Source organism: Serinus canaria, chromosome 17, assembly GCF_022539315.1.
Source record: "Serinus canaria isolate serCan28SL12 chromosome 17, serCan2020, whole genome shotgun sequence".
In the NCBI taxonomy this organism is placed as follows: domain Eukaryota; kingdom Metazoa; phylum Chordata; class Aves; order Passeriformes; family Fringillidae; genus Serinus; species Serinus canaria.
In genome coordinates, this window is record NC_066330.1 from 7,425,533 (window position 1) to 8,554,893 (window position 1,129,361).

The 1,129,361-nt window shown below is 47.5% G+C and overlaps 6 protein-coding genes and 1 long non-coding RNA gene across 15 annotated transcripts; 5 read left to right on the forward strand and 2 right to left on the reverse strand.

The window, feature by feature from the left end:
• The first annotated feature begins 22,999 nt into the window (after window positions 1-22,999).
• On the forward strand, window positions 23,000-322,848 carry ASTN2 (astrotactin 2). The gene is made up of 23 exons (XM_030231263.2): window positions 23,000-23,089; window positions 48,068-48,255; window positions 74,890-75,274; window positions 90,346-90,495; window positions 99,667-99,774; window positions 113,983-114,129; window positions 127,059-127,226; window positions 136,365-136,449; window positions 136,588-136,662; window positions 137,093-137,230; window positions 167,688-167,838; window positions 180,544-180,710; window positions 183,687-183,875; window positions 202,352-202,476; window positions 202,833-202,937; window positions 204,368-204,547; window positions 228,926-229,191; window positions 240,767-240,900; window positions 241,972-242,120; window positions 292,216-292,357; window positions 314,726-314,826; window positions 316,031-316,214; window positions 321,917-322,848. The coding sequence occupies exons 2-23, from the start codon at window positions 48,070-48,072 to the stop codon at window positions 322,152-322,154; spliced, it is 3,573 nt and encodes a 1,190-aa protein (XP_030087123.1). The 5' UTR covers window positions 23,000-23,089; window positions 48,068-48,069; the 3' UTR covers window positions 322,155-322,848.
• TRIM32 (tripartite motif containing 32) lies at window positions 210,322-217,987 on the reverse strand. 3 transcript variants are annotated; one of them, XM_050981024.1, is made up of 2 exons: window positions 217,939-217,987; window positions 210,322-215,214 (listed from the first exon to the last, which is right to left on the reverse strand). In XM_050981024.1, exon 2 carries the CDS (start codon window positions 215,145-215,147, stop codon window positions 213,204-213,206), a length of 1,944 nt encoding a protein of 647 aa, XP_050836981.1. In that variant the 5' UTR covers window positions 215,148-215,214; window positions 217,939-217,987; the 3' UTR covers window positions 210,322-213,203. The 3 variants fall into 3 exon arrangements, with proteins under 3 accessions (XP_050836981.1, XP_018773351.1, XP_009091753.1); XM_018917806.3 differs by lacking the exon at window positions 217,939-217,987 and adding an exon at window positions 217,241-217,788; XM_009093505.4 differs by lacking the exon at window positions 217,939-217,987 and adding an exon at window positions 216,830-217,207.
• A 7,697-nt stretch (window positions 322,849-330,545) lies between the features above and the next one.
• On the reverse strand, window positions 330,546-510,394 carry PAPPA (pappalysin 1). The gene is made up of 22 exons (XM_009093509.4): window positions 509,498-510,394; window positions 482,706-483,774; window positions 458,304-458,449; window positions 453,526-453,819; window positions 449,102-449,294; window positions 442,954-443,075; window positions 436,938-437,445; window positions 419,692-419,820; window positions 418,018-418,109; window positions 405,684-405,880; window positions 388,408-388,521; window positions 387,870-388,005; window positions 384,105-384,318; window positions 374,731-374,902; window positions 368,104-368,287; window positions 365,220-365,430; window positions 364,455-364,626; window positions 360,917-361,064; window positions 358,209-358,318; window positions 351,577-351,648; window positions 347,283-347,381; window positions 330,546-336,449 (listed from the first exon to the last, which is right to left on the reverse strand). The coding sequence occupies exons 1-22, from the start codon at window positions 509,892-509,894 to the stop codon at window positions 336,342-336,344; spliced, it is 4,887 nt and encodes a 1,628-aa protein (XP_009091757.2). The 5' UTR covers window positions 509,895-510,394; the 3' UTR covers window positions 330,546-336,341.
• A 378,215-nt stretch (window positions 510,395-888,609) lies between these two features.
• Window positions 888,610-964,758, forward strand: TNC (tenascin C). 4 transcript variants are annotated; one of them, XM_050981126.1, is made up of 27 exons: window positions 888,610-888,949; window positions 913,624-914,216; window positions 915,158-916,378; window positions 917,654-917,917; window positions 918,953-919,068; window positions 919,149-919,305; window positions 919,876-920,145; window positions 921,190-921,375; window positions 922,131-922,220; window positions 923,859-924,122; window positions 933,224-933,496; window positions 935,428-935,700; window positions 936,762-937,034; window positions 939,283-939,558; window positions 941,150-941,422; window positions 942,883-943,155; window positions 947,294-947,416; window positions 948,619-948,762; window positions 949,933-950,052; window positions 951,143-951,286; window positions 952,907-953,037; window positions 953,977-954,109; window positions 956,083-956,234; window positions 957,934-958,030; window positions 959,380-959,541; window positions 962,075-962,238; window positions 963,435-964,758. In XM_050981126.1, exons 2-27 carry the CDS (start codon window positions 913,754-913,756, stop codon window positions 963,543-963,545), a joined length of 6,153 nt encoding a protein of 2,050 aa, XP_050837083.1. In that variant the 5' UTR covers window positions 888,610-888,949; window positions 913,624-913,753; the 3' UTR covers window positions 963,546-964,758. The 4 variants fall into 4 exon arrangements, with proteins under 4 accessions (XP_050837083.1, XP_050837084.1, XP_050837085.1 ...); XM_050981127.1 differs by lacking the exons at window positions 936,762-937,034; window positions 939,283-939,558; window positions 941,150-941,422 and having other exon boundaries at window positions 888,615-888,949; XM_050981128.1 differs by lacking the exons at window positions 933,224-933,496; window positions 935,428-935,700; window positions 936,762-937,034; window positions 939,283-939,558; window positions 941,150-941,422 and having other exon boundaries at window positions 888,619-888,949.
• Window positions 964,759-993,922: 29,164 nt separating this feature from the next.
• On the forward strand, window positions 993,923-1,014,115 carry TNFSF8 (TNF superfamily member 8). The gene is made up of 4 exons (XM_009093630.4): window positions 993,923-994,478; window positions 1,000,733-1,000,778; window positions 1,012,363-1,012,440; window positions 1,013,039-1,014,115. Exons 1-4 carry the CDS (start codon window positions 994,284-994,286, stop codon window positions 1,013,434-1,013,436), a joined length of 717 nt encoding a protein of 238 aa, XP_009091878.1. The 5' UTR covers window positions 993,923-994,283; the 3' UTR covers window positions 1,013,437-1,014,115.
• A 39,790-nt stretch (window positions 1,014,116-1,053,905) lies between these two features.
• On the forward strand, window positions 1,053,906-1,070,870 carry TNFSF15 (TNF superfamily member 15). The gene is made up of 5 exons (XM_050981136.1): window positions 1,053,906-1,054,148; window positions 1,054,247-1,054,500; window positions 1,062,661-1,062,712; window positions 1,064,011-1,064,058; window positions 1,070,124-1,070,870. Exons 2-5 carry the CDS (start codon window positions 1,054,312-1,054,314, stop codon window positions 1,070,549-1,070,551), a joined length of 717 nt encoding a protein of 238 aa, XP_050837093.1. The 5' UTR covers window positions 1,053,906-1,054,148; window positions 1,054,247-1,054,311; the 3' UTR covers window positions 1,070,552-1,070,870.
• Window positions 1,070,871-1,096,561: 25,691 nt separating this feature from the next.
• On the forward strand, window positions 1,096,562-1,097,914 carry LOC127060227 (uncharacterized). Of its 4 annotated transcripts, none has more exons than XR_007778994.1 (5): window positions 1,096,562-1,096,585; window positions 1,097,086-1,097,125; window positions 1,097,206-1,097,321; window positions 1,097,642-1,097,721; window positions 1,097,843-1,097,914. It is a non-coding gene; the product is annotated as an uncharacterized LOC127060227 (long non-coding RNA). The 4 variants fall into 4 exon arrangements; XR_007778993.1 differs by lacking the exon at window positions 1,096,562-1,096,585 and adding an exon at window positions 1,096,846-1,097,046; XR_007778995.1 differs by lacking the exons at window positions 1,096,562-1,096,585; window positions 1,097,086-1,097,125 and adding an exon at window positions 1,096,593-1,096,625 and having other exon boundaries at window positions 1,097,282-1,097,321.
• Window positions 1,097,915-1,129,361: the final 31,447 nt, after the last annotated feature.

Consider the following 1,129,361-nt stretch of genomic DNA (forward strand, 5'->3'; position numbering starts at 1 on the left):
GGCTGGTGACTGGGGATCCCCCCTGCTCCCCCTTCCTCCCAGCTGATTTTCCATGATGCCTGCGTGCCAGAGGCTTTTGTTGCTCTTTTCCAGAGAGAAATAATGAGCTTTTATTTGGAATCATGCAGAGAGCTTGCAGTCCTCCCTGGGGAGTGGGGTGGTGACTGACCTCCGAGTGCCACCACGCAGGTGGATGTTACCTCCCAAACTTGCTGCCTGTTCCCTCCTGAGCCCTAAAAGTGAGAATCTCAGCTGTGTGATGGGCTAGCCTTTGTGCTGCCTCGGTGACAGGTGCTGATGTGTGGTGTTGGCTGGCTGTGAAACAGCTGAGCCCTGGGGCTTTCCTGGTGTGGCAGGAGCTTGGGCATGGGACTGGCTGGGACCACGGGAGAACAGATTGATGCCATGTGTAGGAATGATGAGGTGTTGATCTCATGCTTCTTTAACACCTTTGCAGGTGCAGGTGGCTTGAGAAACACCTGCCATCACACCAAAATGCCATGTAGAGTGTGGGGCAGGCTGGGGTTGGAGCTGAAAGAAAAGAAGATGTCTGGGTGGATGCCTTTCATCATCTGAAATATCCACAGTACAGCCCGTGCCCAAGTGTCCTCCTCCTGTAGCAGCCATTTGAAATGGAGGATGATGAACCTTGGCCTGTGCTCCCAGGCTGCCCCCCAGCCCTGCCCCATCACTGCCTGTGGGGTGTGTGATGGCATCGAGCAGAGATGCTTCTTGGGCATAACCAGCTTAAGAATGGGGCCACTTAAAAGAATTGAATGCTTGTGCTGCTGCTCGGGTCTCAGCTAATGCAGTTAAGGTTTCCAGTGTCCAGACAGTATGGAGACACTTAATGGTATTGAAGAAGCAGAATGGCATGCAGAGGGGACGAGCAGGGATCTTGGCTGCCTGCATCTGCACTGGCTGGGAGAGGCTTTCTGGTTGTCTCTTGGGAAGGGGGAAAGTGGAGAAAAACATTGCAGAGTTTTGGCCCATTGTCCCTTTGGGTGTCTTTCCCATTTCCCCTGCAAGAAGCAGTGCTCTTGAGTGCTTCCAGTGTCCTGCTTCAGGTCAGGGGGAAGAAGGGATTCCTTGCAGGGGGAGGCTGCCTGTGGGGAGATGGGGCAGACAAGATTTGGAGCCAGGGCTCTGCCTGTGGGCACAGGGGGCTGGTGGGGAGGGGGCAGAAGCACCAGTTCCCTCTGTTTCACATTCTCCGTCCCCCACCACTCCTGTACTCCTTTCTCTGTGCTTTCACCTCTCCTGTCTTAGTGCAAGACAAAGTCTGTGGGAAACCTCGACTGGCTTTGAAAGCAGCAGCAAAAGGGGAGAAATTTTCCATTAGCAGCATCAGCAGTATAAGAGATTTTTTCCCAGTCACCTGGTAACTGCTGTATTTAGGAAGATTACTGAGCTGATGGTGCTGCTCCCAGGCATATGCAAGGGAGTGATCCTGTTAGAGGGAGGCAAGGGGTGGTCACACACAGGGAGATGGGCTGCTAAGGGTGAGCTGTGCAGGGAGAGGACCCCTGGAGCTGGGCACCTCCTGTGCTCCACCATCTGCTCCTGCAGAGCAGGGCAATGGCACAGAAGGGGCACTGCCAGCTGCACTCAGGGGCTGCAGAGGGGGCAGGGAGGGGGGCACACCAGGGCTGGGCAGGAACATCCTCGTGTGGAGGAGGGAATCAGGCTCCAGCCTGATTTGGGGCCAGGCTGGGAGTGTTGGTGCATGGTGCCTTTCTGTGGGATGGGATGTGCCTGCCCTGCCTCTGCTGTGGAGTCACTGCAGAGGTGATCCCACCCTCCCACAGCTCCAGCTCTGCATCACTGCAGTGCAGGTTCTGGGGACCCCAGCTTTGCTCCCAGCCATCACCAAGAGCTCAGCTGTGCTGGTGCCTTTGAGGCTTTGATTTTTTTTTTTCCTTTTTCCCCTCCCTTTTCTCTCTCCAGGGCAGTGGGGTGGCCTTGCCTGTGGCTGGATGCCTGCCCTGGCTGTGCTGTGTGAGCTGGGCTCCCTGGCCACCCCAGGGCTCCTGGCTGCCCAGGCACTTGACCAATATGAGCTGGCATTTCTGAGTGTGCCTGTGGCTGTCCCAAGGCCATTCCCAGCCTGGATCCTTCCCTCCCTGCTCTCTGTGTTTCTCAGGCAATGTCCTTCCAGGGAGCACAGCACATCCCTAACCTGTGGGATCAAGTGACAGAATATCAGAGCTGGCAACAGCATAGGAATGTTTTTGTTGCCTCAAGCCAAGTGCTCAGTAATATCAGCCTCAGTGCTCCTGTGCTGGGAGCACGGGGTGGTGCTGGGATGGGGAACAGGGGTGTTCTCTGTGTGTGAGCAGGGAAGGGGGGCTGGAGCAGAGCGTGTTCCCTGCAGCCCTGGACCAGGACCTGCTGCTCATCCACCCTGGCCAGAAAAGCCTCTCCCTCAGCTCACTCTTGCCATGGATGTTGCTTTTGATACCAGGGAGCCTGATGAGGTAAAAGTTGGTGCCACTGACCTGGTGAATTCCTGGTGCAGGTGCCCCTAGAGCAAGGTCTGCTCTTCCAGGCAGTTTCCCACTCAGATGGGCTTCCTGGGATGATGGGGCTCCCATGGCAAGTGCTGCCAGTTGTCCCCTCCTCACTCTGTTACTCAGCCCTGCCTTGCCCAGGCTGCTCCATGGGGTGAAGGGTGATGGAAACCCTTTACCGTGGCTTGCTGGGCCTGAGCAGTCACCTGTATGGGGGGTTCAGCTTGGGTGGGTGCCCTGGAGAGCTTTGGGGGCTTATTGGGACATCCTGATATGTCACATTTCTTCCATGTCCTTTCAACCTCCCATCCATTTAAATTAGAGGGGCTTAAACTCTTTTCTCCCTCCTTGCCCAGGGAATTCCTCCCAGCCATCTTGTTGCAATCACACTCCTTGTTCCTCTACCTGTAATATCCTGGGAAATCTGGCCAGAGAGAGGTGCCCAGGCAGAGCAGTGTGTTGGGCAGGTGATCCAAAAGGATCTGTATTCCCCACCCTCCCTTCCATGCCATCCAAACTGGGCAGCCCATGGTCAAGCTGTATCCATAGCAAACTTCTCCCATTATCTTCTGCCTGGAGCAGATTTTCAGGGTGGGCAGCTCGGGGATTCCAGTGCTGGGTGCCACTTAATTAAGGTTGGCTGAGCTGATGGACCTTCCTGGCCCTTCCTGGAGGCTGTGAAGAAGGTCCAGCAGGAAAGGAGGGATTCTGTAGAGGAGCCAATGACAGCAGTGGCATTTTGGGAAGCTGACAGGTATATCTGGGAGTCAGACATGCTGCAGGCTGAAAGCACATCCAGCAGAGGTGACGTTGGCCTTATCTGTGCAGGCAGGTCCTCGCCCGCTGCTGCTGGCAGGGCGGTGGCTGCTCCTGCTGCTGCCTTCCCATCAAGGGCTTTGCCATTTTTCCTCCCCCAGAGAGGGGAGGGAGGGCTGCAGGGGTGCATTTGTCACCTGAAGAGCCCCGGGGCTTGGGCTGAACTTTGTGTTCCAGCAATAAAACCATGCTAGGAAATGTGTGCTGTAACAAAGCCCATGGATATAATACATCCGTATCATAGTGTACCTTTCATCTTGAAGGATTCCCAAGGAGCTTTACAAACTCGGTGTGCTGCAGCCTGCCAGGGTGACTGAATGTTATCAGGAGCAGCGGCAGTCTAATCTCTCTGGTAGTATTTCCCCCCCTTGCAGGGGGAACTTTATGAAGTCTGGTCTCAGAGTAGCGCTGTGATGGTGTTTTCCTCTAAGCCTGAGTTTCTCAGGAGAAACTGGCAAGCCGTGTAGCTGTTTGTTATGCAAAACCACCAAAGAAATATTTTTTCCTGGGGCAGTAGGAGTGGGTGGGAATTATTTTCACACAGCTTCAACAGCTTTGCATTTTGACAGAAGAGGCATTCGCAGGGGAACGTGCCCTCCGTGCAGCCCCAGAGAGGGGATGAGAAAGTTTAAACGCTTGAGGAATTGCTTCTGGGCATTAGCAGGGTGGTAGGGTTCAGCTGGCGGGGCAGTTCTTGGGAGGGAAACTAAATGTCTGCCTGAAATACTTGCTGTGTGAGTCTTTTGTCACCTAATGCTCCCTTCTGCCTCTGCAGTCAATTCCCGGAGCCAGCTGATGGCTCAGGTCCAAATCCTGCAGCCTTTGGTAACATCTGTCTGTGGGGCAGCAGCAGGGAAGGGTGATGCCTCCATCACCCTGCTGGTCTCCACTTCCAGCTGGGGGTATTTTCACTGCTCCTGACTTACCTGGGAGGCATCTGAAGGTGCCAGAGCCTAAAAATCCAAACTGAATGCAGGACCAGGGGCCTGAGCAAAGCTGTTGTCAGAGGCATATGCTCGAAGCACGGCGGGGAGCTGGAATCTATTTTGGTTTGGAGTGGTACATATTTAGCCTGTTTTGTTTAGCAGTTTGTTTATGGGATGTATTTTCCCATTCTGTGTAGCTCCCCAAATGTGTGCTATAAACAAAGTGTAAAATCAAAAGCAGCCTCTATGTGTTCCCATCAAGTGCATCAGAGGGCGTGTGGTGCCTGCCAGCCTCAGGTCCCCTCTTCAGGAGGAGAAAACACACCACTGAGAGAAGTGATTCTGTCAGGTTTGAGTAGGGGAATTGCTGTGGGCACTGCTGGGATGGAGCAGGGGTATCTCAGGAGCTCACCAGCCCTTTTGTCCATTTGCTCTTGCTCCAAACCTTCCCAAGTTCATCCCTGAGGAATGCAGGTGTTGGCTCCTGCTGCTCCTTTAGCTTTGCTTGCATCCCTGAGCCCCACTGAGGTGGTTCCTCAGGCCACAAGGAATGGGATGTGCTGTTGCCAGCATCATTCACAGATGCTGGACGTTAAGAACCTTCAAAATTGATGGAGTTTCAAACAGGCATTAGAGGTTTGTGGCTGTCCTTACTGCAGCCATTGCAGTCACATCCCTTGTACTGGATCAACAGCCGTGTGTTCCTTGCTTTAATTTTCCTGAGCGTGATCAGAAGGGCTGGAAGCACATTTAATCAAACAGGAACAGCCTTGTCTTTGAACACAACTCAAGAAGCCAGAGCTGCTTGAAGACACAAACTCCATTACATTGCTTTGCATCTCCCAGCCCCTGCTGATTCCTCTGCTCGTGTTTGCTGCTCTCCCAGACCAGCGGTGCCGTTGTCCTCTCTGTGTTCCTGGCTGAGGAAATCCATTATCCAGGGGAATGGCAGCTGGGAGGGAGGGAGGGAGGGGACTTTGCCTGTAGGGGCTGCTCGCAGCCAGCCTGGGGTCCTGCCGGAGCAGCAGCGTGCACGGCAGACGCGCTGCTCCTCGTTGTGCTCGATTTTATTCTGCTTTTGTAGCAGCTGCCTTTGCTGCTTGGCTGACAAGCTGTTCCTTAATGTGCTGTGGCCCAGCGGTGTGTGGGGACAGGGACAGGAGCTGGGATTTGGGCAGGATGGAGGCTCTAGGAGCTGGAGGTTGGGGGGATGCTGCTGGCATCAGGGATTCTGCCAAGCTTGGGTTTTGCTCCCCAGGAGTGCTGCCTGAAATCCCATGTGCTGCCCAAAACTGTGTGTGCTGAAGGAAGCATCCTCTGCTGCCTGGGCTTGCTTTTTAAAGACTGTTGTAAAACCTTTTCCTTCCCTGGTGATGAAGGGTTTTACAGTGTGTTGCAATGAGCCACTTAAAAGCAAAACAGGAGGAAAAAATCCTGTTTGCAACACTCCTCCTGCCTGAGTTGCTGTGGTGTGAGATATGGGGTGGTTGTAAGGGATGCTGCAGGAAAGCTGAGCCTTGTGAGAGCCTGTTCTTTCCTAAACAATCCATGGGTGTTTCTCCTGTGGCATCTTTCAGCTGCATTTCCTCCCCAAAATCAAGTTTCTCACTGCTCAAAGGCTTCTCTGGCTTGAGGTGTGCTTTAAGTCATGTAAAGCTGAATTTTACTAGGCTGTGGTCTCCAAAGCTTTTCTCCAGCAGAAATGGTGCAAATTTATCCATGGATACCTTGTCCACAGCTGCAGCAGGTCTGTGGTCACCTCCTGGGAAGGGCATTCCAAACCACCCTTGTCCTGCAGCCTGGATCTCCAGGGCCCTGTTCTAGCTGGGAAGGAAGGTGATTTTTTTTCTGTAGCTCAAAAAGCAAAGGCATTTCAGTGGATTCTGGGCTGTGGGTTTTAATCTGGGCTGCTTGTTTTGATCATCTCTCTACTAAACTGCTCTGGATGTGCCTAAGGGCAAACAAGCAGGTGTTAATGTTGATATTCTGCTCATTTTTTTGCTGTTGTTGGGTGGGGGAAAGAATTTAGATGGTAGGAGAGCTGTTGGTTGGAATGGTGCTTCTCTCAGCCGTGGTACCAGGGAAGGTGAGACCTGGCCAGAGGAGACCAGTGCAGGACCTGGCTGGGAACAGGATGAGCCTTGAACTGGCTGCCAATGGCTCTGCAGCTTCCCCACTCTTCTCCAGGCCCTCCTTCTTCCAGCTCTGCAAATATTTGCAACAGTTAGGGGACTGCCCAGGGATGCTTTTATTCCTGGCATGAACTGAATTAGAGGGAAAGGTTGGGCTGGGAGAGTGGTCTCACACTGGGCAGCATGATCTGCCTTGTCCATCAGTCCCTGCTGTGGTGGCAGAAGGTGAGGAACAGGACACAGGTCTCTGGAGCATCCCTGGAGCTGTTCCTTAACAAGCTGTGGCCCCAAGAGCTGGGACTTGGGAAGGAGGGAAGCTCCAGGAGCTGGAGGTGCTGCCAGCCTCAGGGATGCTGCTGGCTTTGGCTGCTCCTGCTGCAATAATGCCTGTCCTGACTGAGCTGAAAGGGTCCCACAGCAGCTCTGAGGGGCTTCTGCATCCCCCCCTGCATCTCCCTAGCACTGGCCTCTCTGGGAAATCCCTCTGGTCCCTGGGATGCTGCGCTGTGCCCACACACAGGGGATGCAGTGAGGGAAGAGGGAGGTTTTTCTTTGAGGTCTGAGGGATGTGCTGAGTGCTGACCAGGGGCTGGCACAGAGGGAAGGATGCTTCTGTTAATTAGCACGAGATGAAAGGAAAACTTGTCTTTATTCAAAGAGCAGCTTGTTCCAGTTTCATCGCAGTGCCTCAGTTCTCAGCTTTAAAGTTTGGTGAATGTGTGAACAATAAGTTTGGGAAGATGTTTTGAAGCCAGAATGGCAGCATTGTTATGAAAATGCTGAAGGGGAGTTGTGACACTGTTTTGAAGATGAAAGTATTTTTACAATCTTAAACTGACACATTTCTAAAAGAAAAAGAAAAGAAAAAGAAAGTTTTCATGAAAGACAGCTCTCAACAAGACTTTCCCTGGCCACAATCAAATGTGGCTGTCCCTGAAGGCACTTTGAGGTGCTGCTGGTGACCCTGTGTCCAGCATGGTGGGGTGGTTTTTATTGGTGTTCCTGGTGTGTGTTGGGCAGGGTGGGATCTGCACAGCCCTGATGGAGGGAGCAGTGAGTGTGTCCTGCTCTCCAGGCACTGGTGGACCATCAGAGCAGCAGGAGGAGGGCACAAAGATGAGGAGATGTGGATGAAGCATGGACACCTGCCAATCCCATCCTTTCTGCTCCAGCCATGCCCTCACCACTTCTGACCCCACAGCACTCACTGCACTTCCAAGCTGGTCTGTAAAAACAGATTTTCCACATGTTTAGCAAGCATCTGTTAATGGCTTAGCCAAACATCACCCTGTTAGTGCAGAGTGAAGGGGAGGCTGGAGCTGCCCATGCCTGGCAGCAGCTCTGGGCTGCTTCTGCCCTCAGCTGTGCCACAGGACTTGCCAGTTTGTGCTGTTCCAGCTCACCCAGTGGCACTGGAGGAGCGGGGCTGGGGGTGGAGGCTGGCATGGCACACTGCTGGCATGGCAAGGGATGGCTTGGAGTGTCTGGGGACATGCAGCAGCTTGGGCTCCATCCAGTGACTGGCTCCCCATCCCACTGCTGCATCCTGCCAGCTGGAGCTGCAGCCTGACTCAGCCTAACCCAGTCTCCCTCTCACTGCTGCCTGAGCTGAGCCACATCTCGGAATCACAGAATGGCCTGAGTTGGAAGGAACTGAATGATCATCTCTTTCCAATCCCCCTGCCCAAGGTGTCCAGGGTGTGAGGCTGTGCTGAGCCCACCTCCCCTTTGCCAGCTGCCTGCAGTTCCTCTTGTCAGGGTTAGCAAATGGCAGCCTGGGTCACACACTGACCCCTTTTTCCTGGGCTTTTCTCTTCCATGAGCGCCTGAATGCACCAGCTTGTTATGATGGCTCTTTTTTATTCCTGCGAAGCTCTAGTTTCCATTACAGTCCCTTGGACACCTGGGGGCCTCTGAGTGGGTGCTCTGTAATTAAAAGCAATCTATTGCCATGTCTGAGGGGGCTGTGTGAGCTACGGGGCCGTGAGCCGTGGTCTCCTGCAGGAGAGCTGTCAGGCAGTTCCTTCCTTAGAAAAGAGGCACCAAAAATTCCTCTTCCACCCCCAACTTTGTCTTCCTGCCAGCCCTGGATTCCAGGTTTATTTCAGGGTCTTTTCTTTTGGGCTTGGGTAGGTGCAGAGCATGTATTTTTTGCCATGTGAGTCTGACAAGCCCTTGGGGAGGATGAGTGGGTGTCTTGAAGTGTAAGGGAGAAACTTGGCAAGTGTTTCAGCTCCAGGATCTCTTTGCATTTTTGGCTGCATCTCCTTTTAATCCTGCTGCTCTTAAACTTTTCTGAACCAGCAAAGTCAGCCCTGGCAGCACTGCTATCCAGGAATATCTGCTCCCATTCCTGGAAGGTCAGGTCACAGGGACTGCCTGGCTTGGGGCTTCTCCCAGGGCTGCCAGTCCTGGACTTGCCCTGCCCAGCACTCCCAAGTCTGTGGATGAGGATGGCCTGACCTCCTCTACATCATGGAGAGGGGTCCTTTGCTAGTGGATGTGGGCAGGAAGGTGCCTGGAGCTGGCTGCCACTGCCTTGGATGTGTGCTCCATACTTGGTGATTCCCAGAAGATGCTCTCCTGAGCCTCTTGGGGTGATGTATTTCTTGTTGTGGCTTGTTCTGTGCTCCCAGCTTGATTCCTGGCCTTGTCTATGGGATTTGGGATCTGGTTTTCAGGAGGTGAAAGCAATCACTTAACTGTGCTGGAGAGGGGAAAGAGCTTCCTTCCAAGGTCTTTCCTGAGCTGCAGTTAGAGGAAGCATCCAGGGGTGTGCGGGTTCATCTGGGGCAAAATCCAGCACTTTTGGGTCATTCTGGCATTCTCCTCTTGGCTTTGCTATTTCCTCATGAAATGGCTTTGACAGACTGAGCACAGTTCCTGCCCCTCTTTCTTACCCTCAGTTTGCAGGAGCCTGCAGGGGCTCCCCTCAGCATTACCGAGGGGGTGTGAAATTCCCATGTGGAGGTGGGAGGGAGGGACAGACCCTCTTGGCTCCCTTCCTGCCACACTGCCTGCAGGCTGGTGGTGCAGAGAGGGCTGAGGAGAGGAGATCAGGGCAAGTGCAGAGCCAGAAGTGAAAGAAGTGGGTGAGTGGGCTCGACAGACCAGGATCTGCTGCTTCCCTGGGCTGGGGAAGCTTCTTGCTCCATCCAGCAGCTCTTCCCATGCTCAGCAGGCAGCTGGACAGTGGGACAGTGGCATGTGGCTGTCTCTGCCCATGGCTGTGACAACACTGTCCTGTGAGGAGATGGGGGTTTCTCTCTGCTTTAATGAGCTAAAAATGATCTGTGTGGTTGAAAGCTCCCCCACGTGCACCCGCGTCTCCTGATCTCTGTGAGACAGTGACAGCTCCTCTAATTAGGCAGCCAAGGAGGTAACCTTAGCAACTCCACGCTGCTCTGATACCCCTGGAGATGGTGTGTCTGGTGTTCAAATGGCCTCTCACAGGACAGGAGAGCTGGGGATGCCTGCACACTGCCCTCCCTCCCCATGGCTGGTGGACAGCAAGAGCTGGCACAGGTGGAGGCACCAATGTCCCTTCACTGCTTGCTCTGTTCCTGCTGATGGGAATTCTACCTGCCACAGCTCCAGGAGAGGCACTGGTGCAGTACTGGGAGGGAACTGGTGCAGAAGAAGGTGCTGAGCCGACTGCTGCACTGCTGTAACCTGTGCTGCAGGGACTGGGGTCTTGCACTGCATCAGGAGGAGCTCTGGACCTGCAGAGAGCGGGAACCTGCCCTCCAGGAGCAGGGGGAGCCTGTCCTCCAGGAGCAGGGGGAGCCTGCCCTCCAGGAGCAGGGGGAGCCTGTCCTCCAGGAGCAGGGGGAGCCTGCCCTCCAGGAGCAGGGGGAGCCTGTCCTCCAGGAGCAGGGGGAGCCTGTCCTCCAGGAGCAGGGGGAGCCTGTCCTCCAGGAGCAGGGGGAGCCTGTCCTCCAGGAGCAGGAGGAACCTGCCCTCCAGGAGCACAGTGTGGGCCACGCTCTTGGATAGTCCCTCTCCTTACTTTGCAGGTGGAGGGAGCTGATGGCCTGGCATCAGAGCAGTACTGGGTCTTGGAGGGTGGTTGTGTGTGAGCTGAGAGCGTGGCTGTGCCACAGCATGCCTGTCCCTCACCCTCCTCCCCATCCCTCACTCTCCTCCCCATCCCTCACTCTCCTCCCCATCCCTCATCCTCCTCCCCATCCCTCACCCTCCCATTTCACCTGACCTGCAGCTGCAGCACCAAGCCCTCCCTTAAAGCCTGAACACGCCTCTTGCCCCGTTGGCTCTGGAAGGGACCTTGGCTACTCAAAGCAGTGCTGGGAAACACTTTTTTATAGCAGCTGGGAGTGAGCCAGGGCAAAAATGAGCTGAGGCCGCCGAAGGGAGATAAGCTGAGACGTAAACTGTGATTTTCTGCCCTGTGAGCCCTATGCATGGATTTCATCTTTTAATGGAAGTGCAGTAAATAAAAGCCATTTTCACAATAAGCCGAGCAACAGGTCATAAGTGTCTGAGGCACTGAAATTGATAGAAGCGAGCTAAGCGTAACAAATCTCCCAAAATTGCACAGACTCCACTTGTATCTAGTCCCTTCCTGCATCTCACCAATTATAGCAAACGGCAATTATTTCTGAGCCAGAGCTTTCTCTGAATAAAACCTCAGTCCAACTGTAGGTGCTTTATCTTCTTTTCAAATAGATTTGTACCGGAGGAAAAAGCCCCAGTGGGGAGAAATCCCATTTGAAGGGGTTTTCCCTGGCAGTGTTTCCACAGACAGGGCATGGTGGTCATGCATGGAGACATGAATTTGACCGATCCATGCTTTGCTGGCTCTGGCTGAGAGGGGGATTTGGGGACATGTCAGGCATGTTCCCTGTTGATTGTGTCTCTGTTAGGATGAAGTTGGGCTGGGGATGTGCTGCCATCAGGGGCTGACATGCTCACTCTGGGGTGTTCCTGTGGATGGAGGCCCTGTGGAGCAGTGATTTTTCTCCCTCTTCCAGTCAGAGCCAGTGGCTGTCTCTTCCCAGTTTCTGCCCCAGGGCTCTGTGCTGGTGCCACTGATGCCTCTGGGGTGCAAAGCAGAGTCTGAGTCCCCTCTCAGACTAAATGCCAATGCTTTTGTCCCTTATAACCTCTGTGCTTTATTTAGAAGTCTCTCTGCTGCAGAGCATTGGGGATGCACCTGCAGCAAGGAGAGTGCAGGGGGGGAGATTTCCTTGTCACCAGTTTGTCCCACTTGAAGGGGTTACTATTTGCCTTTATTTGAAAGTGCTTGTAAAGAGATTTTATACATAGAGATGTGGCAGTGGCAGCTTTACCTGCTCAGTCTCAGTACACATTTAAAAGCCTGAACTTTTTGGCTCTGGGTGTTTGTGCAGGACATCCCTGGTGCTGTACAAACCATGGGGGCCACCAGGGTGTTGTGGAGGTGGCCCTTGGTGTATATTTGGTCACTCCTTGACCAAATGGCTGTGCTGGGACATCAAACATCTCAGGCCCCATGTTTTCCTGTTGGTAGGATGGAAGTGCCTTGCTTGGGATTTGCTGGAAGTGTGTTCCTGCTGTCAAATGCAGCTGGAGATGCTGATGAAGAAATGTCACAGGGTAGTGGGCGTAGGAAGCTCAACTGGCTTTGTGATTGATGTCATTAGTAGTCCCTGCTGAAAACCCCTCCAAGATGGACATGTTCTGTCTCTGGATTTCTCCACAAGTTGTAGCTGAATAGCTTCTCCATAGGTGAGCAGAGGCTGCTAATGTGGTACCCTCCCAGAAGCCTGGGGAAATGGCAAGCTCTGAAATTGCACAAGGACTGATTTGTGTCTCGTGGTGGTGTCAGTGAAGTGCCTCAGGTATGCTGCAGTGCTTGGGAGCCTGTGGGGTGGGACAGGGAGGTGCATGGCCCTAGAATGGGCAGCGATGAGAATTGCCCAATGGTGCAGCCTCCCTTGTCATGGGGGAGCAGGGATTGATTGATTCATTCTGTGTTAGCTTCTCGTGAGCAAAACTGCTGGTTATTTTTTTATAATTTTTACCTGAGACTTGGGAATTACAGTCCCCATCTCCCTTGGAGGGTTGTTAATGAAAAGCACTGAACCAGCGTGTCTTCAGTTTAATTTGTCCGAGCTGGCAGCCCCCTCCAAAAACCTCCTAAAATGTATCATGGAATCCCAGAATGATTTGGAAGAGACCTTAAAGATCATCTCATTCCACCCCCTGCCATGGCAGGGACACCTCCCACTGTCCCAGGTGCTCCAAGCCCTGTCCAATCTGACCTTGGAAACTTCCAGGGACCCAGGGGCAGCCACAGCTTCTCTGTGCCAACACCTCACATCCCTCACAGGGAAGAATTTCTTCCTAATATCCAATCTAACCCTGCCCTCTGTCAGTTTGAAGCCATTCCCTCTTGTCCAGGGCTCTCGATACATCTCACCACAGGGGTGCAGCCTCATCATCCACCTCCGGAGCCTCCTTTATTGGCAGTAGGGGAGGTAAATCAAATAAAGCACAGGCTCAGCGTGGTTATTCAGTACATCCCCCTTCCCCTGGTGCGTGGTTCTGCAGGCAGAACATGTTCATTTACTCGCCTAAACAAAATTTCATCGTCCACCTCCCGCGGTGTGTAATGGATCCAGCCGGAGACGCTCGGCCCCCGTAGCCACAGCAAACCCAAGCTCCTCAAGATGCTGCACAAACTGTGACTTGCTCTCTGCATCTTGCAGTGTTCCCATAATGCAGCTGTCCCCCACAAACCTCTCAGCAATTTGGGAAGTGCTGTCTTTGTTTCCTTTTGCTTTACCAGCTGTAATCCCTGCCTGCTGCTGCCCCTTCCCTAGTAGCTGTTTATTTTCCTTAATCTTTTATGAAGTACTTTTATCATAAGCTCTTTGAAAATCCGCTGAAATGAGACCCTCCAAATCACCTTCATTTATTTTAAAGGCTTGCTTTTGCTGATAATACTGCCAGGTTGCTTAGCACACCTCTTTTCCACCCTTCCTTAAGGAAGTTCTCTTGACCTTGCTCAGATTCCACTTTGCTGCCTTCTACACTGGCTGACCCCTAATTAGACTCTGAAGCTCTTGGGCTCCTGCAGTTTGGTATTTAGTTCTTTGGTCCTGGAGCCATGGCCTATTGCTTTTTACAAACAAAATAACAGTAATAAAAAAAAAAAAAAAATGCTGCAGCTGTTTCACTATTTACCCAGCTTTTAGGAAAAGCATCCAGAGCTTGGCAGATATTGCAGGAATTGTATTAGAGTTTGATACAACTCTGCACCTGAGCTAAGAAGCATTTTCAGATGTGTAGGAGTGAAATTAGCTTGGCAGCCAGGAAGCACAAGTTTGGCTAAGTACATATAATCCTAGAATGGTTTGAGATGGAAAGGACTTTAAAGCTTACCTCATTTCAACCCTGTGCCATGAACAGTGACACCTTCCACTACCCCAGGGTGCTCCATCCAACCTTGCCTAGAGCTCCCAACACCTCTGGTGTAGCTTTTTTGGTAGTTCATGCCTCATTTGACAAGGAGGGTTTTTTTTTCCAGGAGATGCTGACCCCTGAAGAGAGGCAGAGCTGTGAAAGAGCTGCTTGCCCACAGACAGCAGCCTTGGGTCAGTCCTGTGCACAGGGAGGCTGCAGCATAGCCCAGCACTGCTGCAGGGAATTGTTATTTTCTTCCCTGGGTGGTAAAAAGTTGCCCATTCTCAAAGCACGTGGCTGTGGCCTTTTACCTGCTGTGAAAGCTTGGGGAAAAATCACACTGCTTGAGCAGCTTTCTGTATTGGGGAAAATCAGGCTGCTCACAGCAAAGCCCCCACTTTGCAGGCTTGGGCAGAGCTGTACCCAGCTGCTGGAAGCTGAAATTAGATAAATTCAGGTGGAAAATGAAGCTCCAATCCCCAGATGAAATCTGGAGGCTGCTGTGGGGCAGGAGGTTGTGCTGTGGTTGATCTGTATTTGGGAACAGCTGGATCCTGGAAGTGCTGCTCAGCTGGCAGCTCCCTGCCAGGCTCACAATGCTGGGAGTCCTCAACAGACTGGCATATTGCTCTTTTTTTGTGCTTTCTACAAATTAAACCAGGTTCTTCCTGGGCTCCTCAGGAAGGGTGGGATGTAGGGGGGCTGCCTCTGAATGGAAACATCCATCCTCCCCTGCATCCCTCCTCCTTCTCCCCCGTCCTCTCACTCCTCTCTGCCAGGTTAAATGCCAGCAGAGAAGGAAATTGAGTTTCAGTGTCTGTGCTCCCAAAGGCTGCTCTCAGCTAGAGAAATGCATCATCCCTCGGGGCTCTGCTGTTAATCCCTCCTGGGGATTGCCTGGGAGGCTGTGACACACAACCTGGGGCTTGCAGCTGCAGCTCCTGGTGGCCTCAGGTCAATGGGATACTGGTCCCATTATGCACTTGTAATGGAGAGGATATCTCTAAAAGCAAGGATTTATTCACTGTGTCTGGCCTGGCAGGGGTGATTTGGGATTGCAAGGAATAAGTAATCAGATTTCCATTTTCTGAGGGCAATGCCAAGGAAAAAGGTATGAGTCTATTTCCTTTTTTTATTATTGTTTAGAAATAACAAAACCTTGTGCCCTGCACACTGGGTGGGCTCTACATAAAAAATAGAGGTTAAAGACCTGGAGCAGAGCTACAGAATCCTTGTGAGAAAGAATCCAAGACACTTTGCTTGGGGATCCCAAGGTGGAAGAGCTACTGATCCCAAGGTGGGCTTGCAGAGAAGGGAAAATTGTGTTATCCCACATCCTCCCACCCTTTCCTGTGGGACTCAGGGAATTATTCTGCACTGATCATACAGGTTGCCATCAGCTGATGGGAGAATTTGTCTCCTGCAGCCATTTGGCAGTGTGTGCTGCTTCAAAGAAAAATGCTTCATAGGTCTCAGTTTCAGAAAGAGGAGGGAAATTGAGCCCCTGCTGCCCATCAGTGTGTGTGTATATGTACACATATATATGTGTGTGTATATAAAAAAGCATATTTAAGCATGTTGGCTGATACATTAAAAATAATTTTTATTGGTTCCACAAATTAGCAGCAATATTGCTGTAGCTGCATTACAGCCTCAATTTTCACTTGATTGCCACCACATAATTTTTAAGCAAATAACCAAAGCATTCTAACTTAAATATTGTCACAGTATCCCTTTAATAGGCAAATGAGGTAATTATAATCTCCTTGGATAATAGGACAGCTTCTACCTACCAACATGCATGTAATGCATTCTGCTGATTTTTGGACGATTGGGAGAGCTACATTTTCTTTAGTGGCAGCTCTGCAAAGGTAGGAAAAACCCTTCAGCTGGGTGAACAGGGAGAATCCTAGAATCATATAATACTCTGAGTTCTAGGAGAATCCTAGAATCATATAATATCCTGAGCTGTAGGGGGATGCAGTGTGGGTAAATGAAGGTGGTACAGAAGGCAATCTTATCCCCCAATGAGTTGCAGCTGGACCAATCACTGAAGATTAGAAGGAGGCTTGGTCTTAACAGGCCACACCTGTAGCCAATAAGAACAAGTGGGATAAAAGAGTGGATTGGTGGGATTAGGAGTCAGATGGCTGCTGCAAGGACTGGGACAGTCAGTGCTTAGGGGAACTGCCTGTGAGACAGATCAAGGAGGTATGGAGCTCTGGTGATATGAAATCCTTGCACTATAATTATGTTAGAACTCATGCTATCTAAGACAACACTGAGCTTTAAAAAACCCTTCAGCTGGGTGAATTGGGAGAATCCTAGAATCATACAATATCCTGAGTTGGATGGGATCTACAAGGTTCAGAGAGTTCTGGCCCTGCACAGACACCCCAACAATCCCACTCTGTGCCTGAGATCATTATCCAAACTCTCCTGGAGCTCTGGCAGCCTTGGTGCTGTGCCCATACCCTGGGGAGCCTGGGCAGTGCCCAGCACCCTCTGGGGGAAGAATCTTTTCCTAACATCCAGTCTAAACCCCCTTGATGTAATTCCAGCTGTTCCCTTGGGTCCCCACAGAGCTCAGAGCTGCTGTGACATCTCCTGGCCACTCCCTTTTCAGTGGCCAGTGGAGCTGGACTTGTGTCTGAAGTTGATAGGGGTTGCTTTTCTGTGGCAAGGGTTTGTCCATGGCCAGGGTGTGAGCTCTGAAATAATGTGCACAGTGGTGGCTGGGTCTGGGGTTAGTGGCTGAGTGGAGCTTGTGGCCAAGCAGGAGTTTCTGTCGTGGTGCTGCCTTCTTAAAGGGAGCTCTGATCTCTTGTAGCCCCCAAACCTGAAACATTCTCTGAGTGGCTTCCCAGCTCTGCCTGTTGAATTTTGGGCTTGAGCAGCAGTGTTAAACTTCAGCTGCTGGGGGCTGCAGGGACTGTGGGCACAGGCAGAGGTTGTCATTGTCACTGGCTTTGGTGCCTACTAGCTGGCTGCTCCTGCTTTGTCACCTCCCCCTGGAGTGCTCCCTGGGAATATTCCCTCCCTGCCAAGAGTGGGGCAGGGGCCAGGGGGAGGTTTGTCTCTCCCTTGTCTGTGCAAAAGTTTTATTGGCCTGGTCTGTGGTTTGCGGCAAGGTGTTAGAAATGGTTTTTGGCACTTGTATCTGGAATTGGTGGAGGGACAGCTGGCAGCTCTGAGGCCATTCCTTCTGATTTCCAAGTGAAAGGATTGGTGCTGGGCTTGGAGCTGTTTCCAGTGGGCTGCACAGGGAAGCTGGGCTGGAATTTTGACCATTACCTGCATCCAGGGACAGGAATTGAGATGCAGCTTGTGCCTGTGAGCGGGGTGACTGGCTTCCTTCACTCTGGCAGCCCAGGGGGACGTGGTGCATGCAGAGCTCACAGGAACCAGTGATCACACAAGCTTCACCCCAAATCCATCCCCTGCACCATCCCCTACTCCTCCAATCACGGTTTGGTTGCTCCCTGGCCATCCAGTGTTCACCAGAGCAGCGTTTGATGAGCCAGCCGTGTCCCCACCGTGTCCCCGGTGCTGGTGCCATCGAGTGATGGAAATCACAGCTGCCAGTGGCCCTGGCTGCGGTACCCAAGCCATCATCTAAGCGACACTCTCCTGCTTTCTCCACCCTGCCTCCGGTGATCGTGGCCGGGAGAATGCCTTGATTGCCGACAGCTTCTCAGGAGTTGCGGCACAATTGAATCAGTTCCCTTTCAGTGCATAGAAGCCCTTCAAATTGTAATCACGGGCCATTCTGCATCTCTGCATTGTGTTCAGCAGCCAGCTGCGAGCCAGCCTCTCCTCCTCCTCCTCCCTGAGCCCCCTGGGCTGTGCTGGCAGCGATCCCCTCCCCTTATTCTCACCCCTGTCAGGATGTGGGAATTTGCAGGGTCTCTGTGAATAAGGCAGAGATGGGCTGGGGTGGCATGGAAAAGCCTGTGGGAGCAGGTGAGGGGATTTCTGGGGACAGCCAGTGTGATGGGGGACAGAGGCTGCAGGCTAGGGTTGCTGTGTCTGTGGATTTGCATCCCTCTCTGATGTGGAAGGAGGGAAAAGTCCTGGCTGGAGGCAAAATGAGGATGCTGCCAGGCTCCTGCCCTGCTGTGCCACTCGAGGCAAAGGGTGTAGCACTCAGAGCTGTAATCCTGGCTTTGAGCTGGGCCCTCTCCTAGGAGAAATCCACCTTTTTTGGGGGAGATTCCAGCCATGAGCAAAGGGCAATCACATCCCTCTGTCCAGCCTGTGGGACTGGGTAAAAGCCAGAAGAGAAAGTAAAAACCAGCCTCTGCTGTCTTTGGAGCATCTGTCCCTGCTGCTCTGCTGGGTGTCCCAGGGAAAACGTGACCAGGAGCCATAAAGGGCTGAACTGGTGGCTCCTGGGGACAGGACTGTTCCCCTGAGGGGAGGCTGTGGCAGTGCTGCCAGTGCCTCCCCCCGGTGCCATGCAGCTCTTTTTTATCACCATTTATCAAGCATTGCTATGTCATTGGCTGGATTTCTGCTGCTCTTGCTCTTCTTTCTCTTCCCCTGACCCTTCACTGTCTTTGTGCTGCATCATTTTTTATTTCCTTGCCTTTCCTTTTGTTCCCCATCTCCCCCTCGGTGTCGTTCTGCTCCCTTCAGAGGCTTCCCAGGCATTTCTGTCCCCTGGGCTGTGTCTGTGCTGATGCCAGCAGGACCAGGAGGAGCCTGGCCTGCCCCTCCATTCCCATTCCATGTGGGCAGAGGAGGGAATGCTGCTGCTGCCTGCCCAGAGCAGCAGAGGGTCAATGGAAAATTGAGTGCAGAGAGAATTAGGGCAGCAAGGCAGAATAATAAAACCTATTGCTAGTGAAACTGTGCCAGGAGAAGCTATAAAGGGAAGGCTGGGTGCCAGCTCTAGGGGAAAAGATATGATGCAGTGTGACCCAGAGCTCATCTGTCTGGAAATGAGGATGGGGCTGGGATGAGCTGCTGGGCATGGGGACAGCAGGGAGGTGACACTGGCTGTGGCAGAGCCATGGGAACACCTCCCTTTGAGACCCTCCCTCCTCTCCCCACAGTCCTCAGTGTTCACTGGTGCAGCTTGCTGGTCTGGATTTGGTCTGGCTGCTGTCAGGTGTTGCTCTGTTCCTTCCCTGAAGGGCTGGAGAGGTAAATCTGAAAGGTAAATAAGTATTGAGTGGGAAAGAAGAGCTTGAGGGAAGGGGACAGGTTCTGTCCTTTTGTTTGTTCTCACAGCTGATAGTTTTGGCAAGAGGAAAACCTAAAACTTGTTCAATTAAAAGGTCTGAGTGCAGTGTGGCTGGGGGAATGACTGTCCTGGCCTGTAATGGGGTGAATTTGCTTGTCCCCATTCAGGAGCACAGCCCAGCTTTCAGCACCACCCTTGCTGAAGCTTCAGGTCCATGCTCTGCTGAAACAGATCTGACAGACTCATTTGCTTTGTTTGGATTTTTTTTTCCCCATTTAATTTTTTTTTTCATGTTGGGAAGAGGAACTCTCTCAAGGTGGCAGTCAATTAAAAATAACAAAACTCCAAACCTGGCTCTGTGATCCATCACTCTCCCTTGGTTCCCTCTGAATGCAGAAGAGATGTTTGCAATGTTAACAACATCGTTATCACAGGATGAGTCTTTAAGGCAGCCTGGTTTGTCTCCAAGGCATTCAAACTTTCTTTTGTCCCAAGAAGTCAAAGTAAATTGTAGGCAGCCAGCTAGAACTATCCCTGGGGGATCCTTTCCCTGGCAGATAAGCAGGGGGTTTGTTCCTTATTGAGGTCTGCAGCATTCCTGAGCTCTCTGACTGTGCAGCTGTCACCATGGTGTGCTGCACGATGGGATGTACTGGGAAAGGGCCAGGGAAGCAGAGGCATCCCTGGTGCATCCCACAGCATCCTTCCTGGCATGCCTCAGCACAAAGGCATCTCCAGGCTTCATGGGAGCATCCCTTCGCCCCAGGAGCTCTAGTTTTACCTCCTGCTGGCAGGAGTCTGGCCAAGACGTTGGTTAAGCCTGTCCTGGAGCTGGGGAAATGACCAACCTTCTTATGCCAAAGCTGGGAAACAAGTGGTCCTGGCTCCAGCTTAAAGATTGTGTCCTCACATCAGCTGGGGCCCAGCAGCTCGTACATTCTCATTTCCCTAAATGAAGGATGCACTCAAGCAATTGAAAACAACTTCTGGGACAATCTGGTTCCATTATGTCTAATGGCAGCGGGTGCACGTGGTGCCTGCTGATATCTTGGAGAAACAAAGAGGGATTTTCCCATTATTCAGAGAATGGATGAGACGTGAAATGAACTCCTCAGAGGCGTTTCAGTTTGTCACAATAGAGCAAAGTGAGTCACGTTTGGAGGATTCAGGAACAAAATGTGTGCGGCGTCTTGTGCTCTCCTGTTTGTGTGCTCCCTCCCTCTTCTGTCCCACTCCTCCCTTCTCCTGTTCCATTTCGGCAGCACAAACCCAAACTCAAGGCACACTTGCTGCACTTGTTGAGTCATCAGTGGAAGTGAGATTCCAGCACTCTCTTGGGGCTGCAGGAGTTGATCTTTATCAGCAGATGCTCCTGAAATGGGGTTTCATTTGTCATTTTGTTTGTGAGCCCAGAAGAGGCATCACCTCCTGTCTTAAAAGCTGTGACCATGAGGAGCAGCTAATTAAAGGCAGAGCATCTCAGCCCTTCTGGATGTTGTAGTTGGAGCACTAAAAAATGACCACTAAACATCTTGTGAACTGGAATAATTAATCTCATATTGATAAGTAAGCTAATGGAGTCAATGGGCTGTGGGATGTTGTATTTGCAGCCCTGGGGTTTCTTGATGTTACACAGCCAGAGAGGAGCATCCAAAACTTTTCTCACAGCTTTCCCTTCAGAAAATATAATTTCATTGGGAAAAGGGAGGGAGAATGGGGGAACACTTAATTTGTACCCAGTACTCTAGGCTGAATTAGAAGTAAAACTGCAATTTTACTTTGACATATTGTTTTTCATGGCTGAATTGCAGGAGGTTTAGGATTCTGCTGGGCAGGTGCTCTACTTCCAGCTCTGCTCCATCCTAAAAGAGGGATGGGGAGGCAGTTTGCCATCAGCAGAGGCCCAGGGAAGGGGAGTAGCACCTGTTCAGGGGCAATGCCTGCCTGAACCCCAGTGCTGTTGTGGCACTGAAAGGTTTGCAGAGGACAGTTGTGCCCCCCAGAAGGTCTGTGCCAGCTCAGGCAGGGGTAGGTGCCAGCACCTTGTGCCAGACCCAGCAGTGCTGCTGGGGCAATGAGCTGCCTTATCTAGATCAGCACTTGCAGGACATCCCTGCTTTTGGGTTCTTTCTGCTTTTCAAGTGGAGTTTTCCCCCAAAGGCAGGAGGGAGCTGGTGTGGGCAGCAGCTCTCCTTGGTCAGATCATGCACATTTTGGAAGGACAGCAAATACTGCCATTTGTCTCTCCCAAGCTGCGTGCCATATAATTTTCTCCTGTGGAAATGCTATCCAAAAATAAATCCTTTACAGGTGAAACTCAACTAGAAACATAAATCTCTTTGTGCCCCCCATCCCACCCTGGCCACAGAGACCCCTGACAGCGAGGAGAGGAGAGCTCCTCTTGCCACACTTTCCCCTGGAGTGCTTTCTGCCTCTTGTTGAGCTCCTCTTTGCTGCACCTGGGTTGCTGATTAGAGAATTGCCTTGAAAGGCATCTTGAAACTCTTAAAGAACTGTTTCCCGACTTACCAAATCAATGCATTAAAATCTATAAATATTTAATCACTGTTTGCCCTCCAGTGAGGCTGGCATGGTGCCTCTTCCCCTCCCAGCTCTCCCCTGCTCTGTTAAGACCCTTCCCTGCAATGCCCACATAATCAATTTATTAATGACCACTGCATGACCGTTCCAGTTCTTCTCTGGCAGCACGAGGTCTGTGGAAGGAACAGCCCAAAAGTGCCTGGGAAAACCCTGGCCTGCCCAAGTGTCCACCTCGTCCTTTGCAAGCCATGGTCCTGAATTGCAAAACAAAAACCAATCCCTGAGCAAACTCTGAAATTATTTAGAAAAGAGACACAAAAAATGTGGTTTATGAAAGGGGTTCTTTATCACTCTGAGCATTTTTTAATTTTATCTATCTTTTTTTTTTTCCTCTGCTGCAATTAAATTCAAGGTCTTGTATCATCTGCTGTCATCATTCCCAGGGAAAAAGCTCTGGATGTGACAGCAAGAGTGTGTTGGGAGGAGGGGAGGAGGCTGCACCTTGAGATGGGGGACCAGCCTGTGCTGGGTGCTGTGCCTGGACCCCTCGGAGCTGGGAAGGCTGCAGTGGTGCTTTGGGCTGAGCTGGGCAGTGGTGCCTGAGCTGGGATGCCCACAGGGAGCTGGAAAGTCTGCAGTGGGGGCTCTGGGCTGAACTGGGAGGTGGTGCCCAAGCTGGGAAGGCTGCACTGGTGCTTTGGGCTGAGCTGGGAGGTGGTGCCTGGGCTGGGATGCCCACAGGGAGCAGGGGTGCTGGCACAGTGCTCTGTGGGCACAGCCAGCCCAGTTTCCCAGCAGAGCTGCTGAGGCTGACATTCCCAGTGCCCACACGAGCTGGGGTTTTGCTGCACAGAACTCTTTGTGGGAGGGAGAGCAGGACAAGTTTCACAGGATAAAACAACCCAAAAGCATTCAGGGCAAAGCTGCTGGTGAGTTCTGTAGCAGGGGAGCAGAACCTGCCATCCTGAGCTGCAGCTCTGCCTCTCCAGCTCACCAGCCCCATGGCTTTGTGCTGCTGCTGCCTGCAGCATTTGTGTTTTCCCTGTGACTTGTTTGGAATATTTCTGGGGCTGTTGGCCTCAGGGATGGGAACAGGCAGGCACTGGAGCAGCTCTGTGGGGCTCTTCTTGGGCAATCTCCCTGTTCTCATTAGCCTTTGCCCAGCTCCAGAGGTTTGGCTGTCTTTCTCTCTTCTCCTGAAAATAATTCCTGAAAAATCCTGAAAAAAAAAAAAACAAAAAACTCTCATCTTCTTGAGGATGACCAACTGAAGGCTTAAAAAGAGCAGGAATGGGTAGCTTGGGGCTGGTCCTTCTCCAAGCTCTTCCCTGAAGGTTCTTCCCAGCCTGTGGGTTAGTGCAGGGGTTGGGTGTGGGTGTTGCTGGCTCCCAGCCTGTCTGCTGGGAGTTTGAGAAGTCCCAGAGATGTGGGCTGGCTTTTCTGCATGTTTGGGGAAGGAGTGTGTCCCAAGGTTCAGGGCTGGATGCCTCTGAGTGCTGGGTCCAGCAAGAGGCAGGAGGATGCCTTCCCCTGGAGGAACCTCAGCTGGTTGCCCCTTTGTCCTGAACTGTGAGTGTTTCCATCTGGTATCTTCTTTATTTTTTACTTCTGAAAGTGAAAATGAGAGAGAACCAAGTGTGTGAGGCTGAGTGACTCAGTTTTGGGGGCTTTTGTGCAGGCCTCCAGCCTGCAAGGAGCCTGGGAAAGCTGGAAGCAGCGTCAGGAGCTATCCCATTTTTGGAAACAATGATTTCTCCCTCCTCCCTCCCTTGAAATGAGAAGGAAATTCCAAAAAATCTCATCATGATGACTCTGACAGTTCTGTTTCCATTTGCTCAAAAATTACCTTTCAAATATAGTTCAGTTCTCTCCAGCAGACCTGTCAGAGGAGCTCTTCCAGGACAGCTGAGGAAGAGAGAAAGTACTAAAGCAGCATCCATCCCTGCTATCTCTAAGGGAACTAAATGTGGCACATTTCAGCTCTGGGTGCCTGTGCTGTGCTCTCTCCTGCAGCACCAATCCCAAAGGGAGACAGTGTTCTGAGTATTATAATTTGATGATAATAATTCAGCATTTACAGAATCTTCTATCTCTGAATAACAAAGCATGTCAGGGAAAAATTGTTATCCCTGGTGACAGGTAGGGGGGTGAGAGGTGAAGTTGAGGGAGTTGAGCTGAAGATCTGGAAGGGAAATTTGGGGCTTCTGACTTGTGCCTTGGAGGGTTTTACTTTGCTAATGCTCTCCCTGTACCCCTTGCAGCTGTGTTGCAGGGAATGTCACCAGAGGATGCTGGTGGGGTGTGTGTCTTTGGATGGCTTTGGATGTGGAGGGATTGCTGAGTTTGCAGCCCATCTTCATGGTGGGCTCTTGTGCCATTCACATTCTCTGAACATGCTTTCTTCACCCAGGGTTTTTCTCCTGGGAAGCTGAGAGGTCTCAGAGAAAAGGAAAACAATTCTGATCTCATTTGCTTCTCCTGTGCTGTGCCCATGTGGAATGTGTTTGGAGATTGTTCACCCACAGGGGATTGTTCCATTGCATTCTGCTGGGAGTTGTTTTCACTCTTTGGCCAACCAGGGCCAAGCTGGGTCAGGGCTCTGGAGAGAGTCAGGAGTTTTCATTATTATCTTTTTAGCCTTCTGTGAGTATCCTTTCTGTATTCTTTAGTATAGAATTCTTTAATATAATCTAGTATAATAAAGTAATAAATTAGCCTTCTGAGCACATGGAGTCAGATGCATCATTCTCTCCCCTCGTTGGGGTTGCCTGCATTCACAATAGGCTCTGCTGAAGGTGAAGATGCCAGCTGTGAGAGAAGGGTGTCCCAGGGCTTTGGAATTGATGAGCACATGTTTTTGTTTGAAAAGCAAATGAGTTCAAGCTTCCAGGAAGGATCCCTACCTGTTCCTGACCAGGTAAGGACTGGCAGAGCTTCTGAGGGCGGGTGGCTTTGCAGTGCTGCCCTTGAAGCTGTGTCAGGTATGAGAGCCATGTGGGAATGATCATTATCCCTAATTGCTCCAACTCCTCCTTGGCCGCATGATTTCACTCCTAAAATGACCGAGTGAGAGGGTGGGGAGAGAGGAGGGGGGGGGTGGTCTGCAGCAGTGAGTCAAAACCAGGGATTAGAACAGAAATTGTCTTTAATTAAAGTTCTGGAGCTGCTGCAGTGTAATTGCTGATGGGGATCAGTGAGGTGCAGATGAGGAAATGTGGAGGTGCCTGGCTGTGGTGAGCTGGGAGCAGGGCTGAGCAGGCAGCACAGTGGTGGTTGGGAGCACTGCTAGGGTGGGTTTAGGGGAAAGAAGGGAACAAGGGGGAGATCCTGTGCTGCTGCAGCTCCTGGAGGTGTTTCAGGCTGGAGGAAGGGCAGGGGACACTCTCTGGCCTGATTTGTGTGTACACTCAGGGACACTGGAGCACCTTGCAGTCCCTGCTGCCACATGCATGTGTTTTCCTCCAAGAGCAGCTACTGTGGTGTTTGTGTGGAGGGAACATTTTATTTGGTGTGTGCTGGCCTCTGCTGCTTCATTTCAAGCTCAGTGCTCGGAGATCAAGGGCTGTTCCTTTCCCAGACCTTTATTAACTGCTTCTGCTTGGTTAGCCCAGGGAGGTGTATTTTTCCCAGTCCAATGCTCATGTCTGTTTCCTTGCATTCCTCTGCCCCTTCCAAGCACATGCTGCCCAGTTTTTATTTATTTATATTGGCCAAATATTGTTCTTGTTCTGGGGAAGGTTCTGGCTGGTGACACAATTAAGGCTGCATGTCCACGAGCACTCAGGGATGAGCAGTTATCCCTGTCTGCTCCCAGCAGAGGCCATGGCATTGCTGGCCACCAAAATGAGCTTCAGTGACCCCAGTTTGGCTCTTGTGCTCCAGGGTCAAAAGGAGTTATTTTCATTTCTGCCTCCTGCATAACCCATACCATCCCTTCTCATTTGGATGCTCTTCGTGCTGGTCTTTCTGCCCAGTTCCTGCCTGGAGGCTGGAGTGGAGCTGGATATGGCCCAAATCCAGAGGTACCAAGAGGTTCCTGCCTAGGGCAGGAGTGTGGGATGTGCTGTTCCACAGACAGGCATTCAACTGGTGAGAGCAGTGACTGTTTGTGGTGTTGTATTTCTTAAAGAGAATCACAGAATGGTTTGTCTTGGAAAGGACCTTCAAAATCATCTTGTTACACCCCTGTGCCATGGGCAGGACACCTTCCACTGTCCCAGGTTGCTTCAAGCCCTGTCCAACCTGGCCTTGGGCACTTCCAGGGATGCTGGGCAACCTGTCCTCAGAGAAGGGCCTCACTGTCCTCACAGAGAAGAATTTCTTCCTGGTGTCTCACCTAAACCTACTCTGTCAGTGTGAAGCCATTCACCCTTGTCTCATCACTACATGCCCTTGCAAAAAGCCTCTCCCCACCTTTTTTGTCATCTCCCTTCAGGTGCAGGTGTGTCCCCTGCATGGGATGGGAGTGGAGAGGGTGACTGGGATGGGGGAATGCCAGGCTGCAGGGACTGGTGCTAATGCACATCCCTGCAATATGCAAAATGCTTACAGGAGCAGTGGGAATTTCTGCCTGACCTCAGCTGGTGTGATCAACTGATGCCCTGAAGCATGAAAATAAATAGCTCTGACTCATAAGAACAAGTGGTGCAATTACTTTAGCTAGGATAAAATATTTGTAAGTATCTAATCCTTCTCTGCACCATGTGCAGGAGCGAGTCCTTATCTCCTCATTGCTCCCTGTTCCCTCCAGCAGCACAGATCCCTCTGAACCAGGAGCCTCTCCAGCTCCAGGGGCTGTGGTACAACCAGCTGGGCAGCAGGAGGGATGCACAGCCCCAGGGGCTGCTGTTGGGAGAAGCCACATCTCTTCATTCAGGATTATTTTGTAGTTTTCCCTTAAAAAAACAAGACAGCAGAGAGTGCCTGGGGAGCTGTGAGCAAAAGGGAAGCTCAGAAGGAGCAGGAGCAGTGAGGTGAAGCTGGGGAGGGTTCCCTGCTCTGGGCTGGCTGTGCAGGGTGCTGAAACAGCAGCTTTTTCCTGTGGTCACTGGTGTGTGGAGAAGGGTCCCATTCTGGCTCAGAACAGGGAGTCTGGCCCAGCCAAGGGGCTGGCAGCAGCCCGGTTGAGTTTGGGTTGTGTTGAATTTGGGTTGTGTTGAATTTGGGTTGCTGATCACTGCATCTCAGTGGAGCCCTGTGTCAGCTCACACCTCATCCCCTGACCCACAGGAGCAGAGCTTTGGGCCAGTGTTAAACCCACTCCTTGGATGTGTGAGCTTGGAAAATCCTTACTGGGCAGGGTGCTGTAGCCAAATCTGTGCTGACAAATGGACACAGGAGCTCTGGCAGGGTGGGAGCTGTGCTCTGGAAGGGGCAAGGGCAGGGCCATGCCTTCCACTGGCCAGGCTTGGATGGGTTTCCATCCTTCTTTCCTTGCTGGTGCACAAGGGTCATTCCCACTGGGCTGATCCCACAGTACAGCTGAGATTTTTCTGACTCCAGCATTTCTTTTTTAATAGGTTTGTCCCAACAGTGATTTAATGATATTTTTCTAAAATTTAGGGTGGTTTTGGCTTGATTTCAGACATTCAGTATTTCAGAACTAATTGTCAAATGAAACATTGAGTTCACAGCAAAACATTTGATGTTCTATTATTTTCCTTAGTGCTTTCAACAACCAAAAAAATGACTAAACCTCAAGGCTGTGCACTGTGCCTTTGGTACTGCTGTGGCTGGACAAGTCTACATGGCAATACATTTCTCCTTTATTTTATTTTAACACCGATTTCACAGTCAGCAGGAAAATAGTCCTGACTTCAGCTGTACTCTTACAGCATTAGCATCTTGCAAGGACCTGACCCGAGCAGCTGGAGGTGTCAGGTCACTGCTGCATCTCTGTGCTCCCAGGGCTCCCTGCAAGACCAGGGAAAGGGGCAGCTGTGGGAGGAAAGCTCTGTACCAAGGTGTTTAAACCTCTCCAAGGTGATCTGAGCTTAGCTTGGAGCAGAACTAAACCTGAGCTGGAGCTGCTGGAGAGATCCACAGAGCTGCTCCAAGGGCTGGAGCCCCTCTGCTCTGGAGCCAGGCTCTGGGGAGAGCTCAGAACCCCTTTCTGTACCTAAAGAGGCTCCAGGAGAGGGGAGCAGGACTGGGGACAAGGGATGGAGTGACAGGACCCAGGGAATGGTTCCCACTGCCAGAGGGCAGGGCTGGATGGGACATAGCAGGAAGAAATCCTTTGCTGTGAGGGCACTGAGGGCCTGGCACAGGGTGCCCAGAGAAGCTGTGGCTGCTCCTGGATCCCTGGAAGTGTCCAAGGCCAGGCTGGACAGGGGTTTGAGCAGACCTGGGATAGTGGGAGGTGTCCCTGCCTAGGGCAAGGGGTGGAACAAGATGATCTTTAGGGTCCCTTCCAGCCCAAACCCTTCTGTCATCCTATGAACTGGTGGTCCAGCAATGCCCTCACTGATGTCCCTCAGCCTCCCCTGGGTCCTGGTGCCATTGGGGCTGTGGCTTTGCCCTGTCCCCAATGCCCCCAGGCTATTGTGAGCATGGGGAGGTGCTGCTGGTGCCTCAGACCTGGTGAGTTTTGCCTGGGAAGGGAAACATCATCTCCTGGGACTGGGAGGAGCAGAATTAATCACTCCTCAGTAATAGGATTTGTGGTTTTTTTAAGGAGACTAAAGTAAGCTATTTCTCATTGCTGTTCTTCTCTGGAAGTTGCTTGTTCATGGGAAAAAAAAAACCAAAAACAAAAACAAAACCAACAATGATTTTTGGACAGCAAATGATTAGTGGGACAAAGCCAGTTTTGGGGAACTTGAGGCCAGCATTGCACCAGCTCAGCACCCACCATTAGCTCTAGGTCTCTCTCAAGGGCACTTGCTGCCCCAGAGCTTGGGCATTCCTGCCTGGCTCCCTGAAACCCAAAATGCCTCCCTGCACACAAACTAATTGCCATCCCCAGCCCTCGGAGAGTGCGTGTGAGGAGAGCTGTGAGCCCGCTATCTCCACTGTTCCCTGGGAAAGAGACAAAGCCAGCCTTGTACCCGAGCTCCCCAAGGACTTGGGGAGATGTGTGGCTCAGTCATGATTGCATTTCTCCGTCTGCCAGGCGATATTAAAAACATCTCACAAACCCTTCTGGCGCGCCTGCGCCGCCCAGCTCGGGGAGCCCAGTGCTGAGCATCACTGCTGGAGGTGGTTTGTTTTTCCTTTTGGCTTCAGCATCCTCTGGTCCTGGCCACGAGGCTGGCTGATACTGGGAGTCACCATTTCCCGAGGGAATAATTTCCTGGAGTGTGGGGTGTCACTCACTCGGGGTCACCAACGTGGAATTTGCAGGCAACCCCGACAAGGGAAGAGATGAGAATCTTGACTCTGTGTTTCAGAAGGCTGATTTATTATTTTATGATATATATTATATTAAAAGAAAATTATATACTAGAACTATGCTAAAGAAAGAGAAAGGAGACATCAGAAAGCTAGAAAAGAATGACAATAAAAACCTGTGAGTGACACAGCTGGACTGGGATTGGTCATTAATTAAAAACAATCCACATGAGACCAATCAAAGATGCACGTGTTGGTGAGCAACCTCCAGACCACACTCCAAGCAATCAGATAATTATTGTTTACATTTCATTTCTGAGGCCTCTCAGCTTCTCAGGAGAAATATCCTAGCAAAGGTATTTTTCACAAAATATGTCAGTGACACTGGAGCTCAGTGCTAAAGCTCGTCAGGAGGAGATGGGGCTGTCCCATGGCAAAGCTCCAGGCTTCAGTGCTTCCAAACCCTCGGGATGTGCATGGGTATATTTTGTGTTTTGCTTTCAGAATGGGGCTGTGTTGGTCTGCCTGCATCACAAAGGTTGTGTTCTGCAGTTTACTGGGATTCTTTTTGCTGCTCTCTTTCTGATCAGAAGTGACAAAAGCCTCCCAGTGGCCCACCACAACCTTCCCACACAAATGCAAACACACTGGGAAGGATTTGGCTAGAGCTAAGCATGCCCTTCTGATGGAAACCCATTAGCTGATGCTTTTTCTTTCCTCCCTCCTCTCTTCCTTTGCTAGAATAAAGTGGTTTGCATCATTTTTTCCCTTGTTTCAGCCAACAAACATGTTTGTTTCTCCTTAATTACCTGGGTGTCAATGGGGTGCTTCATCACTGTCTTTCCTCAGCTGGTTCCTTTTTGTTTCAATATGCAGTAGATAACCAGAAGCCTCAATTGCAAATCCTGCAAAACCCTCCAGATCTGAAGCTGTAAAATAACCCATAAATGACCTTGAGATGACTTTCCATGTCCGTGGAAATGAAAATTAACTGGACTCATTTGACTGGCCTGAGGGGAAGAAGGTATTTTAAAAAAATAAATAAATAAACCTGACAAATGAGCCAGGAAAGTTCTGAGTGTCTCAGGTGAACAGGAACATTAGAATATGTATTAGTTATAAATGCTCTAGTGCAGGGTGCCTGAAATTGTTAGAGGAAAATAATCTGTGTGGCTGCATGAGGAATGCATGTGAGATGTGCTGAGGGATGTGACCCTGGGAGCTGGGAGGGAGCAGGAGCTGGGTGGGCTGGGAGCTGCCTGGAGCTGGGGTGAGTTGGCTCCTGCTCAGCTCTGTTGGCTGCATGAAGATTCATTTCAGTGGTGCTGGCAGCTCTGCCCAAGCTCGACCCTCACTTCTGCTGTGCTTTGCACAAACTGAGAGCTGCAGGGTCTGAGCAGAGCACAGGGATGTGTCCTGTGGGTGGCTGTGCTCTGGGGAGCCACAGAATGGCTCATGCCAGGTCCTGTGGGATGGACCTCATGGTGACCATGGAATCAGAGAATGGCTTGGCTTGGAAGGCACCTTCAGGATCGTCTCACTCCAACCCCCTGCCACCCTTCCATGTCCCCTGAGCTGCCACAGCTGTCCCTCACCTGAGAGGCATGTGGACAAGCCAGCTGGTGAACATGGGATGGGAGGTGGCTGGAAGATGTGCACAGGGTTGATCCTTTTGGGATTTCCCCGGCTCTGTGCCTTTTTCCCTGGGTGTCTGTGCTGAGGTCCTTGGAGCTGCCTGTTGGAGGTTTGTCCCAGTCTGAAGCTGCTGGAGAAGAGTCCCCCTTGTGCTGCAGCAGGAAGGGTCTGTGCTCTGTGGGGTCTGGGAAGGTCCAGCCCATTGTTTGGTCTCCACCACTGCTTTGTGTTTGCCAATGGACTCTTTTGTAATCTGTGAGCTTGGGTAGTAGAATTATCTTGACAAGAGAGAGAGAGATTTAGAGCTCTGTAATCCACTCTTGTCCATCCTAATTATTTCCCTTATCAGCCTTCAGGAGAGTAACTTCACAGTGGTAATTAGCCTCTGCAATCCCACCCTATCTTAATAATTAACACAGAGTTAGGATGGGAGGGGAGGATCTGGTTTGGGCTGAAAAGGTCCTTCTGGGGTGAGAGTGGCACAGATTCCTTAAGCAGCCTGGAGACGACAGCAGTGGGGATGGCACCGTGTGCTGAGGACCCATGGGATGGGGACAACAAGTGGCAAGGAATGTGTGCCAGAATTGTGTTTGTACAGTGTGAGTTTGGATGTTTTATTAAAGGAAGGGCTTGGCAGGAGCTGTGGTATCAGAGCAATGAGCATCTGTGGTTTGCCTGGGCTTCACCTGGAGCTGTGAGCATCCAGCCCTGTGGAAAATGAGCCCATTCATCATCTCCAGTGCTTGAGACACAGCACAAAAAGGGCAGTTTGACCTAATACTGCCCTATAGGAGCTGCAATTACTGCAGTATAATTCATTTCAAATAGATCCAGATATTTCCTTCCCTTAATATCCAGGGTGAAAAAAAGAGCGAGCAGGCAGGATTTGTGAGCCAAGCAGGGAGCAGATCGATTGCCATCACAGGCAGGGGATGAGCTGGGGATCTTGTGGAGGTGAAGGGCAGGCTTGGAACAAGCAGAGCTCTGGTGTGCACCTCTGGAGACACAATGCTTTTAATTTCTGGGGTTTAAATGTGGATCTTAGCCCTGAGTGCAGGTAAGCAGTACAGTGTGTGATGTGATGGCCATGGGGGCGAATAGGTGGCCAATGTTGGCCATAGTGGCAAAACTCTTGCAGGAAAAGTTGATCCTCAGCTTTTCCCAAGTAGAGTTCAGGTAATAAAATATCTTTGGGGTAGCATGTTCATTTTGGTTATGGCCTTTTCCAGAAGTGCAGGTGCACACAGTTTGTGGTGTTGGGAGTGGGTCTGGCCCAGCCCCATCCCCAGTTGGCTACAGCTGTGAGAGGCAGGTGAACAGCATGAACAGCAAGGAGCCATGGAGTGCCCAGGTGTGCTGAGCAACCACCAAAGGGAGCAGGGGGCACACAGGTTCAAGGCATGAACCATGAGGGTATTAAATGTTGAAAGGTTGGCCTGAAGGATGAGAAGGGTGGACACTTGTGGCTTTCTGAAGTGTTGGTACTCTGTCTGGGCAGAGAGCTGAAGCCTTCTGATGAGGTAAGGTGTTACTGTGTGTGGGTTGAAGCTTTCTGAGATTGTATGGTGACAGTCTGTGTATTGTGGCCATCTCAACTGTGACATGTGCTGTGGCACAGAAGGAGGCCCACAGAAGAAATTTATAGCAGAGGGTAAAGTATCACCCTGGAAACTCCTCTGTTCTGATCAATTTTGGGATGTGTTTCTGGAGCAGGATGCACAGAAAGTGTGGAGTTTGGACATTCAGTGCTGCCTCAACTGGAAGATCTGTCTGTATTGGATTTGGTGTTTCTTTGAAACTGTTTAAGACTCAGTTCAGTGTTGTTATGCATTTCTTGGAATGCAGCCATTAACCAGCAAGGTGGATTTGGGAGCAGGCTGTGGTTTGCATGCTGCTCCCGTGCTGGGATGAAGGCAGCTGTGGCTCCCCTGCTCTGGTGCTGAAACCCCCCCTCATCTCTGAGGAGCTTGCAAGTAAATGTACACAGAGGGATGGGTGGAACTGACATATTTTTCCAAGCTGTTCCTTTAATTCTCAGCTATATATCTAACCTGGGGAAAATACATCTTGGTTTTTATTGCAAGCCTCAGAGGCCCATGCTAACAGGTTCTTTTAGAGCTGCCAGTAATACGTTCCAGAAAGTGTCTGTGAAATTGTCTGGAGGCTGGATTCTGTCACCACCTTCTCAGGATCTCTGTCCTCACTGACTTTTTCCATCTCTACCCCCAGTCTGGTTCCTTGTGCTGAAACTCCAAGGAAGACCTGATTCTGCCAGCCTAGCCAGTCCAGGTTACCCAGCAGGCATGGCCAGGACAGTCTCAATCCAGGGTTTTCAGCTGGGGTTATGAACAGGGTGTGAGGAGTTTCCCTCCTCCCCCTGTGGAAGGTGTATTTCCCTTGGCTTCCTCCAGGATGAATTTGATCCCCACTGTGCCAGGCAGGTGTCAGTCTCTGATGGATGGGCAGAGACACTGAGTGGCTGGGTAAGGATCCCCTTGGACGTGGCCCTTGGCTCCCTGCCCCGCTCCTGTGCAGGGGACACAGCCCCTCTGCCACCTGCATTTTCCTTCCATCATCATCCTGAGCTGCAGAGACAGCTCCATTCAATAATTCATAACCTCACAGAGTCTTGGTAAGAGTTAAAGGAGGGGGATAAAAACTTCCCTGTGGGTTGTCCTCCTTCCAGGCTGAAGGTGGAGGGGCAGAAGTGGTGGGGGCTGTTGGGTGTTTTTGGGCAGTGCTGTTTGATGGATTCAAACCCTTCCCTGCAGACCTTCAGCATGGTAGGGATGTGGGGCAGGAAAAGCTCTCTGAAGGTGTGAATGTCATGCTGGGTGGGGAAGGCTTTGCAAGAAACATGTGAGAGGGCCAGAGAGAGCTCCAGCTAAGATTTCACTTTTTTGTTTGGTTTTGAGTGTGTCTAAATGATTTTCTTGCTGGCTTTCAAAGGGGATTTGATCATTCAGAACCTATGATCTTTCTGAAAGCCAACAAAACTGGTTCCTAAGGAATTTTGCAATGAGTTTTGAACTGTTTTCTTGCCCTCCATGTAACTCATGAAATGACTGTATGAGTTAATTCTGCTTCCTTTGGCTCTAAGGTGAGGTGTGGGTTTATCTCCTGTCCCTACTCAGGCTTGTTCTCACTCCTGCACAGACTTTTCTGGAATCCAAGTAGAGAATGCTGTGCAGTTTGATTGTTTAGAAGTCACTGGAGTATCTCATGTTCACTATTTTAACAATTGGAGAGAGGCTTTTATTTTCTCCAGAATCATAAACACAATCTTCAGTGTGTTTTTTGGAAACAATAAAGCTAAACTCTAATAACCACACATTTTCCTTGCTTTATGTGCACACATCCTTGGGGAACAGGGCCTCAAGGACTCTGCTTTTAGTGGGGTTTTAACTTGCTCAGGTTGGAAAGTGCTGGAGAGCTAGATTATGAATTTGCTTTGGTGCCTAAAGAAAATTTTTTTGCCTGTAAAAATGCTCAAGGTGAGCAAAAAAAAAAGCCTCTGGAAGAAAAAGCCAGTGAGATAACATGAAGATATTAGCACCACCATCTGAAAATCAGGTTTCATTTAAATGTCACATCTTGCAAACTCCTCTGTACAAGGACTAATTAGCTCTCTTCCATTTCTTCCTCATCCTGTGAATAATATTGTTTTCTTTTAGACGAGATCAGAGGCTCTGGGAGGCAATTTATAAAGGAGGATGCTCTGCTACAGACAGAAAACCACAGCAGGGAGATGAAGGGACACAGTTCCTAAAGTATTTAGCCACCTAATGGCTTTTTATTTTTTGAGCACAGAAGTAGGTTAGGGCCTGAGCTCCATCTGTGGTAGTGATTTTTTGATGGAGAACTCACTTAATAAGGTAGTTTTCATCCAGAAGTGTTGAGGAATCCAAAATGCCATGAGATGCTCCAGTTTTGAAGACTTTTTCAGGGGAGGTAGGGGGAGACAATCACATCTGCTCAGTGTGACAGGGGTGGGCACTGTACAGCATCTCTGGGCTGCACTTATGGAATCACAGAATTATAGAATGCTTTGTTTCAGAAAGGACCTTAAAGCTCATCCCATCCCACCCCTGCCACGGCAGGGACACCTTCAGGCTGCTCCAAGCCCTGTCCAGCCTGGCCTTGGACACTGCCAGGGGTCCAGGGGCAGCCACCGCTGCTCTGGGCACCCTGTGCCAGGGCCTCACACCCTCACAGCAAAGAATTCCTAATATTTAGTCTAAATCCAAACTTATGGCTAAATCCTTGTGAGCCTCAGGTGGCAGGAGCAGGAACCCCAGTGTGTGGGACATCATGGGGGACAATCACATCTGTAGCTCCTGAAGACTCAACACCAAAGGGCTAAATGAGGGGGGACCTGTGCACCCAGGGCACAAATGGCCTTGTGGGGTGGAAAGCTGGCAGGGAGGAAAGAGAAGGGGATGGAAAATGCTGCTGCTGCTGCTTCCAGAGAGAGGACAGCGTGTAAATATGCAGGCAAGTGCCTCCCTTTTTGGGCAGGGAAAGCTCTGATCCAGCAAAGATGGACGGGCTGTGGGCTCTGCTCACTGTCCCAGGCAGCAGGAGTTAATTACCAGGGCTCTGTCACAGCAGGGACATTTGCCACCTCCGTCTTTTCAAGCTAACACGGAGTTTCCACGTCCCAAGCCCTTTGATGCTTGTCTGAGAGCACCAGGGCTCTCTGCTTTCCAAAAGGAGCTCTCCGTGGAAGAGTGATAAATGTGCTTAATTTTTGCAGAGCTTGTAGCCTGGTTTTATCCCAGGATCCGTCTCTGGAGGTTTTATTAGCTGATGGTGTCTGTAGGAAAAAGTCAAAGCGACTAGACAGGAACAGCCGTGGAATTGATGTAGGAAGCAAGAGCGTGTTTTGGAGATAATGTTTCTCATTCTTGCCATGCTACGTGCAGAGTTTGGGCAGTGCATTTCCAGTCCTGCTGGAGTTTTACAGCTGCTGCCTGCCAAAACCTCCCCTGGCTGGCCTCCCACGGGGCAGGGTGTGAGCAGGGCTGGGTGCCCTGCTCTGCAGCAGGGGACTGGTGGCAGGTGACAAACATCCCTGTCCCTGCGTGTGGCTCTGATGAACCTGGCACAAAGAGGGCTCAGCCAGGTGTGCCCAGGCTCCAGGTGTCAGGAGGAGCTCAGGAGGGTGGGTGTAGGGAGATGATCACCTTCCTTTGAGTCTGGCAGAGAGACAATTTGCAAACATGTGTTGATGCGTTCCTGGAGGAAGCCAGGCACTAAATCATCACCTTGCATCCTGCATGCAGATTCGTCCAGGGAACCTATTTAATTAGGGGATAAATTTAGAAATCAATTATTTGCAGAAACAGTTTCTTTCCCTCTAATGAGGCTGCAGGATTCATCCCCCTCTGCCACTTTCCCATGACCTTTGTGTATGCAGATCAAGGGGAAAAGTGCTCTGTGTCTCTTTTGTCTCAGTGTAGGTGTCCCTTTTTGGGCAGCTCCTGTGCAGCTTTCACCGAGGCTCTTGTTAGGACAGCAAATGAGACCATGCTGCTGTTGGATCTAATGGTGGGAGAAGCAGATAATGACATGGATTAGCCTTTCCTGCTGGGGAAGCTGCAGGAAAAAGGCTGGAATGGGGTGGCAGGGTGGTGTCTGTGTGTGGTGTCTGCTTCAGGCTTTGGTCTCGGCCACTTTGTTGCTTCCAGTCTCTGACAAATTGCTCAGCTTCACGTATGCCTTACCCATTTTTAAATGGGGAAAAATTGTTTTGCTCCCAGGCTCTGAGAAGCCTTAATAAATGTGGTTGCTTTTATTATTTTGGATTTTAATGTCTTCTCATCTTATGATGCCACTTTCTGAGCCCTGCAGCGACTTTGCTGTGCTCTTACATCAGCTGCTTTGAGCCCAGTTCCCTGCAGTGGGAGCCAGTCCAGAGAGAGGTGAGAATTTTCACAGCTAATCTCGGTAAACCTTTTTGCTTTTGGCAGCCTGAGGGTTTGCAGCCTGCAAGGGCAGCCCTTGGCTCCAGGGCTGAGGCTGCCCAGGTGATTTGTCCTGCTCAGCAGGGTCTGGCACCCTGGGATGGCATCTTTAGGAGCAGCAGTCTGCTCTCCCTTAGCCCTTGCTGGGCTTCTTTCCTGCAGAGCTCTGCTGGTGCTTGGCTAGTGGGAGGATGTCCCAGTGTCCTGGGCCGGGACAGCCTGGGCCATTGCTGTCCCAGTGTCCTGGGCCGGGACAGCCTGGGCCGTTCCTGTCCCAGTGTCCTGGGCCGGGACACCCTGGGCCGTTCCTGTCCCAGTGTCCTGGGCCGGGACAGCCTGGGCCATTCCTGTCCCAGTGTCCTGGGCTGGGACACCCTGGGCCGTTCTGTCCCAGTGTCCTGGGCCGGCACACCCTGGGCCATTGCTGTCCCAGTGTCCTGGGCCGGCACACCCTGGGCCATTGCTGTCCCAGTGTCCTGGGCTGGCACACTCTGGGCCATTGCTGTCCCAGTGTCCTGGGCCGGGACACCCTGGGCCATTGCTGTCCCAGTGTCCTGGGCCGGCACACTCTGGGCCATTGCTGTCCCAGTGTCCTGGGCCGGGACAGCCTGGGCCATTGCTGTCCCAGTGTCCTGGGCCGGGACAGCCTGGGCCATTCCTGTCCCAGTGTCCTGGGCTGGGACACCCTGGGCCATTGCTGTCCCAGTGTCCTGGGCCGGGACACCCTGGGCCATTGCTGTCCCGGTGTCCTTGCCTGGGACACCCTGGGCCATTGCCTGTCCCAGTGTCCTGGGCTGGGACACCCTGGGCCATTCCTGTCCCAGTGTCCTGGGCCGGGACACCCTGGGCCATTGCTGTCCCAGTGTCCTGGGCCGGGACACCCTGGGCCGTTCCTGTCCCAGTGTCCTGGACTGGGACACCCTGGGCCATTGCTGTCCCAGTGTCCTGGGCTGGGACACTCTGGGCAATTCCTGTCAGAGTGTCGTGGCCTGGGACACTCTGGGTTGGGACACCCTGGGCCATTGCTGTCCCAGTGTCCTGGGTTGGGACACTCTGGGCAATTCCTGTCAGAGTGTCCTGGGCTGGGACACTCTGGGCTGGCACACCCTGGGCTATTCCTGTCCCAGTGTCCTGGGCTGGCACACCCTGGGCCATTCCTGTCCCAGTGTCCTGGGAACCTCACGGGCTGCTGGGGTAGATAACCATGCAAGGGTGCTCCTGGGTTAAGGTGTCATAGTCTTAGAGAGAAACAAATTTTCTGTGAGGTTTCAAGAGCTCATTTCTGGAGGTAAGAGCTGGATTTGGGGTTTGCTGAGCAGCCCAGACAAACCCGGGTACTTGAGTGGTACCTTGGATGGCTGGCAGGCTCTAGGGGCATTTCAGGGAGTGCTCAAAGCCTGTCCTGGAGAAAGGGATAAGATTCTTAATCCTTTAGCATCACTGTGGATGTCTGCCTTGGCAGCAGAGAAGGGACCCTGTGAGTGAAGGAGCCCCTGTCACAATCCAGGTGGAGGGGCAGCAGCAGCTGCTCATTCCTGGTACTGATACCCAGAATTTTCCGGCTGTTTGGCTTTGGATGCACCCACCTGGTGCTCCAGGTGACACAGAGGCAGAAGATCCTAAGTAATGCACTAGCTGGTTTTTTTTTTTCTCTCCTGAAAATCATCCACCAGCTCTTTCTCCTTGGAAAAGGGCATCCATCTCTCAGCAGGTGGAACTGCCTTAGTGTTTGTAGAAGGCAACCAGACCTCCCCTCTCCTGTTTTCTCCTCTTCCTCTGCCTGTTCCACCTCCCCTTTGGGAGAGCAGGTCTGTGGAGGAACCATTGTAGAAAAATGACTTCACAGTCTGAGCAGAGCCCTGAGCTATCAAACTGCCTTATCATTTTAAGAGGTCTGTTTCCCAAAGAGAGGTTTAAAAATGCAGAGGACTTATAAAGCTCTTGGCTGGCTCTAATGGAGCTTGGAGCAGTGCTCACCCCTCGAGGCTGGTGCTTGCTTCTCAGCAGCTGTAAAGCAAATGCACCTCCCTGCTTTGTCCTGGAGCCTGCCTGCCTTTGCCACACTCTTCAAGTCACCTGAATATGTCACGTTGCCCTTCTGCTCCTGTCACAGCTTGCAGGGAAGACAAGCACGTTCCCTCTCTGTCCCTTTGTGACAGTCCTGCTCTGCCCTGATGCCCACCCTGCTGTACTGGGCTGCCCTTGCCCTGCTCCCAGCTCTCAGCTCCTGCAGAAACTCACCAACAAAGGGAAAATTGCTGTTGCTGCTGTTCCCTGCACAAGGAAGAGGCCATAGGGGTGACTTTCCAAACATTTTCCCTTTGCACAAGCCTTGTCTAGTGCCATCCTGACACTGCCCTGCTGCCATGGTGTCTGTGCTTGAGGCTGTCCTGGGAAAAGGCATGCCCACCCCAGTGCCCAGGGAATGGAAGCAGGAGCAATGCAGGCAGGTGGGGCTGGCTGGGCTCCTTCCCTCTCCTCCTTGGGGGTTATGACACCAGCAGGACCCATCTGTTTCCACATGCCAGCATTTGCTCTGTGTGGTGTTTGTGAGGGTCCCCAAGACGAGATGAAGATGAGAATCTGGCTCCATGTTCTCAGAAGGCTGATTTATTATTTCATGCTATTATATTATATTAAAGAATACTATACTAGAACCATACTAAAGAAGGAGAAAGGATACAACAGAAAGCTTAAGAAGAATGATAAAGAAAAGCCTGTGACTCCTCAGAACCTTGACATAGCTGCACCGTGACTGGTCATTAAATTAAAGCAATTCACATGCTGGATAAACAATCTCTAAATCACATTCTAAAGCAGCAAAACAGGGAGAAGCTGAAGCTTCCCAGGAGAAGAAATCCTGGTGAAGGGATTTTTCAGAAAATATCACAGTGACACCTGTGCACCTGGGAACTGTGTGCTGCCATTGCAGGTGATGCACGATCCCTGCCCTGTGGTTCCCTGGCTGCAGTGAAAACTCAAGTTTGTTGTTATCAGAGGCAGCAGCTCTGTCCAGTAGCCCATGGTTGTGTCATTGGACACTTCAGATCCATTCAGGCTCCAAGCAAAGCTCTGGTGTCACCTTAGAGGCACAAATGGCTGAGCTCTGCCAGGGCTTGGGGATTAAACAGGGTTTGTTTTTCTTATCCAAGTGCCTTGTGAAGTCTTTCAAAGGCCATTTCTCTGGATGTGTAGTGGGAATAGACCCTCTAAGGCTTGTAGTGGCCCTGCAGGAGCCAGGCTGGGTTTTCAGACAGGCTGGAGTCCCACACAGGGCTGGGGCAGTGAGGAGAGGTGTCTCATGTGGCACCTGGAGCAGGGCAGGCCAGGTCCATGCAGGGCTCAGGGCAGGGCAGCAGTGCCTGTGCTGATACAGCAGATCTGCTCATTCCCTGCCCATCACTGGGTTTTCTGAGCCAGGAAATCCCCACAGTCTGCATGAAAACCTGTCTCACTCAATCCACCCTGAGCACAGAGCTGGGCCAGTGTTGTGTGCCTGTGAACTTCAGAAAAGCTTCACCATCAAAGACATGGATTTCTTTAACAGAGATTGATAGTTGGACCATCACAAAATGGTGCGTGTGCCTTTTAGGTAGACTTTTTTCTCCCCATTTATCAGGTCTGTCTGTTAGATTTGAGGAGCAGAGGACTGTCCCAGCTCTCCCCAGGCGTTGCCTCAGCTGCAGCTCTCATGGACCAGCAGCTCCTTCTCCTGTGACATGAGGAAAGAGTTGGCTCTGTCTTCTTCCTTGTGCCTTCAGGTGCTGCTTCAAAAGTAAATCCTGCACTTCTCTTGAGTGAGCCAGGAGCCTCCAGGGAAGTGCCAAAGCTTGAGGGTTTTGCTAAAACCCTAAAGAAAACTCCTGTGCCTTAACAGAGGGTGGGCACTGAGGAAGGAGAGTAAAATCCATGCATCAAGGCACCCCCTTCACACCCTTCTCTCTGGCATCTTGGCCTTCACCTCTGCAGAATGCATGAAAGAGGGGCTCTGATGCTTGAAGCCACATTCCTTCACCTGCCTTTTCCTCATGGCAGCATCACAGAATCCTGGGATAAACTAGGCTGGAAAGACCTTTGAGATCATCAAGTCCAACCTTATTGTATTTGTGGGGTGCCCCATGGCAGGAAGGAATGATGAATCTGACTCTGTGTGCTCAGAAGGCTAATTTATTATTTTATTATACTATATTATATTAAAGAAAACTATACTATTCCAAAGAATACAGAAAGGATACTGACAGAATGCTAAAAGATAATAATGAAAACTCCTGACTCTCTCCAGAGCCCTGACCCAGCTTGGCCCTGGTTGGCCAAAGAGTGAAAACAGCTCCCAGCAGAATGCAATGGAACAATCCCCTGTGGGTGAACAATCTCCAAACACATTCCACATGAGCACAGCACAGGAGAAGCAAATGAGATCAGAATTGTTTTCCTTTTCTCTGAGGCCTCTCAGCTTCCCAGGAGAAAAACCCTGGGTGAAGGGATTTTTCAGAGAATGTGAGTGTGACATAGCCTCTGAGCTAACACCTCCTCATCGACTGAACCATGGCACCCAGTGCCACATCCAGGCTTTTTTAAACACATCCAGGGTCGGTGACTCTGCCACCTCCCTGGGCAGATGATCACACCAGAGGGGAACTGTGGCTGAGCACCCCTGGTGCTGCTCTGAGCCTGGGTGTCTCCTCTCTCTGAGACAGCCTCACCCAGGAGGGCTCTCCCCCTTGCTCTGCCAGACCTGGTGCTTCTCATTCCGAGAGATGTCTCACCCATGTGCCAGCAATTCCTGCAGGGTCAGATTCCAGCACTGTCTGCCTTTGGCTCCCACCACTGGCCAGGGGAGCCTGGCTGACAGGTGAAGATGGAATTGAATGGAAGGGAATTGAAAGTCAAAGATCCCTGTAATAATTTCAGAGTGCCTGAGGCACCACACGGAAGCCCTGGCATTATAAATAAGGGTAATGTGCTGGAGCCTGAATTGCAATCAAAGCAGCTGCAGGAGCACACAGTGTGCTGAGCTTCTCTGGGGTTTGTGGAATCAGACTGAGATCTGTGGGCAGCACAGGCAGATCAATATCTGCTCCCTGATGTGTTCAGGGACCCTAAAGCCAGGATTAGAAAGGCCAAGAGGATGTGGCAGAAGGCTCCAGAGCTAAGACCAAGAGAGCTGAGTTGCAGCAGCAAAACCCTCTGGTTGTCTGAAGTGTTTGCAGGGGCTGGGTCTGGAAGGGGCTGACTCTGCCCTCCCTGCTCACCCTGCCTCATCTCCTGGGTGATGGAGACTGCAAGCTCTCCATCTAAACTGAGGAGATTTTCTTGTTTTTGGGGTTCCTGTTGAGCTTGGGATCTGCCCTCACCATCAGTTGCATTGCTTTGGGGGTCATGATCCCTTTGGTGGCAGCTCAGTTCCTCCCACATCTCTGTGGTTTTGAGGTGACTGGTCCCAGGAGCATGTCTGAAGCCAGCTGCTTGTTCTTGTCCTTCCAGCAGAGCCTGAAAACAGCCAAACCCCCTTGACTGCAAATCCCACTTGGCCTAAACAGCCAAACCCCCTTGACTGCAATCCCATCTGGCCTAAACAGCCAAACCCCCTTGACTGCAAATCCCCTTTGGCCTAAACAGCCAAACCCCCTTGACTGCAAATCCCATCTGGCCTAAACAGCCAAACCCCCTTGACTGCAATCCCCTTTGGCCCATCCAAGGCCAGGTGTGTCACGCTTCTGGCAGTGAATGCAGAGTGCTCCAGCCTGCACTTGGTGCCAGCAGGACCCCCTTGGACCAGCCCAAGACCAAGCTGTCTCTAGCCATCCTCCATCCAGCGTCATGCCTTGGATTTGGCACTGCTGGGATCACGACTGGACTCGATGATCTCAGAGAGGTTTTCTAACTCAAACCATTCCCTGATTCTGTGTCCATGCAGACCCACACGGTGCCAGAGCCACCCCTGAAAAATGCCCTGCAGGTGCAGCGCTGGGTTCTCACAGACAGGGGCTTTGAAAGGAGATGATCAGAGTGAGGTTGTCATCCTTTTTTTTTTTTCCCTTTCTTAAATTTCTGAGCTTCTCTATTACTTTTTATGATCTGCAGCTGTGTTTGTGTGCTGCCCCAGGGAGCTCTGTGAGGGGAGAGCAGGGGAGGAGGTGTGTAAGGGAAGGAGCAGGAGTGGAGGGGAAGGGAGGAAAAAAACCTGAGCTAATGATTCGGATAAAAAACCCCACCACGTTGCCACCAAAAGACCCAAACTCTTAGAACTCTTAGGGCCTGTTTGACTGCAGAATAGCCCCCCTGGGAGCATGGGGGAAGCCCCATTTCTAGAGTAATTTTGGAACTAGTCTGCAGTGAGTGTGATAATCTATTCCGCAGGGAGCAATCCTGCGCTGGCAAGGGCACTGGGGAGAGCTCTCTGTTTATGACTTTCTGCATAAATTTGCTTTATTAGCATAAGTGGTAGCTAGCACTGAAGGATCTCTAAACTAACGCTTTATCTGAGGTTGCTGCCTCTGGAGAACGTTAACTCAGGAGAGCCCCTGGAGTAACAGCAGATGGAAAGGGGTGGCTGGCAGGATGAGGGGTGTGGAGGAAGGGGGCACAAGCTGGAGTTGTGCCTCTCTAAAAGGAAATACAATGACTGACCAGATCTCCAGCTTTGCCTCTGCCAGGTTAGGATGCTGAGTTGTGCAGGTGGGGTGAGGAAGCCTGGCTGCAGGGGGCAGCTCCTGCTGGGATGGAGCAGGTGGGGAGGCAGAAGGCCAGAGGAGCCTGGATCTGTGCACTGGAAATTACTCAGTGGCTCCTCACCCATCTCCCCAAGCAGTTGGTGCTGACAGGAAAGGTGCCCAGCAGGTCTGAGGAAGCACCAGGAGGGTTTGGTTATCCGGGGGCGGGGAGCCTTGTGGGGATGAGGTGCTCTAAGCAAAAGGGCTTATTTCAATAATGGCCTTCAAGAGCGAAATAAAAATACAATAATCATGGTAGATTAGCAAGAACAAGCCAATTAAATACAACACAGGCTTTGTAAAACACCATGAACAGATAAGGCAGGGCTGCAAACTCCCCAGAAGTGGGGGATGTTGAGGCATTGCATTAGGGTGGGTGGGGGCTGGGGACGCTGGTGACTGTTTCCAGCCTGCCAGGCTTCCCTGGAGAAGGCAGAGGTGAAAAGGCTGTCCCTGGCTTCAATGAAAGGGGGAGAGCAGGGAGGAGATGGGTAGAGTGGCCTGGAGCCTGAAGGCACAGAGTAACAATCCTGCAACTTTCATATCGGCTGTCTCATTTTGTATTCATCACGTCAGCATAATCTGCTTTTATGGGAATAGTCTTGGTTCCCAACCAAATACATTTAGGCCCCTTTGCTTTTAAGTTTGATTGTAATACAAGCTGAAGATTTCATTGAAATGTTTATATGAAAGGGTTGTAGCAACAGCAAAGGGAAGAAAGCGGATTAGAGAGTTGGTTGGAAGGGATCTGGCCGTGGTCACTGCTGTCCCTGCCTTGTCCTGGATGGGTGACCTGCTGATGGGCACGAGCCCAGGTCAGAGGCTGAGCCCTGGGGAGAGTTTTGTTTGGATTGCTTGTTTGATTTCCAAGGAGAATGATAAAGACTGTAGAAGATGTGTCAGGCACAGAGCTTGAGGAGGAGCAGAAAAGGCAGAGATGCTCTGTGTGCCTTTTTCTGACTTTCAGACCATGCTCAGCTGGTGGGGGCTGCCCATGGGCTCCTCTGGGCTGTGTGGTGGGAGATGATGGCAGTTGTGAGGGTTTGGGGAGGCACCTGGGTGTGGGAATGTGCTCTCTGTTGACAGAGTGACAAAACTATTTTTTGTCTCTTTAAAAGGAAAGAAGCCTAGAAGTTTCTCTCTTCAATTAAGTAAAAAGACAGCTCACAGGACTTGGGGGACTTCACCTCCAACTTAAGGATAGCTAATTGGACAGAAGCCAAAAAAGTCTTGCTTGGGCAATTTAGTAGAAAAAGAAGTGAACAAAGAAACTAAAAGCTTTTGTAAAGTGTTTTACTAGAAGCAAGAAAGTCTGGCATTTGGCTTGGTTTTTTTGTTTGTTATTTTGCCTTTTATTAAACCTTTTTGTTTCCAACACTGCAACAGAAGTCATTTTGCTGATTTTTTACGCCTCCAAGGGTGGCTGAGATATCTTGGGTGTGTTATAGACCTCTGAGAGCTTATGAGACCTGGCTGGAGGAGGTCACTGTAACACCTGGGGGAGGCTGGGAGGGGAGAAGATACCTGCTGGTGTTGGGGAGGAGAGATTCCTCAGGCCCTCTGAGGATGGAGGTGGTGCTGGCCTGGGGTCTTTGAGCAGGGGAAGGGGAGAACTCTGGCTGCCTGCTGAGGGCAAGGAGGATCCTCCTCGTTTCTTCATCGTCTCCTCTCTGCTGAGCACAGTGAGCAGGTAGGAAGGTGGCATGGCAGATGTTTGATGATGTGTTTGGCTGTTTCACTTGGAGTTTTACCCACAAAGGGCTGTTTGAACCCCATTGATAGCTCCCCATCCACTAGATACTGAGATTTTTAACAGCTCTAGACCACAAGTGCTTTTCCATCGCTGCACATTTAAAACCTTAACTGTATCTCATTCAGTTTTGGTGCAGGAATGCCCTTAATTTGTTCCAAAAGCTCTTGAAAGCTCTGATAACAGGCAATCTTGCTGCAGACTATTACATTCTGTCTGATGGATGGGTTTTCACTGCTGTAACCACAGCAGACAGTGGAGTGACAATGTGTGTCCAGTGAAACACAGGCAGAGGAATATTAGTGCAGGTGTGTGAGGCCAAAAAACTTTCTTGTGTTTGGGAATTGAGGGATTCTGCAGCTACAGGGCTTGAAAAGCTTTTTTTTTTGAATTTTTTATTGTGAGGGGTGAATCTGATTGAATTGTGGTGTGCTGGGGTAGTAACCAGGTGCCCTGAAATGAAAGTTGAAGCACACAAGAGTTTAAAAGTGTGGGGGAATGGGTACCCAGGCTTGGCAAGTCTGTGTTTGTCACAAATTTCCTGGCTGCTGGGTTTGCTTAAAATTGCGAAATGAAATGTTAAATTGAAGTTTCTACTTTTGGAAGAGACCTTTTGAAAATGAAACAGGCTTATCTTCAGTCTAGGCTAAAATCCAAAAAATTGCCTATATTTCAGAACTCCTGAGAAATGTTCTCTGTGATCCTTTTAAACATCCCATGCAAAAATGTGTGTGTAAGGGAAAAAACCTGGAGAAAGGTTGACCCTGGAGGATTTTTCCTTGCTTCCCTAATGTGCTGTAGCCTTTGGAAGTGCAGCAGTGGGGTCCTGGTGGCATCCACGTGGCCTGTGCTGTGGGCTGGGGGATATAACCTCCTTGCTGAGCTCTTTAGGAAAGGTCTGCTGCAGGATATGTGTGTGATGAGGGTGGAATGCTGTAAATCATCCCCTCCTGGGGGGGGACTGTCCCTCTGGATAGAATTAAGATTATGGCTTTGCATAACAGAGCTTCCCTGCTCTCCCATGGCCTGCTTGCCTCTGAGGATGATCTTGGATTTCTGCTGCAAAGCTGAGTGAGTGTTTTTGCTCCTGAAAGTAGCATTTGTTTTGATTTTAATTAGACAAGGAGATGCTTTTCAGTACAGACCTTTGAAGTATTGCTGGGAAGATGACTGCAATTAAGCAGCCTTGATATTTCTCTCATTTTATTCTTGTTTTTACTGCTATAAGGAACCTTCTGCTTGTGCCTTGTTTGGAGGGGAGAGACAGGATTCCTTCCATGAGCTTCCCAGGTCTAGAAGGAGCTGCAGGGCTGCTGTGATTTACAGTTTCCAGAGTACAAGCAGCACCCTCTTGGTGCTGATTTGCTGCAGCAAAGAGCATTCTGTGTCAGAGGAGAGAAGGGTCATTAGCAGGATGGCAGGGCAGTGACAGGGATGTGACAGGGAGCTCCTGCCTCCCCTCCCAAGCACCAGTCTGAGCTCTTGGTGGATCCAGGTGTGGTCAGGAGCAGTTTGGTTTTTCTCTGAGTGCTCAGAGGTGCACAGGGGTTGGGGTTAAGGAAGGTGCAGTGCTGGGGGGGAGAGGCAATGAGCAAACCCCTCTGGTGAGACTGAGGTGACACAGTGGTGGCTCGGGAGTGTCACCAGTGAGGTGCTGAGGCAGGGATCTGGCAGTGAGGGGTGACCTTGGCCCTGCCATCAGCCCTGCAGGACCTGAGGTGTGATGGGGTCTCCTCCATGAGAGCTTGCTTGGCTCTCTTTTGATCCAGCTTGGGAAGCCAGGAGCTTGCTCCTGGAAAATATATTGATTTCAGGGGTGAGAAAAGCTGTTCCTGGAGGATTGAGAGGTTTTTTTGTCAGGCTGGGTTTGTGCAAGTGCCTGGTCTTGCAGCCTGAGTGGCTGCTCACAAGCCAAGTGTCTTGTTGAAGCATCGTGTCCTGCAAGGTGTGGGAGGCTCCTCAGGACAGCCTCAGCTGGGCTTGTTCTTCCTTCCTCTCCACTGGGAGCTGGAACTGGATGTGCTTTTGCCCAGCTGGGCTCTGGGTAATGAAATGCAAAATGCCCTCAGCATTTCCTGGCTGCTTTGCCCTCAGGGGAACAAGTGCTGTCCTCTTCACTGACAGCCAAGGAGGAGAACCTTGTCTCTGTTCATGTACCTGAGCTTGTGTTCCTGACTGTTCTGGGGCAGACACACCTGCAGGCAGTGGGTCAGGGGCTCTCAGACCTGGTCTCTCCCCAAAGAGGAGGAAATTGAATTTGGGTCTTCCTCAAAGCTGCTGAAGCTGTGGGCCCAGTGACTATGAAGACCTGTCTCTCTTCCCATTGCTTATGCTGGAAATGGAAAAACAAACACAAAAAAAGATGTGGTGGAAGGAGAAATATTTTGGCTTATTTTGTGCTGGGCAGCTGTGGAGCTGTCAGTGCCCCTGGCCCACTCAGGGCTGCAGCTGAGGCTGGGAGCTGCTGCCTCCCCAGGGACTGCAGGTCTGGGGGTGCCCTTTGGGTTCTCCAAACCCCTCAATTCAGTGCAGTGCCCTAGGTCAGGGAAGGCTGGTGGAGTGTGCTGTAAATCAGGATTGGGTGGGATGTAAAGGCACCAGAAGCTGCAGAAGGTGACTGGCAGGTGCAGCTCCAATGTCCATAGATGTTTGTCAAGCCTGGAGGTTTTCCCTTGTTGCTGGAGCTCACAGTCTGTGCTGAGATACAGCTGTGCTGCTGCCTCACAGCTGGAAGGAGGTTTCCATTGTAAATGCCAGCAAAGTGTGTACTGGTGTCTGCACCCTGCCTTGTCTGGCCCTGAGTGGCTTCCCTGGGCCATGAAACTCCCTTGGGCTTGGCTGTAGCTCCCTGGGAGCTTCTTCCAGCCTGTTTCCTGGGAAAGCCACAGGAGGTTTAGGGCATCCTGTGTGATTTGCTGTTCTTGCCTTCCTGTTCTAGAAATCCCCAGGCACTCTGTAGCCCCTTGATTTTTATCAAGGGAGACAAACATTTCTGTTCATAAATAGGGGAAGGAACAGGTAGAGACTAAAATGAAATACAAGCAGGTCTGGGGGTAAGACTCAAAAGTCCCAATTTCCTTGATAATTTAGAACACCACCTTTGGGCATGGTGGGGAAAGCTGACCCTGAGCTGTGTGTTGTGTCCCTGCAGAGATGTCGGGGACGGTGTCGGACATTTCGCTGGTGCACTGGAAGCAGCAGTGGCTGGAGAATGGCACCCTGTACTTCCACGTGTCCATGAGCAGCGCTGAGCAGCTCTCCAGGGCCACCCCACCCAGCCTCCAGGAGCCCTCAGAGATCGTGGAGGAGCAGATGCACATCCTTCATATCTCAGTCATGGTGAGTCCCAGCTGCTGGTGGCACCCGAGGGATGGAGGGACCCCCTTGGAGGAGGGGGGTGAGGGGCAGGGGGTGAGTCTGGTTTGCTGATGTTTGTGTCCCTTCTTGGTTGGGTCTCCAGACAGGGAGAGATGTGTTTGAATGGGCCAGGAAAAAAAAAAAACAAAACAAACAAAAAACAACACTGTGCTTGATCTTCTGAGCAAATTAACCAAAGCAAAAGAGTGTGGGGAAGAAGCTGCTGGGAGGGTAACAATGATCCTTGTAGCTCCTCCTGTCTGTGCTGGAAAGTGGTGAAGTGCCAGTGGAGTGCTTCTGCTTGGTCTTTGTGTTTGGGCATTGTGCAAAGGCAAGATGTTGGGCTTGGCCATTTCTTTGTGAAGCTGAAGTTTATCTGTGAAGTGAGTAAGGGCTGCAGCATTTCTTGCAAAGGACAACTCTGACCTAAAAGTAAAAAGATGATGCAGTGCTTTGAATGTCTCCATCTGGGGTGTTTGTGACCTTTTAATAGTGCACTGTTTATGTGCTGTGCTGCCTTTTAAAGTTTCAGTTTCATATGAGGTGCTTGCCTACATGCTTGGATCTGGGCCATGGTTCCTCCGTGTTTTAGAGCTCCATCTGTAAGATGGGATTGTCCCTTCAATCCATTGGGATAAGATACAGAAAAACAAGAAGTTAGGTTGGTATATCCAGTGTGTGTGCGTGCCATTCATTTGCCAAAGCAAGTGTTTTAAGGGCCTGAGGATCCCACACAGCAACCCTCTGCAAAAGGTGAAGCTGTTCATCTCTTAGAATCTGGGTCATCTCCACAGCTTCTGTCCTTAGTTTTGGAAGGAGGAACAGAAACAATGGCTAAACAAATACTTTTTTTTTTTTTTTTTTTTTTTTTAATTTGAACAAGCAGCTATTTGGCTTTTACAACTTAAATCTGTTTTTTTGAGTGTCTCGTCAGCAGGGCTTTAGATCTGGCACTGAGTGCATGTGAGAAGGGAGAGAGGCTTTGCATTAAGGCTGTGGGACAAGATAAGGTGCTGGATGACAGAAGGGAAAGGAGTTGGGGGCTGCATCTTACTGAGTTGGATGGGGAATGGTTTTATGTCCTGCTGGATTGTCAGTGGGATGGGATGTTGGAGAGGGGGAAAGGGTTAGAACTATGTACTTGGAAAATGAGACTGAACATACAAGTGAGAGACAGAACAAAGAAAGAAAACTGCACAGCATGTGTGGGTGTGAGAAGCTCCATCCCTGGCAGGAGGTTTGAGTATGGGTTTGTGTGGCTGTTGTGGGCAAACCTGAGCCTTGGAGAATTGTCCTGTGTCTGTGAGGTGACACTTTCTCTGCAGCCTGGTGCTTCCTGCTTGAAATGCAGATTTTCTGTAGTAGGGAGAGATTCAGTCCTGGTCCTCAGCCCTTGCTGAAGATGATCTCTAAAATACAGGAGATAATTGTGAGTGGATGCTTGGGGAGTTCCTTTGAGAAGCTCCTGACCAGAGCCTTCCTTTGCTGCACCTCGGGATGGGTGAGCAGCAGTGCCAGGGGACAGAGCTGACAGCACTGCTGGCCATGTCACAGGAATGGGTCTGGCCTCTAATCCCAGCTTAGCCTGGGAAGATGTGCTTTGCCAGTGGCATGGGAGCACCCATGGCTTTGTTGTGAGAGCTAATTCCTGCCCTGTACCTCTCTTCCCTCCTGCAAAACCAACAGGGGAGAAGGAGTTGTTCCTGCCACACAGAGTCAGCTGTAATTCCACTGTCTCTATAAATCCTGGCATGCCCTGCAGCAGGAGCTGAGGTCCTGGGCATGGATCTGGGCCTGGGATGGGGTCTGGGCTGCACACGTGTCCCTGGGGAGGCAGGAGCCCTGCAGATCCCTTCCCTGGGTCAGGACTGCAGCACAGGCTTGAAACTTTGCCCAGATTTTTCAGAAGGTTCATTAACTTTTTGAGTGAACCCGAGCCAAGTTTTGAGTTACCAGCAAAGATGATTCTGTTTTGTTGGTTTGTTGCCTTTTTTTTTTTTTCTCTTTCCTTCCTTGAGGCCTCATGGAGTTCTGTAGGGGAAATAAAATGGACACAGCTATTTGTTTCTTGGGTGGAATGTTTCACCCAGGTCCCTGGACTGCTTTCCCACTCCTTTATCTCCTTTTCTGACCCCAGCTGGAGCACATCCCACAGGGTCCCCATCACCTGAGCTCTCCTACCCCAGCAGTGGGGCTCCCTGGCTGTGCTGTGCTTGGCACAGGGGGGCCCTGGGTCTCCCTTCCTGTCCCCACACCCTCTATGTCCATATCCCTTTTGCCTGGGGATACAACCTGTGTCCTCCTTCCCAAATACTTTTCCTTCCCCTTCCCACCAGGAAGCCCAGTGTCTCCTGTGTGGGTTTTTATGAACTAAACCCCCATCCCTGCTGTGGCCAGAATTCCAGCCCAGCCCAGTGCTGCCTTGGCACGCAGGCTCTGTGTGCCCTGCCCATCATCAGCCCAGCATCCCACCCCAGGGGACAGGAGGGGACATGGCAAAGTGCTTCCTTCATCTCCCTTTAGTGGCTCTAACACTTGCTTTTACCTCTCTCCTCGTGCTCCAGCTGATTCAGAGGAGCTGGGGAAGGTTTGCCTGGGGGATTTGGTTAATCCCTCTGTTAGAGAGCACTTGGCACAGTGACTGGGCAGTGAGACATCTCCAAGGCAGGGCCTGCTTGGGTTCCTGAAGGTGTTTATGGCCTGGCTGGGAGCTCCTGCTCTGCCTCTAAAGCCAAGACCCCCTCTGTGCTGCATGGGGGCTCCAGGGAGGTGCAAATCCTGGGTTTATTCCTCTTTCCAGTGATTCTGGCTGTCAATCCCTGGCTTTTTGGGGTTGGTTTGCTTCCAGTGCAGCAGGAAAGTGTCCATGGCCCGTGTCCCTGTGGCCACCCCTGCAAAGCACTGACTGTCACCCTCTTCACACCTCCCTTCCCGAGCTCAAGGGCATCTTTGACAACAAGATAATACTTAATTTTTATTTTTTTTTCCTTTCCTAACTGTGTTTTCTTAATCCCTCCCCAATGAGACATAACATTAATTACTGCAGTTAAAGGGAATTCAGTCTCCATTACTCTCTGCCACCCATTTCCTCTTGGCTTGAGCATCTGAAATTTGTCTCCCAAATGAAAAGAAGGGATAAAGGGAAACGAAAAACAAATACGCAAATGCAAGATTTTATTTATTTACCCTTTTTTTTTAAGCACAGTGTCAAGTAGAAAGGAATCAATATTTTTGTCATTATGCCTGTTGTGTTTTTTCACCATAATCTCAGCTGTCATTTGGGTTTAATTGTGTTGTTTCCTGTTGTGTGGAAGTAAATCTTATCTGTTTTGGATTAAAATTCAATGAAGGTCACAGCAGCTCGAAAACTTACCAGGCTGCAGCAATTAATGTTCATTTGGCTTTGATAAATTGGAATGTTCCCCACAATGGGACTAGAGTGGATTTCAGAAGCAATAATTCTTCCATTAACTCAATGATTCCCTGTGTGATGGAGCATCTTGTCGCTGCTCTGTTTGTCATCTGTCACTTCAAGGATCTGGGCATATGCCTGATATGATTTATCATGATTATTGGGGCTGCTTGTGTCAAAACATTTTAAACCACTAATTATTCCAGCCTTGTAAATTGCTGAATTTACCAAAACATAAGAGAGCTTTATTTTTTCTGTTGTTCCCCACCCGCCTGGTGTCCCAGTTTAATTATTGTTTTGTGTGGTGTTAAATCCAGCCCTGGGGCTGTGTCTGGAGGGGTTGTTGGTCAAGCTCTGGGTGGGACAGACAGGTTTTATCTCTGCACTGACCCTTTGCACCCTGTGAGTGTGGGGATGCAGGTTTGGGAAGAGGATGCAAAGCCCCATCCCATCCTGCTGGTGGATTGATGGGATTCCCTCTCCTGTGAGTGATGCCAGTAAAACAAATAAATCTCTCTTACATGGGATACCAGAGCCAGGACCATCCCTGCATGCTGGGAGATTTAGAAATGTGCTCTGTGCTGCCTCTGCTGCAGCTCCAGTAGAAATAAGCTGGATTTTTGGCGAGTGGTCATGAGGAAAAGCCTTGTTGCATCTCATGCCATCACCTTGCAAGGGACCAATAAAGTGTCTGGAGTAAAAGGTGACCAGACCTCATCAGGCCGCTTTTTTAAAATAAAAAAGTTATTATTTTACTATTTTTTATTTTTAATGCCCACTTTCTGCTGGCTGTGCTGGCAGCAGACAAGTTATCTCATGGCTTCTAGGTCTCCCAGAGGAGTTTCTTTAACTCATATTTGTGGAGTTTCCTTTTTTCTTCTTCTTCCCATACATCCTGATGTTTCCCTAATGATCAGCTGCTGGTCCTGTGCTCCATCAGCCCCGGAGCTGGGTGTAAATTGTGCTCCTAACTCTTCCCTCTGCTTTCCCATCCTGCTCTGAGGTGGAGCTGGGAAGGAATCCTGTGCCCCAGTGCACCCTTGGTGTGTCCTGGGCCCTTGGGGCTGCCTCAGGCTGGGGCAGCTCTCCAGTTCCTTAAGGTATCTCCAAGAGCAAGCAGTTCTTTAGGAGCTCTGATCACCTTTAGGAAAAAAATCTTCCCTGGCAGGGTGGGCAGGCCCTGGCACAGGGTGCCCAGAGCAGCTGGGGCTGCCCCTGGATCCCTGGCAGTGCCCAAGGCCAGGCTGGACAGGGCTTGGAGCAACCTGGGATGGTGGAAGGTGTCCCTGGGGTGGCACTGGATGGGCTTTAAGTTCCCTCCCAGCCCAGGCCATTCCATGATTCTGTGATTACTCTCCTTCCCACAGGTGGATATAACATCATCCCAGTGCAACTGGGCTTGTACCAGCTTGGATGGGAGGGGAGAGGAGGCTGAAACCCTTCTCAGAGCTGGGCTGATTCCCACTGTCCCAAACAAACAGCTCTCAGGGGTGACCCCAGATCCTCTGGGCTTTGGGCACATCCCCCTTGGGCTCCTTCAGCCCCAGCATTCCCTCAGGTTGGCCATTCTTTGTGGGGTTTCTCATTTCCCTACCCTGCAGTTTTTTGTCCTCCTTAGTGCAAAACTTCCCAGTGGATCCTGTTCCCTCCCCACCTTGCATGGTGCTGTTCCTTCCCTCCCCATCTTGCATGGGATTGCTGGCAGCACCAGTGGACTTGGCTTCTCCAGAGATGCAAAACCTTGCTCAAGGCTTCCTCTGGCTCCTTGCAGCTTGTCTTGCTGATGGCAGCACTGGAGCTCCTGTCAGCCAGCTCAATGGGAGAAAAAAACCCTGGTGTGACATGAGTAATGAGGTAGTGAAGAAGGCACAACATCTGTGTCATCATTTCTGCACCAGGAGGTCAACCAGATTCATCAAACATGCACTTCCAGCTTGTGATGTGTTTAGAAATTAATTAAGATAGGGAGAGAATTGCTGCTGCAGCAGATTTTCTTATCTGAAAGGTATTAAAAAGCTAAATTGATCTCCAATGAGCTGTTTTTATTTAAAAAAATCCAAAACCTGAAAGAAAAGCTCTAAACCCCCTGGGTTCAGCATGTCCCTGTGTGAGAATCATGTGTGGGGAGAGGAGGAGGAGCTGCCCACCCTGATGTGGAGGTGGACAAGCATCCCCAGATCCCTGGGATGGCGATGGGAGCTGCAGGCTCTGTGCTCAGACCTTCACCAGTCCTTCCCATGCTGCTGAAAGTGGCCCTCAGTTCTTCCCTGAGCTTCCTGAGGGTTCCTGAGGGACTGGTGGGATGGATCTCTGCTGGCTCAGAGGGGCTGAGTGCCTGCAGGCTCAGGGGGCTGGAGCTCAGCCCAGCTGGAAGCTGAAGCCACCAGTCATGCAGGAGCACTGGAACTGGGGCACGGAGGAGTTGTTGCTGGTCCATGCTGGAAGAAAGTCCCACTCCTGTCACCCTGACACTGTGGTGGCATCTGCTCTTTCCCACTCCTGTCACCCTGACACTGTGGTGGCATCTGCTCTTTCCCAGAATTGGACATGCTTTGGCTTTAAGTTCCATTTCCATTTTAATGCTGTCTGGGAGAAGGAGCCTCTTTCACACACCTTGCCCCTCCTCTCCACTCTCCTTTGCAGAGCTGGTATAAAACAGGGAGTAAATGTAGTTAATGATGTGCTCTGATATTTAGGGAATTAATTTTGGGGGATTTGTCTTCAAATTGTCGCTTTTGTGACAATGACACCTGTTATGCTGATAATTTTTCACCAGTCTCTCTCTGTTTTCCACCTTAACTCCAGTGAATACATTAGACCCTCTATGGCTTTCTCTCCATCAGACTTTTTCCACCCCACTGTGTTAAAATATGTAACTGGAGTGTTTGATTTGCATCTCTGATAAAGGAAGGCTGAATAAATACTCTCAATTCATCTGAACTGAGCAACAAACTTAACTTTCTCATCTCATCCCCAGAGCAATTGAAAACTGGAGGGAAAAGCAGCCATGGGAAGCTCTGGGAAGGGGTTTGGGTTTTGCAGATGGCATCGAGGGTGTGGGAGGGATTTGCAGCCTGAGGAGATTTCCCCAACCTCGACGTGCAGAGAATTGAGCACGGAAGGGAAAACCTAAAAACTCCCATTGGAAAAGTGGCCAAGGTTGTCAGGGGTGTGAGAGATGGGAAAGGGATGCTGAAGTCATGAGGAGATGGAGGAAAAAACACCAAAGGGAGGATTTGGGGAGTGGGGTGAGGAGCAGCAGAGCAGTGTGAGCTTGTGGCATGGGGTGGGACACACTCTGTGCCTGCCTTCACCCCTGGCCGGGTCCCTCTGTGCTGCCAGGCACTGCCAGGGTATTTTTATCAGTTTGCTGATCTCAGAGGCTTGTCTTGAACTTGTTCCCTTCCTTCCTCCTCCTCACTTTTTCCCTTCCCACCATCTGTCTGGGAAAAATACTCACATCCACAGCACTGCAGGGTGTAGCTGGTGGCCTGACCTTTTGGTGGTGTTTTTTTCTTTCCCCAGTGTGGGACAAGCAGATGGAAATCTGGGCTTCAGCGGGGTAGCTCTGCCTCAGCTCCTGGTTTCCAACCCTCTCCTCCACAGGTTGCTTCTGACCGAGCTGCTGGGCTCCTGGAGAGAGCAATTCCACGTGGGAGCCCTGTGCTAATCCTGTGTGTAAAGTGCTGGGAGTACTGGATTGGTACCTTTGAAACATTGATGGAAACACAGAAATACTTTGCAGCTCCCAGCCTGGATCTAATTGCTTGAAACTGCCAGGCTCCAAAGTACATATGGCATTAAAATTGTCAGGGAATGTTATTCCAGGAAAACTCCTGTGGATGCTGCCTTCTCCAGCGATGGCTGGGTGTGGGTGTCCCCTGGCTCTGAGGTTGTACCTCACAATGGAGAGTGTTTTCCTGGGAATGCTGGCAGGTTGGAGGGTGTTGTCTCCTCACTGGTGAGGCTGTGCTGTGCTTTAGTCCCAGCTGAAATATTATCATCTCCATCTTTCTGTTGGTACAATATGGGCTCTGACCCAGGGCGAGGAGCCTCACCCAGCTCTCACATCCCTGTGGGCTTGAAAGCTGGGCTGGTCTTCAGACAAGCAGCAAAATGCCTTTTATTTTTTCCTTTCAAACCTTGTGTTATCTGCAGTTCTCGCTCCTCTCAGTTGTTCCTCATGTTTGGATGAGAGGTGGAAATGTTTGCACCCGTTCAAGTGCTGTCATTGTCAGGCTCTGGCTCCTGTGAAGGTGAACTGTGCCCAGCCTCATGCAGAACAGCTTCAAGGTGTTTGTGAAAGATGTTCCCTCACAGCACCACAAAAGGCTGAATTCTCAGCTGATTGGCAAAGCCCGAAGATGGGAGTAAAGTGTTAATGACAGGGTGAAATGCAATATGATGTTTGTCCCCAGAAATATATTTGTTCTCAGTCTGGGCTTTCCTTTTTTTTCCCATTTAAAAATAAATTGGACTTGGTTTCACAAGGCACCGCGGTGCCGTGAAAAGGCAGAGCGCTTTTTGTTCAGGGAAGTGTCAGAATGAAATGTTTCTACTCTTCAACACTTTCTATATCCTCCCCAAAACCACTTACACTTTAGTTTCAGCTGATGTGAAACTGTCTGAGCAGATAAACCCTTCTTGGAAAAAAAACAAAAAAAAAAAACCTTTCCAGGCTCTGTGTGGAGTAGCTGTGCCTGGAGCAGGGGAGATGTGGTGCTGAGGGTCTGATCATCACCCTCTGGGTGCCTGCAGCCCCTGCAGTGCCTGGCCCTGGGGCTGGGATGCTCACACTCCCATCAGCAGGAAACAGAGGGAAGAAGCTCACATATCCATGATTTTCTCTGGCTGCTCCTACAGCAGAGCACTTTCTCTGTGTGTCTGGGTCTTGCTGTTTTGGAACTCGGGCAAAATTCCCACTGGCTTAATTGGGAGCAACATCAGGCCAAGTATGGCTATTTTTACCTGTAGCTGCTCCCCCTCCACCTCCTCCTTCCCTCCTCCATCCCCACGGGTGAGGGGGAACGAGCTCTGTTTCAGCTTTGAAAAGGTCTCTGCCAGCTCCAAGCAGAAGCCTCGTCACGAGGTCTCAGGATGTGCAGCGAAAGAAAAGGGGAGAGAGAAAAAAATGGAGTTGTGCTTATTGTTAAAATCCAATTATACAAAGCTGCAGGAAAATAACTGTTTATGAAGGGAGCTGGTTGATTGGCTCGGCTTTGCCTCAGGTGGGTGCTTCTAGGGCTGGATTTATGGCAGTGCCTGGAGAGAGAGTGAGTGGGAACATCAGCCCCAGACCTGCTGGGCTGCATGTGGATTTCAGGGCTTGGATTTTTTTTTTCATTGTGTTTCCCTTTATCCAACAGGAAAACTGGTGGCTTTCCCTTCTAGCTGCCTCCTTTTTAGCTCCTCAGGGCAGAGGAGACCTCTCCCTTTTTGTTCAGATGGAAGGTGAGGAACCCTGCAGGTGGATGGCAGCAAAACCACTGATGCTTTAGCAGAGTCAGGGGTCTCCATTTCCCCTCCCAGAGCTGGAGCTGGGCAGCAGCTCCTCACCAGCCATTCCTTGGGCCAGTTTGAGCTTTCCTGCTGCCCTGGCTGTGATTTTCCACATTGCAGCAATCTTGGGCTCAGGGTTATAGACAATTGACTTTGCCTTGAGGCATCCTTGGGATTGGTTTAGGGCCACCCTTTCCCAGATCCACCTGGGACACTGGTGGCTTGTGCTGGATGAATGCTGTGATTCTCCTTTTCTTCTCTGTCTACTTGAACTGTCTCTGCCACAGAGCCCAGCTCCTCCTCTGGCTGTCTGGGGACCGAGGGGAGGAGGAGGAGTCCGAAGTGTTCCAGTGGCTGCTGCTGAGCCCTGGGAGCTGGGGAATAGCCTCGTCAAACCAGAGAAGGGAAGTGACCTGGTTCTTCTCTCCCCTCTGCCCTCTGTGCTGGGAAGGGAGGGATGAGCAGGGCTGTTCATGGCTTGTGTTTCTGCTGTCCCCTCCTGACAGGGACAGGGGTTTCACGTGGGCATTCCCTCAGCCTCAGTGTGCTCTGCAGGGAGGCTTTAGTGACACAAAGACAGATCTTTCAACCAAGCTGCTCCTGCCTTAGGATCCTGACTGCTTTGGGTTTGGCTGCCTCTATCCCAGTATCCCCCACCTTGTGCTGGTGGGTGCAGGTGAGCAGGCTGTGCTCCCAGGGCTGCCTGCAGCACTTTCCCAGCTGTTCTGGGACAGCTGAGCCTGCAGAGGAAGCTGGTGCCCAGCTTGCTGATGTGATGCAAAACCAGCAGGTCAATGACAGTCACGTGCTGTGTGCTTCTGCCAAAACAATCACATTTCACCTGACCATGCCTTTGCTGCTCTTTGTGTCTCTGCTGGCATCCAGTCTCCCTCCTTTCCATGCTGGAGTGTTTTCCCATCACCTGTTCTGCTGCAGTGGCTGGTGGGGCTGCACACCCCTCCTCAGGAAGAATCCCCCCTTGCTCAGCTGTCACCCTGACAGGGGGGTCTGTGTGTGAGTGCTGCCATCAGGCTGTTCCTGTGATGGCTGGGGTTGTCCCCATGCTCTTCTGATCAGTCCCTTCCTTCCCTTCTCCTTTGAAAAACATGGTTAATTAAATATTTGGACTCATCCTGTCATTCCCTGAGCTGCTGCCATTCTCCAGCAGCAGGTTTTTCACCCTGGGTGTTTTCTGGGTGTTGGTGAGCTCCTTCCTGAGCATCTTCAGCCACCCCCACGGGGTCTGCACGTGCTGGGGAGGACAGAGGCTTTGCCCACCCTGCCTTTTTGGGCCATGACATTTTGAGGCAGAATCCCTATTTCATCCCATGCACTCAGTCCTGTTGGCACAAGTGTGAACCCAGCAGCATTTATCATTTATCATTTATCTCTGGGGGATTGCTGGGGGTGAGTGCTGCTTTTGGGGGCTCCATACAGCAGTGTGGGGTGCAGGGAGGCTGTGTCCAAGTGCTCCTTCCTGTCTTGCTTTCCCTCTGCTGGCTGGGAGGCTGATGGCTTCATCCTGGCCTCAACAAAGCAATGCCTTCAGGTTCTATCTGCTCACCTCCTGCCATACTCTGGATATAGCAAAAAAAGGAGTGTGGTTTTGATTTGGGATTTTTTTTTAATTTGGTTTTTTTTATTTTAAAACTTTTTTTTCCCCCATGCTCTTCCTCCTTGGCACACAGATCACCAGGGGGAGGGAACCTTCAGCCAAGCTCTCCATCACATGTCCCTTGTTTTTTGTGTGTTATTTTTTCCCCACTGCTGCCCTTGCCAAGGGAAGGACATTGTAGAGCTGCTGAGGCTGGCAGGGGCTGTAACACTGCCTGCCAATAGCCTTGGTGTCTGAAAAGACTTAGGAAATGCAAGCTCTAAATTAGCTCCCAAATCATCTTCTCTCTTTCCCGGGCTGGAGAGCCCCTCAGAGCCAGCCCAGGCTCCCCAGGAGCAGCCAGCTCTGCTGTGGGGCTGGAGAGGCTTGGGCTGGAGAAAGCAGCATGATGCTCCCATGGGATAGCAGGAAGAGCCTCAGCATGGATGGCTCAAGGCAAGCTGGAGCACTCCAGGGACAAATTCCTGCTGTCCCTCCTCCCCACATGTCCACGCTGCCCCCTGCCCAGCTCCCTCCTGCTGTCACCCCTTGGGAAGTGTGTTGGGGTTCCTGGCTCTGCTCTGGAGGGCAGCAGGGGAAGCTCAGGGTTGAGGGACATCTGCTGAGAGCATCCCAGGGGAGGTGGGAGCCCCATCCTGTGCTTGCCCCAAGGGTGCTGCTGAGGGCAGCCAAGGTCATGGCTCTGTTGGCAGCACACACGGCAGGGACATCTGGGGCAGCAGAAGCTGGAGGAGAGGAGGGGGAGGCGTGCTGGCTGTGAGTCTGCTGGGGGTTGGATTGTGCCCTTTTCTGACCTAGAGACAGGGCAATTTCCCCCACTGGGGAGGGGGACAACCTGTGCCCTGGCCAGCTGTTCCCCTTAAACACCTCATTTCTGTCCTTGCCAGGTCGGTGGGTGAAGGCAGAGCTGCTGTGAGGTGGAACAGGAGCAGCTCTGTGCCCCTGTGCTCTGCCTGGGCACAGCACCTGCAGGGCAGAGCTTCTCCCAGGGCCTTTGGAGAGGGCTGGTTGTGGAGCAGCTAAGCCTAGGGAGCAGTTTTGGTATGGCTGTGTCTCAGAACCTTGTCTTTGCTTCTGTTGTCACCTCTCAAGAGAGAAAGGGAAGGGCTCAGCTTTGCTGCATCTCCTGGAAATTCAGGCTTCAGCTCCACAAATGCCCCGAGGTTCTGCATACCCCCTGGCACTGCAGCCTTCACACTGAATGCAAATTGCTCTTTAAATGTCTCTGTAGGTGGATTTTATAGCTCAGGTGCTTCGGGGCAGAGCACAGGCATCACAACTGATCTGCTCTGCTAACCCCAAACCATCCCAGGAGTGGCTCTTGTGCCATGGGGCACTTGGCATCCTGCCTGGATTGGGTGAGGATGAGGATGCTTCCCGAAGGGCTGAGCATCTCCACGATGTGTTGCTGTGCTGCTGTGGCTCAGGGAGGCCAGGCTGCTGCTGCCAGCATCACTCCTTCTCCTCTTTCTCCTCCTTCTCCAGGCCCTTGGAGGCAGCACGTGTGTGGGAGAGGGAGCCCAGAGCTGCCTCGGGGCACTGAAGTCTGTCCCTTCATCCTAACAGCAGGCACCTTGGGAAACAGCAGAGGAAAATTCCACTTCTACAGCAGTGCAACTTGGGTTTTGTATTATTATTATTTTTTTTTAAAGGCTCTGTCAGGCTCCTGCTCTCTCCCCCTCCCCGTGCTGTGCAGCCAGCTCTGAAGCAGAAATGATATTTTCTGCCAATGCAATGATTAGCCTTTCTGCTAATGACCCACGAACAGTGTCCAAAATAAATGAGCCCAACCTGCTCATCTTATTAGCCAAATGATTGCACAGAAAGAGGAAATATCTGCAGAAACAGCTTAGGCAGCTGTAATTTGGAAGCGTGGAGGAGTCACTGCTTGAAGTACGGAGAGGAGCCATATGTCTTCAAAAAGCTGGGAGAGCTCTCGTGTTATTGGGGTGCTTCTGCTCATCCCCTGCTCCCCCTTTTGAGAAATAATTGTGCAGGGCTGGAGCTGTGTCTGTCCTCAAATTCTGTGGGTTCCTGGGCCTGGGAAGGTGGAGACAGGTAGATGTTTCTGATATTTCTCCTTGTCTGGTTTTTGGCTTCCCACATCCTGTAGATGAGAGCCAGCAGCAGTGGGATGTTGGTCAGGAGAGCAGCTGATGCAGTAGCCAGTACCAAGCTGCTCTCCAGGAACTGTTCTTGTGTCCTTCAGGCTCTTCCCAAAGCACTTGGCAATGTTGTGGAACATCCTTGATTGGCATGAACAGGGATGAGGAGCAGAAAAGGGAGAGGGGAAGGCAAGGGGGGTTTCTGCAGAGAAGAGAGGTGAAGGGGGTCTTGTGATTCCCCTCACAGATACTGAAGTGAAGCAGGAGTTTGCTTTGGAAGGGATTTCTGGCTTTGTGTAAATGCAAGAGAGAAATGGGGCTGGGTGCAGGAGAAGAGTAGAGCGTGAGGATGAGAGAACTTGGAGGGCTGAGTGTGAAACCCCTCCTGATTTTGGGAACAGCTTGACCTTCTCTGGGAGATGTCCCAGTTTGAAAGGTGGGTTGTCTTTCCAGTGTGTCCCAGTAGGTCTCATGCTCACAAAAAGACCTGTCCTTGAGAGAGGTGACAGCAGTGTGGCTGACCTGGAGAAGGGCCCTGGAAGGCTGACCCTGTATCACATCAGAGGATGTGCACAAGCTCGTGTCTTGTATAATAGCAGAGAAAAACACACTTGATCCTCTGGTAGCCTGGAGGGAGGGCAGCTGGAGACCTGGCTGATGATTCACCAGCCCTAAAACTGCTGGGGAGGGTGAGGTCATCCTCTCCCAGCACCCTGTGTGCAGCCATGTGCTTCCCTGACCTTCTCTGTGGCACAGCTGATGTGAGTTCCCACATCAGTCCTCTTGTTCAGCATCTCAGCTTTGGGGTCCCCTCAGTCCCCTGGTCCCACCAGGAGCCTTCAGCAGCTGACTGAGACCAGAGCCCTGCTTGATATTCCATGTTCACACATGTGCATGTATATCCATGAAATAGAAACTCCATGTAGCTGCATGTACATTTATTTTTTACCAAGCTGGGATCTGAAGGGTGCCATGCACAGAAATAAGAACCATGACTTTAATTTTCAGTTTAACTACATTCATATGTAGCTACTTCATTGCTGCTTTCTATTTCATGCAGTCAAATTCTGGACTTCTTTCTTCCTTTCCTAATTAATGGGATAATTGCAAATCGTGCATTTTTTTTTTTTTCTCCTAAGAAGTTTTGGGTTTAAACGATTATCTGTGTTTGGAAAACATCCTGACAGTGCAAATATTGAAAACTGGAGCACTGAGTGGATGAGCCAATGACCCTGGCTCTCCTTGCACCTCTCAGTGCCTCTCAGTGCACTCAGGAATGCTGCTCTGGGTCCCTGGGGCTGGGAAGTGGCCGAGTCGGGGGTGTGGCTGTGGATGGAAGGTTCACCTGCATGCCCCAGGCTGCCTTTGATAACTTTTCCTCCTTGTTCTCTTAAACAAGTTTTTCAGGTTAATGCTGCAGTGGTTTGGCTGCAGAAAGTGTGACTGCAGGGTTTTATTTCTTTGGTTTTTGGATTGTTTGGTTTTGGCATGTTTGTTTGTTATAAGTGGGGGAGTTTCTTCTCCAGTGCCCCAACCCTTTGACAGTGCCACCGTGGCAGTGCCCTGTCCTTCTGATGGCACTGCCATCCGTGGGGACACTCTTTTGTTTCTTTGGTTTTTATTCTGCCATTTTTTCATTGTTTGTTTCTTCTCCAGTGCCCCAGCCCTGTCCTGTCGATGGCACTGCCATCCCTGGGGACACTCAAAGGAGCACTTCATTCTCAAGGGTTTCCAGGATGAAGATTTGCTTTTCCATAGGATCTGTGGAGCGGAAGGGATTTGGAGCAGTCACTGAATCCAGCTCAGTGCCCTGGGGCAGGATCAATAGCCCTTTGTCACTGGTGATGGATGTTTCTCTGTCCTGTTCTGCAAGAATTCCCGGCCCCTGTGGGCAACATTGCAGCCTGCCAGGTCTGACAGGATCAGGGTCCAGCAGCCCCACCAGTGCCCGGCCTCCAGCCCAGCTTTGTGACAGCTCAGGATTTCAGATAACTTTTGCACAGATTTAAATGAGCAGGAGCTTTGAAGTGATGGATGGAACCCCTTTTCCTGGAAATGTTTTGCTCTGAGGATTTCGCTGCAGGTCTCTGGCTCCTGGCAGCATGCAGGGATTCAGGCTGGCATCCCCCCAGGGGCAGAGGGTGACAGAGCTGCTGATTTTGAAGAGGAGGGGTCTAAGCACTTCTGTTTTCCTTTCCAAGCTCTGTCTGAACATTGGGTTATGACCCTGCTCTGGGATGCCAGGTCCATTCCTCTCTGTCCAGCAGCTCATCCCTACAGAGACAGGGACATTTGGTGCCTGAGGTAGGAATAGGACATCTGGATTGCTGAGGCTCTGAGTTCTGGGATTTCATTCCCTGGAGCTCCTCCTTGCTCTCTGCAAGACACATTCAGCCTCTGGTTTTAAAACCCACACTCCTGTCCAGCTTGTGTGAGGGCACCTGGTCTAAGATCAGTAGCCGTGCTGCTCTTCTGTGCTTCCCAGCACACTCTACTGCATTTATCCTTGGGTTTATGGATTTATTCTGGTCCCACTGCCATGAAACATGGGTGGGGCTGCTCCCAAGGGCTTATCCAAGGATCACAGCCATAGACCAGAAAGGCTGAACCACCAAGTTTGCAGCACTCTGACTGTAGCACGAAGCAGAGACTTTTTTTTTTTTTTTTTTGGCTTCCTTTGTTCTGTGGGAAATTACTCTTGAGTGATGAAAACCTGAAAGAAGGTCAGATGTTGAGGACAACAGCTGAGTCCCTGGGGAGTAAGAGGCTTTTTGTTTGGAGCAAGGGGAGGGTTTGAAAGGTGGAGGAGCTTGTGCAGGACAGTGCTGCCTCTCAAGGGCGCTTATCTCCCCCCCAGAGCTCCCTCCTCTCCTTGAACCCAGGTGAGCCTCTCTGGGAGCACACAGGGCTGGATCTTCATCTCCCAAGCATTCTTTCCCCTCAGGCCAAGATGTTTCTTTTGCAGGGCTCTTCTGAAGATGGGAGCATTGAATAAACTGGGCTTAATTTAGATTAGATGTGAACTCAGGCCAGCCACGGGATAGGCAGCACATGGAGGAGATGGAGCTGGGTGGAAGTTGTTTTCCTGCCTCCTACAGGAAGGAAAGAGGGATATCTAAAAACAAACTGCTGTGGGATGCCTGTGCATGGTGGGGAGAGTGAGCAAACTAAAGCTCAGTGCTCAACAAACAGGGAGTGGAGAGGAGCTCTGTGAGCCCAGAGGTGTGGGCAGAAGGACTTTATTAACTCCATTTGAAACATTTTGTCTCCATTCCCATTTAGCTGTGGAATCTAACTTCATTTTAGCTTTACATTTAAATTTTCAAAACAGGCCTGTCAAATTAGCAAAAGGAAATTTGATTAGAAAATGGCAGCAGGATTGAGTCTTTGTTTTTCTCAGTTCACAATTTGGCTCAGCGTTTGCTCTTAACCAAAAATACATCGTTGGAAAAGTGGGTTTTAGCTAGTCAACACTTCCCAATTGTGAGGAAAAAACTAGGGAGCAGAGATGGAGAATTCCTGCCACTAGCTCCCCAGTTGTCCCTTGCTGGGACTTGGAGAGTCAGGCTGTGCCACCAGGGCTGAGGTGGCATTAGTGGTGACATTGGGACTGGAGGGAAAGAAGGTCACAGAAGGGTGGGAGGGCTTTGTGCCTTCCCTTGCTCTCTCCTGCTGGCTGCCATCCCCATGGCTGGGTTCAGCTCTTTGAGCTCCCTGAGGCCATCAGGGGCTGAGCCTGGGTCAGTGGAGAATGCTTCAGTGGGGGAGCTGGGCTGGTTTGGGGTGAGGTGCAGAGCAATGCTCACCCATCTCAGCACCTTGCTGTTCCCTGTGTCTGTGCCAGGCTGTGCTGGGTGGGAGAAGGATCAGGAAGGCAGATGGGCAGTGCAGTTAAACACTGGCTGATAACAGCCAGGGGAAGGGATGGGGCTGGAGAGCTGGGAACTGCCGCCCCAGTGCCCAGGAGAGCTTCCGGGGGCATGAGGGAGATTTTGGGGTTGGAGGAGCAGCTTTCCCTGCCCAGAGCCCTGTGGGAAGCCTGGGAGCAGTAATGGGGTCTCAGACTGGCTCTGGGGTGGCCACCCTCACCTGGTCTCTGCCTGCTGCCAGGGACTGAGCTGGGATCTGCTCCACAGTTATTCACAGATGCTGCAATTAGGCTGGAGACACGGTGTCAAAAACCTGTGTCAAAAACCTGACAGTAGCCCCGGTGTGTGCACGGGGAGGGGGCTATTAGCCTGTTATTATCCATTTACCCAGATAGCTCAGCTAATCAGCTTTCAGATGGGGAGAATTAATTGGTTTCGATTGCATGTTTAATTGAAATGAATTCCTTCCCTCTTCCAAACAGGCACTTGCTCAGCTGCTGCTGCCTGGGAAGAGGGGGCTGCAGCCTTTCCACCACCACCCTCATGGTGTGGGGCAGCTGAGCTGGGTGAAGCAGCCATGCCCTGCAATCCTCACTCCATCTGGGAAGGAGCCCTTGTTTCTCTATCCCTGCATCCCACTCCAAACCCTCTGCTCCCAGCTGGGATGGAGAGTGTGAGTCTCTGATTGTCTCAGCCCCTTGTAGCGCACCAGGGAGAGTGGCAGGTCATCTTGGTGGCACACAGGTGGCATCACTGCCATGCTGTCTCCTCTGCTTTCCTCCTGTTGACTTGGATGTTCTGCATCTATATGGGAAAAAAAAAAAAAAAAAAAAAAAAAAAAAAAAAAAAGAAAAAAAACCTTGAATTTCAGGAGTTTGGGGAGGGGGACTGTCCCCAGGATGTGCAGAGCTCTTCAGGTCTGGCGGTTCAAAGGGTCCTTTGGGAGGTGCAAATCCAGCTTTTCCCTTCCCAGCCCAGTGGCAGGCTGCCCTGCCACCCCTTCTCAGAGTTTGCTGCTCTCACACCCTTCAAATAACAAAAAAACCCAAATCTGGTGCATTCCCATACTTCTATATTCCCAATTGATACAGCAAAAGGCTGGGTGAGAAAGGAGCAGTTTCATCAAGATGTGCTGCAGAACAAAAAGGTTTTTGAGGACTCATGTGAGCAGTGAGTGTGAGAGCTGTAGAGAAGGAAATCCCATCCCCATGGGATTGTTTTTCCACTGTGCTGAGCCCCGAGGTGGTTTGGAGGCATCACATGGAGAGCTGGATGAGGGAACTCTCAGTTCTTGTCAGGGAGATGAAAAAGCCCTGAAAGAGGGATAAATTTTATGTGTGTGCAAGGTTCCAGTGAAGTTAATGGGAGTTAAGTGTGTGGTTAAGTGCTGTGTTTAACTGGGCTTTTAAGAGCCTGCTGGGAATAGCTGTGCTGTTTTGGGAGAGGAGGCTTGTAGGGTTCCTGAGGTCTTGGATCTTCTCTTTAAATCAGTCTTGGATCTCCCTGCTCTGTTCTACATGGAGAGGCAGCACAGTTTTCAAATTTCTTATCAAATCATAAATGAAGATTGATAAAAATTAAGGTTTGGTTTGTTTTTTCCCTTTGCCCAGGTATCAGTGGAGGCTTTGTGGGGCTGTGGTGTGTGACTCCTGTAGTGTGACTTATGATGCCAGAATTCCAAGGTACCTTCAGATGCCAAATGCCACGTGGGCACGTGCACGGAGGCTTTTTCCCTGATCATGTGTTTTATACCCTCCCTCTCCTTCTGGAAAGCTGTGGTTTGTGTTCATTCAGCTGTGGATGTTCATTATGCTGAAATGTTTGCACTTTAAATATGGTAAGGCAGGGTTTGTTTTTTGTGGGTTGTTATTTCTGTGGTGGTGTTATTTTTTTTTTTTTCCACTACAGGCTGGATTGTTCAAAAAAAAAAAAAACAACCAGAAAACAACCCCACAGCCAACAAAACAAACTCTTTTCCTTCATGTCTGTATGTACCATAGCACCTTCTCATCATCTCCAGAAATTGTTTGAGAAGTCCATAAATAAATGCTAAACCCCTTTTCCACTCTCTCTCATCCTCACCATGGGTAGAGCTGCAGCACAACCAATGCAGAGGAGACCTGGTCCATCAATAAGGTTTGGCTCTCTAAGAAGTCCCTGCACTTGTGGTGAATTTCTGCACCTCTGCCACGATTTCTGGACACGTGGCCAAGGCCTGGCAGCCCCAGAGGTGGCTGGTTAATTGAGCAGAGTGGGTGCTGTACCCTGTCCCTCTCAGGGGCTCGGAGCTGCAGGCACGACATGAATCGTGTTCGTGTTCCCTCTACCGGAGATGTGCATCTCTTATTAGATTAATCTTTCTTCTAATATATGCAGAATATACAGTGGGAACAGCATTAATTCGCACTAATGGTTGTGAGATCCACTGAGAATTAACTGCATTTTTTTGCAAATTAGTGAGGAAGCGGATAAACACAGTTATTAAAAAAAAAACAAGCAAAGGTACTTTTGCAACAGCAGTACGTGTTTGTCGTTTATCTGACAAGTGTTCTTTACTTTTAATTATATTTCATTACTTGCCAGCAAACGCTGTGCTGGCGGATATTGTAATAATCCTCCTAATTTGAAACCTTTCTTTTAGCATTTGCTAAACCTTTGTTTGGAAAGGGCTGGGGAGGTCAGGGATCCTGCAGTAGCTGTGACTTTGGGCGGTCCCATGGCAAGTGCTTTCCATCCCTGGAGGTGTTACTGGTGGATTCAGTAAAACCAGGCTTAAACTAAACCTTGGAGGGCTTCAATGCTTTTCACTCTCAGCTGGGAAGGTATTAGGGCCACACAGAGTCAGTTTGGGTGGGTTCCCACTCGCCCTTTCCCTGGCAGGAGTTGCCTTTGCTGGGCTGTGCCTGTGGCACGGGGATGCTCCTCACCTGAGCTGGGTTCCTGGGGACAATCAGGGTTTAGGCTCTGTGCTGAGGATGGTGCAGGGAGGGACACTGTGTCAGGGGTGGCCCTGAGGGACTTTTCTTCAGCCCTGTGTTTCACTGGGAAGTGCTTTTTGTGTGGCCACAGCCCTGGACACTCTCAGCCTGCAGCATGTTGTCCTGGTCAGTAAAAACTCACCTGCACTGGGAGATACTTGCTGTGGATGAGGTGGCCTCTTTTATGGAAAATCCAGGTCGTTTTCCCTTAATTCAAGTGAATTTCCCCTCCTCTTTGGAACAGGGATGACACACAGCTCAGCCCGGGGTGGAAATGAGCTGAGTGGGATGAACACGTGCAGGGGTCTCTTGTTGGCTCAGCGTGGAGCAGGACTGGGGCTCTGTAACTCAAACTCCTCGGGGGGAAGGAAAAGCTTTTGTTTTTGTCTCAGCTTTGCGCTCCCAGGCTGCCCACATTAGGAAAACGTGAGCACAAGCACAGGAGACCTTATGAATTTTAAAATCTTCCCTCTCTGAGGGCAGGCTCTGGGTTAGCAGGTCAGCCCATTTCGGTGAACCGTTTAGCGCGCATTAAAATCACAATTTATGCAATCTGCGCCCCGGCTTTAAAAAGAGCCAGCAATCAGGTACTTAATAAAATCACCTCCAGCCCTCCTCTTTCAGCTGGCTGCAAATAAATGCCTTTTTTTTACATAATAAAAATGGATTAGGAGTCATTTTGAATTGTTATCCTAGCGAGATGTGCGGTTCGGGACACGCAGGCACGTTGGCTGTGATTGAAGGTTGTGTGTTTTGGTGCTTGCACACAGCCAGTGCCTGGGAGACCTTTCAAATAAACATTTACTGGAACATCACATTGCATGTCTGAGCAGCACAGAAAGCCTGATTGGCAGGTTCACTCCTTCCTTTGTTTCCCTTCTTGGATGAAACAGCAAAACAAAACTGAGCGTGGCTTAAAAAAAAAAAAAAAAGTATGAAAATGTGACTTGTCTGAATTGTGCTTTTTTACTTTATCATGGAAGAGTCAGAGATCTTAAAGTTATGGTTCCCACAGCAACTGTAACTCTCATTGCTTGTGTGTGTGCGTTGTGCTTTACAGGACTGTATATACTATGAAATTTATGCCCTGTGTGTGGATGTAAAGCATGGTAGGAGGACCTGCAGGGTCTGGATGGAGCCATCCTATTGGAACCCATCCTCTTAAACCCCTGGGCCACATCCTGTGCTCCTTGCACCCATTCAGAGAGCGTGGTTCAGGGGTGCTGTCACCTCTGGGCAGGCTCAGGTGACACAGCTGTGATAACAACACTCCCAGAAGGCAGTGCCCCAAGCACATCTGTAGCTCAGTGAGGTGGTGAGCAGTGGAAAGAAGGGAAAAAAGAGATGTAATTCAGTTCTCCTTGGGCTGCAATTCAAGGAGCTGTCCCTGCTCAGCAAAGCGCTGAGGCATGTGCTCTAGGCTCATGGACTGTAATGGGAATTAAACACATTTTTAAAGTTGAGTGTGTGGTTAGGCACCTTGCTGAAGCTGTGCTTCAATGGGGATTTGAAATGCACAGGGAGAAAATGTTGGATTTTAGGAGATTTGCCCTGGGTATCATCTTTGTCTCTTAGAGAGGGAGGTGGGGTTGACTGGCCTGGAGTCAGGACTGGATCCAGATCTCTTTGGAGTACATATATGTATATATTTAAACCCTGGTGTTTGTCTCTTCCTCTCTAGCCTTTGTGCTGGCTTACTGTCTGTCCTTGGTCCCACCCCCACACCCTGCCTCAGTTTCCCTGCCTGATGCTCACTCATCACTGCAGCATGTGGGGTTTGGGCTGGAGGAGTGGCTGTGATTTGTGGATGGGGGTGGGCTCTGCCTGACCTCTCTTTGCATCCAGAGTCTGGTGGTGCTTTGTGTGTCTGGGTTCCCTGGGAGGGGATGCAGTACCCCCAGATGAGAGATAAGATGCTGTGGAGCTGAATTATGGGAAAGCCAAAATTGGGGTGAGGGGAATTCAAGAAAGCACCATGGGATCATCTGCTGTTCCCTCAGAGCTGCACAGGGTGCAAGAATGCCCTGAAGCCTCTATTTCTCATTTGAAATAAAGTATGACTTTTCAAAAAGCATCCAGGCTTGATTTAAAAAAAAAATTAAAATTGACAGTGATGGATAATCCACTACACCCCTTGGTAAATTGTGCTGGTGTTTAATTACCTTTACAGCCAGAAAGGAAAGAAAGGAAAAGTACACAGTGTGAAGAGCCCTGAGGGTTGTGTGGTTATTGCTGGTACCTGACTGCTCACCTTAATCCAGCTGCTGGGATGATGCAGGGGATGAGATGCTCCAGCACTGGGGGCTCGTTCAGCCCATGGGGCATCCTTGAGCTGTCCTGGGGACTGTGCTTGGAGCCATGTCTGGGGCTGTGGGAGCCCTGCCTCATCCACCAGCAGCTCAGCAGCCGTGGGGCTGGTTGCCAGTGAATGTTTACAACAAATGGCTTCAAGTTAGGAAATAAAGAGGAATATACTTGCCTGAGGACAAAAACTTGTGTTGGTGTTGGGAGGAAGGAGCCCAGGTCAGCACAGACTTTAGTGCTGTGCTGTTTAGCACTGGGTTTGCTTTGACCTACACAAGGGATGCTGTGGTATAAGAGGTCTGCCCTGCCCAAACTATCCCCTCCAGCCTGGGATTTTCTTCTGTGACTTCAGCCCTTTTGGTGTGGCAGCTGGAACACTGTCAAGGCTTGATTTCTGAACAGCTGGGCTGTCACTGTGTGACTGCAAGGGATCACACCACATCCCACCACTGTGGGACAGAGGCTGCTGCAAAGAAGTTTGTCTGGACTCCAGAGCAGCAGTGGGACTCCCTTGTCTTTCCCTGGCTTGGTAGGGCAGGCTGGGGGTTGTGTTCAAAGCAGCAGTGTGTCCTCTTGCTGCCCAGAAATTGTTCAGCATCTCAGAGACTCCTGCAGAGTGATGGCCCTCCAATCCAACAGCTTGGCAGCCTTCATAATTTATGTGAGGCTCCGATCTCTTGGGCCTCAGGGTGGCCTCTCCCATTGATTTTCTTCTAAGCTTCAAATAACTCCCAGCCTTGCTGCTCTTCAGCTTCAGCTGAGCTTCACTCTGGTGCCGCAAGCCCTGCAGTTCTTTCCCCACGTGGGTTGTTCCCACCATCCCTCTACTCCCCCATCTTCCTTCTCCCTTCTGTGGACTGTAATAACTCTTTTTGCCACTCTAAGTCAACATTTGCACCTTCACCATTTTTTCCTTCTCCTCTCCTGTGGGTCTTGGCAATGCTCTGGTGCTGGTGGCCCCTGCTCGGCCGGCCAGGGCAGCAGGAGCATGGCAGGAAGGACATTACGTGGGAGAATATGCATGTTCACAGCTCAGAGGATTAAAGGCCCGTGTTCTTATCACTGCAGAACAGAGTATTATAAATCCAGCCTTAGAATACCAAATCCCCACGCGGCTCGGCCATTGTTTGGGAATATTAAAAAGCTCGGAGACAGAAATAATCAGTTTCCCAATGACACGTTGTCAAATAAAACATTTCTCATATTATCCCTTCTTTCCCCTTTCTCTCTCCTGCTCCCTCAGTTGGATAATTTAACACGAAAAACAGATTAAAATGAGGCTGGCTAGAACGCCTCCTAAGTTTGACTCTTTTTTTTTTTCCCCCCCTTTTTCCCAGGAAGCTCTCCAGGTGTGTGTGGTGTTGTTAAACAAGCAGCTGCCAGGAAGGGGTCAGGGACTAAAGGAGTACTTTGGAATTGAGCTGCCTGTGATGAGCCCTTGGTGCTCACCCAGGGGGCTGGCACAGGCACCCCTAGCCTTCCCAGGCAGAGAGGGGCTGTTGTCCCAGTGACTGGCAGAGCAGAGATCTCTGGCTCATCCCCAAAGGATGTGGGAATTGTAGCTGGGCTGGGAGCCCTTGACTTCCTTGAGCCAGCCCTGTCATTCCTGAGTCAGAGGGGGAATGGCACACCAGGAACCTCTGTGCCTTTACATCTTCTTGTAGGTCTTCCCAAGCAGAGAGATCTTTATTTAATATGCCAACAGGTTTATTTTTTCCAGGACATTTCCCAGGGGCAGATATAAGGTGAGCCCAGCCAGGAAGATTCCCAGCCCCAGGCCTGCCATGGGTGCCTGAAGCCCTTCCTTGGCTCCACCTGGCACAGCTGCTCTTCCTGTAAGATTTCTGTCACTCTGACCTTTTCTGAGCATCTGGCATGTCTCTGACTTTGCTTTTCCATGGAGGGTGAGTGTCTGTGTGCCCATGGGTGCAGAGTGCTCTGCCCTGCAGCCCTTCCCAGTGGCAGAGTGCACAAAGGAGTGAGCGATACCCAGCTGGGCAGCTCAGGGAATTGGGGATGAAGGCCTTGGAGAAGATTTTTCCCAGCAGTCACATCCAGGAGTGTTGTTCTGAAGCCCTTCTGCACCAGAAGAACCCTCTCTTTGCTGTAGACATGCTGGCACAGGAGCCAGACCTGGTTTTGCAGTGGGGTTTATTGTGTTGCCCTGCTGTGTCCTTGTCACCTGGCCTGGCCTCCCTTCTGGTGTGCCATGGTCCCTCTCCTGCAAACTGGGTTTCTGAGGAGATGCCAGGGGTGTGGGTGGCTCAGGCCAGGGAGCTGCTGTGATCCTCTGAGGTCTCCATGCATCAGGCACTGTACAAATCCAAGGAAACCCATGTCTGCTCTCCCAGGCTGAGGTGTCCATGCTGGTTCTTGTTTCTGGGCATGGAAGGCCATGGTGGGTCTCCACCCATCTGGCCTTGAACTGCCCTGGTACTGCAGGGCATAAACCTGGGCAGCTCATCAAGCCCTGCCCCTCTGCCAGGCAGGGATCCCTGAGCATCTGCTGGGCAGCAAAACACCTTTCCTGATGGAAATTGGGGAACTCAAGCTGAGCAGTGTCCTGAACCCCCGAGTCCTGCATCTCTAAGGAAAATTTGGAGGGGAGGAGGGGGATCCTGATGTGGGGTGTGCTGGGCTGGGCCCCTCCTTTGACAGGTTGTGGTGCAGGGAAACATCTCCTGAGGCAGCTCATCCTGTCAAACTGCACTTTGCACTGCCACCTCTGTCACCCTGGTTTTTTAAGTTCTTCTGAGCCTTCTGATGTTTACATTCTTGTAATGAACTTTCTCACGCACTTTCTGTAAATACTTACTGGTTTGCATTCTTTTATGGAGGAGGAGGAATTTGATGGGCTGTTGGTTTGTCCAGTGTCATTGGAGAGGTGGCACTGTCACCCTCCAATCCACTGTCACTTTTGAAAATCTATAAATGTCAGAGTCAGAAATTAAACTTCCCTCTTTTTACCTTGGAGATTCCAGTGTCTGTGTCGTTTTATTTGGTGTCCTAGAGCGACTCACCTCCTTACAGCTGCTCCTGTTTAGGAGTCAGAGCCGTGCTCAGGTGCAGCCTGGTGCTTTGTATGGAATGCAGAGGGAGCATTTCCCCGCCTCTGCTCTGCTGTAGAGCTCGGTGCAGCTCTGGGCCAGGGCATCCCAGGTGCCCAAGGAATGCCTGCCCTGCCCTGGCTGTTCCTGTCATGCTGCAAAGCCCTGGTCGCTCGTGCTGCTCCTGATTTACATGCCCTGCCTTGCTTGTCTGCCACGGGATAAAATTGCTCTGATGCTGCAGAGATTAAGAGGCTGGGAGCTGGCACAGTCACAGCTCTTGTGTGTGTGGGGATGAATTTAACTTCCAGAGCAGCCAGAGGCAGGGCTGGCTCCCTGTGGTACTCCCTAGCCAGGCTGCCTCGATGTGGCACTTCCATGGATGAAGAGGATGTGCCACTTCCATGTACATACAGATATTTAGAACTGTTTTTTTTGTTTGTTTGTTTGTTTTTTGTTTTGTTTGGTTTTTTTTTTTTTTTGTTAAAGATTTTTATTTTTAATATTAATGTTGTTGAGAGCTGTATTGAATAAAATTTGGAGGAGAAGAAAGACAAGAGCTTTGTAGAGAATGTCTGGGTCTGGAATATGTTGTGCTGTGCCCCAGCTCTGCAGCTGATCTTGAAACCACAGGGAAATCAGACCAGAAATGTTGGAGCTGGGCTTACCATGCCTGGGAGTATCACCTGTGAGGGGCCATTTCTTGTACCTTCATTTCTGGGAAATGTGTGTCTCTGCTAAGGCTTTATTGCTCCTGGGTGATGGTTGGGTTGTTTTAATGAGTTTTTTTCTCCTAAGTGGTGGACTGTGATCATCCCCATTCCCCTTCTCCCTGTGCAGGGGTCCTTGGGGTCCCAAGGAGTGAGGTGGAAAGAACAAAGTCCCTGGGAAAATGGTCAGAGTTGAGCTGGGGGTGTCACTGTGCTATTTCCAGCTGAAAAACATCCCTGGTATCCTCATCCACCTGCCCATGACCTCACACCCGGGAGGTGGCTGCTCCAGGAATCCACCTGTGTGTGGTTAGGGGGTGTGGAGGGAAGAGTGCTCTGGGGGTTTACTCAGAGCATGCTGAAGCACTGGAACAGATTGTTCAGGGAAGTTGTGGGTGCACCATCCCTGGAAGTGCTCGAGTTTGGATAGGGTGTGAAAAAACCTTGCCCTAGTGGAAGGTGTCCAGTCCTGGCCCCTTAGTTTGGGAAGGACATTGAGATTCTTGAGTGCTAACAGAGGAAACAGCGAGGCTGGAGAGGGGCTGGGAACACAAACCCTGAGAGGAACCCCTGAGGGAGCTGGGGGTGCTCAGCCTGGAGAAAAGGAGACTCAGGGGTGCCCCCATCACTCTCACAGCTCCTGAAAGGTGCCTGTGCTCAGCTGGGCTGGGCTCTGTCTCCAGCAGCACTGACAGAACCAGAGCAAACAGTCTCAGGCTGCACCAAGGGAAATTCAGGTTGGATAGCAAGAAAAGTTTTTCACAGAAAGAGTGATAAAGTTCTGGAATGGCAGCCCAGGGAGGTGTGGAGTCCCCATCCCTGGGTGTGTTTAACAAAGCCTGGATGTGGCACTGGGTGCCAGGGTTGAGTTGGGATATTGGGGCTGGGTTGGACTTGATGATCTTGAAGGTCTCTTCCAACCTGTTCATTCTGTGAATTCTGTGTCCCTGCCCATGGCAGGGGGTGGAATGATGGGCTTTAGGATCTCATCCACCCATCATTCTGTGATTCTATGGCCCTGCAGCACCCCCTCACCCCTCCCTGCCCCCCTGACAGCGCGCTGTGCTCTCTCTGCAGGGTGGGCTGATCGCGCTGCTGCTGCTGCTGCTGGTGTTCATGGTGGCCCTGTACGCCCAGCGGCGCTGGCACAAGCGCCGCCGCATCCCGCAGAAGAGCGCCAGCACCGAGGCCACCCACGAGATCCACTACATCCCCTCGGTGCTGCTGGGGCCCCAGGCCAGGGAGAGCTTCCGCAACTCGCGCCTGCAGGCCCACAACTCCGTCATCGGCGTGCCCATCCGCGAGACCCCCATCCTGGACGACTACGAGGACGAGGAGGAGGAGGAGACGCCGCGGCGGGCAGAGCCCAGCACCAGGGAGGATGAGTTTGGCAGCCAGGTGACAAGGACACTGGAGAGCCTGGGCAGAGGCGGGGAGGAGAAGCCTGACTACGAGAAGAAAGGTTTGTGGCTTTTCTCTCTCTGCTCTGCTGGGGAGCGGCGCGTTCCCCGGGGGATTTCGGCTGAGGCGTACTTGATTGCTTGCATTTCTAAAATCTGTCTGTCAGGAGTTGCTACACCCACCTCTGCTTATTGAAATGTTATTATGAGCCATTTAATATTGTTCACCTGCAATGCACAGTAAAATGCATTTGAATAAACAAAAGCAAAGCATATTAGTGCTGTGAGTGACTCCAGCAGGAGCGAGGAAGGGGTGTGCTGGCTTGCTCTGTGCAGGGAAAGGATCTCGGGGTGGTGCTGAACCATCCTTCCTTTCTTGTGCAGGCTTTTCAGACAGACCTAGCAGCCACAGTGGCAGGGATGGGGACAGGGACTCTTTTTGGCTCCATGGAGGAGCCAGGGATAGCCTAGGTGATGCAGTGTGTCTGGAAAGCAGCTCCCTGCCCTTGTGATGGTCATAAATGGTAGGTGAGGTTGACAATCTTCCACCCTTAAAATGCTCTTTACTCTTTCGCCTTTTAAAGAAGGCTGTGCTGATTGTGATGGGTATTGTTGCTCAAACAGATTTGGAGGTGCTGCCATCCTCAAGTGCTGCTCTGAGCATCCCTGTTGGCATCTCTTGGTGTGTGTCTGGCTGTTACCAGCCCATGGGGTTAAGAGATGTTTCCTCAACCCTGTGCTCAGTGAGAATGAACAAATGAAAGCCTTCATATCTCATAACCGAGCTACCTTCTTTCTTCTTACATATTCTCTCCTTTGTTTTGCTTTTCTATAAATTATTTAGAGTTGTGTGAGTGGGGAAGACAGCAGTAACTGCATTTCAGTGCTCTTCAAAACAAAACAGCAAACAAAATCTGGAGCAGAATATTAAACTCTCCAAGGGCTTCAGGGACTGGCAATAATGAACTTATACAGACTGAACCCCCTGCCCCCAGCTGGAAGCTGCCTGTGGGATACTTCAACTGGGAGAGATGTTCCCAAATGCTCCCAGCAGCTCTGCTTGTGATGCTGTGAGGCTTTGTGCCTTGGATGGAGGCAGGTTTGTGCCTTGCCTAGTCTGATCCTTCCAGACTGTGCCAATTCACTGTATGCTTCCTCCCAGATGGGCACTCTTCCCTCTTGGATGAGGCTCTGCTCAAGGAGCCAAGCTGTGGTGTGTGCTGCTTACTCCTCCCTGCTGAAGCTGCTTAGAGCCTGGGTTGCCCAGGATGAGGTGGCTGAGGCTCAGATCTGGGGTTTCTAGACTGCAGACATAAATAGGTGTGCTGTGGGTTTCCACTCTGACCTGGTGGCACACACAGGGGAAATGTGGTGACTCAGACATGCTGCTCCCAGGTGCTTTGGCCTGCACATGAGCAGCAGTCACAGCTGCATTCCTGTGGGGATGGGGATTGTGGAGTGGAGAAGCTGCAGCTGGTGTGAGCAGACAGCAGGTACCTGGAGATCCCCAGGGACTGGAAGCCAGTTCAGCTTGGGCATGGCTTTGCAGCTGGATTGAAGGTGTTAAGGAGGCATTAAGGGACACCCAGCTGGAGTGTGGCTGCAGTGCCACAATGAGATCAGCCTTTCCCTGGTGCCCAGCTGGCACTGCCAGGTTTCATTGTGGTCACTGGGGATGGCTGTGGAGCTGTGCCTGCATCCCAGGGAATATCTCAGAAGGGCACAGGGCACTGCGACCCCAAGATGGTGAAAAGTCTCTGTCGTGGCCCACCCGTTCAAAGGATGGATCGAAGCTCTTCAGTTCTCAGTCTCAGAATTGTTTATTGTATCTTATCTATAAAATTTTTCTCCTGCCCTGCTGAGGTCTGTCCAGCAGGACAGTTCCAGGCACTCTACCTGCCCCAAGGGTGGTGTTATCTCTTTATTCTAAAAGCTAACTATAACATGTTTACAATTACTTTCTAATACCTATCACCCATGTTAGACAGTGAGCTTCTACTCTAAACCAATCTAAACGTGCCAACATCACAGCAGAAGGTGGAGGTAGAGAAGAAGAAGAAGAAAGGCTAGACACGCCCAAGTCCTTCCATCTTGTCCCCAAAACCCCCATTCGTAAAATCCCAAAATCTACTCTTTCATCCAATGATAATTTTTATATAATAATGTAATAATATTATTATTACATTATTATATAAAATATGTAATAATAATTAATATGTAATAATTTTATTATTACACTACTTAAACTGCTGTGGCTTTCAGGTCTTCATACAAAGCTGGTAATTTGCTCCATGGGCCATACTCGAACAAACAGGTGTTCTGGACCCTGTGTGCCAGGGTCTCTGAGCCCCCTGGCAGGGGTCCCAGCAACTCTGGACTCCCAGAGGGATGTCCTGAGTCCCGACAGGAACCCACCAGCTCCCATGGGAAAAGCTCTCCTCTCTCTCTGCTCTTGCTGAGCTGCCTTGTGATAAGGCATCAGCTGGGACTTGTCAGCAGGCTCCAAACGCTGTCGTTGCAGGGGCTGTCAGCAGAGGCTCTTTCAAGTGTCACTTCCCAGCATTAATTACCAGGGATGGCAAATCCAATGGAGATGGAGCAGTTCTGCTCCATCCCAGCTGCCTGTGCTGCAGCTTCCCCCCTGTGCTGGGCACTGACTGATGGCAGGTGCTCTCCCCAGCACTGGGGATTTGCACACCCCTCTCTTGGTGTCTGTTGGGTCAGTTTTTCTTTCCGTGAGGGAGACTGTTGGGGTTTTTCTTTGTTTTGTTTTGTTTGTTTTTAGTTTTTTAATTCACCACTTCTGGATGTATCTAGTCAGGGAATCAGGCAGGGATTTGCTCTGGATGGCTCTGCTCTGTGCAGTCTCTGCCCAAGAGGCCTGAGCAGCACAAATGTTTTGCAGATCACAGCTCAGCAAGCCAAACTTTCCTCCCCAGCTCAGGCAGTGATGTGGATGGGAGGGATGCTCCCGTGTGGTGGCAGAGCATCTGAAGTGAATCCCAGCACAAACAAAACACAGGAGTGATGTGCTGAATAATGACATCTAGCAACAAGCGTGTCTGAGTGATAAAGTTAATGAAATTACAGGTTCTGACCTGATACCAGGCTCTGCTGTGGGGAGATAAACAGCAGGGCAAAGATGAGATGTTTATTTCTCCCTAGCTGCAGTTGTAATCTGGATGCACTGTGCAGGGCCATTAACGTTATTACTGTTATGCAAAATCATTTTTGACTTGGGGGGAAAAAAAAGAAAAAGAGCAAAGAAAGAAAAATCTCCCAACTGCCTAGAAAATGTAAAGCTGACAAAATTAGAATTGCAGCAGGAGCACAAGCTGACCTGGTGACATTGTACAGAGCCCAGATGAATTTAGACAGAAGAAAAATCCAAGGCAGTTTAGGAAGAAAAGTAGAAAAGTAGTCTTTTTTTTTTTTTTTAATAATAAAATGAAATGGAGCGAGGCAGGAAGCAACAGCCAGGCTGTCCTAATTATCCAGAATGATCCCTTGAGCTGGGATAGAGCAGGGACTACTCTGTCTCCTCATGGGTTTGGGTACTCTCTGGCAATTGAAAGGTCTCTAGGGTTTTGTGCTCAGTGGGTGTGCATGGTGCCAAGAGGGGTCTGCTGGTGTGGGGTGCAGCTTCTGGGGTCTTGGTCTTTGCTGGGGGGACCCTCCCTCTCTGAACTTAGCCCCAGTAGGTACATGGGGTTCAGTGATGATGGGAATTTGGGGAGATTTGTGCAGGTGGTGTCACCTCCTCACTGCCTCTGTCCTCACTTTCCTGGGGAGTTTCCAGTCCATGCTCCTCATGAGTTCTGCTCTCCTGCTCTTCCCAAGCAGATGGCCTCAAGCTCCATCCCTCTGGGAATTCCTCACGTGCTTTTCTCCTTTAATATACACAGCTCTCATCCTCACAGACACAGCTTCATCCCACAGCAGCAGGAGCCCTTTGCTTTTGTCCATCAAGTCCTGTTGGAGGGACTTTGGGCCCCAGTCCATTGCAGGTGGCACTGCTCCATCCCTGTCTGGGATGCACTGGATGCACAGTGATGGAGTTGGCAAACAAAGGTAATGTCCAGCAACCTCAGGATGGGATTACCCACAAGTTCCTCATGGAAGATTTTGCCAAATCAAATCTCCTAAGGATCAGCAAGAAATAGAACTTCTGCCTGGTGAAAACTGAGGAGAAATCAGACTTGAAAATCGACTGTCTGCAATTCCACTCCTGCAACAAAGGACCCATCTTTATTTCTCAGTTTCTTTCATGTTCGAAAAAAGAACATTTCAAGCAGGCTTTTGTGCTGGCTTCACAGGCTCTGCAGTCTGGGTATGGCCTCCAAGTCTAGACAGGAGACAGGACTTATTACTGATGGTTCCAATGATTAATACCATGGGCATATCAAAGGTGTGGTTGGGCACTCATCTTGAATTCCTCTCCTGGACTTACTTCTCCCCTGCTGTGTTGGCTCAGGTAAACCTCTGAAGTTTCTCTTACTTAATCCATGGATGCTTTTCTCAGTAGTGGTAGTGAGATGCTTTTGAGCATTCCTGAAAGATGGTCTGGCTCTTAGAGTGCACCTGGAGATGTGGATCCAGCTCCACTCTGCCACGGGCTGCTCTGATCACCCTGAACATGTCATTTAATGGTCCAGTCCTCACCTGGGGGTTGGAGAGGGAGCCAAGCCAGGCAGCAGGCAGGGCAGCATAAGGAAATACTGAGAGCTGCTGATGTCAGGGCTTGTGTTCCCCACAGCCTCCCAGCCAAGCTGCGGGGTGGTGCAGCCCAGGAGAACTGTGGGAGAAAGGATTTAGGAAGGGAAGACAAATGGCTGTGAGGTAACAGCAAAAAGCAGGGGAGGGATCCTGATGATGGCAAGAGAGAGCTTCCTATGGCCCCCACCAGCACTGGAGTAGCTGTTCTGGTGGCTGCATTTCAGAATTGTTTTTTCTTCCAGTGGAGACTCCTCTGGGGAGAGGTAAGGCAGGGCTGTGGCTGGAGGGAAGGATGTTGGGGCTGTGGAAAGGGACATTTTGGGGGCTGAGCTGTGCAAGAGGAGGGCAGGTAGTCAAGCTGGTCCCTAGAGTTGCATTTATTGCAAATACCTGAGCTCTGCAGTGTGTTGGAGAGGAGATTCAGAGTATGAGTGTGAGTTGGGGGTGATGCCCTCACAATGGACAGGTGATGGGGCTGCTCTCTGTGCTGGAGAAGGGAGAGCACTCAGGCAACAGGAACTGGCCTGGTAATGATGTCCTTGAGGTGACAGCCTGGTGTCCCTGAGGGGACACTGGTGCCTGCCTGGGCTCATGGCTGTGCCAAGGTGTGCCACCCCTGGTGCCCACACTGGGGCTGGGAGCCACTGTCTGCTGCTGCTGTTGGCTCGAGGAGTCAGCTGCAGTTCCACCCTGATTCCCAGCATTAACCAGAGGCTTTCTGAGCCTTTAATAAATAAAGTGATGGCTTAACGTTTGCTGGGGCTGAAGGCTAAAATGGGACACTGCATCAGGCCAGCATCTGATGTGTCTTGGGGCTGTTCTCTCCACTGACCTGATGGGATCGTGACCCTCTTTGTACGTGATCAGCTTTTCCCAGCTCTAATCCCAGCCAACTCCTTCTGTAATTTATAGGGACCTTTGAAAATGTATATTCTCATAGCTTGCCAGAGAAAAGTGGTTTTTTGCAGTCCTCTAGTCCTGTCTGAAAAAAACAGCTGCAACTTTCAGCTTTAAAGAAATGAAAAAAAAAAAAAAAAAAAAAAAAAGGTGGGGGCTTGACAGGGCAGGAATTGGCTCCTAATTCAGGGAAGCACTTCCAGACATGCTTAGGTAGTGTCTCTAGTTAATAAAGATGTTTAAGCTGTTTTCAAGCCCAGCATGTTCAATTGTAACTGAATGGAATGTATTGAGGAAGGGAATGAGGGCCCCAGTTAGAGAGGTTACACCAGCCATGCCATTGGTCTTTGGTTTGTGGTGATGCCACCTCAGACTTCAGTGTGGGTTAGAAAATGTCCTGACCTGCCAGGGAAAAGCTGTGCTTTGCAGAGATAAACACTGTCCTAATTAAAATATTAATGTATTAACTGTCTTTGGAGGTCTCAATGGAGAGATGCCAGGCTGGAATTTTAGGTTTGTTTTGTTCATCCCATTGAAATGGTTACCTCCACCCCAAATCTGGGTTGTCCTCCCCAGTGTGGGGGGAGGGAATGGTGGGCTCCAGGACAGGGACCCTGTCCCTTAGATCCCCAAGGAAGTGGATCAAAGCAGCATCACGGATGTGCGGGAGCACACTCAGGACACCTCTCCCACAAGAGCCATATCCAACATAGTCCTGCCTCTAGGAATGGCACAGAAGGGACAGGGAACCTCCTGGGGTTTGGGGCTTTCCTCTGGTTCTTCAGCCCCTGGCTCATGGGTTTTGTGGCCCATGCTTAATGACCAATTAAGGTTTAAACACCCAGGGTCAGCCAGGGCTCTTCCTGGCTCATGGCAACTCCGCTGTGGAGAAGAGGATGGTGGGGCTGGCTCCTGCTAAGTTTTAATGTTTTTTCTCCCCTCTCTTTGCTGCAACCTGTTCATTAATTTGATGAGACAGAGGAGGGAAGAAGCAGCTGGAAAAGTGGCTTTGAATGGTGCCATAGGGACTGGAGCAGAAGCAGGGTGGTTTATTATGCCAGCATTTTGCTGAGCATCCTGAAGAGATGCTGGATTTGTGAAGTCCTCCTGTTTTGCAAGGCTTGGACTGGTCTCACCCTGATATTCCACAACATCCCAAGCTGAAGAAATACCCTTGGTTGCCCCCTCTTCCAGCCACAGCTGGGTGACTTCTGGCTCCTCAAGTCAGCAGCAGCTCCTGAATGAGGAATTTTGTGGAGTTTTGTGGGGCTGCAGATGCCCAGTGGGGATGTCATGGCAGTTTCATGTGCAGTAGTCCTGATTCCCCAGGTGTCCAAAGTGTTTTCCATCCAGGCAAAATCACAAGCTCATGGAAGATAAGCTGTGAAGTGCTGGCTGTCCAAGGAAAATAAGCCATCAGGAACTATATTTATATAAATGCCAGGCACACATTGTTCATCACTTTGTGCATCACTATGAATGTTTGATAAAGCACTACATTATTTAAAAGTGTAGCTGGGCTGTGGGACAGTTGTTGACCAAGATTAGCTTCAAGATGACTCTTTTTTTTTTCTCAGTTTTTTTTTTCCTTCCTCTGATGGAAAATCTAAAAAAATAATATGATGGTTGTTTACTTGCCTTGGGGGATCTCAGGTGTCCTTGTCTCTCCTGAGTTTCTCAGCTGGGTTGCATCTTGTGTGCAATACAGAGGACCTGGGAAGACCTTCAGCTCTGACTGGGGCTGTCACAGAATCCTGGAAGGGTTTGGGCTGAAAGGAACCTGAAAGACCATCTGGTTCCAACCACCTGCCATGGGCAGGGACATCTTCCACTAGACCACATTGCTCCAAGCTCCATCCAACCTGGCCTTGGACACTTTCAGGGATGGTGCTTCCATGGAATCAGCACAGAGTGAAAACCTGCCGCTGGTTTCTGAAGTCAGACCGATCAGAAGAGGATGTGGGATGAAGCAGAACAATCCCACAATGTTCCCCCCATTTCTACTGGAAGTACACAGATGCTGGTTAGGACTCAGCCCTTGGGATGTGGGGCTCAGAGCTGAGGCTGCTCTGGATCCTGTCACTTGAGTGAGTGATGGGCTTGTCTTAAACCAGAGAACTCAGCCCTTTTTCTCCTTGGCTTTTAGTGGCATTGTGGCTCCACCAGTTGGCATGTGGAGATTTTTCCCCATCATTCCATCCCAGACTTGTGGGTTTTATGGGGAAGGGAGCAGGGAGGGCAGCTGCAGCACCACCTCTTCACTCTGTTTGCGTGTCCTCTTCCCATCGGTTGTGTTTTACCTGGCTATGGCACCGAGACGGTTTTGTCAGCTGGCTCCTAAGGAAGATGGATTGAGGCTGGGCACCTGTGCTGATACTGGGTCTGCAGGCACCTTCCAGCCCTATTTATCATTAGGCACTGACCTCCCTGAAGGACCAGTGGGAGAGGAAACTTATTAACAAGGTGCTTCAAATCAATCCTTTCTGACGGCCCTGCTGAGTTACGGCATTTGCTGCGACTCTCCCACTGGGTCCTGTGAGTGTGGCAGTGCTCAGCCTCACTTCTTTACCTGTGTGGCTTGGATTGGGTTTCATTTTGATATCCTGGGCTTTCTGGGTGTTCCCAGGTCTTCTCCTGAGCCAACAAACCAGCTCTCAGCTCATTCTCTGCTGCCTCCACCCTGCCCAGTGCGGGAGGTTGTTGGACCTTTTGGTGCCGCTTTTGGAGCTGAAGCTCCTGGCCACATTGAGAGATTTTGGTAGTTTGTCCTTCTCCTGTGTGTTGGCATCACTCCCTCAATCATCCTGGCATGTGGTACAGCATTGTCAGTACTGTGAAAAATGTCACCGTGTCCGCTGGGCAGAGGAAATGTATTTGCTAACTAAAAAGTTAATTCTGCACCATGCTGCTGAGCACAGAGTTGGGAGTGGTGGAGACTGGCCAGGGACCACTGTGCCACATTTCCCACCAGTACTGGCCAGCTGTGGCTGTTCCTGGAGCCCTGTCCTGCCCACATCCATCCTTTGGGGTGCTGACACTTGCTCACACTCACTTGACAAAGTGCTGCTGCCTCCAGGTTTGTCCCCCAGCAGTGGCTCCTCAGACAGATGGGGATGGGACTTTTCCTGCCCTCAGCGAGTCCCTGCCCCAGCTGGCTCCACGGGCAGTGTCTCCTCTGGCTCTGCAGAGCTGCAGGAGCTGTGTGGTGGAGGGAGGGAGCTGGAGGTCAGTGCTGTGCTCTTGAGCCAGTGTCTCTCCTCCATGCAGCCTTAGCCCCGACTGCTCCATGTGCCCATTAGCACCAAATCGGGAAGCTTCCTCCAGAGGGTTATTTAACTTTTCAATTATTTGATAACTTGAGGAGCATCAGCTGATACTGAGGGTCTGCCCATCTTCCCTCATCCTCTCTGCTCACTGCCTAAGCAAAAAAGTTATGATGTCTCATAAAAAACCCCAAGTTAAGGGTTTTATTAGGGCTGAAAAAAATGGGAAATGGAGTCTCTGTTGGACTGGACCTCCTCAGTGCTGGGCTGGGGGGAGATGGGGCAGCACCCCACACCAAGGTTTTTCCTTGCAGGACAAATGGGATATAGAAATAAATCCCTGTACATGTTAGGGAAGGGGTGTGCTGGAAAGTCTTTACCCCATTGAAGAGCTGAGGGTTTCTTGGCCAGAAACAGCTCCTGGGAAGGAGCAGCTGGAGCAGCCCCAGGAGGGCAGGGACCCATCAGTTTTCGGGAGGTGCTCTCCAGGCAGAGGTGTGAGCAGAGGCGGGACTGTCAGACCACAGCTCTTCAGTGTTTGATCTTTCCTAATATGTTTATAATTACATTGCATTATCTTAATTACCAACAGGAGAAGTGCGGGGAGCGGGGGAGGAGGGAAGGGAGGGAGCTGGAGAGGCAGGGAAGGTGCAGGGTGATGAGTAACTCACAGCCTCCATCCACAGGGCCACGGCTGCGGTTGGAGTTGGAAATGATGCTATTAATACAATGCTTATTCATTTCCCATCATAAAAACATGGAAGCGCATTCCGAATGAAATTAACATTCCGTGACATTTCCCGGTAAACGGCGAGTTTGCACACATGAGTGGAGGCAATTAGCTGGGAAGTGACTGAGCACTGTGACTGCAGAGAGGGTGAAGAAGGGTCAGGGCAGCTGGTGCCGGGTGGGTGCCGTCGTGAGCTCCAGCTCTGCCCATCCCTTCCCAGTGGGATGGGGGTCCTGCCAGCTCCTGCCCACCCAGCTGCAGTGAGCATGGGAGCTGCAGGTGTTCTCTCCTGCTCTCTTCAGATGGGGGAAATGGCAAAGCTTGGCAATAAAGATGAAAGGCAAAGAGTGGGTGCATGTCCAGAAGGGTTTTGGGGTGCCCTGGGGTCCCTGCCCCACTGCAGGATGCTGTTCTCCATCCCACTGCACACCAGCCTTTCCTGGCATCCCCTTTCCTGTCACGCTCCAAAAGCTTTATTAGAACCCAATGGAGACTTTTCCCCAGATTTGTTAAACTACTGAAAACTTCTGATCCTATCAGGACTTTTTTTTTCCCTGCCTCGTACCAGATAAGGGCTGTGCTGGCTCTGAGCCCGGAGCTGAGGGTGGTGGAGAACAGGGTAGGGAAGCAGTCATCTCATGAATATATGAAGGAGGAAAGTACATTTGTTCAGTTTCCTTCAAAGGAGACATCTTGAATAAAAACTTTATCTCTACTTCTGCTTCCCTCCCCCTCCAATTTGCAATTGAAATCAGACTTTTGCGTATAAAGATCTATTTTTATAGCGACAGATTTATTAATGTATATAATAAACTATTAATATATTAATAGCTGTGTATTAATAGCTATGTATTAATAGCTGTGCTAAAAAAGATGTACACAGCCTCTACTTTAAAACTCAACAAAAAGGGCCAGGAGAGAGAAGAAAGAAAAAGTCAACATGGAATACAAGGCTGTTTTCAAAATGCTTCTGGGTTCCTCTCTCCTTCTGTTGCTGTGTGTGAGCCCCACTTCATAAAAGAGCTATTTGGAGATCCTCCTTCATCCTTGCTTTTGATAGTTTTTGTATATCCACATACATAGAGAGATATATACATTTAAATAAAAGTATATATATGGAGATGTATTTATATATATCTGTATTTAAATAAAACAGATATACATGTCCTGAGTTGGCTGTGGAATGCAACCAGCAGCTTCCCTGTGTTTCTTGGACACAGTGGCTGCATGTGGCACTTGACATGGGCTGCTGGAGATCAGGGGACCAAAGGGGACAGGTTCTCCTGCTCGAGAGAGGTTTGGTGGCTGGGGAAACACATGGAGAGCTGAAGTTCCCTGTGCTCCTCCTGCCTTTGCCATATTCCCGTGCTCTGTGGCAGGATGTGGCTCCCCAAATGTGTTTTCCTCGGAGTACGTGCGAAGCTGTTGTACAAATCTCTCCCACTGTCATCACATCAGCATCAGTGTAATTACCTAATTTTATGCTACTAAAGCTCTGTGCTTTGTGGAGCTCAGTACCTTCAGGGTGGCACTGTTGAAAATCAGTCCACATCCCAGTCTCAGAACAAACACCGTTAGTTATTTCATGCTTCGGAAAGCAACAAACACCCATTATTTAGAGCTGGTGAGAAATCAGGGTTTCCACCATGTGGAAAACTTCCAGTATTGTGAAATTTATGCTTGTTCCAAAATAGGATCAGAAAGTCAATTTCTTGAAATACTTTGTGGAACAGAAATTTCTAAAATATTGATTGAGAAACATCAAAATGAGCTTGCTGAATATCAGGGAGTTGATTTGGAGGAAACAATTATAACGTTATTAAACTGGCATTTCCTGGTGTTCCCATGGTGTGTTAGGGACGTGATGATGTATTAGACCTTTAGAGCCCATGTCGGTGGTTCCCAGGAGAATCCCCTGCCCTGTGCCTAGAAAAAGCAGATTATTTGATAAATACTGGAAGTGGTCAGTGAAAGGACAGGAGAGTCTTTGAGAAGAGCCAGTGTCTGAGGTAAGGGGGCTGCATCCTCCACATTACCATGCAGGGCAGGAGGTAGAAACCCCACTGACCTTGGCTTCTAATTGTGCCCCAACTTTTTCCATTTAATCCTTGATTGAGTTTGTCTTGTTGCACAATGCTCAGTCAGGCAGCTCTTGAGATGCTCTGGAGTTATTCCTCTCCCTGAAACTCTGGGAACGTTGTGGCCACTGTTAATATTGAGGGATCAATAACTTGCCTTCTGACAGCCAGAAATCAAAGCGAGAAATGGGAAAACCAGATGCTTAAAACCCTGTATTTTATAGAAATGTGTTTTAGCCCATACCAAGTGTGGGAAGCTCTGGTAGAAGCTGCTGTGGGCATGCAGGTGTTGTCCGAGGAGAGCATGGACGGTTGTGGCTCCAGGAAAAGAACCTTTAAGCCAGACACCAAAGACTTTGAGGCTCAGGGAAGCTGTCACCTTTGCAGACCATAAACCTCACTGTTCTGTTTTAATCAGATGCAAAACCCAAGCTGTGGGACCGTCCAGCTCTCCACCACCCAATGGCACAACAAGAGTTTGAGCCTGGTTTGGGGAGAAGGTGCTCCACTGAGGTCCTCAAGGCGTGAAGACTAAACATCTGAAGACTAAAACACCTCAGCAAATCTGAGAGCTTTTTTCTGAGATCTAAGGGGCATTTCCATCACTGCCTGGCTCTGCTGGCTGGGAACATAGAGAGGTTTTGTAGTGCCCTGAGAATGTCTTGGAATAGTGGAGACAACACCCAAAAGCAGCTGGTGGAGACTCACAAATAGTTCATCTCTCAAATAGAGGTGTGGGTGGTTGTACTGATCCAGGCCTGGGACTCTGAGATGTGGAATCCATCCTGGGATGGTGAGATCCTGCTTGTGCCATGTCCCCAGAAAAGCCCCCCATACCCACCCAGTGTGTCTGGGAGGGTGCAGCTCTCCTGGCTGTGCTGGAATGAATGCTGCTGCTTCCCATCTCCATTGCAACGTATTTTTTACCCAAACATTGCTCATATTGTTCAGCTGATGACTACTTTTTTTGTTGTTGTTGTCATTGTAATTTTTAAGCCAAACAACATATTTTCCCACTGCAATTTGTGCCAGCAGAAAGGAAGGAGCAGAGAATGGCTCTGGGTAGGAATTGTTTTGTGGGAGACGTGCAAACGAATAGGGGAGCCATAAGGAGAGCAAATCTCCTTTCAAATAGAATATGGGGGTGGACAGGAGGGAGTTGTTTGTCAGGAATGTGTGCTGTGCTTTGCAAAGGTAGGGTGACCTTCAGCTGTGTCCTTAAAGTGCTGCCAGAGAGGGTAGCTGATTTTGTGGGGGCTGGAGAGCCTCGTGATTCCCCTGCTCCTGGGGGGAGATAGAGATCACAGCCTCGTGCCAAACCTCGGGGTGGATCCCACCACCTCTGCCCAGCTGGGTGGAGAATCTCAGCACAGTGACGGAGATGTGAGCTCAGCAGCCCGGGTGGATTTATCCTGGAAGCTGGGGAGGGGAGAGAAGGCGTTTGGCAAGCTGTGCTGGAGGGGAGGACAGTCCTGTCTCCTGTGAAATGTGTCGTGTTCGGCCAGTGCTGGGAGGAGCTGGTGCCTGGGCACTGCTGACGTGGCTGTGTCGTGCTGGGGAGCAGCATGTGGGAGCTGTGGAGGTGCCAGGAGCTGCTGGCTGAGCCTGTGTTTGGTACAGGCAGTGCAGGGTTGTGTAGAATAGAGCAGTTCAGTTGGAAGTGATCCACAAGGATCAGCTAATCCAACTGCCTGACCAATTCAGGGTTGGCCTGTAGTTAAAGTAAATTATTAAGGCCACTGTCTACCCCACAGTAGTGCTTCTTCCCATCCTTTTTTGACTAGCTGGAACCTCCAAGGGCTGCTGTGGGGAGGCCCAGAGGGCAGTTTGGTTTGCAGTCTCTCTCATGGATGTGCTGAACAGCCCCAGCAAATGCTGTCTTATTCCATTATGGTGCAGTGGTCTCTTCTTTCTCCCTTTTGGCACTGTTGGCAGTGCATGAAGGGCTCTCCCTTCATCCTTCAACCCTCATGCTCACACGGTTGAAGCTCTGTTGTCTTTCATTTGTCACTGAGGGTTTTTTCTATGCTGCCCACCCATGCCAAACTTTTCTTGCTGATATCATGTCAACAAGGTTCTTTTCTAATTTCTCACTTTTCCTTTTTTTTTTTTTTTTCCTTTTCTTTCCCTGCTTTACTTTTCCCTCCTCCCTCCTGCTTCCCTTACCCATTTCCTTTCTCCAAACCCCTTAGCTCGGGGGCTCAGAGAAGCCAACGATGTGCTGGCACACCTGTGCAGAGCAGTGAGCTGCACCAGCCCTTTCCTCCCAATTCCTGCAGTATTTGTAGCATCATCCCAAACAGCCACTGGCTGAAGGAACCCCCTCCTTCCCTCCTGGTGTTTGCTCCACTGACAGGTGTGGGAGCAGCTGCCCCAGGATGGCTGTGCCAGCACGGTGGCCAGATAGGCACAGTCACCACGGTCCCAGCAGGGACCCTGAGACTGCTGTGACCTCGTTGAAGGCATGGTCTCCTCCTGCTCCTCCCTCCTCCTCCTCCTGGCCTCCTTTTGGTAAATAAGCCTCAGCTGTGCAAGCCACTCCAGAGCTCCCTGCTACACCTCCACAAGTCCTGTATCACACAGCCCCAAGGTCTGGCTAACTCTCCATCTGTTCAGGGCCCTGCCACACATTCTGCTGGCCAAGGGAGCTGCAGGGTCAGGCTTCCCCCTGTGAACACAGCAGCAGGAGGCTGAACCACCCCAGTGCTGCCCCAGCATCCTTCCCTGGCACCTCAGGGGGGGATGAGTGCTGTAGGGATGAGAGTGGATGCTCTTTGGAGAACCTTTCCCTGCTCAGGATATGTTTTTTCCTCACGTGATCTGCCACTGCAGGATTCAGCTGTGCCTGCTGTAAACGTTGGGGGCTTTGGGGAACTCTGTCTTTGATCTGTGGTTCCTGGGGGAGCCTGGTACTGGAAAATTCAAAGACATTACACAGCTGGTCCCTTAGCTCCCTCTCTTTCTGGAGCTTTCCTGAAATGGTTCCCACTGCTGGAACTTAACTCAGGCAGGGAGTTTGATCCTTGTTTCTCTGTATAGCTGGGTGGATGCTCTCCCTCTGTCTCCCAGCATGGCAGCACTGGACATTGTTTACTAACTGGTCATTGTTTTATTAGTTTCATGGGAATTGTTTTGACTTAATGACCAATCACAGTCCAGCTGTGTTGGGACTCCAGAAGGAGTCACAAGTTTTTTATTATTATCTTTTTAGCCTTCTGTCTGTATCCTTTTTCTATTCTTTAGTATAATTTAGTATAGCATTATATAATATAATAATAAATTAGCCTTCTAAGAACATGGAGTCAGATTCATCATTTCCTTCCTGCCATGGGGGACCCCGAAAACACCACAGGACTCAGCTCCAGCTTACACAAGGAAAGGTTTCGTGGGCAGTGGGGACACGGTGGCCCAGCTGTTTTGTAACCACAGCCCCTTTGCTGGTGTTGCAGCTCCCGAGGTGACGCAGGAGACGGTGGAGTCGCTGATGCAGAAGTTCAAGGAGAGCTTCCGCACCAACACGCCCATCGAGATCGGGCAGCTGCAGCCCGCGCTGCGCAGCACCTCCGTGGGCAGACGGAAACGCCGCAGCCGGCCCCGAGGTACGTGGCCACGGTGCCCCAGACTTCTACATTTTACAAATCGTGCTGTGTTGTGGTGTGAAGTTAAATCCTGTCCCTCAGCTGTGACTACTTCCTCCTTCCTTTCCCCCTGCCCTCTTCCTAATTGCTGTCTGTCAGGTTCCACATTCCAGCAAGGCAATCGTGTGATTGGCAGAATGTCAAAAGATGCTTTTCAGACCTGGGGTCATTGGCCTGTGCAGGTGTCATTGTCCCCTGAGACCCTCCCCCTCCCACCTGGTTGGTGGCTCACCTATCCTCTCCCTCCCACCTCCCTGTGAGTTTAAAAGGTGTTGAAACCATGCGGTCGTGGTCTGTTGGAGCTGTTACCGAGGTTCAGGGCTCTGTCACCCTGGAATAAACTCTGGATTTAACCCTCGGGCAGAACCAGATCTCTTTCTCTTCACCATCACCTGAACCTTTTCCCACTAGAGGTAAACTGAGTTTCTACTTTGCATGGGTTCATTCTGAGTGCCCAACTGCCTGCGAGCCAAAGGTGTCTCTGAGGAGAAACATCCCCAGCAGTCACCTCTAGCTCAGTACAATCTAGCATTAGTGTGTAACTCTATAAACTCCACCGGGGGAGACCCCCAGTGTAAGACCAGGCTGTTTGGGTCCACTCTGGCTAGCTACAGACCCCAGCCCACACGGCCTTACATAGATGAAAGCAAACGATGGAGAAGCGCTCTTTTCCACGTGGGGATGGGCGTGCTCTGTTTATTGACTTGCTTGGGGACACTCAGACTCTGGTCACTTCCCAGGTGGAAAAGAGGGCACGGTCTGATGGCGGGAGACTTTTATGCCCAGGGGAAATGAGGGGTGGAGGAGGACCAATGGGATACCAGTAGGGAGCGGAGAGTGGAGGGACTGACCAGGGAACAGACCACCAGGGGGGTATTGGGGACAGGGGTGGGTGAGGGAGAAACCATGTGATATAACACACAAATCACATCAACAGTGCAAATTACCAAAACACCCAGTGCAAACAACTAAATAACTATTCAGTGCAATACAACACCCCAGGCAGGTACTGTCGGGGTGCCTGCCTTCTTGAGAGCCTCTCTGCTCTGGGATGTGTGAACAGGTCCTTCAGCCCACCAGACACCCCAGCCCAGGTATTGTATTCAGTGCCTCACCAGTGAGCTGAGAGGACTCTTTGTATGGAAAATCCAACAGGGTTTATTTAGGGATGAAATGAGGGTCCAGGACAGGGCAGGAGGACAACCACAGTTGAAGGGATGCAGGGATGAAGAGCCAAGAACGTGGAAGGGTCCAGGGTATATAACTGGGGAAGGGTAGGCGTGGTCAGGACACGAACACACCAATGGGGATGGAGACGGGAGGAGGGGTCAGAGTGAGGTGATAGAGTTTTGGCCAATGAGGGAGCAGGGAGGGTGTGGTGTTCTGGAGAAGACCAACGGGAATCCAGGAATATAGAACATTCTGGAACGGGGGAGTGAACTTTAAATGACAACCAGAACTTCATTTACATTGAGGGGCAGGGACCCCTGGGAGAAAGCTCCAACTTCTCACTGTAACCTCAACTGGGGAGTTCTCCCAAGGCATCCCAGCCCCACCACTACTGACACCATCTCCCACACTCCACATGAATTGTTGGCAGCTGTCTCCATGTTTTGGTCAGACTGAGCAATCCTTTTAAGCTTGAGAACCAAGGACACCCTACAGCTCAGGCCCCAAAAAGTACAAACAGAAGTGAACTGGGGGTATGTTGGGGGTAAATTACTTTATTACCTGAAGCTATGATTGGAAGATTAACCACTTATATGCAAATAGGCTAAACTTATATCTATCAGAGAAACTTGTGACCATCATCCAGCTTGGGTGCAGCCTCTGGGCGGCTTTGACTGCCCAAGGTGTGCTGTTGAAGGCATTTAATAAATACCTATCACTGAAGGGGTATTGGGGACAGCCAAAGGTGATACAGAGACTCCATCAGCAGAAGGCATGAAAAGACACTTTATTGTTAGAAATCTAGTTTTTATAGACACACTGGTGGACCTAAGACCTGATTGGCCTTTAGGAATCTTCTCTCACACTCTTGGTGAACTATGAATAACACACTCTGGAGAATCATATCTATAAACAGTGGTTACAGAAAGAGAGATAATAATTGTTTGAATTCTTCTAAGTCTCCCACAGCTTCTAAAATCCTGGGAGAACTATGTCTCTCTCTGTTCAGAGGATATGCAATTACTACAAATATCTACTTTTATTGTCTTAATCTTGTTCTAGGTAGCCACTCCAAGGCATCAGCCATGGCCAGAGGAGCTTGGCTGGGAGGAAGATGGGAGCCTCCTCACCCTCACTGCTGAGTGTGGGGACACCAGAGCTCCTCTGTGGTGGGAGGAGAGAGGGACAAAGCCCACACAGCATCCTCTGGGTGGGTTGGTGGAGGTCCCTGTGAGTTGTGTCACATCTTCTCCCCTCCAAGGGATCCTGCTGCAAGCCCAAAGTCCCTATCAGCTGCCCCAGCTGAAACACAGTTTCTTGTCAGGTTTTAGTTTCATGAAGAGGTGAAATTCATTTTGGCTGTCACTCACATTATTGGGATATCTCTTCTTTCTGCTTTCCCAGAGCTTGAGGGCTTTAGGAGCTACACAGAGAGTGGGAGCACAGCATTCCTGCATCTGAAGGCTGTACCACAAAAAAGGCTGTGCCAAGGGTGTGGGTCCAGGTCTCCATCTCTGCAGGGGGAGGAGATATCAGATCCCTTCAGGGGTAATGGGGATGAAGGTCCCTTGGCCATGATCTGCCCAGTGCACTGAGGGTCTTTGTGTCAGCCCTGGGAGCTGGGAAGGAAATTATTTTCTTTTTGTTTACTCTTGGTTTTGTTTTTCATTTATTTATGAGTCTGAAATGTGATCTTTTATTCCTGATATGTTTTCCTGCGATACAGGCCTGGAGAGGGCTTTTTTTTTATTATAGCTCTGCCCATAAATAATTTACTTAGTGTGAAGAAAATGTTCTGACTCTTTAACTGGTTTAAATTATTTGATTTGTTTTCTAGTAGCTATTCAAATACAGGTCTCTGGATTTTAGTGTGGGTGCTCTGGGGTTCATGGGGACAGTCAGGGAAAATTTCCCTGATTCCCTGCTCCAGCCTTTTTTTTTCTTTTGTGTGTTTTTATTTCATTTTTGAACTGTTGGTAAGAGGCTTTTTGGTCACTAATGGAACAAGTCAGTTAATCCTTGCAACTGAGCTTAGGAGGAGGCACAGTGCCCTGCTGCAGGCAGAGCCTCTGGCTGAGTGGGAGCAGAGTGTGGCCCTGAGCCAGCCTGGCTTGTCCCCAGTCTCTGGAGACACCCCCCACCCCATTTCCTACCTCCCCAGGGTTCCTCTGCCTGTTAGTGACCATGGGAAAGTCAGTGGTTATCCGGACAAGAGAGCCTTGGTCTCTCTCCATCTCTCCCTGCTGGTTTCCTCAGTATGAGAAAATGAGATTGATTTGTACCCAGAGTCTGTGAGGGATGAGGAGCCTGAGGCAGAAGGTGTCCCACAGGCTTCAGGAGGGCACTCTGACTCCCAGTGCCCCCAATCACAAGGATCCCTCGCCAGCACATCCTAAAAAAGAGATTTTAAGCTCTCAGTCCTCAGGAATCCCCAAAAAGCCAGGTACTCCCAATGTCTCCAGTGAGATCTCGCTCTGCACAGCCCCATTCCATCCATCCTTTTTTTGTCTTAATTTAAGTATCATTTTGCTTGTAGAGCTGGTGGCTGGGTGCTGTTGCTGAGCTGATCCATGCCTTCCCCTGCCCATTCCCTGGCTTCTTCTGTGCTGGAGGTTTTGTTTTTACAGCCTGTGGTTACCTGTGCCCATGGCAGGCAAGTGGCCGGAGTGCAAACAACCCCTCAGGGTAAAGGATGATACCACAACTCGGGATGTTTACATTTTCCATCCAGTTGCAAGCATAAACCCTTTGCCTCATTAATCCATTGCAATCCATGAGAGTTGTTTTTTCCTCCCCCTAAATGAAATTGTCCATTTGGGATCCATTCATTTCCCCCTAACGGCCTCGTGACAGTTCCACTGATGGAGTTTGCATCCAACTTTGTTTCTGAGTAGTGACAAGTCAGCCTGATGGATGCATGTGGGTAATTATTTTCTTGTGGTTTGATTTAATTAATGTTTAACCTCATCAAAGCCCTACAGCTGGAGCACTCTCCCTGCAGGAACAGAACAGCAGAAGGATTTCCTCTTCTATGGAAAGGCTCTGAAAGGGTTTCCAAGTGCTGTTCCTTCAGAAGGATGGGATAAACCATCCAAACCTGATCCCCAGCCCAAGGGAAACAAATCTGGGATAAACTTTGCCTTGCTTTACTTCCCTGCTCCGAGTGTGCTTAAGCTGCTGCCCATTGCTCCTCATTAAATCTGATTTAACCCTGAGTGTTTCCAGCAGCTCTGGGAAAGGTTTTGTTTTCCCAAATAGATTGATTTAAAAAAAAAAACAAAAAAACAAAAACAAAACACCAAACCACACCACCCTCTCTATTTACAGCGCCATATAACTTTATTTTGTCTAATGACTCTTTCATACAACCTTTCTCCCTAAACACTTCTACGGAGTGAAGCACATTCAGAGCTTATAAATAATGGAGGGAGAGCGAGGACGGAGAGAGCCGAGGGTGGGAGGGGAGGGCTGGAAGGAAGAGGTCTCTGCTGGGGGCTGGCAGACCTGGAGGGAGGGATGCTGCATTCCAGAGCATTTATTGATCCTGAAGTGCAGCCCCGGAGCATCCCAGCCTGGCTGCCCCAGAGCCGGGGAGCGCTGCCCTGGGGAGAGGCAGCAGGGCAGGGGCAGGGGCTGTGGGTTTGGCTGATGGACCGTGCTGTGTGCCCAGCCCCGGGCCCGGGAGGTGCCCTTGGGGTGGCTGCTGTGCTCAGAGAGGGGGTCTGGTGCCCTCTCCTGGGGCAGGGCTTTAAAAACACTCTGGATTTGGGAAGAAATAACCCATAATGGTCCTTCTCCTGAGACACCAGGTGCTGTTCATAAGGATGTGCTGCCTACTGGGGATGCAGTTCTTGTGCTGTGGAGGTCCTTGCTGTGCCCTGAGTTAGCCAAAGCTCCCTGAGAGAGGAGAGCTGAGGCTCAGCTGGGCTCATCCGTGGTCTCTGCTTTTGTCAGAGCACCTCTGCTTTCACCTTGCCCTGTCTGAGTGCCCTGTGGTGCCTGTGGAGTGTCACATTTTGCTGGTGAGGCTTTTCTGGAGTTCACCTGGGAGCTTTCACGTCACCTGAGTCATAATATCGTGTCCAGCTCTTTGAGTTGGTCCTTGCTGAAAATAGAACCCTTCAGGCTGTGCAAGGGCTGCTGTCTGGGATCAGCATGATCCCAGATTTTCACAGTGGAAGCCCATGGCTCTGTCACCTGGCAGTCAGTCACCTGGCTGCTGCACCTCCTGCACTGCTGGGGTGTTTTGTGTGGAGACAGAAGGAAGAGGGAAGATTGCTGAGGTGGAAGTATTCCTCAGCTGTATGTGAAGCCAATCACAGGGTGCTTTGTTTTAAAGGGCTTTTTTTCTTTATACTTTCATGGTTTTGGGGTTGACTGGATAAGTTTAAAAAAAAAATGTTTGTGTATTTATTTTTTTTTCCTCCTTAAATCTGCATTTAATTTACCTTTCTCTGACCACATTTGGGTGTTTTGTATTTTTTTTTTTTTTTTTTTTGGTTTGGTTTTTTTGGTTTTTTTTTTTCCTTTCCATTTTTCTGGTGCTCTTTTCAGGGTTAAATTAATTGAACTGAAAATTTCCACTTAGCTAATTGCATTGCCCTGCCAGCTCTTAGTGCTCTGCTGGGGAGGCCATTCCTCACCCAGTTTTTCCTGGGAAGCCTGGGAACAGAGAGCCTTGTTGGACCCCCAGAAGGCAACATTGCATGGGGTGAGTGAGCATGGAATGGGGTGAACCCACTGTGGTCAAGGAGGGAAGTTGTGGGTCTTGAATTCTGTGGTAGGGACAGGGATTTGCCCTTTTTCTGGAGGAAAAGGAAGCAGAGAATCCTTTTTCCATAGATAGTGGCTGCAGGGCAGAGGGATCACAAAGACGTCACCTAAGGTGGCACTGCTGGGGACAAAACAAAGCTTCCACTTCTATTATAACATCCACCTTTGGAGGATTAAGTGGCTGAGGTCAGCTTGGCCTCAGATAGGAGTTATCCAAACAGCTACTGTTACTTATTTCTTTATTTTAACTCAGTTTTGATTCCTTTTACATCTATAACTCTTTCCCTGAGATGTTCTACGACCTCCTGGCTTCAGGGAAAGGATTAAAAATGTCATGTTTGTTCTTTATTTCCTCTTTAGAGACAAAAATCTCACTTTTAAAAATATACACGTGGCTTCAGCTAACAAAAAGTCGTTGGGGATGATTCTGGTTCCTGAATTTTATTTCCTTATCCCCACTCTGCATTAACGGGACCGTCTTTAATTACAGCATAACGAGGTGTTTGCCTTGGCACCCCGCCCTGCTCCCCACTAAATTAATGCTGGGCTCAGAACAAGCGCCCTGCCCTGGCTCCTGCCTGAGCTGAGATCTATTTGAAGGGATTAACGAGTTTGTAAATCTGCAAACAGGATTAGAAACAAGAGCATCTTCCTTGAGCTCCCCTGCCCTGCCTGTCTCCTGCCCCGCTGCTGGCTGAACGAGCTGGGCAGGGCTGGGCAGGAAGGGGAGCTTTGTTTTTTCTCCAGTCTCAAAAGCAGGAGTAAACTGGGTGTAAAGAGGTTGTATCTCCCTGTGAGAGCTGCTGGAGAGAGTTGCCAGTGCATTACTGATACCCAGCCCTTCAAAACTGCCATTTTCCTGTTCTCTGTCTTTAAAGCATCTTATTCCAGTTTGTAACTGATTACGGTGATTAGGATCTTTTAGTTGTCTGATACTGGGTGTTTTTCTCCCTGTTTTTGAAGGAAAGGGAATGCTGACCAGGCAGGACTCCTTGACTTTGCCTCAGTTCTGTCCTTTTTCATCATTAATTGCTCATGGGTGCTCTCTGCCATGAGCATCCTTGGCCCCATCATGATTATTCTCAGCACCGTGCCCTGGTGAGCAGGCTGTAACCAAGGCTGGTAATGGACCTGGAAAAGGAGGCAGTGTGCCAGTTGTAAATGTCTCACTGGGATAATTTGGTCAGATTTTGGGGCCACTTAAACATGAAATCAGGTTCATGGCAGGATTACTTGAGGATTAGTGTCCTCCAGATAGCTTCAGCTGGGTTCTGAGATCCTCAAAACCACCACTAAGATGTGGTCCCGCATCCTTGATGGCACAAAGGTGTAAAAGCTCATCCCTGGCAGCCGTGTGTGCCCCAGGCTGGCGTTGCCAGGCTGACCTCTGGCACTGCATGTTGGGTCAGAGGAGACATTTCCTCTGCGGGCTGGGGACCCGCGCCGGGTCTCACAACTGCTGTATTTATACATCCTGCTCAGTGCTGGGTAATCAGAAAATGCAATATCGCTGTCACCAGCTCTCTGAAGACATCCAGCCTGAGTAATTTAACATGTCAGCTCCATCCATCACGGAGACGCAGCCGGCACACAAACGCACAGTGGCCGGAGGGGGCTGGGCCGGTGGCTGCCAGAGCAGCTGCCACGTGTGCCAGCTGCCTGGGCACCTCACAGGGGTGTGACAGCACACAGAGCACCACGTGGCTCCCTCTGTCCACCCCAGCCATCTGCCTGTGCAAAAGGGGCCAGCTCTGGTGCATGGCCAGGTGACAGAGGGGTGTGCCATGTCCTACCTGCACAGGCAGTGTCCAGGTCCCTCTCCCAGGCAGGGGCAAGGGCTGTGCTGAGCTCTCAGCAGTGGGGGACTCTCCCATAGCTGCTGTCTGTCACTACAGCAGCCCCTGCTCAGTGAGAGGCGGATTTGCAGCAGGGCTGCAGCCCTGGCTGGTTGCCCAAGGGCCTTCGTTAGAAGCCCGGGTTAATTAAGATTTTCCTCACTCATGCAAATAAGCCTTATTGGTCTTACCACTCTGCTGTGTCTCTCAAACCCCTTGGTGTGTGTGTATCACGACACTGGAAGTTTTCTGTGGTGTTTGTGGCTGAAGAGGGGTTGATGATGGGTCATAGTTTGGGATCTTTACACCCCCCAGCCCCCTGCCCAAGCACTAAATCTGCTGCATGCAAGCATTGACCCTCCCTGCTGCATCCAGGAGAAAGGAGCCAGCAGAGTCCCTTCCTGCCCTGCTGCTGAGACTGCCCTGGAGGGCACTGCTCAGCCAGGGCAGGGCAGGGCACGGCCAGGGCAGGAGCCACGTGCCGAGCTCCTGGCGTCCCTCTGGCTCCTGCCAGCCACCTCTCATCGCCGTGATTGAGGATTTCAGAGGGCAGAAGGCACCGCTCATTTTCTGTTCTCCTGCCAAGAAATGGGGAAATTGTGCTGCTGCCTAGAATAAAAGATTTTTTAAAAACACTAAAATATTTTAATGGCAGTTTAAAGGGCCACTGTCAACCCCCAGAGGCCTCTTTGCTTTAAGCTCTGCAAAGATTGAAGGACTTCTGCCAATTAGAGTCTGTGGTGCTTTTTAAGTATCCATTGCTTCTTGGTGGGTCTGGGGATGGAGCCAGCTGGGCTCCTGCTGCATCCCACACCAGATCTGGAGAGGAGGAGGCCGGGTGAACCTTGGGCCAGCCCTGCTCCTGTCTGTTCTGACTGCTGCTGTCACAGCAAGTGGGGGAGCAGATGGGCCAGATTGGGTACTGAGGAGAAGGAAAAACCCTCAAGGGGTTCCTGGGTGCTCCCCAAGGGCTGTATTCCCCCTGTACCATTTGTCCTTGCTGGGTTTGCTAAATTTCACTGCATTTCACCGTGCAGGTGTCCTTGGGGAGAGCAGCTGTCACACTCAGGGGTTTTCTTTGTAAGTCCCTTGAAGTATATTTGTGTTTTTATTTCTGAGGGTAGAATGTGTCTTCTGACATTCACATCACTATATGCACTGTGGAGTCTTGATTTTTGATGAAATAATGAATGGTAAAAGTTTCTGATTTCTACTGGTGACCCCAAGCAAAGAACCTTAGCAAGGAGAGGGGGTTGTTGGCCAAATCCTCAGCTCTGCTGAGGAGCTCCTGGCTCCACCTGCTCCTGAGCATCCCAGCTGCCAGGGCTGATTTTTTCCTCTCTATTGCCTGCAGGTGGGATCGGGTTTGGACGTGCCAAAGGCAACTCTGGCTCAGAGGCAGACGATGAAACCCAGCTCACCTTCTACACGGAGCAGTATCGTAGCCGGAGGCGAAGCAAAGGTACAGAAGTCACAGTCACACCTCTGACTGCTCTCTGCTGTCAGGGGAAAAGAGATGCTTGAGCACCTTGGCTGTCCCATGGGTGCTGGTGTCTGACACTGCCCAAGTCTGAAGGACAGCCACAGCAGTCTGTGGTGGTAAGGACACCCCCAGATGTGCTGGTTGTGTGGTGCAGCACCGTGCAGAAGCCATAAATCCCATTTCCCCGTGATGTTGCTGAGGTTCTGGGTTTCTTTGATGGTTTCTAATATCAGTTACCTTCCACATGCCCTGGCACTTCCCCAAAGCTGCACCAGGGGGGAGTGGTTGTGTCTGTCCCCATCCTGGCACCCGTGCAGCTGTCAGGGATGGTTACCCTGGCAATTCCTTGCTCCAAACTCCTGTTTTCTGCCCTTTATTTCCCATGCAAAGCATTCATTGGATGAAAATTGCCCAGCCTTCCACTTGGCACAAAGGCAATTAAAAAGAACAAATTCAAAACGAGGGTTGGGGCAGGGATTTGTAGACCCAAGTCCCTTTAGGCTCTTTTGTGAGTTAGAGAAGCCAAGAAACTGAAATATCATCTGGAGTTTGAAATTAGTGTCCACATTTCCTCTCATCACATCACGCCGGATCGGTTTTTTTGTCATTTTTTTCGGGATGCTCAGCCCGAGCCGTTTGGTGGAGGAGAGGACGAGTTCTGCTGCTGCTGCTGCTGCTGCTACTGGGTTTGAAAAATCACTGTCGGGAAATAACTCCGTTGGGAAGCAATTTAAAAATTGCACAGTGGGTCTGCTCCCTCCATTTGTTTTGTGCAGGGAGCCGGGCCTCGGCAGAGCGCGGCAGCCAGACGGATGCCGGTGCCCACCGCAGCAGCACGCGGCCCCATTTGTTTCTATGATGAGCCATTCCCATAAATGCTTCCCGTGTGTTTATTTGAATGTGAAATTGCCTCAACACCTCTGATCAGCTCGATGGTTGCACACAGGAATAAGCTCACGCATGAAGAGGGGTGTGCTGCAGTTGTTGGGCCTTCAATTTTATATGATTGGTCTTTTTTTTATTTTCTTTTTTTTTTGTCTTTTTTTTTTTTTTTTTTGGTCCTTTTCCATGTGTTTTAGAACCAAGAGAAATCATCACCATGTTTAAAATGAGCTTTTGATGAAAAGGATGAGAGAATTTGTGAGTTCCTTGCCTGTTGCAGTACAAACACAGCTACATTCAGGGGAAAATGATAAAATCAGAATCCCGGAATGGTTAGGGTTGGAAGGGACCTTAAAATCACTTTGTTCCACCCCCTACCATGGTCGAGGATACCTGCCACTATCCCAGGTTGCTCCAAGCCCTGTCCAACCTGACCTTGGATGCTTCCAGGGATCCAGGGACAGCCACAGATTCTCTGGGCAACTTGTGCCAGGGCATCGCCACGCTCATAGTCAAGAATTTTTTTTTTCCCAATAAGCTTAAACTTCCTTCTAACCCTCTGTCAGTTTGAAGCCATTTCCCCTTGTCCTGTCATTCCATGTCCTTCTCCATCTCCCTTCAGGTACTGGAAGTCTGCAGTTATTCACCCCTGAGCCTTCTCCACACTGAACAATCCCAACTCTCTCAGCTTTTCCTCATGGGAAAGGTTCCATCCCTTTGATCATCTTCCTGCCTGTGTTACAGGAGGAAGGAATTGGTTATGTTGCAAACAGGGACAAAAGAAGCTGTCCCAAAACACTGCTGGTACAGGGATCAAATTTCCCAGGTGCTGGAGTAGCTTTTTCAGTGACTTATTCAGGAATACTGGGCAGGCTGTAACAGCCCTTGGGTACTTTGGAAAAGTCACTGAAGTTTGTGGTTTTTTCAGCTTCCACTAAGGAAAGGGGTGATAGGGCACAGGGAAGGTATGGAAAACTGTGTTTTAATGAGAGGCAGATAAATCTTTGCAAGGCTGCCTTAATGCCATTCCCCTTGAGGTCAGCTGCTCTGTAAGTCTCTCAAAAACAGCTCGCACTGGATGTCAGGTACAAAGATATTTTTATTGACGTCTGTGTTGGTTTTCAGTTGTTGGTTTTAGCTTCCTTGTAGGGCAAATATAAAGGAACAGATGAATGGGAAGAATTCCTTTCTTTCCCTGTGAATAAGCTGTTGTTCACCTGGGCAGCTTTGATGGCTGGGTTTGAAGGGAATTCAGGAGGCAGAGCTGCCTCGCGCCGTCGCGCAGGGCTGGCTGTTAGATCTGCCTTAGTGTTTGAGCAATGCTGTGAGAACCTGGTGTGTTCATGTTCACTGGGGGCTAACTGAGGGAATTGTCTTGCATGAAGTCCCCATTGTACTTCCCCTCCTGTCTAGATAAATTTGGCCATCGCTGCATCCTTGAAAGGAATTTTCCATTATCCTTTCATTGACTGTCCTCTCCCTCGTGGAAGCAGAGCAATAGCGTAGTGGGAAGTCGTAGCATGGAACTCATAATTGCAAGTTCAGCCAAGATCCATAATTGGATGGGATTGTAACTCTAATAGAGAAGGATGCATCGTCAGATACAGTTAATTCTTACAATGATGTTCCCCCATTGATTTCGCCAGGCTGGCGTGTCGTTGCAGGTGCCTTTGGGTAGTTATCAGGTCCAAGGAGAGGGATTCCTTGGGGTTTCTCTCCTCGGATAAGATTTTGTAGGATTGAGCCTAATTACTTGCACTGTCAAGGCATTGATCCCAGATGATGTGATGGGAAGTTTCCACTTAGGAGGTGTGCAGGTTTGCTTTTATTTGAGCTTGGTTAAGTGGCCTCCTGTGTCTCCTGGAGAAGGAGGACAGCAGGTCCTCTAGTGCTTTGGCAAGGCAGATTAGAGAGAGTGTCCCACAGGACAATATTCAGCAAGGGAGAATTTGTTCTGGTAGCTCAGCAGCAGCAGAGCCACTGGTACCTGGTTTTCAGTGCAGGAATACACAGAGAAGTAAGAGGCAGGGTTACAGCATGCTGCACCACTCACCTTCCCAGCCTCTAGGGCTGTGGGAAGCCCTTACACTGGTGTTGCCATGTCTTTGGAAGGTCTCCAGAGAAATTATAGGGGAGCAGAGTGTAAGAGTGTAATAAAGCAGGGGAGATCTTCCCCTGGAGGCTTGGTCTTTGCTGTTGGGCTCAGCCCTATCTCTGAGATTTGAGCTGGGAGAGGCATTGCTGGCTTATGCCAAGAAGTGCTCTGTTCACACCCAGACCTTCAGTGAGACACCCTTCCTCTTCACCACAGTCCCTGCCTGTGCCCACACCAGCTCCTCACTCTCTCCACTTTGACAGATCAGGGTGAGCTCTGCTCTGTGGTGTGCAGTCTCAAGGGAGCTGCAATTCAGATTGCTTTTCCAAGTGAAACAAGTCCTGAGAGAAGCTGTCAGGCTGTGCACAGCTCTGTGCTCAGAGGCTGAAGTGACCCTCAGCTGGGGCCAGGGATGGCTGGTTTGCTCCTTCCTGCTGACTCCTCGAGGATTTCCAGAAATCCGATTTTCTTGCAACCTATTTACAACAGGTTTGTGCACTGCAAGGCTCTGCTTGCTGTGTGTGCTGCTGGCTCCCCTTTCCCATTCCCCTGGGAATCCCAGGAGCTGTGGGAACCTCTTTGCATTCTGGCTCTTGTTTTCAGGGCCATGGGTCATTGCACCTTCCACCAGTGCCGAAGTCTCTGTGAGAGAGAACCTGACAGTGTTGGAAGGATGTGAATCCACATCCCCCGCTGGCCAGCAGAGCAATATCAAAGCTTTGATGCTTCAGGGTGGCATGTGTTCAGTCAGGTTCCACTCTGAGTTTGAGAGGAAAATATTATAGCAAAAAATCCCCCTAAAGCAAGGAGGCAGAGCCCTGTGCACAAACTCCACTCCTGCTCCATCCCTCTCATTCTGGGGTGGGGTTTGCCCTGTGCCCAGCAAAATATATTCAGCTCCAGGTTTGACTGTGCAGCCCCAAGTTCTCCTGGTCACAGGCAGCACCTTCCTGGTGGTGAAACCAAATAGTGAAAGGTGTGGGGGTAGCAGCAGTACTGTAACTCCGAGGCTGTATCAGCTCCCTGCCCATCTCATTGAGGATTCCCTGAGTATAATGAGCCCTCCTTGCTGGAGTGGAGGCACAGGCAAGGTTCCTGCACCTCCCTCTGCTTTCTCAGGCCACAGATCAGCTGCTCTGTAACACAGAAATGTGGAACAGATGCTGTTCAGCTTCCTGGGTTGGGGGAAACTGAGGCAGGGAAAGTGATGATGCTGTTTGGAGACCCTGTGAGGGGCTGAGCCATCCCAAGCCCATTTGTCTTGGAGATCCACAGACTGTCTGCCCTCCCTTGCACTCTTGTTTGAGCCTCTGGGACCTGCTGGGAGCCCCTGGGATCTGCCAGGAGGTTCCCATAAGTGCTGCCAAACTCCTGAGTCTGGGGCTGATGTCACTCCCCATCCAGCAGGGATCAGGTACAGAATTGCTGGAAAGCCAGACACAAAGGATGGAGTGCAAAGACAAAAGGATGCTTTTGTTCCTGTGATGGCTGAGGCATGCTGGAGGGCACCCACCCACCCTGGGGTGTCTCAAGGAGTGTCCTCAGCTGGCTGCTGCTCCTCAAGCTGTCTCTGGAATCTGCTTGGGCTTGAGCTGCACCACCCTGAGCCTGCTCCCCACACTTGGGTCTGGGATTGCTTCACCCCTCCTGGCATCGCCTGCTAAAAGAGGAAGAGGGGAAAACATCCCACTCTGTTTTCCTGCACAGCTCCCCAGCACCCCAGGGAAGGGAGGGCATGGCTTTGGGATGCTCCTCAGCTGAGGTCTCTGTGAACAAGGCACCTGGCTGCTTCCATAGTACGCAGTGATGGTTTTGACAAATTAGCAGAGTTCAATTATGTACCTTGGATTGGTGTCAGCCCTGTGTGTGCATGTGCTGGGCTGGCTGGCGGAGCCTTCTGAGGGCTGTTAGAGAAATGAGAAGCTGAGCTTTGATCTGCCTTTGTATTTGGTGGTTAAAACAAGGCCTTTTATAAGGGAATATTAGGTATTCGGAGTCTACTACATATGAGGAAGCTTGGCTTTGATCCTCTCCCATCTCCAGAGGCAGCAGGCAGTTATTATTTCATGGGGAACTAAACGAGGTGCAGAATGAAACTTGGGTACTGCTCTCTTTGCTGCTGCCTCTGGCCTCGCTGGAGCTGAGTGAATGCTGCAGGCAGGACATCACCTCACTCTTCCATACTCCTCAGGGAATTGCCTCCCTGCTCTGCCTTAGGCTTGACTCACCTTCAAACTGGGAGAGATGCTGCTGGCAATCAAGGGGGAGACAAAAGGTGATAAAGCAAACATGTCAATTTGGGCTGCTTCCAGGGGCATGAAGGAAAAATGGGTCTGCCTGTGTCTGGTGCTGTCTGTCTGTCCTTGGGGATGCTTCTCCCTTCCTGGCAGCCCTGTGTCCATCCCCTCCTTGTGTGGTCAGCCCATGGCACAGACAGGTTAAGATTCCCCAGGAAGGGACACAGAGTCCTTAGGATTCCCCAGGAAGGGACACAGAGCCCTTAGGATTCCCCAGGAAGGGACACTGAGCCCTTAGGATTCCCCAGGAAGGGACACAGAGCCCTTAGGATTCCCCAGGAAGGGACACAGAGCCCTTAGGATTCCTCAGGAAGGGACACAGAGCCCTTAGGATTCCCCAGGAAGGGACACAGAGCCCTTAGGATTCCCCAGGAAGGGACACAGAGTCCTTAGGATTCCCCAGGAAGGGACACAGAGTCCTTAGGATTCCTCAGGAAGGGACACAGAGCCCTTAGGATTCCTCAGGAAGGGACACAGAGCATTTAGGATTCCTCAGGAAGGGACACCCAGCATTTAGGATTCTTTAGGAAGAGACACAGAGTCCTTAGGATTCCCCAGGAAGGGACACAGAGCCCTTAGGATTCCTCAGGAAGGGACACAGAGTCCTTAGGATTCCCCAGGAAGGGACACCCAGCTGCTCCCTGCAGGGACAGACGGACAGGTCAGCCTGGGTGGAGCACACCCAGCTGGTTCATGGCGCATGGAGCTGTGCTGCTCTCTGTGAGGCCAGGAAAGAGCAGCCCAGAGGAGACACCACAGCTCCTACGGGACCTGCAGATCCCCAGATGTCAGGAATGAGTTGCCTTAATGATACAAATCTTGTCTTTATGCCCCAGAACACCAGGATCCCTCCCTCCCAGCAGGCTGAGCCCCAGCACCACAGCATGCTCACACCGTGATATCCAGGGCAGTGTGGCAGTGGGGGATGCTCCTTATTCCCAACCATTCTCTGCTCTCTGTCATGGATGCTGCTTTTCCAGCGAGTGAACAAATGTGGTGCTTTTTCATGATGGCTTATTTTGCCTGCAGAGCAATGAGGCACTGCCACAGCCCATAAAACCCACTCTGAGTCCCTCTCCATTCCTGCTGGACTCTGGCTATGCAGGAAAGCTGGGCTGGGGTTGCTCCAGCCTCCTTTTTGCTCCTTTAATCACTGGTGGCCGTAAGTGTGGGGGTTCACTCATGCTCCTGCCCATGCCAGGGATGCTGAGCTGCTGGGAGAGGGGCTGCTGCTGGAACCTGGAGCTGGGCAGCACCAGGAGCTGCAGGTAAATGCTGGTGGAGCTGCAGGCACTTTAACTTCCCTGGACTGCGCTGGAGATAAAGGCTTTTACATCTGTTCCTGGAGGCAGCTCGGGTCTTCCCATTTATTTATTTATTTTCCGATTGTATCTGATACAGCCTCAGCGAGTAATTGAGTGTTTGAGAGTGAAAAATTATCTCTCCGGCTTGGCCCTTATCTTGACAGCAAAGCAGCACTTTTAATTTAATTTTGTTCAGAGCATGTGGGTAACAAATTTCACTAATCGCTCTGCTGTCGCCCTCCGCATGGTAACGAGCCTCTTGTTTCCCAGGAAGCTGAACATAAACACGGAGCTGGATGCAGGCAGGAGGAGGGAGAGGGCTGGAGCTGCTTGGAAAATGAAGATGCTTTTGGTTGTGGATTCCTGTGGCACCATGGATTTGTCTCCTGGCTGCAGCAGGAAAGGGAGCAGAGGGTGGTGGATGTTGCATTTGTTCCTGCGTGATGTTTGGCTGGAGGGGGAAACTGAGGCACAGAGGGGTGTGCCCCAAGCCTGGGGAGCTGTTGCAGAGCAGAGATTCGTATTCTCATCCTGTTCTGTCAGTTTGCATCTATTCCAAAAATAATGGATGGAGGCAAAAGATGGTTTGGGGCTTTTTTTTTTTTTTTTTTGAGGCTGCAGCCCACTTCCCCAATCCCAGCTCTGCCTGCAGGGTGACAGTGGGACAGCAGGGAGTGTGGGGAAGGTCCAGCCAGGATGAACAACATGAGTCCTTGGACTTCTCTTGCCACCAGCCCCTGGGACATCTCCTGCCAAGTCTTGAGCCCTCCCTGCCACCCTGGCCTCTATCACTGCTCTCCTCCTGGTTTCTAAAATCAATTTATCTGTCTGACCAGCCCTCCACTAGCTGAGCACAATCCTCCCTGGGCTGTGACTCAACACAAACTATTTCATAGATAATGATTACTTTTTTTTCCCCTTTTTCCTGTAGGAATAATGTTTTTGCTACACTGTATTGAAAATTGCTTTTCCTTCTCCTTAAAATGAAACCTTCCACTCAGATTTGCCTTTGTGCTTGTACATTGTAAAATTGGGACTCATTTGGAGTGTAAAACAAAAAAAGATCGGGCCTTAATTCCAGGAGAAGTGCTTTCATTGATTTTCATGAAAGAAAATTCCAGTGCAGGCAATATTTACCTTTAAATATGTAGCTGTTTCTTTAATGTGATTTTATCTCAACCAATTCAGCACTGGGAACATGAAAGCAAAACTGACTTCATTGATTTTAATTGTCCCTGCCCAGAGAAATGCAAAAAAAATACAGCAGTGCCAGGAGAGCAAATTGAGTTTGCACAAATTCTTCCCCCCACTGCTGTGCCAGAAGGTTTAAGATGTGTGGGCAGGAGAATCTGCCCGTGGTGACCCTGGTGCTGGTGGGGCTGGTGGATCAGCATGTCAGCCTGGGCCACTTGGGTCATCTGTATTCCCCCCTCTCCTCAGCTGCTCATTCCTTGCCCAGCCTTCAAGGCTTTGCCTTTGCCCCCTTCCTCCTCCTGGTTGGAATTTGCTGCTGAGGTCTCCCTGCCAGCTGCAGCACAATGCCTTAGAGCAAAGGGGGAGCACCACCAACAGCTGTATAATTAGGAAGCAAATACATTTATTCAGTACATAAGGCTGTATAACTCCAGGAGCACCTGAAGAGCCGAGGCTCAGGCTGCTGGGGGAGCACAAGGCTCACTGGGAGTTCAGTCAATGAGCCCCTGACCTTGCTCTGGGGTCCAGCAGCCCAACCCCAGCCTCCCCACAGTGCCCAAGCCATCCCTTGGCACCCTCCTCCCCCTGACCCACAGCCCAGGGCTGCCTTTTCTGCAGCTCCCTGTGCCGTGCTGGAGGACGTCTCAGCTAATTGCTAGAGGATAATTCATAAATGTTAATAGTATTAATCTGATTCAGCATGTGCTCAGCAAGATCTAATCCTCTATAAATCCAGAAGCGACTGATCTCACCCTTCAGCTGCACAACGTGGCTGCCTTTCCTCCTCCTTTCCCCCATCCCTTCCTCTGTGCACCCTCTGTGTCCTTGGAGGGTCTCCTCAGGGTTCTCCCAACACAGGGGAAGCAAAGCTACCACTTCAGGGCTGATCCACATCCTGCTGACTCTGGGGTGAGGCTGGAGACTGCCCAGTGCCCAGGCTCTGACCCAGATCTGGGCTGGAGCTGTGAGCACCTTCACTGGGATTTGTCCAGGACTACAGTGGAGAAGATGCCTCAGGAAGAGGCTGGGACCAGGTGTGGTGTAGATGGTATGTGATGAAACACCTGCCTGTGCTCTCAGCCCCTGCATGGGGGGCTCATTGCATCCACATCCCTCCCCTTTAGGAGGAAGGGGCTCTGGGGCTGGGTAGTGCATGAAGGATGGTGGGGTCATGGTGCAGCAGAGCTGTGTCTGACTGGAAGGAGGATCTGCCATCCCCATCCCATCCCAGTTTCCCATCCCAATTTCCCATCCCATTTCCCATCCCATCCCATTTCCCATCCCATCCCATTTCCCATCCTGTCCCAATATCCCATCCCAATTGCCCATCCCAAATGCCAATCCCATCCCCCAGAGGGACCATCCTGCTGAGGAAGAGGAGGCTGCAGGGCAGGAGGGAAGACAGGCAGCGCTGCTCCCTCCCCGTGCAGGGCTGCTCCATGTCCAGAACCTCCTGCCAACATCCACTGCTCATCTTAATTGGCGTTTGACTTGATTGGACACGATCTGCCCCTCGCAGGACACCTCGGGACGTGTCTGTGTGTGAGGCTGTCCTGGAAACGCTGCTCTGTCCTGTTAATGAGCCTCTGCCTGAACAGAACGATGGATCATTAGGAGCCCGATTCCTCCGGCACGGCAGCGAGGAGCCCTCCTCCGGCGGGCTCCGGGAGCATCCCGGGTGCCAGATGGGCTGGGCTGGGCTGGGCTGGGCTGGGCTGGGCCGGGCTGAGCCGGGCTGGGCGGGGCTGGGCTGGCTGTCCCCAAGGGATGCTGCTGTCCCCAGAGGTGCTGCTGTCCCCAGGGGATGCTGCTGTCCCCAGAGGTGCTGCTGTCCCCAGAGGTGCTGCTGTCCCCGAGCTGGGCTGGGCTGGCTGTCCCCAGGGGATGCTGCTGTCCCCAGAGGTGTTGCTGTCCCCAGGGGCTGCTGCTGTCCCCAGGGGATGCTGCTGTCCCCAGAGGTGCTGCTGTCCCCAGGGGATGCTGCTGTCCCCAGGGGATGCTGCTGTTCCCAGAGGTGCTGCTGTCCCCAGGAGATGCTGCTGTCCCCCAGGGATGCTGCTGTTCCCCCAGGGATGCTGCTGTCCCCAGGAGATGCTGCTGTCCCCCAGGGATGCTGCTGTTCCCAGAGGTGCTGCTGTCCCCAGGAGATGCTGCTGTCCCCCAGGGATGCTGCTGTCCCCAGGGATGCTGCTGTCCCCCAGGGATGCTGCTGTCCCCAGAGGTGCTGCTGTCCCCTAGGAGATGCTGCTGTCCCCAGAGGTGCTGCTGTCCCCCAGGGATGCTGCTGTCCCCTAGAGGTGCTGGTGTCCCCCAGAGGTGCTGCTGTCCCCAGGGGATGCTGTGCTAGGATGCTGCTGTCCCCAGAGGTGCTGCTGTCCCCTAGGAGATGCTGCTGTCCCCAGAGGTGCTGCTGTCCCCCAGGGATGCTGCTGTCCCCAGGGGATGCTGCTGTCCCCGAGCTGGGTGCCCTGCCTGCAGCACAGCTCAGCGGGGGTTGCTAAGCACCCCCAGCACTCTCTGTTCTCCCCAGCCCCGTTTTCCTGGGAGCTGGGAATACATTTCCATATCCGAGTGGCCATGGAGTGTTCCCTGTGATGCTGTGATGCTATTGTCTCCCGGGGGTGGGGAAGATTGCAAAGCACTTGGCGTTTAACACCCACATATGGTTAACACCACGGGCTCTGTGCTGATAAAGAGGGGGTAATTAAAGTTTATTTTTTTTTATAGACTAATCTCCCAAGCATGTATTTATGAGCCTGATTTAGAAACAGCATATTACTGAGAACACGGGATATTTTTGTTGCTCATAAATCTATACATGTTCTGAGCACACCTTTTCTCTTTTTTTTTCCTTTTTTTTTCTTTCCCCCCCCTAAATTTAGGCAGTACTGCCAATATTAAGAAGAATTGAGCCCAGAGTTTGGTTGGGCTTTTTCCCCCCCTCCTTTATTTTGGGCAGGCAAAGGAAAGTGTACAAAGCAGTGAGTAATTAAATGCACGAGGAAATGATATTTCAAAGGAGACACAGTGCGTTTGGAGGGGCTGTTTGCTGAGTGTTTACACCAGTGGATTTGAATTTATCTTCATCTTGCAGCAGGTGCAGAATCTTCAGGAGAATGTGGTGCTTTGCAAGCGGTTTCTGAGCAGGGGCTCACATCCTCAGTAGGATAATTTGCACTGGGGTTTGAGGGGAGACAAAAGAATCCTGGGTGGGGAAGGTGGTGGTGGCCAGAGTCCTTCTGACCACAGTGCTGGACACTCCTCTTGTTTTCCAGTCTAATTAAGCCACCCTTGGTTCACCAACAGGGAGCATGGCAGGTATGATTCTGCCCTGACATGGAGCATTTGGAGCAATGGAGCATTGCTTTTGCTTTCTGCTTCTCTCTCCTTGGATTTTGTGGGCTGTGGGGAGAAGTTACTTCTCTCTGGATGGAAGTAATTTATTCCTGTTTTTCATCGTGGTGGTGTGCCCTGCTCACTGCTTGGGTGCAGACTCCCTGGGAATCCTTATGGTCCATGTTTTTCCCTTCAAAACTGCCTGGGTGAGCACTTGGAAATCCACTCACTTCCTTGCAACCTCTCAGAACACTACAGAAACATCTTGGATTAAGGATATAGAGAGATCATCTTAATGTAAGAAACATTTATTAGGGGAGAGAGATCTGGGGAGTGAGTTTGGTCTCAGCCATACCTGGTTACCATCTTCCTCTTGGGCTTTTTGAAGCCCAGAAGACCCAAACCAGGACTTCTGTTGGAGTGCTGGAGCTCTCAACCATCCATAAAGGTCTTGTATTCCCCACCCAGCTTCCTCCTCTTGGGAAGGGACATTGATACAGCTGGTTTGGTGCACCTGGAGTTTCAAATCTGGTCTTTACACACTTCCCTGAAGGCCTGGAGATGACAAGGAGAGGAGGGAAAGCCCAGGCTTAGCTAGGTCAACCTCTCATTTGTGGCATTGGGTTTATTTGGGGCTGCCCGAGCTACTGAGCTGGGCTTGGATCCCCTCCCTGGGCTGAAGAAGGAAGGGCTCAGTTTGTCTCACCTCTAGACCAGGGTGAAGCCCTGGAGAACCTGCTGAGGTGGGTTTGGTTAGCAGGGCCTTGCTGAAAATACATTTGCTTGTGGTTTTAAAGGCTTGGAATGAAGCTGATTTTCTCCAGATAGGTGTTTAAATGCAGCACAGCAGTGCTGGAGCATCAGTGGTCTGCAGAGCAGGGAAAGAGATGGAAAACAAAAGCCCAGTCCCTCTCCTTAAGTGCTTTTCCAGCAGTCTCCCTTGAAACCTGGCAGCTAACTGGTTGTGAACAATAAAGAGCTGAGCTGGAAGCCCAATTTCAGCTCGAGCAGAAGCCCCCTTGTTTTGGTTCAGTTGGTCAAAACCAAACATCAGGCACTTCTAGAGGTCAGTGATTAGCAGTGATGGGAATGAGAGAGTGCAGGAGGGAAGGGAGTTACAGGAGACTTGGAGCAATTCTCCCTTTCCTTGAGCAGCCAAGCTCAAACTCCTGGAACTGTAAAGGGATTTTTACTGTTTCAAGCCCCCGTGCTGCTCTCCTCTGAGTCATGGGGAGAGAAGAAGCCACATGGACCACTGGGGATGTGAAATCCTAATTCCTACAGCTCCACTCTGGCTGCAGTTGGGTGAAAGCTGCCATCATACCTGGGATTTGGGCTCTTTGTGAAAAGGGGATAATACTTGTCTCACTCATAAGGGATTTATGATTTAATGTTTGCAAAGCACTTTAAGACCCTGGATTGAAAGGTGATTTATAAGGGTGAAATCCAGCGTTGTCTGGTCCATTGTATATTTGATTTCGTCCACTTATCCTCATGGGGGCTTTTTTCCCTTGCCTTTTTTTTTCCTTTTCCCCTCCCTCTTTTTTACTTTTTTGCATTTGTGTCATAGCTTCAAGCCAAGCAGGGGTTGTGGCAGGCACAGTATGCCCAGCAAGAGGAGGATTTTGCCTCCCATGGAAGTGCTAACTTATGTTGATGATATGAATAAAGATTGGAAAAGAAAAAAAAGAGGATTGCAAGGTGAGGGGCACAGGGGATTGGCAGTAAAGCTGTGAAATAGGAGTGGGATGGCTGTTTAGATGATCCATGCATAAGGAAAGATGCTTCATAAATAATCAATTTACTTGCTCCTGTTGGTCTCAGTGATGGGGGTATTTTCCAGCAGATCAGGCACTTCTCCTGTCCCACAAACCCAGGTTGGAGCATCCCCTGTGCAGGCTCCAACCTGGGGATGCAGTGGTGGGGCTCAGTGCCCTTCCTGGGAAACAGAGGTTGTGCTGAGCCTGAGGTCCCTGGCCTGGCCCCAGCACCTCCAGCAGCAGCTTTAGGCAAATCACAGAGTGTGCAAGTCCTGACTTGGATCCATTTCCAATTCAGTTTTCAAACAGATGCTTTTTAAATCTAACTTTGCTGATGAGGCGACAAGGGCTGGGGCGCAAGTGGGGAGAGGCTGCTTCCAAAAATCAAGAGGTGTCCTCACCTGAATCCTGAGCAGGGCTGTGCTCAGCTCTGCCAGCAGCTGGGTCATCTCACCTTGCACCAGAGTGGGCTCTGCAGCCTCTGGGCTCATTGCTGGGCTGTGCCCTCTCCTTGCCATGGACACACTCTCCAAGTGGTACATCCCAAGCCCTGGAGAAGGAACCTTGTGAGGTGTCTGTTGTTATCTTGGAGCAGAGCGGGGTGCTGGCACAAGGCCCTGGATGAGGGGGCCGTGGGAGATGCAGTGCAGTCAGAGCAGCAGTGGGACACCCCCCAGGTCCAGGGGGATCAGAGATGCCTCAAGGATGAAGGCTCCAAGCACACCTTGCTTGGGCAGTGGAGACCTGTTTGTGGTCTGGGACAGTTCTTGGTCATCTCCATCAGTAGAGAGGGTCTCATTTGGACACCTGACATTCCCAGTCTGCATCCAATAAGAGCAGCTGAATCTTCTGGGCCAGCCAGGTCTCTCTGTGTTGCACAGCTTCTCCACATTCCCTATGAATCTTGGGGATTCTGTCCCACCCAGCCGCTGCTGATGGTGATTCAGCCATCCTAACCCTGTCCTGCCCCACGAGGGTTTCACAGTGGGTTGCCAAGCCAGCCAGTGTTGACAAGAATTGATGGTGGTTTCAGCAGAGGAGCACAGCAGGTGTGATGAGATATTCCAGGGAGGAGAAGTTCCCAGGGAGAGAGTCTGTTCATGGCTTTGAGCAGCTTTTCTCCCTCGTCTAACCAAATGAAGCCGTGTGCCAAACAAGGTGTGATGGGAACCCTGGGGTGTGCAGACTCCTGCTGAGCTCCCATCCTTGTTTTCCATGCCCGCCTTCCCTTGTGCTGGTTCTCCCCTGCCTCTGCTGACAAAGCCCTGGCAACGGCTTTCCCTTCTGGCTGCCCACCCACCGCTGTGTGTGCCTTGCAGGTTCCATGAAGAGCCCTGTGAACAAGACGGCGCTGACGCTGATCGCGGTCAGCTCCTGCGTGCTGGCCGTGGTGTGCGGCTCGCAGCTCTCCTGCCCGCTGACCGTCAAGGTGACGCTCCACGTCCCCGAGCACTTCATTGCTGATGGTAAGACCTGTTGCTTCATTTTCTGGGGTTCCAGGATGAGGGAAGTAACGAGAAAGTTGACTCCATGTATCAGAAGGCTTGATTTATTATAATATGATATATAAGATATAAAAACTATACTAAAAGAATAAAGAGAAAGATTTCACTACGAAGGCTAAGCTAAGAATAGCATAGGAATGTAATCTCAGGCCGAGACCAGCCGGACAGGTGATCTGTGATAGGCTCTTAATTGCAAACAGTTTGACGGGGCCAGTCACAGACATCCCCCCGTGGCATTCCACAGCAGCAGATAAGAATTGTTTACAGTTCTTTCCCGAGGCCTGTCAGCTCTCAGGAGATGAAAAACTCCTAAGTAAAGGATTTTTCATAAACCATGTCGGTGACAAAGACCCTCCTGTCGTGGCATGGCATCCCTGTTGTGGTCATAATTAGCACTGACTCCATGATTCCAGAAGGCTGATCCATCACTTTATTATACTATACTTATTAAGAAACTCATCACTGTGGCATTCACATCCTCTGAAAAATCCCTTCACCCAGGATTTTTCTCCTGGGAAGCTGAGAAGCCTCAGAGAAAAGGAAAACAATTCTGATCTCATTTGCTTCTCCTGTGCTGTGCTGATGTGGAATGTGTTTGGAGATTGTTCACCCACAGGGGATTGTTCCATTGCATTCTGTGTGAGTTGTTTTTACTCTTTGGCCAATCAGGGCCAAGCTGGGTCAGGGCTCTGGAAAGAGTCAGGAGTTTTCATTATTATATTTTTAGCATTCTGTCAGTATCATTTCTGTATTCTTTAGTATAGTTTAATATAGTATTCTTTAATATAATATAGTATCATAAAGTAATAAATGAGCCTCCTGAGAACATGGAGTCAGGTTCATCATTCCTTCCTTCATTAGGGCAATGAAGGAAGGAATGATGAATTCCTTCATTGGAATTAGGGCACCCTAATTCCAATGAATTAGGGTGCCCTAATTCCAATGAAGGAATTTCATTGGAAATTCCATTAGGAATTTCCTAATGGAAATTAGGGCACCCTGCAAATACAATACATTGCCTTTACAGACAGTTTGATACAGTCAGACCATATTGGTCAATCCATCCAAACACTATCACCATTGGTTAATTAAGAAACCACCCCTTGGTAAACAAAACTCCATAACACACTCCACATGTTCACAATGACAGGTGCAGCAAATGAAGATAAGAATTGTTTATCATTCTTCTCTCTGATCTTCTCACAGCCTTCCCCAGCTCAATGCCTGGGAAAGTTGTGCCTGTTGCTCTCTGTGACCAGAGAGCTGCTGCCACACCCTCCTGCTGCCCCTCTGGGTGTGGGAATCCCATGTTTGGGACATGGAGATTCCTCTCTTTAGGAATGCCCCAGCTGTGTTTGACTGCAGGGATCTCCCTTTCCACAAGTACATCTGCAAGCCTGAGGCCAAAATCTCAATCATGTCAATTAATATTATCGTTGTTATCATTGGTGCTAATTGTGTCTGATGGATATTTCTGTTCTCCTCCAAACTTGTTGAGGAGCCCTGGGAGCTGCACAGACAGGCAGCAGCAGAGCTGTTTTGTCCTGCAGCAGCAGAGCTGCTCATCCCAGCCCTTGCAGCAGCATGGAGGGAAATTTCTGGGGTTTGAGCAAAGGCACAGATGCTTTGATAAATTAGACAAGTGCTGCTGTCACTATTTATTGCTTTCTCCAACTGGGCTCCTTGCATTTGTTGTGTTTCACTGACCTTTTCTTTATAATGTGCAGTGAGCGTCGAGTGCAAGTTTTCAGTAACATGAGGGCAAATTTCATTTTCTTCCAGCAGACAGGACCCATTATTCAGTCGGTTCCAATTCCTCAGCTCCTGCACTCGTCTCACTGCTTGGGGCAGAGGGGGCACTTTCTCTCTGCCAGAAACATGCTGCATGCAGCCAGTGCATCACCAGCTGCTGGGGTGTCCTGGTGCAGCCAGCTCTGGGACAGCCCCCTGCTTTGGGGCTTTGGAGTGGAGGGCAGCACAGGGGGATTGTTATTGTAGGGAGGGGGAGATGGTTAAAGACACACAGTGGCATGAGAGCTGCAGGGACCAGTGGAGAGGGGTTGAACTCATGACTCCATGGCAGAACAGGAGTCACCAGTGTGTTTGAAGTGGGACTAGCCCTGGGAAGAGTGGTCTCTGGGTAGCTGGGATAGCCCAGGGGTCACAGCTTGGCCCTTGTAGGGAAGAGGAGGAGAGCATCATGTGGATGCCACGTCCCTGGAAGTGTTCAAGGCCAGTTTGGATGGAGCTCTGAGCAACCTGGTCTGGTGGAAGGTGTTCCTGCCCATGACAGGGGCTTGGAACAAGAGGATGTTTAAAGTCCCTTCCAAGCTAAACCATTCTGTGATTTAAGGATTTGAAGCAAGGGACTTGTCTACACCTTGGTTTTATTGATTGTCCAAGCCACAGATGAATTTTTGAAATCTTCACAGATGGTTCCAAGTAGCTGGAGAGCAGAAACTCCTGCATTTGGGGCATGAGGTTGCTCCAGTGCTAACTTGTGTCCCTTTGGGATGGGCACTGGCCAGTTCAGCACTGGGACTGGGAGCTCACACTGATTCTGGTGCTTGCTGACTGTCAGCCAGGAAGGCAGGGGTGGAGACAGGACCTCATCATCCTGCTTCCAGCTTGTGGTTCTGGCCCAGGGAAGACAGTGAAAAAGAAAATAAACAAAATGCAAAGAGACTCTGTAGAATGAAAGTGGAAAGCTGAACCTGTGCTTGTCACCAGGAAAGGGGTGGCAATGCAAATTATGCAAATGCAGGGAACACTCGAATGGAAATGACAATGAAATACCAATAAAGCAGATTAATATCCTTGAAACTGGGGGAAATGGGATGATCTCCAGTCCCGACTTAATGACTTTTCTGAAGAGAAAGTGGCAAGAGGACTGGTAACAACGGTTTGGAGAAGAATTAAAATGAGCTTTGTAATGAAACTGTAAAATATAATTACAAACTGCAAAAACTTTTTAAATATTTTTTATGAGAAACAGTCAAATTCTTCACATAGAAGCAGCCAAGACATTTTGCAGTGGCTATCACTTTCCCTGAAATCTCAGCATTTTATGCAATGACAGTCTCTTGCTTGGGAAGAGAAAAAGCTCTTAAAGTTGTCCCTTCTTTTTGAATAACAAGAAATCCCAAGGCGCCACCCAACTGGCAGCAAAATATTACAAAGCATTTAAAGACATCACAGAGCTGAGCTGGGTTGGGAAATTTCAATGATACCCAGGAAAAGTGTGGGGATGTGTTTGCCAAGGCTCAGCACCTGCAGTTTGATGCTGATTGAGAAGAGGGGACCTGCTCCTCCCTGGAGATCTCCCGTGGGGGATTAAATCTGCTTTTTACAGGGTGCTGAAGGGGGTTGGCATCAGCATCCCTGTGGCATCGAGGTGACAACAGAGCTGACGTGTTTGGCCTGGCAGAGTCTGGGAGCTTTGATCAGTCTTGAAGCAGATTCTGGTGTGGCACCCGACAGTGGAACCGCGTCTAGCGGGTGTCGCCGCGCGCTGAAATCATCTGGTTCCCGAAGCTGTTCCCTTTGGTGCTGCACAGGATGATAAGGCAGGCTCTGAGAGAAGGCAGCCATGGTGCATTCATAGGAGATGTTCCCATTCGAGGGAGCGGTGCCCTCTCATTCCCTTTTGAAATGTGGAATTTCAATAGGCACCAGGAGCCAAGGAAAATCTGAAAGCGGAGCTGCTACCGGCACCTCTGCAGGAGAAGCCAAACAAAGGCACAGGCTGAAAGAAATCACTCTCCTAGACGATGAGAACTCGGCTTTGAAGGAAACTTTAAATAGATGCCAGCCAGTTCTGGCGTGCCAGCAGCCAGAGCCAAGAAAAGAAAGAGGGGGGAAGCCTCCCCAAATGTCTCCAGCTTTGGAGAAGAACAGCTTTTCCTGCTGCAGCAAGAATGGCGTTAGAAAAGCAGCTCCAGAGCCTGCTGGAGTGGCAGGGTGGGAAAGGGGAGGGGAAGGACTGGGACCAGAAGCCAACTGGCAGCCAAGCTGGGAGGACATATTCCAAGCAGCAGTTCTATAATAACCAGCCTGTCTCTATTGCCCTTATTTCTCCCTCGGTTTGTTTTCTTCCTTTTGTTCATTTGATGGGGTGCCCCTGCCTCGCTCCCCGCTGAGCAGTTATTGCCTGGTTTGCACAGCTGCTGTGCCTTCACTTCATGGAGCAGCTGGATCAAGGAGAGCCTGGCAGGAGCTGGCATGGTTGGTGGGGAGGGCTGGGACCTCCTGCTTCCCAAAAACGAGTTGGTGCCTTTAAATCCTCTCTCTTCGAACACAGAGCTTGGAGCATCCTCTCCTCCCTTCTGCTGCTCCAGGGTTTGTGTTTCGAGGCAGCCTCTGCCCGTGCTGAGAAGGAGGAATTGTTCTGATTTCAGAGGTGGCTCAGATTTATGGAAAGAACCGTAGTGGCTTTTATGAGGATATGGAAATGCAAGGCATTATTTAGAGGACCCTTTAGCTATGTCAAAGGGGGGAAGAAAGGAAAGAGAGTCCCTCCATCTGAGTCATAAAACCTCTTATGAATATGGGAGCCACTCAGCTCTACATTCAATAGTTGTTTTTTTGGTTTTGTTTTTTTCTTGTAAGTAATAATTCAAAAAAGTAGAGCTGGAGCAATGGGAATGGCTTGCAGGGAAGGCAGGGTGGAGAAAGATACTCTGGAGGGCTCAGCCTGGAGTACGTCCTTGCTGCACAACAGTATGAAATATAGTATCAATTAAAGCTTCCCATTTTTACAGCCTGTGAGAGGTTATATACGGTGTGGGTGGATGTTTGTACTTTAGTGGGAGAGGTGGGTGAGATCCTCCAGTGGTGCAGAGGGAAGCAAGAGCTGTGTTTAGTGAGGGGCTTGTAGGGCTTTGTTTTATAAGGGGAAATAAAGCAAAGGGCATAAAGCAGGTTTTTGTCAAAGACATTTCAGGGCATTCACAGCCTTCTTCCCTCCTCTTCTGAGATGTGTGCCACGGAAGTTTTGGTGATCCCTCTGTACCTCATTGGCCTGTGGGATGGGTGTAGAGGGGAGCACAGAGCTCAGTGTGGGCAGGCAGGGATCCTCTGTGGGATCAGAGCTCAGTGTGGGCAGGCAGGGATCCTCTGTGGGATCAGAGCTCAGTGTGGGCAGTGTCCCCACCCTGACGAGCTGCCCATACGTTGGCTCTGTCCCTCCTGCAAGTGTGGATTCCTCTCCCAGCTGAACGCTGTCCTGAGAGCAAACCCAGGTCCCCCCTTGCAGAGCCAAGAGGCCAGCTGAAGTGGAATTTCTACTCAAGACCGTGTTTTGGGTTGGAGCATCTGACAAGATGGCAGAGGTGGAGGGAGCTTCTTTTTGTTTATTCTTTTAATCTCCGTGCATCTGCGTCTGCCTGCCTGAAGGATGCCGTGCTGTCCTTGCCACGCAGCTGATCAGTAATTGTTTCATCTGCAGATTATTTCCTACCTTCCCCCACCACTGTTTCCTCCAAGATGCTGGTGAATTGGATGCTGCTATTAGCAGCCTGTGTTCATTTTCCCTGAAGACTGCTCTGCAGACTGCAATTGTTGGGACTCACAACAACTTCTCATTTAGGTTTTAATTAAATGTGTTGGTTTAAACTGTTTGTTTTTGACATTTCCTGCTCAGTCTTCTGCAGCTCTTGGAGGTGACCAAGCATTGCCTCGTGCCCTTAGGGCACTCAGGATGTGCTGCACATGTGGTCACACAGAGATGAGCCACAGGAGGTGGGGGACTGGCTGTGTCCCCATCCCCTTTGGCAGGAAGGAGACACTCTGATTTTCAGGTGAAGCTCCCCAGGTTTGTACCAGGATGGAGAAAGAGATCTGGTCTGAAAGCTATCTCAGGTCAGAAGGGGTGGAGCTCTGAGCAATCTGGTCCAGTGGAGGTTGTCCCTGCCTGTGGGAAAGGGGTGGAACAAGATGCTCTGTAAGGTCCCTTCCAACCCAAAGCATTCTGTGATGCTGTGGTCTTTTCAGGCTTTCAGAAAGATTCTGAATTTGGGGTCTCCCATGTTTACCAGCTGTTCCCAGACCCATAAGTCCCCTCTGAAATCAGTAGAAGGAATTGGTTTCAAATAATTTTTTTTCTTGTGCTGTTTTCTCCTCCCAGGGTTTTTGCTCTCTAGAGACCTGGGTCAGGACTCTGAGAGAAGCAACACTTTCTTGCAGACTCAGTGTCACGTCTGGCTGCTCCAGGCCCTGTGTATTTCTTGTAAGGTGGCTGTGTTTGGGGGCAGCTTTACAAATTGCATTTTATTTCAGCAGCTCATAATCACCAGGGTCACCTCCGTGCCTGTGTTACAGCTCACTCCCGCTCCCGTGTCTGCTTGCCTGGCAAGAAAATGTGAGCAAATGGCTGCAGTGTTACCAGACATGAACTCTAAATATTAACATCAATTTATGAACTGTATCAGTGTGGATCAAAGGGATTCCAAGACGGTTTTACAGCATGAACGCTCTTTGCATGAAGAACTAATAAGGTTCTGGAGGCTGAAGTACATCATGTTTTTATCGTGGCTTTGACAGGCTTGTGAACCTGCTCAGCTGCTGCCCAGCTCCCCAGCCCTGTGCCTGCCAGAGGCATTCCCAGCTCCTGGGGCAGCTCCATTTGCAAGGGAAGCCAAATGTTTTTCCTTCTCCTCTGCAGGATTGGCATTGGATTGGCATTGGATTGGCATTGGATTGGCATTGGCATTTGGATGGTGCCAGCAGGAGCTGTTTCAGAGCTGGGACGTGATGCATCCTGAGAGATGCCCCCTCCCCACAGGGTGGGCACCTCCTGGCACCTGCTGAGCTTTACCAACACCATTTACCCTCTGGTTTTGGAGGGATGGCACATCTTTGACCAGCTAACCTGCTCTCCCTGCCATAGCTGGAGATGCAAGCATTGAATTCTGCATTCATACAACAAGCTTATCACTGCTCCTCTGTGCTTTGTGATGTGATTAGATTTAGGCTGGATTTCCCTGAACCCTTTTCTGATATCTGGAGAGCATCACTGTTAGAGAGCCCCGGGCTGCAGCGTGGGAGCTGGGAGATGCAGAGCATTAAGGAGAAGGTTTTTTTTTCCAGGAGTCTCATTTCTGACTCAGCCACTGCTGGCCTGGATGGCTTCTGAGGACAGAGATGTGCTCTACCAACACCTCCACAATTACTTTGTCTAAAGCTGCCATGGGAGGTCTCATGGCAGCACAAGCTTGACCACAAGGCAGGGTGGGCAGATTCCTTCTTGCTTAAGTTTAGTAGAAGTTGGCTGAGCCATCACCTGCCTTATAAATACATTTGTTGTTTGTCAGGAGCTCAGCCCTGGAGAAATCAAGAGTGACTGACACGAAAACCCAAAGAAAGAGTCTGTCAGAACGATCAAGGAAGTGCAATTTAACACTTAAATTGTAACCCTGCTCCTCCCACAGGAAAGGTGGTGCCACTTTGAGCTGTAATTGCACACAGACATGTACTGCTAATTGACTGCTGCTTTGCCAGGGTGGAAAAGCTCTGGCAGGATTAATGGTGTTTCAAGAGGATGGAGGTCTCCAGGTCTGATCATCATTGGGCTGGGCAGGTGAGAGCCCATGGGTGCAGTTCATGTGCTGAAAATACACCCTGGAGTCAAGCACTGTGAGATATAAATTGTGAATGCTTCAGTTGAGGGAGGACTGAATTAAAGATGTGTCTATAGGCTTGTGCTGTTTTCTAATCTTTCTGTTGTAACTTTCTGTTTAAGAACTTCCCCTTGTTCCAAGAGAGAAATAGTTAAAAAAAAAAAAAAAAGTAAAGAGAGTTGTCTTGGATTTTAACCTGGTGTAATGCTGTCCCTGGATTCTAACTAGACTACAGAACTTAGAGTTTGACTTAAAACTATTTAAATTATTCCCAAATCACCTGGTTTTGTGCTGGGCTGGAGAGGGCTGGTGAAGCTGAGCACCGTGTTTGTCTCTGGCTGCTGTCCTGCCCCAAGACACATTTCCTTGCTTAAGTCAGTCCATGTGTGTCCTGGGCATCCAAAGTCTGTCTGGTTCTTTGGCATTTTCTGGGAGAAATTTAAGAAGCAGAAGTTTTGATGGCCTGGGCCCAGGACAGGAGAGGGAGAACTGATCAAGGGGAAGAGCTGATAGGGGAGGAGTTGTCTCTTTGGGCAATGTTCTTTCAAGTTTAACAAGGGGAAAAAAGAGGTCTCTGAAGAAATCACACAGGGTTATTCTTTGTACCTACAGAATGAAGCCAGAGGGATCATCTTTCCTCTAGTGTTTATAAAAACTATCTGTAACAGGATTAGAACTGTATGATAGCATAGGGCTGGATACATTAATAGCAACCTATAGTATGACCTCCCATTGCTTCCCAACACAAAATACTAATTTTAGATGAAAAAGAGTTTTGTTGGCCAAGAAACAGTGAATGGACCAAAGATGACAAAAAAGAGCAGAGGGAGGAATAAATAGATATTCTTCAAAAAAAATTATATTTTGATCTTTTGCCTTGAAAAGAAAGAAAAAGGAAAAGCCAAACCCTTTCAGCTGCCTTTTGGGTGCTTTGTTCTTTTCCCTTGTTAGATATCTCTTCTGAGCTGTTTTATCCTGTTGTGTTCTTGAAAATGATTTTTGAAATGTCAAAACTTCAAGCCTCTTTTGTCAGGGCTTAAGCAATTCCACTGAACTTTGAAGGAGACCCCAGCATGAGAGACATGAACTTCTGACACTGCCTTAACTCACCCAGCTTTGATCAGAGCTGGGGAGGCAATGGGGGGAGTGGAAAACACACACACACAAACCCAAACAACTCGATTTCCTGCGGGGCTGCTGGACCTTGTGGAGCTGGGAGGGGGTTGGAGCTGTGTCCTGGTGTTCTCCACACTGCTCCAGGGCATTGGCTGGCTCATAATTCCAGCAGCATTTGAGGGACATGTCCTGGTATGGGGTATTGTATTTGCTGCCCCAACGAAGGCAGGAATGATGGATCTGACTCCATGAATGCTATAATAAACTATACTAAAGAATACAGAAAGGATACTGACAGAATGCTAAAAGATAATAATGAAAACTCCTGACTCTCTCCAGAGCCCTGACCCAGCCTGGCCCTGGTTGGCCAAAGAGTGCAAACAACTCCCAGCAGAATGCAATGGAACAATCCCCTGTGGGTGAACAATCTCCAAACACATTCCACATGAGCACAGCACAGGAGAAGCAAATGAGATCAGAATTGTTTTCTTTTTCTCTGAGGCTTCTCAGCTTCCCAGGAGAAAAACCCTGGGCAAAGGGATTTTTCCAGAGAATGTGAATGCCACAGGTCTGGGGTTCCTGGGAGGAGGTGGTGGGTGCAGAGTTGTCATTCTGTTTCTGTCTTCACTTGGTTGGTTGATGGCTGCTTTACCCTGAGACCTAAACATCTCCATTCGAGGAAGATTTCAGCAAGACTTTGAGTGGGAAGCTTGAAATTTGTGTCAAGGAGGACACCTGGGAGGTTGGCAGTGAGGACAGCACCCCCCCCAGGTGTCATCAGAGTGTCTGTGCTGGGACCTGCTCTGGGGACTGCAGCTGAAGGGCTGCTTCAGACTGGGTGTGGGGGTGATTTAGTAGGGTCTGAGGTCCTCGTGGAAGGTTTTAGGAGGCTGGTTTGTAGTGGGTTCTACCCCACTCAAGTTCCCCATCACTCCCCTTCCCTCCATCCAGAGACTGCAGTTATGGAAAACAAATCCAGCTGATGTTCCCAGCAAGCTGAAGGTGTTTGAAACAGTTCTTGCCTGGAAAAAATGTTTGTTCTTGGTAGTTTCTGAAAGGATTTGTTCCTCAACCTGCCCTTTCTGAGCTTTTCAAGGTGGTTTTGATATGTACATGATGGTGACTTTTGAAAAACTGTTTTCTATGTGTGGATTCTTTGAAAGTAAAAGAAAAATTTTGTGAAAAGGCTTTGAAATCATCAGAATTTTGGCTTTCAAAATATTTGTAGAGTGCCTTTTCCTGTTATTTATTTCACAGGCAAGCTATAAAGGGATCAAGGTTGGGGTGTTTGTTTGTTTGTGTTTTCAGTGGGAGCGAAGGTGATGAGGGTGTCTGTGAATGTCTCTCAAAATCTTGCCACACACTCAGCTTCAGAGATGTGAGAAGTTCCCTTGCTAGAAGTTGTTCCCTCCCTCCCCTAAGGAAGAAAAGGGAGGAAAGAGGGAAAGGAGGAAGGAAACTAAAACCTTTAATTTCCCTGGGTTTCATTTTTTTCCCAGACTGAGGTAGAAAAACTTCCATTTTACACTGAGCCTGAATCAGGAAGTTTGGATTGAAATGTTTTCACTGCAACTTTTCAAACAAACAAACAAACAAACAAACCCCCATAAAAACCTGATAATGAGGATGATTTCTCAATCAGACTTACTAAAATCAAAATAAGTAATTAATCTTCAAAATACCTGGAGTCAGGGAAGGGGCTGGATCACAAGTCTGATGAGGAGCAGCCGAGGGAGCAGGAGAAAAGGAGGCTTGGGGGGAATCTTCTCACTCTCTACAATTCCCTGTCAGGATGGTAGAACCAGGCAGGGTTTGGCCTCTTCTCCCAGGGAATATTTATGTTGGATATAAAGAAAAATTTCTTCAGAGTAAAGGGTTGTCCAGCCCTGGCAGAGCTGCCCAGGGCAGTGATGGAGTCCCCGTTCCTGAGGGATTTAAAAGGTGTGTGGATGTGGTTGCCTTGGCAGGGGAACAGTGGGATTTGGTGATCTGAGAGGTCTTTTCCACCTGAATGATTGCATGTTGGGGAGCTCCAGAGGTCACCCCTCCACCACCCACCTGCCCATGGTGCAGCAGGTCCTGGGCCAGGATCCTCTGCCAGCTCCAGCCACTTCATCCCTCGGAGTACAAGTGATGTGCCTGGTTTGTGTTGGGTTTACTTCTGTGACTTCCAAGCTGTATTGTCACCAGGAGTGGGGTTCATTAAGTAGGGATTTAATCAAGAGCTGCTGGTTTTGCTCTTCAGTCCTTGGGTGCAGAGGGAGTTGTCTGTAGCTGAGTCTCAAAAGAACCATACGTGCTTCCCAAGCCTAGCTCTTTATTAGGGAGCTGCAGAAATCAGGAGGAAAACAAAACTGACAGGTTACTACTTAGACACCTACATGTAAATAGTAAACACTCCCAAAGGGTGCATGATGCATTTCTGTTTGGGAAAAAAAACCCAGCAATTGTTGCTATTGGTATGTAAGGCTATCTTTAAAAATTCATTGAAAAGAATAATTAGAGATAAAACCACGTGCCTCTAAAAAAATTTGTTTGTGCTCAGTGTTTCTCTGCTTGGCAGTGGTGCTGAGGGGTTTACCCAGTGATTTACTGCTGCCTTGTGTCTGATTGAGATGTATCCTGCAGCACTGGTGGGGCAGCTCCTGCCTTGCTGTGTCTCCAGAGCTGCTGGGTTCTGATGTCTAATTCTCATTTGCTTGAGCAGTCAGTAGCTTGGCAGCCTGCATTGGCTTTGAGTGTAGACATGTGTCTGTGAATATGTTTATGGTATATAAACACCCTGAGTGTCAAAGACCTAAGTTTATGGGAAATTAGGGCTTGGATTTGGATGGTGCTGAGATCTTGGGATGCCTGGAAATGAGGTCACTCACTGGGATGCTTGACTCGAGGCTCTGCTTGTTTTATCCTTTGCATGGCTAATGTGGTGCAGGATGAGGATGAGGAGGGCTCCCTCTTGCTAAGCATCAGGGATCCTCTTCAAAAGGAGATCCAGAGTTTGTGTTCGAGCAGGTTCACGTGGGGTGGCTGCTGCTGCAGGCTTATTGTCCTGCTTTTTGAATCTTTTGGCTTTCATCAAAGTCAGTTGGTGCTTCAAAGAATGGTGTCCTAGTCCTTTACTAAGAGCCATAAGCCTTACAGTTTCATGACAATGGGCCCTGGATCTGTAGACTTGCTGTCCCTGGGTAATCTCTGAGAAGAATTTCAGTCTTCAAATAGTGGTTGCAAATTTTGCCCACGTTGCAAGTCCTCAGACTTAGCAGAAAGGTGGCTGTGGGCTCCTGCACTACCTGGCAGCTCCCTTTGCCCACTCCTCCTTGCAGGTTTCTTCTCCCCTCATTTTAGAGGCTTTTACCATGGTAAGTTTTGCAAAACACCACTTAATGGCAGAGGTTTTTTGGCTCCTCTCTGATCTGTGCAGCACTGTTATGGAGGCAGTCTTATAATCAATGTAATTGAAGATCAGAGTTAATGAGGACCTCTGTGCCTGCAAAATCCCCCAAGCGATGCTGGGCCTCAGATGTTAGATAAGGAAATGATTGGGCTGAACTGAAAATCTATTTGGCTAATTAGATGATGCATATTCCCAGATGCCAGTGGGGAAAAATACATTTCGCAAAATAAAGAAGCATAAGATTTTGTAAGAAAATATTTTTGGCAGGAATTCACTTCTAACTCAGAGGAGGGAGAGGGTGGGGAGAGTCTGGTATAACTCACACAAGAAGTTGTGTGTTGGGCCAATCCACTCTTCAACAAAAGGTGAACAGGCCCTGCTGCTGCTGCCCTGAGCTCCAGGTGCCTCCAGGACAGCTCCTCCCTGAGCTGGGCAGTGGTGCTCTGATTACAGATCAGAATAATTACACTGGTCCTCATTTCTGCAGAGACCTGGGAATCAAATCCCAGTAGTGCAAGGGTAGGGAAGTGTCTGAGCAGAGAAGCTGATGGTCCATTTGCTGGAGCACATTGCTCTGGAGAGGAATGGTCAAATGAAGTTCTTTGGGACCAGCTGTCAGTGAACTCATTATTATTTTACAGATCTTGTCATCACAGCAGCTCCTGAAGAGTGCAGTGCTCTGATGTTGGGCCCAAATGCAATTTGGGGTTTTTCTTTCAGATTTCCACACTTGCCTAACACACTTTTCCCCCCATTTCCCACAGGCAGCAGCTTCGTTGTGAGTGAGGGGAGCTACTTGGACATCTCTGACTGGCTTAACCCAGCCAAGCTGTCCCTGTACTACCAGATCAATGCCACGTCCCCCTGGGTGAGAGACCTGTGTGGACAGAGGACTACTGATGCCTGTGAGCAGCTGTGTGACCAAGACACAGGTAAGGGAAGCTGGGGGAGAGTGAAGACCTTGGAAAGCTCAGAGATGTGAGGGAGAAGGTCTGTCACGGGGTGTTTTGATGGCTCACCTCTGCTCTAGCCTGGTGGTAGGCATGGGGAGCTGAGAGGTGCTAGCAGGGTCACAAAGTGGTGACCCCGATCAGCAAAATGTGAAGAAGATGGGCACAAGATGGGGATTTGAAATGGTGGATCTACCAGTTCTCTGGTGTGACAGCTGCAGGCACGTGGAGTTTATCTGCTTCTAAGCTGGGTTGTTCGTCTGTCCAGTCTGGAAAACCTACTCATGGATTTACCCCATCTCCATCCCTTTTCTTCTCTGGCCATTTTCACTGCAGAGCACCACAATTCCCATTAGTGCCTGCTCCTGCCTGGTGGTTTCCTATGTTGGATCTGTCCTCCAGCCCTTCCTGGTGGAGTTGTGAACTCTGCCACCCTTCCTCACCTCTAGGTGAGAGTTCTGCTGGTGTGCAGAGCCTGCCTGTGGAGCAGCAGCCAGCCCTGCTGGGACCCAGGTGTGGGGCTGGGCAAAGGACAAGTGCCACCTTCCCCTCTGTCTTTAGTGGATGTCACATGGGAGTGCTGCAGCCTGCAGTGAGAACACAGCAAACCACACAGGGGGACAGGACCTTGCATGAGAGGGTGGCCCAGGGACTGTGCTGGGTTTTTGTGCTGTGACTCACCAGTGGCTCATCAGCCTCGGGCTGGATGCCTTCTTGGCAGCGTGGAGACAAGTGTCCCTGGTGGTCCTGGCTTGCTGAGTGATGAAGAGCACCCAAACCCCATCTCCTTGGATAGGGGTGTCATCCCAGCTTAGTCCCAGCTCTCCTTGTGAGCTGCTTCCCCCTCAGCCATGAGCTTCTTCACCTCATGTATGAGATTCATGCCTCCAGGTAAGTATGTTGGTGTCTGGTTCTGCCAGAGGGTTTAAAGGATGGCTCATGTGGAGAAAGCTTTTCCTCAGCCTCCCAAAGCCCCTGACTGTCATTAATACATGGATTAGAACAAGAAATCCTTCTGAGTTATGAACACCTCATGGGATGCTGGGGGTGACCCTGTTCTCATCCCTCCCTGCTCAGTTGAGATACAAATACTGAACCTGGTCTTGCAAACTAATTTTCCTGGTCAAGACAATCTTCTCTTTGTAGTATTCCTGTTCCTCAAGGCTTGTCTGCATGGAGGCACTGGCAGGGCAGGCATGGCTGCAGCAGGAGGGTGATGCTGCGTGAATTCCCTGTGTAGACAGCCCTGGGCACCACCTAAAGCCCCAAGGAGGGCTGGGAGGTGCCAACAGCCACGCTGACAGATGGAGGTGGTGCAGGAGGAGGCTCTTCTCATCCAGATGTCACAGAGCAAAAGGATTTTTGTTTCAGGCATTGGCAAAACGCAGCCACCTCAGGGGGAGAGGGGAGATGCATTCAGCTGTCCCCTGGTTCAGAGGAGGAGAGAAACAACTCTGCCTCCAGCAGAAACCACGGGGAGACCGTGTGGAGCCAGACCACAACTGCCCTGTTGGAAGAGCCCTGTGCCTCCCCTGGCCAGCCCCATCCTTGGCAGTGAGCAGGGCTGGCTGATCCTGCTGTGGCCACGGTTGTGAGGAGCTGCTGCTCTGCCATGCCAGCCAGCTGCTGCTCCTGCTGTGACCCCGGCTCCAGAGCAGCTTGTCACTCCTGCTGGATGCCCCACGCTTGAGCAGGATGTGTCAGATCTAGTTTGCAGGGAAGGAAGAGATGCTCATTATCCCGGGAGTTGTGCTGGAGCTGAACCTGGGCAGCTGCTCTGCATTCCCAGCCCTGGTGCCCATGGTCCCTGCCTGCCCATGGTGAGGACAGAGCAGCCTGCATCTCAGCCTTCAGATCCCTCTCCCGAAATCTGTCCATGGGCTTCTTCCCCCTCTCTCCAATCTGGTAGTGTGCACTTGAATAAACCAGAACTTTTCTCCTGTTTCTGCCAGCTGGATCCTCATGGATCGAGCAGGACTGGCTGATGGGGCTGCTGACCTTCATAGCCTAAATCTAAGACTCTTTTAAGAGGCCCAAACTTCACAAGAACTGAAATTAGGCCTTTGAAAGTACCTGCTTGACCCTGTACCCCAGGACATAACCCTGTGCACCATGTCTGTTCCTCACCATTGACCAGCCTTTAACTGGGGAGAAGTTTCCCCACCAGGCTGAGGCAGACTGTAACCCCATGGTACACTGCATGTGCTTTCAGATTTATTTTTATTAATGTCGTTCTATTTTTAAGGGTGATTTATTTTTATCACCATGAGAGAGGGAGGCCTGTGGTTTTATAGCAGCACATAAATCCTGTCTGGATTTCAACCTTTTCAGGTCAGGGATTTTATCCTCTCTGTGAGCATCCCAAGCGATGGGTGCCAGGGATTCCCCTGTCCTCTGCCTTCTCAGGCTGGACAGAGCATCCATGAGAATGATGGACTGAAGTTTGTCCTCTCTGGAGGCTGAAAGCCTTCAAAGTTGCCCCTGTGAAGAGTAGAGCCAGCATTGAAGTCCTCCAGCACATTTATGGCTAATCTGCCTTCAGCCATACCCATGGCAGTGTGGATCCAGCCTTGTCCCAAGCTCCCTTGGCTGTGGACAGACCTCTGTGGGCAGGACCTATCCTTGGTGGCAGTGCCATGGGCTCCTCAAACACCTTTGGACAGATAATCCCAGGTCACACGTGCTCTCTCTGGTGATGACCCCTCTTACCTCTCCCAGCACACTCTTTGGGTTGGAGTTTGGGGTGGGATTTGTCTGCACAATGTATTGACTTGTGACCCTGGACACTCAGTACTCCTTCAGTGTGGAGAATAATTCCCAGTGAAAACAGAGGCTCTGAAGCACTGGAAATGCCAAAATCCACTTTGTTGCCTGACCTTAATTTGCCTTCCCTTGCGTCTCTGTCATGTGACTCACTCTGTAATTAAATGATTGCTGCCCCCCTGACAAATTTGAAACCTGTGTTGTGAAGCCCCAGCTCATCAGAGCACTTCAGAGGGAGCAGTGACATCTGCACATGAGCAAAATGTCACCTCCCTCATCCCTCCTGCCTCGGAAACAGCCAAGCTGGTTGGTCTGGCTGCAGATGCAGAGACAAATGGATGCTGCTGAGATGTGACATGGGGACCATGTCCAGCTGCCACATCAGATGGGACAGGGACGTCTCTGGGGCAGGATGTGCTCCTTGGCTGGAGATGTTCAGCCAAAATCCCCCATCCTCCTGGCAGGTGCTGCCTGAGCTGTTTGAGACCAGAACAGGGCAGGTTTGTTGTCTTGTGGGACTGGCTGTCAGCTCTCCTCACTCTCCATATTTTGAAGAGATGTGGGAGCACTGCTGGTGCTGCTGCTCGTGCCACGCTCTGGGATACCCCTGGGTAAAATCCAGGAGTGCTTGCTGCCTCGCTGGCCTCCCTCACCAGCCTCCATGAGAGCATCCCTTTCCAGCAGCATATGCAAATCCTGATTTGTGAGCACAATTACCTGCTTTGTATGCACAAAACCAATTCACTTGCACATTCTGTGGGCATTGCTGAAGAGACCTGCTGGAGAATCAGTCCCTCAGGGCCAAATGCTGGAAGAAACAGCCTCTGATTTTGTGCTGTCAGACTTGCTGGAGCAGTGGCATAAATGAGATGGATAGCTACCTTGATTAGCAGGTGCAAATGTGTAGAATTTTTTTTTCTTTTCCCCATCTATAAATCAGGCTTTTCTTCATCAAAATTCTCTCATTGCATCCACAATTGGTAGCCCCCCTCCCCAAAGCACGAGCTTGAAAGAACCAGATGAAATGTAGTAGCAAAGGTTCTTTTCTGGAAATTGGCAGGAGGAGATAAAAAAAAAAAAAGGTTTCCATCATCACCCAAATAGGCCAGTTTGTCACCAGAGCCACAGATGGTACTGCTGTCTGGGTAGGACAGGGGTGTGTTGTGGCAGGAGGCAGATGAAAGTCATTTTACACAGAGCTATTTTTTTAAGGGCAACCTGTTAAGGGGATTTGGAGGTTGCAGAGCTGAGCATGTAAATCAGGAGATGACCAACCTTGGTGAGGGTGTGTTTGTGTTTATGGAAACAGCCACCCCTTCCTGTAGTTCAGTTTAATACCATGCAGGTTCTGTGCACATCAAGTAATGTTTGTTTGCTCTCGTGCTCCTCTGCTATTTTCGCTGCTGGAGGATCCCGGTGCTTTTATTGACTCAGACTTTTATAGGACGAGGTTCTGTCTCTCTAAGGTTTGGAGTTTATTAACTTGGGCAAAACCCATGCAATATCCCATTCCTTTTCCTGTGGTGACACAGCTTGCCTTGTGCACCAAGCAGGGCAGGAGGCAGTTAACTCCCCAGCTAATTTAGCTCCAGGCTGAAGTGTTATACATAAACAGCAATCAGAACTCGTGCCTGCCAGGGGCCGAGTTAAGGTTATCTCTGCTGTCTTTGCACTCTCATTTTCTGCCATTAGAGTGTTTAATCCTGCAGCTGCTAATATTCTTGTAATGGCATTTCTGTGCTTGTCTAAAGAGCACAGGGAGGAGGGAAGAGGGATGGGGTTTGCTGTACGGTGCTGCTCCTGAACCCATCCCCCTGACTGGGCCATCCAACCAGTGCTGCAGGGGCTTCTCACCCTCCCATGGCTAGCTCTGGGGCAGTGTCCAGCCCAGAAGGTGACAGCTGTGGCACACAGGCCACCCTCAGGACCTTTCTGCTTCCTGGCATCTGCTCATGTGTTCCTTGGAGGTCTGGTGTAAGAGCTGAGCAGATGATAATGAGAATTAAATCTGTGCAGAGCTTAAACTCAGGCACGATCCCTGGAGGTTAAGCTTGCACTTAGGTGCTGTGATGGATGAGGGTGAGGAGGGCGACTTGCAGCTAGAGGAGGGATAACTGTCAAATTCACTCCAGGTTTTCCCTCCACGCTTTGTGCCAGGCCAGCAGGGCAGAAGCCACTCTTTGTCTTGTTCCTAGAGTTCTAAACTGCTTCTGGAAAAGTTTCATTTCTCATCAGGATGAAGCAGAGGCTCATTTCTCTGGGAAGTGCCATCCCTGATGAGCAGGAACAGCAGGTGCCAGGGGTAGAAGAGGAGCTTTTCAGAGAGCTTCACTGGAAAACTGGGAACATGGTGCTGCAGCTCTGAGGCTCATTGTCACTGAGGATGCTCTGCTGGGGGTGTGTGTGTCCAGAGAGTAGTGGACACAAAAGCTGTGGCTGAGCTCTGTATCCCTTTGGGTGGGAGAGGCAGCCCTGAAACAGGTGTGAGTTTTTTTTGTGCAATGCCCACACAGCTGGGAAGGTGTGTGTTTGTAGCCCCAGAGCCTTTGGGATCAGGCTGCCACCCCAGCTGGGGTCTGGACTTGTCCCCAGCACGTACCTGTGCAGCTGGGGCTCAGCCCTGGCACAGCAGGGCATTCCTGCAGGACAAAGGTGAGTTCCAGCACTGGAGGTGCTGCCAGGAGGGAATCATGGACACCAGCAGTGCCAAGAGAAGGCTGACAAGCAGCAGCTTCACTCTGCCACTGCCAGAGCTCCTCCAGCTCCTTAAATGAAAGTGCCAGTGACAGCACAGAGCAGCTTCCCTGGGAGCACAGGGACTCTGAGAGCCTCCATTCCCACTGTGCACTGGGGGGTGGATTAGGGGGATTCCTGCAGCATTATCACCATGGATCACTCTCTCCATAATGAGGCTAACAGGCTTACCCTGGCTGGCTGATGGTTCATCTCACAGCCCTGCTCTGCTGCTCCCAGGCCCTGTGGGGATGGGCAGGGAGGGTGTGGGTGCAGTGTGAGACCCCATTCCCCATTCCAGAAGAAGCAGCAGCACAGCATGGAGAGTGTAGTGAAGGAATAGTTCAGCAACTTCCAGCTTTTCTATAAAAAAAGAGAGCTAAAGCCTCCACCTGTTTAATAACACACTGGAAATACAAATTTGGACCTCCAGAGCTGGGCACTGGGACCTGCCCTCGTTTCTGCTGAGCGAGCAGTGATCCTTCCTTTGGCTGGAACAGCTGAACAATTGCCATGGATTATCCAGTCTGGGTTGTGGCTTCTGAATCCAAAGGCAGAGGGAGGACGATGCATGCCAGGGGCATGCATGCAGGGTGGTGGCAGTGGGAGCAGGATTCTTGTCCTGGGGGTTGGTAGATCCTTATTCATGTGTGCTCCTGCAGCAGCTGAATGCTGCACAGAGGCGTGTGCAGGACCTGTGGAAATTGCATCCAGCTCCAGGTGCAGTTACTTGTCAAACTTGGTTACTTTGGTTGACTTTGGCTTCAAGCTCAGCTTGAATCCCAACTCAGCTGCAGCAGGGCTGAGTGGATAACTGTGTCCATCTCAGATGCAGTTGCTTTGAACAAAGACTCTTTAGTTTGGCCTTTTGGTGGTTTGATTTATTTTAACAGCACGTTGAAAAACATACACTAAAGAGGGCTTAGAGGTATGGAGCTCGTTCCCCCCACTCCAGGCACTTTATCAGGTGTTTCTCATTCCATGGGGAATCAGCATCCTCCCTGGCTCAGCATTGTCTCTGGGAAGGATGGGGACAGACTGAAAATAACAGAGTAGTTTGGGGGGCCAGAGATTGAAGGTGGATGCTGTTGGGGAGAGGTTCAAAAGCTCCTGAGGACCTGTAAGAGCACAGCAGGTTTTGATAAAATCTTTTGAAAGCCACACTTATTGTTGGTTCGTGGTTCTTGATAGAGAAATAGATCCTAAAACATCTGACCTGAGGTGATGGAGTCCTCTGTATTGCAGCAGACTGCAGCACTCAGCTGATCCCGTGCTGGGAGCTGTCCTATCCAATTTCCAAAACTCTGCCAGTGGGGTGTAGATCACACTGGGAGACCTGTGGAAAGCTGATCCCCACTCTCTCCTGCCCTGGATCTCCTCCCCAGCTGGTGGCACCACTTGCCCTCTCACTTACTGAAATAAACCTCCCAATAAACCTCCCAATAAAGTCTTGAGCACCGGCTGTAGCTGCTGAACCTCCAGGATTGGAGTCGATAAAATCAATATTTCCCCTGGTTGATAGAGTTCCTCCTTCTGATGCCAAACTGATGGAGCAGTAAACAAGCCAGCAGGCAAAATAAACCCTCCTGCACCATGGCAAGGGGGTCCCCCCCCAGCACCCCCAGCCACAGGTATGGGGGAAGGGTTTGGGCCATGATGCTGACCTCTGTGGGTGTTTTTTCTTTACTTGCTCTAATTTCTGTGGCAGGAGCTGAGAGTGAGCCAGTGCCCCAAGACTCCCAGCTCTGCTTCGCAAGCACTTTGAGATGTCTCTCATTTGCAGAGCACATATTTGTTATGTAATAAGCGCCAGGAATTAATGATCCACAGCACGGCTGGGGAAACTTGCGTACTAAGCACCCAAGGAAAAAATAACTTTTCTTTTTTTAAAATCACTGATGGAGCCATTAGGACCTGTGTTTTCCTGCACTGAGACCGCCCCAGCCCCCAGGCAGGGCAGAGCTGAGCAGGGCCAAGCACTGCCATCTCTCTCCCAACTCTTTCCCTTTGGAGCAGCAATGTTCCTGCCGCTCCTGTTATGAATCATGAGGTTAGCAGCTTTTGACAGATCATAAATCAGTGCTTCCAAGTCGCTAGGACAAATCCCAGGACATTTAATCTTTAATATTAGACGCGTTTGAAGCAGTGAATATTTCATGAAGGTGCTGTTGCATTTTAGCACATCATTAGCCGTCTCTTCTTTCCCCCCACTCTTTCCTTTTTTTGCTGCTTCTCCCTTCCCAGGCGTCTCTTCCTCAAAAATCTCACTGGTTGAACCCCCATCTCGCTCCCTCCTGACAATAAAGCTCTTTACTGTAATCCTTGTGAGGCATTTGAAGAACTTGCTTAAGGAAGAGCATGCAGGTAGCTGCCACTCTGCCTTGCCACTGTGAGGGGGGTCCCCACCTCCCCAGCATCCTCCCCATGTCCCCACCTCAGCAGTGTTTACAGCTCAGCTTTGCTGCACTGTCAGGCACGATGGGGAGAGGAGGGGAGGGTGGGGGGGAACACTGGCAGCAGCTTGTAGCAGAAACTCCACGTGCAAATCCAATTAATCTTTTGATTTTGCTGTTTCTTGCTCTGGGTTATGTATTTCTACCAAACACTGAATCAATTTGGGCCAAGTGCAGTCAGGTTTCTGGTGTGGGAAATGTCCTCTCCTGCTGTCAGAGAGCAGAGGGGAGCAGGGCTGAAAGCCTCTGCACTGGGATGGGGACACAGCATGGAAACTGTCTGGGGAGGGTGGAATTTGGGGCTTCTGCACCTTTCAGTGGGAGTTTGGGCTGCGGGAGACTCTGCTCTCTTGTCCTGGTGCCAGATGGCAGAGCAGAGTTGGGAAGGGGATGTGGGATGGGTTTGTGGTGCCCACCTTGGGCATTGCACAGGGTGGACACTGAAAGGTCAAGATCCCTGCTGAGGAGTGAACCCCTGGCTGCAGGACTGCACAGGAACACTGGCTAAGGACAGACCTTGTGCATCATGAACCCCCATCCCCAGCTACTGTGGCTGCTGCAGCATGAAATAGAATAACTACTACAGTGGATATTTTTGCCCCCAACGAGGGGAGAGAATGAGGCATCTGACTCCATCTTATCAGAGGCTAATTAATTACTTTATTAGACTGTATTATTCTATACTATATTACACTATATCATATTACATCTAAGCTGAATCTGCCAAGCACTCAACCCTGCACACACTGCACTGAATGTCCTGACTGTCACTGACAGTCCCAACACACACACACACACACCTGGCCCTGACAGGCCAAGGAAACAAACCACCATCACTGGGTAAACAATCTCCAGGTTGCATTCTACTTTTGCACAAACACAGGCACAGCAAATGAGATAAGAATTGTTTTTCCTTTCTCTGAGGTTCAGAGAATGTGAAACCCAGAAATATTCTTGGGAAGAATCGTGCCTTGCTTTTCTCTGTGAGAAGAAATGGGGTGACAAACTGCAGGTTTCTTACAGCTTTCCATATCTCCTTCTCCACACCTCCTGGGGGCTTCTGGAGTCCAGAGCGCTCCAGAGGAGGGCAGCAGGGGAGGAGGGCCTGACTCTGCAGTCACTGCCATGCCTCTGGGCCAGAGCCATCTCATCCTTGCCTGCTCTGTCCTAGGAGAGTGCAGCTGCCACGAAGGGTACGCGCCGGACCCCGTCCATCGGCACCTGTGTGTGCGCAGCGACTGGGGACACAGCGAGGGGTGAGTGGGGACACCAGGCTGGGGGGGTCTGCCCCAGCTCACGTGGGGTGAGGAGCCCAGTTCTCCTCCCCTGGGTGATCGCTGTGCCATTGCCCTCCCAGTGATGTGCTCAGCTGCTTTTGCCCTCTCTCCTGCCAGGCCCTGGCCCTACACAACGCTGGAGCGGGGATATGACTTGGTCACAGGAGAGCAGGCACCAGAGAAGATACTCAGGTGAGTCAGAGGAGGGTTCAGCTGGGACATTTGGGAAGGGAGAGCCATGAGGACATCCCAGTGAGTGCAACCTTTTGGTCAATCCCAGCTCACTCTTGTGCTGGTGACGGGACAAGTGTCATTTGTCTGTAGACAGACCTGAAAGATTTGTCCATATTTGGCAGGCAAAGAAGGATTTCCCCTTTCTCCCTTCAGCAAATATGAGGACAGCATGTACAGAAACTCCTCCTGAAATAAAAAAAATTTTCCCATCCCCATGTTCTCCAGTCACATCTCAAGTCATTTCTCTCCCTTGTGGTTTTCAGGACAAGACCCAATCACTGACTTGTCTCAGGGTGCCACCACTGCTCTGCCTTCCGAGCAGGTAGTGGAGGGCCACCATTCCCTGTGGACACTCTGCTCCTGTGTGACATGTTTGTCCTTTCTCCAGGTCCACCTACAGTTTGGGTCAAGGGCTGTGGCTGCCAGTCAGTAAGAGCTTCGTGGTGCCCCCTGTGGAGCTTTCCATCAATCCCCTTGCCAGCTGCAAGACAGATGTTCTGGTGACTGAAGATCCAGCAGATGTCAGGTAGGAAGCAGATCTCTCGTTTTCTTCATGCTTGAGTGGCTACACTGCTCTTTAAATTGTTATTGAGGATGCAGTAATTTCTGTGATGATAGGTTTGATTAATTTCCTTCCAATAAGAAATCCGGTGCGATTGCTCTCCAAGCTCTTTGGGCTGATGGGTCTAGGCCAGGCCTGAGTGTGTAACTCTGAAATCTGCCCTTACAGGCAGGGGAATTGGTAGGAACCTGTGGCAAGGCAATTTGAGAGTGACTTAAATGTAATGTTAGATTGCAGTGCTTAAATGGATGCACTTACTGGGATGGAGGGGCTGTCATCTTTCTGAAACTCATACCTATATCACATCCACCTGCCACTGCTATCTCCTGGGATGCTCATGAAGGCTGAAAGGCCATGTTGCTCATCCAATAATTACACAATTAGAGGGGTTGTTTTTTCCTTTTTGGAGTTCAGCGAATGCCTAGACATTTTGCTGATCACCTTGGTGGTGGTTATCCTCTTTGGTCAGGTTTACAAGGGTTTAACTGTAAAATATAAGGGTTTAAATCTGAAGGTATTTAGTGTGTATTCCCCTCTCTCCCAGTAAATTAAGATTGAGCATGTGACTGCTGGGTGCCAGGGAGTTCCCTCCCTCCCTCCCTCCCTCCCTCCCTCCCTCCCTCCCTCCCTCCCTCCCTCCCTCCCTCCCTCCCTCCCTCCCTCCCTCCCTCCCTCCTTGCTGCTTTCTCCTGTTGACTCCAGACACAATTTCCTGACTTGAAAATCCTTGCTTGTATTATGAATCATCTCCCTAGGCATCAGCAGGATCCTTGTGTCCCCCAGCCCCTTGTGTCTTGTCTTTCCCCAAAGTGATGAATGGATTGGAATGGATTTCCATTCTTCTGTCCCACCACCTCAGCAGGGCTGTAGTTGAAGTAAGTGCCTACAAAAGCTATGGCAGAGCCAGGACTGGCATCCAGGATGTCCTCACTTCCAAGTGTGTGTGTTTTGGGTGCTAATTAGTGCTTGCTCCCTTTCCTGTGAAAAGAGACAGTGGTACATATCCATCACAGTTTGGCTCTTGTGGGGCTTTTCTTGTCTGCAACAACTGCAGCAACTTCTGCTTTTCATTTGAGAAAGGAAGGGGTTTATGCTAACATTTTCAAGCCAAAGTGCCAAGAGAACATTATTTATTTCTTTCCTGCTCACATCTTCATTAAAAGTGCCTCAGTGAAGGTAGAGGCTCAGAAGCTTGTTTTCTGCTCCAGTGCAGTAATTGTCTCTGGGCACTGTTCCTTGTGGAAAAGTCTCTGTTGGGATGGATGAATGCCAGGCAGGAGGAGGGGAGCTTTTGGCACAAGGCTGTTGCCTGCTCCCCTCATAAATGGAACCTGAACTGAGAATTCCAGGTATAAATATTGGAGTGGCTCAGGTAGAATATGGGAGGTGTGAGTTCATGGCACTTGTAACTTACACACAGGAGTTGCTGAATTATTAAAACTTTAATAAACGCAATAATAAATATTTGATGTTGAATTATGGAAGGTTTCACAGATACAGTGAGAAGTGAAAAGCAATCTATTATTTCTACATTAGAACTTAAACACTTCTCAAACGAGCAGCTGCAAGCTTGGGATCCTTAGCACCCCAGGGTGGGTGGAACCCTCTTCTGAGGTTCTTGGGTGCTTTCATTCAATGAAAAGATACTTTCAGAGCTGCTTATCTTGCTGCCTCTTTGCTTTATCTCTGACTCAAGGAGCTTCTCAGGGAAGAAGTTTTGGTGGTTCAGATGTTCAGGTGGTGATCCAGCACGTCAGGTGATCCAAGGTGTAAGGTGTTCAAGCACAGCCATCCTTCCCTCTGCCTGGAGGGATTTCCTGGCTTTGGGACTGTGGCAGCACTGCTGTCCCTCGGTGCTGGGAGCTCCTGCAGGTGAATCACAGAATCATTTGGGTTGGAAAAGACCTCACGGATTGAATCCAGCCTGTGACCAATGCCCATCCTGTCACCCAGACCAGCGCTCTGAGGGCCAAGCTCAGTCACTTTTTGAATATTTCCAGGGATGGAAATCCCACCACCTCCCTGGGCAGCCCCTTCCAATGCTTGACAACCCTTTTCCAATGAAGAAACTCTTCCTGAACCTGCAGTTCTTGGGCTTTAGTACAGCCCCATCTCCATGCCCTGGGGCAGACGCTGGGCTGTGTTCCACCAGCCACAGCACAGCTGTGCCTCAGCACGTTTGCTGTCCTGTGTCACTGTGATGGTGGCTCAGTGCTGTGTTCCCTCTGTAATAACGAGCGTGCTGCATTCCTGCAGACCTTTCATTAGTCTGACACCTTTGACTCTGGGGTCACTTGTCTTGAAGAGTTTAATGGAGGGAAATGGCAGAAAGCCTGCTTTGGAGAAAACAAGTGATGAAGTCTTTACAACTCAGCGGGTTAAGGGTTCAAATGTGGTCTTGTGTTTTTATGAAGATGCTTGAGATGCAGAGGGACAGGTGGGGCTTGGCCTTTCAGCAGCTCTCTGGGGAAATGCTGACTCCAATGCTGTTCTCTGTGTGTTTCACTGCTGGGCAGTGCAACAAGCTGTACTTTGGTGGGAATGAAGGGCCCAAACCTTCCCCTGCTGCAGCCAAGTCTTTAGAGAAACTTCCAGCAAATAGGAGCCAACAGGCTTTGTGCAGACATCCCCCTCAGGATGCTCCTGGGGCTTCAGGGGACAGGACACAGCAGTGTGCAACACTTGGTGCTGGAGGTTTTAGGGCTGTGTGTCATAAAATAGGAATGAGAGTGCTTAGAGCTAATGAAACTCGCATATATAATTTATCAGTGACCATATTGAGCATCCCTTCCTCGACCCCAGAGTCTGATCCTCTGCACAAGGATGGCATCAGTCACAGCCTGGGACTGTGACAGCCATGCTCATGGTGACGTCTTTGTTCAGATGAGCTCGGCCAGCAGTGCTGCAGGGCTATCCCCACAGCCTGGGCTCCCAGGCTGGGCTGTCCTGGCAGCACATCCCCTGCCAGGACAAGAAATACATCCCACCTTGTCTTGCTTGTTTTCAAGACCCCTCTTTGTTTCCCTTCCCATTTCTTTCTCTTACCTGCATTTCTCCCATAAGCTGGTGTTAAACACAGCAGTCTATAAAATTTTGTTAAACAAATTACTGTTAGGTGTTCAATCCTTCTGCTGGCCTTCCTTGGACAGCTTGCCATTTCTGCTTGAGCCTTTGGAAGGTGCAGCTCGTCCTGTGGGTCAGGAATTGCTGTAATTGTGGCTGTGTATGGGAAGGACCCACAGCTACAGCCTCCAGGTCCTGCTGCCCCAGCACCGAGCATCCCTGCAGAGATAATGAAAGCATTCCTGCAAGGGATGATAAAAGTATCCCTGTAGGGGATAATAAAAACATCTCTGCAGGGGATAATAAAAGCATCCCTTGGGGCACTCAGAGCTGTGGGGGACCAAGAGGAGAGCCAGCCCTGGGGGCAGAGCAGGGCACTGGCAGACACCCAGTGGTCACGGCTCACTGTGCCACCCGCTCTGCAGAAAAGTTGACAATTTCTGTTGAGCAGCTATAAATCAGAGGCACGAGCCTCAGCTGCTGCCTGACATGACATACAGCTCTATCGTTATGGCAACCACAGAAACAAATAAAAGCCTTGCCTTCGCTTGACAAGCCTTTGAGATGTCCTGATGGAGAGACAAGTGTTCAGCAGCAGAATGAATTCTCTTGAACTCGCTGTCGATTTATCTTCGTTTTGCTCCCAAGCGTGCCCCTTTGCTCTCTGAATTCTTTGCCAAAGTACAATCAACTGGATTTTTTATTTCTACTTTTTCCTTATTTGTTTGTTATTTTTATTTTCGATTCTCACAGAGGCAGAACACTCTGCTCCCCGTCTCTGTGCCCTCAGAGTCCTGTCTTCTGTCAAGGATGGGAATAAGCTTTTTCTCCCATGCCCATGGCATTCACCAGCTCAGCCATGCTGTGCTCTTGCAGCCTCACTGCTGCCCCACCCTTACAGGCATTTTGACTGATATTTTGAAGGGGTTTTGCAGTGATTTGGGCACTTGTGGTTTTGCAAGTCAGTGGTGATCACTGTGGTGTGAGGCTCCCTGGGAGTGGAGGAGGCTGAAAAATGAAGTGGATGAGAAAGGCACAGGGTATCTGCAGAGTGTGGAAACAGCTTTGCTGTCCCTGCTGTTTGCAGCAGCAAAACTCATCTGTCTGTGCCTTAACCTCCTTGCTGGTCTGCAGGAGCACAGATGAATGGGTGCAGCTGCAGGTGAGCATCCCTCAAGGTCAGGAGGTCCCTGTGGGATGGGATATGGGACACAGGCAGAGGGCACCCTGCCAGCTCTTCTTGCCATTTGTGCAGGGGATAACATGGGAACTTGATAGTTTTTTCCCTTCTTTTCTTTCTGCTGTCCCCCTGGAGCAGAGCAGACACTGATTTCGGGGTGCTCTGTGCCATGGGGACCCTAGCGTGATTTCAGGAGTGCTCTGTGCCATGGGGACCCTAGCCCAGGAGGCTGGGGAAGAGGAGAAGCCCCTTTTCCAGGCTGTTCAGGGGTCCGTGGCTCTCCTGCAGAGCCTCCTGCTCCCCTGGGGCCAATAAAAAGGTGAGAGTGGCTGCAGTCAGTGGCCACCATGAACGGACAGCTTTCCATGATAGAGCAAATGAATCAGTGCATCAGCAGGCACAACTTACTCATTTCTGCAGAGAGGGCAATTCATTACTGTGCACATGGCAGAGACACCCTCATCCCCACAGGTAACATCCCTGGGCTCTGGCCTGCACTTCCTACCACCCCAAGAAACTGTTGTCCCTCAGAAAGTGGTGGAGAAGCATCTTTTGGTGCTTAACACCAGCACAGAGGCACCCTTTGGCCTCATCCTCTGGAGAGCAGGGACAGAAGCTTTACAGAGAGGCAGCCATCAGCCCCTGCCCTGCAGCTGTCAGCTGAGCTTTGTCCTGGCTGCTTACCAGGATTTTTCCTCCTCCCTGCCTCCTGCTGTGATTTATGAGAGCAGGTTAGAAGAGTCAGGTACGTCTCACTTGGCCACGGGGTGACTAAATGGAGATGTAATGTTGCAGCAGCCACTGAGGGGTGTGAGCAGCAGAATAAGAGGACTATGGGAGGGGTGTGATGGGGATAGAGGGGAACCTCCCACCCCCAAAAATGGAGCTGAAATCACCCAGGAAGGATCTCTGGTAGATCAGAATTGAAATGTGGATCAACCCAGCATCTCTGGGACAGTGAAGGAATTTTACTGCCCTCAAGCTGTCTCTTCCTGGTCCATCAGCCCTTGGCATCCTTCATGCCCAGAATCCAGGGAACATTTCAGCCTTCCCTCAGACCAGGCTTTTAGTAACTCCTGCTGCAATAAAGCTGAGCTTCACTCTCTGTGCTCTGATGTGTGAACTCACTGCGTTTTTGAGGTCTTAATGCTGCGCCGTAAAACTGCACAGAAAATGATCAAACCTCTTAGGGCCAGGGGATGTAAATTTGAGCCTGGCTCGTGGGCAAATCCTTCACAGGGAGCACCAGCTACAAGTTTGGCAGCTGAGTGATTGCAGTTCCTCTCGTCCATGGTGCTGCAGAGCCCAGGAAGGAAAAAAACCCCAGCGAGTGAACAGATTTTGTTTATATGTTTATTGAGACAATTAAAAATACCCCACACTTGCCAAATCTGCAAACGCTGTCTCACACCCAGAATGGTTCCCTTTGATGTCTCTGGGATCTCCTGCCACAGAGCAGGGTTTGGCACTGGGCTCTGTAGCTTCTCCACATTCTCCATATGGATCTGCTGTTGTAGCTGTGTGTCCATCCACCTGTCCATGTGGGATTTGTGTGGAGCAGGATCCTGCCAGGGCTGAGACAAGCCCTGCTACTGAGGGTCTGGAGGGGGAGGCTGGGCTCTAACACACTGTGAATGCTTAGCAAAAAGGGTGATGCAAGGTAGCAAAATCAGACCTTGGGTTCCTGTGTTGAAAGGTGTTTTTCCCTCCCTGTTTGATGTTGTTATTTGTTTTTATGTCGCTGCCTTTGCTTTCTGTTAACCAGCGGCTGGAGTGTGCTTTGTAGCTGCCTGTTCAAAGCACAGCCCCTTGGCCTCTCTCTTTATACAGCCTCTCTGTACTGTTTTTTTCTGAATTACAATTTTTTACCCCTATTTGAGTTTTATTACCTTTGCTTTTGTTTGCATTTCCTGCCTGAGAAAGAGAGTAGAAGGTTTGCAGGAGGAAGGACCAGGCAGCTCCTACCCTGGCCCAGACAGGATGCTGGGATGATGCCTGGGTGGGGCAGTGACACTGGGAAATGCCTTTTCTTCAGTTATTTCTTAACACAACTCAGGGGAAAGAACTGACACTATCCAAAAAACAGTTCTGATGAGATTTCAGTTGCCTAAAACCTGCCTGATGTGGACGGCATCTACTCTTCCTTTCCTGTTTTTATTTCCTGTAACGATTGCTGGATCGCTTCAGCCAAAGGACAAAATGAATAAAATTCAGTGGAGCCAAAATGTTCCTGGGAGTGTGCCAGGAACCTGTGACAGGCTCCATAGCCAGGGAGGAAAAACCACCTCTGTGGAGACGACAGGAGTGGAGATGGACACAAGCAGGGCAGCTTTGTCCTTCTTTTAGGGCACTGCAAGAAGATATTGTCCCTGGCAGGCTTGGAAAGGGCTCTTGGAAAGGGCTGGGGGCTCAGGGAGAGTCCCAGACTCCCTTTTTCCTGGTAAAGCCAGGATATGCTGCACCATGGAAGAGAGACCTCCAGGTTGAATTTTATGGGGATTTATTAATTGCTAAAGCAAGAAGGGGATGCAGGTGCTGCTGCAGAGGAACACGGTCTCACTGTGGAGGGATGAGGGACGGCAGCTCAGGCCAAGGGGCAAAGCTCCTGTTTGATTTTCACCCCAGGGCAGCCAAGGCTGGGCACAGCCAGTGACCCAGCACGGCTCTGCTCCATGAAGACAAGTGAAGTTAATTAGTTTCAGCTCCTGCTCCTCAGCAGCAGAGCCAGGGTCATGTTTCCACTCCTCAGTGCAGCGCCCTGCTGCTCTGGCTGCTGCCCTCCAGGGATTTTCTCCACTCCAGGATGTCACCCTGGCTCTTGGGGTGATTTATTGGGAAAAAAATGCCCTTTGTGCCTTTAGTGCATCACTTTCCAGGCAGCTCAGAGGAACTTTGCTCATGCAGTGCTGCATGTACTCCTTCTCATTCCCCATTTTCCAGATGCAGGAGAGAGGCTCTGCAAACCCTCCCTGGCCCTCTCACTTCCAGGCAAAGGAGCAAAATCAGCTCAAAATGAGTTTAGAAGCAACAAGAAGTTCAATTCATGGCTTACAGGCAATTCCAGTGTTGCACAGGGCAGGAAAGGTATGTCCTGTGTGGCCTTGCCCACAGGCTCACAAAACCTTTCCATGCTTTGTCAAGGCTGGATCAGACTGAAAATCCACTGCCCTTTGCCTCCACTCTGCACAGGTTTTGTATCATTCCCCTTTTGGTCTCTGCATTTGGTCTCCTTTTCTGATTTAGATGTTTTGAGTTCTTGTCAGGGCTTTTTCTACTCTCCCCAAAGTGGGTTGCTGTCTGCAGAGCCAAAAGCAAAATCTTCCTTGACTTTTTCCTGCTGCACGTTTCAGTCCCAGCAATCTGGGGGGTGGTGATGTTTTCCCGGGCACTTTGCTGGGAAACTTAACTGTGTTAAGCAAAATATTGTTTTCAGGGACTAAATCAAAGAGCAGTGCAAAGCTGGAGAGGTTTGGAAGGAGGGCTGGGGAGTGAGCGGGGGGAAAAATAACATCAAGAAAATTAGGTGAAGCCTTGCAAAAAAATAATCCCATCTTGGGAATTGCCCTGCTTTCACTGCCTGAAGAATTACTGTGCCATAATCAATTCAGCTCTTGATGTTTCCTGCGGTGTTTTTGATATTACGAGATGCTATTGACTGCAACCAAGTGCCTTTTATCAAAAGTTAGATGGGTGCAGTTGGGGACCCACAGGCTGTGCCACGCTCAGGGCTGGACTCCAGCAGTGGTGATGTGAGGGCAGGCTGGGCTGGCAGTGCTGGGAAGGAAGGATGGGGATGGAGCACAGTCTGTGTGAAACCTATCCAGTGCCTGTTTCACCTCCAGCACAGGGAACAGAAGGGGCTCATATGGAGCAGCCTGCAGGAGAGGCCTGCAGTGGATGAAGAGCCCCCAGTTGCACTGGGACACCGTGGGATTTTTGGGGTTCCCCAGATGGAGGAGGAATGAAGGAATCTGACTCCATGTTCTTAGAAAGCTAATTTATTATTTTTATTATACTATATTATATTAAAGAATACTATACTAAAGAATAGAGAATGGATACAGACAGAAGGCTGAAAGATAATAATGAAAACTCGTGACTCCTTCCACAGTCCAGACACAGCTTGGCCCTGAGTGGTCATTAATTCAAAACAATTCACATGAAACCAATGAAACAACGACCAGTTGGTAAACCATCTCCAAACCACATTCCAAAAAACACAGGAGAAGCAATCAGATAATTATTGTTTTCATTTTTCTCTGAGGCTTCTCAGCTCCCCAGGAGAAGAAATGCTGGCAAAGTGATTTTTCAGAAAATGTGACAGTGGCAGGACATGTTCAGGGATGTTGGCTCAGCAGCTGGATGAGTTTTGGGGGAGAACCTACCCCTGGCTCCTGCAAACAGGAGGTCTGGGCAGTGCATAGCAGAGTTCATCCCAGGTGCCACAGGGCTGGGTAGCCAAATGCAAACTGATGTTTCACCTTATGGGTAAGGCAGAGCTGTCCTCTGTCTGTACCAGGCTGGGGAGTGTCCCCTGCTGCTGCTCTTCCTCCTGTCCCCCTGTCACTGCCTCCCACATCCATCCCAGCTGCCACAGGGCTCTCTCCCAGCAGCAGCTCGTGGGGAGCTGTGCAGAACCCAGCAGCACACAATTAAACCCCAGCTAATACTCCCCTGCTTCTGCCCAGGGCTTAGAGTGACACAAATGAAGCAGCTGAGCATTAAGGCAGGATGCTGTGTAAATATGCACTGAGCTTTTGCAGGAGAAGTTTCTTCATTCTCTTCAGTCCCTATTTCCTTTTTTTTTTAAATTTTTTTTTTTAAATCAATGTGTATCAAACACAGACTGGAGGTGTTAGTTGTGAGTGTGGATGCTCTGGGTTCGGACTGTGGGTTCTCTGGGGCCATAGCTGAGGAGTTTTAAAAGAGTTATGATAAAGTTGTGATTGAATAGACAAATGGCTCATCAGCTGATGGAATCATAGAAGCACAGAATGGTTTGGGCTGGAAGGAGCCTCCAGGATCATCTTGTCCAACCCCCCTGCTCACGGTGGCTCACACACCCCATTCCTGCATGTCCCTGAGGAAAGGGAGAGCTCTGGGAGCAGGGATGGCCCTCTGCTTACCTGAGCCCAGGACTCAGCACTGGGTGTGGTGGGAGACCTGGCTGCTTCTCTTCCCTACAGGAACTTCTCAAGGACTTCAGGCAGGAGCAGATCATCCCTACCTGGTGTGACCGTGGGCAAATCCAAGCCAACCCCTCCCACTCTCCTGCCTGAGTGCTGGGAGCTGGGTCCAAGGAGAAGGAGCACTCCTGGGTTTGTGTTCATTTCCCTCAGTACCAGATCAGGGAGCTAAAATGATTTTTTTGAGGGTAAAAGCCTAATTTTTGCCTGAACACAGTTGAGAAGTGATACTGATAGAGGAATAGCATTGGCAATGTTATTGACCTGAAGGGTTTTTCATGGCATCTCACTGGGAGCTCAGGGAGGGTTACAGGATCCCTTCTTCCTGGTAAAATTGGGATATGCATCACAGGCAATTCATTATAAATGGAAACCTCCTCTTTTTACAGAATCATAAAATACCAGGTTGGAAATGGACCCCAAGGAATTATTGAAGCTTGCTTTATATAAAAGGAAAAGAAAAGGAGCTTTTAGTATGGAAAACTTCACCGCAGTAAAAATAGCACCTGGCTTGCTTAAAAAAGCACAAGTGGGCAGCAGATGGACTTGGAAGCAGCAGGGATGGCTGGGTGGGGGGACACCACCTGTAACTGGGGAGCAGCAATGGAAATCTGCTGCTTTCCAGGGTGGAAAACAAACCAGAGAACGTCCTGCCTCCAAATGGGAGGGATGGGAGGCTGCTCCTGTGGAGGCTGGACATTGTCCTCCATCTGTCCCTGTCTCTTGGCGTCATTCCAGCTGTGCAGCTGTGGGTGACAGGGCACGCAGAGAGTTGGGAGCCTTCCCACAGATACTCCAACCACCTCTCCTACACACACACATCTTTAAAGCCCTGAATCACCAGGTCAGGCAGAACATTCCCAGAATAGCCCAAACAATCTCATTTTTGGGGAGGGGTGGGTTTGGCTGTGCAAAGCCCATCTGGAGTAGCTGCAGTGATGTCCATGAGCTCTGGCCTCTGGCAGCAGCTGTGACAGTATGACCTGTGTCAGCAGGTCACCTGCAAAAATGGACTTTTGAGTTTTGCAAGGTTCATCCAGTCTGTCCTGGCTTTCCCAGAAGGAGCAGGGCTGGGAAGGCTGGAGCAGCTCAGAAGGAGCTGAGCTGGTTTGCAGGGCCAGCAGTGTCTGCATTCAGCATCACTCTTGTAGGTCTCTGGTCAAGCACTCAGACAGGCACTGCCTCTGAGCAAAGCCACTGAAATAAAACCCAACAGCAAGGGCTGGGTGACCTATTTAGGAAATCCAGGGCTCTGCTTGGACTTGGTGCTGCACAGTCCTGGCATGTCAGCCCCACAGTTCTCAGGTAGATGAGCTTGGGGTGATGGGGCCACACCTGTGGGTGGGCTCTGCCACAGGGACAGGCTCCCCAGCCCAAGGGGAACAGGGTCTGTGCTGCCCATCCTTGCTTTGGATGCAGGAGCAGGACACCTGTGGTATCTTTAATGGCACATATGTGCCCAGGAACTCAGGGAATTGTGGATCCCTGCCCACCCAGGGGGATGGAATTAATGGGACAGCCAGAACATTGGTCACAGACACACATAGATCTGGGGTGGGTGGCCTCTGTCTCAGTTATCCTGTGACAAAATCTGTTTTGGTGGGATTCCCTCTGGCTTGGCCAAGATGCTGTTAGCAGGGAGATGGCCTTGGCACTGGGGATGGCACTGGGCACTGCCCTACCCTGCTCTTGCTCTCTGAGCTGGGCACTGGGAGGCTCGTGGGGACAATAATCCCTCTGACTTCAGCATGGACAGACTTTGCTGCTAAACTCCTCTGTTTTCAAGTGAGATCATTAGTGTGAAAATCAAACAGCACCAGGGCCCAAAGGGCTTGAGAAATGGTACAAAAAGCTCCCTGTCACACCTCCCAGCACAACTCAGGGGCTGCTTTTGTGTAGTCTCTGGGCCACCTCATGTTTCATGTCAGTCCTTATCCACATTGCTTTATTCATAACTTCCATGCACAGCTCCACCAAGTTCTCTGCTGAAGTCCAGACAGATCAGGTACTTCCCTTTCCTTAAAAAAAAGGGGAAAAAATTAAATGTCTTATAACAGAAAGATAAGGGGTGAATCTGATATTCTTCAAAATCAAGAGGTAGACACGGAAAGAGGGGACAGGGACCAAGTGTCACCCTTCTGTCACTTGTCCTGCCTGGGTCTGCCTGTGGATGGGATTGATGCCTGTGGGATTGTGCCAACCCCCCCACTGGGGCCATGAGCTGCTCAAGCTGCCACTGGCACATCCAAAAGCTTCCAGAGCTCCCACCAGCTTCAAGCCCTCCTGCCTGACCCCATCCCAAGTTCTCTGGTCCTCTCAGTGTCCCCTCCCAGGGCAGATATCCCCCAAGCAGGAGGAGTTCCTACCTTTCCTGGTGACAAAATCAATACCAGTAGCTTCCATTAATATTCTGGGAATGGCAGAGAAGATTGACTGCCTCATTAGCAGGCATCGTGTGAAACTCTGACAATAATTAACAACTCAACAGTCTTATTTGCTGGCCTATCACAGAAGTATTCAATCAAAAATGTAATTTGCTCGACGCTCCCATTTACCATAAAAAGAATATTCCTTCAAAGTTTTAAATAGACTAATTAAGAGGGAAGAAATACAGGGGAAAAAATTATTAACAGTATAGTTTTAATGGGAAATTACTGGAGCGTATTAATAATGCAATAACCATTTTTAACAGCTGTCTGTCAGTTTGTGGGCCGGGGTAATTAAATTAGTCACTAAAGGGTCATTCAAATGAGGTGCCAGGGAGCTGCACCAGGGCTAACAAAGGCACACCAGGAGAAATGCTCTGGCACAAGGGGAAGGGGAGATGCTGATGTTGGAGTCAGAGATCCCTGAGGCCCCTGCAGAGGTGAGAATCCCTGGTCACAGAGGCAGCAGCACCTGCTTGGTTCAGGTGTGCCAGGAGAGGGGAGGAGCAGGGCAGAGCTTTGTACTGGCAAAGGCTGGGAAATAATAATGAGGAGGAGTCTTCTGTGAGCATGAGCATGGCCTGGGGTGGCCTCTGTGACGTCTGCTTCAGCCTGATGCTGCTCAGGTTTTTAATCTCTTTCCCAGAGCCAGAAGGCAGCGATGCAGGGGATTTTTGGCAATTTCTTTCAAGGCTTTTATATTCTGCGGGTTTCGGGCTTGTGTTCCCCCTTCCTCCACCCCTTCTCCCCTTCTGAAATGAATTGCAGTTAATTTTGGATGTTGTTGAGCCTGGAAACACATCTTTCTTGCCGCCAGCCCATTAAAAAAATATATTTACAGTTCCATAAAGCAAAGCCAGCTGCCAAGGTAACGTCCTGCTGGCTCCCTCGTGTTCCGGGCGCAGAGTAAGGATTTGGAGAGGTTGGATTTGGATTTGCTTCTGTGAATACAAGGAAGATTTTTAAGCCCAACAGAGAAGTTTTGACCTGTGAAAATCATACTGTCCTGCCTGGGGAGGTCTTGTAGGGAAGCAGGGTGCCCAAGGGACTTGGGGTGCTTGGGTTCAGGGCCAGGGGATGCTGCTGCCATTCCCCTTCCTTCTCCCCTCCATCAATCAGGATGTGGATGCCTCTGGGTCTGAGCAGGAGGGGATTACACCTTCCAGTGTGATTTTTTTTAAGATTTCACCCATTTTCTCAATTTTGTATTGAAGTAGGACCTTTTCCATAGTATGACTGTGTGGAAAAACAATTGGCCACAAAGCAGTAATCAAACCCTCGAGGAAAACCTTAATCCATCAAAGGTACCAAGCCAAGTGGTGGTTGGGGTGTTTGGAGGGCATAGAGGTCTCTGAAACCATGACCCACATCAAGCAGGACAAAGACATAAATTTTCATATGTTTGCTGTACATTTGGGCTTTTTTTGCTTTTTTTGGGCAACTTTCCTGCTCTTATTTTACATTTTCTCACTCTCAGGAACTGCAGGTGACAGAGGGGATGGCAAAGCCTGTGTGTTCCCCCAAGAGGTTTTGATTTTCATGAAACAACAGAAGGGTTTTTCCATAATTCTTTCTCACATCATCTCCATTTGAAATTTAACTGTGGAGATGCCCTGATCTCTCTGAAGTGCTTGGGGCTTTCTCCTGCTCTTTTTCTACCATTAAGACATGTATAAAGCTAGAAGTTGCTTTAAGTGAGTGATATGGGCAGGAAATGGCACATGGGAGTTAATTACAACCCAGTGGAAGCAGCTCTTGTTCAGATCACTTCAAGAGGAGCATCCCAGGTGAAGGGAAATAGTAAAACCCACCAAAACCCACCAAAACATCCCAACAACAGAAAGAAGCCCAAACCTGTGCCCACCCTTCCTGCAGCCTGGGTGGGCACTGGGGCAGAGGCAGGCCCTCCTCTGTCTGCACATGAGGGGGAATTACAAGCTGTATAGATTATTTTAATGGCCGTATTACTTCCAACTGTGCCTCCACCATCTGTTCTTCCCCAATTACAGATGCAGAAACCCAGCATGTTTCCCCATTCGGGCTGTAGAGGATGAAATACAAGCCTTGTCAAAGGGTGTATATTCTCCCAACAATGCAGTTGGCACCTGTGAAGTTTTCCTGGTGCTTCTGCCAGGTCGGGATGCTCAGCCTGGTCCCTCTGCTCTGCATCCCGGCCCATTTCCCTGTCCATGGTGGCAGAGGGAGCTGTTAATAAAAGGAAGAGGCTGTTTTGCTACAAGATTTGTCTCAGCTGTGTGGGGCAGCTGAATTATTAACGCTGACCAAGCATCTCAAGTGCTACAAAACTCGACAAGAACCTCTTACCTCCGGCACAGTGATAAACAGGATTGAGGCACGGTGGGAGGGAGGGAATTAAGATAGGACATCAAAGACTGGATTCCATCAAGTAAATCATGCCATTGCTCCAGTAAAAGAGCCCCTAAATGTTTTATTAGGGATTTTCAACAACTACCAAAATTAAGATGGAAGGGATGAATTATTAAAACATAGATTAACTAAAGCAGGTGCTGAATTAAACATGAAAGGTGCGTGTCGGGAGGAGCACAGCCACTGGGTGCTGCAGGCACCTCAGTCCTTCAGCCAGGTGTGCTGGAAGGGTCTGGAGAGGGTGAGTGGCAGTGCTGGGGGCATGGAGAGCCACAAGCTGCTCTGCCAGGTCAGGACTGCAGTGCCAGGGCATGGGGAGACTGGCTGCAGGGTCAGCAAAGCAGAATGCCAGGTGCTGCAGAGGCAGCAAAGGAGGGGGTTCTACCTTGGGGGGATGCAGGTTTAAAGTGTGCAAGGGGCAGCCAAGGATATAATGCTGGGAACTTGGGTGGAAAAAGGACATTTGCATGAAGTACTTGAACCAGGATCTGAACTTCCTTTTCCTGTGTGTAAATCTGGTTTTACCAGCCCAAAACCACCTGTGGCTAGGCAGGGACTGAGAAAATGGGACTGTGACAGGGACTGGGGATTGGTTCAGGGGTTGTGATGGGCACTGGGCAGCTGCTCCTCCAGGTTGGATATTATGGCATTGGATGGGGGTAAACAAGGGTTTGTAGGGGCCAGAGAGACCCAGAGTGAGCGGATGAGTGAGGAGGGCTCCTGTGCTCTCAGTGCCCCTGGGACAGGACATGAGTTGGTGGTGCCAACATCTGGGAACAGCTGGAACAAGGGGGCTGTCCATGCCCCTGCATAATTAGGCCACATTGTCTCTGGTTTGCTTCTTGTTCTACACCTCTCCCACCTGTTAAAAACAGAGGCAGTCTCTCAGACTCTTCCTAAAGCAGTGTGATCCCAGTTTGGTGTTTCTGTGCCCTCGCAGTACAACCTGTTCTGACATTGCCTGTGCCAGGATATGGCAGCCTGTGCAGGTGAAGCAGGGAGAGAACAGGAGGTGAGTGAAGAGATGCTGCTGTCTGTGGTTTGTTTTCTTCCAGCCCCCAGGAGGGTGGGAGCATTATGGGAGCATCATCTCCAAGTGTGAAGCACAAAATGTGGTGGGAATTTCTGTCTGTTCCCTCTCTCTTTCTTCTTCCCCAAGATGTTCAAAGCTCTTACTTGGAAGTCTACAGTCCAACCTCGGAATGCCAGCAGTAGTGGAGCTGCTGGGAGCAGTTCAGTGTCTGCAGCAGCACTGCTTTAAGGGGCACTGATGGAACAAGTGGAGGCTTCATTCATAATAATAACAAACCGCTATTTTGTGGTTTTATGCCGCTTTTAATCTTCACAACTCAAAGGAACATTAATTAACTGTGTGGCACAGTGGGAGGCAGGTAGCTGCTGTTGTCCCTGTTTTACAGATGAGGAGGCTGGATCACTGGCACATCCTGCAGCCTGCCCACAGTCAGACAGTGTTTCACCCTCTGGGTCTGCAGATGATCCCAAAATGCCAGCTCCTGCTCGGAGCCTTATTCTTGGGAATGCTCTCCTGTGGCAGGGCAGGCCCTCAGGAGCTCTGATGTCATTGGCATTTCTTCACACCCACTTTGGTTTTGGATAGATGGAGGTGAATATTGCTGAAGTCAAATGAGAATCTTCTAATGTGAATTAGTCCAAATGCCAAAAGCAAGTTCCTTGCCCTCAGGCCAGAGGCCAGGCAGTGTTCCAGCTCTGCAGTGCTCCTTCCATCAGGAGAAAAACTTGGAGAAACATGTAAAGCTCAGTCTTTGCTGTGATCCCCACTTTTCACTAATATGTCTGGAGAAGTTTGTTTGGATGAAATGGCAAAAATAGAACCCCTGACTGTTTTCCTGCTCAGAAATCCCCAGGTTTGCCTCTCCAGTGAGCTCTCCCTCCAAAACCTCCAGCTTGACTTTTTTTCCAAGAGTCACATTTGCAGAGGTTTGCTTCTGCTGCTGCTTATTGGCTGAAAAATCAATGTTTTGGCCCTTGTGTGTGTAGTCAAAGGGGAGTCTTGGCTTGTGTTTTGGTGAGGCTCTGGGTGATGCTCAGCTCTCCTCACAGGCACTGGGCTGGCATCACTCTCTCCCTGCTGCGGTGTGAGGTGAGTCAGGCTGAGGGATGAGCAGTGGGGCTCATCCTGCCATGGACACTGGGGAGGGGACCAGCCTCCCTTGCTCCCTGCCCACTCTGAGAACCCTCCTGATGCTCACACTCCCCTCTCTACCTGCAGGCTGCCCTGGACTCTGAGGGATGCTCCTGGCATCCATCCTCTTCATCCATGGCTCTCTGGTGGTTTGCAGGGTTGGGGTGGGATCATGGAAGGCCATGTGTCTGTGTGGCTGTTTTAATTCTTCTAAAGGGAGCAAATTGCATTTCGGGCATCCTCCTCAACCCCTCGAGGCAGACCTTGAATTAGCATGGAGGCTTTTCCATTTAGTCTTCTTAATTATGACAGACACTGAAATAAAGGTGGTGAGGGAAGTCTGTGAGTGCAGGAGGAGGGTGGTTATGTGCAAACATGCTCTTGTCTTTCTTTTTTACCCTTTTTTTTAATCTCCTGTCATCAATCCCTTGTTGCTAAACGTGCAGCTGGAGAGAGGGTTCCTAGGCAAAGTTCCTGCTGATGGATTCTGACAGATCTGATCAGGCAGGGATGGTGACAACCACGTCCTGCACCGCTGTGAATTGTGGTTCAAACCTAATATCCTTCACCATGACACACTGTGGCAACTGAGAGGAACCTGATGGCTGAGATCTGGTTGGCCTGAGGGGAGGAATGTTCCCATCACATGCACACCTGCCTGTAGTTTTCATCACTGCCTGTGGGACTGGCTCCCTGATGCATTCCTTGCAACCTCTGCCATGGTGCAGCTCTACTGCAGGCCTTTAGTGTCTCTCCCAAGTGCTGTTCTACCTGTCTGATGCTGTGGGTGATCTCAAGGCCTTACTCCTCCATCTCCCTATTTGATGGTGCTCAGGAGCAGCCTAGAGCACCTCTAGGTCTGTATCTGAGCTAATCCCCAAGGCTGCCTTCTCTAACCATTGGAGATCTGCTCTGTGGGGCTCAGGGCATGGATCAGCTCTTTTTCACTGCCTTAGGGCAGGGGGATCACCCACAAATGAGCCAGTTTCTCCCTGTGAGTTTGGAGGAGCCCAAAGCAGCCAGTCCTGTGTGTGGAAGAGCTGAATCCCATGCTTGGCCTCTCAGGTCTGGGGCAGGGTTGGTTTGGCTGCTCCAGGACCAGCAGCAGTCAGGTCTCAGCCCTGCACAGGCTGTGCACACATTCTGGACAAAGCCCCTGGCACCAGCAGATGCTCAGCTGCAGGAATGCAATCCCCTGGCATCTCATCTCAGGATTTGGGGCTGGGGTCCTCTGTTTTAAACACATCAGACCCAGTCCCATGGCAGAGCTCCAAGCCTTGGCAGAGCCAGCACAATTCCTGGCTGCCAGTGCTGAGCTCCCAGGTGAAACACCCTCCCGTGGGATACAACCATGCCCTGCTCCAGCCTCTCTGCCTTTAACCCTCTCTCCTCCTCAGGCAAATGATGATGTTCCCTGTTCCACGTCCAACTCCCCACTCAATTTATCTTGTTTATTGACCCAAGCAGAAAGTCAATGTTTTCTTCATCTGCCATTTGCTTCAATGGCAGCCAATTTGGTTCATCCAAAAGAAAAACTGGATGCAACTGAGTTTAGCATCAGATTTTACTCTTCCCCACCCCACCCTCCCTGCCTTTTTTTTTTTAGATGCTGATTATTCTTTTTTCCTGAACACACCTGGCCCTGGACAAAGCTTGGCAGCCTTTGCTGTATGATATGGCTGCAGGCAAGGCTAAAAATGTGCAGCAATTAGCCCAGGAGCTGCAGAGCCAGGAGGGAGCCTGTGGGTCAGCTCATTACAGGCAGGGGATGCTGCAGCCAGGGCTGCCCGTGCCCTCCTGTGGGAGCTGTTTGCTTGGGAAACCTTGGCCTCTGGGGCTTTCATGTGCATTTGGAGCTCTGTCTCTTCCTCAGAAGTCCAAAGGTGGTGCTTTGCAGCCATAGCCTGGATCAGAGCTGCCCAGGCTGTGGGCTCCTGTTTGTGCTGGAGGTGGGATGTGGGATGTGATTCATGGCACTGCAGATCAGGGAAGGCTCGCTGAAGAGGATTGACTCAGGATTCTCAAGGGGAGAAAATTGGTTCTGGGGAGAGGTCTCAGGTCATCTGGGGAGGCTGGGAAGAGAAATTTTGTGGGAAAACCTTGAGGTCATTTTTAATGGCTGGAAGGAACTTTTTTGGGGGTAAAATCTAAGGTAACATGCAAGGGACTGAAGGAATATTTTAGAAAGAAAATTGAGGTAATCTGTAAGGAGCACAATGAACACTGAGGGGGAGGTGTCTCCCCAGGTGATGCTGTGGGGATGTGAGTGTTGCTGAGGGAATGAGTGTCTCTGAGAGGACATTTGTCCCTGGGCTAGTGGCAGGTGTCCCATGTGTCACTGAGGGAATTACAGGTCACTGAAGGAATGGCCAATTCCCCAAGAATTGAAGCCCTTCTAGTGCTTTTAAAGGAAGCAAATTACATTTTGGGCATCCTCCTCAGCCCCTTGATGCAGACCATGGATTAGCATGGAGGCTTTTCCATTTAGTCTTCTTTATTAAGACAGAGACTGAAATAAAGGTGGTGAGTGCAGTATGATGTGCAGGAGAAGGAGGGTGGTCCTGCAGTGAGTGCAGGGCTAAGCACAGCCTCTGCCCCAAGGTTGATCAGTGTGTGGCTGCTTTGAGCTCTGCCCAGGCAGTGCCCACAGCCAGAGTGGCACAGCTTTGCAGGGCAGGGAGAAGAGGAACCCTCCTGGCAGTGTGGGTGCAGTTTTAGGTAATAACCACAGGGATTTTACGACATGTGCCCACTGCACGGGGTGGTCCAGCCCTTCCCCAGCCACCAATGCCCATCAGTGGTGTCTCTGATCCTGGGCTGAGCTTGCTCAGGGATCCAAACCAGCACAAACCCCTGCTTTTCTCCAGGGTAGGAAGTTCTTTGCTCTGAGGTGCCAACATCTCCAGGGAGGGGTGGGATGAGTGCCTACCAAAGGCAGCAGCAGATCATGCTGCTCCTCACCTCTGGAGACCAAACCCATGGATGTGGTGTCCTCAGAAGGGCTCAATGACCAGTGGCTTCCAGAACAGAATGCTGCCCTTGTGCCAAACCCATGGAGCTGCTCCTGGGTGCTGGGCACCTTGGGAAACACAGTCTGCTTCAGGTGCCTAGATAAGAGCCAAGCCCTTCTGAAAAACCTGCCCAGACAGATGGAAAACCCAATGCAAATCTCTCCCCAGGTATAAAATTAATTGGATTCTAACTTCAAAGAGTACTTCTGGAAATGAGCTGTAAATAATCTGGTTGTGCCTCAGTTCCTCTGTCTGTGGACATTCATCTGGCTTTTTTTGAGCCAGTGAGTGTTGCTGATGGAAGGTGCTATATATAGCAGCAAAGCTATGCATATATGGATGCATATGCATAAATGTATCCCTAGTAACTGACCCAGGTGTGTGATGTTTTCTATAATACAGCTGACAGGTTTGTTTCCCAAAAAAAGCTTCATTTTTGCTTCCTGTGGGCTCTCACCCCTCTCATTTTGCAGCTGTGCGAAGTTTTCTGACGTGGGCTGCTTGCTCACCCTCTGCCATGGCTGGAAGCTACAAAAGTTGGCATCTGGTGACCCCTGGGATGCAGAGGGGTTGGTGAAGGTCACCCAGGGGTGAGGGTCTCAGCAGGGTTCAGCTGGATGGAGCTTTATGGCAGAGCTTGGGGCTGCTCCTGCTGAGCTGTGGTGCTCAGAGCTGGCTCCTGCAGGGCTGTCCTGCCTGCAGCCAGCATTCCAGAGGGATCTGCATGCCCAGCAGCCATTCCTGCCTGGCTGCTCCCTGGCACCCAGCTCCTGAGGAGCTCGGTGCTGTTTGTTCCCAGCGGATCGATAGGAACATCTGTGAAAAATCAGGACGGGGATATCTGATCCAGCAGCTCTGGCTGTTTGCTATTTATCCAGCCTCATTCCATCAGCATTTCTGAAGTGCTTATCAGCACCACATCTTGACACTTTATCTGTGTATTGGAACCCCCCCCCCTCCAGTGGCTGGGCAATGAGAGGGGCTGGGGCTGAGCTGTGGCCTCTCCCTTTCCCAGTTTCCCTGCAAAATCCAACTTTTCCTCATGACCCTCATGAATTACTCTGGAATCAGATCCACAAAAGCCCACTAGGACAAAAAACTTGTCCGAAATACCCTAGAAAGGTGTCAAAGGGAAGGAGAACCCCTGAGCAGAGGCAGAAGTCTGAGTTCCAAGCTTTTCCATCTTGCCATTGCAAAATACTTGGGATGACTAAAGCCCCAGACTGGATCTGTCCCATGGGGCAGTGTGGGACATCTCTGCTTCTGTGGGGTGGCCATGGGGCCCAGGAACAGGGGATGGATGCTGTACCTGGGCTGAGGTCCTTCCACCTCCTCTCTTGTCTTTCTGGCCCCACCAGCAAGCAAATTCCCAACTTCTCAGCCAGGGAAGCAGGGTGGAGAGATGGAAACTGGCACAGCCAAGTTCCTGTTTGGCTAGAATCTATAGCTGGCTTAAAGGGGAAAATCCTTTAGCTCTTGCCTTGGGAATGCTGAACGAGCTGGGACCTGAAATCTTGGTTTGCTGATGGCTTGGAAGGGGCAAAGACAGAGGGAGGGTGGCTGGGTGCTCCTGTTCTCTCCAGCATGTGACCTCCCACATTGGGAGTGGATACAGGTGAGGTGGTGAGGAGATGTCCAGAGCTCCTCACAGCACTGAGTATAATGGCACTTTTGCAATTAATGACATTTTTTTTGCCATGTCACGTGGATTCCATGTGAATCTGTGCTGTATTTGAACCTGCCTAGTCAGGGCTGCAATCACTGCCAGGTACTGGAGTGGCCTGACCCATCTCATGATGTTTTCAGTCTGTAATAATTTAGGGGGAGAAATCTCAGGCCTTCTGTCTCCCTTTTGCTTGATTGCTTGTTTTTTCTAAGATTTCTGTTTCTACCCCCCAGGCAACACTGTTGCAGAGGATTGAGGCAGGCATTTTGTGGAAGGTCTTTCTTTTAGAGGCAAAGAATTGCCTTAATTTGTCCAGCTCAGAAGTGCTTTTTGAAAAACTTGCTTTTTGAATTGCTGCCCCCAGCGTGAAGCCTTGTTTGGCTTTAGCCATGAAAGCCAGCAGCAATTGTCCATCCCCGAGCACAGAGCAGCTGGCCAAAACCACCCAGTCTGGGGCTGCTGGGGGAGCTGGGAGAGTGGGGGAGAGCAATGTGACATACTGGACAAGCAGAGGGAGGGCAGGGAGCCCTCAGGGAGGAGCCTGCCCAGGTGATTTTGCCCCAGGGAGAGCCCTGCCCACCACAGGTGGAGTGATGCTGTGTCCTGCAGCTGCTGCTGGAAAATAGCCTCTTTTTCCAGGATGAACACCTTCCTCCCTGCCCAGAATAAAACCCCCAACAGCTCCTCTTTAGCAAATGTTATCAAGTTTGTGGAACCCCAGAGCTGGAAGGGCCAGGGTTGGTTTGCTGTGCAGCCCCTCTGTGCATATGCATTATGGAATCATCTTTAATGGCATGATCATATCCTAGTTTTTCACCTTTGCCTCGTTCAGCACAGCTGATGAACCTGCTCTGGGAATGATCTGCATTAATGTGAAGCTGTAAAAACTTCAGCTGAAGTCAATGAGAGCTGTACTTTGAGCAGGGAAAGTGTCATTTAATGCTAAGCACTCTGAAAAAATCACATCTAAATGTCTCAGATTTGGTGCACGTAACGGAGTGGATGTTTTTTACATCACTGTGCCTGTGCCTTGGCTCCCTGTCTGTAAAATGAGAATGATAGCAGGGAGATTGGGAACTTAATCACTTTATTTGTTGTGAAATACTGCTGCTTCTTGGTGTTGAGTAAAGCATAAGCAAGCCACGAGGAGCTAAGTAATTGTGCATGCAGAACAGTGCCTGGATAGAGTACAATAAAGTAGGAGCTATGTGTCCTCCAAGGAAGAGAAAACAAGATACTGAGAAGCTGAAGAGGAAGTCATTTGCAGGGGGCTGAGAAGCTGTGGGTGTTTGGAGGTAGCCAGGGGTGGGTTTTAGGATGTCTAAACAGCTCTGGACTGTTTCAGGCTTCCTGGGGCTCCTGGCTGCAGCCTGGCACCATCACCCTTGGCATTTGGGGAGAGATAGGTCCTTAGGATACCCCTCCTGGATGTGGTCTTGGAGTCAACACCCTCATCAAAGGCAAAACTGCTGGAGACTGCATTAAGGTTGTCCTGGCAATAATTTCATGCATTGCACCTTTTCTGTGTGCCCAGGCCAGAGTGATGGCTCTGTTCCTGGCATGCCTGATCGACCTTGGTGTCTCCCTGGCAGTGCCCATCATATCTGCTGGGATAATCATGGGGACACAATGCTTGGCACTGCTGGGTTTCCTCCTGGCTGGTGTCCCCAGGTGCTTGCTGTGGGATTTCTGTCCCACTGAGAACACCTGCAGTGCTCTGAGCTCCCATCCCATCCCATCCCATCCCATCCCATCCCATCCCATCCCATCCCATCCCATCCCATCCCATCCCATCCCATCCCATCCCATCCCATCCCATCCCATCCCATCCCATCCCATCCCATCCCATCCCATCCCATCCCATCCCATCCCATCCCATCCCATCCCATCCCATCCCATCCCATCCCATCCCATCCCATCCCACATTTTGCTGCTGAGGTTTCTGGCACACAGGAGCACCCAGCACACTGGGAATGCATCCTGCTGCATTTGGGCTGGATTACAGACTGCAGCAGGTACCAGCACATCTAATTCCCAGCACAGTTCCTGACCGTGCTTTGCCATCCCTCTTAAGGCTCATGTGCCTTTCCTTAACCCTCCCAGCACTAACGTTGCCTGGGAGACTGAGCCAGCACCTCCTGCATTTCCTTTGGCTCGTGCAGGGTTGAAACTGCAGCCACAACCTTCCCTGAAGCAAGAAAAATACTCAGAATTAAAACTATCTAGTTTAATTCATCTGTGATACCCTGGTCCTTCACATTGCAGAGCTGTGCTGGCTCCGAGGGGTCTGCAGTGAGGTGCAGGGTCCTCGTGAACCCCAGCATCCCTGGGATGTGCTTTCCCAGCTCACTTTTGTCCCAGTGTGTTTGTTTTTGCTTTGCTTTGCTGGAATTTAATTACAGGCCCTTTGCTTGCAGAAGTGAGCTTCAAAATGCTCCGGCAGAGGGGTGGTTTTATTGAATCTCCAGCAAATCATTGATGCTTGGTGGGGAATTTTTCACACTTTCAACCTCAAGGTTTTTGGGAGAGCGTTTTTGCAAGTGTTTATTATAGTATTGCCACTAGAAGCGAGACTACCCAGAAAATTTATAGCAAGCAGCTCATCAGCTGTGGAATGTCAGCACAGCATCGTTGAAATGCCTTCTCCAGTGTCACTCAAGTGAGGATGATTTCTCCCAGCTGAGGACCTGGATAGTAGTTTTGCTCCAAAACTTCCAGCACTATTACAGTGGCTGAAAAGTGGTTGTCGGTGTACTGGGCAGAAAATCACTTTTTTCCTACATGAAATAATAAATCTGATGCAGGCACAGTGCTGGGACACCTGGTTGAAGACAGGAGCTGCATCATGCCAAAGTTTCAGGCTGTGAAGCCTTCAGGTGAGAAGCTGCCACCACCTCAGGAGCTCCTTGGCTGCTGGGGATGGGCATTAACTTTTCCAGAGCATTTCAGCTTGGTCAGTGTGGGAATGGACTAGCTTGGCTCATGGCTCAGTGCTGTAGGAGATGGGTGCTGCATTCCCCACAGATATGGATGTCAGGAAGAAATCCTACCCTGGGAGGGTGGGCAGGCCCTGGCACAGGGTGTCCAGAGCAGCTGGGGCTCTCCCTGGATCCCACACAGTGCCCAAGGCCAGGCTGGACAGGGCTGGGAGCAGCCTGGGACAGTGGGAGGTGTCCCTGCCATGGCAGAGGTGGAATGAGGTGATTTTTAAGGTCCCTTCTAATCCAAACCCTTCTGTGATCCATGATTAAATGTAGGGATGCAGGAAAGGGCTGTAGAGAGAATGGTCTCTTGCTGCAGGCAGAATGAAAATTGAAAGGGTGGAAATCCCAGAAAAAAACATAATCTGTTGCATTTAAATTGGAGCCCACTTTTCTCAGGTGATCATTTATTACATTTTCATCATAATTTGGGTGTTTAACTGCATGACTCTCAGTACAGAACAGCTGAGCCTGTAGTGCAGCAGGCCCAGCTGGAATTGTAGTCTGAGTGTGGGAAGTGCTAAAAGTACTAAAAATAACTTGGAAAGCATCTTCAGTTGGCCATCCAGCAACAGTGAGCACTTTCCATCCTCTTCTCTTGTTGCCTTGGCTGCCTGTCTAAAATGTGAAGAAAATCATCACCCCCAGTGTCCAGAAGCTGGAAGCAAAAATGAATGTTTGTGACACACAGGGGGTCCTGGGAGGGGACTCCCCTGGGGAAGGGGTGGCTCTGCCTTTGCTGAGGGCAGGAGTGCCACGTGCTGAGTGTGGTGCTGGGGCTGCAGGTGATGGCACCAAAGGGTCCTGAAGGTTCCACTTGCAGCCAAGGTCCCAGTCCCATGTGCTGATCAATTCTTTGCTTCTGAGTCTAGCTTTGCAGCTGCAGCTTGGGGTTTTATTGGTTATATATAATTTAAAAAAAAAAAGTGATTATGAGTTTTGCAGTACACCCTCAGCTGGGATCCATGTGTTGCTCACCCTTTGTGCCCATTTCTGTGATGAATTTTCCAGGGTATCGTGGGCAAGTTGCTTAGAATTGCTCAGGCAAGCAGCAGCTGGTCTGAAAAATGCAGAATCTGGGTAAAAATTGCTCTGTCCTGGTTTGCAGGTGCAGCAGCTCTGGAGTTCCCTGCTCAACAGAAGCAGGGAACAGCACAAGGTGCTGGGCATGAGCCCTCCTGGCTGGGCTGTGCTGGGCAGTTCTGGCTGAAGCTGCAGGTGACACAGCATCACACCCTGTGCTGCCAGTGGGTCCTGTCTCTAGAAACTCCTGAACCTCGAGTTCCCCCCCTGATCCCTCTCCAAACCCAGCTCAGGGAGCAGATGGCACTGGCTTACTTTCCAGCTCACATTCTTCTCTTTATTTTTCTCATCGATGGTGAACTTTGTAAGGCACTGAAGTCTTTAACCATTAGCAGGCAATAAAAAGGGGCAGCAGAGCTGGATAACACCCACTAATCCCCTTCAGGATGAGCTGGAGAGAAGAGCCACTGCAAAGCTCTGGAGCTTATTCTGGGATGAGTGCTTTGGAGGCTTTGAGAATAGCTTGGTGTTGGTATTTCATAAATAAATAACCCCCAGCGGTATTTGTCAGTGAATCTGCTTCATTAAGGAGACCTGAACAAAGGGAGAGAGTGGAAAAAAAGGGTTTTTGAGGGAATCCAGGCGAGTGCAGGTGGTGGGAGGTGGAATGGGGCTGTGTGAGGATGGGTGCCATGGTCAGGAGGGGAGCCCTGCTGTGCTGCACCACGCTGGACATTTGTGCCACAAGATGTTGATAAAAAAATTGGGCTTTACTGTTGCTGGGTGTGTGTGGTCTGGCAGAGGGTTCACTGGCAGGAAGGGGAGAGCTGGAGAGTTAAAGAAGTGTGTGTGTGTGTGTGTGTGTGTGTGTATGTTCACAGATGTTCATGGGCTTGTGCAGGGGATCTGGCAGCAGAAATTAGGTCACTCTCTCCAAAATGCCCTTTTGGTCAAGACCTGGCTTTGGGTCACTGATGGATTTCCCCATCCTCCCAGTGCCCCAGGTGCTGAGCCCTGCCTGCTCCCTGGGGCTTTGGCACCTGGGTCCAGCCAGGCCCACCAGCAGCTTCCCTGGCTCTTCAATGTACTGGGGGCACAGAGCCTGTCCTTCTCCATCCTGCCCTGTCACAACAGATCCAAGGCTCACTCACTGAAATCCAGCAGGAAGAGATGGAGAACCAGGGCTGTTCTTTTGCAGGCAGCTTGTTACTGCAGGGCAAGTGATTCATCCATCAGGGCTGGTCTCATCTGGCACCCAGGCAGTGGTGGGGCTGGCTGTCCCCTGTGGGCTCCCTGCAGTGGTGGCCAGATGCTGCCATCACTCCCCAAGTGTCCCTTGCTTTGTTGGCACTGCTTTCTCTCCAGGGCTGGCTCTGCCACGTGAGAGCAGAAGCCCCATGCAGTGGGCAGGGAAGGACAGGCAGGGGTCCCTGGCAGAGCTGTGTGGGTGGAAAGGGATCTGATCCATGCCACGTGTGGCTGCAGAAGGCAGGTAATTAATGACTGCTCTTCACTGCCACAATTAAAAGGAGCTGCTGAGGCTGGCAGTGCCAGGGGCTAGGCAGCACCTGCCTGCACTGAGCCAGGCTCCTCCAGCCCCTCCAGAGGCAGATGAAAGTGAAGTTTGCTCCCAGCCTGCTCTGAGCATCACATCAGGCTCTCATGAGCGGCCATCCCTGTCAGGGCTCTGTGCTGAAGTGAAGCTCTCTAATGGAACCATGGCCACGCAGAGCTGATCCTGCAGAGCTCTGCCCTCACCCTGCTCCTCTCACAGGTGACACCTCAACACTTCCCAGCGAGGTTAATATTTTAATGTGCTTAATGGCTCGTTCCAGCCCTTCCTGGGCTTTGGCAGGGGTCATCCATTATGCCAGGCTTTGGAGAGCAAGTTTCCCATTCCCATCCTCAGCCCTCCCGAGGGCAGGAGGTTGCTTTGTGCTTCCAAGTTTTAATTAAAGCATGACAAGCTGCCCTTGCCAGCCCCAGCCTGCTGCCATGTGGGATGAGCCAATGTCCCCTGACATAATTCTGTCTCTCTGGAGCAATTCTGTGCAAGGACCCAGCCCCACCTTGAAGGTGAATCTCCTTTCCACCACCCAAAGCAGCTGTAGCTCCTCACCTTCTCCTTCCAGGCATGTGGGTTGTTTGGTGGCTCAGTGGAAAAGCCAGGAGGGAGGATGGGAGCATGGTTCTCCTTGCTGTCCACCCACGATGAGAAACCCCCTGGGAGGACCAGATGGGGCTGAGCTTTTGGGGTGGGTGGTGGAGGAGCTGTCACGGTTTGTTGGTTTTGGCTTTTCTAAAATAATTCTCCCTACATTAATAAACAGTGGGTTTAGTTAGTAAATACTATCCCCTTCCTCCACCCTCATCTCTCCAGCAGAAATATGTGCCCTGATCTAATATATCCTTCCTTTCTCATTCCCTCATTTCAGAGGAGCTGCAGATCCTGGAGGGAACAGAGTGCTAATAGAAAACGGCCTCTAAAGATATTTGAAACATGACCAAGAAAGGACAGAGGGAGATTCGTCTCCAAATATGCTGGAAAATCTAGGAGGTGGGCCAAGAAAGGGAGAATATCAGGAGCTTGATTGCTACAAGTGAAAAGTTAATTGGGAATTATTAATTGGGGTGAGAGCTGGCAGCACAGACATGAATTTGCTGTTTGGGACACCACAGTGAACACAGAGCTGCCCCAGTGCTGAGATAACTCATCCACCCCAGCCCATGGGGATGTGCCAATTTACTATTTCTCACTGCTTTTAATGGTGTTTTCCTTATTGACAGTCCCAACTTTGGGAATCCTGTGATTGCCTTGAAATCCTCAATCTAAAAAAATCATGATGTCAGTACTGCATAAGGCTTTATTTGGGTTTGGTCTCTGAGGAGTTTCTAGCCCTTGAGTTTTGCAGGGAAAAGCTTGGTTATACCCTAAAGCAAATTTAGGGGAGAAAAATATTAAAAAAAAAAAACCAAAACACCCAGAACAGCTCAGCAATTGATTTATTTTTAAAATCTCATCATTTTGGTGCCAGTTGCATTATATTCTTTTTTAATGCCTGACTCATGATTTCTTGAGCACTTGGTGTTGGCAGGTCTGTGTGCGTGAGTGTGACAGCGTGTGAGCTCAGGGGCCCTCTGCTGATAGAGAATGCAGGGCTGCCTCCAGGCAGCCCCACTGTGGCCCTCCAGGGCTGGTAAATATTCCTCTACTGCTGTTCCATTGCCAAGCAGATTTTTTTCACATTAAACCCCCCAAAAAAGGGACAGCAGAGATGGGCATTGGGTCATCGTGCTGATGGCCGAGCAGGAGAGAGGCTCAAGGAGAATAAACCATGCTGGGACTCCCAGCATTGCCTCAGGGGTGTTGAGGTCAGAGGGGTCAGGGTTAATTTGAGCCTTCTGTGGGTAAAGATCTAATAAACAGCCTGTGGAGGTCAAGTCTGTCACTATCAGTGACTTGTTCAGTGACCTCCCTCTCTCTCTGATCACTTTGTCTCTCTCCTGCCAGGTGATGGGTTCTGTTGCCCAGGATGCACTGTGGGTATTGGTTAACATATTAACTGTGCTTTGAGGATGAAAAAATATCTTGGAGATGCTTAAAGCTCTTGACAAGCATGTGTGTTCCTTGTGCAGGAATCCAGCAGAAGGCAGAGTGCCTGAGTGCTTTGTCACAGGCAAAATCTGCTGCGTGTGCAGCTCCGAGAGACAGGGCTGGGAGCTTCCCAAGGCTTCACGTGGCCTTGGAATTATTCCTGGGTGCTCATGCTTCTTGCTTGAGGGGTGTGACAGCACAGCAGTGCCTGGGGCTTTGCCCATCCATCCTGTGCTGGAGCAGAGCAGCAGAGCTGTGCCTGCACCCATCCCTGCGTTACCTGCTCCACATGCACATCCCAGCAAGCACAAAGCCAGGTTCCATGTGTCTGTCCAGCTCTGGCAGTGTGGCAGCAGCACTCTGGCTACGGAGAGCAACAGACAGCTTTCTCAGGCCTTTCTGGGAAAGGCTGTGAGAATGATCAGAGAAAGAATGAGAAACAATTCTTCTCTTAACCTGCTGCCCCTGTTGTTGTGAACATGAAGAATATCTTATGGAGATTTGTTTACCCGGGGTGGTTTCTTAATTAGGCACTGGTGATGGTGTTTGGATTGGAGGACCAATTGGGTCCAGGTGTATTGTACCTGTCTAAAAAAGCAATGGGTTTCTTAATAATGATATATTTATAATAAATAGATTGATCAGCCTTCTGTGAATCATGGAGTCAATGCTAATTATTACGTGGCTGGGGGCCTGTGACAGCATGGCAGTGTTCCTGGGGTGGATGTAGGTGATGGTGATGGACAGGTGTGGATGTTCAGGGAGGCTTCGTCCACATTCAGGAAGAGTTTTATGGCTCTGGATTCCCTCTTGTCTAGTGTAGGGTAAGATTCACACCCAGCTCCAGACTACTAATAAAGCATCTCCCAGTTGCTAGTTTGCATAAAACTGGTGGATATTATCTTTGAAACCCCATGACTGGTTGATTCAGTGAAGGATGCCAGAGTTATGCAGAAAGTTTATTGTACGCATAATCACAAACCCCTAATTTCCTTGGGAAGTGTGAAAAACGCCAGTCATTTGTTTTTAAAATTTTAAAAGTTTAATAGTAGTAAAATGGTTATAAAAATAGTAATGTAATTAGAGTAATAAAAATTTGGACAGTTAGGATTTAGGACAATAGGAGACAATAAAAGCAAAGAGTTATGGGCAGTCTGGGCATAACTCTCTCTTTCTTGGCAAAATAAGCCCGAAAAAGGCCCCACGTTAACAGAGGATTAACCCTTAAAAGCAACAGCCTGTTGCATATTCATACACCTCATACATGATGCATCAATTCCATTCCAACACAGGATTCTGTCTGGGCAGTGTCAGCTTCTGCCTCTGAATCCTGAGAGTGTCTTCAGGGCTGAGAGGCAGGAAGAAGTTCATTTCTTCTGATAAGAGAGCAATAAATTCTTTTTCTCTGAAAGATTTAGGTGTCCTGTGGCTGCCATCTCTCTGTGAATCCTTTCTTTAAAAAGTATCTTCCATAGCATAGTTTCTATTTTAACATTGTTATAACCTAAAACTGTATTTAACACACTACTTAAGAAAATTAGTACAGCATAACTTTCTAACATAACGCATACAACATTCATTTTAATATTTGCTAAAATACACACTTTTCACAGGACGTTTCCTTTGGCTCGGTGTCTCTAATCAGGGATTTTGCCAGAGCAGCTCTGTGTGGACTGCCCTGTCCTGCCCATGCCCTGCCAGCTCCCTGCCAGCCCTAACGGTGCCTTTTCTCTCCAAGGGAAGAAGCGATGCTGTCCACCTACTTCGAGACCATCAATGACTTGCTCTCCTCCTTCGGGCCCGTCCGCGACTGCTCCCGCAACAACGGCGGCTGCACCCGCAACTTCAAGTGTGTGTCCGACCGCAGGGTGGATTCCACAGGCTGTGTGGTGAGTGCTGGGGCTGTGGGGGAGTGCTGGGGCTCTGGGGTACGTGCTGGGGCTGTGGGGTACGTGCTGGGGCTGTGGGGTACGTGTGGGCTGGGGGCTGTGGGGGTACATGCTGGGGCTGCTGGGGTGGGGTACAGTGGGCTGGGCATGCTGGGTGGGGGTGAGCGGGAGTGCTGGGGCTGGGGCTGTGGGGTACATGCTGGGGCTCTGGGGGGTACACTGCTGGGGCTCTGGGGTAGTGCTGGGGCTCTGGGGTAGTGCTGGGGCTGTGGGGTAGTGCTGGGGCTCTGGGGTGAGTGCTGGGGCTGTGGGGTAGTGCTGGGGCTCTGGGGTAGTGCTGGGGCTGTGGGGTATGTGCTGTTGTTCTGGGGTACATACTTGGGCTGTGGGGTGGATACTGGGATTGTGGGATGGGTGCTGGGGCTCTGGTGTAGGTAGTGGGGCAGTGGGGTACGTGCTGGGGCTGTGGGGAGATACTGGGGCTGTGGGATAGGTGCTGGGGCTATGTGGTGGGTGCTGGAGCTGTGGGGTGAGTGCTGGGGCTATGTGGTAGGTGCTGGAGCTGTGGGGTAGTTGCTGGGGCTGTCAGGTGAGTACTGAGACTGTAGGTTGGTGTTGGGGCTCTATGTAAGTACTGGAGCTTTGAGGTACATACTGGGGCTGTTGGGTAGGTGCTGGAGCTGTGGGGTACATACTGGGGCTGTGGGGTTGGTACTGGGGCTGTGGGGTCCTCAGAGCTGTCCTCTGCTTTGGGGACAAGCCAGAAGGAGATGTGACCTGCTCCTGCTTCCTGTGGCTGAGGGGATATGTGTGCTGCAGGTGGACTTTCCCCAGTCCTGGGCCTTCATGGCAAAGCACAAATGCCATAAGGACTCCAGGGAAGCAGCCCAGGTGTCCAGATGAGCAAAAGAAAAAAAAAAATTGCTTGAGGCTGGTGGTCACTTTTCTGCTTGTCAAGGAGCAGGGGTGGAAAGCTGCCTTGATTTTTCTCCTGCTTTGTGCTTCCTAGTGCAGAAGAAAGGTGAACCACCCCCAGAGCATAACCACCTCTGGGCATCTCTGACACCCTCAGAGTCTTGATTTGTTTCTGAACATGCTGATGTCTTACCAAACCATCCACTGAGTCCCAGGTTTTGCAAAGTCCAGAAGATCTCCTAGACCCCAGACCATTAGTTTTGGGCAGAAGGCTCTGAGTCATAGAATTCTAGAAGGGTTTGAGTTGGAGAGGACCTTCAAGGTCACCTTGTGCTAACCCCCTGCCATGGGCAGGGACACCTTCCACTGGAGCAGGCTACCCAGGGCCTGGCTGTGAACAGTTCCAGGGAGGTGTTCCCAGGCACTGATGCCCAGAGGGGTTTTGCTGTGCTTCCAGCTGGGAGCAGCAGAGCTCAGCACCTCGCCCAGACATCAAAGTCATCCCTTCTGTGCCTGAGGAGCCTGTGTGAATCCAGGATGACGTGCAGAGACACAGGACAGAGCCTTGGGAAGTGGGGCAAACCTGGAGCATCCCTTTGTGCCTGTTGTCGAAGGCCCTGCCTGCCAGGACACCATGGTGACACCTGAAGGGGTCCAGAGCTGTCACCCCCTCCACCCGCCCCTCCACCACACCTTCACTGCTCCTAAACCCCTGGAACCCCTCACCTCACCGCAGGCAGGGCCCCCTCAGCACATCCCTCTTGTCTCAGCAGAGACAGGAGGTAAGTGTCTCTTTATTTATTGAAGATGTTTGTACACGGCAGCTGGGAAAGGTCAGGCTGGAGCCGTGCTGTCCCGGGGGGAGGTGTTTTCATTATCCCCTTCTCAGGTTGCTTGTTAAGGCCATTTAGCATGACAGTCTGATGTGTCACCAGCAACCTGGTGCCATCTCCCCCTTGCTGCTCCTCTCCCCTTCCTCCTTTCTTCTCCCATTGCTGTTTTTTTTCTTTGTCCCCTTTTCCAAGGAACAACTGCCTTTCTAGTCTTTTTGGGGTGTTCCCCCCGTTTTTGGGGTGTTATTTTGCTCTGAATGCCAACGTCCTTGCCCGCTGTCAGAAGGAGTCAGGGCTCTGATCACCTCACGCCTGTGGGAAGTGGTGCCTCTTTTTAAAATCAGGACATATTAAGATAGAAGTTGTCAATAAATTACAGCCCTAGTGCTGGCATGTGGAGAGGCACAAAAGGAAAACTGTGTCACTTGGGGAAAACAGACCCCAGCTTCTGTAATGCCTGACTGAGGCTGTGTGTAAAGAGAATGGAGCAGTGAGGGGACAAGGGAGGAGCAGCAGGAGCATTCTCCTGGAGGGCACCCCCTCCCCGAGAGCTGTGGGTGACCAGTGACACTTGGGGACCACAGGAACCCCCATGCTGTCATCACAGCAGGCTCCTGGGGCCATGCATCCCATGGGGACAGGAGACAGTCTCTCCCCACTGGGCTCTTCACCCCTTTTTCTCCCCACTGCAGGAGCATGAGGCTGCTCTGTCCCTCTCCAGTCTTGGGGTGAAGCTCCCCAGTGACAGCCTGGGGACAGCAGAGCTGAGCTGCCCAGGGGGGTGTGGGGACAGCCACTGCATCCCACCCCAGCCCTTGTCTCCCTGCTTCCCTTTGGACTCCCCCAGCCCATGCTGCTTCCCAGCTCTCCCAACCCTGTGCAATGTTTTATTCTCATCTCCTGTTGGTCCCTGGCAAAAGAGGGGTTGAGGAGAGGTGTGGATGGAGCTGTCCCCATGTTTCTGACCATGCTCCATGGCCACTGACCAGGGAAAAGCCTAATGGGGGGCTGGCAGCACTGCCCCTAGCCCTGGGTGGTGCTCGTGGTGCTGAGTGGGATCAGAGGGGCTGGGAGTGGAGCCTCAGAGCTCACACAGGCTCAGTTTGAGACATTCTGGTACTTTCTCTGCCCATTCCTGTGCTGCCTCTCCTCACCCCTGCTCCTGGAGCCTGCTGGGTGTGAGCTAGGCTTGCAATGCAAGAAGGGATGGGGTCATGTGCTGCAAGTTTTCAGGGATGTCAGTTAGTTTTGAAGCTGAACTGCTGTGAACTCAATTTGCCAATTTGGTAAGTGCTATGGGCAATATCGGGATGTAATTTAATTAAGCTATCCCCTTTTTATAGAGTTCAGGGAGCATTTGCCTACTAATTTTAGCACTAGGTTTGCTCCAGCTTTACTCTGGACACAGATTCACAAATCATGACATGTTGTTAATCTCTACCAGTCAACAGTTTATTAATTTGCTGAGGACCACAGAAGTATATAATCAGTGGTTCATCAATCAAGGCTAAATCCAACAAATGTTCCAGGCAGGTAGTGAGCATAAAATATACATGCAGCCTTGTAAGCAATTAATGCACCACAGAGCTGGAGCTGAGTGGCTCAACCAGGGAGCAGCACAAATCTCAAAGATTTCTTATTCCTTTTATGTATAATCATCATCTGTTACCAGTTCCTTCATGCCCTTAATATGGCTTCCAGTAATTCTGCAAGGACTGGGATGCATTTATCTCTGGGTTTTTAGTGGTGTGGGCTCTGCCATCACATAATTGTTTGGCCTTAAAAGGTCTCAGTTAAAAAGTCAAGGGTGGATTGCTCACAGCTCGTGCTGGAGCCTGGCTGAGTCTCCTTGGGCTGATGGTGGGGAGGAATGAGTGGGTCACTTTGCTCAGTTAAAATCCTCCTTTTTAGGCATCACCTGAAGACCCTAAAGCCTCTCCAGCAGGGTTCCCACCCACAGGGGAGGCAGCTCCCCACCTGCCCACCCCAATGGGATCCCTTTTTCCCCCCATCTCGTGGTTTTCTGTTGGTTTTGTGTGTACCCAGTAGATGGCATGAGTGCATAAAGGGTTTCTGCACTTCTTTTCTTATCGGAGGCCTTTTTTTATCCAGGTAATTTTAAGAATTACCAGCTGCAACCTTGCCAAGACCTTGGCATGGCTAACTGGAACCTTGTGTTTGAGCCCTAACATAACCAAACAGCCCCCAAGCTCTAGAAAATCTGCTTCCATGCTGCTTTTTCTTGCTGCACTCTTGAACTGCTGATGGATCTGGTCAGGCTGTAGGAATTTCCCAAGAAAACAAAATCCCAGTGAATTTCTCTTAATCCAGTGCCTCTGCACTTTGAGTCCTGTGTGTGTTTTGCACCATGTTGCAGGGATCACATCAAGCCAGGAGAAAGTGTGCTAGAGGAATTATTCAGGCTATATCCTAGAAAGGAAATTTTACTGAACTTTTCTGCTGGCACTCTGGTAGCTGCACAGCCTGGAGGGGGGATGCTGAAGGAGGGAAAATGCTTAACCCTCATGTGTTGGTGATTTATAATTTGAGATGAAAACCTGTGAATTTGCCCTGAGAGACTGAAGGAAACACCTGCATCATGGCTTAAATTCAGGTTTCCCCAGCTGTCTCTCAGATTCGCTCTCTGGTGCTAGTCCTCTCACCCACCTGAGGAGAAGGAGGGGGGCTTCCATGTATTGTCCCATGACCAAGTGCATTTTTGAGCCTAGAAAGGCAGGATTGCAGCCTTATTGAAAATAAGAGTGGTGAGTTTTTGGTCTTAGCACACGAGCTAGGCAGGAGGTGCTCTGTTCTCTCCCAGTGCATTTTGGCATCCTCAGCATCACTGCATGAGGACGGCAGCAGCAGGTCCAGGTGTCTGAGCCCCATGGTGCCTCCAGGATGGGGTCTCCTCACTGTGAGGACCACCTGGAGAAGCAGAATGGTGTGAGCTGTCTCACTGGGGGTGAGGAGGCAGCTCGAGGTCCTGAATCACCAGAATTAGTCCCTTGTTTGATTAAGGTGGAGAGCCTGACTGCAGTAGGGGGGGCAGCTGGTGTGGGCTGATGGTTCTGTGGCATCTCTGTGCCTGCAGGGATTGGTGAGTTAGTTCCTTAAGTCACCTCAGAGTGCTCCTGGAGCCCAGGATGTTGCAGGTGGATGTGGAAGGGCTAAAGCAGGGCTGTGCTCCAGGAGCCATCCCACCTTGGGAGAGGTGTTGGCAAGAGCTGGCAGAGCCTCGCCCAGCTCGGGCACTGGGTGCTGCTGTTCTGCACAGACACGAAACCCTGCTCATCCTCACAGGCTCGGGTGCCTCTGGCAGAGATTTATTTCTAGTCTGAGCAAGAAAACAGTGCTGTTAGCCTACAAGAATGACCTGAGCTGTCCCTCCCTGTGATGGTTGGGTCAGCCCATCACAAAGGAGGGAATTTGGCTCAGCAGGATGCAGGAGGAAGAACATCTACCAGAGAGTGACTTAATGCACTTGTGGCTTGCAGTGACACTGGTGTGGTGTTGGTCCCAGCCTCTTTAGACACAGAAGGAGGAGGAATTTGGCATGGTCCACACAGGCATATAAGCCTTAGCACAGCTTGTTTGGGGCTAATCCTTGCCTTGCTCTCTCCCACCTCAGAATGATGGGCTGTTCCTTCCTCACTGCTGCATTGTGGCAGAGAAATGGCTTAATTTAGGAGTGTAACCGTTTTGGGGAGAAATGGGATTAGAAATGAAGGAGCAGAGCAGGGCTACTGCTTTCTACTCCTCCTTCCAGCACGAGTGCCATGGTTTTACATGGGAGACATTTAGGGAAACCAGAGGTGGCTTAGGGACCACGGAGAGATGCTTTGAAATTATGATGAGAGATGCTTTGAAATGTGGGTGATGCTGAGACCTTTTTGTTTCCTGGGAGGAAATGGGGTGATTGGGAGTTTCAGCAAAACCAAATTGCTGTGCAGAAATGCCTTACATACGTGAAAATTCCAAAATACTTTGGTTCAAAACATTTCCTTTCTATAAAGGAGAAGGAAGTGTTTAATTCCACCGTTATCATCTGGAGCTTTGTTTTATATTGCCTTATCCTAGTGTACAGCCCGAAATAAAAACAAAATTAGGTGATGGAAACCAAAACATTTCAACCTTGTCAAAATTAAATGCTCTCCTAATTTCCCAATGAGTTTTGAGATGTAATTGATGGGATCCCACAAAGCACTTAAGCTTCATCAAATCTGCATTTTTCTGACAGACAATTGTTCATTGAAAAATAAAAACTTACCCGTCCCTGCCTTGAGAGGAACCTAGCTAATTATGGGAGAGATGCACACACCAGGGGGGGAGATGAGGAAACCAGTCTCTCCTAATCCCTTTAAAGTCTCACTGGCTCCCAGGGGCAGGAGCTGACTCCTTTCTCACATAGTGGTTGGAAGCAGAAGCCCCCTGAGCTCAACAGCAAGTCCCCCTCCAAGGAACCTGTGCTTTTGGATTTTATCTCATTAATCCAGGTAAATACCTGTGCTGAAAATGGGATTTGAGGAGGAAAGAGGGAAGAGGCTGTTGGGGTCAGGGCTGGTGGTGGGTGGGAGCAAACCACCCACCTGCTTTTGCTTTACACCTCGTGGGCAAGGGGTGGCTGGTTTGAAGCAAGGGGAATAGCTCAGGAAGCACCAAGGTGAGCTGGAGGTCTCTGCCTGCTCAGGGAAGGAGTGGTTTGGATGATAAAAGTTCTGTTTTCTCCAGTAATGGCTTTTTTCAGCAGTTTTCCTTGAGGGCTTGGCCAGTGCCCCTCTGCTCCTTCACCAGACTGGGATCACAGCTGGCCTGGGGCTGTGGGATTGGTTTGGGATGTAGGATTGGGTCTGTAGTGTTGTGGCTGGGCTGCACCCTGATGGGTGAGTCATGTGGGGCAGGGCTTGAATTTCTGTTTTCCTGAAGGCTTTTGGAGGTGCCAGCTTCTGCTGTGACTGAAAATGCCCTGACAGGCAGGAGATAGCAGCACACCCCAAAATGGGCTGTTGGTGACTTCTGGAAGGGAAGCAGATTTCCTTGCTCCAGGAACACTTCTTCCTGTGTGCAAGGCATCCCACCAGCTGCTTGAAACAAATCCCTCCCTCTTGGGACTGAGGTGCACACAGACACACACACACACACAGTGACTTGCCTGGGAGGGTTCACTGCAGGGTGGGCAGAGGTGAGGAGGTGCTGCCTCATCTCCCCCATGGATCCCCCGTCCCACTTTCACACAGGCTGACAAACACAAGCAGCATGTTCTCAGGAGCCTGCAAGACAGATGGGTTTGATTTTCTGAGGCTAAAATAATGATTGATGATCTTTAAAGGGAAAAGGAAGCAGGGGAAAAGGAGGGAGGGGGAGAAAGAGTGGGAAGATAATGACTGTTATTTCAGAAAATGGTTGTAATGTTCCCCTCTGGGAAGGATGTTCCCCCCTCTGTGGGGTGTCAGGAAGGGCTCTGCCACAGCTGGGGTTGGTGGGGACATCCCTGCCCTGCGGAGGCTCTGGAGAGCCCTTTAGCAACCAGCATTTTGGCTCTGTTTTATCAAAATATTGGTAGAGAAGGGATAAATCTCACAGGCAGAGAGCTGAGCAGCATACAGCCAGGCTCTGTCCTGCTGCTGCTGAGGAGCTTTGCTCACCAGGGGCCTTCTGGGTCAAGAAAACAAGGCAAAATAAGCTAGAATTGTCCATATATATATATATATATATATATGGACACAGAGGGGTTTACTGCATTTGTATCATTTCTGAGCTCCAGCAAGACAATAAACACATGCCAGTGCATAGACAGGAGCTCATTAAAATGCTGGCACTTGCTTGTACCTTAGCAGTGTCTGGGATTTAAGTTTTTGTCTCATGCTGAGGAGGTTCCTCGGCACAAAGGGGGGTCATTAGGGCTTTTAGAAATGGTCCTCGATGAGGACTCGGCACAAAGGGGGGTCATTAGGGCCTTTGGAAATGCCCCTAGGTGCTCTGTGACACTGAGCCACCAGCTGATTGTGCTGCCTCGGGCCAGCAGTGCTAGGGATGCAGCCTGGGGTCCTGGGTCTCACTTCTGGAGCATCCAGGCATGAGAATGGTGCCTGGAGCAGCACTGGGAGTGGGGTTTGGTGGCAGCTTCCCTCTGTGGTTTTAACAGACTCATCTGTACCCAGAGCATCACCTGCAGCACCTGAGACAGAAGGCTCTGACTAGAAGGCTGCTGTTGTTGAGAAAACAGAGTGGAATAACAAAAAGGGCAGTTTAGTCTCTACAGAAACACTTAATAAAGTATTCTGGTTTTTTAAACTTAATAATGGAGGAGAGGAGCTGAGCTGAGCAGCTCTGGCAGGCAGCTCAGATGGAGGAGAGTGGATGTGCTCCCACCTGGGGGCTCAGTGTCAGTAATGATTTGCCTTCCAGTGACCCCTCACCCATCTTGCTGCTAACGAGCTTTGCAAACGAGAGAGCGAGCAAAGGCTCCTTTTTTACTTTACATGAGCAGGGACTTGTCCAGGGATTTATTTTCCTAAGGCACAGTCTGACACAGGTTCTGCTGTGTGCTTGTGTTCTTTCCCCCAGAGGTGATCCTCCTCCTGCTGGGGTTGCCCTGGCTGTGCTGGGGGTGCTGCTGGTGCTGATGGCAGAGGGGCTGTGCCCAATCCTGGTGGCAGGAGGGCACACGGTGCCACACGCTGTGCTGGGGTGACAGCAGTGGGCACAGTGGGCACAGGCACGTCCCATTCTGCTCCAAACCATGGCCCCTGTGTATGGGTGAGGCTGGATCTGGTTATTCCCAGGGGTGGCTGTGGGCATGTGGCAGCAGGCCCTGCCAAATCTGCCACTCCGTGTCACCTTGGAGATGTCATTTAAAAGCGAAAAAAGCCTGTTTTGCAAAACAACAGATAAAAATAGCACTTCCTATTCAGCACATCCATTCCCTGGGAGTACTCAAAATTCATTTGCTGACTGCAATCACAGGAATAAGGACCTGTGTGCTCTGGGATGGGAGGGGATGGGCTGGTGTCCAACTGTGCCATCAGCCAAACCATGTGGAGCTGCTGGTGGCTCCTTCTCCTCAGACCCCTTGGCAGCAGCAGGGTCAGAGCATTGGAGCTGAGGGTCATGTTTAGCCTTCAGGACCTGTGTTATCAGTGCTAACACACAACAAGAAAAGAAAGTTTTCTTTTCCAATGCCAAGAGCAATTTTTCAGGGTGGTCTGTCAGCACAGAGAAATCAGTTCACTTCTGCATAGATGGAGTGGATTTGCAAGACTGTGGAATTATATTTGTATGGTAACAGCTTCTCTCTCCTTGAATTCTGAGCAGACCATGAGCTGGAGTTTCCCCCTAGATCTCCTTTTCCTTTCCATAGCATGGATTAAGCACCAGACCCTTTTCCCAAGCTGTATTTCCTGGTCAGCTCCATGGATAAAGGACGGGCTGGGAATTGGAAGTGAACACTTGCAATAAGAGTCTAACGTGGTAAACCATAAACTGCTTTTTCTTTTCAGTCTCTGGGTAACAGTGTGTGGGATCCCTTTGCTTCTGTTGCTCAATAAATCCATGTGTGGATCAGGGGTGTGCAGAGGTGTTTGCCCAGGACCTGCTGGGGCACCAGCTTTCCTCCCACCAGGGTGGGACGTGCCACCCCTGCTCACCCAGACAGAATTATTGACCCAGTTGCTTATTGATTTTGTAATCATTTTCCAACAGAGCCCCCCGTCCTGTGTCACTGCCAAGGCAGATTGCAAATTGAACTGCACCTAAATTGATGGGGCATTGATTAAAACTCACCGTAATTATTGGTTCTCTGCTGCCCAAGCCAGGCGAATCAATGTCAGCAAGAACAGATCTGCTCCTTTGTAAAAGCACAGTGCACACACTGTGGGTGAGTGCTGGCTTTCCAAGCCCATCCAGAAGCCCAAGCTGATCCATCAGGGAGTCAGGATTAGCACAAACTGCCTTTTTCCATGGGCATTTCTGATTCCTGTGGGCAGGAACATAGCTGCACTCCAAAGGACTTCAGTTTTCCCCCACTCTGATCGATTGGTGGGGCATCCCGATGGGAAATCCTCTGCTCCAGGGGCAGGGAGGTGTGTTACAAAGATTTATAAGCCTAGAAAAGCTGTGGCTGCCCCAGGAAGTATCCAAGGCCAGGCTGGAGAGGGCTTGGAGCAGCCTGCCCATGGCAGGGGAGTTGAGCTGATTTTTAAGGTCCCCGCCCACCCAAACCATTCTGTGATTTATTGTGCTCAGTAATTGCTTCACCACCTATTCATCCCTGCCAAACCCTCCATGGAGAGGCTGGTGTTGCCTGGCCAGTACTAATTGCCAAGTTTGCTGTTTCCCCTGGCTCTCCTGAGCAGGGATACATCCCAAGTTGGCTCCCAAAGCTTTCTGTCCCTGGAGTGCTCCGTGCTGCAGCACAGCAGCTAACAGGAGAGCCAGCTCTGCTCTGAGCAGGGATGGATGTGGAGAGACAGGAGGGCTTTCGCAAATGCTGTGCTGAGCTATTTGCCTGCTGTAATTAATGACTATTAGGATGCATAATTATGAACTGAAAGGAAACACGTTTTGTGGTGGTTAAGAGCCAAAACTGGAGGAATATCCCAAGGGTGGCCTCAAGCAGAGTAGGACAAAGGGAGGGAGGGCTTTGCTGACCCACTAACCCAGTCACAGGGAAAGAACCATCTTCTTCCTCTGTGGGCTGGAGAAGGTGCTGAGCTCAGCCCATGGATCTGTGCCAAGGCAAGAATTCCAAGTGCCATGGCTGATCCTCTGGCTGTGGTCCTGCAGCTCCTGCTGCCTTACAGTCCCATCCAACTGCCTTCAGCACCCTGGAATATTCCTCAGGATCTCCAGAGGGAACTCAGGCAGAGCCCTGGCCCCCCCATCCCTGTGGATGTGGGGAGAGCAGCAGAGGGGAGGATGCAGTGCCATGAAGCAGAGATGCTGTTTGCAGCCAGAGCTCCCTGTGCCCTCCAGGGAGATCCTCTCTGCCAATTTGCACAGCTCTGCTCTTACAGCAGACAAGGAGGAGAGCACGGGAGATAAGAGCTGTATCTGCAGATTCACAAACACTCTCATCCTGGTGCTGTTTCCCAGGCAGCTCTGGGGTGGTGGAAAGCACAGATTGTTCTCAGTGTCCTCTCCTGTTCTGTGTATGCATCTGGAAAGGCTCCTGCTCCCCAGTCTTCTGCTGCTTCCTGCTGCTAATTTCAGAGCTGTGTCTTTGGGACCCTGCCTGCTCTGCAAGGATGGACAGCATCCCATTCCAGAGCCCTTTGCTGCCAAAATCCTTTAGATGGAAAAGCCTTGTGCCTTCCCTTCTTGCCTTACCTGGTGTCCCCAAGGATGCTGCTGAGGTTTGCAAACTTCAGAGCTGAGGGCAGTGAGGGATCTGAGGGACAGCTGGCACAGAGGTCAACACATCCCTGTGTTGCTGCAGGTGGGGCAGAAGCAGTTTTGATGCTGCTGCTGTAGGGAAGTGGCACAGGGTTTCTAGGGGGTGGAGAGAAAGATGGGGATGAACTTTACAGCAGGGCAGGACAGGTGTGATGGTTTTAAACTGAAGGAAGGGAGGTTTAGATTAGATGTTAGGAGGGAATTCTTCCCTGTGAGGGTGGTGAGACCCTGGCACAGGCTGCCCAGAGAAGCTGTGGCTGTCCCTAAGGATCCCTGGAAGTGTCCAAGGCCAGGTTGGAGCAACCTGGGATAGTGGAAGGAGCCCTGCCCATGGCAGTAGGGTTGGAACTGGATGGTCTTGAGAAGTCTCTTCCAACCCAAACATTCTAGGATTCTGCGATGGCTCAGAGTGGGCCAGGAGTCCCTAAAGCCTCTTTCTGCTGTCCCTGTTTCCTTCTTAAGTAGCCAAGAGTGAGTGAGGCTCAGGAGCCCATCTCCCATCAGGACCCTGCTGGTGTCAGTGAACACAAGGTCCAGGGTCTCCTGAGCTTTTATTAATATGTACAGCATTTTGCTCACATAGAAAACTGATTTACTTTTTTAAGCACGAAGTATAGCAGTTTTATAACCTTTCTTCTGCTTGACAGAGGCCATTTATAAGCTGCCTTCATCACTACCTGTGCTATCTCTAGTCTAACTCATCTTCAAGAAATTCCATAATGCATTTTTAATTGTGAGCTGCTCCCAGACAAGATTTATTTATTTTTTCAAGGACTGGCCTTTGTGTTTGTGTGCATGTCTGTTTGGTGGAAAGAGATAAATAACAAGAATGGAAGTGTGCTTTAATCTGGGTGACAATTTATCGATGGCATTTGCCATCTGCTGGCTTTTATCTTTTGGGGCAAGGAAAACAATCTAGGGAACTGGAATTAGAAATTAGAGCCATGGTTTCCTCAGCTGTGGAAAACTGATGAGCCTGTGCTGCCATCCTGGCTGCCCTAAGTCCTGCTTCTGCCATGGGCTGGTCCTGCCCAGCGGGCATCAAGATCCTTTTGGGCACAATGCCAGGGCCATGCTTGCTGACCTGCCTGGCATGGGTTGAGATGGATTTCTAGGTCATTCCTAAGCACTGAGATGGTTCTCTGGGTTGGTTCCAGGTGTTGAAGTGTTTCTTTCTGGGCTGCACTGGATTTTCCAGCATTCTGGAGAACAGGGAGCAAACACAGAAGGTTGTGAACTTTTGCCTCACACTGGCTTGAGGCTTTATTGCCACGTGGTTTTGCTGCCCCGAGGATTTCACCCTCTTCCAGAGGGAGGATGAGGGGGAAGGCATTTGCAGCAGACCAAATCCTTGCTCCTTTCCCAAGGACTGGGTGAGATGATGTGAGATGACCACGTGAGATGATGCTACCCCATCCATCTCTCAGGACAAACCCTTCTCCTTCAGCTGGAAAAGGAGTTGAGCAGCACTGGCTTTGGGATGGGCTGTGCCCTGAGAGGCACAGGGACTCCAGGCTGGGGGAGGATGCCCAGGTGACCTTTCCTGTGTCCTGTCTCACTGCAGTGCCCCGAGGACCTGCGGCCCATGAAGGATGGCACCGGGTGCTACGACTACTCCAAAGGGATCGACTGCTCCGATGGCTTCAACGGCGGCTGCGAGCAGCTCTGCCTGCAGCAGACCCTGCCCCTGCCCCACGACCCCTCCTCCAGCACCATCTTCATGTTCTGTGGGTGAGTCTCCTCTAGTCAGTTGTTACAGTTGAGATGGTCACAATACAAAGCAGCACTTCAAACTGTTTTTATCCTGGCCTGCATGCCTTTTATACATTCTCACAAAAGCCATCAGTTTACACTTTACTCACTGGTCAGGAAAGACAAAGTGCCCATTGGAACAGGCAGTTGCAGGTTTCTCTTATTTATCCTTCCTTCTTTCTTGGTTTCTGTGTCAACAACCTTGTAGAAAATTCTTTCAGGTGTGAACGTGGATCCTCTTGCCGATCTTCTCTCTGGCTCACAGAAGTCCCTGTAAAACCTTTTCCACAGTCAGTCCCCTCCAGGGCTCCTCAACAAGCAATCCCTTCCTATAATTATTGTTTTGTTACTATACATCAAGCTGCAGCTCATCTGTGGTTGATCACAGCCAATGTCTTTTATCCAAAAAACAGCAGTGTCCATATCTGCTCGTTCAAACACCACTTGCTGCTCTTGTATTGGCATGACTTTCTCTGTTGTGTGTGCTGCTAAAGCAATAGCCTTGGCCATGGGAGTATTCTTGGCAATTACCAATGATGGGCTCAAAGCCTGAGCTAAAACAGTTAATTGTTTATTACAATTTGCTAAAACAAGGCATGGATAAATGATGAGCCCCAAATTACTGCTTCTGTCTTTGCCTATAATCAAAAATTCTTGTCTTTTCCATGAGTTCCAGTAGTTCCTGTGGGAATTACTGCATGACTTTCATTCATCTCATCTCAAGCTGCACCAAGGGAAATTTAGGTCAGAGTTCAGGAAAAAGTTTTTCACAGAAAGGGTGATAAAGTTCTGGCATGGCTGCCCAGGGAGGTGTGGAGTCCCCATCCCTGGGTGTGTTTAACAAAGCCTGGATGTGGCACTGGGTGCCAGGGGTGAGCTGAGCTGTTGGGGCTGGGTTGGACTGGATGATCTTGAAGGTCTCTTCCAACCCAGGGATTCTGTTCGTTCTGTGAATCTCCATCCCTGCCACCTCCTGTGCCACCCATCCCAGCCCAGCCTGGAGCTGAGGGTCCAAGAAAAAGGCTGTTGATGGAGCTGAATTCCAGCACGGAATAGAGGCACCTGGTTTTCCTGAGGGAAGTGTGAGGAGCAGTGTGAGCAGATGCACCTTCCTTCTCTCCCCCACTGTGTGACAGTACAGTGTGAGCTGTGACTCACTGTGAAGGGACCCAAAAATTGTACATTGTGTGTTGGAGGGGAAGGTGTAGGATTTGTTTAAAAAATACTACTTTTAAAAATTACTTTTTTTTTTCCTCCCCTGTACCTCTCTTAAAAATAGAGTCTCATCCCTGATTTTGGCCAGGATCTTATAATCCTACACAATTTAGCATTTTCTCTCAGGAAAATCTCCCTGGCTGCAGTGTGCTCTAAAAGGAGCTCAGTGATTATCTGGCTTTATGCTGCACAGCTGCAGCCATCCATCGCCTGCCCCAGCCCCACGGCTGGCTCACACTCTCAGGCACACTCAGGAACTTACTCCATGTCCCGGTGTGACAGATTAGGATGAAGAAAGGGGAAAAAAAAAAAAAAAGCCCTTTTGGAAAGAAAATGCCCACAAGCAAGAAGGGGAGTGAGTTGCTAGCAGTAACTTCGAGGAGCATCCATCAAGTCCCAATGCCTGCAGGTGCAGCAAAGACCTCACACAGCTCTGACTGCTGGGAAGAGCAGCCCAGGGAGCTCTGCCTGTGCCAGTTTCTCCTTTATTTATCCCATTTTTGCTGCTTTGTTGTTTTTGGGTTTTTTTCCCCACTACCTTTTTTATTATTGTTTAGCAGTGCAGAGTGACTGAGTCACCAAAACAGAGCCCATTTTCTGCTCCATGCCTGCAGAAAGGGTTAGAAATTCATGTGGGCACCAGCACCCTTTGTGGGGAGGGTCTAGAAAAATCTTGGGGCATTCCATGGTCTCCACCCACACAAATCTTCATTTCAGCCTTGCATCCTCAAGGACAGAGACTCTTTCCCTGTTCTGTTTTTGGGGTTTTTTTGGTTGTTTTTTGTTTGTTTGTTTGTTTGTTTTTTTCCCTTCTTTTTTCATAATCCCTTTCCAAGGCTGAGCTGTGCTTTGGGAGCAGGCAAGGAAAAGTGTGACAGACGGGTGGGAGTTCTGCTTGCAGTAAAATGCAGTAGAGGAGGGGGAGAGGGAAGCAAGCCTGGGTAGAGGTGGGGAGGTGAGGTTGTTGTTACAACTCTGGGGCTGTGGGGAGGAAGGAGCAGGGAGGGAACAGAGGTTTCCCAATGTGGTGAGAACTGACAAAAAGGCTAGTGGAAGAAGAGGAGAGGCAGGATGGCACATTTACAAAAGATTCCACCAAGGTCTCCAGTGTCTGCAGTTAAATCACATCCCTGCTGCCTGCCTCAGTTTCCCCTCCTGCCAGTTGAAGATGAACATGTGAATCTTACCCAGAATAGGCTTGAAAGTGGGATCAAAGAGCAGAGGAGCAGCCAGGCTGGAGCTGCTTCCTTGCAGAAGGGTATTTCTAGGTGGGAGAAGAGGCAGGAGCTTGATTTTGCTTTTCTGTGGTGTGGGGAATGTTTCTACCCAAGCAGCAGACACACAGTGGGCTCAGCTCTGCTTTCCAGCTCGGGGGGGAGCTCCAGGCAGGACAGCATGGAATCATGGAATGGTTTAGGTTGGAAGGGACCTGAAAGCTCCTCTTATTCCACCTCCCTGCCACGGACAGGGACACCTTCCCTCAGACCAGGGTGCTCCAAGCCCCCCCCCCACCTCACTGCAGGCAGATGGGCCACAGTGCTACAGCAGGGAGGGGAGTTGGGAGCCAAGCCCCCATTCACTGGTCACCCAACCCAGCCAGGGCAGAGGATCTGGGCTCTGTGACCCTTCAGTGTCCAGACAAGTGCCTCAGGTGTTGGTGGTGCTGGGCTGGGCTGGCAGAAGCTCGTGGGGTGGGTTCTCCATGCCTGGCTCATCTCACATATCTGTGGTGCCCCACAGGTGTGTGGAGGAGTACAAGCTGGCCCCGGATGGGAAGTCCTGCCTGATGCTGTCTGACATCTGCGAGGGCCCCAAGTGCCTGAAGGCAGATGCCAAGTTCAATGACACCCTTTTTGGGGAGATGCTGCACGGCTACAACAACAGGAGCCAGCACGTCAACCAAGGCCAGGTGTTCCAGATGACCTTCAGGTATGTCCTGGCTCTGCTCCTAGTCTTGGGAATGTCAGGGTGGGGAGATGGGACAGAGGTCCAGTGGGACAGAGCCAGCATCTCTGATTTGCTCATGAGGGGAAGAGAGCAAGAGGACAAGGAGCATCCATGGCTTTCCTGCCTGCTCATCCTTCCCTCTCCAGGACCCTCCTGGGCTGGTCTGTGTCTTGTCAGCATGAGACAAATCCAGCTGGGCTCTGTGGGCCTTTCTCAGGAGTGTTGCCTCATCTCTTTCTGAGCACTGGTATCTTCCATCTCCATGATATCCTGCAATGACGAGCTGTTTGGGTGTGTGTGGTGTGAAAGAGCATTTCCTTTGCTGTGTTTGCAGCCAGTGCCAGCTGGTTTTATTCAGTGCCCCCATCCCAGCACTGGGAGGAGCTGTGGATATAGCATGATAAATAATGCAAATGAGCTGAAGGTGAATGCCTTCACCTTGCAGGGCTCACAGAGGAGAGCTTGCTGAATTCAGGGCTGGCAAGTGTCTTATTTAGTTATTTATTTTCAGGTCTTCTGTGTTTTGATCAGGTGTAAGCCAGGGTGGTTCTGTGAGTTTTGAAGCAGCAGCAGCAGCACTAATCACAGTCAGGAGAGGCTCCAGCCCACACCCCACCAGACACAGCTCTCCCTGCCCAGCACCAGGGGAAATAAACTCTCCCAGTTTATTTCCTGTTCAGGCACCAACACCTCCTTGCTCTGGTTTCAGCTGGAGCTGTGGGTCCTCACCCCTGATGCCCACAGAGTTTTTCCAGGTGTTTCTGCCCAGCTGACCAGAACTTCCCTGGCTGTGGATTCGAGCTGAGCTCTGGCCTTCTGCTCTCTTGATGACAGAGGCATTTCAAGCTGCATCAGCAAAAGCTTTTACTGGCAGTGAGAACTGACAGGACACAAAGGCAATTTTCCCAGCAGACTCCTCTTTGCTTTCTCTCTCTCCTGTTAGAATTGTCAGTGGAATCATCAGAGCAGAGCCAGGGCTGCAGAGATGAAGTTTTTAGATGATGAGCTGGTCTAAGGGATGCTTTGTTCCTTCCAGGTGGCAAATGTATCTGGAAAGCACTCAAGGGTTGTCTGTGGGGCTGGTTTATCCTGGGGCACGTGGCTTCTTCAAATCTTCCCCTCTGAGGGTATCCTGAGGATGGCAGCTTTGGGCAGACCTGAGCTGGACCAGGAGCAGCTCCTGCTGGGGCTGCCCTTGGAATAAAACACCTGAGGTGTTGGGATGGCACTTCCAAGGGCCAGAAGGCACTCCCTGGGGCTCTGCCTGATGGGTTTTCTGGTTCAAAAATGAGTTTTAGCCCTCCTTCCCAGGGCTGGCACCACTCCTGCCAGGGTGTGCAGTGGGGAGAAGATTTTCCCAGTGAGGAGCTGTGCAGTGACAGCCAAGTTCTTTGTACAACCTGCTGGGTTTCACTCTCTTTAGTCTCAGAATTAGAATTATTTTAAAAATTAGAGGGTTTTTTTGTGAATGATGAACACTGGAGAATTCTACGGATTCTTGGTTTTCTTAATGTAGCTTTTTTGTAATTGCTTTTTACTTATTTTTTGAGAGTACTTAGTTGAGAGTTTTTTTAGGGGTTACTGGTTTATTTATATTAGGTTGTTTGTTTTTTAGGTTAATTTTAGGGTAGTGAGTGCTTTTGTGTCTTTAATAAAAAATGTACTTTTATTTTTGTTCTTTATTGAGACAAGATTTTTTTTCTTTACATTGTGATGGGCTTTGTATGATGAAGGGATGAATAGTTGTAGTTTTGTTTTCTGGTTTTGTAATGAGAATTATATGTTTACTTTGTAAATATAAGGTAGTTCTTTTAATCTTTGTGAGGGAGCTTAAAGGTGTTATTAATTTTTATTTTTCAGGCTAAAATACATAATAAGTAACAGTTATGTTTGTGTTTGTGTCTAACATGTTTATAATTGTAATTGTTTGGTTATGATATGTTGAGTTAGCAGCAGTGAGGGGCAGGAGGAAGCAGGTCTGGAACAGGAGCACCCTGCCAAGCTGTGCTGTGCCATGAAGTGGCTCTGCAGAGCACATCGTGCTCCAGAAATGCTTCCAGCAGCCTGGAAGGTCAGCACAGCTGCCCTTTTCCCATCTGAGTGAGGCTCCAAAAGCAGCAGGCAGTGATGAGAAGGGCTCAGCTCCCTGCCTGCAGTGTCCTCCCCCAGGGCCAGGCTGCCAGGGGTGCTGGCAGGTCACGGTGTAGAAGCACCATTACATCATCCCTTAACAAGGGGAGAGAAGGAGGTTAATGGAGAAGAAATTATTAACTAAAAGATGTAATTTGCCTCTGATTTTCATAGATATTCAAGAACCTCTCTGAGCATTAAGACACCAGCTGTTAGAGAAGCCCTTAATTTGGTGCATTTGAAACATAGCAGGAAGCTGCCTAATACTAGGGATTAAAAGCCTGTTTCTGCGAAGTAGGAGCAAGAACCTGCTATCAGAACAAGGGGCTGAGTATTTTAGAGGGATTTATGACTGCTGGGATCCTTTAGCTATGCAGATGTGACAATCTTTTGAATGGTGTCTGCTTCCCATGTCGCCACATCTTCAGTGTCTTTAATAAATAGGATATTCTCAATCTGCCAGGCATGTCAGCATGGGGTTGGGAGGGAGCCTTTGTGCTGGGAAAAGCTGCCTTGCACACCCTGGCCCGGGCAACACTTATCAGTTACTGCAGAATTTCCATCCCCTGGGGGTCAGAGAGGTCTCTTTGCCACCTAAGGGGCTGCAGCACTGATTGATTGGAGTCTCTGCCCTTCTGGTGGCTGCAGAATGGGCCAGGTTCCATGGAAGGAACCGCTCTGGGTTATCTGGTACAACTGGTGCACAGGGCACAGGGTTGCATCCAAGCAGTTCTTGAATAATCCAGTGAGGGAGCCTCCACACCCTCTCTGGCAATCTGTCCCAGTGCTTGGTCACTGGGCTGTGAAGTTCTTTCTCATGTTCAGATGGAACTTCCCAGGCAGCAGTTTCTGCCCATCACCTCTTGCTGCTCCCACTGCTGGGCATCGCTGAGCAGAGCCTGGTCCATCCTCTGGTCCCTCCTGGCCATGCTCAGCACACCAGTGGGGTGGGTCAGGTGTAGCACTGGTGGCTCTTTGGTATCTGACCAGCTGGAAAGGCTGGGGATGTGCACTGGGCACCTTCAGGATGCAGAGCATGAGGGAGGTGAAGATACAGCGCAGCTTGGGAGGTCTCAGACCAACGTGTGGTTGCAGTCAGTGCTGCTTCAGATTTTGTGTTTGCCCTTTATTAGATGTCATTTTATGCTAGGGGCTCAGGCATTTATCCAAAGACTTCAGCTGTGTGGCTGAGGAGATGGCAACACCCTCCTCACCCTCCTCATGGGGATGGGTGGAGGAAGCAGATTCTGGCTGCTGAGGCCAGCGTGCCCCAGCAGGGCTGGGCAGCAGCCAGCCTGGTTCCTGCTGGGTGCTCCACACGTGCTCCACATGCACCCAGCACTGAAGGAACGCCTCCTTGTGCTGCCTAGAGCCTGGCCCTGCTCACGTGGCCCTTTGTGCTGGTGCCAAGGACCCTTTTCCCCATCCATCAGTGACAATGCAGCCACAGCCCAGCAGGATGTGAGCTCCACAGCATCCCTGCAGCTCTGCTCCAGCCATCAGCAATTAGGAGCTCTGGGGGCAGCTTCTCTTGGACTGAGGTGGTTTAATAACCATTGATGGCTTGTGTGGAGCTTGGGGTGCTCAGCTGCTCTGTTGGACACGCCAGCATCAAGGTTCCTGCTGGGGGGAGTGCACCATCACTGCTGCTGCTGCCTTATTGCAAGGATTTAAATCAAAGCACTCCTCTAGTGATACTGCTGTGTGCAGTCCCTCGTGGGCTCTTTGGGAGGGGACTAGAGAGGGATCTTCCATCACTCACCAGAAGCCTCCCTTGGTTGAGCTAAAAGCACATTCAGACCCATCTTCTTCTGGGCACCCCTCTCCTCTCGTTAAAAAAGGTTAGTCAGGTTGGCAGAGTGCTCTGTGAGGTTAATGAGTAGATGGGATGGGAGCTGATCGATTCCAGTCACACCTCCTGGTCTGGCTGGCAGGCTCAGCCATGGATGCAGCTCACTAAAGACTGGATTAGAGAGATTTTCCCCCCGTTGCCTCACGGTGGGGCAGAGCCTGAGCCCTGTGCCGTTCCCAAATCACTGAGGAATTATTTTCCAAATGGGTTGTTTGCTCATTCTTTATCTGTTTTTGTGTTGTCTCTTTGCCATGAGGGAATAGATATTTTTGTTTAAAAGCTGTTTGCAGTTTCAGACTGTTGCCTTTATGCCATTAATATGGAGAAATCCCAAAATACAGCCTGTGGAGCCAGCTTTATTTGCTGGATTATTGCTGCATGGCAAATGGGATGTCAGAGCAATGCATGGCAGCTGGGAGCAGCTGTCTCCCCTTACCAGAGTCCCTTCCCATCCCTGCCTCTGCCTCTCATCCTGGCTGTTGCTCCAGCCTGGCAAAGCCCCAGGAGGACACAGGAACGCCCACACAGCCCCTGCTGGACTCCCCCCAGCAGAGATGCAGTGAGTCCAGGGAGTTTTGAGGTGTTGAGTGCAGGTAAGGAGCCAGAAAGGTTTGGTGGCAGGAGGCAGGGAGACCAGTCATGTTGGTACTCCCTCCCTGCTGAGCACCAAGTGGTTTCCCTCCTCCATATCCAGGGAGGATGGCTGTGGAGAACCCCGTGGTGCCGTGCTGTGCCATGCCAAGCACCTTCCTTCAAACTGGAATCACCCTTCCCTCTGCAACTCAGGCCCTGGAGGATGCTGTTCCCCCATTGCCATTTATAAAACAGGGCTGTTGGTCTTTGCAGCCTTGGGGAAGGGAAGGGAGCAGGCTGGAGGTGGTGCTGAGGTGCCAGGGGTACTGCAGGGAGGGTTGGGCACTGCCCCAGCTGCTTCCAGTAGGCTCTGCCTCCACACAGTTCTGTTGGTGCTGTCAGGTCACTGAGATGATGTGGGCAATTCTCATAAAATGGATGGGCAGTTTGGCCAGTTCATGTTAAATCTGTCCCTTCTTCCCCTCATGCTTCTCAATAAACCAGCACAGTGGTGGCAGGGTGAGCTGGCAGCTCAGTGCCCTCCCTGCCAGGGCTGCTTGGGAAACATCTCCAGCCATGCCCTGCTCACCTGGTGCCCTCCCACCCGTGGGTGCTGCCAGGCACTGAGATGGGGGCTCAGCATCACACCTGGATGTGAGAGGCTGGAGGGGCTTTTCTGGCTTGGGCCAGCCCTGGCAGGGACATCAGCAACATGAATGTCATGTCTGTAAGTGATTACATTAACACCCTTCCTGCCCCCCCATTTTCCTCCCTGTTTTTGAAACCTCCAAGCACAGGAGTTATAATTGTGCTGTTTATTATTCCTGAGCCCAGCACCAGCCCGTGCACCAGTGCTTTGTTTACCTATTACCCTTCAGGCCAGGATAATGGATGGATCTCTTTTCCAGTGGCTGCCTTCCATTTCATTCATCTTTTTATTGTTTGTTGCTGCAGTTCTATTACCTGTTCACAACTCTGAAGCCTCAGACACGCTAGTTGGAAGCAATGATGTCTTTCCAAGCCAGGCTAACACCTCATGCTGTGGTCCTGAGTAGCAGCTAAGGCATTATGAGGTGTTCAGAGTTCTGTGAAGGTGGGATCTGGTGTGTGGGATGTTTCAGAGCCCACAGACACACACTGCATTTTGAGCACATCCTCACTGGCCAGGCTCAGCAGTGAGGTTTTTCCCAATCCAGTGTATAAATGACTAATGCAATTAGCACAGCATTCCATCAGTTAGGTCACTGTTGCATTCCTTTCCATTTCACAGTTCTCATGCCACCAAAAAGCATGGCAGATTGTGTGGCTTTGAGCTGATGTTGCCCAGTTTGCAGCCACATGCTTCTGCAGCAGGCTGGGAGCATTTTTAATTCTACAAAAACAAAAGCAGGTGTGGTGTCAGAAAATGCAGGGGTCCAGAGTGGAAGAGATGCTTCGTGACAGAGGCTGTTCAAATACTGGAGTTCTCAGCTGGTTCTGCACCAGCTGCAGGTAGGATTTGGGAAATGGGCCATCACATCCTTGGTGAACATGGACATGGCCATTGCAGCCACCTCCTGCTGCCCCATCCCAGCTCTGGATGCACCTCTGAGCTGCTCCATTTCATTCCTGTCCATGCAGGTATCAGGATAACCTCACAGAGAGTCAGCCTGTGCTGTTTGGTCATTGCCTGTGAGAGGACCATTGCTCCCAGCATGTGCCTCAGCCCAGGGAGAGGGAGGAGGAGGAAGAGGGATGGCCACGGTGGAAACTGCCTTGCAGCCAGAGCCGAAAACCAATTGTACATCCATGATTGTGAGAATTAGGTGGGGAAGAAATTACTCAGTCAGAGGGTGGGCAGGCCCTGGCACAGGGTGCCCAGAGCAGCTGGGGCTGTCCCTGGATCCCTGGCAGTGCCCAAGGCCAGGCTGGACAGGGCTGGGAGCAGCCTGGGACACTGGGAGGTGTCCCTGCCATGCCATGGCAGGGGTGGAAGGCTCTTACAGACAGCAGCACAGTCCAGAGCCAAGGCACTGCTGTCAGTGCCAGTGCCAGCACCCACTGGATCTGAGGGAATGTCATCCATGGGCTTCTCCTGGCCCAGGGACCAGAACTTTCCTTTCCCTGGCAGTGGAGCTGCTGCCCCTGCCGTGAGGGATGCCAGGGAGCTGTTCCTCCCCCCCAGCCCTGCTCCCCACTCCCCCAGCCTGCACAGATGTTTGTATTCTCCACAGCTGATGAAAATATTCATTATCCTGTTAGCGCTGCTGCGGCGGGGGAAGCGCAGATTTGCATTCCCACAGCTGATCCCACAGCACACACCACGGAGCTGCCACACAGCAGCAGCAGGGCTGTGCCAGGCAGGGCTGTGTCACAGAGTCACAGAATCACAGAGTAATGAGGCTGGAAGAGACCTCTAAGATCATCCCTGTGCCCTAACACCTCAACCAGACCATAGCACCAGGTACCATGTCCAGTCTTTTTTTAAACACATCCAGAGATGGTGATTCTGCCACCTCCCTGGGAAGAGTGTTCCAGTGCTTTATTGTTCTTTTGGTGAAAAACTTTTTCCTAATATCCAAGCTGTCCCTTCCCTGCCATAGCTGGAGACTGTGTCCTCTGGTTCTGTCAGTGCTGCCCAGGGGAAGAGACCAACCCCACCTGTCTGCAGCCTCCCTTCAGGGAGCTGTAGAGAGCAATAAGGGCACGTCTGAGCCTCCTCTTCTCCAGGCTAAACAGCCCCAGCCCCTTCAAACGATCCTCACAGCGCTTGTGTTCCCAGCCCCTCACCTGCCCTGCCTGCTGCCATGCTGCCAGGGCCATGCACGGGCAGCACAAGGGGCAGGAGGAAGATGGGAGAGGGATGTGGAGGAAGGGAGAGTGCCCTGGGGCTTGGTCTGTGGGTTGGGAGGCAGTGAGGAGCAGTGCTGGTCCCTGGGCAGGGGGATCTGAGTCTGGGAATGCTGCTGAGCTGTGTGTGTAGGGCAGAGTTGTGTCTCCTGGCTGTGGAAGCTCCTTGTGGGATGGGAGGTGCAGGGCCTGGGGGAATGCTCATCCCTTGGGACGTGGGCTCTTCCTGCAAAGAGCCTGCCCTGCCATGGTCAGTCCACACTCATGTCCCCTGAGTCATGTCCCCACACAGCTGTCAGGGGGTTCCCTGAGGTCTGCTGAGTCCACCTGGTGAAAAGTTGATGGTGTCACCCATAAGGATTTGGGAGAGGGGCCAGCAGTGTCCCCAGGTGACCCAGAAGACCAGTGGCACCTTGGCTTGTACCAGCAATAGTGTGGTCAGAGGGACCAGGGCAGTGATTGTCCTGTGTACAGGTGAAGGGCTCCTCAGATGCTGGGCTCAGTTCTGGGCTCCTCACAAAAAGAAGGACATTGAGGTGCTCAAGTGTGTCCAGAGAAGGGAACAGAACTGGGGAGGGTTCTGGAGCACAAGTCATGAGGGAGCTGGGGGTGTTTAGCCTGGGGAAAAGGAGGTTCAAGGGGAGACACTGAGAGGTTGGTCTCTTCTCCTGGCTGACAAGCAACAGGACAAGATGAAACAGCCTCAGGTTGCCCCAGGTGATGTTTATACTGGATATTTGAAAACTTTCTTCACCAAAAAGTGCTGTCAAGCTCTGGCACAGACTGCTCAGGTCAGCAGTGAAGTTGCACCATCCTTGGAGGGATTCAAAAGGCATGTGGATGTCACAGCTGGGGACATGGTTTAGTGGTGGCCTTAGCAGTGCGGTGTTAATGGTTTGACTCAGTCATCTCCAACCTAAATAATTCCCTGATTGTATGGACAGGAGGGGAGGGATGAGAGGTTGGCACTGGGTACTTGCTGGGCCAAGAGCTGGGCTCTGCTCCCCTCCTGGCTTTGGCAGAGATGTGATGATCCATGTGCCCCCCCCTCCTTGTCACTGCTCCCTTCATGGTGCCCAGCACTGCCAAGCCTGCCTTCACTGACCCAGGCTCTGGTGGCACCCAGGAGTTTCCCCCTTTCCCTCTCCTGTGGGGAGCAGTCCATGGGATGGCCTCACTGGCCTTTCCCATCTCTGACTTTTATGATATTAATTATAGTGGTGGTACTGCACAGTTAATCTGCATTATTAAGAGATGTGGTGGAGATTGGTTTTATAATAACAGCTCGGATTTATGGAGTACCTTTCATCCCAGGGGGTCCTTATGGGCTTTATAGCCTTGCAGAGAGGAATTGCTGCTTCTTCCTTCCTCATCTCACAAGAGCTGCAGCTGCTCCTGGGCCATGGCAGCTCTCTGCCCACTCAGGACACATGAAAATACAGCTTATGTTCAGCTGAAAAGCAAGAGGAGAGTGAGACAGGAGGGTTTGAGGCAGTAAATTGTGACTTTAGGATGTGGTAGCAGCATTTTTCCATCGTTGTATGGGCACTGTGCTGGTCCCCATTAGCTGGGCTGTGGGTTTGTGCTGCTCACACCATGGGGCCCCTCAGTGTCACCTCTGGGGACAAGGCTGACATTCAGCAGCCCGTCACTGCTCTTCCTTGCTAGCACAAGCACTGCTTGATGGAGATTCCCCATCCAAGGACTAAATCAGCTTGACATTGACTTAGCAATGTGAATCCTTGCTCCAGGCAATGCAGTCAGGAACAGTCACCAGCGTGGGGACATCTGAGCACTCCACAGCTATGCCAGCTGTCAAGCCATACCTGCTTCTGAGGCAGCAGCAGGGCTTGGATGCAGTCCTCAGTGCAGCAGAAAATCTTGTCTTCCTCTTCCCCATCCCAAGTGTCCTCTCCAGAGGTGGAGGATTTGCTGCTCTGCCTGTTGCAGTGTAGCTCATGACTGAGTAAACCTGAAAGCCAGTGCTGAGTTTGTGCTTGGGCCCCATCAGTTGTACCTAGTGTCCCAAAAGTGGTGGACAAGCTCTGCTGGGAGCCCTGTGGCACAATCCAGACCCCCTAAATCTTCCTCTGCACCTGGTTCCTGGGCAGTGTGACCTGGTTTGGATGCTGGTGTCTCTGTGCAGAGGAAAGCTGGAGCAGGTGGTGGGTACAGGCCCAGCATCCCTCACCCTCCTCCCTGCGCCCCAAAAATGCTCTTTGCTGCCGTGGTGCCCTGCCTGGGCTGCAGGAGGAGTGTCCCATGGGCTGCTGCCTTCAATAGCACCTCCCTGGAGATGAAAGCTTGAGGGGTTTGTGCCAGTTCATTTCGCCCCAGCATGGGCTGGAGGAGCCCAGCACAGGCAGAGCAGCCTGCGTGCCTGGCTCCAGCCCTGCAGGGAATGCTGCCCCTCGCTGTCTGTGCCCCTGGGCAGCAGGCAAACATCTGCAGGGTGTGCCAGCACTGCCACTTGCCATCTGTGCCCCTGGGCAGCAGGCAAACATCTGCAGGGTGTGCCAGCACTGCCACTTGCCATCTGTGCCCCTGGGCAGCAGGCAAACATCTGCAGGGTGTGCCAGCACTGCCACTTGTCCTCAGGTACCTGTGGGCAGCAGGCAAACATCTGCAGGGTGTGCCAGCACTGCCACTTGCCATCTGTGCCCCTGGGCAGCAAGCAAACATCTGCAGGGTGTGCCAGCACTGCCACTTGCCATCTGTGCCCTTGGGCAGCAGGCAAACATCTGCAGGGTGTGCCAGCACTGCCATTTGGCATCTGTGCCCCTGGGCAGCAGGCAAACATCTGCAGGGTGTGCCAGCACTGCCATTTGGCATCTGTGCCCCTGGGCAGCAGGCAAACATCTGCAGGGTGTGCCAGCACTGCCATTTGGCATCTGTGCCCCTGGGCAGCAGGCAAACATCTGCAGGGTGTGCCAGCACTGCCACTTGCCATCTGTGCCCCTGGGCAGCAGGCAAACATCTGCAGGGTGTGCCAGCACTGCCACTTGTCCTCAGGTACCTGTGGGCAGCAGGCAAACATCTGCAGGGTGTGCCAGCACTGCCACTTGCCATCAGGCACCCGGGGCACGATGGCCACAGAGCTGGGAGGAGGGAAGGGATGTGGGAAGTGCTCCAGGCACCTTGCTGAGCCCAGGATTGGGGCTCAGCTCCTGGCACCACAGTTTCCTGGGAGGGTGGCAGAGGTGAGGTCACTGCAGGTGCTGTCACCTCGCCCTGTCCATAGTTTTGTGGTTCTGTAATTAGGTTCACACAGAGCAATGCAGCCTGCAGCTGCAGCCACAAATCCCAGCTAATTCTCCATGTGTTCTGGCTGCTTGTGGAAGTGTCCCCTGCCTGGGCACTGCCTGTCCCTGTCCCTTGGGGACACCAGGCTGGTGATGGTCTGTGCTGGCAGAGCCATGGGCTGGCCAAACACCCTGCATGGGCACCCTGGGCAGGCACTGGGGTCACCCTGGGCTCGGGATGGTGGCACAGGCATGCTGGCACAGCTGGAGCCCACACTGGTGTACGGGAGGTCTGGTGTGGAGGGGAAGTGGGAGCAATAACTGTGCTGAAATGACATTGTCAGAGTGCCAGTTTATGAAATGTGTGGTGGTATTGCAGCCCCACCATTGCCTGTGGCTGTTTTTCTTCTGCTTCTAATGACTAACAGAGAGAAGACAAAACAATTTCTATTAGTTTCTCCCACGCCGCAGTGGGTTTCTTATTTTCCAAACCTCATTAGAGTTTGTAATACCATGGTGGTAGTCAAGAGCAGTCCGAGTCACCCTGGGGGGAGAGAAGAACTGAAGAGATATGATGTGCAGCCCAGTATTAACACTGCTCCTGGCTCATTTCCAAGGTCCCTCCTGATTCCTTTCCAAACCTTTATGCATTATCTTCATCTTAAAGGTTAACAATGAAGCTTAGGAGAGGGGGAAAAAAAAGAAATGTTTAAGATCTCAAATTGTTTAAGAGAATGGATGTGTGTGCTGAGTGGAGAGCTGGGTCTGAATTTACATTGGAAAGGCAAATATTAATATTAAAAGGCTGTGCTTGTGCTTCCCAGGGCACCACAGCTGGGGTGTGAGTTTCCCTGGAAAACTGGAGCTGCTGGTGCACAGGGCTGCAGGATGCTGTGCAAATCCCAGAGGAACTGGATCAAGTCAGGCACAGAATCCTTGGGAAGCCCCAGCGGGTAGTCCTGGCTCCTCTGGAGTCAGTGGGAGTTTTGCATTTGTTGTCTCCTTACAAACAATGCCAAGGAAAGAGCCAGGAGGAGCAGCACTTGGGGTAGGATTGCAAACAGCACCCAAACAACCTGTGGGAGAGGATCCACAGCCATGGCTCAGCTCAGCACTGCAGTCTGCACCCACAGGACCTGTCCAGCCTGGCTCCAGCCCTCTCAGCTTGGACAAATGGTTCCCATAGGGAAGCTGTGCCAAGGTCACCTCACAGTGGCCACAGCCTGGTGGGCAGGAGCTCCATGAGCTGCTCCAGAAGGTCTGGCTGTGTCTCCATCGAGTCCTAAAGGGCTGGAAGTTGCTGAATTTATGGAAGCTGATAAGGTCAGGGCCTTTGGCTGTCAGTGGTGACAAAGCTAATGCAGAGAGACACCGTGAAGAGCAGATCCATGGAACAAGACATGGATCCTCCTGGCAGACTCTGAGCAGCTCCAGCCCCTTGCAGATGGGCAAATTTCTCTCCATCCACAGGTGTTGGGTATTCCCCAGCCCTTCCACTCAAGGAGGAATGGCACACAGGCCAGATATGTCATGGTGCTCCTGCTACCAGATTCTAGGCTCAGGACAAGGCTGCTGATCCACTGTGAAGGTGGTGAGGCCGTGGCACAGGGTGCCCAGAGAAGCTGTGGCTGCCTAAGGATCTCTGGAAGTGTCCAAGGCCAGGTTGGACAGGGCTTGGAGTAACCTGGGATAGTGGAAGGGGTCCCTGCCATGGAATGAGATGAGTTTTAAAGTCCATTCCAACCCTGCTGAAATCACAAATCTGTGAGCCTGTGATTCTTTTACTTTTCTCCAGCCACAGTTGTTTCTGATTGTTGCTCACAGCTTCTCCATCTCTTCTCTCAGAGCAAATTCCTTTGTGTTTCCTTTAGAAATGGCTTCAGGAGAGGATGCACATTTTATCCATGGTGGTGATTGATGAAGCTCAGGTTCAGTCTCAGTGCCACAGTGGTGGGCACCACTGGCTGAGCTCCCTTCAGGGCTCAGTGGCATTGCTGAGCCTGTGTGGCCCTGAGGAGGGCTGTGGTATCTGGGGGATGTTGGGAGATGCTCTGTGGGAAGATCAGGTTGTGCTGGCAGAGCACAATGCTGATGGGAGCACAGCCCCGTGGAGGATTTTGGGGCTCAGCCTGGGGGTGTGTGGAGGGAATGGTGCTGAGCAGCAGCCTGCAGACACCTCACACCAGCCCAGGAGCACCAGGGATGGCTGGTTTGATTTACCTCCTGAAACACCTCAATTTAAATGCTAATTCTCCCTGAGCCAGGGGGTAAGGCAGCTGTTGGATACTGTCAGGCTGGTTATTGCTGGCACTGAAGGGGGACACAGGGACAGGTCGGTGATAGATGAGCAATATGATGATTAACTCTCACCATTAACAGACAAATATCATGTGTACAGGTTAAGAAAAGTTGTATAGATTTATAGTTATGCTGTACCCTCTCATGTGGTTATCAAGGGACAGCTGGGGTTGGGACATCTGGCAGGGCTGGCTGTCACTGTGGAACATCTGAGCTCCAGTCAGGATCTGAGGAAGAGATCTCCACCCCTTGACGGTGAAGAAGGGCTGGATGGACAGAACTTTGGGAGGGGTTAAAGGGTTAAAAAGGGAAAACCTCCATTGTGGGGGGGCTGAGCACATGGCAGGGAAAATCTTTTGTTCCCAGCACTGTAACCTTTTTTCTCTATTCAGTCTTCTGTTGTATTTTTGATAAGGTTTAATAAACCTTCCTAAACTATAGAAAGTGAGTAGCTTTATTTCTCACAGGTCCTATGCACAGCATCAGGGGCTGCTGGGGGGATGATATTGGTGCTCTCCTTTTTCCCTGCAGCCTGGTCCCACCACACTTCATTGCAAGCAGTGGTTAAGGCTGAGAGGTGGGGAACTGAAGGGGCTCCTGACCCTGGCAAAATCCAACTGGTCTCTCCTCTTTTATCCTGCCTTGTTCTACAGGAATGGGGCCTCGCTGAAATTAATGCTCAGTAAATTTGGAGTAAGTAACTGCTGCTTCACAGGGTTTGCATTAAACCTTTATAATTCACCAGTGCCTGAGGTCATGGAGACATGCTGGGGCAGATTTACAGTGTGCTTACCTTCTCCTAAGTGGTTGTGGCAACAGGACACCCTCTTTTCTGTTTCCCAGTGACTCCAGATCAATTTTTTTTTTGGTGATGACAAGCTAAAAGGAAGCTATTTCTCAATGTCCCCGTGTCAGGCTGGGCTCTGCTGATCTAGCAGCCACCCCAGCAGGCAGCTTCTCCAAAGGAAATTTGGGTGAAAAGCTGGCACTAAATAACCTCAAATCCATCGTGTTCTCCCTGAGCCATTGTGGGACAGAAAGAAGTAAGATTAATAACTAATTCTTTGCCAGAGCAGGTGTCCTCTCAGGCTTGCATAGCAGAAAGGAGTAGTCACTTTGCTGAACATAAGCTTGCTGGATGATAATGTGATTAACATTTGTAGCTGTGCTGGCTCAGATAAGGGTAATTAAATCTCACGCTTCAGGGCATCAGCTAATCACTTGTGGGGTCACTTTATATATAACATTTATATATTTACCCCTTCATGTGGGTGCACGTGTGGGTACACCACCAGGTGCTGTGGTGCAGGGTGTGCATCCTCTGTCAGTGTTGGGTGGAGGCAGGAAGCCCCAGGTCAGCTGATGCTTGGAATGTGCAGTGGGAGTTCTAGAGCTCCAAGGAAGGGTTGGTTTGCAGAGTGCATCCTCAAGGCCATGTCCTGTGGGAGCAGAGTGCCAAGGGAGGAAGCCACAGCTGACTGAGCTAAAGAGGAGAAGCTGCTCCTTCACCCAGCGGTGTTGCTAACGGGAAATTAAATGCATGTCAGCCACCAGCTGATCTTTCCCTGCTGCAGGCCAAAATCCCACTGCCAGCTGGGCTCTGGCTTTGAGCATCTCAGCAAGGAGACATGGTGCCCCAGGGTCAGCAGAGCCATGCCCTGGAGCAGAATCCAGCAGCCATGCCTCAGTCCTGGAAGACCACAGAACTCCAGCTCCTCCCCAGGGCCTGCACTGAGCTCTCCTGCTCCCCCCAAACCCCATTTTGCCTTTTCTGGTCCTTTCTGGAAGCTTCCCACGGGCTGTGTGAGCTGCTGCCAGCCCTGCGGAGCGCAGCGATGCAGCCCAGCACTGCACCACGGCTGTGCTGCATGACCTTGGCTGTGCTATTAAAGGTCACAGTCCCCAAAAACACAGCTGGTTTGTGCATCTGGTTTCAGGAGGACAGGAGAACAGTGCCACAGCAGGCTCTTCCTGCCTGAGCCCCGCTCCTGGTACCTGAGCAGTCGCTAATTGCTGTCACCCCAGCAGCACCCCGAGATGTGGGAGCTGCTCTCAGCTGTCTGTGTCACCCAGGCAATGGGTGCATTGTAGGACTCAGCTGAGGATACACCGAGTGTCCATCAAAGCCAGGATTTTATCTCAGTTTAATCCAGGCAGCTGCCTTCCTCCTCAGCCCACCCTGCCAGTATCCGAGCTCACTAAAGCCTTTGGCCATTTGACCTTTCCCAGCATCAGGCTCATTTATATGGACTCCCTTCCCTCCAAGGCAGGCACGTGCTCTGGGTCAGATGCTGTTGGGAGAAACTGCATTTCCTCGTGTAATGACTCAGTATCTGCAAAATGCCTTGGGAGATGCTCAGATGCCCAGCAGGAGAGTGCTGGGGTGTAGATTCCATGTGCATCACGCTGGAGAGAGCTGCCTGCTCTCTGCTCCAGTGAGTCCTGGGCAGCTGTTCCACTGGGGAGATGCCAGGGGCAGAACGAGAGACACAGGAGGATGTTGTGGGGCTGGCAGGTTTGTCTGCATCCTGCCTGATCCCACTGTGAGCCCCACACCTGGCCCTGCACCCTAGTTGGAGGCACGTGTCACACCATGGGCACAGGGCTGCTGTCACATCCCTCCCCTCACCCGTGTCCCTGCCCCTTGCACAGAGCCCTCTGGTTTGATCACAGCTTCCAGAGAGCAATAAAAGTCTGGCAGGAACTCTTTTGTGCCTCCCCAGTGAGCAACGTGCAAGCCACAGGGTTATTTAGAAGGCCCTGTAGAAGAGGAGCTGCAGCCCTCTGCCAGCTGCCAGTCCGTGGAATGCTGTGCCCTGGGCACACTCCAGCAGCCCTGTGCCCTGCCTGGAGTGTCCCCATCACCACCCTGCCCCTGCAGGCAGTGAGGACTCTGCAGAGGGACAGTGTCCAGACCCTCTGCCCAGCAGGTGCTCCCCCTCCATGGCTCATCCCTGCCTTGGAATGGCAGGGAGCAGGGCCTGGAGGTGGGGAGGGCTGGAAGAGATGCATGAAGGGTTGGTAGCAAGAATCCATCATGGAAGTGCTCCTGAAGTCCTGCCTTGCACTGCTGCTCCCTCCCGTGATGGAAGCACACTGTGGGCACGTGCCCACTCCTTGGCTCCCTCTTGGCCCTGTTTTTTTCCTTGGCCTTTTGAGTGTGGAACAGTTGAACAAAAGGATAACAAGAGTGGTCCTGCAGAACGTGGCTGTTCCATAAATGCTTTCTCACAGAGACAGCAGCTCTGAGCAGCAGCTGCTGTCTGTGGGTCCCCTCATGCCTCAGCTTCTCCCTCCTGAGCTGCCCAGGCATGGGCCACCAGCCCCAGGGCTGTCCTGCCTCATGGAGGAGCTGGGACATGCCCAGGGCAGCTGTTCTGCAGGCTCATGGCATGGGTGGGTGCTGCTGAGATGGCTCAGGTGGGGCAGGAGGAGATGCTGCCCCTTTGTGTCTCCTTTGCCTGTGTCAGGGTGCAGGGTGCTGGATGAACACGAGCTTCTGGCACCTGCCATGCCATCTCTTAGTGTCCCTTGGGGCATACCAGGTCCATCCCCTCCTGTGGGACAGAACTTGGAAGGTTCACCAGCCTCCTCTTGGGAATCCTGGTCTTCTCAGAGGTGGGATATGGGGCTGGGCAGGCATGACCCTCCTGGCCCCTGTGCTCATCCTGGTGCAGGATGGGGAGCTGACCTGTCAGGACAGGGACAGTCCCACATCCAGGATGGCAGGCAGGCTCGGTGCAGCTCCATCCTGCTTTTCCATCACGCTTCTCCATGGCTTTGGGATTTGGCAGTGCTGATGTTTTCCCTTTTCTGCTGAGGCAGAGCAGCAGAGACACCAACATGCTTCTCCCCTTGTTCCATACCAACTTGCTTTATTTTGCAGCCCAGTTTCCCACCACCCACACAGCTCCCAGCTCCGGCAGTAATTGCAGCTCCCCATTTGGAATTGCTGTGACAGCAAAGGGCTCAGAGCAGCAGAACATTCCACCATGGGGATCCTGTGCCCCACGGGATCAATTGAAGATTTGTGAGCACGCTGGGAGTGAGAGGCTTTTCCCCTCAGAAAAATAAAGCACTTTTTTTCTTTTTTTGGCATGGAGGCAGTACAGAAAGTGAGGCTCCTGAGATGCAGTCAGCTGCTGCTGGCTCTGAAATGGGGGTGTAACATGAGGCAGGCTGTCTGTACAGCCAGGGAATCATGGAATGGTTTGGGTTGGAAGGGACCTTAAAGATCATCTTGTTTCAGCCTTCCTGCCATGGGCAGGGGCACCTTACACTAGAGCACAGTGCTTAAAGACCCATCCAGTCTGGTCTTGAACACTTCCTGTGCCCCTACCTCCAAATGCTCCTGTCCTGCCTTGGGGCTGGGAACATCCCCAGCCTGGTTGCACAGGGCTGTGGCTTCCTGCTCAATCTCTGGTGCAGATTGCAGCGGCCACATTTTGCCCCCAGAGCAATGGGAGGATCCCAGGGAAGTGCTCCCTGAAATCAGCATCTCGCTGTGCTGGGACCCATGGAGGTGGCCAGGGTGTCCCCAGTTGTGAGATGACCACAGGATGATGGATCATCCCTCCAGGCACAGGCTACAGGGGGTAAAACCAGGGAAGGTGAGTGAAATCAGCAGCTGTTTAAAGGAAAATATATTACAAAAAAATGCAGCTGGGGCAGGCTGTGCCAGTCTGAACCTCCCCCAGGCTCCTGGGGCTGACCTGATTTTGCAGGAACCTCCCTTTCTTCTGCTCTGCTGCCCTTTTGTCTCCACACATGGAGGATGCAAAGCCTCCTGGCCTATATTTTGGCTCTAAGATCAATATTTAAAATCCCCCCTCCTGTTTTCTCAGCGCAGGCGCGAGGCATTTCGTTTACCAGGGGAGGCTGGTCTCCCAGAGACCTGTCTGTTCACCATTTCAAATCATTTCCCTGCTACCCTTGTTCTAGAAACAATTCATTAGGGGCCTATTATACAATGTTTTACCTGCCAAGGTTAGAAAAGATCCTGCATGTGTGGTAAAATTGTACTGTGAGCTGTACACCAGAGTGGGTTTTTTGTGTCTGTCTGTAAAATAGACTTTTTCTGCCTTTTGGAGAGCGAGTCACTTTGGGGGTGAAAAATGTAGAGGGTGATGCTGCTGCCTGGGGAGGCCCAGCAGAGTTTGGTCATTGTCCACATGAAGATGCTGCAGGTGTGGAAAGGGGCAGTTTTGGGGTATAGCAGCCATTCCTCTTTCCTTGCCCCCTCTCCAATCTGGGCCAAACCCAGTGGCTGGGTCCCCAGGCTGAGAGCAGATCCGTATTTCTGGAGCACTAATGGAGCTGCAGTCCCTGGGGAGCTCATTAAGCATCATCTCAGAGGGCTGCACAGCCAGGCTGGCTGGTGGGGAGGCTGCAAACCCCATCCCCTGGCAGGGCTCCTGCTCGAGGTGTTCCCCACCCTCCTGAGCCTCCTGTCCCGGTGCCACCAGGGCTGCTCAGCTCCACTGCCCGGCCGTGCCCTGCATCGTTGCTTTGCAGTTGTCTTTTTCTCTCTGCAGGGAGAATAACTTCATCAAGGACTTCCCCCAGCTGGCTGATGGCCTCCTGGTGATCCCTCTGCCCGTGGAGGAGCAGTGCCGTGGTGTCCTCTCGGAACCCCTCCCTGATCTGCAGCTCCTCACAGGTACGAGCTGGCCCTGGGGTCAGTGACCCAGGGGAGAGCACAGGAGGAACCATCCCTTAGCCCAGCCTGGACCCCAGTGTGGCTCCTGAGGGGCATCATCACCCCCGTTGTGCCAGGGGCAGAAATAATCTGGGGGATGTATGAGTCCATCCCAGCAGCATCTCCATCCCAGCGAGCTCCCAGCAGCCACAGCCATCCCAGTGCTGGTCCAGGTACCCCAGGGCATCACCAGTGAGGTCTCCAGCCCTTCCACCAGTCCATTTCTTACCCCTGCAGCACACAGCAAGGTGGGAGGGAGCATTAAGCACTCCCCAGAGCATGCTCAGCAGTGTCACCTGCCTGCTTTGCCTTTGCAGGGGACATCAAGTACGACGAGGCCATGGGGTACCCCATGGTGCAGCACTGGCGGGTCAGGAGCAACCTCTACAGGGTGAAGCTGAGCTCCATCACACTCTCTGCAGGTGAGGGATTCCAGGGGCAGGGAGATGTGTGTCTCCATGGGGGGGTGGTGGTTTTCTGCCCCAACCATGCTACTGACATTTCCCACCTCCATGCTCTGTTCCCAGCACTCCTGCAGAAGCAGGCAGGGAGATTCACCTCCTTTGCACAGTGGGGAAACTGAGGCAGGGAGTTTGTGCAGCAAGAGGTGAGGTCAAAGCCAGGAGGAAGCCAGTAAGAAACGAGCAGGATTTGTTTTGGGGTGGCTGTGTATATACAAAAAACAGAGAGTCCCTTTAAAAAGGTGGTTTCAAAAGGAACTGCAGCACTTGGAAAAGCAGGTCATATAAAGCAGGGAGTCACAGATGAAGAAGGGGTGGGTGGGAGGATCCTGCAAATGTCAAAACATTTCACTGCCACGTTTTTACAGCTACACATTTTGTTTCAGAAATGCTGAAACATTTTGTTGCGACCTGAAATGTTTTGCCTTTTCGTTTCAAAATAGCATTTTTTATTTAAAAATCAACGAGTTTTTAAATGGTGAGAGAAAGAAAAAAAAGATTTAGTGCTAACAGGCTGCACAGCCCCAAAATGAAATAACCTGCTCGGAGCTGAAAAAAATATGTGGGTTCAGCTCAAAATGAATTCTTCTGGCTTTTTTATTAGAACAACCTTCTCTTTCAATAAACCAACCAACCAACCAGCCAGATAATCTCATTTTGGTGACAGCTATGACGTATTTTCTTGCAGTATGTTTTCCATTCCAGCACTGAACCAAAATGGTGCTTTCAGCCTGCTCTAAGTGATGCTGTGAAGTCACCAGTGTCTCCAGGATATTTCACCTCTACAGAGCAGCAAGGGTCCATCATGTCCTTGTCCCATGCCAGAGGTCCCTGCTGTCCCTATGGATGTTGCTCGAGTGATGCCTTGACCTTTGCACATCCATGGAGCTGCCACCAGCCCAGCCCTGCATGTCCCTCTGGGCTGTCTCCAGCTTTCCTAAAAATAGTTTCCAGTTGTGCTGGGTGTTTGCACTAGGGATGGAACATCCCTGGTTGTGGATACAGCCAAGCAAAGGCCAAGCACATCCTCTGGGGAGAGTGTTGATGATGTGCCAGCAGGCTGAAGAGCAGACGAGCTGGCAAGGATGGAGGTTTTGTGTGTGTGTGTGTGTGTGTGTGTGCACATGTATTCATATGCACATCCCTGTAAAATTATCTGAGAAATCTCTTAGGGAGAGGAATCATAGAAGGAATTCAGAGCCCAGAGCCACAGCCTGGGGTAATAACAGCCTGTGGATTCCAAAGGATCAGGTGGAGGCAAAAGAGCAGGAACTGCACCCATGTGGGGCCTTGTATGACCTGAGCAGGGAACCTCTGGGGCTCCTTTCCCCTGGGTTGTGGCTGCCAGCCCTGCCTGGCTGACCTGCCTACCCCCTGCCTCCCTCCCACAGGCTTTGCAAACATCCTGAAGATCCTGAACAAGGACAGCAGCCGGGAGGAGCTGCTCTCCTTCATCCAGCAGTTTGGCTCCCACTACATCGCCGAGGCGCTGTACGGCTCCGAGTTCAGCTGCACCATCCACTTCCCCAGCAAGAAGGTCCAGCAGCAGCTCTGGCTCCAGTACCAGAAAGGTGAGGAGGGTGATGGGAATGGGCAGGGGCACAAACATCAGGTGTCATGTGCTGGTTTCCACTCATCACCCCCTTTCCCATGCACACACCATCACCTTGCTGCTTGGCAGGCTCAGACAGGAGGCTTGTCCCAAACTGAGTGCCCAGTGTCAGCTGGCACATGTCATTGTCAGCATTCCTGAGCCACCCTGCCTGTTCCTGCCCTTCTGCTTCCACCCTCTGGCTCCATCCTTGCCCAAGGTGACCCCCTTCCCCACGGTGGCTCTCCCATGCCCGGGGTCAGCTGATGGAGATGTGACATAAATGAGCTGTCTCAGAATGGCTTTGTTTTATTGCTTGTGACAATGACAGTCTTTAAGGAAGTGCATTAAATCAATAGCAGACTCATTGTGCTACACCATAAATAACGAGACACATCATTAAACAGGGCAATAAACTTCAGGACTTTGAAGTAATACAATTAGGTTATGTTTATAAAAACTCCCTTATCGCTGTAGCCTTCCATTTGCCAATTCATCTCTCTCCTCCAGGGAGTTGGGATATGCCCTGGATCTGATATTTTTCTATTCAAAACATATCTGTGGTGTTTCACAGAGCCCACATTAGGGCTGATGGTGACAGAGGTCATCAGGGCACTTGCCTCTTGCTCTGTGGCACTGCCAGGAGCAGCCTCACTCCCTGGAACCCAGCAGAGAGAGGTGTTCTCCCACACACCACCTCCCTTGCTCTTGGCTCATTTTCTTCTGTTTCCCCAGTGTAGCTGGTCTTGTAAGCATATTTATAACAGCCTGTGCTCGTTTGTTTGGGTTTTAAATAGTGATAAATGAAGTTTGCCATAGCAATGCCCCTGTTTAGCAGGAGAAGGCACGTGGAGGTGGGTTGTTTATGTACTCATGGTGTTATTAATCCTTTGGAAGCACTCCCTGCAATCCAGGGGCAAATGTATTGGTGGGGTGCAGACCCCATGGTCCTAGTGCCATCACCTGGGACCAAACCAAACCCAGACAAGGGTTTCTCAGGAGAATGAGAGGTGGGAATGGGAGACAGCTGTGGCAGTCCAGGCCTGGCACAAGCACTGCTACTGCTCCACAATGCTGGGGCCAGAGGGGACATGAACAGTGCTTGATCTGGTGGTGAAATATCTCCCATTCCTTCTGTCCCACCTCCCTCCATGTCACGGGCAGCAGTGGCTCAGGGCTTAGCCACAAAGCCCTGGGGTGGCTCAGGGCCCCAGTGACAGAATAATGTCCTTTTTAGTCCATGGTATGCAGCTGGCTGAGGTGGATCCCAGTGGGTCCTACCCCCACTCCTGAAGCTCTGCCTGGCTGCCCTGGCATTTGTGGGGCATCCAGAGCATCCTTTCCCAGTGCCTGTGAAGCACCAAAGCACTCATGGTGCTCCAGGGATCCCCTGAGGGGCTGCATGTAATGCCTGGACATAAACCTGTCACTCCTGATTGGGCAGCATTTGGGCACCAGGTGCTGGCCCTGACCTTGTGTTTTGTGCATGGCTCCATCAGTGGCTTTGGCAGCTGGTGCGGTCAGTGAGGTTGGACTTTGGGGCTGTGGGCAATGCAGAGGTGACCAGTGTTGTATTCAGCTCTTTGATGTCCAGAAAATGCTCTTGGAAGGACATTAAGGATGTTCAGGACTCTTGGAGAGATCAGCTTGTGGACAGAGAAAGTGTCATGGGAAACCCAGGGCTCTGTCCCAGGGAAATCCAGTTAGCCAAGAGAAAGAGCTTGCTGTTCATGGTAGATGGATTTTATTCCCAACTTCTCTACTGATTTACCCTCATTTTGCCAGCGACATAAGGCAGATAGGAATAAATAGCTCCAGCTAGACAGTTCTGGATGCCTTCTCCACTCAGAACAGCTCTGGCCTGCCGGGCTCCCCGCTGCTCACCAGCCCGTTCTGAACTGCTCAGTGAGCACACATATGCATCAGCTCTAATAAATATAAAAGTAGGGCCAGAATAACTGTAATTTGTTAGTGGACAAAACAGGCCACAAGAGGAGGGAGAGTGGAGAGTCTCAAGCTAATTGGAACGGCAACAACTCAGAGAAAAATGCACATTACAGGGTGTTTGCAGCACTGCACAGAATTATTTTAATATTTTAATCAAGTCCATAAATCAATCACCAGGCCTCAGGAGGAGGCCTCCAACAATGAAGTCACAATCTGCGGCCGAGCCCTAATTGAAACCATGGTTTTGAAGAGAAGCTCACGCTGCTGGTGCCAGGGCAGGCACTGGCTGTGAGCTGGCCTGCAGCTGCCCCAGAGCCTGTGACGTGGGTCAGCATCTGCAGAGCTGTCCCTCCTGCCACAGGGATCCACCTCTGGCCAGGGACAGCACAGAGTGGGCAGCCTGCTCTGCTGGAGCAGTGACAAGTGCTCCCTTCCTCCTGCAGGTGGATGTGGGGGAAATGAGGTGACAGAGCAGCCTGCCCCTGTTGCTAAGGGTTTGCAGGAGTGAATCCTGCAATGGAGAGCCAGACAGGCATGGTGGCACCACTGTGGCACACCCAGCACTGCACTCAGGGCAGGCGTGGGAGCACCCCCCAGGCTCCCTCCCAGGAACAGCCTCAGTCCGTGAGCACACCAAAGCAAACTCCAATTTTACTTCATGCAGAGTGATTAAAAGGCCATTTTTTGGGCTGCTTGATCTGGCCCTGTGCAGCCAAGCAATGCTTTAACACATTGAGTGGCCTCCAAGCAGGGACCTTGAGATCGACCCAGCCATTGATCTGTGCCATGGGAGCCTGCATCGCTTTTCTTCCCCAGTGGAGCCAGCATTTAACACTGATGGTGCCTCATTAAGTTGGTAGCAGTTGTGTGAGGACCTTCATTTGGCAGCTGGGACAAACATGATGTCCCCAGCCAGCTCCAGCTGTGTGTAAGAATGTGCTGGGCCTGGTGAGATGGAGGGAACCAGCTTTGTCACAGTGGTGCTGTGGATTTCTGGAGAAACCAGTGTGAAGTGCTGGCTGCTGCTGAGCAGTGCCTCCATGGCATGCACACTTCTTTTTCTCTGTTCTGTCCCCACAGTCACTGGGTTGGGGTGGATGAGGTGTTGGGAAGTGACACAGCCAGGACAGCTGACTCAAACTGGGTCATTCCTCACCACACAATGCCATAATAATGAACATGGAGGTGGAGGCTGGGAGTCACTCAGATATTGTACATCAGGGAAGAGAGTGATCCCTCCATCCAGCAAATCCCCCTGCTGGGAACCACTTCATTCACTGATAGAAGTTCATCAGAGAGCTGGTTGGTTCCTCATTCTAGCTGGTGAGGAGAAGAGCTTGCTTAGGGAAGGGGAAGAGCTGCTCTGAGAGCAAAATCTGAGAGCCCTGGTGAGATTTCTGCAAGAGCTGTTCAGCTTTGCTTATTCCCACTGGAGAAGCCCAGCTGGGAAGCAGGAAGGGATGCTGATGGGCTCAGGATGTGTGTGCCTGGGTGGGGAGATCCAGAGGGTTTCACTGCCCAGCTGGGAGGTTACTTTAGGTCTGCAGTGAGGGAATTGAATTTCCTATGATCTCTAGATAGAGTTTCCTTGGCTGAGGTTCCCTGGCCACGTTGAGTGCTCAGCAAGCTCAGCCAGTGGCTGGTGCAGATGGGAGAGATGTTCATGTTCCCTCTCAGTAACTGATCATTCATGGGAATAGTCCCTGGAGGGGCTCTGTTCTGGCAGGTCCTGTCACATTCCCTAAGACTCTGCTCCCTGCCCTCCCCCAGTACTTGCTTCTCTTCTCTTGGACAATACTCCATGAACTGCATTTACCTGTAAGAGATGACAGCTTTCATGCTTTCTTGTGAACTCAGCAGTTTTGACAGGAGATCTTCACAAATATCCTTTACAAAATTACGGATAGAGCCTGGAGCTCTGCTAAAACAGCAGTCCACATTCCTCTGAGTGAGGCCTGTGGCTCCCTCCTCTCTTTTCAAGGCTCCATTTGTCTCCCTTCAGGTCTGATACTGCCATTAACACAATTAAGATTGAACTAGTCTGCCGGAACCTTTAGTTTTCCTTTCCTAGATGCAATCAGATGCATTAAGAAAGCTCTAAAGCTACTTTTTTAGCTGTTAAAGGACATAATGGGTTTCCCTTATATGTGCTTGGTCAGAAGTAGAACACACAGAATTTCCCTGGTTTTGAGATCTGTCCTTATGTACAACCACTCTATTACCTTTTTAACACTCTTAATTGCTTGGTTTATGTCATTATTTCAAACCCTCAGATTTCAACATTTTGTTTGGAGGAGGTAAAAACAATCTAGCTGGTTGTCAGGAAATTTAGTTTAGACTAAAACATGTGCTGTGAGTAAGTCTGCTAAATGACCTTATGCACTTCTCATTGTAATCCAGAATTGCCAGGCAAGTTGAGTAATTAGTTGTGCAAAATGAAATAACTTTAAATCCTCACATTGAGTAATGACCCAGAAAAATCACTTAAGCTATACAATAGGAACAACTCAAAGCATCTGTCTTTATTTTCACTTTTGTAGCTCTACCCCCTTTGATGAGGAACAGACTCTCCTTCTCATCCCTTCATTCCCTGGCTCCTGGTTTTGCCCAGAACAATGTCCATGGCACAGCTCTTCTGCCCTAAGAAATCAAAAGTTGTGATAAAGCTACAGGGTAGGTCTAACAGCACCACACAAGGGTTGAATAATGTCTGATAAACCAGAAGTTCATACCTGTTTAAAGAGCTGAGATGAGCACAAGGGATGAAATCCTTCACCCAGATCAGCCAGGTGGCTGCAGAGGGAGGGAAGGGGAGAACCTCCATGTGCTGTGGATGTACCTGCTGAGGAAATGTCCCTGCTGGCCATCCAGGGGCCCCTCTGGCACCACCCGAGGCACCTTCACAGCTACACCCCCCACACCCCATCACAGCAGGTTTCCTCACCAGCTCAGCTCCCATGGCAGAGTTTTGATCTAAAAATGATTTAGTCATGGTGCAACATCAGAAGAACAGCCAAGGGGGACTACAGAGGACACCCAGGTGTTTTATACCCTCACAGTGTAAAGTCTGAGGTTTTCTAGGTGAGCCCATGGCTCCTGATGTGTCCAGTCACCTGGCTGCTCCACAGGTCCCCATTGTCAGACCATGGATGAGCCAGGGACACAGGTAGCAGATTACTCACAGCATATCTTTTAGTCTAAACTAAATTTCTTGACAACCAGCTAGATTGTTTTTACCTCCTCCAAACAAAATGCTGAAATCTGAGGGTTTGAAATAATGACATAAACCAAGCAATTAGGAGTGTTAAAGAGGTAATAGAGTGGTTGTACATAAGGACAGATCTCAAAACCAGGGAAATTCTGTGTGTTCTACTTCTGACCAAGCACATATAAGGGAAACCCATTATGTCCTTTAACAGCTAAAAAAGTAGCTTTAGAGCTTTCTTAATGCACCTGATTGCATCTAGGAAAGAAAAACTAAAGGCTCCTACAGACCAGGCTTCCAAATACAATTGAGCTCCCAGAGCTGGTGAACTCAAACCAGACTTCTGAAACATCAGGTGACAAGGGAGATATTGCCCTTGAGGCAGTGTGAGTTAAGGTACAAAACCACAGCATTTGTTTATAAAGGTGGGTAGGGAAGTGTCAGGAAAAGTTCCTTGAGCCTGCCAGGATCAGATTTCTCCTTGGCAACCTGACACATAAAAGGGTCTCGTAGCCACTGTGCTCCCAATCTAATCCCTGCTGGCTGTAAAATCCAATCTGCTACCGAGGGGAGAAGATGAAGTGTTTTAATAAGAAAATGAGCCGTTTGCAATGCACTTTTAATTGGATCAATTTTTCCTTTATTACACAATCTTTAAAAACCAAACACATATGTATGACCAGACAAGCTCTTCCTCCAGATACAGAGCAGGAGCCAAACTATTTCAACATAATCCTTAATTACTCCATTTCACCTCGTTTGGCAGATGATCATGACACTGTGTGGGAGCACCACAGCAAGCAGAGCTCTGTTAAATCATCTCAGTCGAGTTTTGTGAGGGGATGTACAGACCCTGGGCGAGGGACAGCAGGGTTTTTTTTCCCTTTTTCTTCCTGAAATCTCAGACTGGAAGAGCTGCAGGCAAGACAGAGCCCCAGGCGCTGACTGCAGTGTCCTGGCCCACCAGTGCCTCACAGGGTAGTGCTCTTTTTCTTAATCCTCTGAGTGAGAAACAGATGACAGACACTTTGTTTGAACTCTGTAACCGGGAATAGGCTGGAGTAACCAACTGCTCAGTTTACTGCACCAGCTTTTAATTTTTTACTTTAAATTTTTTTTCAAGCACTCCAGGAAATGTTATTGCTAGTAGTTGTACTGTTCATTGCAAAAAAAAAAAAAAAAATCCACGGGAACAGAAAATTACAGAGATACATATTATCATAGATAATATTGCTTTAATTATTCAGGTCCACAGTAGCCTCCTGTGTGGAGCAGTTCTTGGAAGCAGGAGAAATGTTTAAAAGAAACCAGAAGGAGATGAACTGCCATTGCCATAAAATTGGAAAAATGCTTTCAGTTAAAATGTCATGAACTGCAGCACAGCCCAGTAATCATTATCACTTCCCCAAAACACATATTCAAGATGAGAAAGGCTCCTCAAATTGCTGTCACATGCCTTGGGTAACTGCCCCTTCCCTTTCCTTTTCACCAAAAAAAAGAAGCAGAGAATGTGAATAGCAATGTAAAAGTTGGTAGCCTTGGCAAGGACACAGAGCAGCTCGGGAGGGAAGGGGAGCTGGGTCCCCTGGGCTGCCTCAGCACCATCAACCACCTCGTGTCTTAGCTCCCTTCTCCACAGGCTTTTTCCGGTACATTATAGCAGGAGAAATTGGAAGTTGCCCTGAAGGAAACTCCACCACACAGCTGTGTTTGTGTGCTCCCTCCTTCAGCACTGGCTGAGCACAACAAAGAGAGGGGAAAAAAAACCCCAAATCCCACCAAAATCTGCTTCCAGCATTTTTTCTGCAATCCCTTTAACTGCCAAACATCCAGCTAGCACAGCAGCAGCTCACCAACCTGTTTTCCTCTGCTGTTTCAGCAAGGAAAAGTATATGGGCTTACAAAAAAAAAAAAAAAAAAATCACCTGTTGCAAACATGTACGACAAGTAGGAAACAATTTGCTGGAGCATGGCAGCCACTATAAAATCAGCTTTTATATTGTCTGTCGTGGCCCCAAATTTGCAACTACACTGTTGATGGCAACAAATAAATGCACTGCAGTGTAACTATTATCTGTGGCAGATTAACATGCTACCACTGTGCCCTATTTAAATGCATCTTTCCTTCAATAAACTATTCTGGGCGAGCAGCACCACACTGAGGTACACATTTATCAGCCAGGAGAGCAGCTCTGTGGGGGCCTTGGTTCACACAGCTGCAGTTTTGTGCTTCATTTGGCCCAAAGCCTTGATGAGCAAAAACGCTGGTGCCTGCTGGTGTTGTGGAAAAAAAAAAGAATTACAAAAAAGAAAAAAAAAAATCTGAGGAATGTAGTGTTTTGCAGTTCAAGGAAAAAAAAGACAGTGCACCAATGGATGTGCTTCCAAACCTTAAAAAAACAGAAGTGAAATAGTCCCCCCTGCCCATCCTTATCTCAGAAGTGAGTAACTTGCACAGAGGAGGTGCAGATGAGTGGAAACCTATTGCTAAATGCAGTGGTCCAAAATGCAGAGTAGTGAAGTACAGGTGAACATACAATACATTGCATTTAATCTCATTTCCTACAATTTCCCATTCTGATTCCCCCAGCTCTTCCCCCCTTCCCCAGGGAGTTTTAGATACCAGATAGACCTTCCAAAGAGAGTTTCCAGGACACATTTAATAATAAAACAACAGTAAATAGCAACCCTAAATTTCCCTTATTTTTTTCTCCACCCCCCTCCCTTTTTACCCCCTTCTATCTAGCAGAACTCTGATTAGTAATAAAACCCCTTTCTTCTTACAACTCAGGAATAAAGAGGGCAATTTTCTGGCTCAGCTCGGTCTCCCACGATTGCACAGTACTCACTTCACACAGAACAGACACAATTCACAAATGGCACGACAGGGCAATCTCCTGAACACCAGAAAAATGGGAGAGACAACCCTGCCTCGTCAGGGTGGAAGCAAAGCTTCATCTCCGTGCAGCTGAAGTGGCCATTTCGTTTTATGCAGTGCTGCAAGCACAAATTGCTCTCTCTAGGAGTTGCCCAGACAACTGCTACCCAGTTCCTTGCAAGTGCCACAGGATTGCCTCTGCTAGTTCTCTAAGGGAAGGTGATTTAGAGCAGTCAGTCAGTGTTTATGGCACAAAGAAAGACACAATGGTTGAAGCTGGAAGTGTAGGAGATGTGTGGCATAAGGAGGTGAAGAGGTTTATGGAGTGACTAGTCACAAGAACCAAGACTGCAAAGGACGGATCCTTTCCATCACACTTGTTCTTATTTGTAGGGATTTTATATAAAAAAGAAGAAGAAAAAGCAGACCACCACCACCACCACAAAAGCTATTTTGTTTCTAAACACAGAACATGATGACCTCTATGCCAAATCCCCTTCAGCTATGGCACAATCTTCCTGAAGGCTTGACACTGGTTACCATCAGATTGCAAGGAGGCTGTAAGAATCTCCACTGCCAAGACAGGCTGTGCTTGCAACCAAGCCTTTAAGGGGTGGAGTATCTTCTCAGGTGGTAACTGTAGATCTTAATGCAATGATCCCAACAGTCCAGCACCAGCAGCTGCCCTTTGGGAGTAACAGCAATACCCACCGGGCAGGTGAGTCCCTCCCGGATCAGGATGTTGTAGCCGCCTCCTTTAGGAAAATGCAGGATTTCCTTACGACTGCTGTCAGCAACGATCAGGTCTCCCCTGGAATCAACACACATCCCAGCAATGCACCTGAAATCCTCATTCTCAGAGAAGAAATGGCTAATCTGGCGTCCCAGCTGCCCATCTGGGCCGACAGAGCCGATGGAGAAGCCTCCTTCCAAGTGGTGCTCGTACTGCCGGTTCTCCAGGTTGAGCCCCAGCCCCTGAGTGAAGTAAATGGTCCCTTCAGCGTCGCAGGTGACAAACTTGGGGCGCACGGCGCTGCACAGGCAGCTGTACTTCACTACCCCCACGCCACGGTCCACGGTGAAGCACCAGAGCTTGCCCCCTTCCACGTCGGTGACGACGAACTGGCCCGAGGGCAGCGCGGCGATGCCCCAGGGCTTGCTCAGCTGGCTGCGGTGACACGCCACGCAGTGGCCATCCATGGTGTACACCTTGACAGAGTTGTCGTAGCTGTCTGTCACACCGATCAGCCCGTGGCAGTTCATGGTGACAGAAAGGGGGGTCAAGTTGGGCAAGTCTGCTCCAAGGAAACTCAGCACAAAGCTGTCGATGCCACTGGGGCTCCGGCGGATCTCCTTCAGGAAGCCCTTGCGGGTGAAAACCTGGATTCGGAAATTGCCCCGGTCTGCCACGAGCACCTCCCCTTGGCTGGTGACGTGCAGGCTCACAGGGAGGTTGAACATCCCTGGCAGGCTGCCCTTGGAGCCCATCTTCTTGATGAAGGAACACTGCTGGATGCTGGTGGCTGCTTCAGGCATCCTTGGCTTGGCTGGTGAGGAATGCGGGGTGCAGCTGGGCTCCTCCTGCACCAGGTCAGGCTCCCTAAACGGTACAAAGGAGGATGCTGCATTTTCCATGAGAGATTCCTCCACGTTAACGGTGCGGGGTTTCTTTACCACCTGCCCAATCTGCAGTGGTCCCACGTGGCTCACCTTAAGGAGTTCCACCTCTTGGAGAGTCAGCTCCCTTGGGAGACTGTTTGTCAGTTCTGGTTCTTCATCGTCTGCTGTCTCCTCCAGGAGAGCTATATCCCCCTGCTTTATTTTGGCAAGGAAATAGTCACAGCGAGACATTATCTGCACTTCTGCTAAGTTCAGCAGGTAAGCCTGCTCTTCCATCACCTGGTTATTTATCTTCTCCACTTCAGTCAAAGAGGTGGTGAAGAACTTGCGTGACCTGGCCAGTTCTTCCTGGATCTTGCGCTCCTCTTTGCTGTACTCCTGCAGAACCGCTTTGTATCTGGATTGCAGATCTCTTGAAACATCCTCCAGAGCAGCTTTCCTTTTCTGAAGATCACCCATGAGCTCCCGAAGCCTGGCAAGCCTCGTCCCAAATTCCCTCCTACGCTCCTCAGCAGCCTCTTTGATAGCCATGACTCTGTGTCCCGGGGGCATGTGCGAAGCCTCCTTGCAGGGCTCGCACAAAACCAAGCCACAGCTCTTGCAAAAGTGTCTTGGCAGCCTCCTCCCGCAGACCTTGCACATGAGGAGTCCCACCACTTCCCCCAGGCCGGCCGTGTCGATGATCTTCAGCACAGTGAGGTTGTCAGTGAGCTGAGCCAAGCTGGTGATCCGCGTGATCTTGCTGCAGAAGGGGCACCGGATCCCGTTGATGCTGTTTGCCAGGAGCTTCTCCAGGCACTGCTTGCAGATGGTGTGCCCACAGTGCAGCAGTTTGGGCCTCAGGTGCTCCTCGGTGAAGGACTCCATGCAGATGGGGCACTCCAGGACCTCTCGCAGCGCGTCCGAGTTGAGAAAAGGGGCGGCAGCCATGGTGCTCCGAGGCAGCTTTATCCAGCACAGTGCCTTGTGTTCACATCTATTCCAAGGTGCTCTGATTCTGTCCAGGAAGAAAAAAGGGAAATGTGATTTATGTCACCACCAGCAGTTATGTATAAATGCAATTTATTTCTGACTTATCGCCTAACCCTGCAGAAAAAGAAACCCAGTTAGCTTTTGCATGTTGGGAAGGATGGATTAGTCATAGCTAATCTCAGGGTGGGCAAATTTCAAAACTAACTTGCAGCTCCCAGTGCGATGAATTATTCACTTGCAAGATTTGTAAAGTAGCACTGAAAGAAGTGTAATGGCACCAATATGGAAGCCCAGTAGATATTGATGACTGAATCATCTCCTCATGGCACCCATCTCCTGCTGCCAAGTCTCTGAGTTTACATAATTTACTGAAACCCAGGGAGATTAAACCAGGCATTCAAAATGTTGCACATCAAAGAAGGAACCAGATGGTGCGATGCTTTAGGACATTAATAGATCACCTCTGGAGACCTGCATTCAGATGTGACATCAGATACCAACAAAATAAATGCGCCTGGTTCACTCTGCTTTGCTAGAGCCAAAACACATTTTCAAGGTTTCATACATTTGCTTTCATAGAGGAAGTGAAAGTAGCAGGAATGCTCTGTCAGCTTCTACTCGTTCTGGGGGTGACTGTGCACGCTGAAAACACAGAGAAGGTTTGATGCCAGTGCATCTCAGTAACCTCTGCCATGCTGCACCATGCTTCATGCCAATTAAACACAGCTCAGGCAGGTATTAGCAATAATGAAGCTAACCGACAACTCCAAACATCTGAACTCCAAACACAGTCCCAGTGTTCGCTATTAGCTCCTGAACTCAGCTTAACTCCATTTAATTTCTCCTCGTTTCACAATCTCACAACGTTGACCTCGTTCTTGTCCCCTGGTTCAGTTTTACACCACTCTGGTTGCTGTTCAGCTTCAATCCAGGTTTCTCCACCCTCACATCCCTCCCAGCAGGGAGCAGATCCCAGCAGCTCTCCTGCCAAAGCAGCCATCCATTCAAAAGGAACAGAACAGGGCTCACATCATTAAGTTATTATTCACTAGACTGGGTTTCAAATCCTTTGTTATTGTACTGCTTAGCCACTAAAAAATAGGGAAGAAAAGCTTTCTTCTGGGGAAGAGGAGGAGGAGAAGGAAGTAGTTAAGTCTTTGAAATGAAGAGATAGTGGCAGAGGGATGTGAACACACAGCTCTCTCTGAGAAATGGCTGCATGCATACAGCATTCTCACTTCCCTGCTGGGTCTGTCTGCTGCCTTTCTCTTTGGGAAGGATTCTGTGTATTTCAGTTTGCTGTGTGCTCCTGTGCAGAAAAACAGCTGCAAGGAAGAAAAGTTCTTTATGCTCATGCAGAAAAGAAAAAAAGCCCCCTAATTTTAATTTGTCAGCTGCAGTTCAGAATCATTAAAGCTTGTATTTCAGGAAGAGATTCAGTGGCATGGCAGAATCTCCAGGCACCATGCTGGGATCAGCTCAAAAGTGGCAGGTTGAGTAGCATGGCCCTGGCTTTGGGGAAGCAAAAACCTGGGCTCTGCCATGGAGTACAGAAACCTTCCTCTGAAGGAGGAAAAAAATCTATGATTTAAAATGGTTTTAAAAAATGAAACACAGGATACCAGGTTCATTATTCTTACCTTCCTTGGAAACACGTCAAAAGACTCGCTTAGGGAAGAATGAGGGAGCAGCACAGGCACCGAATACTGAGAGTTACATTAAAAGCTACCTTTAAAACAAGTATTTTCATTAAAGAAACAACGGTAGATGGGATTTTAAGTCAGGCTGGGCTTTTAGAGAGCTGATTTGTATGACATTCTTTTCATATATAACCCCCTTTATCGGAATGTCAGCATGCCCTCAGTAATGGGACATTATTTTTTCCTTTTATCTCCCTCTCACACTCGGCTGTGCCTCCATGGAAGTTTCCTTAACAGCGAGTTGTTGTAGCATGTCGGTCCCTCCCGGGGCAGTTCCTCTGACGCAGAGCAGGGTATTACAGAGAGGATCAAGCCATAAAACCGTGAATTATGCGAGTTTGGTTTTCTTACATTCGGAAGAAATTTCCTGCCGTGGTTTCTCTTGTCACCCGGTAGTTTTTAGTGAGCGCTTGCGGTGAGAACACCGGCTTCACTTGTAATTCAGAGCTCGTGTCATTAACGAGGGAAAATAATGGGGTAACGCTGCAAAATAAGCGCCGCCGACAGGAGTTATCACAACAACAAAACCAGCAGGACAACCCCTGGGTTTGGAGGGAGGGTTTCACTGAAAAATCCAAGGGTTTGGCTTAGAAGGACCTTAACCTTGGCCTGATCGCACCCCTGCCATGGGCTGGGGGATGGCGTTCCACCAGCCCGCCCAGCCCGGCCCTGGGCACTGCAGGGATGGAGCGGCCGTGCAGCGACCCGTGTTGCTGTCTGACCACCGTGCCCGCACTAAGCACACGCCCAGGCTCAGTCTGCCCGCGGCCGGCCTGGGCTCAATGGCAGCCGGGCGGGCGATGCCCGGTACGGGCCCCCTCTGCCTCGGCCGCCGCGCTGGTGCCGGGGGGACAGAGCGAGGCGGCCCCCTCGCTCCTACGGCTCAGCGCGGCGGGGCGCGGCCCGGTGGCCCCCTTCCATCCCCTCTATTCCATCCCCTCCATCCCGTCCCGCCCGTCCCCTCACGCCGCCCGCCCGGGGGTCCCGCCGTGCCCGCCCCGCCCTGCAGGGGGCGCCGCCGCCGCCGCGGCCCCGCGCGCGCTCCTCACCTGCCGCCGCTCCGGGCCGCGCCGCTCCCGGCGTGCGCCGCGCGCCGCGCGTCACGTGAGCGCGCCCGCGGGGCCTGCCGGGAGATGTAGTCCGGACGCGCCGCGGCTGGCCGTGGGATGAGGAGACACCGGAGGAACGACGGCTTTTCATATTTGTTTTTTTTTTTTTTTTTTTTTGGTTGTTTGGGCTTTTGGGTTTTTGTTGTTTGGTTTTTTGTTTAATTTCGGCACGCACGAGCTATTCACTGCCCTTTCTCTGATCAGGCAGCGCTGCTGCGGGATCAGCCCCCTCCGCTTCTCTTTCACCTTCACCTTCCCCTTTCCTTTCTCTTCCCCTTTTCCTTTCCCCTTTCCCCTTCCCCTTTCCCTTCCCCTTTCCCTTCCCTTCTCCTTGTTCTACTACTTTCCCTTCCTATTGCATTTCCCTTGCCTTGCTTGCCTTGCATTCCCTTCCCTTTTCCTCTCCCATTCCTTTCCCCTTCCCCCTCCCTTTTTCCCTTTTTCTCTCCCCATCCCTTTCCCCAGCAGATTCCTGCATGTTTGATGGCTTTTACATCACCTGCTGCAAACCTGTGTTTCCTGCTCCACACCGTGCCTTGGAGCAGCCTGTGGGCTCCAGGACAAAAAGGACAATTTTTGGGTAGAGCTGCAGCTGTGAGCAGTTGCTGCAGGCTGGCAGTGGTAGCCAGAGCCAGGGATGTGGCCACTGGCCTAGGGCTGGGCTGTGCCCTGTGTATCCTGAAGCCAGTGTCACCATCAGGAGTACCGGCCCCATTCCAGCCCCATTTTTGCTTGGATGTCATGAACTTGCTTCAGGGATGGCAGAGAGACCCTGGGGGGCTGCAGAGCACACTGAGGAGTGTCAGGGTTAGGGGCTTCCTCTGGGATCAGGGGAAGCCACAGGAACCGTGTCCTTTCCACCCTCTGTGCCACAGGAACCGTGTCCTTCACACCCCCTGTGCCACAGGAACCGTGTCCTTCACACCCCCTGTGCCACAGGAACCGTGTCATTCACACCCCCTGTGCCACAGGAACCGTGTCCTTCACCCTCTGTGCCACAGGAACCGTGTCCTTCACACCCCCTGTGCCACAGGAACCGTGTCCTTCACACCCTCTGTGCCACAGGAACCGTGTCCTTCCCACCCCCTGTGCCACAGGAACCGTGTCCTTCACACCCCCTGTGCCACAGGAACCGTGTCCTTCACACCTCCTGTGCCACAGGAACCGTGTCCTTCACACCCCCTGTGCCACAGGAACCGTGTCCTTTCCACCCTCTGTGCCACAGGAACCGTGTCCTTCCCCCCCTGTGCCACAGGAACCGTGTCCTTCACACCCCCTGTGCCACAGGAACCGTGTCCTTCACACCTCCTGTGCCACAGGAACCGTGTCCTTCCCCCCCTGTGCCACAGGAACCGTGTCCTTCACACCCCCTGTGCCACAGGAACCGTGTCCTTCACCCCCTGTGCCACAGGAACCGTGTCCTTTCCACCCCTCTGTGCCACAGGAACCGTGTCCTTCACACCCCCTGTGCCACAGGAACCGTGTCCTTCACCCCCTGTGCCACAGGAACCGTGTCCTTCACACCCTCTGTGCCACAGGAACCGTGTCCTTCCACCCCCTGTGCCACAGGAACCGTGTCCTTCACACCCCCTGTGCCACAGGAACCGTGTCCTTCACACCCCCTGTGCCACAGGAACCGTGTCCTTCACACCCCCTGTGCCACAGGAACTGTGTCCTTCACCCTCTGTGCCACAGGAACCGTGTCCTTCCCACCCTGTGCCACAGGAACCGTGTCCTTCACACCCTCTGTGCCACAGGAACCGTGTCCTTCCCCCCTCTGTGCCACAGGAACCGTGTCCTTCACACCCCTGTGCCACAGGAACCGTGTCCTTCCACCCCCTGTGCCACAGGAACCGTGTCCTTCACCCCCTGTGCCACAGGAACCGTGTCCTTCACACCCCTGTGCCACAGGAACCGTGTCCTTCACACCCCCTGTGCCACAGGAACCGTGTCCTTCCCACCCTGTGCCACAGGAACCGTGTCCTTCCCCCCCTGTGCCACAGGAACCGTGTCCTTCCCCCCCTGTGCCACAGGAACCGTGTCCTTCCCACCCTGTGCCACAGGAACCGTGTCCTTCCCCCCCTGTGCCACAGGAACCGTGTCCTTCACACCCCCTGTGCCACAGGAACCGTGTCCTTCACACCCTCTGTGCCACAGGAACCGTGTCCTTCACACCCTCTGTGCCACAGGAACCGTGTCCTTCACACCCCTGTGCCACAGGAACCGTGTCCTTCACCCCCTGTGCCACAGGAACCGTGTCCTTCACACCCCTGTGCCACAGGAACCGTGTCCTTCCACCCCCTGTGCCACAGGAACCGTGTCCTTCACACCCCTGTGCCACAGGAACCGTGTCCTTCACACCCCTGTGCCACAGGAACCGTGTCCTTCACACCCCTGTGCCACAGGAACCGTGTCCTTCACCCCCTGTGCCACAGGAACCGTGTCCTTCACACCCCCTGTGCCACAGGAACCGTGTCCTTCACCCCCTGTGCCACAGGAACCGTGTCATTCACACCCCCTGTGCCACAGGAACCGTGTCCTTCCCACCCTCTGTGCCACAGGAACCGTGTCCTTCCCCTCCTGTGCCACAGGAACCGTGTCCTTCCCCCCCTGTGCCACAGGAACCGTGTCCTTCCCCCCCCTGTGCCACAGGAACCGTGTCCTTCACACCCCCTGTGCCACAGGAACCGTGTCCTTCACACCCTGTGCCACAGGAACCGTGTCCTTCCCACCCTCTGTGCCACAGGAACCGTGTCCTTCACACCCCTGTGCCACAGGAACCGTGTCCTTCCCCCCCTGTGCCACAGGAACCGTGTCCTTCACACCCCCTGTGCCACAGGAACCGTGTCCTTCACCACCCCCTGTGCCACAGGAACCGTGTCCTTCACACCCCCTGTGCCACAGGAACCGTGTCCTTCACACCCCCTGTGCCACAGGAACCGTGTCCTTCCCTCCCTGTGCCACAGGAACCGTGTCCTTCACACCCTGTGCCACAGGCAGCACCTCATGGTCAGCCCAGGGCTGAGGTGCAGCGTGAGCTCTGGAGGCTGAGGCTGGCAGGAATTCAGTGCCTGGGCAAGAGGCAAGCCCTCAGTTTAACCATTTCCCAAATCCCTCCATGTGGCCTCTCTGCCTGCAGCACTTTTCCACTGCTCACCTGCTCCAGCCGCCCCGACCTGCACCGAAGGAAACACCTGCATTATGCAGCAAGGCTGGCCACCTTCTGCTCTTGCTGGTTTTTTCCACTTTGTTTAGAAAATAACAGTTCCTTTGGAAGGGATCTACGTCCCTGGAGCTGCAGGGATCAGCAGTGTGGGCAGAGGGTGCACTCAGAGGCTGCAGGAGCAGATGCAAAGCCTGGCCAGGGCTGCAGAAGAAAATGAGTGAGATTTCTTTTTTTTTTTTGGAATGAGTCCCCTGTTTCAAGCCCCAGTGGCTCCTTGGGTGTGTTGCTGTGCCCAGGGAGAGGACACAGGGTTCACTCCCAGTTCCTGGCCTCACCAGGGAAATGCTGTTTCAGTCCCTGATATATGGGGAAGAAAAATGGATGTAAACATTGAAACCAGGGTGGTCTGGCAGATCTTGTGAGGCCACCCACACCTGAAAATGAACAGGGTGAGGAAAAAACAATGGTAGAAATAGGAAATAATCTTTCAATGCATCCTGGGGAGAAAACAAAGGACTCTCTGGATTTAATTAGAGGTGACAATGACCAGATGATGATGTTATCCATCATGTGTGAGTGTGGGGACCCTACATGGCAAGGAAGGATGGGAAGGTTGTCCAGCCCAGGACCCCAGTCACCCTGCCAAAGCTCCTTTGCCAAAGCTGTGTTACAGGGGATACTTTTGAAATCCCCTTTTACAGAGGGTTATCAGAGGTCTCTTTTTTTCTTTTTACCTCAGGCTTGCAAGTGTGTAAATATCTCATCTGAAGCTGAAGTGAAATCCTGCCTGTCCAGCCTGCAGGCAGCAGAGATGATCTGCCCCCAGATTCTCTTTGCTGGTGATGCCTCAGGTTTTAGCTTTTATATTTTTCACATTCTGTGCCACTTTAGTGTGTACTTCTGAGCTTCACATGAGGGGATGGTGAACTCTGTGCACAGAGCAGGGAGACAAAACAATTCCTGCTCCAGCTGGGCGCCAAGGACAAATGATCCAAATCTCAGCCCAGGAGCACAAACCCCGTGGGCTGGAGAGAGAAAAACAAGCAGGGTGGGAGTGCCTGGGCTAAAGCTGGGATGGGACAATGAACTGCAAGGTGGGAATGGAGCAGAGCTGATCCCAGGGAGAGACCCCATGCCCGGCCGTGCATTTTGGGGCCATTTTGGGTCATCTTGGGTGCAGCCCTGGCTGGGCTCTGGTGCTGCCCAAGGTGGATCCATGGAGGCCTTTAATAAATCCCTGCTTTATTCTTTAGCTCTGTCCAGCCTCTGTTTTGGGTCAGCCTTCCCAAGGGGATGCCTTTGGGATCATCCCCAGGGCAGTGAGGCTGTGGCAGGCCAGGTGTCACACATGCCACCAGTCACAAGCACAGTGGTGCAGTTCACACCTTGGTGTTGGACCTCAGGATCACGTTTAATTGAGTTTGGTTAATCAGCTGGGAGCACAGCATCACCAGGGAGAGGGGATGTGAAGAGGGGCAGAGGCAGTGTGGATATAAAGGTACTCTTCCCCAGGAGCTATGGTGACAGGACAAGGAGTTATGAGTACGAATTGAAACAGGGAAGTTTAGATTAGATATTGAGAAGAAGTTTATTACTGTGAGGGTGGTGAGGCACAGGTTCCCCGTGAGGTTGTGGCTGCTCCATTCCTGGACATGCTCAAAGCAAGGTTGGGTGGGGTTTGGAGCAACCTGGTCTAGTGGGAGACATCCCATCCTATGGCACGAGGTTGGAGTGGGATGATCTTTCAGGTCTCCACTCCAGCCCTTCACATTCTATAAGCAGGAGATTAAAAGAGGTCATGGAGCCTGACGCTGGGGAGTTTATCAAGCACTGACACCCAGGGGATGTGACACATTCTGTGTGCTGCACTGCCCTTCCCGGGGCTGGGCTGAGGACGGAAGGATGAGAGCCCACGGGTGGCATGGAGCGAGGGCAGCGAGGTGGGGGGATGGTGTGAATGCTGGGATGGTGTGCCCAAAGCCAGGGTGGTGTGCTGCATGCCAGGATGGTGTGCCTGTGCCAGGATGGTTTCCTAAAGCTGGCATGGTGTGCCCAAAGCCGGGGTAGTGTGCCCAAAGCCGGGATGGTGTGCCCATGCCAGGATGGTGTTCCCAAAGCTGGGATGGTGTGCCCAAAGCCGGGATGAGGTGCTGCATGTTGGGATGGTGTTCCCAAAGCCAGGACAGTGTGCCTGCTGGGATGGTGTGCCGCATCCTGGGATAGTGTTTCGCACACTGGGATGTGTGTTCCCAAAGCCGGGATGGTGTTCCCAAAGCTGGGATGATGTGCTGCACACTGGGATGGTGTTCCCAAAGCCACGATGGTGTTCCCAAAGCTGGGATGGTGTTCCCAAAGCTGGGATGCTGTGCTGCACACTGGGATGGTGTTCCCAAAGCCAGGATGCTGTGCTGCACACCGGGATGGTGTTCCCAAAGCCACGATGGTGTTCCCAAAGCTGGGATGCTGTGCTGTACACCAGGATGGTGTTCCCAAAGCTGGGATGCTGTGCTGTACACCAGGATGGTGTTCCCAAAGCTGGGATGCTTTGCTGCATGCTGGGATGGTGTTCCCAAAGCCAGGATGGTGTGCCCGTGCCAGGATGGTGTTCCCAAAGCTGGGATGCTGTGCTGCATGCTGGGATGGTGTTCCCAAAGCCAGGATGGTGTGCCCGTGCCAGGATGGTGTTCCCAAAGCTGGGATGTTGTGCCGCACGCCGGGATGGCGTGCCGCATCCTGGGATGATGTGTCCCATCCTGGCATAGTGTGCCCACGCCGGGAGGGTGTTCCCAAAGCCAGGATGGTGTGCTTGCTGGGATGGTGTGCCACATCCTGGGATGGTGTTTCACACACTGGGATGGTGTTCCCAAAGCCGGGATGCTGTGCTGCATGCTGGGATGGTGTTCCCAAAGCCAGGATGCTGTGCTGCATGCTGGGATGGTGTTCCCACAGCCAGGATGGTGTGCCCGTTCCAGGATGGTGTTCCCAAAGCGGGGATGCTGTGCCGCACGCCGGGATGGCGTGCCGCATCCTGGGATGATGTGCCCCATCCTGGCATAGCGTGCCCACGCCGGGAGGGTGTTGCCAAAGCCGGGAGGGTGTTCCGCACGCCGGGATCCCAGCGCCGTCCCGCCGCGGTGCCACGAGAGGGCAGCAGGGCCCCACGGACCGGCACGGCCGCGGCCGCCCCGCCGGGCCGGGACCCCGCCGTGGGGAGGGTCCGGGCAGCCCCCGCAGTGCCCATCCCGAGCTCCGCGCCCGCATCCCGCAACCCCCCGGCCGCGCTGAGCGCATGGGAATGGCATTCCCACCTGGGATTCGTGCCGCGAGGCCCAAAAGTCGCCCAGCGGCTCCTCGGGAGTAATTCCCCTGCCCAACCCACGCTGAGCTCCGGGACTGGGGTGTTGGTGGTTGTTTGGTGGTTTGGCTGGGGCGGTGTTTCCCCCTTATCCTAAAAGGGTTTGGGTTGGAAGGGACATTAAAGCATCCTATTCCACCTCCTGCCATGGCAGGGACACCTTCCAGTGTCCCAGGCTGCTCCAAGCCCTGTCCAGCCTGGCCTGGGACACTGCCAGGGATCCAGGGGCAGCCACAGCTGCCAGGGTCTCTCCTCCCTCATTGGAAAGAATTTCTTCCTGATATCCCATCTAACCCTGATCTCTGCCAGCCATTCCCCCTTGTCCTGTCCCATCCTTCCTGCACACATGGATGGATGTACCAGACTGACTCCCCTGGACACTGTGCCCATGCCTTCCTCACAGCCCCAGCAGTGTCTGCCATCACTAACAGTGGGCAACATTAAATCTGTCCAAGCTCTTCATAGACCTGGTGGCCACTGCACTGACAACATCTCAGGGCAGGAGAAATTCTCAGGCAAACACATCTATTGATTTCCTTTCTAACTCCCTTTGGATGGATTTACCAGCAAAAAGGGAATTATTCCACCAGGTGATAGCCAGGCAGCCTGTGTCAGTGGATGTGTCCTGGCCACAAGTCCCCACTGTCCCACCTGTGGTGGCACTAGGTCTGTCCTGTGAAGGGTGCTTTATGGGGAAGGTGGACTAGAATTCCCTCTTCCTTGCATAAAATGCAAATCCCAGGTCCTAAACCAAGCCCAGCTGAGCAGCCTGTTGGTATTGGTGGGGTTAACCTACTGAGCCTGTAGGAATCCCTACCTGGGTCTGTTCCCACTGTTCCCTCTACAACTCCAGCTGGAGAACCTTCTCCTGTCCTTGTTCCAAGCATTTCTGCTCTTCAGGAGATATCACATCCTACCCTTGATATAGCTGCATTCTTGTGGCAAGTGGAATGGTTCCCAGTTTTGGGATGACTTGGGGATCTTTTGGAAGAGGTGTTGTATGAAATGCTGAGCCACTAGGAAACCCATCTTCTCCTGGGAGCTCTAAAGACAGGACAGCACTCCAGTACAAATTAGGCATTGAGCTGTTGTTTTTGTTGTAGTGGAGGTGTTACCCTGCTCCCTCATGTCCAGGCACCAGGAGGTGCTGCTGGTAATGCTGGAAGCATTTTCCCACATCAGCAACTGCTGCATCCTGAGCAGGGACCCCTTTGTGCAGGCACACACCTCGTGCTGTGGAATTGTAAAACCCTGGTGGAGCCCAGAAACGGGGCCAGGCACCCCAGCAAGCAAACAGTACCTCTGCACACCCTGTTCTGCTCATTCTCCCTTTCCTACACAAGGCCTGATGCCTGGCACGAGACTGTTATTTTATTTGTTTGGTGGTGGTGGTAGTTTTTTTTTTTTGGTTGGTTGGTTGTTTTTTGCGGTTTTGGTGTGGTTTTGGTTGTTTTTAAAATCCATATTTCAGACAAACAAACTAAAACTCCCACAAGTTGTCGTGGTGTGTCCAATTGCATCCAAGGCTCTCTGTTCCCAAACAGATGGTGCCAGGGCTCAGCTGAGTTCCCAGCAGTGTTCCTGACAGCATGCTCAGGTCCAGGGGCTGATAAGGGATCCCTGTATCCTTGCTGCTGCAGCTGAGTCTCCTCCTCTTCCCAGAAAGGACCTTGGGAGTGTCCCGGCAGAGGTCACCTGCAAAGCCCTTCCCCAGGAGTGAAGTAGAGGCTTTGCAGGAGTGTCCTGGGAGGTTATCCTGTTCTATGTAGGTAATAAAAGCCAGGCTGAGCCTACAAGAACTTGTGGGGCTTCTCCAATTCACTGCTGAGCCCTCTCCGTGCATGCAGGGAGCTGAAGAGAGAACCAAAACTCATGTCAGATGCAGGGCAGGGGGAAATTGTGGGACCCCAATCCCATCTTCCCAGGCTATAGTTGCAATGGCAGGTGCAGATGTAGGTTTTGGAGGGAAAACACCGCTCAGATCTAAAAACCTCCTCTGTGAGATGCCCTGAGTGGTGAGTGGGGGATGTGGGTGGGATGAGAAGGAAGTTCTGTGTCCAGCAAGGAAACCTCCAGCTTTCTAGGGCTGAGGCACCTGAGCAAACAGATGAGGAGCATCTCCTCCTCAGTGCCTGCTTCTGGCTCTGGAGGAGCTGGCTCACAAGCAGGGTGTGCTGCTGGTGCTCCCAGATAGGTCCCACTAGCAGAAACGGGGGGATTCTTTTGTTAGTTTTGTTTGGACTGTACGTAAGCACCCCAAACACATCCCACAAAAGCTACCAGGAGCTGCCACCCAGTGCTGATGCCATCTAAGTGTTTGTCTGGATGAGAGCTGGAAATTTGACGATGCAGCCAGTTTCCCTCTGCCAACCCACATCCTATTTCATTTTCCTCCCTCGGAGTTGTACCCAGAGCCCTCGTCCAAGGGAACACCATGGATCTTTGTCAGGAAAAGGAATCCTTTTCCCCAGTGCAGCTGGGATATGTTCTAAAGAGGATTAACTGCAGACAGCCAATTCCACCTCAGCCATGAAGCCTGCTCTGCTCACAGGTCTGCCATGAATCACCCAGCTTCGTGGTTAATCTGTCACTGGGGAAGGGCAGCTGCTCTGCTCACAGTTTTCTACCTTACCTCATTTTCAGAACTCTGGGCCTTCCCCTGTGCAGCTCCACCTGAGCACTGCTGCTCCTGAAATAGCTTTGTTCCCACTGGTTGGATTATAGTGATCTAGAATTCTTAGCTATAAGGTAAATAAGTCAGAAGGAAGGTTTGGTATCCCGTTGCCAGTCATGAGATAACTGATTCCACTGTCTTTTCAGCCCTGTGTTCATGTCCTCCCTTAAAGCATGGCTCCAAAACTTCCTTCTCCATGAAGGGTCTCTAAAGCTGCTTCAGCTCTGGTGAAAAAGCTTTGCAGCCCAGAAGTGTAATTATCTCCTTTCTCTTCTACACATACTTCAATAGTTATGTTAGAAAATGCTACTCTTATTGACAAAAGAGAAGAGGCTCATGATATTCTCATATAAGTTCCTTCTTTCTCTGCCACCCTGTTTTTCAAGGTTTCATGGCTTTCCCTTATGAGACTTGAAGTTGCCTGGAGCTGATCTTCTAGAAAACAATCTCTCCAAGAAGCAGCTCCAACTCCTGTTTCCCATGTCTTTGTACACCAGTGTCTCCCTAGATGCTGAAATATCTCCCTACAACCTTCTTTTAATTTATCTTAGCAACTGCTCCCCTTCTATTCCACTAAAACATGGGTTGGTTGGAATTTGCTCGTTCTCCCCATGACAGCTTTGTTCCTGTGCACAGAAGTGTTCCCTGACAGCCAGGCAGCAGGGAAGGGCTGTCCCTACCCTGAGGGCCCTGGGAGTCATGAATGAATAGTGTTTACTTGTATTTCCAAATGGATTGTGCCTTGCCAGATCAGCTGCATGTCACTGCAAGCCGAGTGTGCTGAGACAACCCTTGCTCCTCTTCCACTCCTCTCAGCACTGGGAATTTGTTGCTAGAGGCAAGAGCCATAAGATGAAGAAAGCCTTTTCTTCTGTAGATCTGTCACCAGGTTGTAAAAGTTGAGCCATCTTGGGTCAACCCAGCTATAGACAAAGAATTTAAATGGAAGTGTAGAGGGCAGACATTGGAGTCGTGTCTCCTTTGCTCAAGTGTGATACTTCCCTTGGCCTTAACAAGTGTTTGGAGGAACACAGAACAAAGTAAAGGTTTTCTACGTTTATTGCCTTGTGCTTAAGACCACCAGGAGGTTTCCCAGTGGGTTTCAAAGGCCTGAATGTTTCCTGAAAGCAGTGTTGACAGTTTGGTTTTGGTAGTGCCTCCGTCTATTCTCCAGGCAGTGAGTTTGTTCTCATACCTGCTTTTCCCCCACTGCCAAGGGGCTCCATCTCTCCATGCAGTCGTTCTGCAGCCTCTTTGGATCCATTTCACTGCCCTGGATAATGTGTCACCCACAAGAGTGACCTGAGGACCACAAGGACTAGAGGGGGCTGGTGTTAGGGTGGGATAAAGGCCATTCAGCTCCTTGGCCTGGTCCCTTTGGCGATGTTTCTCTTTGACAGGGAAAACACATTGAGGTGATTTTGTCTCATTTTGGAGCACAGAAAGTGGATATGCAAGTTAGAAAAAAGAAGAACATGAGTCAGAAAAGAGAAGACCAATCAGTTCTGTCAGTTTTGATGTGCTTGTCTGGAAAAGCTCACACTTCCAAGGAGTGACCTGCAAGCCCTGTTTTTCTCCTTCTCTCCTTGACCTTTCTTTTTTTCCTGCTCCCACCTGGCCTACACCTTCAGCAGCTGCATTTATCCTGGCTGCAGCACAGCTTGGCTTTGGGAAGAGTCCTGTGCTGAGCTTTGTTTAATTCTGTTTGGTTTCTTCCCTCTCCCTAACCCAGAAACAACTGAGCTTGGGAACAAGAAGGAGCTGAAATCCATGCCCTTCATCACATACCTGTCAGGCCTGCTGACAGCCCAGATGTTGTCAGATGACCACCTGATCTCAGGTGTGGAGATCCACTGCGAGGAGAAAGGGCGCTGCCCCTCCACCTGCCACCTGTGCCGGCGGCCCGGCAAGGAGCAGCTCAGCCCCACCCCGGTTCTGCTGGAGATCAACAGGGTGGTGCCTCTGTACGCTCTGATCCAGGACAACGACACCAGGGAGGTGAGTGACGGGCCAGCCCCAGCGCTGTGACCTCACCCAGTCCCCTCTCAGGTCCCCTCCTGCAGGTGCCCTGGAGCTGGCGGGTGTTTTCATGTGTGGGATGGTGTCGGGGATGGAGCTGGCGGGTCCTGCTGCCCACAGCCCTCTCAGACCTGCATCTCCCTGCCTTCAGTGGGTTCAAGGCCATGCCAAGGCCACAGTCATTCCCAGTGTCCATGCTGGTGTGCAGGATGTGTCCTGTGGAGAGGTCTCAGGAGCCAAGCACCAGCTCAGTCCCTCACTCCTGGCTCCAAGGTCTAGGACATACCTGTTTGAGGGGTGGCCAAAGGCCTCCAGGGCTCCAGTGTGGCTTTGCAAAGGTGCAGAGGGAGGGAAGAACCATCTCCTTGGGACAGTCCCACAGCCACAGGAGGTCCCTGCTACTCCAAGAGAGACCAGCCAGGCTGGAGGTCACCAGTCCCTGGGGCTGGGCTCCTGCAAGCGCTTCAGTGGTAATCCTGTGGAGATTGGGTTCCCACTTTCTCTGTTCACTGCCACTCCCACCCCCCTCCACAGCCCTCTGACCCCAATCTCAAGTCCACAAATGACAGACCTGCTTAAAGTCACCTGTTGGCACTGAGCCTGTACTTGATTAGGATGTCTCAAGTGAGCCAGCATGCAGCAGCTGTGGGTGGGCTGCAGGTCAGGAAACAATCCTGGCACATGAAGGTGTGAGCACCAGGAATGATGTTTCATCCCCTTCCCACATCCATGGGGAGAAGACTCTTTGTTCTTCTCCTGGTACCCAAGTTTCTGGGTGCTGTCTCTGGGGAGTCACTCCTTGCCTACCTCTTGATCTGGTTCCTGCTTTCCCATCTATCAGCCCTCTTGGTCCTTGCATGAAGCCATGCCTGACTTCCACACCTCAGTTAACCTCTCTTTCTGGGTGTTTTCCTCAAGCTCCCTTTCCCCCACTGTTTCCTTCCTGCATTCTTTCCCCCTGTGCCTGCTCTTCCCACTGGGCAGTTCTTGTCTAGAGGTTGGCCTGCCCTGTCAGCATGTCCAGGGCAGTGCTGGGATGAGGCACTACAGGTCCAGGGAGAGCAGTGGGACAGCTGCTTTCCTTCAGGCAACAGAGATGTGCTTCCCAGCAGAATCTGCCAGAAGACATTCTTTTAGGGATTCAAGAGGTAGTTAGCCAGCAAGGAGGGGATAACAATGAAGAGCCCAGCAGGATCTGAAGGATTTCCATGGACCCTGCTCACCACCCCCCTGCATCACCCTGTGCCCAGGTGACAATGCCACCCTGCCTCTCTGTGCCTGGCTGCAAACTCCCCCTTTCTCCATCAGATTCTCCTCACTGTCCCAACCCCACCCCAAGTCCTGCAACAACACTGTGGGCCACTTGGTGCCTCCTTTCACTGAGGGGCTGCAGTCTGTGTCGAAGAAGATGTGCAGCTGTTGCCAAAAAGCAAGAAGAAATGAACAGGAACGGAAAGAAGGAATGATCAGTGGAAACGGAACAGGAGGAAACCAGGGGCAGGAAGGGAAAGGGCACAGGAAGGAAGGAAAGAAAGAGGGGAAAGACCGGAAAGGACAGGAACGCCAGGACCGTCACGAAAGTCACATGCCCGGACAGTAGGACAGGAAGGAAACCTGCAACGGCCTTCACATGAATTTTCCCGGTCACCATTACCCCTGACCTTCCCTTCCGTCCATAATTCCGCCCTTCCCTTCCCCCTTCCCTCCCTCCCTGCTCCCCAGCCCACTCAGTTGCAGCTGGAGCCCAGCCCGCATTGTGCTTTCTGCTGAGAAAAGCAGCAAACAAACAAAGCCCCAACCACAGCACACACACCCCAGCAATATTCCTTGGGGTTGTGCTCCCTGCATCTCTCCTCCTCCTCCACCTGCTTGCCCAGGGGTGGAGGGGCATGCCCTGTGAGGGTGCTGTGTGTGAGGCTCCCCTCGCCCCAGGGAGCTGTGCAGGGGCAGAGTTGGGATAAGAGGGGACAGGGTGGGGGCTCTGGGCAGCTGCAGGGTGGAGGGGATGCTGCCAGAGCAGGCACTAAGGGAGCTGGCAGTGAGCAGCACATGCCAGGACAGGTCACTTTGTGCCATCTCAGTGCAAGGTGCTGGGGTGGGCAGCAGGTGGGATCATACTGTCTTGTCTTACCACCCCCTCCTTAGCTGGGTCTGTTGTTTCAGCTGTAGGCTTCTCTTGACAGCAGGTCCTCTCATTCCTTCCTCCCTACAACCATCCCAGACCATCCCCATCCTTGCTCCGGCAGGACACGAGGGAGTGTTGTCTGCATTCCCTGCCTCTATTTCTCTTTCCTAGTCATTCCCATTCTCTTTGTATGAATCCCTCATGTTGCATCAGCTCCATCACTTTCCCCTCCTTGCTCACTTCTGATGGGCTGTCCTGCTCCCTCCATCCCTTCACCCCAGCTTGTTTCTCCCCCTTCTCTCCACCAGCCTCTCTCCTGCAGGATTTTTATTCTCTCCCTCTCCTTCTCTTGCTGTCTTTGGCACCACCACTGGAGGTTTTTCCAGGCAGCCTGGGCTGGGCAGAGCTGTAGCTTTCCTCTCTGGAGGAAGTGGAGCTCATGGGGGCCATGTCCCTCTCCTGGAGAGGATGGTTGGGTGTGGGGTTAGTGCTGCCTCTGTGGAGAGGTGTCCCCATCCTCTTGGGGCACCATGAGCTTGAGCACGATGGATGCCTGTGGAAGTCAGGGACATCGTCTCTCCCTCACCTTCCCCTGTGAGCAGGGAGGGTTACCATGAAAGAGAAAGGGATTTAGGGGTGGGAAGGAGCTGCCACCACCACGGGGACATCAGCCTATCAACCAAGACCCAGCAGAGAGCCAGAACACCACCGAGTTTAAACTGTGACTGTGCTCTGTGCACTGAGAGGCTCCCACAGGGTGTGTCCCACCAGGAGCATCTCATGGATCATCTGGATGATGAAATACCCATTTTCAGCACCAAACAGAGAGCAGGGGGGTCCCAGGCACTGCAGAGTGGTGTCATAAATAGGATTTTCACTTGCCTGGGCTGAACCAAGTCCAGCATCTCCAATCCTGAGTGCTCCATTGCCTGCTTTTCCCCCTTCATGTAGATGATTCTCAATCAATACAGTGAGGGCTGACCTTCGAGGAACTGCAGGCACATCCCAACTCCTGTAGTGTTAAAAAAAAAGAAATTGTAAACACTCTTTACATATGTATCCACAAAGACAATGCTGTACAGACAGACAGATAGCGAGGTCATTAACAAGGTGGATATTGACTTCTATAAACTTGGCTGAAAGTTTTCCTGTATAAGCTGAGGAGCAAAGATGAAGCAAAACACAGGTAAAGACATTTTGCCCTCTTCAGCATGTGTATTTTTTTAATAGGTTTGTCTTTACATCTGCCTTAGTGCAGTGAGTTATGAACTTTTTAAAATTTACAGCTCCAGCCCTGTCCAAGGCTGTGTTCTCGGTTGCTGATGACCTTGCCAGACTCTTAAATGCTGGGGATTCAGTTTCCATGCTGGGTGTCTGCTGTGGACTGATTTGTGATATTTCTTTCTGTGCATGTTTGATTTCAGCTAAAACTGACCATTTCCAAGCCGGAGATGAGGTGAAAATATATCACTTTGTCCACGTGAAATGAGTTAAAAAACTATTTCCATGTCAGTGTCAATTGCTGTTTTCTTCTTGCTTTGAAGCAAGGGCCTGAAATGTAAAGGGCTCCAGGAGTTTTGCCTTTTTGCTGTCCAGGGAGAATTTGTCCAGAGGAAATGTCCTCAAGGTAACTCTCAGCTCTGTGTGATCTGTCCTCCCAGCCCAGCTCCAGCACGACTCCTGCTCCCAACAGTGGGGAGAAGCAATCTCAGTATGAGGAAAAGCATCAGACCTCCTTTTCCTCCTTGTATGCAGTGAGAACTATGGACTGAGATCCTGCTAGGGGTTTCTTTGTTTCCCCCTGTGGTTTAATAGTGTTGGTCAAAGAATTTGGACCATCACTGGTCACTGCAGCCTGGCTGGGGGCTGTGGAAGTGCTGGAGCTTGCCAGGGTGAAGGAGATGTTTTTGGAGGTTCAAGCAGCTCTTGAAGGGCTTTGTTGAATGTCTTTCCTGTAGCTGTCACACTGCTGTGGCTGAGGGTGGCAGGTTTGACAGGAAGGACTCTTGCTGGAGCAGAGGCAGTGCTGGAGTCCCCCCTGCACCAGTCCCAGTCCCCTGGTGAGATCCAGCTTATCCAGGTACTCTACAGGACCATTGCTGTCCCAGCTCCAGTGCTCTCAGTCTGAGTGCTCACACTGGGACTTCCAAAGATGTAAAGAGACAGAGAAGCTGTGACCTTGGCTGTCATCTCCCAGGGACTTCTCTGGAGCTCTGTGGATCCTGAATCAGTTTTGATCAATGCCAACATCTCTCTTGTGCTCCCTTTGTGCTCTGCAGCAGTCAGACACCACAGTGGTCCCTCCACATGAAGCTGGAGAAGATTCTCCACTGCAGGGCTGCGAGGAAACCTCCACCAGTGTCAGTGGCTGGCCATGCCCAGCAGCAAAGAGCTTCTCTCTGTGGTGGGGCTGTCTGCTGGCAAAATGCTCTCAACACCTCAGGGGCTGGATGCTGCTGAGTGCACGTGGTGGGAGAGAGGAGAGAGGTGGTGAGCCCAGGTGCTTTCCCTTTGGGGAACATCCTCAAGTCAAAGAGAAGAGCTGCTCCTCACCCCAGTTGTAGTCCCCTCAGGTTATGGTGACTTTCCTCCTCCGCCCTAATTCTGCCAGCCATAGGGTGGGCACCATCTTTCTTACTGCCCAGCAGAGCCCTGGAGTGCACCCAGAGGCACAGGCTGAGTGACAGCACAGGTGTGCATGATCTGCAAACATCCTTGTCCCTCACAGGCAGGCAGGGAATACCCTGCTTCCCCCATCCCCTCCCAGGAGCATCCTTGACTGGGATGCACATGTGCATGTCCAGAGCCACAGGACAGCCGTGGCCAGTGGAGGGGAGAAAAGGCAAGGTATGTTGGGCAGTGTGACCCCTCCTGTTCATGGTCTGTTCATTTTTCCCCATAAAAACCCTGAAACAAGCTTCTGTGGAGCAGCTCAGCCAGCTGCAGAAATGCTTAGAGGGTGGTGTGGTGAGGGGGGTGTGGAGAAGGGAGGCAGGAGAGATCAATCTCCCTCCTACTGGGAAATGGACTCAAACTCCTGCTGTGTGTATTTAAGGAGACAAATGGATGTAGAGCCTGGATTTTTAGGAGACCCCCAGGACCTTGCTTTAATTCGAAAATTGAGTAATCTCAGCATTTGCTGTAGCCATGGCCTCCTCACAGCACACATGGCCCAACCCATGGTGTGGGGGCTTGCTGGGGGGCATATCCCTGTGCTGCTGGTCCCACTGGCCCCAGCAGGAGCCCAGAGCATGCCTGGGACCCTGGCAGGGCTCTTGGAGACAGCTTCTTCACGTGCTGGGGCTCACCAGCTCAGATGATGAGTGAGGCTGGAGCAAAATTCCCCATTTTTTCTCCCACTCCTTGCCCAGGAGCATCTCCTGCAGAGCAGAGCAGGGCCACCACTGTCCCCGCTGTCCCACCAGTGTCCCCAGGCTGGCAGGGTGTTTTTAGCCAGGGTGAAAGGTGTCCCCGAGGCCATGGGCTCAGTTTGACCCCAATCCAGCACCATGGCAGAGCTGCTGGAGGACACACAGCTTCCCCAAAGCAGCCCCTGAAGGCTTGGGGACACAGAGCCAGGGATTTCTTCTTCCACTGCCAAAGCAGTCAGGGAGCCTGGGCCGAAGGGGGGACAGTGTTCTTGTGGTTGAGATGAATTCTTGGTTTGGTCTGGGGTGTGTTTCTTTTTATTTGCTGTTGCATTGTTTGAATACCTGCTAATTAGCCCTTGTCCTCCTCCTCTGGCCCTGGAGCATCCTGCTGCAGCTCCAGCCTGCATCCAGCTCGCCTTTCCAGGGGAAGAATGGCAGCATTGTCGTGCCTGCCTGGGGCTATAATGGGAACTTTGTGCCAAGGTGTGAGAGCAGAGCTGGCTCCCCAGGAGGGCTCGCTGCAGCGCTCAGGGCTTTGATTTCCCCTCTGATTTCCCCTCTAATTTCCCAGGTTTCACGGTGTCCTCTGCCTCTCCCTGGGATCCTGTAATTCTGTAAATAACAGAAACCAGGATGCTGCCCACGCTGGGTCCCTCCCAACACCCTGACCTTTCCAGCAGACCACTGATGTCCCTTTCTAGGATGAAGTGCTGGGGATGCTGCTCCCGGGGGAGAGGCAGCCAGAGGCAGGGAGGGTGTGAGCAACACAGGATGGGATCACCTGCCAAAAGCAAAACTCCATCCTCCTTTGCTGTCAACCTGGAGCATCAAAACTCCATCCTCCTTTGCTGTGAACCAGGAGCCCCAAAACTCCATCCTCCTTTGCTGTGAACCAGGAGCCCCAAAACTCCATCCTCCTTTGCTGTGAACCTGGCCTTTCATGAACTGCATGATGCTGGGAAGAGTCTCTGGCCTGGAAAATCCTTAGCTTTCCTCACCCTTTTTTTTCTTTTTTTTTTTTTTTTCTTTTTTTTTTTTCTTTTTTTTTTTGTTTTGTTTTTCTGCCCCATTTCCAGCGATGTCTAGACTAAGGAGTGGCATTTACCTCCTGTGAACAGCACTGAGCATTGCTGGAAGGGCATGGAAGGCTTTTCCTCCAGCCACCCTGCCATCGTGGTAGCATCCTGTTCAGTCTGTGAAAGCTCTTCTGGAGCCTTCATCCTCCTCCAGTGGCCCCTGCCTGTGTCTGAAGGAAGGTGGTGGTGGCATGCAGGCCCCATCTCCATCCTGCCAACAGGACAGGACAGGATGGATCCATTTGCTGCAGTGTCCCTGGACATGGGATGGAGCCTGTCTGCTGGCATGGCTCAGCCTGCTTCCACACTTCCTTTTCTTCTGCACTGAGAAGAACAAAAAAGCAAACGGAGATTGGGAAATCAGTGCAAAATCAAAAAGGAACCTAAGTTCCAGCTTCCAGATCATCTCCTTTTATCTGCAGCCCATCTCTGTCCAGCCTACATGTTCACCTGGAGTTGTTTTGTTTTTTTTTTCTTTTTTTTTTTATCTCCTGTATTTCCTTTTTAGTTTTTCCAGAAACAGAGATGTGCATCCTGGACTCAGTGAGCCAGATTTTCATGTCACTGTCAGCCATGGAGAAGACCAGATATTGACAGACAAGCACCCAACACGTGCTCTTTGCAGTATCCCATCTGCAAACACCAGCCCTGTGGTGTGTGCTCAGTCCTGCAAATGCTGATCTGAAAGGTTCCTTCATGTCCTATCACTTTCCCCTCCTGGGATGTCAACAGACAGCCCACAATTAGAAATAACTTAATGCTTCTCCCTCCATCAGCCAGGTCTAACAGAGGACAAAGGAAGTGTTCTTCTCCATTCTGTTACAGAGTGTCTCAGCTATAAAATGGGGCCAAATGGCCTCCCCCTGAGCACAAATAACAACAGGAGAAAGATCCATATGCAATCGAGTGTAGGATAAATGTGCTTAGCTGATCATTTGTTTCTCTAATATTTTTTTTATGAATAGGCTTAGCTTATGGTAAGATGGGACTTTATGGTCCTCTAAGTCTTGCTTGTGTCAAAACAAATGAACTAGTTCCATCCTAGCCATCCTAGGGGGGAACTATCAATCCAATATATGTGTGTGCATGGGTGTGGGAAATCAGACCTATTATACCTTTAAGAGCAAATTAGATGCTGTTCCTATGATTCATAAAGCTATATATCTAATGGCATGACTCGTCATCTAGAAAATAAACGTTTCGAGCCAGTTTCTCATCTCATAAATTTCCCCTCTGGCACCGAAGGACATAAACTAAATGGGCTGACTCACAGGGAAACAATACAATTTGGATACTTTTAAATGAGAGATAAAATTGCCTTAGGGCACAGAGGGGTGTTGGGGTCCCGGGGAGTGGCTGGCAAGCACGGGACAGTGCACTGGGGGCCACTGCCATTCCCAGTGGATCAATCACTCCTGGGAAGCCCTTCATGATTTCAGACCCTCTTGGGCCTCTGAAGACTTGACCACCATGATGAAGCATCCAAAATGGAAGTGGTCATGCTTGAGACGGACTTGTGTAGGTGCTGTCTCCTGGCAGGGAGGAGAGCACTCGCTGCACGCTCTGAGCATGGCAGGGAAGGACAGAAGATGTGGAAAGCCCAGCCCATGGCAGCAGGGGAAGGTGTTTCTCAGCCACCAGAGATCAGGAAGGTCCCTGTGCATTCATTCCCTCCTCCCAAAGGCTGCAGCTTCCCATGGGATGGATCTCAGCACCTTCAATGCATCCCTGTCCATCACTCTTGGTCCTCCTGTGCCGCTGGGCTCCTTGTTTGGGTGGCAGCTGCCATTCCCTTCTTCTGTGTAACCTCACCCATTTCTGCTCCCCATCAATTTGCTCTTGATGCTTCCCCACCCATCAACACACTCACCAGTGGGAAAACCCCAGTAGCCACTGTCTCAAAATTCCACTGGAAAGCAAGTAAAGCCATAGAATCCCAGAATCACTGAGGTTGCAAAAGACCTCCAATACTGAATCCAGCTTTTAACCAATCACCCCCTTGTCACACCACAGCACTAGCGCCTCATTCAGCTGTTTCTTGAATACCTCCAGGGATGGGGACTCCACCACCTACCTGAGCAGCCCCTCTCAATGCCTGACCACCCTTACAATGAAGAAATTCCTGCTGATGTCCAACCCAAACCTCCCCTGGCTCAGCCTGAGCTGCTCCCTCTCCTCCTGTCCTTGTTCCCTGGGAGCACAGCCCGACCCCCAGGCTGTCCCCTCCTGTCAGGAGCTGTGCAGAGCCCCAGGGTCCCCCCCGAGCCTCTTTTTCTCCAGGCTGGGCCCCTTTCCAGCTCCCTCAGCCTCTCCTGGGGCTCTGTTCCCTTCCCTGGACACACTCCAGCCCTTCAAGGTCTTTCTTGTCATGAGTGGCCCAGAACTGGGCTCAGCCCCCAAGGTGTAGCCTCACCAATGCCTAGCACAGAGGGACAAGGCAGGGACAAGCCCTGGCTGCCTGGCTCCTGCCTAGCACAGAGGACAAGGCAAGGACAAGCCCTGGCTGCCTGGCTCTTGCCTAGCACAGAGGGACAAGGCAGGGACAAGCCCTGGCTGCCTGGCTCTTGCCTAGCACAGAGGACAAGGCAGGGACAAGCCCTGGCTGCCTGGCTCTTGCCTAGCACAGAGGACAAGGCAGGGACAAGCCCTGGCTGCCTGGCTCTTGCTGAGCATGAAGGGACAAGGCAGGGACAAGCCCTGGCTGCCTGGCTCTTGCCTAGCACAGAGGGACAAGGCAGGGACAAGCCCTGGCTGCCTGGCTCTTGCTGAGCATGAAGGGACAAGGCAGGGACAAGCCCTGGCTGCCTGGCTCTCTCAGCCTGGCCCTGACATGAGTCAGGACAGAGGCAGGAGCAGGCAGGGGCAGCCGTGCTCCCAGTAACCTGGTTAGGGGGTGGAAGTGTTCTCCCGTAATGAGTGCAGCATCCATCCCCTAACCTTGTTTGTGTGAAGGGTGACACAAGGCAGATGACAGCTGGGCACCTGAAGGATCTAATTAAAACCTATTCGAGCCTGGGCAGGCAGAGCAAGGGGGATTGCTCATCCAGCTAGTGCTTAACAGCAGGAAAAAAGAAAAACAAGGAGTTGGCTACTGTATTTACTAAAGGGCATGGATGGGGTGGGTGGGGTTTCTTCCCTAAGTGGGGGATGTGCAGGGAGGAGCTGGGTTAGGGGACAGGGAGGGGGTGTGCAGAGTGACAGGGTTGGGCTGGGGGACAGTGGAGCAGTGGCAGCAGTGTGACAGTGCAGCTCTTCCCAGGATCACCAACATCTGTCTGCCTGCAGTGCCTGTCTGTGCACACAGGTACCTCAGCACAGGGTGTTTATCTTGCTTCCTAGGGAGAGCACATGCTTCCCCATCCATCTGCACACATCCTTTGCTGTTCCTTCCCTGCATGGACCCTCTGCTCTCTCTCTCGTGTGTCTGCATCCATTTATCTGGGTGTCAGATAAACTCCTCTCTTCATCCCTCTCTCCAATTACTTTGGATGCCCTTTCCAGCCTAGCACTTCAATTACTTTCTAAAGAACAGAGTAAAATAATGTCACATTTTCTTTCTTTCACCTGTTCGTTCCTTCCTTGTTTGTTTTTTCTTTTTTTCCCAGTTTTTTCCATCTGGAGCAGTCCCATTTTGTAAATGCCTGGAAGCAGAGAATTTTGGAGATGCAAGAGCCTCGAGGCACCTCGTTAAAGGTGCTGGAGGTGTTTAGGGAGAGCAACAAAACCCTGGACAATGCCAGCCCTGATGTCAGGCTCTATTTATACCTCCTCCTTTCAGAAAACTCCCTGGGATGGAGCTTTTCCTAGAGTTTTCTGCTCAGTGCTGCTGCCTGAGCTGTCCCTGTGCTCCTCAAAGGGCACAGATTTATTTCTAGGCAGACCCTTGCAGCACAGGCCATATCACCAGGGCCAGGCTTCCACAGGCAGCTTCTCATGGGAAGAGCAGTGTTGCCACAAGTGAGGCTGCTCCATGTGGATGAAGACCTGTGGAGGTATTTCAGCTCCCAAATGTGCCTCTTGAAAGGTCAAAAGCATTACAGAGCTTTGTTCTAGTGGCTGGTGTTTTGGGGTTCTGATTATTCCAGATGGGTGTTGTGGCTTTGCAGGGTTGGGTTGGATGTTGGCTTTGTTTGTGTGAAGGAGAGATGTTTTTGAAACTAGAAGTTTAATTCCAGATGAAAGGCAGTAGGAGAAACCACCATCAATCCATGTGGTCCAAACTAGAGCAGGGTATGGAGCGAGGGATGCCCCATCCTGTGGTGAGGGGACTGACACCAAGCACCCTGAGCTGTGGGATGAGCACAGCAGGGACACTGAGGGGTGAGACCTGGAGGGCTTTGCCAATTCTGACCACAGTTATCATTCCAGGGATTTATTGGTGTTACTAGGAGAAGTCAGGGTGGCTCCTGAGGACATCCTGCAAGTATTTTCCAGGTTTTATTTTTTCCTTGCAGATACTGCCGTTTTGCTTGCCAGTGTTCCTTAGACAAGTGAATAAAGCAGCAGTTTGCTTGCAGGAGGGCTCTTTGTGTAAATAACAAACCTGTGAGAAGGATGGAAGGGGTGTTGTTGGGAATTTGGGCATTACTTTATTCTCAGAGGGACAGAAGGGCATGGGGAGGAGTGGAGGAGTTTCATTGTACCCAGCAGCAGTGTGCAGGCACTGTGTGTATTCTGTCCACTGTCACAGAGGGACTTATGCTTGCTTCTTCAGGCAGCTCAGTCCTCCCCCAGAAGAGATCCCCACTCCAAAAGCATTCAGGGATGAACCAGCACCACTCAACACATTGGAGTTAAACCCAGGGAGGTGGAGGGCCATGCAGAGAGGCCATGGCAAAGCTGGGAGGATACACTCCCCCAGCCCATCCTGTGTTTCCCGATCCCGAGGCTCTGCACACTCCCCCGGATGCTCAGCCCCAAATCCTGGCCAGAATTCACTGAGTCTTTAGCACACATGTTCACGCTTTTTGTTCTCACATCAGGCCTTCAAGGGAGCCCTGATGAGCTCATACTGGTGCTCTGGGAAAGGTGATGTTATCGAAGACTGGTGCAGGTGTGACCTCAACGCCTTCGATGAGAACGGACTCCCGAACTGCAGCCCTCTCCCTCCGCCTGTGTACGTATCCTGTGAGCCCTCCAGGGATCACCAGCCCCTTTCCCGTGGCTCACAGCCCCCAGAAGCACCCCTTTTCCCAGGGGCTTAGCTCATGGGCACCTCCTCCTGCACCCTTGGGGCTGGGGGCTGCAGTCCAGCCCTCCTCACTGTGTGACTGATGTCTTTAGGATATCCTGGCTCTGGCTGTGGCCCTGGAAGGTTTCCTTATAGATTTTCATCACCTGATTAGCAAGGCTTGTAGAATGGGATTTCAAATGCTGAAAGAAATGGAATTACAGTGCAATTCATTGTGGCTTGTCAGAGCAAGAGCAAATCAGGAGCAAACTGATGGGGAATTAGCTGAGAAAGCAGGAAGACTGGCTCCAGCGAGCCACAAGGAGCAGAACACCTTCTTAGTGAGCCAATATCCTCAGAAGGCATTCATTTCCCATCTCGAGTCCAGCAAACATGCTGTGTGTTTGGAGCCAGACTCTCCATAGCCCTGTACTTGGTGTTGTCATCTACCCTGGAGCAGAGGGAGTGGACGCCTCTGCATTAGCACAGCCAGGAGCACAGAGCTCCTCTGCCTTCATCCCAGCCCACGTTGTTCCTGCTCTGGGCAAGAGCTCCTGCACAGCTGCCCTGCTCTGGCTCTCACCCAAGCCCCTCAGAGGTTTGTAGCTGGGTGAATTCACTCTGCTTCTCCTCCTCTCTCCCTCCCTCACCTTGGCCATGCAGACCTGACCCTTCCCTCCTGTGGACTCAGCCCTGCTGGGTTTCAAGAACCTGGATCTTCTCCTGTTTTGCTCCTGAGGTGTTGGTCCTTGCTCACCTTGCTGAAGTTCAGCAGCTCTCCCAGGCAATGAAGGCCCCTTTGAATGAGATATTTGGGGTTGCATGAGCTTGCCTTCTCCAGGAGCAGGGGCAGGCTCCCAAGGACACCCAACAGGCTGGACTCAGCTGAGCTTCAGCTTTTTGATGCTCAGGAGCCCCTGTGTGAATGCAGGCCTTTCTAGGGGTGTGCTGCTTAGAGATGTGGATTCCTCCCCAGAAAGGAGCTCATGTCTTGTTTTCTCACTGTCTGCCCCCCAGCCTGCGGCTCTCCCCCAACGTGGAGCCCTCCAGCACCGTGGTGTCCCTGGAGTGGCTGGATGTGCAGCCTGCCATCGGGACCAAGGTGTCAGACTACGTCCTGCAGCACAAGAAGGTGGATGAGTACACGGACACAGACCTTTACACAGGTGAGTGTGAGAGAGGGCAACCTCCTCGTGGTACAGAGGGCTCCTGGCCATGCTTCCTGTGCCCTGCCTGGCTGGGAGCAGCTGCTTTGGTGGAGAATAGAGCCAAGGTTTTACAGGAGGTATCACCCACTCCATTTAGGAGAGGTTTCTGGAATCTTCTGTGGACATAGGGATTTGAGGGAAAGGGGAATTACAAAAACACAGTGAGGCAGAAGGAAATTATTTGCTCTTTTTTTGGGGCAGGAGAGCTGTGAGTTGGAGTTTCTGAAGTGGGTGTTGATCTGATCAGTCTGAAATGCCATGGGGTGGTGGTTGTAGGGAGAAGGTCGTCCCTCAACAGCTCAAGGGCTTTGCTGGTCTGTTCCAGTGACCAACCTTTAAAAGGACATTTTCAGTTGGCTTGCACACCTATCAGAGGAACTCAAAACCTACAATATTTGGGGAGATCAGTTAAAGAGAACAAAATTTCTCCAGGAGAACCTGAAACTTCCCTGGGTTGGAGTTTAGTTCTGAGGCTTGTAGTGAGTGCTCTACACCATAAGAAGGCTTTGTCAGCAGCTCAGTCGATGCTCCAGGGGCTGCTGGACAAGGCAGAGGGCTGTGAAGGATGGGACTTGATTTGGGTGAGTCAATGATGGATTTCTGAAAATAGGACTTGAGACCCTGAGTGATAGCAGTGCTGCAAGGAAAGCCAGGCAGAACCTACTGCTTTTTGCTTGAGGATTTTGGATGTAGTTTTTTAAAGAAGCTCACAAAAGGTGTCAGGGGCAGCTGGGCAGTTGATGAAAGCAGAAATCTACCTGGGACAGGGCTGGTGTTGGAGTGCAGAGCCTCAGAGAACACATGCAGACTTGCATGGGCTCCCAGGACACCCTGGAAGGATGTTTAGCTGTGTTTCCCTGTTGGGAAGACAGGCTCAGGAAGATCATTTAGACCTCACATCCACAGGGAAGTTTCCCCTCTCTCTGTTCACCCCAAGCCCGTCTATTCTGCTTCTGCAGCATAGAGGCCACCATATCCAAAAATCATGTGCTGCAAGAGCTGGCCTGTGTCTGCTGGGAGAGCCACATCCCTACCTCCTGGGGGAGGTTCAGCTGTTTGTGGAGACCTCTGAAAGAAGGAGCAGGGGTCTCCACAAGCAGGAGACCTGCAGGAGGTCCCTGGCTCATACACCAGTCCCATCCCTCAGGCCCTTTCTCCTGCATCTTGCCAGCATCCCCTCCCAAAGCTGCCCAGTGTGGCCGTGGACTCTGGGTTATGTCTCTGGTTTCATGGCATGGAAGAAGGTTTGTTCTGTGTCTTGGAGGGGCACCTTGCAGGAATGGGGAAAGAAAACAAGCCACCAAAGGAGGGGCTTTGTTTTGGATGGGGATTCCAGATTGCTCACACATCAGTCAGGTGAGGCCAGACCAGGGAAACATGGGGTTTCTCCTTTGAAGTGGCTGGATCTTTGCCCGGCAGCCAGAGTAGGAAATACAGAATATTATTATTATTTTCCTTTTATGACTGCCATGTGTTTGACAGGCAATTGAATTCATTGTGGGGAGCTTCCCTCCCCTCTGCCTGCTCTTGGGACAGAATGACCCTATTAACAATTAAAGAGAAAATCCAATCCTAAATCTCTCCCTTTTTTTTTTTTATTCTGTGTTGTTTATAACCAAACAACATTCCTGCCTTCATTCCTTTCTTACCCTTCAGGCCTCCAATGCCAGATGACTTGATTCCTTTAAATACCTTGTGTAGCTTTGCAGAGGTGCTGACTGCTACAGCTCTCTACAGCCAAAAATCCTGTCCTGAATATCCCCTGACCACCACCACCCACCCATCCTGCTGCACCACAGCTTCTCCCCTCTGAGCAGCATCCACAAAAACCAATAACTCAGCCTCAGAGGGGGAATCTTTGGGAGGGGAGTGTGGGAAATGAAATTTGGATGGCTTCTAATGCATATGGGCAGATCTTCCTTCCCCATCAGTCTCCCAGCTGCTGGCAGGGAGGAGCAGGTTGTTCCCATTGCTGGGAGGCACATCACAGGTATTTTGCAGAGGGGGCCAACTCTGGGCTGGGAGGATCTGGCAAGGTTGTAGGCCTCTTGAGGATGCTGCCACTCATCCCTTGGAAATCTTGAGTTTAAATGAGTGGGTTATTTGTACTTGGATAGTGGTTTTGTTTGCTTTATTGCAGTTGTAGATATTTCTTATTGTGATTCCTGGTACTGACAGGGGCTAGAGCTCTGCCAACCTGTTCTTCATTCCCGTGGCAAAGTAGGTGGTACCTGGTCCCAGCCTCACCTGCCTTCTGCCTTCCTCCTGCCCCTCAAAAGCCTCCAGTCTCTCACCCTTGCAAAACTCCTTGGCCTCCGCCTTGTTCTGCAACTGGAAGATGTAACCATTCCCTTGAGCCAGAAAACATTTGTTCCTCTTCCTCTTGGAGCAGAGTCAGGAGGGAGTTTTGAGACTGGTCTGATGTGGGTCCCCTCTGCTCCCTGCTGGGCTCCACACGAGGCAGGGATGCTGCAGGACAGGGCCAAGGCAGCCAGGAGCCTGCGTGGCTCGGTTGCCCTCAGCTGTATGAGGTTTTTTAAGAGGCTTGTTACTGGTGCTTAGAAAAACACAGCCCTTGGCCCATCTGAGGCAGAGAGGAGGTGAACTTGTGTGTGAAACAAACCACGCTTTCAACACCAGCGCGTGGGGAGCGAGCGGCTCCGCGCTCGGGAGCCAGCCGGGAAGGCGGAGAGCAATTACATCCCAAACTGTTTATTAAAACTTGTGGAAATTACTCATAACTCCATGTGTGCGATGGCTTTGTAGTTGAGTGATGCTCTTTGTTTGAACGTGGGGCTCTTGCAGAGGGTGTGAGGCACACATGTGTGTGTGTGTGTGTGTGTGTGTGTGTGTGTGTGCAGCCAGCCTGCCAGCGCATTATGTCATGGACCAAGCAGGCGCTGCACTTGAGAGAGGGAGAGGGAGAAATGTGTTTTACAGGGTGAGGTACAAACTGAAATGGCTGTGAACATCTGGAACTGATATTAGGCTTGGAAAATGTTTTCTGTCACTCCAACACTCCTCTGGAGGAAGGTTTCTGAAGTTAAGAAGCTCCAAAGGGGATGAGGGGGAGGGATGAGGGGATAACATGGCTGTGATGCAAAGTGCTTTTCATGTCTCCATTCTCTATGCTGAGCCGTGTCCCTGCATGTGCCAGACTTGGCACCCAGGCTGTCACCACTTCTCGTGGTTGTGGCCCTGGCTTAGGAAGTCCCCTGGACCAGCTGAGCCCCCCTTACCTGAGCATGGGGAGTGCAGCATCTTCCAGCCTGTGCTGGAAGACAGAAGGATCCTTGCCCTGGTTTTAGGGTTGGGAGCTGGGGAGCTAAGCTGGGAGGCCTTGTCTGAAAGCTGATGGGTGAAATCCTCAGGAGGGAACAGGCAGACCTATGCCTGGTTTAACACCACCTGGACCTTCTCTGGTGCCCACCTGGGAGGTCAGACCCACCTGCATCTGATGAGGCTGCTGTGAGTTTGTGTAATGCAAGGTTTAGAAGTAAAAAAGTGCTTTGAATGTGTTTTTAGAACATTTTGGGGGATGGTTGGGGGAGGAGGAAGGGCTGGGCTTGGCTGTGTGATGGATTGGGGTTTGTGGATTGGGCTGTGTTGCTCCTGGGGTGGTGGCTATGTTGCTGCTGGGATGTTCTCAGTCCCTTTCTCAAAGTTCTCTCCCTGGTTCAGTTTTCTTCCCCTTGTGCCCACATCTCTGATGCTGCTGGGTCTCTGAACACCCATCTCTGGGGGCTTAGGGGGGCTGCCATGTGCCTGCTCAGGGCACAGTGAGGAGTCTGGGGAGGGGGTGGTTTGAGGGTATCTCAAAGAACTTTGCTGGTGATAAGTCAGACCTTGCACAGTCTGACAAAGGAATGGACTCTCCCTTAATCTGCAAATGGAGGGCACAAAACAAGACAAAGAGATAAAATTCCTTCCCTGAGGTCACAAGAGCTGTGAATTAATCTCAGCATGGGGCAGTGCTCACCTGTGAGGGCAGAGACAGGTGCAGGTCCTGGATCCCCCAGCTTTGTGCCCTGTCCTGTGGTCACTCCTCCATGGACTCTCAGGCCCTGAGCCAATCTGCATGTCCCAGTCTTTCACCACCACTGGAGTGAGCAGCCCTGGACATGTGCACAGCACAGGCAGGAGCTGTGTCCTTGAGCATGAATTCCTGCCTGTGCTTCAGTATCAAAGTGGGTTCAGCTGGGGAGATGCAGAGAAACAAACATCACTTGCTGTCCCCGTGGTTGAGGGTGACAGCGAGTGTGAATGAGGTGTTGTCCCAATGCACTGCTGGCTCTGTGCTGCTGGTGGCAAATCACAGAAGGAATAGGAGGCTCTGCTCCTCTCCCAGCCCTTTGTCTTCTGTCCTGCTCTTTGCTGGCTCCCACACTGTGGTTTTGCCCCTTTTCTGTGGTACTTCACAGCTCGGTGTGTGCTGACAGCTGAATCGGGGTAGCTGGGGACATTGTGGGGTTTGGCTGAGCAAAGTAGACAACAAACAGGTAAACAGCTCACCTGCCTCTGGTTTGGGATGCCATGTCCAAGGAGGACAGGTGAGATCTCAGCAGAGACTCCCAGGCTTTAACTCAGAGGATGTCAAGGGATCCTGGCTGCTCTGGAGTCTTTTTGCCAGGGCAGTGACCACGTTCATAAGAAGAAGCCCTCATCCAGAACAGCTTGTAATCCTCAAAGAAAGAAGAACAGGAGCACAGCCTGCTGAGTGTGAGCTTGTTGGAGAGCTCAGAGCAGGAGAATGCAGAGTCTGGCAGCTGGCTCAGAGCCTTCTGTTGCTCTGGGGCCCTCGAGACACAGGACTGTGGTGTGGAGCAGAACCAGCAGGTAACCTGGGAAGGTGTCTGGACACCAGACAGGGCAGGAAGATGTGCAGGAGCGGAGAGAATGGTTCTATAAAACCCGTGCACATCACCATGCTGGCATTCCAGACTGCTCTGGAGCAGAGCTGCTCTGCAGAGGAGCCTGTGCTCAGCATCATGTCTATAAAAGAAAGAGGTCAGCTCAGAAGGCTGAGTGCTTTGTACACTTGCAAGTTGTGCTCTGAATTGAGGCTCAGGAGTGTCTTATTTATAAATAACTTCACAGTTGTGACATGTCTGGATGGCTGGGGATGTATGGATATAGCTATGGCAACCAGCTCTTCCAGACACCCTCTTGTGTGCGAGCTGTACTGCTACTGCTCTGTGAAAGCCTGGGCTAGGCTGGGAGGAGAGGAGGAAAGGCTGTCTGGCCAGAGCAAATCCTGTTCCTGTCAGAAAGGAGTCAGTGAAATCTCCATGCAACCACGTTGCACTCCCATTATAAGCCTTACAGTCATCTTCAAGAGTGCTGACTGACAAACTGGCCAGCACAAAGAGCAGCAGGAGGAGTTGACACTGCCCTTAGGAAGCTGTAGGAGCCTGAGGTCCAGCCAGGAGCTGGATAAATGCATGAACATTGCCCCTGCCTTTTCTGCAGCTAACACATGGGTAAGGTTGTTTTCAACACCCAGAGTGCCCTTCTGGAGTGCTGAATCCACTTCACTTGTTAGCAGAAGGAAAGATGATTCAAAAAGAAGCCTTTGAAGTGAAGGTCAGGTTTTTGGAAGCTGCTTCCTGGGATGTGTTGTGTAATAGAAACAAGCAAGTGCTTAATTTTGGCCATTGCCCTCGCTGTGAAGCTCAGATTTCTCTCTCCCTGGGACAGCTATAGTTATTTCCACCTACCAGTGTCATTTTTGTATCCTGGAAAGCAGAAGGGAGGTGGAGGGTTCTCAACTCTCTATTAGGGTTGAGTCAGTTGCTGAAAAATTTCATTAATTCACATTTCCATATGGTTGTTCCAGGGTTTTTTATTTTTATCTGCCCAGACACCTTTTGGCCAGAACTGGGCATTATCTTTGCTTTCTCCCAAATCACTTTATAGGTGGAGACCTGGGACCGTCTGCCCTTTTCCTGCTGTCTGCAGAGGATGGAGCAGCCTGGCTGGTGCCACGAGTGTGTCATGCACTTCAGGAGCAAACTTGTGTTTGCCAAGGGCTTTGTGCTGTCTGCTCAGAGCTGCCTCTCCCTCAAGCACAGCTGTAGATGCTGCCTTCTAGCTAAGAAGCCTCTGAACTTCTTACATGGCAGTTAATGAGGCCAGTCATGGAGTTTTTTTACTAGTCTGTAATTTTATCCACTAGGATTAAGTTTCTCCTGATCTGGAAAAGTCAAGGCCACAAATCCATCTTGTCAGAAAGCATCAAAAGCCAAGGCTGCTAACACAGCCAGACGGATAACAGCATGTGAGTGCAGAGCAGTGGAACTTTTTCATAGGAGCCTTTATTGACTAGACAGGCTTTTTTAATCAATAAACTGTGGCTGGAATTTGGAGGGAAGCTCAGTCTGTGTTTGCAAAGCCGGTGCTTGGCAATGCAGCCCTGAGCTATGTGGAAAATACAGGCTCTGGGGCATCTGTGGATGCAACACAAGCTTCTCTGGGAGGAAACTTGGGCATTCTCAGTGAGCAAAGAATCTGGGTCTTCCCTTTGGATGGGCTCTCTATGACGCCCTGACTGAGATCCTCTGTCAGGGTAGGATCTTCCTGGAGATTTTGCACATTGCTCTCGTTCTAGCCAGAGCCTGGGGTGATATCCTGAATGGATGGGGAATCTGCTTTCCAGTCCTCTGGCTGCAGTTGAGGTTTCCCATGCATTCAGTGTTGTCAGGTGGCTGAAACACAATCCAAAAAGTCAGGCAGGGTCCCCCCACGCTTCTCTGGAAGGAAATAAGGATAGAAAAGGGATCCAAAGAGGCACAAAGAGTGCCTTGGGACAGCCTGTTCTGTTTGAAACCTCTCAGCCCCAGCGCAGGAGGTGCTTTGGGGATGTTGCAGTTGTCCTGTGCTGTGATCATGTCTGGTGCCTGCTCTGTCCTGCCAGCATCAGCTCTGCCCTAACCTTCACCATTCCTCAGGCACATCCCTGCTCAATGGCACATGGTGGCACCAGCCCTTCCCCTCTGCCTCTGCCAGGCTGGGCTGGGCACACTGTGTGTCCTGAGAACCATCATCCTCTGCTCCCTAAAATGATGGGGCCTCCTCTTGTTGGGCAGTGGCACAAGGTGGGGTCTGTCATCTATTCCCCTTGTTGTTCCAGTGTGAGGGAAGTTCAATAAAAATGAAGAGGGATTAAACCTGAGTCAGGGGATTTACCAATTAAAATATCTGCTCCTCCTGCAGGTTTCATGTGATACAAAAGAGACCCTCCCCATCTCCCCTGTGACCCCTTCCCAGTTTGTTCAGCTTGCCAGGGATTGAGATCTGGCTCTTAGAAGTAGGGGGGCAGCTGGGTCTAGGTTACATTTTGTGCTGTTTAGATAGGATAAACCTTTCCTCCCTGTAATTGGGTGATTGGGCTTGTGAGGTTTCCCAGATATTAATCTGGAGACCCTAGAGGGGGTCAGATTAGGTTATGGAGACATAATAGGAAATACTGCTCTGGCTAGTTTGGGTTATGGGGGATAGGGTGGATTCTCTGCAGCATTCCCCTGTTGGGTTCCCTCTAATGGGGCCTGCATGGTGGGGTCAAGGAACAGTCTTATCTCAGCATCAGGTTGACTTGGGCTTTGCTGGGAGCCACTCTCTGTGAACTCTTCCCACCCCTGTAATCCTGCTCTTCCAGAGGACAGGACCATGACCCCTCCTTTGGAGAAGGGAGGGGTGGGTGGTGCTGACCTGCTGCTGCTGGGGCTCGTTGGCAGGGGAGAGGGAGTCTTTTTTCAAACAGGTTTTGTGTCCCCAGGATTCTTGGGATAGAAGAACCTTTGTGCCCTGAAGTGCCATTGTTTGGACCAAGTAAAGATGTTCCTCTTTGCTCCCCCATGTAGTGCCAGTAGTGGGGAAGGGGTTGATGCAGCCCAGAGGGGATAATTTAATGAGCATTTAAGTGCTTGTGTCCCTCTGTCCCACGTGAGAGATGTATTTGAGGAAGGGTGTCATGTTGATCTAGTCAGAGCCAGTGAGATGAGCTTGTCCCTGTGGCTAAATAAGTGTTTTGGAGCTGTACTGGTGGGAAACCCTGCACTGAAGCAGCATCCTGAAGTGTCCTGGAGAAGGGAGACCCACCACATTTGTGCTGTGTTGGTTATGTGGGTTAAAACCCCCTCCCATTACTGCTGTGTTCTCCTCCTGTGTATGGGAGCAGGACACAAGTTCTGCAGAGACAAGGCTGACTCCAGGCACCAGTCTGCAACACTCCTTCCAGCCCTCATTTCTTTTTATTAACAGTGAGATGACAGATAGGGGATGGTCATTAATTTAATAAAGGATGTTTCTGATCATGACTGCAGAAGCAAGATCCTGAGGTTTTCCATGGTGGTCTGATGACTCACCCTGATGAAATAGGGTGAGGCTGGGATAGGAAATACCTCACTGGAGCTTGGAGAATGGCAATGGCTCTTCCCACAGAGCATCCAGGCTTCTACAGTCATTCTGCCATCCTTGGCTGGGCTGTCCTAGCACCTTCCCAGCATGATGATTATCCCCACTGGGAAGAGCTGGATTTCAGCTCCAGAGATACCCAGTGCAGCTGGGTGAGGCTCACTTCCAGTTTCCCTGCTGCCTGCCCTGAACACCTGCCTGGGGTGATGGTGGAGTCAGGGAATGTTGAGGTGTGGCTGGGGGACCCCATTCCCCACCAGCCCCTTCATGGCACACTCAGGAGGGCAGTGCAGGCTGGGCTGTGAGAGCAGAGCTTGTACAGTAAAACAGATAATACCTGGCTTTCCTTTATCCTGTTCTGTCATCTCTGGAAGTCAATAAATCTCACCAACTCCATTGTTCAGATTAGGGAATTGGAGCCAAAAAGCATGTGTGGACTCTAAATCCAGAAGAGCCAGTTAAGAGCAAGGGCTCACAATTCATGTACAATTAACAGTTACTGTGCTGGCTGCCCTCAAGCCCCAGAAGTTCAACTCTTTGGCTGCAGGTTTTTTCAGATCTCAGTTCCTGTAGAAAGCTTTGGAGTTGTTCTGGTAGATGGAGAGTGTCAAACCCAGGTGGATATGTCCATCCTGCTGGGACACAGAGAGCAGGAGGGATAGCTGCCCCCAGCACCAAGGAAACCACCCTGTCTGCCCCACCCTGATGCTGAGCCTTTATGAGCAGGACGTGGCCACCCCATCTGCCTGCCCTGGGGTGTGCCAAACCCTCTGGGGACAATGTGTAGTGGCTGCAGGGACTGCTCCTCCTCAGCATCCTGACTTGATTGTGGGTCTTCCCACAGCCTTGTAGCTGTTGGATACCCCCAGGAGGGTGGGATGGTGTCTGTAAGCACAACCCCATCTCAGCATCCTCCCCTCTGGGGATAAAGGCATGAGCCCATTGTCCCCTTTTTGAAATTAAGGGACTTTCTTTGATATCTCCCAGACCTTTTACAGTCCTCACAGAGGAGCTCAGAGGAGCTGCAGTAGGTGCTTAAAATTGGGTGCTGCAGCCCTCAGACCTCAGGAGTGGCTGTCATTCCCTTCCCAGGGAAGCTGGGAGGATTTTTAATGCTGGCTCTGCCTGGCTCCAGCTCCCAGCCTCCCTGCTCCCTCCTGTCCCCAGAGCAGGCAAGGCACGTCAGGGCTTCATGGGAACTGGAGAGAGGAGTGCACGAGCCAGAGAGATGTCCTGTGACAGGGGAGGGGACACTGGAAAGCCACCAGTTTGCTGGGATAATGCCAGGGGTGGGTGGCTGGACAGGCACTGCAGCTGTGTGAGTGTCGGCTGCTCGGCATCTGCTGCGTCCTCCAGCTGCAAACAGCTGGAGTGTCCATGCACTGCACTGGGACCAGCCCCACTCTGGGTCAGCCAGCTCCCCTTGACTCTCAGCCCTGGGCTCCTAGTGTGTGCTCTGCCCACAGAACTGAGATCTGAAAATAAACTGCAGCCAAAGTGTGAACTTCTGGGGCTTGAGAGCAGCCAGCACAGAAACTGTTTGCAGTGCACAAATGTAGAGTGCTGGCTCTTTACTGGCTCTTCTGGATTTAGAGTCCACACATGATTTTTGGCCATTACTGCTGAGTGCCTCAGTTTCCCCGTCTGAACAGTGGAGCTGGTGAGATTTATCAGTTTTCCTTCTCTGAATGGTCAGTGGAGGGCACACAGTGCTGTGGGTGCAAAAGCTGGGCTGCAGGGTCGGGATGGGAAATGCCTTCTTCCCTACCCCTGTGCTCATCCTCAAGCACATTCCTTTTATCTGCTAATAAATATCAGTCATAAAACAATCCAGATCTATCCATAATCCTGTTAGAGCCTTTGACTCTTGCTCCTGTGACTTCCAGCAGCTCTAATTATGGATACTCACGCCAGTGATTAATGACTTGGTTCATCCTCAGTGGCACCAATTTTACATGTGCAGCCTGATTCCCCCCCCCCCCCACAATGATTTGTGCAAGAGGAAAATAATCCCTGTTAAAAATCAGCAGCACAGAAATGTGGTGTTGGCATTGTGCCTCCATCTGGCCCTTCTGCATCCTGTCCATCTCTTCACTCATCTCCCCCCCTCTTTTATCTCCAAGAGAACAACCCTAATTGCCTCACACTCTAATTTTGCTGCACTGTACCCCATAAATCACTTGGGCACGTGGAGCATTTTCCTGCTCCTTAACAAAAGGAGTGGGATTTTCTCCTCTGCTCTATGTCTTACAGGTGACTAATTGCATCAAGGCACCTTTGAAGCAATGACTTCATCAATTGCTCATCCTGCAGACACATTGCTGGGTTTGTATGCCTGATCAGAATCCTGCATTTATTAGGATTAATTTATTCTCCAATCATTTTTCATCCACCACAAGGACAGGAAAGTTGAGTGATGTTACTTGCTCAGCTACGTAAGCACGATTTCTTGCCTCATTACTGAGCCTGAGATATTTTTGCTGCACACTGAAACTTCTCCAAATGAAAATGAGAAATGTTACGTCTCGGAGAGAAGTGCTCCCAGAACACTAGAGAAATCAAGTTATTTCAGGTGCCTACAACTTGGCTATTGGTCTTCATCATCTTTTCTAATTTTGCCCCCCACATTTGTAATGGGGCATGTCTGTGTGAGCAGTAGCACTTCTTGGGCTTCAGACAGAGAGAACCAGGGGGGGGCAAGAGGATGCTTCTCCCAACTTGAGACCATCCAAAATGAGGGGTTCTTGCTGTCCTGGGGAAACAGAGAGCTGAGGTTGTTCAGCCTGGAGAGGAGAAAGTTCCAGGGCCCTTCCTGTACCTAAAGGGGCTCCAAGAGAGCTGGAGAGGGACTTTGGACATGGGCTGGGAATAACTGGACAAAGGGGAATGGCTTCAAACTGACAGAGGTCAGGGTTAGAAGGAATATTGGGAAGAAATTCTTGACTATGTGGGTGGGCAGGCCCTGGCACAGGGTGCCCAGAGAAGCTGTGGCTGCCCCTGGATCCCTGGAAGTGCCCAAGGCCAGGCTGGACAGTGCTTGGAGCAGCCTGGGATAATGGAAATTGTCCCTGCTCGTGGCAGGGGATTGGAACAAGGTGGCTTTTAATGTCCTTTCCAACAGAAACCATTCCATGATTCTATAATTCTGTAGGTTAGCAGATCCTTCTGAGGCTGCAGGAAACACTCTGGATGTCGGGCTGAGTGTAGGGTGTGGCAGGGCTGGCAGTATGGAGAGGGATGCAGCAGACACAGGCTGAGCATCTCCAGGGAGGAGGATCTGTAACTGCTGGGGACAAACAACAGTAAACACGTGCAAATTCACACTTTTCTTAAAGGCTGTGGTCAAGCTTTTGTGGGAGTGGTGGCTGATAATGACTGCCAGAAGACCTTGACTCAGCAGCTAACCTCCCACCCCCACAAAGGCTCCTCTTTTGGAAAGAAATGAGCTTGTTTACATCCAGGCAGGAATTTTGCCTCTGCTACTTCCAGCCTGGTGTTCATGAGTTCTGAGGGGTGCATTTTACACCATAGGTTATGGACCAAACGGGGTTGTTTTGAAGCAAAACTGGGTTTAGAACTGTTTTGGAGCAGATGTGGCAATGCTGGGGAGCCTCACCGGGATGACATGCAGAGCCAGGATGAGGAGGTGCAGGAGAGAGAAGCTCTAGGAGCAGATGAGTTTCTTCTGTTGTACTGGGAGAAGTGCACCATGGCACCAGGGGCTGGGAAAGGGCTTGTGCAGTTCTCGGGAGTTGGATTTGACAAGAGACCAGGGAAAAACAGGTGATGGCTTTGGAGAGCCTGGAGAGGGGACCTGGGAAACACACCAAAGCCTGGCACTCTACTGGGCCATGCTTATTTTATTTTGCCACAGCAAGCTGGTGAGGTATCAGCTCTTCTGATGGCATATCTGCTCTCCTGTGGGATGTCCAGCCTCAGTCCACATCACGTGTAATGGGACTGGCTGTAGAGCCCTGGTCCCCAGCTGGCACCAAGCTCTACAACCCCACTCTCCCTCTGGCCCCCTGGTGGGGCTTGGAATGGGGGGGATTAAGAGGGGTCGGGGTGGACAAAGAGGGGGAGAAGAAACGTCTCAAGGAGCAGGATCAGCTGGTAACTGTGGGTGTTTGCCTACAGAGGGGGCTCCTGCACTGCCCAAGGCCATCCGGGCTGGGAAGGCAGCAGAAGGGATGCAGCGGCTGCCAGCTGACCTTTCTCAAACAGTTCATGGGTTTCCAGAGCAGCCGAGGTGTCAGGGGTGTAGAGCAGTCACAGCTTCCCAGTCGCTGGAGGAGGAAGGCAGGGGGCACTCGAAAGGGGAGGAAAAGGCTCCGTCCTGGAAGGGTGGAAACCTCCCAAGCCATTAACTGTTTCTCCACAGAGAGCTGTGCAAAGCAAACGAGGGGCTGCTTTCCTCCTGCACCAGCTCACCCACTCCCATCCTTTCTGGCCTCCTCTCTTTGGCCCCTGCCTCACTTTCCCTTCCTTTACAAAAGGGAAGGGCCTGGGATAGTGAGGATTTGGGTGTAGAATCAGCTCAAGCCCAGCAGCCCTGCCCAGAGCAGCATGCTGGGGAGCAAATTCTGCAGAGCCCCAGCCTTGTGTCTGTGTGCAGAACCCTCTGCTTTGACCAACTCTCTGCAATCACACTTAATTAGCAGGCAGGGACCCACAGAAAAACCTCTCCCAGCCCTTTGCGGGGTGCTCTGTGCTGTCAGATCTGCCTGAAAGCACATTTGTCTCAGGCCAGGGAAGGAGCCGTGGCAGCCTAAAACTGAGACACTTCCCCTCACAGATGACAAAGCTCAGGAGTAAATTAGCAGGCAGAGGCTGTGAAAGGAAATGTTTCCTTAAACGTTTCCATAAAAGCTAATTGGCCTGTAAGAGCAGCATACCTGTGGGCCGCTGCCTCCCGGGGTTCAGGGCTTGGGGAATCTATTCCTGGCTTGACTAATAATTTTCAGTGTGACTTTGAGCAGGTCATTTCAGTTCTTTGTGCCTTGGTTTCCCTCTCTCTGAAATGAGGAGAATACTCCCTTCCAGAGCACTGATAAGGTTTAAGTACTAAAATTTTATTGCTCTGTTGAAGATCCTTGGCAAAGGGATATTACGCAGATAGAAGGTTAATGATGATGATAGGGAGAGAATAAAAGAAGAAATTGCTGTTTTATTTTTATTTTGTTCTTTAAATGATGTTTAATAGCCAGTTTTCGATTGAGGAATAAAACCCAGTCCCCTGTGACCACCAAATTATCTTGCAAATGCTGGTTTTTGCATGTTCTTAAAGCTTGCAGAGAGAATGAGGAGCCATACCCCTTCTCTCTGCTTGTAGGAGCAATCAGCAAGAGATTGCCTTTTCACAATTAGGGAGCTTGTCTGGATTCCTGGATAATTGAGGGAGCTTCCCAAGAGTCCTCCATGGTGTCATGGGTCTGATAGGGGTTGGTGGTCCCATTGGGGCAGCTCCTTCCCCATGGCCTGAGTGGTGGAGGTGCCTGCCTGAGGTTATTGAGTAGGTCAGGGAAGCCAGGCTCGCAGGACTTTACCTCTGCCAGAGGGAATTAAAGGCTGAACCAATCCATTACCCCCACAAATTCACCCCACAGCTTTCCAGAATAATTTCTGGGTGAGCACATCCCACCACTGTGATGAGCCAAAGAGCCAAGGCACCCACTGCTCTGTGAGTGTTTGCAGTGATGCTGAGGGCTGGCAGGGATCCCTGCAGGGTGGGTGCCCACCAGTCCTCCACTGACCCCACAGCCCTGCCCTCAGTGGCCTGCCTGGCAGCTCCACTAGCCACCCCAGTTTGTCATCCTCAGCACAGCCACCGTAGGCTGGAAATGTCAACCACAGCGGAACCGGCGCAGTCTGCGGCCGGGACGCTGCTTATTTATTCCTTTTTTCATTTGTTTCTTTCACAAACATCAGCTATGTCAAGAATGGCATGTTTGGCACCCCAGACTGTTACAAAACTCAAGGTCAAATTCATGGTATGATTGTGGCTGGGGAAAAGGACAATATAGATGTGCTGGTCCCTGGTGGGTGAAGTGTGGGGGCTGGAGGGTGCTGCCTCCTCTTTTTCCACTGGTTTTGTGCATGAGGATTTCCTGTCCTGTCCAGACATGGGGTGGAAGCTGCATCTGTGAAGATGCACTCATGGTGCCTGTGCTGACTTTTTCCTGCTGAGTTCCACTCTGGAGGAATGCTCAGTGAGATGGGGTTTGTTAGGGAAGGTTATAGCTGTTGTTTGGCCAACTGTTCTACCTGGAGAAGAAAATGGGGAAAAAAGGACCAGGTTTTAGACACATGGTCCTCTGTTAGTCAGAAGCTAATTCCAAACACCATTCCCCCACCCTCCTGGTGCTCCACTGGCTCATTTGGGAGGTGTGAGAGCTCTGCCCACTTTGCCTATCTCCTCACACATGATCCTCTGGCTGCTGCTGTCGCCCCACTGTCTGCTCACCATCTGCCCATGCCCGGAGCTGGGGAATTGAGGACAGGAGAGCTTGGGGGTGTTCACTGGGGGAAGAATCCCACCCCAGAGCCTGTATTAGGACCATGGAATAGTTTGAGTTGTAGGGGACCTTCACAGACCATGTAGCCCAATTCCCCTGAAGTGAGCAGGGACATCTTCAGCTCAACTAGGCTGATCAGAGCTATTGACCTCTTTAATATCTGAGTTTTTTCTCAACCAAGCAATCACCCCCACAACAGGCTTCTCAACAAGGATCCTCTCACCGTCCCCGTCTCCTCATCATGTTCTCTCAAAGCTTTCTCCTAAACCTTCCATGTGTACACAGAGCTATTTTTCTCTTCATCCTTGTGCCCTTCTCCCTCATTCCTCCACCTCTCTCTGAATTCTCCAGGCTATGACTGGGAGAGGTTCAGCTCAAGGTGCAGAGTCTGTGCTGGGGAAAAAAGGCCATGTTCCCCTTAACCCTCCCACCTCAATAAATACCATTGTGGTAAATTTGTTGAAGACATGGGTTGATTTGGGCTTGGGGTTTTTCTTTGCCATCTGTGTCTGAGCTGTGATGGTGACAGAATTTCACAGAATATTTCAGGTTGGAAGGGACCCATAAGGATCACTGAGTCCAGCTCTCTGAGGCAGGAGTTGTCTGCTCATATGTATGCACATAAAAGCTCTCCCAACAAGACCCCAATCTCTCTTGGGACCTGCAGGATGAAACAGTCGATACCACTGCCCAGGAAAAGGTCACATTGCATCAGTAAAACTCCTCTTTGTAAAGAACAGGAGCTCACTCTGTCTCTCTCTTTAAGAGCCAGGCTGCAGGTTGTTGCCAGAGGAGCTGTTTGGGTGCTTGGTTTGTGTGATGGCTGGGGAAAAGCTGGAGAGAAGGTCCCACAAGGTTTGGGTTCACCTTCTGCCCCCCTGCAGCCTCCCTGCCCTGCTCTGGATCCTGGTGCTTATTCATAAACCCAGCCCTTTTTTGACCTTAAGTGATGTTTTAGGATTTCTTTTATTTGTGGACCTTGCCTTGGCCTTCTGTTACTATTTGTCTCTCCAAAAAAAGGATTCTGCTCTTTCAATTTCTGTGTCCAATTTGGAGGGGGAGATATTACCAATGGGGGTCAGTAAATAGCTCATCTCACTTCATAATACTTAGCATTTAGATAGTGCTTTCCACTGCCAGAGCCCTCTGCAAACTCCCAGTAATCCTCTCTGCACCCCTCCAGTTAGGTAAGTATAACTAATCCCAAACAAATAGCTTCAGTGTGGAACTAATGTAGAGAATGCATGAGAGTAATTTAAGGTTTAAAAGAAAACTAGTGGGTAATCTCACAACAAAATTAGGAAAAAAGGGCAGAGAGAAAGGGGAAAAAAAGCCAAAAACCTGAGTTATTCAATGTGAAAGTTAAATCAGGCTGGAATATGTTGTTAATTTGCATTTCAAGTAGCCATGAGAGGCTGTAGATATTACAACTACTTAGTGTAGGCTGTTTGGAAGTATGACACACATCAAAGCTTCAGTAATATGTAAAATAATAAAATGTAAAATGCCCTCAGGTTTAGTCTTTTTGTGCCTGTTGGATCTTATCAGGTTTTTCATATATATACATATATATGTATATATATATGGTTTTTTTAGTCCTGCAAGCATTTCTAAATTCCATATTTTTGATGTGTTTTTATGCAATAAACTGTACACCCCAGATTCCAGGAAGTGCTCAGGACCAGTCTGGATGGGACTCTGAGCAACCTGGCCTGGTGGAAGGTGTCCCTGCCCATGGCAGGGGTTTGAACAAGATGTTCTCTAAGGTCTCTTCCATTTCTTGATTCTATTTACTTACTAGAATCCAAATTTTCTCCTCTTCCTGCCTCCCATCTCCGATGACTGGGAACTCCAGAAGCTTGCACACCCTCATTAGTAATTTCATCAGAGTCTTGGCCTTTGAACCCTTACTTCACATTTTCCCAGGTTCAGTTGAACATTTGGCACCAATGGAACTGATCAATCCATGTTCCATTTGGGATAAGCTCCTGAAAAGGTTCAAAATCAGACTTCCTTTGGAAACTGTGTACCTGGTCTTGGCTCTCCACAAGGACCTGCCTTTTTGTGCTACCTGCAGAAAATCACACCTGAAGGGCTTGTGAGGAACCACAGAACCATGGAATGGTTTGGGCTGGAAGAGACCTTAGAGATCACATTTTCCAAGCCCCAGCCATGGGCAGGGACACCTTCCACTAGACCAGGTTGCTCAGAGTCCCAGCTGCAATTGGAGTCTGAGACTTCCAGGCTGATGGCTCAACAGGCCACTTCCATCTGCTTTCCAGTGTCAGCCCTGGTGCTGGAGCAGGCCCAGGGCTCCAGACCAAATCTCCTGTGAAATTTGTATTTGCTTGTACAGTTATCTGCCCACCAGAAAATCTCCTGGCAGACTCAGGGATGTGGAGCCAGCAGTTTCCATGTGTGTATTTTCTGAATGGGTCTTGTATGGACTGTAAACAATCATCTTTATGTAAAGGCACCTTTTTGGATTTCTTGTACCCAGACCCTGTGCTGTGTCAGATGTCACACAATCCATCAGGGTTTTGCAGAGCCATTTAGCTGCAGATGCTGTTGCAGGTGCTAAAAACATCTGCTAGTGCAGACGCTAACCCAAGGAGACCTCCAGGAGATCCAGAAGATCATAAGGACTTTATGCCACATGTTTTTGCTCCCAAGCATTGCCCTTATCCAGGTCCCTGCTGCTCACAGCACTGGTGTGCCAAAGCCACAAGTGTCCTCACTGAAGGGGGGAGGTTAGGTTAGATCTTTGGAAAAATTCTTCCCTTTGAGGGTGGTGAGGCCCTGGCACAGGGTGCCCAGAGAAGCTGTGGCTGCCCCATCCCTGCAAGTGTTCAAGGACAGGTTGGATGGGGCTTGGAGCAACCTGGGATAGTGGAAGGTATCCCAAGAAGGGGGTGGGAAAAAGTGGAGCTTTAAGGTCCTTTCCAACCCCAACCATTCTATGATTCTCTGATAAGATGCTGATCTGGGACCCTGGATAAATGCTGATGAGGTCCTGCAGGGCAGGGCCAAGGTATGCTGGGGGAGTCCTGGCACAGAAGATGGCACCAGGAGGGTGTGCTGGGGCTGGGAGTCCCAGTTGGGCATCTCTGAAGTGGAGACTAAGGGTGAGGCAAGCTGTGGTCCACGCCAGGCTAAGCTATGATAGCAGAACTGCAGTGAGTGCTTTTCATGGGCTTTTGTCTCTTATTCTCACCTAAATCAAAGATCCACTGCCTCCTGCCCCGGGTATTTCCAAGCAATTACATATTTACTCCAGACTTCTCTTCCCCTTCATACCCAGCCACTTGTTTTGAAAGGAGAGTATGAACCATGCCTGAAGAGGACCAAGCATGACCATTTCTTGCAGAGATCAGGTTCAGGAGAGGCAGAAGAGAGCCCACCCTTCCCTCATGCCCCCCAACCTCCCCTCTGCCCACTGTACCCCTCTGCTGTGAACTTCTCAAGAAGAAAGAAAAATAAAGGTTTGGCAGGTCTATTCACACAGTGTAAAATTGAATTAGTAGAGGTATGTGAGGAACATGGCTCAATTTCCATGGGGATGAGGAGATTTTTATCACCACCCCCCAGGATTATCCTGTACAACACAAAGCTCCTTTTGGGGCTGGCAGGTGGGCATCCCCCCCATGAGCCTCCCTGGGGTAAAATCAAGGTGATGTCTGAGTCAGGCTGGCCTTGCTGGGCTGGGGGCTTAGCCAGGATGGGGAACTGAAAGGGGAGAATGGAGCTCAGGGGAAGCTGGAATGAATGTCTGCAAAGGTGAAGGCTTGAGACCAGGTGAGCAAAAGCAGCTGGGAATCTCCAGTGGTTTTCTGCCCCCTCTCCTTTGACAAGGTTCAGCATCTTTTGATGCTCTGTGGGGTTTGAGAAAGTCCTGAGCCATGGCCAGGGCAGGAGGGACTGTGCCAGAGGCAGGCAATTGAGGAGATTGTGTCCTAATCCCAAAAATAACAGGACTGCTTTCCCTAGCCACTGCTGATGAGCTCCACCCCCTCGTGTGTTCAGTGTCTGCTGAGAAAATGTCCTGGACCCAACCTGAAGAAGTTCCAGCCCTGTTACACAGGGTTTATCACCTGTCTGTCCCAGAAAGGTCCCTGCAACCCATCCTGGGCTCGTCCAGCCCAGCACATGCCCATCAAACCTCGGGGAAGGGCTGAGGCTTCTACCTGAGCGTGTGTGGCAGTGCCACGGGACAGACGTGACCGTGTGAATGACAGGGGAGGGGTAGGAGAGCAATGCCAGCTTTCTGAGCTGATGGGCTCCATGTTCACTGCCCTGGACAGTGAAGTGCAAAATGGAAAGGAAAAGGGAGAGGGAAGAGCCCTGTGTGCACACCCGCCCCAGCGCAGGCAAGCCAAGCCTGGGGCCAGCCAGCCGGAGCGAGCGGCCTCTGTGCTTCCTCCCTCCCCACCCTGCAGGGACGTGGCTGGGTGGAGATCTGGCCAAAGCTCCTGTCCTCTCTCTCGCCAGCAGAGCTGAACTGGGGCAACTGGTATCCAGCCCTGGCGTGGTTCCATCACTGGCAGCAGGGAGAAGGGCTGTGCATCCCTACAGTGCAGTGGGGACCAAGGAAAACTCCTTGAGCGGGATGGGAGAGGTGTGGGATGGGGTGCTGTGGCTTTAGGGTGTGCAGGGTTTAAAGCAGAGTCCCACTGTGCCAGGTGGGGAATTGTCTCCTCAGTCCATGGAGAGCGTGGGAGAAGGTGCAAGGCCAAGGGAAGGGGCTGCTCAGGGCACAAGGGCACCCAGAAAAGGAGAGGGAAATCATGCAGAAACTGCCAGAAGACCCAACCCATAGAAGGGATGGGGAGCAGGGAGGTCTAGCATGGCTCCAGAGGGAAGGGGAAGGCTAGAGAAGCTGCCCAGCCCTTTGGTCCTCCCCCTCCCTCAGCTGGATCTGCCACTCACAGGGTCTTTTTCCCATCTCAAGGGGATTTTTTCCTCCACTTCCTGAAGAGGGGCAGCAGCCCAGTTCTCACGAGGAGCCCTGTTAGGTCTGCTCATCAGTATCCGCCCACCCCATACTGGGAAAATCAGGCCCAAAATGACATGGGATGAGCAAATATTCCCTCTGGGCTGCTGCCCACCCTGGGTGTCCCAGGCTCTATCAGCACAGTCCCATGTACTGCACACCAACAAGCCTCATATTTATAATTTGGAAAAGGCTGTTTCATTTAGGTATGACCCTTCACCATCTCTAAACTCAAATATCTTCTTTTCCAGAGACTTGGGCACAATCTCTATGTCTGGGACAGTTTCTGACTCAGCATGGTCCCTTAGGGCCTCATTCACACCTCTATCCTCCCCCAAAATGGAAACCAAGGACTCTGAACACTGATGCTTTATTTTTCCAGTGAGGAGCTGCTGATAACCCTACATTTCTCCTGTACAGAACCTGTGTGCAAGGATTATACAAACCCTGACATCCAAGCATTCTCCAGAATGGGTGGAAAGTCTGCAAGGGGCATTTGGGGAGCTGCTGCAGGACTTCACCCATGGAGTCACTTCAGCAGGATGGGGTTACAGTAATTCACTTTGTCCCCACACACTGGGGCAAGGCAGAGCAGCTTTTCACCCTGCTCACTGGTTTCTGTCACTGTGGCTGTGTCAGCAGCAGGCTCAGGAACAAAAGCCATCCCTGCCTTTGGGTGCACTGGCTGTTCTCTCTCCCCATCCAAGGCAACTGTCCCTGTATCCCACAGCCTCACAGGACCCCTTTTTCATGCCAGCACACTGGCTTAGGTGATGAAATTTTGAGTTCCCAGACTAGCAGAGGGTTAAAAGCAGCCCTGTTTGTGGGCACAGTGCTGCTGCCCAGGGGCCCCTGGGTGCTGGGCCAGCCAGGATGGGCAGCACAGGCTGCCCAGCTGCAGTGCCAGCTCAAGCCCTTGGCATTTGCCACCACACGCCTTCCCTTGTCCCCAGGCAGCAAAGCACACGACCCTTTTGCTTGTTTGGTTTCGTCCTGTAACCACTCTGTTTATTGTTCTGAAAAGGTTAAATTGGTCAGGGAAAAAAAAAAAAAAAGGATAGACTTTTTTTTTTCTTCCCCTTTCTAATGAGAGTCTGGGGACCTTTTCCCTGCTGACGTCAGAGTCATATCCAATAGCCTTTGCAGTGAGGCCTGATTTGCAAAGGACACCCTGGGGAAAAGCAAAAATCTTGGTGAAACCTTTAAAAAGAAAAAGCACCCTTTGAGACAATTTTCTGCTTCTTTTATGTCCTGATTTCACCTTCTAATTACTAATTCCTTACTCCTTTTTTTTTCCCCTCTAAGCTGAGGGAATGTTGGAGGGGAGGGTGTTTGCAGCCCCCTGTGCACGCACACGTTCCCTGTCTCTTCCTGAGCTTGGCTCTCCCCCCCAGCTGCCATGCAAGGGGAAGCCAAGCCTGAGCAGCTGGGCTGCTCCGTCCTGCCTTGGCTGGGAAGCCGAGGGGGCCCCGTCTGGGTCGCTCTGCTCTCAGGCAGCCCCAGCCCTGCCATTCCCTGTGCGCTCCTTGCCTTGCCTTGCCTTGCCTTCCCCTGTCCTGCTTTGCCTTTCCCTGCCTTCCCTTGCCTTCCCCTGCCTTGCCTTGCCTTTCCCTGCCCTGCCTTGCCTTTCCCTGCCCTGCCTTGCCTTTCTCTGCCCTGCCTTGCCTTTCTCTGCCCTGCCTTGCCTTCCCCTGTCCTGCTTTGCCTTCCCCTGTCCTGCTTTGCCTTTCCCTGCCTTCCATTGCCTTTCCCTGCCTTCCCTTGCCTTTCCCTGCCTTCCCTTGCCTTTCCCTGCCCTGCCTTGCCTTTACCTGCTCTGCCTTGCCTTTCCCTGCCCTGCCCTGCCTTTCCCTGCCCTACCTTGCCTTTCCTTGTCCTGCTTTGCCTTTCCCTGCCCTGCCTTGCCTTCCCCTGCCCTGCCTTGCCTTTCCCTGTCCTGGCATCCCAAGGGACATGTGGCACCATCCCTCCCTCCCTCCCTTGGCAGGTAGGCAGGAGCAGGCATGGCCAAGGTGCAGTTGCAGCTCTGCCTCTGTTGTTGCCCATCCAGGAAGGGTTCCCAAGCAAGACTGGTACTTCTGGCATGGTGTCCAGGCTGTGCAGACCCCACCTCCCCATGGCTCTGCCCTGTCCCTGAAGCAGGACCAGGGAGTATGTCAGTGGTGGGGACATCATTTTAACTCACTGAGTGTCTCTCTGGGGAAAGATGCCTGAACATCCCAGCTGGAGACTGATGTCCTGCGTGTGCAGTGAGGCTGTGGGAGATGCCCACACTGATTGGGGGGGTCAGGAGGAGCTCCTGGCCAGAGGTGGCATTTCTGAGGTGCTGCTGTGGTCACTATGGCTCCCTCATAGCCACAGCCCACTGGCTGTTGTTGTGGTCAGGAATTTGACTCAATGCTCTTAATTGCACCCAGCACAAATAGTGATTTGTGATTTGTGGTCCCAAGTGCCCAGGATCCCCAGGGGTGAGTGCCTCCTTTGCACAGCTGAGTCATTCAATACCCTTTGGGAAGAGGTTCTACTTTTATATTGAAATGTTTTACATTTGCCATTTACAGCTGCCTCTTCCCCCTGCCTGTGCTGCTCAGGGGTAGAGGATCCCTGCTGTTGAGAGATGGCTTTGGAGTGCTCCTCTCCCCTCTTGCCTGACTGCAGCAACCTGGGATGTGCAGGCACACCCTGGCCTCCCAAATGCTCTTCCTTGGTGGTTTTCTGGGTAACCTGCTCGCTGGTTTTGAGGATGTTCAGGGGAAGATGTGTCTCATCCTCGTTTTATCTGACCTTAGTGAGGTTTGATGGGCTCAGAGGGTCCTTGTTCACAGAACACAATGTGATGCTGGCCACAGGGTGGGGGCATCTGGTTACTCCCCCATGTCCTGAGCATGAAGTGTGTTGGAGTGGTTGCAATTTGGGAGGGCTGCAGTGTGAGTATGGAGGTCCCTGCCATCAGCAATGGATGCTTCCTCATAGGATGGGTGAAAACAGAAACCCAGCAGTACAAACTCAGTAGGAGCTTAGTTTTGGGTCCAAACTTCATGGCCATTCTCTTCCTAAGGAGCTGAATCTTTTCCCAATTGAATACATCCAAACTTTGAGTGAGCTCAGCTCCTGGTCTGGCTCTTAAGCCAAGCTTTGCAGATTCAATCTCTCCCTTTTCCTGCTTTGCTCTGGACATATTTCAACACTAAGCAGGAGATCTGGGTCCAATATCTATGCTGTCCTCATCCTTTCCAAAGTTTTTCCTGTCTGGCAGCAGTGGAACCACTTGGGTTTTTGTGCTGAGCCTGGTACAAGTACTTTACAGAATCACAGAGTGGGTCCCGTTGGAAGAGACCGCATTGGATCATCTGGTCCCACCTCCCTGCTCACACATGGCCTTCCCAGATCACATGGCACAGGATTGTGTCCAAATGGTTCTGGAATATCTCCAGTGAGGGAGACTCCACAGCCTCAACCTTTGCTCTACTCTGGTGTGCAGGGTCTGGGCACAGCAGGGGGAGTGGACAAGTGTCTGTGTGTCCTTGCAGGACAGCGTATGGGACACTTGCACTTCATGATGCAATTAGCGGGACTTGCTATGAACCTCCCTAATTAACATCTTACTGCTGCAAACATCCTTGGTTGGACAGACCTGCTTGTTCCTCTGCTGAGTGCCCCTGGTGAGGAATCCTGCTGGCAAAAGGGGTCTCCTGGAAAGACAAGTCTCTCTGTGCCCTGCTACCAGGACTGTCTGTATATGGGGGCTCTGAATGCGGTGCTCTGGTGATATGCAGGACTCTTTGTACTGCAGATGTGCTGCAATAAAGCAGGTCCCCATAGGGGGTGGCAAGAAGATTCACAAGAACAGAGGACAGGGCTTTAGTATGATGGAAAAAAGTTCAGCATCTCATGTGTCTATTTTAGGTCAAGATTTACATCATCGTGTTAGTGTCAGAACATCACTCTTTGGGGTAAATGAAACAAGTGGGAAGCAGCATCTGCCTCCAAGAAAAGCACCTTGGCTGCTGTGGTCAAGCAAGAGCCTGGAGGGGGTGAATGTGGTGGTGTGATACGGGTGGTGAGGAGCTCCTGGTGACAGCTCATCCAACCCCACTGTCCTCTCACTGCGCTTGCTCCTTGCTGCAAAGCCACTGCCCAGCCAAGTTTGTCTTGAACAGCCACAATACACTGGGAAGGTTGGGAGCACCCTCTGTCTGCCCCTCCCTCTTGTTTTCCTTCGTGTCTCCTGTCTCCTTCCTCCCCCGCTGGCCCACCATCCCTTTCTGCCACTGCTCCTCACTTTGTTATCTTCAGCAAACCCCGCTGTGTCCTGCCCGAGCCAGCACAAAAGCAGCTCCAGCCCTGTGGCCAAGAGCAGGCTTAGAGGCAGAGCACAGACACAGCTCCATTAAGCCAGGCTGAGCCTTACGGGAATCGTTCCTGGCCAGGGCTTGAAAAACAAATATAGCACGTTGGTTTGCTTTGGCTGCACCAGGAGGGTCACGCAGGGACGCAGGTTTTCTGTTCGGATGGGAGGCAAGGTCCAGAGAGCAGCGTAAGAGGCTGGAGAGCCGTGGAAATGGTATGTCATTATTTACATGTCAGGGACGGAGCCAGCAGCAGAGGAGGAGGATGTGCTCACAGGGACGGCCCACGTTCGCGCTCGTGCTCGTCACGTGCGGGGAGTCGTGGAGGCTGGAGGGGTCTCAGCCACGTGTTCAGCCAGAGGAGATCCTGTAGGGCAGGGGTGGGTGACAGCCAGACCCATCCTGGGAAGGAAAGGCACTGTCCCATCCATTGGCACCTACTCTACGCCTCTACACCCGCCTGGGCGTCCCAAAGCGCGACAGCTCCGCTTCAAGGCAAAGCACCCAAAGATTTCCTGGGTTTCAGCCTAGGTTTGTCCCCCTTGAACATGTCTCAGGTGCTTCTCCTGCCTTGATTCCAGCAAGGGCAGATGGGAAAGTGCTGGCAGAGATGGTTCAGTCCTGGAGGCTTGCTTTGAGCACAGGATTTACTCTGCCCCTGGCCACACAACCTGGGCAATGCGACTTTTCTCCCAGTTTCGCTACATCTAAACTGTTTAAATTGCCAGTTCTTTGGAATAGGAATTATTCATCCATAAAGCATCCAGCATGTGTTGGTTATTATTTGGATATGTTATTATGAGTCAAATAGGCAGCAATAATTTATGCTGGAGCTGGAGCTGACCTTTGTACACCAGGGAAACCAACCTGAAGAGGGAAAACAGTGACGACATCCACTGTGTTTACTGACATTTTGGCTTTTTACTGGCATGTTTTCAAGCACCAAAGAGAGTCAGTAAATGAATTCACTATAAGTACACTTAGAAGTAGTGTATAAACATGATGTATAAGCATGGGGTTTGGTTCTATATCTTTTTTGTGTGTGTGAATACATATTTATATATACATAAAAATGCAGGCGTCAGGTTTGCAATATTAATATCTAAATGATTTTCTGTTTGCATGTTTTCTATTTATGACCAAAACATGACTTCTTTTTCTTTCATAACCCTGCATTTAACTGAAAAAAAAAAAGCCATAAATCTAGATTATATATAAAACATTCTCATATCATCTTAGAGAAGACCAAGAGGAAAAAAAATACCTTAAAGTTAATTTACCATTTTTATTGCCATGTTTGGGGTGACGGCAGGAGGAATATGGACTAGACCAAGTCCAGCCTTTGATTTTCATTCTTTTCTTTACACCTCCTCTGGGTGATTTCAGAGGTGGCTGCTGGAGGTGGGCATGGACGTGCCTGTGGTCACGCACACACGCACAGCCCATCTCTCTCCTCTCTTCCATGCTCACATCCAGCCCAGCCCATTTCAGCTGGTCAGTCATCACCTTATAAATAGCTTTTCCTCCACGCACTGGGCCAAGTGCATAATGCACTGAGTGATACCCAGAGCTCCTTGGATTCTGCTTGCAGGTTTGCTGCTGAGCCTTTTGAGGGGGTTGAAGCTGTTGCTTTGCCCTTAGATCCTAATTCATCTTTTGGTTTGTTCTTTTGGGATCAGGAACTGTCCAGGACAGGGATCGTGTCTACATGCCCAGCACAACCAGGCATTAATTAAACCTGGGGAGGGCCTGGATGTTGAGTCTGGAAAGAGGTGTTTATGGATATATACATGTGTATATATGCACAACATGAATGTATTTAATTATGACCAAAAGGAACAGTTCCCTTTCTTGCCTTCTAAAACAACTAAAAATATTCCATTAAATAAAATCTGCCCTTTACTGCCCCTACCTCCCATCCTTGCCCACTCATAAAACCCACTTAGGGCTAATTTAGAGGTTTTGTTGGGCAAAAGCAAAAAGTTTTTTCTCTTCCTGACCTATTAAAAACTTAGTATTTTTAACCATTGGTGATTGTCTTTAAAAAAAGTAATTTTGAAAGATCAAGTAGTATTGTTCCATTCCAGAAATGTCATCATTGGGCAGTTTCAATGCTACCAGAGGGATTGCCTCACTTTGTTTCCCCCAAACCAAGGTTTCTTTGACTTGTATGTCTATTTCTAAACCTATTACTTTTAGCAGAAAGACTTTCTTGCTGTGCAGCTGGTTTTGACCTCAAATTCCCAACTAATCCTTCTCACAACTGCTGCCCGGTCTCTTGGGAGATCCCGGAGTTCCTTGGGGATGATGCTGGAGGTGGGACACCAGTGTTGGGATTATTTGAGTTCCCACCAAAGCTGCAGAGCAGGGGAGGCTTCTCAGGCTTGGACAGGGCCAAATCCCTGCCAGATCCCCCCACCCACCAGCCCAGCTACTCAGAGCTGAGCTGTGCTGAGCTGTGCCAGCCCAAGGCAGAGGGGACTCAAACACCACTGAGAACTGGTGGCCCCTCAGGTGTAAACTGGGAGCCCCCACATTGTGCCAGGCAGGAGCACTGGTGAGCAGGTACATGCCTGGAGCCTTGGTTTATTCTCATGTGTTGCAGCCACCTCCCCAGGTTAGCCAAGGTCAAGTCCTTCTCCTGCTGTGCCACAGCTCCCTGTTGGTTTCCCTCACATGAGGGTTTTCTTTGCTCCTGTGATCTCTCCAGACAAAAGGGCTGGGGTTTCTCCAAGCCTGAGATATTTTTGTGTTTTGCTGTAATTTATTTTTTTGTTTTGCATCATCTTTGCAAGGTGAGCTGATCCAGCTGACAGGCCTTCAGCCTTCTCCTCCTTCTCCTGCCCATTCCTGATGTGGGTCCCCTGACATCCCTCCCTGGGTGTCTGCGAGCCCCAGGAGCCCCTCCTGGCTGCCCCCAGCCCCATGTTTTGAACGTGCCTGGAAATAGCTCCAGCAGCACCTTTCTTAAATCATGTGCATTACATCCAGCCTGGATGTTCACTGGGAGGCCACTGGAATGGCTGGGAGGGATTTACCAGGTCCAAATTCACTTGACAGAAAAACAAAATTCCAGAGTAATTTTAACCAGCTGTGGTGGGAGAGTGAAAGAGAGAGAGAGGGAAGGGGAAGGAGAGCTGGGAGTGGGGGGAGAGCGGGAAGGGAGGTGGGAGCAGGGTGGTTGGTGCTCTGGAGAAGCCCTGGTGTGGGCTGGTGACAGTGGGGACTCCGTGTCTGCCTTCCCCATGGTGGCTGTGGCCTCTTTGCTGTCACAGGGGGTGGCTTAGTGCAGCTGAGCCACCACAGCCATTCTCCTGGAAGGGTGGTGGGCTTCCCCCTCTGGACAGAGCAAATCCACACCATGCTCATGTCATCTTCAGTGCCACAGTGGAGAGTGTGCATATGGTGTTAAAAAGATTGTCTAAAAATCCAGCTGATGTTTTAAAAGAGAAAAAAAAAAAGAAAAAAAAAAAAGCTAAAAGAGAAAAGAGAGCGCCATGAGTTCAATATTTACCTTTATTTTTATATTCTATGTTAGTTCAGGAGGAGGATAGCATGTCCCCTAAATACATATAGCAAAAAAAGTTGTATTTAGTTTCAGTATGATTTTAATTTAAAATTTATTTTAAATTACATAAAAGTATATTTTACAGTGAAATAATGTATTTTATACATGTAAATGTCATATGTATTTTTTAAGTGTAATTGGAACAATGCAAATTTAAATTGAATATGAGCTACTTCTCAGTCTAGCTTTGTGAGAATACATGTTCATGATTTCAAAAGTTCGGGAACTTGCAAAGAGAGATTCTTTTCAATAACCCAAAATGTTTATAGACATTTTTATTACATTTTATTATGTTTCCCATCCCGTTTCCATTTTAGACTGCATGTACCAAGCAAGTCAAACATCTGATGGATCTGGGGACTCCTGCTTGAACCCTATTGCTATGTAATAATTTTTCCAGATCCATAAAACATAAGCACAGCCTCAGCCTCTTCAGCAAGCTGCTGCTGAAAAGCTCATTGGAACTAGGAAGATCTCAGGCATACACAAAGCTGTGCCCATGTTGAGAATTTGCAGGATGAGGGCAATGTGTTATGATGCATTAATGTTGGTAAAAATGAGGTCTTGTAGGACATAAATTAAGGAGAATGTTCTCACCATTTACAAGGGAAAGCTGCACTGTTCATGCTGGTAAAAGTATCCAACTGAATGCTGTCCTGTGGGGAGCAACATCCTGCTCAATTGAGGTGAAATTCATTGGAGATAAATGAGCTGAGCATCCTGAGATTCCTGCTGATAATTTCCATGGAAGTAGAACAAGCATTCTTGTTTTATTTTGTTTTACTTTTTAAAGAGGAGCAGCACAGCATTGTGTCACCACGTTTGGCTTGGTGAGGGCTCCTGTGGGCAGCAAATTTGATGGAGGCAAGAAATGGGGTGTGGTGGGCTTGGGCTGGAGCAGGAGGGCAGAAGGTTGGTGAAATCTGCTTAATCTGTGCTGCACAAGAGGCTGTTGCTGGGGCAGCTGTCTGGGATGTCCTGCAGCACATCAAGGTGGCTGAGAGTCCTTGCTCCTCCTGTCTCGCCAGAGATGTGTTCTCCTGCTTCCCAGCTGCTGCTGGGGAGGTTGGTTTGAGACAGGTCCATGTACCTGTCTCTAAGTGTGGCAGTTGAGTCTGGAACCTTCTGAAAACCCCAGCAGATGCTGTTTGTCCCACATACTGTGTGCCCTGGACTGTGTGCCTGCCCTTCTGTTTCTCCTTCCTGTACATCACGTGGTTCCTGACAGACAAATGGCCCAAGCAGGCTTCATACAAGCATTTTTACCCCAATATACATGACTGGCTTTGTTTCTGTTTGCTCCTTCATGGCTGTGGAAGCCATGAGAGGACTTGGGGAGGTCAGCTCTGTTGTGCACAGGACTGTTTTACCTACAGCAACATCTGTTCAACTCAGTCCTGCTCAACACCCATCAGGTCAGGATCAGGGAAATGAGCAGGATCAACAAATGAGTTGAGATGCAAATTTTCCATGGATTTCTGAGGTGCCCCTTTCCTCCAGCTGTCCTGGGGATGTTGACATCACCACTTCTGGAGATGCTGCTGTCTTAAATATGATTTAATGGGAAAAAACTGAGCTTAGATGTAATGTGTCTAAAAGGATCAGCCTTCCCCTGGGAGCACGGAGGTGTTGACTCTCTCTGATCACTCAGTCCTGGGCTCTCACCCATGGGTAATTACGTTCTTCCATGCATGATGCAGAAGGCCAAGTTCTGCTGGAGCAGGAGGACGTGCAGGTGGGCAGTGGTCAGCTCTTCACCTCGTGCTTTGTACAGCTGCTGCTGCAGCCACTCTGGTTTTCTGTCTAGGGAGGGTCAGAGAAGGGAAAAGAAAACCTTGATGTAACTGTCCCTCTTTTCCCTGTCCAGTAGCAGCAGTGAAATTCACCATCCATTCCTGTTGGCGCCGAGCTATCCTTGATGGCTTCTCACAGGAGCACTCAGGGCTTTGGCTCAGCCCAAGGGGTGACACAAAGCAAAACACTTTGTACCTCAGCCCACAGTGATCCCTGGATTTGGAGCCAGGCTGCTGTGGTGACCACCTCCCTCGAGATGCTTAAATCAGTTAGGCAAGGACACATCATCTCTGGTCTCTCAACTTTTTCCCAGTTGCCCTCCCCCATCCCATCTCGCTGCATGTTCTGTGCGGATACCTACCACTCCCAGCCAGTAATGACTTCCACATGGGGCTGGACCTTGTGGACAAATCCCCTGTAACAATAGGAAATGTTCCTTGGTCTCTCATTGTGTCTGTCTTTGGGAAGGAGGAGAAGGCGTTGACGACAAGCTGAAGAGCTCTAATATTCCTCCCGGACAGCTGATTAATTCCATCCTCTGCATCCGCTCTGGACCATCCCGCCCCACCCCGCGCCTTCTGCTTTTTATTGTTCTCTCCACCTGGTTCCCTCTGGCAAGGAAGCCGATGGGAGTTTGTGCCACGTGGAGCTCCAAATGGAAAACCCAAACTGCAGGAGCCTCCGCTCCCCCCGCGGCCCAGGCCCAGTGGCTCCTGCTGGAGGAGGAGAGGCTGCACCTTCCTCACAGCCAAGTCGGAGCACTGAACGGAGACACAGCATTCCTCCCCAGCACGTCTGCTCCTGCCTGGGAGAGACCAGACCCTGCCTTTTCCCACTCCTTCCCCCACCATCAGGGCAGCTCCTCTGTTTGCTACAGACACACTCTCACACTCCGACCTTCTTCCTACATGTATGGGCACATTCCTCCTTAGAAATGTCCAGGATCATGCCCACCCTTGCTGGCTGAAGAGCCCCCTGTGTTCATTCCTTCTCCTGCTCGTGTCATTTGTTCACCCAGAGGTGACATGGCCAGTGCTGCGGTGGCTCACACACGCACAGGGGTTTGCACACTCCCTCTCCACAGCTGAGCTTCACTTCCAGTCCTTGCCATTCCCTCCCACCAGACTCCTGCTCCAGCCTCACCGCTCAGCTGTGATCCATGGGAGAGGAGGGAAAAAAGAGAGACAAGGGCATTTTGATTATGGAGTTGATTTATTAGAATCATTTTAAAACACAAAGCCATCTGTGTGCCTCTTCCCCATCCAAGATTTATAAAAGACGAAACCATCCATCTGACCCCCAGCTCTCCCTCCCTTCCTCTTCCCCCGCCTCATCCTCGCCTTCCATTCTCCTTTGTGGCTCTCTTGCCAAAACACTTGCCCATACTTAATTCTCCTCCCAGAGAGACAATGCTTTGCATTCTTGCTTTGGAAGCCAAAAAAAAAAAAAAAAAAAGACAATTCTATTCTGTCTCTGCTCTGCTGAGTTACTTTCCCAAGAGTCTGTGTTTAAAAAAAAAAAAAAAGAAGATAAAGGAAAAGACAAGTTGGTGCTGAGAGGTGCTGGAACATCATTGTGTGGGGGTAACTTTTCCATTCACTCCACATATCAAACAGCCACTGGCAGGCAGTCCCAGGCGGGGCATGTGGGACTGCAGCCTCTTCCAAAGGGCTCACCTTTAGGGCGGAAAGACACTTTTGGACTCTGTCTCCCATCCTTCCTTTTGCTCCCCTTTGACGGCCTTGGCTCAAGCCCCAGTTTTCAGGGGTTGAGGTGTGCTGACAGATTCTCCAAGTCAGAGGAGCCAGTGGCTGAAGTCCAGAGCAGGAGGAGAGATGAGGTCCGAGTTTCCTGGACTCGCCTTGTGACAAGCAGGAAGAGTCTCAGCCCTCCTCTTCCTCACTGCTCTGCTTGATGTCAGTCCAGCATCCCTGGGGCACTGATGTCAGAGGAGCTCTGTTGAGACCCCTCTTGTCCAGGCCCCACCATGACCAAGTCTTTTCACCTCTCTGTGCCTCCGTGTGTTCCAGATCTCCAATGCTTTAGGCATTTCTGTGGTCACCAGAAAAAACTGAGGACTTTTATGTCAGCCTTCTCAAGGTTGGAAGGTTGGAAGCAGATCTAGAGCTCTGGAGCTCCTGGAGCTAAAGGGAGTATTAGCATGCAGTTAAAGGAAGTTTGAAATTACCTAACGCATGTTCAGCCTTTTCTTATTTACACATCAGGGAAGCATTTTCCTCAGTTTCAGCAAATTAACTTGTAGCCTATGTCCAGCATTCAAAGTCACAGTGATGGTGGGAAAAAGCCATGGGTGATGGTGATCTCAAATCTGAACAGCACTGTTTTGACTTTGATTTTATTTGTGTGTGCTTGGGTACAAACAAAACCTTTCTGGGGTTTCTAACTATTCTTTTGAACTTCATTTTTCCATATAAATCTCATTTTTATGTTTTTAGTGATTCCCATATGAGATCTGACATTTGTTATTTGATACTGGCAGAGGAGAATGAAACCTATTAGCGGAGGCTCATGGGTTCAACAGGATCCCAGGGAATAAGAGCAGGCCTTGTGAAAAGGCCTGAGGATTTAGTGTCACTGTCATCTGCTCGAGCTTTTGAATCTCTTTCCTGACCCCCTTCTATCCACAGAATTGTCTGTCTTCAGTTTTCCTGGTTCCAGGTGTATATTAATTGAAGCTGATGACTTACCCACTTTGCTGGACACTAAATCACCCAAGTGCTGAGTGTCCTCCAGGACCTCTTCACTATTCCCTTATGCCTTAGAAAAAATAGGCATAACCTCATGTATTTCCTTTAGAAAGAGGCAAAAAAGGAGTTTTACTAAGAGCACAAAACTGCCATGGTTTGTGTGGCACCTCTTTGCACTAAGGTTCCTCTCAGTCCTCTTCAGGAAAGATATCTTGTAGAGGAAAGGCATTACTCATCTGGCCTACAATCTATCAGGAATGCTAGGAAAGAGCTGGAAGTCATGGTCTTCCAGGCCTGGAGCCAAATAACCCTTCTTAGACCAGCCATGACAGAGGTCCAACCAGCAGCTTTCCCACATCTACATTGAAATGCCTGGACATGAGGAGGCCTTACATGTGATTCCCCCATTTATAGATCCCAAAAAGAGTGAGGTCATGAATCTTATAGTAGGATCAGAGTGCAGAGATCCCTGCTTGCTCCTTGAATGCAGATGGAAGAAAGGGAATTTCCAGGCTGTATTCCTGACTGTCTCAACTTGTCCCCTTTGATATCTCCTGAGCGCGCCATTCATCTGCGCATCCGGCCAGCGCTGCTGCTGTCTCGTGGTTAAACAGCTGCCACGTCCCACCCTCGAGGCAGCTGTGCCTTGGGGCTGCCTCAGGAGCACAGGGCTCTGTGCCCTGGTGCTGGTCCCACTGTTCCAGCAGGATGCTGCCCTGCCACGGGCACAGGTTTAGCTGGAGGGATGGGGCAGGACGGTGCCAGGCCATCCCCTGGTCGCCCTTCACACTTTGCAGTCTGGTACAGAGATGCCTTTTCTCCTCTTTTTTTTTTTCCTTTCCTTTTTTTTTTTTTCTTTATTTTTCTCTCTTTTTTTTTTTTCCTTTTTTTTTTTTTCCCTTTCCATTGGTTGTTTGGATTAAGGGGCCTTAAAGGGGCCAGACATTTTTTGTGTTCTCTCATACCCTATAAATAACCGGCACCTCTCCAGTGCTCCAACTCCACCCTTCAGTTGCAGATTCCACTGTCTAGCTGCCACTGCTCCGCATGGCCTTTCACACTCTTCCTTTTTATTTAATATGGAAATATTAGTAAAAAAAACCCAAAACCTTGCTGTCACCAATCCTCCAAGACGAGGAGGGGGGAAAGGGAGAGAGAGGTGGGAGCTGGGAGGAAAGGACACAACCAGCCAAAAAGAGTATCCGAAGGAATGTTCTTCTCCCTCCCAGGTTTACAGCAATGCCTTTCCATCCAGAGTCATCTGTTTTGTTTTCCTTCTCCCTCAGCCTGAGAGTGCTGCTGAATTATCATGTAATGTTGCTTAATGGGACGAAGGCTTCAAGTCGCCTCACGGACCGCAAGCATAGCCCAAATTCCAGGCCAGCAATGTCTTGATGCCTGCGGTGTCTCATGAAAGCAGAAGACTTGCAGCCCTCTGTCTGCCCCATGAATGGTCGGTTGGGGTTTTGTTTTTTCCTTTTTTTCCTTTTCTTCTTTTTTTTTTTCTCCCCAAGGGCATGCCGCCACCCTATCCGGGCAGGGATTTTGTAACCGCCGGCATATCTGGGAGGTATGCATGGAATCTTCCAAGTGCTTGGTCAGTCCTCTGTGGTTTCCTTTGAGCAACTGCCCACCCTGCCAGCTCCCACCACCCCTTCCCAAGCCCCCTGACATGCAACTGGTTGCGCCACTCGTGCCAGAGTTTCACATGACAGTTGTCTCCTCTGGGTTTCTCTCTGTTCCTTCCTCCTGGCACGTTTCCTGGTGCTGGTGAAGGAGCAGAGGGTAGGAGCCCTGAAGACTGAAGCTGTCTTGAAGACCACAGAGCAAACACAAGTAAAGAACAAGCTTACACCTCACTCCCTAAATTGGGACTAAAAATGTCCTAATTTAGGGAGTGAGGTGTAAGCCCCACTCGGTTCTAGGTGGCGCCAAGAATTTGAGTGAAGGAAGTGGGGTACTCCAGGAGATGAATTTCTGACTTCTTACTCTGAGGAGTTATTCCATCAGTCTTTAGTCTCTCATGATTTTTTATTTTTCTGAGCACCCATCCCTGGGACAGGGAACTCTTGTAATTCCCATTTAGGGAAGGCAGAGTTGAAGAATACAGCCCAGGAGAGTTGGATTGAGCCTTGCTCTTTGCCTGGGCTTTCCAGCCCAGCTGGTGCCAGGGTGGTGAGATCTGACCTTGTGGGTGCCAGCTCTTATGGGGCAATGTCTGCGTGGCTCTGCAGATGTGCTGCTGGGTTTTGCTGCCTGTGATTTTGCCTCTCAGAGGGTGGCACGTGGGCCTGTGGGATGGCATCTGATGGTCCTCCACCCCTCTGCCACAGGCAAGGACTCTTTCCACTGTCCCAGATTGCTCCCAGCCCCATCCAACCTGACCTTGGACACTTCCAGAAATGGGGTAGCCACACTTCTCTAAGCAACCTGTGCCAGGGCCTCACCACCCTCACAATGAAGAGTTTCTTCCCAATATCCCATCTAACCCTGCCCTCTGACAGTTTGAAGTCATTCCCCTTGTCCTGTCACTTCAGGCCCTTGTCACAAGTCCCTCTCCAGCTTTCTTGGAGAAAGAACACCTGCCTCAAAACACCCAGGCCTAAGCAGTGTTCAGCTTTTCTCTTCCCTGCCCTTTTCTCTTCCCTGCCCACCACATCCTCGTGCAGATGCACACTGTCCCCATCACCTCTCTGGGAGCCACCAGCTGTCCTGTCACCCATCCCTGCAAGCTGCACAGGATGATGTGTTACCAGCAGATGACTTGAGTGATGACTTTTGTCGGTTTATCTGGCTTTCCTCCCCTCCTTCTCTCCTATATCCATCCCCAAAGCACGGCAGAAAGCACAACTTGCTGTCAGGTGGTTTCCATAGGCAGGGTAACATCAGCTCCTTTTCTTTGGGATAGTGCTTTACAGCCATGCTTTTAGGGCCTGTTTTCATTAGCAGTAGCTTTTGAAAATGGTTAAGTAATAATTTGCTAAATCGGGCTCTGAGGTGCTCAGTTTAACAAATTCTTATTTATTTTTTACAAGGAATACATGCAAAGGGAATGGAAAATGGCCAGGTTGGAGCAGGCTGGATGTTAATTCCAGTTCAGTGTCACCACCATCTTTGTGGTCATGGTTTAGTCATGTCCTCCTTTGCATATTAATTAAAGTGATGGGTCAGTAAGTGTTACAAGTACAGACTTGGACACTCGTTGGTTTTTTTTGCTTCTGCAGTGTTGCTTTTGCAACATTTGTTTAGTTTTCATCCAATGCATAAAATATGGAGGGAACAGAAAGCTCATGCACATTGTATCGCGCAATTAGACGAGTACCCAGATGTTAATTAATATATGAACATCGTTTTTATTTCCAATCGTCTGGCTGTGGTTTGAGCAAACCTATGTCCCCCAGCTGTTGCTACATGAGACACAGCCAGAGCAAAAACAGAGCTCGAGTTCAGCTGCTGTGTTCCCAGAGCACAAACAATTACCCCGGCTGAAAGAGGAGATGCTTCGGGGATGTGCTGTCCCCAGGCATGACACAGCAGTGTGACATTCTCCTGCTATCCAGTGGAGGGCAACAGGGGACGTGCTCCCAGCTCCCTCCTCCAGCCAGTTTGGGAACCCAGAGCTGCCCTGGACTTTCCTCTTGGACACCACAGCCCAGTGGGATTTCAGCTCCTGAAGAGTTCTTCAGTCTCTGCTGTTTTTGTCTTCTATAAGTAATACAAAAGAATAGTGATTGCTATTAATATCAAACTGTTCTAAAGCTTCTGCTCTGTTTCCTTGATATGTAAATGTTTAAAAAATGTTATCAACTTCTTCAAGCACTTACTGCTGATATATTGATTTATGGTGGTTTTAAACCTATTGGTGGTTTAAACACCAGCTATGTGCTCATGGATGAGTCCCTGGAGCTTTCCAAAATTCAGCCCCAAGCAGCCATGCCCATCTCCACATTTGGTCCTACTGTGAAAAGGCTGGACTGGAGACTCTGATTTTCTGTCAAGGCAGAAATTCTGTAGTGGATTGCCACATTCAGCCTTTTGCTGTCAAATGGTTTGATTCTTCCTAATTTCACCTGGAAGATCCTTGTAAAGAGATCCAAGAATTTCCTTTCCTTTCCTCCAGTTCCCATGTGGTTTTTCTGAGACCAGCCAGTGCATCCAGGTATTCCTCCTTCTCCTCCTTTGTTTCTGTCTGGAAAAGTTCCTGCTAACAAAAGAACTATTTTATGACCATCTTTAACCCAATTTGTATTTTTTAAATATTAAAATTAACTCAATTCCATTGCTACAGCCCTCAAGTTATTTTAATTTCTTTTGACTGATCCCCTGCTGCCTTAATAATGCACCTTTTCATCGGTGCTAAAACTATTGCTGTATTTCCAGTGAGAAATAAGATTGATTACAAGGCTGATCATTGAAGAGCTCTGGTAGTGATAACTCAGTTCCCATCACTCTCTTCTCAGCATTGCCCATTTGCATCTGTCCATACTCAGTCCCTTACCTGCTGTATAATTCTGCTAATTCCCATCTTTTCAAGCATACCTAATAATTACCTGTGTCACATCACGGTGCCTCTGGATACCCAGATAAATGAGATTGTACCTCAGCTCTCCTGTCTAGGGAATGAACTGTCTCACTGAAGAAATGCATCAGGCTCATCTTACACGGTTTACTAAACCTGGGGTTGGGGTTTATTCTCCTTGTCTTCATCTCATTAAATGAAGGGGAAAAAAAAAAGAAAAAAAGAAAAAAGAAGACTCTGTAATGACATAAATTTCTCTCTCAAAGCTACACCTGTGCCTTGAATATCAGCAAGGAAGGCTGGGCTATCCAGCCTCTTTGCCCATCATGTGTCCATGAAAGTCCATTGACTTTCTCCAGGCATCTCATCTCTTGCTAAGCCAAGATGAAAGCCCGTGACTCTCTCAAAATTGCCTGCAAACTCCCTGACACTCTTTCACTTTTCTGCTTTTCCTTCCCTCCCTCCCTCCCTCCCTCCCTCCCAGTAGCTGGCACAAGGAGAATAACAGTGGAATCACCCACATTTCTGTGGTTTGTGCAGGTTTGTCTCATATTATGTCTAAATAGATATTAATAAAAAAAAATGGAATAAGATGTCATTGACAAACTTGGCAATTATTAGCCTCCCCTTTCCAGCCACCTGGCTCCTGCAGGAAAATTCTGCCCTCAGACCAGCACATTCAGGAAATAAACACTTGGTTTATTTTCCTGGGGAGGTGGGGGAAGGATGAGAATGAAAATAGCATTAAGGGGCCTGAAGTCCACCCCTCACATTTTGGGTGGCTAGAGACAACTGCCACCTTGAGCCATGGCTTTTGTCTGTGCCTTCCAGTCATAAGGTATCACAGAAGTGGCCAGGATGGCTTTGAATGGTGCCCCTGAGCCCTTCTTGATGACCTGGAGTGCTTTTCCAGGTCTGTGAAGGAGCTGTGTATCTAAAAGGCTCCCAGAATTAAAAGAGTGAGCCTTCAAGCTGATCACTGCACTTGAAAAATTGAAACAGCAGCAATGGGCTGAAGGAATGAAGAGAAGGAAAACCTAGGATGTAACAGTGCCTGCTCAGTGGCACTCAGTTCTCTGGCCCAGTTGATAAGGTGGGGATTGGTCATAGCTTGGATTCAATGATCTTGGAAGTCTTTTCCAATCCCAATGATTTCATGATTCTATGATGCTTGCCTGACACCTGGCCAAGGCCACATGGCACCCCAGCTCCCTGCAGCTCCTCCAGCCCAGCCTTGGCTGCTCCCTGCCATGGCTTCCACTCCAGGTGCTTCCTGGGCAGAGAGTGGGCAGAAATTGCTCCTGGGATACCTTGTGGTGGCATTCTTCAGTCCTCCAAGGATGGAGCAGTGCATCCCACTGTTCTCTTAACAGCACTGACTAATCATTTATTGCAAAGGAGGTTGCAGGAGTCTAGGGTGGAAACTCCCCAGGCCACCTAACTCACACCCCAGCAGCTCAGGCTGTTCTCAAGGCACAGCACATTGCTGGAGAGATCAGACCTGCTGCTGGCAGGCTCCAGGAGTGGGACCAAGGCTGGTTTATCCATGTGTGGCTGTGGTTCTGTGTGTATATATATATGTATGTGTATAAAAAGTGCATGTGTGTCTGTGTGTGTGTGTGTATTTTACTATGTTAAGCCATAAACTGTATGGGTTAGGTATGAATTAGAACCTTATAAAATGTGTTTACTCATTCTGTGTAACTCAAAGCAGGGATTAAACAGTAGGAAAAACTGACTGGGAGAATTTTCCAAGCAGAAAAAGTTTTACAGCTCTCATTGTGAAGTGCAGAGGGACGACTTTTTAAAATTTTTTTTTGTTCCCTTTTTTTTTTTTTTTTGTGTTTAGTTTTTTTGTTGTTTTTTTTTTTTTTTTCCATGGCAAGTATTGTCTGTTTGAATTTTTATGCTTATTAGATAAAAGAAGGGTGAGGAGGGCAGCTGAAGAGGAAGGAGGAATGGAGGAATAGCAGGAGAGCATTCTGGCAGGCAGAAATCACCCCAGGTACCTGAGCTTCATATTTTCCTCTCCATCTCTTGTGACAATGTACTTTCTATGCCAGTGGCACCCAGGAGGGCCTCCCCATGGCATGCTGTGCTTCTAAATAGGCCCTGCTTTTCTCATCTGCTTGAAGGCATCTTTTATAGGGAAAACAGAATCACATAATGCTGCTGAATTTAAAGGGAATGGGTGTGGGAAAGAAGCAGTGGAAGTAGAAGCAACAGGCAACAGGGAGATGGGGCTGTCAGTGAGTGAGCATCTCAGGAAGGGGGAGAAAAGAGAGGAGCAGGAAATGGGTAAGGATTGAAGTCTTACAGACTGTTGGCTCTCCTTCCCATAAGGAAAGTCTGGACAAAGCACCCAGTGAAAAACCTCACCATTATCAAGTGAGTCATCCCAGGTCAGCTGAGTGATGTTTGATAAAGAGCAAGGTGCCTTGCAACACTGAACCATTTAATTTATTATTTCCTTCTCTTCTTTGATACAACTTTGTTTCTGCATCCTCTGCTTGGTCTCTTCTACCTTGTAGTTCTTGCTGCCTTGGTGAATCATCCCTGTCTGCAGGACCAGTGATCCTTGTGCAGTTAACAGAGCCTGACTCATTCTCCTCTACATGTTATTTCCACAGAAGGCTGGGTTTGGGTTGTTGGGGTTTGGGTTAGGTTTTTTTTTATTTCCTTCTTTTTTTTTTTTTCCCCACTTCACTTTATGAGCATTTTCCAGGGGACTGGGGAAAGGGAAGGGAGAAGAGAGACCTGAGAGGGTTCATTGTTTGGGCAATTTTCCCTACTGCTAAATGTCAACATCCTATGCTTGATGCTTCGGATGCAGAGTAGCAGGACTTCTATTTCAGGCTTTGCAAGGGATGGGAGAGACTCATCTTATCTCTCTAACATGGCCCAAGTGATGTTTGGGTTCTATTTAGGGATTTGAAGAAAAAAGGGAAGTGATAACCTCACTGCATGAGCTCTGGGTTGGGTACCTGGCCCTGGCTTCCCTCGTCAGCACAGATCCTGGAACAGCCCTGGAATCCATCTACCACTTGGCTTAATCCTGCTCTGCTCATTCTGGAAATCTGTCTTTTGTCATCTGAGTGGTCAGATGTTGCACAGTTGCTGGCGATGACACGTCTCCAAAGAACCATCCTGGAGGGATCAGTGGTCCTGGGGGTGGGGAATGTGCCCAGATACCTCACTTTGCCAAGGACATTTAGGACTCACAAGGCTGTTCCCACCACAGAGTGCCTTTGGTGAGATGGGCTCCCAGGGCCCATCACCCATCAGATCTGACCACTAACATCTCCCCTTCCCTGTGGAGGACAGAATTGATTTGCTGTGGTTTCCAGGATGATTTAAAATTGGGGGCAGAAGGCATTGCCACGCCAACATCCTGCTGTGTGCCACTGGCAGGTGTCCTCACTGCCTGGAGGTTGCACACTTGTAAGAAAGCATTAATAGTCCTTTAGGGATGAAAATCAGCTATTAGTGGTGAGAGAGCTGGATTGGGCCTCTGGTTATAGCCTCAGATTTCCCTGCTATATTGGAAAAGTAATTTCTCTGCATCTCTGCACCATTGGCTGTGGTCTGTCCTGACACTGCAGCCACTGTGACACAGGTGTGGCACAACTCAAGTCTTGGCTGAGGGGTGTCAGTGATGTTGTCAGAGGTATTAATGGCCTACATGGAGTCTCCACATGTCAGACACCTCATTGGCACTAGTTTGGTCCTTGAGATCACCTCAGTTTAAGACATAAAGGATTATATTCTGTTCTTGTGAGTCTGTGCAGGGGGACAGGAGATCCTGTCTTGCCTTGCAGTCTTAGTGAAAAAGATGGAGGGATTGCTGAGGTGATGATGGGTGCTGAGGTAGACTCCTCACAAACAAGAGAGTCACAGCTCTTTCCTCATTTTTGAGCCTTCTAATGGATGAAAACTGCAAAGTGTTAACTCCATTATTGGAAAATCAGTAAGTGAATGATTAATGAGCTGTGGTAAGAAAGCTGCTGTGCAGGTACTCCAATAATTTAGGTAATTCTTTGTTCAAGAACTGATGTCAACTCTTGCATATTTTTAGTTCTGACCACGTGGGTCTTTTCTAGCTTCTGAGCTGGGTCAGATAATGGCTTATTTTTCCAGTTTTATCTTGGTATTGCCTTTGGCCTCTCTTGTGATGCCTGCTTGGATAGAAGGAGAGTTATGGGAAGAGGCACAGCCAAATGAGAGGCTTTCTCCTCTGAGTCTGAGGTAACAACGTATCCACAAAAATATTTAGAAGTCGCTGTGTTTGCACAAGTTTTAACCTCGGTTCTGCAAGCATGTACATTAGTTTATCTGGCACACGAGTGTAATGGAACAACTCACATGAGTAAAGCTAAACATGTGTAAATGTTTGCAAGATACGGGTCAATAATTCTTTGGAAATCATAGCAAACCAACCCTCTATTTTCTTACACTGTGCTGTTCTCTAGTCTGCCTCAGACAAGTGATTGAGAATATCTGTAATAATCATTACGGTGTCCTTGTTCCAAAGAGCTCACAGCCAGGATGCAGAAACTCAACAAGTGTAAATTGTTATTGTTCCATTGACTTCAAGGGAGCTACAGGAGATTTTATGAGCTGAGGACCTTCCCCCATTCTCAAATGCTCAAAACTGCAGAGGAGGGCCAAATAAGAGGTCTGCTTCCATGCAGGTTCCTCCATAAGGACCAATTTTTTAAGTCTTGGTTGGATAGCAGCCTGCAGGTTTGGCTGCAGTTAGGTTGGCTGAGTGCTTCGGAATGTGCAGGTCCAAAGTCTTATCACTAATTCATCGTCATCTCTGCACATGACATCTATTCAGAATAAGTGGGGCCAAAAATATTTAAATATTTCAAGTATTTAAAGAAGACTTTCATTGAATTTGTTGCCATTACAGGTAGTAGTTTGGTCCACTTTCCACGACCAGGCTGTGAAGTGTAAGAAGGGATTGGGAATAGAGTCAGGCAACAGTAGCAATATAAAAGCCCAAAAATTCCATTTTCCCAGTAAGTGCAAGGAGATATGAAGCACAGACCAGTTGATTACTTTTCACCATAGGTTTCCATGAATTTGATTTGACAAATTACCCAACATAATTATGGTTTTAGCAATTAATTGCACACATTGCACACATTGAATTTAATTCTAGGATTTGTTCCTTTCTTTTCCTGCTGGTCTGGTATTTCAATATTTGTGGCCTTTCTTTAGGAAGCTTCCCAGGATTTGTCCTCAGACATAGCTCATGGTGAAAGCTGCTTCACTTCAAATTTAGCCATCTGAATCCCAGCAGAAGATGAAACCTCCCAGCCCTTTGGACTGGTGAAGTTCAGGTACTTGGTGCAGTGTTTCCACCCAAAATTTGGTAGTAATTTTCAGGTAGTAGCTCATACCCCCCAGGAACTACAAAAGTGTCCTGGTGCATTTGAGGAGAGTGAGATTATTATTCAGGTTTTGTTGCCATCTCTGCAGTGTCACTGCACTGTCAGCTTGTGCTGGAGAAATTGTCTCTGGGGCTGGTGGGATTCCTGGTGATCGTAAGGCTCCATGCAGCCCTTGGATCTGCCACAGGCTGCCAGCTATGGGCCTTGGGGACCACAAGCTCTCCACCATTGGTGCATTGTTAGAAAGCTCTGATTTAAAAGAAGCTAAACATGAAAAGAAAGCAAGAATGAGGGTGGGAATGAGATCTGTGGTGATGAGAGTGAGAACTCTCTCTGTGATGGACACAATCTTCTGCCAGACAAGAAGGATCTGAGGACAGAGCTTTGCTTCGTGCCTGCACAACTCCCAGTACAAATGGGCTCCCACTTTGCCTTGAAATCAAGTAACTATTTTAACATGCTGCAGAGCCCGAGACAAACTCCAGGGAATAGAGACATTCACTTGGACTCTCCACCGTGCTAATGTGAATACGTGGCTTTGAGATGGGAACTGGCTCATGCCTGGATGTCTCTGAGCGTAGCAGAGTCAGCTCGTGTCTGGCTGGGGATGACCCTTAGCAACCTAGTGAACCTTGAGAAATCCTGGAGGGCTCACAGCACAGAATGAAATGCTTTAATTCCCCCTCTCCTCCAGCAGCACACTGCCTTGGGGATGCGTTTTTACATCAGTAAAAGCATTTTTTCTGAGGTCTTAGATATTGACTGTGAAAGACCAGTGATAAGCAGTCTGTGAAGAGCTCAGATGAAGGAGCAGGGAGTCCTGTTGATGACCCTGAGAGAAGAATACACTCGTGATTAACCTTATGCATCATAGAACATTGCAGCTCATGCAAATTAAGATCATTTCCCTGTTTTTGACTGGCTCTCTTGACAAGAACAGCTCATCTTTCAGTTCCTCTTGGTGACTCCATGCAAGTTCCAGCCCTGAAGAGCACCAGTGAATGCATTTAAGTGGCTTCTGTGACCTTGGAATGCAACTTTTGCTCTTAGCTCAACTAAAACCTTGCTCCTTAAATTTAGCCATCTACAAGTGCTGTCTCCCATCATCAGAGGAGCTGGTGATGGAAACCTAGAATGGAGGCCCAGAGAGATGGAAGCCCGGAGGAAAGCTGTTCATCTTTATTAACAGGTCTGGTAGCATGCACACATAGGAAGCAAATTCCCCCAAAATTCACAATTTCAAAAAGGTGAAGCTGTTCAGAGAACTGCAATCTGCACCTTTGTACAAGTTGGGAAGGGAAGCACAAGCTGTGCCCAAAGTTGCACCATAATCACTGGCTTTTCTGCCTCAGCCTAGACAACCTATGCCCAGCCAGAGAGATTCCTGATGGATGTGTCTTTGAGAAAAGCCATGACAAAGATATTATTTCTGAGGCTACAAGGTTGTGGGGTGTGGAATTTAGGCTCCCATCTAACATGAGAGGCTGGTATGCATGGATGCTCCCAGAATGTGGGCAGAAAATTTTTAGTAATAACTGGGCCCTTTTTATGTCTTTTATAATCTGGCAAGCCATGCAGGGAAGGAGGTTTTGACATCATTCCACCAGGATCAGTAGGGATGGTTTGCTTTTAATGATCTAGGCAGCGAGACAGACCATCTGCTGATGTAAATCTGAACAGCTCCGTCGCCTGAAGTTGTGTTACACTAATTTAAATCAGCCCATCATTTCCAAGGTAAACCAACCACCTATCACTGCTTTCCCCCACTGAGTGCCAGATCCAAAGCACATTAAACCCAGGTACAACCTCATGGTGGAGGATCCACCCTGAAAACCTGGGCTGCACATCCACTCATCCAAAAACCTGGTCCAAGCCTTCTGCTCACAGCCCTCCTCTGGTCCTCCCCTCCTTCGAGGGAAAGCCCCAGGAGAAGAGGAGGGTGAGGCAAGGACCCCCAAAAGGTGACAGACTTGGAGAGCCGAGCCTGCCATTTGTTTCCTCATTTCAGGAACCAAAACCTGGCAAGGGGAAGTGGAGTAAGGTCTCTTTATCCATCTGCTGCTCTGGCATTGCTCTGGAGGTCACTGCTGGGGACGGAGGTCCTCGCTGGGCCCCATCTGCCTTCTCTTGGCTCCCTCATTTATGCCCACTTGGGCCTCTGACATTCTACTCTGTTTTTCTTTCCTTGAAAATGGATCGGGAATTGGGAGCCGCTGCGCAGGAACGCGCCTGTTCCCCATTACAGCTCCACCGGGGCTGTAACACGATCGTGCCTGCTCCATACCCACACAGATATTTATTTATCCATACAGCCTTTCTCCTTGTTTTCATTAAGTTAGGCAGAAAAGGTTAATCTTTCTTCTGCTAAAGCTTCAAAACCAACCAAACTAAATAAAATATGATTTCTTTCATTTCTTTTTTAAAGGACACTCTCTCTCTCTTTTTTTTCTTTTTCTTTTTTCCCCTTAAGTACCAGAATGAGGTCACAGTCAGAGATGCCACAAGAGTAAATTGAAAACAGGTTGAAAAAAAGCAAAGGGGAGAAAGACAGGGAGAGAAAACCACAATCAGGGGAAAGTGCCTGGTAACGTTGCAGGGTTGGTTTCATCCAACCCAGTAAAGAAGCTGTCAAGACAGAGACATTGGTGCCTTCCTAGTTTCCCCTTTGTGCTCTTTCTAGGAATCTTGAAGGTGAGTGGCAGCAGGGAGGTCTCCTCTCGTCTTAATTTCCACTTTGCTTTGCAGCGCCTGGGTTTTCTCCATGCTGCTCTTGGCACAGGCACATGGGCTGAAGGTGTGGGAACGCCTGTGAGGGTCCCAGAGCTTCCTTTTGCTCCTTGAGCCTCCTGGAGGCTGCTGGCCTGGCTCTCTTGTTTAGTCTGGTGGAACTCAGCGCCGTAGCTCGCCCTGTCCTCGGTGGGATGGTTGGTAGGTGATTCATCCAGCCTGCTGTCCGCAACGGCAGGGCGCTGGCACGGCCGCAGTGGAAGGACTGAGGCAGGCTGAGGCTGTTGGATGCTGTGTGCCAGTGCTCTGAGCCTGCTCCCAGCCATTCCCATTCCTCAGCCCCTGTTCCTGCCCGTCTGAACCTCCTGCCATGAGAAATGTGCTCTCTGGAGAGCACACTGCCAGCTCACCCTTGCAGACAGGCAGCTGAGCTGGGGATGTCCTCCTCCTCTTCCTCCTCCTCCTCCCCCTCCTCCTCTTCCTCCTCCTCTTCCTCCTCCTCCTCCTCCTCTTCCTCCAGAGATGGAGTTGAGTTCCTGGGTGGTTATCCCAGAGTGCCACCAGTGGGATGACCCTTTGCCATGCCTGCTGTGGCCAGGAGAAGTCTGCAAAGCTTCCCAGAATGGGAACCCCTCTGCAAGCTCCAAGTTTGCTGTTATTTTCCTCTGTTTTAAGGGCAGCCACACCACTGGAGTCAGTGTAAAAGATGCTTAGAAAAACCAAAAAGAGGAGATTTGCCAAACTCCACAGCCATGCCTGTGGATGAGGATGAGGAAGTAGCAAGGACAGAGAAGGGAAATGCCACCTGGAGGGATCTACATCTTCCTGACAGTTATTAGTAGAGCAGAGATGGATTTTCAAAAGCTGCCTGGGAAGTGGATGGTTCAGGGTAGATCAGCCCTGGAAATGAGAGAGAAGAAAGTTTTGCAAGGATATTAACTCCTTGAACTTAGGACTGTCAGTATCCCATTGCTGAGCACAACTGTTCCATAATTTGCAGTCAGTGGGCAGCAAGTGACATTTTTTGCTCTGTGCACAGCATTTTCCATAGTGATATTGAGATCTGTTCTGGGTTTTTTACTATTGAGAAGTGAGCACAGGTGAGGCATCCTCATAGGAGCCAGTTATTTCTCCTTGGTATCTGTAACAGCTTATTGCTTTATTTAGTGTGACATCAATTATTTATTACTATTAATGAAGGACACAGATGTCTGTCTGGTCAATAAAATAACTCCTACTCCACAGAGATGATCTACTTAGCTATCATTTACTCTGCAGAGAACCTTTGGATTCTTTCTGAAATTTAATAACACAAGCAAAGATACTCAGGCAATCTAGAAGGTTTGTGCTTCAGGGCTGCTTTGGGAGGCTGAAATCCTTCTTTATATTTGCTGGCAGGATGTGTAAGAATACAAGTCCAGATGGGAAAAAGAAGCCCCTTTGCTTTCCATCACAAGCTACTTATCCATGTAATCCCTTTTATAAAGTGATCAAACTCCTTCCTAAAAGATAGTTGGGTTATTTGCCCTTTGCAGGAGTAGACCAACCATTTATCCATGTTCAATTTACATCCTCTTGCCATTACTGCCCATTAACCTAACTATTGGTTTTCCATCTGAGTGCCTACCCTGTGATGTGTTCACAGTCATGTGGCTCTGTTTGGCCTTTCCCCCCCACCCTGTTTTTATTAGGGAATTTGGGCTTTTTATTCTTTCCCAGTGAAATCTTCTCTCCTTCTTTTCTGTGCCTTGGTCTTGAGCACAGTTGAGGAATGCTGTGCACTTAGTCCTCACGTGGCCTCATGCAGCTAGGTCAGTGTTCTCCTGCTGCTTCATGACCCCAGGATCATTTTTTCTTGGTAGGGCAACATTACTGGTCAGTCAAGTGGCCCAAGTGTTCAAAGCCACGTTGGAGAGGGCTTGGAGAAACCTGGCCTAGTGGAAGGTCCCTGCCTGTGGTTGGGGTGAGGTGAAAGGGGATGATTTTTCTTGTCCCTTCCTATCCAAACCATTCTCTGATTTATGACAATTCTCTCACCATTCCACCAAAAGCTGCTGTTGCTTTAGCTCTGTTCCACTGACACAGTCCCAGTCTAAATCTCGGGAATAACGTTTTTTCTGCTCCTAAAGAAGGCTTAGGAAATTTCACTCCAGCTGCTCTCAGAGCACTGAGGACTGAAGGGTCTCTGCCTTCTCTTTTCTGAGATGAGCAAATGCAGTCTCTGTGTGCTCTGCTTTGCCCAGGGAAGAGCAGGGAACAGCAGCTCCCTGCACTGGCTGCAGACTGGCAGCTCTGGGTACTTGCCTTGTCCCCAGGGTGTCCCTTCCCTGTCTTTGCTCCATGGTCTGTGCAGTCCGGCACCACCAGTGATCTCACTGCTGCTTGTACAGGTACAGAAAAACTCCCAGCCTTGGGGCTGAGGTTCCAGCACCTTTGTTAGCATCTATTGTGCTGTTTTCATAATAACCTCTTTGCTTTGCAGAGCCAGCAAGAGGGGAGAGTTCCCAGAGGTTCAGGATTGAGCAAAAAGTACCCTCTTGCTTTGTGGATTTTATTGCAAGGGTTTTGGCTCAATCCAAGTGGAGACACTGTTGGCAGACCCTGCAATCTTCATCTCCTCCTGTGCAGGGGGACAGAAATGCACTCCACTCCCTGAGCAGGTCTCATCCATGGCAAACCAGACCACTGCGGGAAGCAGCTGCTGCTGTGTGTCAGGGCAGTGCTCCCTGCCAGCCTGTTCCCTCAAAACTACCCAGAAAGACCATGGAAGAGGAGCTTTCAGATGGTAGTGCATGTCCTAGAGAAAGTTAGCTGTGCGATTTTAATCATAGAACGGTCTGTGTTGGAGAGGACCTGAAATATCATCTCATTCCAACCACCCTGCCTCGGGTCACTCCTGCCCTTCCACCAGACCACGTTACTCCAAGCCCTGTCCAACCTGGCCTTAACACATTCATTGATTCAGTGGTTGCACATGACATCTCCTTTCCAGTCTCCTGCAAGTCTGGTTCCACCCTCTCCCAGTCTCAGCCCATCCCATCTCATGTGCTCCCTGGCACAGATATCCTGGCTGATCCTCCTACCTGGGGTCTGCCCAGTCCAGATCTCGGACTCCAAGTCCCCTTGGCCTTGCCCAGCTCTCACTGCAATTTCTGCCCAGCTATTTTCTTTCCTAGCCCTCATCAGCTGCTTAGAGGAAGGTGTGAGATCCCACAGCATTCATCCATGGGATGATCTGTCCCCTCATGAAGCTTCTTCTTGGTCAGAAGGGAAGTTGCTTGAGGCTGGAAGAGCCTTAAAACCCTTTGCTCTACTTCAACAACCCATTCTGGTCCTGCTTCTTTGTTGGTGATTCATCAGGTTTGTAAGTCATGGCAGAGTCTGTTCTCAATGACTCCTGGTGACAGGGAGTTCCCCAATCCAGCCCAGTGTTGTAGGAAAAGGGATGGAAATGAAAATTGGAAATGAGTAATAGGGGTTTGTTTGTTTGCTTAAACCATAAACCCAGAGCTGAGGGACTTGTTGAAGGCTGGGCAGCACTCATGACTTCCAGGCAGGGATTTTCCTGCTGCCAACCCAACCTGCCTGTTGAGCTGTCTTGGGATTTGGGACAGACCTGCATCCAGGAGCTGGACTGAGCTACAGTGGCTGGTGACAGAGCTGCCTGAAAAAGTTTGGAAAGAACAAGTCGTGCTGGGAGCATTAAAATGAATAATTAAGGCTTGGATTCCTTCAGGGAGGAAAAGAATTTATTGCTGCTCTTTTCTCTAGCCAAGGGGGATATTTGTTACTGAGTTGTGTGTTTTCAGACAAGACGCAAATGCGGTTTAGGGGGCTGGGGATGAGGGGATTTTTTCTTCTACCTGGATAATTCAGCTTCACAGTGGGATGTTCTGGGCTGGTTACAACACTGGCTTGTTCCTTAGGGTCTGTACCAAGAGCTGGTGCTTCGTTTTAGTACTCCTCAGTCACTTTTGCCTTTAGAAAAACAAAAGTGCTGAGAAGGGAATTCTCCCCCTCCCTCTGCTGCAATGTCTTGACATTTCCACATGCACAAGGTACCCAGCACAGCAACCTGGGCCCAGCTTGGCTTACACCAGCACAGCTATCACCTACAGCAGCCTTGTTCCAATTCCCACCACTGGGAACAGGGCACAGCCTGGGCAGATGCTCTGTCTTATTTTCCTCCTTGGTACCTCAGGCTTTCAGTTACACCAGTGTGAAATGGGAATTAAATGCAATGAGCTCTAACCAATAGACAGGCTGCCCACTGCGAGGAGACAGGTTGCACAGCAGTGGACAGTCATGCCCAAAAACCTTAATAAATGGAGCATTTTCAGTTTCAGCTGGGTCATGATCTAAGAGTTTAATAGCTTTATAAACCAGAAGATTAAAAAGAAAGGTTTTTCAGTATTTTTAATTAGTGGGTTTTTTTTCTTTGAGTGCTTATAAAAAAGCAAGTGTTCTTCAACATGACTGAAGGAGATCCAGTCAGAGCTCCAGGAGCTGGCAGAGTGCAGATGAAAGGGAATGCAAAGTTATCATTAAGTTAAATTTAAAAATAAAAATAAAACCATCAGATTTACAGCAATTCCACCCAAGCACTAAAAATGTATTTTTTGCTGTTAACAATATAGCAGAAACACCTCTTGTTGTGGCAGGCAATGTCTGGAAAAGGCCATGCTTTGTTTAAGAGCTGGACATGCAGCAAGGGCAAGAGATCCCTGTTTAGCCAGGCTTCCAAATCTTCTGTAGCCCAGCTCTGGGTGGTGGTTCTGCAGTGCCTGCAGTGAGGCCACACATCCCCTGTGTGCTGTGATTGCAGCTGGCCACACAGTGACTTAGCCCTGGCCCCCATCCCCGCACAGCTGGTGGCCCAGGTGTGTTTCCTCCTTGCTTTGTCCACAGGTGACATTCTCCACACAGACTTGGGACATTCCACAGCCACAGCAGCTGGAGTTTGCTGACTGTGTGTCCTGTGTAGAGATGTTCCTACAGTGATTTTAAAGCGGTGAGCAGTAATTCTGTACCTGTGCTGATGTTCTGGTCTCGCTCCTCTCTTTGCTCTGCAGGAGAATCCTTGAGCTTTGCAGATGATTTGCTCTCTGGCCTGGCAACCTCCTGTGTGGCAGCGGGTCGGAGCCACGGAGATGTCCCTGAAACCAGCCTCTACTCAGTCATTTTCAAGTGCCTGGAACCAGATGGTCTCTACAAGTAAGGAGAGACACGTGGGGAGCTGCTGGGGGCAAGGAGGGGTCTCCAGTGCTGTTATTGAGTTGTTATTGACCTTTTTGGTCATCACTGTGTTACACCAGACACAGGGCAAATGGTCAGACTCTTCCTGATGCTTTGGGTGTTACACACAGCTGGTGAAATGGAAAAGCAGTGTCTGCCAGTGCAGTGCTGGAGGCACTGGGAGTCTGTGGGACACTCCAGGATAACACCTACTTTCACCATTCTGGGTTTCCAGGTCCATGCCTGGTGGACAGGGTTGTCTCTGATGGATGAACTAAGCTGTTGTGATCAGAATGGAGCAAGTTGCCAAGTGTGTGGTGGGATAAAATAGATGTCAAAAGTGTGACAGGGGTTTATTAGTTGCTGTTTCTCTTAGTAGGACATACTTCAGAGAGACACCAAATCCTTCTGCCCACTGCCCACATATTGTGGACATTTACTCTTCTGAGATATTTTCTGGGGGTTAAATTTTCTGTTGGAATCTTGTGGATTCATGAGTTTCCAGAGCAAAGGGATAATTTTGAGAACTGAATTTTAACTTCTCCTTTAGAAACATTTGGACAGGGTCTGGGCTTTCCAATCTGGCTCCTTAGCCAGGGCATCCTCTGTCTTGGGAGGGATATCAGGAGTCAGATCAGTAAGAGAGGAAAAATAGAGCAAAGAGGCAAGGAGACAGAGGAGAGACAGAGTGAGCAAGAGAGAAACACCCAGGGCTTAATGTCAGAGTGACTGCAATAATTAAAACACATTTTGTAGTGAGTAATGAAACTTTTTATGGGACCACAAAAGCATTTAAAGTGAGAGCTGGCAAATAGTCTGTCAGCGAGAACTTTTTAAGACCTTGATTAATACTTTCCCTCCACCACCCCCCAGTTAAGTATGCTGACAGCCTCCAAAGCCTTTATTGCACATCCCTGGAGCAGGGCTGTCTCCAGGAGTGGGCTCCAAGTGATACCTCTTGCCATTTAATAATATCAGACATTTTCTTCTTGAATATCTATAATGCATAAATATAATTATTTATATCTCTGGGAACTGGACTGCTCTGAAGAGGTGCCAGGGAGAGGCTGGAGCAACCACAGAGCTTGCTAGTAACCCAATGCCCATAAAACTGGCCTGTTGTGAGCTCTCAGCTCCCAGCTGCCAGGGGCACTGGGAGAGGGAAAAGCCACTGGTTTTGATGGAGGCTGCTGCCGTGGTGAGCACACAGAGCTGGGAGCCAGCAGGTCTGGCTCTTGGGCAGCCTGGGCTGCCAAGTCATCTTCCCCATCAGCCAGGCAGGGGTAATTGCACTCACCCGCCACTTCAGGGGCTCTGTGATCTAATTCCTGGTGTCTGCAAAGGGCTGGGAGAGCCTTGGGTGGGTGGAAGGCAGAGGGCTTTGTCCAGGGTTTTGTCATCCTGTGGTCAAAGCCAGTCTTCTGCTTCCCAGCCCCAAGGCACATTGCCACGGAGGTGGTCAGCAGAGCCCTGCCCTGGGCGTGGCTCCTGCTCTGTGCGTGCCCCTGGGCAAGAAACAGCAGCTTTTGTGGGGAGCCAGGGCTGCAGGCAGCCAGCAGGCAGCTGTCCCCTGGCACCAGGGAGCTCTGGAGCTTGTCCTGTGTGGGGACAGGCCCCAGGGTGATGCACAGCCCTGGCTCTGTCCCATGGCTAATGCTCAGCAGGGCTTGGCTCTCTGCTCCCAGGGCGGTGCATGCAGTGCACATGGATGGGCACGTTGGGGCACAGACCCCTGTTCCTGGGCATCCAAAAACATTGCAAGTGGGCACACCACAGCACCCCCTCCTCGCTGGCTGCTGCTTCCTGCCCCAGCACGTGGCGTGGGCTGACAAACCCCTGCTCCACTGCTGTGGGTCCTGCCTGCCCAACACACACCCTCCTGCTCCAACCTGGGCCCTGCCCAGCGTGTTTACTGAGCATTCTCAGATACACAGGCAACCCCATTAAATATTCCTCTGCTCAGATGTCCCCATGGTTGCAACACAGCCTGAAGAAAGCCAGAGCAGTGAAATGTGAGGCTAACGCTGCTCTGCGCCCGCACAGACAGAACAACAACACAAACACGGGCACGGGGTCATTTCTTAAATTGAATTTCTTCTGCTTGTTTCATTCGTTTCTGTGGAAAAATAGCTATCTATAATAGCTCTGGGCTGGGTATAATCCTGATTATAGCCACTCGCAGGGCTCTGTGCTGTTCTCTAGGCTGGGAGGTAAGCACACAGTCTGCAGCATCGGAGCTCTTCAAAAACAAATTATTTGCTTCTGCAGTAGTCTGGGGGTATCACATAACCCTAGCAAGGGGACTGGGAGGTCATGGAAGTCTCCTCTGCCCTGTAAATGTGTCGAACAGCCTGTCCTTTTCTTCTGTAGTACCTACACCAATTACACTCTGCTGTGGACCATTCATTTGGAGTACTACCAGCCTGAGATCAAAGCTGGGCTGGAGTATGAAAACAAACCCAAAAAATGTTCTACAAGCAAACAAATAAACAAAGTCTGATTGATTCCTTTGCTTTTAAGACTTCTGTAATTCCAAAACATAAATGAACAAAAGGAGAACTAATTTCTTTGTCCTTTGCAGTTTCAGTCTGAGGAAAATATGTTGCCTGTCAGCCCTTTTCTTCCCCCTGCTTTTAACACATTGGGGCTAAGATGCCAGTCCCTGCATGGAGGGTTTTCCAGGGCAAGCAGATCATGTCAACAAAGACACATGCTCCAAAGGCTCCAAAGGTGCACACGTGTGGGCACTCCTGCCAGTGTGCCACACACAGGTGCCCATCCATGGAGATCCATGCTGCATTCATGGGAATGTACTCCCAGGGACCCATGCATGGGTACCAAGGATGGTCCTTGAAGGCTGTTGAGTTTTGTTACAGTTCTTAAAAAGCAGAAATCTTATATTCTTGTGAAATGGAGAAGGTATTGCTCTCCCTTGACGCCAGCTGGACCAGAGCTGTCTGTCAAGCTCCCCCCCAGGTGGATCTGGAAGAGGATGAGGTGAGGAGGGCAGAGGGAGAGATGTTGATGTGTCTGTGAAGTGCTCACCTTGCATGGACCAGCCAGCCGGGACAGCAGCCAGTGCCATTCAGATGGATGGTTTGGGAGCCTTGGGACCATCAGACTTTGACAGGCAGCTTGTGATGAACCAAAAACAAAACAGCAGTGAGGAGGAAGGGCTCTGGCTTGTCTCAGAGATCAAACTCAGCTTGGAGGACTGAGCACCCCACAAACCCATCCAATTTCTTCACTGTGGAGGCAGGAGCTACCCCTGTGCACCCCACAGCCTCCCTGAGCCTTCAGCCCAGCTCATCCATCCCAGCTCTCACCCCATTGCTCGGGGAGGGCCTGGGGATGCCTCATGGCTGAGCTGTACCTGCTTGGCTACCAGAAGGAAGCTTTGCCAGCCCTGCACGTTTGCTTCAGATACTTGGGGAGACACCAAGTATCCCTCAGCCAAAAAGGAAATTTTGGAAAGGGAAATGAAAACCCCCTCCAGCTCCTCATTGGAGTTGCAGTGCAAACACACCAACCTCTTCCCTGTGCCACAGATACTATAATTATAGATTAGATTAAATCCCAATGTTTCACTTTATTTACATTCCTGACCTAGCCTATTCATTTCCAGTGTTTGTGCCAAGAATCAGCACAAAATTTACTGGAAATAATATGGAAGTCATCAGGATTCCTTCCAGAGCCTTTCCTTGGAGTGTGTTCATATGCTGTGAAGGAGCCTTGTCTTTACATTCCCTTTGCTGGCTCGGCTGGGGTTTCCCCAGGGTGATCATGAACCAGCCCAAAGGCTCTGGGAGAGCACGTTTCAGGGGTGTTGGAAAGGTGGAAACCTCTTCCTAGGGGCTGAAGATTGAGGACTGCTGTTGGAACACAAGGCTCCCATCTGCAGCCAGGACCCACCAAGTCCTGCCCAGGCAGTGTCACCCTCTGCAGGGTCTGCAGGCCATCGACAGCATGGCCAGGCTCAGTTTGGGATAACATGGAATATCCCTTTTTGGTGAACTTAAGGAAAAAGGCAGAGGTGTGGAGCAGGGAGAGCCCATCGGAGTGTGGAGAGGCAGGGGCTGCAATCCACAGGCTGAATGTGCTGAAGGAGCTGGCCCAGAGCAAGGCTGATTAATGCAGAGTGACCTCTGCCGTGTGCATGGCTGGGATAAAAGTGGAACAGAAAACCCTTGGTGCTCAAGAGTGTGTTCATGCTGGCAGCAGTTCCCTGCTCCTTATATGATGCTAATTGTTGTTGTTGGTCTTTCGTCAGGAAGACACGTGAGTGAGCACTGGAGCAATCAGAGACAGATCCCAAATAGCTCCATGGCATGGGTTAAAACACATCTGTTACAGCCCTTGGCCAGGTCCCCTGTGTGCACAGGAGCTGTGCTGCTTCACTGAATCCACTTCTCCCCTTCCCCATGCTCTCCTGCTTCCCAAAGCTGACTGGTGCAGGGCTGTAGTTTCTCCTCAGGCATTCCTGGCTTGCAGAAGCTCAAACAAGGCAAGTCAGGAGCTGATTTTGCTAAATCCTAAGCCTGTACTCCCAAGTGCAGGCTCATTTTTTCTCTGCACTTTGGGGTTGTGGCAGGGCCAGGCTGCCCAAGTGCTGGCTCAGGTGTGTGGTTGTTTTTGCTGCAGTGAGTCCAGCACAGACCCCTCTGGGCTCACCTGGGCTCTGTGTGGATCACTGGCTTGCAGGGGAATTGGCCCCATGAAAGATGGGCTCTACAGGGAGGTTAGGGGCTCAGCAGAAGGGTGTAATCTCTGCACTCATTTCCATGAAGTCTCATTTATGGAGGTGGGTTGTGCTCCTGCTGAGGCTCCAGCATCAGGAGGATACACATCTAAAAACCACAGAGAAGACATTCATGTTTTTTTCATGGCCAGTCGAACCTGGGGGCTCTTCCCAATTTCACCATTTCCTCTGCTGAGTGTTTTAATGAGATCATTTAATCTCTCTTCCATCATTGCCTGTTTAGCTGTCCCCTTTAAAACCCCAGGGTTTAATCTCTCTCGTGCTGTCCTTGTGTCCTGGGTGGCTCAGATCAAGGCCTCCAGGTGCTGCTGCAGTGTTGCTATGCTATTTGCCATCACCCTTCTAAAAGTTGTGTTTGTACCTGAATTTTCCTTCTGATCTGTCTCTGCCACCTGTACTCAACCACCTGGGACAGATGTGGAGTCAGGAGAAGCCTTTCTCTGACCTCAGGAGAATCTTCTTTAGTATCTGCCAGGTGTATGGGTATCTCACACCTTTTTTGCTGAAAGACTGGGTTTTCCCTCCCAAATTCTCTGCTTCTGCTCATACCTCATGCCACAGAGAGCAACAGAACAGCTTTGCTGCCTCCCATGGCCATCTCCTCTCTGCCCCTTCCTCAGGACAATAAAACTGAAACAACATTTTTGGTTTTGTCTCTAAAAGCTGCCAGCATCTAAATCCCAGATCTGTGCCAGGCCCACAGACATTGTCCCTCTGGAGGGGGCTGGAGGAAGGCTGGCAGTGATAGAGTGAGGAAAAGGAAGGAGGAGGAGGAGGAGGAGGAGGAGGAGGAGGAGGAGGAGGAGGAGGAGGAGGAGGCATGTAGGCGTTATTTTGTAGGGTATTGCTGCTGGGGATGTGTGCCAATATAGGATTCTTCCTGGGAATGGCAATGGGGTGGAGAGGAAGATTTTGTCCTCTTTGCCTGTTGGTAGACAAATGCATCTTTACAATTCCACCTTTTTCCCATCAGCAATCCCATATCACCAACCCCTTTTAGTCACAGAACTTGGAGAATATTCCTTTTCCTGACTGTGTAGAAACTTAATGCTGCTCCACATCCAAGTCTTATCTCATGGACTAATGGGAGAGGGAGTACAAGGGCTGTGATATAAATATCAACACGGGCGTTGCTGGCTTTGATTTGCTCTAAGCCAGCCAAACTTGCATCGTGCTACTGCCTTGGAGCCATTTGTTTTGTTCATCAGGTCTCCAGGGTGCAGAGCACCCTCATCCTGAAGGCTGGAAAGCTGAGGGCCACGTTGGTTTGATTCTTCCAGCACAGTGTGAACACACTCCAGTTCCAGGACACAAGGAACACAGGACACATCCTGCTTTTTTTATCTTGTAGAGAAGGGAGTGAGGAGAAGGGAAAACGTCCTTGTTGGCCGTGTCCTAGCAAGGGAAACTGGAAGAGAGAGGTGTGACATGCCTGGAGCTCCAGAGCTGAGCAGAGGTGAGGGCTGGCCATGCTCACATTTCACAGAAGCCCCACTTCAGGAGAACACTTAGGAGAATTGCTTTTTTGGTCAGGTGATTAAGAGATGCTCCCTGCAAAGAATTGTATTCCCTTCCTGATTTTCTTGTGCAGTCTGGGACTCAGGTATCTGAGAGTGGAAAGTTTGACAGCTTCCCTGTGCCCATAGCAGCTCAATCTGATATTTCCAAGATTTGGGCTTATTCAAGCTTTAAGGAATGACCAAAAGCAGCACAATTCTGTCCCCAAACATGCCCGAGGAAGGAGGTGACCAGCTCCTGTGCTGCCCAGGTGTTCAGTCACTACTGAGCCCACGGGTCTTATCTGAACCAAGACCATCCCCACAGCCCAGGGGTCAGTCAGCTCAGACAGACTCTGGGTGGGACCCAGATCCCCAAAGGTGGAGATATTTGACAGTGATACTTCTCTGAATAAAAGGATAAGTCACAGGCTAATCCTACCTGCCCATCCTTTTGCCCACTCTCAAAAGCAAAGTTTGGATGCCATGAGCTACAAGTTCTGTCCCAGCTCAGCCCAGCAATGTGCATTTCTCTCACATATGGCTCCAAGTCCATAAAACTAGTCAAACTGGGTGTTTTTTGTTTCATTTTTCAAAAGGACACCTGCAGCACATCCCAGCCCATCCTTTTCTTGTAACAACAACAGCACAGAGAGTCCTTCACCAGCCTTGCCTCCCGGAGAACACTTTGTTATTTTCATTTTCCTTTTGTTTGTGTGTTATTTATTTTAAAAAATAAATCTCTTTTAATCTCTGACTTGTGCAGAACATTATATCAGTAAGCACCCACCTCCTGATCATGCCAAAGTGAACTTTATCAGCACAAAGTGACCTCTCCAGCCCTGCCACCCCTTCTCCCCCTCAGGGCCATGGCTCTTTCCAAGAGAAACAGGGAGTTTCTGCAGGGAGTTTGTCACAGGGGGACTGCAGGCAATGGAGCCCCTGCCCAGATCTCAAATAGCCTTTAATTTATTCCTTGGGGTTTGGGTTGTTTCCCCCCTGCCTGTGTTTGCAAAAGGAGCCAATAAATTGTGACATCTCCATTTTGGGAGCATCATGTTCAAGGCTTGACCATCAGAGCCACGGCTCCTGTTGGCTTCAGCTGAATCTGTGACATAGTAAAACAGACATCAAAAAAGTTACCTCAAAGTAGCTGCTTCTTCCTGAGTTTTCCCACCTGTAAAACATGTATTAAACTGAGCCACACACTTTGCTGGGCTTCCTATTCAGGGAGGAGATCGAAAGTAAAGTGGGAGAAAAAGCTGAGGAGCATCTCTGCTGGGCTGCAGAGATGGCAACCACGTGGGGAGGTGGGGCTTGCTGTGGGTGATGCTCTGTGCTGAGCTGTGGCCCATTGGTCTCTGCTTGGTCACCCCCATCTGCTGCCACTCCCAAGGATATTTCCTTGGAGTACCTTCAGAGCAATTGCTCCCACCACATGTGCCCTGATTGCTCCTGGTCACCTCACACACACACACTTGCTTCCCTCATCAGGAACGAGATAAATTTGATTATACAGCAATATGGTTTCTGTTATGAGAAAGGGAAAAAAATACCCTGGCTCTCACTAAAAACCCTTGGAGCCAAAGCTTATGTCATGATGTAAAAGTTTCTTTAAAAAAAGGAGTAGAAAAGTAGGGTCTGTGGGGTGCTGGTTGTTCGAGCATCCCACAGACCTGGATCCCAGATGCTGGATGGAGGGGTCAGTAGGGTCCTGTTTGCACTGGATGGAGTTGGGTGTAGAGACACTGCCCTGGCAGGATGGGTGTGATGGGAGCTCAAAGCTGGGTCACAGGGACATGCTTGTCCAAACACCTGGGCAGTGAGCTGGGCTTGGACACATCTTGCCACATCTCTGGGCGGTCATACCCCAGGGTCTGTTCCTTGTCTTCCATCTTTTCTCCTCTTGATTTTTGCCAGGGAAGCCATAGGGCAGCCCATGGCAGCAGCAACCTGAGCTAGGTCTGGAGCATGGCACTTTTCTCCTTCCTTCTGAGCATCCCCCACTGCCCTGCAGCTACAGGAGTGGCCTCCCCTCCTAATCTCATTGCTCAACCCCAACCAGAAGGGCTGGGATACTTCCATGTTTTCCTTCCCTCTGGTTTGCATCATTGCAACATCCCAGTCTTCCAGCCTTTCTGGGCAGGGCCTGTGGGGATGTGTCCTGCACATCCCAGTTTCTCACATGGGGCAGGGGATAATGGGGAGGGCTGGTTGGTCTCCAGGACACCCACCCCAGGCTGCTGGGGAAACCTCTCAGACAAAGCAACTGAAACCAAAATATTTCTTCAGTGTTTGGACACGTCACTGCTGATGCAAGGGGAAGGATTTCAAACCATTTCAGCTGCCACAAGCTGTACTCTTGGCCCTCCATTGCAGGGTGGTCTTAGCCCCTTGTGCCCCTCCCCTCTGGGTCTGAGGGCTTTGTTAGGTTGGTGGATGTTTTGTGGTGTTGCATCCCCATGGGTGCTGCCCTCCTGAGGGTATGGAGGTGGATGGATGAGAGTCCCTGCCCAGATCTCAAATGGCCTTTAATTTATTCCTTGGGGTGCAAGCAGGGGGCATTTCTGTCGATGATCTTTATAGCCTTGGATCTGGAACTGGGACATCTCACTTTGCTGAGGGTCTGTCCTGTCCCACAGCAGGTACCTTAGTGCTACCCAATAGCCCCATAAACACACCACTCATCCCATAACCCTACTCCATAGCCCACAGGCAAAATCATGGCCAGATCCCAGTGTAAGCAGCCTCTGGGTGTGCAGATGAATTTAGAGGTGGAGCAGTGTGGGATCGTGTGGCTGCTTAGACCCACACTGGCAGGTGAAGCAAACTGATGAACTCTGGGTTTTCCACATTGTTGCAACTGAGAGCACAGAGGATGTCCCAAACACTGCTGAAGCCCAGCAAAGTGCTGCACCTGGAGTCTCCCTCGGCAGCTCCCCTTGTACCTCCCTTGCAGGGCAGCAGCTTGCAGTGACCCCTGTTGCTTTTCCATTACCTATCCAAACCCTCCTGATCCCTGCTCCAGCAGAGCCACCCCAGTGAAGAAGAGCTCCAGAAGAACCACCCCACCCCACAGCATGAAGCCCACCCCATAGAATGAAGCCCATGGGATGAAGCCCACCCCACAGCATGAAGCCCACCTGCATCACCCCACACACAGCTCCTGAGCTCTCCCAGGCCACCTCCAGCTCTGGGCTCCGTCCCTCCCTCGTACCTGCTGCCCTGCCACAAGCTGAATTGTTTTCCAAGTGGAAACATGAGTTGAAGGATTAACTCCGCAAGGGCCTTTCCCTGCAATGCACCGGGATTAAATATTTATGTTGGCAAAAAGCATGTAATGGGCAGCTCCAGATCAGAGATAATGAAATTGAGGTGTGTGGAGAAAGCAGGGGGAGGCAGGGGCTTGCAGGAGCAGACGGGAGAGGGACCCAAGTGGGTTGTAGTATGTGTGCCTGGGCGATTACTTTTGGTTTTATTAATACCCCACCTGTTTGTGGGGGAGCCCCAGGACCATTGCTGGGAGCTCTGCAGAGCACAAGAGAGCACAGAAAGCAGCCATTCCCATTCCTTGTGTGCACACCAGCACCAGGCAGGAGGAATTGTCACCCAGGTGGCTTTCACCTGGAGCCACCTGAAGTGAGGGGAGGCAGGCACTGTCCTGGAGGAGGTGGCTGGGTGGGGGGAGTAGGGATGAGACCCTCTCTGTGTCATGTGCAAATGATGCACAATCCTAAATCATTAATAGCAGTGATATAGGATCCCTGGCTCTTCCAGACCGCTGCAGTCAAGGTTATTTACTGGTGGCTGTATCGGATCAGGCAGCAATGTGGTTTGGATTAGAGGGAGGTTCCTGATCAGGTCAGGAGAAGGCTCATGGCAGCAACCACAGCATGAGCAGGAAGGTCTGTGAGAGAATCCGTGGTGGTGGTTAGGGAAGAGCCCTGCCAGGATGGGCAGCAGGGGAGCACAAGGAACGTGGCAAAGGAGAGATGGTGCAGGAGGGAAGACCTTCCTCTGCTGCAGGAGGAAACAAGCAGTGCATGCAATGGCAAAAGCTGCTGCTCTTTCTCAACTCATCATTTTTATGAGACGGCAACATCTCCCTCTTTCCACCCAACAACAAATATCACAGGAGGCAGCACAGGGGCGGTGGGAGTCCGTGGGACCCCGGCCAGTCTCCAGTCTCCAGGGAGGTTTGAAACGAGGCATGAATGGAGAGAATGGAAATCCACTGGCTCCCAGGCCGGCTCTGCTGCGGGGGGTCCCTTGCTCACGATGACAGCGCTGCCTCTCATAAACACGCATTTCCTCATCCCCATTTGTTCCTCTCTCTTGTGCAATCTCTTGTACCAGACGGGGATGGGAGTGAGTCCCACTGGTACGTGAATGTGTTACAAAAAACCTTCCCACCCTGCCACCAACGAAGTACTGAGAAAGAACAACAGGGTTTAAAAGGAAAAAAAAAATAGAGAAAGAAAAAGAAAGATGGGGCAGCTGGATGGATTTGCTACTGGCCACGACTTATTGTTCTGAGTGTAAACTCAAGGGCATGGCTGTGCTGGTAGGTTGCAGCACTCAACCAGCACTCAGAAGCCCCACTTCCCTTGGTGCTCTGCATCCCTCTGGGAAATGGATGCTCCTTCCCCAAATAATTTTCCTGGGTGGAAAACTTGTGACAAAGTAACTTGACTGAAATCACATAGTGCTGAAATTAACAGATATCCCAGCTCCAACCTGCCCAACACCATTCCTTGTGTTTGGTTGTTTCACTTGGGGTGTGTGAGCAGCACTGCTGATGCCAGTCCCTGGGCATGGACCAGGCTGCCCTTCCCAATCCACAGTGCTGGGACAGAGCACAACTGGGGTGAGCTGTGGCACTGAGGTGTGGGAACAAAGGCAAGTCCCGCCATCAAACACATCTCCTGGACTGGTGGTGGAGGTTAGAAGGTGTCCCAAACCTGGGCTGCTGGAGCAGAGATAGAGCATCAGCTAAAGCTTCAGGGAGTTACAATCCTTCCCTGCAGAATGAAAAACAAGGGAAGAAACCTGCAGGGAGCTATGCCTCTGGAGCAGCACTTGCAGGAGAGCAGGGCTGGCTCCACACCTCTGGAAACTCCCAACTACAGTCACTGACAAGGGGCTCTCCCATGGCACAGGACAGGTCTCCAGTCCTGGCTTCTGGGGTAGCAGGACTCTGGCTCTGTGATGGTTGGCTGTATAGCCATCATTTCAATGAAGAAATGATTAAAAGAGGGTGGGGAACGGGGGAAAGAAAAACCCCAAAACATCTGTTTTACTTCAAATCAGGGAAGATTCCTTTGCTTGCAAGGAATGTGTAAATCACGCCGGGCAGGGAGATGTGCATAACCCTGCCTGAAAGCTCCTCTGCACTTCAAACGAATTCTAACATGCTTACTGGGATTTTGTTTTTATTATTTGTTTTGGGCCCCCCTCCCCCCCCGCCATCCTGCCCTCCACCCTCCCTGTCTGCCTGCTGGACCTGTGAGAAAATCCTGCTCACTGCCAGTCCTTGTCCTGTGCCCCTGGATTTGGGGGCCTTGGGGCACAGGGACGGTGGGCACTGCAGATCTGGCTGGCATCCTTCTGGCTGGCACACAGCATCCCTGCCTGCCACCATCTCCGTGCCAACACTGAGGCCATTGCAGGGCCCTGTTGGCTGCCCTTGAGCTCCCAGAGCCCAGCTGGAGTTTGTCTCATTGGGATCCTGCCTGGGGAGCTCAGGGGGTGCCCCTCTCCCATGTGTGTTATTGCTGGGCTTTGTTTGGTACTGCTGCCTGTGGAAGGTGAAGCCAGGGCTGGCCAGCGGTGCTGGGGACAAACCCAGTGGAGACAGAGCAAGAGCTCTGTCCTCAGGGGTGCACAGCCACCTCCCTGTGCCAGCTCACTAAGGTGACTGTCCCTCAGGCCCAGGACCAGCTCTGCTCCCTGCAGTCAGTGCAGCCATTGCCTTTCTTCTGTAGCAGGGGGCCCTACTGTGGTGCCTTTTATAAGAACAGTCAGCCATCAACTTGCTTGCCGTGGACCACCCACTGCTCCTCAGATGACACTGCCTTTTGAAGTCACTACCAGCCCAGGCTGGATTTCAACCAGCAGTCCAGATGGAAGCCAAGCCCCCAGGAGAATGAGAACAAGCCCTACCAAGGGGATCTCCAGGGGTAGCACGCTGTGGAGTGTCTGGTTCTTGTTTAGAGGGACTATGAGGCTGGGAGGAGCAAAGATTTCCCAATTTGCCAGGGGTCACAACCTTCCTCTCGCCCATGTCCCCAGGGCCGGTGATGGCCAAGCTCTGCAGAGTGTTGGTAGGCTAAGCAGCAGGGATGGTTAGCTGTGAACATTCCCATTGTGGAGTTCCCTGCAGGGGTCCAGGGCTTTGCTTGTCTCTCCTTTCTCCTTGGCACATCTGGAGGAAGAGTATTCATTCTCTCTCTCCTTCTGAATATTTATTCCCTCTCTCCTGCTCATCCCCTGCAGCCACAGCCACCCCGAGCACTGCTGTCTCTTCACAGAGGGGGATGGCAGCCATCCCATAAGTGGCCCAAGGAAGGAACTAAAGGGATGTGTCACTCTTGGGATAACCCACAGAGGACCAATGCTGTGAGATGAGGCTGAAATCCACCCACCCACAGATCACTGCAAAGACAAGCAAAACCTCCCCTAAAAGCAAAACTTACCCTCCAAGTCCCAAGCCCAGCAGAGCTGGCCTGGGGGCTGTGGGGTGTCTGTGGCTGAGGGAACAGGGCTGGGTGTCCCAAACTGTTGGGGACAGCAGCAGGTGCTGCACAGGAGGAAGAGAGGATACAGGTGCTGCCAGGGAACACCCTGCCCTGAGGAGCTGGGGCCATTGGTGGCCATTGCAGTGCCCTTGCAAAGGCTGTGGCAGGGCCTCAGGGACATGGGGGATGCAGAGCCTGAGGAAAGCCCTCCTTTGCTGCACCAAGGACAGCTCGATCCATCACCAGCTCTCACTGGTGCTCTGTAGCCCGAGTGGGACCAGCCCCTCACTGGCATCTTTGGGCACCAGCCCAAGCTGTGGCACAGTAGAAATTGTTCCAGCAGAACAGGGAGTCAGAGGCAACTCATCTGACCTCTGTCCAAGGGCTTTGTTGGGGCATTCCAGCAGAACAGGGACTCTGGCACTTCACAGACTCTAATGAGCTGCTGTTGCTTCACTGGAGACAAAAGCACCAGCCTGCAGTGCCTTATTATCACCTCCTTCTGGTTCTTCACTCCACCAAAAGATGTTACAATTCACATTCTGGCTAACATGGGACCTTCTGTGGCCTTTCCAGGCAGTGGGGGGAGCACCTTGCCTCAAGCCCTGAGACAGACAGGGAAGATTGGGAATAGCTGGGCCAGTTCTTACTGCATTGCCTTTAGAAGCACATCTGCAAATCTTCATCCTCACAGCCAGCAGGACGAAAGCAAGGGCATGATGACTGCCAAGAAACACGGACCTCAAACATCCTCTATCCATCCTCTCCAAAGCTGGTAATTCCATGATGGTCCAGCTTCTTCTGCCATGGTTCTGCCTTCACAGCTGGGAGCCATCGCTATGGGACACCTAGAACTCTGCTGGGGCATCTCCAAGCTAATTAAATCCTCCTTGCTCCTTGTGCCTAGGAGCTAAAGCCCCAGTGTTGCAACATCAGCTGTGTTAAAGTTATCTCGTGTCAGGGTGGCTGTTTTGGGTGTGTTGTCCTGCTGCCATGCCAAGGAGCTGCTCTCTCATCCACATCCCATCTCCATCAGGAGCTCCAGGCTTCTCTTCAGAGAAGATTGCTCTGCTCTTCCTTCTTCAGTGGGGTAAAGCTGCTCCTGGAAGGATGTTCTCAGAGAGGGAGGGAAGGGGGAGTCATTATCTGCTTCTTGCAACAGCTGGCAAGGATCAATGGGGACAAAGGAAGAGATCATAAGGCAGAGGAAAGGGCAAGGAGGGGCAGTGGCTCTGTGGGAGCTCTCAGCCCTGGGGTGGTGAGGAAGACACCATGGGGATGCAGCAGCCAGGAGGGTGGCAGTGACCTTCCTGCACCTTCTGGATGAAGCCATGGCCTGTCTGGCATTTTCCCCTCATTTCCAGTGAAACACGTTTTCACCTAAGGCAGTCTTGGCACTGCTGCTCGCAAGGTGTCCGGCTGGCAGAGGGGCTCCCGTGGAATCTTGGCTGTCCAACACAGGCATCATTCAGGAGCAGGGTTCTTGGGAACAGAAGGTGGCCTGTGTATCAAGGCCTTCTTTCACAGCCATGGCAGTAATGGGAATCACTACTCTGATGGGTTATTGACAGGGTTTTGAGGGAAATCTTGGGAAATTGAGATGCCACGGTTGAGGCTGGGAAGGTGAATGCCCTGCTGGCATTTCTTTGTCAGGGAGACAATAGATCCAGGCAGTAGCAAGGAGTGGTCAGGATTTTTAATTAATTTCTTTCTTTCTTTCCCCTTCACCCTTTGTTTGGATCCTGTTTAACAAGGATCTGAAACAAAAGGAGGTTGATTAAGTGCTCAAAGGAGGGAGAGCTGAGCAAATCTAGATCACAGCTTGGCTCAGGTGCAGGGCAGATGCTGCCCAGGGGTTGTGGGGGCCAGCACCCAAACCTGCCTACTCCAGCTTTTGACTCTCTGTGTCCTCCCAGCTCAGAGGGCAAGCCCAGGAGACCTGGGGCAGCCCTCTGGGGATAGTGTGGGATACTGTGACACCAAAGTGACACTGTCCCACACTGCAGCCCTGTAATTCATCAGCCATCACTGGCCCTGCCCTCCCCCTGTGAGAAATACTCTGCTCTCCAGTCACTATTTTTGAGTATGGCCATGACATCTGCTGCAATTCAGGCAACCTTGCAGCATGGATAACCCTGGGTGACTTTCCCAGGGTTGACACAAAGCAAAGATGGACCCCAGGCTGTGCAAGCCTGTCCCCAGCCCCACAGCAGCTCCACCTGCCCTCACTGTCTCAGAAATCATCTCCTCTGCCCTTTTCCCAAGGTCTCCCTGATCAAACAGCTTCTTGCTGTGCAGAGCCTGTGCCTTCCTCCTGCCTCCTTCCTCCAGGATTTGATGGGCACTGTTTTATCCACTTCCAAAGGCATCGGACACCTGAGGCATGTCCTGGCAGGTACATCTGACAACTGGGGTCTGGTTTTGTTGGGAGGCATCTGTTGAAGGATAACGATTAGTCTCGCAACATTTGCTGTCCTGGGAAGAAAAGAAGTGTGAATTGTGAGAACAGCTCACTGACAGCCCCATGTATTGGTGTAATGGCAAGGTTTTGGTACTCCAGGGTGGCACCAGTTGCTGCTAACCTGTTCCTCCATCACGCTGATTGGAGCAGGTCAGCTGTCACAGATGGTTAAAAGCAGCTCAGTTATAAAAGGTGGTTTTATTGGTTGGTAGAACAGTGAGGAGAGCTTTCTAAAAGATGGGATTTTTTTTAGGATTCCACTGTTTCCTTACCATGGAAAATCAGAGCTGGAACCAAAGACAAGGAACAGCAGAAGACACTTGTGGCAGTGCCAGCCCCAGGGAGATGGCACAAGAGTGACCACTGCCCTGTAAAGCTTTGCCCAAATCCCAGGCCTCCAGCAGGGCCTTTGGCAGGGTTGCAGTGTGGTCAGTCCCCTGCCAGGACACCAGCCCTCCCCTGGCATCATGGGCATGTGCATGGCATGAGTTAGCCCAAAGCCTGGGCCCAACAAATAGACCAAGAAATCCTCTCCTTCCCAAAACCACCCCCTGCTAATGGTCTGCTCACCATTTACTGCAGAGGCTGGGGGGCTGCTCTCATTTACCTCTCTTAATTTTCTCAAATCACAGAGTTGTCAATAAGCTCAGCTGCATTCCTGTGGCTTGTGTGGACCGGCTGCTTTTTATTTGATTTGATTTCTTTTTAAATTCTAATGGTTTCTGAATTGGGAATGCTTGCACTAAACACACACACCCCTTTCCATGCCTGCCCAGGCAGCTGCTGGCAGGGAAGCCCCACTCCTTCTCCATGTTCCTCAATGGAAGTGGCAGGGAGGCTCTGCAGGGGATGTACACACCCACGGTGGGGAGGCTGGAGTGGGTGGGTGGCTCCTGGACCACTCACAGCCCATGGCATGTGGCTGGGGGTGGAACACCCAAAGCTCTGCTCTGCCCCACAGCACCCCTGGGCTCCCACACTGCTCAAGAAGAGTCTTTTAGGGAAACTGTGTGGGTAATTTATGGAGCTTTTAGCTCCAGGAAATGCTGGGATGAAGGTCTAATGCTGCTCACCTGTGGGTATCAGGAAGAAACACACTCCCCACTCAAGCCTCCTGGGAGCCTCTCACCTTGGTGTCTAGGAGCTGAGGACACTGCCAGACTACAGGAATGGGAGAGAGCAGTTTGTTTGGGTCCCATGAGCACAGTGCAGGGTCTGGTGGGTCTGTTCCCACCCATGTGTGTTTGGGAGCACCATTCTGGCAGCTCCATTCTGCACGTCCTGGCACAGCCCGAGCCCGGCCCCCATCCCTCGTGCCCAGTCTCCATGCTGAGATCACTGGGCAGCAGGGAAGCATGGAATGCCAAGAGCTGCTCCACTGAGGGCTTTTAAAGGGAGGCCTCAGCATTGTTTTTCAGCTGGAACAGGAAGCGAGAAGGGCTGGCAAGGCAGGGTGTGATGTGTGTGTGTCAGCACGCTGGAGCTGGGTGCGTGCGAGCCCCGCGAGCCTGGGCTGTGCAGGAGGCACGGACAGGCTGTGACCAGCCAGGGAGTGATGGCAGGACGTGCATCTAACACCTCAGCCAAGGCAGGATTTGTGTTTTCAGGCTCGGCATGACGGGTGGTGGTAGCCACGCTGCCAGGGGAGGGAGAATCCATCACGCTGTGTGTGGGACGCCAGCCAGGGTTGCCCTCGCCGAGCTGCTGGAGTTGACAGCAAGAGTCTCGTGGCTGCAGGAACACGGCACCAAGCCCAGGCAGATCAGCCAAGCTCAAGCCAAGCCCCACTGGCAGGAGCATCTTGTGGTTGCACCACTTTGGAAAGCTTGAGGCCGTGTTTTTGTGTGACGCTGGGCTATGGAGCAGCCCCTCTGCCCTGTCCTTCATTCACATGGGCTCCTTATTGCTCTCTACAACTCCCTGAAGGGAGGTTGCAGACAGGTGGGGTTGGTCTCTTCCCCTGGGCAGCACTGACAGAACCAGAGGACACAGTCTCCAGCTACGTCAGGGAAGGTACAGGTTGAATATTAGGAAGAAATTTTTCACCAAAAGGATAATAAAATACTGGAATGCTCTTCCCATGGAGGTGGTAGAATCACCATCTCTGGATGTGTTTAAAAAAAGACTGGACATGGCACTTGGTGCTATGCTCTGGTTGAGGTGTTAGGGCATAGGTTGGACTGGATGATCTTAGAGGTCTCTTCCAACCTCATTATTCTGTGACTCTCTCAGAGCTCTGGGTTGGCCACACAGCCATTGCTGCTGGGTGCAGCCAGCTCACAGTAGACACATGCTTAATTAGTGTGGGGGCTTGGCATCTGTGGGAGTGCTAATTGAGCTCCTTATCAGAGCCTTCCTCTGCAGCCCAGGCAGCCCATGTGGCACAGCATCTCACGGAGCAGCTGCACCAGCCCAAAGGCCTCAGGAAGAGCAGACAAGGCAGACCAGAAATGCCTGTGGTATCTCTGTAGGATATAAAAACTCGGCAGCCCAGCTAAGGAAGGTCAGACTCAGAAGTCCTTATCTCACTTCCCACAAATAAGGATCATGAGTAAAGCACTCAAACATCATGAGAGGGAGTTAAGAAAACATGCTGTCTATAAATAAGTAACATGTTTTGAGCTTTCATTCTTAGTCTTAAGAGTTTTGTGCCTGTAAAAATTTGTATTTTGGGTTTCTCAATTTGCATTGAGAAAAGATAGAAGCATTCTTTTCTGGTTTTTAAATCTCTTAAAATGTAATGGACAATCTCAACAGCCATTGGATTCCAGGAACCGAAGTATTAACATCCCCCTCTTGCTTTCTCTTCCTCCCCCAAGAAGCATCTTGAGCCTGGTGATAAAACCCAGCCTTCAGCCAACACTGGGTGAGGAATCTACAAGGAAGGTATTGACATTTCCTGAAGCAAATGTTGATTCGTTTCTATCTCTCCCCGAAAGTTCCTTCAGGTCCCAATAGATTTGAATTTAGAAGTAAATATTTAACCAGCATTACTTTATAGGACTTTGTATGCTGTGATTTGCTGCATTTCCAGGCATGGAGGGCTGGTCCCTGCCAAGACCATATGTGTTTGGACTTCTTTGAAACCTCTTCAGGTAAAATACATTCTAGTATTTCTAGAAATACAAGGTTTCATGTAGGATCTTACTGAAGGCACAGGTGAAGAAGAGAATCAGCTGTGAGACAGTAGCAGGGAGCCTGGAGCTCCTTTGGAAAGCACAGGGAGAAGATGAGGAAATGTGGTGAGGAAAGTTTATCACTAAACAAAACATCTCCAGGGTATAAAGGAGCTTCTGCCAGATCATAGGTACCATATGGCAGTCCAGGTTGTCTGGCATGGTTTTGTGCAATGACTGTAGGTCTGAGACCTTTTAGTTTCTGGCTTTGCCTTCACCCCAGAGGTCTCTGCCTTGGGCAAAGCACTCAGAACTGCTCTTTGGCCTCATTATTTAGAAATTACCAGGGTTGGCATATTCAAGTGCAGCTCTGTCCTCATCAGTGGGGACAATGTCTGGCTTGGTCCTTGGGCCACACCTCTGTAATAGATTTAAGTGGGGCAGGAGGATCTCCATGGAGTAAAATCCCACCTTGCCCTTGGCTTGGCTCCCTCCCACAGGGTGATCACTTTGATTTTCCCCTGGTTTGCCATGTAGGTGCAGAAAGGTTTGGGTATCATGGAAAGCTTTGGGTTAGAAGGTACCTTGAAGCTCATCTCATTCCTACCCTCCACCATGGGCAGGGACACCTTCCACTCTCCCAGGTTGCTCCAAGCCTTTCCCAACCTGGTCTTGAACACCTCCAGGCATGTGGAGTCCACACCTGCTTTAACCTCACCACCCTCACTACATAAATTTCTTCCTAATACCTTATCCAAACCTACCTTCCTTTAGCTTAAAGCCCTCCCATGCACTGGTGGTCTCTCTGCCACTGGCCACCCCACTGATGTCCCATGGGTCTTAGGCTGCTCCTTGCCTGCATCTGCTGAAGATTTCCAGCAAGATGTGAATGCTGGGTTTGCACAGAGACACAGAGACACAGGTCTTTGCACTCCCTTCTCTTAAATTGTCCATTTCCGGGAATAAAAGAACAAAACTAAACCCCAGCCCTCTGCACAGTGCCATTAACTGGCCATAAAAGTGTTTTGCTGCAGAGGCTGGGTGGTCAAGTGGTTTGAGAACAAGATTGGAAACCATCATCTCCTAAGTTTTCAAACTGTTCATGTCACTGAGCCTCTCCGGGGCACGATGCTTCACCCCATATGTCTCTGTTTACTGTCGATAAAACAGAGCTATTAATACTGCTGTGCTTCAGGGTGATCTTTTGGACTGTAATTAATGTTAAAACCTTCTGAGGTCACTGGCTGGAAGGAGCTGGAGAGGTGCAGAGGCTGTGTGCTGCTGGGCTGCCAGCCTCCACCCCAACTGGGGTGATTGGTGCTGAGTCCAAAACATGTCATTCACAAGGAATGGAGATGAAAGAGTTCCCTCTAAGGTTCTTGAAAGAGAACTGCCTCCAGGTGAGGTAAAGCAATTGGGTTTGTTCTCAAAAAGAGAATTTTTGACAAGATCAAAATCACTTTGATTCTGATGTTTTTCCATTTACATTGGTTTTTTTTTTTCCCTTACATCATCAAAAAAAAAAAAATTAAATGAGGGCTTGTTTTTTGACATCTGTTTTTTAACCCAGGCCTGACCAGGAGAGATGCTCTTGGCAGCTGAGTGACTTTGCTCCTGTGTGAGCTGGGCAGAGGGGAGAAGTGCAGTCAAAAGGCTCACACAGGTCTTCAGCATCACCCAAAGGGGTGGATGTGCTTCAACACCCAACCCCAATCCTCCTGACCCCACTGGCGATGGAATAGGTGAAATGGGCACTGATTGCTGAATATTATAATTATGTTTTGATGAAAGTCTTCTGTTTTCCAAGGAAAGTGCTCTGGCACTGATTGCCTCAGAGCTAATGGAGCCAGCCTGAGCTGGTGCAGGCAGAGCAGAGGTTACACATTAGCTCTGCTCACCCTTTTCCCAAAGCAAACACAGCAGCACAGCCACTGTGGCTCGGCAGAGGCCCCAGGATGGAGATGGGGAGATTAACTGGGATTAGCTCCCAGGATGGAGATGGGGAGATGGGATTGGCTCCCTGATGATGAGCCCTCTTCCTGCTTGTTGTGCTGCTGCTGATGAGCAAGAAGAGCCCTGCAGTAGGTGGGCAGCTGGGGGTCCCTGCCCTGTTCTCCAGCTGCTCATCTCCTGGGGCTGGAGTCCCCCTACCCAGCACTGGGTGCCCTTGTTGGTGTTGCTGAGATATAAACCTTCCCTCCTCCCAGCAGGAGACTCCTCACTCCCCTTGAAGGGAGGGATAGGGCCCGGTGGCACCTTCAGGATGGGATGCAAAGCCCTGCAGTCAGACTCCTGGAACGGAATTCTGTGCTGCCCCATTGCTCTGTGTGTCCCTCAGTGAGAGCAGCCCTCAGTGTGTGGCACTGGTGAAGTGGCACAGTGTGGATGTCCTTCTTGAGATACTCCAGCTCCAAGCAATGCTCCTGGTAAATTAAGGAAAAAGATGTCATGCCAAAAGGATTAAACGGCACCTCCTTGGGTGAGCTGAGCGTGTGTATCCCCTGTGTGCCCCAGCTTTGTGAGAATGGGAGTTGTCCCTGCACACAAGTGAGTTCCTTGGCAGTCTGCTGGCATCCTTTCAGACAGCAGGAATTGTCAGGGAGCTAATGCTAATTGCTTGGAGGGAATATGTCCTGTGCTGGGAATTGCTACCGTGCAGATGTCAGTTCTTATCAGCCACATGTGGGATGTGCAGGGCCTGCAGGGAGGAGAGAGGGGGCTGGCAGTGCTCATGTGTGGGGAGAGAAAGAGGGAGGCATTGCTTCTGTCACCCCCAAGGATGCTCAGGACTTAGGACCATTTCTTAAATAAACAGACGTCAGGGTCTCAATCCCATTTAAGCTTCAGCTGCTTTTATAATACTCCTTACACTCACTTGCAAGAGCTGGTCAGTTTTACCTTAGGCTAAGGAGGGGTGGCATGTTATTTCTCAGGCTGGGAACCCCACCACCAGACATCTCAGACCTCTGAGGGGTTCAAACCAGCCCCTGCACTTTGTCAAAGCCAGCTTGAGTTGCCATGCCCAGCTCAGAGTGAATAAACATGAACTGATGCCCTTTGGGAGAGTGGACAGAAGATTGTCACCCTGCTGCGAAGAAGCATTCTCGTCTTGGAGCTTTGCTGCTCTGAGCAGGACTCTGAGCTCAGCATCCCAGGACGTTCCATGCAGCCACAGCCTGTTTATTCAATGCTCCATCAGGCACAAAAGCCATATTTTACTGTCAGATGCTCTCCATTAGCTTCAAGTGTGAAATTATCATTCCCACCCTTTTGCCAGCCCCACCCTTGTGAGGAAATGAGGGAGCAAACAACTCAAGGGCCGTTCACAGGATGAGTACGAGCTGTCACTTGTCAGCACAGAGCCCACTTACAGCAAGAATTACTGCCCTGCTCCCAGAGGGGCCAGAGAGGAGCCCGGCTCACAAACACCACCGTGTTGTAATGTTCACATCAGGGCATGGCAGAGCAACCCTGAGGTGTTTGCATCCCTCTGCAGTCAGGAGGGCTCAGAGTGAAGCCCCACAGAGGTCTCTGGGATGAGGGGAGAGGAAATGGAGCCCCACAGATTCCAGAAAGGGATGAAGTGGCCTGTCCCCTCAGCCCTGGGTTCTCCTCTGTTCCAAGAGATCATCTCACATCTCCTTGAGATGCCAAAACTGACTGATAGTGCCTGGACCACAATTTTCCTTTCTCTCCTGAAGGCTGGTTCCCTTAACAAACTGGTGGCGTGGGACTGAGGGATCAAGACATTGTTTTCCTTTTGCTTCCTGCCTTCCAGATTTACCCTGTATGCTGTGGATACACGAGGGAGACACTCAGAGCTGAGCACAGTCACCCTGAGGACAGCCTGCCCACTGGTAGATGACAGCAAGGCTGAAGGTCAGTGTTCAGGTGCCTTGTGTTCCATGCCAGGAGACATTTCATGCTGATTTTGATTTTTCTCTCTTCACTGTGCCCCCACAAACCTGCCCAGGCCCTTCTCTCCCAGTGGGAAGGCTCCTTTAAATTCAGCCATGGGCACAGGGACATTTATCTGGGGATGGGTGACAAATTGCAGGAGTATCCAGAGACAAAGTCTCCTTGGCTGGGCAGCTGATGACTCTGTGATGCCACACAGGCATCCTTCCCATGCATGGCTGTGGGAGCTGGTGCTGTGTGTCTGACACAGGCCCTGGAAGAAGAGCAATCCCTTCTCACAAACCTGAGAGAAGCAGGCTGGGCCATGCAGATGTTTGAAGGGATGCTGGGGGCAGCTGCATCAGTTTGGAAACAGAAATGTTGATAAATGCCTAGCTACTTTTGCACATTCACATTGTTCACTTTTGAAACTGATCCCACTTGTTCTTACACCCAAACCAGAGCACCTGGCTGCTTTCAGATTTAAAAGGATTCCTCTATGTGACCATTATGTTACCTGTTCTTGCTTGCTTTCTGTTGGCAATATCACACAGAAAAAAATTGGTTTATGCTGAATTCCATGTTCAATAAGAAAAGCATTCTCATGGAAAAACAGCAAGCAGGAGACTAAGGAGAAAGAAGGAGATGCAGTTTGTCCATTTCTCATCACCAAAAAGAGGTTTTTTTTTTTTTCTACAGCAGATAGTTAATGCTCTAATTTAACACATCTGAGCTGCTCCAGCCAATGCCCACAATGATGAGGGGCTGCATTTCTGCCTGAAGGGCCTTCCTGGGATCAAATGTTGATCTCTTCCTACCCTTTAGCACCATAGCTGCCAAGGGCTTTTGGTTTGGTGGATCTGGGAAGAGCTTGCCTGCCCTTCCTGGGAGGATAAGGCTGTCTGCCTGTCCTGGCAGCTTTTTGCCTCTCCTCCTCCTGCTCCTCCATGGAGTGTTGCTGGAGTCCTTGTGACAGCTTTGATCCTGCAGGGCACCACTGCAGGATCAGCCTGAGGAATTGCTGAATGCTCTGCAGTCACTGACCCCCACTGCAGGCAGTCCCAAGGGACTGGTGGCCACCCCAGCTGCCAGCCCCTGCTGCCAGCCCGGCCAAGGGCTCTGCTCCTCCTCTTCCCATGTTAGCACCTTCAGCTGGTCATTAATCCCATGCCCTGATCCTTTCCAGAGATAGCTGACAAAATCTACAACCTCTACAATGGCTACACGAGCGGGAAGGAGCAGCAGACAGCCTACAACACCCTGATGGAGGTCTCTGCTTCCATGCTCTTCCGAGTCCAGCACCACTACAACTCCCACTACGAGAAGTTTGGAGATTTCGTCTGGCGCAGTGAGGATGAGCTGGGGCCCAGGTACCTGTCCCTTCCCCGTGTCCTGCCCTGCCCCATGCCCAGAGCACCCCTCTGCTTGGCCACTGGGGCTGTGACCTCCTTGTAGCTGAAAGAACTCCCCTTTTGGTGTTCACCAAGCTGTCCTGCATCCCCTTGGAGCACCAGGTCCTGCTCAGTCCCTGGATGAATGCTGGGGGGACACCTGGCAGCTGGGTGGTCTTTGCATGAATGTTTGTATCACCCAGCCTGATCTGGGTGAGCTGGGGGCTTGGAAACACTGAGGAGTGGGGGGCAAAGGGTGTGATATAGACCTGGAAACGTTTTTCCTTTTCCCTCTGTTTCCTATCTGCTTGTTGGATGTGGCTGAGGATCTCTCCATAGCACCAGGATGGCACCTCACAACCTTACACCTCTTCTGGACATAGATCCAAGTTGGCCTGGGGCTTGTCCTCCTCCAGAGATGACCTTGGCCATAGTTTCTTTGGCAGTTCAGTGGCCTCTGGCACATAGCCACTCTTATCTTCCCCCTGCCTTCCCTCTGATGACACTGCAGGGTTGTTTGTCCTTTGCAATTGTTCCTTTTTTCCTGAATCCCTGGGAGCCATCAGCTTCTTCTTTCACGTCTTCATTTCCCCTGTTACTTGAGATCCAACCCACTGAAGGATGCTGCCTAACCTGATACCTGCCTCAAGCTGTGGGACAGGAGGGTGACATTTAAACTGCCAGTTCCAGGACCCAGCTACATCTGGAGCCCATGGTCAATTTGGCTGCTGTCTGTTGTCCTCACTGAGCCGGGGGAGTTCCTCCCAGCACTCCTCTGCCCTAAGAAATATGTGATTTGCAGCCAAGGGGATGAATCTATAAACCCAAGGCAGCCAGTGCCAGGCTTGTGACAAGAGAGAAGCTCTGCCATCCAGCCTGGCTTCTCAGGGAGCTTGGACAGAAGCACAGCCACTGACACAGCAGGAGGCAATAAGGAATTTTTTTTATTTTAATTTTTTTTTTATTTTGCCAAGGGAGGCCATCTCATAACAGGGTTTTAATTGACAGGCTGTTCTCCTTTTTGCATTTTTGTACCTTGAAATGTTTATCAGATGAGCCTGGGCTTCACAGTGAACGCTCGCTCATAAAGCAGAGTGACAAGAGGGGAGTGGGCTGCCTCTGTGTAATAAATACATCACACTGAGGTCCTCGTGAGCCCAGTTTCCATGAAAGCCACAGGTTACTGCAAACAGCTGCTGGCAAGAAGACACACTGACAGCCAGATGTCCCAACCAGACCGTTTACATTAAGGAGACATTAAAAACTTAGCTCATAGGTGGCCCTAAACCAGGATTTTCCGTGGTCAGCAGCATCTCAACACCTGGCTTGCCTCATCCTGCTCATCTCCTCTAGCAACAGCAGCCCCTTTCCTGCTCCCCCCATTCCTCTCACAGACACTGAGTGAATCTCACACAATTAATTTGTTCCAACAAGACAGAAGAATCTGTCAAAATCAGTGAACTTTAATGCTACTGTGCATCTAGACCTCTGGATCCCTGCAGCCAGCCTGCTTCCTAACACAGCCACAGGGGGACTTCACTATTATTTTCTCTTACTGTGTTTTCAGGATGATTCTTATGACCACTGCAAGCAGGGTATGGCTTTTAAGAGGAGGCAGAACAAATAACTAATTAAAATCTCCTTTCCATTTGTGGCTACCAGCAACAGTGGGGTCAGTACGTGGCATCAGCCCAGGGCTCACAACCTGTCCCCTGCTCCACCAGTCACCCAGGCAGGCAGCTGGGCTGGCCAAGGGACATGAAATGCATCTCCAGAGCAGCTGCCTTCTGGTACAAGGGGGAATGCAATGTTCTGATGGGAGGCTGTGATAAGAAGAGGCCATCAAGTCCTGGACTCACTGTCCTCACACATGAGGGTCTGAAAGACCCAGGTCAGTTCTCTAGAGTGGAAAATCTGAATTTATGACAAAACCACCTCATACAGGAACACAGCAGCCAGGCAGCCACCCCTCCCTGCAGTCTCAGGAATCTCATTCTTCCTTCCAGCTCAGGTATCATTCTTTAATGGCTCCTTCATGCTGCTTCACCCTCTTTTAGTACCTCCCTCCAAGGTGAGGCAGGACAGGGTTTGGCTGGCTCTGGATATGTTTTCATCCCATATCAGCCCTCAAGGTGAGTGTTGGCTGTCCCCTGTGCAGCTGGAGGGGACAAACATCCCAGCAGGAGCACCCCTGGCACTGGGCAGAACAGGAAGCTCCTTCTCTCTGGCAAATCCCTGCAGAGCTGGGGCTGGCAGCAGGGACCTCAGGGCCTTGTCTCCTGTTCATGCAGGAGCCCTTGGGAAGTGCCCTGGCAGCAGACACCCATCCCCTCCCATTTCCTCTCCCCCTCCATGCCACGAGGCACCACAGAGGGAAGTGCCTGCTTAGAGCTGTCACTGTTTTTAAATCCCCCTCTTCATCATTTGTGACTGTGCTGTGACCTCCTAAGTGCAGTCCAGAATCAGTCCCTGGTTCCTGTGGTGGGAGAGAGGGCACAGCTGGCTCACACCAACACAGGGGCATCCCCATCTGGGCTGTGGGGTGAGGGGCAAGGGCGTCACTTCATCCCTTGGGGTCCAGCCACAGGCAGCCAGGAGAGTGACCCCTCTCTCGCTCCCCTGGTGTCCCCTCCCAATTCCTGCCCTTTAATAAGGTAATAAATTGCAATTTCTGGCAGAGATGAGGTTGGTCAGCATTTAGGAAGATTTCATTTCCAGTATTTGAAAAGGTGGTCGCTCTGACCCGACGGCCCTCCGTAGGGAGCACTTGGGTAATACCCAGGGCTTGATTTATGGTGTTAAATTGGCAGCCCAAGAACTGCTCCTGTAATTTATTACCCCGTCTTCACCAGAAAGCCTCTCTCTCTTTCTCACCCCTCCCCTCACCCGCTCTGTCTCTCTTCCTCCTTATTTTTTTAAGAGGCAACAGCTGACAGCCGAAAGCTAAATCTAACATTTACACATGACTTCATTACCCTGCTAAAATAAATGACTCAAAGCAGTGAAACCCATCAAAACTGGAGCTTTGGCACTGGACATCAAAAGTGAGGGGCCTGATTCCCTCTGCCCCATCACCCTGTCTCCTCTGTGACCACAGTTCAGTGTGTTTTCAGGGCCAGCCCATCATGTGCCACATCCCATCCTTAAACACAGTTTTTTCCTGGGATTGACTGCACAGAGTGAGCTGTGGATGCAGCAGGTGTGTGGAGACAGCTCCAGGAGAATCACAGCCTCTGGCACAGCAGGCACCAGCAGGTTGGGGTGGTCTGACCCCTGAATTTCTTGCCATCCTTGAAGTGCTTCTCACATGTAGGAATATTTGCCTGGATAAGAGGCCTGAGTATATATCAGGAAGCAAGGACAACATGGTGAGTTCCAGCAATATCCAGGAGATCAGTAAAGTGTAGTGGAGCAATTAATGAAAGAGGAGGCCAAGAGAAATGGAGGCAAAGGCAGGTTGTGTGGGAGAAAAGTGAGAGATGGGTGAGGAAAGCTGTGGAGGGTAGGATAGGGGAAGTGGTGAGAAGGGAACAGAGGAAGGGAAGAGTAGAATAGAGGTAGGGCTAGCAGAGAGCCACTGGCCATCTGAGATATCCACTCCTTGTGTTGTTGGTTACCAACCATGAGGGTTTCCCTCGAGGGCTGGTCTTGGCCACTCCTCATTGCTCCCCTCTGGCTGTGCCTGGAAGGGGCCTTGTGGTGAGCTGGATAGTAACCAGTTTGGGGGGAAAACCCAATAATTGCTTGTTTGACCTTTGAATAAACAACCTCCCCGTGTAGGCACAGCATTCAGGTCCATGGACACCAGCACAAGAATGAGTAAAGGGCTGGGGAAGGGCCAGCACCCCATTTTGGTAGTAGAGCTGCTTTGTGATAAATCAGGGTGATCGTGGAGTTGTGGCCGTAGAGAGATGAGATTTCTTCTCTGTGAGGGTGTTCTGGCTGAGTGATCTCCTCCTGACTTTTATGTCAGCATGGCCAGCTGACATCAAAGTCCATCCCATGAGGTGATATGGGTCCTGTGCTTGTTCAGCCTTCCCTGAAAGGGAGAACCGGTGCAGATGCTAAGAAAATTTCCCAGCATGAGGATGGGGAGCACTGGAATGATCACCAACTCCTGACTCTAGGAACAGATCAGAAGAAATTAATCCAGGCAGGTTGATCCCAGCAGGAAGTGGCACAGGTGGTGGCTTTTGGTCCCTTCCAGCTGCAGTGACTGATTTGCTGAAGTTTGGCAGCTGTAGTGACAATCACTACAGAGTTCGGTTTGCTGCTGAGCTGGGCTTGAATCAATCAGTCTTCACCAAAAGCACCTAATGCCATCATGGAATTTGTGGCAGCAGCACAGGACCTGTTCCTGGCAGAGTGTCAGGTCTTGGTGGGTGGTGGGAGCACCAGGTGCTGTAGGTCAGGTGGCTGCTATGGAGAGCAACATGAGCACAGGTGTGTGTCAGAGCTCAGCCCATGACATCATTTTTATAGATGTGTGTGTAGCTAACGAGGCTCAAATTGCCCTCAAATTTTTATTATTATAAAATTCTTATTCTCTGCCTTGTGTCTTTGTGGATAAAATCCATAAATGGATACCATGCAGAGTTGTCCAGGAAGGGCCAGCTTCCTTTGTTCTTCCTTTGCCCTCAAAGCTGACCCAGAGCACACCACCCTGGGGAGGAGTGGGACAGTTTTCCATGTGCAGCCCTGGAGGAGCAGTGGTTTCCTACAGCCTTTCATCCAGTGTTCCCACTCTGGAGGGAGAGGTCTGAGCTGGCTGGGGGTGCCAGGATGCCCTCTCACCTCCTGCCTCCATCTCTGCCCTCTGCTCTGGGGTTAGGTGACCCTGACCAGCCCTTCCCTGGAGTCCCATCCCTGGACATCAGGCTCCCTCTGTTCCCCCTGGGCTGAGAGCTCACAGCCCGAGCTGCAACACCACTCAGCTTTCATAATCAAATAATCCCCATGTTTATGCCTTGCTGACTGACAGTGCTGCCCCTGACATATCATTATCAGGAATTTACATTCCTGCAAGAACTGTGAAATCCCCAGCTCCTGAATCCAGAGCTTTCCTGTGGCACCAGAGAGAGAGGAAATAATCTGTGATCTTGAAACTTTCAGACCACTGAAGTAAACCCTCTTCCCTCCCTTTGTTTGATTTAGCACTTTGCAGACTCCCACAAGGGGATTCTTGGTTTCTTATGGGTTTATTTTGTTTTGTCTTAATGTGTTGTGCTTTTTTTCCTCACTCTTCTAGTGTCAATCCTTTTGAGCTGTTTACCTCCTGTAGTCTTGGGAAATCAGGAAAGGGAGGGCTGTGCTGATCAGTCAGGGGCAGGAAGGTGCTGAGGGTCTCCCCAGGGTGCCTGGTGGGGCCAGCACATGTGCTGGAGCTGGCCAGGATCATATGGTGGTGGTGACAATCTAGCTGGGCAGACTGTCCCCAGGGCACACAGGCTGCTCCAGTGGGTCAGACCTGAGGTCTTGGTGCTGTGAAATGGTAGATATACCCAGAACTTTGGGAAAAACAGAGCATCTCTCCACTTGGAACAGGAAAGACAATGTCTTAGGCAATGGGTCTCGTCCATTCTTGCCACAAGGCAGAGCTGGTGGCAGAATGCAGAAGTCCTGACTCCTGTTGTCCCCTGTGCCTTGCCTGCCCTGCTCTGTTCCCATCTCTGCCCCTCCAGGAAGGCTCACCTGATCCTGAGGAGGCTGGAGAAGGTCAGCAGCCACTGCTCGACGCTGCTGCGCAGCGCCTACATCCAGAGCCGCACCGAGACCATGCCCTACCTGTTCTGCCGCAGCGAGGAGGTCCGGCCGCCCGGCATGGTCTGGTACAGCATCCTGAAGGACACCAAAGTCACCTGCGAGGAGAAGATGGTCTCCATGCTGCGCAACACCTACGGGGAGTCCAAGGGGCGGTGAGGGAAGGAGCGGGCCTGGAGCTGTGGGAGGCAAAGGGACTCCGAGGAGTCGTGGACTTGTGATGTGCTGAGTGGCTGGTGGGGTTTGGGGTCGGGTGATGTTCAGAGGGGGTGGAAGGGGACAGCGAGGCCAAACAGGACTTTCTCACACAGACAGCAGAGAAACAAGAAATGAGCAAGTTGGACTTTAATTTTTTTTCCTTTTTTTTTTTTTTTTAATTTTTCAAGAGTGAGAAAACAAAAAAAAAAGAAAAAAAGAAATCACCTAATTTGACTCAGCATAAAAGCCTCTCCTTTTTAATCTTTTCTTACTGAATTTCCTGGACTACACGCTCCAAAACCCTGGGAGGAGGAGATACCCACTCGAAGCCAGGGCCAGGCAGAGGGGAGCTGATGGGTGCAGGGTGATCCCCTCCCTGCCTGCCCTGCCTGCCCTGCCTGCCCTGCCACCGGGCAGCAGCCGCGGGGCGAGGGGCCCCGGTGCCGTGGTGGCCGAGGACGCCAGGAGGAGGTGGCGCGGGTGGCCGGTGACACCAGCGAGGGTCCCGGGGCAGGGAGCCAGGCGGTGCCCGGGACGCTGCAGGCAAGCTGGGCTTTTGTAGCACTCCGAGTGGACGGGGTGGCTCCGTGTGCAGCCTTCGTTGGAAAGGCTCCCGGCAGCTTGTTCTGTGCATTAAAGATTCATATCGAGTCCATCTTCGCTGCCTCCCTGGTGGTTCTTCCTGACTTGGTTTCGCCTCTGCTTGGGCGTCCGTGGGGTTCCAGTTCTGGTGTGGCACTCCTGGGATGTGGCTGAGATGAGGGAGCTCAAGATGGATGCACAAAAAGGAGGGAAACGTGCAGCCTTCTGCACAGGGTCCTCCCCTCCTCAACACCCAGCGTAGCCACTGGTCCCAGTGGGAGCTGGAAGCGTGTGGGAAAGCCCAAGAAGAAAGCCAGGGGCTAAAAAGACATGGAGAATCTGGTTTGTTTTACTGTCAGATGTGGGTTAGGCTGGCCTGGGCTCCCTGTGGGTAATGGATTTCTCAGCCTGGTAGCCAAACCAAAAAGTGAGGGAGAGAGGGGAAAAAAATACAAAAAATCAGATCAGCTCAAAGCTATTGCTCTTTCCTTTTTAAAGCAGAACAACGAACCTGGAGAGGGAAGAGAGAAGAGTGTGGGTTGAATTAATCAGTTTAGTCAACCCAAAGTAAATAGTTTTGTTTAGTTTTTCAGGTTAGTTAACCCTTTTACATCAAATAAACAAACAGGAGGTGAGTTTCAAAGCAAAAATGTTTTCAAACCAAACAGCGATGCAGAATTTGATGTGGAGAAGGTTCAGACAGAGTCCTTTTTCTTCTTGAGCTAAACCTGTTTGCCTGATTTGCACCCACTCAAATAATTCTGATTGTTCCTTCTGAACTTCTCTTTTTTTTCCTCTCTTTGGTAATGTCTTTTCATTTGAGCCACATTCATGTGCTTTGGGAAGGACTCCAACACCTGGTCAAAATCCTGCTGAAGTTCACAAAAAACTTTCTGTGACATTGCAGCCTGCAAGACAAGCTCCAAAGCTGGTTGCAAGTTGCCTGAGGTCTTTATTTTTAAGCTAAATTCCTTTTTCTGATGGAGAGAGGGAGGAGAATGACACTGAGGGTTCTGGGCTATGGCCTGTGTGTCACTGAGGGTAGTACCACACTGAAAGACCAAGGGGGGCCCATGACACCACCATGTGTTAAAATCTGAGTTCCCAGCCCTGTTGCTGCCTCTTCACCATCCCCTTGCCCTTTGGGGGTGAGTGGTGGCCTTGGAGTTTGGTTGTGAGGGTGAAGGAGATGATGGTGATTTGTTGAAGTCAGATGAAGACTTTGGTTTTCCTGCTTGAAGCTGCAACAACACACAGTAAAAGCTTTGAACTGCCACTGTGGGTGTGCCTGGCCAGTGCTCAGAGTGGTGTCAGACTGAGCTGCCCACTCCAGGTGCTGCCAGGACACAGGGTGTGCACTTTGGGTGAAAAACCCCCAAATCTCCATTTGGAGGCACAGATGCAGAGTGACTGGGACTGATGTGCAGTTTTGAGTGCCACAGTATAAGAAAAATCTAAAGCCATTGGAGAATGTCCAAAGCAGGGGTACAAAGATGGTGAGGAAGGGTGGAAGCCATACAAGGAGAGGCTGAGGTCACTTTGTTTGTTCAGCCTAGAGAAGAGGAGACTGAGGGGAAATGATCTCACATTTTGCAGCTTCCTCACCAAGGCCAATGGAGGGGCAAGAACTGATCTCTCCTCTCTGGTGACCAGGGACATTCCTGAGGGGATGGCATGAATATATGTCAGGGGATGGGCAGGCTGGAGCTCAGGGCAAGGCTCTTCCCCCAGAGGGTGCTGGCACTGCCCAGGCTCCCCAGGGAATGGGCACGGCCCCGAGGCTGCCAGAGCTCCAGGAGCCTTTGGACAGCGCTGCCAGGGATGCCAGGGTGGGGTTGGTGGGGTCTGGGCAGGGACAGGGGCTGTGCTCTGGTCCTTTGGGTTCCCTTCCCACTTGGGATATTCCATGAGACTCTGTGATCATCCCCTCCTGGCATCTGCAGAGCAGGCAGTGCCTCTGCTCTCTGTAGGACAGGTCCCCTGGACACTTGGCAGGATACAGCTCAGCCAAGGCTGCCAGGGCCGGCAGCAGCCGCAGGGAGCTTGGCTGGTCCATCCTGTCCCTGCTGCTCACCGGGTGCAGCTCCAGGTGCTTTGAAGCTGTCCTGTTTTCTCAAGGCTCTGGCCCACAGCTGTGCCGTTCCTTGTACTTTATAAACACAGGGGTTTATTTTGTTTTTGTTTGCTTGGCTCGGGGATGATTCATTTCTCTTGGAAGCCCCGTGCAGCACACGGTGATGGGGAGCAGCTCTGTGGTCTCGCTGCAGGCAGTGTTGACCAACCTGAGGGACAAATTGCCTGTGTTTTCTGTGAGTGACTGGGCTGGAGGTGTGACAGGGATAATGCTGCCCCTGGGATCCCTCTCCATTGTGAGCGTGGTGCTAAGTGTTAGGAACAGGAGATGCCAGCCAAAATACAAGGCAGCTGGCTGGCTGGCTGCCTCTCAGCATGTTTTTCTCCTCTCTGACACTGCAAGCTCCCCCACAGAGGTTTTTTTTGCACCTGGGATGTGCATCTCTCACAGAGCTCTGGGGAAAGGACAGAGCTGCAGCACAGGGATTTGTTGCAGATAGTGATGGAAAGGAGACCTTCAGCTCTGGTAGTCCTGACTGGGAATATAGCAGGAGCACAGGGCTGGTTGTCCCCTGGATCCACAGTGCAGCTGTGTCCATTGCAGAGGCTTAGTTTGCTTGTTTTGGAAGGCTGCTGAGGAGCTTTGCTTTGCATCCATGGTGAGACTGGCTGCTCCTACGGGTACATGTACAGAGCGAGTTGTGTGTGTACAGAGCAGGTGGAAGAGTCTAGACTCTGGGCTGCAGAGTTTGATGGCCATTAACCCATCGTGAAGCACACCTAGCTCCCAGATCAAAGCCAGGAGAGCCTCTGGCCAGTGATGCTACCTGGCACAGTGCACCCAAGCCAAACAAAACAGAGGAATTCATCGAGGTTACACATCCTCCAGCACACAGCTGAAAGGAAGGGTCTGTAATTTCTCCCTGGAAACTTTGGAGAATGTAACCCTCTGGCTTTCAAGATAAACATTTGTAGTCATAGCCCAGCAATGCTGACAGATGGACCTGTGCTTTAGAGTGTACACACAAACACACAGACCCCTGCCACTCCTCTGACTCCCTCAAGGAAAAGGGACCCCAGCTCCAAAGCAAATTGCTGCTGCCCCAAGAGCTGGTTGTTTTTTGCCAGCCAATACCCTGACTTTGCTGTGCCTGGGCTTTGGCAGACCAGGGCTGATGCTGTCCTGTGTGGGAGAGCACCAAGGGGTGGATGAAACATGAAAAGCAAATGGGGAGAGAGGCAAAACGATGCCATTGTCTATCTTTAGTAGATAAACTACCCATATCCATTTGAAAAGCCTAAATTATTTCCCTAATGGTATTGCTGGGAAGGGTCACTTGGCTTCAATGGCTCCTGGATGGAGTGATCAGCTTTAGGATGAGTTAAGAGGAGAAAGCTTCTCCTTGTGTCTTTGCAGTGAGTGTATGTGCATGTAACAGCATTGATAGAGCAGCCATGGGTGCATCCTGCACAGCCTGGCCCCATCCATGCACCCCTAGCACCACCAGCTCAGCACGGGGAGAGGGTTTCCCTGCAGAGAAACCTTTAACAAGCTTTCACTGCCACTTCCAGTATCCTGTGAGAGTCCCACCAGGCACACGCCCTTCTTGAGGGCACCCCAAATCCGCCACTTGTCTGGCAGCTCAGAGCTGGTGACAGCTGCAGGTCCCCTCCCAGGGCTGCAAGGGGCTGTTCCCTCGGGAGGAGCCTGAACAATCCCCATTGTCCCCAGGGCCATTGTTCCCCGCCCTGGTCCCAGCCGGGCTGCAGCTGGCACGGCACACAGAGGGGCTGATTGTTTGGGTTTCTGTGCTGCTGATGACACACTGCTTTGGGACAGCTTCTTCCCACGGCAGAGGCCTCTGGAGTCAAGTGCTGCATTTGCTCCTTTATTTATTTGTTTGGTTTATGCTTTTCCTCTTTTCTTTCTTTAAAAAAAAAAAAAAAAAAATCTTTTCCTTGGTTGGGTGGGACTCTGCTGAGGCTGGGAAGGGAGCCAAGGGAGTGCCAGTGGCTGTGCAGTGTGGGCAGCTCAGGTTCTCATCATCCCAAGGGGTTCCTGGGGGACAAAGCCTTGCAGTGGCACTAATACTCAGCCATGGCAGTGCCCTGTGGTGCCACAGATGACTCAGTAGCCTGCAAACTCACGCCTTGTTGCCCTAGGAGGATGTAAACCACACGCTGTACCTGCTGGGCCAGGGGCAGGATTAGCTGTCCAGAAGCTGAGCGTCATGGCATGAGTTGATGTGTGCACTGTGAGACACAAAGGAAAAGGTTTCTGGTTTATTTTCCCAAGCACACATGGCCTGCCTGCCTCCCTGAGTGTTGGTGGTCATGATGTTAAACCAGGTCCACGGTTCGCAGTGCCACCGTGGTGGGTGACATGCCCTGGGCAGCTCTGGCATTGTCAGTGCCCCTCACAGCACTTGGCTGGGGCTGGGGGGCACAAAAATCTGCCAACAGACTCCGGGTCCTGGGTACCAGGAGCTGCCAGGGCTTCAAGGATTGGTTTGAAGGACATGATGTGCTTCAGCTCGGACAGTTCCTGTTGTGCTGCGATGGTTGGGGGGCTTTAAGTGCTTGGGTGTAAAGTTTGAGCATTGCTGTAGTAATAAAGTATAACAAAGTGTACGAGAAAAAGAATTCCCATTCCCTTCCCTGCACCTGCCCACGCTCCCATCTCTCCAAGCCTGTTTAGCAGACACTGTGGAAACACAGCAGCACCAGGGCTTGGGAAAACCCATATTATTAGTGTGGTGTGTGGAAAAGAATAGGTCTGTGTTATGAGGTGAGTGCCCAAAGACACAGGTGGGTTTTGGCATTCAGCCAAAAACATCTCCATATCTCAATTCTTTCATCAAAAATGCCAATGGACTTGAAGCATAAGTTGGTTCATCCCGTGGGCTGGATGAGGATAAAGGAGAGCAGCAGTGACCTTGGGTATGGGGCTCTTAGGCTTCCTAAAAAAACATATAACTGGGGAGGTGATTTATAAATTAAAAAAACCTGGCAGATAACATCTTAAAAGCAGGACAAGGAGGGTGGCTATAAGGGATGATGTTACTCTTTGGATTAGTTCTTCATTCATCATAAGCAAAATGATCAAAAAAGTTTAATAACCTTTTATCTGAAAAAAAAAAAAACATGGAAGTTGTTTTTAACCACTAACAATCCTCCCCAGGCCCAAGAGAAGTCAGCCAAAAGATTGTCAAGACCTTTAAAACTATTTTGACACAGTATTGCCTCACTTGTACTTAAAAAAAATGAAGACCCTGGCCCTTTGGCTGCATTCTATCAGAGAACTTAGTCCAGTTGTTGACTTGAATGTTGTAGGCAGCTGTTACTCCAATTCAGGGCAGAGGCAAAAATCTGGGGCCATCACAGTGTTGTGGCAGCTAATGAGCAGCAAAAAGCAGAATTCCCTCCTCAGATCCACTCACTTTTCTTCACCTTCCAGATGTGTGTGCCTTAGAAACTGAAAAAATAAGGAGGTGGAATGAACAAGTCCAGAAAAAGGTAGTGCTTGACCAGAAAGGGTTTGCTGGGTTTGTGCATCTACATGTGTGCAAGCAAGTGAACCCACACAATAATGTTCAGGCTGGCACAAACCTGCCAGCCTAAACATTAATTTGATTTTCAGATGTCCTTGTTTACATGGAAAGGAGTTTTTTTCATACATGTGAGCATTTTTCTTTATATTCTAGTCCTCCTACAGAAGTTTTTTAAGCCTCTGTGTCTTTTTGCCATGAAATTTTTCTGCTGCTAACAGCTTCCATTTCCCATTACAGAATGATCTTTAAGGTCCCTTCCAACCCAAGCCATTCTGTAATTCTGTGATTGCCACAGTCACCGCTGCCATGCCTGTCTGAGAAGCTGTGACTTTGAGCTGGGAGAGGATTTTGACACATGAATTCAGAGCATTTTCCTCAGCTTTCCTTAGTGATTGATCTCCAGATAAGACACATAACCTGGAAACAGAAACTGTTGTTCTGACTGTGCATTCCAATTGATCCTGGGGTGATTTTGCACGTGCAGGAGGAGTGGAGCTGAGCAGAGCCCAGCAGGAGTGAGCTGCCTGCTGTTCCCTGCCTTCATGGCTGCTCCCACCTTCAGGTCTTTATTAATCCCTAATAGATAGCTCAACACACAGCCAATTGATTTGTGCATTGCTATAGACACAGCCCCTTTAATCCTTCATTCCTGGGCCTTTTTATCTTCAGCATGTGCTATTGATAGTGCCGTGTGTGACGCACTTATACTCCATTAATAATGCATTGACCAAAGACAAGGATGGTATAGAAAACACAATGCATTCTTGCTCATCAGATTTCTCTCTCTCCCTGCTCAATATATTGCAGTGTCTTTTCACAGGTAAAATGCAAAACATTTTTTTTACTGACTTATTTATGCCAGAGTAAAAAAAAAAAAAAAAAAAAATTGTTTATTCTCATCCCTCAGTATATTGTCCAATTTATGAACAAATTGGTGCACACCTCACAAGGCCTTGGTCTGGTTGGGAGACTGTAACCCGGCTCTCTCTAGACCACTGCAGACTGATTTATCTTTATTTGTCTGGTTTTTTCATGTGTCCAAAGGCTCTGTGCATCAGGATGTTCAGCTCTCTGGTTGCACGTAGCTTGCTTTCAGCCTTTCTTCCCTTCTAGGTAATACCCCTGAGCCAAGGCAGGCTCCCACTGGGAGTGGTTTTTCAATGAACATATTCTGCATTTGATGAAGAAGCTAAGAGGAATACGGACAAATTCGATTTTCAGGCTCTCTCACACCAAAACTTCCACCAGCCTGCCTGGAGAGAATGGGACCTGAACCCCCTTGGCAGAGCCAAACCCACTGGAGGTGAAATGGCCTCACAGGGCCCTGGCCAGCACTGCCTCCCTCCGCCCTCTGCAGCCCTCCAACAAAACACGGCGGTTTTCATCCCCCTGCCCCAAAAGCCAAGAGCTGGAGCAGGATGCTGAGCAGCTGTGCAGCCAGATGTGGGACCCCACAGCCACTCACTGCCCAGGCTGGGTACCCCCATGGGCATTGCTGGGGACTGGCTCGACCGAAAGCAAAGGAGACGTGGCAAGAGCGAGGGGTCCAGTTCAGAACTCTTTAATACAAGCTTATATTGTTTGTGTTTCTGATTCTCTGTTCTCCCAACATCTGGGGACATTAACCCTCATATGTGTGTGAGCATGTGTATGAAGATATATACAAAATCACACAGTTAAATATTTAAGCATACAAGGTATTATATATTTATATAATATAGAACTTTAGGGTATAGGAATCAACAATGGCAAAATATTTCTGATGAATCTGACATAACTTTTTTTTTTTTTTTTGGAGTGAAACATGATCTGTTTTTGAAAGACCAGAGGAAGTTGTTGCTTATTCAAAGAAAGAGAAAAAAGCTGTATAAAGAAATTCTATGAAAATGATTTAAAAAACATCATGAACCAAAAAAGGACAACTGTTAAAAACTGTATTGAAAAAAAAATAAATTAGATGAACAATTGTGTAAATATAAATTAAAAAAGATGACAATCTTAATAAATAAGCTTTACTATTTACATCTTTATATATTGCTTGGAGACTTAAATTAGATCCGTTAAAAACAAACGAACGCAAAATAAAACCCAAAATTGGAGCAGCAAACGTACAGGCGTGAGGTACAGAATTAAGGGTTGAACTGTATTTTGCTTGTTTCTTTTTTTTTTTTTTTCCTTTTCTCTTTTATACAGTAGACCAGTAGAATTCTTGTGAAAATAGATCCTCAGCACTTCATTGGAGTATTGGTTGACGTGGCTTCCAAAAGGTGCCAAGAAAGATTCCATAATAATAATAACAATAATAATAATAACAATAATAATAACCATAATAATCATAATAATTATAATAAAAAGATACAATATGATACATAAATATGGAAGAGCAGTTGGTAATATGAATACATTTTTCTCTAGACGAGATCACAGTTTTATTTGTAAATATTACACTGATATATATATAATATTACACATATAATATTATATATATATCACATATATATTTATATATAAATTTATATATATAGTACGGCTCAATCCTGCTCCCAGTGAAGTCAACAACAACAAAAACCTGTGTTGACTCGATGGGAGCAAAATTCAGCCTCTCATCTGCAGACAGGTACGTAATTACAGAGGCCGTACAATGCAAACTCCACAATGGTTCCAATTCCCTCTTGAATTGCTGGTGAAATGTTCTGTTAAAGCCCTGGTTCTTTGCACTCAGAAGATGGAAACTTGGTGGTTGAATGTGGCCTCACCAAAAGAAGGAAAAAACAAAAGACTAAAAACTAAGCCAGAATGGGAACCAAAGACAACTTGGACTGGTTAGCTCCACATCTTGAACCCAACAGGACTAAAACTACCAACAAGTAGCACCAAGACTCCTCACTGAACACCTGGACCCAACCCAAGCTCTTGAGTGTGGCCTCAGAGGAAGAGATTCTCATTCTCAATGAATCTTGGATGTGTAGATCTGGTGAAAAGGGGAAAACTCAGTTTGACAAACGAAGACAGAAACAAAACATTAAGCCTCACCTTGCTCCTGCTAAAAGGAACAGGGGGGTTTGAACCCCCCCAGCTGGCAGGAACAGCCCAACACCAAATCCCTACTGCCCAAATTGACCATAGCTCCAAGGAAATACATCTTGGGCCACCTGGACCTGCTCCTGTTGATGTTCTGCTCATGCTCCCACTGAACTCAGTGGTCAAGGTCCTCCAGGGAAACGGGGCTGTTCTCGGGGCTTCAGTTCACCCATCATATAAGGTCACCCAGAGGCAGGAGTGCTGCTGCACCCTCAACAGGGAGATGGCCCTCCCCAGAGGATGGGGTAACATGGAAAAAATCTAGAACAGATCAGCTCAGCTGCACCACTGAGACCAAAATGGGGCCCACAACCATAAAGATATCTAGAGATACCTAGAGCATATCTCTGCAAGGCAATGTGGTCCTCTCCCAGTGATATGAACATGCCCATCAACTCTCACTGGGTCCTCCAGGGATTGGGCAGGGGAGGGCAAGATGCTGCTGAAAGGCTGGGAATTTCCACGGCATCCAAAAATAGTTCAAAGGCCAGACTTACAACTCTGAAACCCCTCTGGGCATCCCAGCCTTGGCTGACTTACCCATCCCTTCCTGCCTTTTAGCTCGGCCTTGAACGGGCACAACGGGCTGGAGTGTGGGAAGGGGGGTGTCAGCACCCCACTTCCCCAAAATGGGAGTCACCTGTCTGCTCAGGTAGCAGCTTTCTCCTTCCCCCTTCACTCCCAGTCTCTCAGCTCTCCGGGGTTCAGACTGTGCAGTGCTTCTGAGTGCAGTAATTAGAGCACAGTGAAATACTGATTAAATGTGTATGTACAGTTGGATAAAGTAAAAATAAGCACAAATACACACTTAAAAAAATAATCTGGAAAAAAAAAATAACAAACTCCACCCCCTCCCTCCCCCCACAAACAACAATATACCAGGGGATAACCCCTTAGCCTTAGTTCCTGGACTTATCACAACACACGAGGAAAACAAAACCAGAAAATGTTATAAAACCTCACGGTACTTCTAGGGAAATCTACACTTCATATCTAGCTCTCTACTTAGCTGGCAGAATCGGTGTTTTCCTTTCAAACACACAAAAATAGGCTTTGCTCTTCTTAGATTTGGATTGTGTGGGTTTTCTTTTTTTTTCTCCTTTTTTTCTCAGTTTTGTTGTTTTCTTTTTTTCTCTCCTATTCCTTTCTGTAAAGCCTCAGAATTTATTTTTTTTCCCCACTTGAATCACTTGCAGCAAAAATCTTTTGTTGGCTATGGGGCTTTGGGGCTTTCTTTTTTTTTCTCTTTTTTTTCCCTTTTTTTTTTTTTTTTTTTTTTTTTTTTTTCCTCTTAGACACAGGTAAAACCTAAAACAAACCGACAGTTACAACCAAGTGAAACTGAAACTAGAAGGGAGGTAGCTGGAACCCGATTCCAAGAATCCTCTGGTGCCATCCTCCTTTCTCAGCCTGGGGGTGACAGCGGAAAATGCAAGAAAAGCAGGAGGACACCAGCTCAGCCTGTCTGCAAGGTGGTGGGGAGGGAGAGGGGTAGCAGCTGATTGGAGTTTCCCACCCCACCGTGCACCATTCACCGCTTTCTGCTCCAGCTTTCCCTCCTGATGGCCATGGACATCCCCCACAGCCTGGCAGCCCCACATGAGGTGCAGCCCTGGCTCACTGTCTATGACAGAGAAGATCTTGGCACTAATGTGAACTGGACTTTATGAGCAGCTAAATTTCACCAGCATCAGCACCCTCTTCTCTTCCCCAAACTTCTGGTTTGGTGCTGTCCTATGCTGCTGGCTCAGTGGGTGGAGGTGGGGGTTGGTGTCCCTCTCACCTTCCACCCACTGGCCACCACAGTCAGGGAGGGTCTTTCCTAGGACTCCACTGGGCATTTGAGGCCCATAGAGTGGTAGGTGATGTGAGGATCCAGCTGGCCCTGCCCAAGACTGGACACATGCTCAGGTCAGGGGACAAGACCTGAGCATGTGTCCATTCCCCACAGCTCCCCTCTTGGCATCTCTCTGGGTGCTTGGTACAGCACCTGAAAATGCAGAGGGGATTTGCTCCAATGGAAAAAAAAAAAAATCAACAAACCATTGGATTTAACATGACTCAGAGCAGAACTTTTTTCCACTCCTGATCCCATCAGCCCTACTAGAGGAGACAGACAGTGCCAACATAATAGTTAAAAAAATAATAAAATCAAATAGCAGCATGGAAAGCCTGCCGGTGGGAAAGGGAGTTGGGGCACACCAGGACTGCAGGAGGGAAGCTGGGGAGTGAGGCTGTGCTGGTGAGAAGCCTAGCCTCTCTCCCTTGAGCTGAGGTCTCCAGCTCAGCAAGCAGGGGCTGGCCCTGGCTGCCTAGAGGGGCTCAGCTGGCCTTGAGCTCCTGTGAGCCCACAGCAGAAGTGACAATAATGTCTGTACAGACCTGTCTCTCCTGGGCACTGTCCAAGTGGGAAAAGCAGATGGGAAATCTCCTCCGTGCTGAGCTCTGCACTGGAAAGGGCATTTTCAGCATGCACTCAGGAGCTGAACTGAGGCTCCCTGCTGGGATGAAACCCAGGTGGGATGGAGAGGAGAAATCATGCCAAGATGCCTCAGGCATTGAGGATATGAAGTGTTGTCAGTCTGGAAGGCTTTTGAGGTTGTGAGCTCTACTGGTAGGCTGGGTGGCACACAAACAAACCTCCAACAAAACAGGGAAGGGCAAAGGGACCAGAAGGAAGCAGCAACCTTTGCACAGTTATTTACTTCCCATATGAGTTAGAAGGCAAAGGGCAAAAGTGGAAGGTGCAGGAGCAGTGCCATTGCTCTCTAAGCTGGGGGATGTTCAGTCTAACTCCATGGCAGGAACCCTGATCCCACTGCACCTCCCTTTCCAGGACACTCCAGCACAGAGGGGGCAGAGCCATCCACACAGCACCCATGGCCAGGCCTTCTCTAGGGATAGCTGGAGCTTCACAAGAGACAGCTCCTCACCTTCTTAATGGCAATCCCCTCTCCAGGCCTGTACTTCAGTTCTTGAGGTTCTTCTCTGGTTCATTCCAATAGAAACAACCCCACAGTGGGTAACAAGAACCTGGTCCCCTGCACCTATTAATCTATAATTTTTCCATTTCTAGTTCTCCAAATCATGTTTACATCTATCTCCATGAGCTAAATGACCCCTGCCCTCACCCTTCTGCCTCGCTCTAGTGCCTAAAGCAGGAGTTAGAAAAAATCCTTTTCTCTTTACCCAGTAGATTGTGCAAGTCACAACAGTTCCAGGGAACAAACAAGCTTAACATTGGGAGGGATGCTCTTTTGGATGTGTGTTCTTCTTAGCAGGAGCTTGGAGCACATGCCCAAGCCACTCTGGAAAGATCTCTGGGATTTCCCTGGGATGGGCTGCAGCAGCAGCAGCAGCAGCAGCACTGGATGCCCTGGGTATCTCAGTGACTCGATGTAATGAACCCTGTAAGGAAGGGAATCACTGAGAGTCTGTCACATGTTGCCCTTGGGGCTGAAGCAGGAGGATGACAGGGAAGTGTGAGGTCTGCTGCAGCTAATGCCCTTCTCCCTGGAAGATTGCAAACAGCTAGGCTCCTGGTCTGTCCCAAATGTCCGACCCACTGGCCTGGCAGCTTAATACTGACAAATATGGCCAAAATTCTAATACTGTCTCCTAAGGGCCTTTCCTCATGGCAGGTGTCTCTTCCTCCTCTTCCCCTCTCCCAAAAAAACAGGAGCATGAAGCAGTTGTCAGAATCAGATCACCCTAAGAGTGGGGTGGAGGAGGCTGGAGAGCCACTTGGCAGGGTGGAGACCAGAAAGCAGATTCCTTTGGCTGGCTGGTGTCCTGTTTTCTTGCCCCAGTGCTGAGGAAGAGACCAGAGGGTTTGAAAGGCAGGTTGTAGGTAAGCTTTAAGGCAGACTGTTTGGTTGCATGGGGTTGTTTTTCACCCTGTCCTGACACAGTAAGGAAACTATTTGTATGGGACATAGCAGCAGGAGTAGCAGCAGCAGACATGCTCAAATGACAAGTGCGGGTGCGAGTTCCCCTCTCTGTGCTCCTCAGAAGCAATCATCCATGTTCCTCAATGCCAGTCCTTAGACTCCCCACTCCCTCTTTCCACCACGGGACCACCTGCCCAGCTCCACACAGAAACACCCCAGAAGCCCTGCAGGCTACAAGGGGGCTTTTTGTTGGCTCTTTGAGGGCAGAGGGAGAAGGAGGAGCTGTACAGAAAGGCCACTGCAGTCTGCTGAGCTGCCTGGCTGGAAGTAGCGTTCCTGTGAGGAGCAGATGCATCCCACATCTCGAGCTGGCTGGGTGCCTGGCAAGTCACTTGCCAAGAGGCCCAGCCCTGTGGAGATCCCACCCCAACCACAGTGCCCCGAGCATGCGATACCTTGGCATTCAGCATCAGAAAAGGCTCAGCTTGGAGTCCTCCAAGAGCTCAGCCTCTTCCACCAACGGTCTGAGTTGTGAGTGCTGGGGAGGGGAAAGTGTTTTTGCGTTGATCATAATCTCTCGCTCTTTCTCTCTCTCTTTCTCTACTTATTTCTATAAATATGTGTACATAAATAGTTTGTTTCTTGCCTTGAATCTAGATATGAACTGTTCAAATTAGGTGGGCATAACATGCTGTTTTGATACATGAAAGTCATCTTGACTTGATTCTTGGTTGTTGTTTTTTTTTTTTTTTTCTCATGATCACTATTGAAGATATAATTAATACATAAACCCCTACTTTGAGCTCTCCTTGGACAAAAATTAAAGGCAGACTGGTTGAATTCTAAGGGTCCCTGGTGCAGAAATGCCATCCAGTTGAGCAGCTAAATGTTAAAAACGATACCAAAAGGGATGTGGTGTCTCTCCTAGCCTGCCTTGAGCAGTGTGGTCCTCCTTTCCACGTCACTTGGCTTTACCCAAGACTGAAGCCACGGAGGTCTTTCTGGGTGTGCTCTTGGGCATTGGGGTCCCGGCAAGCACACTCTCCTTGTAGGTCACAGGACATGGGAAACGGTGTCACCTGGGAAAGAAGCCAAAAACACAAAGGCATGAAGGAAGGAGCACATCTACAGCAGCCTGGAGAACAAAAAAATGATCTCTGGGGTGAAATCTTCAGAGATCAGCTGCAATCTTTGCTATGTTATTTTTTACAGTGATTTATGTTAGTGCCAAGCTGGTGCTGCAAGGAGGTAAGAGCCTATGGATTGGGTGCTGCTGCTTTATTTAAGTCCATTTGTGCACTTAACTATGAATGTTCTTGGGTTCAGTTCCTCAGGAGCAGAACCAAGCACTGTCTCACAGATCAGTGCAGCTGGAGTCCAGCAGAGACTTCTCGGAACACTTCATGTGTTTGAGGTCAGGAGATGCAGCTAACAGGCACTGAGGCACAGCAGAGGAATGCAGTGGGAGACTGCTGCATTCACCATCTGTCATCTCTCTGTGACCCCTCTGGAGAAGCATGGGAAGGAGCTGAAATAATAGCCTGTGATGCTTGCCCACTGAAAGCTGATTTGGGCCTCTTGCATCACAGTATTTACCTGCAGAAAAGGCAGTGGGACAAGTGTCTCACTTGCCCTGAAGTGAATTCCCAAGAATTTCTCCCATCTGCATAGTCTGAACAAATGACCTCATTCCCCTCCTTTACACTCCTTCCAAGGCAGTGCCACAACCTGTTCCAATGTTCCCAGCAAGAGCTGCACATGCTCTGTCTGCTCCCCCTGGCTCTGCTGCCACACGTTCACTCTCCCTTTCTCAAACACTTTTCTCCAGGCTACAATGCCTGAGTCTGCCTGTTCCCTATGCATCACCCACAGCCCATCTAGGAATGTGGACCCAGCATTGTGCTGTCATCTCCAGCTAGACCTTCCACACGAGTCCCTGCCTGTCCCTCTGCAGGATGCCTTTCTCCTGACGCACACAGTTTGGGAAGGAGGGGTGTGGAGCTTTATTTCACAACTGGGTAGCCTAAGGCAGGGACATGCTGACAGAGACACTAAATAGCCAACGTTCATCACCAAATCAGGGCTTAGAGAGCCTCCTCCCCTTGCTTTTGATTCCATTCACAGAAGACCTGACCCTCCAGGTGGAATAGGGTGACGACTCTTCATCAAGCCACGGCCTTGGTGACTTATGCACTAAATAATCTGAATTTATAATTGCACAAATATGGAGATTGCAAAGAGAACAAAAAGTCCAAAAAGTTAGAAGCCAATGAATCCAAGTAACTGGCAACTGAATAGGTTTATAAAATGCAGAAAACAATAGGAGCTTAAGGGTCACTTGATCCAACAGAAGCCAGCCCGAGCAGGACTGTCTCATATCACAGTGTTATGAATATTCTTAGATAGGAAAACAGAGAAGTCTGTAAACAATGGGGTTTGGGGAGGAGGCTGAGGAGGGATTGTTTTATGACTGAGTTAAAATACTGGAAAGGAAAAAGAAAAGATACATGCAAAATAAAAATTGAGTTTTTTCTGTTCAGTGTAGAAGGAAACATTTTGGTTTAGATTATCTGCTACATTTCAGGTTTGACCTTTCCCTTCAAGACAAACAAATAAAAAAGACTATTTCACAGCAAAAGTTATGTCTTGAAACAAAAACTTGTTTCACTTAGAAAATGCTCAAACAAAACATTTAAGTACGCCTGGAGTTTTCCGCTATTTTCATTTTTTTTTATCCTGAATCACTCAGTTCAATCTGGATTTGGCAATGATTTTGACTTAAAAAATCCTCCCTGATGTACAATGAAGCTACTGGTTGGAGGAGAGACCTGGGAACCTGATTCTTTCATTTGTCTTGATCAAGCTTTTTCCTCTCCCCGGCCTGGATTCCCTGTGTTTGCCTGTAACAACCTGACAAAGGAGATTAAGAAGCTCCTTCATTCAGAAGAGAGACAGGGAAGATGGATCCACACTTTGCATTGAACACAGGTCAGCCACGCACCCAATTCAGGCATTCCAGTAAAGTGTCTGAAATTAGTGGTGACAGCCTACTGCACTTTGTCTCTGCTGCTGTCCAGGCTTAAGCAGGATGTGCTGCAGGCACAGAGATCCCAAACATGCTCCCATTTCACCTGCAGGAACATCAGAGCCAGGAGAGAAAGCCCTGCATGGCTCTGTCTCCAAACCACCAGCTCACATTCCCCTCACCTACTTTCTGCTGAAACAGCAGCCTTAGACACCCAAACTGTCATGAATTTGATGTTGCCTGAATTACTCTACCCCCTTCATTCTCTCTCCTCCCATGTCTCCTCGTGAATCCCTTGTTTTCCTCTTTGCTTTCTCACAGGATGTGCTCAGCCCTGGAGCGACCTGAAAAGGTGCACGTACGAGAGTGGATTGCTGCTGCATTACAGCCAGCTCCTGGGGAGATGGAGCAACCAGAGAAGAAATGTCTGGCTGTTTATTGTCTCCCAATAGTGGTCATGGATAGAAGAGCAGAAGCTTTTTCTGAGGCAGAGATGTGGCCCCCAGAGCAGACAGCTTTGTGGCTCAGCAGCAGTTCCCAGCAGTGGGTAGCCTGATGGAGAAGGGTTTCTTCCTGATCAGATCAGTCTTATTCACTTTATGTCCCTTATGGAGGCTTTTTATGCAATTTGATTTTTACAGTGCTATTGTCCAGATAGATGAATTGTTTTGTCCTATGGCAGTGAGCTCCAGAGATCGGTTTTCTATTATGTGAAAAGGCAGAGATTTCTATGGGTAATAAGCACACTCACAGTCACATTAGACATGACAAAATTCTCCAAAAGCTTAGCAGTAATACAGGGTTTTCCACTTTAAACAACATTTACAACAAATACACATTTGAGTTCCTCAAGGACCTGATTTCCATAGGTATTTAGGGAATTTAACCCACACACAGCATCTGCTGGGACTGTCAGAAGTACCCAGCTCAGGAAAACTGTGAAAGCCCTTAGAAGAAGAACTGTCTGTTGCCTTGGGCTCACACAGTGACAGCCTCTGGAGCATACAGCCATGAAATAGAGCTGCTGGATGTGCTAAAAATAATAAATGCTGATCCTTTCACTGAATGATAGCCCATTTAGGTCTGGAGCCCAGATATACATACTCCAAGATTAACTACCTGTTTTCTTTTTAAATAGGTCTGTGAAAGCCCAACTCATTACCAGAATACACAATTTGCATTGAAATTTCCAGCTGGACCCCTTGTAGAGCCAGGAGTAAGGAGTCAGCTCCTCTACCTTCAAAACACCAAGCCCTGCACTTCACCTATGTCCATCTCCCCATGTAGAAAACCCAGAAAATGTCTAGGAGGGTGAGAAGAAAAAGCTAAAAATTAAGCTTAGAGCTATCTTGGACGTTTGATAAAGTAATGCAAGACACTGTATCCTTAGACCAGCTAAAGCAGATTGAAAAAGACATAAGTGAAGAACACAGCTCCACACACCTACACACACACAGCTCTTGGAGATGATCCAGAACAGTCATGGCACTGGATCAACAACGCTCAGGGGAATGTGAGTCACACCACAACCACACTGGACCACAGACTATCCATCATCCAGAGAAAAGAGACACAAACTCCCTCATTCCTGTCACCTGGAGTGTGCAGTACATGACACATCCTGCTCTGAACCTAGAGGAGCAAGGGCAGCAGGTGTGAGCTCACAGGCTGGGCAAGAGGCTGGCACAGACACCCAGGTGTAACTCATGGGTGATCCAAAATACCTCAACCAACTCACCACCATTGCTGCACAGTGCATGACCTCAGACTTCCTTCTCCACCAAGACATGGGAGCCCTGAGCATCCTCTCCCACCCTTAGTGATGAGACTTTGGATAAACTCAAGCTGCCTCTTAGAAACAGGGCTAGATTTGTGCTGGATGCTGTGATCCCAACTGTGGGAACAAAGGTAAAAATGCGACAGAGCAATGCAGAACTGGGATGCAGGTCATGGAATGAGTGAGAGGTCTTAACTCCTTGCTACATGCACCTATCTGAAGAGGCTAGTGACATCCCAAGGCTGATCCCTGCTGAGAAAGGCCAGTCTGTAGGGAACTGGTGGGAATGTTGACAGGAGAAATCCCAGACAGGTAGAGGGAGGGATGGAAAACAGCTCTGCAAAGGCTGCAAGCTTGTCCTTCACAGAGTCTGGTATCAGGCTGACCTGGCTGTGCCTTCTGCCCGTGCCTGGGGTTGGCTCACAGCAGCACCAGGGCAGGCAGGATTGGGCCCAGGGAGGGGGAAGCAGGGGAGGAGGGCTGCAAAGTGTTGGGAAACAGGCTGTTGTTAGATTTCAGCCCTGAAGTGTTTGCGAAATCTCCCAGACAGGCTCACTGGGGCTGCGGAGGCCCTGCTGCAGGCACAGCCTCAGCGGCCAGTGTGGCCTGGGAGATAAGTGTGGCAGCCTGTGCTGAGTGTCACAGCCCTGTGCCTCCCCAGAGCCTCCTAGCTCAAACACCAGGGACTATTCTGTTCCCTGACAAGGCCCTTGTGGGATAAAAAAGCATCTTGGAAGGGTCTTCCCAGTGTTTTTCAGCACTAAGGTCACCAGTTTGAGATAACGGAGCAAGAGCGAGCCCCCTTTTAGCTCTGAGGACTGGTGTGTGGGTTCACACCTAGGGCACTGCTCCAGAGGGCCTGGGAAGACAAAGCTGGCAGGAAACCTCCTCTCCATGCAGCACATGCACTTCTAAAAGCCTGAATTTTTGTTAACTACCCCACCATAAACTGAACTTTCCCCCAGTGAAACCAGCAACTGTGGTGCATCGAGTCGTAGCTTAGCTGAACCCAGCAGATGCTCTGCTCTCTCACTCGTGTGCAAATTGGGAGCTGCCTCACCAGAACCAGTGGGAGCAGGATGGCCCAAAGCCAGCAGGGATTCCCGGGAAAGCCCAGCCCGCATGGATCCCGCATCCCCGCCTGCCCGCGCAGCAGAGCGAGGGAGCCCGCTTGCCAAACCACACGGAGCTCAGTTGCTCAGCAATCAGCTGTGCTTCCTACTCTCGTGCTACTGATTGTGCAAACATGAATGTAATTAGTCTAAATAATCACCAAAGATTTAATAGGAGCCAGACCACCCAGAGGCCAAATAGCTGGCAGTGGAGCAGGGAAGGTTTGTTCGCTGTTTTTTGTAACACTTGCTAATGAAGTGAGGTCGGATAGCAAAGCAAACACCCTCCACCAGCACATCCCCTGGGAACGCCGTATGTTGTGGGAAGTCCCATGTCCCTTGAAGCCAAGAACAGTTCTCTCAGGATAGGCAACATGTGCTGCTACCATCACTGCTTTTAATTTATTGACGCCTGGAAAGCCTCCCTGAAGGATTATGAAACCAAGCTCTGAGCCCCAAAATAAGCTCCCATCCTAACCAACCCTGACTGGAAACGCTCCTCTCACATGGCAAACAGCTACAGCCACTGAGCCTGTGACCGAGGGCTGGTGGAGAAGTGAGTTCACCCACACTTTGGGGAGAACCTGCGTGCTTGGAGCGCTCAGCCGCTTCCAGAGGCATGAAGCAACACTCAGCATTGTATCCTGCCTTCCTCCCTGCTCACCCACCATTCATTCTATCTCCCTGGCTAATTATAGAGCTGACAAACACACCCAGCTGGGGACAGGCCAGTAGTTAGGAGCAGCATCGTGGCAGGAGCATCAGTTCTTCTGGATAAACAGGATTTCCTCAGCTGGGGTGGTCACTTAAGCTTCTAATGGCACCAAACTGCCTCAGAAACATGTTGTGGTAATGGAGAAAGATCTGAGATTGCCTAAGACAGGTCTGTGTTGCAGTCAGAGAGCTGGGAGAAGGTGCTTATTTCTCCAAAATACCAAGAAGTGGTTTTTTCTATTGGCTTAGGGGTAGGAGTGCAGACTCATTCCCTTCCCTTCCCATGGAGACAGGGACAGCCTTTGGAAATCCCTGCTGGAGCCAGAAGCAGCCCCTCAGTTCAAAGCTCCTTTCTTTAGGCCTTGAATTCTCGGCCATAAAGTCTCTGAAGAGGTTTTGATAACTGGCCTATCTTTTAGATAAGCAAAGCTTTGGATGAATCCCACACAGCCCTCTATCTACCACAAGTCCTCATTAGTTTTCTGCCAAGGCACTTGCTGGTTTTCCTCTCCAAGGTGTTGGACAGAAATGTCAAGAGGCTGAAGGGACAGGACAATTTTTCTCTTTTTTTACCAAGTGCTATGGGGCAAAGCAGCTGAGGGAAAACCTCAGTGATAATTGAGTGAGGCAGGTTTTTCTCATGGGAGCTGTAGGTTTATCCCTAATGCGACAAAAAGGAAAGGCAGAGAGGAAAGACAGATTAAAGTTCACCCTAACAAATGGTTGAAGTTGAGGGAATTTTAAAAGCACAAATTCATTGTATTTAAATCTACAGGGATCAGACTGCAGGACCTTCAACCAGGCAAATCTGCGATCCCAGTCTGGAACAAAGTACGCAAGCAGAGCCTGAAGAAAGAATTTCTGATTTCTGTGAGGCCTTTCTAGACAGTCTTGTCTAGGGAAAACTTATAAAAGGGAAGGGGAAGAAAAGAAGTGGAGGAGACAGTTACTGGAGAGAAGATTTCCTGAAATGAATCAGAGGAGACAGCCAGAGCCTCTCCCAGCAATGCTGCACACCTCACAAGCTCCTCGCCGGCGGCCAAGAGCCCAGAGACAGCCAGTTATGCCCAGGTTATTTATTTCCCTCACTCTGGCAGTGTCACGTAGGTAATGTTTTAGAGAATAGTGTCTTCTTTTATCTGCTGCAGGATACAAAGCAAGGAGCAGCTTCCTAGAGCAGCCAGGCAGAAGGGAGCTGGCAACCTGTGCTGGGTCAGGAGGGGAGGAAGATTAAAAGGAGATGGGATTTTGCTTTGTCCTTCACGGAAGACTTTACCCCCTCCAGATACACAACAGAAGCTTTCTCTCCCTTGGAGGTCGGCTGGCAATGGCCTTCCTGTCTCTCAAAGCTGCTCCTGGGTCACAAACAGGGCAAGCTGTGAGCCCCAGCAACAGATCTGCCATCAGCCCCCTGCTCCCCACACTGCCTGCCCGTGTCCCTGCTTCCTTGGGTGGCACTCATCTCTGTGCCAGCCCTGGCTTCTCGCCCACTGCAGGGCGACGCTCATCAATTAGCACACAACAAATAATTAAGCTGATGAATGTCTCTTTTTTTCCTGCTTTCTGACTGCACTTGCCTCGAATTTATGCCCAGATTATGACTGAATTTATTCGCTGCCACTTGCAGCATTCAAAAGAGGCCGTTAATGATTTCTTTTAAGCTCTCCAGCCTGATTGTGAACAGTGCAGGGCAAATACTCATTATTTCCTATCTAAGCAGCAGTGCTGATTAGTTGGTGCTTGGTCAGATAAGTCACACTGCTCCATTCCCCACTCGCTGACGCTGACGGAATCCACAAGGTCATTCCCTGCTAATGCTCAAATGCAAAGGGAAAACATGGGATAAGCATGGAAGTCCCTTGTGCATTTTCAAGGCAACAAAACAGGAGCATGCAAAGTCTCACATTAAGTAAGAGGGCTTGGATTTAAAGTGAACTTGGCTTGAAGTATTTTGTTTTCAGGCAGCCTGTTCACAGCACTGTGTGCAGCCCAAAGTGTGTCTGGGAGGGTAGTGGGACTGCAGTGAAACTTAAGTCTTGACAGTTTGCGGACATTAAAGATCTGAAGCCAGCTCTTACTCGACTGTTAACTCCTGAATCTTCACATGGTGCAATGTTAATCTTCAGCCCTTTCCCAAAATAATGTGTGGAGTTGCTATGTTCTCTTAAATGTGAACCATGTGTCACCTCAGCAATGGCTGCTGCGGGGAAAAGATGATAAATCTAAAGCTTTTAAAATGTCCTCTGACATTTTGGGAGAAAAACAGGTGTTGCATAAATGTTGGACATTTATGGGCAAACTTGCAGGGGCTTTAAAAGACTGACACATCTGCCACATAGTATGTAACCCTGAAAGAAAAGGAGCAAAGCAGTCTCTTTCATGTGTCTCACTCTCTCTACAAGTGTATGAAAATACATCCTCATCTGGTATTGGAATTAACAGAGCTGGACTCGCCCCTCCCTATGTCTCCTCCAGGTTTTTGGCTTTTACACCCAATGTGTATTTTAAAACTGTGCCTTTTTAAGTAGGTGGCAAACTGTGCTGGAAGGATTTGGTATGCGGAGTATTTTTATTCAGCTCCTTTTTCTCTCACCTTTCATTGTTTTTCCCTTTGGAATATCTCCTGTAATGCTCCACTCATAAACCTCTTCAAAGGGAGGGCTGTATTTGAACAGCCTGGCCTGAAATCTGGTCTCAGTCAAAGGCCTCAGATGGGAAAATAACTGGGAGAGCCAAGCCCCACGGCCCCACGGCTGCTGCCGCAGGTGTCGGCAGCCGCTTTGCAGGAGCAAGGTTCTCCTGCTGCCTCCTTGACTCTAACCCCCCTGGCTGGGTTACTATTCCCCCTTTTACCCTATAAATGTAATAAACTGGGACTTAGCATCTCACTTTTAGTGTGGAAGATCCAAGGAGAAGGTGGTTTTCCTCACTTTTCCCATGCGTCTCATTCAGCTCCTGGGATGTTGTTGGTGTTCTGGGAGAGAGGAGACTTTGGAAGCTGGATGCATGCCAGGCTTGTGATGGGCTCCATGGCCCAGCCCTCCACCTGTGTGATCTCGAGGATGGAGGATTCTAAACTGCCAGCTAGGGCAAGTCTAATTCCCCAGTCACAATGATCCAGCTCCCAGGGAAGTCTGTGAAAGCAGACTTATCTCCAAAAAGCTACAAAACCTCCCCCTCCATGGAGAAAATCTAGGAGACGTGTGACCAGCTGCCCGTCTCTGACCATTTGCCCTTTGCATTAAGCAGTTTTAGCACAGAAAACAGCAACCCACTGGGCTACAAAGTGCTTCCCCTCCTTGGGAGGTCACTTGGTTTCTGGGTGGCAGGGAAGCAGCAGATATTTTGAGCCTGAGTCGCCTGGCTGGTAAGTGTTCACAACTCTGTGCAGATCCCACTTGGTCTCAACTCCCTGCCCAGCAATAAATTCTGCTCCCAAACCTTAATCCAGTCCCTCCCCACCCCCCTTCATCTCAGCTCTCACATCCCCCTTGTTTCAGTTGTGCCCTCAGCTCCTGTCTTGATGAGGCTGGTTTGGGTCGGTCCCCTCCCAGGCACCTCGCTGTCGTTCTTCTGACACTGTTTGGGATTTTTCATCGCCTGCTCTCCAGCCTGCAGGCAGTGAGATAAAGTTTCCCAGGCAGGCTGTTTTGGGAGGAGAAGACCTACACCATGCTGAGCTACCGGGCACTTCCAGCTCTGCCCTCCCGGCTGGTGGGAGGTCAGCGAGCAAGCTGTGCTGCTCTTGGGCTGCTCCTCCCAAGGAGGTGGAAAATCAGCCAGAGATAGGAATCTCTTCCTGGAGACAACTGATGAGCCACTGTCTGTCATCCTGTTCATGTCTTCAGAGGTTGTTTCACCAGGGAGCCCCTTTTGGGGTCTCCATGCCCTACTCTACCCATGGGGAACAGAGGAGCTGCCCTGCCTAGGAATGCTTCAGGAATATTCAGGCTTCCCTGCGTGCTGCTCCCAAGAATTTTTTCAAAAGGAACACCACAATAGAGGGGAATGTTTGTCCAAAATGAGCACAGCTAGGGAAACAACCTCTTTCCCTGCATTTTCCCCAGAGGAGAAATTAACTCCTTCCACTTGCCAGGCATGCCCATTTCCCTTCCCAGATGTTCCCAGATGGACCAGAGACAGCCCACAAGGAAAAGAAGCCTCCAGGCAAAGCTGGAGAGAAGACCTCCTTCCTCAGCTGGGTAACATGGATGGTGTCATATGTTGAGCCCAAGCTCCCTCATGTTTTGTTATTTATTAATATGTATCAAACACTTAAGGCAGCTGGATTTTTCATTCTGTTCTATTCACAAATCTGGAATATAAGGTAAAATATTCACCTGGCAGAGGCTAAAATTTGCTTTATTTTTTTGGGAGGAACTTAGTTCCAATCCCTGCTTGTTAGAAACCTATAAAATGTTGTACTGCTCCACAAGCTCTATCACTCCAGTCTTTGTCTCTAACAGTGCTCAGAAATTTGTGTTAAAGAAGCAGAAAAAGGGGGGATGTGTGTGGAGGGACTCTTCCACAGGCTCAAACAGCCAAGGGTTCAAAATATTCCTCAGCCAGAAGCTGCATCCAGATCACAGTGTCTAATAACCACTGAAGGAGCAAAGCTCCACAAATAGGCCTGTTCTTTTTTTGACTTCAAATATATTTTTGTTCTTAATAATGCTCTGTGGCAACTCATCCCATTACTCAAACACACGCTGTGCCAATAAGGATGTTCTTTCGTCTGCTTGGATCCTGCCTCAAGGAAATTACCACTTCACCCCCTCATTGCTGAGTGATAAAAACCAGTGGATTTTACTTTCCTAAGCATCATCCCTACCTTAAGTAATGATTTTATAGAGCTGTGTCACTGGCTTGTCTCTTTTTGCAAGGCTCTGGTCTAAGTGGTCTCTGTACAAAAAATATTTGACATCTCCACCCAGCCCTGCTGCCCTGCTCCACATTCTTCTCTGTCTCACTCTGGGATGGGACAGTCAGCAGCAAGCCAGGCACATGTGGGTACACATGGATCAAAGAACAGATCCACAATGATGCTTTCCTTTTACCCTCTTCTATTTTCCTAATGACTTCTAACCTTTAGTTTCCCTTTGGAGCCTTGAGGATGGATGATAAATGAACCAGCAACAACTCAGTGCCTATGGTGAGCTGATGCCTGGGCTGAAGATCCTTCTGAGACCTTGGACCTTCTTTTTTTGACCAAAATATAATTTTTCCAGGCACAAAGCAGCACTCATCAAGGAATTCCCATGCGAAGAGGAAGGGGCATCCCTACCTTTTTGGTCTTGACTGTTGAGGCACAGCAGTCCCCACCATCATAGTTGCAGAAGGCTCTGTTGTTGATGGAGTCACAATAGTTGTCCCCCATGAAAGGCTGAAAAAGGAAAAAGCAGGAAAAGGCTGAGTGTGGACATGGATAAAATGAGCCCCTTCCTTATGGAGACAGGGTGAGAAAGTCGTGGCTGGAGAAGAGAAGGTTGTGTGGAGGCCTCACAGCACCTTCCAGTGTCTGCAGGGGCTACAGGGGGACTGTTCATCAGGAACTGTGGGGACAGGACAAGGGGAAATGGCTTTACATTGAAAGAATAGAAATTTAGGTTAGATGTCCAGAAGAAATCCTTCCCTGTGCAGGCACTGAGACCCTGGCACAGAGAAGCTGTGGCTGCCCCTGGATCCCTGGCAGTGTCCAAGGCCAGGCTGGACATGGCTTGGAGCAGCCTGGGACAATGGAAGGTGTCCCCCATGGCAGGACTTTGGAAGTGGATGACCTTAAGGCCCCTTCCAACCCAAACCATTCTATAAATCTATAGTCCTGAAACCTGTAACAATATTTCAGAAGAAAACCACAAAAATTTGAAGGAGCCATATAGTTCATAACATACCAGCTGCCCTGAAAAGCAAGAGATAATTATTCCCCTTTCCCTTCAAAACAGACAGAAAAAAAAAGGACAGTAGATGGAAGGGAAATGAGCCCTTGTTGCCTCTTCACATCCCACATAAGAGGATGCTTCAGGAATATTAATTTGACAAGGCCCACAGACAGCAACCAGGCATCTAAAATTGTGGCACCTTTGATAATTTTAAGCTAACCTTCCTAAACTGTGTGGGATAGGAAGAAGGTTATGTATTGCAGCAAAATGGGCTTGCTTTTAATAGCTGAGCTTTTTACCAGAGTTCTCCTGACTCTGCAACACGTGTCAGCGACGAGGGCACAAAACAAATCACCAGAACGAATGGAAGAGGTCTGAGCTCAGCACCATGAGCTCAGGGACCATGTTCTGCTGTTCTCTGAACAGCAGTGACTGTGTGGGACCTTGGCCATGGCACATGATCTTCCTCCACTCCACAGCTCAGAGCCGGGGTAATGGCAATTATTCAGAGGGACATTGTGGAGAGCCGTTAAGTGAAATTCATAAATCATCTTGAAAAAGAAAATGTGCTCATTAGGCTGGGCTAGTCCATGTGCTGCACAGGGCCTGAAAAATAACCATGATTCTGAAGAAAAGGCCTGAATTCTTTCATTGAAGATTGGAACCCTTTTGGTCTGAAAGTACAGAAGCCTTCCTTGGAAGTCTAAGCTGTACCTAACAGTAAAAAAGGTCCATACCAGGTGTTAGAATCCCAGACAGAAGTGAAAGCTCAGAAAAATGGATGATCAGCAGAGAGCAGAGTCATATCTCTGTAACTCTCCACACATAGGCTCATGAAGCCATTCCCATTTTATCTGCTCATTGAAAAATTCACTTATTTTACACTGAGAACAACACACCAGGGACTCTCCTGCAAGAAGACATCATTGCAGAGCAGGTAGGATGTCTTGGGGAGGTTTCCTGGGAGGATTTTGTATCAATTGCAGACCCAGAGTGTCCCAGATGATGGATACCTGAAGAAGCAGCCATGAGAGCTCACCGTGCTCTCCCCAGAGCTCACCATGGCCACACTCATCAGAATTGAAATGAACTCAATGGAGTGGGGCAAATGCACACTTTTACTGCTGATGTGCTGCAAATTTAAATATTTCTATCAGGTAGAGGAAACCCAGGCAATGATGGCAATATCAGACCACAGCAGGACTACCAGGAGGGGACAAACTCCCTTAGTGTAACTTGTTTAATTACGTGCAGATACTGCAAATGTTGACAAGGAAATCAGAGTTGTGAGGCTCCTGACCCTCTAAACTGTCTTAACTCCACTGATTTCCACAGATATTGATTTATTTATACAGGCAAAGGCTTTGACTTGAAAGCCCCCTTCCAATTTAATTAATATTCCAAGAGTTAAAAGGGAATGATTTATAAATACATGAAGAGATATTTTGAGGCCAAGCTGGTCATATTTAAAACTGTGAACTTTGCTCAACCTCACAGGAAATTCTGCAGGCCTCTCCATGTTTCTCTTGTGTTGCCTGGCTGTGCCTGCTTGATGGGAAATCTTGACTTTAAATTTCCATCCCTATGCCTGTACCCTACACCTATGAATGCTGGAAAATCCATAAAGAAACTCATGGAAGAATTTGCTCTGGCACAGAGCAGACAAGCCAGTCCTTTGGAGGAGAAGAAGAATGGGACAAGAAGCATCTATTCTGATTTGGGACCAAAATCCTTGCTTGGGAGACCCTGGAGGGTGAGGTCTCATTTTCTCTTCATGAACATCTTGGTGCTCTGATATTTTTGGAGGACGGTACATGAAGTCCAGAGGGACTCGTTTGCTACTGAAACACCCAAGAATAGGTGCAGACAAGTCCGAGGCTGACACATAAACCTCTGTTCCTGCCACTAGGGAGCGACAAAAAATCACATTGCAGCAGCTGCAGGGGTTCCCATGCGATCACCAAGAGCCAAATAATGCCCCACTTACAGCCTCCTGTTTGGGGAAGCCTCCCTAATGCTAAGGATGTTCATACTTTAGGGGTTGTATCAGCTTAATGGCCCAGCGTTATTGACCTACTGGCTTATCAGTCTCTGTTTTCATAGTCATGGGGTAAAAAAAAAAAAAAAGGCTTGGTGAAGATGGCATTTCTTCTGAAATCTTAATGCCAAGCTCTGGTCCATCTGTGGATCCTGCTCTGAAAATGATGCTAGAAACCATTATCAATTGTCTGGGCAAAGCCTTCCCAGATGATGGATTAGGATGCAGTGACACTGCTGAATGAATGTTGAAAAGAAGAAAGTTCCTGTTGATGCAGAGCGCTCTGGCAATTAGCAGTGATGGAAAGGAAGAAAATGCTGAGAAGAAGCATGTCAGTAATAATGGCTTCTGGTAAATTATTACATCATTGCAAAGTTTGTCTCAGTAACAACTATCCTTAAACAGCAGGAGGATGGACACCCAGTGGTGCATCAGCACCTGAATGGTGCTGATTTTTTATTTTTTTTATTTTTTAATGGTGGCTGGATGTTATTTCAGCTCTCTTTGGAGAATGGGGGCACCCAGCCAGCCTGCATGAATGCGATGCGTGAGACAGCTTATGACATTCAGAGCACTGACAGCAGAATGCTTTTCATTTAGGGAACAGCTAGACAGAAACTATTACATTGTTGGAGAGTTATTACCCTCTTGGGCCCAACATTTGTATGCGAAGGAAACCTGTCTTTCACTTCAAGACAAATCACATCCCACAGCAGTGTGGTCTGGAGCTTTGTGTCATAGTCAGGAATTCAGTCCTATGTTCTGACACTTTGGGCAAATAACTTCAGAGTGCTTGGGTCACTGGGTGCTGAGAGCCTGGTCAGTGTGGCAGAAAGTGGAGGGAAGACACAGCTCTGCCACTGCCCGTGAGCCAGCTCATTTCCAAAATGGGCAGGAGCTTCCAGAGGTGCCACAAGGATTGACTTCTTGCTGTGGGTGAGATACTCAGGGGCTGGCATGATGGAAACCACATGAGTGCCATGTCACAGACTGAGGTGCTCCAGCCCTGTTTAACTACCAGAAGCATCGTCAGTCTTCTCAGACATTTCAAAAATTGCTGCTGGCAGAAACAACATCCTTCAAAATAATTACTTTTTTCTCAAGTAACTTGCAAGACTCTAAAAGTCTATCACAGCTGAAATGTAACTGCATGTTTCTGATTATTCTTTCCTGGTTTAGACAGAGGTGGCCAGTGGAGGGAGGTGTGATTTGCTCCATGTCCAGCTGTGCTGTCCACCCAGTGGTATCATCTCTGGCTTTCCTAAACTTTCTCTGCCCACACCAATGCCCAAAGCTTAGCTGGCCTTGGAAAGAATTGTCCCTCAAATAAGTCAAGATCAAGGAAAAACCAGAGAAGGCTTTTGCAACTTCCCAGAAACTCTCAGATTCTGGGAAATTCTTTTGGTCAACCAATGTTTTTGAGCTGTTTGATCATTTAACTCCTGTGAGAGTCACCAGCCATCATCTCTGGGAAAACCACCAATTTCCCTACTGAGTGTCAGAACCAATGCAGGCAATCAGTCTGTGTGATAGGGTGGTCAGGGCAAAATCCTGCTTGCCCCACTTGAAAACCAGAATTTACAGCCCACGTGCCTGCAGTGATTGTTTCTGTGAGGTTTAGGAGAGTCACCATGGACCACCTGAGCTAAAGCCAAACTCACCTCGCAGCCTTTAACACAATGAATCAGGGAAGGGTGAGGGTACCACTTGAGTCCTGCCGTGCAGACAACACTCTGGAGGGAAGAAATAAAAAAAAAAGCCACAGGTTAAGACAAAGAAATCAGTGTACAGAAAGTCAGTATGCTGGCTCCTATGGCTCTCCAGTACTTAACCAATGAAGTTCAGTTCCTAACACCTCTTGTGTTCTCAGGACCTGGCTGTCCTCCAGGTATTTACAAGAAGTGTTGGACTTGACACTTGCAATAACAGAGCATTTGAGATTAAAATAATATTTGAGGTTCTCCTAAAATGTCATGCCCAGTATTTCACTCATGGTGGGGGAACGTGGCAAGGAAAGGCAAAGGCACAGGTCCACTTTTGCTCTTGGGTAGGGGGAGACATTCTAGGAATTAATTTAGGGATTTCTTTGGTGCCAAAAATTGCTTTCTTTCACTGCCCATCATACCTTTGATTCTTGAAGATGGAAGCAGCTAAAGGTGGATTTTCAGACACATTTTAGCACCATCTTAAAGAAAAGCACCTCCCACCACACACCTTCAGAATGACCCCCAGACTGGACAGCATCCTTGGCTACATTTTATGAGCTGTATAATAATTTCTCTTCCAACTTTGTCTCTAGAGAAAAAGTTGCAGACTCAGTTTTGGGCAAAAATGATGACCAGCCTCCTAGACAATGACACAGACAGGGACACCTATATTTAAAGAATGGGGGAAAACTTTGGCTGGTCAGTGGAGATGGTGATTCCACACCACGGGCGTCCTGGAGATAGGGCTCCCAGCAGGAGTCCATCCAGCAGGACATCAGGCACAATGTTCCTTTGGGGTTGTTGCCCATGGATGAAGCGCTACAGTGTCCAGTTGAGCAAGATGAACACACAGGGACTCACCTAAAGTGTGAGGTTGGGGTTGGATGGAGGCCTGGGGAAGGAAGGGATTAACATTTGGGAAGACCCAATGCACAAGCCATCCCTTCCTGTTCATCTGAGGGCTAATTTATTCCATCTGCAGGGGAACCTCAGCTTGTTTTTACAGTTTCTGTCATTTGAGGCTTACCTGGCGTGTGCTAGAAAAAAGGACTTTTATACTATCTGACTCGGGCTGTTTATCTTTCCGATGCTCTTGGATTTTCCACTATTAGTCAAGCCCAGCTTGCCCCACCTGCCTCGCAACAGGGCCTGTCTGTGAGAGCAGAGAAGTGGCTGGGGAGGGGAGGATGTTGTTTATCCCCTGGGAGGGAAGGGAGGGAGGGAAGGAGGCTGCAAGGTGCGGGGGCCCTGCAGTGTCACACGTTCCCCCCGGCGCGCTCTTGACAGACAGCTGGAGATTTCCAGGCTGCTGCCTGCCACAAATGGTGAGGGCTTTTCTCTCCACCCACCCCCTTCTGTTTATTGCACTTCAGAGGGGAAAGAAAGGAAACTTTTCTAGGTTTGAAAATAAACAAGGCCAATCAACAGAGAGGGAGCAGGGAGAGTAAAGGAAGCAGTTCAAGAGCATTTGAACCCAAGAATTAGAACAAAGTGGAAAAACTCAGGGGTCTGTCTCCTGTATCCAAGGCCAGCAGACAATAAGTGGAAGAAGTGCATTTCCAAAGAGCACCTCACATTCCCCTGGTAAGAAGCATCAATATTTACAAAAGCTCACAGCCTGTGAGTATGTGAGCATGCAGAATGAACAAAAGAAACCAAATAGCCCTGAACCAGGCTCTTCAGAAAGGAGCTTTCCACATGAGAGCAATCCCTTGCAGAGGATGCACGGACTGTTTTCCTCACCCTTCAAGTACTAAAACACCAGCATCTCCCTTGAAGGAATGGATGGGAGGTGAAGTTTCTGAGACAGTTCTCTCTGAGTGCTCACTCAAGGTCTTCTTCAATCCCAAACACAGCCTTGGGCTGAGCATCCTCCAGGGGATGGGAATGAGCCATGTTCTCCACAGCACAGGAAAGCCAGAAGCCAGGTGAATCACTTGGACATTCCCATTCCTCTGGAGAGGGACCTGCCAACAGCTTCATACCAGTTACTTTGTCATCTCCTTGGATTATCCTTTGCCAGCAGACACCACTAGAGCTGAATTCAATCCTGCTAACATTCCTGGAGCTGGAAGCAGAGGGAAGGACCCTAGGCCATAGTCCTGTCTCCTTTTTCTGGTTTTCCAAGCCCTCAGTTCCTACCACCCAGCCTGTCTGTACCCTCAGGCTGCTGCTGTGCTGTGTGCAGTGCACTGGGAGAGAGGATGTGAGTAGAGGGAGAGACTGGGCTATAAAACCAAAAAACTGGGAATTATTTGGCTTGCTGGGCATTGTTTCTGCCTCCTGCAATTCAACCAGGCCTACACGTGTCACAGGGTGCTGCATGGGGCACCTGAAATGAACAAATGTATGGAAAGCAAGCAAGGATGGGTGAAGGTGGTAGATGAGTATGATCTGATGGAGTTGGTGTGCACAGACAGGTAGACTCAGAATGCCAACAAAGGATGGTATGGAGCATGGAAGCACCACATCCATCACACACCAGGTGGTGCCTGGGGAATAAAACCCATCTGGCCAGTGTCCCTGGGAGCCCTGTCCCTTCCCCGTGCTGCCCTGTGCTCCAGACCCCCATGGTGACATCTGCTGCCCCCATGGTGACACAGGCTCCCCTGGTGCCCCAGCTCCTGCAGCACAGCTGTGCAGCCAGGTGGGGTGACTCGGTCCTGTCCCCAGCCCAGGAACGCCACCCTGCCACATCCAAGTGAGTGGCTGGGACTCCATCTGCTGTGAAGGGAGAGGGAGTCGGGCTGTGCTCCCACAGGAGCTGACAAAGAGCCAAGGAAGCAAATCAAGCTGTCATTTTCTCCTTGTGAAGGAAGACCCAGTGCCTCCGGTGCCGGCTTCCCTCCCGTGGTGGGACAAACACAATGATGTCAACCCTTTGTGGGCTGCAGAGGGGATCAGGTTTCCCCTGGAGAGGCTGGTGGAGAGCTTTCCTCCATCTTTGATGGGTCAAGTGTCCCCCCAGGCTGGAGCCCAGGGACTGGCATCTCCTGCTCTCAGCTAACTTGCTCCTCAGGCACTAAAGGAGCAGGATAATTACCCGTGGGCTTTATGAGTGAGGGGATCAGCCACTGCTGCCAGGAAAGGGGACTTCTCCTGTAGCTACAGATGGAATGGGATCTCCTGCCTTCCCAGGAGTGGAGCTGCTGCACAACAGTAACTCACATCACTGTCCTGTGACTCAGTTTCCCTGCTGCAAAATGAGCTTCAAATTCTCCAAAACCAAAAAACCAAAAAAAAACCCCAAAAAACCAACAAGCAAACAAACAAGCAAAAACCTACCAACCAACAAAACGAAAAACCCCCAAAAAAAACAAACCCAAAAAGCCCCACAAACAAACAAACAAACAAAACCAAACAAAAAATACTGAGAGGGGAAGGAGGCAGGAAAAGTGCAAAGCTTTAGTGATTGTGGGAGTAGTTAAAAAGCATTCCCACTAATGAGTTCTGGACATTTTTAATCCCAGAGCTTGCAGTCTGCATGGGAAGAGGGGCCATGGTCACGCTCAGCCCAGCAGAGCTGGGACATGCAGACCCTTTGAAGGCTCTCCCAGGCATGCACATGCCTGCACACTATTTAGCCTGTCCCTACTCAGCACTAAGGCAAGAACCCAAGTTCAGACAACCTAAGAAATGAGGTGTCTGCTCTGTTTCTCTGCAGTCAATGGGAAAGAGCTGTCAAGCTGTCTCTTGGAGATATTTCCCTTTTTTCTCCCCACTGCCTGCATAGTCAGTCTTGGCAGCTCTATCTGGTGTCTTCAGCAGCTCCGTGTGCCACACACAGTAAAGGGAAAATTGTGGGGACAGCACTGGCTGCTCTGAACACATCCCACAGCAGAACAGAGGCACAGAACATTTCAGGTGATTTTTTATTTTTTTTCTTGCTGAAAATACTGATTTGGAAGACACTGCCAGCTTATACTGATTTCAGCAAAATGTTTCAGACCCAATCAAGCAACTCAACCTAAATGAATTCTGAAAAATACAAAAATATTTAGACATTTTGTGAAATGAAATATCTGTTGTTGTTTATTGTTTGAGAGGACATTTAATTTCTAAGTCTTTTCTGTGTTTTTGTTTTTTTTCTTTCGTTTTCTCTAAACAAAAAGTTTACAAAATCTCCTTGGAAATGAAAGGCTACGTTATGTTCAAACCAACATGTTTTTTCTTCCAATTTTTTGGTTCACCAAAAATCACAATAACAAAAGGGTCCTTTTGATTAGGGATTTTTTTTTTTCTTTCAATTCAGGAGAACTTTGAGTGAACCGAAAAATCAAGTGATTTGCACAGCTCTGTTCTAAACAACCCTCAGAGAAGGGATAGTTCCTTCTTTCCATTTTGCTTCCATAACAGATGTTGCTTGAGCTGCTACAGACAAATTATTTATTTTTCCTTGTCAGCTCTCCCTGTGTTTTCTCTGTCCCCATCCCCTCAAAGGTAAGCACCACAGATCAGTCCTGCCTTTATCTTCTTCCCATCCTGCCCTCATTTGTACTTTACTTGTGCCTGAAATTAAAGCAACAAAAAGTGTTTCCTTTGCGTCATTCAAGCGCTCTGAGGTGCACAAAGACTCGCCGTGTAAATGCAGCCAGCTGCTCCCTGTGCTCATATGGCACAACAGCAAAGCTGTCACTGGCCATAAACAGAGACACGGCTTATTAATGATATATAACACATTGCCATGGGGACCTTCCCCCGAGGCATCCCAGTCCCATCTCTCCAGGATGTCCCCACTCCCACCAGAGGCAGCGTTTCTCCTGGTGGTGACCCAAGAGGCACTTCTCCCATGGGTGACATCCCATTATCTGCAGAGTTGGATAAGATGGAAGTTTCACAGCTACCAATTTTTTAATTAAGTATTTTTTTAATCCCTTCCAGCGTGTCTTCCCTCCCAACATGAGTTCTCCAGCCCAAATCTCACCCTCTAGTCACAAAGCATTTGTGGAACTTGTATCTGCTCAGGATCTAAAACTCTTGCAAGATCTTCACCATCAGGGGTGAAAAAAAGGGCTTATTTACTGCTGTGCTCTTGGAAACCATGATTTCTCCTCCATCCCTCACTCCCCTTGTCTCCCCCTTTACTACTCTACGTTTTCCCTGCTGCCTAATGAGCCCTCCAGAGACCTGCAGGTATAAAACTCGTTACAGCTCCCTCCACGTACCCGCATCAATAAGTGAAGGAGTGCAGAGAGAACAGGAGGGAAGCTGTCACTTTATTTCCCCATGAATTACAAACCACTTTAAAGTCTGGCACTCAGGAAAGGGCCAGTGAGAAATTGCCCCTCATACAGAGATAGGGGTTTTCTTTATGTTTCATGCCAGAAACTTGGCAAAGCCTTGGTTAAAGGCAGTCGCAGAACCTCAGCGTCTGGAGCGAATGGGAGGCTGGGAAGGGCATTATGAGCTTGTCATACTCTCTGGACTTAGGTTTCCCACTCCTTTCCCAGATTTATTCTCTTGCTCTGCATGAAACAGTGAGGTCCAAAGTGATGGAGAGTTCTGGAGCCACTTTCTACCCACAGCCAAGGCCAGATTTCAAAAATCCCAAACCCTAAGCGTAGGTTTAGGCATGTAGAGAAGCAAATAGACTGTCAAAGCTGCTCAAGACATGCTGGGGCTGTGCTGGCTGCTTGTTCTCCTTCTTAATGGAGTTCAGGTGTGTAAAACAGACTCCTGCAAAGCCAGGACCAAGTATGTAAAAGCCAGAGGTGTTTGCTCAAGCACCATCAGTAACTTGCACCCTGGTGACATCTGATGTGCCACCGTCTTCCACCACATGCTCGAGCATGTCCAGTTAGACTTCCACACCTGCAGAAATGCCATAAAGCCACAAACACCTGATTTGTTTGTAGGAACATGAGGGTTTCCAGGAAGAGTTAGGTGAGTGTGCCTCTCACTGACACCCAAGTGTGGGCATGACACCCAGCAGCTGTTTGCTGCCAGCAGGGCTGAGTGTGTGTGTGCAGGGCACTGCACGTGGTGTGCACGTCCCCTTCAGGGCACGCTGCCACTGGTGTGTGCTGGAGGACGCTCAGGATGGGGAGCTGTGAGCAGCTAATGCTGGCTCTGCATTTGCAGCAGGCAGGAGGGAGAAGTGGTGACCTCTGGAAGGGGCTGTGCTGAGCAGGCAGCTCTCGCATGCGGGCGGAGGGGCGGGGGGAGCACTCAGCCAGCTCCGCGGGGTCGGGAAATGAAAAACCCTCCATATCAGCTTCTTTTGTCATCCAGAAGCGGCACAGAAAAATCCAGCCCTGCCACCCAAAGAATGCAAAGTACGGAACAGGAGGAAGAAAATAAAGCCTGGCCAGTGCCCTTTCTCTGGCTGTCCATCACATCTTCCTGTTGGATTTCCAGATCCAACCCCACCAATGTGAAGCTTCTACCTTGAACTGACTTTCACTTGGTAAACACAGAGAGAAAGCCACTTGGAGAGAAAGCCACTATGTTACTGGAACAGACACAAGAAAAATCAGGAATCCTTTCCTAAAGGTCCAAATTCCCAATTTTCCACAGGTAACACTGATCACTCACTGCTCATAAACATGCAACAAAGGACGTGGTTCGTGCAGTCGCCAGGCACTGACCTTCACTCTCTGAGGGTTCATCCAGTGCTGGATGTCTTGCACGGTCTCGTTCACGCGCAGGAGGATGGGCTCGTGACTGTGATCCAGACAGGACGTGGTACACTCCGTGCCTGCTCAAAACAAAAAGGGGATAAAGCTAAAGGATAAAGCAGGCAGCTTCTGACCCTTCCATCATCCTTCCAGCTGAAGGACAGGATTACAGCTCGTTTTTCCTAAATTGCAATTAGCAGTCAACCATAACTATCACGTATCTCCTAGCCACACGTGAAGTGCTGAGTACAGCCCTGTACTGGGCAGGAGAGCGTGGGGGTGGCAGGTTTTCCAGGGCCTTTTTGAACAAGCTGCAAATCTAAGTGTTTCTCTGGCTATTAACGCCAAGAAGGGGGTCAGGTTTTGCACTTTCAGATCACCAAGACAATGTGAAGGTTTTTCCATTTCAACTGCTCTTTCGAGCAGTGGGGCCGATCAGGGAGAGGCTGTCGCACTCATCTCACCTGTGACATGGCAGAAACCTATTGTTTGATGGGTCAGATTTACAAACACCCAATAATAATCTTCCAAAGGGTGACCAAACCTAATGATATTGGAGACCAGCTATCACTCAAGTCCCACAGTCAATAAGAAGTACGCAGAAAGGTAATGATGGCTTTGTTCACACATAAACCTGCTTTTTCTCTGATTAACTGTCATGCCCAGTGGGTATCCTGTCCTTTCTTTATTAAAACATGCTGTGATACTCTGCAGCAATATCCCAGAGCCCTGTGGTGACACAACCATAAGCCCTTGTGTGTTGGACCATTACCATTTCCCCCCTGGAAAATCACTCTTGAATGGCACAGCTGCTGCAAACATGTCATTAGGATTTCTGCACTCCAATCAGCGCTGGGGGAGGAATTAATCTCTGCACTGGTTTGGAGAGCTGAACCTTTGGCTCAACACACGCCTCAGCCTGGAAGGGCAGATTAGGTGTCTGAGGAATTACTGAAGGTGTGTGGGATTCATAGTGACCACGACTGGTTGCTATTATTTTTCCCACCTGCTTCTGCCTTCTCACATTCTCCACTTGGAGGAGTCAGTGGGAGCAGCCAGACCTAGGCTGGAAATATGGGGAGTGCTTGAGGTTTATTTTGCTTTCCCAGGACACCTGGAAGTGGCTCCAAAGACCTACTGGATGAGGCCTATTGACAGCACTTCCAGAGTGAATGACTGGCTCCTCTCCATGAGCTTGGTGAACGCTTTTTCAAAAGGACACTGGTCAGGCTTTCAAAAATGCAAAGGAGAGAGGAAATCCCCAACATCTGATCCCAAAAGTTGGTGCTGGGTGAGCCTACGAAGTGTGTGGTATGTCTCCATCTGCTGAGAATGAGAGCCAGCGGCCACTGTGCCCTCTCTGAGCTCTAAATCCCTCTCCAGAGAGAGCCACACTCTTGTGGGGGGTCTTCCCCATGAATCCCTCACCTCCATGATGCTGTGTGGTCCCAACCTGGGGTCAGACCCACCAGTCCCTGGGATTGGCACCTGCTGACAGTCACTGTGACAGGAGCCAGAGCTGGCAGGCACCCAGCACTGAGACGCTGCCCTCCAAACCAGGAACTGGGGTTTCTCTCTTTGCAAAAACCTGTCTGGCCCTGGAGGTAACCTCATCTCAAGGGTAAAACGCCTCTCCACATTAAGAGTCGCCGCAGCCTCCTCGCCGTTCTCTCTCCCGTGCTCCACCACGCTCGTGGAGAGGAGCGGGTCGGAATTGTTTTGATATATGATCTGTAATTGGCATCATTACAGAGCGGTGATCTCATCCAGGTCGTGTTCTCCTCCCCGGGGAGGGAACACAAGGAGGCTCCTAGTCCTGCGCATGGCTGCGATATAATGAGGGAGCTGCGCAAGGAGGAAATTTCTCCAAGTTCAAAGGGACAGGCGGAGGCAGGAGGGGGATGGCAGGGGCTGGGGGGGGGGCTGCAGGAAGGGGCCTCGCAAACCTGTGTGGGCTGCAGGCAGTGCAGCTCCTGTTGCAGCCCTTACAGCAGGGAGACCCCCAAAATGGGGGCTGAAAGTACAATATAGTGTGTACAGCTCAGACTGTCTGTCCCTCCCTGTGCCTGGGTGACACAAAGCCAAGCTGAGCACAAGGGTCATCACCCCTTGCACAGGGAACAGGTACTGCAGAAAGAAGGAGGAAAACAGACACTTTAAAACAGCTCCTAAACAACTGCCATACCAAAGGGGATGCTCAGCTGGTCTCATACTGTTTCTGGGGAGACCTGAATTATCCTAGAGCTGCATTCTCCTGTCAGCTTCCTGCCTTTCAGCTTCTGGAGTGTGGGTTTGTGCATGTGGCTGAAGGAGTGGGCAATATGAAAGCGTAAGAGCAAAATCAGGTACAATCCCCCACCCTGTATTTTGCAGACTGGATGTGTCTCTGGCACAGCCTGGCATGCTGCTGCCCCTGAAAACCAGCTGGCCAAGAAGGGACACCATGAAATTGGAAGCCCTGCAAGGAGCCTTCAGTCAGAGCATGTTATGATGCCTGGCCTCTCAGAGCTTGACGTTTCCTAAAAGCATTTCCCTGAAAAGCCTCCCGTAGCAGGCTCTCACTTGGGCAAACAGGTTACTTGAAGAACTCCTTCCTTCCTCCCTCCCTGCTATTCCCATCCTGTTCCTGGTCTCCTGCTGCCTGCTCCCATCTGGGGGCAGGTGTGGGTGTCACCCACCTATGCCGTAGCCGCCAGCGCACTGCAGCTTCAGGTGGCTGTTGAGCTGGGTGGGCAGAGCACACTGTCCCTGCATCTCCCTGCACAGGTGGAAGGACCCGCTCCAGGTGCCATCCTTCCGGCAGTGGATCACGTTGCTCCCACGGCCCTGGGAATGAGGGAAGGAGATAATGAGGATTGACACAAAAATAGCAAGGAGTGGCGGAGAGGTGAGAAGTGAGCAGAGCTGTGGTGTTGGAGCAAAGTTCTGTTGGAGCTGGAAGAGCCCCTGGTTGGGGCTGCCAGTCCTAGGAGGGGCAAAGAGTTTTCTTCCAAAGAATAAAGAAAAGGAAACCTACAGTGGTGCCATACACACACACACAGAAACACACACACAGAAACACACACATCTCTTCTCTTCTGTGCAATTCCAAGTCTTTACAAGTCCCTTGCAAGGTTTACACCTTAGAACAGCCCCACTCCTGTTGCAATAAAGATGCTTTCACCCCATTTGCCTTTCTTCTTGTTACAGAGAGCTTGGTGTCGAATGCAGTCTTTTTCCTCTTCACATTTTCAAACCAGTTACATCATCTCTCTTGAAAAAGAAAGAATCCCCAATGGCCATCTGAAGGAGGAAGGGAGAGTGGGACATGAGTTTAGCAGGGCAGAACGTGCTCTTTAGAGCTTGGCTGCCTTGAGTGACAGCAGGCGAAGGGGCTGAGACAGACATGCACAGAGGCAGGTGGGAAGGACGAAAAAATCCTCTGGTGTGGGAATGGGCAAGGAATAGAATATGACATTTCTCTTATAGAAGAGATTCTTCATATGATACTGAAGAATGAATACCAAAGTCTGAGGGGAAATATCATGCCCTTTAAAAACAACAAAGGAGTGCACAAGCAATCTTTGTCAGATCTATCCACACGGCGTTGGGAATTTCTGTGCAAACAAGCTGTTCTGTGGGATCTGCAAGCCCAACTGCCATGGGGCAATGTGGGACATTCAACAGGAGGATGTCTGGTGTGGTTGGGCTCCAAAACTCCTGTGGGGGCCTTACTGGGTGGGAGAATCATGCAGGATCTCTGCTTCTCCTCACCCAATTTTTGTGCCAGACGCTTTGCCTGCAATCTATCCACCCTGCTCTTGGACACTGTGCTGGATACGTTTGGGGATTCTTTAATGTCCTGTCCATGCTGGGGTCCCTGCAGGACTGCTGAACTTTTTGGAGGAGCTCTGCCCCACAACTCACACTCATTGTTCACAGCGGCCTGCACAAGCCCCTGGTACCAGCATTGAAGAGAGCTCAGCCTTCAATGGTAGTCTCGTCCTTAATATCCTAATGCTTCCCATTTTTTGCTCAGCTTTGTTAATGAACACAGTGTTTAGTGAGATGCAAAGTGGTATTAGCAGCAGACTACGGTGTGGGACCTGCTTCCCCTTCTCTAGACATCTGGCCATTGCCAGAAGTAATAAGGAAATCATATGAAAGGAATAATGGAGCAGATGGACTCAGGGTGAGATCCTGCTTGGTGATTCTCACCTCAGGGCCAGTTTGGCAGAGATTGATTAATTTAGATCTGACTGCTGATATGATTTGTGTACAATATGCAGAAATGGAAGACCCTTGCTCTGGTGCCAGAGGAGGTACCTGCTTAAATGACCATTACATTCCTGGTGATTAAGAGATGCTGTACGTGCAGCCAAGTAATGGTCTTCCAGCATGGTAACAAAGTCAGGAATAAATTGCTAAATTATAATTGAGCACAATTTGCTGTTTTAGCAAGTGTGGTGCACTTCCCTTGCAATTTCCATGCCAGGGTTCAAATGTGATTTTCAAGGATGAGCCATGAAACCTGATTTATGTTCCTGGAGCTGGCTGTGCTTGAGGGTACTCTTGTATAGTTTCAGCAACATACTCAGAGATCCCAGGATATCCATTGCTATAGTAACATACTGTCCATCATTCCCTGACCTGCAAAATCTCTTGTGAAAACCCCTGCTGGGTTTCTTGCTCAGATGCAACGTGTATTATCACCTTATATAGCTGAGAGAGACTTAGTGGGGTTTAATCCTTAAATAATTAACACCTCTCAAGTGGTTCTGGCTTCTGCCAGGAGCCCTTGCTCTTCTTCTGTAGCCTATTTTCTAGGATATCTGAAAATACTTTTCACTATAAATACCGTTCTCAAGATTTTATCTGCTCCTTTGCCCAAGGTGCTTTCGCAGAGGAGCAGTCACTCCTCTCCCTCCCAGTGAACAGAGTTGTATCTCTCCCTTCCCAGAGCTTACTGTGTTACTGCTGTAACCCTGACCCCACTGCTTGCTCCTCTTCATGTTCACCTCTTTTAAAAGTAAGCACAAGCCCATTCCATCAGCTGTCATTGCCCTGCATGTCCCAGTTTCCCCACACTGGCAGTGCTGGAACACAGCACAGGCCACGCTGCCCCTCTGAGCAAGTGGTGGGTGCACAAAGCCACAGCTGCTGTGTCCCAGAGCTCCCACCCCCTCTGCACCCATGGCTGCAACTTCTTATTTCACACTACTCAAAACCTCACTCCAAGTCTCAAACAAGGAAAACTTTCCCAGGTGCCCTGATGTGAAAGGCTGGGGCTCTGTCTGTTGTCACTGTGCAGAAGGCAGGCCAGAGGACAGGGAACAGGAGCTTTTAACATGTGGAGCAGGTATCAGAGGTGTCTTTCACATACCAACCCTAGAGCAGGGTTGGTACCTTTTTAAAGGTTCTCAGATTCTGATCTGATGATCTGATGATCTGAATTCTGATGATATGAAACAGCCCTTGTCATAGCACACCCTGCTCCAAGCAGTGCCTGCACTTGCTGCAGCTTCCACATCCCCACTTTCTCTTCCCAAGCAGAGGGAGCAGCAGCAGCACTTCTGGGAGAAGTTACTTATCTCACAAACTATAATTACCTCTGGTGAGGAAAACTAGGCATTTCAAATAAGATAGTAGAGGCCAGACCTTCTCATATCAGTGAACACAGCTCCCAGGAAGCCAAAGGCAACACACTGATTTGTGCCAGATGGGGATCTGACCTCTGATGCCAAATGACACTTTCACAGCCAGAAAAACATAGAAGTTTAGAGAGAATTCACCTGAATAGTTGTAATCCCTATAGTGCTAAATTATCACACGACACACAGACATGAAATGGTAAGAACTGGAGAGAAAAGTGAGGTAAAACAGAATTAATAAATGGGATAAGTGCAGATAACTCACATTCTACTTACTTTGATTTGTTGCTCCTGATTTTCTAGCCAGATCATAAAGCCACACAGATTTTTCTGACACTTACTGTCCAAAAACAGTAAGTCAGTCACTTCTAATCCTCTACAGGTAATAGTTAATACTGTTACTACTGTCACAAAAATAATATTTCCAGGCTCTCCCTCAACTTTAAATATGTTTTTCCCTTCTGCATTTCCCTGTTTTTTGGAAGAGCTCAATGTCCCTCGACCTCTCCAAGATCAGTGTCCTTAGGAAAGATATGAAAAAGCCAGACTTGTGTGGGCTGAGGTGGTTTGGGTAAGGGAGACTCACCGACTGGCTGTCATCATCCTCGCACTTGATTCGGCACTCGCTGTTGAACTGGAAGCCGTTGGAGCACTGGTAGAGCCCGTGGAACTTGGAAGGTGGAGGGTCACAGGTGACAGGCACGCAGGCGCCTGGCAGCCACGTGCCATCTTGTGTGCACTGGATCTTAAAGGCTCTCCTTTTTGTGCAGAAAAAAGCAACATTTAGTGAGTGGCTGAGTCAGCTGGGAGCCTCTAAAGCCTCCGAGCTCTGCTAGCAGGTTGCAGGAGATGGGTGTGCTCGAGCTCTTAACACTTGGGGAACAAGTTGTGAATCTGCGTCATGAGGTCTCTGAGCAAAAATAACAATTATTTGAAAAACCAACACTGAGCTGCCCAGCCTAAACTCCTCTTTTGGCCTTGGACACATCTCCCAAGAACTCAGCTTCCCAGGCTTGTGGGCTGTGGTTGGTTTGAAGTGGGTTTGTGCAGAGTCAGAAGTATATGACAGCACTAACCCTTTTCTGCAGGGTTTCAAAGGGGACTCCCCAGGCTGCATATCAAAGGGGTATTTCTAAGGTAAAGTCTGTTTTTTGAGCACTGGTCAGGATTTTTAAAGAAGCCTAAGTGAGCTGGGTGCCTAAACTGACACTGCACAGCTATCTGCGTGAAGGAATTGCTCCATGCTATTGCCTATGGCACACAGTCTGTGACAAACAACCCCTTCCCAAAATCATTGTAACTCATGGCTTTCTGAACAAGGCTGATGGCATAGCTTTAGTCTTTCACGTACTTTCTTGATTTTCTGGAGGATCCAGGGACGTGGTAACCTGGTTTGCATTTGTACTTGCAGAACGAGCCCACTTTGTGCTTGTCTTCCCGGCAGCGTGAGGTCTGCAGATCCGCGTTGGGGACGACGGAGGGTGCTCGACACATCAGCTCACACAGGGCCTCAGGAAAGGACCACAGCCCATCCTCCATGCAGGTCAAGTTGCTGTTGTTTCCTGGGAAGAACAGTGAGCAAAGTTAATGACGTTCAGCAGGACTATTTTCTTTTGAAATGCTGTTACGCCCATAAGATATCAAAAGCCCCCTCAGCCACTTTGACAAATTCAGCTGCATTGAACATTCATATGTCCCGAGTGTTCTCTCCCGAGTGCTCTAGATGATGTCATTAAATCATTTAGGACTCTGCTTTCAGGTGACAGGCAGGCAGTGCTTATTTCAGGAAATGCTATAGCATAGGGGAAGCCACACGGGCTTTGTCATCTTTTGTATTTCTCTTCCTTATTTTGTTCCTCTCTGAAAGGAAGCTTGCTTCATACACCAACCCCCTCCTCTCCAAAGCCATGGCTTTAACAGAGGGTTTGGTGCCATCACATTCTTCATTCTGCTTCTGTGTTATATCTTTTCCCTGAATCTGTCCCTTTTATTTCAATTTGGAACCTTTTGGAGCAGCATCTGTTAGTATTAGAGTCACTACTCCAACACAATGAGGAGCCATTCTCAGCTGGGGACTCTCAGTCCTTGGGGACTACTGTGATAAATATGATTCATAATACTCATTAGAGACTCATTTTCCTCAGGAAGCTTTCTTGGCCAACACCTCAAAGGTAAAAGGTACAATAGATCTATTTGCCTCTGCTATGACCTACTTGACTTCAGAAGGTTAAGCTAAAAGTAGCCCAGTCTCAGTGTATTTTACATTCTTTGTTATTTTATACCATATGTTGAAAAGGAATAAGCTTTTCCTAAGAAACAAAGCACAGCTATGAGCCACTAACCCTTCAAAAATCCCTAATATTCCATTGAAATCCCTGAGCATTGCTGCAGGAACTCTTCTCAACCCACAAGGCATATTTTCAACAGTGAGCCAACTTTGGAGTTATCTGAAATAATACTGACAAACTGCTAACCCCGGAGCAATGCCATCTCTCTGCGAGGGGAGGAAGAGAGCAGGGGCATGAGGCTGGAATTGAAAGAAGAAGAAAACAAAAGGCTCTGGAGGGCTCAGGAAGGTATGTGGAGGAGCCCTCCTGCCCTGGCCTCAAAGATAAGAGAAGCCACATTAAATCAGCCCCGGATTTCTCTCTCCCCTCCCCAACTGCAGATGATTGCAGAGGTATTTTGTGCAGAAGGGAGCTCTTTTCTGGAGCACCAGCGTGTTCCTCTGCTCTGACTCATGCAGCAGCTCCCAGCCCAGCCGTGGTGATATCATACTTGCCACTGCAAAGCGATAAGCTGTGACATTACCAACAGTGGCTGTCATGACGTCAGTGATTGAATTAGGCATGAGTCATTCCAACGCTGTTCTCCAGAAGCTTAGTGGCAACATTTATTAGTCATCAGTGATGGCTCTACACCAAACGGAGCCTTTACCTCACAGCTCAGTGTTTCTGGACAAAAGTGAAGTGATGCTACACACCAGAGCTGCAGCCCCTGATCTGGGCTTGGTTGTCATCCCTCCAGCTACCCTTGCCTGAGTCATCAGCTCTTGTTGGTCATGATGACTATAACTATTTTCACCGCCCGCTCAAAAATATTTAAAGCACTTAAAATGAAATAACATCTTTTGTTGAAGATAGCCCTGTGAGTGTATAAACAGAAAAAGGGAGGTTTTTGCTAAAAAGTAGTCCTAATTTTCCTTAGCCATTCTTTGAGTAGTCATAAGTTTGACTGTGAATTTTCTCTTAACTATCCTTTAAGTAGTCATAACTTTGATTGTGTGTTGGCTGTTTTTGGTCATCTCCCATCAGGATTAAAAAGAATTAAGCAATTTGCTTATATATTAAGAAATCAATATAGCTTTTCCCTGAAATGAAGAATGCTTCCCATGCCTTCCTTTTGGGGGTTTGCAATGAATCCCAATAGAGAAGGTGATACCATGGGTACAATAAAAGTTTATACAGTGTTTGTACCTGAGTTGACAACAGCAGTTAAGTTTATTTACAAGATGGACAGTTCCTTCAAATTAACAATTTTTTTGTTTCCTGAGGACCAGATCAAAAAGGGAAATGTGCCAGTGAGCAGAAGAGTTGATGCTGATGAGAAGAGGATGGGGATGTCAGCAGAAAAGTAGCAGGGAAGAAAATAGAGGAGGAAAGGACAGAGGGTGGCAAGCTGTGTAATTTCTATGGGAAAAAATAAAAGATAAAAGGAAAACGTAATGAGTGCCAAACAAGAAGAGGACAGGAAGATCAGAGTAGAGCAAAATGAGTGTGGAAAAGAAGAAGAATGATGTTGCATTAGAAAAAACAGTGATGGGGGTCTGTGATATTGGGACATGGGGCTTTTCAGTCTTCTCTTGGCTTTCCAAATACATGGAGGAGGCATAGAAGGGAAACAGACAGTGGAAATAGACAAAGCATGGGAAAGAAGACCAGAGAGTTCAATCTGATTTATCCCCATGATTTTCCCATGTTTTGGTTGTATGGAAGCAATATTCCCTGTCATTACTGGCTGGCCAGCCACGATCAAGGAAAGGTCAAAGCAAGGTAATAGAGAGATGCAAAGGAACTTAACTTCTTATATAAATAAACCTTCCACTGAGTCCCATAATTCTTCCTACTTAAAATATCATGAATAACTCTAAACCAACAGCAAGAGTTACATGTATCCCTGGGAGCAGTCTGTGTTAGCTGTTCCTCTCAGGTCACTGCACAGACACCCCCCAATACCTTTCAGAAGAGCAGGAGGTCTGCAAGTGAAGGAGCATTTCTTGCCAAAGGTGGTCCCCTCACTGCAGTTGAAGGTGGCTGGGTAGACATGGTACTGGTCTGGGACACCACAGTCCACGGGCTCACACGTCACCTGCTTGTTCCACTTCCCATCCATGCAAGTCATGGTGACGCTGGACTCCTTCTGGAAAAAAACACACAACTACAGCCACTACAGCCAGAAACGGAGAGATCAAAACCTCTTCAAGCCCAATAGTCGTAATTTTGGCTCACAAGTTAAGCACAGCCACATCTGGTCCCTTCCATCATCATTTGGACAGCAGCTACCAAACCCACCAAGGCTCATAAGGAAGGAAAAAGGATTTTCTGCCACCTCTGGGGCAAGACACCAAAGCGGTTCCATAGAAAGAGTGCAGCTCTACAAATAATCCAAACTCTTGTCTGGCCTCCTGAGACAAGGAAGGAACCTGCTGCTCTGCCCTGCCATCAGAAAGGAGCACCAGCCTGAGCTGTTTGGAGCTGACAGCTGTCCCCCATCCCTGTCACCTTTGCAGTGACAAAGCCACTCCAAAGGGATCCCCCTGTGCTTCCAAGTAATCAAACTTGTTTTTGGGTTTGAAGTAAAAGCCAAGCTGACATGAAGCCATTTGGGACTCTCACCCGAGGCTCTCCCGAGAGGTGTCAGTCACCCTTGGATGGGGATCTCAGGGGAAGTGCCTCGGGCCACATCAACACTGTGTGCAGATACTGACAGCTGCTGCTGTGGCTTCTCTGGCAGAGTGCCCCAAGGCTCCACTCAGAACCAGGGCCCCGCTGTCCTGACACCACGGACATGAATGCCTGAGGGACAGACCTCTTCCAGGAGGAATTTCCCATGGGCAGACCCAAGAGCGTCCTGCCCATAACTGGCACCTGGAACTTGAGAGCTTGCACACAGAGTCAGAGCCTGTGCTCTGACTTCCCCAAAGTCACTCTAGCATCACAGCTACACAGAAACAAAACTTCTGTGGATCTGAGGAATAATCCAAACTGCACAGCACACTGGAATCCTGGAGTGCTAGGGGCAAAGAAGAAAAATGGGGGGAAGTAAAGAAGCCACCCATCTAAAGCTAAGAAGAATTTACTGAGTGACTGAAGGACAAACAGATGTTGGCAAAGAGAACTGAGTAAACAACATATCCACTTTCTAATTAAAATGGAAAATTATTAAAAGCTAGAAGTGAAGAATCTAACTCTTCCCTTCACACCAGAATAAAAAGAGGGACAGAGGTTAAGAAATTTGAGAAACCCAAACATGAGAAGGGGAAGATGCTGGCGAGGAATCTGACCAAGCCATACAGCAGCACTCCTCTGCCTCCAGGGAATATTTTATTCAGGGCTGGTATGCTCACAGGAGATTTTCACCGCCGGCCATTGATCTGGGTTTATAAAAGGAAAGGGAATTTTTCTAGCACACATCAAAGGGACCTGGATTCCCTTTTTGCAAAAACACCCTAATGGTTTCAACAGAAGTTCAGACCTGTCTCCCTTTGATATATGGTTGCATTCAGAATGGAAAAAGCAGTCCCTGATCTGGGAAACTGGACACTTCCCAAGTGGGCACAAAACCCCTTTTCTAGACCGTGGAGTTTATTTAAACAGGGAGCACTGCTGATGGAAAAAAATGTCTTTTCTACAAACTCAGAGTAGCACATTCTGGGATACTCAGAGCCATCAGGTGATACTGTGTGTTCACATTTCCAATAATTTCACTCCCCAGTGGCTGTTAATTCTGCCTTTGTTGTTTATCAGAATATCTGTACCATCAAAAAGTGTACATAAACTGTAGGCAGTTGATGTCCTGAAGATTCCAGGGTGTTGCAGTGTGATGGCCACAGGAGAAGGGGTAATACTGAATATTCCCATGTCTTGCAAACCATCAGCATTCCAGGATGAGCTGTTCCAGCATCCAGCAAAGCCATTCACCCATTTCCCTTTAACAGATGCTGTTATCAAATAACACAGCAGCAACGTGGGTGCTGGAACTTAAAACATAAACCCAAGTTATTGATGTCAATAAACTCAAGCTAATGATGTCAGGGGCTATCCAAATGTTATGGAAAAGACATAGGTCTTGCATAGTTTCATGTTGGATACATGATGAGCAGAGGGAAGCTGTATCAATAAGAGATCCAGCTCCAGGAATTAAGTTACTGGTGTTGCTGTGATCTAGTTTAGGAATAAATGAGTGTTCCTTCCTGCTAAAACACAGCGTGGTGCACAAGGAGGTTTCCCTAATGACAGGGTGGCACATCAGATGTACCTCTGCAGAGCACCAAATAAACAGAAACCAGAATATATCACAAAAATTTAAATAGAAGCAATACCTGTGCATGACAGCCACACCTTACAAAAGGATTGTTTTGCCCAAGCTACCACCTGTGAGACTATTTCAGCTGCAGCTTGTGGCCTTTGTTAGCAGAAAGCAGCAGGACACCAGAGCCTGCTGGAATTGCTACAGGCCTGGGATCCCCTCTCTTTGGGAGGTATCCCCCTCCACAGCCCACTGTCCTTTGTCTGTGCCCCTGTTCTAGACCTTGATATCAAAATGTAAATAATTAGTGTCTCCATGCTTTCATCTCTGGGTTTTTGCCCATGGTACTTTCCCCCCAAAGCCCCTAACCTAATCTGTAAGAGTCCCCTCAGACCCCCATGGATTTTCCACTTCCTGGCACACTGGGAAGGCCATTCCCCAGCAGAGAAGCTGTGCCCTTGGAGGTAAGACACCGGCTACTCAGCTTTTCCCAGTGATTTGTTCCATGTTTGGTATGATGGAAGCTGAGGTTTTCAAGGTCAGACATAATAATGGCACATTTTAGAGCATGTTGATCATGTCATCACTTGAAGCACATGTAATTCTGTAGCAGGACACAGCAGAGAGCATTCCCTGCAATGGAGACAAACACCAGTGGCTCTGATTGGAAGCACAGAGGACCAATCTGCCACAGAAGTTGTTGCTGATGGCACCCACCAGCTTTTGACTTTCTCCTCTTTCTGCATCCCACCTGAGGGTGGGATCACTGCAGTGCCCAGGGACAGCACCCCTGGCTGCTGAGCAGGATCCTGTCCCTTCCCAGCTCCATGCCACACCCTGGAGGTGTTTCTGATAGACTCAGCCCTTGGATCTGGTGCTGGGTCTTAGTGGCAGCATCTGCCTCTGCCTTTGCAGCTCTCCCAGCCGGAGCTGAGCAGGCACGTGCCTGTTTCGCCTGTCTGATCTGACAAGGTCACCCAGCTCACAGCAGCCCACACGAAGCACTTGGCTTTCTCATCTGGTTTATTAGCTGTCATTTTGGGCACTTTGTGCTGCTTTGACTGGCATCACAGCAACTGCTTCCCTTCATGTCCTGCCTTCCAAAAGAGGCTTAAGCAAGGAGGGAGGGTGGGCAAGGAGGAAAGAGGGGGGAGAGAAAAGGGGCCTCCAAAGATACAGTGAAGAGGATGCAAACTTAAACAAATCTGGTGCCAGAAAGATTTGTTTCTCGGGACTTTTAACAGCCTGGGAGAATTCATGTCTCCTTCCTGCTGCCCAAGATCCCAGCCAGCCCCTTCTTCAAGCGATGCTTCACGTGTGAAGTTTCCTCTCCTTAAAAATGAACAGCTGTGCCCTCCCCTCTAAGTATTCTTCCACTTCTGCCCACTACTGTGCCTCTAATTGAACCCACATGAGCCGTGCTTTCTTTTCCTGGCATGATTGATGATGCCTTTGCACAACATTAGGGAGCTGCTGGGTTTTAAATAACACCTCTTGACCAGAGCAGCAGTGGTGGTAGCTTCAAGGAGAGATGACAACAAGTCACTGAATGAGCAGGGCTTTCAGTGAAGGACAAGGGGGAGGAAAGTAGTGAAAGACAAAAGGGGGAAAGAGGAAGAAGACAAGAAAGAGCGATGGAGTTGTCAAGAGGGGGGTGGGAAGAAATCAGGGAGGGAGAATGAAAACATCCCCGAGATCTTCTTTGTGAGAAAGATACATGAAGGATTTTGCTCCATCACTATGCAAACCCCTTTGTTGTTGTTGTTGAAGTCCCTAAATGAGGATGAGAGAGAGCCCAAGAATCTGTAAGCAGCTCAGCTTTCTTTTTCTTTTCAAGCAGCAGAGTTTCTGCTGCATAGAGTGCTGACGAGTTTTAGGGTTTGGTGATTTTACAGGGTTTTAACAGAATTTGGGAATGGGAGTTTCTCTGAGAGAGAGTGAATGAATGTTTTGCCCTAAAACTGATTAAAATGGTGGCTTCAGAAGACACAGAGTCTAGAAAGTGCAGAAACTGTTAACAAGATTTTTCAAAGACCCTTTAGATGTAAAAGAGTGATTTGAAATGTGACTTGTGCCCCTACATCACCGAGGTGCTTTTGAAAATGTCACTTTTTGTTGCTCTCTTTGCCCTTTTTTTCTGTCTTTCAATGAAATCAGGAAGACAAATGTGGTTCATATGCCAAACCAAGGTGTTTCCACTGGTCTGTGGATCACCTTCACTAGCATGCAGTGGTCATGGGCCACTGATGGTCAGTCTGCTCTTTGAGACATCACACCTCAGCCCAGCCTCCTTCCTATCCAGGAATGTGAAACATCAACATGTGCAAGCTGCTTCCTTCCTCCTCTTCCTCAGGCAGCCCCACACACTGACAGTTAAATGAGAAAAAAATGTATCTCTATGCCTTCCAATTAGTCAAACAAGTGAAATAACCAATTAAGTGACAAAAATGAAACAAGGAACACCTTCATGCAAGCCATGACAGAAAGTCCCTCTGGCCACATACAACAACTCACATGCCCTTTCTCACCCCCAAATGCTTGTGACTGGAAGAGGAACTGAAGCTGGGAAGCAAATAAGGAAGAAGCACAATGCCTTTTGATATGAGAAATCCAGACCATAGATTCTGGACTTTTTCAGATAATTCATTTCTTGTCTATATGCTCTACAAGTTCTAGTTTGAAGCACCTGACACAAAGAAATAAAACAAGATGATAGTGAAAGAAACTATCTGTTCCTTTCCAGCGGATCTCTGGAGCACACTAACAAAACTTTAAAGCACGTGTTTAATGTGCTTAGCTGGTCATGGGTATCTTTAAGATGCTCCACTCCTTCCCTGATTTGAGCAGTGAATGCACAGCACTGAGCAAAACAAAGCCACTGGCCTCAGGGGGTTTTATTGGTGGAAAAGACAACGAAGCAATAGCAGAGCAGGGTGAGAGGAAGCGTGTTGTAATAGGCAGTGAATCACATTAGTGAGGGGTGCTAAAATCCTCTGCTCCTGTCATATGAGTCTGATCAAGGCTCTGAAACCAAACTTCTCCCAGCAAAACCATGCCCAGCTGGCTGAGCCTCCCCAAAAGGTAATGCTTGCATTTAAATGACATAGGGCTGGTGAAGCATGCTCAGGCTGTTTTATTTGCTTTGTGATCCCTGTGTGCTTCATGTACCCCATGTACAGATCCCTTCCAACAATTTCCTGGTTCAGCCACTCAGGCTCGTTTTGAGAACTGGTTTTCTGTTCTGTAAAAATGCTCAGCTGGAGCTGGGGTTCTGGTGCTGATGCCAATTAGAATGGAAGAGGCCCCAGCTCGCGGGGTCCTGTATTTGTTTTGTAATTGAGTTGAAAGGGTTGACTCATTCCCCTCCACTCTGTCTCCCCCCTCTGTGAACTTATGAAGAACACAGTATTTCACAAGTACAGACAGGCTGCTGAGTGTGGCTGCCCCAGCCCCCAGCCCAGATGTGAGTGCTGCCCCAGATGTGAGTGCTGCCCCCACAACCAGGGAGAGAAGGTGCTGATGGGGGAAACCCCCCCATGTCTCACTCAGAGGATGTGGCAGTGGTAGAGATAGGGCACAAAGTGGGGTGTCAGCCCTGCATCCCCCTGTCCCCAGCATCCTTCTCCCAGGGCCATGCTGCACATGCACCTCATCCACCTCCCCAAGCACAAAGCACTTATTTTTGATTAAACAAATTGCTAGTTTTCCTCAATACCCCCCTCACTGCATGAAGATGTGCTGCTTTTGTAGGACTGGATTATTAATTCACAAATTAGAGAGGATGGGGAGCATTTCTTGCCCTGCTGGGGGAGTTTTTTGGTGATTTGTCTGGAAGCAAAAAAGTTTGGGTGCTTCTTCTGTTCCCTCCATGCTGTACATGTCAGGGTTGGGAGCAGATGGACTGAAATGCTGCAAAGGAGTTAATATGTTGTTAGCCTCAATCTGAGGACTCACAATTAGGTATTTTACCCAGATTTTGGTTGTGCAAAGCACAAGCATCCTACTCTCAAAACACCAACCCCTCTAACTCCCTCTACTCAACCAAAACAAACAGTTTGGCTGAGTAGAGCCAGTGAGATCAAACAAGAACTGGAAACAAACATTTTGGTTTGAAAATTTCTAAATTTGGGGAACATCTGAGCTTTGCTCATTGCCAGAAACTCTTCTACAGAGTCAAAGGGCTCCTGTTCTGATGACAAGCATTTGGACAAGACCTTGTCCCAAGGCTGGGCTCAGATTTTAGCGTCTACCCTGAGTTATTTCTCAATTTCCCCACAGCCGTTTGCTTGTCCTGGTCTTGTGCATCATAAAGTAAATGCCCTGGCAGGACAAACCTGGCTCTTGACGAGATCATCATCCCTGTGGATGTGCAGGATGTAGCCAGCCCTGCAGCTGACGTTGCACTGGGCGCCGCTGTCCCAGCCGCTGCCGCCGGTGCAGTTCAGCAGCGCGTTCTCGATCTCCAGCCTCTGGCAGTCGGTGGCTTCACAGGAGTAGTGGACACAGCTGGGAGGGAGACAAGGAGGGGTGGTGTTGGTATTTGGTTATTTCAATCCATTCCACAAGAGCAGTAACTGACTGACACTCAGGTCAGAGAGTTCTGAGCCCAGCTCAGGAAAGGGCTCCACAGCCTCTTGGTGCGTGTCCTGAAGGACAGAGGCAGTGGGCACAGTGGTGACAATGACAGCACATCACATCTTTTGTAGCAAAAGGGAAAAGCCTGCCAATTCTGCTGAAGTATCTTCTGTTCTGCAATATTCAACTGCACTATGACCTCCCTACTCCTGTATAATGTCCATTTCTCCATCCATCCCTCATCCATCCATCCATCCATCCATCCATCCATCCATCCATCCATCCATCCATCCATCCATCCATCCATCCATCCATCCAGTGAAAACACTCCCTCCAAGAGCAGTCCTCATGCCCCATCCAATTTTAAATCTGCTCAATCCAGGAGTGCTGATATTGGCAGTGATAAGTGGGCTCATGGGAGGGGGGGTTTCCGTGATAGACACTCTTATCTTTGAGAAGCTCGATTGAAATCATCACATTCATTTTATTCCACTTCACGAGGAACACCAAACATCAACTGTGTAGCTGTGTTGATAAGCTCTTATCAAGCTCAGCAGCATGCTGTCATTTCAGATCTCTCCAGTTGCTCTCCTGCCATCCATAAAATCTTTCCCCCATGGAAACTGTTTGTTCTCTTTCTGGAAAATTATTGTAACATTTAGCAAAGCTTGCAAAAAGAGATTTTTGATTATTTTTTATATACAAAGAGATGTGTGATTGACAAAAAATCTTTTCCTATCTCTGACAGACCTGAGTCAAACATTATAGCACATCTTCAAATGTAAGTATGGGGTAGTCCCTCAACAAAACAGCAAAGGAAATGTTGAGGGCTTTAAAGCATGAGGGGAGATTTAGCCTAGAGAGAGGGAAGAAATAATTTTACAATAAGGCTGGTAAAACACTGACACAGGTTGCCCAGAGATGCTCCATCCCTGGAAAAATTCATGGCCAGGTTGGACAGGGCTCTGAGCAATCAGATCTAAAGATGTCTCTGTTTACTGCAGCTGACATTTAAAGCTCCCTTCAACACAAACCATTCCATGATTCTATGTGCAAAGTGTTTCTGGAATAGAGACAAAATTTTGGGATAAGGAACGCTACAGGGTGATATTTCTCTGATGAAATTAAAAATTAATTTTAATACAGTTAAATTAGTTCTGGGGAGGGAAAATGTTAACTTATTTCACCGTCTGCTGGTTTAGGGAAGAACCTGAAAGAGAAAATTATAGAAAGAAGGGAAAGCAATGTATCAACATACATATTTTGAAACAGATTACAAGCAGTTATTCCTGTTCACTAGAAAAAAGGGTTAACAGCCACTATAACCCCGTTCAGCTTGGTAAGCCCTGACTTAGCATGTACGTGGTGTTTTGCTGTGTTTAAAGCACTGTGCAGACATTATCTAATTAATTTTTGTGACACCCCTGTGAGACACCTGGGCTGGTATTGTTATCCCTATGTTACTGATAGAGAAGCACATCTGCACATGTCTCCACTGAGCTCTAGATCAGATTAAAGGACAGTATTTATGTACCTGCACAACTCATTTCTCTGTCCCCGACCAGTGCTATATGGGAAGTGCCCACTGCTTGTAATTTAAGGTTGCTTGTTCAGTGTTGGCCCTTCCCTGGAGTGTGATGAGCCATAAACAACTGCTACATTCTGAAATATTTTGTTTCCTCGTGGTGCACAAAGCATCACTGCTGACAGAGCTGAGGAAGGAGAATTCCACCTCTGTGCTGGCCAACTCTGTACCCTTGTATTCAACAAATCCCTGGCTATCAGCACAGCTGTGATTCTCATCACTTCTGCAGGATGGATGATCCTCTGCCAGAGCTGGCCCATCCAGGGTGATCCTGCTTTCAGAAGGATTCCCACCCACTAACCAAGGACTTCACACGTTTTCCAGTCACTGCATCTCACAGCCTGGGATACAGATTTAAACTGCCATGGATTTCACTCTGAAAGGATCTACAGAGCTGTGGATGGAGCAGCAGCAGAACAAGTGAGCAGCACACCCTTGTGCTCAGGTGGCCACCACCTGAGAAACAAGGTGAGGAGAACAGCCAGGTGCTATTGCCTTATGAATGCCCAACAGGAATCACCCAGAGGGGTGAACCACAGGCTTTACACACTCCTTACACACCATCAGCCTCACACCCTGCAGGCCCTCAAGCAGAGCATGACCTTACCAGCCTCTTCCTAACCCTACCAACCTCATGGTCCGGCTGTTTGAGTAAGTCCTCAGCTGACATCAGTGATAATATCTGATGCTGGACGTTGAGTGAGAGTAAAAATGATGGAATGATGCTTTGTGGAACCCTCCCTGTTACACATCCCAGTTAGACTGGTCCATGAGAGCCAACTCTCACTTTGCTCCCCTCCATTTCTCAGAGGGTGAGGCAGCAGCACGAGTGTCTCCTGTGCCAGGGCTGCAGTGCTGAGGAAGTTGACTCACTGGGGGAAAAAAAGAGCAGTATTGCCAAGCCACTCTCAGAAGCACATACTGCAAACCTCGACTGCCTGTTGCAAAACTGCTTCAGAATCTGAAAGCCTTCTTCAAAGTTGGAAAAATAAAAAAAAAAAAAGGCAGACTTATTTAGTCTAATACTTATGTGAATTAGTGGAGCACTGAATTCAGACTTGAATGGCTTCGGAGGGAAGGATGAGCCCAAGAAAACCCTTGTAATTTGCACAGAGGGAAATCTGAAGCAACGTCACTGCAGCCAGTGGCATCACTTTTCATTTCCATCAATGTAAAGGAGAAAAATAATCTGGTTTCTGGAGTTCAGATCAGGACACCAGATGAGCAAGCCTGGGCTTAGAAGTCCAACAGAACTGAAACACCACAGACAAAGGCATTAAGAAACACTTATTGTGATGTTCTTCTTTCTGTTTACAAGTCCCCTTGTGGTCTTCTGAAATGGCCAGGGAACATTTTTAGCCACCCCCTCCAGGCTCCAGATTATGCCTTGGTTAGCAGATCATCTGGGCAGCTCTCTCTGTCTGTAACTCTATATGAATGACTTCAGTGACAAACAATACAACCATTCACTTTTTGTAAAAAAACAACCACTGCCACCAAATGTTTCTAATTTAAATATTTCTGGTTCTCTAGCTACTGGTTCCAATTTGGTATCAGCTACTGTCAGCCATAAATCCCAATGAATTTTGAAGTCATGATCCTGAATTGAGCTCTGCAAAGGCAGAATTAGGAAGGAGAAATTAATATCTCCAAGTAGGAAGTTTAGACAAAGAACCCATCACATCCATTTGTGGATTACAGAAGCTCTTGCATGGGTACTGCCATTTAGCAGTGGTCAATCATCACATGTTCCAGAAAATGTGCATTCCTCAGGAAAGAAACAATATAATGGCATCTGAGAATGAGATTGCTTCAGCTTTAATTCATGTTGACTCCTGGTATAGGACAGTTTATCCCATTTTCTTGCAGTCAAAATCACGTGACTTTGTCAAAACTGCCAATTTCCAATCATCCCCGGTCTATCATAACTCCCCAAAATCCTTACCAACGTACAAAGTAGTCTGGAGCAAAGCTACACAAAGGAGCCAAGGACCACTCTGAGGATTTACTTGAAGAAGTGTTGGTGCCTGGGACATTCCCTGACAACTGTTTATTTTACTAGGTCCCCTTCAGGATTCACTTGCTCCTCTTCTTGCCCTGGCAGTGTACAATTTCTTAAAACAACATCTTCACGCTGAGGTGAGTGCAAGGAACAGTGGATTTCTTGCACACATTCCATTGCATGTTCAAAACAGATCAAGGAAGGCTGTTCCAATGATGTAAAAAGCCCTGGACTGAGTTAGCTTCCACATGTAGGCTGAAGTTCTGAGCCAGTTCTTACTTGATTCAAATCCATTCTGCCCATCCCAAATCTAAATGAGCTCAGTCATTAGGCTCTAAATCTGTATTTCTCTGTGCCAATGTTGGCCCCAATTCAGCAAGGCACTTAAATATGTGCTTAACTTCAAAAGCACAGTTAAGTCCCACTGATAGATTTGACTACAGGGGGATGTAAGCAAATAGCTCAGGGCTTTGCTAAATTGGAGGTTTAGTGACACAATCCTAGAAACATTTGTATTTTAACATGTTTATAGAAAATTATAACAATTAAGTGGAGCTCTTCCTTCCTCACATAAAAACAGTCCAGGACTTCCTCTTTCGAAAAGCTTACAGCAGCCAAACTTTCTTTTCCTAACCCCAAGGTCAAACACTTTTCCAAGAACTCATCTTAACATGGTGCCTTAATTATTTGTTTCCTTTGTGATGGTTCTGACACATATCTTAGCTCAGGTGAGCCTTAAAGTTCCTGGTGGGCACTTTTTAGGAGAAGGGCTACAACATTATCTCTTGGACAGAGCAAATAACTCCTTTTTCCCCAGCCTGGACCAGCCTGGGCTGCAGATCTGAAGTGCAATTTGGATTTGTCCTATGCCACCATCTAAACAAATCACATACCTGTAGCCTTCTGAGGGTTTTTCTAACATATTTATCCTTACAATGGGTTCGTGTTCTCCTCTCTAAGGGTTATTCTAAAGGCAAGAGCAGGTTCTTTCTCTCTACATATATGCAGAGGCTGCTAGCCATATTTCTTGTGTAGAAATAAAAAAAAAAAAAAGAACTGAAAAGGTGACAATGTCTTCTTCAGTCTTGTATTAACACAAAATATTGAAAATCTGCCCAAATCCATGGGACTGGATGGGGACTGGTGAACCTGTGCTGACTGGAAGAAAGATCAAGCCCTTTCTTAAAAAGCTGCTTGCCTTCAAACCTGATCCATGAGAGCAACAACAGGAGTGGTGTCACCTATGGTCCCTTCAGCGATGTCTCCTTGGTACTGCTGGGTTTGAGTCTGACAGCAATCCCAGCAAACCCCTGTTTCAAACTGAAAGGGTCAAAATGAAGCTAAACACAGAGGTTTACAGAAAACCCTTGCTCCAGCCCAAGGTAAGTGCCAGGGAAAGGAGAGGCACGAGCCAGCTCGTCCCCCTCACTGTCCCCATCACTGGCAGGGCAAGTTCTCCTTGGGGACGGGCTCTGCCTCCAGCCTGCCTGCACCCCGTGGTGTGAGCTGCTCCTGCCAGGGGGGTCCATATTGAACTGATAAAGCTCTCAAAGCCCCATCACCCTGCCAGCTTGGAAGTGGGATGGTGTCCCTGGGCGTCAGCAGCCCCACAGGTCTCCCTGCCAGAGTCTGTCCAGGCAAACAAAGAAAATGCATTGCCTTCCACTTTAATAAAAGCCAAATGATGCCGTTTGCCAATTACCAAAACGGGGTGAAGGTTAAAAACCCATTGAATTATAACACATGTCACGGACCAAAGCTTCTATGATTAACAGTTCTGTGAGAAATTCATTAATTTCACCCGAAGCAAGCTGACAGAGATTGTGCTTAATGACAGAATGCAGGGCAGGGGAAAGACGGCCGAACCGGGAAAGAGAAAGCTGCATTAATTCCCAACAAAAAGAGACGAGGAAACCCTTTTTTTCCCCATTCTGAAAAGGAGAAAAAAAAAAAATAATAACCAGAGTTGTAAAGAGTGGTTGCATTTGTTCTGCTGCTGAAGATTTATCTTCATCATTTCTTGTTGGGGAGGCTGACAGCGGGTGAGAACAAGACAAAGAGAAGAGCTGGAGTGGGCTACGGCTCCCTGGGGCTTGTTTGGGGCAGCAAAGGTGCAGCTCCAAGGGAACCTCTCCACAGAGGCCAGAGCAGGTGATGTTGTGGTGGTCAGGGGTGGGTCTTGGTTCACAGTGTCAAACACCCAGATATGCACACTCACAGAGGGAGGAAAACCCAAAATCTCCCCTGCAGATTTTGAAGCCATAGCAGTGAGGCTGTGCCAATGTTTTAACCAGAGAAAGAAGAGGAAAATGTTTTTGCTGCACTCATTAGAAAGCATGAGGCGGTGACAGTGTGAGGTGAGAAGATTGGAGAGCTGTGGGCAGCTGGGGGGGACCTGTCTTCAGTATGAACACAGAGGTAATGGTGGATTAGAAAGATGGAAACTCCTGACATGCACAGCTCTGACAGCTGCATTGGGTGAATTGGGCTTTCCTGCCTGCAGTTTGCAGGAGGGGTGGTGGAAGTGACAAGTCTGGTGACCATGGCAGGGAAGTGCCACCAAGGAAAAGCAGCACTTCCCACAAACTGCTTTGCCAGGAATGGGTGACTCACAGCTGATGTTTCCTACCCAGTGAAAAAGACAAAAGCCTGACTTTTGAGGAACCACTGCCAAAGGCAGCCACAGCACATCAGGCCTTCTTGCTGCTCAAGTGACTGCAGGGTGGGAAATTACACCTCTGCTTCTGCACACTCAATTTCACCGTCCACTGCATGAGGCTACACAGGAAATAGTAAAAGTATAATAATTCCAGCTATAAAGCACAAGAGAAGAACTAACCAGGCCATTATATCTGCTCTAAGGATGCAATGTGGAAATAAAGAGTGTCATTTTTACAGCACATCTCCAGCAGTGAGGTAAACTTCTGCTGAAAACAAAAAACAAAAAAAAAAAAAAAAAGAGTCTGTAGTCACTGGCAGCAGAATAAAAACAACAACTGGAAGAAAAAAACTGGAAAGGACAGAGTAGGAATTTTCAAACTATAAATGTCTTCAGGAGGATGGAATAAATTTTCAGAACAACTAATGATGACTGAGGACAACTACCTATAAGGTTCACTTGGACTTTTAGATTTAAGCCCATTTTTCTCTAAAATATTAACTATAATACATATTTTAAGAAAAAAGACTAAGTGCATGTTTTACTTTCAGTCATTAAGTTGTTGCTAACCCATGGGAGGGATCTATTCACCCTCAAAATAAAAACTGTGTTAACTTTTAAGAGACAATATATTTCTTTTCCCTCACAAATTTAAAATCTGCACCTTTGCCTAGAAATATCTGTATCTGGCTATAAATTCCCTCCAAGCAAAATAATTCTTCTTCAAAGAGAGAAATAATACCTCTTATAGAGAGAAGCCAAAAAGCAGGCAAAAATATCTATGTTGACCTAAGGAAAGTGAAAGGGGGAAAATGGATGATCACACAAAGAAAGGCAAATTCCTTTAAAAAAATCAATAAATACCTTGAAAATCATATTAGGCAAATGCTACCAGTGGGGAAAGGGAGAAGGGAAAGATAGGCATTGTGGAACTGGCACCTCCAAGGGAATCTGATGGGCAGACTGCAAGCAGGGGAGGCAGAAAACCCACCTCCAGCCTCTGAGCTGGTTAAGAAATAATTTTTAAAATCTATCTATCTTTCTCTGTTCTTCCTAGATTGGGTAAAAAAAAACAAGGAAAAAGACAGCAGGTGACAGCAAAGGTGTCATCTATTTCCTGGCTGCACAGCTTAATGCACAGCTTTTTCCACATCTTGGGTACCTGACCTGCTTGGAGCTTTTTGTACAGACGAAAACAGATCTGGCCACCCCAAATGATCCCAGCACAAGGCAAACTTGGGACTGACTCTCCACTGAAATAATTCCACTGATTTCAATTGCCTTTGGCCCAGGGCTTTACTTTGGGGAGTTTCTAGTTCCCTGTCAGACATGGGAAACTTTATGATCAATCCAGTGCTGGAACCTGCAAGACCAAAAACATCACTTTGAAAGTGAGGCTCATATGGGGGTTTGAGAGAGCAGGGGGCTGAGAGGGTTCAGTGCATCCCCAAAACAAAATGATGCCAAAAAAATCAAGAAGAAGTGAAAGAGGCAAAAGGCAGGGGATTCCTCCTCAAGGGATTTCTAAAGGCTGGGCTGCAGAGGCTCACTGAAGCTTTGCCTAAGGGGGATGCATTTTTTATTAAGGAAATAACTTTCTAAACAGAGAGCACTTCTAGTTCAATCAGTGAACAAATGGTTCAATTCCTACTGAAAACTTGAGAGGGCAGTGGAATGTGGCCCTGTGTCTCAGTCCCCCTGAGCTCCCTGTTGCTTTTCACCATCTCCTTCCAGTGGGGCTTTCTTGCCCTTTTTCTGTCCTGCTTCTGCGCTGGGATTTGGCCACACTTCCACCACCAGACTTCTCATCTGAAACTTGATCCTGCTGTCTTTGGGCCTCTGAATTTATACAACCTATTGCATACAATGATCAGACGCTTTGAATCTAGGTCAGAACACACTGACTGGATTGATTTAGCTATAGATATACTCCTTTTTTTTTTAATTTTATTTTCCCTTCCCTCACCCCCTTCTCACTCTCCCGCCTTTCCTGGAATAAAAGCAGGTCCTAAAAACAAGCCAGAACATTATCAAAAAACCTGACAGCTTGCTTAGGAGGCCGAGCAGAGGTTTGCTGGGATATGCAACTTGTTTTACTATTGCTGCCTCTATGGTATGACAACTGCTCACAACTTTGAATTCACAAAGGAAGAAAAAAAAAATATTCTTTCAGGGGTTTTGCTAAATTCTCTCCTTTTCTTTTCAGTGCCTCGCTGAAAGGATCCATGAAGCTGCTGCACCAGAGGCCATGAAAGGTCACAATCTCTGTGGGATGCTGTAAAGCAGAGACTGAGAGGGGTTGGTGGTGATCTATTGATGTGTCTGTAATAACAACAAGAATAAAACGGTAGCCATAAACCTTTCATCCTGGGGGGTCCCACTGAGCTTTTCAGAATGGGGGCCAGATCCAGAGAGGTGCTGAGGGCCTCACCCAGCCATGAAAGCAAAGCAGATGCTGATGGCCAGGGCTGAGCACCTGGCAGGATCTGGCCCCTCCAGGGCACAGGCGTCTCTCTGTGTCCAGGCAGTCCCTTCCCTGGGAGGTCCCATGGCACTCTGGCAGCACAACAGGGCTCAGACTGAACTGCTCTGTGAGTGGCCAACAGGACACCAGGCTGGGGAATGTGTGCAGAGTGAACTGGCCCCAATTCCAGGCTTGGCATAAAGGAGGGAGGAGAAAGGAAGAGGAAATAATTCACTAACAGCATCCCATGCGGGTTAAATGTCCCATCCATCCTGATCAATGAGAACACTGCCGGTTTTTTACCCGTGACACAAAGGGGTCAGCAGGGTTCAGCTGCTGTGCCCCTCCTGCCTCCTCCCTAGCCCTGGCCCACGCTGGGGGTGGTGGGTGTGAGGCAGAGGGAAGCAGGGCTGACACGCTCACCTCTGCTCCGCAGGGCTGTAGGTCTGTCCTTGCTGGCAGCTGCTGATGGTGATGGGGTCGAAGTTGTGGAAGGAACGCAGGGCCACCCCGGAGATGGCCACAAACTGGGAGCTGAAGCTAATGAGGACAGCCTGGGTGTGATAAAAAGGGTGACTGAGGTCATGGATGACGGGGATAATCAGGGGATTGTTCCTGCAGCTCAGGACGTGGACACCTGCCAGAGGAGAGACAAGATCAGAGGAAGGGTCAGGCTTAACACAATTGCTTCCCGAAGCCTTGGGCACTTCAGAGGCATTTCACCCAGAGGAATGGCCCTATAGAGCTGAAAAGTTATGGTAAGCTGCCTGGAGGGGCTTCCCAAATGGCTGCAGAGAGCTTTGCAGAGAAGCAGATCCCTCCAGACAGCTGAAGAAAGGCTGCCATTCTCTCTGCGAGCGCGGCAGGCCCTCGGAGTCGCTCCTTTAGACCACAGCTACGTTCCTATTGTGCTCTGGTAAATCAGGAGCAACCAGCACGGGGGAAGCAGAGTCACACCATTGTAAAACGGGTCCTGGAGGACACTTGGAGCCTTTATATGCAGGATCAAATGGTGCCGGCAGGCTGGGGGGCTTTGTGCACCAGGGCTGGGGCAGCAGCAGCTTGTTTGGAGCTGTGCATGTCATTAGCACTCAGGGTAAAACTTTCTTTTTTTTTTTTTTTTTTTTGGGAGATTTCCACTAAATTTGCCCAGATTTGATTTTTTTTCTTCAATAGTTTTGAGCTTTAGGGTATTTTGTTCTTTGCAAGAAAAGGCAGATTTGGTCCTGGAGATAGAAATGAGGGTGATGGAGCCACTGAGGATTTTACAGGTAATGTCACTCAAGGAGAAAAGAATTGTGTTATGAGAAAATAAAAGCATCTCAAGGTTGTGGTGCACAGAAACACCAGAGAGGTGGCAAGGAGGCTCCTGAGTCCCTTTTGTCCAGTGGACAAGGCACTCAGTGACAGCTGGGAAGAAATTCCCACCTTCAGGTAGAAGCAACCTGAATTCAAATGGGCCAAACCCATCTCAGGGGGAAGGCAGAGGACAGACAGCTGTCGGCTGCCCTCAAAATTCATTAATTGAGATTCATGGCCTGCTGGCTGCCTGCAAGGCTCTGCCTCCACTGCTCCATGGCATCACTCCGAGGATCAGCTTGGCTCCAGATCCATTTGCTTCACTGGAGCTCCCCCAGCAATGGCTTTGGCCCAGGCCCCTTGGCTACGCTGATACACTTAGAAATTTGAAAATAAAATAAATTCTATTTGCATGTTTAACTGGCTCAGGGATTTCTGTTATTATTTTTTTTCCCCCAGTTCGGATTTCTTGACTCAAAAGGGAAGGAATAAAAAGGCTTTCATTTTTCTCCTTAGAAAGTGATTTCCTGTGAATTAAGACATACTTTTTAAACATCTATCTCCCACCCTCTACTTAAAAAAAATCTTCCCGTAATAAAAAAAATAATATAAAAAAGCAAACCTCTTTTTGTTTTGGTCTTCACCTGACCCTGAAATAACCTCCCTGTCTACTTGCCTCCCAGAAGTCTTTTGATATCAGCTCCTTGTGGAACGGTGCACGTTTCTCACTTACAAACAGGTGCAGTTAATACTCAAAATCCTGGGTTCCCAAATTCCTTGGAAGTTTCTGCCTTCTCTGATGGAAAGCCAAGACCTTATGGTATGAGGCTGTTTATTCAATTCTATTTCATTCTTTGCACTCAGGTGGTGTCCACAACAGAGCAGACCCTCAGAGTTGTGCTGCACTGCTGGTTATTCCTGACCCTGACCAGGAAAACGGTGGCTGGACAGGTGAAGGTTTCCTAATTCCCCTGAAATACCCACAGAGATGGTACAGGTGCCCATGGGGGCAGTCAGAGCTGTCTCATGATCCCCCCTTTTTCTTTGGCTCTGCACCCATCTGTTCTGAACCCTGGTGTCTCTGATGGCTCTGAACCAACAGTGCTGAGCTGTTTGGCATCCCAACCTCCCCATCTCCTACCAGCACTTAGAAGAAGCTTCACATTATTTTCTGGGAGTCCACTTGCTCTGATCAAGGCAGGAAACTGCATGTCTGGATAGGCTATTCTTTGCTCATGGCAGTGTCTTCAGCACACTGGGGACTGATTGAGATTTAAATTATTGCTACTTCCTTTTGGATGTACTTTCAGTTTGCCATGAACTTCTGCTTAAGGCTCATTGAGTGTCTCAGTCAGTCCTGCCCCCAGTGCATGCCAACATTTGCATCTCAGCTGCAGTTTCCAGCTTGCCATGGTGATAATTCAAACACATGAAACACGATATCCAAATATCCAGGAAAAGGACTTCATGTCCTTGTCAGAAGTCAGACAGAATGGCAATGGGGAGCTCTGCCTGAGTGAGAGCTGCTGAGTAGCCCACCTACACCTCTCCTCTGCTCCAGGCAGCCTCTTCTGAAAGGTCAAAGGGGCTTTTCCATGATGAAAGCAGCATTTCAGCTGGGAGGACATCCAGACATCAGGCTGAGCCATGCCAAACTCATGTTGCAACTTCATTGAAGATTTCAAAACCTAACCCTCAGTTTCCTCTTTGCTCCTCTTTCTCTCCCAGCCTGCCTGTCTGTCCCTATAAAATGTCACATTAAGTACTGCTGGCATGCTCGTGTCTCCATCATTTATTTCTCAGAGGGATAGAGCTATGTGCCACTGTTTTGCAAAAGGAGGGTAAGACTAATCCAAGGGCTCTGGCAAACTGAGAGCCATCCTGACTCAACCTGTACAACTTGCTGCAAATTTCAGTTTGTTCTTGGACAACAGACACCTCACGTATTTCCTTTGTTCTCCTCCACACCCCACCAAATTCTGTGTTATCCTGGAAGCTCATCCTACACCTGTCACTCTCTGTCCCTTCTCATCACTAGTGGGAAGCTCATTTGAGTTCCAGTTTGTTAAAACTGAAAAGCTATGGCAAAACAGAAAGCTGGGGGATGGGAGCTTTGTTTCCTTAAAAATTGCTCTCAAGGTGACCTGGCCAGCTTTCTCTTCAGTGAGAAAAAAAAAGGCAGAGAACATCTGGAAAGGGATTATGCAAGTCCTACTCTGCCATAGAGTTGGGAGCTAGGGAGAGCTTCTGGGTTCTGGAACTTAAATGCAGCCTGGATCAATTCACCAGGCCCAACTCCCCGAGTTTAGGGCCCTGTGCCAAGGGCAGAGACAAAACCTGTCTATGGCAGCACTTGAGAGCTGCCAGGTCCTGCCTCTGTCAGGCACATCCGCTTGAGGCCACGCCAGGAGCCTGGCAGGGCCCTGGGGCTGGACCTTCACCACCTGAAATACTTCACCTGGGGATTGTTGACCATTAAATGGCTCTGGAGACCTCCCTGCAAGCAGGACTGGAGATCACCCAGCTCTCCTTGTGAAACAGAAGCCTTTGTGCAGCAGCTGGTACAGGTCCCTCACTCCCTGGTCCCAGGGGTTCACCTGCAGCACCATCAGTGTCTCTCAGGGCAGTGCTGGGTGTGAAGCATTGAGACAGTGCTGATCATAGAGACTGAAGAGGAGCTAATCACTTCTGAATAGACAGTGAACAGCTATGGAGTAATGTCTGTGTAAAATAACTCATCATTTTCAACAAACTCTAGGGCTTGGAGCATTGAGCAATTAGCGTTTTTTGTCTAATTCAGAAAAGAAACTGAGCAGGAGCACTGGTGAACGGGGGCATTAGCAGATTAAGCAAGCAGTAAGGAGGGAGTTTAATACAACAGAGTCTTACCAAGGTCGTGGCTTTGCTCCTTGGTGTCAAACAGCTGCACACCAATGGTCTCCTGCTTCTGGTCCAGGTAGTAGGTCCCATCTGTGACCAAGTGAACAAGGACTGCTGCAGCCACCATAGGCTGGGAAAAATAAGCCTGGGAAAACACAAACCCCACAAAACCTGAGGTGAAGAACTGTGGTGGGCTTTTAAAAATCCCCAGGAGACAGTCCAGGACTTTTAAAAGACGAATTCCCATCCCAGGTCACACAGAAATCTTCTCTTCCAATCTCTCCTACACAAACTGGATAAACTCAAGTCAAACAGCCCTGAAGCTGAACCCTCTCAGAAATTCAATAGCCTTGTCATACACGAGGGGACTTCTCTACTGACTCTCTAGGCAGTGCTCAAAAACATTGTTTTGCTCTTTTGCTCTAAACATACTTCAGAAAGGAGCAGCTTGGCCCTGGGAAGGCTGGCCCATGATATTTTGCCTGCTGGAGAATTTTTGCAGAGGCAGTCAAAGAGGAAATTTCTGACCGATGTGTACACTTCCTACCTTCAGCCAGAAAATAGTCTGTGTCATGTGGGAGTACTGGAAGTTGGCTGTGCAGGGATACCAGGCATACTGGGACACACCATCGTTCAAGTCGATCACCTTGGTACGACACATCTGCAGCAGGAAAAACAGAAACACCAAAATTGACCTAGAGGACAGCAAGGAAGGGAAGCACTTCACTGCTTGAAGTGGGGCAACAAAGCCCAGGTACACTTCAAGGATGAAGCAATGCACAATAACTGTGATTCTAAATACCATGAGATCATTCAAAAAAAGTTTCCAGGTCTTCCAACCCAGTAAGAAAAACTGAAACACGAACAGGAGCCAAAGACTCCCAGCAGCAGGATGGCAGCCAACAATCTCCTCTGAATTTGGTACCAGGTATTTGACAGCACTTAGAACAACTTTGCTCCCACCCAAATGGACCAGGACTCTTCCCAGTGGAGCCCAGGTGAGGATCAACTTCTGAACACCCCAGCTCCCAGCACAGGCAGTGTGGAGGTGGCTCCAGGTGCTCCAGCACTGCTCTACTTAAACCTGATATTACTGTAACTCCAGAGGAGCCACACAGCCCTGTAAACTTGGAACCAGATGTAGCCAGGAAAGTCCTGCCTCTAGAACCCAATTAAGGCAAATTGATTTCCACTTTCCCCAACCAGTTCTACAAGTGGAATCACCTTTCTCCTACACCTGCAGACTTTCCATGGCAGGCAGTAGTGAGATGGGAGGCAAACTGCTCTTTTCCATGAAGTACATGATTCTAAAGTCCTGTTATGGATGAAAAGATTAAAAAAAAAAAAAAAAAAAAAGCCAGAATCTAAACACCAGAGAGCCTTGCAGTGCCACCAATGTCAGATGTGAAAATGAAGCTGCAAGAAATGGTCAGAATTACCCTGAAAACACACTGCTCAGTGAAGCTGCTTCAAAAATGAAACATGAACGACCACAGCCTTCACCTCCACAGCAAACAGAAAAAAGGGAATGTCCACCACGGAAAAGTTTACTGCTGCAGTAGAAGGATACTTATAGCTGAGGCTCCTGGAGCATCTGAAAGGTACCTGTTGGATTCACAGCCCTTTGGTGAACTCACTGGCTGTTCTTACCATAGGGCTACATGGAATTCCTTGTGCTGATGTGCTGTCAGTAAAACTGTTCCCATCAGCAATTTAATTGTTAAATCACAAAGAAAACCCTGAAGTGAAACATGAGATATAGCAGCCATCCAAAATCCTATGCCCACCCGATAATTCTGCATAGAAATGCCCTCTTGGTCTTGGCAGGCAGAGTCTGGGCACTGCAAAGAGGGCCTGGGATGCCTGGGAATGAGAAACCAGATTGGCTAAAAGTGAGGTAATCCCCTTTAAAATCTGAGTCCCTCAAGATCCAGCACAGAGGAATCTTACAGGCAAAACATAAATCAGCTTTAATGGGCTGGAAGAAGATTTTTAGTTTATTTATTTTTTGAAACAACTGGGACCAAGCTTCATTGAGGCTAGCCAGTGGATAGTGTTACATTTTACAGCAGAGCAAGGCTTTACATAAACTATCTTTGGCATTTGAAATCCAGGCCAGCAATTCGACATGTACCATTTCGCAACTCTCCCTTCTTGTGTTTTCAGCAGCCTGTCTCTTCTTGGGAGCATGGTTTTTATTTTAATACCTCTCCAGCCAGGGAATTTATCTTGCCCACATCTGCAATATATATGGTCAGAGAGCTCTTTGACATGAACAAAGGTCTCATTACTTTTATATGATTTTGTTCTTATTCTTACTTCTCCTCCTGCTCTGTTGGTCCAAAAAGGTGGCTGAAAGAAACACAGCACTGACTTTTGGTGCTTTTTAAGTGCCACTTAATGGATGAGTGAAAACTTGTTTTTAGAAATCACCCAGACCTTCACCAAAAGTTTGATTCTAACCCAAAATAAATCCCTGCTGAGGTGGTCTGGAAATCTCTGATAACTTTTAAATGCCTTGTTTGATTTGTGTGCGTGTGTGAACCCTAGCACTTTCTGCTTCTGCTGGAGAATATTAGCAAAAATCTGAGCATTGCATAAAAAGCCTGTGTTCAGGCCACGTGGGCTGTCAGACTGGCCTGGTTTGAGCAGGTTAGATAAGCTTCCCCCTGCTGAGGCTGATCCATCTCTACCCAGACAAGTGTTTCAATTGGTCCTGGAGTAAAAGGCTCCTTTAGAACAGTCTAACTGAGAAGTGTGGGAAAAGTCTGAGAGAGATGAATGGCTAGAAGAGCCTTTTCTCCACTCACTGCTGGCCAGTAAATTTAGCTAATGGCAAAAAAAAAGTTCTTTCAGTTTTTCTGGAAACAATTGGGTTGGATAAACACTCCTGTCACCTACAGGAGTGTTCATCCACCATCTCACCAGGCTCCAGCACATGTGGTAAATCCATCCCAGTTTTCAATTCTGCACAGGCACTGAATGTCACATCACACCTGCCAAGCCTGAGAATCATCTGCTGGAAGAGTCTTTCACACCTCTGCTTTTAAGGCATCCCTAGACTGTGGCAGCAGCCAGAAGGCCCCAATTAATTAATTAGGTTAATGGTTGGACTCAATGATCTTAGAGATCTTTTCTAAGCTAAATGATTATGTAATTACTGCAGTACCAACACTTCTAGAACTACAAGTTCCAATGGCCTGGAAGACAGAACATCATCTCTCATCATTGCTATTCACAGGAATTCACACTTATGAGAAACAGGCTATATCCTAACATACTCCAGCTTGCTACAGTGATTCAAAGCAGCAGCTAAAGCACCTGACAGCTGCAGAGGGAAGAACACATCGATAGCCTTCTCATTTCAGGGTGTTACCAAACACTGAAGTATTTGCTTTGAAGAATGACAGCATCACACAGTGCTCCAAACTTCCCTCACTGGGACTTATCCAGATTCTCAGCCCCACACAGCAAGTGGGATATCCACAGGAGCTCAGTATGTGCTCCAAAGTATGCAGTGACTATTTGTGTCTAGTTACTGGAAGCCCATGTCATCCCCCTCCTGAGGAAGCTGCTTTCAATTAGAAGAGCTGATGTCTGTTCCTCTCAGAGGTTCAGATCCAGCTCGTCTCCCACCCACACATTCTGTACACAAACATCGGCAGACAGAACGATCAAGGCCAGGGAGCACTGTGGGATCTTCCCACAAGAGGGAATGCCTGGAGGATTCCCTTTGACTGATTTATACAACCTCTTGTCAATCAAAGGCACAACATGTTCTTCAAACCGCCTCTCCTGTTTTCCTTCCCTTACTCAGGGGGACCGAGGAATGTGTCAGCAGAAAGGGAAAAGTGATATATTGGGAGCACTTAGCTTTTTGCCACATCAAAAACACATTTACTATCGCAATCAACTCCATTTCCTTTAAAGTAATATGGGAAAATTTGCTGAAGAGCAAATTTTGGAAGGCGCCCTTGTGAATGATTCCCAGCCATCCCGTGACTGCAGGCAACGTGAATTTGCGTTGATGGGTTCCTGTTGCAGCTGAACTACATGTTAAGGATCACAAATCCCCTGGACTGGGCACTGGACTAGATCCCATCCCAACTGTGGCAGTGCACACCCCCAGTACAACCTTCTGGGCAGCACTTGGCTTCTCCAGGCCTGGGCTCCCTATCTAGGAGATGAGGATGATGCTCCCCCATACCACACAGGTGTGCTGAGGATGAAGGCTATGAGCCACAAAAGGATGCTCAGATGTCACTGAGAGCACACACAGGTGTGAGGATACAGCTCCCCACAGGAGTGAGCTAAGCACAGATCCCATCCCACTCTGACCTTCCCACCGAGCAAGCACAGTCAGACACCACAGGCTTTGCACACACTGCTGGTTCTCAGCGCTGTAACATCAAAATAATTCTAAATGCAGACAGAAAAGCTGCTATTTAAGCTCAGATGCTGCCCTACTCAGCCCTGGCACCGTGGTTGGAGCGGACGTGCCTGTCTGCATGCCCAGGGGCGGCTGGAAACAGAGCAAACCTCCAGTGCACAGATCTGTCTGCTCCCAAAATCCCATCTGGTGAGCCATGGCAGGGCCTCCTCCAGACCGTGTCCTCGAGCTCTGTCTGGCTGTGAGGGGCATCGTGGGCACTTGGTCAGGCCGTGCCAAGCATCCTCCTTCTGGAGAGGAGGGTGGGAGTGGAGACTGGGCTCCAAGAGCTTCCTCTCCCCACTCCTTTCTACAGGGAACTGTGTGGCTGACACTTCTGCACCCAGACAGACAACTCAGACTGTTTCTGGGATGAAATGGGCTGTGCTCCGTCCTGTTAGCAAAACTGCAACCATGGAGCAGGCAGGAACAAGATCTCCTATTAAAACCCACAGTATTATTTATTGAGCACAAAACTTCCTCAGTAGGAGGAAGTTTTTCTGAGGCTGCAGAAGTGCACAGAAAAACTCACAGACTGATACACAACCCATGGAGGCACAAACAGGAAATATTCTCATATGAAGGTCCAGCTAAAGAACAGATTTCAGCCATAATACTGAGATCTGCAGTATTCTACAGTAATCTACAGTATTTATGTTTGCTTTGCAGAATGTTATTTGTATTTAACTCAACACATGCCAGAGGATCCCAACGATGACATGAGCAGCATTTTAATACATCCCTTACAGTTGAAACTTTCTCTCCCCCTTGCCAGACCAGGGTGCTGGCAGTCACCCAGCCCTTTTATTCTTAAAATTGTTCTTGCTGACCTAAGGTTAATCTTACCCAAGGATGAGAAACTATGGTGCAGTTGCTAAATATCAGAAAGGTTCCTGCTTGTTTATTGCCCAATATTGTAAGGCAGCTTGACTGCCACATGGACACCACCCAGTGTGCCGACTGCAGCAAAGACCTCCAATCTGTTCTCAAAGCTGTTGCACTGCTTTTCTCATTTAGGCTGGGAATTGGGTTGGAATTAGGGAAAAATGAAGTTGCCCACAAGTGAGCATCGAACCATTAAAAGGCCTCCAAAAAACACCTCAAACCTCAGCCAATTTCTCTGACCATTACAAACCTCAGGAGCCCACAGAGCTCAAATGGAAATTGTACACACAGCAGCACAAGGAATTTTGCCCTGGGTTCTTTTCTAGATTCTGGTCAGACGTGCTTTCGGATAAGTGTTGTTATCAGATGTCTTTGTCAGTGGACTTATCCCACCAGAAATATGAGTCCAGAGTTGCCTGCCCAGCTATGAATGTCAGCCTTGGGTCGTTCTTGGTTGGCCTCTTAAACTTAAGGAAAACCTTCAAACCTACTTTTCCCAAACTGCTACATATATTTAATTTTATGTGCACTACCAATGGGTTTCTCTTGCAGAAAATAAAATAAAAAACTAAAACCAAATCTTAGATTCAGCAGCAGAGAGTCTAAACATAAAACAAGGGAAGAAACCTGAGTCTCCTTCTTTCAACAGTCACCTTACCTTACAGTCTATTGCTACTTTCACAGTAGCAAATTCCCCTCATCTCTGATGCTCATCAACTGCATCTTCTCCCCCCAAACTCTCCTTATCCTCTGTGTCAGATAACACAATTTTTCTGTTTCATATTCTTTGTCTACTTTTACTAGTTTTCATTGGGATCCCTAAAGATCTGACGGCAAGAGATGAAAAACTGCAGGGTGTCCTGCTCCAGGACAAAGGCCTGTGGGCAGGTGATCCACAGAAAAGCTTTATCAACTGGAAGCTGATGAAACTCCCGGGGTAACACACTGATGCTATATTACTCCCAGATTCAGCTGGCTCAGAAGTCAGAGGAAATCTCATCTGTCAATTTTCCCTGTGTAATGAAGAACAGGATTTGGATTGGGAAGCAGCTTACATCTCCTGCAGGATGAAATAAAGCCCTGCTGCCTGTCCCTGTGTCCAGTCTCAGCATGGCCATGTCCACTTTGAACCTGGAGCAGCTGATGTGTCTGGACCTTGCAGAACCAGTATCCCATTAGCATGATATTACAGCTTCCTCAGCACAGAGCCACGATTTTCAGCTAAAGATTTGGCTGGATTTTTGAGTAACTGGAAAGTGACCTTTCTGTGAAACACCACGGACAGGGCACCAATAGTTTGCCTGCAATGTGACATAATGATAAATTCCTCTACTTCACAACAATAGTGTTCATCTCCAAAGGGAAATTTCCTCAGATGTAACACAGGGCTGGGATTCAGAAATGAGTGGGAGATGCAAGGTCTATTTAATTTTGTCATATAAGTTGGTTTAGTTCGAGGCAAGCGAAAAGGAGCTACAGGGATTTCCATTAGATGATGGCCCAGATTGCATGTGTATTCAAGGTGTGTTATTAACTTTAGCTTTCTCAAAAATGCAGTTATTTCACTTCCAAAGAGCTGGTATGAACAATATATTTCCATTTTTAAATCATGCAGACCTGCATTCTTTGAGCTTCCCTTTGAATTTCTGTTATCTCCAGATTCAAAGCAAACTTCATTTAAAACCAGTGAGTTCAAATCAAAATCACATCAAACCATAAACTTCACATGGCATACCTGAAAAAACTGTAAATCACTTCTGACTGGCCCTATCCCAAACTCACATGGGCTTTGACAGCCAGCCAGGTGTAATCAAATATCTAGGATGCTTGCTGGACTCGTGGAAAAAAACAAAATGGAGTTTTGATTTTCCAACAAAACCCTAACCAGATGATTTTTGCACGGTTCAAAGGATCACCACGAGGATGTTGGTTAAGCCAAGGCCAGAAACTACAGAAAAATAGATCAAGAAAAAGGAGAAATAATTGCACTAATAGGATTTAAAAATCAGCTCATGTTTTACAGCAGCTCACAAGCAAACCTCAGCATCTGGAGCTGCTGGGTGCAATCTGCACATGCCCCTGCTTCTCTTGCATTCAGAGATGCAAACTGAAGGGATGCAGAATCAAGAGATAGTTCTGAGTGCACAACACAGTCTCCTGTGCAGCACATGAAAGTGCAATCCAGCAATCTGACATGTGCTCCTGTTTATTCCTGTCAGGTTTCTGCTATTTCTTCAGCTTGGCAGTAGGACATAAAGATGATGCTCTCAAAAACCAGCATCTTCCACGCCAGCACTGCCAGGATCCCACCTCAGGATCAAGCAGCAGCACCCAGACAAGAACTTATGCCTTCAGTTCTGCAAGTATCAGCCTCATTAAAACTAAAAGACATTTTCAAGCTGCAGCACAAGCTCCCGTCTACAACTTCCACATTACTGCTCATAGAAGTGTGAAGGCATTATAGACTGATAAGTGCTTTAGCAGACTGTATATCCATCCACTGGAGAGCAAGGTTAAACAAATACAGGAGCCAGAACATTATTGTTGGCTGAGCGCTCGGGTTCCCGAGCTGCCCGTCTCTGACTCCAGCGGGCCAAGTCCACTGCAGCACAGATCCGTGGAGCTGCAGGCCAAGGCTGGCTGTGGGGTGCTGCAGCAAAGCAAAACAATCCCATCCCATCAGCTTTCATCACCAAGGAGCAGAGCAAAAGCGAATTTTTGGTTGGTTTTTTTTTTTTTTCCCTTCGACTGGAGTGTTTCATTCAGGAGCAGCTGGCACCAGAAAATCAAACTGTCAAAGGCAGAATGTGTGCCACACTTTAGGAGGATCTTAAATATATTTTTGTTATTATACTCATAGTTCTGGCTCACAGGATTCATTGCATTTTTGCAGCTCCTGTAAGGCAAAGAGGGTACAATCCACTTGGTAACATCCCCTCTTTCCTTCCCAGAGCTGGTGGCATACATTTGTTTGGATGAAGAAAACACAGAGCTAGGTGGAGAAAACACAAAAGCAGCAACAAGTCCCTTAAGAGCTTGAGCTCTCCATCAGATAACACACTGGCTGAGATGAACAGAGATGCTCAGAAGCACATGCACAATGACACTAATAAAAAGAGAGATACATAAGAAAGAAATTAAGCCACAAATTTTTCAGCTCTCGGGCAGGAAAAAAACCCCACTGCTTTTGTTTCCAGTATAGTAGGAGACAGCCCTAAATAATGCCATACCTCACCCCAACCCACTACACCACCCTGAATGTTCAGGGGGCACAGGAGCCACTTCCCAGAGATGTGAGCCAAGGCAGGTGCCACCCTGAGCCCTGCAGACCCTTCCCTAAGCTTCGCCTGTGCCTGAGGCAAGCAGCCCTGCAGTGGTTAATGTCAGCCCCGACCACATGATCACACTCAGAAAAGGTCAAAAGAGTGATTTTTCATTTAAAAACATCTGTGTGTTTAAAGAACAAAACTTTCTCATGTGCAGAAGACCAGGGGTTTCCAGTACTTTTATTTCCAGAGTTAAAGCCGTGCTTTTCAGCTTTGTTTAGGGTTATGGCCCATGTAAACACGCTGTGTAAACCACACACTACGCTCAGCACACAGCACTTCCACTGGCAGGGGTAACTGGGGGTGCAAACCTCCCTCCCCCTGGCTCCTTTTCCCTCTCCAGGCTGCTCAGCTTTCTCCACTGTGCTCCCAGGGAGCAGCCAGACACCCTGTTGTTGTCCTTCCCTATATGAAGACGTACACATGCCTCTAATCCTAAGGGTGTAAGTCTGCTCTGGGCTGTCAACAGGCCTTAATTGGATACATCCAGGGAGATGATCCATTGGGAAGAGGCCCTGAATTTAATAGGAAAAGGGAAGCTGCAGAGAGGCACCAGGGGAATGTGGAGGGGGGATTGGAGGAGCTGCCCCGTGCTCCAGGGAGCAGTCACACCTCAGCTGGCAAAACCTTTCAGTTCCCATCCACCTATCAGCCCTATATCAATGGGTTTTAATCGAGATTTAAACCCTCTGGCTTGTTTTTCAATACCTAAAGACATGGCTTGCAGTATGCAAATCAAAAGGTTCCCCCTTGCTTCACCGGGCTTTTCCCACTGAAACTGCAGAGTAATGAAACCACCATGCTGCAAACAAATTCCTCTGAATGAGCTGGACCATCCAGGCAGATCCACAGAGCAGCTGCTGCCTGAAATCCATGCACATCTCCACCCAAAAAAAGCTTGTCTGGGGGAGCCTGTCACTCCCCTCTCACCTTGGAGCAACCTGGTTGCTCTGATAAACCCCAAACAAATTCAGCCAAAATATTTGGAGCGTTTAGTCCTTGATGTCCCAGGTTTGTAGGGGGGTTCAGAGGAACTCCCAGCTGCTCCCAGGAGAAGTTACTGGAGGAATTAAAGTGTTGTGTGAAAGAGGAACTCAGCTTCTTCAGCCTCGCTGCCTTCTAGGAGCAGGCTCTGAGAAGATGGACTGGCAGCAGAGGGGGTGGAGGAACACCTAGCTGCCAAGCCTCAGCCTTTCTCACCAGGAACCACCTCTGGGAAACAGGTAAATTTCCACAGAGTGAGGCTTTCCCTCTCCAGCTGGTCCAGATCACTGTGCATGCACAGTGACAGAGCAGCTCTGCTGGAAGGCCAAATGTTTCAAAGGGATTTGGATGGAGAAAGGTGTGAGGAAGGTCATCTCTACCCTGTGCTTCACCTTCCCCTCTCTGAAGAGTGACTTGTCTCCTCTGAGCATGATGATGCAAGGGTTAATTACCAAAAAAATGGAGAAATTACATTCACTGCCAGCAGTGTATTGGATTTTGGCCCAGTTACCAAAATGGCTGAGCAGAACTTGATGTTCTCCTGAGCTGAGGGCTTCTTGCAGAGAGGAGGTACATGTGGGGACAGATAATAGCACTGATCCTGCAAATAACCATTTCCTGGCACATGTGAGAGCTTGGAGCCAGACCCTGAGACGACAGTGGAAACCCAGTCCCCAGGAGACTCCTGCTGATAGCACGGGGGAGCTGGGCCACTTACCAGATGTGAATTTGAATTACCAGGGTGAATCATGTCTTCTTATCAGATTCCCCACTGAAATGACCTCAGAGGAAAGAGCAGTCCTCCAGCTTTGCAGGCAGCACTTCCAAAAGTAAGCACAGATGTGGGGTTCCTCCAAAGTTACAGCTCCAACTAAGGACGCACAGCTCAGGAGAGAATTGAAGCAGCTCAACAGGGTATGCAAATGGTCCCCATTTTGTAGTTTGTTTGGATTTTTTCCTCATATGTTGTTTTTTAATTATTATTATTTTTATTATTAAAGCTGATTCTCATTTTCAGGTGGTGACAGAGCGATTGACTCAAGACACTTTCAGGACAGTACTGGGTAAACACCATCCTCCAAAACCATGCCTTTTAGAGACATCTTAAGATGAACACCCTGAAATTCATTGGCATTCAAAATACGAGGTGTCTTATGACAATGTGGGCTAAAATGCCCACGGTACTCCAAACAAGTGGTGCAGACAATCCTTCATTTACAAGAAAAAAAGGAATTCTTTGCTCCTGGCATGAGAAAGTTTACTTTCAGCTTAAAGAAATGACCATGTGGTTTTGGGGATGGCATTCCGTTCTGCTGGAGAGCAGCACCCTGCCTGCCTGTACCTCCGTGGTTTTGTAGCTACATTACAACCCTGGAGAGCTCTGTTTACATATTTGACATGTTTCCTTGTGCAGAACATGAAACCAAATTACAGTGTAAAAGCCATTATGGCTTTGCTCTTGCACCCTTTTCCATCCCCTTCTCCCACTGCTTGGTTTAGATCTATCTGGGCATTTTTAACTGTGCTGGGTCTCCTGGCACTGCTTCAGGCAGGTTTATTTGCTGTTGCACAGGGAAATCAAGGAAAAGCTGGTGAAGCCACATGCCAGGGAGCAGGGAGAAGATGGGGGTGGGATGAGAAATGCCGAGACCCCTTCATGCATGAACAAAGCAGACGTGTCGATGCATTTATGCAAAATCATTCTGCTCTGAATGGAGAGGGACCCAAGACAAACAACCCGGATGGGATGCAGGGGAGCTATCCCACGCTCACGGCTGGACATGCTCTGCATCCCAAGGCTTGTGAGCAGCAGCAGCAGACGGGGAGAGTGGCAGGTTGAGGGGCAAGGGCCGAGGAAGGGGGGTCTCTTTTCAGAGGAGTGCATGTTAATGAGCAGTGCCTCTGTCGGGGGGTCCGGCTGCCCGGCTTGCCGATGCCAGGGGGGTCCAAGCTGTTCTCTATTGATGCCTCTAATCTGGGTGGGTGGCTGGGTGTACAGCAGATATGATCATAAAATGGTAATTTACTTCCTAAAGAAGCACATAATCCCTATTGCTGCTCAGGACAATATTCCTTTCTTGCCTTTCTTCTTGTTTCTAGAAACAACAAATGGCATGGAATTCTGCTCTCGTTTCATTAGTGGTAAATCTCTCTTGGTTCTAGGAAGATGGGACCAATTTCCGGCACCTGAGGATTTTTGGTTTGACCTTCATCTCTGAAAAAGTCGGATTGAACCTCTCTGAGAGTACGGTTGGCTGTTTTGCTCTCTGCATCATTCTTTGTTTCTTTTATCTATTTTCTCTACAGTACACAAAGGGAACACAGTGTACCAGCCCCTGGTACTCACTGTTCTGTTTCCCTTAGATGACTTGCATATGTGCTCTTGAAAAATTATTCTAAAAACCAAGGGGGGGAAGGGAGTGGAAAGAAAAAAAAAATATATCCCTTGAGTGTTTGTCAAAATTGCTTGGAATCTCCTCTGACATCTCATTGTGTTCTCTCCATCCTCCCTTTACACAAATCAGCCAGAGGCTACAACATCAGCCATGGGGTCTGAGCTTTACTCCAGCCAGGAGCAGAGGAGCATTGGAAGCCATGGGGGTGGAGGGGATCCCTGTCTGTCCTGGCTGGGAGCAGGCAGCCAGGTGAGGGGCAGCATCCTCCAGCCAGATCTGAACTGACTTTCAGGGTAACACTCTTCCTCAGCCAGCTCTCTGCAAATGTGCCTTTTCCAAGCCAGCCTACCTAGAAATCCCATTTCTCATTTCATTTAGCTCCCCAGAATGCTGAGATCATTCCTGAGTCAAGGCACTGATGGCATATGACACATCCTTGTAGCATCCCTCACCTCGGACCCTTGGCATGGACCACCTCCTCCAGTGAGGCAGAGCAGCAAAGCAAACATGCAAATAAGGAGCAGTGGAGTTCCTTTGGCAGAAAGGTTGCAGAATCCAGATTTCCCAGCAAGTTTCCAGCCATTAAAGCAAGGAGATGGTGGGACAGTTTTCCAGTCCTTTTGTACTGGGAATGAACAGCCAAACTGTGCTAGGATCAAGACAGATTAATTCCCAAACAGGATGATGTGAGGGGGCTGACAGAGCTAAAATGCAGATTTAATGACCTCAAACCCCTCCAGGGCTCTGCTCCCAGGCAGTAACTCTCAGCAAGCCCTGAACAGTTTTCTTTTTATCCAAGATAGGAACATTTCCCTTTCAAGACATCCTGAACTTCCTAGTCCTTGGGAGGTTTAGGCTCAGTAATGCCCAGTGCCTGCAATGTCTCTAAAGGACTTTGAGATCTAATCCTCAAACAGTAGCTTTACCTTTCTGTGCTCCCATTCCCACCTCTATTAAACAGAACAGAAACCAAGCAATGTGGCTGTGATAAGGCTTAATTAATCACTGCTCATTGAAAAAAAAAAAAAGAAAAGTATCTTCACTTCATCCAAGGAAGGAGCATTCCAGCCTGACTATGCCTGACAGTCAGGGCCAGGCTCATGACGCAGCTCTCCAGCCTCAGGCAAAAGACCAAATTGGCTGGTCTGTAGTTTCCAGGGGAAATGAAGACAAAATTTTGGACCCCTGGAACTGACTTTAGACTGGGAGACTGTGTAACCTAAGCTGAAGCCCTTTAGTGGATCAGCCAGTACTGGAAATGAGCTCACTCATGCACAGCAAACCTACATTCCTCCTGTGACAGCCTGTGCACAGTGTCCAGTTCAGCTTTTTCCAGGACTGGTCTCTGATCACTCATGGTTCCTCCATTAATGGTTTTGCTTAGTGGGATTCTGCCCTCATCCTCCAGAGCTTAGTGGTTCAAAGTCTGGCTCGGCTATAAATAACAAAGACATTTGCAAAGCAAATCATCTTATTAAAAATGGGGATTTTTTATCCCTCCAACCACAACAAAACTCTTACCGTTGAAGAGCAACAGGACTTGGCTGTGAACTGGGAAGTTCAAAAAGGGCCACTTGCAGAGCCGACAGACAGACACCCTCCCTCTTCTCAGCAAGATCACCCCAAAGGAAAGGAATGGCTTCTCCATTAAAAGTTGCAGGTTTCCTCTCTTTCCACTCCTGTTCAAGATTACTCTATTTGTTGGCTCTGCTGGATCTTTGGGGAATTATCTTCAGCATTATATTTATTAGACAGAATAAAACTGCATGGCAGAGAACTTCATCATATTTCTCTTTAATTTTCTTATGGTATTTTCTTACCACTCTTGGAGCCCTTGCTCTACCATGTTATTTCTTTTAGTAGTCAGGTTATTTTTGTGCTCCTGTCTTCTCCTTTTGTGGGCTATTCCAGACATAGTGCAATTCTAGACATCTTTGCTGCTGGTGGAAGGTTTTCTGCAGCAAGTCTGGAGGAGAGCAATTGTGGGAATGGTAATGGGGCAGGAGGGGGCCTCTGTTTGTGGGAAAGATGTAATAAGAATCCTCTTCCACAACTTCTTACTCCATAGAAGCCCCTGTGGGGTACCCAGAGGAGAACAGGGTGTGTTCTTTAGTCCGGGAATGAAAACGAATCCCAGGATCTGTCTGTGCCCAGCAGCCTTGGGAAAGAGTCCCCGTTCTGTTAACTGTGCCTGAGCTGTGTGGCTTTTTCCATACACTGGAAAACCAAGCTCAAACAATAGCATAGGGCAAAAAATAGTTGTGTGTATATATATATGGATACACGTATGGATATATGGATACTTGGTCTAAACAACTTCTACACAGCTGGGAGGAAATGCAACAAAAGGCAGTTCCTGAGGGACTGTCCCTCTAAATCACCAACCCACACCAAGAGCCAAGTCTTGAGCACACATGACTGTGACAGGAGTAACAGGGTCAGGAATCAGCCACCTAAATACCCATTAGTCCCTTCCTATAATTCTCTCTTGAAAAGGTCCAAAGGGAAGATGCAGATGATTCAGTTCTCCAAAAGCAGGAGTGCCACCAGCAAGGGGAAAGGAGAAATCGCATCTCCAGTGTCCTGTGATCAGCCTGCACTCATCTACCTGTGCTCTGCTCACCCCAGCTGGAGCATCCCTCCTGGAATAGGCCTGTCAGAGACTTCCTCCTGAGGCCTTAGCAAAATATCCAAATCCCCCCTGCTTGGTACAACTGACTCCAGCAAGAGAGACTAACAGGAGCTAATGCACTCACCCAGCATAAACTGTGGCAAAAAAACTGATGTGCAAGGAGAGGCTCTTTGCATACTCACAGCAGAAGCAGGAGGGGAAAAAAGCCAGCTCAAGAGTGAGGAAAGCCATTACTGCTGAATTCCTGCAGCTGACAACAGGCACTGAGCAGCATTTGCTTCCAGGTTTGTGGAAGATACAAGATTAGAAATCAAAGTGCAAAACTACCCTGCACTGGTGTTTGCATTTCTGTGCTGGTGCAATGTTGCTGACTGGCCCTCTTTGGCTCTGAATATGATGCTGTCAGTACTGAGAATATTTCTTAATCAGCACTGAAGGGTGGCTGCCAGGAAAGTAGAAGTGGCTGTCTCTCAGTCTTGCTTCTGCAGAAAGGGCGATTGTTTAAAGGGGGGGGGCTGTTTGACCTTTTCATTTTTCAAATCTGTATCTCTTCGCCAAGACTGTGTCATTCTTTTTAAGCGTTTTATTGTTCAAAACAAATCTTATACTGAGAACTTTCCTTTTTATCTCCCTTACTATGTTGCCAGTCGGCAGCCTCTCACTAACAAGTGATGTAAGAGCCATCTCAAACTAATAACTAAGTATCTAAGGAAAAGCCAGCTGCGATCACGGGCAATGTCTGCAGTGAACTGAGCAAAGGGGTCACAGAAACAGCCCTACAATAACTAGAAAGTGCTCTCCAGCTTGTGCTTATCAGCAATCCCCCAGCAGGTAAACAAGGCACATGGGCAGATATTGCTGAGATACCACCACAACCAACCAACTTGGGATGCAAACTCCTCAGAAAAAGCCTTGACAGAACTATGACAGTCATGCAGAGAACCTGGCATTGAGATAGCTAAGGATGAGAAACATTTTAAGTCAGGACATGCTTAAAACATTTTAAAGCGCCTTGAGAGCGTTGGGGCAGAGATGAGAGGTGGGGATGGCTGACAGACAGGCAGCTTATGTATTCTGTACATTGCTGGGCACTGCACTCAAACATACCTTTCATGGCATTCCTGATGGGAAGCCAACACAAATACCACTCTGATTAATCAGGAAGCTACCCAGCAACAACACGAAAAGTTTGCACAAGACCAACGAGCACATAACCTACTCTGAAAGGTATCTGGGTGAGGAAAGGTGCTCTTTCCATCAATACAGGAAACCCCTAAGGCTCAGGGCTTGTGCAGATAATGAAGCCAAACATGTTTACACACCAGTGATCATTACATGCAGCGATTAGAGGAGATCTTAGGTTAATTTTCATCTCCACAAGCTAACAGACTGATGACCTGCTGCCCCACCTAACCTCTCTAGAGTGACAAGTCAGGTGCTTTCCCAAGACAACTGTCTTGTTCCTGGGGGAAACAAAAACTTTCCCATCATCTGTATGATTAAAAAGGTCAATGAACCCCATGCACTCAAACTGGTGCAATAGGACCAGCTGAGCTAAAGCAAAAATTCTTGTTGCTGGTAGTAAATAGCACAGTGTTATCACCCCAGGGGCCAGGCAATAACAGGAGGCATGTTCCCATTCGCTCTGCCAGTGTGTGATATGCCACTGCTCTGCCTATAAATACAACAGCTTTTTTTGCCTTTTTTTTTTTTTTTTTTTAACAAGGCTGTGACAACTTCATCTCATCTGGGTACAACAAACATGCCTGAGTTGTGGCTACACAGATGTTGTGTTGTGTGTGTGTGTGGTGGTGGTTTTTCTACCACAGGACCATATGTTACCTACTGTGTGGTGTGGCTGAACTCCTACCAGTGCTTCAGAGAAAGCCAGGGCAGCTCTGGAGCAGCTGGGGGGACAGAATGCCTGGGTACACACCCAAAAATCAGCACCTGAGCTGGAGCCACTTGCCTTTGGTCTGCACAGAGCTTGAATGAGGAAGAAGTTTTGAAGGCACAAGCAAGGGTCCACAGGAAAGTTCCTTTTACAGTGTGAAATAATAAATGAGACAATGACAAAAAGTCAATACTGGGCTCAGGATTCTGTCTTGATTCTCTGCCAGCTAACCACGCTTTGTGCATTTAGAACTGACCTGGTCATTAATTTGTTACAGACTTGTGCAATGTGAGCAAGGCCAAGTCTCTTGCATAAAGATGTTTTCTCTTGCAAGCCAACTGGAAATGCTTAACATTTACTATGCACAGAGAGATCTGCTTGTCATATCTGTGACACGGCACTCCTCTCTGCACTGCCCACTCAAGACACCTCTTGAATAATTAGATTCTTAGAAAAACTTTTCTGCATCCAACCAGAAGTCAGCCAAAGTTGATTAGTGTGATAAGTTCTCTGTCTGTAGTAAGGGATAACAGTGGGGGCTGAAGGAGGAATATACAAAGCAGCTCTAACATATGAAGATCCTTTACTTCTAAAAATCATCAACAAGCAATGTGGGCTTTCCCAAATCAGGCTGCATCTGAACTGCTGCATCTGCATCATGTACAGCTCTGTTTTCCAGACATCTATCTAATGTTTTTTTGAACTCATTTGGATCTAATTCTCTCAAAGAGACAAAAGGTAAAGTTATGGTAACTGGAGCTATTTATGTTACAAAGGAGACATAGGAGAAGGGGGTTAAAGCTAATGAATGGCTTTGGGAATGGACAGGACCTTTCTCAGAATAGAACAATAGGGTGCTTTTATGGAACTGGGAGGCAGAAAACACAAAACTATTAAAAAAGAAAGAACACTCTTTTGTATTATTTGGCATTAGCCTTCAGAACTCATTGCCACAAGCTCGTTCCCTGTGCTTGCTGTGAAGAGCTGTCTATCTCTGAGGTGATGATGGTTGGGAGAGGTGACTCCTGCACAGCTCATTGAATCAACCCAGCCACAACTTCAGCCAGTTCCAGTTGGGTGACTGGCACTGAATTTCAACTCATCACTACTGATCAGGCTCAGGAAGAGAGAAGCTGCTGCCAGGAGCCATCCTTGGTGAAGCAGCAAGTGAACAGGCAGGGGTTACAGCACCCCTGAACTCTGAGCACCGAGCTCCACCTGGGAGCATTGCTCCTTGCTGGACTTCCAGGAGAGGAAGAGGAACATGCTGTCCTTACCTGGGTTGCTGCTGGCTGGCCAATGACCACCCACCCTGGGCACTGCTGGTCACTGTGGTGTGAGACAGAGACGTTGGAAGCCCACTGATCCAGGAAGCCTTTGGGAGTGTAAACGCCACAGTCTTTGATGCTGGTCATTTGCTCAAATTCCTCACAGACTCCATCGCCGTCATGGAAATAGCACCTGCTGGGTTCATCTGCCAGGGGAAACAGAGAAAACAAACTACACGTGTCTGCAGGGTGGTTCCTAGGACCTGATACTATCAGTGGTCGTGTATCTGCTGTGTCAGGTCACCTTGAGTGGAAGCATTGGTCACTTCTAGGTCATACCGAGGTGATTTAAATAAAGCCAAGCAACAATAGCCAACTTTCGTATTGGGCAATTCCCCGAAGATATTTCCTAATGTTAGGGGGCTTCTGCTTATTTTCATCTATCTCCTTTTAAAAGAGATAGAAGAAAGCAGAGACAGAAAATACATAGAGAGGCAAATGTGGGTGTTGGCATAATTCCACCAGCTGGGATGGAAAAATGCCAGCGAGGGTATGGTCTAAAATGTTTCCCTTTTTGTTTTTAAAAGATATCTGCAAATCAACAACAACAACAGCAACTGTGGCTGTAGAGATGGTGAAAACTGCCAAGTTCACAGTTGTAGTGACCAAAGGGCCAAACAGATCTGTTTATCCAAGGCAGATACAGTACACACAGTGTGAGGGTGAGTTTGCCACATAAACACACAGCTTCAACCAACATGACTCAGATTTGACCTGAAAGGATCAAAAGCAGCAGGAGACTTTATTATCCTTGCCCATTTATTCTGTGGCTTCTCTAATGAGACTGCCAACAAAGATGCCAAATTTTTGAGGTTGTTTCTGTAACACTGGCCCATTAAAAACTGAACTGAGATCCATCTACTCTTTCAAACAGACTGCATAGCAATAATGACTTTCAGTCATTAGAGTACTCTGTGAAATGGAAACCTTTGACCTGTTGGTATCCTATTTTGTATTGTATTATCATTGCCAGTCCCCAGAGGTATCCAGTTCTGACAGCCTGTTGTATTTTTGTCTGGCAAATAAGCCTGTTGAAAAAAACGATAGGAAATTAGCCAGAGCTCTAGCTGGACTGATGGAAAGGATCCCTAAGGAGAATCCTGTTGGTAGCATTGGACTATCATGAGCTAGGTGTCAGAAAATCCAAGGGCTGCTCAACTTTGAGCTACTTCCAATCTACTAAATCCCCTGTTTATTTTTTCTCCTGGTTTACACAGTGAAATACCATCATGAGCCAGAAAACATCAGTTTATTGCTATTCAATTATTTAATGACTTTCACTCCTTTTCCTCCTGTGCAAGATTCCAGGTCTTTAAGAGAGGGTAGCTTTGGAAGAATAGAGAAGTCTATCAGGGCAAAATGTCATTATGGTTTGATTTCATCACAGCCTCTGTGGACAACTTGTGTACATGGATAAATGTAGGGAACTGTGTATTTGACAGGCCAGAGCTCTGAGCTGGTGAAAAGGAGCACAAGTCTGGAAGTGTTTCAGCTGTGTGAGTGAATGAATATTCCCAGGGTGGCCAAATTTCTTGCCCTTACATGTCACATCTTAACATCTTCATTTGTCTGGGAGCCACCAAACATATATCCCACCCCTCAAAGAGCTCAGAAGAGGGCTTGGGGGAGTTTTCCCAGACAAGAGATGACAATGGCTCCTGGGGAGTCTGGGTGGATGTGCTGATGGGCCCTAAGGCAACCCAGCAGTGCTACCCCCATGGGGCTCATTCATCCCTGGGAGAGCCATGCCCTGTGTCTGGCCAGCTCAAGGAATGGGTGGAATGAGAATGTCACTGTGATGGCCACGGAGACAAAACTCTTTGTTCCATCACCTTATCCTTCTGCATCTCCTGTTCTGCTCCTCTCCCATATTAAGGCATAAGTCAGGTGTCAGGACAGTAGGATACAATTAATTGGCTTACCCACTGTGTCCCAGTTAGGGTCAGAGGCCCAACAGAAATCTCTGAGAAATGTTCAGCCCTAAAAAGACTGAGATCAGCAATCAAAAATCCTCAAAACCAAATGCCAAACAGATGCAAATATGTATTTTTGGAAAAAAGCATTTCTTTGTCATTTTATGAAAGAGGCTTATTTCTGAAAAAAGCAGTGGGGGGATGAAAGGAAAATACCTACCCTGTTAAACAGACCTGACCTTCAGCCTATAAACATATGCACAGTCAGATATGCACACGTACAGTGAAACATCACCAGCCTGCTGCACACCCACGCTGACAGAAACACTGACACACAAACGCACGGGCGCTCCCTTTGCACATCCCCGACTCAGCCACCCCCCATGCAAACACCCACAAACTCACAGCCTAATTTTAGGCACATGCATTTAGACAGTGTTTCCCGGCCTTCCCAAAGCACTGACTTCTTTTCACGACAGGCACTGAAGTAAGCACAGCATTTATAGAGCAACAAACTCCTGCACTGGCTCCAAATGCCCCCTCCTAATGTGATGATAAACGTAATGGGCTTCTGATAAGATCATGTGTTTGGGATAAAAGAATACTCAAGCCTACTTCAGCCCAATGACTTAATTCATACTCCCATGGAGGGGAAAGCAGCCTTTGAATAGCTGTGATCCAGGACAGTGTGTGATCCTAACAGAGGCTAATTTGTTCCTGATTATGCCTAAGACCCCAATAAATCTGTCTGCTCAGAGTCTGCAAAACCCGAGGGAGGAACCAAACAGAGAGCCTGAGATGTCTGAATTAAATGGGGGCTGCCTAAATGATTAACCAAGTCCTGCTGAACTGCACTGTCACAAGCTCTGGAGCTGTGCTGGCCCCAGAGAGCCACCACATCCATGGGACAACTGTGCACAGAAGCTGAGAGATGAGGCACCCACTTGCTTTTGTATGCTCTGAAAAATGATGAGGGAAACTGGCTTTATAACCCTGGTTACTTGTAAGGAAGATCTGTTGGTCTCACAATTGACTCAATATGCAGTGTTCTGCATTGAGGGGAGTGCTGGTGAGAGGAGGGGAAGACCTTTCCTGCCAGTGGGTTTCCCAGTTCTGAGTGATGGCATACAGGGGATTGTCATTTGATCCTTCCCAGACACGAGGGCACCAACCTTCAACAGCCAAATGTGGTGCATCACTGTGTGGGCTGCCAAAAACTAGCACCAGCTCTAACTCTGGATTCTGCTGGTGGTCTTGGATGACTGGCAGGTTACATGTTGAGCTTTACATTTTCATAAGCAAAGCAAAGAACAACCAGATTGTTTCTTCCTACATCTGCCCTCAAAAAATAAAAACTAAGAGGCTTTTTCCCTTTTTTCAGTGGTGGGAACAGAGCTCAGTTACATTCATAGAGTCCTACAGGCTCAGAGCCAGAGAGGACAGTGTCAGGAGTGGTGTATTTCTAGGAATGAGTAGCTAATGGCTTTATTCCTATAATGATGCAAAAGGCTTTTTATGTTCTCTTCCTAACTACTGTGGCACTAAATGCATCTGTGGCCTTGGCAACATGAGCTAATTTTTGTGTCCACAGAGGTCCAGAGGCTCCTAAGATCTGGTGATGGTCAAGGATTGGTCATGCATGACCTGCACCATGGACTGTGTTCATCAACACCGTGGACTTTGCTCTCCAAGCAAAGATGGAGCTGATTTGAAGGAGATATGGAAGAAAGGAACATAAAGGATATCTGATTGGTCCTCAAGGAAGAAATGAGTTCAAAAAATTAAAAAGCAGTTGCCTGGAAATCCAGCTGAAATCTAGAACAGTAAAATGTCTGCATAGCACCTAGCAGCAGGAGGGAGCATCTCTGGGGGATTAACAACAGATGCTGGAGGATGCTGAGCTGAACTTGGGGAACATATTTTCATTCAGGCAGCCCAAGCTCCTTTTCCCTTAGAAAGTTCTTACTGAAGGCAGAAGAACATTAGGGCCAAACAAAGTTCCTGTCTTGTTCTGGGAAAAGACAGTCTTCAGTTCAGCAAAGATTTTTGTGACATCTGAGAAACCTTGAAGGAGGCTCTGTGGCAGCATCAACCTGGAGAAGTGTGACTTGAGGAAACAAATTGACAAGACCTGTTTTGCTAACTCCTGAAGTCAGGCTTAAGATCCAAAATGGTCTTGGGGCTCTTGTGTGTTGCACCAGAAAATTATGCAAACTACATCTCTCCTTCCTTCCTAAGCTGCCTGAGCACAGTGCAAGAGGCAGCTTTTTGTGCTGAAATACAGATCCCTCCTCTGGGGCTCAGAAATGAAAGGATGCCTGAGATAACACAGATGGTTTAGTGAGCACAGGGAAGCACCTACAAGAGTAGGTCTGGATAAGCAGGTAGCTCCCCATCTCCTTTACCAATCTGAGGAGAAGGTGGAAAATCATCAGCAAAATGAGTGAAGCCTTATAGAGACCAGCAGACATGCAGGATATACGCTTGTCTGTGATAGGCAGCCTTCCAGCTCATGAAATAAAGAAACAAGAGAGGTAAAGAGATCCAATTCATAGCACAGGGCACATCCTCAAACAAGGCTTTGAATGTCCGAGCAGGGTTGTCAGAGTTCTGGGGACAGACACTGGGGGCAGTTTCCTGTTTTCAGCCAGGATGCAGTGATTGGCATCGGTATAGTCTTCTTTTTGTGCAGTAACTACCATTTTTTTAAAAGGCCAGACAAAAAAAAAAAAAGGAGTATTTTTAAGCTCAGCTGTTTACTTAGGGATGTTTCCAACCATAACTAGCCTTATGCCACATAAGTATTTGTCCAGAAAAAAAAAAAAAGAACCAGGAAAAAAAAAGGGGGGGGACAAAAATGCAGAAGCATTGTCTCAGAGTAACAAATTCTTGGAACAGAACAAGATTTGCATTTTAACCCCTAAAAGGCTGTCCTGAGGTGTGCAGGCTTTCAGACACAGCAAAGGCCAAACCCCAGGCTCACCAAAGTCAGCAGCTTCTGCAGAAGTAGGGTTTTACCACCACGTCATTTAATCGGCATCTCCAGCACTGGTGTTTATGTTCACACAGAGGAGGAGAAATGTATCCAGAGGTTTCTATCACAAAAAGGGAAATAATTCCACTGCAGATCACATGAACTCGGCGGCTGAGTGACCGCAGAACCTGCTCCATTTATTTCTATGGGAGTTTCACCTTTGGCCTCAGTGGGAAGAGAGTGAATAGTATGGCCTGCTTCCAGGATATCTGCTAATCTCTTCTTTAATATTGAAGAAGGCAGAGACAGAGATATTTCCTGCTCCAGTAAAATATTCAAGAGTTACTTTCCTTCCTGGATGTTCTGATTGAAAGGAGGAAAACCATTACATGGAGCTTGGGCAGACCTTTCAGAATAAAGTCGCATATCAATAAATGGTGACGTCTTCCTCCAATGAAATAAAACAGACACCTTGGAAATGAAGGCAGCGTGGGTGTCGCAATCTACTGCGGAACATCCAGGGGCCTCACAGGAGGCTTTCTTTCCGTGGAATATGACAATCATGTCTGAGCATCTCCTGAGCAGAGCAGGCAGGGATAATGCCTTTGCAGAGTGAGGCTCCCTGGTAATTCAGCTGCTTGTGGAAATGCATTCCTGGGCGTGACTGGCTTTCTTTGTGTGGTGGGACTCGGCTCCTCGCAATGATATAGCAGTCGCAGCACCAGAATTATGCAATTGATCTGCCTGCTGCAGACAGATACAATTACAATTCCCTCGAAGAGCCCAGCACTGAAATTTGATATTTCACCTCCAAGAACATGAGTCTTTGTCACTTAAAAGAATATTTAACGTGGCTGGCAGTGGTAGCAAGACCTTGTCTGAGCTGTCACTGCCAAAGTGGCCATCCACAATCCCTGGCAACCAGGAATGGCCAACTGGACCCAGAACAGCCATCCCCAACCCCTGGCAACCAGGTATTGTTGTAAGAGCACTAACACATATGTTCTCTTCCTACCTCACCTTGTTTCCCTCCCTGGATGGTTGGATAAAACAGTGCCAAGATTTTGATATTACACAGATTTATCAGCTTAACTTGGAAACTGCTCAACTGAAAGTCTTGAGGTTTCTGCCACGCAAGGGAATAACCATTATGACCATGAGAAAGGTGACCAGCATGGCCCTCTGAGACACCTTACACACGTGTTTGTGAGGAGGAACACAAGAGTAAAAACCCAGAGGTGCCATTCCCCAGGGAAAACAAAGTGCATGTTTACATGTGGTTGGATGTTACTGCAAAGGAAGGTCTTGTGCTCACCCTCATCCTCTGAGCACAGTTGTTGAGTCACAAAGGATGCTCTCAGGACTGGAGCATGACCAGCTGTGGAAACCTCTCAGATCCACGGACAGTAATGTGTGAGGGATGCAACAAGCAGAGGAGTTGTTCCCCTGCTGGACTCTCATTTTAGCTGTGTCCTAAAAACTAAAGCTGGATTGAGCTGGGTTGTAGTCACTGGCCTAGGGAAAAATGCAGGCAAATACCACTCCAGCCCACATTCTCCCCCACAAAAAAGCATCTGTCCTTTGTATTTTTCTGCCTGAGATGTCTGCTCTCTCTGCTCTGTGGCTCAGCTAGCCTTCCTAGGATTGCACTATTAATGATGACAGTCTGAAAATCACTTTAAGAGACTTTACGAGGATGCTGTGATTACTAACTTGCCAAGTGAGTGCTTAGACATTTCAGAACATGCAGCCACACTTCTGCAAGCTGCAGGAAACAGTCAGCTTCAAAGTATTTGCCTTAAGCTGAAGGAGTCACACAAATATCATCTGAATAACCCCAGCCAGTAAATTCATGACTATTTGCCATGAAATTCTGTTATAGAACCTCAGCTGCTTTAACAACAACACTCTTTCCCAAGCTCCTTGGTCAATGCTTTCACCTTATTGATGCCCTGGGAGATGCTGAGTTTCTCTTGCAAGGTGGCTCTGTTTCTCCCATGCTGTTGTTCTGCTGAAAGCCCTCGGCAGGGTCAGCCAAGGCCTATTTAATGCTGGTGAAAGAAGGCAAAATCACCATTAGCTGCTGCATGGGGCCATGGTTTGGGCAGCCAAAGCTGTGTTCCTGTGCAGTAGTATAGGGAAGGGAGGGGGAGAGGATGGGAGAGCTCTCAAAGCATGCCCACAATGAATATGGATGGTCATCCATCAATTTATTTTAAGCACATTACTTCTCTGTCAGAAAGGGAAAAAAGGAAAAAGAAAGAAAGGAAAGAAAAGACATATAAAATTAGGTTTGTGTCACTCATTTAACACTGCAATTTCCCCAGAGGATTATGCACCAAACAGAGATAGCAAGCTCATGAATATTAATCATTTCCCTGAATGCAATGCAGCCCGCCAAACAATAAGATTAGGGGAAAGTGCTATGCTTAATTTATGGATAATGGGAGAGGTAAAGGATAGAGCTCCCACAAAGGTAAGGCTCACAGCTGGAGGGAGAGGCCTCTGAGGAGGAGGAAGACAGATCCAGATTTGTAAGGTAGCAGAAAAAACATTTGGGGCCAAGCAGGAGCAAAAGAAAAGGTGTTTAAAGATCATTGTCAAATTAAAATCATACTTCTCCCTGAACAACCACTGGTGACTAATGTTTCAAGCATGCCAGAAATTGGTGGTAAATTCAAGAGCTAGATATATTTATTTTCTCTTTGCCTCTGCTCTGTGTCTTTTCTTTGTATTTTATATCCCCGAGGCCCTGATCCCACACACCACTGAGATGTGTGTCTAACCTGAAACATTCCCATTCTTCAGGGTGACCACTCCCATCTGGAAGTCAGTGGAAGCTCTGCCGTGTTTTGCTGTAAAAAGGCTTTAGCCAAGAGTCCCTTATAAGCAAAGGAGATAAACTATAGCAATAATAGCACCAATAAGATGTGACTGAAACCCCTATAAATAACCTGGCTAACTTAAGGGGAGATAGAAGTTCTGGAGCTACTTCCCAGCTGTGTTTCAATGTGTCTATCAGTCTTTACTCATCTCTTTTCATATTACTTTCTCTCCCCCTCCCTCCTTTTTTATTGATCTCTGCATCTTTTTTATTATATCCTTCTCTTTCTTCAGCACTGGTGAGCTAAATCAATGCATAATGCACATCCCACTCCACAAAAGGAATGCAAATGAAAGCCGGGCTCTTTTTCAATGTCCCACATCTATCTGGGTGTGCAGCGCTGGTGTGTGGGAGAGTGCACGCCAAGGACAAGGTGCTCAGCTGTGCCTCAGACACCCATTTCTCAGCACTCCTCTGGGAATGGATCAAGTGCTAAGCCCCAGGTTCCCACCACTGTGAATCATAACTCTCACAAATGGGGTCTGTTTTACACAGGACACGTTGGGTTGAACTTGGCTGAGATCCGCGGTAACCGCAAAAATCTGTTATCCCTGGAGTGATCAGGGCAAGGTGAAAGGAAAGCAGCCCAGAGGTAGGAGAGGGGTGCATCAGTCACACAGACATGGCTTGGAATCACCTGTCTCTTACTAATCAAAAGGCAAAGTGAAACTTTCCCCGTGGGACCAAATTCTGCGTGGAAAAGATAAAAATATGCAAAATCCGCTACAGGAAGTGGCTGTGGGTGGGGGGAGAAAAGGTAGAGATGATAAATTTCACAATGGGGAAGGGCGAGAGTGCTGCAGAACTTAAAAAATGGAGCACTGCCAGATGCTTCCATTAATTAATTAATTAATCTCACTGTCGCTTTTCAGCATGTTGCAGGAAGAAAATGCTATTAATCTTTTCTGTTTTCTGTTGCTCGGCTTTGTGCTTGGAGAAGGCCAGGACAGCCTGACAGTGAGACCACACAGTTTTCTTCCCTGCCTCCCTCCCTCCCTCCTTCCCCCGTGCCCCTCCTCCCTGGCAGAGCAGATTGATCCACTGTTATCTGATTAGAGAGGAAAGAAGGAGGAAAAACAAAAGCAAGACAAAAAATAAAAAGAAGTGTAATTTTATTACAGGCACTAGTGCGAAGTGTCTTGAGAGCCTTGTGCCATTTAGTCAAAGGAAAGTTGGACCAATTAAAAAAGCCCATAAACCCCATGATCCTAAAAGGCAAAGGGAATGAGAGAGGCAAAGGGACACCTGCAAACAGGCTGCCTCCATCCCTGGAAATATCCAGAACTCAGCTGAACATGACCCTGAGCAACATGCTCCAACTTTGAAGCTGGCTCTAACTTTGAAGTTGGCCCTCCTTGGACCAGAGACCTCCAGAGACTCCTCTGAACCTAAATTATTCTGTGATTCATGGCTCTGAATCTAAAGCCTGGTGGTGCTTGCGGGCTCTGTTGTATTTTTCTCCTACCAAGTGAGGTGACTTGCGTGGTCTCTGCTTTAGGAGGCAGGAGCCCACTTGGGCTTTGCTATCAAACCTCCTCCTCTGGAACCCGCCCACGACGCCCCTTCAGCCTCGTCTTTAGCAAACAAAATGTTTAGCAGTTCTTTCCAGCCACGTGGGACCCAATCCTGCAGACAATTTGTGACAAGCATTGCATTCACTGTTGTGGTTAGATTTGCTGAAGTCTAAAGAATGCCTTGTGGTAGTTCAGAAACATGCCTGGAAGAAAGCATTTGCAAGATCAAACCCTGAGGCCCCCGATTCAACAAAGCCTCTGAACATGTGTTTGAGGCTCGCTGAATTCTTTGGTGAAGGGGAGTGATTCCCGGGGCTCTGAAGAGCTACATAATACAACAAGAACATCACTGAAAAAATAACACTCTCTGAAATAACTGCTTGTTGTTCTACAGAATTATAACATGTGTTAGCCTTGTAAACATGGAAATAAATTACACTTATTTTTCTGTGCTCCTGAAACGGGCACCCAAGAATTCTGTATTTTCCAGGAAAACACCCCACCAGTATCAAAGAAGACTTTTGTTCAGCTTAAGGCAGAGGATTAGGCGTGATATTGTTAGATTGTGGAGAATGCTGAATTTCTGCTCTTTTTTACTATTATTTATTGTGTAATATGCACAGACACTCACTTCCCCAACATCTTTATATTTTCTGGTGAGATTTTAATGCTTGATATACCAAGCAGAATATAAATCAACAGTGTTCATTTGTCTGAAAGACAAACTGGCAGTGTCTCCTTAGCTCTTGGGGTTATAATTCATGGTGGTCCAGCTACCACAAGAGCCAACAGGATGTGTTTCACAGGTATTAGTTCCTCTGAACCTGTCCTAGAGACCTGAAGGCTGTGTTTGCCTGAAAACAGCAGTGGGGCTGCTCTCACAGACCGTGCACAAACACTGAGCCCATCACCACCACAGCAGTCACCCCAGCACAACTGTAAAGTCACACAAACAAACATTTTTAAGGTCTCTGTTCCTGCACCTTCCCTTTGATTCAGCTAATTTGATTCATCTGAGTCCCTATATTCAATATTTCACAAGGAATTTGATATCATTTGTTTTGTAACCCAGGATCTGTGCAAACCACAACCTTCCAAAGCCCGTGACAAACAAACAACTTTTTTGCCCCTGGAATTCCCCTCTCCTTTCCAACACAAGCAAATCTGAAAACCCACTTCCTCTGTCATGGAGTAGAAAAATCTGTATGTTTTAGTTGCTTTGTTTTCTAGTCAGACAGCTTTGTCCCACACTTTCAGGAAGCTCTGTTGCTGCTCCTGGAGTTGGAAGGGGGATGAATGGTTGGATGATGTTGGGTGGACGATACGACTGGACTCCATGATCTTAAAGGTTTTCCCAACATAACCAATCCCATGATTTTATATAAAAAGGCATAAAGCAGAGTAGCAGAGTGTTGCATACCCCTAGGACACCACTGTGTGGTCCAAAGCTTGGGATACCCCACTCTTACTCCTGTCCATGGACTAATTTGGAGCATTTGCAGCTCCCACCCAGCCCACATCACCCGGTTTCCTGGAAAACTGATGGGCACAGGGGAGAACCTGGGTCATGTCCTAATGAAACGCTGGGATGTGTTCAAAGCACAGACCTGGACCAAGGAATTCAGCCCTGCTGTGGAGCAGGGTGATAGAGACACAACCATCCAGCACCAGCCCAAACCCTTGCTGGAACCGGCCTCACACCACGCCTGATGTCTGGGGAACCCAAAACATTTGCGTAAGTGTTTATCCCACTTTCAAAATATTATGACTAAAATCTTGCAGTGCTTGAGGCTCTAAGGCAGCAAGTTACTTGAAACACAAATGTAACTTCAAGACCACCAATTGTCACAATTAGTCTCGACCATAAATATCCCTGATTTCAATAGAACTATTTACATATGTAAATAAGTACATCATCAAATCAGGCCTCAAGTCTCACTCACAGTGTGGGAAGCTGAAGTTAAAATGTAGCTGTTGTGATGAGCCAAGCAGTCCCCAGTTTACCACCCAAGGGAAACATGGTGCCTGTGAGGTCCATTCTACGCTGCTCCAGGCACAAGAGATAATGGTCAAATTGCCAAAAAGAGCAAATTTCAGACTTGCAAATGTTACAGTATCTGCTGAGGACTGATGCCCTGAGCTGAAGGCATGGGATCACTACCTGGGGCAGGGTGTTTGCTTGGGCAGTGCAGATAAGGAATCTCATAAAATGTCTTGAGAAAAAGCCCACCCTTTATAAACATTAACTTTGGTTCCTGAAGCTCTGCATGTTTTATTCTTTCGCAGACCTCACGGACCCCTGGGTAGAAAAAGCAACCCCACAACGTGGGGCTACTCCCCAGAAGGTGCAGTGTAAATTGGTCTCCATTTCCCTACTCTGTCCCCAGCATTCCTAGAGAGTTTAATAAATATGTAAAGCTCGAAACCGCAGCCCCGATAACTCGAGCATCTTCCGGCCATTGTGCTTACAGGTTTTGCTAATCAGAGCAAACCAGGCTTGCAAATGAAATCTGATTAAGTAGTTTTCACCTCTGAAAAAGGGGATTAGCCAGACCTTTGATCCTCAGATATTGATTTGCAACTCAAAGGAGGTGTGACCTCAGCTGGACTTGCTTCTGGTTTCAGTCCCTTCCCCTTTCACTCCTCCTCCTGTTTACCAGAAAAAATCAGTTCATGTCTTCTCACGTAGTCAGATCTAAAGCCTATTGAAGCCAGTAGAAAACCACCCACTGACTTCAATGGGCTTTGGATCAGTCCCACAATGGCTGACTTAGCCCTAAGTCCTGGGCTGTTTCAAAGCCAGCAGAACCAATTTCCCATCAAAATGACCAGAAGCTGGGAAGATATGTTCACCTTTCAAACCTACAAATTCCACCTTTTTTCTCTCTCCCATGACAACTCTTCAGCTGGAAATGCTGAGAGTACTGCTGGTTTTTCCCCTGCACTCTGCACTGAGTCGTTGCCCACCGTGGGTCTGAGGGCTCTGAGCCAGACTTACCGATGCAATTAAAGGACAGCTCCTGCAGGCAGAACAGGGAACAGCCATCGCCGTTTATCTTGTTCATGTCATCACATTCTTCCCCCAGTTCTCTGCAGGCAAAAAGCAGTCAGCTGGCAAAGTAGCATCAACCTGATGGTCTGTACAACCCCTCTGAAGAACCCCAAAGCCCTCATATCTGTTACAGCAGCTTTGTGTGCACACCCCCAAAATACCTCTCCCTTCCTCCTTAAGGGAGCCTCCTGGCTTCCTCCTTTTCATCATTCCTGGTTCACAGGCTCGCCAGGCCAGTTCCCTCCAGCACATGTGGATACCACTTGCTGTCCTCTGATGAGGATATGAGCAACTTCCTTCATAGCTCGTGTGGCTGTAGCTCAGCAGGTGGGGAAAAAGAGAACAGGAATCTCTGAAACTCTTTGTATTAAATCTGGAAGGGCCAGACTGTGACCCCAGCATGGGAATAACAAGGCATAAAGCCTGGAGTGTGGCTATTCCAGGTGGCAGCACTTGGAGGAGAGCAGTCAACAGGGAGCAAAGGGTGTTAGGGACAGAGCCCTGCCTCGTGCCAACCCACATGGCTGCAGCAGCGTGTGGGGAGAAGAGTGGGAACCAGATGAGAAAGGGGCTGCCACAGCTGCAAGTGGGGCCACAACCAACCAAGCTGTGACACAGTCTGGTTCCTGCTTGCTCCTGAGGCAGCTCAGCTATTGTTTGACACTTGCTGCAAAGCCACAAGTGATGTTTGAGGAATGTGCAAACATAACAGTAGCAGAAAAGTTATGTAAAGCAAAATTAATCTGTCTTTCTCCACCTCTCTTTCCAGGATTGCCCTGGATTCATATGTTGTTTGATTGTTTTCTTTGCTTTCCTTGCCTGTTGGGCCTCTTCCTGCAAATATTTGATGCCAGGTATATCATCTGACAGAGTTGTGCTGTGTGATTGCTGATCAGCATTATTTCAAGCAAATAATACTGGCTGGATTAAGCACTTGCTTGTTGTTACTTCCATAGTTTAAATAATTAAATTACCTAATGCCAGGAAGCTTTGAAGCAGCAGCCTTAAGGGCCAACATAGTAAAGGAATAAACTCTAACATAGTTGAGAAGGATTGTTTTACATTTTCAGTGGCCTGGGGACTGGTGAGAGAGGGGAGCTGATTGAGAACATGCAATTCCCAGCACTCTCCCTCCGAGGCCAAATCTATCACTTCCAAATGCATCCCAGCTCTGGTGGTCAGTCAAACAAGGGCTTGCACCAGGACCTTGGCCCCAGCACATGGCAGGGTTTTACCCAGCTGCCACACACATGGGACAGCATCGAAGGCTGTGTGAATTTTTCCAGCTCCAGGTCTGTGCAGGAAATGTCACATCCATGTATAAAGATGCAGATACATGGGCAAACAGCACAAACAGCACAGAGCGTCCTTGCCTATTGATCCTGCTGTCTGGACTCCATTATCTGTATCTCTGTCTGTATCTCCTGGTGCCAGAGGAGAAGGGCCCACGGTACAATTAAATGTCATCATCCCGGTAATCATCAAGCACGTGAGTCATTATCTACAGATGAGAGCCAGCCTAACCTAAGGAGACATCAGAGGTCATCAATTCCTTCCTAGCCTCAGATTCTGGCTGAGGAGATGTGCCCAGATTTATCTGTTTGCTTGCTCCAGACTTACATTTGGATAATCCCATCTCCACAGTATCCACTCCCAGAGATATAAACGAGGGCAGGGGACGGCTCGCTCTCCTCCATCCCGGACACAACCACCACCTGGTATCTGTACGTGCTCCTGTCGCTCAGCTCCCTGCCAGACAAAAGGAAAGGCAGTCATTCATACAACAAAGGCAGCAGCAGCAGCAGCGGGCAGAGAAAGAGGGACTGGAGCAGGGTTTGGCTGCCAAAAAAAGCAAGGTATGGTTCAATCAGCTCCTCCCAGCGTTCCTACCTTGTTTTGATGGGATTAATTTTGGGTTGGGTGTCCGTTTGTGAGCACAATCAGCACTACCTTTGTCCATGCTTGATTTATGCACGACTCTGAAATAGGTGCAGTTCTTGACCACCTGACAGCTAAACCATTTCTTGATGAAAACCATGCATTTTGGTGAGTTGCTGCTTACACCTCCACCCACTACAGAGGCAGCAATGCAGTGCCAACCCTCACCATGAACAGTGGCAAACACTGAGAGCATCCCCAACAGTCAACAGTACTTCCACACCTGAGGAACCAACCCTGTGCCTCACTGCGTTCAGCCTTGGACACTTCTGTTCCACATCAAGGATAGCACTACCAGCAAGTCTGTTCATTTAAGGAATTAAAAATACCCTGTTAATCATTATTATTATAAATACTCATTATTTCCTGAGCAGCCCTGAGCTCAATCCAACTGCACCTGGAGCCTGGATTAGTGTAAGCTGAGGATGTTTCAGTGATGGACAAATATGTTATCCACATCACATATGGGCATTAAAACAGAAGAGTTAAAAAGTTGGTTTCTTCCAGAGCAAAAAATAGGATCCACACCACAGCACAGGATCAGGGTATTAGCACTGAAATATTCACAGAAAGAATTAGCAAACTGTTACATATTTATGCAAAGCCATAATTACCTAAAACCTGTGCATCTTTAAATGAGGAATAATATTTTTCAAGTATAATATGGGAATAATGTAATCCTAATAAAAATGTTTAGCTCTTTCACAATGTCTTTTGCACTATCAAGACTCAAAACCTTCCTCAAAGAATCTCATTTGCTGTCCTCTTTGTGCCAATTTGTAAAGCCATGGAGTGGCCAAGGCAAAATGATTTGCTCAAAGTCATCAATCAGGTTAATTGCAGAGCAGGAAAGGCAACCCAGCTCTTCCCCAAGCCTGCCAGTCCTCTGCTCACTGTGCTCACATTGCCCCAATTACTGACAGCAATACACATGGCTTTTTGTCACAGGAACTTGGTCAAAAAGCAACTACTAATGAAGTGTGTACTATGAGGAGATAAATCTACTACTCAGAGCAGCACAGCCATTGAAGTGGATATCAATGAGTTACTGAAATCTTCAGGTTCATGAAATAAGTATCTCCTTACAACATTCATTAAATTAACAAGCATGACTTAAACTCCAATATCCCACATTATATTTTAAAACAAAGCTGTTTCTCATGGGTACTGTGCCTGCAAAAAAAACTGGCATTGAGTGAACTGCACGCCAAGAGCACTGGGATCTGACTCTGTTACTGCACATGGCAATGGAATGGGAGTGCAACTCAGTGGAAGGAAAACAGAACTGGCTTTCCCATTCCTTCTGCACCTGATTCCTGTCAGCAACAGTCCGTGGCTCCTACTAGCTAAATTTGAGAGTTCATGTAGCACAAACAGTATTTTAATTCACCTACAGGCTAGGGAGATGTCTACCCAGATATTGGTAAGACTGTTTATTTCATCAAAGTGAAAAGTTTCAAACTTCTGCCCCTTCTGCTTGTTTAAAGCAACTGTTTTTCTGGGGGAAAAAAAAATATAGGAAGTAACTAAAGTGGCCAAACACACACTGTAGTAAAACAATGAGGGTTTTCCTCTAGATTTCACTCCCAGATAAATCCACTTACTAAGATAGGAGGCTTTCATATATACTGATGAAATCAAAGCAGAGCCAAGCTTTGATTATTAAAGAGCAGTTATTTCTCAAGTTCTGTCTCAAAAACATCTCAAAACCATTTGTAAAATATTTAAGATTAACAAGGACACTTGCAGAAATGTGGATTTTGTCACTGGGGATCTGCTAACCACAAAAAAAAAAAAATTCAATTTTTGAAAATGGTAACTAATGAACAGTTGGGGCAGCTGCAAAATAAATAAGGCCATGCTGCTTTCTGATGCACTGAGATTGTGGTCCTGAGTGCAAAATAGGAGTTTGCAGATTCTGATTTTTGGTGTGATTTCCACCAGTACCTCCAGGTGATGAGGGAGGCTAAGAGCAGTGAGTGTGCCTTGCACACGGGTTTTACTGGAGGGAAGTATTTGTGTGCACATGTAAGCAAAGGGACAACAGGAAAAGCACACACTTGTTTGGAAGTTTGCAGAATATAGAGGAGGAAAACTGGGAATCAAATCAAGCACAAGAGAGAATGTGGTGGTTATGAACTATGAGGTGGCTGGAGATGAATGTGTACATGGGTGAATAAGACAGAAAATTGGAAATTAAAGTTATTAGGTGGGGAGAACTCTGACCTATTTAATTGTATGGATTAACCATGGAAAACTTTGGATGGAGTACATTGGCTGCTGGCTTTGTGGCACTGGGCTGTGCTCTAACCCTGTCACCTGCTGCACATCAAGGAGGGGAGATATCCAACTGCAACCTGCTCAAAGATGGAAAGCTCTTGGAACTTTGGGCTGTGACAGGCAAATGGCCCTTCAAATTTAGTGACACAAAAAAAAAAAATCCTAACCAAACTTAACCCATTTATTCTCCAAAAACAAGGTGAACAAAATCTCTGCCTCCTTATATATTATTTGCACAGTCTGGTTCCCCTTGCTGCTCTGCAGTTTGGGTATAAAATAAGAGCTATTAAGTTATTTATGCTCATGATACCCCAATATCCTTGTCTTAGGTTAAAATACAGAGAAAGGGAAGACTAATGCCTGGAGACATGTGGTCCCTGGCAGGTCTCCAGAGGGGCCAATCCTCCCCATCCACATCCCAAATCCACTTCTGAGCAACCTGAAGCTTCACAGTCTTCCCTGCCCTGGGGAACAGCAAGGGAGCCCCAGGGTGTGACATCCAGGGCAGCACCAACAAAGCAGCTGTGCCCAGAGGAGCTCAGAAATGGGATATCTGCTCCAGAGGGGCTCTTCAGCACCACAGAGCTAGAGGATATGGCTGTTCTGGAACATCAAAAAACCACCACAGAAACTCAAAACTGAAGCCATCGTGCTTTCAACTAACCCTGGCCTGACACAAGGTGTGACAAAAAGCTGACTGAGGTGCATGTGGCATTTCACGATTCAACAACTGGAACGTGAGATACTTATATCCTCCTGAACTGCTAAATGTGTCATATTGGCAGCAACTGGGAGTTTCAGCATTCCCTCACAGTGCCCACATTTTGGAGAAACATAGCTGCTAAAAGATGATATGTGCAATACCTCAGACAGTAATCCAGTCCCATAGTGAGGGAGGGAGGAATGCAAGAACAGAGGGGGGAAGGGTTCATTCCCTCTCTATAGCTATAGGACACCAAGGTTGATAGTTCAGACTGTATCTGGAGATGTCAGCAAGAAAAGCTGCGCTCCAAGTGGTGATAAAAGTGTGATTTTTGACCATTTATTTCCTCTGCCACCTTCCCTGGGAACTGGTGGCACAGTGACAGCAACAGGGGCACTTTCCACTCCACTGCCGGGCAGGACCCGGCACACGGTGGCTCTGTGAGATGCAACTTAAGGAAGTGAGAGAGAAGAAAACATCTTTAACATCAAGGATGTGAACAAACACTCTTCAAATGTATATCTATGGTCTTTTAATGACCTCCTCTAGAAGTGAGTAAGCCACATTGATCGCTGCAGCTTCCGCCTGTGGGGAGGCAGCCTTATTAAAAAGCAATGACTCCAGCCCTCTGCTTAGAGGGGGAATTAGGACATGCCGTGTGAAATACCACCAGGGCAACTTTCCTGTCTGCTGTGGCAAGTGATCCAGGGTCAGGAATATAGAACCCTCTAATTCTTTTCCTGTTTTTACTGGGAAGGCTGGGCAGTGGAGTTAATCTTGCTCTCTCTCTCCCCACCCAGGCGAGGGACCTCTGCTCTCAGTTTGGATGTTCCTGGAAAATTTAACTGGAAAAGTTATACCTGTTGGAAGTTGTTTTTTACTCAGACCAAGGTGGGTTTAAAGGATCATTGAATTTATGGAAGAAACACTCATGCCCTTGAGTTCCAGAAGACCTGCAAGGGCTGACACTGCCCCAACCACATCTGCTCTGTGCATGCTGTAGGGTCTCAGCATCTGAGGACACACCTGAGATGCAGTGAAAGCATTGAGGGAAAGCAAACATCCTATGCCTCTTTTCCTACTACCATAGCATATATGTTTTTCCTACTACGAATAACAGCAGGAGGCTTTCTTATACAGCAAAGACTTGTTTCCAACAGAATTGAAAATATCCTCCAGGCTGGGCCCAGCTTCTGCCCTATGAAAAGACAAATGGTCAGACAGCAACGAAAGCAGACAGTGTTCCTCTTATTTAAGGACAAGATGACACAGGCTTAAGCATCCCCAATTAAATTACAGCTGTCACAGCCAGTGTTCTGTGAAACAGGCAAATTCTACACCTAAAGTGTCCTCATGAAGGACCCATCTGTCTTTGACCTTAAACAGCCACTAAACACTTGAGACAAAAGATGACATTTCCTTGCCATCTCTCTGCAGCCCAGGATGATCCCTGGTCTGTTGGTGACTGCCATTTCACTCTAACACTGTCACCTTTGCTCTTCTTCTCTAGCAAGGAAGCCTTGCCGAGCAAAACAGGAAATCTGCTGGCAGCAAACAGCATCAACCCCACATCTTCCCTCGTTGCAATGCTTTAGATCAGCTGCCAGGGTGGACTGGATTAAAAGCACAAACAGAAAAGCTGAAGGTCTACACCATCCCTTGCCCTGTCAGACACAGCCTGGAGCTGTCCAGTCTGTCCCCACATGCTGCTCACAGCCTCTGAAAGTGCCTGTCCCAGAGGTCCAGAATTACACCAAATATCCACTAACACCATGGTGTTCACAGGTTTCACTATCCTCAGGTGCTCCAAAAGCAGCTGATCAAGAGTAAGCCAAGGGGAGGAGGTCACTTTAGGACAACTCAAACAGATCTGCTCCCCAGCTTCCCTTCTTTTCCCCTCATTGCCACTGACTGCACAAATACAACTGTTTTCTTCTTTTTCTCTCCCCTCACACATGCTCCCCCTTGCTCTGCCTTTTTTTAATAAAAATGGCATGAGAAGCACGGCAGAAGATAATGAAGAGAATTCCTGCCTGGCTCTGCAGTTGGAGAGAGGAGGGGTGGGATGCTGTAAACACCAAAAGGACGTCAAAAATCCCGAGCTCCTGCGCTGGGCTGTTATTTCAGCTGTGGTCCAAGCTCTCCCTGTTTGGATAAGCCCAGCAACATGGCAGGTGCAAAGGCCTCAAAACAACTCTCTTGCCTCTCTCTTAGATACTGAGCTGACTCGAAGACACAAATGCCAAGGAAACAGCCTTGGAGAGGCTTTCCTCTCTCTCCATGAGGAGAACGGTGCCAGCTGGGGCCACCAGCTTTTTTATGATTTGTTTACAAGCACAGGATTTTTTTTTTCGCTCTGTGCCCTCCAGCTTTTTTATGATTTGTTTACAAGCACAGGATTTGTTTACAAAACAAGGTAGTTGGAGTACTAAAGGAACACTCAGGGGCTGGATGGAGACTGGGGACTGCGTGTTGGATTTCTGCTCCCAAACTCAAACCTGAACTGGGTGTTTTCAAGGAAGGACCATGGAGCAGCCAACAGCCTGAACAGATAATCTCAGCTGGACACTTGGTGGGTACATTCTGTACCAACAGGACTCCGTGCTTTCTGAAGCCCAGACTCAACTTTTGCTTCTGGCTGTGTCAGAAAGTTTAACTAACACCTAAACCAGCCACCTTACCCAATTATGCAATAACCCATGGGTTTGGGACTGAAGTCAGAGGTTAAAGGATCCAATGTATTAGAAAAGGAAAATATCCTTTGATCCTTGGAATATTTCTAGGAACCAGAGCCACTGCCAACTCTCATAATCACCAGAAATCCAAACCAGGCAATAAGTCTGCAGCTCTGCTCTCATTTCCATTGGTGTAAATCTCAAGTAACTCAGCAAAACACTGCAGGTTTAAACCACTGCAATTCAGCTGCTCATCTGTCCCTCTGAGGTGCTTGTCCTGCTCAGAGCAGCTCCATGCCTGCACAAGATGCCTGGGGCAGGATGACATGTCTGCCTGTAGCACCTCTGGTCTGAAACCCAGGTCCTGTTTAGGACCTTACACACACTTGATTTTGAATTTTTTTTTTTTTTTTTTTTTTACACATGCTGCTCTCCTCTTTCTTTCATGCAAGGACTGTTAAGTTTTGTAAGTAGCAAACCTGTAGATATGAATGTAGCTGATTAACTCCTGCAGACTTTGATATAATCCTCCAAGCATTTGCCCTGCTATCAGTTTAAAACACAGTAGCATATTTAGTAAAAAAACAAAGTTTGCAGCCAAGGCCTTAAAGATAGTTCTTAAAAAAAATCAAAAACAAAAGAAACAATGTCAAGAGACGGTTTCTCCTCTCATGTTTAACAACAACAAAAATATGAATTTTTAAGGTGGCTGATATAAATGGACAATCTCACTGAGATTAGGTTACAAATCCTGGGATAAAGTAAATCCTCGAGGCCCTGGGCCTCACATGGGTGTTTGCACCAGACAGGCAATTTCACAGCAGCACACAGGTTAAGTGTCAGAGCACCTGGTTGCTATTAGAAGCAGGGAATGAAGGAAGGAAAAAAAAAATCTGTTGTGTTTTCTTCTTCACTGCTGCACTCAGACCCTGAGCAAAATGGGAGCACTTCTCAGTGTGAGGCTCACAGGAGGGGAAGCTTGTGTGGGTAAGCTGAGGAAGGAAAGACTGGGGATATGAAATGCAGAAAACCCTATTTCCAGGCAGAAGCCTGGACATTAAATGCAGAAAACCCTATTTCCAGGCAGAAGCCAGCAGCTCTCCATTGATTTTGAGGGATTGATGCCTGTATCCTCCACCTGAGGACACTGCTCTGGTGTCCCGGTGCAGCAGAGAGAAAACAGAAACACAGCCAGCAGGCAGGCTGGGGTGGGATAACTGCTGTCAAGGCCATCAGTGTCCCTGATGAAGCTCTGCCAGTTGATCATGCCTCTCTGTGAGCACTGGCACCCTTACCCACGTCCTGGTTGTGGCGCGGTGTCTCTGTGACAGCGCCAGCCTGCTCGTACACAGGGCAGGAGAAGTGCCTGATGCACACCCCGCCCACCACGCCCTGGGAGCCAACTTTTGGATCATCCCTCAACTTTTGGACCACCACTGGGACTGGGAGCACTTTGGCTGCTGCCCTCAGGCCTGTGCCAGCCCACTGAGTTTGGGCAGAAATCTCTTCCCAGTTTAGAGTGGTCAGCTTGGCAGAATAATCTTCACTTTCTCTGAACCAGACCTGACTTCTTGGATTTATTTACAACAGGCCTGAACCAAGACCTGATTTTCAGAACTCAATACCCTCCTGTTTCCCTGTAATCCCACCAAAATGGTGAACAGAGCCATGGGAGCAAACACTCAGTGTCTGATCCAAAGGCTCCTGGAGCCAGTGGAAGTTATTTCGTGCATTTTCAGTAGAGCTTAGATTGGGCCTCAAGTGAACACAGATGTTTGCAGCGTTCTCTGGTTTCACATCCACCATCCCACCTCAGCAAGACCTATTTTGGGGGTTCCAGGCAGGAGGGCTGCGGAGGAGGGAGGGGTAACAGACAGGGGTGTGCTTTCACACCAAGAGTAGAACAGAGCACAGACATGGGTGAGGAGATGAGGCAACTCTTCCAGAGGAACATTTTGTCATTTCTCTCCTCAGGGGTTCTGTGTTTTGCCGTAAGCCACTGCAGATTATGAGAAATCCTACTGGCTGGTCTCCAGTGGGATCTCTAATGGTTTAATAACTGAACATTACTGAACATACTTCCACTAGCCTCTTCCTAAAATCCCATCACGAGCTAATTTCCTCTATTGTCATTACATCTGCAACTGGTCTTACAGTTTAAAAAAATGCTGTGGCACTGTGAATAAATGATCTGGCTTACTGCACTGGGCTTTCAGGGACTGATAATTTGGGGTATCAAATTTCAGGCACCATCTCTGAGGTACAATTTGAAAAGAAGGAGATTTCTTTCTACCTTGCTCTTCCAATCACAAAAGCACCAGGAAAACGCTGGAATTGGGATGTCAGCACAGAGATGTCCAATGCCACCATTCATTTCAGGAGATCCTGACCAAAAAGACTGAGAGAAGTTTGGGTAAAACAATCACAAGATGGGTGCCTTGGGCCTGCAGCAGGATCAGCAGGTTGTACATCACGCAGTGGCAGATCTAAAATCATGGAATTCCAGAATGGTTTGGGTTGGAAGGGACCTTAAAACTCATCTGATTTCAACCCTTCCACTAGACCAGATTTCCCAGGGTTCTGTCCAACACAGCCTGGAGACTCTTTTGTCTTGTGTTCCACCAAGTTCCACAAGATATAAAGGACAGCACAGGTATTTCAGTCTGACTGCAGCATTCTTTTCAAACCCTTGCCTGCTTGAGTGTAGATTCAAATTTAACAGAGACTTGGAATGCCTTTCCTAGGAAAATATATTAAAATAAAATGCCCAGGAAATGATCAGGCCAATAGTTCAGCAAAAGTAGCTGAGAAAAGCTATATTGGCTGACTGATAAAAAGGTAGGTAACACATTTCTGCTACTTCTGCGGTATTTGAGGCTCACTCCAAGTTTTACAAGAGAGTTATTTTTAAATTGTTGCATAACACATGTCTGTCCAATATTTATTTCCTCAATCAAGCAAAGAAAATGCATTTGTTATTCCTGGGAGATTTCTGGTGCTTCTTATCTTATTTAGAGCCCAAAATAAAGATGCACACAAGAAGCCAAACATCAGAGAGAAGTTATTATCCATGAGATAATGCACAGACTAATTTACCACATATCTGAGACTGTTTCACCTGCAATAAATTATTTTACCCAGCAGGAAAAGTCCTGTTTGACCTTCTATTTTTTTTTTTCCTGCAGCTGAAAACTCTGCTACTACTTCTAGGTCATGAGTTCAAATTCCACCCTGCCTGGGAGTGATTAAATATATCAATTTCTAATAGTATCTATTTGGATAATAACAGGACAGCTGTTAATGTTCACTTTTTTAGGGACACTTGCACATGGCTAAGTTGTAGTCCACAGGTTGATCTCCCTACAGCATCTGTGTATTGCCCAAGAAGCACTTTGGAGATTTGGAATTCAGTGCAGCAGCAGTCCTTGGGGAGTCCCTGGCTGGAGCAGAGCTGATCCCAAAGCCAAGTGTCGCTCCCCAGGTGGGGCAGTCCCTCTTTCCTGAAATAATTTATTTAGGAGTGGCAGCTGTGGGGCATTTAGAGCAATCCCATCCTTCAAAAATAGACCCAGCCTGAAAAATTCCTCTGGGGTGCCTTGTCTTGGGATCACAAAACCATAAAGATATCAACCTGCCCTTACTACCTTTATTCTTGCATCATGTGCAGCCGAGCCAGAACAGGAGCTACGGATTCTGTCAAGTGCCAGCTTTAGTTACAGAGTTACATAAGAAACCGCAACAGCGAGGAACCACAAATCTATCACTACAGCTGGCACCAAACGGCCTCTCTGCACAGGCTCAGCGGAAAAGCTGCCTCCTGAATGGGCAAAGAGTGTCAAATTGTTCTTTCTCCTCTCCAGGGCAGGGTTAAGGCAATTTGGCAGAGGGTGGTAAGGGAAAAAATTGCTCTATCTGCTCTGTGTGTGAGGTCAGGAAGCAGGTTTTCTTCTGTTGCAAAGATAACCTGGCACCTTTCATGAAGAAAGCAGGGAAGAAGGAAAGCCATCAGAATGTGGCTTCCAGCTGTCAAATCACATCAGCCAAGTGGAGATGCATCACTCCTGAGAGCAGCAGCACCACTGGCCCCCAGCACTTCATTGGGAGCTCTTTGGATGGAGGCACCCTGTGTATTTCCTCTGTGAAACACCCAGCACACCACTGGCAGCTATAAATAATAACATCCACTATCTCAGGATTTAACAGCACGGCACGTGAAGGAGAGAGGCAGGAACAGGAGATGGAATAGAAGCAGTTTTCATCTTTTTCCTCTTCCTGGCTCACTGAGCCCTCAGTGCAGAGCAGGGCTGTGTGTGCTCCTGCCTGGCACAGGGAGCAGCATCACTCACCCCTGCGCCTCCCTGTCCAGACCCGTGCAAGCCACAGGGGAGGCTCCACTGCTGGGAAAGGAAAGAATTTCCCCAAGGGGTGTTGGCAGTGCAGTTGTTACTGCGTGGAGGACTCTCCTTCCCACAGCACATCACTTCTGTTAGGGGCAGGTGAACCTATGAGCAGTTTCCTGATGCTGGGAGGGAAGGTGTGGGACAGGCAATTGTCCCATATTGTTCTGTTCTTGCATCATGGGGGATTTTCAGGTTCATTAAGCAGGAGCAGCAATCTCTACTGGCTGCATGAGGAAGGAGCTGATGACACAGCCAAGGCCAGGCATGGCCTCAGAGCAGCACAGGGACAATGCCAGCCCCTTGCTGAGCACCAGGACTGCTACACTGTCCTGCACCAGCTGCACATCAAACATCACAACTTTGCCAAAACTGACCACAGGCAGCTCAAACACACTCAAAACTCTTCACTGGCAAGGCTTTTGTCCAGTGACAGCACAGTACCAATTCATGGTGGGAAAGCAGGATCTGCAAGGGAAAAATGAAACATTTACTCCTTAACAAAAAGACTCTGGATGAAGAACTAGGCAAGTTCTTGAACCTGAAACTGGAAATTACAGGGGTAAGAGAAACCTGGTGGGACAGAAAGGTGTTTGCTTCTTGGCAAAGCTCAAAATAGCTTTGTCCATGGAAAGCTAGTGTGGAAATCTAATGAAAGGGAAGCGCTTAGAAATGAGCAAGAAAGTGTGAATAAGAGTAATCTGTTCCTGCTGAAGCTTGGTAAAAGTGTTTCTACTGGAGAGGAGCTGTAAAATGTCATATGAATATAGCCACGGATCTCTAACCTATTACTAAAGAAAAAATAATATGGAGAATTGTGCAATTATGGGAAAGAAACCTCCTCATTGGAGACTAGTGAAAAATACTTTCAATACCAGCATTTCCCTGGTAGTTAGTGTGTGATGTGAGAGTGGGCATTAAATACTCAGTGACTCAACAACAGACACAGTGCTTTGCATTTACATCTAGTAGCAGCAATAGGTTGGATAGAAAGATAAATTTGAATTAAAATGGAACTTTTTTTCATTCAGTTATAACTTTGAGGCTGACTAACAAACATTTCCTGAAAAAAAAAAATCAGAAACCCAAAAGTTCAACTATCCATAGACATACAGAATTGGTAAATAGGCTCAGTTAATGCAGAGAAAGATGGAGTTATAATGCAGAAATGAATAATTTACAGGTTTGGATGTCTTGAAATGGTCCATATGTTGGTATAAGATAATACACACGTTAAGACCAGGAAAGTCAGAATAAACTGGAAATTCTTTATCGCAAGTGAGAGATGAAGAGAGCAGTTAATTGGAAAGCCAGGCTGGATGGAGCTCTGAGCAACCTGGTCTACTGAAAGGTGTCTCTGCCCAAGCCAGGGGTTGGAACGAGATGATTTTCAAGGTCCATTTCAATACAAACCATTCCATGATTCTATGATTTATTCAACTGCAAGGCAACTATGAAGCATCAGGGGGATGAAGAAGCATAGGAGGTCCTTGCACTCGTCAAGGCAAGGCCTTTCCAGGGTGGCTGGGTAAGTGTTCCTGCTCAAGGACAGCTGGAATGCCATCTACAGTCCTAAAGCCAGCTGAGAATCCCACACCAGGATCACATGGACAAATGGACAACCTTGCAGATAAATCTGGGCATACAAAGAGTTTTCTTAATATTCCAGTCCCATCTTAGATACTCCCCAGTATTTCCTGGCATATCAAGAGAGGTTTGGCATAGTAACAGTGGAGGAGGGATGAGCAGAAGATGTGTGATAATATGGGCTTCAGCTTTTGGTGTTGGGAGAAAAAGCACCCAGTGATCTGTATCTTGTTTGGGTGGAAATATGGTGATAATTATCTTCATGACAGATAGATTTGGAAATTCATTTTAGCTGCTTTAGATCATACATTCCTCTGGCTGGTAGACCTTCAGAAAAAAAAGAGAAATAGATCTTTGAGGTGAAGGAAGGAATGCCATAATAAGGACAGATGTCGCTGTGAAGTTTTAGTGTTGCATTCTGCAGGGACTTGGGTTTAGATATCATCAGTGTGATATTCATAATTTCCCAGTCCCATTCAGCTGGGCCAGGGTCAGGTAAATGCACTCTTCTTCTTGAGTTCAGGGGCTAAAAGGCACACCATTGTGTGGCTGGAAGGAAATTACAGGGGTAAGAGAAACCTGGTGGGACAGAAAGGTGTTTGCTTCTTAGGAAAGCTCAGAACAGCTTTGTCCATGGCAAAAGAAAATCCTTTGTCTCATTTTGAAGAGCTATTGCTGATTCTCCAGCCTCTCTGCTTGTTCATATTTGTAGGAGCCTTCAGACTAAAAAATCACTTTCCATTTGTCTCAATTTTTCCTCATCTGGGATTTCTGACGAGTCACTGGCCATATGCCCCTTCCAAGTGAGGACCAGTAACAAATGGTATATGCATTATTAAGGCAAATTTGGAAACAAATTATTGTGTTGGATGAAGTAGAGGGCTAAAGCACGTGAACTGCTGAGGATCCATGAGCAATGGAACACCAAGGACCCACAAAGAGTGCCACAGGAGCCCTCCAGCCACCTGCCATCCTGAGGGTGGCAATTTCTCTGTCATTCTGCAAACACTCCAGGAAGCCAGAGTGAGATCTTAGTCCACCACCCTGAGGTGTCAAAACAGAGTTAAAACCAAAGAAATGACATGGATTTTACAAGTTCAGCACTGAATGGAAGTCCTGATTCTAACAACATATTTTAAAATATTGTACTTGAACAAAAACTGCTGTTTACACAGATGATGATCAGTCCCCTCCAACTATTATCAAGCAACAGAAAAGGTTTAGCCATAGAATGTCAGTGCAAAATAGCCAAAATTGAGAAGAAAAACCTATTCCCTGTACAAGAAAATGCAAGCTTCTCTCTCAGTGTTTCTTTTTTGAAGTCTGAATGCAGGATCTCTATGTGTCAGCTCAGTACCAAAGCTCTGGAAGGAATGGCTCAGAATAACATATCACAGGACTGCAAACTTGCCTCTCAGAGAAGCTCAATTCTGCAAACCCAAACCTTGTACCAGGGCTTCGTGCTGAGATTCTTTCTCAGATTATTTCAGTCAATGTCTTTGTCTTGAAAAAACCCTACTGGTTAACACCACAAAGACAACCTGATCCAGTGCTGTCCACCACACTTTGAGGCTTCTTACAAAGTTTGTGGAAGAAAACTTGGGAAAATTCCCAACTCTTTGAAAGTTTTTCAGTTAATCTGACAACTTTCCAGAACCAACCTCAGTGTGTCTTGGCTTGGTCTGCCAGAGGAGAGCACATATGTCTTGTAAGAGCACTCAGCTCCTCCCTGCTCACAAACTGGGGTACTGGGAGTGCCATGGGGAACAAGGGCTGCTCACCCCAGACTGCCCTGGTGGGACTGACACCATCCAGAGAGCTCTGGGCACTGCCTGCTCACTGAGCTCTTAAAAAAATTAGAAATCAAAAAAGCTCAAAAAAAAGAAAAAAATCACTGAGCTCTTAAAAAACTCTCCAACACAACAATGTGAGCGTAAAAAACCTCCAGCAACGAGGAAAAGCCACCACCTCAATTGCCATTGTGACCATGTCACTCAGTATTTCCAGAGAACAGCCTCTGAGCATGTGCACAACCCACACCTTGGATTAAATTGTGAGCTGAGACTTTGAGACTTGCAGATGAGGCTCCTTCCTTATCAGTTGCTGTGGTGTGAAGACTCAGCACTTCTCTGCTGCACCTGGCCTGACCTCTTTTTTCCCCCCACTGATTTATTTAGGTTTCTTCTCTTCTCCTAGGCTCTGAGTCTCATTTTGTACCCCAGATACCAGCAATTCTGGCTGATCACACACAGTGGAATTGAGTGTATCTTGCCTGGCTTCTGTAAGGTCCAAGGATAAGGTCCTGGATAAGGTCCTGTCCCTCAGAAATTAATGTTTAAGTCTCAACTTGAGCCAAGAGTTGAGATTAAAATTCTACTTGAGAACAGAAGGTCTGGCATTATTTTGCATTTCTTAATGAAATGTTTCCACTGTTGTAGTTATTTACTCTCCTCTGTGGAGCACCCACTGCTGACTAGGCAAGGGCTATCCATTAAAAGCTGTCTCTCCTCTCAGCTTAAAAGGAAGTTTCCTCTCTTTGACAGGAAGAAGGTAGAAGAAATTAATTTTTCTTTCAGCATCGCCACACCTGGGGAAAGGATCTTGCTTACAGATAACAGTGCAAGCAAATATTTTCTTTGGGAGAAAAAGAGAAAGTAAAGATTAAGGTCAGAGGAGGCAAGAGCAAAGATATGTGACTGCCTTCAAAATAGCCTTCCACAGAACATGTGGGGGTGTTGTTTTATTTAATATGGAAAACATGCAAGGGCATCAAGGAGGGGCAACTGGCTTGGGGCTCACAGGGAGATAAAGGGGCTGCAAAGTCTGGCTGCACAAATATGCTGAATTCCAGTGGCAAAGAATGAGGTAAACAGGCAGATGTGAACAGGGGAGAGAGACAGCATTTACCTCTGCACATATTCATATGTAGGAGCATGGCCCAGTGCCTCTGTCTCTGAATTCCCTTGTTCTTTCCTTCCTGCTTAGGAAGTGCAGAAACTCTGGCTAATCTTTGCACAGGGTTCCAATGGGAAATTCATTTTGCTTTTGTCTCTACCAGAAAACCACAACCCCATGCAGAGTTTCAAGGAAATTTTTGTGTCTCAAGGTATGGTCCAGCAGCAGCCTCTGGATCTCCCCATCACCAATGGATACAGATCAGTGCTGGGCCAGATGATATGATAAAAAATTCATCTCACTTCTCAAAAGTTCAAACACATGCTAAAGGCTTGAATCACACAATCACAGAATGGTTTAGAGACCATCTTGCCCCAAACCCTCTGCCATGGGCAGGAACACCTTCCACTGTCCCAGGCTTCTCCAAGCCCCATCCAGCCTGGCCTTGGACATTTCCAGGGATCCAGGGGCAGCCACAGCTGCTCTGGGCACCCTGTGTCCTTTGCCTCACCACCCTCATTCAGCCAAAACTGTCTCAAAGCCATCTATGAGTGCTTAAGAATCTGCATATCTCCTCACCCGTGACTAAAACTTCACTTCCCAAGTGTCCTGCCAGAGCTCACTGGCAGGGTTTTCCCTCTGGTCCCCAGTAAGACACAGAGGAAGTGAGCCCAGCTAGCCTGGAGGGTTTGGAGGAGATTTGGTTCTGAGGTTGGCTGTGCCAGCTTCCAGGAGCATCCATTTCTGTCCACTGATCACAGGTGGAGCCCAGAAAGACTAAATTAGATGTTGTGTCTGATTTTTAGCTGGCTGTGTCACTACCTGAGACAGACAGACAGGGACAGTGCTGTTACCCAATGTGATTTAATCAACGGCCCTCAGGAAAACTGTCATGAATTCCTGGCTACTGATTCAATTCTTAGAGCACTCATCCACTTGAGCTAGCTGTAAGCTAGAATGACCCACAAAATCATAATAAAAGATGAAGAAACAGAATTCAGAATGCAAGTTATGTTTTGGGTTTCTCTTTTTTTCTTTTACATTGTGTTATGAAGTCAAAACTGGACCTGTTTCTGTGGGAACTTGTGCTAAGGTATGCAAATATTTCAAACCAAACCAGTCCCATTTTCCAATGAGAGTGGGCTAGGTTTCAGGCAAAGATGCTTTCACAGCAAAATCTTGGGAAAATTCACCACTTTCCACATTTCCAATATGCCAATATCCATCTCATGCTAAGTGCCAGCAATTGTTTGAACAAGGCTACAACCCAAGAAAGCACTTAAGCACATGCTTGACTTTCAGCACATGAGTAATCTTAGTAATGTCCTGGGTTTTGTTTTTAGATTCACTATTGTTAGTTACCTTAAATTTTTAAATCTGTAGGGACAATTTGCATCTTCTGAAATGCATAATTGGGCTATGAAAAGGGATGGTAGCTTGTGATTACTGAATTGTTAATTAATCATTTTTATTCTATTTAAATATGCTTTAGAAGACCATAATGATGTATGCTTCCTTCATATTAGCTGTACTAATTAGATCATCTTTTCTAAATTACAGTGCAGTTTTCTTAGCAGGTTTCCTTTTATCTGGTGTTCATTTTTCAAAAGAGCTTCATGTTGCCCCCACAGATGAGTGAATCATTTCCAGAGAATCATGTTATGCAAAAGATGTTTTTCTTCCTGGCAAATGCTTATGGGTAGATCACGGATCTCCTTGAAATTAGTAAATATTTTGAACTTTCCTCAACAGCATCCTTTTACTAGATGACTGTAACAGTATCTGGGATGACTCTCAGTTTCTACAACAAACTGGTGCATTGCCATGTTTCCCATTTCAGAACAATCTCACACCAACACAGCTTGGTTTAGTGACCCATGAAAGCAGAAAATGGAAGTGGGTGAAACACATTAATGCACATGAACATGCATGTGTATTTTTTTGCACACTTTCTTGAGCAGTTAATTGGTGTTCAAGCACTGAAAGCCCTGCTCTCTCCTTCTCCACCAAAACATTACTTTCAAAGGATTGCCAAGGAAATGATGACCATGTTATTCCAGAGGTCCTCATTCAGGTTAGCTTAAACATTTAATTTGTCATCTTAGGCAGATTGCATTATCCTTTCTAGTTAAAGAAAGCCTGAATGACACATCCCTGAACAGCTATCCCAGAAATTTCTCAGAAACTCTCCATGAAATCTCAGGCTATCTCATTTGGGTTTAATGCTCCTGGTTTCAGAGACAAACTATGAGTACATCCTACCCTGGTAACTCTTGGCATGTCTGTTTAGTTCAACACCTTAACAACCACTCGTAGTGCTGGACATTAAAAGGATGAGAAGAATAGGACATTGCTTTGATCTATCCAGCTCTCTGGAAAGCAGCTACTTACGTGTCAACAAATCTCCTGCTGAGGTTTGAGATGACCACTGGAGATCCAGACTGGAAAGGGGGGTCCCGGACAACTTTGTACTGGATGGGTTTGCAGCCTGAGCACAGGGTGCTGTGGGGGACAGAGCTCAGCATGGCAGCGTCGATTTCCAAGTGCTCATCCAAGGTGTAGATCTGGATCCCATACACCTCCTCTCCCATTTGTCCCACATCCAGCTTTATGGTCAGTGGGATGTCACAGAAGACGTTCTGTGGCCCGAGCGAAATGTTCTTCCCGCTGACGGTGAGCAGCTTGATGTCATTCACTGCTCCACTGGAGTCCCAGTCTGGGGAAACGAAGGTCACCCAGACTGTGAGGGACTCTGGAGTCAGGGGGTAGCGAAATTCCAGCTGCAGGTAGCAGCCCTGGGGCTCGGGGCAGGCTGGGGGCACCGTGTGTTGGTTGACAGCTGAATTGGGACTCCACGTCCTGACACTGGATTTACAGGGCTGCTCAACGTCAGGGTGCCCTGGAAAGGAAGAAGGAAGCAAAGAGAGGACACAGAAGAAGTAGAAGTTAGAGAACACGAGTTTTCATTGGCATCAGTTTAAAGGCACACTGGTGGCAGGAGAACATATCTGTCCAGGAAACCAATTATTTACTTCATCAGAACAGGCAGGGCCAACACGGGGAGGAGGAACAGAACACCAGTGTCTCCTGGCCAGGTGGGAGACACAAACCCAGTTTAACTGCCCAGCTGGACTGGACACCACACAACACACTCTGTGCCAGTGCAGCTGGGCCTGCATTTCTTATTTCTAGTGTTTTTCCCTGTGCCAAACAATGGTATTTTTTACCTCTTCCACTTGGTAATTTACCTGATAAACAGAGTCACTTTGCCTCCAGTTCACCTCCTACTTATTCCCTTGCCTCTCATTCGAAAATACAATCTTTTTCCCTTTAACAAAGACAAGAAAAGAGCCTTTGTTTGTTCCAAGAAGCAGTTGTGCTGTTCAGAGGCAACTCCTGTGGCATTTACAGGTTGATCTAGCATGTTGTGCAAGGCCCCTTTTTTGGAGGCACATGGAGCACAGGTCTGAGCTGTCCCTTTGCTCTCATTGTGATGGAACAACAGGCACTTGTGCTTTTACTCTTCTCACCATTGGCTGTGTTCAACTACATGGGAGGTAGTATTAAAAAATAATGAAAGCCACAATGCTTGCTGGGTTCCCAAATACTATGGTAACATTACAACTTGGCGTGGAGTCATGGACTGCAAGATCCAGAGGGGTCAGACGGGTGGAACAGTTGGTAACAGAATCCAGTGAGAGCTATAAATTCCCTTTTTCCTTCCCAAATAATCACACAAAAAGGGAGGCAAGCATGACAGGGAGAAGGCAAAGTACAGAAAAGAAGATAAAGAAAGGTAATGAGAGGAGAGAAATGCAGAAGGCAGAGGGGAAAAAAAGGACAGCACAGTTGTTTGCAGCTGAGGAAAAAGCAAGATAAACTACTGGGCATACATGGACAAACAGGACATCACTACTAATTTAAAGAGAAAAGGGCAACGTTTGAAGGTTGTTCTGATTGTCTGTGATTCAATGAAGTGTTAGAAATGTGTCTCTTTTGTCAAGGATAAACAACTCAGGGAATTCTCCTGTTCATACCAAATGAACCCAGATGCAGGATAGATTTCCTGGCAGCCTTCCTGTGATACAATGTTATTGTCCTGCAGATGCCCAACTTTTCATGCTTCCCCCTCACCTCTCATATCCCAGAGCCCCTCTCTCCTCCTCACATGGCACAGAGCAGCAGGAATGCCACTCAGACCAGCATCTGGAGAGAGCACAGCAGTGATCCATTTTGAAGAGAGCCAGAGGTCCATTTAACACCCTTGAGTTTCTCCCACTGGCAAGTGGGCGAGCCCTGTGGATAATCACTGTGAGCAGCAATACCCCGTTCAGCTCGCGTTATCTCACCCTCACTGCCAGCTGGGTGTGCTTGGCTGAGCCCCCTGATGACTTTCCCAGACCCACAGCAAACTCCTGACTGCAGCCCTAAGGTCTTTTTTAAGTCCAGTATCTCAGAGGGCTTTGGAAAGATGTGTGAATTTTATCACTGCCCTCTTGCAGGAAAGAAAATGGAGCTAATGGCTCACAGCCCAGTATGTCCCCACCTGGGATCCTGCAAATTCACCTCTGTCAGTTCAAGACTCAGTAAGACTTAAATTCCAAAAAAACCTGCACATTTTGATAAGATCAGTGTGTGATCCCTGGAGATGCATGAATTAGACGCAGCCTCCAGGGAGCTTAGCACACAGAGCATTACCCCAAAGCAGGTGGCAGATTGTAGTCATTCATAAAAACCTCAATGAAGTTGAGATAAAGAGACTCTATCCTAAATATTATCCAACACCTAGACCTGGGTAAGAAAGATTCATTTAATTATGGAAGAGGACAAAAACTTTATTTCATATAACTGGACTTCTAGAGATGGGTAAATACTCTGAAAATTACAAATATTTCTATGCATAAAGAAAGGGATTTAAATGGGTTTTAACTTTTTCCATGAGTGTCATCTCAGATTTTAAAACAATTCCCTCTGCACTCAGATTTTGAAAATCCTTTGCCTTATAAGACAGATCAGACACAGAACAGCACCTCATGCAGCATCACATCTTGCCTAACACAAAAGAGGAATGTGAGGTTTGTGAAGAACAGCCAAAGCCCAAGTCCTGGTTGGAGAGCAGGGATGGCAGGTTAGGAGAGTGCCTTTCCCTAAAATGCTGTCCTACAGCCTGGTGTGTCAATCCTTCATTGTGCAGTTAAGTGCAGTCCCTGGGATGAATCCCCAGCACAAGGACAGAGCCTCAGAGGCCATCTGGCCTCAGGAGTCTCTCAGGATATCACCCCTGCTACCATGCAACTCACCTGCCACATTTCTTGAGTGGTCAAGATACAGGAACCACCCAATGGGATTACAGTGTCCAGCTGGGACAATTCAGATATAGAAGGAGTTGCTCTCGAGGGAAATATTAGACCCAGGAAAAGGCTGAGCTCTAGAGCAGCACAAGGCAGCAACATTTTTATAATAATCTCACACTTCTCTCAGTCAGCAGTGAGCTAGGCAGGAGGAACTGACTGATGTATGCATATATTGCACAGCAAGCAAAGGTACCCACTGGGCTTGAGCCAAAATCACCTTTCTTACATAAAACCCCCCTTTGACAGAGTTATGGAGGTGCTGTAAGGTTTGTTGACCTAGCTGGTGCTGCTGGTGAGAGTCCAGGTAGGTTACAGCCTTCTGGCTCTGTGGTGAAGGTAAAGAGTAAATCAGAGCTGTCTGATCTCACGAGCCTTCCAACAACCCCTGTGCAGCCCCTCGTGCTGGGGCCACAACTGGCTGAGAAAGAACCACAAGATGCCCCAGCCTTGGTGCTGGATCCCACCATCCTTAGGAATGAGCAGGGAATTAGGAAGGACCCTGCCCACAGCAGGGTTTTGCAACGGGCACAGCTCCCACATAGCCCAGACCACTGCTGGTGCAGCTGCCTGGGTAGGACATCTCAGGAAAATGAGATCCCAGCTGCTCCAGAGACACGTGGGGAGTGTGGTTTTCTGCTCAGAAGCTGGATGAGTCCTACAGAACATTTTCCATGAGTGTCATCTCAGATTTTAAAACAAGTTCATTTTGGCCATGTTTGTGCCTCCTTTGTCTTTGTTTTCCATGGACATTCAAGCAGTGGAGATTTACACCCAAGAACCCCTGCAGAAAGTGAATTTAAAGCTTGATGGCTTGAGTACTCACAAATAGACAATTAAAGAAGCCAGGCAATGATCTAATTGCTATTTGTAACTCAGCCCAAGTGCAAATGGGCAGAGGGCCTGAATGTCAGGGAGTGTGGTAGTGGAGACAGAAAATCATGGAGCAACAAACTCCATACACTGGGTATGTTTTCTACCCTAAAGTGGCAACAACTCATTAATCCTGAGGACATGATTACCAAACTTTTGTTCCATAGAAGTGGCACAGGAGCAACTAAATGAGACAGATAAGGATCAGACTGAACTCTTCATAGTTAAGAACATGCAGGCACACACAGCAAGAAGAGGAAATTAAATGCAAAATGCTGCTGAGTAATAAATCTTAGAGTAGCTGAGTTTCTCTAGGAATGATGCCTCTGGCAAGATGTGTGAGATCTAGAAGTTTTCAAATCAAAGCTCGGTGGAGAAATTTTGATGGAACTGCATATTTCAATGGAATACACAGTCCTTTCAAAATAAAAACACTTTGCAAAATTGGGATTTTTGGCCAATATTTAATCCTGGAAGAGAAAATGGCAAGAAATTTTAACACTATGGGAACACGGTGTTTTGACATTTTTGTGAGAAACTTTTTCACTTTTGCACCTTGAAACACTTTCCATTTTGATATTCAAAGTTGCTTTTGCCCTAGTTTCTATACTAAAAGTGTATATTTTTAAATGTCATAATTTAACCAAAGTTCATATGAGCTAAACAAAACATTTTGGCCGGCCTCAAACACTTTTTGTTTTTAATTTTCCTTCATGGAGAATTTCAAAAGTTTCAAGTTTTGTTGCAAATGAAAACAGGTTTCAAAGTCTTGTAATCCTTGGCTAAGTGGAAATTCCGCCTTCTACCCTGAACTACTACTGCAAGTGATCCAAACTTTGCTAATGCTGTTTACTGGGTGATCCAATCACCCTCATACCCAGAGTGCTGCTTCCCAGGATGGAGCTTCCACCAGGCCAGGTGTGCTCTGAGCTGTGCCCAGAAGCCTTGGATGTCCTAAAATCATGGAACGGTTTGCGTTTGGAAGGGACCCTAAAGCTCCACCCCTGCCATGGGCAGGGACACCTTCCACTATCCCAGGTTGCTCCAAGCCCTGTCCAGCCTGGCCTTGGATACTTTCAGGAGTGGGGAGCCACAGCTGCTCTGGGCAACCTGTTCTAAATTTAGGGGGTGAGTTGGAGTGAAACACAACCTCTGCTGGGCCTCCAACCTGGGACACAGGTGAGTGGGGCAGAGGACATTGACCACTGTCCCATCAAGCAGCAGGGGCACAGCTCGTTGCATGTGCTGACCTTAGGACAAGGGAGAGCTCCTGGGTGCCAGCCCAAATAATATTCCTTGCAGAATAACTCCCATGTGCTTTAGTTGCAGGACAAACAAACCCTTAACATAAGGAGTTATTTGTATAATGAGTTTGCAAAATCCAGGATTGTCCTTGGGGCTCAATGAGCTCACCTGTGTGCTCACGGTGAAGTGTGGCTGCTCCGGAAGGAAAAGCTGCTGAGGGACAGACTGAAATAATACTCTGCTCTTTCCAAACTGTGATTTGGGATGACTGACCTTTGCCTGGTACAATCTTAAATATGCTCCACCACACACACCCTGGGACACAGCGGAAGGGCCGTGTGGAGGAGTTAATGATGGAGATCTAATGGCACTGCACAACCAGCCCTGCAGACCATTCTCCTTCCAACAGGCTCCAAGAGAATGACTTGCAAAACACCCTGAACAAGAGGGCATGATGTGGTCACCTGCATTCTTGCTGCAGGGCACTTGCCTAAAGGGCAACCTCCTTCCATCCTGGCTGCTGCTGCAGCCCACTGCTATTCACCACAAGTGAAGGCAGCACAAATCAGGCCCAAATAAATAACTACTCCTCACTTTTGGAGTTGGAGTCAAGGGAGAAAACAGCTCCCCTGAGGAATTAGTCTGGCAGATGTGCATGGTCAGCATTTCTTGGCACTCTGCTGCTTTGTGAAATTCATGTTCAGCTCCTGGAATTCACTCAATTCATGGGCAGGGCCAGGACTCAGGGGACAAAACGCAGGTATTTGAGCCAGTGGCATTCCTTCAGGGCACAGTGCTCCTCTGCCCCTTAGCTCTGTCCAGGTTACAGGCAGGTATAACCAATCACTCCCAGATTTCCCCATTGCCTTTGTGGCTCCCCCTTTGCTCTGTCCCACCTTCTGTCCCACCACATGTTTGTCCCCATCCCTGTGACTCACCTTCTGCCTCCCGTGGGCTCCAGTGCCCCGAGGGATCGCAGGGCATGGGAGAAGAGGCGCTGAAGGCGTATTGCACCAGGACTCTTCCCTCTGCACACAGATCACATGCTGATCCCACTTCTCTAGGAGGCCAGGAAAACAGGAAAACACACCAACTTAGTAACAGCTGAATGAGCTGCTTATTCAACTATATTTAAAGCAATAAGACTTAGAATTCAGGTCCACTTAACCCCCTTTCTCAAGGCACTGACAAAAGTGTTTTCTGATGCTGACCTTCTGTAGATTTAAGTCAAGGGCCTGTGTAGAAAGCGTTTTTGAGCCCTCTATCCAACACAAAGTGACAGCAACCTGGGAAATCACATTCACCTATATTTCCCCCCACCCCTGCACTGGACCAAACCATGACAAAAGAAAACACGTGTTGCTTAGGGGTTAGAGCATAGAAAATTGCCTCAGGAGTTTTCAGATCTATTTCTGCTCTCACCATGGATTTATTTATTGCTTGAACTTCTGGTACCTTTAGGATTGTCCTACCAGCAAGATTGGCTGAGCAGGGATATCCAGTTAAACACTCATTCACAAATCACAAACTTGTTTGGGTTGGAAAGGACTTAAAGCTCATCTCATTCCACCCCTGCCATGGCAGGAACACCTCCCACTGTCCCAGGCTGCTCCAAGCCCTGTCCAGCCTGACCTTGGACACTTCCAGGGATCCAGGGGCAGCCACAGCTGCTCTGGGCACCCTGTGCCAGGGTTTCACCACTCCCACAGGGAGTAATTTCTTCCTAACATCTAATCCCAAACTACCTTCAGTCAGTTTAAATTGTTTTGCTAATACATTCACAAGATCAGGGTTTAAGCTGATGTAGACTGGAGTAACACTAATATCCTCCATAAGGTTAAGGTGATTTATATCAGCTGAGGATGCAATTCACACAGGTCAGCCCTATGTTCCTTGGGGTCACAAATCTGGAACTCTGTATGACCCAAAGTACATGGTTATTTACCCCAGTCAGCTGCTTACTATTCAGAATTAATTGTTCTGCTTTAAGAACACTTTCTGCTGAAATGGAAAGTTAAAAATTAATTATCTTAATGATCAAATGCACCGGAAAGGACAGAAGTTTTAGGCAAACAATTTGTGTGTAACACAGTGTACTCTGTATGCTACTCTAGTAAGAACAGCTTGAGTCAATTATTAAATAATTTATATCAACTATTATAATCAGCTATGCAAATTTTAACCATCATAACCACCACTGCATGATTTATTTCAGCACTGCTTTGAAGAGAGGACTGTGGTCCTCAGCAGAGGTTAGCTGGGATACTCAGTGGCTGAGCCACCCTGAGAGAGACAGTAAGTGGCTGAATTGTGCAGTTCAGGAAGGGATGCACCTGCTGAAAACACCTGAAAAGTACAACGTGGCAATGGAGCAGAAGAAGAGGGAGACAAAGGTGGCCCTCTCTTCCTTTCATGGTCTGTAACACTGGCAATGAAAAAATGTGGGCATGTTGTGAGTAACTTCTCTTCGTGTCTCACTTCACCCACCTGCACCACTGGCATGATGCTGCCTCCCTATTTCATTTCTCGGCTGTCTATTTAGCAGAGGTTTAGGTGTCTGACTCAGCTTGCCTGAATATTACTTGCAAAACCAAAAGTTTAAAAAAAATCAAGAAACCTGAATAAATGGTCCTGAGAAATCAAAATGTAGAATTATTGTTGTGCAGTTGTCCTTCAGACACTTCCACGACCAGTCAGGATAGAAATCCCTGCAATAATAATCCTTCAGTTTCTCTACAAAGAGACTCCTGCATTAGCACTTGGTCCTGGATGAGGAGAGGGCTCTGGAAGCCAAGTTTCCACAATTAGGACTGCTTTTTACTCAAATTAGCAGCTATACAATTTCATCACAGGCTGCCATGGTGGAAAAAAACTGTAGGCTTATGGACAAACATTTCCTTTTACCAGTGAGGACTTGGAGGTAAGAGAGAAATCACAAGGAGCATCATGTGGGAAAGGCTATGAGCAAACTTTCTCTTTTTACTTTTCCAGTTTGGGAGCCAAACTCAACCCTGATGTAACTCCACTGGCTTACTCAGGGGATGACTCCTGGGTTAAAGATTTTGGTCTGCAGACTCTTGCACACAAATCCTATAAAGAGCCATGAATGTCAAACCTAATTATGGAACTGCCTTTACAGGCTTATGAAAACCTAAGCCAGGTCCTTATACCTTATGAAGCCATAGAAAACAAGAAAAAAAAGAGCATAAATTGGTTCCAAAACCACTATTAATTAGGAATGATGGCCATATCTGCCACCTTATACACGGTGGCACATGACTGCCCAAAGTGCAGGCTAATGGAAAATCTAGACTTCACTGTTTTCTAATAAGCCAAGTACTGGGGAAATTCCAGCTTATGAAGTTCAGAGCACAGGAGGAATTCATTCCTACAGCATGATATTTTAGTGAAGTGGGTTCAAAATCTAAAGATTACTAGTGAAAAACAGACCATTTCCTTCAGGGACAGCACCAGTTCAGTAGGCAACCCAAAACCACTAAAAATCTGTAATTCCTTTGGGTAAAGAGTGCCTGTTTACAGATTAAATTTGAGCTGCTGTACTTGAAATTCAGGATTGGTCCTCTGCCCTCTAAGGCACTGAAACTTTCCAACAAGGTTTAACAGAGTGATTATCAAGCCCAGCCATCTCTGGGACACCACAGCGACCAAAATATTTGCTTGCTAAGAATGAGATAGAATCAGATTCATGGAAATTAATGCTGTCACCCCAATGAAAACTTGGAGAAAGATGCAATCAAAGATTTCTGCCCAAATTTGCTGCAGAGCCCCATGACAATAACTGCTCACATCTGCCCACACATCTCAGACAGGAGGTGCATGAATGGATGTTCAGAGACAGCAGATGAGCACATCCAATGGATGCAGTCAGGAAATGAAAGGACTTCTCTTTTTCTGCCTTGTTTTCACTTGTTTCGTTTACTTTATTGTTATTTTATTATTACATGTTATTGTGTGTGCATTTTTTCATGCTTTTTTTAAAGGGAAGATGGAGAATGGGATCGATTCCAATCCTGTGCACAGGAGCTACAAGAAGAAATGCTGGTTTTTGATATATTTGATTATTAGGGATGTCTGGGAGCCCAACCAGCTGCTGGAGCTTGGGGTCAAAGCATCTCTTGACAAATTTACATGTAGGTAAGTGGCTCTCTAGAGTAAGAGAGCAAATATCAATTGAAACACTCTAAAGAGGCCAGGAGGGTCCATCAGGAAGATTTTACTGCTGTGCAGTAAAATCTTGTGTCTACTTTTGCTAAATTGTGAGAACACAGGAGAGCCACCCCCAAATTTACAGGAACTAAGAGTTAACATTGCTCTCTGCCCCTAAATCCGTGTCAGCAATCAGGTAATTTGAAGACCCTATGGGTAAAGCATCTAATTTACCTATGGCAGACTTGCATCTAAGCAGGGAACAGACACACACTCTTTACTTCCATGCCCCATCTCCCTTCAACCTGTTAGGACCTCCCACAGATACAGCCAGCACAGTGCTACGTTTTTAAACAGAAGGCTAAATTTTCCCTCCCTGACTTTCATTAAGCAGAGGTCACTGCCTGTGCACAGCTCTGGAGAATAAAAGAGACATAAAAGGAACTTGAGTTACGCCGAGCACGCCCACAGCAGCATTGTAATTGGGATCAGGAGTGAGCTCTGGGAGTGAAATTCCTCCTGTTCCCTGCTTCCAGCACTCGGAACAGTCCTGGAGCAGGGCAGCTGGACCCAGCTTTTTCTCACCCAGAATGGAGGTGTGCTGCAGGACCACACCTGATGTGCCCCTGTGGGAGCACTGTGAGCCCCCTGACGTCAGGTCTTCCTTAACAACTGTTTTGCACTGGAGATCTCCTTCTATTGGGCCACAACACTGGCTAATGTAGCCAGAGCCATTCATCCTTTCAAGGCCCTTTTACACTGTCGAAACAGCAAGGAAGGGGCCTCTGTACATTAGAAACCAGGCCCAAGGCACTCAGCAGCTGAGTATCAGTCTTCTGTTTTTTACATGAATAGTCCCATTGAAGTGAATGAGTTTATTCATTCAAGTGAGGCAAGTAAAATTTGGGCCAATGGTGTGCACTTTGTGTAAAAATATCTGCAAAGATTTACAGTATTCCCACACACAGATAAGATTATACTTGGCCAATTTTACCTCCTACTTGTCTTGCACAGTGACCCAATTTCACAAATTGATACAGGCATGAGTCTCTGACCGAGCAGTGCTGGACGCGGCGGTTCTGGAAGTTCAGCACGTGGGCTTTTCCAGGATTAGTCACTAGAATAACACTATCATCCTTGTTTTGATTAGCAGATCAAAAATTTGGGCATGTTTTAGACAGGATCATTTATATGTTTCAGTGACATTTTTAAATGGTCACGGCAACATTGCTGAATCTGTTAGCAGTGGGAATCTCATTTTAACAGGGAATTGGACTCAAAGTATTTGAGGCTGTCTCTTTAAATCTCTTCAGTAATACTGAGCACACAGATTTGAAAACCCAAAGGACTTTTTTTTCCTGGAAAATCACTCTTTATTTAACATATGATAACTCTGTTATGAAATTTTAGATTTAACAGGCTATCCACTGTGTGTTATTTAAGAAGCAAGTAACTAGAGGTTATTAAGAACATATTGATTGAGTTATAAGAAATATGTAATAAAGTCATATTTGCTTACATAACAATTAACTCTGCATCAATGTGTTTTTTAGAGGCAGATGGCATTTATTTAACACACAATAACATCTTCTGAAATCTAAATTAAATTGGAGAAACTTAATTTACCTAAAAATGATTATGGGTGGAAAAATTCTGAATTAATTTTCAGAACTATATGAGTCTTTTTTGCAGGTAGGGAATAAAAGGATTTAGTTACAAAACCATAATTCAAGCAAACACTGTTCAGAGCACAAGACCTCTCTTTATCAATTCCTAACAGGATTTGATTTCCCTCCCCATATTAATCTGCAATAAGGGTGGAAAATCTCATCTGAGCAGAAAATAACAGCTCTCTGCCTAGTGGGATAAAGCACAAGCTGGCCACTGAAATGGCCACGGTGTCCTAGCAGTGCTGGAAGGAGTTTCATCCCTGATGGAGGCAGTGGTTTCAAGGTGCTCTCCCAGCACAAAGCAGCAGTGCTGAGGCAGCTTTTTGGGTGCTAATACGCTTGTAAATCTGGCCTCCTGTGCTCTGAACTGCTGCGGTCCTGAAGGACACTCCAAGTTTGCTCTCTATAAAACAACAATGCAAGAGGTGGAGAAGCAGCGCAAACGGGGATGTGAGTTAACGGTAATGCGAGAAGGTCACTGATTTGGGAAGTTCTCTGCCAGGACTCCCATAGCTCCTGCAGCTCATCCAAGAGCTGCATAAGAGCTTTTAGATGAACAACCCAGTTACTCAGGTCATACTGGGGCGGAATTGCTCTGAATGTGGGCTGCAGTGAGGTGTAACTCCTGCCCAGAGCCCTCCATTTTCCATTATTGATATCAGAGAGCTGCATGCCTTCCAGACAGGAATACACACCCCTACACTGACCTACAGGACAACATTCACATCATATCCAGGGGCCTGGGACTTTGACTCTGCCTTGCTCAGTTCCCATCTCACATCTATAGCTCAGGGGAGGGAGGCAGCATTTGTCCCTGTCCCCATTCCAGCCACCTCCGTGCCCATGAGCCCTGTGCTGTAAAAACAAGATCCACTTTGTCCTTGCAAAGGGAACGGATAAGGGGAGGAGGGGGGAGCGTGTAGGCACGGCTGAAGCCCACAGGTATTCGTGAGCAGCAACAACAGCAGGAACCACAGGGCTGGAATCTTTGATTGAAAATTCCTCCCATAACATATGGAGAAAGATTTGCCCTTTACATGGCAAATCAATGGCCTTCAACTGAGTGCTACAGGCTGAGAAAGGAAGAGCAGACAACAGATCAATAACCTCCTCAGTATGAACCAATTTAGGAAAGAGCCTTAAGCCAGGCTGAGCGCAGCACATGACCAAGCTGCACTCCAGGAGTGGGACCTCCAGTTCTCCCCTTCCCATTTTTCCAGCATGAAAGTACAGAGCAGAGCATGATCACCTTTCAAAGAAGTGGCCATCGATGGGTGGAAACCACTCGAGGGTGACAGAGGTGGAGGTGCGAGCCACAATCTGCGGGGCAATTGCCACGGGAGCCGGTTTCTTGGTGGGCTGCCAGCTCTGGTAGACGAGGTCCAGGTAGCAGTGCATCCTGGCCACCTGGTTGGGCGTGAAGGAGTCGGTGCAGTCATCGTCTGGAATTCAAACAGAAGCCTCGTCAGCCACGTGGGACAGGAGGTGGGAGCAAGGGGAAGAATTACGACCTGGTGAATGGCAGCTCCTTGGAAGGGCCGGGCTGGGATCCCACAGCACTCCAGAGTTAATGGTCTGTGAAGGAATTAGCGCAGCCATCACTTGTGGAGGCAGGTGAAAGGAAACAATGGTTAAAAAGGAAGGAAATAAATCAATAAACGTTCCCTCCCCCTGACCTGGGATACACCTGAAGCACCCAGAGATCATCTCTAAATGAGGCAGAGACACAGAGGGGAAGAAACAGAAAGCTTCAGTGCAACATCTTCTGGGCAGGATTTGGGCCACTGGTGGAGCCCCGGGTTTAAAAGAATTTCACATTTAAAATAATATTTTTGGGAAAAGATGGAAGGGTAAAGGATGATAGTGTAAGGAAAAAGCACTGACTGGGAGTCACTGAAACTATGGGCAACAGACTGTCAGATCTCTTAGATTAAAATACAACAGAATTTAAAAAATACCCAACTTTTAAAGTTCTTAAATTTTCTAATAAGCAAATAAAAATGTTCTGAAAGATCAATTTTCCATATCATTTCAAACACTGATAAAAACGTTTTTGGTGCAAAAAATAACTTCAGTTCTATAAAATTCTCCCCCATTACCACTATGATTCTAACCCCTTTCTGAACTTTTCACAAACATTTCTTGATAGTCCTTATTTCTTTTTCATTCAAAATGGAGGAATAATTATGTTGGATGACTTCCCATAAATACCCATTTCTCATTTCATCTTGTTTTCCTCAAACATGATTTGGCAACAAGAACACATCCAGTGCCCTCTGAACACCATACAGCTTTACAACTACAATGCCCCAGAGAAGCAGAAAATTGCTGTTTCTCTATTGTGCAGATCCCAGAGGGAATAAATATGTTGTGCAAAGTCACCCAGCAAAGCCATGCTGAGGAACTCGACGCTAAGCACTTCAACCATTTTTCTGGTGTTCTTCCCATCAGATGAAAAGCTCTTGAAAACACAGAGTGTTTCTTCACATGTGCCTGCAGAGTTCCCAGCTCAGCAGAGCTCAGTCCCAGCTGGGATCCAAACAACAATGACAGTTCTGCACAGGTCAAGTGCTGCACTTCTCTGGGAAGATGCAGGTCACCGCAGGCTGCTCGTGTAAGTTCAATATTGTGACAGCGTTAGGAGGTGCCCTGATGTCTGCAAGTCCGTGCCCTGTGGTACTCCAGAGGAACAAGAAAATATGAATTTCTTCTAAAGAAAAATGAGTATTTGCTGGCTAATTTAAAACCTGGCCACATCTTCCCAGAGATGCAGGCAAATGGAGATGGATCCAGTCAGGATCCTGCTCAGACTCCAGCCCTCCCACAGGAGGGACACACCAGCTCACGTGTTTTCCTGTGTCTCTCCCAATTCCACTGAGCAGTGACACTCCTCTGATCAAACATGCACAGCAGATAGACACACACCACCCGCTTGATAATATCTACAAATCCCTGTGGGTATGCAAAAAGCTGCTTTAATGTGACATCTCTGGATTTCCTCAATAATTATCGATGGTCTACCCCTGAGCATGCTGTAAAAGCCATAAATATTCTTCACGGAAGCACAGAAGGAGACAAAGGCCCTTAATAGCCATCATAAAAGAACAATAAAATATATATAGGACAAAGCAGTGGGACAATGGCACAGGAGAAAGATGACCTGCATTCTCAATCTGTTTACACACCAGCACAGCCTGTGTCCAGGGGGAGGGGAAGGGAGGAGAGGTGAGGTAGAAAGGTGTTCCACTTAATATCAAGAAAGGTTCAAGCTCCCCAGATAAGTCAACAATTAGAGAAATTCTATACTTTGCTGGGATGATTACTCCAACAGAATTCAGAGGAAGAATTTGTAATGATTTCATGAAAAGTCATCTAAAAGACTAACTTAACTTTTATTTGGGAACATTTCAGCTATTTGGACTTGTAAAAATAATTTACAAGTCCTATTTCTCACACTACTTAATATTTTGGCCATTGTAACTTTTTATTCCAGGAAAAATAAAAATTATCAGTCAAAGTCTGTGCTTTGCTCAGGGCTGGGGATAGCTGGACAGATGGATGGGACAGGAACAGACAGACAAATACAATAGGATCAAGCTGTATACGAGCAGCAAAACAGAAATGAAAGAAAGGCAATTCCTAGAACTGCATGACCTCAGCCTACATGTTTCAAAGGTATTTTGACAGCAATTTGATATCCTGATATATTTTACTCCATTGGCAACAACAGAAATGCAAACAGATTCATGCTTGAGCTCTAGAGATATCTATCATGTCGCTTCACTTAATTTTCAAGGAAAAAGAAGAGGTTTCAGCTCAGAACACCAGCACACATGTAGCTCCCAGGAGCAGATGGGTATCTCTGTGGTCTGCCTCTGCCTCAGTCCCGAGTCAGCTGGCAAGGCAAGTTCTCTTTGGAAGATAAGAGCTCAGAGTTTTGAAACAGGCACGTTCCACCCCTCACCACATCCACATGAACAAATTTGGTGGGAGGATTTTGTCATATGGAGTGGCCCTGTTTTATCTGAAGGATGTTACCATGGGGCTGGACTTGGTGCTCGGGCTGACCACAGGCACCACAGCACCGAGGAGCTGACTTGGTGTATTTGTCCCTGAAAGTACCCTCTAAACAAATAGAAAAATAGAGAGAAAACTCAGCATTGCTTTTAGCTAGTGCCACAAAGGGCATAAAAGCATTTTGGTTATAAATCATTGCAATCCATGCCCCATATGACATTAAACACTTTGCTTCTCTACAGTTTTATTACAGAATAAGCACTCCTGTGACCTTTTGAATGGGAAATCTGTGTTTTTGCCTGGAGAATAAAGGTGCCCTTCAGTGTCTGTTAGTATATTGGTTGCCTTTAAAATGCTGTTGATTCTGTCAGCTCACTGTCATAGATTGCCACCACAGAGAGACCCTGTGGCCCAAAATAAGGGAAAATATGAGTCGAGGTACCCCCTGTTCCTTCTGAGAAATAACAGAGGGGCTTTTAGCTCCCCTTGAGCTTCCAGAGGTGCATCAAGGACCCCACTTCAGCCTCATCCAATGGGACAGGGTCTGGAGCAAATGCCCTCTTTGGGATATGCTCTGTTAGGAGAATGCACATCTGGGCAGCAGAGCTGTGCCTGCAGGGTTGTAACCACATCAGCTTTTGCTTTGAGGGCTGGTTTTACCACGCTGATATGGTTCTGTTGTTGCACTCCCAGTACAAACCAGAACAGCACACTGGTAGTCCTTGACCAGGCAGAATCCCACTATTCACATTCTAAAGATGGAGCTGGGGTGTGATTCCAAATAAAACCTAAACATGGCATTTCAACAGACACCTGGAGGCATGGGCAGTGCTTCATTAGTTGTACACTTGTCACAGGGTTATCTGACAGCCTTGGTGGTATCAATATTCATATGACATTCTATATCTCCTTGGGAGAGTATAAACAATCTCTGGATTTGAGGTTTTCAAAGACCTCATAGATCAGGCATCCAGATCTCAGAGAAATAGGGTGTCAGGTTTGCTGTAGAGCCTTTAGAAGCTGTTTTCTTAATGCTTATCTCATTTTTCCATCCCCCAAACCTTCTGCCTGGTCTTCGCATGAAACCCTGTGAATTTGGGGAAAACTGGGATAAAAGAAAAGGGATTTCTGATCTATCAGGTCTGATCCTTCATCAAGCCCGGATCTAGACCTCTATCAACATAAAGAAATGACTGAGAAATCAGGGGTTTTGGCATTCACATTCTCTGAACAGAGAGAGACATAATTCTCTCTCCCAGGATTTTTCCTGGGAAGGCAGTGAGAAAACAATTCTTACCTCTGTTTGCTGCTCCTGTTGTTTGGCACATGTGGAATGTGTTATGGAGATTGTTTACCAAAGGTGATGGTTGTTTACCAAAGGTGATTGATTGGCCTATTAGGTCAAAGCTGTGTCCTGACTGCCTTGAGACAGTCACAGAGTTTTCTTGAGTATCTCTTTAGTATAGTTGTAGTCTAGTATTAGTGTAATACAGAATAGCTTAATAAAGCAGTTGTTCAGCCTTCAGAATCATGCAGTCAGAGCACATTATTCCCTGGCTGGGGGATCATCTGTCTCTATGATAAGGGGTAATACCACAATTCTTTGTTCCTGCTCAGCCACAGACCCCCTCCAGCAGCCCGAGCAAATCCCAGTACCTGCATAGCTCATGAAGTTACTGAAGGGCGTGTTCAGGAAACTGTGGAAACCACAGGTGTCATTGCCAGGCCCGGGGTCCCCACACAGCTTGTGCTTAGGAGCAGGGTTGGTGTCACTGCAGAGGTCCCCAGTCTCGAAGGAGGGCTCTGTTTCCATGCACGGGTCGCTGCAGGACAGGATCTCAGAGATGCCCCTGAAGACGTGGTAGAGCCCCAGGCTGTGCCCAATTTCGTGGATCATGGTGTGTGTGTGGCCAGGGATTCCGTAGAAGGAGGGATTCAGCACAATGCCACCTGCAAGGGCAAAGAGAACAGCTTCTAGGTTTGCCTTGTGTTCCTCAGGACAGCAGGAGAAAGGGGAAAGAACACCTTGCTAAGGGTAGCTCCTCTGGCAGTTCGCTGGATCCTCTGTAGCACAGACAGTTTTTCCAGAACCACACACATTTCCTGCCCAGCAAAGTTTCATCTCATCCTTAATCTGGGGTTCTAAGGAGAAGGAACTGTGGGACACAGCTCAACATCCCAAACCAAAAACACTGCAGCAGTCCTTCTTTCAACTGAATAAACTCAGTGTAGGATTTTTGTTAATTTAGAGGAAAATCCTGCATGAAATTGCTTCTTACTATACTATTTTAGATAATTTCATGTGTTAAAAGAGTGTGACTCTGCCCAGAAAGGTGTAAGCAACATATTTGACACCAAGAGTCAAACAAAACATACCTGGAACACTCTGTGTATAATATTCCCCAGGGTAAGGATGTGAGAAAAGCCTATTAACTTCTGAAACACCCTGAGAATTGCAGAAGACTCCACCAATACTTGCAAATTAAGAGCTGGGCAAAGCAAAGTGTGCACACCCAGGGCTGGAGCAGTTTTTTCAGGGTGTCATGAAGGCAGATTTGAAGTAACTGTCAGAAACACACTGTTCATGTACTCAGACAAGCCTGGCTTGATCTGAACTGCACAGTCCACTAATGAATATGCATTACGTCTAAAGTGTCAAAAGATATGAAATCCTGGAAAGTGATAACCCTGAAAGAACTATGTGTTTATTAAATGTTTTTGCAAAGAAAACTAATGGTGTTTCCTGTTGGATGAATTAAGGGATGTGCAAATAAGCAAATGGCAAATTAGTGAGGATTTGCAGTACATTGAATTAATCATATGAACTATATTTTCATCTCGGTTAGATGTACCTTTGTATTTAAAATATTCTTGAAATTTTCATTATTTAGTTGGTTGATCTCAACTTTTCCAAGCCCTTTATTTAAAACCCTTTTTGTGTCCTGCCTATCATGAGAAGAGGAGACTGCTTTGTAAAAGTTATAGTGGGAATATAAATCTTGGACATAGTACTCTAATAATTTAGTGACAATGAGGAGAGAAAAGGTTTTGGCAGCAGGACCTTTATCAATGGCTGTAGCACAGGGAAGATGAGATCACTGGGTTCTGATGCACCATAGACCCTTCATCCTCATCTGCTTTGAGACATGGTTGTAAAAACCATGAAATTAGAGGAAAATGAGACCATGAAGTTCTTAAGAAGTCCTCTAAATTCCACTCTCAAAGCAATTAGGTCTATACCATCCCTCACACACTCTGGCCTGTTGCCTCTTCACAACCCCTGACGACATGACTGCCCCAGCAATCAATGTCAGCACTCAGCATCCCTACAGCTGCAAGGATTTAACTCACATCTAATCTGAATTGATTTTTTGGCAATTTAAGTACATGACTTCAAGTCCTTCCTCACACAGATATGAAGAACAGAAGATTCTCCTCCCCTTTCATCAGCTTTTATGAGATTGTCATCATCCCCACTTCAGGCTCTTTCCCTTCAGCCTGAATCACTGTAATCCCTTCAGCCTTTCCTTGGAGTTCAACCCTTTTCCTAGACCTCCCTGACTGTGGTTCTGCTTTGATTTTTCCCCATTACCTCAGGTTTTCCTCTAAGAACAATGTCCAAAACACAACATGCAGCACTTCAGTTGAAGCTGTGCCAGTCAGTGCTGAAGGAGCTCTTTGGATGTCCTGAAGGGACACATGCACAAAATATCAGGAGAAAAAAGATCTTCCCTCTGAGCAGGGGCACATGTGAAAATGTGCACAGGGTGGAGAGGAGTCCCATGGGCAGGTAAAAATACAGAAATATTGTTTAAAAAAAGAGAATAGAAAATTTAAATTTGTACACAAAGGAGTGAATAAAATCTGGCACACTGCACCATCTTCTCTCCTATGCCACACATAGCATCTGCACCTCCTTTTCACAGCACTGAACTGTTCCTCACACCAGTTCTCCACATTCCCAATTAATTATATACAGACCTACCAGCATGCAGCTCAGCAGTAAACCCATGATTCCTCTCTCTCCTCTATATAATACAAGCTCTGATTCCTCTGGTGCTTGGTCTCTACCCAGGTGGAGCCATTTATACACAGAGTGTACCCTGACATATTTTTTGGGGTTCTCTATCCCAAAAAGAATTCCAGATTTATTTTTTTTTTCCCAGTGGCAGGAGTATTGGTGAAATTCCTCAGCAGGATGTGCCTGCAGTAAAGGCTGGTTAAATTGTTCTGGCATTGGAGAACCCTGAGGCAGCTGGAGAGGGAGATTTTATTTTTGCCTTTGTTGAAAATTTATATTTTTTTATAGCTGTCAAGAATCTAAATCAATTGCAGTTTTACAGAAAAGATAAACTCCCTCACCCAGACAATCTCTATCCCAGCCTTTAGATCTGCACCACAGGACATATTTCATATTTTTTATTAAGTACATATTGGATTTATAGAAGAGAGTAAAAAAGATTAAAGATGAATTCTTACAAACCAAGCACAGGTCTGGGAGGGCTATTATGACAGGAAATTATGAGCATTATTTATTTATTTTTTACTCTATTTTTTTTCCCCTAGCAAGTCAAATTTAATCTGTTGTCCAATGTCTATTTTTTTCTTGTGAGATCTTTTTTTGGTCAATGAACTCTGTCAATGCTCTGTAGGAGCTGAATTTAAATTGTTTTGCTCAGGCATGATGCTGACAATTAGCTTAACGAAGTGACAGAAGAACTCATCAGGGCTTTGGGCGAGCCCCAGCCCTCTTGCAGAAGGTTCTTCTTGGCACTCTGGAGCTCTCCCCTTGTTCTCTGCTCCCTCCCATGGCAACACCAAGGGAAGCTGTGAAAATCCTCATTTAGGGAAGGAGCAGCTCTATTGCAGTCATACCCCACTTGTGCAGTGACTGGGACTAATGTTTCACAGAATCTCTGAGCTTTCTGGGCTGGGAAGGGACACACAAGAATCATCAAGTCCAACTCTTCAGGAAATGGCCCACACAGGGATCAAACCCACCACCATCAATCCACATGGTTGTCATCCCAAAGTGATGGAAATCCTATCACTGTGGGTGCTGGTCAAGGCTGGGGTTAAGATCTGTCTTTGTTTTGGCCAGATGCTGTCTTGGGGAATGGTCACTGGTGGGCATTTACAGAACCTTCTGGTTTGGGCACTCCCAGTAGGAGCCGGCAGAGATGAGGCTGCAGGCAAGAGTGGAAGTGGTTTCAGTTCCAGCTGGGCTCAGCAGGAGTGTCAGTGTGTAAGTGCTGCTCCTTGGGAAGGGAAGTTTGCTCACACTCCTTCCAGAGCAGCTGCAGAGCTGGATGTTGTAATAAAACATCTAATAAACTGAAGGAGGGCAGCCAGTGCCAACTGCTTGGTCTGACCACGGAGCCTCTCTCTGCTGCAGAGACAGGTGACCATAAAGACATGGTAACATCTCATCTTTGGGGTATTTTTGACCTTGGAAAAGCCCCCCTGACTGATGGCTATTCCATACAGCTCAACTCCCATTGTATGTTTTAGGGTAATAAACTCTGCTTGTTCTCCTCCTGTAGGTTTATAGTCACCATATCTTTTATATTTAGCTCAACATGGAGTTGGGTAATATAAAAACTGGCTGAAACAGTCTGTCATAAAGATTTAACTTGGCTGAAACTGGACTTCACTTCCAGCCTGGGAAAGTCTGGATGAGCTCACCTACATGACCTCCTGCTCAGAGGAGATGACCAGACCAGGCTGCAGCTTGAGGGAGGTTTGTGAAGTTAGGAGAAGCTCATACTGACTCAGTCAGTGCCTTCTGAACCTTTTGAGGCTCCTCTGACGTTTTTCAGGGAGCACAGGTCCAGTGGCACTGCAGGTGGCAGTGAGTCATTTGGGAGCTGCAGAGCTTTGTCTGGATCCCCAGCTTCCAGCAGCAACCAGGTTATGAAACACACCAGGCAATCTGCAGGGTAGTGAACTCCTTCCAGTTCCACTCAAGTGAAAATTAGAAATACAATCCCTCAGCTCTTTTGCACATTGGTAGAGAAAAATAGCAGCAGATTTTAGCTACAGTCTGTGAGCTAATTGAATACTTGCTAATGAACTAAGGATCAGACTGTAACAGGCTAAGGTTAAAGATTCACCTCTGTCTCATCCCCACACCTATCCCCCAATCTTCTGCAAACTGCTCCCATGGAGTGAATGCCCTGTAAAGTAGCTTCACTGAAAAGGTGAAATACTTTCAGCTTGACATCATCTACAAATACCATAATATGCTTTGGGTTTATAACCTAATATTTTCCTGGTTGTGAGCCAGTATCTGGGAATCGTGAAATACTTTTTTTCCCCTGACTATATATTAGAGGAATGATAAGAAATCAGAACAGAGCTTAACGCATATTTGTCTTTCCTTCTTAGTGCCTCAAAAGAATGCTTTGCAAAGAAGAAACATCTTTATCACTCACCTAGATGCATCAAGGCTTCTTTGTCCCAGGGCCAAGTTGCCACTCCAGCCAGCTCTTCCTCAGAGGAATTGGCAAAAAAGATGTTGAGGTGTGTGGATCCATCCAGTTTGAGTATGTTCTTCAGTTCATTGACATCCAAGTATGCCCTGTAGAAAAAGAAAAGCATTTTTTCCCTAAAGGTGACATGAAAGCAGCAGAACACTGAAGAAGTGCTGCAATCCAGGCAAAGGTCTTATAATACCCTGCATATCAATCACCTGAAATGTTTTAATAACCCACTCCCAAACTTTGATTACTTCGCATTCATGTAGTGAATCTCATCTAAAACTTCAGACCATTGATTAACTAAGGCCACAAAATCCAAGGTAAATACATAAAGCTGTCCACATTCTCAAGATAAGTATAGGAATCTATTTATTATGAATGTAATTAACCAAGTATTATGGTCAGTAAATCTTTTTACACCAGCAGTTAGCTTGCACATTTCCTCTAAGCTGTTTGTTGTTGTTACCTCTAATTTTCCTTCACAATAACAAGTTTCACATCCTCAGGCTGGCACCACAACTAACACCAGCTCCCAGAGCCACTCCTTTAGCACCAGTGGCAGTCACTGGTGCTGAAACCCATGAGGCCTAACCCTGACATCCCAGAGCGGGTTGGGAATTGCTGTTCCCAACAGGCAAAGCTCTACCAAGAGATTTCCTTGCATGAGCTCTCCCCAGGGGTGGTACCATACCATGACATAAATTCCTAAGGCTCCTTAGGTCCTCCCAGGGTGAGCAGCATTTCTCCTTAGCTTTTGGGATGCCTGGAAATCACAGAGCAATCTGTTTGCAGGCAAGCTAAGCCAATCCCTTAAGCTTGACGGCTGTTGGAGATACTTTTTGCTCCTTTAAAGGAGTAGATTTTCTAATGCTGGAATACAGGAGATACTTGCCAGGGCACAGACCATGGTGCCACACTGCTTGCACTACTCCAACTCACAGTAAAGCTGGAGAAAACAAAATGTAAGATTAAACCTATTTGTTCTCTGTTTCCAGCTCACACTGGCTTTTGATATGAAGTGTTGTGATAAGAGAAAAGCTAGAAGGGGATCATGTCGTAGTATCTTTCGACAGGTGGAGACCCTAGAGAGAGGGATCACACTGAGCCAAGCATGGTTCAAAGGCTGTAAGGAACAAACACCCCCATGGTCATGAGCAGGCTGATTCCTGGAGTCCCCCTTTGTGAGTGTGCATGGATGTGTGTAAGGCTCACACAGCTCTCCCAAACCACACACACCCACAAGCTCTGAGAAGGGTTCCCTGCATACTTTGCAAGGCTTTTGCTCCCAGAAGGGTGAAGAAAAAATGGGGGAGCTGGCTCAACACCAAGATCTTTTTGTCCTTCCCCGGAGGACTCCCAAATGGAAAACACATTCATATTTCCACAATAGTTTCCCCTGCCACTTGCTGAAGTCATTGCCTCCAAAATAGATCATGGCTGGGTGTCCCCAGGCCCTGGCTGACTCATGGAGGAAGATGTGCTCTTTGGGGACACCAGTGGAAGGGGATGTTTCCGTTCCATACAGTGTTTATCTTCCAATCAAATGGGGATGGCGTCCTGAAGGACAGGTCAGCACTGTGACCCTTTACACATTTCTCATCTCTCCAGCGTTCTCAGCACATCCATGGAAAATACACAGGCCTTCCCCTCAGCTCCTCAAGCTTGTCCTGCCTGGATCTGCACAGTACTCTGAGGATCTGCTCAATCTACTCCCAGGATCTTCTTTGTGCCTTAGAAAACATCTTTTCCAAGCATGGGCTCCTACACAGACATATCCATGAGCAATAGCTTGAACTTGTATGTGAGAACTGATGTGCACTTCCAAATATTCTCATTGTGAGAGCACTGGGGGAATGTGTGACAGGGGGTGTCACCACGGGGAGAGGACAGTGTGTGCCTGCACCCATGGCAGCATCACTGACAGTAAGCAAAAGTGTAAGAGACAATGTGGGAGTGATGCTTCATGCAATAAGAGGGGCAAAACCAGAAGCCCCTAGCCTGATTAGAACAATGTTTATGTGTTTGTATCCTAGTGGGAAGGAAGGTCCTGCTGCCTGGACTGACAGTGCTGTCGGCTCTGGATGCAGATGCTTTATGCACATGCAAATCCCTGTAGGAGTAACCATAATCCAACTCCCCTCCTGAGATTACCATTTTTATCCTTCTTCTTCCCTCATGGTTTCAAATAATCTAAACTAATATTTCTTTATTCTCAGCTGTCTCTTTGCTTATCGTTTACACAATCCAATCCCCATTTATCTCCTCAGTGCACGGCCACAGTGGCTCTTTCTCTTCCCCATGTGCTCCAACATCCAGGGCTACATGGATTATTACTGCAAAAAACATCCAGAGCAGACAGCATTTAACTAATTGTCCAGTGATGGCAATGCTTCACTGAAACTGGACTCATGCCTTATGTAAATCCACCCTACTAAGTCCTTTGGACTTGTGTTTCTGATATTTCTCTGACCACTTTTCTCTGCTGGCCAGGGGAAGGCTGTGAGTAAGCAGAATGCATTCAGTGGTGGAAGAACAGAATGCCAAGAGGATTTTTAGCAAAGGATCTGCTCGAGTGTAGGTATAAGTAGATCATGCTTGGAAGGCAATAAATGCAAACTCCTTCATGGAAGCAGCCAGCAACCCCCAGCACGTAAACATGCCCGAGCCCTGAGCTCAGGCAGAGCCCTGGAAGTGAGTGTGTGCCTGTGTGAGCGTGGCAGTGAGGGCTTGGACACTGCACACACGCGAGGCAGACAGGAGAATGTGAGGAACCAGTGTGTGCGTGTGTAAGAGATAAAAACACGAGCTGGAATTCCTTCCTCTCCTTCCTCCCCATGTTTCTAATAACCTCCCATCCCTATCCATCATCGCCACATTCCTACACTCAAGGAGGCATAAATTAACTACTTCTGCAGTTCATGTCCAACTCCGTAGCCGCAGGCAGCAGACCCAACAGTTACCAGGTCAAAACAGCTTTCAGTTATTGCTTTGGACTAGGCTGACTCCCCCCTGCTTCCTTATCAGCCCAGACTATCTGACCCAGTGCAATCTGTGAGCACTGCTTACACTTCTCAAGGTTATGTGGGTCCCCTGACAGAGGACATTATGTCTGTCACATGGGCTCGTGCCAGAGAGAGCCAAAGAGCCCAGCCTTTCCAGCACTGCCAAACTCACATTTCAAAGACATGAGTGCAGTGTTGGAAAGGGATCAAAGCCTTTCCAACTGTCATTAGAATATTTCCTTTATGCATCTCTCTGTGAGTGCCAGCAACATATTTAATAAAATTCATTGGCTCGAGATGGTACCTCCAATATAAACCTGAATGGGGGAACTGTCAGGGCAAGTCTATGTGGAAAACAAAACAAAACCCAAAGCACAACAAAACACGTGTAATTCCTGTAATGGAAAAAACATATGATGCTGTGAGCATGCCTTGCTGGAGAAAGCCTAATGAGCCTATTAGTGCATCATAAAAGGTCTCCTTTGCTGGAATCTGTTTTAGACATAGAAATTCTATGGGCTGTTTAAGGCCATTTGGGACACCAAATCATATCAGGCAATGCTCACATTCCCACCCAGATATTTTCATCGCCTTATTTGTTCAATGCACAGTTTTTGTATTCTTTTTCCCTCTGCTGCAGTGCAAAGAGCCCTCTGTAACTGCTCTGTGCAGTAGCTCACTGTCATCCAGGGAGCCCCAGCCCTCACTCAGGGATATGGATCCCTTGCAGTACTCCAGTTTCAGTCTAATGGAGTTTTTAGCTCACCCAGCAGTGTCTCTCAGTGGCCCTACCCATCACCCAGCCCACCCCATCAGTCACCCAGCCATTATCCCCGTGCCTGTCCCATCTGTCAAACCCATTTCCTGTCCATTTGGGCTGGGACTCATCCCCAGGCAATGAGGTGAAGCCCTTGGCCACCAGCCCTACCTGCCTGTGGGAGCCACTGTGAGGAGCTCCCTTGGCTGGACCTGAGCTCCACATCCAAACCCAGCCACAAACCCCTGTGCTGAGCCACAAACACATTTGGCAATGGCTCTTAAACTCAGCTGATATCAGATTTAATAATATTAAACCTGGTTTTGATGACTGGAGTTGATCAGTTTTGTTGGGGGTTGGCAACTCTTCCTCCTTTTCTTCCTCTAGGTCAGAGAGTGGCTTCCCCAAGTTTCCCTGATGTGGCTGGGCTGCAGCTTCTTGCCCTCCTAGTTGTTTTTGCAAGGAACACAGAGTCTTTCAGACTTATTGTTAGGAAATTTCCTACTGTTTGCTCCCAGTTATTCTCTATTTGCCTTGGTTTTGTTTTGTTTTTTTTCCTTCAAAGACACGTGTCACTTTACAGCAAGAAAACAAACAGGATACTTAAGAGATTATTTGTAAGATCCCATCCAAACACGGAGTAGGAACTTTGCTATCTGCTCACTATGGAGTATAGTTTGCAACTGCCTGGTGAGTTTGTTAGGAACAGAAGGCACTACATTTCATCCTTAAAAAACCCCAACTAACAACAGCCAAAAACCAACTGTACCTCCTGAATTGGGAAGTCAGCCTCAAAATATCTCAATTTTCAATATTGACACACAGTGTCCTATCCTTTACCTACTGAGTTCAGCACTCAGCAGGACAGGGTAAATCTGCTGGAATCACAGGGCCCCAGGCAATCTCTTTTCTTCCCAAGACTCCTCAGAAGTGTCAGCTCAGCCCAAACCACGGTGCATGGTTTAGACAAAGAGGAAACTTTATTTTGGACAGCCCTGGAACCCTCTCCATTAGCCTGTGACAGATCCTGGTGTGATTCCCAACATGGTGTGCCTGACAGGTCTCGGTGGTGCTCCCTGTGTCCCTCCAGGTCTGATCCCATCCCCAGGATTCAGTGGAGCAGCAGTGACCACAGCAGTCAGTGTGCATGGATGCCATGGGACAGGGAGAGAGAAAGGGCAAGCGCTTCTCACAGCAGCTTTCTCTCACAGTGAGAAATTTTAGGGAGCTGGAAAGATGTGATAACTTGTTGACTATAAACAATTTGCAGGTGCTGTTTTTCTACTTTATTTTTCTGTTCTTCTCAAGGACAGTGTGTGAGGAATATGTTTCTGTTAGTTAGCCAATAGAATAGAATCTGTTGTACCACTCTATAAAAACCACGTGGTTCTTTTGAATAAAGCCTTCTTCACTTTTGCTACAATCCTGCCTCTCACCTGTTCCTGCCCTGACCCCGGCACACAAGTGACAAGTGTGTGCACAGGCACCCAGCACATGTCTGTCCCGGCTGTCCCACCCACACAGAGTGCCCAAGGTTTCAGGGTGCAGTGTACACCTAGAGATCCTCAGTATCTGCAGTGAAGAGCAAGAACAGTTTTGAGATAAAGGATATTCTTCCTGAAGATAGTGGCAAGAGCCACGACTGCAACAGCACTGAAAGCTGACCTTGAAATGGGGCCATTTGGCAGATGTGCACAGCTGTAATTTATCTTTTCCTCTTGTGATTTCTCAGTCCTGGGTGGTTAGACAGCTAACTGCCCTTTTGGAGAGGCAGTGTTGATGCCAGTGTGAGAGCTGCCTTTTGCCCTCTGTTGTAGGGTCACAGACAAGTGAGTCTGGAAAGGATGTCCAGAGACTACAGCTGCCAGCCCTTCACCCCTAAGCTAAGGCATTCTACTGTGTCACCAAGCAAATTTTTATTTAGCTCACTTAAAACCACACATGACAGGGACTATGTCACTGTGCCAGTAACCTGCAGCCCTTGTTTCAATTTCTTTATGGTCAGAAAGTTGGTGTTTTTTCTAAAGGTCAGCCTAAATATTTTTTGCTCTATTAGAGGAGTATTTGTGCCATTCAACCACTGACAGGGAGGTTGGATTCCCTTCTGCCTTAACAAACCCATTACTTATTTGAAAGCCTATATCTCCTGTACAGCATTTCATTTTTAGGCTAAAACCATCTTATTTCTTCAGCCTTTCTCTGTGCTTTTAAGACCTCTGCTTGTTTCTGATGCTCTTATCTGCACTCTCCACATCTTTCCCAAAGGCAGATCATCAAAAGGGGACACAGCCCTCAAGCTGAGAGTTTATCAGTGCCATGTAACTGCTACGTTTGTCCTGTCTGTCACCTCCAACCTGACACAAAGACACAGGAGAGATTTCAGACCTCCAAATATTTCTAACTTCTTTTTTCTTTTTTTTTAAACCTGAAGCATTACAGGTCTATAAAAAACCTGTATAAAAAAAGACAATCTACAAACTCTCTTTAGCAGTGGGCGTGCAATAAAATTTGTGTCTGACCTGATGTTAAAGATTTGCCTTTGCTGGCAAATTCAATTTTGCTCCTCATTTCAGATGGATTGCCATAAATCATGTGCAGCAGGAAGCGTGCCTCATCTACACTGAGTTTAGTGTTAATTTAAGACACTGGTGTAAGTGTAGTAAAAGTCAGGATAATTTATTGATAAAGGTATAAATCTTTCAGTGATTGGGACAGAGCCTGAAAGAGAGCAGAACCAGAATACTACAAGTGAGAGGCTTCAGGTCCCGGTTTAGATCCAGATCACTGCCTGTGCTCACACTGTGATCCAAGTGTGCAACTGTAATTCCAGCCACATCCAACCCAGGCAGTTGCTAGGTCATGTCCACAAACATAAATTGCAAAGCACTGTCAGCACATGCAGGCTTGGCAGCTCTGAAAGAATTTCGGTTTATCTGCTGTAGCAAAATGTCCTCTGCAAGCCCCAGACCTGATCTTCCGTTACAAGAGAGGAGAAATGTTTTGGCAAAAAAATATAATAACGATAAGGATCCAAGAAAAGCCACTTAGGATAATTGTTCAAATGTAAATCCAGCTCCTTGGGTAGGTTTGTAGCCCCTGCTGAGCTCTATGACACTCTGTGACACTGTTCCTGCATTCAGGTGAACCTGCTAAAACTGGACCAGGGGTTTTTACATCCCTGGCAGGTTTTACAGTTAAGACCGACCCCTAAGCAAAAAATAATGCAAAATAAAAGCCAAAGTGGCTATAAAACTCTGGGTGTTCATTGATCCCAGGTTTCCCTTTTCCAAACTGAATTAATTCTACCACTAGGATAGTGACTCAGGCTTTACTCACCTAATTAAACAAATATGTAAAAAAAATTATAGGAGGAAAATAAGAACTTTACTGTACAAAATATGGGAATCCTTTGGGTATGTTTTTTCTTTATCTTGCAACAGAGTCTAAGAGCACCTCCTTGCTTGAAAGTAGAGAATTTTTACAACTGTAAGGTTATCAATTTCATTCCATTTGCTTTGAAACCCAGGCTTTCCAGCAGGACGGTCCTAGAAATACACAAATTTCCACTGTAACAATAAATCCATAGGACTGAGAGGAAAAAAACCCACCCAGTATATAAAGGAAATTATTTTCTGTTATGTTCTAAAATCAGGACTATCATCTTAGAACACCAAGGGTGCATCCCTGCCCAGCCCTCTCTGACCTCAGCAAAGACTTTCAATAAATGGTACAGCTTTATTTCATGCAATCACTTAACTCCTGGAGATTGTTAATGCAGGATCTACTTAACAGGCTGAACCACAGCAACAGGCTGGAATAAATTTGGTGCCTGGACTACTCCAGATTTTGTGCTGGGTCTTCTCTTGGTTTGTTCATGTGAGCCTGCACTCTGAGCCAGCCTCTGCTCTCACTGGGCTGCACACAAATATCAGCACTGACTGTGATGTATTTGCTCCAGTGTAAATCTAGAGTTAGAGCAAAATTTGATTCTCAAAGTGCAGCTTCAGGTTCAAATCCAAAATCTCAAAGGAAACATCAGTTGAAACAACCAATTCTTGCCCAATTTCTGGCCAAGGCAACTTGCTTTTTAAAGGAGGGAGGCGGGTTTCCTTAGATCTCCACACAGATTCTCTCAAAGGTTTGTAAATCCTTGCCAAATCCTTCACAAACCTGGGCTCAGATTCAGAAATACAGTGAAAACAGATTTTTTTTCTTTCTTCACCCCCCCCCCCCCCCCCGGCACTTCTGCTGCTGGTTCTGGCCAGGATAAGAAAGAGCAGAGGCTCAGGGAAAAAAATGATGCAAAATTTTCAAATTTCTAACATGCATTGTCTGAGCTCTGGGCAAAAACTTGGGATGGCTCTTCATGTATATAACATTATATGTTCCTTCTCTCTCTTCATCCTTCATCCTTCCAGGCTTTCCTGACCAGCTCTTACACCTTTAGATAATCTTTATATAGGTTTAGAGTTAGTGCTACAGACCATATCTGATCACCGAGCCTTCAGCTTTTGCAGGGTCTACATCCAAGAGTGGAGCAACTTTTGAGTTCCCTCAAGCAGCAAGAACTGAAAAGCCCCATTTCCTTGCATGACCAGAACAAATTATTAAGCTACACAGAACTCCATAATATAGTACAGAAAATAATCAACTGCACAGAACTAGGAAAAGATTCTCTGGCTGGCCAACTTGCAGGGAGAAAAAAAAAAACAGAAAACAAAGGAAAAGCCTTGGCAGAGAGAATCGTGATCTTACTGTACAATTAACTTCTGAGACAGTGAGTAGGATTAAAGGATGGAACATTTCATTTAAAACAGCAGAGCATTATGAAGCATATATGCACATTTCACAGGCCTTTGAAATCAGCAACACTGGCAGGTTTATTTGTTTTGATTGTCTCTTTTTCTTTCTTTTACAACTTTAGGATTTTTTTTTTCCTCTTCTTTTCAAGACTAGAGCCAAATGACCCATGAGAAATGTACTGTAATTTGCCTCTTATCTATCCCTCATCTCCATCTGATATTCCCTCTGCCCTGGTTACCCTGATGTTTTTCCAGACTCTCCAGCCTGAACCATTGTTACAAGGAGAAAAGTCAAACCATAAAGAGAGAAGTAGCATAAGGATATTTTCAGGAACCTGTTCTGTTAAAACAGATTTCCTTTGCCACTTCATGAAAGCCTCTTTCGGCTGCAGCCAACCTCATTCACGTACACAGGAGAATTTAAACCCATGGAGGAAGGTGTATAAATTTCAGGCTAGTTTAACTCTCAGTTATGCTGCTTGGCACTTGCACACTGCTTCCCCTCTGGGCCTCAGAAAGCTTCCTAAACATGAAGAGAGAAATTCCATTCTGGTCAAAGCCCTGACACCAGCCCTGCACTGCTCCAAACCCATCCACCCGCTGAAGTGATGCTGAAGCAGGACAAAACCCCTTCTGCTGGGCCTCCCCCCAAGAAATTTTACCACAAGTGAAGAAGTCATGAAAATAGGCAAACAGAATATTTTTCCTTGTCTTCTGAATAGGAAAACTGACAGCAAGGATTAGCTCCTCTATCCCTTGAGCCTGCATTCTCTGATAATATGGATCATCTTTCTTTTAAATAAGTGGTGTCCTGTGTTGCAGATACTTGAAGTTTTCTGCTGGTGGCCACTAATCATACTTTACAAGCCTTCACTCATATTTTACAATCTTTGGCTTGTATTTTACAATCTCCAAAAAAGTCCTGAAGGTCTGGTGCTCCACAGATGGAACATCAGTGCTCCCTACAATGAGCTGGTCCTTCCCAAATCCCTCAGTTTCACCATTTCTGAAGCTAAAGGCAGCATAATAACTTCATAAACTGATTCTTGTGGAACCAGGCTCTGCTTTCAATGAGGGAGCAGCCACTGTTCTAATATATGGAATCTACCAACTCTCAACCCAAAGCTTTCCAAAGGACATCCAACAGATATGGGCAGAACAACACTGCAAAACAGCTCAAGCAGGGACATTTTGGTTTGAATCAACCTGATTTTTTTATTAAAACACCAGAAATCAGGAATGCAGCCTGTCATAACTCCACTGAACTGGGGCAAGAGTTAGGTAGAACCTCTGTAAATTGGAGACCTAGAGGAAACTTGTGACTTTAAGACAGCATTTTCTTTCACAATGAGGCTAACTCAGAGCAACTTCTATGTTAGCATTTTCTTAAAATTTATAATACTAACACTCAACTCCAGCCTGTCTTCCTCATCTCCATCCTGGATCAGGTTTAAGTTCACATTTGCAGCCTGCCCAAACACCTGCCTTGCTGGTGGGACCTGTGGGAGCCACAGTTGGAGTGACTATGGTTTGGCACTTCTGGAACACTGGGAAATGCTTTGTGTCCTCTCTGTAGAGTGCAGAAAAGCATGGAATTACCCCACAGACACAGCCCTATCCTGGGCTCCCTGTGCCCTCTGATCTTGCAGTAGCAACCTTTTGTGGGTGGGATGGGACAGGACCCTGGGTCAACTCTGTGGGTGACATATGTAGGAATATTTGGGATTTTTAGGATTTTTTCCACATATTTGAATATTTGGGATTTTTTGAAAGTTGCACACGGGTCTGGGTTGGAAGCACTGTGTCCATGGGGAGCTCACAGTGCAATCACTCCTCCTGAAGAAGGGGACATGTGGCACTGTCCCTGCCACTGCTGCTGGCACTTTAAGGGGCTGCTCCTTCAGCATCTTCCCTAATTACCACACAGCAAAAAATGCAGGGTGAAAAATGAACAAGATCAAATTCTTCACTCCTTTCATACCAGTTTTTGACACTAATCCTCCCTGCACATAAACCCCGTGCCACCAAGGGAGATATACATTGAGATTGGAATGAAGAGCAACTTGGAATCAGGCCGACATCAACATAAAAAAATAAAATAAAATCACATAAAATCACAAAGGACCTAGCATGTTTATTGCAGATCCTTCTGGAGTTGATGGGCCAAAATAACCACTCCAAATATGCAGCTTGCAAAACATTCCTTTTGCTTTGGAGATGCCGCTTCTTTTCTGTTTTCATTTTTACAACTCATGGACTTCCAAGTCTCTTTTCTTAACCTCCTGGCAGGACTGTGCATGAAGCGGGTCCTGCTGCAGTGGGAAGACCATCAATGGTTAAGATCATTCCAATCTTCCTCTTTCGTGAGAACAAAATGAAAATCTGATTCAAATGAGGCTGGCTGAAATTTCCTCTTATTTCATCTTATGCAGAAAAGTGTAGGAGACACCCAAGTGAGATCACAAAGTATATGGTCTGGTGATGGAGACTTCAGTTCAAGGAAACCAAGTGTCCTGCAAGAGAAGCCTCACATTTTCAAGGTTCAGGAGATTTTTTATCTCTGTCACAACAAAGGAATTATATTTCTCTCTATTTGGTTTCTAGGGAGTTTTTTTCAGGGGATATTGATGGATCATAACAATAAATCTTTATCTTCAGCTGTGAAGCCTTGAACACACTTTTTAAGGAAAAGAAAAAATTGAATAGTCAGATGCAAAGGACTACTAAACATTATGAGATTTAAAAAAGCTGGTTACTCTTGTTCTTTCCCAGCCATGACAAGATTACAAGGAAATAGAAAATGTCAGTCGCTGAAACAGAAATTTTACATGAGAATATTTAGCTTTGAAGTTCCCAGAATCCACAGTCAATTGCCAGGTGATCTGGCAGAAACAACAACACACCTGCAGTGAAAATAGTTCAGAGTTGCAAAAAAGAAAATATTGCAGACAGTGTACTTCCTAAAGCCAACTTTTTTTTTTTTTAATTTCTACTCTTACTCTCTAGGAAAGCAGAAAGAAATGAATAAAAGAGTAGGAGAGAGATGTAATAGATCATACCTTTGTCAAGGAGACTGCTGGGAAGCAAAACATGCCAACAGCGTCTGTAACAGACACCACAAACATAATGAACTCCTTGACATTGAATTCTCTCAGCTGAGCAGGAGGAAAGATGCAAATGAGCATTTTCCAAACACTCAAGAACTTTCAGAATTTCTCATTTTTAAACCTGTGCAGGACCCAGAGCTCCTGCACAGATCCCTGGTGTGTGTTTGTGCTTCCCAGAGTGGACAGTTCCTGAACTGGAGGAAGTGAAAATCAGCAGTGGGCAGCAGCCTGAGCCAGTGCTCAGGTCAGGAGTTGGATGGAAGGACGTTTGGATTTCCTCACATATGGATCTGCTAACGTGTGTACCAGAAAACAGGCACTATCAGCCCAAAACACAAGGCTGATTGTAAGCATTCCCTGGGGGACACATTTCCCCAGACCCTGCTAAATTGGACTGGCAGCTTATGAAACACACAGCTCTGATCCAGCATGTAACTGTAAACTATAGGAAATCATACCCATATATTTGGCCTTCAGACACGAGTGCAGAAATTGCCTGTTTTGGCACCACAAGCCTTGGATCCACGTGAATCAAACCCAGACGTATTGCAGAGGGCTGTGAGAATGCAGAGATCTGTTCTCCACTGTCAAATGATAGCACAAGAGGGGGAAAATTCTAATTTTCCTTTATGGTAAATTTCTTGAGAAACTTTTGTCCTGATCCTGACTGCCATGGACAGGCCATGCAGTCTAATTTCCCCACAAATTTTCACTGTATTTGCTCATTCAGCCACACATCAGCTTTTGCTCTGGTTTGCTCCTGTCATTTTTTGGTGATGTGTCACTAACCACTTCTACAGCACTTAAGATCTTGATGGCTACAAAACCAACTCTGCAGAGAAAAACTCTGCAGCAAAAACTGCAGATTGTCATTTTTGTCCCTGCACATGGACCCCGAATTACACAAACCCATACTTACAAAGCCTTTGTTAGCATGAGATGTCTTGCACCTCCCTGTCATAGGCAGAGGGGACTGTTATGAATTCCCTCACTCCCACAGCTCTGTGCCAGCCCAAGCACTTTGCAAAACCTGACATCCTGCCTTGTTCAGTTGTGGGGGAAGAGAAGGCATCCTGCAAGCACTACTGGACTATCTCCTCATGATGGTTTTATAAATCAAAAACTAGAAATTCTTCAGGTATTGTTCCAAGCAGGATATAAAAAGAACTTTGTGTCTGATCAAGATGAGAATAGTTGAAGGTTTGAGCCTGAATTAAGACATAATCACAGAGTCAATTAAGTTGAAAAAGACCTCTGAGGTCTTTAAGTCCAGCCTTAAACACCACCTTGTCAACAACGCCATGGCCCTAAATTCCACCTCCAGTCTTTCCTTAAACACCTCCAGGCACAGTGACTCCACCACCTCCCTGGGCAGCCCATTCCAGTGTCTAATCACCCTTTATAAATAGGACATTTTATAGCACAAATGCAAGAAGAAATCTATCCCCAAAAGTAAATCTGTCAGAAGAACTCTGAGTGTATGAGGAGGGAGCCAGGAACTTGCAACTCTTTTCTGAATCAAATTGGATGCAGGGAGGGAAATCAAACAGCACAGATTTCTCCAGGCAAACTGGGAGAAACACTCTGATGTGTCTGAAGGAAGTATTTTACTCTGTGTTTGGAAGTTTATCATGACCGATCAATTCTGGAGGAATTAGTGAGTGTGTTCTGGGTTTTGGCACTGACACAGTCGTGGTAAAAATGCTGGAGGCAAAAGGGAAGTGATTTTTATAATGCTGTGAACTGTTGCCATCAATCCTTACCCAGAAATTTCTCCTGCTTACTCCAGTGCAGTTCTGTTGTACAGGAGCTTTGCTCTGAGCAATCACCCTTTGTCTCAGGGAGGCTCCCAGCCTCTCATGTTCTCTGGATGGGGAGATCGAAGCCAAAGACCAAGGTCTTTGGGAGTTCAATCTTTCTGTGGACTTCAAAGAGCTTGGGATATGCAGCTTAGTCCAGGCAGAAAGCAGAACATCCATTTGGAACAACATTACGTACTTAAAAATAGGAAATGTAGAATGGTTGTTAAGGAGCACAGCATGATGGGGGAGCCTGATGTGAACTGTGAATGAATTTATTTTCCTGTTTTCGGGCTCTAAACTTGGTGCTCTAAATCCTAGTGGAAGGATCTACCTTTTCCCAGCAATTATAAAGACTTTTAAGATTTAATTCTCTCCATCATGTCTATACCTGCAGTGAACAGATGGCAGGAACAGTTCCCTAAGGAACTGAGAAACAACTACAAATAGCCAGTGCTCATCCTCAGCTCTCAGTGCAGTAAGAGTGACACCTCACAATTTGGGAGGAATCAGCATGAAGGCAAAATAAAACCCCTTCACCAGAAATGCCAAGCCCAAACTTATTCAGGTGTTTTGAATAATATAAGTTTATGCAATTATGACTATTCCTCAGGCATGCCCGTGTTTGCCTCCAGATCCATTTTCAGGGATTGAGGACAGGAATAGAGCATCATCAAGCTCATGGGAAACAGAAGATCACAGAAAAATGTTGTTTTGTAATTGTTCTCAGCCAGTTGTGCAAACCTAAGCAGTTCAGATAATTTGGAAATATTTCTTTCCATTCTTTCTCAGACTCACGTGAATCAAACTAAGCTCTGGCATTTCTGGTGTCTACCCACATTCCCTAAATGAGAGTAGCACTCTTTATTTACTTGAAATTTGTCACCAGTTAATCTCTCCCTGTCTCTTTTTCAATTTAAAAAATCAAATTAAGTAATTAAGGGAACACAAAGCAATTTAAAGCAAAACTTTTCAAAGTGTAAAGGGGATTTTGATACCCACACTCTCCCAATAGTCAGTGGATCTTTTCTTGGCCTGGGATGTAACTCTCCGTTGTGTCTTTGGAAGGTGCACAAAAAATGTGTAGATGATTACAGTGATGGGTATATTAATTGATATCACCTGGATTTTATGATATTTAATCAATGTCTGAGTTCTGACTACAAATGCAGCTTTAATTGTCTCACTCCTCTCTGCTCCATGCTCCCAAACCTGCCGACTTCAATATGCAAAAATAATTTCTGAGTCTGACAGGGCCACCAGTCTCATAACATTGTATCACGGAAATTAGAAATGAATCAATAAACAGAGAGGCAAAGTCCTGATCAACTCTCTCCATCCACACATGTGGAATTCTTCACATTTCACCCCTAATCCCATGTCTGATCAAAATGAAATGTCTCCAGGGTCAGGAATGCCTCCGCTTCCTTTTGGTATTTAATCACATCTCAAAAAAGCTGATATTTCATGTCTATGTGTCTTATCTTCATCCTCAGTACACTTTGTGCTGTTTAATGCTGAAGAAATAATTCAGCAACATGTTTCATGTGATGGGGCAGATCCTTAATGGGGGAGAAATGCTGGCATGGCCCAAAGTTACAGATTAAATCCCCTTCTTGGCATAGTCATTTTTACTGTGACTTCCAGCATAACTTCAACATGGAATTTTCCTGACATAAATCCCACAGGTTTCCCTCTTCCCCTCCACACCACACTGCGTAGCTCTGTGTTTTGGTAAATCTCATCTATTAATAGTTGCCCTGTGTGGCTATAAAAAAATACCTCAGTAGTCAAAAGGCAGCCCTTGGTAGGGAGCAGCTGTGGATGCCTGAACACACACAGGACCCAGCATCACACAGCAAAGCCCTTTCTTGGCTCCGTGTCAGAGCAAACCCATTAAATATGGCCATGGAAAGCTAATGGAAAAGGAGCTCCTTCCCTGCAAGAGGGAGAGAGAGACTGGCTCCAGCAGTAGGCTGGAGAGCATCAGGGTATTTCCATTTTCTCACTGACATTTTCTTTTTCCTTTTTTAACTCAGCAAACCCCCTCCCGCGTCTTCCTCACTTCGCCCTTCTGCCAAGTCCCAATAAAATCCTGCACTTAAAGAAATAGGACAAAGACGTCATCGCAGCGAGTAGCAAAGGTTGCAGGGTAAATTTTAAGGTCTACTCTACCTTTTTTTTTTTTTTTTGCTTGATTGATTTAACTGCTTAAAGCATTTCTGCTCTTCCTGTGCTTTCAGCAGCATCCTGGGTAACTCAGGGAAAATTCAAACCAACCAGCTGTGATCTGTATTACAAAGTCGAGGCTGGAAATACAACACAAGGATGTTGACGGGGCCATACTGGAGAGGGTAAAAGGAGAGTAATATCATCTCCTGCTGAGGTGACAAAGTGCTTTTATGTGTTGGAATGAGAAATACTCAGCTTAGCAAAAGATACAGGGAATTGCTCCTCCACTCAGGTGCTGCAGGGTACCAGTCCCAGCATGGAGCTGCTGGTGGGTGACAAAGGAGCCCGTGGCAGGACTTGTCCCCAGATTTCAACTTGAATTTTCATTTGCATAAACAAAAATTGTTGAAAATCCTCAAGAACTTCTGAATTTTAGTGTTATCCATGCAAAATGTACAGTACCACAGCGATGAAGGGAAGAGAAGCCAGGCTGAGGCTCTCCACACTCCCAGCACACCTGGCCTGAGGCTGAAGGAACTCACAAGCCCAATCCCACATAAATTCAGTATTTTGCCAATTTCCCTGTAGACATCTTGCTAAGATAAATTCTCCTTGCAAAGCTGATGGGAGTGATTTAAAAAACCAAAAAAATCTCGAGCTGGGAAAGTTGACTGCCACAGCTTCTCAGTGAAGCCCACAATTTATTGACACAACAAGGTTATAGAATGAGAAGCAAATTTATTCTGTATTATCTACTGGCAATGTAGCTACAAAGATGCATTTTGAGGCAGCAGAAAGAATTTTATTCTCCAAAGCCTTGTAACTCAAGCCTGCTGAAGCTGCCCTCACACAAATCAGCGATGACACATCTTTTCAACATCTAGGGCCAAAATTATTTTTAAAAGCATTGCAGGTAATTGCCACTGCTCTCATTCCAAACCACTGCTGTTTCCACTCTTTTACCATCCCTGATGTAACCAACAAGTGTCAACAGCAAACATGGCCTGCTTCTGCAATGACTGAATTAATGGAAATAGTGCATTTCACAACAAGCAGCTCACCCCTGTCAACAGCCATGGCCAGATCTTTAACTGCAATTTACAGGAGATGTTCTATATTTCCAAGATTTCTTATATACTACTCAAACATCTGGGTACCTTCTAAAATAATTGGTCTGCAAGGTGTGGATTTTATTGATCTTTCTCACTGGGGTAGATTGGCCACAAAAGTCTTTAAACAATGGTAGGGGAAAAAATGCTGAAGCTGGTTCTCCTGAAAAATTTCAGAAAGATCAAAACAGACCAAACCCTCTAATTTGGGTTTCAGTGGGGACTCTTTTTAGTAGGGGTCCTTTTAGCAGGGTCCCTCCTTTAAAAGAGAAAGGAAATTAAAAATGAAAAACAGCACTGGGGAGAAGTTAAGCATGTACTTCAAACTCACACATGCCAGGAAATTTAGAGTTAAAGGTGAAACTCCACCCTAAAGAGTTCCATATTGGAGATATTTCATTGAATAAACGTAACATGTTCTGAAATACAAAGACCCAGTAGGGTGCACTAGGTATGGAGTTTCAGCCTTCACTCCAAATTTCCTGGCTTTTTGGAGGTTTATTAGAGTTTCATACCCCAAGCATTTAAGTACTCCAAGAAGTTTCCTGCAGCTCTCCCTGATTCTTTTGGAAGCTGAGTGCAAGCACTCTGGTGGTGTAGTCACCCATCCATTATTAATGAACCCAAAAACAACTTCTTGCAAATTTATGGTAATTTGGAGATCTGAAATTACATGCAAACTAGGTAGTCTCAATTGAGTTACCCTGAGAAACTTCAAAATTGCAAATCTACTCCGAACCAAACAGAAGGACAAGATTTCACTGACCCCAGCAGAGCACATGCTCCTAATCTTCCTCCACAGTATGTGTGTACTGGAGCCCTGCTCCAGCTGCAATGGAGCAATCTCACAATTGCTTCTGACAGCAGTGGTTTGCATTCCTGGTCTAAACACTCTGCTCTGTTAGGAGGTAGGGTTGTGTTCATCCTGCTTTCCAATGAATCTGCCTCTCAGACAGCAAACATGACAGTGGCTATCAGCATCACACTACTTACAGCACAGCTTTCACCAACACCTTGCAAATATTGAAGGGGTTCCTGCCTATCTCTGTAGCCAGGACAGGTCTGTTTGAGGCTCTGTGTCACTGCATCCCCTCAGAGCTCTATGGAAATGATGAGCTGCATCTCTCTGAAGCCCCTCCACCCTTCTTAAATCACACATAAACAAAGTTTTAGGAGTATGTGATGATAGCAGTGGATGTCTTGACCTACATCTAATGGAGAATACATCACATATAGTATGAAATTTGCCCCACCAGTCACTCTGCACTGTTGTCGTAGATAGCATGAGTTCTAACGTCATTATAGTGCAAGGATTTCATATCACCAGAGCTCCATACCTCCTTGATCTTTCTCACAGGCAGTTCCCCTAAGCACTGACTGTCCCAGCCCTTGCAGCAGCCATCTGACTCCTGATCCCACCAATCCACTCTTTTATCCCACTTGTTCTTATTGGCTACAGGTGTGGCCTGTTAAAACTAAGCCTGCTTCTAATCTTCAGTGATTGGTCCAGCTGTAACTCATTGGGGGATAAGATTGCCTTCTGTACCACCTTCATTTACCCACACTGCATCCCCCTACACTGCACAAATGTGTCTTTGTGGTGGGCAGATACAAAAGTGATGGGACAGCTCCACAATGTCCTGATCCTGGGATGTTTGAAGGACAATTAATTCACTTCAGTTAAGAGAAGATAAACCAAGACATCCACTCAGTTTCCTCTGCCTCTGAAAAAAAAAAAAGCCCAACTGAAATACTCTTTGCCCAGGTCTAGCAATCCATGAGAGGCAAAGTCAAATGCACCCTGTTTTTGGGTGCTGTAAATGGAGCACAGCGGAGGTGGCTGCTCTGCATTTCACCAAGGGACAGCTATTGCTTGCAAGAATTGGGCTTAAATCCCTGTCAGAAAAGAAGTCTGAGGGACAGAATGGGAATTACAAATGTAAGAATTGTGCCTGGTTAAGCTTGCCACAGAACTATACTTTGCATCTTTTTCAGTGAGAAAGGTGTATCCTCCTGAATTTATACAGGAGGTCCAGCTGATGTCAATTAAAAACACAAAGGTCACCCCACAACCAGAGCTGAAGAGAGCTTGTACACGAAGTGCTATGGGAGAAAACCAGGAGGATTTAACACAAGGCCCCACAGCATTGAAAGAGGACTGCCGGACACGATCAAACTGTTGGTCTGTGTGAGAGATGCTACAATTTGAATTGATCAGCAAAGAGAATAAACCAGCTCATACCCATGACCACATTGCAGATTGTGGGAAGGGATGAGCTCCACCTCATTTGCTTAACCAGAGGCTGGTAAGGTGTTGCTGGAAAGCATCCATGGGGCAGCTGATCCTAGAGGATGTGGTGTTGTCCAGCAGCAAGGGGCAAATTCAATCCCTGTCCAATTTGCAGACTCTGCACTTGCAAATCTTCCACGTGATGTTTCAGAGACAAACAGGTCTGCATCAGCACTGGGGCAATAATAATACTTGAATCTGCTGTCTCCCACAAAGATTCTTAATGATCTCTGGTAGTTTACTCCATAGATTTTATAGGCCCCCTTCATCCCAAGCATCCTGCAGTTTGACCAGACAGTGATCTTTTTTCCTTAATGGATAACATCCATGAAAGAAACCATGAGTTCTATGAGTCTTGGCGAAAAAATGTTTCTTGAAAAAAGCTGTTGGAAAAGTTGACTGTGGGTCAAGCTAAATTGAGCAAACTCCTACTGTTTCTAGGGTGTGGAATCATACAGAAATAGTTGCTTTAGCACTGCAGTCCTGTCTGTATCAGAATTCAATACTAGACTTATAAATGTCAGTTGCTAGCATGGGAACAGATGCAACTCCTCCCAGCTGATTAACATCCCTGACATCTGGAGCAGAGGACAGAATAAACAGAGAGAACAGAGGATTTCCTGTTGGGACTTGGCTTTTGGGTGACAACTACCAAGATACAGCAGCTCCGTCCTTGACAGCATTACTCTTTGCCTCCTAAACAGCCCTGGAACTGCTAATTAAAGAACTGGACATTTAACACTGAATCCCTAGACAAAAACTCAGGTATTTGCTATATGTCTGTCTGATACCTATGTGAATGCAGGCATCCTTGATGTCAAGAGCTGCACAATGGTCTCTTCGAGGCAGGGGATTAAGTTCTCAAGCTCCCGGAACTGAAGAGCTTTGAAGAATTTCTTCTGTTCTTTTTAGTGTTTAGGATTAAGTGGAAATTAGTGCTTTATTGGGAATCAAGGAGTGTTTCTTACAACTTCAGCTCCTGGAAAAGGGCATTCAGTGTGCCTCCCTCCTCCAGAGTAAGCTGACCATATTTTTCAAGTACATCTCATGAAGGGATTTCCAGCAGAAGAGAAGGAAAAGAGGTTGAGCAGGCACTCCATGGAAGAGCCCTGAAGTGCAGCTCAGTCACCTGCCTGAGGCTGCCCTGGGCTATGGATTAGCCACCATCTCCTCCTCCTCCTGATGCTACTGCTTTGGCCCACATGCCCTAGCCCAGTGTGCCCACACACAGCTCTGTCACACCCACTGCTGCTCAAAACCACTGTGGAAATTCCTACAAATGGGTCAGGCATGTATTTTAAATCTAATTTATGTATGCCTGGGATGTGGTGTGACACGATATGAACAGAGCTGAACTGTCCAATACAAGTGCTAGAAAAGGACGCAGAGGCTCCAGCTCTCAGGGAGGGCTGGAACTGGATGATCTTAAAGGTTCCTTCCAACCCAAATCATTCTGTGGTTCTGATTCCTTGGTTTGGTGCCAACCTGAGTTTGCTGCAAATGGACCAGAGCTTGTACAGCTCATCCTGCCCCTCTTTCAGGCAGAAATTAAGGGCTGTGAGCCTTTGGGGCACACATGTAGATGTTGAGAAAGTCTGTCCCCAGGGCAGCTGTTCTGGGGTGATTTCCAGCAAGTATTTGGTAGACCATATGGATCGAGGGAGCTTGAAGAGACTCCAGTACTTTTACTGCTTCGGGAATTTCATCAACGTTTTCCTAAGAAGTCACCAGGGGAATGCTTCCTTATCTGTCCCTGGAATCCTGTGGTGAAGCCTGATGTGCAAGCCCAATATTACATAAAAGGAACGTCTCAGTTAACCATAGGATGGTGCAAGAACTCACCACATCAAATGGCATTTACCGAGCATGGTTTCCTATGATCCCTTGCAGCTTCTTTCAAGTTCTTTGAAAAGCAGCCATGGTAGGTGTCATGAGCTCAAAGTCTTCCCTGTTTTGTAACCAGCAATATACCAAATAACACAAAGAATGAGTCTTTCTGGCAAGGGTGTTTATTCTTGCTCCTTCCCTTTTGTATAGGGCCAAACTGTATGATCTTAGCATGTTCTAATTTCCCGGAATTGCAGAAAAGCAGAACAATATTTGTAAACCTTCTGCTGGGACAAAATACATTTTGTACCACTCTCATGAAATTAATGAAAAGAAGTGAGGCAGATATTCTTGGATAAAGCCTGCTGTGTGGCTAATGATAACCAGTCCTTTGTTTTTTCCCTGCAGGCTATTAAAAAAGAGGAGAGATGATCTAGTTGGTACCACAATGTTTACAGCTTTTCTGCTGAGCAGCTCTGAGAGCAGAATTCCCATTCTTACTGCTGTCCCTCTGACAAACTTAAATCTCTGCCACCTCACTATGGCATGGAGCATCAGCTTTTTGGAGTTAAATATTTTTGGAGAGGTGCCACAAAGACAGGCAGGAAACAGAAAAGAAACCAACCAGCTGTGCTGCTGGGATCAGCTCTGAAGTCACCACAGTTTTACTGCCACAGTGACTGAATGACACCATCAAAGTACCTGAGCCCTTTGTCCCAGGTGCCCAAAAGGATCACAAGAAAATTGTAACACAGATCAGAGGTGTCTTGGAATTGTTCCAGTGGTGTCACTTAGTCACAAAGCACCCACAGTGGCTTTTGTATCAAGGCTCAGAGCAACTCTGTCCCAGGATGGAGCTTCATGGACTGGGACTCATAATCAAAGAAGGAAAGTGGCTGGGAACACATAAATCATCTTTCAGGGATAAAGATGCACTGAGGAGGGCTCCTGTTTATTACAGCATAAACCAAGCATTAGCACTTTTTGGTTGGTTCCAGAGGACAGAATTATTTAATGAATAAGCTTTGTTTGGTGAACAGCTGGCTGCAACTGCTGACACTGAGGGTGTGAAGGAACAAAGCCCAGTACCAAGGAAGACTCTAAAAAGTATTTATAAATAAAGTTCAGGAAAAATTTTATTGGTGCCATTTCATCTTTTTTTGCTCTCTTTCCTCACCAGACTGAAGGATCTTTCTTCTGCTATTGTTGGACTGAACTTTGGTGGAGGAAATACCTGAAATGAGATGTGAGTTCTCCATGGCTGCAGCACCTTCACTGCTGTGGTGCAAGGTCTTTACCAGAGGGGACTGAGGACTCTTGGCCAATGAAAGGATGACAAGAGGGGCTGGGGATGCAAAATGGGCCCAGATGGTGCCAATCAAATTTTTACTTTGTCACTAATTGACATGGAAATCTCTCTCTCAGGGGATGAGGCTGACAGCAATACCAAACACAGGGTTTGAATCTTCACCCTTGTAGTCAGTAAAGGCTTTGCTGCCAAAATCACTGCCCTAAACCTGTATTTGTTAACCTAAATTCCCAAAGCAGCGTGAGTCAGGCTTACAAACTTCAGTGACAAATCCACAGGCCTAACTGCTCTATTTTGTCTTAGTGAGTTCAAACACTCATCACAGCAGTGAGTTTGGGCTCAGCCAAAGCACATCAGCCACCAAATAAAGGCTCCAGAGTCATGGAATTTCTCCTACTGCCCTTTGTGGTTTCATTGCCAATGATCAATGCTGCAATACAATGTCTGTGCAAAGACAGATAAATTAAATCTGTCTGTTACTCAAAAAAAAAAAAAAATCTTTGGAGCATCTTTGGATTTTCTGAGGCTTTAGGCTGTGGAAAAGGATCTTCAGGCCTCTCCTACTCTTTCAGGTCAAGAGGAGGTTTTCTTAAGTCAAAATGAACCTATAGAAGACCTGTGAGATCAAGACCATGAGATCTAAGTCCTCCAGAGAAGCTCAGCCAGGTGGTTATCTCCAAATTGTATTATGCTGGTCACAGAACAAGAGATAAAAGGGTACTACCAGATTAAAAATAATGTATTTTTTTTTCCTAAAAATTGTATTAGTTGCTACAGCTAACACCTTGAATTCTCAGAACTACAGTGTTAAAGCAATCCAATTTGCATTATGCCTTTAATGATATTTGCTTAGTTGAGTTCCTCTCCATTTGAACAGTATTAAAAATTGGTATTTTTCCTTTCAATGTTTTCAAGCATTAATATTTAAAGAATTTCCTCATTTGAGCTTTGTTCCCTGTAAGCGACTGAAGTCAAACTGAGCTAGAAGGATTTTTTAAGCAATAATCTTGCTGGAGTAAAAAAAAAAAAAAAAAAAAAAAGGCTTTCCTTTCCAACTTAATTATGTGTATTTAAAGCTCCAGTAGAGCTGATAATGTTGTTTAAAACTTTCTCTCTATTAAGGAAACTATAAATATAGCCTGAATTGTTGCAATGGAAGGGACTCCTGAAGAGCTCGTACTTTCCTTCTTTACTGAACTTTAGTGTTGGGTGTTTTGACCATTTAGAAGTTTACCCTCCATGCTCCATGAATTGTCCTAAAAAAAGCTGTAACATGGAATGCAGACAACAGAATTTCAGCTTTATTCTTCATCTTTTCTGCGCTTATACTTCCAACTCATTCACAAGAAACACCTTATTACTTAAACATACTAACGTGTCTGAATTTGGAGTGATTGTAGGTACATGGTACCCAGCTGATGCAAGTTATTTGACCATGCCACTCCTCAAACTGGAGCCCAAGGAAGCCTGAGCTGAGGAGCTGAGGATTTTATGAGCTCACATCCACCCACAGAAAGCTGCCCTGCAATGAAGTGGTATTACCCCTGTTCTCATTTATATGTAGAAAGGGACACAGAAGAGTTCCAGTATCCACCCAGAGTGTGCAACAGGAACCTGGTACCCACCTCCCTCCTCACAGCCACTAGACTCAGCTGCCCCTCCACAGTAGTGCCCACAGAGAGCTGTACACAGCAGTGAGAGTATGGAGTTACCTACCTACCTACCTCCCTCCAAAGAAGTGCTCCAGAATTAAAGTCTACCTAAGAGTATTCATGTTCTGTTTCATGCCTGAGGGCCTTTTCTCTCTCCAAATACACATGAGCTTTCTGTGACATCTAATCCCCACTCCTCAGAGTCTGGAGTTAAAATAAACTGTGCACTGTTACAATGTGCTGCTCATAGCCAGCAACTAATGGGTCTCTCAAAATTGGCTGCTTCAGTCTTCAGCACAGATCTTCCTTAGCCTGGCTGGAGAATACCAATTCAGGGGTAAGACACTTCTGAGACCATTACTGAGACTGCAATTGGAGAACTGCAATGTGAGCCAAATACTGAGAAAAAAAAATTAAATTCATTAAACTCCAAAAACCATAATAGCAACAATGAAAAGCTTCATAAGCCAGCAGGATGATCGATACCTAGACAAATATTCATCAATATGATCATAAAATGAAATCGCTTACCTGTAGGGAGAATATGGGTCAAAGCAGGTCTTGGTGACTTCTGTTATCTCTGGGTTGCAGCACTCCCCCCCATCGAAGTTGTACCTCTCGTAATTACAATCCATGTCACACACCCCATTCTGCTTCTTCTTGTTGAAGAGCGTGTGGCGGACGTGCCGACAGTCGCCGCCGTCGTAACCCGTCAGGGTGTGGTTGCACTCGGGGTCACAGTTCTCATCCCCAATCTTGCTGATGTCGCAGTTGGCCAGGATGAGCCGATGGCGAAGGGAAGAATTCTTCACCTCCAGCACCTCCAGCTCCCAGGTGATGTTGTAGCGGCTGAAAGCCTCGTTCAGGTGCTGGTGCTGGAACTCGATCTGCTGCTGGCTGACGGTGGGGTTCTGGTGTTTGTCGTCGTACAGATTCACCACGCGGTAGCGCACGGTTTTGTTGCGGCGGAACCTGGGCAGTTTGTTGTAGCTGGCGATGACGTCCATGTTGTCACACACTGTCTGCCCGCAGAGAGGAGGCTCCAGGCTGGTGTCCAGCAAATAGCCGTGGTGGTAGCTGAACTTCGTCTGAGGGCTGCTGCCATCCTTCATGGGAGACCAGGTGCTTTTCACATTCAGTAAACTGTCTTGAAGAACGAGCTGAGGTAGGGGCGTGTCTTGCCTGTGAATCGCCTGCTCCATGTCCAACAAGATCTCCTTTTGAGACCGGGCTGTCCTCCAGAGGCTGAAGTGCTCCACGTAACCCCGATAGTTCTGGTTCAGGGCGTTTCCTCCCAGCATGAGCACCTTGCACTTCAAGGTCAGCAGACTGAAGATGCTGCCCACTTGCTCTCCGCTTGTGGCCACCTGGGCGCCGTTGACGTAGAGTCTCATCAGGCGCCCGTCGTAGGTGGCAGCCAGGTGCACCCACTGGTTGGGGAGGTAGCTGCGGTGTGCTGCAATGGTGGTGACTTTGCGAGCACGGTCGGTCTTCAGCGAGAAGAAATAGCGGGGGTCTCTGTTCCCCTGGTCACTGACGGTGTTAATCCCCAGGACCCAGCCTCGGTCACGGGAGGTGTAAGAACATTTGTCATACAGTCCTATGTGCCCCCAAAAGAGAAATATGAATAAATAAGGATGACAGAATGAAGGCGTTAGTCTTTAAATTGTGTAAATATATCTCTCTAAATGTATATACACACACTCACCTACATCTGTTAGATAGTTAGTGCACAAGGAAGACTTTAAATAAGACTTTAAATCATCTAGTGCACCATTGTGGGAGGTCATGTCAAGACTTCCTATTAAAGGTAAAGATTTGCCAGTGGCGTGTACAAATGGGATTCCTTTTTCCTGACCAAAGTCCCAAATTTTTCTACAAATTCCTATCAGCAAAACACTGGACTGTTCATTTGGTTCTTCCCTTCCCTCAAGCCATTCATCAGTAGCTGAAAACAAAAACAGTCTTGAGAACCAATCCCTGCTGATGTCACTCATCCCTCATACCCCTGAACCGTGTGTCTAATAAGGTCCAGAAGGGAAATAAATACAAAATCTAAGTTCTGCACACTTTGAGAAACACTGAGCAGCTGCAGTCACCTTGTTGAGTTCAAGCATGCAAATCCTACAGAGAGCGAATGGGATGTGTTCAGGCTGCCTTCAAAGTCATATCCAACAAAAGCCAGTGGGCACATGGCATACACTGGTATACACCTCACTGGGGAAAGGCAAGAAATACACACAGATGGACATCTCCAGAAAGATGGACATTCAGAAAGGTTCCTGCCCCCTCAAAGGCACACCTCCTAACACCTCAATGCACCATGGAAACATTTCTCTCCCAAAGGGTAGATCCATACTTAGAGTTCTCTCACCCAGCCCTCAGAAAACTCCAAGCAGTGGACAGAGCCCACTCCTCCCCAGTATGGCACACAAGGCTCAGTGAGTTAAAGACAGACATTTCCATCCTTCAGTCCTCAAAGGCCAAGGGCTGCAGGGACACCCCTCACCAAAAACAAAATCATTGGAGCTTTCAGCACCAAATGGCTATCAGCACATAGAAAACAATCCTTCCCCAGAGCCTCCACTTCCAAAAGCCTAAAGGAAAATCATAAATCTCTGACAGTTCAGTCCTCGTGAAAAGACTAAATATCCCCTTACCTCACCCCTGCACCCTCACCCTCCCCTCACTACAACCAAATAACATCTTCTACTTCTGACTAAGTTGCTCAAGAGCCATCTGTTAACAATCACTCATTAACAGTGCAGTCTTGTCTAGTATCAACAGAGCAAAGGTTACAGGAGCATTCACTGTATTTTTCCTCCCCTCTCCCAGCACCCACCTTCCCCCCTTCTCCTCACACCCTGCCCCTCTCCACCTCCTCCCCCTGTAAAAAAAACTCTTCTGATGGGAAAGTTAAAAACATTTAAACGGGCCTTTTTTCTACACGCTGGTATTTTGCTAGGGATTCTGAGCTCCCCCTTTTCCTGTTTCCTTTGGAAGAGAGATCCCAGAGTTCGGAAGGTAATGTGTTTATTCATCTGTAGGGTGCACTCAGTTCAAAACCTTTTCAAGACAAGCTTCTGGTTTATACTGCTACTTCTGATCATGAGAAAGGAGAGGAGGAGAACCAGGCTAGGAAAAAACAAATGTGCTAAAAAAAATGAAATTTGCTGGGATGGGTAGTTACCCAGGGAACTTGTGATACAAGAGCCAAAGCTACCAATAACTTTTGGAATTTGTTTTTGAAGCATTTTTAAGTTTTTCTTTAGGAAATAAATGCTTCTACATAGCATTCATTTTCAGATGGATGAGAGCCCATAAAAGTCTGTATTTTTATGCATGTCAAATGAAGGTATTGTCCAGTGATAGTGGGTGGATAATACTGTAATGAATAAGAAGACAGCTGGCAAGACAAGTCCCTCTCCCAAATAAGTCATAAAAATCTCAGCTTATTGTAATAAAACCATTAGAGCTGATCAGGCATTTTGTAAAAGAGTTTTTGCCTGCCAGGAAATGCCAGCATGGTGAGAGAAGAAAAAGTGATGCAGAAATGGGCTTGTCCCAACAAATCCCTCTGAGAATCTGCATGTCTTCAACATGGCCAGGGGAACCCCAGGGACTCCCTGGGCTGTTCTGACTGAGGCACAGAAGGACAACTCATCCCTGCCACAATCCCCACCATCTCCAACTCCAGCCCTCAGACCAAGTTCAGCATTTGCCATCTCCAGTGACCAAATCCTCCAGGTCTGTGGATCACAAAGCAGCTGCACACACATCAGCTGCTCCACCTGTTTCTTCAGGCATCCAAAATCCCCACGGTTGGATGGTCAGCTGGAAGTCCTGGGACAGGTCTCCAGTTCCAGGAAAGTCCACCATACAGTTTTTAAGGGTCAAGAGTTTTTGTTCTTTACACTGACCGGAGATAGAAATATTCCCCCCAAAGAACTGAAATTATTGTGGGATGGAAATCCAGTTTCCCAGGCAGCATTTAAAGAATATCTTCCACTCTCTGAAGTGCTGCCTGATGCTGGTGATTGACCTCAGCTGAGCATGAGGAGCTGCTGCAGGAATACTACAGAATAGTAGCAATCCTCCCTTGCCTTTGAGCCTTTAAATCCTGATATGATGCAACGTGTCTTGAGTTGGGCTCAAACAGCTGCCATCAATTCAAGATTTACAGGGAGCCAAAGAAGGACAGGAAAAGAAAAAATCCAGTGACAATAGGGACACCACTGAAAACACCAGTATGAAAGCTGATGAACTAAAACACTCTACTGTTCCAGTTCCTTGCATTTTCTAGTTTAGGGCAAAGGTCATAACTGAATCCTTATGCCACGTATAGTATTATTTTCTCAAACTTTTGCTGTTGCAGACATCCAACTTCTGATGAAAAGATGGATTGAGCACAAGCCTTTCAGCAGCAAGAGTTTTTTTTATTCTTAAGAGAAATGAAAAAATGTAAAAAAAAGGGACAAGAAACCCACACTCCCTTGAGCTGGGATAAGAAACCCAACTCCCTTGCAAGTTGTACCAGTTCCTTATGACCCTCTTTTGCTTGAGTGCTTCACCTATTTCCCCAATCCTTCCCTTTACTTTTGGCTTTGGACTGAGGATCCTCCGGCTAAGGGAGTGTCACTTTTCCGTTTTGTCCCCAGCACAATGAAACTAATTTCAGCTGGGACACTGGATGTCATAATAAAAGAATTTATTACTTCTTCTATGACAACTAATAAGGGCAAAGCCATTGGAAGAGGGACATGTGAAATAATTGCCAGAACTTCTGAAAACTGAATAATTTGATGTTTTCACAATTTATTTCAATTTAGTAAAAGGTTCCATAGCCGTGAGTTATTTCTCAGACATAATTAAGAACATTTTAAACAAGAAGAGGCCTCTTTTACCCCAAACAAGGCTGGTTTTGAGCAAAATCACCCCACATGATGGTTGACACTCCAAATTTCAAGTCAGCCGTGACCACAACCAACATTTACATGAAAAATGTACAGAGTTTAAATTCTCATTTACACTGAGAATTCTTTACAATAATGCAGTAAAGGACATTTTTAGCTACTTAATATCTCTTTACCAACCAAAGAGGCCTCATGGTAAATGAGACACAGCCAGTGACTGAAAAACCACAATTTGGCGAATGTGCCTGAAGTTTCTGAGCCAAGAAATGGTGTGAAATAAAACTGATGTTTGTTTTCCCCACAGAAATTAGATTAAAAAAATATGTACAAGTTTCATACAGCAGCAAACAGTTTTCTTCACTTCTGCATGCCCTGAGTTGCTAGAAAGGGATGGAGCTCCAGCTGAGGAGAACACTGACAGCCCTTCTTACTCCTTAGTCTGAATGATTTTTTTCCTTCTAAAGCTCTTGTTCCTGAAGCCCAAGGGATTGAAATGGAATTTTGCATTTAATTAGAAAGAAAAAAAAAGAAGAGGTGCTAGTTCAGCTTTCCAGCAAGAGGCTCTGGAAGCCTCCCTTCCCCACAAAGGAGTGAGTCACTTCTTGGAGGACTTTGGAGAAGTGCACAAACAGAGGAAGATGCCACATTCCTTTATGCTTGGCCAGAGACAGACTTCAATGGCCCACAAGGCTTCTTCCAGTCCTGTGATTTTGTCCCTTATAGGAAAAGTAAATTCCTAGCCATCAAAAGAGTGGGGAAAGCTGGATAATTCAACTCCAGCAGCTCAAAGCCAAAAGCCAAACATGGAAAATGAGAAAGACAGTCTCCTTCTTTCCTTTTACAAGCAAAGTCTCAGTTCTTTGGCTACTGACCCACAATAGCTCCACCATCACTGTCCATCTGACCTCTTCCAGCACCCCCTAACCAACACCAGCATTTATGACCCAGTTTGTTTTCAGGACTTTTCTGGGGATTTAAATAAAGCACATCTTTATGTGGGCTCTCTGCACTGGGCAGGGTTTTGCAATGAGCACAGCACGGAACATCAGCTGCTGAACTTGTGGGAGACAGCCCTGGCTGAGGACAGGAGGCATTGCTGAAACTGGGATGGGAGCAGAGGAACAGGAACTCACAGCTGGAGGCTGCTGGAGCCAGAAGCAGCCCTCTGTGGGCAGAGTTTGACAGAAGAGAGGCTGGAGTAGCCCATACAAGCTGCTGTAACCCACTGTAATGCTATAAATAACATCCTCCAGGGCCTCCTTCTCTCACTTCAGTGCCATTTCTTATGTCTTGATAACAGCAATCTTTGCAGCAACCAACCCAGCAACAAACCCTTCCATGAACGAAGAATTTCATTCTTCATGCAGGAAAAGTTTCCTCTCTTTGCTGAGCAATGGGAAGTGAGGGGAGAGAGAGAGAAGGGGAAAGGCAAAAGTAAAAGTATAAAAAAAACCCAAAAACTTGTTATGGTTTCATTTCCAGGAGGGCCAGGTGGGGGAAGGGGAAGAGGGAGCTCAGCTTGACTTTGAACACATCAAGTGCTGCGGAGCCGTCAGAGCCACGCAAGGCAGAACAGAAAACAGTGCCCTGCACTTCTGAAAGTTGGCCGTGCCTGTTTTGCTGGGAGACTCCAACCAGAGGTGACAGGACTCAGTTATGAAAGGGGAATTTAGGTCAACAATCAAAGCTGCAGTCAGGGGGCCCAAGAACAGGGAGCTAAAGGTTGGGGCTGTTTTTTTCTTTAGCATGCTTTAATCGTTCAGTATCAAAGCGCAGAAGAACGCTTGAAAGAGCAAATATTCTACAGGAACCTATAGAAAGCTTTTATCTGTCCAGAGGAAAATAATTAAAACCGACAGATTTGGGTTAAGTATCCCCATGTTCCATGCAATTGGATAAGTCAGTGAAGATCCACTGGAGCAGTTCTTGAGTTCTGCACTGGATATTTCACGGTGTGACGTTGAACCCAATATAGTTTTACAAAGGGGAGAAATAATCTCTCCTTTCCTTTGCTGAGCTTCCCCCAGTCCCACTTCCTTCCACAACAGTTAAATAATTCAAAGTCCAGAGTGCTTAAGGCAACATCTCTGTCGATACCATTTCCAACACAGCTAAGAGGCCTCCTGAGGTCACCCCCTGAGACAAGGAGTGGTTCAAGAAAACCACCTAAGGCTTGCTCAGGTGGCAACATACTACTTAAAGAGCAAAAAGGGGATGTTTGCTGCTGCTATCTGTCTAGCTGAATTCACACCAGGCTTTATCCTTTACAAGCCATGTCAGAGAATTCAGACCTGAGAGAGAAAGACTGAGTTCTTTTTGTTTTGCTGTGAAAGACAAGAACTTCATCATGTAGAAATACAGAGTCTAATACAGCCATGCCTAATTAACATTGAGAATTTAGCCCCAGGCTCTTTAAAATCAAAATCTTTATATCAGTGTAATTTAGCATCAAATTAAGCATACATTGTGTACTGTTTCTCAAATTCCCAGTCACTCATTTGCTCAATGAGATACCTTGAAGTCTGAAAACAGGGAGGTGAGAACAACTACAGCAGCAAGACATGAATTTATAGTGGCTGGTTAGTTATGAACATTACATAAATCCTTCCCTGTTGATAACAAAATCATGTGGGCTGCAAGAGAGCAGCCACTGGCATGGACAATCATATTAGTGACACTCCAGTGAGCCTATTGTGGGAATACACTTGCTAACAGTATAGAAGAGCTTACTGCAAATACATCTGGTAGGCTGGGCTTGGTGAGAAATTACAGATTGTGAGGGTTTTGAGGTGTAAGTGAACACACAGCACAGGGCAGAGAAGGAGCTGAGTCCTTGCAGTGTTATAACAAGGCCAGCCCAGGGCTGGGAATGGCTTTTCCAAGGGCTCCTTCATCTACAGCCTCAGTGTAAACAAAGGTGAGTGGGAAGGTTTGCTCCTCATCTAGACCTCCTTAAGCATTTCACAACAAAGCTGCAGGATCAGTGGAGATTGGTGCTTGGTGAATAAACTGTTTATGATCTAATAACCAGCTTTAGGCAGCCTTTTAGATGGACAGAAAAATGCACATCCTTCACAAGGGTCAAACCTCAGTCCCCACTAGGAAGTCTGGGATCACGGGAACGTTCCAAACAAAGGTAAGGATATTGTAATACCTGCAAAACTATTTGTTTCTCCTGCCTTGTTCTAAGAAACAACTGGACATTTTTGGATGAAGCTTGGAAAACCAGTATGTGTCCATGCTATTAGAAATTATTTTAACACACACAGGCATAAGGACAGTGAAGATAGTAGAGACAGGCTTCTCTTGGATCCTGCTTAAAGTCAAACTCTGATGTTCCATCAGGGAATCACTGCTGTGTGTCACAAATATGGGAGGCTTTGCATCCAGCTTGATTCAGACAAAAATTCAGGTTTTTGGCTGCCAATTTAGATACTCTAGTGTTGCCTTATTAAAAAGTTGAGTTTAGTGTTTATGAAAACCCAGATAACCTTCAAGCATCAGAATGGAAAGCACTCAATTGGTTTGTTGGTTTGGCTGAAAGGGATCATCACACACCTCTGAACTCCCAAGCTTATCTCTGCTCACTGACCAGCAGAACCAGATTACAAATTAACCCTCCCATTGTACCTGAGGCAGCTGATTCACCTCCAGAGAAATCCTGCATTAGCACCATTCCCACTTGAAAAGCAGGTGTTGCAAAACACATGGATACACATCAGGAGGAATGCATGGAAACCATTCATCTTTCACAGACACATGCATAGCACACACAAACCTGAGAAAAAGGACACGAAGATAAAGGCACAGCAGCAGAAGGGTCATTGGATTTACACAGATTAAGGTACCCAGGAATGTTTGGTGGAACACAAGTCACCACTGCTTCCACATCTTCTCTTCCTCCCGTGCTGTTTGCCAAACAGTGATTAGCTATCAAAACTCTACAGCCAAATTTACTCGTGCTCACACTGAGTGGCTTTCCTCCCTTTTGTAAGAGTTAATGCTTGAGAGCAACCACAGAGTATCTTCTGTGGAAAGAACAGACACGTAATACCATAACTTCCAGGCAATCTAAAAGATAAAGAGATATTTCTGGGCTCCTTTTAGAAAACAGCAGAGAGAATTGATCATAAACTGGGTCAAGATAGGTCAGCATACCTCAGAGCAGATCAGATGGCCAGAGCATCCCAGGAGGAAATATCCTCCTGGAAGGATTATTAGGGGCACATCTGTGCCATCAGATGACTGTGCACAATACCCATCAGCTCACGGGGAGTTCAATATGGCATTTCCTTTCAAAATGTGCTTTGTGTCTGACAAGCAGTGCAAGGCAATCAGCTGTGGCAGCGCCCGAGCCCAGAGCGGGGCTGGAAACGCGCCCGACACTCTGCCCTGGACGGCCGCAAGCGCAGGGCTGGGAGAAAGGGAGCCCTGCACACGAGGTGGCTTGTGGTGCTGATCAAAACACACAGCCAGGATTAAAGGGGGGACAACAACATGGCTTGTTTTGCCTTTTATAATTCCCTTGTCTCTGACCTTTACGGCAGCTTTAGGGCAGTGCTGGAACCAGCTGAGCAGTTACTACTCCCAGCTGCAGTCAGGAGAGCTTTTACACCATTGCACAATGCATGTGTGTTTGCAGGGGGGAGGTTAGGGCTGGAGAACAAAGGAGGAAATCTAGTGGCACCTAAATCAAACATTATGATCAATGAGGGAGTGGGAAGAGAACCTGGGGAGCAGGGACAACCTTACAACCTTTCCAGGATCAGACAGATGGCCAACATCCACATTATTACAGAAACAAAACAAAAACAAAAAATTCCATGAATGCAAACTAGGGCACCCTGCGAGGAGACTGTAAAAATCACATCATGATAGCTTAGACTTGTCTTTGTAATTGAGGGGCATTTCCACATGAAACAGTTCTAGTTATTTAATTGGATTTTGAGAACATTCTTGGGCAGACACTTTGTGAGTGCAAAACTGAGTAGTTCCAGTGCATTCATGCTGATTTATACCCTGCAAGGACTTTGCCTTGTGAAAATTAAATATCTTATTGTAAAAATATCTTAGATCTTATCCAGACTCAAATATCTTATTGCATCTGGCTTTCCCATATGACTGCATCTCTCCTGTACTAATAGAAACAACTGAGGCATTTATCAACCTTCAAAGAACTGACTCCAAAACAATCCACAGAGGAGGAGGCTGCAATAGCAGTGGGGAGAAGGGAGCTGGTCCTGCCTGTTTTCTGCTGTCGCTTATGAAAGGGATCTGGGCTTTCACTAATCATGACTATTTCATGCCTCAAATTCCCTGCTCCATACTTGCACACAAGTTCCAAACCCATACACAAACCACAGAGATATTTCTGCTTTCTAGGAAACGTCCTACTGAAAAAAAGCCTGCCTCTCTAACATGATATAACTATTATAGTATGCATTCCAGATAGGCTGGAGTCACCACATACTAACCTAAGTATAGAATTTTAGAGCTTTATTATTCTGCTCGGTTTGAATCCAATTCCATTTGTTTGGGTATGATTTTCCTCCTGGAAATACCTGAGCCTGTATTTCTGCTCTACAAATACCAGTGATCACTTGATCTGTGAGCACAAATAAATAGACATCTAAAAGCAAATTCTCACACAGATACTCATGATGTCTTAGAAGTGCACAGAAACAAATTCACACCTATTAAACCGAAGACTGTAGCTGTGAAAATTCAGCCTTTAGTTCTTAAAGGACAAGATGGGACAGCGATGGGCAAACCTCCAAAAGGTCACAATTCTGCTTCGCTTTCCATAAGTGTTGCCAAAGCTAAATCCTTCTCGAAAGTAATTGACCTTCTCAAGTCTGCAGAACTGGGAGAAAAATGTAAAAGAAACAAGCTACCTTGGAAGATTTTTGGCAATTCTTGTATTTAGCTGAGCAGCAGGAAATATCATATGTCCAACCTTTCTTATATTATTTCAGCTCTTCTACTTCTGGTTAAATTTGGAAGCAGAGCAATGAAGACTAACAAAATACCATGTACAGGCACGATTTTCTCTGTGCAGGGGCCTCTATATACATGTGCACATGGCTTGGAGGGAGCAGACTGGGCATCTGGAGCACTTGGCTTAAATTTGAGTTTTGAGGAACAGTCTCCAGCTGGAGATGGCTCACACGAAATGAAATCCCATCTCAGAGCACTAATTACCTTCAACAGGGTTTTGGTCAATGTTAGCAACTCAGCTAAAGTCACAGGAATTGGTCATTCCAGTATCCTGCATGCCCTGGACTGGTGTTCTGCCCTGAGAGTGAGGCAGACCACCCAGTAGGGGATGACAAGTTAAAGTCATCCCCAACTGATTCTCTGCTTTCTCATCCACTTTGTTTTTAAGGGTCTGCTGTGTTGGCTTCACATTCCTGGCATTGTCAACAGTCCTGCTTGCAGAGGGAAACCTTAACTTTTGCTCTCCCAAGTCTGTTCTGGAGGTGAACTCTCAGCATCATAGAGGTCAACAATAAAGCTCTTACAACCTTCAATAAGAAAAGATTTCAGTCTTGTTTTTCAGGTGGTTTTCAGACAGTGCACTGGATTATTTCAAAGGGGAGAAGTCAAGTCATTGCTCAGCACATCATTCTGGAAAAAGGTGACAATATCTAAACAGGATTTAAAATACCATACGGAACAGAGCCTTACAATTCAACTGCAGTGATGGTGAGGAAACACTACAATCAGCTGGAATTATTGTGGTGATTAGAAATATCCTACCAGTGTCAAGGAGAGCCCATAGAAATTAAAAAAAGAGAAATTAAAAGATTTTAAATTAGTATCTGAGTGCTGCTTAGTGCTGCTTTACTGTTGGCTTCAACCATTTTTCCAGTAATAGTAAAAAAACCTCAGAATACTCTGCCATTAGAAGTTCTTAGACACAATATGGGTGATCACTGAATTAATTTGTCTTTGAAGACCTTGCAGTTTGGAAAAACAATTAGTTCTATATTGAAAGCTATGGTGACAGATATTCCACCACTCTGCTCAGAAAGGTTTTTCAATTACTGACTGCTCTCAAGGCTGAAACACTGCTAAAATAATGTGTTCTAAAGTTGCTTAGTCTCCACTGGATCCATTGGATTTACTTATGTCCTCTAGTATTAATTTCCAACCCACAATTATCAGTTTAATATTCCCAAAACACTCATTTAAAGATCATGGTGATCAAGTCACCTCCTAATCGTCTTGAGTCCAACACTTCAAGACTTGTTACAAATCATATAATTATTGTCACCACTGATTGTTTTCTCTCTAAATCCTCTTCCACACATCTTTCTTAAACTTTAGACACCAGAATGGGACAAAGGGCTTTGGCAACAGCCACTCCAGTGTCATTACAGGGGTAACACAACCTCCCCAGTACTGTTCAATATCTCCTTGTTTACCCAGCCAACAATGACTCCAAACCTTTGGCCACAGCCCCACATTGGCAGCTCACATTTACATGCTTTATCTATTCCAAAAGGCAGTTGCTGCTCCACATTCAGCTTCCAGGTGAAAGATCCTTTTTTCCCATCCACACTTTGTGTGTGACCTGCTGCCCCTCTCTCTATATGAATGACTTCACATTTGGCTTTACTCTAATGCATAGTTTTCATGTTCTCAGCTTTTGAAAACACCCAACTGAGAGTCCTGTTTTGGTCATTGTTTACCACTCCCTGCACTCTGCAACATCTGCAAATTTTATCAGCACTGATTTTGTTTCCTTGCAGGTTGTTGACAGAAAATATTAACTAGTAAAGAGCCAAGATTGCATTGTGCTGAATAGGAGGGAATGTGGCCAGAGTCACACTGTTCAGGCAATGGCTCTGTTTTTCAGCAGGGGAAAATAAATACCTGTGATACTCATGAATACGAGCTTACACAAGTCAAGAGAAAAAAGATGGGACAAATAGATAAGTAGGAGATTGGCAAGATGTGCCCCCTGTCTTTCTGTCTCTTTGGCATTCCACAACCTCAGTCTTCCCTCTACAGCAGCACAGGAACCCGGCACGACCCTGGCTAACAGGGCTCCTTGGCTGAGCATTCCAACCTGTTGGTGCAAAGCAGTGGCATTTGTCATTCACTGCTGCATTCATGAAGCATTGCACTAATGACATTTCCTCTTCCTTACAAGAGCATCTCTTTGCAGGCTGCTGAGAGCCATATCCCACAGGACAGAGCTGAAGGCCCCTTGCAGCAATTGCAGAGCAGCAACTAAAACCCCAAAGCAACTCCTGTCACTTCCACTCTGCCACAGAACCAGCAGCTGGAATTAGCAGGAGAGGGAGTCTGCTTCTCTCACACAGGAGTTGCATCACTGCTGAAACAAACACCCTTTCTTTCTCCCCAAGCATCTAATTTATCGCTGAAGGAAATCTCTGTTCTCTTTCCGAAAGCACCAGCCAAGAAGGAACCTCTACCCTTTGCAACAGCCTGTTTTCTCCTCTGCCAACTGGTCTCTCTCCCTCCTTCCTTTATAGAACATCTTGCTGTAATGCTCTGCTAGAATAATGTTCACATAAACCCGTCTGCCTGTTCCAGCTTGTCCTGTCACCAGTGTGTGACAAGTGTCAGAGAAACCCATAAAAGCCAGGCTGTTGGCTCGACAGGGCAAAGGACACCATGTGTTGAACACAGTGACAGCTCTCAATAAATAACAGCCCTGCTGAACAGCTGGTTGGGTTGCTGGGGTTTGGAAGAATGTTGGCCACATTGCCTACTTGCGTGCATCCTCCTCGGTGAGGCACTGAAAATCCTGCGTGTGGGGAGAGGAAATACATCACTCCCAGAATATACCAAAGAGGAATAAAAAAAGAAAGTATCTGAACACAAGTTAAAATCTCAGCACAAGTTTTGTGATCAATTTTGGACATATAGAAGTGCGATATATTGTTGGTTTGTTGATATAGGTGCAAAAGATGTCCCTCCTGAGGGAATGGAGAGTTGGGTGGTGGTAGGAAGAACTGTCCTAATCTCATTTCCTTCTTCCCTCTCTCATGGAATACATAACTCCCATTTCATTCAGGCTGAGCACTCTCAAGACTGAGAGCACAGAAACTGTTCACAGAACAGTTTGGCCTTCACAGCGCGAGGCAAAACACAAGGTTTTGGCAAAAAGAATTTTGCTTCTCTGCCTCTACCATCAGTCTTTGAGGCTCAGAGAAGAGTTTGGACCAACATTCAGCCTCCTCCTGCTGCAAGGTCTCTTCCTCCAGGAGTGCAAATGCTCCCAGCCCACCTTTGCTGCCAAATCCCAGCCCTGCAGAAACCTCTGGAGAAGAAACACGGCCCCCTTGCTGCCTCATTTTGCCTCTGTGAGACGCAGCTGCTGTTGCTTCCCTCTCTGGCCCGTTCCATGGAGCCTGCAGGTGTTTGCAGATGGCCATTTCCCAGTAAAATTGGTGGTATGCCGATGTTTAAAACAAAATAAAATAAACCCCCCATGCTACAGCACCCAGTTGAAGACCACTGCTGTTTGAGCATTGCCTCTGCTGAGACACAGAATATAAACATTCTGTTTGATTAACCATCCCTAGCAAAAGGACTGCGGGGAATTCCAGCCTTTCCCAGCAGAAGATCTTCTGCTCTTCAATAATTCAGAACTCCTCCAAGGGTAAGAATGAATTGCTCAACCTGTGAGGAGAAACTGTTGATTGTTATGCTGGAATTCTTGGAGGAAGCTCACCAGTATAAACCAGGTCCGTTTCCACCACTGCTCCACCCTGCTCCTTTATTTAACCTGCTCACAGGCAAAGGGATTGTGCAACAGTTGATAAACTCTGACCATGCTGCAATGCAAAATGCTCCCTTCTGATTATCTTTCCCCCAATAGGAGGTGGAGACACCACACAAGGGTAGCCTTACAGATAAGACTTGACAGAAAATATTTGTACTATTTTAAATGATCCCATATTAAGGTTTGGAGATTCTGCCAGCACTGGACACCTTTTGTAGTACACTTCTAAATCTTTGAGGCTCTCAGAACTAAAAGTGAGACCACAACTTCCACATTGATAATATCTGTAAAAGCTCCCTGTAAAAGCCCCAAATTCCAAGCACACTCCTTATGGAAGAGAGGGAGCCTGGAACAGTGGCATGAGCCCTGCATTGATACCCTACCTGTGCTCAAGTGAAGAACCATGGCCTTGACCAGGCTACCTCCCTTACTGCCAGAGCTTTCCTATATAGGATGATCTTCCTATGCATTTTGAGTGGTCAGAAAGATTTATTAGAGGATCCAATTATCTCCTGGAAGGAAAATACTCCTAATCCACTCACCTTGTACCTGAGACCAAGGTGCAGTGCTAAAGACACAAACCAGGAGCAGCCACAAGAAAATGGACTATTTTTTCAGTTGCCCCTGTGCTGTCAGAGATTTGTGGGACCTCTGGAATGAGTCAAAAATCATCCTGTGTTTTCCAGCTGCTGGCACCATTAGCATGCTTTGCTCATGCCCAGGACGACCACAGTCCCGTGTTACCCACTCCCCTGGGTCCTGCCCACTCCTGCTTCCTGAAGGGGTGGTTCTGTGAGAATGGTGTGCAACACCAGATGGACCATCAGCCCTGTGCTCAGACTATAGTGGACAATTATCCTTTGGGCTATTTTAGTCCTTTTACAGCCTTTGCGCAACTCAAGAGCAACAGTTTTGCCAGGAGCCAGAATCTAGATTTTGATGTTAAAACAACAACAACAACAACAAAACAGACAGAATCAGTGGATTTACCAAGAAGAAAATCTACAGGGTTACTGAAGTCAACCTTCGTGCTCTGGGTTCCCAAATGCTCTCCATGCTGATTTCAAAGCAAATTTAGACCACAATTTTCCCCCACTTCTTTTATATTTTCCACAACGATGGGAAAAAATGAGGAAGACACAGAGCTAGACAGGCAACCATCTCATCAAAGAAACTCCTACCAAGCAGATGAAGGGTAGGAAACATCCAGCAACCCTGCTGGCTCCAACCCACAGCCTGGGCCTGGGTGCGTGGTTGATTTTCACTAACTAACTTTTCTTCCCGTGAACTTCCTCTGAGGGTGTTTGTTTATAAACAGAGGAGGGAATATTATTGCTGGAGATGGGACAGTACGGGCGGGGGTGAAGGAGTTGCGGCCACAAGCCTGGAGAGCAGAGTTCAGGAGTGTTTGTTGCCGGAAACACAAAGGGCTCACTGTAACACTGGTACATGGCCCAGTTCCACAGCCTGGAGGGATTACGATATAGGTATATGCAGAAAATACTTCAAAAAGCAAAAACAACCCCACGTTGTGCAAATGTTTCCCACTGCATCACCATAACCATTACACACCCAAATGAAACCACCGACAGCCGTGACGGTGGTTGGAGGTTGTTCTCCACAACATTTACCTCTCAGCTGGGTCAGTTTCCCCATTGCATGCCCTCTGTCTGTGCCCCAAATTCTACACTTTCACAGGTCTGGAGCAGCCCCCCTCCCTGATTTCCTCTCCAAAGGAGTTACTCTAGGTTTACATTGGTGTGTTCAACAGCAGAATCTGTCTTGTATTGCTCGCCCTTCCCTCTGCCAAGTATGTTTCAAAACTGTGTGTGTAATCCATTTAGTTAACATTTGCTTTTTCTCCAAATACTCCTTTTCTCCCTGAACATCTCCATTCACGAGCTACAGCACAGGAGGCTTCCAGTTCTTGTCTAGTTTACGCTGAAAATAATTCTCATTAAATTATCACTGGTGAAAGGTGCTGTTTTGACCTCCGAGAGGCCGCTCTGTTTATCCACAAGACAGATGACATGTAAGACAGTAGTAATGCAAGCTCCAGATTTCAACTTTAGCACCTCAGACTTTACAAGCACAGATGCTGCTGCATTCAGAACAAACTCCCATGGACTGGATGAACAGCCTCCCTGGTGATGCTCCTGGCAGAAACACTGGTTGTTCAGCCACGAGGGTGTGCACTGGGTGGGGATCCCTCCCCAAAAATCCCTTGGGGCCCTTTCTGCAGCCTCTCACCTGGTCTGGATTTAACTATGGGGTACGCTTTATGGAGTTGCTTTTGTCCTTAATTTATTAACTTGAGATATACAGAGGCAGATTTTTAGCATTTCCTAAGAAGATAAGCAGTTACAACTTCAATGTTTTACAAGCCATTTCAGCAAGTCAATACAATAATCAATGTGCAGACAGATAAAAAATATCAAAGTATTCCAATTTAAATTGGAGTACTCTGAACCAAGGGGCTTTGCTGATATTTGTTTTTCTCTCCCATTGGGGGCTGCACACACTGTTCCATCTGAGAAATACAATAATTTGTGTGGATTCAACCATCACCAGTGTGTCTGGCTCAGAGATGTGAATTCCAGACCATCTGATTTTCTGCCATTTCCAAAGAGCTCATGTCACAAATTCCAAGTGCCTTCTTCCCCCAGCCTCTGTGTTGTCACCAGCAGGATGTCACCTGGCAGGTGACAGACTCCATCACCACCACTGGCTCAGCACTGCCATCATCCACTGAAGAACCATCAACAGCTACAAGGAAACATCCTACAGGAATTAGGGCATGTGACTCCACATGGAGAATAATCTCAGCTGAGGAATAACCATCATCATCCCTAAAAACCAATAATGAAAAGGAACAAAAGGGCTGCGGGTGGGTTTGATTGCTGAATTTGTCACCAGCACACTGCCACATCCAGGACAAATCAAAGCATCCCTCCTTTCCTCAATTTCCCTGATTTTAAGGGATGTGTTCTCTTACACCTGAGATTTATCATCATCAGCATCAGAAAGTTTTGTGGCAAGTTCAACACTATAAAACCATAACCTTGCTGAAAAGATAAATACCAGCACTAGGACTCATTAGTACAGGAGAAAAAAACTCCATTCAAAACTAAGTCACACTGGTAACAGCAAAGGCCTTTCCTCTCCATTTCATTCCCTGTCTTAAATAAAACAAACAAAATAATGGTGATAAAATCTGTTTCCTCAATCCAGTGGATGATCTTTGTGAATATGTTTCCAACACTAACAGCAGAGAAGAGACAAGGAAGAGAATGAAGGGGGAAAGGAGCCTGCAGCTGATGCTCGGTGTCAGGAACAGAGCTGCTCTTCTCCCAATTCCATGACGACAGAAGACTCCTGGGAATCAGATGAGGGAGGGGAAGATGGGTCAGAAGAGAGAAATCCATATGGGAAAGTGATTTAAAGCAAACAGAGAGACAATAAATTAGATAATGAAAAGGAGGAAAAACACGACAGAGGGGAGGAAGGAGATAAAAAAGCCTTAAATAACACCCAAAAGGAAGACTCGAGAGTCCACCAGGCCCCAGGAGGTGCCCAGCACAGAACAGAGTGGTTTGTTTCTCTAAAACAGCAATTCTTTTACTTTCATGGGCTGGTATCATATCTCTCAGCTGCTGCTTCACCAGGCCAACTCCAGATGCTTCTCAGTTTCACTTCCCCCTCACTCCCTCTCTGTGCGAGCGAGCGAGCGCTCGCTCCTTGTTTGTGCACGGCGAGGATGGATATTAAACAGAACAATATCAATAATTCCCAGAAAATAGGCGAGCCCGTGAGCCTGGCTGAGCACTCAAGCACACTGCCTGCTTACCCTGTGTTCCCACAGCGCTTCCAACAGCAGCTGGCCAAAGCCACCAACCTGTGGCCACCCTCGGAGGGGACACCAGGACACCACCCTCCCGCGGCACAGGTGACGGGAGAGGAGCAGGAAAGCAGTGACAGTGCAGAGAGGGAAGGAGGGAAAGCAGGGGAATCAAGGACACCAGATAGAAGGGGAAAAACTGAGGCTTGGATGGTGATAAGAGAGGGTGGAGGGATTGGACGGGGAAGTCACACAATTACATCACCCTGCAGAATAGAAAATGGGAGAGTGGGTTTGGAATAGGGGAGATTTTAACGTTAAAAAAATAAAAAGGAAGAAAGAGAGGGGAAGAAAAAGAGGAAAGGTTGAAAGAGAGGCCAGTTTGAGATTTGGAGTATAGCAAAACCAAATAAACATGTCTCCTTCCTCTGATGTTAGGGCTTCACAGTTTTTCTTCTCTCATGTCTAAATAAAAGATACTGAAGCAAGGACCACAGACAGGTCCAGGCTGTAGAGAAGGGCTGTGGAAAACTCTCAAATCACAGCCTTTGCCAGATTCAGCCAAGCTCAATGGTATTTTTCATGATCTTGACCAGGTCTAGGATCAAGTCCTTGCTTCCTGTGTAATCCAGCCCCATTCTGCCAAGGGATAATTGACCTGTTTTCGTATTTGTTCACTTTTAACTGTGATACACAATGTACCCTCACTTGGTGCTGCCAAACTTATGGATGCTCAACAGCCCTCCAAGTGTTCTGAGCACTGTCAACGAGGATAGCAGAAAGAAAAATTTCTGTGGTAAGACATTTCACTCCTGTCCTCTTTTTACCTTGCCTTTTTGAGTTCTGCTCTGCTCCTGCTCAGAGTAAGAGTACTTTAACTTCATGGATGGCTTTGGGGAGAGTAAACTTTATAATAGGCACTAACATCAAATCAAAGCAGTTTACAAGATGTGCCACTTGTGTCAGGATATGTGGGGAAATAAACAAGCTGCTCCTCCTTGATCATTGGAGTTTAAATGCTCTATTGATCTGGGAAGAAAATCAAAGGGGCTTTGGAAATGGTGTGTGTGTGTGCATGCATGCTCACAGCAGAGAAAATGAAGAGAAATGTGGAGAGACAGAGAAAATAGCACAACAATCAAGTATTCCTTCTCCACAGAAAGGTGAAACAAAATCAAGAATCATATCCAGATGTCAGCAACCCCCAGGTGGGAGATGGGCACAGAGCAATTGAAGGGTGAGGTCAGGGAAAAGGTACATCTTCATTTTCAGAAACCTCTTTTTTGGGAAAACAAAGAAACAAAATGCACAGCAACTGTGCCCAGAACAATGCATGAAGCAAATGCCCAGAACCCAGGCAATAGAAGAGTCCAATAGATTTTGCATTTATGAAATAGGAAGATTAATCTATACTGCCCACGTAAACAGTACTAGATGGAAAAATTGGTAGCACTGAGAGAGGAGGGTAAATGAAGAAAAAGATTATATTAGACTTGCTGATGCACTTGAGACAAAAAAATATAGAGGATTTTGATCAAACAAGTACTTTCTGATGCATTTTCTCAATCACCTGGAATATAAGATGTGAAGAAGTAAAAACACAATCAAGCACTTATTCTTACTACAACTGCAGGGATGTTGGAACTGCCACACAGGCTAAGACCAGAGGAGGGTGGGAAATGTTTGATAAAATATTTTTCTCAGGAAAAGGGGAAATTAATCAAAACAGACTATCTGTGGGAAAGGATCAGTTTTGGCAAATATTCCAACTTAAAATTTCAATAGAAGTTTCATAACTGTCAAAACACCTGATTCATTTTAACTCTCTGAAAATAACAAAGCTGATACCTTTTACCAGCCAATGTTTTTCTTTCTCATACTCAACAGTTTTCTCAACCAATGTTTTGGATTTTAGGTACTTAAGATGTTGTCGATCTGTCCTTCTCCTTTCCTGTCTTACATTAAAATGGTGACTCCCAGTCTTAGCTAAAGAGCTTTGGTTTATAGTAGAGCACTGGGAAATCTTCTGTGGCCTGTGCTATATCAGAACCTACAAAGTGGATTTTCTGTGAATGTTTGGACTAATTATCTGCTGTTATATCCCTGACACTGCAGGGGACTGAATTTGGCAACCCAGGTGGTCCCTCCTCTGCTTCTGCTTCTGTAATTTCTACTGGGGAAAAGAAAAGAAGAGGAAAAAGCAACAGATAAAATTAGAAGCAAAACTATTATATGGGAGCATTTCAGTTGACCCCAGTCACGGAAGGGTTTATTTTTGTTTTTTCAATATGTCTTTTTGAAAAAAGAAACTATACTTTAGCTCTTTTTTTTTTTTTTTTTTTTTTTTTGGTCCTGGCTCAGGACAACATGAAAACCCAATGTGAAAGCACTTGGTTAATCCTGTGGCCTTGAGAGCACCTAAACCCTCTTGGTTCTGCAATATTTTTTCATTAAATGTTTTGGGTTGCAAAGAACCTTTAAAACTCATCTCATTGCACCCCCTGCCATGGCAGGGATACCTTCCAGTATCTCAGGGTGCTCCCAGCCCTGTCCAGCCTGGCCTTGGGCACTGCCAGGGATCCAGGGGCAGCCCCAGCTGCTCTGGGCACCCTGTGCCAGAGCCTGCCCACCCTCCCAGGGAAGATTTCTTCCCAAGATCTGATCCAAACCTGTTGTCTTTCAGTGTGAAGCCATTCCCTTTTGTCCTGGCACCCCAAGCCATTGTCAGAAGTCCCTGTCCAGCTCTCTTGTGCCTCTCCAGGCACTGAAAAGCCACACTGAGGTCGCCCCAAAGCTTCTCCTCTCCAGGTGAACAATCCCAGCTGTGCCAGCCTCTCCTCCCAGCAGAGCTGCTCCATCCCTCTGATCCCCCTGGTGCCTCCTCTGGATCTCTGCAGCAGCTCCAGCTCCTCCCTGGGCTGGGCCAGGCCTGGGGCAGCTCTGCAGGTGGGCTCTCACCTGGGCACAGGGGCACAATCCCCCCTGCCCTGCTGCTCAGAGTCCTCCTGACACACCCCAGGACAAAATTGCCTTCCTGGGCTGCCAGGGCACAAAACACTTTTGAGTTAAAGGTGCTCCTGGATGCATTGTGGCTTCACCTCTCTTGTGACAGACCCCTGTCCTGGCAGAGCCAGACCCAGGCTTCAAGGAAGGCATTTCTGCACCAAAACTCCCTGCTTCCTTCAGGTGGCTGCCCATGAGCTGAGTCAGGCCCCAGTGACCAGCGAGGTGCCCACTGGCATTTGGATCCTTGCTGGTCAAAGTGCTCAGCCAAGGGTTTCTCCCACCCTTGGCAAAGGTGAGTGGACTCAAAGACCACGGAGCTGCCTCAGCAAACACCTGGGTCAGCTGTGCAAGCAGAGACATGTTTGGCACTGGAAAGTGTCTCCTACCTGTGTGGAGGGTCTGGGTTAGGGTTCCCAGGGAGCCAGCATCAGTGAGCCCCTCTGGGATTTGGGATTTCAGCTCATCCCTCCCCATGCCACGTGCGGCTGGGGCTGACAGGAGCCGCCTGTGCTCAGTGCACCCCTTGGCCACCTACAACCCCCTCCTGGCATCGTGGGGTGGGAGAGGGGGCCTGGAGAGCAGCTCCAGCCTGATTCCCAGGGTGCTCCAACCCCGCCCAGGGCTGGCTGTGGCCATGGCTTCGCGTGCGAAGGCTCTCCAAGGGCTTCCCCTCGCCCTCAGCAGCGAGCCCGCCCTGCACAGCTCTGCTCTGTGCTCCTCCAGACAGCCCCAGCAGTCCCTGAGGACAGCCCTGCTCCTGCTCTGTCTCTCTCCAAACACCATCCTCTCCTCTTGCTTTCTGCCTCACGTGAGTTTTTCTAACTGAAACAGCCTGGCTTGGAATAAATCAGGCTGAAATGAAGCTTGGAGAGGCAAACTCAGTCTGGAACACAACCCTGTGCCTACAGGACACAGCCATACACCATTTAGGAATCTGAATTTGCCACCCTTCACACACAGAGTCAAATTGCCCTCACTGTTTTATTACCATTTAATTAATTAGAGCAGCCTACCTGTAAGTGCTTTAAGGGGAAAAAAACCCCAGCTTTCTTCTAACTGTGCTGTTCTGACTCTAGAGTGTAGCTGGTCAAAAGAATGAGACCAGATTAAATTGGAAATGCTATAGAAAGAAAACCCAATTTCTGATTTTTGTCCCAGCTTCCACAGGCTGAAGGAAATATGCTGTTCAAATGCAAATATTTAGTAAATGACAAGCTGTGAGGGTATTTTGTTCAGTGACCTATGAGTCAAGCCATGTCCAGATCCATAGTCAGGAAGTGGATAATCATTTGAACCCATCCACAGGGAAGCCAAACCTACATAGCTTCCCCCACCCTTCAGGATGGTGATTTAGAGATTTGTCACCTTGCAGGAACATCTGTGCAGGTGTTCCTGTCACTCCACTCTGCCCACCATGCCCAGCACCCTGGGACCTTGCACATGCCAGCACTAATTAAACAACAGAACTACACGTTTTATATTTGACTTCTCCTTCATTGTAGTTCATTACAGAACACAACTAGAAAGTTCATACAATTGAAAGACAATATGCCACATGATCTACCTGCCTATTGTTTTAAAGCTAATGAAACTCTGAGTAAACTCTCTATTGAAAACATCCTCAAGTTCCCAGCACACCCAGCACTAGGATCAGCTCAGGAGATAGGACCCAGCTCACTGATTCTACCTGAAGTGTATTAAACAAATATCAGAGTCCAAAACCTCAGAAGGAAACAACTCCCCAAAGCAAACATGTATTCTTTAACTCTGCAGAGGGACTAGACCTATGCAGTGTCAATTACACATCATTTTAATTGCCTAATTATTGGACCCTGACACGGATGTTTCTCAGTCCTTTACATGCAAAAGCTGCGGCTTTTAGTGAGCTCCACCATGCTGATTTTGGCTTTTCTTTCCCTTTGGATTTCTGCTGCAGTTTTATGTTCATCAAGGACTGAAGTTGGGAAAACATAGGCACTCCCTTACATATGAAGCCTTATTAAGTTGGGATCATGCTCCCTGTTGGCAGGCTGAGTAATAGAGAGACGGAGGGGAATGAAACCAAGAAGTGGGGCAAAAAAAACAACAAACCAAAACAAAACAAAAAACTTTCACTCTTCAGAGCAGGCACGCCTTCTTACTCCGGCTCCCGCTGCCGATCATTCATCCCGCTCCTCTCAGCTCCCAGCCAGTAAAGAGTCAACATCTCTCTCCCGTGAAAACATGAGCCACCCCAGAGCCCAGAAAACCCCCGAACAGGGACTCGGGAGCATCCCGTTTCTTAGGATGGGCTTGAGTTTTCACAGCGGAACAGAAACACCTTTGATTACAGCAGCAGCAGGGTCAGCAGCGCTTTGAAGCCCCTCATTTCGCATGGTGTGTCCGCATTACCTAACCCAGCACAGCCCCTCCTTAACCCTTTCCTGCCCCAGCATCCACAGGCGGCGCGGGGAAGGTGCCCGAAGCCGCTGAGTGGCTCCATGCGCACATGTGCGTGTTTACAAGAGGGATGTGCTGAGCTGCGGGCTGGGTGCGCACAGCCCAGCAGGGTTTGTCCGAGAACTCTGCGGCCCGGGAGGGAGGGAGGGCAGGATGGAGGGAGGGAGGGAGGGAGGGTGAGTGCGCAGGAGCCGGGAGCTGCTCCGGGAGCCGCACCGCAGGAGCCGCTCCGAGGAGCGCAGCCCGGCCCCGACAGGGCTCCTGAGCTTTTGCGTAACGCAGATCAATGGGTCAGACTTCCAGTTTCCCAACAGCTTTCCCTCTGACAAATGCCAGAGCAGATAGCAGTGGAGTCAAACAGGGCGGCAATAACATCGCTGCCAAGCAGCGTGAAAATTGGCAGAGCCTGGCACCAGGACTGCCTCTCATCAGACACAGGGCACGGCCCGGCACAATGACGAACCCACTTAACAGCGCTGTAAAATTAGCCATTTATGAAAACAAATTGAATACTGCAGCAGAGGGTGACGTAAGGAGAGTTGGCTCCAGACAGAAACTCCTGTAGCCTGGATTAGCAGAAGAACTCCGTTATGCCAGGGCTCAGGCACAGGAGCTGATAACAATTTGGGTCCTACATGAGATTTTTAACAGACCCAACAGGTTTCCCCTATAGGCACACAGGGGGCTGGTCCTGTACCACTTGCAGTTATTTCTTACATGCCAGCAGAGAGTGGTGCAAGGGGAGCAGCTGTCATGGGCAGAAAATGAGGGGCAGAAAGTAGGGGAAGACACAAGAGCAACTCTGAAAAAGAGGTGTATTCCAGTCAATCCCACCCCTTCCCCCAGATCTGTACAGCCACACAGCTTCCCAGTTTGCAACTGGGACGAAAGTTAGGGAGAAATTCACTTCTGGTATTGCCAGCAAAACTGCCCCAGTCCCTTCCCCTCCAAACACCCAGATGGGCTCTTGATTTCAGTGGGGTCCTACAGATGCAAATACAACAGCAGAGCTGAGCTCCTCGGTCTGTCACATCCCAAAACAGTGAGAATGTGAAAGCCAAGAGTTTTGGCAGCCAGAACCCTTGATTTCCTCATTGAGGGAAGCGTAATCTCTCCCTAAGCTTGCTGCAGGTCTGGGAGGCTGTGGTGTGCAGAGGATACTCCAAGTGAGTTCCTCTTGGACCTCTTCCAGGTGTTTACACACAGAGCCAAACCTGGCTCCTCTTCAAGAGTGCGTGCGAGGGGGGCAGGGGGAGCTTAAAAATAAAATAAAAATCACAAAGTCCTCCCAAGCTGAGCTGAAGCTCTACGGTGCAAAACTGGGGCATTTCTCTTCATTTTTCACAGTGGAATGTTATTTCCATGCATAAAATGGGTCAAGTGTTTTATACAGGCAACAACCTAACCTCCCCCATCCAATTAAAGTATTTTACTACAAATGATCTTTGTGTGTGTTTGTCCAGGTTCCCTGTCGTGAGAATTAGAGATACTTGCACCAAATACAGACATAGGGTCCTAGGTGTTGGATTAAACACATTAAAAAAATACCCTGACCCTGTTTTGGTACCGATGAGATCTGTGTAAACCCCAATTCTGCCTTTCCCAACTTGAAAGGGAAGCACTTGGAGCCCTGGGGTTTAAGTTAGGGTTGGGAACCAGAAGAGCAGAATGTGAGAAAGCCAGGGGGAATAAATCACGGAATAACGTGGTTCACCTATGAAATCACTGTTCTGAAGGCACACGGGACCAGCCCATGCCCGGCACCTCCTGCCCACCCCGGCAGCCCTGCACAGACGGCGTCTCCCTCCTCCCAAGTGAGCGGAGCCGCTGCGATTAGGGAAAGTTAAGGAAAAGCACGGCTGAGTTCATCTCAGTTTCTTTGGGGTTTTTTTTTTTTTTTTGTTGTTGTTGTTGTTGTTTTCTTTAGGACAAAGCAACTTCCCTGCGAGACAGCAGCCTCGGCGGTCGGGGATGGGGCAGCGGAGCCGGGGATGTGGCAGCAGGGAGGGTGGCAGGGGACAGCGGGGACAGCGAGCTGGGCTGGCGGGGCAGCGGCGCCGCCGGCACAGGCAGCTCTGCCTCCTGCGAGGAAGTGACTCCACTTAAAGGGAAAGGGGAAATCCTCCCTGTCTCTTTAAGGCATCCTAGGACATGGAAACCTTGTACTTTCAGGGAATCTCCTTGCCAAAAGAACTGTAAAACATGTCTTCCCCCGCCCCCCAATACCCGTTTCTCTTTCTGACTTGTTTCCTTTTTTTTTTTTTTTTTTTTTTTTTTTTTAAGGGCATTTCCATTTTCTATGACTTCCTTCAGAGCAAAGATGGATGTGGCAACATTTATAAGGGTTTGTAACCCTCCGAAAAGTATCCGATTTCACGACAACTTCGCTGCACTTTATCACTAAAGCGAGGAAAGGGCGGGAGGTAGAGGGAGGGAGGGGGAGAGGGAGCGAACGCGGGGAGAGGGACCCAAATTCAGGATGGGCTCATAAAATTTAAATAAGAAAAGTGCAATACTCCTTGTTATTGTCCAGCTCAGACAGCTTAGACTGGTAGCTGCTTTGAGTACTAAATGATTTTATAGGGCTGTTTGACCTTAGAATCATTGATGTTACACTTGCCATTTCTAAGGGGAGACAAAAATACTCCACACATCCTCTAGCTGCAGTGCGAGTCCCAGCCGTAGCTGAGTGTCGAGGGGTTGGGAACTTTATAAACTCATTTGATTCATTTGAGGTTACACAATAGCCAAAAAAGTTCCTTTATAGCTTTTTGGAAACCACACGCTAACACTGCATCTAAAGAGCGAACAGTGGAGTACACTAAAAAGCCAATAAAACCAAGGAAATCGTAGGGGGACCTTAGATATGCGTTTCTTTGCAGCCACACACCACTCGCACACATTTCTTTCCATACATACAAACAAGCCACTTTCAAATGCTCTACTTACAGTTTTCCAACCTGAAAATCAGACAAAACCCCACCGTAAGAGCTGCCTCTTCTACCTGCGCCTCAACCCGCGCACCCAGCGAGACCGAAACCACCCCAGGGCACTGCCATTTCCCCTATGCAAAAGTTTACATAACTTTTCCTGCGAGCCTATACTTCCAGCCGGTCCGCAGAGCTCCGGGATCTCCCGGAATATCTGGCGGGGCGAAGGCGAACCCGGCGTGCTGGCAGAGGCGCTGCCATGCATCCATCTATCCATGCATCCATCCATCCATCCATCCATCCATCCATCCCCCGTGTGCCGCGGGGCACTCCCGCGGGGCTGGGTGTGCACAGCCCGCTCCCGGACACACGCACGCCTCCAGCCGGCTCCCGGCACGGAGCGGGGATGCTGCAGCCACAGGCACAGCCAGACCTACCTGCAATGACAGCCGGAGATCTCTGTCCGCCTTCGGCTTTCAGCCACACTTGCAAAGTGAAGGCATCTCGGGGCAGCTCAACGTCTGCCTTCAGCCGCAGCTGATCACCTTGGCCACTGAAATAGAGCGCCCTGCTCGGGGTAAGGGACTCCTCTTCGTCCTTTACCTCCCGCTGTTGCCTCCTGCGGGGGACATGCCCAGGCTCCAGCCCAGCAGTGGAGCGCCTTCCTCGGGCTAACCTGGTGGCACAGGTGCCCGGGGCAGTGTGGAGGAGCTGGCGGCTGTGCCTGGTGTCCCTTCGTGCCCTGCGGGAGCGCTCGTCCATCCCACATTCGGGTCCACTGGCTAGGGCTGTACAGAGAAGCGCAAGAGGCAGCAGCAAACTCCAGAGCTGCATTTCCAATCTTCCCCCCCCTTCTCCCCTGCAAATCCTCCCGATCTGCCAGCTTTGGGCTCCTCCTTGCCTTGACTTTCTTCTCTTGTTCACCCTTCTTGGTATTTGCTCTTTTTATAACCCTTCTCAGTTGCTTTTTCTTTTCTTTTTTTCTTTTTCTTTCTTTCTTTTTCCTGCTTATAGATTTTTTTTCTCCTTAAAACAAATAAAAATCAAATAAATCAAAACTACTTCTTGGTTGAAATGTATTTCTCTGTTCTTCCTTCTCTATCTGTCTTCTTCTCCTCTATTCCTCCACAGCTGGAACTCCTCTCTCTCTTCTTTTTTCTGCTGAATTTTCTTCCCTTTATTTTTTTTTCTTCTTAAAAAAAACACACACACACACTCACACACACTCAAAACAAAACAAAAAACCAAAACAACCCCCCAGCTTTCTCCAAGACTCAGACCCACTGATTTCCCTCCCCCCAAAAGATGCTCTAATCTATTTATTTTTTTGGCCTCCTTTATAACATAAGCCACAACCCCCTCCTTTCCCCCAACCTCCCCCCCTCCCTTCTTCTCCACAAAATGAAAGAAAAGAGAAAAAGCCCCTCAGAAGATGAGTAAACAAGAATATGCTAATCTACTCTAGGGTGCTCCACCTTCCCAATTGAATGATTCCCATTAAAACTGCAGGGATCATGACTAATCAATCAGCTTGAAGGAACAGATAGCTCCAGAGGTTCAAACACTTTTGCTGTTTTGCTTTTTAGCCCCTTCTTTTCTTCTCTTCCTCTCTTTCCCCCTATCACTTCCCCCCCCTTATTTAGTTTTTAAAGAAGACAATCAAGATGAATGGATCAATGTGACAAAAATCCTGCACCCCCCTTTTTGCAATCTCCCCAGCTTTCTTTCTCAGTCCAGTCCAAAACACACATTCCTATTTTTTTTTCTTGGCAAAAGAGAAAGCTATTTCTCCTCTCAGACTCCCCGTTGCACTTTGCTGGTAAACCTTATGCTCCTCTGCAGCACATAAAGAGTCTTGAAACTTGAGTCCCAGATATTTTTTTTTTTAATTGCTTTCTTTCTTTCTCTCTTTTCCACTCTCTCTCTCTCTCTCTCTCTCTCTCTTTTTCTAATTCCTTCTTTTCCTCTTATTATTTTCTCAAAGTTATGCAATAAGCCAGGCTCCCCCTTTTGTGGTCCCCCTCAGTGCAGTTGTGTGCAGCTAATCCAAATGTTGCATCAAAGGTCCCCATCGAATCATCAGGAGCTAAAAGGAGAGAAGCTTTTTGAAGAGCATTTGCCTTCCAGAAGCTGTAGCAACAGAGTAGGACTTGGCTTTTGAGTGCTCCAAAGACTCCTGGGTTATTTTTTGGAAATAATAATTTTTAAAAAAAATCAATTATTCATTTTATTGGTGGATTGAATCAAAAAATCCTCTCTCAATATTGCTATTTTTCAGCCTAAGGAATTCAGCTCCCCTGGTTTCCTTGGCTTGGTTGTAGCCACAGGTAAGCTCCTGGCTGCTTGCTGGTTTGTAGATCTCTGTTTCTGAGCTGGGACGTTTCTTTTTTTTCCTCTTTTTTTTTTTTTTTTAATATTTTTTTTTTCACTCTTGAAAGATCTCAAAAGCTCCCCCTGATGGCAACAAAAAGGATTTTTTTAAGTCCTTAATCAGTGAAAATGACTTGGCAGTGGCGCTCAAAGAGTGTCCGGGCCACTGCTCTCCTCTGAAGAAATTCAGTAAAACCAAGTTAAATCACACCAAACCCAGTCACAAACCACTCACATCATCCTCTTCCTCCCTCTCTAAATTGATGATTGTCACATCTTACTTTCCTATATATTTTCAACAGAAATCATGCACCAGAGTTTTCCTGGGACTGGAATCTCTCTGCTTCTGCAGGCACCCCTGTTAGCACTGCTTAGTTCTGACAGCTTCCACTTAAAATATACATTATAGCAGTGGTGAAAATCAATTTTTCCAATGAGAAAGGGCTGTTTCATGCTCACAAGTCTTCAAAAAAATGTTCTTTTCAAGTTTCTTGCTAATTTGTGCACTCCATTATACACGACTGGCATTTTCAGTGGTGCTGGGTTTATCCACAAAGTCCCACCAGAAGTCAACCAGAAGCACAGTCTTAGAGACCCTCTCTATTCTCCAGCCCATCCCTCCACCACAGCTCTTCCTACAAAAAAGACAAAATACTGGGAGCATCTACAAATTTTATTACAAAAAAGACAAAATACTGGGAGCATCTACAAATTTTATAATACAAGACCTCCAAGCCATTAAGCCTCTCAACAGCTGAGAGGAAATGTTTAACTGGGAAATAAACGGTACAAACTCCTATAAATGTCCTCAAGAACTCTCAGGGATATGAAAAAGACACTTCTCTCTCTGTGCCTGTTTGGCAGAAACAATTTAAGATCCGAGCTAAGTGCTGCACTGCACTGCTCTAACTTAGCTCATACAGGACACTGCAAATCAACCAAAAAATTCAAAAGTTTACAGTGAACCTGTTCAACTTCAGCAAGAGCTAAACCAGGAGGAATCCTGCTGCCAGGACACTGCTTCCTCCACATGACAACTCCTCTGAGGGCCCTGGGAACTCTGCAAATGTTGAGGCTGGGAGATCAGGCTCTTAAAATAATGCTGGTTCCACTTTTTCTAGGAGAAAAAGCTAATTCTGTAAAATCGTGGTGTTTCTTAGGGACATCACGATTTGGCTGAAATCATCAAGGAAAATTACTGAAACACTTCAACTTGACAGCACTGCATCATTTAATTTTGGACATACTTGACCTTCTATCTCTTACAAAAGGGTTTCACTGTGACCAAATCACACTTCAATGCATCAGCCTGCAGCCCCAGTGACAAATTCTGGGATTTTCTTGCTGCAGAGGAAAAGCCCAGAGCTCTGCTTCCTGTACTTATGGAAGACAGAAAAAAAGTATGGAAAGATGGGATTTACCTCTAGCCCACAAATTACATCTTCAATCAGTTTTATTCCAAAGACATAGTGAAAGCATAGAGAAAATGTAATATATAAACTCTAGATGTGATAGAAAATGAAGAGGAAGAGATTTGATTTTAGGAATAGCCAGTAAATCTTGGATTCCTTAAGTCTGTGGGTCAGATCTAACTTCCCTGACCAGATTAAATTCTCCCCTGCACAGATGGACATTTATTCTCTGCTTAAGCCAGCACTTAAATGATGTACAGACCTGGCAGAGAGGTTCCTGCCCAAGGAGAATAATCCTACTGCTGCAATATTCTCCTCAGGAAAGGGAGAGGGAGATTGTCTTGCATCTAGAGGTATTTCCATGAGAAAAAGGCAAAAAAAGAAAAGCATCTAACCCTAGTTACACACTTAGAGAGAAGTATTAGAATAGATATTTATGACACCATGCCAAAAAATAGCATTGAGCTAAATGCTGTATGCAGTCATTATAAGGAGAAATACTCAGCAGGAATCTTAGCTGAAGCTGCCAATAACTCCCAGGTTCAAGACTGGAGCTGAGTGAATAAATCATAACAAATAATGGTTTTGTCAAATTTTGACTTTTTTCCCTCCTATTTGCAAGTAGACTGCGAAACCTCTCAAATATGTTTGAAATTACATGTCCATTTCTTCCTTGTCGTTAGTATTTCTCCAAGGCCAATTAGCACACAATTTGCTGTAATGTACACATTTTCACATTTGTTCTGTGTTAATTGGGCAAGGAAGTCACACAGCATTATTTCTGGCTCCCTGGGGGGTCAGGTTTAATCACTCATGATACAGTAAAATTACTAATTTTACATAGGATGGGAGTTTCCATGCTTGAAACTCTCCTTGCGAAAAGCGGCGCTGGCTCTTCAAATTACTCACACGAAGGTCAATTAAAAACAATATTTCTTGAAAGTTGAGCTGAAAAGTCTGCCAGATACAACTGAATTGAGGCCCTACTATTCTGGGTAAGTATTTGTGCATATTTGTCCTCTCCATGCACAACTCCATCAATCACAGCAGAGGTTTCACAGTCTTTACCCCTCACCGATATCCCAATCAAGTCTCTCCCAACTTGGCTTGGCTTAAGGATGGCTGGAACACAATCCAACAGCTACTCTGCTCAGAATCAGACAGGGCCCAGACACCAGATTTTAACACAACGTGTTGGATTCAGGGCATATTTTATGCAATCAGCAATGGTATGATCGGAATCACGCTGCCTCCACAGAACAGCACGGAATGAAACCCAAAGAGCTGAGAACAGCTTCAAAGAAAAGGGGATTTGGGCACCCTGGCTTGTGAATCTCATGAAGTCCAGCACCTTTTAGGAGAAATAGAGTCACTTGCTTGGTGACACGGTGGTGGTGCAGGGGTTGCATTGGGTGGAGTGTGGCCATAACTCCTCGTGAGCCTGAGGAAACACTAATGAATGAAATGCTAATAACTGAAAAAAAAACCAACAGTGAAAACATGAGAAGCATGTTCTGTCTTGGAAAAGACTTAACAGAAGACCTAATATGGACTCAGTGCAAATCCACCAGATTTTTCATTGTTTTCTCTATCTGTCATTCCTCCCCTTATTTTAAACAGAGTGATTAAAAGTCTGTGTTCTGCCTCCACTGTCGCACTCCGTACTGATAACAATCCTGATTTCAAGGATTTATAACTATTGCCTGCACACTCATCATTCCACACAATTCCACGCACTTGAAATCACAACACCAGCTCTGTGTTGCCTTTATTAGTGGATAAGAGACTCTTCTGCTGCTGGTCCCTCAGCTGCCCCTTATGTAAAATACTCTGTTAATTTACATCAATAAAACAGCCCCATGTCAATTTGAAACGCACTCTTTCATCCAGAAAAGTTTACTGAACAATTAAGAAGTGCAATAAATGACAATCAAGACTAAAAGCATAATTGATGACTTTATGAAGTTTTCAGTAATTTTATAAGGTAATTTGCAGTCAGTGGCTATAAATTCCTATTTAAACCTGGCATCCCACTCTTTTTTGCCCTGCAGAGAGCTGTATTTCCTAACAATAATGATGCCTGTTTGCCTGGAATTCAGTTACTTTATCCTTCAAATTTCCCTCATGAAATATTGTATTTCCAGAAAAAGTTACATACTCTTTGTATTTTTTTCACCACATTCTTGAGATACATTCTAGGGGGTGGGGCAAAAATGTCTGCTCTACACTGTGGTGAGAGTTATGAGCCATGGTAGATGATGTAAACAAAGGGGCACAATCTTCAATTAAACCATGTAAATACTGATTAAATTAGTGGACCCATTTTGATTTGGACTGAGTATTCTAATTCTGGGTGCTCAGGATGGGCTGTCCAGGTGAAATCCTGGCACTGAAATCATGCCCTGACTGAAGTCCTTGCTCAGGCATGTAGAGAGAACAACTGTGACCTCATCTGCATGGTGTCACTCCAAAGCCATATCCCTGTGACCCAAAACATGCTCATGGGGATGCTCCAGGTTTATGGGATCAGCCCCAGTGAGTCCCACAGGGTGAGTTTTGGACCAGAGCCTTCACATCCCACTTCTCCAGAGCCACATCTGGATGTGGGAGAGCACCAGGCAGGTTCAAAACCAGCTGACTGTTGGGGGCAGCAAAATCACAGCCTAAAGCAAAAGGTGCTGAGAGGAGGAAGGACCTCGTGGGTCTCAGCAAGTGCCCACAGCACCCTGCCCAGGCAGCCCCATATCCCCCAGCCCAGGGCATCCCTGTGTGCCCTTGGCAGGGACCACCTCTCAGCACCCTCCCCAGGCCTTCCTGGCATTGCCCCTCCATCTAAAGCACTGCTTGGAGCCACCTGCCTCTCACACACAAGTTTAAAATCCCAACAAGAACACAAAACCTTTTTGCTCTCCCCTCTCAGTTAAGAAACCTAAAATAACACCTCTTTTAAAAGTCTGCTCACCCAGAGATTTAAGTTTTCCAGATGAAATCATGATGGTGAGAGCCAGAAGTGCAGAATGCTGTGTTTATTATCTCTTCTGCACTGTTTGCCCCATGAGGAATTCTGGAGATGCCATGAAAACACAGGGAAAACCCTCTGGAGTGCATGAGGAGATCCCCTGGTTTTCCATCATGCAAGATGTGCTATGTGGTTCCCAAACCATCTCATCTAAAAGCCACACATCCTCCAGTGTTTCTGGGCTTGGATCAAAAGCTGGAAGAGAGTAAGACCTGGTTGGGATGTAATAGGGAACATGACAAACTGTCAACTGCCCAGGAAGAAAACAAATCACTCCTGGTGATTTGCTGGTAGCTGGTTCATGGAGAGGGACAGAGCCATTTATGAGCACTGTCACTGTGTTTGGGCTCCTTTGAGAGTGCTGTGTCCATGACAGGACCCACAAGCCCACCCTGACATCTGCTGGGGCCACCTCAAATCCACTTCTGGAATGCACAGGAGTAGCCAGGCTCCCACAGCAGCCAAGACCAAATGGTGAGGATTGGTCAGAGTAAGGCTGTTTCACTGAACCAAAGATGTATCTGACAGCACCAGACAGCCAAGTAACTCTGCAACTGAAAAAAACATGGTTTTGCTTTTTGCCCAGGGGTGCCCTGGCTCTGTAAGCACGGAGTGCATCAGCAGATGTTCCACCCCTGCATCCACACACAACCCACACCACTGCAGTCACTGGGCATTAGTCACCTCCCCATAGCAAGCCCCTGCCCAGAGGTCAAGGACTGGCTGGGCTCTGGAGCCTAAACTCTTCTCCTAGACCTGCTAATGTCTTCCCCACAAGATAAACAGCTTGCAGGGGTGCAGAGAGAGGAGGGGGCTGCCTTGGGAAGGCACAGGGGGCCTCTGCTGTCTGGGTACCTGTGCAGAAGATACATGGGAGGTCATCACTCTTCCAGGGCTCTGCTCTCATATCTTCCTCGAGCCATACATCATTTTAACAACGTTAATGAGAGCGAGGTCAGCAGCAGCTCTCCTGGAGGAGGAACCCAGGAGAAGCAATGGGGTGGCTCTCCAGCCCCCCACACAGGGTGGGCTCCCTCGGGCAGATTGGCATCACTGGGGGAGAGCTGGGTCCAGGAGATGGGGATGGAGAAGTGGGTTCTGCTTGTGCTGTTCTCTCAGAAGAGCCACACAAGCTGCTCTGAAAGCCAGAAGGGAGGTTTGGTGCTGGCATGTGTGTGCACACAGGGAGAGATGAGGAGCAGGACCCAAACAGATGGAAATGCAAGGCTCAGGAATAATCTAGACAATTTAAATATATCAGGCCATGCATGATTTGGTATTCACAGGCAACATCTTCAAGAAAGTGTAACATACCCAAATGTTTTTCCTAAACCAGATTTCTGCTTCAAAGCCAGTACTAACAGGATTAACAAAAGGGACCTGCCATGTCTTGCTATTGGAGATGATAATCAAGCAAACGATAAACAAATTGATCAAGAGAAAGACACCATGTGTCAGTCTGCAGCAAGGAAGCCAAGAGACAGAATTCAGAGGAAAAGCTGCTCGGCATTTGAGAGCTATTCCCAGTGAAATGGGATTTCCCCTCTCTGCTTTCATTTGAATGGCATTTGAAAAACACAGCTGCAGAGTCCCATGCACACCAGGGATGGAGCCAAGAGGGGAACCCTCCCAGCCCTCAGCAGCAGATCTGAAGGGAGCAGTTTGTCCTGAATTCACAGCACCCAGAGCACAAGTCAAGCCCTTCCCTCAAACCTTCCCAGACCTTCACAGGCACCTGATCCCCAGCAACACCTGGCACCCTGAGATCCCCCATAAACCATCAAAGGGCAGCTTCTGCCCCAAGCTGGCACAGAAGGTTCCCTCAGACCAAACAGCTCTCCTGGCATGAGAACCAACCTCTGCCAGCTGTGGATCATCCCTCAGGCCTGGAGCTCAGAGCAAGGCAGCACCTGGCACTGCAGAGAGAGAGGTGGTTGCCTGCCTGCCTGGAAGGTATAGCCAGTCTCTGCAGTCATGTGCTTAGCTCCAGAATTTGAAAAATCTCATAACTTTCTGTGTCATCCCCTTGCACCTGAAGCAGCCCCTCCCCAGTCCTCCCTTCCTGATCCCAGCCAAGCTCCCCCAGCCTCATACCAGCCTCATACCAGCCCTGCATCCCAGCTGCTTCATCTTCCTGCACCCCAGAGCCCACAGATATTAATTGATTTGTCAAAAGAGAGTTCAGGCAAGGATGTATTAAATCTGAGCATTCCACTCATACCTCCCGGGCTTCCCAGTGCAACTGAGATTCCTCAAACATGGTAAAAAAACAAAACAAGACAAAACAAAACGGAGGAGGGAAAAACAGAAAGAGTGGAAATAGAAACCAGACAGATGAAAAGCAGAAGGGAAAAGAAAACCAACAAGAAGACGCAAATAAACTGGAGGACAGCCCTCACTAAAAGCTGCAGGTTGGGGTTTTTTTTGGCTAAAAGTTTGGCATCTGTGGCCTCCTGTGATATGTCAGGGGATGACATAAATACAATATAGCAAGCTTTATAGGAAACAATTGCCATATGTGAGGGTGGTGGCAGCCTGTGCTTTCCCCGCCACCCCCTATTGCTTTCGTCTGCACTAAAGCTGAGTTTAAACAAGTGAAGTCCACGTCTATCAGCCTAAACGTATAAATACATTCTCAGCCAAGACCCACCACTGGCTGCAGTTGTATGGCAACTCTCAGCTGAGATGTTTAAGAAGGGTTTTGACTTTATCCCCAGCTCATTGTTAATGCATTTAACAGCAGTTTCAGAAATTCCCTTTGCTCTCGGAGGTGACACGCGGGTCTCCAGCGAGATCCCTCTGATCAGCACAGCTCACCAGTGGGTGCCAGCCCCTGTTTGCCCACGAGCATAGAAAACCAGAAAGCATCACATGGACAGCTATAAAAGCTGCAGAGAACTGGATCTGAGAGAGCTACAACCTTGTTTGTGTTGGAGGAGATCTCCTGTATCCTTCCTTTAAAGCTGATGGTTATTGCTCAAGCACATCTGTGTGCAGAATTGGACACGCTGCACGGGCTGTGCTGCTGAAAAGGCAGCTCAGCTCTGCTGCTCAGGTAATTAAACCCATCAGTGAGTGAATGACCTGGTTAAGAATCTCAAGAAAATAGAAAATTCCTCAGGAGGCAAAAACTGGAATTGAAATATCAAAATTTATCCTGGAGCAAAAAATAGCCTCTTTTCATTCTTTTGCCACCAATGCTTTAAAAAAGGATGAGGAAAATGAAAAGTGCACCAAATAATACATGAAAACATTCTCCCCAACTAAATAGACATAGAGGCACAAAGCCCTGTATATATTCAGTACTATTTTTAGAAACATTTAAACCTACAGACTTCAAAATTAATTCTCCAAAGTACATTTCTATAGTGCAATACAAATCTCATTAAATTCCATAGTTCATAATATTTATACAAGAAGGTACCCTTTGTTATTAAATGCTATAGGACCTGCCCAGAAAGGTTAGAAACTCTTTCTAGGATACCAAAACCTTTTCAGATCAGTTCATCTCTAAAAAAAGCTGGGGCTGATTTTAATTTGATCAGCCTTGAGTTGTTGTCAGAATAGTTTACTGAGCAGCTGCTATGAAAAACAGTGAGGCTTTTTATTGACAAATGAAATCAATTTTGTTAGGAGTATTCACAATATTTCAGCCCTTAAAATGTCATGTGCTCCAATTCAGCACAAGCTTTGTGGCAAGGAGTGCACTGCCAGCTTTTAATAGGAAAAGCTGCCTGTGGGATTTACAGCAATGACTTCATGGGGAACGTGGGGAACTTTCTCTCTAAAGGTGAGTGGGGTGATGAGCCCTGCTGCACAGGTTGGGACAAATCAACCAAAGTCAAGGTATGCTGGTGCCTACTTTTCCAGTTATGCCAGTGGAAGTGAAGAATTTAAATGGGAGGTGACATTTACATAGTCTGTATAATTTTCCACCAGGTCGCAGTGAGAGCTGGTCTTTGCTAACCATGGCTGTGCTTGACAAGGGGATGGAGCTGATTTGATCCTTTTAGATTGCCTTGTGTGACCCCATTTGTTGGAAAACATCAAGGGCCTTCCCTCCTCCAAACACCACCTAGAGTCCACCTGAACATGGGAAGGAGCTGGAGCTGCTGCAGAGATCCAGAGGAGGCACCAGGGGGATCAGAGGGATGGAGCTGGGATTGTTCACCTGGAGAGGAGAAGCTTTGGGGGGACAAAACTGTGGCTTCCTAGTGCCAAAAAGGGACTGAGAGAGACTTTTGGCATTGGCTTGGAATGACAGAACAAGGGGGAATGGCTTCACACTGACAGAGAATATGGTTAGACCAGATATTAGGAAGAAATTATTTATTTAGAGAGTAATGATGCCCTGGCAAAGGGTGCCCAGAGCAGCTGTGGCTGCCCCTGGATCCCTGGCAGTGCCCAAGGCCAGGCTGGACAGGGTTTGGAGCATTTTGGGGTAGTGAAATGTGTCCCTGCCATGGCAGTAGGGCTGGAAGTGGACAGTCTTTAAGGTCTCTCCCAACCCAAACCATTCTGCCATTCAGAGGGACCAGGGCAGAGATGCAGCAGACAAAAACCTGTGCTGACATTCATGACACAATTTCAATCCTCCATCCCATGTCTAGCATCTTCTGCCAACACAAAATTCACCACGGCTGCCATCAGAGGAATGCAATTGAAAACTGAGCAAAATTAGCAGGCCCAAGAACCATTTCTTTAAACTGCATCCTATATTGGGGTTTTGTGTCCTCATTCCACCAGCTTACTTCTACCAAGGCTGATTGTAACAACAGCATGAAATTAAGAGAGGGAGAAGGGAAAAAAGGGGGGGGGTAAAGGAAGAAAAACACTCTGTCTGTTTAGATTGGGTCACATTTTGAATTTAGGTTTCATTTTTCTCTTAATTTTTTGCAAAGATTGGCCTTAAGAAGAAACACATTTCTGGAATTGGGAACCTACAGCATGGTACAGCTTTCAAGACACCATGCCAAAGTGTCTCTTTAATTATTTTTTAGATGAATTTTCCTTGTTCTGAGCTAATGAGTAACAGACCATGTCATAAAAATATTCCATATCCCTATTTATTCAGCAGAGGAGAGCTTTTTCTAAGAGTTTTCAAGGGGTCTAAAATATATAGGCAGAGACTCCTTGGAACAATTGCCTACAGGCTGTAGGCACCTACTTCAGGTTCACTGGAGCCCCAATTAGCCCAGGACTTCTCATTTCAGCTGCAATTTAAGATTAAACTCAGGATGCTCATGAGGCAACAGACCTGTTTGTGTTCATGTTCCCAGAGTTCAACCCTAAGAGAGCTCCCAGAAACTACAGGAACAGCTCCATCAGCCCTTTAAAATGCATAAAATAAACCTGCTCGAGCCATTAAGATGTTTTTGATGTTGAAGATCCCTGAGAACATGAAAGTTAACAGATAGCCCTGAGCTGTCTTCAGCCAGAAAAGCCATAAGAAACTGTGGAGCAAGGCATTTTTGGCTTTAAGAGGTGCCAAGGTCCATGGCAGGAGGGACTGTGAGGAGCTGGCTGAGAAAACTGGCACTGGGAAGCTCTCATCTCTTCCAGGATCAGCCCTAACCTTCAGGAAGCACTGTCAGAGCACCGTGTTGGTTTGGGGCACCCCAGACAAGAGGGATGCCCCAAACTGGTGTGGGATGCTGGTGCTGGAAAGAGGGAGGGGCAAAGCCCAAGCCAGCCCCGCTCTGAGGGACAGGGTGGGATCCTCTTTCCACAGGAAATACAACTTTTCTCTAACAGAAGCCCTTCCCAAAAGAGTTGCAGAAGCCAGGCTGCTTTTTGTTCTCAGTAATCACTTTACCAATATTTCAAAGGCATTATGTAACTGAAACAGTGTAAAGTTATTGCTACCGACATTGTCAATAAATCATTAACATTTCTTAACAGGAACAGCACGACTGTTCATGTCATGGCTGTCTCATTCACTTTCAAATCAAAGCTTTCAAATTAAATATTCATTTAATATTAAAATATTAATGCAGACCCACTGTTTCTGTAATATTAATTTCTTATGGCATTTCCAGGCAAATGCATATATTATAAACTTCATCTCCCACAGGAGGTCCCTCAGCCTTCCCTTTCCTTCTTTCAGCATTATCCTGATCCTGGGCCAGGAAGGGACTTGGAGAGAAGGAGGGGCTGCCTGATGAAGGGGAAGCAAGGTGGATAATTTAACTTCAAGTATCCCATTCCTCCCCTCCCACACAAGCTCCCCACCCTTAGATCAGGATATCGAAGGCTGCCATTATATCTCCCGCCTCCAGAATGAGTCACTCATCCATTCAGCAATTCCTGTTGGAAAAACAGTGAATGCCTCTGTCACCAGAGCCCATTAAAGAAATTAAACTTTGCAAATCATCAGGAGGGGCAAGATTTGAGGCATTTCAAGGCACACTCCTGGTCTCCCCAGGCTCGGTAGGAGCAGAATTGATTTGACAATAAGCTTTAACAGCCCTAGTGCCTATGGTAGCAGGAGGCACACACCTGGCTGGGAAGCAGGTCAGAGGAATACAGTGCTGCCCTCCTGGATAGTTTCTTCCCCATTTTTTGGTGTTGTTTTTGGTTTTGTTTCTGTTTTTTGGGTTTTTTTTTGGGGGGTTGTTTTTTATTTTATTTTGGGTGGTTTTTTTGTTGTTGTTATTTTGTTTGGTTTTGTGGGTTTTTGTTTGTTGTTTTGGTTTTGGTTTGTTTTTTTTTTTTTGGTGGTGTTGTTGTTGGTTGGTCGGTTTTTGTTTTGGTTTGTTTTTTTCCTTTAATTTTCTTTCCCAGTGGTTCATCTCAGGCAAAATGACATGGAATGGAAATCCAGAGAGGCTCTTCCATGGCTGTACCACGGCTCACCCCTCGTCCATCTGGCCCCTGCTGGGTGTCCCTGCATGAGGCTCCCCAGAGGCACCGAGCTGGAGGACACCTGTGGCAGCCCAAGGAAAGCCTGGGGCTGTCAAAGGTTTCACCCTGTAGGAAATAATTCTGCTTGGGAGGAACCAAAGGAAAAGTTAAGAACATTCACCAACAATTTGTCAAAACAAAACCCCTCTCTGAACTGCTGATTTTCTGCCCAGTTGTGCTGATTTGGGCTGGGGGACGAGTTAATTTTCCTCATAGTAGCTGGTGTGGGGCTGTGTTTTGGATTTGTGCTGGAAACAGTGTCAATAACTCAGGGAAAACTTTTTTATTTGGTATGGCTGAGCAGCAATTACCCAGCAAGGCCTTTTTACACTTTTACTCTTTTCCACAGAGGCCTTTTCTGCCTTTCACCCCACCAGTGGAAAGGCTGGGGGTGCCCAGGGAATTGGGGGCACATCCCCCAGCACAGGGCATCGTGCTCAGCACAAAAAGCTGGGGCAGAAAGAGGAAGAGGGGAGCACTCAGAGGGATGGAGCTTTTCTTCACCTCTTACACACTGGGGAATGCCTGAACCCCTGCTGGGATGGGAATGAGCACCTCAGTTTGCTTTGCTTGTCTGCCTGGCTTTTGCTCTACCTATTAATTGTATGTATCTCAACCCATGAGTTCCTCTCCAGGCCTGGCAATCAAGGACACCTCACTGCCTCAGGCCCTGAGAAATGTAAACAAAAGTGAGTTTGGGGGGGGAGCAAACTTGGGGTGAATGACCTCATTACCTCACCTTGTAATTGGCAAATTAACCCCCAATACGCAAATGGACCAAACTTATAAAGTGTGAAAACCTGTAATCTATTTTTGGGTGTAGCCCCTGGGGGGCTTAATCTGCCTGAAATGTACCTGAAGATCCTTCAACAAATATACCTTTTTTATTCTCTTAAATTTTGTGTGGCCTCTGTTTTTAGGTAGCCTGAAAAAGGCATTGCTCTCACTCTTCCCCTTCCCATTCCCCCCCTCATCCCCACATGGGGCTGGCAGGGAGTGCCTGTGTGGGGCCGAGTTGCTGGCTGGGGTTAAACCACAACAGTTTACTATAATTACTTCTGCTGCCTGAAACTTCCTTATCCCTCCTCTTGAGACCATTAAACCAATGCTGCTCTTCTTCAGAGCAAGGAAGAAAAGCTCTTCAGCCTTCAATCTCCTTGGTATTTTCTCTTGCTCTTTCCTTCCCCACTCATGAGACATCCTGGGGTTTGTTTGGGGATTTGGGTTGGTTGGTTGGTTGAGGGGGTTGTGTTGCTCTTTTAAACTGTGTATATAAAATTTGCATAAAATTAATTCACTTGCATTCTTCAGGGGAAGGGAAATTATTTCCTGTCTCAATTGGCCAATGGCTCCAGACCTTCCTATCTCTATCATTTCAAGGCCTGGGGGGTCTTCAAGACAGGGCCAGCATTATCAACACCAGCTTCCAACAGGGGTCGACACAGGTTGCAACTGAAATACTCCAGAGCTGGATTTCAGATTAGTTGTTGATTGCTGACTTTAAAATTATGGGAGATTCACAGAATTCTAAAAGGGTTTGGGTTGGAAGGGACCTTAAAGAACATCTAATTCCAACCCCTGTGCCATGGGCAGGGACAACTTCCACTGTCCCAGGCTGCTCCAAGCCCTGTCTAGCCTGGCCTTGGACACTGTCAGGGATCCAGGGGCAGCCACAGCTGCTCTGGGCACCCCCACCCAGGGCCTCCCCACCTCCAAAGGGAAGAAAAAAATTCTTATCCAATAAAAAGAGCAGGAGATGCCAAGATGGAGATACCACATCTCTGTGTCCTTCTAATCCTGCTACATGCCAAGATTTTGTGTCTGGATATTCCTGGCCGAGTGCTCATTGGGATTACAAGAGCCACTTTCTTATTTATTCTGGATACAAGAAAATTTGTTTGATCAAAAGCATTCTTGCCTTTCTTTGAGATTTGTCATCACAAAGAACATTGCAGAAGTTGTTTCATCACTTAGTCTTAAACCCACAAAGGACTATCTTTGAGAGTGCTAACTTCTGGTAATCTTATCTCTGAGAGAAGAGTCTGGAAGCTTGGTCTGCCTGAGGGTTCTTCTGCTTATCATTCTTTCTTTCCATATAAACCTCATATAGAGATCAACTTTGGAAAATGCATTCCTGGTACAGAAACCAGTGGTGTCACCACGAAACATAATATTGGAATTGTGTATTCCTAAATTCCCATGAATCACATACCAGGGTACAGCCATCACCTCAGAAGAAGCAGAGAAACCCAGCAGTTTTGTCAGCAAAACCCCTCTCCCAGCCACCCTCCCTTCTCTCACAGCCCTGCCCCTTTTCCTCCCCTCTCAGCAGCCACCTCCCACTCCCTCATCCTTCTCCACTCCTGCCAAAAACTGTTCTTCCACATCCAGCCCCAAATCTAACATTCACTTCTCCTCTTTTTGCCCGTTCTCTAATTGCATCCTTCAAGTCTTGTCTTGTCCAACTCCTCTACTTTCATCTTCCTCTTTCCATTACTCTCACTGTCCATTCTACCCCCCTCATCCTTCCCAGTGATATCTTCTTTAGATACCACTTTGCCCTTTCTCCTTTCAAATCACCATCCAGACCCTGGAAACATTCCTTGCCTATTTTACCTTCTCCCTCTAAAATTTTTCCTAACTTTACTCCCTTTTTAGTTTTTTTGGGGTTTTTTTTTGTGGGTTTTTTTTTTTTTGATGCTCCATAAAAATAAACTATCTTCTTTTTTGAAAGTCCCTGTGACCATTAAACCACCACACTCAGCAGTGAGTTTTTACAGCTCCTCATAAAGCCTCCTGCAGTCCCATTATAGTTGACTGAGGGAATAAAACATGGTTCAAAAATAATCCCAACTCTCTCCCATTACTGATTTTCTCCTGTGCCTCTTAACTGGTTAAAAAAAAAAACAACATATAAGAAGCACTCTGTCCCCAAATTTCAGAGCAGTATCCAAAGGGAGAAGAGATCCTCCAAGACAACTCCTGAATCCATCCTGATGCTTCCCAGTCCTGGCACAACACAGGGAGCAGATAAAACTGTCCCAACCTCTCCCCTGTCCTGCACCACAGAGGTGTCCAGACAAACCTCTGCCTCCCAACAGGGCGCCTTGGAGTGGCACCCATCCAGATTTTTGGCCAGAGATCATGGAGGGGAAGGGACTCAAGAAAGTGAGAAAGAAAGCACAGGGGAAAGCCCAGGAGCAGCTTCAGGCACAGAGGACAATGCTGGCAGAGGCCCCAGGCTTGCCTTCAGCAGCAGGTGGCCAAAGGCACCATTCCATGGATGTGTTTTGGGATGGGGGAGCAGGAGGAAGTGACACAAACACCAAGGGTGAGTCAGAGCCACACCTCACAAGGGGCTGCCCCCAACCTCTCTGACTGCTGTGCTCAAGGCTCTGGCCTTAGCAGGAGTTTTCTGGGTAGTGGCCAGGGAAGGGATTGCTGAGAAGGGTATTAGGTGTAACAGGATGTTTTCCCAGAAAGGGCTAAGGCAGAATTTATGTCATTGCTTTGACTTCCTTTCTTCCACACCTCCACCAGGGATGAAAATGGATCCCAACGTGGGAAAAAACTTTGAACATGCAGTCAGCAACTGACTCTCCCTCTTCTGAATGAGTTATTTAGAAGTACTAATAATTGCATTAGGGATGAGCACATTTTCTGGCTGTCTGTCTCTCTCTCCTTCCCTCATGCTGACGCTCCAAACAGACTGTTAGACAGTTATACCATTACTAGATTAAAAGGATGTCACAGGCAGCTTTGATGATAAATTCAAGTGATCGTATTAACTGGAAAAAACCTCTTTAAAATAATGATGTTGGCTCTATAACATTATTCTCTGCAATTGAGGAAGAGAGCAGGAGGGTGATAAACCATATCAGAAGATGGGTAACGTCAGCCCAAAGTTTCTCTTAGAATCACAGAATCATTAAAGTTGGAGAAGATCTCCAAGATCAAGTCAAACCTTTGATCAACCTCTCCTTTGCCCACTAAACCATAACCCAAAGTGCCACATCCACTCATTTTTTGAACACTTCCAATGCTGGTGACTCCACCACCTCCCTGGGCAGCCTTTTCCAATGTTTAACCATTCTTTCAATGAAGAAAATTTTCCTAATAACCAACCTGAACCTCCCTGGTGCAACTTGATACCCCTGTCCTGTTACTAGCTGCCTGAGAGAAGATTGATTAATGGTAAGGAAAAGTATAATCTTTAATTAATTTGTCATTTCTAAGCAGTTACTCTGCAAAGGTAAAACGTAATGTTTATTTTAATGATAGTTATGACATGCAGAAGTCATTTGGGGCAGGAACATTTCTTCCCAAAACTTGGGAGGGAGGGGTTGCTCCCCACATTTGTTCTCTAGTTTTCTCTAGTTTGCTTGTCCTTATATGAGAATAAGGACATTTTCCTTAGATCATTTGCAATCCCCAGAAGTTCAGAATTTTGTTTGAAGGACCCTCCCCAAAATTCAGATGTTTTGCTGCCTCTGCTATAGGCTCTTCACACTTCTTCAAAATTCAAAGGAGGGCAAGAAACTTTTCCTAGGATTCATGCATTGCCCCTGGTTAACTCTGACATCATCCAAAACCCCCTGATGTTTTGATATTCCTGGTGCTGAGAAGCCAGGAATTGCACTGGTTTATGGAAACTGAAGTTTTCTGCAAAGGTAACATGAATCTCCTCTAAAACACAAAGTCAATGAAAACAAAGATTTGGGGGAAAAGATAAATTTCCTTTCTCCAAACTTGCACCAGCTATCCTTAGCTGGCAGCCTGCAAGAAAGACAAGTTTAGACCTTCCTCCTGTGCTCTGCATCAGCTCAGTGTAGGTTAAGGATGATGATGATCCACACGATCTGCCATGGAAGAGCTGCAAGAGTTATTGCAGCAATGAGTGGCCACTACCTAAGAGAAACTATTGAACTCTGAGCTGTCTACAATATCAGCAGAGATTTTTACAGTAGTGATTAAGAGGATTTCATCTTACAGCCAGGTAATGCCAAATGTATGTTTACACCAGGGCCTGACACTTCCCACAGTGCATGACGTTACAGTCCCCAAGACTCTCCATTTCTTCCTCTTTCAGTTTTTTTGCCTCATCATGGTTTAAAAGCCCAGCCATCTGTTGCAAATACAGCACTGAATTACACCACCACAGATGGGAGAAAATTCATAAGGCTGCAGAGTCAAGATTTCAGTGATTGGGAAATCTCTGAATTATGCTCAAGCAGAATTTGTTCCCCACGCTACGGCGACATCACCAACGCTACAACCACGTGCTCTGATACCACATCAGCCTCAGGGCTGCCCCCCTCCCTGCACACACCCCTGATCCAGGAGTGCACTGCAGAGCAAATGAAGCTGCTTTTGGTACATGAACATGGACAGGAGGCTCTTCCTCTGCCGGGCACTGATAATTCAGGAGCAGGGGCTCCAAAACCAGGCAACAATGCACAGTTGGAGGATTAGCTGCAGATACAGGATGAGAGAAATGCACGTCACAAGAGTGAGGCCCCCACAACCTATTAACAAATGTCAGGTATTTTTGTGTGGATGTTTGAAGATTCACATTCAAACAGCTGTGAGCTTGTTTGGGCTTTTTTTTTTTAATGGGTAATACAAAATAATTTCCTCCCAATTTTTTCCTGGAAAGAGAAGATGAGTTTGGCTCAAATGTTTTAAGAGATGAACCAGAAGGAAAAATTTCAGCCTGCATGAGTAACTGAAAAAAAGTCATAGATTTATATTGACAGCACTAGAAAAATCATAACCTTGGCCATTGTCCTGCACCTGGCCCATGCTCAGAAGCAGCTACACCTGAAGGCATTTGTTTTAATGTAGGTTTGGGGTTTTGCTTTGGTTTTGTTGGGAGTTTTAAGCTGCGATTGGAATTCTGTATCATTCACAATTCCTCTTGAAGCTATATAACATTAAACTAATAGTTCTGGCCAAAAGAGATGAAAATAAAGAGAAAACAAAAGCTTTTGAAAGAGTCCATATATTTCAGTTCCAACTTTTCACAGTGATGGGAATCGGTTTTTTACTCCATATGAAGTTTGGAGACCAAATTTACCTCCATTTATGTTTATAGCACTGAACAGTCAATGCTTTATTTGGAGCTACACAAAAAATTGTTTTCAAACCAGATGCCCTCCATATCTTGAGGGAGAGGCACTTCACAAGGTGGCAAAGACAAGAGGCCATTGCATCAAATATCAGCAGAACTCTTCTGCAGGCTGAAATCTTTTCAAGATCTGCAGGAGCCTCTTTCCAGGACTTTTTGCATACATCTTAGGGAGAGAGAAATATTTCCAAGACTCTGGTTATCTGAGGCTCTGCTTTCCCTCTTTGGGTGTGGTTTGGAAGATGCTTTCCAGAGGCATCCTCCCCAATCCTGCAGGCACTGCTGTCTGCATTAACACCTCCATATTTGGCTGAATTGCTGGTCCAAGGTACTTTCTGGAAGTTAGTTTTCCACTCCTGACTTGCACAGTAGAAGGTGTCTCTGCCCATGGCAGGGGCTGGAATGAGAGGATCTTTAGGGTCCCTTCCAACCCAAACCATTCCATGACTTGCAGCACTGACTGTTCTCTGCAAGAGCATTTTGGTTCATCTCTGGGAAGCTTCCAGGAGACTGGGGAATAGATATTCATTAAAAACATGTCAGTGTGGTGTTTGGCCTGTCCTTGGAACAGCCCAGAAATCTCTTCTTTCAGGGGTAGCCTCTTGTCTTCCAAAAGCTACATCAGAAGTTATTTTATTTTTTTCTCTCTGGGAGGGGAGAAATTTCCCAAATTCATTGAATCATCCTGATTCTAATTTGAGCTATTTATTAACAAAGGCATCTGTCACCTTGCAGGAGAGAGCTCAGCTCCAGACTGAGGAAGGATGCTTCTTCCCTTTGTCATGCAGGAAGCACTGGCCAGATTATACTCCACTATCAATGCACTCAGTCTCTTTTTCAGGACAAACTATACATTTTTCCAGCAAGTGTAATTATTATAAGTTTGTTTGCCAAGTGGAGTGGTGCTGCCTCCCTCCTTGATTACAGTGATAGAAAAGTGGTTTTGTTTCAAATGAAAACAAATGGAATAGATTCCCTGGCCTTCTAACCCTCATGGGCACCTTTGATAGGAGGTTCATCACTCAGCAAGGGTGAGGGGGAGGAAATAACTTTTTTGGATGTCCCTTGTTATGCTGTGGACAGCTGATCATTCTACAAGGTAATCCACAATGAATTACTTCTGACAATGTTTTACAAAAGTGACACAATGGTATGCAAGTCAGAAAAGAGCTCTAGGCCAAATCCCTAGAAAACATAAATTGATTTATACTGAAGAAAATGCCCCTTTTTCTGTAGCTCACAGAGTTATTCATGCCAAATCAGTTTATGGATAAGTTTGGGCTTTTTTTTCACATTGCTGGATAAGCTACTTTGGGATAGTTTTGCTGGTTCCTGCATAAGAGGAACCTCATGTTCAGAGCCAGTCTCCACCCCATATCCAGCTCTGCCCAGCACAAGGACCAGAAGGTTCATCCACATGACAGAACAACAGGTGAGACCAAAGGTAAAACAAAGCCCTCTGCTTTTTATCCCAAAGGAAAAATGAGCCAAGTACCTGCAACACACTGTGGCTTTTGGGGTGGCAGCACCCAAGGACTGGATTCCATGTTTCCCCCCCAACTTTCCTTCAGCAGTCACACATCCATTCCTACCTGTCACCTTCTGCTAGATCCATGCCCAAAAAGTCTGTGTGTGCGCCCATGGAATGCCACAGGCCCTCACTTCTGGGAGCTTAGATGGAGCAACCATATTTCACTGGCAGAGTTAAACGAAAGCATTACCTACTCCTTTCATCTGAGATTGCAAGGAACATTCAGAGAGGGATTTCTTATCTCCCAAACATTCCGAGGCCTGGCCTGAAGGACATGGGCTCCGTCTCCTTGAAATAGCACACAGCGTATTACATCAGGCTCGTGCCTGTCCCAGGCTGAACTACAGAGTAACTGGAGAATGGAAAAATGCTGCCAGCGCCCAAGTTGCCTGTTGCCACCTCCCACTGTAAGCTCCTTATCTGGGAAAATGCCTCGTGAATCGCGTGGCAGATTTTCAACTGACGAGCCACTGCCCCTTCTCGTGCCCATCCTGCCCAAAACTGCCCTTCATGGCACCAGAGCTGACCCCAGGCAGGACAGTCCTGACCCCACAGCCCCACAGGAGGAGGGTTATGGTGAAGGGACAGCTCTGTGGAGGAGGACTGCCCTTTCTGGGCTTTCGTAGCTTTACGTGTGGCGCACCAGGATTCTGATAAGGAGGGAGGGGGAATGGCTGTTTTGCCATCAGCTGGAATAAAATTAGCTTAGGTGAGTAAGGGTGTCTGGCTGGCAGGCAGCCTATTTCAAATACAGCCCAGTGAGCTCAGCTCCACGGCCAAGAAAACAGTGGGATTTGTATTTTAAAGTGCTTTGCTAGATCGAGTGCTCGTAGCCAAAGCCAAGAGAAGTCGGAGGGGGAGGAATGGGGTGGTGGCAGCTGGGAGTCTGGCAGCTGTGTGATCTCTGGGGGCTACAAATGAACATGTAAATTTCTATATTAAGCAGCAAAAGCATCTATTAGAGTAAAATTGCTCCAGCTTAATTGTTAGATAGGCATGTTTGTTAAAATACAATTTAGGCAAGATCGTATCATTCTTCCTCACTCAGGAGCGTATTCTCGATAACGTCGTTTGTCAGCAACTGCCTATTATGTTAAATAGCTGAGGAATTGCTGGATAACTTTCTGCTTAGATAATAACATTAAAGTTTCTTGAAGCATTTTAGAAGTCTGACTAATCTCGCTGTCTCTCTATTTTATTTTTCTAAAGTGAATTTAGTGCTGGTGAAAGGTTCCAGATTGACAGCCCTGGAGACAGGAGCTGATTGCTTATCCACATAATAGATATGGTCCAGACAGCTGCAGTGCATGCATGGCTTCCTCCCAGCCACAGGCTCTGGCTCCTGCACCTTGCAGAGTCATCTTGAACACTAAAGAGTGGCTTCAAGGCACAGCTGGATGGGTGATGGTGAAAGGTGCTCACACAGGGCATCCATCGTTTTGTCAGGTTAATCTTCTTGGGTTTCCTTTACAAGCAGTTATTTATATTTGTATGTATATTTGTATATATGTATACATTTATATAATGATTCACCCTCCAGCAAAGCCAGCAGGAGCCTACCTTAGTCTTCTCCATCTCCTTTGGACCACTGAGGGAGCCTTGGGGCTTCAGGCTCACAAAGCTGAAGCCATCTACGTGGCTCACTCAGACTTACAGGGAGTCTCTGTGGCTCACTGACCATCTGGGGACTGACAGCTTTTGTGCCTTTCACCACTTGCTAGCAAACAGCCACGACCTCAACCTAGTCTTGAAGGCCAGGCCTTGAGAAACACCTGCAGCTGAGAATGGACAAAGTCATGGAAAACAGTCTTTGGTCAAAACTGCCTAAAAGTTGGAAAAGAGTCTTTGGTTAAAGCTGCCTAAAAGTGCAACAACCACAGCCAGACAAATGACAGGGGATTTGTTTGCTTCTGACACATCCAGAGCTGAAACCACCTGGGTGCCTGGACAATCATCTGCTGGCAACATCGTTCAGACAGAAACAACCCAAGATGCCTTTGAATGACAAACTGGTTACAGGAAACCTAATGGCATGTGCTGCTAAAGCTGTCCAAGTCCCTGACTCACAACCTCACTCCCCATTCAGCTCTCTTTCCTGGGCATTCCCACATACTGAAAGATGGATGCATTCATGAGAACAATATCACCCTGCAGGAGACACGACAGCTCGGGAGAAAGCACTTGGTTAAAGGTGAAAGGTGGAAAAGGCATTTCTGGAAAATGCATTGAGCTAGAAAAGTCCTCTTTACAAATTGCACCGACACATTTTCTCCTGCTGGCAGCACTGGAAGGTCTGCTTTGGCAAATCCTACTTCAAAATGCAAACAGTTAGGTTGAATCCATACAGAGCATCCAGCAAACGGGCTAAGAAAGCAGCACATCTAAGCAAATTGGGGAGATCTGAATGATATTCCAACTAAATGAAGGGGATTTTTCATTTTGCATCATTCCTGCTCTCATTTGAAGAAATGTTTACTCTCTTTGCATACTGACATGACAAGCAAAGAGTTGATGAACTGAACCAGGCTATGGCTTCTTCACAGAGGAGAAGGCCTTTCCTCTCACCAGCCAGCTGCCTCCAAACATCCACATCCAGTGCTAGCAAGTCATTCCTGTAATGAATTAGGGCAGTTTCTGGCATCAAATCCTTGTGACAGCCAGGGTGAAAAGCAATCCTAGGGAAAGCCATGCTAGATAAATGACCTTTACTCAACAATTCTTAGGTTGCTCTTGAGAAACTGTAATTGTGGGAGGAGGGAGGAGGAAAAACCACAAGTCTCAACAAGGAGAAAGGGTTTATGCAATAGTTACTTGTTTTCCAACATTCCCCCAAACAAACATTGCAGTGGCAAAATCTATACTTTCATTTCATACTCTTTTGGCTCTCAGAGGGGGAATATCTACATCCCCAGTCTTGCAAAGGTGTGTGTACATTCTTAATGTGTACCTTATGATGGCTGCTTCTTGCAGCTACTCCCAGGGTGCAGAGCTTTGTTTACACACAAAAGCCTTTCTAGAATTGGGGGTTTGTGTTCTTCTGTGCTTATTCAAATGCAATCAGACATTATCAGTTTCATTTCCTACCACTGGAGCATTACAATTGCAAATAATTTCTCTTTCATCACAAATATTGACTATTTCAAGCCACAGAGTGAAATTGCAAACATTGGAGTTATAACTCTAAAGAACACACACAGCATAAGAGCTGAGCTCAATCCAATCCCAAAATTGATTTGGCCTCCACACTTTTGCAAATTAAGTTACGTATTTCCATGCTCAAGTGAAAAAACCAACATGTAACTTTAATGCTTAATATTTAAACAAAGTGCTCAATGTTTACACACTAAGTTCTTTTTTTTTTTTCTAAATTTAAGCATTTGCCTAAGTTAGACAGAAAATAGTAAGAGGTGAACCTCAAACCATTGGAAGGTTGGGTCCAATTCAGAAGCTTATCCAAACACCTTCTGTGTTTGAAAAACATTGGCTTGAAAACTTGCAAGAACATGAGTCATCTGGATGTCACTCTGACTTATTATAGGCCATCAAACTTTGAGAGATGGTCCTCAAGTTCTTTCTGATCACCTGTTTGGCCATTGCTTTCAAGTTTAATGATGCTGAGTCACACCAATGATAAAATCTTCTAGAAAACCACTTTTGTCTGTCGGCAGAGCCACAGCCAAATGAGGTCTGTCTGAGCCATGCCCTGGTTTGCTCCCATCTCAGCCTATTCCAGTCCACCCTGGAACATTCCCCAAGGCTGTGGCTGATGCAGAGGTGATACAAAATTAATAGATCTGCACTGGACTCCCCAGTCCTGCTGTCACCAGGGGTATTTCAGAAAGGCCCTAAGATTTCACCTGCAGCACCTCTCTGTCAGTTCAGTTTATGTTAAGAGCCACAGAAAAAAATATCAAATCAAACCTTGTGGCTGATGCAAGATGTAGATGCAAGAGAGTTATATAAAGTGATGAACAATGACATTCACCCCAACTACACCCCAGGGCTGGGCAGTGCACCATGAGAAGAACAGTTTTTCTCCAAACTAAATGTGTATCCACTCTGAGGAGAAACCTTCATGGTCTTATCTCTAGAGACTGTCCAAAAACATCACGTGGATCTCTTGTTCTGTTAAAACTTACCAGTAACCCACCACGTTGGGGCTCCATCTCTCTTTATCTGTTTATTGTACAATGATGTGATCCACCATGAAAATCACAGCAGCCCTCAAAGACCAATAAACAATTGAAATATTCTTAGCTCAACAGCCCAGGAATAATAACCATTCTTATCACTGAGAGATAAAGGGAGACAAGAAAAGATAATAAGAGGATAACCAGGGTTGCTGGAACCTAAGCAAAGCTTGATACTACTCAGAGTTTCAGCTAAGTAATGTTTTTTCTACTTTAGTCTAAGAGAAAATAAACCTGAGTGCCACTTAGTTAATAAAAACCAAAATCACTGCAGCAGAGGATGTCTTGCAGAGGACAGTAAAGCCTGATTCTTAAAGGAAAAACAACCAAAACAAAACACAACAAAACAAAAAAAAAATCCTGTTTATGCTGCTTGAAGACTACATTCAAGTCTATCAATTTTAACAGAACCTTCACTGACTTTATCATCCTTTCCTTAAAAATTGCTTTTCCTTCATGGAATTACCTAATTGGCACCCAGGCCAGCCTCACCTCCTGCTGTTGTTCAATGTTAGGACAGAAGATTCTTTCCACTGGCAGACCATTGGGTTGCTTTGACTTGGGGAATAAGCTCGGGATGAAGACCACCAGGTGGGTGGGAATTTGCCCTTAGGTATTTCTGCTTGCAGCTATATCATTCCAAACAGAGACAGAAAAGACCAACAGAGAGAGCCAGAATGTCAAATAATAAATAAATAAGAACCTTTAAGTAATGGCAGTAACTTAAACCAAAATTATCCACCATCTGTGATGCTCCTCCAGGAATTTCTGGACTCATTCCTCTAACAACTTCAGAGAAGAAACCCAGTCTATGAAAGGACCAAAGCTGTGTCCTCTGATGGCGACATCACAGAGATCAAATCCAATTAAGGAAACCCCAAAAAAACCCTATTTTTATTCCTGCAACCTCTGGTAAATTTTATTTCTGTGTCTTGAGGTGATTATTTTTCCCTTTTGATACCATTTTCAGTGCATGCCCTTCATCTCCCCTGCGGAGCCAGCCCAAATGTCACTGAGACTATTAATGGTGTGTACTTAACACACATACTTACAGTATGTTCATTCTCTGGGAGACTAAACATTATTGAAAGGTTACAGCATTTATTTTGATGTGTGTCTGTTTAACCAATTCTAGCAAATGTTACACAAACACAAAATGGGCTTTCCTTCTCTGTTACTCACAAGCCACCCTGTACCAGAGGTTTTCAAACAGAAATCCTCCCTCAAATCAATGAGGAATGAGAAAAACCCTGATGCTGTGCTATGGCACATGGAGATATTTTGAATATATAGCAAAGAGATATGTAAAGGAGAAAGAAACATTTCATCCTTGCTCTGTGGAGCCCTACTAAAGTCCCTTTTCAGCTTCAAGTCCACCAGTTTCTATCAACTTTTGGCTGATTTCAGGGACCACCTCTCCAGCAGCCATGTGATATTAGGAAGAATCAGTAGGTTTGTTCCCCACTATCTTGATTCTCATTTAATTGAGATTTGGATGGATTTCTTGTGATTCCTCAATATTTTCTCTTTCCATTGGGACTGGATACAGCAGTTGGTAAGTACAGCCCTTTGTGTGGCCAAGTCCTAGGAAGGAACAAAACCACGGAGAAGGCACCAAAACTGCTGCAAACCACTGGTGAGAATTTAAATTTTTTATTATCCCAGCTACAGTTTAGAGAGGATTCAGCCATGCACCTATTCTTAACAGTTGCCACTGCTCTACAAAAGTGGGATTAATAATCCCCATTACAGCTACTAACAGCTCTATTGACTCTTACATGTTATTTCAAGAAAGACCTTTAAAAAAAAACAAAAACCACAAAGAAACCCAACCAAGCAGTTTCCCCCTTCTTACCTCAAACTCTGCATAAGGACACAAAGATTTAGTGCAAGGGAAACCCCACCTCACACCTCATCTGACTGCACAGAGAGGCAAGGGCATGTGAGGCCAGAGCAGAGTCAGGTGGTTGTGTTTATCATGTGCTTGTTCCACCTTGTTTCACTGCACCTCAGGGGCTGCTCCTGGGGAATACATCCAGTGCCATCAAAGCAGAGAGCTCACATAAACACTGCTCACACGAAACCAGAATCAGAGAGCAGAAGCAGCAGCTAATAGGTAGAATATTAGGAGAGCTAATGAATAGGTTCCCTCTGTGTACAACTCCAGCCCAAAAATGCGACTTTCCACTGCCAGTCATCAATTAAATTCAGCTTCCTTTCTTTATTCTGGAATGAATTGGACTGACTGGATTCCTTAACCAAAAGGTCAAATGTGAAAATAAACTAAGGAAAACCAGGCTGTCTCAAGCATCCCAGTCCTCTGACACCTTCTTCTTGGACTCTAAACTGCTCTTTTTCTAAGCTACTCTTCTCCCAGCAATCCTCTGCTCATCCCCAGGTTCTTACCTTCCTTCCAGCTGCCAGCCAGCCTAGACAGCTGCCCAGGCACTCTCAGACGTGGAGAAGCTGGAGCTGCAAGGAGATTTGCTGCTGCAGGCAACTGGGAAGGGTGTCAGAGACCTCAGGGCTGCCTCTAATTGCTCCCAGAGAGCCCTGTAATCCTTCCTGTGCCTTCTCCAAGGGGATCTTAGCTGTGTCCTGAGTGATGATATGGGGTAAAGGAGGAGCTTGGAGTAGAAGTAGTAGGAAAGAGCAGCTGGTTCTCCACCTCAGCCACTCTTCCAGCTCCTCAAAGTGTCCTTGAGTTCACATCCGTCATGGCCCAGCCCTACCAGTAAGCCAAACCAGGAAGCTCTCAGTGCACTGCCTCCAGCCAAGCAGCCTTGGAGGAGGAAAGAGAAGAGACTGTCCTCCTTTGAAGGATTCCTTCTGAGGAATCCTTGGTCCTCAGAAGATGGCCTTGATAGAAATGCTCTTCCCAGGGCAGACAGCCTAGAGATGCTCTGGAAGGGAGCTCAGCAGCTCCTGCACAAACAGACACTGGCATTTTTTTATCACCAGGGCTGCAGGCTGACAAATAAGTAAATAAAATAGAAACGTGAGACTGGCCATATCTCCATTCCTTGGCTGGCCCTCAGAGTAACAGGGAAGGTTCCACACTGTAGAAGGGGGTCGATGGGGCAGCAGTTTCCAGATGTTTTACCATTGGCTTCACTTCCACCTGGAAGCATAATTTCATGGGAACTTGTCCCAGATTTATGATCACCCATTGTGCCAGATATGCTGAGAATACACCAACCTCCCCCAGGACCAGTGCGCAGGGAGTTCACAGTGACCCTTTCTCATTATGGCATCCCATTCCCCACTCACAAAGGACATAGGGGGCTGGACTTCTGGGGACACCCCCAGCATAAAGATATGCCCTTCTCTCACCTCGAAAGAGGAATGAACCAGAAAAGTACAAAAACTTCAGCCCAGCTGGGGTAAACCAGGAACTATTCCCAAACACGACACTGAAGCTCCCACTGAAAGTTTAAAAGCAAATATTTTCAGAATTCATTTTTCAATTTCATGCCACCTCTCCACTAATTGCTTGTGGCCAGGATCCTGCCTGCCAAGACCTTACAAAACTCTACCAACCGATGCTAGCAGAGAAATCTTCGGGGGGAATTCTCACACAACAGCCCCATAGCCACAAGGAACAATGAACACAGACACACTTGGAAGGAGCCACCCACTCCTTGGACACCTCTCCAAAGCAGGTCCCCAGCCCCTGGAGTGCCCTCCCTCTCCTGTGCCCCCATTTGCAGTGGGATGGGCCCTGCAGAGGCTGCGTTGCACGGTCTTTAGGGCCCTTGGGGTGTCAGAGCTGCTCAGGCAGAGCAATCAAACAGCTGCAGAGTTTCTGACCATCTCAGCATAACAACCTCAAGTCAATGCGCGGGGAGGAATGCGGAGACCTCGACGGTGCCTCTCGACACCCATCTGTTTTTTAGAGTCAACTGGCCTGAACTCCTCTGCAAGCTATTAGCTCTGAATGTCCAGTCGAGGGCTGTGTTCTCTGGGTGTGCTTTAATTCCAAAGTAAACTCTTTTGCCTCGAGAAACATGCAACACAATAAACTAATTTGAGTTGAGCTTAGTGTAATCTTTCTGGGCTTTTTGTTGTTTTGATCTGATCCCAGAAGTGGAAGTCTGGTTTAGGTATTGTGTTTTTGTTTTGTTTTGGGGTTGAGGGGTTTGGGTTTTTTTCACTCTTTCTGGGATCTGCTCTCCAAAAGCCAGATTCCTGGATTTGACAAGTTCTGTTTTATTCTACTCACACTGCCACCTGCACAGCAGAGAGATTTAAAAGGCTGATTTCTCTGTTGGTAAAAGCAACAACAAGCAAACACAGAGCTGTGTTCAGGACAGGCTGAAAGGAATTCCAGCTTCCTTTCTTCATATTAATTTACAGGGTGTCCTTCCCTATTTTCCTATGCCCTATCTTGTACCTGGCCAATGCTTTTCCTCCATAGGGTGCACTTAAGTTGTTCTCCTAACACATGAGATTTGTTTAATAATAGTTTTTTCTGCACTTTGTAATTTTCCCACTGCCTGCAGACGACATGACAAGAAGCACACAGGTACACAGGCTGCCTCAGGGATACTGCTGTGCTGAGCAGTGTCACCTCCATGTCCTCTCACCAGGCCAGCAAGACCCAGAGACTGCAGCAATCCCATCAAGAGCCTGGTGATGTCATCTGGTGTAATTTGCCCGACATTCAGACAAAATGAGGCCAAACTGCTGATGGTGAAGTGACTCATGTTGTACAGAGAGTCCTGCACAGGGTCAAAGGGAGGTCCAGGAGCCCTGATTCAAGATCTCCTGTGTGGCTGACCAGACCACAGCTCAAACAGGAAGGGTGGGGAGCAGAAAAGAAGGAGTTTCACTGCAGCCCAGACCCAGCAGCACCAGTCTGGGTTTTTAGGCGATAAGCTCAAGGTACACACTTCTGCTGCAAACTTTAATTTTGGAAACCCAAAGGTCAAGGGATTGGAAGTTTTGCTCGGCTCCTGCTGAGGTCTGCCAAGCACTGCTGTAACAACGCTGCTTTCTGAGGATGTTGCAGGCACGGTAACGCAAAAGGGAGACCAAGATTAATAAAACAGAAACAAGGAATCCCTTCATATAAAAATAACAGCAAATAATGCCCTGTAGAAACTATTGGGTGAGGTGAGATCTGATGTTATAACTCAGTGGGATCCTCCAGCCCAGTGCAGAGCTTACAAAGTTTCTAAGGAAAAACAGGGTTTTTCTGGACTTTTCATCAATTCACAATCATATCACTATTTAAAATAAGTCCATGAAGTAAGAATCTAAAAAAAGTCAAGTCCAACTGTTTCTAAACATAAGCAGGTCTTTCCCTTCAATCTGTGTACCCTTCCCACTCCCTCCAGGTTCCCTCCCTTCCCTTTATTCAGATAAACCAAAGGGAATAAGCACACCAGGATGCAAGAGCAGAACAAAATGACTAAGACTCTGATGTGTAATAATACGTCTGTACTGTAACTAGACATAAACCTTTTAAAAATTCAAAATAGGTGACTCAAAGCTATGGAGAATTTTCCAAACACCAGATGGAACAAAGAACCTCACATTAAGATATTTTCAGTTAAGGCAATTACACTTAAATAAAGCTGCTTATTATTGTAATTGCAGAAAAGCTCTACAGTGCAGCTTGGCTTTGATGAAGAGGCTCTGCCTGAGAAGCATTCAGGGCGCACTGCCATGATTTGACATCTGTCTTGCTCCCAGTCACTCATCTTCACTCACTGGAGAAGAGAGTCATAAAATAGTTTGGGTTGGAAAAGACCTTAAAGATCATCCAGTGCCACCCCTGCCATGGCAGGGACACCTCCCACTGTCCCAGGCTGTTCCAAGCCCCATCCAGCCCGGCCTTGGGCACTGCCAGGGATCCAGGGGCAGCCACAGCTGCTCTGGGCAACCAGGGCCAGGGCTTCCCCACCCTCCCAGGGAACAATTCCTTCCCAATACCTACCATCAATTTCCCCTCTTCCAGTTTGAGCCCATTACTCCTTGTCCTGCCACTGCAATTCCTGATGCAGAATCCCTCTCCAGTTTCCCTGTTGCCCCTTCACAATAAGAACAAGACTGCTATTTCAAGCCACTGCAAATTAGGTGCTGTTGCAAGAGAGCTTTGATTTTGGACAAAAATCACACCTCCTTGAGAATATTATAGTGCCCTTTGGTCTGCAGAGAGGGAGTCAGTGCCAACAGGTAGGAGGGGATAAGGACACTGTTGTGTTGCAGATACTGGGTAAACCAGGGACTAAAAGCTTGACTTATTAGTCTGAGCTCAGTGCAGGACTGAGACTCAGAACTTAGGTGCCAGACATGAGCAGAATGCTGCACAGCTTGTAGTATATACACACCAAATCCCTCAGTCCCTTAGCAAGGCAGCTTCACAAACCAAATTCTACAATTATCAGCTTTCAGCTAGAGAACTCATAGGATGACCCAAATCCACAAAAAGCAGAGCAGAGAATAACTGTATTCAGTATCAGTTGATCAGATAGGCCCTAAAATACCTTTTAAAAAAAGGAGTAGTGTAATTGAATATTCAATCTACAGTTCACAAAAGATAACTCCACATCAAGGTACTTCTGAAACACAAGAATGCCAAATATTCTGCTCCAGGCCTAATCCTGATTAGGTGCCTTGGGCTAAAAGGAAATACTTTTTATTTCTGTTACAAAACATGTATAAACAGAAGGCCTGGGTAATGCAATGTGAAAACCCCTGAGCAGGGATTCCAAGATTTACCCCATTAATCATAAATTACTAAGAAAAACAAAATATAGAATAGCTCGCTTTGTTTCCTTTGCTTTCTGAAAGAAGCAGCAGCCACAAACACGTAGGTAGGGATGATAAACCTGCAGTGACGGTGTAGAAATCACATCCAGTATGTGCAGGGCTGATTGTTCATGAGGGTGGCTCACTTCCGAAGGGGAGGGCCGGGTTGTGCAATGATTCCTTATCCAGGGAAGAATTCCCAGCACAGCCGTGTCCCCTCGGCAGGGCTGGGGAACCCGCCAGGAGCGTGGGGAGCTCTGGGTCTGCCCCAGCTCCGGCAGTGAGTGGGGCCTCAGCTCCCTTCCTGGAGCTGGACAAGCATCCAGCTCTCTTCCCTGCCAGCACAGGTTTGTCTTTAAGGACGTTTTCTAGGATTTTGTCCAGCTGCTCTAAAGAAGTCCCAAACAATGGGATTCCACCAGCCTGCTGCAGTGACAGCTTCATAGCCCAGAACCCTTCCCTTGCAAACATTTCCCAATAACCAAAATTTGGTTTCTCCCCTATTTTGCTCCTTTTTTGACTTTCCTTTCTGGCAAGGGCATGGCACAGAATGAAAATCCTTCAGGAGTCAGTTGGTTGGGATGGCAGTGTTTTACCCCGCAGCAAGACAAAGTTTCTCTTTTAAGGAAATATGTACAGGATTTTGCTCCAGAAAAGCAGATATCCCCTGAACCTTTATGATCTTAGGAGAGCTTGGTCATCAGCTCAACAGGTCTGGAAAAGGTTGCTGCAATTGCTTTTTTCAGTCCTATTAAACACTTTGCCCCCTTGATCAGGATGGTCAGGAGCTTTTCCCTCTCTTCCCTATATATCCATATCCCACAGGGACATTACTCTCTCACCTTGGATTTCTTGGTGTCTTTACTTTACAAAGCCTCCTTTGGGCATGTAATTCCCAAAATATTCTTTATTATTATTATTATTATTATTACTTTGCTCTAGATTTTGAGTTCACACCCAAAAGGCCAGTGCACACAGTGCAGCTTCCTTGGGCACTTTATCAAACAGTTCTCACCACAAGGCTGTATGAATCCTCAAACTCTGACTGATAAATAATGCATTCCAGCAAAATATAAATCCATTTCCTCCTATTAGCTACAATTACAGCCTAAAATAGTAATGGAGGGATCGGGTTACTAAAGCAGCCACGCTTTCATTAAGAGCATTCACCATTCACGTCGCACTTGGAGCCCAAATAGGATAATTTCACATTCACCTTTCCTTTGGTCATCGTCTCCCTCCACTTATTGGCACTGAGAGGTTTTGTCCCAGTTTTCTCCTGCACTGCTTCCAGATCCTTGTGGGGGCTAATGACTGAATCAAGCCTTCCTTTGCCTGGGTTATTTAATCCCACCTGGGCATAATAAATGGGAAATCCCCAGCTCTCTTTACAATATTTGTAGCACTGGGACGCTTTTACGACATTATTACAACTGGAGCATTGTTGTACCTTGAGATTTTTTTAGAGAGGTCTCACTACAAGGAATTTTCTCTTGATATTTGGCCTGAGTTTCACTTATTTTCCTTCCGCTGCCTACAGATTTGCTTCTGTTGGCTCAAATGAGACATTTCTGTTTCTCTCTAGTATTTATGTGTTTGAAGATAGTTATCATATACCTACTTAGTCATTTTAAACCAAATTTAACAATATTTAACTCTTTTTAATCTCCTACTCATAAATCATCCCTCCCTGGTCTCCTTTACCAATGTCAGGAATGTTTTCCTACAGTTTCAGGAGAGAAATATGCCCCTGTTACAAAACAGCTTATATCTGATTGCAGCAAGAAGAAAAAATCAATTCAGAAATTACAAGAAAAGGAAAGCCGAATATCCTCTGGCAGGTAAAATTCCCAGGAGCCCAGAGCCTCATGCCTTATGTTCCCAGCTTCAAAATCCTTAAAGAACCTCAGAACTAAGCACCGGCATCTCAAAATACCCAATAAGGCACCTAATCATTCATGTCACTTCTGACCCTTGCCACTTGAGATCAGGGCACTTCCTTCCTTGCACTTTGTTAAATGTGTTTTTAATCTGCTTAAATTGCATGAAAACATGGCACAGTGTGAATGGGCGCCTGGCCCAGGGGATTTTTTAAAGGCCTTATTACAAAGGTGGTTCTTTCCCTCTGGGTCAGTGAGATGGATTGGGCCACATCTTGCCTCAGTCTTGTTTAGGGTCTGACTGAGGGAAGGAAAGTAAAGTCCCCAGATCCTTTGTTCACGTTGCTGACCATGTGCTGCCTCCACCTACCCTGGGATTTGCTGCAGGATCTGGCTCTGTCCTGCCCCTGGAGCAAGGCCAGTGCTGCCCCAGGACTCTGTCCCTTCCAGCAGTGTCCGCAACATATCTGGAAGGCAGAAATGCTTCTGTATTGCTCTGCCTGATTCCAGACCCAGGGATCCAGACACCCCCACACCACACACTGATCCCACTGCTGCTTGGGTCCTTTCCCACCTTTCATCCTCACTTCTCTCCTGGGATGGCAGGTAGGGAGCTGAGTTCCCAAGGTAATTATTCAGTAAAACGAACCATCTATGCTTCCTTTTCCCCCCACCTCCTCCCTTTTTAAAGAGTTAATTCACTGGATTTCCATCTGCCGTCAGCCAAACATTGCAGTACAACTCCAAAGACAAAACAAGGGGTTTTTTTTCCTTAATACATTTCTCCCACTGTTCACTTGTTTATAGGATTCAGTCATTCTCATCGAGCCAAACCTGGCACGACTAACTCTGATCCCACGTTCAACAAAATCTCTGCTGTGTTTATATATCCAGGGGGACTTTTCAGAGGGGGAGCAAAGCACCTCTAGTATGTTAATTCCCAAGGACTCGACGATTAATGAACTAATCTTATTACACGTGCCGGGGGCAGAATCCTGATAGATGAAACCTGAGCTAATGAATTAAAGCCCAAAAACTCCTTTGGCTGCATAAAACGTGCTTTTAATTTCAGCTAACCTTTCAATAATAATCCTTCAAGATTTTTTTTCCATGATGCTTATACTTTCTGAAGATATGTGACTCCTCTTGGATACAAGCTCCTTTGTTATTTTATTTCTTGGAAATATTTAGCAACGTCCCAATAACTTTCTTGTTAAAAGTGTATTTGCCTTTCCTGTCCTGAAGGTTGTAGTTGAGTTTTCCTCTCTCTATGGAAGGCCCTTGGCTTTTTAATGATTTTTTACTGCTGGGAGTAAACACAGAATAGGAGAAATGTTTGCCATATGTTGATATAATGGTCACATTGTGGGAGGGGAGCAGAGAGGAAGGCTGGGCCCCTGACATCATGGTAGAAGTGCCCTTTTTTCACAGTTAAAGGTAGGTAAATAAATTATGGTAAATAAAAACCAACCTGAACTTTCACTGAGAACTTCAAAGGAAACGTAAATATCGTGTGATTACAGAGGTTGAAAAAAGCTCAGTTAACATTCCACAAGTTTAGAGAACTTGGTCAGAAAGACATTCACATTTGGAGCAACTTATGTTCATACAAGGACACCTAAAAAAAAGTCACTTTTTCCTGTGAATACCTTAGATGCCATATTGGACAGCAGCAGAGGAAACACAGAGGGAGAGATCTTCAAATATCATTCCCATCTCTCTATTTCTGTTCATTTTATATCCTTAGCAATCTCCTTTGATTCATTGCCTGGTTGCTGTCCCTCAGAAAGCACACAGTACTCTCTTAATCCTTCTGCATATTCCCATCATAAATCATGACTGATCTAAGAACCTGTACCAGAACATAATGATTAACCTGCTGCCTTGGTCTCTATTTGAAACAGTTTGAAAGTTTGCTCTGGGAGTATCGAAGAAATTTTATTTTCTTACTACGCAATACAGGAGGTCAGTGAATAATAAACATGAACAAACCTCTTCCTCAACTTCATCCATCAAACAGATTGCCAAAGGCTTGGTAATTTTACCTTGATTTTACCTTCCTTTCCTATTTTACACCAAGACATCAGTTCCCATTGATGTGCCAGAAGCCAAAGCTCTGCTGCCTGTCTCGGGTAGGGCAGTGGTGGGGAGGTTCTGCATCCCTGAACACAGCAAACCCCACACAGAGCAGCGCAGCCACTCCAGGCCCAGCAGCTCCAGCATCACTGAGGAAATCCCCTTGCTAGGCATTCTGTGCCCTGCCACACACACATATTTCTTTTCCCAGGCACACCACTACAAAACATCACTTCAAACAATATTCCTCTGCTACAGAAGGTTACAAATCATTCTTTCAGATGGGACAGAGGCCACCCCAAGCCCTTCTCACAGGCACTGCATGGGCAAACAGTGTTTTTCGTTGGCAGCCCCGAGGTCTGAGCCCCTCGTGGTGGGAGGAGGATGGAGGGAGAAGTCAAAAGCCAGCGCAGGCTTTGGCAGGCTCGTGGCAGCTGACCTTCCTCATGAGACCTACACACACATGGGTTTATTCCACATGCTACCATTGGCTATTTTAGCTATTTTTTTCCCCTAGACTCCCCCTCTGTCACCTCCATAAAGCAATACATGAGTATGCGATACCTCAGAAATTGGACGGGGAGATTGCAAGGCAGAAAAAACCCTCTATTTTAAATTCTGTGGAAAAACAGGTTAGAGATTCTGTGTTTAAATAAAGGTTAGAACAATAAAACGGCCGGGTTTTTCCACAGTAACTCTCACCTCAGACAGCAAATGCTGAGTAACTGCTCAGCCCTCCTCGCCTGCTCCCTCCCGCGCCCCGGCCGCGGGGCTCTGACTTCCCTCCTGTTTACTGAACGTCTGCAGCGATGGCGGGGCAAAGCCACAAGGCCACTCTCTCTTGGAGCCCGTTCCACCTTGTCACCACCTTAGAAAAAACACAAAAAAGGGGAGGGAGGCAGGAGCAGCCAGCCAGAGCCCAGCCCTTCCACACGCCTCCAGCCACGATGGGGCACGGCGGCACTGCCAGCCAGGAGCACGGCAAAGGATCCCTGTGGACACAAGAGGGGCACTGCCTATTTTTAGGCAGCTGGAGTTTCCACGAGGATTCCTAAATCTCTAGTTTCATTAGGCTGTGTGGGGCTTTTTTAAGAACAGGTCGTTTAAAGTTGTGGTTGCGCCATTCTACTTCTTTCCCTTACTCGGCGCAAGGCTCGGAATAGAAATAACAAACTGATGAAATCAATGTGTGAGCCCAGCATGGAGCAGGGATAAGGCCTGGCCTAAAGACAAAACCAGGGTGAAGAACGAGAGTGACAGTGGGGAATGGCCTGGCACAGGGGCAGGGTGGCAGTGGCTGGTGATGAGTAGTATGTGCTACTCCATCACCAGCCACATCTAGTCCCTGGCCATGGCCAGTTGGTTTAGTGATGGACCTTTCCCCGCTCTGGCCTGTTTTTTCCAGGCCACAACAAAGTCAGATTTACCCACTCAAGCCACTCATGGTCCAAACCTGACTGTTTCCCATATGCACACGATTTCTGTACACTTTGAAATAAACAATGTACATTAGGCCCACGCTCTCACGCCAAGAACTGCAACATTCTCACTGGGATCTCCCGGTTTTAAGGCACACACAGCACTTACAACTGTGCAGTGATTTGGCTTGTCAGCTCACTGGCATAGCCCCTTGTGCACATTACCCTCCCAACCCCAAAATAACAATTCCCCCCCTTTTATTTTTCATTCCCCCCTTCCTTGATGAGGCCAAACTGTCTACTTACCGTTCCCCACACAGCAGCAGCAGCTGGGAGCATCTGGCATGGGACATATGGAATTTAATTTCCCGATATTTACATAGATTGAAACAATTCCGACTCCAGACTTCAGAAGGCCCATTGCAGCAGACCTCAAGGCAAAAGCTTTCAGTTCATTTCATTTTCCTCTTCTTCTTTTGGCAAATGAGCTGGGAATACCAGTTTAAAGTCTGCACGGGCCTTAGGATGTTGAAAGATACTCAAGTCCTTGATCTATAAGGCTTACAGGGTAAATGCTGCTTTTTTGCTTCTGGGGAATCCAAAAGGACTTTTAAGAGCCCTAGCCACTTTAAAAATATCTTTTTTCAGTGACCTTGAGTAGATTTGAAACAGTCCATTTCAGAGTTTTGCACATGTGGCTACAGATAAAAGTTTCTTTGGGAAAAATAAAATAACTGAAGGCAAGTATTCGGTCATACAAAGGAGAATGAAAAGGGACACATCTAGTGCTGAGTGCAGGGCCAGCGCTGCTGCTATGCTGCTGTTGAGCAGAGAGTTAAACGAGGACTTGCTCCTGAGCAAGACAGATGCTGTATGAAAATGGCAAAGGAAAAATGTGGTTGAAGCACCACACTCCTCCAAAACAGTTGGTTGTCTTTACTTTGCCTGTCAGTTGTCATCCATGACATTTCCAATAATTGCAGAAACAGAGACTTTAGTGGTGGCGGAGTCCATTATCAACAAAGAATTGCCAGGGATGGCAGCACACCAGTCCAGCTTTGCAAAATCCCTCTAAAATCCCTCTTGTAACAACATTTGAAGAGAATGGTTTAAAACTCCCACCTTATTTTAAGGACATCCACAACAGATTCAACAGCTAAAAAAAGCTGAGAAGATGGCTCGTCTTCTTTATGGCTATAAGCAACCAAATTCCTCAGATGGCAGTGGTACAAATAGCAGCAGTATCAGTCGTGGAGCTCCTCCAAAGTGCAGCATCTGAGGACCTCACACGTTGAGTCACAATTTGCCAGTAAAATCCCAGTGGCTGAGCTAGGAAGATACTATGGTTTCCTGGGAGAGTTCATCCAACAGAAAATATGTCTTGCTCTATATGCATTTTTTAAGACCATGGCAATTTTTTTCAGTGTGTCAGGATGAGGCCAAAATAGGACTTGGATCTTCAGATTTAGACTCTGAACTTGGATCCCCATGCACAGAACATTTCTGCCAGCTCTAAGGGCACCTTACTCAGTTCCTTTGAACTCCCCAAGTTCCTCTTGGTTTTGCTTCTTTACTTGCTCAGCTGTGCCATGGGAAATACTTTAACAGCCTTGGAGTTACACCTTGGAGTTACAGCTGGAACTCAGGTCTCCTGTCATTGGCAAAGACACTTTTACAAGATGTCAGGTTTTGTTTTTTTCCCCTTCTCCTTATCCAATGACTCCTACATTCTGATTCAGGGACCAGTAAAACCCACTGCCATACTGGAAAACTTACCCAGTTCAGAGGAAATAGCTCTCTGAACTATTCTGGTCAAAGATCTTTCTAGAATGGAGATTTAAGTCTGAATTCTCCCAGGCAGAAGAGAAAGCTGAATGGGGGTCTCCAGCATCCTGGGTAAGTTCTCAGACACAAGGGTGGTATGAAAGGGTCACTTTGGGGAATCTGACACACCATGAGAATCAGGTCTTCTCTTTTTTTGTGAAAATACCAATCTCTGGTAACTGTTCAGGCACAGCCATCAACAGTGAGAGTTTGCAAAACACAAGGCAGATTTCCACTTGTGCTGAATTAGAGCAACTGAGACTGGAAAGGAGTTTTAAAATCCCCACTCCTAATTGCTTATTTAACTTGCTTGTTAAATTTGATTTTGTACTTGTGTGCCAAAGGATCTCCTTGTTATGGACTTCTGAAAAAAATCTAATAATATATAGGGTTTTAATACTGTGTTTGTTCAACTTTTGTTGCTCTATTTAGAAGACCTTATTATACTTTTATTACCATTAAAGAACTGTATACTCCTTATGATTATTTTACAGGGCTCAAGACAGTTGATCTGGATGCTGTCTTATTAACTGTACCAGGTGGTAGAAATACCAGTTAATCCTCTTTAATATCAGTAATTCAGACTACATGGCAAGACTGACCTCAGTATTTCTCATACCCCTGGAGGAACTATATTATATCACTGCATAAGGGGTCAGAGATGAGAGTGCTTTTGGCAAGGGACTTTCACTTTGTAGATGAAACATCCTGATTAAAAATGATGCTTCCTGCATAACACTGCTGTTCTCAGCTCACAGTTTCCAAACCCACAAAAGCTGCTTTCTAAAGATGGGTAAAATGATCCCTCTATGGTTTATGTAATATATTTGCTGTGTAGTTTTAGGGTTTTCAGGATGAAAGTTACTGGAGTACACTCAGCCTTTTTGGACAGGTCGTTTAGCACCCAAAAGTAGTTGGCACTGAGGAGGAATAAAAAGCTGGAGATACCCCATGGCTGCTCTAAAGTGGATGCATGGGATTTACACTCTCTATTAGCTTAGTTCCAAAACACCATTTATAGCACTCATGCATTTGCCCTCACAAATCCATTGGAGGCAAGAATTTTAGAAGGCCAACAAACACCCCAAGAAGTCAGAACAAACCAACTGAGAAGTGACTGAGAAATGCCCTTGTGCCTTCGCTCCCCCCAACACATTTGAGAGATACATCTAAGAGCAGAGGCAGGCCTCAAAGACAGGTCCTTGCAGAGCATCTTACTTTTAGGACTCAAAAGCTGCATCTCTTCCTTTTGACCCTCAAAACATCCCTTGAGCAGCCTGAGACTCCCAGCCAAAGATCCTAAAAGCAGAGCAGGGAAGGAAATGCCCATCTCCCGTATTGGAGGCCCCTCACCACTTCCTCCCACAGCATCCCACAGGATGCCACACCAGCCCCACCACTCGCCCTGGATGGCGTCACACCGGTGGAAACCCCACAACCAACAGGCAGAACCAACCCTGAGGTATCCCCAAACATTCCTGTTTGTCCAAGAACAAGAAATTTGAGGCCAGTGTTCTGCAAACCTCGAGCCCCAGAGTAGATGTGAAATGTAGACTCTATTTTCACAAGTGTTCAGCACGCAATCTGTGGAGCTCTTCTGAAAATCTGGACTTTATTTAGACGAGTAAATGAGAGCCAAGCTCTTTTTAAAAAAGAGGGTTTAATAGAAATGTCTGCCGCCTCCTATTCTTAGGCCCCTAAGTAAGTGGTGCTGGCTGTGGTGGGAGCTGCTGGTGCATGACTGGTGACTGGCTTTGTCATCCCAGGAGCTCTCCTGGGTTGCTGAAACGTTCATGAAAAAAACCCAACAAAAATGTGCATGGAAGGAGCAGACGGGGGGAAAAAATCAGCTTCACGCTACAGCAAATGCTCAGTGAAAATGTTTGCACAGGTCTAATGAGAACTGGTTAAAAGTCCAACCCAAGTACTGCTCTCCTGGCAGCTGAGCATGGATTACAAAATCCCATTGCCTCAGTTCACTTCAGAATTGTCTCAGCTACTCATTCCTGTATCAGTGGGAAATTTGGAAGTGACTTTGGATTTGCAGTTTCCTTTTGATAAATGTATTAAAAATACCAATATAACAGCTTTTTATATCATAATAAAAATACATGGAGTATTAAATCCTGCCTAACTCTTGCTGACTTGGAAGCAAGTTTGCATGCTTTCCTCACATCCAGATTCGATTACACTAACTCTTAATGCACAGCTTTGCCAGAAATGTTTTTATTAGAAGAAATTGCACTTGGTCCAGAATGTGGCAGCAGGAATGATCTCTGGCATGCATGGTAACAGGCTTTTTTCACCAATCTGAGATCTCTACATGGGTTTCTAATTTCACTCAGAATTGAGTTGAAAAATTGACTTTTGGATCAGCAAGAGATTGGACACGATCGTAGGTAATGCTGGACTTTGGAAGTCTTGGACAAAAAACTTTTGGCCAATAGGCTTTTTGCATTATATTCCTCAGCTCTCTGCCAGAGTGTACTCACATTCACTCTGGACTTGCCTCGTCTAGTTACTAGTGTGTATTTTATTCCTCAAAACATCTTTTTTAAACCCTTTCTTTCCCAAAATAATTTAGTTGCATCTGGAATTGTGCTATCTATCCCTAACAGCTCTTAGAAATATTGATAACTTGGTGAAGAGCTTTGAAGTAGCAGCTGTTAAAGATATTGCAGAGATGAAAAGAGATTGTATGATTGACTGTCTGGCCTTTTTTTTTTTTAATTGGCCCACTTTGTACTTAATTTAGTCAATCAACCAGACATCTTTCCATAGGGCTTTTTGTCCAAACACCTTTGGCATCATCCACAGATGATATAAAGTGACCCAATGATGAGTTTGAAGAGTGAATGATGATGATTGCATTCATCTTTCCATCATATGAATAATTTGAAATAAAAAAGTACTAGAATCCTTCCCATTGCCTTGCTGGAAGTGAGTGAAAGCCAAGGGAATGTATCTCCCTGCATTTGGCACAGTGAGTCTTCAAATCTCCCTTGGACAGTAGTCTACTACCACGAAAATGAGGCGGTTGCAAGACTGGAATTAACACACAGCAGACTGAGCTCCATCTAAATGTGACTAAATTCTGCGTGGTTGTAGACTCTGAGGAGGCTGCAAGACCTGCAAGCAACTGCAAGAATCATGTTGGGAGTTAAGATTAAAATGAAGGACAGATTGAGGTTTCTGTAACCAGACAAGGAAGCCTGGGTCTCAGTCTTGCTGGATTCCTGAGGTGGGCAGAAGACACTTTAATTACATGATCAATACAGTTTCTAAGTAAGCACAGAAGCCACAATGACTCTGAGGGCACAAACATTATTTGAAGGGTAAAGTGAAATCCCGTTGAAGGAAAATGAGAGACCTCTGCCTCACAGAAACCAATCAATGCCTTCTCAGTCTCCTATGTGTTAAGTTTAGAAACGTCTGAAGACATCTGAAATGGAAGTGCAAAGACAATTCTGCCAAAGCTCAGCAATTTCCCAGATCCCTGAGAGACTGTGCAGTGGAACAGTCGATCAACAGCAGCGAATTCATCTTCCTGAGGAAAAGCAGGTGCCTGAAACATGGCTTTGCTTGTTGAAAAATCATGGGACTCCTCTCATGCAGAACAAGGCTTGAGAGTGGTTTGTCCACTTCTGCACAGCCTGTTGCTTCCTTGGACAAATTAATGAAGATTTCCTTTTTCACTGAGAAAACTCTGGAGCCAATATCCCAAGAGAGAAATTAGACTGAGATGCTGCAGCAGTGAATTCATAACCTATCCTGTCTCTATCAATTAAGCTGATATTCCATAATTACATCTACAGCAGAGAAGATAAAGGAAGAATATCAATGATTCCTGTTGACATTTATTTGTTTTTTAGAGAAAATCTTGATTTCTTGAAACAAATACTTCAGTGATAAGTTTCAGCTGCACTATTGTTTTAAAAGAAGATCAAGATGGAATTCATAAATCTATTCCAGAATGCCCTCTAATGTGATTAAGGTACCCACCTAGATTTGACTCAAGGCCCAGATAAAGAAAAGGAAGACTCTGACTTTGAGTCATCTCAGTCCAAGCCACTGGACAGTGATGGTTTTGGATGGATGTAATTGGATCCTTCCATCTCCCCCAACCTGAAAAATGTTGAAAGATTTAAATTTGAGAAAAAATGAAAACAAACATTAGAAAGTCAAAAAATGTTTTCTGTTTAACTGAGTTCTCATTTTCAGGCCAACTGTAACAAAAACATTGTAGAAGTACATGAACAAAGCCCAGGCTTTTCAGGATGGAAGACAGCACTGGTCCATCAAATCCAGGCCATCAGAGTCAGTCTCTCCTGCAACACCTGCATCATGTACTCACCTGCAGAAATCTATCCTTCTCCAAACAACAGCCACTGTGATTGTCAGCAGCTGAGTGATGCCATCACAGTGAAATGCAGAGCAGAGGCGTCAGAAGGATCGACTGCAAAGCTCAAGGATTAGGGAAATTTAGTTGATAAGGTTAAAAAAAAAAAAGGGCAAGCTGGTAAAGAAGAGCTTTTTCCAATATGCAAAACCCTCTGAAATTACATTCCCTCTTCCAATCTTCTTTGGGTTCTGCCTACTTGAAAAATAAGGTCTGTGGCTGGGGTATCAGACCATACATCTGGAGCAAACAGCTCCATCCAACTCAACGCTCCAAGTCTGTCCCAAGAAGCCTTTATATGCCCAAAAAACATACACACATCCTTTTTCATGCCCCATGAGGTTTTGCAGAGGCTTTGAACAGAGACGGTGGAACTTCCTCTAAAATTCAATAGGATACAGGTCCCAACTCTTTTAGGCTCCTCAAAATGCCCCCTCTAAGTATAAAAAAGTCAATGTACTTTTTCCTTCACAGTTAATTTCTCTTATCCAAAACAAGTCCAGAGTTAAATTTTATGGACTACAGATTTAAGGGCAAACACATCAACAGAATGATAAAACATGTCCCTCCCAAGGTGTCCCTAATTCCCTGCGATTACAGAATGAGGACACTGCAGGTTTTTATTGCTGATGCACTCCAAGAGCAAGAAATTTTCACTGTACTTATTGAGAATGATAAAGATGCAGGAGTGATTATTAACGTGCATCTCATGCATTTACAATTATGCAAATACGCATGCAAATGAATCACAACCTTTGGGCTCCTGTCATTTTGCCAATGCTTCCCTCTGTGGCACAAATTTTGGATACACTCCTTGCTTTAATATCAGGAATTACACACAGGGCTCAGATGCCACAGCATCCTGAGCATCTGCAAGCCAGCCCTTAATGGCATGGGGCACCCTGTGACTTCACCAGGTGCTCAAGGCTCTTTATACCGTCCCCAAGCCTCAAAACTTCTCTTGGGCAGGTTAGGAGAACACAGAACTCCCCACTCACAGGGAGATCTGTGAGGCAAATCGCTGCTGTGTGAAGAGAGGCAGAGAGCAGTGGCCCAGTTTGCTGACTCTGACATCATTCAGATTAGTTAATGCTGTGGTTCCCAGTGAAGCTGGAGCATATGCCCACCTTTCTGTTTAATTAAGGCACAAAATGTAATTGGTAATTTATTTGGGGGTTCTCCTGGGATGCTGAAGAGCAGAGCTGCTATGGAAGCCAAGGCTTTGCAGCTCTGAGGTGAAGCTCATCAGAATGCACCTCACAGAGAGCTGCCCCAGGTGTGCAGGAATAGCGCTCCTGCTTTCCCCAGCCCAGGAACTGCTGAGGCAAGAGTAACCCACATCCTTAAGGAATAGATGTGTTGGATTTATCCCTCTTCAGCCAAGCAGACACAGGAACTCTTGATAAATGAACATGTTGTTGTAAACTTCCTGCAAGAACTGCTGCCTGTACATCAAAGTTACCGGGCTTCCATCACCCCAGGGTGGGGGAGCCACTGCTGGGACAGACCACAATCCTCTACATCCAAAAGCCAGGAGGGGCTGGAACCATGTCCCAGGCAGGTTTCTCTGAGGGTGAGGGGCTGATTAGGTGACTTGGGCTGAGCCTGAAGTGGCACAATGTCCTCTCTTCCATTCTTCAGGGGAAAGCACAGGTGGGCTCAACACACAAATCTCAAGCTACAGTTTATTCCAAAAGTTATGCAAAGCACAAGAAAGCCGAAGCAAAAGATGTATTGTAACAACAAAGCAAGAACTTCTCTGACTTTTAATCACTGCTCTGGTTCAGTGATGTTACTCCTGAACAGGAGCAGAGTCCTTTGACTCAAGGAACAGTGAAAACAAAGTGAGGTACAAGCATTGAGTAGGCACATGACATGCCGGGACTTTTCCCTGCAATGCAGTCAGTGCTGTGCCTTCCTTCTCTTCAAGAGGTGTTGAAATCCAACCCGATTTGATTCCCATCAAGAAGTGCTAAATAGAACTCCCAGATCACAAATGTGCACAGAGAAAAGCACTGCCTGTGAGTACTTGCAAGGTGACAACTGCTAAGGCAGTCTCTGTACAAGTCTCCCACATATCCAGTGCCTAAGGATCATCCCCCAGAAGGGAAATTTTCTTAAGAGACAAAGCAAATCAATAATCAAAACAGGGGTTAAATACCAAAAGGCCTAAAGAAATTAACTGAGAAAACATTTGGCAGAATATTTTAAAACTTTCTTTGGTGACTCTGGGACTGCAAGTGTGGGTGGAGGTGGAGAATGAGCCCTAAAGAAATCCTTCCCCAGCCAGTTATCTGAGAGGCAATGTCAGTGCACAAAGTTTTCTACTGTGCTCAGGACAGCAAGGGACTTCAAGTCCTAAGCCAGGGCCAGGAAGGATTGTGCAAGAGTCCTCTGGACTGTGCTTGCTTTGTCCCTCTCATCACAGCCCTGGTGGACCAGCCCCTTATTTCTCTGGGGTCAGAAATATGCTAAAAGTTCCTTTTTAAAGAGACCTGGATCTGGGAAGAGCTCTGCTCTCATAATATCCCCCACAATTATGCCTGGTTCCTAATTCCTGCATATCTGGAAATCTTCCCTTGCTTCTTTAAAGCCTTTAATGCCATTGCTTTTCCTCACAGTGCTGGGGTGACTAAGAAGGCTTCCAAACTCCCCCATCCCATCAGCTTAGGTGAAAACAGATCAATAAAATCAGTGTCAAACTGAAGAAAGTAATCCACATCCTTTCCATAACTTTCCCAACCATTCACCTTTTTAATGCTATTAACAGGGAGGGCTGTTGAACCACAACTCCTTTCTCTTGCTTTCCCCTTGGACTGCCACAGTGCTTCTTGCTCCTCCAAGAGTGTCACCACCAGTGACTGCCCCATCATTCATCAGCAATGCACAAACACATGGGGGGAAGGAGGGAAAAAATGCAGAAAAATAAGCCAGGAGCCAAGAAATCCTTCTCACACAAAGAGCAGACACGCTGCTGCCAACTGCACTTAGCCAGGATGGTGTCTTCCTCAGCTATGCAAAGCAGCTGAAAGGAGAACACCAAGCACCGGCCAAAATTCTTCATGTAACGGGATGTCATCAGTAAGGCCAGAGACATCAGAAATGTGCCAGATGACACCAGGATTTGACCTCTGAAGCACTGGCAGGCACCCGTCAAGACAGTCCCTTGGATCAACGTGGCTCAGTGTGTGCTGAGAAAGTTGTCATAGGTTGAAATTCAGAAGAAACTGGCTCTATCTGTTGATATCCTTTATTGAGTCTACACTTCACCAAATATGCAGTGGCACCATTCAAAGCACAAGCAGAATAATCCATCATTAGCATATGCTCGAGTAAAGGAGATGATTTTGCCCCTCAAACCCAGGTGCAGCAGTGGCACATGCTTGCCTAAAACTGTCAGAACTGTACTGTCAGCTATAAATCAGGGCTTGAAATTCTAGATAGGAAAATATCCCACTCTTACACAGAGCATCTAAGAACCTCTCTCTATTATAAATCCTGTTTTGCCTCTGTCCCTTAAAAAAATACCAAGATCAGAAGAGAAAAATAGGGCACGAACCAAGATTTTCAAAGCTCTTCCAGGTCTAATTTCAAGAAGTTACAACTCATTGTTTGTTTTTTCCGAAAGATCTTGGAAACAACCAGACATCTTTGTTTTTGGTCCCATGCAACCAACTCCATTAGTCAACCATTTTTCTTGTCCCAGCAAACGGTGTAGAGTGCTGAAACCATGAAAACACACAGATGTTTTCAGAAGATAGGGCTGGGAAATGCCAAACTTATTTTCATCAAAGCAGTGAACTTTTATAATTTTCCACTTTAAAAAAAAAGAAATAATCAGAATTTAAATTGAAGCCCCCCATCTTCCTTCCCTTTCAGAAGTGTTTGATCCGGTCCAAATCGGCCGGCTCAGCTCCTACCACCTCCTGTTGAGACACGACCTCACGTTCACAAAGAGCCTCAAACATGCAATGCCACACGGACTTTGTTGGGAAATAAAAAATAAAACTTCAGGAACCAGAACAATGCCAACTTCAGCCTTGCAGCCCTTTCACGTTCACTTTCAAAAAGGAAAAGTAACAAGCCTGGGAAGCTGCATTACCGCAGGCACAGGTCCCTCAATATGCATGTGAACTCAAGTAACCTCCTATTCATCCAGGCCCTAAAATAGGAAGGCACAGTTCTGGACAAGCATATTGATCTGGATTCCTGTAACTATCCCTTTGAAACACAAATAAACTATTGTTAAAAAACCCCAACAGATCTCAGTGTGTGCTCTGGTTCCTTTGCAATGTGTACTATCTGACTACAATCCATCTTGGCAGTGGAGCAGCTACGCAGACGTTCTTCTGAGCCAGCTCTAATGTAAAGGGATGCCAAGTATGTCTTCCTTTTGTATTTACAGTAATAGTCTCAGTTTTCCCCACCACTGGGAGTGCTGTTGGGGATCAGTTGGCAAAAGTACACTGATCTAAAAGGACCACTGTAATTCCACTTGAAGCTGAGCTGTTTTGCAGGGGTTGTCGGCAAAGACCTTCTCCCACATTAATCTACAACAAGTAACGTCGTGGTGCTGTCACTGGCATGGAGCTGACAGCAAATCCTGTTCCTGCCTCCTCCCTGCCAAGCTGGACTATCTGTTGACAGACCCCTGGCCTCAGTCTGGCTCTCTTACACTGGTCTATATTTGGAGTGAGGCTCTCTGGCATGTCTGAACTGTGCTGTCTGCTCTGGAAATGGAAAAACAAGGGTGATCTATCACAGAAACGGGTGCTTCAGAGGGGCAGGTACACAAAAGCTGGAATCAAAGAGTGCTAGAAAGCAGCTGGGGTATTCCAGCCTCCAGGAACCATCAAGGAGCGGGGAGGGATGCATGATGTACACCCCATCACTGAGAAACCTGCAAATAGGGCTGGTTTGTGGTAGGAAAATTCACCAGCTTTAGGGCTGCTTCACTCTGCAAAGCCTCGAGCAGGCCTCCAGCTGCCCTGACAACACAGCTGGCAGGTCACCTTGAAGCAGCCAGTGCCGCCAGGGACAGCAGCACTGACAGACAGACAGGCCACTGATTCATAAAAGGACCTAGAATATCTGGGAATGGGAGAAAGGTTTGCTGCTGATCCCAGAATCCCAGGATGGGCCAGTCTGGAAGGGACCCTAATGGGTCATCTGGCCCAACCTCCCCACTCAGGCAGGGTCACCCCAGAGCACAGGGCACAGGGTTGAGTCCAGATGGTTCTGGAATATCTCCAGTGAGGGAGACTCCACACCCTGTCTGGGCAGCCTGTCCAGGGCTCAGGCACTGCACAGGAAGAAGTTCTGCCTCTTGTTCAGGTGGAACTTGCTGGGTATAATTTCCTGCTGGCTCCTCTTGTCCTACTGCTGGCCCCACAGAGCACACCCTGGTCCCTGCTCTGAGCCCTCCCTGCAGACACTGACAGACATTGATGAGGTCCCCTCTCAGTCATCTCTTCTTGATCATCTCCTTTAAGACCTTAACTACACTAAAAACAACAGCTGGAGACCAGTTTTCCTTGAACTATGGATGGGCCCATGGTGTCAGCACTGCCCCAAGCAAAGCACCTGACAGACTCTGGGTCTGCCTGCAGGAGAATGAGCTGCTGGTGGGGGCTCAGATTTGGCAGATTGTGGAACAGGAATAGGATTATCATTTTTCACACAACATAAATGAGCAAATCTGCTCTAGATCTTTGGGAACTTGCTGCAGCTCTCTTGCATATCTCTGTCACATCTGCTCAGCTGAGCATTGCACTCTCTCTTAATAAAACAGAAGGAAGATTACTCTGCATAGGATCATGAAGGAGGGAGAATTTATTTTATGTTTCCAGCATATATTCCTGTTTGCCAAAGCTCTGCCCAAGGCTGTTGAAGACAAAGCAATCACTCAAGTCTGTGGAAAAGAATTTCAAGGAGTGATTTCCCACTGCTAACAGCAAACTCAGCTTAGAGAAGTTTGGAGTACAGGAAGTCTGAAATCATCATGGAATCACAGAATGGTTAGTGTTGGAAGGAACCTTAGAGGTCATCTCATTCCAACCCCCTGCCATGGGCAGGGACACCTTCCACTGTCCCAGGTGCTCCAAGGCCTGTCCAGCCTGGCCTTGGGCACTTCCAGGGATCCAGGGATAGCCACAACTTCTCTGGGCAACCAGGGCCAGGGCTTCCCCACCCTCACAGGGAAGGATTTCTTTCTGATATCCAATCTAAACCTGCCCTCTTTCAATTTGAAGCCATTCCTCCTTGTCCCATCACTCCATGTGCTTGTTAAACACCTCTTTCAGGGTCTCCAGTTTCCCTTTTAAGTACTGAGAAGTGCTCCAAGCTATAAGAAACCAGCCCATAACTTCTTCCTTAAAACAGGGCACAACCTCTTTAAGACCTTCTCAATACTGTAGAATAATGAACAGGTTTTGCCACAAAGCTAAAACTCCCACCAGGATTTCAGAAGGACTTTGTTTGGTTTTTTTTAACGTGATAATTCATGTAAATAAACCACCCCTCATGACCATTTAACATTTAACTTATTATACCATTATCCTAATTTATATTTTGTTAAGCCTTAGGGGATTTAGCTGAGAGCACAGATCCATTGCAGCAAGTGCTATAAAGACACAGTAGAAAGCAGTCCTTGCTTCAATGAATTTACAGTCTGAATAGACAAAAGGCAGGAGAAAAGCAAAATTATTCTCCAGGCCCCACCAAAACAGCCAATAAACTTACCCTCACTTCCTGCTGACTTCTGCTCCAGAACGTCAGCTCTCATTAAAAAAAGCAACAACAACAAAAGCCATTTCTGGCTCCCGTGGTTGTAAAAAGACTCATGAAGACACATTAAATCAGTGCAATCTCATTCACCCAACTATGCAAATGACTTCAGAGAGAGACACAGCCATTCATCTCTGACAGGGAGCAAATATTTACACATTTCTGCAGCCCCAGAATTCTCCACTGCAAACCAGAAACTTTTAGTCTGTATCTCCTTGTCTTACTTCATCCAACCTGAAGTGGTGACTTCTCCTCCAGTTTCCCCACCCCCAGTCCACAGGAATATGCATATTTTCATCACCATTGCATGCAGTCAAAGACTCAAAGTTCTGTCTGTCACAGCTGGTGTCCTTCTTACCTTCTGTAGTGGAAGCAGAGCACAGTTGGAAGAGGAGTAGGAAATGAACTGGAACCAAGGCCCAGTGGGAATGTGCAGAGAGAGGGAAAAACCCAAGGAAAGCCTCCACCTTCCACAGCTTCTCTCTCCTGAGAGCATGAAGCTTCCAGTCTTGGGGACAAAAGGATTATATGGAAAGGAAACAAAGCATTACTACGTTCATGGAATCACAGAATGGTTTGGGTTGGAAGGAACTTTAAAGGTCATCTGGTTCCAACCCCTGCCATGGGCAGGGACACCTTCCACCAGACCAGGTTGCTCTGGCCAACCTCTGCCAGGGCCTCACCACTCCTATTTCTTCCTAATATCCCCTCTAACCCTGCCCTCCATCAGCTGGAGGCCATTCCCCCTTGTCCTCTCACTCCATGTCCTTCTGTATCCTTGTCCACTGTTCAGGTTTGTGCCACACAACAAGGAAAGCACCTTTGAGCATCCCCACGTGCAAACAGAGATTTTGTGACTTCAGAGTCAGCTCTGGTGCCAAAACTTGATCTTCCTGAGTGAAACCAATGGTGTCCTGCTACCTCATCCTCTTTCCCAGTAGCACGTGTTGTGCATTAACAAATTCCCATGTAAGTCCTGAGAGCACAGACAGGTCTTCAAACAGAACCAAACCCCAGCCCTGTCTTCTCATCTGGAAAGGACATGGCCAGTCAAGGTGGTGTTGGGAACACTGGAGGTTTGGGAGCAGACTGGTGCTTCCCCCACCTGCTGGCATGCTCCAGGCAGATCCAGCTCCGAGAACTTCACCTCCTCTGCCAGCAGGAAATAAATCTTGTGGTTTTAGAGTTGGAGAGTGAATCCATATTCAGTTAGGAATTTATGGTGACTTTATGGATCCCACAAATGCTTCACTACCACCATTTTCTGGAAACTGTACAATTCCTGCAGTTCATTCACTGTGTTCAATTGCCTTTTTTTTAGGGGAAGCACTTCTAATTGCTTTTTTACAGATATGGGTTTCTGTAATGAACAGAACATGCTCATAGTGAATAAAATGTTACCATTGCATTTTCAACTATATATAGCTTTAATAGCCAGTTTTAATTTGCCCAGAGCATTCATCGCAAAGGGTCAAATCTGTTCCTCCTGTAACTCAAGGGATGAGCACCAAAGTGTATTTGACGCAATAATCATGTTGCTACAATTCAAACAAAACTTTTCCATACAATTCCTACCATCCCACAAGGGTCCTTTCCTCTCAGCTGCAGTGAAATGTAGCACTAAGCACAAATACCTGTGCAGTCTGCTCTGATTTACAGCCCTGCAAAGAACTGTTACCAGCCCCTGCCTCCCCATGGCTGTTTGTTTGTTGTTGGGTGGGTATTTTTTGGCTTTAATATTGCATCAGATTGTTTCACTCTTTCCCTGGGAAGCATTTGTACACGTTTCTGCACCACAAACACTGCAAAGCCAGTATCAATTTTCTTCCCCTCTATTAGCCCCTCTGGTACCTTTACATTAACCCAGAATGAATCACTGGCCTCCCAGTCATTTCTTGCTCTATCCAGCATTTGAGAAATGGTGTAACTCACCTTTTGGAGCAGGCCTAGCTCCTGCAGAAGAGTGTGATGGCTCACACTTCCTCTGAGGACTCAGCCCCTCCACACAACCCCTGGCAGCTCCTTCCATTTTTTTCTCCCAGCTCTGCATCCAATGTGCTGCCAAAAAATCTCCACTGCAGCCAGTGCCATGCACACAAGCAATGGTGAGGTGACTCCAGTCCTCCCAGCAGCATTCTTTGTTTCCACCAAACAGGGGCAGCTTGGAGAGTCAGCTTTCAGGGCCAGCTTGGTGTCCTTTTTCTATCCAAATTGCTCATCTTTATCATCAGCCCCTGTCACCCTGTACAGAGGGAGACACGTGTATCCTGTGATGGGGACAAAACCAAACAAAAGGCTCAGCACACACAAGCTGAGCCAAAGATTAACAAGCTGTCCATCCATGGCAGGCTCTGGGCAAGCTAATAACAAAAAATGAGCCTTTAAATACCTGTATTGGAGCAGTAAAAAATGAGTTTTGTTTAGATTGCAGCTCACTCAATGCCTGTTTCCCAGTGGTGGAAGGAATGTGGGAATACACAGGATGTACCAGTGACCTGAGGATTCAGATTCTGCTTGATCCTGTCCTGCCTGACCAGCAGAAAACAAAAACCCAGCAGTTTCTGCTCTTCTCACCAGGGGCCCAGAGCAGAAAAAAACCTTGACAGCAAGGACTGAATATTTGTTGTCTTCCTCTGCATCATCACCAGGTAACTGCAGAAAGACCCGTGTCATACCTGTTCAGTTCAGCATCTCCTCTTGGCCCCAGAAATGTCACCCTCAACCCCCAACAAACACTGTCTCAGGTGACTTTTTCCCTCACTATGGGAACAGCAGCATCAACACAGAGAGCCACCAAACAACCCACAAAGCTGGAGGTTGTCTGCTAGGTGTGTGCCCTTGCATACCAGGACACAACTGAAAGGAAATTCAGTCACTATTTCAGGAGCAATGAAAACAGCAAAAAGGAACAAATTCATTTAAACAAAATAACAGGGCCTAGGAGAGAAAATACAATTTTTTCCATCTTCCTGGGCAGAAATCTCCTTATTTCATCGGCCTTACTCACTCCACTCTCAGAAATGTTGTTATCCCCATTTAACTCACGAGAAACTGGGGCGTAATAGAAGTAAGTTGTTTTTGAAAGGCCATGCAAGGTTTGTATGGCAGAGCAAGAATAAAATATTTATGGTGTCAAACGCCCAGGCCTTTTTTCCTTCAGGCACTGGCGTGCTGAGGTATTGACTTCCACAGCAAATCAGCCCTGACAACTCCAGTAAATCTGTCTCATGACAAGGGTATTAGGATCAGCCCACTACAAAACATGGCATAAATCTGTCCTTTACAGTCTGAGGAGAAGGTGTGGATTTGGGTATTAAAACCATTGAAATCTCCCATTAGAGACCCCCAAGCCTCATGAAACCCATCTGTTCCTCTCAGGGCCTGCCTTTCAGATCACTGAGGTCCACACAAAACTTAATTTGAGTTTATACATTTGGAAAATACAAGACTGAGATTCAAGAAATGCAGCTTTGGTCCACAGTTTTGGCATGAATCTTGTGTTGCTTTTGGCCAAGTGAGCCCCCTCTCCTGCCAGGTTGGAATAGCTGCTGTCTTGTCTCCTTAGCTCCTAAGTTCTTCATGGAAAGGTTCATCCCTACAGGAATACGCAGGCACCAGAGCTCAAGCCCTGGACGGGAGGATCTGGGAGTCAGGTCACTTAAAATACAGCTTCAAATGACCTCAGACACATTCTGATATCCCACAGAATTCCAGTGTTAGCTAAGGTTTGGATCAGGGTGGTTTTTTGGTGAAAATGCTGGCTGGAGTCTCACGGAAAATGCCTGAGGGCTCCCCACGATGAGGAGTCAGTGAGAAGTGAAAAAACATCATCCCTGAGCCCACACTGGTGCCTCAGCCCCTCCAAAGCCACCGTGCTGGTGCCTCCCTGAGCCCTCTCACCTGCACTGCACGCCCAGAGCCACGGGCAGCACCTTCCCAGGGGTGTCCAAGGAAAAAACCCAGCACATTTCAGGTGAACGTGTTGCTAGGAATGCAAACTGCATTAAAGAGCCTGTGTGAGCACTCCACTGGTCACACTCTGCTCACGTTTGTCAACCCAACACAAATCCACTCCAGTGGAATTCTTGTGGCCTTTTATTTAGGAGGGGAAAGTCTCCCCCATTCTCAGGGCTGATGAGAGCCTCTGCTTTCCCTTCTAATCTCGACTGCCTATTATTAGCAGCCCCATTTATAGAATACTCCTTTGCCTTATATATCCCAAGTACCCCAGTTTTCCATGGGCACATGGCAGGGGAAGACACAGAGCACTCAATTAGTGGCATTTCAATGTGCCTTTTGCAGCACACTCCTACACTTGGGATAATCTAATTACACAGGGCAGAAACCTCACACAACCATATATTTTCCTTAGACCCTGTTGCCACCAGCTACTTTTACTCCTCATTGAAACAGAGTCCCCCTCTTTTTTTTTTTTTTTTTATTTCTTCCTCCTTTTATTTTTTTTTTCCACATCGTTAAAAATTTATTATTTAGACTGATGATGACATCATCTGGAAAGGGACCCAGGCTGTGGTCATCAGGGCCTTTTTCTGCATTACAGAGAAGCAGTTTCTCCTCTCTCCCTTGCAGATCATTAATTTTTAAAATAGGGCTTTGCTTTAAATATATACAGCTCATTTTGCTTTCAGCTGATGAGTCAGAGGAGCTGTCTTTCAACCAGGTCAGGTGCCCCCTGTGCCATGCTTCGTGCCCAAACCAGCACACACAGACCCCAGTGAAGCTCTGCCTTCAGGGCCCTGCATGGAACAGGAGGGAGTTTCTGTGTAAATAAACAAATAATTGTATTTACAGGCTGCCTAGCTTTGCTCTGCCTCTCATCCCAAAGTGGTTTGGAGAGCACAAGCCTGGCTCTGCAGGTGCTCCTCAGGGATGGGATCTCATCATCTTTGCCTGCAGTATTTTGTTTAAGAGAAGGCTCTGAAATACAGCTCTTCCACAAGGAATGGGAGCAGGTTTCAGCCCAGTCTGGGTGTATTTCACCACAGCACACTGAGTTTTCCTGGGGACTCTCCCATGAATCCTGACACTGCTCTTTTCAGCAATGTGGTTTCCTTTCCCCTTTTCCCCTGCAGGCACCAAGTGAGGTCTCTGCATTATCTGGAGGATTACACCAAGGGCTGACAAAGCAGATGTTAATTGTGGGATGAGCTGCTGGCATGCTAAACCACATCCTTTCCAACCAGACGGAGCAGGCAGACAGGCACAGGAGCACCTCTGCTCTGCAGGTGGCCTGGGAGCAGCAGCAGCCCCTGGGGCAGCACACAGAGCCCTCCAGGAGATGATGGCATAATCTGACATGGGCACCTCACAGTGGGACCAAGGATGGAGCAGGTGGAGCCTGGAAATGGAGAAGCTGCAGAGAGAGGTGGGACTTGATGATGAACATTTTTTTCAATCTAAATGATTCTGTGATTCTGTGAGCTGTATGTCTGTAGTGCCCTTGTTTGCAGGGAAACACCTCTGTCCCTGCAGAGCCCATCGTCCAGATCTTGGCTGGATGGAAGCAGGAGCTCTGGGCAGCACAACTGCATTCATCCACCTAAACTTTAATTCAGCCCTAAATCTACAGCTGCTGGTTGTTCCTTGTATTTCCTGGGGGAAATCCACAATTTTTCTCAACTGCAGCTATTTCTTAACTTCTTATAGACACAAATCCCTACAAGCATTTCTCCATTTAAGGCACTATTTTACTGCTCCTTCAAATAAAACAGATTTTATCACCCCCATGCACATCCAGGTATTCACAGAAGCACATGGAATCAGGATGGATGTGCAGCCACCTTGGAAACACTCTAACAAGGCCCAGCAATTGAGGAGGAAGGGACAAGATGTATCTTATCTGAATGAGGATGCAGGACACAATTAGAGACCTGGGTGTAAACACCACTTACATTTAGACACCTACCATAGCCTCCATTGTGAGACTCTTGTACACTTAGTGATCAGAAAAAACAAAACAAAACAAAACAAAACAAAACAACAACTTCCAGGAGGGAAGTAAGAAAAGAAGCTTAATTTAGATGTACTCTCCCTTCATAGACTCAATGGAGAAAGAAAGTGATGGAGAGAGAGCCTCCTAAATAAGGTGTTATAAATAGCTGCCATCAACACATAGGAGAGACTCACTTGAATATGTGACTGACCAGGGCAAAGTTTGCTCATCCAGCACAGTGAAAGCAGCCACAAGTTCTTTAATGAGTGCAAGTGGCTTCAGCTTTGGTTTTAGGTTTACTCCAAGCACAACAGCAGCCCTCAAACGGTGCTGGTGCACGGGTTCAGGACAGGTCCGTGAAGAACAGTGCTCCCCATTCAATCGTGTCCAGCTAGTACCTTCTTTAACGCCTTGTTTTTCACTGAATTTTCCACATCTTAGAACAGGCCCATCCCTTAACTCATGAGCACTCAGAAGCTTTGAAACCCTAGCATGGAATGCATGGGTTTTGGTTTAAGGAAAAGGATTTGATAGTCCTTTATTACGTTATTGTATTATTTTCCATAACTCTCCAGTAGACAAGGAAGGCTGTCAGAGCACGTACATAGAAACCAGTGTCACACTCCTCTTCTGAGAAGCAAATGAAAAGGTCAGAAGCATGAACTGGCTGTTACACTGACATGTGTTGTAATATTTTCTTGGCCTCAGTGATCCAGTAACACAGTTCAACAAACTCTGTCAGAACAATCCACAATGCGTTGCTCGCTCTCCAAATCCTGCTTTCCCCTTCAGCGTCTCCACCTGACTGCTTGCAGGTCCTCAGCTCCCTCCCCACCCTCTGAGCTTCCCAGGGATGAGCTACAGAGCATGCAATAACCCTTCCTTTTGGGCTGAAACAAAGCGAAATGGATGGGAGATGGAGATGAAACAAAGAACAAAAGGAGACAGGGCAGTCAAATGTGTTTCACTGCACTTAAAAACTACAAGAAGTATTCTCCAAACACAATTTCCCCAGGGAATAGGAAGAGCAGTGAAGGGAGAATAAAATGCCATATTGAAAGGAGCAGCCTCTATCAGGGAGCAGGTAGGCTCTATACTATGGCATTTAAAGGAAAAGAAAATAAAATCTCTAATTCAAATGATAGCAGCACACCCCTTTCAAAACCCAGCATTTTATCTTTACCTCCTGGCTCTGATTCTCCTATTGACTCCTCTCTTTCCTAGATGTCCTGCTACCTTCCACAGAGGACCTCTGCCACCTCTACCATCATGCCTCTGCCCTTGCCCAAGGCCTGCTGTTCAAACCCTCTCAGCCCCACTGCACAGGAACCCTCCCATTATCTGTCATGAGCCTGTGAATCGGGTCCTAATTGTGCTGCTGGATGAGAGGGGAAGGTTTTATATGCAGCAGAAAGAAGTTAAAATGAATTAGATTATGGTCATATTAATTCAGGGCACCCACCCAATCCTTTCATTAGCTTGATTCTTCTGCTGCTGTAGCAATCTATAAATGTTACAAGCTTTAAATGCTCTATGTACTTTAAGCTTTACAGGAGACTACTACTATTAACAGTTCCACAAGTTGGGAGGAAAGGGAGATGCTATTCAGGGTTATATAGGAGCCTGTCAAGGCCATGAATGTACAGTCTTATGCTAAACATTCCCAGAACTTGGGATGAGGCTTCCAGATACTTCATCTCAAACAGCTCTCAAGGTGACATCTAAGGCAACATTTCCAAGAGTAGTCATGTCCCACCAGCAGTGTGTGTCACTTTCCACCTTTTTGGCATTGCTTGCCTGGAATGAAGACATCACACGAGTGTGACCACGTCCCAAGCACCGAGCGATTCAGCCGAGCTCTTCCGCCTGCAGCCCAGACAACCACAAGTGTGTGGTTTTCAGGAGAGCTCCTTGAACTTCTGAACTCTACTTTTTTTCCTCTTAGGGGGGGAATTAAGTGGACTTAGTCACACAGAGCTTCAGTCAGGGGTCTTTGAAGAGAGGAGCTGGCAGTGATAACACTCTGTGTGGATGTGTGGGGAGGCATTTTTTCCTCTTAGTCCTTAATGCCATGTTCAGCTTCTCAATGAGAAATAAAACAGGGATGAGGGCAGCAGCCTTCCCATGGAGATGAAATCACTTCTTCCTAATCACCGTAGGAGCCTCAGCAGCAGGAGACCATCAGGTCACAACCTAATACCTTTTCCAGTCATAAATTTCTAGATATGTCTAATAATGGGATATCTCAGTTTACTAGAGCTGAGCTTTTGTCTGTTAGTTTTTTTCAGAACAGTCTCATGGAAAAACAACTTCTTCACAGGCCACACCAAGAATTTAGGGGAGCTCTATCTCAGCCACTGACCAACCATAAATTCCATATTTGCACCTATATCCAGATGGGTAAACAAGTAAGTGCAGCCTTTTGAAAAGTCAAATCTCCATTAAGTTTTCTGTAACTGAGGATGAGATGGAAGTACATCAGCATCAAGTCTCAGCACGCTTTCCAGGAACTGGAAACTGTGCTGATTTTTGTTACCTTCCATAAAGAAACCAGGACAAAGATTAATCAGCAATAGTTTCTCTCCCATTTTATAAATGAAGAGCATTTCTCCAAGCCAATGCTTTCTGTATTACCAGGGGCTGCATTATAATCAGATGCCCACTCTCAGCCTTCCACCTCAACACGAGAAAGTCTCAAAACACCCATTTCAGGGTAGGGTAGGTTTCGTAACCAAAACACACAACTGCAATAGGGGAAAAAAACCAGAAGCACTTGCTCACAGTAATAACTATTTTCCTTTCCTCTTAAAGCAACACAATGAAGCAATTACTGTACTCTGGGCTTCCAAGGGCTTCTGCAGCCAAAGCAATTGGCTGGGAGGCTTGGAGGGGGCTGGAGCTGTGGCACAAGGAAAAGAAACAACTCCTACCAGATATGATTCACTGACAACAAAAACATCCCCATGGTACCTCTTGCTTTTCATGGGATGAGGGCAGGTTTTCCACCAGCGGGGTTTTTCAGATTAGAGGAATTTTTCTGTAATGGGAGTGATGACATAGGTGTTGGTTTGAAAATAGGAAGGACCTCAAAAGTTACTGCTAAGCTGGGAGTCTCCTTGTACCTGAACCATCACGAACCCTCAGAAAACTCCTTGTGGTCCCAGGAGGACACCCTGCATGGGAAACCCTTTAATTTACTTGGGAAAGGAGAATACAGTCATGGGTAATTATCTCTCTGGAATTACGGAGAACGTAACGGAGAATATATGAATAAACATAGACTGGTCCTTGTTAGGAGTCTATTGCTGGACACTCGGCACAGGGAACCAACCCATTAGACCAAGGAACATCATATAAATTAGAAATAGATTAAAGAACATCGTGTAAATGTATTCTGTCTCCAGGCAACAAATTATGTGACTCATCAGACCCACTTTATATGTATATATTCTAAAACATGTCTTCAGTTCCGATGGCCTTTGGCACACAGCTTTGCTGTGAGTGTGCCTCTAAATCTGTATTTGTTTTAAAAGTATTAAAAAGGCAGAATTGGCAGCAACTTCTCCATTTAGCTTGCTTGGCACTTTCTTTTAGAAAAGGTTCATTAAGTCTTTTTTTTTGGAAACTTCAAAAAATTATGAGACAACTGCTATAAAATTAAATTGAAGGACAGGCAGGTGGGAGAGAAATACTATTACCATTTTTCTCCATGTCAGCAGGCACTAATAGTTCAGTGTTTTATATTATAACACATGAGCTTTCGTAATTGTCTCCCAGAGATGAAAGTCTGATGAGACAGAGCCGAGGCTGGGGGTGTTTGAGGTTTCTGCCTGTCATCCTGTGGAAGTTTTCTTAATATCAAGGTTGTTGTATCTCAGTGGGGAGTCTGATTCCGCAACACTGGATCCAGTTAAAGGTTGTGTTGGTCTGACAAATTATTCAATTATTGTATAATACATTTGAAGCAGGATTTCAACATGAGGTTATGTGTTTTTGTGACTTTGACTCACACATGGTGCTCCCAGCTCACGATGAGTTCAACCAGAGATGTGAGTGCTTGGTGTGTCTTGGAGCCAGGCTTTTTTAAACCATCACTCAGTGGGTGCTATTCTTATGAACAACAGCAGATCATTTCTTTTACCCCCCCAGTCATGCCAACACAATAAATGGAATGGTCATTTTATACCCAAAATGTGCTTTGGAGGAGTAAACAAAGAGGAGCATGAAACTAAGATACAAGATGTTAATATTGCCTGACTTTTTTTTTTTTTTTTTACCAGACAACAGAACAATGTCAAAAAGCAAAAACACTAATTTAACTGTCATTTCAAATTAATGAATTAATCAAAAATTGTAGGTTTAGATTAGGTAATAGGAAAAGAATATTCCCTGTGAGGGTGGGCAGGTCTTGGCACAGGGTGCCCAAAGCAGCTCTGGTGTCCAGAGCAGCCCCTGGATCCCTGGCAATGCCCAAGGCCAGGCTGGACAGGGCTAGGAGCAGCCTGGGAGAGTGGAAGTTGTCCCTGCCGTGGCAGAGAGGGGGTTGAGACAAGCTTTAATGTCCCTTCCAACCCAAACCACTCTAGGATTTTAGGTTTCTATGAATTTGCCATGGAAAAAAGGCCTATTAGCCCCAAATTTCTAGTACTGGATAAAATCAGACCTAGACAGAACAATTAATTAGAGAGGAACCCATGACATTGGCAGGAATAATACAGGCTGCTGGAAAAGGGCAGGAAAATGCATAAGAGCTATGTTATCCAGCAGTTTTAAAGACTGTTATCTTATAAAAATACGAGGAAATAAAAGAAATTACAACAGCATACAAAAGTTAATTCCATTGCGTGCCAACATTTTCTATCCCATCTGACACTGCTTACAAATTTTTTGTTCACTGAGGAGTAGGAAAGCAGAGAAAATGGGAAAATATTTTCTTACTTTTTTCTATTCTCTAGATCTCATCATTTTGATGGTATTTAGAAGAATGAGAAATTTCTATCACCTCAGCTCATCAGCTAAACAACAGTCAATGTAGCCTAAACTAGACATTTTTCATCTGTGAATGTTCCCTCCTCCTAAAACAGATGTGAAGGACCTAAAAGATTCTCATGTAAATGGCTATGCCTTTCTTTCATACACTTAATTTTGAAAATGGTACCTTAACTGAGCATCAAGAATCCCACCTGTCTGTCACCAAAACATCACCTGCTAATGCCAGATTGAAGTGGAGCAATACACAGCACTGTCTTAAAGATTTTCTGATTCATTAATGCTTATGCTTTCCCTTCAATAGCAAATGTCTCCTTTTGTCTCAAATAAACACATGGAAATAAAGCCACCCTTAATGTCAATAAATTACATTTTGTGTACTTCATTCTCATGCCGATGGGAAAGATGTTGTGAGAAGAGTAGTTTGAGAATGGTCAAAGAGAATTGCAATTAATCTGCCAGAAAGAGTTATGGTAAATATTATTATTATGGTTATTAATGAGTTGTAAAGCACTGTAAATCTCCATGACAGTAATTATGATGTTTTGTATATATAAATTTGGCATTCTGCATATACAAGCACTTGGGCTTGAACTCTTCCTAGATCATTAGGAAATTAGAGGTCATATCATCGGTCACTTGAAAAGTAATTTCCTGCAGATTTTCAGGCCATTCTCAGATTTATCCTCGCTGTAAAAAGGTATCAATGATTTCTCCCCAGGCAAAGGAGCTCCCACTGAGGCTGTAGTTAACAGCCTTTGCAGTGCAGCCCCCCAGCCCTGCACAGGACACTGGGCTCTGGATCCCCTCTGGGCCAGCCATGAGGAAAAACAGGGTGGGTGCAGCCTGCCAGGGATGAGGAGGTGGCAGGCTGAGGGGCCATGCTCATCTTGGTAGAGTTTCCCAAAGCAAACGGAATCTGTGGAAAGCATTAATTTCCAGGGGCCCGCTCTAGGCTGTGCGTCACTGGGTGCATTGAGAGGAGCAGATTGCTGTGATCTGCTGATCTCCTGCCTATCCTCCACGTGAGAAAACTCTCCATAAAAGGGTTCTGCTGCTTCCCAGCTCCATTTCTCAAGGTTCAGACAGAGATCTCTGGAAATCTGTGATTCCAGGTCAGGGATTCCCACAAAGAATGACTTGCTGTTCAAAGGGGTTGGCACCTGGATCCCTGGAAGTGTCCAAGGCCAGGTTGGACAGGGCTTGGAGCAGCCTGGGAGAGTGGAACTGTCCCTGCCATGATGTTCCTTCCACCCAGCGAGTGGGATGAGATGAACTTTAAGATCCCATCCAACCCAAACCACTCTGTGATTCTATGAAAGCAGATTCCTCTCTGCTCCTGCAGGGAATAAATAACCTTTCTGCTGGCAGTGGTTCAGCTCAGTTTGGTGCTCTTCCCTCTTTTTCAGTAGATTCCTCCTCTGGTGATAAGTAAAAAGGACATTACAAGTCAATTCCATTGCAGATTAAACCCAATCACCCTCAGCTCAGCTAAATCAGCAGTTTCTTCAGTCTAAATGCCAGCCAGAAATAATTCCCCTATTCCATCTCTTCCACTAGAACACCCTACCTTTCATCCCAGCCAGAAGTGCTGCTCCCTGCACTCCTGGGAGCAGCCATGGGCTGTGCAGGGGGATTTAGAGTTTGCAAACACTCAACAAAATACAGCTTCTATCAAGGAATGCTCACTCAGAGGTCCAAGCCCTGGCAGCAACTTAGAAACCAAGCAATAATTCTGATGTTGTATCTCACTGTACAGTGACAGGGAATGCCCGAGCAAGCTGGGATCTGACATAACATTATATTGTCTATCGAAAAATAAAAATATAATAAAATCAAAACCACTGGGAGCACTTTACCCACTCTATTATGACCGAGTTCAATAGCTCTGTGATTCCAGGCTCTGGAGTGATGGCTTTATGAGGACATCAAAAGCAGTGAGCCTGACCAAGCCTCCTGGATACACGCAGGCTTCTCCTACAAGGAGCCACGGGCGGCTGCAGGCAGTGTCCACTGGGAGCTTCCCAAAAGAGAACCCTTCCTGAATTATGAGGGCCCACACACACACACACACACACACACACACACACACTCAACTTCACAGCCCATTGCTTTCCCAGGAGCGGAGTCTGTGCTGTCTGCACCAAGGCAATATATCTCTTTATGGCCTGCCAGTGACTTTACAGAGAGATAAACAAAGCTTTTAAATCAAAAGGAGACGGAGCAGAAGAAAAAGTTTGGCACCCCAGGACATAATGCCGCTGTTTGTGCTTTAACCCTTCATGAAAAACAGGGGAGCAGGGAGTTTCTCATGCAGGATCTGCCAAGGGAATGACCACAGGAGAAATGGGAAACCATAGGGTAGAAATTCAAGGAATCTTCCTAAATGTTAACAATTACTGTGTTAATATCTGTGCTCAGAACGGAAAGACCTGGACTCATTTAAAATACTCTGAGAAATGGATATGGCACCAAGCTGAGCTGTAGGATGTGGCCATGGTTTGAGCTGTAGGATAGAGCAGAACAGCTGGAATTTTCTATTAACCAAGGACATGTAATAAATTTGCCTTACCTGTATTGACTGTAAGTTTGTGGAGCAGAGAGGAACATCAGCTTCGTGCGCACAGCATCAAGAATGAGACTGCCACCAAGGTAAAGTCTGTGGGGGTTCTGTGAAGTAAAAACCAGCAAAATAATACTAAATCACCACATACTGTACTGTTCCTGCTTTCCAGCTGTGGAACCTTTTGGATGGGCAATGTCACATAGATCCTCCAGTAGCTCCATCAGTGTTTAATCATTTCAGAATTGAATAGAAAGCTGAAATTTTTAAAGGACTAGAAATCCAGAGCTACTCCAAGGAAAGAATCAGAAGGACCCAAAGTATTCTAGCGGCTCATTTCTTTAAAACTTTCATCATTTCCATGGCACATAACCTGTTTCATGGATCTGGGCCATAATTTGTACATTTGGTGCTTGAAGAAGGTTTAAATCCATTAAAAAACACCTCTCCCTCTTCACCCATAGTATCTGAAAATCTCTTCCCAATCTCACTGAAAGTCAATGTGCTTGAGGTTTCCTTTCATTCCCACCTAGAAAATGTCTGCCTGAAAAGACAAAAAATTCTCCTTTTGTATCCCAAGAGAAACTAGACCAAATATTGCTCAGCAGCTTCTGCTGTACAGAAGTGCAAAAAAAGTTTGTGTGGACAGATTTCACAGGACCAGCTCACTCAACTTCAGGAAAAACCAAGAAAAGAGGGTGAGAGTTTGTCACTCATATAATCCAGGGTCTGCTTTTTTCTACCAACTAGATCATACCAGATGCTTTGAGAGGTGTGCAAAAAGTGCTTGAAAAGCCACAAACTTGTACATGAAAAATGTTATTTATGCTGGTATTCCTTCACCTTCAGCCCCTGTTAGCAGGGAAAAAAACCTTCCATTCACAAGAGAATATTTTCTAAGAAGGCAGGGGCTTTCATAAAATTCTAATCCATATGAACTGGTCTTATATCCACCTTCCTAAATCCCAGCCTAGGCCATGCTGCTGCATTAAAAATCTTGTTTCAGACCAGGTTCCTGGTTAAGATGATTTGCAAAATTCAGAGCTAGAATGGGAATTAAGCTGCAAATCCTTCCCCACCTGCTGGGATGCTCAGAGCGTTCCCTCACTCCAACTGCACAGCAGCTGAACCCCACCAGCTTCAGTGGGGACAGATCCTGATTCTACCCAGGTGAAAGTCCAAGAGCAGAAGCCTAAACTCAGACCAAAGTCAAACAGACTTTCCCTTCTGGCTCTGACCACAAATCTCTCCAGAGCAATCCCATCACCTCAGCACAAAAAGCTGCCTTTCAGTATTTCTACCTGTTTTCACAAGTCTTTTCATCCCAAACTTGAAATGCATAAAAGCAATTCCATATTCTTTTGTATTTTCTTGCTTTTTGAATTATTATTTGTAGAATTTTGGGGTGGTTTCTTTCTCTGTGATCGCAGCTGAACTTCCTACTGGCCCAGGGGGACTAGAGAGCAATAACTTTAAATGGCCTCATAGATGCAGCCATGGCCTCAAGCCAGCTCTAATTTCCAATCTTGTTATGCTGAAGAAAGAGGGTGAAGGGGAAAAAAAAAAGGAAAGAGTAAGAATGCAAACCAGAAAAACCAGAAATATCCCATAATGTTAGTGAGAATTGGAAAGTCCTGTTGGTGGTTTCAGTGACAGGTTTAAGTTTCTACCAAAAAAAAAAAAAAAAAAAAAAAAAAAAAAAAAAAAAAAAAAGCAGAGGAATTTGGAGTGTTTAAAATGAAAGTGAATATTTTTCCTCAGACACAGAACATCCTTGTGACATTCAGGTCTTTGCGTACTGCAGGCAGGATGGAATTTTACTGACCAAATACAGCATCGTCACTACATGAGTACAACAAACATTTGTGAAAACATATTAAACATGTCATAAATTAACTGAATTTGGGAGCTGTAAACACTCACTTGAACTTACAGCTCTTTGATTTCACCAGCATAGCCAGATACGTGGCTACCCAAATTCACCCCTTAACTTGGAAAAGGAGTGGCTTTTGAACTCCTTTTGCATTTTCTAAACTCCACTGGGCCCAGTTAGACTGCTCCCCAGCCCCTTCCCTGACAATGGATGAAAATTAAACATTTTGGGAATAGAGAAATATTCTGCAACACTTTCCCCAAAACCTCCCACTTTCCAAACTCAGGCTTTTAAAACGGTGAAGAAAAAAAATGGATTTTCAGCAAGTGCTATTTAAGACTAACTAAAACTTTATATCACATGAGGAGCAGACACAAATCAAAACAAAACTCCAAGAGGAATTTAGCAAGGAAGTATGGAGTTACCCACATGTATATTTGGCCAAGAAAATGGAGATACTCTTGTAATAAAGAGCAGTGTGACTGCAGTGCTGGGCTGGCAGCACCGTGGGCTCTGCTCTTCTCCTGCCAAAGGAGATGGGGCTCAAGGCTTATGGTGCTCAAGGAGGAGCCACATTTCCTGCCCAACAGGTCTCTACCACAGTGGGAGGATGGCTGGACTGCTCACAGCACAGGACTAGAAGATGCTGGCACCTTCCCATTTGTTTTTCCCCACTGTGCTGCCTCCCCTCCACCTGCAGGGCACATCCAGCTCTCCCATCCAGCACCACGGCCCAGGAGGAGCCAGCACTGCTCACCCATGGGCTGGGCTCCTGTGCATGGGGGAGTCATGGAACCCCAGACTCACTGAGGTTGAAAGAGACCTCCCAAACCATCAAATCCAACCTGTGACTGATCCCCACCCTGTCACCAGGCCAGACCTCTGAGTGCCACATCCAGACCTTCCTGGGTTACCTCCAGGGATGGGGACTCCAAACCTCCTTGGGCAGACTGTCTCAATGCTTAACAGTGAAAAAATAGGCAGGGCTGAAGCAAAACAAAAGGTAAGAGTTCAGCTTAATGCTACAAACACAACACAGAGTTAAATCTAAGCTGAGGAGGCCTGGCAGGTAGTTCAGATTTGGTCCAAGGGGAGCTACACAAAGCAGCGTAATATGCCCAAAGGTGTGAGGAAATACAGAGTATAAAAATTAACAACTCTTTCTATAGTATCAAATAAGGGGCAAGGAAAAGAGATCCCCAGTTCTTGCACTTTGCTCTCTTTCTGTCCTGCCTTCAAGCTTTCCAAATTCACTAGAGAGAGACTCTGACAATAAATGATGTTTTGGTTTGAGGTTGCATGGCTTGTATCCCCTGGAAAAGGCAGCAAGCCACATTGTCTCCTTTTAATCTCAACAATTAGTCTTCCAAGCCTTTTATTGCCTTAGGTGACTCAAAGCTGAGTCCAGATTCCTAAATCAGCGCCATCAGATCCAAAGTTTAACTGCAGATGAAACAACCCATGTTAGATCCCCCAAAGGCTGCCACTAAAGTAAAGGAAATTACTGCTACTGCTTTTAGTTCAAAGTTCTTCCTGTCTGCCTTGGACAACCCTTGTCAGGACTAGAAAGAGACCCAGAACAGCAAAGCAGTAAAATGTGGTTGGAAATAACCATACCAGGAGCTCCCTGGAACAGGGCTGTAGGGCTGATGGAACAATTAATGCTGAGTGACAAAGTGCTTCTGCATTGTCAATGGCACACCAGCCACTTCAAGCCCTCAGCAGGAGAGCAATTTCCAGGCATCTCACCCCTATTGATTTCTCACTGATCTGAACTGGAATCAGAGCCCAGGGAGCAGTCCAAGAGTCCCTTCAGCTTCAAGTGCATAATGAACGTTTCAAACCTGGGGACAGGAAAATCTCAGGTGCCCAGTTCCCTGCCCAAACTGCATTTTGTTTGCCTGCCTTCTTTCTTCTTGACTTATTTGACAGAGAATAACAACTAAAATCTGGGTCAGGGTACCTAAACCTCCCCAGACACCCCTGTTTGTCCACAGAGACCCAACCCCACACACAGGAGGACAGTGCAGAGGCAGCATTTCTCTTCTGTGGCTGGAACATGTGGCCCTAGGACCAGATGTTGCCTCCTAATGTGCACATGCATCTTTTCCCTCCAAATGCCGATTGCTCCTGTTGGTCTGATGCCAAAACCCCCCTCAGGAAACACACACACCCTCCCTCCCCTGCTTTTCACCTCCTTGCACTGGGGTAAGCTGGGAGTAATTTTTGAAACATCATAATTGCCTGGGTACAACTGCGAGTAAATCCAGCTTGGTATGCCAAAATGAACTGCAGGTTTAGGAAAATATATAAATAAAAAAAAATCACAACACCCAAACAACAAAAATAGTCATAATTTCTCAGCATTTTATATCAGCTGTGGGCCCATGCAGCAACTAAGGCAATTTGGTCAAAAAAACAGATGTTAACTGAGGAGAAGCATCCTGCACTGCAGGTCCTTGGCAGTAATGAACAAGCTGTGCTAAGAGTCTTGTGCATCTAAATTGCCTTTAGAGGAAAATTATCCCTGAGAGTGAAGACTGGAAGATATTTGGGGCAGGAACTGACTCAATTGCTCTTTGTATAAGGATGCTGATGTCCAGGCATTAATTCCTAATTGCAAACAAACAAATAAACAAATTGGTATCAGGAAAAAATCCCATTGTGAGACATTCTGTGAAGGAGGGTTGGGGGTTTTGGAGGTGCCATTCCCAGTCCTGCCAGGAACCCTTTAAAAATCATGTGAACACTCTGAACAGGATGTTTTTTGCAGTCTCATCAGATGGCCTCACTTCACTGGAAATCTTGGGAGATTTTTCCTCCCAGTATGTTTTGAGATCCCCAAATAAAGATGCTCAGAGTGCACAAACAAACAAGAGGGTAAATTACTGCTCATCAGCTTTAACTTTCTGCTTGTAAACCAGCCCTTAGGAGCACAGGAGAAGCTGCCATGTGAGAGAGAAGGAAGGAGCAGAGGCACATCCACCACAAAGCCCTGTCCAACCAGGAGCTCCCCTGAGAGCAGTGATGTTGCTGGGGGAGACACCTCCACCTCTCTGGTGTTTTGGAAAGTGCCTTCCCAGGTCCTTACTTAGCCAGGCTGATCTGAGGGCAGTGAGAAACATGGTAATTGTTCCTTTTATTTTTCATCTCTTCCATACATCTCCTCCCTAACAACCTTGGCTGCAGCCACATTCTATTTTTTCCCCCTTGCAATTGTTTCAATAGATTCTTTATGGTTTATGGGTTGGTTTTTGGTGTTGCTCCCCCCCCCCCCTTTAAACTGAAGCCTGAAATATGCTCTGAATTAAGAAAAAGCTCCATGTCACTGGGGATTGGACTGCTGCTGAACTGTTCCGTGTGTGAGTGTGTGTGTGCACACAACCTCCCGGCCAAAAATGCCTCAGGGGCTCTCCCTAACTGTTGGGGTCCTAAAAAGGGTCCATTTCTCCCTGGCCACCCCCTGAACCGGCTGGGAGGGGGGCAGAGCTCTCTCCACCCCCACCAGCACCACTCTCCCCCTCCAGCACATCTGTCCAAGCTTGCTCACTGCTGGCCCTTCCCTTCCCCATATGCTATAGGCGTTTTTGGCCTGGCTGAATCCTCAGTGCATTAAGCAGGAGGCCCCTGGTTCAAGAAATCTCCCCCACTTACAACGTGAAGTGCAGCAGAAGTGATGTGTGCAGCAGCGGGGTGAGAAGGAGGGATCAGCAGGGAGGAATGAAAAATAAAAACTAAAATAAAAAGGTGTATGTGGGGAGGGGGAATATCTCACCTGTTATCTTTATCTGAAAAGCAGTAAATCATCACAGGGAAGTAACACAGCTTTGGCTTTTAACCTCTTGTGCTCCCCAGGCAAAGTATGAAGGTGGGATTATTTTAGAGAGCTTTGCAGCTTGGGAGCACCAATGCAGGGATCCAGAGATCTCCTCTGTCCACAGTCCCTCTCTAGTGAGGGTAGTTTGTTTTGGGATGATGCAGCTGTGCAGCAAAACACCCATGAACACTCAGTGCTACCCCCTCCAAACTAGGAGCCTGCTGGATATTGCTGGTGCCAGGTTTAAAGCTGGAATTTGGGAATGGGTCAGCACAGCTGGAAAAGGCCCTGCCTGGACTCTGCTGGTCCAGCCCTAGTGAGGGTCGTGCTGGGGCAGCCAGAAATGCTGCACCACCTCCCTCCAAGCCACCATCAGGCTACCTAAGGCTGCATCCCAGGCCCAAAACCAGCAATCCTAAGGCTAAACACACACATCAGGGCTGAGCACTCAGCTCTTGCTCCTCAGGCAAATGCTTCCTGCTGCTCAGACACACAAATAACACCACCGAGGGGAGACAGGGTGCTGTGGAAGCAGAGAAGCTGCAAACTTCTGCTGCTTGTCCCAGATTGTCAAAAAAAAAAAATTAACTCCAGCCTCCAGTATCCAGCACCCTCCCAGGGCTGTGCCAGGCATTTCATGGGGATGGAAGCCTTGCTGTGCCTCAGTTTCCCATAACTGCACAGGTTCTGCTTCACAGAGCCATGAGATCCCTGGGGAAAGGCAGTTTGGAGGGGGATAACAGTGCCAGCCTGCCAGCCCTGCTCAGCTCCACCTCACCCAGAGATCTCCCCAGCACAGCAGCACAGGCCTGAGGAAACACCACACAAACATGTCATGTTGAAAGGTCACAACTGCGTTTTCTTGTTTGTTTTCTCAACAGCATCGTGGAATTTCAAGTGCTGATGGTTTTAGGTATCTGACCTTTCTAGAGGCTGCTCCTGTGGTTTGACTCAAAACCATGTGCAACAACTGCCCACGTCTCCTTTGTGCCCGTTTTAGACTTTGGGGAATGAACAACAAATCCCATCCCATAACATATATATTCTAGTCACAGTTCTAAAACACAGCTACATCCTAAATTATCCTCCTTTCAGCAGTGAGTTGTTCCTCCATCTCAGGAAGTTGTAGCTCTCTGTTTATGTATCACTGCACCCCTTCCACTCTCCATGGTTATCTCACAGTCAACTGTAAATAACAAATTAAGCTATTTAAAAACATAACCATGTTAATTGCAATCACAGCAACAAGAAGAAGTAAAACAAAGGTAGAGAAGCATATGGAAACTACAACTGCCAAGGAAGACTATGAACATAGTGAACAACTATCCCAAATGATCTGCTGTCCAAATAACCAGAGATAAAGAGCAGAGCTCTTCTTGCAGACCTGAGGATATGTAGATCAAAAGGCACGTGGCTGGCTTACACAAACCAGTGAGATGATATAATACACATTAACCTTGATGAAACCACTTACTCTGCCTTGTTCCTCACCCGCTGTGAGAAGTGTAGAATTCCCCTTGCACAGCTGCTGGTTGAATAAAATGTTTCATGATTGTATGAACTCAGCTGCAACTACAGCATCATGTCCCTGGAAAGCAGAGTGGCCAAACAATCAACCCTCCAGCTACCTGTCAGTTACTAATATTACATTCAGCCTGAGCTTTAAATGCATTTACAAACTAAGACACACGAGCCAGCAGATAGCCAAAGCTGCAGCCTGTTCCCTCATACAGAGGGCAACACCAAATACTCCCAGGCCATCCCTGACAGATGAGTAACTTGTTTTTAAAGACCTACAAGGAAGCAGCTCCAGTAACCTTCTCACACAGCTTTTTTTAATGCTGAAATGGCCTTGAAGCTGGGAAGCTTTGTCTAATATCTGAACTAAATCCTTTCTGCTGAAAATTATGTGAATTCTCTCCCCACTGCTGCTCTGAAGACACAATTCATCACCATTCTCTTTCTAGCAATGTTTTACATATTGGAGGAATGTTCTCACATCCTGTCAGTCTTCCCTTCTCTAGACTAAACAAATCCAATTCCTTCAATCTTTCCTCATAGGTTGCGTTTTCCAAACCTCTTATCATTCCTATGGCTCTCCTTTAGTCCCTCTCCAATTTGTCAAGATTTTCTTGAACTGCACAACCAAAGGAGAGCATAGCCAAGGCTGTATGAAGGTTGCCTGAAAAGTAAAATTTACCTCTTTTCTTTAACCCACAAGCCCCACTCAGACTCTCTGTTGCATTAATTGTAATTTCTGAAGCAGTTTTATGATGTAATATTCAGTTCAGCATTTTCCATCACTCTGCATTCTCTTCATTGTTAAACACTGCTTCTCTTGCAAAGTATTTTCTGGTTTGCATTCTATTCTGCACTTGCATTTATTTCACTAGTTTGGTTTAATCCCATTTCAGGTTGCAAATCTGATATAATCAGGTATAAAAATTATTCACAGCTCTGCTTCTCTTTTCCAAAATGCTAAAATGCCACCCAGCATGACCTCAGGTAGTTTTATTAATGTGCACTTTGTAATGCCACACAAGACAGCCACTAAAATCCTGAGCTCTTCCCAGCCCAGGGCAGACCCCTGAGGGACCCCCTTTGCTATGCCCTCCCACCTTGACAGGAAACAATCTACAGCTACTTTTGGAGCCCTAATTTACACCTGGCTGTGCTCTCAGCTTGAAACAGAGAAAATACCTCTAGTTAGACTATGAGGATGCCATGAATTCAAACTCTTACTAAAATACCAACAAACATCATATGCACCTCTTGGCTTTTATTTACCAGTTCACATCCCCTGCACAGAAATTGTACTGGTTTGACGTGATTTGCTCTTGACAAATCTGTATTTGCTGTTTCTTATTAACTTCTAATTCTCTGAGTGCTTGTAACAGCTAATTCTAGAAACTTTTTGGGTATTGAAGTCAGTTTTACTGTTCCATAATCCCCCTGGTTCTCATTTTCCCCCTAGTTAAAAATAGACCTTGTGATTACCCTTCTCTGGGCCTCTGGCTCTACCTTGGTCATCTTGAACTCTGAAAGATAATCTCTAATCACTCTGGGATTGCTGCAGCTAGAGCCTGGAGTACCCCAGGGTCGATTTCATCAGGTCCTGCTGAATTGCAGAACATCTAAATTACCCAAATTTTAGCCAGCATAGTCTTTAGTTATTTCAGATGACCCCCTTGTTAAAACGTAATGCATTAGTACACAGCCACAATCAACCTTTTTTTTTTTTTATTTCTGGGAGAAGCAACCAAAAATGGCATTGAATACTTCATTCTCTGCATTTGTTATTTCCTCTCCTTCCTTTTTAAGTCACGGGCTAACTTTCTTAACTCTCATTGTTTTTATATTTGCATGTATGTTTTTAAGGGGTTTTGACTCAGAGACAGATTTATGGGGGGCAATGTAATGTGAGAGCAGGATGTGTATTATCTTGAAACTCAGATACTGTGAGCAGATGAGTTTATGCTCGATTTTTGGCTTCAAAATTAACTCAGAGCCATTTAAATAAAAAAAAAAGGACAGCATTTCTTTAGAAATTACCAGAAGTTTAAACAATATAAATACAAAAGCAAAAGTTTTTGCTGTTCTTTAAGAAAGTTTATCGTGCTGCTTTAACCAGTGTACACAAGCCCATGTGTGTGTTTGCATCTCTGTATGAGCTGATGACCCAAAGCATTTGGAAACCCAAATTTACACGCTAATGTACTCAATATATAATTTCTCATCTAACTGACCAAATCATCTCCAAACACATTTTGTCCACAGATGTCACAGAAAGTAAAGGAAGATGAGGAAAAAAGTACACAGTGCACTTGGAAAGCAAAATAACTTAAAGTACTTTTCTTTTCTTCCAAGCGTGGCCATTAGCAAGAGATCCTTGGAAACCTTGAGGGTTTTATGAGGTTTGATGAGCTCTTAATTAGAAATGGCTGAAATTTGAACTGAGGACTTCTGAACACTGTGTCTGGCTGGAAACAGAAGGTTTGTTTCTGCCTGATTTCCTACTTTAAACAGGCTTGTGTGCAAATTTGAATAAACCTGGCTAAGAATGATGATGGTGAAGTGGTCTGGTAGCACAGGGCCACGTGTTTCTGATACAGACTGACTAAAAATAATTTCTTCCCAAACTCAGACTGAAATATTCTTTGATCAGAAAAACAGGTAAATGGTTCAAGAAGCAGGTTAGAGGCACCAAGAAAGGAAAGAAGGATGAGGCTGGGTCAGAGGAGGCCAGGGGGGAAAACGTGGAATTTGAGAAATGGAAAAGAGTCAGGCAATCACAAAAGCTCTGAAAAACATCTGGGAAAAAATCCCAGATTCTCAAAACAAGTGAGGTGCCTCACTTTGGAGGTCTTCAGGCTGAACTCCTCCAAAGTGGTGCCGACGAATGTTGCTGGAAGGGAGGCAAGAGAGACCCTGCTGCTTTCCAAGGCAGCCCTGCTAATTCCTCCAGACAGCTTCTATCCTAGGCACGGGGGAAATCTGGCAACTGAATTTTGCTGGCCTGCAGCAGGGTGATGGAACATCTTCTATCTCCTCTTTGTTAACTGACAGACCCCAGATGCAGGAACCAAGCTGAGGAGCCCCTGAAATAGCTGCAGCTCTCGCAGGAGTCACTGGATGTGCTACAGCAGCTCTGAGAAAATTCCCTCATGGATCTGATGGGGTTTTTATTCCCTGTTTCCAAGCTGTAACTGAAATCAATACATTTATCTCCTGCATCAACATCTTAACTGTTCTCCTCTCTGAATTTCAGGTTGTACTTGATTAGCTCTGTAAAATATTTTGGGATGTAGTGTGTCTGGAAAAACACACACAGAATAGATGATGATTATGCAGGGTGAACTGAACATAGGCCAGATTAGCAGCTACACCAGACAGCCAATCTATTTAAGTCTTCTGCATTTCATTGTGATTTAATTTAATTAAAATATGGTGGGATTTTTCCAGACTATTAACTAAAAATAGGATTTCTTATTTGTCTGGAAGATTTGCCTTATTAAAGGGTCCTGAACGAAAGCACTTAATATTTTTGGTTAAAATTCTACATTTTCAAGTAATTTAATCTTCTAAAAATTACACCTCGGAGGAGGAGGATTCTTGTTCTCCCTCCTAAGCTGAAACACAAAAGAACCTTAGATATTCAGGGTTAAAGTGATAGTTAGTGAACAATATCTTAAAAAAATTACAGGCCTAGAAAGGAGATGTTATCTCTAGTAGAAATATTAATGAAAACTACTTGCTAATTTCACACAGCCCTTTGGTGCTGCAGAGCTGCACTTGATCGTTTTCAGGGCCATCTGTGTCTTACAAACTTCTCCATTGCTCTCTCATTCTTCAGGGAACCTTAGGGGAAAGAATCCCATATTGGTATTTCAATGACAAAGTTCCCAGATCTCCTAAGGACAGAATTGTCCTGCTTGCACACAGATGGCCTTTCCAAACACCTTTTTTTTCCCTCTTCAGGGCACTTTATCCCATTGCAAGCTGCTGGAGGTGTTTTGGGGAGACCCACTGTGGAGCGAGCTGGGGGATTGCACAACCAGCAGAAGCGCCCTCCTGTATTTCTGGATTTCAACCTTTTACTTCAGAAAACTGAAGATAAGCACCAGCAGCTGGGCCCTGAGTAAATCCCAGCCACGGAGCCTGTGTAAATACTGAGGTTTCTGGAGGGTGAGCTCATGCCAAGGAGTTTTGTGCCGGGAAGGGGGGCAGGAAAAATCCGTGTTGGGAGAGAAACTCCCTCTTCTCGAATGGTCAGCGGACATGTCCGGACAGGCCCCAGCTCGCCGGGCCCGAAGCCAAACAAATCTCTGCCCTTTCAGCGTGGCCCCTGTGCTTAAACGGGAGTGGTGAGATCAGAGGGAGCCAGGGCTCGGGATGGGGAGAAGGAGGGAGCTGCAGTGCAGCACTCAGCAGCTCTCACACACCAAATGCCTTGGCTTTCACTCCAGCACAGGCTGGCAAGAAAGCCAGCGTTCAAACCATGGCCGGAACAGAAGAGTGATTTGATTAATGAGCAAAGACACCGATGTGGGGGGAAGGAAGATGAGAAAGTGTGCTCTGGAGGCTCGGGATTAATTAAGGACTGCTCTCCAAAGAAATACCCACCTCCAGAACCGTGTGCTGACTGCAAGGCCTCCTGTAACCATTTCGGCCTCTCCTGCCTCTGCTGCTGCAGTTCTGCACACAAAGGCAGCCAAAGCTCCCTCCAGCACCTCTGTCCTGGGCCCTGGGGTCACACAGTCCTCAAGTGCAGCTCTGTAGCACCAAAGGGCTGTGTGAAATTAGCAAATAGTTTTCATTACTATTTCTACTAGAAATAACAGTATTTCCTTTCTAGGCCTGCATTTTTTAAAGAAGTTGTTCACAAACTATCACTTTAAGTTTGAATATCTAAGGTTCTTTTGTGTTTCAGCTTAGGAGGGAGAACAAGAATCCTCCTCATCAGAGGTACAATTTTTAGAAGATTAAATTACTTGAAAATGTAGAGTTTTAGCAGGGAAGAGGACAGTCCACAAGGGACTTTAGGGAAGAGGGGTAGTTACAGTCACTGGAAACCAAGGGCCAACAATCAAAGGCAAATGGGAGTCAGGCTCCCAGTAAATATCAAGAACTGTGGCCTGGGCTTTGTTGTCCTTAAATGCTCCCTCTACAGCACAAGGACTGACCTATAGAAGGCTTGTCCACTACAAGGTAAACCCAGTTATACGAACTACAGGTTGATTAGTTTTTTCTTCACTCTGGTAGATCTTTAAGCCTCCCTGTAACTTGGTATATTTGGGTACACACCTGCACCTGGCTGGAAGTCCTCTCTGAAATCCAGAGGAATCTGTATGAGAACAGGGTCTCCCAAACGGATCCTGTTTCAGGTCTTCCTTGGCCTAATGTCAAAAAAGATTATTCAGTTGTTGGAATTTCATAAAATTGAATTTTACTAGAGTTTCCAGCAACCCCTATGATCATGGTAGGATCAAGCTTTACTTGGCTTGTAACATTTGCTCTGCTATTTTGCAAATGCTCTCCTTTTTTCTACTTTTTTAAAAATTATTTTTTGTTTCTTATATAGAGACAACAGACAAAATCTGCTTTAAAGGGCTGCAAGACAAGTCCTACCCTTTCATGTAGAATACAGTCCCTGAGAAAGTTGCTCTGGCCCAAAAAGGTCATTTTTTTGTGTAACATTATTCTAACTCAAGTGCTTTATCCTAATTGTTTTGATCAGCAATAACTTCTTCCGCATTGCCATTTTATGGATATTATGTAAAATAAAAGGACAATGAAGTAAAATGGATTTTGTCAAAGCCACCAAACCATTACAAAAGATTCATTGCATAATAGATGCCCTTTTCCCCATAAGGAAAGAAAAATACCCTGGCTTCAACTTAATTTTTTTGTTTTGTCTGTTTGATATCTGATGCCTACCAGAAGGATTTGTAAAGAAACCTAAGGCATTTAGCCTCCAATTTAATGGGATTTAAGCACTTACTTCTGCTGGAAATGTTTGAAAACAATATGCTAAGGACCAAATGAACTATTGAGTTTTAATCACCTTCAAACTCTGATAGCTTCAACAATAACACACTGAAAAGAGTAGAAAATTATGGGGCTGGAGGTAGCAGAATGCAGCTCGTGCCCTGACTTTCTAAAACATTTCAGGCTATTTAGTCTCAATAATTTCAACTGGGGCTTCAATTACTAAAGACTTCTGAAAGTCAGCTGTCAGTTTTTAAAGTGTTTTGTGGTGTTTTATCCCCAGTAACAGCAGATGGTTTTGAGACATAGTGGCTTTAAATGCTCACTTGAGGGGAACCTGAAAATTCCAGGAGTAGGAGATTTTTTTAAAGCTGACAGTCAATTGATAAGATTTGAGACTATTGTGTGAAGCTGAGAAAAGGCAAAAAGATCAGGAGGAGACAGTGAAAGAGAAAATATGGACAGGCTCTCTCAAAATAACCAGATCTCTGTGGCAGTAACAGGAGAATAACAAAACCTGCTCGGTGCCTGACTCGGCTCCTTCTGCCCTCAGTCTTGTTGAGTAGTAGCATTAGTTTCACTGAAATCAATCAGGCTGCCCCTGGAGCTGGCTGTTATTTAATTTCACCGAAGAGAAAAGGGCAGAATCAAGCCAATAAATACTATCACGTTTATAGATATGTTTTGTTATGTTACATGAGAAATAGTGGCGTGGGACTGCTGGGAGTTTTCAGCCTGATAAAGCTGTTATCGGATTTCCATTTTTCACTGGGGAGCTGAAGCACCAAGAGATCAAGGTCACGTTTAATAGAAGGAGCTTAACGGGTATTTTACATATGAAGAACTTTAAGCGTTTGGTTAAGTGTTTGTCTGAACCAGTCTCTGCAAAGGGCCTCAGACAACTGAGACCAGGCAAAGTCCACAGCACAGAGCCCTAAGTAACTGTTCAGGGCTGTAATTGCAAACCCATGAACTCTTAAGCAATCCCATAACTCTTACACAAACCCATAAACTCTATTAATGTCACCATCTTCTTGCCCCTAAAGAACATTTCTGCCCCTCATAGGCCACTTCTCCAAGGAAAATAAGGAGACACCAGCTCCCAGTTGCTCTCCATTTCTTATCTATATGCAGCCTCTTAGTTCACCAAGAGCATCACACTGTCCTAAGGCTCTCATTTAACAAGACATGAGTTTTACCTGGAGTGCTTCAGCGACTCTCTTAGACAAGTCTGAAGCTCTTGAGACTAGTATTAAATGCACTAGGTGTTTCTTGTGCATTACTCAGATCCTTCAAGGAGTCAGAGGGAGAAATGAATATGTATTCTATATGTCAGCTGGTTATATCACAGCCTATCTGTGCCTAATTATGGAAAACAATCTGCCTATGGGAAGTTAACAGGGAAAGCTCTAAACAGATGTTGATTAAAGAGTGCCTCTGTAGAGTACTTTTTGAGAGGTCATTTTGCTGAGTTTAGATTGAGATGGATGAAGGTGAGGCATTTGGCAGGGAATTGCATCTTTGAAGTGAGTGACGAGATCAGGTTTGGGGGTGGCAGCACAGAGGTTGCAGTGACATTCAAGTGGAATATTATGGGAATGAGCAAACTAATTCAGGTGAGTGAAAAACCTCTCTGCAGTTAGTTGTTGCTGTTCCTTTAAAGCTACATATGGATAAAAAGGTCAGTCCGAGTTCTGGGAGAGAAATTTAAGGAACTTTTTGCTGGATATTCAGTTCCTCATGAAAGTCTCTTAAAGAGAGTGCCTTTAATTCAGGATTAATTCTTCCTTACCTTGTCCAACATGAGGGGGAATACATTCCATTAACACTTCTACACAGCCCTGAAGGTACTCCCAAAGGCCAATCAGCTTACCCAACAAAAAGTGTGATATTTTAGTACCCTAAACCACTGAAAATAAAGCACAGTATCACCCTAAACACTTTGCAGAGGAAGGACCCAGCCCTTTGGTGCTGGAAAATGGTAAATCTGCTGGGAAGAGGATTTGGTCTGTGTATTCAAGCCTTTGTGAAGATGATGCCCGAGATGGAACAAAAGAAATGCCCACAAGTTCCTCTCTCTCAAGTGATGCTGGCACTCCTTGTGACTATCCCAGCAAATTTATTACTTCTCTGAAAACATACTCCTGTGCTTTATTCCTCCTTGTGGAATTGCCACCATTTACTGGTAGCCAGAAGCCATTAGGTGGAGATGCTCCTTTCTCCTTCCCTTTGGTTTCCACAAACAGAAATCCAATGTACAACAAAGAGCCGTGGATAGGAACTCCACTGAATGTTTGACTGTAAATGAAACCCTCAGTAGCTCATTGCTTGGAAGTAAGAGCAGAGGTTGAAAAGTAAATGCACTTTGTTCAGGGCAGAGCATTGCTAAAATAATTTTTGACAGCCTGTGCCAAAGAACTGAAGTCAACAGACTTGGCTAATCCACCCTGATAAATGCAACAGTTACAAAAATAAATGTCTTCAAAAAGCAGCTGGGAGCTGGCCAACATGAACAATCAGACAGCCATACTCGACACCCCCAAACCCTGAAATGGGAGCCAGGGAAAATCACCTTTGCAGTGACATTCTTGTCAGGCATGGACAGACCCTGCTTACCACCAGCCATGGACGCCTCACTTGTGACTCTCCTATTTCTGTTCCACAGCACTTTCTGTGGGTACCAGCTGTACAGTCAGGGTTTATTTCCATGAGTTCTTACATCCAAACAATCAGCAGCTCTAAAATAGACCCAGTATTTCAACTGCTCCACAGGACCTCCTGCCTGCTTTGCTGCTTCTTTGGTGTTATTATCACCTCCTAACTTACAGAGATGGGCAAAACAATTTGAGGTGATTTTTGAAGCCACTGCAACAACACTGGAAATAACATGATGCTCATATTTACTTAATTCTGCTGTATTATTTCACACAGAATGGAGAATAAAAATATAACAACTATTTTCTGGCAGTTAATCCTACTTTTTTGGCAATCCAACTTACTTCAAAGCATATTTGACTAAGTATAGTTGCCATGGGGAGAAGTGTATAAAGAAGAAGAGTGAAAGAGATAATGCATTTAAGAACTATCTTTCCCTTTGGCCTACTTCCCGTGGAGTCTCTCCACCTAATTTATGTGGCACTGTGGATCTCCAAAAAGTCAATGGACCTCTTTGCAACTTCCAGAAGAAGCCAGGAAATAGAGATGCAAGTACTTGTAAGGAAATCCTTGAATTTCCAATAGCTTTCTATGTAGTGGCTTAATGTCTAGACTTTCTTGGAATGAAGGCTGTGGATAATTTTCCTTTTTCTCTCCTCAAGTACTGCCCTGCATGATGACACAGCCTCTCTCAAACTGTACTCAGTGCTTTCAGTAAACTTCTGTCTCACTTTCCAACTTTATGAAGTGGGGTTCTATAACAAAAAGAGATATGGAAATCCAGAAGGATATTTTAATCACCACAGATTTTAGACTTCTGACTAATTCTATGTTAAACAAACTTTGAGAATATCAACCCTCTCACAAATTGGCCTTTGTTTCATGAAGGGTTTTGTACCTTTTCATATAGGATTAAGATGTAACTCTCCACACGGTGCTGCTAATCTCAAATTCATTGTTTTAGAGCTTGCCTGTGACAACCACTTCAGTTGAAGTGGTTGGTGTTGGTGTCAGTCTCCCTGAGTCCTGCTGACACAAAACTTTGGATCTGCTCCTGCACTGGTTTTGCAGCTCCACCTCTACACCTAAGAAAGGATGAGAGTACACCACAATTTTGCTCAGACGTCACTTTTTTCATCAAGTGCTAACAATGCCTGCTTTGATACTTAGAGACAAGCACCAAACCCACTCCAGCTCAGGTTAGTCTTGGACAAAGTGCACTGTGGTTGTCACAAACAGTTATCTGACCACCATCAGTATCCACTCTGACCCTGAACTCCTGCATCCAAGTATGAAACCAGAATATATGGACATGGTAGTAGGACACACAATTTGTTATTTCTCAATAACATTCATTTGTAGCAAAAGCTAAAAAACTCATACGCAAACTCCCATCTCCAAAACCTCAGCAATGCTACCCCAACAAATGCCTGCTGCACTCACAGAACTGGGTCTCACCAGAATAACTGAGCCCTGTAAAGCAGTTTAATAGACATTGGCAGTCGTGGTGTCACTGTGAGTCCCCAGTAGGAGCTTGCGATGATTTAACAACCAGACGTTCCAAACTATTATTTATTTTTCACGGTTTTCAAATCTGAAGTGTAGAACAAAGTCATGGTGGCAGTGGGAGAACATGATTTGTCAGGCAGCCCTAAAGCTGGGATGCATTAATGGTGGTTGGAGACAGACTATTTATGAATTCATACTGGAAGTTCACAGAGTTGTTGTCTGCTAATCTGTCAATTCAGGGAGATGCTGCTCTGAACTTGAAGGAGTGTGGGATCATCTGGAGAGTGATTCCTTTGACTAAGGCAGTGATGAAAATGAGAGGCCTAAATCTAGACAAAACCTGTGTCAGCTGTGCTGGAGGTGCCCATACTTTGGCAGTCCTGCTTTATTCTCTCTTTATGACACCAGCAGCAAAACTTTGCAGAGGTTTCTCAGCCATCGCCTCCCTTTAGTCACAGATCCTTATCTGGGGTATTAAACCTGAAACAGGACAATCAAGTTATGAAAGGCCAAATCCAGATTATCTCCTGCCCATAATGCACTCCTTGGGATGAGCCAGAGTGCCAGGAGAGAGCCCTGGAACACATCAGGCATTATGGATCATTTCTTTCCTCTCAGGCACTGCATTTCTGACATCACTCCTTCGAAGGAAGCATGAGGGATGCACTAATATATGCATGTCTTAGCACAGTGTGTAATGCAGTGAAGGCCTGACCTTGTTCAAAGTTACTAAGTGCTATTAATATATATAATGGAAATAAATATTAGCCTTGCTTTGCAGAGGGAACAACCCGAGACACAAGGCCCCCGAGTGGTTTGTCAGGACAGACAGAAGAGCCAGCTATCCTGACAATTCCTTTCACTCTGAGCACCTGACAAAGTTCATTCCCATCCATCCCAGGGCTCCTGCAGAGGGGGAAAAAATCACCTCTAAAAATGTTCCTGCTTTATCAGCAAAACGAGGGTGATAACAAAAACAGCTCAGGCCAGACAAAAGCTAATTGAAGCACACGGGCTCGTGCAGATACATTGAAGCCTGGCCTTAAAATAGCCCAGCCAGCCTGGGATGAATCTTCCTCGAGCTCTGACAAGGAAGCAGCAGTCAGCAGTAAGGCTGGAAATGAACCACAAGAAAGCATATAGGCAGGTCAGGCACCTGCTTCTGACTTGGGGAAAGGAAAACAGGGCCCAGGGCTCTGCAAGGAGCAGTGACAATGGGCAAGGGATGTCCTCAGGGCAGCCCACACCTCCCTTGAAGGCACAGCAGGAACTGCTGATCCCCCCTCTGGGAGCCAGCAAGAGGACATGAGAAAAGGGAGGGGAGCTGCATCTGGGGAAGTTCAGAGCAGACATTAGGGATAGAGTGCTTGATCCCTGGAACAGGCTTCCCACAGCACTACCCCAGTCCAAGGGTCAAGGAGCATTTTGGATGATGCTCTTATCTATGGAGGCCAACAAGAAAGATGGAGAAAGACTATTGATGAGAGCATGTAGTGACAGGACAAGGGGAATGGCTTCAAAACTGACAGATGGCAGGGTTAGATTAGAGATTAGGAAGAAGTTTTTTCCTGTGAGGGTAGGGAGGCCATGGCACAGGTTGCCCAGAGAAGCTGTGGCTGCCCCATAGCCAGACATGTCCAAGGCCAGGTTGGACAGGCTTGGAGCAGCCTGAGATACTGGAAGGTGTTCCTGACCATGGCAGAGGCTGGAACTAGGCGGTCTTTGAGGGTCCTTCCAACCCAAACCATTCTATGATTCCCCTAGGTAGCCCCTGGAGGAGCAGGAAGTTGGACTGAATGATCCTTACGGGTCCTTCCAACTCCACATGCTCTATGACTCCTCCATGAAACAGCTGCCTAAACTTTCTGCTGGATAGTCTGAGTCCTATTGCGCTCCTGCCTTAGAGCCAGCCTCAAACCTATGTCTGAGATCACAGGTATGGAGGTGCTACTGGTGCTCCACTGGAGTGACCTTCCCTAGAACCTTGACTATAAATGTAAAACACCAGAGGTGACCAGAGAAAAATCTGTCACATTGCCTGGAGAGAGAACAGACTGTTTCAGTGCTTGGAGCAGGAATGCTGCATGGCAGTAAGCAATAGGCAGCATCCATTAAGCAGGATCTCTTCGGACACAGATCTGGGGGATAAGTTTTCAGTGTGACATTGAATTCTTCAGACACTGTAGTAGGCTTAGCTTCTTTAAAGGAAATTTGCTCAGTGGAATATAAGCCATTTCCTAGCATGAACAGAGTACATTAAAGCACTGACTCAGGCTTTGATTCAGAAAAGCACTTAAGCACCCTTCTTGTAAAGGGATACTGTTTGGTGCTCGGACCTTGGAAAGGAAGGTGGATTGTGGTCTCTTTGGCTCAGCGCCACATTTCAAGCATAAAATAAACCTCAAACTAATGCAATTAAGGAAGAATCTTTCACAGTGGACATATTTAATCCATTACTGCCCACTGCAGCAGTTCTTGCACCTAGAAGTGGTCATGGCCAGGAGCACACGCTGATTAGACAGAAGAATGACCCATTTTGATAAAAGCATTGTCTGAAATATTTAAGAAAAAAACCCACCCTATTGCTCTGCAGTGTGAATTTGAAAGGAATGGCTTGGCTCCTCAGCTGTGAGAGTTTTGCATAACACAAATAGTTTTTTATGATGTGACACACAAAAAAATGGAGCTTCCGTGGACAAAGGAGTTTGTGCCAAGGGAATTGATGGGTAACAGAGTCACAGGGGTCTGTAGAATTTTGTCCATGAGAGGTGGGCTGTGGGAGAAAGGAGCAGAGGTAGAAAAAGATTGACTTCATTAAAATATGTTAGGTCTAGAAGAGGGGGAAATAGGCAAAACGGGATGAAAAAGCACAAAATCACTCTTATTTCATAGCTAGCTGAACTTTTGGGAAAAGGATTAATAAGAATCTCACCAAAACTTTCTAAAAATTGTGCCAAAACTCCCAAAGTAGAAGGAAAATCTGACTACTGCAGTCCTTTTTAGTATGAAAGCATCAGTGCTGTTGATGTCAAAGCTTCTAAATCACAGACTCATTCATCTTAAGAGCAAAATTCATTTGTAATTCCCCAGCATTTTATTTTGTGATGCACTCGTAAGTGTTCAATAGTGCATTTTGCAATAATAATACACTAAAAGCAACATGAGATGTGTGCTCTAGCTTGGCTGTTAAATCTTTCCTTGAAAGTGCTATGAGCTTGCCAGAATACTCAGTAAGAGATGTCAGGGTTGCAAATTCACACAAAGAATGGACCAGGTTCTACTGTTCACTACAGATTTTCTTTTAGATATTTCTGTTGTGATTGATCTCCCAAACCCTTGTAGGTGTTTCTTATTACAAACATCACTATTGACATTACTGTTCTTAGTGCAAGACACTTCTAGTTTTAGCACAAATCCCAGCTGGAATGTGATCCTCACAAGTGGTGCCATAGACACGGCTTCCTTACAGCTCTGTCCCTTCAAAATATAATTGACACAGCAACATTATGCAATAAAGTAAAATGAGTAAGGTAGGAAGAAAATTCCTTTTAGATGAGAAAACTGATCTTCAGCATCATAACCAGGGTTACATGAAGAGTTAAGAGCAGAATTAGTTATTCCTGTTCCAGTGGCTTAATGATGCAATCATCCTTCCCTGGCAGTTTAGCTCTCCTCGTAATTACCGTGTGCAGTGACGCATGTTCTGAGAGGACAGACAAGCACTGAGCTAAGATCAGGGTAAGTGGGCTCTCAAGGAACTGCATCAGCTCTCTGCAAGTCTGTGCAGCCAGGGAAGCTCTCAGAAGAGTGTGACCAGGGCAGCTGTGGATGAAGTCAAAGTTTTCACAGCCTAGTTCAGCTCCTTGCCGTAGTTCCCAAGGAAACAGAGAGGGTTGTCTCCAAAGTGTGAGGAGGGCAGTGCAGGGCTTCCCCTTAGAGCACTGGTGCAAAGTCAACTGATGCTTATCCACGGAAAAGAACTCAGATTTAGCCGTGTCCTGGGAAGTGTACGGACTGAGCTCACCCATCTGTCACCCGGCACTCATCCCTCTCCAGCTTCTTTCACATTTCTACTTTTGGCCCTGGCTGCTGTACAAGAAGGGCAGTTTGGCTTTGAATTCCTGAGAATCCGTCCCCTATTTTTAAGTTTACATGAGAAGACAGAGCAGCGCAGCTGAAGGTAATGTCCTGTTCCACGAGCAGGAGGATCCTCTTTCACCAGCAAACACTCCTGGGCACAACCTACCTGCTGGTGAGAAGTGCCAGCTTAACACTTCCTCTAAAGTCATGAACCCAGATGAACCTTCCTGCCTGCACTGACTTCCAGCCTCTTGAAATACTGTGCAAAATTATTAGCATTTCTCTTTTAGATGCTGCTTTAGAGCAAGGCTTGGCTGGACAAGCCAATATCTTGGACAGTATCTTCCCTTTCATGACAGCCTGCCAGGACCATGGGCTGCAGGTAAAGCACCAGCTCTCACCCTCACTGGCCTTGGTGATGCCTCCTTCAGCATCTGCACACAGACCTCCTTGCAATTTAAATTTGCAGGCTTCCTGCCCTGTTCATCTTATCCAAAGATAATATGTTTTTTCTTGCACGTACAAGCCTTTTATGCATTTGAAGGCTTGTCATATTCTTTCTTCCTCTTTTTTCCCTTAGATAAAACAAACCTAATTTTTCAGGATTTCCTCAGAAATCAACGTTCTGTCTGACCACCCTGCTGACTAAACCAGATTAACTGGGGAAATGGGATAGGAAACCATTCACATCTTTGCCATGTTATTAAGGATTTCTAATGTCTTTGCTGCCACTCAGGCTCTTGCTAAAGGTCTCAGCAGAACAGTTTCTTTCTAATTGAACTTTTAATAAACTCTTCATGCTTCTGACTTGGTCCCCTGATCATTAATGGCCATTTGTCTACTTCTGTAAGCCCAATGAACAAACATTAATAGAAACTACTTGATCTGCACAAAATGAGATTTTACTGCTATAATAAATGGATACCATAATAAAGGCTGAACCAAGTTATATTAAGTGCTGTCAAAATACATGGAAAGGAGAGCTCCTTCTAAAAGATTTAAACTAAGTCAGAAAACACAGGAGATTTAAATATCATCAGCACTCCAATTTAGCAGGTGAAGAATAATGGAACATTTAAAAGGCTTGTAGGTAGTCAGGATAACAGGTAATTTCCTAATTGGACCCTAGCCTTAACAAGTTGCTTTGGTGATCTACTCAGTCTCAGATCAACACTTCAGCTACACGTTATCCAATCCTCTGCAGTTTCAAGGGAAAAGGTTTGTTTGATTCTTCATGAAAACAGCTCCATTTTCAAAGCCCAAAGAGGCTGTGAAGGCCATAAACTCTGTGAAGACCACACTGAGGAAAGGAACACTCTGCTGAAGCAATGAAAGGTATGAAGATCATCTTGTGAAAGGCTGAACTAAGATCATGCCCCATATGTCAAAGAAAACTCTCTCAATTTATCTGTCAATTTTTATATCCCATTTCTTCGGGCTTTCCGAAGCTCTGCAAACCAAGTCCAGAGTTTCATTATTTATTTGGGATGCTGTGTGTCACAGTGACACATTGAGAAACTGGCATCTGCAATTTTCACATGTCAGAAAGACTGTAACTTGAACTGACAAAATAAATTGCTGTTCACACACTCCCACTGACTTTGTTATGTCCCTGAAGCCCCAGGCCTATTTTTTCAATTAAGATCCCCCCTTCTTTCATCCCCCCTCTTCCTACTGCAAAAGCACAATGAGTGGCTGGCAGGAGGGAACGTGCCTTCCACAGCTGGCAGTAGTTGACTGGGAAAGGCAATGGCATGGCTGATAGAAAGAGCAAATAATTATCCTTAGCTTTTCAGGAAAAGGCACACATCCTTCCATCAGTTAATGCCACCAAACCCCTCCGAGAAGACAACAGAGCTGGGTCAGGTTTGCTGGAGGTTTTTTGGCTCACAAAATAAGTGGAGCAGTTCTACCAGGACAGAGCAATTCCCAATTAAAACCAGTGGAAGATTTCCTCATCAGATTAAATTGATTTCTAGATCACAGGAATGTCAGAGATGTGAGTTCAGTGAGAAACCACGCATCTCCCTGGGAGAGGTAGAAATAAAACCTCCCATATGGGGACATCTCATTGATTGGATGGTCCAGCAAGAGAAAATAATCCTAAATATGTTAAATACCCCTAAGCCTGGCTTAGTGATGGCTCAATGTGAACATGAATTCTCTGCCTGATTTCCCTTTAGTGAGCCCGAGCCATGACCTCACTTCCAACTCCTACCTTCATGCCTCCTTGTCCTGTCACAGCAGGCAGGAAAACATTCCCTTCTCTGCAGCAGCACAGGCCAAAGAAAGCTAGGAGAAACTAATTTCAAGCACCAGAACTAGCAAGGCTCACGAAGGCTTACTTAGGCCTGTGTAGGTTAAACCTCACCTGAGTCCCTGACTTAGACTCCACACTGGCTTCTCCCTTTGGCAAATGCACCACACACTCCTGGATGCTACTGAAGGAAAACATATTTTGTTTAACACTCCAGGTTGACCCAAGTTGTTCCCTCATTTTGTAATCCTTTCCATTTATTTGAGCTGAATTTGGAGCAGCAAAACCACATGTGGCTGGCGTGACATTTAATTGCAAGTACTTCACACACTCCTAAATTCCTTCCTTTTGTGTGCAAGCACTACATATTTAGTCAAGGACACATTGGGGAAGGTCAGTGGGAGGGGAGAGAGAGGAGAGGAGATCTTCTGATGCACTGGCCATTCCAAAAAGAGCCTTGCTCACCACAAGAGCAGTCACCCATATGAACAATCCCATATTCCTACAGGCAGACCCATGAGGGTGAACTCAGTTATCCAACAGCAGCCACTGGCTGGGCAGTCATCAGCTCAGGGATGTATCTGGGTGTCTTGTGGCCTGGGAAGTTCTGAGAACATCCCTGGATTACAAATGGGGTCACTCAGAGGCCTCAAGGTTTGCGGTCATGACTAGCTCCCAAAAAATCCTCCTCTGGGGCTCTGACTACAAACAACAACACGGTTCTGCCTGTCCCAGATGAGCCATGAGCACTGGAAAGAGCAAGGGAAGCAAAGAGGGAGAGAGCCCAAAGTCTCCACTCCAAAGTTGTGGAGTATCAAACACAGCAGAAATGGGTGATATTGAACTAATGGCAATTATTCAGTGAAGTGTGCAAGAACAGTTATTGTGTTTCCTAATTGTAATTGTAAAATTATAAGGGCAAAACCAAGGGAAAAATCAAAGAAAAGATTTCATGCTCCTGCACAGCCAAGCCCATGCCTCAGCTCAGATTTCTAAGCTCAGGAGTAAATGATTTAGTCTCTGGTTCAGCTATCACCCCACAATTTTCATGCTGTCAGCTCCTGCTTAGCTTCTTAAGGACCAGCCAGGAGCTTTCCAGCTTGTTTCCATTTCACTCCAATATTTAAACACATGGGGAGGAGGAAGTAAAACAGGAGCAATTGTCTTCCATGAAAAATTTCAAATTTCTAGAGTTTTGGTCCAAAGTAGATGCAGGTTTTTCCTTCCCTCAAGGCTTTCCTACTTAAGAATTATTAACCTCAGAGTAACTCTTGTCCATCTGAGATTTCTGAGCTGAAACTGCCACTACCCAAAGAGTGCTGCTTCCCCATGCTCCTCCCATTCCAGTCCCAGGTGTTGTCCCAGCCAGCTGGGTGTGCTCAGACAGATCTCCTCTGGCCTGGTTCTGCCCTGATTTCCACCAGTACAAGAGGGAATAAATAATAAGCTTCAACTGAAGCTTGCACAGGAAGGAGGGGAGATGAGTTATGAACAATGTGTTCTGTTCACAGGAGCTCAGTAACAGCAGCTGAACAGGTACCTGAGAGAGAGAGGAGAGTTCATGGGCAGAGACATCTCAAATGCCAACAGGAGCTTCATTTCACACCATGGGAATGAAACTTTCTTCTCAAGAGGGCATCAGCAGGGCCTTGGAGACTTCTGGTTTCTTGCTAAGGAAGCAAAGTTTTCTCTGCCTGCAAACTTGAATTGAATCTACCAAGACCAGAAATTGCCAGTTTAAGAGTGGATGAGAGTCTATTCCTCTGCACCTACACAGCAGGCAGGACAAAACCAGCAATAGTGTAAAGCTCTAACCATCAACTCTCCTCTCCTCATCACTCACCTTCAAAATACCTGTGGGTTTTTACTGTACAGGGAAGGCTTGTCTGTGTTCCCAAACCCCCACAGGGATGGTGGATCAGAGGGACCTGCACACAGGAGAACCAGAGGAACAAGCACAGAGTGCAGCAAGCCCACAAAACCCCCTCCTGCAGGCAGGCCAAGGCTCTAGAAAATTCCCTGAGAGCTTCTGAGGTCAATGTGTCACTGTTCCCTTACTCACCCCTCTCTGATGCACATGAAAAAATTGTTCCCATATGAAAGCATGAACAGCAGATGCACAATAGAAACTTAAACAAAATTCCTCTGCAGGAGGACTGCCCAAGGAAGAATGGTCTGATTCATGCAACTTAATGATGACTAAAGCCACTGTTTGTGCTTTGAAAATGTGCTGAGGTATTGGCAGCCATCTCAGGCCTTTGTAGTGTGTCAGCAGGTTATGGATTTGAAGACCAACATAAATCTTTCAAACTTCCATTCCAGAGGAAGGCCTTAACATTTGACCTCTGCAACATTCACTAGAAATATTTGAAAGAAAATACCAATTTGTCAAAACCAAAGCTATTTTCCTGAGGTTCTGCAGAAGCAGAGAGATGTTCCTTCCTGCCCCTGCATTCACATTAAGCAACAGTAGCTGAGCAATTACAATACTCAAATTTGGGCAGGTTGAAGATCTGTCAGGTTTGCAGAAAACACCTGAATTCAAGTGTTCACCATGATATGTCAATGTCCTGACAGCCACCACAGAGCCTTTTGGGCTGGGGAGTGGGGAAAAAGAGCAAAGATCCTCTTTGGAAATAAAAGGACGGAAAAGAAAAAAGAAATCTGGTTTGAGATCTCATTCTGCAGCAGAACACGTCTGAACCTCTGTGACACCCAGCAAGACCATGTGTTGTTCAACAGTCCCCTGGAGCAGAGGCACAACTTTCCCATTAAGAGGGCAGTCTCTGGGAATTCAGCAAGGCTGAGACTGCCCCGAGGTGCTCCCAGGCACACAAGAGATCCCAGCATTACTGGACAACTTCTACCAAACACATTCACATAATTTTCTCCAGGATGCAGCAAATTTTGTTTTCCTATTGCGATGTAAGTTACACACAGATGGTAGCTTAAACAGCATCTCTTCTCCACAGAAAACACTCATCCTGTCCCAGATTTTCCATGACCACCTCCTCTGGAATACAAACACTGTAATAAAGGTCTCTGTTCCAGGAGAGCTGGGCTTGCATCTGCTCATCTCCAGAGATCCTGCTAAATCTTATTACTGCTTCCCCCTCTCCTTCCAGAGCAGAGCTGATTGAAGAACAAAAGAGAACTTCAAGGTGAATAAAAGCCCTGTGTTAAGCATGAGGTTATACACAGGGGTTGCAGTATCACAGCAGCCTTGGAAATGTCCATGAATCCCCAAAGCTTTGATTTCAGCATTAAGTAATGCTGGCCTGAACATTCATCCGGAAATGTGCACTGCACAGAATTTTTTATGCATAAACTTTTCTTTTTCAAAAGGTTCACTTCTCCCTTCAGGTCGGGAGAGTTAAAAAAAAGCCAAGAACATCGGATTCACTATTGGGGTCAGTCCAGCAATACATCTCCTTCGGCTCCCTGCCTGACAGATGAGGTGAGCCAGCACCAGCTGCTCCAGTGGTAAATGTGAAACTCTGCAGTAGGCAGTTATGAAATAACCTTGGTGAGAGGAGCTTTCTTGCTAGCCTCATCCTAACCCCTATCATTTAGGAGTTGGCTTCCACCCAGAAGTCCTCAGCATCCAGAAGGAGCATATACACCTTTTGAAATTATCCTAAAAGAATTGGATGTTCTCTCATTAGGCTTACGCATTTCTACCGTGGTCAATCGTGCTAGAAATCAAAATGCCAACTACTTATTTACATTTTGGGGCAGAATATTCACAATATTTAATAAACACCAAGTGTTTATATTCCATCAGGGCTCCCAGTCCAAGTCTGGCCATGCTCTCCACAGAGTGGGAGACAGTGTCTGCTCAGGCAGGAATAAACTGTCCTGCCTGAACAGCCGAGCAGCATCACCCCTGTTGAGAACAGAGGCACAGGAACATTCTGGGCAGGATTTGCTGTTCACACAGCAAGAAACTGGTCAAGAAGAGCATTTCCCACGCCATCTAAACCAACAACATTTTTGCACACTTTTTGTGGCCACCTCACCACAGTCTCTGGGAGCAGTTTCCCAGCCTGGGGACAGCTGGAGTGTGCAAGAGCCTTCCCACCCTCTGCAGTAACCTCGAGGCAGACAGGCATGGAAAACTGGGATGAAATTATGGACAATTTGGCAAAGCAAACAAGGTTTAAGACACCAGGAATATTTTTCAGAAAGGGTTCTGAAAAAAGCTGGTCACAAATGGAATCAGACTTGTCAAATATATCCAGACACTCCTATGCACACACGTGTGTGCATGTGTATATCTGAATCTATATGTATTTATGTGCCCTGGCTTTCTCAACCAGGTGAAAACTGTCCAAGCAAAACTTCATGGTGTTTTTCTCTGCTGTCATGTGCATGTTAATGTTGATGAAAAATTTTTGCTGCTTTTCTCCTTCTTAGAAAAAGCTTAGAACTGGGTATTTCTCTTGCCTTGACAGTTAAACACTGTCAATTACCCTCCATTTGTCTGCAAAATTCCTAACAAACACTTCTAGTGGGTTTAGAGCAAGCTTTTTATATTTCCTCTGCCTTTTGCTCCTTCTCCAAAGCAGAGGTAAAAATAAAATTATTTTCACTATCTTTCCAAAACAGGTAAGATTTTCCTTTGCTGGCTGGGTTCTCCCCCACTCCATTTAGCATTTTTTTCCACTGCTGGGAAGATCCATCTTCCAGCAGAGCTACTTTTCCTGGTTTACATGGAAAGTATATACAGACAAAGGCAACAAGCACTGATAAGAAGAGTTGGGATGAGGAAGAATCTATCAAAAATTCAGCATTTACATTACAGCAACATAGAGGGGATGGAAGAAAAACCAGAAAATTCCTGAGACAGGAATTTGTAATAAAAAGAGACAGGGAAATAAAACAGTGAAGCCCATTCTCATTGTAAGAAGTATTTCCAGAGTGAGAAAATTGGTATGGTTTTTTGGGGGGGGCAGAACAGGCTTCCTAAGGATTCACTCAGATCTCCTAAATACCTTATCATTTCATCCTGACTCAGAGGAGCAAAAATCTTTGAATATCCTGCTCCGAGTCTTCTTGCCCTGAACATAAAAGGCTGAGCCCTGGATCACAGAAAAACCTGGAAAGTACAGAGAAGGTCCAGCTACAGCCAGCTCAGTTCACCTTCCTCTCTGTAAGAAAACAAATAAACAGCCCTTAAAGCCTTGCTGAGATCCAAACCTTTGTTAGAGGGTTTAAGTTCACTCTCTAGAGAGGGTCAGTCCTTCCAGAGAAGCCCCGTTTTAGCCAGAATTGTGCATGCATGGAAACCAAGGGAAATGTGACTGGAGGAGGGAGAGCAGGAAGATGGGGAAGAAAGAAATAAGTTTTCTTCTGGATTTAAGCACACAAACTGAAACAAAAGAGGCTGCGAGGTGCCACCATCACCCTTGTCACAGCTCTGAAGCTGCGTCAGCTCCCAAGGCAGGGGAGGAACAGCTCTGAACAGCTCCGAGGTCTTTGCAGATGCAGAATCAGCTGAAACACCTCATGACCATAACACAGCAAACATCCCACTCGCTGCCATCGAAACTGCAGGCCTGGGAGTTGAGAGCAGACCTATTCCTTGCCTCTCTCCAAGACCTGGAAGGAATTTCAACCTGGCTGTATGATTGGGCGCCCCCCCCCCCCCCACCAAAGTCTCCCACCTCCCTCCTGCCTCCCTGAACAGGAGCTGTTTTCCCTTTAATCTGCAATGCCACCTTGTGGCTACAAACAACGAGAACACGGGGAAGACACCAACGCTAAAACAAAATTCTAGGTCACTCTGACCACAGATTCCAGCATCACATCTGCAAAGAGAAACCCCTGATGGAGGGGGACTTCAGTCACCTCAGAATGGCCCTGTCCTACCGAAGCTGGTGTTTCTGGGTTTCAGTGACCCAAATTCACAGCAGAACGTGGAAGAGCAGCTGCTAACAGAAATCCAGGGATTGCTGATTGCATTGTATGGAATCACAGGGTCCCAGAGTGGACTGGATTGGAAGGGACCTTAAAGGTCACCTATTTCCAACCCCAATGCCAAGGGCAGGGACACCTTCCATTATCCCAGGCTGCTCCCAGCCCTGTCCAGCCTGGCCTTGGGCACTGCCAGGGATCCAGGGGCAGTCCCAGATGCTCTGGGCACTCTGTGCCAGGGCCTGCCCACCCTCACAGGGAACAATTCCTTCCCAATATCCCATCTAACCCCTGGAAGTGGGAGCCATTCCCCTTGTCCTGGCACCCCAGGCCCTTGTCAATTGTCTCTCTCCATATTTCCTACAGCTCCTTCAGCCACTGTCAAGGGCACAGAGGAGACCTCTGGTCTCCTCTCCAGGTGAACAATCCCAGCTGTGCCAGCCTCTCCTCCCAGCAGAGCTGCTCCATCCCTCTGATCCCCCTGGTGCCTCCTCTGGATCTCTGCAGCAGCTCCAGCTCCTCCCTGGGCTGGGCCAGGCCTGGGGCAGCTCTGCAGGTGGGCTCTCACCTGGGCACAGGGGCACAATTCCCCCTGCCCTGCTGCCCAAGGATGTTCCACCTGTAAAAGCAACAATGACAGACACAGCTTTTAGCTGTGTGCTACAGAAAGTTCCAGCTCCAGTCCTCTCCCCCCATCGTGGGTGCAGGCTGTACCGTCAGCCAGGCTGGACCTTTCCTTCCTCCATCCTCTCTGAAAACATCTCTCTCTTTCCATCCTCTCTGAAAACAGCCTAATTTTTAAAGAGTTTGTGACTTCATTAATGGTTCCTTCAATGCCAGACTGAGTGAAACACCCCCAATCCTTGCTCTGCTCTGCTGGGAGAGGCCCTGGGTCCCTCTGGACTGAAAGGCCTGGCCAAATCCCAACTGGACACTGCTAACCTGTTTCAGGGTCCAGTATCTAAAAATCCGAGTACAATTCAGCACTTTTCTTTTGAAGGCCTCAGAGGCATATTTTGAAATAATTCAGCATGTCTCTGAGTTGCCTCTTGAGCAGACAAGTATTCTTCCCCTCTCACGGCTGGCAGGCCAAGGCACACAAATACTAAACCCTTCTGGGTAGGGAGTAGCTGCCCTGCTATGCACAAAAATTATTGTATTTTTAAGCTTTAAAATATGATTCTCTCAGGAAAATTAGGAGCAGCTGTCCCTCCCTGGGACAAGCTGGCTTCTCACAAATATTTGGCATTTGGAATACTCTTGTCCTTTGACCACTGGGTCTGGTTTTCAATTAGGCCTGGTTTTAAGACTGAATAACCAAGCTATTGCTCAGGGTTGCTGGGGCACAAGAGGCAGCACAAGGCTAAATTCAGCAAGAGTGCAAATCAGGGCATTGATACACATTGGAGCTCACACCTCGATGTCACTCCAGATCCCTAATCCAACAGTGCCTTCATTCCCTACTCCTGGCACCCTGAGGAGCAGCTGGTAGAGATTATTTCCATTCACACTTCAGTATCTACTCAAGCAAGGTGCCTTCACCTCCCTGGCAGCAGGGCAAGAACAGAACGCCCACAGAGGGGGCTCCTCTCTCCTGGGGAGCATCCAGCACACTCTATACAGGATAGAGCATGAGGAAATCTCCACTCATGGTTCTGCTGGGAGCTCCTTTCAAGTGACAGCACTAAATACTGGCCTAGATTTATCCCTTTTTACTTTATACACTTCCTGAAGCCTTTAAGTGGAAGGTCCATGAGGCAAAGCCTGGGGTAAGCCTCCTAGATCCCCACTCTAATCAATAAAGAGACAATAGCCCTCCTGAAAGTAATTAAGATCTTAGGCAGACTAAGACAATGTTTCTGTAACTTATGATGTCACTGAGAGGCTGCCAAAGCCCTCACTGAAATCTCAATACACAAATCTGCTGCTGCTCCTCCATCCACAGAACTGAGTGCTGCCCTGCACAAGGAACTTGGATGGCTTTGATGAGATTTTTGGCATTTTAAACAGGTTGCTGGAGTACTTGTTCATGCACTTTTTCAGAAACTGATGTTAAGTTGGTGGCTTTCTAGCTCCCCAACTCCTCCTCTTTCTTCTTTTTTAGGAACAGTCACTGTGCTGGTCTTTTCACAGGCTTCTGATTCTCTCCTTTGCAAGTTAACCCCACTTGCAGGACTGAAATATCTTTTCTTCTTTCTTTTTTTTTTTTTTTTTTTTTTAAGTATTCTAAAATTAAATTCACAATTCCAACCCATCTGAAAACACCTAAATCGTGCAGGTTGGCCCTAACCCATTTTCCCACACCTAGGTTGGGACCTTACTGCTTTATAACTAGTCCTAATTACAGAAATCATCTAATTAGTGTTGAACCTCGAACGAAGAGAAGACATTAAACAATTATATGCAGTGCTGATGTGTTGATATCTCCTTTTCCTGACTGTAGAGCAGAACAGCCTCCTGTAACAGTGATACAGGGCTGGATCTCCTTATTGCCAATGGCTCTTGAATGCTGTATCTTTATTTAGTTCTTTGGCCTTTCTGCTTCTGTCTGTGCCCCTGCTCCACTTCTGTTCTCATTCTGGGAGCCTGGCCTAGTTTCTCCTTATTGCATAGTTCTTTCTTTCAGTTGAGGTCAGCGATGAGCTCATGATTAAACCTCTCTGGTCACCTGCAATAGCTTCTGAATGGGATACCTTGAACTTGGGGCCTTCAGGCTCCCTAAGGCTCTGCCAGTTTTCCTTGTCTAACTTTTCCCTTAGCTCACCCTCTCAGGAGATATTTTTTTCCCAATTTTTACAGTCTGTTCCAGTTACTCTTTGCTGCTGAAAGCTATTTTAAGTTTTGCTGTGACTTTTCACCATATAATTACACCTGTTTTGCTTTTTACTGTCCCTGTAAATGGCATGCAATCAATAAACCTTTATTGACATGTAATATATGCTTAACAAGGAGGAGTGAAAGAACAGTGGTAAGGAGCAGTAAGAGGTGATACTGTGAACACCTGAGCACTTCAACTCACCAATAAATGACATTGTAAAAGTGCAGTGTTTGCCAGAGCCATTTGTTAGGCACACACAGGGAACAGCTTCAAACTGGCAGCTTGCAGTGCTCTGGCCAGAGGAGAAACCTCCCCAGAGAAGGAATCAGTCATACCCCTAAGGCAGGCAGTGGCATTCTGAACTGATATTGGAAGCAAACTGTGCAAGAGCAGAGGGGGGGAAATCCCCCTGAAGTAATTGATGTAATTAATCAATTTACTAATGTTATTCTTGCTGAGCATCTGAACAACTGGAGGTGAAGTGAATTATAACAATGCACACAGTGGATATTTAAATCACAGAATGGTTTGGGTTGGAATGGACCTTAAAGCTCCACTCATTCCACCCCCTGCCATGGGCAGGGACACCTTCCACCATCCCAGGCTGCTCCCAGCCTGGTCTTGGACACTTCCAGGGATCCAGGGGCAGCCACAGTTTCTCTGGGCACCCTGTGCCAGGGCCTGCCCACCCCCACAGAGAAGGATTTTATCCCAATATCCAACCTCAATTTCCCCTCTTTCAGTTTGAATCCATCATGCCTTGTCCTGTTACTGCAGTTCCTGATGTGGAGCCACTCTTTGGTTTCCCTGTAACCACTTTCAGATACTGAAAGGAAATTTGCCCACGTTTAGGGTACACTGGATACACAGATCCACAGAAAAGGAAAAGGCCAAGAGCAGGAATGAAAGGAATCTGAATTAAAAAGAGCACATGGTCTTTGTCAAACTATTCTGCATCAATTCAGAACCAAAACATGAGGAGTCACACTACTCTTTGAAGGCTTATTCCACTTGCCCTCCTCAGATGCAAATAATCTCACTGGCTGTAGTGGAACCAGCAATCTCCTGTGTCACCTGGAACTGCCACAAGGCTGTCAAGAAGGAAAAGGAAAGCTGGGCAAATTCCAGCTCCTTCTAACAAGACTGCTGTGGTCCCAAGGTGGCCCCTCTGCCCCACTGATTTTCTTTGCAGCCACCCCTGCATTCACCTGACTGGTGCTGCAGTAATTTTCCTCTCCAAGAGAGCAACATCTCATCTCTAATTAAAAATCAGTAAGGTATTCAGTTCAGCTCACCTATTTATTGTGATTTTATGCCCTAGACATGAGTAAAGCTCCTGCTTTTCAGGTCTCTGACTGAGATGGCCTCAGCCCTTTCCTCCTCCACCACCTACTCCTCACTCTGACCCTTATGGCTTTAACAACAAGGTTGATTGCCATGTAATTTAAACTTCACAAATGAAAAACCACCTTTAGCTGCTGTTTTCAATGTTTCCCTGATTTCTAAAAGAGCACCCTCACACTTTATTCCTTATCTTCACCTCCTGCCAGGCTGCTCAAGCCCTTTTTTTCCTCAGGGACAGGGGTAGCCAGTGCTCAGCCCCAGGTTTGGTGGAACCCTGAATGAGATCCAGCTTCCCATTTCAGGTGACATGCACACCACCAAACTGAAAGATTTACCAGCTTCCTACAGCCTCCTTCAATAGCTTCATCTTTCAGAGGGATCACAGAAGCAGCAAGAGCAACTGCTTTTTCTCACTTATTCTGTGATTAGGCATAGATGCCAAATCCTAGACAAACATATGAGTTATTTGGATAAAGAAAAATCGAGAGCCACTCAAACTGGCTCAATTACAGCTGTTGTCAATGAAGCATCGAAAAAGTGCATCTGGGGCTATGCACAAAAGTCTCTGCACTTTACAGTCACTGAACGTCCTTTAGCCTCCCCAAAGAGGTCAAGATGAGATCGACAAATAAACGCCAGTCCAGCAAATGAGCCTATTTACTTCTTCCCAATGTGGTTTTTTTTAAGTGCTGGATCAGCCTTGTAAACTCTCTCATGCCGAGTGCACTTATTTATGCAAAGTTTGATTGGTCTCAGCCTCCCAGAGACACCTGAAGGGGATGCTGAGATAAGCCAGCCCTGGCCTTCTGCTGCATCCCTTATAGCAAACACGGAGCAAAATGAAGCATTAATTCTGAAACCTTCAGGAGAATGAAGCAGGCTAGATTCACTTGTCAGTAATGTCCATACTGATTAATATAAATGCACATGGCAGCCAATATCAGAGTGTGCTATGTGGATTTATTTACATAATTATTTGAGAATTCACCCTCCCCTCCTTGACTTTGATGCTTGGTACATATTTATTTACACAACACTGCACTGCCAAACAAGCCAAATGTTTCCCAGAAAGACATCAGAAGAATTGCAATTGTTTGAGCAGTGGTTATTTCAGGATGATAAAAAACAAACTCAACTCAAATCCATTTAGCAACTGAAGTGCTTTCCCCAGATGACAAACAATGCTGCTGCTGTCCTTGCATGGTCACTGACCTTGAGTGGCTCTGAAGGCACCAAGGCAGCTGAGGAAGGAGCTGTTGTAGGTGCAGCTCAGGCAGAAAACAATTGGGGTGTTCAGCAAGGTGGGGACAAAGCCCAGAGGTGGTTGGACAAGGAAGGAATTTTGAGATGTTCCATCATATTGCAGGAAATAGAGAGATGAGAGTTGAGCAGTTTGTATGAACCCGTGTCTTTACCACAGGGGATCTGCAGATCTCCTGGACCCTGCCAGGTGATTTAGAGACTAATTTGCATCAGTTTCCAGACTGACAGTGGCAGAAATAGAGACAGACAGAGATAATACCTCACCAGCTACCAGTGGGTGCCATTACTCCAGCACAGTTCCCTGCTTATCTCTGGTTCTTGACACCTTATCAAATCAGACCCTGCTGATAAGGGGACATGCTGTCTAGTGCCCTTCTGCACCCTCATCACTGACAGGGGGGCAGAAACCCACTCTGATGGGCACAGCCCCACTTTCACAGCACACATCAAGCCTAAAGCCACCTTTGCCCAACAAAAACCCAACTGGTGCAGCTCGCAGGGCTTAGTCCTGAGCAGTGTGAACACAACCCTGGTGCATTCCTGCCATGACACTGAGAGGGGCACCCAGTCAACACTCACTTGATATTCCATTATTTTTTATAATATGTCTCATTCATTTATTGAAATTAGGAAAAAAAACCCAAAAAACAACAAAACAAAACAAAAATAAAACCAACATTAAATCTCAGAAGTCAAATCAACATAAGGAAAAAAGTTAAGTAATCTTTACAGAACTTCCCAAGGTATCACTTGGGGTTTTTGGCTGGGAGACTCTGTTTTACATTCATCTGGACACAATATGTTTTTTTCCCAGATCCTAACAGATCACTAGAGTTACTCAGCACACAAACAATGCCTGTTGTTTTGGAGCTGATTTCTCAACCTATTATGTGTATTCCTGTTTACAAACAGTGGCTGAAGCATGCAGAAAATCTGCAGGCAACTTCACTGCACCCACTTAACTCTTCTGCCTGAATGTGGGCAAGCCTCAAGTAATTTTCCATGGTCACACTGAGCAGCAGAATCCCAGGATGGGCCAGTCTGGAAGGGACCCTAATGGGTCATCTGGTCCAACCTCCCCACTCAGGCAGGGTCACCCCAGAGCACAGGGCACAGGGTTGAGTCCAGATGGTTCTGGAATATCTCCAGTGAGGGAGACTCCACACCCTGTCTGGGCAGCCTGTCCAGGGCTCAGGCACTGCACAGGAAGAAGTTCTGCCTCTTGTTCAGGTGGAACTTGCTGGGCACCAGTTCTTGCCCATTCCTTTTGTCCTACTGAGCAGAGCCTGGTCCAGCCTGTGACACACTCAAAGAACCAAACGCTGGGCCCACAAACCTCAAATGGTGGAAGGAGCTATGAGGAGTAGAGGAAGTAATATTGCCAAGCTTTTAATAATTATAACTATTGTCATTATTACATGAGATGGTGGTGTATGCTTTAAACATGTCTGACAATTTATACTGTGGAGCACATGTGGTCTCCTGGGGGGAAAAGGCAACCAAGACTTCAAGACCTCCAACCTACATCTGGAGACATCAGGAAACAGGGAACAAAGCTGTATCCATTTGCTGGAAGTTTTGGGTTGTTCAGCATTGCAGGCCCAGAGTTTCATCCTTGGCTCAAATGAGAACAGAAGTGCTCAAAAACCGAGTGTGAAAAATCAGCCAGAATCATGAAGTTTTGCCTGGCTCAGGAGAGGGATCAGATTCATGTAAAATTAGAGTTCAAATTGGTTTCCACCCAACATCATAAATCCACCTAGGTTTGCCAATAGGATTCTGACTGTCAGCAAATCCTCTCTTTTGGCAATGCTGGATAATTTCAAGAGCTTCAGAGGAAAACTCTGAGGGTTTGCCTGAGCCATTGGTCTTTGGGGGAGAAAAGAGGGGAGGACCAGGGACACCCCTGAGGACAAACACCCCAATAGGCTCCCCACACTGGGACATGGTCTCTGGGGCATCTTTGCTCCTGGGCATCTGCCAGACAGGACCTCTGGGGACCAAAGCCCTCTGACATTTATCCTGAGCTTCTTCTATCTCTGCTTCACCACTGGCATCTCCCCTTATGAGGCTGTACAGGTGAATCAACACCTGACTCCCAGGGGAATTAGAAAGCCTCATGTTTAATCTCTCTGAAGTCCTGTGGGTATAAATGATGGGATTATTTAGGTTGGAAAAGACCTCTAAGATCATCAGGTCCAATGGTGAACATGGTACTGTTGTAATCATCACTAAATTGTGTCTCCAGGGGCCACATCCTCACAGCTTTTGGACCCTTCTGAGCAGCCTGTTCCAGTGCCATTCAGGGAAGTGGTGGAGTAAAATCCCATCTCTTAAATCCCACCAAGAGACTTTCATCCTCAGAAAAATACATCCAGTGCAATCATTCCAACACAGAGCTGATGCATTTGGCCGGTGACATAGGCCAGCCCTCAGCAAGGGAAATACTGATTGGGCCAGTGGGGAGAAACTGGGGTTTTGAAATGAAGGGATGATTAAACAAGATAAAAAAATCACTTCTCAGAGCTACAGGGATTTACTATTTTGCCTGTAGCTTTGGAGGCTCGGGGAAGAAGCATTCACAGTAGTATTCTCTCCTGATAAGTGCAAAGGGCCCTCTCATATTTCTCCTTCTTTCTGCAGTTGAATACACGGGGGCTGAGGCTGTGACCATGACCTCAGCTGTCTTACAATGCTCCCCCTCCCTGGGGAAGCCCCACACTTATCCTTTAACCAAGAATTAAGTCTGCATGCAGCTCTGTGCACTGAGGAAAATCCCAGCACACATTTCTCCTCTTCCACCCAATGCAAAACGAGGATTGATTTTGCTCCAAGCAAGGAGGAGCATTTGGAATATAATGAAGCTGGAAAGGGTGGAGTGGGAGTACAAAGAGATGAGTCCAAGCTCAGCATGACAAATGGTACACAGGACCACTTGGTTTTATTATACACTATCAAATATCCCTAATTTAAACAGCAGAGCTAATAAGCATGCCAATGTATATATTTACATTGCCTGAAAAGTGCACAACCCTGTACAAAAATTAGAGTGCAACTGTTATGATCAAGTCATTAGAGAAAACAAAATCAATCCAAAGCATAGACCAGCCTTGCTAACGAGCTCCCAGCTTTGCTGCCTCCCCTTTCCTCAGAAACTTTGCAGCAGAGTGAAGATTTTCTGACCTCAGGATGAAGGAACTTGCACAGGAAAGCTGAAGAACTAATTGTAATGCTACTTCACCAAGCTAAAATGCAAATAAAACTGCAGTGCTGGAAATGCAGTCCATGAACAGCCATCAGGGGCAAGAGGGAAGTTAATTCTCTTTGCCATTCTGTAGACAAGACTTTGTGGGGTGTTTTGGGCAGTGGACACGTCCTATCTGTCTCCTCTCTGTAAGTCAAAGGGATTTCTCTCTTGCTCTTAGCTCTGGACAGAAAAGGGTTTCAGCATTTTGAAGATTCCCCCATCCCCATGCCCAAAAAAGTTGAGATTGCAGAAAGTTTCTATGAAAAAAAAGCTGATGAGGAAAGGGAGAAAATGCAGTTTGGCTAAAGTAGAATGCTCTCCTTTTAAAGTTTAAAGATATCCTGTTTTGCTTTAGATCACTTTTACTTCATGTCTCTTTCTCTATATTTAGCTTAATTTCAGCTATTATATAATTTAGAATTCTTTGTTGTTGGATAAAAGAATATCTATAAAAAAACCAGAGCCCTTCTCATGAGAAATTTGGAAAAATCCAGATTATTCTTGCCCATGAAGATATTAATATTTTTACTGAAAATTTTCCAAACCAGCCCTGCCTCTCTAGGCAGAGGGAGAGCTCTTCATAAGCTCAGTTTTGCAAGCCCACATGGCCTTCCAGTTCTTCAGGCTTTTATTTGCAGTAAGTTATTTAAACAGTGCAAACCTGTCAATAAAACCCTCTCCAAAGGGGCTGAGGAGCCTGAATGTTGTGCAGGTTCACCTGCAGCTCTGGAGAACTTGGGGAACTCCAGGCAACCAGGACTTCCCTGGATAATGCTCTGGAGAGGGAATCATGAGAGGAGGGGCTGAGGGAGCTGGGAAGGGGCTCAGCCTGGAGAAAAGGAGGCTCAGGGGGCTCTTGTGGCTCTGCACAGCTCCTGACAGGAGGGGACAGCCGGGGGGGTCGGGCTGTGCTCCAGGGAACAGGGACAGGAGGAGAGGGAATAGCTCAGGGTGGGCCAGGGGAGGTTTGGGTTGGACATCAGCAGGAATTTCCCCTTGGAAAGGGTGCTCAGGGATTGGAAGGGGCTGGATTCCCCATCCTGGGAGGTGTCCAAGGAACAACTGGCTATGGCACAGAGTGCCATCACAGAATATCTGGAAGGGACCCAGAAGCATCATCAAAGCCCAGCTCCTGGCCCTACAGGGCACCCCCAGCAATCCCACCCTGAGCCTGAGCGCATTGTGCAAACACTTCTTGAGCTCTGCCAGGCTGGTGCTGTGGTCCCATGGTGTGGTTGCAAAGGTGGGGATTTGCCAAAGGCTGGACTCGATCTTGGAGGTCTTTTCCAACCTGGATGAGTCTGGGATTCTGATTTCTCCTGTTGCTGCCATGGGAGGCTGACAGCCAGCCTTGCTCTAGGATATTGCCAGGCTGTCTCCTGACACGAGGATGTTGCAGCCTCCACACAACAGAGTCCACTCTGTGCCTGCCCCAACAGCCCAGGGGACAGCAGCACCACACAAGGGGCACGTGGAGAACAATGAGCAATTTAAAGGCAACTGTCTCTTAGGCCAGCCAAGAAAACCTCCTCTGGACTCAGAAGATAGTTCAAATGAAGGAGCAAGCGCTTGACAAGGAAGCTGGAGACAGGTCCCTGCCTGTTTACATCTTGAGCACTACCACTGAAGAGATCCTGGAGGGACTCCTGGCAGATAGATGAGCGTTCACTCATTTCCATCTCCTGAGGATCCACTTCCCTGCTATTGTGTCAGCTGGGATATATAGAAATCTAATATCAAGAATACATTTCCATGGTATTTTTATTTGCAAGGACCCCCATATTTAGCATTTTTTCCATCAAAACATAGTTGCCACAAAGGCCAAGTGCAGCAGCTTCTCAGGTACAACACAATGGGTCAAGTCCATCATCTCCACTGGAAACTATAGCAAGGAAACATAACAAAAACATAGTTTGTACCTTCTGGAACTCTGCAGGTACCCTGGGACTAAATCCTTGACACTTGGAAAGACCTCTCTGCAACCTAGAGGTCAAATTCTGATTTTACGGATTTCCAAGGTAACTCCTACCACCAGATCTATTGATGGAGCATCCAACCATGAAGGAAAATAGTTTTGCTGCTCAGTAACTCGTGCTCCCCTCATCCCATCCATAGCTCATGCTGCAAACATCTCCTGTCCCAGTCCTGCACTGGCCGTGGTTCAGGCTCATGTGCAAGCTAGGCAAAACAAAACACATTTTCTCCTGGCTCCAGCCATATGCCAGCAGATGTTTGAGCTGAGATTTTCAAGATGCATACGGACTTTTGGGTACGTAATCCCTCATGTTCCAAATCCCTTGCTTCCTAAAGCAGGCCTTTGAGCCCTGGAATCACAGAATGTCCAGAAAGAAGCATCCAATGCATTTTAAGGACAAGGTGTTTTTATCTGAAGCACTAAATCATCTTTTCACAGCAGTAAATTACTGACACTGCTATTGAGCAGTTCCTGAAATGAAACAGAGTTCTGACCTCTACAACGTCTCCAGCAAATGTGAATTCAGGCCAACGAGGTCGACCAAGAATCACTTGCACCCTTTGCATTCTCCCAGCTCATCAGGAAACACTGCTACAAGAACCCTACAGCAGGCTAGTAACTGATGGAGGAATTCAGGGGGAAAGAGAATGTCAGGTAATTTCTTCTGACTGTTATCCTCAATGAGTGCAACTCCCAGAACAGGCCCTTGGCTCTGAATTCAGAGGTGCAGTGAGAAGGGCTGCAGGGCTCCCAGAGCCCTCAGAAACATTTTCCATCAGTCACTTCAAAAAAGCTTCCACTGGTTACTTTTCTTTAACTTCCTGGGTAATTTCCATCTATTATCCAAATTGATCTAACTTGCTATCATCCCTGGTTTTGATATATCAACAAAATAGATCAATTTGATCTATTCTGTGACAGAATCACAGAATAGTGAGGTTGGAAGAGACCTCTAAGATCACTGAGTCCAACCTGTGCCCTAACACCTCAACCAGCCCATAGCACCAAGTGCCATGTCCAGTCTGTTTTTAAACACGTCCAGAGATGGTGATTCCACCACCTCCCTGGGAAGAGCATTCCAGTACTTTATTATCCTTTTGGTGAAAATTTCATAACATCAAAATCAAGCAAAAGTGTTTGCTGTAACAATGAACAGCAGAAATTAAAAAAGATGGTGATCTATACTTGACTGAAAGTTTTCCTATAGAAGAGTTTAAGGCCTATGTTTCTACAATTTGAAAATCATTCACTGCCTGCAAAGCCAGCTGGAATTCTGTTTTCAGGAGATTCATAAACCTAAACAACACTGGGCAATGTTTGACTCACATTTTTTGGCATTTCATTTGGGTTTTTCATGGCATTAAAGGTGAGAAGTAAATTAGCCATTAAACCATCCATTCTGAGCAGATGTCATTTATCTCTTCCACCAGATCTTGGCCACAAAGAATTTCTTGAGAGCTGGGTTAAGGCAGACAGAAAATGTCCTGATATAACCTTAGTGCAGAAATAATTTAGATAACTGCTGCAGGAGTAGCTTGAAAATTCAATTTTTTCACAAATATCTGAAAGTCTGGCATTGCAAGGACCTTCCTGCAAGATACAGGGTTGAGATATTTCAAATATGATTTCCTAAATGATATTTTCACACCAATCTGAGTTCTGGTGATACATCTAACTCAAAAGAAGTAGCACTAATAGCCCATACTTTGATCCAGCTTCACCCTTATTATGGCTTTTTATCTATAAAATATTTATAGAGTTAAGTTCTAATAAATGTTTAATTACTGCTTAAAATTAAGCTAAACCAGCTATTTAACAGCTCTCAGCTGCTATTAATATTCATACCAGAGCTCTGTGATTAATGCATACAGGGTTTTTATGACCTTTAATTCAAATTCTGAATCACTGTTTGATTTGGCCATTGTTAACATACTTTTTGTTGGCTACTCACAGCTTGTTTTACAGTTCTGAAAGCATTTGAGAAACACTGTTTCTCTCTGCAGAACAACTCAATTTAATTAGCCCTCCTTTAAGAATGTAGTCTGCTTAAAATTTGAAGTGTCTGAAAGGCAGCAAGGGACAATGATTGTTGTTGCACAACATTTCTTTCACCCCAGTCCTAGAAATCAATCTGATCAGGATTTTCACGATGCTAAGAGCTGTATAAATACATTTTAAATGGAATCCCACCTTGCAAAGAACACATCTTCTGGAAAGAGCACAAATACAGAATGTCTGCTGAGACAGCTCTGCCTTGGGCTGGGCTTGGCAGAGGCAAAGGACTGGTATTAAATGAGACTCCAAACAGAAATGGTGTCTTAGAACACACACTGGCTTATAAATATGCTAATGCCTTAAATTGTGCTGCTATCAGAGCAGGGACTTGATGGTTTACAGAGAATAAATGGAACAAACTGCCTTTTCTTATGAAAGAAGAATGGCTGGGCCATCAGAGCCCAACCCCTGATTGCATTTAGGAGTGAGGAGTAACAGCAAAGAATACATTGGGCTAAGCCAGCACAGTATCTGCAGGGTCAGTATATTGAGTGCTGCATATTTCACATATAAATATACATATAAATCTTTAATTGTGCATAAATGCTGGTTTCTTAGAGGTGCCTCTTTGGCCACAAGGGCTCTAAGGCCCCTCTTCAAATATCCACCCATTTGTCAATCAGAACAGGATTCCTGCTGCCCCAGGGTCTGTTCCTGAGGAGAAAGGATCCCAGTCTGTGCTGTGGGACACCCACGGGATTGGCTTCACAATAAGCACTCTTGGAAAAAGCAGCCTGGAAAAAAGGTGGGCTTGGGGTCACCTAACTATCCATCCAGAATGTGGAGGGAGCCTAAGACAAATGGAGATGGGCTGTTTAAAAGGGCCTGGAGTGACAGGACAAAGAATGGCTTTACAGAGAGCAGGGATGGATGGGGTACTGGGAAGGAATTGTTCCTTGGCAGGGTGGGCAGGCCCTGGCACAGGGTGCCCAGAGCAGCTGTGGCTGCCCCTGGAGCAGCCTGGGATGGAGGATGTTCCCTGCCCATGGCAGGGGGTTGGAATGAGATGAGCTTTAAGGTCCCTTCTCACCCAAACCATCCTGTGAGAGTCTGTGACTTTGGAGGTTTGATTCTTGCCTCTCTACACCACATTACAACCTGCAAGTTATGTAAGGAAATAAGTAAGCAATCCTTTCCAGAGATTTTTTTTTTTTCCAAGAGAGAATGCAGATGTCAATATCTATACAAAAAATAAGTTACTGAAACACAAAGCAGTGCACTTGTAGGAACAGCGTAGGAGGAACAGTGAGAAACTATGTCACCACATTGCTCTCTGGTTTTGGGCAGTTCCAAGTTCCCCTCCCAATTTTTGTTTCAATTCTAAGCATTTTAAGACTCTCAACATTAGATGAAAACAATACTCAGCATGCCAAAGGCCAGATTCCCATCTGGGACTCAATGATATTGTAATAATCATCTCAATACTGAGCGATATTATAACACAGAAACCCAGCACGATGGATCTTTTCCCATCCCTGGAGGTGCCCAGGCTTACAGATAGGAGAAACGTGGGAATTCAACTCTTCAAACTTCATGTGTCTCATTAAAGAAGTAATTTATAGTCTCTCATTAGAGAAAGTGATTTTGTTTTAAATTGTTGTGCATGAGAAAAAGCCAACAATGAGCAAGGGAATTATTGAAGGTTATGCTTGCTCCTTTATCCACCAACTCCAAGTGGGATTAAATTGCCTTGATACAGATTCAAATTTAATTTCAGAAGAATGCAGCATATTTCTCTGTGCAATACCAATCTGAAAAAAAATAAATTATAATAATCAAAAAGGATATAAAAATATGATATCAGATATGACTTGTCTCCACTTCAGCTGAATGACTTTATTGGTCAAAAAAAGAAGTTGAGTTATTTCTCTGTCCACTGAACTTCTGACTCTGATACATTTCAAACTCTGATGCAAAGGGATGGATCTCTGGCTGAGTCCATCTGCCTCCCTTCCTGGAAAATGTTGAGGTTTTGATGAGGACTATAATGACAGCAAGTTTGCTGGTGCTATTTATTCAATCATCAAGTCAAATTTTCCCTCCATAGCCATAAATCTGAGCAGATTCTGTGAAAAGACTTGACTAGTTTAGCAAGTGATTGGCACTTTTCACCACCACAAGAAGTGATTTAAGGAAAAAAAATGTATTGCCACAGTAATTGTACTATTTGTGTGCTACTATTGGAGTGAATAATAATGCTTCTTCATGTTTAGAAATATTCATATTATTCCTTCCCAGCATTTGTTCAAACTTTGATTTAATTCATGATACAGTTCAACAGCCTCAAAGAACATCAACTAAAACAATTTACATTTGGAATTGCCATGTTTGAAGTATCTCCAGTGTGTCCTTGGTCCTGCTTTCTCAAGTTAAAGATGACACTGGAGATTTAGTGCTTTTTAGTTCACTTAAGGACAGGATTTATTTGTGAATCCTTACTATTCCTACCTCAAACACCTTTGCTCCAGGAGGTACCTGAGTGAAACTTGCCTGTCCCACAGAAAATGAAATTCCATTCCTTTTCCCTGCTAAAGTGTATTAGTTTAAGCCAAGTAATTCATGGTTTTAGTTTCTCCTTCACAGTTATGGCCTCAAGCTTTTGGACAGAGTTTCAATTTCTACTCACAGCTCAAATTGTATCCATCACAAGTGTGGCTGTTGCAGAAAGAGAACTGCTGTGGAATTCAGTAAATTAGGATTAATTTATTTTGCCTAAGAGAAGCAATAATTCCAGTGTCTGTAAAATATTTTCTCCAACCCCCACAAACCATGTGCCATAGAAAATCTCAGTCAGTCCTAACAGCTAAAGTCACCTCCTAAATCAGGATGCAAAGACACAAATTTTGATCCCAAATCCCACTATTCACAAGCAACATTTGCACATCACCAGTGGCTTTTCCATTTGATTCTCACATCACCAGTGGTTTTGTTCATACAGGATAAACAGCAAGGCTCTAAACAGATAAAAACTAACACTACACCAATGTTTCAGGATTCAAACCACTCCCTGCTCCAGGGTTGTACAAAGATTCTGTCCTGGTTGTCTGCACTCTGTAATTAATTGCTGTTTCTTTTTAAAAAAACATGCAGTAGTCTCAGAGAAGAGATAGCAGGAATTTTTAGTTTCCAATAAACTCAGTGTCTTAGGTTGCAGATGTGGCTGGGGGTGTTTATTTTATCAGAATCTGTCAGAGCTGGGGCAGTTCTCTCTGTTCTTTGGGCAGTTTTCTTTATCTCTCCCACAGCCAACCCTCCCTCCAGGAGATCTCTGCTGTCCATGGCCAGGGAGTGTCCCTGCAGGGCTGATCAAATTCCACCATCCCTTGGGGAGATGCTCCGCCCAGGGGAGGAGCCAAGCATTCCTACCTGGATCCAATCTGAGGTGCTGGGAACAGCCCAGCAGCCTTTGCCCCCTGCATTCCCAGAGGAGCAGCTTTCTGCTGCCCTGCATTCCCAGAGGGAGAGCAGGCCCATCTCCAGCAGCCCTGGAGCTGTAGAGGAAAACTCCCCCCTTGTGCAGGACCCCTGCTCCAGCAGAACCACAGCTGGCACTGCAGGAGGGATGAGCCCCCCTGGGATGGGACTGTGCCACCACCCTGAGCCCCCCTGGGATGGGACTGTGCCACCACCCTGAGCCCCCCTGGGATGGGACTGTGCCACCACCCTGAGCCCCCCTGGGATGGGACTGTGCCCCCACCCTGAGCCCCCCTGGGATGGGACTGTGCCACCACCTGACACACAGAGGGTCAGCTCCTCTTCTGACTCTGGCATTGTTGTTTTGTACCATTACAATTGTATTTTTCCCTAGTACAGAACTGTTATTCCTATTCCCACATCTTTGCCTGAGAGACCCTTAATTTCAAAATTATAATAATTTTGGAGGGAGGGGGTTTGCATTTTCCATTTCAGGGGAGGCTCCTCCTTCCTTAGTAGGCACCTGGCTTTTCAAACCAAGACACTCAGGTTATTGCAGGGTGAGGTTTGTATCATACCAGAGATGGCTGAAATGATTTCTCAGATTAAACACTTTTCTTATGGCTGGTGGTGCTGGGTTGGACTTGATGATCCTCAATATATTTTCCAAGCCTAATGATTCTGTGATTCTAAATGCTTTTCCAAACATAAATGCTTTATATTGTGCAAAATTGTTAACACTGTTAAATGTTTTCATTGGGAAGAAGAATTGCAGCTTCAACTCCTTGAAATCAAAGTGCAAAGGTCTGTAAAGGTTTTACTCTGCTCATTTTGGATTGTTTTGTTTTTAACTGCTTGGACTCCTCCTTGGGTTTTGTGGCAAGTGTGATGAAAGATCCACGCCCAAGCTGTGACCACTACTGGGAGATGCTGAACTATCTGCAGAAGTGAGAAGAACTAACCTCTAAGAAGAGGTGTGAATATGCACATATGTGTAGAAAAAGCTCTGTATCCAGCTTTCACCTACCTCTGGTGGGTCCAGACACTGAAAGTTGTGGCTTTACATGAGACAGAACCATAGAATGTCCTGGGCTGGAAGGGTCCTTAAAGATCAACCAGTCCCAACCTCACCTCCCACTGTCCCAGGCTGCTCCAAGCCTCATCCAGCCTGGTTTTGGACACTTTCAGGGATCCAGGGGCAGTACAGCTTCTTTGGGCACCCTGTGCCAGGGCCTGCCCACCTCACAGGGAAGGATTCCTTCCCAATATCCAATCTAAAGACCCCCTCTGGCACCATGAAGCCATTCCTCCTTGTCCTGTCACTTCCTTACATACAGTTTTTTCTCTCTGCCTTTCCTGCAGACTCCCATCAGGCACAATTAGATCACTCCAAAGCCCTCTCTTCTCCAAGCTGAACAATCCCAATTCTCCCAGCCTGTCCTCATAGCACAGGGTGCTCCATCCCTCTGATCACGCTGGTGTCCCCCTCTGGAGTCACTGGGTGGTGGGCAGGAGCTCTGTAGATGACCAAAGCATACATTAGAAAGTAAAAATGTTCCAGGCTCTCTGGCAGAATGGGCAGGAGCCTCAGAGTAAGACCCCCAGAAAAGAGTTTGAGATCACAACGAACTGTGCAGTTCTCAGCACACAGCTCAGCACTAGAAATTTAAGTTTTGGTGCATTTTACTAAAGCATGTGAAGAAAAAGCTGCTGTCAGAGGTGCTGCTCGGGTCACAAGGCCCCCAGGGCACAGGAGGAGCAGGGTGGCAGGAGCCAAGAGCTCTTGCACATCTCTGGATATCCAGCATGCCCAGCCTCACAGCTCCCAGCCCTTCCACAGGGCAATTGCTGGGGAAATCAGGGCACAGCTCATGAGGGAAACAGGAATATTTTCATTGACAACACCCAGCACTGCTGTGAAATCAGCCTGGATTTAACCAGCTTGGGCAAGGCTGCCTGGCCATCACTGCCCTGACCCTGGGGACACTTCAGTCCCTGGGCTACGACTGGCCTGTGAGCAAGATGCAGTTCAGGCACCAGAGAGTGAAAAACCCCAAGGAGCAAAGGGAAACAGCCTGACAGGATACAGAAAGTCTGTCTGGCTCTTTCCAACAAAGCAGGAAACTGCCCCCCAAAGCTTTGCCTCAAGCACAGACTCTCAGAAAATGCAGGGACTGGGATTAGTAGCCCCCAGAAAGTGGCTGGCAGTTCACAGGCAGGGCTGCAACTTCCCTCAGCTCCGCACTCTCTGGCTCAGGGAGAATTCTTTGTGCACAGAACATCCAAAAGGAATAAACCCTCCTGGTGCTCAGAACAGGACTTCTCCCCCTCTTGCTGCTTTGTGCTCTCTTCCTCCCTTTCATACTTTCAGAAAAAGAGAATATGTATTTTTAATAATACAGATTTCTAAAGAACTGAGTATGCAACATTTCCTTTTCCCCCAGGAACGCAGCAACCCCTGCACTAACACCGACACGGAGGAGAACGCGTTGGAAATCCATCTGCCAGAAGAGGCAAATCAGAATTACATTGACCATAAACGCTGCAATTATGCCTTGGGGCTGAGCATTAGTGCTCACCTGAACAGTCTGTGCACGGCAGGGATGGCGTGACTGCAGAAAATCCTCCAGCTCTGCAGCGAGCTGGGCCACAGAGCCATGAATGTTTCATCTCCCTGGAGAGGAGGAACCACGGGAGCTGCGGGCTGGAACCGCGTGGAGCAGCTGTTAATGAGCATCGCCTTCAAACCCTTCTGCTGCTCCAAAGGGGCCTGCAGGGAACCAGAGAGAGCCCCAAAACAGGGGGGAGATGTGCTGGGCCTGAGCCCCTAAGCTTAGGAGATGGCTGCACGCTGTGGAGAGCGATGCCAAAGAATTAAGCTTTGTCTTACAAGGCTAAGGCTTGACCTGAAGCATATTAAGGTCAGTGGAAAACCTTCCACTGATGTCTCTGAGTTTTGGTCCAGGTACACAATGTGCTAAATCTCAACTACCATCACTATAATTTATTTTTGCCATTGCAATTTCATGCATTTAATTCAAGTTGTAGTTGTTGGGTTCTCGTGACCTCCCTAACCTAAAATCCCAAGTTGTTTAGGTAGAAAAAAACGGCTTCCAGATTTTCAAAGGCATTCTGGTTGTAAGGAAAGCAAAGAGCTGAAACTTTTACCCAGGATAAAAACACTAAAACTAAGGGGAAAAATAGACATTGATCCTAAAAATCTCCCTTCTGTGACAAAGAAAACAGAGAAAAAAAAACCCAAACCAACAAACCCAAAGAAAATAAACCAATTCTTTTCTCTGGTATTTGGCTAAGGAATTGGTTTCAAAGGTTCTCCTAAAGTATTTTTGTGCTTTTACACTTCATACTATAGATAGTATTGGCTCAGTGCTTCCATACCAGAAAAATAGACTAAAACACCTTTTAGCACATCATCAATCCTGATCAGAAAAGGACAAAGTAGACAAGTTGCTGGGGAAGACTCCAGTAAACAAACTGGAAAACTTCACTTAGCTGAGATTTCAACCCAGCCACCTGGGTACCAATGCAGAACACACAGCACTTGCGTGGCTTGAAAATAAATGCATCTTTTTTCTTTGGGAAAGAAAAATCAGACAAATAGATACAGTCTGTGCAAAATTAAACCCTAAATTTAAAAAGACAGGAAGAGGGAAATGGGTGGGAAGAGACAGATAATTCTATACAAACACAAATATATGTCAAGTAGCCAGAAAAAAGTTCTGAGCTCAGAGAAGAGCATGGGACCAGATCCTTAGCAGAGATAAATCAGCTCAGTTCCATCAAAATCAAGGCAGACACAGCTCATTGCACCAGCTGCCAATCTCATCCACCAACCAGACTCTCCACCAACTTGCATTTTGGGTCCTGCAAAAAAATTTCCTCTTGGAGTATAAAGCCTGCATTTATCCACTGGCCTTAGAAAGTATGCACAGCTGTGACATAAGTAACCCCTGCTCTGTTTTTAAATGTATGCAAACATAAAACGAAGAAGAAAAACGACATTAAAATAATGTTAAGGATTTGGCTGGGGGCCATCAAAGCTAGGACATTCCAAGTTAAAGCTGAAACGACATCCTTAACCTTAAGTCACCCCATTGTGCCTGGGTATTGCAGCTGCTGAAAGGGGAAAATCAGAGCGGTTACGGTCTGGCGTGTGAATGAGAGCTGAGGGACTCTTAAATCCAGGATTATTTGGCTGCCGCACACCATGCACTGCAGCCACGTGCTAGCAATCCTTATGCAATCTTCTCTGGGAGAGGGGGAAAATGAAATATCCCTCAGGCTGCGTGTGCACACTGAGGGGACTTTGGAGAAAGCAGAAAGGGCAGGTTTTTAATTAAGGAAAAAGCTGTAACTGGGTTTGGGGAGGGTGTGAGGAGCAGCAAGGACCTGAACCACCCACTCAGTTACCTGAGACTGACAGAATCACTCCTGCACCCAGTGATTCTGGGGAAGCAGCAGGTGAATCCCTCACCATCCAGGAACTTTTCAGAAGAGGATCTTTCTGACCAAAAAAAAAAAATGTTCCACTTCCCAGAATTTTATTTTTTTATTCATGGTTTCAACACACCAACGCCAAATTTCCTGAAAATCAGAACTGCTTTTTGTGTCCAAAAGGAACACATTGAGACATAGGACACCCTGAGGAATTGGTTGAATTGGATTTTTTGCTTCTAGGCATTTACTAGTTTGGGCATAGATTCCTTCTCTTTTCTCCCATTTTCTTTTTATACCAATGTATCTCTTCCTTCTTTCTCCACCCCTAAAATGGCAGAAATAAAGACAGGGAACATAAAAAGCAAAACTAGAAGAAACCATCAAGGAAATCCTTCCAGTCCAAACTTGGTCAGTGTCTCAAGAGTGCTGGAAGCTGTAGGTAAAACCAATTGTAAAAACCACTTGTACACGCACATGTCATCTGCACGCAAATAAAGAGCAATACATAAATATTTGTAGTTTAGACTAATATTTGCTTGACTTGAGCAATAAACAACTGGAGCAAAGCTGGTTAATATAGACTTTATATTTTCTTGAAGTAGTCCAGATAGTCCTCGAGTTAAAATAGAGGGTGAACTGTCAAGCTCAAAGGCTCCCAGAGCCATCTCTAGCCCTGTTTTCCTGCAGTTCTCTGGCCCATGGGTTTAGCACATACAAAAGCACTCAGGTTATTGAGGACAGTCATTAAGAGCTGTGGCTGAAGTGCAAACTAATGTGACAGTCTCCAGGAACTTGTTTCTACATCCAGTTTGCTTGTGTTTCAAGCAGCTGCCAGCACCCACCAAGGGCAGGATCCTTGGCCCTGAACTCTTTTTGGTTTTGCCTTGAGATTTAAGGGAGATGCTTCCCAACAACTGAGTTTTCCAACTCAGTGTTTCATCTTGCAGGAGAAAGCACAATAAAAGGTAAAAATGTTGTTTTTATAGAACATGTTACTATGTCTGAGCCCTTCTGCTCCAAAGAGATAGGAAAAAAAACAAATGGGTACAATAAACTCTCTCTATATTCCTCTGCTTGCACAGTACCATGTAAACTCAGCCCTGATTTCAGGAGGGACAAGAGACAAGGAGGAATGGAAAGACCTGAGGGTTCTGATATTTTGTTTTGCCACAGCCTCCAGCAGGATTGTTCCCCTTTGAATGCTTTGGAATTGGGATTGTTCCACCTGGAGAAGAGCAGGTTTTGGGGTGACCTGATCGTAGCCTTCCAGAGCTTGAAGAGAGCTGACAAGAAAGATGGAATGAGACTATTTACAAGGACCAGGGGGAATGGCTTCCCACTGACAGAGAGGAGAGTGAGATGGAATATTTGAAGAAATTTCCCCTGGTGAGGCCCTGGCTCAGGGTGTCCAGAGCAGCTGTGGCTGCCCCTGTATCCCTGGAAGTGCCCAAGGCCAGGGTTGGAGCCACATGGGATAGTGGAAGGTGTCCCTGCCCATGGCAGGGGGTGGAACAAGATGATCTTTAAGATCTCTGCCAACCCAAATGATTCTGGAATTCTGTGAAATTAGAGTCACCTCCATGACACCTGCACCCTGTTGGGTGACACATTTACCAAGCGCTGGTTAATTCATTTGAAAGATTTTTGCAGACTCTCCACCATCTCCTCACTATTCTCCCTCCCCAGTCTCTGCTGCTGCTGAGAACACTTCATCTCAATGTGAAGGTAGAGAAATGGCACAAGGATGGATTGCAGTAATAATTCAATCATGAAAAATAAGCTCCACTGGAAAATACTGATGAGTGGTCATATTTAAAAGTCTGGCGATTATGTTTGATTAAAGTAGAGTGCAAAAATATTAATTAATTGGGCTAGTTACATATGTCCTGCAGCAATTCACATAATAACAAATTGATTTTTAGCTAAGCAAGCTGAAGGAAAGGGGGAAATGAAAACAGTGCCTGAATGCATTAAAGTAGCCTGAGTGTGAAGTTATAATGTATGTGTGGCATAAAAGGCTGGGGAGAAACACAGAGAACAGTTCCTTCAGTGAGGGAATGAAAGTTAATTAATTTAGTGCCCTTTGCCTGTTTAAATTCCTCCATTTCACATTCATGTCATTTTACTCTTGCTAATGTTCCATACTGGGCAGACTGTGATATTAAAAATCCCAAAATAAATTTGTAATATAGTGACAAGTTAAAGAAGTTTTCTATGGAAATGCCTCCAGCTGGAGTAAGGGACAGCTGAATTTCAGCTCTGCACAACCCAAGTCACTTCCAAAAATAACAGCACCTTCCACCACTCTTGACAAGCAGAGCCAGAAATAAAGGTTATATAGATAGAAATTTGGTCCAGGTCCCTAAATCGAGTTTAATGGGTTTGTACCATGATGTCAGTGGGATCCTGAGTGAGTCCCATGGTGGGGCTGCAGTGCAGAGACCCCAGAAGAGGCTGATGCCTGCACACAGGAATCCCATGCCAGGTTATCCCATGGATAGCTGAAGCTGGGGCAGCAGAGCACACCCACAGATCTGGATTTTGCTGCATTGATGCCCTGATCCAAGTCCCTGATCTGTTCTTGAGCTTGGTTTCAGCCTCTGTCCTCCAACCCCTGAGAGCACCTGAGGTAAAACCCCACTGTCATCCAGAAGGTGGGAGATGGATGGGGAACAGTGAGAAAAGCTGCAGGGTTCTGCAGCACTGCTATTACAGGGAGAAGGAAGATGAGAACAGATAAGCATGGCCAGGGCAGAAGGCAGCTGCCTGCTGCCTCACTGATACATTCCTCCAGCCCTGCCTCTGCTTTCTACCAGGATATAGGACTTTTTTTTCTTTGTTTGTTTGGTTTTTCTTTGGTTTTTTTTTTTTTTTTTTTTTTTTTTTTTTTTTTGTTGGTTTTTTTTTTGAGGGAAAACAAAGAGCACTGAGAGGCCAAAGAGAAAAGTGAGGGGTTTCAGAAGAAAGAGAGTACTCATGTGAAAAGTGTCACAGCTACTTAGGAAATTGAAAATATTTTCCATCCTTGCCTGAATGATCATTTCCAGATTTTAATTATTTCCCAATTGTCTCCAAGAAGGAGACATGGCCACTGACCTCATTTGGGCCTGAGGAAATAAGACTGTCAACATTTGAGGAGAGATCTGATCAGATTAAGAGATATTTCGGATATTGAACGTAAGAATTTGACAAGCAAGCTAGAACAGTGGATGTGTTTGGATATGTGAAAAACCCCAGAGTATTTCTGCAAGCTCATGCCTACTTCCCTGGGCTGCTTGCACTGAGTTATGAGAACAAACAGTTTGAGCATATTTTCCTCTATATTTGATTCTTTTCTCTGTTTCCACTCCCAGCAACAGCCAGTTTCAAACAATCTGAGCAGAGCTGAGCATTAGCAAAATGAAAGGACAAGAGAAAGCCTTAATTTATACTCAGCTAGAAACGGGTCTCAGGCATAGCCATGGAAAAAGAGGGAAAAGCAAGGTCAGTAAATAGAGGCTGAGCTCAGAGGACAGGTTCTAGGATGGTAACAGAGAGGAGAGTTAGATGGGATATTAGAAGAAATTTGCCCCTGCTGAGGCCCTGGCACAGGGTGCTCAGAGAAGCTGTGGCTGCTCCTGGATCCCTGGAAGTGCCCAAGGCCAGGCTGGATGGGGCTTGGAGCAGCCTGGGATAATGGAAGGTGTCCCTGCCATGGCAGGGGGTGGAACAAGATGATCTTTAAGATTTCTGCCAGCCCAAATAATTCTGGAATTCTGTGAAATTAGAGTCACCTCCATGACAAGAAGTACAAAGAGCAGTGGATTTGCCTTGTTGGAGCTAAAGGCACATCTTTTCAATCTGCAAGCACTAAACAGGGGGGAAATGATGAGAAACTGAGTGAAACTCTTCCTAGAGATGCACCAAGAGCAAGAGGAAGCACACAGGTTGCAGCAAGAGAAAGTTCAGCTGGAAAAGGGGGGGAAACAGCTCTAAGAGCAAGCACTGGAACAAATCTGCCCAGAGAGACTGCAACCTTTGTCCCTAAAGATAACCCAGCCCCAGCTGCACAAAGCCCTGAGCGAGCCCACAGAGCCTCAAGGGGTCCTGCTGGGAGCAGGAGGGCTGGGCCAGAAACACCAAACTCCCCCCTCACACCCAACCTAGTTACACTCTATTTCATCTTCTGTTGAGACAGTACTTTTCCTAAAAGAAGAGGGAGTCAGTCTTTCAGGAACAGAAATGAATTCTGAAAATGCCTTGACTGGAATGCAACACAATTGAGTCCAGCCCCCCCGAGCCCTCTGATGTTGCTCAGTGAACAGCAGTGCCCCTGACTGTGAGTACACTGAACAGAGCCTCCTGTGAAATCAGGGTTCTCTTTCTAGTGCAATTGGATGCCTTTGGTTTGGTGATACAGACAGGGCGAACAAAAGCAATTTGAGGAGAGATTGGCAGAGCAGCTCAGCTCTCACATGTGCCTCACAATGGCTCAGTGGTTAGTTCAGATCCTCTCTGAACAGCGAGAGCACAAAGTCCAAAACTGCCTGGGCAGGCTCTGGCTCCACTTCAACAGCAGCCAGCACAAAGGGAGGACATTTAGGGAGTAAATGAACATTTCTGGGGGCTCAGCATCTGATGAGTTTGATCACAAAGCAAACGGTAAAGTTTCCATCCTCAAGGCTGGCCCACAGCAAGCCTTCCCAGAGAGCTCTGATGTTATATATAAGTCCTGTGCAGGGAGGAGTGTGGTGCTGGGGGTGCATTGCACAACCCCTGCTCCCTGCACCCTCCTTCTCACACAAGCCCTTCATTCCCCAGAGGAATTTTCCAGTCTAAGGAGCAAAACAAGCCAAGAATGTGTTAAAACAGGTGTTCCAATCAGCTCTGGGTGCAATCTTAGCACAACTGAGGTTAAAAATATTTGGGAATGATGTCATATAAAGATAAGCAGTAGTTACTGTATATTCCCCTCCACCCACCTCGCAGGAAGGTCTGTGTGAGGTTGTGAGTTGTCTCTCCTTACCCAAAGCCTGAGCTCAGGTTCAAGGGCCAGCACCAGCTCTGAATTTTGCCATATTAGGCCAGACCAGCCAAAAGCTGGTGAGGAACCAGCAATAGCAAGCCCAGACTTGGAAGGAAGGAAGGAAGGAGGAACTCTGTGACAGCCCAGCACTGTCTGGGTGCCTTCCTGTGCTGGCTGTTCACACCAGGAACAGCAAGAATAACCAAGTAAGCCTTTGGAGCTGGGAAGCTGCTTCATCAGCAAGGAATAAGGAGACACCCAAACACACCATGCCATGAATTCCAGCCCCTGTGTGCTTCAGTTTCACCAGCCAGCCATGCCTCTTGGAGAAAACGTGATGCTCCTGCTCCAGTCCCACTTGTTATGCTGCAGGAGAGAGGTGCTGCTGACTGGCCTGGTTAACATGCAAGTGTGCTGCTGCTCACATCAGTGTGGCTGCTGCAGAAACCCTGGCAGTGCCTCAGGGATGATCTCTGTGCATGCAACTCAGGCAGAATAACAGCTCTTCATATTCCCCCCCTCTCTGTCACAGGATCTGAAATCTTTGTGGGCTTGCAGTCACTTTTCCTTGGGTAGGAAATTTGCAAGTCACAGTGTCCCCCTAAACCAGTGCTGAGGGGCTGTGTGCATAATTACTGCTCCATTTGTTGCCCCCATAGCTGAGCCATTGTGTGTTTTGTCGTGGCAAAGTGCTTAGGGAGACTCTCAGCACAAAAGGCACAATAGCAGGGCCAGTTCCAGCTGAAATGAAGGCTGCTAATAGACAGATCATTTCCACCCTGTATCCTGATTTCATGAAAGATCAGGCTGCTTCACTTGGAAAATATCACATCACTTTACATTTCACTCTCCCCAGCTATAAATCATTGGTTAAGACCTACCTGATTTAAATTTGGAAAGCATCCATCTGTCAAGCTCCACATCGCCAGCACCTTTCGTGCCAAACACCCCCAGGTGCTCTTATCAAATACTCACATTAACAGCTCAATTAATTATGAGTTAGCCAGATCAAACAGGCCAGTCTCAGGCTTGACAGGCATCTGATGTTCAGATATCCTACCTATGCAAACTTCACAAAGTCAAGCAAATTCAAATTCCACAGGGCTCAGATCAATACCACATTAAGATGCTGAGCTTATCTCCTCGCTTGAAAAACTCGTGAGAGAGTGTGGAGAATCTGTTTTTCAATTCATCTGTGGAATTAAAATGGAAAAACAATCCACTAGATCTTAACAGTTTGATGTGGTAGTAAAGGACACAAACCAGGAGGCAGATAAGTACAAAACTCCATGAAGCCAACAGAAAGCAGCAAGTGGTGCCTGCAGAATGAGCACAGGGATGGAAGTTGTTCTCAGAGATATGGAGCAGCTGGACAGGCACAGGATCTGCAATGAAGTCTGCCCACCCAGCTCTGCTCCTCTCTCCAAATCTCAGCCTAGAGAGAGGGAAAAGCTCCATAGAAAAGTTTTTTTCTGAGCACCTTCATCTTCTTTCCCCACCTAAGAAACCCACCTGGGGGCATTTCTCTCCCTGCTCACCAAAGCTTCATGAATCAAATAAAATCATCTCCTTCCGAGCCCATCCCCTTCCCCTTCCAGGCTGGTGATGCTGGGAAGGGGCTCAACACAACACTGCTCCAAATTTAACCTCTGGACATGGAACAAAAACATACAGGCTCCTTCAGATATTTATTGCTTATGGCTCTGGGGTCCTTGGAAACCCTCAGTGCTCACAGAGTTTGGGATATCCCTTTGTTTGGATAAGAGACCAGACAAAAACCAAACTATTGATCCTGGCTGCAGAGAAATGGTAGGAAAAACATACACTGAGATAGCTCAGAGTCCTCAGCACTGCAGAGCTCCAGGTCTCAGACCTATGCAGAAATTTGAGGATCCTTTTCCAGCTCATGCTTTTAATTACTTAAGCTTTGTCAATTCAAATTTGTCAGCTACAGATCCGTAGCTGAGTAAGCCTTTATGCATTTATTTTGTTGTTGTTAATGACATGGGCTTTTATTTATTTAAAACTAAGGAACTGAGTCACAGATGCCACAGTAAGAGCTGTACTTGGCATTTATGGCAAATAACGTTTCCCAGTTTCCCAGAATTTTACAGGCAAAGAACTGATCAATCTTCCCAGCATACATATGAGATAAGGAAGTATTATCCTGGTAATGTATTATTGGTCAGATCTCACACACTTAAGGGTACTGAGCAATGTTCCTTCATTTCAGTCACTCTATCCAACTGCACTGAGGAAAACCTCAGGGGAAATCACAAGTGTTTATACATTTCCATAACCTGTTACACTGTTTGTGTTCTGCCTCACAGCTGGCACAAACTAAAGGTAGGACTTTAGCAGGAACTTAAGAAGGGGAGAAAGACCTGATGGCTCAGGTTTGGCTTTTTTATTTTTCACATTCTATGCTGCTTTAGTCTGTGGGTCTGGGTTCCCATCAGGGGATGCTGAGCTCTGTGCACAGAGCAGGGAGACAAAACAATTCCTGCTCCAGCTGGGCACCAAGGACAAATGATCCAAATCTCAGCCCAGGAGCACAAACCCCGTGGGCTGGAGAGAGAAAAACAAGCAGGGTGGGAGTGCCTGGGCTAAAGCTGGGCTGGGACAATGAACTGCAAGGTGGGAATGGAGCAGAGCTGATCCCAGGGAGAGACCCCGTGCCCGGCCGTGCATTTTGGGGCCATTTTGGGTCATCTTGGGTGCAGCCCTGGCTGGGCTCTGGTGCTACCCAAGGTGGATCCATAGAGGAGATCCTTGGAATAAATCCCTGCTTTATTCTTTAGCTCTGTCCAGCCTCTGCTCTAGGGCAGCCTGCACAAGGCATCAGGCCCCCCTGTGGCTGTGGTTGGTGGGCAGACAGAGCAGCAGAGGGGCTGAACCCTGTGGGCACTGTGATTCCCTCATCAGCCCTCAGCAGGTGGCTGGATCCAGCCCAGCCTGCTCCAGTGCTTCCCAAAGAGAGCACACCTGGCTTGACCTCAGGTGAGATCTCTACCTGCAGCTCATCCTGCCACACCCCTGTGCTCCTGGGGAGGGAGTTCCAGCTGCACAGCTCCAGCTTCCTCTGTCTGCCTGGATTTCATGGCAGAGACCACCCTCTAATCTGTTCAGAAAACTGAAGGGGTTGAGGAAGCACAGAATGTTTTGGGTTGATAGGACCTTAAAGAAAATCTGTTTCTACCTCCTGCCATGGCAGGGACACCTCCCACTGTCCCAGGCTGATCCCAGCCCTGTCCAGCCTGGCCTTGGGCACTGCCAGGGATCCAGGGACAGCCACAGCTGCTCTGGGCACCCTGTGCCAAGGCCTCTCCAGCTTCACAGAGAACAATTCCTTCCCAATATCCCATCCATCCCTGCCCTCTGGCAGTGGGAAGCCATTCCCTCTTGTTCTGGCACTCCAGGCCCTTGTCAATTGTCTCTCTCCATCTTTCCTGTCAGCCCCTTCAGGCCCTGCAAGGCCTCAGTAGATCACCCCTGGTCTCTCCCCCAGGCTCAACAATCCCAGCCTCTCCTCCCAGCAGAGCTGCTCCCTCCCTCTGATCCCCCTGGTGCCTCCTCTGGATCTCTGCAGCAGCTCCAGCTCCTCCCTGGGCTGGGCCAGGCCTGGGGCAGCTCTGCAGGTGGGCTCTCACCTGGGCACAGGGGCACAATCCCCCCTGCCCTGCTGCCCACGCTGGGCTCAGCCCAGGGCAGGGGAGGTCTGGGTGGCAGCAGACTCTCCAAAATCTGTGGGCTTTATTGCAGTTACAAACATCTAAATTAAAATAGCTCACTCAAAACTTGGGTTTGAATCCCTCACAAACAAAGATACAGAGAAAGCAATGATCAACAGCTGAGCACAGCAAGGCTGGGACTTCTGCAGGGTCACCCAGGGATTCTGTGGCAGACCCTCCATCCATTCCAAGGCACTTCTGTCCATTGCTTTGAACAACATCACCCCTTCTCCTAATTCCTAGGATTTGATGCCACTGCTTTTCACTATTTAAATGCAATCAAATGCCAGAGCACTTTGCTGGATCTGGGTCTCCTGACTGACCCTTGCCATTGGCAGCAGCGTGCTGAGATAACAGAGAAAGAAACACACAAAAGCTGGAAACATCAAATGGGGCTAAGGTATTTTTATGGCCAATTTTTGCCAAAAAAATGTGGAATCCCCACTGGGCCTCTTGAAAATTTCAGCTCAAAGATTGCACAGCAGGGCACAACAGAGGCATCAAACTGGCCTGGACCAGAGAAAGCTTCTGCCTTACAGTCAATAGAGAAAGAGAAAAGATTGTCCACGGGGTGATTCAGAGCTCTGGTGGGCCCTTAAATCTCTTTTAAAAAGTACATTTACGACAGCAAAAGATAGTCACAACCATGCTAATTCCACCAGAGACATCAATTTCGACTGCCACGGGAAAGTAAGTCAAGTGAAATGAAAATAAAAGGAAATAATTTTCTGTTAAGTTTAGCTTTTCCTTATTCTTGGTTGTTTGTTTTATGATGCATTGTCTGTTATGATCTTCCACTAAGAACTCGACTTCATCCACCAGGGCTTTCCTGGAGGCTGAGAGCACCATGGTAATTGTTTTCCTCTTCCATTATCATTTATCTTTTATAAAGAGGTGTTAACTATGACACTTGCCTGTGAAGGGCAGTTTTTCTTGCTGAAAGCCGAGCTTCAGAATAATGGGAAAGATTAGCATACCTTTAAGTTGTCTCATTTTTTCACAAAGCCATGACAGATAAATGATACTTCACAGAGCCGATTCCCTCATTTTAAGTACTGCATTTAATTAAATGAAGGAGCACAACTGTATTTCTAAAAGGAAGCTTTTGAGTTTCCCAACTACAGGTTACTCTCAAGAGTCTCCATCTTCAGTTTGCTGGTCTCTGAGACACAGTTTGGGAAGAGAGAGCTTTTTTACAAAAGTCAGGAGTAAAAAAAGAAATTATCTATGCTTCTGTGAAAAATACAAAAGGCCAGAAACCTTTTTGAAATGGAACAAGTAGAATATCTGTTTCTTCCCTACAGAAGATTGTGATGACCGGACCTGAGTCGTTCAACACACACTCCTTTAGGGCTGTCTTTTAATCAAAACCATCTAAGATGAAATCTTCCCCAAATTACCTTTTTTCTTTTCCATTTGGGGTTGTTTGTTTCTGTCTCAGGAGGGGAAAATTGAGGTTGTACCACTTGAGGAGCAGCAGCTTAGTGAAAACTGTAACTAGATACATCAGACTTGCAGGAAATAAAGAGATGGGAATGTGACTTACCCATGTACCTTCTCCAAGGCAACTAAGCAGGACATTTCCTTTAGCAAATTTGAAATCCTCATGTCTACTCAACCCAAAAAACCATGCAGAACTATTTGTCACAACAATTCCTAAACATATAGAAAATAATGATAACAAGGAAAAAAGCAATAAATTAGAAGTTGTGATTTGTTATGGAAACACAAAGAATCAGATTTGAGACACTCAAGAGAAGCAGGGGTCACAGTTTACACAACATCAGGCTAGAAAAGATGCATCAGGAATTGAAGCTCAGTGCTAAGAAATTTCTTTGATGGACATCACCAGGGTGGGAAGCCAAGAGCTCGGATATAAAACTGATTCCAGAGACAGAACAGGAGCAAACTAAAAAGGCAAAGCCCCTTTTCCCTCCAAAGCCTAACCCATGGCAGCACCTCTGAAGATCACTTGTGTAACATTTGCAGACCAAAGTGCTTCTGACAGATGTGTGATTTCCAAGTGGGCTCTCAGTGCATCTTTGTCTCTGTCCATGAACATTGTGTTACAGTTCTAAGGCACGAGGCATTGTGACTTTTAACAATGGGATGAAAAATCACTGGGATCGTAAAAACTCTGGAGCAGGGGGCATCTCTTTGGCATTTGTGCCAAGTACAATGTGGGGGTCTTGTCCTTGGCCAAAGTCCCTCAGAGTGACAGCACAAATGGAAGTTAAAGTCCCAGAAAAATCCAGGTTTCAGCAACGTCAAGCACCTGCAGCTTCAATTAGCAGGATGGGGCAGTGTGGTACTAATTACTGTCATGCTTGGAATGCTTTGGTTGCCCAATGGGGGAGCAAAAGAGATTCCACAGTCAGTCAGTGAGGGGAATAGGAAACACATTGGGGCCCCGAGCAGAAATGGGACCCCTCGGAGCTGCCTCCAGCAACTGCACAACAAATGCTCTGCAAGCAAAGCAGCCCTGATTTGCAACCTCTTAACGACAAGAAAAGTTGTTAATCCTCGTTGTAATGAGGGGTTTGGCCCATTCTGGGCTTGAGCATTCAGGGCTCTTGCAAACAGCTCCATGATCCCTGCCAAGCTGCAGCTCTGCTAATTTCTTCCTTACATCCCTACCTCCCAATTCCATTATTTGTAGTAAGTCAAATGCTGAGCTGGAATAAGCCAGACCAGATCCATTCGTTTATGGAAATACACTAATTTTTACCAGCTGAAGTCTCAGCTCTCTGTGATAAATGGTAACTACATGAAAAATGACTTAAATTAAGAGAACCAGTGCTGGCTTTTTTAAAACGTAAAATATTCATCACTTCTTCTATTCTGCACTTCCAGAAAATCTGAAGCATTTTCACTGAGCTAAAGCTTACGTCCCACTTCTTTCTTTCTTTTTTTTTTTTTTTTCCCCTGGATATCCTTATTCACAGCCCAGTGGAGCTGGCACATGTGCTGAGCTCACCACAGAGGTGACTTGGAACCACGGAGGCTGAAAGAAACTCGCTGTGTGATGGAGCTCTCACTTCTACACGGGGTATCAGTTTTCATCCTGCTTCAGCTAAAGCCTGGAAAACAGCAAACCCCAGAGTTTCTCTGGCTCTGAGTTGTTAGGCAAGCCACAGGGCCAGGTAAATAATGCCATTAAAAGGAATTAGAAAGAGCAGGCAAGAATGAAATGAATAGGAAGAAAGGCCTGGATGGGCAGGAGGGGAAGTGGGAATCATATATTCGACTGCAGAGGTTTCATGGTAATTCTTCATTGATTTTTTTTTTTCCTTTTGTTAAGAACTCAAAAATATCTATTTCAGTATGGGGCTCTTTTGGCAAGCTTCTTTGTTTTACATCTTTCTGGAAATTTCCTTACAATCTCTGTACAACATAGAATTAGTAAAAAAAGTTAGAATGTAGAATTAGTAAAAGAAATATTTTTTGAGCACTGCTAAGATGCTTCTCATAGCAGAGAGATGCATACCAGGATAGGAGGCACCCTTTATGGCTTTCAGTTTTATGTTATTCCAGAGCTTTATGTGTCTAAATTTCAGTGTAGAGAGGGGCTCAACATCCACCCAAAACTAGTAACATCACATATTAAACACAGCTAAGGGAAAGGGAAAAACGTTCCAGAGCTCTGATTATGCAACTGAACACCAAAGAATCAGGAATTTTCTGGTAGGGCTGAGACCTAGGGAGAAATTCACCTTTTCTCCTGGCAGAAACAGTCCCCAGGAGCAGCACAGGTCGGGCTGCTCTGCCCAGGGCTGCCTGGAGCTGCTCTAACACACAGTGAGTGACTCCAGCATCTGCTCCGTCACCGAGTGCTGCTGGCCAAGCACTGCTGCCTCTTCAGCTCCAGCTGGAGCTCATGTGAAGGAATGAAGGTGAGTGTGAGGATTCTGCTCAGCTATGAATAATAGGAGCTGTCTAAAGGCCTCCTGGCACATTCCAGACCAAGTTAAAGCAGCAATAAATAAGAAAAGTGCAGCCAAAGCTATAAGGTACAGACAGTAATACAAAAACAAACAATCCCACACTACTGCTGTCTCTACCACACTCAGTGTATGCCCTGCTTTGAAGACACCATCTCCACAACCCAAGTTACCTTTTTTTACTATTATTATGAATACCATTATTGTTTTAGAGCACCAAAGCATTTCAGGGAACAAATAAAGCCTTTGCTAAGGTGGATGGATCCATGATCACTAATCATCAGGCTCTCAGAATTAGAACACTTGAATATTCACCCCCTTATGTCATCCCTGTCTGCCAACTTGGTCGGCAAAGATTTTGACAAAGAACCTTTAAAAGCTGCCTTTTAGTGCCTGTCTCCCATTCCCAAAGAACTGAAAAGCTACAGAGAAAAGTAAAACAGAGAAATAATGAACATCAAACAGTCCAAACAGAAAGAGAGGAAGTGATCCCCATTCTGGAACAGCCCAACTCTGTATTTCTTACATCCATGATGATTCTTTCTAAAAGTCTATCAGATTCTGGGAGCCCCTGACATGGCAAAGGAGAGGAAGGTGCCCAGCAGAGTCTAACCTCTGAATGAGGAAACAGGAAAATCCCTCAGCTCCAGAGGAAAAATGTGAACCCTCACCCATGAAGAGGAGTTCCCTGTAATGTACAGTCTGTAGGGAGAGTCCCCCACACGTTTCTGGATCCTGGAAGGGGCTGAGGGTCATGTTCTTGCCCTGCCATGGCCTTTGCATGGCCAACGTGGGAAATGAGTAATGGAAACCATTTCTGGCTTCTCTCAAAACCAGCTAAAAATAACAAATAGCTTTATCAACTGGCTAGAAGGAGAACCCCCGTCCCAGAGGATATGAAAACATGAAAACTATGGGGACAAATCAAGTGGATTCCCCCAATGACATCCCTGCTCCTCCCTGGAAACTCTTCCATTTTCAGAAACAAGAGTCACAGGGTAAACACGACACTTGCTACAGTGGCACCTCTCCTCATTGAAAACTGACATTCCTGGGAGTCCCTGAAGGAAATGGGGGAAAAAAGAAACACATGTGAGACGTCAGCACTCGGGGGTAAAGGCAACATAACCAGAATGGGATATTTATAAAGAAAAATATATAGGGAAAAGGACTTTCCCTGTGACCTGAGCATCCCATCGAGAGAGATGCCTGGAAACGCTCCCCAGTCTTCCTATAATGGAGTTACAAATATAAAGCACAAATAAAATAAGAGGGTTTAGAAAAAAATCCCTGGGAAAAGATGCTAAAATAACCCCAAGGTGCCTGGAGGAAGCTCCAGGTTTTGAGCCATTCTCTGCAGAGGGGTGCACAACTCAGTATATACAGAAAACTCATTTCATCATTGCATCCAGCTGCCATCCTGGTGATGATGCTCAGATCCTGAAGGCTTGAAAGAGCTGCTCCAAACCACATCCATACCTGTGGGCAAGGAGGAGGAAAGAACTCATCTCTGCCCTCCCAAACCAGGGAGAACCTCACACAACACAGCTTCAAGGCCAAGCATAATTTCATTGCTTGAGCAGCAACCCCTCAGGCCAGCCATGTGTAATCTAAATTTCCCTACTCCAGTTTGCTCTGCTGCTAGAATTACTGCTCTGCACCAGTGTGAGACCAGATCAAGGATGCAAAGCTGCAGTGCCCACGCTGCACCATCACCTCTTGTGGTGCAGCTGGTGGTTACTCACACTTTGCACACAGCAACACAGATCTCAGCAATGCTTTGCTTGTGGCAGCCTTGGTACAATTCCTCTGGAGTCTTAAAAAGCTCATTCTGGGAAGGACAGAACACCCAGGGGTGTCACACAGCGAGAGTGGCTCCTGCTACCCAGCACCACACCACTCCTCCCTCTGCCATCTGTCTGGGTTTGAACAGACAGCTGTCTGCTAAGGAAGGCAGGAGCCTCCCCTGAAATGGAAAATGTAAAACTTTCCCTCCCAATTATTATAATTTTGAAATTAAGGGGGTTTTCAGGCAAAGATATAGGAGTAGGAATAACAGTTCTTTACTAGAAAAATAAAAATAATAAAAAAAAAAGGAAGTAATATAAAATCCACTGCCAGGGTCAGAGCATGCCCTGCCCCCCTGTGTGTCTGGGTGGTGGCACAGTCCCATCCCAGGGGGGCTCAGGGTGGTGGCACAGTCCCATCCCAGGGGGGCTCAGCCCTCCTGCAGTGCCAGCTGTGGTTCTGCTGGAGCAGGGATCCTGCACAAGGGCAGAGTTTTCCTCTGCAGCTCCAGGGCTGCTGGAGATGGGCCTGCTCTCCCTCTGGGAATGCAGGGCAGCAGAAAGCTGCTCCTCTGGGAATGCAGGGGGCAAAGGCTGCTGGGCTGTTCCAGGGCAGATTGGATCCAGGTAGGAATGCTTGGCTCCTCCCCTGGGCGGAGCATCTCCCCATGGGATGGTGGAATTTGATCAGCCCTGCAGGGACACTCCCTGGCCATGGACAGCAGAGATCTCCTGGAGGGAGGATTGGCTGTGGGAGAGATAAAGAAAACTGCCCAAAGAACAGAGAGAACTGCCCCAGCTCTGACAGAGGGCAATAGAATACACAGCCCCATTTCCAACCTGAGACAGCCAGGAATGTTGAATTGCACCATGCCTTGTGCTTCAGTGCTGCTGCTCCTGGCCCCATGGGCTAAGGGTCAGTGCCTTGTGTAACGTCTGAGGCTGCAGGCAAGGCTTGCACAGAGGCTGTGCATAAACTCCTCTGGTTAGTGTATTATTTTATTTATTTTGTTCATTATCTGACTGTATTCTGCTTTATTTCTACCTTTCTCACAGGTAATATGAGCCATATTTTGCTGTTTTTCTAGGGAATACACTAACGTGCAGCAGAGGTGTGAAAAATGTAGGAATGGCCATAACAAAGTTTCTCCCAAAACAGTAGAGTCTGCATAGACCAGCAAAAAGTTCACCTTTTTGCTAAGCACATGAAGCTGCTAAATGTGCAAAGGCTCTGCGCTTAAGCATTCCCTCAAGAGCAAAAAGCCCTTCATGGGGAGGTTAAAATAATGATACATACAGGCTTATTCAGAGTTTAAATTTCACCTCCATCTCTCTGCCTAAGCTCTATCAAAATCCAGGCACTACTGAAATCCTCAGGAGACCCAAAGGAAGATCTGAAGACCTGAATTTGAAGCCAGCCAAGAGGCAAAGGGACTCGGGAGAAATCTCAGCAGCCTGAATGTGCTCTTTAGTGCCTATTCACCTCTCATGTGTTCCTCAGCCAGAACTCACATCCAAGAGTGTAATATCCTCCTCCACGCTTCCCCCTCTCTCTGTCCAGTCCTGCAGCCCTTATGTGAACTTTAAGTAATTCCCATCAAAGTCAGCTGAGTGAACTTCAAACCTCCTTTGGCTCTGGGTTTGCAGGTTTGAAGTCCTGGTAATAAAAAGAGGTTGGGGAATCTGCAGATAATTAACAAACCACAGGCCAACTCCATATCCTTCTCCTTGCCTCATCAGCCCTTTTCTGAAGGAAAGGTAACTCTGTCCAGTCTTCCCAAGTCCAGCAGAGACCTCAAAACCTGCAACCTTTCAGCTAAAGATCTGCCTGGAGATCCCCTTCCTTACAGCCTGAGAATAAATTGTATTGTTCCTGTCCTAGCAGGGCAGTTGGTGAGATGTTCTGAAGATTGACAGCCTCTGACAGCCCTCATTGCCTCCCCTTGATGCTCTCCTGACAATAGTTTCCAAGGCAGTAAATTAGGACTGGACATTAAGCCTTCAGTGAGAGATGAAGGCTCTATTTTCTGCTTACCAACTCTAAATGCAGAAAGAGGCAGATTTAAGCATTACACTTATCAGGCTTAGCTTGAGCAATGATTCAGCCTTCCAAGAAAGATACTGCTTAAGTGGTTTTATTGCTCTAAATGGGACTAAAATTCACTTTTTATCAGAGAAGTGACGTCTCTAAGCATCCTCAACATATACCTCATCAAGAATATTATCCTGTAGCCCAAGCTGTTCTATTCCTAACTTCAGACCAGAGTTTAAGCGAGGCTGGTGTGTGCTAAACCCAGAGGGCAAAAGCCTTGAAAACACAGGAGCTGTAGTGTTTTCCTGGGTCCAGAGCTGTCCCTGTGCTTTCTCTCCCTGGAATGCTTGTGGGGTTTGCAGGTACTGAATTTGTAGTGGTCTGACAATGTGTGCTAATGGGGGATTCATCAGAGATGAACTCAAGAGGAGGTGAGAAAGCCCCTCTTCCAAAAATGCCAGCCAGCTTTGGAGCAAATCACTGAATTTGAGGCCTCCTTCACTGATGTGCCTGAACTGCATCACTTCTCCTGCCCAGCCTCCAGCTCAGGGGATTGATGGCAATCTGAATCCTTGTCTGGATCCAATATCTGGGGTTTAAGATCAGCTCACATAAATACAGGCATTGCTGAGAGATGTCTTACCAGGGGATGAGCACAGGAAGTGCCAGCTCTAATGCAGCTTTCTCTCCTCCCTACTAATTGTTTTAGATAATGAGGGAGAGGAAGCACAAATGATGTTTGAGCCTAGAGGGTTGAATCCCTGCAGAGTTGACTCAGCTACTCATTTTTTGTAAAGCAGATAGGCTTGGTCCTCTATGTACTAGGAAATTTACAAAAAAGAAAAAAAAAAAAAGCTTTCTGTGGTGGAAAAAGCCTGAATTTGAACAATAAATATAAGAATATCCCTCCCCCAACAGAATAAAGAGAAAATCATTGTGAGAAATGATTGCATGTATTTTACTTGGACTCTTCTAATGGTTTTGACCAAGCTGAAAAGAATTAAAATAGTCCCAAGGCAGGAGAACCCCCAGCACGAGGAGGGGAAGCTTCACTGCAGGGTGAGTGATGCTCTGTGGCACTGCTGTTGGCTCAGGCACAGCTCCCACTCCAGCATTTTAATTTGCTACACTGGAGCTGCTGCAGGGGATTATTTTGCATCTTTCATGCATGCTCCCTTTATTTACTTTGCTGAAACACTCATCTGCACTTGGCAGGCTCCTGTTTGCTGAGCCCTGATCAGTGTCCTTGTGGTGATGCCTGCAGAGCCCCTGGTGTGATGCGTCTCAGGTTGCAAGGTGTGCCTGGAGGTGCGAATTCCATCCCCATCTGTCCGAGGTGGAGTAGTTATCCTTGTTCTTTGGGCAGTTTTCTTTATCTCTCCCACAGCCAACCCTCCCTCCAGGAGATCTCTGCTGTCCATGGCCAGGGAGTGTCCCTGCAGGGCTGATCAAATTCCACCATCCCATGGGGAGATGCTCCGCCCAGGGGAGGAGCCAAGCATTCCTACCTGGATCCAATCTGCCCTGGGAACAGCCCAGCAGCCTTTGCCCCCTGCATTCCCAGAGGAGCAGCTTTCTGCTGCCCTGCATTCCCAGAGGGAGAGCAGGCCCATCTCCAGCAGCCCTGGAGCTGCAGAGGAAAACTCCCCCCTTGTGCAGGATCCCTGCTCCAGCAGAACCACAGCTGGCACTGCAGGAGGGCTGAGCCCCCCTGGGATGGGACTGTGCCACCACCCTGAGCCACCCTGGGATGGGACTGTGCCACCACCCTGAGCCCCCCTGGGATGGGACTGTGCCACCAGCCTGAGCCCCCCTGGGATGGGACTGTGCCACCACCCTGAGCCCCCCTGGGATGGGACTGTGCCACCACCCTGAGCCCCCCTGGGATGGGACTGTGCCACCACCCTGAGCCCCCCTGGGATGGGACTGTGCCACCACCCTGAGCCCCCCTGGGATGGGACTGTGCCACCCCCCTGACACACAGGGGTCAGGGCCTGCTCTGGCTCTGGCAGTGGGTTGTTTTCTTTATTTGTACTGTTGCATTTGTATTTTGCCTAATAAAGCACTGTTATTCCTACTCCCATATCTTTGCCTGAGAGCCCCTGAATTTCAAAATTACAATAATTCAGAAGAAGAGGGTTGACATTTTCCATTTCAGGGGAGGTTCCTGCCTTCCTCAGCATACACCTGTCTGTTCCAACCAAGACACTGGCCAGCCCCAGCACTCCCAGGGCTTTGCAGGGAACAGGAGGTTTGAGAGCCAGGAGGTCAGACCCACTGTGCTGGAATTTAGGAAGAAATTCTGAGTTAGGAAGCTTTATGTGGCCTGGTTTTGATTCCCATCCTGAGTAGGAAGCACTGAAAGAGGAGCAGTCTCACCCAGGTGGGCTTTATCTCTGCCTGTGCACACTTGCATCCATGATTTGCCAGATGTTTTCCAGGAATTCAAGGAGATTAAACCCAGCTCTAAGAAATTCACAGTTGAACAACATGAAGGGATATGTCAGACACAAGAGAAAGAAAAGAGAAAAGGTGGCAGTATTTGCTTCACAGTAATCACCACTGTAAGTCTGCATGAAAGTGTATCTGTTACAAGGAGGGGGAAGGTGTTGGAGCAGAGATACACACGGTGTCCTTAATCTGGTTTGCTGGAATACTGGGAGCAGCCAAGCAGGAGCTGCCAAAATTAATCCTGCACATGCACAAAGCCTCTCAGATTCACTCTGTGCACCTGGCACTGAAGCCTGGACCACTAAGGCACGGATTTATCAGCCCTTGAGCTGCCTGGACTAAAGACACTCTGTGTGTTTGATTCCAGAGCTGAGTCCCTTTCACCACAGGTGGAAAAGAGGACTTGCAGTAACTGTGCTGAATAGATTTTGCAAACTCAGTTCAGCTAACCTTCCATTCACTTATTTTTATGTCTATATTTCTCTATTCCAAACTCAGACTGCTTTTTACTAACCATCCTAACACAGAGGGAGCCTCCAACTGCAAATACCTGCCCAGCAGCTGGCTTGGACCCCTGAAAGAGAAAGGAAGGGTTTTCCCTTAGGTGCTGGATGTGATTGAGGCCTCTGCCCAATGGCAGGTGCAGAAGCAGCTCTCCTTGGACCCTGAATTTATCCTTGTCCCAGAGGAGGAGAGCTGCTGAGAGGAGCTGTGCTGGCCCTTGCTGTCACTTGATGCCACAGTGAAACTTTTGGCCTGGCTCCTGGGGAAAGCTCTGCACTGCATGCAGGTACCATGGAATTCTTTAGGTGTTCATGCTCTTTGGATCCTTCCTGGCATCTTTTATGGGGGCTCTACAGACAGGCACACATCTTCCCCAGAGACTTAAAACAGTGCCATCACTAATATTATTCCTCCAACCTCTTACACAGCAGAGAGCTTTAAGGGAGCCACGTGTGATGCAAGTGACCCTCTGCAGACATCCTCTCCTGTGTTGCTGACTCTTCTCAATCAGTTCCAACTTCTCTGGATCTCCAGTGTGGACTCTGTCACCTTTCCCAGTGGGAGAGCATTCACTGCTGTGTCTTTATTCAGGCAAATCAGGAGGAACAGCCCCAGAACCAGGTTACAGAGCTGTACATGCTGTTCATGTTTGTTTTACTGCAGAGAGCAGTTTCCTGATTACCCTTCTGCCTCACAAAACCTTTTCCTGTGCCCTGGGTTGGCTCAGAAAAGCTGCTCTGCAATGTCCATGCGTTCCATGCAGGTGTGTGCAATGGGAGGTACCTCTGTCACTCATAAAAGGAATCACTGCTGTGCCAGGTCATGCCAGGCAGGTGAAGGGGTTAAACACACCCTGCTCACCCCATCCCCACACAGCTCCCTCAAGCATAGACAGAAAAGGAGTAAATTTTCCTCACTGAATTTTTCAGTCCTTCCTGTCCTGAGGAAGAGGAAGGCACAATCCTGACTTTTTTTTTTTTTTTTTCCCTCCAAACATCCAAATCATTACCACCCTCTCTAGGAGACAGAACATTTCCCTGCAAGAACAGCTGACAAATCTACAGCCTTGATAACCCCACAGATGCCATCAGGACAGGAGCTGAGCACCCTTGAGCAAAGGAAGGGCAGAGGGAAGGGACAGGCCACCGCCAGGGTCTCCAAGAATTCAATCTGTGCCACAGCTTGGTAGAACCAGATATGAAAGACTTTATAACCTGGTGCAAATTTAGGGAAAATCTGAGCAAGGAGCTGACTAAAATTTTGGTCCAAACAAGTTTTGATGCCTTAGTTTTAGAAGAAGGGATCTTTGCAATCTGCTTATGGATTTTATAAGTCAAGCTGGGGCATGAATCATTTCAACTGAGTTTTGTAATGCAGTAATACTTAAAGCTGAAAGGAAGAGTCTGCATTTCAAAAACTGCACTTCAATGAAAACCCCCCATATTTTCTCTTTTAAGTCTTCTTACTTTCCATTTCCAAAATCCAATAAATGAATAGACACTAAATGGGGCTGATAGTGGGGAGCTATTGATTCTAAACAAGATCTGCCTGTGAAAGAGAGCTAAAATGGGCTAGAAAAGAAGAGAAAATTGATGTCTGAGGCTTCAGACAGGCATATTTCCAGAGAAATGTAAGCCAGGCAGGTAATGCTGGGCCAGCAAGAGAGGAACATGAGTATTTTTCTGTCTACCTGACTTCCCTTAACACAAGGTGAACAACATTTAGCTCTGCCTCACTCCAGCTGCAGGGTCAGCTTTTTCAGCCCAGCTTTTCTCACATCAATCCCAGCCCTGCTCACATGTGCAGGGACCAGCAGGATGAATCCATGGGATAATCACAGTCAGGGCTCTGACAATGCCAGGCTTTCACTCTGAGCCAGCCTGTCAGGGGGTGGAAATTAGCGGAGCTTCCCCAAAATTTGGGCTGGGATTTTATCCCAGCAGCAGTTTGAGCCCTTTGGTCCAACACAGGTAGCAGAACCCATTCTGGCCACAGGGCTTGGTTTAGCTCCCACTGGCTCATAGTGAGGCAGAACTCCTTCAAAACTCACTGCACAAATTTCCAGCTCATATTCAAAAGCCACCTCCCTTTAAGTACACGAGCTGTGCCCAGGGAGCAGCACAAGCATGTCAAGACAAGCATTTGAGTTCCTGCCTCAAAAAAAAGTCAGTGTATCCCTCTGTCATTGTGTTTGTGGGTTTGAAGGCTGGGGAAGAACATCTGCACTGCCTCAATGCCTACTCTTCAAAAACTTCCTAACAAAACCATCAGGTAGCCAAGAAAACTTTCAAGCTCCCTAAATTGCTTTCAGCCCTGGGTTTGATACTTGTTGTTACAGAGGTCTCAGCTCAGAGAGCTGTTCCCACTTTGTTTCTCAGCGCACAGAGCTGTTCCAGTTGTTTTTAATCAAACTGCTTAATTACAAAACACTGGGGAACTCACTGCTTGCTTTTCAAGTTTGCTCATTAATCTGTGTTAGATTCTACCCAAATGACTGTGGCACCAAGCCAGCCTCTGCCTCACAAACCCAACATTTAAGGAAGTAAATAACCCAAAATGGCTAAAAGGCATAATTATTTTTGTAATGCAACATCTAATTAATCCGTGAAGCTCACTGAAACAAGTGCTAATTGACGAGAATACCTTAACAAGCTTTTCAAAAAGAATGATTAGGCATGGTTAGGCGAAGCAGAAATCAAGCTGCAAAGTCACTTTCCCATTTCTATATTTAAGCTGAGTGCAGGCAGGGCTGGGGAAGGCTCCTGTCTCCTTGCATGAGCAGCCTGATGCAGCACTTGGCTCTTTGCATCCGTCTGAGGCAATGGTGACACGTTCCCCATTATCAGAGACAAGGTCCATCTCATCTGCCATCATTCATCTGCCCCTGCTCGTGGCAGCTCCAATATTGCTGTGTAACATCCCAGGAATGTGATAATGAAGAACTGACTCATGATGAAGCCATCATCTCCCAAAGCCTCCTATGCAGCTAAATGAATCAGGGCTTGCTCTGAGCAGTATCTTGATGTGACTAAGCTCCCACAATAACTCAGCCATTCAGCCATTAGGAAGCAAAGTGGAACAGCCCAGAATGAGATTTCTGGCAGAGCACCCTTCAAGGCAATTTCCCCATGGCAGGCGTGACAAGCATGCCCTCAAGAGATGTGATCCTGTAGGAGAAACATCACAGAGAGGACAGCAGTTACTGAAAACACAGCTGAAATGCCTGATCTGCCAAAGCCCCAGGAGCTCTGCCCTTTCACAGGGATCCTAAAACCCTGTCCCCTGCTCTGCAGCTTGGGAAGATCCAGGAGAGGCTTTTAGGAAGTTTATGTGCAGGAAAAGATCACCTCAAGCACGAGCACCAAGTTTGGACAGGGTTTCTTTGTCCTGTGCTGGGGATCTGCCCTCTCAGGGTGTCAGAGCTCTGAGTGCCACTGCAGGGACAGGGATGTCACCAGGCTGTGCCCACCTGCTGCTCCCATCACTCCACAAAACCAGGGCCAGCTCACACTTTCCTGGGAGAAGAGAAATCTTTGAAAAACCCTGATCATTTAAAAGCAAGAAAACTGCTACCACCTGCAAGTATTCAAGTATTCCTTTATAATCTTTTCCTCAGGAGATTTTCCTCTTATCTTCTAATTCAACCAGTCTTTTTCTTTTTTTTTTTCTTTTCTTTTTTTGTAGTAACAACTGACGTACAAGATCAAACCAGCCTCTGGTACATGGTTCTGATTTCAGCCACAACCCACTGATTACTCCACTTTGCTGCTACAAGCCAACTATTATGACACAGGAAAAAATATTGAAGTGAGTTCAAAAAAAATCTTAGAATACACACCCAAAGTATTAGCTGTTTTCCAAATGAGTAAACATAATAAACCAAATTTTGTTTATACAGTGCTGGAACCCATAAGGAGCCCATGGAATCTATGCTTAATTGTCTCAAAGTGAAGAAAAGCTGTGACAGATCCACTGGTGTTTGACATGCACACAAATGGATGGGTATCACTTGAGATGCTGCAGAATTGTTGGGGTTTTTTTTAAGAAGCCTGAAGTACAATACAGCATCTGAATGTCTGATTGCTTTATTGGATTTTTAAGGTGTTCTTTTGTCCACATTTCTAAGGAATGCTTTCCTCAGGATTGCCCTCCCTCAACTGATTCTGTCCGATGGCGAGGATTAAAATAAATGTTTTTTGCAGATAGAGCTGCTCCCTTTCAGTCTCTCTTATCACAGAATTATTGGCCATGAGGGCTCTCTCCCTGTCCTGCTCAGCGTGGGCCCGTGGCCAAGGCTGGCTCAGGTTTAGCCAAGGCTCCACATCCTCCAAGGATGGCGCTTCCACAGCCTGTCTAGACAGCCCATCCCAGGCCTGGCCTTCCTTTCTAGGGAAAATTCTCTTCCTGATATTCCTCTCTGAGTTTCCAAGCAGCTCTTTTACAGCCCCTGCACTCTTGTTTTACTGTCTGGCACTGCAGCATCTCCCCCAGCTGGCTAACACCCCTCCAAGGAGCTCTGGGTGCTTGTAGGGATCTGCTCCATCCCCTCCCTGCCCACCCTGATGCCTTAGGATTTAGCTTTTATATTTTGCACATCCTGTACTGCTTTAGTGTATAACTCTAGAACTCCATAGCCTGTCAGCTATTGTTCTCCTGCTTTATTCACACAAAACAATTTCTCTCTAGCCCTGAAACTCAAGGATACCTCAAGGGTTCAGGACCTGAAAATGTAAACAGTGAATTGGGGGGGATAACTTGGAGTAAATTACTTCAATATCTGAAGCTGTAACTGGAGGATTAACTCCCAAAATGTAAATGGACCAAATTTATAATTGTGTGAAAAACTCATGACCATTGTCCAGCTTAGGTGCAGCCTCTGGGAGCCTTTGACTGCCCAAGGTGTATCTATTGAAGGCCTTTAATAAAAACCTGCTTTTATTGTCTTAATCTTGTCAAGCCTCTGTTCTAGGCAGCCATCCTAAGGCATCAAGCCTTTTGTCTCTGATGACCTCAGTGGCTTTGTCCTGGATCCTCTCCCTTACACCTGCAGCTCCCTGTTTTCAAGGGCAGGAAAAACTTGAAGAGGAAGGAAACAGCACTTTCACTTCCACAGCCCTCCTCCCTCCCTGAAACTGGGTCTCACTAACAAATTTCCCACTTTTTAATTTGGGCATAGGCAGGATGCCAGCAGCCAGTCCTCCAGCTGGCTGTACCTGACAGTTTGCTAATTGTGCATTATCATTTTACAATTGGAATTATGTTGCCATTGGATCACCATGTACCCAGTCCATTCAGGAATAAAACAATGCAATAGAGCTGAAGTGGAATAAATGAGTCTTTATCCCAGTTTGCTCATATGGGTCTTTTACAGCTGTTACAGTAACATCCATCTGTCTGTTGTATTTCTGATGCCATTCTCTGCTGTGATTTTTGCAGCCACAGTCTCCTTTCATCCCAATGAAGGATTTGTGTGGGAACAGCTGGACTGCTGCTCACAGCTCCCCGTCCATCACTCCCTTATTACTGTGGAGCAAGGAGAAGGGAGCACAACTTTGTGTGCTGCTTCACAGGACTTCAAAGAGAAACCCGGCCTTCCTCCAAAACCAGTTTATGGTGGTTTTACCAAACCAAAAAGCTTAAAACCCCTCACAAATAAAGCCAGCCCCAAACCATGGGATTGATTTATTTTGATGCTTCATTCAGCAGCTTTAAAATAGGAAAAAGATGCTGGAATTTTTCAAGGATCTGGATGCAAATACCTCACAAATGATACTGAAATCAGTCTCAGCCAGTATTTAGGGATGTTTTCTTAGTCTCACTTCATGGATTAAGGGTTGAGTGAGAAATGTCAACAAGGTCTGACAACGCTGGCGAAGCCAAACCTTTGCTGCCCTCGATCTCTGTGCATCAGTTCAGATCCACACTTGCCATGTGACCCTTCCTCCTCACTCCATCAGCTGGAGCTCTGTGCCAGGAGACACTCCAGGGGCACCAAACAGCAGGAGAAATGCCTGGGCTCCAAACACCTTTGTGTTCTCAGAGGTGATGTCATTTGAGGAGGACGCTGGGCACAAAAGCTGGAGAGGCACTCCCCTTGACCACCTACACCAACCACCCCAGAGCTCCACTGGTTCTGTCCCACAAAGAGTCTCTGTCCAAAATAATGGCATAATCCCACTAAATTTGTGTGCCACTGTCTGATTCAGCAGGGTGACCTCAGGTAGAACTCCCCTTGGGATTCCTTGCCATCCTCCTCACCCTGCTATAAACCCAAAACCTACAGCAAGCCCAGCTAAAGAACAATTGTTTTCTCTTGAATAGTTATTTTAATGTACATTATATATATATATATATTCTTGTAGACTAACTTTTATGGAATATTGTTAAAGAACGAGAATAGGTATAGCTCAGCTTCAGGCTGAGGGGAAACCATTAAAGACCAGTTTAGCACTGGTTTGAGTGGTCCCACACACAGCAACTAATGCTGCTTTCACCAGTCAACTCACAGGATGTTTCCCTGGAAAGTTCTCAGCATTTAAAAATTGGCTTGCAGTTATCAGCTCAGCCTTGTGGCCCAAGGAGGGAGCAGAGAGGAATCAAGCATTTTCTATTATTATTTTAAAAGGAATCCTCAATTTTGGGGCCGTCTCCAACACTTCCCTTGAGTTCCTTATTTCCCTTTGAGTGGAGCTAAAATTATGTACTGCTCTTGGACCAGCATTCGTGAGATGTTAGGGAAACAAATTCCTGCACAAAGCCAGGCCAGAGGTCTGATATGGGATCCTGAAAGACTGAGGAAGTCAGCAACCATTCCAAGAAAAAAAAAAACCCAAGGTGTCCAAGGTTTTACCCACAAAAAGAGCTGGCAGTGGGGAGCCAAGTGTTATTTACCTTTACCTCCTACTTGCACAATTTATAGTCCAGTCCAAGGCCCACCTCTGCCCCTTGCAGCCCCAGCAGAGCCCACAGCAGCAGGAGCAGTGCTAACACACAGCTTTTCCAAGAGCACAACTAATGCCGCATTAATTACTGTGGGAGAGCCCTCGTTAAATCAATAAAGATTAGAGCACAAATCTGAAAACTGCAGTAACCAAAAACCTGCTCAATGTGCACTAAGTGATGCATTTACCCAGCGTGGCTCAGTCTCTCTTACCCTCCCCTGACCTCTCCTACACTCTCTCCATACATATCGTTCTGTAAAACACAAATTAAAATTCAGTTAACATTCCTGGAGACTTCAATCACAGGGCTCCAAACCCCTACATCTCTCAGCAAATGCACTCATCTCCCAGTTCTGAGATGAGCACAATTTTTATTTTTATTATTTTAAATGTTCTTGCCAGTTTCCATTGCAAATCGTGCAGTGTCTGGTGAGCAAAATGAAAGGGTAGAATGTTCTCATGCTTTAGGGAGGATATTCAGTGTGGGAGAAAAAGTTCCTTAGAAGAAGTTGAACTCTTTTTAAAAAGAAAAATACAGTACATGCTTGGAATGCAATGAATAGAACAGAAAAGATGACATTAAGACAGGGGTGCAGGGAATATTTTGATGGTGGCCATAAGAGCTGAAGATGTTTCTGTGTTACACTGGTAACTCAGAAACATCTGGATGGGGAAGGAATCAGAGAAAGGAGCCTTTATTACAAACCCTGGCATGAAATGAGAGTGTTTACTTGCTGAAGAGAATACAGCAAGTTTTTATGCCCTGTTCATACAGAAAATCATGATTGCCACCCTCACATTATGGCTGCCCCAGGCAGATACACTCCGGCTCCAAACTAAACTGAGCTGACAGAAATAAATTTCACTTTTCATGTGTGGCTCTGCACAGGGCTTCAGCTGTTGCCTCAGCACTTTGTGCTTCAGGATCTGGGACCAGCAGCAGCTGGCACTGGGCAGCAGGAGGGATGGGGAGGCCAGGGGTTAAAAAACCTCCTGTTTTCATAGGATTATAGAATGGTTTGGATGAGAAGGACCTTAAAGCTCGTCCCATCCCACCCCTGCCATGGCAGGAACACCTCCCACTGTCCCAGGCTGCTCCCAGCCCTGTCCAGCCTGGCCTTGGGCACTGCCAGGGATCCAGGGGCAGCCCCAGCTGCTCTGGGCACCCTGTGCCAGGGCCTGCCCACCCTGCCAGGGAACAATTCCTCATTCCCAATATCCCATCTAAATGTCCCCTCTGGCAGTTTGAAGCCATTCTCCCTTGTGCCAGCACTCCAGGCCATTGCAAATTTTCTCTCTCCATCTTGTAGCTCCCTCCAGGCTCTGCAAGGCCACACTGAGGTCCCCCCAAAGCTTCTCCTCTGCAGGTGAGCAATCCCAACCTCCCAGCAGAGCTGCTCCATCCCTCTGACCACTTAGTGCACATAGCCTAAATCAGGCACCATTGCTGGATTTCACCAAGGGGCATTTACCCCTTTGCTTGATAGTCCCTGACTCTGCTGAGTCTGGAGTGTTGGAGTTTGTGTCAGGATCTGCTCTGTGGGGCTGATTCTCCCTAATGTTTACAGGCAGTGGAAGTGACACATCTTCACCCTGGGAGCTGCAGCACAGTCATTTACATTAAAGTGAGTTTAATTATCCACAGTCAAATTTAGAAACACTTCTGCTTTGATGGATGCAACTACTACATGCAGTGCAGCAGGAATTCATGGCTAGAGCATGGTTAGGCATTCAGAGAACACAACAGCAGGGTCCAGGTTTAATGATAACTCTACAGTCATCTCTAGAACTTTCTTTGCAACCCTCCTTATTTATACCCAATGTATATAACCTATACCATGAGCAATAGCCTCAAAACTATTTAGAAGTAGAATATTTGGGCTCTGTAGAAGGTTCAGAATGGCATCTCCCAGCAGAAAGAGAGTGAATGAAATAAGTCATGGTTTAGAGCAGAAGCAGGGATTAGGGATGTGGGGTTTTTCCTATTCAAAGCACTGTGATCAACTTTGGGAGCTAAGCACAGGCTTAGAGCAATTTCACATAAATACAGGAAGAACTGATGACAACACTTGGGAATAATCACAATGAGTCAAATCTGCAGAAGTCTTCCCAATGCTGCAGGATCACTTGGAAAAACAATCTCTCATTTTCCAAGGACAGTAAGTGATGATAAATGAGGACTCATTTATTAAGAGGGAACTTTGCATCCAATTTTCTTCTCTGAAATCACAGCAGAGGATGGGGCTCTCTGGATGCTGAGCACCTTTCCTAATGAAATAATCCAAACTTGTTCATGGAACCAAGATGAGAGTAAATCTAACTGATAGCTTTGTTTAGCACCTTGAAGGGCTCTGCAGCTCCAGAAAAGACAGCAAGAAGAAGGATATTTATTTTGAGCACAACTCATCTTCTCATTTGACCTCACTTTCCTGAGGTTCAAACAGAAGAATAAGCACATCTCTAGGGAAACCCTTAAACTCAAAAAATGTGTAATTAAAACTGGAACATATGTGAGTGCTGAAGGCTGTCCATTGCCTCTGCCAGGATGGCCATGAGCTTTAGTCAATCAAAGGATTGATTTTTCCCCCTACAATGCAGTTCAAGTACAAACCAACCCAAAATCAAGTAGGCAGCTGAGAAGACATCTCCCTCCTGCCATGGGCTGCCACCAAATTCATGCACAGCCTTCATCTCTCTCTCCCTCCTATTTTTCCTCACTTACAGGACATAATCACACTCTGTTCCCCACACAGGACTGGTGTGAATTGAAATTCCTTCAGGCTGGTGCAGAGATGATGGGGAATGCAAAGCATCCCCAGCCCTGTGCACGGGAGGAGAATTACAGTCGGGTGGTGGCACAGGGGAAATTATGAAAGCAATTCAGAAGCATTGTAATAAAGTACAATGCACTGTAGTGCTGCTCAAATTCAAACCAGGAATGAATTCTTTCATATGTTAAGTGCTCCCTGAAGTACAGCTCTGCCTGAAGCACGAGGCCCTGGCTGGGGGCACAGTGGTACACGCTGAAGCTGGGGCTGGGTGCCTGACACTGGGCTGCAGCTCAAATTCAAACTGACATGCCCACAGCTCCTTAGCTGTCTGAGCCACAAAAGCCAAATTAAACATTGCTTCAGCTGCAACTTACCCTTTGTACCTTGCAAGGCATTATATTAAAGAGCAGTGTCATTTATGAGCTGGCCGTGGGGAAGGGCAGGTGTCTAACACAGAAATCATTGTAGCTAGGGGTGATAAATCCACTCTATAAACTGCAACAACAGAAATGAGCTCCACATTCCATCCCACCCCTTCCCTTTCTTTTTGCCTTTGCTGGGATAGATGCTGAGCCCCAAACCTGAGCAGCCTTCTTTGGTGGCAGTGGCACAGCTGTAAACTGAGGTCACACCAGCATGATCCTGGCAGCTGGCTCCAATACCTGCTGAATTCAATGGAAACCTTTCAATGGGCTTCAGCAAGCTTTGGTTTACTCCCTAGGTGACACTGCATGTCTTTTTTTCCCCTTCCTTTTAAGCTTCACAGTATCAGGCAGTTAAAAGTGTTATTTAATCTCTAGCCAGCTTGAGTTGTCTTCTCAGCAGGAAGCTCCATCTCACCAACAGACCTTGGAGCCTTCCCCTGTGAAGCAGCAGAGAGGAACATGTGTCACTTGGGGCTGCTTTAGTCATCCCTTCCTTGGGGGTGCTCCAAATAGATCCTGATCTCCAAACAACACAAGTCCAGCAGGGCACAGGAGGCATCTCCTCACCTCCCAGCTCAGCCCCACGGAGAAAGGGGATCATTAAACACTCCTGGCTGTTGTCTCAGCACTGGGGCTTGTCCACACTCCTCCCTGGGCATTTAGGGGGTGGGAGACACCACAGAGCCTCTGAGCACTTTAACTTCACAAAATACAGCAGTGATAACAACAACAAAACCAACAGTAGGTGCCCTCAGCCCCTCGAGCAGCTCAGCCAGTCAAGGTGTTCTGCTCACATCCATCCTCAAGCATCCCCAGATTAAGCTTTGCTTCCAAAGGCCTGGCAGCCACGTGTGTTCCTCATGAATATCCAAGTGCACTTCTGCTGCAGGAAGGTTATGAACATGCAGAGCTTGCAGAAGCAGAATACAAATTCTCTTTGCTAAGAACCTAAAAATTACATGGCTACTGGGGTGAAGAAGCAAACCTAACCAATGTCTGGGGTTTTTTTTCCCTCTATCTAGCAAGCCAGAGGAGTGATCTACTTCCAAAGCTGGAAGCAGGTCAGCAGCAATGCCAGCCATGCTTCAGAGGAGTGATTTTCAGACCCTTTCCTGAGGGGACACCTCCCCAGCAGCTTGGTGTTCCTCTTTCCTTGGTGCTAAACTGGGGGAGATGAACTTGGCTGCCTGTATCACCCTGAATGCCCCTGTGTGCCACCTGCAGCAGCCTGTGACACTGCTGTCCCAGCTCCTGCTCAGCCCCTGAACACCCCCCAGCACTGCTTCTGAACACAGGGCAGGGCTCCATTACTCACACATTTCTTGGGCCTTCTTCCCCAGGGAGGGAACTCTCCTCTGGAGTGATCAGTATGGAAAAAAGCTATCCAGGTTACTCATAGTAAATTACATTTACATCTAGAAACAGATCAAGATTTGCCTGCTGCTCCAAGGATGTTCAGCTTGGTGTTGGTCACTCAGATCTTCCCAGGATCATGAAGCCAAGAGAACCACAAAAGTGGGAGTGGATTTATTTGGTGCTTGCCCCTGGCACTGTTATTTGTGGTGCCACCTCTCAGGATGTCACAAGCCAAGTGCAGAATCCTCTCCATCCGCGTCTCACCCCCCCTTCATGACAGCTCTTTCTCAGAAAGGTGTTTGGGCTCAGATTAAAATATGCTTTGTTGTGCACAGCCTTCCTGCAGAGGGCTTGCACAACAGTCACACTGCCTGAACATGGTCTGTAAAACACAGACTGTGTGTCAAACCAACACTTACAGGGGACTGCTGCCCACTGCTTTGAGTCTCAGGCTGTGTAATTACTGAGCAGCATTTTTAGGTGTCACACCAGGCATACATTATGCCCATCTGCATGAGTGGTCTCATTTCCTTACATTTACAACCTGCAAAAACCATGAATAAACTTAGACTTTATGATTATTCTTTTTTTAATTTTTTTTTTTTTTTTTTTTTTTTTGCTTTCCAGTAAATTTCAGGTTTGTAACTTGGCAGAGGGAGCCATTGTATTTAACCACCTGTGCAGACATTAACTAAACACTTGAGTTTACGACCAAGAAAACACAAAGTGCTAACACTGCTCACTGAGATGTTTGGGCACCTTCCAGCTCCTAGCAGGACAAGGTTGGGAATGTGCAGCACCTCTGTGCAGCCCCTGATCTCCCTCTCTGTGCAGAGGGTGGGAGTGCTGCCTCATGCAGGAGATTTATGGAGTTAGAGCCATTCCCAGGCAAAATCTGTTGCAAGGAAAGGTGCAGGCAGGGCTTTGGGGAGGTCACAGCCTCTCTGTGTGCAGTGCTGGGCTTGACAAAGGCTGCTCGTGAGCTGGAAGCCATGGAGGCTTCCCAGCTCCCTCCAGAAGGAGTTTCCACTTGTGTTATTGGTAAGATTTCATTGAAAAGCATCCCCAGGCCTGGACAAAGCAACAGCCTGGTTCTGTGAGGGGCTTCAAATGCATCAGGTGGTGAGTGGCTCCATCCCTGAGCTGACAGCAGGCAAAGCAAAGCTCACTGACCACATTTCCTAGGGGGAAAGCTGAAAGCCCCAGGGAATAAATGAGTTTACTGATGGCAGCCCAGGTCACAGGCAGCACCAGGCTGTGAATCATTGTACACCAATTCCAAGAGTCACTCCTTTGCTCCAGCACTCTCCTGAGCTACTCCTGGAGCAACAAAGGCCACAAGAGCTGGTGCAGAAGAACACTCACATTCCTCCAAGCTAGAGACACAACACAGAGGGAAGATGGTACAGATTTGCACTCAGAACTGCAGCAAAGGCAAATCTATTCCATGGCCTGGCCCTTCCTGTTGAATACCCCAGGGATTTTGATTTCAGAGCTGTCAGGTTTCAGTTAATTCTCTGTATTTTGCTGGGCTCTGGTCTGCCCCATTTCTGCTGCAGAGCCCAGGGCAGGGTGTGCTGTGCCCACCTCTGGAGGGCACAGGAGCAGCACAACCTTTCCACCCAAGCTCATTTCACAGGCACAGCCTTTGGGCTTCAACCAGAGCCCTCTCCCTGGGCTGAGGCTGGACCTCCCCAGCCCAGAGTCCTGGGCCTGTTCTCCATAAAATCTGTGTCCTTCCAAGGCTCTTCCCTCGCACAGCAGAGCCCAGAAGCCCCTGGCCCCTGTGAAATGGTCAGTTCAGAGTCAGTACAAATAAACTGACATTGCTCCAAAGTGAGATCATTGGCAATTTATTCCTGCCCGAGCCCTACCAGAAAGAAAACAGTGTTTCATGTTGGGGCTTTTTTCCTCCTCTTTGCCTCTCTCATTTCTCATCTCTCTGCTATTTCCATGTGCTTCCCACCACACTGTGATTAATCTTTTCTAAGGCCTAAGGGACTGGAGGAAAGAGGTAAGTCAGACTCTATCAAAGACCCTACACAGAGGCAGCCAGGATCTACCCCAGCCTTTGTGGGGCTTGCAGCATTCCAAGAAACATTTTCCACCCTCAGAAATTATAAAGAGTCAGAACTTTTACAGCTCATTAGTAAATCATTAATGAGATATTCCCTTTACCTCTCAACAAGCTCCTTGCTGCTCTCCCCCAAACCAATCCCAAAAATCCTCCTGTGAAAAGGAGCATTTTGTTTTCAAGGCCCTGTAAATGCCCAGCTCCTCCTTTTCTTCCACTCCCCAGCACAACATTTTCCAAGAGCAGAATTCAAACCCACCAAAGCTCCTCCAGGGAGGTGCAGAGCTGGAGCCAACCTGCCTGGCACAAGCAAGGGATTGCCACACATGAACCTACCATGCCCAAATTCTGGCTTTCTAGGGAAAAAAAAAAAACAAACCAAAACCAAACACCAAATAATTAGAGCTAGGACCATGGTTGAAGTCTGGGAAAAGCCTGACTCCAGCACAAATCCTAAATCCACACAGGGAATTTGCCAGCCTGGCCATCAGTGAGGAACGGGAGCAGCTTTTGTGGTGTTTGTCAGTGAAAGCTCCTCCAAGGCAGCCCTAGAAAAGCACATTTCTCAGCACTCCTCATACACTGGTGCTTATCAAGTACCATCAGCCAAAGCAGTTTCTGTCAGTATAAACTCTGCCTATTCCACGAGGATTGTGGAAGCACAGGTGTTTTAGAGAACAGGTGTAAAACAGGTCTGGAGCTCCTGCACTGAGAAGTAATTCCAGCATTTGCAAAAGGGTTCTGTACAGCACAAGTGCTGCTGCAGGAGAGGGAGACTTGGCTGAAATGCTCAAAAATAAATGGGTTTCCAACAGAAACTCAGCCCCAAGAAATTCACCCACCCTATCTACAAAGATTTGGGGTCTCTATTAGATCCAAACCTCACAATATTACACTTGGCTTTTAGAAAAAAAAAAAAAAAGTTTAGAGAAATAACTTGTCTTCTTGTCTTGTGGCTTCTAGTTTTCTTTACTTTTTATTAAATAAAAGCATCTCCCATATGTACCTCATGGCATGTTAAGACTTATTCCTGTGCTTGCCATGGAGTATCTGCAAACATTTACAGTGTTTTGCTGTGGTCATTCTTGCAAAATTATCAATAATCTCACACTACTTGACTGCATCCCTGAAGTCTGAGCTGCTGACACCTTCTGATTGAAACCAGAATTCCCTGATAAAGAAAAAAGGCTGTCCCTGGTTTGAGAGAGGGAAGTCAGAAAGTATTAGGTTGCTGAAAGATTAGAAGGAAAAGCAAAGAACTCCAAGTATGTTCTATATTTCAATATCACAGGGAATATGGTACTTGGCTGTAAAGTTTTAACATATCACTGATAATAACGGGACACGTAAGAGCTGAGCCCAAGTCAGAAAGCATCAGGGCCTAGAAGATGATTATAAATTCAGAGTTCAACTCAGTTTTGTGTTTTAAATGTAAATCCAAACCAACTCTATTCCACACAGATTTGCCTGAACAATTCTAACAGAGACATTGTCAACACCAGAATGTTTCACTCAGGACAGGGTCTCCCATGCCATGACCCCCTCCAGCTCTTCCAGAGCTTCCCCTGTGCCTGTGAGCTGTGGAAAACGAGCTCAGATCTCACCCAGGACAGAGTTAACTTTTGTGTAGGGCAGGGAACACAGCTTTGGGGGTTCAGGGAACACAGACCAACGTTGTCACAGTGGTGCAGTGACCAAAGACCACACAAACACTCATCAAATCCCTTTTTACATCTGAGGGAGGAAAGAAGCCACTGTGAAGCTGAAATGCTGCCCTACAGCATCCCAGCAAGGAGGGTCTGGTGCTGAACTGGGACCACAGCTCAGTGCCATCACACCACCATTCTCCAGCTGCTCCTTCTGCAGTCCAGCCCAGGCCCCAGGGCAGGAATTTTGCCCTTTTCTCTACCATCAGGTAATCATCTTTACAGGAACTAAGAGCTGGAGTCCATCCCCAGCAAGGCAAGGTCTTGTGCATCCTGGTAAAGTGTCCAGCACCCATTCTCCTCAACCTTTAATAAGAGACTAAATCCTACAGAGTCCCACCTTAATAAATGAACACAGCAGCTGCAAAGCAGCAGAAGCAGAAAAAAAGGTTTGAGATGCTTCACTTTGAGGACATTAAGACAGCAGCTGGCAGCCTGTTCTTTTTAAGATACAACTGAGATGCCCCAGTTATTCAATGGAAAATCCACAGAAAAGCAAAATATTTCTTTACTTGCCAAAGTGCAAAGAGGGAAAGCAGACGAGATTGAAGTCAGCAATTTTACCCTGACAGTGTTATCAAATCTTTCCTAATGGAGCCACATGCAAGATAAAAGTGATCTATTGTCAGGACAAGTGTTCTGGTAGATTTCAAATCAAGCTCATTCCAAAACCACAGCACAACTGATGGAGCTCTTGTTTACGTGTGGCAAGAATTAAATCCAGAACCTCTCTGTTGGAACCTTGATACTTACTCTTGCCATCGAGGCTTTTTGGGGCTTTCCTTGCTTTCATGTGCTGGGTTTTCATAGGACTGGGTTCTCTGGTGAAGGTGGACCTAAACACTGCTGTGCCAGCAGAGCTAACAAGAGGGTGGATCAGCCCCCACAGTCCTGGTGGAGAGCAAAGTGAGCATTTTTGGGGGGTAAATTGCAAGGTCCAAGCCCATCATCCCTGGTCATGGTGCCCAAGGAGCCAGCACACAGCCTCACTGCCTGGTCCCTTTCCCCCATCCCCTGTGTCCCTCCACCATCCTTTGGGGCACAGGGGTGTCACCTCACCCATTCTCTGTGTCCCTTGTCCTTTCAGGGACAGCATCTCCATGAAGGGACATGGTTTGATGGTGGACTGGCAGTGTCAGTTTGGGTTGGACTGATGATCTTGGAGGCCTTTTCCGACCTAAATCACTCTGTGACAGAGAGGAGGGGACAGCAAGGGGGACAAGCTGCAGGGAGGATGGAGCTCTGAGCATCCTGGTCCATGGAAAATGTCCCTGTCCATGGGAGGGGAGCTGGAATGAGAAGGTTTTTAAGGCCTCTTCCAACCCATCCAGTGATAGCAGAAACAAAGAGGTACATGAGGAATAAATAGTTTTGAATTAGGCCATGTTTATGCAAACCAAATGAAGCAAGAACAGCTACAACTATTTAACAGCCAAGCAAAACCTGTCCATTAAGAGATATTTGCATTTTAAAAGGGCCCAAAGGGACCTATTTTTCTATTTTATTTCTTCAAACATCTTTTTTGAGGGAGAGGGTAATTTAGCTCAAATTTTCCTTAGGTTTTTCTTTACTGAACACAGTCTGGTTTTTATTGGGAAGAGAATCATCTTTTCAGGAAAGTTATTAAAAAAAGCAAGCCATATATGCTCTATTAAAATTTTAAATAATATATGAATTCATTTGCAAAATGTGAAGCACCAATAACCTCAGCATATTTTAGCCAGATGCACTTTGAGAACAATTCTTTTTCTCCACAAAAAGCATTTTCTATGAACAACTTAAATCAGCTCTATTAGCAGTTTAAGAAACAGGAATGTGGCTAGGAGGACAATTCCAGGCAGAAAAGAGCAGACATTTGTTGGGGAAAATTAAGGGAATGTAAATCATTTTCCAATAAATATTCCATACAGAATATTCTGTTCTGTGATATACAATACTGTCTTTTTCCAGAGATATTGCATTCCCTCCCTGTGGATGCTGAAAGGGATTGCAGTATTAAGTTTCAATTGATTGTTAACAAAACCCCAAGCCTGTTCCTACTTTTGATTCAATCCACTTAGAATGGCAGGCTGAGCTCTCCTAATCTTATTTTAATTTTCCATGGGGGACTAAGTGTCCAAAATCCTTGTGAGGGGGTTGGAAATTTCAGCTGTAGGATGCAACAACCTGATTCAAAGTCAACTGAGAAAGGCACTCGTTTGGATTAGGTCCCTGGTGGCCTTGGAAAGTGCCCTGAATTACCATTTTCTCCTAAAGCAGGATATCATTCTGCCCATGTCAGGCCTCCAAATACAGTTAATGCTCAGCCTTTGGAAGGAAAAGGCTGTCAATGGAACAGCCCCACTTCCAGTTCTCTGCACTGATTCTCCTCAGTTTGCCATTCCTGATGCCAGTTTGGATTGCCCAGTGCCACATCACCTTTCCAGACTTTGAATATCTAATAAGAACCTAAGCTCTACCCCATGCTTCCTCTGCATGCAAGGACTGCAGGGAAAACACAACAATCATTCCCCAAAATTTTATTCTTCGCCTGCCCTGCTCTACCTGTATCATATCATCCTTCTATAGCTGTATCATCCCATTCTTATCTCCTGCCCACCCCATAACCTGGCAAGGATACAGGGAGTTTCCTGTCTGGGCAGATTCTCTCTCCTTTCATTGGATTTCACCTTCAGCAAGAACAAACAAAACAAAAACAGCCACAAAAGCAAAGCAAATGAGAAAACAAGTCAGCCCGAGCACTTTGGCTGCCCAAGTCCCTCCACTCACCCTGTGAAGCTCATCCTGGCTATTTCACACAATCTCTCTGGTCTCACAAGTGCCAGGCTGGTGTTGAAGGAGGGGCAGGCATTTGGGGACAGCCTCAAAAGCCTTGTTTCAATAGCCCACAGCCATGATTAAATATCAAGCCCTTACTCTGCCATTTCACTGTCCTGCTCTGCCTCCTCTCCCTCCCTCCCTGCCCCCCATTCCCTTCATTTTCAACATTGGTGCCATAAATCCAGGAAATTCCTGCTTGTGTTCAGATGAAGAGGTTTCACAGTAACGGTTCAGACCATCATACCAAACTAAGGATAAATATATTTCACAGGTCAGTGCTTAACCTTGTACCCAACAAGACACAACAACCCCAGAAGTCAGCCAACCACTGCAGAACCAATGCCAGAAACCCAGTCCCCAAAGCCACACCCAAACCCTGCTCAGTCCCTCTCCTCAGCAGCTTTATTCTTCAGACTTAATGAGACAGATGCAAACAGCAGGCACTTATTGTCTAATTAACCAATTTGGCTGCCACTTTATGAGCATTAACCCGATGTTGCTGGGTCAAGATTGCACACAAAGTATTCCTCCTTCTCTCCCTTTCATTCCTCATCTGTGCCAGGCTTGGAAATCAGCCTCTTCCCTCCATTCCCCAAGCTGAGTACAAACCATCTTTGCTCACTCACTGCAGCACCTTACAAGATGCATTCCTGAGATCTAAAAATAAGCTTGTTAGATTATTTGACAGTCAAAAATTAAATAAAATTGGAAGTAGTAATTATTTTCTTGATTATTTAATGTGGGCCAGACTTTTATCAAAATATTTTGACATGAGAAGATTTGTGAAAATAAATAGGCAATCAGCAAGTCATTGCTAACGGAAAAGACTTTTTTTTTTTCCCAGGGAAAGAAGTATATATTACCTGTCAGAGCCATGGGAGACTCTCATGCTTTAAAAGATGATGTGTTAACAGCACTTTATCTAGAAGACAGCCTAACAGACAGCTCAGCATCACCAGGTGACAGATTCATGCAGTGCCACACTGAACATGGCAGAAGCACTGCCCTGCTCAAATATCAGTGAATTGTAAGTGCTTAAGAGCTCCTGGGGGGCAGAGGCTGGAATATGGGTCTGAGCTCAGACTGGTGAGAGCCCAAATCATCAGTGTAAGAACACTGGGGAAAAAATAAAAACTAAATCACCATCATCCATCCTTCCTCCATTCTCATCCTAAAAACTCTCCACAGAAGTGTTTGTGTCAGATGTGATGGAGGGAGCTTTGCCAGCCTTGTGCCACCCACCAGGTCAGTCCTTTGCCTAAACTTTTGGAGCTCCAGCTCCTGGCCCTCTCCAAGATGGGACATCTCCTGCTCAAGCCAGATCTCTGTGCTTTTTGGTTTGCTCATCTCTGCTTGCCATTTGCACTCCTGGTGAGTGAGTGCCAGTGTTAGTGGAGCATTCCTTGTTTCCTCTCCAGGCAAACCTGACTGTGGAGACAATCTTCTGGAGAGTCCTGGGATCTGCAGCAGCTCTGCTGTTCAGTCTTGACCAGGAATAAACAGCGCCAGGTTTTTATAGCACAAACAGCTGCTAGAATTATCCACTTCTCCTTTCTTAAAAAGAAGAGTAATAACATATGAAATGGATTTTATCTGCTTTAGGAGTAGAATTAATATCATTTTCCTACGCTTGTCTCTTTTTTGGAACTGCTTTACATAACATTTCCTAGAAACACTCTCCATATGCACACCCAGCTCTCCACACCAGCAAGACATTTCAGCTGGGCTGACTGGGATGCAGGGGGAGGGGGAACCATCCCCACACGTTTGTTAGCACCAGCCCACACCAGGATGGGCTGTGGCTGGGCCAGGGGAATCCCTCCAAAGCAGCAGGACAGCTCCCATCAGGCTTCCTTGCAGAGAGCAGGTCTGCAGAGATCACCTTCAGCACACAAAACACACACACCTCCGTTTGGAAAGGCCTCATTTAGCATCTGGTGTGGTGTGTCAGATTCCATTTGAGATACTGGGCTCCAGAGAGCAGTGGGAGAAAACAACACACTCCAGAGTCCGTGTGTAACATGAGGAGTTAATCCCACACAGGCATTCATCTTTTCAAAGCGCATATTCCTGACAGCTTTGGAAAGCACGCTTACAATCTCCATAATGTTTGAAAACACACAGACACTTTCTCTCAGTGTCACAACGTCTTGAACTTCTGAGACCCTTTTCGTGACACCATAAACTTCTCCTTGGAAGCACAGTATGATGTCAGAGGATGTAACAGTACAAGAGGTGAAGAGGAAAGCTGTGGGAGCATTCAAATAACTTTTTCTGGCCTAAAAAAGAAATAAAATAAAAACTGGAGTTTGATCCAAGAACATTTTGTTCATTTGCTATACAGGGGTGCCTTTTGTATGAGCACAGACTGTTTTGTGGTCTCTGGTCCTCTGTAGTCACCATGAAACAGAAAATATACAATGAAGCCAGTGATGTGTTATCATCTGAGATTTCTATGAATGCTATTTCTGTCTTATGTTCACAGAGAACTGCTGGTCAAATGTTCATCCACTACAACTTGATAAAAACAGGGGTTTAAAGAATTATCACAGATATTTATAGCTTATTTTCTTTTCTCTCTTTTATCTCATCTGCACTGTTGGCACAATAACGCTCATTAGTGTTCAGGTTTAAGTGAATCATCCCAAATAGCTTTTATTTATTTTTTTTTAAAGCTGCTTGTTTCTCACACATTCATCAGGGTTAAAAATATCCATATTTTTAATAAATACATACCCTTTGATATCACCCAGGTGAGCCAAACAAGTTTTACACAAGCACAGCTGAGCTGCTGTATCTGTCACCTTCAGGTTTGACTTGTGCCATGGTTCCAACAGAGATTTAATGAACAAGTCAAATTTGATGCAAACTTTCAGAAGTTTCACAGCTCTAATCAGCAAAATAGAAGTGTGCTAGATAATTACTGGAGTGTTAATGCTGAGATTTCTCTCTGTAATCCCCCAGATGAAAGAACCAGATTTCGCAAGAACAGTCTTTATTTTTAATACCACATGCAAAAATAGACATTATAGCTACTGATGTTAATGAACACTGGACTGCTCACACCTCCAGCCCTGCTCACCTGTGAAATGCTCCTCTCACATGACCACAGTGGCTGTCACCAGGATCAGGCTCAGGGCTAACAATATTCACATCTTCCTCTGCCCTCCTTCAGATCTCCACCTTCCCCCTTCCATTTATCTATTCCACACCCATCAGCCTCCATCCTCTGTTTCATCCCAGGAAATCATCAGTTTAGAGAGTGGTAGCTGACAAATTGCACCTTCCTGCCCCTCAGAAAAGGCCTGCCACCCGCTGAGAGAGGGCACAGAGAGAAAATCATGCCCATGGCTGGCAGTAGCCTCCATTAAATTAAATTGGAAGAAGAAATTGTGTAGGGCTGGGATTGGCTTCAGACGTGCTCTGGTGAGGCTGAAGCTGTGAATGTTTGTACATCTGCAGGATGGAGCCTGTCAGCATCTGTCAGGGCCTTCTACTTCTTTCAATTACTGCAGCCCCCAAAGTTACAAATATAATTTTGAATTAGGGGCAAAACCACTTCTCTCTGTCTGTGTGACAAATAGAAGAGCTGCCTCAAGATTGCTGAAAAACATCCTCCAAATGACTGCCACTTCAGTATATTTATCGGCCTCCAGACACAAGGTACCACTGGTAACAGTATTGAACAACCTTAAAAAGAGCTGATGTTATTTTTTTATCCAGTTTAACCTTGAAGTTTTTCACAGACTCACCAAAAACAAAGCCCCAGAGGCAGTGAAAACATTTTGGACACTTTAGCATGAGGTCTTCAAAAAAGACTGAGCACATCAGCTCCAGCAGCCACCTTCCATTGTATCACCACATTGATATTCACACCTACACAACCACACAAACACTGCTGATTAAAAAATTAAATATAACTGCAACAAAAACAAACATCTCAGGGGGAATGTGTGGACTTCAGCATTAAAGAAAAAAAAAATGCCTCCATATGCCCAAGGAAGAAAAGGAGAGAACAGATGGCTTTCTTGCTTTGTCTTCATGCTGCTTTCATACTTCCACAACTTCATGCTTTGGGTTAATATTTTAATCCAAACTCAGTGATTAACAATGGGGACAGACGGGGGATTGTGTTTCACTCCATAATTAGGCAGACACAATGAGGTGACTTCTCAGCAAGGTACAGAGGGATATAAAGTGCCTGGAGCTCCATTAGTGATATTCCCAATGCACAAGGGAATAACTTTTATTCCACTACAGGCAACAGAGATGAGATTTTAAAAACCCTCAGACAGACAGAACCCAGGGTTTGCAGTGTTATTAGTGAAACAAAATACACAAGGCCTCCTTTCTAGGCAAGGCTTAACTCTTCCCTAACTTCCAGCAGGAGCTGGGCCTGTGGAACAGAGCATGTCAGGAGATCCAGTGACTGACTCCTAGGGAATCCCACATGGAAAACCAGTGAAACAGCTCAGGGAAGGGCACAAGGATCTGCAGACAGGGCACACCCCAGGGGCTGACCTGCTGAGATTCCTGGGCTGTGCACAGCTCATCTGGCCACCAGCACCATGAGAACATTTTGCTTCCATGGGTTTGCTCATGACTGAGGTGCTAACACATGAGTGGGTCAAGAAAGAACAATTTGTGGCAAAACACTTGAGACTAATTACATAAACAGGAGGGGAAAAAAAAAAAACAAACAACCTTTGGCACAGTAATGAAGCTATTTGTGGTTTCAGACCTGAAGGTAAAGCCCACACACTTGTATGACCTGGTTCAAGAGACTTGGAACACTCAAAGGCTGCACAAGAGTGACCACCCTGGTCACCTGAACTCAGTTTAAACACTGAGGTGTTACCAGGACATAGGAAAACCAGCTGTGAAAGGGTCTACAAGACTCTGGTCCCATCAGAGTGCCCACAGCGATGCTGGGGCAGTGTCTTGGGAAGGCAGGCATGCGTCTCATCTGCTTCCCATGACAGCTCTGCTCTTTGACAGCTCATGTTTATGAATGACAGGAAAATGATGGGGAGTTTATTATTGCTAAGACAAAAAAAAAAAAAAGCCACAAAGGAGGTGCCAAAAATAACATGAGATGTGTTGTGTGCAATGGAAGTAGCAGAAGCCACAGCCTGGACAGCCTGGCCAGGGTGGATTCGAGGAGCAGGACCAGATCTGATGATTCAACTCTACCAAAAAAACTCTCTCTGCTCTATTTACAGCAGAACCATGGCAGCAGGACAGAGACCTCTCACATGCTGTCCTCTCCCCCCTGGAAGCCCAGGGATTGCCACAGTGGCTGACTGGTGGCCAGCACGTTCAATGACCTGCTGTCAGCAGGAGCTGCTGCTCAGGGAGGCCAAGCACAGCAGCTCCATGCAGGGGAAAGGCTCCCCCATGCCCCCTCCTGCCTTCTGGGATTGGTTTGTGGCTCCAGGAGCAGCAGGTTTGGAGCCTGCCCAAGGAAGGGTTTGAAGGCAAACACAGCATTGAACATGGGCTTCATGGGCACATGCTCACATCTGAGAGACTGCAGGGAACAGAGCATTCCCCTGAACCTCAGCTCTGGGCTCAGGGCACGAGGGCTGGGTCTTTCCCTGCCAGAAACAGAACTCCTGAGTGAGGAACACCCGTTCCTGGCCCATACTGACAGCACAGAGGCAAAGGCAGCTCTCGGTCTGCCCCAGACACCCAGATCTGCAGAGATCCACAGACTGCCTGCGAGCTGCCCAGTGCAGGAGCTGGACATCCCTGCACACACACTCCTTGCAGGAGGAGCCAACCCACAAAAAGATTTCATCTGGAGTAGTCTGGGGGTTGAATTTTAGGTGGTTATCACTGGCCTTAGCCAGATTTCAAGGCTCAGTCTGTGCCCTCAGCTGAGGCACGTTTTCCATAGGCTTCAATTCACCAGAAATCTGATCTGGAAACCTGGAATTGTGTGTCCACACCAGCACCAAAGTGACAAACAGCACTGGCCCAGGCAGACACAAGAGGCACCCAGCTCTTACAAAACTACTCTGGACCAAGGCTCCTTTTCCAGTGGTGATGGAGAGCTCTAAGTCAAATAAAGCAGCATATGGAAAACCCCCAGCACTACATGTTCTCATAATTTTTGGAACACTGTAAATATTTGAGTCAGTAGATCTTAATCCATAAACACAGCTGGACTCAAGAAACAATGATGGTAACTTATTATAATTTAAACAATTGTGTAACAAAACAAACCAATGATAATCACTTTGGTTTCCTAAGGACAATAGGCACAACCTTTGCACAAAGTTAACATGATGGTACATGTAATTACATAAAAAATAAACTTACATATGCTAAGATAAATTATTCTCAGCTTTTAAAGAGCACTGTAGAAGGACAGCAGTGGAAGAGCAAAGCCAGCAGTTCATGTAACGTACAGAGCTGGGATGGTAACTGCCAAAGGACATCCCCCTTCCCTTCTGTCCTCTTCCAGGCCACATTAGTTTAATTGCTTTATGACCAGGAACATCATTCCCCCAAGTTCACCCTCAATGTGAGCCCTGGTGCACAAAGTTTACACACAAAGCACCAGTGGCTGATCTCTGCTGTGATTAAGGAGAGGAACGTTTGTCCTGACTGCATCAGAACAGACCTGGACACTCATCTCACGTTTTCTATAAGTTAAATGGGGCTTAAGCTCTTTCCTGAAAGTTCAAATAAGTTCACTTCCTTCTTATTTCTGCTTTGCATTTTCACAAGTGTTTGCATTCAGCAATAAAACCTAGAGACAGAAGTAAACACAATATGGTTCAAATCCATTTCAGAATTGTTCTAGGCAGGGTGCTGTTCTCAAGTTTTTACTAGACATGTAAAGTGGATTTGTCTACCACCAAAACACGTAGTCAAGACAAAAAGTACTCAGAAACAAAATAGGATTTAAAAGCACACACGTTTTATAAGGAAGACCATGATTATGGCCATAAATTCTTTATGACTTGGCTACATCAACACATGTGCTAAAAAAAAAAAAAAAAATCCAGTTTTCATATTTTACACCCAATAATCAAGAGATAAGATTCCTGCCCGAACCTTTAAAATCCAGAGTTCAAGTGAAAGCTTCAAGTAAGGCTGAAGTTCTTTAGTCAAGCATAATAAAAAATTCATATTCTATAACAGCAGCAGCCACACCAGAATTTGGCCCCATCAGAAAATAGCTAAGCCTCTACACCAGCAATATAGAAATACTCTGAGCCACAGCTTCCAGCTCCTGAAGTCACCAGTGCCATGTAAAACGAGAAAGATGACATCTGAATTAATTCCTTATACCAGGAAAATCCCTACTTCTAAAATTGCCAGTTCACAAACGACCACATGAGCAGCACAGGGTATTTTCCAGCTCCCTCCCTTGCAAGGAGACAGATGAGCCATATTAACTACAGCTTACCAGAAAAAAAAGAATCAAGCATGGAAAACGTCAGCTCCTCAGAACAAGTCTGGCAAAGTTATAATCAACTAAAATCAGGTTCTTGTAATAGGAACTGACAGGGAAATTCTAGCTACTTGTGCTGCTTAGAAAGCTTCACATTGTCTGGCAAAGGGATGGAGCTGTAAAGCTGAGATCAAGTTCTGGGCTAGAACATCCCCAGCTTTTCAGAGAATTTTGATAAAGGATGTCAGCTTGGTCAGGGTGAAAGTGTACATAAACCTCAGCAAAATAAATCAAGAAATTAAATATCTACAGCTAGAAATACTGCCTGTGCTCAACCTGATTATAGAAGAGCATTCCTTTAAAAAGGGGAACAGCAAATCTAGAACAATGACCACATGGGTCCAGAGCCTGTTTGGCAGCAGGGGTTGCCAAACAGCCCTAGCAGGCATTTGTGCAAATTCCTAAATGGAAAACCATTCATTAATGATGCCACCCTTCAAATGATGGGACATTTTCTGCTTTTTGTGGCTTTGCCATCCTATTTCCTCAGGGGTGCCAGGCAGGTAAACAGAATTCCACTTCAACTGCCTGCAGCTTAAAAAGTTAACCAAAAATAACCTAAAGCCTGTGCATTGAGGCCAGAGATTTAGAGATGAGTGTTCAACATTAGCCACCAAAATCCCAATTTAGAAGCTGCAATATGGAACCTGGCTTTTAAAAGTCTTTCAGTAAGTATTTTGTGCTCCACAATGTTCTTCAGTATGGCACTCAAGGGAGGGCAGAGGAAGGGGACAAGGGGCTGTGGACATTTATGGTCCCCCAGGATTCAGCCACCCGCATGGCAGCAGGACTGGCCAGAGAACAGCATTTCTGCTCCCCTAAATCCTCCAAGATTTTGAAATTTATCTTCACATCACTGGTGCAGGAGCAGGGGAACCGTTCTGCAGGATTTAGGGACAGGCAAGGGTGATTGCAATGGCTGAGAACAGAGATTCCAGCCTGCTTTAATCAGACAAGGAATTGCCTCTTGCCCACCTTCCCAGGCCAACAACTGCCACAGAGCTGCCCCAAACCTGACAAACCCCTCCTGGTGAGGATTTCAGAAAAACTTACTACTCCAACTGGCTGAATGCTTTCCAAACCCAGGAGACTTCAAGCAGTAAATGAAGTTTTAATTAAAGCATTCCTGGCCATCTCTGTTTAAGGGACACGAGCAGATTTCCCAGTTAGGAAGCTCACAGATGCAAGGTAGGACCTGTCAGGAAGCCAGCACATCTCCAGCACTGCCACCACCACCAAGAACTTGGATGCAGCAACATTTTCTCATCATTTTCTTCACAGCAGAGCTGTGGTGAGGGCTCCAGGGAAAAGAAAGGAAGTTGCTGGAATGTTGAGAGTGGGAATGTCAGAAGCACTCACCCTACACCCACTGGGGTCAGAGGCAGGAGAGTGGGCCAAGACTTGCAAAAATGTTTTGCCTTATTTGAATCAATTTCTGCAGTCAGGAGGCTGGGGAGTGATCAAAGGATGTCTCCTCAGCAGGCAAGCGTGGCTCTGGTGGAAATCCCATCCCTGGGAAATCCCATCCTGGGCAGGGATGGATCCAGACCACCCTGGCACAGGTCTGCGTTCCAGACCCCCCCCTTACACCCTTCTCTGGTCAATGCAGGGGCAAAACCTCTTCCCAAAGGACCTTCCCAAGGTCAGGAGGTGCACACCCACCCCGTGCCTCTTACCTCTCCCAGGAGCCCAACACTACCAGCACCCAGCAGCAATGAAATGCCAAAAACTAAATGAATGCAGATATGGAATTAATTCCTCCTTCTGCCATACACAAAATTAGCACTTTTATCAATCTGTACCATCAGCACTGACCCAGCTTTAAGTGCCCAGGCATAAAACAATGGGGATGGGGCTACTGTCTTCAGTAGATCAGATTTAGGCCAAGACTAGAATTCAAACAAGAGTTAATTGGGCTACATTAGGCCCAAAGTACCCTCAAGTTGGGTCTTCATCACTTTGTGGTTTAAATGTTTAGTTGCCTAAACCCAGAGACACTGCAAATTACAAACACTTCCAGCTGACCCTGACTTTTGGCTTCTTCCTTTTCATGCCTTGTGCTTCTCCTTATTTAGTCTTCCCTCATTATTATTTCTGTAAATTATTCACATCAGGAGTAGCGAGCCACAAAAGAAGTACTTAAAGAGCTGCTTGTGTTACAGGCCAGCATCCCTCAGAACTTTCAAATCTGGTAAATGACTGATTGCTGGGTCTCTTATTTGTTATTTCCAGAGTGCACTCCCACAGCAGCCCAGGCAAACCAAGCTTGGGAAGTGGGAGGGCATTGGTTTTTTACTGAAAATAATCCAAAGCAAAACCTAGCAAAAAAGAAACATTGCAGCTTGAAAATGTGTAACTGTGCATTGTCTCAAGTCAGTCAGATAATCAGATGCAATTAAGAAATAAAGTGAGAAGGAAACAAGGCAGGAAAATCTGAAAGTCCCAGGCTGGGTGGCTGAGAAGAAGCACATTTCCAACTCACACTCAGCATTGTGCGTGCAACAGTTTCTCCATATTTCTGTGTTGAAATAGATCAGTAAAACAGAGTGAGGAGTGTGGTGATCTACAGCTTTGAAACCCCCAAATCCTGCTTTGGGATTTCACCTCTGCTTAGCTGAGCTTTGATCTCACATGAAGCTTTTGTTTGCAGCAAGTCTTGACTAGACTGAGGCTAACCATGGATGTAGGAATTAATTTCATTTGTATTTTATACTCTGAATTCCTACAGGTGCTTTGACCCTGATTTAGGGCAGAATTGGGAAGGCTGCTGTTCCCAACAGGATGGTCCAACACAAGAAGGGTCCAGCTGGGATCCCAAATGGGAATTTCATCTCCTGCTTCTCTGGAGGTCACATGGACCTGACAAATGTCAGTCAGTCGGGCCCCTCGAAGGCTGGAGTGGCATCAGCTGCCAGGATGTGGCCACCCCAGCAGGCACACATCCTCCCCATTCAGTTCTGAGGGGAATTCATTGGCTAGGACAGCTGGGCTAAAATCAAAGGGATGCCCAGTCCCCCAGAGGCAATGATGGGATGGGATGGGATAACAGTGCAGTGGAAGCTCCAATACCCAGCAGGATTGTGCTCTGACTTTGAAGGGCTCCCTCCCCTTCATGTTTATTCCAAAATGATTTGCAGATTTTTATGGAAGTGCATTGGAGAGGAAAAATTAAGCATTACCAAAGGAGGGGGGGAAAAAAGTAGTGAAAATACGTTTTCAGTTAAATTTTGAAAAGTCAATGAGACAACAAAATATGGGAAAGTTGTTCCAGATGGCAAGAACATACTTGAGGAATTTCATTTAATCACATTCGTGCAAGATGTTTTGATTTGGATGACATATATCAATTGCATACTTAAATTAACAGCCCTTCCTACTGCAGCAAATGGAACGCTCCCAGGAGCAGGAAGGGGTCTCAGTGCTTTCAGGTCAAGTGCAAGCACGGCCTGGATGAGGCTGAGAGACTTTTTGTTGTTTTCTTAAGGAAAAAAATCAATGGTTCCTCTTGACACAGCAAGGAAGTGTCCACTCAGAGCAGCCTTGGGCCACCTGGGTCTGCAGTTCGTGGTCCTCTGAGGTGTCCCAGAACAATTCCCATGCACCAGAGGGGTGGGATGGCCAGGTCCCAATGCCTTGGAAAGAATTTGGTGGGCTGAGAGCAAGAGGGAATTCTAGACAAGTATGGAAATTTCACCTCCTGTAATCTGATTCACCTTGAACAAGCCCTCAGTGCTCCATCCCAAAGGAATTCCCCAGAGGTGGCACCAGGCAGCCCAAGGCACCAGCTCTCTCTCCCCAGACAGACAGGGAGGGTGCACAGGGCCCCTCCAGACCTCTTGGGAAGCTCAAACAAAACACTGAGGTTCCACTTGGAAGGGAAAGTTCATTCTTCACACAAGTTTTCCTCATCCTGCTGTTATTTAACCCATTTTTCAGGAAAAAAAACTGCTGGTCCCAAGAGCCCATTTCAATACACACACATATATTAGTAGATATAGGTACAGATCTAGATGATATATATACACACACACTGGTGAAGCTTCAAAGGTCCTACCTGCCTTAATAATTAATATAAGGTAAGGAAGGAACACAGGTAAGACAACCCAACATAGGAACAGAATCAAAATTCTAGCACAGGTTTTCTACAGTCATTAAAAAATGAAATTAAAAAAAAAAAAAAAAGCTATCTTTGAGGCTATAGCACCCCTCACACAGAGCATTAAACACAGATTAATTATTTACCAGGGATTTTTCATCAGGAGTTGAAATTCAGTTTACACCTAAAGCGCACATCAAAGTTTTTTGGGATGTGGAGAATTTCAGTCCCATCCCAAGCACTGCAGATACAAAACTGTCTTTTGTTTTTTTCCCTTTTTTTTTTTTTTTTTTTTTTTTTCACAGCTCCTTCCTGCAGCTGTGCTCTGGAGGGAGCCATACATACACATACAGGTATGTATATTAGTTATTGCTAAAATAACTGCACTAAGGCCCTTTGTTTGGCGACTGTCTGCTTCTGAGGAGTGAAACATGAGGAGCTGCAGCTTGCCAGCTGCACATTTCACTTTCTCATCTCCCCAAACAGAGATTGAAAATAGCCTGTTGATCAGATGTGTATCTAGCTCCTATTCCACCGTGGGGTCTAAAAGGAATTTCCAGCCTTACAAATGTGCCCCTGCTGGGGTGTTACCGTCTGCTCTGATCACTGCAAAGGGTCCCTCTCCCTCTCCAATCCCAAACCCACTGAGGCAGCTCTTTAAGGACTATAAAACCAAAGGCAAGAGGCTTTCTTGACTTAATTTATACACAAAATTTATACACAATTCGTTAGCAATTAAAAGGTAACTGTGAAAAATAAAGCTGACAATTGAGAGCCTTCTGCAACCTGAACTGCAGCATTGCTACCATGACATTACAATAATTAGTTAATCTACCCCCTAATTTGTCTCAATTTGCATTGGCAGGCTGGAAGCTGCTGTCTATATGATTTCTCATTGAAAACTGTGGTAGAAAAGAAAAGAAGGGGGAGTTCCTTCTCACAACCCACCCACTCTGTGCATAATCTTTTCCCTCTTCAGCACCACTGTAAATCTGGAATCCATCTCCATTAAGACAAGTGGAATTATACTCCACATCCACTAGGAGAAGAGAATTTGGCTTAATACCCCCTGAAATACACCAAATTCATGCATTGAAAAATGCTTTTTATTGCCCCAGCCTGCTGCCCATGGTCCTGTTGCACTGCCAGGTCTGGCACAGGGAATTTGCAGGAAACTCCTTCACTTCCACATTCCCATCCCTGCTTGCAGGGGGTTTGATCAGTCTGTAAATTCCCTGGTTTTTCCTCTTGCCACTCAAAGCAGCAGGGGCAGATCCCCATTTCTCCTCATCTTGGAACATCTGTGCATCCCAAACACAGGGGGTGAAGGGGAGCTCAGGGCAGGACTCCACATTTGGGAACACCCTCCTCTGCCTTCCCTGTACATCTCCTTCCTCCAGGAGTCAGCTGCTCTGCCCCCACACCTGTCCAGTCAGATGCTGGACAGCAGCAATTCAAGCCATTAGAAAGACATTTTTAAAGTCTGTTTGTTTCAAAATAAGGCAGGAAGACAAAAATTGGTAAAAATAATCCTTTCCAACTAGCTCAAGACTTTGACAAAATACATCTTGCCTTTCCAGGAATTATATTTACTTATCTGCACAAGACTTGCAATACCCCCTATTTTTCAAATCAAGCTCCATTTTGCTCCCTTCCACAAGCTGAAACCCACCATTATCTAAAAAAACAAGGACAAATTGTACAACTCACAGCAAGCTTTTGCCAAAATGTTAGCCCTCAGCATTTCTTTTTAGACAAACATGAGGAAATAAGATGACCTTTAAATCGCTTCTTGACATGTACTAAATCTACAGAAATTAGGAGGATTCTCTGGAAAGAGCTGTATAATTTTAGTACTCAGTGTATTTTTAGCTAGGAATATTTTGTATACAAAAGAATGCTGCGTGCAGTAACACTTGAGGGATTTTAGAGAGCTTTGAAAGGCTGGAGTTTAGGTTAAAGGGCAGTAGAAGTGGTAGGTGGATGGCCTGAAGAAAGCAGAAAACACCCACCATGAGCTGATCAAAACTTGCATCACCTGGTCAATACATTTTTATCGTCCCCATCTTCTCATCCTGTAAGAGCAGAGCTTGGGGATTGGATTAATCAATAAATTCCTTTTTCACCCATCCCCTTCTGCTGCTGAGACACAGAACATGCAGGGCAGGTGAGCAGAGGCTGAGCTGCACAGGTGGATTGGAGAGGGCAGCTGGATCAGAGCCCCAAACTGGGATGAGCTCAGTCACCCTTTTTCCAGTGAGATAAATAAAAACCAAAGGGGAGGTGAGAGGCAGGAGAACAAGTGTCTCAGGAGCTGGGGATGCTGAAAGGAAGGAAAATAGGCAGTGGATCTGCTGCCTGGTGAGGTATTTGAGAGACCTGTGGCAGGGACAGGTGAGGTAGCCCCACATGCAGCAGAGACCTTTGCAGTTTGTCTCAGATTTATTTCATTGGGAAGGGAAGGATTGCAGCTCAGTCTGAGCCCTTGGAGCACTCGTTTTTTCTGTATCCCTGGTGGGTCACAGCACCTCTGAGCTGTTTGAGAAGGGTGTGCAGGGGCATCTTGTACCAGAACCCAGCACACAATGGTGTAAAAACCTCCTGGAATTCCCCACAAAAGACAGATAAGACCCAGATCCAGCACATTCTTGCAGCCACCCACATCCAGCCAGCTCAGACTGAACCTGACAGGCTTAAGAGCCCCCCTAAATCAGAGCCACAGCACTGCAAGCCTGAAGGAAGACAGGCAAGGACAAAGTAGAACACAAGGAGAATTTGAAAGTGGCCACATCTCCCTGACCATGACAACAATTCTGGAGAACTAAGGGGCACAACCAGAAACTTTCCAGCTCATATCACTCAAGCCCAGCACTGCAAAGACCAAGGCAGATACAGAAAAAGTGTTAGACACCAGTCATTGAAGATATAATTCCTAATGGTGAGGAATTAAGAGCTGCCAATACTTTTCTCCTATTTCTCCCTCACCCATGCATGCATTCCCTCAAAACTCCCTCAAAAAACTCTGAGTTTGGAGAGACAGGCTGGGCTGGCATTTGCTCTTTACTAACACCAGGAATTGCTCTGCTCAGTCTTCCCAGAGCAGAAGTGCTGACACACAGGTTTAGTGATGGCCAGCTCAGCCAGTGGCAGCTACAAGCTCAGTGTCTGTTTTCCTCCCTCTCCTCAGTGCAGCCCCTGTTAACAAACAGCAGCAGCTCCCAGCTACTCCCTGCACTGGCTTCTGTGGAGCCTCCCCTGGAATTCCTCTCCCCTGTACACAGCACTCAGGAATTCATAGGAGATGCTCGAGTAGGTTACTGCAGTGGGCAAACTGTACAGGAAAAACATCAGGAAAAAATAAACAGGGAAGCAAGAACTTCAATACAGCTGATCTGATCTCCCAGGCTGTCGCAGCATACATCACAGCTAAGGTGTCCAGGACACACAAAGTGCCACCAAACAATAACAGAAGGCTTCAAGCATCTGCCCATACAGAGAAATATCACTTCAGAAGGCTGCAAGCATCTGCCCTTCTTGTTCTTTAGCCCAGCCTTTTATACCCTCATGTTGATGCCTTGAACCTGTGTGCCCCCTGCTCCCTTTGGTGGTTGCTCAGCACACCTGGGCACTCCATGGCTCCTTGCTGTTCATGCTGCTCACCTGCCTCTCACAGCTGTAGCCAACTGGGGATGGGGCTGGGCCAGCCCCACTCCCATCACCACAAACTGTGTGCCTACACCAGGCCTGCAGAGTGCAAAGTTTCATTGAAATGAACACTTCAGGCACAATGACAGTGTCACATCTCTGGTTTTGCCCTGCAGGGTGACAAAAGCCATCCCATGGACTCCCATTTCAGAACAGAGCCAGCTCTCTGGGCAAGCAGTGCCTTTCCAAGAGACATCAGTGATGAACACAGGGTGAATTAAGGCAGGGAATGTTCTGCTTGTTGGTTCAGGATGCTCTGAGAGCCCTGTGGTGCCCCAGCTGGTCATTGCTGATCCTGTTTGTCCAAGCAGCAGAACATGCCCAGCTCCAGTGGTTATGAGTAAGTGAGGACAGAGCACTGCTGGTGACAGCAGCTTCCCAGAAACGATCCTCAGTACACACAAGTTCTTTGGAGCTTCCCAAATATGTATACACATCTATAAACCTCAATTGAGGCTTTCATCTGAAATGAGATTTGTTTTCCTGATCCTTTTGATAGCCTCCTGTAGACAGGAGATGTACAGAGGCTGCTGCTGAACACAAGGTGTGCTTAGTGCACGTATTTCAGGGTTGCAAATAAGTGTTCCTTAGCCAAATATTTCCACCCATGAGGTGATGTGTTTACACACCCTGTGGTTCAGGACCAGCAGATGCTTGGGATAGACTGTGCCTCTCATGTTTGGAGCCTCACAAGCCACATGCTGGGAATCAGGTAGCCTCAAACTGTTTGACTTCACTCACAAACACAGCTCCAGATGTGGAACAGCATCATCCTCCCTTTTTAGAGGAGACTTCCCCCATGATTCCCCTTCTGCCCTGCCTGGAAATCCAAAAACTCAAGTTAGCAGAGGAACATTCAGGAAATAGAAGAAATTATATACCTTGCACAGTATGGAATACATTCGAATGAATCAGGAAAAAAAGCTACCAAAATACCTACACAACTTTCAGTTCTCTGGGAAAAAAAAGGGTTTTATTTTTCAGCACATGGGGGTGAACCACCACATTCCTATGCACAGGGATGCCCAGAGAAGGAGGTGTATAAATTTAAATTGATTTTGCCATCTCAGTCCCTCTATTTCAATGCCTTTGGTGAGGCAGAGCAAGAGGCATTCAGCTGGTGCATATTATGGTACATTCAGAAGGAATTTTGGGGAGAATTCTCTTGTGCTAAGGAGTCACTTGTTCCCACAGCAAGGTGCTCTTCCCTTCCATCCTCTGCACCAAAGTGCTTCCTCAGGGAAGGCTGGATGCAGGAGACTGCAGATACTCAGATCCTGGGTAGAGCACTCACCCAGAGTATTTAACCACACCTCAGTTCCAAGACAGAACTGACACTGGTCCCAGATGAGTTGTCTGACCCTCCAGAGTTCATCTCCCTCATGCTTCCCCCATCCTCTTTTCCTGCCTGAGCACACTTCTGGGCAGGCCACAGCTCTGCCTGCCAGCCATGCTGGTGAGTGAACATCAGTGCTAAGGAAATTCCCTCTCCAGCCATCCAGGAGCTGCTCAGTCTTTTAAAGTCAGCCAGACACCTGCCAGCTTCTGAAACCCCAGATTTCAACCACCAGCAGGTTCTTATCACCTCACCCAAATGCCCAAAAAACCCCAACATTTCTGACTCTATTTTCTGACTCTATTCCATACAGATCTTGGCTCCCAGTGCTTCTTAAATAATGCTGCTTCAGAGACTTGCAGAAATATCCAATGGTTTAAAAATCAGTGGAGTGTGGTGTCCATCACACACCTCAATTGCTTGGAAAGGCAGGTGTTACCAACAAAAAAAACTGGTAATAGGCACAAGAAGGGATGCTAAGGAATTGATTCAGGGAAGGCAGGAGCTTGGAGCACACCCTGGAATTGTGGCTGAACACTGAGGCTCCTTCAGAGCAGGCTCAGTCCCTGTGGTGTTTAAGGATGCCCAGCTCTACACCAGGAGCCCCTGAGTGTGGAGTTTGCTGAGGTCACCAAGCAGGACCAGGTGAGAGATGAAACTCTGACTCCATGTTCTCAGAAGGCTGATTTATTATTTCCTGTACTTATATTATAATAAAGAATGCTATACTAAACTATACTAAAGAATAGAGAAAGGATACAGACAGAAGGCTTGACAAGAATGAATAATAAAAACTCATGGCTGACTCCTCAGAGTCTGACACAGCTGATGGTGATTGGTGATTAAGTAAAAACAATCCACATGAAATCAATCAAACATGCACCTGTTGGTCAGCGACCTCCAGCACATTGCAAAGCAGCAAACACAGGGAGAAGGAAATAATTTTTCTCTGAGGCTTCTCATCTTCCCAGGAAAAGAAATCCTGGCGAAGGGATTTTTCAGAAAATATGACAGTGACACCTGAGTGGCAGAACAGACCAAGCCCAGCTCCTGAACTCCTGCAGCAAACACAGAGCATTCCAGGAGGAGCTGCTGGCAAGCCCAGAAATGTGGGAAGCAGCTTGTGAGCCCATCTGCAGGCATCCCAGCACAGAGAGGGGCACATCCCAGGTAATGCATGGCAGCCCAGCTGCCCCAGATGAGGGAGTTTCCCTGGTGCACCAGTCCCTGAGTTCATGCAGCAGCATCTGGCAGTGATGCTCTTGTTAAGGCTGCTATTTATAAAGCCTGATTGTTCCTTCAGGGACAGCTCTTGGCACAGGAGGCCTCAGGAGAGCTGCAGTGATCTGGTTAACAAAACATCCAGCAAGCTGGGAAATCAAGTCTGCTTTTGATTTATAACCCAGCAAACTAAAATTATGATTTGCCAGGCTCATTTTGGCACTCTCATAATTCAACTATAGTTCTGATTATTTTTAAAAAATAATAATTAAAAACCCACGGAGTTTAATTACCGTAATTATGGGAATACTCAGAGTGAATAGGACATGAAAATAATGAGGCAAACGTGTACAGCTCCAACTCCACCAATTAACAGGATGTTAAGTTTGTGAGACAAGTCTTAGCAGGGAAGAAACTTCTCCACTGGCACGGTGGCAGCAGAAGGGACAAACCCACCTCGTGTCTAGGTTCTATCACAAACCTATTGCACCCTCTTGTGCCATAGCATCAGAATTACTTTGGCTTGGCTGGAAATGAATTGCTCTGCAGCACTTGACCTTCAGATCCACTCTCCTGCAGCAGAACTTGGGGAATACGTGCAGAGGTGCAGCAGCCACACGCTCCAGGCTGTTAGTGGTGAGCTGGTTTTCTGTGCAAGAGAGAATCTCACTGACTTCCAGGCTTTTGGGGATTCCCTGCATGTCTGCTTTGCATGTGTCACCTCAGGACTTGGTTGGACAATGGCAAATTGGATCTGAGTCAGCAGTGCCCTGGAGCCAGGAGGGACATCCCTGTCCTGGGGACATCAGGGACAGCATCACTGCTCAGGCCAGGGATTGTCCTGCTCTGGGCTGGGACAGCCTCAAGTGCTGGGGGAGTTTTGGGCACTGCAATAAAGATCTAAAGGTGTGAGAGAGTGTCCAAAGGAGGGACACAGGGATGGGGAAGGGTCTGGAGGGGCTGTGAGGAGCAGCTGAGGGCTCTGGGATTGTTCAGCTGGAGCAGAGTGAGGGCAGAGCTCCCCGGGGCTGCAGCTCCTCCCGAGGGGCAGCTCCCATCTCTGCTCTGGGACAGGGACAGGAGCCAGGGCTCGGCTGGGGCTGGGCCAGGGCAGCTCAGGCTGGAGCTCAGGGCAAGGTTCTTCCCCCAGAGGGTGCTGGCACTGCCCAGGCTCCCCAGGGAATGGGCACGGCCCCGAGGCTGCCAGAGCTCCAGGAGCCTTTGGACAGCGCTGCCAGGGATGCCAGGGTGGGGTTGGTGGGGGGCTGGGTAGGGACAGGGGCTGGGTTGGGGGATCCTGGTGGGTCCCTCCAGCTCAGGGTGTTCAATGACGTCAGAAACTTTGCAGAATCCCTTGGTGGATCCAGCATCCCACAGATCTGCCTGGCCAGACCTTACCTGGCCCTTTCCTGAGTTCTCTAGGAGTGGAAAGAGCTAAAAACCTGCAAAAAGGATCCCTATAAAAACCTACAAAAAAGGATCCCTATAAAACATGAATATCTCATCCCCTGCTCAGGGAGGCCAAGGCAGAGGAATATATTTTTTCCTCAGGTGCTATGTTCAGTGTCTGTGCTGCATTTTAAGCAAAGCAAGGAACAGGAGCAAGTTTGAATGAGAATAAGATGTATAGAAAACACAGAGAGAGTCAAGGCAGAGCCATCAGGGACTGTCCTGCCTAGGAAAGATCAACGAGTTCCCCCCAGCCCTCAACAAGGCAAGAGGGAACAAAACCCATTTTTTCACTCTGGTCCTGGTTGATAGGACAAGGAATAACAAGGCTAATCTGATCCATGGGAGATTAAGGTGAAATATTAGGATGACAAAAGAAATCTCCTCAATCAGTCTCTTCAGGTAGTCCCTCACTGCAAATTAAAAGCAGCTTAAGCAGGTATGTCAGGGATAGAACCCATCCTGCAAGCAGCAGAGTGAATTACACGACTTCTCAAGGTCCTTTCCAGGCTCAGAATTGTTCCTCTCTGATTAACACCGAGGTTTGTTTCTCAGGGGTTCAGGCAGGAGCTCGTCCAACAGCTAAATAACAAAGTGCTTCTCTGGCAATCACGTCCCCAGTCCCAGCACTGCCTCTCTCCTGCTGGGAGCACTGGGCTAACGCTGATCTGCACCTCCTGATCTCTGTGAAAACACAACATTTCTAAACATTTCACTGCCTCAACTGCAAATTTTAGCCTGAGCTAAAGCTGCTTCTGCTACAGCTCGGAAAAAAATATTTCAGGTACAGGGAAGTATCTAAATCCATAGATTAAATAGCAAGCAGGATCCTCAGCTGCTGCTGTCAGCACAGTGCCAGAGCTTCCCTCAAAGCAGCTTTGGCCCCTTCCTTGCTGAGGATGAAATCTAAAGAAAATATACTAAATAACAAAGCTCAAAAAAAAAAAAAAAAAAGGAAAATAGGAATACAGAATCACCACAATGCCTTGGTTTAACAGGGATAACATTCCCCATATCTTTTCCTCATGAAGGCACGTGGCTGCAGCAGGAGTGGGGGATCTGCTTGGATTTGCCAAGTGCTGATAAGGAAGTTCCCAAAGCCTGGCTCAGGGGCTGTAGGACAGGCCTGGAACAATTGGAGCTAAATTACACTGTGATCCATGAATCCAAGTGCTGGCAATTACCATTTCAAGGCAGGTGAAACAATAACAAATAATGAACAAAGAGATGCTTCAAGCCCTTGCTGATGCACTCCCTGTGCTTGCTGCTCACTGGACACATTTTACCCAGAGCCAAGGTGAGCCTGTGATAGCCCCAGTTAATCACAGCTGAGGAAATGAGGGTGTAATCTCCTGGACTGGAAAGCAGCATTTCAAACCTCCTCCAGCGTGCACCCAATAAGGCTTTTATAGCCTCTGCTCAGATTTCAAATGGGAGAACAGAAAACAGGTATAAATTGGGCCAAATTGCACCTTGGCTGAGAGGCAGCACAGCCTCTGAAACCCCTTGGCAGGGGTTAAAAACACTCCTAGGCAGCAGCAAACTTTACACATCTCATTTTATGTGGGTTTTAGTGCACAAGACGAAGCTCTCTGCATTGCAGACATGACATTTTTGACAAGATTTATATAAAAATTCATATTACAGACTTAAATTACGGAATTATAGGTTTTTTTTTGTATTATTATTGTTATTATTCCTGTTCCTCAAGCACAGGTTTTTCACCCACAAAGCAGATCTCTGCATGCTGGTGAGAGGCTCCTCTAAACATCTCTCAGCAACTCCCCAGAAGTGGCCACAAACCACAGGTTGAAAACCAGAGGTTTCAGTTATTTCCCAGCCTGTTTTCCTTTGTCTCTCAATCCATCCAACCTCAGGCCACAGAACATCTCCCACAAATCAGCCACCTTTAACACTCCAGCTTGCTCTTAGCAGCTCCAAGGAGCCACAGTTTGGAGGACAAAGAATCCTGCTTGGGTCAGCTTCTGGGGTTTGGTTCCTCCTGGTCTTGCAGCTGCTTGGGGTTGTTTTGTGTATATTTTAACCCTTTGTTGATCAGTGAGCTGCACACTGTTCTCTCCTGCTGATCATCCATGGGGTGGGTGAGTCCTTGCTGTGATTGCTCTAAATTCCTCAGTATTTTTCTTGATATGCAATGGGATTTTTTGGGTTAGAACCACACACTTGGCCAGAACTAAGGAAAACTGAAGTCAGAACGAGTTAAACAATAATGTGATCAAAACTTGGCTGAAATTACAGGACAAACACCAGGTAGCTGTGTCATGGTTGCTGTCTGAGCACCACACAGATGTTTGCCTGTTTCTTTTGCTGCTGAGCTCCTGCCTTGTGCTTGTGAGAGTGAGGTGACAGCATCCTAACCCTTCCCTCCAGGCAGCACCGTGGCATCCTGTGGCATTCACATTCTCTGGAAAAATCCCTTCACCCAGGGTTTTTCTCCTGGGAAGCTGAGAAGCCTCAGAGAAAAGGAAAACAATTCTGATCTCATTTGCTTCTCCTGTGCTGTGCTCATGTGGAATGTGTTTGGAGATTGTTCACCCACAGGGGATTGTTCCATTGCATTCTGCTGGGAGTTGTTTGCACTCTTTGGCCAACCAGGGCCAAGCTGGGTCAGACTCTGGAGAGAGCCAGGAGTTTCCATTATTATCTTTTTAGCATTCACTAAGTGTCTTTTCTGTACTCTTTAGTATAGTATAGTATTCTCTAATATAAGATAATAAAATAATAAATTAGCCTACTGAGCACATGGAGTCAGATTCCCCATTCCTGCCTTCGTTGGGGCATTCCCTGCAAACACAATAGCATCCTGGAGTCATTAAGGCTGGAAAAAACCTCCCAGATCAGAGTCCAACCCTTGCCCAGAAACCCCCATGCTCACAAACCATATCCCAGAGTGCCACATCCACTCATCCCTTGAACATTTCCAGGGCTGGTGACTCCTCCACTTCCCTGGGCAGCACCCTCCAAAGTTTAACCACTCTTCCAATGGGTATTTTCCTAATAAGCAACCCAAACCTCCCTGGCATAACCTGAGGCCATTTCCCCTCATCCTGTCACTGGTCCCCTGGGAAAAGGAGCCTTTCAGCATTAGCCAAGCTTCAAACTGGGATCTAAATTCAACAGCAAAATGACAGAGCGGTGCCCAGCTCCCTGGCAGATGGCATTTCTACCCTCAGACACAGAAAGGAACTGGAACACAGAAGGATGGAGGAAAAAATGAGCCTTGCACCAAACTGGGAAGAAGGTTCCAGGATGTGAGTGGAGCTATTGAGGGCTTCCAGCTGCCAAAATTTGTCCCTGTTTTTACCTCCAGGTGCACTGCAAGGGTGGCTGCTTGCACCTCTGAGATACTGATGCTGCCTGACCCCACACAGCCACTCCTGTCAAGCAGTTCGGGGTCTTTGGCAAGGATGGAAATTCATCCAAACTCAGTTTTTGTTGTTGGGCTGGATAGAAACAGCCCCAGGAGTGGGCTTTGGCAGGGCCAAAGGTACAGACACCCCCGGAGTGTCACCCAGCTCAGCCTGCTGTTAGCTCCTGCTAAATCCCATCAACAGCTCTGGAAGCCAAGCAGGTAAACTGGAAACAAAGCTGGGAACCATGCAGAGGAGCTGAAGGAATAGGAGTGCCTGCAGGAGAAGGGGAGGGGGAACCAGCCAAGCCTCAGACTCCAGGGAACCCATGGCTGGATCATTTCTGGGCACCCACCGTGCTCTTATTCTCCTGGACCATTAAATTCACAGCCATGGAGAGCTCAGGCTGCTCTGGAGTGGAGGGAGTGACAGTGACCCCCCTGTGGCAGGCAGGGAGTGGGGGCTCAGGACCCAGAGCTGTCCCTCTGAGCCCTCACCCAGCTCTTGCCCTTTGCTGCAGGCAGCAGCTGAGCTCAGCAAGGTGCATTTCCAGCACCACTGCAGCCCCATTCTGCACTGGCAACGAGACTCCTGCTCCAAATGCCACTTTCTCCTCCATTCCCTGAGCCCAGGGAGAGGAAAATGGGGGGAAAGGAGGAGCAGAGAGAAAGGGAGGCTGATTCTCACCACAGCTGCAAGCTCCAGCTCCAAACTGCTAACCCCTGTGCTCCTTGGAAAGCTGACTTCCAAATCCCTAGGTGTTTCATTATCTCTTCCACTCTCCCTCCCAGAGTTTCTCTCAGGTAATTGTTCCCATCATAGCATCTGCTTCAATTTGAGCCTGTTTCCTCCCTCACTCCAAGGTTTTTCAGCACGAGTGAGGTGATGGCTTTGCCTCAGCTCCCTCATTCCCTGCCTAAGCAGTAAAAGGTCTGAGAGGCAAATAAACGAGTTTGTGCAGGGACAAATCTCCTGCCCAGGTAAGAGAGGGGATCACCACCCCTGAGGAAGCAATAACAGGTAACAGGCTAAGCACAGAATCAGAAATTACCTTGTACCAGCCTGACAGCCTGAGCAGACACTCATGGACTTGGCCTTTAGACCCATCCTGCTCTCACACAGAGATTCCTCCAGCTCCAGGAGGAACAAAGGAATTGCCATTCCCACATCACTGCTGAGAAAGTGCTGGTCTGCAGACAAGGCACCATTCCTGCTCTGAGCAGCAGTCAAAAGATGCTGCAAAAACTCGCACCTTCAGTGCTGGTTAGGTCATCATTACCCTCACAAGAGAAGTGAGGAATCATGAGCTCATCCTTTGGCAGGAAGGGATTGCCTGTAGTTTGCAATATTCAGAGTAATTTGTGTAATTTAATGCAGAGGATGAGGTTCTCAGCCAGGGTAAATCAGAGCAATGTCAATTTTACACTATTGAAGCAGCTGGGTCAGCCTTCTAACAAAAAACTTCGCTCTTTATAAAACAATTTCTTCTGTCCACCTTGAAGAAGCTTTCTTTAAAGCTTTATACTGTTTTTAGGTTGCAGCAACTGTAAGTTAATTGCTACCTGGTCAGTGCTGTAACAGCCACAGTGTTTCCATCACAGCTTTGATTGAACCTGTGCAGATGGAAAAAAGAAGAGAAAGCCCAGTGCAAAGGTATTTCAATCAATTAGGAGGTATGTGGATAATCATGACTCCCATCAGGTAACTAATTACAGAGCTGACTCAATAACTGGCTTTTTAAAGTGTAACAAAGTTCATTGGGACAAATTCAATACTGCTGCAGGTTCCTAAGTGGCAGAGCAGAGATGGTCTGCCATCTCCAGCTTTGCCACACATAGAGATTTAAGAGCAGGCAGGAATAACTTATCCTTGGTTTGTGTGTTAAGCAAGAACTATTGCTGGAGAGCAGGGCCATGGAGAGCCCAGAACAGAGCAGGGCACTGACACTGCATTCAGAGCCCAGAACAGAGCAGGGTACTGACACTGAGAGCCCAGAACAGAGCAGGGCACTGACACTGCTTTGAGAGACCAGAACAGAGCAGGGTACTGACACTGAGAGCCCAGAACAGAGCAGGGCACTGACACTGAGAGCCCAGAACAGAGCAGGGTACTGACACTGAGAGCCCAGAACAGAGCAGGGCACTGACACTGAGAGCCCAGAACAGAGCAGGTACTGACACTGAGAGCCCAGAACAGAGCAGGGACTGACACTGAGAGCCCAGAACAGAGCAGGTACTGACACTGAGAGCCCAGAACAGAGCAGGGTACTGACACTGCATTCAGAGCCCAGAACAGAGCAGGGTACTGACACTGAGAGCCCAGAACAGAGCAGGGCACTGACACTGAGAGCCCAGAACAGAGCAGGGTACTAACACTGCATTCAGAACCTGCTCTTTGGGCTGGGACACAGCTGGTTCTTCTCACAGCAGATGGCACAGGGCTGTGCCTGGATTTGTGCTGGGAGCAGTGTTGGTACCTCAGGGATGTTTTGTTTTGCTCAGAAGTGCTCACACAGAGTCCAGGACTTTTCTGGCCCTCACCAGAGGAAGGGCAGAGGCTGGAGAACGAGGAGCTGGAGGACACAGCTGATCCAAGGGATATCCCACGGCACAGGGCTTTGTACACATGTATAAAGCCAGGGAAGGAGGAAGAGGAGGATGTGCAGAGTGATGGGATTTTTCTTCCCAAGCCACCACTGCTCATGATGGAGCCTGACTGCCCTGGGATGGCTGAGCTCCTGCCCCTGGGGAGCCAGGAAAGAATTCCTTGGTTTGCTTTGTTTGCCTGAATGGCTTTCACTTTGCCCATCAGTCTCCAGCTCAGCCCACGAGTTCTCCTAACCACTGCTGTGATGCTCTCCCTGTCCCACTGAGGGAGGCTGAGCTGCCAGCTGGGGTTCAGCCATGGCAGAGCCTGAGCAGTGCAGCATGTGCTGGGCCATGAACAACTCCTCCCTTCTGGCCATGCAGGCAGCATTTCTCCTGCCACAAGGCAACAAATCAGGCTCTGCTCGTGGGTGTGTACGAGTCCATGATGTTCCCCGAGTCTGGGAGCACATCACTGACTTTGGACTTGGGTCCCAATTGTTTCCTTCCCCACCCCCCTGCTCAGACAGGCTCCTGTGGAAGCCAGGAGCGTTGTTTCCTGACATGCAGACATGAGGAAAGCTCTGTTTCCTCCTGGACTGGCTTATGGGAAGACCATACTCTGGGCCAGCTCTCTTGGAGCAGCTTTAGGATCACCTCCCAGTGACACGATTCCTCCCACCCCTGCCATCAATCCAACACCAGCAGCACTCCAACCATGGCAAAACCACCTCCATTCCTACAAAAAGGGCTCAGCTCCAAAGGTTTCATACCAAGCCCAGGCCCTACAGCCACAACCTACAGCCACCACCGTGCCTGGGAGCAATTTGCTTTGGTAGAAGCAGGATCTGCTTTTAAACCCAAGTCCAGCAGCCAAGTAGGTGGTCACTTAATATCTCTGGGCACTTTCAGGGAAGATTAGGTGAAAGTCCAAATCCAGGTTGACATTCCCTCTCTCAGAGAAACAGGCCTGCAATAAATAAGGCTGCGTGCAAGTTGTTGTTCCTGCTAAACTGCTCCACTCAGCCACTTAGAGCCAATGTGTTCCTCATTAGCACTCGGGGAAGCTGTGAGTGCACAGGGCTCTCTGTGCAGCCCTGATCCCATTCTCCTCCCAAACACATGGAAACACTTTAAAAGTAAGAGCCCTGGGACCTGTGCAAGGGTGACAAGTGACGAGATGAGGAGAGGAGACCAGAGCCAGCCCCTGACAAATTTGAACCATCCAGGCTTTAATCCACAACAACCCCCCCCCCCAAAAAAAAATTGATGCTAAACAAGCCTTGCCTTTTCCAGAGAGGAGATTACATATGTAATGGAAAAATTATGGGTATGGGGAATCTGGCCTACAAAAATTGGGTAATATTAAGAGCCTTCAGTTTTGCTTTCCATGATTAATGGAACTTCCCCTACATGTAACTCAGTCAACATTTCCATCCCCCTCAGAGCCTATTGAGAGCCCCCTATTTTTTTAATTTAAGGAAAATGGAATTTTAAGGCTTTGTAGCATTTCCATAACTCGCTGGGAGCAGGTGATTGGCCATTTCCCCTTTCAAACACCATCCCCCTCTCAAGGCAGAGCAGGGCAACAGAGGGGAACTGCCTTCATATCTCCTCCCTGGGACAGCACTTGGGGCTTCTCAACCTGAAAGATTCCATCATTTCCCTCCTTGTAGTGAGGGCAGGAAGAAGCCCCAAAGCCAAGCAGAGCTGAACTGGCTCTCAGGGTCCATCCCAGTGCTGCTGCATCTGATGGGTCACGGGGATGCCCAGCTCTTCTCCAGAAGTGAGGAGACATCACACAAATGTCTAATGCAACAGCTGAGCCCCAGCACTAGACAAAGCAGAAACAGGCCAATAATGCCAAACCCACAGGACTTTAAAAGTTAAAGCTGTTGGAAGAAATGTTTGTGCCTGTTGCTTTCATGCCAGTGGAAACATAAGAAAAAGCTGAAACTCTCTGCACTGGCATAGCAGGTTCAGCTTTGATCTCTCAGGAGGTTCATTTCCTTCATTAGGCTTTTCTTAAATCCACTTTTATGAACCCTTTTAATTTCCCCCCTGCATCTCACCCCCATAAAAGCCTTTTTGGATTCATTTGACAAAAGGGCAGCGTGGGGGAGGAGAATCTCTTTTAATTGCCACTAAACATTACCTGAAGATGCTGGTTCTGTATGGGGATGCTGGAACTGTTCATGGTGAGAGACACAGGCACTGAAGGAGGGGAAAAACCCACTAAGGCCATAATAAATCATTAAAAGGATCACAGGGAGCAGAGAGAGGAGCACATCCTCAAAGCACCAACACAAGGAAAGGTACAGGGCAGAGAACAGCAGGGCAATGCCCAGCAGAATGTGGCTTGTCACTGCTGAAAAACATCCCCCACAGTCCCTGCTTGACCTCTGGATCCCTGGGCAAACCAGGACCTGACCACAGTTGTGGTGTCCACTCTGCAGATACAGCCCAGTGGCACAGCCCCTTCCTCACAGTGGGGCTGCAAGGCTTAAAAATTCCAGATTAAAGGAGTTTCAAGGGGGTTCAGCGTCCTACTGCTCAAATTGCAGCACCAGGCTGCTCCCAGCATTTGAGCAGATGGTTTAGGTGGGCTGTTCCTATAAGGAGAAGTGTTGGATCAGAGGAGCACCCTTTGAAATACCTACAGTGGGGAGAATTTGAACTCTGCATTTATTTCTGATGGAATCTTTGAAAAAAAAAAAAGTAAAAAAGTGTACAAATCATTTCATCCACCCTATATGCCAGCCACAGGTAAACAGTGTTGAATTCACTCCCCCAAAGGAAAATCTGGGTCCTTCTCAACATCAGGTCACCTTACACCCCAAAATCCTTCAGCAGCAAGGGCTGCTCAGGTGCTGCCTGGTTGCTGAATGCAGTCCCCACTTGTGCACTGGACTGGGCTGTGTCATCCTGTCCATGAGGAGCAGCTTCATGTTAACAGCAGTTTGTGGGTTTTGCCCCACTATTCCTGTTAAGGGTTAACTCACAAGTAGCCCCTTCCATGGAGTAAATTAAACCATGAAACAACCAGAGCAAGCTGTAACCAGCTCATCTGTGTAGGTGAACATGCTCAAGTCCTCAGAAGCAGGACTCCTCTTAATGAGAAAACTGTGTCCAGATCCTGCTCAGGCTGCTCTGGACCATCAGGGGCTGTGTCCTCTGACAGGAGAGAACAGTCCCCACTTTGCACTCCCAGCCTGCTCCTGCCAGAGAAAGTTGTCATTTCCAGACAATTTCCAAGGGACAGATTCTGACCTCACATAAAACATGAATCCACGCAAGGAAGGCTGCTCAGTTATTCTGATTTTAAGCCTGGCATGGCACAGAAGAGGTTCTGCCCTGCCTTCTCCTTTCTGATGTTCACTTAATTCACTGTAACATGAACACAACTGGATTTAGCAGGACTCAACAACTGCAATAGCTCACACTATTCCTTAGTCCTGGAAGCACAGGCCACTGCTTTTGTGCTACATCAACCCCAGGCCTCCCCCAGCCCAAACTCAATTTCAATTACATTTAACAAAGCTAGGTGGATGGACAGCATAAAGTCAGATCAAGTTCAGTGCAGACAAATGCCAGGTAATGCACTTAGGAAAGGATAATTTGAACTATACAGGGGAAAAAAAATAACAGAATGCTTTTGCAAGAGAATCATCTGCTGTGCACAGAGAGGCAGGGAACTGAAAAGACTTTAATGGGAAGGGATGGCAAGTCCTTCCTTGGGAAGCTGCTCGTCCCAGATCGCAGCAATCTGAGCTCAAGCCCAACTCCTGCAGCACTGCAGCAGCAGCAAAGCTCTGAGAGATCACAGAGACTCTTCCACAGGTAAAGCTGGAGTGGAGTTGGAGTGCAGGAAAGGATCCATGAACTCTTTGTGCACCTCTGAGTCAGAGTGTGCAGAGCTTCAGGGGACCCAGCTGCAAACAACAGGGCACAGAAACTTCTCCCCAAAACCCCCTCGAGCTTCAGTCCAGGCATGCTGAAGCTCTGCACAGACACCAGGAGCCATAAAGTGCCACAGCCCTTTCACAGGGTGAGAGCCTGTGCCAAGCAGATTCCCCAGTGAGACCCTCTGCACCTGCCCTGCCTCTGCACACCATCCCCATGGAATCCCAGACTGGTCTGGGTGGGAAGGAACCTCAAGGCTCATCTCATTCCACCCCCTTCCATGGGCAGGGACACCTCCCACCACACCAGGCTGCTCCAAGCCCCATCCAGCCTGGCCTAGAACTTCCAGGGATGGGGCAGCCACAGTCCTCACCCTGTTCCCCCCTTACACAGGAGCTCAGCTCTGAGACTCAAACCTCTGTGTGCTGGGGAGCCCAGGGCACCCAAAACAGGGCACACCTGGAGAGCTGTGCCCAGCTCTGGCCCCTCAGGTTGGGAAGGACATTGAGGACCTGGAGAGCATCCAGAGGGGACAGCGAGGCTGGAGAGGGGCTGGGAGCACAAACCCTGAGAGGAACCCCTGAGGGAGCTGGGGGTGCTCAGCCTGGAGAAAAGGAGACTCAGGGCTGTCCCCATCACTCTCACAGCTCCTGAAAGGTGCCTGTGCTCAGCTGGGCTGGGCTCTGTCTCCAGCAGCACTGACACAACCAGAGCTCACAGCCTCCAGCTGTGCCAAGGGAAATGCAGGTTGGATATCAGGAAAAAGTTTTTTACAGAAAGAGTGATAAAGTTGTGGAATGGCTGCCCAGGGAGGTGTGGAGTCCCCATCCCTGGGTGTGTTTAACAAAGCCTGGATGTGGCACTGGGTGCCAGGGTTGAGTTGAGCTGTTGGGGCTGGGTTGGGTTCGATGCCCTTGAAGGTCTCTTTCAGCCCAGGGATTCTGTGAATTCTGTGAACAACAACTCCAGCCTGCACCCTGCAAAACAAAACCCAACCTCAATCTCAAGCTCTGTAATCCCCATATAGGATCTAGATTTTCTGGAGAGAAGCAGCCACAGGTGCAGCCTCTCCCAGTGAGCTCTGCTGCTTCCCCCTGCTCCCTGCCCATGTCCCTGCTCCAGGGGAGAGCCCCCATCACTGGCTCCCAGCTCTGCAGCAGGGAAAAGGTGGCTGGCACTGGAGGGGCTGGCAAAAGAGGGTGCTGGCACCCTCCCAGGCTCCCCAGGGAATGGGCACGGCCCCGAGGCTGCCAGAGCTCCAGGAGCCTTTGGACAGCGCTGCCAGGGATGCCCAGGGTGGGGTTGGTGGGGGTCTGGGCAGGGACAGGGGCTGGGCTGGGGGATCCTGGTGGGTCCCTCCAGCTCAGGATATTCTGATTCTGTGAAGGAGAACAAGCCCAGCTTCTCACTCCCCCCACATCTGGTGCCTTAAACACCAAGACCTTCCCTTCCACACACCCTGGGAGGACAAAACCCTCCGGCACAGATCTGGGAGATGCAGCACTCCCTGCTCCGGGCTCTGCCAGCCTTTCCCGAGGGTCTCCAGGCTGCCAGAGCTCCTCGGAGGGATCGCAGACCCCACGGAGCCGCTGGCAGGCTGGAGCCGGGGCCGGGAGCCCATTCCATGAAGTGTGGGGCCATCTGATGGCAGGAGCAGGAGCGCCAGGCTCAGCATCCCCACCCCGGGGGCTGCTCCGCTCTGCTCCATTCATCTCCAGTAATTGAATGCGTGCCCTGGGGGGGAGCGCCGCGCAGGGCGAGAGCCAGGGGGGGAACAGTATTTATATTTGTCTTCCCAGATTTAGTTTGTCTTTATCTCGAGCTATTTTGAATGTCATGGGGAGTTAATGAAGACATGTTGTACATCTGCAACGCATGGAGCAACTTCTCTCCTGTCTCAGCATATTAAATTCTTCCTTACTTACATTAGGAATTACAGGGAAAGACAGACATGAACAAAAAGGGAGGGAAGATAAAAGGAAAGTAGAAAGAGATAAGAGTGGAAGAAAGGAAAAGGAAGGGCTTTTTGTTGTTTTTTTGTTGGGTTTTGTTTTGTTTTTATTTAGCTCTCAAAGTTGCATCACAAGACATTTTCCCAGCCCCTTCACCATGTCTGTCCTGATCAGAGATGCCAGCCCTGGAAGAAATGTCCTGGCCCATTTGGGATGACACAGGAACAGCCTCCTAAACATCCCCTTCAATATCACTCTGCCCCACAGTGCCCATGGCAAATACAAGGTGAGGGGACACAGCAGAGATGTCCATTCTAAGCTGGAGCATTGTCCCCAGGGGCAAGTGGCAGGTCCCCAAGCCTTGCTGTCACCTACCTGCAGCCACCAGATCCCCTTCCAGCACCCAGGAAGGGCACCCCACACAGCAGGACCTCAGGCACGGGTCCTGCTCTGCTGCTGGGTATTTTTAGTCGCTTTCCCTTCACTACAGACAGGAAACTGAGGCAGACAGAAAATACAGGCTCAGATCTACAAAGGCTTTTGGCCTTCAACCTGTTTTTAGACAATCCCTGGCTTAGATCTCACCAGTCCTTTCCAAGAGAAGAGACAAGGCAGTGACAGAAAAAGCCCTTTCCCCAGGATATCCCTTGCTCAGCTCTCCTCTCTCCCTTCTGGGAGAGGCAAGAATACAAAATTGCCTCAGTCATGGGGTTGGTCTTTTAGAAATTAAGATCTTTCCTTTCCTGGCACTTCCCATCCTCTCTCTTTCCCTGAGGCAAGATCTGGCACACCTTAGACATTCTGGTTTGGCGCAGAGTTTTATTTAGACTGTTCCTTGCTTAGGGGATTCTCTGTTTATATCATTGGAGGGTGTTAATAAGGGCAGAATGGTTTCCAGACCCACACCAGCTGACTGGATTTCCTGAACCCACGCCATCTGTAAAAACAGAAATGTTCCCTTCTCCTTGTACACACAGATAAATGCATTAATGCTAAACCTCCTGGGGCAGGAGTGCAGGAGAGCTTGGGATTCCTGGCCAGCTGAAATCCCAGCAAGTTCTGGGATGAGGCACAGAACCACCATTTTTATTACGGGGGCTCAGCTGAAGACATAAAGATCTCCTCACCCTGTGCACCAGACAGAAGAGCTTGACATTTTAAAAGAGCACACTGAGGAGCTTCTGGCACCTCTCTCAGACACATCTGGCATTGGCCACCTTCAGAGACACCAGAATGTGCAAACTGAGGCCTGGCTGGCAGTACAGCACTTGCATGTGCCTACCAGTCAGCTCTTCCACCCCATCTTCCATCTCAGTGCTCACAGAGCTCTGCTCCAGACCCTTCCTGACACAGAGAGGTGCTTGGAGGATGGGACACTTGGAGACCAGTGCCTGGGGTCTGTCACTCAAAAGAGTTTGTGCCTTGTGAGCCTGACACCAGCTTGATAACAAATTCCCAGTTTGAACTGAGCTGGAAATTCCATGTGTCCAAGAGAGCCAAGCCCCTCTCCCCAGGGTCACACAGGTACCTGAGCCCTGTGTGCAGAGCTGAGCTCAGAGCTGACCCAGCCTCACGTCCCCACTCTCTGCCCTCCCCACCCAGCACAGCCAAGGAAATGCTGCACTCTTCAGAAAGAAGTGGCAGCTGCCAGTAGAGCCAAAATAATTCATCATTCTACAGCACAAAAAATCATTCCCACAGGGAAACAGGCTCAGGCACCCAAGGGCTGGTCTGGCTGAAGCAGCAGCAGCAAGTGGCTGTGAAATACCCACCAAGGGAAAAACCAGGGGGTCAAGGAAGGAAATTCCTTATCCAGGGACATCCAGAATCAGTGCCTATACCAAGAGGGATAATTTGGTTTGCTCAACAAACAAAAAAACCCAAAAGGTTAAAATTCCCGTCCCAAAGCACCTGATGAGCTTTCAAGGAAGGGGAAGAGTTTAAAACCAGGAACAAGAACAGAGCTACTCAGCTGCTCTCTGCCTGCAGCACTGTGTCCTTCAGGCCCAGCCACTGCATGTGCCTTCTGCCTTCACCCCAAGTTCCTCCTGGGATAAAACTCTCCCTGTATTGTATTTGCTGGGAATGCCCCATTGAAGGCAGGAATGAAGAATTTGACCCCATGTTCTCAGAAAGCTAATTTATTACTTTATAATACTAGATTATATATTATTAATTAGATTATAATCTAATTATATTAGATTATCTAGTAGATTATAATATAATCTACTAGATTAGATTATACTAAAGAACACAGAAAGGACACTCACAGAATGCTAAAAAGATAATAATGAAAACTCCTGGCTCTCTCCAGAGCCCTGACCCAGCTTGGCCCTGGTTGGCCAAAGAGTGCAAACAACTCCCAGCAGAATGCAATGGAACAATCCCCTGTGGGTGAACAATCTCCAAACACATTCCACATGAGCACAGCACAGGAGAAGCAAATGAGATCAGAATTGTTTTCCTTTTCTCTGAGTCCTCTCAGCTTCCCAGGAGAAGAATCCTGGGCCAAGGGATTTTTTCAGAGAACGTGAATGCCACAGGTCTGTCTCAAGAAATGATGAAGATCCAACAGCTAAGCTGGAATAGGAGTGAGCAGCCAAGGGACCTTGGGAATGCTCCAGGCCATGGGCACTCCTGGCTGGCAGGAGCACAGATCCACCCCCTCTGCACCTGCCCACAGGAGGAGCAGGACACTTCTGTTTGCTCTCCCTGAGCCGTGCTCATGTCTGAAATGTGCTTTGGGGCTGGGAGTGGCCTTCATGCCCAGTTCAGAGTCACCTCTCAGCTCAGGAAGCACGGCTCACCTGGCAGGGCTCGTTTCATCCCCTGGTGCTGTCTGCTCCATGAAATAGCAGGAGCCCTGACCACACCCCATCTGCCCAAACCTTTGAGCTCCCTGACAGGTCTGACAGCTCAGACCATTTAAAGTCAAGCCTCTTATTTAATCACAGTGGAAATGAGGCTGTTCCCCTTTGGAAGCTTCCTCCCTGCCCCAGCCCACTGGAATCAAACACCTGGTTATTGTTTTCTCTCCTGTGACTAAAAATGCTACCTACAACATCCATCTCACACAGCTACAAGACTGCAAAGGGCACAAGGCATTAAGAGCCCAATTCACTCCACTTTTCACTGTTTCAACGTTGAACTCATGGCATGAGAGCTGGCTCTTGGCTTGGCTTCCAAGTGACATGAATCTGTGTGTTTTCACAGCAAACCCAGTCACCAACGTAGTGCTTCTGAGCAATTCTGCTTTGTGCTATCAGAAATGCTGCAATACTGAAGTTTTCCGAGGTTTTTAATCCTTGATACGTTCAGAACTGAAATTTGGGGCCAAAAATAGAACAATACAGCTCACATTATGCCAAAATGACAACTATTTACCTCAATTAAAAAGAGCAATTTTCTACACATTCTTATTAGAGTCACCAAGCTCTGGGAGAGCAGCCCTGCAAATACTGGCCAGAATCCAAAAGCACTCTGCTATAAACATTCTTATAACAGACCTACACTAATGCATATACATGAGGATTCAAAACATAAATCCATATTCTTTTGCCTCCATCCCATCAAATTAGGCAGAGTTGACAAATGTAATTATTTCAGATTGCAGTGCAATGAAGGATCCTCATTATAACTGTGTGCTTTACCTTCAGTAACAGAACCCCTGACCTCCCAGTTTGATCTCAAGAACTCTGAGATTCAGGACATTGCAGAAGCCATTCATTTTTTGATAACTCAGTTGGCTGCTCTCCATTGTGTGTTCGTCATAAAGGGCCTTGGAAGATTGTACTTATCAAAGTGCATTCAATAGTAATGGACCATCTAATCCTAAAAATCCTCTTTCCAACAAAAGCCAAGAACAAGCATTCCCATTTTCAACTTCTCTATACTTCAGTCAGCCTCCCAAAAGTCACTTTATATGGTTCACGGTTTAATAGGAGTTTAAGCAGCATTCCCTTCTGGGGGTTTTGTTTAAAAAATTACCAAGTTTATTGCCTGTGTCAGGAGCTTCCTTACCCTGTTTTTATTGTCTACAGCAGTGCTCTGATTTAATCTCTGCCTCAGTTTCCCTGCTGCAGGAAGCACCCAGGTGATCTCTCAGTAATTGCTGTGGTGGCAGATCCATTCTGGCCATTAAAGCACCTCATTGTTTCACACCTCGGGTTTGTTCTCCGGTGTAATTAAGAGCATGAAAGACAGGAACGAGCCTCATTAGCTCCCACAAGCACGGGCATCCTCCAGCTCCTCCATAAACCTTTCCAAGGTGCAGCAGCTCTCCCTGGGTACCCAGGGGCGTGTCGGGCTGAGCAGGGAATGCAGCTTGCAGCTTTCCTCCAGCTCTCTGATGATGATTTACCCGTAACACCGAGCACAACAGCCCTGACCGCCGAGCTCAGCTCACCCGATGCCATCCCAAGAAAACCCCCGTGTTCCAGCCTGCACAGATGGGAAGGACTGGGAGGGAAATGCAGTGAGAGCTGCACGGAGCCATCAGCTCCAGCTTCTCTCCCTTCCCCTAAAGCCCACTGACAGTCTCTCAGAACAAAGCACACCGTTCCCTGGATCTCCCTTATCTTATTGTACATCAATTTGCTGAAACATTCATGGGATCACTGCTCATTTCATTTACCCTTAAGGCCAGCCCCTCTGCTTATTAAATTAAGAAGATGAATGAGAGATTTTCTCTCTTGCTAGCAGCCCAGGGGATTCATTAGTCAAGTAAATGATTGCACTTGCCTCAAGTTATGCTACTGCAATGTTTGTAATGTGTCTTCTGATCTCGGCTCCCCATGCAGGATTTGGAAACAAGGTTGGCTTTCAGACAGGTCACATTTAATTCCAGTCATCTGGCTTCAGCAAATGGAATAAAAAAGGCCTCAAATTCACTATCCTGCAATTCCCTCCCTTCACTCAGCCCTCCAAACGTTTCACAGAGCAGACACACGAGGGGAATCAGGAGCTCCATGCAAGGCACCAATATTTGTCCCATTTATGTCGGTATCAGGCACAGTCACTGCTCTAACACTGGCAGAAAGCACAGATTTGGGGACAGTGACAGAGCTGCTCTGGGCAGGAGGGAGCAGTTCCCCCACCACGTTGGATCATTAATTAAGCACAAAGGTAGCTGTTAACAAGCTCCCTTCTGCCTTCCAGAAAGGAGCTGGCTCTGTAACTGCTGCCAGAGGACAGCAGCATTTCTGAGTGCCATAGCAGGAAAGCAGGAAGGAAATGGCATTTCAGAAAAAGGTTAAAGTCCACATCCCAATTAAACTGCACCACGGCATGGATGGAAAGGAGGCTGAGCACAAATGAACTCTGGGCAATAGCTGTCCCCAATTCCACAGGGCTGCTTCAGGAAAAGCAGAACCTGGATGAACAAGCCCCAGGGTGAGCACTTCAGAAGTGGGATGAGCAGCACAGAAGAGATTCCCTCTGGTGAGCAGCAGATTGCACACCTTAGAAGTGACTTCCAAGTTGTGTTGTCACATCTGTGGACTCAGTAGGACACGATCTGCCACCTTTAACACCAGAAAAACATCACAACAAAAGCAGTTTCCATGTAATGGAGCTGTAAGGAAGCACATTCACTCCTCTAGGAATGGCAGCAGCAAGAGCCATGGTTCCTGTCACCCACTACAACTCCCAGACATGCCCAGGGGATTTCACACTCTGCCACAAAGCTACACAGATGAGACTGAAACACCAGGCACGAGCAATCTGCCCAGCTCCTGAAGGTTTCCCAGCAAGCCTGGAGCCAATGAGAAATGAAGGATGCTGCTCCCTTCCCAGCACTGCACCTGAGCAGAGCAGCACAGCAGGCAGGCACTCAGAACTGCTCCCTCCCCTGAAATGCAGCACAGCTGCAGCAGCAGATGAAAACACCTGAGCACCGAACCAGCCTGCAGAAGGAAGAGCCAACTCCAACAGCAACAGCTGTGGGAAGGGAATTGAGATGTCTGAGCCAACACAGCTGTCCTCCCTCTCCTTGCCCACGAACCAAGGGCTGATTTTCTTCCCAGCTTTGCCACAACTTCCTCACCTGACCTTCATGGAGTCATTTCTACCCTGTCTATAAATAGCAGAACGTGACAATTCTGCTGCCTCTGTGGAGGGGAGGGCTCAGCCAGCCCTGATTTCACACAGTGAGCATGGCCAGGCTTCACACGACTCCAGGCAGGCAGAGCTGCTCTGCCCTGGAGCACTGCAGGACACTTTCCACCACAAGGAGCCACTCCAGGGAAGGGCAGGAGGCAAGGCTGACCAATTTGCATGGAGAAGTGCTCCCATTTACCAGGCAGCCTAATTAGCACAAAGTTGACCTTGGAGTAGCCTGCAGAGGACTTTAAGGTGGCCACAGATGGCTGCAAAACTCCCTCACTTACTGCTGGATGCTTGCTTCAAGAGAACTCATGAACTGCAGAATGTTTGGGTTGGAAGGAACCTTAAATCTCATCCAGTGTCACCCCTGCCATGGCAGGGACACCTCCCACTGTCCCAGGCTGCTCCAAACCCTGTCCAGCCTGGCCTTGGGCACTGCCAGGGATCCAGGGACAGCCACAGTTGCTCTGCCAGGGCCTGCCCTCCCTCCCAGGGCAGAATTTCCTTCTAATATCCAACCTAACCCTACCTTCTATCAGTGTGCAGCCGTTCCCCCTTGTCCCATCATCCCATGCCCTTGTCAAAAACCCCTCTCCATCTCTCTTGAACCTCCTTTCAGTATTGAAAGCCTGTGCCCTTAATTTTCTTGGTCAAATTGGCAGCTAATAGCCCCAGGAAAGGATTCTTAATCCTAAATGGAAAATCTGCCTGACAGAAGTTGAGGGACAGGAACCACCCAACCTGTGTAGGTTTGGGATGGAACAACATTCCTTTCCTTGAACTGGTGGGATTTATTTACACTGCCACAAATCTGGAATTAGCCCTCAAATCTACCTCCCACCTGGGCTGCAGCTACCTCTGGTAACCCAGAGATTAATCCTGGCCACAGCAGAAATCACAGAGCAGCTCCTGGGGCTGCTGGAACATTCTGGCTTCGAGCTGAGAACCCAGGGCTGCTCCAGCCCCGCAGACCCTTGCCCTTCCCGGCTGGAAACCACACACACACAATATTTATTCACCTTTTTGATCATTTTTCAAGGGCTTTAAGTGCAACTCCTGCACAGCAGCACCTCGGGGAGCTCACACAGCCCAGATCCCCCAGTAAAGCCCAGTCTGGAGGAGTGGGGAGGGTTCAGAGCACTCAGAGGTAGCACTTATCTGAGAAATTACAAATTCCAGATCACGAAAGGAACTGATTTTAACTGCGGGGACACCCCGGGCAGGAGCTGCCCAGGATGCAGGAAGCCACGGGAGCTCCATCCTTTGCTTTTTCCATGCCAAACACACAAATTTAAGGAGCTGCCGCCATCTAGTGGGTCTGATAGACCCTCTGCTAGATGAGCCATGCGATAGTTGACTCTCATAATTAAAAGGAAAATATCATGTATATATGTTAGGAGAAGCTTTATAGATTTATAGTTATGTTTTATAGATGTATAATTATGTTTTATGGCAATTAAAAAGCAAATATCATGTATATATGTTAAGAGAAGTTTTATAGATTTATAATTATTGTTTTATAGATTTATAGTTATTTTTTATCACAATTAACAGGAAAATATCCTGTATATATGTTAAGAGAAGTTTTATAGATTTATAGTTGTTTTATAGATTTATAACCACGTTTTATCACAATTAAAAGGCAAATATCATGTATATATGTTAAGAGAACTTTTATAGATTTATATTTATTGTTTTATAGATTTATAGTTATGTTTTATAGATTTATAACCACGTTTTATCACAATTAACAGGCAAATATCCTGTATATATGTTAAGAGAAGTTTTATAGATTTATAGTTATGTTTTACCCCCCTTGTGTTGCTGTCAGGGGTTGCCTGGGTTTGGGACATTTGGGAGGGTTGGCTCGTTACAATGGCAACAGCTGACCTCCAAAAAAGATGTCAGGCAGTGACCTGCAACACTGGACAGGGAGGAGGAGTTGATGGACAGAACTTTGGGGGGCTAAAGGGTTAAAAGGTGAGACCTCCATTGTGTGGGTGAGCACATGGTGGGAAAAATCCTCTGCTCCTGGCACCATAATATTGTCTCTATTTTATTTTCTGCTGTGTTTTTGGATAGGGTTTTGATAAACCTTTTGTATTTTTGGAGTGTGAGTCTCATTTCTCCCAACCCCCCTGGCTCTAAGCCCACTGCAGGTCCTGGCACTGCTCCCCTCATCCCAAAACCATGGGGATTTCCCCTGCTGGGTTTGTCACTGCTCCAGCCCCACAGGTGTGACCTGTCACAGCCACCAATAGACCTGAATGGGCTCGGCTGGGCATCTCCCACACCTGCTCCTTAAAGGAGCAATGGCCCTGAGTCCCGTGGAAGGTGTGGGGTTCAGGATTTGATGGTGGTAGGGAATGTGGAAGGTGTGGGGTTCAGGATTTGATGGTGGTAGGGAATGTGGAAGGTGTGGGGTTCAGGATTTGATGGCAATGGTGAGAAAATGATGGAGAAGGCATTTGCTGTCATGCCCACGGAGGATGGTGGGTGCTCCTTTTCTTTCTTTCAGGTTAAATCCTAGTTGGAATCCCAGGCTGATGGCCTGAGGAGAAGACACAAGAGGAAAAGCTGCATCTTAAAAAAAAAAAAAAAGGCCATGGGAGGTAATTGTGTTGCTTCTAAAATGTGGGATAATATAGGATCCCTTCTGAGGGACCAACAGGAGGGATGGAGAGGGGCTGTTCACAATGGCCTGGAGGGACAGGACACAGGGAATGGCTCCCACTGCCAGAGGGCAGGGCTGGATGGGATATTGGGAATTAGGAATTGTTCCCTGGCAGGGTGGGCAGGCCCTGGCACAGGGTGCCCAGAGCAGCTGGGGCTGCCCCTGGATCCCTGGCAGTGGCCAAGGCCAGGCTGGACAGGGCTGGGAGCAGCCTGGGACAGTGGGACGGGTCCCTGCCATGGCAGGGGTGGCACTGGCTGGGCTTTGAGGTTCCTTCCAACCCAAACATCTTTGGTCCCCAAAACTGACTGGTGTCACCAGAGGAACCCAAACTCCAGGGCTCTGTGGTTGAGTCCAGGTAAGTGTCTGGTTTTCCTGGCTAAGCTAGACAGTGTAAAATTCTGTGGAATTTTAAAAGAAAGGCAGATGCCACGAGAAAAATGGATGTAATTAAGAGACTGCTTGGTGGTAGGATTTTAGAGAGAGCTGTATGGAGAGGCTGTCAAAGATAAAAGATAAAAGAGCAAGAATTATACAGCGTAAATATGTTGTTTCTGCTGCAAAAGCAGGTTTTATTTCAGGCAACAACCTGGCTCTGCAGTTTTGTACCAAGTACATCTGCAAGGGCTCTGCTGTGAGCCTGAACCCTGCACAGCACAGGCTCATTCCCAGGCTTTGGAGATTACTTTGTTATCCTGGGAACAAGGAAGAGATTCAGTACAGGTGAGGAGCTTTAGCTGCAAGTCACAAAATTCAGGAGCTGGTATTGGTGGGACAGAGAATTCTAACAGGGTTACTGTTGGTAATTTTAGGGTGTCTTCTGAAGAGAGACATAAAAGGAACTCCAAGGATTCAAACTAAAGTCTCCTCTGCAGCAAATGGAAAATTCCAACATTTCTTCAGTTGTGTTGGGTTCAGTGAAAGCCTGGAACAGGCTGGACACCACCTGGGCCAGAGGGACCAGCCAGACCCTCCCAGCTCTGCTGGGACACAGGTGCTGCCATTCAGGCAATTAACTAATTAGGGGACACCTGCAGAGGGTGAGGTTGCTGTGCCATGGTCTGGTGTGCCTTGCCAGGGCTCTCCTGGCGTTTTGCTGCAGACATCAGTGCAGTAGTGCAGGGCAAGGTGGCTCTTTAGCTCTGGGGTCAGCTGTGTGATGGAGCTCAGCAGCAGTGCCAGCAGGTTTAGAGTGGCCCTGGTTCTGAGAGGTGTGAAGTTGGTCTCAGGTTCGTGTTGTGGTGGCCTGACAAGCCAAAGGGACACCTTGGTGCCACTGCAGGCACTGAAAATATGAGTCAAAGGTCTGATGCTGCTCCAGGTGGTTACAGCTGCCTTTGCATGGGTTGTATCCTGAGATTGAAGCTGATTTAATGGGAGAAAACCCAAAAGTTGCCAGTCTTTTGGCTAGAATTGATTGCATCTTGCTAAAAGGTAAGTGATAATAGGAACTGCCTGTGCTGACAGCAGACAGCAATTTGGTGATCACTGAGAACAGCACTGGGAGACAGATATTCAATTCCTGCTTACTTCAGAAGGGACAAACAGCCTGGACCTGCTGTAACAGTGTCCAGTGGCAGCAGCTGCCTTCTTCTCCCTGAGCAGGGTGCCTGTGAGCCTCTGCTGGGTCATAACCAGCTCACACAAACCTTTGCTCCAGCTGCTCTCAGAGCTGTGCAGGGTGGAAAGGACCCCAGAGATCCCAGTTCCAGTCCCTGTGCTGTGGGCAGGGCTGGTGCTGGGGGGATAATGGGAATCCCCAGCCAGGAGGGGATGCTCAAATCACCACCTGGCCTGGGCACTCAGTTTTTGGGGTTACCTTCCACATTCACAGTGCCCTTGGGGTTCCCTGCCCTGCAGCTCTCTGGGCTCTGCCCCATGTGCCCTCAAGCTTTCTGTGCCTTTGGAAGGCAAAGAGGTTGATGGCACCACTGTAATTAGGGTGATGCCAGCCCAAATTAAATGACTTCCCTCACCACCTTGCCATCAAAAGCTGATGGAGAAGCTGTGATTCTGCTGGGCTGTGCTGGGAGGGAGGGAAGTGCTGGACCCTGCTCTAGCACAGGTGCCTGTGATGCCTCAGGTGCCCTTGTTGAAGCCCCATAGTTATAGCATTTTATTATTTTTTATCACCATGGGATTTTGGTTTCCCGTTCCTATTTATTAAAAATCTATGCATAAAAATGTATTAAAAACCTATAACAAAACCTAAAAATTCATAACACCCTCAGCCTGGCATCACCTGGGCAGGTGCATTTTCCCCCAGGTGTGGAATCTATTGCTGGGAATTGTGCAGGGAGGGGACAGGGTATCAGCACATGTGGGTGGGGTTGGGAGGATGGATGGATGGATATGTGGCATTCACATGCTCTGAAAAAATCCCTTCACCCAGGGTTTTTCTCCTGGGAAGCTGAGAAGCCTCAGAGAAAAGGAAAACAATTCTGATCTCATTTGCTTCTCCTGTGCTGTGCTGATGTGGAATGTGTTTGGAGATTGTTCACCCACAGGGGATTGTTCCATTGCATTCTGCTGGGAGTTGTTTTCACTCTTTGGCCAACCAGGGCCAGGCTGGGTCAGGGCTCTGGAGAGAGTCAGGAGTTTTCATTATTATCTTTTTAGCATTCTGTCAGTATCCTTTCTGTTTTCTTTAGGATAGTATAGTATTCTTTAATATAATATAGTGTCATAAAGTAATCAATTAGCCTGCTGAGCGCATGGAGTCAGAGTCATCATTGCTGCCTTTGTCTGAGGGGAATGCGATGGATGGATGGATGGATGGATGGATGGATACTGGCATTATTGGCCTGTGCTGTACCCCAATTTTCACAAGCTCAGCACCACTCACAAACATAAAGGGATAAATGGAGCAGCCCGGGCTCGGTGAGATCAGGTCAGAGTGCTGCACTCTGCAATCACATCCCACCCCCATTTTCCTTTTACATCCCTAAGTTCGTACCGGGGCACTTCCACGCCCGCTGGGTTTCTCTTTCCCAGCGGCAGGCGCGGCACTCGCAGTGGCCAGGAGGTGGCAAGCTTTTGATTCGCATCGCTCTCTGCTCCCGCTCCGCTCCCAAAGCCAGGGATCCGCGGCAAGCAAAGGGCTCCTGAGCCCTGCTTGTTCCTGGGGTGGAATCCTGTGCCCCAGCGTGTGAGTGAGACAGGGGCACAATCCCCCCTGCCCTGCTGCCCACGCTGGGCTCAGCCCAGGGCAGGGGCTCAGGGCTGGGGCAGCTCCAGCTCTCACCCCCAGCACCCCCAGGTCCCTCTCCAGGGCAGCTCCAGCTGCTCATCCCAGCCTGGATCGATCCCAGGGCTTGCCCCAACCCAGGTGCAGCACCTTGAGCTTGGTCTTGTTAAACCTCAAGAGGCTGACAAGGCACTCATGGAGTGTGGCTCAGGTTGCCTCAAACCCACATTCAACAAAAATACCATGCCAAAAATCACATTTACACACTCCTGCTCTCTGCATCATCCAAAATGAGGAGGAAAAATACCATTTCCCTTCTTTTCCTGCCTCTAACCCACTGCAAGCTGCTGGTCACATCACTGCACACAGGAGTGCAACTGGAGACACCTGAAAATATTAGTACAGCCTTTGTGTGCACTCAGGGGTCCATAATTGCATTTATTGCATGGTCAGTAAAGCCTACAGCCCAGGCTGCTCTTCTTCCCTTCCTCCAGCCACAGAATTTATTTTCCTTCGATCTTCATCCTTTCCCTCACTCTGTGAAATCTCTCCCAGGTGGAAGATGTATTTAAATACACAATTCAAAGAAGTAAACAGGGCAGACCAAAGGAAATATCTGCTAACAGGCAGGGAATCACTCTTTGGACTGAAAAGCAACCAGTGTGGGGCAACTTCCACCTTCCAACAATCCCAGCCTGAGAGCTGGGATTATTCATGGCAGCAAGACACGGGTTGTTAATTGTATGAGACACTGGGGAGCAGCCCTGGCAGCCCTCCAGCAGCTCTCACATTCCCTCCTGTGCCTGGAGGGCTCCCTGCTGCCTCTCTTACCACACACAGCAGCGTGTGAGCCAGAGGAAACAGCATCACCCAGGGGCTCTGGGTGCCACAGGCACTCCTCTGCCCCAGGATACCCAGAGCAGAAAGGGGGAAGCAAAACCTCATCCCCTGAGCAGACCCTCACTGAGCTGTTCCCCACTTTTCCATCTGGATTACCCACAGAAGGAGTCAGCCCAAAACTCCAGAGATGAAGCCCAAGTCCTGCAGAAAGCAGTGGATGGGCCTGAAAGAGCTGTGAGGCGAACCCTGCTGAGGTGACTCGGACAGGAGTGAGAGCAGGGACACAAAGTCAGGCTCCTCACAGCTCTGCTCACATTCACTCACCCCTGAGGGGCTGGAAAAAAGAAGAGAAGCAGCCATGGCTCCAGCTGTGCCACTGCTCCTGCCATCTGCATTTGCTAGGCTGCAAGTTTCAAGTTCTAGCTACAAAGGGAGTAAAGATTTTCAAAAAGATTATTTGTCATTTTGGCCCACAGTAGTTTCAAACTCCGATTTCAGATGAATTCAAATGCTGCCCATGAAATGTTACAGATGGAGCTGCTGGGGAGTGCCTGCCTGGCCTAGGCTTGAACCTCTGTTAAAAATCTGCTCTTCCATGTTATTCAGCAGAGAATTAAACACATCAGCTGTCCTTTCCCATCTGCATTCCAAGGTAAACTCAGCAGCAGGCTGGAGTTCATCTGACAGCTGGCACAGAGGCAGGGTGCTGAATGTGCCTTTTCCCTGCAAATGCCTGAATTTGGGGTGGATCTGAGGGGGTGGGGCAGGTGGGACTCTGCCCTGGCATCCCCTGAGAGTGTCTGCACTTCTGTCTGTCCTTAGGTCTGGCTCTGTGCCTGGGGGAGATGAACTGAGAGCTTTTTCCTGACAGACATGGAACAGATCCAGGTACCAGCATCAGCTACTGACAGACTCATCAGGATATCAGTAAATGATTGCCCCAGAATTAATTGTCCTCAGTGAGAAGCCAGTCCAGCCAGACTGTCCACAGGAAGCCAGTGCTGCCTATTTATAAGTGAAAAATTTGGGCAGACCCAGAGGAGGAACTTTGAATGTGTGGGTTAAAGGCAGCAGCTGAGATGTTACCCTGGCTCTGGGGAAGCCCAACACAAACCCATCCTCTGCCTCAGCATCTGCCCAGGCACAGGGGCCCTGGCTGGCTCCAGGCTTTCTCCAGAACTCTCAGCTCAGGCAGGGCAGGCTGAGATGAGCCTGGGAGTACCTGGAAATCCTGGAGAAAGGCCCCTGGAGCCCCCAGATGAGCCCTGGTGTTTGTGCCAGGGGAGATCCCTGCCCCTGCTCACTGTGCTCAGGCCAGTCTGCCTGGAGATCCCAGCTGGGATTATTTGGTGTCCTCACTGCCTCATCCCTTTGGCAGGGATCTCCAGGGCACAGCCTCTGCTCCCCACCCCTCAGCCAAGGACAGCTGGGAACTTCCTGTCACTTGTGCACCAGGGTCAGGGCAGGAACAGGTGAGAGGCAGGATTGTAGCAAAAGTGAAGAAGGCTTTAGTCAAAAGAACCACGTGGTTTTTATAGAGTGGTACAACAGAGTCTATTTTATTGGCTAACTAACAGAAACATCTTCCTCACACACTGTCCTTGAGAGGAACAGAAAAATAAAGTAGAAAAACAGCACCTGCAAATTGTTTATAGTCAACAATTTATCACATCTTTCCAGCTCCCTAAAATTTCTCACAAGCTGCTGTGAGAAGCGCTTGCCCTTTCTCTCTCCCTGTCCTGTGGCATCCACAACTTCTCTCTGCAGTGAACAAGAGGATTTAGTTAAAATGCCCAGGACACCTTTCCACAGGCAGGGATTGCTGTCAGCATCTCCCTGCACTTTGTTGGGCCCAGAGCCACAGGGATACAGGGAATGAGGAGCCAAATCCCAACATCTGGCACTGCCTGCAGTGAAAGACACCCCAAACCTCTGGAGGGGAATTCTGACAGCTGTGACACAAAACCATGGAGCTCTCTTCAAAGTGGGACCAGATCACTCCTATTTGCCAGTCTAAAAGTGGTGTCCAGGAGCTGAAACCAGCTCCTGAAGTGCTCTGAATTTTATAGACTAAACCCAATGACTTCATGGTAAAGCAGCATTTGATTCTGGCATGAAATATTGCAGGATGCCATTTTGGTAATTTCCTCCTTGCTTGATTGTGATAGCACAGTCCCTGAGGCTCTGGGGAGGCAGAGAAAGAGTGCCAGGTGGGGGAGATGGAAATGGGAGAGTTGCCAGTAAAACAAAACATCATTAAGGAAAGAGTTTGGGAGAGATTGTTGTGTGATAGGGAAGGGTTTGTCTTCTTCTCCATCCATCACTTGGAGTGGGAAGTGATAACATTTTTTTTAAAGCTTGGAAGCAGTTTTGGGGTCTGCTTTGAACCAGCATCTAAGCTCACCCTGGAAACCCCTTCCCCTCTAAAGTTCTAAACGAAACAACAACAATGGTAAATATATTTTACTATAGAGACTGTTGCTGTTGGGTTGGACATGACACACACATGATCAGGGTTTAAGAAGAGAAAGTTTTTATTCTGTGTGTTCTCCAGCTTATATATTCTTAACAAAGAGTCGTCTTAAGTCATCAACTACATCACAATAACTTATTCTATTCATTGGTGCAAAGCAATCAGCCTCAATATAATTGGCAAAAGTTTTACAGAAATTTAACAAGGCATGTATACACATCTGCTGATGCATGTAGTTCAGTTTGCAGAAACTTTCATGCATCTTGTCCAATCTGTTTCCATGACAGCCTTGTCTTCTTCCTTGCCATGGATACACTCAAGCATCATCAATTGTAATTTCTGCTATTGACTCAGCTTTGCTGGCAGGCCAGCTGTCAGGCCCCTCCACAGAGACCTTCCCCCATCCTTGGCCATGCACAATCCACTAAGAACAGGAAGCACAAAGAATGCCCCTGTGGTTTAGATATTGCTCTGCCAACAGTGAGGCACAGGAAGGGCTCCTGCCCTCTCCTCTGCCCTGGCCTGCTCCAGGACTGGCTGGTGTGCTCCTCTGCAATGAGTGCAGGCACTGCAGGGCTTGACTCCAGCTGCTTGCAGTGAGAATGGGCTCTGCTGCTGGAATCTGACAGGCAGGGAATTCTCAGAACTTGGGCCTGGAGGCCAAAGCTTAGAATTCAACACAGGATTTGATCTGAGACCTCAGAAAAGGCTTCCAAACTTAAATGCTAGGTGTGAGAATGTGGATTCGTAGTTTAAAGCAGAGACATGTTAAGAAGAGGAAAGTTTAGAATTTTAGAGTTTAAGATATAAAAACAAAAGAAGTTACGAAGGTAAAAAAGGAGTTTATAAATCAGTACTGTGGGTTTGTGTGTCAAAGAAAGCTTGGCTTTCTTAAGGATTCTTTCTTTAAGGATTGGGTCAAAACCAGAAATATCCTTGTTGCCAGTGTTTTATTGGTCAATGAAACCTTAAAGGGCCTTGTAACTAGGGGTCTTGTGACCTTCTGAACTATGGGGTAAAGATGTGAGCCAAGCTCACCCTTCCTGCCTGTGCAGAAGATAAGAAAAATAAATCACGTCATCTAAAAACTCAGAGGTCTCATTTTGAACTCATTTAAATCTCCTTCAAACATCCCCACACTCTGCTAGTTACAGGTGAGTAAGAAGATGCAAACTTCCTGTCCATGAGGAAGTTTATGCACAGTGTAACCCCTTTCCCAGAAGGGAAGAGCAGGGATGCCTGGAGCACACATTTAATGCACCACTGCAAACTGCAAACACACCTGGGGCTGCTGCAGGGCTGGGTCTGCAGAGCCATTGTAGCAACCAGGGCAGGAGCTGGGAGAGCTGAGACCTGCTGGCATTTCCTGGGGCTGGGAAACAGCCTGGGGTTGTGGAAGGTGGGAAGTGGAAGGTGTGAAGAAGGAAGTGGAATTCTGGCCCTGGAAGGGTGCTTGGAACAGGATCTTCCCTAAGGTCTCTCTTCCCTAAGGTCTCTCCCAGGCCATTCTGTGATTCCACAATCTCAGAAAATCTCCAGGTGACCCTGAGATGCATCCAAACCCCAATCTGAGAAAAAAAAAATACCCTTCCAAGTGCAAGTTAAGTTTGATCCACAATGCCCAGCCCCAGTTTGTCCCAGTCTGAGAGAAGTCAGTGATCCTGTGGAGTGCACTCTCCATAGGGAAAGCACAGAGGGTGCTCGCCTGCTTTTTGCTGCAGATTCCCAGGTGCCCAAAGGCTGGGTTTGAGAGGAGCTAAAGCATGGAGCAGCTCCAGCTTGATCCTCAGGAAAGCTCCAAGGTTTATCCCCAGTGCTGGCAAACGCTGTGTGAGGGTTTAGGAGCAGTGCCAGAGTCAGTTTGTGTGCTTTGCATTTCCCTCCCCTCAGGCTGGTGCATTTCTCTGCATTATTTCCCACTCTGGGAGCAGACAAGAACCTCTGTGAAATGTCACATGTTGGAGCTGGCCTGGCTGAATGGCTGGTGTGAAAAACCTGCCAGGGATGAGCACGTAGCCAAGGGTCAGCCTATTCTGAAATCATTAATAAATGCTTTCCAGTTAATGTCTCTTTGCACATGCAGTGATCCAGGCCTGGCTGAGACCCTGGGGAGCTCAGAGGGTGAATCACAAGATTGTGCCTTATTTTCTGTAGTGCTGCTCTTCCAGGGAGGCCTCCTGAGCAGGTGGCAGCCCTTTTTCATCCCTGACAGGGCTCATGCCTGCTCCTGTGGATGGCAGAGGAGTTTTACCCAGGCAGGAAAACCTAATTATATGTGTTTTCAAATATTCCTTCAGCTCTGGGACATTATCACCTCTGGTGGGCTCAGAGAGGGCTCTGGGCTGGACACCAAGCTTGTATCAAGTGAAGAAGCCATGACTGTCTGAGCCAGGCCTTGGTTCTTCCTCTGCCTTGGTGATAATCCCTGGGAATGCCAAGAATTGCCTGTGGCCTGCCAGAACCTGCAGCAGCTGCCCTGAGCAGCTCAGAGGCAGGCAGCAGCTGTGGCAGCAGGAGATGTTGTGTTCTACAGCCAGGGGAAGCCAAGGCTGATCCAGACACACAGAAAGTGCCTCCTGTGTGGGGAAAGCATCAACTTCCAGCCTTTGGCAAATACACTGAACAACAGAAGTGTTTTCATAGAATTATGGACTGGTTGGGGTTGGAAGGACCCTGAGATTCACCTCATCCCACCCCTGCCATGGCAGGGACACCTCCCACTGTCCCAGGCTGCTCCCAGCCCTGTCCAGCCTGGCCTTGGGCACTGCCAGGGATCCAGGGACAGCCCCAGCTGCTCTGGGCACCCTGTGCCAGGGCCTGCCCACCCTGCCAGGGAACAATTCCTAATTCCCAATCTCCCATCCAGCCCTGCCCTCTGGCAGTGGGAGCCATTCCCTGGGTCCTGTCCCTCCAGACCCTACAAACAGCCTCTCTCCATGGCTCAGCCCCTTCAGGTGCAATGCAGGTGGGGTCTCACCTGGTCAGGTCATCATATTAGATACCTAAAGAAACAAAATGTTTAACAATCCCATCCTTTTCCTGGTTTAAATGCCTGATAAACTGAAAAAGGAGGAAGGTAAGGAAGAGCTTCACTGTTACTGTAAGACACAAAACAGCACAATGTGAACTCACTGCTGTTCTCAAGGCAAAAAGGGAAGTTTAATTTCTGACTCCAACATTTATAGTTTTCCAAAAGTGCCAGTGGATTGGAGGGTGACAGTGCCACCTCTCCAGTGACATTGGACAAACCAACAACCCATCAAATTTCTCCTTCTCCATAAAAGAATATAAAACAATCAGTTATTTACAGAGAGTGTGTGAGAAAGTTTGTTACACGAATGTAAACATCAGAAGGCTCAGAAAATCTTAAAGAATCAGGGAGACACTTCACATCCAACAGGAGCTCAGGGATGACACGGGGCAGAGAACAGAGAGCTTCAGCCTCCTCCTTGCCTGGCTCATCCCCATCCTTTGGGGTGTTATTCAAGAAGGGATTTATGGTGAGCTTTAGTGAAGCATGTTAGAAATCTGGCATTGCCTCTTGGGGCTCTGGCTGCTCCAACTTTGCTCCTAATGCAGCAATTTTTATAGGAAATCAGGAACTCGTTTAGCAGCTTTAGGTGGGTGTTTCAGAAAGAGAAGTGGAAGTGCTGGGCTAAGCTGCAGGAGTTATGGGATCTGGGATACTGGTGCTGAGGGACCTGAGCAGGGGGGTTTATAGGGACCCCGTGCAAACTTTTCAGGAAGGGCCTGGCTGGGGAGCTGGGCTGGAGGAGGGCAATGCCTGCAGCACAGCTTCCCACAGTAACCCAGCACTGACTTGGAGGGGGTCCATGAGAAAGCAAAACCTGCTGAGATCACAGCCCCAGCTGAGCTGATAGGGAAGAGGGAATCCTTCCCCAGCTGGAGGCTGATCTATACATGTAAATATGTGAAGTCACAGCTTCCATTAAAGTCTGTCCATCTTGGCATGGGAGAGCTGTTCTCAGCCCCAGTGACTCACAGGACTGACCCTGATTTCAGCAGCCAGGGAGAATTTTCAGGATCTTACCTCGGCAAATGGCAGCACCCAGAGCTCGGCAGAGGGATGGAAATTATGGACCAACAGACAGAAATGTGGGGGAGGATGTGTGCAAAAAACAGCCTGGGAGTTTAGGAAAATATCCAGCCTCCCACCAAGTTGCTATGGGATAATTAATGAAGGCCTCATTCTCTCCATTTTTGCTTCCAATCTTCTCCTCCCCAGGGCCATGAGCTATCACCAAAGAACGTCTGGGTCTGGCATGGTGGGTTAGCAGTGATGGATGGCTGCAAAGGAGCTTTGGAACCCACCTCACCTCCCCCTGTAGGAAATGAGTCACAGCACAGGTGGCCAAAATGCAGGGACAGAGGGACCCGAGGCTCCCTGGGGCTGTTGGTGTCACCTGGCCCACGAGGGCAGGGCACAGGGACAGCCACAGTGGGACTGGAGAGATGCCATGCAGGCATCAGCCCCTGTTTGGTACCTCCTGGCTGTTTTGTGGGAGCTGATGGATCACCTGCCAGGCTGCTCACACCACTCCAGCTGGCAGAACTCCTCAGCTGGAAGCACCACACATCAAAAGAGACAGGAGAATCAGCTGGAACAGCTCCAAAGCAAAGAGAAAGGAGTGATCTGAGCTCTGGAGAATGTGACCTCTGATGAAAGATGGAAGAGACTCGGTCCATTTAAGCCTGGAGAAGGCAAAGGGGAAGATGTGATAACAGTGCTCAACTATGTGGAAGGGAATTGCAAAAAGAGAGGAATAAAGCGTTTCCTGAATAATTTAGGGAAGCTGTGGATTTGCCAAGGTTGCAGTTTCCGAGCAGGCTGGGCTGGTATTAGAGAACAGTCTGGATACAGCAAATTCAGCCCTGAGCATGGGGCTGAATTCCTTGAGGTACTTTTCAGATTTTTCTATGATCTGTAATTTAAAAAATATTTTTTTCTGTTGATCCAAGTGAAGAACACAGAAGAAACAAACCCAGCAACAACAGTTAACATGGGCAAAAAAACCAGATACTCAGAGCTGAAGGACAGCAATACCCAAAATATCATCATAAAATCATAATTTTTTTATGGAACCTGCAACTTAACCATGAGATCAAAACATATAAAGGGTTATTTGTGGGGTGACTTGAGGCTGGGGCTAAGGGGAAATTAATGTTCCACTCATTCATTTTAGAAATATCTTCATTAGTAATTGCCCCATTTATAGTCAAAAGAAAATAGTGCACTCAAATTCCTGGCAGCAAAACACTTCCCTCGCTCTAGATAAATATTGATATTGGCCCTAAGTCAGTTTACAAAAAGAAATGGAAAGAAAACAACAGCTCTGGTGATGCCTGTCAGGATTTGAAGCATCTTTTGAGAAACTGTTTGGTGAATATTTTTGTGCACGACAAACTCAAATCTATTCCCTATTAATAGCCTGGTGTGAGGAATTCAGGAGAAGGACCCTGCAGAGCTGGATGTGCCTCAGCCCCTGGCCCAGCAAAACTCCCACAAAAAGCTCAATCTTCAACCCACTTCAGCAGGGCTCTGTGAGTGCTTTCCATTTCCAAAATTGAAGCCTGGCCTTTGTTTGGGAAGTTGTGGAGATTGAGAGGGGAAATGTGGGGCAAAAGTAGAGGGTTCTTCCCTGTGAGGTGGGCAGGCCCTGGCACAGGGTGCCCAGAGCAGCTGGGGCTGCCCCTGGATCCCTGGCAGTGCCCAAGATCAGTTTGGATGGATCCTGGAGCAGCCTGGGACAGTGGGAGATGTCCCTGCCATGGCAGGGGTGGAATAAGATGAGGCTGAAGATCCCTTCCAAGCTAAACCATCCCATAATTGCACTACACAATTCTATGGGCTGTGACTTCACAGACACTGGTCCTTTGGAAAGCTGAAATGCATAAAAATCAAAGCAACTTCAATTAACTTTAAAACAAGAGAAAGAAGGTGCCTTTCTTCCAAACAGAAAAGAAGGATGAATGCTGAGGTGATTATTTGCCACATATTATTTGGCACTGGCACTTCATTTGTCAGGCATGTCTGGCAGCTTTCACTTGTGAGATATGGGAAATAGCTGCAAAGAAAATAGAAATTGCTAAAGTCCTCCACAAACTCACTGCAAACTAATCCCAGGTCCTCAATCATGGTGGCTTGTAAAAGTCTGACTCTTCTGTTCTCAGCTCTACTCCTTGTACAGAATGAACTAATCACAGAATGAACTGGGTTGGAGTAGAGTTTTGAGACCAACAAGTCCCACCTTTGTGCTGAGGAAGTGCCAGATTTCCTGTCAGGATCAGGAGTGAGGAGATCTCACAGAAAGGTCCACGTGAAGGAAGGTGCTGGGTGCAGATCTGGGGAGGACCTGCTCTGACAGCTCAGAGAGGTCAAACATCGCCCTGTGCCTCAGTTTCCCCACTGGCTGTGTGCCAGTAAAGACTCACAGGTGCTGTGTGCAGCACCTGCTGCTCTGACACATTTTCTGTCACAACCAGGAGCAGCCCAAGCTCTGTGAGGGTCACTGGGGGCTGCCAGGGCTGCAGACCTGCAGGAACCCCAGCTGACCTTCCAGCCACCATCACATGATGTTACCATCAGCCCAATATTCAGGATTTTCCACTTGTTGTAAGGACAGAATGGCAGCCCCATGGCTCAGAAAATCATCAGGTGAGCAGGATCTACCTCAGCCCTTCTGGTTGATCCTGATGCTTTGTGAAGGCTGACCCAGAACAGAGGCTGGACAGAGCTAAAGAATAAAGCAGGGATTTATTAAAGGCCTCCATGGATCCACCTTGGGCAGCACCAGAGCCCAGCCAGGGCTGCACCCAAGATGAACCAAAATGGCCCCAAAATGCACGGCCGGGCACGGGGTCTCTCCCTGGGATCAGCTCTGCTCCATTCCCACCTTGCAGTTCATTGTCCCAGCCCAGCTTTAGCCCAGGCACTCCCACCCTGCTTGTTTTTCTCTCTCCAGCCCACGGGGTTTGTGCTCCTGGGCTGAGATTGGGCTCATTTGTCCTTGGTGCCCAGCTGGAGCAGGAATTGTTTTGTCTCCCTGCTCTGTGCACAGAGCTCAGCATCCCCTGATGGGAACCCAGACCCACAGACTAAAGCAGCATAGAATGTGAAACATAGAAAAGTCAAAACCTGAGCCATCAATCCCCATCACTGCCTCTCCTTTTTCAGCGTCCCAGCAGGATGTGTACAGGAGGAGATGCAGTTTGGAAGCCAGGGGAGTCAGGCAGGGGGAGACAGAGGTTTGGGGCTCCTCCTGCACTGTGTGACCTCAGACACGTCACTCAGCCTCTGTCCCCACTCCCCCTCTCTGTGCTGTGGGCAGCCACAAAGCCCTGGTGACCAGGGGGATCCCTGGATCACCAACTCCCACCCTTCACAGGGGCCAGGCACTACATTTCACCTCATTATTCCCAATAAAACAATTTGTGCTTGCCTAAAAGGTCCCTTCCAGAAAGGCTTTGCATATAAACTAATCCAGCAGCACAGAATTTATCACACAAGTTAAGTCAGCTTCAGATCTATCTGCTCTTTCCTGCTTTGCTGAATAACTGAGGAGCTCCACGTAGCCCAGTATTTTTCCCCCCCCAGTAATATACTTACATGTTTACTTTACCTCTCAATATTTTCTTTTACAAGTTAAATATATTTAAACAATATATATTCTTGTTCTGAAGCATTTTCTCAGCCCTCATGCAACTTCTGTACCTTCCTTCCCAAGTTTTTGCATTTCCTGCAGAGCCAGACTGAGGTCACAGTAGCAGAGCTTTGGGGATGTGACAAGACATCAAAGAGGCAGATTTGCTGGGGAGGAATCATGTGATTAACTAGATCAACTGGAGTCAGAAGGGAAAAGTTTCACAAACATGATTATTTTAGGTTTTCAAGTTCCCTGTGCTGCTGTACAGAGGAACTGAATCATCCTGCTGTGGCTGCAGTTGAGCACAAGCAGCAGGATGAAGTCTGTCCCTCTGGAGACACTGACAGATGCTCTGCTGCCTTATCTGCCCTGCCTGTCACCGTGGGTACAAGCAAAGCCAAGGGCACAGTGCCCTGGGTGACGTGGGAATCAATCACAGTAACTGAATGATGGGAGAAAGACTCCTGCAAAACTCCCTCTGCTTTTCAAAGGGAGAAAGTTTGTCTTGGCAGAAAAGTGAGATCTGTGTGGAAGATTTTAAAGTGTATGCTGAAGAGTTTTGACAGCTTCTTTTTTGCCAGAAAGGTTATTTGAAATTCTGCTATCCAGAGCTGTCATGTCTTCTGTGCTTCTTAAACTCTTGTGGAGCTCCCTCTGATCTCTGGCATGTCCAGCATTCCCTGAGTTACTCTCTGAGCATTGCTTTTCTCCTTCTGATTCAGCTCTTGGACTCCTCTTCCAGCTGAGGCTAAGAATTGTTGTACAATGGATGAGCTGCTGTGCAGGCTGAGCAAGCCCCGAGGGCTGGGCTGGAATGTCCAAACAAACAGAGGAACAAACTGGCTCTGGGAGCACACACAGGAGCAGAGAGGGTAGCTGCATCTCTCTTCACAGAGAAGAGCAAGGCACACCTTCCCCAGAATATTCCTGTGATTCACATTCTCTGAAGCTCAGAGAAAGGAAAAATAATTCTTATCTCATTTACTGCTCCTGTATTTTGGAACAAGTAGAATGCATTGAGGAAGATTGATTACCTGAAGGGAATTGGTGATTGGATTCTGTGTGAGTGTTTTGATTCCCTGACCAGTTTAATCCTGGTGTGTGTGTGTCAGGACTGTCAGCTGACAGTCACCAGATGTTGGGCAGTTGAGTTGGGTGCTTAGCAGGTTCAGTTTAGATATAATGTAATATGGTCTAGAATAATATAGAATAATAAAGTAATTAATTAGCCTTGTGATATCTGTTGAGAAGGATGAAAGTTTGACAAGAAAGTCTCACAGATATGTGTGCTTAGCAGAAAGGTTTTTGAATGTAGACTCTGAAGAAGGAATAGAGATGGAAGCAAGTTTTGATATAGAAGAAAAGAATTGCTGAGCCAGTCTGACTGGATAACCAAGCAGGCAAAGGTGTGTGAGTTAGAAGGGGTTTTTATGACTTAGAGCAAAGGATAAACCCTCCCCAAACAAGAAGATGTTTTTACCAAGCAGGAAGATTCCACAGGCAAACAAGGCAGCAAATGTGGCAAGCAGAAAAAAGCTCTCAGAATTTTCCACTGCAAGAAACTGAAAAACAACTTCTAGCTTAAACTGTAATGTACTGACTGTGAGTGACTGGAGAATAGTACCATGAATATGTTAATTATAGTAGTTATGACAGGCTATAGGTAAAAGTTAAGGCATAGACTAGTTCTACTATATGAAGATGCTCAGCAAAGAAAAGTAAATAATGCATTGTAACCAAAACTAAGGGTGTCCAGGCCTGCCTGCAGCTGATCTCAATGGAGTTCTCCTTGTCATTCCTCCTGGACATGGGGCAAAAATATCACCGAGAGAGAGAGCAGCACCAGCCCTGCCCAGAGCCCTCTGTGCCCGTCTCCATGGCCTTGTGCTGCAGGACAGACACTTCACAGAAACTTGGAATCGTTTGGGTTGGAGGGACCTGAGGGATCACCTCGTTCCACCCCCTGCCAGGAGCAGGGACACCTTCCACTCCCTCACAGGGGATTTGTTTAAGAAGAGGTTCCCCAGTTAGGAACCACAGAATGAAGTGAATTGTGGCACTGGGTGCCAGGGTTTAGTTGAGGTGTTAGGGCATGAGTTGGACTTGATGATCCTGAAGGTCTTTTCCAACCCAGTGATTCTGTGAATTCTCCACTTTCTTAACATTTTGTATGCCTTTATTTCTTTGGGTTTTTTTTCAAATTTATCCAGGAGTGAATGCATTCCCATTCTGTCAGGAGTGGGTATAAACTGTTATCATAGGGGATGAGATGTTACTAAAGTGGCTACAACTGTTATAAAACTGAGATAAACTGATATACCAGTGTCATTGAGGTGTGGATGGGCAGTGACACCTCAGGTTTAGCTTTTCTATGTTTCACACTCTGTGCTGCTTTACTCTCTGGGTCTGGGCTCACATCAGGGGATGGTGAGCTCTGTGCACAGAGCAGGGAGACAAAACAATTCCTGCTCCAGCTGGGCACCAAGGACAAATGAGCCAAATCTCAGCCCAGGAGCACAAACCCCGTGGGCTGGAGAGAGAAAAACAAGCAGGGTGGGAGTGCCTGGGCTAAAGCTGGGCTGGGACAATGAACTGCAAGGTGGGAATGGAGCAGAGCTGATCCCAGGGAGAGACCCCGTGCCCGGCCGGGCATTTTGGGGCCATTTTGGGTCATCTTGGGTGCAGCCCTGGCTGGGCTCTGGTGCTGCCCAAGGTGGATCCATGGAGGCCTTTAATAAATCCCTGCTTTATTCTTTAGCTCTGTCCAGCCTCTGCTCCAGGGCAGCCTGCACAGGGCATCAGGATCAGCACAGCATCATGTTCAAGCTATCAAACTGACCCAAAAACCTGTGAGCCCTAAGGAGGCTCAGAGAAATTATTGGCAGCTGATAAACCACAGAATCTCCAAAAGATCCTCCCAGAGGAATCCATCCCTTTGGCAATATCTGATTATATAGGGGCTGGAAATGTGTTTTTGTTTTTTTTTTTTTTATTTACAGAGACTGTCAATAGCTGTGGGGACAGAAAAAAGTGAGTTGGGGATTTTGTCAGTTTTGTTCTGTTGTGCTCTCAGTCTGAGGGTAATCTTTTGTCCTGTCTGTCTAAACTGATTTATTCCTAATCTAAAGATGAAATAAAATATGTTCTCTCTCTCCTAGACTTGGTCTGGCACTTGCCATGCCCTGTGCCACATCAACACACGCCTGCAAATCCAACTACTCCAAACTTTCTCCCAAGGGCTGGAAAACTACTGCAGGCTCAGAAAGTGCGGCTTAATAGGATCCATCTGCTCTGGAGACATCCTTAATTCCCGTGATTTACTGGTTAATTTTCTCTGTCTAATTGCACGGCAGCGCGGGGCAGTGGCAGAGGGGAGGAGGAGGGAGGGGAGGATGCAGCTGCGAGGGAGGGAGTGCATTTCATGCAGCAGGCACTAGCCGGCGTGGTCCCCACAGCCATCACAGCTCGTCCTGGTCCCCAGCTCTGCCTCAGGGACACGAGAGAAACGAGCAGGGTTTTTCAAGGGGAATAACAAAAGGGAGTCCTTTTGGCTGGGGGAGTTTCGTCCTGATGGTTGGGGGAATTGTGTGCGAGGAGAAGCCCCAGAGGTGCTGTCAGAGGGTGGATGGGCTGTGATGAAAAGGCTCTGAATTGTCACAGAATGGTTTGTGTTGGAAGGGACCTCAAAGATCCTCTAGTTCCACTCCTGCCCTGGCAGGGACACCTCCCACTGTCCCAGGCTGCTCCCAGCCCTGTCCAGCCTGGCCTTGGGCACTGCCAGGGATCCAGGGGCAGCTCCTGGCTGCCTCTGGCACAGTTACAAGACAATTACTCTGACAATTACAAGACTTTAGGACAATTTCTTCAGAATTCAGCAAAGCAGGGCTTGTTCAGACAGATTCGAGCCCTGCCTGTGATGCAAGGAGGACACAAACTGTCTCTAAATCTGAAATTATCTATTTCCCACCTGATCTACCACTGTGCCTCTGTCCTGCAGCATCTCACTTTTGCCTACTACACCTGAGGCACCTCTGTGCTGCCCCAAAAATGACAGGCAAACCTCCCCCATGGCCTGCTTCACCCCACACTCCCTTTCTGCCCCTCTGAGCTCTGCATTTTGTTACTCCTTGGATTCACCTTCCCTGGCTGCACCAGTGAGGAACCCCCAGCTCCTCCTAAAGGTGTGGGGTCCCCCACAGCTGCTGCTTCCCCACAGGGCTATTGGAAAGCAGGAATTTGGGAAAAGCTGGACTACCCAAAGCTGAGCCTTTCCAGGAGCTGTGGCTGATTGCTGAGGGCATCACTCACTTTTCTAAACCTTGCAGTGCCACACAGAACAAGGTGTAAGAGGGAAACAGCAAACATAAATCACTTGTCTTCTCATCCTCTAAGGGAATTATTCATCTGTCTTCAAAAGGTGCTGGGCAGATCTGATAATTTTTAGAAAATTACTAATTATGAACAAGGGAAGCTTTTCTCTCCACGTGGGCCCACCTTTTAGCACCAAGACACACAAGATAAATCACACACACAACCCCCTTGGTGTGGCATCACTGGCACTGCTTCTATACCCCTCTGTTTCCTTAATGTAGGTCAGACTTATCAACTTCATCTTAATTCTGAGGAAACAATAGGAAATCTTCATTTTGCCAGTATGAAACAGAGAAATAGGCAATCCAAGGGCTCAGACACATGAGGAAATTGCTGTTGGCTGATCTGTGGCCCTCAGTGGAAGGTGACCCACAAAGGTTTCCTCAGCCACTCTCCTGTTACAGCACATGAGGCCAGGCATCCTCCTGCCATTTGCCCCCTTGCAAGGAATTTAAGCACCTCATTCCCATGGAAATCCACCTCAGCCCAGCACTGAAATACTGAGCATTACTGAAATCACCCAAACCTCCAGTGAAATCTAGAATTGAACAGGCTCTTTCCAAGCACCACCAGTGAAACAGCCCCTTCACCTGCCAGCTCTAGGAAGGAAAGGAAAGAAGCCAAGGGTGTTTGTGGGATTTTAGGTTACTGATCAAAATACCTGATAAATTAAGTGGAGATCACGAGCCACAGTGTTTATGTGAGACAGCCATTAAAAGAGATTACTAAAAAGAGGGAAATACAAATTTCTATGTTAAACTTTTTTTTTTTCCCCTGGGCTTGTTTTGTTTACCTTTAAAATATTGGGGTGGTTTTATTCAGTATTTCACTGGAATTATAAAAATCCCATCAGCACAAAAACCAGGTAGGACCACACAGAGTTCACCTCTGCAAACTTCATCCAAACTGCCCTGCAACCCAAAAACCTGAGGAATCCCTCTAACATCACTCCACTGGATTTTAACTCCCTCACCATGACTCAGGTGTGAATTCAGAAGGTGTTTTATGCAACAAACAGGTTTATGGGGCCGGGGTTATTAATCCAGAATCCAGGAATGCTCCTGGCTCTGAGTGTGAGCACTGGCAAAGCTCCCACTCAGGGAGGAACCCAGCCTGACCCTGCTCAGCCCTTCCAGCTCCAGTTCCCATGTGGAGAAACCCAAGGCCAGGCTGGGAATGCTCTGGGCTGTGCATGGCAGGCCCCTGAGGGGCACAAGAAATGCAGTTTATGGCTGGGCACCAAGCAGATGCAGTGACATCATGGGGGTGTGAGTGACATTAACACCATTTCCCCGGGGCTGCCTTTCAACACTTCCTCTTCCATCTGGAGCTGGGAACAAAGGCAGGGGGGTCAGCCAGGGAAATCTGGGGGAGAGGAGGGAGGGCAGGATGTCTAGACACACTTTAGCACACGCTCAAGGCTGCTCAGGGGCAGGGAACTGCCTGTTCATTCCTACACCAGCAGAATTCGGGTCCAAGGCAGGATGCTGATCCCACCCGTGGGATTTCTCACCCAAACCATCCAGGATCTCTGCAGGCCCTGCTTTGGTGCACAGCAATGTGAGCTCTGGGGGCATTGGTGGCTCCCCACAGATGCCAGCAGGGAGTTCTTGCCTGGTACCTCCACCTGCAGAGCTCTCTGATTGCTGGGTGGGCAAAAGCCAAACCTTCCCCTTGCACAGAAATCTCTTGCCTGGGGGCTCCTACATTTTCTGTAATAGGTACTGAAAACATTTTGGCTCTCTCTCCTTGAGCAGCCAATGTGTTTTCAATGCCCCATGAGAGGGAAGGGATTTAGTTCTGACAAGTCTTGTTCATAATGGGTCATCCTTGGCACAGACAATCTCCTGGAACCTATAGGGGTTTTCCACCCCATTCTTCTTCCCATGTGGCTCTCTAGAGGCCCTGCCATGGTTACCTATGTCTTCTGGACCATTTGGTGGATAACCATTTAAATCAATAACCATGGTTATTTTTGTCTTTCTTCCCCATCTCTCTCCCATCACAGCCTGGTTTGCCATGGGACCATCTCCAGGCAGGAAACAAAACACTCCAAAGAGAAGACACCATGGTGTTGTTCCTCCTCCTGTAGGAGCTCCCAGGTAGACTCTGAATTCTGCACAAGGCCCAGAGCATTAGGAAAATAAAAACCCCACGGATTTCACATCTACCCCATCAGTGTGACTTGCTTTTCAGGGTCACATTTTCTCCTCATATTTCGATCCTCCTGTTTGTGCCTGGAGAATTTGGCCTCAGAAGGGGATCTGGAACTCGTGTCACCTGTAGCTGATGCAGGACATTCAGCAGTTCCTGGCCTCTGTGCACATCCAAACCCCTCATCCCATGGCCAGGCACAGAACGTGCTCACAGGCAGCATTCCCTGCACAGACACCACTGCCCTGACAGCTGAGGTGAAGGTGATCCCTTAGGATTTTAGCTTTTATATTTTCCATACATTTGTAACCCTGCAGTTCTTTAGTGGATAACTGTAAACTCCATATTCAGTGTGAGCTGCTGCTCTCCCATTTTGGGCAGACACAACAATTCCCCTCCAGGCCTGGCACTCAAGGACACCTCACTGCCTCAGGGCCCAGAGATGGAAACAAAAGTGAGTTTGGGGGGAGCAAACTTGGGGTCAATGACTTCATTACCTGGAGCTGGAATTGGCAGATGAACCCCCAATAATGGCCCAAACTTATAAAAGTGTGAAACCTGTGACCCATCATCCATTCTGGGTGTAGCCCCTGGGGGGCTTTGTCTGCCCTAAATGCACCTGAAGGGCCTTCAGTAAATATTCCTGCTTTTTATTGCCTTAATTCTGTCTGGCCTCTGGTTTTAGGTAGCCCCCAAAAGGCATCAAAAGGAGAATAATCATCATCCCAGTCCATGCACTCCTCAGGCCTTAAGGTGTCAACACAAAGTGTGTGTCAGACATTCTTGGTGGGTACAGTGCCTGAAACAACAGAATTGCAGCTCCTGAGGGGATTTTTAGGTGTTACCACACAATAAATAATAAATAGCAACAACAGAGACATTTAGAGAAATACATAACCATACCTCAGTTCCTCTTATATTATTTATTCATTATCATCGGGCAGTGAACTCAGCAATGAAAAACACAATTACACACGCCCTGTACTTTGCCAAAAGTACCAAAGTGCAATGAATTTCTTTGTGTATTTCACTGCTGTTCCTACTGAATTAAATTACTCAACTGATATGTTTTCATCATGTCTTACAGGCAAGGCAAGTGCTCTCAGTCTCTGAGTAGCACTTGGATTTTAAGAGCTGGAAGACTCAAATCATGTTTCTGTCATTAGCTATTAACTGTCCATCTGTGGCTGGGAGCCTGTGAGTTGAAGGAACAGAATTCCTTCTGGTTTTGAGAGAAATATCTGTGACTGCCACAGTCTGAGTGATCTCAGAAAGTTTTATTTTCTACAGAAGAGAGAGAATAACTGCATACCCACACCTGCCACAGGTAACACAGCACTGAAGGACAATCAACACTCAAACAGCACACACAGCTTTTCCTGCCTTTTTTTTTTTGCATTATGTGACAGGATGAATGTGGTCCCTGTTAAAATGAGAGAGAATTATATTCCACTCCCAGTCAGGAAGAGGCAGAATGGCAGGTTCTCCCCTGCTGGAAGTGTGCAGTGAAAACAAGCTCAAGTCAATGAGTCAGTTGCTTGAACTTCTTTGTTCAACCATTCATGGAGATGCCCCTGTGCAGCTGCTTCTCCTCTCACAGTTTCCCTGTTAAAAATGCAGGACTTGCCTCCCACAGTGGTGATGGTGTGAAACACAGGAGGGTTTGGGTTGGAAGGATCCATAAAGATGATCCCCTTCCAACCCCAGCTGGGGGCAGGGAGGCCACTCACCAGATCAGGCTGCTCAGGGCCCCATCCAGCCTGGCCTTGGACAATTTTGGGGCTGGGGCATCCATAGCCTGTCTGGGCAAGATGAAGATGAGATAATTCTGGATTTCACAGTGTCCTCCAACAGCAGGACACGTGGTATTCACATGCCCTCTGAACAGAGAGAAGCTGTGAGGGGAGCAGAGCAAAGAATGATCAAAACAATTCTTATCTCACTTGCTGCTCCTGTCTTTGTGCACATGTGGAATGTGTTCTGGAGATTGTTTACCTGAGGTGATTGCTTGTTGGATTCTGGTGATGGTGTTTTGATTCACTGACCAATTGGATCCACGTGTGTGTGTCAGGACTCTTGGGCAGAGAGTCACGGGTTTTTCCAGTTAGTTAGTTAGTGATGGTTCTTGTTAGTGTAATGTTCTGTTATATAGTTATTGTGTAATAAAGTAATAGTATAATATATATCTATAAATATAAAATATAATATTACAATATAATATATAGATTATATAGCAATATATATCATATATATAATTCATATCATATCATATAATCATATATCATATTTATGTGTATAGTAAAATAAATAATTAATTATCCTTTTGATATCATGGAGTTCTGCACATCATTCTTCCCAGACATCTTAGCACTGATAAGGGCACACCCTGCAGCATCTGCTGGCTCTCATGCTTTGGAGCCCTGAGACATGAGGATATTAGTGCTGTACATCCCCATTTTGGAGGTGAGATTCTTTTTAAACCTTGGTAATAATCCTCCAGGAGAGGATGCAGAGCCTGTCCTGTGGCTGTTTATGCTCCAACTCCTCCTTGGCTGCTTTGCTGATGTCTTTTGGAGGTCCTGGAGGTTGGGAGGTGCTGAGAGCTCCCTGCCTGAACTGAGTGCTGGTGGTGCCATGCAGCCATCACCAGTAGGGAAGTGGTGACATGAGGGATGCAGGATCTGCAGGGCTCCCAGGCTCTGCCTCTGCTCAGCCCATCCATCACCACTGCCTCCCTCACACAGCTCTGGGAGGAAATCCTCCTAATTATTGTATTAACGAGAAAGCAAGTACCAGCTTAGAGATGGAGGTGCTAATTGTGGCCCATCAGCAGCCAGAAGAAACAATTCCTGCAGGATCACACCCGTTAATCTCCCGTGGCTGCCCTTCAGAGGGAGAGGCATTCCCTTGGTGGTGCTGACAGCTGCTCATAAGACAGAAAACACTGCAAGCCTGACCCTTAATGCTGCCAGCTGAGGAGCTGGGCATTCACATCCCTGGCACAGCTGGGTCTGGGACATTTGTTTGCTGGAGAAGCAGGAGGGGAGACACTGGAGTGCCTTGCAGGCAGCAAAGGGGATAAAATGAGTCTCCCTGCCTGGTGAGAGGAAGGCTTGGAGGAGCAGCACAGCTCTGAGAGGGACATTTCTAGCCCAGAGCTACCGGAGGTTCATGGACAGTGCTGCTGAAGATCAAAGATAAAGAGCAGCCATCACTGGTGTTATGATGAGGTGGTTGGAGCAGGGATACCCCTGCTGGGTACCTCAGTGCTGAGACTCACTTTTCACAGAAGGAGCTCTGCCTCCTGGTGCTGGCACCCTGGCCTGGCCAGCTGACACTGACCATCACAGGAGGGGCAGCTGGAAAGGATTTGTGAAGGTTCCTGATCCAAGCTCCCATTCAGCTGTTGACTTATTGCCAGAACTAGATCAGGGCAGCCAAGGCTGAGCCCTGGGGACAGCAGTGGCACAATCTCTGACCTGCTCCATGCTGCAGCATCTTCTCAAGGAGGATTTTCCCCCATGCACAGCACAAACACCCACACCAACTCACACAGAAAGAACCAAAGAAATCAGATTTGGTCCCCTGACTGTGCCCATTTATGTGAACTTAAGACCTCAGACCCAGTTCTGGGTACTCCTCCCTGCAGCTCTGGTGCTTCCCCACAGCAGGAGAGAAGGGAATTGGGGACTTAACCCTGCACAGTGCCAGAAGTATGTGCCCTGCACAACAGCTGCTTCCAATCCCATCCCAATGTCATGAACCTTTCTAGGGACAAACACCTCCTCCCCTCCACAGCCCCGGGCCTGTTATTGTTCCTCAAACTCCTGACAATGTCTGGGGCTGTGTCAGTGCTTTTCCAAGCTTTACCAGCAAACCCAAAAACCGTGGCTAATCTCCTCCTTTGCAACACTTCCACTGGGGGATGTTCTGTCACAAGGAGCTGGTATGAAGTGAGGAAAAAGGCCAGACTGCTGTGTCAGGTGCTGGGGCACATTGTGGATGCACAGAGCACTCAAACAGAGCTCCATGTCTGGCTGGAATCAGAACACATTCCTGCCCTGAGCTAGCAGCTCCCCTCTGTCTCCTCCTGCAAGACCCTGACTGACCCCAACCCCAACCCATCTCCCTCCTTGGCTTTCTCCAGCTAGTATTTTGAGACACAAATAAGCTGTCTTGTGAGCTGGAGGTTCCAAAAAGAAGAGAGAAACTTGCTGCATCAGTCAAATTCCTGCACTCCTCTTTCTCTAAGTCGTAGCTGGGCAAGCATCCATAGAGTCCAGGAGCAAGGCAGCAAAAAGGAGCAGGGAAGCAGGGAAGGAAGGGGCCAGGGGAGGACACAAAAAGCTATGAACTAAAATTATGAAATGGAGAGGAAAGGGTGAAGTCTGGTGAAGGAGGAAAGGGAATAGGAAGACAAGGAGAAACTCTAAGAAAAGTGGCACATGGTGTCTGCCTGGAGAGTCAGCACAGATTTAGATTTCACTGTTAGAGGAGGGAATCAATGGCTGGCCCCACGCCTCATGCTGGCAGCCTCTGCTGTTCTGATCTCAGGACCAGCATCTGTCAGCAATTTTCAAGAGGAACCATTAGAAATCACAATGTTTAACAGTTTGTCTTGGCCCCTTGGAATTTTACCACCCCCATCAGCTACTGAAAAAAAAAAAAAAAAAAAGGCAGGGGGTTGGAAGGAGGAGAGGGGAGGAGGGTGGAAGAGAAGGAGGAAGGGAAAACAAAATGGTACTTGTGAGATTTAATGTGTGCCTCCCCCTTTTTCCCCCTGCTTGTTTTCCACATCCGCAGAGGTGATCTATGGATGGAGGGGCTGGCCTCATTCCTGGCTGCTCCAACGGGTGCTGGATGGGAGGAGAGCTGGCTGGAGACTCCCTGTGAGTAGAACCCAGGCCTCTCTGCTGGGGAGCCCTGCAGGAAGCACAGCAGACCCCCAGATTTACAGCAATTTGAGGGCAGACTGCTCCTGAGAGCAGAGTGACTCCTGGGCACCGCGCACACAAACCCGGCCCGAGAGACGCCGCCTTTCCCAGAAGAGGCTCAGCCACTTGACTACCAGCAGATGATTTATTCCATCTGTTCCTCCCTGCACATCTCTAAACAGGGAGCCACAAAAGGCACTGTGGGGACTGAGGGAAGGGAAGAGCAGTTTCTCAGAGGGTTTTGGCAGGGCTGGCCCTGTGTGATGCTCCGTGGGCAGCTCTGGAGGGGACACCCGACGCTCACAATCCAAAGGTTTTCAAAGGAAGTCTTCAAAGGGCTGGTCCTGCTTGGCACTGATGAAACTGGTGAAAACAAGACTGAATGAAGGAGAACAAATCACTGTGGTGAGGTTTGAATGTGTTTTCTGCAGTGCCAGTGGGGTGAATGGAAGCCACTGTGCTGAAGGAGAGCCTGAGGTGGCAGCTGAAGGCTGGGCTGTCACAGCACTGGGGGACTCTGTGCCCAGAGTCTCACAGGGACCACAGTCAGGCAACTGGGCCATTTTCCTGCCTAAATCCAGCCCCAGAGCACCTGGTGCTGCAGGGATTCCAAACTACATCAAAGGCTGGGTGGGATTGCACATCCAGACCTGAATTTTGATGCTGCCTCAACCTCTGCATGAGCTCAGTTGTATAATTCCAGGGAGGTGAGATCTGTTTGTGACCAGCTGGATTGTACAGGATGAACCTCACATTTGGGTTCTTCCACAGACATAACTATGGGCTGGTTATGACTATTGGTCTTTAAGTATGTGATTTATATGGTTCTGGGAGATAATTTGTGGTTTATAGACTTAAAGACTCCAGTTTATACAGGCTCCATCAGGCCTTGCCAGGAGAGAAGAGAATTTGTAGAGTTCACATGAGCCTCACCAGCTGGACATGTTGATTTTAGAGGTCCTTTCCAACCTAAATGATTCTGTGATCCAACATTACCTGTGAACAGAGGAGGAGAACCTGGATTTTATCTCACCCTCCTCAGAGAGGAGGAAACTGTACCTTGAGCTCCTGTTCCACAACACCAAAAGGAATTTCCTCACAGAACCACCGACTTTCCAGTGATAATTTGCTAGAAAAAATCTCAGGTTAAATACAGACATTTGGGAAGTTACTCCTGGGCAGAAGGCCGCATAATCAGTGTAATTTGATTTATTTTTTAGAGCACTTGGAGCCTCTCTACAGGTCTCAGAGCAACCCCAGGACCCCTGTCCAGCACCTCTGTCCAGCTCAGAGGTGAACCCAGGTGGGCAGGCTGAGCAAGGAGTGACAGAGACACCTGGGCCAGGGATGTCCCTCAGCCTCTGCTGAGTTCACAGTGACTTAAAACCCTTCCAAACACAAAAGCCAAAGGAGTTCTGAGACCTTCCAGGCAGAAGAGAGCAAAATGAGTTTTTCAGATCCCCTGGACACTCAAAGGAAGTGCAAACACAATGTGACTTTCAGCATTTTAAAGCCTGAATTCCAGCAGCACCATAACAAAATGCAGGTTATTTAATGTCACTCACACCAGGCACAGGGTGACAGACATGGGCAGAGAGGTTTAATCAGACTAAAACTAAGCAGCTGGCATTGTCTTGGCTGTCAGATCTTGATCTGCCTGCACATGGCATTTGCAGTCTAGCCAAGTTTTAGAAAATACCTATAATGAGCTAAACCAAGCTTGGCTACCTTTGACATTGCACTGGATTAACAGAGAGAAGCTCTGGGGTTCAGATTACTGAAAAGATAAGTGCCAATTTGATATATTTGGTTCATATTTGACAGATTGCACCAAGTTTTATTACTCGGTTCTATCCCTATTTTCACAGTCAATCAACTAAATAAGTTGTCTTTATTTTTTTCCCCCTTTCCTTTGAAAGAAAAAAAAATATTTCCTGGTTAAAATGACATGATTCAGGATTTTAGAAAGGAGCAGAGCAATCTTAGCATCTGTTTTCACGTTGCCTTGACAGGGACAGGACTCAATTAAGGATCTTATTAAAAGTGTCTCCTCCTGCAGTATATCAAATCCTGGTGCTTCTGCTGAAAGTTGAAAATGTGCACACATGGCAACCACAGATCCGGAGTCCAAAGGTGATGGAGCTGTCAGGAAAGCAAGGAATACATTCTGGATTAGCTGCAGAGGAGATGGATCATGGAAACTAAAAGAGACTGTGGCAGCTTGGCCAGTGCCTAGGAACACTTTGGGTCCAAGTCTATTGGAGTGTTTACTGGGGAAGTACAAAATATTCTCCAAATCCCAGCCAGCGACTTTTGAATTAATCTGTTGCCTTTTCCATGTTTAATTTGCTTTAACTGCCTTGCTTGCCTGAGCATGGTTATTTTAGTTCACTTTGTGTATTTCTGACATTCCAGGTGCTTCCCACTGCTGCAGTTGGAAGAGTTTAGGGTACCTCAGAGAATCAGTCAGCTTATTTGGGCACATGAAAAATCCAAGAATTAAAAAAGTAAATAATATTTTTTTTTAAATAAAGTTTGGGTTTCCCAGCTTTGTTTCTGTCACCTCAAAAAGGTGTGAAAACATTCCCAGGAGATTTGTATGAATAGAGATCTGGATTATCTATCCCAGATCCCTGGACCTGGTCTGTTCACCCCTTGAACCCTGAGCCATCAGGGAGGAATTCCAGCACAACCACCCTGCTTTACTCCAGGCAAAACCTTGGCCCATCAGGTTTTTCCTGCCCAAACTCCTTGTTTAAATCATTAATCCCCCATAAACACCTGCCCTGGTTTCAGGGCTGTGCAGTGCCTGCAGTGTTTGCAGCTCTCACCCCGCACAAACCTCTCTGTCCCTCTGGAGCTGTAAATGTTTGATTCCTCCCAGCAGCTCATCCCTGGGACCAGCTCAGAGGACATTTCTGGCTGATGCTGTCATCTTTCCTGAAGCAAAACAAGTCATTGAGAGCAGAGGATGAATTCATTCTCCTTGGAAGTTTTATGTAAGCCTTGGTTTGGAGGCAGCAGCGCTCAGCAGGGTGAGCCCAGGGATGCACCCAGCATTCCCTGCTGGGAAGAACCAAACCATTTCTTTGGGATTTCCTCAACTTCCCCTCCTCAGAACCACTTACTGAACGTTTTGTTCTGAAGCAGGTCTTTCTCTGGTGCTGTGAGATTGAGAGAGAGGTCTGAAAGAGCTGAAACAAACCTGCAACAGAAGGAAGATGAATTTTCCCATCTGTACCAAGGCCCTGGGAGGAGTCCAGGAAAAGCAGGTGTATCTCATTTCAGGAGCATTCAAGTAAATAACAACCCCACTCTGGAACAAAAAGAAGGCTCCACAGAGCTGCAGCTGATGCCTGCAGAGTGTCAGGAGCTGATTTTTTGACCTTCCTGGATCACTAAGACCAAATATTTATTTGAGTGTACAGGAATTAAGTCCCAGAATATCACTGGAAATCAGGGATGCTGGTTAAGTTTTCTATCATTTTGAAATTTCTATGAATTCCTGGCTGTACTGGATAATTTGTTTGGTCATTGCTTCAATCTATGTGTACTTCTAAAGGTTTCAAGCCGGACATTCCACCTTCCACCACAGGGAGAAGTGACTTGCAGTGGGAAAATCCTGCTTTTTCACATCTCAGGCTGAGGATGACGAAAACAGCAGGACAAAGAAGAGCACCAAATGACCTCCAAGTATATTCCAGAATGATTTTTTCGAATCAAACAAAACTGCAATATTTTCAGTATTCTCACAATATTTTCATCTATACAGACACATCCTCATTATGTGGTTCATGAAGGTGAGCAGCACAGAGGGTAATTAAGCTTTGGTAAAAAGAATCACCCTGACAAGCAGCCTGTGCATTCCCATGGGTGCATTTCTGGGATAACTGGAGCCATTTGCTGGAGGTCTCCACCCCACAGCCTGTGGGTCCTGCCATGTAGATAAAACCAAATGCCACAGCTGGTTACAGGATGTGGCTGGGCTGTGTATTCCATCCTCCTCTGTCAGAGCTGGGGCAGTTCTCTCTGTTCTTTGGGCAGTTTTCTTTATCTCTCCCACAGCCAACCCTCCCTCCAGGAGATCTCTGCTGTCCATGGCCAGGGAGTGTCCCTGCAGGGCTGATCAAATTCCACCATCCCTTGGGGAGATGCTCCGCCCAGGGGAGGAGCCAAGCATTCCTACCTGGATCCAATCTGCCCTGGGAACAGCCCAGCAGCCTTTGCCCCCTGCATTCCCAGAGGAGCAGCTTTCTGCTGCCCTGCATTCCCAGAGGGAGAGCAGGCCCATCTCCAGCAGCCCTGGAGCTGCAGAGGAAAACTCCCCCCTTGGGCAGGATCCCTGCTCCAGCAGAACCACAGCTGGCACTGCAGGAGGGCTGAGCCCCCCTGGGATGGGACTGTGCCACCACCCTGAGCCCCCCTGGGATGGGACTGTGCCACCACCCTGAGCCCCCCTGGGATGGGACTGTGCCACCACCCTGAGCCCCCCTGGGATGGGACTGTGCCACCACCCTGAGCCCCCCTGGGATGGGACTGTGCCACCACCCTGAGGCCCCCTGGGATGGGACTGTGCCACCACCCTGAGCCCCCCTGGGATGGGACTGTGCCACCACCCTGACACACAGGGGGCAGGGCATGATCTGACTCTGGCAGTGTTGTTTTGTACTATTGCATTTGTATTTTTAATTTTCCTAGTAAAGAACTGTTATTTCTACTCCCATATCTTTGCCTGAGAGCCCCTTAATTTCAAAATTATAATAATTTTGGAGGAACGGGATTGCATTTTCCACTTCTGGGGAGGCTCCTCCTTCCTTTGCAGGCACCTGGCTTTTCAAACCAAGACACACAGCCTCATCTCACCAAGCAACAGCCAATCACTGGATTAGAGTAGGAAAAAATTCTTCACCAAAAGGAGTGTCCAGCTCTGGAAGAGGCTGCCCAGGGCAGTGCTTGAGTCACCATCCCTGGAGCCATGGAGATGAAAGCCATGGAGATGTTGCTGCTGGGGACATGGATTAGTGGTGGACTTGGCAGTGCTGGGGGAAGGTTGGATTTGATGATCTCAAAGGTCTTTTCCAACCTAAACAATTCTATGGCTCCACGACATTTGAGAAATATGTCTTTGAGATCACAAGGCTTTGCCATGCCCCACTCTCACTTCTCTTTTATGGATTAAACTGTGAGTGTGTTGAATCACCAAGACATCCTAAAACTATTTTATAACGTGCTCAGAACATTCAGGGAAAGGAAAGAAAGCATCATGGCAGTGTGAACCACAGTTTAAGTTATTCCTTTTCCCTGGAAATTACGGGTCAGGTTGTGTCTCCCAGACAGAAGTTGTGCTGCTGCTGTCCTGCTCTTCCCAAAACCACAGCGTGGTCCCCATACAGAGGAGACTTGGATGGGTATGAGAGCAGGAGGCAGAAGGAGCCTGGAAAAAAAGAACATCAGTTCTGAGGGTAAACTGCACTGATTACTGACTCACAAACCATCATCAAAAATTAACAAATCTCTCCTTATACTGGGAGAATAAGAAAAAAAAATGGCTGGACAGGATGTGCTGAACTCCTCTTTGGATGTGAATTTTGTACCCTCCAATTCCCCACAATCCCTCCCTGCCCCCCATCCACACAAACCTTTGCTGCATTGTGGTGTCTAAAAATATGGACATAAATTGTCAGATTCTTATTATTTTAGTGGAGATCACGATTTCCTTGTTGTGGTCACAACTATAAGCATCTCTAAGAAAACATTTAAAGCTCTGGCTGAGGTTTGGGTCTGAAATGAAGGAACTGGAAGTGAAGAGAGGTCCTGGCCAAAGTCAACCAAGACAAGAGGGAGTGAAGGAATGTAAAAGAGTCTGGAAAAGTTGAGCTGCATGGAGCTTAGAGTCCAGCAAGTGCTGGGGATGCAGACTGGGATTCTTTACACATCAGACAGTTGAGTGATGCTTCAGTTGTATCCTTTAAACCCTTTTTGCCCATTTCATGATGAACATCAGCACTAGAGAAGTCTAAACGAATTTTAGAGCTGCCCAAAGGAACGTGACCCCCACCAGTGCCCAGACTTGGGGCAGTTTGATTTCTGAGAACTGCCCACCATAATTTGGGCCACAGTGGCATAGAGGAAGGAGAGACACTGCCTTGTCAGCCCTGAGACATTGCCAGCCCTTGCACACAGCATTTCTTGGAAGGGCAAAACACCACAGCACAACCACGTGTAACCAAAATGGTCATTAAAGAAATCCACCCTGCTTGGCAACCAAGAACACAAACCCAAAATCACAGGCTTGACTTTGAGTCAGGGTGTTTTGATAAAACATGAAAACCAACTGATTTCTGCAGAGGGGGGAAGCTAAAGATAGATCTGAGCAAATTGACAACATCAGCAGCACTCAGGGCTGGACAGCCTGGCTGGAAACCTCTTTCCAAAGAAAGACAGGGGTGTGCAGGAGCTCAGTTCCTTCAGAATTACCTCTCCCACAGGCCCCACCTTCCAAATACCTCTAAGAAAAGCTGTCTGTGAAATGCTTTGCACTTTGGTGCTGAAGGATCTCACAGCCCCAGAGCTCCCAGACAGGCTGGCTTCAGAGAGTCCCTCTGAAAAGGACTTCCAGCAGCAAATCCTTCCCAGGGAAGACGTGGAGGAGGGCAGTGGAAAAAGTTGCCTATAGAAGGAGCAAAATTAGACTGCCACAGTAACAGTCTTACTGTAAAAGAGAATGGAAAGGAAAATCTGCAAGTCAATGAGAGAATTCACAGGGATAAATAGAAAAAGGCAGATGTCAATGAGTCACTGCTCACTCAGAGAAATCAGCCTTTTGCCTTTTCTTTGGGTCGCTGGCATGTCCTGCAGCAGCAGCAGAGGCAGCAGTGACCTCTTGACATGAACCATTTTTAACAATTCATTACTCATATGGCCCTCCAGCCCTTTAAAAGCTCTGGGAAGGATTGAAGCACACATCATCCCTCACCCATGCTATTCCCCCCTGGAACACTGCCTGGGGGGCAGCCTTGGGGGTGAGGGAGCCAGTCAGAGGGCAGCCTTGGGGATCACAAGGATTCCCATACCTGCAGTCCTTGGTAGGTGCTTTGGGACTGACCCTGAAACATTCAGGAATCACCAGCAAAACAAAAAAAAGCCCCAAAAAACTGGCTGGGCTAAAAACACCTGCAAAAAATGTGTGTAGTTCTTGTCAGCTCCACCATAAAACACCAACCCCTCACTTTCAGTCCACTGCAGGAGTTCTTAATAAAGCTGTAAAAAATGTGTTCCTCACAGAGACACAAACAGGCATCCAGAGGTGCTCTGGGGTCCAGATGTGAAGCTATAGGGTCACAGCAAGGGGAGAGAAAAGCACACAACATGAGACATCACAAACTGCTTCCCAGTTTCCAGGCAAGGTGGTCTGGCCCAGCAGCCTGGTGCTAAGCCCTTAATCTACAGACTGCAGTTTTACATCTGTCAGTGTTTTTTGGGGGCTCATTTTTCCTTGCAGGATGGTTTCAGGCTGCAGGATCAGTTATGTATAGCATGAGGAGCTGTGTTTGCAGCACAGAATCAAGAAGCATGTAAAGAATGCAGCCAGGAGAAGGAACTTATTGGAATCACATGGGGTTTTTAGATTGCATGTTTCCAGGCCAGCTTCCATCAGCCCCCCTCCCTTATTTCTCAGTCTGGTTATCACAAACCAACTCAAGGTTCCTCTGTCTGCCAGATCTGTGCGTGACTCTTCCCCTCCACATCTTGCTACAAGGGACAGTCAGTCCCAGGGCATCTTTGGACTACAAATGGATTTAACCTCAAACCAATGTAATTTCTTCTTTTTCAGGGCTTTTTCTTACCCTGCAATCATGCTTAGCTTCTTTCCCAGGACCATGACATAGTGATGTCAGAGCAAGGAGCAATTTCTGATTCACCAGGGCAGGCAGTGGTACCCACCAGCTCTCACACTGCCCTCACTCCAGACTGCAGGAAAGAGGCACAAAAAATGAAGTCAGGATGAAATCCTGAATGCAGATCTTCAATTTAGAACTGTTTCCATTCCAGAAGTCACTCCAAAGCTTGTGAGAAATGAGAAGAGGGTGTCATAGGGAATTAGGATAGGAGAAGATAGTTCTGATATTGATTTTATATTGATTTCAAGAATGAAGAGCCATAAGAGAGAAACAAAAGACATTTTGCTGCTCATACATGAGCTGGACCTGTGTTTTGCAAAGGAGAGGGCTTCAGTCTCCAGGCTTGCTGAAATGAGGCATTTTTGGCATGAATTTATCAGTGTTGCTTTGGGGAGTGGAGCAGTAACAGCTCCTTCCTCTTACAGAGCAAGCTCTGCTTATGGAGGAGAAATATCGTCACAGAGAAAAGGTGCTTTGAAAAAGTGGCATGGGAAGGTCAATAGAAAAAAAGTTAAGAATTTTTTGTACACTCTCAACCTGTCAAACCATCCATATCCAGCCATGGCTGTCAAACACATCACCCAAATGACTTCTGAAATGAAGGGGTGATAGCAAACTCCTTTGAAACCCAGTTCTAAACTCAGGAATGCTGCTGTGTGCTGGTGAGGGGGTCATTTGTGAGACATCCTGGGCAAAGACATTTATTTGGACGTTTCTCAGAGAAGGCAGTGTTATGGTTGCTATTTCAGAAAAGGGCGTATCTAAGGTTTGGTAAAAATATTCAGGGGACAGCTGAATCTTTTGAAAGACTCTGGGAGAAGAAAACATGAGGCAGAAGTTGGGCAAAAGAGATTCTTTCCACCTCAGAACTGCACCCAAACTCCTTCTGGTGCTCACACTGGGTGAGTGATTTCACCCAGAGAAAAGGATCGGCTCCCAACTGAGCCCTCCAGGCAGAGCAAGGGAATTGTTGTTAGGGTTAGCACTTAGTTACTCCCTCCTACAAACTGACAAACATCAGCCCAGACTTGTAATTGCTTTCAAACTTCAGCCAGCTGCCATGGGGAAGAGGTTGAAAGACCATAAATATTGGCTGACAAAACACTGGAACGGGTCCAAGCTCCCACGCAGAGGAACATGTTGGGTAAGAGCTCCCTGGGACTTGGTTCTGACTAGAAATGAGTTTTATCCTGATTTTTCAAGCTCTTCACAGCCTTGGGTGCAGGAGAAAACAGAATGGGTTGGAAATCTTGCAAATAGTCAAGCATGTCCCAAGGTTCCTGGGGAATCAGCCACATTTGCCCACTTTGCTCAGGATTTATGGACCCAGCAGCTGAATGGGCAGGAGTTTTAGTCAGGTCTTCACACTAAGTCTCCATTCTCAAGGAGTACAACTTTGCATGGAAAGATGGAAATGAAACTAAAACAAAGCCTTGTCTAAGTCATGGATATTATCAGCCTCACTGGGCTGAAAGCAGAAATTATTCCAGCACACCACACCACACATCTACTCTGGATCAGCACCTAGAGGGTGAAACCTTCCCCACTTGTGAAGATGGATATTTTGAAGATCAAAATACAAACATAAGCAAACTAGGAAGGTTTTGCATTCAAGTGTGGTTGGAATACCTGGTTGGAAAAGCAGCTGTGCAAACAGCGTGGCTGTGATTCAGAAATCAGTCTGTGCTCGTCAAAGCACTCTCTGGAGACAAGGATCCCCATGGCAGGATTGTCCCCAACAAATCCACATTGTTTGTGGAAGGAATGGACTGCAGGAGGGACAGGTAGTAAGACACAGCTTCCACTTCTAAGTAACTGCATTGACTGTGCATTGGAAAATAATTGATTTGCTGAACAATGAGCCAAAGCTCTCCTCACGCTGTTTTGGGGGAAAATGCTCACATCAGCTCAAAGGCCTCAGTCACAGCCTCAGAATATATTTTGTTAATCAAAGCAGAGGTTACCTCCAGGCCAGCATGGAAGGAGCCTCTTGGGGTGAGCAGTATTTTATTACCACCCAGTGATTTACCCCTCTGCAAACAGGCAGAGCTTTGGGTCTCCAGGACCAGCCCAACATCTTTGATCTTACCTGAGTGCAAAGCCAACAAAAACCCTTCCTGGATTTGGAGTTGTTGCCTTTGAACAAGGGAGTGTCTGAGGCTACTAAATACTGAACTGCAGCTGAAAGCACTCGTCCGCTCTCATCTGCCCACAATTTAATTGCTATTTCAGTTAAAGCTGATTAGTAGCAAACTCGAGTTTAATTTAAGGTTACCAGGGAAAGAATCAAGCGCAATCAGTGGTAATTTATGAAACAGATTAATTGCTTCATTGCTAGAGCACTGCACTACATATTCAATCCAGTCTTGCCTCATCGTGGCTCCTATTTATCAGTAGTTTTTAACCAAACAAAACACAGGTTTTCTGAAGAGCTCTTCAGGCTCTGCACTCCCACCTTTCCACTGTTTTCATTTCACGCTGTTTCCATGGCCACCATTATCTCTTAAAATCATTTTGACTCATCAATTCTTCCCCACACAGGAGTCCAAACTCCAGGAGACAAACAGGTGAGTCAGTCATGGGCTTAAAGGCTTAGGAATTAAAGACCCAAAGAGCAGGCAGCAAGGTGTTATCACAGAGGGGAGCAGTGGGACTGGCATTGGGGTATGGAACCAGACAGTGCAAGGCACAGAACCACAGGCAGGATTTTTACCTTTCTGCCCTATTTGTTTTGTTTTGATGTCCAGACTGATGCCTTGTGCAGGCTGCCCTAGAGCAGAGGCTGGACAGAGCTAAAGAATAAAGCAGGGATTTATTAAAGGCCTCCATGGACCCACCTTGGGCAGCACCAGAGCCCAGCCAGGGCTGCACCCAAGATGACCCAAAATGGCCCCAAAATGCCCGGCCGGGCACGGGGTCTCTCCCTGGGATCAGCTCTGCTCCATTCCCACCTTGCAGTTCATTGTCCCAGCCCAGCTTTAGCCCAGGCACTCCCACCCTGCTTGTTTTTCTCTCTCCAGCCCACGGGGTTTGTGCTCCTGGGCTGAGATTTGGCTCATTTGTCCTTGGTGCCCAGCTGGAGCAGGAATTGTTTTGTCTCCCTGCTCTGTGCACAGAGCTCACCATCCCCTGATGGGAACCCAGACCCACACACTAAAGCAGCATAGAATGTGAAACACAGAAAAGCCAAACCTGAGGCATCAGGATGACTCACAGTGCCCCTTGCTGGTTAAAAAAAGGACAGAAAACTCAAAGCTGTTAATTCGTGTGCCACATGAAAGCAGACACTTTACGAGTGTTCATTCAAACTTCTGAGAGTATTCTTGAAGTGAGTGACCAACACAACCCCTTCAGTACCTGCAGTCCTTCCTCAGGAAGCACCAGACTCACCTTGTTCTGCTGACATCTTTGCAGAAGAAGGAATATTTGGGGTACTTTAGTAATACCTGGAAAAAACCTGCAGAGCTGATTCCTTACAATAGTTCTAACTGATCCTGGTGATTAGGAGGAGACTTTTTAAACCATCTTAAAAAAAGGAGCCTTCTCAGCTCATCTCCACATCATTGCCATATCCTACTTTTAATTGAAAAGATTAAACCGTGAGAAAACAGACTCAGAGAAGGCAGGGAGGAGAAATTTTACAAGAACTTTTCTTATCCACAATTCTTTACCTAGAAAGGGAGTTGCCTCTTCTCCTTGTCACCTTCTGGCTCTCTGTCCACATATCTGTCCATCCTTTTTAGAGAAAAACCTTTTTAAAATCACTACAGTGGCAATGAGCAAAATAGCTGCTCTATTTCTTTCTGGACTTAAACAACTGGGAGTCACTGTGAATTTTCTGAGTCACTGGAAGTATCACTGTCCTCAGTGGAACATTTCCATGTTCTTCATATCAGCATTTGGTGGTGGGAACTCAGAGAAATAAGGAAAATAAGGAATTGCAGGAGCTGGTGTGTGCTGGCCTTAGCTTTTCTCTGTCTGAGAAGATGATTATGGTCCTAGGGAGTGTTCCAGAACCCTCCATCTCTGAGCACTGATGAACCTTCCCCTCCCAAAAAAAAAAACCCCAGGAAGAAAAATAGATCAGGAAAAGGAAGATATTTCTAACAAAGACTTGATAGAAAAAATCAACATTAACATGGCAGAAGAGATCAGATAGAGAAGAGCAGGATCGAGTGTAAGGAAACCACAAGAGATGAGTGAGTGGTAATCAAGAAGGAAGGGAAGGAAGGAAGGAAGGAAGGACGGAAGGAAGGAAGGACGGAAGGGGAGGGAAGAAGGAAGGAAGAAGGAAGAGAAGGAAGGCAGGACAGGAGGAAGGCCGAAGGGACAAGGAAGGGAGGAATGGAGAGGAATGGTGAAGGAAGGGGAGGGAAGGCAAGGCAGGAAGGAGGACGGAAGGGGAGGGAAGGCAGGAAGGACGGAAAGGAAGACGGAGGAAGGAAGTGAAGCGAACGAGGAATGAGGAAGGAAGGAAGGACGGAAGCCGGAACGTGGGACAGAAAGGAAGGAAGGGAATGCCGAAGGCAGCAGGCAGGAAGGAAGGAAAGGGAAGAGGACAGGAAGGGAGGAAGGAAGGAGGAGGCAAGGAAGGAAGGCAGACAGGAAGGCAGGACGGAAGGAAGGAAGGAAGGAAGGAAGGAAGGAGAAGGAAGGAAGGAAGGAAGGAAGGAATGGAAGGGAAGGAATGAGGAAGGAAGGAAGGGAAGGAAGGAAGGAAGGAAGGAAGGAAGGCCGGAAGGCAAGGAATGAAGGAAGGACAGGAGGAAGGAAGGAAGAAGGAAGAAGGAAGGAAGGAAGAAGGAAGGGAAGGAGGGAAGGACGGAAGGGAAGGAAGGAAGTAAGGAGGACGGAAGGAATGGAGGACAGGACAGGAAGGACGGCAGGCAGTCGTACTTAAATGCAAGCATTCAGTCTCATTCCTTGCCGGCCTTCACTTAAGGCCTTACTAGTCCGTCCTTCCTCCGTCATTCCCTTCCGTCCTTCCTTCCTCTTCCTTCCTTCCTTCCTTCCTTCCTCTCTCTTAGCAATTCCTACCAGAAAGACACATCAATCCAGTTCCTGTCCTTCACCAAGTTTCTTCCAAGCTGCTGAGTTCCCTCTCACTCTGCCATGACCACACCCCCCTCCCTCCCTATTCCAAAATATTTCATTTGGTTTAAAATCCCCCAGACATGCCCTGCACTGAATTAGTACTGCACAACAATAGGGACTTTTAGCCTCCTTCTTCATTTCTAGGAAGACCCACGTGCTGCACGAGGAAGGATTTCCTGGAAAAGAAGAGATGAGCTCATGGCTCAGCCAATTGGATGCAGACTTAGGCTGGAATCAGCCTCTGCCACCACCAAGCTGAGCTCAGTTATTTCAGCCAGGTGCCACTTTTTGTGTGCTCCTGGTGTGTCCCAGCTGAGCTCAGTGGGAGCTGGGAATCAATAAATGCTCCAGACTGCTGGGAGAAAACAGCCCATGGGGATCTCCCCATAAGCAGCCAAAAGTTAGAGGTTATTCCATCCTGTGTTCCTGTTTCCCCACCCAACTCATGGTATCAAACAATAGGGAAAGGAATATAAGAGGGGTTTGTGTTTGCTAAAATGTGTGATGGGTAGAGTAGGGAAACAACAAACAGAAAAACTCAGAATGGATTTGATTGTTATAAGCAATGTACCTGACTTATCTAAGGTGTAAAGAAAAATAAAATATAAGAAAGGTAAAAAGATGAAATTCAGATTACTTAGGAACTAATTCCCACTTCTGCAAACTTCTGAAAGATTGGCCTTGCAACTTTTAATGCACTTGCATAAAAATAGCTCAAAAAATACATGTGCTGGCAGAGTATTTTGATGGGAAGAGTAACTGTAGTGTAGCTAAATCTCTTAGATAAATCCTAAATCTTCAGGTTTAACACTTTAGGAAAACAAGGAAAGGTATCTCAACTCTCTTTTGTAGGTTTTACAATAAAGATTTTCTTCAAAAAATATTTTCTCAGGCACAGTGGACAGAAGAGGAAGATGCTGACTGGGGAGTGGGGGCAGTTAACTGCATTTTAGGCCAGGAGAGAGGTTTGATTCACTGCTCCATCACAGATCTCACATGCAGCACTCTGACAGCCAGAGCACCAAAGGCATGAAGGGGATTCTAATGAAGAGCTTGGGGTGCAGAGCTCTGTGAGCCCAGCAGCCTCCTGCTCTCCCTCTGCACAGCTCAGGCCGTGCACAGTGCTGTCACCAGCTCCTCTCCTGAGGTGCTGCCGTTGGGAATCCATCCCCTCCCAGGACAATCCAAGGCAGGGAGCCCTGTCAGGGATGTTTCTGAAGCACAGAGTGTGGGATAGTCCCTGTCAGGGCTGCAGGCTGTCAAAGAGCTCAGTGCTGTGCCTGGAGAGTGTTGAGCCCCCCTTTCCCCTGCTCTGCACAGCCTCAGGGCACAGAGGAGCTCAATAAACATTCCCATTGAAAAAGATTTTCTTTCTCTCCTCCCTCTCTGGAAGCAACACCTTGCCACAGTCTAAAAAGACCTGAATCAAATTTGAGGAGCTTCAAAGCTTCTCAGTGTCTGAAATATGAATCTGTAGCAAAACTGAGAACCAGTCCAATCCCCACACCCACACAGTGCTTGTGCTCCTGGCCTGCCTTCATAACACATTTATAAACCATTTTCTGTTTAGTAAACTCTGCTTGACAAATCACTTGACTTAAATTCCAGCATCTGAAATAACCAGCAGTAAGAGATAAGGTAATGGCCTGCAGACAAGGATATTAATCTAATTATTTCTGATAGCACCCTCCTTTGAAATAGATGTTAATACTTAGCCAGTTGTGGTTAGTTTCCCAAAAACAGAATTTCAAAACACTTCCTTACCCAAATCAGCCCCTCTGACCTCAGATCTCTGCATCCCCAGACAACTTCCAGGATGTCAGTCCAAGCAAGTCTTCCTAAGTGCACCTCAGGGAGTGATCCCTGGATTGGTACTTTCCATTGGAAGTGCTCTGGGCTCTCTCTAAGGATCTTGGGGAAACACGGCTGTGCTTTCCCTCTCTGAGTTAGGAAAGCTCATTAAAACATTCAATGAAACCCAAGAAGCCTGTTGGTTGCATTACTTGCCAGTTTGTTAGGGGGGGTTATTTGTTTTTTTTTAAATTATTTTTAATTTGTTGCTTTGTGTGCAGCAATCTAACAAAGTTTAAAACCCCAAGTGCAAACATTTTCTATGCTGGCAGAACTGTTTTCTCATGCTTGTGACAGCTGAGTGACCTACTTTTGTTTGCTGGTGTGGCAGCCTCTGTGGTAGGAGGCCCAACTGGGATGTGTGCAGTGTTTAGAGAGGGGTTGGGCTGAGTGACTAAACCTGGGTCACCTGTGACCAGCTGGAGTTTAGAAGCCAACAGTCCAAGGTAAGTGACAGGTGACAGTGCAGAGCCTGGGCTCAGATCTGGGAAGGCAAGGATGACACTTGGACCAGGTGTGGATTGTCTTCCTTGATTGTCTGTGATGGTTAATTAAAAAACTCACCTTAAAGAAGAGCTGCAGATTCACCACAGCAGGAACCAGACTTTCCCAGGTTGCCAGTGCAGTCTTCTACTCAAGCTAGAGAGAGTGGAGAACAAAGCTTTCAGCCACAGGCTGTGGTATTTTCTGAGACCCCTGACGAGGGCAGGAATGATGAATCTGACTCCATGTTCTCAGAAGGCAAATTTATTATTTTATGATCCTATATTATATAAAAGAATACCATACCAAACTATACAAAAGAATAGAGAAAGGATACAGACAGAAGGCTACAAAGATAATAATGAAAACTTGTGACTCTTTCCAGAGTCCCGACACAGCTTGGCCCTGATTGGCCAAAGAGTGAAAACAACTCACATGAAACCAATGGAACAATCTCCAACCACATTCCAAAGCAGCAAAACACAGGAGAGGCAAATCAGATAATTATTGTTTTCAGTTTTCTCTGAGGCTTCTCAGCTTCCCAGGAGAAGAATCCTGGGCAAAGGGATTTTTCAGAAAATATGACAGTGACAACAGCCAACACTGCTCTGGAAGCACCTTAAGAAAGTCCAGCTTGGCCTCCACATTTCTCCCCTCCCACAATCCTGCAGGCCTTGTGCATGCCTTAAATTACCCCAAATCCTGAACTTTGAATAGAACACTTTGAAGAACTGCCACATCTCTGAGAAAACCATCTTTCCATCTTTCAGAGAAATATATTGCCCAACATAAATATTAACTAAGAAGGAGCCAATGAAAATACAGAAGGACAACAGGAATAATAACATGGTAGAAAGTGCTAACAAAGAAACAGGGAGTAAAAAACTGAGCAAACCTGCCCAGTGGACTCTCTCCATAGTGGTCACTTCCTGATCTCTCTCCTACTTGCAGGCAATTTTCTCTCAGTAATTAACAAATGGTGATCATCATTTTCTTTGTTGACAACACAATTTCATTGAAATCCATGGATTTATGAAGGGATGACTTGGGACCACTCTGTGGCAAACACACTGCTTCCTCTGGGTAAATATTATTAGAATGGTTGGGGGGAAGGAATGCCCTCTGAAAGGAAATGTGCTGCATGCAGGAAGAGGATTTTAAACTTGGCAGAATAAGCTGAAGCTGTTACTTGTGCCAGACTTTATGCTATTGATTCAGTAAGCCAAACAAACCTTAGCTGGGTTTGTTTCCTCACATCCTGAGTCTCAGCTCAGCGAGACCAGGATGTCCAACAAGAAAGTGCAACAAGCTATGCCCCACTTGCCTTGTTCTGGGAAAAATTCCAGGGCTAAGAAATGTTCAGAGGCCAAAGCTGAAGGTTCCTCTAGAAAGGAGACTCTCTCCATCCCCATTACTGTCACTGAGAATGCTGCTGCCAGCAGAGATCTGTATTTGTCTCCTGGTGATAACTGCCAATCCCTCAGCCTTTACTGCAGGCTGGGCTATCCCTGGTTTGTGCCAATTATCCAGACCAGAAAACATCATCCTGACAAGGCTGGAATCAAGAGGTGCACTGGTCAGGACCCATGATACAGTGAAATATCTCCAAAAGAGTCCTTTGTAATCCTGTTTTCTGCCATTCTTCAAAGTATTCTTCCCCACGTGTGCCTCTCCTCTGGTGTGTGTGAATTTGTAATGGCTCTGGGAATGAACAGCTCAGCTTCAGCTGGGCCCTAAGGGTGACATCAAAGCCCTTCCCCATATCAGCCACCAGGTAAATAACCTGCAAAACCACCAAGATCCAAGGTTCTCTGAGTCCTCTTGAAGTAAATCATCAAACCACTACACTTGGTAGTAGCTCTTCACAGCTCGTGGAGTTTGAGTTCCCAGCTCTGTGGCACCACACCTTCCCCAAAGCATTCAATGAACAAAGAACCTTAAAGACCCCTTGGCACAGCCTGTGGGAGCTAAACCCCCCAAGGGGAGCAGCACAAAGGTTCCTCCAGTCCCTGCAGTGCCCATGAGATACTGAGGGAGGGGGACAGACCCTTGGCTTGCTCAGCCACTGCAATTGCTGCCTGGAAAACACGGCAGGCTCGGATTTCCAGATCACCAAACCTGCCCTGATATCACTTCAGTGACCTCCATCGCCCCAAAGGCAGAGACACAGCAGCTTGTTCAGTATTTTAGTCTCTGATAAAGAGCAGGCACAGCTCAGATAGGAGTCCTGAAGCTCTGGAATCCTTTTAGACGTATTTTGGGATAAGAGGTGAAAGCTGCAGCCATTCAGGTGAAGAATGAATTGGCTGCCAAAATTTATCTTGTAACATAACCCACTCCTGAACAAAGAGGAGATGTTTTTCTTCATATCTCTATATCCTTTCCCCATTTTTCTTGAGACCAGGGAATTCTGCAGGAGCAAGTCTTTAAAGAGAAACTTTAATCTCCTTCAGAAAATTTCAATTATCATGTCTTAACATACTGAAAAGCCTTTTTATTAAGTTTTTATCGTTTGCCCTGGTTATTCCTGTGATGAAGCACTTTAAGATTCTCCCCACTTCACCCTCCAGGAAATCAGCACAGCATTACAGAGCTCTTTAGGGAATTAGATAGGGCCACACATCTGCACTGAGGAGCCAACAGTTAAATTAGATGTTTTTCTTTGATCACTCAGTAAGTTTTACCTTCTGCTTGATGAGTTTCTGTTCCTGGTGCAGTGAAAAAATTCCACTTCACTGTGCAGGGTGGTTTTCAATTGTTCAGCAGAGAAATAAGATAATTTAAAAAATAATTTCATCTGCTTTCATCTTGAGGAGTATTCATTTCAAAATGAGACCTAATAAGAATTTCTGGCTAAATATATGAATATTTTGGCAGGTTGCAGCTAAAAAACCCCTTTTTAGATTGCAGATTCATGGAATTGTTTGGGATGGAAGGGACCTGAAAGCTCATCCCATCCCACCCCTGCCATGGCAGGGACACCTCCCACTGTCCCAGGCTGCTCCCAGCCCTGTCCAGCCTGGCCTTGGGCACTGCCAGGGATCCAGGGGCAGCCACAGCTGCTCTGGGCACCCTGTGCCAGGGCCTGCCCACCTCACAGGGAAGAATTTCATCCCATTATCCCATCCATCCCTGCCCTCTGGCAGCTCAAAGCCATTCCCCATTGTCCTGGCACTCCAGGCCCTTGGAAATTATCTCTCTCCATATTTCCTGTGGCTCCTTCAGGCACTGCAAGGCCACAGTTCAGTCAGCCTGGATCTTCTCCTCTCCAGGTGAGCAATCCCAGCTGTGCCAGCCTCTCCTCCCAGCAGAGCTGCTCCATCCCTCTGATCCCCCTGCTGCCTCCTCTGGATCTCTGCAGCACGTGGACATTTCCATCCCTTGCTGATGTGTCTTCCTCAAAGGAAAACTTTTCCTCTCAAAGAGTCAGTTTTACCTGAAAATCCATCCCCTTTCCTGCTCTTTTCTTGGGCCTCATCCCTCCTTACAAAGGAAGACTTTGATAAAACCATGGCTTTGTTACATTGCTTAGAAATGCTGGAGTCTCATCCTCTCCCATGGGAGTGGCTTTCCCTGCTGGCTCTTGGCAGGAAATGTCCCTCAGCTGCCCCACACACCAGCCTGGACTTCACCAGCACTGACCCTTTCAGTTGTGTCCTATTCCTCCCTGTCCCAGGGTGATGTTATGATGCCTGTATCCCCATTCCTGTGTTCTGTTCATGCTGGATATTGTGTTCTGTGCTGTCAAGACTGGCTCTGAAGAGTGAAAGTTTTGTTTTGTTATCAGCTGTTCCCCCACGGCTGGTGGGACACAGACATGGGGCAGTACCTAGTGCAGCTCTGGCTTTTCCCTTTGCTCTGTTCTTGCTCCTGCTTTACTCCTGCTTTGCTCTTGCTTTTTGCTTCTGCTCATTAGTTAGTTTAGCTGAGCAGTCCGAATTTTTCCCTGGACTGTTTTTCCTTTCCCTTTTTTGGACCCACTCGAGCCTGATCCAGACTGGGACCTGGGAACACCCAGAGTTTGCACCTTGTGGCTGCAGCAGCTGCCCCAGTGCTGGAGGGACTGATAACAGAGTGACCACCCCAGGAGAGACTTTCTGAATTTGTCATCCTTTTCAGAGCAGTGACAGAGTGCTGTCACCTGGTATTGTTCATTTTGTGTGCTGGAGGTGCTGTGCCTGTTAAATAAACCGGTTCTTTCCACTTTTCTCCCAGTAATTCTTCCTGAACCAGTTGGGGGCAGGGGCCATGTGGGTTTGCTTTCTGGAGGGGCCCCTTTGGAGGTTTTCTCCCAAATTTGCCCAAAACCAGGACACTCCAACACAACTTTCCCCCTTCCCCATTTTTTTTTTCCATTTTGTAACCCAGCTCTGACAAGGACATCCTTGTTTGCAGGAAAACCACCGGCCGCTGAACCGCCTTCAGGCAAAGCAATTCCTCGTGCTGTAAACTCATTTCCTCGTGCTTTATTAATTTTTCCATCTCATGATAATGATTTGCTGACCTGAGTGACAAAGGGGCCTCTCTTGTGCACAAACAGACACTCCCAGGCTCCTCCAGCCCAGAGTTCCCAGGGGAAGAGCCCTGTTTACCCACGTGGGCTGACTTTATTTCTCTTCTGTCTGGAGTCAAGCGAGGCACGTTCCAGTTGAAGTCAAAATAATCCCAAGAAAATCCCTGAAACTTTAGACTTTCTGGAAGAGTTTTGGAACACCCCCAAAGGCAAATGGAGGGATTTTATGAAGCATTCCAATACTCATATGAAAATGATTGTGGGGAAATACACACAATGCAGATCACTCTGGGGATTAGGAGTCTTCCAGCAAGGAATTCCTTCGGCTTTGCATTTCTTGGATAAGAGTATTTAAAAAACCAGCAGAGCATTATAATCTCATTTTCGGGTGATTTGTTCTGACTGATGGGAGGTTTGGTGCAGTGGCAGGTGAGGTGGCTGTGCTGAGGTCTGATCACAAGTATTTCAGGGAGTATTGGCTCTCTAAGCCTATTTTCCTGCTTTTTTCTCCTCCTTCACACATCTCAGCTTAACCAAACATCACCCATCCCAATTCTTCCCTCAGAAAGAGCAGGATAAGTCAGGAATAATCCTTGTGAAATGACTAACTTAAGTCAGCCTAAGTAGAGAATCAGGTCTCAAAACCCAGCAGAGAGTTGTGAACCTGCCTTTTCTGTCACAAGTACAAAGGGCAAGTGAGACACTCCTGGGTCAGAGGGAAAGTTTCTTTTCATTATAAGTGATTAACAAGCAGTAAAAACAGACCTCGACTTTTTCACTGGAAAAAAAAGAGAAATATCTCAATTTGGCCTTTTTGCCCAACTACTGAGCTCTGTAAACACATTAAAGGAGAAGAATTAACAAAATTAGGCACGTTCTCAGTGAATTTATTACAGGCAAACAACACATGAACACTGAAACGAGCCAACAGTGCTTTGGTGGCCTATTTGAACTGCTGGTTTTGCTCTATTTTCTCAGCAGATAAAATGTGCACATTAATTATGTGCAAAATACTCACACAGAAATGGGTGTAGGCCTGTAATTGAAGGGTTTTTCTTTTTATTTTGGTCATCATTCTGAAGCCCAGTCCAGTTTGGCAAAAACAATCCATTCTGTATAAAAAACCTGCTTAGCAGAAGTGGATTTCTTGTGCAGCAAATCCTGTGACTCTCCCAGAGGCCAGCAGTGTGTCACTAAGTGACCTTCAGCACTGGCCTTTATTCCTCATTTACCAGGAGGTTCATATTTTAAAATAGTATTTGGGAGATAACAGGGGCTAAATAATGACGTGCTTCATAGATTAGGTCATGCATGGCCTTTCTGCCAAGCACCTTATCTAAATAATTATTCTTTTTGGGGGAAGACACCACTGTGTTTTTTCATTTCTAATCTTCTGTTTGTCTCCTTCCTTCCTGCACACTAAATAATGAAGATTTGAGGTATTCTGTAGTGAAAGGAGAAAACTTAATGACTTGAATTGATTACTTTATTCCCAAATTTCATTGATCTTTATTTTTCATTTCACCTGAGCAGTCTGAACACCAGAGCTGTCTCTCCTTAGGGCAGTGCCTGAGACTCGAGGCTGCTCCACAGTGGAGAGGGAAGAAATTTTCACTTTCCTTCTGCTTGAAGGTGTTTCCACTTTGCAAATGGCATTTCCAGTGCTTTGATCACCCAAACGAGGGGGTGAGGCTGAGCTGTTGCCTTGTGGCTGGAGAGGGAAATCAAATCTCTATTGCAATGTCCAATCTGAGGACACTTTCAAAGGAAATAATTAAAAAAAAAATAAAATAAAAAGGAATAACAGCTCATTTTCCCTGGAAAAGACCTTCTTTCAAGATTTTGAAGGGACTGAGATGTGAAGCACAGCCTGTCCCCAGTGTTTCCTGCCTTGCTGGAGGGGATAACTCCCTGCTCAGAGCTTTTCCCCCCTTTCTCAGTTGTGAAGTGTGGTGTTCACATGCCCTCTGAACAGAGAGAAGCTGTGAGAGAAGCAGAGCAAAGAATGATCAAAACAATTCTTATCTCACTTGCTGCTACTGTCTTTGTGCACATGTGGAATGTGTTGGGAAGGTTGCTCACCTGAAGGAATTTGGTGATTGGATTCTGGTGGAATTGTTTATGTGAATTGGCCTCTCAGGTCCAAGCTGTGTCCTGACTGTCAGGAGACAGTCCCGAGGTTTTTTTAGCATTTTTCAGTAGTTAGAAGTATGATATAGTACAGGATAATGTAATATAATATAGCTTTAATAAAGTGAGTGTTCAGCATTCCAAAGCCTTGGAGTCAGATGTCAGTCATTCCCAGAGCTGGGGTCACCTGCATTTACTACAGTGAAGCATCAAAGCCTTTCCCTGCTGTGAAATACAGAGCACAGCCCTTAATTCTGCATTCCCAGTCCCTGCTGGAACTTGGAGCACAGCACTACAGACAGAAATGGCTTTGGAGGACAGAGCTGGCAGCAACAAGGAGCAGGAAGCAGAGGTGAGCTGCCTGCAAGTGAAATTTGAGTTGTTGTGATGTCACTAAGTCTGCTCTGGCTCCCAAAAGCCATGAAACACTTCATCCCCCTGGTGCTGAGACATGACACACCTTATCCAAAGCCTTCTTTAATCAGCTTAGCAACCTGAATAAGGCTAACAGCAAAACCAGCTCCTGCCAATCCCCTCTCCAGAGTTTTTGCTTTCTAAGCAAGCCAGAGTTATTCCCAAAAATCCCATAATCTCACCAGGAAGAATTTATCAAACACACACTTTTAAAGGGGTACTTCTCAATATAGCCAGTGCCCTCATTTCTCTGGGCATTTCTTTAGACTGTTCCAGGTAATTCAGAATTTGCCTTCAGTACATCTGGGTGTGCCTTTTACCAGCATTCAGCCAGGAAGGATCAAGGCTGGTTCCCTGCTACTGCAAGCAAACTTTTCCACGTGTCCACAAGGTGATGGCCCCCCTGGCTCTGGTACCCAGTGTTCTGTAGCCCTCTCTGGAGTGTCAGCTGCTCCCAAAGGGGTGGGCAGCAGGAGGGATCCTGAGGCTGGAACAGCAGGAACGCCCCCATCCCTGAGCAAGGGGAGCAGGACAGGCCAGGGGTGGTGACCAGGTCCTACCAGGAGTCCCCAGCACCACAAATCCCTCGTGGTGCATCAGGTTTGAGGCCATGGCAGGAGCAGGTCCCAACCAGCAGGGCAGCATCGGGGTCAGTGGTGGGGACAGGGTCACCCCCAGCCCATGGTGACAACGCAGGTGTCTTCAATGACTTCCCAGGGTAAGCAAAACGAAGATGCCACCATCAAAGTCCCTGTGTTGTGACACGTTTCTGAGAAACCACTTGCTCAGAGTTGCATAAGGATGAGAAGTTTCCAGTGTTGTCAGACAAAGTGGGGTTTTTCTGGATAATTTAGGAAGGTCTTGTGTTCACCCAGCCTGCTCCCTGCTGCTGTCTCCATCCCACTCCCATCCCCATTTGTGTGCCTGTGCAATGCCTTCTGAAACCACACTGATCTGGCCAAAAGCTGAAATTTATTTTAAAACTATTTTTAGGCAAGATGACTTCAGCATTCTCCTTCAAAACCCTGTGCACACTTTTCTCAGCATTACCCAAAGCAGGCAAAGTGCACTGTGAGTTTGAATTCCTCTCAATGAGCTTTGCTGTTGGACAAGACCTGTCTGATTATTCTTCCCTTTCCAGAAATGAATGGGAAATTGGGTCTTTCTCCCCTGATCTCTCCTTGCTGCTCATTCAAAACATTAAAGGAATTTCATGTTCTTCCTATTGAAAATTAGAAAGAAAAGCACAAATCCTAATTAAATTTTGGAACTTGTAGTCTGAAAAGCCCCACTGAGTTAGGTCAATCAGATTTGTTCAGATGTCTGGCGTTGTGCTGGATTTATTTAATGTGTTTCAAAACCAAGAAAAGAGGATTATAAAACCTATAGGGAAGTACTTAAACTTTTAAAATTTGGGGGAAGGGTGTTTTTTTTGCATTTTCAAATCTGACTTTTGCTTTCCACAAACTCCACCAAAATTTATTCTGCAGTACCTGATAACACACAATAGTTTGTAAGCAGTTCCACCATAGATCAGTTGTGTTATTACAACTCAAGTCCCAGCCAGACTTCAAGTGCCTTCAAAAGAAAATTAAATTTACCCAGTTAACCCTATTTTGGGGGGACATGAAGGCACATTCAGCACTTTGGCTCTGTGTTAATTTGACCTTGTGCACACAAAGACTCCACATCAGAGAACTGAAGCTCTACAGGCCTGGTCCAACCTCCTGCATCACTCACAGCCCATTATTTCTGAAGTGCTGTTAGCAAGGAAACCCAAACAATTCTTTTCCCAGGCTGTCCTTTTACCCATGGCCTTGGCAAGCTCTGAGAGCAGAGCAATCCCAAAGCCTCTCCAGCTGAAGTGACAAGTTCCAAATGGATATCCAATTGTTTGTCAGGGTGATGATTCCCTTCTCTTGGATCTTATTTGGATCTCCTGGTAGAATTTGTGAAACCCAGCTGGTTTCTGCATTGAAAGGCACTTTCTGCCCCTGCTCTGTCTGCTTTTATTTCTCCCCTCCTTTTTAACTCGTGTGGGACTGTGATGGTGCAGGTGAGAGCACAGAGGAGATGGCATCTCCTGGATGGAAGGAGCTGGAGCTGAGGTACCCAGTCTGCTCCTCCTGAGACTGCTCCATGCAGCCAGACACCACGAGGGTGCCAGCAGTGAAGTCAGCAGTTGTGCAGATGCCTTGGCTTTGAGGCCATGCTCAAGACATCAACTCCAACAGGAGGTTTTTGGAAGGTTCCTCAGGAGAGGGACTGGATGGTCCTTGCAGTGCTGTCTACAGGCAAACACTGCTCTGGCTCATTGGCCAGACTGGCACAGTGCCAGTCACTTCAGGGACTGCTGCCATTGTCACAGCAAAATTGATCCTTTCCACAATGAACATCCCTGCTTTTTGTGGCTATCATGAATGAATAATCATTATTTTATCTCAGAGTTACAGGAGCAAAAGAAGGCCCACCTACCCCTAAACTACCACATTTCTCTTCTCAAAGAACTTGTTGAAGACAGTTCCAGAACTACAGACTTTCCTGAGCTGGAAGGGACTGAAGGGATCCCCCAGCCCAGCCCCTGTCCCTGCCCAGACCCCACCAACCCCACCCTGGGCATCCCTGGCAGCGCTGTCCAAAGGCTCCTGGAGCTCTGGCAGCCTCGGGGCCGTGCCCATTCCCTGGGGAGCCTGGGCAGTGCCAGCACCCTCTGGGGGAAGAACCTTGCCCTGAGCTCCAGCCTGAGCTGCCCTGGCCCAGCCCCAGCCGTGCCCTGGCTCCTGTCCCTGTCCCAGAGCAGAGATGGGAGCTGTCCCTCGGGAGGAGCTGCAGCCCCGGGGAGCTCTGCCCTCACTCTGCTCTTCTCCAGGCTGAACAAATTAATAATAATAATAATAATAATAATAATAATAATAATAATAATAATAATAATAATAATAATAATAATAATAATAATAATAATAATAATAATAACAACAATAATAATAATAATAATAATAATAATAGTCAGAAAGGCTATTTGTGGTGAGAAGCTGCTCAGCCAGGCTTGCACAAGTCACTGTCTGAACCATGAATCCAGCTGTGCTCCTGGGTGGCAGTGCAGCTCCCATCCACTTCAGCTGTTCCTTGTTCTGATGACATGGACTATTTCCTAGGAATTTCTAAGAAGTTCAGTCTTAGGGATTAAAAGAAATAGAGTTTGACCTTTTCATTATCCCCACCAAGGCAGCTTTACTGACCACTGGAACTTGTGAGAGCTGTACTGGCAACGTTGCTTTTTCTAATGATGTGAAGCAAACTGGTCAGAAGGATGAGGCCTCCTTAGCTGCACAAGATCAAGGGATGTTTTTGAAGGCAGGACTATTTGCAGCCCCACCCTGAGGAAAAACAATCAGGAGCAGACACCTTGCAGTTTGGATTTAGAGAATCAGCTCACATAGGAAGAAATCTGCCTCTTCCAGCTTCTTTTTCTGAAGGGTTAAATTCGATTGAGGGTCATGGGAACCAGTCCTTCACAAGCTGGATTTTAAAGGAAACTTTGATACTTACAGATCAGAGTTCCAGTTCAGTTCAGTTCCCATTACATCAGTAGATCTCCACTTTGTTACCATATAAGAAAGACTCTCTTCCCAAACACTTATTTGGCACTTTCACTGTAACAGCCACTGTTTTTTTACAGAGCTGCTCCTTTCCCTAATGCTGACACAAGCTAAAATGGGAGAAGCAAGTCACATGGTTTTGCTAATTGAAGGCCTGATTTACTTCCATGATTTTCACTGAGACAGGGAATTGCACCTTAACCTTTCAGGCTGCTGCTGCTTCCCTGTAGGAGCCTGGGAGGGGCTGTGACCTGGGCCTGCCCCTGACATCTCACACAGCTTTGGTTCCTTCTGCTAAAAACCAGGGGTGCTCCATTCCTGGCTGCTTCCATCTGGTCAGAGCAGAGCACTTGTCAAGTTTGTATCACATCTTTACTATTTGTTCTACAAGATAATCTCTTTAAAGATTATCTTTACTATTTGCTCTAATTTATCAGCTGTAGTCTCAATTTATCTAATTTATCAGCTGTAGTCTCAATTTATCTAATTTATCAGCTGTAGTCTCAATCCTCTGGCCAGGATTGTCAGGGTTAGGACTGGAACAGGATTTGCTATGAAGGTACAAACCTGGAATGTCCTGTCAGAGGATAATAAACCACTGAGAACATTCTTCCATTTCTCTGGCCAATTCAATTGGAATCATTAAATGTTATTGGCAAACACAAAGAGACAGTCAAGGTAAATAACATCGTTTATATGAGGGTTAATTAACTGCCTGAAGTACCACCCATGGAGCAGATAAATCAGCCTATTCTTCTGAGCCCCGACTCCAAGGAGGTTAAAGGAATTATTTCACCATTACCATAATCTAATATGTGACCAAATGTACAGATGCTCATTCAAGGGAGCAGAAACAGAATAACTGCTCTGCTGTGGGGAGGCTGGCTGGATAAATGCCAGCATGTTCACTGCCCTGAAAGCAGAAGACAAGAAAATACACATATCAAGTTAAACTAATGATTTATGTGTCCCAAAGGCCAGCACCAGGAGAATGAACCCCTAGAAGGCACAAATAATGAACACACTGCCTGTGAGAGAAGTGTTTATTTCTCCTTCTAGTAGGAGGCTCTCTCCTAAGAGAGAACATGAGGATTTGATATTGAGAGGATCACTGATGCTCCCCTGGGGACTGTCTGTCTGTCTGTCTGTCTGTCTGTCTGCAAGGAAGCTGCTCAGAGGGCAGCAGGTACTCCCAGGGGCAGCTTCATTTGTCAGTGGGTGGGCTGGGAGCAGAGATCAGGGCTGGCAAACTCCAGGAGATGGTGCCTGGGAGCATGGGCTGGAAAGCAGAACAGTGAGGGAAAAACAGGGCTGGAGAGAGATGGGAATGGGGAGAGAAGGTGACTCAGTGGAGAGAGGTCACAGCAAAGCACACAGGAGGAGTTTTCAGAAACAGAGAAAGAATTCAGGAGAGCCCTGAGCAGGGAGTGTTGTTTTACTGTACAAGACAAAGTGTCTCTGCTAAGGAAAACATGGGAAGGGAAAAGGGGAAAAAAGGGAAGGGAAGGGAAGGGAAGGGAAGGGAAGGGAAGGGAAGGGAAGGGAAGGGAAGGGAAGGAAGGAAGGGAAGGGAAGGAAGGGAAGGGAAGGGAAGGGAAGGGAAGGGAAGGGAAGGGAAGGAAGGGAAGGGAAGGGAAGGGAAGGGAGGGAAGGAAGGGAAGGGAAGGGAAGGGAAGGGAGGGAAGGGAAGGGAGGGAAGGGAGGAGGGAAGGGAAGGAAGGAAGGGAGGAGGGAAGGGAAGGGAAGGGAAGGGAGGAGGGAAGGGAAGGGAAGGGAAGGGAAGGGAAGGGAAGGGAAGGGAAGGGAAGGGAAGGGAAGGGAAGGGAAGGGAAGGGAAGGGAAGGGAAGGGAAGGGAAGGGAAGGGAAGGGAAGGGAAGGGAAGGGAAGGGAAGATGATGACTTAGCTTGCCAAGCTCCTCCTGAGCTCAGGGCAAGGTCTCTGCAGTGCCATTGCCCTGTGCCATCAGCCAGGGTCTGTCTTTAGCTCACAAACCTGGTGTGCACCCCAAAGCACAGGGTAACTCCAGCCTCAGGAAATGCCCCCCTAGGACCACAGAGTCATCAAGGTTGGAGAAGACCTCCCAGATCATCACATCCAACCTGGAGCCAAAATCCAGGAGCTTGCTGTATCCTGAATCCAAACCCTGGAAGGTCAGCAAGGTTTTCAGGACCTCAGACTCATAGGCAGGATTCTGTCCAGGTGTCTGCTACCTGTGTCACAATCCCATGGTCCTTCCTAGATGAGCTGGTTCTAATACTGTTCTAATTCTGGAAAAAAAATAGAGCCTCAGGCAATTTTCAGCTGGGATTGTGTGAGTTCAAAGACAGCAGGGTCACGGATTATTCTCACTCCATCCCTAATTTCTTCCTCCATTCAAACAGGTGCTCAGAAGGAAAATCCCTGCCCACCAGCAAGTTCCCTGCCTGGAATGATTGTGGAAGAAATGGTTTCTGATAGCTCTGGGTCACACCAGCTTGGAATCCAGCCTTACCTTTGCCTGCTGGATGTGTTCATGCCTAAAGCTGCACTCAGGAAATCCAGCAGCCTACAGCTGTCAGCAGAGCTCTTAACAGAGCCACAGGACAGCCCTGAGCAGGCACATCCCAGCCCCATGGGATGGCCCTGAAATCCCATCAGGAGCAGCTCCATGTGCTGACATAACCACAGGGAAAGGAATGTCCTTTCCACGTGTAAGAGATCCCAGGGACCAGCATGGATGTGGGATGAAAGGAGAGGGGAATAAAAGAGCTCTTGGAATGGACATAAACCTACTATTTATAGTAGAATGAGCTCACAGGAAAGGATACTTATGATATCAGAAACCACCAGGACATCTGTTTATTTTAGTAGTAAAGAAGATTTCCCTAGGGGACATCTGAGTGTGCTTCAAGGACTCCCAGGCCAGCAGGAGCCAGGAAGGCAGGAGGCAGCAGGAGCCCACTGCTCCCTCCCACACTGCCTGCAGACAGTGAATCAGATCCTGCAGGGTCCCCCTCAGCAGCCCATGGATGTCACCCACTCTCAAGCCCTGTAGGTGGGAAACCCTCGGGGTCCCCAGACCAGGCTGGGAGCCAGGCACATGAATCAACACCAGAATCTGTCTGGTGTGTCTTTAATGAGGGCAAGAGGATGGTAATTGTGAGCTGTTCTGCTGCAGGCTGGTCTGGGGGGGTGAATTGTTACTGGTGCCCACACAGATCTTTGCTGCCTGGAGTACTGGGGGACATTTAGGGTGACCAGAGGGGTGTAAAGTCCCACATGACATCAACATCCACATTTATACAGCAAAAGTCAAAACCAGGACAGCTTATTCCTTTACCTTAACAACCCATGGACTTCAGGAAAGAAAATTCTAATTTCCAGGATGGCAGAAACTCATCCCAGAAGTGCAAAGAAGAAATCCCACTCACCTCCAAAAAACAGCCCCAGTGGGACATGTTTTACTTTAAATTGGGAGACTTAAGGCAGAATTGAAAGAACTCAGCACAGGGCTGAGAGTGTTCAGTGTGATTTTCTCTCATGAAAGATGCAGTAACATATTTGTTTTTTGAAGTAAGCTGGGAGATCAGTGAATCCACAGATCTATGATGGATGAGCTGCCAGGACAGAGCTGAACTGTCTGATACTGAAAGACTCACAAACAGCACATCATTAAAATTCAGAGGGAGCAGTGCTGGACTGTATCAATCCATAGAATAACAACATCCTGAGAAGGAGCTGCTTGTAGTTTTAGAATCCAGAATCACCTGGAACAAAGGTAGGTGTTCCAAAAAGCAGTCAGACATTGAATTGTGCCCCAGAACACTTTTGAAGCCCCATCAATATGTTGATGTTTTCATTGTCCTTGTCTCCATTGACTAAAAATGTCAAGTGTTTTATGAAGGCTAAAAAGCCTCGAGCTGCAAGGCCAAAAGTCATGGTAACTGGAAGGAGGGCTTGGGAATGAAGGCTGCTTTGAACTTACTGGGAAAAGAGTCAAGAGAGAAAAATAGTCAATAAAGTGTTGGATAAGAAATGCCATGAGAAGGAGGCAGCTGAGGGGGAAAAACCTGTAAGGAAATATCTCACATCAGCTTTATAGAGGGTTTTAACCAGCAGAGAATGTGACTTGGGTGCTCTCAAGCTTAAATGAGATCAGCTCCTCCAACTTCAGGGAGCTCCTGACATACTACCTGTGTTTAAAAAGTTAAAATGGGGTGAAAATGCTTGAAATCCTTGCTCCACAAATGCCAACAGAATATTCAATTGCCTTTTCCTTGGAAATTCACTTGCAAGGTAAATATGTTTGCAATCAGCAAGAGAAAGGTGAAGCTGGCAGCAGAAAGAATGATGTGTTCTGTAGCCTGATACAAATCATCCACCTCCTTTCCAGCTGGGACAGACAAGTGTATTCCCTTGGAGAGAACATGTCAGAGCAGAGTTAAATTAATGAGGACAAGACTTTGGTCGTTGTTTAGGAAGATAACAAATCCTTTGGGACTTGAAGGTGTTGCCACCTAGAGCACAATGAACACCACCTTCAGAGGCTGCTCAAGGTGCTGCTCTGAAGAAAAGAACAGGTTATCCCAGGCAGTGTGTCTACAGTGTGAGAAGAGCTCAAACTGGAAATAAAACTCCCAGTGAAAAAGATTTCAGTTCTGAAAATACACCTGGGGCTGCAGATAGGAAGTTGTGGCTGTTGCTGTCACAGAATCATAGAATCATAAAATAGTTTGGGTTGGAAGGGACTTTGAAGTTTATCAGGATCCACCCCTGCCATGGTAGGGACACCTCCCACAGTCCCAGGGTGCTCCAAGCCCTGTCCAGCCTGGCCTTGGGCACTGCCAGGGATCCAGGGGCAGCCTCAGCTGCTCTGGGCACCCTGTGCCAGGGCCTGCCCACCCTCACAGGGAAGGATTTCATCCCAATATCCCATCCATCCCTGCCCTCTGGCAGCTTAAAGCCATTCCCCATTGTCCTCCTTATAAATTGTCTCTCTCCATCTTTCCTGTCAGCCCCTCCAGGCCCTGCAAGGCCACACTGAGGTCCCCCCAAAGCTTCTCCTCTCCAGGTGAGCAATCCCAGCTGTGCCAGCCTCTCCTCCCAGCAGAGCTGCTCCATCCCTCTGATCCCCCTGGAGCCTCCTCTGGATCTCTGCAGCAGCTCCAGCTCCTCCCTGGGCTGGGCCAGGCCTGGGGCAGCTCTGCAGGTGGGCTCTCACCTGGGCACAGGGGCACAATCCCCCCTGCCCTGCTGCCCACTCTGCTTTGGATGCAGATTTCTCTTTCCACTGCAAATGGGTTTGTTACAACAGGAACTGACAGAGGAAAAGAGCTGGACAGGAGGAGGGAAGTGAGCAGGAGCACACAGAGCTTTGCCACAGCAATCTGAACAGCCCAGAGTGGGCACCGAGCTGAGCTGCCCCCAGGGCTCTGGAACACACAGCTTCAGGAGCACAAAGAGCAGAACATCAGGGTGATTTCCTACAAACACTGCCTTTCATGTGGCTGCCAGCTTGAGTAACTTCCCAGAGCTCCTCTTTGCTAGCCTGGCTTGGTCAAATGTTTCCCAGCATAAACCAGTGCCTCTCTAGACAGATGGATCATCCAAGACCTTGTGCACAAAATGAGGATAATATCTCCCAGGGCTACCACAAGACCAAAATCATTAATGCGTGTTTGTAATACTAAAGGGAAAGGGAATGAAAGGAAAAGATCCACGGGCAGCTCTCCTGGTTTCCAGTCCTGGGGAGTTTTCTGACATGCACCCTGTGTCTCAGTCACCTCAGAGGGCTTTGCTCTCAGGTTCTTACCAAAAACATCCCTGCAGAGGCTGCTCAGGATGCTGCCCCAGACAGCAGAGCAGCTGCCTCTGGATGTTGGATCCTGCCTGGCTCAGCACTAGATCAGATTTAATTAAAAACTCCAGGCCAGCACACAAAGCAGGGATGTGGAGTGCTCCCAACCAAGCTCTGCAAGTCAAGCTTTGTTAGCAAACCTTTTCATCTCTCCAGCCTGGTAAACAGCTTCATTTCCAACCTGCTTCAGGAATCACTGCAAAGATTCAAAGGAGGGTAATGGGGAGATGGGGTAAGAAAAGAGGGTGACAAGAAGCTTTCTGTTAAATTAGAGTGTGTTTTGAATTGGGATCTTTGGTGCCAAAACAAATGGCCTTCAGATGTGGCTTTACAAATTACAGTATCAGTAGGGGGAAAAAAGTCTCTTAAATGTTAAGTTTTCCCTCAAGATTGAAGTGAGTATTCATGCTGGCTTCATTCCTTCCCCTAACTTCCAAGCTGAAATGTCAGCTCAAACTCTATTTACAGCCCCTACTTTAGACTTTCCTATGGCACTGTCAAAGTAACATTTGAATTTCCATTTCATCAACTGAAAGAAAAACAACCCCAAACTTTGGATGGAGTGGATGCAGGGATTAGAGCTGTGTACTGCTTACATGTCTCCTGTTGTTTTGTCTAAACCAAGGGGTTTGTGCAGGATTCTGACATGTGTGCAATATCTGAGCCATGAACTCATGCTAATGGGGCTGGGGCATGCTGAGAAGTTAATTAAGGGTGTTTTTCTGTAGGATATTTAGCTGAAATCATGGCCTTACATGCTCCACTCCTTTCTAATCATGGTGTATATCATATTAAGGCTAAAGCACCAAGGGAAACATTTTGTACCTTCTTGGCAGATGTGTTCAAGGTCGTGTGGTCTCAAAAGCAAATAAATGAAATTATCTGGGTTTAAGAGCATTTTAGTAGCTTTTATTTAGAAATCACTTCCCTGATCCACTCCAGAGAGCTTCTCCCACATCTGAGAGGTGGCAAACTTTGAACTTGTTTTTTGTTCATTCATCCCTGTGTGTCTGAGATTGTTACAAAAACAAGCACAGAGGCTCCTGAGTAACTCTGTTTTCTTCAGAGAGAAAATCACTACCAATTACTCCCAAATCACTCTTGGGATGCCTCTGTTTGGATGCAGAGCCGCCCAACTCTATCCCCTATTCCAGAGGCTCTGTTTTCCTGCTGGATAGGGAGCACCAGGAAACACCAGCCAGCTCCAAAATCAGATTTTCTCCCTGCCCTGTGCCCACCCTGTCGACAGCCAGGCCTTTGTAGGGCAGACTTAGAGCTTGATGAACTGCTCCAAAAGAGATTCAACAAGGAGTTCTTGCTTGCTTGGCCTCCTCCTTTCCTGCACCTCCTTTAACTGAGCTGTAGATTTGCACCAACAGAGCATTCTGTGCCCTGAGACCTCTCCAGAGCAAGAGGGGTCACTGCTCTCCTCTTACACAACAGCTCTGCTGGAAGGCTTTACTGGGATTGATTTGACTGAGATCATGTCAAATCACATCTCCAGCACCAACCCTCTCAGCCTCTGCCTTGTTAACTGCTGAGTCTAAAACCTGTTCTCTGCAAGTATTTCAGACTGGGGAAAATCAAGTATTATTTGCAAAATCATCTGGATTTAAAGTTGTTTCCTTTTTTCTTTCCCTGCTGAGATCAGACTCATTTTGCAGCCTTTGCCTCCCTCACAGAGTGAGTGATCAGACCTTGTAGCTGTTTTTTCCTCTATTTAACTGTCCTTTTTTTGAAGGGAAGGTGGAGAGAAAGGAAATAGGGGAAACTTGAAGGAAGATTTCCTTATGTCACTTGCTTCTCTCCATCCCTTATCTCTATTAGAACAAGGCTAATTCTCCCCAGGGAAGAGCTGGGACCTGGAGTCCCTCTGGGGATGTGTGAGGAGCTCTGCAGAGTGGGGAGAAGGTGCCAGACTGTGTCAGAGCTGGAAAAACCTTCAGCAGAGGAAGCTGCTGCTGTTGTACCTGGCCTGTCAGTGTGCCTGCTGGATTTTCCTCTGCTCTGTCAGGCTACAGAACTCCAGACCCTGTGGGAGTCAGGACAAACCCCTCAATGCTATTTCAGGTCAGCTCAAGCAGCCATCAAAGAACAGCTTCCTGTTGCAGACAGGACTGGTGCTTGATGGAAAAAAAAAAAAAATGTTTTTTCCACCCCCCTGCTGTTTCTTTTCTCTATCTTGGCATCCGTGGCCTTATCTGGCACGTGCACTGGCACCATGCTGGGATAAAATGTTAATAAAATAAGAAACTGGCAAACACTCCTCCCTGGCAACTTCTACCAGTGAGTCACTCCTGCTATAGGAGCCATTTCCTTTAAAGTGGAAAAAAAGAGAATATAACACAGAAATAAGGAACCAGTCAGTGAATTTTCCACAAATAATGTTTCCTCCTCGTGTTCTTTCACCAATTGACTTCATTTTTGCTCTTTCCTTTTGCTGCCCCAGTTCCCAGCTCCTGGTTCTGGTAATTTGTCAATGAACTGCAGAAGGGGCAGAGTGATTCATACCAAACCCAGACAACCAGCAGCCTATGGGGAACCTTCCCCCACTCCAGAGGGGAAGATTTGATTCCCTGCCTTTAAAAAACTCCACGCAATTAGAAGGGAAAAGGGGAAAAAAGCTGTTCCAAGCATGATGTCACTGTTTCCACTGCTTCACAAGGAAAGCATGTCCCCTTCTTATTTTAAAGATGACATATTAGTGCTTATTTTCCTGTCAGTCCTCTGTGTGTGAGGAAGGGGAGGCAAAAGAAATAAGGATTTTCTGGCTTCTTTTACTTAACTCTGAAATTATCAAGAGCCTGCATCAGCTAAGAAGTGGGAAGCAGCTGAATTATATCTGGGGAGAAGAGAGCAGCCAAGCAAGCTCCATGATGGGAAGCTCCCTGCTCTGAGGAAATCCTGAGCTGGATTGAACTCCACAGTTCTCAGGGAGCCCTTCAAAATGCCCAGAGTGGGACAAGAACTGGGGCTGTGTTCAGAGGTTAGTCAAGGGTTAGGTGAAAATTGGATAGGTGTGGAATAACTATCACTACAGACCATTCCACATCCAAATTATGGCTCTTTTCCCTGCCCCTGAGCCTGGTAAAAATTGCTGCCAAGGGTAGCAACTTTTAAACCTGCACCAGCCCAATCTGAACATCCTGTTTGTTACAATTTAAGGTGCAATAGAAAATAGAGTCCTCTCACATTTGCTCTCAGTACAGGTGTATGATAAAATGGAATATTTGGCACAAATCTGTTCATGAAGGTGCATGACAATGCTGCCATACACCAAAAGTTGTACAGCAGGGTGCTGGTAAATAACCCAGTCCCAGGTACCCAAACCACTGCAGCATCTTCAGTCCCCCCTGGCTGGTAACACTGGGGGACTCCAGAACTCAAGGCTGATGGAAAAGAGAATCCATCAGGTCCACAAACATTCAAAAAACAAATTTTTGCCTTCTCCTGAGTGTGAGGCTGTGGATTATTTACCCTTTTATTCTTTTATTCCTATTATTCTTATTATGCTCTGTCTGTTAAGAGCAACTGGTTGGACAAATATGAAGTGATTTCTGAGTTCCAGCTTTGAAACTGATCAAATCACAGAATCATGGAATGATTTTGTGGGATGGGACTTTAGATCATCCCATCCCACCCCTGCCAGGGCAGGGACAGCTCCCACTATCCCAGGTTGCTCCAAGCCCTGTCCCACCTGGCCTTGGGCACTGCCAGGGATCCAGGGGCAGCCACAGCTGCTGTGGGCAGCAAACACCTCTCCTGTCACCTCTGCCTTCAGCCACAGGCTGCTCTTCCCAGCCTGGCTCCCACCCTGTGCCTCCAGAGCATCTGGCTGTGCCCAAGGGGAAGCAGATCCACAGATAATCCCCTCTGTGGTGCTTCAGACCAAGTGCAGAAATGCCAATACCCATCAGTTCCAGAGCCCAGGCAGAGACAGAAGTGCCTGCAAGCAGCATCACCTTTGTCAACATTTTCCTGTCCTTTTTCTCTACAAGCAGTACAATGCTGAAATTCCCATCCCCACCTCCTCCCTCTCTTCGTGCAGAGTTCAGCATGAAATGTGGTTTTGTTTATAGATGTAAGGAATTAAATCCATGTCTTGGCTTGACCCTGTCTGCCCCATTCCATTAAAAACCATTCCTCAGACTTTAGAGACAAGGAACAAGAGGATAAAGCCTCTCTCAAGCACATACACCAAATGGCAATTTGTGTTTAGAGGTTTTTGCACTCATAGATTGCTCTTGTCATTTTGATAGTGCCTCTTCTTCTTTCCACATAAACAATGCTTAGTAATCCTCTGGGTTATTTTAATTTGAATATCCTCTGGGGTTTTTTCCAAATGGTTTTTAAAGTCAGAGGTGCTGGGCTGTCGTGCCCACCTCAAGGAGTGACTGTAACATGATTTCCACTTCATTATACTACAAGTGATGAAGTCATGGAAGACTCAGAGAATGAGGCACGTGTCCTGGTGATGGAATCCTGCCCCCACAGCCATCCCCATGGACTCTGCTACAGGAAAAGGCTTGGGAAGAGGGGGAAATGCCTTTCCCACCAGCAGCTGGGTTCAGACACTACCTGTGGCTCAATCCACAGCTGACTCAGCTTTCTCTTGTGGTTACAGTGAGGTAACCCTGGCTAAGATAGTGCACAGGGGACATTCAGACTTTAGCTCAGAAAATTTAATCAGGCACAATACGGCCCATTGTTCTCTGCTTGCTTTGTGTTAAGGAAAATCCAAACCAGCTTACAGCAGAGGTTAAAGAATAGATCTGGCATTCACATTTTCTGGAAAAATCCCTTTGCCCAGGATGTTCCTCCTGGGAAGCTGAGAGGCCTCTGAGAAAAAGGAAAACAAATCTTATCTCATTTGCTTCTCCTGAGTTTTGCTCCTTTGGGATGTGTTTGGAGATTGTTCACCCACAGGGGATTGTTCCATTGCATTCTGCTGGGAGTTGTTTTCACTCTTTGACCAACCAGGGCCAAGCTGTGTCAGGACTCTGGAGAGAATCAGGAGTTTTCATTATTATCTTTTAGCATTCTGTCAGTGTCCTTTCTGTATTCTTTAGTATAGTATAGTTTAGTATCCTTTAATATAATATAGTATCATGAAATAATAAATTAGCTTTCTGAGAACATGGAGTCAGATTCATCATTCCTCCCCTCATTGGGGCACCCTGCAAGTACAATAAATAGACATTTTTGCTCATTCACACAGATATAACCATCACACAACAAAATGAAACAGCCACGTGGAGAATGCCACAGAAACTTTGGAAATGTTTGCAGTTTTAATCTTTTAGTGAAGGGAAGGATGAGCTTGTGGGAGTTGGCACTTCCACCCTCCTGAGATGTCACAGCCTCTTTAGGGACAGAGCCAAGCTCAGCAATTTCCAGCTCTTCAAAGAGGGATTCACAGCTTCCAGGAGACAAAGACTGTGCTGGGAGATCACCTCCACTCTCATTCTCTACCAGCAGATATCCCAGGGAAGCCCCTGCAGTGCCCCACCCAGGCTAGGACAGTTTTCCATACATATTTAGCTCTCCATATAGACATATTTCCATTTCCATACGTATTTAGCTCTTCTCATAGAGTTCTGAAGAGAAAACCAATCTGAAATATGTTCTAACAGAGGTCAGCCAGAAAGGGCACAGAAGCACAAGACTGAGCAGAAAAACCCAAGTGGAGTTTCTGGAATTTGAGTTGGGGTGTAGGCAAGGGAGCTGTCAGGCCATGGGAAATGCAGTGGGAGAAATAAAAAAAAAAGAATGATGAAGAAACAATAAAGAAAGAAGAGACTCTTAGAGCCAAGAGAAAAAGAAAAACGAGGCACAGGGTAGATAATGGAAATAGTTATGAATTCCAAACACTGAAACCCCTCATGCTTTCCCTGCTCCAAGAAGTGAGCCAGAAATCATGTATTTCATTAACCTTTTTGTGTTTACTGCCACTCTCAATTTGTCTCCCAAACAATGGTTTTTACTACAGCTACAGAGAGTCATCAGATGGAACATTGCAGGAAATAAACCAATCCTTATCCAGGACAAATTAGATGTTCTTCTCCTGTTCTTTTATTTCCAGGAGCTGCAGTTTGGAAGAACAGCTTGTAGGAACTAGCATGGCACAAAACATGGGCATTAAATGCTGCAGGGTTTGAATGCTTAACCATGCCCTCAGTTAAAATCCTTTTTTGCTGGTGTGGAGCGAGCTGTTGAATTCCCAGTCCCTCAGGAACATCATCCAGATTTGTTTTCTCCAGGAAATCCATTTTGCCATGCACACATACCTGTGTTTGCTTGTGAATGCTGCCTCTGATCATCCATCCTTCCATCCTCTGAGCTGCATGCAGGTTGCTCCTGAGAGCTCTCCAGGGCCCTGGGGTGATGAGGTCTCTGGTGTTGAGATGACCCCGAGGTGTTAGAAAGTCTCTTTTTCCCAGCCCTGAGACCGAGGAAGAAGACAAGAAGAAGACAAGATTCCTTGGCTCTTGTTCTCAAGGTTATTTTCTCTCATCTAATACATTGTCTTTCTGACCCAATGAGGTCTGTCCAGCAGGTTGGGTTGTGGCACAGTCCCTGCCCTTGGGGTGGTGTTATCTTGTTATACTAAAAACTACCTGTGCTTTATTTACAATAATTTCCCAATAACTATCACTTCTGTTAGACAGTCTGTCTCTAATCTAAACCAATCCAAAAGTGCCACCATCCCAGCAGAAGATGGAGGACAAGAAGGAGAAGGAGAAAGACAGAACACACCCAGACCCCTCCCTCTTGCCTCTTGAACCCCTATTCTAAAAACCTCAAAATTCTACTTTTCCACCCTGTGATAAATTCACTTTGTGGCTTGTAACTCCTCACACAAAGTTGGTAATTATTTCCATGGGCTAAAATCAAAGGCACAGGTGTTTTTGACTCCGTGCCAAGGTCTCTGAGCCCCCTGCCAGGGTCTCATGTCATCCAGGGCAGCCAGAGGAATGTCCTGGGTTCCAACACTGGGGTTCCTTAGGAGCTGGACTCTGCAAACTGATCTGTGGGAAGCTGTCCATGCACGAGGGCAAACAGCTCCCTGTGTGATAGATGAGTCATTCCATGATTGACTCTCACCATGAAAAGACAAAAACCACGTGTATAGTTCAAGAAAAGTTGTATAGATTTATAGTTATGCTGTACCCTCTCATGTGGTTATCAAGGGACAGCTGGGGTTGGGACATCTGGCAGGGCTGGCTGTCACTGTGGAACATCTGAGCTCCAGTCAGGATCTGAGGAAGAGATCTCCACCCCTGGACAGTGAAGAAGGGCTGGATGGACAGAACTTTGGGAGGGGTTAAAGGGTTAAAAAGGGAAAACCTCCATTGTGGGGGGGGCTGAGCACATGGCAGGGAAAATCTTTTGCTCCCAGCACTGTAACCTTTTTTCTCTATTCAGTCTTCTGTTGTATTTTTGATAAGGTTTAATAAACCTTCCTAAACTATGGAAAGTGAGTAGCTATTTCTCACACCTGCAAAAACTCCTGCTGACCCATCCACACAGAGCAGCCCCATGCAGAAGTGTGTAATTAATCCAGAGAACTCATCCTGGAAGCTCTTTTCCCAGCAGGCTGGGAGGTTTGGGAAGACATAACAAAGTTGTAAAGCATGAAAAAGCCCAAGATGAAATGCTGCTTTAAATTATCCAACTCCCTCTCCTGGAGGGTGCAGACAAGAGTGGCAACCCAGCAAGAAACCAGGAGCAGCTGAGCAGAAACCAGCCCCAAACCATGTGACTTTTCATCTCACACTGGTGATTACACAACTGCTGGGCTCTTATATAAGTAGGAAGATGAGGTTGCCTGCAAATAATCAAGTTAAAATTGTGAAGGTCCAGAACTATAAACATCCTCCCCACTGGGAGCTGGGAGCCCAAGGAGCCTTTTGTAAGAAGCATGGATCTCATTATACTAAAAATATCCAAAGTGATTAGATTTTGTCGTGGGCAACTTCTTTGCTGAATCTCCTCTATAAACCTTATTTAGCTTCTAATGATAAACAAAATCCCCAAAATTCCAGTCTGGTACATATATTTCTTTCAGGAACGTGGGCACTATGGTGAAAGTCTTTTTTTTCCTGAGTTAGGACAATTTAATTTGCTGTTTAAAATTGCTGGAGACTTTAAGTTATTTTATCTTTTTTCCCTACAAAATGAACAAAACCTCCTGTCCAGCTTCATCTGAATCTTGTAAAAGCAGCATGAAAGAAAGCAGATAGAGTTCAGTAGTGATAAGAAAATAGCATTTTCCTCTCCTTTGTTGCAGCCCAGAAAGTTGCCCTGAGAACCAAACGCTGCTGATCTCTGCCTTGAGCAGGTAAATGCAGCCTTTCCATAGAGTGACCTCGGTGCATTCACATTCAAATGAACCTGGAGAGAGCTCAGAAGCAAAACAAAAAAACCCTCGACAGACATCAAAAGAAGCAGTATTTTGATTTCCTAGATGAAACATCAGGATTGTGTGTATCACTGATATTCAAATAAAATTAAAAATCTCCCTTGCAACAGCTGGTCTTAATTCAGCTGTTTTTTTCTTGAGAACAGTCTAAAAATCCTGAAATGATCCTACTGATAAAGAAGCACATCACAGTCTTTCCCACCCCTCTGGTAGGACCCACCATCCCAGTGGGAGCTGAACTGAAGCTGAGAGGTGAGAAATCCTTAGGGCTGGAATTCCCTCAGCCAAATTCCTACACCTCATCCCACCTCAGAGCCTTCCTGAGCACCTGGAATTTGGTCTCTGTACAATGCAGCACCTCTGCAGGATGATCCCAGCCACACAATAATGGAATTGTTATCCTGGCATCATCACTGACATCAGCTCAGGAAGCACAGAGCACCATCCCCAGATTTTCCTTACCTCTGATTAAAATCAACAGCCACTGGATACCCAAAGAGCCTGTGGAAGTTACAGGACAGCTGGAAATCAAACACAGCAAGGGATCTTTACAGAGCATTCCCATTCCTCAAAATTCCCTCTTCCCTAAACTGAGGAAAGTCAAAATTAAAATCCAGCCTGGGCCATCTTTCCACAGATCTGTGTGCAGGGTTTGTCAGGCTCTCCCTGACCTGCTCAGTGACCCCAGGTGTGCTGCTGGAGCTGGACTCCAGGGTTTTGAGATTCTGGCTGTTCCATTTGCAGTTCCCCTCAATGTACCCATAAACAGCTTTCCAAAAGCTGTACTAGAGGGGTAAAGCTCAGGCTGACATAAATCTCAGCAAATGTGTCTGGTTCAGATGAGCCTGGACTTGAACACTGAGCCAAAACTGTTTAATCTGGAAGTGATGCTGGAAATCTCATAAAGTCAGGCTTTCTTGAAAGATTTGTAGTGCTTCCTTATTTTCATGTGGTCAGAAGTTACTATAAGAAAAAAATGTCTTTTCATGCTATTTCAGCTTTATGTTTGGGCCAAAATCAAAGCTGCTTTAATTTCATTTTCAGTAAGCTCTAAACAGTCTATAAAAAGAGGGCTGAAATTAGATTTAGGATGATGTCAAGATTTGTTCTACATTCCTGAATACAGTATTGATATGCTTTTTTGAATTTTTTTTCTTATTAATCAAACAATCTTTCTATTTTACCAGCAAGGTTTTTTTACTGGTATGGCCAAGGGAGCCCTCTTTTGTCAGGATAAAATCCACATCCAAATTTTAGTGTCCCAAATTATCAAGGGACTCTTCCCACCTGTCCTTTAGACATCTCTGAGGAGCCACCCTGGGACTGTCTCAATCCCACAAAGGGAGCTTCATTCAGCAGCATGAGTGCCTTGTGTTTTTAAAGGAAATCATTCCAAATGCAGCTCTCTGGTGCCCATGGACCCCCTTCCATCTGCCCCAAAGGAGAAGAGGTTTCTGCCAAGTCCAAAACTCGAGTGGCTCTTGCCAATTCCGGATCTAACTCGAGGAAAGCTGCACTTTCCAACCCCACCAGAAGAAATTCTTGTCACATTATTCACACCAGTGGTGTCTCACCCTGTGAGGAGCCAGGCTGGGCCAGGGAAAAGCCAAGGTTAATATTTGCACAAGCCAAGGCAGGCCAGAGCCAGGACAAGGGGGACAGTGTGTCCTTGGATCTCAGAGCACAGGCTGAGCAAGGGGAGATCACCTGGCAGTGCAGGGGCTGCCCAGCACCACAGCTGGTGGGAATCCATGGATATTTTGAACCCCAAATCCTGGTAGCCTGGCCCACAGGCTGTTTGCCTTTTGGCACAGGGGTTTGCTGGGATGCAGGCAGGATCCACACCAGGATGGAGCCAGGCTGGATGCCACATCCAACAATTGGATGTCAGGAATCCTCCAGCACCATAAATACCTCTGGAATGCCACCACCATGTCCTGCTGTCCCTCTGAGCCTGATCCTGGTGGATATTCCCTCTGTGCCATGGCACTGGGGTGAGGGGAAGGGGGAGACTGCTCTCCCACATTTCCTTCCCCAAGGAGCTCTGTAGCTTCACGAGGAGGTGGCAGATGTGAGATGGAGAAGCTTCTCCTGCAATGTGGTGCAATGAAATGGAGCAGGGCTCCCAGCTCCATCTGCCATTCCATCAGGACAAGCTGCATTTGGGTTCTTCCTCTGAAAATACAAAGTGCAGGCAAGAATCCAAAGGGATCTTCTGCTGTAGAGAAGTGTTCTGGTGTAATTGTAATTTCTCCTTGTTAATGAGAAATCTTTGGGAATAAAGGCTCACACAGAAACACATTGCCCACCTTAATACAAATTATCAAATATTGGAGGGAATTCATCAGAGAAAAACTGAAAAAGTGCATAAAAACCACATTTAAAAAAATAATAAAATGAACAAAATTAAACACTTTATCCAGAGAAGCTACAGGATATCCCCAGGATATTCTGGGAATAACAAATAAGATTTGAAACGCTGGCCTAAAGGAAGGTAAACTACTCCAGCTTGACTTAACAGTGGCAAAGAACTCTAGAAGTAAATCCATGAGACTGAAAAACCCAGAATTTCCCAAGATGCTGGCAGCAAACATCACAAAATCCTACCTTTAGTGCCAAAGGAATATTCCAGTTAATGAAACACACAGCTTGGAAGGATCTGCTAGAATCTGTAAAAGATGCCTTGAAGAAATTCATCCCTTCTAGCAAAATTTCCAATTAAAAAAAAAAGATTACTGAGCAGGAGTTCATTTTACATTGGAAAGGAGTTTCTCCATCCCAGAGGACTCCTGGAGATGAGCTGAGGAAAGGGGGCAAACAAGTGACTCAGAACCAGGGGGAGTTGGGTCTGGCAAAGCCAGAGCTGGAGGAATGTGATAGGGATGCTTCATAGCCCAGGAAGGATGGCCTGCAACAAACCACAAACAGATGAGGAAAACATGGATAGAATAAATGAGGAAAAGGAAAAAAAGAAATTTTTTGAGAGAGTTAAAAAGCTGTTTTTGATGGGAAGGTAGAGGGAAGAGGATTGTTGTGCTATTAATCCAGCTCTCTGGCACAGAATGTCATTTGGCAATTGAAACTTGGTGGCAGTAATATTTGGAGTGGCATTTATGAGTATAAGTGTCAGAAAGGGAGAGAGCCAGGTAAAAAATAAAGGCTGTTGGCACAATAACTTAATATTGATTAAATGAAGTTTGGGAGCCTTGCTCAAAGCCTTCATTAATACATGGCCACAAGCTGGGCAACACCAATAAATTGGAGATATAGGAGAGTTTTAACCATTACAGATAAGATTTTAAAGTAACAATCTCACAGCAGCAGTGGCCCTCAGCCTGGATTTGAAAATCTTGATGTATTTATGGATGCCATTATGATATGGATGCCTGACAGAGACAGGACATGACCTTGAGAGATCTTTTCCCTCGTTCCTCCAGCAGCATCCCATCAGTCACTGTCTGTGTTCACCCCAGCACTGTGCTCTTCCCAGCTCCCCACACTGAAGCTATTCCATGTGATGCCTTAGGGTTTTAGCTTTTATATTTTCCTTATATTTGTAACCCTGCAGTTCTTTAGTGGATAACTCCAAACCCCACACCCAGGGTGAGCTGCTGCTTCCCCATTTTGGGCAGACACAACAATTCCTCTCCAGGCCTGGCAATCAAGGACACCTCACTGCCTCAGGGCCCAGAGATGGAAACAAAAGTGAGTTTGGGGGGAGCAAACTTGGGGTCAATGACTTCATTAGCTGGAGCTGGAATTGGCAGATGAACCCCCAATAATGGCCCAAACTTATAAAAGTGTGAAACCTGTGACCCATCATCCATTCTGGGTCTATCCCCTGGGGGGCTTTGTCTGCCCTAAATGCACCTGAAGGGCCTTCAGTAAATATTCCTGCTTTTTATTGCCTTAATTCTGTCTGGCCTCTGGTTTTAGGTAGCCCCCAAAGGGCATCACATGTCCACCAGCTGAATAAAAAGCAAAATCCTCTTTACAGGAAATGCACCAGCCCTTCTTTCATGTTTGGATGCAAGACCCAAAGGCCTCTCATCCAGCAGCCAGGGTGGCTTTGCTTGAAATCTTCCCTAAACCAAACTTTAGCAATGCTTTGGAAAGGTTTCCCCACCAGGAAGGGCCGAGTTTCAGATGTCACACTCTTTCCACAGCTTCATTTCAATTTCTCTTTCAGCAAAGGTCACAACTGTTTGGTTTCATAGCCTTGCTGCTGCCCATCCCAAGAGGAGGATGATTTGTAAAATTTGGATTTTGCAGCCCTGTGGGCAGCAGCATTCTCCAGAAGGACTGCAGTGAAAGTGCCTCATCAAACCATGCACAAACAAACAAACCTTGATGCTCTGGACTGTCCTTACCACAATCAGGCAGAGAATTCTACTGTTCCTTGGCTAAATTCAAGATATAGTTGATTTTTTAAATTTGATTTTATTTCAAGATATATTTTTACCTCTGCTAAAACATCAAAGAGTTAATGAAGAGCACCAGATTTCAGCTCTGTGCAGGGCTTTGCAGTTTATCCTTCAGGCCATAAACACTGGTCAGACATATAGCATTTACATTGGGGCTGAGTCAGGAGCCAGACTTCCTGACACAGTGGCAAAATAAAAAAGAAAAGAAAAGAAAAAATATAAAATAAAATAAAATAAAATAAAATAAAATAAAATAAAATAAAATAAAATAAAATAAAATAAAATAAAATAATAATAAAATAATAATAAAATAATAATAAAATAAAATATAAAATGCATCCTGGCTTTTACAGACCTATGGGAGCAGACAGGAGCTATCACAGATTCTGCCAACTGCTCACCAGCCTTATCCTTGATGGAAGAAAATTCCTTCTTTGCTGAGCTGTTGCCCAGAGCAAGTACAAACAACACACCAATCCCAAAACCAAAACTGGGGTTGGGGGTGTACCCAAAACTGGCCTAAAGACAAGGATTCAGCAACAGCACCTTCATCAGAGGGAGCATTAAACACTGAGGGAAGATGGAGCTTTGGTCTGGAGGGTTTGGCCAATAACCAGTAATGTTTGGAGGAAAAGAAAAATAGGGCTTTTTTTCCATTTCTCTTGGTCCTTGACAGCTTCAGATCATCTCTTGCCAAGGGATATTTGGTGGAACTGTGTCAGTAGCTCATCCTGCAAGATCAAGACCTCGACTTTTGGAGCAGCATCCATAACCCAAGTCCCCTTAGCCAAGGCTGGGTTTGCTGTGTGAAGATGACCAGCACATCAGAAAAAGCTCTGTATTGTGCTGCTTCAGTCAAACACTGATTTTTATGCACCAGCACCAAAGAACACACAGGACTTTTTGAGATTCCAGTGCTGTTCTTAGCATGAAGAGAGCTGGAAAGAAAGTACTCGTGTGCTTCCCATTGGGAAATAAACCCAACATCTATTTCAGGGAGAAAAGGAAAAAAGACATTATTCAATTGTCACCACAAGCTGAAGAACACACAAAACACCATCTTTGCGAAGCTTAGGATAATATATGACAATATTTTAAAGGGCTTTTTGCCAGTCAAATATTTTTATTATAGTAAATTCTTCTGCTTATCATGGGGAGACTGAAAAGGGAAACCACATGAGGATGTTCCTCACAATATCCCACTGATTTGAAAGGGTCAGATTTTCTCCCCTCGAGATTTGGTACTGGAGTTAATTAACCTCCTTTCCAAAGAGTGTTGGAGTTTTCTGTTCTTCAAAGTGTGCAGTGACAGCAATGCCACCCACCCCATGGCAATTCAGCTCCTCAGTCTCCTCAGAACATTCTGTAACAACATTTCCTTTGCTGTGATTTAAAACTTTCACTACTGTTCTTATTTACGCTGCACATGGGGAACATTTTCACATTTTGCCTCTAACTTTTAAGTATTTTAAGAACATCATGTGTCTCTCATTGCTCCTCTCCACATTTCATAAACCCCATTCATACACCAAAGGTCACGGTTGTTTTTAAACCTTTGATCCTTCTTGTTTTCCTCTTCCAAGGTGCCTCCAGTGCTCTTCATCTTCTCTCAAGTGCATCCCTGAAGTCCTGCCCAGCAGGAAGGAAGGAGCCCAGGAGATGGGAGATCTGAAGACAGGGGAGCAGTGGGACAAATAAAAGCTCAGAACCAAACGATGCCATCAGGAGGATGTTTGCTCACAGCACTTCTCCTTCTGGTACAACACTCAGGACTACCAAGGAAAAGCTCAGGGTTCTTATCTTATCTGAATGTTTGCACATTTTTAGCAGTGACTCAAACCTTCTTTAACTAGAGTCCAGCTCTGTAAGTTTAAATTCGTTAAAGTCAGGAGTAGATAGGTCTGGCTAAGTCAGCGTTTTCCTTTTGGAACAAAATCTGTCCCATTATTGCTTCCCTTCCTCTCCCCTTTTTCTGCTTTAAATATGTAATCCATCTTTCCTGAGTTCTCTTTCCTTAAGAAAGTAGAACAGAAGACCAGGTTTCACTGGTTTTCTTTGCTGTAATGGGTGTGGAGAGGCAAAAAACAAACCATAAAGTAGCATCAGGATTTATAAACAAGGTGGATGAAGGAATAACAAAGACATGAGATGCAAATAGAAATAAATAAACATAGAACAAGCATAATGCAAGCGAGGTGATCATCTGTTTTTTATTCATTTTTATGAGATTTAAGAAGTGTAGAAAACCTGCAAGGTCCAACCCTACTATCTACACATAAAGCAAATATCAGCAGATTTCAGAGAAGGAGAAAAATGTGGAGGCCACTGACCACAGAATGAGTTTCTCCTCACGATTTTCTATTTGTTCCTCTTCTGAAAATAAAACATTCTTCCTCTAAGGAGACAAAGATGAGGCAATGGAAAAGAAAACCTTGTTTAGGGTTAAGGAAATCGTGGGCACCATTTCCCAGCAGAGATGTATCCATTTACATGAGAGAAATTGCTCAGATTGGGTGAGCTGACCCCGTGGATCTCCTGCTCCACAGACACAGATTGGAGAGCAAGCCCTGGAACATTTAACATCAAACCAGTCACACTGAGCTTGCACCAGGAAAGAGAAGGAAGAGGGGCGGAAAACCACACTTTTTACATCAAATTCAGCTTTTCTTCTGCTAAAGATATTCACAGAGGCATCACAGCTTTAAGCCACTTTTGTGTGGGTTTTTCACAGAACAATTTTTAGCATGACTGTGCTGGTTCAGTGGAGTTCTGTGTCCATCCACACTCCTGTATTGTAAATGCACTGTGAGCCCCATGGCAGGGAAGAACCATGCATCTGACTCCATGCTCTCAGCAGGCTAATTTATTACTTTATGATACTATATTATATGAAAGCATACTATACTATACTAAAGAAAACAGAAAGGATCCTTACAGAATGCTAAAAGATAACAATGAAAACTCCTGACTCTCTCCAGAGCCCTGACCCAGCTTGGCCCTGGTTGGCCAAAGAGTGCAAACAACTCCCAGCAGAATGCAATGGAACAATCCCCTGTGGGTGAACAATCTCCAAACACATTCCACATCAGCACAGCACAGGAGAAGCAAATGAGATCAGAATTGTTTTCCTTTTCTCTGAGGCCTCTCAGCTTCCCAGGAGAAAAACCCAGGGTGAAGGAATCATGTTCAGGGAATGTGAATGCCACACTCCTGCAGGAAAGTTTCCTGAAGGGAGAACTTCTGCAAACACTTGTGCAGGCTCTGGTGGTGCAGCCATTCACCTTAACTCACCAGGCAGCCTCAACACCCCCCTCCCCACCAGCCTGAGTGCTCTGAGCTCCCTCTGCACCACTCCTCATTCCCAAGTTTCCACTGGCTGTTCCCAAAACATTGATATATTGACTAAACTCAACAACTGTGCTTAGTTCTTTTTCTGAGCCAAAAGAGCAAAGCTTGCCTTCAAACTGACTCATTGAGTCACTTTTTTTTTTTCCCTTCCCTGTGCCTTCACCCTGACCACTGCAGTCCTGTCCAAGATTTTCTCCTACACATCTCTCTGCCAGTTCTCCTGAGCTCCTGTTCCCAACCTTCAGCCAGGGCAAGGTCACTCACAGGGCTTTGCTTCTTCTCCCTGGGCCTCTGTTTGCCTAAGCTGCTGAAAAAGGCCAGCTTAGTTTAGTACCAGGCTTGGGGGTTTTTATCCCTCCAGCTCCTCAAAGTGAGATGTTGCATTTCAGGTTTTTCTGACCCATATATGAGGGATTTATATTTTATAGTCATGGAATGGTTTGGATTTAGTGGAGATTTAAAGCTCATCTTGTTCCACCCCCTGCCAAGGGCAGGGACTCCTTCCACTGTCCCAGGCTGCTCCAAGCCCCATCCAGCCTGGCCTTGGACACTTCCAGGGATCCAGGGACAGCCACAGCTGCTCTGGGCACCCTGTTAAAGACGGTGAACATACAATTTTATTATGCAAGGAGCAATTAGATCCATTTGCATTTTGGCTCTCAGATTAGATCTTAGACACTCACACAGTGGTGTGGTAAAGTCTCAGATGCATTTGCACTTTCTGTTGCACAGGAAAAAGTAAATGGCACCAGGCAGCAGAAAATGAAGCCACTTCTGTGTTATTTCTATGCATATTTGTAGCAAATACATTAGAAATATTTAATTGTCTTTGATGGGATGCTGAGCAATCACAGTAATAAAGAGATCTTTTCTAACCTTGATGATTCTGTGATTTTATGATTTTCTGTGAGTGCTCAGGTAGAAGCTCTAAGGACAGCAAGCCTTGTGAAGACACCCTGCTGTACTTTCTCCCACTCTACTCCTGGTTTTTGCCTTTCAACTTCCACAATACAACAGTCTGAGGACTCTGTTTCCATCTTACAGGCAAGAAATGCACCTCCAGTAATCACAGACTTCATCATATTTTACATTTCCTTAGGGAACTCTGAAGTATTTGGTTCTGGGCCTTTTGTGCAGCCAGCAAGACCTGGAATGAGTTTTGATTGCTCAGAGGTCTCAGTTATTGCTCAGATTTTGTTTTCCTCACTCTGCCCTGCCTGGTGGATGCTCCTTCTCTACAAACTCCAGCTCCCTTGAAAACATCCTACATTAGAAGAACTCTCAGTTTTAAAAATAGCTTTGCTTATGATTTACACAGAATGTAATTAAATGAAAGTGGGACCCTTCAGAGAAATTCGAGCCAAAAAGCTGTTGCTGTGAACATGCTGTGGGATTTCTGCCTGCAAGTCTGAAGCCAAGCTGCTTTATTTGCACTCTAGGATTCTTAAACCCAGATGTACCCTTAAAATGCACATCCAACAACAGGGTGGACTCTGGTCCCTGCGGGATCAAAGTGATCCTTGAAGAGGGGTTTATATTTATCTGGACATCTGGAAATTAAACCACTGTGACACTACTTCTTAGTGCTGGGTAATCAGGAGTAGAAAACTGCTTTTTATTCACTCCTATTTAATGTAGAAGTGTGAGTTCAGTGTAGTTTTCATACTTTTAATGGACTTGTTTCTTCACGGGCAGGAACACAAACCAGACAAGCCACTTGAGCTCAATACCTGACTTCTAGACAACAAACTGAGGTTAATCCCATCTTGTGCCCCAAAAATCTGCAGCTCAGGGCTCCAGCATGTCTGGAGAATCTATTTTGGGCTGAGGGAGGATGCACAGCTTGTGCAAGTGTAAACCAAATGAACATGCAAAGGCACAAATGAGCAAAGCTAGAAAAAATTCCAAAGATATCTCTGAATTTTGCAAAAATATCCATGAGCATATCTTGAAGAACTAAAATATTGTGGAGATGAAACAATTTTTTAATTATCAGAGTGAGTGATTATCTTGGTTTGTCTTTGTGTATGGGGAAGGATTGAGCTAAAACCTTGTTCTGGCCTGGAAGGGAGCAAACAGAGGCATTTGGACCATGGAAATCCATTGGGACAATCCATTTTACAGCCTCTCCTCCTGATCTTCCCCAGAGAACCAAGACACTGTTGTAGGCTGCTGGGATTTAAGGACAGGGACAGATGAGGTGGAACTGATGCCCTGTGCAGGCTGCCCTAGAGCAGAGGCTGGACAGAGCTAAAGAATAAAGCAGGGATTTATTAAAGGCCTCCATGGATCCACCTTGGGCAGCACCAGAGCCCAGCCAGGGCTGCACCCAAGATGACCCAAAATGGCCCCAAAATGCACGGCCGGGCACGGGGTCTCTCCCTGGGATCAGCTCTGCTCCATTCCCACCTTGCAGTTCATTGTCCCAGCCCAGCTTTAGCCCAGGCACTCCCACCCTGCTTGTTTTTCTCTCTCCAGCCCACGGGGTTTGTGCTCCTGGGCTGAGATTGGGCTCATTTGTCCTTGGTGCCCAGCTGGAGCAGGAATTGTTTTGTCTCCCTGCTCTGTGCACAGAGCTCACCATCCCCTGATGGGAACCCAGACCCACAGACTAAAGCAGCACAGAGTGTGAAACATAGAAAAGTCAAAACCTGAAGCATCTGAATCAGAAGAGACAGGAACCATTTTAGGCTTCATCTTTTACAGATCAATCACTGCTGTTTTACCCTTGGTCTTGGCATTGAAAATTCTGCCAAATGTTACCAGTCCACGATGCCAGAGCAGCGAATTTCACACTGAGGCAGCTTGGTGATGAAAACCTGACACCCCCTATTTCCACAGGCTACCCCAGAATACCCCAGGGAGCTCCAGCCACAGCTGAAGGCGCAGAAAGATTCCTCTTACAAACTTTAGTTTTGTTGTGAATTATTCTTGATGTTTTTTCTGCCCACAGTTGGTTTCGCTCACTTATTTTGGGGAAATTGTAGGAAAATCCTTTCACCCATTTTTCAATTAGAAGCAACGCAAAATTATTGCCACATCCTTCCCCCACACAAATACCTCGTAAACAGCTGGAACTTTTAAGCACAAATCTTGGCCAGGCTTTTCAGGGGTGTTTGGGGATATTTGACATGGCTACAGTGAGTCAGTGTTGCTTTGCCCAAGCATTAAAACAACTTAATCACAAGCCTGCTTTGATCACACAGTTGTTGTTTTTTCTCTTTTAGCTTCTGAAATTTTAGGATTCCCATGTTCAAGACTTCTCCCAACAGCTTTAATGCCTAAAATCAGGAGAGAAATGTTCAAGCACTCCAGCAGCTGGGGCTGGAAGGCAAAATTCAAACAGGCAATGTGGGATAGATTATGGGAGCTGGGAACTTAGATAAATTCAGGAAAAACAACCTAAATTCTGAACTTTAGAATCCAGAAGTTTGCCTGCTTATGGAGTGGTTTAGTAATAACCTGTCACACCCATTCTGCCACACAGCCAATCCTTCAAACCTGTGAAGGACGGGGGGAAGAGTTACAGGAAATCCTTCTGCAAGGAAAACAGCTCAGGGTTTATGTCTGGCTGGGACAAGGACACTTGGCAACACATTCAAGGGTCCCCCAACCAAGGGAAAAATGCTGTAATAATTCTGTTGACCCAGCTTCAGCATGGAGAGGCTTCCAGTACAAATGACATTTTCATCATCTCGCCGATAAACACTTTTGCAGATAACAAGAAAACTTTTTATGTGATGCCTTTTGCTGGTCATAAATTCAGTAGTTTTTTGTTTTTCTCTGTCTTTCCTTCTAATCAGTGATTTAGGAGGAAAAGGCTTTGAGAGGGTTGAAAATTTCCATTTGCAGTGGTTGAGCTGGAATAAAGATCTGCCTTTGACACTGCTTAAGTGAGGGGTCCAGTATTAAAGAAGAAAAAGATTTTCAGGGGATGCTGAAGATCTTTGCCCATGTACTTTGAATTTTGCAGGTAGTTTGAGCCAGGAAAAACCTTAGAAAAAGATTAAAATGCTGTCAAGTCATGTGTTAACCCTGATTTGCTTTCCTTTGTTTTCTAAACAGCATTTTCTGTATTTTCTGCTTTGAAAATAAAGATGTACTGACTCAACAGAAATCCTTTAAGTCACTGTTAGGCTTTGGGGTTTTTTTTGCATTCAAAAGAGGAAATAACTAAAAGAAACAGATTCAAGTCTGAGAAAAGTGGTGTAGATTGATGCAAAGTGAATTTTCTTGAGTTGGTTGGAAAACACAAAAGACATTTTTTAATCTTTCTCACCTTTTCCCCTGTCAGTTTTTCTGACAGTTGGCCACCTCCTGGCAGAGGCCTTATCTGTGTGTCCATGGTTTATCTTCTCTCCTGGCTTTGGCTCCAGGCTCTGGAAGCCCTTAGTGCCTGTGCTGAATCCTCATTTCCAGACCCATCTCTGCCCCTCTTCCCTTTGCTCCTGGCTGTGCTGTGTGGGATGAGTGACCCTGGCTGCTCCCTGACACACAGAGGGAAATGTTGGCTTTGGAGGGGGATCCAGGGCCTCTCTTAGGGTGACATTTTGAAGATTTAAAGTGTCCATCAGGGTGATGTGATGCTGCATTTAGCATGGCTGCTGCTCATGCAAAACAACTCTTGAGGCATTTCATTTTTCCTCTCTGGGGACTCCAGGGAGCTGTTTTTATGTGCTGCTCCTTTCTGCCTGGATTCTTTTTCATTCCTTCCACATTACATGAGACAGTAGGTGGGAATGTGCAGCCAGATAATGGTAATTTATTACTGATCTGTCAGAGTTGTTCAAAAGTCTTTCCAGCTAGGACTATAAATTTAGAATTTCTGTCCTTGCCTTGCCTTTAGTGATCTGAGAAGCCTTTTGGGGAAAGGCAATGCCACGTCTAAATTTCTTGCAAATATTTAAGCAGCATATACTGGGAGATGGCATATGGAGAACTTATGTTTTTCTCTCATAAGGTTGGATGAATTAGCTCTGCTCAGGTGTTAATTATTGGTGTAAGTTTCTGCATTGTGCCTTCCCCAAAGCAGGTTTCTTCTCTCCTTTATGTCAGGATTCCTTGTGATCCTTCCTTCTCCTACTTTGGGAACATACAGTAGAAATTCTTATTATTTCTGCCTGCTGCTTCCTCTGTTTGTCTTGAATAAAATGAGTTGTGAGCATTAATTAGGTGTTAAACCTCCTAGAATTGTAATTCTGAGAAATTCTCATTCTGGTACTTTCCCAGGTGTATCAGGATATTATTTACACCAAGCTGGGATGACAGCTATTCTGCTTATTCTTAATTACTTTTGCCAGAAGTGGTTGTGCTAAATCATATTTCCTTGGGTCTGTGGTTCAGGTTCTGTTCTTGGTGTGTGTAAAATTATGTATAATAATGCACTAGTGCATCTTAGGGATGTGTCTCAGGGATGAGTACCTTATCCAAAGCCATGGCACTGATATGAATAAATAAAACAAGAAACTATCAGGGAGCTTTTTCTTTCCTCGTTTGACTCTTTCTGCTGACATGAAACACCAAGGATGTATCCTGCAGGCAAAGTGACCATGAATTTGCAGCTGGTTTCAGAGTAATTCATTAGCTTTCAGCTGCAGCCCTTTGGGAGACTGAGAACTCCCTTGGGGTGGTGTCTAAGCTCTGTTTCAAAGGATTTGATTACATTTCACCTTTTGGAGCACTCTCAGGGGGTGGCAGAAGGCACAGCAGACTGTCAGCTTTCCCTGGGTAGTCTATCATCCAATATGTTCAGGTTGTGCTTGTTCTCAGGAATTATCACCTAAGGTCACCTCTTCAATCAGGACTTTCCAAGAAATCACTGTGCTGCTGGAAACATTCCCAGCTTTGAATTCCATATTTCTACAGTTCCCTGTTGGATTGAATTCATTCTGCATCTGACATCACTTAAAGATATAAACACATTAAGCAAGGTACAATGCTCATTTTCATGGAGTTTAACTGGATTTGAGGCATCCCAACACCAGAACCACTTGCAGAAGTCACTCTGCTGCATTTAGAGCTTTCATTTTCATCAGATATCAGTAAGATAAACCCTTAAGTGTTGCAGGAAAACTCTTCAATATTCCACAGAGCATCGAGCATCTGTGAGCCACGTGTTCCCTCCCACCCCTGCCTGGTGCTGTTTTACCAGGCAGCTCCATGTGAAGCAGCTTTGTGTTTTGTTCTCAAAATCTGTGTCCTCAGCCCCACTCTGAGTGAGTCCAGTGGTGATTTATTCTCACAATGTGGAGCCAGCCTTGAATTCAGACAGGAACAGAGGAGCTGTGTGCTGCCTGCCTGCCCGGGCTCATTTTTCTCCTCTGTTTATCTGGCAGGACCACGGGGGTTTGTCTGCTCTGCTCCAGCCTCAGTGGGGCACAGCCTGAGGATGTGCTTCTCCCCAAAGCATAAACATCTTCTTCCTGGAGTTTTTATTAGACTTAAACCTTCAGAGCCCCAGCAGGTGCCAATCAGTCTTTCACATTCATGTGGTGATGACTCTTTAACTCTGAATGATGTTTGTTTTCAGTTCAGAGAGTGATGCTTGCTGCTGTGAGCATTGTTCAGCTCTGAAAATTGTAGTGTGAGGTATTTTTGGGGTCCCCCATCGTTGGGAGGAAATGCTGAATCTGAATCCATGTTCTTAGAGGCTAATTTATTATTTTATTAGATTAGATTAGATTAGAATATGCTATACTAAAACTATACGAAAGAATAGAGGAAGGATACTTACAGAAGGCTACAGAGAATGATAATGAAAACTCCTGACTCCTTCCAGAGTCCTGACACAGCTTGACACTGATTGGTCATTAGGTGAAAACAATTCACATGTTGGATAAACAATCTCCAACCACATTCCAAAGCAGCAAAACACAGGAGAAGCAAATGAGATAATATTGTTTTCCTTTTTCTCTGAGGCTTCTCAGCTTCCCAGGAGAAGATCCTGGGTAAAGAGATTTTTCAGCAAATATGATGGTGACAGTAATGGGAGTGTTTCAGGGGAGAGCAGGATCCTCATCAACTTTATAGCACTATAAAGAAAGGATAAAGTAGGTGCAAAATGTTCTGCCTGTTAGCTTTGGTGTGAGAGTTGAATGACAGCAGGATTGAAGGTGCCAGACTGCAGCATCTGTGCTGGGAATGCACCAGGTTCTGTGCTCTCCTGCATTATTACAGTTACTCTGATCACAACAAGTGTCATTAATATTCCTGGCTGAGCACAGTTCTGGAAATAGACTTGCCCAAAAAAGCAAATTGTCCCATCAGCCTGGACATTGAACAGGGATAGAGCCCAGACAATGGCCAATCTGTCTTCAAAAGAGAGCTCTGGCTTTGCACGTTCCTTTCAGCTCCTGCTGGGCCTTGTACCAAGCAAGAGCCATGAAAACTGAGAATAAGGAAAGAAAAAATACTAGAAAAAAACAAACAAAAAACCCCCAAAACAGAACAACAACAAACCAAACAAACAAAAAACCAAACAAAAAACCCAACAAAAACCCCTAAAAAAACCCCACAAAAACAAAATTAAAAAAAAAAAAACCCACAAAAAAAAAAGACCCACTCTAGATTATTGAAAGAATATGGAATAATATTGAACATATTGAAAGTAAAGGAAAAGAGAGAAAAATACTAGAGTATTGAAAGAAAAAAATACAAACAATCAACAAAAAAATCCCTGAAAAAGAGAAGAAATTGATGTTAAAGCAAGAGCAATGAAAACAAGAGTATTGAAAAGAAAAAATACAAGCAAACAACAAAAAATCCACGAAAAAGAAAGGAAATTGATGTTAGTGATCTGATTTGTTTAGGGCAGGACAAATCAGAGAATACATCTTCTAGAACCCCCTGGTTGTGGCCTCTGTGTGTGACCTGAGCAGCAGAGAATGAGTTTCAGACTTACACCCTCAGTTCTTGCTGGATGTTGCATTTCTAAAGCTCTGATAGCACTTGCTGCACTAAATTAAATGAGGCTGAGACAACCAGCTGCATATAAGAAGGCCTTACTTATATTTCCTTACTTACCTTATTTCTATCTAGCTTCTCATAAACTTGAACATATCTAATTATCTAATTATCTCTGACGTGTGTTATTTTAAAATCTCTTTTTCTATTTTCCAACTGCTGATGTATCTTAAAACTTAAAATGTCTCAGAATGTCTTAAAAGGTCTTAAAATGTCTCTGGTTTTGTTTCTATTTCTGGAAATCAGTGTCTTCCTTCTAAAACTTCAGGGAACACCTGCCTGTCTACCTTATTATCATGAGGCTGCTTCTCTGTTGTCACAAAATGGCATTAACTGAGACAAGCCCAGTCTCTGTTTGGTTGTCTGGGCTTTTTTTGTGTGTGTTTGTTTGGTTTGGTTTGTTTTTAAAGCAGCTCTGGATGATCTTCAGTTGCCTTGTCAGAGGTGAGAGGAGATAACCCCAATGTTTGTGAAGCTCTCTTCACTCATGACTCTACCAAGCAGTGCCTGATTCCCACAAATCAGGGGGAAACTCCTGAATTCTGGCATTTCTTACCTCTATGTCACTGTCATATTTTCTGAAAAATCCCTTCACCAGGATTTCTTCTCTGGAGAGGCCTCAGAGAAAAAGAATAAGAATATTATCTCATTTTGCTTCTCCTGTATTTTACCACTTTAGAATGTAGTTTAAAAATTGTTTCTCCAACAGGCAGTTGTTTAATTAGTTCCCTGTGAGTTGTTTTAACTTAATGACCAATCCCCATCCAGCTGTGTTGGGACTCTAGAAGCAGTCACGAGTTTTTCAGTAGTATCTTGAAAAGCTCTCTGTATCTTTTCTCTAGTACAATTTTAGTAGAACATTCTTAAATATGACATAATATCATAAAATAATAAATTAGCCTTCTAAGAACATAGTATCAGATTCATCAATTCCTCCTTCGTCCTGAAAATGCCAAAAATACCACACCTCTACACTTCCTGACTGTGTAGTTTCTACTACTGTGGTATTTCTACAATGCCCAATATGTAAAAATCTTTTTTTTTTTCAGTATCATTGCACTTCAGATTACTTTGTTTAAATTGGATAGTTCAAGGCTGGCTTTGTGTGCCTGCTTTTGCTTATTTTGATAGATAGATTTGAATTATCAGAGCTGAGAAACCTGCTGGAGATACTCTTTATTTTGTTGTAGGTTTCCTTGCTCTGTTGTGTGATGGGAGAGTCACAGCAAGAGCAAAGGTGGCAGAAACCCCAACTTGGATATATTCAATTAAAATTACCTTATCAAGCAGAATATGGTATAGACTAGAACCACAGATGTGATAAGAAGCTGGACTGGCTGTAGGACCTTACATAAAATATTGAGCAGAGTTCACTTGTGTGCCTTGGAAACTCCTGATTTGTATTTCAAGAGGTGCATGTGTGGTATTTTCTAACTTTCCAGGAGGAGCACAGAGTGTTCTTTTGGGACCTGCATGTGTTGGAGGCTCCTTAGTTTTAATGATATTTACTTGGTTTCTTTCACTGTGTTGGTGGCAGTTTTGGCAAAACAAAATCCACACGCAGCTGATTTTGTTTTCTAATATGTCCATCTATATAAACACAAGAAGGTGGGAATGATTGCTTTTCAGGTTGTGGTTTCTCAGGCTCATCCAAGGACAGTGTTTGCCCTTGGAAAAACACTCTGGGAAGCTCAGTGCTGCTGGCTGCAATGCAGGAGGGGTCAGCCACATGTGAAAAATGCTGGGGGTGGGTTTGCTACCTCCTCTCCCTTCTGAGAGGTTCCTGCTGCTGCAGAATTGGGGATTTGTGATGGCACCAACATTCCAAACAAGGGGGTTTGCACATGCACACCAGACAAGGAAAAGCATCCACTGCTCCTGCAGGTGAAGATCTGGTTTGAGGCTTTTAAAATTCATTTATTTCTATTTATTTATATTTTATATATTATTTATTTATATCTTTATATATATTAGTTATACATTTTTTTTAAATTTAAAAATCAACTGAAAAACTGGTGCTGACAGCAAATCCACTCAGCTCTTTCTGGCCAAACTCACAACAAGCTGCTTCCACCAAAACTAAAAGCCAGACTTCCAGGAGGCAGCAGGGTGATGCTCAGTCACTGGACTTAGAAGAAATCCTGCAAATGTGCTTGTTCATGTGAGAGGAACTTTCATCAGCTGCTTGCCCAGAGGAGCTGCAGAAACTTCTCAGGTTCAGAGAGTCTTTTAAGGCTTATTCCAGAAAAAAATCAAAATACTCTCTATTTACTGGGTCCCAGCTCACCTGATACCTTTAATGTTTTTCCTCCTCCTCTTTTCTCCTCTCCCCACGGCACATCCAGATCCTCCCAGGGGCACAAGTGCCTGTGAGCTGTGAGCTTCCCTTCTGCCTGGGACTCACTCAGGAGGAGCTCCTGGGCTGAGGGGGGATTTGCCAGCTCTGTCAGGAACTCTCCCTCTTCTCTGCAAGAGCTCACCCAGGCTGACCTGGTGCAGATATGAAGGATAACTGCAGTACCTTAGACAATTATTTGCAGGTTATTTATGACTCCCAGTGTATTATTTGTGAGGGGATTGTGGAGGATTGTGCCATGGTAAAGTTAAGGAGATTTTTCAAATGCTGTTGGCCCAGAATAAATACATTCCCCTTACTTGATTACACAATTGTTTTATTACTAATTGCTTTTCAGGTAGTTCAGACCCACATCTTTTATATAAATAACTGAGAATGTGCACTGAAAATGCCTTGATCTCAATAGCTTATCATTTGCAGGCAGAAAGATAATTATGTTTAAACAGTTCTGTCATCAGGTCTCAATAAATTCCATTTTTTCATCCAGAAGCTCTGATGCAACTGAATGGTCACATTTTCCAAAGATCTGTGCTTGGGAGCTTTGTGCTGATGTTCTTTGGGTTGGTTTTTTTTAGGGTTTTTTTTTTGGGGTGGGGGTGCTGTGGGGGGGAGAACAGGGATGGTTTGTTGGGTTTCTTTGTTTGTTTTCTGGGGTTTGCTATGTTTAGTTTGGATGGGGTTATTCTCTGCCATTGCTGCAGTCAGTAAGTTCCATGTACTTACAAGTTAACTATCAAAGTGCTTTCCTTTCCATCCTTCATGTGGTCTGGGAGGATTCCTGTGTCACTGTGTCCCTTTTGAGTACTAATGGAGATCTTGCTTTTGAAATTAGGTCTGGCCTACAAGGCCCTGCTCTAGACTGCAAACCCTAAACCCTGCCTCAAGATGTTGAATTTCTGTTTGTTTCCAGGCTACAATTATTTATAGTACAGAAAGCAATAAGATCTTATGTGAATACTTAGAAAGCTCAAGTGTTTTGCTCTCAGGTGAGGTTAAAGCTCTCTAAGTGACCTCAGTGGCCTCACAGGGATTTTTCCTGAAGTGAAGCTCACGTTTTGTCTCCTGCAGAGGTTCCCCCAGCACAAGGTCAGCTCCTGACAGAGCCTTCAGCAAGGAAAGGTTGCCTGGATTCCAGGGGAAGCTGGATATCTGGATATCCAGATCTGGAGACCTGGTGAGGTTGTGCAGAGGGGAAATGTGGCCTGAGAAGAAGGAGTGGGAGGAAAAGCCCATGGCCTGTGCAGAGGGAAGGCTGCTCTCCCCCTTGCCAGGTGCTCTTGGCCAGCACAGGACTGAGGATGTGAACTCACATTTCCCTGTGGAAAGGTTGGTGCTGTTCTCTTTGGTAAGTTTGGGTTTTTGGAGTAAAAAGTCATTTTAGTTTGGGATTCACACAGCTTTTTACTTCCCAGCTGGGGTGCAGCCCTACAGCCCCTGGGATGTCACAGGCACCTGGGGCTCCCCTTGACTCAGTTTAAGCCCACAAAACTCATGAGTGCTCTCCTTGTTAATGTTCAGGAACACATAATCACAAAATGGTTACATGCAGGTGCTTTTATTGAAGAGCTCTGGGAGTCAGGGGTACAGACCCAAATCTGACTCCCACATGGGTTCAGGATGGACATGTTTTTATACCCTTATCATTATATAACTACATATTAATTATTAAATTTGTATTATTCTATTGTATATATTGATCTCATACAAACATGGATTTTGTAATTTCCATCAAATCCCCCACACATTGTTGCTCATGATTCTTGTTGCAATTAAACAATAATTATATCCAATTACCAAACAATCATGATATTTAACAATCACATGATTTATCATAGCATTAAATGATTACACAGGTGCAGTTTTGCATGATCCAGTAAAGCCTAACATTCTCCCAGGGCCTACCAGGCCCAGCCTTCTCCAACCCCCCTGAATATCCCATGATTTTAGAAACATTTTATCCCTATACCACCATCCTTGCTTTTCCAGAAGGAGATCCTAGTGCAGCAATAAAACACCCAGTGCTGAAGCAGGTCCAGTGTTCAGTGTTCCCCTTTTTCCCTGGCCTGGAGGAGGTGATTCCACCTGGTTTGATATTTGCTGAGCCCACAGCTGCTGCTCCCACAGCTCCAGGTTCAGCCACGGCAGCGATGGAAGGGCTCGCTGGGATCCACCATGGCAAGGAATCAGAGGTGGTTAGTGGAAAAAAAAGAGAAGGTTTGAGCTATAAACTCTGGGTTAGAGAGTGTTGAAAGAGTTGTTTTTCCCATGTATCTAAGCTGGCAGGGTTTGCACATGGAGAGTAGTCACAAGACATGAGAGCTCCTGGATGTGGCAAGGCAGGTCACACTTTAGAAAGGCTGGATCTCTGTTTTCTCTGTCAGATGATGCTTTTTTCCCTCCTTGAGATGGAGAAGCTCCTTCAGTGAAGGTTGTGGCTGCCCTTGTGACCATCTAGGCCACTGTGACCTTCTAGGATCATAAGGGAGCTATAAAAAGGAGGGAGAGGGACTTTTTTATATGGACAGAGGGTGACAGGACAAGGGAAATTGTCACTGTAGGAGATGAAAGAACACAAGTGCACACACTGCTGCTCTCAAGGTGAAGAAAAGGGAAGTTTATGTTTTGACTCCAACATTTATAGTTTTCCAAAAGTGACAGTGGATTGGAGGGGGACAGTGCCACCTCTCCAATGACACTGAACAAACCAACAGTTCATCACATTTCTCCTCCTCCATAAAAGAGTGCAAAACAATGAGTTATGTACAGAAAGTGTGTGAGAAAGTTCATTACAAGAATGTAAACATCAGAAGGCTCAGAAAATCTTAAAAAATCAGGGCAACAGGGAATGGTTTTAAACTGAAAGAGGGCAGGGTTAGATGGGATATTGGGATAAAATAACTTATTCAGAGGGAGGGCAGGACATGGCACAGGGTGCCCAGAGAAGCTGTGGCTGCCCCTGGATCCCTGGAAGGGTCCAAGGCCAGGCTGGACAGGGCTCTGAGCAAACCTGGGATAGTGAGTGGCAGGGAATCAGTGACTCAGAGCTTCTTGGAATCACCACAGAGGTTTGAAAAGCTCCTTGTTGGGCTTCTGCTGTGGGCAGCAGTTCTTAGTTCAGCTGTAGTGTTTCAATCAAGTGGTAAAGAAGACTGAGGAGGAAGGGGAAACTCAGTTTGTCCTTGAGGATTTAAAGTCAAAATCTGAAGCAACACATTTTAAATGAAAAGCTGTGACCTTGAGAACACCTGGGAATTTAGAGTCTGGGTTCAAGTTTTCATGGTTGGTATATCCATGTTGAGAACTTGAATTCTGCTGGAAGTGCAACTTCTTGAAACTTGAGGTTCTTGAGGTCTCCTTTAATGGAAAAATCTTTAAAAAAACTACAATAAATTGGCCTCTGTGTGTGTAATGCAGGCCAGCTACTGGAGCAGGCTGTGCCAGCAGGGGCTTCTTGCTGCATTCAGGAGCTTTTTCATTTGTTTTAATTCTTTTGCATACTTAAATACAAAGCTATAAAAGTAGGACTGGAAACCTTTTGGATCAGAGATTTGTTGTGAGGAATAGAATGGCAGGTTTCTTCAGGCAGCCTGGTTTTCCATTCCGATGCATCAGCTGTGGTTCAGGTGAGCTCCACAGAGAAAATGGCTTTGGTGTTTCCTGGAATAGGTGGAGGGAATGCAGCAGGAGAACTGCCTGGATGTTTTCAGGTGAAGACTCACATTGATGCCTCAGGTTTTAGCTTTTCTATGTTTCACATTCTGTGCTGCTTTAGTCTGTGGGTCTGGGTTCCCATCAGGGGATGGTGAGCTCTGTGCACAGAGCAGGGAGACAAAACAATTCCTGCTCCAACTGGGCACCAAGGACAAATGATCCAAATCTCAGGCCAGGAGCACAAACTCCGTGGGCTGGAGAGAGAAAAACAAGCAGGGTGGGAGTGCCTGGGCTAAAGCTGGGCTGGGACAATGAACTGCAAGGTGGGAATGGAGCAGAGCTGATCCCAGGGAGAGACCCCGTGCCCGGCCGGGCATTTTGGGGCCATTTTGGGTCATCTTGGGTGCAGCCCTGGCTGGGCTCTGGTGCTGCCCAAGGTGGATCCATGGAGGCCTTTAATAAATCCCTGCTTTATTCTTTAGCTCTGTCCAGCCTCTGCTCCAGGGCAGCCTGCACAAGGCACCAACATCGGGTATTCATACAAATCAGTGTATGTAGCCATAATAACAAAAAGTTTCTCCTCCAGTGGAATAATGCTCAAAGCATTATTTTATAGATATTATTCCAGGCCAGGGGAAGGCCTAACTCTGCTGGAGACACCAAACTCTGTTATTGGTTTTTCTCACATATGTTTCCTTAGGAAGTAATGAAAACACAACATGATCAATGCCTAATTTATTGCCTCAGCAGTAGCACTGGAGATCTGGCACCGAATCAGAAGTGAGGGAAGGGACAGTGGTTTAAGCTGAACACAAGTGAAATTATACTTGCAATATATGTCTGAAACAAGAGGGAGTGGAAGGCTGGAGTTTCCATCAGCCAGCCTGATGATATTTTCAAGAATCTGGCAGATCCATTAGCTGCTGTTAGAGCTTTCAGGAACTCTTAGGAGGACTGCTGAAACATCCCAGAGCTCTGACCCCAGAGCACACAGCGTCAGGAATTGGAGTTCCTTTGCTGGAGAGAACAATTCACCCCCATCCCCTTGCTGAGGGCAAGGTGGGAATAGCTCTAACAGCATGAAAGGATGTCTGGAGCTCTGTGTTTCTCTCCCTGCAGGGTATTTTGTAGATGGGATTGGCTGGGAACTGGTCACATCCTCAGCACTTGTCCAAATTTCAGTTTCCAAGGACACAGCCACTGGTGACTCAGACAAATGGGAGTAGGACTCCTGTAATTATATTATAATAGCTAACAAGCTGATTAAAGTGTTTCTATGTGCCTCAAGCTTCTGGAAAATCATCCCTGGATTCTTCACAGCTGATTCCTTTTTTTTAGGAGTGAAACCATCTGTCAGCACAGAAATACTTCAGCAGCAGCATCTGAGGACAGCTGGCATAGCTCAGGTGGGCACTGGCGGAACCAGAGAAGAGGTTTGCCTCCCTCTTGTTCCCATCTGCAGGCACACATTAGGAGGTGTTGCAATGCAATTTGGGTCTCAAGCCAATAAATCAGTTTGGGATGTGGCCCTGGGATACTCCAAGAGAGCATGGAATATATCTCCATGGAAGGTGATTTTAGGAAAACTTAAAGTCATGTAAACTACTGCACTAAACACCAGGTGTGGGTCCAGAGCCAGGCTGTAAATTTGGATTGTTTGGCAGTTCTAAGCATTGAAGAGCTCGATTCTGATATAAGCTGTACATGTTCAGCCTCTCTGCCTCCCACCTGCATCAAGATTCACTCATTACTTCATGGTTATGAAATACTTTATAGAGAAACCTCAACATAACCAGTTTTTACCCAATAAGTGAAGAATTAAGGGCTTGATTTGTTGGAATCTTCTATGGATGGTAGGAACACATCAGGCTTGAAGTGGGAATTGAAGATGCAAACAGGGAAAAGGAAAAATTGTTTCAAGCTGAAGCTGAAAAGATACTTGATAGTTTTGAGCCTCTGATTTGAAAACTGGGGAGTTCTAGAACAATTTGTCTTTGAAGTCTGTAACATAAATAAGAAAATAACATTTACTGGATGACTTCAAGGCCAAGGAAAACAATGATCACTTCTCCCAAACTGGAGATGAGCATATGGGGTAAGTGGCTGCTGTCTGAAGAGGCAGAATTGGTGCTTCAGAACTATTTTATCATTTATTGGCCAGACCACATCACTGCTGCCGTGAGCCAAATGCCCCAGGCTTGTTCACACCTTCTAGATGAATCCTTAATAAAAATTCAGCCTCTGTGTGTGTGGGTTTGGGCAAAAATGAACTTGGTCATAAAATGTCTGGTTAAAATTACCAGCTGAAGCTCCAAGGTCTCAGCTATCAGAGTCCCAGAGTAAATGACATGGCTGTGGCAGGGAGGAGATAGCTGAAGTTATTTCCAACAGACCTGAGTAAAACTTGGCTGCCTTTGCCCCCCATCAGTAGCACAGGATGAAGCAGAAGAGATGCATGAAAATGAGCAAGGCTTCTTTTAAGTCTTCAGAATATTTTCGTGGTAGTAAATCAATTTTGAGAGAGGAAAGAGTTTAATTTATTTCTCCTCATGGCATTTGCACTGGCTATGAGAAGAGTACTAGTTCTTAGGGGTGGGGTTTTTTTTTTTTTTTTTGAATAGTGGGGGCTGTGCAAAGAATTGCTACATTATCCTGTGGGTTTCCTTACTTCCCTTAAATCTTGTGCCAGTTATTAACTTTCATCTTACTCACATATTTCATTAAATCTGGTTTATTTGGCATAGGGGAGAGTAATTTATCCCTGTAGTGAAGTCATTCAGAAAGCTGATCCTTAGAACTCAAAGAAGCTGGCATGTCTCAGTGTGGGTACACCTAAAAATTGCATTTCTGTGCCTGCTAACTGGGGTTGGTGATGCCTGGGCAGGGAAGGAACAGGGAACCATCCCCTGAGCAAGTTGAACATTTCTAGCTCTGAAGAACCACATTTCTTGCTCCCAGTGAAGGCTGTGGAAAGCACTGACAGCTGCCTCTTATCTCACAGTCAAACATTTTGAAGCCCTGGAGGCGAAATATTTATGCTACTGGACACTTTGTTTATTCAGTGGGCCTTTTTTTGATTTCTCTTTTTTTACCAGAGAACTGCAAATGAGTGACGTGTGTGTGCCTCAGTGTAAGTAAGAGACTCGTGACTCCTCAGGGCAGAATTAGTAATTCTTCATCAGACTGAAGGAAATACTGATGTGTGTGAACCAACAGAAAGTAAACATCAATTAGAGGGAGAAACAAGCTACTTAATCTCCAGTTTTACATAGAAAACTTCAAGGGAGAAAGAGTCTAAAGTGTTCAACTTCTGGGAATAACCTCCAAGGAGGGGTAGGCCAGCATGCAAACACACATCAGTGGATTCTGAGGAGCTGCAGAGTGAGAAGGAAAACAGATCTGTGGAAATCAAAAGGTTTACAAATATCATCCCCTTGTAAACTGTCTGTGTACAGAGCAGAAAGCACAATAACTCAGCAGCAGGGTGAGGCAGCTCAGGGAAGTTTGGGGGACAGAAAGCAGCCTGTGCAGGTGGCTCATGAAACAGCAAACAGCACCAAACTGGGGAATTGCTGAGGGGAAATTTGGATAATATTGGGGAGAAATGCTGTAAGGGCTTGCCTTTTCCTTAAGTGCCTGTGGTGTCACTTGTGAGCATGGTGATGTTTTTATCTCACCTCTCAATTTCACTTGTCAGGGCTCCCTTCTGTGGGACCCTTCTGCTTCTTTACCTGCCTTAGACAATATTTCATCAGCCCCAGCAGTACCTCATCACTCATGTCTGGCAAACTCCCTCTTCTTGAAAAATGCTTCTCTTCTGAGCACAGCCAGGTGTTAAATTCAAGAAGCACTCACCAAATCCAATATTTTTGAGTATTGAAATCCAGTGGCTGACTCATCACTTTGCACAAAGATGTTGCTTCCAGTTACTTTGTTTGGGCTGACTGCAGGTTTTTCAAACAAAGCAAGTCATTTCTGGAAAACCCTGTAAAACTTGGTGCCAGAACAGCAGAGAAGTTATCCAAAAGGCCAACACCCAGGTTAGTCTGAGAGACTGAACTACTGGAAAGCCCTGGAGTTTTTATTTTGCTGGTATGTCTTGTGTCAGTCATTTTGGGCCTTGGGGCATTCTGGAAGTGCTGGATTGATCCCAACCAGCTCCTGGGCACCTCTGACCTTCCTGCTCTGCTTGTACCTGGCTTGGAGTGTATTATTACTTGATTGGTTTTTTCTTCTCCTGCCCAGCCCCTTCAATGAATTTCCTCTTTAAGTTTGGAATCTTCAGATGGGATCCTGGCAAAAGAATCCCTGAATGCCTTCAGAGGATGCTGCATTGCAGGGAAGAGCTTCCAGGGAGGTTTTGTTTTCCCTCTGCCTGGATGAGCCTCTCTTCTGAAGCAGTGTGAAAGGTTTTGTGGGTTTTGAAGAGCAAGGAATGAGCAGTGTGAAGGTCAGACTTTTACCTTCTGTAGAGTTATCTTGGAACAAATTACATGCTCCAGTAGTTGTTCCCAGTATTTTTGGGCAGCACTGGCTTGTAAAACTCAGATGTCAGGAATCCCAAAGGTGGGGGCTTGTGTTGGGCAGCTGCTGCTGTGACAACTGTGCAAGAGGATTGATGCCTGGGAGGAAGGAAATCGAGATGAAATGGTAAATGAAGGTCTGTCCTGTCAGCAAATCCTGTTCTCCTTGGGATCAGGGATCAGAAGGTGGCGTTGCAGGCAGGTTTGTGAGCAGAGTGTGCTCAGGAGGGGCAGCAGTGCTCCAGGGCTGGACACACAGATTTGCAGTGGCACAGCTGAGCAGATATCAGATCTCTCACCGTTTATAAACTTCCCTTTATTTGTGCTCTGCCTGTTGAGCTGGAACAGAGCCCATTGCTTCAAAGGGGTGTTGCGTGCAGGAGGGGATGCCTGACTTAATTTCTGATCTGATAGAGTGTTGGAGGGACCATTGTTTCACTTCAGAAATGCCCCAAAGCTCTGGCTGAGTTCTCCATGTTGAAATCAGGCATCTGGCTCCTTTTCCTGTTACTAAAACCAAAAAATATTAATACCATCTTTATAAGCTTTTCTTAAAAAAAAATCTTCCTTGTTAAAAGCCTTTTTAGAGTGGCTGAAACTTTGCTTCAGGTCCTAAATTTAATTCAGTTGGTGCATTTAGGTTGCTTCTATGCTGTAAAATGAAAGTGATCAGTGAAGAGAGAGCAGTGAGATAAAAACCTAGGAATGTCTGTGTTTCATTAAATGGCCAGTCCCTAATGCTTTCAGAAAAAACAGGAGTATTTAACATTCATCACTTTGGGATGAGTGTTGGTAACTCCTCTGCAGGGCCTGGGCAGTTCAATCACTGCTGTCATCTCTTGCCACTGTAGGGGTGAGCTGTTGCTGATGGTTTGAGGTTTGGGGTTCCCAGCTCAGTAACTTGTCCAGGGATGGCCCTGCCCAGCCCCCCACCAACCCCACCCTGGGCATCCCTGGCAGCGCTGTCCAAAGGCTCCTGGAGCTCTGGCAGCCTCGGGGCTGTGCCCATTCCCTGGGGAGCCTGGGCAGTGCCAGCACCCTCTGGGGGAAGAACCTTGCCCTGAGCTCCAGCCTGAGCTGCCCTGGCCCAGCCCCAGCCGTGCCCTGAGGTGAGATCTTTTTCCCTCACACACCCAGTTCTCTGCCTTAGATTTTGCCTTAGATTTTTAGTCTCTTCTAAGATTGGTTGAGAGCTTTTATCATCTTTAGAGATTCTACTTGATTGGTCACCAGTGTGAGTGCCAAGAGTTGTTGCCCAGAAAAGCTGCCCCTGGATCCCTGGCAGTATCCAAGGCCAGGCTGGACAGGGCTTGGAGCAACCTGGGATAGTGGAAGGTGCCCCTGCCCATGGCAAGGAGTTGAAACTGGTTGGTCTTTAAGGCTTCTTCCAACTCAATCCATTTCATGATTCCTTGATTCCAATGTTCTTTCTCCCCCTTCACCTTTCAATGCTGCCATTCTTTCACATCCAACATTTACATCAGACCTTGCAAGCAGTGCAAGCCTTCTCCTGTGCTTTACCACACTGATATAGTCTAGAAGAGAAATTAAGCTCAGAACAAGGTGTTCCCAGTTCCTTTTCAAGGACATTTTTTCACTAATCTTGGGTCATAATGTGAATTTAAACCTTTTTGTAAAAGATGAGAGCTAAGCTTTGGGGGGTAAAGAGCATCCAACATGTAGCACTCACCTCCTCATTCTCCTGGAGGTGAGTTTTGCTTACCTCTTCCAAGTGCTTTAGACTTTCACACCACCTCTCTTCTGTGCTCTCAGGGACATGTGTGCCCCTCAGGGACATGTGCTTGCTCTTGCAGAAATAGGCAGAGTTTTATGAATAAAAGGAAGGGTTTGACAACACTAAAGGAAACAAAGCAAAGAGAAACTCTTGATCAAAGAGGGCTTGCACAGTTTCAAGGGCAAATACAAAGACGAATGCTGGTTTCTTTCCAAAAGAAAAGAAAAATCCCCCAGCTTTACAGGAAGAGCTCTGTTCATTTCCCCACCTTGCCAAGTAGTTTTTGAGTGCTGAAGACACCAAACACTTTCTTTTTCCATCAAGATCCCGGGAGCTTTCCCTGACCACACTGCCCCTGCTTCTGAATGGTTTGTCTTTCTCTCCCTCTACTTGCAGAGCATCTTTAAAACAACTCTGCCTTGTTCAGAATGTTGAGGTTGGCTGTCTAAACTGCAGCTAAATCAAAAACATAGCTGATGATTTGGACAGATACAGGCTGGGTGGGATTCCTGCCAACGTTATATTTGCTTTTGTCTTCGTAAAGAGCAGCCCTGGGAGATGTGCACTGCAACCAGGAAGAGTCTGACAAAGGCATGTGCCTTTAGAAAGGGCTTTTTTAGAAACTCTATCTTTGAGTCAGCCAGCTTTGTGAGCTATTTCAGGCCATGGTGTGTTGATCAGATGCAGAGTGAAATAATGTCTTGAAAGTCAATGCCTTGTTTCTGCCCCCTGCAGATATTTTGTACGTGGGTGCCAGGGTTAAAAGTGTGCAGTGCCCACCCTGGGGAGCCCTGTCTGCCAGGGATGTGCTGGATGTGACCCCACACTGGGAGCAGCCTGTGGATTGCTCCTGATCCTGCTCTGAGATCCTTTGCAGCAGGAAAAGTTTGTATTGACAGAGTTTGTACATTTTTCACTGCTGTTTTCATTAAAAGTGTGAAATATTTTGGGGTGTCTCTTACCACCAACTTTGAGCACGTGGCTGATTTTAGGCCCCTGAGCAGCCTGAAAGGATTCCATATCTGTGAGCTTGGAGAAAGTGTAGTTGTTGCATGGAATTTAAATGCCTTCAAATCATTATTTTGTGTGTATTTTCAGTGGGATTGAGGGTTTCCACCTTATTCTCCAGCTTATTCTCTGTGTCTTGAATTTAATTTAAGAATAAATTAAATTCATTCTTAATATTTTTTTAAGAAAAAACAATTCTTATTTTCTGCTGGTGAAATTGGTATGAGCATTCAATAGTTGCAACACATCCAATACTGTGGTTGGCAAGGCCTGCATTAATAGGGATGGTGTAAAAAATGAACAGAAATTAAATTGGGGATAATCCCTGTAGTTTGGGGCCAAATTTGGTTCAAGTTTAGTAGTAAGAAAGTGAAGCTGATATGGGAGATGCAATTTGCTGAGGCAGAGCAATGGTGGACTGTTAATGACCTTGCAGAGAGATCACTGAACATTTTGTGGACACAACTGCAGTTTTGGGGGCTCTCACATGAAAAGGAAGGCAAATTAGGAAATTTAATGAAGTTTTTCTTTAAAACAATGCAAGGATAAAGCATGAGGTAAATAGGAAAGAAAAAGAGGTGCATTCACCAGCAGCCCATCTTAGCATGGCCCTGGAGAGGAGTAGGTAGTGAAGTTCCTTCCATACATGGGTAGAATTTGGGGTTTTTTTGTTTCCTGACTGTAAAACCAGCCTCACCAGCAGCTCTCTCCTCACTACCTTGTTAGCCCTGCTGTGCCTGGACTGCCCATATAGAAAATTCATAACCTCCTAAGTGCAATTAATCTGTTGCATTTAACAGCTGTTTTCTCCTGCTTGCCTTTACCTTACAAGGCAAACATTCCTTAGCAGCATTGGGAAGAAACATTTTTATGGACAGATGGGCTCTAAACCTGCCATCCCCTGAGGGCCAGCTCCAACATCCCAGAAGAGTGATGTTAAAATTTCATACTCAGTAAGACTTAGGAGTTGTTTGACAATGTCTGCTGGTATTTAATCCTTCACTCTGCCTGCACTACTCTTGCTGTTCCCAGGATTTTAGCTTTACTTTCATCACCTCCATGAGGTTTCTGGCCTGTTCTGCCTGCCTGGTACCTCAGCCTGGAGCAAAGGAGGCTCAGGGGGTACCTTGTGGCTCTGCACAGCTCCTGACAGGAGGGAGCATCCAGGGGGGATTGGGCTGTGCTCCAGGGAACAGGGACAGGAGGAGAGGGAATGGCTCAGGCTGGGCCAGGGAGGCTCAGGGTGGACAGCAGCAGGAATTTCCTCATGGAAAGACTGGTCAGGTATTGGAAGGGGCTGTCCAGGGAGGTGGTGGAGTTCCCATCCCTGGAGGTCTTTAAGGACACTCAGTGCTCTGGGCTGGTGACAAGGTGAGCATCAGGGATTCAATTATAATGGAGGTCCAAGGTGTTGGACTCAATTAAAATGGAGGTCTTTCCCAACCTCAGTGATTCTGTGATTCTAAGACAAGAATTTGCCTTTATGTCATAAATCAGGCAGTGGCAGAGTAGGCAGAGATGAGACCTTGGTTCTCCTTAGTATTTCTACTTTTTCCTCATCAGTGCTAAACTGGTGTTGATCCTGCTGGTCTGTCCTTGGCAGAAACCAGGCTGGGAGCCCCAGCCAAGGACCCCGCTCAGCTGTGCTGCCTTGGGCTCTTCTCTGACATCACCTGCAGAGGTGTCTTCCCTTCAGTCAGGGATCAAAAGGCCCAGGGGAGGCATTTCCTCAGCTGTGACATTTTTTGTCTTAAACCCTTTTAAACCCTACTCATGTTTTTGACAGCTCCAATCTGCCTGCAGTGCTGCAATATTGCACTTCTGGTGAAACTGCAACGAGGTTTTACAGCAGTCCTGCATTATTTCCCCAGCTGCTGCACTGTCCCAGCCACCAGATCAAGTGTAAGTCTGGTGCCAGTGCTCCTGGCTATGATTTACCCTACTGCAACCTCCTCCCTCCTTCACTTCCTCCTTTTTTTTTTAAGACCAGCAATATTTGGATGGTAATTGTAGCCCCAAGGCTTGTATAAATTCATTAAAGGCCCTGCCTTTTGAAGTGGAATTAGTACTTTGTTGAAGCTGTTTGTGTTCTGGGTCATGAACCATCTGATGGGAAGCCTGGGTCCATCTGGGCTGTGCTAATTAGAGCTGCCTGCCCTGGGGCTGAGGCTGCAGCTCAGAGCAGGGAGCAGCTCAAGGATCTCAGCTGCAGAACCACCTCTGGCTTTCATGCTGGAAGCTGATTTTCCCTGGACAACCCTCCAGAGTGGGAGCTTGTGTCTGCTTGTGCAGTAATTTCCTATACCCCACATCCTCACTAGGAAACCTCTGGAGACTTTTACCTCAATGCTTTTTTCCTCCTTAGAGGTAAATTCCTTGCCAGAAACTGGTTATAATAAACCCCCTCTAGAGATGGAATTTCAGCATCTTCCAGTCCTGTAGATCTTTACTAGGTCCTTCCAATGCTCTGTCCCTGGCTCCTGACTGCCTCCAGGGGGCATGGCATGGGATATTGTAGGGGATAGCTTAGGATTTTGGCTTCTTAAGCACATGCTTCTGCTGTCCAGCCTTAACTTTCTTATTAATAAAAAATACAGCTCAAATTGAAATTGTTGGTCTAGAACTGTGGTTCAGGGTTTTTCTGCTGAGCCATGATCAGAAGTGAAGTAGTAACAATACAACTGGAAATCCTAGAGTGGCTAAAGGTGCATCAGTTTGTGGTTTCCAACGGTGACATTTGCTCTCAAGCTCTTTGAAATCTTCTAAAGAGCTTCAGTGTTAAGTTGGACCCTAAAGTGGCTTGGGACCTTAGCTAGGTGTGTATGGACCACTCTGGTGTGCAGACAGAACATATCTCAATTATTAGGTAACAATTTTTGTTTGCTGCCAGCTCACAATTTGCTGACTTTGGATAAAACTGTTTATATTGCAGCACAATAAATAGGGAATAGCAACACCTCTGCTTAGATCACACTTCAGTCACTTAGCTATCCGAGCTAACCAGATATTTCCAAAGAAAATTTATTTGAATTCTTAAATCTGGATATTGCAAAAATATAATTGTAGTACTTTAGGGCAAGGTCTTCTCAGATGAGCTGGATCTGAGTATTGCAATCAAAGCAACCCCCAAGTCAGGGAGAAATGATGCATCTGACTCCATCTTCTCAGAAGGCTAATTAATTACTTTATTTTACTATATTATTCAAGACTATATCACACTATATTTCATTACATCTAAACTGAATCTGCACAAACACCCAACTGCACTGAACTGAACAAAATCTGGTGACTGTCAGCTGACAGTCCCAACACACACACCTGGATTCAATTGGTCAGTGAATCAAAACACTCACACAGAATCCAATCACCAATTCCCTTCAGGTAAACAATCTTCCTCAATGCATTCCACTCATTCCACAGTAAATGAGATAAGAATTGTTTTTCCATTCTCTGAGGTTCAAAGAATGTGAATCCCAGGAATATTCTTGGGAAGTTGTGCCTAGCTTTTCTCTGTGAAGAGAAATGTGGCCACATCTGAGATGCTCCTGGGCTGTGGCAGTGACTCCCAGCTCTGCACTGGGCTTTTCTGTAGGAAAAGTATTTGGCATTTTGGCACTGTCCATATATCCCCTGGAAACAGCCTGATTAATCCATTCTTTTAGGCAAAGGGAATTTATAAATCACTCTTGTGGTGGCTGAACTTACGCAAGGCAGCAGATGTCTCAGTCCCCAAAGGCCAAGACAAGTCCCTGTGAGCTCTGTACAGCACAGTTGTTCACATCTCATCAACAGCTGAACTTTCAGCTCTTGGAGGTTCAAAAGAGCCTGACTTTGGTGAGAAATGGAGAAATTCTGGAGAGAACAGAGGCTGCTCAAGGAACATGATGTCTTTCAGGGGTGTTGCTCAGATGTGCAAGAGGGGAAGGAGCTGTGCTTGGCAATCTGCTTCCCTGGCTCTTGATGCTTTGGTGAAGTATTTGAGTTGTACAAATCACTTAATTCCTTCATGGCTTATTTCTCAACTGAAATGAAAATCCTTTGGGATCAAACTGTTCTTGATAAACATCTCAGGCTTTTAAGAACTGCTGCTGGGTTTATTGCCCTTTAAATTTCAGGCACCCTGACATTAGTGTGCTGTCTTGTTTGGCTTCAGCTTTCAAACCAGAGAACAGATTGACATTCTGAATTAAAAATAGAATTGTCCACAGCTACTCCCACAGCTTGGCATTTATCTGGTTCTGGTTGGCCTTGGGCTCCTTTTCTTTTTGCATGGAAAAAAAAAAAACCAATCCAGGTCTGGTTATCAACAGCAAAGTCCACTGTTCAACACACAGAGGCATCTGAAGCCTCATGGTGTGAGGCTTGGCAGAAGCTGACTTTGGTTAAATACAAATTAAGCAGGAAGTGTTTTTTTCCCCTTTCTCAGCATCTCTTTTGGCAGAGCCTCCATCTGTGGTTGGGTTGGAGAGCCCAGCTGCTGTTCCAGGCTGAACAGAGTGCCCACAGTGGGATATGGTGAATAGCTCTATTCATAAGTCATCCTGCTCTCCCTCTTTCTCCTTCCAGCTTGAAGCCTCCAGGACACTTGTGCAACCTTGGCCTTGCCATCCTGAGTGGGGAAAGGTGGGAAGAGCCCATCCTCAGGGTGGGAGCAGCACGTGGAGCCCGCTCATGAGGAGCATCAGAACAGGAGCTCAGACCCCTCCTGCCTTTCCCTCCTGAGCACAGCCCTGCCAGTTGCCTTCTCCAAGGGCTGATTCTTCCCCCTGGAGCAGCCTGGCTCAGTTTGCTGCCCTGCCAGGCTGCTGGATGTGTAAGGAAAAGCCTCATCCCCCTCTGGAGCTGATGGTAGGGGAAGCTGAAGGAACTGCCTGCTGTGTGCCTCTTGTTACCTTGCTTGGCACAATAATGCCTGCTGATCCCAGGCCTGGAAAGCTTCTCCAAGGATTTTTAGGTTCAAAAAGATTCTCTTTCTTTTTGGACTGCCATAGAACTTGAGTGTTGGAAAGCTTGACAAAGTCACAAGCTGCTCTGTCTTTTCTTGTTTATTTTATTAGCAGAGGAGAAAATACGAGACTTATGAGGGAAAACAAACCAAAGGTGGGAGGGGAGAGGATGTACAGGAGTAGAAACAAATTTGAAGAGGTAAAATGGAGACTTCCTGAAAAGAGCTTTCATAGAATTATGTAAATAAATATCTACTCTGAAAACAATTACTTCCATAGCTTGGCCAGAAAGTGAAACTTTTTTTCACTGGTGGAACAGCATTGTTTGACCATGATGGAGACCTTGTCTGGTCAGCTTTGTCTCTCCATCCAAAGTGTTCTCCTACTTCTTGTCCTGATTTACCAAACCAAAAGGCTTCTCTAGATAATTATCCACAGCTGATGACCAGCTGGGTAAGTGATGGAACCTTTCAATGAGTTTATTGAGTCAAGCCTCCCAAAGTGGGATATATTTTGCTGTGTGACCACTGCATGCATTTGCAGGGAATATTTTCATTTAGGTAGTAACCTGATTTATCTACACCTAAGTTCTCTCTCCAGGTGAAATGTCTGGATTGCACCAGCAAACAGCAGAGCCCAACAATAGTAGGTGCAGACACAAGGATCTATTTCTCAATTTTGGGGAGAGCTGCAGGCTGTTCTTAGTCAGCTCAGCTGCTCTGAATTCTTCACTTGCAGCTCACGGTTTATTTGTGTGTTTTTCTGGGCACACAAACCCCTGTCACAATATTATTAGAAGACTTAAGTGGTACTTAAGCGGAAGTGGCAGGCTTCTGTGCTGCACAAGTTGTGTTTTAACAGAAAATTGATCCAGACAAGTCCCCAGATAGAAGTAGTAATTTACTACTAATGCTGCTTCTTTCTAGGACAATGGAATTAGTGGCTAAAGTAAAGTTAGATTAGTTTTGTTTTCTAAAAGCAGCCCTGGGAAAGCTCATAGAGAACACCAGTAACACGTTCTCAGAGAGCAAAGCACAGAGCTCCTGTTGTTAACAGAAATGCTGTTTTTTACTGATATATTAAGTAGAATCTAAATGGGAAGAAACCCTTTGATATTTGGTCATGCATATAAGTTCTAGAGACATAATCCACTGAGTGATATTGGCCCTCAGAGAATAGCAGTAGGCTTTTAGATTGTACCTTCTAGTTTAAATCTGAATTTCATAGTTTAAAATTGTTTCATTGCTTAAATCCATTGCTAATTATGTGATTATTACAAACCTAGAGTTATTCTTCTCCCTTTTATCCTCAACTACAAGAGGAGCTGGAAGTGCTGACCATCTCTGAAAGCCCAGTCTTGTGATGCAGACCACAGCCCAGAGGGTGCTGGGCACTGCCAGGGATGCCCAGGGTGGGGTTGTTGGGGGATCTGGGCAGGGACAGGAGTGAGCTGGGTGATCTTTGTGAGTCCCTCTCAGCTCAGGACTTTTTGGGATTCTAAGAGACCATGCCTGTGTTTTTTTGCTGATTAAGGGGTTCGCTGGCCAGTAGACAGCTAGACATGAAACACAGAAATCCTGAAATAAGAGCAAAACCTGGGACTTGAGTAACATTAAAGCTGGAAAAAAACAAAAGCAGACATGAGGAAATCAGTGTGGACCAGAGAGGCTGGGCAGTGGGTGAGCTGTGAGGCAAGGCTGGTGGCCAGAGCTGGTGGAAGTAGCTGGGTACTGTTGAAAGAAACCTTGTTTTGTTGTGGGAGCTTCATAAGTTGGAAGTCACTAAGGAAATAGGAAACCTTGGCTCCTTCCCACTGGGGAAGGCAGTTTGTGAGGGTGCCTTTGTTCAGGGCCAGTTTGTTTTCACTTGAGTTAATGCTGCGTTAGTGCTGTCCTCGAGACCTTGGCTGTTATCCAAGGGGGAGAAAAGCTCGAAGAGATGGGGGAAGAGAGCCCCTCCAAAAAGCTTTGAAATAAAGCTGTTGGGTAGTTTAATGTTATCACAGAGGCAACAGGTTAGAATAAGCAACTTCAAGTGTCTGAGCTGTTGCATGTTTGGGCCTCCTTTGTGTGGATTTCTGAGCTTGCTGTGGGCAGTCTCAGATGCTGAGTGCACTGTGTGATCCTCCTGGGCTGCATTAGGAGTGGAATGGTTCTAAGGGTATTTATGGCCACTTATAAATCCTAAGGGTTTTTGCTCCTCCTGGAGCTCTGGAGAGACTATAGAGATAAATGACTGCCCTTCCACAAAAGATCTCTGTGGAAGTTCTTGCTGGCTGCCCAGTTACCCTCTCATTTTGGAAAATTATTTATCTGCATTGCAGGAGCTTTCCAAATATAGAACTGCTCTTCAGCCCTGCTCTTTTACAATCTATTCAATTGAGCTTAATACATGTGGGAGATAAAAATTTGCTCCTGAAAAGAGAGAAAGGTTTTAAAGATGGGGGTCAGGATCTTCTCCCAGGCCACCAGCACTAGGACAGAAGGAAATGGCCTCAAGCTGTCCCAGGGGACATGTTGAATTCATGTTAAATTTCCTCATGGAATCAAGGAATCAGCAGGAATTTCCTCATGGAAAGGGTGCTCAGGCCTTGGAAGGGGCTGCCCAGGGAAGTTTGGAGTCTCCATTCCTGGAGGTGTCCACAGAAGGCCAAGGGGGCACTCAGTGTTCTGGGCTGGGGACAAGGTGAGAGTTGGGCACAGGTTGGATTTGGTGGTCCTGGAGGCCTTTCCAACCTCAAGCATTCTGGGATTCTGCAAGTGTAGGTTTAGGCCACTTGGCTATCCAGGTTAGGGCCCAATCCAATGTAAACTGGGTAAGAAAGTCACACTTCAATTTATTTTAACTGGAGTTGAATCACTACTCTGTTGCTTAGAGACATTTTTTCTAAGTAGGTCTTGAAAAGAACAGGCTCTGTAGGAGCTTCAGATGAGAGCTGAAATTTGTATTTCCTTTTGTGATTTGGCTTCTCAAGCAGCTGCATTTGTGCTGAACAGGGGAAATATTCAAATCCATCTTAATCTTCAGGTGGTTGATCATCCTTTTCCTGAATTGGAGTCAGTTACTGTTTCCATCCTGCCTCCAGGTTTGTGGTCTGAAGGTGAAGCTCCATCTCCCTGAGGGGTGAGTCAGCTCCAGTTGGTTTCACTGGCAGCAGGACCTGAGGTTCAGTCAATCATACCTGAAACCCCTGCCCAAAATTTCTGTTAAACTCTGGCAGTATTTGTTCTTGAAATCACCACTTCTGTGCTACAGTTGCCTACCTGCTGTGCTCTGGGTCTAAAATGCTTCCCTACAATTCTTGAGCAAAAAATCTCTCTTGTCAAATGCAGTACCAAAAAAAAAAAAAAAAAAAAAAGGTTTGTTCTCAAAATCTACCCCTCTACCCCCCAATCTAAGATTTCTTTCATGTGTCAGCAGGACTAATCCTGTCAGAGCTCAATGCTCTTGCTGGTATGGTGAGGAGCAGTAATTTGGACAGGGATCTTTATGGGTCTTTTCCAGCTTTAAATACCCTGTGATTCTATTCTATGACAGCAGCTCCCATGGGATGGGACTGTGCCACCACCCTGAGCCACCCTGGGATGGGACTGTGCCACCACCCTGAGCCCCCCTGGGATGGGACTGTGCCACCACCCTGAGCCACCCTGGGATGGGACTGTGCCACCACCCTGACACACAAGGGGTCAGGCATGCTCTGACTCTGGCAATAGTTTGGGGGTTTTTTACTATTAAATTTGTATTTTTAATTTCCCTAGTACAGAACTGTTATTCCTACTCCCATATCTTTGCCTGAGGACCCCTTAATTTCAAAATTATAAAAATTCAGAGGGAGGAGGTTTACATTTTCCATTTCAGGGGAGGATCCTGCCTTCCTTAGCAGACACCTGTCTGTTCAAACCATGACAGTTATGTTTAGGCAGCCATATCTGTACAGCTTCTTAGTTTAGCTCAAGAAAATTTTCCTTTTTTCTTTTTCATTATGAGTTTTTAGGAGGCCAGACCAAAGAACTCTGCAGAAATGAACAAACTGTGCTATTGCAATTCAACTTCACTGCTGCTCTCCAGCTTGGAAGCTGAGGTGAAGAGCTTTCCTGCCCTCCTGGTTTCCCTGGGAATGTGCTTTCCAGCTGTGGGCATGGTGGAAACGTGTGGGCACAGAGCTCTGAGCCCAGCTGACGTGCAGGATGTGCACAGGACTGGCCAGCTGGCAGCCTGGCCAGCAGGGCAGACTCAGGAATTGCTGATGGGGCTGAAATGGAAATGCCAGCAAGAAGGTTGTCATTTACTTATGGCTGGCAGGGGACATGGCACCAGACAACTGGGCGGCTTTGGGAACTGCCCATGGACAGGACAGGGATGATTAAGAAGCATAATTTGGCTGGCAAAGCCTGAGGAGGTGGACTTGTATAGTGTGGCCTTCCAAAGCTGACCAAATCCTCAGGAAAACCATAATTGCAGCTGCAAACCAGGGACTAGTCCTTGGTTTGGCCAGACTCATGTTTGTTCAGTTCATGACTCTACACCCTTCTTGTCCAGGCTTTTCTTTCCAGAGGCAAATGCCTGAGCTGGGAGGGAAGTCAGCAGAAAGAAGGAAGACAGCAGGAAGGCTTCAGCTCCAGGGAGCTGCTGCAGGAGATCAGAGATGGTGCATGTTGCAGGCTGGGCATGTCCCCGTTCCTCCTGTTTGGAATCTTCCCACCTCTTTTCCTAAAGCACTTTTTTCTGAAGGCGTTTCATCTCTAAAATTTTTGGATGCCCCATCCCTGGAAGCATTCAAGGGGTGGAACTTGTTGCAAACTGCTCTAGTGGAAGGTGTCCCTGCCCATGGTGGGGGTTGGAATGAGGTGATCTTTAAGGTCCCTTCCAACCTTAACCATTTTGGGATTCTTTTTTAAGGGAGAGATGCTGACCCCACCCCTGGAGCACAGAGGCAGTAATCCTGCCACTTGCTTGGATGTGGTGCTCTGAAATGCATCCACCACCTCTGCTAAGAAATCGTGCTGTCTTTTATTAAACATTCTTTTTTTCCTGCCTTAATATTGAACTCTCAGTTCTTGTAGCAGATTAAAGCCATTTAACACCTGGCAGCTTTTGCATTAAGGTAGTGGAATTCACTCAGGAATTAGAAGGACCCTGGTGCAGAGTCAATGCTTTGGAGGTTTATTCCAGAGGGAGGATCTGAGGAAGAATCCAGCTGGATTCAATTCACAGGTTTGAATTTGGAGCATGCCCAGGCTCGGGAGGGACAGGGGATGACAAGAAGGTATCTGTGCTGAATTTCTGTGCAAAACTGAGTGGAATAGGTGAAGAATTTGTTCCGAGGAGACTGGATATTTCCTGCTTCTCTGGATTGTTGTGGAAAAATACCTTGGGCTGCTAAACAGCTGCTGCCCTGACAACAGGGAGCAGAGAGCTTGGGCTGTGTTCAAGCTGTATCACGTAGTGGCTTCAAGGGACGTGGCTCAGTGCTTGTCCTGATGTACCCCTGCTACTTTCCACTTGTTACTGCTTTTACATAACAGCTTATTGTTGCTTTGGCTCTTTTTTTCCACGTGTTTTACTGTCATAACTCTGTTTTAGCAATAGTACTTGAAATTGTGAACGTTTTATGGAAGCATTATGGCAGGATTTGCCTTTCAGTGCTGTATTTTGCTTCCCAGTTGGGAGTGCACAAAGCAGAGGTGCCTTGGCCTCGGTGGTTTTGCTGAGGAGGTAAATATTCCAGTTATTCCAATTAAGCAATGTGCTTGCCCCAGGAAAACACTGTTCTCCAAAGACAATTGCTGTTTATTACTCCCAGTGCATGCTGCTAAAGCTGAAGGGAGGGCTAGCTGGTAAAAATATTGTGAGAAAGTGCTGAAACAGCACTGCAAAGGCACAGGAGAGGCTAGGTGGCCTGGTGGATTTGACCCAATTTGCACTTTTCTTGCCTCAGGCTGCTCAGTGCCTCACACAACCCTAACAAGCCATCTAGGTAGGTCTTTGTGCTTTTTTTACTGAGCTCCTAAAAGCTGTCATAATCACTGGGCCATTCTCCTGCTGCTATCAGCTGATCACACTTGCAATAATTAATTTGCATTATTTTGTAACACATTGCTTGATTTTTAGGCAATTTTTCTTCCCAGATAGGGCTGTAAAGCATTGGCCAAGGTCATCCAGGGAAGTGGTGGAGCCACCATCCCTGGAAGCATTGAGAAAACATGGATGTGGCACTTGGGGACACAGTTTAGTGGTGAACATGGTGGTTGGACTTGATGATCTTTCAGGTCTTTTCAGTCTCAGTGACTCTTGGATTCTTGCTCTCCATCCCTCTCGCTTTCTTTTCTTGCTGCAATTCTATTTTTAGATGAGGCTCTCTGGGCCCTGAACTGCATGGGAGGTGACATGGACTCAAGTTAGGTCTGCTACAGGAAATATTTCCAAATTTAATGAATCTAGGAAATAAAAGGCTGGATTTTATCTGCATGTATAGAATTGATGGAGCCAAATTTGCCTCAAAGCAGTTTCAATACCTCAGGTTACAATTGTGGATGAGAGAATGGGGAATAGCACAAAACTGGCTTTGCTGTTATCTATTGGAAATTCTTGTGTGGGTCAATTCCAGAAATTTTCCACCACCATATCCCTCCTGTAATTTGCTCTGACTCAGCTGGCATTAAAGGAACAGCACTGAGATCCCTTTTTGCTGCTTTGCCATCCTTTAGCCCAGACACTTTGTTCTAAGAGAGCTCTGGGAGACAGAGCTTCCCTTCCACCTGGCTGGAACAAGCCAATATTTGGCATCAGCTCCCAGTAAAGGAATTTTCAAGAGCCAGAACTCTTGAAGAAGAGTAAGAAACTTCTCTTTGGGAATTCCCCCTCTCTGAATTCCATGTCTGTGTTACACACTGATGAAGATCCAAACTGTCCCTGCCCATCAATGAGCTCCCAGTGGAACAAGAACCAACATTGTGGTAATTCCCCAGCACCCTCATGTGCTCACAGCCAGTTATCTGCTCAGTTATCTGCAGATCCTGGACCCCAGCCTGCCTTCAATTTGGTCCATATTTTCCTTTTGGGATGAGAAATGAAGAAGAGGGATCTTGTTTGGGGACAGCATGTTCTCTAAAGCAAGTCCAGCAGCTTCTTTTTGGTGCACTTTCACTCCTGCAGTGTTGAAGCAGTGTCATTGCATTACATGACAAATGACTCTGGGGTGGTTTGCTCTTTCATCCTCTCCCCAGTGGCAGCACTCTGTACACACTGGAGTGTGGATTTTGGGAGGTTTCCTGCTCTGTTTGCATTATTTAGATACAAATAAGGTTCTTCAAAGAGAAGGCTACACAGAAAGGTTTTTTCTGGTTTTCTAAGGGTGTACCAAAGGCTCAGGCTGGTCCTGGGGCTGCAGTGTTGACTGTACGAGGTAATTTTACTTTTTTTTAACTAAAACTTCAGGTTAAACTTTTGTTATGTGCACTCACTTCATAACAGCAGCCCTATTATTCCATGTAAAACTTTCCCTTTTTGTTCTTTCCTCACTCTCTCTTGACCCACACTGGCTGTAAATTAAAAACTTCAGAAGTCAGTGGAGTGATGCCACAGCCCTCCAGTTTTCTTTGCTCTTCCTACAAAAGGACATAAAATTGGGATTTGCTTTGTAAAATCCTGAGTATTCACTCTTCCCAAGCAGGTTTGCTCTGGTCATTACTTGTGTGAAAAATCTGGCATCATTCTGTCACTGCATCCTAATTTATGTCTAAAAGCCAAAGATTTGAAGCAGAAACACAGAATCCATCAGGTTGGAAGAGACCTTTGAGATTGTGTTCAGCCTTCTGTGGACATGTGCAGCTCCTCCTGAGCCCTGGCCATTTCCACATGGAGATATCTGTGACTGGGATGTCTCAGAGCTATTCTGAGTGCAAGTGTCCCCTAACTGGGGCTGGTGCAGGGATATTTATGGGTTGGAGTTCAGGAATTGCTGCATAAAAGCCCCAAATGGGTAAAAACAATCACCTTTTTCCAGTGACCCTTTTACACTGTAAAATCCTCATACTTTGGAGGGAAAATGAGGTTTCCTTGTCTTATTTTTTTTTCCTTTAGGCAAACAGGGTCTGATCTCAAACATCTCATCAAAGGACAACACCTGCAAATGGCAGTGCCACCGGGGCAGGAGGCAGAATGAGGGGAAGCAGTGTTCAAACAATGTTAACTTCATCTCACAGAAGGAAACAACCCATGGAACATGCAAAAGCAATGAGCTTTAATAGCTCTTAATATGTTTTTAAACATTTCCATCACCCCTCTACGTTTTCAGACACAGCTTGGCGATAAATCAAAGTAAAAGCAAACACTCATCTGAGCTGGTCATTAGGGTGAAACAGGAATTAAACACTGAAGGAGGGGAAAAATAGAGAGTTTACATCAGTGAGGTTAAGGAGCAGACAGACAAAACACTTGAGAGCAGCCCGGGGATGCATCCTGCTTTCATTTGGGCCTGAGCAGAAGCCAGGATGAGATCTGGGAATGTGCTGGCTCTGGGAGGCTGCTGCAGGCACAGGAGCTGCAGGGCTTGGCTGGTTTGCTCCATGGTGGGAGATCTGTGGGGCAGGTGGTGGGGCTTAGGCTCAGTTTTTGAAGTCAGGCCTCTCAAAGCTCCTGCTGAAGCCTTTTGCTGCCTGAGATTTGCTTTCAGCCCTGTTGGAAGGAGCAGGGTTCAGGGCAGCTCTTCCTTGCTCTTCCTGCATTTGCTCTGCTGGCCCTCCTGCTGCTACTCAGACCTCAGTGCCTGCAGGGCTATTGTCTCTCTTGCTCTGCTTCAGAGGAGGTTTTTAGGTCTGTACATGTCCTCTGTTCTAGTTCAGTGTAGAAAATCAGTTCTGTGTGACCCTTTAGATTTAGCAAGATGGAGAAACCATGAAAATTTAAGTTACAGTGCATTTTCAGAAGGCTGAAGTGTCACTCACCATTAACTTTCTGGGCACTGTCCTTGCTCTGAGATCCTAATTTTTCTTTGACAGCCCATCCTTATGATTTCATTTAACAGCTTCTGTGTCTTCAGTAGCCTAATGGTCCTTTCTGTTCCTCAGCAGCTCTTCCCCAGCACAGACCTATGAGTCAGCTGGATGCATTTACAAAAGTTGATAAAAGGTGGTGAAGAGGAGCAGCCCAATCATTTACACTTCTTATTTTTCTTGTTAACAACCCCGGGTGATAATCTCCACCTTAGGAAGGATTTTTGAGAATGTGGAATGGGAGAGTCATGGTAAAAATTTGTTCAGGGCCCAGACAGGATGAGCAGAATGTACCTCACACTTGAGTCTTACTAAAGGCAGCCCAGGAGATTTAAACTGGGCTAAGCCAAGTCAGCAGAGCTCCTGCTCATTATAATTCTCAAGAATAAATGCTTTTAATTAGTCTGCCTTTATATGTTCTTGCAGCACTGGCAGGCTGGGCTCTGGTGGGTTCACCAATGTTATTTTGCTCATCCTTTGTCAGTGCAATCCCTTATCCAAGGATGTGTCTTCCCTTCCAAGGGCAGTGGTTGGGATGTCTCTGCTGTCACAGTGGAGCAGCATCTTCATGTCACACTGTGCTCACCTGATGCCTCAGGTTTAGCTTTTCTATGTTTCACACTCTGTGCTGCTTTAGTCTGTGGGTCTGGGTTCCCATCAGGGGATGGTGAGCTCTGTGCACAGAGCAGGGAGACAAAACAATTCCTGCTCCAGCTGGGCACCAAGGACAAATGAGCCCAATCTCAGCCCAGGAGCACAAACCCCGTGGGCTGGAGAGAGAAAAACAAGCAGGGTGGGAGTGCCTGGGCTAAAGCTGGGCTGGGACAATGAACTGCAAGGTGGGAATGGAGCAGAGCTGATCCCAGGGAGAGACCCCGTGCCCGGCCGTGCATTTTGGGGCCATTTTGGGTCATCTTGGGTGCAGCCCTGGCTGGGCTCTGGTGCTGCCCAAGGTGGATCCATGGAGGCCTTTAATAAATCCCTGCTTTATTCTTTAGCTCTGTCCAGCCTCTGCTCTAGGGCAGCCTGCACAGGGCATCACAGCAGGCTCAGGAACTCTCCAGGTTCCCTCCAGAGCTGTGCATCTCCCAAGGTTCCACCCAGAGGTGCCTGTGCTGACTCTTCCCTGCTCAGCAGCACCTGGCCATTGTGGGAATGTCAAGTGAAAGGCACTCCCTGCTTTTATGGAGCTGCATTTCAGACTGATGAAAGCTTTGTTTCCCAGATTGGAAAATATAAAACCCCTGGGGTTTCCAGCCACAGCCGGTGCTATATTTAGAAAGTCTTAAATCACTGCAAGCTCTAGGTTAGAAGGAGCTGTTATAGAGTGTGTGTGTATTTATATATGTGTGTGTTTGGGTTTCATTGTGGAAGATCAGTCAACAGGGATTTTGTGGGTATGCTTGGCAATGATGGAGTAATTAAAATGCATTTTGAGGAATGGTGGGGGGAAAAACTGCTGAGAGCCAAGAGGAGAAGAAATGGAGGAGGTTAGGGAGTTACTGAGAATAGCTTTAGTAATCCCTCTTGCCTTGCTGCTCCTGCAGACCTCAGTCCTTACCTCACAAAGGTGGAAAGCTGCCAAGGGAAAGAATCTCATTAAGAATACCCCAAGACCTCCAGTCTTTGCTGGAATAGATTAAAAGCCAGAAGAGCACCCAGACCGCCCTGGAAGGTTCTGAGCAGTGCCTGCAGTGACTCATCCAGGAAGATTCTCCCATTGTCCCATATTTTCCAGCCTGCCAGACAAGTGAGGGCTCTGCAGGATCCAAGTGTGTGTACCTACACATGTGTGTGCCCTAGCAACAGGATCCATCCTGTTTCAGGGTTTCCATGTCAGCCAGCTCCAGTCAGTGACAAGAAATACCAGAGATACTCCCAGCACTGCCAGCTGAAATCCTCACTTAAAAGTCCCCTGATTTTGGAAAGTTGTCTTCCTTCTCTGAAGTTTTGAATCTGGCTTCCTATAATTAGGTGAGATGGTGAGAATCTATTTTTCTTTCCATGTTTATGATTTTTCAGCCAGGTTCACTCCTTTGGGCCGGGAGCTTCCCGAAGTGACTTCCCCTTCTGCTGAGCACAGATACATGAGAGTGTACAATCCCACATTAGCATATGCTTGTATTTATGGGTGTATTTAGTCTGCCTGGCCATGTCCCCTGGAGGCAAACACAGAACTCCCACACAACTGCAGCAGTGTCCCTTGCAGGCCCTGCCAAGGGTGCAGTGGAACATCAGGACACTCAGGAGGAACATGTGGAAATCTGCAGTTACTGGACATGCTGGAACAGCACGTAGGTGTGGGGGGAAATAGAGTTTTCCAGCAGTAGGGAGGCTTGTGGGAAAAAGAGCGGAGTTCAAACTTCAGTTTGGATCTGACTCTGCTGGGATGTGATTCATTTACTACAAAGTCACTGCTGGAGGTAGAGAGAACGATTGAATTCTGTGCCAAGCTGTTCCATTTTCATTTCCATCAGGGAACTGGTTTGATTTTCAGGTTCATCTCTCTGCTTTCAGATACCATTTCAGGAGAGCCAGGTTTGGAGATCACTTGTCAGTAGAATCTGAGCAATGAGGATCCTGCAGGTGCTGCTGAGGCTACAGAAGCTCTGAAGAGAATTTGCAGAGTCCTCCCTGCACAGCTCCAGCTGTGAGCACACTGTAGGGAACATCACAAATCATGGGCTGGAAAGGACTTTGAAGCCCATCTCATTGCCACAGCCAGGGACATCTTCCATTATCCCAGGCTGCTCCAACCCCCATCCAGCCTGGCCTTGGGCACTGCCAGGGATCCAGGGGCAGCCCCAGCTGCTCTGGGCACCCTGTGCCAGGGCCTGCCCTCACTCACAGGGAAGGATTTCATCCTAATATCCCATCCATCCCTGCCCTCTGGCAGCCTAAAGCCATTCCCCTTTGTCCTCCTTATAAATTGTCTCTCTCCATCTTTCCTGCCAGCCCCTCCAGGCCCTGCAAGGCCACACTGAGGTCCCCCCAAAGCTTCTCCTCTCCAGGTGAGCAATCCCAGCTGTGCCAGCCTCTCCTCCCAGCAGAGCTGCTCCATCCCTCTGATCCCCCTGGTGCCTCCTCTGGATCTCTGCAGCAGCTCCAGCTCCTCCCTGGGCTGGGCCAGGCCTGGGGCAGCTCTGCAGGTGGGCTCTCACCTGGGCACAGGGCACAGGGGCACAATCCCCCCTGCCCTGCTGCCCACGCTGGGCTCAGCCCAGGGCAGGGGCTCAGGGCTGGGGCAGCTCCAGCTCTCACCCCCAGCACCCCCAGGTCCCTCTCCAGGGCTGCTCCAGCTGCTCATCCCAGCCTGGGTTGGTCCTGGGGGTTCTCCTGACCCAGGGGCAGCTCCAGCACTGCTGGAACCTCCTGAGGTTCCTGTGGGTCACTGCTTGAGCTTGTCCAGCTCCCTCTGGAAACTATGACTGATGAGAAGAACAAACACCCAATTGGTAGAAAGCTCTTCTGATGTTTGGTCGGCGAGTTCTGTGTCCAAATATTTCTTTCAGGTTTGGAATTTTTGTGTCCTTGCCCGCGAGTTTCGCTGCAATATCCCGAATATTTCGTATGTGTTACCCTGAGCTTGGCTCCTGGCATGGGAAACTGTGACAAGCTCTTGCCTCAGCCACACATAGTCAGACAATTAGCAGGAAGGGAGAGGGAGGGGAAGGAATAGGTGTGCTGAGCCCTGGAGCTTTCTGTGCTGTGTTCTGTGCTGTGTCCTTCCCTTAGCAACGAGGAATTTACACACAGACACCCCCTGTGTTTGTTAAGGTATCACCTCTAGCAAAGGCTTTCCCCTAAATGAACAATTTGCTGCTTTTTTTATTTATTTTGTGCATGCCAGGGGCGTGAGTCAGGGCTGGGCAGTCAGGTCCCCTCGGCTGGGGCTGATTAGAGCCTGAGTGAGGGAGCAGAGCCTGGAGTGGCTCCAACTGGATTCCACCACGTCTGGACTTCAATGCAGTTAAAAATCCCAGACCCACTGCTTTGGTTTATTGCAGTGGACTCTCACCTTGGCTTTGGAGCTTCTATATCTCCCTAGCTGGGATGAAAATTGAGGCCAGATTTCCCTGTGCCTTTGCTAATACATCCTTAAAGTTAAATTAATTACTGTGATTCATTTCAGAGTTAACTGCATTATATATCATCTTATATCCATTATATATATAATATTATATATTACTAGTTGCAGTAATACCACAGACTGCTTCTACACAGAAAATCATGATTTGTAAGAGTTCATTAATGCACACTGTCTACCCTTAAGATTAAAATCCCTCTAAAAAACTGGACTCACATCAGATATTCCCAGTGTCAGACATATCAGATGTTACTACAGTAAAATTATGTGAGACACTGAGTAGATATTGAAGAAACTCATTCCACCTATTTCCTCTCCTAAAATTTTGACTCTGCTTTTTATGCAGCTCATCAACTGACTCACTGTGGCTGCAGATACAAGTTTTCAAAACACCAAAACCAGCAAAAAAAAAATACCAGTCCTCCTTGTTTGTTCTACCTAGAAATTTATAACCCAAATTTGTATGTTTGAAATACCTTTAGGAGCCTCTTAGATGCTGAAAAAGCCTTTTAGCAAGCACACAGTTCATTTGAATAAAGAAACTCTTAAGACTCAGATAGAATTGATGTTTTAGGAGTTTAAAACTATTTCACTCTTAGACATAAATCAGAAGCTACATTTAAAAACAGAATATTCCAAAGCAGATCATGACAAACTGAGATCAAAAACCAAGCTGAGATCAAAACCAATACTACTTTTAGTTACATATTTTGGTTTTGCTAGGCCAGTGCTGGTCTTGTATTGCTTTGGATGAGCCCAAGAGTTCTCTCTTTCAGGAGAGAACCTGCCTGGCTTGGTTGTCATTCCCTCCTCTTACTGTTCTTGATGCAAAAATGACAAGGTCACTGGGAGTCTGTTTGGTTGGAGGCTGTTCCTGACACATAAAACTCTTCAGCCAGTTCAGTGCTCCCAGTTCCATCTAAAACACTTCAGAGTATTCCCTTCTGAGCACCCTGAAAACCTGATACCCAGGGGTTGATGTCTGCTGTCTCTGGGTTTAAAAGTTTTAAAAGCTTGTGGTGAGAACTTTTAAACATTTTATACCATCATGAATGCAGGAGTAAAGGATATTCACTTTGTAAATCCTGCTAATGCTCCAAGGGCTTCTCTCCTCTGCAGAGAGGATGACATTGAATCATGTGGAATTGCTAGAAAGAAATCTTTCTCATATCTATAAGGTGTGGAGATTAAAAGGAGAAAATTCCATTGAACTCTAGTCAGAATGTTTTGTTTGTGACTTTGGGCTAGAATTTCACCTTGCAAACAGACAAATTTCTTCAATTCCTGTGTACTTTGTCTTCAGAGTCAGTGTTAAATTTTAATGGGGCAACTGATGGCCCAGTTTGTTATCATACAGTGAGACACCAGAAATACATTACCCAGGCACTCTGAGGATTTTAGGTATTTAGAACTCCAGTGTATATTTTCCTTCCTGCTTTATAGAAGCAGTGTAGAGATGGTTTTTCCTTAGGAATTGTGTGCAAAGCAGAGACTCTCCTGTGGAAAAGGAAGTACAGCTCTGAACTCTTCTGTCTCAGGAGCTCACAGTGGTGTGGAATGCAGAGGTAACAAATTCAGCAATTTGAACCCAAACTGGGGGAGATCAGCAGTGCTCCAGTCCACAGCCCTGCAAGGTCAGGATTTCTGAGCTCTCTATTCCATTTGTCAGAGTCAACTGGTGCAAAACAACATAGAACTTCTTTTACAGCTGGCAAAATAAATTTCCTTTAGTAACTAATAACTCAAAGTAGCAGGAATTTAAAGGCATTTTTATAATTCCAAAACCTGTTGATTTTGATTTGTTTATTTTTTTAGGAAAAAGACAGTTTTCCTTAGATTTGAATGCAATTATTATATCTGAGATGAAGCTTTTTGCTATTTAGGGCCATGAAAATATGCCCAGAGCCATTCCACTGGAGCAAAAGGAGAGGGAGCAATCAGGGTCACTCAGCTGTTGTGGATTGAAAAAGAAGCAGCTCAAGAATGACCTCCACAGAGCTCCCATTCTCAAGGTAAAGGAAATGCTGGAAACTCTGAAAGACAGGAGAAGTTTGGAGGCAGAAATTCGAAATAACTTCAGTGAAGTAGATGAATTTTTCAGGATCTTTGGTCTCTGTAAATGTGGGCAGTTCTAAGGATGTCCCTGAGTCTGTCACTGCCTCCCACCTGCACTGATGTCTGATCACAGCAATGCCACCAAGTACTTTCAAAATTTGACACCTGTAACCTCAGCCTGTGTGGTTTTACTGCCTGACAAACTGGAAAATGTGTTCTCCAGCCCCTCAGAGCATTGTCACAGTGACCAATGGCTAAATATTTTGTAACACTTCAATATTTGTCTCAGGCAGCAAAGATTTGGTTATTGGATTGTTTGGTTATTTTGTTTGGTTATTTTGGTGTTGCTCTAGTGGGAAATTTTTCCTTTTGTAGGTTAAATCAAGAATTATTCCTTTTTTTTAAATCAGGATAAAATGCCATGGTGCCAAATGACAAGTTTTCTTATTCCACAGAGTTTACAGAGTGGCTGAAAGCTCTGCATGAAAATTTCTAGGAATTACTTACACCCATGACTGTTTGCATTTCCTTTTCCCTCCTGTCTAACTTAGTGGCTCAAGTGAACATATTAAGGGCATCAAGCTTGGTCACCATAATGGATCTTTAATTACTGTTCTAAAAAGCTGGGATCCAAGTCATCATTAACTGGCTTTTGGGAGCTGGGGGCCTTCAGAAAATCCTGGAATCATTAAGGTTGGAAGAGATCTCCAAGATGATGGAATTCAACCTTGCCTGGTTTTGATGCAGATGCTGGACTTAGCAGAAAAATCCAATTTTTAGACATACAGAACAGTCTTAGTGCAGCTGGAGGCAGCTTTTATCTCAGAAGTAAAAGTTTGGGAGGGAGAGATGAGGTGGGGAGAAGAGCTCATAAAAAGCCATTTATTTTTCTTTTTTTAGAGGGGGCAGGGATCAGCTATTTTGAGTCCTGCATAGTTTGGTCAGAAGCTGTTGTATAATAAATATAAATGTGCAGTTTCTGAGGGCAATCTTCACTGGAAGTTCTTAAGCTGGAGTTTGATGCTGTGGGGTTTTGCCCTGGATGCCACAGAATTTCTTATTTAGGGAAAACAACAACAAAAAAAGCAAACACTCCCCCACCCCCCCTAAAACAAATAAGGCAAAATTAAAAAAGCCCCACAGGAATAACTATTTATAGGGGTTTTTTTTCTACCACAAAGTTATTTATGCCACTTCTGGAGATGTTCTCAAGCTCTGAAGGCCCATAAAGAGCAATAAAAGTTGATCCTTGTTTTTGACACTGCTGTTTGGCCATTTTTAGGCCCTTTTGGCAAATGCAGCTTTGCTGCCTTGGAAGCACAAACAGTGCCAAAGCAGGAGGAAACTTAAAAACACCAAAATGTGTGAGGTCCTGGAGATTGTGTGATTCTAACCACAAATGTTATCTTGGAAGTGCTCATTTTCCCAGTCAGAACTAATTTGGGATGAAGTAAATGCAGTGATTTCAGTGGTGTAGATAAAGTCCCATAAAAGTCCTCACTTCTGGGTGAGAAGCTGCTGTTTATCAGAAAATAACTGGCTTGGCTTCCAGTTGATCTCTTGCCTGTGGAAAAACAATTATTGTTGTTGGCTTCCCAGCTCTTCTCTTGCTGTGGGGCAGCACACCCAGGAGAGACTCTGGGATTTGTCTGCCAGATTATCTGGTGAGTAATTATTGTGGCAAAGGAACCAACAGGAGGAGGAAGGGGCTGATTAGAGAAATTAAACAGGATCTGTGTTTAGGGACACAGCTGAGAGGTGTTGAAAACCAACCAGTGGAAGAGGGTTTGGAAAATATTTAGGTGGTGTAGAGAGAGGGATCTACTGTGACTGTGAGGAAGGAAGGTAAAGATACAAAGGACAAAAAAAATCTGAAAATATAGAATTTCAGTGGGGCTTTGTTTCTTCACAGCACCCACAGTTCTGACCTTCAAACCTGGATAGAAATTCTTGTCTAACACTCTATAACTCCTTTCCTTTTACTGTAAGAATTCTCAACCATTCCAAGTGTGTGGGACTGTCTAGGGTATAGAGATCTTAAGAATTTATAATCAAACTCTTTTCCTAATCTCTGGGACTCTGAGTCTCATAGTAAAGTTCAAGTAAAAGAATCAAAGAGCTCTACAGATTTACAGATGTACCACAGATTTATGTACAGATTTATAAATGTACAGATTTACAAATGTACCACAGATTTATGTATAGATTTATAAATGTACAGATTTACAAATGTACCACATCTGGGACATGTCAAACATGTGACATAATCAATCCATTCCTTCCTGATCTGCATATATGTGTATATACATGACTAAAAAGAGTTTTACACCTGAGAAATCTCTGTTTTTCCAAAAGGTGTATTCTTGGAGAGGGAGAAGAATCAGTTTCAATGGCATTTCATACATAATTTTTGTTTCCTTGAAACCCTCCTGGCAATATCTGTATGATGCTGGGATATTTTGCTATTGCCTTTTATTTTCCACGGCATTTCAAGGTTTATTTCTGCAGAGACAGATGTTCAGGTGTGCAGTGATGAGAGGGTAAAATGGCTGGAGAAAGAGAACATAATGAAATTAGGTGCAAATGTAACCTGTCAGATAACAGATGTCTTCATCCCAGCCCTTAGCATGTGGTTACCACAGCAGGAGCCCTGTTTTCTTTGGTGAAAAAAACTCATTAGAATCCCTATTTCATTCCTTCAGAGATTCTAATTCAGTGGCTCAAGTCTCTGGAGGAGTTTCTGTCTTTCCAGATCTACTTCTTGTGTTTAAAGCCCCTTTAAGTGGTGCCAAGGAACATCGAGGAACAGGAGAAAGACAAGGGGATCCTGTTCTGTGCAGTCTGGAGCTGTGTGATGATGTTGTGGTTAAAGCCCAAAAGCAAGAGAAACCCCTCAGCAGTGTGTGGAGCCTGTGGATCCACTCAGCTGTTAATTTAAATCACATTGAGAACAGCCTCTCAGCAGTTGTGATATAAGAATATATAAAATCCAGCTTAAAGGCAGAGTTCAGAGAAATTATTTGAACTACAGAGGGTTTGGCTGGCAAACAGGGAAAGAATTAGGAACAAGCTGTTTCTTGCCTTTCTATTTTTATCACTGTGAGCAGATGTGAATTTTCCGTGAATGGTTTTACTGAATCTTTTGCTCCAGCCACAGTTGCTGCAGTGTCAAAGTGTTTGTGCTTGGTCAGGCTCCCAGTGCTTTCACTGGAGTGAACAGAAGTACATTTTACTTACATTTACTGTCTTGTGTAATTGCTTGAGCTGATTTTCCATCCTGCATTTTTGTGTTTTGCTCATCTTTAGTACAACAGATGCTTCAGCTATAGAGCAAAACTTTAAATAAAATTTATCACAATGTGGAATGAAAGCAATTTAGGTTTTTAAGCCAATTAATAAAATTCCTTGTTTTCAGTTAAATCTTGATGCTTGTGATAGATTCATTAAGACCTTTGGTAAATTTGGATTGTTTCCATAACTGCTTCTACTGTTACAGTGTGAACAGTAGTTGAAAAGCTGGACTGGTTTTAGTTTCTGCTTTCCTCATGTTGAAGATGCATCAGACAATTTCATTTGTTACTGATGCTCTTATGGCCCTTGAGGCATCATCTCAAGTAAACATTAAAGCTGACACAGGTAAATTCCACACTGAAAGAAAATTCTGATGTTGTGATTCCCTGCTCTCAAAACCTCTGCAGCCCTGGGGGGAAATGGGAGTTTTAGGTGCACTAGGTCATTCGGGGGTATGGATGAAGCTCCAAGGTTCGGTTTTACTTTTGGTGATGAGTCCCAGGATCCCTTTCTAGATAAGACAGGGGGAAAGATGGATTTTGTCTCATCTCAGCAGTTTCTTTGCGGGCAAATGTTGGTATACAGCTCTCTTAAAACTGGAGTGGATTGGACACACGACTCTGGGTCACGGTGGTTGAAGGTGAAAGTTCATTAGTGAAGATTAATGAAGACTGATGAGGATTGATGGAAGCACTGCTCCTGGGTGTGCAGTCGGTGCGGGGCCCCGGTGGCGGCCGCGCTCGGTGTTTCAGCACCGCGGACAGCGCCCATGGCCCCGAGCGCCGCCGGAGCGCGCGGGTGTCGGACAGGGCCCTTTGCTGACCCCGATTGTGCCCTTTGCTGACCCCGATTGTGCCCTTTGCTGACCCAGAGATGGGGTAACTGAGAGGTGTTTTAAAAGCTTTTATTCCATTTTCAGTCTCATGTGAAGGGTGAGACAATACAGATGTTATAATTCACACCATCACAATCAGAAGCCAACTATTTCCTAATTACAATTCTCTATAAGTGTCTCTTGGCCTATCAGCTTTAGCCACTCCATGCTGTAAATGCCTTAAAGCAAATATTCTAAAATTACCCCTCATGGCTCCCACTGCAATGCATCTTTCACAGTTCTAGCTCTCCAAAGTATCCAGTCTTATTTGCAAGGCCATCCTTTGGAACTTGTTTCTAGTGCCATTTCTCTCTCAACAATATCTGTCCTATTCCATGGCATTCCTAAATCAGCATTTCTTATCTCAAGGCTGGCACACAGGTGCACACAGTGTGGGCCTTCTGTCAGGCCCTGAGAATTCCCTACAAATCCATTTCCCATACAAGGGGACATTGCCATCTCTGCCTGTCACCTCCAGAGCTTCTGCTCGGCCCTCCCCACAGAACAGGCTCTGTTTTCTACTCTCTTGAAGAGATTTAAGGATTATTTACCTTGTCTGGTGAACCCAAGGTGTCATTTTTTTCTCCCACCCCTGGCAGCAATTTTATGCTGAACGTAGGAGCTGTGGGTTGATAATTCCCTTCAGAGTGAAGCTGGAAGGTGCAGTGAGGTTGGTGTCAAGTCTTCTCCTGGGTCAAGTGACAGGATGAGGGGCAATGGCCTCAAGTTGACAGAACCAGAGACTCAGTCTCAAGCTGTGCCAAGGGAAATATAGTTTGGATATTAGGAAAGGTTTTTTACAGAAAGGTGATAAAGTTCTGGAATGGCTGCCCAGGGAGGTGTGGAGTCTCCATCCCTGGGGGTGTTTAACAAAGCCTGGATGTGGCACTGGGTGCCAGGGTTGAGTTGAGGTGTTGGGGCTGGGTTGGACTCGATGATCTTGAAGGTCTCTTCCAGCCCAGTGATTCTGTGAATTCTGTGGAGTTGCAGAAGGAGAGGTTGAGATTGGATATAAGGAAAAACTTCTTCACTGAAGGAGTGGTGAGATATTGTAACTGGCGGTCCAGGGATGTGGTGGAATCATCACACCTGGAAATGTTAAGAAAACCACTTGGATGTGGCACTTGGACCACTTGTGGCTTAATGGTGAATGTGGCAGTGCTGGGTAAACAGCTGAACTCCATTTCAGATGACTTTTCCAACCTAAAGGATTCTGTGATTTAGGGGAGAGGGATATAGGTAGAAGAAGGGATATTCCTCAGGGTGTAAAATCTTATTTGGAAAGAGCTCGCCTGCAGGGGTAGTTCATGAAGTAAAAAGGTTCAAGTGCAGATGGAGGACTGACCTGCAGAGCTTTCCTTCTATCTAATTAACCTCATCTCCATTTAGCTGTGTGCTGACAGCTGTGGGGTAATTCGGGGTTAATCATGACTGGTTTCTGAATTGACCCATGAGAAATTTAAACTCCTTGTTTAAAAATTACTGGCCCTATGGCAAAGCTCCTCATTACAGTTCTGAATATTCTCTTGATATTATACATCAATCCAGTCCTTTGTTTGAAGCTCTTCCTCTGAATGGGAAAAATTAAGGACTTATCTATGGAAAAAATGACTGGGATATGTAAAATGTTTTGGTTGGGAGTGGAAGGACTTCAGCTTGGTCTGAAGATAAATCCTTGCAGTATTTAGTGGTAAAATCCTACTGCTCAGTGGCTTTGGGTAAATTGTGACCACCTGGCCTGAACTGCAGCCTGAGGACCCAGTCAGGGCCTCCCATTAAACAAGGAGTGTCCTGATAGTCAGAGTTTGTCACAATTCTGTTGTTCAACATGCTACTTCTGCATTCATGTGCTTCCCAATCTATCAGTGGCCTGGTACTGCACAGAAGTCCATATATTACCATATTTTGGGGTTCACCAGGCCCAGCTTCAGAGTATTTTTGTCTCAGTAAAAAGTTCCAGCCCTTCTTCATGCCTCACTCTCCCAATGCATCCATTTCCTTCAGCACTGCAGTCCCAGCTTTTGTGTGGCTGCTTCATGTGTGGCCTCCTTTGGAAAACAACCCAGCCAAAAGGTTCTAATTCACTTTCAGGTATCATCCATGTCCCTGTTTTGTGCTGAAGTTGTGGGCTTTGGCTTATTTTTCATTAACTCTCCTATTTTCTCTTTGTCTCTTTTGGCAGCAAATGGGAAATACTTGCTGTGAAAATGAATCTTGATTTTTAGGTCCAAATTTCCTCTTGTGTTCCAGGACACGATGTTCCAAAATTATGAGGTTTGGGTTCTCTTTCATTCATTTTAATCCCCAACACATGTCACTTTTTCCATAAAATTCTGCTAAAAAATTGTAATGGACTTGTTTTGCCATTTGGTGGCAAAATAAATGAAATGTGGCTGTTGGATGCAGCTGACAACCAGCTCAAGAGGGAGGCTCTATTTCCGTCAGCTCTTCCCTGTTATTAGAGCTTCTTCAAACCTCTTCCAGAACCATCTGGACACAATGCCATGCCAAGTGCTCTGCTGGAGCAGGACTGTGGGACCAAATGCCCTTCTGTGGTCCCTTCCAGCCTGACCCATCCCAGGATTCTGTGGCTCTGTCATGCAGAACTGGGATCTCATTCACACACAGCCAGGGCACAGGCAGGGAACAGATCCACAACGAGGCTGGGGTGTTCTGGCCCAGCCCAGGGGTGCAGAAAAGCTAAAGCCCATGGTGAATTCTGAAGAGGTAAACTGAGGCACTTATGGAGGATTTCAACAACAGCCAATGGTGGACATTCAATCCTACCATTTTTACAAAGAAAATGACACTTTTAGTATGATTTTGTGGCTTAGAATCCCTGTGTGACTTTCGTTCCTTGAACTGAATGCTGACTTCTGGATTCCTGTTCCTTCCTGCGCTCCTGGTGATCCTGCACATGGACAAGGGAAGATGCAGCCCAACCTCTGTGTGTCTGCTTTGATCCCAGCCTCAGCAGCAGCCATCCTGCTCACCCTGTCCAGCCTGACACATTCCTGGATTCCAGGAATCCCCAGCTCTTTGCTCTCCAGGTGCCATGCAAGCCAAAGAACGGCTCCAGGGCAAACCCAATTGTAGAAGGGAAACTTTAATTTAAAAGCCTGAAGCAAAAAATCCTTCACTCCTACAGGCTGGAAAGTGGGAAGGGAAATGAGATTTAGCTCGAGTTCCTTGTGGTTTCTAGTTTTTCATGTAGGGAGATGCACTCAGGGTGCTGAGCTGGCACTGGGGTTTGCTGCCAGGTAAGAAGCCCTGGGTCTGGCCAGGTGCCATGGGAGCTGGCTGTGTTGTATTTGGCCACAGCAGCAGAAAATAGTGTGTTCCAGGCAGAAAAAAAAGCTGACCAAACATCTTCTGGTGTGAGGTGATTGAAATCACTGGTATTAGGTACAGGATGAACTTGAAGCAAATTTAGAATATGTGAATTATTTGAGCTGGAAGTTTGTGAATGCTGAGCAAATGTTAATTTGTCAGCCCAAATCCCTCCTAAGGTAGGCAAGTATTACTTGCTGTCTTCATTTCACTGACTGGAAAATTGAAATTTCAAGGGCTTCAACTTCCCTAATCTTGATATAAACTGGAACTAATTCTGTTTTTGTGGTGTTGCTCCTTATTGGTGCTGATGTAGGTGAAATTTGAAAGCAGCTTTCCCTTTCCTGCCAGGGAGAACTGGGACAGCTTACACAAGCAGATGAATCTCCAGGAAACAATGGTGTGGTACCTGTTGATATTGGCAAAAGTGCTCAAGTCTCATTCAAAATACAGGATTTTATTCACTGCTGCTTATTCTGCCCGTGCAGCCTCTGCCTGGGTGATTACTCTCTGCCACCTTCAGAACTTAGCAGGTCTGTGAAAGCATCTGTCAGCAAATAAAAAACCAGGCTCCAAGGAAAGTGTTTTAAAAGTGCATCTGAAGCCTGCTGGAATCAGCCTGCTGGAATTTGCATTAGATTCTTTTTTAGTTGCATCAGTTGGGAATATATTGTGACTGCCTGACACTTCCCATTTACTGAAGCTGAATGGAATCCTGATGGAGAGGGGTTTTAATAGAGATGTCACTTTTTCAAAGGACAGCATTTGACAAATGCTGTCAAGCATTTTTACCACAATTATTTTGTACCAAGCTTTTTATGCAGACAAATCCAAAGGTGCTTCACATTAATCTTTTTTGGGGGGAGGGGAAGGAGGAAGAATTGGGATTTGTTCCTGCCTTTAATCATTTGAAACCCTTTGACATTCTGTCTCATGATAAAAGGCTTTCTTTGAGGTGTGCCAAGAGGAGGAAAAGCTCATATTGTGTGTGGGGTGTTGAGGAGCAATCATTTACTCCATAATGCAGCCAGGTATATTCTCTTGGGTTCTTTTGTCTCTGTGCTTGATTAATAAATTATATTTGTGCTTAGAATGAACAGTGGATGGGGATATGTCACTTTCTTCCAGAAGATGAAGTTATACATACATTTACATTCATAAATTTTACTATACATTGTATCCTGCTTAAACACATCAAACACTAAAATCACTTTAAAAAACAACTCAGTGGAAATGGCTATAAAATAGAGCTGAAAACAAAGCAGCAGCATCCACCACCCCCTGAAATTCAAATGTCACATCTAATGAGGAACACACTTAGAGCCTGTGAGATCACAATGCTCAAGATGAATAAATGACCAAGTTTTTCTACCCAGAGCTGTGTCTTGACCTATAAAAACTCACAGGCAAGAGTGGTCTCAGCTGAATAAGGTGCTCTGGGCACGTCTCTGAACACCAGCCCAGGGCCCTGGAGATATTTAGGGGCTGAATTTGTTGCTTTGACTGTTTAGAAGGTGATTAGGAACTGTTTCAGCTCAGGTTGTTGCTTTGGGAGAAATTTTAGTGCTGCTGAGGAACTCAGTGGAGAAAGCAAGAAGGGATCAGTTGTGATCAGTGAGGAGAATCACTCCAGCAGGTTTTACCTTCCTACTGGAATCCATTCAGTGCTTCTTGCAAACATTTGATGCCTTTTTTGCCATATAAAACATAACTCTATCAAAGGAGGACTTGAGTAGCAGTAGATTCCTAATTCCTGCAGAGACAATCAGAGAAAAGTTAAAATGACTTTGTGAAATGACTTTTTATGAAGAAATTTGAATTATGATGATGTTTTCTTGGTATCAGCAGGGAGCTGAGAGTTTCTATGCCTCTCCCATGGGGAAGGAAAGGGTTCATGCACTGGTACACAAGGGGTTGTGTCACCTTAACTGTGTCATGGAGGCAAAGCTTCATTTTCCAAGGGGCTGTTTATCACCATGCCTTGAGACATCAAACCCTCCCAGTTCATGGGACATAATCACCTTAAACAGCAACAACTCCCCTCTGGGGTGAGCTCCTTTCCCTGGAGAATAATCCCAGGTTTTCCCAGCCCAGAAGAATTGCTGGCTCAACATCTGCTGTGCCTTGCCCATTGAATATGTGTCATATTGCAGTCTAAATTTTAGGATAAGATTGTGTTTTCCTCAGAGGGACTGAGGAATTGGCCCCATCCCTGGGAGTGTCCCAGGCCAGGCTGGATGAGTGGAGCACCCTGGGACAGTGGGAGTTGTCCCTATCCATGGCAGGGAGTGGCACTGGATGGCATTTAAGGTCCCTTCCAGCCCAAACCATTCCATGATTCTATGAAGGTCTGCTCCTAAAACTTCACTTTGTCTTTAAATGAACATTGAAATGCTTGACAGCTAAAGGATTTATTTAGTAGTTCACTTACCAACAGCAACCTTGAGCTCCCATTTGAGTTTTAGCAATGGAAGGTTGTTCAGATTTGTGTTAAATCAGTGTAAAATCAGCTTAAGAGTCAGGAAGCTCCAAGATTAGCTGAGATGAGAGTTTGATGTCAGGGAGAACGAGACCCAAAGGAGCAGTTGGAGCTGATACAATGAGCTATTTGAAAGCTGTTGATTCATTGATGTATTTCATTGTAAAACCCCTCATCCAGTTCTGGATTGAACCCACACTGAGGGTGTGGACAAAGCCCCTGCCATGACCTGATGGAGCTGGGCCTGCTGACCTCCACTGAAGGCAAAAAGGAGAAATCCCTGATCACTGCCTCCTGAAAGGAAGCACAATTAAAATACTGGGAGAGACATTCTGGAACTGTGTCATTTTTTGTCAAGGAAAGAAGGGTGAATAAATCTTCTGTCATTAGCATTTGATCCTATAAATATTTAAATGTCAGCCCTCCTGGGAGGAGAGCAGTGCTGCTTTCTGAAATGGGGTTATGCTAGAAAGATGATATTTAAATTTTTGCTAATGCTGTACTCTAATTTGATCTTTTTCTGCCTGGCTGATTAAATTGACTTTCTGTAAGAAAAATAGAAATTCAGCCCACATCTCCCAAAGGCTTTTCTAACAGCATTTTAAGATAATACAAAAATAATCCAAACTAAATACCAGCAATTGAAGGCTGTGGAGTTTTTCAGTGGTGTCACACTGTTTTTCAACTACAGATTTTTCCTTGAGTGTGTGGAAAATGTAGGTTTTTTATAATCTCAACTCTTCATTCTGATGTTGAGTGGTTTTAATGAGCACAGAACCTTTCCCTGATTATCTGTTCAGATGGGGAGAACCAACACTGTTGGGGGAATGTCTGCTTTTGAAAGGAGTGCATTTCCAAACAATGCTTTAAGACTTCATTTTGTAATAGAGGTTCCAATAAAAAGCCACACATTTTGAAAGAAAAATCTTATGAGGTGCTGATAAAACCAAGTCTTTGAGGTTAAATGAATTATTGTAGTTAAATATATTCTGTACTTTTGGACCACTGGACTCAAAAGTCCAGAATGTGTTAATTGAAGACTTTTTTCTACTTTTTCTTGTTCTAAAAGTTCAGAGGATCAAATAAAAAGTTTACTGAAATCCATTTCTGGGAATGTGGATCAGTATTTTGTTTGTTTAACTTCAGTTCTTTAGCAATTATTTGGCTTTTCAACTTTTTTTTCCCCTCTAGAAATGCTGGGGCTAGAGTTGTGCTGAAATAGCATCACAATGAAATAAAAGTTGCCTTTGACAACTCTCTCTTCACATGGTCCAAAGGCCTTTTCCTCCTTTCCTTTTGACCATATTTGTCCAGGAAGAACACAATCCCTTTTTGTTTTGCTGACTTAGGGGTTTTCTTGGATGTCGTGTCTGACCTTGTTTACTCAGAGAGAGGAAGAAATCCTCAGTAATTCTCTTTAATTCATCTCTGATGGACAATGACTCCTGTGTGTCAGGAATTCCAGCTGAGGAGGACTGGCTGCATTTCTGACCTTCATACCCTGCTGTAATTTTGTGAATTGCTGCCTTTACAGTGCTGGGGCAACAGGGCTTTCCTTATTCCATTGTTTGAAAAGGGGAATGGAGGACTTAAAGGTTTTTATGCCTTCTGCAGAAAAGTTTCTGAGCAATTCCATTTTCTGAGGCACTTGGGATATAATACAAGAAGCTAAAGTGAGTCTGAACTGGTTTTAAAAGAAGAAATAGATATTTGAAGGGAAGTGGGGAATGAACTTGTCATTGTGGAGGTCAGACTTGAGTATGGGAGAGGACAGGAATTTATTCACAGTCAATGTTAAAGATATCAGGACTGTGTATCATTAAAAAAAAACCAAAAAGCCAACCAACCAAAAAAAAAAAAAAAAAAGGAGATAAAGGGATTAATGGAACTGGTAAAATAAAGAATTCAGATTCAGAGTGGTAGTGATTGAGCCACCTTCAATGGCAGAACCCAAGAGCTGGAGAAAAGCTACTGCAGGCACTGAGAAGTAAAAGAAAAAGTATAAAAAGTAAAAGGAAAAGTGTAAAAAGTAAAAGGAAATATGTAAAAAGTAAAGATTGAACCAAGCTTGAAAAGATGGAGGACAAAAACCCCAAAACATGAGAACAGGAAATCTGATAATGTCACAATGAAGACTAAAAATGTGACTTTCTGGTGTGAACTTAATTACTTGACTTGAAGAATTCGACCCAAATTCTTGCTACCATAGGTACCATGAATATTTAGTACTAAGGAGGCCATCCCAAGTGTTTTGGAGTGTAGAGGAAGTGTTCCAAAGACCATCAAGAAAACACTTTTTGGAAATGTTCATTCCCATTCAAACTGGGGAAACATTAGTTCTGATTTGTGACGTGCTGACAGCTGCTGATCTGCAAGGGCTCTGATATTGGAGCTTTAAATATCTGAATTCCAAGGCACCATCCCACTGCTGCTTCTGCCATCAGCTGTCCTCCCTCTCATGGAGCTGGTGGTTTCCATGTCTTAATTTATGGGTTGGGTGAAGCTTTTACAAATATTTGCTGATTTTTCCATGTCTCGAGTTTCGATTCTTATTTCAAGGTGAGTTTTCCATTTTGTTTTTTTCTCCTGTGAATGCTGAGCCAAGAAAAGAGCCTGGAATGACTTCAGGCAGCAGGAGCTGAAGGGCTCCACTCAGACCTCCCACTTGCTTTGCCCCACTCCTGAGGGGCTCCATGGTGCTTTTATACCCTTAAAATTAAAATGCTCCTCAAGCTTTCAATGATCCTCAAGAAACCCTGATCTGTCTCCAGCACTGCCCTCCCTGGGGGCTCTGTCATATTTAGCAAAGAGTCTAATGTTTATTTCTGATGGGATTCAGCTCCTTTCACTCCTTCACTTGTTTTCTTGACTGCTTTTCAAGCACTCCACTTAATTAGAAGGATTAATACTTCTCAGTGACAGAGCCTTCCTTCCCTGTGAATGGAGTGCAATTAAAAATACCCTGTCAGGAGAAAGGGTGGTCTTTATTGCTCAGCCTGTGACATGAGGTGTTTCAAACACGAGGTATTGTGTGACAAGTAACTTAGTCCCTTTGTTCCCCATCAGGAATTCTGGATAATTATTCCCCTTTCCACCCCTTCCTTTGTGTGCCTTGTCTGCTCAGACTTTGAGTTGCTGGGAATGGAGTCACTTCCAAAGTGTTTCAAAGTTCTTGAGAGGGATCTGTCACTTCAGCTTGCTGCTGCTTCTGCAGGAAACATTGAAAGCCACTCTAGCTCCATGTTTTCTGTCCTTTTTTTTCCCTTTTCTTCCTCTTCCCTTCTCCTTCACATTTAACACATTGTTCTTCCCACACACACCTGTCCTGCCTGGCAGATATCAAACACTTTCAGTGTTCCACTTCTTCCTTAGCTTTCCTTCACTCATCAATTCTGTCACCTCTGCTTTTTTTAAAGTGTTTTCATCCCAGGACAACTGCCTTTCCCACCATGATTGATATCCTCCCATTTCAGGACAACTCTTCCCTTTATGATACTTTTTGCAGACTTTAATCACAGCAGGGATTTTTGAATTGAAAGCAGATTTTGTCTTTTTTGACTTTTTATTTTTAACTTAAATTTGCAACTTTATTTGGATGTTTATTCCAAAATATCCAATCTGGGATGCTAAAACAGCTTTATTTATTTGGGTTGGGGATTGGTTGTGTCAGTACCTTTACCAAAATACTTAAGATCAGATTTATGGAATATTTAATTCCATATCACAAGAGCAGTCAGGTCTTCTTAATGTTTTACACTACAAGCTTTACCTGAGTCTTACACTCCAAGTCTGACCAAGTTTGCTTTTGTGGCAAAAGACATTAAATTAAGATGGACTTGAAATACCAAAAACTCTGTGGAGCCATTGTTCAGTAAAAGTTCTCCAGCGCTGCAGTTATTTCACACAATGTTCACACCCGGGGATTACACTGGAATTCCATGTGGTTAAAGCAAAGGGAATCTCCAGCAGGATGAGAAATTTTGTGGAAAAGCTGTGGAGGTCCTTTTTCCACTACACCGACGTGAGGGGAATGGATTATCCAGGGCCTCTAATTACCTTTCCTTCAGCTTCAGAAAGACCTGTAACACTGCCCTGTGGCAAAAAGCTTTCTCCCTTCCCTCCTCAATGGGTCATTGTGCTGTTCCCCTCCAGCTGCTTGTCATTCCAGGGAAGTGCTGCCAGAAGGTTCCATTTGACAAGTGACACTCATTGTCAGTGCTCTCTGCCTTGGGAAAGGTGATGTTTGGGAGAAAACACGGGCCAGGCTCTGTCTGTCACTGCAAGATGAGCTAATCTCTGCCTGTGACACCGTGTGCCTGTGCCACAACAGCCCTGCTCCCCCCAAACGCAGGGAACAAGAGCTCAGGGATTGCTGTGGCAGCTGTCCTCCCCTCATCTAGGCTGATTTGCTCTGGTTCTTACAGCACCCTGGTGTGGCATTCACATTCTCTGGAAAATCCCTTCACCCAGGGCTTCTCTCCTGGGAAGCTGAGAAGCCTCAAAAAAAAAAAAGGAAAACAATTCTGATCTCATTTGCTTCTCCTGTGCTGTGCTCATGTGGAATGTGTTTGGAGATTGTTCACCCACAGGGGATTGTTCCATTGCATTCTGCTGGGAGTTGTTTGCACTCTTTGGCCAACCAGGGCCAAGCTGGGTCAGGGCTCTGGAGAGACTCAGGAGTTTTCATTATTATCTTTTTAACCTTCAGTAAGTATCCTTTCTGTATTCTTTAGTATAGTATAGTATTCTTTAATATAATCTAGTATCATAAAGTAATAAATTAGCCTGTTGAGAACACGGAGTCAGATTCCTTCCTTCCTTTCTGGAGTCTGTCCTTCCTTCCTTGGGACTCCCCACAAATCCAATACCCTGGGCCATTTGTAAACCCAACCCTGTCACTCTCTGTGCTCCCACAAGCGAATGAGATTCAGCCCCAGGACAAGTTGGGCCAAGGGAATATTCCTTGTTTAGCTCTCAGCTGCTGGGAGGGAGCTGAAATCAGAGCCTCTCTTCCTGTCCTCCTGCTCTGCTTTCCAGAGATCTGAAGCAATAGCTGTGTGGACATTTTTAAAATCAAAACAGGCTCCCAAACTTGACTTGTCCTGGGTGATTATTTGTGGGTTTTTCCCATTTCTTTGGAGCAAAGTTCCTGCCTTCTGATTTCAAACCTGTTGCTCAGCCAGTGCTGTAGGGTGTATATTCATTTATTGTGATACAGGAAAACAGGCTGGGGTGTTCCCAGCTTTATTTTACTTGACTTCACATGAAATTGAGTAAAGAATAAATGGTGCAGTCAAAATCAAGCCCTGTCTTCTGTCCACAATGAAGTGGCTGGGAGAACTTCCCTTGATTCCTTATGATATTTTTTTTTCCTTTTGAATTAGGAAATTAAAAAATAAACTGATATTTCAATGTTCACCCCTAACAAATTTATTCTTGGAATAGGGTGGGTGGTCAACAAGGAGCAGCTGTTCATAAAACTTCCTAATAAAGGCAAAAAGGGGCCCAGAGAGATCTCTTCCCTCAGCACAAGTGCTGCTGTGAGGTTTATTATCCATCAAAACACTGGGGTTGTTAACTTTCTGTGGTTCTGAGGGGTTTTGAGGGGGTATTGTGTTTGTTTGGTTTTTTTTTTTTCCTGCATCCAGTGCTGCTGCACCTCTCAGAGTGGCTTCTTCCCTAAGCAGGAACAAGCCCATGGTTCAAGGTGCTGTGGATGGCAGGTGGGGCATGTTTCTAAGGACAGATTGTGACATTACTGCACTGCTCAGATATTTTTCCACCTAAGCTTTTTCCTCACATAATTCAAAAGCCCTGATATAATTCTCTAGGAAGAACTGCATGTTTTTAAAAAGAACTTAAAATTTAAAATTTTCATTGGGAGTTTTCAGTTTTTTAATTGAAATCTCAGCTTTTCTCAGGAAAGCAGAAATCTTATTTTAGGAAAAACTGTGAACATTTGGCACTCTGAGCTTGGAGTTAATTGTTGCATTTCTCAAAATGTTCCTGCTAAATAGTCAAAGCACAATTGCTCATTCTTGCTTTATTCATGAGGAATAAGTCACTAGTTATTTTGTGTGCCCACAAATGATACACCCAAACCTCTCAAAGTATCTCAGAATTTCAGGATAATTGAAAGATTTGCTGCTAAGATTCCTCTCAGAAGAAAGCCCATGATAAAATCACTTTCCAGCTCCACACGCTGCCAATCCCCTAAATTTGTCCTGGCTGATACTGAACAACTTTTTGGTGGCAGAGATTTCCCAAACTAGGTCAGAAAAACAAAGCAGGGATGTGTGAGGGGAGGGGGAGAATCCCAAAGAGGAGCAGTATGGATTCAGCCCTGGTACATCTGTTAGGTCACTTAATTCCAGATCACTTCACAGACCCAGTTCAAAGTGCAGCCTGATCAAGAATTGCATTGCCACTGATAAAAAACCCTAAAATGCAGCTCTGTCCTGGACATCAAAGCCAGTTTGTTGAGGGAAATAGTCTCACACTGAATTTCCCAATGCTGAGCTGCTCTCAAGGATTTCCTTGATGAAAATAAGATGTTCTATGAATAAACTTTGGTAGAATAAAATTAGGCCTGAGGACTGTGGGGTTTCTGATGAGATGGTGCCGTGCTAGAGCAGAGACATCACAGAATGTTTCCTGCTGGGAGAATTTCAGAAATCTGTTTTAACTCCCAGAAGGGGAAAAATGGCTCAGGAGGAAATGGAGTCCATGTGGATTTCCTACTGAGATTTATTTTTACAAAATGGGACAATTGGCTCTGGCAATGCTCTTTCAATATTTCACAGCAAACTTGGAATTAAAAAGTGTTTTCAGGCCAGAGCTTGCAGTTTGGTTTTTTTGGTTTTTTTGTTTGGTTTTGGGGTTTTGGTTTTTTTTGTTTTGTTTTGTTTTTTGGGGTTTTTTTGTTTGTTTGTTTTTGGTTTTTTGGTTTTTTTTGGTTTTTCTGGTTTTTTTTGTTTTTGCAAAGTATGGAACAAAATGCAGAAAGGATTTATCCCCTGGTAGAGCTGTCCTTGTGTCCCCTGTAGCTCTCAGAGGTGAGCACCACCCACACTTTGCATGGGCTACAACCAAGGACCCCTGGATTTGTTTGTGTTCCTCCACAGAATCACAGAATTAACCAGGCTGGAAAAGACCTTTGAGATCATCAAGTCCAACCTATGACCCAACAGCTCCTCATCAACCAAACCATGGCACTGAGTGCCACATCCAGGCTTTTCACAGACTTTTCCACAGGCTGCTGGGAAGCTGGGACTTGGAGAGTGGGGTTCAGAAAATTGAGGGTTGAGAAATTCTAAGTTAAAAATAAAAATATTTTTCAAGCACTTACAAACTCCATATAAAAATAGAGTACTATGTGTAATTGGTACTGCCCATTGAAGTGCATTAAAAGTGTGTTTGTCTAATGACAGATTCAATTTTTTGCTATTCTTACCTTGTTCTTAACAAGCAGCCAAGCATTGTAATCTCTGAAGAGAAAACAAAGCATAAAGTACTTACCTTGAAATACTTTTCAATCTACCTGGAAATACCTAGCTAAATAAAACTCACTTGGGAGCTTGGACTTGGACTTCTTGGTGGACATGCACAGCAGGGTGGGAAGAGGCAGAACCCCCTGGAGTCATCACTGATATGGGCAAAGGTGCAGCTGATCCCTGCTTGGGGATTCCAGAGGTTTCACAGTGCTCCCACTCCAGAGCTGCAGTGCTGCCCCGTTCTCATGCTGTGTTTAACACTGCTGGATCCCTTTGTGATCCACTTGTTGGTAAGTCTTGGGATTTATGCCCAAAATTGGTTTAAGGGCTGGTTTTAGAGCATTCTGACCAACCCTGATCTCTGCTGGTGAGATGGAAGCTCAGAAAAATGCTGCTCCTGCAGCACAAGGCTGAGGCCAGCTTGGAGATCTCATTTCAAAGCAAAGGAAACAGCTTTTGCTGTTCCCAGAGTACAAATGTTGTCTTTCCAACTGCCACATGTTGGAGCTGACATCAGGCCCTGTAAATAAAACACTCAGCTGTCCAGTGAAGTGGGAGGTTCCTGCTGCTCAGATCCTGCAGTGCTTCAGGAGATCAGGAGGTCAGGGCTGTGTTTGATCCATGAGGGAGCCCTGGGTTGTTCCAGGACAGCAAACTGCATCATTGCAGGGTAGAACCCATCATTTCCAGCTGTAAGGGTCTGGCCCAGCTCCCTGGAGGCAGCTGAAAGAATGAGAGAACACCAGGAGGGAGCTGGGAGAAGGGTGTGGAGAAGGAAACTGGGTTGGAAGTAGAAGAAAAAACCAAGACACTTAAATCAGGGACAGGATGGATCAAATAAGAATTGTCTGAGCAACTATTTTCCTGTTTATTATTTGCCTGAATGTAGAGACCTATTTGAATCAAAGGATGTTTTCAGTATTTTTCTATTTCTGTCTGGAATGAAACCATCCTTTAAAAAATTTATTTTACTGCAAGTACTTGCAGTGGTTTGGTCCAAGTAAAGCAAAACAAAATTATAAGGATGTGTTCTTACCTTTTATTTTTAAAGTTGGGACATTCAGTCAGGTGTAAGAGTGGCTCAGTTTCCTGTTCCCTGAAAAGACTCAAACCTGTGCCTCTGGCACTGCAAGCAGGTGCTGTAATGATCAGGCTGTGACATTTAAGCAGAAGGACACAGTTTCTTTCTGCTGGAACAGGGAGGGTTCCCAAGTGGAAGAGCTGCTGAGCAGGTGAATGGAGATGCATTTCAGGAGGGGGCAGTCCCACTTCAAACAGGAGCCTGGGCACAGAAGGCTCTTGTACCCCAAATCTTTGTGTGTTTGCTTTCCCTTGAACTGCCTGTGGATGAATATAAAAGGGGAACAAACATTGGGAAGGGAATTTATGTGAATTTTCCCCCCTCAGCTGGTACCATTTGGGGAAGTTCACTGAATTTTGGGATCCTTAGACTGAAGTTTTCAGTGTTCCCTAGGAACACAATTTGCTGGTTTTTTTCTCTCAGAAAGGAAAGAATAATTAAAGGCAGGTGGTGTCCAAACATGAGGAAAGTCAAAGAAGGGATTTCTGTAAGAATTTGGAGCTGGGCATGACAGGATCTGACTGTAGCTTTAGGTGTGTCCTCACTCAGACCATGAAATTTTGCTGTTGGCACCTGATGGTGCAAATTGACTCGTGAGAAGCCACAGCACTGGATCAGCTCCTCCAGGGATTTTGGTGTATCCTTAGGTCCAGAAGCTCCCAGGTTTGATGATGATTTATTGCTGGTGGGTGTGGAATCCCTGTTTCTATTTCCACATTTTCTGTTTTGGGTTGTTCTGAATGCTTTTCTTTAAGATGGTGGTTTGGGAGAAGGCAGCAGAGAGCACAGGTGCCTTAAAGAGAGCAAGAAACTGAGTTCATCTGTTATCTAAATGTCTCACAGAATTTACCAAGGATGAAAATAATGGGATGTGAACAGCTGAAAAGCCTAAACACATCAAGGTGGGAGTGAGGTTTCCTGAACAAACTCCCAGCAGTCTGCAGCAGGATTATCCATTTTATCAACCTCTCCTTAAAGGTGAGCACCCCTAACAGAGACCTCAGGCTTCTGTTACCCTCCAGTTTCACTGAAATAAGATCTGGGATAAAAAAAAACTCAAGGAGTTGAGCCAGTGTAGAAGTATTTTGGGAATTTGGATCTCAAGTAGTGGGAAAGATAAAGCATTTTCTTTGGAGAGTTTGGCAGAGTGGTTACCTGCACTCAGCCTCTCTGGGGACAGAGGTGACAGAGGGGCAGAAAATAAATGAATGACACTTTAACTTCCTGCCTGGCACAGGCTGAGCCCATCAGCCCCAGAAGATGGAAGGGTTCTGGGGCAGGGGGTTATCCAGAACCATTCACAGCTGCAGCTGGAATGTAAATAGGCTGAGCCCCTAAATGAAAATGTTATCTTGCCTTGAGTTTCAATCTCCCAGTTCAACTCTCCCTCAAACCTCTGCTGTGCTCCTGCACTGCAGCTCATGGGCAAATCTGGTTTGCTGTGACTCCCTCCTGTCTCTCAGCCCTCCCAAATGTTTTTGCCATCTTTCCCTGCCCTTTGCATCCCTGCCAGCCCCGGGAAGAATGGGAGGCCATTGAAGACAGGACTACAAAGGGCTCAGTGTGTGGAGCCCTCAGGGCAATGCCCAGTGACAAAGCCCAGCGCTGGAATTGCTGCATCTGCTCTGCAGAGCCAAGCTCAGCGTCTGCCTGGGCACCTCCCCTTCCCTGGAGCCTTCCTTCCCTTTCTGCCACTGTTACCCAACACCTCTTCCTCCACCTCCCCTGCCACACACCGGAAAATTATTCTGTGTGTAGTCCCCATTCATTCACCTTCCTCTGGAGAATATCTATTTCCCCATGGAGGCTCTGGAAAACTGCAGCAGAGCTTTGCTGTCTTTAAACACTCTCTCTTCCCTTTCTAAATTCCCCCCTCTCTTCTTAGAGCCCATTGAAAAGATATATATATATATAGATGTATATATATATATTCCAGCTGTTTAAATTAAGTCTATGGCATATTTTAGTTCTTACTTAATCCAGAATGTATTAAATCATTCACTGGACCCTTTGTTTTCTGAAAACTGTTTCTGCATTGAAAACAGACAAAGAAAATAAAAGGGGCAGAGGAGGGGTTCTGAAGGGCTTCCAAGTGAAAAAAACCTCTTTCTTGTAGCTGTAGGTCTCAGCTTGGATGTTCAGTGGTCCTTGCAGAGGTTTTGCAGTATTCCAAGTTCAATGAAAGACCCAGGATTGTGTCTGGGAATGCCACAGGAAGATTTGTGATGGGCAGGGAAGGAGACAAGGCAGGGGTGGGCAGCAGTTAAAAGAAGACAGATTAGACTTTTTCTTCACTTCTTCATCTAATATTGGTCTTGGCTTTCAAATTCTTATTTCATCTGCCCAGCTTGTGTGTGTTTCATCTCTTCACTTGGAATCCTTTGGTTTAATTTGTTTTAGCTGTTTCTTTTTTCAAATCCATTGTGTAGTGTCAGATAAATCCAGTGAAAACTGAATAATGCATCATTTGATTGTTCTTCAAACAATAAATAGGAATTGTGTTTGTTTTGGCAGCAAGAAGGAAAGGTCTTCAATGGGCACTCTTGGCCACAAATTCAGAAAGAAAAACACTTGTGCACATAGAAATGAGATGGGTTTTTATCTCCACTCAAGACTTTGGGAATTGAATTGGAATATTCTGTACCCAAGCCCTGCTTGCTGTGTGTGCTGTAGTCCATCATGAGGGAATGGCTGAAGGAAGGAAAGGGTTTGGGGGTGTCTGGCTTTTCCTCATTCCCCCTGATTAAACTCCAGGTGTCAAATAGCAGCTGTGACCTTTAACTTGCTCTTTATAAAGTTCAAGTTCAATTCTTGTGATGTTTGCTCTTCCCCAGCTGCAGTCAGGCTCAGTTTGGTGTGTTGAAACAATTCAGCCTTTTAGCTTGGTAGAGCAAGAGAAGTGTGGTTTTTTAGGGCCAAAACTGAAAGAGTTGGGTTGTTGAGGCAGTAAAAGGCCTGGGTTACTCTGTGCTATCTAAAACCAGCTCAGTAATAGTCTTACAAAGATATTTTATTTGCAATGTCTGGATATTTGAAGCTTGGGAATTTATGTCCTGAGAGAGGACCAGCCTGGAAGAGTCAGATGGAAATTACAGGAAACTGCAATGGAGAGGGGAAGAAAGTGTTTCCTGCATTTTTCAGACTGAATATCTTGCTGTGGTCCTTTTTAGGAAGGACCCATAAAGTTGTGTGTCCACTTTAACCAGCCCAGCATAGAGGGGATTCCCCTTTCTTTACAGTGGCAGCCAAATATTTTGGTGACAGTTTAACCACACATCAAGAAACCACTTTTTTCATCAGAATGTTTTCCAATGTGATTGTATTGTGTTTATGTGTTCTATTTCCAGGCTGGAAAGAAAATCCTAATGAGGATTACAAATCATTTGCAAAATACAATCAGTTACAAAGGGAATGACTAAAACCATGAGCTTGGGGCCAGCAAAGAGACACCCAGGTGGCAGCTGATGACTTCCCCCAAATCAGGGAGGTTCTGCTGATGCCTTGTGCAGGCTGCCCTAGAGCAGAGGCTGGACAGAGCTAAAGAATAAAGCAGGGATTTATTAAAGGCCTCCATGGATCCACCTTGGGCAGCACCAGAGCCCAGCCAGGGCTGCACCCAAGATGACCCAAAATGGCCCCAAAATGCACGGCCGGGCACGGGGTCTCTCCCTGGGATCAGCTCTGCTCCATTCCCACCTTGCAGTTCATTGTCCCAGCCCAGCTTTAGCCCAGGCACTCCCACCCTGCTTGTTTTTCTCTCTCCAGCCCACGGGGTTTGTGCTCCTGGGCTGAGATTGGGCTCATTTGTCCTTGGTGCCCAGCTGGAGCAGGAATTGTTTTGTCTCCCTGCTCTGTGCACAGAGCTCACCATCCCCTGATGGGAACCCAGACCCACAGACTAAAGCAGCACAGAGTGTGAAACATAGAAAAGCTGAACCTGAGGCATCACTGCCTCATGAAAGTGAGTGTAAGGGCAGCACCTTCCTAAAGAATTTTGGGACCATGATTGGTCATTATAAATGGCTGTGAACACTTCTTGACAAGTCTGGCGAATAAAGTTGTGTAAAAAGGGTCACTTCTGGTGTGCTGTCTTGAGGTTAACACCTGCTCACACCCAAATGCAGGAGTGCTCAGCTCCCCTCTGCTGCTGCCTCTTCCTCAGCTCCACACCAATCCTGGCCTGTATCCTGGAATCACAGAATGGTTTGGGCTGGGAGGGGCCTGAAACTCATCCAGTGCCACCCTTGCCATGGCAGGGACACCTCCCACTGTCCCAGGCTGCTCCAGCCTGGCCTTGGGCACTGCCAGGGATCCAGGGGCAGCCCCAGCTGCTCTGGGCACCCTGTGCCAGGGCCTGCCCACCCTGGCAGGGAACAATTTCTCATTCCCAATATCCCATCCATCCCTGCCATCTGGCAGTGGGAGCCATTCCATATGAGCAAATCTCCCATCTCTGTGTGACTCTTGGCACTTGAGGCACCCCATGGAAACCCCAGCTGCAGGTGGTTGGTGGGACACAGAAGTGTCTGATGACATTTGTGACCTTGCAAGGGTTAATGTGGTAATTTCCTTAGAAGCTGCCAAAAGGAACAGGTTTGCACCATCCCTGCTACTGCCTTTGGGAATAAATTCCACCCTACTGACACTTCAAGCCGGGGTTTGAGCTTTGTCTAAACACAGATTTGTGTCCTTTTGTTAAATCCTTTAACAAGTTTTGCTGAACTCCCTGGAGGCTGTGTCTGATGGGCAGTAATTTACTGATGCTGAGCATGACCATGGATGGTTACAGTGCAGCTCTGTGGGAGATTTTTCTTCTATGCATTCTTTGGCTTAATTCGCAGGGCATGTCTTGGGGAAGATTTTAATTTCCACTGAATAGGAGGCATTCTCTCAATGCCTTTCACTGTGCTAAAAATCCTCGAGCTTTAATATCATGTTTAGCTTCTGCTTTTAACACTGAACAATATTTTGATTTGGGAGAACTTGTTGACCTCTGAGGGGAAAATGTGCAACTGTTGAACTCGGCCACATTTGCTGAATGTGCTCAAATGATATGTGGGATTATAAAGCCCTTGAAGAGAAAAATGGCAGGGGTCTCTAGAAGGGCTATTTCCTTTCTCCCCCCTGGTGAAACAGAGAAATAGATCTTTCTGAAGAGAAGCAGGTCTGTCTCTATGGCTTTATGGCTGGTTTTTAGTGCCTGCTGAAGTCACCTGAGTATGAATTGGGCTCTGTCTAGGAGCTGAGCAGCCCTGCTGAGGTGGCAACAAGCCTGGGGCTTGCAGGGGCATGGAAAAGGCTCTGCAGGGTAATATTAGCCTGAAGTAGGCTCAGGTCTAGCCAGCCTTAAACTTAGAATTACAGAATTATAAAATTGTTTGGGTTGGCAGGGACCTTAAAGATCATCTTGCTCATTGGCAGGGACATTTTCCACGGGACCAGGGTGCTCCAAGCCCCACCCAACATCCAGGTTGAGAATGGGAGGAGCCTGTGGCTGCTTGGAAAGGGTTTAATGAGCCTGCAGAGAATGCAGGCAAGAGGGAGAGCATTGGTGTGGGATAAAACCCCAGAGCTTCTCTGGGTGTCTCTGCTGAGCCCCAGCACTGAGAGATGCCCAAGACACAACCAGAGAGCTCCAAGCAGTCCTTCCACTGCAGCCTGCTGGGACTGAAAGAGGAAGGAAAGTGGATCCCAGGTTTCAGCAATCCATTAGTGAGGAAGTGTCACATAATTCAGGCTTAGGGTTTTAGCTCGAATTTTAACTGCCTGTGTTGTCAGCTCTGGGGTTGCTCTCTGGAGGAGTGATTTAGGTGGTGGTTTTTTTCAGGCAGCTGCTTGTGAGGAGCTGATTCCCTTGCAAAGGTGAAAATATGAACCTGGCAAACCCCAAATATCAGACTCTGCTGTAGATAAGTGAGACAGCACAGATTTTGCTCTGTTTGCCCTCTGGTCAGCTACTGGTCATTCACTGTAAGTAAATGTTCCTGGCTCCTGCAAGCTCAGGCAGGAATGCCACTGGCTAACAGCTGCCTAATGTTTGGCTGATAGATTCATTTAAACAGAATCCCAAACGGCAAAGCTTGTAAATGATGGGTTCACATTTTTGATTCACGTGTAAAGAGCGGGGGCGGAGGAGGAGCTGTTGTTTTCTGCTCTTCTCGTCTGCTTTTAACCTCAAAACCACTTGGCATGGAACAACAATTCCACAAAGACTCTGAAAATAGCAAATCTGAATAAGCAGAATATTTTGCAAGTGAGATAGCACAGCACGGTCTCAGCAACAGCGCTGGGAGAGGAGGAACATCAGCGGTCACCTCTGAAGAACGAGGCATTAATCTGGGAGCCGAGAACAAAGAGGAAACTCAAGCAGACACCTAAACGTGACTCATTACCGCCATTTTTCTCAATTAACACGCTGAGACAATGGCCTGATTATCTCCGGAGCACTGGGTCATGTTAGAGCCACCGGCGGGTGTCAAGGAGGAATTAGCCCCTAGTCCAGGAGTAGGATAGAATGCCCTCCTTACAGCAGCTCAGTCATGGCCAAGAGAGACAAAAGAAATCCTGGAGAGGAGAAGTGGTTAATTGATTAGAGCAGAGGAAATCCTGGAGAGGAGAAGTGGTTAATTGATTAGAGCAGAGGAAATCCTGGAGAGGAGAAGTGGTTAATTGATTAGAGCAGAGGAACAAGGGGCTCCCAGTCCAACCTCCGGCTCTGCAGTGACTCACTGGAGCCCTGCTCTGACATCTCCGGGTGCCTCTGCTGCCCAAAAGGACACAAATTCCATCTGCCCACACCCAGGGCTGCCCTGGGCTCCCCTGAACAGTGTCCCAGCCATCACTGGGAATGTGGGGGTCTTCCTGGGAGGATCCCGAATTTCTGACTTCCAGCTGCAAAGCCTCCGGATGAGTTTGGTGTCTGCCCTAAAGGGGAATGGAAGGAGATGGAATGAGGCACAAAGAACATGGGAGAGGGGAGGAAGGGCTCAGCCAGGGAGGCAATGAGAGCCTGACCATTTGGGGTTTTCTCTTTGTTTCATAGTGATTGATACAAGGGATGCTGAATGTGTCCTGAATGAGAAAAAATGCTTCTCTTAATGAGCCATTGATGTTGCACTGCTACTGTAAAATGCAGGCAACCCCCACGAGGGGAGAGAATGATGCATCTGACTCCATCTTATCAGAAGGCTGATTTATTACTTTATTATATTGTATTAAAGAATACTATACTAAAGAAAACAGAAAGGATACTTACTGAAGGCTAAAAATATAATAATGACAACTTGTGACTCTTTCCAGAGCCCTGACCCAGCTTGGCCCTGGTTGGCCAAAGAGTGCAAACAACTCCCAGCAGAATGCAATGGAACAATCACCTGGGGGTGAACAATCTCCAAACACATTCCACATCAGCACAGCACAGGAGAAGCAAATGAGATCAGAATTGTTTTCCTTTTCTCTGAGGCCTCTCAGCTTCCCAGGAGAAAAACCCTGGGTGAAGGAATTACATTCAGGGAATGTGAATGCCATATACTGCAATAATTAATGTTGTTGACTTGTGATCTTTATAAGAAACTTTTTCATTTCCAGTTCCTGTTCTGTCTCCTAGAAACTGCAAAGGCAGGGATTTATGAGCTTTACTGGTTTTCTGTTTAGCAGAAATCGATTTTATTTTTCTTCATGGAGTTGATTCTCAAGCTGAGAAATGAGATGCTGCTCCCCTGGCTCACTTGCATAGATGGGAAAATGGTTGAATGTTTTTCAGCTGAGGTCACCAGTGCTTTGGGGAGGGATTTCATTAATGGAACAGATTTGCAGGGACAGCACGGTGGCAGAAAGTCTTTGTTTTAATACTTAATGAAGGTGGGCAGTTATTTGCAGGGTTGCTTCTCTAGTGGACAAATTTAAAGAGTGGGGTTTATTCTCTTTATCTGTCTTCTGGCTGTTTTGGATTTCAAGAGCTGTCAGAACCTTGCAGTCTGACTTCTGTTACATGATGAAGCATTTTGAATTACAAGGTGGTCACTGGTGTTGGCACTGAAGTGATTTATCTCAAAGGTTGGGTTGCTTGCTGGATGTGTGGTGCAGCTCCAGGGCTTGAGAGGAGTTGGGATGCTGCAGGGAGGAGCAGCTCTCCTGCAGCCCAGTTCTACCAAGGGATGAATGGAAATACCAAAAAGTGAACACAGAATTTACACTTCACTGCTTGTTCCCACTCAGCTTTTCTCATATGTAAATTATATAAGAACAGATTTGGGAGTAAAGATTTGTTGTTGGCCTTTCTGCCAATTCTGTGCCTCACCCTGAACCTCTCTAGTTCTGTATTCTGGAGAGCAAGGATGGCTCTGCCCCTCAGCTCTCAAAACTGCTCAAAGACACAAGATGATTTGAAAGAGAAAGAGGACAGGTTTAGATTGGATGTTAGGAAGAAATTCTTTACTCAGGAGGAGGTGAGGCCCTGGCACAGGGTGCCCAGAGCAGCTGGGGCTGCCCCTGGATCCCTGGCAGTGCCCAAGGCCAGGCTGGACAGGGCTGGGAGCAGCCTGGGACAGTGGGAGGTGTCCCTGCCATGGCAGGGGTGGAATCAGATGAGCTTTAAGGTCCCTTTTGACCCAAATCATCCTGTGCCTCTCTGATTCACTTGGATTTGGCAGGGATGGGTTGATGGTTGCACTCAATGACCTCAGAGCTCTTTTCAAACCTGAATGATTGAGCAGTTCTAACCAAAGTGCTGCCCTCCAGCTTTACCATGCCCTGGCTTTTTGCTACAATTACATTCCCTGCAAATGTGTTTAGACTTCCCCACCTTTTGTCACACCTGGAAGTTAAACATTTCCCTCCCCTTAAGAGAAAATTACCCAGGAGTTTCTAGAAGTGCTCAGCATTGTCCCAGCAATAATTATTTTCTACACAACACACAATTTCAACAATTAAATTATTTTTCCAAGGAAGACTCCGTGTTGTTTGCATTAATAACACAAATCCCTGCAAAAGCTATCAAGTATCTGCAGTGATCCTGCTCCCTCCTGAGATGTTTTTCTGTTAAAGACATTACTGTCTCACAGGAAATCATTACCTTTCATCCATACATTACCTACCTCATACTTTTTGGTTACTTTACTATCAAAAGCTAAACTCAAAATTATGCCTAAGCTGGGATGGTCGTTACCTGTTTGTACAGGCAAGGTACCCTATTCATGCACGACCACACAGAGACATCCCCCTGGAAAATGCAAGCACACTGGAACTTCCTTATTTCCTTTAAAAATAGCTGGAATAAAGGGCTCCTTCATTCGAGGGAAATGCCGAGGAAATCGGAGCATTTTGTGCCCCCTTCCTTTGGATTACCTGCTAACATCTCCATTTCATTCTGAGAGCTGCCTTAGGTTTGGCAGTAAGGGATGAAATTCCCTCATTCCAGCAGGAAAAGCAGCAGAGGTGTCCAGGGATTAACCCGAGGGAGCCCAGAGGAGGCTGAGCACACCTGGAACCTGCAGGGCAGAGCAGCTTCACCTGCACAGCCTGTCCTGGCCAGCACAACTGCTCTGCTTCCCCTCCTTACCCACTGCACTTCTTGGCAGGGGAGTGGTGAAGAAACGTGCAAGAGGTTTCACAGGGACTTCTGAGAGCCAGAGAGAGGTTTGATCAGAGGATCCATGTTCACCCCTGGAAGAATTTCCTACCAAGGTCATTGACACAGAAACCAAGAAAGAAAGAAGGAGGGAAAAGAGAAACCTGCAACTGCCTGTTCCAATGAGCACTTGGTTTGTCTTTCCTGACCAATGAGTAAAGTGCAAACTGATGAGTTTGTGAGAATGTATAAAAAGCATGCAGGCTAGAATAAAAACAGTTTGGAGCCTGCTGAACATGGAGTGGTGCTTTGTATTGTCTCTATCTCAGCTATCACAAAGAAAGTACTGAGAGCAAAATGCAGCTCCCGATCCATGGCAGCATCACAGCCTGTAACCAGCTCAGTCATTTCCTACACAAAAACAAGGTGGGGAAGAGGGGTGAGTCTGAAAACCAGACTGAGCTTGGTGAATCACAAATGTGTCAATAAATATTCATTCATTCATTCACACATGTAAATAGTATGGATTTTGTCATATGTACTTAAAATCACAGAATGGTAAAGGTTGGAAGGAACCTTAAAGCTCATCCCATCCACGTTCACCCCTGGAAGAATTTCCTACCAAGGTCATTGACACAGAAACCAAGAAAGAAAGAAGGAGAAATCAGAGAAACCTTCAACTGCCTCCAATGAGCACTTGGTTTGTCTTTCCTGACCAATGAGTAAAGTGTAAACTGATGAGTTTTGTGAGAATGTATAAAAATCATGAAGCTAGAATAAAAATAGTTTGAAGCCTGCTGAAAATGGAGTGGTGCTTTGTATTGTGACCATCTCAGCTATGACAAAAAAAGTTCACTTTTGGCTGGGCTTAGCAGTATCTGCTGTGGTAACAACCAAATTCTAAAATGTGAACCTTCCCCAGTAATATCTCTGCCTCAGGTGTTTGCTGGCAGAGGTATTACTGGCCTGAGGAGTGAGTATGGATCTGTTTATATTTTCAGTGGGGTTTTTTTTGTGCAGCAGATGACCATGCACTGAAGCATTCATTTATTTTACTGTGGTGCAAACAACTGCAGTCAGAACTTGTTTATTTACAAACCAAAATGTTTAGAGAGAAAACATTCCTGGGGAGGCACTCTAAATCCAGGCAGTGACAAATAACCATGGATTTCAGCATCCTCTTTTAATAGAAATAAGAAAATTAAACAGCTCTGGTCAGGTGGTGTGTCAGAGCTTGTTGCTGGATTTAGACATTGGGATCAGCTTTGTTCTTGGGTACTAATGGGAGTCTTGTTTCCTTCCCTGCTAATGAAGAAAAATGATCAGTGTAACACAGCAATTAAGAGCACTGAAATTTCAGGGGAAGATGCTGTACAAATGGCTTCTGATTGCTTTTTGATTTTTTTTCTTTTTGTTCTGGTAATGAGCTGTTTCCCAGAGGATTTAATATATTTATTATGTGACAAATGAGACTTGGTTCTTCTAAAGACAGTAAAATAAACTAAACCTGAAATCATAATAAAGCAGTTTGATAGTCTTCAGATGGGAAGCTTGCAGCAATTGCATTTTGGCCTCCTGAACCCAGATTTGTCCAAGGGCAGGGATTTGCTGGGCAGTGTGACCTGCTGCCCTTGCTGCAGGCACACTCTGAAGACCTTCAGAGGAATAAGAGCTCCATTCCAGCAGCTGCTTTTTGAGCTTTAAAAAGGTACTTTAAAATCAAACAAACCATCCAAGCCACCTCCAAACAACCCACCAATGAAAACCCAGACCCAAGGGGAAATCACAAGAAGAACTTCTACTAATCTTCAGATATGGAAATAGCCACAGTTGTACTTTGGCCTCCTGCAATGGGAGTTTCCAAGTGGTCTGGTTTGCCTTTGGGTTTCTTCCTGTTGGCAGCAACATCTTCAAAAATTCCCCTTCAGATTCATCCAGGGCTGCTGGTGTTAGCAGGAAGTGTCAGTGCTCAGTTTCCCAGAGTCAAGCTGCAAACACTGCTGGGATTCTCTAATAAACATTAAACTCAGTTTGATGCAGGGAGTTATTTCACCAGCAGAAGAAGGATGAGGGGGTGACAGGGAGCTTTTTAAAACCTTGGTAGATTTCCAAAGCTGTTCTTGGAAATGGAGGAATTTCAATTAAATATATCTGGAAGAGTTCTTTGTCCCTAACCAGAACCAGGGGTGGAAGTCAAGGGAAGGGAAGTGTCCCAGGCTAGACTGGATGAAGTCACATTCAAGCCATCCTCTTCTTGGAGAGATGAACTGTGGTAACTCATTCCCATTTGGGAGGGTGACCAGGTCAGATTCAGCTCCTTATCCAAGAGGAGTGCAGCTCTGATAAGAAAGATTTACTGTCTTACTGATTAAAACTCTCTCCTGACATGGGACACTTTGAGCAGTGAATTGATTCCACTTTAGCACAGTTTTTGGGAGTGCAATGCCCACTAATTTCTTAGTGATGTCTTGGGCTTATATTTCATTGTCTGAACACGATGAAAATTGTTTGATTTCATTGTCTGAATGGAACTAAAATAGTTTGATTTCATCCTGGTTTGGCATGAAATAAAAATCTCTTTTAAGTTTTACCTTTTCTCTAAGATGAATCAATATATCATTTTTGGGGTTTTTTTTCAGTCAGCTTTTGAATGTTCTGGTGAAGCTCAAGACCATGTTACAGAGCACAGGTGAAGGTGTGAGATATGGTAAATGTGGTGATTAATGCAGGTCAGCCCCCAGCCCAGAGTGGTGAGCGGGGTTGTTCTTCCCCAGCTGCTGATGCCCTGTGCAGGCTGCCCTGGAGCAGAGGCTGGACAGAGCTGGAGAATAAAGCAGGGATTTATTAAAGGCCTCCATGGATGCACCTTGGGCAGCACCAGAGCCCAGCCAGGGCTGCACCCAAGATGACCCAAAATGGCCCCAAAATGCACGGCCGGGCACGGGGTCTCTCCCTGGGATCAGCTCTGCTCCATTCCCACCTTGCAGTTCATTGTCCCAGCCCAGCTTTAGCCCAGGCACTCCCACCCTGCTTGTTTTTCTCTCTCCAGCCCACGGGGTTTGTGCTCCTGGGCTGAGATTTGGCTCATTTGTCCTTGGTGCCCAGCTGGAGCAGGAATTGTTTTGTCTCCCTGCTCTGTGCACAGAGCTCACCATCCCCTGTTGTGAACCCAGACCCACAGACTAAAGCAGCACAGAATGTGAAACATAGAAAAGCTGAAACCTGAAGCATAAGTGCAGGACCCTTTATTTGCTCTAGCTGAAGTTCAGTTTTTCTCTGTCCCTCTCCACCTGCTGAGGTCCCTCTGAAGGGCTGCTTTGGGGGTGTCGGCCACTCCTCTTGATTTGTGTCATCACTGAGCTGCTGAGGAGGCACCAACCACTCATCTAAGCCATTGATAAATGAATTAAACAATAATGGGCCCAGTATTGAACCCTGGGGGGCAGCAGCAGTGACAGGATTCCAACCTCACCCTCTGCCACTGATTCCAACCCTCTGGGATCTGCTCTTCAGCCAATTCTCACTGTCCAAAATAACAGCTCTGACAGTCACTGCACTGATGTCATTCTCAAACAATCACAGATTATCCTGAGCTGGAAGGCACTGAAGGGATCCCCCAACCCAGCCCCTGGCCCTGCCCAGACCCCACCAACCCCACCCTGGGCATCCCTGGCAGCGCTGTCCAAAGGCTCCTGGAGCTCTGGCAGCCTCGGGGCCGTGCCCATTCCCTGGGGAGCCTGGGCAGTGCCTGCACCCTCTGGGGGAAGAACCTTGCCCTGAGCTCCAGCCTGAGCTGCCCTGGCCCAGCCCCAGCCGTGCCCTGGCTCCTGTCCCTGTCCCAGAGCAGAGATGGGAGCTGCCCCTCGGGAGGAGCTGCAGACCACGGTGAGATGTTCCCCTGATTCAGACCTCGTGTTCCTCTCCCATCTGTGTTACGACTGCCCCACACTCCTGCTTTGGGCACAGATGGCAGACATGAATTTCCCTCCTCCCAAGGTCCCACTCACTCTCCCAGAGAGGTTTCCATGTCAGTGGGATCCATGCCCTGTGCAGATGCAGCCCTGACTTGGTTTATCCCCAATGCTCTCATGTGTTAAACATCCTGGTGCTGGCCTGGCTTTCACTGAGTCGGACTCTCAGAAATCTGCAGTGACGTTCATTGCCCCTGAAAATCATTCCTGTCTGCCTCCCATGGAAACAGGGCCAGAGCTCTGCTCGGCACTCGAAGGGAGCAGAGCATTTTGGAGAATTAATGCTGGACTACTTTGGTTAAGAGATTTGTAAGTTCTGAGGTATTTGGCAGAATATTCTCTGAGTGTTGCAACAGCCTAGTTGGTTTTAGCAGCATTTTTATGAAATAGGAAATATTTTCAAGTATCTTACATGAAGGAAGTCAAAAGAAACTGAGTGTTTCTGCTCAAAATTTTGCTTTTAGGCTACTCCAATGAACAAGGCAGAAACAGAAGGAAATTCAGAAGGAGCAGGATTCCTCCAGAAGGCAAAAGTAATCAGGTCTGATGCGTGGTTTGGGGGAAACAGGATCTTTTTAAATGTGTGGATCCAATTAAAATCATGATGGACTGTGGATCCCTTGTGGAAAGTTGCACACACCTGACTAACAGTGGGAATGAGGGTGAATGATTAAGGAAAGACTGATTTTTTTTTTTTGTTTTAACAACCAAGAATATTCCATTTAGGAGAAGATAAGTTGTGTAGGCACACCAGAGCTTCCCTGCATTTTCACTCCTCTGTAAAATCAGAACTGGGAGAAGGATTAGCAGCCACGTGGGACAATATGAGGAAGATGAAACTGTTGTAAAATTACAGAGACAAAAACCTTATTTCAGAAAACTTTTAGGATTGTCCCCCTCCTAGCAAAGCACTGCATTGGTAACATCACTCTAAATGTCATTGCTCCGTGAGCTCTTCAGTGGGATCAGCAGAGAAGGAAGATGAGTTCTGCTTTCCTGAGCTCTAATGGGGCCACTCTAATGGGCTCAACCAACAGCAGACAAACCTCAGGCTCCTGGAATGACAAAAAGTCGTAGCAGGGGCAGCCTTTGAGTAATCCTCACCAAAGTGACTTTGACTACCAGCCTTTTAATGGAAAACCTTACTGGAAATCATTTTTTCTGTTTCAATGAGAAGAGAAATCAGGCTAAATGTGCACATGCTGTACCCCTTGGGCTCAGGGTTTAATTTAGGAGTGCCAAAGATCACTTTGTCTCTCTGTTTCCTGAAATCCATGTTTTCCTGCATGTCTTTGCTCCATTCCCTCCAGCAGTTTGTTCTGCCTAATTACCCTGAGTGCCAGAGCATGAGCAGGTGGTGAGTGCTGCACAGAGCTGTGTTATCCATTCCCCAACCAGGAGCTGCTTCTGGTGTCATTAAGATTTCCACAAGGCTTGTTTTGCAATGTGCTCATTCTTTCAGAGCTAACATTTTCTCCCCAAAATGCTGATTTTTCTTTCTGTCAGCCCTTCAGTTCAAGTGTGATAGCAGCTTACAGGAAACTCACCCCAGTTTTCACAGTCCTTACAGAGGATTTGCTGAGACCTTTAGCACAATTTGCAGATTTTCATCTTTGCATTATAAATGACTTGGTTTGCTGCACTCAGCTGCTGAAGGCAGGTGGATGTTTACACCTCATTATAAACTTTCATGGTATAGCTTAAAATCATGGAATGCCAGGCTGGTTTGGGTTGGAAAGGACCTTAAAATTCATCTCCTTCCACCCCCTGTCATGGGCAGGGACACCTTCCACTATCCCAGGCTGCTGCAAACCCTTTCCAACCTGGCCTTAGACACTTCCATGGATCCAGGGGCAGCTACACCTGTGCCACAGCCTTCCCACCCTCTGAGTAAAGAATTTCTTCTTGACATCTGATCTAAACCTCTCATCTTTCAGATTAAAACCAGGTTGTATCTTTGAGCAGCTTTGCAGTCCTGCTGCAGCTCAGCCTTGCAGCTGTGCCTGTTCTCAGGCTGCAGGGCCAGAACCCAGGGAGAAAAGCCTGCAGCAGGCTCTGGTTCAGTCACTGGTGCTGCCTGAAGCATGAGGCTGTTTTCTCCAGGAAATAAGTGGCTGATCCCAGGGAATGTTCCTGATGTGGCTGTCACTCCTTTTTACTCTGACTGTGCAAGCCAATCTCAGTCTGTGCAGATTTTTGGGGTCTGAGGAGGTGGTGTGGGTTAACCCAACAGACAATGAGCACCACACAGATATTCACTCCCTCCTGCTCGGTGGGATGGGGGAGAGAATTGGGGAAAACAGCAAAACTTACACATTGTATTTGCAGGGAGGAATGATGACTCTGACTCCATGTTCTCAGGAGGCTAATTTGTTATTTCATGATACTAGATTATATTAAAGAATACTATACTATACTAAAGAAAACAGAAAGGATCCTTACAGAATGCTAAAAAGATAATAATGCAAACTCCTGACTCTCTCCAGAGCCCTGACCCAGCTTGGCCCTGGTTGGCCAAAGAGTGCAAACAACTCCCAGCAGAATGCAATGGAACAATCCCCTGTGGGTGAACAATCTCCAAACACATTCCACATCAGCACAGCACAGGAGAAGCAAATGAGATCAGAATTGTTTTCCTTTTCTCTGAGGCTCCTCAGCTTTCCAGGAGAGAAACCCTGGGTTAAGGGATTTTTTTCAAAGAATGGGAATGCCACACTTACAGGGTGAGATAAGGACAGTTTAACTGGACAGGAAAGGAAGAGAAAATCAAATAAATAAAATAATAATGACAAAAGAGTGCACAAACAATAAAAGAACACACAAAGCCAATGACACTCTGCAATTGCTCCCTGCTCTCCTGAGGGATGCCCAGGCAGTCCCCAGGGAGCAGGCTGGCACCCCCAGCAGCTGCCCCAGCTCTAGATGCTGAGCTGGGCAGATGGCATGGGACATCCCTGGGGTCAGCTGGGATCACTTTGGGTCAGCTGGGGTCACTTTGGGTCAGCTGGGGTCAGCTGGCCTGGCCATGTCCCCTCCCAGTCCCAGCTTCCATGGGAAGCTGAGAAGTGCTGGACTTGGTGCAAGCACTGCTGAGCAGCAAGAGGAACAGCAGAGTGTTATCAACATCACCCCATCCTCAACCCAAAGCAGACTGCCATACCAGCTTCTAGGATGAAAACCGACTCTTGCCCAGCAGAAACCAGGAGAGTTTTGTGTTTGGTGTAGAATTCACATGAGTAACACAACAACCACAGAAAAAATCACCTCTTTGCTGTCCTAAATTCAAACCAAATCTTGGCTTTTCATTTTGCTGAAATACATATTGTTTGTATTTTATTTGTATGTTCTTGGCACACTTGTGAAATGCTGGGACCAAAAACAAAAAAACTCAACCCTCAGACAAAACAACTTCTAACTGAAAGAACTGAAGAGGATCTCCTCTCCTTGGTAAGTGAGCCACTATTTAATTTTATCCATTTGAAGTTTGATTGATGTGTAAAAGGAGGTTACACAACAAACCATGTTCTTTACAAATGAATCAACATCTTGTTAAGAAATAAACCTCATAAACATCCAGCCAGTATATTGTTATCCACCAGCTTTTATTGTTGCTTTGCTGCTACTGAACAAAAGCCCAGACTGGGAACTCCAGAGAAGTTCACTGCCCTTTTCTGGATTTGAGGAACAACATAACAGTAGGACCTTCATGACAAGTGAACTTTTCTGCTCCTTATTTTACCTGCTCAGTCTTGGATGTTGCTGAGGACACACTTTTCACACTTAGATTCTCATCTGAAAAAAGAATTCAAAATGTGTACACAATGATTCTTAGAATCCTGATATGGTTAAAATTAGGACAGATGATTCCTCTGCTCTCACAGTGGGGAAATCTGAGAAAGCTGATTTTGCACACCCAGGAGAACTTGATTTTACAATTCCAGGCAGGAGAGGAAGGTTTTCTGTAGGACCTTGTGTGCCCCTCTGAGCATGGGAATCTACTGCAATTATTCTTTATGCTCTCACTCAGCTGCCAGCTTGCCCTGATGCACCTCAAATCTCTGAACTTTTTTACCTCCTAAAATCAACAGTGATTAAATTTCTGCTCATTTCTGCTCCTCCATGACCACATTAATGCAGCTGGCAGTTCTTTCCCAAGTAGGTTCTGGCCCTTTCCACACAGAGGTTTTGCCTTCTCTTGTGTGTCTGATTCAACAGCTGAACTTAGAGAGTGCTTTGACCTGCTGGGAAGAAGGCTCAGGTGAAAGTGATCCATTTTACCCAGAGGCTCTGTGGCAAATTCTCCTGCCTGGCTTAAGGACTTGGGTAGAGTCTGGTCTAGCAGCACATCTGGGGTGAGCTGCCCTCCCATCCTAAATGCTCCACTTGATATGAAATAGGATAAAAATATGGGAACAGCTTCCTGTCCTTGCTCCAATAAATATTTAGCCAGTGACACAAAGCAGAACAAGTTCATGAGGAGAAGCTGAGAGGCTGCCAGCTGATAATTAGTGGCTGCTGTGGGAGCTTGGGCTCCAGGGCTCCCATCCTTGTTCCAAATCCAGCAACTCTGGGTCTTGGTTCTGAGTCTCCTTCACCCTGAATGGCTTTGGCTGTTGGCCTTGAGTGGAAGAGGTCAGCACAACTTGTCTCCTTGGATTTGTGGGAGATGGGATTCACCTGCACTGATGGCCTCTGAGAAATAAACATCTCCTTTCAGTTCAGAAATTTTTAAAAAATATTATAATTAGTTTCAGTTCAGAAATTAAAAAAAAAAATTAGTTTCAGTCCAGAATTAAACACTGGATTTTCTTCATGCTCCACCTCTCTCTTGTAGTTTTTGATATCTCAGTGATCTGCTGCTTGATAGAGTTGGTGTTCTCCTGCAAGACCTCAAGAGAGGCCTCCTTTGTTACGGTGATAATTAATGGAGTGTTTGCATTGCTCAGTAATCCCAGCTGGCTGGGCACAGGGTCAAGAACCTGTCCTTATTTACTCAGTTCTTTGAGGGTTTTTATTCTAAATGTGCAGGTTCTCACCTCAGCTGCAGCTCGAGACATGAATAGATTAGGGGTAAATGAGGTGTTGACATAAGTGGAATTGAAAAACTATAATTGAGACAGAAGTGAAATTTAAAGGGATACTTTTCAGCTTGTCCAGAAGTTTGTCTGCTTTTCTTGCTCTGAAATCAGGATATAAATCTCATTGGGTTTGAAATTGAAAAAGCATCTCTTAATGTTGAAGATATTTTGCTTTGTGGCACCTCTGTAGGGCAGGATGGAGGCTGGGGGTTCCCAGGTGAGAAAGAGTGGCAGGAAACCCCACGGGATTTCTGGCTGGGGAGAAATTTGAATGCACATTTTTAGCTAAGTACCCTTATTTATAATCCCTTTCAGCAGTGAGGTCTCTGTTTGGGAGCAGAGCAATAGGTGAAGGTTAAGCACAGCTGAATCCTGTGCTGTTAATTGTCCTTCTCAGCTGAAGTTTCCCACCCCTCCTAGAGTCATCTCTTGATATTTCAAGTTGTTGCTGGGTTTAGGGTTGGGTTTTCTTTGCTCTGTAATATTTTATTAGCAATGGGGGTATCACTGAAGTGACAACAAATACCAAGTGTGCTCAGCAAGAAAGATGTGACCAGGGCTGACATTAAAATCCCTTTTATTTCTATCCTTGGGCAAGAAGAGTGTGAAAAATCTTCTTGTGTCTTCACTGCAATGAAGTGAGAGATCCTGAGGTGACCTTGAGGGAAAATCTCCATCCTGTGCATCCCAGCAGCATTCCTGGCTGAGGGCTGGGCCCAGGCTGAGTCAGCAGGCCTGGGTGATGGATGGAGGAACAGTGTCTGGATTTGAACAGACAGGTGCCTGCTAAGGAAGGCAGGAGCCTCCCCTGAAATGGAAAATGTAAACCCTCTACCCCTCTGAATTGCTATAAATTTGAAATTAAGGGGCTCTCAGGCAAAAAATATGGGAGCGGGAATAACAGTTCTTTACTAGGGAAGACAAAAAAAGGATAAAATAAACAATGCAGTGAACCAAACCAACCCTGGCAGAGGCAGAGCACAGCCTGACACCCTGTGGGTCAGGGGCTGGCAGCAGTGCCACTGGAATTGTGGCTCAGCCCTCCTGCAGTGCCAGGGCTGGTTCTGCTGGAGCAGGGATCCTGGAGAAAGGTGCAGTCTGCCTCTGAGGGGCCAGGGGCAGAGGCAGCTGCTGCTCCTCTGGAAATCCAGTGGAGAAGCTGTGCTGGTGTTCCAGAATTTCCACATTATATCCAGGTAGGAATGCTTGGCTCCTCCCCCTGGGCTCACATCTCCCAGTGGGTGCTGCAGCTCTTATCAGCCATGCAGGGACATTCCGTGGCCTCTTATCAGCTGATGCCTCCCAGTCGTGGAAGAGATAAGGAAACCTGCCCGCTGCACAGGAGCCAGCTGCCCTACAGATGGTGAATACAATTTCCTTGGCAGTCCAGGAGACACAGGAGGTTGCACCACAGCACTCTCACCGGATGTGCAGTCACGCGAAAACCTCGTTCAAATGCTAAAGGAAAGCTCAGCTCGGGCCCAAACTCCCCTGTCACGGTGTGATTGGAGCCCCAGCTGTGCTGGGGAGGGAATTCCCTGCCTTGCCAGCCCTGGAAGCCGAGCTCCAGCTGCGTTTCTGGGACAGAGCTGTCCCGTGCTGCCCCAGGAGTGCCAGGCGGAGGTGGCGGAGGAGGAGGAAGCCAGAGGAGCACGGGGATCATCTCAGAGCAGGGCTTGGCTAAACCCTGCAATGGGATTTGGCCTCTGGCCACGCAGCAGCTCGGGATGACCTTAAAAAGCAGTGGAAGTTGTGTTAGCATGTGCTGCTGGAACAGCAGCGGGACTCGGGGTGCTGACTCACCGGCTGGGGGCTGAGGGGGAAGGAGGATGTTGGGTTACTCATCACCAGCCAGGCCGGGCTGGCACGGGCTGTCTGTGCTCTCCTGCAGGATTCCACACCTCCCCAGGGTGGTTCTGTTGAGAGGAACGGTGGATTTGGCTTTCCAAGCAAGCCGTGGGTCTGCTGGTGGATAAAACCAGGAGATAAAAGAAACCATGGGAAGGATTCCACTGATTGATGAATGGAAATAGATATTTGATTTGCTTTTAGACATTGAAAGCTGAAAGAAACAATGGAGAAGAAAAACCCCTAAATTCCATAACAATTAAAACTTAAAAGGGAGGGTTGTACATTAGAGGGCAATCTCTGCTGTCAGGTGTTTTGGGAAGTCTGAACCTCTCAAGTACCTCAGCCAGTGGGGAAAGAGAGAAGGGAAATGTGGCTGAAAATTGGGATAAAAAGGAGGCTGTGTCCCCCAAAAATGTGAGAGACCCCGGGGGAATGCCCCATGGCCTCTTTCTTAATTCAAATAAAGCAAAAGGACTCCTCTGTCTCCTTTTTGGACATAAACCTCTGGTGTTTGTGGATTAATTTTCCTGACACTGTGGAACAGGGAACCTTGGCAGGAGGCAGATTCAGCTGGAATCCAGATCAGGCTCGGGAGGTGCTGCTCTGTGTCTGAGGGGCAGCATGGAGGTTGTTGTACCCACAGGAAGAGAAAGAGAGGAGGGAAAACAATCCAGTTTCAATGTGGCTCGGCCAAAACTGGAGCTAGTTATGGATTCCTCCAGTAATTATTCCAATAAACAACAGCTCTTGGGCTTGACCCTCAGTGAAACAGATGCCAGAATTGTCTCCAGGTACTTCTCCAGCAGCACCAGGCCTTGACCCTACAGGGGTCATCAGAAGAGAGGGCAAGGACTGCATCAAAATTCATTCAATAATCAGAAAATCATTAATATTTGTAGGCTTATCTCTGCTCTCAGAGCTCAAGGACACTTGAATAAAATTCTCATGGCTGGAAGTGAAAAATGAATGAAAAATTTTAACAAGGGCGCTTCAAGTGGGCATTTCCACTTGTACAGAATTTTTGGGCTTTGGGGGAAGAACCCAAAACTAAAAAAACACAGCTCATATTTTAAATAAAGCTTCTAAAAGTCTGTGCTGGGTGTTTAGGGCATGGTTAAGGTTATGATTTAGGTATGGGGAGGGTGTGGGGGTCTCTGTGGGGACAGGCTGCCCCCTGCCCAGCAGAGCCTTTTCAGCCTCCTCAGAGCAGGGCACTGCTGGGCCTGGAGTTACCAGGGAGTGCCTCAGTTAAAAATGGGAGGTAAAAAGAATTAGAATGTCAGCCAGACAGTGAGGGTGAGGAGAAAAGGGTGAGGAAGCAGCCCTGCAAACAGCCAGGTCAGCAAAGGAGGAGGAGGAGCAGGGATTTTGCTGCAGCCTGGGGAGAGGAGCCCAGCAGGGCAGGGACCCTGCAGGGAGCCCAGGCTGCAGCAGGGAAGTGTTTGGTGTCTCCTGACAGGAATTGTGGCCTCTGGAGGACCCACAGTGGAACAGGTGTAAAATGTAAGGAGGGAAGAGTGTCAGGGGGGAGTCATGGACTGACCATCACCCTCCACCCCTGGCTGCCTGCACTGTGCAGGGCTCGGGGGAGCAGAGGAGCCAGGAGTGAAGCTGAGCCTGTGAATACAGGCGTGGTGTAGGCAAAGATCTTTTAATTCCTCTTTTTCAACCTATTTTAATCAGCAATACCTTTTTTTTTTTTTTTTTATGGTTAATATCTGTTTTGCCAATGGTTGCAGTTGCTAAGAGATCTCCCTGCCTTTATCTCAACTACACATTTTCCATCTTGTGCTCTTCCCCTGCCCTGTTGAGGAGGGGGAGGGGTTTTTTTCTGTCTTCTGCCCTGTAACCAGAATCTCTTGAGGAAGAACTGATGCATCAGCATCTTCCTCAGAAGAGCCACCCCTGCCCACGGCCCTGGCAGCTGCTCCACCTCCCCAGGAGCCTGGGAGGTCTGTGGGAAGCACAGCTGGAAGCCTGTGGTGGGCACCACTACAAACACTCATTCTGGAGGAGAGTATATTGTTACCTTGGGCTAATAGTTTTAAACCACCTCATCTGAACCAGAGACACCTGCCCAGGTAATCACCATGGTGACACCAAAACAAACAGTAACCTTAACAGGATCAGCCTGAGGAAAGTGAGGAGCTGGGCTGCAGTTTTGGAGGGGGTTTAGGTGATGCCTGTGTGGTTTAAGATGAGCTTGTTCAGCACTGAAGTGACCAAAAGGCAAAGGACAGGGTAGGGCTCTGTGCCTGAGCCAGCACACACCAAATCTCTGCAGACCTCATTAGTCTGGACAAAAGGAACAGGGATATCAGAATGATCAGAGAGATGGAGAGCCTCTCCTGTGGGAAAAGGCTGAGATAATTGGGATTGTTCAGCCTGGAGAAGAGACCAGGGGTGACCTAATTGTGGCCTTCCCGTGCCTTAAGGGAGCCAAAAGAGAGAGAGAGAGAGAGACTATTGACAGCAGCCTGGAGGAAAAGGGGAATGGCTTCACACTGACAGAAGGCAGGGATGGATGGGATATTGGGAATTAGGAATTGTTCCCTGGCAGGGTGGGCAGGCCCTGGCACAGGGTGCCCAGAGCAGCTGGGGCTGCCCCTGGATCCCTGGCAGTGCCCAAGGCCAGGCTGGACAGGGCTGGGAGCACCTGGGACAGTGGGAGGTGTCCCTGCCATGGCAGGGCTGGGATGGGATGAATTTTAAGGTCCCTTCCAACCTGTGATTCCATGAAATGTCCACAGCTCCATAAGCTCTGTCTGACCTGAACACAGGCAGAACAAACTCCTGTCACTGTGACCACACGCAAGGACAATTGTCACAGACCTGTGCCTTATGAAAGAGAAACAACACCAAACCCAGCCAAAACTAGAGAGAAAAGAGGAAAACTCTGCCTTTAGAACTGCTGGGTGCCAGTTTAACCTGGTTTTAATGGCACCTCTCCTCCATCCATCTGACAAAGCAGATGGGGTTATTTTGCATGGGAGAAAATATGAGCTACAAAAAGTAATTAGAAGAATGTTTGTGATTCTACAGCTGCTAAAATCCTGCTCTGTGGTCCATGGGCTGTCCATGGCTCACCAGTCCCTGAGCCTCCCTGGTGTCCTCCCTGCTCAGGGCATGCCCAGCCCTCACACTGGGCAGGGAGCAGCTCCCTAGCTGTGTGCATACATACTTTTTCCCCAAACTCACACAGGCAGCTGGCTGAGATGTTTGAAAGGATCTTTTGGCTTAAAGAGGAAAACAGTAAACAGGATTAAATGGGTTTTAAAAGGAGTCTGGAGGAAGGAAAAGGGCACGGGCACCCATATATCTCACTCTAGGGTATCTGCACCAACAAAGCCAGGAAAGCAGCTGCTGGGATTGTTTTGGGGAGCTCTGGAGTGATGATGTTTCTGCAGGAAAATGGGCAGTTAGATCCTGCTGGGGTGGGATCAGCAGCTGCCAGGAGCTCAGGCTCCACATGCAAAGCAGCTGAGCTCTGTCTGTCGCATGGAGGGGGAATACCAGGCTCTTGGACTGCTTTCACTGCTGGAAGCATCTGGGAGCATTAACGAGTTCACAGTTCAGGAATGCTCCCAAGAAACCACAACAAGGGAATCTGAGCAACTGCAGACATGGAAAGTCTGTGAAGCACAGAGCTGAGCTCCCTGTGGAGAAGCAAAGAAGAAAAGGAAGGTGAGGCTGACCCAAAGAAGGAAAACCTCTGGGATTTCTGACACAGCTCCCTTGAGGGCTCTTAGAGCAGCTGCTCACCTGGAGAACGTGGCACTTCCTCCTGGCATCAGTGCCAGGCTGGGCAGGTCTGGCTCCTCCAGCCCTCCCCTGGGTGTCCATGAGCTGTGCTGGGTGTGCCTGCAGCCCTGGAATGGCTCTGGTGGCTCCCAGGTCTCTGGTGGCCTTCAAACACACATGGCAAGGACAATTGTCACAGACCTGTGCCTTATGGAAGAAAAACAACACCAAACACAACCAAAAAGAGAGAGAAAAGAGGAAAACCCTGCCTTTAGAACTGCTGGGTGCCAGTTTAACCTGGTTTTAATGGCACCTCTCCTCCATCCATCTGACAAAGCAGATGGGGTTATTTTGCATAGGAGAAAATATGAGCTACAAAAAGTAATTAGAAGAATGTTTGTGATTCTACAGATGCTAAAATCCTGCTCTGAGCATTGATTATAATACTTCACTTATTTTTATTCCAAAATGATGCCCCAAGCTGGTACAGTCAGTACAGGTGCAGATCTATACAAAATAAAGCATTCTGTGGAAGTGTTTAAATCAGAGAAAAAAACCAGGGATTTTCCCACATAATAGGGATAGTGTGTCTTTTCCAATATGTAACAGATAAAAGATAGACCAAACAACAAAAAGCAGCAGCATAAAAGATTTGCAGATATGATTTTAATACCAGCCTCACACAGCTTTGATTATTTTTTTTTCCAGTCAGACGTTCCTAATGGAAAATTACAGTGTAGCATCAAACAGCTCAGAGTAAATTAATGTGAGGAGTAATTCTGGATAAAACACATATTTGTAAAGCATGGTAACGATTAACAATTGTAAAAATTGTGGAAATACTTTTTCTAATGCTCTTTGGCCTAGAGTTGTAAGTTCCTCTGAAGGACAAAATCTTTCAGATGGGTCATAGGGAAAAATTCCTTTTTTGGCACCAAATATTGCTTTGGGTTATAAAATAGTAAACTCTGGGTTATAAAATAGTAAATTCTGAGAAATAAAATAGCAAACTCTCCTTTCATGGAGAGTTATATTTCTACCAGAGGTTTCTGTTGTCTTAGTGGGAAAAAACTCTGATAACTCTGTAGTTATCATAAAAAACTAATTAGACTATTTAGAGAGATCAATAGCTCTTGTATCACCCAAGGGGTACCAGGGACAGCCAAAGGGGATCCAGAGACTCCATCATCAAAGGCAGGAAAAGACACTTTATTATTAGAAATCTACAATCCTTATAGAAACAGTGATGGACCTCAGACCTGTGGCCACATTTCTCTTCACAGAGAAAAGCAAGGCACACCTTCCCAAGAATATTTCTGGGATTCACATTCTCTGAACCTCAGAGAAAGGAAAAACAATTCTTATCTCATTTACTGCTCCTGTGCTGTTGACAAGTGGAATGCATTGAGGAAGATTGATTACCTGAAGGGAATTGGTGATTGGATTCTGTGTGAGTGTTTTGATTCCCTGACCAGTTTAATCCAGGTGTGTGTGTGTGGGACTGTCAGCTGACGGTCATGAGATGCTGGTGAGACATAAACTTTAATGAATTTAGGGATTTTAGAGGAGCTAAGATTTTAGTTAGAGATAAGCTTTATTGGAGTTAATTAAAATAAATGGGTAGGCCTTGATGAAGAGTTAGTAGTTAACTAATAATTGATTGCTTGGCAACACAATGTTTGGTTAGCTGGGTTTATAATGAAGAATATAGAAACTGAAAAATAGCTTTTAGGAACATAAGACAATTGTAGGGCTCCTCTGTTCTGAAACCAAATGAAGATGGTGAATGGGAGTTCTACCAAGGGTTCATTTGTCATATTTGCATTGAAAAGGTAGAAAGGTCAGAACGAGGAAGACTTCATTTACTTCCTCATTTTGGGACCTCTCCCCATGAAAGGGACCACCGACCCATTTCAAGGAACAAATTACCCATGCTTAATGGCTTTTGAATTAGCATACAAAGCAGGGAATGGGATGTACCAAAGTTATGAATATGCATTTGTATTTTGGGTATTCAATACCTGTATAGATAAAAGGGCTCTGTAATCCCCTGTAAATTGCAGTGAGTATTTGGGAGCTATCCCACAATAAACACACACTTGCTAACCTTAAACTGTCAGAGAGTTTTTGTCTGTCACAGTTGGATATCGGTACTAGATCAATATCCTTATTTTTTAATAAATCACTGGGCAGTTGAGTGGAGTGAGTGCTTGTGCAGATTCAGTTTAGATATAATGTAATATAGTATAGAATAATATAGTATAATAAAGGAATTAATGAGCCTTCTGATATCCATGGAGTCCCCCTCATCATTCCTCCCTGCCATGGGGGTCACTTTGAATACCATAAAGACCTGATTGGCCTTTAGGACCTTCTCTCACACTATTGGTAAACTATGGATAGCACACTCTGGAGAATCATATCTATAAACAATAGTTACAGAAAGAGAGAAAATAATTGTTTGAATTTTTCCTCTAAGTTCCCCACAGCTTCCCAGGATTTTCCTGGGAGAACCATGTCTCTCTCTATTCAGAGGATATGTAATTACTACAGCTCTTGAACAGAAAAAAAAAATGAAGATTTTATTCAAATATCCAACAGGTTTCAACAAGGGCTGTCCCAGCTTGGACAATCTTCTTTCCACAGCCCTCTTTCCCCAGCATTCCCAACTGCTCTATGAGCTGCCCAGAGCATTTCTGGACCTGCAGATCTTCCTGGGGCTGGATAACCCTGCTGGCTTCCTGTCTGCAAACAGTGCAGGAGGCTCTGCTCCTGCTCACCAGCTCCTGCTGTGGGGCTGAGCACTTCCACAGCCCTGGCTCCCTCCACAGCAGTGCCCTCCAAGCCTGATTCTTTTAGGGAAATGCATTCTGCACATTCCTGATTGTCTGACTCACAACCCTGGTGCCAGCACTCCTCATTTCTATTTATTCACCACGGGAAACCTAAAGTGCAAATACATTGGAAGAGAGCCTGGCTCCAGAGGAGTCAAGGACAGAATTCCCATTGATGTCTGTGGGCAGAGACCTTCACTTTGTGCTCTTGGTTGTTCTTTACCCTTCCTGGCTGGGGGCTAAAGGGACATTTGAAAAGGCTCTGTTGCCCAGAGCGATGCTGGGTCCCAGTGGCACCCCCAAACACAGCCCAAGTGCACAAGAAGGATCTGTTTGCATCCTGGAGGCTTTGTAGCTTCTGAGCTGAGGCAGACTCGAAGGAGGGCACACCAAAGCTTTTGTTCACACACTCAGACCCAGAGGCTGTTTGAAGCTGTCCCTCAGGCCAGGCCAGAGCAGGGGGTGAAGGGATTTGTGCCTGGTCCAGGTGTTGTTCAGCTTTTGGAAACACACAGGCGTCAATAACAAGGATGGGATGGAGCTTTTGCCCACCTGTCCCACCAGGTCCAAACCTCAATTTTGGTGGTTCCCTCAGAGCTCAAACAGCCCCTTGGTGGTGTAACCAGCACAGAATCCCAGAATGGTTTGGGTTGGAAAGGACCTGAAAGATCCTCTAATGGCAACCCCCCCACCATGAGCAGGGATCCATTTCAGCAGAATTAATGTGACTCTAATCTATGCTGCAGGACCTACTGGTACTTCTTCTCTACAGAGGTGAAACAATGATTTTGGATTTTACATTAGTTAGGGAGAGAGACTTGGCTGGAGCCTTATTAACACATTGTAAGGGCTCACTCTGTGCTCCATCAAGTACAAATTCTGATAAACAACCTTTAAGAAATAAATATAATCCCAAAAAGCAGCTAAACCCAGAGCAAACCATGCACTTAGCAGCATAAAATTTCCAGAAGAAAAAACCCCCAAATACCTCCAAGTACTTTGCATCTGAGTTGAGGAAAAAATAATAAATAGTTGGTTAAAAAAATAATAAATAATACTGACAGCTCCCTAGTGCTCAATTAATCATTTGCTTTTAACAACAGCCACTCAGAGGCAGCCACAAAAGTGGAGCAGGAAAGCAGGAGGAATGAAATGGGCCTTTGTCTTGGGGCTGAACTCGGTGCCCTTGCCAGGACACAAACAGTTCATCTGGGGAGAGAAACCCACTGGCCCACTTGGCATCCTGCAGCTGCTGGCAGGGGCTGAACAGGGCAGTAGGTGGTCTGGCACAGCCCTCCTGGACGTGCTTTCTCACCAGGTCCTCTGCACTGCAGGCAGCAAAAGCAGCTCCACAGAAAGGGCTTGTCCACAGGGTCTGCAAATTGGCTCCTGGAGTGGAGTTCTCTCTGAAATGGGAATTCTGTAAGGCTGTCCTGGTTATTGCAGTTGTTTCATGCTTCCCATGGAATTCCTTTGGAAACCTGTTTGTTTTGTCTCTGTGGTCGACACAGCCATTTCAGCAGAGAAATTGCAAGCAAAACACAAGTTGTGTATTCAGAAATCATTAAAATTATCAGGTGGAAATAATGGGGCTGAAACTTTCAGATGAAGGGATGGAGAATCCCAGTGCTTCCCTCTGCCTTTGGGTCTGACTGCATTTTACCTCCAAAGGTTGTGACATTTTTCACTTTCTTACTTCAAATCTACTGGGGACTTGATTGTGCTGGTTACAAATGTCTTTTAAAGGTTTGTTTCTATTATATCATTATTATTATTATTATTATTATTATTATTATTATTATTATTATTATTAATATAATAATAATAATAATAATATAATACATTATATCATTGCAGGAATATATTCATTTTTATATAAAGGATGCCTGACTTGCACTAAACTCCTGAAAGGACATTCAGGTTTTCACTGGGGAATTCAGGTTTTAACTGGGGAGTCAGATGGAAAAAGAAGGAAAGAAGAAGAAAGTTCAGGAGCTATTGGCTCAGTTTGACAAGGTTTTCTGTCAGTTTATTATTATCTCTTAGGGCTCCTCTGTTCAGGGCCTGTGGAGGGGATGCCAGGCTGTGACTTCTGAGGTTGAGACAGGGACACATTATTTATTTTCATTGCCTCAGCAGAGTTATTTCTTACCACCTTATTCAGCAAAAAGGGACCCAAGGAGGAGGATTGTCTTCCTCTGCTGTTTATTCTGGTGTGCTTTTGTTCATTTTCCTCCAACAGCTTCACTTGGTGCCTTTTCCATGAATACAGAGGATTTCTATGTGCTGATGGCCTCAGAGATGGGCAACTCCTTATACAGGTAAAGTCCTATTTAGTTTGATAGAACTGTCTCAGGTTTTTATTTTAAAAATTGGAATTTACTTCAGTTTAATATAAAGTGCATAAGTTATGTCCACCCTTCCTCTGTCAACTGAACAAGTGTTTGTTTCTCTCCTTACAGGGATGGTTCTCAGCAGTGCCAAAGGTGAGAAAAGCCCTTCCCAGCACCTGAGCTGCATGAACTCTCCTGTGACATAAAAACCCAGAATTTTAGACCTCAACGAGTTTTGGTGGGAAAAAGTGTCAATAACAGCAAAGTTAAATGGGATTTTGAAGCTGTTTGAGATGCCCAAATTCAGTTGACATGCCACTTCAATACACCTAGACCTTAGTTTTCCTTTGTCTTGTGCAATTAGTGAAGGCAAGTCGCTGTCTTCCATGAGGAATGTTGGGAGTTTACTCTCCTGGGAGCTGTCAGTGCAGGAAAGGGATTCCTAAAATATATGTGAACAACAGCTTTCCATCCAGTCTGTGCTGTCTTCCAAATCAAGAAGTTGAACATGCTGCACAGCAAGATGGAAAAAATTAAATTAATTAGATTTCTCTTTTTCTTTAGTAGTGTGAGTGCAGAGAGCTTTTGTCTCACTGTCAAGCACAGTATCTCCCTGAAATCTGTCTGTAAACATTGAAGATTTCAGGAGTTCCACCAGCACATGCCAAGTCAAGCCAGAAGAGGGTTTTTGGGAGATGTTCCCCCTCCCTTTCCAGGTAAGTGTGCCCACTTTGCTGGTTTGGAATCACCCAATGTTTGCATCCACTCCCCATCACTGCCTCCTCTTCCATGTGAATTCCTGCCTGCCTGGTTTGTGTAAAAGTTGATAACACACTTTTACACTTTTCCCCCTAAGAATCTGTTCCTCAAGAGGGAGAAAAAAAAAAAAAAAAAGTCACTCTTTTCCAAACAATTGTCAAGAGCTCCTAAGCCTTCTGGAGCATCACACAAAAGCAGCTTAATCCTGCTCTCTGCAAATGTCACTTAGCCTTGATCCCTGTGAGCAGGAATTTGTTCAGTTGTTGCCCTGTGTCACCGCCTGGTGCCACAGATCACCCGCAGGGAGCTGTCAGGGGTAACAAAACCACACCCAGGATGGAAAGGCTTAGTCCTGTCTGAGGGATGCAGGGTCATAATGCCAGGGCACTCCTTGGTTTGTCTCTGTTTGCTTCTGCTGGAGCCTTTGAGACTGAATTAGGTCATGGATCTGTAGGGGGGGTGGAATTTGCTGTGCAGAGCAGAAAAAAATCCGAGTTGAGTGTAGCTGGGGCTTGATGCCTTCATAAAGATTTACTGAAAATGGTTGTGTGGTGTGACCTTGTCCAGAGAGGCAGAGGAGAAAGAGTTTGTGGCTGCCTGGCTGCTGGGGCAGAGAAGGGGACAGAGTCCAGGGCTGCTCCATCAGGGTGAGAGTGCTGCTGTTCAAGCTCCTTTTCCTTTTGTTTCCAGTCAGGTCCCTTGTGGATATTCTGTGAGTGCCCAGCGAGTCCCAGCTCATGGGAGGGCAGCCTGGTGGTGGCTGTGCAGCAGGAGGAGGCAAACACAGACCTGGCCAGGGTGAGCTCTGAGCTGGCACTGTCACCCTATGTTTGTAAGATTTTCTGAGCCTTCTGACATTTACATTATTGTAACAAACTTTCTCACACACTTTATGTAAATAACTTATTGGTTGGGGTTCTTTTGTGGAGGAGGAGAAATTTAATAGACTGTTTGTCCAGTGTCATTGGAGAAGTGGCACTGCCATCCTCCAATCTACTGCCACTTTTAGAAATCTGTAAATGTTGGAGTCAGAAATTAAACACTCTCTTTTTTACCTTAGAAAGTCCAGTGTCCGTGTGGTTTTGTTTTGTGTCCTAGAGTGACACAGGCCAGGCTGTGTCAGCCTGTCCCAGTGGGGATTTGCTGGGTTGCAGCCTTTGGGTGGCCTTTGGAGGTAAATTGTTACAATCCTGGAATGGTTTTGGTTGGAAGGGACATTACAGCTCATCCCATCCCAGCCCTGCCATGGCAGGGACACCTCCCACTGTCCCAGGTTGCTCCCAGCCCCATCCAGCCTGGCCTGGGACACTGCCTGGGATCCAGGGGCAGCCCCAGCTGCTCTGGGCACCCTGTGCCAGGGCCTGCCCACCCTGCCAGGGAACAATTCCTAATTCCCAATCTCCCATCCAGCCCTGCCCTCTGGCAGTGGGAGCCATTCCCTGGGTCCTGTCCCTCCATCCCTTGTCCCCAGTCCCTCTAGCACCTCTGCTTTGAGGAAAGGCTGGGAGGGTTGGGATTGTCCAGCCTGGAGAGGCTTTGGGGTGACCTCACTGTGACCTTAAGGAGCCTGCAGGAAAGATGGAGAGAGACTAAAGGACAAAGTAGGACCAAAAACTCACCCCAGCCCTCAAGTGAATTTGCTGCAGAGTGAGAACTCTACTGAAAGTAGGATCCCTCTGCTGCAGCTCTTTTATTTCAGACATTGCTTTTCAGAAGGGAATTCTCTTCACTTGTCAGTGCCTGGGTGACAGCAGGTGTGTGACAGTGGCAGCACACAGCCTCTGGAGGGGACACTGGATGGAGAGGGAGGTGCTGGAGCTGGGCAGGAAGGTGGGTTTGCACATGGAGTTATGGCTCATTGGTTGCCACTCAGTGAGTTTATTTTGGTGGTTTGAGTTTTCCAGTGAAAGATACACAGAAGGTGCAAGAGGAGCCTTCATCTCCATGTCCTGATGAAAGTTCTTCATTCCTGGGAGAGTAAGTGGTAAAGGAAGCACATATTTATGTGGGAAGAGATCCAGGTCTTCTAAGACAGCTTTGACAAAATTGTCAGAGGGGATTTTTCTCTCCATGCTGCCCACTGAGGGTTTCTAAAGAGCTTGACTCTTTTGTCAGAGGGGTGTGGACTCCTGCAAAGAATTAAAAATGTGACTGATGGCCAGACACACCTGCTAGATGCAGCAGCCCACCAGCACTGGGGGGAAAAATATATTTGTTTTTAGACAGGATTAAAGGAAAACAGTTTGTTCTTTTTCTTACAAGGTAACAGCCAATTTACACTTTCAATAGACCTCTGGAGAGAAGGAATTCCTCATCTGGAGGGAAGATGTGGTGTGTGGATTCAGATTTGCTGCTGTAAAAACAAGATGGGCAGGGCTCTAGCTGATTTAGCACCTGAATCACTGAGCCAAGTGTTTTGAACTGGGTGAGGGAAGGCTGATCAAGAATGGTCCATAATGTTCTTACAAGATTTTCTCGGGGCTTGCAAGTAGAAATTATTGTGTCATCACAGCAGAAGGGCAGCCTGGAGGTCAGCTCTGGTATGGGAAACCCCAGGCAGGTCTTTTAAAATAGCAAGGGCAACTCAAAATGATGAAACAATGAGGGAAGACCAGCTTGTTACGCAGCGTGGCTTCCCCAAACTCTGCTGAGCTGGCTCAGCACAGAGCTGTGGCCCTGAATCCCAAAACACGAGCAGTGTAGTTAGACAGAGGACGTCGTACCCTTGAAAAGTTTAAATCCAAGCAGAGATTTTTCCTACACAGACAATGTAGGAAAATAGAGACTATATAATTATTTATAGACATAAATAGTCTATAAATACAGGACTTATCAGTTTGATTATTCCCACAGGTACAGATTGGTATCTGCCTCTCAGTTCCACCTGTGATCAATCCACAGCAGGGCTCTGGGACGTGGGAAGGGCCGTTCTGCCCTGGAGTGTTTGGAGCTGCAGTGTCAGTGCCTGAGACAGCAGCAGAAGTGTCTGTGTGGATCCCCACACACAAATGGTGCGGCCACTTCATCTGTCTGTGTCCTGTGTGACATCAAAGCAGTGATCCCTCCGTCCCCACGAGGCCAGGATGTGCCTGCAGGCAGCAGAGCAGGACGAGCAGCACCTGGCAGCAGGGCTGGGATGTTTGGAGAAGAGCAGCACAGGACACTCAAAGCAAACCAAAGGTTGAAACAATCAGGCTCCAGGCAGCTCCAAGGAGAAGAAGAAGGGCTGAGGCTGTGGAATCCCAGCCAGCACAATGTGAAACAAGAACTCTTTCACACTTCAGCCCCCCCAGCTCTGGGCTGTTGTGCCGGGCTAAGTGTGACTCCACTCTGATGCTCTCCAGACAGGCCCCATATTTGTCCATGTTTACATATTTTGACAGGAAAGGAACAGCTCTGCTTAACATCCCCTGGGCTTCCTCACAGCAGATTTAAACACTGCAGGGCAAATAACAAACCCTGCAGGTCCTGCAGGAACCAAACTGCAGGGCAGGGGAGTGTGGGGAGGGAATCACTGAGGGGATCTGGGACCTGTGGCCTCTCCTGCTGCAGGTGTTTGGAAAGCTCCCATTCCCTCCAAACTGGGAGAGGAAAGTGATGGAGAGGCTGTGCTGGGCCAGCCAGGGAGCTGCCTACTCCTCCTCACCCCTGAGAAGGCCTGGGGAATTGTCCTCTCAGGAACTGGACATTGAGGAGTTATTCCAACCCCCCCAGGGCAGGGACAGCTGGAATTCTGTGTGCTGTCAGTGGGGTCCTGCCTTTAACCCAGATGTGAATGTGGCACTGAACCCCAGGGCTGTGGAAAATGGGGGTTTATGGAGTTGATTCTTTCTTTTTGACACCAAGCTTAATTCTGCTTTGGTCCCTTGTAGATAAGAACTGGGATGGAGCACATTTACTGAGCAATCTTGGTCTGATTCTGTCCTCAGCTCCACTGGTTTTGTTCATTACTGCAGGCCCTGCTTTAATCTGTTGTGTCATGGGCAGAGGACCTGAAAAGTTGGAAGAAATATAGGACAGATATCAGTGGATGAGGAAACTCAGGCACAAAGAAAATGAATTTTTTTCTGTGTCTTGGGGGTTATCAGGGCATTTATTGCCAGACTGCCTTTCCACATCCTTCTGAACTTTGATCATATTTAATATATTCTGGTTTATTGATCTGTTTTGCCTTTTGATTTAACAAGGGAAAGCAACAAAAAAGCACAAGTAAACCTGAAATGGATAAAATCTGTACACGGAAGATGTAGCATGCCCTCCTCTGAAGGATCTTTCATCTAAATCCTGGGAAGCTGGATTACCACTGCAGGGAATAGCAAAGAAATACTTTTATCTGAAAGTCAAGGCAAGGCAAGGGATAGATACACATGAAAATGAGTGACCCCTTTTAGGGCAAAGCTTTTTCTTGGAAAAGCAGCAGATTTGGTTTAGGGAATTGCAGCACTACTCTTTGTCTTTTTGAGAACTCACTCTTTCCTTGATTTCTCTCCTTTTTTTCCCTCTCTGAATATTGTGAAACAGAACACTGTGTCACACTTTCAACTGAAATCCAACTAGCTGAAATTTTATTTACATTCAGGATCAATGAGAATAAATGCAGTAAGCCAAAACCTTCATTAAATGGCAATTTCAGTGTCCAGTGGGGAGAAACACAAAGAAGCAGCAACTGGAGGAGCTGCTGAAATTACATGACTCTATTTATATTTAATAGCTCGATAAAAAAAAATCCAGTCTTATCAGTAATTAGAAATATGAGACAAAGCTGAGAAGGGTAGAGCCTTGTTGTCTATAAATTGATATTTTAAGGAAAAACCTGTCTGCTCCTGCAGTAGAGTCAGGGATGGGACCTCAGGTCTGTTCAATTTTCTGTGAGGAAGATGAAATGAGAGCAGATTCAGAGCCTTCCTTTTCCCATCCCAAAGTTCCCTTCCATTTGTAAATAATCCATTTGTGAATAACCCCTTGTAATAAAGGGGGGAAAAGCCTAAAGCCCTGGGCCAGGAAGTTAATGCAGAGCAGTGTTTGAGCTGTGCCTTGGGAGCAGCTCCAGGGGTGGCACTCAGAAGGGGGGGCTGCTGGCTGAGAGCCCCCTCCCTGAATTCAGGAGGGGCTTTTAGCTAAAGCACGAGAAAACCTCAGCAGCTGCAGCAGGCACAGCAGGCTCTGGAGCTCTCACAGGACACCAAGGAAACAAGTGATGGGGTGAGGTCCCAAATGTGAAATGTACACAAACCCTGAGCTGCAGCTGAGCAAAACTGGCTGAACTCTCTGTGAGCACAGAGCCGAGTGTGCTGCTTTATATTTCATGGAGTTCTCTGCAGTTTGGCAGGGCAGCAGTTTAGGCTCTCTGACACACTTGAGTGTGGATGGGTGGATGGAACCAAGTATGATTTCATTCAGCCAGTTGTAAATATTTATGAACACAGCCATCACTGGTAGGGAATGCACTGTTACTGGCATTAATAATAATGGAAAGGGCAAGCATGGCTGAGGCTCGTCAGGCACGTTGGGGGCCAGTGAAATTCATGAACTTCCCCAGATTTCTGGTTCATTTCTGAAGCTCTGGACAGCTGAGGAGCTTTGCAGGGATGCAGATGCTCATTTCAGGCTGAGGGTTACTCCTGTGTTGATATCAGCATCCCGAAGAAACAGAGGAAGTGTTTGGGTTTGTCGATGGCAGAAGCTTGATTTCAGGGATGTGTTTGTTCCCTGCTGGCTCTAATAATCCATAAGCTTTGTTCAGTCTTGTGCCTGTGGACCCCGTGAGCCAATGTGACACTAGTGCAGCAGATTTGGTGATGTGGTGGTAGCTGAATGTGTCTGCAAGCCCAGGCTCTGACAGACACCATGAGCCATTAGGGAAAAGTAACTTTTAAAAGATGGAAAAGGACTTGTAGGTTGGTTTTCCTCCTTTTGGAAAAGCTGAATTGCTTTTTTCCCAGATTTGTCCATTCCAAAGAACATTTCCTTCTGGCTCTGCCTTGCCCAGAAGCCACATTCCAGTGCAGCCTTGGGAAGTGAGGAAGGGTTGGGTTTGCCTGGGGATGCTCCTGGGTGCTGGCAGATCTGGCTGCTCCTGGCTCTGTCACAGACAGCCTGTGCTGCCTCTTCTGTCTCACAGGGTGGGCACCAGGCAGAGGATTTTGGAAAGACAAGGAATAGATTTATGCACAATTCATTGTTCTTCAGGTACAACTTTCAAACTTAGCCCTGACTTATTGCAGGAAGGATTTTATGCTGTTTGCTACACCAGGAAGAACAAGATTTGCATCCCAGAATATTTCTTCTTTCTCCTTTAGGATAGAACCTCTACAAATATTCCCATCCTTCACTGCACAATTCCAAGACTTTGATCTCTTTCTGCAGGAAAAAGCTGCCACAGGAGGGGCTTTTTAACTAAACCATGAGAAAACCTCAACAGCTGCAGCAGGCACAGCAGGCTCTGGAGCTCTCACAGGACACCAAGGTAACAAGTGATGGGGTGAGGTCCTAAAGTAAAATGTAAAATGCTTCTAACCTGAAGCAGATGAAGCCCAAAGCAAACATCTGCCCTCACACAGCTCCAGCCTGGCACCTCTGGGGCTGGGTTTGTGGGCACAGCTCCATTTGTCAGGCTCTCCTGTCACCCCTGCAGTTCCAGATGTGTTCAGCTGTCAGGACCCAGGACATCCCTCTGGCTGTCCTGAGCTGCCAAGACCCTGCCAGGGCTCTCAGGGACCCTGGCACAGAGCCCACAATGCCTGTGGTTTTGATTATGACCCGTGGAGCAAGTTACCAACCTTAGATGAAGACCTGCAAGCCACAAAAAATAAAGTAGAATGATAGTGAGTTTAGCACGGGGTGAAAAAGTGGATTTTGGGGTTTCTAGAATGGAGGGGGGCAAGATGGAGGGATTTGGGTGTGTCCTGCCTTTCTCCTTCTTCTTCTTCTTGGCCTCCATCTTCTGCTGTGATGGTGGCACTTGTAGATTGGTTTAGAGTAGAAGCTCACTGTCTAACAGGGGTGATAGGGATTGGGAAGTTATGGTAAATATTGTACAAGTAGTTTTTAGTATAAAGAGAAAACCTCAGGGGCAGGCAGAGTGCCCTGGGCTGTCTTGCTGATGGACCTCAGCAGGACAGGAGAAGAAATTTCATCTATAAAGAACAATAAACAACCTTGAGACCGAGAACTGAAGAGCTCTGACTCCTTTGACTGCCATGCTGGGAACAGAGACTTTTGAATTTTCCTGGGATCACTCAGACCAGGGAGAAGTCCCAGGACATTCAGCTCCTTGGCTTGGTGTCCCTTGCCTGCCAGAATTGATTCTTGCAGTGAGAGCCTGGGGGAATGTCACCCCCCAGCCCCTGGCACCTTTTCCACAGCCATCCCTCAGCTCCCAGGAGTTCCTGCAGCACCTTCCTGAGCTGATTCCTGGAAGTCTGGGCTCACTGGATGAGGGCTTGGCCAGAGCCTGGCCCGTGGAAGTTGGTGGTAAACATTCTCACGAAGGGCTCGCTGTCTGTCACAATAATTTGCTAATCTGTTTATAGCTGGGATTCCTGCAAAATGAAATCAGTCCCCCACAGAGCCTCTGCATCCAAATGTCTCCAAGAAGTGACTTGATGCCTTTGATGAGATCACTTTGCTTGCTGCTGCTTGACCCCATGACACTGAGCAATATCCCACAGGATTTATCCCACTTTGGAGTTCACAAGGTGTAGGAGCAATTAAATCCTCACAAGGTGTAGGAGCAATTAAATCCTCCATCCTGTTTCCTTACTGCAAGGGAACTCTGATCTGACCATGGCACAGGATTGTCTGCCAGGCTCTGGCTTGCAGCAAAGGCTGCTCAGGCTGTAAATGGGAGCAAAGTCAGGTTTGTCAAAACACCTGAAATGTGGGGAAGAGTTATGGGAGGGGAACCATTGGGAGAGAAAGGATTGAGAGCAGCCCTGGAGAGGGATCTGGGGGTGCTGGGGGTGAGAGCTGGAGCTGCCCCAGCCCTGAGCCCCTGCCCTGGGCTGAGCCCAGCGTGGGCAGCAGGGCAGGGGGGATTGTGCCCCTGTGCCCTGTGCCCAGGTGAGAGCCCACCTGCAGAGCTGCCCCAGGCCTGGCCCAGCCCAGGGAGGAGCTGGAGCTGCTGCAGAGATCCAGAGGAGGCTCCAGGGGGATCAGAGGGATGGAGCAGCTCTGCTGGGAGGAGAGGCTGGCACAGCTGGGATTGCTCACCTGGAGAGGAGAAGCTCTGGGGGGACCTCAGTGTGGCCTTGCAGGGCCTGGAGGGGCTGGCAGGAAAGATGGAGAGAGAAGATTTACAAGGGGGAATGGCTTCACACTGACAGAGAATAAGTTTGGATTAAATAAATGTAAGAAATCCTTCCCTGTGAGGTGGGCAGGCCCTGGCACAGGGTGCCCAGAGCAGCTGGGGCTGCCCCTGGATCCCTGGCAGTGCCCAAGGCCAGGCTGGACAGGACCTGGTTCAGTGGAAGGTGTCTCTGCCCATGGCAGGGGGTGGGATGGGATGACCTTAAGAGTCCCTTCCAACTCAACCCTGCTATTTTGTGATTCATTTCCCACTTAAACTGTGGAGTAATTTCTGTCACAAAATCACAAAGCCTCTGTAGGCAGAGTGCCTGTGGATGTCACTTTGTGCCAGAACTTAGGGGATCTTCACCTGCTTTAAAAGGAGCCTGCACTGAACTCACTCAGAGCCCACCTGTCCTCTCTGCCCTCACACTGGCCAGAAAAACAGAGAGTGCATTAACAAAAACCATCAAAGGGCAGAATTTCCAAGCTTCAAAATGGATTGTTTGAATAGTAAAATAAGATCAGATTTTATCACTGGACAGTCAGAGTCTCCAGCAGACCCTCAAAAGCAAATTCAGTTGTAGCCAAATCCCCAGCACCACCTCCTTATCACAGCCTTTATCTGTGTCACCCCTGTGACAGCAGCATAGGAAGTTTTATCTACATTTTGCTGTGCAATTGCATCCCAAAAATAAGTTGGCTGTGTGAACAGGAACCTTTTCCTCAGAGATCACACTGCTGCAAGGCCAAAGATCCCTTTTGTTCCAGGGCAGGGCTCACCTGGGAACTTCTGAAAAGGAGTTGTTGTTACAGATCTCTAAAGAACTCACTAACTATATAGTCAATAGAAAAGGTTTCCATGTTGCTGCAAATTTTTCCACAGCAAAGATTCTTAGAAAATTTCTGCTACTCTGTTATTTATATTCTTCTCTCAGCTGATAAAAAGGGATGAGTTTCACAATCTGTGCAGAGCTTTTAAAAAAGTCCATGTTTATTAGCAGTCCCCAATTCAGCTGTCAGGTTCCTTTCTTCTGTGCCTGAAGAAGTGCTCAGTAACTCGAGGGAAGCCACCCCAGCCAGGCAGGAATGCTCATGGCAAGTGGAACTCCCTGGAAGTCAGGCAGGACTGTGCCCAGGGCAGAGCTGTCCTGCCTGCTCTGGCAAGGACCCACGCAGAGCTCAAGGTGCAGCCTGAGTCCCTGGAAAAAGGGAAAGCCCAGCCCAAAAGTCACTCCCAAAAATATTTCACTTGCTGGGAGTCTCTGGTATTTGGCAAGCACCTTTGGCTTTTATTTTTCTCTTTATTTGAAAGAGCCAGACACCTCTATGGAGCCTTTGGGGATGTCTGTGCTGCAGGGCAGTGCTGGGAGGGAAGTTTAACCTTGGCTCAAGTGTAGACAGATAAATTGCCCAGTTCTGTGGTGCTCAAAGAGGGCTTGGAACACTCCTGGGATTCTGAAACACTCCTGTGATGTGAGGCAATTGTTGGTAAATAATCTGTACAGAAACTTGATTTTCTGTGCCCTCACACCCACTTACATCCAGACTAAACCAGTGGGCATCAGCTGCTCTCACTATTTTTAAATTGCATTTTGCCTGGACATCAAACCATGTTGCATCTTTTAAAGGGAATGAAGAGGCTGCAGCTGATTGCAAGAGCTCTGTGTGGTCATGGCAGTTTATGAACACCTTTACAAGCTGTTGCTAACTTTTTCCCTGGATCCCAAATTTAGGTTGAATGAGGAGACAAATGGCTGGGGGCACAGAAGGTACCAAGGACCTCTCCTCTACCTCTCATTTCCACCGCAGGCAGGAGGAACCAGAGGAGTTGTTCTGCACAAGGAGTGTAAAAAGAACAAGGAAGGATGCTTGTCTGAGCAGATTTTGGCAGCAGTCTGGAGACAGCTGCACATGCTGGACAGGCTTGTCCAGGGCATGAAGGTCCAGGGATTTCTGGGAGAGCTGTTGGTCCTGAGGATGGCAGAGATGTTGAGTTGATTTCTAAAACCTACTTCCCTCCTCAACCCTGCTGGTTAAGAGAAGAAGAAAAAGAAGAAAGAAAAGAAGAAGTCAAGTCCCAGATGGGAGGGATGAGGAGATCCTTTGATCTTGAGGCTGAAATCCTCTTGTAAAGTTGTGGAGAAAGACTCTTTCCCTATAATGCATGGAGGTATGGGGAGATGAAAATGTTCAAATTGATATGGAGCAAAGGCCTCCATGCCAAAGTAAGCAGATAATAGAGCAGTTGTGATCTAGGAGAAGTTTGAACAGAGAGAGAGAGCAGAGTGATGAGACCCTGTGTCCCCAGGGAGAGAAGAACTCTGAGTCTATTCCAGAGATAAAGATGATTTTAGAGATAGATAATGAGAATGAATGTATGCTTCTGCACCTGGAAAAAATTATTTCTGTAGATAATGGTGCCAGGATCTGGTGAGAGGGACAGCTAAGTCCTCTAATAGGATATTCCATGGTTATCCAGCATTGGGAAGTCACAATGTGTGCACTCAAACATGCTTGACCTTGGGGGTGTCAGCTCATATCCTTTGCCCACTCTGTCTGCAGAATGGAAATGGTTGGTTTTCCCTGAAAGAATTGATTTCAGGATGGGTCTGTGACCAGGAACTTTCATCCCTGGAAAAATAAGTCATCATCATGTTTATGTAATCCTCAAAACCTCTGGTGCCATTTGCATTTTTCAAGGACAAGAAATGTTCAAATTATGCTCAGCCAGTCTCAGAGGAGAGCTGGGGTCCTGCTGTGCCCAGCCTGCTTTCCAAGCCAAACTGACAGGGGGCATTTGGAGAAAGCTTTGTAGAATTGCCAGATTGTTGACATTTCTCCAAACAGACCTATTAACCTGCAGAGGAATTTGAGAATAACCCACCCTGAGTCCTGAGGGTCCCTGAGCCACGTTCTCAATGATCACATTATTCATATTCCCGAGGTGAAAAAACACCCCAGCAAGGAACTCTGTCTGGCCTCGTGTTTCCTCCTTCTGCAGAGGAGGCTGCAGCTCTGCCTTTCTGATGTCAAATTTGACCACATTCAGAAAGTTTCTGTCTCCAGGTGGAATTCAGTCTATTGACACAGTTGGATTTTTACAGCGTGGTGAAACATTAACCACTTCCTCTCCTCCTCCCTGACTCTTGACCTGTCATTTAGGGGCAAAACTCATTTACACCAATCAAAACCTGAGTAATGACATGTTTTTTCAGCGAGGCTATTTTTGATTTACACCCCCTTAAGAGCAGAATTTGCTCCTGAGTGCTCTCCTTCCTCTCAGCCTCTTCCTGCCCAGTTAAAACACTGGAGTTATTGTAGCTCCCACATTAAATCCCAGCAACCTGGAGGTCAGGCAGTCCTAGACCATTGTGGTAAATATATCAACTCACCCTGAAATAGATCTGCCTTTCATCAGATTCTTCTTTAATGAGGTAAGAGATTTAATTTCACGGTTAAAAAAGTAAAATGAAATAAAGGATATGTGATACATGAGCAACTCCATTAGAGCCTGCAAGGAAATGGGAATTGCCAGACCAGGTCTAGACAGCAGCACAGGCAGCATCTCTGAAATGGTTAATTAGGGAACAAATAGCTCACTTGGAGTGCTGCCTTGAGAGAACTCCCTCAGTCCAGGGTCTGGAGAGAAAATTCCCATTGTAGAAAGTGCATCCTAATCATTCTCACCTTAAAAAAAATAAGGTGAAAGGACTGAGACCAGAAAGTTTTGTTGGTTTTTTTTTCTGGGTGCTTTTTTGTGTTTTATTTTTTTATACTTAGTGCAGAAAGCATTCCTTGGATTGCTTACAGAAGAGGAATTCTGTAAGACTCCAGTTGTTCCTCTCAATATTGCTCTCACACCAAGTGCATCCCTTGGAGCCAGCTCCTGGACAGGACATGAGTTAAGCTGGAAAACCCAGAACGTTCTGTATGTTCCTTGCTCTCATTACTGGGCTGTTCAGTCGATGCAAAGAATGTCAAATAATCCTTTTCCTCTTTTACTGTGGGCTATTTTATTCGTCTGTACCACAGCACTGGAACAGGCACAGGTGCCAAGAGTCACTTCCAAGATTATATTTTAACAACTTCCTCAAGTGTCCATTAGCCTGCAGATGCAAATTGCTTCACTGAGGCACTGCTTGTTACTCTCTCTGTACTTATTAAATCCAATTTCTGGATCTGAGACCCCCTGAATCCAAGTTTCTGCTGTCTGAGCCAGCTGCTCAAAGGAGTAAATTCTATTACACTGTCCCTCCTCAATTGTAATGTCTTTAAACAAACACAGCTCACAACTGAGAGCCCTAGGGAATAAAACAAAACATTTTCCCAATTCCTTGTCTGGCTGCCTCCTTGAGGAGCTTCTTACTTTGATGTTTTCCAGTGTTGTAGGACTGTGGCACCTCCACTAAACAGGACATGGGCTTGCTTGTACCTGCTCACACTACTGACTCTTTGAAAACCTTTATTAAAGCTCCTGGATGGGAGTGTTGGAGTGAGTAATGTTGCACTCACACTGCTGGCTCTGTGCTAGAGGCACAGTGGGTGCAGCAAGGGTTAATCTGCCCCTGGCAGCCCTGCCTGGAGGTGGGGAGCAGGGATGGGAGGGGGCACAGGCAGGGAAGATCCCCTCTGGCTCTGGGGGATCCTCCCTGTGCTGCCCCACCTGAGGGAAGAGCAGGGACTGAACAGGTCCTGTGGTCCCTCGGTGGGGCTGAGCATCCTCTGCTCCAGAGGAAAATTTATTCCATTGTGGCTGCTCCAAGGCTCTGAGATGCTCCAGCTCCTAAAGAGGAGGATGGTGCCTTCCCTTTAAAAAGGAAGCCCCCAAGCCCACTTGGTAGTTCTTTGAGCACACAATATCCTTGTAATTGCCAAATATTTTCCTCCTGGCTTGCTTTGGGTTGGGCAGGCAGGGGAGCACCTGTGGATGATTGATTGGGAACAGGGATTTGTCTGCAGGATGATTTGGAAGAGGGATTTGACCGAACAGGTCCTATGGTCACTCAGTGGGGCTGAGCATCCTCTGTTCCAGAGGAAAATGTATTCCATTGTGGCTGCTCCAAGGCTCTGAGATGTTCTATCTCACTTCTTTATAATGTCCAGATTCCAGAGGTGGGCTCCTAAAGAGGCGGATGGTGCCTTCCCTTTAATAACAAAGCCCCCAACCCCATCTGCAGTTCTTTCAGCACACAATATCATTGTAATTGCCAAATATTTTCCTCCTGGCTTGCTTTGGGTTGGGCAGGCAGGGGAGCACCTGTGGATGATTGAATGGGAACAGGGATTTGTCTGCAGGTAACTGGGCCAGGCAGGAGCAGAGTCCACACCACCTCCAACATCCCAGCCAGACCAGTTGGGATCAGGATGGATTTTTCACACCTGGTTCTCCAAATTCAATAATCTTAAAAAACTCCATGCTAACCCAAAGAAGGCAACATTCCAGTAACATTTTGCTTTTACTGACTGAAATTTCCCGTAAGATGGGCCTCTGGCTATAGTGTGGAAAATGTGTCCTCACTCACTTCCCCCAGCCCTCTGTAGAGGCTCTGCTGGGCTTTGTCCCTGCCAGGGCTGGTCCCTGAAGCCAGAGGCACCAGTGTCCCCAGCAGCACTGGGAGTGGGGACTCTGTTCCAAGGGATGTGTCTGCACCCTGGGTCACTGCATTGCACAGCAAATTGGGAGCAGGCTCGGCTCGTGTAGAGAGAACAGGGAGGGGAAAAGGAAACTAAACTAAAATAAAACCAGAAGTCACAATGCTATCAGAGCAATATGTGTGAAGTCCCCAAGTGCTCCTGAACCTTGGCCAAAAGCCAGTTTGAAATCCCAGACTCCTGATGTGCTGAATTCCCACCCCACTGCTCCTTTTCTTTGTAGTTTATTTTTATTTAGCAACACATAGTGAGATACAAACTTTTCTGTTGCCACGCTGAGGTTGTGGAAAACTCCAGTAGGAAGCCAGGGGCCGAATTTGGCTATAATTGACTGGAATTCATGACATGGGAGTATCTTTTGTTGGCTTTACAGAATGGAATCACTTCCTAACTGTAATGAGCAATCTTGGACAGGACCATTTTGGGATTGTGAAGCCCTGGCTGTTTCACAAGAGCTTCTAAAGCTCCTTGCACAACGGGCTCTGTAAAAAGCTTTTAGGAGAGAAATAAAATATTTGGAATTTGATACCTATGGAGGTTCTGACTTCTCTCTGTTCTCCAGACATCAGTCTCAGCCTTGTGGGAGGTGCTGCCCTTGCCAGAATAAATGCAGTTTAAAACAACAGCAGTACTAAAACCCTCATATGCAGACATTTGTCTTAAAAATTATTTTAGATGAAAAAACTAAACTGCACTCTCACAAATCAGGGCTGTTCTGGAGAGGAAAAATTAAATTTGACATCTTATTCACAGCAGCAGGAATTTTTCTTTTTTGTGTTAAATACTTTTTCTGGGCTAAATAGATGAATGGAGATACAGTTCAGCATCATAAAGTCACCCCAGGACAGATCCACATTTTGTTTAGGACTAAAAACCCCTTGATTTTACCCCTTTACAACAACAAGACTTTTCTGCTCTCTCTTGGTCATTTTGGAAACAAAGGTATTGTTAAATTATTGATGTGTAATATCAGCAGGGAAATGAAAAAAAGGAAATGTCAGTTCTTTTGTGACAGAACTCGTGCACTCAGTCAACTTCCATGCTGTAAATGAAGTTTAGGAGGAGTATTTGAACAATTCTATCACACCACTGGCACTCAAACAATGTGGGGATAAAAGGATTGTATTCAGAATAAAAGCAGCTTACATGATGTCTATTGTTGCACTGTCATAAAATCAACCTTGTTTTAATGTGCAGTGATTTGGATTATTCTCTCCTGGAGGTTTGCTTTATTTTCTGGCTCTGAAACAAAGATAAACTTAAATGTGGGCTGAGAAAGGTGGTTATGAGCAAGAAAAAAAGTTTAAACTAAATTTGCTCTTGTGCTGTTTTTGTTGAGAGAGCCCTAAATTTGTGAGGAGGTCACAGGGTGCTGCTGGGTTTGGAGAATGCAGGGAAGGCAGCTGGTATAAGGAGAAGTCAATCAAGCCTTATCCTGGTTTAGCCTGGTGTATATTTTTCTTTTTCTGTGCTATTTGATGGACTCTGCTCTCAGTCTAAGCTGGATGTGAAGAACAAAAGGATTGTTCTGGGCTCGGTTACAACTTCCTTTTTTTGCTCAATTCATGACAAATTCATGACAAATCCTCTGTCTCATTCTTTTTTTTTTTTTTCCTTCCCCCTCAAAATTCTTGCTGGGCTGGATTTCCAAAGGCCCAGCAGTGACGTCAGCAGTGAGCTCACTCACGCACCCGCAGTCTGGGATTACAGCTGTGTTCAATAAAACCTGAGCTAGCTATAGAGAATGTAAGTAAGCTGAATCCCATCTGCTTTGAGGTTTCCCTTTGCTCCCAGAAGAAGCCAAATGCAGGATATGAGCAGAGGTGTCCAGGCTCCTTCCGGAAACGCTGGGGGAAAAGGCAAGGAAAGAGAGGGGCTCCCTCTGCCATGGATTGGTGACCTCAGCTGCTGGGCAACAGGTTTGACAGCAATTTCTGAGAGCCAGAGAGAAGTTTGATCAGAGGATCCACGTTCACCCCTGGAAGAATTTCCTACCAAGGTCATTGACACAGAAACCAAGAAAGAAAGAAGGAGAAATCAGAGAAATCTGCAACTGCCTGTTCCAATGAGCACTCTGTTTGTCTTTCCTGAGCAGTGAGTAAAGTGCAAACTGATGAGTTTGTGAGAATGTATAAAAAGAATGCAGGCTAGAATAAAAACAGTTTGGAGCCTGCTGAACATGGAGAGGTGCTTTGTGTTGGGACTGTCTGAACTATGACAGGCTGTGAGCAGAGAGGGGAGGGCAGAAGGAGCTTCAGTCAGCTCCCCTCGCTGCTGGTTTGGCTCCTTTCTTCTACCTCTGTCAAGAGGGGTTGAAACTCTCAAGACAATATTTCCTGTTCAGGCTTAGGTGTTTATTATTTCTTATCTATATTACAAGTGGTGAGTCTACAGCATTTTACCAACAAGGAAGGACTTTGGGACACTGAGCACATCCAGAGGGGACAGCGAGGCTGGAGAGGGGCTGGGAACACAAACCCTGAGAGGAACCCCTGAGGGAGCTGGGGGTGCTCAGCCTGGAGAAAAGGAGACTCAGGGCTGCCCCCATCCCTCTCATAGCTCCTGAAAGGTGCCTGTGCTCAGCTGGGCTGGGCTCTGTCTCCAGCAGCACTGACAGAACCAGAGCTCACAGCCTCCAGCTGTGCCAAGGGAAATTCAGGCTGGATATCAGGAAAAAGTTCTTTACAGAAAAAGTGATAAAGTTGTGGAATGGCTGCCCAGGGAGGTGTGGAGTCCCCATCCCTGGGGGTGTTTAACAAAGCCTGGATGTGGCACTGGGTGCCAGGGCTGAGTTGAGGTGTTGGGGCTGGGTTGGGCTCAATGCCCTTGAAGGTCTCTTCCAACGCAAGGATTCTGTGAATTCTGTGAACAAGCTACAAAATGGCTAACTAACTCATGTTAAAAGGTCTTTTAAGGCTAAACTATCCAATTAAGAAATGGCACCTAAATTATTTTCACTTTTAACCCAATAACCAATCACTCCAAGTGTGCAATGTGGACTTTTCTGTCCAGTTACAAAATACCATCTAAACCTATGGAGAAGAAGGAAGAAGGTCAAGAAGAAGGAAGAAGAAGGTCAGGAAGAAGGTCAAGAAGGATCAGCCTCCACCCCAAAACCCCCATCTTGCCCCATATCTATTGCTATATTCTAAAACCTTGAAGTCTTCCACCCAGTGATATTACACACTTCTAATCAAACTACACACCCAAACTACACACCCAGTGCTATCTTTCAGTTTTGGAAGCTTTTTTTCCATGGTCCCAGGTCAAATAGAGCATTTTCTTGCAGGTCTGTGCCCTTCAGCACAGAAAATTTAAAGTTTTTAGCATCCAGGACTAAAGCACCTCACTGCCAGGGAGAGGAGGATGATCATGAGCTGGATCTTGGCAATATTCAGCAATTTGGATGTGATATTCCAGATAAGCAGGGGAAAATTCAGATAAGAAACTACCAAGGAGAGAAACTACTTTAAACTCTCCAGTCAAAATCAAGATAAAGCTGGGAAATCCAGTGGAAATTCCCACAAGTCTGCTTTTCCCTGACCATGTGTTTTGTGCTGTTATCCATCAGTCAGGAAAAATTAGGAAAATTTAGCCATAAAAACCTCCTTGTTGGTAATTGAGGAAGCCAAAATTATGTTTTAATTATATGGATCTATTGCTCCAACCAACCCCCTGCCCCTGCTCCTGGGATTTTGCTCTTGAGCATGAGGTTTTACATCCAAAGTTTAGTTCTTCCTTGGAAAATTGCAGACCAGTTCCAAGTTTCACAGAAAACTCCTGTGCCAGTGCAGTGCTCAGACAGCTCTGCTGCCTCCTCCTCTCTCCTTCTGGGACCCCTTCACCTCCTGCTGCCTGCAGAGGCTGAGAACTGCAGAGCCAATTCCTGACTTCCCCTGATGGCTTTATCTGCTGCATGGGGAGGTTAAATATCCCTTTTTCCCTAATCTATGACCATGGTTTCATACTTTAAAACAATTTTTTTAGGATATGCTTTGAAGGCCAGAGACTTCAGTGTCCAAGGCCAACACAAGCAGGTTTTCAGTTATTTGGGGATTTTTTTTTTTGTCTTCTCAGCCACACCTAGAGATTCTCAGCATTGCACAGATGGCTTTCTTCTGGGGGAGAGTTTTCTTTTGACTCAAAGCACAGACAGACAGACAGACAGGTCACTTCTGCTCTTATTGGAGTGAATTGAGTAGAAGCCATGGGATCCCAGATTGGTTTGGGCTGGGAGGGACCAGGCTGGATGGAGCTCTGGCCTGGTGGACAGCAGGGAAATAATGAAATGAAATGAAATGAAATGAAATGAAATGAAATGAAATGAAATGAAATGAAATGAAATGAACTTTAAGGTCCCTCCCAGCCCAACCCACTCTGGGATTCTGTGGATTCCCATCAGTTTTTCTATCAATTGGATGCTCAGGTGTGCTCACCTCTGTTTGTGCTGTAGATTTATCCACTCTCTGCCCTTCCCTAGCAGCAGGACTCCTCTTCCCTGTGGGGCACATGCTGGTTTTCATCAGATTGGAGCATGTTTCCTCTGCAATGGATAAGAACTACAGATTTCTGCCTTGCTGTTTTCCTTGCTTAAGCTTCAGTAGGGAAACTGTGCCTGCCAGACATTCAGGGGTGTGTTTAACATGATTAGCTGCAATTTTGACACCAACAACTTTAAAAACATGATTGCAGTAAAGTGCATGTAAGTATTTTGGGATGTGTAGAAGCACTTGAGCATTTTTATGAAGCCAAACCCTCAGAGGGTACAAATTGCTGTGGCACAGGATAAAACCTTTTCAGCAGCTGAGTTGTTTTCCCTGTGCCATCTCTGGATTAAACCCTCTTGGATTGATGCTAACGAGCTGATAAACTTTACACCAGCCCACAGATTGAGCTTCACTTTCTCCCTCAGTCCTCAGGGGTTTGATGTTCTCTTCTTTGTCACTTTTCATACCTTGGTGCATAGCCAAAGCCATAGTCTGTCACATAAACTTCTAATAAATCTGCTGCAAATATGATAAAAGCCAAAGAAGTCCCTCTGTCTCACCAAGTCTGACACCAGCAGCGTGCATGGAAAATATTTATGTACCAGCACAGTCGTCATTGTCTGTTTTTTCTTTTTATTTTGATTTTCCTCGAGGGAGTTTTGCCCAGAGATTATCTTTGTAAATGTTTGTGATTTCACTAGCAACACATATTTTTTTGTCTGGTGTTTATCAGTGTGCTGATGCCTCTCTTCCAAAGGACTTTTATTTTATGGATCAGGGGAAGAGAGGATCGAGGTCAGGTCCCACTCTCAGGTGTCCCACAGCTTTGGGACACTGATGTGACCAGAGAGCTGGAAATGACTTTATTAAACATTGCTCAATTCCTATTGTTTGTCATCAATCCTGTGGCTTCCCAGGCTGGCAGACCCAGCCAGGACCCTGTCAGCTCCTTGCAGAGGCTGAGGGGTGTCTGTCCCAACCCACAGCCCCTGTGGATCTGTCCCCAGCAGCTGCTTCCTATTTCTTCATTCACAAATGCAGCCCTTGGGAAATGCTCTGATACAAACAAGAAATACAAACAGGAGAGGAAATTTCCTTCTCCTTTTTGGAGATCATCTCTCAAAAATTCCAAAATTGTCGAGTATTTTTTCTTTGTGCTTTTTTTAGTGTTCGGTGTGATATTTAACATATCAGTGAATATTATGGGGCATTGCCTCTACAGATTTTTACTTGTGCAGGAATTAAATTAAATTTCTGCATTTTATTTAGCTCAGACTTCCTTTAATTTCAGGAATTCAATTTCTGCATTTTATTTAGCTCAGGCTTCCCCAGGGTTAGGAATGAGCTTCTGCATTCTCTGATCCCAAACCTCTGGGCATCTTTTAACACAGGTTGCAATTGTCAGGATCAATCCCTCCCCAAATGAATGCTGTCTTCAGCATGGTACTCTGACCACTACTCACAGTATTTGGGAAACCTTTATCAGTATATAATTATATAAATTATAATTATATAAATGAGTGTTTTCACTAGAAAAGTGGCCAAAAGTCTGCAGTGTTTAGAAGCCCTTTTGAGTCATCACATCAGGGAAGGGAGAATTTTAGTGTAGAAATAATGTGAATTATTGTAAATAGATATTTAAAGCAATAATTGAGATGTTTTCTGGGGAAGTAACCTGAAGTGTCTTGTTTAGTTGTGTTGAGTGGTTGTAAGGCAATGCTCTCATAAAAATCAGTTTGCTTGCAAACAATTGTCAAAGAAGAAGCAGCAAATGGTTTTCAGCAAATTCCTGGGAAACCAACAGAAAAGTGGCAGATAAGGTGGTAACCCAAGAGCCAGAGGTTCAGCAGGATTGCTGGAATATTGCTCAGCATCAACCACAATTAACTGAGCTGTGTTTGGCTACAGCTGCAAGGGAATGAAGGCAATGCAGGTGGAAAGACAAAAGCATTTTGATCTTGGTCCTGTGCCAGGAAAACCTTGTGAACATGGTCAGAAAAGACAGGAAATTTAGGGAAAGGAGACTCAGTGAAAAAGAGTCAAAGAAATTGTCCTAAAAACATCAATCTTCAGACTGGAGCACAGAAAGGACCTCAAGGTCTCCTTAAGGATCAGCCCTGTGATATCAGAATCTCTTTAAACCTTGATTTTTCCTCCTCCCTTGCAGCTAAAGGAGTTTTCAGCAGGATGGATTCCCTGGGGCTCACCTGGGGCTGCTCCCTGGCTGCTGCCCCCTGCCCTGCTCTGCTCTGTGCTCACATCCTGAGGCTGCTGAGCTCCAGGAGCTCCAGGGATGCCCAGGGTGGGACTGTTGGGGTGTCTGTGCAGGGCCAGGAGCTGCCCTGGGTGATCTTTGTGGGTCCCTTCCCACCCAGGATATTCTGTGATTCTATTCTAACATGAGTTTTCTCCGATGAATACATTTCCTTCCAGCCACAAGCACGGAATGCCTCTAAAACTATTCAAATCTTGTCATTTATGTTTCAGATGTGGCATTCCAGTGGGTCACTGCATTCCCATCTGGGTGTTCCTGGAACTGGCTGCACTCTGGGCATGGCAAAAGACTCTCAGGCTCCTCTGAGGTGCTGTTAATTCACATTCAGGGCAGATTTCACTCTCAAATATGCTGCTACAAAGCAGATTTTTCCTAGGGCTGGGTGAACCAGCACAGGTATTAAATGGGAACAAAATCTAATTACCTGTGTTGTAACAATTTTGGCAAGGTAATAATGAGGAGGTTTTTTGCATTTCAGTAATATTTCCCCAAACAATTAGCTGGTCTCTTTTAGGCTTTCATAAATATCAAATCTATTCCTAGATTTGTTTATAATTTATGACTTTCCACAGATCTTTGAATTTCATCTAAACAGTGACTTGCAAGCCCATAAAACCACAGCAACAAACTCCAGCATATTCAGCTCAGGGTTCATTTAATTCCTCCCTGTTCCTTTCATTAAAAATAAAAAATAAATCAATTTCTATCCACATTCATCCAATGAAAGAGGGCACCCCAGGGCACAGAATCCAGTGCTGGTCCTGCTCATTAGAGATCACAACCTGCAGCTAATTTTCTGATTAAAATACGTTTTCCCTGTTCTTTCATGTTATCATTTGCTTCTGACTCAGCCGACAGTTCAGTGTTTGCCACAGAGTGTGATTAAGGATGGGTGAGCCCAGAAAAGATAAAACAAGAACAAGCCTGAACTCTTACCTGGAACTTATCTCTTGTGGCATTTTTTTTATTTTAAGTCAGGTAAGTGGGTGGTGAATTATTGGAGAAAAAATTAGTTTAACTTTTGATTCAGCAGCTGTTGGTGGAAAAAATGGCATTAGCAAATGCTCCCAAAATAAATCCCACGAGTTTCTTCCCTCAGATTGACTTTATCTTGTGTTGATTTGTGTGTATGGACAGGGAAATGAAGTGTTTTGTGAAAGAACTACTGAAATAAGAGACAGGAAATTGTCCATTGTAAGGAGAACTGTCATTTCCAGAGTCCCATCCTGATTTTATTGGAAAAATTGTTACATCTCCCATGCAAGGTTTTGGCCTTGAGCACACACTTCATTGAATTAGAAATCATCCTCAAATCACAGAATATTCTGGGCTGGAGGTGACACACCGGGATTGAGTCCAGCTCCAAAGGGAAGCATCCAACAAGCTCAGGGTCATTTCACACCCTGAACTGAAGCAGAGCTGGCCCAGGCTGGCTGCAGGACCAGCTGGAAAAGGTTCTGAGAATTGCTCACAAAAATTGGAGACCTGCTGATGACTGTGTTCAACAACCCCACTGCCTTTGGGGCTGGTGGAGATGCCCAGAACAAGATGTTCCTCTAAGAAATCAGGGCTCAAGGAGGGTCCAATGCCTTTAGCAGGAATTAAGTCACATTTCTGACCCTTTCTTCATCACAGGCTCATTTCTTCTCTGAGGGCATGACTGTTAGGAAACACAGCATTTCACAAAATTAATGCAGAAATTGGAAATGGGAGTTGATATTTGGAAAAGACTAAAATTTATGCTGTGCATGGGGAGCTTGGGGTGAGCTCAGTGATATAACCAGACATAAGAGGAGGCACACAGGGGGTCAATGTTATACAGAAAAGCCACAGCAAGAAAAATTTAAGTAGTTCAGTGAGCAAAAAAGCTCTGCATTTTATGGTCTCCTAAAACAGTCAGAATTTCAGGGCCAGGGATTCCCCCATCCTTTCCTACATGTGTAGGATTGGTAGTGCTGTGGAGGAGGAAAAAGGAAAAAATCCTGAACACAACCATGGAATATCCTGAGCTGGAAAGGACCCACAGGGATCCCCCAACCCAGCCCCTGTCCCTGCCCAGACCCCCACCAACCCCACCCTGGGCATCCCTGGCAGCGCTGTCCAAAGGCTCCTGGAGCTCTGGCAGCCTCGGGGCCGTGCCCATTCCCTGGGGAGCCTGGGCAGTGCCAGCACCCTCTGGGGGAAGAACCTTGCCCTGAGCTCCAGCCTGAGCCTGTCTGAGACAGATTCACAGCCCTCCCTCACAAAGTGATGTGCCCGTGGAGCCAAGGAAAGGCCAGCTGGGAGGAGATGTGTTCAGAGAGGAATATCACCCAAAATTCCCAGGCAATCTGTTTTTATCCTTAGGAGTATCTTTGCCCCTGAGGAGGATCCCAGGAGCAGAGGTTTGTGTTTCGTGGCCCTCAGACGTGTTTGGGTAAGTCTTGCTTTCTAAACCATCCAACAGAAGAGTGATTTCATCTTTTATCCTGGAAGACAGAGCTGAAAGTTCAAGAATAATCTTCCTCCTTCCTCCTCTGCCACCACCTCCCCAAGAGCAGAGCCCAGGGGAAACAGAAACCCCGAGCACGGCGGGCTGGGGTACAGGATTTTAGTGTTGGGGAGGGAAATCCGTGCTAATGAGAATTCTTTAACTGTGATCTCTTTTTTTTGCCACAAGCCTCAGGTTCCAGGGTACTCAGAGACAACAAAGAGCCCTGGAAAGGTCCCAGCTGAGCGCTCTGTGTGTCACTGATAGCTCCGGGTTGGGAAGCAGGGAAGCCCTGAGCCTCACAGAAGTGCTTGGGTTATCTGTACACACACACAGAGACACGTAATCTCTTTTTATCTGATCTGAGAAGAAAGGGAATCCCTCCTGTGCTGTCCTCTTTGGGCTTTTATCTCTCCTGTTTTAGTTTGGGTTTTTTTTTTGTTTGTGTTTTTGGTTTTTTTTACAAAGACTCAGGCAACGACTCTGCTCACTTTTCTCATTAATTCCCCACACTTCTGCCTGCAGCTCTTCAGAGCAGGAGGGCAAAAAGGATGAGAAAGAGATGACAGCTTGAAAAAATGGGAATATGCCAGATCCTCTGTTTGTAAATCTGATTTTTGCAGTTGATTCCAGTGGAGTGGGGTCTTTTTACACCAACATTAAACTCATTAATTTCTGTAGGAGTCTCTAGAATTTAAACCCTGCTTGTGATTCCCCTGATTTCATGTAAGTTTGCTACTATTTCACAACATTCAAATAACGGGGGTGAGGGGATTAAAACTCCTGATAATGCACTCCGCTGATGCTGTAGGGAAAATATTCTGCTTTCTGAGTCATTTGCCCTGAGCTGACTTTCTTTTTGAATGGTTCAGGGGGTTTCCTTCTTTAGCCATAAATTGCATGCAAATTCTTTTTGTGTGTGTGTGTGTGTGTGTGTGTGTGTGCCTGGGGATGACAGCGTGAGTGTGTGAGCGTGTGCGCGCCAGAGACGGAGAGAGAGAGAGGCTGTTCCTTTAAAGCAAAACTGAAAAAAAAAATGCCTTCAGGCGTCCTATTACAGTGGAACGAGCCAAGGATCAGGATTTGCAGCTCAGCTATATAAACCCAGCAGAATCTGGCTGCTCTGACCAGTTTGCCTTGCTGTCAAAGCTCGCTGCCTTGCGCTCGCACACGGCACCGGACAACGCAACTTCGCCGAGTTTTGACAGGACGGCAACAAAAGTCAGGAGAGCCCAGCTGGCTTTGAACAGCGTATTTATTTCATGGAGGCTGCTCACAGCAGGATCTAAGCTCTGGCAGAGTCTCTAAGGTAAGTCTGCTTCCTCCCTGAATTAAGAAGTCCTCTCGCACACGAGTTTGCCGTGACCCCGCGCTCCAGCATCGCCCTGGTGGCTGTGGCTGCCAGGTCAATGGGCAGGGATGCTGTTAGGGAATCCTTTGGGATTGGAGCATGCCTGCCTCAAGGTCTGCCTGCATTGTCCTGTGCAGTAATGTCAGAAATGTCTGGAGGGGCAGGGATCCTGTTAGGGAATCCTTTGGGATTGGAGCATGCCTGCCTCAAAGTCTGCCTGCGTTGTCGGGCGCAGTAATGTCAGAAATGTCTCCATGACATCCACCCGACCCAATGAATGAATGGAGCAGGAGCTGGCTGGGTGCTGGACATCCTCACAGAGCCCAGATTGACAGGCAGGGCAGGAAAGCAGATTTGGGGTTTCCTCTTGGCTCCTGGAGTCCTATAAATGTTGCCCCCATCCTCACCTCCCAAACCAGACTAAATCCACTCACAGGTTTTAACCCTCCCAAGCACAACTCTTCTTGTGCTCCTGTCTGTGACCTGATGAGAGCTGGACCCTTCCCACTGGTCATTTGCTGTCCCCACACTTGTTTTCTTTGCACCAAAGCCTTTGTCACCTTCCTCCCCACCCCCACTGGTCTCCAGTTTCTTTTAAAATGTCTGGTAATATTAGCCTGCAGTGGGGAGCAAAGCACAAAGGAAGATTCAAGAGGTATTTTATTACCCCTGCTTTGCTGGGTGGGTTCTGGGAGCGGGAGGGTGAAATTCTCCATCCTCATGGAAAAACAGAGGCACTTGCTCCGTGTCAGCTCCTGGTGCACTGAGATTTTCTGCATGACTGTGTCTGCACTTACCAGCGAGGCTCAAATTGGCTTAAAAAGGAGAAGCTGGCTGGGAGAAGGTGAACACACTTAGATTCATTTGGGAGCTAAACTCCCTCACTCAAAACTTTAAGGCTTTACAAAGGTGTTACATCACCTTTGCAGAGTTTTCCCTGCCTGATTTTCTGTCTGGCTACCAGGGCAGGGAAGTTTTTGGCAGTTAATCTAAACTTCTGAAAAGTCTGTCTCATACTATGGAAAGGAATGTTCAGATTGAAATGATGGTGATGTATTGTGCTGCACAGTGGAAATATAAAATTAAAAAGCAAAATAAAAAGATTTATAAAAGTTTTTCTTCATGAAAAAACAGAAAACAATGAGGTGGATGTGATTCTATGGTCTGGGTGAAAGCCTTGCTGTCCAGCTGTTGGGTTTGATTTTCTCTCCTGTTTTAATTTCTTAAGACCATATTAAATATTGGGAATTCATTTTACAAACTTTCTGATTAATGTTACACGTGGGGGTTGTTTTATTGTGCTGGGTTTATGCATTTGCCTTTTAAAGCTGTGAAATCATGGAATGGTTTTTGTTGGATGGGACCTTTGAGATCATCCAGCTCCAGCCATGGGCAGGGACCCCACTTCCACTAGACCAGGTTGCTCTGTTTAGGGGTGCTGGAGTCCAAAAATGAGGTGGACAGTGGGGATTGGGGACCATCCTTTGAATCCTAGGGAAACTTGCAGAAATGTGATGGCTTTTGGGCTGTTGGGAACACAGGGGCAAATTGAATCTGAAGAAGTTTGACCAGATGAAAGTGCTTAGCCAAGAGAAGAGAACTGGTCTGTCTGCAGCTCAGCTTTCCCGGCAGGGAATCTGGGGAGCTGGAAGAGCTGTCAGGGTGCTCCCAGTGCAGGTCCTGCCCCGTGCTCAGGGAAGGATTTGCACCTGAACTGAGCAGGGCAATGGGACAGGAGGGACAAAGGCTGTGACTCCCATCACTGACCCAGTCTCAGTCACTCTCCCAAAGACCAAACTGGCTTTCACCTCCCATACTTTTTGCTCATTAATTTTATCCTCCGGCTCCTTTCAGCCCAGAGAAATTTCTTTGCAAGTCCCAGCCCTTAATCCTGTCACTGGAGTTACTTTATCAGTGTTTCCAGAGCCCTGGAAGAGCCAAGGGATCTGCAGCAAAGCCCCCAGCCTGCAGATGAGAATGTCAGGTCTCATCAGGAGAGAAAGCAGAAATTCTGCTACAGAAATCACTGATGGTGGTCATGGGCACATGGAAAAGACAAACAACCAGACCCAAATCTCCTGTTGCAATAGTGATGCTTAATGGTGTTAGAACTTACTGGGAAAATCCCTAAGCACAGGCTGAAATGTGCTCCACAAATTCTGAGTAACTGTTAGGTGGAGACGTATTGAAAGCCATCCTCTTTTATTATCCCAGCTCTTTAAAACTGAATCATTTCTCCTCAGTATTCACTCAAACTTAACTATCATGTTGCTCTAACATAATTTCTAAAGGTTTTTGACATTCAGCTTTTTTTTCATATTAGCGCTTTTTATAAAATATCTAAAAAAAGCCAAAGACTGTTCATGGGTGAAGACATTCTGACTTGCTATAAAGAGACTGCCAAAGTTTGTTCTTGAGCATTGTCTCACTTTTTGATAAGAAAATGAGATTGAATGGCAGGGTCTGTGCCTTTTGGGACTCTCATCCTTTTCAAGAGTCAAGCAGAACTAAAAAGCAGAAGTGTCTGTGAAACAGTGATGCTGCTTTGGAGCCAGAGCTTTAACCCTTTCATCCCTCCTGGCCAAACCATTTGGAAAACCAGCTTGGCCAGTTCTGTGCTGCTTTCCTGGTACAGCACCACAGTGCCTCTGTCTACCCAGCCTTGCAGGATGTGCCTAAAGTTTTGAGTGGTGCTGATGGCATTTAATTGTCCTGGCTTGGACAATGGGTGTGTGGTGGAAGTGCATGTAAGGGAGAAAGAGTTTCCAGTTCTGTATCCCTTAGAGAGCCCTGGTACCCCTGGAGGAATATCACCTTTGGAAGGAAGATTAAAGCAGAGGGTGGTGTCTGCTTGGTTATCAGCCACACATCCACCTGTCCCACCTCTGTGCCACGAGGAACCCAGAGTGCCTGAATAATTGCTCTCATTTGAAGCCTGTGACTGATAAATCCCTCCTTGGCCTCGTGCCATCACAGTCTGCTAAGCTGAAGGGCCACTGACAGTTTTAAAGTCTAGTGGCTCATAAAACTCCAGGCTTAGGAGTGGATGATTTACATCCCTGGAAAGTTCGAAACCTCAGCTTTCCAATAATGAAAGGAATTTGTTTTGAACTGTGTCAGTTTGAGATGCAGGGCTTTGGGCTCTGATTTACCAACGTGTGCTTTCTCAGGCTTAATTACTGGTGTGAGTTTAGCACACCCTGCTCAAAGACTGAGCTCTGATCTAACCCTGTGGTTATAAACTGCAGATGTCTGAAACTACTGTGAAATGTAATAGCTGCCCTTAGTGGTTTTAAGGAAGCTGCTGATGTCATATTGCAGAAAAAATCATTGTTGCTGAAGTGGGAAACTAAGGAAGACAGCACTCTAAGTGAAATAAGTTAATATTTTGTATCTACCAGGCTCAGAAATCTTCAAAACTGAAAGCAATTATAGGATTAGTAACTAATGAGTTCTGGACAGGAAACAGCATAACCTGAGGTCAAGAGCTCAAGATTAGGAATGTGTACAGATTGCTTATGAGTTTTTAAGATGCAGTTTAGTTCCTTAAACTGCTTCATATTAAAGAGGACTTGTTGTCCATGTCTTTGGTTGGTTGATGTTGTAATAATTGCTCCAGCATTTTAGAGCCTCACTGTGTTAGGAGCGAAGGGGTTTGATAAATTATGCTCTCTGCCACAAAGAACCTGCAATTCCTATTATTAGCTATTCCCCCAAAAATTCTTTGTACAGTGAAGAGAAAAAGGAAGTAAGAAGGCAGTTCTTTGAGGAAGGGGACTGCTGGAAAGCAGAGAAATGGAGAACCCTGAGGGACAATCTTGAGTTGTTGCAGTTTCCATCGAGCTCAGGGTTTCCACATGTGTGAGACCTCGGTGCTTGCTGTCCACTCGTGTGTCTGACCCTCTGGCCAGTCAGAGCTGGAGCTGAAAGCCTTCCACATGTGGGAAAAGTTAGAGGCTGGGCATGGTTCCAGCCCCTGAAATCCCTGAGAGCATGATGTAACCCCAGGGTGGGGAAGGGGCAGACTGGGAGGAGGAGTCAGTGGGACCCTGCCTGACAAGAGGTGGCTCTGGAGCCTGCAGGAAGTGTCTGGGCATTGAAAAGAGGAATAGATGGGGATCCTTCTGCTAAAAGGGTAAAGTTTGAACAATTTAGTGTGACTTTTTATCATTGAATGAATGACAGACATGGCCTTATAACTACAATTGTCCTTTATGTAGGATTTTCCTGGATTTCTAAATGCATCATTTCTCTCTCCTATATGCTGCCTGTCCTGTTCCTGACCAAAAAACATCAAAAAACCTCCACCTATAACTTCAGAGAGCATAACCAGATGTAGAATTTGAATAACTTGCAGAAAAAATCATTGTTGCCGAAGTGGGAAACTAAGGAAGACAGCAATCTAAGTGAAATAATTTAATATTTTGTCACCTACCAGGCTCAGAAATCAGCAAAACTGCAAACAATTATAGGATTAGTAACTATTGAGTTCTGGACAGGAAACATCATAACCTGAGGTCAAGATTTTCCTGGAGTTCTAAATGCATCATTTCTCTCTCCTTTATGTTGCCTGTCCTGTTGCTGACCAAATAATATCAAAACACTTCCACCTGTAGCTTCAGAGAGCATATCCAGGTGTAGAATTTGAATAATACCCATTAATATAAATCATACCTGCCAACACACCCCTCCTGAACAAATGTGAGACTTGGCTGTGGAGTCAATGGGAAACAGCTCCCCATTTCTGTCCTTCTTTGGCTCATGCACGAGCCAATCACCCAAGACAAATCCATCCCGAGCTGATCTCCTCGCAAGCAATTTCTCCAAGCTCCCATCCTTAATTGTCTGCAGTTTCAATTAAACCAAGGTGGGATGGTGCCAAGTTTCCAGCACTTCCAAGGGGAGAGCCCTGGTGCCCGAACAGGCAGGGGCATTTTGTATTCTTTGGGGAGCGGAGGGCAGCGTTGCCAAGTTTGCATTCAGTCATCCATCACATATTAGCCCACTGGAGGTCCATTCTTCCCAAGCAATGGGGGAGCTCTGCTTCCTACTTTGAAAGATTACTCCCACAGAAAGCCCTTTCCCCAAACCCAGCAGAGAAAGGAAGCTTTTCTTCGACTCACACAGGCGCTCCCTTTCCAAACTCCCCACAAAAATGATATTGTTTCATGCTCAGAAAACATATTCTCTTCAGCAACTGAGGAGAAAGTGCAGGGTGGTAGGACAGAAACCTTAAATACAGATTTTTCCTAAAGTGCCAGCTTCAATCCTGGGCTCAACAAAGGTCCATTGTAGTGGCTGCTTCTTCCCATGGCAGGCTGGAGCATTGACTGTGAGGGGATAGATATTGGCCAGGAGCCTCCCAGGGGGCTGAAACTGAGAGCCTGGGGAAATTCCATTATAATGATTTTGGCTTTAACTCCTGCACCAGAACTTGCTAAGCTCATAAGCCTAAAATTGCAAATGATAATTTTGTTACGGAGTTAGGATATTTACCAGAATGTTAATCTAAACAGTCTTGATTCTTCTTTAAATTTATCTTCTTTTCCACCATGCTGGCAGCACACAGCTTAAAAGGAACATAAATATCTTCTTGTACATGAAAATCAAACTGTGAGTTCCTTTCCCTGTGTGCCCAGCAGAACTGGCTAAAGAGTTATTTCCACCATTAGGAAAGTCTGGAAAAGGGCTAAAAAAAGCTTTATTTCCAAGACATAAGTTCACTTTCCCTTGCCAAGAAATCAAAAGTCTTGGAAAGAGGCAGATTTTGTTGGTCAATGTGGAGTTTTTGTCAGGCACAGGATGCAGGCCAGCAGGTGAGAGAGGCTGTGGGCTGAGGACTCTGGGGACAGTGGTTTTGTGCCTCTTTGCTGTGATGAAAAGCCTCTGTTTGGACAGGAAAGGGTCACTCTCAGTGTGTGCTGAGCACTTCAGCACCAGCCCTTGGTGGTTATCTCCCTCTTGTCAGGAGCCTCTCAAAAGGGGCTCAGTGGCCACTTTGCACTGGCTCTTTGTCTCTCCTGGTTCCTTTGGAAGGCCAGCCTCTTCTGGGTCTGCTGAATCCTCCTAAATAGCTTCTCTGTGCTGTGGGACAAAGGTCCATGCCAAGAAAGATATAAAGGTAGCTTGTGATCTGCAGGCAGCCCATTCCTCTTGGCCAGAGCCAATGTAATGCACATTTTCCCTTTGCTTGTGGCTTGTTCTGCCCTCCTGCATTGCTTGTAGCACAGTAATTCAGGGCTGACTCCTGATGAATGCTGCACACTGTGGGCCACAAGGCACTGGAGAACAGGATACATATGAAGGGAAAGTTCTCAGATCATTTTTCTTACTGAAGGGTTTTGGCCATGTAAACAGTTTCCAGGAAAAAAAAAAAAAAAAAACAAACGCTGGCATTTCCCATGGTGAGGGCTCCTTATGAATGTCCTATCTACTTTTCCAGTTTGGTGGCCAAGTGGAGTGTTTAGAGGAGGATATACCACCTACAAGCCAGGGAATTTATATTTCCACTGCCAAGTGTTAATTATGATGTCGGCTTAGCCACTTTACAGGTTAGCAAGTCAATCACAGGGAGCCAGCACTCCGAGTGCTGCAGCTCCAGGCCTGATGGAAAGCCTGCAGCACCCAGAGAGTGCCACTCTCAAACACATCAGCATTATTTGTTGCTTTATTTGTCATTCTCTGGCTGTTACCTCATATATTGTTTATTTGCCTTCTCAAGAGCACGCTGGGATTTGCCAGGGCTGCTGTCAGAAGCAAGGAAATTCAGTTTATTACAACCAGCCACGTGGCAGGGATGCCTTTTTGGTTGTTCTGATGCCTGACCTTGAACAATTCCAGGGATGGGGAATCCACAGCCTCTCTGTGTTATTCATGCCCTAAATATCCTGTAATCCTGTACCCTAATATTCCAGTAATAAACTGAAAAACAGGGTGGGGGGCTTAATTTAACTAAAAATTAAATTAATTAGCTAAAAATTGAGTTTGTGATGTCAAGCTCCGCCTGGGAGAGAGTTTTCCTGCTGACAGGAGCAATAGTGAATTGCCTTTGGTGCAGGGTGTTGGATGCCCATGGAACACCCATTGCCTTAATGATATCTTCCTGCAGAGGATGCCTTGGGCTGCTCCAGTTTGCTCTGTGCTCATATAGGTCATGGAGCAGCACAGGGACAAAGCCAGGCTGCCAGAGGGGAAATTAAAACCCACGGAGCATTTTCCATGCCCTTCTTTGCCTGCATTGTCCCCTGGCCCCTCCAGCCTGCCCTGCTGAGGGGATGGGTTTCTCCTGGGCAGACTTCAGGGGCTGCCAGCCAAATTCTCATGTGACACAATGGCATTGATTTCACTGGGGATCTGGTGCTGGATAATTGAGCTCCATGTCCCTCCCTTCACCATCCCACAGCTCAAATTGCTGCCAGCCAAGGCTTCAGCACAGGCAGGGCTCAAGTCCCTGTGGGTTAAGAGAAGAGGTCAGAGCTGGTGGAGGTCTCTCAAGCCTCCCATTAGTGTGGCAGTGGCCAATTTGTTGACATTTGAGGCAGCAGTGCAGATTTTTGTCCGTGTTCAGTCACTAATCACTGCTCAGGGCTGTGTTTATGGCTGTAATTTCCATTACATTACATAAGTGCCTCTGCTTTACATCAGAGCACTGCAAAACATCCCCAGACTGGACTTTTCAGAAGCAGCCTCCTCTCTGTTTCCAAACGCCTCGCACTCAATTTGTTTCATATCTTGTGCCTCTCATTTATATTTCATTTTGCCTTGCCAAGCCATGGTTGATTTCATTCCATCTTCTCTTCATGAAGTGTTTTGCTCTGCTCTGGGTTTGCTACCCTTCCCTGGGTTGCCAAAGATGCAAATTCTTGATGCTACCACATGTGACAGAACTGGGCCAGGCAGATCTGCAGCCCGGGGGCGATTACTGGAAGTCGGATTTCAAGGAACTCCTTCTGTGGTCTTGTGAGTTAGACAAATGTGCACATTCCTGTGTGTTTGAGGTGCTAGTACCAAGGACAGAGGAGCTCCAGCAGGCAGGAAAAGCTGCCCAGAGAAACTCGAAATTGGTTTAAAAGCAAGGAGCTGCCTGGTGAAGGGTTACCCATCTGTTCCCCCAGTTTCTTTTAAAACCATGCCTGAAGTCTGCTAATGGCAGGAATGATAATTCTGGTCCCTAGGAACAGTGCAGGCTTTTATGGCTGAGTCCTGAGTCATTTTTAGTGCTTGAATAAGCATATGGTTAAATCAAAGTAAAATTATAAAGCACATGCAAATATTCCTAATGGATTCTGAAAGTGCCCTGCTGCCTGCTGACCAATATCATCTGCAGCAATCCATGCAATTAAATACTTTCCATTATTTCAGACCAATATAAATGTAAATTTTTCGTGCCCTTACTTACAACAAAGCTGTTAAAAGAGAAGAATTCCACCTCTCTTGCTTCTGTACGTGACATTCCTTCAGCTAAAATGATTTTAAATATGGAAAAGTGTGGGGTTGGGTGTGTGGAGCAGAATTTTGGCTCATCCCTGTCTCCTGACCTCCAAGAGAAATGAGAAATTTGAAAAACAGCTTCCTCAGAGGTGCTGTACAAAGCAGTGCTGTCTCAGTGCCTCTTCACTGTGTATTTACTGTGTATAATATGTCAGTAGTTTATGGTTCTTATAAATGACCCTTATTTCTATTGCACAGATTTCACCCCTATTTTTGGCTAATATATTAATTTGGCATCTGTTTTTTTATATCAGACCAGCTATTCCTTCACCTATTGTTATTATATTTATCAGGAGGATTGATGGCTTTTTTCCTACCTCTCATTATCAGTAAAAAAGATGATGTTTAATACCTGAATCATGAACTTGTGAGACAAATTACCCTGGCCAAGCTCCCGTCTCCAGGACTGGCCCCTCCTTTATTCTCAACAGCTCCTGCTTGGCACGAAAGGAGTGGGAAGAAAATTCAGAAGTTTTGAATTTCTGCTCTTCCCATCTCATCCCAAAACCACCTAGAACTTTGTGAAATGTGCTCTGGAAAATGTATAGGTGGTTTTGGAAGCAAGAGCGTGGAGAAGGGCCTGGAAATGAAGCAGAGCTGTGTGTGTGGAAGGAACACGGGTTGCCGTGATTCATGCGAGCGAGCACACGAACCTCATGCTCTGAAACTGCATCAGCAAAGCCCTCAAAGTATTTCAAAGCCTCCAGAAAATAATGAGCTCCTGACCAAGTGTAGCTTGGCAGAGAAACTTTCCAAAGACAAGTTTGGAAATCTGTAGATCTTTTCCAGCTCCGCGTCTTTGCTGCGAGCGGGGAAAAGCCAAGAGCCCGAGCGAATGCTTTTGCTATTAGCAAAGCTTTATTAAAAGGTACAGGACGTACTTCAGAGGCAGCAGTGGTTTCTGCTGGGAGGTTATGCACAGGAGCTGCTTTTGCTGTGAAAGGGGTTTTTTTTTAATATTGGAAAAGGCACTAATTGAGGCTTCTGTGTCTGTGGCAGCTCTGCCATGGCCTGCACTCAACTCCCTGCTCAGCAGCCCAAGTTCTGCTGCTGTCCTCAGAGAGGGATGGGTAAAAGTCACTCCTGTGCTGGAAAAGCCAACAGGGGGTCCAGGCAGACACCAGGTGTTTCTGCAACCCTGGTTTTGACAATGCTCAGCACATAACTTCATATGAAGGAAAAGGAAGATGCAGCACACTCTCCTTTTATAAATGTGGCCTTGATATGCTCTTGGTTTATTTACCCAGCTATGAAATTAGTAGTATAGGTGTTTCATAGAACAGTGAAGGATCAAGTAATTCTTTATATTTGTAAATCAGTCCTAGAGTAGAAAACATTTTCAGCTGAAGTGCCAAGACTTGCTGCTCTGAGCTCAAACCTACATGCAAAGGTATGAGAAAGATATTTCCTTTTCAGTATCTGCACTCAGAATATGTGTCTGGTCATGATATCCAGGTGATTAAAAACCAGGCAGAAGGAAGGTGTGACCCATCCACTCTGCTTTCCACGAGTCCCTTGGATGTGACCCATTTCCACAGCTCTGCTTCTGTTTCTAGAACAGTGCCAGTTTTTCTGAATCCATTGCTGCCTTTGCTGTTCCCATCTCTGCTGTGCCCTGCTGTTTCTAACCCACCTTTTTTGTCCAGCCTGTATCTGCCATGGGCTTTTCTCCCCCCTCTGCCAGCTACAGCAAGAACAGAAGTTTCTTTGCAGATGTGAGAAAAAAGTATTTAGCAGATGGCTTTTTTCCCCCGTTCTCCCGAGTTTGTAGCAAATTGCTCCACTTGGCTGATTGCTGTGCCCCCTGCCAGGAGCCTGAATGCAGCCCCAGAGCACCCCACTGCCCTGCTTGTTTTGTTTCTCTTCTCTGAGCTCCAGTTTCCAGAAACTGATGCTCAAGGGTCCCAGCCCTTAACAAAAAATCAAGCTCCAAGGGCAGACAGAATTCCCTGCTAACTTGTCCCTGTGAGTTAGACCAGCTGGGTTTGGTGTGAGCTCTCCCATGGTTCCCTCTTGTAATGCTGCTTCTCCTTTTTTTACTTTATATGCAACACATTTGAGTGATCAGCTCTATAAAATAACCAGGCTGTTTCTTGTGGCTGCTGTAAAATTCCTCCTGTGGTCGGAGCTGGATGAAGGATTCTCCTGCCCTTCCATCCACAGGGGTGAATCACTTGTGTTGTGTAACAGCAGCAAACATTGGCACACCAAGGTGCAGCAGGATCGTGCACATGTGTGGGAATGATCCCTCAGATCCCATAAAATATCCAGAGATGAGAGGACCTTCACTTGATGTAAGAGAATGAGCTGGACCCGTGCATTTTGGGTCAGTTGTAGATTTTTCTCAAATTCCCTGGTGTCTTTCTCTGTGGGTTTTGGTAACCTTACAATTTATTTCCATGGATTCATCTTCTCATTCTGGTAATTGGCCTGGCACAACCTCCTGGCTTCAGAGTAAGGCTGCAGTTTTCTATTATTACCCCAAAATTTCAGGCAGTCCCGTGGCTCTGTGTGTTTGTGCTGCACATCTGGTCAGACTTTCTTCTTCAGAGCAAAAGATTTCAGAGAAAGAAAAAAAAAAAAAAAAGAGAAAAAGAAAAAAATCAAACAATGAAAGAATGGCTTGGTTTGAAATAGACTTTAAAACTCATCCCATTCTACCACCCCTGCCATGTCAGGGACCCGTCCCACTGTCCCAGGCTGCTCCAGCCCTTTCCAGCCTGGCCTTGGGCACTGCCAGGGATCCAGGGGCAGCCCCAGCTGCTCTGGGCACCCTGTGCCAGGGCCTGCCCACCCTCACAGGGAACAATTCCTCATTCCCAATATCCCATCTAACCCTGCCCTCTGTCAGGCTAAACCCATTCCCCCTTGTCCTGGCACTCCAAGCCCTTGTCAAAGTCTCTCTCCATCTTTCCTCTTGGCTCCTCCAGGTCCTGGGAAGCTGCAATTACCCAAAGCTTCTCCTCTCCAGGTGAGCAATCCCAGCTGTGCCAGCCTCTCCTCCCAGCAGAGCTGCTCCATCCCTCTGATCCCCCTGGTGCCTCCTCTGGATCTCTGCAGCAGCTCCAGCTCCTCCCTGGGCTGGGCCAGGCCTGGGGCAGCTCTGCACAGTTCCCTTTCTCTCCCACATTGCAGGGATAACTCTCCAGCTCTTTGCTTTTTAATGATGGGTTTTCTGACAATTTTACTGCACTCCTCAGGAAGACGTTTAATTATGGAAATGAGGATTTAACAGCACCTTTCCTGTGAGGTCCTTGGAACACCTAATTCACAGGGACACACATTGCCCCTGTGAGGTTTTGCCAGAGGTTCCACAGAGGCACAGCAGGTGATTGATGAAACCATTTCAGAGCAGGATGGCTGAGTTTCAGGCCTCAGTCCTAACCATGGGACCACACCTCTAACCCCAAGGTTGTGGGCACTTTCTGGAATCTCTGCTGAGAGCACAAGTTTTTGTGGCAATTCCATGGGTCCATTTCTCTTGTTATGGAAAAACAGTTGGGGATGGCAGACCCCAGGCAGGAAGGTTTTATCTCAGCCTTTATTGTTGAGATGTAGTTTTTCCAAGCCTGGGAAATCCATTCATTGGGAGACCTCTTCATTCCCACTTTGCAAAGACACCTTAATTCTGTTCCTCACCATTCCACTAAACTCTTCATTCCTTGGCTGCCCTGTTGGTTCACCTCCAGCTCTATCCCAGTTTAGATTTCCCCATCATTCAGCAGAGTCCCTGGTAAGCCAACCTGGCAATTTGTATCCCAGATTCCCTAAAGGAGATTTTGTCCTCTCAGAAAGGTCACAGCACCACAAACCAAGGCTCTGTGGTAAAGCACAGGTGAGCTCTGTGCCCCCTTTCCTGTCCATCACCTTCCACAGGACAAATCCAGAAGGAATTTGCTCTTTTCCTTATGCTGCAGGAGAACCAGGATCAAAATCACACCCACATGTGTGCCACTGTTGGAAATGGTAGCTGAAATATATTCTAAAAAATAAGATTACTCCAAATGAGCATTTGTTTGGCTTTTCCAGCTCAGCATTCAGAGTTTCACCTCCTCACATCCTAAAGGGAATAGATCTAAATTTGTAAGAAAACCCCTTTGCTTTTTATAGATGCAGTTTTTTCATTTCCTGGGCTTTGCACCTCTAGGAAAGAGCAACACAAACCATGAGTGAGACATTACTTCAGCCAACCTACTCCAGGCTGCATTGTTATCTTGTACTCATTCAGCAGCATCCCTTTTGCATGGTCTAATCCTTTTTCTTTTTTTTTTTTTTTTTTTTTTTTTTTTTTTTTGCCTCCAACAAAACCAGGATTTTTAAACTCATAAAGCACAGACATATTTTTAGCTGCAGTGCCAACGGGTCAAATCCACCAGCTGGTCTAACATGTTGTGGAGGCAAAGGGGAAGTGGAGCTGTCTCAGACACCAGAGCAGCTCCATCAAATCCCAAACCTGAGAAATCTCAGTGTCTGTCTCCTCTGCTGCCCCTCCCCAGCTCTGCTCTCTTCTCTTTCCCCACTCTCCCAAGCTGTTTGTTTTACATCTCCAGCCAAGCTGACTCCCAGCCAAACATCCTGGGGGCAGGAGAGTGTTATTTATCCCTAGTTACATCCCTCTGGTGGATAACAAGCTGAACTTGTCTTGGGAAAAGGAGAATCCCTGTGCCTGGAGATGGTAACAAGCTGAAGGTAATTGGGCAGAGCAGCCAGCAATAAGGAGCCCTCTGGCTCCTGGGCCAGTATTTTTGAAGTATTTTTCTGCCTGAAAATTCAGTTTGGTGTTTGAAGATGCACTGACATGTTTTACTCCCCGATGGGCACAACTCTGAGCTTTTAGAGGTGGGCGTGACCATGAAATTAATTCTCTTTTTTCTGTCCCGGGGTGAGGGAGAGCACGAGCACTGTGGGTTCACTTTGATAAATTTTCACTGAGTAATTGAAGGCCAGGCTGCCCCAGCTTTTATTAGAAAAAGGAGCAGGAATCCTTTGAAGAAATGATTGAGGTTGGTATTCTTTCCAACAGGCCATTTGGTTCAAAGCAAGCCATTACTGGTTTCAAACATTTACAAAAAAGATTTGTCAGGGAATTTTCTCTCTAGAATAGGAACTCCTGAAATGCTGCTGACTCCCTCTCTGTTTCCTTCTTGCTGAGTCTTCAGAATCAAATGAAAAATGGTGCCTTTCAATGACCAAATATATGTTGTGAAAAACTTTCAAGCAGTTGTACCTGTTAATTTATCATCACTTGGCTCCAGTTCTTTTATAGAGGCAACTTTTACACTTATTTTTTTTTTGACATCCAATGGAGAGGACAATGGAGGGAAATACTGAATGAAATGATACAAAAGGAGAGGAACAAATAGAAATATTTTCTTCTAATATAGGGGACCACTGATGCCACCAAATAACTGGTTTGAAATACTGTCATTCCAATAAGTACAATAGATATCATTTATAAATATCCTTGAGTGCTTGCAGAGAGATCAGTGCAAACCAGCCCAGGCTTTCTGCGAGTCAAATAAAAATTGGAGTCCCATTTCAGTTCACCTCCAAAATGGATCAAAAGCCCAGTTTGGTGAAGGGTTTCACAGCTGCAGGAGGTGGGTGCTGGGTCACTCACAGGGAGAGGTGTGGGATGGTTTGTGCTCTTTGGGTGCTGCATTGTGACCCTCCCAGGTGACATTTGCCACGTGGGTGGGTGCAACTGGTGTCTGCCACAGGGCAGGCTCTGTAGAAATATTGAAAACAGATGAAGATCTTTGTTCTGTCATTGCAGAACAAGCAATCAGTGTCTGATCCCACTTTCCCTTCTTATTCCTCTCTGCTTTTCTTGTCGGGCAAAATAAAAAAAAAAAAAAAAAACACAAACAAAAAAACCCACCAAATTCAATTTATTTATTCACTTCTCAATTCTGCCTGAGCCTGTTTTTTAAAGACCCTTCTTTTGTGAGTTTAATCAGATGCTTGATAAGAGAAAAAGCTTTGCTAACTAACAAGGGCTACAAAGCAGCCCCTTCAGGGAACACATGACCTCATCCCCAGGATTACTCCAGCACAGGAATTCAGCCTCCAGCACACCCAAAATAAACCTTTGCAGGGAAATGCTTTATCCACCTCCCCTTTGCCAATGTCCTCCTCTGTGGCAGGGACGAAATCCGTATGGAAATTCAGATGCTGTGCTCCCAAGCAGCCTGCCCTGCTGGCTGGAGCTGCCTTTGGGCCGCTGCCCTGCTGGAGCAGCCAGCCCTGGCACAGGGATGCCCTCCTGGAGCAGGGCTGGTTTTCACTCCCAGCTCCCTTTGTGTGCTGGGGCTTTGTTGGATGCTCGGAGCCCTGGCAGGCAGGAGCGGCTCTGGGGGGTCACACACAGCGCTCCCCAGACTGCCCCTCTGCCAAAAGGTGGCACAAATCCCTCCCTGATGGATGAGAAGTGACACCACTGTGGTGTCTTGGAGCTCTCAAAGCCTTCAGCCTTGTCCTAATATTGGACAGCACCAACATGCCCAGGATATCAAGGATATCATCCCTGCAGGTGGGTTTGCAGCCAGCTGCTTTGGGATCCCAGCCTGGGTGCAAGGCTCAGCTCCTGTGGCCCCTGTGATGAGGAGGAGGACGTGGTGAGCAGCTCCCCACCCCAGCACACTTCTTCTGGACAAGGTCTTCAAGGAAATGCAGGAAGGACTCCTGTACATAAAAATGAACTAAAAGGCAATATCCTGCTGATGCCTTGTGCAGGCTGCCCTAGAGCAGAGGCTGGACAGAGCTGAAGAATAAAGCAGGGATTTATTAAAGGCCTCCATGGATCCACCTTGGGCAGCACCAGAGCCCAGCCAGGGCTGCACCCAAGATGACCCAAAATGGCCCCAAAATGCACGGCCGGGCACGGGGTCTCTCCCTGGGATCAGCTCTGCTCCATTCCCACCTTGCAGTTCATTGTCCCAGCCCAGCTTTAGCCCAGGCACTCCCACCCTGCTTGTTTTTCTCTCTCCAGCCCACGGGGTTTGTGCTCCTGGGCTGAGATTGGGATCATTTGTCCTTGGTGCCCAGCTGGAGCAGGAATTGTTTTGTCTCCCTGCTCTGTGCACAGAGCTCACCATGCCCTGATGGGAACCCAGACCCACAGACTAAAGCAGCACAGAATGTGAAACACAGAAAAGCAAAACCTGAGCCATCACTGTCAAGTCCCAAGCTGGAGACCTGGTTTAAGCCCCATTATCCCTTGTCAGGAGCTCACAGCCATGCTGGAAGGCAGCACATCTGTGGCTCACACTGAGATGGATCATTTATTTGTTTCTAATTATGCACATTTAGCAGCAAATTACATGAAAGATTAAACACCACGTTATGAGTGTGGTCTGATTAATTCTGCACCATGCTTTTAAGCCACTCAGCAATTACCTTCACTCATTTTTAACACAGATAATTTTATTAAATCTGGTGGTACCAAAAATGAGTTAAGAGCTTTGGATTCCTGTTTTCAGTGGGGTCTCTTCCTGAGTCTGGCTGCCTATATTTAATTATTACATAATGCCACGTTGGATGCTTCTCATTTAAACAACAGCTGAAATAGCTGCAAGGCTCTGACACGAGCCAGGGCAAGCTGGATATCACAGGGTTCAGCAGCTGCCACTTCCTTGGCTCTGCTCCTGTAAATGTGAATTCTTCATCGTGCTTGGGATACCTGTTGGAGAGAGATGTTGCAAAGCCTCAAGGTTTGAGTTTATTCTACAAATAATTGGCCTGAAGAGTAAGTACTGCCCTAAACACCACGGTGGTGGTGTCAGAGCAGCTCTGCTCCTGCCAGGATGAACCATTTCCAAAGGTCTCCTTTGCCTTTTTCTCCATCAATCTTGTCCCCACCTGTCACCTATTTAGAGGGTGGCTGTGATTAAACCTTATTAAGAGCTGTAGGCACTTGGCCCCTCTTATTTAACACCCTTGGGGCTACCTCTAATCCAGGTGACAGATTAAAAGAATTAAGGCAGTTTAGCCTGAAGAGCATAATAGAGTTTATGCAGAAAAATTGAGAGCAGAGGAAGCCTTTTCATAGGAGTAAACTGAAGGATCTTCCTAGGGCAGTTGGAAACATGGAATTAGGAAGTTTAGTTATTTGTACTTTGTTTAGACTTATTAGAGATCAGGGTGAGAACTGACTGGGCTGAAATGGCAGAGCTGAGGGATGATCTCAGCTCTCCCAAGTCCCAGCTCGGTGCCATTCCCACATTCCTGGCTCTCCCCTGAACTCCTGCTGCTTTGCTCCTGGTGGAAGAGCAGCAGCACTGGGAAGTTCAGGCAGCACCTCTTTGCTTTTCTCATCATCAGGCAGGTAATTCCCAAGAAACATAAATCAGCAGAGCCCGTGGGACCCAGAAACTGACAGGCACCTCTTGATTGCTGGGTTCCATATCCTGTTATTGCACCCCATAATCTGTTTTTCACTTCTCTTTAATTACTGAATGTTTTCAGCAGTCATTTTCTCCCAGCTGCATCTCTGATTTTCATTTAATTCATGAGATTTGCTCAATATATTCAATATTTCATTGATCAAAGGTGTCACTGATTCTGGGATAAGACCACCTCCAATCCCTGAATTTTTACTCTGCTTTGAAAAAGAGCCAAACTCATTGTTTAGTTTGGAAAATTCTGCTCTCTCTCTCTGAGATCCTGAACAAGGATAGACCTGGAGAGATTTTCCATGGCTAAGAGGACAAAACTTCTGAAACAAGAGTAGTTTATAATGGAATAATCATGCTAATTTACCTCAAAATAGTCACTGTACAACAGAAGGTTTAGTCTCTCATGGATCTCCTTTTATGCTTATCATTCAGAATTTACCAGAGCTCTTTCACATTTTATGGATGTTGGCTGCAGTGGATTATTTCTCCTTCCCCTTTGTGGCACTGTCATGCTGATGACTTTGAAATATGAGCCTTTGCTAAATTCTAAATTGTACACAAAGCAATTAATTAAAATTCCTTCCAAAACAGCCCTGGCAAAGCCCTGGCAGTGCTGCTTTCCAGCCAAGGTGGAATGGGTGGAGGCTAAAATGCATCCAAGTTGTTTTGTTTCATGATGGTGAGCAGCAGGCTCTGTGAAGCAGAGACCCTACAGCTCCCCCAAAACAGGAACATCATCTAAAGGTGAAAACTGAGCTGGAGTGAAGAGCTCAGGCTCAGCTGAGTGATATTTAAGGCAGGATCTCAGGGGCTGCACAGGACAAAAAGTACCCATGAATTGTTTTAACTGCAGTTCTCTGAAAGAGTCTGAGGTATAAATGTGATCACAAGACCTCTCATAGGATTTAAGATAATCTAAAATTCCTGCTGGTTTCATGACTGATTCCAGTGGCATGGGCAAAGCCCTTGGAATGGGTGATGGATGCATTGAAAACTGTCATGTGTGAAGCTCAGGAGTCAATCCTGAACCAGCTGTGCAGAGCAGTTCCTGTCTCTGCACTCAGAGTGTTCTGGCTTGTGCCTGCACTGCTCTGAAATGTGCAGTGCCAGCACCAGATGGGACCCAGTGGCTCCAGGGGCATCCAGAGCCCTGAGCTGGGGCTGCTCACCCACATCACACACCAACAGCTGGTTTGTCCTGGAATGAGAGGGATTCACAAAGGCAGGCACATCCCGAGGAAAATGTGCTTTTATGTGCTCTAAGAGCCATAAATGCCTTCTGGGAGGTGTTTGAACCACTCTGGTGGGACCCAGCAAAGCTGCTTCAGCTTCCTCTGCCTTGCAGTGGGTAAAATACCTCAGCCAAAAGGCAGAGGCTCCTGGGGAGCTTGGGAGTCTCAGGGTCAGCCTCTCCATGTCCCAGTTTCCTGTATTTAAAGTGGAGGAGTGTGCTTTGTTTATCCATTTTAATTCAAAAAGCTTTCAAAGAGGCTCTTTGCCTTCCTCCAGCACATGTGGATGCCACGAGGCTCCTCTTGTGGGGCTGTGGACATCACCCAGTCCCTTCTGAGACAGAAAAAGTCACTTGTGTCCCTACACTTCAACTCCTCTAGTTGAACAACCTTTCAAACTTCCTCCCAGTTGTTTCCTCTCTGCCCCTTTCTCCATGGAGGTTTTCCAGAGGATGCTTTCTTGCTTTTTCCCTCTTTTCCACTCGCCTTGCACTCCCACAGCCAGCCAGATCACTTTGGTTGATGCTTACCTCCCTTTGTCATTTCCAGGAAGAGCTTTAGTCTGAAATATGGCATAGCTGGGGTGGCAAAGGCTTTTTAGTCAGGGCTTTCACATTTTGCTATTTATTGAAGGGAGGTCACCAAGCCTGGATCTATAATTTTGTGGGGTTCCCAGATGTGGGATTTCTTATCTAGAAAACTGAGAGCATTTGCAGGGTGTTTATTCTTTGTGACCTGGCCATGAAGGTAGAACTGAAGTTGTTTGACTATAAATTCAAGGTAAGTCCTCAACCTGCAGCCTGGATGGATTCCTGCTTATCACTCTGCTCTTTATCTCTTAGAACCATTGAGAAAAAGGCAATCAGCTTCCTCCCATCCCCTTTGAAAGCTATTACCCTCTTTTCACCTCTTTGTACAGCTGATTTAAGACTTTGAAGAAAATTCCTGAATTATGAAAATTTCCCTTTGGAGCTTCACACCCTCAGGGCCTGCTCATATCTGTGGGGTCTAACTGGGGTTGAAATAATTGCCACACTTCTCTGCACACACATTCTCTGGGAGCCTTGGGGAACACAGTGGATTTTCTGAATTATTCTAAATCCAGCTGCCCTAAAATTCCTCTCTTTAGATTGGATAAAATGTAAATAAAGAAGAGGGGGAAAAAAAACGGGGTGACAATTTGGCTTTGATCATTTCTGCTGGAAAGATTCAGGCCTGATGGCTTAGGACTGTTATGAATTTCTGCTCTCCACTGTGATTTAATGTAGTTTGACCTGCACTGAGTATCCCTGCTGATTCCTTCACCTGGTGGAATTGGGAATGGAAAGAAAATTATTTTCTGCCATTATGAATGTGTGGAGCCAGCAGTGAAGAATGATGAAGTCAGAGCCCTTCATGTTTTGGCCTGACAGGTCAAAACTTCCAGCCCCCCCCCAGTCCCTTGCTTTGAGAACATTTCAATTGACTTCAGATTTAATCCACTTTTTCTGGAGAAGATCCCCAGAGCCCCAGGAGTCACAGGCACTTGGTGAAGCCAGCCCAGCACTCTGGCTTTGAGGGGCTGCATCTCCTGAGTCCTTGCCTTGTGAAAATGCCCTCTGGTCTCAATTTCTGAGTCCTGTGGAGCAGCACTGCTTGCATTCCTTGCAGAAAATGCCCCAATTGCCCATGTCTGCAGCCAGGGAATGGTCCAGGTCAGATCAATATCCCCAGGAGATAACTGTGGTGGTCCTTTCCTGGGGGTCACCTTCTGTCACAATGCTCACAGGGGTCCCAGCATGAGAGAAGAGATGAGGATCTGACTCCATGTTCAGAAGGCTTCATTTATTATTTTATGATATATATTATATTAAAAACTTTACTAAAAGAATAGAAGAAAGGATTTCATCAGAAGGCTGGCTAAGAATAGAAAAGGAATGAATAACAAAGGTTTGTCTGTGACCCAGACAGTCTGGACAGCTGGGCTGGGATTGGCCATTAATTAGAAACAACCAGGTGAGACCAATCCCAGACCCACCTGCTGCATCCCACAGCAGCAGAGAATCATTGTTTGCATTTTGTTCCTGAGACCTCTCAGCTCCTCAGGAGGGAAAAATCCCAAGGAAAGGATTTTCCATAAAACATGTCAGTGACAGATAACTGTTTTTGTCTTTGTGGCAGTAGATGAGGAGGGGGCAGTGATAACTCCACACACGTGTCCTGCTGGGCACTCCAGGCTGCAGGGAACACACGGATCACACCTTGGTGGAAACCCTGGAAACGTGAACTTCCTGCAGCTAACAGATCACAGAGAACTGTTTTGGGGTTAGCAATTCACAAACCTCAAAATGCTCCTTGTTGTGTTCCCTGGAGAGGGCCTTGGCCCTTCTCCAGCTGAGTCTTCCTCCCTGTCACAATCCAGCCTGCTGCTATTTCACCCAGATTTTAACAAGATGTGCTTGAATCCAACATGGTGCTGACAATATTTGATCCCCTCCTGCTGAAATGTAGGAAGTATCTGCTTAGACGGGAATTGCTTCCTTTTTTTCCCCTCCTCTCTTTTTTCCCTGCCATTTTCATGTCTAATTTCCAAGTCATGGCATGTAGAGGGTGTCTGAGCAAATCTAATCAGCCTTCTGCCTTCATTTGGAAGGACAGCTGAGATAGTTTTTAACACCTCCATTCCTTCCTTGCTGCAATCTGTTTTGATTAAAATTGCATAGGGCTCTCATCTGCATATTTATCATTCCACACACCCACAAATCATCTCACAATTCTGCCACTCCTGAACGTTCAGGAGAGGCTGGAGTGCTACACCAGGACTTTAAAGTATGCAGACATTAATTTAGTTTCTCACACCTGCTGCTTTCCAGCAAATATGGCTTTGGGGAAGGGAAATATTCATGCATTACCTTTGCTTAGTATTCCCCAGGAGTCAGGATTCCTGGGGTTTTTTTCAAGATTGATTGAAAATTTCCTATTAAGAAACAAATTTCTAATTAAATGGAAAGGTCCTGAAAAAGTTCTGATGCTGGGAGGGGGCAAGGGGAAGGGGGAATGTCTAAACAAAAAAATAACCCTTTTAAATAACATTTTTCCAGCTTTTTACAGCTAGACTGTGACAAGTTTTCAGATCTTCAGATGAAAGGGCTGCAGTGGAAATGAAAATTATTCCTTCCCTTTGTACTATTGACAGTCCACCTTACCTCCACCACATATTATTAAGTGCGTCACCAGGCAGTGATCAAGTTTTTAAGGAGTGTTCTCTAGAAATAGCCCTTTTCTGCTCTTTGGTTAAAATCAAACTTTTAAAGTTAATGTTCATGTAAGAAAATTCTTTTGTTACCTAATCTCCTTTTGCCCCAGCTGGTACTGCAGAGATGCTAAGATTTTTTTCTTAATTCATAATCTCTATTTTTAACCAGATATTTAGGATGTGTGAGAGGCCACAACACATTTTTTTCTTATTTAAATTGAGGTTGTGCCTAGGGGAGCAGGAGAGCAGGAAATAACTCTTGCCCAAGGAGGGTGGGAAGGTGCCAGTGACCAGATGGGGAGAACACAAGCTCTAGATTTATTGACCTGCATGACAAGCAGAACAGTTTGCAGACCATGCCCATCATCACGTCCAGGATTTTTGTAGTCAGGGTGGCAGGAAGATCTGAGGGCACAGCTCATTAGGATGATAGGTGTTCTCTATCAGACAAAATATTTGTAAAACTAGGCACCCTCTGGGTCACACAAACCTCCCAAAGTACCTGAGAGATGTCAGACATCAGCCAGCTCCTCTTACAGACCACAAGGCCACACTCATGCTGGGCAGGGCCTTTTTTGCCAAACTTTGCTGCAAGACTTTTAGGTGCCCCTAAATAATCCAGCAGCTGATGTCTGCAAAGAAAATATCCAGAGGATTTCTCCAAGAGGCAGGTTTAAAATACAATCCACACGAGCTGCTCTGAAGGGAAGAGGAGGGAAAATGAAGGGAGAGCAGAGCCTGGCAGTGGCTGTGGCTGCATTTCTCTCCCACTCCCGGGTGGTCCATTGTGGTCAGAGCTGTTGTTTGGATGTGTCTGAGGAGCTGGGGCTGGAGAGAAGGATGTCCTCTTTATTCTCCCAGCCAAAACCATGGCTGATGTATAAAGAACTGGAGGAAGGTGTCTTGTTTTGTAGATGTCAGATGCAGGAGTGGAGCTCAGCTAACCAGGCTGGGCCCGTGGCAGATGGGATGGGAAACACCTGACGGGGATGAATTAGCTCAGAGATCACACGAGGTGCCAAAGCACAGGGGTCACAGAGCAGGCAAGCAATGCTGCTCCTAGACCACCACAATGCTTCTCCAGAAACTTCCAAAGGATGTCAGCCCAGACATGTTAATTCTTCCAGTTTCATCTGTGAGCTGACAGGTTTGGCTGCCTCTAATGCAGCAAGTGCCCTCTCAGAGTCCTGGTGCTCACGTGGCTTTCACCAGTAGTGGAGATGACAGTGACAGTGCCTCTTGACAGAGCAGGTTTGTCATTTTTCAGGCATATTAAAGAAACCATTAAAGTTTGTACCATGATCAAGTGATTTGTCAGCTCACATTGGTCAGCAGAAAAAAAAAGTGCAATTTCCTTGGTTTGGGCAAGGCCTGTATTCCTGTGGGTTGGGATTTACAGAAGCCATAAGGAAATGGATGCTCAATTTTCACTAAAATTCAGTGAGAATGAGATGCAGAGCTGCCTCCAGTTTGTTCCATTTTCCACTGGTGATCCATCTGTCAAGCAGCCTGTCCCCTCAATGACTGCTTGAGGGTCAGGCACCAGTTTTAGCTGTGTGACCTTGTCCTGGGGCAAAAAGTGCATAGCAGCACATGGAATTGCACGGGAAGCACTTTGCAAAGCCCAGGTGGCAGTGCCCGAGACTAAAATCCCACTTCAAATCCAGTCCTGAACATGTTTCGTAAACTGGCAACCCAGTTTAGGGATTGAGTCAGAAATGAGACCTGGACCAGGTCTGGCTCTGTTGTTCTTTATCAATAACCTTGTGATCTCTTCTGGTGCAGGCAGAGCTTGCAGAAATATTTGAGCAAATGGGGTAAGTGTTAGAAATGCCTTAAAGCTGAGCATTTTCCATAACAAGGAAAAAACCTTCCCTGCTGCTAATTTACTTCTTATTTATTCCCCAGCAAAAAGGGGTGAAGTTTGCCCTCGGTGAGCTGAACATTCCCTACAAAACCCACTAAACTTCAGGGAAGTGTCTGATGTGCTATTGTCATTCCCTCACAAAAGCAGCTGGGATAGCATGGGAAAAACAATCCTTCCACTTTGGGGGAATCAGAAGGGCAGAAGAGGCTGGTCTCTCATCTGACAAATAAATTAGCATCAAAACCATGATGTTTGGAGAATAAATTGCTGTTTCCTCCATTACTGGCGTTTCATAGCTTGCAACCACTGAAAGCACAGTCACTGATCTAACCATTAAACCAAGCTCTTCTGGGAGTGGGAAGGAAAACAAATGCTGAGATGACATTTATTAGGTGTGCTTGTTCAGGCAGTCCATTACTGCTCTGGCTCCTCACTCTACGTGCTGAGGGGCTGATCCTGCATGGAAGTCAATGGATGTCTTTGCACTCCCCTGGCTCACTCCATTGAAAAGGAACAGGCACAGACTGAGGAGGAAGAGGAAATAGTGGAGCTAATTGAAAGGAATGAGTTTCAGGAGGAGCTGTAGAGCCCAGCCAGGTGCTTGTAACTGTACACGAGTTACTGTGCTATAGCTGAGCAAAGATCAGGCAGTGGGAAATGCTGCCTGGTGCAGAGGGATATTGGCTGCTAAAAAGGCATTTTTACACAGGTAGTTTTATTGCTGTCTCTGTTGTTGGAGTCTCTCTGTTGTGTCTCACTACTTTTATACTAAAATATCCCTGTGTTACAAGCACTGACACCAGAACCTTCCACCTGCAGAGACTTCCATTTATCTTCATGCTCTTGATAAATCATCACATAGTGGAACTTACTATGGAGCTACTGGAGTTCAGGTTCTACAGCAATCTTAGAGTAATTTAAAACATATAGAAAAGGGATGGAATGAGCTTGCTGGTGTTGATGGACCTTTTAAAAATGTCTCAAGTTTCTTACGTTCTTCCAACCTTGAGCAGCCTTCAAGAAGTGGAGGGATGAAGGAAATAGAGAATTTAATGTTGGTTAAATATTAACAGAGCACATATTTATTTTATCTACCTCTGCTTTCAGATGAGCTGAGACTCAGCAGGCATCTTTGCCCTAGTCTTCTGCTTGAGGCAGTTAAACTTGCTACAACACACTGTATTTTCTTGAACCTGGAAATAACAGCAGCTTTCTTCATGGCTGGTGGGATTTCCTTCAGGATCACACTAAGATCCTGGAAAACGATTGTTGTTATACATCAGAGCAAGCTCAGCAGCTTGGGTGAAGTGTGATGCTCCTGTTCTCTGAGGATGCAGCACACAAGCAGTGTCACACCCTTGTTGAGTGGTGTAGCTGCTGGTAATCCCTTACACTGTTCCTTCTTCTTTTAGGGAACAAACGCACAAGGAAAGAAAAGGATCTCCAGCTTGGTTTGGCCTGGCTTTCCAATTTCTGCTGCAGATTACAAAGGCCAAGCAGACCTAAGACTCTCTCAGCCTCAAAAGGGAACCAGGCACCACAATGGGACTCCCCAGCCGGGTCTTGGCCTGTGCCATCCTCGCTTTGCTGTCCCAGCACGTCACTGGGGGACTCATCAAGAGAATCATCCGGCAGAAGAGAGAGACTGGGCTGAACGTGACCTTGCCAGAGGACAGCCAGCCTGTGGTTTTCAACCATGTCTACAACATTAAGCTGCCCATTGGCTCCCTCTGCTCCGTGGACCTGGACTCGGCGAGCGGTGACGCCGACCTGAAGGCGGAAATTGAGCCCGTCAAGAACTACGAGGAGCACACGGTGAATGAGGGGAACCAGATTGTCTTCACACACAGGATTAACATTCCCCGCCGGGCTTGTGGCTGTGCAGCTGCTCCAGACATTAAGGATCTGCTGAGCAGACTAGAGGAGCTGGAGGGGCTGGTCTCCTCCCTGCGGGAGCAGTGTGCCAGCGGGGCTGGATGCTGTCCTAATTCCCAGGCAGTAGAAGGTAAGGCGGGCTGGGGAGCTGCTCTCGGGGGAAATTCTTGCGCTGGCTGTAGGTGTTGTTTAGAGTGATACTCCACTATCTTTCAAGAATGAGCACAAGTCAACCTCTTAAATCTGAAACGTAATCAAAACTGGGAATGTGTTTGGCCAGTGTACAAGGTACCTTCATTCACAGTTCCACGGCTTTATGGATCTGGGGTCAGGAGATGGCCTGGGACTCTTTGTAGCTGTGGCATTGAGCATGGACAGCACTTGGACATGGTAAATCTGTGTCAGAGTTAAGATTAAAACTCACAGTCCAAGCTCTTGGCTCCACTTTTTGTCCCCTTGAGGAAGCTGCCAATGTAACCATTTTCGCTTCCAAGTTTTCTTTAGTAGAGACCAATAAAAATACAGCAGGACATAAGGCAATAGACAAGCACAAATAGTTATAGAAGAGGGGAAAATGTGTCTGTCTGGTTGATTTTTAAGTTGAGGGAAGGGGTTAGTCACATAAGAGAAGAAATACAAGTTTTCTTCAGAGCAGTGTGTCCCTCTGAGCTCAGAGCAGCCTCCTGGTTGCTGATACAGCTGATGACACAATGTGCTGCCTGACTTTTGTGTTCTGTGGTGAATGGATGAATGATGTTCCATAGTGCATGCCCTAATGAAGCAGTCAGGAGAGCTGCTCAGTCAGTGGGAGAGGATTTTGAGAAGGGAGGAGGAATCCAGCATGCTCAATTACCAAGTCACTGGCAGGGAATCTTCCCTGGCATAAGAGTGAATTAAAGCTTTCCTGGTAAAGTAAATCTGGCTGGAGAAAGAAAGCGAGATCCTCATTTAAAAACTTTAAAAAACTATGTCCTGTAGGAAAATCAGAGTCCTTTTGGGTCACATGCGCCACGCTGGCCTAAGGCATCCTAATGCCATGGGGAGTAATGACTTCTGGGCTCGTTGGTACAGGTCGCCTGGACACCACGCCCTATTGCAGCGGGCACGGCAACTACAGCATCGACATCTGCGGCTGCGTCTGCGAGCCCGGCTGGAAGGGCCCCAACTGCAGCCAGGCCTCGTGTCCCAGCGACTGCAACGACCAGGGCAAGTGTGTGGACGGGCTGTGCGTGTGCTTCGAGGGCTACACGGGCCCGGACTGCGGCCAGGAGCTCTGCGCCCAGGGCTGCGGCGCCCACGGGCGCTGCGTGGGCGGGCAATGTCTGTGCCACGAGGGCTTCGTGGGCGACGACTGCAGCGTGCCCCTGTGCCCCCACAACTGCCACGGCCGCGGGCGCTGCGTGGACAGCGAGTGCGTGTGCGACGAGGGCTACACGGGCGAGGACTGCAGCGAGCTCATCTGCCCCAACGACTGCTTCGACCGCGGGCGCTGCGTCAATGGCACCTGCTTCTGCGAGGAGGGCTTCACGGGCGAGGACTGCGGGGAGCTCACCTGCCCCAACGACTGCCACGGCAACGGGCGCTGCGAGAACGGGCTGTGCGTGTGCCACGAGGGCTTCGTGGGCGACGACTGCAGCGAGAGGAGGTGTCCCAACGACTGCCACAACCGCGGGCGCTGTGTGGGCGGGCGCTGCGTGTGCCACGAGGGGTACCTGGGCGAGGACTGCGCGGAGCTGCGCTGCCCCAATGACTGCCACAACCGCGGGCGCTGCGAGAACGGGCAGTGCGTGTGCCACGAGGGGTTCATTGGGGAGGACTGCGGGGAGCTGCGCTGCCCCAACGACTGCCACAACCGCGGGCGCTGCGAGAACGGGCAGTGCGTGTGCCATGAGGGCTTCACCGGGGACGACTGCGGCCAACTGCGGTGTCCCAAGGACTGCCACAACCGCGGGCTGTGCGTCAACGGGCAGTGCGTGTGCGACGAGGGGTACACGGGCGAGGACTGCGCCGAGCTGCGCTGCCCCAACGACTGCCACAACCGCGGGCGCTGCGTGGAGGGACGCTGCGAGTGTGACAATGGCTTCACAGGGGACGACTGTGGAGAGCTGGCCTGCCCCAACAACTGCCACGGGCGTGGGCGCTGCATCGACGGGCGCTGCGTGTGCCACGAGGGCTTCGTGGGTGAGGACTGTCGGGAGCGCTCCTGCCCCAACGACTGCAACAACGCGGGGCGCTGCGAGGACGGGCGCTGCATCTGTGAGGATGGCTACATCGGGGATGACTGCTCTGATGGTAGGTGCAGGGTCCCTCTGAACTGCTTCTCCTTGGGTCAGCCAATAGCCTTGGATGCTTCGTGAAGGTTTTCCACAGAGCTGGGCCTTGTTGGTTCTTTTGCAACACAGTCCAAGCAGCAGGATCAGGGATGCAGCAACACCAGCAGCTCTTGGCATCCTGAAATATCAGGGCTAAGTTGTGTAGCAGCTTCTGGTGGCTTTTGGTGGTTGCCAATACAACAGGCTGCTGATGGTGTTGCAGTGCCTTTGTCACCTCCATTTCTGCTCTCTCCACAATGTCATTGGTGCTGTAGCCAGCACTGGCTAGGATTTGTTACTATGACACTTCAGTTTCTCACAGTACCTCTTGATGCTAGAAAAAAAGCTGAAGGAAGCTGTTCTAGCTAAGGAGAAAAGGGAAATGGTTCAGAGTCTTCTCCACATATTTGTATGTATTCATATATATACATATATATATATATATAAATGCACAATACATATGTATATGGATGTGGGTATATTAGATCTCACAGAAGCTTACAGGAAAATTGTGGGATCAGCTGGAGTGGAAACTTAGCTATAAAGTCACATGCTTGGTTTCCCAGGACCAGTGACTCTATGGAAATTGATAGAAAATTTTGGCAGCCTGATAATGACAGGCAATACACCATAAATGAGGTCGTTTTCTTTAGTAGATCCTGGGGGAGAAATTGTGAAACTAAATTTTGGTAATGAAAGAGTACTTTGGGGTTGGGAACACTATAAAAGACAATGAATACCCTTTAAAAGAAATTCCCATCGTTCATCTCCTCCTTCTGGAAGGTGCCTAAGCCCCACTTTGTGATCTCACACAGGCAGATCTATTACAAGTATTTATTCAAATAATAATGTTTTATTTTACTTTGGAAAATCTGTGCAAATCCCAGCACTTCTAGCTCTACAATCACATGCTGCTGGCAGTTGAATTAAACATCTGAATCCCTCAGGACCCAGCTATAGCAGTCTTGTGCTGCAGCCATGAGAGGAGCAGCTGGAACACAGTCAGCCAGAGGTTGTGTGCAAGTGTGAGAGCAGAAATTGGCTTCTGGAAATGTCTGTAGTCTCCATCAACTGAGCATTCCTTTCCTCAGCAGCTAATTTGTGGGACATGCCTTCCCCATTCCCTGCGTGTGAGATGAGCCTTAGGAACCGCTCCTGGGAAAATGTGAAACTGGGCAAGTCATTATTTCCTGAGCCTTGAGAACTTCTTATAACTTTGCCTTGGCTTTTTTTTTTTTCCCCTCCCCATTCCCAGTGTCTCCTCCAACTGAGCTGACGGTGACCAACGTGACAGATAAAACTGTCAATCTGGAGTGGAAGCACGAGAACCTCGTCAACGAGTACCTCGTCACCTACGTCCCCACCAGCAGCGGGGGCTTGGACATGCAGTTCACCGTGCCAGGAAACCACACAGCTGCCACCATCCACGAGCTGGAGCCGGGGGTGGAGTACTTCATCCGTGTCTTTGCAATCCTCAAAAACAAGAAGAGTATTCCAGTCAGCGCCAGGGTAGCCACATGTGAGTTTAATATTCCCTGCACTCATCCTTTTGTCTGCTCCATGTGCATCCCTCCTTTGGGGCGTTGCTTGTTTCGTATTTTCTGGTTTCACTTCGTGTGTGTTGGCTTGCATCCCTTTCTTGGGGGTATTTATTCTGCATTCTTTATTTTTAGTTCAGATATACTGATTTACATTCTGGTTTTGGGATATCATTTCTTTTGTATTTTCTACTTCCTATCCAAATGTTGGCCTGGAAAAAACAGTCCACTGCTCTTCCACTTTCTACTTTTTTCCAGTACCAGGGACTGTGTTAGAAGCACAGTTCATAAGCTCTTCTGCTCTCAGTGTCTCCCAGTATGGGGTCTTTGCGAATTAGGAACTTTGGCTTCTTTATTAAAGTGCACCTTTCTTTATTATAATGTACATATCTTTATTATGATGTTCATTTTAAAAATTCTGGTAATTCTTCCTGAGAAAAAAAATTAAAATCTAGCAGCATGTACAAGAGCAATATGAAGTCACTTGAATTAAAACTATTTTGGCTGAAATACAGGTTATATTCATTTTGCGTCTTTGCTGTGATTTACTACATCTTACCTTTTATCTGCCTGTCTGTACTTCTGTTGTTCATCTTTTTGTTTTGTGCACATCACTGTCATATTTAAACATCCCAATATCAAAAGGTGCTCTTTGACTTCTGCCACTGAGTTCATTACTGGAGAGCTGGGGCAGGATTCAGATCTCCTGACCTCCAAAGTTAACACCAGGCTTCTTTCAAGAGGGCACAAAAAAGAGATTACGAGGGTAAAAAAAGAGATTACCGGGTAAAAAAAGAGATTACCGGGGTAAAATTCTTTTTATTCTAAGGTGACATTTAACCAGCTCAGGAAAGTCTCTCCAAAGCCACAATAACTGGATCTGAGGAGAGTTTAACCACCTCATCTGCAGATCCCCACCTGGCAGATATTTCTAGAAGTGGAAAGATGTCCCACCCCGGTGCCCTATTTTTGGGAATTTGACACTCATGTGAGAATATCCCTTTCTTCTGCCACAGATCTGCCTGCTCCAGAAGGTCTGAGATTCAAATCTGTTCGGGAAACATCCGTCCAGGTGGAGTGGGACCCTCTGAACTTTTCTTTTGATGGCTGGGAGCTGGTCTTCCATAATATGGTGAGGAAGCAGTTTCATGTATAGAAAGAAAAATCCTGTATTTTTATGTCTGTACTCACTGATTGTCCCTTGTGTTCCAGAAAAAGGATGATAATGGTGACATAACCAGCAGCTTGAAAAGGCCAGAGACATCCTACATGCAGCCAGGTTTGGCACCTGGGCAGCAGTACAACGTGTCCATTCATATAGTGAAGAACAACACCAGAGGACCAGGCCTGTCCAAAGTCATCACCACAAGTAAGCACAACCTGGGTTTGGTCTGGTTTTAGTTGGCCACCAACAAAACATCTGCTGTCTGGGGGTTTGTAAACAAAGAGAAATTCAAGCTCTACACTCTGAGTTAATGTGGGGGAAGGAAATAGTGGAGTTGCTAATGAATACACGAGGAAAAAATAATTCCTCTCCACCTTACCTGTTTGAAGGAGAAGGGAAATTTATGTCCGGCTTAGCATGCACTTTTATTCCTTTTTCAAGATGTACATCAGCAGGAACTGGAATTCCTTGCTAGAATTTGTTTCATCCTGGTCATATTTGCATGAAGAGTGTGTGAAGGGGGAGAAGCTCGTAGGGTTCCTGCTTGTTTTCTTTTGGCATCTCCTGGTTTGAAGGAATTTTGGTGGATTTGCTTCTGATGGATTGGTTCTCTTTGGAGTCCAAAACTATAGGAACCACAGGAAGAGCATAAATGAGGATAGTAATTTTAACTTTGTCCTGAATCACCAGTTAAGGGCACAAGAATATGGGTGTTTTTCATGGCAAGATTTCTTTCTAAAAGCCCCTTTCCCCCTCTCTTTTGCTTGGTGACAGAGCTTGATGCCCCCAGCCAGGTGGAGGCCAAAGATGTCACCGACACCACGGCTCTCATCACGTGGTCCAAACCCTTGGCTGAAGTTGAAGGTGTAGAGCTCACCTATGGCCCCAAGGACATTCCAGGGGACAGGACAACCATTGACCTCTCTGAAGATGAGAACCAGTATTCCATTGGCAACCTGAGGCCACACACAGAGTATGAGGTGACGCTGGTCTCTCGTCGAGGGGACATGGAGAGTGACCCTGTGAAGGAAGTCTTTGTCACAGGTGAGGGGCTGGGAAGGTGCCACAGGGACCACCCATCCTCCTGTGCTGTTGGTGTCTTGTTGCTGGAGTTGGCAGTCACTGATCAACACAAAATCAGCCCAGTTTTAGAGCTACATGAAAGTAGAGAATAATTTCCTGTGCCTTTTATGCCTTGTTGGCTCACCAAAATTTTTAGACACCCCCTCTACAAGAATCTAAATGTATTTTAAAAATGGGAATTAGGTTATTGTGTCTTTTGCCCTAAATCCCTCTTTCAAAATGCAAATTCCTGTGAATCATTTGTCTGTCTGATGAGCTAAATATCTGCCATAGTTCCTATTCAATCTTATTTCTCTTTGCTAATTAGATTAGAAGCAGAGAACTGGCTTTTTTTTCCTTCTTCAGTTCTGCAAATATCTCCTGCCATTCTTTTATAAATTTATTGTGCTCCTCAGTGATTCTGGGAATGTTTTTGGAAAGTGTGGGTCCTTTAGCAGGTTATCAAGGCTTGATGCATTAAGAGAGCTGCTAATTACATCCCTTTTCATCCTAAAATACAATAGTTATTTTGGAGCAGGATTTGAGGCCACTGTAGGTGTGAAAAAGGAAACCTTATTGAATTTCTCCATAATATTCACCTTTTTTTGAGACTTAGAGATTCTTCCAGCCATGAATTGAAGATGTTACTGAAATTCTAGAGATGACCAGTTCTTTTCTCATTTTTTCCTTTTGAAAGCTGAGGTACTTGTAAAGGAAAACAGTATTTTCATCCAAATATGTTTTTCCACATACTCGTTTTGTAATAAAAACTAATTATTACAAGTGAAAATGTTATTTTTGTCTCAGGAGACAGAAGTTAAATTTCTTGAACTGAAGCTGGCAAACTCTGCTTTTCATGCCAGAAGACCTCTGTTTTTTGTAGTTAAGACATAACAGGATCATGTGAGAGGAAGCTTTATGGGTCATTTCACCTTTTAAAAAGCACTTTTACAAGAGACTGCTGTCAGAAGAGAAATGTTTTTATTTATTTATTTACTTATTTACTTATTGCTTGGTTGACTCCAGACCTGGATGCTCCAAGGAACCTGAAGCGGGTGTCCCAGACTGACAGCAGCATCACCCTGGAGTGGAAGAACAGCCACGCCAATGTCGATGATTACAGAATCAAGTTTGCCCCCATCTCTGGTGGGGACCACGTGGAAATCACAGTGCCCAAGGGCAGCCAGGCCACAACCAGAGCTACACTCACAGGTAGGGGGATGGAGAGATTGTCACTAGTGTCACACTGGTTTTGTCACCCCAGGGCACAGACATGGAGAAAGAATGTCCTTGTGGTCACTGTACATTAGAGGTACAAACAAGTTTTGAGCAATCTCAAGCACATTTTTTTGGGACAAGAGGTTACAAATTTGAAATTAGATGAGATATTAGGAAGGAATTGTTTCCCTGGGAAGGTGGGCAGGCCCTGGCACAGGGTGCCCAGAGCAGCTGGGGCTGCCCCTGGATCCCTGGCAGTGCCCAAGGCCAGGCTGGACAGGGCTGGGAGCAACCTGGGACAGTGGGAGGGGTCCCTGCCATGACAGGGATGGGTCCAGATGATCTTTAATGTCCCTTCTAACTCAAACTATTCCATGATTCTGTGATTTTGAGCAGACCAAACTGAATTGAAAGCCATGTGAAATAGGTTTACCATCCAGCAGAAGATATGAAACCATTTCACTTCCACATGCATCCCTGAATCCAACAAAACAGTTCCCCTAATTCTAGGCAGTTCTGTGGAAGTGGCTTCACATCCTGAGCTCAAAAGGCATTTCCATGTGCTAGGGGTGGGATTCACTGGTGCCAGTCTGCAGCTTGTCAGCTGGAGAGTAAACAGAAACCTCAATTCTCTGCATAGAGGAAAGCAGATCTCTTACTCTGCATCCATTCAGCCTTCCTTATTCCAACAAATGCCTGCAGGCATATTCCATGGACAGGAACTCATATTTCTTCTCCTCATCTCACAGGTTTGAGGCCTGGAACTGAATATGGCATTGGGGTGACAGCAGTGAGAAATGACAGGGAAAGTGCTCCTGCTACCATCAATGCTGGCACTGGTGAGTGTCCTGATCCCACTAGAGCTCTGGAGGAGGCAACTCAGGGGGAGCCACTCTTTCATTTCTAAGAGATGCTGGAAGAGATATTTTAGAAAGTTCTTGATTTCATTTTGCTATTTTTCTCCTCAAGGAAAACAAAAAAAATTTCCACAAAGTTCATGACTGAATCTGACTTCTTTTTCCTGTTCCTCTTAATGTTCTAGGAGTCTCATCTCCAGGTGAGCTCCTAAATGATAATCATGCTTGCACTGATCACTCTGGCCCTCCTCTATCTGTGAGGGTTTCTGGCAGGAATGGTGGTGACCAAAATTTTGATGTGACAAAGAGAGGTTGCAGTACTCCTGACTGACCTTCCAATCCAGAATTTTTCACACAGTACCCCCTTTCCCAGGTGAATTGTCTGAAGGCTTTATTTCTGCCTCTCAAGTATAAGGGCAGGAAATGTGTTCTGGTTTTGTCTGTAAAGGAGAACATCATCATTATCTGTGGTGTTTGTAAGGTCCCCAGGACGAGGTGAGAGATGAGAATTTGACTCAATCTTCTCAGAAGGCTGATTTATTATTTTATGATATTATAATAAAGAATGCTATACTAAAACTATACTAAAGAAAGAGAAAGGAGACATCAGAAGGCTTCACAGGAATGACTATGAAAGCTCCTGACTGACTCCTCAGAGTGACACAGCTGGCTGGGATTGGTCATTAATTAAAACAATTCACATGGAACCAATCAAACATTTACCTCTGGGTAAACAATGTCCTAACCACATTCCAAAGCAGCAAACACAGGAGCAGCAATCAGATAATTATTGTTTCCATTCCTCTCTGAGGCTTCTCAGCTTCCCAGGAGAAAATCCTGGGCAAAGAGGATTTTTCAGAAAATATCATGGTGACAATTCTCTACCCATTTCAAAGGGTCCCAAAGGTGGGCAGACCCTGAGCTGCTGCCAGACCCCCAGTGGAGATATTTGTTGGGGAAGATGAGACAGGAAAGCCTTATAAAAATGATTGCCTGGTAAAAGATTTTGGGAATATGGAAACTATAAGCTAGATTGAAATGAAAGCAGCTTTGAGATATCTTAGTTACTGAATGACTGGAAAAAATGGCATGGCCAGCTGAAGGGAATCCCCTTGGATGGAACAACACCCTCTGCTTGCAGGCAGCTCCAAGGGGCAGAGCAGACCCTGCTGGCTTGGCAGAAGGGGCCAAAAGAGGAATTTTTAGGTTTTAAAATGTAACACAGTGTGACAATGTAATGATTCTTATGGGCTGTGTGTAAATGCTGTAGGATTTGTGTCTTGGATAGATTGGTGAGTGAGAAATAGAATATTCAGCACAGAAGAAGATTTAGGGTATTGTAACAAGAACTTCTCTCTCTTACTCTCTTACCCTCCCATCCTCATTCCCACTCTCCTCTCTCCTGCTCTGAGCTGTGTCTGGCAGCTCCCAGCAGGGCCCTGCCCCCAGGCCCTCTGCAATAAACCCCAAATTCCACACCTGGCTGCAGAGATCTCTCCATCCATCCGTCCCCACCATCCCAGCCCCTGACACTCCTACAGGTATTCCTCTACAGATGCCTGAAGAACTCTCTCAGGGCACTCCAGGAACACCTCAGCTTTGCTTGTTTTTGCCTTGTAGACCTTGATAACCCCAAGGACCTGGAGGTCAGCGAGCCCACCGAGACCACCTTGTCGCTGCGCTGGAGGAGGCCGGTGGCCAAGTTTGACCACTACCGCCTGGTTTACACCGCTCCCTCGGGCAGGAGGAGCGAGGTGGAGATCCCAGTGGACAGCAGCTCCTTCCTGCTGCGGGGGCTGGAGCCAGGCACCGAGTACAGCATCAGCCTGCTGGCAGAGAAGGGACGGCACAAGAGCAAACCCACCACGGTCAAGGGCTCCACGGGTGAGTAACAGCTCCTGGTGGCCGCTGGTTATCCCAGGGATAACTTCACCTGATTTCCTAATCCATGTCTGGGGAGCCTCCTGCAGAGCAGGCAGCTCTGCCAGCATGAGAGAGTGAAGGATAGATGGATTTACCAGCCAGCAGAAGATATGAAATCATTTCACCTCCACATGCATCCCTGAATCCAACGAATCAGTTCCCCTGATTCTAAGCAGTTCTGTGGAAGTGGCTTCACATCCCAAGCTCAAGAGGGATTTTCATGTGTTAGGGGTGGGATTCACTGGTGCTAAATCCATCTCTGTGTGTCCCTCCCTGCTGTGTTCACTTCCATGTTCACAGTGAATTCTTGCTCATCCTTTGAGAGGCCTCACAAAGAGCTCATCCACTGCTCCTGCATGGATGCAGAACTCAGTCTTTGCTTTAGGTGAGGCTGGCTTGTTTTGTACATCGTGTCTTCTAACGTGTTTTGCTTTCTACAGCCAAAAACCTAAGAGGAAGAGCAAGCAGAATGTGTTTAACACTGTTTGTTCCTGCCTAATTTATTCTCTTCACAGCAGGCCATCATCCCTCAGCAGGACCAGTGGGGCTCTGATGTTGCCCTATTTCATCTTTCTCATCCAAAAGTGGGAAAGGTTTCTGCTCCAATCTGGTCCAAGCCACCATTTCTGCTGGGTACTGTGATCATATTTGTCTGTTTCTGCCATCTCCATTTGTGCAAACCCCTCCCACTGACCACTATCAGATGACTTTCTGAACAAGGTTTTATCCTTTGTGAAACCATTTGAGCCAAGGTTTGTTGCACAGAGAATTATATCTCAGTACAGAACACAAATAAGACCTGATTCTTTAGGTTTCTAGCCTAAATCCTGTGAGGCAAAGCCTCAACTGCTGTAAGCAAGCAGAGGTGGGGAAATCACAATCAGCTGGGCTGCAGTTGTTGTCCTTAGCAGACACCAAGATGATTATCCTTTCCTCCCCAAAGGCCATCTGTGAGGTGAGCACATGCCAGACATGGAGGATTTTACAAATTATTAATTACACAGCTTAAATGATCAAAGCTGGGCTCACATTTCCTGGCAGTGTTCACTCCAGCCCAGCCTCTGAATGCTTTACAGAGACAGCAATCCATCAGAGTTCCATGGCCTGGAAACCATCAGTCCTGAACGAGTTGTTTGATGCCTTAGTCAGGCCTGTGTCCAGTGCAGGGGAAAACTGGGAAGCCTTGAGGCACACAGAGAAAAAAGGGAGCTGTAGGTTGGTGTGGCAGGAGTGAGCAGGCTTCCACTTTCCAGCTTTCTCTGTTGGAAGACTGAGAGGTTCCAAGGAAGTCTGCAGAGATGGTGGAGAGGCAGGAACAATGTGCTGTGGAATCTCACAGCCTGGTCTTTGCAGCACCAGCCTCCAAGGCTTCACAAGGTGCCTTCTTTTTCCTGCTTTGCCTTTTATTATTATTTATTTTCTTCAGAAATACCTTCATCTGGCTGCTGTATTTGTTTTATGTCTTTACTCAGAGCAGCAGCAAACACAGAGAGGGCTCCTGGGAGCAGCAGTTGACATAACCTGGCTCTGTGACCTTTCTGCTGAGTAGGAATGGACAAATCCAAACACAGAGCACAGGGAGCAGGAATTCTCTGGAAGCCTGGGCGGTACAAGACAAGTGGTCTCTTCAGTTTGCTTTTCCATCTACCCTCAAGACACTCCTCTTTATCCATGTTCCAGCACTTGGGAGGTCCCAAGTCCTCAGGCTAAAGCCAAACAATCTTGTTTTGCCCTCTCTTGTGGAGGCAAGCTGAAACATTCAGAAGTCATGAACCTCTAGCAAAGGACACATCACAAAATCTTCCATCACACAGGATGGAAGCCACTGCTGCTTCTGTCTCTTCACAGGGATGAAGTGCAGCTCAAATGACAAAGCCTTTTCTAACTGATATCCCTGATCCTGCACTCAAGGGATGGCAAAGATTACAGAGTGAAGTTTGTAAATTTGGCTGAAAAGGAAAGACTGAATATTTCACATTTCCATTTGCTTGTTTGCCCCTTGTAGCTCCATTTAGTGTAACCCTAATGCAAGTCCTGACCTGAGGAGTCAGGTCCAAGTCTGAGTCCTGACCCAGAGGAGCTCCCTGAAATGAGGTTGTTTCTGCTCCAGAGGCTTCAGGAATGCAGGAGAATTCCATGAGGGACCTTGTGGTCCTGAGGGGAACAGACCACACAGCTTTAGTGTCTTGTGGTGTGTGAATACAGGAGCTCCCAGCAGTTCTGTGCTGGAGTAATGGAAGTGTCACAGCAGAGCCCTTCCTGCCCAGAGAACCCCTGGGAGCTGGGACTGACGGCCTCCAAACCAACACTTCCTATCAACCAAGGTGTGTGGATGGGCTGGAGAGCAGCACTCTGCTCCTCTGGAAGCTGAGTTACCACATGGAACTCCTTTCTGTTCTTAGTGGAGGTGTCAGGAGGGTCCCACCAAGGTTTGACTCGGAAATTAAAGACAAGGAGCCACTGTACTCCTTGGAGAGACCTTGCCTTGAGCATGTCCCAGCAGATGAGCAGCTCATCTGCAGGGTGAGCACGTGCCCAGCACTCAGACTGCAGCTCTGTTGTCTCCTGCCCTGCCTCTGGAGCCCTGCCTGCAGAGCACAGTGTGGGGCCTGGAGCAGGAGGGATGGCAATTCATCAGGCATGGGGAGATAGATGAGTGAGCATTAGAGAAACCAAGAGCCAAGCTCAAATTCCTCTGCTGAAGGACCCAGATTGTGCAGCAGCTGTTGATGAATGGTGGATGTGATGCTGTCCTGCCTCTGGGAGTGAGCCTGTACAGCAGAGCATGGCTTGGAGAGTGGCTTTTTCATTCTGCTGAATGTTCTTCATGAGATTTATGCTGTTTACCAAAGGCCCTTGTCCCTGGTGTGCGTCAGCCCCTCTTCCTCTCCTGGCTTCCCCAAGGCTCAGATTGCACCACCCTTTTTTATACAAACTCAAAGAAACATCAGCAAGAATGATTAGGTGAGCCAGATCCATGGGGAAGTGCACTGCTAAGCACTGGGAAACTCCATTTGCCTGGGAAAATTGTCCATTTGTTCAGCTGACTCCTCCTCTGAGAGCACCTGGAGCCTGAGTGCAATTTTTAGAGGTAGCTACTCCATTTCTGAGCATTTCTGGCTTGTGGTGTGCTGCAGTGGTTTCTTCATGAAATTCAGAGGTGCACAGGCACTGCAAGCCCAGTTTAATCAGCTGATTAAGAGAGGGGAAAGTGGTTTAGCCAAAGGGGGCTGAAAAGAAAACCTTGCTGGGTCATCACATCTCCCACAAGAGACTGGGAGAGTGGCTGAGAGCCCCTCTTGGGGAATAATTTAAAATCCCAGATTCAGAAATAATCCAGGATACTTCTTGCTGTATCCCAAGGAGCTGGGAAAATGTCATGAGCATCCTTTTTAGTAAAACCACCAGAGAAACATTCCAGTGCAATTCCTCAAAAGGCCAACACCACTCCACAGACATCTTCAGGCCAGGCTCAGCCTGGAGATTTACCAAGAGATTTTGAGCTCTTTCCTAAGCTGGCAGTAAGAAGTGTTCCAGCCTGGGAAGGAGTGTATGTTGTGATCCATCCAGTTTCCCTTTTCAGCTTCCATCCCTGTTCATTCACCTCACCACTGTGAATCATTCTCTGGCTGTCACCCACCCACCTAAAGCTCCCAGAGCTCTCTGCTTTTTCTGCCCATCTCTTCCCCTCGTTGTTAAACCAAGTGTTTGATTTAACAAGTGTTCTTGTAATTCTACAGTTTGATTGTTTTCCAGGTTTTCCATTGTCTAATACAGCATTCTGCCTGCTAAACAAAGAACACTGATTTTTCTGTGGTTTCAGAGTATTTTCCATGTATTCATATCATTTCAATTTGTCCACCTCCTGTTTGTTTGCACACAAAGGCACATATCCCCTGATACACATGAATTTAATGTGGGATATATGAGTGTTAATATCTGTGGTAGAGGAAAACCACAGTTTCTCATCCACAAATTAATTTGTGGAGTCATTAATTCCAAGCTAATATTCAGAATTACATTCCCAATGTAATATTCAGAATTAATTCCAAGGTAATATTCAGAATCACATTCCATGGGACAACCTGTACATGACAACCTCCATGTAGCTGCCAAAGTTGGCACAATAAAATAAATCCACTTGTGAGTCCAGCAAATTTCTGGATTCAAACCAGACACAGGTACTTGGTCCCTCAGGTTTTTTATAATATACTTGAGCTGCTGCTGCATTTTCCATCCAGATTGGAGTAACCAAATCCTTGTGTGGCTGTGCTAGAGCAGGCAGGGATGTGGGAGAAATGTGGGGTGGTCAGGGACAATGGGGGGAAATGGGAGGCCAGTTTTGACTGATCTTACACAGGGTTCTCTCACACAGACAGCAGTAATGCCACCCTAATTTTATGTTGCCTCTTGTCTTTTGGAAGGTTTTATCTTCAGTTTCCAGCTCAGGGTTCAGTTTCCCAGAGGGAGCTGTCCCTGTGGGATGTACCGCTGCCCTCTCCTCCCCACTGGGCTGCCCACTCTTGTCTTCAGCAGAAATCCTCCCAGCAAAGCCCAGCTCAGCAAAGCCCAGCCCAGCAAAGCCCAGCCACCTCTGTGCCTGTTAAATGAACAACTTTTAGACTTAACAAGTGCCAGTGCTCTTGGTGCTGTAATTTTTTGCCTGTTCCCAGGACAGGAAAGACCTGCTTGGCACCTGCTGATGCCCAAGCAGCTGGGAGTTGCAGAATGGTTCCAGACCTTCCTGCTTTGTTCCACGAGCAGGTCTGGAGCAGGCAGATAACAGTTCTGACAGTGGTGTGCTGGGAAAGAGGGGATGATGGCAGTGGTGAGCATTGTAGCTGTGCTGCTGTGATGGAAACATGCTTATCTCCAGACTGCAGCACAGGAAGAGCCTGCTCAGATCATGGCTGGGGGGGTTTAAGGGCAGTTCTTACCTAAATCAAGAATATTAATGTCATATGTAAATATAAATATTCACATTGTTTATAAATATAAATCAGTCTTTGCCTTACAGGCTTGTCTCCTTCCCAGAGGTGAGCAGAAAACAATGTTTTCACACCTGTAGTTACCTGGGAGGATATTTACAAGCTAACATTTCTGCATCTATCTGAAAACATTTCTAATTGATTTTGCTGCTCTGAAAATGTATTTCTTTGTGATGGACGTGTGAATTTGGAGACATGTAATGAATCCTGAGCAGATATTTGTGCTGAGCTGATGGATGGTGCTCCATGACTTGCTCTCTCTTATTGAATGCAAGTGGAGCATGAAAGCAAGGAAGTCACCGAGGTGTGAAATGATGTGGCTTCCACTAATGAGGAGATAATTCTGTATGTCAGAGACATCCCCTGCCTGGTGCCTTGTGGCTGGGATCAGAAACACTGTGACCTCCACAGCTCTCAGATTTCCAGAATCTGAGTGTTCTGCAGGCTCTATCCACAGATCATTCAGCATGGTGAAAGCCAGGCCTTTCCCCTTTCTGTTCCTGGGAATGTCCTATAAGAAATATTTTTTAAGTTCTTTCTATCCTAGCTTTTAGGCAAAAAGGTGTGTCCCCTCCACTTTCTTCTGCATGTATCACAGTGGATAACTGCTCCAAGCCTGTTTTTTTCTGGGATGTGAGGAGCTTTGGCATGTTTCTGCTGTGATTTCTCAGCCTGGGTTTGGATGTGTTTGTGATTTTTGGCATGAATTCCCTCCATGGCTTGCAGCAGGAATATTCACTGATGGGTGTAGGAAAGACAAAGGACACGTTTGGATACTGAGGGTTCCAATGTGATGTAAATGAGCAAAGTTCTTTGGAAGTAATCAAAGAGAACTGATTTCCATCAGCTGAGGATGTGCCAGCTCCCTGCTGGAAGCATTCCAGCTCATCTCTGCTGGCTGTGGCTCTGGATCTGCTGCTCAGGGTGGCTCTGTGAGAACCAGGCTCTGTGTGTGCTGCTGCTCCCTTTGCTCGAGGCCTGGATTCAGTCTCCAAAACCAGGAGAACTCCTCTGCTTGCTTTGTTTCAGGGCTCCCCATGCACAGCCCTCAGAGTGTGTTGGAGCAGGTGTTAGCTGTGGTTTGGGGGGGTTATTATCAGAAATTTTACCTTGCAATTTACCTCTGTTTAGCACTTCTGGCCAGCACCCCTGGAGAATCCATCAGTGAAACAGCATTTGATCCTCCCAGCCCTCCCCAGCTGAGTTCTCTAACATCCCCCAGCTCTGAGCCTCCTGCTCTGCTTTTATTGCCCCCTCACCCCCCAGCTCAGAATCACTGGGGCTCTTCACAACCTCAACAAAGCCCCCAGGACTTCCAGCAGTTTCACCCTGTCCTGGGCAGCACAGGGTGAGGTATTTGATCAGGTCCCTGTCACTCTGAAAGTCCTGTCCATTTTAAACAGAACACAGGAAATATTTCTGCTGGGAAATCTTTGAGGAACAGAAATTCCCAGTCTCCCAGCTGGCACACAATTCCAGATTAACCTCCATGGAAGTACCCAGTGCCAGCCCTCTGGGTCCCTGGAAGCTCGAGCTGCTCAGGTATTTCCCAGGGATTCACAGCCACCTTTTCTGCTTCACAATCCAGAACTCCATTTCCATATGGCTTTGGTCTGGATTGTAGGCTTTGTGAGTGATGCTTTTCCCCTTGGCAGGTTTATTGTTCCTTTTGCATGGGAAGCATGCAAAGTCCCATAGCTCTCAGAGCTATGGAACGAGAGCCTGGGGTGGTGCAGCATGGACAGTGCCCCATGCAGTTCTGGAGGTGATGCAGCATCAAATCTCTTTTCAAACTGCATGCAAAGAGATGTGGATGCAGCTGCTGCTGAGAAGGGCTGTGGGAACAGAGAGATGCTGCACCTGCTTGTCTGGATGGTGCTCAAACACAGCAGGAGTTTGGCATGGGAGTGGTGATGTCAGAGAGAAAAAAAGATTGTGATACCTTTCCAAAAACTGCCACCTCTTACCCCTCTTCCCTCAATTTCAGAGGTGCCAGGGCTGAGTTCAGTAATGACCAAAGCACTGGGGTGGGAGCTCAGATCTGGGGACTAAGGACTGCACTTGTCCAGCCCTCAGAACCAAACTCCCAACATGAGGTAAATTATTTATGTAGGGACACAAAGATTATTTCACAGAGCCAGAACAATCTCACCTCTCCATGGTTTGTTCTCTCTGATTATGGTTTTGGTTTGGTTTTTTTTTTTTTTTTTTTTTAATAAGAAACAGCATCCCTTATCTTTACCATGGCACTGTGGTTGCTTTGTCACCTGTTGTGGATGGCTGAGGGTTTTGGAGCTCCCCAGCAATCCTGTTTGGTGCATGGTTCCACAGGAGAACCCCTTGGTCCCTGGAGAGCATGAGAGGGGTGTTTGCTTTTCTGTCAGACATGCATGAGCATCAAATGGCAGGAAAAGGGGCTCTGCATCGTGGAGGAGAATGAAACTGAGCATTTTGGAGAAATCAGAATTGCTTTACACCTGTGATGCTTCCTGCATTACTTATTATAACCAAGTTTCTATTTAACTTCGCTGTAACTTTAGTTTCACTTTCATTTTAAGGAAATGTATTTGTTTTATTTGTTTCTGTTGCCACCCACAGATTGTGATCTCTGATACAACCAGTTCCCTTTCTGTCCTGCTTTCTCTTTTCCAGATAACAGCCCTGTTTTGACAGAATTCATATTTTACCTAATGAATCTCCTTTCTGTTCCTGATAAGGGAAGACAGCTCTGGATTGATGAATTTCTTTTATTGTTGTTGCACGTCGTAATCATGACATAAACCATCTCTTTCCTTCTCACAGGATGGGAAAAGCTCAACAGAACTTCTGTTTCCTGAATAGTAGCAATTTACTGATTTGTTAATGAATTTTACTGAAGATTTTTATGATCTGTGAGTGCTCAGCCTCTGAAAATCCAGCCCCAGCTGCCTGCCTAAGGCTTGGAGCAGTCATGCAATAATCACTCTGGTTTTACAGGGAGAAACTCCACATGAGTGATGCTGCTGAGCCTAAATTTCATTTATTCCAGGGCCCCCTTAACTTCTGTATTACAATGTGCATTTGTCTACAATTGACAAATCAGATCCATTTCCCTGCATGCAGCATCTCTTATGAATTGTCAGTCGTGCAGAATGGGATTATTCAGAGACACTCTGTCCTTACTGCAACACTTGTGTGCAACCATTCAAATAAATCAGAAGGGTGCTAGAAAATCAGCAGAGGCCACAGGTCAGTGATAGAGCACACAGGAGTTTCCAGGTAGAAAAACCAGGCAGTGCTCTCTCATTTTCCCCTCTGTTAATGCTAAGGAATCAGTTGTATCCCCTTTGTAACAAAGAACTTTCCATTCTCACTGAGCAAATGACCTCAGCCTTCAGACTGAGCAGCAGCTGAGTTACCTTTCTGTGAATGAACATTCTGATTTTAGACAAATATCAGTAACTCTGAAAGTCCAGCCTCCACCCACAGAAAGGGTCTGTGGGTAGAATATTGAGCTGAAAGAAGACAAATCCAATAAAGACATGCGGACATGGAGGCATTTTCCTCTTCTTTGTTGTTTTGTATCTGAAATAGTTTGGAAGCTTAAGCAGCATCCTTCGAGTGGATGCAGTTAAACCATAAATACCTCAATCCCAACTGCTTAAACCAAAGCCTTCCCTACCCTTTCAACACAGTTACTTCAGAATGGCACTGAAGTAAAGCTGTTTCACAGCTCAGTGTATCACACTGAGTAAAGGTGTCAGGGTAATACCTACTTATCTCATAGGGAGTTTAATTAATGCTGATAAAGCACTCATAGCTGTAAGATTCTCTATGAGCTGCATTCTGTGGGCAGCCTCTCAATATTTATTGATTATTAAATTCTTCTCTCACTGTTGTGTTTTGCCATGTCTCCAAAGAGACTTTATTGAAGTTATCTGAGGCAGCTGATAAGGTAAATGCAGAGGGGCAGGGGGGGCATCTCTGTGGCCCTGATTAAATGTGAAATTCATTAACACAGAGCCTCATTAAATGATCTGACATCAGCACCACTCTGCAACCCGAGTAACAGATTGCCTCTCTGTCCTTATCCAGAGGAGGAACCCGAGCTGGGGAGATTATCAGTGTCAGAGCCTGGCTGGGATGGTTTCCAGCTCACCTGGACAGCAGCAGACGGGGCCTTTGAGAGCTTTGTCCTGCAGGTGCAGGAGGCTGGCAGCCCTGAGGAGAGCCACAATGTCACAGTGCCGGGGACACTGAGCTCTGTGAACGTCACCGGCCTCAAGGCCAGCACTCCCTACACCATCACCCTGCAGGGGCTCACTCGGGGCTACAGGAGCAAGCCCCTTTCTCTTGAGACCACCACAGGTACCTTCCCTGCAGTTCTTTCTGACAGAGATGTGAGCCCGAGCTCCTGCCAGTGCTGGGCAGGTCCTGCTGGCTGGGACAGCCTTGCACGGCCAGCCCTGAGCTCCTCAAAGCTTGGCTGAACACCTCTGGCATGGAGGTACCTCATGGCCAGGCTTCCCAGCCAGAGCTGCAGTGCCCTGGTGCAGCCCTTCCCTCCCTGCTTTCCCCCACCCACCCCAGAACAGCTTTTTTTGTTCCCTTTCCTCACTTACCTGGCTGACACTAACAGCAAAACCCAGCTGGATGTTGTACCTGCTTGGGAAAGGCCAGGTTGCCTGGTAGAGTTATTAAAATCATTCCTCTATCAACCCAGCTAATCAAAGCCTGAGAGTGTTCAGTTTTTACCCTTCAGAAGCTGCCTCTGAAATTCTGCAGTAGCTTCTGTGTGAATTCAGACTCAGTAAAGTTGGGTGTACCTGACTCAGGGTAAGGACAAGGCCTTCTATATGTTCTCATATAGGAAAGGACACAAATTAATTCCTAATATGAATAATAAAATGCATTAACCCATCTAAGATCATGAAACAGTCTGGCCTGAAAAAGATATAATGCAGAAGATCAAATTCAGCAGAACTACCCTGGCACAAAACTGGCCTGAAAGGAGGCAGGTGAGCTCTGTGCTATCAGGAGCTTGCATGAAGCTCATCAAGGGCCCCAAAATAATTTTCTGGCTGATCATGTGAAAGGCAACAGTTTGAAACAAGAGCTTATCACAGGCTGTGACCATGAGAGATAAATGCACATTTACATCTCTGCTGTGTGGCCCTCTGATCCTCCCAGGTGTCATGATAACTGTAATGAACAGTGTGAATTAATTGGCACTAAAGGGGCACCAGTGGCCTTTTCTTCAGATAATTTCTTGTAGACAATTTCTGCTGCCTCTGGGCTCCCCTACAGCCCTTTGCAACCTCCTGTCTCTGTGAGATAGCCAGAGCTGGCTGGTGCCAGGCTGCCCCAAGCATGTGGTACTCTGCCCAGAAAGGGATGAAAGCACCTGTGAGAACTAATTAGAGTTAAAGCATGAAGTGCAGCAGAGCTAGCTTGTTTCTGTAGTGCTTAGAGCAGCCTGGCTTGGGCAGGAATGGCTGTGCAGTGTCCCAGTAAAGTGCTGAGCTTTGAGAGTCCTCACCAGGAGCTGGGAGCAGATGCCCGTGGAGAGCAGAGCAATGTGCTGGACAAAGAGAGCAGGAAACACATCATGGGTGTCCTGCCTAAATATGCAATGTGCTCCCTTCCTTTACCCTCCTGAAAACAGCAGAAAATGCCCTGCTGAGGCTTTCCCTTCCCTTTCTGGGTCAAGCTCAGCAGCCAGCTTTTCAAAATCTTCCCTTCTGGGGACTTGCAATTGTTAAAAAATATCTGAACCTTCCTGTAACGCTACGGGGATGTCTGCAGAGAGGAAGAAACCCCAAGGCATCTCTCCCTGTTTTGCATTTTGGCTCCAACTCCAAAATTACAAGCCAGCTTTCACAGACTTAAGCTGAAAGGGAAAGAAGAAGAGTAAACAAAACACAAGATTTTCCTTTGGATAAAGCAACAGCTTTGGTTTTAGCTTCTCCTAAAACTGGAAGCTGTCTTTTCCAAATGCCCCAGGGGCATTCCAGACAGTCCTTTTGCATCTGCTTCCACGCTCAGACCTCAAAGACGTGGCTGCTCCTGCAGGGAAAGGAAAATAACCATAGTTTTATATGTTATTTTAATTTCTTTTTCCTATCTAACATTTTGTGACGCTTTCATTTGATTTCCTCCCTGTAGTACCTGCCTGCTCGTAGCAAGCTTTTACTCACACCCCCTTCCCCAGCTGGCAGTGCTGCCAGCATGGCAGAGAGGAGCCTTTGAGAGCAGGAGGAGGTTGGGGCCCTTCTGATGGGTGTTGTTTCCCTCCCCAGGAGAGCAGCCCGGAGTTGCTGAGCTCATGGTTTCCGACATAACCCCCGAAAGCTTCAACCTCTCCTGGACAGCCTCCAACGGGGACTTCGACGTCTTTACCATTGAAATTATTGATTCTAACAGGTTGCTGGAGCCCATGGAGTTCAACCTCTCGGGCAACTCAAGGACTGCTCATATCTCAGGGCTTTCTCCCAGCACTGATTTCATTGTCTACCTCTCCGGGATCTCTCGCGGGTTCCGCACACAGGCAATCAGTGCTGCAGCTACCACAGGTACACAAAACCTACCTCAGTGCTAACTCTGCTTTTTTGAACTCTTCCTTACAGGTTGTGCCCCCTTCCCTGCCCTCAGCTACCCCACAGCCCACCCATTTCCCAGCCCTCTGCCTCTACACCTTCTGAGGAAGACTGGCCGGGGACACTGAGAGCTGAGAATGTTGAGCCACCAGCTCACCCAGCAAAGTCAGCAATCCCATCGTGCTGGGATTTCATCCACACAATGAGTCTAGACATCAGGGGGCAGCCTCTGGGGCAGAAGAGAAGCAAAGCAAATATCCCAAGAACCAAGTGGGAAACGATTTCTTACGTTCACCTTTCAACCTGTGTGCGCATCTTTCCCACAGCTCAGAGAGGGCACAGCTTCTCTCAGATGAGCTTGTTTCCAGACACAGCTTTACCCTGATTCTCCCAAAAGATGTCAGGCACGTTTCAGTCTGTGCCATCACAATCCTGCAAGGCACATTCAGTGCTTGAATTCAGCTTCAATTATTCAGGTTGTGTTGGGTGAGAGATTGAAAAGTCCATTTGAGTTGATGTCAGAGAAGGGAATAGGCAGGCACTGCGTTGTTGGCACATTGAACATTTCAAGGTTCTACAGTTGACAGTTTTCCCAGAAAAGACAGGGAAGTCGAATGTTAAGGATGAGAGTGGAAAGTGAGGACTGGACTACAGAAACAGAACATTGTTATTGTAGGCAGATAATGGCTCATGTTATGATTGTTAAACACCTCCACCAAATTTTGCCCCTCTAGGAAAAGTTGCCATAGTGATTTGCTGTAGGGATGGAGTAATGTGGTCAGTGAAAGCAAAATATCAAATCTCAGCTATCAGATAATACAATATCAATTTCCAGCAGCAGCAGACTGTGAATATCCTCATTTGATGATGGGTGGCAGGGCCAGGGTGGCAGCAGGGGTATGGGAAACAGGGAAACACAAGGCTGGGTGACCCTTGTGACCCGTGGTCGTGTGAATTCAAATTTCTCTATTAATTTATTTTATTGCTTTGGCTTTTAATTACTCTGATACATTTCCATTTGTTTTTTCTTCCCGTAGTAGAGGAACTTCTCCTTAGCAAACTCAGTGTATCAAACGCTACCTCAGCCAGCCTGTCACTCGCCTGGGAGGCACAGGACAAGGCCTTTGACCACTTTATTCTGGAAGTCAGGAACTCTGACTTCCCCTTGGACTCCCTGGTGCTCACAGTGCCAGGGGACTCCCGGCACTCTGTAGTGACCAACCTCAAAGCTGCCACTAATTACACAGTCCAGCTCCATGGGGTAATTGATGGGCAAGGTGGGCAGACCTTGACAGCCATGGCAACCACAGGTATTTCACTGTTTCACCTTCCAGGTTTGCTTTTTATTCTCCTTTCTCCTGCTGTCCACCAAACTGCTCTAAAACATGGCTCCAACTCATAATTTTTCCCTTGGGGAATTATAGTATGGATCCTTCCAACCAGGAGGGGAGGCTGAAATGCACTGAGAGGGCTTGGAAAAAGATCTGTGGCAATGGAAAAGGCTGAAAAAGTGCCCCCAGCATTAAGAGAGGCAGTAGTAAACCATGATGGTTTCCTTATATATACACACCCCTCTGCAAGTTCAGTGTATATATAATTGCCTTGCTCCAGGTGGTTGATGTGTTTCACTCAGCATCTTTGCACTTGATCTTGAATGAAATTGTTCCTCCCACCCTCACTTGCTTTGCTGGGGGTGGGAGAGAGGCCTTTGTGTGGTTCTCAGCCTGGAGAGGCTCCTGCATGTCAGTTTTGTCCTCCTTAAACCCAAATGTCTCCCAAGGCATTTGCATCTCTGGTGGGCGTTCCGTGCCGCATGTGAAATGATCAACCCAAACTGCATGGAGAGGTCTGGCCACCTTCTGCTGGTTCTCATATTTTCTCTGCCCAGGATTTTTATGTACTCAGCACAGAGCAGGGCTCAAACCACAAATTCTTTTTTTCTTGGTGGCCAGCCCACCATTCTGTCCCTTGCACTGCTCCCTTTGAGTCTCCACTGTCTGTCTTGTTTCCCTGGGTGGTGGTGGTGATTCCAGGATGGCAGGAGATCACTAAGACTTGCCTGAGGATATGATTCCAGCTCATTTTGCATGTAACATTCCTGGGAGTCAGGCTGTCATGATGGGAATGTGCCTGACCATGGATGCAGGTGGCATGTGAAGGAATGTGGCCATGCCAGGTTGAGGTTGGAAAGGCTCCATTTGGTCTCTCTGAGCTGCATGTGGGCTGAGGGCTCAGATTTCCTGGGTTTTCCACCCAACCCTGTTTGCTTTGTGGATATTTTCTCATCTCCTTGCCTGTCTTCAAGAGCACCATGGTGGTACCCTCCCTGCTGGCCATGAAGGCATCCATGGTCACGGGTTGATAGCATGACATCTGTGACATCTGTGTCCTTAATCGGGGCCACTTCCATTCACCTCTTCCCAGGCAGTTCCAGAGAACAAGGTGGATCATAATTTAAAAGTCTTGCAGTGAGGGACAGGAGTAAAAGTTGGAACATCTTGCAGCAGTACTTGTTTTAGCAAAGAAAAAGATTTCACTCTTTCACCACTCTCTGTTGGTGGGATCCTCTCTGACTTTTCTCCCAGCATGGATCACTCTTCCATCATTATTTTTCTGTGTCTCACTGGCTGCATTTCCCAAGGTGTTCTTGGTTTCTACCAATTGGCAACGTAAAAATTAGGAAATCAGCCCAGAGAGCAAACACAGGATTCTCTGACCCTCTGACTGTTGGGTCGTGTTTGTTCTCTCTCTGGGCTTTAATGAAACTTTAATGATTTTTGTGCTAAGTGTAAGAGTTTTAAAAGAGAATGGGTAAGGAACTCTCCCTCTCCTGAAGGACAAGTTTTTCTCCTGGCAGGGCAGAGATGTGAATTTGAATTTTCTTCAGCAGAAAATGAAAGTTTTTGGCTTCTTAAGGAGGTGCCCTGACCACTGAACAGTCAGGAAGGAGAGCAAGAGCAGGGTTGTGGGGTTTACTGTTTATTAGACATTCTCTGATTGTGCCTAATCAGAGGATGAGGAACACCTTATCTGTGGAGTCCAGGGAGGTTTTGGCCTGAGATTAGTGCTGAGATAATCCCTGAAATCCCTTATAAAGCTCATGGGCCAAAAATAGAAGTCTCTACAACTCCAGGCAACAGAAACACCAAACAGGACCTGGACTGTGATTTCAAGGATTCCTGCCTGAATCCAACTTTCTCTATACTGGAATTGCTGTGGGTCTGTATTCCCATCAAATTCCCAGTGTGGAATTCCCACAGTTTGTATGTGCATGTTGTTGGTGCTTCTGTAAACCAGGCCCACATTTCATTGGGCAAATTGAGTTTATTTAAGAAAATTTAATGAAAAAACATAAAAGTCAGCACTAATTTCAGTGGCTTCTTTCCAAAACCTGAGAAAATAGCTATTGCAACGCTGCTTTTTAATTTTTTTTTTTTTATTCAACCACAGCCAAACAAGCCTAAACCATTATTTTTGAGCACCTCCAACCCCCTTATGCTGGTTTCCCCACCCCCTTGAGTAAAGCTGCCTGCTCACCTGTGTTCCTTTCTCCCCCAGAGGCTGAGCCACAGCTGGGCACGCTCGCCCTCACAAACGTTACCCCTGACAGCTTCAACCTGTCCTGGACCACCCAAGATGGGCCCTTTGCCACGTTTGTTATCAAAATCCAAGATTCCCTGGCAGCACAGGAAGCCCAGGAGCTGACGGTGCCGGGGGGCACCCGCAGTGCCCACATCTCAGGGCTCACAGACCACACTGCCTATGACATTCACATTCAGGGCACCACCAGGACAGGTGTCCACACAGAGCCCCTCACTGCTTTTGTCACCACAGGTACCTGCTCCAAGCTTTGGGGTCCCTTTCTTGGCTCAGGGAAATGTGGAACCCAAAAAGGATCTCCCCAGCACGGAATATCTCGCCAGCAGTGATGGGTTTGTTTGAAAACCTGCTGCAAGGAGGGGTCAGAACAGGAATGTTGACCTTAAAAAAATATCCTAGGAGCAGGATTAGTTTAAAGGGAGTTAAAAGGCCAGGTTGGATAGGGCTCTGAGCAAGCTGGGATAGTGGCAAGTGTCCCTGCCCATGGAACTGGATGAGTTTAAGGTCCCTTCCAACCCAAATTATTCTGTGATTCCATGATTCTGTCATTAAGACCCCTCTGGAGCCTTTCTCCCATGTCTAATAATCTTTTATAACTCCTGAAATCTGAGGGAGAAATTTGCCTGCTGCTCAGAAGTTCATCAGACAGTACTGGCTCATGGAACACCTCCTGTCCCAGGATGTTCCCCTCCAGGGGCCTACCCAAAATATGAATCTTGGACATTGCTTGATTAGAAGTAAATTAGATGCAAAAATATCTCTAAAATGAGTACTCAAATGTGTAAATTTTAATACATAAGGAATTCCAAATTATAACTCTTCAGGGGGGAATTTTTTTGGCAAGTTCTAACAAAACCCATTTCAGTGTTTGTGAAATGTCAAAAGCAAAACCGAAGCCCTTTTCAGGAGAAGGCTCAGCCTTTAACTAAGTGGTGTTTTCTGAAGTGAGTGGAGTTTTGAGTGGTTGGAGGATTGGCTGAATCAGCTCCTGAGCCAAAAGAGCAAGGCTGGACAAATCCTGTGGAGAAATACCAGCAGTGCCTGGGCTCCAGGATCAAGGCCAGGGCTTAGCAGAGCCACCTGATCTTCCTACTTGACTTGTCAGATTTTGAGTGAGCAAAATACACTGAGAACCTTGTGGCCTTTCTTTTTTTTTTTTTTTTTTTTTTATGTGACTTAGTGGATAAATTTTGAAGTGTTTTCCACATCTTTTCACTTTGACAAATGTCACACTGATGTGGAAAAGGAGCCCTCAGTGGAATTTCTTGAAGTTGTCAACAGAGCCCAGCAGCAGCTGATTTGCACTGGCTGTGACCCTGAGTGATTAATGTTCCTGTTCTGGCACCTCTGACCCCTCCAGCACTGAAAACTAACACTGGAGATACTCACATGCCATAGCTAGAGGAGCAAAGTACAGCAGTTGTGAATGCCCAAACTGAGGCTTGTCCCTAAAGCACTGATGGTGGAGGGAAGTAAAAATAATGGAAAGCTCTATGTGCAGCATTTCTAAAGCACTTTTGGTTATAACTTTCTTACAGTGCAAGAGTAGCAGCAGAAATGTGCTTACAAAGGGAGCTTGGGAGGGGTTTCAGTGGAGGTTGTGAGAGGAGGGGCTGAGACATCCTTGAGAAAACTTCAAAACTGAGCTGCATTGAAAACCCTCATCTTGTGGTCCTGACTACTAGATCCACCCTAGGGGGAAAAATGTGATTTCTGTTTGATGGAATCTGTGTCACTTTCTGATTTGCAATGTTTTTCACTTCTTTTTTTTTTTTTTTTTTGTTTTTTTTTCCTGTGTGTGTTTTTGCACCTTCCCTTCTTTTAGAGGCCATGCCCCCACTGGAAAACCTAACAGTGTCTGATATGAACCCCTATGGGTTCACAGTGTCCTGGATGGCATCGGAGAATGCCTTTGACAACTTTCTAGTAGTCGTGGTGGATTCTGGCAAGCTGCTGGACCCACAGGAGTTCCTCCTTTCGGGAGCCCAGAGGGAGCTGAAGCTTAAAGGCCTAATTACTGGCATTGGCTATGAGGTTTTGCTTTATGGGTTTGCCAAGGGGCACCAAACAAAGCCCCTGAGCGCTCTGGCTGTTACAGGTATTTCAATGTGAGCAAATTTTGTTCCTTTCCACCCTCTTCTCTCTCACTTTCCTTCTCACATGGAAGATGTTTCATGCAAACCTTGGCTTTTGCATCCTTCTCTGCATCGTGGCTCCACGTAACTCCTCGTGACTGATGGGTTCACCAGTGGAATTCTGTTCCCTTTAACTGGATGTTTCCCTCTGAGGGATCCTGTGGAGGAGCATGTGGGGGCCTGAGGGGTGAAAGTTCCTTCTGGTCTTGCAGGTACCTCTAACAAAGTCTTGAAAGAAGAATGGCTGCATGCAGAGCTCGTCTTGTTAACAGCTGGGTACATCAGCATTCTCCAACAGCAGCATTCTCCCACGTTCCAGCCAGCAGGACCTTCAGGAAGAGCCATGGACTTCTTCCTATGGCCTCCTCTCTTCCCCTCTCCACGTGGGTTCCACCCACAGTGGGATCATTGCCACCCCAAAGTTGGCACCTCTGTCCTCCAACCAGCTCATGCTTCCACCCCATCAGAGCTGCTGTGTTCCAGCAGCACTTGAGCTTTCTTGGGAAATGATTGCAGGCTGATTCTCCAGCCCCAGAACCATCAGTTCTCATCTGCACATTCCTGTCTGGGCAGCAGTGAAGCTGGGAAGGAGGGATCTGGTGGGAGGTTTGAGAGGAAATAAATAGGATTGGCTGTGTGGGGAAGGCAGGATTGCATTTGGTGGGAGGTTTGAGAGGAAATAAATAGGAATGGCTGTGATGGGAAGGCAGGATTGCACTGGAGGTGCTGTAGGACATAACTACTCCAGCAGCATTTCTCTAGCTAATGGTGCCTGACCATATGAGTTAGAGGTGTTTTGCAGGTAATTAATAACTTACAGCCCTTGGGATCCTTTTGAATGGGTTCATTAACCAAAGGCAGCAGCTCCTGCATTTAGATTGAAGGGTGCTGTTGAAGAGAGGAATTGTCATGGTTTAAGAGCACAGTAAAGGATTCATCAGAATCAGAATTATCACGGATGCCAGAAGTGCATGAAATAAGGGGTTTGCATGGAGAAAAAGAATTTTCAGTGGCTTTTGTTTTGTCCCCCTAGCAGAGAGAGGTCTGACAGTGTTCCAGATGCAGTTCTGCAACAAGAGCTTGTTTTAAATAAATGTGTCTCACAGATAGGGAGGGATAAATGCCCAGGAAACTCACCTTCAGCATGTGTAACTCTGCATGTGGGAGACAAACCTGTGTGTCCATGCAGGGGTTTGCTGTTCAAGAGTGAAAGTCAGAATGGGCCTGCACACACTCACATTTATCCTCTTCTGTATAACACTAATATTTTGTTTTATTTTTTAATAGCTGGCAGATTGTTCCCCTTGCTTTGAACTGTGGTTGGATTCTTGCAGTGTGCTAGAGCCAGACCTCAGGCAGGTCTCTGATCAACTGATTAAACAATCATTTTTTTTTTCCCCACTGCTATCTTCTCCTTTTTTAGAAGCAGAACCCGAGGTCGACAACCTTCTGGTTTCAGATGCAACCCCAGATGGATTCCGTCTCTCCTGGACTGCAGATGAAGGGGTTTTCAACAGCTTTGTTCTAAAAATCAGGGACACCAAAAGGAAATCTGACCCCCTGGAGCTGATAGTGCCAGGCCATGAGCGCACCCAGGATATAACAGGGCTGAAAGAGGGCACTGAATATGAGATTGAGCTCTATGGAATTAGCAGTGGACAACGTTCCCAGCCTGTAAACACAGTAGCATCCACAGGTATTGTCTTTGCAGAGGGAAAAGTGTGACACTGCCTGCTCCCCTTTACAGCCAGCTCGTGCTGTTCCAGAGGAGTCCTGAAGTGTCTCCTGCATGTCCCTTGTCCAAGTCACTGTTTCAGTGTGGTGTGGTTGTTTGTAATCAGTCCCAGCTTCCCAAGCTTCGTCACTGTCTATTTAATATGGTCTAATTGAATTACTTTAATGACCAGGAATTAGGCAGCAGAGTGTGGCAATTAAAACACTGTCTTTGAGGGCCAAGAAATATTGTCTGTGCATCAGCCTTTTCAGTGATTTTCTGTGACTAATTACATCTCAGCTCTGCACAACAGTTTACCTCCCTAGGAAAGAGTTATGACAAAAGGAATTTACCAGGGCCATTGAGAAGTTTATTTATGGCTTGATCAGCAAAGGCCTAAGCACCATTAATTTAGACTGATCTTACCAGGAGCAACATGTGCTGGGTAATTCAAATTGACTTGAGTTTCTTTGCAAAATCAAAGCTTTGATTCAGGCTCATAACTGAAGCATTTCATTTTGGCACTTTTGAATGAAGCGTTTCAATCTCTTTTTCCACTCCAAAATCGTGGTTTCGTTCTGAAACACATTCAGACCTGAAGCATGTGATGCAAAGTCTCGTGAGCCAAATTTGGCCTTTAAAAAATGTTGAGCTTGCTGATGTGAAAATGTGGTAATTTGAAATCAAATTAATTATGGGAGGAAAGGAAAAGGATGAGACAGGAGATCTCACCAGGGGCTGCAGCTCCTCCCGAGGGGCAGCTCCCATCTCTGCTCTGGGACAGGGACAGGAGCCAGGGCATGGCTGGGGCTGGGCCAGGGCAGCTCAGGCTGGAGCTCAGGGCAAGGTTCTTCCCCCAGAGGGTGCTGGCACTGCCCAGGCTCCCCAGGGAATGGGCACGGCCCCGAGGCTGCCAGAGCTCCAGGAGCCTTTGGACAGCGCTGCCAGGGATGCCAGGGTGGGGTTGGTGGGGGGCTGGGCAGGGCCAGGGGCTGGGCTGGGGGATCCCTTCAGTCCCTCCAGCTCAGGATATGATTCTGTCCCATGAGTGAGCAAAGCAGCAGGAATGCCTAAAGGAGGCATTTGCCAGGCAGCAACACCTCAGTGTTGAACAGCTCCTCCCTCTCTTGTTCCTCATGCTCCACCCTGCTGCCGTGGGCTCAGCTGCACTCCTGCCATCCCATCCCTGCCATCAACAGCCAGGCCACCCTCACCATCCCCCAGACACTTCCATGAAGCAGAACCTGCATCAGCAGCCCCCCTTGGCCAGGCTCCTGCAGCTGACTCCTAATGGAGAGGGATGTTAAGCCCACTGCACTTGTCAGCAGCAGGTCCCACCCTCAGTGACTCCAGGAGATTCATGGAAGCCACTGAGAGTTGTCATTTCCCTCATGAACACGTCCCTGTGCAGCCCTTGCAGGGAGATTTAGCACATGAGATAGCCCAGAGATGTTTGTCAGCTGTAAATAGCCCATGAATAATGAACAATAAAGCCACAAAAACCCAGCTAAATAATTTGGGCTGCAGGTTACACCACAAATGGTGGGTGGCTGCCAAGGCAGCCAACTAATTTCTTTTTTAGGAGTGGATTATTGCACAAACATATGGATATTTATAGCATTTCCAGTGTGGCTGAAAGGAAATATTTCTATTCCTGAAGAGGGAATTTATCCACTGCTGCTCTCAGAGGTGGTGCATTTTAGAATCTTCTCTGTAAAATCTGTTAAGGTGCAATTTAACCCCACTGGGAGATCACAACACATCTATGGTCCAATTAATATCCTTGTGGGAGGTGTGAGTCTCATGCTGCTCCTTTCCTCTCTTCCAGTGGTGTTTTCCCACAATGTGACAGCATTTTTTTTCTCCTGAGATGATCACAAAACACTTCACATGCTCTTGATTTGTGATTAATGCAACCTGCTGCTTCCTGTTGAGTGGGAGACAAAAGCCAGGGAACATCCTCCTCTAGACTGCATGGAGTGAAAGAACAACTAGCAAAAAAAATCCCTAAAAACCCAGCCTCCCTCAGGTACCATGGGTGCTTTAGCAGCCTCTCAGGAGAGTTCCCTGTTCCTCATACACCTCCTTGGAGACGATGCTGGAGAATAAAGAAAATTCACCTGTGCCTGCCCCACAGATGCCCTGAGGTTCTCTGTGAGTGCCAGGTCAGGAGCTCACTGGCTGCTTTCCATGCCTGCTTCATTCTGGCTTTCAGGTAGCCCAAGAAGATTATTTAATTCATTCTTTTTCATTTCCCCATGCTCCAAGGTGCAAATCTCTCCCATCTCTGGGCCTCATTCCAGGACAGGTGCTCTGATGGTCCATTATAATTCCTGCCAGGTTCTCTCCCAGGAAAGCTGCAGCTGAGGGACTTGGGGATGTGGAAAACTCACATCAAAGCTCTTCTTACTGCTCTTTGTCATGCAGCTCACCTGGTGCAGAAAACAAGCCTGAGGCCCGTGGAAATGTGCACAGCAGAGTCTGAGTGGGACAGATTGGGGATTTTATTTTCTGGGAAAGGCTGAAATTCTCCATGTGTATGCAAACCAAGTGCTGGTCCATCTGTTTAGTCTCCAAAATCACCACTTCCCTTTTTCTTCAGCCTCTCAGGCCACCTATAATGTAAAGCAAAACCAATCTAATTTTAATTTCTCTATCTTTCCTACATTTTCCTTATTTTCTCTGATTTCCTTCAGCCTGTACCCAAACCAGCAGCACCTTTTTGTGCCACGTAGCTGTTCCAACCCCACCTCCCTTCCTTTCTTATCTGTAATCCTTTTCTTCCCTCGGCTTGTCCATGTGAGCAAACCCCACCAACACAACACTTCAAGTGAGCTCCAGAGACATCATTTACATTTCTCTTGAGAGCTCAGTTGTTTTTCTTTCCTTGCCTTTCAGTTGATTTAGTGCCCTGCTGCTTTGGGGACACATGGAACAAACAGCCTCTGACTCCTTTCCCCCAGGCACGTTCTTTCCAAGCTATTTCAAGCCCAGTCCCTATTTTATTTTCCTCCTCTTGCCCCCCTTCCCCTGCTCTCAGCCTGTCTCCCCTCCTCTTCATGTGGCCGATGTTTGGGATCTCTCCTTTTTGTACTAATGGCCTGCTCTGTGTGTGCTGTTTATTTTTTAATACCTCAGGGTTGGTTACAGCCAAAAAAAGCTGGAAAGATTGGAAATGGGATGCTCAATGTAAACCTGGAAGTGGCAGCTCTCTTCACCACACCCTTCCAAAGCCCTTTCCAGGCTTGTTCTGCAGGATCTTAATTAAGCCTCCAACTGGAATGTTTCAGATACATGTTGGGCTTAAGTTTGGGTTACTTTGGGTAAAATTTGGCTTTGTTTGCCCAGTTCCCTGATTTAATTTATGTGGATAGGTGCAGTGCTCAGGTTCTGACAGGGAAAGGCTGAGTTTTGTGACAAAGAGCTGCAGGTGCCTTCCTCATGATGGTTGTACTTGGGTGTTCACTGGATGGATGTGCTTGGAAGAAAAATCATGGGCTCAGAGAGAGATTCCAGGAGGAAAATCCTGTTGCTTCTGGTTTGAATCCAACAGAACTTCCAGGAGTGAGTCCTTGAGAGGAGCCTTGAGGGGCTCCCACACCTGAGTCCAGGTCTCCTTGGAGCACCCTGCATTAGGAACTTTATGCTCAGGTAGAGAGATCTGTCCATGGCTGTCATTGCTGTCTGTCACAGAGGGCTCTGGGGCTCAGTGGAAGGTCTAAAAATCCTCCAAGTGAAACTGGGGTAGAAAAAAATCTTAAATACAGCATGCCATGGATAGCAGAAAGTAATTTCTGTGCATGTTCCTCGTGCTTTTCTTCAGCACTGAAATCGCTGTTATTTTTATGTGTAGATACACATTGGGTATTTTTAACCCATGCAATACTGGACTGGTCCTGGGAAAAAGGAAAATCTGTTGCAAATAGGATGTTGCTGTAATGGAACCCTTCAGTTTTGTGCCCCCTGCATTAATGTTGTTCAGAGCTGAACACCAAACACTGACAGCACCAGCTCATGGTTTTGGGTGATAAAACAAATCAGTTTTCCAGCACTAAGGACTGATAATCAAACGATTTACCTTTTCCTCCTGTGTGGTGTGTTCTCTGCTCTCCCCTGACAGTGGTTGGCTCTCCCAAGGGAATTTCTTTCTCTGACATCACTGAAAATGCTGCCACAGTCAGCTGGACCCCCCCTCGCTCCCGCGTGGAAAACTTCCGGATCTCCTACGTCCCCGTCACGGGAGGTGAGCTGGGACAGGGGTGCCAGGGAGAGCAGGAAGGGTTTGCTGGGTTGCCATCCCTCCTTTCAGGGCATCTCCCAGGTGATCTTGCACAGATCATCTCGTTTTCTTCTTCAGGAATGAGGGAGTGCATCCAACCTCTGGACACAGTGCCCACATCCCATGGGCAGGGCTGGTAGGGCAGCTCGGAGGTGGATGCTGGAGTGGTTTGCTCCTAGGAAGCCTCTGTGTGAACCTCCTCAGCAAGGATTAGTTTCCAAATTGTCATTATTTTGTGGGCACTTCATGAGATGAGCACACTGGAAAAGATGGTCCTTGGAAACAATATTCAGAATCCATGATTATAATAAAGTTTCAAGGCAGTGTTTTACTCATTGCTCCCCAACGTTGTCACTCTGGTTTAGTGCCCAACTTCAAAAACTTTCTCTACTTCAACAGATTTTAACCTAATTTAGGGACATCTCTGAAGGGAAAAAGCTAAAAAACAAACACTAAAGACACCAGCACCCCAAAAACTGCTGTTGACTGAGACAAGGAAGGATTTAGGTCTTTAGACAATATTTAGGTCTTTAGACAACATACCCTGAAAGCACACGTGCAGCTTTAAATACAGTGGTCCCACAGAAGAACAGGAATCCAGTCATGAAGTTAGGCATTTCTCTAAGAGCTTTCCTGGAATCAACCCAGAATTTGCAGTAAATATGGGTGCTAAGTCCTCAGCCACACACAGAGCATCTTTTAAAGGAACATGTCTCTTCATTCTAAATAAGGGGGATAAAGGAGAATTTCCAGCCCTCACCACAGACAAGGCAGATCTAAATTCTAAGTCCTGTCCTCAAGGTGTTTGAACTCCCAGGTAGAGACTGCTGGGGTTTCTGCTTCCACCTTGTCTGGGAAATTGTATTTTTCAGAACGGAAATCACAGAATGGTTTGCACCTTAAAGCTGATCTCATTCCAACTCCCTGTCACAGACAGGGACACCTTCCACTAAAAATGTTAATTTTTCTTACTGAATACAAACCAATGGTTTAGATTTAGGTGTTATGGCAACAATATTTGACACCAGTGGATGGAACTAACTGGGAAAATTCCTCTCCTGCTGTAGAAGCACATCCATGGTGGCCATAATGTCTTTTACTTGAAAAACACCCTTCAAGCATTTCCCATTGTGTCTCTCATCCCTTGGCATTTGGCCTCATCCTAGGTACTCCAAATGTTGTCACAGTTGAAGGGAGCAAGACAAGGACCAAGCTGGTGAAGCTGGTCCCAGGTGTGGACTACAATGTCAGCGTCATCTCTGTGAAAGGCTTTGAAGAAAGCGAGCCCGTCTCTGGCATCCTGAAAACAGGTAATAAGATAAAAGCAGGAAACAGCAGCTCTTTAAATGGCTCATCTGACTCAGGGACTGGAGCTGCAGACCCACCTAGATCCCATTTTTGCTGCCCACCCAAACTGTAGGAAGCTTTTTGTCCCACTCCTTCTCTGTCTTTGCATTTCACATGAAAATAGAACTTGTAAATTTGGTCAGGCTCCCATTTGCTAAATAAACCTGTGAGATGGAGACAATTCATGTATTTACAGTTCTAATTCACCAAGAAATGATTCAGAAGTTTGTTTGGTTATTTTTTTAAAATTAATGCTGGTTTTGAGATGAAGGAGCAAAGGGCCAGCTCAGCTGAGCAGTTCAGACCAGTTTCTGTTGTGGACTTCACATGTCCAGGTTCCAGACTGTCCTGACAAAAACATTCTCTCTCTCTGATTTTTTTCCTTCAATATTCTCTCAGTATTTTTCTCAATATGCTGTCTCCTGATTTTTTTCTTTAAATATCCCTGCAGGAAATGAGGGCTCACTCTGCTCCTGCTGACCCCTCCTTGAATTCTTTTTAGGGGCTAACAAACATTCAGAGAGCTGAGGCAAAGAGCAAGATGATGAGTACTGATAATGACAGGAGATTTATAACCCATTCCAGCTGTTCTGGAGGCAAAGATCCCATCTTAATTCAGGGAGAGCACAAACCTGTGTGAAAAGTGAAGTCCTGTGAGGAGGCAAAGCAGCATGTGGGGGGATTTGGGATGCCTGGCTGGCTGTGGGACTGCTTTGTTCCAAACAAGCTGCTGGAAGGTCACAGTGGCCATCAGCTGCTGTCATTTTGGTTATTTTTCCCAGCTCTGTCTCCTGAGTTTGTTGTAAAAAAACAGCCCAGATTTGAGGGTGTTGAGAGAAATATGTCAGTTTTGACAGAGCTGTTGAGATCGATGGTATCAAGAGTGATCTGAGAACGTGGTGAGTTCTGTTTGTTCCCAGACTTCCATCTCTTCCAGCACTGACCTCCCTTTCCAGGGAAGGTTTTGGTGTCTCTTCATAGGCACTGACGTCTTTCCTGCAGAACTCCACTATTCCAAAGGGAGCCATAAAAGCTGCATTGAGTTTTGGGCATTTTCTCTCATGAATTTACAGCAGAGCATTGCACAGAGCTGAGAGTGTTTGTCAAATTCCTTCAATCTGTTTCTCTTCCAGCTCTGGACAGCCCATCAGGCCTGGTAGTGGTGAACATCACAGACTCTGAGGCTCTGGCAACCTGGCAGCCAGCAATTGCTGCTGTGGATAACTACGTGGTGTCCTACTCTTCTGAGGAAGGTGAGAGGGGCTGGGAATGGCTTGAAGGGTTAAAGCTCTCAAGAGGTGCTGATTGTAACTCCAGGAAAATCACAGAATATCCAGAGCTGAAGGGACCCATTAGGATCCCCCAGCCCCTGGCCCTGCCCAGACACCCCACCCAACCCCACCCTGGCATCCCTGGCAGCGCTGTCCAAACACCCCTGGAGCTCTGGCAGCCTCGGGGCCGTTATTTGGAGAAGGGGCTTTGCTGGAAGCATTTAAAAATTGCTCGTTTTAATTCAGCACTCTCGATTCAGCCGTGAGCAGACACAGGGGAGATTCCTGGGAAGCAGAGGTGGTGTTATAATCCCTGTGAACACTAGAGAGAGCTCACACTTTTGGAGAAAGGGCTCTGGTGGAACCCAGACTCAGCAGAGCTGCCAGCACAGCCATGGGCTTTTACCATTCTGCACTTGCACCAACTAGGAATAAAAGATCAGTGACTGGAGCACAGAGTTGAGCACACCATTGTTACCATCATATTTTTTGGAAATTTTTTTTTGCCAGGATTTCTCTCCTGGGAAGCAGAGAAGCCTTAGAGAAAAAAGAAAAAAATATTATCTCATTTGCTTCTCCTGTGTTTTGCTGCTTTGGAATGTGGTTGGAGATTGTTTATCCAACATGTGAATTGGTTTTAGTTAATGACCAATCACTGTCAGGCTGTGCTGGGGCTCTGGAGAGTCACGGGTTTTTCATTGGTATCTTGTTAAGTTTTCTGTCTGTATCTTTTCTCTATTTTTTAGTATAGTTTAGTATAGCATAATATGATATGATATGATACAATATGATACAATATAATATGATATGATATAATATAAAATAAATATAATTAAAATATAACTTAAATATAATTATAAACATAATATAAATATAATTATAAACATAATAGAATTATAAATATAATATAATTATAAATATAATATAAATATAATAATAATAAATTGGCCTTCTAAAAACATGGAGTCAGATTAATCATTTCCTTCCAGCCACGGGGAACCCCCAAAATACCACACAGCCTGATGTGTCTGGATGCAATCAACATCTCTTTTCTGCTGTGTTCTGTTCTCAGAGGCCGAGGTGACCCAGCTGGTGTCAGGGAACACGGTGGAGTACGACCTGCAGGGGCTGCAGCCCGCCACCGAGTACAGGCTGAGCGTCCACGCGCAGAAGGACACGCAGAGGAGCGAGAGCCTCTCCACACACTTCACCACAGGTGCCACCCCACCCACAGCTGCCAGTTCCTCCAGTCCCACCTGCTCTGTGTTCCTCTGGTGCCTTTTTCACTGGAAACCTGAATTTTGATAGTGTTTGCATCAACCTTTTCCCCACTGGGGCTGACCACAGGTGGTTTTCTGTCACTGATGCCTCAGGTTCAGCTTTTCTATGTTTCACACTCTGTGCTGCTTTACTCTGTGGGTCTGGGTTCCCATCAGGGCATGGTGAGCTCTGTGCACAGAGCAGGGAGACAAAACAATTCCTGCTCCAGCTGGGCACCAAGGACAAATGAGCCAAATCTCAGCCCAGGAGCACAAACCCCGTGGGCTGGAGAGAGAAAAACAAGCAGGGTGGGAGTGCCTGGGCTAAAGCTGGGCTGGGACAATGAACTGCAAGGTGGGAATGGAGCAGAGCTGATCCCAGGGAGAGACCCCGTGCCCGGCCGGGCATTTTGGGGCCATTTTGGGTCATCTTGGGTGCAGCCCTGGCTGGGCTCTGGTGCTGCCCAAGGTGAATATTCTCAGTTCAGTTGAAGAAAGAACAGAAATAATTTCTCTCAGGCTGAGCCTGAGAATCTTAGAGGAAAGAATTAAAACAATCATTATCTCTCTTTCTATAACCATTGTTTATAAATAGAGTTCTCCAGAGTGTGCTATTCATAGCACCAACAGTGTGAGATGTTTCTACTTTGAAACCAATCAAGTCTCACCTTAGTGAGTCACATCATAAACAGACACACTTCTTTTATTAAACACTTTTGCCTTCTGATCCATCTCAAGACTGGAGTCTTTCTGTCCCTGACTCAACAGCATCAGGGACCAAGGACAAATGATCCAAATCTCAGGCCCAAGAGCAGAAACAGTGCTGAAATGAACAGAGAAAAGCAAGGAGGATGGGACTTCATGGGCCAAAGCTGGAACTGGACAATTAACTCCAATATGCAAATGGAGCAGAACTTATAAAAATATGAGATCACCAGTTCTGCAGAGTCTCAGAGCAGGAGCAGGAGCTCTTCTTTGGCTTCTGAGGGCGCGCAGCTGGTTTCACACTTGTGGCTTTCCATGAGCACCAATGGGATCAGGGATGGTTCTCCTTTTCCTGCCTTGGTTTGTCCCAGGGTATTAGGGAGCCACACCAACCCAGTCCTGTAATCACAGAGGGAAAGGGAAGCTGGAGTTTGGAGCCAGAACAAGCTGGAAAAGTTTTCCTATTCTATAAAGGTTCCCTATTCTAAAAAGTTTTCCTATTTTAAAAAAAGCATAATTGGAACCAGAGTTTTATTTCCCAGGAATATGTAAATACCAATCTGTCTTCTTGTGAGTAATAAGGAAATGCATACTTTTGTCTCAAAAGACATTTCAGTGCAATTGTTCATAAAACAAGGTGCCTGAAACAATCCAATATTTTAACTTAGATAAAGTTAACACCTTTATTTTAAACTACCAATGGGAAAATTAATTCTAAACCACGAAAGTTAAGGTTGAAATGTTTTTCCATTTCAAATTTCTCTGGAGAGAAGGTTTGTTTTCCTGGCTTGTTTTAATATATGGCCCACAAGATAACCAGTGGAACTGACTTTGTATGGATGTGATTGTAATTGCTGTGGTGTCTCCTGCAGGGCTGGATGCTCCAAGGGATTTGAGTGCCACTGAGGTGCAGTCAGAAGCAGCTGTGATGAGCTGGAGGCCTCCCCGTGCTCCAGTCACTGGGTATCTCCTGATCTATGAATCCATCGATGGCACAGTCAAGGTAAATAAACCTGAGGGGCTGTGCCTCACATCTGGGCACTGGAGATGCTCTGAAGGGTCCAGCAGTGCAACAGAATCGTGTGCCTTAATTTAAACATCTAAATTAAAAAATACTCACTGCCTCTTTCAGTGCTAGACTGAACACAAATGCATTCAAAACCTGTTAAAGGACTTTCTCACATTATACTCTGAAACAGAAGCTCCATTGCAGCCTGAATTTTGCCTCTCATCCCTCCACAATACAGAAAAAATCACAAACATTTTCCTTCATTCCAAACAGATATCTTGGAGTAAACTCAAACCCCCAAAGGATGTGATTCACTTTTCTAAACTCAGGGGAACCCCTGTGCCAAGGGGTGTCTGAGGAAGGATGAACTGCCTCTGGAAGTGCCTCTTATTCTCCTGTAATTTTATTTTGTTAATTAGATTACACAAAATATTTAAATATTAATCAGATGAATCCCAGAAAAAATAAAATTTTGGATGCCCAGCCTGGATTATTGGAGAGGACTCTAATTTTGAGGAAGGCAAATTCCCCAAGCACACTGAAAATCAGTTTTTTGATGTCACAGCAAAACAGCCTTTTAAAGCCTGGAGCACAGCATTTCCTTGTCCTAAAGGATGAGTTCCCCAGTTTTTTATGAATTTCACAATCTGTGCATTCAGGACATGTAAACATTTATGCTGCCTTGCTTTCAAACCTCCCAGCTTGTACATTATGATGGTAAACACTTATTTCCAGGCAGGCTTTATTGAACTTTTAAAGATTAGCTTGGTAAAAATCTTAGAGGAGTAGCTTTATATGAAATAATCTTGATGGTTAAAGATACCATCAATAATTATAACAAAAAAACAATGTGACAGACTAAAATTTGTAACCATTCTGGCCATTATGATTTATTTCTCTGAGATTTCCCTGTATTATTTCATTTCTTCACAGGAAGTCATCTTAAACCCTGAGACAACTTCCTACAGCCTGACAGAGCTGAGCCCCTCCACGCAGTACACAGTGAAACTGCAGGCCCTGAGTGGGGCCCTGAGGAGCAAAACCATCCAGACCATACTCACCACCAGTAAGGACATTAGAATAATCTGAATTTTCTAAAATAATACTGAATACTAATCTAAAATAATCTAAATACTGCTGAGCTCTGTGTGAGGACACACAGACCCCACACAGGATTTTAATCCATTTGTAGTGTTGGTGCAAAGTCCCTGTTCCCCCAGACCTGTTTTCCCTTGGCAGGATGAAATTCCAATGTCCATCCACATCACCCTCACAGTCTGGTGAAACATCCTGCCTTGGCCATGTGAAATATCAGCAGGAATTCTTTAAATCCAGCTGACACCTTGATTTCTCCTTGTATCGATCCCAGCGAGCAGGGAAAACAAATCAGAGTTTGGAGCTGAAATGAAGCAAACCACAAAGGCACCCACAAATCAGTGCTGGGGCTGAGCAGATGGATTTCTGGGCAAGTTTTTCTCCTCTCTCTGAGATAGGCTGTCTCAAAGCCCCTCTGCACATCAGCTCCAGCCCAACAGGACAGCTCTGCAAGGATAAATTGGCTTCTCTGAAGGTCACTTCACAGCTGACATCAAAAAAAGGAGTTGTTCTGTATTAGCTGTGCCACTTTGCCTGTCATTTGTCTCACTTTTCCCAGTTTTCAGCCTTTCAGGCCCAGCAGGACCTTCAGTCATCCCTATTCCCCCTCCTGCTGCTGGCACCAACTCCAGCCCAGATGTCACCCAGCCCCGAGTCTGCCCTGTCACTGCTTGTGCAGAGCAGGATGAACTCTCCAACACACCCAGAAATAGGAGAAGAATTAGATCTGGGTGTGTTTAGGTGATGTTTGTTAAATTGACAATGAGCAGGGACTGACCAGGTGCCTTCAGCAATGTGAACAGTGCCAGACTCATTCAGGCAGAGGCTTAAGCCTGGCCTTAACTCTAAAAATACATTTGTGTGTATTTATTGACCGGGACTATTTAGTGACTATTTAGTGACAGTCGCTCTTAGTGACTGAAGGAGCCCCCTGTAGAGTCACTTTTCTCCAAATCCCAAAGCTGATGGGAACTTGCATGGCCTTAAATCTCACCGGGGGAGGTTTAGATTCAATATCAGGAAAAATTTCTCCATGGGAAGAATTTTAAAGAATTGGAATAAGCTATGTTGGAGTTCCCATCCCTAGAAGTATTCAAAATATCTGTGGAGCTGGCACGTGGGGACATGGTGGTGAACATGATGGTGGGACTGTGTTAATGGTTGGACTTGATCTTAAAGGTCTTTTCTAACCTTAACAATGCCATGATTCTGTGAAATTCTCTGGAGCTGTAACACTGGCAAGGACCAGCAGCCACTCTGTGAGAAGCTGCAGGTAAAAACTCTCCTTCGGATGCACCTGGAACAACACTTAATTGGCTGAAAAAGTTAAGGACCTGAGTGAATAAAAAAATGAAAAAAAAAAGAAAAGTTTTTTTAGGAGGGTTACAAATTGTTCTGACTGCAGTGATTTTATTGCCTTGTTGTCAGAAAGATAAGCTTAACAACATTTTCCTGTCGTTTCAACTGTTGCTGTTTGCTTTGTTTCTTAGGAGTGTAGCTTTATAACACATTTAATATTGTCCTTGCTAGCAAAACACTCGAAATTAATTTATTTTTGATTGAAGTCCTGTCTTTGTATCCTCCTTCCATCTTCTGTCACATGAGCAGAGATTGGTAGATTTGTTTTTCCCCAAAAATTGCTGTTACACAGCTCCTGAATTTCAGCCTTTAGCTGGAGGATGCGCTCCCTCCCTAGCAGGGAACAGTTATCTCACATTCCCAGTACTTGCAGAAGTGTAGACAGATGTGAAAAACCACATTCAGAAGAAGAATTCACCTCACCAGCTGCATCCTGTGGATGTTCTGTGTGCAGGATGCAATTACAAACCTGTTCCTGGGATCTGTAGCTGTCCCACAAGGGATTTTCCTGAGCCATCTGCATTGGGCACATTCCTTGTAACTGCTGATTTCCTAAGGAATGCTTTCCCTTCCCTGTGTGTGCAGCTGGGCTCCTCTATCCCTACCCCAAGGACTGCTCCCAGGCCCTGCTGAATGGAGAAACCACCTCTGGGCTCTACACAATTTACCTGAACGGGGACAAGGCTCAGCCTCTGCAAGTGTTCTGTGACATGGGCGAGGACGGCGGCGGCTGGATCGTGAGTGTGGGGCAGGGGCAGCACAGCCCATCCTGCTCATCCCAGATAATACTGTGTTATTATCACAGTAGGGCTGTCCTGTCTACAAATTTGGGGAGTTTTAGCCTGGGTAGGTGTCATGGTTCTGGTTTACCAATTTGAGATTTCACCAATTTTGAGGTTTCCTGGCCAACGCACCAATGAGTGTGGCAGGTTATTATCACAGTAGGATAACAGTGTTAAGGTAATAGCATCACAGTAGGGCTGTCTTGTCTAAAAATTTGGGGAGTTTTATCCTGGGTAGGTGTAGCGGTTTTGATTTGCCAATTTTTCACCAATTTTGAGGTTTACTCGCCAATGCACCGATGAATGTGGGGGGTTATTATCACAGTAGGAAATAGTGCTACTATCACGGTAGGATAATAGTGTTATTATCACACTAGGGCTGTCCTGTCTATAAATTTGGGGAGTTTTATCCTGGGTAGGTGTCGTGGTTTTGGTTCACCAAGTTGAGATTTCACCAGTTTTGAGGTTTCCTGGCCACCACACCAATGAGTGTGGGATTATTACCACAGTAGGATAATAGTGTTATTTACACAGTAGGGCTGTCCTGTCTATAAATTGGGGGAGTTTTATCTTGGGTAGGTGCAGTGGTTTTGGTTTGCCAATTTATCACCAATTTTAAGGCTTCCCAGCCAATGCACCAATGAGTGTGGTGGGTTCAGTGCTGGCCAATCACCAGTGCACTCACTTCCTGCTGTGAGATAGGATTAGGAGAAAGGCAAAGAAGGCTCAAAACCTTAAAAAGGTAAAAATAAAATTTTATTAACAGTAAAAGAAAAAAAAAGAATTAAAATAAACCCTTCAGAACACTTCTCCTCCCCCCACAACCTTTCCTTGTCCACTGACAATGTAAAGAAACAAAACTTAAAATTTACAGTCAGTTCACCACCTCTAAAATAGTCTTTCTTCAGTTCACTTAGGGAAAGAAGTCCCTCTTGAAAAACTATGACAGTAGGACACTCCAATGCCCAGAACAGGGTTGCCCTCTCTTTCTGTAGCTGGAGGAGAGAGGCTCCAAAGGATGGGTCACACCCCTGGATTCAGCCCTGCTCCCTCTCCACTGGTGTAAGGGCTGCTGAAATGCCATAATGGATAACACATCTTCTAGATAGTCACCAAGGAGAGGGGAGGGTGAACTGACTCTGAATAAGAGAGGGAGTGAGGGAGATTACAGCACAGCCCAGGGAAGCATTTGTTCGGCAGCCACGGGGTGCAGTGGCTCCCAAAGCCACACATCCCACCCAGCCAACAGAGGAATGGCAGTAAGTGCCAGCTCTCCACACTGACATCCCCAAATTTGAACATGCCAGAGGGATCTAGGGCACAGAAGGGCAGGAGGAGCTGGAGGAAGGCTTGGCTGGGAGATGAGGGGTGGAAAAACCCTTGGCTGAGAAATCCAGAGCTGCAGGATGGATTTAAAAGGGCAGAGAGCAGAATTGAGTGGCCATGTCATGCAGGGGAGCCTGGGAACCCAACAGATAAATTGGAGACTTAAAAAATACATGGAGCACCCAAAAGCCTGTGTGCAACTCAGTCCTTGCAGTGAGGCTCTGCTGGGAGGGGTAAAGGCAGGGCAGGAGCAATGCTGGGCTCTGTGTTTGTAAAAGCTCTTCCCCTCTGGCCAGGGCAGTCTGTCCATAACATTTCCTGCTTTTAGGTGTTCCTGAGGCGTCAGAATGGAAAGCAAGATTTCTACAAGAACTGGAGTAGTTATGTGGCAGGGTTTGGAGATCCTAAGGATGAATTCTGGATAGGTAAGTGCTGAAAATTTGTATTTTTGAAAAAACAAATAACAAGACAGAAGCACAGCCCAAAAGTCCAGGAGCCACTTGGAGGCCTCCATTTAGCTGGCAGGAGTATTTGTAAAGGGGAACAGGAGAAAAGGAGCCAGGGACACTCTGTGTGAGGGAGACTGAAAGGGCCAGGCTCAGCCAGTCCCTCCAGCTGCGCTTCAAGCATGCCATGCTGGGGTCACCAAATGAACCCACCCAATGCTCACTGGGGCTCTGGGAGCAGTCAAAGGTGACCTGGGAAGGAGGTCCTGCTTCCTGTCCTCCTGGGACACCCCCAGCAGCAAAGGTTTATGATCCAGAGAGGAAAAGCTGGGCAAATAGAAATCATAAACTCACATTTTTGTAAAATAAAAGTAAACCCTCCACATTTTCAAAGGTTCCACTGCATTTTTCTGGCTGTGAATGAAAGATGATGATGATGATGATGATGATGATGATGATGATGATGATGATGATGATGATGATGATCACACAGCACAGCTTTGGTTGTTTTGCCCAACCTGTTTCTATTATTTGAAGGGAAGATCTCTCCCAGTCAGCCTGAGACTATTTATTCACCCTAGAGCTGATCCAGCTCAGGGTGCTCACCAGTGCTGGTGTCCTGCTCTGTTTGTACAGTCCAGTATGGCCCCATTTATGAAATAATAGCATGGCAAATGTCCTGGTTTTGCATGGAAGGGAGAGCTTTGGCCACTTCTCTCTTTCAGCAATGTAGAAGGCTGGCTGAACAGCTTTGGGTTCAGTGACCAGCACTGAATCCACCACAACAAAGAAAAAAACATGGAGAGACGGATGCCTTAAGGAACCTGGAAATCAAGCAGCACTCTTTTGAGATAATATTAGTATAGGAGTAATGTAAAGGTTGGTCTTTATTGGAGGCCTCTAGAGGTGAATATGGAATATATCCACAAAAGCCCCTCCCCCAAGGCGTGAACACAGTTTTTATAAGTTTAGCAAATTAGCATAATTGACAAAATCACCAATTAGGAGCAGCAGTGGTGATGCAATTCCCCCCTGTTCAAGCCCCTTCTAAATCTCTCCCCCCTCAGATGGAACTGAACTTTGTTGATGAAAAAGGGTCTCAAAGAGCTTTTTTCTGGCCTTGGTTCCCAGGAAGAACCAAGATGAGATAGGGGCTCTGGAATGTGTTTTGTCTTTCTGCCTAGGGAAAAGCACTGGAAAAACCAAGTAGGAATGCAGCGATAGGCTACAGAGCTCCAAATATGTGTGTAAAGAATACAGAGAACACAGAAAAGAAAAAAGGCAAAAAAAAATTCGGCATCAAGACAAACATTCCTTCCTGCCCACAGGTCTGGAGAACCTGCACAAAATCACTTCTCAGGGCCAGTACGAGCTGCGGGTGGACCTGAGAGACAAGGGGGACACGGCCTACGCCGTGTACGAGCGCTTCAGCGTGGGCGACGCCAAGAGCCGCTACCGCCTGCGCGTGGATGGCTACAGCGGCACTGCAGGTGAGAGCACAGCCTGGCCCCAGCCCAGTGACCCCAGGGTGCCCCAGGTGAGCAGTCTTGGGCCGGATAGCTCAGCCTCTGGAGGCTGGGTGGCTGAAGCTGAACCGCTCTGTAGCTGAGGCCACCTTAGCAAGCTCAGTGATTGTCAGCTCTTAGTGCTATCTGCTCTTTTATAGTTTCAGCTCTTAGCTTGCTAAGGCGCTCTGGCCAGTAGTGGCTTCTAGAAAGGCAGACAAAGAGAGAGAGAGAAGGCAGCCTCTGGTGGTTCTACGGTGGTTTATTGAGGGGTCTGTGAAGAGTTCAGACAGCTCTTCTGTCAGAATGGGCTAAGGCAGCCCCTTATATAGGGTTAGAGAGGCTCAGGAACTGACCAATTGTAAGGGTTAGGGAAAATAGCCTGTGGGGTCACAGAAAGATAAGCGGCCTGGAGGACCTAAGGGAAGACTTCTGGTTTAGTTCCTATGACTTGGCATTTCCTTATCTCTAAGCCTCCATCATCCATGGGGCTTTAGCTAGCCCCGTGTCTGCTACAGTGACCCATTGCCTCCCACTGACTGAAGGAAACTGTGCAAAAATTTCAGCTCAGCAGGTGTCTCTCCTGTGTGAGTGTCTTGATTTGGAAAGATAGGCGTCTGCTCAGGAAGGCACGAGCCACCCCTGAAATGGAAAATGTAAACCCCTCTCTATGAGTGATTATGATATCTACACTGAGGATGATGATCACACTCTTTAAGAATAATTATATTTTATTAATTATTATAACTTTGAAATTAAGGGGCCCTCAGGCAAAGATATGGGAATAGGAATAACAGTTCTGTAATAGGGAAGAAAATTTAAAAAATAAACAAACAATGCAGTAAATCAAAACAACACTGCCAGAGTCAGAACAGGCCCTGACCCCTGTGTGTCAGGGTGGTGGCACAATCCCATCCCAGGGGGCTCAGGGTGGTGGCACAGTCCCATCCCAGGGGGCTCAGGGTGGTGGCACAGTCCCATCCCAGGGGGGCTCAGGGTGGTGGCACAGTCCCATCCCAGGGGGGCTCAGGGTGGTGGCACAGTCCCATCCCAGGGGAGCTCAGCCCTCCTGCAGTGCCAGCTGTGGTTCTGCTGGAGCAGGGATCCTGCACAAGGGGGGAGTTTTCCTCTGCAGCTCCAGGGCTGCTGGAGATGGGCCTGCTCTCCCTCTGGGAATGCAGGGCAGCAGAAAGCTGCTCCTCTGGGAATGCAGTGGGTAAAAAATGATGGAATTTGATCAGCCATGCAGGGACACTCAGTGGCCATGGACAGAAGAGATCTCCTGGAGGGAGGGTTGGAGGAAATAAAGAAGACTGTCCAATGAACAGAAGATGACTGCTCCACCTCTAACAGATGGGAAATACACACCCTCAAACCATATCTTACAAGCCAGGACAGTGAGGTGTTCAAAAATCAAACATATCAATATATTTATGTTTCTGTTTTATGTCCTCCAGGCATTTTGGTGCCATATTTTATGGCCTGATTATGGCAGCATTGAAACAAGTGTATTAAACCACAATATATCTCATTTGGCCAATCTTGGCTGTCATTTATACAGCCAATAATAGCCTGGCACAGGTTCTTCTCTTGTCACTAGAATTTGCAGCAAAGCCCTGCTGTAATGTGATTTATGATTTTGCTGAACAAATCATCTGCCTTTTGTAATCACACTGGGGCAAACCCTGCAGCCCTTGGTGAGTCCTCTTCAGGGCTTCACAGGATTAAGAGATAAATCCAGTTTAACAATATGTCTTAAAAGGAGATAATTTCACACTGCTGGGTGCATAAACCAGAGCAGACGTGTGGGTGTGGGCTCTACCCTGTGACCAGCACAGGAGCTTTTACCCAGATTACAGAGATACAAAGGAAATGCAGCAGCAGAATTAATGTCTGTTTAATTTAGATGGGATATTAGGAATAAATCTTTCTCTATGAGAGTGGGCAGGCCCTGGCACAGGTTTCCAGAGCAGCTGTGGCTGCACCTGGATCCCTGGCAGTGCCCAAGGCCAGGTTGGACAGGGCTGGGAGCAGCCTGGGACAGTGGGAGGTGTCCCTGCCAGGGCAGGGGTGGAATGAGATGAGTTTTAAGGTCCCTTCCAGCCCAAACCATTCCCTGATTCTGTGATTTATGCAAATTGTCTAGGGCAGAGTAGTAGTAAGTGCTGCCATGAGTAGGATTCAGTCAGTGTGGAGACTCCTTTGGTCTCGATTCCTTCCTTGTGAACACCTCTTTGTTCTTGGCTTGTCCACACTATAAAATCCAGCTTTTAGCAAGAAATGCAGAAATTGAGCTGCATGGAAAAAAAATACTTCATATACTGGGGATTAGAGACCACCTGAAAAAATATTTTGACCTGCCTGCAAAACCAAAAATTATGTATTTCTTTCTGTATTAAAAAAAAGTCAATTTTTAAAAATTTAGATGCAGAAAGGGCATGGCACAGTCCAAATATTTTCATGAAATCTAAACCAGGCAACCCACTGACCTTGCTCTTTCTTCTGTCCCCCCATCCAGGTGACTCCATGACCTACCACAATGGCAGGTCCTTCTCCACCTTTGACAAGGACCATGACTCTGCCATCACCAACTGTGCTCTGTCATACAAAGGAGCTTTCTGGTACAAGAACTGTCACCGAGTCAACCTGATGGGCAGATATGGTGACAACAGCCACAGTCAGGTGAGTTTGGCTCTGAAGGCTTCTCTAATACATAAGAGGAATTGCAATTATGGGTTTTTCTGATGGTTCAGCCAGCCAAAAATCACAGGATCCCCTCCTCCCTCTCTCCAGGAACATAGGAAAGGTAAGGGCAATCACAAAAGAAGAATTTAACATCAGCTGGTGAAATCTTGTTGGCTTGGTCTGATTTTCCAAGGGAATATCCCAAGTGTGCAGGGAATAATTGTAGTTTTCAAGGTGTGAAACAAAAATATTTCTCCTGCCATGAAAGCCAGGTGAGGAGGGACAGCTCTGAGGAACAGAGGTTGGACAAGACCAAGGTCAAGGTGCTGCACCTGGGTCGGGGCAACCTCTGGGACCAACCCAGGCTGGGATGAGCAGCTGGAGCAGCCCTGGAGAGGGACCTGGGGGTGCTGGGGGTGAGAGCTGGAGCTGCCCCAGCCCTGAGCCCCTGCCCTGGGCTGAGCCCAGCGTGGGCAGCAGGGCAGGGGGGATTGTGCCCCTGTGCCCTGTGCCCAGGTGAGAGCCCACCTGCAGAGCTGCCCCAGGCCTGGCCCAGCCCAGGGAGGAGCTGGAGCTGCTGCAGAGATCCAGAGGAGGCACCAGGGGGATCAGAGGGATGGAGCAGCTCTGCTGGGAGGAGAGGCTGGCACAGCTGGGATTGCTCACCTGGAGAGGAGAAGCTTTGGGGGGACCTCAGTGTGGCCTTGCAGGGCCTGGAGGGGCTGACAGGAAAGATGGAGAGAGAGTGTCCAGGGGCCTGAAGGGGCAGGACAAGGGGGAATGGCTGCAAACTGACATAGAGTGGGTTTAGATTGGATATTGGGAAGGAATTCCTGGCTGTGAGGGTGGGCAGGCCCTGGCACAGGGTGCCCAGAGCAGCTGGGGCTGCCCCTGGATCCCTGGAAGTGTCCAAGGCCAGGCTGGAGCAGCCTGGGGTAGTGGAAGGTGTTTCTGCCCACAGCAGGGATGGAACAAGATGGTCTTTGAGGTCCCTTCCAGCCCAATCCAGCGTGTGTTTCCGTGATTCTGTGACCTCATGTGGGTGGGTTTGTACGGGCTGGACGATCCACAGCCCCTGTGCTTCCCAAAACTCCTCCATGGTGCCTCTGTGCCCAAAGCAGAAACACCCCCAGTCTGAACCAGGGGCAGCAAATGCAAGTGTGACCCCCAACCTGTCCCCTTTGCCTTCACAGGGCGTCAACTGGTTCCACTGGAAGGGCCACGAGTATTCCATCCAGTTTGCAGAGATGAAGCTGAGGCCCTCCAGCTTCCGGAACCTGGAGGGGCGGCGGAAGCGAGCGTAGAGCCCGAGGGGCTGGGGAGGGGATGGAGAGGGGCTGGGGAGGGGCTGGGGAGGGGATGGAGAGGGGGTGTGGGGAGAGCCTCTGGCATCGCTGGCCTGCGGGTGAGAGGGGCTGGGACTGGCACCAAGGCATCGCTGAGCCCAGGCCCGGCAGAGGCTTTGCAGCATTCCAAACATAAAAAAGCCTTAAAGCATCCCAGAGTTTCCAGCAGAGCAGCTCCAGCTGCCCACCAGCAACGTCCTCCACACCAAAGACAACGATCTCAAGGGTTCTGTGTTGTTTTGTTAATTTTTTTTTTTAATTTTTTGCCAGAAAGCGTCTGGGATTAAGTTCTTCCGACATCTGACGGTCTCTTGGGTGGCCCAGGGGAGGGGAGGGAGAACAGCTTTGTACATTGGTAGTTTGTTTTAGAACCAGCCATATTTTACACAAAGAAATGTGTAAGATTAATTATCATTATTATTATTATTATTATTATTAGTTATAAGTGAAAATAATTGGTGGTTTGAATGCCTTTTTTATATATATCAAGTACCACAGAGAAGGAGGGAATGGGAAGGGAAAGCATTATGTTTTTAAACTTAAGCATAGGATTAATATTATTAATATAAAGACAAAGTAATAATAATAATAATGATAATAATAATAAGCTACATTTTGTCATTTTTAAGAGAACCATGCTTTTGGAAACACAGCAGGACAGTGTCTGATTGTAAATTTTTTTTTATAAATAAAAGCACAATGACTTTTAAATAAATTTCTACCTTTTTTTTCATCTATGTGGAGTTTGTGCATGTCCAGGATACATTTACTTAGATGGGGAAATAAAGACAGACTGAGATTAATTAGGCTGCTGAGCCCTACTGAAAAATGTTCCTTTTTTCAGTGACTGGTTGTAATTATTTTGGTGGGTTACTTACAGTGAAATGCCCATGAGGATTTGGGTTCTTTCAGAACAGAATTTTTTTTTTCCTGCCCAGAAGCTTCTTCCGTGTTTTTCTAAGTGCTACTGACCAATGCTTGCTCCATCTAGGTGGGAATAACTAACAAAGCAAATCAAAGAGAACCCAGAGTTGTTGTTAGGTACCATGGGCAGTTTGAACACTTGTGTAAATAAAGGGCTCTCTTTTTTTTTTTAACATGAATGAAAATCCGTGTAGTTCCTCTGTATCACACCCTGCAGTTCAAGACAATAAAAGATCTCTTGTTTTAATCCAGTCTCTCTGCCCTACTTCAAGGTTGCACTTTGCAAACGTTTTGCAAACATTTTGTAAATGTTTCTTGCCTCCCTCCTGGCTGAAGTTACACTCCTGAGCATTGTTTGTGTTGCACGGGGAACATAAATCTCCTTTGACCCTCCGGGGCACTGGCAGCACTCCATTAAATGAATTCTCTGTAATTAATCGCCCTTCCTAGGTGTTTATCACAGTAAATGATAGGCAGCATAAAGGAGAACAAATCCAGTAATGAAGAAATATGCTCTGCTCTCCAGATGCTTTCCAAGCTATGAGCAAATGGCACTGGATCTGTGTTTCTGGGTGCTGGAAAGCTCTGACAGCCTGTTTGCAGACAGTCAGGGGAAGAAGTGACATTTATGGAATGATTTCCTCATTTCTGGTAACATCCCAGAGCTCTGCCTGGCTCTGCCTCTGGTGTCATTTACCTTGGCAGCTCCTGGAGACGGGCTCAGGTTTGTGCCTCACCCCAGACAAGACTCAAACACGCTGCACAAAAGGCAGCTGATATTTCCTGTAATTACTCACTGACAGATGCCCTGCTTGGTATTCTCTGTGATCCCCACTGAGAGAGGGAAGCTGGCAAATCCTTGGAGTCAGACCTGCCAAAACACCCTTCAGAGCTGACACGAGCTTGATTTGGGACCAGCAGCTCCACCACGGGCTCCTGGAAGGGAAATTCACTGGCTTTTCCCCTTTTCCTGTTTGTAACTCGTGGGAAGAGTTTAAAAACACGCTCAGATTGGAAATCTGTTCATGAACCTGCCAAGCCTCAGTGCTGATGTTCATCCTTAATGTGATGAAGCAGTTTGGGAGCCTCAAGGGGGCAGGAGAGGAAGGGCTTCAAAATTATTTCCTCAGCCAGATTTAAGGTCCTAAAGGCACTGAAAGGGATATCTGGGGGCATGAGAGGGGTTTGTGGGGTTAGGACTGCATCCATGAGGTATTTTTGAGACATGTGGATGGAAAATTCCTTTTCTAGGGTCACTGTCCCAACCTTAACTACAGTCTGAGCAAGACTTCAGGCCTGGATTTCATATTTAAGTCTGGGTGAGGTGGAAGCTTCAAGCCAGGTAGGCAAAAGTCAGCTGGATGCATAATTTGGGGGAGTGAAGCTGATCCAGCTTTCAAGTTATTCAATCCCCTGGCTTTTTGTGAGACTTGGACTGTTAAGTGATGTGGTTGTTTCTGACTCCAGGCATGAGTGTGCAGTGATTAGAGCACTCCAGGGTGGTGTGGGAGATGACAGATACCTTAAATTCTTCCCTCTGCCACAGTAATACCTTGGTGTCAGCTGAGCTGGAGCACCCACATGTGCTGCATCTCCTCTGGGTGCAGCTCCCTCACCTGCTCTCCTGATACAATTCAGCCAAGGGAACTGATGTCACCCATTGCTGGGCTAAATGTCAGCAGAAAGCCAGGGAATCTCACCTGAGCCTGCAGTAGTGAATAAATAGCCCAGTGATTTGTGACAGAAAACACAAATTTCCCATCTTTCCTGCCCAAGGATGTCCCTTCAATCAAATTACAGGTTTGGCTTGGTTTGCTTTAAAAGCAGTTGAGCATAACTGAGGCTCAGAGAGCATGAAAAACAAGAAATTGGGTACACAGTGATCCAGTGGCTGCCCCTGCTACTCATTTGGTCTCAGGCTTCACCACATGAATCCAAAACTGCAGCCTTGAAAAGCCTTCTTGCAGCTGCCATGTTAATCCTGGGGGCTGCTAAAGGGGCAGTACATTTTTTCCTTTGTTTTTTTCTCTTCCTTTTCTCCTTCTCCTTCTCCTTCTCCTTCTCCTTCTCCTTCTCCTTCTCCTTCTCCTTCTCCTTCTCCTTCTTCTTTTTATCTTCTTCTTCTTCATCTTCTTCTTCTATCTCCTTCTTCTCATCACTCTTTGTGCTTGATCCACTGAATATTTTCCAAAACTTGATTAGAAAGGAAAGCAGAATAGAAATGTTCAGGTGTCATCAACAAGCAGCAGCTTGATCCCAGAAAATGGCAAGGAGGTGGCATCAGCCTCACAGGTACCTTGACACTTTTTATTTCTGACTTGCAGGGATGAGGACAAGATGAGCCAGGAATAGAGCTGGGATTGCTGAGGTGGTGCTTGGCTGGTTGCTGCTGGTTCTCTGCACTCCATCAGGAGCTCAAGGCAGAGTGGAATTCTTCACAGAGTGTTACAAACACAGGCAATTGACAAAATGATACCATTTAGTTAATGGGATGTGGGACAAAATACTGTAAAATGGAAATACAGAAGGAGACATGAACCCCCCAGCAGCTTTGGAACCCCTGTTCAGCACAGCCTTAACATTTTCTTTGAAAAAACTCTACTCCAGCCTTTGTTCCTCCACCTTTCCCCCGGTGATTTCCCCAGCAGGTACAGAAATCTCAGCCCTCAGAGCTGCAGCAGCTCTGTGTGTGTTCAACAAATGTTAGTCCTGGTAAACAAGGTGTGGTTTGTCAGCAGGAGACTGCGAGCAAAGCTCAGCCAGAACTGCATGGATGATCTTCATTCTTGGAGGGCCCTGAAAAAACACACATCTTAATCAGGCCTTCCATCTAAAGGTGAAGGAGTTGGTGTAGGTGAGAGGGAAAGATGATTCTCAGCAACAAAAATAAAAATAAAAATAAAAGAAAGGAGGAAAAACCAAAAGACAAAACCAGAATAAAAGATGAGGTAAGAACCGCTCTGGCTTTCTGGGTCACCGTCGCCTGCTCACAAGCTGTCCCTGGCTCCATCCCAAAAGGTTCAGGAGTAGAAACACAACCTGATGATTGTACAGCGAGGTTTTCACTTGACTTGCAGCCTTGCTGAGGAATTTCCACAGGGCTGAGAATGAGTCTCCACCCGGGCTTGCATCAATCATGTTCCTGCTGCAAAATTAATCAGGCCTGTTGCACTTTGCAGTGGCAGTGAGATCCTGAGTGGAGGCCAGAGCAGGAAAATGTAACCCCACACAGGCATTTCAACAGCTCTGTAAGCTAAAGGAAAGTTTCCTGGAGGCGGCAGGAGTTACTGGACAGGAGAAGTTATTGCAAAATAAAGAGACTGGTGCTGTACCCATCGCTGTATCCCTTCCACTCCTACATTTAGGCCCACTCAGCTGAAAAATGCACTTCAGCTTTAGTCACTGGTGAAGTGTGGGGAGCTCATGGTCTCTCTGAGATGCTATCTGCAGGGTTACTCACTTGTGCCCTTTCAGATGATCCTGAGGATAAGGATTTGGGTATTTTTAGGGCAAAAGTCCCCTTTTAAGACCTCTGAAATTTCAGAAGTCTGGGCTGAGCTTTTCCAAGGGGTCTTGCAATGGAAGACAGCCCAGGTCTCCTTCCTTAGTGCTGCTGTTTGGCTTTCCCAGCTTGGCTCCTTGGGGAGGGTCAGGTTTGGGATGGCAGCTAAAAATGTGCCTGTCCCTCCCTAAGTGCCTTCTTTGTCCCTCCCCAGGGCCATGTCATGTTCCCTGGAGGCACAGAGGGTCTCCACACCACTGTGGGCAGTGTGACTCTGGTTAAGTGGTTTTTGGTGCACAAAGTGCAGCGTCAGTAATAAATAAATAAATAAACAAATATCTGCTGTTATTCACAAATCACCAACTGCTACTCACAAATTCAGGACTCCCTTCTCTGGGATGGAAAAAAAGCCAATTCTCCTGTGCCAGCCTGCCTGACTTGGCAAAAAAAACCACCTGCAAGGTGTCTCGTTCCAAGGCAGCAGCACTGAAACCATCAGTGACTGCATGGGCAGGGATGGCTCAAAGGGCCTGGTGATGACTCTGCTCCTTCACCTCTCCGTCAGGTACTTTCCTCAGAGGAAATCATTCAGCTTCCTGTGTTTTTACTGTAAATTCTGTGCTGCAAAGAGGAAAGAGAGAAAGAGACCAACACAGATAGAGAGGTTGGGGTGGGGGGAAAACCAACACACGGTGGTTTCAGTGCAGATAATCCCTTTCACTCCCACTTTTGTGGCTCCCTCTGCCAGAGGCATCCCCCTGTTTTAGAGCAGCAGAGAGGGTTAAAAGCAACATCTATCCTGAAAATCGGTCCCCTGCTTAAACTGAAACTACTTTCAGGACTCAAAGTGCTCATTTCCTCCCCGCCCTTCCTCTGCCTCTTTACTTTTACTTTACTTCGTGCCTTGTCCTTCTAGTTCTGTCATTCTGTGAAAGTGAGAGGAGAAATAATGTGAAAAAGGCTGGGTTTTGTCCAAGTGAAAGAAAAAATGCCTGGCTGTGTCACTAGAGAGCACAAGCATTCAGATTTAGTCTGAGAGATAATTTCCACTTTGTCATCATACCAATTGCAAAAGTCACAGCTTCAGGAAGAGCTGGGACTCTTGTATTAATGAGATATTCTAGGCTTTCATGCAAATAGAATGCTGCTTGCAAAGAAGGTACTCAGCAAAAATAAACCCACCAGGTCTTCCCTAGAAAAAGGTTTTAAAAGACAATTTTGAATGTCTCAACTCCATTATGACCAACCAAAGAAGTGTAAATGGCTGAGAGAAACTGGAACAAAAGTAAAAAAATCATATTTTGAGTTGCCTTATATGCTGAACCATTTGAATTTTCCCAAGGAAATAAATTGTCAAAATCAAATTGGATCCCTGAGTTTATAATTTTTATTTGTTTTCAGTGCTTTATGGTAACCAGACTACCTGGAAATTACCCCCACACACGCAGTGAAGCACTGGCACATCAGTCAAATTAACTGCAAATTTTTCATGATAAAAAGTACAAACAGGTGGCAGCTCTGTGTTTTGGCAGTCTCCCATCGCCCTGAGGAGTCTCCTCTGAAGCCCTTTGTGTGCAGATATCCCCAGCCTGGCTATACCTGGATTCATGGGCTCTGCTCTGGCCTTTCCACTCACAGCTCCAGCCATTGCTCTGAACTCTTCTCACTGAAATGGGGAAAAGCCTCTCAACCACCAAAATTTCAATGTCCTTGAGCAATTCTGAGCCCAAGCCATCTCCCCCAGGTCCAACCCTTCTCATCTCACTTGGCCTTGAAGGGAAAAGCAGCTCCAGGATGTGATGATGCCTTTGTGGGGCTACCTAAAAGCAGAGGATAGATTAAATTAGGGGAATAAAAAGCAGTTCTATTTATTGAAGGGACTGTAACCCTGCAGTTCTTTAGTGGATAACGCCAAACCCCACACCCAGGGTGAGCTGCTGCTCTCCCATTTTGGGCAGACACAACAATTCCCCTCCAGGCCTGGCAATCAAGGACACCTCACTGCCTCAGGGCACAGAGGTGGAAACAAAAGTGAGTTGGGGGGGAGCAAACTTGGGGTCAATGACTTCATTAGCTGGAGCTGGAATTGGCAGATGAACCCCCAATAATGGCCCAAACTTATAAAAGTGTGAAACCTGTGACCCATCATCCATTCTGGGTGTAGCCCCTGGGGGGCTTTGTCTGCCCTAAATGCACCTGAAGGGCCTTCAGTAAATATTCCTGCTTTTTATTGCCTTAATTCTGTCTGGCCTCTGGTTTTAGGTAGCCCCCAAAGGCATCACTGGGGCTGAGGCTGTGCCAGGGCAAAGGCATCTCCTGGGGCTGGGTTCCACCTGCCCCCTGCCAGCCTTTGCCTCCTGGGGTTTCAGTGATGCCCCAAGAGCAGGGATGTGGGGGTGCTCACAGGATGAGGGAAGAGATGAAAATCTTAACTCCATGTTTCAGAAAACTAATTTATTATATATATTATATGTAAAATATTATATTAAAACTATACTATAAAATAGAAGAAAAGCTTAAAAAGAAAAGAATAAAATAATAATAAAATCTTGTGACTGACTAAAAATCGAAGCTAAACTGTGATTAGCCATTAACTAAAAACAACCACACAAGACTAATCAAAGATGCACTTGTTGCATTCTACAGCACATAATTATTGTTTTTCTTTTCCTCTGAATCTTCTCAGCTTCTCAAGAGAAAAAATCTTGTCAAAAAGATTTTTCATAAAATAGGTCTGTGACACAGGGGGTCACTGATGTGAGCTGCCAAACAGGGACAGCCTCCAGAGGGATGTGAAAAATGCCTTAGGGTTTTAGCTTTATATTTTTCATTTATTTGTAATCCTGCAATTCTTTAGTGTATAACCCTAAAGGCTATATGGGTATAAAGGTGTGTATATACATATAAAAACCATCCATGTCTGCGTTTGCCCACAAACACCCACATATAACTATAAAACTAAATATGAATAAATACAAGAATTATAAAAACATAATGATTTCCAGGCTGGGAGAATGACTGGGACTCAGACCCCAGGGTGCTGCCAGCTCAGCAGAAATGTCAGTGTTTCCTGCAGCTTAGAAAGCGAGAGGAAACCACCGAGGTTTCAGGTGGCTGCAGGTGCTGATCTCAGAGCTGCCAGCACTGCCTGGGGCTGCTGTGCCCTCAGCCCCACACTGAGGCACCCAGGCATCACCAGCACTCCCAAATATTGTCATGGATCCCCCCCTTCCTCTCCATCCTAGCGAGTGAAGAATGTTCTTTCTTGTTAAGGTGTGATTATGAGTAGGAGCTGTGTGATTCCTGAAAAATCACTGATGTCTGGGCTGCAAAGGACATGAGAGGAAAAGAAAGGCAGAGCCAAAGGGTGTCTGTGTCCTGGGAGGGATTCAGCCCAGATCAGAGCTTGTGTCCTGTGCCTCAGGCTCGAGCAGGTGGTGAAGAAAATTAAAGTAAAGGCACAGTAATGGTGTACTCCCAGCTTTAGTGCTCCTATCTGAAAGGTTCTGCATCTCCCACGGAAGAATTTCATCAATCTGTGCCCTCAGAGCTTCTTTCCTTGCTACAGTTTGGCACTTCTCAGCTGATTTCCCACCTCAACAGATCGTTGGTTTTGGAGGCTTCGTGACACCCAGGCTGCTGGGAAAATCTATTTTCTTCCTCTGAAATAATCACCACCAGATCAGGGTACCTCTGTGGGTACCCAGGGAATGCTGGAGAGCAGCAAAGCTGGGGACACACAGCACCTCTGGGACAGGAAAGAGCCATTTCCATCTGCAGTAAAAATGAGGATTTTCCCTCAGCTCCCTCCCAAAGGCACCACAGGCAGAGGCAGCCGCCAGGGCTGGGCTGTCTGGAGCTGGAGCAGAGCAGGACAGCAAATGGTGAGCACAGCCAGCTGTGAGAGCAGCAGGGGCTCACATGGCAGGGGGGAACTCTCCTTGCTGGGCCAGGATCTGGGGAGGAAACAGCAGCAGAGCCCGGCAAGGGGCTTTTATTCAAAGTGACAATGCACGGAGAGACTTCAATGTTTCTGTAGCAAAATAAGCTCTGAGCTTTGCATCAGAGTTTCTTGGCCAAAGAAACTCCAGCTGCTTTGTTTTTCATGTCAAGGCTGCATGGGCAGCTCCAAGCCAGGGCTTTGCTCCCTGTCATGGGGTCACACTGCCCAGGAGCTGCTGGCACAGGACATTAATGGGGGCTGCTCTGCACTTGGCCTTTCTGCAGAGATCACCCTGTTACGTGGCCATGTGGAGAACTGAAAACCCTCACCGACAATCTTGCCTTGTGGGAGCTCACAGAACCACAGAGCAACAGATCCCAGGGGCTCAGCCTGGAGGGGACCACAGGGGGGTCCCTGGTGCCCCCTCCCTGCCCCAGCAGGGCCAGCCCAGGGCACAGGGCTGATGGCTCTGGAATGTTCCCTGTCAGGGAGACCCCAGAGCCTCCCTGGGCTCTGCTCAGGGCTGGGCACTGCCCAGGGCAGCAGCTCTGCCTCCTGGGCAGGGAATTGCTGGGCTCAGGCCCTGCCCGGGGCTCTGGGGCCATGGCTGGGCCTGGGGCAGGGCCTGGGCCTGCTCTGCCCTCTGCACACAGGGACAGACAGGGGGGCACAGGGACAGACTGGGGGACAGGGACAGACAGGGGGGCACAGGGACAGACTGGGGGACAGGGACAGACTGGGGGACAGGGACAGACAGGGGGACACAGGGACAGACTGGGGGACACAGGGACAGACAGGGGGGCACAGGGACAGACAGGGGGGCACAGGGACAGACTGGGGGACACAGGGACAGACAGGGGGGCACAGGGACAGACAGGGGGGCACAGGGACAGACTGGGGGACACAGGGACAGACTGGGGGGCCCAGGGACAGACTGGGACAGGGGACAGACAGGGGGCACAGGGACAGACAGGGGGACACAGGGACAGACTGGGGGGACACAGGGACAGACTGGGGGACAAGGACAGACAGGGGGACACAGGGACAGACTGGGGGGCACAGGGACAGACAGGGGGACACAGGGACAGACTGGGGGGCCAGGGACAGACGGGGACACAGGGACAGACAGGGGGGCACAGGGACAGACAGGGGGACACAGGGACAGACTGGGGGGACACAGGGACAGACTGGGGGGCACAGGGACAGACAGGGGGACACAGGGACAGACTGGGGGGCACAGGGACAGACTGGGACACAGGGACAGACAGGGGGACACAGGGACAGACTGGGGGGCACAGGGACAGACAGGGGGACACAGGGACAGACTGGGGGGCCCAGGGACAGACTGGGACACAGGGACAGACAGGGGGGCACAGGGACAGACAGGGGGACACAGGGACAGACTGGGGGGACACAGGGACAGACTGGGGGCACAGGGACAGACAGGGGGACACAGGGACAGACTGGGGGGCACAGGGACAGACTGGGACACAGGGACAGACAGGGGGACACAGGGACAGACTGGGGGGCACAGGGACAGACTGGGGGACACAGGGACAGACTGGGGGACACAGGGACAAACTGGGGGACAAGGACAGACAGGGGGACGCAGGGACAGACAGGGTCAGACTGGGGCACACAGGGACAGACAGGGGGACACAGGGACAGACTGGGGTGCACAGGGACAGACTGGGACAGACAGAGGGACACAGGAACAGACAGGGGGACACAGGGACAGACTGTGGGGCACAGGGACAGACTGGGGTGCCCAGGGACAGACTGGGACACACAGGGGGACACAGGGACAGACTGGGGGGCACAGGGACAGACAGGGACACTCAGGGACACAGAGGGACACCCAGGAACACTCAGGAACACTCAGGGACACTCAGGAACACTCAGGGACACCCAGGGCTGAGGGCATCTTCTCAGACATCTCCCGAGATAGGTGTGGATGTGCACACAGACATGGACTCAGGTTAAGAGTCTCTATGAAGTCAATATATGATAACAGTGGTTTGCTTGGTCTCGTCAATCATTTCTGTTTCAAACAAATGAGTTTCTAAAAATGGGGTTTAGATCTTTTATCGGTGACATGCCTGCATGGCTATGTATGAGTATATATTTTTGTGTGTGCATATGTAGATAGATAGATAGATAGATAGATAGATAGATAGATAGATAGATAGATAGATAGATAGATAGATAGATAGATAGATAGATAGACAGACAGAATGACAGATAGATTAGATAGATAGACAGAATGACAGATAGATAGATAGATAGATAGATAGATAGATAGATAGATAGATAGATAGATAGATAGATAGATAGATACATAGATAGATACATAGATACATAGATAGATACATAGATAGATACATAGACAGACAGACAGATAGATATGTATATATGAGAGACTACAAAAGCAAGTAGTGACAGGACAAAGGGGAATGGTTTAAACTGGCAGAGGGGAAATTTAAGTCGGGTATTAGGAAGAAATTCTTCCGGTGAGGGTGGTGAGGCACAGGGTGCTCAGAGAGGCTGTGGCTGCCCCTGGATCCTTGGAAGTGTCCAAGGATGGGGCTTGGAGCAGCCTGGGACAGTGGAAAGTGTCCCTGCCCATGGCAGGGGTGGGATGAAATGATCCTTACTGTCCCTGCTCCCCCAGGTCGTTGTGTGGCTGTAAGGATGTCCCAGAGAGCTGTTCTGTATCTCCTGTGAATGGCCCAAGAAATGCCCCATCAGCACAAACACGAGCAGCACCAGCAGCAGCCACTGAACCAAGGACATGGTGCGGAGAGTAAACATTTCACAGAAGACTTTGGTGGTGATTGCTGCTATTTGCCCTGCAGAACTTCCTAGAAGCACTTGCCATTGAGAAGATGAAGCTGCTTGCAGGGCTGCTGTGGAGCTCCTCACACCCCACCTGGCACGGGGCCCGGCTGCTCTTTTCTCAGAACAGCAACTCCCAAAAAGGATCTGAGTGCTCCATCCTTCCATGGCCAAGGCCATCTCTGCCCAGGTGTTTTTCCACTGACAAACCACCCCAATGCCAGGGCTGGTGTGGCACTACCTTGTCTTTTTGGAAAACAACCTCTCCTCCTTCAAAGCTCAGTGATGTCAGGGGGCAAACACGTCAGAAAAACCAATGGGCCAAGGTTGATTATGGGATCCGAGTGGAGAAACCTTTTGTGGTCATCCCCACTGACCCCAGGAGGAAACAGCAGAGGTGGTAGCTGTTGGCATCTGCAGTGGGAAAAGTGAGAAAATAATAAAGGAAGGCAGGCTGTCAAAGAGGATTTTTAGCACCCAGCACTCACGTTAATCCCCTGACCTACTTTCTGAAAGACCTATATAAGGAAAAATATTCTCCACTGAGCAAGCAGCTAATAAGCAGTGCCAGCGTGTAAGAGTTGGGAGTGCATCAGTTCTGAGATTCAGTTATCTCTTCCTGGAAAAAATTAAAGCACAGAAAAAAACTCTTCAAGTAGAAAAAAAAAAAAAAATCCACTGGCCCATTTATTTCTAACAAAAACTTTGCACCTCCTCTGGGCAGTGATGGTCATTTCCAGAAGGATCCAACCACTATGGACTGTAAATTCTGTGCTTTTCTCTCAAACCCCCAAAACAAACAACTGACACTCATTTATTAGACCTTATTAGACCTCCCCCACAGAGATAAGGCATTCTGGTTCCCCAGGGGAAATCAGGCATTTTTGGACCACCAACCCTTCCAGCTGAGGAGTTTTACTGGACCATCCCCAGCAGCAGCTCCCAGATTCAGTTTCCAGCACTGAGGTCCTTCCTTAGCATTTTTGGGACTTTAAAAATTCTGTTAATAGCAAGGAAGCACCAAGGCTGCAGTCAAGGAGAGGGACACTTCAGCAGGATGTTCTTACCCAAGTCACATCCCTGTGTTGATTATCAGGAGTTTGAGCAGGGCTGGGCCTGGTGTAAAGCTCTGCAGCCCCTCCTGGCTCTGGGAAGAACCAGATCCCCTGGATATTTTATGTTAATACCTTGGTCTTTCTGTGGTTTTGGTCAGAATTTCCAGTGATCCAGGGCTGTGAGTTGGCACCATGGTTCCAAAGGCTGTGTTTGTGTGTGTGCTGCCCAATGGGCCTCACCAGAAAGAAAGAGGAGGGCATGACATTGGTGAGGGGACTGGAGCACCTCCCCAGTGGGGACAGGCTGGGAAAGCTGGGAATGTCCATCCTGGAGAAGAAAGGGTTGTGTGGACACCTCACAGCAGCTGGAAGCCACAGAGAGACGCTTCCTGAGGACCTGCAGAGATGGGACAAGGGAGAATGGGTTCAAACTGAAAGAGAGGAAATTTAAGTAAGATGTTTGGGATGAAATTCCTCATTGTGAGGGTGGGCAGGCCTTGGCACAGGGTGCCCAGAGCAGCTGTGGCTGCGCCTGGATCCCTGGCAGTGTCCAAGGCCAGGCTGGATGGGACCTGGAGCACCCTGGGATAGTGGAGGATGTCCCTGCCCATGGTGGTGAATGGTCATTAATGTCCCTTCCAACCCAAATTGTTCTGGATTTTACAATTCTATTATTTTACTTTTCCATTCCTCTTTCCTTTTTTTATGATTTCTAACTGCATACAGCTCTGAGCCTGCAGATCTGTGGGAGAAGCCCAAGGCTGGCACAAAGGGCTCCAATTCAGCCCCTGTGACCACACCTGGCATTTTGGGAGCCTTCATTTCCACCTGGCCAAGGGGAGATGTTTCAAGGGCTCTTTCTTAGATACAGGACCTCCACTTCGACTTCCAGTGGGGCTGAAGGTAGACAGCACATTATTCTGAGGTTTATTGGACTTCAACCAGCAGGGTACATAGAGCTGCTGTCAAAATCAGATCATTCTTGAGCAGTTTTCACATCTGGCAGCTCTCATTTCAGTGCTTACACTGCTTCTAGGGAGTGGACAGCAATAAATTGCACCAGTGGGGATTTATGTTTTAATAATTTGAAGGCTACACCCTTAGCTCTTGCAAGTGTCACAAGATTATTTTTCACATCTTCATCCTTTCAGGAGTTGTTTCACATGTTGCAGTGTAAGAGGCACTGCAGTGTTTCAAAGCTGCTTAAGGGTCCTTTAAGGTGCCTTCCAAACCATTCTGTGATTCCATTGGTCAGGTGGCTCTGGACAGTCTGCCCCTGCTGGGCTCCAGAATGGTTTCATTTATTTAGATAGGTATTTATTTATGTATGCCTCTATTTATTTATTTTATTTATTTTATTTTTATTTGTTTATTTGCTTAATTATAATTTTATGTATGTATTTATTTATGTATTTATTTATATATTGTTTTAAGTATGTCTGGAGCCCATCTCTCTGTGTCTATTGCTGCTCCTGGCATTAACACCATTCAGGACAGAGAAATACCAGAAATTCTACACAAGTGCCTTCCCCAGTGAGAGCCCAGCCCCTTTCTGAGTGCAGAAACATGAGCCTGAAGCAGCCTGGCCCTCAGGGTGAGGATGTTTGGGAGGCCCCTGGGAGAAAGTGAAACTCCATTGTGTTGTGCTGTGGTTGGGGCAAGACAGATGGGTTGGTTCATGAAGCACCCAGTATTATTGGCTCTACACCTTTCTGGAAATTTGCATTCTCCTTGCGGTCTCCCAGCTAGCAAAGAGGGTTTTCTTCATGGAGGAAACCTCTCCATAAAGCTTTGCTTGTATTACTACAAAATTATAATTATCTATTAATAATTCTAAATATTTTTAATATTTATAATGATGACACTTTAATTAATGTAATCTATTATTTAATTAATTTATTTATAATTCATTTATTGAATTTATTATTTTTATTTTATTTATTATTTAGTTAGTTAGTTAGCTACATTATAATGTTATTATATATTATAATTAAATATCTAAAAATTATATATTAAAATTATCTGGCACAGCCAGATAGAGGTGTCCATGTGGGCATGGCGAGGAAGGTAAAATAAATGTTCCTAATCTTTTCTCTTTTTCCATTAAATTTTTCTTCTCACTGAGAAATCTGCTGGAAAACACTTCCTATGGGAGCCCCTCAAACACAGCAAATCCTGGGGATTTCCACTTCACCTGTGTCAAAAGCTGAGCACAGAGACACAAACCAGCAGAGAAAATCACTGCCAGAGCCCAGAGCATCATCCTCTTCCTCCCTGCTCTGCCATCCCCCTTCCTTCACACCCTCACTCCTCAAGGCACAGGGCTGGGCAGAGCTCAGCTCACAGACAATAATGTAAGAATTTCCACCCAATGTCCTCAGTGAAAGAAAAAAAGAAACAATTAAAAAAACAACAGAAAGTACCTTAAACCTTTTTTTTTTCTTCTTCTTCTTTCAAAACTAAACTCTCCAGCAGCAGGGGAACATCTGACACAGCTCCCTCCTCCTGCTCCTTCTGCATCATTGTGTGCACACAGGGTGCCCTGTGGGAGGCTCTGAAATGAATTTGCCACAGGTGCTGGTAAATACAAACCACATTCTCCTTGCAGCTCCAGAAGAACCTCACTGGCACATCCCAACCCCTGAGGGGCCACCAGGAGCCCCAGTGTGGGCTTGTGCCAGGGGCCAGCAGATGAGCAGAGCCACAGTTTGTGCCCCTGGGTAACCTCTGCCTGCACTGACCTGTTTGTTAGAGCACCACAGCACTCAGGCACTTGTGGGTTTTTGTAAAGCTGCAAAACAAGAAATGTTCCCTGATTCTCAGGAAACCTTACAAAACCACACCAGAAATCTGACAGGCAGCCTGAGGTGTGTTCTTACTGTGCCTCATCTGTAGGGATGGGAGAATGAACACACATCAAAATTAAAAATGACCTGGCATCCGCTGAAATGAAAACAAACCTAAAAAGCTGCCTCAGCTCTTTTAGTGAGCAAATTGTGTTTCACTTCAGTTTTCTTCATGGTTTCAGAGTTTGCTGCTCTCAGATAAACCAAGCAGAGTTGCTCAGTGCCTCCCAGCCAGGCTGGCCTCGGGAAGGGCTGCATCCCAGCTGGCTCTTCATGCAGGGGATGGGGTGCACCTCTGGTTCCCCATGGGCAGGGTCCTGCAGCTGCTTCATCCTAGAAACCAGCAGAGACACCTCCCCCCTTCACCCAGCTCACCTTTAATGGTTTTTGCTCCAAGATAAAACTGGGACACTTTCTGTCACTGTCCCACAGGGGTCACAGCTCTCTGGGTCTGGCTGCCCTGCAGGATTCATATCAAGACCACACCTTGCTTTTGATTTTCCTCCTTCTTTCCCATGTCTGAGACCTCAGGCAGTGCTGCCCTGCCCAGCCAGGCTGTGTTTGCCCAGACACTGAAGTGTCCCAGGCATGGAGCCCTCTCGGCCAAAGCTGATGGCAGCGGAGTCTCTGGGGAGGGACAGGACATGAGCCATGCTCTCCTGCACCAGAGGCATAAAATAAACTGGACAATCCCCTCTGGAAAAGTTCCATTTCTCTCTCTTGATTTCAAAATAAAGAGATGTCAAAGATCCCTATTAATCTTTGACTGAGTGGAGGCAGCAAGCCAGAGATTAATCCAGGCCATAACCCAACAAACCTAAAAGAGCATGGGGACAGGCTCAAGGAAAACAAACCCTTCAGCACTTAAAATAAATTAAAATAATGCTTGTTTTCTACATTGGACAATTAAATCATAGATATCACTGTCACAGGGTGCAACTGGACTCAAGCAGGAATTCACTCAGGTGATGCCTGCTGCATTTTAGCTGTTGTTTTTCCTCTCTCCCAAAGCACCTTGCACTCAGTTGTTGCTGATGGTGCACTGGGCTGGATGGGCATTTGGGCTCCTCTGTGCTCATTGCAGGCACCAAAGACAGCAAGGGGTGACCCTGGAAGTGTCCAGGGCCAGGCTGGATGGAGTTCTGAGCACCCTGCTCCAGTGGAAGGTCTCCCCATGGTAGGGGGTGGAATCAGATGATCCTTTTAGGACCCTTCCAAACCATTCTGTGATTCCATTGGTTTGGTGGCTCTGGGCAATCTGCCCCTGCTGGGCTCCAGAATGGTTTTATTTATTTATCAATGTATTTATTTATTTATGTATGTATTCATTTATTTACTTATTCTTTTAAGTGTGTATGGAACACAACTTTCTGCTCTGGCATAAAAATAAAGATAGAACTTTAAGCCAAGACATTTTCATCTTTACTCAGCTAATATTGAAAGGGTTGTTGATCTCCTGTGGAGTCCAGGTCATCAGTGGCTGAATTCACAGACTCTTCTAATATGTACTCATTTTGAGAGTCCCAGGGAGAGAATTTTAGTTTTGCAGTTTTCATGGAATTATTATCATGTATTTTCCTGTGCTTTCATTCAGATTATGGTATTCTAATTTGTGCATGCTGTCACAGTCATGATTTCTTGAAGATGGGGGAAGATTGCTCAAATCTGTGCTCTGAATTACTCAGAGAGTAGATTACATCTGTTATTATGGCATCTGTTGGTAAATCAGTCAGCCTGGTAATGGATGAGGAAAAAAGCCTCCATCATCTGTCTCAGGGTTTGGCAAGAGCCAAACCAAGCAGGCAATCTTGGATCTAAACCACTGCTTTATCTTGTCTAATTCTGATGTTTCAGTGCTTCCAAAATGTGTGGTTTCACCTCAACCATTCAGCAAAACCCAACTTAAATTCATGAACAGGCTTGGTCAACCTGAAAGTTCCTTTTCTAAGGAATTGATGAGTCACTGAAGGATTTTCTCCCAGTTTTGGAGCCCCAGCATCTCATGGCAGGCAGCTCTTGGCTCACAGAGATGGCTATCACAGCCCATTCCACCACAGGGGTGTTGAAAGCTTGGGCTGTGGGCTGTGCAGCCGTCTAGGACTGCATCCTGTGCTAACCTGAGCTCTTGGGGCACTTCCTCCTCTACCTCTCAATTAATCCAACACATGAATTACCTTTCAATGGCTGCACCCACTGAACGTCTGGTTGAGGTCACCAGACTCTGCCTCTGACTGGGACTTGCCCTGACTTGCAGATCACAATGTGCTCTGTCGTTTGGTTTCCACCTGGCTGCTCTCCTTCCCTTGGTGCTGCACACTCAGCTGGAGGCCAGGCTAAATATTTAGATTTTGACATTATAGAAGTCTCAAAGGCTGCCTATAGAAAATTCCTCTTTGTGTGGAGAACCCCTGATCCAACTGCTGGCATTAATCAGAAAAATGGAGCCTAAAAGGAATTCCTAAAGAAATTCAGGGTAGTCACCAATGTTTGTTTGCTGCTGTGCTAGAGCTGCCTGACCTCTGCCTGGCACCATCCCCTAGGACAGTGCCCTGCAAGGATGGGCACCTTTTCTTATGCCCAGGTCCCATGAAAACTTCATGACAACATTCTTCCCATTCCCTTGGACCCACAAGTTAAATCTTTTAGTCACCTAATCCTCACTTATCCCTATAGCTCCTTCTTTCTCCACCTCTTCCTATAATCACCTATTTTTCCTGCCTGCAAGACTCTGTCCCCTCTTGAGCACCATCATCCAGTCCTTGTTGCACAGGAATTCTTTGTTTCTTCAGGATATTAAAAAAAAAACCTAATCTTTTTCCAAAGTGTTACAAAATCCATTAGATTAGCAGTAAGGGAAGGCTTCCTGATTTGCTGAATAGAAGTGCTGACAGAGTTTGCTATCACTGAAAAACTGCCAGTGATGCAAATATTTCATCAGGAATTAATTAGCTGTTGTGTTTGGTTTGTAATGAGGCAGCTTAAGAATAAATTCTATCTACAAAAAAAAAAAAAAAAAAGAAATCCTAGAAATGTATCACAAGGAAAAAGTCCCTTTCTCCACCACTAAAATGTAACAAACATAGATCAAAAGGCCTAATTTTCCCTATAGTTTCAAGCTGAATAAACATATTGAATAAATAAATTAATAACAAGTGAAGAGTTCCAAAACAAAATGTCATTTTTATAGAAAAATGAACTCATTCTATTCCCCGAATGCTGAACTTGTGTCTTTCAAGCTTATCAAAATAAAAGGGGTTTTTTATTATTTTTGAATACTTTTATCAGAATGATCATCTTTCCAAAATCCAGTTTTGCTTTTAGTGAAACAGCATTTCTGAGAGGAGGGGAATTCACTGCAATATTTCATAGAATCCCAGAATGGTTTGGGTTGGAAGGACCTTACAGCTCATCCAGTGCCACCCCCTGCCATGGCAGGGACAGCTCCCACTGTCCCAGGCTGCTCCCAGCCCTGTCCAGCCTGGCCTGGGACACTGCCAGGGATCCAGGGGCAGCCCCAGCTGCTCTGGGCACCCTGAGAAGCTCCAGCTGGTTTCAGATTTGATGGTTAATGTTTCCCTGAAGGTCACTCTAAAGCCTCACTGGCCAGATGTGCCCCCAGTACATCCCAAATGCCACGGCACCCACAGGGTTTAGGGTATCTTGGCTTTGCTGATGCAGCTGGCACAGATTTACCAGCTGGCACCTGCTGGGACTGTTCCCCATGGCCACAGCCCACCTGGGCATGCAGAAATGCCTTGGGTGCCTCAGAGTCCCAGCTCCAAAGGTTTTCTCTTGCCTCCCCCCAAAGGCAGATCCATCCCCTGCAGGACCAGCACTGAAGGCTTGGCTGCCCACCCCAGGGATGCTCCAGGAGAACAAGGGCAGAGCCTGAACTCCAGACTGGCACACAGAGCCTCAAAACCCAGATAAATGTGCTGGGCATCTCCTCCTCATCAGCCCCTGCAGCACCTGACCAGGCTGCACTCCCCAGTCTGCCTGGGAGAGTGTTTGTGCAGCACCCCAGCCCACAGGTGTCCATTGCTGGCTGGCACCACGACACCAGCAAGGCTTTGCCAAGGCTAAAACACTCCTCAAGTGCTCTGCTCACCCTGTCCAACTGCTTGTTAATGCCTTCATGGCTCATTTCTAGTTTTGAGACTCTCAGGTCTGTGTGTCTGCCTAAGGTGTCTTTTGGAAAGAAAAATGCTGGTAGGGATATAAATAATATCACAAAGCAGCAATTCACAGAATCACAGAATCCCTGGGTTGGAAGAGACCTTCAAGATCATCCAGTCCAACCCAGCCCCAACAGCTCAACTCAACCCTGGCACCCAGTGCCACATCCAGGCTTTGTTAAACACACCCAGGGATGGGGACTCCACACCTCCCTGGGCAGCCATTCCACAATTTCATCACTCTTTCTGTGAAAAACTTTCTCCTGATATCCAACCTATATTTCCCCTGGTGCAGCTTGAGACTGTGTCCAATAATCACAGCCCCAGAGCAGCAGTGTGGCTGTGCCGTCCCTCCCTCACCTATATTTGGTTTGTGGTGAGCCCAAACCTGGCTCATGTCAGCCTCAGTCCCCACCCTCCCCTGCTTCCCACTGATTATTAATAACAACAACTTCTTTGTGGACTGTTTAGCACCCACAGATATCCACCCCCAAAAAGCCCCAGAGGAAATAACACCGGGTAACTTGTTGTGTTTTTTTCTATTTATAAACAGAAAAAGATGATTCCCAGCCATAAAAGAGACTGAGATGTTTATCTGCTACAGCAGAAATGTCGAGCTGACTTTTTGAAATTCCAAATGTGAAGTTTCCTCTGCTCATGTCGAAGCTGCTTCATGTTCTCTCACAACCTACACCACCACCTCCTCACGATCTTCACCACATCCCTCCCTCATTCCTGTCCAGGCTCAGCTGGGAAAACAGGGACAAGCCCCTGTCACAAGTGCTCCTGGAACTTTTCTCTGGCCAATGATCCTGTTGGAATTCAGGGAAGAGCCCCACTGCAGCTCCACAGACTTCACTTGTCCAATTCATCCAGCAAAGCTTTTAGGAAGTCTCTGCTCCATTTTTCACTTCTCCACCCCCTGCCTGAGGTTTTCTGTCTGTAAAATGGTAAAAAATCAAGAAGATTTTGCTTCTAACAGGATTTGAGCTGTGAGGTGAAAATAGCTGGATTTAGACATGTAGATATTATCATTATCAGGTGCTTCTGCTCAGAGATGGGCTCAAACATCTCCCTTCCCAAGGTGTTCATGGAGCAGCAGAAAAGTGCAAAGCACATCTTGGTGGCTCTCCTTGCAGAGTGATCACTGCTCCTCTCCCATTCTTTTCCCTCGGGTTTCTGGCCTAAGGAACTCGAGGCAAAGTCCTGAATATCTCTAAAATGATGCTCCACTTCCAAGGGATGCTGACACCCTCCCAAATCATGCCCTGCTCCTTTCTCCCAGAGCCACCAGGGTGGGACAGGGTCATGACACAGCCCTGGGCAGGGACCAGATGTGAAACCAGATTTCCTCCCAGTCTGGGTTTTTCCCATGGGCCAACCTCGGCTATAAAATAGTTCAAACCCAACCAAACCAACCAAAAGCAGAATATCAAGACACATCCTGAAACTGACTTGTTACATTTAGCAGTGGCCACACGGAAAGGAGATATTTTTTTCATTTGAGTGGATACGTCAAATGTTTCAAATTTTTGCTGTGTTTTTATTTCATTCATTCAAAACACTGTTTGAAGCTGCATTTTCCCATCCTACGTGTTTTGAGAAGTCACTCTCTCTGTTGAGCAGGGGAAATTGGGTACGGATTTTCCCTGCTCAACAGAAGCAGAAGTGAACAAATGGTTTGGGGTCTAGAAAATATCTTTACTAAGAGAAATTTGACAAATTTGGTTTGTTTATTTATTTATTTATTCCATCTGGGGAAAGAAGAAAATCTGAGCCTGGGTTCATGTGAATTTACGTTAAAATAAAGAAAGTTTTGACCCATGGAAATGCGAGTTAACAACAGCTGAGGGAAAATATTCCACAAGGTTTTCCTCTTTTCTCTCTGGCTTTGTCAATCCAACAAAAAACAGAAGTCCATCAGACTGGAGTAAGTTAAACATTGTTGTGACTCCTTGGAAGAAGTGGCAAGTCCATCCTGACTGGAATTCTTTGAGCTGAAACCTGGCTGTCTTCTGAAATGAAATCTTCCAGTCCAGTTGTTTCTTGGTTCAGCTGTGCTCAATAAGGCAATTCCTAAGGAATTCAGCAGAATGGATTAGCACTGATGTATCCTGGATGACAGAACTGGCTCAGTAGGTGAGACACAGCCTTTGGAAGTGTACCCAGGAAAAATACACACATCATGCTTGTGTATCACTAAAAATGAAATATATTTCAAGACAAAATTTCGGCAAATTTTCTCCAGCATTGCCCACCCTCCATCTCACTTGTGTTTTCATATTTCTGCTGTTTGATTGTCACAAATTCAAGGTTGTCTTTCATGTGCACCACACTCACATAAGTGGGAAACCTGGAGTTACCAAGTGCTTGATCATTTCCCTGACTTAGAAATTATCCAAGTTTTAATCTCCCCTGGAAGAATCCCCTGTTAATCACTAAGAGAGAACAACACCAGAGTCTCAGCATTTTCTAAATCTCGTTAAACCCTGAGATATAGAAGACATAGGCTTGGCTGTGCCATGCCTGCACTGATTTCCCCCCATGAGGAAGAATCCATGATTTTTGATCTTACAGACATGGATTGAAACCACACTAAGAAGACCAAAGCAAGGGCCAAACCCAAGCTCAAAGTTCAGGACCCAAGGAGGGCAAATAAATCAATCAATCTTCCCTTAAAACCAACTGGGGAGCACAGAAATGTCTCTTGGCAGCAAAGATTTCCATCACCAACCATCATATTCCCAGTAGGAAAAAGTGGACAGGCCAAAACTCAAAACTTTGTGTCTATTCTATCTCAGACTCCATGAAATTTTCATAATGAAACCCCAAAAACACGGTGAACTGCATGGCTTGGTCTGGAGACCATGAGCAGTTCTGTGGTTTTGCTTAGGTTTGTACTGAAACCAGTCCAAACTGGGGAGTTTCTCTTAACTGAACACAACCTGAAGATGTTGAATTCATTCACACCTGAAACTGAGAGCGAAATTTAGGGGGCATGAACCCACACAGACTAAAAGAAGGAAAAAGGCTTTGCATGAAACCGCAGGCCAGGTTTGCTCACATAGTTCAGCATCACCTTGAGCTGCTCTGGGTGGTGCTTGCTGCTGACTCACCAAAACACAGCTCCTGGATCCCACAGGGCTTCAGCTCCTTGGGAGTTGTCAGCCAGCTCTGGGAACATGCAGGTCCTCAAGTGCTGCTTGGTGGCACCTTGGTGGCTGAGCTTCCCCTTGTGGCATTCCTTCTTCTGAGAGAAGAGAAGGCTCTGGGGAGATCTTCAAGCACCTTCCAGTGCTTGAGAGGACTTAGGAGAAGGTTGGGAAGACACTTTCATGAAGATGGGCAGTGATGAGACAAGGCGGACTGGCCTTAAGATAAATGAGGGCAGGGGTGGATGGGGTATTGGGAATAAACCCTTCCCTGGCAGGGTGGGCAGGCCCTGGCACAGGGTGCCCAGAGCAGCTGAGGCTGCTCCTGGATCCCTGGCAGTGCCCAAGACCAGGCTGGACAGGGCTGGGAGCAGCCTGGGACAGTGGGAGGTGTCCCTGCCATGGCAGGGGGTGGGACCAGGTGAATTTTAAGATCCCTCCCAACCCAAACCATTCTGTGATCTATGTAGGCTGGCAGGGCTCTGCTGTGGAAAATCTAAGGAAAAAGTTTGGAAAAGTAAAACTGCCAGAGAAACGCTTTTTGTTACAGTGGCTCGTGTTGATGGGTTCTCTTGAGTGTCCTTCAGGCATCTCAGTGCCCAGCTCTTCTGGAAAGGGGAAAATCCTGCTTTTCCACCAGCAAAACCTGCTGTGTGTGGTGTGCCCAAGAAGCCTCAAGAGATTTGTACAAAGGCATCAAAGAAAGAAATAAGGGGGGGGGGCAGAATTCAAGAATGGGCAAGATTAAATTGTTCAGTCTGCACAAACTGAGAGTGACATTGCAAAGATTCTGGGGTTTCATTAATTCAACAGAAACTGGAGTAGAAGTGATGTGAATATCAATGGGAATGCACAGAGCTTTTGTATGCCCTGATTGGAATCAAAGGAAAATGTCAAACTTAATTCCATGGTGGGCAAACCAAACAGGATTCAGAGTGGATGTGTCCTTCTTGTGGCTAGGAAAAACAGCTCTGAAAAGGCTTTGGATAATTTAAGGGTAACTGTTCCAAAGAAAATGCTGGCAGATGCAGGATTTTACCTGACAAATAAATACCTCTGTTGGGACAAACAAAAGCTGTCACTCAAGGCTGAATATTTTAATTTTCCTTTTCCATTCTCCTGTGATTTATACATTTTGTGGCTTATGTAAATGAACAGGCAGTGGCGATGCCCTGGCAATCAGGGCTGTTGTTGGCATGGCTGCCAATCATGGCATCCCGAAGACTCTGGGGGATCTTGGAGAACTGCTTCAGGGAGCCTTTAGGAGCACAAACACCCAAAGAGGGTCCTCAGACTGAGGGCACAGCTGTGTTTAACTCCCAAGGTGAAACTGAGGCACTGCCACCTTCTGATGCTTCATTTCTGTCTTTTAATGGGGAGGTAGAGGAGGAACACCAGCACTGCCCCACCTCAGCAGCTGCTGTGGGGATAATTCCAGCCCAGACTGAGGAACAGAAGGTGGCCCTGGCACCCAAGGCACTCTAAGAGGGAATGTTGTAACATCTTTCCTTATTTGCACTATAGGGATGGAAAAAATAAACAACTTCACAGTTTCTTGCCTGAGCAGAAGAGTGCTGGAGCTTTCTTATTTTGAGAAAGGTGAACCAACAAAGCCTTTCAACCTGCCAGAATTATAAATAGACTTTCACCCCACATTCCTGCACTTCCCTTGATGTACAGACTGCATCTCAAGCTGGTGAAACTTTGATTTTTCAGTGGTTCTCAGATTATTTCCCAGTAGGGTTCAGTGTACAAATGCCATGCTGAGCAGACCCTGTTTGTTGGACACAGGGAGATTTAAGAGCTGTCAAAAGCTGAATGCCAGCTTTTGGGGGGGTTTTATTTCCAACCTGGGTTCCTCATGCTGCCAGGTGAATTCAGCAGTGAGGTAACTCTGCTCTCCCAGTGAAGTCTAACCAGACATGATGTGGTCCCTAGAAGGCTTTGGTTGTTTTCAATCTCACCTCAGATCTCTCATCTCTCTTTTATCAAAAGCTTCAATCCTCAGGCACAGGGAACACAAATAACAATTCCCTAAATCAGACTGACCAACCCTTAGTTCATAGTTCCACTTCTTTCCATGGACAATGATTAATATTTCATACTGACACAGGGGGAAATTCTGATTATTACAGCTGGGTCATTCCAGAGCCCTGCCTGGAACCCAGACCCTCAGATCTGTGTCTCAAAGACACCCAACCTGCCATTCCCAGTGTCCTCACTTCCAGAAGCACTGCTCATCCCCACCCCTGGGTGCCCACAAGCCTCACACTGTCCCTTAGGTGGGTGACAGGGCCACATGCAGGTGCAGGATGCTGCTCCAGTCTGACCCTGCCCCACAGCTCAGCACAATTCTCATTTTCCAGGGCTAGGGATAAAACTCTGTGTCCTTTCCTGAATAGTGTGTCCAGTTACATGATCTAAAAAGCCCTTTCTGCCTTAAATCCTGTTATTCTCCTGCAGATTTTGTGGGTAAGATCCTTTTCAGGGACGCTTTTGTGGTGGTGCTGCCTCTCTGTGCCCATTTAGGGTGTGCCAGTGTCACTGCCCCCCACAGCACAGTGAAATGGAGCTTTTCCCTCACACCCTGGGCTCCAGTGCTTGTTTCCTCCTGCTACCCAAATCCATACATGAGCACTTCCTCCTCCTGACCCAAATCCACCTCATGGATTTTCTCAAGCCAAGATTTCCAGAGACTTTAAGAACCACACTCACACCAGCAAATGTAAATGTTCCTTTTCTCTCTCTTAATGAACTTGAAATGGATACAATCCTCTTCTATTTTTTTATTAATTCGATCCCAGAGTATGCATCAGAGTCTGAATGCACTTCTATGTGGCTCAATGTTTTTATTATGCTGCTGAAATCACGCTAGCAATAGCCTGGTTTTCAAGAAATTATGAGATCCTTGTGGGAAATGAATGTTCTTCTGGTGTTCCATAATAGAATAACTGGAATTTCAGTGATTTGATATCTCTAGATGTGCCTGAAAATCTCATTCTTAATAACTGCATATTTCTTTTAATTTAAACTATATTAATTATTCCATTTCTACCAGTTTGGTAATTCATGGATTATTTTCTTCTGGCCATTAAGCAGAACACAGAGGGGTTTAATACCCAGAAATGAGTTTTCCACTTGGATTGACTCTCTCAAGTGCTGCTGAAAGGCACCACAGGTTTTCCAGCTCCCCAGTTTGGAGGATGCCACAGGGGAAGGACTCTGGGTGTGTTTGAGCAGACAATAAATCCCACTGAGCAAACTCTGCTTCTGACAAATTTGTGGAAGTTATTACACTTTTATTACTGTTCCATTTGTATTGTTTTATTATTGCTTTTTATTATCTCTCCTAACACCTCTGCTCTCCAAAGGAGATGGATGTGTACATCCACTGCAGTATCAGGAGGTGGTTTTTTCCCCCATAACCAATTTTCAGCTAATTTAATACACCTGATTTTCCATATTCTTACAAGACTGAGTGATATAACTCTTTTGAGCAAGGAGGCAGCAGCACAGCATGAATAAACCCTCTGCAGCTTCCCAAGGAGATAACACTGCTCAGTGGCAGCTTTAACCTTCCCTTTCCCCCCTCATTTTCCTCCTGTCTGATGTCTATTTTTATCCAGTGATCTTTTTTGAGGAACAAAATGAGTGAAGAAGGTTGCTATTCCTGGAAACCCTCCAAGAGACTGGGATGAGAGATGGGAGATAGGCAGCATCTCCCTCCAAAGAGAGTTTTGTGCTGACAGCCAAAGGTATCCTCACAGCAGTGTGGGGAATCAGATATTGGAGTGTCATTTCCTTTGCTCAGGCCCACAATGAATGGACAGAGATTCTAATAAGCACAGTTAAAAAATAAACCAAACACCTTTTTCAGCCTTGGCCAAGGGCTGAGATGAGGAGCTCAAGAACAACCCCTCAGTGATTCATCAGAGGAAACAAAGCCTCCAATGAGGTGATTCATCCTTGCAGTGCTCTGGGTGTTTTGCAGCCACCTCAATTTCAATTTACTGATTTTGCATTTCCATCTCAAATGCTCACATGTTCATGAGTGTGCAATCAGCTGCACACACAGTCCAGCTCAGAGGGGGCTGGAGAACCCTGCAACCACTGGGGTCTCCTGCTGAAGATAAAGGATCTTGGAAATCACCTCATTCCAGGCTGGATGGAGCTCTGAGTAGCCTGGGACAGTGGGAGGTGTCCCTGCCATGGCAGGGGGTGGGACCAGGTGAATTTTAAGATCCCTCCCAACCCAAACCATTCTGTGATCTATGTAGGCTGGCAGGGCTCCGCTGTGGAAAATCTAAGGAAAAAGTTTGGAAAAGTAGAAGTGCCAGAGAAACGCTTTTTTGTTACAGTGGCTCGTGTTGATGGGTTCTCTTGAGTGTCCTTCAGGCATCTCAGTGCCCAGCTCTTCTGGACAGGGGAAAATCCTGCTTTTCCACCAGCAAAACCTGCTGTGTGTGGTGTGCCCAAGAAGCCTCAAGAGATTTGCACAAAGGCATCAAAGAAAGAAATAAGGGGGGGGGGGCAGAATTCAAGAATGGGCAAGATTAAATTGTTCAGTCTGCACAAACTGAGAGTGACATTGCAAAGATGGATGATGTCTAAGGTCCATTCCTCCCCAAACCCCTCTGTGATTCCCTGATTCCCTAAGGAGCCTGACAGCATCCCTGCTATCACTGGCCCTCCGTTAGGATGATGGCAGGAATCACTCAGGGCAATAAAACAGACATTATAGCTCATTTTGATCTTTGATCTTGGATGAGGTTCTGAGTCAACTGCATGGATGTAAACACAGCTGATGGCTTTGACAAGAAATGGACATGGTTCATATAAACCTAGTACCCTCCAAAGGCACCTACACTCTTCACCTCCCTGGATTTCAGGGGAAGCTGGGTGCCCACACATCTCTCAAAAACTGGGCATTATTGTCTTTGATAAAGTTTCAGTTATCACAACTTCAGCCAAGGGTGAATTTCCAGTGACCCCATGGATGGGTTCTCAGCTCTCAGCGAGTTCATTTCCTTTCAGCCAAGGAGCAGAACAATGAGTGCTAACAACAGGCTGGGATGTTTTGTATTTCTCCTGACAAAGGCAATCACTCGCGATATCTACCAAGAAATAATTAGAGCTGCTGGTTTTGTGGTTGCCTTGTTTTCTGCCTCCCTGCCCTTTTATGCAAAGCTCTTTGCTGCAGAGGACACAGCTGGTGCTGATGCAACTCTGGGGCAAGCACCTGCTCTTTAACCTCTTGAACCAGAGCTGGGGAGAACTGATGCAATACTGGTCAGAAGAATGCAACTGTGCTCTGGGAATCAACATCATCAGGCAGGTGAGAGTGTGAAAGGTGTGCAGGGTGATGTCATGTGTGAAAGCAGATCACACCTCTAAGCCAGAACACACAGCCAGAGTACCCCAAAAGCCCTTTTAATGGGGGTGCCCTATCCCTGGCAGTGCCCAAGGCCAGGACAGGGCTTGGAGCAGCCTGGGACAGTGGGAGGTGTCTCTGCCCAGGCAGGGGGTGGGACAGGATGAGCTTTACGGTCCCCCCCAAACCAGTCTGGGATTCTGTGATTATAGGACATTCCCAGCAGATTCCAGCTCAGCCTGGGGGTTTGCAGTGCTGAGCAGATTTATCTCATAAAGCACCAGGTCTGGTTTAACCTGGACTGCACTTGTTTACACAAATTTATCCTGTTTTTTCTCAGTGACTGACGTTCACTGATCTCTTTTCCTTTTGCAGCCATCACCACACCTGGCTGTCCTTACACGAGTTTAGCACTGGTGTTTGTTTTTCTGTTTGAAGAGCTGCCCTGCAGTCCAGGTGTGAGTGTAAAAGCCTAAGAGCTCGCTGAGAACTGGGGCCTCCTCCTGACACCACACAAGGTGACATCCCAAAAACTACACCTCCATTATCCCCTGGAATATCATCTACCTCAGTGAGGGATGTACCTGCTCAGTCATGAGCAGGAGTTGCTGACTGCCTGCTCTGAAGTCACTGCAGAACATTGGGAGTTTGGATTTTCCTACATTCCAGAGCTGTCACATTGCTGAGGAGGGCTGGGGATTACTTTGGTAGGGGATCTCCATGTGCTGCTTCCCAAAGAGTGGATTTGCTGCTCTGCACTTGCTGCATTAAGGGATCAAATGAACTTTCACATGCAAGAATTTGTAAATCCTTCTTTATAATAAAGATTAATTTCCAGAACAAGAACCTCTGCTGCTCATGGCTGTCCAGAGGTTTTCCATCCACCAAGAAGGTGAGGATCCACTAAATCCAACCTGCCAGGTCTGACCAAATGACACCATTTTTTCATCCCTTTGTCTCTGGTTAAACAGGTTGTGCCTGTTCCCATGGTGATAAGGGATGTGGTGAAAAACACTGCTTTGCAAATCTGTAGAAGCCTTTGTAGCGCTGTGCTCCAGTGATTTTATTAAAGATAGTGGTAATGATAGGAAAATGCTACAACTCTGCCATGTCAGGGGTGTAAAGAACAATTTCATTAAAATTTAAAAGTTCTACCTTTCATCTGGGAGGCCATGAGCCCAAATCAGAGGAAAGTGGAGAACTGTACACAATAAATTCCTGGTTTTTCTGTTCTGATGTTCTTCCCAAGGAATTTCTTGTTGCTGTCTGCTGAAGGCAAGGTGCTGAGATGGATGGACCATTACTAAGATCCTCTTTTTCTTCTCAAATATCAAATTGGGATTAGCTGAGACAAATAACCCAGGATTTGTTTTCCTGTCAAATAAATTACTGGCTTGAATGGATGTGGTTCAAAAGGGGACACACATCCAAGTGGGAACACTGTCAGAAAAATTCAGGTGTCTTTTGACTTGGACTGGCCAGAAAGTCAGGAGTCATCCTACAGAAAACATGCAGGGTCCTTTAGCACTGGAATAGAGTAGGAATGTTTCCAGATAAATCTCACTTGAGTTCTGTGCAAAGCCAGGGTGACAGTCCCAGGCCAGGACAGGATAGAAGTGAGCAGGAATTCCCTGTCTGAAGATAAACCTGGGGTTACTGACACCCTCTGTGGGCACACCCCAACCTCTGCATTCAGCTACTTCAGTGTCACCGCTTCCTTTCTGCCCAGAACTTGCAACCTGCATCAGAAATTTATTTCTGATGCATTTTTGTGAAATTCTTCAATGAAAATCTCACCCAAATATCTCCAGACCTCCACAGACAAGGGTAGTCATAAAATTATAGAATATCTTGAGCTGGAAGGGATCCATAAGGATTGAGTCCAACTCCCTGCTCCTCCCAGCAGTGCCCAACACAAATTCCTGTGACCAAGAGGATCACCCAGAGGTTCCTTTCCCCTCGGGCAGGGTTAGTGCTGTGGGGAGCCTATTCCTGTGATCAGCCACTCTCTCAGGGAAGAGCCTTTCCATAATGTCCACTCTGCACTTCCCCTGATGCAGCTCCACTCCCGTCCCTCCTGTGCTGTCCTGGCCACCAGCGAGGGGATCAGCAGCTCCTGCCCTGCTCCTGTTGGGAGGGAGCTCTGGACTGCCATGAGGTCCCTGCCTCAACCACCTCTTCTCCAGCCTGAGCAAACCAAATCTCCTCAGATGACCCTCGTAAGTCCTGCCCTTGGTGCCTTTTGCACCACCTTGGTTGCCCTCCCTGGACACACCCTCAGAGTCCAATGTCCTTTTCCTGCTGAGGTGCCCAAAACTGCTCCCAGCACTCAAGGTGCAGGGCAGAGCAGGTCCATCTCCTCCCTCCCTCTGTCCCCTGGCTGCTGGTGCTGTGCTTGGGGCACCCCAGGGCACAGTGGGGCTGCCCAAAGGCCACCTGTGGATGCAGAGCTCTGGAGGTGGCTCCCTGTTGGGAGGCAGCAGAGGTTTCAGTGCACAACAGGAAGGCAGAGCTCGGGGCGACTCCCTGAGCCCAACTGCAGCTGCACGGAGTATAAAATGAAAGAGAAGTTGCATATCTCCCCATTTCACAGAGCCTGGGGCGGGGGATAGTGGTGTCTGTGCAGCTTGTGAGATCAGAAACCTTGGCTGCAGCGCAGGACCTCGGTGGAGAAATCCCTGAGCAAGAACATGAAGCTCCTTCCCCTGCTCACAGCTGCGTCCTGCCTCACGCCCCCGGGGCCCTCTCTCTTTGTACGGCAAGTGATGAAGTTTTTTTTCCAGATCACATGAGCCAGGATGAAGGGGGAAAATCCTGCCAGGAGCAGAGATGGGCTGCAACTTGAACCTGACCGAGGGGAGACACAGAGCAGTGCCTGGAGAGCTATATAAGAATGTGCCAGGAACAGGAGCAAACACTTTCTCAGGTGAAGGACTCTCATGAATCAGCCATGAATGTGAATGAAGACACTGATTCCAGGAGGCTTGGAGCCACTAACAAAGTCGGCTTGTATTTCATCATCGCCACCCTGGGTGTGCTGCTCGTCTTTGCCTTGGCCACCATCATGGTCCTGGTCGTCCAGAGGACGGTAAGAGGTTGATTCCCTTCCCTTCCCTTCCCTTCCCTTCCCTTCCCTTCCCTTCCCTTCCCTTCCCTTCCCTTCCCTTCCCTTCCCTTCCCTTCCCTTCCCTTCCCTTCCCTTCCCTTCCCTTCCTTCCCTTCCCTTCCCTTCCCTTCCCTTCCCTTCCCTTCCCTTCCCTTCCCTTCCCTTCCCTTCCCCTTTTCACTCTGTGGCCAGAAGAACAGTTCCTACCTCTGCTATAAATGCACACACACACAAATTAAGGGAAAGATGAAACACAGATAAAAGAACTTCAGAAAAAGAGGGACCTTTCTCCATAGACAATTATTCTTGGCACACAGTTCCTACTCTGTAGATGGAAAGAGAAGGCTCCTGACCCCAGGTGCCCAGCAGCCTCTGTCCCACCTGCTTTGGTGTGTGTCTCCTGTTGGTTCTTGGAGAGCAACCAGTGTTTGAGAAGGTCTGGTCTGGTTCTCTGAAATGGACTGCAGTAGGGGCCATGCCACAGCTCTGTGACACCCTGTGGTGCTGCCTGCTGATGTGGTGAGGCAGAGATGTCCCAAAGCACCCAGAGCAGTGCTGGGGACCAAGGAGCCCCGTCATGTCCCCTGTCCCTTCAGTCCTGCCTTGGGTGTGATTTTTAATGCACAACCAGAGTTGTAGAAAGGATATCAGTGACACAAGGTCACACACAAATAACTCTTCCCTCTACCAACAGTCACTTTAACTTCTTAAAATAAAAGATTGCTCTTGAATGGATCTGGGGTTGATGGGGAACCCGTGACAGAGAGAAAGCTCCAGATCTTCACAGAGCTGCTGGAGGAACTGGCCATGGAAAACAAAATATGATCCTTTGACTCAATATTTTCTCTTGCTAAATTTACCCTGTGCAATTTGTGTGCCCGTGTATGCACATTACCCAGAAATTAAACCAGGAAGGCTTGACTGATACTCCTTCAAGAGAGGAATCATTTACCTGTAATCAGTGCTCTCCCAAAAGAGAAGCACTTTGAGGGCAGTTAACATGAGACATGGGGTTTTTTAAGTGAGAAATAGTGGGCTATCAGGGGAGATCTTTAAAATAACAGTCTAGGTAATTACAGACTTGCCACAGCTTTGCTGTATAATGAGGCTTTCATTTGTACTGGTTATGGAAGCAAGCATTAAATCACCTCTCCATCAGGATAAAGCAGTTACAGGAGTTGCCAGAGGAACAAGATTGCTGAAAGAGCCAAGGTTTTGACTTAAAAGAGTAATGACACCATTGCAGCTGCTTTGAAAACAAGCTTGGCTGGAGGAGGAAGTATGAAGCTGAGGGGTGTGAGGAACAAATAAAATCAAGCAGCAATTTTACACTCTGAGGAGAATTTGGCAGTGAAACACAGATTGTGTTTTGCTCTCAGGGAGCTCAGAAGCAGAGCAGCCATCCCCCATCTGTGCCTGGTCCTGAACTCCCAGAGCAGAGAAGAAGGGCTGGTTCTGGTGGGACAGGTCCCACAGGGAGCTCCAGGCTTGCTCCAAAAACACCTCAGCACTGTCAGAGGGAGGCTGGCTCAGGATCTTTGGGGAATCTGAGCATCTCCAGCCCTGACTGCCAGCACCTGAGGGGCTGGGGAGCCCCTGGAGCCCTGAGCTGCTGTAGGGATCAGAGCACCACCACCTGACTTCATCATTGTCTTTATAACTGACAAAAGAACCAACATTTTGTGTCATCACCTCCTTGGGACAATGAGGTTTTCCCTCCAGATGTTGCCAGCTGGATTGTGTCTGTGAGTTCAGGGGTAACTTCACACCCTGCTCATGCTCTTTCCTCCTCACCCTTTTATTTCCCCTGTTCCAAGGGGTGTTTGGGGGTCACAATGCAGGGGTTGGACCCTCGGGTGCCACAGCATTAAGAATGGTGACAAGATCACACTGTCCCTGCCCCCATCACAGGCTGCCTTTTGATGAATTCATAATTGCCTAATTTAAGTTGAAGGAAGACAGACTGGAAAAGGAAAATCAAACTCTGCAGAAACCAGGCACTTGCAACCCCCACAATCTGGGTGCTCCAAAGAAGGGAAACGCAACATGAAAGGCTGAATGAAAAAGGCAACTATGATTCAAAGCTGCTTCTCTGAATCCTACAGCACCTTTTACAGCCCTATCACACCTCCCCACTTTCCAGCACCCCAAGTTAAATTTCCTTTACGCCTTGTTTTTCAGAAGGGTGGCACAGCACATTAGTGCCATGTCTGGGAAGGGTCAATTTTAGAGCTAAACTCTGGTTTTTTGGAACTATTTGCAGTGCTGAAGTCAGTTCATTCCTTCAGCTTTCATCTGCAGAGCCACTTGGCTTCAGGCCATTGTTGATCTTTCACAAGTGACTCAATTTTCCTCTGGAATGAGCCTAGTCTCTGTAAGCAGGTCTGGAGCCATCATTTTTCTTCTTAACCCTGTTTATTTTGTACTAAACCCTCCACCCTTGTGCCTGCTGCATTCTCTGCTGGATACATGTGTTATACCCACATCTGGAGATATCTGTGTGCAAAGAGACAGAGATGCCAAATGGGACAGGAAGGGCTGGAAAATGCCATTTTAAGGCTCACAGAGCCTCACAAGGCTGGTGCTGTACAGAAAGGTTCAGCAGACACCTGGACCTCCCATTAACAAATTGTGTGGATGTCCAGAGTCCATGATCTGGGTTAGTCCATCACTGCTCTGGATTTTGTAGACTCCATCTATTGAACCTCTAAATTGTGTGGGGAAAACCTTTTTATCAGCAGTGTGGTAAATACTAAAGGTCAGAGCAGGTTTTTCTATTTGCTGATCTGCTCTTTAAGGCTGTTCAGAACCTTTAGAAGCAGATTTGTGAATGACTCATAGAGCAGCCAGCACAGTCCTGGACTATTTCTTGGGGTTTTGTGTCTCCTAAAAACTCGTTTTGGCCCCAGGTGCCCCCTCTTGTGGCGACCCTGACAGACAGGAAAATAAAATTTATAAAATAAAATAAAATTAAATTAAATATCGAAAAATCCTCTAAAAGTAGATTTCCCACTCATTGAGCACTACAGGAAATCCACTGAGGCATTTTAGGAGAAAACTGCCCTGCCCAGCTCTTGCTGTGCTCTGTGCAGTGACAGTCACCTGCTGTCAGGAAGTGCCACTTTGGCAGCTTTGGTCAGCTGAAAACTGATTTTCACCCCGTTTCTTGGGAGGCTCCTTATCAGGTAAGGGACAGAGGGGACAGTGCTCTGCTTTCTGCACTTCTCAGGTCCAGCTTCAACCTTTGCCTCTTGGCCCCTCAGGAGGAGGGGCCTCCAGCTTCTTCCCCAGCCACAGCTGGGTCATACAGTAAATCCCAGAATCCTTGAAAAGCCCTCCAAGATCATCAAATCCAAGCTGTGACCAATCCCCACCTTGTCCCCAGCCCAGAGCACTGAGTGCCACCTCCAGGGAATGACCCTTTATTCTGCCTCAGATTGAGAAAGTTTCTTGTATTATTAAGGGAAAGAAGAAATAAATCACTTTCACTGGCACCTTATTATCATTTTCTCTAATGAAGCAAACCCAAATTATTCTGCTTGCTGAGGAAAGACTGAGCTCTTTCATCACCAGCCCCCAGATTGCTCCAGACAGGATGAAATTTGTTGTCTTGAATTTTTTCTTAGCTGTAGAAGAAAAAATTCAAGACAACACTGTAGAATTTAATCTGTTTGGGCTCCTCCTGTTTGCCTCTTTGCATTCCAAATGACAGCATTACATGTGATATTCTTGCTGCTGGAAAAGAAAGAAATAATACCAGTAATATTTCAAAGGAAGTCCTAAAGGTTTATTTCAGTATCTACTCAATTGTCACTAAAATAAATTGCTTTGCTCTGTGCTGATTTTACTCGCTGGGAGCCTTCCCAGGTGAGCACACAATGCCTTTGGTCCATTTTAATTTTGTTTTTATGCCCTGAGTGCAGAGCAGGCTCTGAGCCACCAGCAAGGCAAACACCTCCCTGGCTGCCTGATTTCATTGAGTGCAATCTCACTGGGGGCAGAGCCCCCTTTTCCTGTCACCTAAAATGTCCTGAACTCTCCACAGAGAGCAGGAAGGTTCAGATATTGCATTGAACAGCAACACTTCCCTGTGCCCTGAGTGTGTGTGAGACAACAGCCCAGGGCAGGGGCAGGGGAAGGAGCTGAGAGGTCCTGGCAGAGATTCCTGGGGGTGTTTTCAGCCCAAACTCTGCTCAGTTTAATATTTGGTGATGGGTGATGAGAGCTCCTCCCAAGGGAGGATGTTGTGTCCGGGCCAAAATGCTTGGAAACTTCCATTTGTTCAAATTCCATCTCTGGGTTCCTGTTCTCCCTGCCCAGCTCAGGAAGGTCACCTGGAGAAATATTAGCTCAGCAGGTGACTCTGCCCTGCCTTACACAGGTGTGGGGAGAGAAAATGAACAAATTGCAGATCTCCAAATTCCTGGAGAATCACAGAATCATCCAAACTGGGAGAGGGCCCAAAGATCAGTGAGTCCAGCCATTACCTTGTCACTGCCCAGTCCCTGGGAGCAGCCCTGCCACCTCTGCAGGACACAGCATTTGGCACCAGAGCAAAGGATAACAACTCTTTGCTGGGAGCAGATGCAGCTCCACACTCCACTGCTGTTCAAAACGTGGCCACATGAAGCCAAAATCAAATTTAAAACCTTCCTAAATATTTAAGATTAGAACATTAAGTACCACAAACAGAGCCAGCACAGCTTCTCTCCTTGTCCCCCACCAGCTTCCCCCTCCCCACAGCACCCATTATCCACTCCTCACCCAGAAATGAGGAGTGTGCTGTAACACCACTGTGGATGAAGCTGTTCCCACCACAGCAGTGCCCAGTTTCTTCCAGGAGATATCAGGTGTTGTCTTAAAGCTGGTAGAGGTTCCCAAATTTCTCCTTCCTGGATGTCCTGGTGGGTCAGTGAACAGGGAAGTGCTCAGGTGGGTCCCTGACAGGGCTCAGGGAGCAGCTGGGAGAGGTTTTAGGTCCTGTGGTTTAATTTTAGGTCAGTGAGGAGCAGGGAGAAGGACTCAATGATCCCAGGGGATCCCTTCCAGTGTGCTAAGCTGGACCTGGCCTGATGAGCCTGCACAATTAGCCCAGGTAATGTTCACCCAGGGTAGAGGAGCTGGTTCAGCCCAGCCTGAGCAGAGCCCACTCCCTGTCACTGAAATCCTGTGGGATCACCCAGGGTGACCCTGAAGGGATGTGACACACAGTGAGGAACTGTGGGAATAAATCCCAGGGACTCCATTTCCTTCCTGGTGGCAAAAGCTCATTCTTTATTCCCAGAACTCCTTTTCATACAGTTTTACAGCCCTTGTGTGTGACTCCATTGGTCAGGAGCTTTCTTAACAATCACTTTATTGGTCAGTACAAGTTGTTTTTCTGTATGGATTGGTCACTCAAACCCCTGGTGTGTACATGCAGGAAAAGTTCTTTGTACAGGTAGTTTCATTTCTTTATCTAACAGGGTAAAGACAGTTTATCCAGGTGTAAGTTGTTTTTTGCCCAGGAACAGATTGTTATGCTCATGAACTGCTCCCACCAGGATTGCTTTCACATGGGAGCTTGCACAGTGCCAGCTTGGCTTGGAAGAAACGAGAGGCCAGCCAGAGCAGGCCTGATTTTATAGGGCTTTTCTTGATAATTTTCCTAACTTACTGCAACAAGGAGCTCCCACCAGTGCTCTCCTCAGCTGCTGGGAGAACATTTTGCCCCTTGAGGGCATTTATGACCTGCCAGGAGCTCTGGGGTGTGTGTTTGGGTGACAGGAAGGTGTCATCAGAGGAATCCTGCTGCATTTCACCCCTGGAGCTGATTTTCTGGGAATTTCTCATGTCATGCTGATTGAGGAGAATTTCCTGTGCCATTTATGGCACCCTTGCTTCTACACCTCAGCAAGAATTAGGATGAGACAGGACATCACTGTCATGCTCAGACCTGTGTGGGGCTTTGATGATCTTTCCCAGGCACTTGGCTCTCCAGGTTGTCCAGTCCCTCTCTGTCCTACTCTCTCCAAGCCCTGAAAGACACAGAGAGGGATTTTTAGGATTTGTGCTTCTGAAACAGCCCCAACAGAACCCACAAAATTTCCTTCACGCACTGAGAGAATCTGGCTGTGTCAGAAATGTTGATTTTCTATGTTAGAAAAAAACAGAAGTGTTCCAGATGCACAGTTGCACATGAAATGTGTATTTCCTATTCCCAGAATAATCCATCTCTACTCTTTGTTCTCTTTCAGGAAGCTGATCATGTCATGGAGGGCATCAAAAAACCCATCAGGACAGGTAAGACCCCTAAACAACACAGGCAGTTTGTCATATCTGTAATGCAAATATTGCCCAGGGCACAAATAAGTCAGTTGTGCACATCTTAACATTTCCAATGAAGGCTGCTGTTGCTGAAGAGCTAAAGTAGTGGGGAAAAAATGAAAACAAGAAAAAAGCTTTCAAATGACTCAGTACATCCAGGAACCAATGCAGGGCTAAAGAAACAACAAATATTTCTGAATGTGCCCTTGGGGTGTCTGTTCCAAAGAGCTTTTTGCCAGGAGATGTGAACATCACTCTGATGTTAAGGTCTTACTTTAAGTGCTGGCTCTTAATGTGTGTAAAGTCTTCATCTTCATGAGGGAGGGGTAAAAATGTTTGACATATTCCAAAGCAGCTCCTGGTTTGAGGGGAAAAGAGAGAACAGAATGGGTGGGTTGAGAATGGACAAGGAGAGACCAGCAGCAAAAAGGACAGAGCAAGGGATTGGAACAGGCAGAGAGTGAGCACAGAGACTGAGATAGGAAAATCTGTCTAGCAGAGACAATTTACCAAGATTCTGCTTTGCCTTGGCGTGAATCAGGAGCACTGTTGAGGTCCCTGACACTGTGACATGAGCCTCACACGGCTCTCAGCACCAACATCTCACTCCTTGCAAATGCAAGTTGGTGCCCAGTCCCAGAGGGCAGGAGATGCCATTGCCTCCCCCACTCCAGGGGAAATGAAGCCCTGTGTTCATCCAGAGGTGGAGCAGAATGGGAGATTGGAGGGCTCTGGGATTGTTCAGCTGGAGCAGAGTGAGGGCAGAGCTCCCCGGGGCTGCAGCTCCTCCTGAGGGGCAGCTCCCATCTCTGCTCTGGGACAGGGACAGGAGCCAGGGCACGGCTGGGGCTGGGCCAGGGCAGCTCAGGCTGGAGCTCAGGGCAAGGTTCTTCCCCCAGAGGGTGCTGGCACTGCCCAGGCTCCCCAGGGAATGGGCACGGCCCCGAGGCTGCCAGAGCTCCAGGAGCCTTTGGACAGCGCTGCCAGGGATGCCAGGGTGGGGTTGGTGGGGGGCTGGGCAGGGACAGGGCTGGGTTTGATGATCCTGGTGGGTCCCTTCCAGCTCAGGACATTCTGTGTTTCCAGGATTTTAAGTAAGGGGAGCCCAAGTCCTGCAGAGTCCCAGTCCCACCATCACCTTTTCTGCAGCTGCATTTTTGCAGCATTTGGGCACACCTCACTCCATTCTGGGTCATTTTGAATCCCCAACTCTCCCATGCTGGGTTTGATTCACAGCCCACGGCCCCCCAAGCTGAGTGTGTGACTCCCACAGTCCCTGAGTGTCCCCATGTCCTCCCTGAGAGCTTCCCATCCTGCCATCACTTTTTGTAAGGTCTAAAATTCCTGTAACCTGGAGGAATTTCCCTTTCCCTTCAGGCTCTCCCTAGGGCACCCTGAACACACACTCTGCTTTCTCTCCCAAGCATCCCCTTAAATCTTCTTAAGCCTTTCTCAAGCCTTTTTGTGCTTCATTTTGTGTCTGAAGAGGCTCAGAAGTAGAGCAGGATCTGGAGGTACGGAGCCTTATGAGCCACAGAGGTTGGACCTGTAGGTCAGAACTTTTCAAAGCAAAGCACAAAGGGTGAGGGCATTCCCAGGGCAGGGAGAGAGAGGTCACTGGTCTAAAAGTCCATCCATACTTATATTTGTATTATTTACATTTATAAATATAAATATTTCTAATAGAAGTATTTCTATTTCTATACTATAATAGAAATATAGAAACATTATATTGGAATTATTTATATTTATAATATAAATATAGAATAATTTTGATATTATTTCTAATATAGATATAAAATAAATAAATATGTTAAAATATAAATAAATAACAAATAAAATAATTAATAATGCTTTATTTATGTAATGTTATTAATATTACCTTATATAATGTTAGTAATGATTTAATGTTCTGCAATATTTATATAGATATATATTATATCTATATTGTATATTAGATGTTTATATAAATATTGTATAAATATATAATTAAAAATAGATTTTAAATATAATAAATATAAACGTATAAGTATATTTTAAATTTATTTAAGATATAAAATATATAAAATTATAATATTTATTTCTATTTATATAAATAAAATCATATGTATATATATACATATACATCATACATAAACCATATATAATTTTATAGGTATAGATATGATTTTATTTCAGCTCAAGCAACTCATGCAGTTGTTTTTGCTCCTCACCAGCAGCTGGCAGGTGCCAGGCAGGAGCAGTGTGCTCTCCCCAGGAGCAGCCAGGATGCTGTTTCAGCAGCCAGAACATTTCTGCCTTTAGGTCCATATCACTCCCAGGCAGCCTCTTGCTCTGAATTTGAGAATTCTGCTGCTCAGTGTGAGGTGATGCCATCAGTGAGGGACCAGAGGGGGCTGCTGGTGAGAGCCCAGCCCAGGATGAGCTGCTGAACCCTGGTTTAGTGCATGGAAATGCTCTCCCGGCCCAGCAGTCTCTGCTGGAGGGTAACAGAGCATTCAAGTCGGAGCAAATTGTCAGGGCCTTTTATTTTCCTCTTAACATGAATAAAGCACAGCTTATCAATTATCAGCAAAGAAGAGAGATGGGGAAGACTTTGAGGTGGTCAAAGAATCCAATTTTATTGTGAGATACCAAGGCTTATCTAGCATTTTAGGGAGACTAGTAATGCTTTGCTCCAATGATTGGGTTAAAGATCACATAAACAAACTTATGCCTTTCAAACACCTCTTGCTTGCAGAAGTCTGATGTCATTTTCATTTTCTGGAAAACCAGTCTGAATCTTCTTGCATTTTGAATCCTCAAAGTTCTGTTTGCTTTGCCAAGGCATTTTGTTTATCAAACCCCTTCTGTTAATAAGGTCCAAAATACTCTGGTTTGTGTACCCCAACAATTAATTAATATACCCAGTGGGTAATTTACTGAGGGCTCCTCACAGGGAGCTCTGCTGCCTGCTGGCAACCAAGCAGGGACTTGGGGCAACCCAGAGACAGGAGAAGGAGAAACATTCAGGAAGGGGACTGAGCTGAGGCTGGAGTTGCTGTGGATTTAGATTTGGATCCATTCTGCCTCCCAGGCAGCCCAGATGGAAACTGGCTGTGGTTTGTAGCCATGAACCAGGGCTCCTGCATTGTTAAAATGGGCAAGGGAGTGAAAAACTAGCATTGCCCAGCTGGGTGCTCAGCCTGGCTCCAGCCCTGTGGCAGTGCCAGCATCTCAGGGATGCTCTGGGGGACACAGCCCCACCCCTGGAAGTGCCCAAGGCCAGGCTGAACAGGGCTTGGAGCAACCTGGGATAGTGGGAGGTGCCCATGGATGAGCTTTAGGGTCCCTCCCAGTCCCAACCCTTCCGTGATGCTGTGACACAATCCTGTGACACAATCCTGTGCTGGGTCCAGCTGAGGTCACTCAGGCAGAGACCTGACTGGGCAGCAGCCCAGCCCCAGCCACAACAGGGATAATTGTGTCTTGTTAAAGCAGGGAAATGCAATGATTTAATTTCAGTCTCCAATGAGATTACGTTCTATTGTTAGCTAAACACCAGTGGGCACTAAAGCAGATTTATGGGAGTTTTCCAGCCCTGACTCAGCTGTCAGGCCCCAATGGATGGGCTGCAGGAATCCACAGGCACAGGCTGAGAGGGATGCAATGTCAGCTCATTAAATGTTTGTGTGAAAAATGGCATCAGTCTCCTCCAATGCTCTGTGCCACTGTCTGTGCAGTACCTGAGCAACAGGGGGGAGGAATGAAATCCATCACTAAGTGTTTGTGAAATGTTCTTCCTGTGGAAGCATTTCTCTGCAGAAACTCATCCCCATTTCACACATAACAAATCGTCCATTAGTGTGGATCTGAGGGGTATCGTTAAGTTCATTTTTTAGAGGGAAAATGAACTCACAGACAAATTGATGACCTGGAAAGGTACAGCCCTCATCACCTCCTTGCTGGCCTCTCTGAGCCTCATTTCACTGGGAATTGTGTCATCTGGGCTGATGGCTTTTCTTGTTATTTGAGCTGCAAAGATTTGGTATCAAAATCTCTTCTCATTTACAAAAGGGAAAAAACTAAAAAAACCTGCAGATACAAATGAACACATACACACATCATTTATAGGTATTTTTCTCTGACACTCAACAAACCAGGAAAAGAAATCCAGCACCCTGCTCTCAGTTTTAATGGGAAATATGTCCCCAAATAAAAATGTGGCTCTGAGAAATTATTATTATAATACAGGTGATGGTCATAAACCTGCTACTGTAGAGAAAATCAGGCTGAAGCCAATGAGCCAAGGAGCCTTTTCAGATCTGCAGCCCTGTCTCAGAGGGCAGCTTGGCCTTCTGCAACCAAATCTGATCCCAGCACCATGAGAAGCAGCTGAGGGAGCTGGGAAGGGGCTCAGCCTAGAGAAAAGGAGAAAAGGCCTGTATCAAGGGTAGAGTGGCCAGCAGGACCAGGAGAGTCATTGCCCCCTTCCTGGGCACTGCTGGGGCACCTCAGGTGCTGTGCTCAGTCCTGGGCCCTCCTGGCAAGGGAAGGGAACAGAGCTGGGGAAGGGTCTGGAGCCCCAGGAGAGGCTGAGGGAGCTGGGAAGGGGCTCAGCCTGGAGCAGAGGAGGCTCAGGGGGCCCTTGTGGCTCTGCACAGCTCCTGCCAGGAGGGGACAGCCGGGGGGGTCGGGCTGTGCTCCAGGGAACAGGGACAGGAGGAGAGGGAATGGCTCAGGCTGGGCCAGGGCAGGCTCAGGGTGGGCACAGCAGGAATTTCTCCATGGAAAAGGGAAATTCAGGCCTTGGCAGGGGCTGCCCAGGGAGGTTTGGAGTCCCCATCCCTGGAGGTGTCCCAGGAAGGGCTGGACACTCAGAGCTCTGGGCTGGGGACAAGGTGGGGATTGGTCACAGCTTGGATTTGATGATCTGGGAAGTCTTTTCCAACCTCCATGACCCTGTGATTGTGTGATGACACTGCAGGGCATCAGACACCAATCCCACAGCAGCGGGAGCCTCAGAAATGGATATTTCACACTAAACCAAAAAGGTTTTTCCCTTGTCAGCCTCAGTCCAGGCAGGTGTCTGGGTGCATAAACATGACCCTGCCTGAGGCAGGGCAGAGCAGTTGTGTTTCTCAGGTTGAAAACCCTGGGCAAGCCTGGGCTTGCAAATGCTAGAAAGAGTGCAGAGGCTTCCTGCAGGGCAGCATGGGGGGAAATGCACCTCACACAGCCAGGGTGGGCTGCTGGCTGAGGGCATCTCAGCTGGGCTGCTGGGCATTGCTCAGAGTGCTCAGGGGTGGCTCTGCCCTCTCTCCAACACTTCAAACACAAGCTATATGTGAATAGGTATAAATATATATGTGTGAATGAATGTGTATATGTGAATAGATATAGATGTATATGAATACACACACAACACATATATATGAACAATTAATGATATTATGTGACCTTTGCCACACGGACAAGCAGGCAGAGATTTGAAGAGTTTTCCACAGGTTTGGCAGTACTCAGGTGTGCAGTGAGGAATTCATCAGAGGTTCTTCCTAAATTTGGTGCAGAAAAAAGGGATATTTCTTTAGTTTCTGGTTTTGGAAGGAAATCTGGCAGCTGAGTTCAGTCCCCTTCAGAGCTGAGTGGCAGCTCTGGGCTCTGGAGGACCAAAGGCTCTCAGTGTGTGTGTGACAGGCACAGCCAGCAGCAGAGCCCAGAGCTCTGTCACGGAGCCCAGCAGGGGATGTCACCCAGCTGCCACTTGTCACAGCATCACAGGCTGGGCCAGTCCTTTGGCTGCTGTTTGCAGGGCACTGAACTGGCAGGAGAGAGTTGAAATTAGCTACGGAAACTTCAGGGAGTGGCTGCTGAGAAATAAAATGAGGCAAATTCTGCTAACTCTGGCCTGCTGACAGAGATGTGTGACATCACCTTGCCTAATTCCATAAGCACTTAAATCCATGGGGGTCACAGAGGAATCAAAAGCTGTTTGTTGCCTGCTTTTAATTCTTTACCTCAGAATAATTCAGGGTTTTGCCCTGTTCCTGTGCCTGCCCACAGTCAGCCCCCAGCCAGAGGTGATGCCCACCCCCTTGGCAGTGGAATGTCACCCAGGGATGGCTGGGAGCAGGACAAGCCTCAGGAGCCCCCCTCGAGGGGCTTTCCATGCCTGGGTAGCAGCACCTTCCATGCTGACAGAGCCACTTTCAGCTCGTGGTTTCAGTGCCCTTTGCTGCTGCTCCTGTCAGACCCAGCTCAGAGGTGGGGAAACTGAGGCAGCCAGCAGAGAGAGCTTTCCTCAGCACAGTCACACCCTCTGGGACCTGACTGGCAGCAGCCCATGTGTCCTCATGTCCCTGAGCCCTTGGCTTCCTCCTGGCTGGACATGGTGCTGCTGGGTTTTGATGCTCTGAGAGAACCCCAGGGGTTCATTTTGCACCTCAGGGTGAAATTCTGGGGACTCAGTGGAATCACAGCTTCTCTGAGATCCATCTTTCACTCCCATCTCCCAGTCCCATCTCCCATTTCCATTTCCCAGTCCCATCTCCCAGTCCCATATCCCAGTCGCATCTCCCAGTCTCATCTCCCAGTCCCGTTTTTCAGTCCCATTCCCAGTCCCATTCCCAGTCCCATTCCCAGCCCCGTTTCCCAGTCCCATTCCCAGTCCCAGTCCCATTCCCAGTCCCATTCCCAGCCCCGTTTCCCAGTCCCATTCCCAGTCCCATTTCCAAGTCCCATTTCCCAGTCCCATTTCCCAGTCTCATTTCCCAGTCCCATTTCCCAGTCCCATCTCCCATTTCCATTTCCCAGTCCCATCTCCCAGTCCCATCTCCCAGTCCCATTTCCCAGTCCCTCCCAGTCCCTTCCCAGTCCCATCTCCCATTCCATTCCCAGTCCCATCTCCCAGTCCCATCTCCCAGTCCCGTCTCCCAGTCCCATTTCCAAGTCCCGTCTCCCAGTCCCATCTCCCATTTCCATTTCCCAGTCCCATCTCCCAGTCCCATCTCCCAGTCCCATCTCCCAGTCCCATCTCCCAGTCCCATCTTCCCAGTCCCCATCTCCCAGTCCCATTCCCAGTCCCATTTCCCAGTCCCATTTCCAGTCCCATCTCCCAGTCCCATTTCCAAGTCCCGTTTCCCAGTCCCATCTCCCATTTCCATCTCCCAGTCCCATCTCCCAGTCCCATCTCCCAGTCCCATCTCCCAGTCCCATCTCCCAGTCCCATCTCCCAGTCCCATCTCCCAGTCCCATCTCCCAGTCCCATCTCCCAGTCCCATCTCCCAGTCCCATCTCCCAGTCCCATCTCCCAGTCCCATTTCCCAGTCCCATTTCCCAGCCCTTTTGGCTCAGTGGGGAAAAGCTGCATGAAGCTCCTGGAAACAGCCAGGCTGTTTTCCTCAGGGCTGCACCCTCTGGATACCCATCCTCCCATAAAAAAAGGTCAAAAAGACAAAGATGAGTGATTTCCTGATATGTTCTGCAGGGTTTCCCCCTGAGACCCCTCCCTTACCCAGCAGAAGATCTGCAGTGCCTGTGCCTCAGAGCACACAGTGAAACCAGTGTGTTCTCCTTGGTCCTTAGCCCCAAATGGAGCTTTGTCTTTCCTCCTCCTCACAGCATTTTTAAGCCCACCTAATCCCATTGCCTGCAGAGGGATTTCCTCTGATTTACACCCTGACTCGTGCAAAGCCTGTTAGGCCATGTGAGCACATCCATCGATCAGTCCTGAAGGGAATTTCAGCTTCCCTTGGCTTGAGCTGAAATGTTTCAGATAAAAGAATTAACTCGAGAAATAAAAGTAGAAATCGGTTATAAGCTGCCTCAACAGAGTGAGGACCAGACCTGTCTCTCTAAAACAAATTTTTTTCCATAATTTCCCTTCTGACTAATGCAGCTGATGTCACCAAACTTAAACACAGGCACACCAAACTGCTGACAGCAGTAAATGTTAAACACAGCTCTGGAAATGCACAGTGCAGCCATGTCAGAGAGGGGAGATCCTTGGAGAGTCCATGGACACCCTGAGCAGCTCAGGGCAGCTCAGGGCACTTTGTGGGCAGGCTCAGCACTTGGCTTGGCACAGCTGGCAGGGCTGCAGCCTCCAAGGGCTGCTGCTGCAGCAGGGGATTTTCAGCCTTTGGAGGGCAAACCCCCTAAATGCCACTGAGTTTCTGTAAATTATCTCCCCCTTCCTGCAGACACAGGAGGGTGAGTGGGCTCAGGGTGCTGAATGTCTTACCAGACTCTTGTTATCACCACCAGCTGAAATAAGGGCCAGAAGGGTTTTTGCCCATCCTAAGCCATATCTCCACATCTCTGCAGTGCCTGTGCCCTCACTAAAACACCAGATTGACATGACTAACACCAGGAAAGCAGGTTTTGGTTTTTCTTTGGGGATTTCCAAAATGGTGAAGGGACTTTGGTACAGTACTTACTCATTCTTGGAGAGCAGTGAGCTCCTGCTCACCACAAAAGACTTTAAACTGATGAAATCAGATAAATATTGCATTTTTTTTCATGATATCCACAGTTTCTGTCTCCAGTGGAGAGTGCAAAGGGTGCAATACACATCACACCAACCCCCTCCAGCCAGGGGAACTTGGGTGTGGGACCAGCTTCTCCCTGATTTGTCCATCTTTGTTATCAAAATTCCCTTAGAAATCAGGTCATGTAGATACAGTGATCTGGAGATTTGAATTTCTTATCATTACCCCAGTTTCAGGAATCCTATGAAACTGCATATAAATAGAGCTCTTGTTAGAACCATTGAACCATAGAATGTCCTGAGCTGGAAGGGACTGAAGGGATCCCCCAGCCCAGCCCCTGTCCCCCTGATCCCCCCACCAACCCCACCCTGGGCATCCCTGGCAGCGCTGTCCAAAGGCTCCTGGAGCTCTGGCAGCCTCGGGGCCGTGCCCATTCCCTGGGGAGCCTGGGCAGTGCCAGCACCCTCTGGGGGAAGAACCTTGCCCTGAGCTCCAGCCTGAGCTGCCCTGGCCCAGCCCCAGCCGTGCCCTGGCTCCTGTCCCTGTCCCAGAGCAGAGATGGGAGCTGCCCCTCGGGAGGAGCTGCAGCCCCGGGGAGCTCTGCCCTCACTCTGCTCCAGCTGAACAATCCCAGAGCCCTCAGCTGCTCCTCACAGCTCCTCCAGACCCTTCCCCATCCCTGTGTCCCTCCTTTGGACACTCTCTCGCACCTTTAGATCTTTCTTTCTTTGTGCCTCCCAAAAGTGCCCCCAGGGATTGAGGTGAGGCCACAGCAGCACCGAGCAGAGTGGGACATGTGAGGATCATGACACAAAACATCTGATGTCAGGTTTTAGTAGAACTTAGGTTTGTGCATTACCTGGTCCTTCAGAGACCCTTGTAGGGTTGGGGACTGTGGTATCAGTTTTATCAACCGAGCCACAGGACAGCTTCAGAGTTTTATGTACCCTGGGAGAGGAAGTATAATTTGAAAAAGCTTTACTGAAATTCCTTCCTGCTTTATTCTTGGTGTTCAGCTGTGGAAGGGAACACAGAAAATTCCCAGTTTGCCATTTGAACTCCTGTGCACTTCCACAGCCACAGCAAGGCCAGGAGATGTAAAGGAGAGCAAATGCAAGGAGAAATAACCATTCACCTGTCAGGCTGCAGCACTGGGATATGCACTGTTTTCCTGGATGGACACACCTTGTCTGTGTGTCCATCCACGTGTGGATCTAGGGGACAATTCTGTGTCATGCAGAATAAAGACAGAATAAACACAGAATCATTGACAGAATCCTAGAATGGTTTGGGTTGGAAAGGACCTTAAAATTCATCTCATCCCACCCCTGCCATGGGCAGGACACCTTCCACTGTCCCAGGCTGCTCCGAGCCCCATCCAGCCTGGCCTTGGGCACTGCCAGGGATGGATAATCAGTGCCATTAACTGAACATCCAGCATGGTGAGAGGAGGAAAAACTTACAGAGAGGAGACGGAAGGCAGGAATGTGGATGGAAAGGAGATGAAATGCAAGGGGGAGAAGTGGGGAGCAGGGTCTGGGATGCAGGATCTGGATCACAGGGATGCAGTGCCGGGATGCGGGGAAGGGACTCGGCGGCTCCTCGGTGCGCTGCGGCCGCCTGCAGTGCCAGGCACGGCCGTGGGATGGAGCCGTCCCCGCGGCCGTGGGATGGAGCAATTCCTGTGCCCGTGGGACGGAGCAGTCCGCGAGGCAGTGGGAGGGAGCAATACCTGCATCCCGTGGGATGGAGCCATCCCAGCGTCGCGTGGGATGGAGCAGTTCCCGCATCCCGTGGGATGCAGCCGTTCCCGAGGGAAGGAGCAGTTCCCGTGGGATGGAACATTTCCCGAGTCCCGAGGGATGGAGCAGTTCCCGTGGGATGGAGCAGTTCCCGTGTCCCCAGGGATGGAGCAGGTCCCGAGGGATGGAGCAGTTCCCGTGGGATGGAGCAGTTCCCGTGTCCCCAGGGATGGAGCAGCTCCCGTGGGATGGAGCAGCTCCAGTATCCCGAGGGATGGAGCAGGTCTCGAGGGATGGAGCAGCTCCTGCATCCCGAGGGATGGAGCAGTTCCCGAGGGACCGAGCCGTCCCCCCGAGGGGCAGCCCCGGTTCCTCCCCGTCCCGACGCTTTGGATTTGGGGCATTCCTGGGACTCGGCTGCTGCCCCGTGCTCGGACCCAGGGGTGGAGCGGGCGGGCCGTGCCCGCGGGTGTGCGGGGGCAGCAGCGGGGCAGGCTCGGCCCCTCTAGCAGCAGCTTTCGGGTCCCTGGTGCCCAGAGCAGCTGGGGCTGCCCCCGGATCCCTGGCAGTGCCCCAGGCCAGGCTGGGCAGGGCTGGGAGGAGCCTGGGATGGTGGAAGGTGCCCCTGCCATGGCAGGGTGGAACAGCAAGAGCTTTAAGGTCCCTTCCAACGCAGAGCTCTCTAGGACTGTATGAACAACGTAAGTCCTCGTGAAATCCAGATTTTAACCATGAGGGAACAGAGCAACGTTCCAAAAGCACCCAAAGAGCCATTTTCAGAACTATGTCCCACTTAAATGTTTAAAAGCTTTCTGTAATTGCACCACAAAACCAACTTGGTTAAATTAAGCTTACCTGCACATAATTCCTGTTTCATAGAATCAGAGAATCCCAGAGTGGTTTGGGTTGGAAGGGACCTTAAAGCCCACCCAGTGCCACCCTTGCCATGGCAGGGACACCTCCCATTGTCCCAGGTTGCTCCCAGCCCTGTCCAGCCTGGCCTTGGGCACTGCCAGGGATCCAGGGGCACCCCCACTGTAATTTCTCCTTGTATCTATTCCAAATGCACCCTCTTTTAATTTAAAACCATCACTCCTATTTTTAAGAAGCAGGGTATGGAATTTAATTTTTCACAGCTGAGAGCTGCAATCTGCCAGAGCTTTAGGTTGTTATAGATTTACCAGTTGAGTGACACTGCTCTGAATTCCCTGGGCAGATCAGGTATCCTCAGCCAAGGAATAAGAGCCGTGCTGGAAGTGGGGTACCAAGTGCTGGCTGCATTTTATTGTACCAAAAAAGAAAAATAAAAAGCTGAGGAGCAATGAGTTAATCTGTTTATTTTTTTTTCAGGTAACACTTTTGAAGACTATTTGAGGATCCTACAGAGAGTCCCAGGCAATGGCAATGGAACTGCTGCCTACATGAGAGGTCAGTGGGGAGTCCAGGGGGGAAAGAAGGTTGGGGAAGGGAAATTTCAGAGCTGTCTGCAATGCTGCTCATGTCATTCACACTGGGTTTACAAGCAAAGAGCCTTTTTGTCCAAAAGGGCGTTTTATAGGAAAAAAAATCCTTAGCTCTCCTGGAATGTGATTGGCAAACCCCTATCTGATACTAGAAACTTTGGTTTTAACTTGATAAACGTAAAAGGAAATTAAGATTCACCTTCTGCACACTCACAGAGGAAGGTACACCTCCATGAGCTGCCCAATCTCCATGAATATGGAATGTACATGAATGTACATCTCCATGAATTCCCTTCAAATGCCAAGTGGGGAAATGATGGAGATGAACACTCATGCATTTCGCTGTCCTGGATTTCCCAAGGGCTGAGTAAATCCTTGGAATTTTTAGTGCCCCACCTCCATGTGTGAGCTCCCAGCTGTCTTTCCAGGGGTTTTCCTGGAGTTTCCTGCAGGAAACCATTGGGCAGGTGTCTCCTTTAAGCAGGAATCCCTGCGGGAGGTGTCCTAGGGCTGAAGGGAGCTCAGTGGAGCTCAGAGCTAACAGCCCTTTGCTTTCCCTGCAGTGTCCAGCACAGTGAACAGCTCCAGGCTGAGCCTGGTGGAGAAGGGGATCTGTGAGGCCATCAAGTGCCAGAGCAAGGAGCTGGTGATCAGGAAACAAGGCCTCTACTTGATCTTCTGCAACTTGAACTTTCACTTTCCCAACTGCTCCAAGAGCCCCATCGACCTGAAGATTGAGCTCCTGGTGAACGACAGGGTGGACAGGCAGACATTGTCCACGTTGTGTGCATCAGAAACGTGCCAGGACAAGACTTTTAAGACCTTGCTCCAGCTGCACTTGACACACCTGAAAGAGAATGACAAAATATCAGTGACACTGAACCATCCTGAATTCCTGAATGATATTTCTCTTCCCAATGAAAACGTTCTTGGGGTCTTGAGGTACAGCGATGGAATGTGAGCAGCTCCCTGACCTCCCACTGCTGCCCAGACCCTTCCTCTGAACACCAGCAGCCTGCTTTTACTAGGCACCACCTTGGTTTCAATTTCACACCTCACCTCATGCCTAGGGTGACCTTTGTGAGTGTCCCAGGAAAAAAAACACTGCAAGAGCCACATCTGCCAGGTTCCCTGGCCTGGCTCGGGGTGGGATTGTTGGACTATCCAGCACATAACCCACCAAAGGTTCCTCAAAATAATCTGTGCAAACACAGACTAAAACCCTGCCAGATCATGGCAAGAATCCACAATACAAAGATTTTCAGGGTCATAAACTGCTGGCACAGGACATGGGAAAATGTGTTTAACTCTATTCTAAGAAGTAGTGTTTTAACCCAGTCTTTCCAAAAACCCAACAGGCAAAGCTTGTAGTCAAAGCTTTTCTCTACCGTGGGCACAAAATGACAACTCTGGAGAAGATTCAACAGAGATGAATGATGAAATTACAACAGCAGAATGATGAAATTATTGACTCTCGGGCTGGTAGCTGGAACTCTGGGGCAGGACATGGGAGATTTGGGATTTACAGGATATTTCTGTGCTGCATTCTGCTATGGACTTTATGTAGTTTCTTTCAAGTGTTTTCCTTGTCACTATTTATCCATCTTTTCTATTTAAATATAAAGCTCTTTGGGACAGAATTTGTCTAAGCAGAGTGCTCAGCCTCTGTTTTCCCCTGGGGTTCTCAGACCTTTTCACATGAAACATTAAAACAGCAATGGAGTTGCCAATCTGGCAAATAGCAAAGTCCATCAGGATGCATTTTCCTCGAGTGCTGCCCTGCCACTTTGGCACAGACCACACTGGGAATCTGGGAATCCTCCTCCAACCAGCACTTCCTGGAAAGCCAGGACTCCAGACTTCCCCAAAGTCCACACTTTCCCAAACAGTTTCAGACTGGCCCTCAGCTGAGAGCTGAGATGTTTCAGCAGGCCAGAGGGTGGGGAGGTATTTGAGCTTCTTTCGATGCCTGAAATATTTAGAGATATTCAGGGTAAAAGAAGAATCTCAGGACCTCTTATTCCATGAACTGCAGTAACCCAGACAATTATTTGCAATCTCATTCTTGCAGTGTGGGGAGAGAAGGGACCAAGATGTTGCCAAAGCTGGTCCCAGTTCAGTCCCTCCCCTTTTCCCTTCATCTCTGGCAGTCCAGGAAGGCCCATTCTCACCATTATTGGAGTTTTTCTCCTTGCACAACTGACATTTTTCTCTGACTGCAGCTTGGCAAACTCTCCACAGAAAACATTTAGTCATAGATGGAGTTTCTGGCTCCAGAAACCCAGTGCTTTATCACCCAAGCTCAGTGGATGCTGGTGCCTGATGCAGCTCAGTTTGTGTGAGCACACTCCAAATATTCCTCAGAGCAGTAATTTGTTTCTTGTTTTACATCACCAGAAACTGATGGTGCATATCAATGAGGTTTTGTCTCATCCATCCAGGTGACTTCAAATTACACCAGACACTTTCCAAAGGTCAGGAGCTGATATGATTCACTCCTAGAGATACCCACTTTCTGTTTTGAGGAACATTGATGCAACCAAAATTTCCTTTTGCTGTTAATGACTCAGGGAAAAAAAAAAAAAAAAGAAAACTAAATCAAAAAGAAAAAAACCAAAAAACATGGATTTAGTTTTTTCTTCTTTTCTTTTCTCTTAGCAAAGAGAAGTTTATTTTTATAAGAGTCAGCTGACCCTGCCTATGACTTTGGAAACCCCTCTGGGATCTCCTCACTCCTCTGGGCCCTATAAATCCCTCATGTCTCTGAACAAGGTTTTTATCTTCTATTTGCCTCCCCTTTGATCCACACAACCAGTTTCCAGAGAAGTCAAAGCAAGCCTGGCAGAGAGGGATCATAGCTCCTGAATATAGAAGCAGTCAGTGAATGAAAATATGCATTTCCTCACACATGCCACCCCTCCTCCTCTCCATCAAGGCTTTGAATTGAAGGAGAAAGGGCATTCTTTTAGAAATAAAGCAGCTCTCCCTGCACAGGGTGATTTTATTCTAATATTTTGCCAGATGGAGAAAATCCTGACAAAGCAATGCTAAGCTGCTCAGCCCCAGGCATTTCAATACCTTTGGATAAAGAAATCTGGCCTCTACCCCATTGCCTCCGAGAAATAAGAATAAGTTATAGCCAGAAAGAAAGCTCATTAATAGTGGACAATTTCCCCAACAGTTACAGAAATGTTAAATGGCTTTAACTGAAGCAAGGCCCTGAGGCAGGCACACTCCAAGCCATTTCATTCTTTCGTCCCTTTTCCTTCATTTATGGTTTGTTGTAAGTTTTTGAAGCAGGTCATTTTGACAACAAACCTGTATTTAAAAGAATACCCAGGCTGGTCCTTGCCCCAAGGATGTGTCACTCCAGCAGCATCAGCAGCAATTCCCTGTAGGGAACAGGAGGTTCCATCCTCTGAGGAGCCACTCCTTGCTCTGGCTCCCCAGCACAGGAGAGGGGAGCAATCCCAAATGCACTGAGGGCGAGGCCTTTGGGGCTACCTAAAACCAGAGGCCAGACAGAATTAAGGCAATAAAAAGCAGGAATATTTATGGAAGGCCCTTCAGGTGCATTTAGGGCAGACAAAGTCCCCCCAGGGGCTACACCCAGAATGGATGATGGGTCACAGGTTTCACACTTTTATAAGTTTGGGCCATTATTGGGGGTTCATCTGCCAATTCCAGCTCCAGCTAATGAAGTCATTGACCCCAAGTTTGCTCCCCCCAAACTCACTTTTGTTTCCACCTCTGGGCCCTGAGGCAGTGAGGTGTCCTTGAGTGCCAGGCCTGGAGGGGAATTGTTGTGTCTGCCCAAAATGGGGAAGCAGCAGCTCACCCTGGGTGTGGGGTTTGGGGTTATCCACTAAAGAACTGCAGGGTTACAAATGCATGGAAAATATAACAGGTAAAATCCTAAGGGATCCAAGTCATGGAGAAATTGTGCAATTCCTCCCCTAGTCCTCAGATGGGGCAAATGTGGGGTTTCCTGTGCCTGGGTGTCATTGCCAACCCCAGCAGACACAGGGAGCAGCAACAATCCCACAGCTCTGCCCTGTCAAGGGGTTTGGGCCCTCCCCAGTCACTGATAAAGCTGCACTCTTAATCTGATTTCTACTTGGCCATGGGGCATCTATAGGATTTATCCATAATCTTGGTTGATAGAGAAAAAAAAAATCCCTATTATTGGCTTAATTCTGTCTGACGTTAATTGCTGCAGAAATCTTGGACAGGGATTTCAGTAGCAGTCATGCTGATGTAACACATTTCCATCCCAGCTCACCCGGGGGCAGCAGCCCAAAATCTGATCAGGTTTAAGAACAGAGATCACAGAGCTGCATCTGAGCTCTGCTGGAGCCGTGGAGACTTTGAAACCACGAGAGCAATCAGATTTCACAAGGCTCAGTGACACCTCCCATAAAATTGGCCCCAGCCCAAACTCCTGAAAGCTCAGCTGTGAAAATGAAGCCATGGCTTGTGTGACACAGATTCATTATCCACGGAGGGACTTTCACATTCACTTCTGGGTTTGTTTCAGTTTTTGTTCAGCACGAGAAGAAAACATCAGAGTCACTCAGAGAGAAATCCCTTCCTGTGCCAAGGGCCAGCCAGGGGCTGCTGGCAACCAAAAAATGCACAGTAGTTTTTATTTAAATAACCCACCTGGATCAATAGGGCCCTGACCTTCTGTGCAGCCACTGCCTGACTCTGAACTGCTCTGAGCCACACAGATCCCTTGGGAGAACAAGCAGCACTCTGCAAAATTCTTGGCTAATTGCTCATGCTCTTATATAATAATAATAATAATAATTAGTATTATTCATAATGTTACTAGATAGAAAAATTCAAAGCAGCTCCACTGTTTTCAAGCACCCTAACCTGAAGATAACATAACAAAGGGACTCCTCAACACAAATAACCAACCTAAAAAGCAAAATAAATAAGAAACTTTTATGTTTGGGACCTTACAATGGGTCTTTAGAAAGTGGAAGTGGGAAACTCATGTTTGGTGGAAACAGCAAGAGAAAACCTCAGAGCAAAGGCAGCTTCTGGAGGGAGAATGAAACAAATGCAAATTCTGATGAGCAACACTTGGGGCAGCAGGAGCTGCTGTAGTGACCTCAAAACCTCCTCCAGCCCCAGCTTTCAATGGTTTGAATTGGCTCAGTTTCAATGAATGTGAGGATACAGGATCTTGGAAAAATGTTTGGGAAGAGCACATTCTGCAGTCACACCTGGAACCTCCCCAGCCCCCATGGTTTCAATTCCCAGTTTTTCTTTTCACTGCTGATCCCAGGAGCTTGAAGGTTTGGGATGGAGAAGGGTGGAGCCCCAAGGACAGCATGGCACTGTCTGAAATTCAGGCTCCAGGAGAAATTCAGGTGTTTCCAAGGAGAGGGAAGGTTGTGAGACCCCAGAGCTGGACATTTCCATGGAGGCAGAGCCTTTTCCACGCTCAGCATTCCCAGGGATTGCAGCAGCCTTTGCTCTGGTGTTAGTCAGGGGTGCTACACCCCAGCAGTGAAGCCATCAGTTTTTCCTGAGCTGCCATATCCTGCAGTCCTGACATTCCATTTCCCTTCATGTCAACAGCTGCTAAATTTAGGCTCCCTAATTCCTTCTTAGAGCCAATGTGAAACAGGAAGCTGCAGGTGAGTCAGAGCACCCAAAATAGCTGCCTAGAAAAGCCAGGCTCAGCTGCTGAGTGAGTCTCTAGTCTGTCCAGCCACCTCACACTTAACAGCCTCATGCAGTTCCAGATAAAGATTATTTAATGCGTGGATTGATAATTTATGGCCACTCTCCAGGGGTAATTTATGGACTGAGGCCTCCGAGCAGGACACATTTGTGAGGTAAAACACAATGGCAACTGAGCAAGTTGGAAGATTTATGGCCACACAAGAAGAAGATTTGCTTGTTTAGGTCTTTTTTATTCCACTTATTCCTTGTGCTTGTCCAGATCTGACAGAGGAAAAGCCACGTTTTGGAATTAAGCACCAATTGAGAATTGGAATTCACTTTTGAAGCTCCTTTCCTCATAGAAAAACTGTGTAGTAAATATATGACCTTTTTTTCATTCCTTCAGTTTTTATATTTTTAATTTCCTTGGGTTTTTGTCATTCTGCTGCTGCTTCTCTTTGCTTCTGTTTTTGTGTCTCTATATTTGTATGAAAGTGGATGGAAAAGGAAATCAAACATAAAGTAAAGGGGGAAAAGGAAGGAAAGCAGAGTGTGAAGAATTGGGGGAAAACATCCCAGCAGTTTGAACAGTTAAATGAACTCCAAGGAGCTCTGACTCCCAGGGTGTGAGGGAATGTGGCTCCAAGGCCAGGCTGGACAGGGCTTGGAGAGCCTGGGATAGTGAAGGTGTCCCTGCCATGGAATGGGGGGAATGAGATGGGCTTTGAGGTCCCTTCCAACCCAAACCAGTCTGGAGTCCTTCGATTCCAATATTCACATCAATCACAATTTGACACCAGCAATTTCTACATTTTATGCTGTAGAGGGAAAAGAAGTTTTATAGTGAAAAAGGCTAATTTTATGTAATTTTAAAACACTTTATATGGATGTAACTCCAGGGGCTTCAACCAAGTTCCTCAACATGACCAGTGGTGGGAGAGCAGGACTTTTGCCCCTGGCAGGCAGAATTAAGAGCAGCATTGCAGAGCCTTTATATTGAAAGGGTTTTTTCCATGTATAAACCCAAGTGTGTTGTGAGTGTTCACTGGGGGCTTTAGCAATGACACCTATGAAATGAAAAAACAATTTTCCCACATAAAATGAAATTGAGTTGTGATTATTATTATTATTATTATTGATTAAACACACCTGGTGGTAAGAGTGTCTTTAACCATCTTCAGACAAATCACAGAGCAGCTTTTAGGGTAGAGATGGGCACAGGCTGGTCCTGCAGGCCAAGAAACACAAATGGGAAAGGAATTCCTGGTGCTGGAGCACAGAGCCCTTTGGACAACTGCTTGGATTCCCATAGGAATTCCTTTCCCATAGGAAAGGAATTCCTATGGGAAAGGAATTCCTGGTGCTGGAGCACAGAGCCCTTTGGACAACTGCTTGGGCTGGGGGCTGTGGAATTCACAGGCAGCCCCAACGAGGGGAGAGAATGAGGCATCTGACTCCATTTATCAGAATGCTAATAATTACTATATTATATTATATTATATTATATTATATTATATTATTATATTATATTATATTATATTATATTATATTATATTATATTATATTATATTATATTATATTATATTATATTATATTATATTATATTATATTATATCATATTATATCATATATATATCATATTATATCATATTATATCATATCATATCATATCATATCATATCATATCATATCATATCATATTGCATCTAAACTGAATCTGCGAAGCACTCAACTGCACACACTGCACTGAGTGTCCCTGACTGTCACTGGCAGTCCCAACACACACACACACACCTGGCCCTGACAGGCCAAGGAAACAAACCACCATCACTGGGCAAACAATCTCCAGGTTACATTCTACTTTTGCACAAGCACAGGCACAGCAAATGAGATAAGAATTGTTTTTCCTTTCTCTGAGGTTCAGAGAATGTGAAACCCAGAAATATTCTTGGGAAGAATCGTGCCTTGCTTTTCTCTGTGAGGAGAAATGTGACGATAGAGGGATGCAGGGGGGGATTTGCCCTTCTCCCATCAAGCTGGGAGAGGATCATAGAATCCCAGACTGGTTTGGGTTGGAAGGGACCTTAAAGCCCATCTCATTCCCCCCATTCCATGGCAGGGACACCTTCCACTGTCCCAGGCTCTCCAAGCCCTGTCCAGCCTGGCCTTGGAGCCACATTCCCTCACACCCTTGGAGTCAGAGCTTCTTAGAACTCATCTAACTGCTCAAACTGCTGGGGTGTTTTTCCAAATTCTCCACACTTTGCTGTCTTTCCTTTTTCTCTCTCTAACTTATGTTTGATTTCCTTTCCATCTACTTAATGCAAAAAATAAAGACAGAAAAATAGGAGCACCTTCCATTATCCCAGCCTGCTCCAAGCCCTGTCCTACCTGGCCTTGAGAATTCCAGGGATGGTGCCACAGCTGCTCTGGGCACCCTGTGCCAGGGCCTCCCCACCCTCATGGGGAAGAACTTCTTCCTGATATCCAACTTAAATTTCCCCCCTGCCAGTTTAAAGCCATTCCCCTGTCCTGTCACCACATGCTCAGGTTGGACTCAATGATCTCAGAGGTCTTTTCCAACCTGATTTGACTCTGTCATTCCCTGTGGTTTTCTGATTCATTTCAGAGCTGCAGAGACGTTTGCAGGATCTCCCAATGCTTGGCAGGTTTCTGTTTTTTTCCCAGGAGGGTAAAATGTCTGTGTGAGGATTTAATGATTCAAACATCCTGGCTGGATGCAAGTCCAGGTTTGGGAATTCAGGCCTGGAAAGGGCTGGTCCCTGTGCTCTGACGCAGAGGAACACTTCAGTGCAGACCTCACTGCCAGCAGGTGTTTGATAGCAACCAAGAGGCTCTGGAAATACAAAACCACTTCAGTTCTGGAGTGGTTTTAAGCAGGAACAGTCACAGTGCAGGAGTTCAGGTGCTGCAGCAGCTCGGGGTCACGGCGTTGTATCAACAGTTGAGTAAGATACCTTTGTTTAGTGCCAGTATTTTTAATGAGTCACTTGGTCTTTCCCTCCAGCTTTGATCATGGAATCACTGAACTTTTTGGGTTGGAAAAGACCTTAAAGATCATCTAGTTCCACTGCATTCCATGGCAGGGACACCTTCCACTGTCCCAGGTTCTGCAAGCCCTGTCCAGCCTGGATTTGGAGCCACATTCCCTCACACCCTTGGAGTCAGAGCTTCTTAGAACTCATCTAACTGCTCAAACTGCTGGGGTATTTTTCCAAATTCTCCACACTTTGTTTTCTTTTCTTTTTCTCTCTTTAACTTATGTCTGATTTCCTTTTCTATCCACTTCTATGCAAAAAATAAAGACAAAAAAATAGGAGCACCTTCCATTATCCCAGCGCCAACCTGGCCTTGAGAATTCCAGGCATGAGGCAGCCACAGCTGCTCTGGGCACCCTGTGCTGACCTTTCACTACAAAAGACATTAGGGGGGTGTTTTAAGGCCCAAATAAATTTGATTTAAAGGGTGTCAAACTCACTAATGTCAATTTAAAAGATGTAAAACTTACTAAGCAACAAGGACTTCAGCATGCATTTTGTTTAGGTGTTACATAAATTCACTCCAAGGATAATAGGTCAAGGGAAAAAAAATTCTTAAGCTGGCTTTTATTGAAAAAAAATTTTAAAAAAACTGAAAAGAAAACTACAGTAACTATTCAGAAGAAAACACAACAGACCTGACTCATTCCATAAGTCTCTTATGTTAAATTCCATGAAGATTAGACAAAGTAACTTCCTTCTTGTAAAAGATAAAGAAAGCAGAAAATAACTTTACTAATTCTCTGCCCCATGAGGTACATGCCATGTACAATTCCAAATATTTATTTTTTAAAAAAATTTCCAGTCAGAGATTTGCTTTCATGAAGGAAGGATGTGATTTATGGAAGCAGATTCCTTAGGATGTTACTGCCAAGTGTGCACTTCAGCAGCAGCACTGCCAGCTGAAGGCTGAGCCTAGGGGAATAAATCACACAAACTCCATTTTCTTCCTGGTGAAATATTCTTTATTCACAGAACTCCTTTTCATACAGTTGTACAGACCTTGTGTGTGACTCCATTGGTCAGGAGTTTTCTTGTTAATCACTTTACTGGTCAGTACAAGTTGTTATTCTGTATGGACTGGTCACTCAAACCCCTGGTGTGTACATGCAGGAAAAGTTCTTTGTACAGATAGTTTCATTTCTTTATCTAACGGTGGAAAACCAGTTTATCCAGGTGTAAGTTGTTTTTTGCCCAGGAATAGATTGTTATGCTCATGAACTGCTCCCACCAGGATTGCTTTCACCTGGGAGCTTGCACAGTGCCAGCTTGGCTTGGAAGAAATGAGAGGTCAGCCAGAGCAGGCCTGATTTTATAGGGCTTTTCTTGATAATTTTTGTACCTTGCTGCAACATGAGCCTTTTAAAATTGAAGTAAAGCTGGTTTAAACACTGCAGGGGAAAACAAAACCTGCTGGTCTTGAGTCAAAACCAGGAGCAGCCAGCAGGTAAAAGGGCAAGGCTTGTCCCATGCCCCATCCCACCAGGAGATGTCTCAGCTCCTCTGGACATGCTGTATCAAAAGTGATCACATTAAAATCTCACCACTCCAACCTCCTGAGGTGCAAGAAGCACAGACTAATTAATTCTTCAGCAATGTGAAGGAGAGAATCACTCTTCTGGGTTGTTTTGAATTAAACACCTTTCAGTCAGGGTGAGCCATCAGCGCTTGGCTTCCCTCACTGTGTCCCCCAAAAATGACTCACGGCCCTCACTCGATTTTGTTCACTTCTGCAAGTTTTCCCTCCTGCTGCTAACTGAGCCATCCAAAAAAAGCAAGGGAAAATGCATAAATCCAGGGATCTGTAAGCAAACCACCCAGAGAGGAAGCTCAAGGATAAAAGAGAAAACAATGAAACAGAGTGAAAAACAGCCCAGTCACAGAGTGCCCTGCATAACTGGGAGATAACTCAGCCAATCTGATTCCATGCATCTCAAAGGATTCCTAGAAACTGTCTATTTTTACCATTCTTCCCAAATCCTATCAAAATGAGGCAAAATGAGTGCATTGAACAGCAGTCACTGCAACACGTAATCCAGGGAAAAAATCCACTCCCATCCCTTAGCAGGAATACCAGCTCCTAACAGGAAGGAAATTTTTCCAAGTTTATAGGCTGCAGTTTGTTTACATTCCAGGGTTATAAAATAGTCTGAGCCTACTCAGAGCAAATAACCTGTTTTTTTCCCTGTTTAACGGGGACCTGTATTACTGAATATGTAAACTCTGATCATTCCTGATTTATTTCTTTTTTCCAGGAATATCAGAGTCCAGAGGGGAAAAAAGAGTCTGGTTTCTCCACTCTTCACTAGCAATTGTCCACTAGAGAATGAAAATCAAGTTTAGACAAAAGGAAGTATCACAGAAAAGAAACTGAACCCAAAGGTTTTGTTTGTTTTTCCCAAAGCTTTCAGGGCTCACCCCATGAGGAAAACCAATGTCTCAGAAAGTGTAAGGCACGGATTTTTCCACCAAGACACAATATTTTCTCACTTTTACTGGAAAGTACCAGCTTCACAGGAGCTTGTATCAACAGGGGCTGCTAAGAGCATCACTGGGATTTCTGATCAAAACCACAGAAAGACCAAGGTATTAACATAAAATATCCAGGGGATCTGGCTCTCCCCAGAGCCTGGAGGGGCTGCAGAGCTTTACACCAGGCCCAGCCCTGCTCAAACTCCTGATAATCAACACAGGGATGTGACTTGGGTAAGAACATCCTGCTGAAGTGTCCCTCTCCTTGACTGCAGCCTTGGTGCTTCCTTGCTATTAACAGATTTTTAAAAGTCCCAAAAATGCTAAGGAAGGACCTCAGTGCTGGAAACTGAATCTGGGAGCTGCTGCTGGGGGTGGTCCAGTAAAACTCCTCAGCTGGAAGGGTTGGTGGTCCAAAAATGCCTGATTTCCCCTGGGGAACCAGAATGCCTTATCTCTGTGGTGGAGGTCTAATAAGGTCTAATAAATGAGTGTCAGTTGTTTGTTTTGGGGGTTGGAGAGAAAAGCACAGAATTTACAGTCCATAGTGGTTGGAGCCTTCTGGAAATGACCATCACTGCCCAGAGGAGGTTGTGCCATCCTTCCATGTTGCTCCAAACGCACCCTTGGAGCAGCACCAGGAACAGCACTGGATGCAAGTGATGGCTCAGGTTTGGATTTTCTATGTTTCACACTCTGTGCTGCTTTAGTCTGTGGGTCTGGGTTCCCATCAGGGGATGGTGAGCTCTGTGCACAGAGCAGGGAGACAAAACAATTCCTGCTCCAGCTGGGCACCAAGGACAAATGATCCAAATCTCAGCCCAGGAGCACAAACCCCGTGGGCTGGAGAGAGAAAAACAAGCAGGGTGGGAGTGCCTGGGCTAAAGCTGGGCTGGGACAATGAACTGCAAGGTGGGAATGGAGCAGAGCTGATCCCAGGGAGAGACCCCGTGCCCGGCCGGGCATTTTGGGGCCATTTTGGGTCATCTTGGGTGCAGCCCTGGCTGGGCTCTGGTGCTGCCCAAGGTGGATCCATGGAGGCCTTTAATAAATCCCTGCTTTATTCTTTAGCTCTGTCCAGCCTCTGCTCCAGGGCAGCCTGCACAGGGCATCACGAGACTACTCACTCTCCTTCACTGATTTGCCAGCTCTGCCTCACTGTCTTGTTGCCAGGCTCTTACTCCTCCCTTAAAAACAAGGGAATCCCTGGAAAATATCTGTTAGGCCTTTTCTGTGGTATTTCCTCCAACGACAGAGAAAAGCAGGAAGTACAAATTGTTGGCCAGCTCTTTCTCTTTCCATTTCCTTGAGTCCTTTTCTCTCCTACTCTGATTTTCTGTGTTCCAGCTGCACTCTGTGACCTTCCCTCGGCACCTTGGGGAGGGTCACATCACTGGGAGGTGTCCTACAAACACAGTCAGACACACACTCTGCAGTGGAAGGGCACTGGGACACCACTGCCTGCTTCCTCTTCTTGCAAGAAACTCTGTGGGAGTTGGAGAAAGAAGAAAACTGTTTTGCAAGATGCAGAGAATGATCTGTCATCTTGCCAGAGCTCGGAGTGGATTCTGCCTGGGGTTTTCCAAGGAGTCTGGAAGAGTGAACGTGCAGCTTGCTTAGAAACCACTGAGATCTGGACAGCAGATACTTGAAATGACAGCATTTCTGATCATTCCCAGCTCTGCCACAGCTCAGGATGGCTGTGCCCACAGCAGCCTGAGGGCAGAGTTTGTGTCAGGTGAACCAAAATGGCCCCAAAATGCACGGCCGGGCACGGGGTCTCTCCCTGGGATCAGCTCTGCTCCATTCCCACCTTGCAGTTCATTGTCCCAGCCCAGCTTTAGCCCAGGCACTCCCACCCTGCTTGTTTTTCTCTCTCCAGCCCACGGGGTTTGTGCTCCTCGGCTGAGATTTGGATCATTTGTCCTTGGTGCCCAGCTGGAGCAGGAATTGTTTTGTCTCCCTGCTCTGTGCACAGAGCTCACCATCCCCTGATGGGAACCCAGACCCACAGACTAAAGCAGCACAGAATGTGAAACATAGAAAAGCTAAACCTGAGGCATCACTTGCATCCCAGTGCTGTTCCTGGTGCTGCTCCAAGGGTGTGTTTGGAACAACATGGAATGATGGCACAACCTCCTCTGGGGAGTGATGGGCATTTCCAGAAGGCTCCAACAACTGTGGACTGTAAATTCTGAGCGTTTCTCTCAAACCCCCAAAAGAAGCAGGGCTTGCTTCAGGCATGGGGCAGCCCCAGTGTGGGATGCTGGTGGGTTGGCTGTGACAAACCCCACACCTGCATGAGGCTGGGACCACCCAGGGATGATCCTGGGAGCTGCTCCAGGGCAGACAGAGAGGCTGGCCTGGCTCACCTGCAGGCAGGTGTGATCCTGGCCCCTGTGAAGGTCACTTTTCCCTCACAGCCCTCATCAACCTCCTACCATGTCCTGTGCCTGCTCCTGCACTGACAGCATGGGACAGCAAAGGGACAGTAAAGCTGGGCTCAGGATCCTTTGCAAGCCCTGGCAAGTCAAGCACCACGAGATGTCTTCCTTTCAAGCCCTGCTGGAGGTGTATCCCTGCTCTCACCACCTTCCAAAAGCACTTGCACAAAAGGATCCAAGAAAATATCTGCCCATACCCCGTGTGAGCTTTCCTTCCTGATCCACAATAAAACACACCTGACACACACCAAACACTACTCCAACTCCCCATCACAAATGGCTGCTCAAAAGCTGGGGATTAATGTTCTCACAGAAGCTGAAACACTGGCAGGTGCATTTGTAGAAAGCCCAGAAGCTTTCACAGATGAGTTTTCACTACTGCATATGGATGAATTCTCCCTATGGGATACAGCCCTGGGACAAAGGGATCCAGGGCAGCTCCCCCAGTGCTCCTGATCAGCATCCAAGTGCCATGGAAGCACAATCACTTCAGCATGGAAGCACAGACTCAAAATAGTTTGGAGGCATTTCAACTGAACATCACATATTGGATTATGTACTTCAAGCACAGAGGTGCTTCCAGAGAAAAAGTTTAATTCTGCTACTCTCCTCAGTTCTCTGAAAGTGAAATTTCAGTGCATTCCTCTGTTCAAAATGTTGCTGTTTACTCATGATTTCTGATTTTCAGGATATTTCAGTTTACTTGAAATAATTTGATCTTAACATGTGGGGTATTAGAGTTTAGGACTCCTTACATTGAGATAGAAGGAATGGTCAAAAAAAAAAATGCAAGCTCATGGTGGAAAATAACTGTCTCATTTAATGGAAAGTCAAATCCTTTTATAATTATTTTCTAGAAAATATTAAGAAAAATTAATCACAGGTCATAAGCAATCACAGACTCTCCTCAACCTCCCTTGGAAGTGCTGGATGCTGGATTTCACCTTGGAAATTATATTTAGGCATTTATTCACGTGCATTGCTCTGATTACTTTCATTTTTAGGATGAAAATGGACAAGTTCCCCTCCTTTCACTGCTCCCAGACATGGAGCAGAGCTGCCCAGCAGAGCCATTCTGAGCTCCACACTCCCTCAGCCTCCCCGAGCTGTGCCCTGGCACGGAGCTGCCACATTCCCTGTGGAGCCATCCCAACCCAGCCCCATCCAGGCTGGCAGAGCAGCATTCCCAGCCCCTCCTGGGCTGAGGCACAAACCCAGCTCAGTTTGTCTGGGGCAAATTTCATGAAGTCACACAGACTGATTTTCATAAAGCCAGGCCTGGGCAGCCCATGGCCATGGTGAGCCAGGGAAAACCCCTGGAACTCATTTTTCCCTTCCTTCTTTCCCTGGGAATTCTCTTGCCCTGAGAATTTTTTGGGAGCTCTGGCACTTCTCCTGCTGTTGTGGCTCAAGGAAAGAGCTTTTAACACTCTGCCCCTTTCCCAGCCAGCAGGAGCAGAGTGACAAATAAAGGTGCAAGGTTAAGAGGCAAATCTTTATCTAACCAAAGAGATCCTGCAGGTTTCTGAATAAATAAAAACCCCACACTCTGATTTATCCAGCAACTCATTTTGGTGGGGAATGGGAGGAAATCCTTCAAGGCAGAGCAAAGAGCAGCGATTTTATAGATATTCTGTCAAGCATTGAGGCAGTCAGCACCCACCACATTTCAACAGCAAGGCTTTGGAGGCAACTTGCTCAGCATGCAGGAGAGGCCAGTGGGAATCTGAGCAGAATCTGGGATCTTCCAGCCATGGAAAGAGGCCCACACACAAGTCTTGTGCAAGTGGAAGATGTGCTTGATCACAGGCAATGAAAACCCCGTGGTAACATTTGATGTTACCAGGTTCTCTCCTGCTAAAAGCAAAAGTGACCTGAGACTGAGGGCTGTAGACAGGAGCCAGCAAGTGCTGTTCAGTCTGATAATTAGTTGATTAGATGTGTTCACTGCTAGAATTTATCCTGGCACAGCACAGGCAGTGATCCCATCTTTGCCCCTTTCTCCTGAAACTGTGCAATTAAGGAGGGGGAAGGAGAGTGAGAAGCACCAGGGCGAAAACCGCAAGCCCAGGAGCTAAAGCAATTTGCCTCCTGTTTTCCACGCTCCCCTTTCAGGCCTGGCCTCTTGCTGAGGATCAAACAAAACAAGTTACATAAGCTGCTGAGGGCACGGTGACGTCCTCAGACCCAGCTCACATGTGTTCAGACATGCCCGTGAGCTACAGCATCCAGCTTCTGCTCCTTCCAGTGCCCTGAAACTGCCTCTCCCCTCCTGAAAGGGCCTTAAATGATAAATAGACATCAATTTCACTTTAATCAGACACAATAACCAGCTGCCCATCCTGGTTTACGTTGTTGTTTTCATTAACGTCAGTGCAAGACCTCAAGGTCCTGTTACATTTCCCATCCTAATTTCTTTCCTTAGTGCATAACTCTGCACTGTGTGCCTTAAGGAGTCCTGCACATGTTTTCTGCTGCTCTTGGTGTTCTTCTGAAGCAGACAGATAAGGGGTTCTTTAATCTGGAAGATGACATGTGACCAGGCCCTACCAGACATTGCAAAATCAGTGGGATCTTGCTAGGGAGCTGAATGGCTCCAGGACTTGGCCCAATCCCGTAAACAATGAGCCTGCTTTTGGCAGGAAGGGAAGACTGGTTTTTGGGAGAAAAACTTTTAGAAAAGTAAAGCTGAAGAGAGTTAAATAAATTACTCATCAAAGGCCTTGGCTGCAGCTTGGAATGATCTCTCACTGCAGAAAAGGAGAGAGGGAAAAACAAAAGGAAATTTCAGCTCTGGAGACTCGGTTTTTCTGCTTTGTCTGACCCCAGTGGCCTTGCTGAGCTCCCAAAAACTGCTCAGCCTTTTCCACGCTTCCTTTGCTGTTGACTTGTGGGCAACCACAGACCTGGAAGTGCTGTGGGAAGGACTGGGCTTCCCCTGCCCCAGAAAACATCCCTCTCCTCCAGCTCCTCTGTGCTCTCAGTGGCAAACCATTCCCACACACTTCCTGGGATTCCTCCAGGTCCTCCCTCTCCTCCCTGGGCTGCTGCCAGCCATCTGTGGGCTCCCATGGCAGGAACTCCAGTGGCCACCACAGAGCCAGGAGAACCCTCCTGCCCTCCTGGACCTGCACATCCCCAGGGAAGGCTGAGTGTGCTCCACATCTGCTCAGGATCCACCAGGTGAACACGTCCTCTGACCCAGAAGAGGCCAAAAGGAGGGTGATGTCCCCCCTGCCTTGCCAGCAGCTCTGCCCCACACCCAGCCCAAAGGCACACAAACCTCAGCTGGGCCCTGGCTGTGTCCTGGCCGTGTTCCCTGCCAGGGAAGGTCTGCCAGGCAGCTGTACAGGCAGGGCTCCAAAAACCCCTGGCCCTGCTGACTCACAGCAGTTGCTTTAGTCTTCCTTCTGCTTTTTCTGCTCGTGGTCATCGTGGTCATCATCTCACAATCAGGAAAATAAAACCATGACGTCGGTAGAAATCCACAGGGCTGCCTACTCTGCTGGCCAGTGTTGCCTCATCCTAATCCCTGTCCTCTCTCAGGGGCTCATGGCCATCTTTCCCCTTGCAGGGAGCAATTGTTACCTCCAAAGGCATCCAAACATTTCCCCAGAAAAATCTCAGAAAAAGCGACTTCTCTGCTATGTAAACTTTTGTGCAGTGATAACTGAACCCATCCCAAACCAGAGTTATGTGCTGGAAAAGTGTCTTGCCAGTCACTGTCCCAATTAAGCAAAGCTGGAGGAAGTTAGTTCAGGAAATAGCAGGAATTTGGCTGTATAATCAATGACTGTTTCACTTTGCACAACATCTGAGACATGACAAACTTGACACTACAAGGGTGCTATTTAAATGATTATTAATAGCATCATCAGCTTGAATTAATCAAAGTCCTTGGCTGAAAGAGTTACATGTGGATATAGATATGTATTTTGGCTGGACCGGATTTTGGGGATCTGTAGCCTGGCCTCCTGCTCCAAGCAAGACTGGCACTGGCACAAGATCAGTTTGGTCATGGCTTGCTCTGGCCAAGCCTTGACGTCTCCCCAGGGAAGGGTTTCAGACACTCCTCTGAGGGCCTGTTCCTGAGCTCTATCACCCTCTGAGTGAAAAAAGTTATCCCAGCTTCCACCATCCATCTCCTGAAAGGCACTGGTGGCACCCTGGGTGCATTATCTGGCGCTGCCAGCACTGTTTGGCTCCTTTTGCCAAAAAAAAAACAGCCCAGCTTCCTCAACATCTCCCAGGTTGTGCTGGGCAGGACCCTGAGCATCTCTAGGAAGTGGAGAGGCACATGCTGATCTCTGCTCCCTGGGATGGGACACGTGGGAATGGTCCAAAGCTGCATCAGGGCAGGTTTTGACTCCACATTTCTTCACAGAGAGTGTGGTCAAAGGCTGGAGCAAAATTCCTGGAGATGAATGGCCTGGCTGTGTTTAAGAGGCTTTTGGACAATGCCCTTCAGAATCTGCTTAAACATTGGGTCAGCCCTGCAGGGGTCTGGCAGTTGGATGAGACAATCCTTGTAGGTCTTTTCCAACTGAGATTATTCTATTCTATTCTATTCTATTCTATTCTATTCTATTCTATTCTATTCTATTCTATTCTATTCTATTCTATTCTATTCTATTCTATTCCATTCCATTCCATCCCATCCCATCCCATCCCATCCCATCCCATCCCATCCCACGTAGCCACATTTCTCTTCACAGAGAAAAGCAAGGCACACCTTCCCAAGAATATTTCTGGGATTCATTCTCTGAACCTCAGAGAAAGGAAAAACAATTCTTATCTCATTTACTGCTCCTATGTTGTTGACAAGTGGAATGCATTGTGGAAGATTGATTACCTGAAGGGAATTGGTGATTGGATTCTGTGTGAGTGTTTTGATTCACTGACCAGTTTAATCCAGGTGTGTGTGTGTCAGGACTGTCAGCTGACAGTCACCAGATGTTGGGCAGTTGAGTTGAGTTGAGTGCTTGGGCAGGCTCAGTTTAGATGTAATGTAATACAGTATGGAATAATATAGTAAAATAAAGCAATTAATTAGCCTTGTGATATCAATAGAGTCCTCCTCGTCATTTCTCCCCTTCCTTGGGGTTGCCTTGACTTACTACAGTCCCATCCCAGTCTCCTGATCCAGAAATGGACATTAAATTCCCAACACAGTCTCACTCTCACCAAGTGGAGAGCCCTAACCTTGCCCCTTGGTTTTCTTGCCTCTCTTCTCCTGACTTTTAACAAGGTAAAAAGAAAACACCTGGTTTTGCCATCATTTTGGTGCAATGAGGCCTGTCCCAAATCTTTACCAAAAGCTGTAGAACTCCTTCCACTGATTTCACTGGATTGGGAACAAACAGTCTCTGTTTTCCCAGCACTGCCACAAACCCAACAGCAATGCCAGCTGCACACAGAGCATGAAAAAAATCCTCCCTGGATTTTGGTGTTTTCCCCTCCCTGGGCCAAAACAAGCAGTGTCACCCCACCACAACTCTGGCGACTCTCACTGCACTGCTTTCGAGCACAAGTACTTGGAGGAAAGAAAAAAAAAAAAAAGAAGGTTTGTTTTCAATCCCATTTTCCTCTGGCAGGTCCGGGTTTCCCTGGAGCTGTCCCGCCCACGCCATTCCTCGGAACCTCCCTTGTCAAGGAGCTGCGGAGCAGAGAAGGAGCTGCAGAGCAGTTTCTCTGCGTGGGGTGGCTGAGAAGGCCACCCCCAGTCACAGAGCAGGAGAGGAAACACTTGGCAGAGGGTGTGTTGAGGCAAGCAATGGGATTTTCAGCCCCTGTGGTCACATGCGTGGGATTCCAGGACTTCACTCCTCTTTTTTTCCATCAGCATCTCTATGTAAATCATGTCCAGAGATAGAAGCAGGTATTTTTCACTGGAAATGTGAATAACAGTGTGAGAATATCAAGCTTTGCACTATTTCTGGAACTTTTCTCTTATCCTTGGGGATTTTTCCATCATGGCTGAAGAGCTTCCTGAATTAAACAGGGCTGCTCTGCTTGACCAGCAAAGTGAGAAAAGTGACCCTTGTCTTTCAACCTAAACAAAAAAATTGAAATTTTCCTTAAATATTTTCCAGCTTAATCCTCTTATCTGTGTAAATCATGGGCCACATCCTCACCCGGGGCCACACGGAGCCCTTGCATGCTGTGCTCGTCAGCTTTGCACCCAGAACATTCCCCCAGGAAATGTGCCATGGGTGGCTGCCAAAAGTGTCCTTCCTGTAAAGTGTTCAAAGTGACCACAGGAAGGTTTGTGATGCACAAAAGCTTCTGATTCATGATTGCCCACCTCTCACATGTGCAGCATGGTGGGGAAAGAGAGTTGGTGGGAACTTGTGTGGAGGAGATGTGATGCTGCCGTGAAGCACCACAAAAAAGCCTCAAATGGCCTCCAAGCTGAGTGACCAGATTTGTTGGGATTTGTTGCAACACAAGACTGTGACTAAGAGATCTTGAAAATCCTGGGCTTCCTTAGGAGCTGCCAGCTGGAAAAGAAGGGAGACATCCCCACAGAAGCAGAAAACCGCAGTTTGTTCTCTTAGTCACAGAGTCAGAGAATGGCTTGGGTTGGAAGGGGTCGTAAAGATTATCAAGTTCCACTCCCAGGCTGCTCCAAGCCCTGTCCAGCCTGGCCTTGGGCACTGCCAGGGATCCAGGGGCAGCCCCAGCTGCTCTGGGCACCCTGTGCCAGGGCCTGCCCACCCTCACAGGGAACAATTCCTAACTCCCAATCTCCAATCTAAACCTATTTCATGTCAGTTTGCAGCCATTCCCCCTTGTCCTGCCCCTCCAGGCCCCTGGACACTCTCTCTCCATCTTTCCTGTCAGCCCCTCCAGGCCCTGCAAGGCCACACTGAGGTCCCCCCAAAGCTTCTCCTCTCCAGGTGAGCAATCCCAGCTGTGCCAGCCTCTCCTCCCAGCAGAGCTGCTCCATCCCTCTGATCCCCCTGGTGCCTCCTCTGGATCTCTGCAGCAGCTCCAGCTCCTCCCTGGGCTGGGCCAGGCCTGGGGCAGCTCTGCAGGTGGGCTCTCACCTGGGCACAGGGGCACAATCCCCCCTGCCCTGCTGCCCACGCTGGGCTCAGCCCAGGGCAGGGGCTCAGGCCTGGGGCAGCTCTGCAGGTGGGCTCTCACCTGGGCACTGCAGGGCCACACAGCACCAGTGGGTCCCAGCAGACACAGGGACAGCTCTGTGTGGCTCTGAGGGCTCAGGAGTTTGTCCCCAGCTCCTCTGGCTCCTTCGTGCTCCTGTGGCTTGTCAAGGAGAGCTTGACATGGAATGGGGGAAGTGTCAAAAGGTAAAACAATCCATCCCCCAAGTTGGGTGAAATCCAACCAGTATCAGGCCTAAGCCTGACCTCAGACCCAAAGTCTGGTGTTTCTGCATTTAGTTCCTCCCAGGCTCCTCCACAAAAAGTGAGGAAGGCCAGCTGAGAAGTGATGAGGATCAGAGGGTCCAGAGAACCTCCAGTGAGCTCCTTCTGGCAGCCTCAAACAACATTTAGAATATGAGCTAATAATAGGAGCTGTGGCAAACAGGGATTAAGATCCTTGGAGTAGCAGCACAGCAATGACTGTGCCATCGGGCTCATCTCACAAACACCCTGCTGATTGCACCATTCCATCGTGAAACAGCTCCAAATTCTGCTTCTATTTTTTAGCACATCCTTTTTCCAAATGAACAAATAGATAAATAAAGACTCTGCGGAGGGAAAGATTGCAACAATTTTTTTCCGACCAGTGAAATCAGAATGAGGACAGCTCTGGACATGTGTATATCCATATTCTGTGAAAATAATGTTTGTACTACTAAAAAATTGTTCTTTTCTCACTGGAAGTGTCTCATGGTGTGACAGCCACAGGTTTGATCTTGCCACTGCTAACCAGAGATGATACTTGAAATTTCCTTTCTTTGGGCCATGTTCAGATGTTTCACTTTGTTTTCTTTCAGTACAGAATGAAAAGCTGAAATTCATTCCCTGAATGTAATCCCTTGATTTTTCTAATATTTAATGTAATCCCTTAATTTGTCTAACATTTAACTGCAGTAGAGTCTTTTTTTTTTTAATTTTTAGCAAAACAGAGAAAAGAGGGATTATTTTGAAATTAAGTCAAACTAAGTTCAAACAGGACAATCAAACATCATTGAAATGAAAACTGTTGATGTTTGCTCTTGATAGCAACATTCCTCCAAGTTTTCACTTGATTCAAGCTAGTTTTCTCTCCAGAGGAAAAATGTTTTTATCAGAAAGATTCTGTATAGCTCTGACATGGCTCAGTGTGAGGTGCCAAGGGATGGGTGAACCTTGGGATTGAGGTTTTGCATCTCACCCTCTTTACAAATTAATTTCTGCTGCTCTCTTCTTCCCAGCCATTACTTTAAACAGCAGAACTTTTGTGTTATGCAACCTGGGAAGATTTTGAAAGTATTTTCATACTAGACCTGCAATCTTAAAGAGCAGAGACTGATCTAAACACTGATATTAAAGGTGAAATTATTATTAGCATTTAGGAAATATCTGCCATTGAAGAAATTTACTTAATAATAATAACAATAACAACAAGAACAATACCAGTAGTAATATTAGGAGTAGCAATATTAATGATAAGTATTTCTGATTACATCAAGTGCTTCACAAAGGTTGTGCTCAATGACCTTGGAAGTCCATTCCAACATCAATGGTTATGTGAAATAAGAAGCCCAGAATCCCAGCCTGTATTTTCCTATTGTAAATTCAAAGCCCAGAGAAGAGCAACTGAACAGTGCAGAACACACAATTTAAAGCCTTTTTTCAGGCACATTTTTAAGGTGTTGATCAGTTTTGTATTCTTTTTGTCCCCTCAAAGACCTTGCATGAAGTAAGTCTCAAAGAAGCCCTGCAATCATCTTTTAGCCAAAGACTTTGTGTGTTTGTGCCTTCTGCTGCCTGCATTCCCCACACCCTGAGTAATCCTCACTGGGTTTTCCTGGGTTTCCTGCAATTGGACATGCTGCTGCAGAAGTACCAGAGACAAACACACTTCCAACCTGAAAGAGGGGGAAGTTAGCTTGCTTCAATATGCAGAAGGAATTGTTCCCTGAGAGAGTGGGCAGGCCCTGGCACAGGGTGCCCAGAGCAGCTGGGGCTGCCCCTGGATCCCTGGCAGTGCCCAAGGCCAGGCTGGAGCAGTCTGGGATAGTGGGAGGTGTCCCTGCCCACACCAGAGGCAGTCTCCCATTCCTCTGGGAGAAGAGAAGGCTCTGGGGAGATCTTAGAGCACCTTCCAGTGCTTGAGAGGACTTAGGAGAAGGTTGGGAAGAGACCTTCATGAGGATGGGCAGTGATGAGACAAGGGGGACTGGCCTTAAGATGAATGAGGGAAGGGGTGGATGGGGTATTGGGAATAAATCCTTCCCTGGCAGGGTGGGCAGGCCCTGGCACAGGGTGCCCAGAGCAGCTGGGGCTGCCCCTGGATCCCTGGCAGTGCCCAAGGCCAGGCTGGACAGGGCTGGGAGCAGCCTGGGACAGTGGAAAGTGTCCCTGACCATGTCATTGGGTGGGGTGGGATGGATTTAATGTCCCTTCCAACCCAAACCACTCTGGGATTCTGTGACAGCTCTTTATGTTATTCATTAGTTATATGTTATTCTCTGCCAGGGCATGTCAATAAAAATCCTTGATGCCAAGCAAAGCCCTGACACCCCAGAGCTCTCCAGCCTTTCCCACAGACAAGGATCCCCTGAATGACCACAGCCCAGCATGGAGGGCACCAGGACACCCCCAAAGCACAGCCAGCACTGTCTGGCTGGGGACCCAGGGCCACCCTGGGGTGGCAGGGCAGCGTTGGCTCCCTGGCTGCACAGCCACCCCCTGACACTGGAGCCACAGGTGGCTGCTGGCACGGGCCGTGCGTGCCAGGCATTGTGCAAGGGCTGCTGGTGATTTCCAGGTGCCTTCCCTGCCAGGAGAGCAGCCACCACAGAGAGCTGCTCACCCTGCTCCTGTTTGCTGCCTGCTGGCACCTGCCAGGCACGGCTGCAGCCCTGACTGGGGGGTGGCACTGCTGCCTTGGCACGTACAGGGAGGGCTCTGCAGGGTGGGGACCTGCAGGGAGTGGAGGCAGAGCAGAGCTGCTGCAGCCTGCTGGATCAAGCACAGCTGGAGAAAGGCATGGGGGAAAACAAAAAAAGAATCTAGATCTAGATAAAAAAGAAGCCTTAAAGGGAGTAGGCTGAGGAGCGAGGGGGGAGGACAGAGAAAGATGGTACGAGAAGGTGCGAGACAGGGAAGAGACGCAGGACGAGAAGCGAAGCAAGCTGAGCGAAAGAGAGAAGAGAAGTAGAAGAGAAGCAGAAGGACAGAGAACGAGAGGAAGAGAAGAGGAGAAGAGCGAGAAGGAGAGAGGAGCTCTATCGATTCCCTAGTCTCTCTCCTTCCTACTCCCTCTCCTCTCCTCTCCTCTCCTCTCCTCTCCTCTCTCTTTTCATTCTGTACTGAAAAAAAACAAAGTGAAACATCTGAACATGGCCCAGAGAAAGGAAATTTCAAGTATCATCTCTGGTTAGCAGTGGCAAGATCAAACCTGTGGCTGTCACACCATGAGACACTTCCAGTGAGAAAAGAACAATTTTTTGGTAATACAATTCTCTTCCATTAAATTTTGTTTAATTAAATTAAAATTAAACTGTGCCTAATTTCCGTTAAACACAACATTACTGATACCACATGACCCCAAATGCCCTGCCATTACTCATTCCAAACACCAGTCCTGGATGATTCAGTGAGGGAGATTTTCCCCATGAATGCCCAAGACTTGAGGAAGCACCCTCAAAATCCAGAGGGCTCAGTGGTGAGACATCCCCTAGGGAACTGGGAATATTCATCGTTGTAGAAATGTGTAACTGGAATGAGAATGACCCAGAGGACAAGAGGGGAGAGGAACTTGAGAAGAAGAGGGAAATTGTGTCTCGACAAATTGATGGAAAAACAAAACAGGAGTCTCTAAATTAGGTAGGGAGGGAGGAACAGCTTCATGATTTGAGCTCCTTCTTTTCCACCCATCAGGTGGGGAAGGCTGCTCTGCTGAAGGCTCAGTGGAACAGGATAAAGGAAGCACAGGGGCATCTTTCATTCACTGTCTGCTCCAAATGAACACACGCAGATGAATCATTTGTCTTTATTTATCAAGACTGTTTTGCTGAAAGCTGCAGAAGTCACTGTGATGATCCTCCTGTGGTTTTTCTACAGCTTCATTTTCTCGAGACCGTTGCTTATTCAAGGAAATGAGATTATTTAGGATGCTTTCCCCTCTTGCTATTCTTCACAATTTCAGATAATAGGCAAAATTTCTGGGAATGGCATGGCAGCCTCCACGGCATTTCTGCAAATGGCAGAGTTTTATTACACAGCGCAGACAGATGTTAAAGCTTTCCACAATCACTCATCTTCCAGCAACAGGAGAGGAGAGTTTAATCAATGCTAATTACAAAGAAACAGGCATTAGTCCTTCAGCTATAGCTGATACCATCTTGTACCTGACAAAGAGATGAGAACATAGGGCAAAATTATTCTGCAGATTTAGAAATCATGCTGTTCTTGTTTGATCCACCTATGACAGCAGACAGGGTGTGATTTGTGTCCCTTCTCTCATTGTTCAGAGCGAACTCTCACACCACAGGGCCCTTCCCAGTACTCCAAATTGCCCCCCTAAGCTGTGTTGCTCAGACTCCCCAGGTGTTTCTGAACATCCTGCTCCTCATTCCTCACCTTGGCAGTGATGACACTGAAAGATAGAAACAAAGTGGATGAGGAAAAGAGGCTCAAATCCTTCTGCATTTTGTTTCACTTACCATGGCAGCATGGTAGCACTTCCCTCCAGCCTTCCCTGTCCCCTTCCCACCCGTGGAGCTGGGTGTGACAGGGATTGGGTTGTCATGGGGAAGTCACTGAGTGCCTGGAGGAGCAGGACAGCTTTGGGGTTGGAGTGGCTCTGCAGGGCCACAGCACTGCCATAATCTTAATTGGAAGTGTTGCTGTGTGAGCTACGTGACAGGTGTGTCTGGCATGGGGGAATGAGGTAAGGAACATTGAGAATTTCTGTGTGCCATTTCCCCAGATTATTTGTTGTAATAGAGTTATTATCTCCCCCAGCCTACATTCTCACCTTCCTTCTGTTCTTAGACTACCAAGCCCAGATTTGTACTGATCAGTGTAAAACCAGAAGTGATTTGCCTTAAATAATTGAATGGGGGAGAGTACAAGGGAACAACCTTTCTTCACATGAGACCTCCAGTTATCCATGAGATTCCTGCATCCTCTACTCAAAAATATTCAAAAATATGAAAATTTTTCCCGTTGTCAATGGCAGTGTGTTCATTTATGGGGTTCAAATCCCACCAGATCAGCTGCTAGAACATTCTGGAGGCAGAACATTTTGCCAAGCATTATGTCCTGACAGCTGTGTGTAAGTAACAATTAGTTTAGATGGCACTACAGAAACAAGCTGATGTTTAACCTGGGAAATGACAAGCACTTGCAGATAAAACCTGCAGGTGTAATTAGGTATAGGATTAGGTATAATTTTGTGACAAAGCACAGACTGAGCCATTAAGCTGAGCATCTGTTTATCAGCATTTCCCCCATGTAACACCTTTCACTTCAAGCACTGTCCTTTTATTGGGCCATACCAGAGAGGCTGCAAGTGGGAAAAAAATATAAAGCTCTTAGAGAATTTTGCTTTTCAATTAATTTTTTTGTTCCAGTTAAAAAGAAAGAAAGAAAAAAGAAAGTTTTATCACTTGATTTATCAATAGGTTAACTTATAACTTCTGTTCTGCCTACTACAGCCCAGAGTTCAGCTCCACAAAAGTCATGAGCATTAATTATCAGCAATCAGCCTTATCAGGGAGTCAAAACACATTTGTATGGAGGCAGAGTCACATCCTGTGTCAAGAAGTCCTTCCACGAGCCACTGCTGTACTCGAGCAAGGCTCCATTATTTCACCCACCGGAAATCTCAGCCTCGATGCTCAGCACAGAGCATTTCTGCTTTTCCCCAGAGTTCCCTGACTCACTGGCTCTGCCCAAACACCAGGCTGGGAGCTGAGGGCTGTTACATCACTTCTCCAGGCTCTGGACACGGTCTCTGTTTCCTCGTTTGCATGTCCATGCTGGCACACCCCTGTCGTGTCCTGTGCTGTGGTCATGGGCTGGGTGAGGGCTCACCCACAAAGCCAGTGCGTAATGCTCCGGGCTGGCTCCTCACCCCACAGCTGACACTGCGCCAGGAGATCCCACGGGAGGAGATGAGGGAGCACAGCCCTGTTGAAAAGTTTCAGGAATTGACTAATTAACTTCCTCGGCGTGTGAGAAAGGCCCAATTAAGAAGCAGCAAACTCCTGACCTCAGAAGGCGGCCAGGAAGAGGAGCCTGCACAGACTCCTACCCAGATCCTGCATCCCAGGCTGGGCTGTCCCAACAAGTCTCCTTCCTCCCCCACTCAGGATGTCACAGCCCCCATGGAGCTGACAGAGCAATAATGCTGGCAGCATTGCCTCACAGCCACACCCACCAGCTCCTCTCAGCACCTTCCTCACGTGGCTCCAAAGCTGCAAATCCATCCTCATTCCACCATGGCTTCTACGTAATCTTGGTGGTATCAGAGCAGGCTTCACCCAGGGGCATTCAAGCTGCTGCAAGCACCTTCCTTGGATGTCACAGTCCCATTTTCCCTCCTCAGCCCCTCCAAGTGTAGAACCAGTTCCCAGCCTCCAGCAGGTCCTTCTGCACAGGCTGACCATGGCATTTGGCCATCATTTCTTCCCCAGATCTGCTCTTCCCATGCTGCTCTTTCATCCTGCTGCCACATCCACCCACAAAGCCAGACATGTTCCTAGTTCAAGCCTGTCTCCTGCCTGTCATAGTTCAGACAGTCACAACACAAAGCACCACTCCATGTTCAGAAGGCTCCAAACTGTTTTTATTCTAGCCTGCATGCCTTTTATACATTCTTACAAACTCATCAGTTTGCACTTTACTCACTGGTCAGGAAAGACAAACAAAGTGCTCATTGGAACAGGCAGTTGCAGGTTTCTCTGATTTATGCTTCTTTCTTTCTTTCTTGGTTTCAATGACCTTGGTTGAAAATCATTCCAGGGGTGAACGTGGATTCTCTTATCAAACTTCTCTCTGGCTCTCAGAAGTCACTGTAAAGCCTCTTCCACACCTGCCCACCTTGGCCACGCTCCTCCAGGGATGGGAACCTCCCTGAGAGCTCATGGCAGCAGCTGGGTCATGCAGCCCCTCTGCACATCAACCCGGGGTCACTAGTTAGCCAGTGTAAGATAAAGGCACATTCTTATATATTCACTTGACTGACCCTTCCAACCAATCCCAGTTCTTCAAACAGCTCCAATTATGAACCCCAAATCAAAATCAAATTACGAATTCCAAAGCAATTCCTTTGGAAGATATGAATGCAAACACATTTTGTCCTGGTAGGAGACCTCCTGCTTCTCAAATGTCACCTCAAAAACCCAGGAGGAGCTTCCCATCTTTCCTCCTGTCCAAATGGTGCATCTCAGGAATGCACTGGTTTTTCCTTTAGGGAAGTTACAGTGTTCCTCGACATTTTGGGCATCAGCTCAAGAAAAATAGGCTTGATCTGCCCAAGCAAAGCAGATCTCAGGGATTGTTCCTGTAATAGCTGCATTTCATAGAACCACAGACTTTTTTGGGTTGGAAGGGACCTTGAGCCCATCCAGTTCCATTCCCCTGCCATGGCAGGGACACCTTCCACCATCCCAGGCTGCTCCAAGCCCTGTCCAGCCTGGCCTTGGGCACTGCCAGGGATCCAGGGGCAGCCACAGCTTCTCTGGACAATAATTTCCCAGGTGTTGAGATAATTTTGAGCCAGCACTTCACAGGGAGAAGTCACACAGACCAGATAACTGCTGCCTAGAGCTAATGAGATTCTTCTGAACTTCTGTTGAACTGAGAGTGTTCTGCTCGTCTGTGCAGCTTCCACAGGTGTTTTAATCATCCCTGAATCTGCTCAGTATTAAAAACCACAAAGCTTGAGGGAAGTGAAGGCTGGAATCTGTCCCTCTTCCTTCACACTTATGTTACTTCTGCATTCAAAGGCATGGCAACACACTGTGTGCAGGATGACAATAATTTCCTCTGCCCCTTTTTCATTTCCGTGCCTTCACCTCTCATGCCAGCAGGCTGGGCTTTTCACAACCCAGGAGTTGTGGTTTTCTTTGCTCACCATGAGTAGAATTTGCCCACTCAGCTCATGAGTGGGCAAACAGTGAATGCTAACAGTGTCTCTTTTTTAATTTTAAGCACAGGCTGTGTTCTGGGCTGAAGCAGCCTCCCAAAGCCCAGGGAACATAATCACACATTGTCTGACACACACATTGCAACTTCCAGGGACAAAACTCAGGGTCAGCACTTTGTGGGGGGATGGATGGATGGATGGATGGATGGATGGATGGATGGATGGATGGATGGATGGATGGATGGATGGATGGATGGATGGATGGGAAAAGCCAAAATGCTGCCTGACAAATGCTCTCAAGTCACACACCAGGTCATAGAGGCTCCATTTAAAGTTGGTTTGGCTAAAGAGAAGCACAATCCTTCATCATCTAAATATATGGTAACAACCCTGCAAATACAAATGGACTTACCTGGCAAAAGGCTGGCCCTGAGAGGTCTCTGTCCCCCCAGAGCTGAGCATCTCCTGCAAGCCTGGTAACATTTCCAGCGGTTATCCACTGTTCTCTAGGAAAAACAGGGAGACACAGAAAGTCTTGAAGCACAAAGAAATTTATTGTGCTTTGTTGTCCACCCAACAATCTGGTGTTTCCCATCTCTGCAAAGATTTGGGCTCCACTTCCACGAAAGATTTGCTTTTGTTAACAAATGAAGATACTTTGTACAGGAGGAGGGTCAATAAACAATAAGCCATTATCCCACGGCAAGGTGAAATCTAGGAGCTCTACCCTGGCTGGGATTAGTGCCTGCTTCTTGTCAGGGTCAGAGTAACAAACTGCAGTTGTTTCTCTGTACTTCACATTCCACGAAAAAGTACCTGTGATGGGTTTATAATCTCAGTGTCAACAGAAGTAAAATCACCCTGAAATAATGAAAATAACCAAACTGACATTGTTTCATCCAGAGCCACTGACAGAGGCTGAAACAATAAGATCAGCCTGAGAAAAATGTCACGGACAAACCATATGCCTTTCCCAGCCTGCTTTGTTTCTGATATATAGATTTGCTTCAGAGATCTAGAAATTCCAGACTAGCCTTGGAGTACTTTCCTGTGGCATTTCACCTGGATCACCGAAATTCTCGTGATACATCACATTTCTGAGAACAGCGGTTTGAAGCTCAGCTCCTGAAGAACTGTACAATCAGCAGGCTGACACTCCAGCCTCTGCTAAGTGCATTTATTTCCTAATCCCTCATTTCAGTAAGAGTTTTGTGTGGGCAAGCAGGTTCTTCAGAACTGCAGCCAACAGAAAGGGTGTGTTGGAGGGAGGGGAAGGGCGATACAAGCGAGGAGTCTCCCACGCGGGCCACAGGACTGGGCCACAGCCCAGAGGGGATGCTCTGTCCCATCCTACTGGGAAACCCAAGGGATCAGGTTTCTGCAGAGGACATGAAGTGGGCTGAAAGGCTGTGAGCAGGAAATGTGTAATTATTACACAGAGAAGGGCCTGGAGGAGAAGCTGGTTCAGCTGGGGCAGAGTGAGGGCAGAGCTCCCCGGGGCTGCAGCTCCTCCCGAGGGGCAGCTCCCATCTCTGCTCTGGGACAGGGACAGGAGCCAGGGCACGGCTGGGGCTGGGCCAGGGCAGCTCAGGCTGGAGCTCAGGGCAAGGTTCTTCCCCCAGAGGGTGCTGGCACTGCCCAGGCTCCCCAGGGAATGGGCACGGCCCCGAGGCTGCCAGAGCTCCAGGAGCCTTTGGACAGTGCTGCCAGGGATGCCAGGGTGGGGTTGGTGGGGGTCTGGGCAGGGCCAGGGGCTGGGTTGGGGGATCCCTTCAGTCCCTTCCAGCTCAGGATATTCTCTGGACTCTGATTCTCTGAGTTCATGCAGCACCAGTTGAGTTTCCCATCCCTTCTCAGCAAGTGGAGCTCCTGTCCCCCAGCAGGCAGGGATTTAATCCCAGGCTGTGCTCCTCCCTGGCAGAACTGGGGCAGCAGGGTGGGGTTGCTGGGGGTCTGTGCAGGGACAGAAGCTGGGCTGGGTGATCCCTGTGGGTCCTTTCCAGCTTTGGAAATTCCATGATAGTCACTTAAAACCCTGATCAAGAGGGCAGCAGGCTGAGTGTGGCCACCCCATCCTCTGCTGGGCACAGGCTGCCCCCACCCCACTCTGCAGCTTCAGCCCCCAGACCCAGCAGAGATTCCATCCATCTCCTCCCACTGGAGCCATGACAAGCTGCCAATATCAGGGAGCAATTTCCAGAAATGTCCCAGCACTGCCTGTTGTCTGCTACCTGCAGCTGGACACCTCCAACATTAATCCTAACATTAATTCAATCAATCCTGGCAATAATTTCATTTATTTAATGCATTATTTTTAGGAAGAAATTCTTTACTGTGAGGGTGATGAGGCACTGGTGAGGCCTCAAGTTTCAGCTTTTCTATGTTTCACATTCTGTGCTGCTTTAGTCTGTGGGTCTGGGTTCCCATCAGGGGATGGTGAGCTCTGTGCACAGAGCAGGGAGACAAAACAATTCCTGCTCCAGCTGGGCACCAAGGACAAATGAGCCAAATCTCAGGCCAGGAGCACAAACCCCGTGGGCTGGAGAGAGAAAAACAAGCAGGGTGGGAGTGCCTGGGCTAAAGCTGGGCTGGGACAATGAACTGCAAGGTGGGAATGGAGCAGAGCTGATCCCAGGGAGAGACCCCGTGCCCGGCCGTGCATTTTGGGGCCATTTTGGGTCATCTTGGGGGCAGCCCTGGCTGGGCTCTGGTGCTGCCCAAGGTGGATCCATGGAGGCCTTTAATAAATCCCTGCTTTATTCTTCAGCTCTGTCCAGCCTCTGCTCCAGGGCAGCCTGCACAGGGCATCACTGGATTGGGTTGCCCAGAGAAGTTGTGGACGTCCCATCTCAGGGAGTGTGGGATGGGGCTTGGAGCAATCTGAGATTGTGGAAAGTATCCCTGGCCATGGCAGGGGGTGGAATTTGATGATATTTAAGGTTCCTCAAACATAATGAGTCTGGAATTCTTTGATTCTGTGAATTTAATTGGTTCAGGTGATGGTGGCCATAAACACCTGGCAGTGGAGGCTGATGATAAAACTTCTGTGTGAATTCCTCTGATGTTCACAGAGTGTGAACCAAGCTGTAACATCAGCTGTACAATCCTGCCCAGAACCAGAGAGAGCAGGAGGGCACTGGGTTTCTTCCTGTACAGTTTTTAACTACATTCAATTAATTGCAATTAACTGAATTATTAATTGCATTCTCCCTGCTCGAACAAGGGCTTTCTTGGTACCACCACTCTCACCAACAACTTTTGCAGACAAATCAGCACATCACAAGAATCACAAGAGGTCAGGTCCTTCTCCTGGGTGAGCTGTTGGGAAGGAGAGCTCTGAAATCAATCCAAGTGGAGGCCACTGGCCCTGTCTTTGTTTATTTACCCGATGGGAAATTATCCATAAAGCCGCTGACAAAGCAAGCCATAAAGCCATTAGAGAAGGGCACAGAAAGGCAAATTACACGATAGCAGAAGTGTGGCAAGGGATGGCTGAACGAGGAATGAACCCATGATATTGTTCATTTCAAGGGAAAACCACGGCCAGATCAGTGCCAGGAAATCATTGGCACAAGGGAAGTCATTAATTCCTCCCAGATGTGAAAAGCAAAGTTCGCTGTCTGTTCACATGCACAGAAGGACAGCGAGGTCCTGATGGAAATTTGTGCTGATTTCTCTTTCCTGACTCTGCCCTTGGCCAGGGCCTGGACCTGGAGAGGAGCCAGGTGTGATCAGTGACTGATGCTGTGGGAGCTCCTTCTCCCCACAGACAGTTACGTGCTCCCCAGAGCACAAGGATCAAGAGCTTGGATTTCACAGTCCGGGCACTTCGTCAGAGGGCTCTGCTTTAGCAGAGTCATTCCCTCTGTGCCTCCAGAGCCACCTCTCTGCTTCCTGAGCCAAGCCTGACGTGTCAACCTTTCCTTTGGGAGTGGGTTTCTCAACACACTGGACAAAGGCTGCAGCTAAATCAGAAATACAGTGAAAAAGGTTTGGATCTGACACAAACCTTCCATGATGAACTTGAGAAAATCCATAAATCTCCATTTCATCATGCAAACAATCCTTTCTCATTGAGCTGGGAGGAACCATCTGGAGTTTGTTTTTGAATTTTGGCCTCCTGCAAGAAAGTTCCTGGAGGATTTGGTGATGCTCTGTGGTTTGGGGGGCAGGAGCATAGGAATGGCACCCTGGATCAATGTCCTGTGGTTTTGGGGAGCAGGAACACGAGCAATGGCACCCTGGTTTGATATCCTGTGGTTTGGGGAGCAGGAGCACAGGAATGGCCCCTGTATCAATGCCCTGTTTTGGGGGGCAGGAGCATAGGAATGGCACCCTGTATCAATGTCCTGTTTTGGGGGGCAGGAGCATAGGAATGGCACCCTGGACCAATGTCCTGTGGTTTGGGGAGCAGGAGCACAGGAATGGCCCCTGGCTGTACTCAGCTCTGACTCCTTTGCCCAGCTGGCACAAGGCTGTGCCACTTGGCACTCCAGCCATGCCTGGGGGTGTTTTGGCAGCTTTGGTGCCTATGGGAGCAGCAGTCTTTTTCTGGGGGAACATGGGGCATCCCTTCAGGGAAAGAACACAATTCCCACACCCTGGGATTTTGCAGCATTCATTTCACATGGCAGCAGCAGCCTAAAACTTGAAGGTCTGTGCTAAAAGGGAAATAAAGCCTTGGCAGACTGAGCTCAAGAGCTGAAGTGTTTTAGAGCACTGCAGGCTGGGACCATGAGCTCAGACTATGTCACCACTGCTCTGCTCAGGAAATTCAGAGTCTGGAGCCAGCAGGCTGCAAGATCCCATTGCTCACTCGGGACAGCTCTGGGCTGCATCACTCCCAAAGAAGGGAAGGGGAAAGTCCAGCTGTGCCCAGCTGTGACATCTGCAGGGAAGGCAGTGAACAAGTCATTCTTCCACGCCATACAATCCTTTCTAGAGAATCGCCAGTCACTGCATTGTACAACCAGATCTTCTGCCCCTGCCTTTGTCATGTAGAACCACGTGTCCCTGATGCTGCTCTGTGTATCCTCAGCACCCCTCGATGCCCACACACCAGCAGTCAGCTGGGGTTTGCTGCCATGCACACCGGGCACGTAGAGCAGGGAGGCTGGGGCAGAGTCAAGGCTCCGCCTCGTTAGCTGGGGACAGCCAGGAGGGGAACAGAGCCCTGGCCATGGAGGGAGCTGGGGTGTTCACATGCCCTCGGAACAGAGAGAAGCTGTGAGACAGGCAGAGAAGAAGGAAAACACAATTCTTATCATTTGCTGTGCGTGTGTTGTGCCAAAGTAGAATGCAATGTGGAGATGGTTTGCCCAAAGTGAGGATGTTTTGTTCCCTTGGGCTGTCAGGGCCAGGTGTGTGTGGGACTGTCCCGGGACAGTCACGGGAGAATCAGAGTGCAGCTCTGTGCCCTTGTGGGCAAGAGTGAGTGCAGGGCAGGTTCAGTTTGGATACAATGTACATAGTATAGTACAATAAAGTCATTCCTTAGCCTTCTGATGATGGTATCAGATGCATCATTCTCTCTCCCCTTCATCGGAGTCACCTTTGATTTACAATAGGGAGCACTTTACAGAGCCAGCTTCCTGGTGTGACCTGGAATGGATGGGGAAATGTCCAGCCAAGCCATGTCTGACAGCACAAAGCTCCCTGCAAAGCTCCAGCAAAAGCAGAGTCCAGTGCACCACTGTAAACACCAGAATTCCAGGCTGAGAGGTGTCCAGAGCACCACTGTAAACACCAGAATTCCAGGCTGAGAGGTGTCCAGTGCACCTCTCCAAACACCAGAATTCCAGGCTGAGAGGTGTCCAGAGCACCACTCCAAACACCAGAATTCCAGGCTGACCATGTAATTCTCTCTTCCCACAGCACAGGCGAGGGGACAGGCCAGGAGTCACCCTGCAAGGCTGTCCTGGAGTCCCTGGAATGGCTCAGCTGCCCTCCCACAGCCCCGGGCTGGAGCAGCATCCCTTTGGGCCATGACATTCCTGCCGGCTGCTGCCACCTCGGCAGCGCCCAGCCCAGCCCAGGGCTCCCCCGGTGCGTGGGAGGGAAGAGTGGTGGCAGGAGGAGCTGTGCAGCAGCTGGGAGGTCACAGGAGGAACACAGTGTGAGATGGGAACCATCCCGCACCTCCCGCTCCTTCCCGTCCTGTGTGTGAAAAATGTGTATTTTATCATTGGCTTTTGGCAAATATTCAAATGAATGTGGTATGTGTTATGTTAGAAAGTTAGGCTGTGTTAATTCTCTTAAGTGGTGTGTTAAATGTAGTTGTAGGTTATAACAAAATGTTAAAGTAGAAACTCTGCTATGTAAGAAACTTTTTTTTCTTAAAGAAAAGACTCACAGCGAGTTAGCAGCCACAGGACCCCTAAATCTTTCAGAGAAAGAGAATTTATTGCTCCATTATCAGAAGAAATGAACTTCTTCCTGCCTCACTCAGCCCTGAAGACACCGTCAGGATTCAGAGGCAGAAGCTGACACTGCCCAGACAGAATCCTGTGTTGGAATGGGATTTATGCACCATGGATGAGGTGTATGAATATGCAACAGGCTGTTGCTTTTAAGGGTTAATCCTCTGTTAACGTGGGGCCTTTTTCCGGCTTATTTTGCCCAGAAAAGGTACCTGGACTGTCTGTAACTCTTTGTTTTTATTGTCTCAAATTGTCATCCTAATTGTCCAAATTATTATTACTCTAATTACATTACTATTTTTATAACCATTTTATTACTATTAAACTTTTAGAATTTTAAAAACCATTTAAACCTGCCCTGGACAGAACACCCAGAGGAGCACCAGGAGCTCACACCTGTGGCCCACTGGGGCCATGGCATTTCCAGAGCCAGAGGGAAAACAGACTGATAAGAGACTGATAAGAGACTGAGCTGAACCACAGCCCATGGAGGGGACTTTCTGAGTTTGTCATCTCTTTTGAAGTTGCAAGAGTTTTGTTATTTAATATTGTTTGGTTTTGTACTAGTAAATGCTTTACCTGTTGAATAAACAGGGCATTTTCTATTTTTCTCCAAAGAAATCTTTTTCCCTAAGCAATTAAGGGAAGGGCTGCTTAAATTTGCTTTCTAAAAGAAACCCTTTTAGATCTTTTCTCACAAATTTGCCCCAAACCAGGACAGAAGAAAATGATGACATTAAGGGGAGCAAACTCACACCCTGATTTCCCTCCCCTCCCAGCTGAGGGACCCCCTGTGCTTTGTCTTCCTGGGGCAGTGTCTCAGGATTCAGCAGAAATAGTGGTGTGAATAAAACATGAGGCATTCCCCACACACTGAACAAAAATCACTGAAAACCCTTAGAAAATCTGTGAAATGGGCTTGGAATGCTCAACTATTTTTTCTCCACGCTCAGTGCAAGCTTCAAAACTTAAAACACAGACAGAGACTCATCCAACTATAAAACTGTTCAGCTTGGAGAAGATCTCCAAGGTCATCGAGTCCAACCATTCCCCAGCACTGCCAGGGCCACCACTGGGCCATGCTGCCACATCCACATGGCTTTTAAATCCCTCCAGAGGTGCTGACACCACTCAGCCCTGGGAAGTCTGTGCCAGGGCTTGATAATCTTTTCAGTGAAGCAATTCCTCCTGGTATCCACCCTGAGCCTCCCCTGGCACAACTTAGGGCTGTTTCCTCTTCTTCTGTCATTCATTACCAAGGGAGCAAAGCCTGACCCCCCCAGCTGTCCCCTCCTGTCAGGAGCTGTGCAGAGCCACAAGGGCCCCCCTGAGCCTCCTTTTCTCCAGGCTGAGCCCCTTCCCAGCTCCCTCAGCCTCTCCAGCCCCTTCCCCAGCTCTGCTCCCTGCCCTGGACATGCTCCAATGTCCTTCTTGTCATAAGGAGCCTAAAACCCGAGCACAGCCAGTACCTGGTGTACACAAGGAATGAATAAAGATTCAACAGAATGAGAATTTTCCATGCTAAAGACAGGAACAGCTGTCAGACCATCCCTGTGCACTTCTGTCTCCTCACTCTAGATGTGATCCAGCTTGTCCTCAGACAAAATGCCCTCAGACACATCAGGCACAAACACGCAGGGAGAACAAAAAGCACTTCAGGCAGCAGAGAGAGCTCAGCAGCACAGCAGTGACATGCCCCAGTGCCAGCCTGTTTTCTTTGGATTCCTCATTCCTTTCATACTTTTTCAGCTCTTCCAAAACACCTCTGAGCCCCACAGCAACTCCCCAGCAGAACATCTGCCCCCTTTAAAGCTCCTTGAGCTGCAGCAGCAGTTGATAGCCCCTGCAGATTTCGGCCATCAGTAGAAACTGCTCAGGGATCCCAGGCTGGGATGTGTCTGAACAAGAGCAGGAGAATTTGCACAACAGTCTGGGCTGAGAGAGGAGCTGGGGACAAACAGGGAGCAGCAGGAGACATGAAGGGTGGCATGATGTGACATGAAGTGACATGACTGACAGCCCAGCAGGACCATCCCTGACTGCCCTGATCAGGATCCCTTCACAGCAAAGATGAGACCATGGTGGCTCCCCAGGGTCCCCATTCCCTGTTGTGCAGGCAGGGATGGCTGGGGAATATCCCAGTGCATCCCAGTGCAGCCCAGTGCATCCCAGTACATCCCAGTGCATCCCAGTGCAGCCCAGTGCATCCCAGTGCCTTCCATTTCATCCCAGTACATCCCATTGCATCCCAGTGCATCCCATTGCATCCCAGTACATCCAAGTGCATCCCAGTGTATCCCAGTGCATCCCATTGCATCCCAGTACATCCAAGTGCATCCCAGTGCATCCCAGTGCATCCCATTGCATCCAAGTGCATCCAAGTGTATCCCAGTGCATCCCAATGCATCCCATTGCATCCCAGTGCATCCCAGTACATACCAGTGCAACCCATTTCATCCCAGTGCATCCCAGTACAGCCCAGTGCATCCCATTACATCCCATTACATCCCAGTGCATCCCAGTACATCCAAGTGCATCCCAATGCATCCCATTACATTCCAGTGTATCCCAGTACATCCCAGTGCATCCCAGTGCATCCCATTGCATCCCAGTACATCCCATTGTATCCCAGTACATCCCATTGCATCCCAGTACATCCCATCGCATCCCAGTACATCCCAGTGCATCCCAGTGTATCCCAGTGCATCCCAGTGTATCCCAGTGCTGGGTTTCTCCTGGCAGCTCCAGAGAGAGTTTCATTCTGGAAAGGTGAGACAGGAGGCACCAAACCTGGCAGGTTTCCTTGGGCCTGGAATTCCCTTTATGGTGCAGGGAGGTCCTGAGGTCCTGCTTTGGACATTAAATGGTGACAGTTCAGTGACCACCCTTTGCCCTTTATTCCTTCATACCCACTATGGGTGTGTAAAAATACACATAAATATGGCTACCAAAATACCCACATGTAAAAATAACAAAATACCAAAATACCCACAAGTAAAAATAACAAAATAGCAAAATGCCCATATATGAAAATTCCCAGTTTGGGGGGGAAAAAGATGGGAGTAAGTCTCTCCCAGTGCTCCTCTCTTCTTTCTCCCCCCCCCCCCCCCCCCCCCCAATAAATCCATGTCTGGGAATGTTCTTTTCCTGTGTTCTTTTTCTTTCTTTTGCTGAGTCCCCTCCTGGCAAGTACCAGGCTCCTCTCTGCCAGGCACACTTGTCCGCACAGGAAAAAAGAAATTCCTCCTCCCTCTCTTGGGATCTTTAAGAGCAAATTCTGAGCTCGGCCTCAGTGCCAGGGCAGAGCATCAGCCTGTTCCCAGCTCATCACAAGAGGCTCCAGCTGCTCATCCTCTTCCAGCCAAAGATTTGCAGGGCACTGCTGCAAGAAGGCTGAGGCCAATAAAAGTTCTTACAAGCTGTTGTAACTCAGAGCTGGCTCCTCTGGAAATCCTTGGCAAATAAAACAAAAATAAACTCCTGGTGTTCCCTGGAGATATCTGTGTCCGTCTGCTGGCAAGGCTCGTGCCTTGAATATATTTCCAGATTTTTGTAGCACTCTCAGTGAAAAGAAAATTAACTTTGACACTCGTGGTCAAAATATTAGTATTGGGGTTTTTTTAGTATTTTGCCCTAGAATATTCAACTGTGAGCCCAAAGGGAAAAAAAAGGTAAAGAAATCACTTGTCTACATAGCACTTCAGAGAAATACGTGTTTTATTTGAGGATAAATGGAGTCACACCTACCATGAAATGAGATCTGGGCTCTGCAAAAGCAGAGAACAGTGCTTGTTCCCAAGGTTTTACAGCCTAAATGAAAACAAACAGTGAATTAAGGAAGGAAACAGAGTCAGTCACTTGTCTAAAGTCTGACAGGAGCAGTGGGGTCTGGCTGGGATTGGAGCATGGAGCCCTTGGTGTTTTACAAAGCTCTGCTGGGTGAGGAGCCCCCTGAGCCCCTGCCCTGGGCTGAGCCCAGCGTGGGCAGCAGGGCAGGGGGGATTGTGCCCCTGTGCCCTGTGCCCAGGTGAGAGCCCACCTGCAGAGCTGCCCCAGGCCTGGCCCAGCCCAGGGAGGAGCTGGAGCTGCTGCAGAGATCCAGAGGAGGCACCAGGGGGATCAGAGGGATGGAGCAGCTCTGCTGGGAGGAGAGGCTGGCACAGCTGGGATTGCTCACCTGGAGAGGAGAAGCTTTGGGGCGACCTCAGTGTGGCCTTGCAGGGCCTGGAGGGGCTGGCAGGAAAGATGGAGAGAGAGTGTCCAGGGGCCTGGAGGGGCAGGACAAGGGGGAATGGCTGCAAACTGACATGGAGTAGGTTTAGATTGGAGATTGGGAAGGAATTCCTGGCTGTGAGGGTGAGCAGGCCCTGGCACAGGGTGCCCAGAGCAGCTGGGGCTGCCCCTGGATCCCTGGCAGTGCCCAAGGCCAGGCTGGATGGAGCTGGGACAGTGGGAGGTGTCCCTGCCCATTGCAAGGGGTAGAACTAGGGGACCTTAAAGATCTCTTCCAACCCAAACCATTCCAGGATTCTCTTTCATCTCCCTAAACCTCTTGCTTTTCACTATTTCTTGCTTACTCTTTCATACTTTCTCTTTCCCTGGTCTCTTCCCTCTCTGCCCTGCTGGCAAGGATCCTGTTCTTGCTGCTGGCAGCCTCAGCCTCGCTGACCAAACCACATGTTCTGCTCAGAGCATGACTTGGAGCTCTCCAGAACATCAAGAGCTGCACCCAACTATTGCAAGAGGAAGATTTTTCTGTGTCATTCAAGTGAAAAGAGCTGGCTGATTTTTTATGAGGGAAAGGGATGTTATAGACAGCTTGAGACATGAGAAAATCGTTTTCTTTCTTGGATCTTGTTTTTTAAAAGCCCAAATCTGGAAAGCTTTTCATCAGCGGGGGGGGGGGGGGGGGCAAATCTCTCTCACTAAAAAAAGTTTTGAAGTTTTCAGCCTGTTTCTCTACCATGGGAAAAAAGGAGAAGTTCCTGCACATCACTGTGTGTGCACATCCACCTCAAAGAAAGTTTCTGTTTTAATGAGAACTTTCCTGGGGACAAGAAAAAAAAAAAAAAAAAAACAATTTCAACAGTCTGGGCAAGTCTAAATGGCAACATCTGCATGCCAAGCACTTCCTAAATGAGAGGATTTCCCTGGGGAGGGGGGAATGCTGCAGAGTGGCAGGGAGCAAGGAAGAAATTTAGGAATTTTTGTGGGATACAGGAACCCCTTCCAGCTGGACATCAGCTGCCAGCAGAGCTTGTTCCTCCTTGTGCTGCTGATCAGTGATGCTCTTGAGTCAGGGATAGAAAGAAAGACTCCAGTCTTTAGGTGGACCAGAAGGTAAAACAGAATAATTCTTTATTAGCAAGAATTCATTTCTGGAAATGTGGAATTACAGCAGAGCAAGAAGTTGTGAGTTTTATAGTGTCACTCACTAAGCTGGGACCTGATAGGGCTCAAAGTAGAAACATCTCACATTATTAGTGATTATAAACAACACACTGTGGAGAACCACAACTATAAACAATGGTCACAGAAAGAGAAATAATAATTTTTTTAATTCTTTTCTTCTTAAATTCCCAGGCCCAGCCTGAGAAAAATTCTCTCTGTGTTTTCTCCAACTGAATTAAGAATATCCACAGATGAGCTCCAGAGGATCTCCACAGGCTGCAGCCTCTCTGTCAGGGACAGCAGCTGTCAGCCAAGTAACACTGACATAATTTCTGCCCCAAGTACAGTAAGATCACACTTGTCCAAGTAGCAACAACAGACTCCTGTGACAGCACAACGTTTTGTTAAGGTTTTTAATGAAGATCATTTGGGAGAAGATGAGCCCCAGAGCAGACAAACATCTGATTTTGTGCCTAAGGCCTGACGGTTTGGTGCAAAAGGTGCACATTGAGCAACGGGAAGCCTCTTGTGAATTCTGCTAAAATGGGGGGGATGAAGCAACACTTCAGAGAACCGGACCCCTTCTTTGGGGTCACTTGCTTCCTGTCATCTCACCTTCCCCAAAAGCCTCTTCCCCTTTCTCTGGGAAAGAAGAAACTGCCGGGCTGCGCTCGCTTCTGCCTCTCGCTCTCCCCCTGCTTCTCACTTTCACTCCCATCGGTTTCGCGTTCCCTTTGCCAGGCGGAAAAACCTCGCGGAGCTCCAGCCCGGCAGCAGCAGCAGCAGCAGCAGCAGGAGGGTTGATCCTGGTCCCACCCACCGGGACTTTCCTGGCTTCCTCCAGCAGGGAGCGGGGGGAGTAGGAGCGCTCGGAGGCAGGAGCGGCCCGGGCGGCGCGGGGAGCGCTCCCGCTGCTCCTGCCGGGTTTCTACTGTAGGCGGTGCATTCCTCGGGAGGGAGGGAGGGAGTGCGTGCGCCCGGTGCCTTCCCACACTCCGCACAGCTCTTATTTAATGGGGGTCTCCATGCAGGGCAGGCGCCACAGGAGGTTTGGCGGTGCCCGGCTCCCTGGCAGGACGAGCCCGGCGCTGCTGCCATGGAGAGCGCGGTGGAGATGGGCGCGGAGGCTGCGGGCAGCGGGCACGGCGCGGGGATGCAGCTGCGGCAGGACCTGCGCAGGATCCGCTGTGCGCTGCTGGCCTGCCTGCTGGCCGTGCTGCTGCTCATGCTGCCCACCGCTTACCTGCTGCTCGGGAACCTGCGAGCGCCCAGCTCCTGCGGCCAGGTAAGGCAGGGCTGAGAGAGCCTGACTGAGGGATGCGGGACTACAGGCGGCTCTTCAAAATGCACTTTATTCCATCCAAGAGGTTACAGCAGTCCAGGGTCGTGGGTGACAGAGCCTGTGCCTACAGCAGCAGACAAGCCTGGAGACCCTTAGTTTAGGTTACATTGCATTCTATACTTTTCTTTTGGTTACATTGCATTATATACGTTTCTTTTGGTTACAGTGCATTTTATACTTTTCTTTGCTGAGCATCTTTATACAGTAGAACCAATCTATCCTCTATCCCTTTTACCTCTAGCCTATCATAACTACTATCATTACCATACTCATGTTACTGTTCTCCAATCACTAAAGTCAGTACATTACAGTTTAAGCTAGAAGTTGTTTTCCAGTTTTCTTGCAATGGAAAATTCTGAGACCTTTTTTCTGCTTGCCACATTTGCTGCCTTGTTTGCCTGTGGAATCTTTCTGCTTGGTAGAAACATCTTCTTGTTTGGGGAGGGTTTATCCTTTGCTCTAAGTCATAAAAACCCCTTCTAACTAACACACCTTTGCCTGCTTGGTTATCCAGTAATTCTTTTCTACATCAAAACTTGCTTCCATCTCTATTCCTTCTTCAGATCCCACATTCAAAAATCTTTCTGCTAAGCACACATATCTGAGAGACTTTCTTGTCAAACTTTCATCCTTCTCAACACCTGGGCACACCTGAGTGCCATCTGCACCTCCCTGGAGCGCTTTTAATGCTCTTTGTGAATTTCTCCTGTCCGTGGAGCACTTTAATGCTCTTTGTGAATTTCTCCAGTCCGAGGGCACATGTGAGACTCGCTGTTGCATTCCTTCTTCCTCACCCCGAGGATAAATCTGATTATTGCTCTTTTTTTTTTTTTTTTTTTTTTTTTAGCTAACGGTTCCTTACATTCACTGAGGTCACAAGCGGAGTACATGGCTTTGAAACTTTTATTGCTGTGCTGCAGGGAATGCTTAAAAAACCCACTGTTTTCTGACAGAGCTTTGACCCTATGGCTCATTTTCCTCCCTTCTGTTGAGTTAAATCCACATCTTCCCCTCGCAGTGTCTGATTTCAGGAATACATGACTTTAAAACTTTTTTTGCTGTGGTGCACGGATTGCTTAAAAAAATCCCTGATTGGTGGAAATCCCTGATTGGTGGAAATCACTGTCTCTGCACAGATTTCTGCCAGTTTTTTTACACTGGCTCATTTTCCTCCCTCCTTTTGGGTTAATTCTGCGGTTTCCCTCGGAAGTGTCTGATTTCAGGAGTACACGACTTTAAAACTTTTATTGCTGTGCCACAGGGAATGCTTAAAAAAAAATCACTGATTTCTGCCAGATTTTTGATGCTCTGGGTTATTTTCCTCCCTTCTTTTGGGTTAAATCTGCGGCTTCCCCTCACAGTGCCTGATTTCAGGAAGATCTGCTGATGTCAGTGGGTCAGTCACCCCTGGCCTGACAGCTACAGCTCTGGTGAATAATTAATTATTATTAATGCAAACTTCTGCAGAGATCTGATTTGGAACAATTAAGGGAGTCTGGCCCTAAACTTCACAGCCTGTTTTGAACTCCCTGTTAAAACTTTCTCTCAGTCCAGGGCTCTTCTCAGCTCTTCTCCTTTGCCAGACAAACTTCTGCTCTGCTGCTCCATCCCTCCTGCAATTCCCTATTCCCACGGGAGGCTGTGAGCTCAGCGGGAATTCCCCGTGCTGGAAATAGGTGAATGAAGCTTTGGATTTTAGCTTCAGGTCTGAAATTCCCCAGTTAACCAGCAGGGCCCCAGAAAGGGGGGTTGGTTTTGGGTGGCCTCGAAGGCAGGTTTGTCCCCTGGCTCCCGTTTAGCCCAGGGATGCTGAGGGAGGGCAGAGCCCCTGGCAGCTCCTGGGGCTGTGCTGGCCCTGCTGGGACCCCGAGGCTGCTCTGGATGATCCGAGCTCAGGGTGCAGCATCCTCTGCCTCACCTGGTTCTAACTTGGTGCAGCCCCTCAGGCTGGTAAATCTGGCAGTTCCTCGAGTGATGCTGCCCTGACTGTGTCACTGCTGTCAGTTCCAGCTGTAGAAACCCAGGCTGCCCTGCCTGCAGGTGCCAGAGCACAGCTTTCTTCAGGGGCTGAGCACGATCTGAGAGGATTTGGGGGCCTTCAGTTCTGGAAGTGTGGAATTACAGCAGAGCAGAGGCTGAACATGGAAGAGCTTGAAAAGCTGGGTGCTGCTCGAGCTTGGGGTGGTAAAATTCACCAGGTGCATTGGGCACCTCTGCTGCTGCTCTGGGTTTGTGTGTGTCCCACCAGAGGAGAACAGTTCAGTCTTGAAACAATCTTGGAGCAGAAGAATAATCAAATGTTGATTTGTTTAACCAATCCAATGTGTTCCTGGATCGTGACCCTACTGGCAGAAAAGATTTTTAATGAGTGGGTTTGGCTCCTTCAGAGGAAAAGCACAACGTAAATGGTCGGAATTGCAGCTCTGGTGTGCATTCCCATGCACCTGCTCCCAATTAGCAACACGTAATGTTTCCACAATGATGTTACGAGGTGATAGAGGAGTTACAACCTCTGCGAGTCCCAGGGAGGAAGAGGAAAGTCATCGGGGCTGGCGGGGTGCCCGGGCTGCTGTGGGAGGAGCTGCACCTCTGCTGGGCCCTGCCTGTTCCTGATTTTCATTCATTCTGCTGCTCTCTGTGCTGCTCTCTGTGCCCATCACTCACTCTGCTGCTCTCTGTGCTCCTCATTCCCTCTGCTGCTCTCTGTGCCCATCACTCTCTCTGCTGCTCTCTCTGCTGCTCTCTGTGCTCCTCATTGCCTCTGCTGCTCTCTGATCTCACCATTCCCTCTGCTGCTCTCTGTGCTTCTCATTCCCTCTGCTGCTCTCTGTGCTGCTCTCTGTTCTCACCATTCCCACTATTGCTCTCTCTGCTGCTCTGTTCTCACCATTTCCTCTGCTGCTCTCTCTGCTGCTCTCCGTGCCCATCACTCACTCTGCTGCTCTCTGTGCTCCTCATTCTCTCTGCTGCTCTCTCTGTGCTGCTCTGTTCTCACCATTCCCTCTGCTGCTCTCTCTGTGCTGCTCTCTGTGCCCATCACTCACTCTGCTGCTCTCTCTGTGCTGCTCTATTCTCACCATTCCCTCTGCTGCTCTCTCTGCTGCTCTATTCTCACCATTCCCTTTGCTGCTCTCTCTGCTGCTCTGTTCTCACCATTCCCTCTGCTGCTCTCTCTGCTGCTCTCTATTCTCACCATTCCCTCTGCTGCTCTCTGTGCCCATCGCTGTTGTCCAGCAGGACAGCACAGAGGGGTGGATGTCTCTGCCTCTGTGGCTGCCTCTGAATGCCCCAAGGAGCCATATCCCCCAAGAACCTGCAGCTTCAGAGAGGTTCAGGCCCTGGGAATATTTCTGGGCATAAAAGCTCTCAGGAAAATGTCTTTTTGCATTTCCTTCTGCATTCAAAGGTTGCTAAATGGCTCTGTCCTCATGTGCCCCACTGACAGCTCAGATCAGGAGTTTTGGGACCAGCCACGTGTGGCGGAGCTCTCTGGGGCACTGCTTTGGGGTGTGGGTGCCCTGGGCACTGTGGGATGAGTGGGCAGCCCCGAGCTTGCTCCAGATGAGTATTGGCCTCCTGACCCTGCAGCCCACGGGAGGAGTCCTCTGCTTGCCCCACAGAGCTCTGCCCACGCACAATTGTCACCTCCCAGTGCTCCGGGGACAGTCCTGGGAGGAGGGAGGGACTCAGCAGGCCAGGAGCAGATGGAGTAAATTCCTGAGTCCTTCCTGGAGCAAGGAGGAGAAGGGAAGCCCGGGAAGGCTTGTGCAACAGGGGAGTGTCCCTGGGCAGGCTGCCTGCAGGGCGAGGCACCTTGGCCATCCCTGCCTGGCCCTGGTGTCACCTGGTGCCTCTGAAGGGATGCAAACTCATCTCTTTCGCTGGAAATGTCCCTTTCAGGAAAAAGCAGGGCAAGTTATGTCATCACAGCAACATGTGTGGGCTCCCAGTGTTCTCTGTGTGTCATGGTGCAAGGCATCATGGATGAATAATTCCAGGCTGGTGATGGTTTTCCCTGGACACCTTCCAGGCTGCCTCCATGCTCCTTTGGGAAAGAGAAACCACTTTCTTTTGTGCTTCAGTCCAGAGCAAGGAGAGGAAAGAGGGTTTTTCACACCAGAGCATGTGGCTTGTGTAATTAGCAGGAAATCTATTTGAAGGCCATAGTGGTGCCCTGCTAGAGCAAGGGCAATCCTTCCTCAAAGGGAAGCCAAGTCTGGGGCTGAGTTCCCAAAACCATCGATGGAATGGCACAGGAGAGCAGCTCTGGCTGCCTCAGCATCCCCCTCAGCAGAGCATTGAGTCCTGTGGCCTGGAGGAGTTGGTGTTTGGGTTTATTTTTCGTGGCATCCTTGGCACATCAGGGCCACAAGCAGAATAAACAGGAATTCCAAACACTGTCCCAAGGGTTGGACACGTACCTGTGTGCCAGGTCTGTGCCATGTGCTCTGTGCTGGCAGAGGAGAAGGGACCTGCTGCAGAGCAGGAGGAACTGGAAAATCCCAGAGGTTCCACCTGGATCCTACTGGAATGCTGGCAGCAAACCCCAGGACAGATCTGCCCTCATGGCCTGCCCATAAAGGAAGGAGAACCTCAAAAGCTTCCTGATCTTTGGGGAAGGAGAAATACCTAGGGAGGAGCAGCAAGCACACCTGGATGGGCCCAGGTGTTGGGATTCCCCTTCCAAAGCCAGCACCTGTTAAATCCCTGCCTGGCCACTGCAGCTGGATGCAGATGTTCCTTGTGGGCACATGCCTTGGGTACAGCCTTCCACTGGGCAGCAAAATGTTCTGATTGAAGCCAGTTTTTACTGGCACAGACCAAAAATTGCCAGCCCAGGCCATGCAGCATCTCTGGAGTCAGGAAGAGCTGGGTTTCTGTGGTGCAGGTGGCCTGCAGAGCCCCTCCCTGGGAAGCAGTGCTGGAATGGAGTGCATGGAGCAGCTGGGGGAATTCATTCATCCTGCTCATCAGTCCCTCTGCCTGCAGAGCCACTGGATGTCAGCCCTCCTGGCTGGGTTTAGCAGATCCTGGATACAAATGCACTGGGGCTTTTTGGGGGGTTGTGGTACCAGAAGTGTTCAGCACCCAGCAGTCCCCAGGGTCACTGGAGCTGCCTGTCCAGACACCTGTGAGCCAGCTCAGGGTGGGGGTTTCAGCATCACTCCGTGGCTGGGCTCTCCACAGAAAACTGAAGCTGTGAACTTTGCAGAAGCACAGCTGAGCAAGAAAGGGAAAGGAGAGAAAAGCAGTGGTTGTGTGAATGTTCTCTGCACTGTCCCATGCTGCTCAGCTCTCCCTCCCCATCACTGCACAACATCTGTGCTTATTCAGGACAAGTGTTTCTGACCCCTGGTCATTGTGCAGCACTGTCTGCTGCTAAAACATCTTCTGTAGGAGATCTGTATTTATATCTACACCTTTATGAGATAGCACAATTAGGAAAAAAAGGAACAGCCATACCTTTGTCAAGCAACAGAACAATTTCACACCTTGCTCTGTCCCCCTGCTCTATCTGCTCTGTCCCTCAGCATCTCTGAATGCAGCTCCTGCTCCTGGAGTTTCCAGCTGGATTTCTTAGGAAACAAGTAAATTTAGGTTTAAACAAAACCTTTTTGTTATCTTTTATAAAGAAGCAGAATTCTTCTTGCTCTCCTTCCCATTTTCCTGCCACCTCTGTTTGGATTGCAACATCCAAGTTTATACAAGGAATTTCAGCAGAAGTTAAGCTTCAAGTATGTAAACAGTTCCACAGAAGTTTCATTCTTAAATACAGGTTTGGGACTGATTTTTTCCCTGGCTGCAGAATCCTTAAAGAATGGGATCACTAATGAGAATTAGTCACTTGGAAAATAGGTAGGAAATGCCACACAAGGAATGTCTAAATATACTCCTGGGTGAATACACCTGGCTGAAAGCCAGGGGAGTGTGAGGGAAATCCTAAATTCTGACCTTGTGCTTCCCACCAGGGCAGGGACAAAGTCACCAGGCTGGGGCTGAGTCACATCAGCAGGGCACTCATGGTTAGTCACCACAGAGAGCAGGACTTTGAAACTCCTCACACATAAGGAAAGGCTCAGGAACCTCCTGGACAGCACAGCTGTCCCTCAGCCCCACACTGGAAGTTCTCACCAGTCTCTGCCAGGAGGCTGCTGGGGCTGGGCCACACATTTCTGTACAGGTGGGCAAGGGAATACAAAGAAAATTTAAAAAAAAAACAAAAAAAAAAAGAGAATTTTTCCTACTCTTTCCTTCTCCATTTTCCCAGCCCGCTGGAGCAGCTATTTTAGAAATGACTGTTTGCTGCAGGAGCACACGGATGTTTACTTCCAGTAAAACATTAAACTCTCTTTGGCTTTCCTGGAGCAGCCAGCAGCCCCCAACCCCAGGCAGGCTGCCTCTCCTGCCACAAACATCCCCCTTCCTCAGCCAACAGAAATTCTCTATTTTCTCCTTCTCCTGCAGTGTTTGAAGCTGTGTGAGACACAGCCAGCAGGAGCCAGCTTCAGCATCTAGATATTAATATTGTTCCAGGTTTTTCTGGGCAAAGTGCCCCAAGTGCTTTGCTGTGAGCTGACCAGGGGTGGTTTATTCAGTTTATTCAGTGTGGGTTTGGTGTCTGCCCATAAAACACACCATGTGTGTCCCTGAAAGATGTTCTGGGATGGGGGTTCCTGACAGCCCTGAGGGTCAGTCCCGTGGGTCAGTCCTGAGACTCAGCCCTGAGGGTCAGCACAACCCAGGCTGCTCCAAGGGCTGCTCCTCACAGCCCCACAGGGCTGGATGTGAGGCAGCACCCCCCAGCATCCCCCCCAGAATGAACCATCTCCCAGAATCCCCCAGCAGCCCACAGAACCCCAAAGCATCTCCTAGCACCCCCAAACATCCCTAAGCATTCCCAGCATCCCCAGCATCCCCCACCATCCCCACTACCCCCAGAACCCCTAGTATCCCCAGCACCCCCAACATCCCCCAATACCCCCAACCATTCCCCAGCATCCCACATCACCCCACAGAATCCTACAACATCCCCTAGTATCCCCAGCACCCCAAAGTATCCCCAGAACCCCCAGATCCTCCAGTATCCCCAGCATCCCACAGCACCCCATAGCAGCCCCCAACATTCTCCAGCACCCTCACATCCTCCAGCATCCCCAGCACCCCCCACCATCCCCCATCATTCCCAGCACCCCCCAGCATCGCCAGAATCCCCCTGCACCCCCCACCATCCCCAGCATCCCAAAACATCCCGTGGAATCCCCCAGCATCCCCATAGCACCCCCAGCATCCCCATTATCCCACAGCACCCCACAGCACCCCCCAACATTCTCAAGCAGCCCCACCATCCCCAGCACCCCCAGCATCCCCATCCTGCTCCCTCCAGAGCCCCGGCCGTGCCGTGCCCGGTGTCCCGGGGGCTCAGCAGGTGACACAGGACAGGAGTGTGTGACAGGCCCAGCCCTCGGGCAGGGCTCAGGGCCATGTCCTGCCCGAGGGCAGTGGGAGTGTCCGGCTCCAGGAGGGAATTGCAGAGGAGAGGAAGGATGAGCCTTGCCCAGGGCAGACCCGAGCAGCAGAGCTCACCCTGCAGCTCCCTGGGTCTGCTCGGCTCCTGCCTCCCCAGGAGGTCACCCAAAATTCCAGACAGACCTAAGGACCAGCCTTGCTCTGGCTGCAGGACGAAAGGCAGGTGGAGCTGATCCACCTCAGTCCCTGCCTTTGCTGCTGTAAGGGCTCAGACCTGGCTGCCTTGAGGAGAATCCTCCCTTTGCTCTGCCTGCTGTGCCCGGACTGAGGGCACAGAGGCTCCAGGGCAGCCACCAAGCATGGCTGGGTCACTCTGCCCACTCTGCTGCTCTGCCTGCTGTGCCAAGGGCTGTCCCCCTCAGAGCCTGACAGACCTCCCCCAGCTCCTGGAACCTGTCAGGGATGGAGGCAGCTCTAAACCAACAGCAGAAATGTCTTGCAGTGTACAGAGACTCGCCAGGGCTCTCCTTTTAGCCAAAATGCTCCATCTGAGTTCTCTGATGTTACTGCAGCCATTCCATGTTCTGGGATGATTCCCACAGCCCTCGGAGCTGACTGCTGTCACTGTCCCTGCAGGTCACAGAGGAGAGCGGCGCTCACTTTCTGAAGCAAAGAGCCGTGGCTGCTGGTGAGTTTGCCACCCTTTCCCTCTGGTGTTGCAATCCCAGCACACCTCTGCCCTCACCACCCCAACCCCTGCCCAGACAAGCCAGCCAGGGCACACTGAGGGAGGTAACTGTGGGCACAGTGAAATGGGAACATTTCTAACCCCAGGCTGGGAAAGCTGGGCAGGCACAGCTCTGCAGTGGTGTGGTGTTGGGAGGGACCCCAGGACGAGGTGAGAGAGGAGGATTTGACTCCAAGCTCTCAGAAGGCTGATATATTATATTATATTATATTATGATTATAGTTATATTATATTATATTATATTATAGTATAGTAGATATTATATTATATTATATTATAGATATTATATTATATTATATTATATTATATTAGTATTATATTATATTATATTATATTATATTATACTATATTATATTATAATTATATTACATCATAACATGTCATATCACATAACATCATATCATATTATGTTAATTATACATATCATATTTTATTATATCATACATTATGTTAATTATATATATCATATATCTTTATTATATTATTACCTGAAAATGATATACTAAAACCATACTGAAGAAAGAGAAGGGAGACATCAGAAGGCTGGAAAAGAATGGATAAGAAAAACCTGTGACTGACCAGAGTCCAACACAGCTGGCTGGGATTGGTCATTAAATTAAAACTATTCACATGCTGGATAAACAATCTCCAAGTCACATTGCAAAGCAGCAAAACAGGAGAAGCTGAAGCTTCCCAGCTTCCCAGGAGAAGAAATCCTGGTGAAGGGATTTGTCACAAAATGTCCCAGTGCCACTGCAGGGTCAGTGGGACTCCCTGAAGAAGCACCAGCAGGGATTTGGGAGCCTGTGCTGCTCACCCTTCCCCTGTTTGCCTCCAGCAGTTCAGAGCTGTGCCCTGCTGGTGCTGCAGCAGCTCTGCCAAACTGCCCTGTGTGCCTTTATCCCCTCGGGGGGGCAGGGAGGGATCACAGCCACTCAGCAAGGGCTGCACATTCCCTCAGGGGAGTCAAGCACCACTCGTATTTTGTTGGCTTAGGGAAGGTTCTTCCCTCAGAGGGTGCTGGCACTGCCCAGGCTCCCCAGGGAATGGGCACCAGAGCTCCAGGAGCCTTTGGACAGCGCTGCCAGGGATGCCCAGGGTGGGTTGGTGGGGGGCTGGGCAGGGCCAGGGGCTGGGTTGGGGGATCCCTTCAGTCCCTCCCAGCTCAGGACATTCTGTAATTTTATTCTTGAACAGCAGCAAACATCCTCACACCATTTTTTTCCCTTTTCCCTCAGTTACAGACACGCTTTCCAGTGCAGAGAAGCCACGAGCTCACCTGACAGGTAATTCTTGTTCACAACTAAAGCCTTTTTACAGCCAGTGTTGTGGTCCAGTACCCTTGGTCCCTGTGGATCTGGTAGGAGCAGGTGTTGCAGGAAGCATGGGGAGCAGAGCCATCAGCCTTGCCTTGTTGAGCAGGCCAGGCTGAGTGCAGTGTGTCTGCAGGGCAGGGCCCACCAAGGGACAGCTGACAGAAATGTCACTTTTCTGAGCTGTTTCTTTCATTGCAGGACCAGCTTTTGTAACTGAACTGAAACAGGTTCTAATGTCTCAGTGATCTGCTGAATGCTCCAGAAAAGGCAGGGGAGGAGCTCATGTGAGCCCTCGTGGAGCAGGGAATTAGCAAGAATTGCAAGTTTTGCAGCAAAATCAGGTCAAATCAGGCTGGTTTTATTTTATTTTTCTGCAAGGCCTGACTCAGACTACACAGACACCATATTCCCATTAATCCTCCCCCCTGTTTTCAGTGAGATGATCTCTGACACATTTCAGAGCAAGCAGGGAAAGGGTGATGCCAAGCTGAGCCCTCCAAGCTTTTATGTTGTGGTAGGAAGGTGCCATCACAAAGGCCTGTCACAGGGTGGGCTGCCAGGCCTTTCCAAAGAGTTATCATCCCTTTCCAAAGAGTTATCATCCCTTTCCAAAGAGTTATCATCCCTTTCCAAGAGTTATCCATGCCTTTCCAAGAGGTTTCCATGCCTTTCCAAGAGGTTTTCCTGCCTTTCCAAGAGGTTTTCATGCCTTTCCAGTAGGTTTCTGTGCCTTTCAAAAGGGTTATCATGCCTTTCCAAGAGGTTTCCATGCCTTTCCAAGAGGTTTCCATGCCTTTCCAAGAGGTTTCCTTGCCTTTCCAAGGGGCTGCCAGCACCTCCAAGGTCCCCATGTCACCACCTCAGCCTTGAGGCTGTCACCACCCCAAGGACGTTTTCCTGAGACATCCCCCCTTCCTTGCCAGCTCCACCCACGTGGAAAATTTAGGTATTCCCAGGGAGAAGTTCCTGCCTGGCTCCAGTGTGGATGGAGTGAGTGCCAGAGGGTTTTCCAGCTGGCCTGAGGCCTTTTATCCGTCTCCAAAGCACAGCTCACTGCACAGGCTCCCCCAGCCCCAGGGCTGCCCCAGGTGCACTCTGTAACCCCAGAAAGGCAGGAAGTGCTGGGATTCTTCTCTCTGGATTTCCTGCAGGGATCCAAATCCACCCCCAGGGCTCCATCCATCACTCTGCAGCTCAGGGCTGGTGCATTCCCAGCAGAGTTTCCTTTCCTTGATGCAGCAGCTCCTTCCTGCTGCACATCCTTGGTGCCTTTCCCTTTGCCACGGGGGTTTCTGGAGCTCCAAACCCAGCCTGCCCCTGGCCACAGTCACAGCTTTGCTCAACTTTTAAGGAGCAAGAGGCCCATGGCTGCTCTGGAAGGTTTTGGTTTTTTAAATCCCCCCTGGCAGAGACCCAGGGGCTGCAGGGGCTCAGAGGAGCAGCCAAAGCTCTGCTCTGCTGCTGGGAACTTCCCTGGGTTGCACAAAAGCCCAGCTGCCACAGGGAGACACCCAGCAGTTTTCTCCACATTTCTCCAGCCCCCATATTTACAAAAATCCCTTTGCCATCATCCCCAGGCAGCCTCCCAGGGTCTGTGTCCATCCTCTCTGGCATTCCACTGAGGGCCAGTCACTGCTGGCCACAGAAAGGAGCAAGAAAAGGGGAAACTTCAGGGAATTTTCTCTCTCCTTTCTGTGCTCTGCTGTATAGTCATCAAGGAACCCAATATCTATGGATTATCTTTGACCTTTTTTCAGCCTGAACACATTCCTGGTGCTTCTCCCTGTGGCAATGAGTTTCCCAGCTTAACTGCACTTTGCAGGCAGAAAATATTTCCTGTTGTTTTCAGCTCTGTGCATAATAATTTCTTGGGCTCCACCCTGGTGTTCTCTTCTCAGAAACAATAACTTGTACACGGAAAGTGCAAAAGGAATAATTATTTCCCTGATCTTTGTTACATTCCCCCACCTCAGGTGCCTTATTCAATGTGAAGGTGGCAGACTACAAATCCTAACCTGTAGGAAATCTCTTCCATACCTTTATTCTGTCTTTTTCTAGTTTTAGGCACATCTCTTGTGCAGGTGAGAGCAGAGGAGTGAGAGGAATGAGAATTGCATGGAGTTCTTTGGGAATGCACTGATTCATTGGCAGCAGCAGAACAGCTCCATGTTTTGGTGTCTGTTCCTTTATGATAAATCTTCCAGCTGCTCTTGGCCTTTTAAACTCACACTGAGAATTTTTATTCACCCAGGCTGGAAGTGAGAGCTCCCCTCCCTGAAGGCTTTACCTGCTGAGATGTGCCAAAACCCAGCTCAGAGTCCCCTCCAAGCCCATTTCCTCCTGGGCATTAATGTTTGTTTGGGGCTTCTCCTTGCCTTGCCATCATCCCCTCCCCACTGACTTGGTTGGGTTTGGGGTCAGGATTCAGGGCAGTGCCTGTTCCTTCTTGTCACCAGCCTGTGGCACAGGGGATGGCCCATGCTGCAGGGCCTGCCTCGTGCTCCTGGTGCTGCAGTGGTCCCAAACCTGGCACCTGGCTCAGCTCTTCCTCATTTGGTCCCAAACCTGGCACCTGGCTCAGGCTCCTCCTCATTTGATCCCAAACCTGGCACCTGGCTCAGCTCTTCCTCATTTGATCCCAAACCTGGCACCTGGCTCATCTATTCCTCATTTGATCCCAAACCTGGCACCTGGCTCATCTATTCCTCATTTGGTCCCAAACCTGGCACCTGGCTCAGCTCTTTCTCATTTGATCCCAAACCTGGCACCTGGCTCAGCTCTTCCTCATTTGATCCCAAACCTGGCACCTGGCTCAGCTCTTTCTCATTTGATCCCAAACCTGGCACCTGGCTCATCTATTCCTCATTTGATCCCAAACCTGGCACCTGGCTCAGCTCTTCCTCATTTGGTCCCAAACCTGGCACCTGGCTCAGGCTCCTCCTCATTTGATCCCAAACCTGGCACCTGGCTCAGCTCTTCCTCATTTGGTCCCAAACCTGGCACCTGGCTCAGGCTCCTCCTCATTTGATCCCAAACCTGGCACCTGGCTCATCTATTCCTCATTTGATCCCAAACCTGGCACCTGGCTCAGCTCTTTCTCATTTGATCCCAAACCTGGCACCTGGCTCAGGCTCCTCCTCATTTGATCCCAATCCTGGCACCTCTAAATGTGGCCAGAGCCCCTTTCTGCCTCCAGCTTACCTTTATGAAATCCTCAGGGCATGAACTGCAGCAGCAGAGGACACAGGTCCTTGCACCACAGGGGCTTCACCACAGGCTCCAGGCTCTAGCTCAGACTCAGAGTTCAGGATTAGGCTCTCCCATTGCTGCTGAGAGCTGCAGAAACCCCACAAAATCAGCACAAAATAGATCCCAAACCTGACAGGCAACAGGGATTCTCCAGCAAGGGACTGAACCAAAAGGGATCTGGGGACAGGAGAATTAAGGGATGCCAGAAATTTATAGTGTGAGAGAAAACAGAAGGAACTGTGGCAATGAATCTCTTACCAAAAGTAGATTTTAATTCCTTTAAGAATTAGCATCATAGGTATATTGCAGGAAGTGGAGCTCCAGAATTTAGGAAATAAATAAATAAATGACAAGTACAAAGTACAGCTGCTGCTAGAAAAGGAGCTGTGCTGTATTAAAAAGCATTTGAACATTCATTTTATTCTCCTGTTACTGAAAGCATAGGGGAAAAGTAATTAACTTGAAAATAGAGAGCTTCAATAGAGGGAGATTCATCCTAAAAGGGAGGTTAAAGCTGTGAAACCTGACTAATTCTAGAAGTCAGGAAGTCATGTAGTTCATTTGAGATCTTATCATATTCTATAACTAATAAAATCTGTTTTATAACTAATATAAAAATTCATTGTGGAATTGAGTGTCATTGACATTTTAAATGCATCATTCTACAAGAAAAGAATATTTCACAGGCAGCTTCTCTTCAAATTCCCCCAAAATTCCAGAGATGGACTAGAGCCCAGGACATTCTCTGAAGTATTCTGGTCTTTCCTCACCCTTCCCACTTCAAACAAGATTTCCTCTGCTCTCTGAGACAGATGAATTGCTCTGAGCTCTTGCAAAGCTTAGAGAGACCCAAAGCTAGCTGAGCTTTTCCCAGGATTCAGAAAGTCCCTGAACTGAGGGATGATGCATTGAGGGGGATGCAGATGAAGGCAGACCAGGAGCACTTTTACTTTCTTTTATTCCCCTCTCAATGTCAAAGCTCCATGTCTCTAACCTTTATAATATTTCTATAATTTAGCTTTCCTTGCTGCCACAATCCCTGTCTGTCTTCCCCTTCCCTGAAATACTTTCCCCATCCACTTTGTCTCCTGGGAAAAGATCAGAAGGATTTGATACTTCAGCAGCACTAAAAAAAAAAAAAAAAAAAAAAAAAAAAAGAAAAGGCCATTATTTTGTTATTTTGTTTTGCTACCCAGAGAATATAAAAGGAATTGCACTCCTAACAGCTTCCTGTCTCCTCATGGATTATTTACTGTGGAAAAGAGGGAAACAGGTGCCACAGGGACATGAGCACATTCCTTCTTCTTAGTCTCATTTCAGGATGGACCTAATGGTTATTGCCAAGGGAATTCCAAAGCCTTCCCTCTCCTGCATTCCATTTGCCTTCCCGTGCACACACCCCCTTCCCCAAATACTGAATAAAAATCAACTTTAAGCAGTAACACAAGCTCGTTAAAAAGGTCTCAGTTCCTGGAACTCTGGTTTCCCTCAATCTTTTCTAAGCATCCATCCTTCATTTTCCAGGTTCATTTTAATACCTGAGATGATCTTCATGGTTTTTATCCTCTTCTTCCCACTGCTGCTGCTTTAGCACAACAGTTCCATGTGGCAGGCAGCAAAGAGCAGAGACAACTCTTGCTTCCCTGCAGAAGAGCATGCAAGGGCTGAGGTTTATTGTCCTCTCTGTTGTGTGTGAGAAATCAAAGTGGGGAAGGCAATAGGGCAGCAATTCCCTAATTTCTCCCCTGCAGGCTGGGAAGCATCCTGAGCTTGGATCAGACTGATGCTGGGGTCAGGACTGGAGCTCAATCTGCTCACCACAAGATTGGGAACAAAAAGCCTGGAGGAATGTTGAGGCTGACTCCAAGTGTAGTATTTTGTTCCAGAAAAGCATTAAAGAAAGAAATAAAAGGGGAAGAGAGGGATAAAAATGGTTTAAAATAGAATATGTTGCTTTGGAATTGGAGCTCTTGAAGCACAGTGGGGTCTTTGGGGTTTCTGCTGAAATCCAGCGACCTTGGTAAACCAAAAGCAATTCTACAAAAGGTGTCCTTGAGGGCACAGAGGAGGAGAAGGGCTGAGGAGCCCCAACCCCCTTGAGAAGGAGCAGGAAGAGGAATCCAAGTGGTGACACATCGTGGTGACCAGTGTGGACATTCTGCAAGCTCAGCAGAGTCTTTCTAAGAAACAGAATTGCAATCCACCCCTCCTGAAGGAAAAGATGGTTTAGAATTTCTTCCTCCTGTCCCCAACCCTTAGGTACAAGCATGGTACAACTGTCCCAGTGCTGGTGTCACCTGAGGACAAGGTTTTCACTCTGGAAATGGGTGAGATGGGAAGGTAAAGCCATCTCCATGGCTTCCCAGGGCCAGGAGACTCAGCCCTGAGGATGGACAGCTCATCCTTTGGCTCTGACCCACAACCAGGACCCCCAGGCACAGCTTACACTGTCAAGATCTTCCTGGAGCACCCTGGGCTTTCAGCTCTGACAGCTCAGACCTGGACACCCTGTGGGCAGCCTGGAGAGCTCCACGGGACAGTTGTCCTGTGTGGGAAATGGACTTGTAGAGAGTTTTGGGGATTTTTTTTTAAATCAAACCCTAAGAATTCTCTACAGCTCCATCTCTCACAGTCCTGCAGCCCGCTCAGCTCAGTTAGCAAGCCATGAAATAAGAACCTTCTTTCCCCAGCTTTTTGCCCACCCTGTTTAAATCCCTCCCCGTTCAGAGCAGAGGTTCCTGTGCCAGCCTCACCCACGCTCCTCTCCCTCTCTCTCCCTGCTGCAGTGAAGAGGCAGGACCTGGCCAGCGCCGTGGGGAGCCACATGCCCATCCTGCAGTGGGAGGACAAGCGAGGCCTGGCCTTCACCAAGAACAACCTGAGCTACTCCAGCAACGCCCTGGTGATCCCCGTGTCCGGAGATTACTACGTGTACGCCCAGGTCACCTTCCGAGGGCCCGTGGAGAGCAGCCACAAGGCCAGCTCTGTCACTGAGATCATCACCAAGGTCACTGACAGCTACCCCGAGCCCACCCAGCTGCTGATGGGCACCAAGACCCTCAGTGAGAACGGCAATGGTTGGTTCCAGCCCATCTACCTGGGCGCTGTTGTCTCCTTGGAGGTGGGAGACAAGCTGATGGTCAACGTGAGTGACATCAAGCTGGTGGATTACACCAAGGAGCACAAAACTTTCTTTGGGGCCTTTCTGCTGTAGGGCTCTGGCCTGCAGCAGATGGTGGGGGATCCCTCCAGGGTCATCAAGGGGATTTGGTTGGATTTTGGCTTTGTGGGTGCGTGTTGGGGTGAGATCTCTGCTCTTTGCCTTCTTCTTCTTCTTCTCCTTCTTCTCCTTCTTCACTCCCCTGCAGCTCGCTAGAGCCTTTATTTAATGGGTAGGGAAAGGTGAAGCTGCAGGTTGGAAATAACCCCCCCAAAAAACACAACAAAAACCAACTAAAAACTAACTCAAAAAACCCAAAAAACCCCAACAAAAAGCCAAAAAAAAAAAAAAAAAACAAAAAATCACCCCAAAACTGCAACAATAAACCCCATAACAAACATACAAAAAAAAAAAAAAAACCAACCAGAAACCAAAAACAAAACTCAAAAACCCCAAAAACAAACAAAGCAAAGCCAAAACAGAAAAATGAAACTCATATTGGAGGGAAAAACCATGTATTTTTGAAAGCAAAAGTTGAAAGTTCTTCAAAACTTTGTAAGCTAAGGAGGAACATTTGATACCTGTGGGTAGGAAGTTTCTTTTTGAACATTGAGCTAGGCTATGTCCCTAATTCCACCTTCAATGCACAATTTCCTCAACTCCAAAAAAAAAAAAAAAAAAAGGGTTTTTGAGCTTTCTCCACCACTTCCAGTATAGTTTTGCATGACCCTTCTTCAGATTCTCCTTTCTAAAAGGTAATTACTTCTCACAATTTCCTTATGAATACATTTACTCAGTACTTTGCACTAACATAAAGCTCAGGTTAATTATTAACTGCTTAATTAATCCCTTCCAACTTCCCTGTAAAGTAGATTAAAATTATATCTTGTGCTTTGCAGCAGCTACTTGAGATTTTTGGTTTTTCCAAAAAATCATTGACAGTTCTCTAAGTCCATATACAGCCTCAAAATATTCTGGAAAAAATCTAGAGAACACACAAAACACTTTCTGTTTCAGCATGAAAGTGGAATGTCCCCTCCAGGTCCTAACTTTAGGATAACAGGGAAAAAAACCCAAAAAAAAGTCGAAAAAAAAAACCAAGGTAGAGAGTCACAGAGGAAAATTTTGCACATTTTTAAATCAGCCACCGAAATTTTGGGAGAAAACCTCTGCAATGTTTTGCTTTCCATTATATTTAATGCAAGGCAAATGCAACTGAAGAAATCCCTGCTTGGGCTCCAGCCCCCGGCCCCAGGGGACTCCCAGCCTTGCCCTGGGTGAAGGTTGGCCACCAGTTGTCCCCACACTGGTGAGAAGACCCAAAGACACCACCCTGGTGGAGCTCAGGGCTGTCTAACTTCCCACCTTGCCCTTACTCATTTCCACAGACCTTTCTGCCTCTCAGGGAAGTTCCCATTTTCCCCTGCCCTCCTGCAGCAAACCCATCTCCAGCAGTGCCTCAGGACCCTCACGGGTTGGATTTACACCCTGAACAGCCCCCAGGGCTCACAGCCAAGCACCCACCCCACCCACCAGGCTCCCTCTCTGCAGCTCTCCCCTGCCTCCCCTCCTTGGATCTCCATTTCTCCACTTCTTGCCCAGAAATGACAGCAAGGCTTTGTCCCTGAGCTGATGTTTCCACCCAAAGCCCTGGTGGAGCCCCAGGTCCCCCATCAGGGGTGGGGACCCGCAGCTCTGGGGTGGGGGGCTGTGTCTGCAGAGCTGAGCTGGGCACAGGCTTTGTGCTGGGCACAAGCCTTGGGAGATCCTGCAGCTTTGTCCATGGCAAAGCCCTTCCCACCAGGAGACCTTTTATTGCTCTGGGAAGATCTGCCTGAGCTGAACAGAAGGCAGTGGAGCAGCTGGAGCAGGGAGAGAGGCCAGGGAGATTGGGAAGGGAGGAGAGGAGCAGGAGGAGGGGAGGTCCAGGCAGCACCAGGATCTCTTCATGTCCTGGTGTGAGGACCTTCCTGCTGACATGAAAACTGGCAGGTCTTTTTATGGCAAATCATCCCAAAATGGTGGGGTTTTGCCCATTCTTCCCTATCCTGCAATTCCTGGATCCCACAGTTTCAGTCCTTCCCTGTTTTAGGCCCATCACAACAGCCAGGAATTTGCCACCCTGCCCTGCCCTCTTTTCCTGCTTCCAGATTTTCATTGAGTCTCATCACTGAGTGTTGGCTCCTGGCACAACTCTGCCTATTTGGGGAGCTTGACAAATTCCCTGCATCAAAACCTCATCCCAGTTTGGCTTCCCATCTCTTTTTTGACTCACCCTTTGCCTTCCCCACATCTACATCTCAGCTGTCCTCTTGATCCCTTGCTCCCTCCTGCCCTCCTGGCCCTGTCCACTAGGTGCAAGGACACTTCTTGGTCCAAATGCCATTTTTTTCACTCAATTTCTGCAGCCCACAAAGAAAAGTGACATCTCAAAATAAGTTTGGATTGGAGAAGGTAAATTGAATTATCCTGCAGGCAGATGGAAACACTCGGAGTCAAGGGATCCTCTTATGTCTTTATGATCCAGATCACTTCCATCTTTGAGTCCTTATTCCTATTTTATCTCCACCTGCCCAGAATAGTTTTTTAAGCTGGGTCTGGAGCAGTTATTCCCCAGTTATCCCTTCAGTGCTTAGCACACACGACCTCAGCCTTGTTCTGGTGATCCAGCTCCTTTTCAGGGCTCTTCCTCCTGCTCAGGGACCCCTTCCACCAGGGCAAAATCTGGTGAAATCCCCCACTCTTGGCTCTTCTAGACAAAATTACTCCCAGTGAACCCCTGAGAGTTTCCATAGCTCAAATTTTGTGAAGTGTTCCCCCAACACCTCACGTTGAGACTTTGATCACTTGGTTGGGTGCCCAAAGCAGGATCTGAACTCATGAAAACACAAAATCTGCAGCTTTTGGAACATGTAGAGCCCTTTAGGTGACCAGCACACGAAACAACGTGGTCAGCCTCATTAAGGAAGATTGGAAATCATCATTCCAAGACAGGTGATTCCCAGCAGTTAGGCAGGAGAGCTCCTGCAAAGGACAAAATAGTGTGAAATTGGTTTATCCTTGGAGGAGATTGGAAGGGAAATTCTCCCTGTTCTGGGATGATGACAGGAATTCAGGAAGCTTCTCTTTTCTGGGAATGAGCTGATGGTTCTGAGGGCACAAGGCAATCCTGACAGGCTGGGACAGCAGATTTCCAGGGAAGCTGTATCCCAAGGCATCCTCACTCATCCCTGGTGTGCTGAACGATGGGAATGGTGAGGGCTGGGGCAGAGGAGTGGGGAATGCAACACCTGGCATTCAGAGAGCCAGAATGTGGGATATGCACACACCTTTCCGTGTTGTTTTTTGGTGGATATTCCATAGAAGTCCCCAGAAGTTCCACTGGCAATAATGAGCCTTTTCTGGCACAGAATTTGTGCCCACGGCACACTAAAGATGAATTTCAGCACCAAAACGTTCCCTGCTGTAGCTCCATTCCAGGTGTGATTCTCCATAATCCACAGAAATATTTATTTTAGTCCAGTTAGAGCTTTTGCAGCCCATTACCCACACCAGCTTTGAGCTCATTTAGCACCCATCTTATAGGACATAAAACAATATACGTGGCATTACTTGTTTTAAAGTGGTGCAGGACATTGATCCCCACACGCATCCTCATGGAAATTCTCTATATTCCCTTTTTTCCCCCTTTTCAGTGCTAATAACGTTACTGTAACAGTGACCAGCACATAAAATAAGTGTTCAGGGGCTGATTCTGGCCCTGTTTTATATTAGATATTCCTCCACAGAAGTCAAAGGCATGAAGTCAGAGTGAAGCCACTTTAGTGAGACCAAAGTCAAGCTTAGAGGGAAATATCTCCAATAAACTGTGGATTCTCAGATTTTAATTTTGTTTTTAAAGTTAAATACAGACGCAAGCGTTCTCAGAAACTTTTGTTTGTTGAGCTAGAAAATGCAAAGTGTTTCTGGAGATGTGAAAATGCCCAGGCATCAGCATTTTCAATTAAATGAGAAGCTGGTGAGATCTGGTCATGGGAAGTAGTGACCTTAAAGTCTGTGATCAAGCTGAACATGTGCTTTATTTTGGGAGGGGGTGTGAAACTAAAACTATTATCAGGGAAAAAAAAATGGGAGTCTGGAGAAAAAAATGTGAAATAGGCAGTTTGAGCTAAATGAGGTTAAACATATGATTTTAGGTTTTGACCCTTCCATTTCTTAGGAAAAAGAACTTGAAAGCACTTTTCAGAACAAAACCACTGAAAGAAGAAGTATCAAATTATTATTATTATTTAACAACTGCTCAAAATAGTCTAGATCTTAGGAGTTGGCTTCTTCCCTAATCCTTTTCATCCCCAAAAAACTAACACTAAGCACAACCCAAATTCATCAGAGTTCCTACCACTTCCTTTCCCCTTAAAAACTGAATATTGATGAATAAGCATTAACTTTCTTTCCATGCACACGCAGAAATAAATTGAGTAAATTTTAATTAAGGTATAAAGAAAGCAGCTCCTATCCTGCCAACATTTATTTGTGCTGAGCATAGCCCTGAGCACGTGGCTGAAGGGGATCATGGTAAAAACCAGCTCCTGTTTGGTGGATGGGAGGAGTAAAACCTGCATGCCTCAAATTAAAAGTTGTAGAAGGTTTTAATTGTGTTCATCCTCAGCTCCATCATGGTTTGGAGCAATCCTCCAGATCAAGGAGTGACTGCAGGGACTGTCCAGCACAGGGGTGTTGGCAGGATCAGAGTCCAAAGGGTGGCACACATCACCCAGAAAGATGCTGCTAAGATGATTTTTGGCAGGGGATGTGATGAGCAAACCTCTCTACCAAGGGGGTCCCCAACCAAGCCCAACAGATTCAGGAATTCGCTTGGAAATTTCAACACCATATTCCAGAATTTTGAAGGAATCTTGGTTTTTCACCCCTCTATGGCACAACTGACCACCCTGTCCTTTGCTTTATTTGTCTTGTGAGTGGCCCATCATTTCAGGTGAGAAATGAGGAGAGAATTCGTTCTTTAGAAGAATCAGAAAATGTCAAGGATCTTTGCCCCGATGTGGGTGTTACACACCAGTAATAGCATTTTGCTATTGTAAGGGAATTTCTAGAAGGGATTGTCTTTTGTCTTGTGCCTCAGCACTGAGATGTATCTTTACCATAAGAACTGACTTAACTTCTTTATATTTTCCTAAGTTTTATGATAATAAAAATGCAACTTAACAAATGTGACCACTTTTGATCCCAGTCCCTTCCCAAAACACTAATCACAATTAAGAGTGGCCAGCTGATGCTGAAGTGTAAGAAACCAGTTTGGTTGTGTGTAAATGTGTGAATAATCATTACTTGATGCAGTTAGAGGTCCCTCAGCAGGGTGAAATCAGGTCCAGAATTTCCCCTGGGAATTTAGAGACACTTGCACTTCACAAGGCAAAAACCATGCCCAAAAACACCTCAGCATTTTGGGAACTCTGTGTTCCCAGCTGCTCAGCTCCTGGCTGACAGGCACCACCCAAGCAGGAATGAGAGTCCAAGTGAAGGCAGCAGAGCCCTGGGCACCCCCAACCCTGTTCCAGCCCCAGCCTGGCTGTCCTCACCCTCCCAGCAGAGCAGCAGCATCCCCTGGGTATTCCTTCCTCATCCTGGCTGCTGTTATCTGCAATTCCTCTGCTGCCAAGAATGCAAATTCCCTTCCTTCCACCAGCAGGACTGAGAGACATTCTCCCATCTGCCATATTATTTCTTATTCTCAAAATTTGTTTTGTTTTCCTGGCTTGAACTCGGAGCATCGCATCTAAATTGCTTCAGAAGAGGTTTCAGGGGAAGGGCTCTGTGCTCTGCCTCCTGGAAGGTTTTCACTGGAATACTCTGGTGGAGGACATTTGTTTCCCCTGATTTCCACCCACTTGCAGATCCCTGAGAGGTTTTGTTAGCAGCCTCTGTAGATCAGCCAGGAGTTGATTAGACAGTGGGAATCGGGCTGCTTTCCCCTGTGGCACCACAAAGATGTTACTTGCTGTTATGCTGGGTGTTTTTTTCTTTTTAATCTGATAACTACCTCACATTTAGCAAAAGAAAAACAGAATTTTATTATTATTATTTTCTATATTAACTTGAACAGAGCAGAATTCAATTTCACTGCCGTTTTACTCTGTGCTTTGCACATTTAGGGCAATAACTTGAGGTTCTTTGTGGTCTAAACACAGAGTGTGAGCATTGTGCTGCATTTGGGCTTCCTTTAATCACACCCCAGGTGTCTGCTCTCAGTAAATCCAGGCTCCCTCTCAAGAGTGGAGGGGGAGAGAGGCACAGCCCTGGGAGGCTGAACGTCCTAGGGAAGGTGGGGATCACTGAGGTGCTTCTCTCCCAGGCTGGAGAGGGGTTTTTGTGGTGTTTTTCTGGGTGAAGATGACCCAAGCAGCTGGTGAAAGGGAAAACCCCACTGCTCTCACTGTGGGGAGGGCTCCTGCAGGGTTTCATGTTAAACACAGAGCTGGGCACCAACCCTGAGGGGAGGGTGACTTTTCCCACCCTGGAAAGTCACTGCAGGAAATCCATGCTGCAGTCTGGGCACTGCCCACAGGAGCTGGGCATTCCCAACTCTCCCTGCTGGCTGGGATCCAACCACAGCTGGATTGATCCCTCTCACCCTGTCCAGGACAAGTTCCCAGGGGGCACACCCTGCTCTGGCAAGGCTTTATCCCCATGGAGGATGCAGCACGAGCTGAGACAAACTGGAAGTGGTTTTCCCTCCCAGGAAGGTCCAGCCCTGGAAGAACCCCAGCTGATGGGCAGGGATGTGTTCCCCATCCCCCCCCAGCATCCAGACAGGCTCCCAAAGGAAACGAGAGCTCCACTTTCATTTCCTGGGGAGTCCTGGTGCCATCACTGGCTGCATTCTCTCCCAGAGTGTGAACTCTGCAGTCACACTTCCAAATTCCCGTTTCCTGATTGTTAAATCCCTCAGAACAACATGGGAATCATTGCCTGGGAGATCATAACCCAGTTTATTAAGCAACATAAGTCAGCAATGTTCGGTTTTTTGCTGAATTATGAACTGAAATAGCTTTCCAGCTGCTCTCATTCTTGCACAAATCTCCTTATGTTCTGCCATTGATTGTAGAGTTTTATATTAAAACGTCAAAAAAAAAGGCACTGAAAAGGTTTGCTGCATATTTATTGGTACTGTACATAGAGATGTCTTAATTTTATGGAAGAGAAATTGTAATATTCACGGTATAAAGTTTAGATCTATTATACTTGATGCCATTTCTTTGGGGAATTAAGTTTATAGATAGTTCTTTAAAATGTTCTTTATGTCTTAAAGCAAAAAAATAAAATTAATTGGATTCATATTTATTCCTGAGTGTTATTTTATTCTAATAAGCACCCACCAAGTGCTCTATTCATAGCTGGGAAGGGCAGACATGTCCCCATGTCAAAGTTTATGGTGTGTTAAAAATGTGTAGGGTTGGGGTTTTTATATAAACCATTAATTGCATTCAGAGTACACACAGAAAATGAGTAACCCTGGCATTTCCAGAGCAGTGAAATTAAACCCTATTCAAGCAAGGACAAGGTTCAGACATTTCCCTGAGCCTTTAAGGGCTTTAGAGAATTTTGTTCCAGTCTCATCTGAGTAATTTTCAATTCCACAAGTTCCTTTTTTAGTTTCTAGACACAACTGAATCTCACCTACTTTTCTAAGGGTGCCCAAGTCTCACTTCTAAGAATGAATAGCCCCTCAAAAAAACAAACAAAACAAACCCCAAAGATATGTACCCTGCTTTTGAATGACAAACCCCCATTTACTCAACAATGAGGAGATTATTGAGTAAAACCTTGCTGTGTTTTGGGATTTCTGTAGAACTTCAGAACACTGGAACAGAACAGCATTTATGATTCACAAAAGAGGCCTTTATGGGGATTAACCAAATTGCTAATTCTCACAACAGGCTCCATTGGACCGAGACCATGGATTGCTACTTCTGTAAACAGAAACAAAAAATAACAGAGAGAAAAATGAATTCTGTGTCCTGCAGTAGCAGGTTTGGCTGATGGTGCCAGCTAAAGGAGCAGGGCTGGCTGCAGCTGCAGTCTGGAATTTGGGTGCCAGCATGGCTTGTCCCAGAGCCTGCCAGTGCTGGGCTGACTCTGCCAGGACCCTCTCCCTTCCTCAGGTGATTGCAGAGGTCTCAGAGGCAGCAATCACACCCTGGCCCTCATTCCTGAGCTGAACCAGACCCTGCTGGGGAGGGAAGATGTTTGTAGCATTTCCCAGAAGCAGAGCCTGAGCTTGGCTCCTGCACCAGCCCTCAGGGCTGTCCCCTTTCAACAGCTGGCACAAAGCTCCCTCCCCTTGAATAAAGTCATTAATTCAGAGTTGGGGCACTGCCAGGAGGGGAAGGGGCTCGGCATTCCGTGCTGGGGACCCCAGAGGCACAGCACCATCTCAGCAGGGCTGGGTCCATCCTGCAGACAGGATGGGGAGGCACATCCCTGCCTGCAGGGGAGGGGATCCAGCACCTCGGCCAGGTGGGGAATCACACAGAATCACACAATCCAGAGCTTCTGCCCTTGTCCCAGCAGTGAGATCCTCCCAGAGGGGCACTGCTCGTGGCCCTTCAGCAAGATGACTTCACTGGGTGAAGAAAAGGAAGTGGGGCATCTGTATGGTAATCAGGGGAATCTCTGGAGCAAAAGCAAGGAGATGTGAAACAGCTTTTGTTCTAGAAGTGGGGCTCTTCCTGTCTGCTGCCAGATTGTGTGGTGAGAAAATAGAAAAGGTGTCAGAGCATGGGCAAAACTGCAGCATCTGTGTGCAGATCTGGAACCACAGTCCCTGGGGCTCTCACTGCCTCACACATGGGGCAGCTCAGTGGGTGCCCTTCAGGATGGTTCCTTTTATAACTCTTTGATAGAGGAGATGGGCTAAGGAGGGTGAAAAAGGATCTTTTCTTCACCCATTGGCTGCAGCCAATTCTCACATGAGTTAAAAGCTTTGAGCCATCAGTGTGTCCCACTTGGTCAATCCTATCCTGGCCTGTATCATGAGTAGAGTGGCCAGCAGGACCAGGAGAGTCATTGCCCCCTTCCTGGGCACTGCTGGGGCACCTCGGGTGCTGTGCCCAGTCCTGGGCCCTCCTGGCAAGGGGACCCCAAGGGGCTGGAGCTCCAGGAGAGGCTGAGGGAGCTGGGCAGGGACTCAGCCTGGAGCAGAGGAGGCTCAGGGGGCCCTTGTGGCTCTGCACAGCTCCTGCCAGGAGGGGACAGCCAGGGGGGTCGGGCTGTGCTCCAGGGAACAGGGACAGGAGGAGAGGGAACGGCTCAGGCTGGGCCAGGGCAGGCTCAGGGTGGGCACAGCAGGAATTTCCTCATGGAAAGGGTGCTCAGGCCTTGGCAGGGGCTGCCCAGGGAGATTTGGAGTCTCCATCCCCGGAGGTGTCCAAGGAATTCCTGAACATGGCAATCAGTGCTGGTCACATGGTGGGGATTGGGCACAGCCTGGACTCGATGTTCTTGGAGGTCTTTTCCAAGATGAACAATTCTGGGATTGCTGACCCTCCATGGCCATAAACCACAGGTCAATATTCATTCACCAGGCAGGTCCTGTTGAGCAAATCTGTTACTCCTTCCCCAGTTTCTAAATCCCAATCCAATTTCCAGAAGACATTTACACACCCACCCAACACCACATGTGCAACCACAAACCATTTGTTTGGCAAGCACAGCTTACCCTGGGATGATTTTCCTGCCTCAGTGGGATCAGGCTTTGGGGCTGGAACTGTAGCAATGACACCACAGCTTTTCAAAGAGCTCTGACTTTATTTGTGCCTCTGGCAAGTTCCAAAGATGTAGCTGAGCAAAGCCTTGCTATTTTGAGGAAAACTGTTGGGCAAAGAAGAGCTGCTCTCACCCTTGCAACAGGGAATTTCCACATCCTTCCTTCCCAGAGAGGTCTGACAGCATCACTGGGTGGATCTCCCAAGGCATGAGGCAGACTGTCCTGCCACACCAGCTCTGCCCTGCTCATCCTGGAAAATCCCAGAGGAAGACTCTGGGCTGAGCAGGACCATGGCAGCAGGGCCACCAGGGACTGCTCCAGCTGCTCCCCTTCCTCCCTTCCCATCGCCCAGGGCACACCTCTGCTCACCCACAGCCAAGGGAGGTGTTGGGGAAGATGAGACAGGAAAGCCTTATAAATATGATTGCCTGGCAAAAGATTTTGGGAATATAGAAACTGTCAGTGAGACTGAAACGAAAGCAGCTTTGAGATATCTTAGTTACTGAATGACTGGAGAACAATGGCATGGCCAGCTGAAGGGAATCCCCTTTGGATGGAACAACACCCTCTGCCTGCAGACAGCTCCAAGGGGCAGAGCAGACCCTGCTGGCTTGGCAGAAGGGGCCAAAAGAGGAATTTTTAGGTTTTAAAATGTAACACAGTGTGACAATGTAATGATTCTTATGGGCTGTGTGTAAATGCTGTAGGATTTGTGTCTTGGATAGATTGGTGAGTGAGAAATAGAATATTCAGCACAGAAGAAGATTTAGGGTATTGTAACAAGAACTTCTCTCTCTAACTCTCTTACCCTCCCATCCTCATTCCCACTCTCCTCTCTCCTGCTCTGAGCTGTGTCTGGCAGCTCCCAGCAGGGCCCTGCCCCCAGGCCCTCTGCAATAAACCCCAAATTCCACACCTGGCTGCAGAGATCTCTCCTCTCCATCCATCCCCACCATCCCAGCCCCTGACACTCCTACAGGAAGGAAACACCAGGCAGGCTCCTGGGCCCTGCCATGCAGCTCTGAGCTGAACTTCTCCTCTCTCCCTTTAAGCAGAGGCCAGCTGGCCCTCGAGATCTGAGCTTTTTCATATTTCAGATCCTGTAGTGCATTAGTTCAAAATGACTCTGAACTCCATACAGGTTGTTACTAAGCTCCCTTCACATCTTAGACAAAACAATCCTTCTAAGCCTGAGAACCAAGGACACCCAACTGCCTCAGACCCCAAAAAGTACAAACAAAAGTGAATTTAGGGGTAAATGCCTTCATTACCTGAAGCTGTAATTGGAGATTAACCCCTGATATGGAAATGGACCAAACTTATACTTGTCTTGTGAAAAACGCCAGTCACTTGTTTTTAAAATTCTAAAAGTTTAACAGTAATAAAATGGTTATAAAAATAGTAATATAATTAGAGTAATAGGGATTTGGACAATTTGGATTAGGACAATAGGAGACAATTTAAAAAAAGAGTTATGGACAGTCTGGGTACCTTTTCTGGGCAAAATAAGCCTGAAAAAGGACCCACGTTAACAGAGGATTAACCCTTAAAAGCAACAGCCTGTTGCATATTCATACACCTCATACATGATGCATAAATTCCATTCCAACACAGGATTCTGGGTGGTCAGTGCCAGCTTCTTCCTCTTAATCCTAACAGTGTTTTCAGGGATGAGTGAGGCAGGAAGAAGTTCATTTCTTCTGATAGGGGAGCAATAAATTCTCTTTTTCTGAAAGCTTTAGGTGTGCTGTGGCTGCTATCTCAGTGTGTCTTTTCTTTAGAAAAAAAGTATCTTACATAGCATAGTTTCTATTTTAACATTTTGTTATAACCTAAAACTATATTAAACACACTACTTAAGAGAATTAGTACAGCCTAACTTTCTAACAGAACACATACAATATTCATTTTAGCATTTGCAAAAAGCCAATCATAAAATACAAATTTTCACAGTCTGAAAAACTCATGACCATGGCCCATGCTGGGTGTAGCCCCTTGGGAGGCCTCATCCCCCCTTAATGTACCTGAAGGTCCTTCACTAAATATATCCACTTTTATCTTTTTCACTTTTTCTGGCCCCTGTTTCTAGCTAAGCCTGCTCCAGGCATCAAAGCAAAGCTCCAAATGCTAAAGCTCGGTGTCTTGATTTCATAATTAATGGATTTATGCCCATCCTCTGGTAGGATAACACCAACAATTCCTGTGTTGGGGCTGTGGCTCCTCAAGATAATCTCTGCTCAGTTCTCCCTCTGCTATCCCCAAAGAAGGAACTGCATCCTCAGGTGTCCCTCTGCTCCCACTCAGGACACCTTTCCTTTGCAGTAAATCATAAAAATCAGATTATTTTACCTTCATCTTACACTGGGGCCTGTCTGATGTCAGAGTTGGTGGAAATTAATCAAGGCTCATTTGTTAGGTTGATTTTTACACAGGCTGGAAATCAGGAGAGGATAAACAACTTCAGCTGAAGCTTCACTAAACAAACCCAGTCCTCTCTGGGAGCCCTCTCCAGCCTCAGGAATCACCACCCAGCATCTGGGAATATTTCACCTCCAGTGGCAACTTTTGCCACTGAGAGCCAAAAAACCTCCAGGAATATTTTAACTTCTACAAGCACAGTCCAGTCAGGAGCACACTCAGCTCAGGGTTCTCCTCCAAAGACACCACCTGTGCAAAACCACAGGCTGGTGTGAGGAGAGAGCAGATTTAAGGGATAAATCTTTCCTGGGATGTGTTTTCCTGCCCAAAGCCAAGGTTTGTTTTCACCATCCCTGGGAGAAGGATCCCACAGAGCTGGTGGCTGTGGCACAAGGGTCCCTGGGTGCCCCGTGCCAGGCAGCCCTGACAGTCCCTGCTGGGGACTGGCACACACCAGGCTGCCAGCTGAGCATTCCCCCAGGGAGCCAGGGCCTGGAGACCCTCACAGACATGGGAACATCCTAAAAGGGCAGGCCAGGGCAGCTTGGAGACCAGGACTTGACCAGCAGTGGTGGCAGATGCTGTTTAAGGAGCACAGGAGGGGCTGAGGGCTGCTTGCCTCCTTTCCCTCCTGTCCTGCTGCCCCAGCAATGATTCCAGGGGTGCATCCACACCTATCCCCAGCCTTAAACTCAAATTAACACCCTCAGCACTTTCTAACCAAGCTGGCATCGTTTGTTCCCCCAGCTTCCTGTAACAGATTCCTTGGATTCCTTGCCTGCTGCATGAGAACACTCTCACCTGTTCCAGCCTGAAGTTGGGAAGAGCCCTGGAGCTCTTGGGATCAGCCTGGGACAGGTTCTCCCTCCTGGCTGGAGCTCTGGAACACCCAGCTGAGTGCCAGCACCCGTGTTCCCAGCTGTTCATCACTCAGCAGCCCGGGCCACATGAAAGAAACCTCAGCAGAGCCACAGGGAATCTTCTCTGCCTCCCATGCACACACAGGGCCACCAGAGCCATGCTGGGGCCGTGGGAACCAGCCAAGAACCCTCAGGGCTGGCTCCCTGCACTGCCTGAGCAGCCCTGGGTCAAAGGAACACCCTTCAACTCAGGGATGAGTAGGGGACAGCACAGCCAGTTCCAGCCTCTGAGAAATGACACAGAACGAGAGATTTCCTCTCAGCCTGGCACCCCCCTTGTCACATCACTGATCTGTGCTCTGGGAGAAAAGAGAGAGCAGCCAGGACATGGCTGCCCCCTCACTCTTCTCCCCTTTGGTGGCTTCCCCAGCTGGCTCTGCAGCAAAAATCAATGTTCCTTACTTGATTTCCCTTTTTCCCATTCACAGAGCCACCCAGTTTTTGGGGAGCCAGCTCCAAAGATTACGGAAGAGCGTGGCAGGAGCTGCTCCCAGCCCAGCTTCCCACAGCAGGGATTTACAAGGAACTCCAGCAGTGCCAGCAGCTGGCTCAAAGACTGGAGGCACAACTGCTCACCCAGAGATATTTAACTGGAAAGGGACCAGGGAAAACCTTTGGCTGCAGCAGCAAAGCCCTCAGTCCATTCAGAGGCACAGGAGACAGGAAATATCCCAGTCATGAGCCTGAAATGTTGCGTGGCTGAGGGTTTGTCTGGGTATTTGAAGGAGCCAGAATTGACTGAGCTGGTAAAAAAATTTAAAAATACATGACCAGAAGGAGTCAGAGTCCCTCAGCTTCCCTCACAACCACCCCAAACAAGACATTAACACACATTGGTTTGGGCTGGATGGGATCTTAAATCCCATCCCATTCCACCCCCTGCCCTGTGGGATATTCCCAGTATCCCATCCAGCCCTGCCCTCTGGCAGTGGGAGCCATTCCCTGTGTCCTGTCCCTCCATCCCTTGTCCCCAGTCCCTCTCCAGCTCTCCTGGAGCCCCTTCAGGCTCTGGCAGGGGCTCTGAGCTCTCCCTGGAGCCTTCTCCTCTCCAGGTGAGCACTCCCAACTCACCCAGACTGAGCTGTCCTGCCTCAGTTTCCCTCTGTACCTTAAAGGATCAGCACACCCAGACCCTCCACCCCAAAACACCTCCTGGGCTGCAACACCCCACCCCAACCCACTCTCCCCTTCTTACTCCTCTCCATTGCACCTGCAGGAGCAGGGCAAGGCCAATGGGCTCAATTAGCTCTCATTAACACCTTCTTGACCAGAGCAGCTGTTACCCCCTGTCAGTCCCCCAGGCTGTGTCCTTGCCCTGGCAGGATTTCCCCAAATCTCGGCCCTGCACCCTCCTCTTAGGAAAATCCAGCCAAGGCAAACCCCCAGGGAAAGGCTCAGACACAGCCTTGGTCTTTCTGTGTCCTGCTGAGCACCAGGGTCACTCTCTCCCACCAGGGGCTCCTTCCAGGCCACATCAGGCAGCTCCTGCTCCCTTTGATGCCCTGTGCAGGCTGCCCTAGAGCAGAGGCTGGACAGAGCTAAAGAATAAAGCAGGGATTTATTAAAGGCCTCCATGGATCCACCTTGGGCAGCACCAGAGCCCAGCCAGGGCTGCACCCAAGATGACCCAAAATGGCCCCAAAATGCCCGGCCGGGCACGGGGTCTCTCCCTGGGATCAGCTCTGCTCCATTCCCACCTTGCAGTTCATTGTCCCAGCCCAGCTTTAGCCCAGGCACTCCCACCCTGCTTGTTTTTCTCTCTCCAGCCCACGGGGTTTGTGCTCCTGGGCTGAGATTGGGATCATTTGTCCTTGGTGCCCAGCTGGAGCAGGAATTGTTTTGTCTCCCTGCTCTGTGCACAGAGCTCAGCATCCCCTGATGGGAACCCAGACCCACAGACTAAAGCAGCACAGAATGTGAAACACAGAAAAGCTAAACCTGAGCCATCACCTTCATTGCTTTTCTGCCCCCACGCTGGCTCTGCCTTGGGTGAGGTGAAGAAGAGGGAGAGACCTCTGCCCCTCCTTGGGAGCAACGCCCTGACCCCATCCATGGATGGCAGAAGGCTCTCCCTGCTCAAGTGACCTCACCAGGAATATTTCCTGCTTACACTGAGAACATTTTGGACTTTACTCCTCGTTTTCTCTGCCTTTCCAGCCTTCCCTTTAGCTATTCAAGGACCTAGAGCAGCAGCCTTTACTCCAAGGTCTCACCCATGACAAATGGAAATATTTATTAAGAACAGCTTCCAAACACTCCTGTGTGCTCTGATACAGCCACACAACCTACTCCTGTATCTTGTTTTCATAGGAAGAACAGATTTGTTCCTGGTTTTCATAGAAATAACAGATGTGTTCCCATAGAATCAAGAGCTCTCCTGTCTGTTTGCTCAGGGGAGGTCCTGATTGAACCAGCCTTAGGCAGGCTACATCAAAAGAGTGCTCAAGGCTCCTCGGTGTATTTATCCCTGTAACATTCCAGGGAGAGTGGGAAAGTCCACTTCTGCAAATGGGGAACCTTGGAGACATTAAATGACTGGCTGGAGTCACACAGGAAACTTGTGGTGGCCAAAGAAAAGGGAACCAGGGAGGTCTTCCAAGGTCCCCCCTCATCCCCTGACCTGGCGCCCGTCCCCTGCTGTGGGTTGTGGGTCTGGGCACAGTGAGAGCCCCTCTGCAATTCCTCTGTGGAACTCCCCCTCCTCCAGAGGGTCAGGAAACTGCTGTCACTGTTGTCACTGCTGTCACCCTGCCCCGGCTGCCCATCCACCTCCTCTGGCCACCAACAGCATCCCCTGAGCAGGAGGTGAAGGAGCCCAGGACAGGCAACCCCAGTCTCCTCTGGGGCCAGCACAGAGCCTGGGCTGTCCCCTGGGGACACACACCCCTCCAGCAGGATATGGAACATCTCCCCAGGACAGGGAAATCTCCAGCCCAGCTCTCAGGCACCAGGATGGGGCTGGGACCAGCTGGCTCTGCAGCATGCACAGCCCCTCGGCCAAAAATCCTGGAATTGTCTGGTGTCCATAGAAAAGGCTCTGCTGGGAGAATGCTCTGTGCTCAGGAGAGCTGGCCTGCCTCTCCCCACTCTCCTGCCTGTTCTGTTGGCTGTCTCCAGTGTTGGCAGTGTTCCTCCTTGGAGGAAGAAATCCACCCCCTGCTGCACCTCCTGCATTAGAGAAGGGATGGGGAAAAAAAGAAAACAAACGAGTTTTCAAAACCATTTTTTTCCTAACCACTAAATTCTCAGTCTGGAGGGTTTTACTTTGAATTAATAGGGGCTGTCTATGTCCTAGGATTAAAGTTATTGATCCAGCCATTGATTACTGCTATCTGTCTTTGTTCTTGGACTTGTTATCATCCACGCAGGGTGAAAGTCTCTAATTTATGCTCTTACTCCAGAGACCCATCAGGAAGATGCCATCAGATGCCAGCTGGCAGTGCCAGGGAGCAGCAGCACTTGGGAGGCTGCAGGTGGAGGGACCTGTGGAGCCAGGCAGCTCCCAGAGCCTTCCCTGGGTCAGGGCTTCCCCAGCATTTCCCCAGAGGCTCCTGCAAACCCATGGAGTCAGTGGTTAGTGGGTGCTCAGCCAATAAATCCCTCTTGCAGTTTCTTAGTAATTAACATCTGTCCCAGGGGTTTCTCTACTTGTGATGGGAGGGAGTTTTAGGAAGTGTCTAGCAAAGTAGCTTGGATTTGCTTTTGGGAATCTACATCCTCTCCTGGTTATCCAGGCTTGGCCACAGGGGTGACCTGGGAGCAGCAGAGAGACCAGAATTCACAGAATGACCAGGTTGGAAGAGACCTTCAAGTGCATCGAGTCCAACCCAGCCCCAACAGCTCAACTCAACCCTGGCACCCAGTGCCACATCCAGGCTTTGTTAAACACACCCAGGGATGGGGACTCCACCCCTCCCTGGGCAGCCGTTCCACAACTTTATCACTCTTTCTGTAAAAAATTTCTTCCTAATATCCAACCTGAATTTCCCTTGGCACAGCAGGAGACACCAGGCCAGGTTGCTGTGCCATGGCAGGGCCTCCAAGGAGAAAGTCCCTGGTGGGAACCACCTCCAACCCCTTGTAACTAGTAGGAGAGATGGGTGCCAGTGGGTGAACACCAGGGGCTGTTCAAGAAAGCCAAATGAAGTCCCCTAAAGGTCATTCCTGTTATCTTAGATAACATGAGTGCTAGTGCCATCATAGTGCAAGGATTGCATATCCCCAGAGCTCCATATCTTCTCCATGTTTCTCACAGGCAGCTCCTCCAGGCACTGACTGTCCCAGTCCTTGCAGCAGCCATCTGACTCCTGATCCCACCAATCCACTCTTTTATCCCACTTGTTCTTATTGGCTACAGGTGTGGCCTGTTAAGACCAAGCCTCCTTCTAATCTTTAGTGATTGGTCCAGCTGCAACTCACTGGGGATAAGATTGCCTTCTGTACCACCTTCATTTACCCACACTGCATCCCCCTACACATTCCCATGAGAATTCCGAGTTCTACCCTCACCCAGAGCACTGTCAGAGCCCACGGGTGGTGCAGACAAACCCAAATCCCCTCCCAGAGCTCACAGGCCCCACTGGTGTCCCCCTGACCTGATGACACCCCACTCTTTCCCTTGCCTGGCAGACACAAGCCCCAGTGGTGCTGCTGTTTGCCCATGGCCCCCGGTGAAGGGGCTGACCCTTAGCAGGGATTAATCCAAGGTTTATTTCAGGAGCTCCTGGGAGCCCCCACAACCTCAGGGGGCTCCAGCTGAGAGCCCCGGGAGAGGTGCCAAGGTTACATTTAGAGAGAGGTGGAAACCTAAAGTAGATTACATTTTACTGACCAAAAAGAAGAATTAAGGGATGGATCCTGGGAAATGGACGTTTAGGACAGTGGATGGGGTAATGCTTGGGGGCTGACCCCTGGCCTCTGGCTAATCACTCGATGTCCTGGACGGAAAGTTCTGGATGGAGGGGATGGGATGCTGAGTGAGTGCCAGGGTGGAGATTTGGGGATGATCTCAGCAAAGGGAGGGATTACACAGGCAAAGGGGGGGATACACTCTGGGGTAAACCATATGGGGAGAAGAGGGGATACAAAGACAAAACCATTATAAACCATAAAAACACACTCCAACACCCATGGAGGGAAGCACGGTGCTTTTGATGAGAGCCAAGGAGTGTTTATTCCTGGCTGGACTCAGCTGGGGATGATCTCAAGGAGTGACCCGGTTACACCCTTACACCCATTAATTAACTGAGCTGATGGGACAGGAAATGTTGTCATGTGGCAGAAGGTCAGCTGTGAGGCTTTGGAGGCAAGGGAGGGTTTGGCAATCTCTGCACTCAGGGAGAGGAGCTGACTGAGCGCCCCAGGTCTGCCAAACCAAGCAGGAAAATCCGTGTTTGGCTGGTTCTGCTCACAAAGAGGGCTTGGAATGAGGTCATTTGAAGGTCCCTCCCAAGCCAAAGCATTCCATGATTCTGTAATAAACTCTGCCAGGAGAGCAGCCCCTGCAGCCACTCTGCTGCTGATTCATCAGGCCAGGGGAGAATTTGCCTTCTCCAAGCACCATCAGGAGCAGGAGAGGGAAAGTCACTGCAGAGAGCCTGACTTCAGGGCTGGGCCTATGGAGGACAGACTCATCTCCTGGCTCCTGGGAGTTTTATACAGACTGTGCTCTGAATTTCCAAGTGATTTATCTTTTCAGAGGAAGCTCCAGGATTAAGTGTCCGAGGAATTCTTTTTGTTGATTTTCCTTTATTTGCCCAACCTCCCTTAAAACAGAAACCTGAACATGACCTGGCAAAGCCATAAATCCTGCAGGTGTTCAGCATGGTGTTAAGGCTTTTGGGAGTTTGGGATGTTGGGCTGAAGCTCTGTATTGGCCAGGATTTGTTTCAGAGTTCAGACAGTCACAATAAAACCAACACTGTGGTGTTGTGAGGTCCCCAGGATGAGGTAAGAGACAAGAATTTGACTCCATGTCCTCAGAAGGGTGATATATTATATTATATTATATTATATTATATTATATTATATTATATTATATTATATTATATTATATTATATTATATTATATTATATTATATTATATTATATTATATTATATTATATTATATATATTATATTATATATTATATTATATTATATATTCTAAAACTATACTAAAAAAGAGAAAGGATACAGACAGAAGGTTAGAAAAGAATGAATAATAAAAACCTGTGACTGACCAGAGTCCAACACAGCTGGACTGGGATTGGTCATTAATTAATTTGTCATTAATTAAATTTAATTGTTTGATTAATTAATTATTGGTCATAAATTAAAAACTATTCACATGCTGGATAAACAATTCTCCAAATCACATTCCAAAGCAGCAAAACAGGGAGAAGCTGAAGCTTCCCAGGAGAAGAAATCCTGGCAAAGGGAATTTTCTTAAAATATCACAGTGACACACACACTCCATTTTCAGCAGGCTCCAAACTGTTTTTATTCTAGCCTGCATTCTTTTTATACATTCTCACAAACTCATCAGTTTACACTTTACTCACTGGTCAGGAAAGACAAACAGAGTGCTCATTGGAACAGGCAGTTGAAGGTTTCTCTGATTTCTCCTTCCTTCTTTCCTGGTTTCTGTGTCAATGACCTTGGTAGGAAATTCTTCCAGGGGTGAACGTGGATCCTCTGATCAAACTTCTCTCTGGCTCTCAGAAGTCCCTGTGAAACCTCTTGCACAGGTTTGCAGCAGGCCAGACTGTGGTTGGTGTGCAGGGAGTAAAGCCTGGATGGCTGCAGGAGGGCTCAGGGGGTGGGACCCTCTGAAAACACCCCAAAAACCAGCAGCATCTGCCCTGATGCTTGGTACAGTGATGATGGACCTTATCTTGGTACAGTTTGCATCTTGGGGGAGATGCAAACTGTACCAAGATAAGGTCCATCCAGTGAATATTGCTCTAAAGAGAGCATGGCTGAGCCTCCAGGGTAAAATTGATGTGCCAAAGCTGCCAGGTGATGGGCTGGCTCAGCAGGGCACTGCTGGGGCTGCAGGACAGGTGAGGATGTGGGGAGGATTCTTGCTTTCCTCCTGGATTTAGCCTGAGCTCCACAAGAGTTCACTCACAGAAGGTCGAAGAATATGGAATTATTTGGGTTGGAAGGGATTTTTTATGTCATCCTCATCCCACCCAGTGCCATGGCAGGGACCCCTCCCACTGTCCCACCTGCTCCCAGCCCCATCCAGCCTGGCTTTGGGCACTGCCAGGGATCCAGGGCTAGCCACAGCTGCTCTGGGCACCCTGTGCCAGGGCCTCACCCCCCTCATTGTAAAAAACCCTTATATCTAGTCTAAATTGTTCCTATTTTAGTTTACAAGCTAAAACACATCCCTTGTCCTCTCAAAAGTCTGTCCCCCTCTTTCTTACAAATCCCCTTTAAAGCCAAAAAGAAATCTCCTTGAAGCCTCCTCCTGTTATATAAGATCCCTTCTTGAGCAGCTCCTTCCTCTCAGTTTTGTCCTCAAATGTGTTTTTTTAAGGGATAAAACATCTCCAGGCATCCATCCCTAGGATGTTTGACTTTTAACTCAGCCACTAAATAAACAAATTGTGTTGAGGGTGCTCCAAAAAAGCCAAGGACATGAAAACTCTGGGGCTGTGCCTGTCCAGACAGACAGACAGATTCCCTGAAGTTATTCCAAGGACTGAACACTCCAGATGTCACCAGAACCTGTCCTCCAGGACCCCAATGTGTCCTTTTGAGCACTGCCCCTTCCCTAGAGCAAAATTAAGGGGTTGTTGGTGAGAGGTCCAAGCAAGCAAAGGAGGAGGAGAGACAGGATGAGCCCAGCACAGAAACGTGGAAATGGGAGGAAAAGCAGAACTGGGGCAGGACCTGGGAGCTGGAGACTGAAACTCCTTCTGCTCCACAAAACAAACACAAAGCAAAACCAAAAGTTGAATCTGAGTTCAGGCTTCTCCTTCCAGACCAGTGTCCTTGAGCAAGCTGTGACTATTTTGGGGTTTGTTGGGGATTTTCTCTTGGTTCTTCGAGATGAGCAACTTCACCCAGCTCCAAACACGTGGTGAGAATTGCATCAGAGCCATCACATCCCCAAAGGCAGCAGCCACCTGAGACACTCCTCAGGTCCCTGAGCTGCTGGAAAGCCCAACTCCTGAGGTTTCTTCTCAGCTGAAGCCTCTGGAAACCTGTGTGGGGGCAGATTTTGGGATCCTTTTGTGGCTCAGTCCCCACCTGAGCAGGGCAGGTGTGGCTGATCCTGGATTCCATCCCTGGAGGCACAAACAGCTGGACCCTGGTCAGCTCTGTGGCCAGAGCTCCAGAAGAGCTTTTTGTCCCAGGAAGTCACCTCTGAATGTCCCTGTCATGGTCAGAGCTGCTTCTGGGGTGGTTTTCTTCCAAACCTGACATCTCAAATGTTGAAGCTTGGGAAAAGGTGCTTTTCATGAATAGAATGAAAACCTGACCGTGCTGAGTTCAGGAATCCCACATCCTTCCCCACCTCCAAAAGTTCTGTACAATCTCCACCTGGAGCTCCCAGAGATTGCTGCTCCTCTTCCAAACCCAACTCTGAAAAATACAAAAACTACCAAAAAACCCCCCAAAAAAACAAACAACAAAAAACCAATCCCCCCCACCCCCCCAAAAAAAACTCAAACCAAAACTAAACAAAACCAAAACAAAAACAAAAACAAAACAAAACCAAACAAACAAAAACCCAAAACCAAAAAACAAAATTAACCCATTTTTTCTGTATTTACTCCTCGGGTAAAAATCAAAAATCTTTGGAACCTCTAACCTTGGAACACACAAAGCTCTTTAAGCAGGGAGGGAATGAAAAGTTGACTTCTCACAAAGTTTAAGGATTTTCCCTAAGCAAGTTTGATGATGGGAACATGGAGAGATTTGTGGCTTTAGAGTCCTGATCTATCACAGCCGAAAACAGAACTTGCACCCCAGGGCAATTTCTGACATTTGGATTGGGTTTTCTTTACTTTAAAGTGAGATAAAAACCAGAAATACAGAAATTTGCTGCATAAAAACATCCAAGATTTTTTTTTTCTGGGGAAAAAGATGAAACAAAAACTTTTGTAATTTCTAAAGAAATGTAGTTCCTCTCCAATGCCTGAAAATGCCTCCTCTGCTAATATTTCCCTGTCTCTAAATGAGGTTTTCCTCTATAACATAAAGCTCCCATTAAAATACCCAATTCCCATTAAAAATGCCCAATTCCCATTAAAAATACCCAATTCAGTCTATCATTCATCAAATTATTAAGTAAAAAGTTTTTATCCAAGCTCCAGTTCAACATCAGGTCCTGAGCCCTAATTAATGGCTTGCTTTTAATAAACATTTTCAAATCTCTGCACAGAAGCACCTAACACACCACAGCAGAAGAAAATCTAGAATTGGGATTATTTTAATCCCCTGAAAATGTTTTTATTTTGGTACCACCACTGTGAAAGGACAAGGAATGAGCACTACAACCCCGGAAGGCAAAGGCATTGCATCGTGCAGGAAATATTTGTGAGCTTTGCACATACTTTTGCCACTGACAAGAAGCCAAAAAAATGACTCAGACATTTTGTCAGAGGAGAAAATTCGCGGCTGAGAGCCTTGAACACATGAAATATGAAATGAGACAATGAGAGAGAATTGGGAAATGTAGCGGCAAGCAATGAAATAAATTAAAAACTCAGAAAACCCTCCAAATTTTACAAGGTGGTTTCCCCCAGAATATCTTTTAAGTCATCAAAAAGGTCCAAAAAAAGGCAGAAAAAATTTTGGAAAGGTGAATGGGTAGAAAGGAAAGTCACCCACAAAATTCTTTGTTTTGTCTTTCTGCTTGACTTGCATGAATGTTGTTTCACAGCTCAGAGCTGTAAATATTCCACAGGGTGAAATTTGGGTTTAAAAAATGAGGCAAACCAAGCCAAGACTTGCAAATAGTGACAACTGGATTGATTCCAAGCACAGCAAATTATTGACACCGCCTGTAAAGTCGGGAGCTTTTCCTCCCCCTTTTTGAACAGCACAATTATTGTTCACTGTGACCTTTACCAGAAAACATCCCCAGCAGGCTCCTAACCTGCAGGGACCACCCAGTGCCACCAGCAAATTTATTCTCTTCCCTTTTTTGGGGTTCTCTTGAAGGCTGTAAGGCAGAGCTGCTCCCTGGATTGAAGCCTTGGCAGGAGCAGAAATAACTCCCTGCGTCACGTTGCAGTTTCCATCCCTGATTGCCTTTGGCTCACAGAGGACACGGTGCTCATTCCATGACTCCTGGCTGAGGGGTTTTCCTTCAGTGAGATGTTTCTGTGGAAAGATTGCTGGAGGTGACAGGACCTGAGGGAAAAGCTGGGAAATTTGGGGGTTTCCTGCTATTTACTCTTCTCCTCCTCTTATCTCATCGATGAGCTGGAGCAGGAGGTGCAGTTATGGTGCTTTTATGAGTGGGGCCAAGAGCACATCCCACATCCCTCAGATGGTTCCATCAGGGGGACAGGGGAGCCTGGCAGAGCCCTCGGTGTCACACCCTGCCAGAACACTCCAGGGAAGTCCTGCAGCAGCAGCAGCAGCCAAATTCTGGGGCATGCTGAAATGCAGAAGTGGGGTGTGCCAGCCCAGAAGGGCCAGGAGACAGAGACACCACAGAGCAGGGCTTCAGCAGAGGACTTTCAGTGGAAAAAATCCCTTGAGGTTACAAATTTGGGTCACAAGGGAGACATGGAGCTGCTTTATTACTATTATTATTATCATTATCATCATTATTATTATTATTATCATTATTATTAACTATTATTTATTATTATTATTTATATTATTTATATTATTATTTTTATTATTTCTATTTTTTTATTATTTTCACATTATATTTTATTATTGGGACATTATTATTGTTATGTTTATGAGTTGTGTTATGTTTATTCCTATTGGGATATTGTTATTACTATTATTATTATTATTAATAATAATAATAATATTTCTTACTATTATTATTTTTTATTATTTTCTCATTATATTTTTATTATTGGGACATTATTATGATTATGTTTATGAGTTGTGTTATGTTTACTTCTATTGGGATATTATTATTAATGTTATTATGTTTTATTTTATTTCTACTACTATTATTCTTTCTACTATTATTATTATTACCATTACTATTATTTTATCTTTTTCTCCTCTGTCCATGACAGCAAAGATGGAGGCACTCAGGACCTGAGTCCTGCCAAGGACAAGTGTCCCCTGCCCTGCTGTCCCCTCAGGGGCAGGATGGAGCTCTGGCACAGAGACACCTGGGCACACCCTCAGTTTGGCTTTGGCACCTTCAGGCAGGGACAGGGAGCTCCAGTGGCTCCAGAGCCAGGGAAAATGTTCATGAATGGAGAGTGAAAATCTCACTGTGCTGAGCTCAAGATGCCTGAAGGAGCTGGAACAGAGGCAAGAGGGAGTTAAGGGGAATAAAAAGGAAATTTATTGAAGAGCCTTCAAAGGCCACAGCCTGGCAGCACCCAGATGGCTCCAAGATGGAAGCAAGAGCTTGGCCGTGCATTTTGGGGCCATTTTGGGTCATCTTGGGTGCAGCCCTGGCTGGGCTCTGGTGCTGCCCAAGGTGGATCCATGGAGGCCTTTAATAAATCCCTGCTTTATTCTTCAGCTCTGTCCAGCCTCTGCTCTGGGTCAGCCTGCACAGGGCATCAGCAGTGAGAGCTCTTGATTTCCAGGTTCAATTTCCTGTGCCACTTTCCAGTTCTTCACTTTTTAAAATATCCCTTTTTTAAATATCCCTTTTTAAAATATCCCTTTTCAAAATAACCCTTTTTTCTGCCTTTCTGCAGCTGGTCCTGAACCCCATTCCCAGCAGCGAGGATGAACTTCCTGAAGCTGATGCCATGAAGAAACAGCAAAAAGCTCCCAGGAAGACTTGACAGAGACAAGGGAGGATGAGGAGTTTTGAGCAGCTTCAGGAATGTTGCAAAACGAGATTAACTTTGGCCTAGAGCGTGGAATCAGGGAATAAGGAAACCACACATGGAAATATGAGAGCACACAAAAGCAGGGGAGGAAGCAGACAAATGTTTTCCTTGCCAGGAGAGGCCAAAGCAGCTCTCCAGCAGCCCTTCCAGAAGAGTTTGTAACCCTGTGATGCAAATGAGTGAGCAAAGAGAGGGTTCCCTCCCTGCTGCCTCTGTTGGATGCCAATTTCGAGTGAAAAACCTTCTCAGGACAAAGCTGAGTCATGGAATAACATCACTGTGCCTTGAAGCTGAGTCATGGAACAACATCCCTGAGCAGGGCTGCAGGACAGCAGTGCCAGAGCCTCCCTCTGTCCTGTGCCCTGGCAGAGCCCCTGGCTGCTCTGGGGACAGCCCCAAGGGCAGTGGGAAATGACACAGAGAGGAAAAAAGCACAGAACAAGGGCTGCAAAGAACTGAATATGTGCTCAGTGCCACCCAACTCAAGGATTGGGCTGAATTTTCTGCCTGGGGCATTCTGTTTGAGAGGAAACAACCCCAAAGAGCTGTGATTGCCTGTGGCACAGGGAGAAAACCCTTCCTGGACAGAAAATGGCCTTTCCTGGCTCACAGATGTTACCAGGTGATCAGCAGAGTTGTTCCCCTCTCCCAGATGTTACCAGGTGATCAGCAGAGTTATTCCTCTCCCAGATGTTACCAGGTGATCAGCAGAGTTGTTCCTCTCTCCCAGATGTTACCAGGTGATCAGGAGAGTTGTTCCTCTCTCCCAGATGTTACCAGGTGATCAGGAGAGTTGTTCCTCTCTCCCAGATGTTACCAGGTGATCAGCAGAGTTATTCCTCTCCCAGATGTTACCAGGTGATCAGGAGAGTTGTTCCTCTCTCCCAGATGTTACCAGGTGATCAGGAGAGTTGTTCCTCTCTCCCAGATGTTACCAGGTGATCAGCAGAGTTGTTCCTCTCCCAGATGTTACCAGGTGATCAGCAGAGTTGTTCCTCTCTCCCAGATGTTACCAGGTGATCAGCAGAGTGTTCCTCTCTCCCAGATGTTACCAGGTGATCAGCAGAGTTGTTCCTCTCCCAGATGTTACCAGGTGATCAGCAGAGTTGTTCCTCTCTCCCAGATGTTACCAGGTGATCAGCAGAGTTATTCCTCTCCCAGATGTTACCAGGTGATCAGCAGAGTGTTCCTCTCCCAGATGTTAGCAGGTGATCAGCAGTTGTTCCTCTCCCAGATGTTACCAGGTGATCAGCAGAGTTGTTCCTCTCCCAGATGTTACCGGTGATCAGCAGAGTTGTTCTCCTCTCCCAGATGTTACCAGGTGATCAGCAGAGTTGTTCTCCTCTCCCAGATGTTACCTGGTGATCAGCAGAGTTGTTCCCCTCTCCTAGATGTTACCAGGTGATCAGCAGTTGTTCCTCTCCCAGATGTTACCAGGTGATCAGCAGAGTTGTTCCTCTCCCCAGATGTTACCAGGTGATCAGCAGAGTTGTTCTCCTCTCCCAGATGTTACCAGGTGATCAGCAGAGTTGTTCTCCTCTCCCAGATGTTACCTGGTGATCAGCAGAGTTGTTCCCCTCTCCTAGATGTTACCAGGTGATCAGCAGTTGTTCCTCTCCCAGATGTTACCAGGTGATCAGCAGAGTTGTTCTTCTCTCCCAGATGTTACCAGGTGATCAGCAGAGTTGTTCCTCTCTCCCAGATGTTACCAGGTGATCAGCAGAGTGTCCTCTCCCAGATGTTACCTGGTGATCAGCAGAGTTGTTCCCCTCTCCCAGATGTTACCAGGTGATCAGCAGAGTTGTTCTTCTCTCCCAGATGTTACCAGGTGATCAGCAGAGTTGTTCTCCTCTCCCAGATGTTACCAGGTGATCAGCAGAGCGATTGGTTCCATCCTCTCCCAGATGTACCAGGTGATCAGCAGAGTTGTTTCTCCTCTCCCAGATGTTACCAGGTGATCAGCAGAGTTGTTCCCCTCTCCCAGATGTTACCAGGTGATCAGCAGAGTTGTTCCTCTCCCAGATGTTACCAGGTGATCAGCAGAGTTGTTCTCCTCTCCCAGATGTTACCAGGTGATCAGCAGAGTTGTTCTCCTCTCCCAGATGTTACCAGGTGACCAGCAGAGATGTTCCTCTCTCCCTAGATGTTACCAGGTGATCAGCAGAGATGTTCTTCTCTCCCAGATGTTACCAGGTGATCAGCAGAGTTGTTCCTCTCTCCCAGATGTTACCAGGTGATCAGCAGAGTTGTTCTCCTCTCCCAGATGTTACCAGGTGATCAGCAGAGTTGTTCTCCTCTCCCAGATGTTACCAGGTGACCAGCAGAGATGTTCTCCTCTCGGGTGGGTGATGCCCAGCTCTCCCTGCCCAGTTCCAGGATCAGAAGTGTTGCTGTTAGAGCTGGGTTGGAGCAGGTGAGCCAGTGTTGTAATAATTAAGAAATCTAATTTCATTTCCAGTTTAAATGCCAGAAAAATCAGTGGATTTTCATTTTGATTTAAAGGTCTCATCCAACTCCAAAATGCCACTGCCAGGTGCTGAGTTTACAGGAGGAGAGGGAACAGCCTCAGGCGGGGCCAGGGAGGCTCAGAGTGGACATCAGCAGGGATTTCCCCATGGAAAGGGTGCTCAGGGATTGGCAGGGGCTGCCCAGGGAGGTCTGGAGTCCCCATCCCTGGAGGTGTCCCAGGAACAGCTGGATGTGGCACTCAGTGCTCCAGGGTGGTGACAAGGTGAGGATTGCTCACAGCTTGGACTCGATGATCCTGGAGGTCTTTTCCAACCTCAGTGATTCCATGACTCTGTTCCTCTGGAGAGCCAACTTCCGTGACTTCACAAACAGGAATTTCATCATCCTCTATAAATTATTTCCATGGCCCCTCTCTAAATCCTGAGGTGTGGGGAGCCCCAAGCACACCTTGCCCCGGGGGCCCTCCTGTTTCCTCAACAGTACAAACGATTCCAGGGCAATTACACCCAGAAACCTTGAAATGAAACCTTTCCCCATCCAAGGGCACAACATCTGCACTCAAAAGGCTCCCCAGCCTCTCCCTTCCTGTGCAAACAGCATTCCCACATAGGGATTAATCATTCCTCAGGAATAGCACAACTGCTTTTAGAGTGCTTGGCACCTCTCCCATCTCCTCCAGAGCAGGGAACTCGACCCTGCTTGAGTCACCTTCCCAGGAGCTCTCTTCAAGCCTGAACTCATCACCTCCCAGGTGAGCAGACTTTTGATTGTCAGCACTCCCAGCACTTTCACTTCTCCACTCTGGGCCAAAGCAAATCTCCTGAAGAGGAGGAGCACAGCTGGCACTGCCCGAGTGCAAACCTCACCCCACCCAAGCAGGGCAGCTGATCAGGGCACAGCTGAAAAAATGTATTAGCTCCCTTTTGCTGGGATAGCAAATTTGATTTGTTCTCCCATTCTCTGGAGTTTAGCAATATTCTTCAGCATTTAAGAGTAAGAATACAAAAAATAAAACCAGGAAAAAAAAAACTCACAACGAAATTAGATCACTGGTGGAACTCTCATTCCTTTTTTAGCACAAAGTCTCCTTTCTGAGAACTCCCCTATTAAATAAGATATTTTTCTGCCCACCGTGTCCATTTTGGATATGAACTTGCAAGGAGGGAAGTGGCAAAACAGCTCTGAAGAGCAGCACTGCCCTGGTGCTTGTCCAGGAGCTGCACTTGGAGCTTCTCAGGTGCAGAGCAGGTCAGGCCAAAAACTGTTTCAAAAATGCCACATTTACAATTAAAAGGGTGTAAATTCACCACCTGTTTTCTTTCCTTCTGATGCAAAACTGGGGTTTTACTTGCATCCTAGCAAGGTGCAGAAAAAGAGGGAAATGCAATCCAGCAAAAGGGAGGATTAATGAAATAGGGGTTCAGCATCTCATGGAGCCACCTGATGTCCAACACAATATTAACCAAAAAAAATTCTCTTTTCTGTGCAGAATCAAATCAGGAACTGAGGTCTAGGCCAGGCCTGGGCCCCAGTGTTGTTCTGTTAAAGTAATCAAGGTGCTTGGGCAGATGAACATATTTGTCCCTCACTGATTTTTCCCTCAGCCTCACACGAGCTGAATGTTCCCAACATTTTGGAGCCAGTTAAATTCCCATAAAAGCCTCCAAATTGATGGCACTGGCAGAAAACATGTGGGTTTTTCCTTCAGGGTCAGGTGACAACAACTGCACAGCTGCAATCAGAGCCAGAGCAGCTGTGTACAAAAATTAAAGGTGAGAAAGAAATGTGAGTGCTGTTCTCAGTGCAACTCCACCAATGATTCACCCACGACAGAGAATCAAAGGCACCAAGACACAAACAGGGGTTCAGCTCAGGCACCCAAAGTTCTGCTCCCATCCATAACCTCAATCAGGATCTACCATGATAACAATTCTTTCTGGTGGCACTTTTAATTTCCCAGAGCGGTGGAAAATTTTAAAGCTGCCTTGTACAAGCAAGAATTTCTCCAAGTAAGTTTGTGTCTGCTCATCCCCAGCATTAACTGAATAAAATGAGAATTTTCCCTTGCCTTGGCCTGGCTCTGGCATTGCTGCAATTATTCATGAGGCAACAGCTTGAATCACTTCCAACTGAAATTATATAAAGCTGTGGATAATGAAACCTCTATCAGCTCTGAGGGAAAGGATTTAGTCTTTATTATACCTGCAGGGACCTGAAGTTCTGTACTGAAACTTAGAGAGGGAGATGGGCTAAAGAAACTCTTGATGAACTTGAATATGTTTCCAAGGAGTGTGGAAAATTCCTTGTGTCCTTCTCTAGAACACCCCAAAGGAAGCTCGTTTGGAAGTGATGAAGAGTTCTCTTTAGGAGTATCAGGCTCTGAAAGAAATCCCAGCAGCACTGATGGGAACTGATCAGGATTTCCATCCATTCCTGGCTGCACAAGGTCCTGCCAGGAGCTCAGCTCAGGGATTCCAGCAGAGCCCTGCCCCACTCATCCCACCCTGGGGAAGGAGGTCTCAGAGCATCACTAAATGCACCTTTCCAACCCCAGACTGAGAGGTTCTGTGGTTTCTTTAACTACATCACCAAAAACAAGCTTTTGTTCACACATGTAATTACCAAAAAACCAATGTCATTTATGGCAGCAGAGCCTTCCTGCCAGTGGTCTCCCATCTGATACTCTGTGGGACTCATTTTGTTTTAAATTCAGTGCCAAAGACACATTTTATTTTCATAAAGCTGTTCAGCTCAATTGCACAGATTTAAAACATCCTGTAGTGATGATGGACTTTAACAAATGAGCAACTAAAATACACATCCTTAATTTTCCCACATCACTAAAGACCTGCACTGGGCTTTTAAACAGGGAAAGATTTCCAATGGCAGATGCAGGAACTGAAATCATTCTATCCTCTCCTAAAATGTTATTCAGCTGTGAAAATCCCACGGATTAAATGTTGATTTCATGTTGTTTTCTTTGTTCAATGTTTGTTATTCATCAGGAACTGCAGTGATGAGACAAGGGGGAATGGGTTCAAACTGAACCAGAGGAGCTTTAGGTGGGATATTGGGAACGAGGAATTGTTCCCTGGCAGGGTGGGCAGGCCCTGGCACAGGTGCCCAGAGCAGCTGGGGCTGCCCCTGGATCCCTGGCAGTGCCCAAGGCCAGGCTGGACAGGGCTGGGAGCAGCCTGGGACAGTGGGAGGTGTCCCTGCCATGGCAGGGCTGGGATGGGATGAGGAAGAAATATATAATATTTTATATCTTACATTAAAAATATAATATGTAATCCTATACAAATATAATCCTAGGATCCTGTTCCAAGGAGTGTTGGGGAGCTAAATCACAGAGTCACAGGTTTAGGTTGGAAGGGACCTTAAATCTCATCCCATCCCAGCCCTGCCATGGCAGGGACACCTCCCACTGTCCCAGGCTGCTCCAGCCCAAACCATTCCGTGACCCTGTGATTCCATAAATCCTGCAGCTCTTGACTCCATCCTGCTGGAGAATCTCAAATCAATTTGCTTTTCCTGTTCATATCTGCATGTAAGCAGTGAGTTTTCTTTCACAAGGAAAATTCTGTTTGCAGCAGATGAAATTCACTCCAGGAGGGTCCCACACCCAGCCCAGGATGGAGCAGGCACAGAACCCCTGGCTCATGGACTCCAGTCCCTGGAAATGTTCCCCCCTGGGCTGGAGAAAGGCTTGAGCTCAGTTCTGCTTTTGCATAAGAGTGAAAAATCACATTTCTCACCCTCCTCAGGGGACTTTTCCATAATTAAATGAAAAGCAGCACTAAATAACCAAACATGTGTCTCGTATCTGTTCCTTTGGCATTGACAGATGTTCCTCTTTCAGTCCTGGAGTGAAAAGGAAGCCAAGCTGCACTCAGATTTTGTTCTCTAAATGCCTCACAAATGGCAACAGATGCCAATGCAACCCTTCCTGCAGGTCCCTTTGGTAAACAGCTCCTTCTGGGAGGAATCTGGGCACGAGATCAGCACTGCTGGGAATCCCCACGGCAGAGGCAGCTCAGGGGCTCTTCCCCAGCAGAGAAATGGAGGAAGGGAGGAGGAATATTTGACTTGGGGTTAAATCAGATTCCCCTTCCCAGAGCCCGCAGAATGAGGGGAGATGGGTGCAGGGAGGAGAGAGACACTCAAAGGGTGCCCAGAGAAGCTGCATCAGCACCAGAGCTGCTGATGTTGTCATCCAAAATCTGCTGTGTCCTTCACCTTGCCACAGGGACATCCACATCCTGTGGTGTGATCTCCGTGTTCCTCACAGACCAAGCTGGGATTTACATCCCCAGGGCTGAGTCTGCAGGAGAAAGCTCATGGAAAATCTGAGTTTCTTGTCCACCAGGAAGAAAACAGACTTGTTTAGGGAAGCAGGGTGGGAAGCAGATAAGCCTGCCCAAAGCACTGAGCGATAAAGAGGATATGCAGAGACAAATATTTGGAGCTTCTCAAACAGTAAAAGCAGGGGAGGATTGGAAGGAAAATGATACATTTGAAATGAGGTGGCTGTCTAGTGTGCTGTTTGAATTATTTGCACATGATGTAAGGCAGAAATGACGTGGTTTGTTCCTCGTGGGATGAGGAAATTGTTCTTTTCAGGGGGACACCCTCTGTGTGTTGCCACGTGGAGTCAGGGCCCGTTATTGAAGGTGATGCAGAGATAGGAAGGCACTGAGAGGATACAAAATTGTGTTCCAAACCACAGGGATCACAGACAGGGTGGTGCTGGGCCAGAGCCACAGCCCCTCTCTCTGAAATCACCCTTTCCACCCAGATTTCTGCAGAGATGGAAGAGTTGGCTGGGTGAGAGCCCCTCAGCCACAGCCAGCCCCTCCTCCAGCTCACAGAGGTCCAAAATTACCACAGAGGTCCATGAATAATCCATGGGAAATGAGGAGATCAAGGCTGTGAGTGCCCAAGTGACTCTGCAGATCCTTCAGCAAGCCCAAGCTGCTCAGCCCCACCTCATCCCTGAGTCCTCCCAAGCCTTTCCCTCTGCTGGTGGGTGACACCAGCTTCCCTCAGCAGTGGGGTCACCACCCTGCTGCTCTCTGCCCTGCCCAGGAGCTGCTCCTTCCCCAGGGGTGTATTCCCAAACCTCAGGCGTGCCCTGAGCAGCCAGCAAAGGCTCCTGAGCTGCCCACTGTGAAGTGTCATGTCATGCTTGAAGGAAACACCCATCAGGGAGCTTCCAGGAAATGTAAGGAATCAGCACTTCCCAAAAAAGTCACATTTTCCTGCCCTTTCACCCCAAATAACTGGGTCGTCTCTGGTCTTCTGAGTTAGCAACTGGTGGCAGAAGAACACAGGGGTGTGTGGGACAGAGCCCTTTCTGGCCCAGACATGGGACAACTGAGAGGTGTCTTAAAAGCTTTTATTCCATTTTCAGTCTCATGTGAAGGGTGAGACAATACAGATGTTATAATTCACACCATCACAATCAGAAGCCAACTATTTCCTAATTACAATTCTCTATAAGTGTCTCTTGGCCTATCAGCTTTAGCCACTCCATGAAGAAAATGCCTTAAAGCAAATATTCTAAAATTACCCCTCATGGCTCCCACTGCAATGCATCTTTCACAGTTCTAGCTCTCCAAAGTATCCAGTCTTATTTGCAAGGCCATCCTTTGGAACTTGTTTCTAGTTCCATTTCTCTCTCAGCAATGTCTGTCCTATTCCATGGCATTCCTAAATCAGCATTTCTTATCTCAAGCCTGGCACACAGGTGCACACAGTGTGGGCCTTCTGTCAGGCCCTGAGAATTCCCTACAAATCCATTTCCCACACTGATCAGAGACCTCTCAGGTGTCCCAGGGAAAACAGTGCTGGGAAACCCAGCTGTGCTGCTGGCATGGGGAATTTGGAGAGCTGGAGTCACTGATGCAGATCCAGGCAGTGGCCAGTTCCTGGCTGCTCTGCCATGAATCCTGCTGGCCATGGGCTGCCCCTGGAGCTGAGCTGGGAAGGCTTTCATGGGCACCCAGCTGCTGTAATGGCTCTGAGTAATAAAGGGCTAATTTTGTGTGTTCCAGACAGAGCATCCAGACACAACAGAGCTGTTCCTGCAGGACCTCAGGAAAGGAGGAAGCACAGCACAAAGGAGAGATAAATCTGGTGGAGGGGTCATTACTGTAATGAGATTACAAAACAGCCCAGCTGGTCCTTAACCTTTAGTCCTGGCTGAAGGAGGAAGGCAGAGTGTGGGCTTTGCCTGGAGCTGTGCACGCTCTGGGCTTGTGCCCTGCCATCTGGGAAGGGGCAGGAATATTGTATTTGCTGGGAAATGTCCCAACGAAGGCAGGAATGATGAATCTGACTCCATGTTCTTAGAAGGCTGATTTATTACTTTATTATATTCTATTAAAGAATACTATTCTATACTAAAGAACACAGAAAGGACACTGACAGAATGCTAAAAGATAACAATGAAAACTCCTGACTCTCTCCAGAGCCCTGACCCAGCTTGGCCCTGGTTGGCCAAAGAGTGCAAACAACTCCCAGCAGAATGCAATGGAACAATCCCCTGTGGGTGAACAATCTCCAAACACATTCCACATCAGCACAGCACAGGAGAAGCAAATGAGATCAGAATTGTTTTCCTTTTTTCTGAGACCTCTCAGCTTCCCAGGAGAGAAATCCTGGACGAAGGGATTTTCCAGAAAATGTGAATGCCACAGGATGGATGATGCAGGACTGGCCACAGCCCCAGAACAGCCTCAGTTCTCCCTCAGAAGGAGGGATCCCAGCCTGGCAACCACCTCCCAGCACACCCTGCAGTTACAAGGGGATGAGTTGCTCCTGTCTGACACAGCTGCCAGGGTAAGTGACTCTCACTTTCTTCCTCATGGGGGTGGAAAGAGGAGGCTGGAGAGGTTTCCAGCCTTTGGAGTGATTCATCCCCAGCATGGGGGTATTGCCTTGCCTTGGAAGTGCCAGATCAAGTGATTCAGAAGTGTCCTGAAGCTGGGATGTGAGGCAAATCCAGGCAGCCACAGCCATGCTAGGAAATCATCTCCAAATGAGTAAATTTGAGTGTGTCTAACAGACACCAGATTTGTGCAATAGCTGGTGTTGGACTGGGCCCACAGATTGCTGTGGGCAGGAATTTCACAGACCTGCTCAGGCAGCACACAAGTGAGAGGTGACAGTGGCACTGCCTTGTCACAGGCATCATCAGGACATGGCAGGGATGCTTTGTTCCCCTTTCTCCTCCTCAATCCGTTCTCTTTGGGCTGGACCCCACAGTCAGTGCTCTGCCATGGCTCCCCCTGAGCTGTCAGCATCATCTCAGGGAGTTTCACTGTGTTTAACCCTCTGCAGCACCACTTGTAGATCCTTCCAGAGAAGATCCCTGCATGTCGGAACCCAGGACATTCCTCTGGCTGCCCTGGAGGACTCCAGACCCTGGCAGGGGGCTCAGAGACCTTGGCATGGAGTCAAAACCACCTGTGCCTTTGATTTTAACCATGGAAACAATTACCAACCTTGAGTGAGGAGTTACAAGCCAATCTGGATAAATTCACTATCATTCTATTCAGCCAATGGGGAAAGAGAGAAGGGAAATGTGGCTGGGAAATTGGGATAAAAAAGAGGCTGCATCCTCCAAAACTGTGAGAGACCCCAGGGGATGCCCCATGGCCTCTCCCTTTATTGGAATGAAGTAAAAGAACTCCTCTGTCTCCTTTTTGGACATAAACCTCTGGTGTTTGTGGATTAATTTTCCTGACAAGAGGAAGAACAGGAGAGCTGGAAGAGGAGAGGGTTAGGCCAGCCAGGATTGAGCTGAGTTTTACTGGACTGGTCCAACATGTGATGGAAGTATGGAAAATGTGGTGCCCTCACAGTCACCCACAGCAAAGGAGTGACCACAGAGGGAGAGGTTTGGCAGGAGATGCAACCAGCCCCAACAGCTCCAGGGCTCAGGAAGCTGATGGAGCTGGATGTTCTGCAGACTAGGGAAAGCTAAATTAAGTCATCTTTTTACATGTCAAATGGCTTCCTGAGTTAGTAGGACAGGCTGGGGGTTCCAGCAGTGTTGGTCTGACCTGGGAGGAGCTGCTAGGAAGAGGAATGTGCCAGGAAAAGGCTGAGTAAAACCATCCCAGGTCAGCATTTCCAGGCAGTGGCTTTCCAGCTGGGCTGAGGAATGCTGGGAATGTTAATGGCACGGGTGCTTATTGGTTTCTTGAGGTTTGGATTGAAGGTATTTGAGATAGTAGTTTATGTTTGGACTTAGGTGTTAATTATTTTTTATTAGTAATATAGTCTGACAATTATGAGTGCAGCAGCTTTTCATTAGTAAGGGACAAAATGGTTCACTATTGTTTGTTACAATGTTTTTCAAGACTAATCTATCCAATTAAGAACTGACACCTAAATTATTTTCCCTTTCAACCCAACAACTGATTTTTCGAAGAGCACAATGCAGACTTTTTTGGCTTGTTACAAAACATCACCCAAACCCATGAAGAAGGAAGAAGAAGGTCAAGAAGAACATCTTGCTTCTACCTTAAAACTTCTGTTTTGCTTCATAGTTATTTTTATATTCTAAAACCCCAAGTTTTAAGTTTTCTACTCTGTGATATTACACACCTCTAACTAACTACACACTTGTAGTCTTAGTGTTATTAATTAAATTTGGAAGCTTTCTCTACAGCCTTAGGTTAAATGCAGAGTTCTCTTGTGGTTTTGTGCTTTTCAGCACAGAAAGTTCAAAATTCTCAGCATCCAGGATTCCACCAGGTGCTGCTCAGTGCTCTCTCTCTTGTCACACCTGGGGCAGGTGACAGAGCACAGGGACCCTCCTGGGGGGACCTCCAGGCAAAAACTGCAGGGAGAGCCACAGTGAAGTACTCTGGACCATGGAAATCCTGGAGCCTTTTATTTACTCCCTCTCTGGATCATATAAATCCTGGAGCCCTTTATCTACTTCCTCCCTGGATCAATCCTATCAATCCTGGAGCCTTTTATATCCCTCCCTCTCTGGAGCCTATAAATCCTGGAACCTTTTACATCTATTTTTCTCTGGACCATATAAATCCTGGCATCCTTTATCCATCTCTCTCTGGATCCTATAAATCCTGGAGCCTTTTATCTATCCCTCTCTGGATCAATTATATAAATTCTGGCATCCTTTATCTATCTCTCTCTGGATCCTATAAATCCTGGCATCCTTTATCCATCCCTCTCTGGATCAATCATATATATCCTGGCATCCTTTATCCATCCCTCTCTGGATCCTATAAATCCTGGCACCCTTTATCTATCCCTCTCTGGATCATATAAAACTTGGAACCTTTAATATCTCTTTTTATCTCTGAACTATATAAATCCTGGCATCCTTTATCTATCTCTCTCTGGATCCTATAAATCCTGGAGCTCTTTATCCCCCCCTCCCTCTTCCCAGACATTTGTGATGCTCCATCCAGCTCCCAGCTCAGCGTGGGGCACATCCCTCACAGTTGGTGCAATACTTGATTTCATCTCTTCCCTGATTTAAAAACCTCTTTACAAACCTCTGAAACAACTCAGGTGGCCAGAGAAAAACAGGGGCAGTTGCACCTCCTGCTCCTGAAGCTCAGCTCATAAATTGGCTGCAATCATATTTCAGTTATAAAAAGAGCAAAAATAAAGCTTTGCCATTGATCTCAGCACTGCTTTTCTAAGCAGTGAACTGAGTTTTGCTTAAGCCTGCCACTGAGCAAAAAGGGAAAAGCAATCAGCAGAGATGCCTGGATGAAGCTCCTGATGTCAATATTTCTGATGAAGATAAATTTTGTTGGTAAAAGCAAAGTTCCAGGGCTGAGAAAAAGGAGCCCTGAGGCATTGTGAATTAATATTGATAGAAATTGGGCCAGCAGACTCCTGCAAGGGAAGGTGGATTCAGGAGTGGGGAAGGATGGGGAGAGGCTGAAGTGAAGCTCCATGGGTCTGTAGGAGAAATGAAGAGAAAGGGAAGGAAGGGAGGGGAAAACAATGTTCAAGGGAAGAATTTTTTGGGGATTCTGGGGATCACCCTGGCTCAGGCACCTGAAAAGGGACTGAGATAATAAAAGCAGCTGCCAAGGCTTAAAAATCAGCCCCTCTTTGGGTCAGTAGGGGCTGGGCCTTTCCCCATTGCCAGCCCAGCAGCAGTGAGGGACCTTGCTGAGACCCCAATTCAGAGATGTTCCTGCCCTGGGGGAAAGAGCAAACCCAGCCAAGCTGTGCAGTCCTGGCTTTCATACCTCTGTTTGTGCATCCAGCACAGGAGATGACTTCAGCTCTCACTCCTCCTGTGATTCCCCTGCTCTGCTCCCTCCCTGGATGGTTTTTGCTGTTGTTCCTGGGAGTTTTGCCAATTAACACCGAGTGAAAACCTGTCCTGTGGCACCCAGGCCTTGCTCATCACCTCTCCCTGGGATGAACCAGGGGATAACAGGGTTAAACTCCAACAGGTTTTCCAATAGCCAGCTCACAGGGAGATGTGAGCTGGGCATTGGAAAACCCCCTGGGCTGTGCTGGCACTGGTGTTTGGGCATGATGAACTCCCTCAGGCTGGCTCTGAGGTTTCTCAGACCAAGGAATGGAGGATCCATTTGCTCTTCCCTGGCAAAGCCCCTTTGGGCACCTGACCATGGCTCTGCTCCCTGCCCTGCAAGGTTGGGCACTGCATCCAGGCTCCAGCACCTTCACCTCCTCCTGCAGACTGCATCATATAAATCCTGGACCCTTTATCTATCCCTCTGACCACAGACTGGATCCACTCCCCCTGCTCCAAAATCAGCCCCTTCCCTCCCATCCCTGATGGCAGCAGGAGCATGGGGTCACTCCTGTCCCTGCCAGGACTGTGCCAGGGTCCCCTCCTTTCCCTGCCCCTCTGCTTTAACCAGAATTATAAAAATCCACAAGAAACCTCTGGATTTACACCTTTATTTTGCAGCCTTAGATGGTGGCACTGAGAAACAACTGCATTTGTCAGTCAATGAAAAAATTTCTGTTTCACATCCATCATAAAATTAAGGTCAAAGCCATTAAAAACTTTTTTTCTTCCTGAACATAGAGTAAAAAATTGTCAGGGGAAGGTCATGGTGTCAAATTAAATCTTCTTATGGAGATAAAGCTTTTTTTTTTTTCCTTTTATAATCAAAAGGTATCTAAATTTAACACCAGGGCCTCATTTTGAAATGTAACATTGAAACATTCCATACTGAAAAATGCTGAAATGCAGCACTCTGGACTTCAAAATAAAAAATTGAAAATCAGTGCAGAATTTGACAGATTGTCCTGGTTGTCCTCAATTTGAAATTTCAGTGGATAAACAGTGGATAAAAATATCTTGTCCAGTTCTAATTAGCCATTAACCATCACCATCAGCCAGGGGCCATCACTACAGTCTTGGGCTCTGAATAAAATGTAAGAGTGAAATAACCCCAAATGCAAAAACTTTCCAGTCTCCTTGCCAGGATGTTGCAGTTTCCATAGTTCTCCATCATTTTCTGCATTCTCAGAGTAAGAGAAAAGGCTGCAGCAGCAAAGAGCAAGACAATTCTCCAGACTGGATGAAGACACCAGGAAGGACACACATCCCGAGGCTGCTCCTGTTTTCCCACAGAGGGAGGGATGAGAGCAGAGCCCCTGGATAAGGGGCACTGGTTGTCAGCTCAGAGTGCTCACAACACCCAGTGTGTGCTCACTCGCTGAATTTAATCAGTCTTGTGTCACTTAATTTTGGTAAATTTACTTAAACCTCAACTGCTGAGGGCACACCTGGAGTCTGTGCCCAGCTCTGGCCCCTCAGGTTGGGAAGGACATTGAGGACCTGGAGAGCATCCAGAGGGGACAGCGAGGCTGGAGAGGGGCTGGGAACACAAACCCTGTGAGGAACCCCTGAGGGAGCTGGGGATGCTCAGCCTGGAGAAAAGGAGACTCAGGGCTGCCCCCATCACTCTCACAGCTCCTGAAAGGTGCCTGTGCTCAGCTGGGGCTGGGCTCTGTCTCCAGCAGCACTGACAGAACCAGAGCTCACAGCCTCCAGCTGTGCCAAGGGAAATTCAGGCTGGATATCAGGAAAAAGTTTTTTACAGAAAGAGTGATAAAGTTGTGGAATGGCTGCCCAGGGAGGTGTGGAGTCCCCATCCCTGGGTGTGTTTAACAAACCCTGGGTGCCAGGGTTGAGTTGAGGTGTTGGGGCTGGATTGCACTCGATGGTCTTGAAGGTCTCTTCCGACCCATCCCAGGGATTCTGTGAATTCTGGGAATTCTGTGAATTCTGTGGATCAGTGAAACTCAAGCAAGCCATAGAAACAGGGGGTGAGGAGTTGACTGCTGAAAACCAGCAGCTGTCTGGAAGCACTCAGAGTTCACAGACTCATGTATTTACACCTGTAAGGATGGCTGCGGGGGCTGCTTAACGAACTTGACTAATTAAAACAAATTCATGTTCGGGGGGGGATGTACCAAAGGGGGCATTGTGAGAGGACAGCACCAACTCCCAAGAGAAGCCCTCCTGGATGGGCAGGACAACCTTGGGATCATCCCCAGGGACAATGAGGAGATTTTCCTTGCCAAAGCAAAGCTCTCCAGGTCCATCCTCTCTCTAAACTAATTAATCTGGACACAAATTAACACATGGAGCTCTTATTCCCCACAGTGCTTTGTGATGCTGCTTGCTCCAGGCTTGAGGGAGATGAAGGGATTCAGCTCAGCCCTGTGCCAGTCCCAAAAGTCCCTCCATGGTTCTTCCAGGCTGTTCCCAACCCCTCCTGCAGCAACAGGAGCCCTCAAACCTCTGCATCTGCTCAGCATCCTGTGAGAGATCAAAGGCTGATCCTTATCCCAGCACATCTGGGAACAGATGGGCCACGAGCCAGGTTGGATTTCCTCCAGGAAAAAGTGCTGAGGACGCCTGGGAATGAAACAGGCAGTCCTGGAGATATTTCCTTTCATTCCTCAAATGCCAGGAAATGCATGGACCCATCCCATCCACACTGAGGAGATGTGTGCAGACATGAGGGAGCTGTTCAGGTGAAATATTCCTGAATTCTCACTCTGCAAACACGCCAGGCATGTTCCTGTGCAGGGATGTGCCAAGGGAAGGAAACCCCCAGCTCTCCATGCCAGCCAGCATGGCAAAGTGTTTCCCTGAATGACCTTTGGGCAATTAATTTTTGATTTATTTGTAATGGAAATTAAATAGTTAATGACATAAAGGAAAATTACCTCATCTAATTGGCATGTAATGCCAGGAGAATAAATCCTTGTTCTTGATGATTAAAACTTCCATGACTTACATGAAATGGAACCTCTTTAGTCTTGCCAATTCTAACATGATCTTCCCAGAGGGGTGGGCACACACTCCTCACACACCCACCTCAACATTTCTTTTATTAAAAAGAATAAATCCAGCTCAGCCATCCCATTCCCTGGTAGGGAAAAAAAACCAAAAACCTTTTCTGCTTAAACAATCAAACTAGCGTGGCTTGCAGTGCATTTTAAACAGTAAAAGTGGAAAAGGAAGCCAGAATTTGGGGTGCAAAGTCCAGCCTGTGGACACAGAATACCTGAAACGCTGACTCAGGTGGGTCTCACCTGAGGAAAATCTGCTTCATTCCTGGGTTTTGTTCCAGCTGACAAAGCCAGACACTTCAAAGTGAGAGAACTGGCTCTCACACTCATTTCTGTGGGTGGGAAGGGAAAGCAGAGCTGCTGCCCGTTCCCTACAGTGGCTTTGGGAGCTCGTGCCCAGCAGCTGCTCCCTCCTCAGCACAGAGCAAAATCCTCTGTGCAGAGCTCCCAACCCAGCTGAGCCCTGCTGGATTTCCTGCTGCCTCCATCCTGATGGAGGGAGGAGCTGCTGGGACACCCCAGGGGAAAACAGCTCTGCTGGAGCAGCAGCCTGGAGGGAGAAGTGGAGAACCTCTGAGGAACCAGCTGCAGAAAGGGAGGTGAGATGGCAGAGGGTGATTACAGAACAGAGAGCCAGTCCTGAAGGGCTCCCTGTGCCTGCACAGCATCGGGACACACTGGGAGGACACTGTGTGCTCTCTTCAGAGAGAGCAGCAGGCACAACTTCTCCAAGGATTTCTCCTGGAGAAGCACAGAGAGAAGAGAAAACAATTCTTATCTCTAGTCCCTGCTCCTGTGGTTTGGCACACGTGGAATGTGTTATGGAGATTGTTTACCCAAAGTGATTTGTTAGTTGGACACCAGTGAAGGTTGTTTGGATTCCTTGGCCAGCTGGGTCAAAGCTCTGTCCTGGCTGTCTCAGACAGTCACAGGTTTTTCTTAAGTACATCTTTAGTACAGTTATAGTATAGTATTAGTGTAATATAATATAGCTTAAAAATAAATAAATAATTGTTCAGCATTCTGAAATCATGGAGTCAGAGCACATTATTCCTTGGCAGGGGGAGTTCACTTCTGGGTTTGTGGAAGTCAAACTTCTGCCACTCTCTGAGGCTGAAAACACCTTTGAGAGAAATGCACCTGTGCAAAAGCAGTGTGAGACCCAAGCACTGGAGCACTTCCACTGGTGGGAGAGTTCTGCACTCACGGCCTGCCAGAACCAGCCAGGCTGTTGGGAAGGATGAAAGTTTGACACAAAAGTCTCACAGCTATGTGTGCTTGGCAGAAAGATCTCTGAATGTAGAACCTGAGAGCGGAATAGAGATGGGAGCAAGTTTTGATATAGAAGAACAATGGATGTGTAAATAGAGGATTGTTGAGCCAGTCTTACTGGACAACTAAGAAAGCAAAGGTTAAGTCAGTTGGAAAGAGATTTTATGACTAGAATAAAGGATATGTTGACCACAAACAAAAAGATGTTTTTTCCAAGTAGAAATAGGTCTTAGGAAAAGCAAAAGATACCATAGGCAAACAAACATTCTGATGTGGCAAGTAGAAAAAACATCTAGAAAAAGTAGAAAAAGGGTCTAAGAATTTTCTACTGCAAGAAAAAACAACTTTAAGCTTAAACTGTACCATACTGACTCATGTGGTTGGACAGCAATGACTGCAATATGGTAATGAGAGTAGTTGGGATGGGCTGTAGGTAATAGTAAAGGTTTGTGAATGATGCTGATTGGTTGCTATGTATTAAGATGCTCAGCAAAGAAAAATATGTAATGCATTGTAACCATAACTAAAGGGGCTTCAGGCTTGCCTACAGCTGTAGCTGGCAGCTTTAGGTGTGGCTCTGTCACCCACGACCCAAAACTGCTGTAAAATCTTCTGTACAATAAACAGCATTTTGAAGAGCTGTAATATACAGTAAACAGCATTTTGTATAAAATAAACAGCATTTTGGGAGTCCCACATCTCTCATCTCAGGCTCTTACACAGGGCAGATGGGCAAAGGGCTGAAGTCAGGTTTAGTTTTCGCTGTGGGGTTCATAACTCACCTGCAAACCTGTCTAGGGCTTGTGTGGATGAACAAGTACTTTTTCTCCCTGAAGAAACGACTGAAGCACATAAGGAAAATGCTCTGAAACAGTTCCTTGTGCTAATATCTGTAAGGTATTTCCAGCCCACAGGAGCTCCCAGAATGCCACCACAGGAAATGGGTGTTTCCCTCTGGGACAGGGCAGGTGGGGTTTGTGCAGTTCAGGATTATTCCCGTGCTGTTTCTAGGCATGGAGAGGAGGCTGGTGTGCCCCCCAAAAATTCACTTTCTGTTATCCTCTGTGGAAAAGTACATTTTAAACAAATTTCCCCCCACCTTCTTGTTTTGCAGCTTGGGCATAGCCAAGTGGGAGCTATCCAGTGCTGTTTAAGGGGGTCTCTTTCCTTCAGAAGGAAAGTGGAAGATGTATTTCCTTATACTCTAGAGAGACAGAGCAGCCAGCTAGCAGAAACAATGAGACAGAACTAATTAAGTTTTGATATTTATTAGGATGGGCTTTTTTCCTTTCATCCTGCTCTGTAGTGATGCCTTTTGGGACTACCTAAAACCAGAGGCCAGACAGAATTAAGGCAATAAAAAGCAGGAATATTTACTGAAGGCCCTTCAGGTACATTTAGGGCAGACAAACCCCCCCAGGGGATAGACCCAGAATGGATGATGGGTCACAGGTTTCACACTTTTATAAGTTTGGGCCATTATTGGGTATTATTAATCTGCCAATTCCAGCTCCAGGTAATGAAGTCATTGACCCCAAATTTGCTCCCCCCCAAACTCACTGTTGTTTCCATCTCTGGGCCCTGAGGCAGTGAGGTGTCCTTGAGTGCCAGGCCTGGAGGGGAATTGTTGTGTCTGCCCCAAATGGGAGAACAGCAGCTCACACTGAATATGGAGTTTACAGTTACACACTAAAGAACTGCAGGGTTACAAATGTATAGAAAATAGAAAAGCTAAAACCCTAAGGCATCAGTGGCACCACCTGGAGCAGCACAGCAAAAGCAGCTGTGGCTGCTGGGGATCTCCCTGGGGCAGCAAACACCCAGTCCCAGACTGCAAAGCCCCAGGGCAGCCTTGCTCCTCCAAACAACCTCCCAGGGACATTTCACACCCACAGCCTCGGGACAGCTCTGCTCCCGGACTAAACCTTCCCCCAGGGATATTTGCATTGCCACTTGGATGGGGAGAGTTCTGAGTCAAGTGAACAGCTGGTGCATCTTGTAATGGAAAGGACATTTCTCTCTCTGAGTTTCCCGGCTCTGACGTAACTGGGAAGATGATTTCTCAGTGTGTCAGCTTTACTGTCAAGCCACAGCCTCGTGCTCACTGTGAGGGCTCCAAATTACTGTGCCAGACCAGGTTTTACAGCTGGCATCTCACACCTGCCCCTCCCCTGAGTGCCAACCCCAGGCTGGCCCTGCAGCTCCATCAGGGATGGGGCAGCCAAGGGACGGAGGCACTGCAGGAAACTGCTTCTTTTCATTCCAGCCACCTCCATCCCAACCCCTTCCATCTCTGTTTGCTGTGGCTGAAGGTTGGCAGAGGTGATGGGAAGTGATGAAGAGTGCAAAGCTCTGAGCACTTTGAGTGTTTACCTGAGCACCAGAATCTTCTGGAGTTTGCAAAACCAGACCGGAAATTGCTCAATGACAAAACTTCTATTCTTTCTCCTTCCAGTCAGGCTAAAAATAAAATAAAGCCCTTGTGCCAGGCTCATTTCTGCTGCAACCACATTCGTCTGAGCAGAGTTAATGGGGCTGAGGATGGGCCTTTACCATGCTGTTTTTCAGCAGTGCAACTTCCAGTCACAGCCAGAGCAGGGAAACGGAAACCAGTGGTGGGTGAGGCAGCCCAGCTGCTCCCCTGGGCTCCTCACCACCAGCAGCTCCCCAAATTCCTCCTCCCCTTCTCCTGCTCAGCACCAACAAGGTGTCTGTAAGGCAGCTTTTAGCTGGAGGGAACTGGGGCAAGACCCAGCTCAATCCCACTCCTGTAGAGTCCAGGCTTTGTGTTTAGGCAGGGGCTGGGTGCACCTAAAGGAGGTTTGAAGCTCTTATAGCCTTGGTCTTCCCCATCTTTATGAAATTGGCATCTAATTTGGTTTTGTTTGCCTGAAGAGGATGCATTTCTCTGGAAGTCCCATGAAGAGTGGAGAAGACAATTTGTTGATTTGCCAAGGGTGAGAAGGAGCATTGACCAACCTGATGGACAAATGGGCTGTGCTTCCAGCCCAGCAGGGTCACAGCTGCAGTGGGACCGAGTGAGGGCTGTTCATGGAATTCCTGACATCCCAATGGGGTGCTAGGAGACAGGAATATGGGACACAGCCAAGACACCGAGCTTCTGGCTGGACACTTTCCCCAGGTATTTCCCCATTCCTGCACACCCAGCTCCCACTCAGGGGTATCTCTGCACCTGAATTCCCATCCCAGCATCACCCCCCAGCTGAGCTCAGGGGACAGACAAAGCCCACAGCATGGGGACATTTTGCTGTAGCAGGTCACAGAATATCCTGAGCTGGAAAGGACCCACAGGGATCCCCCAGCCCAGCCCCTGGCCCTGCCCAGCCCCCCACCAACCCCACCCTGGGCATCCCTGGCAGCGCTGTCCAAAGGCTCCTGGAGCTCTGGCAGCCTCGGGGCCGTGCCCATTCCCTGGGGAGCCTGGGCAGTGCCAGCACCCTCTGGGGGAAGAACCTTGCCCTGAGCTCCAGCCTGAGCTGCCCTGGCCCAGCCCCAGCCATTCCCTCACAGTGCCTTGTCACTTGTCAGTGTCACAGATCCGTGTCTGCCCCTCCTCGTCCCCTCACGGGGAAGTCACAGGTCCACAGACAGTGATGGGAAGGTGACATCAACTCTGGCTGTCCTGAGCTCTGCTGGGAACAGGAACTGAGCAGCACAGGGCAGGGCTGGCTGTCCCACACAGCAGCTGAGCACGTTGCAGAAGCCACAGGGTGACCTGAGGTGCCTCCTGAGAGAGCCTGGGCTGTGCTCAGAGGTGGCTGCGTCACTGGTGCGAGGGCAGGAGGGAACAGGGCCCACTTCTGGGGTTTAGAAACCAGCAAATCCCAAGTGCTTTGGAGGAACTGTTTGTGTGTGGCCCTGAGCCAGGATGTGGCTCTTCCTTTGGAGCACCCTGTGAACTTCCCACCGCCCCCATGCTGCCTCCCACCCTTCAGGGATGTGTCTGTACATCCAGGGTGCCAGAGGGCTACACTCAAACACAAAACCTGACAGAGTCACTTCAAAACAGCCCTTTCAGAGCCCTCACGCTCCTGCCACACACAGGAGAAGCTGCTCCCATGGAAATGTCACATTCCAGCACCGTTTGACATCCACACCTTCCTCCACAGCCCCTGCCAAGCTCACAGAGACACCTGTGAGCACTGCAAACAGAAACCTGTCCCTGCACAGCACCACTCCAGCCTGCTCTGAACACAAACCTCTCCACCTCCTGCCCGGTGAGGGATGAGTTCAGCCAAGAGGAGAAGCTTTGGGTCTCCCTTTTCCACCTGCTCCAGATCAGCCTTGAACTGCCCAGGGCCAGCTGAGGGGGTCAGGCAGTCAGAGATGGATCTGGCTGCATTCCTGGAGGTTCCCTGCTGAGCCATTCCCAGGGCCATGGAAATGTCTAGGATCAGCTGGGGGCAGTTTCTAACACAGCAGAACCTGTTGCTGTTAATAACTGCAGGTTAAATCTTACCTGGCTTGGAGCAGGCATCTACTTTCCTTCTGCATTGTAAAAAAAGGTGAAACCACCAAAATTCTGGCTCTGGAGCTCAGAGCTTCAGCCAAGAGGTTTAATGGTTATTCTGGTGGCACAGCCAAGCTCAGAGCAGAGCAGCACCACAAACCTGAGCTTACCCCGGTGTCTGGCTTGGGCGTGGACCTGCTGCTGTAAACTCAGATCAAACAGGAGGGACGTGCCTGAACAGGACTGGATTATCACTCTCTAATGAGCATTTCAGTGAGAGGTTATTGCTCTGCACTGTGTGACAGGAGGGTGAGAACTGAGACACGGAGGTGACAGGCAAATTCCTTCCACTAAACGGGAACAAGGCTTGTGGGCTGTGTTGGCACAGGCTGGAAGGAGATAAGGCTCAGCTCCCTCTGCAGAGATTTCATAAAAATTGATAATTTAAAACCTTTGCAATGTCTAGCAACAGTAATTATATTTCATACCTCAGATGACTAAAAAAAGATTCTCCAGTATCTTATGGTATCTGTGGAGCTCAGCATTCCCTTGGGACAGGATGTGCTGATCACTGGGAAAGAAAAGAGTGGATAAGGTTAGATTGACGTGCAGATCCTGAAGTTTTTTCAACCTTTTCTCATTTTTTTAAACAGTTCTGAGCCAGGGAGGGGAAAAAAAATTAAGCTCAAGGACACTTCATTTATGCATCCAAAACAACAAAGTTGGGACCTTGAGTTTCTGACCCTGACTCCACTTACTCAGTTACCACAAATGACTTCAGGAGCCACCTCTTAAATCAGCTCAGAAAATGCATGGAAATATTTAGCAACAACTAAAAAATCCACCCCATCTTTCCACTCAGTCAGATACAGATTGACAAACACCTTTTGGGCTGAAACAAAAGCAAGCAGCAGTGGCTCAAAGCGTCACCCGCAGCTCTGCGGTCCCCTAAAAGTCCCCCGGCTCCTGCTGGCCTCTCTCGGTTAAAGTTCACCGAGAACAGGTACAGGGGACAAAGCTCAGTCAGGAAACAGAATATTGGGTGGAAGGGAAATTCAAGAAACCAAGCCTGATGGTTGTGCTGAGGTCGGGAACACCTCCCAGCAGCCTGTGCTGAGGGTGTGATGTTCCCTCCAACCACATGAGAAAGGGCCCGGAATGACTGACTGCTGACTCAGCTGCCACCATTACTCACTTTGTGCCTCCTGCTGGTTTCTCTGCTCTCCTTCTCCCTGCCAGGCACTGCCAGGCACCTCTGGGTCTGTGCCTTCATCACCAGCTGCTCCTGCCAGAGGGGACAGCAGGACACGGGACTGAGTTTGGGATTGAGCCCAAAACTCCCAAACCCAATGTTCCATCACATCCCACCAGCCTGCACCAAACAAATGGAACCTGCCTTGAATCCTGACTTCCTCCAAGCATCTCTCATTTGCAGGACAATCAAACTGGTCTGTGTTGGCTCACATGGGGGATTTTTGTAATGATGTTTTGTTTTCTTGGCTGTCCTTAACAATTCTTAGCATTTATCCTTTGCCAAAAATCCACCTGGTCAGGGAGATACCCACAAGCCCTGCAATAACTGCCAATAAATTTGTCTCTTCTGCACCTCTGTGACATGTGAGCCCCTCTGGCATGGAGAAGGAAGGCCAGGGCTTGGGGGATGGGGAATGGGGTGGAAGAGCAGAAATGAGCCTTTTGTCAGACATCCCAACCCCTCCTTGGCACTGACCCCAAACCACTCCATGGACCTTGCCTGGGACCCACCAGGACACCGTGGAGAATTCCCCTGCCACAGTCTGAGTGAGCTGCCAGCTGTTGAGCACATCTGGGGTTTTGATGGATGTTCCTCTCACACCACCGCAAGCCTCAGAGCTTCTCCTGCTTGACCAAGGAGCCTCCTGTCACTGAGGTGCCTTTCCTTGGGAGCCCCAGAGCTGTCCTTGCTCTGGGATTCTCAGTGCTCTGCTGGCCCTGACACCTCCCTTCCCCTCCCCACTGTTTCATTTCCAGCAGGCCCCTTTTCCAGGAAGGTGGGCACTGGTTTCCAATCAACCAGCCACGATGGCTCCATTAAATTAATTATCCCTTCCAAACCATCAGGCCCTGACCTTCTCTTTGAGTTCTTGTTTTCACTCCTGTCACTGCTGTGCCATGCCTGACTCTCCTGCTGGAAGGGTTTCAGAGAGGCTGAAAAGCGTTTTTGGAGATGCAGCCAAAGGGTTGTGCTCCCACAGGTGCCCCCTGGTAACCTCCTGGCAAGGTTGTGCACAAAGCCATAATTAATTCATACAACCCTCAGCCAGCTCTGCAGTCCTGCAGCCCAGAATTTTCTTCTCACTCAAGCTTTAAGCTCTTAAAGGAAATGTCTGAATTCAGTGCTGAGGCCAGCAGAGACATCCTGTCTCCCAAAGCAGCATCTCTGGGGATAACATTCCCTGAGGAGCTCTGCAGACCCCTCCCCACCTGCCCTCCACCCTGCCCTGCCTGCCCAGGGCTGTCTGGGGGAGGCTCCTGCCCTACCCCTGGGCAGGGTGGGGAATTCATCCCCCCCAGGGGCAAATTCCTATTTCCCTGAGTGTATTTCAGCTCCATCCCTGGTCCCTGTCATGGCTCTCTGGCACCAATATCCCATCACATCCCACCAGCCTGCACCAAACAAATCAAACTTGCCTTGAATCCTGACTTCCTCCAAGCATCTCTCGTAGCCCAGGGAGGGACCTGCAGCAATCTGTCCCCTGAAACCCCACAGAAACCTTGTGTCTCTCCCCTCTTTTGCACACAGCCAGGCAGTTTTGCAAGCAGAAGGGCTGATCAGGATGATCCTGCCAATTTGCCTCATCACCCACAAGATTTTCCTAATTTTGCTGAGATTTGGAACCACCCCAAGAGACTTGATAGACTTTTTTATTTGGCTGTGAGTGCTGGCTCAGACTCTCTACACCCCCACCACTTTGACATGAGCCAGAGGTGTCTGGATGTTTGCAGAGGAGACACCTGAAAGGTGGATACACCAACAATTTGTGATCTCACATATAAATCACATCTGTGGGCTCTGCTACCTGACAGTGGCAGCTCTATCCATCAGCAGATCAATTATGGTAATTACGTTCATAAATAACTCTCCTGTTGGTATAATTAGCTCTAGGTGTGAATGTGACTTGTCTAACATGCTGAGGGACAGGATCACTCATCCAGTATGAACTCCAGTAGAGTTCTTAATCCTGATTTTTAACCTGATAATTCCACCCAAGAAAACTTGTTCACCCATTCACCTTTATTGTTCTGCATCCGTTTGCAGAAACTTCACATCTGCCCTTCCTACTCTGGGCTTTTCCCCATGCCCAGGTGCTGCCATATCAAGCAGAACACATTCAAACACCCAGAAATGACTGGAAAGCTGCTGTTGGAAAGCAGAGATGCTGGAAAATCCTGCAGCTCCCTGTGGGCCAGGCCCAAGCTCCTGCTCTCATCACCAACTTCCCCTGTGAGCACAGACTGTGTCTGGCACCCTGTGCCCTGGCTGTGCCCACAGCTGGGAGGAGGTGACGTGGTTTTGTCACTTGGGTGATTCACAGGAGGTGAGTCCCCTCACAGCAGGGAGCTCTTCTTGCTGACAGGGCACTGGGGACTCATCAGCCCTGCCCACGGTCCCCACAGTGTCACCATGATATTTTCTGACAAATCTTCTTTGCCCAGGATTTTCTCCTGGGAAGCTGAGAAGCCTCAGAGAGGAATGGAAACAATAATTATCTGATTGCTGCTCCTGTGTTTGCTGCTTTGGAATGTGGCTTGGACATTGTTTACCAACAGGTGAATGTTTGTTTGGTTCCATGTGAATTGTTTTAATTTAGTGACCAATCCCAGCCAGCTGTGTCAGACTCTCTGAGTCAGTCACGAGTTTTCTTTATTCATTCTTGTTAAGCTTTCTGTCTGTAGCCTTCTCTTTTTATAGTATAGTTTTAGTATAGCATTCTTTAATATAATATCAGAAAATAATAAATCAGCCTTCTGAGAACTTGGAGGCAGATTCTCATCTCTCCCCTCATCCTGGGGACCCTCACAACACCACACCACAGCTCCCTGGGATTGTCACCAGCACCAGAGAACAAGGTTGCTGTGCTGTCTCCTGTTAGTCCTAAGGGCTCAGGGCATTGGAAACGGGAATGTTTCCAGCCCAAGCAGGACCAGGGGACTCCTCAGGGCCAGGAGATGAGGCAGACCCTTCATGCCAAAAGCTTTTCCATGCCTGGAGTCCATCCCAGCAGTTGTACCCAACAAAAAGACATTCTCTTTTTGTATTTTACTTTTTGGGGGGTTGGAAATGACCTTAAAAGCCATCTCACCCTGCCATGGGCAGGGACACCTTCCACTACACCAGGTTGCTCAGACCTGGCTTAGAAGACTTCTAGAGATGGGGCGCCTTGATTTTAAGATGATTCGAGGATTTTCTGCAAAGCCAGCTCCTCCAGCAAGCCCTAGAGCTCAGCCAGGGGAGGGCTTTGAGCAGCTTTATCAGCATCCCCTGACCCTGGCGGGGCACGGGGTGTCAGCGCTGCTCCCTGCTGGGCGATAAGGCTGTCACAGATCCCTCCCGGGCCGAACACACCCCAGGGTGCCTTTATCGCCCATTTCCGACTGATAAGGAGCTGGAACACCGATAAAGCCGGCCTGCACTGGAGCCCCTGTGCCTCACCCAGCGCCGAGTGTGTGCTGCCCTGTTTGAGCAGTGACTGCAGCTCATAAATAACTCTCTCTTTTACAGCATCCAGGGAAGTGTCACCAATGCCCGGGGACACACATTGTTCCGGTCATCACCCCTTAGAGCCAGGGAGAAGAACATTCCAAAGGATGGCTTGGTGTGTGCAGAGTGCCTCGTGGTTGGTGCAGAGCAGGCAGGTGCTGGTAGAGAGCTGAGCATGGGAAATCCTGAGCTGGAAGGGACCACTGGGATCATCAAATCCAGCCCCTGTCCCTGCCCAGCCCCCCACCAACCCCACCCTGGGCATCCCTGGCAGCGCTGTCCAAAGGCTCCTGGAGCTCTGGCAGCCTCGGGGCCGTGCCCATTCCCTGGGGAGCCTGGGCAGTGCCAGCACCCTCTGGGGGAAGAACCTTGCCCTGAGCTCCAGCCTGAGCTGCCCTGGCCCAGCCCCAGCCGTGCCCTGGCTCCTGTCCCTGTCCCAGAGCAGAGATGGGAGCTGCCCCTCGGGAGGAGCTGCAGCCCCGGGGAGCTCTGCCCTCACTCTGCTCCAGCTGAACAATCCCAGAGCCCTCAGCTGCTCCTCACAGCCCCTCCAGACCCTTCCCCATCCCATGCCCCTCCTTTGGACACTCTCTCACACCTTTAGATCTTTATTGCAGTGCCCAAAACTCCCCCAGCACTTGAGGCTGCCCCAGCCCAGAGTAGGACAATCTCTGGCCTGAGCAGTGATGCTGTCCTGGATGTCCCCAAGACAGGGATGTCCCTCCTGGCTCCAGGGCACTGCTGACTCAGATCCAGCTGACCAATGTCCAGCACCCCCAGATCCCTTTCCAAGCTGCTGCTCCGTGTTTTCCTCCAGCCCTTTCCCCTGGCTCCATTGTTAGACTGGGAATTCCCACTGCAGATCACGAGCTGCACAGGATCACCAGCCTGGTTTGCTTTTCCACCCTGTAAATAACCCTCATTTCCCAGACTGCCAAGTGGAAGCAGCTGTTTGAGCAGTAAGGTGCTTATCTGGAAACTAAAGCCCTCGAATGAGCAGTTCCAGAGCAGGGAGCTCAGATCCGGTAACCCCAGCTATTTTTAAGTCTCTTGTTTTATCCAACACAGCTGAATTTCCACGCTAGCCCAGTGCTGGATGTGAGATATAAATAGAAATTAATCCAGGCCTGGTCACAGTTATCTCCTGCAGCCTTTGCTCCTGGCAGCCACACAGGAGAGGAAGGACCCGGACGTCACCGGGAACGTGAGCAACCTTGGCCCTGCTCACACAGCAACTGAGATGAGGTCACCTCTTTGTAAGGAAAAAATGTCTTACCCAGGACACAAAGAGGCCAGGGAACTCATCCCACACACAGCTTGGCACCCACTGTGGGAAGAGAAGGATGGTGCTTACAGCAAAGTCTGCTCTGTTGCTGCTCCAAGCTTCTTTGGCTCCCAGTATCCCACTGAGAGGGAATGGGCACCTCTGGGGGCTGAAATGGGGGGAATTCCCTGGCCAGGGATACACAGGGAAAAGGATGGCGGGAGGAAATAAAATCCAAAAGGTAGTGCCAAGCATGGGGAGGAAAATATATCACATTTTATATATTACATTAAAAATATAATAAGTTATCCTATGCAAATATAATCCGAGAATCCTGTTCCAAGGAGTGGTGTGGAGCTAAATCCTAGAGTCACAGGTTTAGGTTGGAAGAGACCTTAAAGCCCACCCAGTGCCACCCCTGCCATGGCAGGGACACCTCCCACTGTCCCAGGCTGCTCCCAGCCCTGTCCAGCCTGGCCTTGGGCACTGCCAGGGATCCAGGGGCAGCCCCAGCTGCTCTGGGCACCCTGTGCCAGGGCCTGCCCACCCTGCCAGGGAACAATTCCTAAATCCCAGTCTCCCATCCAGCCCTGCCCTCTGGCAGTGGGAGCCATTCCCTGTGTCCTGTCATTCCATGTCCTTGTCCCCAGTCCCTCTCCAGCTCTCCTGGAGCTCCTTTAGGCCCTGCAAGGGGCACTGAGCTCTCCCTGGAGCTTCTCCTCTCCAGGTGAGCACTCCCAGCTCTCCCAGCCTTTCCTCACAATATATTTCATAAAATATATTAAAAATATAAATAATATAAATATAAATATAAATATAAATATAAATATAAATATAAATATAAATATAAATATAAATATAAATATAAATATCAGGCCAATGGCAGAAAGAGAGTCACCAAATTCCAGCATTTTCCCAAAGGCCTGGCTATTCCCTCAGCAGGGGCTGCTCAGAGGATTTGTTTCCCTTTTCCCTACCAGAGTACACAAAGGTGCTGCCAGCTGGCAACCGAGGAAGAATCTGCACAGGGATCCAGCCAGCAGCATCCTCCAAAGCAGCTGCACATCTGGGAAACCTCCACACCTCACAGCCCTCCCTGCCAGCTGCCAGCACATCTGCACCAGCCCAGAGCTCCAGAGTGCACATCTGCACCAGCCCTGCCCCAGAGCTCCCCCTGCCCCAAAAAGGGTTTGGGGTGGGTTTGGATCCAACAGCAGCTCCTGGGTTGCTCTGTCAGGTTTCAGAGGTCAGGGCCATGGAAGTGGCTCTGATCCCTGCAGCATTGTCCAGAGATGCACTGGTTTTATTCCTTCTGGACAAATTATCTGAACTTCCCAAGGAGCAGCCTCTCCCTGATGCTTCTTTGAACTGGCATCTCCCAGCCCAGAACAATCAGCTTTAGGGAAGGGGCTCACAGAGAATTCTGGTTAAAAATAGCTAACAATGAATCAGTAGTACTTAATAATAAATCAGTAGTAATTAATAATAAATCATAATAAAGCTAAGAGTTAAAAATAGTTTAAAAGAGGGGATCATTGCCTTACATGCTTTGTGGGAGGATACAGAGCCCTAAAACAGGGGAAGGGCTTTGAGAAGGGCTGGCTCCCAGTCAAGAGGAAGTCTGGGATAAAGCCCAGCTCATCCCAACCTCTGCAGCCCCAGGACTGAGTTCCCCAGCAGCAGATTTTGATTTTGCCACAGCAATTTGTAACACAGATTTTCCATCCTCTCCAGGAGCTGCTGCCGCAGTGCCAATGGATGTGGCACCACAGAGCTGCTGGGATGGATTAGGGACAGAGCTTTTGCCATCAGAAATATGGATGAATGCTAATTTATAAACCCCCCTCTATCTCACAGCCTATCAGAGGAAATGAATTCCAAATCATTCTCCAGGAAAATAACAGCTCTGGCAAATTAATCAGGACAACATTTAATCTCCCTCTTACTTTGTCATATTTTTTATCCACTTTTACCCTATAAAAATATTTAACAATAAATCAGTAGTAGTTCATAATAAATCATAATAAAGCTAATAGTTAAAAATAGCTTAAAAAGGGGGATCTTGCTATGCCAGGTTTCAGAGATCCGGGCCGTGGACGTGGCTCTGATCCCTGCAGGAGGCAAAAAACACCACAAGGGGCAGTCCCTGAAATGGGAGGAAAATGCCTGGGCTGGGCAGGAGGTGGGAAAATGAGGAATGAAAGCACAGGAGAGCAGAGCCTGGAGCAGAGCTGGTGCCCCCTGCTCCCCCCCGGGGCACCCAACCTGCTCCTGCTTTGGAAATATCCCAACAACTGGCACATCTCAGCTGGCCTGTCTGCCAGGGAACAGTGAGGGCTGACAGGGAGGGACCCTCAGGAGGCTCCCCAGCTCCAGGGGGATGGCAGGGTGGCCCCAGGGCCACTGTGCATCACCAGCTGCCCAGGGCACAGGGGGAGGCATCCCCTGCCCCTTCAGGGGTGACTCCTGCACTGCTCTTACCCCGCACTCCTTGCTTCTGGAGACCCTTCCACCTCAGACTGCTCTGCATTCTGCGACCTCCCCCTGCCTGGGCAGAGGCTGATAAAATCAGTTTGCCTCGGAGGGGTGGCTCAGGCCTCTGGCTGGGGTTTTCCAAGCTTCACAACCTACACCACGAGTCCCACTGCCAACCTGTCGGGGGGTTCTCAAACCCCACGCTGAGATTTCAGCATCACAGAAGTTTTGGCTGCCTGGGCTCTTTGCAAAGACATCAATTTCACCCTCTAATAGGCACAGCAAACTTGATTTCAGGCCCACTTACAATGCTGTAAATCCAGGCTAACCATATTAAACTCAGGGCAGCTGATGCCAGAGACTTAAAACCACCACGAGTAAAAGTCACCTCAGGTGTGTGCAGCCAACAGCCTGGCCCGAGGCCACCCTGGGCTGCTTTACAAAGCAGCTCAGAGAAATTTCTCTATAAATGTTCCATTAATATTAACAGCTAAATCCCTGGCCTGCCTTAAAACCCTCAGCCCCACCTAAGTTAGCAGCAAGAGCTCTGATTAATTTGCTCCCAAGGCTGCCAGAGCACAGCAGCAGTGGCTGCATGCTGATGTAGCTCCCCTGGAGTTAATCACATTTATTTCTGTCTCCAACAGGGGTATAAACACTGCCCTGGCTGAGGAACAACCTCTTGCTCCATCCCTTGTCAAGGCACAGGAGAAATCTGAATGGAAACCACCAAGTGCTACGACTTCTCCTTCAAATTTTCACCTAAATTTCACCTAGAGAAAAATTCCCCAGCAGTATGAAAACTGGTGGGTTATTTTCTCCTTCAAGAAATTATTTTTGAGGCTTTCTAGAAAGTCTCTCCCACCATGAGGAAGAGCTTTAAGTAAAACACACCCTGGAGCTGATGCATCAGTCCTTGAGCTATGCCCAAAACAAGGGGTACAACAGGAAATAGTAATTTTTAATAATAAGGAAAGATCTTTTTTCCTGAATTAAAGGTAGCAGCAGCCAAGCACAGCCCTGGTCCATCCTGCCCCTAATAAATCCTTTGGCACAGATTTCCCTGTGGCTCCAGACAAACTGGGCTCAGCAAGGTGCAGCTCAACCCTTAAAATTTCCCTGATGAACCAGGTCCCAAACCAATCCCAAAGCAATGGTTTCACTGAGGTGAGGAGGAGGAATGAAACACAATTTCATGTTATTAATAACCATGGGATAACTATTACAATTTCATGTAATTAATAACTATTTAAACAGAACAGCCTAAGCCAGAGGGAGTTTGGTGCCAGCTGCCTCTCTGTCCCATGTCCCACTAAACTCAGTCTGGGCACTGGTTTGTACTGGTGTGATTGCTCTGGTGCCCACACTGAGAGAAAAACACAAGCACAGCTTTTACAGACAAGGCAAATTTGGGCTTTTGAATTGTTTCAGGTCATGTGAACAGTCGGTTTTAGTTTCTGTTCATTATGTGAACAGCCTGAAACCTGAAACCAGAAAGAAATCAGAGAGAAGCAGAAGAGTGGGCAGCTTGTAAGAGAAAAGAAAGGCTCAGCAGCAAAACCTCCCCATTCAGAAAAATAGAAAGTGCTAGGAAGAACCAGCAGAGTGGCAAAAGAAGACTTTCAGAAAATCAGAATCAGAAATACAACACGTAGTAATGAGCATATCAGGGTAAATGCCACCTGAGAGTGGCACAAGGATTTAGTGATAAATGTTAAGATGCAAATGAGATAAATAAATGTAAATAAAAGGGTTAAGAGAGATGCCAAAAAAGGGGTTCTGCATTCATCTGAACTAAGAGAAGAAAAGGAAACAAGCTAAAGACACAGTATTAAAAACTTTTCTTGTTTCAGTTTTCTCAGAGAAAATCCACACTTCATTCTCCCCATGTGCCCAACAAGAAGGCAGGAATAAACTAAAATAAAGGCTGTCTGTAATACAGTTATTTATTTGTTTGTTTGTTTGTTTGTGTTTGTTTGTTTGTTTGTTTTAAATACTCTGGTAGTGAATACTTTGGTATTTAAAGGGTAAAAGGCTCCAAGGGCTACCAGGCACACCAAAACCTCCCTGCAGACAGTGGAAGGGGGCCAGAGGAGGGCAGTGAAGAGCTGGTCACCCTGAGGGAAGTGGAGCAGGGATGGTCAGGAACAGCCACAGAACACTCTGTGCATGAGCCCTCGGATGATGCAATGGCAGGGGACACCCAAATGACCTTTCTCAAGAATAAACTGTGCCACATCAGATGACACCCATCTGGCTGTGGGGATAAGGAAGGTGAAATATCCCAATTTATCAGGGTTTTGGGCACTGTTTTCCAGGTAGACCTGGGTTTTTGGGTTTTGCTTGTACAGCCTGGTTTGCCAGGGTTTTTATGGCCCCCCTACATGGCACAGGCTGCTGAAGAACACACACACAAGTCCTTGAAGCTCTGAGCTGTTCCCTCGTTTCTGGGAGGAGAGGAGGTCCCTCCAGAGGAGCTGCATGACACTGGAATTTTTTATCTGGTGTTCTGCAGGCAAATCATCCCAAAATACTCTTCCTTCTGAGGGTGCCAGTAATGGCTGGAGGTGCCCTGCCAAGGATGGCAGCGGCAGGGAGGCCGCTCACACACCAATGGAATGATTGGCTCACACAACATTGGAAGGATTGGCTCCCACACCATTGGAATGATTGGTTCACACACCATTGGAAAGATTGGCTCCCACACCATTGGAAGGGTTGGTTCACACACCATTGGAAGGATTGGTTCACACAGCATTGGAAGGGTTGGTTCACACAGCATTGGAAGGGTTGGCTCACACAGCATTGGAAGGGTTGGTTCACACACCATTGGAAGGGTTGGTTCACACACCATTGGAAGGGTTGGTTCACACAGCATTGGAAGGGTTGGTTCACACACCATTGGAAGGGTTGGTTCACACAGCATTGGAAGGGTTGGTTCACACACCATTGGATTGGCTCCCACACCAATGCAATGATTGGCTCACACAACGTTGGAATGATTGACAAACAGCAGGGATGGAATACACCCTGAGGGAGCTCCTGCCTTGGCCCTGGTGCCTGGGCATGTGCCAAACCCAGCTGGCATCACTGCCAACACCTGCCCATGCCCCACAGGGCACAAACCAATCTGCTGACGCACCACAGGGCTCTGCCACATCTGCCCCTCCTCCTAAAACCTCACTGGGCTGGACATTTTCCATGTCGTGGCTGGCTGCTCTGAGCTGTGCTGGTGTCTCTCTTCCCTCTCAGCAAGGATGTCACCTTGCCAAGGGCTGGGAAGGAAAAGGATTTTGGGGATTTTGCCATAAAAAGCTCAGAGTCACCTTGATCTCTCCTCGATTTGCCAATGTTGGGTTTCATTACTCAGAAATATCCTGTTTCCAGTGACTGGTGAGGAAGAGCCAGGCTGGCCTGGTGACACAAAGAGGCCACCAAGGTGACAAGAGCCACAACCAGATGAGGAGTGTTTGATTCAACAGAAATTCCCCACCATCCATGCCAAGAACAAAGCATCTGGAGAAGCAGAGTGCCAGCTTTGGCTCCCAAAACAATCCTTTTCCATGTATTGTCACCCACAGCCATGGATTGCCATTGCAAGGGTCCCCTGGGCACTCTGCCCCTCATGCCAGGCCTCTGGAGGAATTCCTGTGGGGATACTGGGCTTTCTTCTGAACTGGATCACATCCCCAAAAGCACTTTCCCTGCTT

What these genes read in the sequence shown, in the direction of transcription:
- TNFSF8 (XM_009093630.4), top strand. Translation starts at nt 994,284, where the DNA reads ATGTGCCAGGAACAGGAGCAAACACTTTCTCAGGTGAAGGACTCTCAT. An exon ending in TCCTGGTCGTCCAGAGGACG is followed by an intron (nt 994,479 to 1,000,732) that starts GTAAGAGGTTGA and finishes GTTCTCTTTCAG; the next exon opens with GAAGCTGATCATGTCATGGA. An exon ending in AACTGCTGCCTACATGAGAG is followed by an intron (nt 1,012,441 to 1,013,038) that starts GTCAGTGGGGAG and finishes CTTTCCCTGCAG; the next exon opens with TGTCCAGCACAGTGAACAGC.
- PAPPA (XM_009093509.4), bottom strand. Translation starts at nt 509,894, where the DNA reads ATGCAGCTCTGGAGTTTGCTGCTGCCTCTTGCGCTTCTCTGTACAGCC. An exon ending in ATCTCCGGCTGTCATTGCAG is followed by an intron (nt 483,775 to 509,497) that starts GTAGGTCTGGCT and finishes GGGGGCACATAG; the next exon opens with GACTGTATGACAAATGTTCT. An exon ending in ACCTCCTGCTCTTCTGAAAG is followed by an intron (nt 365,431 to 368,103) that starts GTATTGGGGGGT and finishes TGTTCTTCCCAG; the next exon opens with GAAACAACAGCAACTTGACC.
- TRIM32 (XM_050981024.1), bottom strand. Translation starts at nt 215,147, where the DNA reads ATGGCTGCCGCCCCTTTTCTCAACTCGGACGCGCTGCGAGAGGTCCTG.
- ASTN2 (XM_030231263.2), top strand. Translation starts at nt 48,070, where the DNA reads ATGTCGGGGACGGTGTCGGACATTTCGCTGGTGCACTGGAAGCAGCAG. An exon ending in ACCATCTTCATGTTCTGTGG is followed by an intron (nt 180,711 to 183,686) that starts GTGAGTCTCCTC and finishes GGTGCCCCACAG; the next exon opens with GTGTGTGGAGGAGTACAAGC. An exon ending in CTGGCTCCAGTACCAGAAAG is followed by an intron (nt 204,548 to 228,925) that starts GTGAGGAGGGTG and finishes TCCCTAACCCAG; the next exon opens with AAACAACTGAGCTTGGGAAC.
- TNFSF15 (XM_050981136.1), top strand. Translation starts at nt 1,054,312, where the DNA reads ATGGAGAGCGCGGTGGAGATGGGCGCGGAGGCTGCGGGCAGCGGGCAC. An exon ending in CGCCCAGCTCCTGCGGCCAG is followed by an intron (nt 1,054,501 to 1,062,660) that starts GTAAGGCAGGGC and finishes CTGTCCCTGCAG; the next exon opens with GTCACAGAGGAGAGCGGCGC. An exon ending in GCAAAGAGCCGTGGCTGCTG is followed by an intron (nt 1,062,713 to 1,064,010) that starts GTGAGTTTGCCA and finishes CTTTTCCCTCAG; the next exon opens with TTACAGACACGCTTTCCAGT.
- TNC (XM_050981126.1), top strand. Translation starts at nt 913,754, where the DNA reads ATGGGACTCCCCAGCCGGGTCTTGGCCTGTGCCATCCTCGCTTTGCTG. An exon ending in TTCTCTTGAGACCACCACAG is followed by an intron (nt 933,497 to 935,427) that starts GTACCTTCCCTG and finishes TTCCCTCCCCAG; the next exon opens with GAGAGCAGCCCGGAGTTGCT. An exon ending in GACAGCCATGGCAACCACAG is followed by an intron (nt 937,035 to 939,282) that starts GTATTTCACTGT and finishes TTTCTCCCCCAG; the next exon opens with AGGCTGAGCCACAGCTGGGC.